Source organism: Moschus berezovskii, chromosome 17 (assembly GCF_049115385.1).
Source record: "Moschus berezovskii isolate FMDL1 chromosome 17, NW_MosBer_1.0, whole genome shotgun sequence".
NCBI classification, from domain to species: domain Eukaryota; kingdom Metazoa; phylum Chordata; class Mammalia; order Artiodactyla; family Moschidae; genus Moschus; species Moschus berezovskii.
Genome location: NC_142476.1, coordinates 60,800,218 through 61,905,816, shown reverse-complemented (window position 1 = coordinate 61,905,816; position 1,105,599 = coordinate 60,800,218). Strand labels below are relative to the sequence as shown.

The window sequence follows — 1,105,599 nt, the reverse complement described above, 5'->3', positions numbered from 1 at the left end:
GAGCTTGCTACTGAATCACAGAAATCCCTTAACATTCATTCAGGTTTTAAAATAACAAATTCTCATAGGACCTCAGGCACAGAGTATTGAGGATGGGTAAAGAGTGTGAGTAGGTGTGGGAAAAGGAAAAGAAAAACCACTCTGTTTTCTGCAATGTGACTGTGTGCAATTAAGTGGTGATACTTGATGTGGGCTATAAAATTCATCAATAAATAAGTATTGTAAAATTACAACAGGTAATTGATAGTGTGTAATGAATGGACCATTAATAATTGATTGTCTAGAAACAGACTGCTTTTGTTGGCTAAGCTTTCAGTGTTTCAGTGTGAAGCATAAGCGGTGTACCTTCTGCATTATTTTTCTACCAAATAGCAATACGAATAATGGGAAAATGATGAAAATGCCTATGCCAAGTATTGACAGTGTGAAAGTAGCAGTACGAGTGCGGCCTTTTAGTCAGGTTAGTGATAAATGTTACATTGCCTTGTTGAAAGTTTGACTATGACTTTCATTTTATTAATTTTTTAAATAATAATTATCAAACTTGTATTGAAGCTGCTTGTCCTTTACCGAATTTTAAATTTATTTAAATGAACTTGTTAAATGAGTAATTTAAAGATCTAAATTAAACATAATTCAGAAAACAATTTCATTCCTTTGCACAAGTAGCACAATAAAAAAAATTGACAAGAAAAGTATTTTGTCAATAATTTTTTAAACCAATACAGTTTGGTGAATATAGACATGTGCTATGTATTTTTAATAATGTACTTCCCACACCCGCCCAAACAACAGATCATAAGCAGATTTCCAGTTCTGAATGAACTCTTATGTATTTTATATGCTTTTATGTATGATTGTATTTGTACAACTTTTTATAAAAATACCAGTCATTAAACTGTTGCTACAACATTTTAGGATAAAATATGAGTTATACTTATTCTGGGACCTTTAGCAATTGTCTGTCTTTGATTATCAATGGAGCAGTTGAATTTGAAGATAATTATGAACAGTTGATCCATTCAGCGGACTTTTGCTTATTTGTTGTGGATCAAACACTCAACTAGGAACTGCGGATACAAAGGAAAGTCCTTGTTCTCTAGCAGCGTATAGTCTTACATATGTTAGTAATTTATAGCAATATGTACCATGGTAAGGTGAATCATCTTGGCACCCAGAGAAAGACTGGGTACAGTTCATTCTTCTTGCACAGAACTTGAAGACTTCCTGGAGCTAGAAGAAATTTGAGATGGCCGTAAAGGAGATAAATAAGATATGGATAAGAGTATGCTGAAACAACATGCAAAGGCTTATTTGATAATAATTAATTCTGAATGGGATACAATGTAGTGATGACCTCATATTGCATCTACTTTCCCACTTGTATAGTTTGCTGATTTTACTCTCGTCCGTTAATACAAAATATTGCTTTGCACATATTCAGTTGATATCAATTCTGCCCTGTCCCTTAACATTCCTCTATATTGCAGAAAATACTTTAGAATCAGGCAGACATATGATTAGATAACTTTATAACTAAAATTAAGTGTGGTTATGTCTCACTTAAGTGTAGCCCCTAATTAAGGTTTCTAAAGTGGCATAGTTTCTCAGGAAACAGATTCAAAACATGTCAAAGAGTTAACTTGTGATCAGTAAATTAAATGACCACATTGAAGGACAGTTAACTAGGATATAGAAATGGGCAGTAAAACAATTACATAGTTAGGTCCCCTTTGATTCCTTTCTACCACCAAAGTTGATTATCTTAGACTGGACTAGTAGGAAGAAAGAAAATGAATTCAGGAAATGGTTTGGGGGTAGTTCTGGATCACATCCAGACAACTGTTAAACCGCCTTGGTGACCTAGACCCTGCCTAGTTTTCTAACTTCATATCCAGTCTTGTTTTCACTGTGGGATCAGAGATCCAACTTGATGAGACTTCCTTTGTTGTAAGACAATGGCTGTCAGGAGCCTTTGGGGGTCCAGGGGCACACTGGGTCTTTGTTGCGGTGCATGGGTTCTTCGTTTCTGTGCTTTTTTGTTGCAGTGTGGGCTTTCTGTAATTGCAGCAAGTTGGGGCTACTCTAGGTGCAGTGTGTGGGCTTCTTGTTGCAGAGCATGGCTCTGGAGCTGTGGGCTTCAGTAGTTGCGACTTGCAGGCTTTAGAGCACTGCCTCAGAAGTTTTAGCACACAAACTTGATTGCTGGCAGAATGTGAGATCTTCCAGGATGGGTCAAGGATGAAACCCATGTCCCTTGGGGTGGATTCTTAACCACCGGACTACCAAGGAAGTTCCAACTGTCAGGAGCCATTGAAGTCAGATGAACTTGAGTTCAAAACCCGACTTTATCCCTTACCTACTGTGTGGCTTTGAGCAAGGTTTTAAGCTCTGAGCCTTGATTTCCTTAAGCCTAAGATAGAGATATTGGTACCTCACAGGATTGCTGTTAGAAACACTAGTTGAAGTAATCTGTAAATTACGAGCACGATGTTTGACAAGTAAGTATTTTTAATACTAACTGCTATAGTTATTTTCACTATTGTGTTAGTCACTCAGTATCTGACTCCTTGCAACCCCATAGACTATAGCCTACCAGACTCCTGTCCATGGAATTCTCCAGGTAAGAATACAGGAGTGGGTTACCATTCCCTTCTCCAGGGAATCTTCCCAACCCAGGGATTGAACCCGGGTCTCCCACCTTGCAGGCAGATTCTTTACCACCTGAGCCACCTTTTAAATGGTTTTATTGAGATAATTTACATAGTATACATTTGGCTCACTTACGGTGTATAATTCAGTGACTTTTAATGTATTCATAGATAAATGCAACCATCACCACAATCAGATTTATAACATTTTTAATCACCTCATTCCCCTAGTCCTAAACAACCATTAAACTAATCTCTGTTTCTGCATATTTCCCTGTTCTGTACAATTCATACCAATAGAATTATATAGTCTTTTGTGACTGGCTTCTTTCAGCATAATGTTTTCAAGGTTTATCTATGTCGTATCACATGATACGACATTTTTATGTTGTGTCATCTATGTTGTATCAAAAGTTCATTTCTTTATGGCTGGATAATAGTCCATTGTATGGATATACCACATTGTGTTCATCCATTCCTCAGTGGATGTCAGGGTGGTTTCCATCTGTTAGCTATTATGAATCATGCTGCTTTAAGTATTTGTTTATAGGTTTTTGTGTGGATCATTTCTTTTGGTTAAATACCTAGGCATGGAATTGCTGAGTCTTTTAGTCACTCTGTGTTACCTTTTAAGAAATTGTCAAGACTTCCAAGCAGCTGCACCTACTTGGAAAATTTTGTATTCCTACCAGCAGTGTATGAGGGTTCCAGTTTCTCCAATCCAGGCCAACAATTAATCTTACTTCATTATAGCCATTCTAGGTGGTGTGAAGTGGTATATCATGGTTTTTTGATTTGCATTTTCCTGATAACTAATGATGTCATGGATCTTTTCAGGTAGTATTGGCTATTAGTGTATCTTCCTTGGGGAAATATCCATTCTGATCCTTTGTTCATTTTTAAATTGGACTATTTATCTTTTTATATTGAGCTGTTCTTTACATATTCTAGTTACAATTTCTTATTAGATACACAATTTGCAAATTTTCTCCCATTCAAAGGGCTATCTTTTCATCCTTTGAAGCACAAACATTTTTAATTAAGTCCATTTTTAAAAACTGCTTTTGGTGTTTTATCTCTGCCCACTCCAATGTCATGAACACTTAAATTTTCTGTTTTTGTTTTAGCTCTTACGATTAGGTCTTTGGTCCATTTTGAGTTGCTTTTTGTATATCATGTGAAGTAATGATCCAAGTTCATTCTTCTGTGTGTGACCATCGAGTTTTCCCAGTGCCATTCCTTGTAAAGGCCATTCTTCACTTTGGCAGCCTTGTTGAAAATCAGTTGATCATAGACATTTGGATTTGTATCTGGACTCTCCACTTTATATTAATCTGTATGTCTGTCATTATGCCAGTGCCATACTCTCTTGATCACTGTTGGTTGTACTAAGTTGTGAGATTGGTGTAAATCCTACTTTTTCCTTATTGAAAATTGAAGATTTTGTTTATTCTGGATGCCTGTCAGTTCCATATGAATTTTACAATCAGCTTGTTAATTTCTACAAAGAAAGTGGGCTTTTGATAGAGTTGAATTGAATGTACATCCATTTGGGGATTTTTCTCCTAAAAATAGGCTTCCCTGGTGGCTCAGATGGTAAAGAATCTGCCTGCAATAATGCCAGTTCCTTCAATCTATGAAATGGGGTGTTTTTCTAAATTTTAGATCTTTAGTTTCTTCCAACAAAGTTTTGAGGTATTCAGGGTATGTTTTGTATTTCTTTTGTTAACCTTATTCTTAAGTATGTTATTCTTTGTGGTAATATTAGAAATGAAATTTTCTTATTTTCATTTTCAGATTGTTTAAAGTGTATAAAAACAGTCTATTGTATGTTGATTTTTACGTCCTGCAACCTTACTGAACTCATTTACTAGTTGTAATAGTTTCTAGCGGAGTCCTCAGGATTTTCTAAGATCATATCATCTGCAAATAGCTATCGTTTTACTTCTTCCTTTCCTATCTGGATGCTTCTGTTTCCTTTTATTGCTTAATTTCCCTGGCTAGACCCTCCCATGCGATGCTGAATAGAAACGTCAGAGTAGAAATCCTTGTCGTCTTCTTAGAGAGTCGTCAGCCTTGACTGTTCAGTATGACAGCAGTCATGAGGTTTTCATAGATGCCCCTTACGAGACTGAGGAAGCCCCATTCTATTGCTGATGTGTTTTGAGTGTGTTTATCATGAAAGGGTGTTGAATTTTGTCATATGCATTTTCTACATGTTGAGATGATATGTGATTTTTTATTCTATTGATATGTATTACATTGATCATTATTTTAAAGTGTACCCAAGATTTGTTTTAATCAGATATAATGTGACAGATTCAATGATCACTGCCTTATAATATTCAAGAGAAAGGAGCATTCCCCATAGCCATACAGGGAAGTATCAAAGTTGGTCAGAAGGCTGGCGAAAAGGATGCCTGGCCCACACCTTTATTGTGGTTTCCACAGGAAGGAATGGGCAAGGCACACAGAAGGCAAGTTTGAGCAGTTTTAGGATTGGATAGTTAATGTAGTTTCCATGGACTCTAGACTTCAGTTTGTCAGGTGCAGCCTAGTTGTCAGGAACCTGGTTCTGGGGTAATGTGAGTTGGGAGAAACACTGGCTTGGGGTGTGAATTAGATAAAGGAGGTGCTTGGGAGGTGGCCTTCAGATTGGTTGATATGCATGAAAGTTTAAGTTGTTCGCTATCTCTGAATTCATGGATATCAAAGGTCATAAAATTGAAACCATAAAAACGTTTTCAAATGTTAACCCAATCTTGCATCCCTAGGATAAATCTCATTTGGTTATGGTGTATAATTCTGTTCATATGTTGCAGGATTCACGTTAGTAATGATCTGTTGAGGATTCTTGCAGTATCTTACAAGAGATACTGGTTTGTAGCTTTATTTTCTTGAGATATCTGTCTTTATTTAGTATCAGGATAATACTGGCTTCATAAAAATAAGTTAGGGCGTATCCACTCTGCTATGTTTTGGAAGAGTTTATGAAGAATTGGTATTAATTCTGTAAATGTTTGATAGAATCAAGCATTCTAGCCATTTGTTTATGAGTAGTTTTTACTATATCTCTTCATTTGTTATGGGTCTATTCAAATTGTCTATTTCTTGAGTTTTTTGTACTTGGTGTCTAAAAATCTGTCCATTTCATCTAAATTAATGTAATCAATTGTTTATATTATTCCTTTAGAATCTTTCCTTTATTTCTTTAGTCTGATTTCCTTCAGTGCTGTGAATATATTTATAGTTTTTACTTTTCTGGTAACTCCTGCATCTGATCACTCTGAGTTTCTGTTGCCAGCTTCCCTTCCAGTGTGTGGATCTTCCTTGCCTATTTCTTTGCAGTCACAGTTTTTTATTGGACAGACTGGACATTTTAGATAATGCTTTGCAGCACATCTGAGTGCTGGTCTTCCCACCCCTCTGTAGCTTGTTATTGTTATTCGCTTGTTTATTTGTTGTTTTGCCAAAAGATTTGTGCTCTGCTGAAGGACTTACAGGTTCAGAGGATTCACTGGCAAAATAACCACTTTGTCTTTAAGTAGGCAAGAATTAAGGAAGTTTCTTATATTAAGTTACAGTATGAGGACAAGCAATATAGCAAGAGATAAATATATATACATCACCAAATTGGGAAAACACTACATCCAGATTCAAGCCACAGCCGCAGTTGGAAGATCCACAAGCAGTATAGCAAGAAATGCATAACCATATACATCACCAAATTGGGGGAACACCTAAATCCAGAGTTAAGGAACACTGGAAAGTCCCTGGAACAGCAATCTGGAGTCCCCAATTTGAGGGTCTCAGGCAGTGCATCCGTTCCATGGGTGAGACTTGAGAGTGCCATCCAAAGGAGTCCTGCTTTTATTGCCAAGCAGCAGGCTGGCTGGTAGTCATCACGTTACATGCAAATATGCAGCTTTGGCTATTGTGTTAAATGTTCATATCTCTAGTCGTCAGTCTCAGAATGTTTACTGATCCCTGGGAACTGGCCAGATTCCCAAGACCCAGGGAGTTCTGTGACTCATTCCCTTCCATATTATTTATTCCCTTAACTTGGTTCTCAAGACCTACTTTCATCGTTCCTGCCAGTCAGCAGTTTGGCATGTAATTCCTTTCAGGGTCTCTGATCAGTCAAAGACCTACTGCTTCTTCTGAAGCCTGGACAAGACTACTTGTATGAACTTCCCCAACATTTGTTTAGTGATTGGCTGGATTATTTTAGTGAAATCTTATCTCCTACCTGGTCACTGTGGAATGGTAACAGTTTTTGTAGGGCCCCCTTTCTCTCTTGACCACACCAAACTGTGACGTCCACTGATTGCCGACTGATTGCTCTGTTTTCAGCAATGACCTGGGGCATAAATTGCTCTACAAACTATTTCAATCAAATTCTGGTTTCTTTTAAAGGATTAGTTTCTGAGATCAGTGATTGATATTTTTTCTGAGTCCAGGTGGGTTCCTCCCCAGCAAACCAGACAAAAGTGAAAGTCACTCAGTTGTGTCCGACTCTTTGTGACCCCATGTAGCTCACCAGGCTTCTCTGTCCATGGAATTTCCCCAGGCAAGAATACTGGAGTGGGTTGCCATTTCCTTCTCCAGGGGATCTTTCTACCCAGGGATTGAACCTGGGTCTCCTGCATTGCAGCCCGATTCTCTACCATCTGAGCCACCAGGGAAGCCAAACAGAGAACCTGTACTTTAACCTGTTATCCTGAATGTCCGAATTGCCTTTCATCACAGCCACCTCTGTTCTTAAGAGCGCTCTTAGTGTTGAACTTCTCTAAGTGGGCAAATGAAGTCAGTTCCTTTGGGAAGAGGTTAAGTGCCCAGGCAAGATCTCTAAACCAGGGCTCTGGATTTGTGGGTGGGGACACAAGGAAGCTACTCTGTATGATGGCCCTGCTCTAGAAGCCCAGTGTTTGGTCAATGTGGAACGGCAACCTGCAGTCATCTCAGCTTGTCTCCTGGCTAAGAACCACCACCTCGGGAGCCAGAGCAAGTGTGGTGAGCACCCCCAGTATTCTCAGCATGCAGTCTGTTCCATGTGTGGAAACTGGGTAAAAGGGGCTCCCACCTCTCACCCATACTTTCCCCCATGAAGCCTCAGTCACAGGTAGAAGGGGGCAGGGTGAGAAATGCCGACATTCTCCTCTCAAGAAGAAATCCCTCCTCCTGGGACTCAGGGAGAAAGGGAGCCCTGTGCTCTCAGCTCCAGCAGTCTGGAGTTGTCTCTCCTTGGCTGAGCTGACAGTGGAGAGAGAAGGAATAGTCTTGCTTAAACACCATGTACTCTCCTTTCTTACCAAATTTTGATAGATTTCTTGAATAGATCTTTCTTCATTGGCTGTTGCTCTTAGAACCATTTCCATTTCCTTTTTTTTTTCATTTTCTTTTTTTTTTTTTATTACTATTTTTCACCAGTTTTGTTGGAGAGTGGGACAGTGGAGTGTCTTACGTTGTCATGTTGGGAATGGATCTCTGTGGCTGTAGTTTATGCTATAAGCATAGTTGAGTGTTAGATATGCCATTCTCAGAAAGTTAGTATGACTAGAGATGAGCCTTTCAAAAATTCTGAGGACCCATAACAGCAACTGTTGTCATAACAGCTGCTGAGAATAATCAGAGAACAAAATGGATGAATGGTAAGTTATTGGCTTAATTTCTTACTAGATGTAAAGACCTGCAAAAAAATTGGATGACAGGCAAACTGTAATGATTGACTCGAATTTGTTATCTGACTATAGAGAGAGAAGAATTCTGGGAGCAAATGTGTGATTTCCATGCATTCCAGGACCACCACCATTATACAAGACCCTAAGAATCCAGGACATATGAAGACGTTTACTTTTGACCTGGCATATTGGTCTCACAATGGATTTCAAAAGGATAAAGATGGTGTGTTTATTTCAGCTGATCCTGGCGGTAAATTTGCAGGCCAGGTAAATTACTTTAAAATAGCATCAATGGAATTTTTTTTAAGTGTTAACAATATATTAGTACATTGATTTTTTGTGAAGTCCAAAAGTATAGCTGTTGCCTATATAATTTTTTAGACACTTAAATCTGTTATTTTTTGATGTATTTACATGTTTTGAAAACGGAATATTTTCCTCTCTGATATAAGCAAAATAAACCAAACTTGTGTGGCACTCAGCACTTGAGAATTTTGGTTTATCAAGTATTTACCATGTGCCATACACTATTTTGCCTGAAAGTTGCTCAGAATTTGGTGTAGGGAGACAGGTAAAAAAGTACATTCAAATGTTACAGGTTCTATAATAATATATGTGGGATACAATGGGGTACAAAGGAAAAGTGGTCATTTTGGTGTGGATAGAGCTCATTAACCTGCATAAATCTATGCGTTTGTAACTTCCACTTTGAAAAAATTTCAACCATAATTTCTCCAAGTATCTTTGGTCTCCCCTTATTCCTTCTATGACTCCAGTTACATGCATGCTTGAGATTTTCCCACAGGTTACTGAGGCTCTGTTCATTTCCTCCCAACATTTTCTCTCTGTTCTTATCTACCTACTCATCTTTGAAAACTCAGCTCAAAGATTATAGCCTTTATTAAACCACCCCTAAAAATACTCTGTCAAATTGTTCTGACTTCACAAACTCACTGAAAGAATTTCATAGGTCTCCTCGGAATGCACTTTGGGAACCACTGTCCTAGAGCAATCAATAAAAAAAATCAGCAGAAGTATAACTAATGAGTCAACTGTGGGAAAATGAAATTATGAAAGAATCTTGGAGCATGGAAGGAAAAGAGTGGGAGGGAAAAACAAAGAGGAGATGAAATAAGCAGAATACAAATAGCAAGATAGTAGATTTAATGCCAACCATTGGTTATTTTATCAGGTGTAAATAAACATGCCAATTAGATGGTACAGATAATCAGATTTGATAGGAAAAGCTGGATCCAACTATGTCATCTTAAGTGTGTACGTGCTCAGTTGCGTCCCACTCTTGGCAAACCCATGGGACTGAGGCTGCCAGGCTCCTCTGTCCAAGGGATTCTCCAGGCAAGAATACTGGAGCCGGCTGCCAGTTCCTACTCTGGGGGAATCTTCCTGACCCCAGGCACGCAACCTGAATCTCCAGTATCTCCTGCGTTGGCGGGTAGGTTCTTTATCACTGAGCCACCTGGGAAGCCCATATCTGTCTACACAAACACAATTTGTATAAATATATGGATACTCGTGTTAACACTAAGAAGAAGAAAACTACAGATACTATATTTACATCACACAAAGTAGACTTCAGAACAAGAAATATTTCATACATACCATCCTAAGTGGGTATGTACTTATTAACAGAACTTCAAAGTACACAAAGCAGAATCTGATGGACACTGAAAGAGAAATATTCAAATCTACCATTGATTGAAGACTTCATCACTCCTCTCTGAGTAAAAGAGCAAATAACCCCAAGTCAATATTACAGATGATCAGAACAATATTATCAACCTAATTGACAACTATAGAACAATTTTGCTACCCTCCATTCAACCACAGCACTACACACTTTTTTTCAAGTGAGCATGGAATTTTATGGTAAATTATATTCTGGATCATAAAACTAGTACCAATAGATGTAAGATAACTGAAATCATACAAAGTGTCTTCTCTGACCACAATGGAATTAAACTAGAAAGGGATGACTGAAAATTATTAGGAAACTCCACTAATATTTAGAAAATGACAGCCTTCTAAATAATCCATAGGTCAGGGAATAAAGAATACAGGAAATTAGTAAATATTTTGAACTGAATGAAAAAACATTTATCAAAATTTGTGGAATGCAGCTAAATCAGGGCTTAGAGCATTAAGTCATAATATTAGAGAACAATCTCAAATCAACAGTCTAGGTTCCTCCATGTAAGAATTTAGAAAAAGAAAAGTGTAGAAAAAGCAAGAAAGGGATTAAAAAAGACTAATATAAGACAATAAAATAGAGAAAAATCAATGAAACCAAAACCTGGGAGAAAGGAGAAAAGATACAAAGTACGAAGATGAGAAATGAAACAGAGACATTGCTACATATCTTACAGACATTAAAAAATAATAACATTATGAACAACTTAATGCCAATAAATTTAACAACATAGATGAAATGGATACAATCTACTGAAGTCCACACAAAAATAGACAACTCAAGTATCCCTATATCTATTAAAGAAATTTAAACCTAAATCCAGATGACTTTTCTGTGAATTCTACTAAAGGAAGAAATAATGATAATTCAGAAAAAAAAGATTTTGTAGATGATAGAAGGACCATTCATTTTTGAAGTTGATAGTACACCAAATCCCAGCCAAATACTATTAAAAAAACACTACAGATCAATACCCTTCTTCATGAATATAGACACAAACATTATTAACAAAAATTTAGCAAATATAATCAAACAGTATGTTTTTTAAAATACATCATTATAAAGTGGGACTTTATATCAGTTTAACATATAAATATATCAATGTAATTCATCATATGAACAGAATCAGGAGGGGAAAAAATATACGATCAGATGCAGAAAAAGCAATTGACAAAATTCAACACCCAGTCATGATAAAAACTCTCAGCAAATTTAAAATATGAGGGAGCCTCTTAGAAATAGAACTTCCCTCAAATACATAAGTAACATCACATTTGATGGTGAAACACTAAATGTGTTGCCCCTCAGAATGGGGACAAGGCAAGGAGGCCCAATCTCTTTATTTCTCTATTGCATCCACTGCAGGCCCCAATCAGGGCAATAAGGCAATTAATAGGAAATGAATGATATGGCAAAAATACACAGAAGAACTGTACAAAAAAGATTTTCACAACCCAGATAATCACGAAGGTGCGATCATTCACGTTCACCTGGAGCCAGACATCCTAGAATGTGAAGTCAGGTGGGCCTTAGGAAGCATCACTACGAACAAAGCTAGTGGAGGTGATGGAATTCCAGTTGAGTTATTTCAAATCCTGAAAGATGATGCTGTGAAAGTGCTGCACTCAATATGCCAGCAAATTTGGAAAACTCAGCAGTGGCCACAGGACTGGAAAAGGTCAGTTTTCATTCCAATCCCAAAGAAAGGCAATGCCAAAGAATGCTCAAACTACCGCACAATTGCACTCATCTCACACGCTAGTAAAGTCATGCTCAAAATTCTCCAAGCCAGACTTCAGCAATATGTGAACCGAGAACTTCCAGATGTTCAAGCTGGTTTTAGAAGAGGCAGAAGAACCAGAGATCAAATTGCCAACATCCACTGGATCATTGAAAAAGCAAGAAAGTTCCAGAAAAACATCTATTTCTGCTTTATTGACTATGCCAAAGCCTTGACTGTATGGATCACAATAAACTGTGAAAAATTCTGAAAGAGATGGGAATCCCAGACCACCTGACCTGCCTCTTGAGAAACCTGTATGCAGGTCAGGAAGCAACAGTCAGAACTGTACATGGAACAACAGACTGGTTCCAAATAGGAAAAGGAGTACGTCAAGGCTATATATGTCACCCTGCTTATTTAACTTATATGCAGAGTACATCATGAGAAACGCTGGGCTGGAAGAAGCAGAAGCTGGAATCAAGATTGCTGGGAGAAATATCAATCACTTCAGATATGCAGATGATACCACCGTTATGGCAGAAAGCAAAGAAGATCTAAAGAGCCTCTTGATGAAAGTGAAAGAGGAGAGTGAAAAAGTTGGCTTAAAGCTCAACATTCAGAAAACTAAGATCATGGCATCTGATCCCATCACTTCATGGCAAATAGGTGGGGAAACAGTGGAAACAGTGACTGACTTTATTTTTCTGGGCTCCAAAATCACTGTGGATGGTGATTGCAGCCATGAAATTAAAAGACGCTTGCTCCTTGGAAGGAAGGTTATGACCAACCTAGACAGCATATTAAAAAGCAGAGACATTACTTTGCCAACAAAGGTCCGTCTACAGAGTCGGACACGACTGACGTGATTTAGCAGCAGCAGTCAAGGCTATGGTTTTTCCAGTAGTCATGTATAGATGTGAGAGTTGAACTATAAAGAAAGCTGAGCGCCAAAGAATGGATGCTTTTGAACTGTGGTGTTGGAGAAGACTCTTGAGAGTCCCTTGGACTGCAAGGAGGTCCAACCAGTCCATCCTAAAGGAGATCAGTCCTGGGTGTTCATTGGAGGGACTGATGTTGAAGCTGAAACTCCAATACTTTGGCCACCTAATGCAGAGAACTGACTCATTTGAAAAGACCCTGATGCTGGGAAAGTTTGAGGGCCGGAGAAGGGGTCGACAGAGGATGAGATGGTTGGATGGCATCACCAACACGATGGACATGGATTTGGGTGGGATCTGGGAGTTGGTGATAGACAGGGAGGCCTGGTGTGCTGTGGTTCATGGGGTTGCAAAGAGTTGGACATGGCTGAACGACTGAACTGAACTGAATGATATGCAGATTGAAAATGAAGAAGTATAACTACTTTCAGACAACACAATTATCTATGAAAAAAGCCCTAAGGAATCTGCCGAAAAAGAGGGGGAAAAGCTACTACAGTGAGTAAGTCTGTCCCTATGCTACATGCATGCTTAGTTGTATCCAACTCTTTGTGATCCAATGGACTCCAACTTCCCAGGCTCCTCTGTCCATGGGATTCTCCAGGCAAGAATACTGGAATGGGTTGCCAGTTCCTCTTCCAGTGGATCTTCCCTACCCAGGGATTGAACCCGCCATCTCCTGTGTCTCCTGTATTGGCAAGAGGATTCTTTACCACTGAGCCACCTGAGAAGCCATCTCTCTATGCTGCTGCTGCTGCTGCTGCTAAGTCACTTCAGTCGTGTCCGACTCTGTGTGACCCCATAGACGGAAGCCCACCAGGCTCCCCCGTCCCTGGGATTCTCTCTATGCTAGCAGTGAGCAACTGGAAATTAAGATTGTAATTTATTTATGTACTCAAATCCCTGGTAGCTCAGATGGTAAAGCATCTGCCTACAATGTGGGAGACCTGGGTTCAGTCTCTGGGTCAGGAAGATCCCCTGGAGAAAGAAATGGCAACCCACTCCAGTATTCTTGCCAGGAAAATCCCATGGACTGAGGATCCTGATAGGCTACAGTCCATGGGGTCGCAAAGAGTCAGACATGACTGAGTGATTTCACTCACTCACTCACTCATAATCACATATAATTACAATAATATAGTTGTAATTAAGACCACAAAATATTTACAGCAACATCAAAACTATGAAATAGTTGGTTAAATTTACAAAATCTACGCAAAATCTGTGCACTATAAAAACATTAAGAAGAGGAAGACAAATCAGAAGACTCAACATTATTAAGAAGTCATATTGATCAACAGATTGAAAAAAAAACCTCAAAATGCCAATGGTAACTTTTTACAGAAATTACACTATTTCAATAATTTACATGGAATTGTAAAGGACTTACAGTAGCCAACATTAATTTGAAGAACTGAAACCCACTGTAAACAGATCTACAATAATCGAGACAATGGATAAAGAAAATGTGTATATATATATATATGCAGTTCTGTGCTTAGTCACTCAGTCATGTCCAACTCTTTGCAACCCCATGGACTGTAGCCCACCAGGCTCCTCTGTCCATGGGATTCTCTAGGCAAGAATCCTGGAGTGGGTTGTCATGTCCTACTCCAGGGGATCTTCCCAACCCAGGGTCTCCCTCATTGCAGGGAGATTCTTTACCATATCAGTCACCAAGAAATATCTATGTATATATACATAGATATATAGACAATAGAATATTATTCAGCCATTAAAAAGAAGGAAATGCCACCATTTGCAACAACATGGATGGATCTTGGGGACATTATACTAAGTAAAATAAGTTGGACAAAGAAAGAAATACTAAATGTGGAATATTTTTTAAAATGAACGTGATAACAGAGAACAGATTGGTGGTTTCCAGAGGCAGGGGGTTAGTGTTCGGGGTTGGAGTTGAGTTGGGTGAAACTGGTATATGGGTGAAAATGGAGAAGGTCATCAACAGTTACAAACTTCCAGTAAGATAAACAAGTCCTAGAGATGTAATGTATAGCATGATGATTATACAGGTGCTTTGCTTTATTGTACTTTCAGATACAGTATTTGGGCATTTTGTTTTTGTTTTCACAAATTAAAGATTTCTGACAGTCCTGAATCAAGCAAGCCTAAGTCAGTTGGTGCCATTTTTCAACACTGCTCACTTCATGTCTCTGTCACATTTTAGTAACTTTCCCAAATATTTAAGACTTTTTCTTTCTATTTCTCATAGTAATCTGTGATCAGTGATCTTTGATGATACTATCGCAAAAAAGATTATGACTCCTTGAAGACTCAGATAATGGGTAGAATTTTTGAGCAGTAAGATATTTTTAAATAGATATATACATTGTTTTTTCTAGATGTCATGCTATTGTACACTTAATAAATTACAGTATAGTGTAAACAGAACTTTTATGTGCACTAGAAAACCAAAAAAATTGTGTGACTCATGTTACTGCATTACTTTCTTTATTGTGATGGTTTGGAACTGAACCCACAGTATCTCTGAGGTATGCCTGGAGTTAACAATCCAACATTGTATATTCGAATGTTGCTAAGAGAGTAGATTTTAAATATTCTCATTGAAGAAAAAAATGTTTAACTCTGTGAAGTAATGGGTGTGAACTTCTGGTCATCATTGCTCAATTATTCTGGTAATCATTTCTCAATAAATACATATATCAAATAATTATGCTATACATTTGAAACTATTTAATGTTATATGTCAAGTCTATCTCAGTTTTTAAAAGACTGCAAGAATTATGATAGTTGACCTTGAACTTCAAGTGGTCTACTTGACCATGGAACATATCCAGGGAAACCACAACCCACTTTTAACACATTCGATCAGCCACAGCATCTTCTCCATACACTGCATAATTTTTTTTACTTTTCTTGAAATAATATGCACAATATGCCAAAATGTTGCTTTTATTATTCCATCTTCAATATTAAAATGGTTATACAAAAATTCACCAATTTCTGATAAGTTTTTCTAAATGCATGCTGAGATGACAGCTGTCACAATGCAATGTAACAAAATTTTTTCAAATGAAGTTAAAGACTATTAAGGGCTACTACAACCATCTTTCAGAAAAAAACAAATGAACGCTTTGGCCAACCCAATAGAAAACACTTTGGCTGGTCTGTGTCCCTCGGAGCCTTGAAATTTTTGTCTAATTGCTGAATTTTAAAGACCTATCCCATGTTTTGTAAAATACACAAATCTGTTACTGATGGGTACTAGCTAGCTGAAGATCTGTGGTGATCCCATGGTGATCAGTATCTTCCAAACTGACAAATCTTTTTTCAGTTTCCAGCTTTATTCCATTGGTTCTAAGATAGCATCTGAGTTATATTTCAAGTAAGTTGAATGATACTAATTCAGGTGGAATTCATCAAAACCAGAATGTTAGATTTTAAAAGTACTGTGAAAAGTCTGTGCTGAACATAATACCTACAATTTTCTTTCCAGAAAGAGGTTTTTCATGATCTTGGCAGGGGGATTCTGGACAGTGCTTGGCAAGGCTATAATACTACTCTCTTGGCCTATGGACAGACTGGCTCTGGGAAAAGCTATTCCATGATTGGTTTTGGTGCAAACAAGGGTATCATTCCAAATGTGTGTGAAGAGCTATTTCAAGCAATTGAGAACCGGGACAAAAATCAAGAATACCAGGTATGTATTATTCTAGAATCCCTTCTTTAAGGAAAAAAATTTGTTTTCATTTTGGAAATTCCTTGCCCCCAGTGGAAGTTATCAGCATATCTATTTTAGGATAATGTTAATTTTCCATACCAAAATCCTTACATCATTACAAAATCAAATAAAATGTTGAATTTTTCTGGTCATATGGAGGCAAACCCAGGAAAATATTTTTTAAAGGCCTGCTGAATGTCACAGAAGCAGACATCTTAAATGATGATAATAACAAGAGACCGCTGTTGAGTCTTATAACACAAAACCCTAGCCAACTCAAGTTTCTGGTTCCCTCTGCTCCCCTCTTCTATCAAGGCATGTTCTCATCTTAATTTATTTTTGTTTCTAAATTAAGAATATTATCTTATTTCTTAATTGTCCTAACATAGTTTCTTACTTTCCCTAGAAGGTGAAATACCTGTACATAGAAAACTATAGTATACTGATGAAAGAAACTGATGAAGACACAAATAAATGGATTTGCATCCCGTGTTCATGATTTGGAAGAATTAATATTATGTAAATGCCCATACTACTCAAATTTATCTACTGATTCAATACAATCCCTATCAAAATTCTAATGGCAAATTTCACAGAAGTAGAATAATTCTAAAATTTGTATAGAACTGCAAAAGATCCCAAATGGTCAAAACAATCTTGAGAAAGAAGAACAAAGCTGAAAACACCACACTCCCATGTTTCAAACTATACTACAAAACTATAGTGATCAAAAAAGTATGATACTACACTGCTATATTTAAAATGGATAACCAAGAAGGACCTACTGTAGAGCACATGGAACTCTGCTCAATGTTATGTGGTATCCTGGACAGGAGGAGAGTTTGGGGAGAATGGATACATGTATATGTACAACTGAGTCCCTCACTGTTCACCTGAAACTATCACCACATTATTAATCAGCTACACCCCAATACAAACTAAAAAGTATTTTAAAAAGTGAGAAATAATTACAGTATTTTTTAATGTCAATTACTCACTTTTTCAAAAAGTGTTTTTTATGAAGTTTGCCCTGATTTTATCTTTTTCTTTCAATGGTAGGCTTTTAAATAATTTCTCTGGAATTATATTTTCAAATGTCTAGGAATTTATTAAATTTTTAAATTAAAAAAAGTATGGTACTGGTACAAAAATAGGCACAGAGATCAGTAGAACAGAACTGAGAGCCCAGAAATCAACTCACACATATATGGATGATTAATTTATGACAAAGGAGTGAAGAACATGCAGTGAGAAAAGGAGAATCTGTTCAATAAACAGTGCTGGAAAAATTGGCTAGTCACATGCAAAAGAATGAAACCAGACCACTGTCTTATATCATAGGGCTTCCCTGGTGGCTCAGACGGTAAAGAGTTTGCCTGTAATGCAGGAGACCCAGGTTCAATCCCTGGGTCAGAAAGATCCCCTGGAGAAGGAAATGGCAACCCACTCCAGTATTCCTGCCTGGAAAATTCCATGGATGGAGGAGCCTGGCGGGCTACAGTCCATTGGGTTGCAAAGAGTTGGACATGACTGAGTGACTAACACTTCAATTCATCTTATACCAGACACAAAATTCCCTTAATATGTATTAAATACTTGAATGTAAGACTTGAAACCATTCAATTCTAGAAGAAAGCATAGGCAGTAACCACACTGAAATCAGTCTTAGTGATATTTTTGTGTCTCTGACTCTAAAGGGAAAGAGAGGCAAAAATAAACAAGTGGGATCGATAAAATGAAAAACCTTTTGCACAGAGAAGGAAACCATCATTAAAATGAAAAGGCAGCCTATTGAATGGGAGAAGATATTTGCAAATCATACATCCAATAAGAGGTCAATTTTCAAAATATATAAAGAGCATATACAACTCAACAGCCAAAAGCAAACAACCCAATTTAAAAATGGGCAGAGGACCTGAATAAGCACTTATCCAAAGAAGATACACAGATGACCAACAGGGACATGAAAAGATGTTCAACATCACTAATTATGAGGGAAATGAAGCTCAAAACCACAATGAGATATTGTTACCAAAAGTGGGGTAACTGCTCGCTGCTTAAAGCCAATATAGATGACTGCACAATTTTTTTTTTCTTTTATCTTCATGAAGTGAAGTTAAATGAAAGTCGCTTAGTCGTGTCTGACTCTTTGCGACCCCATGGACTGTATAGTCCATGGAATTCTCCAGGCCATAATACTGCTGTGGGTAGCCTTTTCCTTCTCCAGGGGATCTTCCCAGGGATCGAGCCCAGGTTTCCCACATTGCGGGCAGATTCTTTACCAACTGGGCCACAAAGGAAGTCCAAGAATACTGGAATGGGTAGCCTATCCCTTCTCCAGTGGATCTTCTAGACCACTCCCGCATTGCAGGCAATTCTTTACCAACTGAGCTATGAGGGAAGCCCGTTTATCTTCATACTGCTGCTGCTAAGTCACTTCAGTCATGTCCGACTCTGTGTGACCCCATAGACGGAAGCCCACCAGGCTCCCCCGTCCCTGGGATTCTCCAGGCAAGAACACTGGAGTGGGTTGCCATTTCCTTCTCCAATGTGTGAAAGTGAAAAGTGAAAGTGAAGTCGCTCAGTCGTGTCCAACCCTTAGCGACCCCATGGACTGCAGCCTACCAGGCTCCTCCATCCATGGGATTTTCTAGGCAATAGTACTGGAGTGGCTTGCCATTGCCTTCTCCAATCTTCCTACTAGTTTGTTTAATTGGTTGATCCACAGCCTTTATTATATATTTACCTTTACTAGTGAGATTTTTCGTTTCCTATAGATTCTTACTTGTAGCCTTCTTTTCTTTTTCCACTTAGAGAAGACATTAACATTGCTTTTAGGGTTGGCTTAGTATTGATAAATTCTTAGTTTTTGCTTGTCTGGGAAGTTCTGGAAATGGAAGAGCTAGGGTCAGAGCCAGGTTTTAGCTGAGGCTTCTCTGCTCAGTGGCTATCACTGTCCAGTAGGGAGTGGCGTCCCAAGTTGCCAGACCAGAAGCCTAGTGGGTTAGGTCCCAGATGGCTCCTGCGTTCTAAGTGTGTGTTCCTCTCCCTCCCAGCACCAGCACCCTTACCCCCAGAGGGCAGCAGTGCTGAGACAAGATGGGGTGGAGTGGTTGCTCAACTCTGGCTGGGGGCGGGGCACGCCAGGACAGTTGCAGGAAACTGACCAGAGTCCCGTGCAGTTTTAATCTGTCTTCTGTGCCTTGTTTCTGGAGTGAGCAAGTGTGGGCACATTCTTACGAGCGGAGACTAGGTTGCTTACAGCCCTCTGTCGGTCCCACTGGTTTCGGCCCCGCTAGGGGGACTCATCCTCCTGGTGACAGATCCTGGGCTGGGCTGCCCATTGTGTCTTCATACCTCTCACTCCCTTCAAGCCTGTAATATCTCTCCTCTTCTGTGTCCCTCCCAGGGGAGCAGACCCCAAACCGATTCCTTCTCTTCCTTTCCTACCTAATTCTGTGTGGATCTCTTCTACCGCCTTGGTTGTATAAGAGTCTTTCAGTCAGTTTCCAACTAAATTTTGGTGAGAATTGCTCCACATGTAGATGTGTTACTGATGTGTGAATGGAGGGAAGTAAGCTTCATGTCCTCCTATTCTACCATTTTGACCTTCCCTCCCATTTATTCATTTTAAAAATGTGATGCTCTCTGAAGCTAGCTGGAAGTTCTTGGGAGGTGGGGTTTGACTGGCAAGACTCACCGAAGGATGACTAACAGACAAGCCAGGTTTTCCCAAAGAGGGTATAGTGGTGGCAAAATGTCAGTATCTCAGAGCCTTTTCTCTAGACTAGAGTCACCGAGTTTCCTCCAATCTTCTGTTTAGGAGGTAGGAGATTGGCTAACGTTGCTCCAAATGCATGGTAGGGTAAAGACCAATCTTTTTCTCTGCATATGTTCAGATTGGAGAGTGAACAATAAAGAAAAAGCTTTTTTTCTGTTCACAATCGAGACCAAAACACATACACACTTTTGTATCTGTTTTTAGTTTAAGAACTTCCTCCATATCATTAAAATTATTTCAGAATCTCATATTGCATGTGAAATTGAGTTTCACTATTTTAATATTTAGCTTTTTCCTTTGTTGTACATTTATGTTGTTTCCATAGTCCCTTTTTTTTTTTTCCTCCCAAAGGTGACTGTTTCAAGAGAATCTTAATTTACTTTATGCTCTTTCCAATACAGGTTACATTCAGCATGCTGGAAATTTACAACGAACAGGTAACAGCGATTATGTTTTCTGACAGACAATTCTGAGTGATTCTCTGCTGCTTAAAAAACGGCAGTGGCTCCCCCTCATCCATCCTACAGATGAGTCAACACCCGTTAGCCTGGCATCAGCTATCCAGACCTAACCTACCTCATTTTAGCTAGGTTCCACTTCATCTTATGTCTTTGCCTCAGCCACATAGAACCTTTCCACCTTTCCACAATATGTCCTTCTCTCCTGCATCTATCCTTCCTCTGCCTGGAATACCCTTCTTGGTTTCTCTGGTCTTAGACAAACCACTGAACTTCAAGTCCAGTTCAAATGTCAGCTTATCTATACATCCTAAAGCAGTTGGCTTCAGTACGGGGGTTGGCAAACTTTATCTTCAAAGTACAGACAGAAAGTCTTTTAGACTTTGAGGGCCTTAAAGTCTGTATCACAACTACTGTACTCTGCCCTCAGAGAGTAAAAATGGCCACAGTTGAAGTGTAAGTGAAGTGTAAGTGAGCTGTGTACCAATACAACTTTGTTTATAGACACTGAGGCTTGAATTTCACATAATTTTCATGTGTTACAAAATATTTTTCTTCTGATTTTTTTTCAGCCATTTAGCAAATCTGATCGTAGTTGGAATATAGTTTCAGATCCTTGCTCTCTCAGTTACTAGTTTTGTGACTTTGGACAATTACTTTATCTCCAAGCTCAGATTGCTTATTTATAAAGCAGAGAATTTAAAATAAGACACAACCGGGGACTTCCCTGGTGATCTAGTGGCTAAGACTCCGCATTCCCAATTCAGGAGGCCAGGGTTTGATCCCTGGTCAGGGAACTAGAGTCCACATGCCGCAGCTAAAAATCCTGCATGCTACAATGAAGATCAAAGATCCCCCAACTGCAACTAAGACCCAGCACAACCAAATAAATAAATATTTTAAAAAATAAATACAATAAACTAGACTACACATTGAGACATAGTACTAAGCAAATACTAGGTATTCAGAAAGGCCTTTTTCATTCTACCCTTTCCCTTTGCCCTTATACTGTAAAATTGTATTTCCATATTTATATTTCCAGAACAAAGGATTACACCTTTCTATCTGCAATACTTAATATAATATTTGGTTTAAAGTGAATGCCCCTAAGGTTTATTGAATGGATAAATTCACAAAGGTAACTATAATTGTAAGTTTCTTAAGGGCAGTTTCATATCCTAAGATTTCTTATATAACTCCAAGCACTATCCAAAGTCTTGCACCTAATCATTGCTAAATAAATATTGATGGAATAAATCTGTCTGTGTTTTTCTGTTTATATTAAGGAGAGAAAATAACCATTTTGTTTCTCATATGCTTCCATGAGCCAATTATTATTGTTGTAAATTGATAGCAAATTCAAATGGGTTGTTATGCTAAGGTCACTGATTAAGTTTCTATTTCTTTCCAAGTGATGTGCCTGGAAGACAGTATGACTCCTTTATTTCATACCAAATAGGCAGCTTCACTTTGTTACCAAGTTCAGATGTAAGGAACAGGGAAATGACATCACGTTGTGGGCCCCCTACCGATACCTATTAATGAAGATAATCTCTCTGGAATTTTGTTTTCTCATCTCTAAAATAAGGACATGGACATGCTTATAATCTCTTCATGTCTCACCAGCTAGGAGTCTGGTATTTTTCCAGTAGTACTTCAATAATCAAAGTGAAGCTTATTAGATACTTTTAATGTTTCAGACATCACACTAGACTGAGGATGAATAAAACCTAAGGCGTGATTTCTGCCATGGAGAAGCTTGGTGGGAGATTTTACATCCTCTCCAGACAGTAATAAAATATACCCGTGTGCTGCATGAATGGTAAAAAGGCACAGACGAGAGAGCAACTAACACTGCCTGTGATTGTTGGTGTTGCTTGTAAACAGAGAGGTTAGACTGGATCTTGAAAGATGCTATGAGTTTGGTGAGCCAGGAGGAGGGTTGGGGGCATTTTAGGTGGCATGATTAGTACCAGCAAGTCCAGGGACATGTGAAAGCACATGGTGTTTAAGGGAACAGTGAGAGCTCCAGGTAACCAGAGTTAGAAGCATGCAGGGAGGTGAGGATGGGGAAGCATCAGGAGATGAAGCTAAACATCAGTTGCCAGAAGGCAAAGGCCCTTTGGTAGGCAATGGAGCGTCAGCGAAAGGTTCTAAACAGGGAAATAAAATCAGCCTTGGGTTTAGAAGATTTCTCTAGCAGCAGAGTGAAGTTGTATTTGAAGAAGTGCCAGATAGAGGCAGAGCTGGGAGAGTCCCATAGGGGCTGGAGTGAGTGAGGAAGGTCTGATGATAATCATTGACTCAATCTTCAGGAGAGTCCAGTGCCAGGAACTGCCCTCATCTCTGGGCCCTCACACTTCCATTCTATCTAGTTAAGCCTACTTAGCTTTTTTTTCAAATGAACCCTATTCAGACGTATCTTCAGCCTTAGATGGCACTTCTTAACAATTTATATCGCTCAGTGGAAGTTATAGAAAAGGCTTTCTAGCTAAGGCAGAAGTTGTCACCATTTCAATGTCTTCCTATCTCTGGCTCTTCTGTCCACTGTCCAATTTTTCTTGCCTGAATTCAATCTGTGTGTGATCTTGCCTCTGTTGCTGGAAGGAGAACCCTTTCCTGGGCCAAGAGCAGGTTCTTATCTAGCCCTCAGAAAAGAATTATCCGAGAGATACATAGGACAAAGCTAAAGACCTTATTGGGAAGAGGGCACCTGGGAGAAGAGCAGCAGGGTAAGGGGATCCAGGAGAACTGCTTGGCCACGTGGCTGGCAATCTTGGGTGTTGTGGTGATGGGGTTAGTTTCCAGGTTGTCTCTGGCCAATCATCTTGCTTGGCCCATATTTGGCCTAACTCGGGATCCTTCCTGTGGCGTGAGCATCTCTCAGCTAAGATGGACTTTCCAGCATGAAGGATTCTGGGAGGTTAGTAAGACATATTATGGGGTGGTATCTGCTCTCTCCTTTTGGCCCCTCCTGAATTCTCCCAGTTAGTTTTCTGCTCCAGCACCAAGTTCCTTATCAGGAGGGACCTCCTGGTGTGAGACAGCTCATGCAAGTGGTTATCATTGTGTATGGCCCAGGCTGGTGGTTTCTGTCAGTGGTTCCCTAGCAACTTGACTCTAGGACTTAAAGCTACAGAATATTTGAGCTGGGGGAGATCTTAGAAATCATTTAGTCCATTCCCTTCCTCTTATGAGGAAAAAACTGGCAGTGTAGGAGACTCTCCAAAGCTCTCACAGTTTGGAGACAGAACCAGAAGTAAGAACCCAGGTCAGATTCCCAGCCCAGACCTCAGCATCATGTAACACCAACTCTCCTCTAGCAGGCTCCCATAGCTCAACCTGCTGTGCCCAGGCAGAAGTAGCTTTCTGTGGGGAAATGCAACATGGGCTTTCACCTGAGGCCACGGTCTAAGTGTGACATCACACAAATCTCCAATAATAATTGGATTATTATTATTATATTATTATTAAATAATAATAATGAGATCCAAGAATTACCTATATTCTTGTGTTAGGTTTACCTATAGCAAATCCTGTTTGGGTTAGAAAAGTTTCTTGGAAGTAGAGATTCAGAGTGGTGGCGTTTGTGGCAGCATGATTTAGCCTAGCAGAACATTAGGTACTTTGAATGTTATGAACTTTTAATTAAGTTTCGTTTATCACTGTTCTTAGAAAAGTAAGACTTCATTATTTTGTGATACAAAATTTGTGACAATTCAGAAAGAGATAATTTATTTTTATGTTATCCACAAAGGAGTTGCTAATCAACTGCAAGAGTTAACAAGAGTACTAGGAGCATATTTAGGTTGATAAGAGAACAATATTTTCAACCACAAATGCTTTAAAATCACCACTGGCGCTTTCTCAGTGACTCAGATGGTAAAGAATCTGCCTGCAACACAGGAGACAAGATTCGATCCCTGGGTCAGAAAGATCCCCTGTACAGGGGGATGGCTACCCACTCAAGTATTCTTGCCTAGAGAATTCCATGGGCAGAGGAGTCTGGCAGGCTCCATGTGGTCACAAAGAGTCAGACATGACTGAGCAACTAACAGTTTCACTTTCATTTAAAGCCAAACAACTGTAGATACCAACTAAAAATTTTTTTAAGCTACAGAAGCAGATCCCCCAATATCCTACATGCAATGTATTAAACTTTTCTTGTTAACTTCACTCCAGTTACACTGTTTTCTCCAGAAGCATTTCACTGGCTGCCTACTATGTGGCAGGAGCTATGTTAGGATTTACTAGTCAACTCCCACCCTCAGGGAGTTTTCAGTCTGGTTGAACTGCTATTGTTGTTGTTGTTTAGTCGCTCAGTCATGTCCAATTCTGTGTGACCCCATGGACGGTAGCCCACCAGGTTCCTCTGTCCATGGGTTTCTCCAGGCAAGAATACTGGAGTGGGTTGCCATTTCCAGGGGATCTTCCACACCCAGGGACTGAACCTGTTTCTCCTGCATTGGCAGGGAGATTCTTTACCAACTGAGTCACCAGGGAAGACCTGAATTGCTCTAGGTACTTGATAATAATAAAACTGAATTCTTTAAAATAAAAAAAAAAGCTTCTGATTTCACTAACTACAGCAGGTTTCTCTATTTTCTTACTTGTCATTTCTCTGTTTCTTACTTATCTAAGTTATGAGGCTGTCTGGTACCTACAGAACTTTAACATTTATTTATTCATCTAATATCTATTTACTGAGCATGTAATATAGTCTACGAGGAGCTATAGCAGTGAAGTAAACAAAACTCTGTGCCTTCCTGAAGTTTGCATTACTTGTTTTACCACAGGTAAGAGATTTGCTATCCAGGATCAAGAAACCAGGAGGGCTAAAAGTAAGGGAGGACCAACAGCTGGGCTTTTATGTGGATGGTCTGAAGTCAGTGCCTTGTGAGAACTATGCCCAGATTGAAAGGCTGATGGAACAAGGAGCAAAAATAAGGACTACAGCTTCAACCAACATGAATGCCAGCAGCAGCCGGTCTCACATGGTCATCACCATTCAGTTCAAGCAGGTGAGATTCAATTGGATACCAATGTCCCCACCTCTCACCAAGGGGGTCTGGGGATGTGCTCCCAGTAGCATTATGGGCTGGTGAGTATTATGGAGTTTTTTTAGATTTGATCTATGAATTAAGATAGCTATTTCCAAACATAGAATCAGAAGCAGGAGAAAGTAAGACACTTGTCTTTTCTTGCCTCTCTCCCGCCACATCCATGCCCAACTCTGGCCTAAGTGATCCCATTACCGATAGAAGGTCGCTAGTAAGGTTCCAGAAATGCCCGTAAGGCTAAAGGCTGTTTTCCCTCAAGTAAATTACATACTTTGAGAGACAGGTTTTGACCCCCAATTTGATGAAATTGTGGAAATAGGAGAATAAGTCTGTGGTTTGTCATGGAGAATTCCTATTAACCATCACCAATATAATGATGGTCAGCTTTCAGATCCATGAGCCTACAGGACAACCAGATACTGAAATGTCTTTCTGAAATTTGCAAGTCCAAGATGAAGCCTTTGAAACCACGTCATCCATGTAATGCTCCACTAGCTAGAATCTTTGATAAGCTAAAGCACACTTTTCTCCTCCATTCTCCTTGGTTGGGAATGATGTAGGGAATGATAGCTACAATTATGGACAATTTGATTCAGAAATGGTTATCACAAAGCCTGGGTAAGAATGAGAGTTAGCTACAATTTTACCACCTCTTTCTCCTAAGCCACAGCACTAGTAATAGATAAAATAGTAATAAATGAAGATTGTCCTGTTCTATCTAGGATTGCTAGAAGAACACTAGACCATGTATGACTCTGTTTACCAGCTCTGAAATTGTGGGAAATAACTTACCTTTCCTGAGTCACAGCTTCTTGGTCTGTAAAAAATGAGACAAATAGTTATCCTCGTAGGAATGTTGGGAAGTTTAGATAAGATATTATATTTTTAAATTTTTATTTATTTTATTTTTGGCTGGGCTGGATCTTCATTGCTATGCAGGCTTTTCTCTAGCTGCGGTGGGCAGGGTCTACTTTCTAGTTGTAGTGCACAGGCGTCTCACTGAGATGGCTCCTCTTGCTGTGGACCATGGGCTCTAGAGAACAGGCTCAATAGTTGAGGCACATGAGCTTCGTTGCCCATGACGTGTGGGATCTTCCCACACCAGGGATTAAACCTATGTCTCCTCCATTAGCAGGTAGACTGTTTACCACTGAGCCACCAGGGAAGACCAAGATACTACATTTTAAAGAATTCTGTAAACTTCCCTGGTGACTCAGACGGTAAAGAATTCACCTACCATGCAGGAGATATGGGTTCTACCCCTGAGTCAGGAAGATCCCCTGGAAAAGGGAATGGCTACCCAACTCCAGTATTCTTGCCTGGAGAATCCCATGGACAGAGGAGCCTGACAGACTACAGTTCATGGGGTCGCAAAGAGTTGGACAGGACTGAACAACTAAGCACAGAAGTAAACTTTTAATTATTATTCACTTGATTTTACAATGTAGGTAAGATGTTACATTGATAGACTTTATATGAATGTAACGTTGACTTTATATGAATGTAACATTCACTCCATATTCATAGATTTTGTATGTACTATATTTACAATGAATATAAAGTGTTACATTCATAGACTTTATATATGATTTTCTGTGCTATTTTTTAATTTGATATTTTAGAGGTAGGAGACAAACTTAACTGGATAAAAATGAGCATACTCTGTTTATTGGTGTCAGTACCAATATTAGCACCTGATAGTGTATGCCAGGCATGATTAGAACCATTACATCTATTACACTTTATCCTCATAACAACCCAATAATATGCTATCATCCCGATTTTACAACTGAGAAAAGTTAAATCATAGCTCAGAGAAGTTAAATCATTTGCTCACAGTTACATGACAGCAAGAGAACCTGTAGCATTCTTTCCACTACATGACTACATCATCCTGAACAGTTACTTATTTTGCAGATTTCACAGTATCTTCAAAATATTTTATTGGGAAGTGGTTAGGACTCTGCACTTCCTCTGAAGTGGGCACGTATTCAATCCCTGTCAGAGAACTAAGATCCCACATGCCACCTGACATGACCAGAACAAAAAAAGAAGCACTTAATGATTACAGAAATATTAAGACAATAATTGGTATCTAATACATATCTGGAAATAACATTACAGAAGGGAAGGGGCAACTGAGATGTTTAGACCTAATAATGTGATTGTAAAATGTCCTTGTAAAGAGGATGGCATTTAACTTGCAAATTTTATTTTATCTTTTTTGAGAGTGAAATACAATCAGAAAGACATTTCAGAATGTGAATGTGAAGTAGATTGACTTCTCATGTAGCCCGCTGCCCCTCTAATCGCATACTTGCGCTGTTCTCCTGCAGGTTTTCCTAGACAGACACCTCACCAAACAGTCCAGCATTAACTTGGTAGATTTAGCTGGAAGTGAAAGGCAGAAATCTTCAGGATCGGAAGGAGACAGACTGCGGGAAGGATCACGTGTTAACCTAAGCCTAACCAATTTGGGAAATGTCATCAGGTAAATAATCAGTGGACAGGGACTTATCTGCGCCGTAAAAGAGACCTCAAATATCAAAATTTAGATTAATCATAACCCTTGGTTCATGACCAGTTAGCGTCATTGGTTTATTCCTGGTCCTCTCCTAGATTTTATTTTAAACTAATTAATTGCTTTTAGATGAAATAACAAATGCTAATAAAACTACCACCAAATCCAAAAAGCAGTTGGAGGTGATCACCATCTTGCTCCCCTTGGAGTTAACCATCACCTTGAATTTTATGTTTCATGTATGTCCCTCCCTCCCTACTTTCTTCCTTCTTTCTCCCCTTCCTTTCTTCCCTCTTTCTTTCTTTTCTTATTTGATCACAGGTGAATATTATATTTGGTAGCACTGATTTTTGAATTTTATAAAAGGATAAAATATTATATTATTTTCTGGATCTTGCATTTCTAAAGTTATTTAGATATAAATTACATTATAGTAAAGTGCACAAATCTTAAATGTTCAGCTCAATGGATTTTTATATATGTATATATCTATGTAATTAATGACCAGACTGAGATATAGTACATTTCCAAAACCCAGAAAACCCCCTCATGCCTTCTTGGCTTTTAATCCCAACAAAAGAAATTAACCTGTTATCAAAGATTTATTTTTGCCTGGCTGTATTGATTTTCATATAAATACAATCACTTATATCATTGTCTTTTATATCTGGCTTCATTCACTAAGGATTTCTCATCCATGATGTTTTGCTTAGTAATTATTAGTTCTTTTTCATTGTTATGGATTATTTCATTGTAGGAATATGCCATTATTTATCCATTCTTCTATTTGATGGGCATTTAGTTTGTTTCCAGGTTTAACTATTATGAATAAAGTTGTTACAAACGTTCTTGCACATATAATTTGGGGAAAATAATTACTCATTTCTCTTACGTATATACCCAAGAGTATAGTTTGTTTTTAGATTCAACATTATTAACAATATCCATCTATCTTATGTGTGGCTCTAGTTAATTTATTTTATGTTCTTCTACTAAACATTGTGTCTATGAGATTCAAACATACTGTTACAGTAGCAGTTGTTACAGCATCCATATTATTACTTCTTTTTCATTATTATGTAGTCATCCATTGTGGGAATATGCCACAATTTATTCCTTCATTCTCATGTTAATTGTTAATTTGTTGTTTGTTTTTTTTGCTTTTACAGATAGTGCCACTACGAACATTCTCATAAAGTCACTGAGTATCAGTATACTAAAGGATTTTCTAATATCAGCAACTGAAATTATTGTGCTTTATATATAAGCTGTGTGAATACCTAATTTTTCAAGATGGTGATAAATTGTTCTCCAAAGTTGTTGGTCCAGTTAACACTCCCAGTGGCAATGTATAACATATCCCATTAATCCACATCTTTTCTAAGGCTTGATGTTGTCAGATTTCTTGACATTTACCAATTAAATGGGCATAAACATACTTTCGGCTTCCAGGATAGCTCAGTTGGTAAAGAATCCGCCTGCAATGCAGGAAACCCTGCTTCGATTCCTGAGTTGGGAAAATCCCCTGGAGAAGGGATAGGCTACCCACCCCAGTATTCTTGGGCTTCCCTAGTGGCTCAGCTGGTAAAGAATCTGCTTTCAACGCGGGAGCCCTGGGTTTGATCCCTGGGTTGGGAAGATCCCCTGGAGAAGGGAAAGGCCTGGGGAATTCCACGGACTGTAGTCCATGGGGCCGCAAAGAGTCAGAGACGGCTGAGTGACTTTCACTTTCAAACATATTTCACTGTGGTCTTGAGAGTCCTGGTTACCAGTAAGCCTGAGCAACATTTGATTTCTTTTTTAGCAATATATTTTCTCTCAAAAGTACCTTTTCTTATGTTTTCCCCCTTTACTCTGTTTATTGTCTTTTTCATTGATCTGTAGATGTTTTAAACATATTTTTATTACTCTTCTCTCAGGGATGTGTATCTTAAGTATCTTCTCCCAGTTAGTAGATTGTGTTTCACTTGTTAAAAGATGTGTATTGATGAGCAGAAGTTATGGTGTATGTTTTGCATTTTTTCATTTTCTGTGTCTTGTTTAAGAAAATTTGTACTTAAACCCTATCTATTTGGAGTTGATTTCTGTGTATAGTGTAAAGTAGGCATCCTTTTCATTACTTTTTCCTTACAGATTGCCAATTTTTTTTTGGTCTCATTTGTTGAATAGTCTGTCCTCTCCCAGTGATCTTCTGTGCTACCTCTGTCATATGTAAAAATTCAACATTTTTTTTTTTTTTAGTATTTCCTGGCTTTTTCATCTGTTCAGTGGTCAAAGTCTAAAAATAATAAATACTTCAACCTATTCATGGATAATGGGCTTCTCATGTGGTGCAGTGGTAAAGAATCCACCTGCCTATGCAGAAGACGCCAGAGACACAGGTTCCATCCCTGGTCAGGAAGATCCCTTCGAGAACGAAATGGCAATCCGCTCCAGTATTCTTGCCTGGAGAATCCCATGGACAGTGAAGCCTGGTGGGCTACAGTCCATGGGGTTGCAAAGAGTTGGACACAACTGAGCAACTGAGCACACACATCCTCGGATAATATGAAGATCTCCATCTTACATATGTCATTGTTGACATGTATTCTAATTCTGTTCTTTAACTCCCAAATATTATTATTCCTGTTTCATACAGTTAGTGTTCATTCACACTTATCTATTTTTTAAATTATTTTTATTCATTCCTGCTTAAACTTCAGAGCTGCTGTATAAAATCAGTTTCTTTCTGATTGAAATATTCTCTAGATTTTCCCTTAATGACCATTTGCTGACAGCAAATTCAGTTTTTGTTTGGTTGAAATTTCTTATTTCAATTCATTTTTGAAAGATAGTTTTGCCGGGTATATAATTCTAGATAAGTAGTATTTGCTTTCAGCTTTGGAGAAGGAAATGGCAACCCACTCCACTGTTCTTGCCTGGAGAATCCCAGGGATGGGGGAGCCTGGTGGGCTTCCATCTATGGGGTCACACAGAGTCGGACACGACTGAAGTGACTTAGCAGCAGCAGCAGCTTTCAGCTTATTAATGATACCATTCTACTTTTTTCTGTTGTCGGCCCAATTACTGTTCCACTGAAGACAACTTTTTCCCTAGCTGCTTTTAAGCTCTTCTTTTTTGGTCTTCTCCAATTTAATTCTGTTGCATTTTATTTGTCCTGCTTGGAATTTTTTAGTCTCCATAGCTCTATGATAGTGATTTTCATCAACACTAGAAAATTCTCAGTCATTATCTTTCACATATTGCTTCTGCACATTTTTTTTTTTCTCCTTTCTCTCCTGCAACTTCAATTACCCTATTTGAATCTTCTTTTCCTGTCCTCCATGTCTCCTAACCTATCTTTCTGATTTTTCATCTCTATGTCTCCAGGCTGCAATCTAGGTTTCTTCTGAACTCTCTAATTCACTAATTCAATTATCATTAGTGTCTACTGTTGAACTTATCCATAGGGTTTTAAATTTCAATTGCTGTATCTAGTCCTTTCTAGATGATCATTTTGTTTCTTTTCTAAACCTGGTAACTTAATTTTTTTGGATTTCTCTTCTTTGTTTGTGATTATAATTTATCAGAGATGGGATTTCCTCCCTCTTCCCCACTCACTTCAGTGCCAACACTGCTTCCTCTGAAGCACCCTGAGTGACATTTACTTCTCATTCACTCTCACTTGATTCTGTAGCCTATCAGGTCCTAACTCTATGGGATCTTCCTAAGGCAGTATGAGAGAAAGACCAGAAAGGATGTAAATCTGCTCCCCATACCTGTCTCCACACTGCTAGCCTACCACCCTCTCCCTCAGGTCAAAACCCTTCTCTGTACACATACAAAAAGACCCTTCTCTGCAGGCTCTGGGTTTTCCTCCCAAGGTTTACTGTGTTAGTGCCCCAGATCTGGGCCTCCCTCTCTGTTATGATTTCCCCTGAGTTGACCTTGGAGAGGGAGCCAGCTGCTCCTATCTTCAATACTCCAGTATCCTTGTACAGAAGGTATCTCAACTACTGGATGTTCCTTAGTGTCATGTCTGGTATATGGGATTGACAAGGATTGATTCTTGATATATTTAACATTTTTTATTGTTTTATATTTCCTTTTCATTTAGTGCTCTGGCTGATGCAGCCATGGGGAAGAAAGTCCTCCATGTTCCCTACAGAGACTCTGTACTGACCAAACTGCTCCAGTCAGCTCTGGGTGGGAACAGCAGAACTACTCTGGTAAAGTGACTTTCCTACCACATTTTAGACTGTTTAGACTCATGCAGCTGTCATGATTGCTGTTGTTGTCATTATTAAAGTTACTCTTCACAAGAATCTCGTCAGTTCTTGACAAGATTCTCAGTTTCAGCGCTGTGGAGCCTCATTTCCTTCCTTCCTAAAGTGAAGATAATGATATCGCCTTGAAACTGTGGTTGTGATGATTAAATGAAATATAATGAACAAGCTTTAAAAGTTGCAAAGCTGGACAAAGATAAATGATTATTCATCAGGCCCTTATGCTCTGAATCATGGCCTCCAGGTGCATAGATTAGGAGCTGCCACATGGGCAGTTACAGTCCCTCCAGCTCATAAAAAAGTTTATTTTCTCATTTGAATTCTAGAACAGTTATGCTGAAGTCAGTACCAGATTTGAAACCATTTAAGTGGGTACTCAGTAATGATTTATTTATTAGTCTCTGCAGTGCCACCATTCAACTGTCATTTAAATTCCTGAGGAAATCTGTTGGGAACTCAGTGCTGAGGATTGTGTAATACAGAGGTTAGCAGCACATTTGTTCAAGTCAGGGCAGGTTCAGGTCCCAGCTTTGCCAGTTATGGGTGACCTTGGCACATTATTCTTCTCTAAGACTCAGTTTTCTGAGTTGTAAAGTTTAAACAAACCACAAGTTCCAAGATATTCCATGAATGTTAGCTGAGTAAAATCAACAATAGCTATATGCTGTGTGTTTAGTCGCTCAGTTGTGTCTGACTCTCTGTGACCCCATACACTGTAGCCCACCAGGCTCCTCTGTCCATGGGATTCTCCAGGCAAGAATACTGGAGTGGATTGCCATGCCCTGCTGCAGGGGATCTTCCCAACCCAAGGATCAAACTCAGGTCTCGCGCATTGCAGAGGGCTTCTTTATCATCTGAGCCACCAGGGAAACCCAAGAATACTGGAGTGGGTAGCCTCTCCCTTCTCCAGGGGATCTTCCTGACCCAGGAATCAAACCGGGATCTCCAGCATTGCAGCTGAGCTACCAGGGAAGCCTAACAATAACTATATATCCTATATAAAAAACAAAATCTGAAAAGGATATTTGTTTACAGATAGCAGCGATAAGTCCAGCTGACATCTGCTATGAGGAAACTTTATCAACACTAAGATATGCTGAAAGGTATGATTATGAATACGTATTGTCTATAGTGGTTCTAAGTTCTAAACCTGGCAAATTCTTCTAGTACCCTTAAACTTGATGAGCTGGTGTCTTGGGAAAGGGTCCAGAAAAAGGAAGAACAAAATGATCTGTGAGAGAAGAGGGAGAGAAAATAAAATAAATGAGAGGAGACAGAAATAGGGGCTCAGGGCCCTCCTAGCCTGTCATTCTGTCACTGCAGGCTTGGATGGGGGAGGAGCCACAGGCTCAAATTCATGGGAGGATGCACTGATCCTACTCCTGAAGTGCTCAGTTCTCTGTCTCCCTGCATTTTTCTGTCAAATAGCATGGCCATTCACAGATTCTCTTTTTGTCTTATGGGTCACAGGCAGAGAATAGTGGCAGGCAGGGAATTTTTGTGCTAATGATAAAGATAAGCATATAAGAGGCTCCCAAAGTTGGGAACCAGCCCTGGGCCCTGCCCCTTTCTCTCTGTGGTTTCTCGTATCTCTAGGCCCCACACAGCAGGTCAGAGGTGGCTTCTCCCAGGGAGGGGCTATCTACTCACATTCCTGCCTTCCCAGTTGGCCCAGGAAGCAAGCCCACTCCTGGCAGTTTAGTCCTGGTAGGAGGCTGTGACCAAGCCGAGTTTCTGCTTTTCAAGGCAGGCAGAAGCCTGCTTCCCCTGACCCTTTTGGGAAAGTGAGGGTCTGGGGAGAGGGAGGCTCTCACCAGGGGTTGGAACCCCATGGCGTCACCACCCCTCCATCCCATTCAGCATGGCCAACATGGAAAATCCCCCTCTGCAGCTTTCCCATCACTTCATTCAGGAGCTTGGAATTCTCGGCCAGTGTTCCAGGTGACTGGAGCTGGCATGTGAAATGAATCTGGTTCCTATTCTAGTACGTCACTTGTCAGGTCTATGGGCCGGTGTGTCAGACAGAATCTGGCCCTACTCCCTTTGAGACCTGAACCTCCCTGCCCTTGGTGAGCTCACACGCTGAAGGAGGTGATACCTCCCTCTCTGGGTTGAGTAAAGACCATGTGAGATGGTTCAGGAACCGTTCCTGGCTAAGTTCTGCCTGGCATGGGGCTGAAGCTCAAAATGACAGTTTTTGTGATGTCTCCACGTAGGTCTCTCGGGTTTTCCTTGGCCTCTTCTCTAGGGAAAGGCCTTTGTGTTTTAGGGACAAGCCCTTGCATTCTCCGGAAAAGGCAATGGCAACCCACTCCAGTACTCTTGCCTGGAAACTCCCATGAACGGAGGAGCCTGGTAGGCTGCAGTCCATGGGGTCGCTAAGGGTCAGACACGACTGAGCGACTTCACTTTCACTTTTCACTTTCATGCTTTGGAGAAGGAAATGGCAACCCACTCCAGTGTTCTTGCCTGGAGAATCCCAGGGATGGGGGAGCCTGGTGGGCTGCCGTCTATGGGGTCGCACAGAGTCGGACACGACTGAAGCGACTTAGCAGCAGCAGCTTGCATTCTTATTCCTCACTGCCAGGCATCAGTATCATTTTGCTCCATTTGTTTTTCTCTGTTTTCTTCCAGCATCTGTGCTGCAAACTCAGAACTTAAGATTGAATTTTGCCTTTAGTATTATGTGCTGTGCTGTGCTTAGTCGCTCCATTGTGTCTGACTCTTTGCGACCCCATGGACTCTAGCCCACCAGGCTCCTCTTTCCATAGGATTCTCCATGCAAGAATTCTGGAGTGGGTTGCTATGCCCGCCTCAGGGGATCTTCCCAACCCAGGGATCGAACCTAGGACTCCTGCCCTGCAGGCAGCTTCTTTACAGTCTGAGCCACTAAGGAAGCCCTTAGTATTATGAAGAATGTTCATTTTCTCTCCACTTGTTAATTCTAAACTGTTGCTAGCACTTTTTACATGAGAGACTGTGTGATGCCGAGGAAGGAGAAAATGATCCCCAGGGGTCCTGGGCTCCAGGCCTGGATCTGTCATGTACTCTGTGACTGGGGGCAAGCCTTGCAAACCCTATTCCTCAGGGAAAGGAGTAAGGTTGTTGGATGAAGCAAATGAAAATATAGTATGCCCAGTTACATTTGAATTTCAGGTAAAGAACAAGTTATGTTTTAGCATAACTATGTCCCATGCAGCATTAGCCAGGGGTGAACTAGGACAGTGGTCCCCAACCTTTTGGCACCAGGGACTAGTTTCGTGTAAGACAATTTTTCCAAGGACTGGGGGTCAGGAGAGGTTGGGGTGGGGAGTAGGGGTGGTTTGGGGATGATTCAAGTACATTACATTTATTGTGCGCTTTATTTCTGTTGTTATTATATCAGCTCCACCTCAGATCATCAGGCCTTAGATCCTGGAGGCTGGAGACCCTGAACTAGGCAAAGTCCAAGCCCACTCCTTGCCTGGCGCACTTGGCAGAGGAGTCGCTGGCAGCCTCCAGGGTTTGTGTTGTTACAGAAACAGTAGAGATTGAAGAGATTGTTTTCATTAACCAAGTCAGCCCAACCGGGGGAGTGTGTTTGGGGCCCAGAACACGTTGGGGGTGGAACCCAGGCTTGGGCTGAGTGGCTCATGTTTGAGCCCTGGACGTCACTGAGTCCCTTCTGGTCTTAGTGGTTTACTGGAAACTTACACAGTGGAATCTCAAGTTATTAGGAAGTGAAAGGCTCCCATTTTGACCATTTGAGACCAGTTTCCCGCCAGTGCTCTGGCAGTACTGCTCCAGCTGCGAAAGACCCAGGGCCTGAGTGTGTGTCCACCTTTGCACAGGGCTAAGAAGATCCGGAACAAAGCTATTGTCAACACCTCCACCCTGATGAGGGAGTCCAGGGCAGAGAACGACAGACTGCTGCTCAGGTGTGGAAACTGCAGAATGGCAGGTAAATTGAGCCAGGAGTCAGCGCAGGTCCAAGGCAGCAGTCAGGAGGCTAGATGCAGGAGGGAGGGAGAGAGGGGCGTGGCCAAGCCCAGTTGCAGGGTCGGGGCTGTGGGGAGATAGGGGAGTAAGGGGTGTTGCGCTGGAAGGTCAGGGGCCAGGAGCCCTTGCATTTAGTCTGAGGGGAGTCCTAGGGCAGGCCAGGACATCCCTGGACCTTTGTCCAGGACATTTTGACTTGAATGTAATTCTCATGAGATTGTAAGAAATACTGCCCTGGCCTTTTGAAATGGTCATTTTAGTCTCATTTTTTAATTGCCATTTTTATTTTGAGGCTGTTATTTCCTCTGGGACTACTTTCTCCTTAACCAGATTTGGACAGTGGCCATATGGCATTTGTTCTGCTGATGGCCTCCTGTAGTTAGGTGATGTTTTGGGGCCCAAGAAGCGCTAGTCCCCAAACCCTCTTAAGACTCTGCTCAGCCCTGGCTGCACATTAGAGTCACCTGGTGACTGCGCACCACTTGGACCAATTACCATCCCCAGGGCAGCAACTCACCTTAGGGTGGCTCCACTGGGCAGTTATTGAGAACCATTGCTTTGAGTGAAGGCCTTAGTTTTCCGTGTGGCAGCTTGATTTGTGTATAATTTTATGTGTATTAACAATTTAGAATAGGATTTGTGAAAAGGGCAAAATATAAAACTGTTGAAGTAGAATTGGTAAAAGCGTTCAGCATCAAAAGAGCCAGACTGGAAGGTTGGGAAGCCCTGTGCTCAGTGCTCTTAGCGGAGCATGATGCACTGTCCTGCCCTTGGTACCTGCTCCCCCTCCCCAGGTTGGGCTCCCTCAAGTCACATGGGTGCTCTCCGGTGGTAACGGCTCTTCCAACCCTAACACACACAAATTTCATGGATGTTCCCCTTGAGGGCAGGTTGTTGCCACCTGGCATATCTCTGGATTCCCACATCCTTACTCAATAAGGCTTTAGCCTCAACTAGGAACCCCCTAAATTAGTCTGTGCCCATGTCTGGTCCAGGGTGACACTGGTGGGTCACAAATCTCTGCACCTGGACAAGCCAGATGTTGACCTAAATGTTGCATCTGATTCCCATTGTTCATAAGCATAGACACAGAACTCATGAAAAACAAGGGAAGATAAATCTTTGATTCTTCCTAAATCCCCTGACTTGAAAGGAATTCCCTGAAACCGTCTCGCATGCTCACACAACTGAAAAACATAATGTTGAGCTTCCTGTTCTTCCAATAAAGGACCTCTTTGCTCTAGTTTCCTATGAATTAAGGGGTGAACCTAGTCTTTTTTTTGTTTTTTAAAAAGATTTTTTATTGAAGTATAGTTAATTTATAATGTATTAGTTTCAAGTGTATAGCAAAGGGATTCAGTTGCATATAGATAGATAAGTATATACATATAAATGTATATAATTATTTTTCAGATTCCTTTCCATTATATAAAATTATTTTTCAGATTCTTTTCCATTATAGGTTATTATAAAATAGTGTGTATAGTTCCTAGTGTTATATAATATCCCCTTGTTGCTTATCTATTTCATATATAGTAATGTGTATCTGTCAGAGAAGGCAATGGCAAGCCACTTCAGTACTCTTGCCTAGAAGATCGCATGGACAGAGGAGCCTGGTGGGCTGTAGTCCATGGGGTCGCTACTAGTTGGACACGACTGAGTGACTTCACTTTCACTTTTCACTTTCACACATTGGAGAAGGAAATGGCAACCCACTCCAGTGTTCTTGCCTGGAGAATCCCAGGGACAGCAGAGCCTGGTCGGCTGCTGTCTATGGGGTCGCACAGAGTCGGACACGACTGCAGCGACTTAGCAGCAGCAGCGATGTGTATCTATTAATCCCAAACTCCTAGGTTACCTCCCACCTCCACCCCCAGCTATCCCTTTTGATGATTATAAGTTTTTTTTTAATTTATTTTAATTAGAAGCTAATTACTTTACAATATTGTGGTGGTTTTTGCCATACATTCACATGAACCTGCCATGGGTGTACATGTGTTCTCTATCATGAACCCCCCTCCCACCTCCCTCCCCACCCCATCCCTCAGGGTCATCCCAGTACACCAGCCCTGAGCACCCTGTCTCATGCATCAAACCTTGACTGGCGATCTGTTTCACATATGATAATATACATGTTTCAATGCTATTCTCTCAAATCACCCCACCCTCCCATTCTCCCAGAGTCCAAAAGACTGTTCTATACATCTCTGTCTCTTTTGCTGTCTCATATACAGGGTTATCATTACCATCTTTCTAAATGCCATATATATGCGTTAGTATGCTGTATTGGTGCTTTTCTTTCTGGCTTACTTCACTCTGAATAATAGGCTCCAGTTTCATCCACTTCATTAGAACTGATTCAAATGCATTCTTTTTAATGGCTGAGTAATTTTCCATTGTGTATATGTACCACAGCTTTCTTATCCATTCGTCTGCAGATGGACATCTAGGTTGCTTCCATGTCCTGGCTATTATAAACAGTGCTGCGATGAACATTGGAGTACATGTGTCTCTTTCAGTTCTGGTTTCCTCGGTGTGTATGCCGAGCAGTGGGATTGCTGGGTTATATGGCAGTTCTATTTTCAGTTTTTTAAGAAATCTCCACACTGTTCTCCACAGTGGCTGTACTAGTTTGCATTCCCACCAACAGTGTAAGAGGATTCCCTTTTCTCCACTCCCTCTCCAGCATTTATTGTTTGTAGACTTTTTGTTGGCAGCCATTCTGACTGGTGTGAGATGGTACCTTATTGTGGTTTTGATTTGCATTTCTCTGATAATGAGTGATGTTGAACATCTTTTCATGTGTTTGTCAGCCACCTGTATGCCTTCTTTGGAGAAATGTCTGTTTAGTTCTTTGGCCCATTTTTTGATGGGGTCGCTTGTTTTTCTGGAATTGAGCTGCAGGAGTTGCTTGTATATTTTTGAGATTAATTCTTTGTCAGTTGCTTCATTTGCTATTATTTTCTCCCTCTGAAGGCTATCTTTTCACCTTGCTTATAGTTTCCTTGGTTGTGCAAAAGCTTTTAAGTTTAATTAGGTCCAATTTGTTTATTTTTGCTTTTATTTCCATTACTCTGGGAGGTGGGTCATAGAGTGTCCTGCTATGATTTACATCAGAGAGTGTTTTGTCTATGTTTTCCTCTAGGAGTTTTATAGTTTCTGGTCTTACATTTAGATCTTTAATTCATTTGGAGTTTATTTTTGTGTATGGTGTTAGGAAGTGTTCTAGTTTCATTCTTTTACTAGTGATTGACCAGTTTTCCCAGCACCACTTGTTAAAGAGATTGTCTTTTCTCCATTGAATATTCTTGCCTCCTTTGTCAAAGATAAGGTGTCCATAGATGCATGGGTTTAGTCTCTGGGCTTTCTATTTTGTTCCATTGATCTATATCTCTGTCTTTGTGCCAGTACCATATTGTCTTGATGACTGTGGCTTTGTAGTAGAGCCTGAAGTCCGGCAGGTTGATTCCTCCAATTTCACTCTTCTTTATCAAGATTGCTTTGGCTATTTGAGGTGTTTTGTATTTCCATACAAACTGTGAAATTATTTGTTCTAGTTTTCTGAAAAAAACCATTGGTAGCTTGAATCTATAGATTGCTTTGAGTAGTATACTCTTTTTCACTATATTGATTCTTCTGATCCATGAACATGGTATATTTCTCCACCTATTTGTGTCACCTTTGATTTCTTTCATCAAGTTTTATAGTTTTATATATATATATAGGTCTTTTGTTTCTTTCAGTCACTCAGTTGTGTCCGACTCTTTGCGACCCCATGAATCACAGCATGCCAGGCCTCCCTGTCCATCACCAACTCCCGAAGTTTACTCAAACTCATGTCCATCAAGTCAGTGATACCATCCAGCCATCTCATTCTCTGTCGTCCCCTTCTCCTCCTGTCCCCAATCCCTCCCAGCATCAGAGTCTTTTCCAGTGAGTCAACTCTTCACGTGAGGTGGCCAAAGTATTGGAGTTTCAGCTTTAGCATCAGTCCTTCCAATGAACACCCAGGATTGATCTCCTTTAGGATGGACTGGTTGGATCTCCTTGCAGTCCAAGGGACTCTCAGGAGTCTTCTCCAACACCACAGTTCAAAAGCATCAATTCTTCGGCGACCAGCTTTCTTCACAGTCCAACTCTCACATCCATACATGACCACTGGAAAAACCATAGCCTTGACTAGACAGACCTTTGTTGGCAAAGTAATGTCTCTGCTTTTTAATATGCTATCTAGGTTGGTCATAACATTTCTTTTTTAATTTCATGGCTGCAATCAGCATCTGCAGTGATTTTGGAGCCCCCAAAAATAAAGTCTGACATTGTTTCCATTGTTTCTCCATCTATCTGCCATAAAGTGATGGGACCAGATGCCATGATCTTAGTTTTCTGAATGTTGAGCTTTAAGCCAACTTTTTCACTCTCCTCTTTCACTTTCATTTCTTTAGGTAACTTTATTCCTAAGTATTTTATTCTTTTTGTTGCAATTGTGAGTGGAATTGTTTCCTTAATTTCTCTTTCTGTTTTCTCATTGTTAGTGTATAGGAATGCAAGGGATTTCTGTGTGTTAATTTTATATCCTGCAACTTTACTATATTCATTGATTAGCTCTAATAATTTTCTGGTGAAGTCTTTGGGGTTTTATATGTAGAGGATCATGTCACCTACAAACAGTGAGAGTTTTACTTCTTCTTTCCCAATATGGATTCCATTTATTCTTTTTCTTCTCTGATAGTTGTGGCTAAAACTTCCAAAACTATGTTGAATAGTAGTGGTGAGAGTGGGCATCCTTTTCTTGTTTCTGACTTTAGGGGAAAAGTTTTCAGTTTTTCACCATTAAGGATAATGTTTGCTGTGGGTTTATCACATAGCTTTTATTATGTTGAGGAAGAGGTGGCAAGAATACACAGAAGAACTGTACAAAAAAGATCTTCACGACCAAGATAGTCATGATAACGTGATCACTGACCTAGAGCCAGACATCTTGGAATGTGAAGTCAAGTGGGACTTAGAAAGCATCACTACGAACAAAGCTAGTGGAGGTGATGGAATTCCAGTTGAGCTATTTCAAATCTTGAAAGATGATGCTGTGAAAGTGCTGCACTCAATATGCCAGCAAATTTGGAAAACTCAGCAGTGGCCACAGGAATGGAAGAGGTCAGTCTTCATTCCAATCCCAAAGAAAGGCCATGCCAAAGAATGCTCAAACTACCACACAATTGCACTCATCTCACACGCTAGTAAAGTCATGCTCAAAATTCTCCAAGCCAGGCTTCAGCAATATGTGAACCGTGAACTCCCAGATGTTCAAGCAGGTTTTAGAAAAGGCAGAGGCGCCAGAGATCAAATTGCCAACATCCGCTGGATCATGGAGAAAGCGAGAGAGTTCCAGAAAAACATCTATTTCTGCTTCATTGACTATGCCAAAGCCTTTGACTGTGTGGATCACAATAAACTGTGGAAAATTCTGAAAGAGATGGGAATCCCAGACCACCTGACCTGCCTCTTGAGAAACCTGTATGCAGGTCAGGAAGCAACAGTCAGAACTGGACATGGAACAACAGACTGGTTCCAAATAGGAAAAGGAGTACGTCAAGGCTGTATATTGTCACCTTGCTTATTTAACTTCTATGCAGAGTACATCATGAGGCACGCTGGGCTGGAAGAAGCACAAGCTGGAATCAAGATTGCTGGGAGAAATAACAATAACCTCAGATATGCAGATGACACCACCCTTATGGCAGAGAGTGAAGAGGAACTCAAAAGCCTCTTGATGAAAGTGAAAGAGGAGAGTGAAAAGGTTGGCTTGAAGCTCAACATTCAGAAAACAAAGATCATGGCATCTGGTCCCATCATTTCATGGGAAATAGATGGGGAAACAGTGGAGACAGTGTCAGACTTTATTCTTTTGGGCTCCAAAATCACTGCAGATGCTGATTGCAGCCATGAAATTAAAAGACGCTTACTCCTTGGAAGGAAAGTTATGACCAACCTAGATAGTATACTAAAAAGCAGAGACGTTACTTTGCCAACAAAGGTCCGTCTAGTCAAGGCTATGGTTTTTCCTATGGTCATGTATGGAAGTGAGAGTTCGACTATGAAGAAGGCTGATCGCCGAAGAATTGATGCTTTTGAACTGTGGTGCTGGAGAAGACTCTTGAGAGTCCCTTGTACTGCAAGGAGATCCAACCAGTCCATTCTAGAGGAGATCAATCCTGGGTGCTCATTGAAGGGACTGATGCTAAAGCTGAAACTGCAATACTTTGGCCACCTCATGCGACGAGTTGATTCACTGGAAGACTCTGATGCTGGGAATGGTTGGGGGCGGGAGGAGAAGGGGATGACAGAGAATGAGATGGCTGGATGGCATCACCGACTCTATGGACATGAGTTTGGGTGAACTCTGGGAGTTGGTGATGGACAGGGAGGCCTGGCGTGCTGTGATTCATGGGGTCACAGAGAGTCGGACACGACTGAGCGACTGAACTGAACTGAACTGATGTTTCTTCTATGCCTGCTTTCTGGAGGATTTTTATCATAAATGGATGTTGAATTTTGTCAAAGTCTTTCTCTGCATCTATTGAGATAATCATATGGTTTTTATCTTTCAATTTGTTAATGTGGGGTATCACATTGATTGATTTGCAAATATTTAAGAATCCTTGCATCCCTGGGATAAAGCCCACTTGGTCATGATGGATGATCTTTTTCATATGTTGTTGGAATATATTCTGTTATAAAATACTCTGTTATATTCTGTTATATAACAGAATAATATATTCTGTTATAAAAATACCAGCAGTATTTTTCAGAGAACTAGAACAAATAATTTCACAGTTTGTATGGAAATACAAAAAACCTTGAATAGCCAAAGCAATCTGTTGGAATATGTTCTGTTTGCTAGAATTTTGTTAAGGATTTTTCATCTATATTCATCAGTAATATTGGCCTGTGTTTTCTTTTTCTGTGGCATCTGTTTCTGGTTTTGGTATTAGGGTGATGGTGACTCTGTGGGAGAAGACGAGGGTGGGATGATTTGAGAGAATAGAATTGAAACATGTATATTATTATATGTGAAACAGATCGCCAGTCCAGGTTCGATGCATGAGACAGGGTGCTCAGGGCTGGTGCACTGGGATAACCCAGAGGGATGGGATAGGGAGGGAGGTGGGAGGAGGGTTCAGGATGGGGTTTAAATAAATTAGATTAAGGGAAAAAAGTAGAATGAGTTTGGAAGTTTACCTTCCTCTGAAATTTTCTGGAATAATGACTATAAGTTTGTTTTCTAATTCTGTGAGTCTGTTTCTGTTTTGTAAATAAGTTCATTTGTATCATTTTTTAAAGATTCCACATATACGTGATACTATATGATATTAAGATTTGTCTTTATGATAATCTCTAGGTCCATACATGTTGGTGCAAATGATGTTGTTTTTTATGGCTGAGTAATATTCCCTTGTATATATGTACCACATCTTCTTTATCCATTCCTCTGTTGATGAACATTTAGATTGCTTCCATGTCATGACTATTGTGTCTTGTGGTGCTATGAAGATCCTAATCTTTACAGTACTTTCTAGGCTCAGTTAGTGCAGTTCTATTTCCCACTCCTGCTGAGAGTCCCTTGTTTTGACTCAGAACAGAATGGCAACATTCCGTGCCTCATCTTTGACACTGCAAACCTTAAAGCTGGCCTTCAGTTGCTTAAAATACCTCCCTCCTTCCAGAGCTGCCAGCCTGTTTACTTGGGCCTCCCACTGACCAGATGAGCTGGGCGAAACAGCTGGAGCAGGCCCGGCGGGAATGGCAGCAGCACTATGTGGCCATCGCCCAGGTGAGCTCACCACTTCCACCTGCTGAGGCCGACTACCTGGGAGGGGCATGGGGCAGCCTTGCACCTTAACCAGACCCTCAGTGATGCCTGGGCTGCTGACAGGTGGATAATCGGGTAATCAGATAATATTCCTATTATGTGTAATGTGTGATTGTGACAAGTGATACGTGACATATGACTTTAAATTATTGGCAGAGCTGGGGATAGAACGGCAGGGCATAAAAAGGAAGAAAGCAGAGAGGCCTTGGTGCATCTGATGCATGAGGCTGAGGATAGAATTCAAAGCTGTTGAAAATTAGAATTTTGGGAGAATTTGAGGAATGTGATAATCTTCTGGAGACTGTGTTGTGATCTGGAACCATGGATCTGGCATTCACTGCCAATTCTGGATCATAAATGGGCTGTGATGTGAACTTTGTTCCTGGGCCAGGGAGATGTTCCAGTCAACACTACGCCTCCCATAGCCTTACTCTCCAACGCTATGGGGTTCTGGACAAGCTCCAGAGTCATGGGCCAGTCCTGGAGGACTTTAGCAGTGGTGGGAGGGATCTAGTCCAGATTCTAGAAGGTTCCTGGAGCCAGAATAGATGGGAGCCTCAGGTGGTGGAAGTGGCTGCAGAGGGTCAGGATGAGTTAGGGTCCAAGGACTCTAGAGGTGTGGGCATAACGTGGCTGCACATGGCAGCAAGAAATGCCAAAAAAATAATTTCCTGTGTAACCTGGGTTTGTGCCTCTTGGCTGCAAGAGTCAAGAGGGATCCAGAGTGAAGAACCTAGGACTCTTGTTTTGTGTGGATAGTTACAACCAGGACTTTCATCCTTTTTATCAGAACTTCTGGATTCAAAGCTTTCCTTGTGCTATACAGTTTGTTCCAGTTCTGTTTGACTGTCAATCCTCTATAACCACAATACCAATCACTACCTGTATTAAAGAATGAAATGCATTTTCATAACCAAGAGAGGGCTATGCCACAGGCCCCATTTTGCCATCGGCACCTTTTGGGTGATGAGGTCACTGGAGGGCTGGGAGCAGTGGATGGGAAGGAACTTTGCCCTCTGTGCTGTGCTGCCCCATCTGGTGAGGACACCCTCTTTGTTTTTCCTCCAGGAGCAGCAGATGATGAAAACCTTCCCTCACCTTCTCAACATCAATGAAGACCCGCAGCTCACGGGGGTTCTCAAGCACTTCATTCAGGCTGGTACTTACCCCTCTCAACTTGTAAAGTGGGAAGGCAGAGGGAAGACGGTCGAGAGGCACTTGCCTGCTGGCTTTGGTTCGTAAGGTCTCTGGCCAAGTTGTCTGGGCCTGGACTTTCTAATTTGCAGAGTGATGTTAACTGACCTGGCACTTCCTCAGCAATTGATTCTGGTTCTGTTCATGCCTCTTGCCCCCGGGCACATTTCTTTTTCTTAAAAAAATTTTTTTATCTTGAAATACACATTACAGAAAACTCACCATGTTAACCATTTTAAAGTGTACGGTGCAGTGGCATTAAGTGCCCTTGCATTGTTGTGCAACCATTTTGTGTGTGTGTGTGCATAAGCATGTTGCTCAGCAACTGAGCACACTCAGTTCTCAGTCGTGCGCGACATTTTGTGACCGCATAGACTGTAGCCCACTGGACTCCTCTGTCCATGGGATTAGCATGCGAGAATACTGGAGTGGGTTGCCATTTCCTCCTCCAGGGGATCTTTCCAACCCAGGGATCAAACCCACATGTCCTGCATCTCCTGCATTGGCAAGCAGATTCTTTACCACTGAGCCCCCTGGGAAGCCCTGTGCAACCATTACCAGCACCCATCTCCAGATTTTTTTTGTCCTCCCAAACTGAAACTGTCCCCATTATGCAATAACTCCCTGTTAGCCCCTCACCCAGTCCTTGGCAACCACCATTTTACTTCCTGTCTCCGTGAATTTAACCACTCCAGGTACTTTTATAAGTACAGTATTTGTCCTTTTGTGTCTGGCTTACTTCATTTAGCATAATGTCTTCCAGGTTCATCCATATTGAAGCATGTATCAGGAGTTTTTCCCTTTTGAAGACTGAACAATACTCCATTTTATGTGTTTACCACATTTATTTATTTCATCCACTGGAAAATGGCACCAGTATTTGGTCACATCTGGCTTCTGCACTTTAGCCCTACGCACACTCAGGACGAGAGAGGCTTTTGCAGTAGTTGGGGCTGGAGATCGAGACTAACATATACTCACTGTTCAGTTCAGTTCAATCACTCAGTCGTGTCCGACTCTTTGCGACCCCATGAATCACAGCACGCCAGGCCTCCCTATCCATCACCAACTCCTGGAGTTCACTCAAACTCATGTCCATCGAGTCGGTGATGCCATCCAGCCATCTCATTCTCTGTCATCCCCTTCTCCTCCCACCCCCAATCCCTCCCAGCATCAGAGTCTTTTCCAGTGAGTCAACTTGTTGCATGAGGTGGCCAAAGTATTGGAGTTTCAGCTTTAGCATCAGTCCTTCCAATGAACACCCAGGATTGATCTCCTCTAGAATGGACTGGTTGGATCTCTTTGCAGTCCAACAGACTCTCAAGAGTCTTCTCCAGCACCACAGTTCAAAAGCATCAATTCTTCGGCGATCAGCTTTCTTTACAGTCCAACTCTCACATCCATACATGACCACGGGAAAAACCACAGCCTTGACTAGATGAACCTTTGTTGGCAAAGTAATGTCTCTGCTTTTTAATATGCTATCTAGGTTGGTCATAACTTTCCTTCCAAGGAGTAAGCGTCTTTTAATTTCATGGCTGCAATCAGCATCTGCAGTGATTTTGGAGCCCAAAAGAATAAAGTCTGACACTGTCTCCACTGTTTCCCCATCTATTTCCCATGAAATGATGGGACCAGATGCCATGATCTTTGTTTTCTGAATGTTGAGCTTCAAGCCAACCTTTTCACTCTCCTCTTTCACTTTCATCAAGAGGCTTTTGAGTTCCTCTTCACTCTCTGCCATAAGGGTGGTGTCATCTGCATATCTGAGGTTATTGTTATTTCTCCCAGCAATCTTGATTCCAGCTTGTGCTTCTTCCAGCCCAACGTTCCTCATGATGTACTCTGCATAGAAGTTAAATAAGCAAGGTGACAATATACAGCCTTGACGTACTCCTTTTCCTATTTGGAACCAGTCTGTTGTTCCATGTCCAGTTCTGACTGTTGCTTCCTGACCTGCATACAGGTTTCTCAAGAGGCAGGTCAGGTGGTCTGGGATTCCCATCTCTTTCAGAATTTTCCACAGTTTATTGTGATCCACACAGTCAAAGGCTTTGGCATAGTCAATGAAGCAGAAATAGATGTTTTTCTGGAACTCTCTCGCTTTCTCCATGATCCAGCGGATGTTGGCAATTTGATCTCTGGTGCCTCTGCCTTTTCTAAAACCTGCTTGAACATCTGGGAGTTCACGGTTCACATATTGCTGAAGCCTGGCTTGGAGAATTTTGAGCATGACTTTACTAGCGTGTGAAATGAGTGCAATTGTGTGGTAGTTTGAGCATTCTTTGGCATGGCCTTTCTTTGGGATTGGAATGAAGACTGACCTTTTCCAGTCCTGTGGCCATTGCTGAGTTTTCCAAATTTGCTGGCATATTGAGTGTAGCACTTCCACAGCATCATCTTTCAGGATTTGAAATAGCTCAATTGGAATTCCATCACCTCCACTAGCTTTGTTCATAGTGATGCTCTCTAAGGCCCACTTGACTTCACATTCCAAGATGTCTGGCTCCAGGTGAGTGATCACACCATCGTGATTATCTTGGTTGTGAAGATCTTTTTATAAAACAGATAATTAACAAGAGCCCATTGTATAGCACAGGGAACTCTACTCAATACTTTGTAATGACCTACGTGGGAAAAGAACCTAAAAAAGAGTAGACGTATGTATATGTATAACTGATTCACTTTGCTGAACAGAAGAAACTAACACAATATTGTAAACCAACTATGCTCCAAAAAAATTAATGAAAATTTATTAAAAGTAACAATAATAAATCCATTAAATGTTAACATAAATGACACATTCTTAAATAAAAAATATTTTCCTAAGCAAACAAACAGAAAGTTAGGAATATCACAAAAAAGGCAGAAATTAAAGCAATTATCCCCCAGGCAAGGTGATGTCTGTGTACTATCATGAATGAAAATCACAGTGAGAAGATCCCTTCAAGTGATCCAACTGGAGAGGAAATGGCACTTCCCAAACATCAGGTATGTTACTAAGATCAAATCCTGAACAATTTTGAAAAAAAAAAGTTATTTTAATTCTTTTCAGGTTCGTGTGATGCTGGTCAGGCAGCTTCAAATGCCATTACTCTTCAAGGTTTGGGGTAAGTAGACAGACTCAGCACCTTTGTCCAGCATTATAGAATTGAGACCACTGCATCCAGAGGACACTCTCAAAATTCATCTAGTCATTGTCAGGGCAGGCCACAAACCCTGCCAGACAGCCAAGGATGAGAACTGACCAGGCATTATCTCGGGACTCACTCTAATACTTATTATGGAAGATCACATGGGAGGGTTTTCTTCTCTCACTGAAATCCCTCTTGCTGGGCTCAGTTTGTTTTCTTGGATCTGGTCTTGGGAGAAAGGGACTTATTCTTACAAACGGACCTGAACAGATGGGGGCAGGAAATAAAGAGAGTTAAGAGGACAGGCCCAGTATGGTGGCGCGGGCCTTTAATTGTCTCACCACCAACAGAAAAGGCATCTCTGTGCTCGGAGCCCTTGCCAACTGGACTAACACAAAGCCCAGACTTGGAGCTGATCCCTCCCTGAGGGAGCCAAGGCAGCTTTGTAAACTCAGAGTAGGGGGCCACACTTCTGTGGCCTCTCTCCTGGGGAGGCTGCTGCTCCATGTTTCCTCCCCCAATTCCAGCCCCACTGTGTCGTGACTGCTCACAGATTTCCAGCCAATAGACTCAGGGCATTACTGACCAGTCCCCTGTGACAGGCCTCAGCCCTCCATAGCCCACCCCAGCTCTTGTGTGTGGGTGTGTGTATGAGTTGACAGCAAAGGGTGGGTGGTGGTGGGAGGTGGTAGGGAGGGGCCTGTTGGTACTAACTCACCCTGACCGATGACCTATAGACCTTTCCCCCAGTTCTTCCTGGGGATCCCCTCATCCCTCTTTCCAGACCACTTTCTGTGAGGACTCTGGTCTGAACCCACAGTTCTGGAATTGGCTGAACTGCAGCTGAGCTGAGGTTAAAACCATGCTCCTCAGGACCCCTGAGCCTGAGTGTGTCTCAGCTTCTCAAACATTCACAACAGCCGAGGAGCCCAGGGACATTCTAGAACAGTTAGGGCACACAGGTGACATCTGTTGGGAGCCAAACTGATGCCTCTGATACTGACCCCAAATCTTGTAATATCTCAGGTCTGGATTTGTGTAGATAAAGACCAAGAAACAGACCTAAACTTCTCGGCGATATGTAGGCTTGTTATTAAATCTCCTTCCCAAAAGTCTCCTCTGAAACACCATTCTTTCCATTTCCCTCCACGCCATCCCACTGACTTGTGAGTCCCTGTGGGCTCCAGCTTGACTCTGTGTCTCCTGGCCCCAGGAGGGTGGGGAGGAGTTGGGAGTCGGGGTTGGTTCTAGTGATAAACAATTGCTTTGTTGTCTCCCCTCTTGCTCAAGGCAGGGTCCCTCGCACCCACCTCTCCACCTCCACCCACTGAGCACACAGGAGCCCCATCGGACTTCCCTAGCAGCTGTAGGCCTTACCTAATTGTGCAAATAAGAAAGAACTACCTACACTGTTCACTAAAATTGTGATTTATTTGGTCACTTAGACACATTCTTATCCTTTTAGAATTTTAGATAAACACGCTTCCTTCACAAATTCGGGTGGTAAAGTGACGGTGACTCCATACAGCAAATGCAAGGTCATCGTTAATGGGGTGCCCATCACGACCAAGACGAAGCTGCAGCATTTGGTAAACTCCCCTGCGGAGCCACAGGATTTCCTAAGTCCAACCAGGAGAGCTGGAGTGAGGCCAGCAGAGCTGGGCGCTAAGCCCCTTCTGTCCCTCTGCCACCGTGTCCCAGTGATGACGAGGTCACAGCTGTGGACCTGGGAGACCTGATATTAACTCATCGAGTGTCCGGAGGAAGTCATTTCACCTCCCTGGACCTTGCTTACAAAACAGAGAGGGGCGAACTAGGTGCTCGCCAAGAGCCTTCCAGCTCTAACGCTGTATGATATTTTAGATTTTAACAACCTGCCATGGAGGGACTTCCCTGATGGTCCAGTGGCTAAGATTCTGAGCTCCCAATGCAGGGGGCCCGGGTTCAATCCCTGGTCAGGGAACTAGATCCCAGATGCTGCAGCTAAGACCTGGCACAGCCAAATAAATGAACAAATATTAAGAAGAAAGAAAATCTGCCCTGAAGAGGGACTGCCAGCATCCTGCCAACACTGGGCTCTCTGCATCTCCCCACCACCCTGCCGGTCGCACAGGGGCTCCAGACCCCTCTCCTGTCCCTTCTCCATGCTGAAGCCACAGAAAACCTTCTATTTTATTTTTTTAATTTGAGGATAATTGCTTTACAATGTTGCGGTAGTCTTTGCTGTACATCAAATCAGTCATAATTATATATATAAGCCCCCTCGCTCTTGAGCCTCCCCACCCCCATCCTGCCCATTCCACCCCTCTACACAGAGATCCTTTTAGACTAGCACACTGGAGCAAGCCACTCCTTTCTTGGAAATCCTTCAGTGACCTACCCTTTTAGGACACCAGAGCAAGCGGGCCCATCATCTGCCTCTCTGGCCTCACTGCTCTGCCTGGGCTTCCCTTGGTCACATGACTCTTTGATGCTCAGACCTTCCAGGCTCTGGTCAACAGTACTCTTCTCTGCCTCACCAAAACTTAGCACTCTTGAAAGTGAAAGTGAAACTCGCTCAGTCGTCTCCGACTCTATGCGACCTCATGGACTATACAGTCCATGGAATTCTCCAGGCCAGAGTACTGGAGTGCGGAGCCTTTCCCTTCTCCAGGGGATCTTCCCAACCCAGGGATCGAACCCAGGTCTCCAGCATTGCAGGCGGATTCTTTACCAGTTTTGTCACCTTAAATACTGCAACTTCCCAGAGGTTCTCTGTAATCCTCAGTGTGAATTAGCCCGGTACACCCTGTGGAAGCCCTGCCCTTTTCCTCCCCATCCCGCACAGGCTGTGATTACATCATTAGTTTATCAAGTCCTGGAGGGGAGGGATGGGTCTGTCTAGTCCCCACTGACTCCCCCAGTGGCTGACAGAGAGTGCAGAATAAAGGATTAGTCAAGGAAAGCATGAAAAAGCAAGAGGCCCCTCTTCCCTCCTCATTTACAGGTCTCTCCCCTACTTACCCGCTCAGCCCTTCTCCCTCTGAGTGCACTGTCTCCTTCCTAGGACCGGATTATTTTAGGATCCAACAGCGCCTACCTGTACATCGGGTTTCCTTCCGAGCGAGGCAGTGAGGACTTGAGCAGATTTGATTATGACTTTTTCCAGCTGGAGAGAGCGGCTGCTGAGGGAGTGAGTGCTGACAAACTCGGTGAGCAGCCCAGGCCAGGCTTCTGGCATTTTCCCTGGGTGGATGTGAAAGCAGTGCTTTCACTTGGGTGCAATCCTGCTTTCCTTAAGAAAATAATCTTTGTGTCAAAATAGAATGTTTAGAAAATTAAGGTATGATTTTCATACGGAGTAATCACATGTGGAAGATTTATTTAATTCATAAAATTAATTATGAGGGTAAAGATGCTGATGTAGGTTCAATCCCTGGGTGGGGAAGATCCCCTGGAGGAGGGCATGGCAATGCCTGGAGAATTGAAGGATATTCCAGTATTCTTGCCTGGAGAATCCCATAGACAGAGGATCCTGGTGGGCTACAGTCCATGGGGTTGCAAAGAATCAGACATGACTGAGCATCCTTAAACACTTCATTGTGTTATTCCTAAGGAAAAGGACTTTCTCTTAATAACTACAGTACAATTCTCAATATCAGAAAGTTAACATTGATAACTATTATTTAATCTATGAATTTCATGCATATTTACCTAATTGTTTCAAAAATCTCCCTTATAAAAACTTGGGATACAGGGTCCAATCTAGGACCACATTTAGTTGTCACGTCTTTGATCTCCTTAAATCTGGAACAATTCACCAGGTCTGTTGTCTTTTGTCTTTCATGACCTTGACGTTTTTGAAGAGTCAAGACCAGTCATTTTTTAGGCTTTCAGGATGTGTCCTCCTGGTTGGGTGGAGGTGATAGGTGTTTGGCAGGAACGCCAGCAAAGTGAGGATGTATCCTCTGTGCCTCACATCGGAAGGCAACTGGTATCAGTTTGTCCATTTTTGGCGGCGTTAATTGTGATCACTTGGTTAAGGTGGTGTCTCCATTGCAAAATGAGTTATCCTGAGGCAAGAGGTAAATGCCACCCCAGGGTTAAATGACTGGAGATTCACTCCCTGTGGACCAAAACTCCAGGAGAGAAAAACAGGACAATTAAGAGAGGAGGCGGGACCCTGCCCAGACCACATATTTCTTATTCTTGAAGTCAGAAGACTTCCTTGACCACACATGCCCAGAAAGGCTCCTTAGAGGGTCAAAGGGGAGTGACCTTTTGCCTTCAATCTTTCCCAGCACTATCCACATGTGCTGTACTCTTTTTCCTTCCTGATAAATACTTGCCTTGCTTCCCTACTTTCTGTCTTTGTGGGAATTCTCTTCTGCGAAGCTGAAGGGCCAGGGGCCTGGTCACTATCCTCTGGTCTGGCGGTGAGGATTTGGTGCTCTCACTGCCACAACCCCACAACCCCACTTCAATCTCTGGTGGGGGAACAGAAGCCCCGCTTCCAGCCGCTGCAGGCTGAGGCCACCTGAGAGCAATCCTATCTTTTCAATTAATATTTTATGGGGAGAGGCTTTGATATGTAGATATCCTATACCTCATTACAATTTCATCCACTAGTTTTATCATCCTTTGATCATTGGATGATTAGTATGGATTTTTGTCAAATGGTGAATTTCTAGCTTTACAATTTCCTCTACCTTCATTTGAAAAAACAAAAAGTTCCTATAAGAAATATTTTATCTGTTGATTTGTTTATTCATTTGTTTATGTCAGTGTGGACTCAGAGTTCTGTTTTACTCAGTAAGTTATCTGTTGCTTTCATAATTCATCTTGATGTGCAAACTATTCTCGTTTTGGTCAGAGGGCACCCCTTCAAGCTGGATTCTGTGTCTTCCTGACTTTCCTCATCAGGCACTAGCTTACTTTCTGGCATCAAAAATGTTCCAGGTGCATCTTGTGGGCTTTCAGTTCCAGCTCAGGTGTCAGTCATTTCTCCCAAGGATCCTGATTCCTTTTGGTAAAGAATGACATTGATAAATCAAGATCTGGAGCTACATGTGCAAACTGCTACATTAATACATGTGTTCCCCCACACATATTATAGCTTCACCTATTCTGTAAAACCATGAGTTCATACTCATATGGCCAATTCCAGTTCAATACCACAGAGTTTATTTTCGTTTTCCCTGAATGGGCAAACATAATATGTCTGTCAATTTTCCTCCATCTGTTCTCTGGATTCTCTCCCCTCTCACTATCTCAGGCATTTGTCTGTGAAAAGTCCCTTCTCTTTTACATCACTGAAAGCTCTCCATGGATCATTCCATCACATGCAAATATGCTCCACTATCTTCTGCCATAAAAACAAACTTACTAAGCCCTACCTGGACTCATATCTCCCTTTGTTGTAGTTCAGTTGCTCAGTCGTGTCTGACTCTTTGCGAACACGTGGACTGCAGCATGCCAAGTTTCCCTTTCACCGTCTCCCAGAGTTTACTCAAACTCATGTCCATTGAGTCCGTGATGCCATCCAACTATCTTGTCCTCTGTCGTCCCCTTCTCCTCCTCAGTTCAGTTCATTCGCTCAGTCGTGTCTGACTCTTTGCGACCCCATGGACTGCAGCAAGCCAGGCTTCCCTGTCCATCACCAACTTTGGAGCTTGCTCGAACTCACGTCCATCGAGTTGGTGATGCCATTCAACCACCTCATCCCCTGTGGTTCCCTTCTCCTGCATGTGATCTTTCCCAGCCTCAGGGTCTTTTCCAATGAGAAAAGACCTCTAGTCACTCTAGCTCCCTCTAGCTGCATCTCCCTCTAGCTACTGCTGTATTTCAACTCCCCCACAACAACCTGGGAGTCCTTGTCCACAGAAACATTCAGGAGCTTTGTCATTTCTCTTTGTTCATCTCTTCCCTTGCCTCAGATGGAGGTTCTTGACCACATTGCCTCCCCTCTCATCCCCAGACCCCAGATCACTCCCCTCAGGGGAGGCCAGTGGTACCAGGGCCCACCTGCTGCCCACCCGCACCCCCAGCCCTGCCCAGTTGGGTGGAGCCTGAGTGTGGGCTCCACCAAGGTCTCTGGCTATGCTTAACTCCCAAAGGTGGAGCGTCTCACATTGCGCCTGTGCAAACTTGTCTTATAAACCCATGAGCAGAGTGTCGTGGGTGCACCTACATATGTGCAAAATAGAGCCTCCCTTTTTCCTGCACCAAAGGTTTCTCTTCACAATTCTAGCAAAATAAATGGATTTGAAAGTGACCTCTTTGTTCATTGTCTGCAAGTTACTGAACAAAACAAGTCAATAAGACTCTAATACCAAGCCTGGACACCCTATATATTCATTTATTCATTTACAGGGTTGAATTTCCCAGCCCAGGGCTGGCAGCACAGTGAGGTTGAACAAGCCCCTGACCCTAGTCAAAGGTGCTTAGCACCAGCAAAGACTGAGTCCTCAGCAAGGTGGCTGTTGGGCAGTTCTGGAGAGTCAGACCTCAGCACAGGAAATCCCTAAATAACTGAGAGTTCTTGACAGGAGGCAGCACCAGCCAGGGTCTGGCAGGGGGGATTGGCTCACCCATTGTGTCCACGATCCCCTTCTTCAAGTCACCCCAAACAGAAGTAAGGACAAGTTGCTTCTGTGCCAGCTGTGGTTTCAGGAGAAGCCCCCAGACCTTCCTTTAGCCAGATGTATTATTCTTGCCCCAGCCTCCTCACTGGACAGTCTGGAGCTACCTTGGGTCAAGGACATAAGACCAAGACTGAAAATCAGAGGCAGGGAACCTCCTGTCACAATGCTGCCAAGATTCATGGGTTGAAATGAGCAAGGGAGGCAGTAGCTTTTCTTCCCCACTTAGTTTTCTTTCTTGTTTTTTTAAAAATTACACGTTTATAAATTGAAAATATAAATATTTGATGAACAGTTGAAAGAATGACTGAACGAAGGAAGCAAAGAGCGTGCAAGTTTATTCATGGCTGAAAGGTGTCCCAGAACCGGTGAGTGACCTCGCCTCCCTCTCCGATCTTTCCTAGGTGCCATGAACAGTGGGGATGGGAAGGCGGACCCCAGTGTCCTGGCTGTGTTCCAGGACTACGTCAAACTGATGCCACTGGTTGCAGAAGCAAATCAAATGAGCGAAGAGCTGAAGAAGGTAAGTTCAGAAAATGGTAAAATCTCAGCTTTAGAAAGGACCTTAGAGGACAGATTCAATGAGCGCCTCTTTCCCACTGCCCTGAATTGGCTTCATGGTGTAGACATGCCAGACCCTCGGGCCTGGAGAGGGCAGGTGCTTTGCCCGAGACCCCATAGTGAGCTAGTGACAGGGCCTCAGTCAACACCCAGGCCTCCCCAGTCCCAGCCTTGAGTCCATTCCTTCTACTTCTGGCCCCCATGGCTCCAGGACCACCAAGACGCCAGACCAATACTTGCCCACTGTGGCCACCCCACCCCAGACTGTCCTCCAGAGTCCTACTCTGGGTGCACGCACCCTGATGGCTTCTCTGTCCCAGAGAAGGCCTGGGTTCGGATTCACTCCCTGGTGACACAGGATCCCAATCATTAGGAAGCTTGCACAAGACTCAGTCACTTTGGTGAGGCTTTCACATGAAATAGTTCCAGGATGCTGCTGAGAAATTCTGGGTGCTTTGTCATTTCCCTTGATGGGAATTCCAAGGAGCAAGAGGTGGACCATCTTCTTTCAGAAAGTCTGAGTGTGGAGAGGATGAAAAATAAATTGAAAAGATGGTATATGCTGAGAAATGTAGGATTATTTAGTGAGAAGTGTTTTTCTTACCAGGGACTTAATATGGAGCTGAAAGTAAAGAATTTAGCTTCATCAGATTCCAGGGGCTGTGACCTACAAAAAGAGGTCACGGTGAAGGTGACCCATCAAAGGACTCATCAGGTGAGGCTGCCCCTGGGGGCTGGTGTGTGACTCCACAAGGGTTTCTGAGGAGGTTTCCTAGGGATACAGGTTAGTTTTACCTGCTACAGCCTGTGGAGCCCCAGCGAAGGGGCAAGATAGGCTCCAAGTATGAGTGGGATTCTGGGGGACCGACTCTGGGGAGAGGAGGACCCTCTGAGTTTCCCCTTTTGTTTCCTCTAGCCCACACAACACCAAGACCTGGGACCTTTCCCACCCACAGGCAGTGAACACTTTCTGTTTATTTTTATCATGACTCCAAAGTTTCAGTACCCAAAGGGAGGCTGAAAGTTTGTGCAGCTGAAAATGGTGTTCGTGTGAGTGCCCGAGAGAGAGGACTACCATTTTGAGCAATGAGAACATGCACACTTTCATTAAGACTCCAGAAAGTGGGCTTTCCTGGTGGTCTGGTGGTAAAGAATCCGCCTGCCAATGCAAGTGGTGTTGTCGTTCAGTCCCTCAGTCGTGTCCGACTTTTTGCGACCCCATGGACTGCAGCATGCCAGGCTACCCTGTCCATCACCAGCTCCCAGAGTTTACTCAAACTCATGTCCATCGAGTTGGTGATGCCATCCAGCTATCTCATCCTCTGTCGTCCCGTTCTCCTCCTGCCCCCAATCCCTCCCAGCATCAGGGTCTTTTCCAATGAATCGTCTCTTCGCATCAGGTGGCCAAGTATTAGAGCTTCAGCTTCAGCATCAGTCCTTCCAATGAATATTCAGTATTTATGTCCTTTAGGATTGACTGGTTTGCTTTCCTTGTAGGCCAAATGCAGGGGACATGGGTTTGATCCCTGGAAGATCCCAAGTGCCTCAGGGCAACTTAGCCCACGTGCCACAACTACTGAAGCCCATAGGCCCTAGGGTCTCTGCTCCTCAACAAGAGAAGTCACCTCAATGAGAAGCCCATGCATTAAAACTAGAGAGTAGCCCCGTCTCTTGACAACTAGAGAAAAGTTTGAGCAGCAATGAAGACCCAGCACAGAAATATAAATAAATTAATTTTTTAAAAAAGGAGACACTCCAGGAGAGACTGTCTTATAAATTCCACCGGCTGGTGCATTCCCACGTGTGACATTACACACTGTCAAGAAGGCCCTTTTCAGTCACTTCAGACCCCTCTCTTCTCCCTCTGACGAACAGAACAGTGGGTCTATAGCCCGTGTCCCTTATGTTTTCAGAGCAGCCCTCCAGTTGAATGCCCACCCCTTAGGGCATCTTCAGAGGATGTGCCCCTAATTTTCAGGTGACCACTGGGTAGGCTGCTCCCTCCCAGTCCTCGGTCACACATGACCCCTTAGAAGCAGTGAGTCTTGTAGCGACCATGCCACTGGAGAAGGGGCTGGCTGTGGCTGGGGACTTGTCCGTCATTGGATGGTCTGCTCTACTGAACAACTAACTGACTGGTGCTTCTCTGGGTTTAACTTTTCTGCTTATTGCTTTTGTTGTTGTTGCTCAGTCACTAAGGCATGTCCAACTCTTTGCAACCCCATGGACTGTAGCACGCCAGGCTTCCCTATCCTTCACTATCTCCTGGACTTTATTCTCAGATTCACATCTGTTGAGTCAGTGATGCTATCTAACCATCTCATCCTCTGTCTTTTGTGGTTCCATGCAAATTTTAGAATTGTTTGTTCTAGTTCTGAAAAATGTCATGGGAATTTTGGTAGGACTTGCATTAAATCAATAGATTGCTTTGGGTAGGTATGGATTCTTTAATAGTATTAATTTTTCCAGTCCGTGAACACGGGATATCTTTTCATTTCTTTAAATCATCTTCAATTACCTTCATTAGTGTTATGTAGTTTTTAGAGTATAGATCTTTCACCTCCTTGATTAAGTTTATTCCCAGCTATTTTATTCTCTTTATTTAAATTATAAATGGGATTTTTTCTTGAGTTCTCTTTCTGATAGTTCATTATTAGTGTATGGAAAAACAACAGATTTCTGTATATTAATCTTGTATCTTGCAAATTTACTGAATTTCTTTAGTAGCTCTAATGTAGACTCTATGGTTTTGTAAATATCAAATTATGTCATCTGTCAATAGTGACGGTTTTACGCTTTCCCTTCCAATTTAGATGTCTTTATTGCTTTTTATGGTATGACTGCCATGGCTAGGACTTCTAATACTATGTTAATTAGAAGTGCTAACAGTGGGCATCCTTATCTTGTTCCTGATTTTAAAGGAAAGGCTTTCAGCTTTTCACTACTGAATATGATGCTATTAATAGCTAAGGATTTGTCATAATGGCATTTATTATGTTAAGATATGTTCTTTCTATACCCACTTTGATGAAAGGTTTTATCATGAATGTAAAGCCAGTTTAGTGGTGCTGAACTTTTACCTTTTGCTTCTCTATAAAATTTTTATCTCTCCTTTAAATCTGAATTATAGCCTTGCTGGGTACATATTCTTGCTTGTAGGGTTTTTTTCCTTCCATCATTTAAAATATGTCATGCCATTCCCTTTGACCAACAAAGTTTCTGCTGTAAAAGTTAGCTAATAACTTTATGGGAATTCTCTTGTATGTTACTTTTCTCTTTCTGCTTTTAAGAGTCTGTCTTTTTTTAAGTTTTGCCATTTTAATTACAATGAGTCTTGGTATAAATATCTTTGGGATCGTCTTGTCTGGGACTCTCCATGCTTCCTGGACTTGAATGTCTGTTTCCTTTCCCATGTTAGAGGAGTTTTCAGCTACAATTTCTCAAATAAGTTCCCTGCACTTCTCTCTCTCTCCTTCTGGGACCCTTATAATGCAAATGTTCATATAATTAATGTTGTCTCAGAGACCTCTTAAACTGTTCTTTTTAAAAATTTGTTTTTTATTTTTATATTCAGCTTCAGTGATTTGCACTACTCCCTCTTCTAGTTTGTTGATGTGTTCCTCTGTATCATCTAATCTACTATTGATTCTTTCTAGTGTATTTTTTTTTCATTTCAATTATTCCTCAGCTCTGATTCTTTTTTATATTTTCTAAATCTTTGTTAAACATTTCATTGTGTTCCTCCATTCTTCTCCCAAGTTCTTTGAGCATCTTTATTTGCTGACAAAGGTCCGTATAGTCAAAGCAATGGTTTTTCCAGTAGTCATGCATGGATATGAAAGTTGGACCACAAAGAAGGCTGAGTGCCGAAGAATTGATGCTTTTGAACTGTGGTGCTGAAAAAGACTTTTGAGAGTCCCTTGAACAGCAAGGAGATCAAACCAGTCAATCCTAAATGAAATTAACCCTGAATATTCACTGGAAGAACTAATGCTGAAGCTCCAACACTTTGGCCACCTGATGCGTAGAGCTGACTCATTAGAAAAGACCCTGATGCTGGGAAAGATTGAAGACAGGAGGAGAAGGGGACGACAGAGGATGAGATGGTTAGATGGCATCACCAACTTGATGGACCCGAGTTTGAGCAAGCTCTGGAAGTTGGTGATAGGGAAGCCTGGCATGCTGCAGTCCATGGGGCTGCAAAGAGTTGGACACGACTGAGTGACTGATCAACATGATTGTTACTTAGAATTCTTTATTGAGTAGGTTGCTTATTTCCACTTCACTTTGTTCTTCCTCTTTTTTTTTTAATCTTATTCCCTTTTGGGGAACATATTTCTTTATTGCCTTATCTTGACTAATTTTCTGTTTTATTTCTATGTCTGGTGGTAGGTTGGTTATATCTCCCAATCTTAGAGAAATAGTCTTTTGTAGGAGACATCCTTTGTGTCCCAGAAGTGCCCTCTCTGGTCTCCTGAGCTGTATGCTCTACGGGTGCCTCCCACATGGGTCTTGTGGGCCCTTCTGTTGTAGTGGGATGACTACTGTGGGTGGTCTGGTAGGCATGGCTGCCTCCTGGTCTGGTTGGTTTCTAGGGCCTGCTTTTTGGAGGTTGCCAGCCACTTGTGTTTGGGGCTGGGTAATGAGGTGGCTGTCTGTGGAGCCCCAGGGGTCTTGCGCTAGTCCTGGCCCATTGATAAATGGAATGGAGCTGGGTTCTGTTTGCAGGGCCAGGGGTCTCGGCGCTATTTTTGCCTGTGGGTGGGTGAGGCCGTTTCCTGACATGGCTGCCTGTGGGACCTGGGGTGTCCCACTGCTGGTGTCAGCCCACTGGTGAGTGGAGCTGGGTCCTGAGGCAGCTCTTGAGATGCCCAAGTTCTCAGAGCTGCTGTGGGCTTGCTGGTGGGCTGGGTTGAGGCTTGTGGGGTCCCAGGGCTAGTGCTGGCCTGCTGGTGAAGCCAGGTCTTAGGTCTCCGGTTGCAGAGTCCTGCAGGTCCTGGAGTTGCTGTGGACCTACTGGGGGTGAGGCTGTGTCCTGTAGGCTCTGGTTGCATGGTCCTGCAGGACCTAGAGCTGGTTTTGGTGCACTACTGAACAGGGCTGGGGCCTGGGCCCACTGGTGGTTGGGGCTGTACCCCTGCCACTGCCTGCTTGGCCTGAGGTAACCTAGGACTGGTGCTGACTAGCTGGTGTGCAGGGCCAGATCCCAGGCCTAATAAACTAGAGGGAAGACTCAAACCAGTGCTTGTCAGCACTTGTATCCTCTTGGTTGAACAACCCTCCCCGCCCTTCCCACGGCTTCCATCAGCATCCATGTTCCCCGGGGGAGCTCCAGTTACCTCTTGTCTCTCCAGGAGGTTCTCCAAGATCAGCCCGGGGATCTGACCCAGGCATATTTCAAATTACTACCTCTGTACTGGATTTTGGAGCATGTGAGATTTTGCATGAGCGCTTTAAGAGTGAGGGGCTTCCCTGATGGCCTAGACGGTAAAGAATCTGCCTGCAATGCAGGAGATCCAGGTTCAATCCCGGGAATGGAGAAGGGAATGGCAACCCACTCCAGTATTCTTGCCTGGAGAATTCCATGGACAGAGGAGCTGGCGGGCTACAATCCAAAGAGTCAGACATGACTGAGCGACTAACACTTTCACTTTAAGAGTGAAGTCTACATTTCCCACAGCCCTCTAACTCTCCTGAAAATAAGCCTGGCTTGGCCTTCAAAGGCAAACATTCTGGAAGCTAGTCTTCCCAGTGCAGGACTCCCAGGCCAGGGTGCCGGATGTGGGGCTCAGACCCCTCACTCCTTGGCGAGAACCTCCATAATGGTAAGCAGGAGCTCCTGGTAAACAGGAAGATCCTGTTTGTGAGTTGCCTACCTGGGGGTGGATCTTGATTATGCTGTTTCTCTGCCCCTCCTACCCATCCTCTGTGGTTCCCTCTTTCTGCCTTCTGTTGCCAGGGTTCCTTTCTGCTAATCTTCAGTTCTTCTTCACCAACAGCTGCTCTGCAAATAGTTTTAATTTTGGTGTGCCGATGGGAGGAGGCCAGCTCAGGACCTTCCTATTCCTCCATGGTGGCCACGCCTTCTGGTAACCACTTCTAATGTGGCATTTATCATCAAGCAATTTTCTGCCTACCTGGAATTCTTATTTTGGCTGATGCTTTTGTCCACTCTCAGTAATCACTGTTGGTACAAGGCCCTGACCCTCACCTACTGAGGGGACAGACTAGTGCAAGGCTCTTTTCCTGGATTTTCTGCTCACTGAATATAAGCACACCAGTTTATTATCTTCTAATTCAGTAGGTTAAAAGCCCAACACAGGACTTCTCTGGTGGTGCAGTGGATAAGAGTTTGCCTGCCACTGCGGGGGACAAAGGTTTGATCGCTGGACTGGGGAGATTCCAATGCTGCGGAGCAATGAAGCCCATGTGCCACAACTAGAGCCCAGGAGCTGCAACTGCTGAGCCTGTGCGCTGCAACTGTGTGAAGCCCACGTGCCTAGAGCCTGTGCTCCGCAACAAGAAAAGTCACTGCTATGAGAAGCCCATGCATCGCAACGAAGAGTAGCCCCCACTCAGCACAATTAGAGAAAGCCCACACAAAGAAAAGCCCAGCACAACCGAAAATAAATAAATAAATGAATTCGTAAAAAGCACAACACAGATGTGCTGGGTTAAAAGCAAGGTGTCAGGAGGGATGTTTTGCTCTCTGGAGGCTTGCGGGGAGAATACGTTTTGTTGCTTTTTTAAGCTTCTAGAGCCACTTACATTCCTTGGCTCGTGGCCATCTTCAAAGTCATCCACATAGCCTCCCTGGCCCTGCTTCTGTTGCCATCTCTCTTCTGCCTCCCTCTTCTACCTTTAACGCCTATGTGATTACACTGGGCCCATCTGGATAAAGAAAGCTAATCTTCCTATTTTAAGGTTGGCTGATAAGCAAATTAATTCCTCTTTACCATGTAAGATAATATATTCACAAGTTCCAGAGACTGGACAAGGATATCTCTGAAGTTTTTTCTTCTGTATACCACAAGCTCAAACTTTCATTTCTCCTGGGATAGTGTTTTCTAAGTCCATCCTTTCCTCTAAGTCATTTCCTGGAATCCAGCAAAGTTGAAGTAGATAGGTCAGCAATGAATATAGTGCTCTTGAAGATCCTCACCAAAGCTGAGTTTGATGAGACTGTCATTGGTCTTGGGTACCCCAAACCCAACCCATCAGAGAGAGCATGCTGGGAAAACAGTAGAATTGAATTGTTAGAGCAGCAGATGGAATCAAATATTGATGATGTACCTTTGTGTTTCCAGGTGTGGATTTGGTCAAAAGCCAAATTTATCAATAGGAAATTCCTAATGGAGGAACTTTATCAGCGCTTTCTTGATGGAGAGGACAGTCAGGTATCCCAGGAAGATGACCCCTTCTGGGATCCTGTTGAAGTTGTTCACCTGGGCTCTGCTCACATCTGGCTCCAGTCCCTTGCCTACTGCATGAAGTTCGAGGAACAAGTGGAATTTCTGAACTGTGACGGGCTGGAAGAAGCAGTGTTGCATATCCACATAAATCCCTGCTCCCCGACAGGACAGTGGGTATCTCTGCCACCCCCTTGTTTAGTTCTGGGTCACACAGAAAACTCACAGCAAGCCTGAGTTCTCCTGGAAGGGGAGAACTTGGTACCCTGAAGAGGTCACTCCTGAGACAAACAAATGAGCTCGTTCATTCATAATTTGGCCTCATCATATCTGATTTTGCCAAGGTCAGCCAAATCAGCTGACCTGGAATATTTAAAAGCCCACATCCAGCAGTCTTTGAGCAGCTCACACTGCCCTAGAGGACCAAAGGAATGAGGAGAATACCCTGCAGAGGCAGGATTGTAGTAGAAGGAAACATGGACATGAGCCCAGAGATCTGGGTCGGTAGAGAAGCCAAGGGTGCCATAGAACCTTCCACCCTCCCCCGCCCTTCCTGGCACCTGTGAGGTTTGGGACTCACCACACACATTTGTCCTCAGCCCTGCTGACCAGGCCCAAGAGCCAGAAGCAGGAAGCTGATTTTGTAGCTCACCCTGCCTCCCTGGACAGGCTCTGTTAATTTCTTTGTTCCTTTTCTCAAGGAAGGAACTGTGATATCTTTGTTTCCTTATGTGGCCCCATTCTGAGCTGTTATCTGATCTTTGTGCTAACTCCACTGTATAACCTTTACTGTCCCCTCGGGTTGTCTCTGGGGCTTCCCTGGTGGCTCAGATAGTAAAGAATCCACCTGCAATGAAGGAGACATAGGTTCGATTCCTGAGTCAAGAAGATCACCTGGAGAAGGGAATGACAACCCACTCCAGTATTCTTGCCTGGAGGATTCCATGGACAGAGGAACCCGGCGGGCTACAGTCCACGGGGTCACATAGAGTCGGACACGACTGAGAGACTTACACACACACAGAGGCTGTCTCCCTGTTTCCTCTCTTTGGACCAAAGGCAGTTGAGAGAGTTTACAAAAGCTAACACCTCTTAGCAATTCTAAGTAAAGAGGCCAGCAGGAGGCCTGGTTTGGGTGCCAGTGTCCTCAGCGGCTAGCTGATGCAACCTTTTTGTTTTTCTGAAGAAGAAACAGTCAACAAGTGAGCAACAAAACTGCCAAGTCTTGTGTCTAATAGACTAAGATGACCAGTGCCTCGCTGTCTTTATTGGAACTCTAAGTAACTTCCTGGGCATTTTGCTACCCAAGGCTCCTAGGCTGCCTGATGGTTGTATTTCTCACTCTGAATTAGTAAAGTGGCATTATAGTTTACAGGTTTCAATCTCTGTGAGCTCAGTTGATGTGAAAGAGGTACCCTGTTGGAAAGCTGTCCAAACTGGTTTCTGAGCCTGTGGGCCTGGAGTTGACTCTGGACTGTGAAGGGTTCACAAGGAGAATGACACCTGGAGAGGCTGCCTGTGGCCAGCCAGCTGGCTTTCTCTAGGTGGCAACCCCTCTACCCACTGGGGAACCTACTTAAATCTTCAATGGCAGTTTGGCATCCACACCTGGGTGCATTAATTGCAAGAAGCTGTTATATTCCTGTCTCCTCCTTGAAAAAGTCCATATCTTGAAGTAAAAGAGAAGAGTGGGCTCTTGTGATATGTCTCTGGAATGAATGAATTCTACAGCTGGTAATATAACCCATCCTTCCTTCAGAGAATTTGGCTGTCTCTTAGGGCTTCCCTGGTGGCTCAGATTGCAAAGAATCCACCTGCAATGATGCAGGAGACCTGGCTTCGATTCCTGGGTCAGGGTCCCTGGAGAAGGGAATGGCTACTCACGCCAGTATTCTTGCCTGGAGAATTCCATGGACAGAGGAGCCTGCCCGGCCGCAGTCCATGGGGTCACAGAGTCTGCCACGACTGAGTGACTGACACACACGAGGCGTCGATGTAATCTACACTGACATGAGTCTAACTTGCTTGGGGCCAGGCTAACCTGTGATCAAGGTTTACCTCTTCTGTTTATAGAGCACGTGGTGAGGAAGATGTGGTTACTGACCCAGTGGACCTGCTGGGCAAGAGGATGGATTTCCAGATTCGCCTTGTGCAGTGCCTTGGCACCAAGTGGCTAAAGGAAGATGCGGAGAGGGGTGTTCAGATGGGGTACCAGCCTGCCCCGCCGAGCTGCTGAACGTGAACCACCCGGCCTATGTGCCCTGATGGGAGGGAGCCTTTCCTCAAGTTTTAAGAATGAGTCGATCATGACATTTGCTTAAGTTTTTCTGCTTGTTCAACTCCCAAATGACTATTTCCTCCTTCTGCTTAATAGAGGGAGAATTTACATTTCCCTCCAGGTCACTGTGTATAGGTCACCATGTACCGATTCTTCTAAGTAATTGAAGCCAAGAGTCAGGAATATTAATTATCAAAAAGAGCATCTAGTGAACCTGTGTTATCAAAGTAGGATAATTGGGTTTATTTTCTTTTTTTAGTTGTAAACAAAAGGACTGTGTGTGATGATATGATAGAGGCACCAGATATGCTTAAACAAATGAGGCTAAAAGGATACTAAAAGATGAAGCAATAAAGGAGGGAGATTTTGAAGGACAAAGAATAAACCACAACCTCTTGTGGAAAATCAATAACTTTAGAGTATCTAAGTAGAAAGTATCAAAATCCTTTTTCTCTTTTTGTTAGATTTTTTAATAAGTATTATCTATATAATGATGATATCTATGTTGAATAGCTGAGATGTTGGAGGTGGCAAGGAGAATCAATTGTAGGTCATCTTTTATCAACTAAATGGCAACCCACTCCAGTATTTTTGCCTGCAAAAGTCCACGGACAGCGGAGCCTGGCAGGCTACAATCCATGGGGTTGCAGAATTGGACATGACTTCGCATGCATGCCTTATCAACTAAACAAAACAGGCTACAATTCTTTGGTTTATCTGTAACTTTCCTTTAGAAATGTATCCCTTATGGTTTTGAGTTATGTTTTCTGTTCTTTTCTCAGGTACAGAATTTATGATCTTCCAAACACTTTATATACCAAGCCTGTATGGAAAACTGTGAATCCCCAGATTGATGAGACTGTCCAATTTACAACCTTAAATGCATCTCAGGAGTTTCTGAATTATTTACAAACAAACGCTCTCATTGTTGATTTATGGGGTCTTCAAGGTACCATGCTTATCTCCCCTTTTGCATGGTGTATTCCTCCATCAGATATCATGTTGTATATCTTAGGGCTGCAGAGGGAAGCTGTCAGGATCTTGACGGCAGTGGCCAAGAGCTGTCTTCTGAGCCTCTGGGTTTTAGTCCACAGTTGATTACATGGTTTAAACCTCCTCACACAACACTGCGAGTGGAGAATGAGACTTTTCTTTCCTTGATGTTATCTCCCTCACACTACAGAAGGCTGTGCTGAACTGAGCTGCTCTCGTCTGGACCTCATGGTCACAGGTGAAGGCCACATCCTGGTGGACACGAAGAAAATTTCCACTCTGATGGATACAGGTCAGGTGTGTTTATTTAAGTCACATTAAAAATAGATATCACAGATGACTAAAAAAAAATCTCAGATAATAGTTGCTTGGGGATCATCAATGTTCCCTCCCATTAAAAAGCCTCTTTCTTGATTTACTCCTGTGTATCTTAAGGGTCTTAAATCTTGATTACCACCCAGCCCTCACTGCACCCCATCCGATTTTCATAAGATAGGAACAACGGCCTGTCTCAAAGGATATGCAAATAATGCACACAAGACTAACCCAACTTGTTTCTGTAGAGTACATCAAACCAGATAGCAGAGCTTTATCTGAAGCTGCTCAAGTTAGAACAGGAGACGGAACTGCTGAGAAACATAAACAGAGTCCTCAGAGAGGAAAATGTGCTTCTTAAAGAATCCACTGAGAGAACCAGTTCTAGTCAAGAAGGTGAGAGGCCGCTCAAATCTTGGTGTTTAGACTTTCTCTAAACTCCTACATTTGTGATGAGTATTTTCTTTCTAAGAAACGAGCTTTTAAATGAGTTAATATCTTGTTTCAGTTTTTTAAAAAAAAGCAGAACGTTTTTTCCTTGTAAGATTTCTTGGGATGGGTCACAATTGGTACCTGATAAATGATGATGTAGTGCAATGCCACCAAGATAATTAAATATATAAATACATGGATAAATAGTTGTTGGTCAATCACTTAGTCGTGTCCAACTCTTTGAGACCCAATGGACTGCAGCATGCCAGGCTTCACTGTCCTTCACAACTCCCAGAGTTTGCTCAAATTCATGTCCATTGAGTTGGTGATGCCATCCAACCATCTCATCCTCTGCCACCCACTTCTCCTCCTGCCCTCATTCTTTCCCAGGATCAGAGTCTTTTCCAGTGAGTCAGCTCTTCGCATCAGGTGGACAAAGTATTGGGGCTTTAGCTTCAGCATTAGCCCTCCCAATGAATATTCAGGGTTGATTTCCTTTAGGATTGACAGGTTTGAGATGAACAAATAAATGTTCTCTTATCTTCCACCTTCAGCACATCAGCCTTCCAGTACCCGAAAGATCACTTGGATGACAGCACAAGGGCCAGCAGCCAGAGAGATTAATCAAATGTGCACCACCCAGCAAGCCAGCTTCGACAGAGAATTTGCCAGAGCTCTTAAGGTGTTCTACCAAAGCATGAATGTGGCCAGAGGGCAGTTTCTCAAACTGAGACATTATAAACCTCCTGTAAGTACCCAGCATCCCGGGAGCCAAAGGATTACCTTTCCATTAAATGTAACTCTTGGATAGAATGGCATTTCCTGAGTGTGGGGTGGGTGTGTGTTTAAGAAGAAGAGCAGGTCAAGGCCGGGAACACTGTGAGTCTGCTGCTTTCAGGCTTCCACTCACTTCTGCTCCCATTTTTCACTTTAGTGTACACCTGGTTGGTTCAAGGAGGCTGTGGCCCCTGCAGGATTGAGATTCCTGCACTTTATGACATATAGAATATCCCAAAAGTGCACGTTTGCTTTATTGTTGTAAAACCAAAGAAATATAATTCATCACACTAAGATATTATAGGAGAAAAATCATGGATACTTCAATAGATACCGAAAAAGCATGTGATAAAATTCAACATCCTCCCACGATAAAAACTCTTAGCAAACTAGGAACAAAATGGACATTTCTTAATATGATAAAGGCAGTCTTAAACACACAGGAAGCATAATCTTAATGGTAAATCATAGATGTCAGCTATCTCCACTTTTTTTTGACATTGTACTTTAGGTTCTAGCCAGTGTAGCAAGGCCAGAAATAAAAGGTATAAAGATCGGAAAGGGGGATAAAAAGTAATAGTTATAATAGAAAACATTATATAACACTTGGGGGCTTCCCAGATGGCACTAGTGGTAGAGAACCTGCCTACCAATGCAGGTTAGATGTAAGAGACATGGGTTCGGTCCTGGGGCAGGAAGATACTCTGGAGAAGGGAATGGCTACCCACTCCAGTATCTTGCCTGGGAAATCCCATGGACAGAGGAAACTTGTGGACTATAGTCCATGGGTTTGCAGAGTTGGACACCACTCGCCAACTAAAAACAACAACATAATACTTATTAAGTGTTTTTATATTTACTGAGTTCTCACAACAACCAGATGGATGTATGTATGTGTTAGTCACTCAGTTATGTCCAACTCTTTGCAACTCCGTGAACTATAGCCCACCAGGCTCCTCTGTCCATGAAATTCTCCAGGCAAGAATGCTGGAGTGGGTTGCCAATCCCTTCTCCAGGGGACCTTCCCGACAGAGGGATTGAACCTGGGTCTCCTGCATTGGGAGGTAGATTCTTTAGCACTGAGCCACCAGGGAAGCCCATAAATCAGTATAAAAGCTTTAAAAATTGTTGCCGTTTATCTAATAAAAGTCAAAGATGCATCTCCCCTACAAGCCGGCAATTCAACTCCTCTTCTCCACAGAGTAAACTGGTTCTGCAAGGAACTGCGCCTGCACGCCCTGAGGCAGAGGTTCTTGAAGTGTGGTCTTCCCAGTCAGCAGCTGCAGCATTATCTGGAATCTTGTTAGAAATGCAAATTCCAGGGCCGCCTCCCAGACCTGCTGAGTCAGAATCTCTGGATGTGAGGCCCAGTCAACTGTGGTTTAATGAGCCCTCTAGATTATTCTGCTGTCGACTAAAGTTTGAACCACCTCTCTTGGCATGCTATGTGTGTAATGAATTAATTTTTCTCCTACCTATCTGGAATGGTCCTTGTTATACACCATTCCTGAGAGAACTAAGAAGATAGTCATTCAAGTCATTTTCTGTTCTGTGGTTCAGATGGCGGTCCAGGTGAAAAATCCTGTAGAAACCCATGCATATATGCATAAGATGGTATTTTAACCATTTTCTGTTATAGCTTCCCAAATGGAAATATCCTAATGCACGTCCACAGAAGATAAGTAAATTACAGCACAAGTGGCCAGAAAACAGGCAAAATATAGGAGTGTTTAGGGCTGCATTCTAGGTGACAAGAAAATGATGATCAACTTAGGTTAGTGGTTGCTTCTGGGGGTGGGGAAATGGGTGTGACCAGGAGGAAATCAAGAGAGTGTTTTCTTGAGCAGACATATTTAATTTGTACCTATGCATACATTTTCAGAGAAGGCAATGGCAAGCCACTCCAGTACTCTTGCCTAGAAAATCCCATGGATGGAGGAGCCTGGTAGGCTGCAGTCCATGGGGTCGCTTAGGGTCAGACACGACTGAGCGACTTCACTTTCACTTTTCACCTTCACACATTGGAGAAGGAAATGGCAACCCACTCCAGTGTTCTTGCCTGGAGAATCCCGGGGATGGGGGAGCCTGGTGGGCTTCCGTCTATGGGGTCACACAGAGTCGGACACGACTGAAGTGACTTAGCAGCAGCAGCTGCATGCATAAATTTTGGGCACTCTTGGATGTATCAGTTCAGTTCAGTTGTGTCCTACTCTTTGCGACCCCATGGACTGCAGCACGTCAGGCTTCCCTGTCCATCACCAACTCCTGGAGCTTGTTCAAACTCATGTCCATCGAGTCAGTGATGCCATCCAATCATCTCATCCTCTATCATCCCCTTCTCCTCCTGCCTTGAATCTTTCCCAGCATCAGGGTCTTTCCCAATGAGTCAGTTCTTGCCACCAGGTGCCAAAGGATTGAAGCTTCAGCTTCAACATCAGTCCTGCCAATGAATATTTAGGACTGATCTCCTTTAGGGTGGACTCGTTGGATCTCCTTGCAGTCCAAGGGACTCTCAAGAGTCTTCTCCAACACCACAGTTCAAAAGCATCAATTCTTCAGTGCTCAGCTCACAATAAAGAAGGATAAACTAGTGTGGTGAAAGACACTAAAAATAAAATAAAAAATAAGTCACAACCTGGAAGAATCTATTTGTATTGTTGTTGTTGTTCAGTCACTCAGTCGTGTCCAGCTCTTTGTGACTCCATGGACTGCAGCACACCAAGCTTCCCTGTCCTTCACCATCTCCTAGAGTTTGCTCAAACTCATGTCCACTGAGTCGGTGATGTTAGTATCCAGAATAAACAAACAACTACATATTTACTTTATTAAAATAAGAAAAACAACACGTGGCAAAACACATTGGAGAAAATGGCTCAAGTATTTGAGCAGGCATGTCACTAATCATCAGGGAAACAGAAACTAAAAGGAGATGCCATGACACACCGCCTGCCCCCTGCCCACTCCCCATCTCTGTGAGCACCGTCACCTCCTCTACCATTGCTCACTGGCGCCCTGGCCCACAGGGGTATCTGCAGTCCCTCCTATGGGGCAGGGGACCCATATCAGTAAACCCTATCGATGGGAGAATCCCCACCCACATGGTCCTTTGCAAACTTCAGAATGTCTACAGTGTTATATCAGTCCCAAATATTTGGATTCTCTCACCAATTTTCCCTGTTAGACAATAAGCAACAGTTAGAACTGGATATGGAACAACGGACTGGTTCCAAATAGGAAAAGGAGTACATCAAGGCTGTATATTGTCACCCTGCTTATTTAACTTCTATGCAGAGTACATCATGAGAAACGCTGGGCTGGAGGAAGCACAAGCTGGAATCAAGATTGCCAGGAGAATATCAATAACCTCAGATAGGCAGATGACACTACCCTTATGGCAGAAAGTGAAGAGGAACTCAAAAGCCTCTTGATGAAAGTGAAAGAGGAGACTGAAAAGGTTGGCTTGAAGCTCAACATTCAGAAAACAAAGATTATGGCATCTGGTCCCATCACTTCATGGAAAATAGATGGAAAAACAGTGGAAACAGTGTCAGACTTTATTTTTTGGGGCTCCAAAATCATTGCGGATGCTGATTGCAGCCATGAAATTAAAAGACGCTTACTCCTTGGAAGGAAAGTTATGACCAACCTAGATAGTATATTAAAAAGCAGAGACATTACTTTGCCAACCAAGGTCCATCTAGTCAAGGCTATGGTTTTTCCCGTGGTCATGTATGGATGTGAGAGTTGGACTGTGAAGAAAGCTGAGTGCCGAAGAATTGATGCTTTTGAACTGTGGTGTTGGAGAAGACTCTTGAGAGTCCCTTGGACTGCAAGGAGATCCAACCAGTCCATTCTAAAGGAGATCAATCCTGGGTGTTCATTGGAAGGACTGATGCTAAAGCTGAAACTGCAATACTTTGGCCACCTCATGTGACGAGTTGACTCACTGGAAAAGACTCTGATGCTGGAAAAGGTTGGGGGCGGGAGGAGAAGGGGACGACAGAGAATGAGATGGCTGGATGGCATCACCAACTCTGTGGACATGAGTTTGAGTGACCTCCGGGAGTTGGTGATGGACAGGGAGGCCTGGTGTGCTGTGATTCATGGGGTCACAGAGAGTCGGACACAACTGAGCAACTGAACTGAACTTATGACAGAAAGTGAAGAAGAACTCAAGAGCCTCTTGATGAAAGAAGAGAGTGAAAAAGTTGGCTTGAAGCTCCACATTCAGAAAACTAAGATCATGGCATCTGGTCCCATCACTTCATGGCAGATAGATGGGGAAACAGTGGAAACAGTGACTGACTTTATTTTTGGGGGCTCCAAAATCACTGCAGATGGTGACTGCAGCAATGAAATTAAAAGACGCTTACTCCTTGGAAGGAAAGTTGTGACCAACCTAGGCAGCATATTAAAAAGCAAAGACATTACTTTACCAACAAAGGTCCGTCTAGTCAAGGCTATGGTTTTTCCCATGGTCATGTATGGATGTGAGAGTTGGACTGTAAAGAAAGCTGAGCGCCGAAGAATTGATGCTTTTGAACTGTGGTGTTGGAGAAGACTCTTGAGACTCCCTTGGACTGCAAGGAGATCCAACCAGTCCATCCTAAAGGAGATCAGTCCTGGGTGTTCATTGGAAGGACTGATGTTGAAGCTGAAGCTCCAGTACTTTGGTCACCTGATGAGAAGAGGTGACTCATTTGAAAAGACCCTGATGCTGGGAAAGATTGAGGGCAGGAGGAGAAGGGGACGACAGAGGATGAGATGGTTGGATGGCATCATTGACTCTATGGACATACGTTTGGGTGGACTCCAGGAGTTGATGATGGACAGGGAGGCCTGGCGTGCTGTAGTTAATGGGGTCGCAGAGTCGGCCACGACTGAGTGACTGAACTGAACTAAACTGAAAGGGTCATTTAGTCAGGCTTCCTAAACCAGACCTGCTCCTAGGTGAATTGTTGCCTCTGGCAGCAGTTTTCAAATGCAGCTTTCCAGCTCAAAGGGAGACCTTACTGGGCACCCCCTCATGTACACACACCATCCTTTTACTATAATGAAGTGAGTCTACTAAGTCTGAAACTGAGCAGGACACTTCAGGCCCTTCTGAGTACAAATCCCTTCCATGTTCCTCGTTTCTTGTTTGGAGAAAAAGACTTTCCTCTCCTAGACCTTCCCTGAGTTCCAAAGAGCAGATTCAAGCAATTAGTAACTAGGGGAGTGAGGGAACACAGACACAAAGAAAAAACAAGCCCAGCATCATCTTTTCCATGATGGTCAGCTTAAAACAATGCGTTGACTTATGACCTCAAACTGTGGAGATAATGCTCTATCAAATGGCCCCAAGTGTGAGGGGAATCACACTGAGTGAAACCACTCACCCTGGCCACGCACCATAGTTACCATTTGTATTAGTTATTTTACGACAGGAGGTCCTGGTAAGGAACATGGAACTAATAAGCCACCACAACTGGAAGAGTTCAGGAAAGGTCAACAGGTGACACCACGTGTCCAACCACCTCCCAGAATCCTTCTCACTGCCGTCCATCTTGGCTGAGCAATGGGCGCACCCCAGGAAGGACTCTGAACCAGAATGACTGGCCAAAGACAACCCGGAAACTAATCCCATCACCATAAAACCCACTGCAAGCCATGTGGCAGAGCAGTTCTCCTGGGTTCCCTTACCCTGCTGCTCTCCACCCGGGCATCCCTTCCTAATAAAATCTCTTGCTTTGTCAACACGTGTGTCTCCTCTGACAATTCATTTCCGAGTATTAGACCAGAGTCCACTTTCGGGCCCTGGAAGGGGTTCCCCTTCCTGCAACACAAGCAGTCTTAAAATTAGTGACACTCGGTCAATTAAGAACTGAATTCCTGAGCCATCACGAGGTAAATAACCATCATTGCTTTTGCTCTCTCTCCAAAAGAAGTTAAGGGATCACAAGACCATGATATACTAGTTTGCTAGGACATGCGGATCAATCACAGTCAATGACAGGTGCAAGTTACAAGATGATGCTCGGAAGTCTGCAACTGAGGTCTTATAGGGAAACTGAAATCACATACCACCTTTACTTTTGCTTTTAAAACCCTTGCACCCTGGCCAGCCAGCAGGATGGATCTGAGATGAGTCTAGGTCTCCCATTTTCAGAATTGGTGCCTCCTCAACTAATACAAGCTTCTCTGCTCCAAACTCCACTATTTCAATTTGTTTGGCTTCACTGTGCGTTGGGTGTATGAATTTGGGGTTTAACAACAATATCATTTTTTTCTTTCATTTATTTTTAGGAAGATGATCAAATGCTTCGGCCATTTGTACACCAACAGTCACAAATGTTAAAGGACTTTGGGGACCTACTTGAATCCAGCATGTGGAAACTGAAAAATGATGTTGCTCTTATAGTGAAACAGAAGAAAGAATGTTTATCGCATATGGAATAGTGTTCAGTTCAGTCGTTCAGGCCTGTCCGACTCTGCGACCCCATGACTGCAGCAAGCCAGGCTTCCCTGTCAATCACCAACTCTTGGACCTTGCTCAAACTCATGTCCAAAGAGTCAATGATGCCATCCAACCGTCTCATCCTCTGTTGTCCCCTTCTCCTCATGCCTTCAATCTTTCCCAGAGGATACACCAACTGAAAACATTTGAGCTTTGAGTTGTCAACATTGTTTAATTAACTTGGCTATCGGAACTGAATTGTGGACTCAACCTACTCAACCCATTTCTCACTCACTCAACCTATTACACTGCTTTCAAGCAAAATTCCTTTTTATTTGATTTAAAATCATGAAAAAAGGAATTCAGGCTGAAGGTGAGGTGGAAAATATGAGCAGTGAATGGTTAGCACTCTGAGCAAGAGGATCGACTGCCTGGAGCTGAATCCATGACTAATCAGTTCTGTGGAAGCGGTGTCCCTTCTCTAAGCCTCTTTCCTTATCTGTTCTTCTTTAAGTTAAAGACCCTCTTTCTTCTGTATAGTTTGTACAGCTGCTGCTGCTGCTATGTCGCTTCTGTGCAAACCCATAGATGGCAGCCCACCAGGGTCCCCCGTCCCTGGGATTCTCCAGGCAAGAACACTGGAGTGGGTTGCCATTTCCTTCTCCAATGCATGAAAGTGAAACGTGACAGAGTTGCCTCCCAACATGAGTAAGATTCTTATCAGTTTCATGCCTCTCACTGTATTGTAGAAATTCCATAAAGGAAATGGTTGTCCCCTTTACATGATGGATGTAACAGAACACTTATTTGTGTTTATAATATGATTACAAAGGAAAAGTCTTTGCCTTATTTTTAGGTTTCAGTGGAAAATGCAGTTAAATATAAAAAGTAAATTAGAGAAAAGTTTTGCTTAGACAAGTGGGCCTTAGAAAGCATCACTACTAACAAAGCTAGTGGAGGTGATGGAATTCCAGTTGAGCTATTTCAAGTCTTGAAAGATGATGCTGTGAAAGTGCTGCACTCAATATGCCAGCAGATTTGGAAAACTCAGCAGTGGCCACAGGACTGGAAGAGGTCAGTCTTCATTCCAATCCCAAAGAAAGGCAATGCCAAAGAATGCTCAAACTACCACACAATTGCACTCATCTCACACGCTAGTAAAGTCATGCTCAAAATTCTCCAAGCCAGGCTTCAGCAGTATGTAAACCGTGAACTCCCAGATGTTCAAGCAGGTTTTAGAAAAGGCAGAGGCACCAGAGATCAAATTGCTAACATCCGCTGGATCATGGAGAAAGTAAGAGAGTTTCAGAAAAACATCTATTTCTGCTTCATTGACTATGCCAAAGCCTTTGACTGTGTGGATCACAATAAACTGTGGAAAATTCTGAAAGAGATGGGAATCCCAGACCACCTGACCTGCCTCTTGAGAAACCTGTATGCAGGTCAGGAAGCAACAGTTAGAACTGGACATGGAACAACAGACTGGTTCCAAATAGGAAAAGGTGTACGTCAAGGTTGTATATTGTCACCCTGCTTATTTAACTTCTATGCAGAGTACATCATGAGGAACGCTGGGCTGGAAGAAGCACAAGCTGGAATCAAGATTGCTGGGAGAAATATCAATAACCTCAGATATGCAGATGACACTACCCTTATGGCAGAAAGTGAAGAGGAACTCAAAAGCCTCTTGATGAAAGTGAAAGAGGAGAGTGAAAAGGTTGGCTTGAAGCTCAACATTCAGAAAACAAAGATCATGGCATCTGGTCCCATCACTTCATGGGAAATAGATGGAAAAACAGTGGAAACAGTGTCAGACTTTATTTTTTTGGGCTCCAAAATCACTGCAGATGCTGATTGCAGCCATGAAATTAAAAGACGCTTGCTCCTTGGAAGGAAAGTTATGACCAACCTTGATAGTATATTAAAAAGCAGAGACATTACTTTGCCAACAAAGGTCCGTCTAGTCAAGGCTATGGTTTTTCCCATGGTCATGTATGGATGTGAGAGTTGGACTGTGAAGAAAGCTGATCGCTGAAGAATCGATGCTTTTGAACTGTGGTGTTGGAGAAGACTCTTGAGAGTCCCTTATACTGCAAGGAGATCCAACCAGTCCATTCTAAAGGAGATCAATCCTAGATGTTCATTGGAGGGACTGATGCTAAAGCTGAAACTGCAATACTTTGGCCACCTCATGCGGCGAGTTGACTCACTGGAAAAGACTCTGATGCTGGGAAAGGTTGGGGGCGGGAGGAGAAGGGGACGACGGAGAATGAGATGGCTGGATGGCATCACCGACTCTGTGGACATGAGTTTGAGTGAACTCCGGAAGTTGGTGATGGACAGGGAGGCCTGGCGTGCTGTGTTTCATGGGGTCGCGGAGAGTCGGACACGACTGAGCGACTGAACTGAACTGAACTGAACTTTGCTTAGACAGTGAAACTCAGTAGAAACTTATCAGCTACATCCTTCAAACTAACCACAGGTATAGAACCAGGGAAAATGAATGATAAACCCAGTTATTAGCAGGACACAGACCACTTGGGAAGGACATTTCTACCATTACTCAATTACACAGACATGTCCAAACACAAATCCACTGTTCAATTGACAATCCTTTATTATTAAACTTAGGTAAGAGTCCCAAATCAGTCAGTGTAGATGGGTGAAAAACTAGGCTAAAACAGCAAAAACTGCAGTTTCATTTGGCAAAGGCCTACACTATGCAGAGAAATTCGTGGGAAAGTGAGATCCCATTTGATACCATGACAAGGAAAACAGCAGCCACTGTCTCACATGACCACCAGCCTGGGTGTGTCAGCAACACAGACAGAGCCACCCATCCCATCCTCTGATCTGCCAGCTCACTTATAAAAAATGACCATGAATTCTTCAATGAAAATGTCAGTCAAATATTAAGTTTTCTCTCAAAAGCAATAAAATCACAAAAATCAGCTAAGATTTGAAACTTAGGGTAAGCTAGTACAATTTCCTGCTTTTAATGTATACATATTTTAGATTTGACAATCTTTTCCACATATAGTCAGATAGGTTTATAGAAGCATTTCAACATATCAAATTAAAAAGCTGTTAATTCATACATTTTATGACTTCAATTAATTGTTCAAATGTTTAGACTTCAGTGCTGCTAATGACACTAAACTCAATGCCACGTTCGTTGAGTCTGTCAATCAACTTTGTTCTGGAGAAAGCTGCTCCGGGCGTGAAGACTCCACCCCTGTAAGACAACAGGATGAAAACAGTGCACAAGGCCCAGCTCCAGCCCCCTTCCTCTGCTAGGATGACCTGCTGGACAGCTGGCTATCGAATCAATGCAAAACGTATAAAAACCCGATTCTTGATTTCATCATGCACTGTTTTCGGCTCCATTTCTAAAACCAGCCAAGTGAGCAAGTAGCTATTATTCAAGAGGAAACTAGTAGCTAGCAAACCTGTCTAGACTGGTTCAGTGATAATGAGACCATTTCCACAACACTGGTGTGTGTGTGTTGGAAGGAGCACATGGAGGGTTATCAACCCAAGTAACAGCTGCTGTTTATAAAGTCAGCCCTAAGACTCAGGAAGATTAAATATATACATGCGTGCGTGCTCAGTCACTTCAGTTGTGTCCCAGTCTTTGCGACCCCATGGACTGTAGCCTGCCAGGCTCCTCTGGGATCCTCTGGGATACTGGAGTGGGTTGCCATGCCCTTCTTCAGGGGATCGTCTCTACCTAGGGATTGAACCTGTGTCTCTGTCTCCTGCACTAGCAGCTGGGTTCTTTACTACTAGCGCCACTTGGGAAGCCTCTAAATATATACACGGACAATATAAACTTAGGTAATCAATTACTAATAAAGCATAAACAGTACAAACAGGATGAAAAAGAAGTTTTTTTACATGTAATGGCTACCATTCAGAAAATACTAAATATTTTCAAAGGGTATACAAATATTTGAAGAAAATGTAATTAAGATTCACTTTATATAATTTTTATGTTTGTTACTTACTAGTTTCAGGTCATACCTGATTTGTTTCTAAGTCTGCAAGCCTATGCTTATTTGTAAAGCTGGCCTACTTTTAGGCTAACAGCTAAATCCTCCAGTAAGATAGTGTACTTAATAATTATCTAGCCAGGATGCCATGAATCAAGGCTCTCACTGCCAGCTGGGTATCATTCAGCACGGATTAAGGGCTCCTGCCAATAACACTGAAGCACGGGGACCTTTTTCTGAGTAGCTAACTTTGGATCTGAGTTATTTTTCGAAGGAACTGAAGCCAACTTACATGGCTCTCAACTTCTGTCTCCTCTCATTTATTTCTGCACTGTTCCTAGAAGTCAATAAGGAACTGTCCTCACGGTTTTAAGTTCACCTCTCTCTTTGGATCAAAGGTACTGTAAACCCAACGCCTGAAAACTGAACTAAAATAAGCTAAAATATAAAATAAATGGAAAAGATATCTTTAAATTTGAAGAAAATCAGACTTACGCCTTAGGAAGATCAGAGGCGTCATTTAGAAGAGTCATGGCTGCCTGGACCATGGCTATCGGGGTAGTTACATAGCCAGCTTCTGCAGAAAACAGGTGATCAAGAAAAAGAAAGTATCCATAAACTAGACAATCAGCAGCACCCAAAAATCAAATGGTAGATTTTATATCTTAGTGTATAGAATTTCCTTAATACTCTGTTCATGAAATAACAAAAATAACAATTAACACTGATATAGTCCTTATTAAGTGTTCAGTTCAGTTCAGTTAAGTGCTTTAAATCTATTAAACCCATTTAATCCTCTTAACAATCATATAAGGTTAGCACTATTTTATATCAATTTTACAGATGAGGAAACTGAGGCATAGAGAGGTTAAGCGCCTCATTCACACTCACAGAGTTAGACACTGGTTGAACCAGAGCTAGCTCAAGCCAATACTCTTACCAATGATCCTAGATTTATTCATACACTGTATCTTTGCGACCCCTCAGACTGCAGCCCCTTCAGCTACCCTGTCCATGGGATTCTCCAGGCAAGAATACTGGAGTGGGTTGCCATTTCCTCCTCCAGGGGATCATCCCGACTCAGGGATCAAACCCTGGTCTCCTGCATTGCAGGCAGATACTTTACCATTTGAGCCACCAGGGAAGCCCAACTCATACACTAAACTGACCTTTATCAATCAAATACACTAAACCTCACTTTAAAACACAGACTTGGTTTCTTAAAGGACAACTGAGTAACTCTCAAAAAAGTCTAACTTTAAGAAGTAACTTTAAAAGAAGTCTATAAGCCAGTAGAACATTGGTGTTTATATTCATGTCAAATAAGAACATAGCTTATCCTAAAAACCCAAGTGGAAATTTGAAAAACATGTAAGATGCAAAGTTATATTTGCTACTGGGCTTGATTAAAACTGTACAACAGATACCTGTGATCTATTAGGAAGGATGGTAATGAAACGTAACTCACAGTGGGACTGTCTCTGTATAGTTCTCTAAAATTTACAGTACTAGTTATTGACTGTTTTGGGGTGACAGTTTTTTAACAACCTATCAAAACTTTTACCGTCCCTGGAAAAACACACATGTGCACATATTTTACAAGCAATGTCAGGGTGATCACAGACTCCAAAGAAAGTCTGGACCACAGCCTTGATTATAATTATACTACTGTTATAAGTAAAAGGCTCTAAAGTGACCCTTGCGTATGAGAGTAGAACAGATAAATATCAATCAACCCCTTGTCTTCTTATATTAAAAATTCCATTCAGAATTACTGAATCATACTGAAAGAAAAAAATAATCAGAGAGAGGGCTACAACAATAAAACTGAATGATACCAATAATTCCAATCCTTCTTTTGACAGAATTATTTATCATTATTAACTTAAATAACTGTGCAAATTTCTAAAACAAATTTTAAAAAGAAATTATGACTAGTACACCACTTTATAGCTTAAGACAATGTAAAACTCCCAAACGTTCTTAAGTCACATGTGAAATACCTGGTCCTTTCACCTGAGTACAAATTCTGATATTTGGTTTGTTCTTAACAGGGGAAATGCCTTGGCTGAATCCTTGACCAAAAAATGTCATCGTAAAAGATGAAGCATCAAGCTGAGGAATAGAAAGCAGAGTTTATTAAATTAATATGTCATTTCCTTCTTGAACACAATAAAACATTCTATCAACATTATACTTCATATAAGACATTTTTAATAGATAACAACAATCAATATTCTATTAGATAGAATATCCTGTCATCCTTAACTAAGCATGGAACAAAAAATAATTCTTTGAAGAACCGTAAGTTTTGCTGACTAGTGTAATGTTCTGGGGACAGAGGTAGTGAGGAATAAAGCGGAGTCTTAGTGAAGAATAAAGATGAATCTTAGGCTGTGGCTGAAAGAACAGCATCATTAAAACAGGCAGTTTCAGAGGAAAAGCTGGAGGTAGTTTTTATTTTAGGACAGAATATGTTACTCTGCCTTTAGATATGTTTGAGATGAGAAGACAAAAATAGTCAGCAAGTAATGGTAACATGAGCCTAGGATATATATACAAAACTGCTCCATCTAGAAGTATACAAATTTGATTCAAAATTAAATTATAGAAGATTTATCCAAGCATCTGTCATAATCACTAAACTTAGAAATAAAGTAACAAAGTCATGGTGAGCAAATTTTTATTAAGTATAAACCAAGTGTCAGACATTATGTTAGGCCCTGAGACATAAAGTATTTATAAAATAAAATATACGGCATTTCTAGAGCTTAGTTTAGGGGAGGGGGGACGATTGTGCATGTGGACACACACACATGAGATCTGTTAACAGTGTGAAACATGAATTAGAAGTACAGGGTTAGTTTAGTGGAGAGCATTATTAAATTTACTGAGCAGGAGGCCAGGGTCTTGAATTGTGTATGTCCTCACAGCATACATGCCTTCTAACAGAGAAGTTTATTACAAAGAAAAGTAAGGTGGGTACCAGAAAGGAGAAATCATTATTTAAAGACAAAACCAGTCAAGGTGGCTACAAGAAATGAAAATTACAGCCCATATCTCTGATAAATATAAGTGCAAAATAAAAGCGAAAGTCATTCAGTAGTATCCAACTCTTTGCGACCCCATGGACCCGCCAGGCTCCTCTGTTCATGGAATTCTCCAGGCCAGAATACTGAAGTGGGTAGCCGTTCCCTTCTCCAGGGGATCTTCCCAACCCAGGAACTGAACTCAGGTCTCCTGCATTGAAGGGGGATTCTTTACCAACTGAGACACCAGGGAAGCCTCAGCTTCCTGTGCAAAGTCCTCAGCAAAATATTAGCAAACTGAATTCAACAATACATTGAATGGACCATAAGCTGTAATTAAGATCTGGCAGTCACACTAGTGGTAAAGAACCCACCTGCCAATGCATAAAGACATGGGTTCGATCCCTGGGTCAGGAAGATCCCCTGGAGGAGAGCATAGCAACTCATTCCAGTATTCTTGCCTGGAGAATCCCATGGACAGAGGAGCTACCGTCCATAGGGTTGCAAAGAGTTGGACACAACTGAAGTGACTTCGCACAGCACAGCACATGCTATACTTAAATGGGATTTAGTTTAAGGATGCAAACATGTTCAACATCCACAAATAAGTCAACGTGATATTCCACATTAACAAAATAAAGGATAAAAATCATATAATCATCTCAAACACAGGAAAAACACTTGACAAAATTCAACATCCATTTATAATAAAAAATCTCAACAAAGTGTGTACATAGAGGGGACACATTTCAACATAATAAAGATCATATATGACAAAACCATAGCCAACAGCATACTCCATGGTGAAAAGTTGGAAGCTCTTCTGAAAGCTTTTCTTCTAAGATCAGAAATAAGACAAGAGCACCCACTCTTGCCACTTCTATTCAACATAGTATTTGGAAGTCCTAGTCACAACCATCAGACAAGAAACAGAATACAAGGAATCTAAATGGGAAAGTAAGAAGTAAAACTGTCACTGTATGCGGAGGTCATGATATTACATATAGAATATCCTAAAGATACCACAAAAAAACTATTAAAACTAATAAATGAACTCAGTAAAGTTGCAGGATATAAATACAAAGTTAACATACAGAAATTTATTGCATTTCTATATACTAACAACAATCAGAAAGAGAAATTAAGAAAACAATCTTATTTACAATCCCATCAAAAGGAATAATACCAAGAAATAAATCTAATCAAAGATGTAAAATACTTGTGCTTGAGAAACTATGACACTAATGAAAGAAACTGAAGATGACACATAGAAATATATACCATGCTCTTGGATTGTAAGAACTAATATTGTTAAAATGACAATACTATCCAAGAAAATCTACACGGTCAATGCAATACCTATCAAAATACCAATGGCATTTTTCACAGAACGAGACCAAATAATTCTAAATTTGAAGTTAAAAGACCTCAAAGAGTCAAAGTAATCCTGAGAAAGAATAACAAAGCTGGAAGTATCATCTTCTCCGATTTCAAATTACAGTACAAAAGTACAGTAATCAAAACAGTATGGTACTGAGAACTCCCTGGTGGTACAGGGGTTAGAACTCCATGCTTCCACTGCAGGGAGCATGGGTTCAATCTCTGGTTGTGGAACTAAGATCCTATAAGCTGTGCAGCATGGTCAAAAAAACCCCCCAAACCAGTATGGTACTGGCACACAAAAAAATAGACACATAGATCAATGGAACAGAATAGAGAGCTCAGAGATAATCCCACACTTACATGTTCAATTAATCTACAACAGAGGAGGCAAGAACATACAACAGGAAAGACAGTCTTTTTAATAAACTGTGTTGAGAAAATTGGACAGCTTCATGCAAAAAATCAAACTGGACTACTGTTTCACAACATATAGAAAAATAAACTCAAAATGGATTAAGAACTTAAATGTAAGACTTGAAACCACAAAACCCCTGAGAGGAAAACATAGGTAGTATGCTCTTTGACACTGGTCTTAGTATTTTACTGGATGTCTCCTTAGTCAGGAGAAACAAAAGCAAAAATAAACATGTGGAACTACATTAAACTGAATTTTGCACAGTGAAACTATCAACAAAACAAAAAGACTGCCTACTGAATGGAAGAAGATATTTGCAAAAAAAGTATCCAATAAGGAGTTAATACCTAAAATATACAAAAATACATACAACTCAACCAAACAATCTGATTAAAAATGGGCCTGAATTTTAAAAAAAAAAGACATTTTTCCAAAAATACATACAGGTGACTAACAAAACATGCTCAATATCAGTAATCATCAGGGAAATGCAAATCATATGATCCAGCAAGTCCACTTCCAGGTATTTATTTGAAGCAAACAAAAACACTAATTTGAAAAAATATATGCACCCCCATGTTCACTGCAGTGTTATTTACAATAGCTGAGATATGGAAACAACCTAAATGTCCACTGGTGTGTAAAGAAAATGTAGTGTGCCTGCACACACACAGAAATATTATTCAGCCATAAAAAAGAATGAAATCCTGCCATCTGTGATGACATGGATGGACTTCAAATAAAGTAAGACAAAGATAAATACTGTGTGTTCTTTCATTGGTAAGAATGTAAATGGGTACAGCCACCATAGAAAACAGTATGGAGGTTCCTTAAAAAAACTAAAAACAGAGCTACCATATGATCCAGCAATCCCACTCCTGGCCATATATCCAGAAAAAAGGAAAACTTTGATTCAAAAGATAAATGCATGCTAATGTTCATAGCAGCACTATTTATAACAGCCAAGACATGGAAACAATCCAAGTGCTCATCAACAGAAAACTGGTTTAAGGAGATGTGATATATATGGTGGTGGTGGTGGTTTAGTTGCTAAGTCGTGTCCGACTCTTGCGACCCCATGGACTGTAGCCCGCCAGGCTCCTCTGTCCATAGGATTTTCCAGGCAAGAATACTGGAGCGGATTGCCATTTCCTTCTCCAGGGGATCTGACCCAGGAAATGAACCTGTGTCTCCTGCATTGTAGGCAGATTCTTTACCAACTGAGCTATGAAGGAAGCCCGTGATATGTATATATACAATGAAATATTACTGTTATAAAAAAAGAATGAAATATTGCTGCTTGAAGCAACACAGATGGACCCAGAGAATACCATACTAAGTGAAGTAAGTCAAACAGAAAAAGACAAATATTATATGATACCATTTATATGTATAATTAAAAAACTGATACAAAATATAAACAAACTCAGACATAGAAAACCAATTTATTGTTACCAAAGAGGAAAGGGGGGCAGAAAAATTAAGAGTAGGGGATTAACAACTACAAACTACTACACACAGAATAGATCAGCAACATGGATTTACTGTATAACAGAAGGAACTATATTCAATACCTTGTAATAACTTATAATGGAAAATAATGAAATATACATATATATACATATGTATAGCTAAGTTACTTTGCCGTATACCTGAAACTAACACAATGTTGTAAATCGACTACATTTCAATAAACAATTAAATCTGACCCTATTATCACCTTCTTTAAAATATTTCCCTGACTTACTGCTTTCAGAATGACTCTTACACTTGGGACTTTATATATCAGAATCACTCAGGGAGTTTTTTCAAATACATGTTGTGACCCTGGCATTTGGACATTCTGATTCAGTAGGTGTGAAGTGGGGCCTCATAGCAGAGATCTCAACTTTGGGAGAGAGCCCAAAACAGATGATCAGAGATTCAGGTTTGATTGGTACAGAATGTGGCCTGGGCATTGGCCTTTTTGAAAGCTCTACAGTGATGTTAATGCACACTCAATTTCACAGAAGCATTATTCAAAATAGACAAAAGACAGAAGTAACCCAAATGTCAATGCACAGATGAGAGGATAAGCAAAGTAGGGTTTATACAATCGGCTCTCTGTATCCCTGATGAACTAAAATGGTTAAGATGGGAAATTTCATGTCATGCATATTTTAAGTTTACCACAATTAGAAGGAAGTGGCAGAGAAGGGAGACAGGAGAGAAGAGAGAGGGAACTAAGGCAGTTGTGATGGATTTGGAAAAATCTAGAGTGATGCCTATGTTCTTGATTGGGCAGATGATAGTGCCACCAACGGAGATGGGAAACATAGAGGGAAGAAAAGGGTTTGATGGAAAGAAGTTGAGATTTTACACGTTATATATGAAGTGCCTAAAGCAGTTGTATTGATGATATCGGGCAGGTGACAATTCAATTTATCCGCCATGGGAATCCAGGGTGTGTGAAAGAGGAAAAAGGAAGTAAGTTTGGGAGAGGGGGACAGAGGAGGTAAAAAGGATGAGATAATGAAGGAATAAAATTGAAGAGTAAAAAATCTGAAATTTCTATGATGTAAAGAGAACACAATTTCTGGAGCCAAACAGCTCAGTTTTCATTCTAGCCTGGCCATCTACTCTCTACAGGACTTTGGCAAATTTCTTAGCCTCTCTGTTACTTATTTTCCTCATTTATAAAATGGATATAACACCTCCCTCAAGGAGTGTTTGAAAAGATTAAGTAATCTAATGTATATAAAGGACACAAGAATGTCTGAAACACAGTGAGTGCTTCATCAAGTCTTAGCTATTATTATCACTGCACTGAGGAAAAGTAAAAACAAAATTAAGAAAAATATTACTTTAGAGACCTGGATACAAGGGAAAGGGTTACCTGTTTTTGTGTTGGACCTTGTTTTGAAAAATAACCGAAGGAGAAGAGCCATGGGAACTAAAGGGGAAAAAAAATACCTTTAGTTGTATTTTTTAAAATTCATAGAAAATACTTCTCTAGGTTTAATTTCATAAAAACTTACCTTTATGAGAAGTTGCCTTCCAATGCCAAACCTCACAAAAAATAAAAAGAAGAGTCCAGCAAACATCAGCTTAATAATAGAAGTGATGCCTCCCACAGTTACATAAGCAGCATACTGAACCTAGATGAAGAATATAAAATCAGGATGTTATGCCTTTCTTAGACCAAGTAATACAAAAATGTTAGCTACTAATAACTTACCCTATGGTCAGAGATATCAAACGAAAGCAGTTTTCACTTTATGAATGTGTTATGTTCTAAAAGCTTGTTCAGAAAACAGACATAAGAGGGACATTTTTTAAAAGGAATTGTTGCAAACAATAATTAGCTCCCCCTGCTTGAATACACGGAGAAGGCAATGGCAAGCCACTCCAGTACTCTTGCCTGGAAAATCGCATGGACAGGGGAGCCTGGTTGGCTGCAGTCCGTGGGGTCACTACTAGTCGGACATGACTGAGCGACTTCACTTTCACTTTTCACTTTCACACACTGGAGAAGGAAATGGCAACCCACTCCAGTGTTCTTGCCTGGAGAATCCCAGGGACAGCGGAGCCTGGTTGGCTGCCGTCTATGGGGTCGCACAGAGTCGGACACGACTGAAGCGACTTAGCAGCAGCAGCAGCAGCAGCTTGAATACAAATATGAAAAGTTCATAATCACATACCTGAGTTTAACAATTATACATTATAGAATGTATACTCCACTTACAACCTCTTTCCCTCACCAATGGAGTAGGCTGGGACTCCAGAGGTAGCAAGGACAGAAGAGAGAAGAACCCAGACATCTCCATAAGCAACAGAAAGAGTATTCTAGCCGCTGAAACTCTCAACTGGACTGTTGGGTGATTACAATACCAGGATTTCCTGCACTGAACTTGCTTCTACTGTCTCATGTAAAAAACATATTCAGAAGGTCAGATCTGAACTGTGGGAGGAGGCTATTACCACCCCCATAAAATGCAAAATGCTCTATACTACTAATTCTTTATGCTCCCAGAAACTGAAACATGCACTATTCAGCTCTTTCTTTTTTGGATTTATAAACATAAAAATCCTACATTAAACTGATAGAGGAACTGAAACAAACTAGAATACTCTTTATTAAAAAATAAATCATATACACTTACAGGTGACTGCTCTAAATTTTCATGCAAGTAACGCTGAGTCCGCTTCACAACAGACACATCTGCTCCCAAGAAAGGAATGGAATAACTGTTGAGTTCTCTGCAGTAAGAAATTGGCCACCTGCAAGACAGACCCATGTTGCATCTTTTCCATTTACAGTGACCACAACTTTAACTGGTGAATTTCTGAATAAAAATCTTAACTTTTGCTGAGGCAATTAATGATAACAATAATGATGGCAGATCTGCTCTTCGTTAAAATTTACTTTAGTATTCATCCTTTGTTCTCTATACTTGCACCCAAATAAGTGACAAGTTAGAACACTAGTACTCTTCATACCATGGGCACTTAACACATACATAATTTAACCATGATTTGTACCCCAACAATTTCCCCAGATAATGATGAAAAGAACACTCATTTCAATAGCCAAACTCTGAGTTCAGGGTTCTCACATATAAACACTATTAATAGATTGATTAATATACATAAGATCATCACATTTTTATTGCATAAAATTTAACTGATGTTTAATTTTGATACTGATGGTGAAGAGTCATAAAATTAATTTTTCCCAGAATCCAAATGTATTACTATATATGAAGTAGTTAAACTTAGTGTTAACATATTAATTATATTTTATTTATCTTTGAAAATAACAATGAACTCCCTATAAAAGTATCCAGGCTTTTTTATTTACTTTTTAAAAAATTTATTTATTTTTCCCCAGGCTTTTTTAATAGCATATGTTATTAACAGTCAGATAAACAACAATATGCTTAGATAAACTGAAGAACAGATTTTGAGATAATATACCTTCTTTTCAATTTTGGTCCAACAATTGGGACAGGCTTCATATCTGACTCATTTCGTAGTTTTTTCAAATTACTCTTATCTCCAAAACCATAAACTGCTGATTTCCAGGTACCATCATGAATGCACAACCCCTAACAAAATAATTCAAGAGTTAAAGAAACATGTAAACTCATACAACACTGTAAATCAACTACACTCAAAAAAAAATTAAAATATTAAAAAGAAACATGTTTTAAGGGATAATTACTAAAATGCAAAACCAAGCCATTTATAATTGATACAAAGAACATTTCATCTTATGTGAGCAAGGCATAGTCTCTAATTCAGTAATCTTGAGATGAATTTCTATGACCGGCGAGGCAACAGGAACATTCATTAGTACAGTCATATTCACTGTTTATACCCTTTCTACATACTACACATTTAAAACATATGCCCTTTCTTCTTTACTCCTACCAGTATTTATACTCTTTTTAACAAGCCAGTGAGATTCACTTCATCATTTTCACTTAACTATCACTGGGTTGCTTTAAGCAGGAAAAAAGAAATAATAAAACCATCAGAAGATTCATGTTTTCACATAGCAGCTTTGATGAAACTGAAAGGTATAGAGATACCAATCTAACTTCTATTTTGTTACAGATTAATCACTTTTGTTTTGCTAAAACTAAAACAGAGCTAAAAGTCTTCTGAGTTTAATTTGTGAAACTATTCTCAATTTGCACCTAGCCAATTTGACAAAGCTAGTGGAGGTGATGGAATTCCAGTTGAGCTATTTCAAATCCTGAAAGATGATGCTGTGAAAGTGCTGCACTTAATATGCCAGCAAATTTGGAAAACTCAGCAGTGGCCACAGGACTGGAAAAGGTCAGTCTTCATTCCAATCCCAAAGAATGTTTAAACTACCGCACAATTGCACTCCTCTCACATGCTAGTAAAGTCATGCTCAAAATTCTCCAAGCCAGACTTCAGCAATATGTGAACTGGGAACTCCCAGATGTTCAAGCAGGTTTTAGAAAAGGCAGAGGCACCAGAGATCAAATTGCCAACATCCGCTGGATCACTGAAAAAGCAAGAGAGTTCCAGAAAAACATCTATTTCTGCTTCATTGACTATGCCAAAGCCTTTGACTGTGTGGATCACAATAAACTGTGGAAAATTCTGAAAGAGATGGGAATACCAGACCACCTGACCTGCCTGTTGAGAATCCTGTATGCAGGTCAGGAAGCAACAGTTAGAACTGGACATGGAACAACAGACTGGTTCCAAATAGGAAAAGGAGTACGTCAAGGTTGTATATTGTCACCTTGCTTATTTAACTTGTATGCAGAGTACATCATGAGGAATGCTGGGCTGGAAGAAGCACAAGCTGGAATCAAGATTGCCGGGAGAAATATCAATAACCTCAGATATGCAGATGACACCACCCTTATGGCAGAAAGCGAAGAGGAACTCAAAGGCCTCTTGATGAAAGTGAAAGAGGAGAGTGAAAAGGTTGGCTTGAAGCTCAACATTCAGAAAAGAAAGATCATGGCATCTGGTCCCATCACTTCATGGGAAATAGATGGGGAAACAGTGGAAACAGTGTCAGACTTTATTTTTGGGGGCTCCAAAATCACTGCGGATGCTGATTGCAGCCATGAAATTAAAAGACGCTTACTCCTTGGAAAGAAAGTTATGACCAACCTAGATAGTATATTAAAAAGCAGAGATATTATTTTGCCAACAAAGGTCCATCTAGTCAAGGCTACGGTTTTTTCCAGTGGTCATGTATGGATGTGAGAGTTGGACTGTGAAGAAAGCTGATTGCCGAAGAATTGATGCTTTTGAACCGTGGTGCTGGAGAAGACTCTTGAGAGTCCCTTGGACTGCAAGGAGATCCAACCAGTCCATTCTAAAGGAGATCAGTCCTGGGTGTTCATGCAACGAGTTGACTCACTGGAAAAGACTGTGATGCTGGGACGGATTGGGGGCGGGAGGAGAAGGGGCCAACAGAGAACGAGGTGGCTGGATGGCATCACCGACTCGATGGACATGAGTTTGAGTGAAGTCCGGGAGTTGGTGATGGACAGGGAGGCCTGATGTGCTGTGATTCATGGGTTTGCAGAGTCGGACACAACTGAGCGACTGAACTGAACTGAATTTGACCTATTTGCAAAGATTTCTTAAAATCAGGGAAAAAACCTAAGAGTATCTTCTTATACAAATAAGCCATTAAAAAGACAAAAATTACATATCATTTAAAAAACCTTTTACTTTATTTTGCTAAAAAATAGAAAAGTGCACAGAACATAAAAGCATAATTTAATGTAGTTATGAGGCTAACATCTCTTTAAGCCCAGAAAGCCCTCCTTCTTTCCTGCCTTTGTGACAATCAAGAAAAATTCTTCTTTTTTTTTTTTAGTTTTACCACCTAAGAATTCATTTCTAGACAGTGTAGTAAATTTTGCTTGTTTCTAAATTTTATAGAAATGGAACCATATAGTGTATATTTCTTGAGTTTTGCTTCTTTTGTTCAAAATTGTGACGTCAGGATTTATCATGTGTTAGAAATACCTCTTTACTCTGCAACTGACCTTAACATTTTCTTAATGTTGTCTTTGATTTAAAAACTACTCAATTTAAAATTTTTAAATGTATACAAAAATACTATATAGCATATTAGAAATTTGCTAAGAGAGATTTTATAAGTTCTCATCACAAGAAACAAGTTATAACTAAGTATGGTGACAGATATTAACTAGTGGTGATCATTTTGTAATACATACAAATACTGAATTATGTTGTACATCTGAATAGTATAAGGTTATATGTCAATTATACCTCAATAAAAATAAATTAATAAAATAAAATATATTTCTGGGCAAAAAGAAGCCATTCCTGACCTTGAGGCCATGAAATGTCACCTTATAAAAGCTTAGTGTTTTGCCTTATTCATTAAGGTCTATAACCCACCTAAACTTGAATTTGTACATAGTGCAAAGTATGAGTCCAATTTCATTGTTTCTCCATACCCATCATCTCCTGAAAAGCCTCTTTACTATAAATCAAGTGCTCATATATGCACGAACTACTTTGAGCTCTTTATCCTCTTCTGTTGACCTACTGCTATCTCCCTGTCAATATTACTCTCTGACTTGATATCCAAGAGCATTGTTCTACCTTATTCTCCTTTAAGAAAGTGTTTTCTATTTTCAGCCCTCTGCTTTTTCATACACATTTTAGAACTAGTTTGTCAAGATGCACACTAAAAGAAAACAAGCAAAAAAACCCCACAAAAACCTGTTTGGGATTTTGATTGGAATTATATGGGATTATAAATCAATTTAAAGAAAACTGACATCTTAACAAAATCGAGTATTCCAATCCATGAATATGGTGGATTCTCATATTTACTTGCCTTCTTTAAGGTCACTCAATGACATTTTATAGTTTTCTTCATAGAACTCTTATACATTTTGTATCACTCATTCTTAAGTACTTGATTAATTTTTAAAAGTTTTGGCTGCAGTGGTTCTTTGCTGCAGCACACAGGCTTCTCAAGTTGTGGTGTGTGGGCTTCTCCTGTTGTGGGGGCCAAGCTCTAGAGCACACAGCCTCAGTAGTTTCTACGCACGGGCTCGGTTGCCCTGTGTCATGTTGGCTCTCAGTTCCCCAACCAGGGATTGAACCCATGTCCCCTGCATTGGCAGACAGTTTCTTAACCACTGGAACATCAGAGAAGTCCCCTAAAGTACTTGATTTTTTAATGCTACTATAACTGGTCTCTTTTTCAAAGCAATTCATTTTCTAACTGTGGCTGGTACATAGAAATGCAACTGATTTTTATATTTCTGTTTTCCATTCTAGTCTTCTAGCAATAATAAAGACTAGAGTGGAAATAAAATAAAGAAAAGAAAAACAATGAAGACAATGAAACCAAAGCTGGTTCTTTAAAGAAATCCATCAAATTAAAAAATCTTTAGCTGGACTGACAGAGAGACAGAGAGAGGGAGCGGGCTCAAATTACTAAAATCAGGAATGAAAGAAGCGGCATTACCAACCTTACACAAAGAAAAAGGAGTATAAGGAAATACTATGAACAGTTGTATGCCAAATTAGAGAACCTAGATGAAATGAACAAATGCTTAGACAGACACTGTTATGGATCAAATTGTGTCCCTGCCCCAAATTTGTATGTTGAAGGCCTAACACCCAGCACCTCAGAATGTACCTTATTTGGAAATATGGTTGTTGCAGATTTAACTAGTTGAGGTCATACTGGAGGACGTGGACCCCCAACCCAAAATTACTGGTGTCCTTATACAAAAGAGAAATCTGGACATGCTCACACATCATGTGAAGATGAAAAAGAGGTATGAGTGATGCATCTACAAACAAGGGAATACCAAAGAGTGCCAGCAAACACCCAAAGTTAGGAGAAAGCATGGAACTCCCTCACAGTCCTCAAAAGAAACCAACCCCGCCAACATCTTGATCATGGACTTCTAGCCTTCTAGCTACATCTAGACTGCTAGCTAGATCCAGACTGCTAGCTAGATCTAGACTCCTGGCCTTAAACACTGTTTCCCTTGTTTAAGCAACCCAGTTTGTGGTACTTTATTATGGCAGTCCTAGGAAACGAACACAGACACAAACTACCAAAACTGACTTAGGAGTACATGCTGCTGCTGCTGCGTCACTTCAGTCGTGTCCGACTCTGTGTGACCCCATAGACAGAAGCCCACCAGGCTCCCCCGTCCCTGGGATTCTCCAGGCAAGAACACTGGAGTGGGTTGCCATTTCCTTCTCCAATGTGTGAAAGTGAAAAGTGAAAGTGAAGTTGCTCAGTCGTGTCCGACCCTTAGCGACCCCACGGACTGCAGCCTACCAGGCTCCTTCATCCATGGGATTTTCTAGGCAAGAGTACTGGAGTGGCTAGCCATTGCCTTCTCCGAAAATCCTAAAAACCTGTAAGAAGTGAAGAGATTGAATTCTTGTTATCTCTTCACTGATTTCTAGTATATAACTTCTAGACTATAATTGTATTATAGCCTGAAACATACTCTAAAACAGCGACTGGCACACTATCTCTGTAAAAGGTCACACTAAGTATTTTGGGCTGTGCAGGCCACATATGGTCTCTGCTACACATTCTTGTTTTCCATTATTGCTCTTTAAATATATTAGAATTATTCTTAGCTTGCAGCCATATAAGAGCAGGCTGTGGGCTGACACCTGCACTGGAGCTGCACTATCCTGTATGCAAGTCATTATATAGCATATATGAAAAACCTGCATCATCGTGGGAAGCTATACTGGACAGCACTGTCTTGAGAATATGATTTCAATTCTCTGAAATTCTTCGAGTCTTGCTTTATGGTCCAATAAATTGTCTATGATTCAATTTTTACGTAAAGTAATAAAGATTAAGGGGAAAAGCAGGAGGAAACCAATGCTGGGCCAAGGGATGCTTCTTCAAGGGAGTTATCTTTGTCCATCCTTGGGAAATTAAGGCTCCATATTTTGCTTTAAGGGGAATGAGAAGGAGCTGCATTGAATCTGATGTTTTCAAATCTTTGGTCCTGATCAAGCCCCAACTTTGAGTCCTTATAATAACAGGACTTAACAATATTTATTGAGTGATTACTAAGTGCCAAGCACTGTTCTGATTTATATTCATTGACTAGTTCAATCTTCATAACAATTATATGAAGGAGACAGTATTATCATTTTGTATTACAGATCATCTCCTGCTGTTCTTTCAAAAAAAGGCTCTTTTTTTTTTTTAGCTCTACCTATTTTCTCATTATCTCCCTGTATTGGACACCTGTTTTTGTCAGTTCTACACTGGTCCCCTGCAGGGAATTTTTAATTCTGCTATCCTGTCTTCTACTTACAAAACTCTCTTTCCTATTTGGAATTTGTTCCATGGTGTTCAGAAGGGCTTGGTCCTATGATACCCCCTCCAGAGGCCCATGACCCAGGCCTGGGCTATCTGAGTACTCCATTATACCCCAGGTCTCACTGTTTGCCTCAAGAATGACCAAATAACCTACTTGAGTAATCTTCCCTAATTGTGCATACTCAAACTCTGCCATCTGGGAGAGTTCATGAACCTTAAGTACAATGGATATCTGCGGCCACCAGCACTTCCCCACCATTGTGAGAGCCTACACTGAGGAACACAGAATTACTGAAGAGACACGAAGAGGACAAGGGGAAAAAAATGAGTTCTGATAACATCCAGAACATCCAGATTCAGCCACACTGTTTACCTGCAGACATCTGGTTACAAGAATCAGCAAATTGTTTTCTGTTTTGTTTAAACCAGGCTGAGTTGGCTTTCTATAACTCATGTTGCCCAGAGTTCCAAGCATGTCTTTCATTCTCATTTCTGTGCTTTTGTTTTAGGTTGCTGCCTCTCATCTTCCAAATGCTATTCACTTTTCAAGGTTCAACTTAATAAGGCCTTTATGAGGTACTCTCAAATTATTCAGTCTCACTATCACTTCCCTTCCCTCTGATACTCTAGCGGATATTATTTGTAACACAAATTTTAGCATGTTTTACAGAGTTCTTTGTGTTCACCAATCTGAACCCATAATCCAAAGGAACAGACCCATTAGTTAAAACGTGCACCACACCATCCCACAGTTACATCTTGATTAAACTATCTCCTCTCCCTTATCTACATATCCTCAGCACCAACCTTTAAAATTCAGTCCATATCCCAGCTTCTCCAAAAACTCCATGATTTCTGGCCTCCCAGGTAGATATATTCCCTAGTCTCAGAATCCTACAGTATTTCACCTGACCTCTTTAATACCAATTCTTGTCTCCTGCTAGTCTAAGTTATTACCTCTTTAAGGGTTTGCATGTTGTTCATTTACATGTCACACTATCTTGCACTATTACATATTACATTACACAATACCTGAAATACTGAGTAATTTTTTAAAGAGAACAAATACTTATGAAGCCTCAAGTATAGACACAGAATTGGGTTAGACGCTATTGGCAATAAAAGCACTACCACAAAACATGGTTCTATCCCCAAAATGCAATTATCTTATGTTCCCAAATAGACCATACATTCAGTAAGATTATATTTACATCATATATTTCCTGTATGGCCACAAGAGCATCCAACTGCAAGTTAGGCACATAATAAAAACGCACTGATTTTGCACTAAGGTGATAATTTTCTAGGGTGACAACATTTCACCACATACCAATGACAAATGCTTAGTGTTAGGATGAAGGTAGCTCATTCTAATATAATGAATTGTGCAATTGTTTTAAATTCTATTTTAAGTCAAAATAATTCTCAGCAATCTTTAATTTTTAACATTAAATATAGTGACTTTCATGCACTAAAAATTACAACTGTATATACAATTTAATTAATCTAAACCTTTTTAACAGGCAAGTATCATTTCCAAAATGTTTTTTCATAATAACACAGAAAACATGTGACAGACAAAAACTAACCTCAGGTCCTGAACTTATGGTCAGGAAACTTTCCACAGCAGTCAGTGTACCTAAAAGAGGAGGAAAATGGTAAAAGTAAAATCAAATAAAAATCTATTAACCCAGGACAAATAATAATAAGCTATTCCTATTCATTTAGAAAACATTTTTATTAAGCTTATAACTGATATAATCAGGAAAATCTGTGCTATAACAGTATTATTAGGTTACTGTACACAGATTTAAGGAGCAGCTAAAGCCAGATAAATTATCAGAAAAAAAAAAAGTACTTTAACATAAACTAACTGCTGGTACCGACAAAATGTTTTCTAGCAGTCAAACTGACACTGCAAAAAATCTTTTCCAATAAGGCAACAATTTAGCTCATTCATTCTGGAAGCCCATCAGTTCTCAAAACTACACCTATGGGAATTTTTCTATTTTCCAATATGAAAGCTTTCAAGAAGACTCATTAGTAGTGACTTATAATAAATGTACAGAAACCCTACCAAAGTGGGCCTTTGTGATGGCTTATTAAATACTTAAAATAAGGCTGTTTAATTGAAATAAAAATGCAGCGAGTAAAAATAAAAGTAGAAAACCAAGGCCAGAAAAAAAGGGGAGAAATCAATTATATTAACCATGAGGACTAACATATATGTAGAGTGGTTAAGTATTTAATTAGTCTTTGAGCTTATTGAGGACAGTTAAGACAAAAGAAAAACAAAATGGGCTAGCTAATTCTCAAAATGTGATAAAATGAAATACATCCATTTCTTAAGAGACAGTATTCCCAGTTTTAATTCCAAGAGAAAATTAAAGCATGAGGCCTTTGAAAGCTGACAATGAGTAAGGTAATGAATAACTATGTCATCCACGACGATGTTACACCAGAGAAGAACTAAAGCCACATAAACATCTTTCTTAACACAATGAATGTCAAAAAGCAGTAGCCAACATCATACTTAATAATGAAACACTAAAACCATTCCTAATAAAGAGAAGGGCATGAATTGAACAACTTTAAAATGTCTGACAAAACCAAAAATAGATCATTAAAGTCTAGCTAACTGGAGAGGATTCTGAGTGTTGTTAAGAGAATGTGGCCTGAATATATGGCTCTGTGATCTAAGCCTATGCCCAGCAAGAACACGCACCACCTAATATGTATGTATGCAATAAAATGTGAACCACGTGAATCAACAATTAGTTGGGATATTTGCTAAAACGCTGACTCCTAGGTTTCAGTATCTGAAAAAAAGTCTTAAAACAAATCTCAAAGTAGTATTTCTCCTTTAAAAGTAAAAAAGGACCTATCCAAAATAACTACTAAATATTTAAGAACAACCTCAATGAGAAACATGTAGAAACATCATGAAAAACAGTCCAAGCTTTTTTAGTAAATGAAGATCTTTAGTAAGTTTTTTTAATAAATGTAAATATACTAGATCTATGGTTTGGAAGACTAAGTATTTTAAAGATGCTCAATTCATGCACTTTTCTTTATTAGGAATGGGTCCAGTGTTTCATCATTAAGTATGATGTTAGCTGCTGCTTTCTGACATTCACTATGTTAAGAAAGTATTCTATTCCTCAGTTTCTAAAACTCTAAAATCAGTAAATGGTACGCATGCATTACATTTGTTGAGCTTCGGTTTCAAAGCTACCTTTCTAACATAAACTGGAACACATTCAATCTTTTTAAGCTCTGGAATGGTTTATACAGAACTGGACTTACGGACTTCAGATCATTTTCTAAAGGGACATTTTTTTGTATATGTATGACATTAGAAACTTCCATTGTTTTACTACATTAGTAATTTTTCCCCATTCTTATTGTCTCCATTTTTATACATGAACTAAAAAAAAATAGATGTCAAAAACTTTGTTCAATACTTCCTAGTTTCATTTATTAAAAAATTACTTTTCAATTTAGTATGATACTTCAAGATACAGTAATTCCTAAACAAAGCAAGTTTGAATTTATAATGCTTGCTAAAAATTTTTTCCACAACTAGATTTCCACAACTATAACCACAACTATATTCAAAAAATGGAGAACTCCTTCGTTTAGAATACTTATAGTACTATCCATACCTCAAAAACCAACAGTGTCAGTAGCATTTTCTAACATGCAGAGTTATATTAAAACAAAGTATATGTTTTAATATTACCCATTAATGATTATGTTTCTTTTCCCAAGAAGATTTGAGTTCATCACAATTACCAACATGAAACCACTCTATTTTAAATTCCATTATTGCTTACTGATCAATAATTACCATTCATTTTATTTCTGGTATATATTACTCCCAGATCTGCTGGAATGGAGTCAAAGCCACTGCTTCCAATGATATAAACCCCCTTTTCTGCAGCTTTCTCATGATACTTCCAATACATTAGTTCCAGAAACTAAAGATTCAAGACAAAAGATCTAAATCAGAGCTACAGAGAAACATCTAGATCAATATTAAAAAACAAATCAATTAAAAAGCAAATTTAAATTTAAACAATTTAAAAAAACAAAGCAATTAGACTGTGAAAATGCTAACTAAGATGCCTCTGCAGCAAAACATTAACTGTGAAAATAGTCGGTACTTATTCAGCAAACATACCTACTCTGTTCCAGGTGAGAGATATGCTGATCTGAATTAATTCATTTTTCAGAACTATTTTTAAATGTAAAACTAATTTCTATTATGAAAAATTAATATAAAGATATACAAAGAAAGCCAAACAAAGCTACCCCAAATCACATCTTCCTGATGAACACCATTACAAACATGTATCTGTGCCCATATATAAACAGAAAGATAAGAATGGTCAGAAAAGAGGGAATGCAAGAAGGTAATAACATCTGTTCAAATTCTTTGCCTGTTTTTTAATAATTACTTTTTAAAAACAATTTTAGATTTACAGGGAAAAAAATTGAGTAGTAGAGTGTTTCTAGGCATTCTGCACTCAGCTAACCCTATCATTTCATCTTTCACATTAATGTGTTATAATTAATGAACCAATCTTGATACATTATTACTAACTGAAGTCTACACTTTGTTTAGGTTTCCATTGCTTTTACCTAATGTCCTTCTTCTATCCAGGATCCCATTCAAGATACTATTCTACATTTAGCTGTCATGTCTTCTTAGGCTCCTCTGGCTGTGATGGTTTCTCAGACTTTTCTAGCTTTTTATGATCTTTACAGTACTGCCCAGGTACTTGAGAGCTTGCCCCTCTATTGGAATTTATTTCATGATTTTCTCATTACTATAGTGAGGTTATAGGTTTTGGGGAGGAAGATCACAGGGGTAAAGTGCCATTTCATGATGTCATATCAACAGTACATACTATCTCACAAATATATGGTTACCAAAGCAGGAGGGAGGGTGGGAGAGAGGAATAAATTAGCAGTATGGGATTAAAAGATACACCACTAATATTAAATAGATAAACAATAAGGATTTACTCTATAGCACAGGGAACTACATCCTATAATGGAAAAGGATCTGAAAATACATATGGCTGATATACTTTGCTATACATCTGAAACTAACACCATATTGTAAATTAACTGTACTTCAATTAAAAGAAAACAGTACATACTATCAACATAATTTATCACTGTTGATGTTGACCCTGAATACCTGGCTGAGCTAGTGTTCTCCAGTTTCTCCACTGTAAAGCTTTTCTTTTTCCTTCTCCTTTCCATACTATACTCACTGGAAGGAAGTGACTGTGTGCAGCCCACACATAAGAAGGCAGGTGTTGCTTCCCCTCCTTGAGGGCACAGAAGCTACGTGAATTACACGGAATTCTTTTGCAAGGGAGATTTGCCTCTTTTCCTCTCTTGCCCTTTTTTTAAACTGAGTTAAATTTGCATTTTCGGTGTACACACTTTCTGGATCACTATTAGGTTTTGATACCACATTCATAGTACTTTACAAGATAACTGGAAGGCTTTTCACCATTTTCTTTGTTCTAGTATATTTTAAATAAGAGTCAGTTTTTCTTACATTCATGCTTCTGACTTCTTTTTGCATCAGTCTTGGTAATTTACTTTTTCTCAGCACTGTCCAGTATCACCAACTGATAAGCTCTCAGTATGTATATACTATACTGGCACACTGATGACAGGACTGAGATTATAAGAACACAGCAGATTATAGTTATAAAGGAACTAGTGTAGCTTTGTTCTTATAATACTCCACTGCCTGCAGTCAGGCAAACCTTAATTCAAGTCCGAGCTTTTCAATTTAATGGTTGTATGACTCTGAGCAAGTTTTAATTAATTTTGTTTATAGCATGCAGTACTCCAGTGTTCTTGCCTGGAGAATCCCAGGGACGGGGGAGCCTGGTGGGCTTCCGTCTATGGGGTCACACAGAGTCGGACACGACTGAAGTGACTTAGCAGCAGCAGTGATATAAATCAACACATACTATACACAAAGGCTTTGAAAGAAATCAGGTTGTTGGGAACAAATTCAGAAAAAATGAAGCGAATACCTTATCACCATGTTCTCCTTCAAGCTTTTAAAGAAATACCATCTTAACAGTCTTTGGGACTCTGTGGGAGAGGGTGAGGGTGGGATGATTTGGGAGAATGGCATTGAAACATGTATATTATCATATATGAAACGAATTGCCAGTTCAGGGTCGGTGCATGTTACAGGATGCTCGGGGTTGGTGTGCGGGGATGACCCAGAGGGAGGATAAGGGGAGGAGGGAAGTGGGAGGGGGGTTCAGGAAGGGGAACTCATGGACACAGGGGCAGATTCATGTCAATGTATGGCAAAACCAACCAATATAATATTGTAAAATAATTAGCCTCCAATAAATATAAAAATAAGAAAAGAAAAAAAAATGCTAGGGAGGAATCATTACCTTCTAAAACATGTCTGCAAAATTGCACCATTTTTCATGTGAACAGAAGTTGTATTATTAATTCTGTTCTCTTTTCTTTTTACATACCTGAGGTTCTCCAGAGATATCAATACAGCTAGTTCCATTTTCAATACATGCTTTTATTACAGGTTCTCCATAAAATCGGTACTGGGAGAATAAAGAAAACCAACAGTTTACTCTTACTTGGCAAATTTAAATGAAGAAATACCATTGAGTTTTGGAGGTACAGTCTTGGTTATCAAGAAATCAAATATTAATAGTCTAAACAGAAAATGAGAAAATTATATAACTGCAATATACTGACACTCACCATGTAAAAAAAGGGCAGATGGAATTATCTCCAACTGCAAAGAGTCGGACACAACTGAGCGACTGAACTGAACTGAAGATAAACTAGGAAGTTTCATAGAATCAGTGACTCATTTGAGTTGAATTCTGAAGAACAGTAAGGATTTGCCAGGAAAAAGAAAATCCAAACAAAAGAAAAATTATATGTAAAAGTGTAAAGAAGAGTGATGCTCAAGATACCTGAAGCACAGAATATTTGAGAGGGAAGTGTAAGAGATGAGTCTGGAGAGAAATACTTGGGCCAGATCGGGAACGACCCTAAGTGCCATGCTATCAAGACTGAACTTGATCTTTTCTGCATTGCTGAGCCCTCCTGGGGGATTTGAAATAGAGGACAGTGATGAAAAATTTATAGCACAGACATATCACTCTGCCTGTGGCATTAGAAAACAAAACTTATGGCAGGTAAGAAATGAAGGACAAATCAAAGGAAGGGGAAGGATTTACTAAGGGTGAGATATACTTAAGAAATTATTTGACTTCCTGATTAGCAGGACATGGAGGCCAAAAACCAGTGGCTGTATTAGACAAAATAAAGAAAAACAGGATGAAGAGGTTTGGAAGGGATAAGTTTAATATTGGACACAGTAGATAATCTGAGTGATTTTATCTCCCAAACTATTTCTTGCTCAAGCTCAAGGAATTAAACATTTAAAAACTGTATATAATAGTTAATACATCAGAGTCAGTCCCATTTCAAAAGCAGCATGATGAATTTTTCCTTTGAGGGTAGGGTAGGAGAAGAACAAGCTCCTCTGCTTCTCTCATTCCTCACAGCAAAAGATGGAGAATGGAGATGGTCTGCTTTTTCTAGACTTTAAGAAACAGGTAAAGGGACACTTGACAGAAACGACAGGGCACTGCAGGGACTGACCTTTTCAATTAGGTTACAGGTTCTTCTCTACCTAACTCCAGAGCCTCATCTCCACAGCCTTCTCTCCCCCTTCCTAAAAGCAGCAAATGACACTGGAATGACAGGACTGGGAAAGTGTGTTTAAGTTCTAGTTCATTCTCTGCCACCAACCAACACTAAAATTACTGAAGCACTTCACTTCTGAGGCATAGTGGAACAAACAAGGGCTTTCAAGGCACCAAGACCTAAGTTCACAATTTAAATCCATCATCTACTAAATTGCATGAGTTTATTTACACATCACGGACATGGATCACTATACTAATACACATTTTTAAACATACATAAAAGTCAAAGCTCTATTTTCTCCCTGTACTCAATGGATCATCTTAGGTAATATTTACACACATCCATTTGAAACTCATTTAGTGACTTCCTTGGCCTCCTGATTATTTTACCCCCAAATATTTCAAGTTACCAGTAGTCTACTTGTGTCAGAATCCACCTGGGCCCTCGTTAAGCCTGCTGGTTATTCAGTCCCACCCCAATGCCCTCCAGTAAGAAGTTTTCTGGGGTAGACTCCAGGAACCATCATTATAAATAAGCCTCACTGGTGACTCCAATGTACATTAGAGGTAGAGAAATGCCTCCCTAGACATTCTCCCCAGAAAATCGCACCTACTTTCTGGATTTCAATTAAAATATGTACACTGAAGACTTCCAGCTCCTATCTTCAGAGCTGCTCACTGATGAGGTTGCCTTATCTGCAGCTTCTGTCATAAAATTCAGGATCCACAAAAGCACAGAACATTTAGCAAAACTAATTTCTCTTAGGCTTAATTTTCCTTCCTCTATTTCCTCTTCATCTTGATTTCATCACTTATTTACAGAAAATAATTCCATTATAATTCCATTACGTATTTCCTGTCTTAACTTAAAAATATCTAGCATACACCTCAGTTTCAATATATCCAAAATCAGAGTCATCATCTTTCTCTCAAAAGCAGTTTTCCCCTCTCCACTTTCGAGCACAGAAGACCATAAAGAATGATGCTTAAAAGTATTCATTCAGTCATTTTCTGTATATTTTGACATACTGCTTGTTTATAAATGCCTGATTAGTTCTACACATATCATTTTGTTCTCACGAAAGAGACCCTCACAAAGTAGATAAATGGGTTTTAAAAAATACCTTCAAAGAAACAAATTACGACACCAAAACTAGCAAACTGGCATCTACCCTGGAAGAATAATCCATATTACAAAGTAAAAATAACCTTCAGAGTAGACGTTAAGGAGCAGAATGTTTTGGAGACAAAAAGCTAGAGAAGACTATAAACCATCCAACTGGAAACATCCAGAAGGTAAGTAGACCGACCAGTCTGGAGTTTAAGGGGTAGGTTTTCAGTGGAAATAAGTTAATGTAGGCATCATCAGCATACAGACGGTATTAAAAGCCATGGATTTCTAATTTTTCTGACTATGACCCTAAGAAATTTATTTCACATAGTGACTCCATACACAAATGTTACCTGACATGAAAGCTTTATGAACCAATACTTACCTTTATTATGTGTAATTCATCCTATTTTCTACTTCAGTCTATCTGATTATTTTCTTTTTACGGCCTAGTCTTAATCCACTGAATTGATTTCACAAGTTTTAAAAAATACTGGCCCAGCTACAATTTCTGTTTGGGGTAATGAAAACGTTCTGGAAATAAAGTGCTGATAGTTCTACAAGACTGTGAATGTACTTAATGTTACTAAAGTGTATACTTAAAAATGGTTAAAATGCTAAAGTTTATGCTGTATATATTTTCACCACAATCATAATCACATTTAAAAATGGTCCAGCAAATATAAACAGGAAAAGAGTTTCTAAGGCTTAAGCTCTGAGGCCTCTGGCATTCACGGGAGGATAAAAAGCTGGGGCGGGGGGCGCCGGGGAACTAGGAGAGGGCAAGAATTTAGAAACTAAGTGAAGGAAGGAACAGGCGCTGAGAGGTGTGACTGAGATGAGCGATGAGAACGGACAACCGGATCCGACAGGACAGGGGCGCTGGCAGAGCAGTTCCACTGAGGGCCTAAGGGTGAAAGCCAGACAAGACTAGAGAGGAGAAGGTGAGAGAGAGCAGACAGTAAGAGAGCTCTTCCACGGAGTTTTGCTAAAGAGGCGGCACAGAAAAATGTGAGTAGTTACAAGGGTATGTACAACTAAGGGGAGTTTTTCTTTAAATGAGAAATATAATCCCACATTTGTATGTTGAGGGGAATAATCCATCAAAATGGAAAATTTGATGATAACAAGAACACATGTAACTATAAAGTCTCTGAATGTGGTGCCCAACAGAAGCAGGGGCAGTTTTTCCTTATAAAAGGAGGTAAGGCAAAGTTAAGGTATAATGCAGGTAAGTAGGTAGTATAAATTCTCCCAGCAGGCAGGGAAGGAAGAAGGGAGAAAGGGAAGGACAAAGAAAGGAAGAAAGTTACCAGGTAAGAGTGAGAAAAAAAGGAAAAAAGGAATGGGATGTCAAAAGTATGAGAAAAACGAAGTTATAAAACTGTTGCTTCAAAGAACAGAAGAGAAAATGGCCTAGGGAAATAGAACTGCTGGAAGTACTGAGACTGCACATGAGGTTTGCAATCACATATTTTAAGTGGGACCAGTCAGCATCATGATGCATTCTTCTCCAGCCGCACTGGGTTACACATGCTCAGGTAAACAGTAAGCAGGGAGCTGGAACAATCAGGGCTCAGGTCTTTCCAGAGTATGGGGAGTGAGGGACAAGTTGGTAGAGGATGTAAGACAGTGATTCAAGCAACAAACCACAGAGCCACATTCTAAGCTAGTTAAGAACAAAATAAACTGAAATAAACAATAGAAATATACTTTATTTTATGACAATCAAAAATTTTCTGGTTTCATTTAACAAAATTATGAACAATTTCCTAAATGCTTCGACAATTAGGATTGCTTCCTCAGATCAGTAAATGTCATCAACATTCACCGTGTTACACAGACCACAAGTATCTCTTTCTCACCCAGGCCAACAGCAGCAGCTAGAGGTTCTCTTGTCAAAATATCTGGACTCAACCACTTCTCTCCCCATATAACACTCCTACTCTGTCCTTGGCTTGTTTGCATAATTTTACTCTTAGTTCCCTACCATCTATTTTTCCTTTCAGAAGCCAAAGAATTTCAAAACCATAAATCAAATGATGTCAACCTGCTGTCAATGGTTCAATAACTCTGTCATATTTAGAAGAAAAATCCAAACCCCAACCGTGACCTTTCAGACCTAACCAACTAGCTCCTGGGTATCTCTCCAATCTAACTCCCCACCTCTCTGCCCTGTTCACACCCAACTACACTGGCCTCTCTCACATTCTTCCGTCTCTCCAAGAACATGCTCATCTCACGACCTTTCTATTTGCTCTTCCCTGCAACCCCCTACCCTCCAGTACACACACGGTTTATTCCCTCACTGCATTCAGGTCTCTCTGCAAAGTTCCTTATAGAGACCTTCCCTGACCATCCACCCAATAGAGACTGGTGTGCCAATCTTTTTATCTCTCTTCCCTGTTGTATTTTTCTTCAAAGCACCTGTCACTTACCCATTATTATAACATGATTTTTCTGTCTCCCACTGGACTATCAGCTCCATGAGAGAGTTTCTGTGTATTTTCTATATATACATTTCAATAAATATTTATTGAATAAATGAATGAGTCCTTTTAAAATATCTTTCTTTGTACATTCATTAACATATACACTGGTATAGCAGTACACAATGCAATTTTAAAAATAAATAAAAAGTAGATTGTGGGTACATGCTCACTTTTTCAGTTAGGGGGTATATAGCACACAACAATTATAGCTGTAGCCACTAAATAAAACAGAAACATTCCTAGAGTCTAGTGTCACTCTCTATTTCAGGAGACTTTGGTTATATTCACTTGCTTCTCGTGAGAAGTAAAAACTCCTCGTAAGGGGTTAACGTCCTGAATCAACTCTTCTGTCCCTTGCCCTTATGTTTCTCTGGAATACAAAATACCAGATTCTGCTAGAAATGAATAGATTTTTTTGTTCTGATACAAAGAAGGGCAGATTACTTACTGGGCCTACACAGTTGAGGACAACTGTTGCCTGTTTAGCCATTTCATCAAGTGAGGCTGGATTAGTGACATCACAAATTATTATTCCAACTTCAGATGACAGTGTCGGTCTTCCTGAAATAAAGAATAAAATGTTTTAGGCAAATCCCAATACAGTATTAGATCTCCTGGATCTTCCTTTCATAATAACCACGCAAATGTACTAAGAGCTAACTGTTCCTCTCAAACAAAAGATAAAATTGTTTTTAACCAGGTAATTTAAAAAAGGGAAAAGACTATGAGGAAAATGGAGTTAATATGAAGGGTTAATAAAACATATTGTTGTTATTTAGTTCCTAAGTCGCGTCTGACTCTTTGCTACCCCAGGGACTGTAGTCTGCCTGGCTCCTCTGTCCTTGGGATTTCCCACACAAGAATACTGGAGTGGGTTGCCAGTTCCTTCTCTGGGGGATATTCTGGATTCAGGGATCGAACCCCTGTCTGCTGCACTGCAGGGATTCTTTACCACTGAGCCACTGGGGAAGCTCCCTAATAGAACAACTTATTAACGTTTAAAAGAAAATCTAACATAAGGAATGTGTAAATGACAACTCTATGTAAAATGCAAATTTTACAAATTTTCAGAAGATGATTTTCCTGACTTCCTCTCCAGGAAGAATTATAAATGTAGTTTCTTATTAACTATTAAATAACTACACATGATAAGATTATGAGGTGGAGGCGAGTTAACATTAACATAATGAAACAAAAGAGGACTGAAGTGTAAAACAGTCTAGGGAAGAACATTCAGGTTCATAATAAGGAAATAGTTGGAATAAGCCAAATCAATAGATTATGAAGGTTTCATGGGTCAAGGTGTATTCCCTGCAGTAACTTGATGTGTGCACTGTAAATGGTAGCCAACTAGGCTGTATCCATACCATCTTCTTGAAAAAAAAAAAAAAAAAGGAGGAATTTTTAAAAGGAAATTTTAATAATGAAAGTATTTCTTCTGGAAAAGTAAAGACAGACCAAAAAGCTCTTTGGGAAGATTCAGTACTTGGTAGTGGTAGCAGGAGAGTTGCAGAAGAGTCAGCCTACATGGTATCTCCTATACAAACCACAAACAAAATAGGTTCCAAATTCCCACCATAACAGGGCTCTGTGTAGAATTAGAAGGAAGTGAGATGAAGCTTAAACAGAAGAATGACGAATATCCAGAACTCAAACAGGTGCCATTTGTCTGTATGAAGGGGCAGTAGGGTGGAAAATTACAGTTAAAAGCAACAGACTCCTAACCTAAAGGCCTCCCTGCAACCCGAGGGCCATGAGATCAGGGTGTTTGTGTGTATGTGACTCTCTCCTCCTCATCTGAATCCCAGCATTTAGAATAGGACCTGACATTTAAAAGACCACTCAATAAAAAACATGTTTCAATGAATGCGGAGGGAGTAAGTAAACGCCCCAAACAAAACCACACCAAAAAAATTGGGGAAGGTTTAATAGAGGGACTGCTGGAGAATTCTTACAAGCAAAAATGAAATTAAAAATTAAAGCCACAACAATGTTATCATTAAAAGTTCTAAGCTTTCTCTCCCATTTCCAAAACGCGGCAAAGAGAGAGTACAAACAATGCTGAAGAAGCCAGTGCTCCACTGTTGTATCCGATCAAGTATCTAGAACTTCCAGCCCCGTAACCCTGGAAGCAGGGTACAAGGTACCCCTGCTCTAGACGGGAAGGGAGCAGAAAGGAAAAACTAAAGTTCCTGTTTCGCCAGCGGGGATTCCCTAAGGGAGAAACTGAAGGGGGGATTTGTCTCTTTTTGTTTTAGGAAACGGGGAAAAAGCTCTGACACCATGTGAAGCATCGCTCTCTTCTTCCTGGCCTCTAGCAGGTTTGGGGACCTCGAGGGGCACCCCAGGGAGAGAAGCGCTCATTTCAGGCGACGGGAACCCCTCAGCCGGGAGAAGGGGGCTCGGGGCGGGGGGTGAGATCCGCGGCGGCGGGGCCGAGCCCGAGGTCCCGGGGCGTCCCAGCCCGTCCCCTTTACCCAGCTTCATAGCAGCCCTCTCCAGCACTCGCAGCAGCTTCTCCCGGGAACGGCCCGCCACGGCCCAGGGCAGATGGGAGGTCCGCTCCGGGGACACCTGCTCCCGCGCCACCTCCTCGGTCACGAACTGGCCGGTAAAGCCAGAGGCGCCGAACACCACCAGGTGGAAAGGCCTCTGCTGGGTCGCCATGACGAACCCACAGCGATGCAAGGCCCGGGGCGGGCTGAGCCCACGGCGCCTGCGCCTCAGGCAGCGACCACTGTACCGGGCGCAGCAACCGCCTCCGCCGCCGCCGCCGCGGTCTCAGCCGCCTGCGCGCAGCGCTCCCGAAGCCCCGCGCGCGCGGCCCCGCCACAGCCACGCCCACGGCCCCGCCCACGGCCCCGCCCACGCCGTCCGATGCCCGGGGGCTGCCACGCCCACTCCTCGCGGGTGTTCCCCCCAGCAGCTGCTCGGGACCCCGGCCCGCGAGGGCTTTGTGCTTCCCAAGGTTCCCGGGTTGGCGGGAGCAGACGGTGGCCATCCTCCGACCCGTCGATGGTCTGGCACAGCTCTGACCCCCTTAGGTATCGCATCTTTTGGCTCTTCCGTAGGCTGGAGGGGGCGGCGGCTGCAGCCAGTTATTCATGGGGTTTTTTTTTTTTTTGCGAGAAGAGGCTGCTCAAAGCGAGAGTTCGCGGAAACCTGATAGGTGGGAACTCTGCCTACGCCGAAAACCCTTATATTTTTTGTTTGTTTGCTTACAAAGCACGTTACCTAGAGAGTGTCTGCTAAGCCAGGTGGAAGTGGAGGGTGGACCCGATATCTGGGTCTCCTTCCCGGGGCCGACTCTGCAGCGCCCTCTGCCGCAGGCTCCGCCTCCACCGTCTGAGTGCCCTCCGGTCACCTCAGGGACCCTCTGGTGATGCAGAACACAGTTATTGGTGCAGCTCCGCTTAATAAGGACTATAGTCCAGGACACAGGCTTTCAGATGCCTCTGAGGAGCTCTTCTGAAGAGGTGGGGAGAGGTCAGTATATAAGGGACTTTAGTGAAGGGGAAGCAAGCACACATTTTGGCAGAAGGTTGCTGCTACTTAGGAGGCAGAGATGTCTCCGTTAATGATTTTGGTGCTTTTCTAGGTATGAGGAAATCTAAGAGATTGGGCTCATAAAATCTCCTAAAAATAGCTGACTATCTGAAGATCTGTTCTGCCAACTTTTCCCAGAACACAGAGTGTTTTTTTGGCGGGGGTGGGGGCGGGTGTTGAAGGTCAGTGATTGCAAAGGCTAATGACTCCATTCTTGTAGAACCAGATGGCCAGTGAAAATTTTTAGTTGACTGTATGCATATGAAATGTTAGAAGAATATATGACAAATCCGTATTTTTAAAAAGAGCTGTGGGAGCTTCCCCCGTGGCTCAGTGGAAAGAAATCACCTGCCAGTGCAGGAGACAGGGTTCCATTCCTGATCTGGGAAGATCCCACATGTTGCAGTGCAACCACAACTGTTGAGCCTGTGCTCTAGAGCCCAGAAGCGGAAACTACTGAGCCCATATGCCCTAGAGTCTGTTCTCCGCGTCTAGAGAAGACAATGCAATGAGAAGCCCTGGTACTGCAACTGGAGAGTAGCCCCTGCTCTCAGCAACTAGAGAAAAGCCCGCACAGCAAGGAAGACCCAGGACAGCCAAAGATAAGTAATTAAAAAAAAAAAAGAACTGTAAAATGCTTAAAAACACCTTACACATCTTAAATAGTCAATACATGTTAGCTATGGTTAATAGTAATAGCAATAATTATTGAGGAGGGGGTTTGTATGAATTAGGGAGGAGGAAAGGGACTTGTACTTTTCACTTTTTAACGTATTTATACTGCAACAATTTTTGTTTTTATCTGTTTGACTCTGCCAAGTCTTAGTTGCCACTTAGTATGTGGGATCTAGTTCCCTGACCAAGGATCAAACCTGGGCCCCCTACATTAGGAGTGCAGAATCTTAGCCACTGGACCACCAGGGAAGTCCCTAAACTTTTTTTTTTTTAAACAGCAAGTATATTTTATAATCAGAATTTTTAAAAAAGGAACAGGAGCTGGCTTTGAGAAAGGGCTAGGGAGCAGCTGTGGGGATCATACCGATCATTTGCAGTCCTGCCACTGAGGCCAGTTCCTGTTGCCACCTGGACAGGATTTTTGGTCCACTGTTACACACAATAATATGAATGAATCTCATGAACACTAATCTGAATAAAGAAAGTTGGGTAAAGAAAGACTACATCTGTATGATTCCCTTTATTTGAATTTCAGGACCAGGCAAAACCCATCTATGGTGACGGGAGTCTTGGAAGGATTTGCTCTTGTGTTGAGCAGTCCCAAGTCAGGCTCTTTTCTTTTTTTTTAATTTACTTTATTGAACTAGAGTTGATTTGCAATGTTGTATTAGTTTCTGGTGTACAGCAAGGTAATTCGTTTTATATATATATATAAATATTATTTTTCATATTCTTTCCATTATAGTTTATTATAGGATATTGAATATAGTTCCTTGTGATATATAATAGGATCTTATTTCTTTATCTATTCTATATATAATAGTTTGCATCTGCTAATCCCAAACTCCCAGTCCGTCCCTCTTTCATTTCCCTTTCCCTTTGGTAACCACAAAATCTGTTGCCTGTATTTGTCTGCTTCTATGTCATAAATAAGTTTATTTGTGTCATACTTTAGATCCCATGTATAAATAATATCATGGTATTTGTCTTTCTGGCTTATTATACTTAGCATGATAATCTCTAGGTCCATCCATGTTGCTGCAAATGGCATTATTTCATTAATTTTTATGGTTGGGTAGTATTCCACTGTATGTATGTACCATATCTTCTTTATCCATTCATCTGTTGATGGGCATTTAGGTTGTTTCCATATCTTGGCTATGGTAAATAGTGCTGCTATGAACATAGGGGTGCATGTATCATTTCAAATTATAGTTTTGTCCGGATATATGCCCAGAAGTGGGATTGCTGGATCATACAGCAACTCTTTAGTTTTTTAAGGAACCTCCTTACTGTTTTCCGTAGTGGTTACATCAATGTACATTCCCACCAACAGTGAAGGAGGTTTCAGGCTGTTCTTAAAGTAATCCTCTATCTGATGGATTTTCAAGGAATTCCTTCTCTCCAGGGACCAGCATAGACGTTCATTTCAACCCCAACATAGCACCAAGAAGAAGGGAAGATGCCTCCCTCTACAACAGAAGATGGGTTGACTTGTGGACAAGGCTGCTGGCCTTCACAGAGATGGAGACCCTGTCCTCTGAGGCTCAGGGTTGAAGGGTAGGAAGTAGCAGGGGAGGGGAGTGAGAAGGGAGAATTCAGCTGTGAGTGGTTGCTAGGTAACAGCTTTTCTCCTTGACCATCAGCTGGGAGTGGTTGCTAGGTAACAAGGCTTTTCTCCTTGACCAAATTCTAGCCAGGCTCCTCTGAGCCCTCTTCACAACCAGGCTTCAGCCTTGGCCTACAAAGACCTGGGCAAACACTGACATAGTTTATAACAGCTCAAGGATGCAGCCCTAGGATGACACTACACTCCCTTAAAGTGCCTGCAGGAGAAAGATCAGGGCTGCAAAAATAATGTACTGTGTGTTGAGGCCAATGCCTAAAGACAGGGCCTCTGTCTCCCAGCCTCAGTGGAAGGGTAGGAGCCTGACTTCAGTAAACACTGATTAGCAAGCCCAGATTGGTAGCACACAGACCAACTGCTCACCACTTTTTGTGATTTTTTTCCCCCTGACTCTACTGAGTTTATCTCCCTCCCTATTCCCTCCTGATCTCTTTAAATGTCCAGACACCTCTGTTGAGTTCAGTTTACAGTGGACTCTTTTCCCAACTGTAATAATGTATTACTGATTAAAATCTGTCCTTACATGTTAACTAGTATCTGGCTTTGTTCATCTTTGATGTAGTAAACCAGAAAGAGATAAATATAGGAACATTGAGGTCATCCTAAGGGTCCATTTGCAGCTGGAAAAAGAGAAAAACCAACTTGCACTGTGCAGGTGGGGCTGCAGCACTCTAGAGTCCAGCAGGCAGAAAGCAGACATGGACATGACCCATATGAGAACATGGTGTGGCTGTTATGGGTAAATGTGAAGGGGCAGAAGGATGGGGAGTCGTTTAGAAGGTTTTTTGATTGCCAGAATTACCTGCTGAGCTCCAGTGAGTAAGTTATGCCTCTAAATGTAAGCAGAAAGCAACAAATCCAAGTCAGAAATTCCATTATGGACATTTAGAACACATTGTGCTCTCAGCATACTGCAAGCTGCAGAATGGTGCAACACAGGTCCAGTCTTTCCACCAACCTCTGCCCATCCTGCTGGAATGACTCAATGAAAAGGAATTAGTTTGGGTTGATCTTATAACAAATCAAAAGAAATTAAGGTTTGTTTTTTTTTTAACCAACTAAAGTAGCTATTTCTTTTTTTTCTTCCCCTTATTTTTATGTATGATTTCCTCCTTTTGTCTACAATTAGTCTAAAGATATGTCTGTTAATGAAAAGTTCTTTGTACAAATCCTCAGAAATCTGTGCTTTATTATTTTTAACAAATGAATTAGCCAGTGGTGCAATAAGACCAGTTATTAAATTTTCAGAAATTTTGTGAGCCAGTTGAAGCCATATTGGTAATTTGAAATCAGCCATGGTGGGTGTATTCACATTATGAAAACTGGGAAACACTAGAAATCCTGAGTTTTCCCTTAGGAGATTGTTAACATTCACCAGCATATCACCAGAAGCATTGTTAAAAAAAAAAAAAAAGGAAAGAATCAAGAATATTGTAGAAAGTAAGAGAAGTCTGGAAAAAGCTCTTTGATGATAAAATTAAAGATCAGTTTAATAGAGAGGAATCTAATTTTCCTGACCCTGTCAATGAATCAATTTGTTATAGGCTAATTATTCAACCTCTGGTTTCTGAGTTTCCTTTGGGTAAAAAGATAATAGGACCTGATGACAAGCCCTTATTTAATAAAAGTATGATAAAGCATATATGTATTTAAGCAGTGATAATTTTCTATTTTGAAATGAATGTACCTCATCTTATAAGTGATGTAATTTGGTCAGGCAGTGCCATCCTCGAATAATGACCTGAGGTATCATGAGCAGTCTTTTCAGTCTGCCTATTTCTAAACGAAAAAAAGAACAAAGACTGTAAAGACAACATCCCAGGAAGCAATACATAATATCTTAGTCTTCCCATATGCTCAAAAACTTAATCCTTCAGAAACATTTTACTTGTATCTACCTGCCAACTGACAGTGGCAGTATCTACCTTTCCACCCTTCAACAGTGAAAACAATGAGCCTTCAGAGAGATCAGGGACCAGCACAGAACTCTGACAGGTGCTTCTCATCTTCGGGAAATAACATGACATTTCTGCTGAGGCCCAGGGGAGACCACCATGCCATCTATAAAGAGTACTGAATTGATATTTTTGTACTGCTATCTGTCATTTTTAGTGCATGTGATACTTGAAAAGAAAGCCATACTCCCTAAGATTAACCTTGTGTGAAACTGAGCGCCTCCTATGTGATAGGAATCATGCACGTCCCTTTTAGACACTGCTGTTGCTGCCAGCAAATAGAGACTTTTATTAAGCTGTAGTGAACAGAAGTTCTCCAATCAACCTTTGAGCCTTGTATTACAAAGATCAAATTTTGAAACACTGATCTGTTAGGAAACAGCATACCACACTGCCAGTTTACTGATAAGATGGGCAGTATTAGAATATTTGATCTGTATTTCCAGAGGGCTCACAGTAATAATAGCTACCTATTATGTACCAAGTACATGCTGGACACCTACAAATATTTACAGCTCTGGAAGTTACACGTGTAACTCTCATATTGTTACCAAACTGAACTTGGGTTGGCTTGCGCATGTTCAACAAAGCCAAAGTAGTCGTACCACGCAGCACAATGCAGAGGACCAAGCAAGAATGGGCAGCTAATGCCCAGAAGACCTACACTCCCTGATGGCTTTCAAGGCAGGCTTTTGAAAGGTGATGTTTGGGATGAGTGTTGCAATTCGTTGACTTAATTTCTATTGGTTGGTGTTGAGGTAACAAGGTGCTGTTTTGGGAATCTTAACCATCAGCTTTCTGGTTCCACTCAGTCTGGGGTCTATATAATGTGGTCAGCATGTGGAAACCATCCTCCACCCGGGTGAGGGGCTTAGTTTCTGCAGAATAACCCAAAATATGCATCAGATTGTTATATATATCCCTTGAGGAAGAACTGCGACTTTGTTTTATCCCTGAAGAATTGTTTAAGCTGTCATTAATTTTCTTGCTGGACTGCTTTTCCTTTTTTCCCCCTGTTTCTTAATTCCTTAATTAGTAACTGCTCTTTGAAAGTTAGAGAAGGTCTAGGAGACTAAAGCCTTTTTACAACAAAGAAGAAAAGAGGGACCACCAGTGATACCTCATTATAGTTTTGATTTTCATTTCTCTAAAAGTAGTGATGTTCAGCATCTTTTCATGTGCCTATTGATCATCTGTTTGTCTTTGGAGAAATGTCTTATGTAGGTCTTCTGCTTACTCTCTGGATAGGATTGCTTTTTGTTGTTGTTGAGTTGTACAAGCTGTTTGTATACTTTGGAAATTAATCCCTTGTTGCTTGCATCGCTTGCAAATATTTTCTCCCCTTCTGTGTGTGGGTGAGGGGGGGGGGTCTTTTGGTTTTGTTAATGGTTTTCTTTGCTGTGAAAAAGGCTTTAAGTTTAATTAGGTCCTGTTTGTTTATTTTGCTTTACTTTTCATTAAAAGACTGATCAAGAAAATATTTTAAAATATTGCTGCAATTTATGTCAAAGACTCTTCTGTGTGTTTTCCCTTGGGAGTTTTAGAGTATCTGGTCTTATCTTTAGGTCTTTATTCCATTTTTTATTTTTTTAAATGAAAATTACTGTAAAAATCCATGATAAACAAAATATGAAAATTTAAAATAAAGACAACCAGTGTTTCTGATTTTTGAGCAAAAAAATTATGGGTGGGGGCTCAAGATTTGTGTTGGCATGGGATGGTGGTAGCTATTTAAGGCATGTTTTGGTCATATTAAGTTTGGGATGTCTATGTAACATCCAGGTGAGGACTGTCAAGTAAGCAATTAGAGATTCTCTATTGCAACTGAGTTCCTGGTGGGCTACAGTCCATTGGGTCGCAAAGAGTCAGACACAACTTAGTGACTAAACAACAGCAACAGCAAATTGCAGCTCAGGGTTGGAATCTGCCTGGAGTTATATGTTTGGAATTATTGGTGTACCAAGATCATGAGTATAGGCAGAAAAAGGAAGAGGACTAAGAACTGAGCCCTGCGACACGCCATTCTCTAGAGTTACCCTGTTCAATATAATAATCTCTACCTACATGTGGCTGTTACAATTAAATTTTAAATTAAATCTAAAATTCTGTGCTAAAAATTAGCCACAGGTTTTGTTTTGTTTTTTGACCAAGCAGGATGCAGAATGTTCCCTGACCAGGCATCAGATTTGGGCTTCACAGTGAAAATTTCACATCTTAACCACTAGGCCGCCAGGGAACCCCTACTAGCCACTTTTTATGTGGTCAATAGCCACACATGTCTACCATATTTTCCACATAGAGGGCGTTTCTGTAATTTCAGAAAGTTCCACTGGACAGTGTAGATTTAGAGAGGAGAAAGGTGAAAAGAAATCAGCAAAGGAGATGAGAAAGGACTAGAATGGTACAGATAAAACCAGGAGAGTGTGGCATCTTGGAAGCCAACTGAAAAAGTATGTCTCAAAGAAGACACTTGTTCCCTGAGCCAAGTGCTGCTATGCTCAATCATGTCCAACTTTTTGTGACTGTATTGACCATAGCTTGCCAGACCCCTCTGTCCATGGGATTTCCCAGGCAAGAAGAATGGAGCGGGTTGCCATTTTCACCTCCAGGGGCTCTTCCGAATCCAGGGATCGAATCTGCACCTCTTGCATCTCCTGCATCGGCAGGGGGGTTCTTTACCTCTGCACTACCTAGGAAGCCCTGATAATACGTCACGTAATGTGTTATGCTATCTTGTTCCCCAACAACCTTTGTCCTTTCAACAGTTGTGATGAACATTCTTGTACATACATCTAATTGCTTTTGTGTCCTCGTGTCCTTGATATATATCTAGGAGTGAAGTGCTGAGTTACAAGGTTGGTATATGTTTAGCTATAGTTCATTTCAGTCACTCAGTCGTGTCTGACTCTTTGCGACCCCATGAATCACAGCACGCCAGGCCTCCCTGTCCATCACCAACTCCCGGAGTCCACCCAAACCCATGTCCATCGAGTCAGTGATGCCATCCAGCCATCTCATTCTCTGTCATCCCCTTCTCCTCCTGCCCCCAATCCCTCCCAGCATCAGAGTCTTTTCCAGTGAGTCAACTCTTCACGTGAGGTGGCCAAAGTATTGGAGTTTCAGCTTTAGCATCAGTCCTTCCAATGAACACCCAGGATTGATCTCCTTTAGAATGGACTGGTTGGATCTCCTTGCAGTCCAAGGGACTCTCAAGAGTCTTCTCCAACACCACAGTTCAAAAGCATCAATTCTTTGGCGCTCAGCTTTCTTCACAGTCCAACTCTCACATCCATACATGACCATGGGAAAAACCATAGCCTTGACTAGACAGACCTTTGTTGGCAAAGTAATGTCTCTGCTTTTTAATATGCTATCTAGGTTGGTCATAACTTTCCTTCCAAGGAGTAAGCGTCTTTTAATTTCATGACTGCAATAATCATCTGCAGTGATTTTAGCTATAGTAGATACTGCTAAACAGTTTTCAAAAGTGGCTATTTCAGTTAACATTCCAGTGATTTAAGAGAATGTTCCAGTTGCTCCGTATCCTCACCAGCACTTGGTATTGTTGGTCTTTTAAATTTTTAAGTCATTCTGGTTGGCATATAGTGGCATTTCATTGTGTTTTAAATTTTGTCTTTACAAGATAATTATTGATATAGATCACATTTTTATTGATCATTTATTTTTATTGATCATTTGCTTAGAGCATTTATTTTCTCACTTGTGAAGAATGTGTTCAAAGTATTCCCTTTCCCCAACTTTTTGGTCTTATTGATGATGTTAAGTTTGATTACTTGATTAGGTGATATCTGCCTTAATTCTCAACTTGAAAGATTCCTTTTTCTCCTTTGTCATTGGTGAATGATCTGTGGGGAGAGACTTGGAGACTGTATGAATATTTGGGTCAGTGGTGTTACCATCTATTGATAATGTTTGCCTCGATAAGCTATAACAGTGATAGTACAATGGGCACTCGTATTTTTTGGTTTCTTAGTTGGTTTATTTGGATCTTCTGTCTTTTCTTCTTGGTGAGCCTGGCCAAAGGTTTGTTTTGTTTATCCTTTCAAAAAAACCAGTTGGTTTTATTGACTATTTTCTATTTTTTATCTCTATTTTATTTATTTCCTCTCTGATCTTCATCATTTCCTTTCTTATGCTGACTATGCTTTGTCTATTCTTCTTCTAATTCTTTCAGGTAGTAGCTTAGGTTGCTTCCTTGAGATTTTTCTTGTTTTTGAAGAAGGCCTATATTGCTTTGAACTTCCCTCTTACGATTGGTGTTGCTCCATTCCATAGATTTTGTATGGCTGTGGTTTCATTGTCATTTGTCTCGAGGTATTTTTAAGTTTGCTCTTTGATTTCACCATTGACCCATTGGTTTTTTAGTAGCATGTTGTTAGATCAACTGTATTTTTGAAGGGGCTCCAAGTGATCCTAATATTTTTGCCAGTTTTTAAATTGGGTTGTGTGTCTCTTAGTGACTTGCAGGAGTTCTTTCTTAACAGAGGTGCTTTATCAGAGGTAAGAAAGCAAAGTGTCTCTCAGTCTATGGCTTTCATTTTAACTGTCTGAACAGTATTTTTCCTGAACAGAATTTCTTAATTTTTCATGAAGCTCAGTTTATCATTTTTCTTTTAAGGCTAGTGCCTTTTGTGTTCTGTTTAAGACAACCCCACCTACTCCAAATCTGTGTGTTCATCTAAAACTTTGTTTTCCTCTACACATTCAGGTCTGTGATCCACTTTAATTGTGTGTGTGTGTCAGATAGAGTGTCAATATTAATTTTTATACAGATATCCAATGATTCCATCAATTACTTACTGAAACAAATGTTTAAATTTATTAAAAACAAAACATCTGAAAAAATTTGTGAGCCTATTGGAAAGATTTGAACACTGAATATTCGGTGGTATTAAAGTGCTGATGTTATTTTTCTTAGGTGTGACAGTGGCACTGTATGTAGTTAAATTTTTTAAAAACATGTAGAGATGCCAAGTGAATTTTTTTACTGATACAATGATACAGTTTCTAGGTTAGCTTCAAAATAATGCAGAAAATATATTGGCATCACAAGTTAAAAGTTCTTTGCCCCCCCCCCCCAGGTGGAATAATTACTTCTTCTCTCTGGATAAATTTGTTACTAAAATTAAAACCCCAGGGTGAGTTAGGAGGATTATTATGTTACATGTAATAATACATACTTATTTCCTCATGTATTGTTTCCAGTCAATTACACACCCACACCTTGCTGTCAGGCGGCTCTCACTGGTGTTCCCAACTACTGCCTGCACAGGTCAGTATTTGTATCCCCCTGGGTCCAATTAGGAGAGAGAAATTACTGTGTGATCCTAACTTGAAAAGTTCAAGGTAAAGAATTCTACATCACCGTCAGTCAGTTCAGTCGCTCAGTTGTATCCCACTCTTTGCAACCCCATGGACGGCAGCACGCTGGGCTTCCCTGTCCATCACCAACTCCGGAGCCTGGTCAAACTCACGTCCATCCAGTCAGTGATGCCATCCAGCCATCTCATCCTCTGTCGTCCCCTTCTCCTCCTGCCCTCAATCTTTCCCAGCATCAGGGTCTTTTCAAATGAGTCAGTTGGCCAATGAGGGATTGACTAGTAACAAATAAAGAGAACCTTAACCAGTATAGAAATAGCAGATATAAAGAACAGCCAGTACCCATAGGAAGAGAAGCAGCATTCAAGGAAGAGTTTCCCCTCCCCACCCCAGCTTTAGGCTGAGGTCCAGATCTGTGCAGCTGTGACTCACCGAATGGTAAGAGAAGCTATTGTTGGTGCCAGACAGTGGAAGTTTCTAGAAAGTTACACTCTGAAGTGTGAAGGAAAAGCGTTCATGGGTAGTTCTCTTGATCACTAGAGGCACTCTACTATAAAACTGCATGGGAGTGTGAAGACACCTAGGATGGAGTCGGGGAGGTGGAGTCTGTGGGGGCTGCTGGCTGCAGGGCAGGACAGCGAAGAGGCTGGGCACCAGTGCACCTCTGAGCGCTGGAGGAGCCTGGTGCACGATGTCCCCGCAGGTGCAGGAAAACTGCTGAGGAAGCACGCTGAAGAAAGTGAAAGTGAAGTCGCTCAGTCGTGTCCGACTCTTTGCGACCCCATGGACTGTAGCCTACCAGGTTCTCTGTCCATGGAATTCTCCCGGCAAGAGTACTTGAGTGGGTTGCCATTTCCTTCTCCAGGGGATCTTTCCAACCCAGGGATCGAACCTGAGCCTCCTGCATTGCAGGCAGACGCTTTATCGTCTGAGCCACTAGGGAAGTCCTTTTTCTTCTGTATTGTCTCGGTGGCGCCCTCTATTGACAGAACTTCAGCGCCGGCGCCGCAGGAAAATTTAAAGACGAGGATCCGTTTTCACAGGCTAGTCCCAAACCACGAATAATGTGGAACTGAGAATCACTCAAACCGTAAGTGACACAATACCTAAAATAATGACTTTGTGCCGGGGAAATATTTACTTAGACTTGGATTTGGAAGCAATAAAGCAGCCAGTCAGTATTTAGCGCCTTTTATGTGCTGTGTTTAGATTAAGCATTGTAGGTTATTGAGCAGTAGTGTGATATGATGGGAACAGTTCTATCACATGTGGACAATTCTTAGATACCTACAATCATTGTACAGAAAAGTTGGCTTCCTCTCTCGTAATTAAAGCGATTAAATTTAAAATTACTTCATTGTACCATTTTATACCACTTTATTTGGCAAAACAAATGAGATAATGAAACCTAGTACTGGTCGGGTATTGAATACGGGTATACGCAAACATTGTTAGCATCTCAGTTTATTACAAGAGTTAAGGAAAAAACTTTAAAGAATTTAAAAATAATCACATTCCTTTATTCAGTAATTAATACCTCTGAGTATATTCTTAAAGAAATGATTCAAAATAAAGATTGATCTGTTTAAGGTAGTATTATCATTATTAATAATGATACAAAATATTAATTTTAAAATTAATATTTTAGTAATATATTGACAAAAATTAATGAAATAACTATTGTAAATTAATGAGATTAATAATTGTAATAATTTTAGAAATAGAATGCCCACATGTCCAATGAATAGAGAATGGCTATGTAACTGAAGATATGGTAACACCAATTTAAAATGATAAATGTGAAAACTACATGAAAGCACAGAAATATGAAGATAAAATTAGGCAAAATGAAAATGAAGCATAAAAATAAATTTTTTTAAACATTGGACTTAATGAATATTCTAAAAACCACTGAACTGTACACTTTAAAATGGTGAACTTCCACCAGTCAGAATGGCTGCTATCCAAAAGTCTGTTCTGTTCAGTCGCGTCCGACTCTTTGCGACCCTGTGGACTGTAGCCTACTAGGCTTCTCCATCCATGGGATTCTCCAGGCAAGAATACTGGAGTGGGTTACCATTTCCTTCTCCAGGGGATCTTCCAGACCCAGGGATCGAACCCAGGTCTCCCTCATTGGAGGCAGACGCATTAACCTCTGAGCCACCAGGGAAGTCCATCCAAAAGTCTACATGCAATAAATGCTGGGGAGGGTGTGGAGAAAAGGGAACCCTCTTACACTGTTGGTGGGAATGCAAACTAGTACAGCCACTATGGAGAACAGTGTGGAGATTCCTTAAAAAACTGTAAATAGAACTACCATATGATCCAGCAATCGCACTCCTGGGCATACACACCGAGGAAACCAGAATTGAAAGAGACACATGTACTCCAATGTTCATCGCTGCACTGTTTATAATAGCGAGGACATGGAAGCAACCTAGATGTCCATTTGCAGACGAATGGATAAGAAAGCTGTGGTACATATACACAATGGAGTTTTATTCAGCCATTAAAAAGAATACATTTGAATCAGTTCTAATGAGGTGGATGAAACTGGAGCCTATTATACAGAGTGAAGTAAGCCAGAAAGTAAAACACCAATACAGTATACTAACACATATATATGGCATTTAGAAAGATGGTAATGATAATCCTGTATGCAAGACAGCAAAAGAGACACAGGTGTATAGAACAGTCTTTGGGACTGTGGGAGAGGGTGAGGGTGCGATGATTTGGGAGAATGGCATTGAAACATGTATATTATCATATGTGAAATGAATCACCAGTCCAGGTTTGAAGCATGATGCAGGATGCTCGGGGCTGGTGCGTGGGGATGACCCAGAGGGAGGATAAGGGGAGGAGAGAGGTGGGAGGGGGGTTCAAGAAGGGGAACTCATGTACACCCAAGCGGATTCATGTCAATGTATGGCAAAACCAACCAATATAATATTGTAAAATAAAAATTTTTTAAAAATAAAAATAAAAAGCAAGCAAAAATAAACAAACAAAATATTCTAAATGAGACTACCAAGATATGTAAAATATTTCTACGGTAAAGTAAGGAGATATTTTGCTTATGTTTTCCTCCAAAGTTTAATGTTTCCTTCCCAACGCAGGGATCGAACCCACATCTCTTACATTTCCTGCACTGCAGGCAGATTCTTTACCACTGAGCACCAGGGAAGCCCACATTTGTTAATACTTGGAATTAAATTGCAGATTTTTAAGATGGGGAAAATACTCTTTCCACCAAATTGTACAGCATGATATTTTCCTTCTTTACACAAATAATTTTTTCTCTCTGTTTTTTGCAAAGAAATCTGCCTTTTCATGCATTCCCACATTTTCTTTCTTTTCTCTATAATTCTGCATTCCAGCCTTTATCCTCTCAGTCAGTCCATTAACACAGAAACAAATTCGGTTTGCAATCAAAATGTTTTTTTTATTAAAGTTGGTTTTAGAGTTTGTATATGTGTACATTCAGTGTCACTCTCAATAAATCATGTTTATAAAAAATACCAACTTTAGGTATAGGAATGTAAAGAAACATCAGAACTTCAAAAAAAATTCATGAACTCATTCCTAGTTTCGGCAAATTATGTGTATGAATCAGATTAAAAAATATGTCCTAAATTTTTTTTTACTTTTAAAGAATCTAATAGTGAAGAAAAAAATGGAATATTCATTAAGAGCTACAGAATGAGGTGAAGTATAGTAGGCTGCATTATTAGGCAATATCTTAAGTAATATATCAAGTATGAAGTTTTCTCAAAAAAATTAAAAATAGAACTACAATACAATCCACCAGTTCCATCCTGGGTATTCTGAAGAAAACACACAAAAAAATAATTTGAAAAGATATATTTAGCTCTGTGTTCATTGAAGCATCATTTTACTGGCCAAGATAAGGAAGCAACCAGTGTCCATTGATCGAAGAATGGATAAAGAGGAAGTGGTTACTCATGGAATGGAATGATACTCAGCCATAAAAGAGAATGAAATCTTGCCATTTGCTACAACATGGATGGAACTAGAAAGTACTATGCAAAGTGAAATAAGTCAGATGGATACAGATGAATAGGATATGATGTGACTTATATGTGGAAATCTAAAAAAAACAAATGAAGAAACACAACAAAACAGACTCATAGATACAGAGAACAAACAACTGGTTGCCAGGGGGAAGTGGGATTGAGTGATAAAGAAATTGTTGAAGGAGATTAAGAGTTGCAAACTTCCACTTCCCAAAGAAATGAGTCAAGGGGATGAAATATCCAACATGGGGAATGTAGTCAGTAATGTTGCAGTAATTTTGTGTCACAGCACATGGTAACTAGTCCTGTTGCTTGATTATTTTGTTCTGTACAGCAATATGGAGCCACTGTGTTATACAGCTGAAAGTATCAGGATGTATGTCAATTGTACTTCAGTTAACGAACAAAAAAGGACTTGGAGTAATGAACCCCTACACAGGTGCTTAGCAGTTCTTCATGGGTGTGACCATTCTCTTTTCATGGGTGATGCTATGAATTAATAACGAACACTAAAAGTACAACATAGATCAGAATTAAGAAAACTCAAACGAAGACATGAAACTCCCAAAAGAATAAGAAAATATTGAAAAGCACACGTAAGTGAAATTTAAACAGAAACGTGCTGTCAAATAATACCTTGTAAGAAATGAACCAGTAAGGAGGTAGAGCTTAAACACTGTTTAAAAACACTCCTGTAAAATAAGCAAAAAATTGTATTTCATGAGTGTGTTAAAAGTGAAATATAATCATAAAAGATCTGATATTTGAAAGATTCAAGGACCTGAAAGAGAAAAATCAACAAAAGATGCATGGCAAATAATAGGCATTATTGTCCAAATTTTTCTGATAATTTTAAAAACAACTTTTAAATAGCCTTTTGAAGAGAACAATGTGCATTCGCTTGTAATGACTAAAGACAGATGATATTCTAGTAAACTTACAGGGCTTTAAAGAAAAACAGAAATCTTTTGGGCGTCTAGAACAAAAGAGCGAGTGATGTAGAATGGAACAAAAATCAGAATTCAATCAAACGTTTTGGAGAGAAATACTCTGTGCCAGAGAAAAGTAGAGCAATGTATTTGAACTGCTCAAGGAGAGAAATGATGAGTCATGAATTTTCTAGCAGGCAAGTAACTGGGTATCAAAGGTCCTGTCATTCAAGTCATCATGAAAGATCTAGGGAAATACTGTTCCCATGACCAAAGGAATGAACAGACGTCAGAAAACAGAATCCTTAGAAAGACATGTCAGGACAGATGGTATGGACTAAATTCACAATCACCTGATATAATGAAGACTAATGAGGGTGACATAAGGGAGGGGGTGACCTTGGTGGTGGACATGAGGGTGAATGCCTGACAACAATTCATTTAATCCTACCTCTGATTAGGGTGATTTTTATAGGAAAATATGTTAAAAGCAACTAGATAGATGAATGTTATTTAATATAGAAAGCTTCCACAGTATATATAAAACATATATCTGAACATAATACTAAAGCTATACAATGAAAAAACTAAGCTGTACTAAATTAGGTTCCTTAGGAGATGAGCAGTGAGGCCAACCCTGTTTCTTGTCCAGTTGGAAACCCCTGACTCTGTACTGCTTCCTTCCCCCCTGAGGCCCAGGCTGAGGCCCCCAGGTCAAGGCCTTCACAGGTGTCCCAGCAGAACCTGCAACACAAACACGAGGGTTGGAATCACTAAGGAGGCTCAAAGACAAATGGAAGAAGGCCCCCTGGGCTGTGTGTGTAGTGAGTGTGCAGGAGCCAGAAGACTCTGCAGTCCGGAGAAGTAGCCTCAGGTCCTGACCTCCCCAGAGGTCAGATCCACAGGGCACTGGGGTCTCTTTGCAGCTGTTTGCTTAAGGTGTTGTCTGTTAGCAGAGAGGGAATATGAATGTCCTGTGGGAGCAATTGGATTCGTCGTTTGTCTGGGTAGCCTTCAAGCCCCTGGACAGTGAAACTGGTTCAGAGGAAAGGGGAAGGTCTGGGACTCTGGGGCAAAGAAGCCGAGCGCCTCTCCTCTGGAACCTGTGAGGAGCAGGGGGTCTGATGACACAGGTAGGAGGGGTGACCCTGCCCCTCCAGCCCACACTCAATACCACCAGTTGTGAGATTTGCCCAGTGGAAATGACAGAGACATGGGCAGCTCCCTTTATCCCTGATCATTGCTTCTAGATCCCCTGGAGAAGGAAATGGCAACTCACTCCAGTGCTCTTGCCTGGAGAATCCCATGAACAGAGGAGCCTGGCAGGCTACAGTCCATGGGGTCGCAAAGAGTTGGACACGACTTAGCAACTAAACGACAATGATTCTAAGCCCCCAGCAAAGCTTTGACTGTGCTTTTAATTTAAAAAATCATTCAGTTCAGTTCAGTTGCTCAGTCGTGTCCGACTCTTTGCGACCCCATAAATCACAGCACGCCAGGCCTCCCTGTCCATCACCAACTCCCGGAGTTCACTCAAACTCGTGTCCATCGAGTCAGTGATGCCATCCAGCCATCTCATTCTCTGTCGTCCCCTTCTCCTCCCGCCCCCAATCTTTCCCAGCATCAGAGTCATTAAGCTGTGGTAATAAAAACATGGATTTATCTCAGTGTTATATTGCAACGTGAAAAGTTTACAGAAGACACTGCTTTTTAAAGTGTAATTTTAAAAAAAAGTGATGTTAAAATAAATACAAATAAATAAAAGGAACAAAAGTAACTTGAATCCTGCCCTGTAACTCATCCCAGGTGAACCCTGATTTGAATTGCTCTCAGGTGTTTAGTGGGAATTTGACACATAGACTAGAATCTACAGAACTTTAAACTCCAGTTTGACAAATGATCCCCTGGGGTAACCTAAGTGCTGCACTGGCCTCCGCAGAGGCTTGGACAGCTCCCACTCAGGTTGGGATCCTTCAGTGTCCTCTGCTTTGCTGGGACTACTAAGCACCACAGGGATGCCAGGCTGGGCAGGTGGGGCTGTCCTGCTTTCTGAGCACTGGGGTGCCTGTGTCTTCTTCACTCTTTTTTTTCCAAACCTTTGGAACTGAGGAAGTCAATGCCATCAGCTAGTGATTAAGTGGGGGTGCTCTGGGCTGACGACACTGGGGGCTTGGAAGGGCAGGACCGGGTCCTGCAGATGGTGATGATACATCACTCGAGTGGTGCTGTTCACAAAGAAACAGTTTGAACATCGTCTCCTGGAGTCATCCACACGCTGGCTCCTCCCCTCCAATGTGAGAGCTACTGGAGGACAACACCTAGGAACCTTGGGGTCTTCTGTGAAAGGATACCAATCCCCCTAGGAGATGTGCTCAGCTCACAGCATTCTCCACTTGTCTGCGTGAATCATTACAATCCTCTTTTCTCCATGTTTATGTCACACGCAATTACAGCTGCCTCGGTGTGTGTGCTGGTCTTCCCGAAATGCCATCAAGTAAGTTAGGGACATGACGGAGAACGCGAGCACTTCCGTGTCTTACCTTTCATCCCCAACCTCCATATTTATGTCTCCTCCTCCCTGTCATCTTCTTCGCTGATTGCAGACCCAAGAGCTTCTCTTAAGAGGAGAAGGAGAGAATATCTTGACATCTGGAGGGAAGAAAATGGTTGCACATGTCCAGAGCTGTCCAGGGCAGCAGAATACCCGTGTGGGGGACCCTAGGGCAGGGCCAGATTTCAAAGGGGTCTGACTCAAAGCCAGCTTCCTGCCCAGACCACTCAGAGTAACTCCACCAGATTCAGTGGTGCAGAAGTGCGGTCAGGAGCCAGGGGGATGCTAGGAAAGTGGGGGAGGAGGGCTGCAGAGAGATTTTATAAAAGATCCCAGGACACATGTGCCCGCATGAGGCCAGATCCTTTAGGACAAGAATCATCCAAAGTGGGGATGCGAAAGCGCTCCAAAGAGGAGCTTATGATTAGAAGAAAAGAGAAAATGGAAAAGAGATTAAAGAAATAAATTACATGCAGACTGTTGCTCTCCTGATCCGATTCTTCATTAGACTCAAAGTGGTATTCTAGTGTCCGAGGGCAGCAACGATGCGGTGGCAAAGAGAAAGGAAAGCAGAACATTAGAGTCAATATGAGAACTAGGGGCCTTGATGCTCCTGGGATCATGTAGCCTGCCCTCAGAATCCCTTCTGTCCTTCTGTCCATGGTCCTCCCAAGGTATCGATTGTTTCGCCCCTGCAGTGAAGGAGTGGGTCTCTGACCTCTCACATACTTTTGCAGCCCTCAGATCCCCTGCATGTGACCACAAATGAAGGCCCGTGTCATCCTGTTCCTCCTTCAGGCAGCCACTGTGTTCAGCATCTCTGTGCATGAGGTTGCCTTCCTCTCTCTCCATCCTCCTCACTCCTTCCTTTCCTTATTTCTCTCTTAATTAGTGCTTCTTTCCTTTCTCCTGTCCCCTCCATCAATCATATAGTTCTCCAGTATGGGCTCACTGGAGGAATGTCCATGGGTATACTGCCACCCGCCTCAATCAGACGATGGATCAACTAGGCAATCCCTCCTTTCCATGGAGTAGCAGGCATGGGCCTGATACTGTGTTGGCCCCTGTGGTGGGAGGGAAGCGCAACCAAGTCCACATGAGAAGTGACTGTCCTGTGCCTGGAGTGACTGTAGGCACCTGGGAGATACTTAATCCTCATACCAACCCCATAGATCTCCTAGCCCCTTACAGAAGATGAGAGTAAAATCAGAGGAAAAATAAGTAGTCCAAATTCCCTTAATGTGAAAACGATTCAACACATGTCCTACATGAATACACTGTACCTGCCCATGTTTGCCCTGAACCTTAGAGATGGAGGGAACAGAGCAGGGCAGGCCTGAGGAAAGGTCACAGGATGAGCGTTACAGAGGCTGGGGCCTCTACAGAGGCATGTCTGGTTGGAGCAGAGGGATCTAAGATCAGCAGGGCCCTCTGGCTTTGCTGTCCTGAAGCTCTGTCCTGAGACCTGGACAGTCACAGGCGACAAAGGTCAGCAGTGTGTGAAGCAAGCCCAGCAGCCCCTGCACACAGTCCACCAGAATTACTGCCTGCCAGGGAGGGTCTCTAGGGGCCACTGGATATGGACATCCCAGAAATGGAAGTATATTCATTCACAACACAAGCCTTGGGTGAGGTGAGGAGGCAGAGATGAGATCAAGGATACTGGAGCAAACGCAGTAACCCCAGAGGATGGATCCTTTAACTCCTCCACACTGGGGGTGCCCTTTACATGAGGAACAAACTGAGGGCAGAACATGAATGTGATGCCATTAAAGTACAGAGGGAGAGACTTCTCGTCCACCTCCTCACACTCAGCAGAAGAACTTGGTGTCCAGGTTCAAGTGCCAATGAGAGTTTTGTGTCCCAGAAGATTATGTGCATCATAGACCAATAAAGAAAACACCACCAAAATCTCTCGTGCATAATACCCTCAGGGTGCTAATCAGAAACCAAACTTTCACACTGGCCAGTAACAAAAGCAGGAAAAATCGTAGGTAAATACTTTTTGCGTACTAAAGGCAAAAAAGTTGATTGTAGACACAGCACAGTCAAAGACCATGGACACATTTCCATTTACTCTTGTATATTTAAAATACAAAGGGCTTCCCTGGTGGCTCAGTTGGTAAAGAATTTGCCTGCAATGCAGGAGACCTGGATTCAATCCCTAGGTTGGGAAGATTCCCTGGAGAAGGAAATGACAACCCACTCCAGTATTCTTGCCTGGAGAATTCTATGAACAGAGGAGCTTGGCAGGCTACAGACCATGGAGTCACAAAAAGTCGGACACGACTGAATGACTAACACTTTCACTTTTCATTTAAAATACCAAAAAAAAAAAAACCCACTCCAAATCCGATTTGTACCCATATTTCAACATTTTCCCCCCATTTCACATCCACCTTCCTCAGTCTCCAAACAAGCAGGTATAGCCCAAGTGTTCCCAGGACCCCTCTCCTCTTGGACCCTACCTGAGTATTGTTCCCTACCTGTAGCATCTTCATCCTGGCTGCTGTATGAGCTCTCCAGCATCTGGTCTGTAGAAACCCAAACATGAGTGATAGAGTTGTTAGAAAGTGTGACCAACCCGTTTCTCCTGCTTCACTTGAGGTTATTGTGGGTCTCAGAGCAGCACCCTGATTTTTCCCTCCAGGTTCTCAGGTCCTCCTTATGTTCCGTGGAGTCAGACCACTCGACAAGACATTGCTCACAGTTGAAAAGTCCATGTGAGAGAAAGATTCTGAAGCTGCACCGTGAAACTTCTGACTTCTACAGACCCATGATAGCTCTTCCCTCTAAATTTACAAACCTGAAATTCCAACTGTATGAACAAACTTGAAATGTGCCTAGTGGGTGGGACTGAGTAATTGGATGAGTTTCATGTTTTATATGAATAGAGTGGGTTAATTATTGATTGAAGCAGACAACTGTGAGCAGGTACCTCTGGCTAATGGCTATCACACTGTATAACACAGATCTAGACTATCAAAGATGAAGGAGCTATTATTGCTCTGCCTGTGATTGTTCCCTACTGCAGAGCAGTGTGCTGGTCTGATCTGATCATTCATTTGTAAGTACTTCCTGAGCTCATGCATACAAGCCACAAATTCTCAAAGTGTAGAGGGAGAGAATTTATTCTGGTCCAACAGCTGACACTCAGTAGAAGAACTTGGTGTCCAGGTGCAAGTGCCTATGGGAGTTTCGTGTCCCAGCAGATTATATGCCACATAGGCCAGTAATAAACACAAAACCACAATCTCTTGTGCACAATACCCTTTGGGTACTCATCAGACACCAGTCTTTCAAATTGGCAGTGACCAAAAGAAAGAACAGACCTTACAGAAAAGATGGTTTTTACATACAAAGGAAGATATGCATGTGTGGTAAGTCACTTCAGTCGTGTCCCAACTCCTTGTGACCTTATGGGTTGTAACCGGCCAGGCCCCTCTGTCCATGGGATTCTCCAGGCAAGAGTCCTGGACTGGATTGCCATTTCCTCCTCCAGGGGATCTTCCTCACCCAGGGATCGAACCCTTGTCTCCTGCCTTGCAGGTGGATTCTTTACCACTGAGCTATCAGGGAAGTCCACAAAAGAAGATAAGCAATTATAATCACAGCACAGACAGAACTCGTGGCGACAATCCTTCTTAAACTTTTAATATTAAAATATGAAATGGACATTTCTACATATATTTCCTGTTTTTCAATGTTGTCTACATCTTCCTCAACAGCAGGTGTAACCCAAGTGTCCCCAGGAGCTCTTTCAAGTTGTATCCTACCTGAATGTCATTCCCTACCTGTATTCCATTCATTTTCACTGTCATATATGCTTTCCAAAATGCATTCTGAGAAACAAAAATATGAGGAGTAAAGTTATTAGGAAGTGTGACCCACCCATTTCTCCTGCTTAACTTGAGGTTATTCTGGATCACACAGAGAAACCCTCTGGTTTCCTCCAGGTTCTGAGATCTTCCCTGGGCTCTGTGAACTCACTAATCTTCAATAAGACATTGGTCACAGTTGTAAACCTTCAAAAATAGGGAGAAGCTGAAGAATAACCTTTCAACTTCTCACTTCCAGGAATCCATCTATAGTTCTTACCTCCAAGTTTACAAACCTGAAAATCCAGCATTTGAAATGTGACTAGTATGACTAAGCATTGGATGTTTTGTTTTGTTTCCCTTTAATAGTTTGGGTTAGTTATTGATGGAATTAAATTAATTGTGAACAGGTACACCCACCTAGTGGCTGCCGTTGAATAGAGCAGCTCTAGAGATACAATGCCAAAGAATGCTCAAACTACTGCACAACCACACTCATCTCACACACTAGCAAAGTAATGCTCAAAATTTTCCAAGCCAGGCTTCAACAGTACATGAACCGTGAACTTCTAGATGTTCAAGCTGGATTTAGAAAAGGCAGAGGAACCCAGAGATCAAATTGCCAACATCCATTGGATCATTGACAAAGCAAGAGTTCCAGAAAAACATCTATTGCTGACTAAAGCCTTTGACTGTGTGGATCACAACAAACTGTGGAAAATTCTTAAAGAAATGGGAATAGCAGACCACCTGACCTGCCTCCTGAGAAATCTGTATGCAGGTCAAGAAGCAACAGTTAGAACTGTACATGGAACAACAGACTGGTTCCAAATAGGGAAAGGAGTATGTCAAGGCTGTATATTTTCACCCTGCTTATTTAACTTATATGCAGAGTACATCATGAGAAATGCTGGACTGGAAGAAGAACAAACTGGAATCAAGATTGCTGGGAGAAATACCAATAACCTCAGATATGCAGATGTCACCACCCTTATAGCAGAAAGTGAAGAGGAACTAAAGAGCCTCTTGATGAAAGTGAAAGAGAATGAGAAAGTTGGCTTAAAATTCAACATTCAGAAAACTAAGATCATGGCATCCAGTCCCATCACTTTGTGGCAAATAGATGGGGAAACAGTGGAAACAGTGAGAGACTTTAATTTTTTGGACTCCAAAATCACTGCAGATGGTGAATGTAGACATGAAATTAAAAGATGCTTGCTCCTTGGAAGAAAAGTTATGACCAACCTAGATAGCATATTAAAAAGCAGAGATGTTACTTTGCCAGCAAAGGTCTGTCTAGTCCAAGCTATAGATTTTCCAGTAGTTGTGTATGGATGTGAGAGTTGGACTGTGAAGAAAGCTGATTGCCAAAGAATTGATGCTTTTGAACTATGCTGCTGGAGAAGACTCTTGAGAGTCCCTTGGACTGTAAGGAGATCCAACCAGTCCATCCTAAAGGAAATCAGTCCTGTCTATTCATTGGAGGGACTGATGCTAAAGCTGAAACTCCAATACTTTGGCCACCTCATGCGAAGAATTGACTCATTGGAAGAGACCCTGATGCTGGGAAAGATTGAAAGCAGGGGAAGAAGGGGACAACAGAGGATGAGATGGCTGGATGGCATCACCAACTCAATGGACATGAGTTTGAGTGAACTTCAGGAGTTGGTGATGGACAGGGAGGCCTGGTGTGCTGTGATTCATGGGGTCGCAAAGAGTCGGACACGACTGAGCGACTGAACTGAACTGAACTGAGAGATACACTGGTGAGGAAGGGGCATCCAGCCCGCCCCTGTGTTTTTCCTTGTTGCAGAGTAGTTTGTTGGTCTGCTCTGAGCATTCATTTATATTTCCTGCTTTCATCCACATGTGCCAGCAATTATGTGAGGCCTTTGTGTTGTTGTTGTTTAGTTGCTAAGCCATGCAGCCAGCATGTTTTGCGACTCCATGGACTGTCCATGGGATTTTCCAGGCAAGAATACTGGAGTGGGTTTCCATTTCCTTCTGCAGGGCATCTTCCTGACCCAGGGATCAAACTTACAGCTCATGCCATGTCTCCTGCGTTTCAGGCAGGTTCTTTACTGCTGAGCCCTGGGGAAGTCCCATTTGAAGCCTTGGGGGCACACTCAAACAGTAATGTCAACACTTAGGTCATAGATGAATTCCTAGCAGGGGGCATATAAGCTGAGGTGCTGGGGTTTGCCCAGTGCACCTGTGCTAGATATAATCCAAGAGGAGGGGCAGGGGGAGAGTGGACACTGCCCTTGAATCACGAACCCATCCTTCTCACCCCAGCTCTGGAAGGGTCAGGAGGTCAAGGACAAAGGTCCTAAGATGGTAAACAACTTGTATACAGGAAACTTCAAAACATTGCTGAAAGAATTAAATACGAGCCACTAACGGGAATGATAGTATCACCAATTCAATGGCCATGAATCTGAGCAAACTCCAGGAGATGGTGAAGGATGGGGAAGCCTGGCGCGCTGCAGCCCTTGGGGTTGCAAAGAGTCGGACTCAAATTATCAACTGAACAGAAAACAAAGTTGAAATGAAATGCCGTGTTCATACACTGGAAGCCAATATTGTTGAGATTTCCATACCACTCAAAGTGATGTACAGATTCACTGCAACACCTAACAGAAATCTAATGGCATTTTATAGAAAGGGAAATTTTTTTCTTAAAATGTGTAGGGAACCACAGAGAACCCCAAAGAGCCAAGGCAATCTTGTTAGCAAAAACAAAGATGGAGGCTTCACACTTCCTGAATTCGAAACATATGGCAAAGTCACAGCAATCAAAAGAGTAGGGTAATGGCATCAAAACAGGCAGATAGACCCATGGACCAGAAGAAAATTTTTCAAAGACATTCTTACATACTGAAACAATGACCTTCACCAATGTTCCAAGACTATACAATGGAGAAAGAATAGTCTCTTCAGCAATCAACAGAATGAAAAAACATCCTACAGCATGGGAGAAAATATTTGCAAATCTAATATTTGAGAAAGGAACTAATATCCAAAATATATAATAAAGTACTAGAACTCAATTGCATCATAACAGACAAATAATTCTGTTTTAAAATGGGCTACAAACTTGAATAAACATTCCTCCAAAGAAGATATATGAATAGCCAACACACATATGAAAATGTGCTCAACATCACTCATCGTCCTGGAAATGCAAATCTAAACCACAGTGAGGTATCACCTCATACGCATTCAAATGTGGGTGTGAGTTTAAAAAAATTTTTTAAAGAAAATCAAATTGGTGAAGATGTGGATAATTGGAAATTTCGTACAGTGTTGGAGGGAATATAAAATGATACAGCCATTATGAAAGACAGTATGAAGTTTCCTCAATAAACTACAAACAGACCCTACCATATGATCCAGGAATCCCAATTCTGGTATATATCCAAAGGAAGAGAAGTCAGCATCCAGAAAACAGATCTTCAATCTCATGATCACTGCAGCAGTATACACTATCTACTATACACGATGTCTGAGATAGAAATACAGCCCCAGGTCCATAGGCAGATGTATTGAGGAAGAAAATGTGATGAATATATACAATGAGGTGCCATTCAGCCTTTATGGAAGATGGAGATCCTGTCATTTGCAGCATCATGAACAAAGAGGACACTATTTGAAGTGAAATAAGCCACTCGTAGAAGGACGGATCCTGGATGAGGCCATTGAAATGGAGTATCTGAATAACACTCATAAGCAGATTGTAGAAGGGTGGTTGCCAGCAGCAGGAGGAACTGGAAATGGCAGTGTTAAGTCCTGCAGGATGAAAATGTTCTAAATATCTGCTGTATAAAAATGTACATATAGTTAAAAATAATGTACTGTACACGAACAGCTTGATGTTAGAGTTCATGTTATGTCTTTTAAATCACAATGAAAAATAAGGGAAAATAAAATGCAAAGAAAAGAAAGAGGGGGGAAGGAAGGAAAGAGGAGAATGGAAGGTGTCTGGCGTGTTACAAAGGCAGCTGGAGACAAGGACAGAACAGGAGAAAGTTCCTGTCGCAGGTCTTAAAGAAGATGCCTGTCCAGTGTTCACTCCAACAAGATGGCCCTGTGCTTTTTCATCCCCAATCAAGAAGGATCCCAAAGAGCATCCTACATGAGGGCCTGACTGGGCTCAGGTGCTGTACCCCGATTCCTGATCTTGAAACCAAGCAGCTGATCAGCACGGGGCCTGGGTGCCTTCCTCTGTCTTCCTTCTGCTCCTCTAAAGTGTTTCCTCTTCAAGTCACGTCCAAGGATCTTGGTGCTGTTTCCACTCATGAGACCACTAGCCTCATCTCTGAGTTCTTGTTTACAAAGGTAAGATATAGAACCAATGCAAGTGCCCATCAACAGATTCGCAGCACATGAATTCATATATAGACACTCCCACACCCATGTATACAGACTGACATCACCTAACCATCATACAGCTGCTTCCTGGGATGCTAATTCTTGGCCTCAGTTCTTTACGTGGAAAATCACATTCCATCCCCAGGTCCCGTATTCCCAGTCCCAGCAGGAAACTGGAATCAGGTGGCTCTCCACAGGAAAACCAGCAAGAAAGCCCCATCTTTCACACCTTCTAAACTTTTCTCCTTGAGTGATTTGAGGATACACATACCATCTTCACTTTCTACTGAGACCACCTGCAATTACAGAAGAGAAAACACTATGAGAATCAGATCATGCTGTGGCCCGTTTGCACAGGTTTTTGTTCGTTTGGTGACAGTGGAAAACCAGGTGGGAAAGACTGGCAAAGTCAAGGGAACCCAGCAACAACAGAGCAAACCTCTTTAGGCCAAAAGGAATGAACTTTTCTGGGAGGATATGTTTCCCAAGTTCATTTTTCTTGGCTGTGACAAGATTAGTTTCCTAGGAGGAAAAATTGCTGCAAGAATAAGAACTCACTACTGTACAGTGTGCAGCTGATGTTGTCGATTTGTTAATTCCCTTTGGAATCCAGTATCATGAGTTGGTAAAAGACTCCTACTCCATATTCTCCCACCCAAGGAAATTGTATGCATCATCCGGATGCACATGCTCAGTTTTCCGTATCTCAATTCCCTTTCTACCTCAGGGTAAGAAAGGTGAGCTTACTTTAGACATAGGTGGAGCTTCTTCCTCTGCTCTGTCCTTCAACGAATCCTCCGGGAGAGCTAAGAGGACACAGAGTAAATGTCAGCACCTTAGTTGTGTTCATCAGAAGCGACTCAAATAGTTTGGCTTGATGTGGACAAGGGCTGGGGTTGTGTGGACATACGTGCGTGTGTGCATGCTCAGTCACTTCAGTCACATCCAGCTCTTTGTGACCCTATGGACTGTAGCCTGCCAGGCTCCTCTGTCCATGGGATTCTCCAGGCAAGAAAACTGGAGTGGGTTACCACGTCCTCCTCCAGAGGATCTTTCCAACCCAGGGATCGAACCTGCGTCTTCTGTGGCTCCTATATTGCAGTGGGATTATTTCCGCTGAGCTACCGGGGAAGCCCTGATTGTGTGCATGCAGGTGGTTAACATGTTTAGATTATGCCTTTGGGGAATTTGGATGATGAAGACAAAAGAGTTAAAAAATGAAAACAGAGTCACTGACTTTCCATCTCTGGAGAACCTAATCACGTGAAATAGTCTGTAAAAAACACTAAAATGCATGCTGTGTTTCACTGACAGTATCCTGTGACTCCTGCTGTCTGCTTCGCAGCTGAGCTAAATGCTACTGTCTCCTTGTCTTCTTCCAAGATCACTTCTTCCTCCTGGATTCACAGTTGCTGCTACTGTATTTATAACCACATCTAGAAGATTTTGTACTTGATTAAAAGCGAACGTCATTGGGGAACCGAATTCCATGTGAGGCAAATCATGCTATTATATTTATTCAGTTTTAGCTTATCATAAGGAAAATAAAAAACAACACCCAGTTGTGGATGTGACTGGTGATAGAAGCAAGGTCCAATGCTATAAAGAGCAATACTGCATAGGAACCTGGAGTGTTAGGCCCATGAATCAAGGCAAATTGGAAGTGGTCAAACAGGAGATGGCAAGAGTGAATGTCGACATTCTAGAAATCAGTGAACTAAAATGGACTGGAATGGGTGAATTTAACTCAGATGAGCATTATATCTACTACTGTGGGCAGGAATCCCTTAGAAGAAATGGAGTAGCCATCATAGTCAACAGAGTCCGAAATGCAGTACTTGGATTCAATTTCAAAAAAGACAGAATGATCTCTGTTTGTTTCCAAGGCAAACCATTCAATATCATGGTAATCCAAGTCTATGTTCCAACTAGTAATGCTGAAGAAGCTGAAATTGAACAGTTCTATGAAGACCTACAAGACCTTTGAGAACTAATACCCAAAAAAGATGTCCTTTTCATCATAGGGGACTTGAATGCAAAAGTAGGAAGTCAAGAAACCCCTGGAGTAACAGGCAAATTGGACCTTGAGTACAGAATGAAGCAGGGCAAAGGCTAATAGAGTTCTGCCAAGAGAACGCACTGGTCATAGCAAACACCCTCTTCCAACAACACAAGAGAAGATTCTACACATGGACATCATCAGATGGTCGACACCAAAATCAGATTGATTATATTCTTTGCAGTCAAAGATGGAGAAGCTCTATAACAGTCAGCAAAATAAGACCGGGAGTTGACTATGGCTCAGATCTTGAACTCCTTATTGCCAAATTGAGGAAAGTGGGAGAAAGCCACTAGACCATTCAGGTATGACCTAAATCAAATCCCTTATGATTATACAGTGGAAGTGAGAAATAGATTTAAGGGACTAGATCTGATAGACAGAGTGCCTGATGAACTATGGACGGAGGTTTGAGACATTGTACAGGAGATAGGGATCAAGACCATCCTCAAGAAAAGAAATGCAAAAAGGCAAAATGGCTGTCTGAGGAGGCCTTACAAATAGCTGTGAAAAGAAGAGAAGTGAAAAGCAAAGGAGAAAAGGAAAGATATACCCATTTGAATGCAGAGTTCCAAAGAATAGCAAGGAGAGATAAGAAAACCTTCATCAGCGATCAATGCAAAGAAATAGAGGAAAACAATAGAATGGGAAAGACTAGAGATCCCTTCAAGAAAATTAGAGATACCAAGGGAACATTTCATGCAAAGATTGGCTCAATAAAGGACAGAAATGGTATGGACCTAACAGAAGCAGAAGATATTAAGAAGAGGTGGCAAGAATACACAGAAGAACTGTACAAAAAAGATCTTCATGACCCAGATAATCACAATGGTGTGATCACTCACCTAGAGCCAGACATCCTGGAATGTGAAATCAAGTGGGCCTTAGGAATCATTGCTACAAACAAAGCTAGTGGAGGTGATAGAATTCCAGCTGAGTTATTTCAAATCCTAAAAGATGATGCTGTGAAAGTGCTGCACTTAATATGCCAGCAAATTTGGAAAACTCAGCAGTGGCCACAGGACTGGAAAAGGTCAGTCTTCATTCAAATCCCAAAGAAAGGCAATGCCAAAGAATGCTCAAACTCCCACACAATTGCACTCATCTCACATGCTAGTAAAGTCATGCTCAAAATTCTCCAAGCCAGGCTTCAGCAATATGTGAACTGTGAACTTCCAGATGTTCAAGCTGGTTTTCAAAAAGGCAGAGGCACCAGAGATCAAATTGCCAACATCCGCTGGATCATCAAAAAAGCAAGAGACTTCCAGAAAAACATCTGTTTCTGCTTTATTGACTATGCCAAAGCCTTTGACTGTGTGTATCACAATAAACTGTAGAGAATTCTGAAAGAGATGGGAATACCAGACCACCTGACCTGCCTCTTGAGAAACCTGTATGCAGGTCAGGAAGGAACAGTTAGAACTGGACATGGAACAACAGACTGGTTCCAAATAGGGAAAGGAGTATGTCAAGGTTGTATATCGTCACCCTCCTTATTAACTTCTATGCAGAGTACATCATTAGAAACGCTGGGCTGGATGAAGCACAAGTTGGAATCAAAGATTGCCGGGAGAATATCAGTAACCTCAGATATGCAGATGACACCACCCTTATGGCAGAAAGTGAAGAGGAACTAAAAAGCCTCTTGATGAAAGTGAAAGAGAGTGAGAAATTTGGCTTAAAGCTCAACATTCAGAAAACTAAGATCATGGCATCTGGTCCCATCACTTTGTGGCAAATAGATGGGGAAACAATGGAAACAGTGAGAGACTTTATTTTTTTGGACTCCAAAATCACTACAGATGGTGACTGCAGCCATGAAATTAAAAGACGCTTACTCCTTGGAAGGAAAGTTATGACTAACCTAGACAGCATGTTAAAAAGCAGAGACATTACTTTGCCAGCATAGATCCGTCTAGTCAAGGCTATGGTTTTTCTAGTAGTCATGTATGGATGTGAGAGCTGGACTCTAAAGAAAGCTGAGCACTGAAGAATTAATGCTTTTGAACTGTGGTGTTGAAGAAGACTCTTGAGAGTCCCTTGGACTGCAAAGAAATCCAACCAGTCCATTCTAAAGGAGATCAGTCCTGGGTGTTCATTGGAAGGACTGATGTTGATGCTGAAACTGCAATACTTTGGCCACCTGATGCGAAGAGCTGACTCATTTGAAAAGACCCTGATGCTGGGAAAGATTGAGGGCAGGAGGAGAAGGGGACGACAGAGGATGAGATGGTTGGATGGCATCACTGACTCAATGGACATGAGTTTGGGTAAACTCTGGGAGTTGGTGATGGACAGGGAGGCCTGGTGTGCTGTGGTTCATGGGGTTACAAAGAGTCGGTCACGACTGAGCGACTGAAATGAATTGAACTGAAGGAAAATCAAATATAAATGTTAGAAAATCCTAAGATCCTACTGCTTAAAAATGGATACTATCAATCATGTGCCATTTTCTTCCCCGTCTTCTTTTTGTAAACAATGTGTGCGTGTCCGCCGAGTCGGTGGCAGTTCACACTCCCGTGCGCCATCCAACCAGAGGAACAGTTCATTACAGAGAGGAAGGCTGGAGTGAGTGCTGCTGTCTCTAACCCAGCTGCGCAGGAGGTTTGTAAAAAGGCTGATGGGCACCAGGACTAACAGTCAAATTCATTTAGACTTCCTTGCCACTGTGCCATTGGTGAGTAGTTACAGGATTCTAGCATTTCTAAGGCTTGTGGTAGTATTATCCAACACAATAAATACCTCCCTCATTCTTGCTGTGTTTGGTCAAAGGCTAAACAATGACCCCAGCACTGGCAGATGTTGACCTGCATTGTCCTATGTGCAACCTCACACCTCTCAGAATCTGTGAGCTGAGCACAATGTGCTGGCTTTCTGGGTGTGTTTCACACGCTTGAGTCACCCAAGTTGGCTGTTGAATGCACCGACAGCTGCCCTGGGTTCTATGAGCCACCTTAAAGTGATGGGCAGTGTCTGGGACCTCTGGAGAGTCTAGTGCTGCCAGGCATGTACACGGAGCAGAGACCCCTTTGACCCAGGACTGATGATCCTGTGACTGAGTGATAAGGACTGGTCAGTGGTCCACAGCATGACATTGGGACCCTCGTTTGGGTTCCCATTTTGACTTTTCCCTTCAGGAAGTCAAGAGTTTGGGCCATTTATCTCTGTCCCATCTCTCTCTGAGGAGAGAGAATATTATCCAAACCTCTGGGAACAGCTGTGGTGAAGGAAGAATGAGATGGGTTTTTTTTGTTTTTTGTTTAACAGAAAGTTGACAGGAGTGTTCTGGGTAAGTGGGAAATAGCTCTTGGGGAATCAACACATTTATACACACAGACTGACAGTCATACCTGTAACCTCACATATGGACAGCCTGTTAGTCCTCATACACACAAGCCAACATCATCTAAACGATCTCACAGCTTCCAGGGACTATACCACAAGTTCAGCGCTCTTTTGAGGGAAATTCATTTCTTTCACTAAATCCTTCACCCTCTTTCCTAGTGGGAATCCACAATCAGGGTGCTTCTCTAAGCAAAGCAGGCAAGACAACCCCACATCACTTAGCTTTTTCCTCTAAAGAGGAGTGGTTTCAGAATACGTACAGTTTTCACCAGCTGTTGCATCCTCCTGGGAAGAGAGAGGAGAGGACACCGTGAGGACTCACAGATAACAGAGCAAACTAGAGGTTACCAATGCGGAGAAGGAGAGGTTCTCCTTTCCTCAGGGCCAGGAGTGTTGTATGGATTTAAAGGGTACAGACTACTTTGTATGAAACAGAGGAGCAACCAGGATGTATTGTAGAGCTCAGAAAATTAGAGCCATTATTTTTTCTTTTTTTATTTGTTTATTTAATTTTTGGCTATGCTGGGTCCTCATCGCTATGTGCAGGCTTTCTCTCTTTGTGGCGAGTGAGGGCTTCTCTCTATCACGGTGCGTGGGCTTCTCCCCGTCGTGGCCTCTGTTGCTGTGGACCACAGGCTCTAGGCACGTTTGCTTCACTAGTTGCGGCTCACGGGCTCCGTATTTGTAGCTCCTGTGCTCTGTAGTGCAGGCTTAGTAGTTGGCACATGGGCTTAGTTGCTCTGCAGCATGTGGGATCTTCCCAGACCAGGGGTTGAACCCATGTCCCCTGCATTGGCAGGTGGATTCTTAACCATTAGACCACCAGGGAAGCCCGAGCCATTATTTCCTAACAACTTTATATGCAGTATAATTGGAAAAACACTGAGCCACTATGTTATACATTTAAACTAATATAATATTATAAATCAACTATAATTCAATTAAAAAATTTTAAATCTCTGGGGATGGCAGCATCCTGTGAACGGTGGGTACAGTTAGTTCTTTGGGTGACTTTAGGAAACCAGATTGGAAACAGGTTGTTGAGATTATGGCCCCAGTGAAAACTGAAGACACCTGTAGAAAACTCTCTGACTTTTCATGGAAGGACTTTCCAAGTCCATGTTGACAGGCAAATACAAAATTCTTTTTCCAGTGGGAAAATATTCTGTTCAGAGAAAAAGCTCACTGTCTTCCAGTTTGAAAGTGATGCTGTCATTTTTGAAATGTCCTTTCAACCAAGTATCTGTTGGTAATAGACTTTCACTCAACATTCCCCTGATCAAGGACTTGTAAGTATCATCTATATTGAACATTGTCAGATGTCTGAATTTGATTGGGGAGGAAAAAGAGATTAACCAACATTTTCATCTCAGGTAAAGAAAGGGGAGCTTACCTTGGCAGTAAGTGGTATCTCCTCTGTCCCGTCATCAGTCAGGTCTTCCAGCAGGTCCGCAGAGGGAGCTAAGAGAACACAGAGTAAACATCAGCATGTTGGTGGCGCTCAAGAGCTAGAGAGAGTTCACTGCTGTGGAAGTGGGATGGATGTGTGTGGATGTGGGTGGTTAATAAATATAGACTGAACTGTGTTTTGGCATTATGTTGGTGGACTGAAGGAAGGCAAAGGTGAGAAGGAAGGAAAAAAGTGAGAGAAAGGAGCCTTTGGTTTTCTAGCTGTGGGGATCATGCTCAGTATGAAATAGTCTGAAAAACAAGGATGCCTTGACCCAGGACTGCTGATCCTGTGGCTGAGTGATAAGTACAGGTCAGTGTTCCAGAGTGTCCACATTGGAACCCTTGCCTGAGTTTCCATTTTGACTTTTCCCTTTAAGAGGTCAAGAGCTTGGGCCATTTATCTTCTGCCCCATCTCCATCCGAGGAGAGAGAATATTATCTACATTTCCAGGAATAGCTATGTGAGTGAAGAATGAGTGACTTTACAGTGAGCAGTGGTGATGAGATTTCTTTTTTTTTTAACAGAAACTTGACAAGTGTATCGTGCTGTGTGAGTGGGAAATAGCTCCTGAGGAAACAGGCATTCTTCAACACACACAGATTCACAATCATACCAACAGGCTCACACAGGGACACTCAATTTTCATAGACACAAACCCACACCTGATAACCATTCTAGTATTTTCCAGGGACTGTGCAACATGGAGTTGCTCTTTGCTGCATGCATGCTCAGTTGCAACCCCATGCACTGTAGCCCGCCAGGCTCTTATGTCCAAGGTATTCCCCAGGCAAGAATATGGGAGTGGGTTGCCATTCCCAGTGGGAAATCAATTTCATTCACTGCATCCCCACCCCTCATTCCCTGTAGAAACCCAGAGTAGGGTGAATGTCTCCCCAATCCCAGCAGGCAGGAAAGTCCCACCTTCTTCATCAGCATCAGCCAGATTTCTCATCAGCAGAGGAGTGGTTCCAACACATGTACCGTTTTCATTGTTTGTCTCATCCACCTGCAATCAGAAAAGAAAACACTGTGAAGGTCACAGCATCCTCTGCACTGTGGGTTCAGATCTGCTTTCTATTGGTGACCTTAGGAAACCATCTGTAAAACCATAGTTGAGTCAGTTTCCTCAAAAGAAAAATGTGAAGACACTTTTGGAAAAGGTTTGAGTTTTTCATGGAAGATTTTCCAACTAAGTCCATATTGACCAGAAAAAAAAGAAATCATTATCAAGAAGGAATATTTTCGGGCTTCCCTGGTGTCTCAGTGGTAAAGAATCTGCCTGCCAATGCAGGAAACATGAGTTCAATCCCTGGTCGGGGAAGATCCCACATGCTGCAGAGCAGCTGGGGTGGGGGCGCCAAAACTATTGAGCCTGTGCTCTGAAGCCTGGGAGCTGCAACTACTGAAGCCAGCGAGCCCTAGAGCCCGTGCTCCGCAGCAAGAGAAGCCATCACAATGAGAAGTCCACACACTGCAACTAGAGAGTAGCCCCTGCTCTCTGCAACTAGAGAAAAGCCTGCACGGCAGTGAAGACCCAGCATAGCTAAAAATAAATAAATAAATACAAATTATATTTTTTTTAAAAAAGGAATATTTTCTGCAGAAGAAAATGCTCACTCTGCTCAGTTTGTAACTGATCCTGCCAATCTTTCCAGTGTTCTTTGAATCAGTTATTTGTTGACAACAAACTTTTACCCAGCATTTCCCCAGACAAGGGGTTTGTATATGTCATCTACAACGTACAGTGTCACATTTTCATGTCTGAATTAGTTAAAAAGAAACAAAGCAAATTTTTATCGCAGATAAAGAAAGGCGAACTTACCTTGGGAGTAGGCGGGGCCTTCTCCTCTGCCCTGTCACTGGGCAGGTTCTCCAACGGGGCCTCAGCAGGAGCTAAGAGGACATAGAATGAGTCAGGATGTCGGTGGTGCTGCTCAGGAATTGCTCAGTAAACCTTACCTGGCTGGACATGGGGTGGGTGTGTGTGGATGTGAGGGGTTAAAAAGTATGGACTGAGCATTTTTCCTGAAATATTACAGGATAGTTTCACTCATGCTGCTTCTATGTTCCTTATCTATTGATTGGATTTTTTTTTTACTTCTCATATATATATATATATTTGAAATATACATAATATTTATCGTTGTAATAATTTGTAGGTAGTCAGTTCAGTGATATTACCTTCACAATGCAATGTACCCTTCACTACTGTCTGTACATAATCTTTTTCATCATATCTTACATAACCTCTGTACCCATTCAGAAATAACTCCACCTTCACCTCTGCTTCCACTTTTTAGTAATCACTGCTTTCTGTCTTTGATTGTCTGGCTATTCTGTTTATGTCATATATATGGAATAATACTTTGCTTGTTTTTCTGTGCCTGCTTGATGTCGTGACTGTGACATTGATATATATTTGTATCAATGTACAATATATATATTGTCTATCCTTGTTTGAATATGTAACATACTTCAAAATTTACTTCCTCTTTCTGGCTGAATATTATTTAACTGCAAGTATATATTACATTTTATTTATCCATTGATCACAATGAAATTTGGGGTAGGTTCCATCTTTTGATGCTTCTGTGAACAGTGGTGTACAGATATCTGTATGGTGACACCTGACATTATGTATTTGTCAGAACTCACCCAATGTCACAGCACAATGAGTGAATTTTAATGTAAACTTGGACTTTTAATTAATTAATAATGTACCAGCATTGTTTTGCTAATTTTAACAAATGTACTACAGTAATGTTAGATGTAGTTAATAGGGGAATCTGGAGGGACTGGATATGGGAACTTTCTGTATTATCTGTTCAACTTTCATTTTAGTATGATTTGGTGCTAAATAATATCTAATAATATTTAAAAATCTGGAAATGTGGGTTCAGGGATAGATCTGTTTCAGCTAATATTCAAAAACCAGCTAAGGTCTAAACATGACTGAGGCCATCTTAACTATTAAACATAAACTGAATTTTGAGTTTTAAATTCATCATCACTTTTATAACTATAAAACTACCGAGTCAGTCAATTTGAAGTTTCAAATAATCTAAAAGAAGAATATGGCTTAGAATTTTTATAGTTCTTTCTTAAATACGGAACACTGAATGAACTAGAATAATCACTCATGAATGAACTTAGAGTCACTTTTCACAGTACCTTCTTCTGAGTTATTGAGAGGGTGCACCCTGTTGTGTGGCCAGAAGTTCATTACTCTGGCCCAGCTAGTGGGTGATTTTCTTGACTTCGGATGAATGTTTCTTCTTTCATCCCTGAAGCAAGATCCTGGAAAATGAATTACAGCAGACAGAACTACTACCTTGATTTCAGAAGATGACAATGAAATTGCTAATAATTGGCTCACAGGCCAGTCTTTGATCCCTGATTAACGGACAGCCCAGCAGAGCCTCCAGAGTCAAAGCTGAACTTAGGAAGATCTTGCCTTTTAGGTTTCGTGGGCAAACACCTTTGTGTAGCAGAGACATTCTATATATAGAGCAAAGCACAGTGACCACGCCTGACGTCCTGATTTCAAATCGCCTTTATTAGAAGCACATACCTGAGAAAGTGACATAGATTTCTCTGTACCCCAATTCCCTGCTCTGAGATGAGGAAATGTTAATATGACCTACATATTCATATTGTGTAAAGTGGCCAAAAATGATTCATTACAGGTAAAGCCTTAAGAAAAATAAGGGACTGCTGCTTCATGATTGTTTTATGAGTATTCACTTATTGAATGCCTGCAAGAGTAAGCTAGGCATGTGCTAGTGGTCGAATCCAGAGAGGTGATTTGGATTGCGCCAGAGCAAGGGAGGAGGGAAGCTTTCTCTCCAGCCTATGCACAGGAAGGATGCTTTACAGCTCACAAAGAGCATCTATTACTGTCTCCTCTGATCCCCACATCAGTCCAGTTTCAGGTGAAAGTCATAAAAAGCAGGTGCTGTAATCCATGTTTTCAGTGGTAAACACTGAAATTTACAGAAACTTTCCAAAAGTCACAACTATGATGAGTGATGGATCTGGGACAGGAAGGTACTTGCTTGCTGATGACAGAGTTCCCTGAATCCCTGAGAACCACCCAAGATTGAGATAATGTGCTGCACCTTTGAATCAAGAGCTCCCCTCCCCTTACTCACATTCTCAAATCCTCCTGCCACAGGTTTACGGCGGGTGAGACCTGAAGGCCCGAGGAGATGTCTGAGCCAAGATGACAGTCTGCATCCTCTTCCAGTATTTTGCCTCCATGTTTCAATCCCTGATCCGTATATAGGAGTTTCCTCCAAATAAATGCCCTCTAAAGGACCAACGTCACTGATTCAATGGACGTGAGTTTGAGCCAACTCTGGGAGATGGTGAAGGACAGGGAAGCCTGATGTGCTGCAGTCCATGGGTCGCAAAGAGTCGGACTTGACTTAGTGACCGAACAACAAAGGACCAGAGGAAGTTCATCTGTGGCCATCCTCCCCAGCATCTTCACTTTGTCACTGTCTCACATGACACCTTCACAATGATCAGGTGACTATCTCAAGTGACCAGTGAGTGGTCTGTTTGGTCTGAAGGGCTCTCAAGATGGCTTCTGAGCATCAGAGGGCTTCAGATCAGCCATCAGATGGCTTCACAATGGCCTAAGCCAAATGCCCTACTCTGCCAAGAATTATCTTCCCTTCAGCTGACCAAACCTGTGTGAGCAATTAATGTGAACTCACTAGGGAGGTGGCCATCTGGGCTGGTGCTTTGGTGGTTTAGGAAATCTAGTCTGTGATGCTGAATGTCTCCCTGACTTTCGATCTAGGTACATGTTGAGCAGCCTGGACCACGGCCTGTTTGAGAATGGGCAGGAGATCAAGTCTTTCTTCACCAAAATATAGTCTCTACTCTGTAAACATCTCCTCCATCTATAGATCCTATAGAGGCAGGAACAGAGTACCATATTCCCTTAGAGAGTCCCCTCCATGTCCTCAGCCTGAACACCCCACCCCACGTTAAACTTTCCCTCCTTCAGTTGCCAAATATTCATTCCTTAATTTAATGGCACTGTCCCTTCTCACCACACTCCCAGGCAACACCCAAGGAGTCTATGATCCTGCCCTCATCAAACCATGGAAATCCTGCTGGGAATCCCAGTTGCTTTCCATTCTAAAAATTTCTGCATTTCAACTGCCATTATTTGGTTTCAGATTTTGACATCTACATTCAGAAGAGCTGAGCTGTTCCCCTTTTCTGTGATATCTATTGCAGGGTGGCATCAAGATTCTCCTGCTTCAATGAAAGTTGTGTGATACAGTTCCTGTGTCTCTGCTCCAGAAGAGTGTGCACAAAATTGACGAATTAAGACATAGAATTTTTTCTTGACAGCAGAATTAAAAAGTACCTTAAGTAATACAACAAAGTTAAATAATAGATTTATATCAATAAGTCTATATATAGAGTGGTGGAAATGAAAAAAAGAAACGGTGATATTTTCACTCAAAGTTAATCTCCCGTTTGAAGGAACAGCCTTTAAAGGATCAATATAATGTACCTAAAAATAACAATTCAGATTTCTCATTTTCAAACACTCGAGGTGTGAAGGTGAGAGCTTCTCACCTGTTACCAAATTTGAACCTCTCAGCTCATAGACTGACAGTTGGAATGGAAGACAGGATTGGCATCATCACATTACCATGGAAACCAGTCATCATAGAACTTTCAGAGTGAAGGCAACTCTGCCCACTCTGAGTCCACCTGCTCTGTATAGACTAGTGTGTGTTCCCATGGACAAGTGTGGCATTTCAGAGTGAACATTTCGTTTCAAAAATTGAATCCCAGTCTCACACATTATTGCTGTCTGATTAAGAAAACAAGTTATGTGAGAGGAAAAGACCTCCCCAAATACCTTTGATAAGTTAAAATTTTAGGGCGAGGAGGAACAAAACATGGGGAAGACTTTACATAGGAAGGATGCTTTACTGCTCATGGAGAGTATCTATTATCTTCTCTTCTGATCCCTGCGACAGCCCAGTTGCAGGGGAAGACAAATGCAAAGCAGGAGTTATAATCCATATTTTTTTAGTGGAAGACATTACAGTTTAGAATAACTTTCCAAGAGTCACAGCAATGAGTGGATTTGGACAGGAGTGTTCTTGGTTCCTTGAGGACAGAGATCCCTGAACCCCTGATATCCACCCAGTGCTGAGATCATGACCTAGAAGTCCCCCTCACTCTCTCCCTCAAATCCTCCTTCTGGTGAGTGTTGATACCCTAGGGAGATGTCTGAGCCAAAATAACCATCCAAAATCTCATCAAGCATTTTCATCCATCTTTCAATCCCTGATCAATGATACAGGAGTTTCTTTCAGACAAACCCCTCTGAAGAACCAGGGGAAGGACAGCTGCCACAGCTGCTGTTCTCCCCAGCATTTACACATAGTCAGCTGTCTCTCAGGACACCTTCACAATGGCCAAGTGACTACCTCAAGTCACCAGTGGTCCATTTGGCTCTCAGGATGGCTCAGAGTTCAGAACAGTCTAAGTCAAAATGCCATATGATGGCTCTGCCAAGAATTAGCTTCCTTTAGCTGACCAACCCTGGATGAGCTGTTAATGTGAACTCACTGGGGAGGTGGTCATCTGGGCTGGTGCTTTGGTGGTTTAGGAAATCTAGTCTGTGATGCTGAATGTTTCACTGACTTTAGATGGACCAAGGCCTGTCGAGAATGGGCAAGGGCTCAAGTCTTTCTTCACCAAAATCCAATTTCTGTAAACTCCTCATCCTTCTATAGGCCCTGTAGTAACAGGGACAGAGTCCCATATTCCCTTTGAGCATCCCCTCCACATCCTCAGCCTGAACACCTCATCCCAGGACTCTCTTTGAGGGCTGCAGACAGACACTCCTCCCTGAACCAGTTGCCAAATGTTCATTCTTTAATTCAATGGCACTGTCCCTTCTCACCACACTCCCAGGTAACACCCAAGCAGCCTGTGATCTTGTCCTTATCAACCCATGGAAAGCCTGACTGGAAAGTCCAGTTGCTTTCCTTTTAACATTTCTCCTGCTAATATTTGGTTTCAGATTTTGACATTTACATTCAGAAGAGTTGAGCTATAATTCCCCTTTTCTGTCTATTGCAGGGGTAGCATCAAGATTCCCCTACTTCGATGAGAGCTGTGTGATGTTTCTTGTGTCTGTGCTCTGCAAGAGTGTGTACAAAATTGGCATTAGGAATAGCATATTTTTCTAAATCTAGGAAAATATTTGAGGCAGCCAGCTTGACAGCAGAATTTTAAAAATACCTTAAGTAATACAACAAAGCTGTATAATAGACTTATAAGTCTATAGAAAAATTACGGTGACAGAAATGGGGAAAAAAAGGTGAGAAAAAATATATTTTCACTCAAAGTTAATCATCCATTTGAAGAAATAACCTGCCTTTAGAGTATCAATATAAACGTACCTCCAAAATAACAACTCAGATTTCCCATTTTCAAACACTTGAGGTGTGAGGGTGGCAGCTTCTCATCTGTCACCAAATTTGAAGCTCTCAGCTCACAGAGTAACAGTTGGAATGGAATGTAGGATGTGCATCATCACATTACCATGGAAACCAGTCATCATAGAACTTTCAGAGTGAAGGCAGCCCTGCTCTGTGCAGACTGTTGTATATTTTCAAGGAAAAGTGTGGCATTTCAGAGTCAACATTTTACTTCAAAAATTGAATCCCAGGACCACACATTATTACTCTCTGATTAAGAAAACAAGTTATATGAGAGAAATAGACCTCCCCAAATAGAGTTGCTATTGAAATTTTCAGAGTGAAGAGAAAAAAACTAATACGTTGAGAATAAAAAGAAGTTTCATTCTTGGTGGAAATACCATTTCTACTATTTCTGAGTCAGTAGACATTTGTTTATCAAACAACTAAAATTTTTTCCAGATGAAAAGCACCAATAATAGGAATTCAGCTGTAAAGTGTCACATTCTCTCTCTGAGCATACACTTATCAAATTACATTAATCCTTGTCTTATTCATTATCACGTTCTTTTTCTCTGAATGCCACTAATTTTGTAGACTTGATTATGTCTCAGTCTCTGTGTATTCATTAAAAAAATGTCCCTGTCATTGTGTATGCACAAGACTGTGTAGTCAATGAGCTGAAATAATAGTGTATTTTCACCAGTGGGTTGAGTTAAAATATATAATTAAATCTTTCCTATACAAAGAATTTTAGATAACCCAAAACTGTAGGATTAAATATATGTTCTGGCTCAAAATTTAACACCTAATCACACCATTCCTGTGTTAGGTCATGAAATCAAGCTATGAAAAGGTAAGTAGCAGTCCCACCCCCCCACCTCCAGCCTCGGTACAAGTGAAAATTCTAGAAGATGAGAGAATTGCCATGTTTAAAACAAAGCGGGTAGTGTTCAAGTTTTGGAATGCTGTAGTACAAATCTCTATCATTGCTAATGCACCACAAAAATCTGCAAGAAATCAAACGGATCACTGATGAGGTACAAGAAGAATATAGATGGTCTTATATATTCTCCAGGATTGCCCTATCTCAATTGCTCAGAGTGACTGAACAAGGATGCAAAAGAAGAGGTAAAATTATACATCTCTAAATTAAGAATTTTATTGCTTCCCAGCTTGATAGAAAATAATATATGTGCTACCATGTATAAAATAGGTAACTAATGAGAACCTCAGTTCAGTTCAGTACAGTTGCTCAATCCTGTCCGACTCTTTGCAACCCCATGGACTGCAGCACGCCAGGCCTCCCTGTCCATCGCCAACTCCCGAAGTTCACTCAAACTCATGTCCATTGAGTCGGTGATGCCATCCAACCATCTCATCCTCTGTTGTCCCCTTCTCCTCCCGCCTTCAATCTTTCCCAGCATCAGGGTCTTTTCAAATGAATCAGTTCTTCACATCAGGTGGTCAGAGTATTGGAGTTTCACTTTCAGCATCAGTCCTTCCAATGAATATTCAGGACTGATTTCCTGAATGGACTGGTTGGATTGGATCTCCTTGTGGTCCAAGGGACTCTCAAGAGTCTTCTCCAACACCACAGTTCAAAGGCATCAATTCTTCAGCGCTCAGCTTTCTTTATAATCCAACTCTCACATGCATACATGACTACTGGAAAAACCATAGCCTTGACTAGACGGATCTTTGTTGGCAAAGTAATGTCTCTGCTTTTTAATATGCTGTCTAGATTGGTCATAACGTTTTTTCCAAGGAGCAAGCGTCTGTTAATTTCATGGCTGCAGTCACCATCTGTTGTGATTTTGGAGCCCCCCAAAATAAAGTCTGTCACTGTTTGCACTGTTTCCCCATCTATTTGTCATAAAGTGATGGGTCCAGATGCCATAATCTTAGTTTTCTGAATGTTGAGTTTTTAAGCCAACTGTTTCACTATCCTCTTTCACTTTCATCAAGAGGCTCTTTAGTTCTTCATTTTCTGCCATAAGGATGGTGTCATCTGCATATCTGAGGTTATTGATATTTCTCCCAGCAATCTTGATTCCAGCTTGTGCTTCATCCAGCCCAGCATTTCTCATGATGTACTCTGCCTATAAGTTAAATAAGCAGGATAACAATATACAGACTTGATGTCCTCCTTTCCCTATTTGGAACCAGTCTGTTGTTCTATGTCCAGTTCTAACTGTTGCTTCTTGACCTGCATACAGATTTCTCAGGAGGCAGGTCAGGTGGTCTGGTATTCCCATATCTTTAAGAATTTTCCAGAGTTTGTTGTGGTCACTGTATAACATAGAGAACTCTACTCCTGTTCTCTGGTGACCTAAATAAGTAAATCTAAATAATAAGGGATATATGTCTAGGCATAGCTGATTCACTTTGCTGTACAGCAGAAACTAGCACAACATTGTAAAACAACTATACTCCAATAAAAAGTATTTTTTTTAAAAAAAGAAAAGTGTATGTGTAAATAGAAAACTTGAGGAATGAAATAAAAAAGAATTAGGGACTATATTATGAAAAATATACTTATCTGAGGAGAGAAACAGCATTCAAAAGACAACACTGACAAACAGTTAAGATGTCCATTCTTGGGAAATGATGGGAACAGAGGATTTCCCTTCATCTTGCCACCTGAGTATCTGTGATAAATGAAGCTGACATGAGTAAACACAGGAAAAGCCCTGAGAAAAATGCTTGTCAGAGTGTCAGTGCTCAATTACTAAATCTGGAAGAAATACAGACACGTGACAGTTGTTGCTTCCAGGAGAGGAAGGAAACAGATTACAGTGTACGTGCTATGGCACCTCCTGAACTTGCACATTTGTGTTATTTTTCTTGCTCTTAAAGTAATCTTTAATGAACTAACCTCCAAAATTGTGGCATTGAATACCCGCTTTATTTGTTCATGGTTACAGGGCGAGGAGTTTAGACAGGGCACAGTGGGAAAGGCTCTATTCTGCTCTGTGATGCTGGGCCCTCAGTAGAGAAGGCTCTGGGCTGAGGGATCAGGACAAGGAGAAGCTAGAATCCTCTGGAGGTAACTTCACTCCCATGTCTGCAGTTGAAGCAGGATTTTCTGGAGCACTTCCATGATACCTCCCCCACGGGGCCTGGACTTCCATGCACCAGGGCAGGCTCAGGGCAATCAGACCTCTTACTTGGTGGCTGAGGGCACCACAGGGAGTAACCTGAGTGACCATGGAGCCCTCTTGCCTTTTCAAGCAAAACCTTGGCTGTTGTAATGTGCTATTTCCAGGAGATCAAGAAAAAAACCTGTCTGAAGTCAAGATGAGTGGACAGACAAGGCCCTTTTGATAAGGTCCTCATCTTGACCTTATAAATACTTGAGGGAAAGGCAAAACTAAGCTAGAGAAAAATCTGATGACTTGATAAGAAATGCACTACTGATCGTCTTGTAGATTTGCCAGTTACTGTGTGACACTGGATAAATTATTTCATGATCAGGAACATCTGAATGAATGAAGTAGCAAAAAAAAAAAATCTTTACACATTCCCTATAATACCTCCTTATTAATACCTGATTTACCATTCTACATTTTTATGAGAAATAAGTACACTAATGACCATAAGGCACAGCTTCTGGATGTTTTTATATATGAAATAATATAATGACTGTTCTTACAATGGTGAGAATATGAGGGGCTGGAAATAACATTTAGGCATGGCAGACTTCCTCTGTTGCCTTAAGATCCCACCCAGACACTCCCATCCCTAAATACATGTGAATGGCTGTTTATTCTTCATTTTCAAACATATTTTCCTGAATAAAGTTAAAGAAACTTTATTAAAAGTAGGACTTTCCAGGCGGTCCAGTGGTTAAGACTCCACACTTCCACTGCAGGGGACACAGGTTAGATCCCTGGTATGGGAACTAAGATACCACATGCTGAGTGGTGCAGCCAATATAAATACATATGATTTTTTAAATGATGATATAAGCTATAGGATATTAGGGTTGTGACCAAACCCATTAAAAGACGCTTACTCCTTGGAAGGAAAGTTATGACCAACCTTGATAGTATATTAAAAAGCAGAGACATTACTTTGCCAACAAAGGTCCGTCTAGTCAAGGCTATGGTTTTTCCTGTGGTCATGTATGGATGTGAGAGTTGGACTGTGAAGAAAGCTGATCGCTGAAGAATTGATGCTTTTGAACTGTGGTGTTGGAGAAGACTCTTGAGAGTCCCTTGGACTGCAAGGAGATCCAACCAGTCCATTCTAAAGGAGATCAATCCTGGGTGTTCATTGGAAGGACTGATGCTAAAGCTGAAACTGCAATACTTTGGCCACCTCATGCAACGAGTTGACTCACTGGAAAAGACTCTGATGCTGGGAAAGGTTGGGGGCGGGAGGAGAAGGGGATGACAGAGAATGAGATGGCTGGATGGCATCACCGACTCTGTGGACATGAGTTTGAGTGAACTCCAGGAGTTGGTGATGGACAGGGAGGCCTGGCGTGCTGTGATTCATGGGGTCGCGGAGAGTCGGACACAACTGAGCGACTGAACTGAACTGAACTGAACATAATTTCTCACTGAAAAGATTTCCTGTAGAATATAATTTGCTAGCTATGAGAGTGTACTCAAAAAGGTCTTGGTCTCAGTTTTAAATCTAAAATTTATCAGTTATTATGTGACACTGTATAGATTATTTCATGCTTTTTGCCTGAGTATTTTATATGTAAGGTTGAATTAACCATGTCACCTACTTTCAGCAATGTTCTGACTTTTAAATGAGATTTTGTTTAAAAGCTAATTTCAGTTTTGATGCATGTTAGGGGTTCAATAAATCAGAGCTAGTAAATAGCTATAAAACAGTGACAATGGTAGCAACAGTAGTCGTAACAATACCTCAACAGCATTGCAAGTATAGTAGTATAGTATTGCAAGTATACCTCTTGCACTATACTTTGATATTGTGACTAGATAGTTGATTCTTTGATTGTTTTTTTTCAAACATGCTATCTTCACATGTAATGTGGTTGGCTGAAGTCTGTAGAGTGTTTAAATCTGTAATCATCCATAGATAATCTGGAATAATTTAATAAATTGTATTTCCTTTCCTGACTAGTAAACACCATGCTCTTTCTCATGCTCTATCTAATAAGATAGATTATCAGAGAGAATCTTTATGAGAAACAATCACCTAAAAAAAAATAATTCACTCTTGTTATTTGGTTGCTTAGTCATGTCTGACTCTTTGGGACCCCATGGATTGCAGCATGACAGGATTCACTCTTGGATAACACTTTGGTCTTTATTGGAAGCATGGTTAACTAGAGTACTTTTAGAAATATTCAATATGGTGGAACTGAATAATAATGCATGAAGAAAAACCCAGAGTATTAAAAAAAAGCCTTTATATATGACTTTTCTAAGTAGAAATAGAACATTTCTAAGTAGAAATTCACCAAATAACTTGATAGAATTAATAGAAAAATAACATTATCTTACCAGCATGAAGTATTAATAGCCAACCCAGTGTTGGGACTGAAAGGCCAAAAGGATAGGACTTGATACTTGAAATTACCTAAATAATTCACTAAATATAGACATCTGTTTCTATATATATATCAAATTTATGTAATCACATAGGAATTTGCGGCTATATCTTAATTAAAATTCTACTTATTAAAGCATTTATATCGAATGAAACAGTATAAAACTAAATATTCAGTATTTTATCAGTCTTCCTTGATAGATGATGCTTCAACAGCTAGAGAATCTACTCAACAGAAAGGAGGTAAGATCTGCAGAAAATATAATCTGAGCTTTAGATTTTAAGTTCTGATAGGGTCAAAAAGAATTTTTAAAACCTAGGAATAATCTTAACAAGGAAGATGAGGGATCTTTACAAACTATAGGACACTGATGAAAGAAATTAAAGATTACAAAATAAATGAAAATGAAAAGGTACTCTATGCTCATCGATTGAAAAAATTAATTTTGTTGCAATGTCCATGTTACCCAAAGCAATCTACAGATTCAATGTAAGCCCTACCAAAATTTCAAAAGCATTTTCTACAGAAATAAACCAAACAGTTCTAAAATGCGCATGGACCCACAAAAGACCTAAATAATAATTGAGTTTTGAGAAAAAAGAAAAGCTGGAGGCATTATGTTCTCTGACTTAAAATTATATTAAAAGCTATAGTAATCAAAGCAATTGACTTTATTGATTATGCTAAAGCCATTGACTGTGTGGATTACAACAAACTGTGGAAAATTCTTAAAGAGATGGGAATACCAGACCACCTGACCTGCCTCCTGAGAAATCTGTACACAGATCAAGAAGCAACAATTAGAACTAGACATGGAACAGTGGACTGGTTCCAAATTGGGAAAGCAGTACGTCAAGGCTTTATATTGTCATCCTGCTTATTTAACTTCTATGCAGAGTACATCATGAGAAACACTGGGCTGGACGAAGCACAAACTGGAATCAAGATTGCCAGGAGAAATATTAATAACCTCAGATATGCAGATGACACCACCCTTATGGCAGAAAGTGAAGAAGAACTAAAGAGCCTCTTGATGAAAGTGAAAGAGGAGAGTGAAAAGGCTGGCTTAAAACTCAACATTCAGAAAATGAAGATCATGGCATCTGTTCCCATCACTTCATGGCAAATAGAAGGGGAAACAATGGAAACAGCGGCAGAATTTGTTTTCTTGGACTCCGAGATCATTGCAGATGGTGACTGCAGTCATGAAATTAAAAGATGCTTGCTCCTTGGAAGAACAGTTATGACCAAACTAGACAGCATACTAAAAAGCAGAGACATTACTTTGCCAACCAAGGTCCATCTAGTCAAAGCTATGGGTTTTTTTTTTTTTCACTAGTCATGTGTGGATATGAGAGTTGGACTATAAAGAAGGCTGAGTGCCCAAGAGTTGATGCTTTTGAACTGTGGTGTTGGAGAAGACTCTTGAGAGTCCCTTGGACTGAAAGGAGATCATATCAGTCAATCCTAAAGGAAACCAGTCCTGACTATTCATTGGAACGACTGATGCTGAAGCTGAAACTCCAATACTTTGGCCACCTGATGAAGAACTGATTCATTCGAAAAGACCCTGATGCTGGTAAAAAATGAAGGCAGGAGAAGAAGAGAATGACAGAGGATGATATGGTTGGATGGCATCACCGACTCGATGGATGAGTTTGAGCAAGCTCCGGGAGTTGGTGATGGACAAGACTGAGCGACTAAACTGAACTGAACTGAATCAAAGCAATATTGAATTGACATAAAAACAGACACATAGATCAATGGAATAGAGTACAGAGCCCAGAAATAAGTTCGCACATCAGTGATCAACTAAAGGAGCCAAGATACAGTGAAGAAAGAATAGTTTCTTCAATAAATGATGTTGGAGAAAATAGACAGCCACATGCAAAAAAGGTAACCAGACCCCTATCTTACTCCATACACAACAATCAATGCAAAACAGATTAAATATTTGGACATGAGACCCAAACCATGAAATTCCTAGAAGAAAATTTCAGAAGTAAATTCCATGACATCAGTCTTGGCAAGAGTTTTTTGGATTTGACATCAAAAGCAAAAACAAAAGCAAAAATAAATGAGAAGACCACATCAAACTTAAAACCTTCTGCACAGCAAACAATTTTAAAAATGAAAAGGCAACCCATAGAATGAGAGAAAATATTTGCAAATCATAAATCTGATAATAGGTTAATATCCAAAATGCATGTAATCATGAAATTCAAATGGGGGGAGGCAATATGATTAAAAAATGGACAAAGGACCTGAATAGACATTTTCCCAAAGAAGACACACAACTGGCCAACAGGTACATGAAAGGTGCTCAGCATCACTAAGCAACAGGAAGTACAAATCAAAACTGCAGTGAGATATAACCTCATAACTGTCAGAAAGCTTATCATCAAAATGATAAGACACTACGAGTATTACAGAGGATGTGGAGATAAGGGAACCCTCGTACTGTTGGTGGGAATGTACGTTGGTACAGCCATTATGGAAAACATTATGGTGTTTCTTCAAAATAAATTAAAAACGGAACTACAGTGTGATTCAGTAACTCCACTTCTGAGTGTTCATCCAAAAGAAATGAAAACAGGGTATCAAAGAGATGTCTCACTACCATGCTCGTTGCAGCATTATTCCCATTAGCCAAGGTAAGTGTGTGTGTGTTAAGTCCCTTCAGTCGTGCCCAACTCTGTGCAACCCTGTGGACTGCAGCCTGCCAGACGCCTCTGTCCATTGGATTCTCCAGCAAGAATACTGGAGTGGGTTGCCGTGGCCTTCTCCAGGGGATCTTCCTACCCAGGGATCGAACCCTTGTCTCTTATGTCTCCTGCATTGGCAACCTAAATGTCCATCAAAGGATGAATGAATAAAAAGCCACACACACACAAACTCACTGGAATATTAACCAGCCATGAAAAAGAAGGAAATCCTTCCATTTTCAAAAACATTGATGGAATTTGGGGGCATTGTGCAAAATAAATAAGCCAGACTACATGCTATCACATATATGTGGAATCTGGGGGGCGGGTAGAATGTCAAATTCATAGAAACAGAGAGTAGAAAAAATTATTTCCAAGGGCTAGAGGCTGGGAAATAACAAGAGAGTGGTAAATGTTATAGTGACTAGATTAATAATGTTTCAGGATCTAATGTAAAACATAGTGACTATAGTTGATAACACTGTATTTGTAACTGAAATTTGCTAAGAGTAGAATCTGTATTTTCAAATAAAAAAAATACAAAAAGATAAATATTTGAAGTGATGGATGAGAATTGTTTTACCATGTATACGTATGTCAAACCACCAGGACATACACTTTAAATATTCTACAATTTTATGTCAATTATGCTTTAACAAAGCTGAAATTATAGATTTATAAGTAAATAAAATTAAAAGAATGAGATTTAAAATCTTTTCCCTGGCTTTTTTTCAATCATTAGCTTAGTCATAATTTATTCTCTAAAAACATAACCAAACCAAGAAATACACCTTATATTTACTGAGACCAATTTGACCCAGACTCTCTAAGAACAGAAGTTGAAAACAAAATGGAAAACAAGATTTGATGGTGAATTGATACAAATTTACATACTAGCTCTGTAGAAATGGTTGTGAAAACTCTGGCAAGACATTTGCTTAATCTGAACCTCAATTTTGACATGTATATATTTAAAATAACAAGAAAGTGTGGTTGTAACCACTGAACTTGGGAAAATATTTTGAAAACGGAGAAAAAACTTCTATGGAAAGCAAGTGTATTACTTGTTTTGCATGAAACAAATAATAATCTGTATTTTATTGTTATTTACTAAAGTGACAGATAAAATGTATTGATGAAATGTATTTTACACATAAAAGGTATGCCCAAATGGCATTCAGTGTTACCTTAGAAAATTTTATTATCAATAAAATAACTATTTTAAGAGGATGATATTTTAAGCCTAACCCACTATTTATGAATACATAGTCTTTCTAAAGTATTTCAGACTCTTCAAGAGTTTTGTTTTGTCTGATCTTTAAAAAACTGCCAGTCTATCAGGGTAAGGCTAGAGTATTGACTTAGGAAGAACACCCGGTGGAGCGGTTTGGTCGTTCGTTGGAGGGGGTTCCCGCTCGGCTCTCCGTTGGGCAGCAGACGCGGCGCCGCATTCGAAGAAGTGGCCGAAGACTTGGGCAGCGGTCTCAAAGACAATGGCCCGGACCAGGAGGCCAGCTTCTAAATCCACGGGCAGGAAAGTGCCCCGCAAACAGCTGGTCACTGAAGCGGCCGGGAAACGCGCGCCCTGTACCAGCCGGATGACAAAACCTCATCGATACAGGCCCGGGACCGTTGCCCTCCGAGAAATCCGTCCATACCAGAAATCCACCCATCTTCTGATTCGGAAGCTGCCTTTCCAGAGGTTGGTGAGGGAGATCGCCCAGGATTTCAAAACCGACCTGAAGTTCCAGAGTGCCGCCATCCGTACGCTGCAGGAGGCTAGCGAAGCGTACCTGGTGGGTTTGTCCAGACACTCATCTGTGCGTCCTCCGGCGGCGTTTCACCATCACGCCCCAAAGACATCCAGCCGCCTCGCTGGATCGGGGAGGGGGCAGGAGGGGAGCTTCAGTGAAGACGGTTTTCATGGGGTTTTGTAGTGGATTCTGTAAAATACTTTGGCTTTGTGACTTTTTTTGGTAGGAAATTGTTTATAATATGTTGCGTTTCTACTTAAGTCGTTCCTCACTCAGGGGGAAAGGGGCCGTTCACAGACCTCAGTTAATATGAGCACTGCTGCTCAGAAAAGACAAGTTGTTAATATGCAAAAGCGACGAGTGATGCATGTTTTTCTATAGGTTAACCACTTGTTGGGTAATTATTATGGTACTAGAATTGATAAACCTATACTGGGTCCTTTTGCAGTAAAAGTGGTTATGACTTGATCCAAGTGTTTTTAACAGTTGGGGCTGTTAAGTCTGACCATGCATCACTGTGATAGAATGTGGGCTTTTTCAAGGGATGAAGATACAAGCCTTAACCTCAGCGTATGATCAACCTAGATAGTATATTAAAAAGCAGAGACATTACTTTGCCAACAAAGGTCCGTCTAGTCAAGGCTATGGTTTTTCCCGTGGTCATGTATGGATGTGAGAGTTGGACTGTGAAGAAGGCTGATCACCGAAGAATCGATGCTTTTGAACTGTGGTGTTGGAGAAGACTCTTGAGAGTCCCTTGAACTGCAAGGAGATCCAACCAGTCCATTCTAAGGGAGATCGATCCTCGGTGTTCATTGGAAGGACTGATGCTAAAGCTGAAACTGCAATACTTTGGCCACCTCATGCGACGAGTTGACTCACTGGAAAAGACTCTGATGCTGGGAAAGGTTGGGGGCGGGAGGAGAAGGGGACGACCGAGAATGAGATGGCTGGATGGCATCACCGACTCTGTGGACATGAGTTTGAGTGACCTCCGGGAGTTGGTGATGGACAGGGAGGCCTGGCGTGCTGTGATTCATGGGGTCGCGGAGAGTTGGACATGACTGAGCGACTGAACTGAACTGAACTTGCAGTTTCCTTAAAAAAAAAAGTAAACCTGGCAGCTATAGAATACACTATGTGCATTTATAACAGCTATTTTGTATATTGTAGTGTGAACATTTTAAAATTAAGTGTTTCACATTGACATGTGGTGGCAGTCTTGTCATTAAGATGTGTGGGATTCAGAGTCCAGTTGGTTTTCTCCTAACTAGACTGCATCTGTTTTCCTACATAGTTAAAGTGCTTTGCACATTATACTTTGTATCAATCCTCATTGTCCCACATGTTAACCAACCCTCTAGGTGATAATGCAAACACTGATTGGAGGATTGATTTATAAGGGCCCTAGAATATAATACAAGCTATTCACACCAGCATCATCTGTTACTTATAGTTAGTGCAGCTTTCCTTTGTGTTGTGGTTGGTCTCATAACTAGGTTGAGTTTTTCTCTATCAAGAGGGAACAATGCTGAAGTTATTTTCCTTGTGGAGTTTGTATTATAATAATCCTTTGAGTAAATTTGCTGTGGGGGAGGGACACATAGCTTCAGTTTATGGAACCTCTGTCAGTTAAAATAGGGCTTCCCAGGTGGCACTGGTGGTAAAAGAATGTGCCTGCCAATACAGGAGCCGAAGAAAATGTGGGTTCGATCCCTGGGTTGGGAAGATCCCCTGGAGGAGGAAATAGCAACCCACTCTAGTATTCTTGCCTGGAGAACCCCATGTAGCCTTGCAGGGGTCATAAAAGAGTCAGACAGACACCACTGAAGCGACTTAGCCCACTCACTCACCAGTTAAATGGTGTCATCTGGCATAAGGTCCAGCGAAAATCATTTCATAGAGATGTCGTTCCAAGTGATTTTAAAATTTATCCTTCTACTGAAGTTTTTAGGTCAATTATGTATGTTGACTAATTTTACAAATGAACTTATTTACCAAAAAAAAACAAAAAACAAAAAACCCAACCCATCTTTTATACTTGTTAGTACACACTCAATATAATTCATATTTTAATTCCTTTAATACATTTACATTTAATTTTTTAAATACAGCTGTTGTACCACTGGTAAAAATTACTTTATAAGAATTTCTATTTAACCGTTCTCTCTGGGTCATATACTTTAGGCACATAGTTTGAAGAGAAGCTGGTACAAACTCCTAGTGAAATCCCAATCAATTTTAATTTTTTACAAGGAGTTGTAGGTGTTTTGAATTGTTGTTCCTTTGATCATGTAAAAAACTGAATGGGAAAATGCAGGTGCATTTATGCAAATTGCTATCCTTAATGAAAACATGAAATTTCATATGACCATTACTTTTACTTATTTATACACAAAACATGCCTAAATATTGTGATATGTATAAAACCATACAGAAGATAACATTAAAAATAAATAAACCATCTATAAGTGGACCAACAGCCTCTTATATCTAATCCTTTCACAGTATTTGCTGGGTTTTTAATTTAATTTTATGAAAATAAACAGATTTTTAAAAATGATACCATAAATTAATGTTTTGTTTTGCTGTAAAAACTACAATGATTTTATCATAGGAAAAATTAAGGAAACAGACTTTTAGTTCCAATTCTGAAAACATACTAATGTTCCCCAATAATATTTAATGTAATTGTTAGTACACATTTATAGCTGGAATGAATATAAGTTCTTTTTTTAGTCATTTGGCTCAATATTTCCTTAACATAGTAGATGTAGTAAGAAATTTTTAGTAGTATTTACATCGTTTTGGTTGTTGTTACAAGTACAATCACACAATCACTAACATTTTACGTATGTATTTATTTATTTATTTTGGGGTCTTCATTGCTTTGCATGGGCTTTGTTTTCAGCGAGCAGGGGCTACTCTTCATTGCAGTGTGCAGGCTTCTAATTGTGATGGCTTCTCTTGTTTTGAAGCACAGGCTCTAGAGGGTGCAGTCTCAATAGTTGTGGTGCAGGGGCTTAGCTGCGCTGAGGCATGTGGAATCTTCCCGGATTAGGATCGAACCCATGTCCCACGCATTGGCAAGTGAATTCTTATTCACTGCACCACCAGGGAAGTCCTACTTATAGATGTAATCATTTATTAAAATGTAAGCATTAACTGACAACATAAGATTATCTTATCAATAATTAGATATTGACACTATACTGAAACGGTTATAACACATTTTTGTAAATACTGATTTTTAAATTTTCTTTGTAAAATTTGAAGCTATGATAAAAAATAGTTTACCCAAATATAAAATAAAATGAAATTTAAAATGTAGAACAAAAGTTATTTGTTCTACAAATAGTTATAATAGTTACAATAGTTATTTGTCTTCTGATAGATAATTTTTAAGCAAGTTATGCCATCAATAATTAGGTTACTATTATAAAATGATAATGCTGTCTTTGATCACTCTTTTGTATTTGCTGATTGATATTACAAAATACAAACATACCTTTCTGAGGGATGACCTGGTTTTGGTTTTTTGCATGGTCAAATAGTTCATTTCCTATGTTAAAAATTTAAGGTGGCTTTTTGTATGATTTTATTTCATTGTGTTTTACTTTAAGGATAGAGAAGCTGTGAAGCTGCCTAGAAGTGTTGTCATTTAAGTGACGTTGAGCAACTGAAATGAGAAAAGGTCAAGACCTTACAAAGTGTAAAGCTGTCTTCAGATTGGACTCTGCTCTTCTTTTGCATTACTTTCTTCAGGCTCTTTCTCAGGGCTTGTGATTTAGTATGTGCTTGTGCTTGTGTGTGTGTGCTTAGTCAAGTCTGTCTCTTTGCGCCCCCATGAACCATAGCCCAGCAGGCCCCTCCATCCAGGGAATTTTTCAGGCAAGAATACTGGAGCGGGTTGCCATTTCCTACTCCAGGGGATCTTCCTGACCCAGGGATTGAACCTGCATCTCTTGCATTTCCTGCATTGGCAGGTGGATTCTTTACCAGTGTGCCACCTAGGAAGCCCTTGTGGCTAGTGGGCACTACTAAAGCAGCCTCATCCTGTTAACATTCCATTAGATTTCTTAAGTGAGTACTAGCTTAGATGAGGAGCCTAGTAGGCTGCAGTCCGTGGGGTCGCTATGGGTCGGACACGACTGAGCAACTTCACTTTCACACGTTGGAGAAGGAAATGGCAACCCACTCCATTGTTCTTGACTGGAGAATCCCAGGGACGGGGGAGCCTGGTGGGCTTCCGTCTATGGGGTCACACAGAGTCGGACACGACTGAAGTGACTTAGCAGCAGCAGCAGCAGCTTAGATGAAGTTCCTTTCTTGATTATTTTTTAAATCTATTTTCTTTCCACTCAACAGGTTGTTTTCCTTGAGTTCAAACAGCACAGTAATCTGGCAAAAATGTACTCCCAGAATAAGAAGAGCTTTCCATGGCTTGAAGGAAAAAGGAGCCAGCCACAACCCATGTAAGATGAAGAGCTCTGGGACACCCACCACTGGAGTGGCCCCGAGCCTATGGTGGAAGTGCTCACTCACATCCCTGAGTCTACTGTGAAGCAAGCACTGTCTCAAAACACAAAGAGAAAAGTGAAAAATAAACAGGAATCCCTGTCTCTCTGGTATTTATGTTCTAGTGGGAGTGGAGAGGAAGCAGATGGTTAATAAATAATGAAAGCAGATTACATTAGTGAGGAATAAGTGTGACAGGAAAGAATAAAGCAGGAAATTGAATTCGCTATTATTAGGAAATTGAAACATTAAAAAGTAAAGTCTGGGTTGAATCAGTAAAAACTTCACATTTAAAAATAGACATAGACTTCCCTGGTGGCTCAGTGGTAAGGAATCCGCCTGCCAATGCGGGAGACACGGGTTTGATCCCTGATCCGGCAAGGCCCCACATGCCACAGAGCAACTAAGCTCACGCGCCTCAACTGTTGAGCCTGTGCTCCACAACAAGAGAAGCCACCCCAGCGAGGAGCCCGGGCACCACAACTAGAGCGTAGCCCCCACTTGCCACAACTGGAAAAGAGCCCTCGCAGCAACAAAGACCCAGCACAGCCAAAAATAAATAAATAACTTTAAAAATAGACGAAAATCAGTGAGGTTACTGGGGCTCCCCTGGTAGCTCAGCTGGTAAAGAATCTGCCTGCAATGGAGGAAATCCTGGTTTGATTCCTGGGTGGGGAAGATTCCCCTGGAGAAGAAATAGGCTACCCACTCCAGTATTCTTGGGCTTCCCTGGTGGCTCAGATGGTAAAGAATCTGCCTGCAATGTGGGAGACCTAGGTTCGATCCCTGGGTTGGGAAGATCCCCTGGAGGAGGGCATGGCAACCCACTCTAGTATTGTTGCCTGGAGAATCCCCAAGGACAGAGGAGCCTGGCAGGCTATATAGTCCATGGGGTCACAAAGAGTCGGACATGACTGAGCAACTAAGCACAGCACAGCATAGGTGAGGTTACTAGCTATATGAATAGTTCTGGGAAAAGTGTCTAAACAGAGGAAGCACATGTGCAGTCTTGGACATCTCCTTAACCTCAGGAGTGATGGATGTGGTCATCTCATCTCCTGCCATTAACTTTGTCCTTGAGGTATCAGAGGAAACAAAACTCCAGTTCACTCCACTTGACAAACTCCAGTTATTCAATCCAGGGGCCCAACTACCTCCTACCTCAGCATGAGACCAAGTTTGTTTTATCCTAAGCAGCTAAAAAGATAGGTATAAGAAGGTTGTAGCTGATTTTTGGTTGAAGTGGAGAGAAAGAGATCAGAAGTAAGGTTTTAGGCATGTTAAGTTTGAGAAGTTTCTCAGACAGACACGAGGAGATGCTCAGATAGTATTTAGGATATCAGTTCAGTCGCTCAGTCGTGTCTAGCTCTTTGTGACCCTATGGACTCATAGCATGCCAGGCTTCCCTGTCCATCACCACTCCTGGAACTTGCTCATACTCATGTCCATCAAGTCGGTGATACCATCCAACCATCTCAGCCTCTGTCATCCCCTTCTCCTCCTGCCTTCATTTTTTACCAGCATCAGGGTCTTTTCCAGTGAGTCAGTTCTTCCCGTCAGGTGGCCAAAGGATTGGAGCTTCACGTCAGCATCAGTCCTTCCAATGAATAGTCAGGACTGGTTTCCTTTAGGATGGACTGGTTGGATTCCTTTGCAGTCCAAGGGACTCTCAAGAGTCTTCTCCAACACCACAGTTCAAAAGCATCAATTCTTTGGCGCTCAGCTTTCTTTATGGTCCAACTTTCACATCCATACATGACTACTGGAAAAACCATAGCCTTGATCAGACAGACCTTTATTGGCAAAGTAATATCTCTGCTTTTTAATACTGTGTCTAGGTTTGTCATAACTTTTCTTCCAAGGACCAAGTGTCTTTTAATTTCATGGCTGCAGTCAGCATCTGCAGTGATCCTGGAGCCCAAGAAAATAAAGTCCGTCACTGTTTCCATTGTTTCCCCATCTATTTACCATGAAGTGATGGGACCAGATGCCATGATCTTAGTTTTCTGAATGTTGAATTTTAAGCCAACTTTTTCACTCTCCTCTTTCACTTTCATCAAGAGGCTCTTTAGTTCTTCCTTTTCTGCCATAATGGTGGTGTCATCTGCATATCTGAGATAATTGATATTTCTCCCAGCAATCCTGATAGTTCAGTTGGTAAAGAATTCACCTGCAATGCAGTTTGATTCCTGGGTCAGGAAGATTCACTGGAGAAGGGATAGGCTACCCACTCTGGTATTCTTGGGCTTCCCTTGTAGCTCAGCTGATGATAAAGAATCTGCCTGCAATTGGGAAGAGCTGGGTCCAATCCCGGGATTGGGAAGATCCCCTGGAGAAGGGAAAAGATACCCACTCCAGTATCCTGGTCTGGAGAATTCTATACAGTCCATGGGATTGCAAAGAGTCAAACATGACTGAGCACTTTCACTTTCCCTTTCCTGGCAATCTTTATTCCAGCTTGTGCCTCATCCAGCCCAGCATTTTGCATGAGTGTACTCTGCATAGAAGTTTAATAAGCAGGGTAACAATATACAGCCTTGACATACTCCTTTTCCAATTTGGAACCAGTCCGTTGTTCCATGTCCTATTCTAACTGTTGCTTCTTGACCTGCATACTGATTTCTCAGGAGGCAGGTCAGGTAGTCTCCTATTCCCATTTCTTTAAGAATTTTCCAGTTTGTTTTGAGCCACACAGTCAAAGGCTTTAGCATAGTCAATGAAGAAGTAGATGGTTTTCTGGAATTCTCTTGCTTTTTCTATGATCTAACAGATATTGGCAATTTGATCTCTTGTTCCCCTGCCTTTTCTAAATCCAGCTTGAACATCTGGAAGTTCTCAGTTCATGTACTATTGAAGCTTATACAAAGATCAGTGTATCTATGCATTTACTTCTTACCTATAAACCTGTTTTATTTTAATTTTTAATTCAATGGTTTTGCATGATTATTCTTTTTATATTGCTGTCTAATGAAACTTCTACTTTATTTTGTTTGTCTAATGTGAGTGAATCAGTAATTGGCCAATTAAAAAGGTCAAATTGGCAGATGCATAGCTGACTGTTCCCTTGAGATCAATGCTCACAGATAGATGTAAACTACAGGAAAAAAAAATCCTCATTTGATATTTTAAGGATTATGGTAATATATATTTTCTATAAATATTTAAGGCAAAAGGAGATGAGAGCAGCAGAGGATGAGATGGTTAGATAGCATCAAAGGATATGAATTTGAGCAAACTCTAGTAGATAGTGAAAGACAGGGAAGCCTGGTGTGCTGCAGCCCATGGGGTTGCAAAGAGTTGGACACAACTTAGCAATAGAACAACAACAATAAATTTCCCCATGGAACAAATAAAATTGGTAACATTAAATATTCAGATAAATATATGTTGTATTTTCATATGTAATTCAGTCATATATGCATGTAAGTGGTATAGATTTTAGAAATGCAATCCCATATTCCAAATTTCAAAAATGTTGATCTTACTGAAAGAGATACTTACTGGCCAATTGGCTACCTGAATCAATCAGTACTTACTGTAGAAAAAGACATGTTTACAGCTTTTCAAGTCAAAGGTATCAAATATAGAGAATCAGACACTTAGAAAATTGTTTAGGTACTAAAGAATTAAAAGCCAAGGGGAGAATTTGTAGGTTTCGAACTTTACTCATGAGTTTTGGGGCTTCCCTGTTGCCTCAGATGGTAAGGAATCTGTCTGAATTGCAGGAGACCTGGGTTCGAACTCTGGGTAAGGAAGATTCCCCCTGGAGAAGGAAATGACTACCTACTCCAGTATTCTTGCCTGAAGAATTCCACGGATGGAAGAGCCTGGTGGGCTCCAGTCCATGGGGTCACAGAGAGCTGGACACGACTGAACGACTAATGGTCCGGGAGTTGGTGATGGACAGGGAGGCCTGGCGTGCTGTGATTCATGGGGTCACAGAGAGCTGGACATGACTGAGCGACTAGTGCTTCACTTCACTTCTCACCGTTCCACTTTGACAGGATACTGTCACCATTTCTACTCCTGCCTCATAAAGCCAGGCAAGTGCATGATGAATAACCCAGTTTTGATAGGCGGCGGGGAAAGACCCCGAACCCTCACTTATAGAAAAGCACACAGTTCTGGCCTTTCAGCTGGAACCACCATCTTGCAGTAATTCACCAAAATGACCAAAACAAAGGGGAAGAGAAGCACCTGTTACGTGTTCTCTGCATGCTCAGTTGCTCAGCTGTGTCTCTCTGTGGCCTCGTGGACTGAACCCACCGAGCTCCTCTGGGCTCCTCTGTCCATGGGATTTCCCAGCAAGAATACTGGAGTGGGTTGCCATCTTCTTCTCCAGGAGAATCTTCCCAATCCAGAGACGGAACCCACATCTCCTGCATTGGCAGGTGAATTCTTTACCACTGAGACACCTGGGAAACCCTAGGCCTTCAGAAAACATGGAATTGTTCCTTCGGCCACACACACACATGTGAGTCTACAAAAAACCTGATATTGCAGACATCAAGGGAATGGGCATTGTTCCAAAAGGAATGCCCCACAAATGTCACCACAGCAAATCTGGAAGTCTACAATGTTACCTGGAATGCTATTGCCATTGTAATAAACAAACAAGGGCAAGATTCTGGCCAAGAGAATTAATGTGTGATTGAGCATATTAAGCGCTCTAAAATCCTAGGTTGCTTCTTGAAACATGTGAAGGAAGATGATAATAAAGAGGAAGCCATGGGACTTCCCTGGTGATCCAGTGGCTAAGACTCCACGCTCCCTAGGCAGGGAGCCCAGGTTCAACACCTGCTTAGGGAACTAGATACTGCATGTTGCAACTAAGATCTGGCTCAATCAAATAATTAAATATTTAAAACAAAAAAAAGAAGGAAGGCAAAGAGAAAGATTGTTGGGTTCAGTTGAAGCACCAGCCTGTTCCACCCAGAGATACACATTTCATGAGAACCAATGGAAAGGAGCCTGAATTTCTCGAATCCATTCCCTGTGAATTCATGGCATAACAGGTGTGAGAAAAAATAAAAGACCTGGATGGTAAAAAAACACATATAAAAACAAACAAACGTGTACTTCTGCTCACCGCTACTACAGGAAGAGAAATAAGACATCCACTTCCTTTCTACCTTCTGAATCTCATGCGAGCTTATCTCGTTAATAGAACTTAAACAACCCATCCAGAAATCTGGAGGAAAGGAAATTGAGATATGTAATTCCCAGGCTTACAGTCCTCCAACCAGAAGGGAGAGCAGAGAAGGAATTTGGAACTGATGTTGTTGCCAAAATGCATTCTTTCCCGGAGTTCAACCCAACGGCTCATATTTTAACTTTTGAACAATGGCAAAATTGACAATAATAGCATGTATTGATCTAAGATAATACAACCCATTCCTCATTTAAGTGCAAATGTCCTGAAACTCTCTCAAGGTTGAGATCCACAGTTGAATCAATCACTGTATCCATCCCTGGGGAATGGTTATGTCTTGTTTTTCCTAATGAAAATACACTCTTCTATGATAATTAGAGATAAAATTATAAGGTAGAGGTGCACCAACACATCTTACATGTAATATTTAGGGAGAAAGAAAACAATGGCTAATATATGCTAATTAAAATGAAGAATTTGCTGCTGCTGCTGCTGCTAAGTCACTTCAGTCGTGTCTGACTCTTAGTGACCCCATGGACTGCAGCCCACCAGGCTTCTCTGTTCATGGGATTTTCCAGGCAAGAGTACTGGAGTGGGGTGCCATTGCCTTCTCTGAGGAATTTGCTCGCTATTTCTAAATGCTTAAAACTAGTAATGAGATGCTGGTGCTTTTAATTTCACTTTTCCACTGCATAGTCTGTCTCTTTCTTGCCCTCAAATCATTTTTGTTGTTTACGATTATTTACTTGGTGAAAATTTCTCAATAGCTCTACATTCACTAGATTCAGGAGTCTTCACTAGAAAAGGTCAGTCTTCATTCCAACCCCAAAGAAAGGCCATGCCAAAGAATGCTCAAACTACCGCACAACTGCACTCATCTCACACGCTAGTGAAGTCATGCCCAAAATTCTCCAAGCCAGGCTTCAGCAATATGTGAACCGTGAACTCCCAGATGTTCAAGCAGGTTTTAGAAAAGGCAGAGGCACCAGAGATCAAATTGCCAACATCCGCTGGGTCATGGAGAAAGCAAGAGAGTTCCAGAAAAACATCTATTTCTGCTTCATTGACTATGCCAAAACCTTTGACTGTGTGGATCACAATAAACTGTGGAACATTCTGAAAGAGATGGGAATCCCAGACCACCTGACCTGCCTCTTGAGAAACCTGTATGCAGGTCAGGAAGCAACAGTTAGAACTGGACATGGAACAACAGACTGGTTCCAAATAGGAAAAGGAGTACGTCAAGGCTGTATACTGTCACCTTGCTTATTTAACTTCTATGCAGAGTATATCATGAGGAACGCTGGGCTGGAAGAAGCACAAGCTGGAATCAAGATTGCTGGGAGAAATATCAATAATCTCAGATATGCAGATGACACTACCCTTATGGCAGAAAGTGAAGAGGAACTCAAAAGCCTCTTGATGAAAGTGAAAGAGGAGAGTGAAAAGGTTGGTTTGAAGCTCAACATTCAGAAAACAAAGATCATGGCATCTGGTCCCATCACTTCATGGGAAATAGATGGGAAAACAGTGGAAACAGTGTCAGACTTTATTTTTTTGGGCTCCAAAATCACTGCAGATGCTGATTGCAGCCATGAAATTAAAAGACGCTTACTCCTTGGAAGGAAAGTTATGACCAACCTAGGCAGCATATTAAAAAGCAGAGACATTACTTTGCCAACCAAGGTCCGTCTAGTCAAGGCAATGGTTTTTCCCGTGGTCATGTATGGATGTGAGAGTTGGACTGTGAAGAAAGCTGACCGCCGAAGAATTGATGCTTTTGAACTGTGGTGTTGGAGAAGACTCTTGAGAGTCCCTTGGACTGCAAGGAGATCCAACCAGTCCATTCTAAGGGAGATTGATCCTGGGTGTTCATTGGAAGGACTGATGCTGAAGCTGTTTTGGCCACCTCATGCGACGAGTTGACTCACTGGAAAAGACTCTGATGCTGGGAAAGGTTGGGGGCGGGAGGAGAAGGGGACGACCAAGGATGAGATGGTTGGATGGCATCACTGACTCTGTGGACATGAGTTTGAGTGAACTCCGGGAGTTGGTGATGGACAGGGAGGCGTGGCGTGCTGTGATTCATGGGGACGTGGAGAGTCGGACACGACTGAGCGACTGAACTGAACTGAACTGAACAATAAAGTACCCTTTGGAAATCTTCTGGATCCCAGACACACATCCCTTCATAATTGTTAGGTAGCAGGATCAATCACTCCAACCACCATAATAACCCACACAATTCAGTTCAGTTCAGTTCAGTTCAGTCGCTCAGTCGTGTCCGACTCTCCGCGACCCCATGAATCACAGCAAGCCAGGCCTCCCTGTCCATCACCAACTCCCGGAGTTCACTCAAACTCCTGTCCACAGAGTCGGCTGATTTCAGAGCCATGAAGCACAAACTATCTGGTATGTAGTCTCAATGCTCAAATCAATCTAAATCCTTCTGTATATATTCAGTTGAAATTTAAAGGTGATCAGTTCAGTTCAGTTCATTTCAGTAGCTCAGTTGTGACCGACTCTTTGCGACCCCGTGAATCACAGCAAGCCAGGCCTCCCTGTCCATCACCAACTCCTGGAGTTCACTCAAACTCATGTCCATCGAGTTGGTGATGCCATCCAGCCTAATTAATGCTCTAAATTTCATGTGAGACTTAGCTATGCTATTAATTCATTCACCTCTTAATTCTGGAACCAAAAGTATTAGATGGGGCTATAAAAATAGCTGTGTTCTGCTACTATAAAAATATAAAAGATCAGGACTTCCCTCGTGGTCCAGTGGCTAAGACTCCACACTCCCAAAGGAGGAGACCTGAGTTCAATCCCTGATCAGAGAGCTAGATCATGCTACATGTCACAACTAAAGATCCCACAAGCTGCAACTAAGATCGAAGATCCTGTGTCCACAACTAAGACCTGACCCAGCCAAATAAATAAGCACATGTTTTAAAAAATAAGTAGAAGATCACTTAAGGGAAATTGAAATGCTCTTTTTATCACATTGCTTGAAAGCTCTTTTTGACTGACAATTTAAATTCCCAAACTAGTAATTTCCCACTTACAGGCTATTCCATGTTGACAAAGTCAACCAGTCCACCATCAAGTCTTGTAGTGATTAATCTTTCATACTGTTTCTTTTATAACAGCTAGTTTACCTCCCTAACTGAGCCATGCCTTCAAAGAGCACATTATTCAGGCATGCATAATAATTTAAGGAGTTATTGGCTATTTTGTAATGTGGAAAACCAGTATATATTTTCCACTTAGGACCTTCCAAAACAATCTGCAGAACTAAAACAACTTCAAGCTGCCATTTTTGATGATCTAGTTCTTGGAAATGTTTTTGTTTCTCTATTTTATTTTATTCAAGTTGTGTAAAGAAGCCAAAAACCTCTAAGTATTTCAAGCAAGCAAAAGTTAACATAGAGAATTGGTACTTAAAAAACCATTAAGAAGTATTAGATGAATGAAATCTCCAGATTGCTTTTTGGGTTTTTTAGTTGTGATCGAAATAATCAGAAATTTACTGTTAAGACAAATGTTATAAAATGACTGGAAATCTTCAATGATCTGAGACTTCCAAGAATATTTGTGGAGTTAAGGGAGAATAGGGGCTTCCCAGGTGACACTGGTAAAGAATCCGCTTGCCAATACAGGAGATGCAGGAGACATGGGTTCAATCCTTGGGTCGGGAAGATCCCCCGGAGAAGAAAATGGCAACCCACTCTAGTATCTCGCCTGGACAATTCCAGAGACAGAGGAACCTGGTGGGCTACAGTCCGTGGAGTAGAAAAGAGTCAGACAGAACTGAGGACAGCACATACAAGGGAGAATAACTTGCAGGACCTGTAATGTGTGATTGCAGGACTCACACAGACGGGAAGGAAATAATTCCACTGAAATAAAAGGAAAAAGAAAAGATCTCAACATAGACGTCCACCTCAGGGTTTTGATGTAAAGAACATGGAAAATATGATAAAGATTGTTGCATTTTGATTCACATTTTTATGGATACTTTCTAAATGATACAATATGAAAAATAGTTAATCCTGAGAAAGTTACAGCAAGCATTATCTCTCTTCTCCCACAGCTTACAGTCTAAGGAGAAATACAGATGAGTAAGCAGAGTATCTAGGGACACTTTTCTAGATTTATGAATCGATCCTTCTCACCCCTGGCTCTGGAAGAGCCAAGAAGGCAGGGGCAAAAGGCCCTAAGGAAATAAACCACTTGTATACTGAAAATTTCAAAACATTGCTGAAAGAATTATATAAGACTCATTAATTGGAATGACATGCTATGTTCATACACTGGAAGACAACATTGTTGACATTTCCGTATTACCCAAAGTGATGTACAGATCCACTGCAACACCTAACAGAACTCCAAAGCCATTTTAAAAGAAATGGAAAAACAATTCTTAAAATACGTATGGAACCACAAAGGACCCCAAAGAGCCAAAACAATCTTGACAGCAAAGAACAAAGATGGACATTTCACATGTCCTGATTTCAAAATATTACAAAGTCTGTAGCAATTGAAACAGAATGATACTGGCATAGAAACAGGACCAGAATAAAGAGTCCCCAAATAAACTCACACATACGTGGCCAAGTGATAATCTCTGAGTATCCAAGATAACACAATGGGGAAAGGATAGTCTCTTCAACAGCAACAGTATGAAAAGGCATATATTTGCAATCCTTATACCTTAAGAAAAGACTTACACCCCAAATACATAAGAACTACTACAACTCACTTGAAAAAATATTTTTAATGAACAAGAGTTGGACATATATTACTCCAAAGAAAACATGCAAATAGCCAACAGACATTTGAAAAGTTGCTCAGCATCACTTAATCATCATGGAAACGCAAATCAAAACCCCAGTGAGATATCACCTCATACTTGCTAGGATGTGTATTATAAAGAAAAAAAAATTTAACATAGCAAAGTTGGCAAAGAAGTGGAGAATTAGAACTTTTGTCCGCTGTTGATGAGAATGTAAAATGGTGAAGCTGTTATGGAAAACAGTATGGAGGCTCCTCAAAACATGACAGAAGAAGTCCCACTTCCAGGAATATAACCAAATGAAATCGTTACAGCAGAGAGTTAATTGTTATTCCATGTTCATTGCAGCGTTTTAAACAATAGCCAAGAAGGGTCAATCTCGGGTGCAGTGGGAAGCCTGGAACTCACATGTTCCAGGACCAGTGGAGCTTGTCATTGCACTGAGAGAATGCAGCAGGCAGAGCTCCCAACCCTGGCCCAGCCTCAGAGCATACCCACCCTTGCCCTGGATGGGCAGGTATGTTTACGTAAATTATTAATATTTCCAAGCCGTTGTCTGGAGACTGGGACGCCTTTGCTGGCATACACTCTTCCCCAGAAGTCCTCCAGGGCTTATGTCTGCATAGCCTGAAAAGCCCTATAATTACCCTACCTGCAACACTCCTATTGCCACGGACAACAAGAGGAAAGATGAGATGGTAAACACAAAGAGCTGTGTATTCCTCTTCGAGAAACTATTCACACGTCTGTATTTACAGACAACATCCTCCCTGTGATTTCAGGCCCTTGGGTAACTCTAAGCTATTTGGAGAGGCCCCAGGGGTTACTCCTGTGCAAATGAGCAGCCCTAAGATTTATACCTCCCTCAAAACAATCGTTTTCTTTCTTCTAGGCCCTACAATTCATTAGTAAGGTGACCATATGTCCCAGTTTGCCCGGGACAACCCCTGTTTGCATCTACTGTCCTGGAGAAAGTAGAACAGCTCCAAAGTATCCTAGTTTGTTCCATAAATTGTAGACCATCCTATCCCTTAGCCATACCTGTGTTTCAAGTTAATTCTGTCCTCTAGTGGTTAGAGAGTCTCATTACACGTATCCCAGACGCAGATGGCCCTGGAGGAGAACCCTCTGGGGTGACATCTGTACAGGTAACATCTGACGTTGCCTGAAGGGCTGTGAGGGACGAGAGGGGAGAGGGGAGAGAGGAGAGGCTGCCTTGGAAAGTGGAACTGGTGTCTACACCCCAGGAAAGAGGTGAGTCCCTCAACTCCAGAGGGACTCTCATGATTATTAATAAACATCCACTGGGAAGGCAGACAGCAGGTTACAAAGGCAAAATAAGCCAGGTTCCCAGACCCCAAGAAACTTCTAATGGAGTTGAGAAGACATAGAAAAATAAACAACAGCACAAGATCAAGTGTGCCAGTCCCTTGCAGGTGTATATTTATTGAATCGTTTATTCACTCAACAAACATGAATTGAAATATCCCGAGCTCCATGCTAGAGATATATTTCATCTAGATTGGTATAAACTCCAGATAGAAGGTGCATCAGAGCTGTGGTGGGTTCACTGGGTCTCACTGCAAAATTGCCTTGCAAGGTTCTCATGAAATTAACTTTTTTCCTCAGTTTTACGGAACATTTTATTATTATTTTAATTTTATTGAAGTATATGCAATTTAAAATAGGACACAAATCAATGAAACAAAAACAGACTCACACCATAAAACAAACAGACTCACACCATAAAACAGACTCACACCATAGAACAGACTTGTGGTTGCCAAGGGAGAGGGAAATTGGGGAGGGAAGGATTGGAGTCTGGGATTAGCAGAGGCAAATTATTACATATAGGATGGATAAACAATAAAGTCCAGTTGTATAGCACAAGGAACTATATTCAATATCCTGAAACAAGCCATAATGGAACAGAGTATGAATATATATATGTATGTGTGTGTTAAGTCGCTTTAGTCGTGTCTGACTGTGACCCTATGAACTATAGCCCACCAGGCTCCTCTTGGCATGGGATTCTCCAGGCAAGAATACTGGAGTGGGTTGCCATTTCCTCCTCCTGGGGATCTTCCCAACCCTCTTATGTCTCCTGCGCTGGCAGGCGGGTTCTTTACCACTAGCACCACCCGAGAAACCCCCATATATGTATATATGACTCAGTATAACTGAGTCACTTTGCTCTATAGAAGAAATCAATAACTTCGCTTACTTTTGCATGGTGGTAAATAGCATTCAACCCAACGTACTGACCCAGGAATTGGAGAGGAATGAAAGGCTCATTGGTTTGCACTGGAAGAGGCAGCTCTGGAGCTGTGATGTGGGAGGAAGAAGAAGTGATACGGCTGGAATGGGGAGCTCATTTCCATCCTGGAAACCTAGCCCGTCAACACCGTAAGTGGAACTTCCCGTCTTACTGATCTCTGAATGTCCAAAGTGCCAGGTACTGAGTAATGATATTTCAGTAAACGAATAAATGCAAGAATATTCCCACAATTCCAAAATATTAACTAAAGAAACCTTATGACAACCGTGAAAACTGGGGGGCCTGAGGGAGGGCCTGGTCTAGCTGCTTAATCATTTTGAGGTCTTAATCAGGTGAATTTGCTTCTCCTAGAGAATGAGGACAAGACCGTCGTTTCTGTTCTGACTCTGAACTCCGGGCATGGGAAGCAGTCACCAGCTCTATGCCGACCTAGACAGATCAGAGGCCCTCTGGGATCCCAGCTTCAGTGAAAAGCTGAGCTACTCCAAGTGGTGTAGATGGAAATGACAATGAGTCTTTGTCCAGTTTAAAATGCTGATTAATGAACTCCCAGGGCTCCCCACGGGCTCCCCGGGGAGGTGATCTTTCTGGGGGAAGGGGTGACTCAGGTCATACATTTGCATAACTGGGTCTACTTGCTTTCTTGAGGGTTTGAGGGATTCTTGGTCAATTGCTGGGCCATATCTGGAAGACTCCCTGTATTCCACCTACTTCCTTTCCCTGCTGGTCACCTGTTCAGCCACTGACTTGATGGAGAAGACCGAGGTCACTCAGAATGACCTCGGGCACCTTCTGACCTTTCTCCTCTGTCCCCTCACCCTCAGCTCTCTTCTCTGCAGCCTGCCCCTGAGCCCTTGGTCTCTTTCTCTCCCTCCTCTTCGGGGGAGCACAGGCCACCAATCATTCCTCTCCCTCATCCTCAGCCCCTCCTCCCCACACACCTTCTCTGATCTGCACACTTCTCTTGACCTTGCTGTTCCTTCCAGTTACCTCCTCTTTCTTTTTAATTTCAAACTTACTTTTTTGAAAAGCATTGTCTGTATATTAGAGAAATTTGGAAAATACGAAAAGGTATCGGAAGGAAAAAGATTACCTATTATTCCACAACCATGAGACAACCACTTTTAAATTAACTGTCCTGTTGATGCCTAAATTCCTTTGTGTGTACAACATATATCTTCATAAACTTGGTGGCATGTTGCATTCATTATATTATAAAATAATTTCCCATTTAATGTATCTTGGACATTTTGTCCTATGATATTGTTAAAATATATATTTTATGATTGCTATCTCAAAATGACTGTATTTAACCAATTTTTATTAGATATTTAATGTTTTTTCATTTAAAGAGAAAGTTGTTATTTTAAGAATTTTTATACTGAAGAGTTCAAAAGAGGTGAAAGTAAGTGTTACTCATTTAGTCGTGTTAAACTCTTTGCGACCTCATGGACTGTATCCTGCCAGGCTCCTCTGTGCATGGGATTCCAGGCAAGAATACTAGAGTGGGTTGCCATTTCCTACTCCAGGGGATCTTCCTGACCCAGGGGTCAAGCCCAGACTCCTGCACTGCAGGCAGATTCTTCACTGTCTGAGCCACCAGGGAAGCCCATCAAAAAGTGGTAGGTTTTTAAAAATTTATTGATCTGTATTTAAAAGGAACTTTTGACAAAGACTCACTGGAAATAATATGAACAAGCAGGAGAATAGTTATTACTACTGAAACTTATAAAAGTAGTTCCAGGACATACTATTTATCCAATATAGTATCACCTCTAAATACTGTCACTGATATAAAACACTGGTTCTCACTTTTCTAAACACATAGTGGTTTAATTAATAATGTTCAATCACTTCTATTCTTTATTCAGTATATAAAAATTAAAATATCAGTTAAAAATGAACATATCCTGCTCTTTAAATGTTTCTCACAGATATAATTTCAATATTTTTATTCAATAGTGGTGTGGTTTAAGAGATTTTTCATTCATGAGTCCAACAACAATCCACCTCAAAGGGAACTGACAGTCTATAGGCTCACAGTGCAAATAAAAGAGTTCAGGAATGCAGCAACAGACATTTCTAAAATACAAAACAGATAAAATTCTTCGAAGATACATGCAATAATCTCTGCTAAGCAGCTGGCCACAGAACTAGAAGATTTTGTAATTTTACTGGTGATTTCCATGGGACTCCAGATGTTATCAAACTCAGCCTGAACTCTAGCTTCGGGTTTGTATTTTGCTTTTCCAGTTTCACTAATGACACAAACATGATTCAAATCCCTGAAGTATTCATTATAGTCAAGGGCATACCCTATTACAAACTTGTCTGGGATTTCAAATCCAACAAAGTCTGGTCTATAGCCAATGCTTTGAGGGGTCCTTTTCACCAGCAAACTGGCAACCTTGACCATCTTTGGATTATGCTGCTTGACCAAGGATAGCAAGGTTTGCATCTTTGCCCATGTCATTTTATCTTCAACAATCAAGACGTTCTTTCCAGCCAAAGTTAGAGATCATCTCCACCGATGACTTTGATGGGCCTGTTGACTGGTCATTACAGTAGTTCTTTAATTCTACAGTCATAGGAATGAACCTGTTACTATTTCTGTTCAACGCTTTAATGTAGTCCAGCAGGTATGCAAAAAACGTGTAGCCTGCCTTGAGCACACAGAGGGCCTCGGCGTGGTGGCCTGCCATATCCTCCATCACATCTTGAGCCAGCTTTTCCGTCCTGTCCAGAATGCTGAATGAGTCCATGAGGAATAAACACCTTTTCCAAATTCTCAGCATAACGGTTGCTGCTGCTGCTGCTGCTACTAAGTCACTTCAGTCGTGTCCGACTCTGTGTGATCCCATAGACGGAAGCATAACGGTTAGGTACACAAAATAGATCCAGGTCACAACTTGGTTCCTCATCACCCATCATGACTCAGGGGCTGCGGCGCACCATAATGGACTTGGCTGGTACGCAGGTCGAGGGCAGCCTGGAAAGGAGGCGGCGGGGCAGCGAGGGGGAAGCCAGAGGGCCCACTCGGCGCTCTTCCTAGTGTCTGCTGTTTCCTGCTGTCTTAACTGTGGCCATTGTTTATTATTTATGGGAATAAATTCCTAGAAATATAACTATGGGCATACGTCAACATTTTTCAAGTATTTGTTATTTTATCAGATTACGAGCCAAAATATTTGCATAAATGTGTATTCTCCCAACAACTCTGTATTTGGCTTTTCTGAGCACCCCCTGGGGATATTCCTTCCCTCAATGGAGTATTGCTATTTTAGAAAGCAATTGCTTTCCCTGTGCTATACAGTAAAAGAATATGGAAAATTACGTATATATATGTATGAATAACTGAGTCACTCTGGTAGACAGCAGTAATTAACACAATATTGTAAATCAACTATAATTTTTTTTAAAGTTGCTAATCTAGCAATGTTCTCAGTCTCCAGGTCTTCCATGTTTTCACCACCTATTTATTTTTTAACCTCTTGCAATATGACTTCTTGTCTTAGAGCTTTTCTAATCCAAAAGTTTTTTTCCAGCTTGATTCTTCTTGTTCCTTTGATTTATTTTCTTAATCTCTTGAGGCTCTGTGTACCATGCAGCCTGGAGCCCCGAAGTTAAACCTTCTGTTATGGGGCTCCTCACTGGCAACCTCTCTCAGTGAGCTTGAGAACCCGGACTTTGGGGGCAAATTTTAATACACCCCACATCCAGATGGATGGATGGATCATAAACCTGTGTCCTCTCCTTAGTCTCTGGCTCTTCCTACACCTTCAGCTTTCCTGCTCAGACTACAGACACCTGTCTCCCTCTACCACCACCACCAATAGTCTCCTTCTCTGCTCCAGTTGGGGGTGACATCTCTAGGGATGGATCCCAGCTCACCTCTCTACCCAGAGACTCAATCCTGAGACCTGGACAATTTCTATGTCTGCTGAATGTCTTCTTCTGGATGTCTGTCCACTTCAACTCCTATTGACTACTTTGATATCAAGTTCAAAGTCTCCCTCTTTCTCTGAGATCCTCTTCCTTATTTCTTCTACTTTTGCGTGTGGCTAGAGGGACCGTGACACACGTGACTCCTCTTCCCCTCCTGCCGTCTATCTGCCAAATCCCATAGGAGAACATCTTCCTGCTGGGCTTCTCCATCTGCAGCCCTCTTGCCAGTCTTATGGCCACTGCTTTAGCTCAGGCTGTCATCCTCTCTTCTCTTTGGACAATTTCATTAACTTCTTCGCTGCCAATACCTCTTCCTGCTCCAATTCAGCCCATACTCTCAGTGGTTACCAGAGGCTCTTACCTGAGCCATCTCCTTGAAGCATTTCTGATCATCTAAATTATCTGCTTAAGATTTGTCACTAGTCAGTAGTTCCTCACTGACCACAGAATACCCACCTCGACCTCTTCAGCCTGTCTTATAAAAACACTTTCAGTTTCAGCTCTGGTCTTTACTCTTAGCCTAAACTCCCACCCCATCCAGCAAAGCTCAGTCTGATACGGTCACTCACATGTTACAGGAACGTGCCTTACTCTTCCCCATCTATACATCTTTGTTGATGTCATTATTTCCAATTGATTTGCCATGCTTCAGGGACCAGATTAAATCTTATATATTCCAAAGAAACAGTCCTCATTCTTAAAAAAATTAAGTTACCCTTTACCCTCTGAATTCTTGTATCATTTACAAGTAACATACTTGAACATCCTTGTGTAGGTTTGTCTGGCATGGAAGAGGGTTCCTGAGATGAAGGTTGGAGGCTGGAGGGACTGGGATGAGCTAATCACTACACACTCCTAGTACTTAGCACAAAATGCCTTAATAATGCTAATGTTTACTGGGCATTTACATGAGAAAGCATACTGCATGCATTGCCTTGTTTAATTTTCACAGTATATGAAGCAAACTGGTAGCTATATAGGAGGGACTTAAGGGCTGCGATCTAACTGGAAGCAGAAAATGCCAAGTATTTTTACTTAGATTTTATACTGATTCAAGGTGGCTTTGGAGGATGCTGATAGCAGTTACGGAAAAGAGGGACAAAATCTTCCCAGCCTACCACTTGGAGATGCAAACTGCTAAGGTAGGAGTTATTCTTATGCTCATTACACAAATGAGAAAATTGACGCTCAGAGAGGTGGAGTGACTTGCCCAAGGTCACACAGTTGACCCAGGTGGAGCTGGACCTTGAGGCCAGTCCTTGTGATGACAAAACCCAGGCTTTATGGCATCATCATTATCACAGTACAGCTTGTCTTACCAAAAGGTTCCCTCTTTGGAGGTGGGATTTTGCTTTTTTTACAAAGTTATTGTCCCCAAATCAATTATCACAATGCTTACCATGCAGTTGGGGCCCAGTGATTATTGTTTGAGTGGATGAGTAAATGACCAGGGAGTGACTACAGGAGACAAAGCCATCCTCGTAGCCTCTTTCTTTTTATACTCAGATTACTATCCTCAGAAAATTCAGCGATCCTCTTATGTCCAGAAACTCACCTTGTCCCTTCTTGGGTATAGAGTCTATGCTTGCCTGCATACACTGGTGTAAATACATTGGCTCGCCTGGTCAATGCTAAGATTTCCTGGATGAGGTAGTGTGGATATAATGATACTCATAGCTACTAGATAAGACAACAACAGCATTTTAAAAAGCTAAGATTGTTGCATGACTCACAGCTATCAAGCATCCTTTATTCCTCTAAGGGAAGGAACCATTTCCTATAATTTTCAAAAAAACTTATAATAAAGAGAAGCCATGTATTTTAAAAAGGCTACAATTGGCTTCTTGTTTAGCAACTTTAATTATGTAGCTGTACAATTACTCCTTCAAGCATAACCTAGCTAGCTCTGTTGCTGAATTTGATCTTTTACAACACTGAGCTGGATGTGTGCTAAAGTGTACTATCTGTCTGGGATAGAGTAAAATCTCGGGATTTTGTTATGGACTGAACTGTGGCCTTCTGAAATCCTTATATTGAAGTCCTAACCCCTGTACCTCAGAATGTGACTATTTGGAAATAGGGCCTTTAAAGAGATATTAAAGGTAAAATGAGGTTATATGGGTGGGACCTAACCTAACTGAAGTCTTGATAAGAAGAAGAGATGAAAACACAGACACAAGGGCTTACCCAGTGATCAAGACTCCACCTTCCAATGCAGGGGGCGTGAGTTCAATCCCTGATCAGGGAACTAAGACCCCACATGCCAAAAGGTGTGGCCAAAAATTGAAAGTAAGTAAATAAAAAATTTGCATGTATGCACTTCCACTTACCACCTCACTCTGCTTGACTCTCTCAAATTGTAGGTAATTATTTTATATTGTTAAACTAGTCATGTTCCCATTATGGCTTGCAATTGTAATTATCTTTTATTTTTTTGTCTGGCTATTGATTGTGAAAACTGATAAACATGTTTTACTATTGTGGAAAAAACAAAACAAAACAGGGACTTCCCTGGCAGTCCTGTGATTAAGATGCACTTCCACTGCAGGGGGCGCAAGTTTGATCCCTGGTGAGGGAACTAAGATCCCACATGCCACGTGGCCTAAATAAACAAAATTTTTAAAAAACAGACACAGAAGGAAGACTATCTGAAGACAGGGAGAAAGCAGTCTTCAGCTAACCTACGGAGAGAGGCCTCAGAAGCAATAAAACCTGCTGACACCTTGATCTTGGACTTCTAGCCTCCAGAATGGTGAGGAAATAAATTTCTGTTGTTTAAGCCACACAGCCTGTGGTACCTGGTTATGGCAGCCCTAGCAAACAAATACAGATATTAAGGTCTCGATGTAGGAAAAAACCTGCAGGTCTTCCAGTCCATCCACCCTTCGCAGTCTTGCTTTCACCACTTCACTTCTTCTCATCTTTCTGTTTTTCTTTGAACAGCTCCTCTTTGAAGATTTCCTCACCTTCACAAGATGCTTATTTTATTTCAGGCAGCTTTGACTAACAGTGAGTTTTGCGGATGGGACAAAATCTTTGTCCAAATTCTGAAGGCAGCTCTGCAAGTGTGCTGTAACCAGCACAGAGCAGAGAACTGGCACAATTTCTTTGCAGGCTGGGTTCCCTGGGATGCAGACTCTGAAGTGGAGTTTAGGGGGCACGATGTTTATAATGGAGCATCCTCAAGATCAACACCTGTAGAACAGAGGAGGCCAAAGCAAGAGTGGGCAGAGGGAGACATGGCCCTGAGTACAGCCCCAACCACAGCCTTGCAGAACCCACAAGGGTCTCTGGCTTTGACTCATCATTGGATGTGACCCCCTGGGTGGGGCTGTGATCTTGAGAGGCAGCTCATAGAAGCTGAGGGAATTCCTGATGCAGAAGAGACCTGTATGTGGAAGAGCAGCCTCTCAGTCAAGGCCTAGCCTGTGGAATCTCTTATCTGAGAATGAACAATGTGAGCCAGCCATGGAGTTTATTTATGAAGCAAACTCACTCATAGAGCTTCCCTGAGCAGCTATCTCTAGGAATCTTTATAGCTCAACTAGAACTGGAGCTGGGTCACCAAGTAATCTCAGCATAGCACCCCAGCAGTTGAAGCAACAAATCTAGGCGGGCTCTGGAAGCACACCGCTGGGCTTACCACAGAAGCCTGGGTTTACAAAGGACATTTGTAATTAATGTAGTCTAACGGTGTTCATTCGAAGGCAATGGCAAGCCACTTCAGTACTCTTGCCTAGAAAATTGCATGGACAGAGGAGCCTGGTGGGCTGCAGTCCATGGGGTCGCTACTAGTTGGACACAACTGAGCGACTTCACTTTCACCTTTCACTTTCACACATTGGAGAAGGAAATGGCAACCCACTCCAGTGTTCTTGCCTGGAGAATCCCAGGGACGGCGGAGCCTGGTCGGCTGCCGTCTATGGGGTTGCACAGAGTCGGACACGACTGAAGCGACTTAGCAGCAGCAGCAGCAGCAAGGGTGTTCATTGGAAGGACTGATGCTAAAGCTGAAACTCCAATACTTTGGCCACCTCATGCGACGAGTTGACTCACTGGAAAAGACTCTGATGCTGGGAAGGATTGGGGGCGGGAGGAGAAGGGGACGACAGAGAATGAGATGGCTGGATGGCATCACCGACTCGATGGACATGAGTTTGAGTGAACTCCGGGAGTTGGTGATGGACAGGGAGGCCTGGCATGCTGTGATTCATGGGGTCGCAAAGAGTCGGACACAACTGAGCAACTGAACTGAACTGAACTGAAGGCACGCTATTAGCATAGGAAGCACATACCACTACCGGCTGTTAATGACTGTCTGTGCATGCATGCCAAGTCACTTTGGTCGTGTCTGACTCTTTGCAACCCTATGAACTGAAGCCCACCAGTCTCCTCTGTCCATGGGGATTTTCCAGGCAAGAATACTGGAATGGGTTGCATGCCCTCCAGGGGATCTTCCCCACCCAGGGAATCGAACCCACATCTCCTGCATCCTGCATTGCAGGAGGATTCTTTACTGCTGAGCTACCAGGGAAGTCCTAATGACTGTCCACGGAACCCTTAATTTTTTTTAATCTCTGCCTGCCCAGATCCAAAGGACCCGTGAGACTGGTTTTCTTAGAATAAAATAAAAAGATTTTAAAATTTTGTAACCTGTACCTGGTTCTTCCCTCGTCCTCACCAAGCGCTTCCCAAATAAAACTTCACTTGCACAAGAATTTTATTAGGCAGTGACTGGAGGGACTGTACTAGACTGATTTCTTTAATCAGAGATCTGTATTGCAAAGGGCAATAAATTCCATTTAATGAATTAGGAAAAAATTTTCTTTGTCTGCAATGTCAGAAGTCCTGGGAACATTTGTGTGAAAGTGATATACTTTCGATTTATTCCTGTGATGATTCAGACTCTTACTGCCCAGTGAAATGGTCTGGAAGGTCTTCCATTAATCTGGTTTTATGGGAGCAAAGGGGAATGTGAAAAACAATGTTCCTGCAGAAGTAGGAGAGGAGCCAAAGCAAACACTCCCAAACAGAAACAACCCAAATGACTGGAAGGAGGAAATAAGGGGAAAAAGATAGCTGAGCATGCGGTCCAGAGTGGGACCATGCCCACAGAATCCTGGGCCTTCTGATAGAGGGAGCTTGAAGCCACATGTGCAAGCAGGGAGGGGTGGTCTCCACCTGTTTTGCTCTACCACCCTGCGCTCTGTTTTTAAGACACACATAGGGGTCTTTAAAAAAGACAAAACAATCCTATTAAATTTAAATTCTAAAAACTGCCCTGCTTTGCCCTGCACTCCCTTCTCTTTGCTCTTCTCTTCTTTCCTGTAATCATAGGAACAGAGCAACAAAGACCTGAACTTACAGCATTTATGCAGAGTCACCATCAAGCTACATGAAGCTAATTCCCATGGGCTTTGATGAAAAACGCTTTTTGTCCACAGCCTTGATTGGTAGATAAGAGTTAGAAGGTTGGCTCTGCTAGGCAGGGGAATTGGTGGGCAAGGGGGAGGGTGCAAGCCCTGATTGGAGGAAAGATGGAGATGAGGGCCTGGCTCTGATTGGTAGGGGAGCCTACCATTTGCAAACCCTTGACTGGTGGAGAGGAGAGGGGAGTCATGCTCTGATTGGCTGGGAGTTCTCTGGGTGTAAACCATGTTTACTTCCATGCCTCTGAGAACTGGTATTGCCTGTTTCAAACCTCTTGTCCCCAGCTCTCTATCTCTCCAGCATGGGGTCCACTTTGGAATCTATCTGGGTGCTAATCCCTCCTCACCCCAGAGGGGTGCTGCTGAATCCTCACCTGCCATGCTGTCAGCCTCCCCAGGTTGTAAGGAGGGCTGTCTCCAAGTCACCAACTCTGCACTTTTTTCAAGGGCAAGGGCTCAGCTTGTCCCCAATGATCAGTGTTGCAGAAAACATGACAGGCATTAAAATAGCATGTCAGTAATTCTCTTTGAAACTGACTAGAAAATATGAAAAATAATGCACCTCACCTCCTTGTCCCCATCTGTAGATTTAGAAACATTCCTGAAGAAAGCAAAATATTTTCTCCCGAGTGCCTGACTCCTCATTGGTTTAATGACTTTGAGGACATGCATTAATAGCTGCTGAAGACAGGCTTTGTGCCCATTTCAGCTCCCACTTCCATCTCCTTCTCCAGCAGTCCTTGTGGTTTCACGAGGTCTTCAGGCTCAGACTGGTGTACCCACCAAACATTCCTCCTTGTAATCACGTCAGGCAAGAGCTGATGTCTCAGAAAGGCATCTGGAAATTGAAAACTGGGTTTCTTTCCTTTTGAGATCTTCTGAGGCTTCTCACTTCTCTCAATTTACCTTTAATGGGAATAATAAAACTTTTCATTTTTACCAGAATATTTCACAGAAGAACAAAAAACAAAACAAAACTTATAGGTGACAATGTAGGGAAAAAACAATACTATTAGAAATAGGAGCTAGAATATTTAAGGAGGAAAGGGCGAGGTGAGGGAGGGTCCTGACCCATAAGTAACCCAAGAAAGAATGTGGTGGCTGACTGCACTTTCCACCTTGTAGCTAAGACAACACGCAGAATGTGAGGTCACAGAAAGGTTGCTGTGGAAGTTTCCCTGGGGACACTGTCTCTGGGCCTCTGGGGAAGGGAAACACAGGCGCTGGGCGGAGGTCTGTTTGCTGTGTGAGCACCTTCTGAACAAAGGCTTTTGCAGACAGGTACCTCTCATCTCAGGGCTTCTCTGATAGCTCAGCTGGTAAAGGATCCGCCTGCGATGCAGGAAACCACAGTTCGATTCCCAGGTTGGGAAGGTCCCCTGGAGAAGGGATAGGCTACCCACTCCAGTATTCTTAGGCTTCCCTTATGGCTCAGCTGATAAAGAATCCACCTGCAATGTGGGAGACCTGGGTTTGATCCCTGAGTTGGAAAGATCCCCTGGAGAAGGGAAAGGCTACCCACTCCAGTATTCTGGCCTGGAGAATTCAGGGGGTCATCTGAATTTAATGACCCCAGTTTTCAATTTCCAGATGCCTTTCTGAGAATCAGCTCTTGTCTTACATGATTACAAGGAGGAATGTTTGGTGGGTACACCAATCTGAGCCTGAAGACCCGGTCCATCGGGTCACAAAGGGTTGGACCTGACTGAGTGACTTTCACTTTCACCTTTTCACCTCTTCCCACTCTGTCCTCATTCAGGCCTGCATTTTGGACTTTTGTTTTTTACCATTTTGATGTTAGCCATATGAATTTATTGTTATTTAAATGATTGATTTCCTAAGTGTTTATGCCTTGCTAGACTGAATAGTAACTAAACAGATGGGGGAAACCACGCTCAAAATGCATGATTTCTGAAATCCTGTTTATCTTTCATTGTTTTCCCCTCTCTTCTTACTATTTTTGCCTCTGACAAATCAAGGCTGCTTTGCAGACGTGTAGGCAGACATGGCATTTACTGTGTCCTACATTATATCTGCTGCAGCCAGAGAGCTCTGGGGAGGGTGCTTCCCAGGCTGCACCAGGAGCCTAGCATCTGTGCACAGACTGTGGCTCTGCAGGGCCTGGCCTCGTCTGCTCCCCCACCCTCCCCTTCCTGTCCTTTTGCCAATTCATCACTCTGAGCAGAAGGGAAGCGACCAGATGGATTTTGGCCACCGCTAATGTACTTCTATTTATGAGTAATCATTTTAAACAGAAAATGGGGTTTGCTGTCCTGAGAGAAGGTCAAACAAAGCTCTCATCTTGAGAATCCAGTTTCACAGAGTGAAAACAAAAAGGTAGAGGGGCTGAAAGGTAGTTGTTGGTGAAAAGCAGTGGCAGTCGAAAGCTAAGCCTATGGATACACCCAACGGAAAAGCCACCTTTTTTCATTAGAGGAGGAAATGAATAATTTAGTTTTGGCTAGGTTCAACCACCCCAGTCATACATCTGGAACAAGGGCTGAATAAAAACTAGATGACCTAGGAGCTAAAACAAAAGGAGTAGTAGAGACTATATCTTCTATTTGGTCACTCAATCGTGTCCAACTCTTTGTGACCCCATGGCAACACACCAGGCTTCCCTGTCCTTCACTATCTCCTGGGTAGTGAAGCTTGCTCAAACTCACGTCCACTGAGTTGGTGATGCCATCCAACCATCTCGTTTTCTGTCGTTATTAGGTGGTGCCATCTGAAAATCAGGAGTAAAACACAATCCTGTGAATTCAGATTGTTGACAGTCACGAGCACCGTAGGACAAACGTCACACAGATCCACATTTGGAAGGTTTTTCACCTCAGGTAAAGTACTACATTAATTTTTTTGCATCAAATTCTAAGCTCTGATTATATTCTGTGTTAGACTGAAAGCACTTTAAAGCCTACAGGCTAAGTTTTGAGTACTACTTGTGTGAGCATGCTCAGTTGTACCAGACTTGTTTGCAGCCCCACAGACTGTAGTCCGCCAGGCTCCTCTGTCCATGGGATTTTCCAGCCAAGAATACTGCAGTGGGTTGCCATTTCCTTCTCCAGGGGATCTTTTTGGCCAACAAATTCTGGCTGCTTTCTGCCCTTTTGTAGACACATTGATTCTAATTGCTGAGTTGATGCACTATCTTGTTTATACACTAAGATATTGCAGGTGCTGAGGGAATCCAGAAAGGGGGGTGAATGCTGCTCCCCAGAGCTGCTCTCACCTAAGCCACTCTGCTTCCCTGGCTCTCGTGAGCCCCTCCCTCTGGTCCTCGGTGTCTGTGCTATGCTGTGGCACCGATAGGGGTTGCCTTCATTTAGTAAACAAAAATATAGGATGCCCAGTTAAATCTGAATTTCAGATAAACAACAAACAATTGTGTAGTATAAATTTGTCTCATGCGATAATCAGCATCCTGTATTTTATCTGGCATCCCTAGGCTATTAGACTGTCTGCCAGGGAAGCCTCTGCCTTCTCACTAGGATCCCCTAGAGTCCCTTACACAAGCCCCACACACCAACTGCCCCATGTCTGTGGCCTGCAGTATGGAGTAACTGCCTCTGCTGTTTTTTCCACATGTAAGACCCAGAGTGGACTTCCCCAGTGGCTCAGTAGTAAAGAATCTGCCTGCCAATGCAGGAGTCACAGGTTCGAACCCTGAGTCAGGAAGATCCCCTGGAGAAGGAAACCCACTCTAACCCACTCTAGTATTCTTGCCTGGGAAATCCCATGGACAGAGGAGCCTGGTGGGCTACAGTCCATGGGGTCACAAAAGAGTCGGAAACAACTGAGCAACTAAACAACAAAGGCCCAGAGTAATAGTGGTCTAGGGTACAAAGTTGTCGGTAATAAAAAATTGCAGGAGGAGGATGCAGTGGCACCCCCAGGAGAAATGCTCTGTATATATTTCCAACTTCATGTTCATAAGTGGAGAATCGACTTATTCTCTTGATCTTGACCTTAAGGAAGTCACTGGAACTCCTTGGATCCCAGCTTCATTTCTGACACAACAATGCCCGCCTGATAAGTCTAAAGGAACATGGTTTTAAAGAGCCAGGCAATACTTACATACAAGAGCTGTTGCTTAGCTAGTTTCCCCTTTTCATCTGCAGGGAAGACACACTTTCCAAGGTCACTAAGTGCCAGGGCTTCTGGAAATACAGTGTTGTTTGGGCGATGGATCTTGGTGATTCCAGATGTTTCCGCCCTCTGTTCTGGAGGCTCCGTTGTTTGGGGGACTGCAGCCTATGTGGTTTCTCTGATGACTGCTCCACTTCTCCTCCTTCCTATTTGCCAGGGCTGGATGCAAAGTCTGGACCCCAAATTCAAAGGATCTGAGAGAGCATCTGCTGAGGCAGATACTATTAACTGAAACTCCCGATTCGATGTTGTTTTGGAGACTAAACATGTGTCCAGATCACTATCCTTCCTCATATTCAGGCTTGAAGAACTGCATCAGGCTGGGGCACCAAGCCCCAGATCTAAACAACTGTGGCCTGAGTTTCAGGAGGATGGGACACATCACTTAGCACCTTGTTGAGAACGGACCATCTAGCAGTCTCTTCCTCCAAAGGGGCTTTGGGCATAGTGGGCACTTCGTCTCTGAGTGGATTTCCACCTCTTATCCTCACACACAGCTTCAAAGAACCTCCGCCAACCCTGATGCCACCATTGCATTTATCCACCAAATACAGACTTCCAAGTGGTGCTTCCTCCATGATGGCAAATAGAAAACTTTTGGTTATTCAAAAGATCGGAGGATTTTAAAGTTTGAAGCTACGTTAGAAATACATAGAAGGGGCACTACCTTGGTGGTCCGGTGGCTCAAATGCCACGCTGCCAGTGCAGGGGGCCTGGGTTTGATCGCTGGTCAGGGCAGTAGATCTAACATGCCACAACTAAAGATCCCAGATCCCGTGTGCTGCGACTAGACCTCGCACAGCCAAATAAATATTTTTTTTTAAAAAAGAAATATATAGAAGAGGAAGCTGAAGTACAGAGAGGAGACTAAACGGCTGGTTGCTGTGATCTCATTCATCATCCAGACTCCAGCTGTGGGGACTGCCTCCCTTCTTTGCCTTTTATTTACCACCAAACTATCGAATATCCTAATCTCCTCTCTAGTGATGGCTGAACTACTATTCCTATCTTGATAATTTAGTTTTTCCAATCAAGAAAAAATGAAATTAAAGAAAAAGCAGACTGCCTATATTTATAGTTACTTTTGGACTAAGTTCATGTCCAGACCAGAAGCTTAGGCAAGGATTTTTTTTTTTCTTGTTTAGTTTGTGCAGATCTTGTCAACCCCCCCATCCTGTACTTGGAAAATAACCACCAGCCGTTATTTATGGGCTGTCATCATTCTGATGAATGATATGAGCCTTCTCTGTTCCCTAAGTGCATATCTTCTTCCTGACCCTTGATCCAAGGCAATTAAGAAAAGCAATAAAATCACAAAACCTCACTCTTGATCAATGTATTCCGGCCAGAGGGAGATCAGGTTGTCCTTACAGAATACCTATAATTAGATTGGGTTTGAAACTTGGACTGCTGCATCAAGTAGAAAAAAAAAAAAAGCATAGTCTTTTTCCTATGCATTTTTTAAGCATAGAAAAAAATCACCATCCCAACATTTCTGAAAGAGCCAGAGAGATCCAAAAGCTGTGAACAGACTTAGGACTGAAATCAAGGCATTTCAAACTAGGGATCTTATTGTGACACTTTCTAAGTAGCCAATTGTGTAGTAGTTAGGTCTTGTACAAACAAGGGGTGGTACTTGGAAGTCACCAAAATTTTTGTGTAGCCCAAATAATAAACAACAGTGAAAGGGAATAAAGTATTCTAATAGCAATGATTCCCTTACCACTCGTGATGCCTTGAGATGCTGTGAAGCTACAAACTGAACTTCTTAATAACAGTTTTATTGAGGTATAATTTATGCACATAACTGCATCTATGTAAAGTGTACAATGATTTTGAAAGATGTATAAATCCATGAAACTATGACCACAATCAAGGTACATTTCTATCGATTTCAGAAGCTGCCCTGTGACCTTTATAATCCATCTTCCCACCATCCTTTGCCCCTCAAGGATCTGTTTCTGTCACTATGGGATTAGTTTGCACTTTCTAAAATTTCATACATACAACATATCGTCTTTTGTTCCTGGCTTCTTTAACTCAGAATAGTTACTTTGAGACTCAACCATGTTTGCTTGTGTATCCATAGTTTGTTCTTTTTTATTGCTGAATAATATTCTATTGTGTTAGTGATGAACTGTGGGGTGTTTCCATTTTTTGACTATTACCTCTGCTATGGACTTTTGTCCATTTTATCTCTCTTAGGTAAGAACGTAGGTGTGGAATTGTTGAGTCATGCAGAGATCTGTACTTAACTTTATAGGAAACTACCAAGCTGTTTTCCAAATGGTTGGTACCATTTCATATTCCCCCTCATTGTGTATGAGAATTTGGTTGGTTCACATCCTCACCAACACTTGGTAGCAAGTGTGCACACATGCATATGTGGTAAAATATGTGTAACATAAAGTTTGCCATTTTAACTATTTTTAAGTGTACAATTCAGTGGCAATAAGTATATTTACAGAGTTGTGAAGCAATCGCCACCATTATCTTAAAAAAATTTTTTTTCTCCTCCAAACAGAAAGTTTTAGCTTTTACATATAGACCCATGTAACTTTCCATTCCCCCTTCCCTCAGCCCGTTAACCATTGTTCTACTTCCTGTCTCTTTGAATTTGCCTACTACAGATATTTAAGTCAAATCACACTATTTGTTCTTGTGTCTGGCTTATTTCATTTGACATGTTTTTGAGGTTTGTCCATGTTGTAGTATGTACCATTTCATTCATCTTGTTGTTTTGATTTGCATTTCCCTGATGATCAATAATGTTGAGCATCTTTTCATGTATTTATTGGTCATTTGTAGATCTTCTTTGGAGAAATGTGTATTCAAGTCTCTTGCCCATTTTAAAACTGGGTTGCTTGTCTTTTTGTTGAACTGTCAATGATCCTTCTATATTCTGGATATTAAACCTTTACCAGATATCTGAATTGCACATATGGCCTCCCTTTCTGTGGGTTGTCATTTCATTATCTTGATAATTTCCTTTGATGCACAAATTTAAAAAATATTTTTTGAGGAAGTCCTATTTACCTGTTATCTCTTTTGTTGCTTGTGCTTTTGGTGTCATATCTAAGAATCCATTCCCAAATTCATTGTCATGAAGATGTACTCTTATGCTATATACACCCCTAAGAGTTTTGTAGATTTAGCTCATATTTAGATTATCAATCCATTTTGGGATGATTTTTGTATATGTTGTGAGGCAGGGGTTCAATTTCTTTCTTTTGCATGTGCAAATTCAGGTGTCCTGGAACTATTTCTTTCCTCACTGAATGAACCTGATGCCCTCATCATAAATTAACTGGGCAATGAGCTACAGGCTTATTTCTGGATTCTTAATTCTATTCCATTGGTCTATGAGTGAGTGAGTGAAGTTCACTCATTCGTGTCTGACTCTTTGAGACACCATGGACTATACATACAGTCCATGGAATTCTCTAGGCCAGAATATTGGAGTGGGTAGCCTTTCCCTTCTCCCGGGGATCTTCCCAACCCAGTGATCGAACCCAGATCTCCCTCATTGCAGGCGGATTCACCAGCTGAGCCACAAGGGAAGCCCCCATTGGTCTATAGGTCTATCTTTATGCCAGCATAACACTGTTTTGGTTACTAAAGTTTTGAAATTGGGCAATATGAGTCCTCCAATTTTGTCTCTTTTTTTCAAGACTGTTTTGGCTTTTCGGGCCCCCTTGCAGTACCATATAAATTTTATAATTGGCTTTTCTATTTTGGCAGAATAGGCTCTTAGAATTTTGATAGGGATTACATTCAATCTAAAGATCACTTTAGGTATTATGCTGATTGCAGCCATGAAATTAAAAGACGCTTGCTCCTTGGAAGGAAAGTTATGACCAACCTTGATAGTATATTAAAAAGCAGAGACATTACTTTGCCAACCAAGGTCCGTCTAGTCAAGGCAATGGTTTTTCCCGTGGTCATGTATGGATGTGAGAGTTGGACTGTGAAGAAAGCTGATCGCCGAAGAATCGATGCTTTTGAACTGTGGTGTTGGAGAAGACTCTTGAGAGTCCCTTATACTGCAAGGAGATCCAACCAGTCCATTCTAAAGGAGATCAATCCTGGATGTTCATTGGAGGGACTGATGCTAAGCTGAAACTGCAATACTTTGGCCACCTCATGTGACGAGTTGACTCACTGGAAAAGACTCTGATGCTGGGAAAGGTTGGGGGCGGGAGGAGAAGGGGACGACGGAGAATGAGATGGCTGGATGGCATCACTGACTCTGTGGACATGAGTTTGAGTGTACTCCGGGAGTTGGTGATGGACAGGGAGGCCTGGCGTGCTGTAATTCATGGGGTCACGGAGAGTTGGACATGACTGAGCGACTGAACTGAACAATATTATCTCCCCATTCATCAATACGATACCTTTCCATTTATATAGATATTATTTAATTTCTTTTATAATGTTTTATAGCTTTCAATGTACAATTTTCTCGTCCTTGGTTAAATTTATTCCTAGGTATTTTATTCTTTCAGATTCCATTGCAAATTGCTGTCTTAATTTCCTTTTCTTAATGTCCTTAATTTCATTAAAGAATGTTGAATTTTGTCAAATGTTTTTTTCTGCATCAGTTGGGATAATCATGAAGTTCTTTCCCCTTACCCTATCAATGTGATGAATTACACTGATTTTCTTAGGCTGAACCATGCTTGCATTCTTGGGGTAATGTCAGTCTTTTAATCATTCTAGCAGGTGTGTGGTGGTTATCAGTTCTCATTTCCATCTTGATGACTAATGATATTCAGCAACTTCTTATGTGCTCATTAGGCGTTGTGTATACACAATGCCTAATGTAAATAAATTTATCCAGTAAAGGCCTTGTATTCAGTACTGAAAGGGTTTTCAAATGGGTTGTCATAATATTGAGTTGCATGAGATCTTTACATATTCTGAATACAAGGCCTTTACATGATAAATTTACTGTGAATTTCCCATCCCCCATCTTCAGCTTGTTTTTTCATTTACCTAACCATGTTCAAAGAACATGTGTTTTAACAGTCCAGCTGATCAATTTTTTTTTATGGTTTGTGTACTTTGTATTCTAAGAAATCTTTACTTACTCAAAGGTTGTGAAGATTTTCTCGTTTTGGAAGTTTTATAGTTTTAGCTTTTGCATTTAGCTCCATTTATTTCAAGTTAATTTTTGTGTTGTGTGAGGTAATAGTTTAAGTTTATTCTCCAGTGGGACACACAGTGGTTTCAGCATTATTTGTTGAAGACGTCCTTTCTCCCCTAACTGCGGTGGCACATCAGTAGATCACCTGAACACATACACAGGGCTTTCCTTTTGCCAAACCACAGTTTTGATTATTGCAGCATTCAGTTTTGAAATCAAGAAGTTCAAGTCTACCAGTTTTGTTCTAACAAGTTCACCGCTGTCTTCTAGGTCATATGCATCTCCAAACATATTTTAAAATCAGCCTGTCATCTTCTAAAAATTGCTGGAATTTTAAGAGGGACAGTGTCAGGTCAATGGATCAGTATTATTTTTGTAAAATGAACTAGTAAACGCATTTTCTCCTTTTGAAAGTGTTTTGTTGGATAGGTACTATTTCTTACTTAAATGACTGCTAGAATTTACTGGAGAAGCATCTAGATACGCAGTTCTGTGAGAAAGTTTTCCACTTTTAGTGCTATTTAGTGCTATTCAGACTTCAGATTGTGAAGAAGACTCCTGCTAAGAAGTTTTTTACTCTTGGAAAGCCCATCCACTATTAATGCCACAAATGCTAACAAGAAGCAAAAAGTAGTAATTACCAGGATTTTGGCTGGAGAAGATTCCTGTCTATCAAGGTGCTATGCCTAGACAGAACTTTACTCTTACTCCTGATGCATGATACATGGTAGAAAGGAATGAACTTAAGTTTCCACCCCCATGAGTAGTAGTATTCTGTTTCTTCATTCTCCCCTCCCTTTCACAAATATATTTACCTTGCCAGATGATAACTTCTTTAAGCTGGTATCTTTTCTTGTTTTGAGAGCTCCAGCACCCAGCTCAGTGCTAGGTAAACTGTAGGCTCCAGCTTGTCAAGGAACAGATAACAATTAACACTGTTGCTCATGGTACTGCAGTGTTTTTGGGGCAACAGGCAAGAGACTGAGTTTAGGACTTAATTCTTCTTAGGACTGTGAAGAAGAGATCCCTAGTAGCCTCCGCCAAGAGAGACTGAAATGCTATCAGAATTCCTTAAAGAAAATTCTTTAGCACATAAGACTCACTAATTTATACTTGAGGTTATTAAAATATCAGCTGGCACTAGAATTTGTACCATAAACCTTAGATCACTCTTATTCTTTTTGAAGATGGAACAAGACCTGATTTAAGGGATGTATGCTTACTGATCTAAGTATCAAATGAATAAATGTGCAAATACTATGTACACTTCATAAGTAAGTATTCAAGTGTACTGAAAATGTTAGTTGGTCAGTTGTGTCTGACTCTTTTGTGACCCCATGGATTGTAGCCCACCAGGCTACAATTCCACCATGGAATTTTCCAGGCAAGAATACTGGAGTGGATTGTCATTTCCTTCTCCAGAGGATCTTTCTGACAGAGATTGAACCCGCATCTCCTGCACTGGTAGGCGGATTCTTTACCACTGCGTCACAAGGGTAAGTTAATATTAACTTAGCCCACAGAAATGAATAGAGTTATACAGGTCACGTTAGTGGGAACACAAACATTTAGTCTCTCTCTGGATTGGGGTTAAATGCCACAAAGTCAGCTTCAGCAATACAGATACTAGGTAAAAGATTTCTTTTTTCTTTTCCCAATCTTCCCTCTTCACTTCTCAATTCCTATCCCTTTCTCCACCTTAAAATTTCAGCAAGACCCAATTCACATCTGTCCTTGCAAAACAAGGCCTACCTCTAAATTTTAAATCCTCTTAGCATAATACACAAATTCACAGCTCAATATAGTAAACCTCCCAGAGAGATTTGATTTTTAAATCTGAAGGAATGAAATTTTACAGTGAATTTCAGTGGCTGTTTCAGGCAGATGGGGAGATGTTTTAGAAGCACAGGAGCATTACGTAGGGACCTATTAGACTACCCAAAGTAATCTACTTGTGGGGCCAGACCAACTTCTGAAATTACTTTACTTTCACTTTAAATAAAGCGGTTTTTCTCAGTACCCAAGAGGTTCAAATAAACTCTCTGAGACATTCTGTTGGTGTAGATTTTAAATTACAAGCTTGATCTGTTACCCCCAAATACAGTTTTTAAGGAAGATTAGTTACAAATCATTGTCAGTACTTTCCAATGACAGAAAAAAAATACATGATAGTAAAACTGGATAAATTCTTTATGTGAGAGATAACAATTCTCTCATCACCAGATGGAATTACTCCAATTCATGCAATAAATGACCATTACATTTTTAAAAGTTTCCCTAGTTTTTCTAGGTGAGATTTCATGCCTATTTTAAATCAAGACATCAGTATGCTCTTGAGCTCACCTCACTCTCCATGAGAAGCAGTGAGGACAAACATGGTTTTTCTGAGATACAACTGGACTCCAGAGGACCAAAGTATCACCTCAGATTTTTCTACCTCAGTGTGAAGGTACCTAGGAAATCTTCAGTTTCAGAAGTAATGGCCCTGGTGGCCAATGTAACACTACAGATTATTTAGAACTTCAATAGTGATCGAAAAAAGGAACAGGAAGGAAATTTTGACTTATCTTGACATAAAACCGGCAGAAATCAGCATTGCCAAATTTCTGTAACTAGAAATCATGAGGGTAAAACAGAAGAGGTTTGTCTATGTTGGGGATACCCACACAGTAGACTTTGTGAATGTCTCTTACAGAACCACATAAGATAGTACCATCAACATTTTATATATTTACATACAAGTTGAATACAAATTCTTAAAATTTATAATAGAACATTAAAATAATCTTCTAATAAAATCAGCCTTAAGTATAAGGAATCTAGATTTCAGTATCTTGTACACTTCTAAATAAATATCTTTGATCTATAATCCTTGAAAATATTATAGTTTATGGTGGCATGGTAGAGACAAGTCAAACAGTATTATAAGTAAAAATAAAACATCAATTTAAAAATAAGCCTAAAAACACACTGAGTTGAAATTATAGAAAATCAAAACACTAAGTATACAGTAATTAAATATCAGGTATAACCAAATGCGTGCTAAATGACACAATTTCAACTTCTATAAAAAGCCCTTTAAAAATCATAAGTCTAAATAAATAAGCTGAAACATGAAGGGATGTACTGTACCAGCCAGTAACAACTAGTAAGAAAATTCTCTTTTTCTTTCAAATGATCCTAACCAAAGTACATGAAATAATGATCATTGCTAAAAAACTATAATTCATGTGTTTTGTTTCTTTTAGAATGCTATCAATGAGATAAAAAAGTTAAAGAAAGGCTTCCTAATTGTTCAATCACTGTACTTTAGAAAAGGAAAACTGACAGATTTAAATAAAAATCAGACATTTGTCTATTTAAGATATGATTGAATTTTCATCTAATGACCCCACATTAGGTCTGAATCAAGCCCATGATATGAATGCACATTCAAGCATCTGAATGTCTGATCTGTTAATACTGAATTATATATGATGCATTTAATTTCATTCATTAAAGTATTAGTTTATTTTACTTAAGACCAGAATCAAAACATCTAGAGCAGGAACTAATATCTTATTTATCTTTGTAAAAGGGGTCTTAGATTCTCATTACATAATAGGTGCTCAATAGGTCTTTACTGAATTGATGTGAATCTGGCATTCATTACAGGAAGCACTGAATCCATGATGAAACTGGTTGCCTGAGACTCAGAGGGAGCTATTCAGCTTTATCTCTAGGCCTGTGATGAACTTCTGGCTAGTTAATCAAGTTAACTGTCACTGTATCGGTCATAGTTTCTCAATTCAGGGCCAAGATTTCTATAATTCACTGTTCCACAGTTAAGCCTTCTTGAAAGTTTTCTGCCTGCATATTTATAGTCATGTTGAAAGAATAATCTTTGTTATTCTATGTTGGGTTTTTGCTTATAACTGTCTGAAATACACACACACACACACAAAAAAAAACCATTTCGCAAGTGGAAAACAGAATCTGGAAAGAGTGCACAAAGCCTATGTTACACAGCTCCCAAGGTGAACTAAAATAAGACACTGAAACCATAAGGAAACTCCTTTTCGTTACACACAAACTTATTGCGTGATGGCTGGAAGCAATGTCTTTGGACCAACAATTGTAAATCAAGAGTGTCCTTTAACCATTAGCTTGAAGGTAGCCCAAAATGGTTTGGCTCCAACACTGCCCTGTCTAATTCTGCTCAGTGTAGCTCATTACACTAAGAAACAGCGAGGAGGAGGAGGACATGCTGTCCAAAGACCATTCCTTCCATCCACAGTGCTCAGATCAATATCGCTTCATTATGTGATTATTCTAAGAGTTCCTCTGGATTGCCATTTACAGTTGCTGTTTCTGATGTTTGCTGTTCCTCTGTGGGGAAGGGGGGAGGGGGGCGCATGTTACAGAACTCCTGAAATAAAAGCTGCTTAGAAAGTTTCACTCTTTGATTCTCACTGCCAGCATGCCTGTCCCTCTTGAATGCTTGCTAGGAGAGGTAGATCCAGTGTTTAAGTTCTGCTATTCCCTGTAGTAACTTAGTGTAATAGAAGTCCATGTTGTCTGCAAAGTCTGTACAAACGGGTGACTCCATGTCACCAAAAGTGCAGTATAACGCAGTTCCTCCCACACTAAGCAAAACCGTCACTATGCACAGCAAGACCAGTAAAATACAGGAACCACCTCCAACTTCATCTGCAAACAGGAAAACAGAGTAAGGTTAAGCTGACACAAGAATCAAATTCTTGTCTCACCAATTAAGATAACTAGCTGTTTCTAATATTAGTCCTCTATGGATGGTCCTTGATAGAAAGCTAGTGTGCCAGTGACTGTACGAGGACCTGTCACCATAAAGATATACACTTGTGGAACTTGTGAATGCTAAAATTAAAACTAGTTCATTTATCCAATGGACGTGACCACTTCCGTAAAAAAAAGAAGAAAAAATCTGGCAGTACATCTCAGATCAAACACATGTGGTTAAGGATTTTTATAGAAACAGGATTATGTAATTGTATTCTCCTTTGACTGACATATTTAGTTCAGTAGATGTTCATAGCTAATAGACCTTAAGAGATTTAATAGTTTATACTTAGTATACTTTTTATATATACACATAAAAAGGATTGCATCATTTGTGCTGTGTTTCTTAGTTTTTTGGGGGGTTTTGTTAAAAGTTCAATACTTTTATCATCTTTTCTGTTTTTTGCCATGATTCCCACTCACCCTCTTATCTTTGTTAGCAATCTATTTTATATATATTTTCAGCTATTTCTTCTTTATCATATATTTACAAACATTTAGATACAATTTATTTTAAAACATCTATTTTGTTTTATTTATCTACATGCACTGACGCTGTTTAGAGCTGTGCTGTCCAACATGGAAGCCAAGAAGCGCAGGTGGCTACTGAGCACGTTATATGAATTAGTCTAAGATGAGGTGGTTTCTAAGGCAACTAGGGACTGTCAGTTCTAAATCCAGGGTTCCTCCTACTAGGCAACAATTCAGTACCAATTGGTACAAACAAAAAACTTAGCACTTTATCTGGAGAAGTTTGTGATAGTTACAAGCAAGTTTCAGAGGTAAAAATGAGGAGTGAGAAGAGATTATTTCCACGGCTCCTGCCAGCTTTATAGTTGTAAAAATTTAGAAACATCTTCTGCTATCACTTTATGTCATACTTAGAAATTGTATCTACACATTGACATCGTTTTTTAATAATGCAGTTGTTTTATAAATATGAAAAGCACACTGACAGATTCTTGGCCATGTTTCTACTCACTCTGATTTATCTAGGCCTTAGGTAAACTTAACAACAACCTTAAATACAAGCCCAGGAGGAAAAAATACAAGCCCAGGAGGAAAAAAAAATCAATAGCAACAGTGTTAAACTACTGCTCTTGAGAGAGACTTTTTTTCCATAGAGTCGAGAAGAAATCACTGAAGAGAATATATTTGTAATTTATAAATATTTTCCACAACAATCAAAGAGTATTGACTGCCACTGAAAAGAAGACAAGAACAGCAGGCTCACAAAAGTCAGAAAAACACTAAACAAAGAAACTGAAATGAGCTCTGAACACTGACAACTATCTGTGGGACCGGAAGGCAAGGAGATGAATTTTGCAACTGGTCACTTATTTGAGCAAACAGAATACTTAGGAATTACTTAAGAACTGATGATAGTTCATTTCTCTGTGTTTCTTTATATAATGCAACTAAGTCTACATATTCTTTACAAATCCTATTACCAAACATCTTCAGTTCAATATTAATTCATTCTTTCGGCAAACACTGATCAAATCTGTGCCACACACAGTGCTGAGCATTCTACCTTGATCTAAGCTGTCGTCTATTTCTTGGAATCTCACTCTTCGCTTGGATGGTTTCTGTTGCATCTGGGCAGGATGATCTCCTACAGTATCACTCCTCTTCTTCAGTATAGAGACCAATCCTTCAGCAGGAACAACCTGTCAGAAATTATAAGAACCGTCCGTTACATTATGGGAAGACACATCAGTGATATTTTACATGTAATGGTAAGAAGGCTAATTCAATTCAACAAGTATTGGAATTCCCATTAGAGTTTTAACCATAGGAAAAAAAATATAACAATTATAAAAATTTTACAGAATAATACTTTCACTAGTATTCAGATACTGCCAAATACACACTTCTAAAACACTGATTTCTTTTCTAAAGCCTTAAAATTGAACCCAGAGCCAGGCAGTGTGACACAGCATCGACTGGAAATCAGGCCTCCTTTAAAGCTCCCCTTACCTGTTACGTCATCTATAAAATGATTCCTTACTGCCCCTCTTTGCTTAATCATGAGTGCTGGGTTTTGCTTTACAACAGAGGCTTTTTTTCATTCATCAGCAACTTTTAAGAAATGAATATATGAGGCTAAAAATATACTTGATACCAACTTTTAACATCAAAATCAGTGTTGTCCTCAATTTCTGTGAGAAACTACACATTTACTAAATAATGTAACAGTGCTCTAAACACTTTAAGAACTGCTCTTCTAGAATATCTCTCAGATCCAGTTTACTAGGCACGTATTACCCTGTAGTATGCACAGTGTGGCAAACTATGGCCAGTAGGCCAAAGGCCCATCGCCTAGCTTTGTAAATACAATTTAATTGGAACACAACCAAGCTCACTCATCCACATATTGTATATGCCTGCCACGATGGGAAAATTAAATACAGGCCACAAAGTCTAAAATATTCAATCCTTGGCCCTTCATAGAGCTTGCTATTATCTCTTTAGCCCCCCACCTCTACCCCTTCGTGTGCTGTCTTTCTGGTTTTCACTTGGGATACCTCTCTTCTCCCTCCACCCCACCCTTTATTTAGGATCAAAAACAAAACAGAAACCCTTGCCATTTTGGAATGAAAAGACTCCGAGGTGTATGGAGGAAGAGAAGACAATTGGTTTGTAGAGCCAGGCTGGGAAGTTAGACGCCTTACCGAAGGCCCCCTAAGCAGTAGGTTGATTTACACAGGTTGACTTGTGGTTGCCTGCTTGGACAAGCTGTAGGTGATGACATAGTTGGGCACTGTGTGCCTAACACTGTACGTGTCAGTGATTTGCTGGTATCACATCACTGTAAGCTGACCACTTCCTGTAATGTCATTTATCTGATCAATGGTATAAAATACTTAATATTACTTGGAGTTCCAGCCAACCATCTCTGATAATAAACTATACAAAAATATTATAGATTCAATTAGTTCTTTTTATAACTCAAGGCTTTTAGGGTCAAATAACTCAATATTGTCTTCTACTGGGCTTCCCTGAACATGGGTCTATAGAAACCATTATCTCAAAAAAAAAAAATCAATGTTCGTAATTTATTCTTTTTATAGAAAATATGTATTTCAGATGATGTATTTCTTTTGAGAAAGCTTTAAAGTACTTTCAGTTCAGTTCAGTCGCTTAGTTGTGTCCGACTCTTTGCGACCCCATGAATCACAGCACGCCAGGCCTCCCTGTCCATCACCAACTCCCGGAGTTCACTCAAACTCATGTCCATCGAGTCGGTGATGCCATCAAGCCATCTCATTCTCTGCCGTCCCCGTCTCCTCCTACCCCCAATCCCTCCTAGCATCAGACTCTTTTCCAGTGAGTCAACTCATCGCATGAGGTGGCCAAAGTATTGGAGTTTCAGCTTTAGCATAAGTCCTTCCAATGAACACCCAGGATTGATCTCTTTTAGAATGGACTGGTTGGATTTCCTTGCAGTCCAAGGGACTCACAAGAGTCTTCTCCAGCACCAAAGTTCAAAAGCATCAATTCTTCAGCGCTCAGCTTTCTTCACAGTCCAACTCTCACATCCATACGTGACCACGGGAAAAACCATAGCCTTGACTAGACGGACCTTGGTTGACAAAGTAATGTCTCTGCTTTTTAATATGCTATCTAGGCTGGTCATAACTTTCCTTCCAAGGAGCAAGCGTCTTTTAATTTCATGGCTGCAATCAGCATCCGAAGTGATTTTGGAGCCCAAAAAAATAAAGTCTGACACTGTTTCCACTGTTTCCCCATCCACTTCCCATGAAGTACTTTAGTGACATTAAAATGATAAGTACAAATTATGTAAAGGAATAGTTTTTCAATCTTTCATCAGAAAGCAATAAAGAGAATCTTCATAAAACAAAGAAAAACTTTACAAGTATCACACTGAAACTGGGTACTTAAAGGAGAAAAAGAAGTCCTAATAAGTTTCTACAGGGCAAGACATGTTAAATGGAAATTAATTTTTCATAGATTCATTTACTATCGATTTTCTCCATTTATTTACCAAAAGTGATGTCACCTATCACAGGAGATTTCAAATTGCTTTAACTGCTTAGAATAAACAATTCTATTAAGAATAGCTCTGAAGAAGACCCCCAGAATTGCATTACTATTAACTGTATATCATTGTGATCTGAGTTTTGAATCTGTAAATGCAAGAAACAGATTCAACAGTAAATCAAAAGAACTGCAACTATGAATAAATGGATGGTGAGAGGCCAAGAGAAATTTTCAAAATCATCTGGAAAGACACAGATGGTGCTTCTAAGACCTAGAAGCTATACTAGGTGTAGGAACTGTGAGGCCCCCACTTCAGCTCCTGCTTGGCCTAATTTGGGGTGTTTGGCTCCAGAAGTCAAGTACGGGATACAAGCCTTTCCAAGTGGCCCCATCTTATTTACCATGGGTGGCAGTGAACTTTGGCAAATTTTTCAAAGAGGGAAGAAGAAAGAGTATGAGAAATTACAGTTATGTGGGATGAGCCAGCATGCTGTCTTGATACCCTCCCCACTCAACCCTTAATTCCTGGCAAAAATCTAACCACAGGCTTTACTTTCTTTTCCTTTTTCTCTCCCATCAAGAACATGTTTCAGCAAGACAGTGTCTAAAGTGAAGGAATGTGCTCTTTTCCGTTATTTCCTTTCAGTCTTGCTCAAGGATCTTCTCCAGGGACCCTTCCTTTTTAACTGCCCTCTGGTGCTACAGACTAGAGGGATGGGGGGGACCAAGTTTAGGCATAGGAGAGACAAGCCAAAAGGGAAACTCTTAGAAGACAGGTCTTTTCTGTGCTGGGAGGAGTTTCAAATAAAGGTCTTAGAACCTACCCCTAGCATGGAAATTCCTACTTGAACAAAAAATTTAAGAAATGACTTTGGTAGAGTTTAATTTTATGGTAGAAGGGCAAGTTAGTTAAAATAATATCATGTTGTTAGTCTGGGGTCTCATTCAAAAGTTTGCCAAATGTTTCTAAGTTTAGGGGACACAGAAATGTGTTTTCTTCAAACTACTTAAAAAAATTTCTATGCTTCTATGCCCTTTAATTTTTTTAATCATAATGTCAATGTTAAAAGGTTAAGAAATTTTAAACCTCAAAAAACAAAGCTTTAAAAACTAAATTTAGGTAATTCTCTGGTAACCCAGTGGTTAGGACTCTGTGCTCTCACTGCTGAGGGCCTGGGTTCAATCTGGGCCCTTAGCTGGGGGAACTAAGATCCCACAAGTACATGGTACAGCAAAAAAAAGAAAGAGAGAGAGAGAAAATAAAGCTAAACTAAATTTAGCTTCCCACTTCAATTACCAAATTCCTTTCCTACCAAAACAAAGTATACCAAGCCTTTACACTGAGAACAAAAAGAATGTCTAAGCTGCAGTTAGTTTAACTGTTACTGGTGCTACACTCTGAATTAGTGCAGAATTTAAAAAGATAATGAATTATTCACCTGACCTAGCTCTGCATGGGATTCCCAAGTGGCATTAGTGGTAAAGAACCTGCCTGCCAATGCAGGAGATATAGCAGACACGAGTTCCATCCCTTTGTAGGGAAGATCCCCTGGAGAAGAGCATGGCAACCCATTCCAGTATTCTTGCCTGGAGAACCCCATGGACAGAGAAGCCTGGCAGGCTACAGTCCATAGGGCTGCACAGAGCTGGACACAACTGAAGCGAGTTAGCATGCATGGCAGCTCTGTATATTTGGAAATAAATAGCTCTCTTGCACTTCCCCTCAAATATCAATGATCATCACAAACAGCATTTTAAGAATGAACTGGTTATAGAAACAAGATTATTCTGCAACTCTGCTGGCACAGGAAACCATAATATGACAAGGAAAAAAACACTCATACAGGCCTTGCTATTAAATCTGCCTCCTCAAAGGAGAAAATAGATATTAAATAATATTATTTTATTGATCGAGGCTTTGCTCAACCCAGAACCTTAAGGCTGGTAAATTTGCTTGGTTTGCAACTAACTTGATACTTAATATTCATAAATCATATTAGTATATTACAAATAGCTTGAACGACAGCAATCTCACTGAAACACATGTCAAGTTTTCTGCTACTATTCCTCACTGAAGGAAAAAGTCATGGTTCTCTGTTTGGTCCTTTAGATCTGGGTTCCATAATAAGAACTATAATTTAGTGAATCTCCACACTTTCTGTAAAGACATTTACATAATATGTCCTACTTAAGTCCTATTTTATAGATGAAGAAGTCAAGCTGAGACAGCTTAAATAACTTGCTTACATTTGTAGCACCAGTTATTGGCAGAGTTGAACACAAACACAAGATTAAACCTCCTGCCATTTCCTTAATGTGAAAAGATCTTATTTTCCATGATTACTAAAATTTTGCTTAGTGTCATTTCTTATATATTACAATTAAAGTGAGATGAACAGAACTTTCAAATAAACCTAATAAGTTTCTTTTGTCTTTCCAAAGCACTTTATACAACAAATCCTTATCTTATAAATCACCTGAATTAAGAGATACTTAAATTAATGGCTAAATCTGTCTATTTAGAGACACTGGGGAGGAGATGGTTATATGAAAGATCATTTGTGTCATTCAATTCATCTGGAAGTATATTAATGTCATAGCTACTACTACAGCAAATCAACATAACAAATCACAGTGGAGCAATAGGAACTGAGGCTAAATGGAGGAAAGTCACCTTCTAGAAAGACCACAATGGTTATCTCCAACTCCACAATGCTGCATCTTCAGTTCAGTTCAGTTCACTTCAATCAGTCGCTCAGTTGTGTCCGACTCTTTGCGACCCCATGAATCACAGCACGCCAGGCCTCTCTGTCCATCACCAACTCCCAGAGTTCACTCAAACTCATGTCCATCGAGTCGGTGATGCCATCCAGCCATCTCGTTCTCTGTCATCCCCTTCTCCTCCCACCCCCAATCCTTCCCAGCATCAGACTCTTTTCCAGTGAGTCAACTCGTTGCATGAGGTGGCCAAAGTACTGGAGTTTCAGCTTTAGCATCAGTCCTTCCAATGAACACCCAGGACTGATCTCCTTTAGAATGGACTGGTTGGATCTCCTTGCAGTCCAAGGGACTCGCAAGAGTCTTCTTCAGCACCACAGTTCAAAAGCATCAATTCTTCGGCGATCAGTTTTCTTCACAGTCCAACTCTCACATCCATACATGACCACTGGAAAAACCATAGCCTTGACTAGACGGACCTTTGTTGGCAAAGTAATGTCTCTGCTTTTTAATATACTATCTAGGTTGGTCATAACTTTCCAGAACACTGCAATTCAGAGAGTGAAAAACTCTGAAATGATGATGTGAACGAGTGAAAATGATGATGAAGTACAGTGATACTGAATTTTTCCAAGATTAATTTAAAAAGGAAACAAGTTTTTTAAAATAAAAATATGAGTTTTATAATGCACCTAAGTTTCTAAATTATACACTGTCTGTTGTTTTTGTAATTAGATTTTATTTGTTTAAAGGGACAATTTAATAAGTATAAAATAGGAAAAGAAATGGGTAAGAATGTCAAGACACCATCCCACTTTTTAATCCCCAGTAAATCATTTAAAAAGGTAGATTCCAAAACAGAACTCCTGATTCTCTTTCCCTCAAAACTGGTCCATTAGCAAATCTTATTAGTTCCTCCTTCATAAAAATATATCTTCACCACATCCATTGCTACTGAGTCCTTCACTATTTCTCACCTGAATAATTGCAATAACTGGATTGATATCCTTTCTCTGGCCTCTGCCTTCACTTTTCTAGTCTCTGTAGAGCAGGCAGGAAACAAATAAAATCACACCTTCTGCTCAAAATACATTTCAAAATGTTACCACCGATTAAGTTTAATTCCAGTTCCTTACCTTGGTCTACGAGGCCCTCAAGGAACTACTAGCTCAGCTTGTCTTCTCCACCTGAACGTCCTACTGTTCTGTTCACTGTGCTCTAACTTTGCTGGCCCTCCTGCTGGTCCCCTCATTGCCTTCCCCTCCACCCTGGTAAGCCAGAGCCCAGTCCTCCACCCTACCCAGCACTTTGGTCTCTCTATACCCCTTCATCCTGCTAAAATTTCTTCAGAGCCATTATCAATATATAAAACAGTACTGTTTATTTTTATGTGAACTTATTATGTGTCTTTCCCTCTAAAGAGTATGTATCATGAAGGCAGGTACTTGATCTGTATTCACTGGTATCTCCTTAGTTTCTAAAATATAGCAGATGCTCAATAAATATGCCCGGAGAAGGCAATGGCAAGCCACTCCAGTACTCTTGCCTAGAAAATCCCATGGATGGAGGAGCCTGGTAGGCTGCAGTCTGTGGGGTCGCCATGGGTCGGACACGACTGAGCGACTTCACTTTCACTTTTCACTTTCACACATTGGAGAAGGAAATGGCAACCCACTCCAGTGTTCTTGCCTGGAGAATCCCAGGGGCGGGGGAGCCTTGTGGGCTTCCATCTATGGGGTCACACAGAGTCGGACACGACTGAAGTGACTTAGCAGCAGCAGCAGCAATAAATATGCCAAAGAGCAAATGAATATAACAGATTAGCAATTTCTATAAAGCCCCTAGCCTGCACTTACTCAAATAACACAGCCTTTCCCCTTAAAATAATCAAAACCAAATCTATCCTTAAAGGTGATCTATTTTTCTAAGTGAACTAGGTCAAAAAAAGAAAAGAGGAGCAGGGGAAGGCTTATTGTATACAGGTGGCTGTTGGGCTTTGCAGAGAACACAAAAATGCATTCTACAGGATCCCCACCCTTCAGAAGCTTGCAATTTAGTGAAGAGGGCAATAAACAAATACGTGTGTGTGTCCTTTAATAACAGGACAGGTAGATAGAACTTTGGGAGGAATGATGTTCAGGCCCCTCCCTCATCTGCAAGTCAAAGGAAAAAACATTATGGACTTTAGTGATCAATAATGGCAGCAGCTAGCATTTATTGAGTACTACCCATGACAAACACCCTCTTCCAACAACACAAGAGAAGACTCTACACATGGACATCACCAGATGGTCAACACCGAAATCAGATTGATTATATTCTTTGCAGCCAAAGATGGAGAAGCTCTATACAGTTAGCAAAAACAAGACCAGGAGCTGACTGTGGCTCAGATCATGAACTCCCTATTGCCAAATTCAGACTTAAATTGAAGAAAGTAGGGAAAACCATTAGACCATTCAGATATGACCTAAATCAAATCCCTTATGATTATACAGTGGAAGTGAGAAATAGATTTAAGGGTCTAGATCTGATAGATAGAGTGCCTGATGAACTCTGGATGGAGGTTCGTGACATTGTACAGGAGACAGGGACCAAGACCATCCCCATGGAAAAGAAATGCAAAAAAGCAAAATGGCTGTCTGAGGAGGCCTTACAAATAGCTGTGAAAAGAAGAGAAGCGAAAAGCAAAGGAGGAAAGGAAAGATATAAGCATCTGAATGCAGAGTTCCAAAGAATAGCAATGAGAGATAAGAAAGCCTTCCACAGTGATCAATGCAAAGAAATAGAGGAAAAAAACAGAATAGGAAAAACAGATCTTTTCAAGAAAATTAAAGATATCAAGGGAACATTTCATGCAAAGATCGGCTCGATAAAGGACAGAAATGGTATGGACCTAACAGAAGCATAAGATATTAAGAAGAGGTGGCAAGAATACACAGAAGAACTGTACAAAAAAGATCTTCACGACGAAGATAATCACAATGGCGTGATCACTTACCTGGAGCCAGACATCTTGGAATGTGAAGTCAAGTGGGCCTTAGAGAGCATCACTACGAACAAAGCTAGTGGAGGTGATGGAAATCCAATTGAGCTATTTCAAATCCTGAAAGATGATGCTGTGAAAGTGCTGCACTCAATATGCCAGCAAATTTGGAAAACTCAGAAATGGCCACAGGACTGGAAAAGGTCAGTCTTCATTCCAATCCCAAAGAAAGGCAATGCCAAAGAATGCTCAAACTACCGCACAATTGCACTCATCTCACACACTAGTAAAGTCATGCTCAAAATTCTCCAAGCTAGGCTTCAGCAATATGTGAATCGTGAACTTCCAGATGTTCAAGCAGGTTTTAGAAAAGGCAGAGGCACCAGAGATCAAATTGCCAACATCCGCTGGATTATGGAGAAAGCAAGAGAGTTCCAGAAAAACATCTATTTCTGCTTCATTGACTATGCCAAAGCCTTTGACTGTGTGGATCACAATAAACTGTGGAACATTCTCAAAGAGATGGGAATACCAGACTTTGACCTGCCTCTTGAGAAACCTGTATGCAGGTCAGGAAGCAACAGTTAGAACTAGTCATGGAACAACAGACTGGTTCCCAATAGGAAAAGGAGTACGTCAAGGTTGTATATTGTCACCCTGCTTATTTAACTTCTATGCAGAGTACATCATGAGGAATGCTGGGCTGGAAGAAGCACAAGCTGGAATCAAGATTGCTGGGAGAAATATCAATAACCTCAGATATGCAGATGACACTACCCTTATGGCAGAAAGTGAAGAGGAACTCAAAGGGCTATTCATGAAAGTGAAAAAGGACAGTGAAAATGTTGGCTTGAAGCTCAACATTCAGAAAACGAAGATCATGGCATCTGGTCCCATCACGTCATGGGAAATAGACGGGGAAACAGTGGAAACAGTGTCAGACTTTATTTTTTTGGGCTCCAAAATCACTGTGGATGCTGATTGCAGCCATGAAATTAAAAGACGCTTGCTCCTTGGAAGGAAAGTTATGACCAGCCTAGATAACATATTAAAAAGCAGAGACATTACTTTGCCAAGCAAGGTCCATCTAGTCAAGGCTATGGTTTTTCCCGTGGTCATGTATGGATGTGAGAGTTGGACTGTGAAGAAAGCTGATCGCCGAAGAATTGATGCTTTTGAAGTGTGGTGTTGGAGAAGACTCTTGAGAGTCCCTTGGACTGCAAGGAAATCCAACCAGTCCATTCTAAAAGAGATCAATCCTGGGTGTTCATTGGAAGGACTTATGCTAAAGCTGAAACTCCAATACTTTGGCCACCTCATGCAACAAGCTGACTCACTGGAAAAGAGTCTGATGCTAGGAGGGATTGGGGGTAGGAGGAGACTGGGACGGCAGACAATGAGATGGCTTGATGGCATCACCAACTCGATGGACATGAGTTTGAGTGAACTCCAGGAGTTGGTGATGGACAGGGAGGCCTGGTGTGCTGTGGTTCATGAGGTCGCAAAGAGTCGGACACGACTAAGCGACTGAACTGTCTGAACTGAACTGAACCCATGACAGGCACTGTTTTTGGCACTCTACATGCTAAAAAGGCAGAGCCTAGACCTCGAGGGTGGACAAGAAATAAATGTGTGGGGAAAGAGTTCGTCACTCCAGAGCAGACTAACACAGAAGATGAAGACCAGAGGTGACAATATTTGAGGAATACCTGGGAGGCAGCAGGGAGGCCAGGCTGACAACAGTAACAGTTTTAGCACAAAGGAACAGCAGGAGATGGTGTTGGAAAGGTAAAGTGGGCCAGATCACCAAGTGTCCCGAATATCAAGCCATTTACGATACAGCCCTTATCCTGGAGCCAAATGGAGTCATGGGAAAAGACTGACAAGCAAACATTATTTTATAGCAGAGGTTTAAACTCACAGTCTATGTGTTAGATCCAGACCCTCAGGTGTGTCTGGTTGCGCCTAGAGAATTTCAAAAAGCTATTCAGCTTTCTAGACAAGAAATGGGAACGTTCCCCCATCACCTACAACTGAGTCACTTCATTTACTCATGTTGCCTGAGTGGCTGGGGGATCCTATTGAGACACTACTTGTTTACAGTACTAAATATAAGACCATTTGAAGGGGGAGAAGATGATATGAGCAATGGGGAAACTTATTAAGTAGCTACTGCAAGAATCCAGAAAGAGGCGGTAAAGATGTAAATTTAAAGAACGATTTAAATGGAAAAGAAAAGGAGCTGGGTCCAAGAGACATGACAAATAAGAGATGCAGTAAGTAATCAGAAAATTTAGAGGGCAGGATAAAAAAAGGCAAAGATGAGACCATCTGGCACAGAGAAAGGATGGGTAATCCCTGGATAATCCTCTGGGGCTCATTAGACACTTACATAAATCCTGGGTCAAGCATTTTCCATGGACCCTCTTATGTTATTGGAAGACTGTATTTCCTCTATGGTGACGAAGCTGAGCTTACCCTGCTCCCCTTAAAACAGTCATTCAAAAAAACACCACGATTGCTGTTTCTAAGACCCTTCTTTGTCTGAGATCCACGGAAGAGCTAATTATATGATTTCCTAAAATCCTGCTGCTTGATCCTAGCCTCGCATCTTATATTGGTAAGGGAATCCCACAGTGGTTACTCTTAATGTAACTTAATCCCCGATCCCACCCAAGAGAAAGAGATGACTACTACACAGAAGTCACTTAGATTAGTTTCTCTGGAGACAAATTCAACACCAATTCTGGGTTGTTACCTTTCTCCCCATCAGAAAGTTCTAGGTTAATTATGTCCTTCCCTATTTTGGTTCCTGTGAGACAGGTAGACCTAAAGCTAAGTAATGCTGCCAATACAGACACAGGACAAGGAACACGTGGTGCCCTCTTTCAGATTAAAAGTTTTTTAAAGACCCAAGCAGTAGTAAAGGAGTAAAGAAATTATGATATTATTTCTAAAAACAAAAATCGCTTGAATCTGAAGCCTTTAGTTTTCCGAACATATGACATCTCTGCCAACAGATTACACACACATATGTTAAATGAAGAAAAATGAATGGTTAATTTCCATATGGCATATCATGTTGCTAAAATCTGTTCATTAAGGGATCTCTGAATTACATACTATGATTATATTCAATGTGAATAGATTAATTTTTGTAAAAACTTATCCAATACTTGATGTGCTACTTATTTAGAAAACAAAACAACTCCCTCTTCTCCAAATATGTAACAGCCTACTATGAGCTGAGTGGACTTTTATTATCAACAGCAATATGAGGCTGGATCCTAATGCCTCCTTGAATTTGTAAAGCATATTTCCTCCTAAGGTTCTGATGCGAGGAACAGCTAAAGAGTTTAAAGAGATGATAATGCAATCCTCCCAGGTTCCAGAACAAAGCAAGTCAATGATGTATTAGCATTACTAGATTGCTGGGTAAGAGGAGTTTGGATTCTGACATTAAAATGATGTCAGTGTATTATGGGTATCGAGAAAAAATTTCATCTTTTTCTAAAAACTAGGATACTTAAGGAGAAGGCACTGGCAACCCACTCCAGTACTCTTGCCTAGAAAAATCCCATGGACGGAGGAGCCTGATAGGCTGCAGTCCATGGGGTCGCTAAGAGTCGGACACGACTGAGCGACTTCACTTTCAATTTTCACTTTCATACCTTGGAGAAGGAAATGGCAACCCACTCCAGTGTTCTTGCCTGGAGAATCCCAGGGACGGGGAAGCCTGGTGGGCTGCCGTCTATGGGGTCGCACAGAGTCGGACACGACTGAAGTGACTTAGCAGGATACTCAAATTCAGTAAACAGGTAGCACTTGCAGTCAGACAACTGTTAGACTGAAGCTTCACACATATAGCATCCTTCTCTAAATTTTTAATCACTGCATCTGTAATGTCATGGCACTCAGAAGTTACATAAAAATCACTCAATGAGGGGATAAGTGAGTGAATCGCTCTAATGTACAGACACTCCACATGTGATGAACTTTTTTCTTAAGAATCTATGAAATGAACATAAATGTTTTTGATGCTTTTTGAAAACAGTAGAGATGGGGAGAATGGGGAGGGAGGTGGAAGGGATGTTTAAGTGGGAGGGGACACTATGGCTGATTCATGTTGATGTTTGGTAGAAATCAACAAAATACTGTAAAGCAATCACCCTTCCATTAAAAACAAATTTTTTAAAAGATTAAAAAAAACAGTAGATATTATACGTTTGATGACAGTGTCAGGTTCTAGGTTCTTCTTTTACATAAGAAAGAGCAGCAGTGCTTCGGATACTAAGCTATTATTTTACTTAGCAAAATTATTCTGGCTTTGAAAACATTTCCCAAACCTAGAAAAGTTTCATTTATATATATTTCTTTATTAATGAATTAAATTACTGTACTTGTTTTTAGTTCTCTATGAGATTTTGTTTATCTCATCTTAATGAAAAAATGATGAACCTAAGTGTTTTAAAAAAACAACAAACACTTCCACGGTGCTGGTAATGGTTATCAGGGCCAAGTTCCACTCAAGTCAGAGCTGAGCAATGCAGAAATGGCAAGAAAATGAAAGCAGAGAGAGAGATGGCAATGAGAGAACATGCCATTATATTCTACCATAAACACAGTGGTACAAAGTGTGACAGGCTGTAAGGAGATCTGTGAGGGGCGGAGTCACTGACAAGAAATGATAAATTTGGGAGAGAAGGACTCACAAGGAGAGCACAGTTATACGGAGGAACACAGGCTACGAGTCTTTGTGGCTCCTGAGGGCAGGAAAAATATCCGTGAATATTATTTAGTTATTAAGAAATTATGTTCTGTATCCTCTGTTCACAAAAGTATGGACAAGTGTGGCAGCAGAGAGCCCCTCAAATGCCATGAACTTCATCTGAGTCCTCCCTGTATCTTCATCACCTGACACATGGAAGACATCCTTAACACAATTTCATTGAAAGCATGAAATAAACAGTGTTTGGATTAAAAAGAAGTTTGCGCTTAAAAGCAAACCCCCTATTGCCTGAACGTTTTACTTAGCTCAAAACTTCATTCTTAAGGTACTAAGGAAACAGTAAGCACAGTGATTTTCAGTTTCAAAGTTTAAAAACTTTTCCTGACACAGTCAGGCAGATTTTATTAAAGTATGTTTTTTAGGATGGAGAAAGGAGTATTCAGAAACAGTCTGTTTAGCATTATCATAGAAAAGTAAACTAGCTTTGTCAGTAATATGCAGCTTTTGGGGTTTTAAAAACAGTACAACTTAACAGACCAATAGACTTTTAGGAAAGGGGACCATCATGTATACAAAGTAATCTCACAGAAAGGATGATTTTAAGATGTATACAGCATAATCTCCACGGAGGAAACCTAGGAAAAACTGACATTATGAGTTTGAGGAGGAACTATTCCATTTAGTTGTAGTACAGCGTTAATTCAACAGTAATTCCCCACCATAAATGTCCATTAAGGCAGGGAGACTCAACAGGAGCACTCTGTCCTTCTCCACAGTTTATATTTAAAAAAGTAAATCTAGACCATACAACAAGTCAGCTTGATTCAACTTGAAAAGAAGTAGTTAGATAGTAGTCAACTTCTGGTATTAAACCTAGATTTGAATATGGCTGTGACTTTGCTTTGATAATTCCCTGTACCAGAAGTCTGATGAAAATAAAGAGAAGGAGTTCTGGGTCCAGTGTTATACTATTAGATCTATTTAAAATCTTTTTTTTTTAACTATTCTTAAAAATTATGATACAAAAATTATATACATATACACACACATATGGGGAAGGCAATGGCAAGCCACTCCAGTGCTCTTGCCTAGAAAATCCCATGGATGGAGGAGCCTGGTAGGCTGCAGTCCGTGGGGTCGCTAAGGGTCAGACACAACTGAGCGACTTCACTTTCACTTTTCACTTTCACATATTGGAGAAGGAAATGGCAACCCACTCCAGTGTTCTTGCCTGGAGAATCCCAGGGACGGGGGAGCCTGGTGGGCTTCCGTCTATGGGGTCACACAGAGTCGGACACGACTGAAGTGACTTAGCAGCAGCAGCAGCACACACATATAACATTGCCATTTTAACCATTTTTAGGTGAAATTATATTCATGTTGTATAACCACCACCAATATCTATTTCTAAAATTTTCATCACCCCAACAGAAACTCTGCACTCATTAAGCACTACTAAACAATTTTAAGGAAAAAATTAAGAAGAAAAGTCAGTTTATGGAGGGTTGACTGTCAGTGGCAATAAAAAGATCTAGTTAAAATAGAAAGAATGACTATTTTATCTGTTTTGTGGAAAAAAAATTTAAAAAATCATAGTTGATAGAGAGTTGACTATAAACTGCAAGAAAGCAAGCTAGTAACATGATAGTAATTATCTTAGAAAGCTCTCACAGGGTTTCATTTCCATATGTATTCTGTTGTCTACTTTGGCTTGGCTACATTTCCATCTTCTACTTGATGGTTTTTTATTTCAGTGATAATGTAGAATCAGAAAACAACAGATACAAATTAAATTAAAAACTTACTTGGAAAAAAATATAAGATGAGAGAAGAAAAGTAGTTAGCATCCTAATTCTCAGAGAAATTAACAGAATTAGATGGTAACTCCATAAGGCTGGTAACAGTATTTGAGGTCAGTATTTGAAAGCTGAGTCAGTATTTGAACTAAGGTTGTAATACACTGTTCTTTCTACTAGGCCAGACTGCCTTTCGGAGGTGCTATAGTTTTAGTATGGTCCCCCCGCTGCCCCCGCCTGCACTTTAAAAAATTGTATTCTCAAACAAAGGAGGATGGTCACTTTGATATTCTCTCCTGCCCTCTTTTTTGGTTTTGATTAGCTTAATTACTATTTAGAGAAACTTTAAAACTTTGAATTATTTGTAAAATTTGACTTAGTCAAGGAGTATTTAGTTTGTTCAAACCTACAGGTGATAAATCCATTCAGTATTTCCAACTCTTACTGTATTTTAAAATGTTTCATTCGTTGTTATACTGTTCTAAAGAATTTCAAAATACATTAGTAGAAACAGTAGTACTTTATCTTCTAGATGTATGACAAGAAACACAAGATTTCCTTACATGAATGTAACTAATCTTGTCTTGTTCATAATTCCCAGGCCTGCCAAATGAAAACTGTAAAAAATATGAAAAATGGTGTATATAATACTTACTATACTGGAGGCATGCAATATAATTATCTGAGGTATAAACATCATGATTATACATAGTGAGTCAAAGTTTATGCTAACTAAATTTCCCTGTCATGTTTGAGGTCAGAGAAAAATTCACAAAAGCAAGGCAATATTTAACATTTCATCTTACTTTTTAAATTATATTTATATTAAATCTCAAATTTACCTCTGCGATCTCTATTCTTTTTGCAAGATCATCAAGAGAGAGACAGCTTTCATCAGAAGGCAGGTTCTCCTGTAGGCTATAGGATGCTTCTTCAGGAGAAAGATCTTGAAGGAAATCAGAGTCTTCCTCTTGGTTATCTTCATATGAGAGGGAATCTTCAGTATCTTTTAAGCATCCTTCTAAAAGGCTGTTCAAATAGTCGTCTGTCTCTTTACTGACTTGTTCTTCCTTATCTCCCTGTTCCTCTGGGGCCATATACACCTCTGGAAGCACTGTACTTAAATCAGACACTGGATTATTTTCACAAAGTACACTCTCAGAGCCCTCTGAGTCAGCCTGCCCCTGTGGTGATTTTCCATCACGCTCTGTGAGATCAGGTTGCTGCAGCTCGTTTAATTCATTGTTCTCAAGTTGGTCTGTGGGCAACGCCTCAGAAGCATCCCGGAGTGGCAACCGGAGTTCCTTTCTTTGTGAGTATTTACCCTCAGAAATCAATGCAGGAGGTATATGGTCAGAGCCTGGTAAAATCAATGGCTCTGTCACTGACTGGCTGGAAACCTTAGGGTCCTTAGCAATGAGCTCTGTTTCGGCCACGTCTTGGCAGGCCTCTGTCTGAGCCAGCTGCAAGCGGCTGTCATCCTCAGGAGCATTCCCTGAGGAGTGGGGGCTGGACCTGCTCCCTGCCGACTCTGAGGGCTGGGCGTGGAGCTCCTGCGTGGCTTCAGCGCTGCAGAGTGGCTCCTCCGTGTGGCCCTTCCCTGCAGTTACCGGGAGGCTCCGGGGATCTGCCTGCCTGACCATCTCATTACAGCAGGGACTGCTCTCCGGGGTCTCTTCTTTACGTTGGCTCTCTTTTCCTGATTCCATGCCAAGACAAGTTTCACTCTCTGAAGATGAAGAAAAACAAGTGGTTTTAAGATTCAACACGGCACTTTGTACAGAAGGGAAGAGAAAGGACATGAATTGTACGTAATACTCTGCACCTCTGAAATGGAAATTCTACCTGTTGGATTATAGCATCTTTAAGTAGAGGAAATACTCTAAATACTTAGTAAGTAATCCTTTAGATATAAAAATTAACAGAGATTATTCAAAAACATATTAAGAACAAGAATATATTGCTTAGTCTTCATTATAATTGAAAAAAGTCATTTTTTAAAGGTTTAAAAGACATTCTAAACTTAATAGCTGCGTCTATTTAAACAAATATTTTAAAGTGTGGGAAAATTATTTTCAGTATTTTTATGAAAGATACCGTATTATATTGTAAGAAAAACAATACTGGTTCTGTTCTACTAAGGCTAATTAAGGAACATGCTGAGATGTGCTTAGTCACTCAGTCATGTCTGACTCTCTGTGACCCCATGGACTGCAGCCCACCAGGCTCCTCTGTCCATGGGGATTCTCCAGGTAATAATACTGAAGTGGGTTGCCATGCCCTCCTCCAGGGGATCTTCCCAATCCAGGGATTAAACCCAGAGCTCCCACATAGCAGGCTGATTCTTTACCATCTGAGCCACCAGGGAAGCCCAATAATACTGGAGTGGGTAGCCAATCCCTTCTCTAGGGATATTTCTGACCCAGGGATCAAACCAGGATCTCCTGCATTGCAGGTGGATTCTTTACCAGCTGAGCTTCCAGGGAAGCCCCTAAGGAATATAAATCTGTTTAAATTTATTTAAGCATCCTTAATAATAACATCCTTAATTAATGTATTAGAAAATTACTTGTAACTTCTCAAGGAGAAGTAGTAACAGGCAGTGGTAAAAAGCAAAGCATACGTCTTGGTACCAGGCAGAAATGGGTTTGGAATTTTGATATTTCTTTTAATTTCTATTTTAAATGAAATCAATTTAAAATACTTCGCTTTGACTTTAAAATTAAACCATTAAAAACTTTCACAAAATATATACTGAATGCATACATAAATTAGATCACAGAGAAGCTTGTTCTTGATTCAGTTTTTGGTTGACTGTGCTACATCACTTCAGTCACTTTCACTTCAGCCAAGTCAAAAAGTCACTGACTCTTTGTGATCCTATGGGCTACAGCCTGCTAGGCTCCTCTGTCCATTAGATTCTCCAGGCAAGAATATTGGAGTGGGTTGCCATGCCCTTCGCTAGGGGGTGTTCCCGACCCAGGGATTGAACCTGCGTCTCCTGCATTGGCAGGTGGGTTCTTTATCACTAGTGCACCTGGGAAGCCCTTTTGGTCTATCAAGCATTCCTAACTCCTGGCATGCTGCACTTCATGGGGTTGCATGGAGTCGGGCTTAGCAACTGAACAACTATCACAGAAGTTTTAATTTTTCTTTTATCATATATTCTTTAATTTTAAAATGATGTAAATTAAATAATACATGATGGGCCAAAGGTTAAAATCAAGGATGAAATATAGTGATGATTATATTATACCTGGTTTTTCATGTATTAGTACTTCAGTAATTACCAATTAGCAATGGTGGCACATACCATAACAGAGAAAAGGCAGGCCTTAAATGCCATCTTCTGACTTCAGAGAATCGGGGAAAGAAACTGGCAACCTCAGCTCTGCACTGCTGAGTTCGTATTACCTCTCCCAACACCTTAAGTCAAAGTCAGATGAGGAGAGGACAGGAAAAAGAGGTCTCTTTTGGGGAGAATACAGCATTCTTTCTTTTGTCCCACCCCAAAGAATCACTCAGGCAGACGGTAAAGCTCCGTGAGATGGTGAAGGACAGGGAAGCCAGGCCTGCTGCAGTCCAAGGGGTAGCAGAGTCGGACATGACTGAGTGTTGGACAGCAACAAAGAATCACTCAAAGTTGGGAAGACTGCAAAAAACCATTTTAACCCCCATTAGGTTGTCAGCTTCACCACTGAGCTTGCTGGTCTGCCTCTCTGTTAAGACGTGGTAGGTCAGAGCAAAGAGGGCCCCAAGCCAGCTGCAAAGGGATCCAAGCTCTCCTCCCCAAGTTCCCAGGACCCAAAGGTTCAGAAGACAGCCCTCCAAACACATCCATAGAATTCAGAAAGTAAAGAGCGTAAACACATGGCAGAGAGGCCCTAATATCAGAGGAATGGGGTATGTTGTCTCAAGCTGAAGGTCAGTTACCTGAAGGACCACAAATGTCCAGGAAAGTGACTTGGAAGTAAGCTCCTCCTCACTTGGTCCTGTTGGAGCCACTAACGTCCCTATAGACTAGATTCACGCCTATGCACTCATCTAGATAGCTCAAAAGGGAACAGACCACGCACCCAACCCTTGCAGAGCTGGTGAACAGAGAAGAGCTTTGAATAAAATGAGATTTAAGTGTTAAATTTGGAACAGAATAGGACTAAGTCATAAAGAATCAAAATGAGAGTATTTAATAGCTATAAGTTATTGAAAAGTTAGAGAATCAGCCTTGGATGGCATTCTATATTAACAGGGAAGAGCACATTCTGACTATGTTCGATCTGTTTCTTTTCCTTTAACCTTTGCTTTTTATTGCTTTTGTTATTATAATCACCGTCTCCAACTGTAAGCATACACAATGGCCTGCCACAGGGAACCCTGCCCCTCCAACCTGACTGTTAAACTAGAGTACCTTTGTTCAGCTCACAGAGAGACTTTCTGACCCTGCTCACCTGTGAAAGGCTGCAGAAAAGAAATTAACATAACCCCTCCACAAGATTGGTTATTTCCGGAGATTTCTGCAAGACTTAGGACCTTTTTACTTTAACTGCAATACTTTGGCCACCTCATGCGACGAGTTGACTCACTGGAAAAGACTCTGATGCTGGGAAAGGTTGGGGGCAGGAGGAGAAGGGGACGACAGAGAATGAGATGGCTGGATGGCATCACCGACTCTGTGGACATGAGTTTGAGTGAACTCCGGGAGTTGGTGATGGACAGGGAGGCCTGGCGTGCTGTGGGGTCACAGAGAGTCGGACACGACTGAGCGACTGAACTGAACTGAACCTCACCTCCTTCCCCTCTCTGTTCTATAAAAGAACCTAATATCCAGGCTCCCATAAGATGGTTATTTTGAGACATTAATCTGCCATCTTCTTGGTCTGGCAGCTTTTTGAATAAACTCGTATTCCTTGCCTCCAACACCTCGTCTCTGATGTACTGGCCTGTCGTGCGGTAAGCAGAGTGAGCTTGGACTCCGTAACAATACAACCAGAAAGTGAAGTGGCTGACTATCGTTACCAGGCAAAACACAATCAATTTAAGTAGTTCCTAATGAAGCAAGATAACATGTAAGTGGTGTGTAATAAAGACTATCATTGGTACAATGTATTATTTATAAAATACTAGCCTGAGAACAGTTGCTTCATTCCACTATTAGAAACAATATAAAATATTAAAAATATAGTAATTTAAGATGTAAAGGGCAAAAATTTCAGACTAGATCAAGACAGTAGCTATAATTTATGTTTGATGCCGTATAAAGTATAAATGATGTTTTTAATACATATTCAGTCTCCAAATCAAACAATACACATGATATTTTATAATTTGTTCTATCAAATTATGCTTTTGGAGAAAAGCTTAAAACCTGTCTTTACTGGTAATGAAAAACAGTCTTCCGCCTTAGTCTTCCATCTTTCTGATTCCTGCTCTCTAGGGGCAGCTACTTTTCAATTCCTTTAGCTGTTTCTGCTCATATTTACCCTCCATTTCTAGAGAAGATTTCCATTGTTATCTATTGACTTTTCAGTTTTAGAGCCCACCTACTAACTTCCTACTAAGGAACAGAGTTAGTTCTCATGGTTCTTTAGATTCCTTGCCCCCACAGTGATGTTTTCTTTCCCCTCTAGCTCCCATTACAATTCAACATAAATCTGGGGCAAATCAATATTTAAAGTTTACAGTACTATGGCTTTGTAAGTATTATTCACAAGATACCCAGACTGTATATTATGGCACATTTTTCTTTCTCATTTATGCTGTTTTCTTTTGCATTGATAACTGCCTCATTACTTTGTTAAAAATAATTTTAATCTATGCATCTTTGAACTCTGACAGATGGACAACTATGGCATATGTAACAGCAGATAATTTTTCAGTTTTAAAACATATTCTTCTTGAGTCCCTGACCTGGAACTCCTTTCCAGGCTTGCTACCCAGGTGTTGTCCTGGAATTTCCTTTCCCAATGATCCTAGGAATTCATTTTGGCTCTATTTTGGAAACCTTGTTTTCTCAAATCCCAGGTCTTCCTCTTTGTTTATTTTCTCTTATTATAAGGACACTCCTGAAGAAAATGTACATGGAAGGTAAACTTTTTAAGATTATTCACATCTGAAAGTCTTTACTCTTTCACCACTGACTAAAACTTTGATTGGGTAAAGTTTTGTAGGTTAGAAATAATTTTCTCTCACAATTTTGAAGACACTGCTGTATTATGTCTAGCTTCCAGTGGAGTGGGTGGGTTGTGCTCAGTCCCGTGGACTGTAGCCCACCAGGCTCCTCTGTCCATGGGATTCTCCAGGCAAGAATACTGGAGTGGGTTGCCATTGCCTTCTCCAGGGGAACTTCCTGACCCAGGGATCAAACCCAGGTCTCCTGCATTGCAGCCAGACGCTTTAACCTCTGAGCCACCAGGGGGCTTCCTATTTGGTAGAGAGGGGATATAAAGGTCTAAATGGTTCCTACACAGCTTTTTAACTTAAATTTATGGGCACTCTCTGTGCTTCCAATTCCCAAACCCTCTCAGGCAGAAATCAACCTTTTCCTTGTAGACATTTAGTTTTAGGCTTTCTCTAGTATGTTAAGTTGGACTTCCCAGGTGGCTCAGTGGTAAATAATCCATTTCCAATGCAGGAGATGCAGGTTCTATCCCGGGGTGGGGAAGATCCCCTGAAGAAGGAAATGGCAACCCACTCCGGTATTCTTGCTTGGACAATCTCATGGACAGAGGAGCCTGGTGGGCTACAAACCATGGAGTTGCAAAGACACAACTGTGCGACTGAGCATGCATGGTATGTTAAGCCAGTTGTCACCCATCCATCTGCTTTCCAACTTCCAACATTTTCTGGATGTCATATCTGCTGCTGGTTCCTTGCCAATTCTCTCCTTCTGGCTTTCTGCCTTTAAGGATTCCTTTGTGACATTTCAGTAGTATTTTTTTAAAAAAGTAGAAGTAAATGGTTGATCCACTATGTTTAACCAAAAATATATTTTGAATTTTCTACAAGCAGGTATCATAGCATAAACTTATTGCTAATGTTTCTGTTAATACTAACATGAATTTCTGTTAACTTGCTTTCTTGAGTCCAAAGATCTAGTAAGGTAAGTCTACTAATCCCTACTGCATTGACTTAAGACACACTAAAAAAAAAAATTATACTCTGATGAAATAACAATGGAATAATAGTTGAATGCATGACATACTTAATAATACCAAATTAAAGAGGTAGTTCTCAAATGAGAAGTTAGACGTAATCTAAGTTCTAACATGTGCTCTACAAATGCACATGCCTTTAAGTAACTCTCGCAACTCTCATTCTGCCATGAATTCTCTTTAGGGAAGAATTCCCTCTGTTATTTATGGATGAGACTAAAGCATTCATGAATTAACATGTTACTTATACTTTTTCAATATCTCATTAATTACCATCAGGTAAAAACATTTGCGTGATATCAGGCTTGAAAAAGAAATTTTCAATGCTAATATTTATTTTGGCAGATTGTTGAAAAAATGTGCCTTCATTAAGTCTGAAATGTTCATAATAGTATAAATTAGTACATCTTCTACAGAGATTAATGCAAAACTAAAAATGTATACACTTGGTCCTCAGGGAAAAACAAGTTAAAAACCATAATGACATTCATATCTACTAAAATGACTTAAAAAAACTGACAATATTAAATATTAGCAAGGATTTAGAGCAATTGAAATGTTCATATATTGCTGGAAGGGTATAAAATGTGACAAGAGCGTTGTAGAACTGTTTTGACAGTTTCTTACAAAGTTAAACATGTACCTTCCATATGACCCTGATTCTACCTTCAGTTCTTTACCCAAGAGAAATGAAAACATATATCTACAAAAAAACCCCAAAAACTTCCTATCAGTTTTATTCATGATATCTCCAACTTGGAAATTACTCAAATGTCTATCAGCAATTATGTGGATAAACCAATTGTGTAAAGTTTAAAATGGAATACTACTCAGCAACAAAAAAGAATGTATTAATGGTACATTTAGTCGTAAGGGTAACTCTCAAAAGAAAGTATGCTGAGCAATTCTATTTATATTTCATTCTAAAACAAGGAAAACCTATTGATAATAACAGGAAGTACTGGGTTGCCTGGGACTGGAGGTGGGAAGGACTGAGTATAAGAAGATTGGGAGAAAGATTTTGGAGTGATAAAAATGATCCATATTCTGACTGGGGTAGTATTTATATGAGTGTACATAACTGCCAAAACTCATCAAACTGTACACTTAAAATGGGTACATTTTATTGCGTGGAAATTGTACTTCAATAAAGTTGATCACAAAGTGGGAAGGGAATAATAAATGGAGAACTCAGGATAATGACTACCTTGGGGCAAGGGAGTGAAGCAGGTGATGGGATAGAAAGGAATACAAAGGTAGTTTTAACAGGAGGACTGACAATAGTCCCTCCGTTGGGTATAGGGTTCACAGGTCTTCATTTTTTTAATACATTGTTATAATGTATATATGTAACATTTTCACATATAAATATTACTTAATAAAAATGAATTAAAATATAATAAAAATACATGGGCTTCAAGGACAGAAAACAGGGTTTTAACTTTGTGTTCTAATTAGTTCTGTTTGAGTAAATCACTTACCTTCCCTGAGTTTCTTTAAAATTACTACCTTAAACTGGTTGTTAAGAGGAAAAGATGAAATAATATACATAAAAGTATGCTGAAAATATAAAGTAATATGTAAATAACTTGGAGACTTTAATCATGGTAGATTAATTAGAAAAGCAGCAATGAATAACACATAGAGAACGTTAATGGAACACTAGCCATAGGGGGTAGTGATAACATGGGGAGGAAGTGGCGCAGGAAGGGTAATGACAGCAGTCAGCATGTAGTTTTCCTACCTTGTGCCAGGTACTGTTCTAAACCTTAATGAAATTACTAATTTAATCCTGATAAAAATCTTATGAGGTAAAAATAACCCACATTTGGAGCTGAGAAAAGGGAGGGACAGAAAAAAGTTAAGCAACTTATCTATGGTCACACAAATTTTTTCTTTTGGCCATGCCATGTGGCATGCAGGATCTCAGCTCCTCAACCAGAGATTAAACCTGTGCCGCTGCATTGGGAGTGCGGAGTCTTAACCACTGGATCGCTGGGGAAGTCTCTTAAGGTCACACAAATTTAAGTGGTGGAGAGAGGATTCAAACCAGACAAGTTTGATATCAGAAACAACCACACACAGACAAAAGCAAGTTACTTATTATATAAGGAGCTTAAGACCAAGAAATATATAAAAAAAGAAAAGCAAAACTCTACACTATAGAACATGTAAGATACTAGAAACAAGGAATACGGGGTAAAACAAAGAGAATATATTAAATACAAATCATTTAAAGTAGTATTTTCATATTTCTATTTTTTTCATATTCTTTCTTATATTTCTCTGTATTTATTCATAGAATAACCTGTCTGAGTAGACTGTGAGAGATTTGACATTTTTCTTTAAAAGATACTATTTTATCAGACTTGGCAAGATTTCTTTCCCTAGAATTTAGCTCACACCCTCCTCATAAAATGGTTATTAATGAAATGTCTGCACTGTGGAATTTGATAATCCACACAACTTCCTTAGCAGAAGTATGCTGCAATTCAGTTAGAAACCAGAAGACACAGGCTCTAGCTGTGAGTCAAAGCACCGAGCAAGTGGCTTATGCTATCTGAGTTCCCCTGTCTGTGCCACTCATCCTGCGGCAGAGGCTAAGCTGGAAGTAGTGCCGATCTATTGCAGGGCAGTGTCAGACTCAAACTGAGAATAGCCTTCTTCCCGATGTGCACAACACAGGGATGTATTCACACCCAAACTAGGTGACTACTTTGTGATGTCTTCCCATAAGATGTTTATGAAGCTCATTATATTCTGATTTCCAACATAAAAATGACCAGAAAAAAGAGATAGGAACAACAGAATATAGTAGGATTGACCTAAGGCAACCCAAATTTGCCACATAAGAGAAGAGGGGATAAAGTAAAGATCTGAGGGGAAAAAACTTAAAAGAGAAAAAGGCTTGTGAAACTGAAGGCATCATCATCATCATTTTATTTCTTCAGGCAACTCAGGTAAGACACGTGATGCTGCCTGTTTAATATCAGAGTTTTCAGGTCCAGGAATATAAAGTAGTACTAAAATTGTATACATGGAAAAATAAATGCCCTAAAACACATTTTTAAAAAATCTATCTTTAGTTTCTAAAGTTTTTATAATGAACATACATTATTACTATAAGAAAACAAACTTCTAAAATTCTTAACTTTTGACATAAGACACAGTGATATAAAACAAAAGTTAAAGTATACCATGTTAGCCAACAAAAAAGGAAGAGAATAAATTACTATAGATAAGCTATCAAGATACAGAGCTTACCTTGATAATATCTAGATTTACAGAAAAAAATCTCTGGTAAAGTTTGTAAAAAATTTGTTGGTTTTTATACAGAAAAGGATGCCTGAATGCACTAAAAGCAATTCGCTTTCAGAACTTATTTGCACAGTCTTGTCATATTCTCTTAGGTACATATAACCACCTACTGAAAACATGAAATAGTTTTATGCTTTTATAAGAATTTAGATTTTATAATTTCTACTACTAGATATCTAAAAATAGGATTATATGATGTTTAAAAAAAAACCTTGCTTTGCTATTTGTCTAGGAGCAGTATGCGCAGAAAAGCTTCTTCACAGCAACTCAGATGTAATACTTGTAAAATATTATAAGAAGCAGGCATTTTTAATGTCTACTTCTAATTTAAAAACATACCCAGCTCTTTGGCTGTAGCTCCTCTTTCCTTTGGATCTTCAGACGCTATTAACTGCGTAAAGCATTTCCTTCCCAGGGACTTCTGGACAGCTGCTATCTAAAAAGTTTTTCAAAAAGAAAGAAAGAAAAAAAAAAAACTTTGGGGGAAACTGCTGCATTAAGTTAGAAAGCTGAAAACAATTTGAGGAAGGTTTCACTATTTTCTAAACCAGTCCATACAACAAAACATGACACTCTACGTTTTTCCTATAAACATTTTCAAAGAAAATCTCTTACCTTATCTTTGGATAAAAGAGGACTGTAGGAAAAAAGAGAGAGAGAAAAAAAAGAATTAAAAAAATATTATAGCAGCAAAATGCTTCCAAACAAATGTTACTGAAACGGCTGTAAAAAAAAAAAAAATACAGCTTCTCTGGATTCTAATATTAGCACAGAACATTTCCACTGCTGAAACATTACCACTGGTTCACACAGTTCAAAGTGCAACTATATCATGTGTTAATCTTCTTAGATGGCCAATAACTAATGAAAACCTCCAAAGAAGCTATAAATACTTGAGATTCAGTAGGGGAAAAATGTCAACCTTTTGCTAATAATGTATTTCAAGAGTATTTTACACATATTAAAATTTCAGTTTATGTCCTTATTGTCTAAAGTTGATTATGGTGGAAGATAATTTTATTCACATTTTCCACATAAAAAGATAAAAAAAGATAATCTGTAAATATATTTTAGGGAACACTCAAGATAAAAGAATGCATACATTCACCAAAAAGCATACACAATAATGTTCACAGTCATTTTATTCACAATATTAAAAAACTGGAAACAATCCCAATGTCTATTAACAATATAATGGATAATTAATTGCTGCACAGTCATATAAGGAATCCACACAGGAAAAGCAGAGCAAATTACCACTGCATGTAACAACATGTAACACAGAAGTAATCATGCGCTAAAAAACTAGATACAAAAATCTAGTCTGTGTGATTACATTTATGTAAAACTACAAGACAGGCAAATACAGTGTTACAGAACTCAGATAGCAGTTACTCTCTGAGGGGGATGGGTGCTGGCTTTGTACACAAATTAGGGAGCTTTTTGAGGGGCTGGACTGTTTTGATTCTTGGTCAGAGTATTAGTTACATATATGTATCTGTACATGTACAAATTTAGCTGTGTACTTTAATATTCAAACATTTTATATTAATTTTAGGAGTATAATTTTGGGGAATTATCAAATATAAGCATAAAATTTTAGGTGTGGTTTACAATAGTATCTATTGTTCACTAGTCAGAAATTCTCTGGTGATGTGAAGCAATGTGACTGAAGACTAGGTTTTAAATTATGTGTTGGCACTAATAAGGACCTATTGTATAGCATGGGGAACTCTACTCAATACTCTGTAATGACCTATATGGGAAAATAATCTAAAAAAGAGCAGGTATATGTATAAAAGTATACCTGATTCACTTTGCTATATACCTGAAACTAACACAACATTATGAATCAACTACACTGCAATAAAAATTAAAAAAACATTTTGTGTTGGCAAGTTGCCTTATATTCAAAAAGAGAAAAAAAAAGTCACGTCTATATTAGTTTCAATAAATATTTATTTTTAAATAATTAAAACATTCATAACACATTAAACAATTCTTAGGTCCCTGGTAAGAGCAGAAAAAGCATCTATATTGAATATTTTGAAAGTAAGAAAACAATCTCCCTCAAAGCTAAAAGTTAACCTTTTTAACATACTAAAATTAGGTCATAATGCAGAATCCATAAAAAGACTGTTTCAAAAGTTCAAACACAAGAAAATTGTACATCCCAGAAATTTGCACTTGTTTAATAACTATCATGTCCCCTCACCTTTATAATTGAGTCTTCAAATAATAAATTAAAAAACATATATTTAAGCGCTTTATTATTACTATATTCAGTTTTAAAAATCCAACTCTTTGATACAAATCAAATAATTTAAAATTATCTGATATTCTGATTAAATGCATTTGCATTCCAGTATTAGGCTACTCTTAAAAGTATGTTTTTACTACAACATACAAACAGTGACAGACACACAAACACTGGAAAACAATTGTAATAAAAATCCTAACACAATTTTTCCATCTGAATCACCTAATCTCTTAAGCAAAAAGTAATCGAAATTAGAAGTTACATTTAAAAATTTCTAATTAGAAGGTGCTTTGAATTTTGTAAAGCAGACCTTTGGCTAAGCTTAGTGTAAGAAACTGAGATAAAAGCTGAGAAAGGAACCTAATCATTTTATTAATTTTAATTTCTCCAGTTAGCATTAACAAAACAAAGAAATGAATCCTGAATTTTATGTATTCAGTACTACAATGCTTCTCCAATATTCTATTCCAATTCATTGTAAACAGTCAAGTACTTACTCTTGATGTGTTGCACAAAATTTAGAAAGCCGTTCAAAATCTTCACCATTAAATCCTTTTTCTGAATTCCTCAAAGGTGTATGTGGTTGGACAGTTTTCCATTTTGTTTCTAAATTTAAAATATTTGTTAGTCACTAGTTATTACAAAACGTGTTTAGAAGGGAAAAAATACTTAACTGGCACCACTGATAAAGATTATCATGCAAAATTATCTTTTCAGCCCAAAGTTAACACAGAAATAGCTAAGTGATTGCTTTTAGATCTAAGTATATATCTCAGAGACTAAATCAGCCAAGGACATTAGAAGAAATGAAAAAGTTGCAAGTGTTCTTTTCTTGGCACCAGTATGAAAAACAAAACACAAAGACAAAAACTTTCTTAAAATGAGGTAAACTTGTGGTAAAATGCTACTTTCTTTGCAACACTAACTTGACTAGAAACATCTACTTCCTGACTTAGAAAACCAGGTCAAATATGTTAACTTTCTAGATAGCAATTTGTCAGATTATTGATAATTCTGCATTCTACATTAGTTTGTACTCACCCCACTGTTCTTGAATGGCAGAAAGATTCGCGAGCAATTGCTCATGATACAGTCGTTCAAGCTGAATGAATTTCATTGCTTTCTCATCTGAACAGAAAATTTGAGGAAAATAGGAATCCAGGCTAAAGAATAATGTCCTAGATCAACTGAGAATTTTGAAGCTTATAAAAAAATGAGAGGACTCTAAATATTTTTAAATTTAAACAAAAAAGTAAGGTTTCTTGGTTTTGAAGTAGATAAATTTTAATGTTGCATATCACGCAATAGATACCTGGTTTCTATTCTATCAGTAAATAGGAGACACAAAAAAGAAGGTTTTAATGTTCAAGAAATGCCTGCTTGCTAATAATATCTCGAGCAGAGTCAATTAAATATAATTTAATTGGAAATAGGACCCATATGGAATCCGTAATCTAAGTGTCCCCTCTCCTTTCTCTCTCCTTAAATTACCTTCTGTCAAGCCACTATGTTCAGTTCAGTTACCCTCTAGTCAAATGTTTGTTTCTGATTTCAACTCCCCGTGATCCTTATTTCTCATTGAATGCTTTTTTTTTTTTTTGTAAATTAACTTGCCACAGTGATTTTTATAATTATGTGATCTGACTTTTTTTGGTAGATTTTCTTATGAACTTCTGCCTTCTCCATCTGTATCACACATTTAGCATTATATGAGGTCATGACAAGCTGTCCAACTGTCTACCTTCCTTTGGGCCATGTTCTAAATGTTGACCCAGAAAGAAGGAAGAGAAAAAACTCATTGTTTAGCTTTTTAGCAATCCCATGGTCACTCAGAGGTTCAGTTCTCTCTCTCATTTGTGTCTTAAATATATGTCAGGGATCATAAAATAGACCAAGGAGAAGCAGAGACAATTCTATTTTCCTCTGCTCATAACTTAAAAATATACCAATGTTTCTCACACTTTACTGAACATAAATGTTATTTGAAAATCTTGGTAAAATACAGATTCATGAGTCTGATCCCCAGAAGCTCTGATTCTAAAGCCCACGAGTCTGCATTTCTAGGAAGCTCCAGGGAAGTTAATGTGATCTGTACTGCACTACATCACACTCATCATTTGGGTAGTTCTAAGCTTCATTTCCATAAGAATTTGATTTCCTCCAGACTTAGTGATGAACAGCCACTGTCCGAAGTTTCTACCATACTTTACTAGTTTACTTGATAGGGTTCAGAATGACAACTGCTTGTCCCCCAATCTATAGTGAAAATCAGTAAGGTTAGGAGAAAAAAGAATTCACACAAATGGGGAAATAAAGATACTTAGGAGGAGTTCTCTCTACAGTGTATATATTGGACCTTCTCTGAAAAAATAAAAACAATTTTGAGAGGGAAATTATAAAACACAAGGAATAAACCTTTCTTTCACAAAAGTTATGTGCTTCCCAGGTGGTGCTAGTGGTAAAGAACCTGCTTGCCAATACAGGTAGACGTAAGAGATGTGGGTTCAATCCCTGGATCTGAAAAATCCCCTGGAGAAGGGCATGGCAACTGACTCCAGTTTTCTTGCCTGGAGAATCTCATGGACAGAGGAGCGTGGCGAGCTACAGTACATTGGGTTGTAAAGAGTCGGACATGACTGAAGAGACAGCACAAACAAAAGTTAACATGCAGTCTTCCTTGACAACAGTTATTCTGTTTATCACTAATGAAGAACTCAATCTTCCCTTTGCTAGCTATAATAAGAGTCTTGAGATTTGCTATGTATAATATGTCTGACAAACTATCATATGAATATTACTTGACTTGTACTTCTGTTTAATCCAAAAGAAAACAAATCCAATGGGTTTTTATTTTTTTGCAAAGTTCCTTCTCCCCTTCCTCCACACACAAATATTTAGATTTTGGTAAACTTAGAGCTTGTCCACAGGAGGTCAAACTTGGATGGTTCTAGAGAATTTTCTGGAGTAACAAATTTCCTACATCTTGCTTTCTGAGATGGTTACATGGGTGCATGAAACAAAATCCAGTGAAAACAACAGATCATACATTCATTGTAGGCAAATCTCAATTTTAAAAATGGGCAATTCACTAAGTGTTCTAGGCATTTCTTCTTGTAATTAAAAAAAGGATACAGTCCTCCTCCTGGAAATAAGACTCTGCTATCTGTTAAAAACAAATAAAAAACAGAGAAAGTTAAATTAACAGTTGAATAAAAAGACAAATTTGAAAGAAACCAAAACCTTGAAACTCTCAAAATCTTTGATATCAAACTAAGAAAACTCTTATTTAACTATATTCACCAGTTCAGAAAAAATATGACTCTAGGCACAAGACTCATTTCTGAAGTCACTTGTCTCAAGAAAAGCAAACACAGACATTCTTTGGTCCGTACACAATCTCATTCTTTCTATTCTATTTCAAGGCAAAGCAAACATCACTGATTCATTAGAGTTTAGAAGAAGAACTCCAAAGAATGAGAGAAATGCTATCGAGGCTTATAAAAGTAGAACATGAATGAAAGGATGGCTTTATCATAAATTAAAAAACTGAAATATGTCATGTCAAGGGATCTTAAAACCCATTCATCTCATAAGTATTTCACAAAGCACCTCAAGGGACACTGCTTTTTTCATTCTCTTTTGATATTTCAGAAAAGGACGGACCAAGTGCTACTAGTTGAGCAATGATGTTTGGAATACATACAAAGTGCTGCACAGGATAAAGGGCACTGGATGCGAGGGCAAGGTCCAGAGACTCAGCATCTGGATCCAGTTGAGGCATATCCCTTAGCAGATTCATTCTAGGGCAACTTTAAATTTAAAAATTCTTTAATTCTGAAAACTTTGGGGTCCTTTATTCAGATATAGCATTTATAAATAGAATAAGACCAAAAGTATACATGGAGAAATACTTGCATGAATTGACTACTGTCATACTTAAAATACTTCATTAAATAGTTTACACTTTCAAACAGTTTGCCCTAATTTTTCCTAAGTCTCTCATGAAAAAGGTATTCTGTTTATGGATCACGATTTCTACTTTCCAGGAAGCTATCAGCACAAAGAGCAATAAAGCACTAGTCAAACCTATAAATTAGAAATAAAAAAGGAATTTTTTTTTCTAAATCCCACAGTGGAAAAAATATAGTTTTAAAGGAAATAGCTGTCTAGCTTAAAATTTATTCTACATATCTAACATTCTTTCAGGAGCAATACAACAATATAGATGGATCCAATCACCTCTCTGTAAACTGTCAGTTTAATCATTAGCTTTCAGACTTCTGGGACAGTTCCAGTCCCATAAGTGCAACCATAAAGACAGGATCATGACACCCAAGGCCTCAAAAGTAAAAAGGCACTTCCAGGTGAAAGTGCAGCTTGAAAAATAAATACACAGAGTGCTTCCTCCTATAAAAACCTACTCCTGGCAAGTCGAGCAGGGTAAAAGAAGGTGTGATTTTCTTTGATGCCCCAAATGTCTAAATCTGGGAGGCAGCCTGGTAGAGCAGAAAAATATGAGGTTTGAAGGTGAATAACCTGACCGTGTTCTAGACCAAGCTTTGCCACTACTAGCTGTGTGACTCTGGATGTGTCATTTCATGTCTCACCCTCAGCTTCTTTATTTGTAAAACAGGGTCAATAATACCCACAACTCTAGGAGACAGAACATGTGTCTAGTACAGTGCCCAGGACACAGCTGCTGCTGCTGCTGCCAAGTCACTTCAGTCGTGTCCGACTCCGTGTGACCCCATAGACGGCAGCCCACCAGGCTCCCCCGTCCCCGGGATTCTCCAGGCAAGAACACTGGAGTGGGCTGCCATTTCCTTCTCCAATGTGTGAAAGTGAAAAGTGAAAGTGAAGTCGCTCAGTCGTGTCCGACCCCCAGCAACCCCATGGACTGCAGCCTACCAGGCTCCTCCGTCCATGGGATTTTCCAGGCAAGAGCACTGGAGTGGGTTGCCATTGCCTTCTCCGCAGGACACAGCGGCAAGTGCTTAAAACGGTTTGCACTTGCTGACTCTGGACCAGAAATACTCTATACTCTACCAGTGCAGAGTAGGATCGTGAAGAAGTGAGTTGAAAATCACTTTGGGAGGGCAGTAATTTTAAGGTTTTCCTGGTTTCAGGTGTCTTTTATCTACCAGGAACAAAAAGGAATTAGGAAGGTGTATCTGTTTGTCCGCAGTCTCACAAAGTGGCTTCAAGGATCCCAGTGAAGCCATTTCCTGCTTGAGTCTGAGACGAGTTTCAGGACATGTTGACTGAGCACAAAGTACAGCACTTGAACTTCTTCTTCTCACTTCTATATGAAAAACTCTCAAGTTTATGACTTTAAGTTATACACTTAAAGCCACTGCCATTATATTAACAAAGTCAGTGTATGAGAGATTACTCAAACCCAACAACAAAAAATATATATATATATTTTTGGCCACACTACATGGCCTGCGGAACTTCCCTGATGAGTGATCAGACCCATGCCCCCTGCAGTGGAAGTGCAGAGTCTTAACCACTGGACCACCAGGGAAGTCCCCAAGAAAAATAATTTTTAAATGGAATCTTTGAGAGTTCCAAGAACTTTAGTGTGGACTCTGGAACCAGACATGGACTTGAATCTTGTCTCTATGACTTATTGGCTGTGTGACTTCAGACAAGTTAAAAAAAAAATCGTTGGTTATAATAATGTGTCATTCTGATAGTACTACTGTGAGGATTAAATGGGCTAAAAAACCTAGAATAGTGCTACTAAAACAGTATTTCCTATTTTAGGATTCTTATTATTGAGGCTGTTATCAGTACTGTTATGTCCATACTGACAGAGATTTACAATGGATGTTTGGGAAACAAGAATCAATAAAACATACTAAGTGCCAAAAAAAAAAAAAAAAAGAGTTCTGAGAGCTAAAAATGTTAAGTGAATGTCTGCAGTGATCATAGTCATTAATATCAAATGTCCTTTAGCATATATTCATCCATATAATATGTTAAAAATAGTAACTATCCTGTAATTAACTCTCCATCAATACTCCCTTATTTCTGTCAGTGGTACTACCATTCCTCCTAACTGGGTATTCCTAGAATTATTCTTCTCGGATTTCTTTATCATCCTTGTTTTCATTATCTATAACAAGTCCTTATGTCAAGATTTCAAATTCACCTTTCCGTGTTTCCACTGTCACCACCTTAACCTGGAAGCTATTCTCACCTGACGTTTGAATGATAAATTTCTTCTTTTACCTATCTTTATCAAAAATATATATTCATATGGTTTAAAGAGTCAAATGGTTCTATAAGGTGTGTTAAGAAAGGCCCTACTGTTCATGGTCTATTCTCCTTTCTTTAGGAGCAAGCATTTAGATATCTTTTTTAATTTATTTTATTGGAGGCAAATTACCTTACATTAATATGTTGGTTGGTTTTCCATATATTGACACGAATCCGCCCCGGGTGTACATGTGTTCCCTTTCTTGAACCCCCCTCCCACCTCCCTCTTCCCCATATCCTCCCTCCAGGTCATCCTCGTGCACCAGCCCCAAGCATCCTGTAGATATCTCTTTTTTAAAAAATGCTATAGCTCTAAATATTCTGCTTATATTTGCTATTTTTTGATTTTTTTTCAGTTTTAGAAAATGGGGATTGAGTCTTCTGCTCCTTCCTCTACAAACACATACCACACATACTTTCTCTCACATATCGACCTATCCCATGTATCATAATAAAAGGTAGATAAACATTTAATGTTTACCTTATTATGAGTAAGCCATGAAGTAAACTCTCATTATTTTTCCTTTCCTGAAAGCTTTCTGTTTTCTCTGGGGTTTCTTTTTTTCCTTTTTTGGTATAGTTTTCCACACATTTATCGCTTATACAACTCTAGTCTATCAAGAGTTGAAATCTTCCCTTAGTGTATTCAGACACACCAAATATTCAGAAATTGGAAAATGATAACTCTTCTTGGTACAAAGCTGTCATCTAAGACTCTCTCTTCTCCTAGAGATCCCCTTCACCCATCTCTGGGGTAGCACCCCATTTTCTTGTATCTTAATCTTCCAGTTCCTTGGTTTACTGTCTTGTTTTGGTACAGTACATCATACAGTGACTTCCTGAGAAAGGATGAAAAGGAAATATCATAGGCCCTGACGTAGGAACATTCCTGGTATAGCTGAGGAAGTGCTAGGAGGCCAGTGTACCTGGAAAGAAGTGAGTAAGGAGAGTTTTAGGAATTAAAGTCTAAGAGGTAACAGGGCCAGATCATGGAGTGTCTTGCCATGGTAAGAATTTTGGCTTTTACTCTGAATATGAAAAGAAGTCAGTGGGTGGTTTTGAACAGAGAAGTCTCATGATCCCAACTAACATTTTATCTGGATCACAATGACTGCTGTGTAGAGCGGGGGGAAAAAAAGCCTAAATGGAAATAAAGGTAAAGCAGAGAGGGTTCTACAATTAGTTTACTGCAAAAATCTGGATGAAATCTGATAGTGTCTTGTACTGAGATGGCGGCAATGAAGGAGGAAAGAAGACATCAGAATCTGCATATATTTTTAAAATACATTGGCAGGATCTGCTGACTGGATATGGACATGGAGAAAAGTGAAGGATGACTTCAAAGTATTTCGTCTCAGCAACTAGAGGGATGGATATATCTAACAAAAGGGAGAAAAAAAATCAAAGTCTGATTTTAGGCATCTTAAGTTTGAAAGGTCCATGAGATGCCTCAGGAAGCTGGATATTTAGTCTATACTGCAGAACTGAATCCTCAAGCACTCCGATGTTTAACAATCAGTAAAATTTGGAGGACTCAACAAATGACCCAGAGAAGGCGATATGCCTTCTCAGTGAGGTAAGATATAAAAGTGGAAAGTGGGGGGTCCTAAAAAGCAAAAGAAAATGCTGCAAAATAGAGCATGTGATCAACTTGTCAGAGCTTCTAATACTTCTGGGAGGAAGAAAACTGAGGACTAACAACTAGATTCACATGAGCATGCAACATGGAGATCAATCCTGGCATTTACGGTGCAATTCTGGCAGAGTAGTTGGCACAAAGGCCAGACTGGAGTGAGTTCAAGAGACATCTGAATATGGAATGTTACCTAGGTAGAATTCTTGCCCAATATATTTTAACCTGAATCAAATCATGAAGAAATAATGACAGATCCTAATTATGGGACATTTTTACAAGAATTCTTAACTCTTCAGACGTGTCAATGTTATAAAAGCAAAAATAAACAGAAGGCAGGGGATTGTTCTGGATTACTAAGGATTAAAGGATGTTCACAACCAAATGCAATGTGTGCTCCTTCACTGGATCCTGGATCAGAGGGAAACTAGTTATAATGAATATTTGTGGAATAAGCTGAAGAAACAAATACAGGCTCTTTATTAAATAATATTAAACCAACACCTCATTTCTTGGGGTTGATAATGGCACTGTAAGTTATTTAGGAGAGTGTCATTGTTCTTGGGAAATTTATGTGCAAGTATTTAAGGGTGAAGTGATGTAATGCCTGAAAATTACTTTAAGATGTTTCATGGAAAATAAATATGTGGGGTAGGGTTGAGTGGGAGGAGGGAAAACAAAAATCTGGCAAAAATGTTAACAACTGTCAAATTCAAGTGAAAGGCACAGTGAACTGCTGGGAATTACTAAATAATGGGAAAAAAAAAGTCACTTCACTTCTCTCTTAACTTGTGTTTCCCTTGAGAGTAACTGACAGGATATTTTGTATTCTTGGACTATGGAAGGCAGTCATCGGCCGACTCCTGTTGCCCTGGTGTCTCAACTTACTGCAGTTTCAGCCATCTCTTTCCAACAAGCAATGCTTGAATTAGTGACAGAGAAATATAGCTATACTGCTTAATGTTTAATTACTTTTATGTTAAGCATACCAAGTGTTATTGATGTGGTAAGTACTTGTACATGCAGTATTTCACTGAGTCCTCTACAACATTACAGAAGATGAAATTAAAAGCTGCTTAGTTTGTTAGTAGTAGGGTTAGGGTGAGTAGGGTAAAGATGAGCCCATACTTTAAAGCCACCACTATACTCTCTAATCTTCTTTGCCAGGAGAGGCCAGACTGCTGAGGTATTTCAGAAGCATAATTAATCTACAGGACTCTGCAAACTGACACGTTCCTGGGGGATGAAGATGGAGTTTTACTTTGAGACATTAAAAAAAAAAAAATCTGCATCTGATCAAGACTGTTATCACCTTCCTGCCTAAAAATGTGATTTTCTACTAGATCTGCTTCAGCTATAGGATCACCTGCTAGGAGAAAACAGCATTCTCCTTACATTTAACAGTATAACAATGTAACAACAGCCCAGTGACATAAACTGTTTGAAAAGATCTGGCTACACTTAGCTGCTTCTATTTACTCCAAATGTCCATTTCCCCAACTTTTTATTGAAATTCTACAGAAGACTTAAAAGAATAGTAAAATCACAGTCATATACCTTTTATTTAGATTTGTCAATTATTGACATTTTGCCAAATCTTCTTTCTCTTTCCTGCACATTTTTTCCCACTGAAATATCTTAAGTTGCAGGCATTATGTAACTTTACTCCTAAATACGACTTGCATGTGTGTTTCTCAAGAATGAAGACCCTCTCCTACATGACCTTCAATTCCATTATCAATCTCAAGAAATTTGACGATGATGCAATAGTATTATTATTATACAGTCAGTATTCAAATTTATGCCAAGCTGTCCCCAAAACACATGCTTTGAGAGATGTGGGTTCGATCCCTTGGTCGGAAAGAGCCCCTAGAGTAGGAAATGGCAACCCACTCCAGTATTCTTGCCTGGAAAATTCCGTGGATGGAGGAGCCTGGTGGGCTACAGTCCATGGGGTTGCAAAGAGTCAGACACGACTGAGCGACTGAGCACAAAACAAAGCCCTACAATTATAAGGAACTTGCTTTGTGAGGGAGCCTAATATCTCCCATTTGTAAAGATGATGATAATGTCTCTCTAGATTGTTTGGAGAATGAAATAACAGTGTAAATATCCTTTACAGACTCAATCCATTGTACAAATTCAAAGAAGGCTGAAAGATTAGAAAGCTGCCTTGGTATTGGTGGTTCTCAACTACGGTAAACAAGTATCACATATGTTAGCAACACACCAGAGGTCAAAAAGTAGTACACATTTTCTCAAAGGCATTCTTCAAGCCCAGCAAGGAGGTAATATAAATTTGTAAGAATATATGTTTTCCTGCATTGGGACAAAAGCTATTTTACTTTTAAAAAATTGCTATTGCAAATGTTTAATGAAACAGGAAGAGTGAGTGAAATAAAATTGAAGCTTCTTCCATTCCAATATATGAATTATTTTCATTAAAAAAAAAAGAAAATAAAACATAGCTCATAAATACCTTAATCTTTTCAGAATTATCTCATGTAAAAAACCTTCCGTATTACTGTCCTTAAGATCTCCCAGTCTCCAGGCTCTCCATCTTCTAGTTTACCCTCTCAATGATCAAAAATTATATTTCTAGAATTCTAATTTTGGCACCTGCATAATTAAAAGCTCTCAGTCTCTGAAAGCAAGACCTTAATGTTACAAGTTATCCAATCTTAATTCTCATCTCTCTTCCATCTTAATCTTCAAAATAATATCCCAGTCATGTCTCTGCAAAAGCTGATCTCTTTCTGTACCAATTCACTTTCTTTATCTATTGTGAGCCTATAAATCTTGCAAAACCCAGCTCAAGAATCATCTTCTTTCTGCCTAATGTCCAAAGGACAAAGTCAGTCATGCATTTTGTGCTTTTGCTGAACCTGAAGCACATACCTACTCTAATACTTTATACAGACTTCTACCATTAGTTACCTACACAATTGTTTCTCCTATTCCAGTGTCGGTCTTAAGGACACGTTCTTATGTAATCTACTTCCCTTGTGTCTAGCTTAGTTTTGGGTACCTTGTTGGTACTTCCTAAGCACTTTCTACATTGACTCATTCGTACACTACACCGACTCTCATTTGTACACACTAAGCAGAAGAAGGGGCTTCCCTGGTGGCTCAGCAGTAATCAATATGCCTGCAATGAGACGCATGAAATGCGGGTTTGATCCCTAAGGCTGGCAAGATTCCCCAGGAGCAGGAAACGTCAACCCACTCCAGTATTCTTGCCTGAGAAATCCCATTGAACAGAGGAGCCTGGCAGGCTACAGTCCATGGGGTTTCAAGAGTCAGACACAGCTTAGTAACCAAACCACCACCCCCACCAAGTAAAAGAAGTGAGAGACTGTATGAGCCGGAGATTGATCATCCAAGCCAACATGTGGCCACCAGTCAGTGATATGCCAGATTTCCTACCAGCTACTGATCCAAGGTCACCTCCTCCTGGACTCACCCATGACAGGTGGAGCAGAATCCATTACAGAGAACTGGATTTTAGATTATTACAAATATTGCCCCCAGAATTTCAGTGAGGCTGCAATTGAAAGTTCAGCAAGATACCTGGTGAAGGCAAAGGGGAAGTGCTCTTGAATCCAACTGCTCAACTTCACCTCGTATAAGTGAGAACAGAGACTGCAGAACCAACTTTGGGGCTTCTAGTTGATCGTTAGCATTTACTTCTGCAGATTCTTCATCACTAACGGCATGTGTGGCTACATGTAGTATATTTTCTTGCATTAAAGGTGTGGTATCTTCTGAAGAAAGTCCTTTGAGAGTAAATAAAATGCCTATGTTAGAATAAATTTCTATCATGGTAGAACACCTTAAAATAATTATGCCTTTCAACCATAAAATTTTCAAATAAAACTGATTATATGAAAAAAAAAAATCCCACAGAAGCCACAAGTTATTCTCCTCATTAAGATTGTGCTTGACATCTGATTCTTTCTATTAGCAATTAGTTACCAGAAGCAATTGTTAGTTCTATATAAACTTTTCTATTTACAATACATTATAGATTAAGAATCTAATTTATATTCTTAATTAAGAATATTAAAAAAACAGAGAGATCTAAAGAAAAGTATGCAGGTTAAAATCTGACCAAAAACTTGACTCTCCCAAAGGAAAATGAATTAACCAAAATTTGAAGTCATACTTTGCTCCAAATGAAATAGCACTAAATGAGAAAGTAAATGTGGTTATCATATCAAAGGCTAAAGAAGTTAAGCCTTCTTTCTAAACTCTAGTTTGATAACTTTGGAACTACCTCTGGAGCCCAGGAGAGCAGAGGGAATCAGATGTCCAGAGCTAATGGTCACAGAAACTTTCTTTCTAGTAAAAAAGAGAAAAACAAACTTGGAAAAAAAAAAAAAAGCAGCAAAATTCTTGGCCCAGAGCTCCTGAAATGACACACCAAATTTTAAGACACTAAACATAACACATTATAACTTTACCCTTCACTGAAATCTCAGCATGAGTTCTGATTTTCATATTGAAATTGAATAGACTGTGTGCATCTGTACTTACCTTCAGCTAGTCCATCTTGGGAAGGATCTTTCTCAGTAATTTAGTATATGCATACCATGATTGAAGATGCCTTTGGCCTGGAGATGGCCTGCCATTTTATTTTGTAGGAATGGTATTTGTGAAAAACAGGAATGATTTTTCTGCTTTCTAATTTTCTAACTGCAAGTGGTAATGCCAATGTAGGAAGAGAAGCTTTCTATAGAGAACTACAAAGAAACTAAGATAAATACTGTTTTCTTTCCTTTTCCTCCCAGCCACACTACTATACCCAAGACATTAAAATACATTAAGACTGTGATAAGGCTAATCTCCCAAATTCTATATTTCTCTTAATTAAATTCTTCTTAATTTTTCATTAAATGTTTGGTAGAATTCACCAAGGGGCTTTCCAGGTGGCTTAGTGGTAAAGAACCCACCTGCCAATGAAGAAGACCCAGGTTCAATCCCTGGGTTGGGAAGATCGCCTGGAGGAGGGCATGGTAACCTACTCTGGTATTCATATCTGGGATATCCTATGGACAGAGGAGCCTGGAGGGCTGGCTATCGCCCTTAGGGTCACAAAGAGTCAAACACGACAGAGAGACTGAGCAACGACAATAACAAAATTCATCTATGAATTAAATGTTTGGTTCAGTGCAGTTCAGTTCAGTCGCTCAGTTGTGTCTGACTCTAAGCGACCCCATGAATCACAGCACGCCAGGCCTCCCTGTCCATCACCAACTCCCGGAGTACACTCAAACTCATGTCCACAGAGTCGGTGATGCCATCCAGCCATCTCATTCTCTGTCGTCCCCTTCTCTTCCCGCTCCCAATCCCTCCCAGCATCAGAGTCTTTTCCAGTGAGTCAACTCGTCACATGAGGTGGCCAAAATATGGGAGTTTCAGCTTCAGCATCAGTCCTTCCAATGAACACCCAGGATCGATCTCCCTTAGAATGGACTGGTTGGATCTCCTTGCAGTCCAAGGGACTCTCAAGAGTCTTCTCCAACACCGCAGTTCAAAAGCATCAATTCTTCAGCGATCAGCTTTCTTCACAGTCCAACTCTCACATCCATACATGACTACGGGAAAAACCATAGCCTTGACTAGATGGACCTTTGTTGGCAAAGTAATGTCTCTTGATTTTTAATATACTATCTAGGTTGGTCATAACTTTCCTTCCAAGGAGTAAGCGTCTTTTAATTTCATGGCTGCAATCAGCAACCACAGAGATTTTGGAGCCCCCAAAAATAAAGTCTGACACTGTTTCCACTGTTTCCCCATCTATTTCCCATGAAGTGATGGGACCAGATGCCATGATCTTTCTTTTCTGAATGTTGAGCTTCAAGCCAACCTTTTCACTCTCCTCTTTCACTTTCATCAAGAGGCTTTTGAGTTCCTCTTCAATTTCTGCCATAAGGGTGGTATCATCTGCATATCTGAGGTTATTGATATTTCTCCCAGCAATCTTGATTCCAGCTTGTGCTTCTTCCAGCCCAGCGTTCCTCATGATGTACTCTGCATAGAAGTTAAATAAGCAGGGTGACTATATACAACCTTGATGTACTCCTTTTCCTATTTGGAACCAGTCTGTTGTTCCATGTCCAGTTCTGACTGTTGCTTCCTGACCTGCATACAGGTTTCTCAAGAGGCAGGTCAGGTGGTCTGGTATCCACATCTCTTTGAGAATGTTCCACAGTTTATTGTGATCCACACAGTCAAAGGCTTTGGCATAGTCAATGAAGCAGAAATAGATGTTTTTCTGGAACTCTCTTGCTTTCTCCATGATCCAGAGGATGTTGGCAATTTGATCTCTGGCGCCTCTGCCTTTTCTAAAGCCTGCTTGAACATCTGAAAGTTCACGGTTCACATATTGTTGAAGCCTGGCTTGGAGAGTTTTGAGCATGACTTTACTAGCGTGTGAGATGAGTGCAATTGTGCAGTAGTTTGAGCATTCTTTGGCATGGCCTTTCTTTGGGATTGGAATGAAGACTGAGCTTTTCCAGTCCTGTGGCCATTGCTGAGTTTTCCAAATTTGCTGGCATATTGAGTGCAGCACTTTCATAGCATCATCTTTCAAGATTTGAAATAGCTCAACAGACGCGAGAGATGCGGCGCAGGTGCAACTGACCACGCAAAGAGGCGCGGCCCTGAGGAGCTACCCTACGCCCGAGGCCAGGGCCGGCTGCCGAGAGGAGCTACCCCACGTACAATAGGCGGTGGTTGCGCGGGAGCAGGAGGGCTGAGAGGAGCTACTCCATGTTCAAGGTCAGGAGGGGCGGCCTTGAGGAGATACCCCTCGTCCAAGGTAAGGTGCAGTGGCTGCGCTTTGCTGGAGCAGCTGTGAAGAGATATCCCACGACCAAGGTAAGAGAAATCCAAATAAGACAGTAGGTATTGCGAGGGGGCATCAGAGGGCAGACACACTGAAATCATAATCACAGAAAACTAGTCGATCTGATCACATGGACCACAGCCGAATGTGGTCCACTGGAGAAGGGAATGGCAAACCACTTCAGTATACTTGTCTTGAGAACCCCATGAACAGTATCAAAAGGCAAAATGATAGGATACTGGATGAGGAATTCCCCAGGTCGGTAGGTGCCCAGTTATGCTACTGGAAATCAGTGGAGAAATAACTCTGGAAGTAATGAAGGGATGGAGCCAAAATAAAACCAATACCCAGTTGTGGATGTGACTGGTGATAGAAGCAAGGTCCGATGCTATAAAGAGCAATATTGCATAGGGAACCTGGAATGTTAGGTCCATGAATCAAGGCAAATTGGAAGTGGTCAAATAGGAGATGGCAAGAGTGAACATAGACATTCTAGGAATCAGTGAACTAAAATGGACTGGAATGGGTGAATTTAACTCAGATGACCATTATATCTACTACTGTGGGCAGGAATCCCTTAGAAGAAATGGAGTAGCCATCATAGTCAACAAAAGAGTCTGAAATGCAGTACTTGGATGCAATCTTAAAAATGACAGAATGATTTCTGTTCGTTTCCAAGGCAAACCATTCAATATTACAGTAATCCAGGCCTATGCCCCAACCAGTAACACTGAAGAAGCTGAAGTTGAACGGTTCTATGAAGACCTACAAGACCTTTTAGAATTAACACCCAAAAAAGATGTCCTTTTCATTATAGGGGACTGGAATGCAAAAGTAGGAAGTCAAGAAACACCTGGAGTACCAGGCAAATTTGGCCTTGGAGCACGGAATGAAGCAGGGCAAAGGCTAATAGAGTTTTGCCAAGAGAATGAACTGGTCATAGCAAACACCCTATTTCAACAACACAAGAGAAGACTCTACACATGGACATCACCAGATGGTCAACACCGAAATCTGATTATATTCTTTGCAGCCAAAGATGGAGAAGCTGTATACAGTTAGCAAAAACAAGACCAGGAGCTGACTGTGAACTCCTTATTGCCAAATTCAGACTTAAATTGAAGAAAGTAGGGAAAACCACTAGACCATTCAGATATGACCTAAATCAAATCCCTTATGATTACACAGTGGAAGTGAGAAATAGATTTAAGGGACTAGATCTGATAGATTGAGTGCCTGATGAACTATGGACGGAGGTTCATGACATTGTACAGGAGACAGGGACCAAGACCATCCCCATGGAAAAGAAATGCAGAAGAGCGAAATGGCTGTCTGAGGAGGCCTTATAAATAGCTGTGAAAAGAAGAGAAGCGAAAAGCAAAGGAGAAAAGGAAAGATATAAGCATCTGAATGCAGAGTTCCAAAGAACAGCAAGGAGAGATAAGAAAGCCTTCCTCAGCGATCAATGCAAAGAAATAAAGGAAAACAACAGACTGGGAAAAACAAGAGATCTCTTCAAGAAAATTAGAGATACCAAGGGAACATTTCATGCAAAGATCGGCTCAATAAAGGACAGAAATGGCATGGACCTAACAGAAGCAGAAGATATTAAGAAGAGGTGGCAAGAATACACAGAAGAACTGAACAAAAAAGATCTTCACAACCAAGATAATCACGATAACGTGATCACTGACCTAGAGCCAGACATCTTGGAATGTGAAGTCAAGTGGGCCTTAGAAAGCATCACTACGAACAAAGCTAGTGGAGGTGATAGAATTCCAGTTGAGCTATTTCAAATCTTGAAAGATGATGCTGTGAAAGTGCTGCACTCAATATGCCAGCAAATGTTTGGTAGAATTCCTTTAATGAAAAATTAGTGTCAGTCCTTCTAAGACTTTTCCAAAAATCAAAGAGCAGGGAACAGTTTCAATCTCATTTTTACAAAGCCAGCATTACCCTGATACTAAAGCCAAATAAAGATACTACATAAAAAGTAAACTACAAGTAAATGTCTCTGATGAATACAGATTCAAAAATTCTCAACAAAATAGGAACTTAATTCAGCAGCCCATTTAAAGGCTCGAGCACCGTGATCAAGCAGAATTTATTCCTGGGATGCAAGGTTGGTTCAACACACACTGACCCATCACTGTCACGCAGCACGTTAACTGAAGGATAAGTATCGCATGGCCATCTCAATGGATGTGGGAAAAATTATTTAACAAAAGTCAACATCCTTTAACGATAAAACTCTCAACATAGCAGGCACAGAAGAAATGTACCTCAGCATGATAAAAGCCATATATGACTACTCACAGATAACACCATACTCAACAATGAAAGGTTAACATACTTTCCTCAAAGATCTGGAACAAGACAAAGGTGCCTACTCTCACCACTCCTATTCAACACAATACTGGAAGTTCTGGTTGGAGCAATCAAGCAAGAAAAAGAAATGAAAGGCATCCAACTCAGAAAGGAAGATGTAAAACTGTCTCTGTTTGCAGATAATATAATCTTATAAATGGAAAACCCTCAAGACTTCACTAAAAAACTGTTAGAACCAACAAATGATTTCAGGAAAGTTACAGGATATATAATCACCATTTAAAAATCAGTTGCATTGCTACAAACTAACAGTGAACTATCTGAAAAAGAAAACCATTTTATTTACAATAGTAATAAAACAACAAAGTACTTAGGAATAAATTTAACAATGTAGATGAAAGTTATTGTTGTTGTTCAGTTGCTCAGTCACGTCTGACTCTTTGTGACCCCATGGACTGCAGCACACCAGGCGTCCCTGTCCTCCACCATCTCCCGGAGCTTGCTCAAACTCATGTCCATTGAATCATTGATGCCGTTCAACCATCTTGTCCTCTGTCGTCCCCTTCTCTTCCTGCCTTCAATCTTTCCCAGCATCAGGGTCTTTTCTAATGAGTCAGCTCTTTGCATCAGGTGGCCAAAGTATTGGAGCTTCAGTTTCAGCATGTGTCCTTCCACTGAATATTCAGGATTGACTTCCTTTAGGAATGACTGGTGGAGAAGGCAATGGCAACCCACTCCAGTATTCTTGCCTGGAGAACCCCGTGGACAGAGGAGCCTGGTGGGCTGCTGTCCATGGGATCGCACAGAGTCGGACGCGACCGAAGCAACTCAGCATGCATGTATTGGAGAAGGAAATGGCAACCCACTCCAGTATTCTTGCCTGGAGAACCACAGGGACAGAGGAGCCTGGTGGGCTGTGGTCTATGGGGTCACACAGAGTCGGACACAACTAAAGTGACTTAGCAGCAGCAGTAGCAGGAATGACTGGTTTGATTTCCTTGCTGTCCAAGGGACTCTCAAGAATCTTCTCCAACACCACAGGTCAAAAGCATTAATTCTTTGGTGCTCAGCCTTCTTTATGGTCCAACTCTCACATCCATACATGACTACTGGAAAAACCATAGCTTTGCCTATACAGACCTTTGTCGGCAAAGTAGCCCTTCAGGCTCTCTGTCCACAGGGATTCACCAGGCAAGATTACTGGAGTGGGTTGCCATGCCGTCCTCCAGGGGATTTTCCCAACCCAGGGATAGAATCCAGATCTCTGGCATTGCAGGTGGATTCTTTACCCTCTGAGCCACCAGGGGAGCCCATTCATACTAGAGTGGGTAGTCTATCCCTTCTCCAGGGCATCTTCCCAACCCAGAAATTGAACCAGGGTCTCCTGCACTGCAGATGGATTCTTCACCAGCTGAGCTACTGGGAAGCCTGAAAGCTAGTGAAGAAAACACAAATAGATGGAAAGATATACTATGCTCATGGGTTGGAAGAATTAAAAAATAAATGTTACTCATAGCAATCCTTAGATTCAATGGAATCCCTATCAAAACTGCAACGGCATTTTTCAAGGTATTAGAAAGGTCTTAAAATTTATATGGAATCATAAAAGATCACATATAGCCAGAGCAATCATGAGCAAAAAAAAAACAAAAACACACATCAACAAAGTTAGTAGCATCTGACTATGAGATTTCAAAAACTACTACAAAATTATAGTAATCAACAATAACATAGTTGGCATAATAACAGATGCACAGAACACTGGAACACAACAGAGCATCACAATAGAGCAATAGATTTGTTTCTACACACTTATGATCCTTATCAAAAATGCCAAGAACACACACAATTAAGAGAAAGGACAGTTTCTTCAACAAAGAGTGCTAAGAAAACTGGTTTTCCACATGTGGAAGAAAGAAATTGAACTCATCTCACTACATATGCAAAAATTCAACTTGATATGGAATTGAGATTTGAATGTAAGACCTGAAACCATGCAACTATTAGATGAAAATATAGGGGGAAAGCTTCCTGACACGGTAAGACTGTTTTGGACATGACACCAAAAGCACAGGCAACAAAAGCATAAGTACACAGGTGGGATTTCATCAAACTAAACAGCTTCTTGCATAGTAAAGGAAACAATCAACAAAGGGAAGAGACAATCTCTGAAGTGGGAGAAAATATTTGCTAACCATCCATCTGAAAAGGGGTTAATATCCAAAATACATAAGGAATTCAAACCACTCAATAGCAAGAAAACAATCTGATTGAACTGTTGGTGGAAATGCATACTGGTACAGCTATTATGAAAAACAGTACAAACACTCCTCAAAAACATAAGACTAGAACTACCCTGCTGCTGCTAAGTCGCTTCAGTTGTGTCTGACCCTGTGCGACCCCATAGACGGCAGCCCACCAGGCTCCGCCATCCCTGGGATTCTCCAGGCAAGAACACCGAAGTGGGTTGCCATTTTCTTTTCTAATGCATGAAAGTGAAAAGTGAAAGTGAAGTCACTCAGTTGTGTCTGATTCTTAGTGACCCCATGGACTGCAGCCCACCAGGCTCCTCTGTCCATGGGATTCTCCAGGCAAGAGTACTGGAGTGGGTGCCAGTGCCTTCTCCAAGAACTACCCTATGATCCAGCAATTCCACTTCTGTGTATGCACACAAAGGGAACAAAATCAAGAATCAAAACAATTATCTGCACCCCCAGGTTCATTACAGCGTCACTTACAGTAGTTCAGATATGGAAATAATCCAAGTGTCTGTCAATGGATGAACAGCTGAAGAAAAGTGGTACACAGATACAATGGAGTATTATTCAACCGTGAGAAAGAAGGAAATGCTACCTTATATGGCAACTTCGATAAATTAGGAGGTCATCATGCTGAGTGAAATAAGCTAGACAGAGAAAGACAAATACTACATAATTTCATTTATGAGTGCAATCTAAAAAATAAAATTTTAAAGTGAAACTCAAAGAAGCAAAGTAATATAATTAATGGTTACCAGGGGCTGGTGGGGGCAGATGGGGAGCTGTTGATCAAAAGATACAGAACTGCAGTTATGTAGGATGAATAAATCTAGAAATCTAATGTACAGGCATGATGACTCTACATAATAATACTGCATTGAACACTGAAAATACACCAAGAGAGTAGCTTTTAGTTGCGCTCATCACACAGTAATAAATGATAACATGAGATGAGACATGTTAACCAGTTTGGCTGTGTTATGTGTATCAAATCATCATGTTGTTCACCTTAAATATGTACAATTTAAATACATGAAATGTAAAAATACTGCTGTGAACAAGGCTGTTCCATCATTTAAGAAAACTGGAGGTAAGGGTACCTGTGTAATACAAGCATCTTCTACCTGCTCCACACCCCACATGCTGTATTTTTTTTAACTATTGTGACTGTTTTGCATAAACTGTGCAATGCATAAACAGAAGCATATCAGAGTTTGCAAGAAAATAACTGAATGGCCTTGCAAGAAGAATTGTGCAACATTCCACACTAAAGAGCAGGGTTCTGTTTTCAGTGTTGTTAAGCTTTTAGGGAAATAATTTTGGGGCTTCCCTGGTAGCTCAGATGGTAAAAAAATAAAATCTGCTTGCAATGTAGGAGACCCCAGTTCGATCCCTGGGTCGGGAAGATCTCCTGAAGAAGGGAATGACAACCCACTCCAGTATTCTTGTGTAGAGAATTCCATGGACAGACCACGGGGTCACAAAGAGTCAGACACAACTGAGCGATTAACACAACACAACACAACACAACACAACACATGGTGGCGTAACGGTAAAGCATCTGCCTGCAATGTAGGAGAAACAAGCTTGATCCCTGGGTGGAGAAGACCCCCTGGAGAAGGAAACGGAAACCCACTCCAGTATTCTTGAAAGGGAAATCCCATGGACAGAGGCGGCTGGCAGGCTGTAGTCCATGGGGTCGCAAGAGTCAGACACAATTAGTGACTAAACCCCTACCACCAAAGAAACATAAATTGTTATCATACATGTAATTAAGTGACAAGGATATACTTTACACATAAAATTCAATAGGAAAACAATAGTTGGCCAAATTCTAGCTACATCAATTTTTAAACTATTTAAAATACATCCTGATTAATTTCACATTGCTAGGATAAAAACTCGCATTGAGAAAACTATTCCCAAAAAGTTGGAAGAAGAATGACAGGGGACATAAGGACAGCCCTGAGTGCCCTTCCTGTTTACAGCACTTATCAGCTATTCTTATGGCACATCAGTCAATCCTTCACTCCCCAGCCTCCCAATCGATTTCTAAACTGGGTGCTCTACCATCTTATAAAATTACTGGGAGAATTGAATGAGACAGTGAATGTAAAAGGCAGGTATCCTCCCAAAGATCATCCTTAAAATAATATCCTAAGCCTTTACTGTCACTTGAATTAAAAAGGTCACAGGAATTGTAAAGCACTTCTGAGACAGCACTGTTTTTTTATTTTGAAGAAAACATTAAGAGGGAAATGTAAATAAAGCTAATGAAGCTCATATTTCTACTGTCTCACTGAATAACAGGAATTATAAAAACGATGTTGGAATATCAAATTGCTTATTTATTACTCACCAATACTATAAGTTTGAACATGCCTGAACTTATTTTTGTAAAGGCAATAAAGAAAATACTTGCGTAACCATGAGTACTCAGAATGACTAGCATGTTGTGAATCAATACCTTTATAATGTACTAAAACATTTTAAAGTAGTCATAACAAAGCGTTTATGTCATAATATGGAAGTTCCAGTATTTTTCCACGTGAATTTCAAATTAATTATTTATCATGTCACATTGGTCTTACAAAAGTTTACAAAAGTTTTGCTTGAAAAAAATTAAGAATATGTCATCAATTAACAGGAAAATTCCTTCTAGTACATTAAAAGTTGAATGGTAAAGACATTTTTTAATGGTAAAGATATATTTATCGTTAATGAGAAAAGCCAAATCAAAACATATACTGGTACATAGAATTTCACCTTCACTACAAACTGTCATTCAATATAAATGAAGCTTTCTTGTATCATATATGAATCTATACATCCAGACAGGAACAAAAAATTCTATTTGTCTTCATCTGTGGGCTATGGTTAAAACTTGCCATTAACCAATTTGTTGTTCTATTTATAAGTATATGTAGGTGGTGACAGTCAAATCATAGGCCTTCATTTCACTTGATATCTGTCAATTTCACCAAGCTCTAAAAAAGACATCTCACAGTTTACATATACCTATTGAGGTTTTACACTTAAAAAAAAAATTACCTGTAACTGCCTTGGGTCAGAGATTAGAGGAGTAACTTCACCTGAGAGATTTTACTCAATTTATCATACTATAAAATTCGTAACTGAATTCTATGTCAGTTTTGACATGTAGTTTTATTCAACTCAGAATCTGTCTCTCATGGTGGTCAAGAGACACACCTGGTGGAGAACAGTGCTGGTACCCTTTATCTTAACTCATTAGGAATGAACCTAACACTAAATTACTGGGAGTATTCTCCTTTAACAATCTAGCATTGATCCGCCATTTGTTAATATATTGAAGAGATATTAACTGTTTCTCTATGTGACAGGGAGAATGATGTAACTAGATAAAGGTAAAAATCTCATAGCTGGTACTTGAGGTAGTCATTAATCAAGATAACGAAAAATTATCACAGGCAAAATGGGGTTTGAAAAGATGCTACAATGAGACATCCAGGTCTAGGTAAAGACAGCAGCAATGGCTATACTTAGGATAAAACAGTGAAAGCAATGATGTAAACTAAGCTGATGGGGATGTTTGGGGATAGAAAAAGAGTAATTTAAAGGCTTAATGTATTTCACCCCTAAGTTCATAGAAGAACTATCCACAATAGCCCAGAAATGGAAACAACGTAAATGTCCACTGACAGATGAAGGAATGAGGAAGATGTAGTACACGCGTCCAGTGGAATATTACTCAGCCATAAAAAGGAAATAATGCCATCTGCAGCAACATGGATACAACTGGAGAATATCATACTAAGTGAAGCAAGTCAGAAAGATAAATATCATATGATATCACTCATGTGGAATCAAAAATATGACATAAATGAACCTATCTATGAAACAGAAACAGACTCACAGGAACAGAGAACTGATCTGTGGTGGTTAATGGGGAGACAGCTGGGAGAGGGATGGAGTGGGAGGCTGGGGTTAGCAAAGGTAAGCTACTATATATATATATGATAAACAACAAATTCCTACTGTATAGGATGGGGAACTATATTTCAGTATCTTAAGATAAACCATAATGGAAAAGAATATTTTAAAAAACAATGTCTATTTATATAACTGAATCACTTTGTTGCATAGCAGAAATTATCACAGAATTATAAAACAACTATACTTCAAATTAAAACATAAAAGTTCAATCATTTCAAATGCTGTCTACCACTATTCAGGGTATAAAGATGCTTTCTTATATGCAGGTTAGTGTGACTTTAGAAAACAGTCTGCTTTTTGTTCACGCTGGTCCCTCTGCCTGGTCAGTCAGCTTTTAAAGGGTAGAGGTATGCTTCATCACTGTGACGTCAACAGTAAGCACACTGCCTGACAAATAGCACGTACTTAAAACACTTCTTGGGGAAAATGCTGGTTAAATGTTATGTACCACAGAGTATATTACAAGCCCATATTCACTATGCCATTAAACCCTCACCACATTATAAAGTAGGGATTAGAAATTATAGATGAAGCAACTGAAATTAAGATTAAATGACAGCCTTGGTTTGGAAGTCAAATGCCTGACTGTGAGTTAAAAAATCAACTGCTTTCTAGTTCTGTAACTCTAGGCAAAGTCAATCTCTTTAATCCTTTATTTTTCTGTTAAACAGGAATATAACCTATATGGACTCTCCTAAGAAACTTCATTTAGATGAGAGGTAAAGAAACAGTCATGTCTGACTGTTTGTGATCCCATGGACTATACAGTCCATGGATTCTCCAGGCCAGATACTGGAGTGGGTAGCCTTTCCCTTCTCCAGGGTATCTTCCCAACCCAGGGATCGAACCCAGATCTCCCACATTGCAGGTGGCTTCTTTACTAGCTGAGCCACAAGGGAAATCCAAGAATACTGGAGTGAGTAGCCTACCCCTTTTCCAGCGGATCTTCCTGTCACAGGAATCAAAATGGGTTCTCCTACATTGAAGGTGGAATCTTTACGAACTGAGCTATCAGGGAAGCCTGCCCATCAGAACAAGACCCAGTTTCCCCCTCAGTCAGTCTCTCCCATCAGGAAGCTTCCATAAGCCTCTTATCCTTCTCCATCAGAGGGCAGACAGACTGAAAACCACAATCACAGAAAACTAACCAATCTGATCACATGGACCACAACCCTGTCTAACTCAATGAAACTGTGAGCTATGCCATGTAGGGCCACTCAAGCCGGGTGGGTCATGATGGAGAGTTCTGACAAAACGTGGTCCACTGGCAATGTTTTGGGAATGGCAAACTACTTCAGTATTCTTGCTTGAGAACCCCATGAACAGTATGAAAAGGCAAAAATGTGGGACACTGAAAGATGAACTCCCCAGGTCGGTAGGTGCCCAATATGCTACTGGAGATCAGTGGGGAACTAATCAGAAAAGAATGAAGAGACAGAGACAAAGTAAAAACACCACCCAGCTGTGGATGTGAGACAGGGGATGGAAGTAAAGTCCAGTGCTGTAAAGAGCAATACTGCATAGGAATCGGGAATGTTAGGTCCATGAATCAAGGCAAATTGGAAGTGGTCAAACAGGAGATGGTAAGAGTGAAATCGACAGTTTAGGAATCAGCCAACTAAGATGGACTGGAATGGGTGAATTTAACTCAGATGACCATGATATCTACTACTATGGGCAAGAATCCCTTAGAAGAAATGGAGTGGCCATCATAGTCAACAAAAGGGTCCGAAATGCAGCACTTGGATGCAATCTCAAAAATGACAGAATGATCTATTTCCAAGGCAAACCATTCAATATCACAGTAATCCAAGTCTATGCCCCGACCAATAATGCTGAAGCTGAACGGTTCTATGAAGACCTACAAGACCTTCTAGAATTAACACCCCAAATAAGATGTCCTTTTCATTACAGGGGACTGGAATGCAAAAGTAAGAAGTCAAGAAATACCTGGAATAATGGGCAAATTTGGCCGTGGAGTACGGAATGAAGCAGGGCAAAGGTTAACAGAGTTTTGCCAAGAGAACGCACTGGTCATAGCAAACACTATTGGAGGGACTGATGCTGAAGCTGAAACTCCAATACTTTGGCCACCTGATGTGAAGAACTGACTCCTTTGAAAAGACCCTGATGCTGGGAAAGATTGAAGGCAGGAGGAGAAGGGGATGACAAAGGATGAGATGGTTGGATGGCATCACCAACTCAATGGAAACGAGTTTGAGTAAACTCTGGGAGTTGGTAATGGACAGGGAGGCCTGGCGTGCTGCGGCTGATGGGGTTGCAAAGAGTCGGACATGACTGAGCGAATGAACTGAACTGAAATTAACACTGCTATTGATTCACAATTCCATGATCTATCTACTTTCAACTAAGAACACTGAGTTTTCGAAGAAAGATATTAGGAAACAAAACTACATTCACTGCTTAAAAAAAAGAAAACTTTCCCCTGGAGAAAGAACTGGCAACCCACTGCAATATTCCTGCCTGGAAAATTTGACGGACAGAGGAGCCTGGTGAGCTACAGTCTATGAGGTGGCAAAAAGTTGAACATGACTGGATGACTAAATGACAACAAGAGGCAGGATGAAGATTTCCAAGGTGTTCAAAAAATGGTTTGAGAGGACAGGGAATGATGATTGGCTTGATGTATTTAAGAGAATACTTGATGAGGCTTGAACTTTGAACTTCTAGTTTGTGTTAAAGGGAATCCTCGTGCTTTTTTAATCAGCTTGCTCTGGCTAAATGGGAAGAAACTGTCCAGAAGACTAAAAGATGTCAGTGGGGATTCCCAGGTGGTGCTAGTGGTAAAGAACTCCAGGAACCCGCCAATGCAGGAGATGGGAGGAGAAGCGGGTTCAATCCTTGGGTTGGGAAAATCCCCTGGAGGAGGGCATGGCGACCCACTCTAGTATTCTTGCCTGGAGATTCTTGCATGGACAGAGGAGCCTAGTAGGTTTTCTATGGTCCACAGGGTCACAAAGAGTCAGATAAGACTGAAGTGACTTAGCACAAAGGTATTTTTATCCTAAATTAATAAAAAGCAAAACACCAAAACTTTCCTTGACCCAATTGTTGACAGTCCCTCTCACTACACTGAGGCTAGATCAAATAAAAATCTGAGAATTCAGAGACAATTAATGAAACAAACCAAGCTCCATCACTTCCTTCAGGGTGAACCAACACCCTTTTCTCTGTTCATGTTTCATCTTGCTAAGGCTGGTAGGCAGGAATTGTTCTGAAGAAGCATGGCTGGCAATACACTCAGAGAGAAAGTATGTGTGAAATGGTCCTGTGGCAAAGTACGTTCAGTCGGACATGAAACAGAACTTTTCTTTAAACATAGTTCAAAATTAGAAAATGTCAAACAGTGCAGTTTAACAATCAGGCTCAGTTGAAGTCAGACTGCCTGGGATCAAATCCTGAGGGTGTCACCTGTCAGCAGTACAATCCTGGGCAAGTTACTTCTCTCTGTGCTTTCAGAGTCCCCCTCTAGTGCTTTCAGATTCCTCCTCTAGAGACTGAGGCTAATCGTGGTACTTAATAAGATTAAATGAGATATTTCATACAAAGCAGGTATCACGGTGGCACACATACACTAAATGCTCAGAAAATGTTCAAGAACTTTTGTTTTTAAAACTCAGCAAGCTGCAATCAAATTAAATTAAATATGTCCATGACAGTGAATTTGGAACTCTATGAATTATTTGGTGATTTTTTAATATGTAACATAAAACTTAACATTTTAACCCTTTTGAACTGTACGATAGAGTGACATTACATTCACAATGTTGTACAACCATTACCACTTACCATTTGCAGAACTTTACATCACCCAAACAAAAACTCTGTACCCATTAAACACTAACTCCCCATTCCCCTCCTGCTTTACATCTGGAATCCTCTGTGGATGAAAAATGTTGCCTGCAATATCAGTAAACAAAGAATGTTGTGGCCATCACATCATTAGCCCCTGCAGCTGCCCAGCTGGTAAGCCCTGAGAGAACTCAGGATGGACACAAACAACCTGCCAGCCACTGATACCAGCCACGGCAGCCTCTCCCCAGTGGTGCATCCTGAGGGGATTTAGGATGGAAAAAAGCAAGATACAGGCCCTAGATAATTACAATGCATATCAAAGGAATGATTTCAGTGAGCCCAGACTTTCACATCTTCCTATACACAGAAAAGCACTAAATTCATTAACTTGAGAGGTCTAGTTTTATTTAACGGTAATTTTTCGTCTGGTTTTTGTTGTAAAAATTGCTCTGTTTCCCAGTTCTTACCTTACCTCTTGGGAATAGTCTCTCTGGAAAAAGGATGACTCCTGGTTTAAATCCTAAGAAAGTCTGCCAAATTAAACAATCTCTCTTCTAGGTTGCACTTTTTTTTCCAAGTCAACAGCTCTACTCTACTTTCTGTCTCCATGAATTTGCCTAGACCAAGTACCTCATGTAAGTAGAGCCACACAATGTTTGTCTTTTTGTGTCTGGCTTGTGTCACTCAGCACAATGTCTTCAAGATTCATCCATGTTGCAGCATGTATCAGATTATTACTCCTTTTAAGGCTGAACAATGTTTCCATATATACATATACTTTTTTCTTCACATATTTTATCAATGGACATCTGCAGTGCTAACACCTTTTGGTTACTTTGAATAATGCTGCCCTGAACACTGGTGTACAGGTATCTGAGGCATTACTTTCAATTACTCTGGGTACATATCTAGAATTGGTGGATTAAATGATAATTCTGTTTAACTTTTCAAGGAACTACCAAATTGTCTTCCTGGAGCTCTACAGAATTTAAACTCCTCAACCAACGTATCTTTATGAGGCTGCAATAGTTATGTGTTTCCCCCTCCCCCCATCTCTAAGACAAAAATAATATTACTTACCAAAGATTGAGGTGATGTTTCTTAATCAACAGTATGTACACCTCAAAGTTTCTATCATACAAAAATATGATACAGTAGTATTCTTCAGAGCATTTTAGTTTAAATCCATGCCTCGGGGCATAGTTTACGGATTCTTTTTCCTGCCTGCTGAAATCTGCTGTTGAATCCTCTTAAGTGAAATTTTCATTTCAATCACTGCATTCTTAAGTTCCAGAATTTTGGCTTCACTTCTATTAATAATTACTAGACTAGATTTTATATACAACAGATGTGAAAAAGTACTTCACGAAATGAACTTCATGAAACTCCAAGGGAATTTAACAAATGCATGCCCATGAGAGCGCCCACAGGCTGTCAGAGAGAGGAAAAAAAATTCCACCTGCCATATCAGTAAACACAGGATGTTGCAGCCATCAAGCCATCATGCCATCACATTATAGCTGCCCAGAAGGTGAACCCTGAGGGAACTCAGGATAGAAACTGGATGCCCACTATCTAGTAGTCAGCCACTGTAGCCACCCCAATGAGGTAACCAGAAGAGTCAGGACAAGAAAGCACAGGATATTGGTCCCAGAGAGCTGAGGTGCATGTCAAATGGATGATTTCAGCAAGCCCTTACATCTTCCCATTTGTAGAAAAGCACTGAATTCCTTAATCTGTGATGTCTTGTTTTCTTTAATTAACAGTGATCTTGTAATATTCCCACTACCTGGCCTTTGTTGCGAAAACTCCTATGTATCTTGGCTCCTCCCTTGCTTATTTGGAGCAGTTCTGTAGAGCTATATGAGAGGCTGCATCCTGGGCTTAAGTTCTCAGTTTTGTCTGTCAAAGAAAGTATGATTCTCAACCTTTAGGCTGTGATTTTTTTTTAGTTGACAAAGATAATTATCCTATCAGACAACAATTCAACCTTGAAAACTGTGCTACTACTTGGAGTGTCTCCTAAGTGCTTGGGTTCACTCTATTATGTCTTTAATACTTAGCCATTAATTTATAAGGACCCAGGTTGAGAGGATTCAGGTTGCTTACCACAGCTTGACTGTGGCCTGCAATCTTAACCATAGCCTTGTGCTGCTCCCTCTAAAGGCAGAGGCTGCCACCTGAGGGCACAGGAGGAGAATGTGTTGCCCCAAGCAGACGGTAATTACGCTATAATTACATGAGATAACCCTCTAACCCAGGTCAGGTCAGAAAGGAGCTGACTCATTTTTCAACCTTGTCTCTCATAATACTAGTATGTAATGTTAAGGAAAAAGGAAGGAATATTTCCTTTTAACTGCTTAAATGTGTTTAGCCAACAACTGAAGATATTTAACTGTTGAGCACTCTTCTATTTTCATAGCACTAACTTGAACCTTCGAAAGAGGAAATTTTGGAAGGAAAAAGGAACAAAGCACAGCAAATTTCTCATAGAAACTACATACTCACGTATTAAAATTTATTTCTGATTCATTTCCCAAATTCATGGCCAAGACAGGCATCAGCATACACAGGCGATTTGAGGAATTTTTAGTTATGCAATGGTTCTAACAATCATAACATGAAATCACAGCAATGAAGACTTTTTTTTTCAATGTCACTATAAGGAAGGAACGACATAAAAATAGCCACAACTTTATTTTACGACAGAGGAGCCTTGGCGGGCTACAGTTCATAGGGAAGCAAAGAGTTGGCTACAACTGAAAGACTGAAGACATGAAAATTACTATTAATACTTCATGACTTTTGGGGCATGGGACTCAAACAAGGCTAAAGACCACTCCTTTCACTACCTAAATCACCTATGTTTTAAGTGTTTTAGTAGGAATGTGTCATCATAGCAGACTCTGACATAAACATATTCAAAAGAATATCCTATTTTCTTCTCAGATGCCACAAAGGACACTTATCTTGAGAGGAAAGAACAGCACTTCTTTCAGGTTGCTTGCTTTGCTGAGTTGCTAAAGAAGCAGAACTTCAGAAAATTTAATGAGACACACAAAGCCATGGTCTGGTTCTATAAGCTTACCTTATTATTTAAGCACCTCGGTATCCAGCCAGATTGTCTTAAACTCAGAAACCATTAGTTCCTTTCTCCTTTCATATAAAAGGCTCACTTAGGGCACACAACTGTCTGAGTAACCTAAACTCAACACTTAGATTTTATATATAGCAGATCTGAAAAAGTACTTCAAGAAATGAACTTCATGAAACTCCAAGGGAATTTAAATGAATGCCCATGAGAGTTCCCATAGGTTGTTTCAGGGCAGAGTAAATGGAATGATTATTAAGAGGTATGGGGTTTCTTTTTGTGGTAATGAAAATAAACTAAACTGTCTAAAACTGACCATGGTAATGACTGCATGGCTTTGTGAGTATACTAAAAATCACTAAATTGTACACTTTATTACATGAGTGAATTATATGGTATGTGAATTATATCTCAATCAAGCTGTTAAAAATTTATTGGTTTTAACTATAATTCAATAAAAAAAAATATTGATTTTCACTTGTTTTTAGGATATTTACCTAAAGCTCCACCAGATTTAGCCACAAGGAAAACTTGATGGAATGCAGCTTGAAACCCTGTTTAGCTGACTATATCAAGGGGATTCCATTCTCTTAAGGAAAAAAAAAATTCTCATAATATAATGACAACTGGATTTTCCTGGGGACAAGTTCCAGGTTTCAGCATATTTACAGAAATGCGGCCTCCAGAAAACCAGTAAATAATGATGTCTCATGTCTCCTAATACTATTACTCCAATTGTTTCCCCCCTAGTGCTGGCTACTGGATACATGAAAAATTACTACAAATTAAGCATAATGTGTGCATGTGTGCTAAGTCACTTCAGTCGTGTCTGTTGAGTCCCTGTGGACTGTGACCTGCTAGGCTCCTCTGCCCATGGGATTCTAAAGGTGAGAATACTAGAGTGGGCTGCTATGCCCTCCTCCAGGGGATCTTCCCGACCCAGGGATTGAACCCACGTCTCTTAGGTCTCCTGCACTGGCAGCCAGGTTCTTTACCACTAGCACCACCTGTAAGCATAATAATAAATAAATTCACCTTAATGTTGGTTTCTAAAAACCAACTGTTGAGAGGGCACCCAGCTATAAAAAACTTACTTCTGGTTTGGGATTGAACATCATGTTCTATATGTCTTTCAAATCACATTTGAGAAGCTATTCTATTATTAGAAAAGTACTTATCTGCAAAATTGTGAGACTTTATTTATGTAGGATCTTGGAATTAAATAGTGAAGAGTAAATATGCTCATGTCTAGACTCTAACTATAAACTCTCGGCCTTTTTAATTCTAACGTGCAGAATGTATTGGCAAAACGTAAGATGGAAGAAATGTTTGCAGAGGGCTTTTGTAGTACTCCAGTTAAAGTTGATGTTTAAAAACAAAAATGTACCAATGTATTGCTTACACATGAAAAACTCAACAGATACACTAGAGAGGAATTACCAATTTTTAATTGAGTTTAGACTGTACCATCTCGATTCAGAAATCTGAGAAATTCACAGCTCAAAAGGAATTTTGTAGATATAAGTAGATGAACATCATCATTACACAGATGTGGAAACTAAAATACAGAATAGTTAAGACTCCCCAAGTAACCAAGAACCAGAAGTAATAAGATTTGAACTTAGGTTTTACAACTCATAATTCAGTTTTCTTATACTCTTAAACTCATTTTATTAAAGGTATATAAAATAATTTAAAAAATAATCTGTATAAAAAGTGTCTCTAAGTTTTGTAAATCATATATTCTACACATATCTGCTCATTGGAGAGTAAGTACTAAATAACTTGAAATTATATAATCACACCTAGGGTATCTGGAGTAAGACCATGGAAGAAATAAAAGGAGCCATCAACTTGAAGCTATGACTGTTACACATATGCAACTAGGTCTCAGTTCTTAAAAGCATCACAAGGTCACATTAGAAAGGTTTTGACTTATGTTTACAGAATGAATCAATTTACATACAAATAGCACTGTATATATCATCTGTTTACACTTAGGTCTTTTAAGAAAATGCTTTCAAATCTCTCAACAAAATTTTTTTTGCTTTACGTCTACTAAGAAAAAAGGATCCATTAATTGGAAAGCCAAATGATGAGTTACAGCAAAAAGTTGTCAAACTGCCCTACTGAATAAACAAGGATTTGTAGAAACTGAGAAGTTTCATATTTTACTCCAAATAAACAAAAACAAATAAAAAACAGGATATGGACAGACTGACCATCTTTCTCAATCAGTGAAAGAAGTAGAAGAGAGCAGATGAGACTGTCCATTCTGTTCTCCAGAGCCTCACACAGGCTGCAGCTGTTGGTAAAGTGGTGCTTACACTAAGGTGTCCCAGACTAAGGCGTCCAGAACCCTCTAGACCCACATGCTTCTGATCAAAATATAACCAGAGGCTGCCTTTTCGCAAGGGTGCCTTATGATTCAGGCAAAAAAAGTCCATAGCTCCAAATTTTAACTGCCAAATTATATGCCAGATGAAAAATACTCTGTAACCAAAGTAATATAAAGCTAGATGTCTTACTCAACATTGTTATATGATGTATATTAATATACATTAATGAAGTGAGATGTAAAGATCCAAAAGAGCTGTGTAAGACTGGACTAGCCCATAAACTCACTGGTTAGAAATCAAAGCCAAAGTGACAACGGAAGGAAATTTTTAATGCTGATATTGGTAGAAAATCGTCTAATAGATATAGGAAAAGGCTATATATATATACACACACATATACATTAAAAGCATCTAGTGAGAAGACACGTACAAAAAACGCCACCTTCAACACATTTATTATAGAGTACTAGGAACAGCCATGAAGTGGTTAAATACTTCATCGTACACCCATACAATGAACACTATAGAGACACATGTCACATACATGGCATACCACACAGCTGTGGTTTGTGCGTGCTATCGCAGAACTAGCTCTGGAACAAATTAACAGAAGAAAAGCAAGAAGCAGGACAATACACACAGTGTGGGATGGGAAGACTGTTTATTCTTAGTTAAAAATAATAATTAAAAAAAAATACCTTGTGGTAGCTTCTTTACAGTGCCTCTTCTGCTTCTTGAACTTCGGCTTCCAGGTATCTTGTGGTCCTTTCTCAAGAAGGCCTGCCCGTCTTTGGGGCTCTCACAAGAAATGTTTTCCGAGTTCTCACTTGCAGCCACCTCACAGCTTGGTGTGCAGCTTTCATTATTGTTCAGACTGTCCTGCTCAAACACTTCAGGTTTGCCCATTGCACTGTCACTGCTGGTCAGAAGCTCAAGCCCATCCCCATCAAGTTGATTTTCATTTTCATCTGATGCAGAAGGCAAGCATGTTACTATACTTTCCACGCCGTCACCAGGATGACACCCATCTTGTGGTTCTATCTGCAGATTATATGCAGGAGTTTCGCTGTCATCCATTAGAGCATCTTTTGTTGAACCATTTAAGTCTCATTCAAGTCCTTCAATGTCTACAATGACAAAAAGAAAAATCTAGTTCATTTTTTGAACTCTAGATTTTCAGTGATCTTTGATTTTCCTCTTCTCTTGGATTGTTTTACTATAAATATGGAAGAGACAGAAATGACGAAGGCTCACTCCTACTATTTCTACTTTTCTCACAACCCTACCCCACCTCACCTGGTTCCTGCTTGAATACAATGGTTCTAAATCCTGGGTGCATGTTTATTACCTGTGGAGCTTGTCAAATTCCTATTGTAGACCTATGAAATCAAAATTTCTGAGGACTAAGCCTAAATATTGAAGTATTTTTTGAAGTTCTCAAGATATTCTAATGGTGCAACATGCTGGAACCACCTTCTTGATGAAAGAAAATTATTGGTTAAATAAGGTTGTCTGCTAAAACCAATCATTCATCTTATCCCTAGACATGTAACAGACAAGTGAAAGTTACTTGTGTAAGTCCTTATATGGCCAAGCAGCAGCAATATTTACAAATGAAAACATTAAAGAATAGTTTTAAAATAAATTTTTTAAAAAGCATATGGGGGAAAATTCAGGTACCATGTATTCTCATTACATACTTTACTTTCTAAAAATAAGCCCTGAAAAGTACTTTACAATTGTCAGCAGATTTCTTTTATTCAATTTAAAAAAAGAACCATGATTAACTCTAGGCTATTTAGTTTAGACTTGGAAAAAATGTAAATCTACTCCAAGAGTCCTTGTAACATTTTAAAGACATACAAAATAGACTTTAAGCCCTGCATCAGTCATGTTTTTCCCTTCTTCTCATCCAAAAGTATATCATATTTTAAGAAAAATGATGCCAGCCAGAGTTAGGTATTTTATGCTTGCCAAGTTTTGCTTTGGGTTTGAATCAAATACAATTCAGCAATTTTGAGAAAAACACAGTGATAAGAATTTTGTAAATTCTTCCAAATTAATAAATAGAAATGCTATTTGCTCTTTAGAAACAGTAAATGTGTACAGTAAATATCATATTTAAGTAATTTTTTTAAAACAATAGGAAAACAAAGTATAAAACAAAACAAGAGCCGTACATTGACTGTATCACATGCTTTCAATTATGTTACAACTGGAATATTTTATCTGATTCAGAATAAAAGTACTGCTTATCAAATATAAAAAATATTTAAATCTGGCTGGTATCATTTTCCTTAAAATATATACTATATTTCTTCATTAACAGATACATAATATAAAAAGTAAAATGATTTAACTTGACTAAGAATAACTTCAGTTCAGTTCAGTTCAGTCGCTCAGTCGTGTCCGACTCTTTGCGAACCCATGAATCACAGCACGCCAGGCCTCCCTGTCCATCATCAACTCCCGGAGTTCACTCAAACTCATGTCCATTGAGTCGGTGATGCCATCCAGCCATCTCATTCTCTGTCGTCCCTGTCTCCTCCCACCCCCAATCCCTAACTTAGTTTAGACCAAAAATGAATTCAAACTAGAGTATAATTTTTAATTAAAAAGTGATAATAAAGTATTTTCAGGATCTCTATCATGAGAAAATCCAAATTCTAATAAGAGCTTAAAAGTGCACGTGGCTAATATGGTGTCCCAAACGGATGAAGAGATAAGCAAAATGTAATATATTTATACAACAGAATGTTATTCAACCATAAAAAAGGAATAAAGTTCTGATACATGCCACATCATGGATGAACCCTAAAAATTGTAAGCCTGACACAAAAGGATAAATACTATATGATTTCACTAATATGTAATACTCATAATAGGCAAATGCACAGAGATAGAAACTAGATTAGAGGGTCTGAGGGCAGGGGAGGAAGTTACAGCTTAATGGTTAGAGAGATTTTGCTTAGAATGAGGGACAAGATCTGGAAAGAGACAGTGGTGACAGTTACACAACAGTGCCACTGAACCACATACTTAAAAATGGTTAAAATGGCATATTTTTTGTCATATATTTTTACCACAATAAAAGTAAAAATAGTGAAAATTTTATGTGGCTATGTAAGAGAAATGTCAGCTCTTAAAACTGTCAACAGCCTCAGCTGTTTTCTAATGTAAACAATCAAGTTATTTTCTGGCATGTATCTGCAGTTGAAAGCATAAAGGTTTTATTTTTATCTGAAAGAGACACAGAGATTTCTTGCCAAGGCGGAAGGCAGAAAGCGATCTAGAGAGCCCCAAATAATAACAGTCACCTCTTGCTGAGTCTCTGACATGTGTTAGAAGCTGTGCCAGGCACTTCATGTTTCTTATTTCTAATCCTCCAAACAAGCCTACATGGAGGTATTCACACTGTGTTTGAGATGCAGACTCTGGGGCTCGGAAAGGCAAAAATATCTTGATTAAAATCATATTTATTCCTAAAACTAAGTGGAATTGAATCTGAAACCAGGTCTTCCTGATTTGAATCCTGTGCAGTTCAGCATAATGTCTGAAAACACAGGCAGACCAAGGCTCAATTTCTGGCTCTGCCATTTAACGAACTGTGTATGTGACCTTAGGCAAATTACCTAGCATCTCCAAGCTTTAATTTTCTCTTTGTAAAAGTGAAGAACTGTAATACCTACCTCGAAGAGTCATTTGTGAGGCTTAGATGACATGGCAGGTAAAGCATGTGAGCAGAGTACCTGACCCACAGTAAATGTTCAAGGAAGTCAGCCATAAATACTGCCCCCAAATCTCAGAGATGGGCACAGTAGCAGGTTTATTCGAGCGGCTTACAGTTCAGAAACAGAGCTTTTCTAAACCTGCTGAAAATTATTAGGTTCCTGAAAACAGACTAACACTAAGCAGCATCATTTGAGAATACTGAAGTATTATGATTTATCACATTTTGTAACTTTATCAAGCATCATGTGCCAGTTAAACTGTTCAGTTCAACACTCTATTCATTTCTCACAATTTCTCTAGCACATAGCTAATTTTTAGTCCTATTATACTAATGAAGAAACCAAGTCTCATAATCTCATCAAAGGTCAGCTAATGAGTTTAGAAATAGAACATGGAATGGTTGTGATCCTGAGGCTGCACTCATTAATTATGCTCTATGGACAATGGGGCAAAGCAAGTTAATACTTCACTCCAGCTGTGGTATATCTCAGAGAAGAATCTCACCCTACAATAGAGGACACACTTTTAACAACCAAGAAGCTCAAGTTCCTGGAAGTTCTCTCTTTCCCTGGGAACTGCTGGATATACAATATACAATTTCTTACCTAGCCCACCTTCTTCTGCTGAGAACTTAAAAAAAAAAAAGACGTATATACTAATATACTATTTATGTTAAATATCTATTACCAATAAAGTATGTCTTATTTCTTTGGGATCCAACCAGTCCATTCTAGAGGAGATCAATCCTGGGTGTTCATTGGAAGGACTGATGCTAAAGTTGAAACTTCAATACTTTGGCCACCTCATGCGATGAGTTGACTCACTGGAAAAGAGTCTGATGCTAGGAGGGATTGGGGGTGGGAGGAGACGGGGACGACAGAGAATGAGATGGCTGGATGACATCACCGACTCGATGGACATGAGTTTGAGTGAACTCCGGGAGTTGGTGATGGACAGGGAGGCCTGGCGTGCTGTGATTCATGGGGTCGCAAAGAGTCGGACATGACTGAGCAACTGAACTGAAAGACATTTTGCCTCCTATTATTTTGTGATGATATAATTAGTTTAATTCTCAAAAGCCCACTTTGTAAACTATTTTCTAATACTAATACTTTTAAGTATGAATGTCCTGTAATTATTGTTAGACACTGACTAATTCTTTGTGGCTTAGTGCAGAAGTCACTCCAATTTATCTTCCCTGACTTCTACATTCGGTAAGATATAATGTATACCTCTACAGCATTCATGCACAGAGTTTCTCCCAAATACAGTTTTCTGCAGTGTATATATACACATATGTATATATAAAGGAGGATGGGGACTTATTTTCTACAGTTTCCCTCTGAAAAGCAGAAAGGTACACAGATTCCTATATATTCCTCTGCCCATATTCTGAGAGGTAAAGGAACCTGTTACATAATATTTGGCTTCTATCTTCCTTTCTAACAAAGTTCATTTGGAACACTTTAAGCAGTAGGATAATATTCTTAATGGGATGTCAAATTAGTATAGTCCTCCTGCTTTTAGAAAGTTATAAAATGTTATTTTTGTCTCTTCTTCCTCCTCTTTCCTTTCCCTCAATGCTACACTGACAGCATTTCAAAAAGTTGATATTCATGTACACCTGTATTGCACTATATAAAAGCATTTAGCCAAGAGAAAATCATAGCAAGAAGCCTCAGTTAACACACAGTACCTTAAAATATGTCCTAATATTATTATATTGGCTTTCCTAGTGGCTTAGTGGTAAAGAACCCGCTTGCCAATGAAGGAGACGCAGGTTCAATCCCCAGGTTGGGAAGATCCCCTGGAGAAGAAAATGGTAACCCACTCCAATATTCTTGCCTGGGAAATCCCATAGACAGAGGAGACTGGTGGGCTACAGTCCGTGGGGTCGCTAAAGAGTTGGACACAACTTAGTGACTAACAACAATATTGGAAGTTAGAAGTACAGTTGAAATGGCAATCTAAGTTATTTGTTGTATCTAAATTGTATGTCTATTATGTAAGAGTCCCTATGACAGCACCAACTGTCACAAAAGAAACAGTGACACAGTACAGTGACTGCATAGCACTGACTCGGGCATAATTTTTGCCAATTTTTGCCTTTTTAAAGCATGACAGTAAGTGCTGCCCAAGTTTTCAGCCTCTTGTGGCAAAAAAGCATACCAAATATGTACATTGCATAAAAGTTATTTGACATGTTGACTCCACACTGAAGAATTTCAAGCAAACTGTTCGTGAGGCTTACATAAAACTTGAAAAAAAAATAAAAAAAACTCTGAGGAAACAGCTTTAAATAAATAGACTAACAAACAAATCTACATTTTGTCAAAAAAACAATCTCACTCCCAGGTATGATTTGACTCCATTTTTTTTTTTTTTACTACTTGAGTCACCAGGGAAGCACCTGTCTTCCTTTTTTTTTAAATTAATTTAAATTTATTGGACTTCATTTTTTGATACATCTTAAGAGTTGGACTGTGAAGAAAGCTGATTGCTGAAGAATTGATGCTTTTGAACTGTGGTGCTGGAGAAAACCCTTGAGAGTCCCTTGGACTGCAAGGAGATCCAACCAGTCCATTCTAAAGGAGATCAATCCTGGGTGTCCATTGGAAGGACTGATGCTAAAGCTGAAACTCCCAATACTTTGGCCACCTCATGTGACGAGATGACTCACTGGAAAAGACTCTGATGCTGGGAGGGATTGGGGGCGGGAGGAGAAGGGGACGACAGAGAATGAGATGGCTGGATGTCATCACGGACTCGATGGACATGAGTTTGAGTGAACTCCGGGAGTTGGTGATGGACAGGGAGGCCTGGCGTGCTGTGATTCATGGGGTCGCAAGAGTCGGACATGACTGAGCGACTGAACTGAACTGAACTGAATGGATTATCTGGCAAGACTAAATATCAAGTGTCATTAAAATTAAAATATTAACTTATAGGAATGGTTAAATATATAACATTATTCAATTTATTAAAATGCTTTAAGATTGTGAGTGCCATTTTCCTGTAATTCATGTAAATGAGGCCTAAACACTATACTTTTACCTTAGCAAGAAGCCAAGATTCTTCTTAAAAATTAAGATGCAACCCCAAGTTTAAATTTGATGACTTACCGTCAAACGAAAATTTAGAAGACAAATTACCAAATCAATAACATGTTCTATTAACCATAAATTCAAATCTGCCTACTCATAATAACTCAGAATTGAGGAAGAAATTCACTACAAGCCTATGCTGTGTCTATGAAGGTAACTACATATCACTTTACGTTTTGCCATCTTACTCACTTGATGTGTTCTAATCCTACTTATACCTCATTACTAAACCTACAGTTATCTGGGATTATTGTTTTGTTTAGACATATGTACCTGTAGGAAATATTTAGTATATCAGCAATCAAAAGCATGCCCCAGAAAACAATTCTCAAAAATTTTGCAGCCCCACATTAACAATTCATTTTTTCATTGAGATCATGGACATACAAAATACACACTAAAAAATTAAAAAACTGAAGCAAAGGTTAGACTACACACATGAAGCACTCTGATACACTCTCCATTCTGTTCAATACTATTTCTTATTTTCTTTAAATGCTACTCAAGGTCCACTAGGCAGATTTCATACCCCACTAATGAGCACCAATCACAGCAATAAGGCAGTTTCCAGGAAATAACAGAATCTCAACCTGAAGACCACAAATTGAGCACTAGATAAGTTTGTAATTATCTCCACAGTTTTTCTGAAAATGATGCAGACCATATGACACTCAGACATAAACCTCACTTAAAATGTTATCCCTGTATACAATAAAATAATTTTTGCTAATTTATATCATCCCCTTCACATTAAAATTTATGCTAAAATAATATGCTTGATCCAGGGTCTTTTAGTTGACATTTTCAGTTGTTAGCTATATTCTGTATCTACGTTAACCAATGGTAGCCACTAACTACATATGGCTTCTAAGTACTTGAAATATGAACAGTGAGACCAAGGAACTCAATTTTTACTTTAATTTTAATTAATTTAAATTCTAAAACAGTTGCTGATTCAATTATTGAAAAAATTATGCATGTTTGGAGTAAACTGGGTATGTGAATCTGCTTTTTCACCTAAATTTTAGGATATTTAAATATAGATCAAACAGTGCCAATAAACGTGTCCAAATTAAGATGTGCTATATTTGTAAAATAAACACCATATTTCAAAGACTTATTGGGAATGGCAAGAATGTAAAATAATAGCCCTTTAATAATTTTAAATGTTTATTACATGCTAAAATAACATTTTGATCTAACGGATTAAATAAACTCTATTATTAAAATTAATTTCACCTTTAAAAATAAATTTTAAGAAATTAGTCTCACCTTTTCAAACGCTTTTCTAATGTGGTTACTAGAAAACAGAACTCTGTACATGGCTCACATTCTATTTCTACCAGGCCATGTTGCTCTCCGTTACACTGCATTGATAGTGTCGCCATAGCCAAAGTCTTGGCTCACAGTGAACCACTCCATTGATGATTCTTTCCTGCTAATGCTAGTTATTCAGTTAGCATTTCCGAAGTACAGACATTATTATTACTATAATTTAACAAGGTAAATACCTAGTGAAAGAAATAGATATTAAAAGCTTTTAAAATTAATTTGTAAGCACTTGGTTATATCCTATTTTCAGGATCATGTTGTCCCCCTTTTTGGGTACTCTCCCATATTCAAAATACTCCTGGTACTTAAGAAATGTTGAATAGTAACTGTAACAAGTAAGATGCCTGGTTCCAAATAGGGAAAGCAGTATGTCAAGGCTGTATACTGTCACCCTGCTTATTTAACTTCTATGCAGAGTACATCATGAGGAACACTGGGCTGGAGAAAGCACAAGATTCAGTCAAGATTGCCAGGAGAAATATCAATAACCTCATACATGCAGATGACACCACACTTTGGGCAGAAAGTGAAGAGGAACTGAGAAGCCTCTTGATGAAAGTGAAAGACGAGAGTGAAAAAGCTAGCTTAAAACTCAACATTCAGAAAACTAAGATCATGGCATCTGGTCCCATCACTCCATGGCAAATAGATGGGGAAACAGTGTCAGACTTTATTTTTTGGGGCTCCAAAATCACTGCAGATGGTGAAATTAAAAGGTGAAATTAAAAGATGCTTGCTCCTTGGAAGAAAAGTTATGACCAACCTAGACAGCACATTAAAAAGCAGAGACATTACTTTGCCAACAAAGGTTCACCTAGTCAAAGCTATGGTTTTTCCAGTAGTCAGGTATGGATGTGAGAGTTGAACTATAAAGAAAGTTGACTGCCGAAGAATTGATGCTTTTGAACTATGTGTTGAAGACTCTTGAGAGTCCCTTGAACAGCAAGGAGATCCACCAGTCCATCCTAAAGGAAATCAGTCCTGAAAATTCATTGGAAGGACTGATGCTGAAGCTGAAACTCCAATACTTTGGCCACCTGATGAGAACTGACTCATTTGAGAAGACCATGATGCTGGGCAAGACTGAAGGTGGGAGAAGGGGACGACAGAGGATGAGATGGTTGGATGGCATCACTGACTCAATGGACATGAGTCTGAGTAAACTCCGGGAGTTGGTGATGGACAGGGAGGCTTGGAGTGCTGCAGCCCATGGGGTCACAAAGAGTCGGACATGACAGAGTGACTGAACTGAACTGAAGATGCCTGCATAGTAATCTTTCTAAATAATTTCTATATGATAATATGTACAAAGGTAAGCTAGAATGTTTTATTTAATAAGAAAAAGCTCTATCTCACAATAAGGATTTTACTCTTAATAAGTTGAAAGGTCATGGAATACTTAGGTCTTAAGAAGGAGGATAAAAATATAACAAAAGCCATAGATGAAAACTATTACACATAAAATGAATACATAACAAGGTCTTACTGTATAGCACAGGGAACTATATTTAATATCCTGGGATAAACCGTAACAGAAAAGAATATAAAAAAAAATGTATATATGTGTATGATGGCTCAGACGGTTAAGCGTCTGCCTACAATGTGAGAGACCCGGGTTCAATCCCTGGGTCGGGAAGATCTCCTGGAGAAGGAAATGGCAACCCACTCCAGTATTCTTGCCTGGAAAATCCCATGGATGGAGGAACCTGGTAAGCTACAGTCCGTGGGGTTGCAAAGTTGGATACGACTGAGCGACTTCACTTCACTTTACTTCAAGCCACTCTGCTGTACAGCAAAAATTAACACACTGTAAATCAACTATACTTCAATAAAAAATAAATTAAAAAATAATAAAAACACAACAAATTATGTAACAAATTCTTTACAGAGCCACAAGGGAAGACCAAGAATACTGGAGTGGGCAGCCTATCCCTTCTCCAGCAGATCTTCCTGACCTAGGAATCGAACCGGGGTCTCCTGCATTATAGGCAGATTCTTATCCACTGAGCTAGCAGGGAAGCCCAAATGAAAGTGAAAGTGGCTCAATCGTGTCTGACTCTTTGCGACCCCATGGACTATACAGCCCATGGAATTCTCCACGCCAGAATACTGGAGTTGGGTAGCTATTCCCTTCTCCAGGGGATCTTCCCAACGCAGGGATCAAACCCAGGTCTCTCGTATTATAGCCGGATGCTTTACTTTCTGAGTCACCAGGGAAACCCAAGAATACTGGGGTAGGTAGCCTATCCCTTGTCCAGTGGATCATCCTGACCCAGGAATTGAACCGGGGTCTCCTGCACTGCAGGCAGATTCTTTACCAGCTGAGCTACCAGAGAAGCCCTATATAACACAACTAAAAGAAAAAGAAAATCAAGAAAAACAAATGCTTGATTATTGTAAAATGTGAAGGTAATGATTCTAAGAGAGCATACAACAAACACGGATTTTATTTACGCATAGAAGGTATTCTTGCAATAACCTGGGGGTGGGATGAGGAGGGAGATGGGAGGGAGGTTCAAGAGGAAGGGGATTATATGTATACCTACGGCTGACTCATGTTGAGATTTGGCAAAAACAAAATTTTGGAAAGCAATTATCCTTCAATTAAAAAATAAAAAAATAAAAATATTACAATTTGATATACATCAGATTTCCTTACTGTATGACCTACCTCACTGACTCTTTTATAATTTCTATTTATATTATTGTATTGAGATTGGGGGCTTGAATTTCAAATCAAACCATATATCATCCAGTGAACTACTACTTTGTTCAACTGTATACAATTTGTTGCTTACTTTGTTCGCTCAGTTTATTTTTGTGATTTTTATTTTTAGAAGTCATACAGTACTATTTAAAATATCTTTAACTTTTTGATAGCATCTTTTCCTTTTTTTCCCCATTTTATTAATTTTATCAAGTATATAATTACAAAGAAAATACTCATTCTTAGGAATCTGAATCTATTGTTTGTTGTTTCTGTTGACTCTTGATAGTGGCGAATTATTTTGTGATTTTGAATATGCTGCTCTGTAGGGATCCTGCATAGGCAGATTTTAGGATCACTTCTTCCAGACTGCTTTAGCTTTTGCCAGGTATCCCTGGTTATGTTACCAGCCAGGGCTAATTATTGTATTAATTCTTAACTGAGGAAAGCATTAATATGAACCTCAAACTTTAGAGTTAATAGACTCATGATTACAAACACAATAAGAAGCTACTTTCCAACAGAATATCAAGGCAGAGACAGAAAAACTCCTTGTCTCTTTGCTACTAGGCAGACACCTCCTTCCCCTAAATCTATCACTGGAGAACTGAGATCTTCAGGGTCCTGGCTGTATGTGCAGCTCTCAGTTCCAATGCCCTGTTCAGGTTCCTTGGCTTGGACTTAAGCCCTCCTTTTCTGTCCCAATATGGCAGTTAAAATCCAAGTCTACTGGATAATTGTCCCTATGTTGTGCTAAAACAGCTGCTGATTATATGTGATTATTTATCAACATTTAATGAACACCAGGTATTACACTAACACTTTACGTATCTTATTTTATTTCATTCTCATGGAAATCCTTCTATTTTTCATTTCATTCTCATGGAAATCCTTCTATTTTTCATTTCATTCTCATGGAAACATAAAGGGAAATGAATAACTTGCTCAAAGTTTATATAGCAAGAAAGAAGCAGGACTGAGATTTGAATTGACATTTACGTGAATCTGGAATATGCCATACACTGTCACTTTTAAAAACATCTTTCTAGTGCCTAGGCTAGTGCTAGATGCAAAGAAACCAGTCAAGAATTGTCTGTTGAATGAACATTCTCCTTCAGTGTGTAAGCTTGGTATTGGAAATCCTGAGAACAATTAAGTAGTTAGTAGATTTTAATGTGCTTAGTCGCTCAGTTGTGTGGGACTCTTTGCAACCTCATGGACTGCAGCCTGCCAGGCTCCTCTGTCCATGAGGATTCTCCAGGCAAGAATACTGGAGTGGGTTGTCATGCCCTCCTCCAGCGGATCATCCCAACTCAGGGATCAAATCCTGGTCTCCCACACTGCAGGCAGATTCTTTACCAACTGAGCCACCAGGGAAGCCCAAGTATAAAACAGTGGGTAGATTACAGGGTATCACCCAAACTACTGAGTAGAAATAATGTTGGATTGCACTTCCAGCTATGATTTATACTTGAATCACAATATTAAAATGTTTGATGGACTAATTATGAAATTCTAACGATAGCAAGATGCATGATATTGTGATGAATAATTGTTACATTTGTCACCATTATCGAGACAGAATGCTTCCTTGAGAAGAACTTATAGGCTAGTGGAGAGCACATGTGTATAACGTACATAGTCAGACATAATGAATACTTAACAGAAAAAGAGAAAACAAGGGGAAAAAAAGTTAACCAGGGATCTTTAAATTCATAGGATGATAAAGTGAACATTTCCTGATAACATCAACTGACTCCAAAAATTGAGGTGGGGGAACTATTTGTATGTTAAAACAGATGCTATGAACCATAATTTTAAAAAAACATAAAATTCCAAAAAATATTTAGATTCAAATACATGCCTTCACGGAATGACTACACTTATTGTGAGGAATAACCGTAACAACAGACTGGGAATAAAAGCAAATATTCATACGGTACTTACTCTGTGCCCTGTACATACTGATTCATTCAGCCTCACGACAATCCTCTTAGGCAGTTACTGTTACCACCTCTATCTTATGGGTGAGCAAGCCAAAGCACTGATAGGTTAAGTACTTATCAGGTCAATCCGCTGTCAGAACTGGAACTCAAACCTAAGCTGACAGGCTCCAGAGTCTGTGCTGCCTCTGATGATGACACACAAGGTAGAATCTGAGCTAAGTTGTTGAAGATGAAAAGTTGGGACAAATTAGGAGGAGGACGAAAGGAAACTGTAATATAATTTACAATACATATAATACAAATTTATTCTTTGTCCTTAGAGAAGTCCAGTCATAAATGGAAACAGCTTACACTGGATCTATGCTAAAACATTTACAAAGACCTTTTTTTTTTTTTAAATGAAGTAAACACTGTATTTATTAAAAGTATCTAGTGTAACCTTTTAGGCATCAGGGGCTGGTTTCATGGAAGACAATTTTTCCATGGATGGGGGGTGAGGGGGTTGGTTTCAGGATGAATCAAGTACATTTACTGTGCACTGAATTTCTATTATCACATTGTGATACATCATGAAATGATTATACAACTCACCATAATGCGAATCAGTGGGAGCCCTGAGCTTGTTTTCCTGCAACGAGACAGTCCCACCTGGGGCTGATGGGAGACAGTGACACCCAAAGTGTGTTGCTTATGTTCAGTCTACTCTGTGATTTTCTTTTGGTTGCTGTCCCTGCAGAAAACTGATTCACAAAAACAGGATAGTGGAAATATCATCAGGCTTTTCAGGGCTTTTGTGGAAATCTCAGGATATTCTGCCTTGACTTTGATCTAGAACGTGTGCAGATTTGAAGGTGACTTAAACCTACTTTTAAGGCCACCATCATTTGCGATTTCAAGTAGTTGATCCTCTTCTACAATGGACAAAACTGATTCACCTGGCATCCATTCTTTCCCAGTCCAGGGGTATTTTGTGGTAGGGGAGTAATGCTCAAACTCTTCTGAAAGCTGAGACAGGTGATAATGCATCCAGTTGGGAGAAAGAAGGCCCTGGTCAGTCTCTTTCAAAATCTCTTTAAAGCTCAAAACATCAAAAATTCCAATTGTTCACTCGTCGCTCCCATAATTCCAGTCTGGCTTCGAATGCAGCCACTGTATCTGCTGACTTGAACACAGCTGTCATTCTCCCGTGAAGTGACAGAGTGAGTTCTTTGAGCAGGCTGACTGTGTCACACAAGTAATCAAGTTTTGCCACCCATTCTGTGTCACTGAAATATACTGCCAGTGGTGACTGTTTTTCTAAAAGAAATCTCTGGAGTGGCTCTTGTAACTCATAAACTCTGGCCAGTGATCTTCCTTTATAAAGACACCTCACTTTTGTGTATAAGAGAAGATGTGTGTGCTCTTGTGTCCATCTCACTGAGCTGTGCTAACAGACGTGAATTAAGGGCATGTACTTAAATGTGATCATTTTAATCACACCTTGCAAAACGCTGTTATGTTCAGGTGACATTTTTCAGCTAACCAGCATTTCTGCATGGATGACACAGTGCACAGACTCACATTCAGAAGCAACCTCTTGGTGACCTGAGTAGTGTAACCAGAAAGTTTTAGTCATGGCAGCAGCTCTGTCTATATATACCGACACGGAATGACCAATTCCATGTATCACCAATTTCCTGATACATAATCATTCAAAGACTTGAATACTGCAGCTGTGGTGTTGGCTGGCAACAAAGGTGCACATAACACATCCTCATGTACATCCTCCTGAAAAATATATGCACAAAAACAAGCATTGTTGCCTTGTCGTCAACATCAGTAGACTTGTCAACCTGGACTGTGTACCACAGTGACTCATTAATCCTCTAATAATTATGCCTCAACATCCTCTGCTGTTTCATCAGTTCATCTAGTTATGGTGCTAGCCAAAGGAGGAACACGTGCCACCTTTCAAACTGCAGTCTCTTCTAAAAGTTCATGACAAATGTCCTAAGCAGCAAGCAGGATCAACTCTTCACCAATAGGAAAGGGCTTCTTAGCTTCAGTAATGCAGTTAGCCACTAAGAACGATGCTTTCAGTGCAGACACGTCTGATGAAGTGGTGGCCTTCAATAATCGCTTCTGTTCTTCATGTTTGCACTTTTTCCTTTGAAAAATCTCCAAAGGCTTGTCCTTTAATGCAGGGTGCTTCGTCTCCAAGTGGCAAAGCAGTTGTGAAGGTTTCATGACTTCATTGGATAGTCAGTCGCCACATATTATAAAAAGCAGGCTTGGAGAATGTGAATCACTTGTTGCAATGAACCCATAACTTAAGTAGGACTCTTGGTATTTTCTTTAAAATGCAGCTTTCTTTTTGTTGGCAGTCTTAGAGTCTTCTGCTGTCTCATCATTGGGTCTTTCCCCCTTTTCAAAGAAGCTCTCCAGCAACATTTGTTTTTCACTAATTTTGGTGAAGGTTATATTGTGGGCTTCCCAAAATTGTGTGAGACAAGTGTGCAGTGTGGGGAATAGAAATGGATGGAAGTGGTATATAAAATAAAGGGTGGACCACACATGGACTAAAATAAGTGTTGGATTCTGACTTAGAGCCTGCTACCAGATGTGGCTTGTCACTTGCCATTCACTCATTGATAAGAGTTTTGATGAGCCTGCAAACAATTGATTTATTATGGTCTCTGCAGTTAACTTCTTTGCTAATGAATCTGTATCTGCAGTCACTCCCCAGTGCTAGCATCACCGCCTCAGCTCCACTTCAGATCATCAGGATCTCAAGGAGTTCACAACCTAGGTCCCTCACATGCACATTCACAGTAGGGCTCTCATTCCTATGAGAATCTAATTACAGGAGGTGGAGCTCAGACAGTAACCTGGGCGATGGGATGTGGCTGTAAATACAGATAAAGCTTTTTTCACTCACCCACTTACCCCCTGCTATATGGCCTGATTCCTAGTAGGGTTGGGGACCCCCATCTAGTGGGTGCTGCCTCAGATTTGCTTACTTACTGCTTTAGGCTTTTCCACAAGCTATTCCAATGCAAGTATATTATTTCCCAAGGCAGAATCCAAGTGCCTGAAGAGAATGTGTTACTTCTTTTGCAACACTTACCATAGCAAAGCCCTAGGCACATAATAGGTGCTAAATAATGATTGTTCAATTGAATTAAAACACTAACATCTCTTTTTCACTACCTCTTACCTAAGAAAATAAACTTAGAAAAAAATGGTTACATCACTCAATATTTAAACTTTATTTAACAAAAAAGACCTCACAAATATTATCTGGTAGGAAACAGAAATAGAGGGGAAACTCTAAAAGAGCACTTTTGTCATTGAAAGATTAAATATAAGGGCAATTCAGCAAATCTGAAAAAAAAAAAAGAAGCATGAATTAGAACAAAAAGCAAAGATTCAATTAAATGGGCCCACTCTACTTTCTGATCCAGAAAATTTTCAGTCTGTAATTACAAATCCTTCATTTTATGCTATGTAAATTAAAGGATAACGTTTAACTATTCAAAGAACATACAGAAGAAATGTTTTAAGTTCCTTTCAAATATAGAGATGAGACAAAAGGAACTAGACCAAGGTCAAATTTATTTTGATCTAGAATTTCCTTTTTTTCAACAACAATTTTACTTGAAAGTTTCATCTTCTCACATTCTTGACTGAATTTCTCCACTAAAGAAAAACATAAAAAGATTTTTCCATGGTCTTTTATAAGACAAAATGAAACCTATGAAGTAAATGGAATAAAACTGATTCCAATAAAAATTATGACCACTCTTACTGAAATTAAGAAAATATATTATTTTACTAATAGGGCTCTCCTGAAATTTTAAAAGTAAAAGGCTAAAATAATAGAGTAATCTCAGAGGTTCAAGTGAAAGTAGCAATACAGTTCGAGAATTTGAATGATGGGTATAAAATAGTGGATAAATTACAGGATACCACCCTCACTACTGCTGAGTTTCCTTGGCCCAAAGTTAGTTCAAAATCAGACCCAGAAGAATGGTCAGAAGGTCTAGAAAGAGAATTAGAATAAGGAGGTAAAAGTAGGAGAGGAAAGAGACTATGGGGCGGGGGAGGGGGGAAAACAAAGTCATAATAATAGTGCAACAGGATTACTGTTTACATTTTTTTTTATAAGAATTGTCCATTTTGAAGATGTTTTAATTACAAAAACATTTGCACCTGAATCATTTTAGTACATGTTCTTTTCTTTACTAAAAGGAAGATGTTCAACTTAGCAATCTTCAAAAAAACCTACAACTTTGCAATGATCCATCAACAGAGGGTAGGATAGCTTCTAAAAAGCTGCTGCTGCTGCTGCTGTGTCACTTCAGTCATGTCCGACTCTGTGTGACCCCATAGACGGCAGCCCACCAGGCTCCCCCGTCCCTGGGATTCTCCAGGCAAGAACACTGGAGTGGGTTGGAATTGAAATAAGAGAATTCTCTGGTGGCCAGTGGTTAGGACTCCTCACTCTCACTGCTGAGAGGACTGGTTCAGTGTGACCAGAAAAAAAACCAAAACCCCAAATCAATATTTTACGGAAAAAGTGTTACTTTATTTGCTCCATATTAGAACAAGATTTCCAAAGGTTTGCACTCTGGCCCAAGCTTGAATTTTGAAGGCCAAGTTTCCACGGCTCCCAGAAGGCAAAGTTAAAACCCTTTATTAACATCTACTGAGAGCCAACTAAGTATATAACACCAGGCTCAGTGCAGTGTCCACTGCGGGTGGAGCAGGGTGGAGCGGGGTGAAGGAGCGTAGGACAAAAAGAACTGAGGCGCAATTTGTGTCCAAAAGTGCTCTATCTGAGGTGACAAAGCATACATGAAAGAAAGAAACCACAGGCTAAGGCAATAATAATTGAGAATAAATCAAAAGAAAAAAGTGATAAAAGCATTAGAGGAAAAAACATTAGGCTACAAATACTGAAATCTGAATGCTAACCAAGCCCTAAACTTGTTTGAAAAGACTGAGCAAGAAACCCCTCTGAGTCTTAATTTTTTCAGCAATAAAATCATGGGTCCTTTTAATTCTAACTATTTATGCCATTATTCCTCTTGGATGGCTATTAGAAGAAATAATTATGATAGTCCTTATGAACTGGTAAATTATTTTTACTTAAAAGATGTAAAAAGAGAGTTATGTGTTTATAACTCCAATACAATTATTAAACCAAAACAAAATTTAAAACTAATACAAGCAATAAAAGCACCAATAATATTAAAATTAACATTAATTTAATATTATGTATGATGCTGCTCTGCAAAAATTAAATGTCTGTTCATAACCTGAATTTGGTATTAACTATGATAACACAGGTTCGAGTTCAGCACCTCTATTTACCATGAGCACCTTAATACTCAGCCTTCCCACTGCTTTTCTCTACTAACTACTGAGAAACCTTTGTTTTTACAACATGCTATAATGTTGCTCCAAAGACGTAACCTATTAATTTTACCCCGTGATTATAAAAAGAAATTTGAGCACTGAAATCCCATAGCAGGAAGTTGTTTTATGGCAGTGTTCATGCTGATCTTGAATAAGCTTATGCTATTTTCTTTTGGGAGAAGGAAATGGCAACCCACTCCAGTATTCTTGCCTGGAGAATCCCAGGGACAGAGGAGCTTGGTGGGCTGCCATCTATGGGGTCGCACAGAGTCGGATACAACTGAAGCAATTTAGCAGCAGCAGCATTTTATCTTATCATAAAAATGAAAATAGGAAAAATTTTAAATTCTAACAATTTTTTTCTTTTTGTACTTCTCTATGTTTTATACATTCTCTATGATAAACATGCATTTTTTTCCAACTGAGCTTTTAAATGATAGCTTTATTGAGATATCACTCACATACCACAGAATTTACACATTTAAAATATACAAGTCAACCATTTTCAGTATAGTCACAAAGCTGTGCACATATGTCACAATAAATTTTGGAACATTTTCATCATTCCAAAAAGAACCTCCCTGCTCCCCAATACCCACACACCCATTAGCAGTCATTTTCCATTCTCTCAGCTCCCCCAGCCAGCTCTAGGCAACCACTGGTCTACTTTCTTTCTCTATGACCAACCCATTCTGAATATTTCATATCAGAATCATATATGTGGTTTTCATAACTATCATCATTCACTTAGCATAGTATTTTCAAGGTATATCTATGTTGTAGCATATTATCAATACTGCATTTCTTTTACTGCCAAATAACATTCCATTATATTGGTTGACCACTTTATCTATTCATCAGCTGATGGATATTTAGGTTGTTTCTACTATCTGGTTATTGGTTATTATGAATAATGTTGCTACAAACATTCCTATATAAGCTTTTGGGTTGTTTTTTAACATCTGTTTTCAATTCTTTTCAGTATGTACCTAGGAATGGAATTATGAGTCATATGCTAATTTGATGTTTAAGTTACTGAGAAGGCATCATACTATTTTCCACAGAGGGCGTACCATTTTACACTCTTACCAGCAACGTACAAGGTTACAATCCCTTTATCTACAGATATGCAGTAGTATACATAGTTTTGATTTGCATTTCCCTCACAGCTAATGATGTTGAGCATCTTTCCACGTATTTATTGGTCATTTGTGTCTTTGGAACGCTGGGCTGGAAGAAGCACAAGCTGGAATCAAGATTGCTGGGAGAAATATCAATAACCTCAGATATGCAGATGACACTACCCTTATGGCAGAAAGTGAAGAGGAACTCAAAAGCCTCTTGATGAAAGTGAAAGAGGAGAGTGAAAAGGTTGGCTTGAAGCTCAACATTCAGAAAACAAAGATCATGGCATCTGGTCCCATCACTTCTTGGGAAATAGATGGAAAAACAGGGGAAACAGTGTCAGACTTTGTTTTTTTGGGCTCCAAAATCACTGCAGATGCTGATTGCAGCCATGAAATTAAAAGACGCTTGCTCCTTGGAAGGAAAGTTATGACCAACCTTGATAGTATATTAAAAAGCAGAGACATTACTTTGCCGACCAAGGTCCGTCTAGTCAAGGCAATGGTTTTTCCCGTGGTCATGTATGGATGTGAGAGTTGGACTGTGAAGAAAGCTGATCGCCGAAGAATCGATGCTTTTGAACTGTGGTGTTGGAGAAGACTCTTGAGAGTCCCTTATACTGCAAGGAGATCCAACCAGTCCATTCTAAAGGAGATCAATCCTGGATGTTCATTGGAGGGACTGATGCTAAAGCTGAAACTGCAATACTTTGGCCACCTCATGCGACGAGTTGACTCACTGGAAAAGACTCTGATGCTGGGAAAGGTTGGGGGCGGGAGGAGAAGGGGACGACGGAGAATGAGATGGCTGGATGGCATCACCGACTCTGTGGACATGAGTTTGAGTGTACTCCGGGAGTTGGTGATGGACAGGGAGGCCTGGCGTGCTGTGATTCATGGGGTCGCGGAGAGTCGGACACGACTGAGCGACTGAACTGAACTGAACTGAACTGTGTCTTTGGAGAAATGTCTATTCAGATCCTCTGCCCAATTTTTAAGTGGGTTATTATTTATTGAGCTGTAAGTTGTATTATTTCTGTTCTCAGAAAAAAGAATTTTTAAAGGCATTGAACATATGCTAATATATGTTTTTTAATCACAAGAATGTGGCAAAGTTACTATAAATACTGAGAGTTATGAAGAAACTTCCCTCACCCCTGATGTCTTCCTTTGGATTCATCTGTGCAGAGGTAAACTGATTTATCAGTTTGGTAAATTTGGTAATACCTAAGCTTAATTGTCTCAGCCATCTTTCTCTCTTGAGTGACCCTGCCAGCAGAAAACAGACTGCTCTGCTCTGTTGTTCTGGCTGGGTAGGCCCTTCCATACAGGAAAAAACAGAGGAGAAAAGATTGAAACAAAGACTAAAAGGGAAAAATTAGACAGATGGGCAATAAAGAGAGGTGGGATAGGACAGGCACTGTAGTACAAAGACTAGGAATTGTTAGAGGAGAATGGCTGGAGGGAAAAGTATAAGAAGTAGCTAGAGGCCTACTGAAGTTGCCTTTTCAACTCACACTGCCCTTTGTTGTTGCTGTTTAGTTGCGAAGTCGTGTCTGACACTTTTGAAACCCCATGGACTGTACCTGCCAGGCTTCTCTGAGACCCTGAGGCTCCTGGAGGGCTACAGTCCATGGGGTTGCAGAAGTCAGACATGATTAGTGATATAGGCATTGTCACATGCTGTTCAGTTTAAATATAAACTGGCACAATTTATCAGAAAACAATTTCATAACATGTTCCTGATAGCTCAGTTGGTAAAGAATCCACCTGCAATGCAGGAGACCTAGGTTTGATTTCTGGGTTGGGAAGATCTGCTGGAGAAGGTATAGGTTAACCACCCAGTATTCTTGGGCTTCCCTTGTGGCTCAGCTGATAAAGAATCTGCCTGCAATGAGGGAGACCTGGGTTTGATCCCTGGGTTGGGAAGATCCCCTGGAGATGGGAAAGGCTACCCACTCCAACGTTCTGGCCTAAAGAATTCCATAGACTGTACGTCACAAAGAGTCGGACATGACTGAGCGACTTTCACTTTAGGGGGAATGATTAAATAAATTAGCTTATACCGTAGACGTTACAACACCACAAAATGTACACATTGTAAATCCATAATAAATATAACTTAAAATCATAAATATGATCTCAACTATGCCTACACACACTCCAGGGACGCTGAAAGTACATACACAGAAATGTTCACAGTTCTGGCTGTTGGCTGATGGGAATACAGTTTTTTTATTTTTATTTTCTGTATTTTGCTGTATTTCTTTTCTGTATTACTTTCTGTATTTCTGTATATTTAACACACAATACTTTTTCTATTCAAGAAAAACGTTAAAGGATTGAATCAAGGATACAACATTTTTTAATAACTCCTAAGAATTCTAAAGGAGATCAATCCTGGGTGTTCATTGGAAGGACTGATGCTAAAGCTGAAACTCCAATACTTTGGCCACCTCATGCGATGAGTTGACTCACTGGAAAAGAGTCTGATGCTGGGAGGGATTGGGGGTGGGAGGAGACGGGGACGACAGAGAATGAGCTGGCTGGATGGCATCACCGACTCGATGGACATGAGTTTGAGTGAACTCCGGGAGTTGGTGATGGACAGGGAGGCCTGGCGTGCTGTGATTCATGGGGTCGCAAAGAGTCGAACACGACTGAGTGACTGAATTGAACTGGACTGAACTGAAGAATGCTACACAGTGAATCAATATATTAATACTGTTCACCTCTTTACAAATAATCCAAATAAATACAAGGTTATCACAAAGTTTAGCAAATTAAAAACAAAACAACCAACTTACTATGTGCTCTGTGTGCTTAGCACTGAGAAAGGCAGTCACTTTAACATGCATTATATCATGTAATAAATGTGTTTTTTTTCTTTTGGAAACTGCTTTTATCCACTATCTCAAAGGACTCTCATTGCCTTACGACCCTATTTTAGCGCAGCAAATAATCACTGGATATATTTGCCAATAACCTACAGAAACAGGAGTTCCTACAAAGCCAGTTCTCAAGGGCACAAAGTAGAAACCTCTATGATGGAACACTACAGATCTTAGAAATGAATTCATCTAAACTGTTACATAACTTTTCCCTATTATGTTTACCAAACCCTAGGTCAAAAAGGTTGCATTTAAAATTCTGGAAAAATTAGGAAATAAATTCTACAAAATATTTAGTAAATTAACTATAAATTAGACAAAACCAAAAAAGGTTTTCATGTAAATTTCCTTCCTTTTCTTAAAAAATTACCTGTATATATTTGAGACTTGCATTTTTCATCAAATGCTTTGATCAAAGGGCTCATTTTTACTGCATTTCACACAGTACATAGTATAATGCTGATCACCTATGGGATCAGTTCAGTTCAGTCGCTCAGTGTTGTCCGACTCTTTGTGATCCCATGAACCACAGCAATCACCAACTCCCGAAGTCCACCCAAACCCAGTCCATTGAGTCATTGATGCCATCCAACTATCTCATCCTCGTCGTCCCCTTCTCCTCCTGCCCTCAATCTTTCCCAGCATCAGGGTCTTTTCTAATAAGTCAGCTCTTCGCATCAGGTGGCCAAAGTATTGGAGTTTCAGCTTCAACATCAGTCCTTCCAAAGAACACCTAGGACCTATGAGCTCAAACATTAGCCAATGAACTAACCGGAACTAATGCTAGGTTCAAGGTCATTGCCGTCTATGTGTGACCCCATAGACGGCAGCCCACCAGGCTCCCCCGTCCCTGGGATTCTCCAGGCAAGAACACTGGAGTGGGTTGCCATTTCCTTCTCCAATGTGTGAAAGTGAAGTAGCTCAGTCATGTCCGACCCTTAGTGACCCCACTGACTGCAGCCCACCAGGCTCCTCCATCCATGGGATTTTCTAGGCAAGAGTACTGGAGTGGCTTGCCATTGCCTTCTCCGCCTTGACAAGCTACCATATTTCAAAGCTATTCACTAAAGCGTATATTGACATTTTAATGTGCAGGTTCAAATGGATATCAGTAAATTAAAATCAACCTATCAATTCAACTAGAATAAAGAACAAAACCATTTTAACAGTATTTAAAAATTATAAACCTAACCTAGGAGCTCTCCAGTTTACTCTCTAGTCCCCTTTTGAACAAAAGGTAAAAATTTATTAATTCTATCATTTCAGAAGTTATGAAATTTCAAAATGAGTTTAGGCTGATATGTTTACTTTTAATTAAGGTTTTCTCTCATAAGCCAGAGGCAGATAACTGTTCAGAAAACACTACCTTTGAAAAGCAATGATACTCCAATAAAAATTAATTTAAAAATACTAATAACATTTTAAAAAAGAATACACTATCTTTGTGTTCCATATAGGAAAAACAGTGACTTAACAGACTTATGGAATGCATGTTTCTTTGTGTCTCAAAAATCATAAACGACATTATTGTCTGGTCAATTTAGCAACTGTCACCCTAGTCTTAGATTTTATTGTGCATCAAAACACTCAATTCATCTCAGGTGAATCTCCACATCACCAACTACCAATATCCCATTGTCTGGTTCTAAATTCCTATTCTTTCTAACTCTCAACCTTTACTGTCATTACCTCACTACCATTACCCAGTTCAACCACATCAAGAACTCCAGATTCAGGAGTTCCCTTGTGGCCAAGTGGTTAGGATTGTAGGCTTTCACTGCCAAGGCCTGGGTTCAGTCCCTACTTGGCGAACTGAGATCCCGCAAGTAATGCATCATGGACAAAATGAAAAGAAAAAAAAAGAACAAAATTAAATTATTAAAAAACAAACCAAAAACTCCAGACTCCTGCATTTTCTTTTTTTTTAAACATTAGTCAGACTCCTGGCATTCTTTCTGTTTGAGCAGTGAATTTATGTATCATCTCTAGCTACTTCCTTTGTTATCTTATACATCTACTGCATCCACCCAATAAACCCCAGGCCTGATCAATCTGACCACCTTCTCTGCTCTTATACCCAGGCTGCTAAAGAAAATCATAATATGCAGATTGGAAACTATAAAAGCAGTACCCATCCAACATCAGGTGCAGCCTCAACGCTGGCCAGACACGCTTCATCAATTAGCACCCACAACCACAACCCCAGAGTGACACACTAACCTTCACCACTGGCCTCCAGTTCTCTTCCTAATCCTAGCTCAGCAGTCTCAACGGGCCACAGGTAAACAGAAGTTACCAGATGTCAGCTGGTAATCAGTTATTTCTCCTCTATCTCAGTAGTAGAATGCTTCTATCTGTTGTTCAAGGGTGACCTTTCTACTTGTACCAAGTTTCTTACTTTCTTCTACTTCATCAGGAGCATGCGTATATAATCAACCTATCTGTGAACGCATTCCTCTCACTGGGCAGGGGAGCCTCATAAAATGCAGCTTTCCTTTATCCTGATTCTGAGTTTATGAACAACTCTTTGAACTGCCAGGAAAAATTCAACCACTAAGAATTAATCATCTTTCTGTAAAATGCACAGATGGTAAACAAATTTTAAAAACAAACAAAGTAACCACAGAACTGTGTAAAGTCATACAAAATAAAAGGTAAGATATTTGAGGAAGATTTGCTTTTTTAAAAAAGAGTCACTGTGCCTTTTCTTATAAAATAATCTATTAAATTTTTTTCATAACTAAAATATTACCAAAAAAATAAAGCTTCAATATAGGAATATTTATAAAATGATAGCTGCTTATAAGGATTAGCAATTTATAACCAAGCTCAAATTAATTCTGTGAGTCTTATCCTCTTCTGGGTCATGGACCTTTTGAAGAATCTGACAAAAGCTAAGAAATGTCTCCTTAGAAAAATACACATTAAAAGAAAAGAAAAATGCACATACACTACCACTAAGTTATGAGAGTTATTTCACATGGCTCACAGACCCCTTGAAGCCTGTTCTTGGACCCAAGGTTAAAAAACTCTGTTTCCTGAGATTATATTTTATCCATGTCAAATAGGTAGATACTGTTTTCCTCTCCTATATAAAATATCTAAATAAACATTAATGATATTAATTCTTACTGTGATGTGACAACAGTGACATGGTAATTTATATCTCCAGCACACCAAAAGTTAATAGCAAGGCAAGAATGGAGACAGGTGTAAAAGCGAGTATGCCTTCTCACCGTTAGCCATTCAAGAGAAATATTTTGATGGAGGTTTAGGGGAAAAAAAAAATTCCAGAGTAAGGCAACTTATTCTAGGTAAGAAATTCTCAGAAAAGAATTAAAAAAAAAAAAAGTGCAGAAAAAAACCTGTCTCAGAGGAAGATAACTTGCAATGCTTTGAAAGGCTGCTGATAGAATATGATTTTTCCCTAAGATATTTTATTTCAGTGGAGAGTATACCCTAAAGGAAACACATATGACAAAAGAGACACTATTAAATTTATTCTAGCAGGAATTCCTTGGCAGTCCACTAGTTGGTTAGGCGTAAGTGGTTTAACTACTGAGTGCCCAAGTTCAATCCTTGATTGGGGAACTAAGATCCCACAAGCTGCATGGAACAGCCAAATAAATAAATTTTATATATAATAAATAAAACACCTATGTGTATATATTTCTAGCACTGTCTCATATTAGTGCAAAGTTTCCCTGTGTAATAGGGAAGAACAAATCTGACATCTTACTGGATCTTTCTTCTACTTTAACTCTTTGTATTCTATTGCTGTTGCCAGAAGTTTAGAATGTTGCCAATAGCCTAAAACATACAGGATAGCCTAATCTCAAGACTCTGATCTCTAAAGGTAAAACACTTTTCTGTTCACACAGGGATAAAAAATAACATCTGACTTGCTAGAGGTTTATAGGAACACTGTGACTGGCCACCTGGAAAGCTGCAACAAAGAATTTCCGCACCAAGAAGTTCCCAGCAACCAACCACAGGCACACTCCTTTCGGTAAAAAGAAGCCTGACCTCTAACTGGCGGAATGGTTCTTTGGAACACTAGTCCATCACCTTTTCAGTTCATCCCCTATTCAGCTTTCTGAATAAAGTCACTCACTATTCCTTGCCCCAAGAACTCCTTTCCCAAGCAGTACTGCTAACACTTGTACTAAGTTTCTTCCTGGCAAGTCCACCAGACATCAAAGGTAGGACAAGAGAGATCAATGGATTCTGACTGCTAAATTAAATCTTCTGTTCAACTTTCATTATAGGAAAAAACACTAATTTTTGAAAAACCATGTTTTCCTTAAATTAAAATTTAGCTTCCTTCCCCCCCGGCCCCCGCCTCCCTGGAGCACAATTTTCTGTAATAGAGAAGAAAGAGAGGAAAAAAGAAAGGAGTAATATTTGTTGTACTCCTACCACCCACCCACCCCCACCCCTCACTGCCAACATTATACTAAACCATGAGCTATTCTGACTTTTGAACTTTACATGGAAGACACAATAGGAAAAAAACAAAAAGTGAAGTTAGGCAGAATAAACTAGAGGAGATATTATTCTGGATATTTTTTTACACACTCCGAAGCACTGGAACAAAATGAAAACTCTCCAGCAAAATATACAGTTTTATGCAAAGTTTTATACAAGTACATGGAAACTATCATTTTAAGACAGTCTTAGATATCTGTTTCATCACCATAGGTTAGTGTTTCTGAAGCAAGATTTTTGCTTATGAGTTTCTGCATACACACATTTACTCTTGGAGGCTGTCAGGGAAGATAAGCCATATTCTCAAGTGCCAAAGACCTGTCATGATTTACTAGGGAATCCCTAGGTTTTCCTAGGGATTTTGTCCTGAAAGAGGACAAAAAGGTTATAGGCACCAAAATCCACAGAATTATAATTAACCAAGAGGATACCTGATATAATAAAAAATTACCTCTTGAATTAAATAGTTTACTTTAGATTAATTTGAAATAGATCTTTCTCTGGCTAGCAAAAATACGAACTTTGGTTGACATAAGAGTCAATTTTAAACTAGGGTTCAACAGTAAGACTAATAAGACAAACCATTTCATCTTACAAAACATTTAATTATATGAACAAAGAAGTCCTATGACACTGCTTCTCATTTTGGCTCTTTACAGCGCTGATGCGATGCTATAAGTATAAACTCTAATTGGAATGACAAAGAACTCCAGAACAATTTTTTTTTTAAACTACTGAAACAAAAGGAACCTAGTGATTACTTTGTAAACTGCTGAAGAAAATAAAGCCTAATGACTGATTTTGGATTCAGTTCAGTTCAGTTTCAGTGCAGTCACTCAGTTGTGTCCGACTCTTTACGACCCCATGAATCACAGCACGCCAGGCCTCCCTGTCCATCACCAACTCCCGGAGTTCACTCAAACTCACGTCCATCGAGTCAGTGATGCCATCCAGCCATCTCATTCTCTGTCGTCCCCTTCTCCTCCTGCCCCCAATCCCTCCCAGCATCAGAGTCTTTTCCAGTGAGTCAACTCTTTGCACGAGGTGGCCAAAGTACTGGAGTTTCAGCTTTAGCATCAGTCCTTCCAATTAACACCCAGGATTGATCTCCTTTAGAATGGACTGGTTATGGTTTTTCCAGAGGTCATGTATGGATGTGAGAGTTGGACTGTGAAGAAAGCTGATCGCCGAAGAACTGACGCTTTTGAACTGTGGCGTTGGAGAAGACTCTGGAGAGTCCCTTGGACTGCAAGGAGATCCAACCAGTCCATTCTAAGGGAGATCAGTCCTGGGTGTTCATTGGAAGGACTGATGTTGAAGCGGAAACTCCAATACTTTGGCCACCTGATGCAAAGAACTGACTCCTGGGAAAAGACCCCGATGCTGGGAAAGATGGAAGGCAGGAAGAGAAGGGGATGACAGAGGATTAGATGGTTGGATAGCATTACCGATTCAATGGACATGAGTTTGAGCAAGCTCCGGGAGTTGGGGATGGACAGGGAAGCCTAGCGTGCCGCAGTCCATGGCACTAACACGACTGAGCAACTAACTGAATCACAAGATATTGTTAATTCCTAAAATCTCTTGTGAAGTTGCCCAGTCACATCCGACTGTTCGTGACTCCATCGACTGTAAACTGCTGACCTCCTCTCTCCATGGGAATTTCCAGGCAAGAATACTAGAGTGGGTTGCCATTTCCTTCTCCAGGGGATCTTCCCAACCGAAGGATCGAACTGAGGTCTCCTGCACTGCAGGGAGACTCTTTACCATCTGAACTACCAGGGAAACCCTTAAAATCTCTTCAGTTCAGTTCAGTTCAGTCGCTCAGTCGTGTCCGACTCTTTGCGACCCCATGAATCACAGCACACCAGGCCTCCCTGTCCATCACCAACTCCTGGAGTTCACTCAAACTCATGTCCATCGAGTCGGTGATGCCATCCAGCCATCTCATTCTCTGTCGTTCCCTTCTCCTCCCGCCCCCAATCCCTCCCAGCATCACAGGCTTTTCCAGTGAGACAACTCTTCGCATGAGGTGGCCAAAGTACTGGAGTTTCAGCTTTAGCATCAGTCCTTCCAATGAACACCCAGGATTGATCTCCCTTAGAATGGACTGGTTGGATCTCCTTGCAGTACAAGGGACTCTCAAGAGTCTTCTCCATCACCACTGTTCAAAAGCATCAGTTCTTCGGCGATCAGCTTTCTTCACAGTCAAACTCTCACATCCATACATGACCAATGGAAAAACCATAGCCTTGACTAGACTGACCTTTGTTGGCAAAGTAATGTCTCTGCTTTTTAATATGTTATCTAGGTTGGTCATAACTTTCCTTCCAAGGAGCAAGCGTCTTTTAATTTCATGGCTGCAATCAGCATCTGCAGTGATTTTGGAGCCCAAAAAAATAAAGTCTGACACTGTTTCCACTGTTTTTCCATCTATTTCCCATGAAGTGATGGGACCAGATGCCATGATCTTTGTTTTCTGAATGTTGAGCTTCAAGCCAACCTTTTCACTCTCCTCTTTCACTTTCATCAAGAGGCTTTTGAGTTCCTCTTCACTTTCTGCTTAGGTACAGTCAATTAAAATATCAAATGCTCCAATGTTAATAAAAAAGACTAAATCTGTCACTTTTAAAAACTTTGTCCTACAGTCAAGGGAAAAATAATCTCGAACTGTATTTTGACAAACACACACTACCTTTTCTCTCCACATGGCTAATGATGATGAACAGGGGTCAGGGGGCAGCCCTAGAGATGGCAGGGAGGAGGTCATATAAAGGCAAAAAGTTTCCATCTCCAAATATGGTAAAGAGCAGAATCTGAAAACTGTGACTAAAACAATTTAGGAAATCTCAGGCTATTATAAGATTCAGAACTTTTCAATTATTGCTTTTTTTGAAGATTGTTCAGATATGATTTTTTTTTTACTTTTTATTAAAGAATATTACAAAATAGTTATTTCAAATGCATTTTTAAAAAGTATCCCCTGGTTAAAAGGAAATATAATTTCCCCCAAAGGAATGATCCATAAATAAAGAGAAGCCTATATTCACAAGCATCTTCAAGGCCCTAAACAAAAGAACACACTCATAAGAGTACTGAGACAGATTACTGAACGTAGAACTTCTCAATAAAAATATAATCCTCGTTCAGTTCAGTCGCTCAGTCATGTCTGACTCTCCGCAACCCCATGAATCACAGCACGCCAGGCCTCCCTGTCCATCACTAACTCCTGGAGTTCACTCAAACTCATGTCCATTGAGCAGAGGCCACTTAACCTGAGTTTTTAAAAAACTTGCAGGACTTCGCTGGTGGTCCAGTGGTTAAGAATCTGCCTGCCAATGGAAGGGATACAGGTTCAATCCCTGATCCAGAAAAATACCACACAGTGCAACTAAGCCCACGCACTACAACTAGAGAGTAGCCCCCAGCTTAGCCCATGTAGCAACGAAGACCCAGCACAGTCAAAAATAAATAAAACTGAAAAAAAAAATTTCAAACTGCCAGACTATCAATTATTCATCCTTAACTAACTAAAGAAAAAATAGCTAAGGCTAATTTGTAGGAACAAAACAGTGTATTTCCTCTCTTATCTAACTAAAATGGTAGCAACAGATATCCACCTATATTTGAAAACAAATGAAAATGCTACATTTTCCTACATAACATGCAAGCACCTCTCATGAAACAAGCAACAACCAGTAACTATTCGTTGCCCAAATCTGTCCTTGATCCTTTAATACTGCACACACTGCCAACACTAGGTCTGTACTGACTAGATTTTACAGAAGGAATTTGTTTACTGATCAGGTAATTGAAGATTTATTTATACCATAAAAGTTGTGGAGGAGGCAAGTTTCTCACATTAAATTACAATGAATATTAATGAATCCTTCAAGAACATTTTGACATTAAGTGTAAATGTAAAACAGTGCAGCTAAAATAGTATTTAGGTAAGTTTAACAGAATACAGACATCAGGATAAGAACAATGAAGGGTCACAGTAACCCACTGAAGTCTGTGAGCTGCAGACTTTCCAACAGGGCTATATCTTTCAGTCCTAACAGCTCTGAACAAGAGATGTTCCATGTAAATCACCATTTCTGTTGCAAAAACAAGGTAAAACACATTCTTAGTCAATATGTGAGTAGTTTTCCCTAAAAACTGCCATATTTCCTTTACAGTTTACCCAAACCACCATACACATTTGTGTTTTGCTACTACTCCCAGTGTTTTGGAGTAAAAAAACAGACCCTCTTCCTTCCTAATTTTTGCTAAAAAGATTTTATCTTTCCTTTGATAACAGCATCAGATAGAGAAGCACATACACAAAACTCTGGGCCATACCTGAAACTGCTTCAGAATAGGTCTCCAACAGCAGATATTCTACCTGTTCACCATAAAGTTCAAACTTCTTGTCTGTCTTCAGGTTCTCCCTACTTAATGCCAACAGACTTAGTAGACAAAGACTCATACAGTTCCTTGACACATTGTTGACATGCAGACATAAATAACTGTAACAATGACTCCCCAGGAAATGACTGAGCACTCTACACATCTTATGACCCTCACTAAACAAGCATAGGGCAACCTGTCTATCCTCCTCAGTATTAACACAGTCAACACTAAGAGGAAGAAATTCTTCAGGACTTTCATCCTGCTTAGAATCATCTCATTTGAACATCCTAGCACTTCAGGAAAAGGATTTTTAAACTTGCCTCACAGAATTTACCCCAGAATCTCAGGGTAAGAAGACATCTTAAGAATCACACAGAAATCCTATAGATAATATGCTAGCCAATAAGGTCTTAGCCACGAGCTAAGACCAGTAGCTAGTCAGAATTCAAACGTACTGTAAATGTAAAATACATACGAAATTTCACAGACTCAGTATGAAACAATGTAAAATATCTCATTGTTAACTTTTAAAACAGTTCACTTGTTGAAATGATATATATCAGTTCAGTTCAGTCGCTTTAGCTTTAGCATCAGTCCTTCCAATGAACACCCAGGATTGATCTCCTCTAGAATGGACTGGTTGGATCTCCTTGCAGTCCAAGGGACTCTCAAGAGTCTTCTCCAGCACCACATTTCAAAAGCATCCATTCTTCGGCGATCAGCTTTCTTCACAGTCCAACTCTCACATCCATACATGACCACGGGAAAAACCATAGCCTTGACTAGACGGACCTTGGTTGGCAAAGTAATGTCTCTGCTTTTTAATATATTATCTAGGTTGGTCATAACTTTCCTTCCAAGGAGTAAGCGTCTTTTATGATATATATAGGATTAAATAAAACATGTTGAAATAAATCCTATTTCTTTTTTTACTTTGGTAATGTGACTAAAAAACTTTAAATTGCTCATATACTAATGCCTTGTGTTTCTATTGGACAGTACTACTGTAGACCCACAGCCTTAATTCTGACAACAAACTTACCCCCTGGCATTTCCCAATCACAACAGTAACATAAAAGTCAAAAGGAAAGAAGTATTTTGGCTTCTTTATCAGTTAAATTGAGATAATAATAGAAAAAACTTTAAAAGTCAGTAGAATCATTTTGCCTGACACCAAAGAGATATTTCCAAAAGGCAAAAATAATACCAGATGCAAAAACTATACTTCTTAAGAAAATAAGATGGGGAATAAACAACCAAGATTTTTCTAATAAAGTAGGTCTAAACACTGATTATAAGGTTCATCTTTAAAGCAAAACGGACATTTCTTTCATTTCTAGCACCTGGGACCTCAGAAAAATAAAATATGTAATATTCTGTCTCTTGTGTTATTTAACCACCTACAACCTCAAACAAACTACTATTAACACTATAAAAGGGGAGATACTTCAGTTCAGTTCAGTCACTCAGTCGTGTCCGACTCCTTGCAACCCCAAGAATCACAGCACGCCAGGCCATAATCTAATTCTCTTTTCCAAAATCAGAAGAGAATAACACCACTCAAAAGCAAAAGTAAAAGTGACATCAATTTCTCTAGGGCTGAATACTATGAAGAAACCAAATTTTAAGTATTTTTACCACAATTTTTTAAAGTATATTTTAAAAGTGAGAAATTGAACCATACAGTTCTGTAAATGAACTATTTCTTCTTTTACTGTAACACATCTTTCTGCTTTGATTTTAACAATATTTAGACCTCCAGAGCTTGCATATTTCTGAATCTACAAAAATATTTTTATAAGGAGAAAAGGGACAGCTCAGTAAAAGGATGGGGGGCACGTCTGGTGTTCACTCAGGTATTCAGAGCGTGCAAGAATAATAACTTCTAGAGAACTGTCAATGGCAAAATCGCATTTTAAAAAGAATTTTTAAAAATCAAGACCAAAGGGTTTCCAGGGCTCCACAACAGTTGAGAAGATACTTTCTATGCTGTCCTAACAAATTTATAATCGGAAAAAGATCACAGCTGGCCATCAATTCCTTCTCCATTTGATATTTACCAGCTGAGTAAACCCTCAGACTTCTATTTGCTAAGTGATACATTCCTTAGAAACCTTTTCCTCGTGCATTTAAAATGCCAAGATCAATTACGCGGCCAGTAAAGTATGCAGAAAGCATGGTGCATATTTTAAAATAGGAAGTTGAATGCCTGCAGCTTCCTGCCTTGGTAAAAAGAGTGATGCTGGTAAAGCTCTTGAGTATAATCCTTAAACACTGAAATCACTCTCAAAGAACTGAGGCTTCTAACACTGCCTAAGAGGTTAAAAAGACTGCCAAAATTTCCATTAGGGCATCCTATTTTTAGAGTCTTTGGAATCTCTCTTTTAAATTGCATTCCACAGTAAGATGTGTTGGACTAAGTTTACAAAAGCAACAAAATAAGCATTCTAAGACCTTAATGTTTCCAAGCTTAGGAAGGAATGTTAAGCTTTTATATCTTTTTTTTTTAAATCTTAACTTTACACCTTTAACAACACACAAATAAAAATAAAAACAAAGGTAAATATTGGCCAGGAGGGAGGAATGGAAGGGAGGCACTAGGTGCTTTTTGACAGCCTAAGCGGTAAGGCGTGGGGGGTGGGGGAAACAGGTATGAAGGAAAATACAAATCCCCCGCAGAGGTGGAGAGACTGTGGGCAACAGAATGACAAGGAACAGAAGCGCAGAGGAAGCCGCAGCCGCGGGCAGCCGGGCGACGGACGACTTCTGGCGCGAGTGCCCTACGGAGGGAGAAATGGGCGCGCGGCGCAGGGAGAGGCCACGGCGGCGAGAGGAAGAGAGGAAAAGAGGGGCGCGGGGAAGGGGCGGAGGTGAGGGAACGGGGCTCCACTGCACCGGGAGGGCAGAAGCGGCGCTGCCAGAGGAGGACAGCGCCGGGAAAGCAGCGAGGGGGGTCCCAAAGGCTTTCCCCTCGGCCGCCAGCCGGCCGGGTCTGCTGCATCTCGCTCTTCCTCTCCTTACCTGGGGACAGGAGACGCAAGGAGGGCTACCGCCGGGCGCCGAATCCGTTTCCAGCCCCGCTCGCTGACATGGCGGCCGACGAGCTGTCACAGAGGTTGCTCAGGTCTCCCGCCGGTCGGGTGGAGGAGACACCTCGCGCCTTCCCGCCCCGCCTCCCTCTGCGCACCCCTCCCGGCAGGCGGGAGGGCGGCCGGCGGCCAGCGACCGCGGAGCATCGAGCGTGGGCGGCTAGAGAGGAGGCACAGAGGGCGGACGACCATAGAGTCCCAGTTCAGACACCGCCTAGACGGGCCTTCTCGCTCCCCCCGGCCGTCCACTCGCAATCCTCCGGCGTCTGCGCCGGCACGGAAACGGAAGTGACGGCAAAGGCAAGACGGAGAGGTCATTCGCAGGCACAGTGTGGAGTGTTTACTTCCGCCGGCCTCGTCCCGGAGTAGGGCTGGGTGGCACGTGGGATGTACTCTGTATGGAGTTCGTCGACAATGTAACGATCCTGGGCGACCCTGGGACAGGCCTTAGAGGGTGAGAATGTGGGTCCCAGGGGCAGGAATTCCCTCTCGGCTGACGCTTTCAGCCTTTACCCGCGCCGGGCGATTTTGCGTTTTGAATTCCGGAGTGGTGAGGTGGAAGGACGTGCCGGCAGAGAACTTCCATCCGCAACTGAAGCCCGATGTGGGATTTGGGAAATCGTCCTCGCGCCTGTACAAGTCCCGCTCCGAGACCAAGCGGTACGTAACCAGTCCGAGAGTGGCTGAGGCCGTGGTGCGCATGCTGCGGGGAAAACGAAAAGCTGGCCAACTAATCCTGGAGTGCAATCCAGGTGAGTCCCTCGCGGGCTGCATTTTCACGTCTGCGTACTGTCGGAAGCATGACCCCTTCGTTTAAGGAACTTTTATGGAAATGGCAACCCACTCCAGTGTTCTTGCCTGGAGAATCCCAGGGAAGGGGGAGCCTGGTGGGCTTCCGTCTATGGGGTCGCACAGAGTCGGACACGACTGAAGTGACTTAGCAGCAGCAGCAGCATGGCCTGTGTTAATCCTGACTTCACATATTTCTGTGTCAGTTTGCACTTTACAAAATATTTTGATAAAACATGATCTTCGATTTCACTATCTTCCCAAAAGAACTTTTCATCTTACTCTTTAGTGCATTTTCCATAGACCGTAGCAGGATGCTGGGAACACAAGATTTATAGAGTTACTGAAGAATAATTTTTTTAAAGACCATTTCCTATCATGAGCAGTCAAGTGCTGTTTAGGTTTCACAATATGTTTGCTATTAAAATATCCGGATAATCCATAAGTAAGTGGTAAACTAGAGGCAACCTTTTTTGTTCTTGAGAGGCAGTGGAACATTGTAATTAAGAGCGCAGGTTTTTCATTCTTTGATGGAATGCTTTCAGAGCCATGCAGGACCACGTACTGGTTGTGATGTTGGAGTAAAGTGACTGTCTAATCCCCGGTTTCCTTAAATGTAAATAAGGAGTGTAATATCTACTTTGGGGATGTTGTGAGAATTAAAATTAGATCATACAGGTAAAACATCTAATTTCTTTAATATTGAAAAAGATTATGGTGTTTCTTTTGCAAATAAACTTTTCGTTCTTTTAATGTGCTAGGTCCTGGAGTACTCACCCGAGCATTGCTTGAAAGTGGTGCCAGAGTGATTGCCCTTGAAAGTGACAAAAATTTTATTCCAGAATTGAAGGTATATTTTTGTTTTTAAAAATAATTTATTGTTCAGTCAGCTACATTCCAGTGTTTTAGGGAAGTAAAATTAAGCACACAGATTATTTTTAAAGAATCACTCTTATAGGCTATGCCATGAATTATCTCCTTACCCTCAGGGGATAGAACAGAGTATCAATGATTGCTGAATGACTGAAAGATAGGATTCAAACTTTTTTTTTCTAATTCTACCTCTGCTACACATGGGTGACTTTGAACAAAATGTATGACTGGTGTCTCTAGGCTTGTTTCCTCATCACTAGTGGACTATCCTGTGCCTCTTCTTTCTTAAAAGGGGCTTAGAAGGGAGCTTAGAATCTAGTTGCTAATGGGACTATGCTAACCCCGGACTTAAAGACTCAGAGGCAAGAGAAGTTTGATGTATTCTTATAAAACTGCATGGAGTAAAGGTATTATCCAAATGGATTTTTTAGTGAATTCAGCATCATGTATGGCTAACAAGTTCAGTGAACTGTAAAGTGTAAATTCCTGGCCTCGTTGCCAGCCTCTTTTTCTTTCTTTCCTTTCCTTCCTTCTTTTATAAATCATTTGATTCAATTCATGAAAATAAAATGATACAACACATTAGATAGTTGTTTTTCTACAACTGAAAAAAATCAAGATTATAATCAGGTTATTTAATTGATGTTAAATCTGAAATTCCAAAAACATGATGAGAAAAAGAACACATAAAATTGTTCAGAGATTCAAGATCTTGAATGTGAGTTAGTAAACAAAGCCATCTGTAATTTCAATCTGGAAATTAGAAACTAGATAGCTTTTATTTTGGTATTTAGTTGGGTGCCTACTTTTGAAGATTAATCTACACGTTCAGAGTTTTGCCAAGAGAGGGCACTGGTCATAGCAAACACCCTCTTCCAACAACACAAGAGAAGACTACACAGGGACATCACCAGATGGTCAATACTGAAATCAGATTGATAATATTCTTTGCAGCCAAAGATGGAGAAGCTCTGTACAGTCAGCAGGAACAAGACCGGGAGCTGACTGTGGCTCAGATCATGAACTCTTTATTGCAAAATTCAAACTTAAGTTGAAGAAAGTAGGTGAAATCACTAGACCATTGCAGGTATGAACTAAATCAAATCCCTATGATTATACAGTGGAAGTGACAAATTCAAGGGATTAGATCTGATAGAGTGCCTGAAGAACTGTGAACGGAGGCATGACATTGTACAGGAGGCAGTGATCAAGACTATCCCCAAGAAAAAGAAACGCAAAAAGGCAAAATGGCTGTCTCTGGCCTTACAAATAGCTGAGAAAAGAAGAGAAGCTAAAGGCAAAGGAGAAAAGGAAAGATATACCCCTTTGAATCACTGAAGTGAACTGAACTACAGATGGCATTAATATGTCCTGTTTACAGTTATCCTGTAACACATTGGTTAATTTTCCGTAAGGTCAAAGTAACAGTCGCAAAACAATTGAATCAATGAGAAAAGGATAATTAGGGTCTGGAGAATTCTTCACACACAAAATGTCTTGAGGGAATGTAAGACTACCCTTGAAAATGTTTCTGAAACTGTTAATATAAAGTGCAAAATTTAAACGTCTTAACTCTCAATTCCCTCTTCCCCTTAGCAATAACTTGAGCTTAGCCTTTAACTCATTATAAAGTGCAGCCAAAAGGGGATAATCTCTATAGAGTCAGCAAGAACAAGACCAGGAGTTCAGATCATGAACTCCTTATTGCCAAATTCGGACTTGATCGAAGAAAGTAGGGAAAATCACTTGACCATTCAGATATGACCTAAATCAGATCCCTTATGACTATACAGTGGAAGTGACAAATAGATGCAAGGGATTAGATCTGATAGAGTGCCTGAAGAACTATGGATGGAGGTTCGTGACATTGTACAGGAGGCAGTGATCAAGACCATCCCCAAAAAAAAGAAGTTCAGAAAGGCAAAATGGTTGTCTCAGGAGGCCTTACAAATAGCTGTGAAAAGAAGAGAAGCGAAAAGCAAAGGAGAAAAGGAAAGATATACCCATTGAATGCAGAGTACCAGAGAAAGAGATAAAGCCTTCCTAAATGATCAATGCAAAGAAATAGAGGAAAACAATAGAATGGGAAAGACTAGAGATCTCTGCAAGAAAATTAGAGATACCAAGGGAACATTTCATGCAAAGATGGGCACATTAAAGGACAGAAATGGTATGTACCTAACAGAAGCAGAAGATATTAAAAAGGTGGCAAGAATACACAGAAGAACTGTACAAAAAAGATCTTCATGACCAAGATAATCACGATCGTGTGATCATTTACCTAGAACCAGACATCCTGGAATGTGAAGTCAAGTGGACCTTAGGAAACATCACTATGAACAAAGCTAGTGGAGGTGATGGAGTTCCAGTTGAGCTGTTTCAAATCCTAAAAGATGATGTGGTAAAATTGCTGCACTCATTATGCCAGCAAATTTGGAAAACTTACCAGTGGCCACAGGATTGAAAAAGGTAAGTTTTCATTCCAATCCCAAAGGCAATGCCAAAGAATGCTCAAACTACTGCACAATTGCACTCATCTCACATGCTAGTAAAGTAATGCTCAAAGTTCTCCAAGCCAGGCTTCAACAGTATGTGAACCATGAACTTCCAAATGTTCAAGCTGGATTTAGAAAAGGCAGAGGAACCAGAGATCAAATTGCCAACATCCGCCCGCTAGATCATCAAGAAAGCAAGAGGGTTCCAGAAAAACATCTGCTTCTGCTTTATTGACTATACAAAAACCTTTGACTGTGTGGATCACAACAAATTGTGGAAAATTCTTAAGAGATTGGAATTCCAACCTCCTGACCTGCCTCTTGGGTAATCTGTATGCAGGTCAGGAAGCAACAGTTAGAACTGGACGTGGAACAACAGACTGGTTCCAAATTGGGAAAGGAGTACATCAAGGCTATATATTGTCACCCTGCTTATTTAACTCCTATGCAGTGTCCATCATGAGAAACACTGGGCTGGAGAAGCACAGGCTGGAATAAAAGTTGCCAGGAGAAATATCAGTAACCTCATAAATGCAGATGACACCACCCTTATGGCAGAAAGTGAAGAACTAAAGAGCCCCTTGATGAAAGTGAAAGAGGAGAGTGAAAAAGTTGGCTTGAAGCTCAACATTCAGAAAACAAAGATCATGGCATCTGGTCCCATCACTTCATGGCAAATAGATGGGGAAACAGTGACAGACTTTATCTTTTTGAGCTCCAAAATCACTGCAGATAGTGACTGCAGCCAAGAGATTAAAAGACACTTAACTCCTTGGAAGAAAAGTTATGACCAACCTAGACAGCATATTAAAAAACAGAGACGGTGCATGGCTGGGGCGCGCCTTTCAACTTTCCTCGCGGTTCTCACCTGCGTGGGCCTGAGGTCCAGGTGGGAGGACCCAATCAACGTCGAGAATGTAGGCCTGCCTATCTTGGTCCCTGCTGCGGCCGTAGTGCGTCTGGAGCTGCAGCTCCGCTCCGGTCTAGATGAGAGGGAGTCGGCCGGGCCTGACGCAGAGTTCCACCCTGGCTTCCCGGGATGTCGGTGGCTTTCGTACCGGACTGGCTGAGAGGGAAGGCAGAAGTCAATCAGGAGACCATCCAGCGGCTCCTGGAGGAGAATGACCAGCTGATCCGCTGTATCGTGGAATATCAGAACAAAGGCCGAGCGAATGAGTGCGTCCAGTACCAGCATGTGTTACACAGAAATCTCATTTATTTGGCTACTATCGCAGATGCCAACCCAACCAGTGCTTCAAAACCAATGGAATAGTCTTCCAGTTGGCTGTTGTGAGGAGTAATTGAATGTGATCTATTTCCTATGAAACGGATTTTTGCCAACTCAGCTGCTTAGAATGTGAATGGAACCTCTGTGGCTCTTTTAAAAATGTGAAAATGTGAAGAAAGCTACTAACTTAACCATATTCTCTAAATATTTAATAATTAAGTGGATTCCCTCAATTAAGTTGACTCCAAGTGTCCTCCATCCTGAAATAAGTGTGTTTGGATAACAGAGATACAATGGGCATCTTCAAGTCAACCTTTTTAGTTTCAACCTGAAGAGGAAACTGAGCAAGTATTGGGCGATCAGCAGGAATTGGTGAGACTTTCCACCGAGACACAGCCAAATGGACGTGTAACTGTTTCTCCCTCCTACCAGTTTGTGCTTGTGGACCTCTGACTGCTCTTTTCATGTTGCTTTGAAATAAAGCTTGCCTTTCCACAGAAAAAAAAAAAAAAATTAAAAAACAGAGACGTTACTTTGCCAACAAATCTTCATTTAATCAAAGCTATGGTTTTTCCAGTAGTCATGTATGGATTTGTCAGTTGGGCTATAAAAAAAGCTGAGCGCCAAAGAATTGATGCTTTTGAACTATGTTGGAGAAGACTCAGAGTCCCTTGGACTGCAAGGAGATCCAACTAGTTCATCCTAAAGGAAATCAGTCCTGAATATTTATCAGAAGGACTGATGTTGAAGCTGAAACTCTAATTCTTTGGCCACCTGATTCGAAGAACTGACTCACTAGAAAAGACCCTGATGCTGGGAAAGATTGAAGGTGGGAGAAGGGGAAGACAGGATGAGATGGTTGAATGGCTGTCGGGGACCAGCCTCGATATGGCCCAGGGTATCCTCAGGATGAACGGTGTTGGCATCAGCGAGAGAGAGAGAGAAAGAGACAGGGGCTGATAATTCCTTGGTTTACGCAGGAAACCAATAAAACCCCAGCACGGGGTTTGCTCTGTTTACGTAGGCCGCAGGCGCCCTCTCGAATCACTGGAGGCACCCCACCAGGGCACCCCCTCAAGTGGGTCTTAGAAGCCCAGGCAGATAAGTAAACTCAGAGGGCCCAGCGCTCCAAGGATCTCAACCAGAAAAAGGAGAATAAAGAAAAGGACGGAAAAAGAGAAAGAACAACACGGGGAGACCAAGCTTCAGTGAGCAAGGCCCAAAACTTTATTTTCCAGTGCTGCTTTTATACCCTAAGTTGTGCACATAAAAAATAGAGAAAGGGAGGTATAGAGTCACTCCAAAATCACGCGGGGTCAGCAGTCTTGACCCTTATCAGGATCAGGTGTCTCGTGATATACAAAAGTTTTAGGTGGTTTACATCATCTTCTGGCCAGGAGGCCTGCTAACGGTTTATGGCCCTCTCTCCTAACAAAGGTTCCGTTCCGTTCCGTCGCTCAGTCGTGTCCGACTCTGTGCGACCCCGTGGACTATAGCCTACCGGGCTTCTCCGTCCATGGGATTCTCCAGGCAAGAATACTGGAGTGAGTTACCGTTCCAAAGGTTAGTTAGCTAGAAAAAGGCTTATATTCTTTTAAGGTGATTTTCCTAAAGTCAGGTGCTATTCTCCAAAGACACATGACAAAGTTACATTCCTATAAGGCAAGGGTGTAGTGAGCTACAAGAAAGGAATTTATTAACTTAGATCTGATGTGGTTAAATCAAAGGCTACTACTTATTTTCTCTATATGTGATTAATATATTTCCAAGGATACAATAGATAGAAAATATGGAAACTTTGCAGCAAGCATTGATTCAACAATGAAATCTTTTTTAGTACTATTCTAATGATTTTAACTTCTTCAACAAATTCCTGTATTTTAGAATATTAGGCTTTCTCTCCTTGCATGGCTGGGAGGCTGTGAACAGTCACATTCGTAGTTGTAAGAGCGTGGACAAACTTGTCATGCAAGTTAGAAAGCTGTCAGAGGGGCTTGGATTGGAACACTCCTATTAAGCCGAGGAGAACTTTTAAACTACAGCTCTGAATTAATGTTTTCAGAGAAAGGTGGTTGGGGGGAAGCCCCCATAAGTATTAGAGGACTTGGTAAGAGGCGTAAGGTAGTAAGGCAGTCAGACTCCGGTTTTCTTTGGGGTAGATGCTCAGGTAAGTCCAGGGGGTTCCTCGAGTCCTGATTAGCCTTTGCCCATCAGGCCTCTTCACCAATTGACCTTTGTCATGGGTAGGATTTCCCTCGCTGGCTCCCGACAGATGGCATCACTGACTCAATGGACATCAATTTGAGTAAATGCTGTGAGTTGGTGATGGACAGGGAGACCTGTTGTGCTGCAGTCCATGGAGTCGCAAAGAGTTGAACACGACTGAGCAAATGAACTGAACTGAACTGAAAGTGAAGAGCCATTCAAAGTTTTATGTGAATTCAAATATATATGCCAGAATAAAAGAAGTAATTAAATAGAACTTTTGCAACCCTAAATCAGGGCCTTAAGTGGTGCTCTTAGCAAGCAGTGCTTCTGGTCACCTAAAGGCTCTCAGTTGTACTAAAAGCTAAAAGGATTTTCAAGGTTAATGCTTGACTCAGCATATTTACCTAAATTTAAAATCCTTCTCTCCCCTAGTCCACTTCCCTGATAAAATTCCTCAGATTCCACATTAATAATGTTTCAAACAGGAGCAGTTTGTTTTCCTATTTGGATGTGCTAGAGATACACATGTTGCAAATTGTGTTCTGTAATGATGAATGGTCACAACTGTTGTAAGTCAACTACACTTTAGTTTTGTTTTTTTTTTTAACAAATCGAGTTATATCTCATTTGCATTGTGAAGACTGTTGTTGCAGAAAAAGCTGTGTTTATTCAGTAGGAGAGACATCATCTTTTGAGGTGGTGGTTCAGTCGCTCAGTTGTGTCCAACTCTCTGTGACCCCATGGACTGCAGCACGCCAGGCTCCTCTGTCTTTCACTGTCTCCCAGAGTTTGATCAAACTGTTGTCCATTGAGTCAGTGATGTCATCCAGCCATCTCATCCTCTTTCTCCCTCTTCTCCTCCTGCCCTCAGTCTTTCCCAGCATCAGGGGCTTTTCCATTGAGTCAGCTCTTCACAACAGGTGGCCAAAGTATTGCAGCTTTAGCTTCAACATCAGTCCTTCCAATGAATATTCAGGGTTGATTTCGTATAGGATTGACTGGTTTGATCTCCCCGCTGTCCAAGGGACTCTCAAGAGTCTTCTCCAGTACCACAATTCGAAAACATCAGTTCTTCGGTGCTCAGCCTTCTTTATGGGCCAATTCTCATATCCGTCCATGACTACAGCAAAAATGATAGCTTTGACTAGACGGATTTTGTCAGCAAAGTGATGTCTCTGCTTTTTAATATGCTGTCTAGGTTGGTCATAGTTTTTCTTCCAAGGAGCAGTTGTCTTTTATATTTATGGATGCAGTCATAGTCCACAGTGATTTTGGAGCCCACAAAAATAAAGTCTGCCACTGTTTCCATTGTTTCCCCATCTGTTTGCCATGAAGTGATGGGACTGGATGCACTCTCCTGTCACTTTCATCAAGAGGCTTTTTAGTTCCTCTTCACTTTCTGCCATAAGGGTGGTGTCATCTGCATATCTGAGGTTATTAATATTTCTCCCAGCAATCTTGATCCCAGTTTGTGCTTCATCCCTACCAGCGTTTTGCATGATACACTCTGCATCGAAGTTAAATAAGCAGGGTGACAATATACAGACCTGAAGTACTCCTTTCCCAATTTGGAAACAGTCTGTTGTTCCATGTCTGCTTGTAACTGTTGCTTCCTGACTTGCATACAGATTTCTCAAGAGGCAGACCAGGTGGTCTGGTATTCCCATCTCTTTAAGAATTTTCCATATTTTGTTGTGATCCACACAGTCAAAGGGTTTAGTGTAGTCAATGAAGCAGAAGTAGATGTTTTTCTGGACTATCCTTGCTTTTTCTGTGATTCAGCAAATCCTGGCAATTTGATCTCTGGTTCCTCTGCCTTTTCTAAATCCAGCTTGAACGTCTGGAAATTCTTGGTTCATGTACTGTTGAAGCCTCAATTGAAGGATTTTGAGCATTACCTTGCTAGTATGTGAAGTGAGTGCAATTGTGCAGTGGTTTGAACATTCTTTGGCATTGCCCTTTGGGATTGGAATGAAAACTGACCTTTTCCAGTCCTTTGGCCACTGCTGAGTTTTCCAAATTTGCTGGCATATTGAGTGTAGCACTTTTAACAGCATCATCTTGTAGGATTTGAAATAGCTCAACTGGAATTCCATCACCTCCATTTGGTTTGTTCATAGTAATGCTTCCAAAGGTCCACTTCCTAAGGTTTTGTGCTAAACTGTGTCTTATTTCAGCTCATTTATGTCTTCAGCCTGTACTTCAGTATCCAGGTCTACAACTTCCTACCTGCATCTCCACTTAAGTCATGTAACAGGTGTCTCAAAATTATCGTGACCAAAAATATATTGTTTCTACTCCCGTCTCTGTTCCTTTCCCTATCACTGGTTTTTTTTAAGGGTCCTCTTGAAAGTAATCATTAAATACTAAATTTAGAAATAGAGTCATATTTATAGGTTGAATTCAAACAGTTAAGAAAGCTTAGCTGTTGTTTTTTTTAACTCATAACTTTAAATTGCAGATTGACTGAAATCTTGATAAATACCTGTAGAATTTTCTGTGCATGAGAACCTCAGTGTGCACATCAAAGCATTGCTTTCTTCTATTTGATTTTTAGTAACTTCTGATTGTTTCTAGAGTCTGTAGCTAATACTTCCTTTCACTAGTAAGTTGTCTAGCACTGCCAGGTGAAAAATATATGGGCAGTAGAAAGATTGACGGAGAAGGCAATGGCACCCCACTCCAGTACTCTTGCCTGGAAAATCCCATGGACGGAGGAGCCTGGTGGGCTGCAGTCCATGGGGTCGCTAAGAGTCGGACACGACTGAGCGACTTCACTTTCCCTTTTCCCTTTCATGCATTGGAGAAGGAAATGGCAACCCACTTCAGTGTTAGTGCCTGGAGAATCCCAGGGACGGGGGAGCCTGGTAGGCTGCCATCTCTGGGGTCGCACAGAGTCAGACATGACTGAAGTGACTTAGCAGCAGAAAGATTGAGGTATAGTTTATGTCTTCCAGACAAAGAGCTTTCCTTCTGTTGCTGGCTCTGTCTGAGTTTAGGAAAAGTAAAGGAAAAATTAAGGGGAAACTAGAGAGTGACCTACAGAATGAGCCATGTTTGTTTGGTGAAGAACTGACTCAACTGTTCTGGGAAAAAAAGGAATACTCTCTTGAATCTATCTAGAAATATTCTCTTAAATCTATCTTTCACTTTAATATTTTCATTGTTTTTTTTTTTGTTGTTGTTGTTATAAAACATCTTCCCGTTTTTAAACACTAAAATTTCTAAACAGGTTCTCTCTGTCTCTCTCTAGTCCTTAGGAGACAGTGTGAATGGAAGACTAGAAGTGATCTATTGTGACTTCTTTAAACTGGACCCTAGAAATCGTGGCACAGTGACACCTCCCGTTATGACTTCAGATATGCTTTTTCAATATTTGGGAGTGAAAGCACATCCTTGGAAAAAAGGTAATTTTTGTCTTTCAGTAGAGAAGTATCTTACAGTTTGTCAGCTTTCTTTAGCAATATACCAGGTTTGTTGAGATTTGTGTAAATATTTACATGATACAGTTTATGGGCGGTTGCTCTTAAATTGATTATGGCTTTTCCCTCACCTTGATTCAATCAGAGCAGTTTTGTAGGGGCTAAGTTCTAGATCACAGAATGATGCTAAGGCTTAGTTTTCATTGAAGTATTTTTAAAATAATATAGTTTGTTAACCTAATTTGACTCAGTAAAGTATACTCATAGGAAAAAAATGTTAATTTATTTAAGTACTTTTGCTTGTATTCTTAACAGGTTTCCCTTTAAAAGTAGTTGGGATCTTACCAGTTAAAACTGAGAGAAACACACTTTGGAAAATTTTACATGACCTGTATTCCTGTTCTTCTGTATATAAGTATGGACGAGCAGAACTAAATTTGTTTATTTCTGAAAAGGAATGCCGGGTAGGTTGTTACAAGTACCTGATTAGTTTTTTGTTTTGAAAGAGTTCTGTGATTTTTATCAGATTAGTCTTAATCTGCATGATTTTAATTTGGGCTCATGACACTTGAGCGTACCGAGGTTGTTTTTAAATTTCTGTAGAGCACTGCTTTATTTTTTAAAAGATTTTTTGTCTGATAAAATATACATAACTAAAGTTTACCATTGTAACTGTTTTTAAGTGTATAGTTGCATGGCAGTAAGTACATTCATGTGTGGTACAGCTGTTACTAGCATCCATCTCTTCACAGAACTTTTTCATCATTCCATTCTAAAACTGTGTACTTACTAAGCAACTAATTCCCCTTCCCCCATCTCCTGGACCCCCAGTAACCATTGTTTTATTTTCTGCCTCTGTGAATTTGACTAGTGTGTGTTCCTCATGTAAATGGAATCATACAGTATTCCACTTTGTGTCTGGCTTATTTCACTTACCGTACTGTCCTTTTAGGGTTCATCCAAATTGAAGCATGTGTCAGAATGTCATTCCTTGTTAAGGCTGAATAATAACTCCATTGTATATTTACACCACCCCACCATCTTTCGTTTATCCATTTTTATCAATGGATATCATTGACATGTAGCACTGTATAAGTTTAAGGTATATAGTATAATGTTTTGACTTACATACATAATGAAATGATTGTCATAATAAGTTTGGTAAGCATCCATCATCTCATACAGATAGAAATTAAAAAAAATACTTTTCCTTGTGAAGAGAACTCTTAGGGTGTATTAATTTGTTTCTTGAAGTATAATTGATCTAAACACTACGTTAGTTCCTGATATATAACATGGCGATTTAAAATGTCTATGTATTAGAAAATGATCACCATGATAAGTCTAGTTAGCATCTGTCATCACAGAGATGCATTATTATTGACTGTATTTCCCAGACTATACCTTTCATCCCTCTGATTCATTTATTTTGTAACTGAGAGCGTGTGCCTGCTAATTTCTTTTACCTATTTAATTTATTCCCACACCCCCTCACCTCTGGCAACCTTCCGTTCTATCTGTAATTCTGTTTCTGTTCTGTTATCTGTTTTTTAGATTCCACATGTGAATAAAATTATACAGTATTTGTCTTTCTCTGCCTGACTTATTTGACATAGCTTAATACTCTGTAGATGCTCCTCTGTTGTAAAAAATGACAAGAGATATTCTTTTTTAATGCTGAGTTAAATTTTGTGTGTCTCTATGTAATATATGTATGTGTGTCTATATATACATACATATTTTTAAAGAACATATCCATCTTTATTCATCTTCTTTACTCATTAAACTATCAGTGGGCACTTAGATTATGTTTCTCTCTTGGATGTTGTGAATGATGCTGTAGTGAACATACAGTTGTAGACTTTTTATTCTCTGAAATCTGAGGGCCTCCTATAGTCCTTGAAAGTTATGTTTCTTTGCTGCTCAGAATGCTTCATGTTATTCCTGTTTTAATCCAAGATAACTGGAAATGCTTATTTGTTTAAGAGCTACAGATTGGGATGTGGATTGTGGGGGACCAGGGGCTAGATATCAAAAGATGATTTACTCACCCAGATCCAAATAGTAAGTAAATGGTGACTGTCCCTGGAAAGAGAACTTCACAGATGGCTCAGTGGTGAAGAATCCACCTGCCAGTGCAAGAGCCACAGGAGACCCGAATTCAATCCCTGGGTCAGGAACATCCCCTGGAGTAGGAAATGTCAACCCACTCCAGTGTTCTTGCCAGGATAATTCCATGCACAGTGTAGCCTAGTGGACTACAATAAGTCCATATGTAGCCCATCAGGCTCTTATGTTAAATGTACATGATGATATATTTCAGTGTGAAAGTTTAGGGAGACTTTTACTTGAAATGGTTAAGATTTTGCATTTAATTCTAATTTTCTTTCATTTCTAGACACTATTAAGATATTACTATTACTATTTCTAGATACTACTAAGATCTGACAGTTGATTTTGGTGTATTTTCCTTATACTAGAAACTAATGGCAAATCCCCAAACTCCAGGCTTGTATCAATCATTAAGTGTGCTCGGTCAAACAGCTTGTGGGATTAAGGTCCTGTGTACGGTGAGTAAAATCCTTCTAAATTTCAACAAAGAACTTCATTGTTTTTCAAAGAGGTTGCATTTCTGTAACCAGTAAATGAAGGAAAATTAGTTTTTTCCTAAGTATTTAAGATAATAGAGCACTGTGGTGATGTTTTGTGTCACAAGTATGTATTTCATTGTAAAAGTTTTTGTTCTTTTACAGTGGAGATTTTACCTTTTTTAAAAATTTGATAGCTAATAGTTAATTACAAAATTTTTTTTCCTTCTAGCTAAACATTTTTCTTGTTTTTAATGGCTATTTAATACCTCATTATAGAGCATTCTCCTTTTTAGTTTATTTCCTTAGGCAAGATCAGAGCTATCTAATAGAGACATAATACAAGCCACATATGTAATTTTACATTTTTAAACAGTAATGTTATGAAAAGTAAAAAAAGGTTATTATATAATTTATATTATTCTTTGTGTACTAAAAATCCAGTGTATATTTTACACTTAAAACCAATTCAGACTGGACACGTTTTATGTGTTCAGGAGGGGGGTTCAGGATGGGGAACACATGTACACTCATGGCGGATTCAAGTCAATGTATGGCAAAACCACTACAATATTGTAAAGTAAAATAAATAATTTAAAAAAAGGAGCTACATATGACTTGTGGCTACCATTTTGTGTGTGTGTGTGTGTCTGCCATTTTTAATAGAGGCCTAAAATATAAGAAAAAAATGATAATACCATTTCTTTCATAGCATAATTTACCCATTCTGTTTTTTATTATGGTAGATTATCCATCAAGTTATTGTTAGAAGGAATATATTTGTGAATATTTTATGAACCCTTGTTCTTCCAGAGATATATTTGTTTAATTTTAAAGTCGTGTACAGTGTTTCTCTATGTAGTCTCTTCATTGCTTTTGTCCAGGACCACATTAAGATCTTCAGTACATACTTGGTCGTTAGAATGTAATCTCATTTGATTTTAGCTTTTGTTCTGATTCTGGTTTTTCCCTCCAGAACGTACCAGCTTCTTAGTTTGGATCTCCCTGAACCTTGTCTTGTTTCTATCATAGTCTCATCCTTTTCCTGTATTCCCAGAAACCTTTCTCGCCTTTGACCTTCATGGCACTGACCCTGCCTTCTGCCCATACCATATCATGCATCTTGGTGCTGTAGTTCCTGGTTTCCCTAAAATCCTGTCTTAACCCCACTCATCTCTTCTCATTCTGTTGGCTTTTCATCTCAGCTCTTCTCTCCGCCTGACTTTTGTTTAGTTTCTTCATAGAGGCCCTCAGAGGACTTCCGCTTTCATGATAGTTTTATTTTTTTACACTATTTACTTTCAAAAGCCCTATGTTGACTTTGCCATTTATTAACCTCCAGAAGACCTATAAGACCTTTTAGAAGTAACACCCAGAAAAGATGTCCTTTTAGTTATAGGGGACTGAAATGCAAAAGTAGGAAGTCAAGAAACACCTGGGGTAACAGGCAAATTTGGCCTTGGAGCATGGAATGAAGCAGGGCAAAGGCTAATAGAGTTTTGCCAAGAGAACGCACTGGTCATAGCAAACACCCTCTTCCAACAACACAAGAGAAGACTCTACACAGGGACATCACCAGATGGTCAACACCGAAATCAGATTGATTATATTCTTTGCAGCCAAAGATGGAGAAGCTGTATACAATTAGCAAAAACAAGACCAGGAGCTGACTGTGGCTCAGATCATGAACTCTTTATTGCCAAATTCAGACTTAAATTGAAGAAAGTAGGGAAAACCATTAGACCATTCAGGTATGACCTAAATCAAATCCCTTATGATTATACAGTGGAACTGACAGATTCAAGGGATTAGATCTGATAGAGTTCCTGATGAACTATGGATAGAGGTTCGTGACATTGTACAGGAGACAGGGATCAAGACCATCCCCAAGGAAAAGAAATGCAAAAAGGCAAAATGGCTGTCTGGGGAGGCCTTACAAATAGCTGTGAAAAGAAGAGAAGCAAAAAGCAAAGGAGAAAAGGAAAGATATAAGCATCTGAATGCAGAGTTCCAAAGAATAGCAAGGAGAGATAAGAAAGCCTTCCTCAGCAATCAATGCAAAGAAATAGAGGAAAAAAACAATGGGAAAGACTAGAGATCTCTTCAAGAAAATTAGAGATACCAAGGGAACATTTCATGCAAAGATGGGCTCAATAAAGGACAGAAATGGTATGGACCTAACAGAAGCAGAAGAGATTAAGCAGAGGTGGCAAGAATACACAGAAGAACTGTACAAAAAAGATCTTCACGACCAAGATAATCATGATGGTGTGATCACTCACCTAGAGCCAGACATCCTGGAATGTGAAGTCAAGTGGGCCTTAGCATCGCTATGAACAAAGGTAGTGAGGTGATGGAATTCCAGTTGAGCTATTTCAAATTCTTAAAGATGATGCTGTGAAAGTGCTGCACTCAATATGCCAGCAAATCTGGAAAACTCAGCAGTGGCCACAGGACTGGAAAAGGTCAGTTTTTATTCCAATCCCAAAGAAATGCGATGCCAAAGAATGCTCAAACAACCGCACAATTGCACTCATCTCACACGCTAGTAAAGTAATGGTCAAAATTCTCCAAGCCAGGCTTTAGCAATATGTGAACTGTGAACTTCCAGATGTTAAACTGGTTTTAGAAAAGGCAGAGGAACCAAAGATCAACTTGCCAACATTCACTGGCTCATGGAGAAAGCAAGAGAGTTCCAGAAAAACATCTATTTCTGCTTCATTGACTATGCCAAAGCCTTTGACTGTGTGGATCACAATAAACTGTGGAACATTCTGGAAGAGATGGGAATACCAGACCACCTGACCTGCCTCTTGAGAAACCTGTGTGCAGGTCAGGAAGCAATAGTTAGAACTGGACATGGAACAACAGACTGGTTCCAAATAGGAAAAGGAGTATGTCAAGGCTGTATATAGTCACCCTGCTTATTTAACTTAGAGTACATTATGAGAACCGCTGGGCTGGAAGAAGCACAAGCTGGAAATAAGATTGCCGGGAAAAATACCAATAACCTCAGATATGCAGATGACACCACCCTTATGGCAGAAACTGAAGAGGAACTAAAAGCCTCTTGATGACATGAAAGAGGAGAGTGAAAAAGTTGGCTTAAAGCTCAACATTCAGTAAACTAAGATCATGGCATTTGGTCCCGTCACTTCATGGGAAATCGATGGGGAAACAGTGGAAACAGTGTCAGACTTTATTTTTGGGGGCTCCAAGATCACTGCAGATGGTGATTGCAGCCATGAAATTAAAAGACATTTACTCCTTGGAAGGAAAGTTATGACCAACCTAGATAGCATATTAAAAAGCAGAGACATTACTTTGTCAACAGAGGACCGTCTAGTCAAGGCTATGGTTTTTCCCATGGTCTTGTATGGATGTGAGAGTTGGACTGAAGAAAGCTGATCGCCGAAGAATCGATGCTTTTGAACTGTGGTGTTGGAGAAGACTCTTGAGAGTCCCTTATACTGCAAGGAGATCCAACCAGTCCATCCTAAAGGAGATCAGTCCTGGGTGTTTGTTGGAAGGACTGATGCTGAAGCTGAAACTCCAATACTTTGGCCACCTCATGTGAAGAGTTGACTCATTGGAAAAGACTCTGAAGCTGGGAGGGATTGGGGGCAGGAGGAGAAGGGGACGACAGATGGCTGGATGCCATCACCGACTCGATGGACATGAGTTTGAGTGAACTCCAGGAGTTGGTGATGGACAGGGAGGCTTGGCATGCTGTGATTCATGGTGTTGCAAAGAGTCGGACACGACTGAGTGACTGAACTGAACTGAACCTCCCGAAAGAACAAGTTATTCCAGACCCAGCATTTTAAACAATTTTTCATTACATTAATGTCTGCTACTGGAAGGTTCATTGTTAAACCCGGTTCCCAAGGTCTTGTAGGTGTTCTTCTCCTGTGGGTTTGGTAAATAGAAATGAGGTCTCCTCAGAAATAAGGTGCCTGCTCCTGCTGCTGCTGCTAAGTTGCTTCAGTCGTGTCCGACTCTATGCGACCCCATACTGCAGCCCATCAGGCTCCCCCATCCCTGGGATTCTCCAGGCAAGAACACTGTGGTGGGTTGCCATTTCCTTCTCCAAAGCAAGAAAGTGAAAAGTGAACCTGAAGTCTCTCAGTCGTGCCCAACTCTTAGCGACCCCATGGACTGCATCCTACCAGGCTCCCCGTCCATGGGATTTTCCAGGCAGGAGTTCTGGAGTGGGTTGCCATTGCTGTGTCCACTGCAGAGCCCTAAACTACTGCAGATAGACCAGGTGTGGGAGTATGCTGTGCACTGCCCACTGCTACTGCTGTTGCTCTGCCTTCCTCCTCTTGTTGACATTCGTGAAACTGCTAGGAATTTCACAGATAGGCAACAATTGCATTTTTCATTCTGTGTCAGCAGCAACTGCAATTAGTAATAAATTATCATTTTTGACAGTAGCCTTTCAAACCTTACACCCAATATTATGTTTTAGTCTTTTAAGTGTGTGTAAAATCCTGTTCTTTTGGAATTAAATGTGTGTGTGTGTATGAAAGTGAAAGTTGATCAATCGTGTCCCACTCTTTGCAACCCCATGAAGCCTGCCAGGCTCCTCTGTCCATGGAATTCTCCAGGCAAGAATACTGGAGTTGGTTGCCATTTCCTTCTCCAGGGGATTTTCCTGACCCAGGACTCGAACCCAGGTCTCCTGCATTGCAGGCTGATTCTCTACCATCCTGGCCACCAGGGAAGCCACCTATGTGTTTAATGTATATACACATATTAAATAAATTCGTGGGTATATAGATACACACACACATACATACGCACACACAGGTTTTCAGTTGGGTCATCTTAATCGTTTGTACCAAAGTTAGATACAAAGAAGTAATGATTCTTTTAAAAATTGACATAGTTTGTCTCCTTACATGTCCCAGCATATTCATATCAGTGACTTTTCCACTAAAGTAGAACAGAAACATCCTCAGTATTGATCTGATAGCCCCTAAACTGATTGTGTCTATAATAGAGAAATGCTTGCTAACTTAAGAATAGTTATATTAAGGGCAACCGTGTTTATCTAAGCAACTAATAGAGTTACCAGTATTGGGATAGACCTTTGACCCTCCTTTTGTCTAAAAAAAAAAGAGAAGAAAAATGTGTATGATTGAACTGTCACATATTTTTCTTAAATTCAGTTAGACTTTAATTCATTATGCTGTGTAGGCAAGACATTTTTTAAGGCAGTAATGATGTGTGGCACTTTGTCCAAAAAGAAATGAAAGAAATTTTTTTAAAATTTATCTTCCCTCAAGGAGCCTTCCTCATCATTTGATATGTATACCGTAAAGGGACAGCTGGAAAAACAAAGGCATAGGGTAAGAATGAATGAATACCTTTTCCTTTCTTCCTCTAAATGTAACATACTTTGTTTTCTTTTGCATTAACTGGTATTCTGTATTTACTGAAATTTTAAATTTTAGAATATCTAGAACTTTTAAAAATATATCTTGTTGCTTTTAATATATACTCAAATTATTTTGGAAAAGAGTTGTATTTTTCAGCTATTTATACAGTGAATGCCAGCATAATAATAGGCTTAAACCCAGATTCTGTCTTTTTAATTTTTGAAATGAAGATACATCTCAAATTTGGAAAATACGGTTATTTTAATATTCATCTAATTTGATAAACTAAAAACAATATTTTATTTTTTCCCTTTATAACAAATCAAAGTGATGATGTTATAAAGTGATCCTCCATTTAGATTATATAGAGCTACTTATAACAATTTTTGGACTTATTCAGAAGTTCCACTTTGGTATTAAATGCTAACGATGCCTTATTCTCAGTGTATTAGCTCAGTCTGATGTTCCCAATCGCTTCCTACTTTGTTTTTTTTCTCACTCTTGCCACAAAAGGAAAAAAGGAAAATTTTCAATTTTTAAATAATCCTGATTTCAGAGTAACCAGCGATCATTGTAATTTTAGTTGTATTTCCCTGTCTATAAACATAATTTAGGAGTACAAAATAGGAGTACATTTTGGCTTGGCACCACTAGTTATTTATCCATATCACCTGAAAATGAATAACTCCTATACATTTAATACACTTTCTCATTTTCTCATTGAGAGTGTCAAAAGGTAAAATATTTTTTTGGCTAACATAATTGTTTAAACTTTTAGAGATGAAGATGAAATAACCCAAATGTTAAGTTTTATGAGAAATTTTTGTTCAGATATTTCACATGTGTCTTTGATGTTGGGGTGTTCATAATTGTTAAGAAACACTTTTAGATATTTAACAGATTTTCTAAAGCAGATGATCTTCATTATCCACATGGTTTGAGGTTTCTACTTTTTTGAAGCCATGTTTTTGTGTTGTTCCTGGAAATTTTTTCTTAAGCTATTAAATAGAAACAGTCATTCGTTGACATCAGGGAAGTTTTTTTTTCCTTCTATATTTATCAAATGAACCAATATCTGTAACTCCAGATCTATATACAAGGTGCTTTTTAAAGTCACCTTCAAAAAATTTGTTAACAATGCTTTCAATTGTAAGGTTATTCCCCTCCCTAGTTAATAATTGCTAAATATTTTTAAATTTTACTGCCTTGCTTTTTTATTAACTTCTTCAGCTACAAGAATTCAAAAGTAGAAACCAAAGCTGATTGAAATTTTCTTTTTTGGCCATCATGTCTTCCACAAGTAGTATTTTTGTTTACATATGTGTATGTATACATTTTTTTAAATATATATATAAAGAAAGGAATTGTTTAGTTGCTGAGTCATGTCTGACTCTTGCGACTCCATGGACTGTGGCCTGCCAGGCTCCTCTGTCCATGGGATTTCCCAGGCAAGAATACTAGAGTGGGTTGCTGTTTCCTTCTCTGGGCGATTTTCCAGACCAAGGGATCAAACCCATGTCTCCTGCTTGACAGATGGATTCTTTACCACTGAGCCACCTGGGCAGCCTAAATAAGAGATAACTAGCTAATATGTGAGATTTCCTAAGAACTCAAACAGAAGGCTGTCTCTGCTCTGAGGAATTAATTTTAGCGGGGAGAAACAGCTTAACATTACATCAAGCCATATACAGTTTTTATTTTAATCTGTGTAACACTGTATACTAGAGCAGGTTGGCAAACCTTTTGTGTAAAAGAGAGTAAATATTTTATGCATTGCAGGCCACAGACAGTCTATCACACATCCTTTGTCTGTTTGTCGTTATTGTTTGTTTTCTAAGAATCCTTTATATATGTAAAAACCATTTGTAGTTCCGTAGCATACATAAACAGGCAGGCTATGCTTGCTAACCCTAAATTTTTTTAAATCCAAATAAAAATTATAAGGCAATAATTTTTTTATGTTTAGTATTTGTTGTTATGCCTCAAATACAGAAGAGACTCAGTATATATTAGTGTCACACTTAGGATTTCATTTTCCCCTGCTTACAAGTTAATAAGCTGTTACTGTTTCGTAGTGCTGGCCAGAGACACATACCCCTGTGTCCCTTGGAAAAATGTGAAATTGCTTGGTTGAGTGGTGTGCATGCAGTGGGTTTGCCTTGCATCTGAGGAACACAGAGCTAGGGGTGTCCATCCCTTTTATAGCAAACATTTTGTCTTGTAGGGGCATTGTCTTATCCCCCAGGAGAAGAGCCCAGGTTAAGAGCAACTGGGGCCTTGCTTTATAGGCATATCCAAAAATAAGCTATAGAGACACTCAGGGTCTATGATGATTCTCTCTTCCAAAAGGTAAATTGAATGCATCAGTGAACAGTGTCTTTCATGGGCAATATTTTATGACTAATACGTTTTATTTTCCTTTCTCTGCAGGAATCATTAGAACAAAACCTGTGTTTTATTCAGTTGACTCCTCATAGAAATTTATTTACAGGAACCTTAACACCTTTTAACTATGACGTATTTTTTCACATGTTAAGGCAATGTTTTATGAAACGCAATGCGAAGCTAATAGACCATTTACCGTAAGTAAGAATTATACAAGCAAATACAAAAGTAGCAACTTAATGTGAGAATTGTGCTTTCATGTTAAGAGCTTTGTTTTTTATATCTTTTATGGCTTCATTAACAGTGAGGGGCCATGTTTTCACTCATCCATTAATATTGCTTCAAAATACTTCCTTTTCGCTGGTACATATTTTGAGGAAAATATATTTTCCACATAATTTTCCAATTAAGGAAATTAATTTTCCAATTAATTTTCTTAATTTTCCAATTAAGCAGTCCTGAGCTTAATTTTTTTTCCCCTTCTTTGAAAAAACAACTAGGGATGCTTAAAATCTGTTTTATCTTTGTCGAGGTTAACCTGCATGAGGAACTGGCTCTTTGCCACTGGCATTAGTGGTGGCATACCCACCATCTACCTCTCGTCATTGCCTGTCCTTGGTGGTTCTGTTTCCTAACCAAAGAAGGCACAAATCATTATACCACCCTAGTCCTCCTACTGTGGGTCAGACTCTATATTTCTGCCTAAAGCTTTGGAGAGCCTGTGAACTGCAAGGATGTTTATACCTGTGACCAGCATTCCATTCACAGTCAGAAAAGTATCGAAAATATTTTCCACCAAAATGTTTTGCTGTAGTTGTTTACTTGTTATTGTCAGAGACTCACTGGTGGTTTCTCGCTGGAGCAATACAGAATAAGGCAGTGCTTATTTATAATTTATAATTATAAATTATAAGTTTATTATCTGCTTCTAATTTATTCACAGTAATATTTACACAAAAATGTGAAAAATTATTTCCTCTTTGAAAACAGACAGTAGTTTCTGCCATTTGTATACTTACTGAACTTCTACATAAACCTAAATGGAGTTAATAATTTTTTTTCTGAGAGAGTTAAAAGATGGAACAGTTGGGCAGAAGAATTTTTTTGAAGGACAAATGTTAAACCAGTGTTTTGCTTAAGAATCGATTAGAACATGTTAAAGCCTATATCTGCTCTTTTCATTGCAGGCAAGCCATGAAACTTTAGGAATAGGCATAGTTAAAGCTATTTATAATGTGCAGACTCTTAAACTGAATAAGATTAATTTACATATATTGTTAGACATTTAAAATTGGACTTAGAAACCACCTCTGTCAGCATTCACTGCCAGTTTTGTTACGAAAAAGAATTAAGCACATTTACTTTGTATTTATTTTGCAGTTCATTGAGTCCAATTGATGCAGTGCATATATTGAAGCAAATAAAAAAACATAAAGATGTGAGAGTAATAGATATGTACCCTGAAGACTTTCAGCGCCTTTTTGAAACCATAGAATGTTCGAAAGATGATACCTGTAAGTGGCTATATGATGGATTCATGGAGGATACACTCGCATAGTGAAGTGGACTGCTAAGACATTAATGGGAGCTGTTTATTATTTTGAAAATTACAACACAAATGAAAAAGAACTGAGTTTGAAAAGCTCACATCCTTCAGAAGATAACTGTTCTTGTTTGCACAACTAGGCAGATTATTTCTTCTGCCACTGATAATGGTGTATTGGATAAAACAGTTGTTGCTATTTTATTCAAATGAATGAAACGAAAACGTCTGTTAATTGTAGATTTAATCAAATTGGATTTGTTTTGTTTTAAATTCCTGTTGTAAGCATTCTGGTAGTTATAGGGTATTACTAGATGAAATTTAGTTTTAAAAATTCTTTTGGCCTTATATTGTACGCTGTATTTAAATTTTCCATTTTCGCTGTTGATTTTTATATCCTCCTGGGGGAGCAGAAGAGTGTAAATAAACATGGAAAGTAAACTGGCTTAATTGGTTTGTTTAACTTTTCAGTTTATTGAAATGTATTATCAAGTACTGTACAGTTATTTAAATTTTAATATGGTTTAAACCTTTTTAGAAATTAAAATATTTTAAGTAATAGAATTTTGTGACTTTTTGTTTCTATCTGTTCAGACATAAAACTGACCCTGACTTATTCACTTTAAATTCTGTCTTGTATAGTCAGTGTACTTCAGTGAGTCATTCAGTCTGTATTTCAAAAGTTTCATTCATTTTTGTTCTGTCAAGAACATCCAAAGTTAAGACTTTTACATAAACCTGAATGGAATTAAGAATATCTGTTTTCTTAGCTCTTTGAAGAAGCTTCTAGATTTTACTGAGGCATATCTAATCTCTGTTAGATTTCTTTGGTGTTATATATAACACTTCATAATACCTAAGATATATTATTAGTAACTCATTGTAAGGCACATTAGTAATAATACTTAGCAAAACCATTTCTTCCTGAATTTCCTGCTGTTGTCCTTGGTTTACATTTCAGTCCAGCTAGAAACTCTGCATCCTTTTTTCTCTTGTAATTCCTATCCTGCTATTCCATGATCTACCTGATCTTCATAATGTCTTTCAGTCTTCCTTCTCAGTCCTATGCTTTATGTCTAAATTTCTCCTGAAACTTAACTACTTCTCTCTCATTTTCATTACATCTTGTTTATTACTGCTATATTAATCTTTTTAAAACATTTATTTCACCATAGATTCTTCTAAGGCCTTGGTTTCTTAATGAGTAATAGTGGCATTTATCAGGGTTATTGTCAGGAGTAGTGGGGATTCCTAGGTGGCATTAGTGGTAAAGAACCTGCCTGCCAATGCAGGAGATGTAAGAGATGTGGGTTCAGGCCCTGAGTCGGGAACATGCCTGGAGGAGGGCATGGTAACCCACTTCAGTATTCTTGCCTGGAGAATTCTGTGGACAGAGGAGCCTGGCAGGCTACAATCCATGGGGTCACAGAGTCAGACACGACTGAAGTGACTTACAGCAGCAGGAGTGGTAGTGGTAAATGTTGATATAATACAGAGTTTAAGAAAAGAAGTTAACAATTACCTATTCACTAAAAGATAAAGTAATTAATGAAACTTAATATGTGGGGATAGTTGCTCATGGTAACAGGTGCCCCAAGAATTTTGAATTAAAGTTAGCCTTGTTGCACAGTAAAAACACAGGGGAGTCAATAGTAACCAAAGCCTCTGGAGAGGTCAGTTAACTAAAAATTTACAACCAATGTAATTACCAGTTAGGCCAGTTTCAAATAAGTGGCGGAACCAGAACCCTGATGGTGGGAGTGTGTACTTTATGATAAATTTGGCTGTATGAAGAAAAGGGAGTCGAAGTGTAGGATGGGTCCCTATGGTTCTTAAGTTTATTTTTTTTTAAGAGGATACATTTAAATAGGTTGTTCAGTTGCTAAGTTGTGTTTGACTCTTTGTGACCCCATGAACTGCAGCACGCCAGGCTTTCCTGTCCTTCTGTCTCCTGGAGTTGGCTCAAACTGTGTTCATTGAGTCAGTGATGCTATCGAACCATCTTGTCCTCTGCTGCCCTCTTCTTCTGCCTTCAGTCTTTCGCAGCATCGGTATTTCCGAATGGGTCAGCTCTTCACATTAGGTGGCCAACGTATTGGCGCTTCAGTGTCAGTCGTTTCAATGAATATTCAGGGTTGAATTCCTTTAGGATTGACTGGTTTGATCTCCTTGCTGTCTAAGGGACTCAAGAGTCTTCTCCAACCCTACAATTGGAAAGCATCAATTCTTTGGTGCTCAGCCTTCTTTATGGTACAATTCTCACATCCATACGTGACTTCTGGAAAAACCATAGCTTTGACTATAGGTACATTGTTGGTGAAGTGATGTCTCTGCTTTTTTAAATGCTGTCTAGCTTTGTCATAGTTTTCCTTCCAAGAAGCAAGCGTCTTTTACTTCCGTGGCTGCAGTCACCATATGCAGTAATTTTAGAGCCCAAGAAAATAAAATCTGTCACTGTTTCCATTGTTTCCCCCATTTATATGCCATGAATTGATGGGACTGGATGCCATGATCTTAGTTTTTTGAATGCTGAGTTTTAACCCAACTTTTTCACTCTCCTCTTTCACTCTCATCAAGAGGCTCTTTAGTTCCTCTTCGCTTTCTGCCATAAGGGTGGTGGTGTCTGCATATCTGAAGTTGTTGATCTTTCTCCTGGCAATCTTAATTCCAGCTTGTGATTCCTCCAGTCCATGACATACTCTACATATAGGGCTTCCCAGGTGGCTCAGTGATAAAGAATCTACCTGCAGTGTAAGAGTTTCAGGAGACAAGTTCAATCCTTGGGTCTGGAAGAACCCCTGGAGGAGGGCATGGCAACTCACTCCAGTTTTCTTGCCTGGAGAATCCCATGGACAGATGAGCTTGGCAGGCTCCGGTCCATAGCATCAAGAAAGTCAGACATGACTGAAGCGACTTGGCACACTGAAGCAACCATGCTCTCTGTATATAAGTTAAACAGTGTGACAGTATACAGCCTTGATGTATTCCTTTCCCCATTTGAACTGGTTCTTTGTTGCACATCCAGTTCTAACTGTTGCTTCTTGACCTGCATACAGGTTTCTCAGGAGGCAGATAAAGTGGTCTGGTATTCCCATTTCTTTCAGAATTGTCCACAATTTGTTGTGATCCACACAGTCAAAGGCTTTGGCGTAGTCAATGAAGCAGAAGTAGATACTTTTCTGGAATTCCCTTGCTTTTTCTATGATCCAGTGAATGTTGGCAATTTGATCTCTCCTCTGCCTTTTCTAAATCCAGCTTGTACCTCTGGAAGTCCTTAGTTCACGCAGTGCTGAAGGGTAGCTTGAAAGGATTTTGAGCATTACCTGCTAGCATGTGAAATGAGGACAATTGTATGGTACTTAGAACATTCTTTGGTATTGCCATTCTTTGGGATTGGAATTTTCTAGTCCTTTGGCCACTGCTGAGTTTTCTGAATTTGCTGACATTTTGAGTACAGCACTTTAACAGCATCATCTTTTAAAAAGGATTCAGTCCTGTCAGATTCTTTGCGGCCTCATGTCCTGTAGCCTGCTTGCCAGGCTCCTTTGTCCACAGGATTCTCCAGGCAAGAATACTGGAGTGGGTTGCTGTGCCCTCCTCCAGGGGGTCTTTCTCACCCAGGGATCAAACCCACAACTCTTATGTCTCCTGCATTGGCAGGCAGGTTCTTTATCACTAGTGCCACCTGGGAGGACTTTAAACACGTTACTAGGTTACAAGAATGAAGTCAGCTGAGAAAGACATGTTAAATAAAGCTCAGAAGGATTAGCTGATGTTTTTAAGAAATGGTATGACGTCAAAAGACCAGAAAAGCACATTTTGTGGAAGCTAGATAAAAAGTTGGGTATGGATGCTGATACAGATATATGCAGGGAGCAAAAGATGAATTAATGCCTTTTAACTGGGAGAACCTGGGGACAGGAAGCTAACAGGACCTGCCAATGAAAAAAGAAGTCCTTCCAGATCTGAGGCTGGGTTATACCAGTGATGGTTCCTTGTTCATTGCTTAGAACCCTGAGCTCTCAGTCTTTACACTGAATTTCTCTCTCCCTGTCTTTCTGTCTTACACACACATTCTCTGAGCCAGAATGTCTGCTCCTGACAAGAGACCTTAGCTGCATAGCTCCTTAATCCCTACATGGTGTCTCTTTCCTTTTGGGCAAAAAGAGGATTTATAAGTGTACTTGCACAGACTGCCTAGGTTGGTGTCTGACAAATAGTAGGCATTCAATTAATGTTAGCTGTTAGTATTACAAAAAACAAATCACCATTCTTGTTACCCATTCCCTGTATTTTGTTTCCCTCGTAGCTCAGTTGGTAACAAATCTGCCTGCAATGCAGGAGACCCGGGTTCAATTCCTGAGTTAGGAAGATCCCCTGGAGAAGGAAATGGCTACCGATTCCAGTATTCTTGCCTGGAGAATCCCGTGGACAGAGGAGCCTGGCAGGCTACAGCCCATGGAGTCGCAAGAGTCAGACACGACTTGCCAATAAACCACAACTGGTATATGCTCTTGAGAGATATCAGGCAGTGTCACTTCTGGCGGAATGGAAGAGGGGATTTGAGGATGACAAAGATTTGTCAACTGCTGTGGGCAACTGGGGAGTTAAGACTAATGCAGAGGGTCCAACTAAGAATGGAACAACATGGACAGTTGCATCATTTTATTCCATACTACTGTGTCATTGCAGGACTAGAGCAATGGAGGAAAAGGACAATTCTATTAATATAAGGTGAAAGCTGTGTTTGAGGACATTAACTATTAGATCTGTGTGTATGAGTGATTTCTGTTAGTGAGAAATTAGTCTGATATTCACTGTCTTTCAGATTGGATGGATGCAGCCTAAAGACAGTGATGGTGGGACCACGTCTATGGGAATCAATTTCACTGGTGTCCCCAGCTTCTTACTCCTTCCTTCTACCACTATCTTTATGCCAAAGGCCACACTTCTTACAGGCTGCTCCCAGACTAGGCAAGGTAGAAGTACTGAGGAAGTCCCCATCTGATGACACACAGAACTCCAGACAGCAATTTGGGGGTTTTCCTGGTGGTCCAGTAATAGAGACTCTGCACTCCCAATCTGGGGACTTGGGATCGATTCCTGGTCAGGGAACTAGATACTGCGTGTCACACCTAGGAGTTTGCATGCTGCAGCTAAAGATCATTCATACAAGAGCTAACACCTGGCGCAGCCAAATAAAATTATTTAGAAGAAAAAAACATTTTCAGAGGGCAGTTTTGATTTAAAGACTCCCTATTGAACTGACTAAAACTTTCTTTGAATTTTGCTTTGTTTGGGGACTTCTAGCCAATCTTCCTGCCTTTCCTCTCTCTTTCTATAGATCACCCTGCAATCACAACCTGAAGCCCTTCCTGCCTTCTGCTCCCTTCTCTTAAAAAGTTTTTACATGGCTAATCTTAACTTAGTATCTGCCTCTCTATGGACCCAAACTTGCTGAAGAATCAAGGAATGTGAAAGTAGTAAGAAGAATGGTTGGAATAATTGAAGCAAGTGCTAGAAATTCAAGTCATTTAAATTCTGATAATAAGATACCAGAGATGGAGTGATTCCTAATGATGCAAAGGTCCAGTACTACGTACTTTGGGGTTAAGCACTTTCAAAGATATTTTGCCAAAAGGCCTTTCATTTTTGCTGGTGGCTGAGGATAATGAAGGGTCATTCGATTCATTTGAATACCCCAAACCTGGTGAGTTTAGTAGAATGTTCAAATGGAATATTGGGAACATGGCCTGGTGTCTCTGAAGAAAAGGTTTCACTAGAAAAGTGAAATAGCTGCACAAACAATTAGCTGTAGGTAAGATCATGGTGGCTAAAGATTTCTAGGACAGATAAGAGCTTACAACTGGAGATCCTTTTTCAGTGGTATTTACTTGTGTGTTTATTTTAGAATATTGATAAATTTCCATTAAGAAAATATATATTTCTCTATAGAGTATATAAGGACACAGTCAGCGTAAATGCAGAAGGTGACTGGGACCAAAATAGGCTTGCTCTATATTCAGTTCAGTTCAGTCGCTCAGTCGTGTCCAACTCTTTGCAACCCCATGAATCGCAGCACGCCGGGTCTTCCTGTCCATCACCAACTCCCAGAGTTCACTCAAACTCATGTCCATCGAGTCGGTGATGCCATCCAGCCATCTCATTCTCTGTCATCCCCTTCTCCTCCCTCCCCCAATCCCTCCCAGCATCAGGGTCTTTTCCAGTGAGTCAACTTGTCGCATGAGGTGGCAAAAGTATTGGAGTTTCAGCTTTAACATCAGTCCTTCCAGTGAACACCCAGGATTGATCTCCTTTAGAATGGACTGGTTGGATCTCCTTGCAGTACAAGGGACTCTCAAGAGTCTTCTCCAGCACCACAGTTCAAAAGCATCAATTCTTTGGCGATCAGCTTTCTTCACAGTCCAACTCTCACATCCATGCATGACCACTGGAAAAACCATAGCCTTGACTAGACGGAACATTGTTGGCAAAGTAATGTCTCTGCTTTTTAATATTCAATCTAGGTTGGTCAAAACTTTCCTTCCAAGGAGTAAGCATCTTTTAATTTCATGGCTGCAATCACCATCTGCAGTGCTCTATATTAGCAGGGTTTAAAAAAAAGGTTCTTTTTTATTGTGGAATATTACCATTTGTTCTCACAACACTGAAGTGTAGAATATAGCACTTAACAAGTTACTTATCTGGGTCTTGGTTTGCGTGTGCATGATAGAAGGATTTAACTATGTGCAAGGAGATCAATCCTGGGTGTTCATTGGAAGGACTGATGCTAAAGCTGAAACTGCAATACTTTGGCCACCTCATGTGACGAGTTGACTCACTGGAAAAGACTCTGATGCTGGGAGGGATGGGGGCGGGAGGAGAAGGGGACGACAGAGAATGAGATGGCTGGATGGCATCACCGACTCTGTGGACATGAGTTTGAGTGAACTCCAGGAGTTGGTGATGGACAGGGAGGCCTGGCATGCTGTGATTCATGGGGTCGCGGAGAGTTGGACACCACTGAGCGACTGAACTGAACTGAACTGAACTGAAGGAGATCCAACCAGTCCATCCTAAAGGAGATCAGTCCTCGGTGTTCTTTGGAAGGACTGATGTTGAAGCTCAAACTTCAATACTTTGGCCACATGATGCGAAGAGCTGACTCATTGGAAAAGACCCTCATGGTGGGAAAGATTGAGGGCAGGAGGAGAAGGGGACGACAGAGGATGAAATAGTTGGATGGACATGGGTTTGGGTGGACTTCGGGAGTTGGTGATTGCTGCGGTTCATGGGATCACAAAGAGTCGGACAAGACTGAGCGACTGAACTGAACTGATCCCATAGGGTTAGGGTTAGGATTAGGGTTAGGACTCCGGGAGTTAGTGATGGACAGGGAGGCCTGGCATGCTGCGGTTCATGAGATCGCAAAGAGTCGGACATGATTGAGCGGCTGAACTGAATTGAACTGAATGTAATTATATGACAATGTGTTTTCAAAAGTTTGTTTCCTGTAGGGAGGAAAATTTCTTTTTTACGCACCACATAAGCAGAATCTTCTAAAGAATGAAGTCAACATGAGAAAGCATGGAAATAGGGAGACATCATTCTGATATTTGAACCCCTGGCTCCAGCTATACCCGAAGCCATGATGGTAGTGGTTTAGCTGCTAAGTTGTGTCCAACTCTTGCAGCCCCATGGACTGTAGCCTGCCAGGCTCCTCTTGGGATTTCCTAGGCAAGAATACTGGAGTGGGTTGCCATTTCCTCTTCAGGGGATCTTTCTGACCCAGAAACCGAACCCTGATCTTCTGAATTGCAGGTGGTCTCCTGTATTGCAGGCCAATTCTTTACTGACTGAGCCACCAGGTAAGCCCACCTGAAGCCACATACATGTTCAAAGCCAAGGAAATGCCTGAAGCCAATCCATTTCCTATTTTGTTTAAGCTAGTTTGGGATGGAATTATATTACTTTTAATCCAGAGTTCTAATATAAATACTCTCTTAATAGCACTCATCAATGGCATCCCATTCCTATATTAATACAGAGACTCTTCTGAGTTTAACTTCTACAAATTAGCATGCTTCTAGCGCTGAAGAATTGATGCTTTTGAACTGTGGTGTTGGAGAGGACTCTTGAGAATCCCTTGGACTGCAAGGAGATCAATCAATCCTAAAGGAAATCAGTCCTGAATATTCATTGGGAGAACTGATGCTGAAGCTGAAGCTCCAACACTTTGGCCACCTGATGTGGAACTGACTCATTGGAAAAGACCCTGATGCTGAAAGATTGAGGACAGGAGGAGAAGGGGACGACAGAGGATGAAATGGTTGGATGGCATCATGGACTCGGACATGAGTCTTAGCAAGACTCGGGAGTCGGTGATGGACAGCGAAGCCTGGCGTGCTGCAGTCCATGGGGTCGCAAAGAGTTGGACACGACTGAGCGACTGAGCTTACTGAAAGTGACGACTGTGGTTGGTGACTTCCAAGCCACAAGTATGGGCCTTTGGATTAGTGAAAGGGGAAGGGATTTTTAGTTCCATGACCTGTGAATATATTATTTGCACCATTATATAGGCTTGAATGAGGAATTCTAGTTACCTGGTGAGATATGGATTAATTATAGACTTTTAAAATAATTCAGTAATTCTTGGTTAAATATTCATTCGGTTTATTATGAAAATTGCTGGATAATTCTGTATTAAAGATTTATAACGACTACTTAACTTACCTCTTGCTAACAAAAATAGTGTGTTAAACTTTCTGATAGGGTTTATGGGGAATTGAAGCAAAATATTCTATGCCCTTTTTCATTTTTATTTGATCATTTAAAGTGAGGATATGAAAGTAATGGAATGAATAAGGTGTATTTTTAAAATTCAGCTTTGACTCCTGGTAAAAGTTAATTGTAAAGCATATTAGTAAGGATCTTTATTGGAAATAACAAATCTTCTCCAAAACTTTGAGAAAGAAGGTCAGGTGAAATATCTCGCCCAGGATTTCCTTATAGTTTTTGGTATAGAAACCTCTACTATATATCATGAGCCTCTCATAACATCCTTCAGTTCTCTTTAAAATAAACTTTTTCTTTTGCTGTTTTCATACAAGAGAAACTCCCACAAGAATTTCTTGAGTGCAGGACAAGATTGAGAGCTTAGGGATTCCAAGTTTTTGTTTTTCTAATACATCTAAACCATAACGTGGTCCCTCCTAGGCAACTTTATAGTATGATTAGCCACTTTTACGGTTTCTGATTGGTCTTTGAATAGGAAATCTGGATGGAATCTGATGCTCATGGTTTATCATTTAGGAATTCTGAAGAAAAAAACTTCCCATTTCCTAATACTTTGATAAATCTCTTTTATTAGGAGGAAAATAAAAAAACCTTAATCTTTCTGTTACCGACTACATGATTCTCATTTTAGAATGTGATATTTGTATTATTATGGAATTTTATATTCCTTTGGTAGGAACAGATCCAAGTTTGTGGGCCTAAAGTTTAAACAACTTTAGTGAGCCGTCTTTTTAAAACTATGGAATAGATACAATAGTAAGAAAAAATACACACAGACACACATATGCCATTTTAACCATTTTAAGCCTCAATTCTGTGGCAAGAAGTGTATTCACATTGTTGTGATACCATCACCATTATATATTTTCTGAACTTTTTCCTCGTCCCAAATAGAAACTCTATATCCATTAAATGAATTTTCCATTTCCCCTCTCTCCCCTGGCTCCTGCTTTTTGTCTCTATGATCTTATGTATTCCATGTACCTCACATCAGTGGACTCATATAGTATTTGTTATTTTGTGTCTAGCTTGTTTCACTTAGCATAATGTTTTCAAGTTTCATTCACACTGTAACATGTTCAAATTTCATTACTTTTAAAGGTTGAATAATATTCCATTGTATGCATAGACTACATTTTGTTTATCCATTCATCTGTATACATGGACACTTGGGTTGTTTCTATAATACCTTTTGACTATGATCATGAGTGAAGCTATGAATTCTCTTGGAGTCCCTGCTTTCAGTTCTTTTGAGTAGAGGAATCTTTTTTAAGAAAAAGGATATAAAACAATGAATACAAGTATAAGTACAAAAGGGCATATTTGGAATAAGGAAAAGTATAACAAATATAAATATTTAAAAGCTGATAAATACCACAAACATCAAAAAATCCAGCAAAATTTCAGTTCAGTCACTCAGTCGTGTCTGACTCTGTGACCGCATGGACTGTAGCACGCCAGGCCTCCCTGTCCATCACCAACTCCCAGAGCTTGCTCAAACTCATGTCCATTGAGTCTGTGATGCCATCCAACCATGTCATCCTCTGTCATGCCCTTCTCCTCCCACCTTCAATCTTCTCCAGCATCAGGGTCTTTTCTAACAAGTCACTTCTTCGCATCAGATGGCCAAAGTATTGGAGCTTCAGCTTCAGCATCAGTGATTGCAATGAATATTCGGGACTGATCACCTTTAGGATTGACTAGTTTGATCTCCTTGCAGTTCAAGAAACTCTCAAGAGTCTTCTCCAACACTACAATTCAAAAGCACCAGTTCTTTGGTGCTCAGCTTTCTTTATAGTCCAACTCTCATATCCATACATGACCACGGGAAAAACCATAGCTTTGACTCGATGAACCTTTGTTGCCAAGGTAATGTCTCTGCTTTTTAATATGCTGTCTAGGTTTGTCATAGCTTTTCTTCCAAGGAGCAAGCATCTTTTAATTTGTGGCTGTAGTCATCATTGGCAGTGATTTTGGAGCCCCCAGAAATAAAGTTTGTCATTGTTTTCACTGTTTCCCCATCTATTTGCCATGAAGTGATGGGACCAGATGCCATGATCTTCGTTTTTGAATGTTGCGTTTTAAGCCAGCTTTTTCACTGTCTTGCACTTTCATTAAGAGGCCTTTTAGTTCTTCTTTACTTTCTGCCATGAGGGTGGTGTCATCTGTGTATTTGAGGTTATTGATATTTCTCCCGGCAATTTTGATTCCAGCTTGTGCTTCATCCAGTCCAGAATTTTGCATGATGTACTCTGCATATAAGTTAAATAAGCAGGGTGACAATATACAGCCTTGATGTACTCCTTTCCCAATTTTGAACCAGTCTGTTGTTCCATGTACAGTTGTAACTGTTGCTTCTTGACCTGCATACAGATTTCTCAGGAGGTGGGTAAGGTAATCTGGTATTCCCTTCTCTTTTTTTCCACAGTTTATTGTGATCCATACAGTCAAAGGCTTTGGTGTAGTCAATAAAGCAGAAGTAGATGTTTTTTTCTGGAACTCTCTTGCTTTTTTGATGATCCAACAGATATTGGCAATTTGATCTTTGGTTCCTCTCTCTTTTCTAAATCCAGCTTGAACCTCTGGAAGTTCTCAGTCCACGTACTGTTTTGGAGAATTTTGAGCATGACTTTGCTAGCATGTGAGTTGAGTGCAAATATGTGGTAGTCAGAACATTCTTTGGGTTGCCTTTCTTTGGGATTGGAATGAAAACTGACCTTTTCCAGTCCTGTGGCCACTGCTGAGTTTTCCAAATTTGCTGGCATATTGAATGTAGCACTTTAACAGCGCTTTTTAGAACTTAAAGTAGCTCACCTGGAATTCCATCCCCTTCACTAGCTTTGTTCGTAGTGATGCTTCCTAAGGCCCACTTGACTTTGCATTCCAGGATGTCTGGCTCTAGGCGAGTGATTACACCATTGTTTTTATCTGGGTCATTAAGATATTTTTTGTATAGTTCTTCTGTGTATTCTTGCCACCTCTTCTTAATATCTTCTGCTTCCATTAGGTCTATTCCGTTTCTCCTTTGTCTTTCGCTTCTCTTCTTTTCTCAGCTATTTAAGGCCTCCTCATTCAACCATTTTGCCTTTTTGCATTTCTTTTTCTTGGGGATGGTCTTGATCACTGCCTCCTGTACAATGTCATGAATCTCTGTTCATAGTTCTTCAGGCACTCTCAGATCTAATCCCTTGAATCTATTTGTCACTCCCACTGTACAATCATAAGGCATTTGATTTAGGTCATAACTGAATGATCTAGTGGTTTTCCCTACTTTCTGCAATTTAAGTCTGAATTTGGCAATTAGGAGTTCATCGTCTAAGCCACAGTCAGCTCCCGGTCTTGTTTTTGCTGACTGATAGAGCTTTTCCATCTTTGGCTGGAAAGAATATAATCAATCTGATTTCAGTGTTGACCATCTGGTGATGTTCATGTGTAGAGTTGTCTCTTGTTTTGTTGGAAGAGAGTGGTTGCTATGACCAGTGTGTTCTCTTGAGAAAAACTCTATTAGCCTTTGCTCTGCTTCATTTTGTACTCTAAGGCCAAACTTGCCTGTTATTCCAGGTATCTCTTGACTTCCTACTTTTGCTTTCCTGTCCCCTTTTTTTTGGTGTTAGTTCTAGAAAGTATTATTGGTCCTCATAGAACTGTTCAACTGCAGCTTCTTCAGCATTAGTGGTGGGGGCATAGACTTGGATTACTGTGATACTGTGTGGTTTGCCTTGGAAATGAACAGAGATCATTCTGTCATTTTTGAGATTGCACCCAAGTACTGCATTTTGGACTCTTTTGTTTACTATGAGGGGCTACTCCATTTCTTCTAAGGGATGCTTGCACACTGTAGAAGATATTATGGTCATCTGAATTAAATTCGCCCATTCCAGTCCATTTTAGTTTGCTGATTCCTGAAATGTTGATGTTAACTCTTGTCATCTCCTGTTTGACCTCCTGTTTGATTCATGGACCTAACATTCCAGGTTCCTATGCAATATTGCTCCTTACAGCATCGGACTTTACTTCCATCACCAGACACATCCACAACTGGGCGTTAGCTATGTTGCTGCTGCTGCTGCTGCTAAGTCACTTCAGTCGTGTCCGACTCTGTGTGACCCCATAGACCAAAGCCCACCAGGCTCCCCCATCCCTGGGATTCTCCAGGCAAGAACACTGGAGTGGGTTGCCATTTCCTTCTCCGATGTGTGAAAGTGAAAAGTGAAAGTGAAGTCACTCAGTCGTGTCCGACCCTTAGCAACCCCACGGACTGCAGCCTACCAGGCTCTTCCATCCATGGGATTATCTAGGCAAGAGTACTGGAGTGGCTTGCCATTGCCTTCTCCGGTTAGCCATGTTACCACAAACTAATTCTGAGCCCAGAGAGCACGTTTATATTATAACATTATCAGTTTCTATAGCAAGGGTGAAAAGATAATTCAGTCTTCCCTCTAACATGATTGCCTAAAATTTTTTTTTTCATTAGCAGTAGTTTGAATTTTTTTCTTTCATCCTCTTAACTAATTGGTGATTCCATGTCTCTAACTTCCTCTGCATTATTTTGTACTGACTGTGCTTCTCACCTGAAGGCAAGCCCCTTGGGGCTCCGTCCCTTTGATCTCCCTCCACACTGCCCCAGGTCCAGTTCCATGAAGTACCTGGTCCTCCCCATTCCCTGAACTGTGTCTCTGCCAGGTTGGTCTTGGATTGGTGAGTGAAGTCTGGATCATAGTTGTCGCAAGCAGTTACTCATTTAGCCTTTTCTCCTTGGGATCGAAGATGTGGATGTGGAGGGACTGCTGACAGTCTTAAGACTGCCACCAGGAAATAGAGGATGACCTCCAGTACTCCATGGCTTCTATGTGCCTGAGACTCCTGCTTCCTTCCTTTGTTCATTGAGGAAAACTAAGAGCCTCGGAAAGGGGCTTTTTAAGTGAAGGACTCTGAGTCTGAAGTTTCCGTAGTCTCTGTCCACTGGCCAAGCATGCAACAGTGGGTGACCTATTTGGTAAGAAAGATGCTTTGAGGGGGTAGGCTACTTCCCAATTCTTGAAGCCCTCTTTTTGTTCACAGTTGAGTCCCAAAGATCCTCAACACTAGGCTCAGTACTCTAAACTCAAATCAGGGATTATTTAACTCATTCCAACTTTACATCCTGTGGCTGAACATTGAGTTATCTTGGCTTCACATAACATCTTAATAACTGAAATTCTTGGACTTCGCTGGTAGTCCAGTGATTGAGAACCCACGTGGCAATGCAGGGGATGTGGGTTCAATCCTTGGCTGGGGAGCTAAGATCCCACATGTCACAGAGAAACTAAACTTTGCGCCACAACTGTAAAAGCCCAAGTGGCCCCAACAAGAGCCCCCTGTGCTGCAATAAAGAGCCAGTGCAGCCAAAAATACCCCCAAACAATAAAGAACCCCCAAAACTTAAATCCTACATTCTTTCTGAGTCTTAAACCTTCAATTGAGGAGCTCATGCTTTCTCTTTCCAGTGTACTGCTCACAGGCACACAGCATCACACTCAGTTTCATGAAACAACCCACAAGAATAGGAACTGAGACCCTGCCATCCATTCTTCTGCCAAATCTCTGCATGCCAATTATGAGCAATGCATTATTTAAGATTGCAGGAAGATGGAAGTTTACACCCCTGAAACTGTGCCCATGTGTTTTGCTTTGTAGCTATCTTTCTGATGCCCAGAATCTGCTTCTGAGATAAAAGTTTTGACTCCATGTTGCCATGTATGGGCCCAAACAGAGATCTCTTGTGCATAGCCTCTTGGACACTGAGCTTTTCTGGAAGCATAGATAATCTTTTGTGGTGTAAGTAGCTTAATGAGAGTTCCTAACTTCTCTTGGCTCTAGTGAAAGTATTTGATACTTGTTCCAGGCATTTCTTGCCTGCCCTGGCTCCTGTTGTTCCTGAACAATGAACGTGACCAGGGAATGAAGAAAAATAAATGTATGTATTAGCAAAAACTGCCTCCATAACTCTGCATGGGAAGGCCAGATGGGCAAAGCCCAGGTATTGCACTTTAGATACTAAAGAGGCTGGGATGTAGTGACATTGGTGTTCTCTCTTTAACTCAGACAAAATAAGAGTTATTTAACCAAACCGTCTCTTCCATGGAAATGTCCAGTTAGGTGAACAGTTGGAAGTGTAGGGCTCTTCCTTTCTTATTGCATCATTGTCTGGGATATTGCTTTTATCTTCATGGGAGGTGATGGCTCACCACCAGCCAAGTCCCAGCCAGTGGGAAATGAGAAACTTATATATGCATACACTAGAAAAAAGTGAGACTGCAGGAACAAGGTATTCCTCTAAGATGTGGGGCAGCTGGCTTTCTGCGTCAGAGGGAAGGGGAACAAGTCATACATTAGAGGAAAATGGGTCATGTCCGGGTAGCTGGAACCACATCCCAGAAAGGAAGGACTAAGTCATCTCATCTCTGAGTATGGAGCCCAGCATCATGTTTCCCTTGAGAACTCTTCACATGCTTTAGTGACAGGGAATATTCTATGTTACAATTAGCCCCCAGTTCTCTAGAATTCCTTATAACATGTTATTTAGTTCAGTAAAAGGTTTGTGAGTTGCTTCTATGTATCATGCTTAATGCTAAGTACTGGTATGAGATGATTATACCAGCAGTGTTGGTGAATGCTCAGGCATTAAACTGAACTGAACTGATAGATGTAAAAGCTTTACCTCAGAATAATGACTCCCTACATTTGTAAGGTGAATTAAAGATTAAAAAAAATACTTTCATATGATTTCTTCTCATCACTTTGTAAGGTATTATAATCTTCATTATAACATTACTAAACAGGCTTGGAAAAGTCGCCAGAGATCACACAGCAGAACTGGGACTCAAAGTCATGTTTTTGAAATCCTTACCCACAGCTCTTTCCACTACAGCACAGCCACTGGTAGACTACTTTAGGAAGTGCCACAAGTTTGCCTCTCAAGGTTGTGAAAGTCAAGCTATTCTTAGGGTGCGAGAATATTACCTCAAAAATTACTTACTAATAGCAAAGGTAAAATGTACATTTACAATGAAGAGTTTTAGCAGCCCCCACTTTTACCAGCTGATCAAACTTAATTTTATTAGTAGCAAACAACCTGATATTTATGCTTGCTTTTATATGATCTGATGCAAGATGAAGTGAACAATCTATAGTTTGTAGTGTGAATTTTTACTAAAAAACACTTAAACTTGAATCAAGTCAAACCTCTATTTTCTAACATCTAGATCTAGCCTGCATTTTATAGGGCATGCAGGGAACTGCAGAACAAGGGAAATGACACTAGGAGAAAATAACAGGCAAATACAGAATGTGGGACATTTTAACAAGAATCCTAGCTTAGAATCTTAAAAGAGTCACTGTCATGAAAAAGAAAATGCAATCCTGTTTTATGAAGAAAAAGTTACCAAAGCCATTCTTAGACTGAATATGTTTTTTGCTTGCTATTATAATTTTTTTGGTTGCATGTCTTGCAGGTTCTTAGTTCCTGGACCAGGGATCGAACCCATACCCTCGGCAGTGAAAATACAGAGTCTTAACTACTGGATCACCAGGGAATTCCCAGAATAAATTTTTTAAATTTGGAGTATCTTCATTTTTATATAATTTTAAAGTGATTGAAAATAAGCACAAATAATAATGATCATAGGTGTAACTGACATATATATTAAATACTATGTGCCAACACTGCTATACGCATTTTACTTGTTCTAACTAAATCTCCACAACAGCACTGTGTGGGAGGCAGTATTATTTTCCCCATTTTTTTGATGCAGAAACTGAGGCTCAGAAGCTGAATAGACCAGGCAAGGTCATATAATAGGTATCATTACCTATTATGATGATCATTACCTATTATCTTCCAAAGGAGAATGGACAGACAACCTCTTGGCTTCAGTTTTTTTATTCATTTAAATGAATCCCAGACCACCTGACCTGCCTCTTGAGAAACCTGTATGCAGGTCAGGAAGCAACAGTTAGAACTGGACATGGAACAACAGACTGGTTCCAAATAGGAAAAGGTGTACGTCAAGGTTGTATATTGTCACCTTGCTTATTTAACTTATATGCAGAGTACATCATGAGGAACGCTGGGCTGGAAGAAGCACAAGCTGGAATCAAGATTGCTGGGAGAAATATAAATAACCTCAGATATGCAGATGACACTACCCTTATGGCAGAAAGTGAAGAGGAACTCAAAAGCCTCTTGATGAAAGTGAAAGAGGAGAGTGAAAAGGTTGGCTTGAAGCTCAACATTCAGAAAACAAAGATCATGACATCTGGTCCCATCACTTCATGGGAAATAGATGGAAAAACAGTGGAAACAGTGTCAGACTTTATTTTTTGGGGCTCCAAAATCACTGTGGATGCTGATTGCAGCCATGAAATTAAAAGACGCTTGCTCCTTGGCAGGAAAGTTATGACCAACCTTAATAGTATATTAAAAAGCAGAGACATTACTTTGCCAACCAAGGTCCGTCTAGTCAAGGCAATGGTTTTTCCCGTGGTCATGTATGGATGTGAGAGTTTGACTGTGAAGAAAGCTGATCGCCGAAGAATCGATGCTTTTGAACTGTGGTGTTGGAGAAGACTCTTGAGAGTCCCTTATACTGCAAGGAGATCCAACCAGTCCATTCTAAAGGAGATCAATCCTGGATGTTCATTGGAGGGACTGATGCTAAAGCTGAAACTGCAATACTTTGGCCACCTCATGCGACGAGTTGACTCACTGGAAAAGACTCTGATGCTGGGAAAGGTTGGGGGAGGGAGGAAGAGGGGACGATGGAGAATGAGATGGCTGGATGGCATCACCGACTCTGTGGACATGAGTTTGAGTGAACTCCAGGAGTTGGTGATGGTCAGGGAGGCCTGGCGTACTGTGATTCATGGGGTCGCGGAGAGTCGGACACGACTGAGCGACTGAACTGAACTGAACTGAAATTTGAAATATAATTGCTTTACAATGTTGCATTAGTTTCTACTGAAACAACACAACGTGAATCCAACAAACAGCAAGAATTGGCTATGTTTATACATATATACCTTCCCCTTTGAACCTCTCTCCCACCCCCAATTCCCACCCGACACTTCTAGGTCATCACAGAGGAGAAAACTGAGTTCCGTGTGCAATGTAACAGCTTCCCATTAGTTTCTGTTTATATATTGCAGTGCTACTCTCTCAATCAGAATAATTTTCTTAGATGTGATGATATTGTTATTTTACAGAATACTGTTATTCTGCGGAAATGCATGTTACAGTACTTATGACATGTCATGACGTAAAGAGTTGTGAAACGTTATGATGTCTGCAATTTTCAAATGGTTCAACCCAACAACTTACTTTGAAGTGTCTGAATCACTATTGCAAACATACATACATAGCGGGAGAAAATGAGCAGAAACTGCAAAATGCTAAGAACTGTGTGATTCAGGTAGAGGGTATACAGGTGTTCACTGCACTGTGCTCTCAACTTTCTGTCTGCATTGAAAAATGATCATAATAAAATATTAGCGGGGGGAAAAATCGCCTCTCCTTGCAGCGCCGCCATAGGGACGAACGGTCGAGGGAGCACAAATGACAGTCCACAGCCCCTCGCCCCTGCCGGCGCGGTCAGGCTTGAAGGGACCCGTTCTGGGCATGCTCAGACGCCGCACGCGCCCGCCCCGCCCCTCGGGCGTACGTGTGCGCAGAGCGCAGGCGCGCGGCCCCCCGTGGCCCACGAGACCCTGGCTGCTAGTCCCTGCGGACCCCGGAGGCGTCCGATCTCTGCAAGGATGGAGCCATCGAAGGTGGAAAAGTTCAGCACCGCCGACAGGGGAAACGGGCTGCGCGCGCTGGCACCGCTGCGGCCGGGAGAACTGCTTTTCCGCTCAGATCCTTTGGCGTACACGGTGAGCAAGGGGAGTCGTGGTGTCGTCTGCGACCGCTGCCTTCTCGGGTACGTATCGCCCTCGCCTGACTCCAAAACAGTGCGGGGTCCGGGATGCTGGGGACGTAGCGGGGCAGCTCTCCCCGGACTCCGGGCCGTGGCTGCACTAGGTCTCCGCGGTGTTGCCCAGATGCCCAGCCCGGCACTTCCCTTAGACGCGCGGCTCCCGGAGGGCACCTCGCGGCAGACCGGTTCCGCCTGGCCGTCGCCTGAACTGCCGCGGCGGGTGGCTGGAGGGACCCCAGGCTCATCGCCTGCAGCTGTGCAGGGCAGAGCTGGACCCGCTGCAGGATAGGTTGGGGAGAGCCGGTGGGCAGACTTCAGAGGAAGCGTTGAGTCATGGGTGGTTTTGCTGAGGAGCAAAAAAGTCTGCGTCCTGGGCTATAAGCTTCGTTGGTGCAGTTGCGGAAATCACAGTTGGAGGAGGTAGGGATGAGTGGGAGCAGGGATGGTGTAAATCGGGATCACAGCGGAGGCCTAGCCAGGAAAGTACTGAACTTGCAGGAGGCGGAAGACTCTTGCTGTTTACGGAGCACTTCCTGTGGTCCAGATTCTGTTGGGCGTGTAGATAAGAAGATGAACGGGACATCCTTAAGAATCCTCAGATGAGTGAGTGAGATGATTAATTACAGTGTATCAGAAGGGCTGAAATTGAGATGCTTCCCAGGGGGCGCTAGTGATAAAGAACCCGCCTGCCAATAGAGACATAGGAGACCTGGGTTCGATCCCTGGGTCGGGAAGATCTCCTGGAGGAGGGCATGGCAACCCATTTCAATATTCTTGCCTGGAGAATTCCATGGACAGAGGAACCTCTCAGGCTACAGTCATAGGGTCGCACAGTGTCGGACACGACTGGAGCGACTTAGCACACGCAGCACTGTACAGTAGGAGCATAGGATATTGAGGTTCCATAGTGTGCTTTGCATTTAATAACCGTGCCGGCAGCTCTAATTCTTAACCATCTATCTAGAGGCAAGAATTTATGTGAAAGTGTTTTATAAGCTTGGACTCATGGGACCAATGTAAAGTGCTATGCGACAGCAATTTATGGAAATGTGTAATATAATATGTATGCACAGTCATAGGAATTGTATTCAAGGAACAATTGTTATTGAGCTATTATAGGTCAAGGAGAAAAGCTCTGTTTGAGATGGGCAGGATGGTTTTTTTCCCAGGACTTCTTTTCCAGACCCATTAAGCTGGGATTGGGATGGTGGAGGTGAGGGGGTTAAGTGCAAAGCTTAAGTTAATAGCTTGACCATTAATACTGTTGGGCTTCCCTGGTGGCTCAGAGGTTAAAAGCGTCTGCCTTCAGTGCGGCAGACCCGGGTTCGATCCCTGGGTTGGGAAGATACCCTGGAGAAGAAAACGGTAATCCACTCCAGTATTCTTGCCTGGAGAATCCCATGGACGGAGAAGCCTGGTAGGCTACAGTCCACGGGGTCGCATATAGTCGGACACGACTGAGCGACTGAACGGAATTAATACTGTTATGTCCTTATTTGGTTCATAATTGAGGAATTTATTTAATTTCATATTTTAAAGTTACTTAATTGTATTTTATTTGTTGCTTCATAAAGTAATAATCACAGTACCAACAACAAAAATTCGTTGAGAAGAGAACACCTTGACATTTCTGTAAAATGTGTGGTTGAAAACAATTCATTCCTTTCAAGTAATGAAATGCTGAAGGGTTCAGCATTGAAAGGTATAGATCTTTAATTCTCATTCAAGCAAGTTAGAAAGCTGGGCTTTTCCTCCTGTTCAATCCTTTGGGGGGTGTATCTAGAGTTTGAATGCAGTCCAAAACAGAGAACTTTCATTTTCTTAAACCCTACAGCATTAATTGGGGAAGATGTGGGACATCTTGCAGATAAAGCCAGACTGCCAAGTTATTTCGTAGTTGGACTAGAAAAGTTTTGTAATAAATACAGTGTGACCAATTATTAATTAAATTATCAGAGCTAAACTTGAGTCATAAGACAGATGAAATTGTCCATTTTCCAAAATAAACTACACAGAACCCAGTCCTCCGTGTGTGGGTGCTTCTTGATTTACCATACAATTCCGTTACTGCTATCACTTATTTTTCTAATTAACAAAAAGTGTAATGATTTAAATTAAAAAAAAAAAAGGTATTTCATGAAATAGTATTGGGGAATTCTCAGCATTCTTTTAAAGTCTGGAGGAAACCCATTTCTGAAAATGGGCGGGAGCCAGGGGAGTTCCACAGTTAAAATTACACTGCAGAAGTAGTTGGAGTTGGGACTCTGGGAGTCCGTGGCCTGTGATGCTGCCTGGTAACTCTGGGTTCTGCAGCATGTATTACCAGCACCCTGACAAGGGGCCCAGCTGCTTGGGGAACTGGTTATTGCTGGAAAGTTGCTGTCTCAACCATGCTTCTTTGTGATGTTTTTATTTTGGGGGTGTGGGAGGGGATGTGCCGTGCTGCAAGGCTTGCAGGATCTCAATTTCTGGACCAGGGATTGAACCCAGGCAGTGTTCAAATAGTGTGTAAAAGGCATTCTCTGGGTTTACAGCTGGTTTTCTGAAATATACCAGCAAGTGAACTGCTGCAGTGTTGTAGACTTTCTGAGGGTATGAGCTTGGAAGGTGGAAAGACTAGCGAAATCCTCTCAAGGGTCATAAAACCTTGAGAGATGCCTTGAAATCAGGATTTGCAGATTCCTGGGCAAGGGCTAATAGGTTTACTGGTGGGTCAAGGACTTGGAATAAATAAAGTAGAAGGATCCATCATGAGGTGGGTTGGGAAAGGCTCATTGGATATGACTTCCATTTTTCGTTTTTTAAGTGGGAGTTATAATTCCTGTTTCTTTTGCTTCTTCCTTTTCTTCTGCAAGGAGGTTTGGGGAAGGGCTGTATGTCAGAGCCCTGAGCCTGAAAACATTTGGTCCATGTGAATGCCACAGCAGAGGACGTTCTTAATCAGACAGCATGACCTGCTTTGTGGATAGCAGTAAGTTCTCCTTCTTCAGAGAGCCTGGTGCTTGTTCAAGGGCTCAAGAACAGAGCGACCGTGGAGACAGGGATGGAGGCTGGTGCCTGGACCTCAACAGTGCAGACTTCCTCTCACCATGGCCATCGTGGCTTCTACTGTTACAGTTTGTAAGGGATCCTGAGTTCCCCAAATGGCAGCACACGTCTGGGGACAGCCAGCTGGCCAACTGGGTTGGGTTTTTATTTTAGACCCTTTTGTCATGAAGGGATCACTGATTTGTTCTCATTGGAACACTCATGTTTTTCCCTGCACTTGGATTTGCCTTTTCTACTTGTATTGCATCTCTTGAGACTGTATGAAATCTTCTGTGAAGGCATGGTATTCCTCTCAAGGTTGCCTCTGACCTTCACAGAGAGAGAAGTGAAGCAACGGGCTAGTTAATACCTGTGGGTTGACTGCTCTTGATTTATGCTGTCATTTGAAGCAGCTGATTTCATAGACGTGGTTCTTAAACTTCAGTCTCAGGACTCCTTTACTCTCTTAAAAATTATAAAGATTTCCTAGGAGGGTTTTTAAAAAAAGTACTTAGGACTCTGAAGAGGTGTAAAGGAAACCATAACCACATAAATAATGTGGTTATATTTGTTGATTTTGCTGCTTAAAAAACTAAATTGATCAGTTTTGAAATTATGTACAGTTGGCCATCCATGGATCAAAAATCTTCAGGGGACAGAAAGATTCCAGAAAGTTCCAAAAAGCAAAACTTGAATTTTCAGTGTGAAGACAACTATTTACAGACCATTTAACTTTTATTTACAACTATTTCCATACATTTACGGGGGTTCCCTGGTGGCTCAGATGGTAAAGAATACACTTGCAATGCAGGACACCTGGGTTCGATCTCTGGGTCGGGAACCTCTGGAGAAGGGATTGGCAACCCACTCCAGTATTCTTGCCTAACATGCATTTACATTGTGTTAGATTCTAGGGATGATTTAAAGTATATGAAAGGATGTGTATAGGTTCTGTGCAAATAAGATGCCATTTTACATAAGGGACTTGAGTATCTGTGGATTTAATATTGGCGGGGTCCTGAAACCAGTCCACAGCAGATACCAAGGGATGGCAGGATTTAAACACAATAAATCATTACATTTTGACAAGGATTTTAATGAAGTGGACTGTTATTTTCAAAGCAAAAGAAAACTTACTGAGAAAACTTGCTTGCTTTCCATTTTTGAGTATCTCTTTAATTTCAGGCTTAGTAGAAGACCCGCAGATTCTCATCACTGCTCCTGCATTTAGTGTATTGTAAAATCACACGTCATTTAGCCTCTAGAAGACTCCACTGTATACTATGAGAGGAAGAGAAAAAAACAGACAAAAAATGTCTTATTATCAAAATAGTTTTGACCCTGTGGGCCTCCTGAAAGGGCTTCTGAGTCTCTGGACCATCCTTTGAGAGCTTCTGTTGTAAAACACCGTACATGTCTTGTAACATTTGGAAAGTCTGGGGTTTCTTCTTTAATGTTTGTTATGAACCACGAATAATATTTGGCTTTGGGTTTTGCATAATCTGCCAGGATATATTGGGATCAGAAACTAAAGTATAGAGTTAGTGCGTGTCTGTTAAGAGGACTCACTTCTCACTGTGGCTGGTTCTGGTTATTTAAGAGTCAAGGGATTTGGATGGTGATTAACCTTGATTGTCAAAGGAAATTAAGAGCCATTTCCCAGTTACTTATTACCACAATATATGGTGATTGGAAATTATTATTCAGTGGGTAATATTTACTCTCATTTACTAAGCAATGGCAGGGACTTCCCAGGTGGCGCTAGTGGTAAAGAACCCGCCTACCAGTGCAGGAGACATAAGAGATACGGGTTCGATTCCTGGGTTGGGCAGATCCCCTGGAGAAGGAAATGGCAACCCACTCCAGTATTCTTGCCTGGGAAATCCCATGGACAGAGGACCCTGGAGGGCTACTGTCCATAGGGTCGCAAAGAGTTGGACATGACTGAAGTGACTTAGCACACACTAAGCAGTGACAGGGATGACTTTAAGCACTTTGCCTTATGTACTGCGTCACTTAATTTTCATAGTGACTCTAAAAAAGTGTCCATTATGTTCCTTATAAGCACAGACAGGGACTAAAGAGCTTTTATACCTTTGTAGACAGTGCATTGGTATGCTCCTTTGGAGGGCAATTTGGTAGTACCTAGCAAAATTGAGCACTGTGGTTTTTTTGACTCTATTTTAGGGGATTCTGACAAATAAAAATAACATTGGTTGCACAAGGATACTTGGCACAGCAATTTGGTGATGAAAAGAAAGGGAGAGAATTTTTATGTCCATTAATAGGGACTGGTTAAATTATGCTGCAGCCATGTTGTAAAGTACCACATGGCTGTTAAGACTGAAGTGGATCTGTTTCTACAGATGTGGATGGATGTCAGTAACACATTACTGGGTAAATAAAGTTGTAGAGCAATGTATGTATTTGAAAATCTTTTTGTATATGTGCTTGTGTGTAGAGAAGTTGTGGAAAAACATCCCAGCATTCTGTTACAATTACTTTTGGAGAATGAGACTTGGAAGGGGGGGATGATATCCCTTGGTCCTTTATATATTGTGTATTTTTCAAAGCTTGTATCATTTTTTGTAATTAGAGATTTGAATAAACTTTGAGAAAATCTTTGTTTCGTTTGGAATTGTAAAAGGGTGGCATTGCTTGGGATGAAGATGTTTTTGAAATGCTTGCCAGTTTGTGTCTGTTTTTCTTTTTTTTTTTTAAGTTGCATTTGAAGGAGAAAGAAATGGCAACCCACTCAAGTATTCTTGCCTGGGAAATTCCGTGGACAGAGGAGCCTGGTGGGCTACACAGTCCATGGGGTCGCAAAAGCGTCAGACACGACTTAGTGACTAAACTACAGTCCCTTTCTTTATAAAAAACTCTGTATGTATACACATATGTAAACAAAAATACTGTTTGTGGAAGACATGATGGCCGAAAAAGAAAATTTCAATCAGCTTTGGTTTCTACTTTTGAATTCTTGTAGCTGAAGAATGTCTTTGCTCTTTGACTTTTGCAGAAGACAGGGTTTAGGAAGTATGCAGGTTTGTGCAAATATGCATATATGTACACATACATGGGCTGCTCAGGTGGTGCTGGTGGGGAAGAATCCACCTGCCAGTGCAGGAGACGTGGGTTCAATCCCTGGGTTGGGAAGATCCTCTGGAGTAGGAAATGGCAACCCACTCCAGTATTCTTGCCTGGAAAAATTGCATGGAAGAGGAGCCTGGCAGGCTGCAGTCCATGGGGTCGAAAGGAATCGGACATGACTGAGCACACACACATATACACATAGAATATGTATTTTAGAAGTCATGAGTTCACATCAGTACTTTCAGTTCAGATTTGTCTCCTCAGGGTTCTTTTTACTTTTCTTCATTCCATAATCCTTTCTTCCTCAGTGAGAACTCTGACCCTTGAAAGCCTCAGCATATTTACTCATTTGCTCAATTCTGTATATCATCTAAAATTGTTTCAGAATTGCTTTGCCCACATTGTTACCAAGAGGACCAGTAGGGAATTTGCCATTTCCCCTTTCCTTCTACTCTGCCAGAGACTGAGAATATATCAATAAATACTATATTCGTTTTACGTTCTTTCTTTTTTTCCCGCCTTCAGTATATTTATTTGTATTCATTAGAAATACAGTTGCATTCATTTGTTTTACTTTGCTTTCAGTTTTAGTTTTTCTCCTTTATCTTTTTGATTTAATTTTGTATTTTGAATATATGAACAGTCATATGCTTCCAAAACTCAAATTATGAAAAAGAGAAATGTCACCCCTCCCATATTCATGCTGTTCCCCACTCCCACCCCTTGCAGGAACCAACTTCATTGTTTTCTGGTGTATCTCTCTCTCTGGTAAAGAGAAACACATATGTGTGTGTGAGTCTTATTTTCCATTCATACACAAAAGATAGCATAGTGTATTTGCTCTTGTGCACTTGCTTTCTTCACTTAAAAAAATCTACTGGAAATCACTCCATGTTTATAGAGATCTTTCTCCATTTTATGAATGTACCATAGTTTCTAATTTTCCTATGCTTGGACATTTAGGTAATTTTCAGCATTTTGCAGGGGTGAGTAGTGCTGTCATGAACAACCTTGCACGTAGGTATATTCACACTGTTTCAGGTGTATACTGGGGGTCAAGTCCTAGGAATGGGATTGCTCGGTCATAGTGTGAATACCTATGAGTGTGAGGGGGGTACCACTTTACGTTTCTACTAGCAGTGTATGAGTGCTTGTTTCCCTCAGTTTTGCAGACTTAGTATGTAGTCAGAGTTTTGAATTTTTACCAATCTGATGGGTGAGAAGTGGTATCTTAGTGTAGTTTTGATTTGCATTTAAATTACACTATCAAAAATTTACTGTATGTCAACAAAATGTAACTAATTTTGCATATACTTACTATGATTGCATTTTGTAATTCAATATACCCTGTACTATTAAATTTATGTATATTAAAGAGCCATTTCCCTGAAAAACAATTGTATTATCAGTAAAGTTAAACATCTATTCATCGGCTTAAAGGCCATGTTGATATCTCTTTGTGAATTATCTGTATATATCTTTAGCCCATTTTTCTGTAAGACTTTTGTTCTTTTCTTTCCTGCAAGTTTAAAACATTTTTTTGTTTACTAGAGATATTAGATTTATGTTTGATAAATATTGCAAATATTTTCTTTCTGGCTGTCACTTGTCTCCTAACATTTCTTGTGATAAAGCAATTCACATATGTTTTCTTCTAGAACTTGGTTACTGGGTTAGCCAGCAAGTTGTTTGGGTTTTCCCATAGCTGCTTATGGAAAAACCCAAAAGAAATTTGTTTTATTAAGTACAAAGGAAAAATACAGTAACTTTACAATGGGAAAGCTTGGCAGGCATTATTTAAACAGGTGATCAAAGTTAGTATCACCAGTAACAGCACAAATTGACAGCATGTGCTTCTTGATATGCCCTGAACAGGACACAGCATCACTTTTGTGATGTATAGATGCCAGAACATGTAACCTGAATTTAGTTGTGAGGAGACTTCAGTAAACCCGGCTGTGCGTGCATGTTAAGTCACTTCAGTTGTGTCCAAGTCTTTGCGACCCCAAGGATGGTACCCCACCAGGCTCCTCTGTCCATGGGATTCTCCAGGCAAGAATACTGGAGTGAATTGCCATGCCCTCCTCCAGGGGATCTTCCCAACCCAGGGATCAAAACTGTGTCCTTTGTGTCTCTTGCATTGGCAGGCAGATTCTTTACCATTAGCGCCACTTGGGAAGCCAACTGAGGGAGAGTCTACAAAGTAACTAGGCATTCCCCTGCAAAAATGTCAAGGATGTGAATGACAGGCAGAGACCGAAGAACTCTCGAATTCAGGGAAGCCTGGCAAGTAAATGCAAGTGTAATCATGGATAAAGAATCCTGGATATTTGTGGGACAACTGATGAAATTTGAATAAAACCCATAGAGTTGATAAAAGTATTGAATCAGTGTTAATATTTTGATTTTGTTAATTGTTCTTTGGTTTTGTAAGATGGACATGAGTTTGAGTGAACTCCGGGAGTTGGTGATGGACAGGGAGCCCTGGCGTGCTGTGATTCATGGGGTCGCAAAGAGTCGGTCATGACTGAGCGACTGAACTGAACTGAGCTGAACATGGGGAATCTTTATGAAGGACACCTGAAAATTCTTTACTGTTCCTTACAACTTCTAAAAAGACTGATAAAAACCAGTCTGAAATTAATTTCAAAATGAAAAGTTTAAAAACTACGAAAGCTTTATCTTTTTGAGATAGATAATGGGTTTCGTGACAGGCTGTCTAGTGTTTAAAGTAATGGAATTGGGAGGTATTGGGGAGTTTAGGTTATGTAAGATTGGTTACTGACCTAGAGCCAGACATCTTGGAATGTGAAGTCAAGTGGGCCTTAGAAAGCATCACTACGAGCAAAGCTAGTGGAGGTGATGGAATTCCAGTTGAGCTATTTCAAATCTTGAAAGATGATGCTGTGAAAGTGCTGCACTCAATACGCCAGCAAATTTGGAAAACTCAGCAGTGGCCACAGGACTGGAAAAGGTCAGTCTTCATTCCAATCCCAAAGAAAGGCAATGCCAAAGAATGCTCAAACTACCACACAACTGCACTCATCTCACACGCTAGTAAAGTCATGCTCAAAATTCTCCAAGCCAGGCTTCAGCAATATGTGAACCGTGAACTCCCAGATGTTCAAGCAGGTTTTAGAAAAGGCAGAGGCACCAGAGATCAAATTGCCAACATCCGCTGGATCATGGTGAAAGCAAGAGAGTTTCAGAAAAATATCTATTTCTGCTTCATTGACTATGCCAAAGCCTTTGACTGTGTGGATCACAATAAACTTTGGAAAATTCTTCAAGAGATGGGAATCCCAGACCACCTGACCTGCCTCTTGAGAAACCTGTATGCAGGTCAGGAAGCAACAGTCAGAACTGTACATGGAACAACAGACTGGTTCCAAATAGGAAAAGGAGTACGTCAAGGCTGTATATTGTCACCTTGCTTATTTAACTTATATGCAGAGTACATCATGAGGAATGCTGGGCTGGAAGAAGCACAAGCTGGAATCAAGATTGCTGGGAGAAATATAAATAACCTCAGATATGCAGATGACACTACCCTCATGGCAGAAAGTGAAGAGGAACTCAAAAGCCTCTTGATGAAAGTGAAAGAGGAGAGTGAAAAGGTTGGCTTGAAGCTCAACATTCAGAAAACAAAGATCATGACATCTGGTCCCATCACTTCATGGGAAATAGATGGAAAAACAGTGGAAACAGTGTCAGACTTTATTTTTTTGGGCTCCAAGATCACTGCAGATGCTGATTGCAGCCATGAAATTAAAAGACGCTTACTCCTTGGAAGGAAAGTTATGACCAACCTAGATAGTATATTAAAAAGCAGAGACATTACTTTGCCAACCAAGGTCCGTCTAGTCAAGGCTATGGTTTTTCCCGTGGTCATGTATGGATGTGAGAGTTGGACTGTGAAGAAAGCTGATCGCCGAAGAATTGATGCTTTTGAACGGTGGTGTTGGAGAAGACTCTTGAGAGTCCCTTGGACTGCAAGGAGATCCAACCAGTCCATTCTAAAGGAGATCAGACCTGGGTGTTCATTGGAAGGACTGATGCTAAAGCTGAAACTGCAATACTTTGGCCACCTCATGCGACGAGTTGACTCACAGGAAAAGACTCTGATGCTGGGAAAGGTTGGGGGCGGGAGGAGACGGGGACGACAGAGAATGAGATGGCTGGATGGCATCACCGACTCGATGGACATGAGTTTGAGTGTACTCTGGGAGTTGGTGATGGACAGGGAGGCCTGGCGTGCTGTGATTCATGGGGTCGCAGAGAGTCGGACACGACTGAGCGACTGAACTGAACTGAAGATTGGTTATGTATTGATAATTTCTGAAACTAGTTGATGGGTTTTTTATTATACTGTTCTCTCTACTTTGGGGAATATTTGAGATTTTCTATGAAAAGGAAAAAGAAAAGGAAAGGAAAAGAGTCCTTAAGTGACTGCTCATTCTTGGCCAGTTGTATTTAAAAGTGAGACACCAAAAAGTTCTGAGTTAAAAAAATTCTGGGCATTTGTACAGATTCTTTTCCAGTGGGTGACTATATATATGGTCATCTGGTGTCTCCCAGCTGTCAATGCTATTCTGTCAGGCTTGTCAGTTTTTGTGGGAAGGGATTGTATCACTTAGGGTTTGATCAGAGAAGCAGAATCCTTGAATGACAGAGCATAAGGATTATAGAGATTAGAGTTGACATGATAAGTTGATAAAGATACTGTTGTTGTTCAGTCACTCAATTTCATCCAACTCTTTGCAACCCAGTGCACAGAGCATACCAGGCTTGCCTGTCCTTCACTATCTCCTGAGGTTTGCGCAAGCTCATGTCCATTGAGTTAATGCCATCCAACCATCTCATCCCCCTTCTCCTCCTGCCCTCAATCTTTCCCAGTATCAAGGTCTTTTCCAGTGAGTCAGCTCTGCATCAGGTGGCCAAAGTTTTGGAGCTTCAGCTTCAGCATCAGTCCTTCCAATGAATATTCAGGGTTGATTTCCTTTAGGATTGACTTGTTTGATCACTTTGCTGTCCAAGGAACTCTCTAGAGCCTTCTCCAGCACCACAATTGGAAAAAAATAAATTCTTTGGCACTTAGCCTTCTTTATGGTCCAACTCTCACATCTGTACATGACTACTGGAAAAACCACAGCTTTGACTCTATGGACCTTTGTCGGCAAAGTGATGTCTCTGCTTTTTAATACTCTGTCTAGGTTGGTCATAGCTTTTCTTCCAAGGAGCAAGTGTCTTTTAATTTCATGGCTGCAGTCACTCTCTGTAGTGATTTTGGAGCCCAAGAAGATAAAGTCTCTCACTGTTTCCATTTTTTCCCCATCTGTTTGCCATGAAGTGATGGGACCAGATGCCATGATCTTGGTTTTTTGAATGTTGAGTTTAAGCCAGCTTTTTAACTCTCCTCTTTCACCTTTATCAAGAAGCTCTTTAGTTTCTCTTTGTTTTCTGCCATTAGGGTGATGTCATCTGTACATCTGAGGTTATTGATATTTCTAACCAAAATGATCACATGGATCACAGCCTTGTGTAACTCAGTGAAACTATGAGCCATGCTGAGGGCAACCCAACACAAAGTGGTCATGGTGGAGAGTTCTGACATAACATGGTCCACTGGAGAAGGGGATGGCAAAACACTTAAGCATTCTTGCCTTGAGAACCCCATAAACAATATGAAAAGATGCTGTTGCCTCTGCTTTATGTAGTGGGCCTGAAAACTTGGTAAGTCAGCAGAACTGGTGGAAAGATAAGCAGAACTGGTATCAAGTGGAAGAAAGGAAGAACAAATTGGAATCCAGCTAGAACTAATAGGACAGTTGGAACCTGTGTCTGTCATTGCCTTCCCCCTCAATGACACTGATGCCCTGCAGAAATTGCTGATGTTCTTTGCCACAGTACTGTTTGCCTTGAAGAACGTTCAGGAAGAGATACAGTGGGAATTGTTAGAGGAAAGAGCTTGACTGCTGCCCTAGGGTATACAGTGAGCCATTAGTATGAGTGACAGTGCGCTCAAGCTCCAACAGTGCGTGGTACCCTACACGGACTGTCAGAATATAATGCCAGTTGCTGCACTTCTGCCTTCCAAATCTCACCCATGTCTTTTTTGGCCAACCGTCACCTAGAATCACACAGAGAGGGAATTTTGGTAAATGTGATTCCAGTTTGCTATGTTGCTAAACTGCAGAAGCCACCACCGGTCATCCCTTGTCATCTATACATACTTCATTTAACTGTACTGAACTGTACTTAACAGACAAGTGCAAACTCACTCTCTCACCTAACTATCCTTTGCACAACTGAAAACACTAGCCCTCTCCCAGAAAGAGTATCCAAAATCTCTTTACCCATCTTTGGGTGATTTCATTCTTCTTAGAGCTGAATCACATTCTCCTTTCAATAGTCTATAACTTTGATATCCAGTAATCACTGTCATTCTCTGAGATCCATCTGTCTCCATTGCCGTATAGTTTAGGCAAGTTAAATGAGGATGTGGGAGGAATCATCACCTTTGCCTCTCACAAACCACTGATGGTAGCATTACGCCCTCCAGAAATGCAGTATTGGTTTTGGTTCAGTGCTTAGGAGGGTAAAGGCAGTTCTAGTGGCTTCCACTTGAACCATAATAGCCATTACTACATGGGTTAGGAAATGAGTGGGGTTTCTGACAGTTGTTGATGATGTCCTTCCCAAATATGCATTCTAGAACTGGAGACTGTAACCGTGAGGTGGATTTGGGGGCTCAACAAGCCCATTGTGAAATGAATCTGAGCTAAAATCCTGTTGATTCTCTGCCTTCTACAAGCTTCTGTTTCTGAGAGATTGGACCAAATTTTGGTTCTGGGCCAAGAATTGAGTTCTGGGCCAACATCCAGTAATCCACCCCCACCAACATCTGCATTGTGTCCTCTTCCCTAGTGCAAAGTTATCCTTGTAAATGGCTGTAGATGTCTTTTGGGAAGCCTAGGAGGAAAATTTATATTATTCATATTTGGCTCTGTGGTAGAGTTCTTCTTCAAGGACCTGACCTTCCCTTCTCTCAAGGGGCTTTGGGTCTGTGAAATGGCTCAAGTCTGGGAATTGGTGGGAGGAAAGGGGGCCAGAGGATGAGATGGTTGGATGGCATCATTGACTCAATGGACATGAGTTTGAGCAAACTCTGGGAGATAGTGAAGGACAAGGAAGCCTGGTGTGCTGCAGTCCATGGAGGTCACAAAAAGTCAGACACAACTGAGTGACTGAACCACTACAGCAGTTAATTTTTTTAGTGATTTAAGTCATACTTCTGTTTGCCAGACCCAGAAGTTTTCTCCTTATATTAATCAGGTAAAACTTTAGTAGATTGCCTTTCTATTTCAGTTCTAGGGACACAGTGATTGATGAGACTATGTCAAAGATCTCTGCTGTTCAAATCTTTCTGGTTACTGCTTTGGCTGCCTTTATGGTATCTATTCCCACCTTCTCTTTGGTGACTGAGTTCTGTCATCCCTTCTACCATGGGGCCCCACTATCCCCCATTCAGTTTTGGGAGCCCTGTTTGATGGCAGGAGTTCATACTTTTATTCCTGGCCTCTGGAGAATAGCCACCACGGAGCTCTTAAGGGAGGCCAGGGCTTCTCTCATGAAGGTATTTCTTTTAGTTTGGTGAATGGCAAGTTATCTGGATCCTTCCTGGGACATGGTTCGGGGTGGGTAAGCAAGTCTTACATATTAAATCCATTCAGCATTGTGATCTCCCTAAGCCATCAGGTAACTTCCTCCTCAGTGTATGCAACTTCTGACATTGCAGTTTGATTTAGTGTAGGTCACCTTTAGATCAGAAAAGACTCTGATGCTGGGAAAGATTGAGGGGAAGAGGAGAAGGGGACAACAGAGGATAACATGGTTGGTTGGTGTCACTGACTCAATGGACATGAGTTTGAACAAACTCCGAGATAGTGAAGGACAGGGAAGCCTGGCACACTGTAGTCTGTGGAACCGCAAAGAGTTGGTCACGACTGAACCACTGAATAGCAACAACCTTTAGTTCAGCTCTCAGCCAACCAAGCAGACTGTTAAAGAGTCATTTCCAGCTGCTTGAACCAACCTATTGAATTCAGTCTTGGCCCCAAATCAATAAATCCACTTATATCAGTAAATTCAGCTCAATCCAGAATTACTGGGACTTCCCTGGTGGTCCAGTGGTTAAGAATCCACCTGCCAATTTTGGGGATGCGGGTTTGATCCCTGGTCAGGCAACAAAGATCCTTCATGCCATGGGGAAGCTGAGCTCATGTACTCTAGAGCCTGTGTTTCACAAGAGGAGCCCTTGTGCCACAACAAGACAGACCACGTGCTGCAACTCGAGAAAGCCCACTCACCACAGTGGAGACCCAGAACAGCTGAAAAAACATCCAGGGATTTCCCTGGTGGTCCAGTGGGTAAGACACCAAACTCCCAATGCAGGGGATATGGGTTTGATCCTTGGTCAGGGAACTAGATCCCACATGCCGCAAAGAGGACCTACTGCAGCCAAATAAATAAAAATTAAAAAAAAATCCAGCATTATCTTTCACCTAAACCCAACACCACTGCACTCTTAGCATCCTTTCCCTTATGTGTTTCCCACATTTTTGTTGATAGAAATTGGCAAAATCTTGCAGTTCTTTTGGTGTGTTATTCATCTCCAAATGGGTCACATTTTTTTAGCTTTGTCCTTGGGGCCCAACTAGACTCAAATCTGGCCATAGATCTAGAAACTCTCAAAGGTGGTGAAAGTAGTTCCCAGAAGAGGATCAGTAGTCCTTTATAAGGCACTTGGCTTAGGGAAGGCCTTTGCAGGTTCTTCAGGCAAAGGGAAACCAACCTCTTCAGAGTACTTTTACGGGTAAAGGTGATTCAACATAATTTGGGAGTTCAAGGTGCCAAATTTCATGAGTATCTGCCCAAATGTTTGCATTTCATATTTAGGGCCCCACTCCTTACCCGGCAGTTCCCTAACTTTATGAAAGAGTTAAACACGTGAGTTTGGAAATTCAGCTTATGTTGTCATCCAGTTCTTGCTGAATGTGGTCTGTGAATCAGTAGCGTCTCTATCAACTGAGAGCTTGTTAGCAATGCAGAGTTCTTTGCTACACCACAGACTTACTGAATCAGAATATACATTTTCTGTATGTGACTTCAAGATATCTGTGTAACTTGTATTTACACTAAATTAAGACAGTGATTTCTGTAAGTGTTTTTAAACTTTTTAAGTTCTCACAATCCAATAATTGGATAAATATTACATTTGAGACTATTTTGGGGATTTTTATGATTTTTTTAAAAAAACTGTTAAAGCTATATATACATCTAAAATGTTTGCAGGTTAATGTTTTAGATGATTTCTACTTTGTATTTGGGAGTTCTGCAAGCAGTCTTAATTAGTGTGATGCTCCCTCTGGTGGACAGTGGATGAAACACATGCAGACATTTTTCAGGATACTGAGGGGCTTGGTTTTCAGCTATTAAAGCTTAATATCGGGACTTCCCTGGTGGTCCAGTGGTTAAGAATCCTCCTTGCTAATGCAAGGATGCAGGTTTGATTCCTGGTTAGGAAACGAAGATTCCACATGTGGTGGAGCAACTAAACTCACATGCTGGAACTACTGAACCTGCACATTGCAACTGGAGACTCCGTGTGCTTCAACGAAAGAGCCCCCCCCCCCCCCCCCCCGACACAGCAAATATCGCAAGTGCCACAGCTAAAGACCCAGTGCAGCCAAATAAGAGAATAAATAATTCCCGACCCAGGGATTCCCTTGTCTCCTGCATTACAAGCAGATTCTTTACTGTCTGAGCCACCAGGAAAGTCCCAAGAAATATATTAAAAAAAAAATTATTTTCCCTGAGTGATTGCCTTCATGACCCTCCCTTCCAAAGTGTTCTCAACCTGTGACATTTCCCATAATGTTTGTTTTGAATTTGAACCAAAAATACTCCAACCAGCATCAAATTTTGTCATAAATATCTATATAAAACTCACCATAATGAAAGAGCACTGGGCAAGCTGATATGGTAACAGTGCCTTATTTTTTTTTTTTGGCCATGCCACGAGGCTTGTGGGATGTTAGTACCTGGACCAAAGATTGAACCCCAGCCCTTGGCAGTGACAGTCTGGAGTCCCAACCACTGAGTCACCAGGAATTCCCAACAGTGACTTATTAATAATATTGATCATGTTATTCACATTGAAAGTCAAAAAATCTTGTCTGAAACTGGTAGTTGAATTTGTGATGATATGGGAGAAAAACTGTGCCTGTGATCTATTTATAATGGAATTTATTACTATGAAATATTTTGTGCAAATAATTTCGCTCCCCCTAGCTTTTGCTATAATATTACTTACTAGGATGAAAATAATAAACGTGACTGGGTGCAGTGACCTTTTCTTCTATATTTTCTGATCTTAGAACTCAAATGGTTGCTTTTCCAGGGGCATAGGTATGTATCTGAACAGTTCATTTTCAGTTCACCCATGTGACAAACACCTTAGACATTTGGTTTTAAAAGTTGTCAAAACCATTACTTCACTTGTCTGAATTCAGTAAAAAATTGCCTTCTTAAAGTTAGCTTGTTGCCATTTTACTATTTTCAGTTCAGTTCAGTCGCTCAGTCGTGTCTGACTCTCCGCGACCCCATGAATCACAGCACGCCAGGCCTCCCTGTCCATCACCAACTCCCGGAGTACACTCAAACTCATGTCCATCGAGTCGGTGATGCCATCCAACCTTCTCATTCTCTGTCGTCCCCTTCTCCTCCTGCCCCCAATCCTTCCCAGCCACATGGCCTATTCATGTTCAATTTAAAGTACTTAAGGGGATTTAAAGTCCTAGATTAATGTTGATTTTTATTCATTACTTTGGTTGAAAATTACGATGTTATGAAGTTCTCTGGTTTGTTTTGTTGTTGTTGTTAGCCTTCAAGGCAAAAACGATGAGAGAACTCTCATAAGGGAATAAAGATGGATTGATAGATCAGATTTGGCTTCTTGAAAGAACTGTCTTATAATGGGAAGCCAAGAAACTGAGGAAAATATTTGTAACACAGAAAGGCATGTATCTTTAATATATAAAAACCATTCATGAATTAATACGAGAACTGGGAACTTCCCCCTCTGTTTCAGTCTCTCAACAGTTGTGAGCCTCAGATTTCTCCCAGAGATTTTCTGATTCATAGTTTCTCAACATTGTCTACTCATTGGAAGCAGCTTTAAAAGAATACTGATGCATGGGTCCCACCCAGAGATTCTGTTTTATTTGGTTTAGAGTATGGTTTGAACACGGAAATTTTAAGACTCTCCAGGTTTTCATAATGTTCAGTCTGAGTTGACAACTACTCTCTTTTTCTCCATAACTAATTCGCTTCTTTGCGTCTTTAAATTCAAGGGCTAGGGTGAAATTGGCACAGCTGGGTTTAGTCAAGCTACTTAGGATACCATAAATAATTCTGCAGTTGAACTTCAAACTGGATATTTACATTAGCATGTTCTGTTCATATTTAAATAATCATCATATGTGGGAAAGCATGTATTAAGTTGTGTTTTTAATTTGAATGGTTCTGATATTTCTCACAAATCAACTTCGTGAGTATATAAACATTTAATTCCTGTTGGCATTTTTCAACTACTGTGTTTACTCTTGTTAAGAAATAGATGTTAATTAGAAAGACTGATATTGTACAGGTGATCAAGGAAAGAATGCATGGATATTTAGGAAACAGTTTCTCTGGAAAGTTTTTTATTTTTTGTATGATATTAGATAGTTTAGGTACTGAAAACTTAACCATTTTACAGAAGACTTTCTTAAAGTCTATGAAACATTGGTGTTCACTCCTTGTAAAATTTACTTGTAGAATTTTAAAAAATATCCAGATGTCTGGGCCACATCTTTAAAGCCGTACAGGTAAGGCTGATGCTTAGGTAAGGATGAACTGAGAACTTTTAGGAAACAGGGGCGGAAAGACAAACAGATTAATAGTAAATATAAGTGAAATAGATAATAGCTACGGGGTATAGCTAATGGAGAGATGCATATAGATTCTATGCGTGTCTGCTTAGTCGCTTCAATTGTATCTGACTCTTTGTGACCCTATGGACTGTAGCCCACCAGGCTCCTCTCTGCATAGGATTCACCAGGCAAGAATATTGGAGTGGGTTGTCATGCCCTCCTCCAGGAGATCTTTCTGACCCAGGGATTGACCCTGTGTCTCATGTCTTCTGCATTGGCAGGTGGGTTCTTTACCACCAGCACCACCTGGGAAGCCCATAGATTCTGTAGCAGATCATTTTGACTGTATTGGAATGTTATTTGTATGGAAGGTTATAGTGAATAAGGTTGGAATGGATTCTGGAATACAGAAGGCCTTGATGGTCAGGCTAAATAATTTGAACTTTATTTTGTAGGTATTGAGGAGCTCATAAAGATTTTTGAGTAGCAATATGAAATGTATAAAAGTTGAGAAAACCTGTGCATGAGAACTGGTTTGGTGAATGTGACTGGGGAGAGATGTGGAAAGACTGAAGATGGGGATTTCAGTTAAGAGAAAATTTCCTTTACTTGGGTATGAAGTAGTGAAGGCCTAAGTTAGGAGGGTGTTAGAGAACCTGGCAATAAAACAGGTCCTTTTGAGAGAAGAGTTGATACAGTTCATTGACTGATTGTCAGGCGAGGGAGAAGTAAGAGATGAATGCAGGTTTTGGCTTTAATTGTTGGAATAATGACACTTGTAGTGATGATAGTGGTGCTATTTGAAGTCATTGGTGTGGCTGCGATCCCCAGGTAGTGAGTTACTGAACAGAAGATAGCAGTATTGAGGACCAGGCTTAAGAAAAATCAGTTCTCAGGGCTGGGAGACAAGAGAAGGCTATTAAATAAGGTAATAGTGCCCTTTTGGGGGCTTAGGTCTTACTGTCTATGTAACATAAGTGATTTAATTCTCTGAGCCTCAATTTTACTTTTTTTGAAACACAGGGGGCTTGCAATGAAGGGATTGAATGATTTCTGACATCCTTTTGGAACTCTTCAACCATTCTTGAGATCATTCCTTATTTGTTGCCTCTTCCTCCTTTTTTTTTTTTTTTTTTGGTAACAGCTTTATTGAGACATAGTTCTTATACCATATCATATATTCAGTGATATAACATAAAAGACCATTTTTTCCATTTTTAACTGTGTAATTCATTGGCATTAAGTACATCGAAATGTTACACAACCATCTCCACAATTTGAGCACATTTTCAACACCCCCAAAAGAAACCCTGTACCTTAAGCCTATCTCCTACTCTAAACAAACAGAGGAAAACCTGAAGATTTTAACTCTTGAATTCAGCTTGTTTTCCACCTGCCTTGTAACCAAGTGAATTCACAGCCACCTAGAGATCGCTTTCAGTTCAAATCAGCTCCTTGCCATTTTGACCCACTAGGTGGCAGTGTGGGAACACCAGGTAGGAAACGTGACTGGAGGACTCTGTTTCTGCACAGCTATGACAGGCACTGCACAATTACATCTGTTTGTGGTAGTAGGTGTAGTTGTTATGCAGGCACCCTCAGAGGACTGAAAGTCCCCCACCTGAAGACTTTGCTAATGCCGAATGCTGTCTTTACCAGTCGACCATATTTCCAGTCACCTAAACCTCTCTTCACAGCCCCATCTGGTTTCTGTGTATTATTTGTTAAGTGCAGTGCCTCTTTTATCATTTTCATTGCTCTGTGTCTTGGAATCCTGTTCAGTCTTCAGGCCAGTTTTTTCATTTTAGCTTTTGGCCCCAGTGATTCCTTGGATCTTTTTTCACCTTTCCCATTGCTTTTCCTTCTTCCTTCCAGTCATGAACATCCTCTGCGGTAGTGATTCTCGACTTTGCTCTTGGAACCACCTGGGGAGCTTTAAAACATCCTGCTGCTCAAGCTACACTCAAGATCTGTTAAATCAGAACCTTTGGAATTGGAACCCAGACGTCATTATTGTTTAACCTCTAAATTGCCTACTAAATATTTCTGTCTTCCTTTATCTTTTTTACAGTCTATGAGAAATGAGCTAATTTAACTAGATCCACTCTAAGTTCATAGTATTTCAGTATTCCAAGCGACGTATGTCTTGACTTTTTTTCCCTCTTTGTCTGTTACTAGTTCTTTTCATTCTTATCTGAAAACGTCTCTTTCTTTCCTGCGTTCCCACTGCCTCTGGCTTAGTACAGGCTCCTGTCTGTCAGTGTCCCCTCTACCCAAAGACTACCAGGAAAATACGAGCCATTGAACGAAGTGGGGTTTATTAATTCATTGCAATGAGAAAACTCACAGACTGTGGGGGAATTGTGGTGTATCTCAGAGGATGTTGGAATGGATTTGTTGTAGGATTTGGCTTGTGTTAAGTGGTTTGGAGAGGGCTCAAGGAAGGAAGAGTTAGCTCGGAGTTGGATGCTGTCAAGAAGCAGGGCGATTCAGTAATTTAAATCTTACCTAGAAGGCAGGAGGAATGAATTGAGGCTACAACTATGATTGATAAAGAAGCTGCAGTCACCTGTGTTAGCCCGGATGGGGAATGTTTGATCATTTTTGTGGCTTGGACATTGTTCACGTTTTGTGTTCATGGTTACAGAGAGGTCTTGTTTTTCTTTTTGTCTTGATCCATCTTTTCCACAGAATAGCTTTGTCTGACGATGATGCTTGTGGAATTACCTTCGACAGGGGAACACCACCCACTAGCTATGAGTGTTGGGCAGCTCCTCGCACTGTGTCTACATCCAGCACCTGAGACATTTTCCTTATACTTTGAAATTTTCTCCTTCCCTTAATTAGCAAAGCTGATAGCGCCAGGCTGGCTCTGGTGCTCTTTCGGTTTGTTCTGTGCAGTGCTGCCATAATAGTCTCCCTCAATAAATGTCCCTTCAGTGATTGATTCCTAGCTCTCTCAGATTAGCAAGTGGTCCTGTCTTATCCGGCCCATCTCTGTTCGGCCTTCCCTCCCGTGCACCTTCTGTCTGAGTCGGACTGAGTTCCTCAGCCTCGTGAGCCGGTCATTCCCACCTTCCCTTTCCTGCTGTCACGTGTGTTGTCTACGCTAGTTATGTGAGTTGAGGGAAGGGACTTCCTGCTCTGAACTTTGCTTTCTTCACCTTGAACGCTACCTCTCAAGTATTCTTAGAATTAAAAGAGATAACTTGTGTGAAAGTATTTGGACTTAGCAGCAGCAGCAGCAGGCATTCATACTTACCGTTCTTGCTCTGCTTCTCACTGATTTCCTTCACTGATCTGCGGTATCAGGAAATATTACATAATTTAGTTCCTAATCTGGTTCTTACTAGATTTTATTTCCCATTTGGTTTTAGCCTCCTTGAGGACAAGGACGTAGTCTTATTTTCCTGTGAATTTCCAGGGCCTGGCACAGTACTGAGCATACAGGGATGCTTGATAAGCAATTCAGTTTCTGAGATTTTCAGGGTTATCAGAGCACTATGTCTACAGCCAGCTCCTGAGACGTTTTCGTTATCCTTCGAAACTTTCTCCTTCCTTTAATTAATTAATATGCTCTGTCAGTTGGTACTACCAGTTAAGAGAGCTAGTACATGTTGGGCCACAGGCTGAATTCTTTTTATCAAAATTATACTTCTGTGTAATCACCAAGAAGTTTATATCAAAATAAATTTTAATAAGTGAGTATTTGATTTACCTGTTAAAGATGACTGAAAGTTCAAAGAAAGTAAATTTGAAACATAGATAACTTCATACCGAAGTGCTTTTACTCTCTGCCTCAGCCTACATGTAGTCAACTACAGAGATAATTTTACTTTTTTTAAAAAATTGAAGTATAGTTGATTTACAATGTTGTGCCAATCTCTGCTGTATAGCAAAGTGACTCAGTTATACACATATAGACATTCTTTTTATAGAGATAATTTTAAATAATTATTTAATAGTGTATAATTTTTAGTGTTGATCTTTCATGTCTGAGTCTTTGAGTGACAAAAGATAATGAAACTCTCTGATTTCCTGTTGTTTTTATTTTCGAGTGATTTTAATGATTATAAGAATATTTGATTTTCAGCTTCTTTTGTTTACTCTCAAGTTGCTGTCTAATACAGCACATTTCTCTTCTGTCCTTTTTCTCTCTAGTTGTTTCAGTTTGGGTCTTCTGTCCTTTTTCTTTCTCTTTAGTTGTTTAATTTTGGGCATCTTAACCCCTGGACTTTTGTTTCCTCATTCATAAAGTTAGGATAATATCTATGTCATGTGATCTTTATGAAGGTTAAGTGAAAGAACCCGTCTGAGAGTACCGAGTATAATGCCTGGAATATTGCTGTTTCTCTGGGCATGAACCACAACCGTCAGAATTAGCTGGCAGTGGGCTTATTTTAAAATGTGTTTTCCATGTTTCTCAGAATATCTACTATTTTAGGTACAGCAGTGTACATTCTTACTAGACTACCTGGGTGATGTTGGTATGCAGCAAATTTTAAGACTTGCGTACCTGCAGGAAAAGAACACATTCCCTATGGAATCTGTCTTTTTGCCTACTTTGTCTTATTGGCACTGAAATTTGAGACTACTGGGGTGAAATAAGTATTACTTGAACATGAATATTTGTAGCATATCTCAGTAACAGCCTGATTAAAGTTTTTACTACTTTTTTCTATGCTTATCTCTGACTTTCTTCTTGGCAAACTTCACTTTTATATATCTTAACTTTGCTTTTTGATTGATTTTCTTGAACCTGACCTTTTAATATTGGAGAGCTATATATAGTAAGATCTTCTGTTGTCTTTAGTTAAGATGTACAACTCAAGCTAGCAGATGATTCTAGAGGTCTACTTTACAATGGCCATGTAAGAACTGTCTTTAGTCATTAATTTATCAGTCACGGAATGAGTAGCTTGATTTAAATATAAGTTGGAGCCCACCCCTTAATGAGCAGGATTTAGTGAGCAGTGCATTTGTGGATGGTCAGTTTATTGGCAGATCAAATGATTCATGTATTGGGCATCGGAAATGGAAAAGCATAGTAAGTGGCAGTTATGTTAGAAACTGAGCTTAATTTTCTACAGCAGACTGACACCTTCTGAAACTCTTTTGTATTTTGAAGCATCTCCTATTTTTTCCTTTTTCTTTCCGTAGGTCGATAGATTACTCGATTCCCCTGTTTGTTAAAGTGTGACTCTCTTTCCTATGTACACATAGCATATATCTTTTATTCTGTGTACATTGTATTTTAGTTAATTATTTGAACTTATATTTATTATATAATTTTCTGTCTCTCCTGGAATCTCTGATTGCAGGAACTATGTCTTTTACTACTGCCAATATATACCAATTCTGATGGTTATTCCTCATATAAATTAAATTCCTCAGTATGGTTTTCAATCTTATTTTCTGTATTTTTCTTTAGTGCAGGTAAATAATTTTATTTTCCTATCTTGGAGACTGTGATCCTCTGCCTTCCTTCTAGGTCCAGCGGCTGTCCTTTTTGAAGAGTGTTAATGCTCCGTCTCCTTTCTTTCAATGTTGTGATTTGGAGAACAGCACATTGTTTTGTCTTTAAGGCTTTTGATCATGGATAAGAATGAGTGTGATGTGTGGACTCCTTTTGGGGGAAGCCGTTACTCTTTTTAGGGAAGCAGTTACTCTTTTTTGAGATTTGTTTTTAATATTTATTAACCTGTTTGTCTACATGTTGTGGTAAAAACAATTGCTCTGTACTTGAAGCAAGAAGACTTAGGTTTGAGTCCTTCTGTTACTTGTCAGATTTGTGACCTTTCACTTGCCTCGTCCAGTTAGATGATAGTTCCTATCTATATCCTTGGGATTATAGTGAAGATCAACTTATTATAGTTAATATTATATACCAAAGAATTATGTAAATGTGGTATATTATCAAAATCATCACTCGCATCCCTGAAATAGCTTTTTAAAAACCAAAATGTCAGTTAGTTAATCTAGAGATGGAATTGGGTTTTTCTGTTTTTGACTGAAGCATTCAGAAGTTGGTATAGTTACTTGTAGGTGAATGTCACCTGTAATGTCTTTTGGATAATGAATCTGTTATTCTAGAGGAATTTCAACCTGTTAATACTTACGTCATACCTGTTAAGGAGCTTTGTTATCAGGTACATTCTGGTTCATGTTCTGGTTTTGCCATTTACTAGAACTTTCCCTGATGCTCAGCAGAAAAATAATCTGCCTGCAATGCAGGCGATGTGGGTTTGATCCCTGGGTCAGGAAGATCCCCGGGTAAAGAAAATGGCAACCCATTCCAATATTCCTGCTTGGAAAATCCCAGGGACAAAGGAGCCTGGCAGTCCATAAACACGCAAAGAGTTGGAGACAACTTATTGACTAAACAGCAACAACAACAATGCCATTTATTAATTGTATGAACCTGAAAAATTACTTGCTGAGCCCAGTTTCTTCATTGATAAATGGGGTTAATAGTAATAATAATAACAATAACAACAGCACCTACCTTATGAGGTTGCTGAAAGAAATAAATGAGAAAACCTATGATAAAGTATCCAGCACCCAGTGCAATGCCTAAGATATTATTTGTGATTGATAAGTAAATAGTAATAGTGATAGATGGTACCACCCTTATGGCAGAAAGCAAAGAGGAACTAAAGAGCTTCTTGATGAAGGGGAAAACTCAACATTCAAAAAACGAAGATCATGGCATCTGTTCCTGTCACTTCATGGCAAACAGATGGGGAAATAATACAAACAGTGACAGACTTTATTTTCTTGGGCTCCAAAACCACTGTAGATGGGGACTGCAGCCATGAAACTAAAAGATGCTTGCTCCTTGGAAGAAAAGCTATGACAAACCTAGATGGCTTATTAAAAAGCAGTGACATCACTTTGCTGACAAAGGTCTGTATAATCAAAGCTATGGTTTTCCAGTAGTCTTGTATGGATGTGAGAGTTGGACCATAAAGAAAGCTGAATGCTGAAGAATTGATGCTTTTGAACTGTGGTGTTGGGGAAGACTCTTGAGAGTCCCTTGGACTGCAAGATCAGACCAGTCAATCCTAAAGGAAATCAACCCTGGATATTAATTGGAAGGACTGATGCTGAAGCTGAAGCTCCAATACTTTAGCCACCTGATACGAAGAGCTGACTCATTGCAAAAGACCCTGATGCTGCGAGGGATAAAATACAGGAGGAGAAGGGGATGACAGAGGATGAAATGGTTGGAGGGCATCACCAACTCAATGGACATGAGTGTGAGCACGCTCCGGGAGTTGGTGAAGGACAGGGAGGCCTGGTGTGCTGCAGTCCGTGGGGTTGCAAAGAATCGGACACACTGAGAGACTGGACAACAACAAAATGGTGATATTTAACACTTGTAGAGCACTTGCCATGTCAGGAACAATGCCAAGGGTTTCAGCGTGCATTATCTTATATAATCTCACAAGATCTCCTGAGGTCTCTGTGAAAGTGTTAGTCACTCAGTCGTGTCTGACTCTTTGCGACCCCATGAACTATAGCCTGCCAGGCTTCTCTGCTCATGGAATTCTCCAGGCAAGAATACTGGAGTGGGTAGCCGTTCCCTTCTCCCTGGAATCTTCCTGACCCGGGGAATCCAACTCACCATCTCCTGCATTGTAGGCAGATTATTTACTGTCTGAGCCACCAAGGAAGCCCATGAGGCCCATGAGGTAGATATTCTTCTTATTCCCATTTTATAGATAAGGGAACTAAAATTTAGATAAGTTTTAACTTGCCCTAGGCATCCAGCTAATGCTATTATTCTTGAAGTCAGAGCCCATGAACTTTATTATTAATTAAGCTTTTCTTTCCTGTTTGAAATTTGTCAGATGTCAGCAGTAATTATACATTCTGTGATGTAATAAAATCGATGATAAAGTAATCTCTCTTAGAGATTAGGGAAAATTGTACAGACAAGATTGAATATATAAAACCCTTTCTTGTAATGTGTAGCTAGCCCAGTAGTTTAGGTTTAGGTTGAAAGTTATGTATTTTTTGTCCTTCATTAGCTTAAAAACTTTTTTGTGAATAAGATATGTTAAAATAGTGAGAAAATAATGGGCCGTTTATTAATGTATGAAATATTATTTGTAATTAACCACAAACCACTTGGACTGCATTGAGACTTTGTTTTTATCACAAAGACCCCAAATGGCAGAATGGATGAAAGGGGGGAGGGAGAAAGATGGGAAGAGAGCGATAGATTATTACATTTTCTGTGAATGCTCATTGCTGGTATTTATAAATATATTTATTTTTTCTCTGTTGTGCTGTCTTATTTGCTCCACGCTCTTGTAAGAAAGTTGATGTGAGAGTCAAGGCTGTATGAGAGACCATAATTACACAACCTTCTTTCCCGTAAATGGTCCCTTAAGCCTTTAGGTCAGCAGTGGAGATAACTTAGTGCCTGATCTTCTAAAGAACAAAATAGTTCTATAGTTTTGTTTTTAGAGAAAGCAGTCTTTGTGTTTGCATACAATAATGCTTTGGTAAATGCTGTGTATTTAAGGGAAGAATAGGGTACCTTTGGGGGCTGAGTGAGTATTTTGATGTTAGTCTTAAAACATATTTTCATGCTGTGAATGATAACTTGTGATAAACTGATGCTCTGGGTGTCTTAATGGTTGTTCTTTTCATCGCCAGTTTAGTATGACTCATTATGTAATGCTCTTTAATGTTTTGCTTGAATTAATGTGAATGTTTTATGAGAATACCAGATTTCAAGGGCTTATCAACAGCTTAATTCTTAGTTTAATGTTAAAGCGCATCACTTGAGGTACACATGTCATCAAGGGAAAACTCCTCCTTTCATCGCCTTAACTTAAAAAGGAACATTAGAAAAGAAGTCATGTGGGTGCAGCAGAAAATCAGTTTTGTTGCTGTGAGCAGTAAATCCTCTCTAAATGTACAACTGGGTTTTGTTTAGGTTCAAGAGAGGGCCAGTGAGATCAATCTGGTTGTGTAAGAACACATGGTCTAAGTCAGAAGAAACCTGAAATTTGGGGTAACTAGTTTTATCTCTTTGGGAAATCTACTTACAACCATAGACTCTTGGGAATCTTAGAGGTTCCCTGGGCCCCCTGTGCTTGTGGTATAATGTTTTCTTCTCTCTGTTCTTGGCTGGCAGTTTTCCAGGATCTTACTGGACATTTCTCCTAGTGAGAAATATATGACTTTGATTTTCTTGCACTTGAAATTGGAGAAACAAATACTTGTTTCTCACTGTCTCCTAGGGTATTGTGTTTATAAAAGACACGTAGCTTGTTACCTTAATTTTACCAGCTGAAGTTCTGTGTCTCTTAGTTCAGGGGCTGGCCACATCTTTAGAAAAAGGTGCTGTACTGAGATTGAGTAGCTGTTTAACCTAGGACGTGTGAGAGGATGGGTATGTGTGCCTCTGACTGAGGGTTGTGGAGAGCCTATCTTGGTTGTTCCTGCTTATACTTGGCCATGATCTAGGCCAGGAAAGGGAATGAGATGGCTTCCAGCAGTCATTGTAGCTGTTAAAAAAAAAAAAATCTGATGGAGCTTGTATCACATGGGTGCTTTTGTGTTTGATGGAACTAGATACATGACTAATTAATTTGTAAAGAGATAAAAAGTGCCTAGTATGTGCCTGTAACTTTGAGGATTGGGTTGGTGAGGACTGCCATGATTTTACACATAATAGCCTCAAGTGAGACCATCAGTATAGAGGTTGTTTGTCCTGGCCTGACCTAGAGTGTCATGTCACCTTTCATGGCAAACTGAAAAGAGTCAGTTGCACAGTCATATCTGACTCTTTGTGACCCCATGGACTGTAGCCTGCCAGGCTCCTCTGTCCATGAAATTCTCCAGGCAAGAATACTGGAGTGGGTAGCCATTCCCTTCTGCAGGGGATCTTCTGACTCAGGGATCAAACCCAGGTCTCCTCATTCCCTCTGAGTCACCAGGGAAGCCTGGATTCTCATGACAAACTGAGAATCACTTTAATGAGAGATGTTATGGAAGTGTTTTAAGCTTCCGAGAAGAGATGACATACGGATCTGAAGGTCTTTGGAGCCGGCTTATTTATTAATTTTTTTAGAATATATTTATCTATTTATTTATGGCTGTGCTGGGTCTTTGTAGCTGCATGCAGGCTTTCTCTAGTTTCGGTGAGCGGGAGCCCCTCTCTTGCAGTGCTCGGGCTTCTCATTGCAGTGGCTTTTCTTGTTGTGAAGCACAGGCTGTAGGTGTTTGGACTTCAGTAGTTGCAGCATTGTGGGCTCAGTAGTTGCGGTTTCTGGGCTCTAGGGCGCATGGGCTCAGTAGTTGTGGATCACCAGCTTAGCTGCTCCGTGGCACGTGGGATCCTCTTGGACCAGGGATCAAACCTGTGTCTTCCTCATTGGCAAGCAGACTCTTAACCACTAGACCACCAGGGAAATCATGGAACTGATTTATTACATACATAATCTTTGTGCAGCAAGGCTTCCCTGTTGGTTCTTTTTAAAATTGAAGTTTAAAGAGATCCTTTAAAAAAAAACCAAAACAACGAAAAACCTTACTTGGATTGCATTGAAATTTGCTTTTAATTTATCAGAAAGACCCAAAATAGTAGAATGGAAGGGCTTAGGAGAGGATTGATTGCTATATTTTCTGTGAATGCTCATTGCTAGTAAAATTTATTTTTGCTGTGCAGTGCCATCTTATCAGAGAGCTGATGTGAGAGCCAAAGTTGTATGAGAGAGCATAAACGCATACCTCCTGCTTTCTCTTAGACTAGGAACTAATAGTTATATCCAAATAAGCAGTTTATAAGTCTTACCTTGCTAAGATTTGGGAAACATCTTTTAATACAGTGAAAAATATGTTGCTTATTGTTGAAGCTGGTTGATGAATACATGAAGGTGCATCATACTTTACTTCTTTGTATGTTTTAATATTTTATTGTACAAAATGTTCAATTAAAAACACTGTAAGTATGTGACAGAAAATCTCACATGGAGTCTTAGGAGCTAGACGTCTAAATCTTATTAAAAACAAATGAGGAGACTTGAACTTCCGGCAATGCTTACATATATATATTCTCAAGAAGGCTGAATCCAACAAGGGTTATGGCAGAGGGAATAGTTTCTGATCTACCTGGCACTAACCAGTTTCTTCACTATTTAGCAAGATTTTTATTTAAAGCCTTCTACTTGTCAGTCATTGTTCTAAGTACTGAGCAACAGCAGGGGACAAAACTGACAAAAATCCCTGGGTTGTTCTTGACACATGCCAAGCACATTACACGTATTTTCACACCTTATCCATAGTGCCCGGTGCAATGCTAGATGGTGAGCTATACCTTCGGTGAAAGTGTGTTAAATGAATAACTGTATACAATAAGTGTGGTTTTTATTCCCATTTGACAGTTGAGGTCACTAAGGCTTAAAAAGGTTACTTGACTAAAGTCACACAGCTGTTAATGACGGAGCTAGATCTTAAACTCAGGTCCTTGTGACCTCAGGTCCATGCTGTGAACCATGCCCTTGTACTGCCTCCAAGATAGAGGATAGGCGTCTTCAACTGAGCACTTGCATGTCCATAGACACTTTCTCACCCACTATCACTTTTATACAGACAAACCTTAGTATCTAGGTGAGTGTGTTGTTGTTGGTTAGTTGCTAAGTCGTGCCTGACTTTTTTGTGACCCTATGGACTGTAGCCCGCCAGGCTCCTCTGACCATGGGATTTCCCAGGCAAGGATACTGGAGTGGGTTGCTGTTTTTTTTCCTCCAACCTAGGGATCAAACCTGAGTCTCCTGCATTGGCAGACAGCTTTTTTACCACTGAGCCACCAGAAAATCCCTTAGGGTGAATATCCTGAGATGCAATTAAATCTACTATCACTTAAAACATCAGCTATTAGATATTCTTATTGTGGTTTAAGTTGGTTTGTTTTTCTTGTTTTAAATTGTCCTTATCTTTAGTCTTAATCCCTCTTACAATGTTTGGTAAAATATTACTGTAGCACTATGCTCTCATAGTGGGTTTGCAACAGATGTTTTTTAGAATAAAAACCTGGGAGGGCCTAATAGCTGATTTTCTCAGTCGTCTTTGTCCTCAGCTACATATGTATGTGTGTTTACTTGAGATTCACCTTTATGTTTTTCCCATCCAGTTAGTTGATATTTGATAATTGGTTGTCTTACTACCAATACTGTAGATGTGGGTGGCATTTGTGATAGAGTATAGTGAAAAAATTGGCTTAAAGCTAAACATTCAGAAAACTAAGATCATGGCATCTGGTCCCATCACTTCATGGGAAATAGATGGGGAAACAGTGGAAACAGTGTCAGACTTTATTTTTTTGGGCTCCAAAAAATAAATCACTGCAGATGGTGATTGCTGCCATGAAATTAAAAGACGCTTACTCCTTGGAAGGAAAGTTATGACCAACCTAGATAGCATATTAAAAAGCAGAGACATTACTTTGCCAACCAAGGTCCGTCTAGTCAAGGCTACGGTTTTTCCCGTGGTCATGTATGGATGTGAGAGTTGCACTGTGAAGAAAGCTGATCGCCGAAGAATTGATGCTTTTGAACTGTGGTGCTGGAGAAGACTCTTGAGAATCCCTTGGACTGCAAGGAGATCCAACCAGTCCATTGTAAAGGAGATCAGTCCTGGGTGTTCATTGGAAGAACTGATGCTAAAGCTGAAACTCCAGTACTCTGGCCACCTCATGCAAAGAGTTGATTCACTGGAAAAGACTCTGATGCTGGGAAGGATTGGGGGCGGGAGGAGAACGGGACGACAGAGAATGAGATGGCTGGATGGCATCACCGACTTGATGGACATGAGTTTGAGTGAACTCTGGGAGTTGGTGATGGTCAGGGAGGCCTGGCGTGCTGCGATTCATGGGGTCGCAAAGAGTCGGACACGACTGAGTGACTGAACTGAACTGATAGGTATAGGCTTTTTAAAAGTAAAGATCCACTTGGTGTGTGAGAAATACTTGTTATCTCTGTTAGGCAATCAATAACTCTACATTAGAATTGCAATACCTGGGTCAGGGGAGATATCATGGGCTTTGGAGTCAGATAGAGCTGAACTTATTCATTTTTTTTCAGTTATTATGTGACCTTCGACAAGTTGCATAAATTCCATGAAGTTTAACTTTCTATTTTATAATATAAAGGGTTCTATATATCTGCTGCAATAATAATTATGTGAGTGCTTACCATATGAAAAACCAAGAATTATGGCATAGCAAGTTTAGATAAACCTGCCGTTAGGTTACACAGTCGCTAAGAGTGGATATAAACCCAGAATATAAATCTGGATCTGCCTAGTTGCCAAACTTGTACCTATTTGCTGGTAGGAAAGCCATAAAAAATAGTCCCTTCTACCCATTTTTTCAAGTAGTTTCTCTACGTTTCAAAAAGAACATTCAGTTCAGTTCAGTCGCTCAGTCGTGTGTGACTCTGCGACCCCATGAATCACAGCACGCCAGGCCTCCCTGTCCATCACCAACTCCCGGAGTTCACTCAAACTCATGTCCATCGAGTCGGTGATGCCATCCAGCCAGCTCATTCTCCGTTGTCCCCGTCTCCTCCCACCCCCAATCCCTCCTAGCATCAGACTCTTTTCCAGTGAGTCAACTCGTCGCATGAGATGGTCAAAGTATTGGAGTTTCAGTTTTAGCATCAGTCCTTCCAATGAACACCCAGGATTGATCTCCTCTAGAATGGACTGATTGGAGCTCCTTGCAGTCCAAGGGACTCTCAAGAGTCTTCTCCAGCACCACAGTTCAAAAGCATCAATTCTTCGGCGATCAGCTTTCTTCACAGTGCAACTCTCACATCCATACATGACCACGGGAAAAACCGTAGCCTTGACTAGACGGACCTTGGTTGGCAAAGTAATGTCTCTGCTTTTTAATATGCTATCTAGGTTGGTCATAACTTTCCTTCCAAGGAGTAAGCATCTTTTAATTTCCTGGCTGCAATCAGCATCTGCAGTGAAAGGTGATTTTAAAATGCAGCATTTTTTTTTTTTTTAGTTCTCTTTTTAAAAAAAGGCACCTGTTGGAGAAAGTTTTATAGGTAATTTGGTTCATAAGACCAGATTTTAATTTCAAAATTTAGTAAGTTCCTTGATTATATTTATTCAAATATTACATAAAGAGGAAAAACAGAGTGCATGAACACAGAAAACTCTGGGTAGTCCTCAAGAGAGACAAGATAATTTTAGAAATGGCTTGATTTTGAGAAAGAGAAATGAGGCTTAAGTATATTAGGAATTAACCATATTTTAATGTTAGTGTAGTTTCAAACAAGTAAGTCTGTTTTAGTTTGTGTCAGAGGTGTCTTTTAGTGTAAGAACTTGAAGCGTGTTGTTTTTAGTAGACAAGCATGACTAGTTGGAACAATATCTTTTTGTAATCCCGCCTTTAAAAAGTTGCTGAGCAGGAGAAATCCAGAGACAAGCTGTCTTTGAAGCTTTTTGTGGCATATTTGAGAACTGAGTAGTCAAGAGCTTTGTGTCTTAATGATGTGTCTGCTTTTATGTGTAATCTTCAGTCAAATGCCAAGTTGTAAAAGCTTGTCTACCTCCCCACTCCCCCTAATCAAAAAAAAAGTTGTTTTTCTTCTGTATATCTGCATGGGAATAGGAGAAATAGGCTTTTGTCCTAAGAATAGAAAAAAAGACATTGCACAGATCAAGTGTATTTTAGTTGGGTCTAGAACTTCATTGTAAATTTAAACTCTTCACATAGACTGAAAATAGCACCTTGATTCAGTAGTTAAAGTTAGGATATAAATGCCTTTTTGCTTAGGTCACTGGATCCTAAGTTAAATATCATCCTCTTCTAGTGTATAGTTGGGCAACAGAGTGAAGTGATCTAGAATTTATTACTAAAAGTGTGGTCTGTGGACCAGCAGCATTGGTGCCTTTTGCAAATGTAAAATGTCAGACCCAGCCCTTAGCCAGCTTAATCAGAGTATTCAGGTGATTTGTGTGTGTCTCAGAGTCTGAGAAGCACCAGTTGAACATGAGCTATGGACGTGAATCTGACGCTTTCTAATGTTGTGACTTTGGGCAAGTTATTTAACCTCCTGAGTTTCCGTTTCCTTATTTGTAGAACAGAGATAATAATGGTATATGTGCAGTGCTTAGGGGAATGGAGTTCACAGGAAGTGCTTCATTAGAGTTAGCAAGGTGTTTTTAAGGTGTGGGGTACACTATGTGCAGCACATGAGTAATTACAAAGTAAAATGCCAATGTTTCTTACCGTGAACCCCATTATTCATTTATTGGTAAGGGTATTAGAAATAGCTTTAGGATCGTGTGCTAGTATTATCTTTCTGTATCAGTGTTATTTGTCATGGAATAGCAAAGTGAAAAGTACATAACTTATAACTTTCGAGCATGAATAAAATCAATGTAAGTACAAATTCACAGTAAGAACTTTAAGCATCCCATAAGGCATCACCGACTCTGTGGACATGAGTTTGAGTGTACTCCGGGAGTTGGTGATGGACAGGGAGGCCTGGCGTGCTGTGATTCATGGGGTCGCGGAGAGTCGGACACGACTGAGCGACTGAACTGAACTGAACTGAACTGAAATCACCAGAAGGTTGTAGTTGAGGATTTGACCATCTTTGCCAAAAGTACCAAAGGCAACACCTTAAGGTTATCATAGGGCTATTTTCTTTCTACCTGAATTGCCTCATAAAACTGTATGTTCTTAGAAAGAGGGTGGAAGAAAGGAAGGGGGAGAATGACCTGCAGATTCTCTTCCTCCCCCCACCTCTCTCTGTCTACCTTCTTTCCTCCACTAACCTCCAAGAGTTGTTGACTTCTGCTTTAGATGTTAGAATCCTCTATACATATTAGAGAAGAAAAAACCTAGTGCCTACATTTCATAATCCTATATGTAGAATTAAGTTTTGCTGTTAATAATTGTTTAATATTAGTTTTTAAAAAGACTAGTTAAGCCTTGTTACTCCAAAATTTCTATAAGAACTGTATAAAACGTATGTCTGTCTTGTCTGTGGGGGATAACTACAGACTGCGAAGTTTAAGAAAAAGCTGGAAGTGCCCCTTTGAGGTCTGTCCTGGTGGGGCTTTATCTGTAAACCTGCATTGTTGGAAATGCTTCATAGAGTAACTGTGTGGCTTCCTTTACTCATAGAACTGTTAGGTCAGTGGGAAAGAATTACAAGACTGAGCCGCCAAGTAAACTGTGAAAAACGTAACAGTCAGACTTTTAAAATCTTATATATTGGCATATCCCAACAATCTGTACTGTTCTAAGGTGTGATAGCTTAGGAGTGAACATGATCTGAATTTAATATATTTTAAAGAGTGTCAAATTCAGAGCTAGCAGATCTATCTCCTGACCCTAACCATGGTCCTAAAGTAAATTGCTTCAGGAAATTGGATCCCAAAGATTACGATCTTTTTCCTTAGGTGGGAAATTTTGAAGTGTGTCTGTATTCCACTGGAGATCAAAGAGATGAAAGAATTTTGTGCTGATTGACATGACAGCTGTGGATTGAGCAAAACTTCTTTTGGAAAGGGCTATCTTACCTTGAAGATTATGACTTTGGAGGAACTAAGGTGTAGCAGCAGAAAGAATCAGAACATGTGTAATTCCTTAAAAATTTATTGGCTTAAATAAAAATTTGCCCTGTGTTATACATAATTTAAAAACCCTTTACACTTTGTGCAGGGAAAAAAAAAGCTGCAAATGCCCTAACGTAGAATTAGAATATTTTGTATTTTATTTCACTTTATTTAGGTGTTAAATGTGATTAAGAATATATAGGATTAGGTTGAGCTTCCCTGGTGGTTCAAATGGTAAAGAATCTGCCTGCAATGCAGGCACCCGGGTTCGATTCCTGGGTTGGAAAGATCCCCTGGAGGAGGGCATGGCAACCCACTCCAGTATTCTTGCCTGGAGAATCCCATGGGCAGAGGAGCCTGGTGGGTTACAGTCCATGGGATTGCAAAAAGTTGGACACAATTGAGCAACTGACACTTTCATTTTTATTTTTTTTTTCAGGATTAGGTTACAAATAAATCTTGGGAAATTTTTGTAGGCCTACAGTATACTGAATTTGATGGTCCTACAGATTTTTTTGTTTTGTTTTGAATATCAAAACCTCAGCCTTATTAGTGATTGACCATTTGGCAAAAATGACTTTGGTGTATGGCAACAGTTGGCCTCCACAGGATTAGGCAACAGAGGCCAACTTAGTTTCTTGGCATTGCTGAATGACCCCAGACTTTCCCCTGAGGGGCAGGACCTGCCTCTCTGCAGTTTATGACATGGTTGAGTTACCCCAGGAAAGAACTCTGAAGGGACTGAGCCATTTGTGTCCAGCTTCCCAAACTCACCAGTCATGTAAGTCATAAATGGGTCTTAGACTTTCAGTCCATAGTGTCTGTCTGCTATTTTAGAACAGAAGAATGTTTCTTGAACCTTACAAGACCTATTAGAAAGTAATGTCCTGAGCCAAAAGCAAATGAATTTGTAAAACAATGGTTTTAGAAAAATGGTTCTGAAATAAGCCTGGAATAGTGATTTATAGAGCTAGTCATAAAAGATTTTTCTTCCCTGAGATGAATAGAATACCCATCAACAAAAGTAAGAAGGAGCCAAGATACTTTCTTCAGTTTAAAAAAATATGTATAATAAAATAAATAGTACAGTAATAAATCAGATTTACTATGAATATATTCTAGACCCAGACTACTAAAGTAGTCTCCAAGATATAAAGCAAGTTAGACTTAGTTTACTGATTTTCCTTATTACCAGAACCTAAGCAGTGTAAAAGGATTAACTAAAGTATTAAGATACATGCTAAATAAGGGAATGGAAAAGATTAATAAAAGGAGACCAGACTGACAAGAAACTCTTATTTGTCTCTTTAGTAATAATCAAGCTATAAGAAAACATGGGAAATCTTTAAATAGAAATGTTTCATTTTCTCCGTTCAATTAAACAACAAATATTGTCAACTGTTCCTTCAGTGTGTAACTTGAATTTGAACATTTCTCTTTATTTGCACAGAAGCCAACGTTGTCTAAACAAACACACATGCACACACACACACACACACAAATACACGCTTGTTTATTTCTATTTAGCTATATCTACCTAATTGTACCCACACACACTGTGTGTGGTGTGTGTGTGTATGTGTTTTAAGAGAAAAAATGGCCTGACAAAACTATATGTACTATAGTTGGGTTTTAGAGAAGTAAAACTAAAACAGTTCTTTTTGTTCTGGCCCAGACTTGGTTATTTATCTTAGAGCAGAAGCAGGGAGCATTAAAACACATAGATGTGGTTATGTCATCAACGAAGAGTTGAGTCCATGGTATACAGGCCTCTGTATTAGCTTTATTGGGTGTACAGAAGTCATGATTTTTATCTCTTAGAAATGTCAGATATGTGTCATGCATGCTAGCACTCCTTTTTCCCTGAGCAGACTTGACTAATTTCCTATGGTATTGTGGAATTGGCTTCGAGTCCCTAGCAGGCCATTATCATCTGATTATAGATTATAACATGAAGCCCTTTCAAACTTATTATATAAGTGAGGGCCCTGGGCAGTGTCATCTCCTAATGCTTCATATGCCATCACTGTGTTTAGGGCTCTGAAACCTTTATGGCTTTGATCTTAGTTACAATAGCTAGACTTAAACTCTGGACTCTCCTCTGCAGTGGGCAGCAACTGAAATCTCTGTTCATTTCTGTTAGCTTTATTTTAGCTGCTTGCATCTTGCTCTGCATGCATGCTCAGTTGCTCAGTGATGTCCAACTCTTTGCCACCCCATGAACTGTAGCCCATGAGGCTCTTCTGTCCCAGGCAAGAATACTGGAGTGAGTTGCTATTTCCTTTTCCAGGAGATCTTCCTGACCCAGGGATTGAGCCTGTGTCTCTTGTGTCTCCTGCTTTGGCAGGTGGGTCCTTTGCCACTAGTACCGCCTGAGACGGAGAAGGCAATGGCGAGCCACTCCAGTGCTCTTGCCTGGAGAATCCCATGGATGGCGGAGCCTGGTAGGCTGCAGTCCATGGGGTCGCTAAGGGTCGGCGACTTCACTTTCACTTTTCACTTTCACACATTGGAGAAGGAAATGGCAACCCACTCCAGTGTTCTTGCCTGGAGAATCCCAGGGACAGGGGAGCCTGGTGGGCTTCCATCTATGGGGTCACACAGAGTCGGACACGACTGAAGTGACTTAGCACAGCACCGCCTGAGAAGCCCTCATCTTGCCCTGCTGCTGCTGCTCAGTCGCGTCAGTCGTGTCCGACTCTGTGCGACTCCATAGACGGCAGCCCACCAGGCTCCCCCATCCCTGGGATTCTCCAGGCAAGAACACTGGAGTGGGTTGCCATTGCCTTCTCCGGCATCTTGCCCTATCTGTGTGTAATTTTTGAGTGTCAGCCAAAAATTTTGGTAGAGTTCATACTTAGAAATTGGGGGACATGTGCTCTTCTCTATGAGTCTCTCTTGTTTCATTTCTTCCCTTCATTTGCTAGCTGTTTTAGATGCCCCAAACTCTGGTTTTTCAAGCCAGTAAGTTAAGTCTGTGAAGTTTTATCTTAATTTTAACTGTCCCACATAGCACAAACTGGGACCTGCCTTCAGAATAAAAGTCATTCAAACCAACCAACCAACCTGGAAATTCACCCAGGACTATTCCCTTCTTCCAAGTGTAACCCCTGACTCCCTATCTCCCCACACTTTTGTCCTCTCCTGTGATTTTCTCTCTGCATTTGGTAGCTCTCCAGTACTTTTGGTAGTTGATTTTTTAATATTTTGCCCAGAGTTTATAGTTGTTATGGGCAGGAAAATTGCCCCATATAGGAGCAATTACCCATGACGTCTTTGTTCTTTCCTTTTTTATGTAATTTATTTATTTTGGTTGCCCTGGGTCTTCATTGCTGTGTGTGGGCTTTGTTCAGTTGTTGGGAGTGGGGACTACTCTCTAATTGTGGTGTGCTGGCTTCCTGTTATGATGACTTCTCTTCTTGTGGAGTACCGGCTCTAGGTTGCAGGGGCTTCAGCAGTTGCAGTGCATGGACTCAGTTGTCACGTGGCATGTGGGATCCTCCTGGACCAGGGATCGAACCTGTTTACCCTGCATTGGCAGGTGGACTCCTATCCGCTGTGCCACCAGAGAAGTCCCCTGTTCTTTCCTTTTTTAAAAAATTGAGATGTAGCTAAAATACCATAATTTATTTCCAACATGGTTTTTCCCGTGGTCATGTATGGATATGAGAGTTGGACTGTGAAGAAAGCTGATCGCCGAAGAATCGATGCTTTTGAACTGTGGTGTTGGAGAAGACTCTTGAGAGTCCCTTATACTGCAAGGAGATCCAACCAGTCCATTCTGAAGGAGATCAATCCTGGATGTTCATTGGAGGGACTGATGCTAAAGCTGAAACTGCAATACTTTGGCCACCTCATGCGACGAGTTGATTCACTGGAAAAGACTGTGATGCTGGGAAAGGTTGGGGGCGGGAGGAGAAGGGGACGACAGAGAATGAGATGGCTGGATGGCATCACCGACTCTGTGGACATGAGTTTGAGTGACCTCCGGGAGTTGGTGATGGACAGGGAGGCCTGGTGTGCTGTAATTCATGGGGTCGCGGAGAGTTGGACACGACTGAGTGACTGAACTGAACTGAACTGAAGCTCTGTGACCACTAAGTAGTAACTCTCCTCTCTTTCTTCCCCAGCCCGTGGTAACCTCAAATCTAATTTCTGTTTCTATGAATTTGCCTCTCCTAGATATTTCATATAAGTGGAATCATATAATATGTAGCCTTTTATGACTGGCTTCTTTCACTTAGCATAATGTTTTCAGGGTTCATCCTTGTGGTTGCAGATCTCAACTTTATTCCTTTTTATGGCTGAATAATATTCTATTGTACATATATATTTCATTTTGATTATCCATTTATCTATTGATGGACATTGTTCCAACCTGTTGGCCATAATATGTAAATAATGTTGCTGTGAACATTCACAATGTAAATTTTTGTGTGGACATTATCATTTTTCTTGGGAATATGTGTAGGACTGAATCATGCATTTTTTTCATGTGTGTTTAATTTCTGAATTATGTATGTTTAATCATTTGAAGAACCGCCAGATTGTTTCCCAGTGTAGCTGTGCCATTTTACATTCTTATCAACATATGTGGAGGGTTCTCATTTCTCCACATCCTTGCCAACATCTGTAGTCTGTGTTTTGGTTGTAGCCTTCACAGTGGGTTAGAAATGTATTTCGTTGTGGTTTTAATTTGCACTTCCCTGGTGGCTAATGTCTCCCTTATTCTTAAAATACTTAAGTCTCTTGACTTGCATGTAATACCCACACTCTGTTGGTTTCCCTGTTATCTCATTATCTATTCTGAGTCTCTTTTGTTGATTCTGCCTCTTCTGCCTGCCCTTGAAAAATGGAGTTCCTCAGGTACAAGCTGGGTCTTCTTGTCTTTCTGAATATTTTTCTTAGGGAATTTTGTTCAGTCTCATGCATTTCAGTATCTTCTGTAGTAGAGGCAGTCCTTTATGTTCCTTGACTTTTAGATATGATATCGTGAGACTCCCTTAAGATGACCACCAAGTAACTGGCCAAATTAAAATCTGTGGTTCTAAGACTGTGAGCAGTTTGCTTTTGGTTTTCTAAGTGTTAGTTTGAACTTTAGATGAGTGTGTATGTTGGTGTGGGGGGAGAGAAAGGGAAGCTTTTGGACACACATATTGGCAGCAGGAAATTCTGAGGATTATTTTGGAGCACCTGGGAATTTGCTCACCTGCTAAGACCTCCTCACTGTGTAGAAGAGCTGTTTCTCATCTGACCAAAGAGGCTCAAGGAGTGACTGTCATAGGTGACTGACAGGTTGCTGAGACGGTGGCCTGCTTTCCTCCCTTTTGCACGGCTTTACTGCTTAGTGAGATTGTGGGGCATTCCTTCTGACCAGGAATCTCACTTTCTTCTCCTTTTGGGTTAAGGATAGGTGGGAGTCAATAATAAGTAAATTTTTATATTCAGTCTGCAAGTGTTCTTTGTCATTTTGTGATACCAAAGGTGAACCTGAGATAATCTATTACCAAGTTTATGTGTGTGTGTGTGTGTGTGTATGCGCACTCAATCATGTCTGACTCTTTGCAACCACATGGATTGTAGCTGCCAGGTCCTCTGTCCATGGGATTTCTCAGGCACGAACACTGAGGTGGGTTCATGCCATGCCATCCTCCAGGGGATCTTCCCAACCCAGGGATTGAACCTGAACCCATGACTCCTGTGTCTCCTCCATTGCAGGTGGATTCTTTGCCGCTGAGCCATTGGGGAAGGCTGAGACAGATCTATTACCAAGTTTACACCCAAGTTTACAAGCCTGAGACAGATTTGTTGTTCATATGCTAAGCTGTGTCCCACTCTTTGCGACCCCTTGGACTGCAGTTCGCCAGGCTTCCCTGTCCTTCACTGTCTTAGAGTTTGCTCATACTCATGTCTATTGAGCCAGTGATGCCATCCAACCGTCTCATCCAATGTCGCCCTCTTCTCCTCCTGCCCTAATCTTTCCCAGCATAAGGGTCTTTTCCAGTGAGTCAGCTCTTTGCATCAGGTGGTCAAAGTATTGGAGCTTCAGCTTCAGCATCAGTCCTTCCAATGAATATTCAGGTTAATTTCCTTTAGGATTGACTGACTGTCTCTTAAAACATTGCCTGTAAATTGATGATTCTCAAATGTGTGTCTCCAGTTCCCACCTCTATCCTCAGCTCCAGAAGACTACCTGTAGGGCAGTGAAATGTCAGGATGACTGCTTATAATATGCATTTGGTTCAAATTAGAAGAGAAGGCCATTTATTTTCTAATCTAAGCTATAGATAGGGTGAGTAAAAAGTGTACAAAAAACATAAAGGAAAACAAATTCCAAAGGGGGAACTAGTGCAATAAATTCTGATCTAAATATGAATCAAATTAAAACTTGGTATGCTTTGGAGCAACTGGTAGTAGCCAGAAAGGGTATTGTATTGTGGCATTAGGAGCATTCTTTTTCTAGTAGCAAAAGGGTCATGACCTTATAAGCATAGAGAACGAAATGTGTAGGGAAAGAGCAAATTAGCCAACATGGCACGGTCAGGTTCTCTTGCCCCACGTTTTGTAAATGATTATGTAACAGCTGAGATCACTTATAGCACTGTGCATGCACGTCATGAGGTACTTGCTTGGCCATGGGCAACTTTTTGTTCTGTAAGCATATGTAAGCTCCACCTGGAAAGTCCTTGTGGGTGTGTTGTGTTAGGTTATGTTATGGCTGCTGCTACAGCTGTTGTGCCAGCCATGGAGAGAATAAACATGTCTGCAGTTCCTATGGCTCCTTTATGCAGAATCTAATTCTCTGATCAAGGATAGAACCCAGGGTCCCTGCACTGGAAGCGTGGAGTCCAGCCACTTAGCCAAGGAAGTCCCTGAAATGTGAATTTTAAATCTTAACGTTGAAGGACAAAAATAAAGCAGAGCTGAGGGAAGTTGGGAAGAGGTATAGAAGAATGGGTACAGGTTCTGATAGTCTTGTTTTGTGAAGGAGTCATCAAAGTATTTGTATTTGATAGAACAAAAAGGAAATTGGTAGTATATCTAAAAAGTAACGAACTAAAATTAATGATATACACTGAGAGGAATAGAAAGGGTGTTTATGGCAAGTGTAAGTTAACTAAAGCATCAGTCCTATCAGATGTATCTCATAGATACCTGGTGATAAATGAAGCTGCTGCTGCTAAGTCACTTCAGTCGTGTCCAGCTCTTTGCGACCCCATCGTCAGCAGCCCACCAGGCTCCCCCGTCCCTGGGATTCTCCAGGCAAGAACACTGGAGTGGGTTGCCATTTCCTTCTCCAGTGCATGAAAGTGAAAAGTGAAAGTGAAGTCGCTCAGTCCTGTCCAACTCTTAGCGACCCCATAGATGGCAGCCCACCAGGCACCCCCTTCCATGGGATTTTCCAGGCAAGAGTACTAGAGTGGGGTGCCATTGCTTTCTCCAATGTGATAAATGAAGAAATATTGGTAAAAGTGAATTATTTAGAAAATTGAGAGTAACTACAGGAAAACCCCTCAAATGAAATGGTTAAATATGATTGCCTTTAGTAACAGGAGAACAGAGCCTTTGGTCCGCCTTGATTTTTTTTTAACCATATGCTATATATTACTTTGATTACAAATTTAAAGACAAAAGAAAACATGCTTCAATTGTAGAGGAGTATCCACTCATTAACGTGCAGAAAGGGCTGCCTGTCACTGTTCTGAGTTCTTTTTCATATGGTTGAAAGCCTCTGATTCTTGTAATTACACATGGCACTTCTGTTTGAGTGTTAGATGAGTGGGTTTGTAGAAGTGTGGTGTGTGTGTTTTTCTGAGGCTCCTTTGGCTTGTGCTGGGTAATTAATCTTTAGTTTATATTCTTCCCATTTTTTTTTATTACTTAAAGAGCATCAAAATCACTGGAAAACTGAAATCAGGCATTTTAGTTCAATGCTTACATATTTTTATAGAATCATCCATAGCATAAGACTTCATAAGTAACAACTTAAGTTTTTATTTCCCAAGATAGGTCTGAATGTCCTCCACTTTCTATGTTTGAATTGGACTTCCTGCTAACTAGCTTTTAAAGGCTAATGAGATTAAGAGCCAAATTTGGTGCCTGTGCAGTTCTTAACCTAGTTGACTTTATGAGCTGTCTTCCTCCATTTTTATAGAACTTCTTTTATATCCAAATGTAATGATCTATTTATAGATAAGAGATAAAGTGTTTTAATCTTACTCCGGGGATCCCTGATGAGCCCCAAATGAAATGCAAGTGAAACAATAAGCTGAGCACCAGTGCATAATTGCTATGCTAGCTGAAGCTTTAATCCTCTCATAAAATATTTATCTATGCTTTATATCACAGATATAAAGATCTTTTCCATCGGAAGGTATATTTTATTAGTTTGCTAATTATGGCTGAAATGAAAGACAAAGTGTGAATGCATTTTTAGTTTTAAGTATGTTTTTAAATTAGTTAAACCACTTAAAAAGCTTTATTTTGGAATAATTTTAATCTTATAGAAGAGTGAAGAAATAGTACAGAAGACTCACAGGTCTGGTACCCAAATTCAGCAAATTTTAACTTTTTGCTACACTAGGTTTATCATTTTTGTTTTTTCCTCTATCTATGCTCACACTTAGACACACACACACACACACACACTGGCACACATTATTTTTTGAGAGTATGCTGCATACATAATGTCCCTTTTACTTAATACTTTATTGTGGCTTTCTTAAGAACAGCAATATTCTCTTACATCACCACGGTAGACTCAATAAAATCAAGAAAACTTAACATGCCCACAATACTTGTATCTTTAGTCCATATGCCAGTTTTGTCCGTTGTTCTAATAATGTCCTTTATGCGTTTTCCCCCTGCCCATTCAAGATCCAGGCTAGAATTGCATGTGGTTGTTACTGCTTGGTAGTTTTCTCTAACCTGGAATATTCCTCAGCCTTTCTTAGTGTTATGACATTAATATTTTGGAATAATGCAGGGTGGTTGTTTTATAGCATGTTCCTAAAACAGGATTTGTTCGGTGTTTCCTCATGGTGAGACAAGGATTGTTCACCCCTGGCCAAAGGGCAACATGAACGATGTTGTGTTCTCAGGGTTTGAGGCCCACAATGTCCATGTGCTCCTCACTGATAGAATTTTGATCACCTGGTCAAGGTGCTGCCTGGGTTAAGTAGTTAAGATTTTCCCCCTTGTAACTTGTAAGCCAGTCTGTGGGGAAGATACTTTGAGACTATGGAAACATCTAATCCTCATCATTTTTTTCTCCCAATATGTTTAGCATCTCTTTATGATTGGTTCTTGCCTGAACCAAAATTTACTGTGATGGTTGTAAAATAACAATTTTTAAATTCCTCTATTCCCTCCATATTTATAAGTGTTCATTCTCTTCAAAGGAAGAGCTCCTCCTTCTTAATTACTTATTATCTGTTGGTATCAGTATGATAGGTTCAAAAAAATAAAAAGCTGATTTTATTCAGTGAGTTACAATCCATTATTGTTCTTTTTGCTTAGATGTTGAAGTTATCACAGATTTGACTGCCCCTTAAATCTGGCTCCTGTATTTTTGATCTTCCTCCATATTTTTTGAACACATTTTTTTTTTTCCTCTGGTGCAACATACTGTTTTAGGTTTGTCTAGTATGTTCTCCTTCCTTGGATCAGCCATTTTTATGAATTCCTTTAGCTTCTTTTTAAAAAAATATTATTTTGATTTATTTTTAAACATGTTATTGAAGTATAGTTGGTTTACAACGTTAATTTCTTCTGTACAGAAAAAATATGTGATTCAGTTACACATATATGTATTCTTTTTCACATTCTTTCTTTTATGGTTTATCACAGGATATTGAATATAGTTCCCTATGCTATACAGTAGGACCTTGTTGTTTATCCATCCTATATATAACAGCTTGCATCTGTCCTTTAGCTTCTTTTGATAGCCTAACAACCTTGTCTAGACTATGAGGTAGGGAAATTTACAATATTTAGGGCTTTTTCCACCAAGGGAAATTGTGGGAAGAGGAAAAAGACCCAGATTAAAGAAGTAGCTGGTAAGACTTCACCTGTTTGGGAGGTGTGTTTGATAATGGTGGTGGTGACAGTGGCGAGCAGATGGCCAGCCGCAGAGGCCACTCTAGTGGGTGGCCAAAGAGATTGGCCAAATATGACATACTCCTGGTTCTTCGTGGCATGTTTTATACTTGTCATACCGGGATTCCACAAGTTCCCTTTTGCTGCAGTGTTAGACTGTGGAGGCACTGAATGGGCCAGTGAGTACTGGGTTTAGGATGGAAAGACTGCCATGTGTAGTGACTTAATGAACAAAGGCAGATGGCTGTGGCTGTGGACCATGGCAGTGTGTGGAAGCGCAGTCTCCCAACAAGCCATTTGGCAGGGGTAAGGGATGGAGAGAGGGATTAAGTACAAAGAAGCACCCCAAGAGAATTTGGGGACTGATAGAACTTTTCTCTCTATGCATTTTTGAAAAATTATATATCAAAAGAGTGATTTTAACAATATATAAATTTATAAAAAGGCATGTTGGGTGCTTCTTGTCAAGATAAAGAAGCCATTCTACATTGTATGAAAACTCTAGTTTGTCAAACACTGTACATCTCTTGGCCTAAATAATGGAATGATACATTGATTCCCAGTGTTTTATTGATAGATGCCCTTTCAATATCTCTTCCAAACTCTTAAGCTTCTTCCATTGATTTATATTTTAGTATCAGCACTGAATCCCTGTGCCAGAGCAAGAGTTATTAGCAGGGTATTTGACCCAATTCCAGAAGCAGATGCCATCGTATTTTGGTCCTCTTCAGAGTGATAGCAGTATAGAGTTCCTGCAGGTGGATTGCTTACCAGGTTTGTAAATTAGTCCGGTTTTTCTGAAGCAAGTCACATTGTTGGAGAGAGGATCCAAATTATTTGGTAGAACTGCTATCTCTGTTGGTTTTGATGAGACATATTTTGACAGGAATCCATCAGTTGATATTTGGTCATTTCCCCTCCTCCATCTGTATTAATATATAGTTGAATATTGTGAAAGTTTAAAGTGTACAATGTAATGATTTGTGTATATATTGCACAGTAAGGTTAGTCAACATACCATTCACCTATGTAATTACAGTTATTTGGTTGTTGATGAGGGTAGTTTTCCATCTTCTCCTTATACCATCTTGAAAGATAGTAGCGTCTGGAAAGCTTAAATAAGAGGTTTCTCTGAGAGCTTTTCATTTTATTTAATTTATCCCTGCATTTCGTGCTTTTCACTTTCGGGGAATTTGTTTCCTAAAGCAGGAAGATACATCAAATGACAGTCTCAAATCCCTCACATCAAGCTCACGAAAGAGTATATAACAAAACGGTCATCGTTCTTTCTTTGCTTTAACATACCGGACCGAGTAAGACCTTACAGTAAATAAACATTCCCAATCCCTGGGGAAAAAAAGGCCCAACAGGACAATATGTTAGTGCTAAGTCCAGGTTAACCATAACCAATGGGCTGGAAAAACTGAAAATCTGGTAGACTGCTTCTGCAACCACCACCCTAAAGCCACACAAACTTTAACCAGAAACCATCTGGGAGAGGAAGAGCTGTTCCCCCCACGTGGAACAGCCCATTTTCTAGCCTTGTGGGGATTTATACTATTGAATATCATTTTTCTCTTGGGTTGTTAATCTTTCTGTCTTTGCTGACTCATCCTTTCAAGCACTTAAACCTGTTACCTTGCCTTCCATCCCCAGGAAAGTGGCACCCCTCTGCCTTAGCCTCTTGTCTCTCAAGGCTGCTTCCTGTATTTTCTTCTCTTTTTCCCAAGCACAGTTCTCAAAGGCAATGCTTACAATGGAAGACTCCACTTCAGTTTCATCTGTCGGTCCTCCCTGCCCCTAGTATCTAAAGTTAAGATTTTAGATCTTTTCAGCACCTGTTCCTAGGCCGTCTTTTCAGGACACATTCTTCCTTATCCTCTGGTGATCTCAGGTATCGTTGCAATTAATTATAGACTAGCAGTTCCCCAAATTATAGTTTTAGTGTAAAGAGGCCTCTCTTTTGAGAGATCTGTATATTCAGCTGTCTGCTTGATATTTCTTCCTAGATATCTCAGAGGTGAACGTGTTTAAAATACTGTGTTCTCAGTCCTCTTAAACCATCTTTCCTCTACTTTATTTCAATTATTGTTACCACCATTTTTGCCCTTGGGATGCCTTGGGAGGGATCTCTGACATTCTCTCACTCTACCACATCAGTCTGATAACCAGTGAATCCTACTGGTTTTAGCAATGAAGTGTTTCTTTTTTTTAACTGTTAAATTTTTTGGAAATGTTTCCTAAATGGATGTTTATCTCAGTGTCTCTACTGGCTTCACCCTAGCTGAAACCATCATGCCATCACCTCTCCTATAAACTACTGTAGTAGATTACTGATTTGTCGCCTTGTATCCATTTTTATTCCCCTTCGAGCTATTGTTCTTTTTTGTGTATTTGAGTATAACTGCTTTACAATGTTGTGTTGGTTTCTGCTGTACAAAGAAGTGAATGAGCTGTGTGTAGACATGTCTCCCCTCCCTCCTGAGCCTTCTCCCCCCAGCCCCCACCTGTTTAGGTCATCACAGCACGGAGCTGAGTTCCCTGTGCAGCTTCCAGCTAGCTAGCTACTTTACACACTAGGCAGTGTATATATGTCATTGTTAACTGTCAATTTGACCCACCCTCTCCTTCCCCCGACCCCATTCCTGCTCTACCAATAGGTAGCTATTGTTGTTAATGTAGGGCTTAAAACCCTTCCATGCCTACATTCTTCCCCCCCAACCCTGCACCTCCATCTTGAGCCATTTCTTACCCTTTTCCTTTTCTTTCCTCTTGTTCTAATCAAGTCCAACTATCTTTATGGTCTGTATTACTAAATTTTGCTTGAATTCTCCTTCTTTCCATACCTGCTATCAACATCAGAGTTTAGACCTCTGTTATTTCCCTTGAATGTCATCCCTGACCCAGCCTCTTAAAGGTGGTTTTACTACCTCCTGACTTCTTATTCGCCAGTCCGCCCCCTGTTAGCCACCAGAATGTTATCTGAAATTTCTTTGGGTCCTGATTTCCTATAACATCAAGTCCCACTCAGTGGACATTAATTTGAGCAAACTCCAGGAGATAGTGAAGGCCAGGGAAGCCCGGCATGCTGGAGCCCATGGGGTTGCAAAGAGTCAGGCATGAGTTAGCAGCTGAGCAACAAGTCTGAGCTCCTCAGCGTGTCCTTTAGTCCTGCGGTCCTGATCGCCGTCTCAACTCTGGGCTCATCTCCTGATTGTCTCTGCCCTGAACTTGTTTCAGCTAGACTGGATTACCTGAAGCCAATTCTCCTGTCCCCCACCACACCCAGCAAGCTGATGCTTCTCTCCAGGGCTGTACTCAAAATTCCAGGCTTCCCCCCACATCTATACACAACATACACACACACACTCACACATGCATGCACACCTGTCTACCCCTCTCCCTGCCCCCCCACCCCCATCCAACTTGGCTACCTTCTACCCTCTCGATTTAGATTTACCTCCTTCATAGAATGGAAACCTTCCTTGCTCTACCTACTATTTCACACTGCATTAGGTACCCAACTCTGTTACACCTTCCAAATTAAAATTACAGTTAGGCTTATGTTTGTTTCTTTTCTAAACCGTGAGTACCTTTATCTTTATGTCCTTAGAATTAGACAGATGTACAATTAATTTAGAATAAATGATAACAAACACATGAACATGAGTGTTCTGAGAGCTAAGTATCTGCCACAGCAAAAAATCAAATAATAGTACTTTTACTGTGTCAGAAAAAAATACGTTTGTGTGGATAGTTTCTCAATTGTAATTTCTTTTACATACATTTTTCTTAACTTTCAGTTACATACTACTTCTTAGCAAAATTAATGAATACATGTGCTTCCCAGAATGCACTAATGGTAAGGAATCCACCTGCCAGTGCAGAATATGCAAGTTTGATCCCCAGCTTGGGAAGGTCCCCTGGAGTAGGGAATGGCAACCCACTCCGGTATTCTTGCCTGGAAAATTCCCCGGAGAGAGGAGCCCGGCCAGCTAATGTCCACGGGGCTGAAAAGAGTTGGACATGGCTGAGCAACTGAGCACACAATGACATATATTTGAAAAAGCATGGAAATAGACTGCTATGCTTTGTGTGACAGGTTTTTGTTTTTCTACAGAAACATGCTTGTGACATGATCACTTTCTGCCATTAAAATTGTCCTAAGGTTTTATGATGAATTAAAAAAAAATTTTGTTGAAGTATAATTGAAAAGGCAGAGGCACCAGAGGTCAAATTGCCAACATCCGCTGGATCATGGAGAAAGCAAGAGAGTTCCAGAAAAACATCTATTTCTGCTTCATTGACTATGCCAAAGCCTTTGACTGTGTGGATCACAATAAACTGTGGAACATTCTCAAAGAGATGGGAATCCCAGACCACCTGACCTGCCTCTTCAGAAACCTGTATGCAGGTCAGGAAGCAACAGTTAGAACTGGACATGGAACAACAGACTGGTTCCAAATAGGAAAAGGAGTACGTCAAGGCTGTATATTGTCACCCTGCTTATTTAACTTATATGAACAGTACATCATGAGGAACGCTGGGCTGGAAGAAGCACAAGCTGGAATCAAGATTGCCGGGAGAAATATCAATAATCTCATATATGCAGATGATACCACCCTTATGGCAGAAAGTGAAGAGGAACTCAAAAGCCTCTTGATGAAAGTGAAAGAGGAGAGTGAAAAGTTTGGCTTGAAGCTCAACATTCAGAAAACGAAGATCATGGCATCTGGTCCCATCACTTCATGGGAAATAGATGGGGAAACAGTGTCAGACTTTACTTTTTTGGGCTCCAAAATCACTGCAGATGCTGATTGCAGCCATGTAATTAAAAGACGCTTACTCCTTGGAAGGAAAGTTATGACCAACCTTGATAATATATTAAAAAGCAGAGACATTACTTTGCCAACCAAGGTCTGTCTAGTCAAGGCTATGGTTTTTCCATTGGTCATGTATGGATGTGAGAGTTGTACTGTGAAGAAAGCTGATCGCCGAAGAATTGATGCTTTTGAAGTGTGGTACTGGAGAAGACTCTTGAGAGTCCCTTGGACTGCAAGGAGATCCAACCAGTCCATTCTAAAGGAGATCAACCCTGGGTGTTCATTGTAAGGACTGATGCTAAAGCTGAAACTCCAATACTTTGGCTACCTCATGCGACGAGTTGACTCACTGGAAAAGAGTCTGATGCTAGGAGGGATTGGGGGTAGGAGGAGACGGGGACGACAGAGAATGTGATGGCTGGATGGCATCACCGACTCGATGGACATGAGTTTGAGTGAACTCCGGGAGTTGGTGGTGGACAGGGAGGCCTGGTATGCTGTGATTCATGGGGTTGCAAAGAGTCAGACATGACTGAGCAACTGAACTGAACTGAACTGATAACTGATTTATAATGTTGTATTAATTTCTGCTGTATAGCAAAGTGATTCACTTACCAGTTCAGTTGCTCAGTCATGTCTGACTCTGCAACCCCATGGACTGCTGCACGCCAGGCTTCCCAGTCCATCACCAACTCCCGGAGCTTGTTCAAACTCAGGTCCATCAAGTTAGTGATGCCATCCAACCGTCTCATCCTCTGTCGTCCCCTTCTCCTCCTGCCTTCAATCTTTCCCAGCAGCAGGGTCTTTTCCAATGAGTCCATTCTTTGCATCAGGTGGCCCGAGTAATAGAGTTTCAGCTTCAGCATCAGTCCTTCCAATGAATATTCAGGACCGATTTCCTTTAGGATTGACTGGTCTGATCTCCTTGCAGTCCAAGTGACTCTCAAGAGTCTTCTCCAAGACAACAATTCAAAAGCATGAATTCTTCGGTGTCCAGCTTTCTTTATAGTCCAACTCTCACATCCATGCATGACTACTGGAAAAACCATAGATTTGACTAGATGGACCTCTGTTGGCAAAGTAATGTCTCTGCTTTTTAATATGCTATCTAGGTTGGTCATAGCTTTTCTTCCAAGGAGCAAGCATCTTTTTAATTTCACGGCTGCAGTTACTGTCTGCAGTGATTTTGGAGCCCCCCCAAATAAAGTCTATCACTGTTTCCATTGTTTCCCCATCTACTTGCCATGGGGAAATAGTGATGGGCCTGGGTACCATGATCATTGTTTTTTGAATGTTGAGTTTTAAGCCAACTTTTTCACTGTCTTCTTTTACTTTCATCAAGAGGCTCTTCAGTTCCTCTTCACTTCCTGCCATAAGGTGGTGGTATCTGCATATCTGAGTTTATTGATATTTCTCTCTGAAATCTTGATTCCAGCTTGTGCTTCATCTAGCCCAGCATTTCGCATGATGTCCTCTGCATAGAAGTTAAATAGGCAGGGTGACAATATACAGCCTTGATGTACTCCTTTCCCAATTTGGAACCAGTCTGTTGTTCCATGGTCAGTTCTAACTGTTGCTTCTTTACCTGCATACAGATTTCTCAGGAGGCAGTTAAGGTGGTCTGATATTCCCATCTCTTGAAGAAGTTTCCACAGTTTGTTGTGACCCGCACAGTCAAAGGCTTTGGTGTATACATATGTATATGCCACTTATACATATGTATATATTTTCATATTATTTTCCATTATGGTTTATCATAGGACATTGATTATTGTTCACTATGCTATAGAGTAGAACCTGGTTGTCTATGTGTCCTGTACATAATAGTTTGCCTCAGATAATCCCAAACTCCCAGTCCATTCCTCCCCTTTGGCAACCACAAGTCTGTTCTCTTTATCTGTGTGTCTCTTTCTGTTTTGTAGATGTGTTTATTTCTGTCATGTTTTAGATTCCACATTTAGGTGCTATCATGGGGAATTTTTCTTTATGACATTTCGTTTAGTGTGATAATCTCTGGGTCCATCCATGTTGCTGCAAATGGCATTATTTCATTCTTTTTAAGGGCTGAATAATATTGCATTACACACACAGACACACACACACACACACCTTCTTTATCTATTCAGCTGTAAATGGACATTTAGCTTGTTTCTGTGTCCTGGCTATTGTAAATAGTGGTGCTGTGAACATCAGTTCAGTTCAGTTCAGTTCAGTCGCTCAGTTGTGTCCGACTCTCCGTGACCCCATGAATCACAGCACGCCAGGCCTCCCTGTCCATCACCAACTCCCGGAGCTCACTCAAACTCATGTCCACAGAGTCGGTGATGCCATCCAGCCATCTCATTCTCGGTTGTCCCCTTCTTCTCCCGCCCCCGATGCTGAAGCTGTGAACATAGGGGTGCATATATCTTTTTGCATTATAGTTTTGTCTATGTATATGCCCAGGAGTGGAATTTCTGGATCATGTGGAAATTCTACTTTTAGTTTTTTTGAGAAGCATCCTTATTGTTTTTCATGATGACTGACCAACTTACATTTCCACCAACATGTAAGAGGGTTCCCTTTCTCCATACCCTCTCCAGCATTTGTTATTTGTAGACTTTTTAATGATGACCATTCTGACTGGTGAGAGGTGGTAGCTCATGGTAGTTTTGATTTGTATTTGTCTAATAATTAGGGAGGATAAGCTTCTTTTCATGTGCCTATTGGCCATTTGTGTGTTTTCTTTGAAGGGTTGTCTATTTAAGTCTTCTGCCTGTTTTTGATTGGGTTCTTTGTTTTTTGGTTGTTGAATTTTATGAGCTGTTTGTGTATTTTGGAAATTAAGCCCTGTTGGTCACATCGTTTGCAAGTATTTTCTGTTATTCCATAGGTTATCTTTTTGTTTTGTTCATCGTTTCCTTTGCTGTGCAAAAGCTTATACATTTGAATAGGTCCCATTTGTTTATTTTAATTTTCTTGTAAGTTTGGCTGCACTGGGTCTGTGTTGTGACATGTGGGCTTCTCTCTAGTTATGGCTCATGAACATCTCTTGTCGTGGACCACGGGCCCTAGAGTACGCAGGCTCAGCAGTCGGGGTGCATGGGCTTAGTTGCTCCATGGCATGTGGAATCTTAATCTTAATCTTCAGTCCCTAACCAGGGACTGAACTCCTGTCCCCTGCATTGCAATGCAGATTCTTAACTACTGGACCACCAGGGAAGTCCCCCATTGGTTTATTTCTGCTCTTATTTCTGTTGTCTTGGGAGACTGACTACGATGAGTTTTAAAGTATCAATATTTCATGGCATTCCATATTATTTATGTTGTTCTGCATAATTCCTAGAGCAGCATGTGCTGGGTGTTCAGGAAAGATTCTTGTTGATTAATCAAGGGTATCATAACTCCTGCTAGCTGATAACGATTGGAAGTCTTTAGAGAGTAAATGTGTTTGAAATCATTTTCCTTGAAATGAAATCAGATTTTTAGGTTTAAGATAATGTGGAAAATACACAAAATGCCAGGATATACCTAAGTGTCATTTGATGTATTCTTCTTGCATTCTCTTGAGTTAATGTTTTTCAGAAATTACCTTAGACCATTTTGAGTCATTGTAGGCTTTTAGTAATATTTGAGCTCTGGTATCTTCTGCCTCATGTTGGTCTTTGTCTAGGCTAACTTGTCACCTCTTATAGCGCAGTAGTTACCCTGGTGATGATCGGGCTTCTCCCAGTCGGCATTCATTGTCAGTAAGGCAGAAACTTACTAAATTTATACTCAGCTAATTAAGAGTTTATAATAATTCTGACAGGCTGATTTGAACTTTTCTTTGTACTGTTTAAGGCAAAGAGCAAAGGATTTGCTTAGCTAATTAAAACTAAACAAGGAGGACTGTTTAATGTACTTGAGGCAAACCAATAACTGTTTTCAAGCATGTAAAATAAACACAAACTAAGAATACACCAGTTAAAATTATTTTTTATTAATTTAAGCACTAATGGATTCTCTGAGGCACAACTTCTGTCTGGTATTTGTTGAGGTTATTAAGAAATACTGATCCACTGGTATTTTTCAAACTCTTTGTTCATGACTTAGTTAGAAATACATATTATATAGCTATCCATTGCGAACACACATGTAGCTGAAAGAAAAGTAATAGAAAGAAATATTTAACCTTACCACTTATTTCTACTTTTATTTTCACATATTTCAAAATTTTTAAAAGTACTTCTCAGTTCAGTTCAGTTCAGTCGCTCAGTCGTGTCCCACTCTTTGCGACCCCACGAACCACAGCACACCAGGCCTCCCTGTCCATCACCAACTCCCGGAGTTCACTCAAACTCATGTCCATCGAGTCGGTGATGCCATCCAGCCATCTCATTCTCTGCCGTCCCCGTCTCCTCCTACCCCAATCCCTCCCAGCATCAGACTCTTTTCCAGTGAGTCAACTCGTCGCATAGGAACCCACTAATTGATCAAGACTCACATTTGACATAAGTACTTCGCTAGATTATGAATTTGACTGCGGGGTCCATGGCTTCCTTATCATTCTGTTGCCAGGTGCTAGCAGTGGCTGGCATGAAGTAGATGCTCATTAGATGCTAGCTGAATACATTGGAGGTTGGAAAGATGAGTAGGAAATGAAACAGGATTTATAAAAGGAGTAGATGTTTCTGGCAATGCAGTTTTTGGATGTAATCAAGGCAGCAGAGGCAAAACACTTATGGTGTTAATATTTACTTAAGATTTCTTGTTTTTAGGCAACAGAAACCAGTCCGAGCTAGCTTAAGCAAAGACGGATGGATACACTAAAAGGATTCAGGGTATCTTACAGAACTGAAGGGCAGAGATGCATCTCACAGCCTGGGAAGGGATTGAAACTGGGACTGGAAAGGCATCAAGATCCCAGGCATGTTCTGCGTTGTTTCATCTGTGTTTCTTTCTGCTTCACTGCTTTAGTTTTTTTGTTTTGCTGCAGAATGGTTTGCTGTGATGCTCGGTCCACATGAAAATTTATGTCCAAAGCTCCTTCTTTTATATTTCGGTCCAGTCTTTTTTTTAAATTGAGTATGACTTGTATATGTTAGAATAAATTAGTCTTTTGATATGTGCTGTGTGGTGGATGTTAGTAATCTCAAGTCACTGCTTTTAGATTACATCTGCTCTGACATCCTGCTCTAAAATTAGTGTTTCTAATGTCTTTGTTTTGCCTTCTGGGTCATATGAAGACACACTGTATACATGTAGGCATATATAATTACTGCTTGCAAAAGTGTTAATTAATTCAGCATATTTTTGCAGCATCCATTCCTATTACTAGGTTAGGCTGTAGGATGGTTACAGAGATTAATATAGTGTATTTAGAATCATTTTGCCCCTTGAAGGTTATGGCCCTGTTCCAGTGAAGTGATCCATTGATGAGCTTTGTTCATGATGTTAGCTCAAAAATTAATCTTCAATTTTCCCATGCCTCTGTTTCATCTCTGCCTGCACCATTTGTCTCTTTCACCTCTATCCTTTTCATCTGGGATGAAGATCTTATTTCACCTTTCTTCACTTTCACTATTTGTATTCTACACGTGGGCTCAGGCTAGTGTCAGTCCTCAAAGCCTTATCCAGGACCCCCCACAGTTATGAGCTGACCTCAAGGAGGGGCTCTTTACTAGGCATAGCCTGGCATGCTGCGCTCCTCTTGGACCCAAGAAAGAAAAACAAGAGAGCTGGACCAGAAATTACAGTTCTTATCTTCAAGAAATGTGTAGACAGATGAAGAAGATAAAATCACAAGTGTTATTAATACATCATTGTAACTGTCATAACTCAAGTTTGAACATGGTACCAAAGGAATGTTTATACCAGTGCCTGTCACATAGTAGGGCCTTTAGAAGAACTTTTAGAATCAGTACATAGTGAGTGTGTTCATCTATTGTAGCTTCACTGTAGCGTTAACAGCTGAGCCGACTTTTTTTTGCAGGATCTGTGAAAGTTGGAAGATGGGTGGGTAGTGGGTTGACATTTTTACTGTAAGAACAGCTTGTGTACAGGAACTAAGTTGCGAGCTGGTCAAGTGTGAATGTGGCATTGGTACAAGGTAGGAGAATAGCGGAAGAGATTGGTTAGAGGCAGCTTGAGGAAGGCCCTACAGGTCATGGTAGAGAATCTGGACTTTGATCTCAGAGCTCAATGAGAATTTCCAGTGAAGGAGTAATGGGAGGAGATTTTCTGTTTTTAAAGGTTTCTCTGTGGTGAGTCTAAGCTTGGGGTGGCAAGGAATGGGCAGTACAGTATGAGCATGAAATGTGATGTTGTTTTAAAAGTCCAGGCAAAGGCACTGAAGACTCCATCCACCTAAGGGCTATAGCAATGAGGGGGAAAAGCACTTATATTTGATACACTTTGGGGGGATAGACTTCGCAGGATTGTTAGCTCCAGCACAGGATTCGATTTAATCAATCTATTCTACTTCGTGTATGGGCTGGAGGCTCAGGTGCACTGTCCCCTCCCTTCTGTGTCCTCCTCCATGACTGTCATCCTGTGTTTTCCTGGTTAATCATCCCTTAGCTATTTCCCTTGTTTTCCAGCCTTCAAGCTACTTCTTAGAACTGATTGTGCAAGTTTGGTTAGTCTTTTTGGCTATCCCTCACCCTCTGGTGCCACCCATTTGTGGATGCTTGGGATACAAAAATGAAAAAAGAAAATCCAGTCTTACGGGGATGATGGAAATATGCACAGTTCCAGTAAATGGTGATGGATGCTCTCATGGGGGCATGGACAGAATTCTGTGGAAGATTGGAGGCAGGACCGTCTAATGCTCCTGGGGTCAGTTAAGGAAGAAGAGAAGAAAATGTTCTGGCTGAGTGCTGGTGGAAGCACATGTCAGATCGGAGAGAACTTTGAGGGGTCTGTGGGGGACTCAGGTGAGGATCATCAGGAAGGTTGACGTGATGGATCTAGAAGAGCAGGAGGTCTGGACCTTGACTGCCTGCTAGGGAAACTAAACAACAAGAAAACCGTGAGCTGGTGCTACTTATAGAGATTCTGATTTAATTAATGTGGGATAGGGACCCAGCTTGTTATGTTTTAAAAGCTACTGAGGTCATGCTAATGTGCAGCCAAGGTTGTCATTCAACTTTAATCCTGGAAATTGTGGAATGCAGGTGACAGTTGATGCCTTGATCAGTTTGGGGACAGAAAGAATTAGAAGAAAATAGAATTAGACTAAAACCCTGATTAAGAAACACCAAGGGCTTCCTATGTGATCATCATGAAACTATGAGCCATGCCCTGTAGGGCCACCCAAGACAGATGGGTCATGGTGGAGAGTTTTGACAAAACGTGGTCCACTGATGAAGGGAATGGCAAACCACTTCAGTATTCTTGCCTTGAGAATCCCATGAACAGCATGAAAAGGCAAAAAGATAGGACACTAAAAGATGAACTCCCCAGGTCAGAAGGTGTCCAATATGCTAATGGGGATCAGTGGAGAAATAACTCCAGGAAGAATGAAGGGACAGAGCCGAGCAAAAACAACACCCAGTTGTGGATGTGACTGGTGATAGAAGCAAGGTCCGATGCTGTAAAGAGCAATATTGCACACGAACCTGGAGTGTTAGCTCCATGAATCAAGGCAAATTGAAAGAGGTCAAACAGGAGATGGCAAGAGTGAATATCGACATTTTAGGAATCAGTGAACTAAAATGGACTGGAATGGGTGAATTTAACTCAGATGACCATTATATTTACTACTGTGGGCAGGAATCCCTTAGAAGAAATGGAGAAGTCATCATGGTCAACAAAAGAGTCCGAAATGCAGTACTTGGATGCAATCTCAAAAACGGCAGAATGATCTCTGTTCATTTCCAAGGCAAACCATTCAATATTACAGTAATCCAAGTCTATGCCCTGACCAATAATGCTGAAGAAGCTGAAGTCGAACGGTTCTATGAAGACCAACAAGGCCTTCTAGAACTAACTCCGAGAAAGGATGTCCTTTTCATTATAGAGGACTGGAATGCAAAAATAGGAAGTCAAGAATTACCTGGAGTAACAGGCAAATTTGGCCTTGGAATACAGAATGAACAGGGCAAAGGCTAGTAGAGTTTTGCCAAGAGAATGCACTGGTCATAGCAGACACCCTCTTCCAACAACACAAGAGAAGACTCTACATATGGACATCACCAGATGGTCAATACTGAAATCAGATTGGTTAGACTCTTTGCAACCAAAGATGGAGAAGCTCTATACAGTCAGCAAAAACAAGACCGGAAGCTGACTGTGGCTCAGGTTATGAACTCCTTATTGCCAAATTCACACTTACATTGAAGAAAGTAGGGAAAACCACTAGACCATTCAGCTATGACCTAAATCAAACTGTTTACAACTATACAGTGGAAGTGACAAATAGATTCAAGGGACTAGATCTGATAGACAGAGTGCCTGAAGAACTATGGACGGAGGTTCGTGACATTGTACAGGAGGCAGGGATCAAGACCACCTCCAAGAAAAAGAAATGCAAAAAGGCTAAATGGTTGTCTGAGGAGGCCTTACAAACAGCTATGAAAAGAAGAGAAGCAAAAGGCAAAGGAGAAAAGAAAAGATATATCCATTTGAATGCAGGGTTCCAAAGAATAGCAAGGAGAGATAAGAAAGCCTTCCTCAGTGATCAATGCAAAGAAATAGAGGAAAACAACAGAATAGGAAAGACTAGAGATCTCTTCAAGAAAATGAGAGATACCAAAGGAACTTTTCATGCAAAGGTGGGCACAATACAGGACAGAAATGGTATGGACCTAACAGAAGCAGGAAATATTAAGAAGAAGTGGCAAGAATACACAGAAGAGCTATACAAAAAAGATCTTCACAGCCCAGATAATCACGATGGTGTGATCACTCACCAAGAGCCAGACATTCTGGAATGTGAAGGCAAGTGGGCCTTAGGAAGCATCACTACGAACAAAGCTAGTGGAGGTGATGGAATTCCAGTTGAGCTATTTCAGATCTAAAAGATGATGCTGTGAAAGTGCTGCACTCAATATGCCAGCAAATTTGGAAAACTCAGCAGTGGCTACAGGAGTAGAAAAGGTCAGTTTTCAATCCAATCCCAAAGAAAGTTAATGAGAAAGAATGCTCAGACTACCGCACCATTGCACTCATCTCATATGCTAGCAAAGTAATGCTCAAAATTTCCAAGCCAGGCTTCAACAGTATGTGAACCGTGAACTTCCAGATGTTCAAGCAGGTTTTAGAAAAGGCAGAGGAACCAGAGATCAATTCCAATATCCATTGGATCATTGAAAAAGCAAGAGAGTGCCAGAAAAACATTTATTTCTGCTTTATTTTCTATGCCAAGCCTTTGACTGTGTGGATCACAGCAAACTGTGGAAAATTCTTAAAGAGATGGGAATACCAGGCGACCTGACCTGGCTCCTGAGAAATCTGTATGCAGATCAAGAAGCAACAGTTAGAACTGGACATGAAACAACGGACCAGTTCAAAATAGGGAAAGGAATATGTCAAAGCTGTATATTGTCACCCTGCTTATTTAACTTCTATGCAGAGTACATTAGGTGAAATGCTGGGCTGGATGAAGCACAAGCTGGAATCAAGATTGCTGGGAGAAATAACAACCACAGATATGCAGATGACACCACCTTTATGGCAGAAAGTGAAGAGAAACTAAAGAGTCTCTTGATGAAAGTGAAAGAGGAGAGTGAAAAAGTTGGCTTAAAACTCAACATTCAGAAAACTAAGAACATGGCATCTGGTCCCATCACTTCATGGCAAATAGATGGGGAAACAGTGGAAACCGTGAGAGACTTTATTTTTTTGGGCTCCAGAATCACTGCAGATGGTGACTGCAACCACGAAATTAAAAGACGCTTGCTCCTTGGAAGAAAAGTTATGACCATCTTAGACAGCTTGTTAAAAAGCAGAGACATTACTTTGCCAACAGAGGTCTGTCTAGTCAAAGCTATGGTTTTTCCAGTAGTCACGTATGGATTTTAGAGTTGGACTATAAAGAAAGCTGAGCACTGAAGAATTGATGCTTTTGAACTGTGGTGTTGGAGAAAACTCTTGAGAGTCCCTTGGACAGCAAGGAGATTCAACCAATCCATCCTAAAGGAAATCAGTCCTGAATATTCATTGGAAGGACTGATGCTGTAGCTGAAACTCCCATACTTTGGCCACCTGATGCGAAGAACTTACTCATTTGAGAAGACTCTGATGCTGGGAAAGATCTAAGGCAGGAGGAGAAGGGGACGATAGAGGATGAGATGGTTGGATGGCATCACAGACCCAATGGACGTGAGTTTGAGTAGACTCCGGTAGTTGGTGATGGACAGGGAGGCGTGGCGTGCTGCAGTCCATGGGATCAATGAATCGGACTCGACTGAGCGACTGAACAGAACTGATGGATTTCCCAGGTGTCTTTAGTGATCAAGAGTCTGCCTGCCATTGCCGGAGACTTAGAGATGCTGCTTTAGTCCCTGGGTGGAAAAGATCTTCTGTAGTAGGAAATGGCAACTTGCTCCAGTACTTTTGCCTCGATAATCCCACGGACAGGAGAGCCTGGAGCACTACAGTCCACAGGGCTGCAAAGAGCCAGACGTGACTAAAACGACTTAGGATACCTGCAACTTAGAGGTCGGTGGCAAGGATGTGCCAGCCAAGGAAAGTCTGTAAACATGATTCTTAAAATAAATCTTAATTGTACCCTGTTTTAATTAAATTATTAATGTGAGTTTTGCATATTTCTTCCCTTTTATGACCCATGGTGAATAGTCTTATCTCCTGATACCTTAAATGCTGGATTCATGTTTATATATTGTAAATTGACAGACTGATGCAAATGATAAACATTAATCCTTTGGTCATTGATGTAGAAAATCATGACCTTTAATTCTTATTAGTAGCAAATACCTATACCTGCTTCCAAGTTTATTTAAAAGAAGGCTGCCTGAAAGTAACAATTTCCAAGAATCCATTTTATTTTCTGAATTCTAAGTCACCTGTCATTTTTGCCGTAAATTCTTTGAGGCATGAAATAGCCTGTCAGTTGTCTATTGCTCTCAAAGTTAATGAATGGTTATCAATTTATCATGGGTAATAACCTAACTGCAAATTGTAAAGAAGGCATTCTATCACTTCCTAGCATTTTTGCCTCAAGGCTGTATCTGCCTTTTCCACAGGATGTAGAGGCTCAGTGTTCCCAAAGCTTTCAATAGTACACATTTCTTTCTTGAAAACCTCTTTACGCTTGGTAATGGGGCCATGAAATATTAGCTGTTTATTTCTTGCTTTTTGGAATAGATTTTGTGTAAATAAAATTTCTTGATGTAGGATGTCATAGTTTTACATTGAACCAGTACAGCGTTATAGTTTTAGAGATATTTAATTTCCATTTCACATTCTAGTCATTCATTACAGGTACAGTGCAGTGATGTTCCAGCTTTGTAGCCTCTTGGTTAGGCAGTTAATAATTGGAAAAACAGGATTGTTTCAAGGAACCTTACTTTTTAAAGGCATGCCATTTTCTTTTACCACCAACAAAGAACTCTGTAACATGAGCTCTTTTAGATCAAGGACTTGGACTTGACTGTATATTTATTTAAAAACACAATAAACTGAGTCCACATCTTACTCAACTTCACATTTCATGCGCTGAGCATAGTATGAAAACTCAGTATTTGTTGAATATGTATTTGTTGAATTAATGTGAACTATCACTTGTACTTCCTCAAGGGATGGAAGGACATCGATTTAATCTCATCACCAGTTTTTATCCTAGCAGTATAAACAGAAGTGACTATGTAGCTACATGTGTTTATTTTCGGTTACAAACTCAAGAATTTCAGTCCCAGTTCTTTCTTTGTTAAAGAGCTGCCCTCAGAACTTGCTTCCAGTCCTGTAACAGGCTTTATATAGGATTTCTTTGAATATTTTCATCTATTTAATTTTGGTTCATTCAGTTGGAGCCTAGCATAGTGGCTTGCGAATATAATTGTGATTAATTAAATTAATTAGTTAATATGCCTTGTTAGGTGGGAGAATAGACATTACTGAGATTTCTTTAAGGTGTTAGTATGTTTTCAATACTCTCTGATCAGTTATTACCATTGCGATAGATTATTTACCTGTGTCTGTTTAAAAAGCTTCAAATGCTTTCAGCTTCTGAAAGTTAGAGGAAATAAACTGTCCTGACTGACTGCTTCTTGTGTTCTTATTCCTAAGAGATATGTGGGAAAGCAGAGAGAGGATTAGGTTGCCTTATCCATCTCATGTATTGTTTTGTTCTCTTCCTGTGTTTATTCTGTCTCCCCAGCCGTGAAATAGGTATTTATCTTGATGGACCCGTAGCTTACATTTTGTTATAACTGCTGCAGAGCTGTGCACATAGTAGGAACGCCCTACAGTATTGATTGGTTGCTTAGCTGACTGATGAGTTGAGGGGGCATCCTTGACAATGAAAGCATCTTCACCGTCTCAGTGCATGACAGTTTCTTAATGATTGTGTATCTGTCTTAGAATCCCAGGTTCTCTCGTCAACCGATTTCATATTAAAATGACCCTTGTTTTTCGGGGAGTGTATTTCTATATGCTTGTTCAGGATTTCTCTCTTTGCCCTTGTGAACAGTATACTCACGTAGGCTCTGATGTGAGTCAGCTGGTCTGAAGCAACTGCCTTCATCTTGGCATTAACGGCCTTCATCAAGGTCTTTCATGGAAGAGGAGCCAATGGGAAGATCTATGGTTACGGTTCCATCAGATTCCCTCCCTGTCTCCTTGTTTCGAGATTTGGTGCTTAGTTGGGTGATAAAAATGTGGACTGTTGTGCAAACAGAGTTGAGGTTTACTGATAATGTGTTGAAAAATTACTGCGTATCCCATCCATGGACCTCCCTGCTGTTTGTGTGTGCTTGGTTGCTGAGCTGTGTCTGACTCTTCGTGGCCCCATGAACTGTAACCCACCAGGCTCTTCTGTCCATTGACTTCTCCAGGCAAGAATACTGGAGTGGGTTGCTGTGTCCTCCTCTAGGGGATCTTCCTACCCCAGGGATTGAACCTGATTCTCCTGCATTGGCAGGTGGATTCTTTACCACTAGTGCCACCTGGGAAGCTACACCACCACCACCTCCATAACATTTTGCATTTTTCAATTTTGTTAAGGAAAAAGTCATCTATTGCTGTTTTGCTAAGGGTTAAAAATCAGGAGTGGTTTTATAATTTTTTCATAAACATGTTTGACATATACTGACATGGTCATTAACTTTTGTTTTTTGACCTATTTGTGTGGTTATTATTTATATGAGTAAACAATATTTAATAATGCTTCTATTCCTAGATTGAACAGTTTGTGCTCATAGCATGTCTTTCATTTAATGTATCCCTGAGTTCTTTGGGTCATCACTGTTAGTTTTTGCAGTGGTTTTTAATATGTTCTTTGTCAGATTTTGGTGTCAGTGTGATGCTGTAAATATTTGACAGTTTTCCTTCTTTCTCTAAACCCTAGAAAAATTTAACTTGTATTATTTCTTCATTTAAAATTTGAAAAATGATATATTAGGAAGGGAACTGAGAGATTTCGTCTAGTTGTCTTAATTTTACAGATGAAGACCCAGTGACTTGTTTATAGCTGCTTAATGGCAGCTGCTAGGGATGTGGAATTAGGGCTGTGCCACAGAGGTGAGTACTGTTCCTTGTAGCTCAGTTGGTAAAGAATCTGTCTGCAGTGCAGGAGACCCAGGTTTGATTCCTGGGTGGGAAATATTCCCTGGAGAAGGAAATGGCAACCCACTCCAGTATTCTTGCCTGGAGAATCCCATAGACAGAGAAGCCCGGCAGACTACAGTCTATGGGGTCGCAAGAGTTGGACATGACTTAGCGACTAAACCATCACCATAGAGGTGAGGAAATAACATTTACTGAGCATTTACTTAGGTGTTTAAAACCAGTATCATAGTTTTGATGTACTCACTAGATGCGGGTTTGCTTATTTGAACATCAGGGTAAAAATCATATTGTTTTTTAGAAGCAGACTGTTTACAAGAGCAGTTTTAGATTCATAGCAAAGTTGAGTGGAATGTACAGAGCCCCCATATACCTTCTACCCCCACACATGCATGGGCTCCCCCACTGTCAACATCCCCCACCAGCGTGGTACCCTTGTTATAACTGATGAACTCACATTGACACATCATTATCATCTACAGTCCATAGTTTACATTAGGGTTGAACATCCCATGGGTTTTGACAAATGTTTAACTACATGTTTCCACTCATAAAATACCACACAGAATAGTTTCGCTGCCCTGAAAATCCTGTGCTCTGCCTGTCAGTCTCTCCCTCCTCCCAGCCCCTCGTGACCACTGATATTTTTTTGCTATCTCTATAGCTTTGCCCTTTTCAGAATGTGATATAGTTGGAATCATATATGTAGCCTTTTCTGACTAGCTTCTTTTACTTAGTATAACATATATTTAAGGTTCCTTCATGTCTTTTCAACGGCTTGATAGTTGCGTCTGTGTGTGTGTGTGTTTGTGTGCATGCATGCATGTTGAATAATATTCCGTGGCCTGGATAAAATTCTGCTGGCTTTGGGTGGCTGAATGCCTTTACTGAAGATCATGTCTCAGTCTTCTTTTAATCCTGCGAATCTAGTCAGTCAGCTTACAGATGTTTACTGAAAGCTACCCAAGTATATTAGGGCTCCCCTGGTGGCTCAGCGGTACAGAATCTGCTTGCAGTGCAGGAGTTGAAGGAGACCTAGGTTCTATCCTTGGTTCAGAAAGATCCCCTGGAGGAGAGCATGGCAATCCACTGCAGTATTCTTGCCTGGGGAATCCCATGGACAGAGGAGCCTGGTGGGCTACAGTCCGTAGGGTTGCAAAGTGTTGGATACAACTGAAGCGACTGAGCACGCATGAACAAGGTATATTGTCACTCTTCTTGACTCTAGTGATACAGCAGTGATCAAAACAGTCATGATCTTTGCCTGTCCTCATGGAACCTGGCATAATTTCCAAAACCTAGCAGGTGCCTGGTTAATGTGATTGAAATGTGTTTGCTCATGGTCCCTCCACACAGTTGGAAATTTTCTTTAAGGAGTTTGCAATCATGGTAATGTTCATTTATTTCCACTAGGTGGCGGTAGTGTCATGTAGCCAGAGCAGTTTGCCCCATAATTGTCACTAATTGTTTGCTTATAAATATACTTCTTTTTATAATAAGTAAAATTTAAATCTGTTTATATTAATTAGAATGTAATTACTAATTAAAATGAGGACTTTTAACACACATTTCAGGATGAATTCCAGTAAGTAAAAGTTCTCGTTTTCTTAAGTTTGTCTTCCTTTGTTTAATAATGAAATATTCTTTGGGATTTGGCTACGTGCTAGGCATTGTACTATTGTTGGGGATTTAGAATTGAATACGATTTCCTTTTTGTCTTTGACATGTCACAGTTTGATGAAAGAGATAGGAAAAGAGATTCAAACGTACAATGAAATGTGTACGTGTTCAGTGTACTATTAGATGAGTGTTGACAAAAGTGATATACATGTGAGAGAAAGTTAGTCGCTGAGTTGTGTCCGACTCCTTGTGACCCCCGTGGACTGTACCTGCCAGGCTCCTCTGTTCGCGGAATTCTCCAGGCAAGTATACTAGAGTGTGTGGCCATGCCCTTCTCCAAGGCATCTTCCCGACCCAGGGATTGAACCTGGGTCTCCTGCATTGCAGGCAGATTCTTTACCATTTGAGCCTCCAGGAAGTCCAAAAGACGTTTATACATGTGTTTCAGCCCAAATCCCTATAAAGTTATAGATCATTACCGTCTTGGAGTGGCTATTTTTAAGGGCCATGTGTAGGCTGAGTTAACAGAAGAAGCCAGTTGAAAGTGAAGTGAGGGTGATCAAACCAAGCAAACCTGGTTTCTTGAATTACTGTTTATTAATTTAAATTCAGTCTTTTTCAATCCTAGATGTAATTTAGATATGTGTGTGGGATATTACATGAATTGGTTTTGGTGGTTTTCTGTCACCTGTAGTCAGAACATCACATCCATGCTGTCCTTAACCTTCTAAGATGAGGGACTTGGCACCATATTGCTAATAACATAACTTAGAAACTTAGAAATAACTACCAACCTTAATAGCAGGTTATTGAATCACAGAGTTAAATGTTTCAGTGCTGAAAACTGTAGCCTAATCAAAGCAGCTAACTTCATTGAGGACTTATTCTGTGCCAGGCACTGTTCCTCTTTGTGTCCATCATCTCTTTTTAGGGCAGTTAGCAGTAGGTGGTTACTGTTCCCTCAGTCGGGAACATTGGCAAGGAAACTGATGTTCAAAGAAATTATAGAACTTCCATAAGATCACAGCTAGAGGAGTCAGATCTTGAAACCTGGGTCTCTCTGGTTCCAAAGCAGCCACCCCCCACCCCCGCCCCCCGCAGTATATCATACTATCTTAGAAGAAGGGATTTTTAAGATACAGAGCAGAAACACCACAAAAATAAAATGAGGACCTCAACTCCTTTTATCCTAGTTGTGGAAGTAATTGAAGACCAACCAAATGAGACCAGCCAATGGCTGCAACCATTTAGTGCTTGCTGTAACAAGGGAATCAGCCATGCTTGTATTTGTCAGAGATTCAAAGGCAAATAGGGGAGTAGGAAACCCTGATAGCGGAAGGGAAGGTTCAGGTGTGCCTTGATGGGAGACTGTGGGGAAGCTGTAGGCAGGCTAAGTAGAAGCAGGTCATCCTATGCGATTGGGCTTCCCAGGTAGCCAGTGCAGCTCGATCCCTGGCTTGGGAAGATCCCCTGGAGAAGGAAATGGCAACTCACTCCAGTAGTCTTGCCTAGGAAATCACATGGGCAGAGGAGCCTGGTGGGCTACAGTCCGTGGGGTCGCAGAGTCGGACATGACTAAAGAGTAGCGCATGCTACATTCTCTGCAAAGTGTAGTGACAGATGAAGCAGTGGAACCCAGGCCAGTTTGACTAGAAAACTCATGTTCAAGTAACCTTTGTGTTTTGTTCATTTTACCTCATTAAAAACCAACCAACCAAACAACAACAGCAAACTAAAACTGTATTAATTTCCTAGGGCTGCCATAACAAATTAATGCAAATTCGATAACTTAAAGGAAAGATGTCTTTCCTCACAGTTTTGGAGCCTGGAAGTCTGAAATCGAGGTTTGGCAGGGCTTTCTCTAAACATTGTATTGAGAAACCCTTTCTTGACGCTTCCTAGCTTCTGATGCTCCCAGAAATTCATGCCATTTTTGGCTCCAATTCTGCTGTCTGCCTGAGTTGTCATGTGGCTTTCTTCCCATATGTTTGTGTTCTTATAAGGACACCAATGACTGGATTTAGGGCCCACCTAATCCAGTATGACTGCATCCTAACTAATGACATCTGCAAAGACCCTGCTTCCAAATAAGGTCACATTCTGAGGTTCTGGGTGGCCATGAGTTTCAGGGCCACACTATTCACTCCAGTACAACACCTTTGTGAAAAGCCACTATACAAGAGTCTGTTTTTGGACTGTGCTGTTCCTTTGGTCTATGTATCTGTCTTTATGTCAACAATGTACTGTCTTGATTACTCTAACTTTGTAGTAAGTGTTGGCATCAGACAGTGTGAGTTCTCCAAGTTCGTTCTTTATAAAAATTGTTTAGGTCCTTTGCTTTTCCATATACATTTTAGAATCAGTTTGTCAGTTTCTATAAAGGACCGTGCGGGAGGTGTTCCTTGGCTTGTGGTTGCATGACTTCATGTGGCCTACTCTTCTCTCTGTCTTCTTTTATTCTGCCTCTTGTGAGGACAGTTTTCACTAGATGTAGGGCCGACCCAGGTAATTCCAGTTGGAGCTCATCCCCTGATCCTTAACCTCTTAACATCTGCAAATATCCTTCTTCCACGTAAGGTGAGTTTCACAAGTTCCTGGGGTTAGGACATGTTCATATTTTTTTAAACCCACTCTAAGAACCATGCTCAGTCTCCAGCTTAAAAAATTGTTTCATTATGACAAAATGCAAAACAAGAGACTTCTCTGGTGGTCCAGTGGTTAAGACTCTGTGCTTTTGCTGCGGGGGGTGGGGGGTGAGGGTGGGGCCTGGTTGGGGAACTAAGATCCCACATGCCGTGCGGTCCAAGGAGGGGAAAAATATAAAGCAAAAACAAATCATAGTTATACACTGAGTATATGATGAATGTCAGGATTCATTCTTTTCTGATCTTACATCCTGCAACTACCCCCAGCTTACTGGACTCCGGCCACACTGCCTTCTTGCTGATCTTTAGACATTCCAAGCAGGCCCCTTGCTCTGTTCCCAGGGCTGGGGTTTCTCAACCTCCAGATGCTACAAGCTACTCAATCAAATTCATCTGAGTCTCTGCCTTATGTTATTTCTTTGGAGGGGTTTCTCTCTACTCTAAATACGAACTCTCTATCATTTTTCATCCCATCCACGGCTTTATTTTTCTCCTAAGCACTTACCCCCATCTGATATATTACATAGTTATTTTTCTTTCTGTTTTTGTTTTCATAAATAATAACATCATCCCCATGGTAGTAGGGACTCTGTCATTCTTTAATGTATCCCCAACACTTAAAAAGGCATCTGGCACATGGTTAATACTTGAGAAAGTTTTGAAATAATTTGAATGAATGAGTAGGTGATTTTCTGCAGTAGAGAAATATCCTTAAAAAGGTGACTTTAATCATACTGTATTAAGACTCAGTTTTTTAAAAAACAGCAGCTTAAAGAATTTGCTAATTGTCAAATTTGGGGCACTTTGAGTATTAAGAAAGAATAATAACTCTGATTGTAGCATTTAGAATAGGTAATAATTCACTAGTCAATAGCCCCTGGAGGAGAAAATGGCAACCCACTCCAGTATTCTTGCCTGAGAAATACCAGGAACCTAGCAGGTTACAGTCTAGTTCAGCTCAGTCACTTAGTCGTGTCCAACTCTTTGTGACCCCATGGACTGCAGCACGCCAGGCTTTCCTATCCATCACCAACTCCTGGAGCTTGCTCAAACTCATGTTCATCATGTCGGTGATGCCATCTAACCGTCTCATCCTCTGTTGCTCCCTTCTCCTCCTGCCTTCAAACTTTCCCAACATCAGGGTCTTTCGCAGAGTCAGCTCTTTGCATCAGGTGGCCAAAGTATTGGAGCTTCAGCTTCATCATTGTTCCTTCCAATGAATATTCAGATTTGATATCCTTTAGGACTGGTTTGATCTCCTTGCAGTCCAAGGGACTCTCAAGAGTTTTCTCCAACACCATAGTTCAAGAGCATAAATTCTTTGATGTTCAGCTTTGTTTATGGTCCAGCTCTCCCATCCATATATTATTACTGGAAGAATCATAGCTTTAACTAGATGGACCTTTGTTGGCAAAGTAATATCTTTGCTTTTTATTATGCTTTCTAGGTTGATTGCTTTTCTTCCAAGGAGCAAGCATCTTTTAATTTCATGGCTGCAGTCACCATCGGCAGTGATCTTGGAGCCCAAGAAAATAAAGTCTGTCACTGTTTCCATTGTTTCCCCATCTATTTGCCTTGAAGTGATGGGACCAGATGCCATGATCTTAGTTTTCTGAGTGTTGAGTTTTAAGCCAGCTTTTTCACTCTCTTCTTTCACTTTTAGTTCCTCTTTGCTTTCTGCCATAAAGGTGGTGTCATCTGCCTATCTGGTTGTTGATATTTCTCCCTGAAATCTTGATTCCAGCTTGAGCTTCATCCAGCCTGGCATTTTTCATGATGTACTCTGCATCCAAGTTAAATAAGCAGAGTGACAATATACAGCCTTGACATATTCCTTTCCCGATTTGAGACCAGTCTGTTGTTCCATGTCCAGTTCTCACTGTTGCTTCTTGACCTGCATACAGGTTTCTCAGGAAGCAGGCAAAGTGATCTGGTATTCCCATCTCTTGAAGAATTGTCCACAGTTTTTTGTGATCCTCACAGTCAAAGGCTTTAGTGCAGTCAGTGAAGCAGATGTTTTTCTGGAATTCTCTTGCTTTTTCTGTGATCCAGCGGATGTTGGCAATTTTATCTCTGGTTATTCTGCCTTTTCTAAATCCATTTTGAGCATCTGGAAGTTCTCAGTTCACATACTGTTGAAGCCTTGGTTGGAGAATTTTGAGCATTACTTGGATAGCATGTGAGATGAGTGCATTTGTGCTACAGTTTGAACATGTTTTTGGTATTGCCTTTCTTTGGGATTGGGATGAAAATTGACCTTTTCCAGTCTTGTGGCCACTGCAGAGTTCTCCAAATTTATTGGCATACTTAGTGCAGCACTTTAACAGCATTATCTTTTAGGGCTACATTCCATGGGGTCACAAAGAGTCAGACACGACTGGGCATGCACACATTATTATTATTATAGTCCATAGTGCAGAGAAGGCAATGGCAACCCACTCCAGTACTCTTGCCTGGAAAATCCCATGGACAGAGGAGCCTGGTAGGTTGCAGTCCAAGGGGTTGCGAAGAGTCGGACACAACTTAGCGACTTCACTTTAACGCATTGGAGAAGGAAATGGCAATCCACTCCAGTGTTCTTGCCTGGACAATCCCAGGGACAGCGGAGCCTGGTGGGCTGCCGTCTGTGGGGTCTCACAGAGTCGAACACGACTGAAGCGACTTAGCAGCAGCAGCAGCAGCAGTCCATAGTAGTATTCAAAAGGGTAGTGGGGTAAGGAGGAGAACAGAGGAAATGAAAAAGCAAAGCTCTGCCATAGAAACAGAAATCCCCCATATAAGTATAGATGGATGATAGAATATCACCATTGTGAAATATTCTCTCAAAAATGTTTAACTTGACTCTAATCAAGCCTGTACCAAATTCAATATTTTAGGAAACATGGGGGATAGAAAAACAAGGTAAATGCCTGAAGAGGAAAATAGTCAAGTTCAGAATACATGACATTAAATAAGAGTTTTCTGGAACTTTTCAAAATGTCATTGTCATAAAAGAGCAGACTCTGTGTGTGTATGTGCGTGTGTGTGTGGTGTGTGTGTATATGTGTGTGGGTGGGTGGGTGGATTGGTGTGTCTGAGAAAAAGAAAGAAAGAGAAACTATTCTTTAGCCTAAATAAAGCTAAAGAGACATAATTGCCAGTTGTAATCTGTGAACTTAGACTGGATCCAGGTAGAAGGGGGAAGTGAAAACAAATGTTCTTTCACCCACTGGTGAGATCTGAACACAAACTGAATAATACATAATACTATATAATTGTTTATTTTCTTGGGTGGAGTAATAATTTGTGACCATACAAAAGATGTTAATCTTAAGAATCACATGCTGGAGATTTTAGGGTGAGTTGCGACTTCTTTCAAATGGAAGAGCCAAAGAACATCCACGTTTAGGTGTGTATGGAGAGATGGCGCAGACATGGCAAATTGTTAACAAACGTTGAATCTAAGGGAAGGATGTAGTAGTGACCGTTGTATTTTTTTCCCTCCTCAACTTTTCTTTTTGAAAAAAAAAGTGGGAGGAAAACCATTTTCTTACAAAGCTTGGAAGTGAAAGAGTAGAGCTTGATAATCCAAGTGATGATTACATGGCAATTAATTCCCCAGGGAAGATGAGGCTGCCTGGAACTGGGAAAGGATGTTGAATGAATTGACTAAGCATGAAGCCGACCTGTCCCCTGTGATTTACGATGTGTGTGTGTCTGTCTCTCCTTATGTGGGTATTTCTGTAGTCTATAATGCTGAAAAAGAAATATTGGAAAGACAGTCATGCTTGTATTGAGAGAATCAATCTTAAAAGACAGGTACAACAACTTTAGGTAGGTGGCCTGGGGGTAAGTCTCTCTCTCTGATATTTGTGAGAGCAGCTCTGGTGATTAGATATGTTTTCAAATATTAAATAAATATTTTTTTTTCCTGTTTTTATCTTGTCATAAGCCTGAAATTTCCCTCTGGCTTTTATAGTCAATAATCAATTTTTCTGTCTTTAAGGAATTTGAATCATGCTACTGATTTTACAAGTATTCTTTTTTTTTATACTACATGTCATTATGAACATTAGTAAAGTTTATGCAACCAAAAAAGTGTAGTACATACTCTAATCCACTTATTTAACCACCCACCCAACTTCTCAGAAAAGATAAAACATCACAGATTTTCTTACAATTAAATCTAGTTTCCAAAGCAAACATTATAATGATAATAATGCATTTAATACTTTGGTAAAAATTTCATTTATAGATTATGGTTTTGAAAGCTGTATATATTTTTTTTAATTGCCAGCTTATATATCTCTATTTTTATTCTTTTTATTTATTTATAATTGAAGGATAAATACTTTACAGTGTTATGTTGGTTTCCGCCAAACAGCAACATGAATCAGCCATAGCTTTACCTATGCCCCCTCCCTCTTGAGCATTCTCTGAGTTATGGTCTGACAAAGTTAACCAGGATACCAATGCTAAATTGCTATTATGCAGTCATAGACATTTCCTTTTAATCAAGCAGTGCCATCAGATTCTTCAGCTTACCGAGGTTCATAAAATTTATCTCCATATGGTACCAATCTCAGTCATAGATAAGTGTTAATGAATTTTTAGAAATGAAACTTCTCATGGGAAGAAATCAAAGAGTTAGCTTGAATGGGTTTAGATAAACAGCATCTCTTGATACTATCTTTAATGTGGAAGTCATCATTTACTAAAGATTTAGTACGTTGCAGAAGAAGGGGATGACAGAGGATGAGATGGTGGGATGGTATCACCGATTCAATGGACATTAGTTTGAGCAAGCTCCGGGAGTTGGTGATGGACAGGGAAGCCTGGCGTACTGCAATCCATGGAGTTGCAGAGTCGGACACGACTGAGCGACTGAACTGAACTGAATACGTTGTCCAGGCTTCCCTGGTAGCTCAGCTGGTAAAGAATTCTGCCTGCAATCCAGGAGACCCCGGTTCGATACCTGGGTTGGGAAGTTCCCCTTTAGAAGGGGTAGGCTACCCACTCCAGTATTCTTGGGCTTCTCTGTTGGTTCAGACGGTAAAGAATCCACCTGCAATGTGGGAGACCAGGGTTTGATCCCTGGGTTGGGAAAATCCCCTGCAGGAGGGCATGGCAACCCATTCCAGTGTCTTGCCTGGAGAATTCCCATGGACAGAGGAGCCTAGTGGGGTTGCAGGAGCCAGTCCATGGGGTTGCAAAGAATTTTACGTGACTGAGCAACTCAGCACAGCATAGCACACAGATCCCAGATCCCAGAACTTATTGGATAATATAGCCTTTTTATTTTTGACATTCTTTGAAGGATTATATTGTTTATATATAGTAAGTTGTTGCACTTTTTCTTATTAAATAGAATTATTTCTAGAGTTGTGTTTAGGATGAATGAGGTAACACGTCTTGTGGGTATAGCACTGTGATCCCTGATTCTCTGCTTACTTGCTGTTTGCTACGTGTAATGATGCACTCTGTTTCATAGTTTGTCCACTAATAACATAAGCCATGATTTGGGGCTCTGCTTCCACAAAAGCATTGGGAGACTTTGCAGTATCTTCTGTGCTCTTTCAATATTTGGTCTTTGTTTTTAGAGGCAATTAATATAATTACATCCTGGGTCTCTGATTTACCTTAGCAAGTGGGGAGATAAAGATGAAAGAACAAACCAGTTCTAGAAAGATTTTAAAAATGAAATAGAATTAACTGTTTGTGGTCTTGAATGAGTTTGATCTGTGGGGCAATTCATTGATTATATGTTCATATGTTGTTTAATCTTAACAGATGTCTAGTAATACCTTGCTTTTTATGAGTCATTTAAGTTAATTTCTTCATGTCTAGGAATTTTTTTTTTTTTTTTTGGATGATCACTCAAAGGCGAAGCTCTAGGCTCATTTCAGAAGTGAAAATGTTTGTGAAATTAAGCCTAGGTCATTCAGACAAAGTAAGTTCTTATCTGCTCTAAGCTTTCCCGGACAGATGGCCGGCTGGAAGTCCCCTCCGTACTTGCACAAATTAAATTCCAAATCTCTTGGTTTGCAAAAGACTCTCTCTTCACACCTGTAGGGGTTTTCTAACTAAGCTCTCTTGAGTTCATTTCCTTTGTTAACTGTGTCATATACTATTAGACTCTGGGCATCTTAAACTCAATTTGAAATTCAGATAAAGATTTGAGAGTAGCTTAAAAAATAGCAGAATCTTATTAGTGCTGTTTACCCCTTAGGTCAATAGTAAGAAGGGATGATTCTTATGTTCTTAAACTGTGCTGTGATTGGGGTTAGATTCATGGAAGTTAATTTTAGAGACATAGGATGGGTCTATAATTGAAAATGTCTCAGTTTTGTCTGAGTTGACTTGATTTTGTTAACAGTCCCCTTACTCACAGCCTAAATTACTGTTAGCATTGATTGAATGTTTACGTCATGGCAGGTTTTGTACTAAGTGTCTCTTGCTATCTCATCTAACCTTCACAACAATTCAGTGAAGCCCAGTTACTTATAACATAGTCATCATCATGAGATGATGACCATCACTCCTGTTTTATAGTTGAGGAAAATGAGCCTTAAGGAGATAAAGGTCTTTTCATATCTGTCCTGCTTTGTTGAAATATGTTCCTTTTTAATCCAGTTTGTTGAGAGTCTTTATTGTGAGTAGATGTTGAATTTAAAATCCAGTGCTTTTTGTTTCATGTATTGAGATGATCATATATTTTTTTCCTTTCATTTTTTGAATGTGATATGCCACACTTATTAATATGCATATGTCAGAAGTCATACTCAATGAGGAAAGACTGAAAGCTTTTCCTCTCAGATCAGCAAAAAGGCAAGGGTGCCCACTCTCACCATTCCTATTCAATATAATACTGCTAGTCCTAGCCAGAGCCATAAGGCAAGAAAAGAGGTAAAAGCCATCTGAATTGGAAAGGGGGAAGTAGAATTGTCTCTGTTTGATGATAGCATGATCTTCTAAGTAGAAAATTCTAAGAACTCCACTAAAAAGACTATTAAATTCAGTAGACAAAATCTAATGTATAGCATGGTGATTATAGTTAACAATGCCATATTGTATATTTGAAAGTTGCTGAGAGAGTAGATTTTAAAAGTTCTCACCAAATACACACAAATCTTAATTGTGTGAGGTGATGGATGTGTTTACTCACTGTGGTGATCATTTCATAATATATCCATATATTCAATCCTTATATTGTACACCTTACACTTATACAATGTTATATGTTCAATGATATCTCAATAAAGGTCATCCAAAAAGAAAAAGAAATTTATTTAAAGGTCACAGTACTCTTGAGTGGTAGAGCTGGAATCCAAACCCTGAGCATGATGATTACAAAGTCCAAGCTCAGCCTGCACTATGTTGAACCTACGTATCTCAGAGCTTTTACTGTGTTGCCCTGTATCTTGATTCTGCTTCTTTGCTTAAGACTTTATGACTGATAGTTTTCAGTTTGTGTGCCTGACTTTCAATTTTGAGTTCCACTCCGGAGCTGTTCTTAGGTTAGTAGTCTTCAGAAGAGGGTATATAAACACCTGGCATTTAATGGAAACTTTATATGGATTTTGCATGCAAAAGTAGTTTGAATGGTATTTAGTTGTTCAATGCACATATCTGCTTTCCTGAAATTGGTTGCCTGAGAGCACTTGTGGTTGGCTGGTTCTCCTTTCCTATCTTTCCCTTCACAAATTGCTTTTCTCCTACTTGGCCAGAGTCACTCATGCTTCTCACCTGGCATGAATCTTTCAGTAGTTGATTGCTTCCGGATTCAAAAACCTCTGATTTTCCAAACAAAGGCACCATTTGGCAATTCTTAGCTCCTGAGTGAGAATCTATAGCAAAGCAAACAGAGCTCTGGTCAGAATCCTAGATGGGACAGGGCCTTATTTTATCTTGGTAACAAATACACCACAGGTGTCCATGACTTATTTCTTTTAGAGTTGAACTTGATTTCTGTGTGTATAGAGAGGGGGAGGGGTTACTGAGAAGGCAGATTAGCACATTTATTTGAAATGAAAAATGAAGTCAGGCTTTTCTGAAAGATAGTAAGTTTGATTTGGTTTATTATATTTCACAAGTAAATGGGTGAAATCTGCAGTAACCAGAGTTGCAACAAAAATATATTTAAAATACTGTTGGCATATATATATATATATATATATGTATATGTATGTGCATGTAATAATAATAATACAAATGTTATTCAACCATTAAAAAAGAAGGGAATCTTGCCTTTTGAGACAGCATGAAGATCCTGGAGGAAGTTATGCTAAGTGAAATAATCCAGACACAGAAAGACAATACTGATGATATCATTTATGTGTGAATGTCAAAAAGTTGAACTTATAAAACCAGTGAATAAAATGGTAGGTGCCAAGGGGTGGGGGAAATGGTGAGACCTTGATCAAAGGGTACAAACTTCCAATTATAAGATAAATAAGTTTTAGAGAGCTAATGCATAGTATGATGACTATAGTTGGTAGTACTGTATTATGTACTTAGGATTTGCTCAGAAACTAGATCTTCAATCTTCTCATCACAAAAAAAAAAAAAAGAAAATAACTATATGAGGTGATAGAAATGTTGATTGGTTTGATTGTGGTAATCATCTCACACTATATATGTATATTAAATCATCGTGTACACCCTGAATATACAATTTTTCTTTGTCAATTTTATCTCAGTAAAATTAGAAAAAATAGAATATATACATATATAATGTTGGAAATTCTTCATTAAGTTTATGATTAAAATTTAAGAGGTCAACTTAAAAATGTCAGAGGAGTGCATTCTTTCAAGAGCTGCAAAAGTAAAGAACTTTAAGCACATGGTGTTGGATCGCTGTGCCCTTTTTACTTATATCAGCCTTGATCAAGACTGGTTAGAGCCCCTTTTTGTACAAGGAAGGATTTAGGACTGACTTCTCCTAAGTGTTTTAAAATTACATTATGTATTTGAAGCACTGTAATTAAATTAATCTCAGTTACCACATCTCTTTCCGGAGAGGCTGCCTTTTAGTGTTACATGTGTATTGATTGTATAGGAGATGATTTGTGTTTGAGGAGTTATGTTCTAGAGCTTCCTAATAGATTCAGAATTCAAATTTTATTGATGTCTGGCTGTGTGTTAAATTCTATTAGACACGTTGGTGGATATTAAACTTACAGTAAATGGAGAAATGTCCAGTTTGACGATCACACTCAAAGGTATTAAAGAGTTTAACAGTTAACTATAATCTTATTCTTTGACGAAACTGGAGCTGATTGGTAAGAGGAAGTTGAGCAAACCTTCTTATGAGAAATATGTGTAGGTGAACCAAAATGTTAATGCAAGAAGTAAGAGAGTAAAAAACAAAAATGACTATAAGGAATACACAAAATCCAAAGTAGAACTACCACAGTTTTTTCATTTAAATAAGAACATTTTAAAGACAGTGAGTTTCAAGTCTGAAGTCAAATTTGTGGAGCATTTTGTATGGGAAGTTGGTAGGCAAGAATCATAGAGAGTAGAGAAGATAGCCTGAGGTTAGGTGGACACAGTGATTAGGGGCCCAGTGGGAATACTAACCTTCTTAAGGCGTCAGGTTCCTGCCTGAGTTAATCTATGACCATCCATCCATTCTCTTTTTGCACTGCTTCATCCCCCAGAAGCTTTGAGGGAGTAGAACCAGTGTTTGCTTTAATGATTTTGCGTTATCAGTGAGTTATAGTATATAGCTATATCTATAAACCTCTGGCCTAGTTTCATACCTGCTTCAAAAGTGTTTTGTTTTAAAACTTATTCTCCAACTGGTCTCCAGTTCAGCATCCATACATTATGTTATCATAAAATTGTCTTTCTTTTCCTCATTTTCTGTATGACTACTTTTACTCTTTTTACTTCTTCTTACTAAAACTTTTCAGTTGTCTTTTAATAAACCTAGGGGGTAGGATGGGGAGGGAGATGGGAAGGAGTTTCAAAAGAGAGGGGATATATGTATACCTATGGCTGATTCATGTTGAGGTTTGATAGAAAACAGCAAAATTCTGTAAAGTAATTATCCGTCATTAAAATTTTTTTTAATAACTTTTGTCCTCTGTGCTCTAGCTCTGATGGATTGTTACATTACCCCTTGCCTGATGAAAAGGTACCTCATGGTATGACTCAAATAACACCTCCACTGTGCTCCCATAGTTCTTATATAACACTTCTCATATGATATAATGCATGATTTATGAATTGGATTTCTCGGCTAATTTGTGAAGCATGATGGTATCTGTCATTCTTCATTGCTTTCCTTGGAGCCTATCACATGGTAGGCTTTTTATGCATGTCGGCTGAATGAATGGATATCTGTGAACATCAAAGGCATTAAAGAGAAAGACGTGGGGAACAAAGCCCAATAATAGTATTATTCAACATTTATGGTGTGTTTCTTATGTGCCATAATAAGTGTTTTGTGTGTACTAACTCATGGAATCCTCATGACTCCATGAATTACTTCTCAAATTTCATTCCATAGATTAAAGATGAGTGAGAGTGGCTTAGAAACTTGGCCTTAGTTCATTCTTAATTGAAATGAAAAGGAAGCGTTAATAGTCTGTTTTGACCCACTATAGGTGACATTATGGAGAAGGCGATGGCACCCCACTCCAGTACTCTTGCCTGGAAAATCCCATGGATGGAGGAGCCTGGTGGGCTGCAGTCCATGGGGTCGCTGAGGGTTGGACACGACTGAGCGAATTCACTTTCACTTTTCACTTTCACGCATTGGAAAAGGAAATGGCAACCCACTCTAGTGTTCTTGCCTGGAGAATCCCAGGGACGGGAGAGCCGGGTGGGCTGCCGTCTATGGGGTCGCACAGAGTTGGACACGCCTGAAGTGACTTAGCAGCAGCAGCAGGTGACATTATACCCTCAAAGTTAAGACTCTGGGTTCTAGAGCCAGGCTACATGGATTCAAATTCTAGCTCTGACTTTAATTAGCTATGCAGGCTGTTGGACAAGTGTGCCTTGATTTGCTCATTTGCCAAAAGATAATGACAGTAGAATGTACATTAGGTGATTATTGTGGATACTGAATAAGTTAACTGTGGTGTTGGAGAAGACTCTTGAGAGTCCCTTGGACTGCAGGGAGATCCAACCTGTCAGTCTTAAAGGAAATCAGTCCTGAATATTCATTGGAGGGACTGATGCTGAAGCTGAAACTCCCAATACTTTGGCCACCTGATGCGAAGAACTGACTCCTTGGAAAAGACCCTGATGCTGGGAAAGATTGAAGGCAGGAGGAGAAGGGGATGACAGAGGATGAGACGGTTGGATGGCATCACTGACTCGATGGATATGAGTTTGAGCAAGCTCTGGGAGCTGGTGAAGGACAGGGAAGCCTGGCGTGCTGCAGTCCATGGGGTCGCAAAGAGGCGGACACAACTCAGCGACTGAACTGAATAAGTTAATGTGTGCAACACACTTAGGCAGTGCCTATTAAAAAGAAACAGCCGCTGAATGTTAAGTATTTTTATTTCATAAATGACTCTATTGACACTTTTACTTAATACAATTAAATGTCTTGAATGTCAGATTTGTGGCTCTCTTTGTGAGCTTTCTCAGAGGAGCAGGCTCAACAATATAGAGAATAGGGAGTATATTCTCTGTGTTCCTCAGGGTTAGTTGCTCGGTCGTGCCCAACTCTCTGCAACCCATGGACTGCAGTCCACCAGGCTCCTCTGTCCGTGGGGTTTTCCAGGCAAGGATACCGGAGTGGTTTGCCATTTTCTTCTCTAGGGGCTCTTCCCGACCCAGGGGTCAAACCCAGGTCTATTGCACTGCAGGCAGATTCTTTACTGACCTAACTACTGGTGGCTCAGAGGTTAAAGCGTCTGCCTCCAATGCAGGAGACCTGGGTTCAAACCCTGGGTCGGGAAGATCCCCTGGAGAAGGAAACGGTAACCCACTCCAGTATTCTTGCCTGGAGAATCCCATGGACGGAGAAGCCTGGTAGGCTACAGTCCACGGGGTCACATAGAGTCGGACACGACTGAGCGACGGGACGGACGGACCAGGGAAGCCCAGGAAATTCTATTTTCCATAGGATTTAAAAATGACTTAGTCCCTAAGATTTCAGTCTTGTTAATTTAGGGAAATTAAGAAGCCATTCTTTGTCCTCGTTTCAGTGTCTCTGCTGAGCCACTAGAATGTTTTCCAGTTTCTTGAAGATTTCCAAGTTTCAGTGATGTCAGAAAAGGAGTGACCAGTGGTACTTGCCTCACAGTGTCCTTGTGAGGGTGAAAAGAAGTGGCTTGGGAGTGCTGTGATCACACACTCTGCAGGGTTGTTTCAAACCATGACTTTGCCCTGTAGGTGAATTGACCTTGAAGCAAAGGTATTGTGGTACTTTAATAAGTAAACGTCCATGAACGAGATCTAAGAACTACCTTAGAATGACTTTTACCTCCAGTGATCCTCTTAGAGACTTTTCTGTGAGTCTCCTAGTGAGCTCTTTCAAAGTCTTGGGGAAATGTTTTCTTCTCATAGGCCTGTAATATGTGAATGCTTATGGATGGCAGGCCAAGGGGAGAGGCACAAAATGGAGATTAAGGGTTACCTATAATTTGCTTCTGCATAATATGATCAGATTGGAGGACCTATGTTTCTTCCATGAACTGCTACTGCTACTGCTAAGTCACTTCAGTCGTGTCCGACTCTGTGTGACCCCATAGACGGAAGCCCACCAGGCTCCCCCTTCCCTGGGATTCTCCAGGCAAGAACACTGGAGTGGTGTGCACAATTCCCAACGGCCTGAAACCAAGCAACAAGCATAGATAGCTTTACAACACATGGCACCAAGGGCATTGTTCCATTGACGAAGGGATTTCTTCCTCTCTCAGGAAAATACAAAGGAAGGGGTAAACCAGGACATTCAGAAAGACAGTCACAGATGAGAAGGCTCCAACCCTGTAATTATGAAAGGGATTTTGTGAACTTTTTCTGTGAAAGCTCGTGCTGCTGCTACAGGTTGTTTGAATTACCCCTCTCTATCCTTCTGTATGGTAGTCAAATGTTAGGCTTTCTTTTTCAGTCACATCAGTGTCAAGATTTTCAACTTTAACTTAAGTGTATTTGTATTCCTATTTTAATTTAGTTTTTGTACTTAAAATTTTTTTTTCATAGACATGCACTTGTTGATTTGAGGAGAGTTCCCACTGAATTTCTGCCTGAAAGACTTCTGTACTTGACTTTGTAATTAAAAAAAAAACCTGCTATTGTAATTATTTGTCCTGCAACCCTATATATCACTAAATATTTAACACTCAGTTGTTCATCAGTATAATGAGTATTATGATACCCTCTCACAGGCTTTTTGTGAGGATGAAAGAACTTATGGGGAGTGCTGACTGTAGTGCTCGGCAGATGATAAGGACTTAATGTATGATAGGTGTGTATCTTTGTTAGTCATTTTTTAATGATATTTAATGACATGGGACACATAATCATATTGAATTATAAAAGTAAATTACAAAACTGTATCCTGGGCCTTGAAAAATAAAATCTTATATATATTTTGTGTATTGATTTAACAGTGGTTATTTTTCTAGGTAATTGCATTATTATCTTATGTTTATTTTTCTCATTATTTCACAATTTAAAAAACTCCCTATAGCCATGACTATTTGAGAGAAAATTTTTTTTCTTTACTCTTCCTTTTTTTTTTTTCTTCTTTTTTTAACTAAGGGTGCTGTTGAAAACTGTCATGACTGCCTACAGAAATAATGTTTAACTCTTTTTGACCAGACAATGAGTTGAAAATACTTACCCCTCTTTGGGACAGGATGTTTACTTTGCAGGATATATTGATGACATTTGGTGGTACTGGTGAAAGAAAAATGCAGAATTAGAGGGTGGCTGGTCATTATATACCTTCCCAGAATCTATTTTGACATTTTGAAACATTTCCAAAGTCAGTTTTTATCTGTGTGAGGTAATATTAGATGACCTGATCTGCCAATCAGATTTTTATTTCTCACATGTTACATTTGGTTAAAAGAAGATAAAATCTTGACTGATCCTATGGTAATAAAATTTCTATCAGAATTTCACATGAAAACCACAAAGTTTAGTAACAATTGTCTTCGTGTGATGATATTAAGAATTTTAGAGTATATAACATAGCCCCTTCATTTTTAACAATCATTAGTGTAGCTTGAATAAAATACAAAACTGGACTCAGAAGCAGCCATGGGAAATTATGCATTATTGCTTGAGTGACTTAAAAAGTGTGTGGAGAAATTAAATTTTAGGTAGAAGTCAACCTTTTATTTTTACTCCCGTAGTTCAATTCAAGAAATGGTGACTGTAGACACTGAGATTAGAAGCATAGTGAATGCACTGGAAGTACTGAAGAAGTTTGATTTCTTAGGTAGGTTACATGTAGTCTCTGTGCATAATTAAAGTTCGGTTCAGTTGCTCAGTCATGTCCAACTCTTTGTGACCCCATAGACTGCAGCATGCCAGGCTTCCCTGTCCATCACCAACTCCCAGAGCTTGCTCAAACTCATGTCCGTTGAGTTGGTGATGCCATCCAACCATCTCATCCTCTGTCGTCCCCATCTCCTCCTGCCTTCAATCTTTCCCAGCATCAGGGTCTTTTCCAATGAGTCAGTTCTTCCCATCAGATGGCCAAAGTATTGGAGCTTTAGCTTCAGCATCAGTCCTTCCAATGAATATTCAGGACTGATTTCCTTTAGGATTGACTGGTTGAATCTCGTTGCAGTCCAAGTGACACTCAGGAGTCTTCTCCAACACCACAGTTCAATAGCATCAATTCTTCAGTGCTCAGATATCACTATAGTTAGATAATTTGGGTGGACTGAAGTTTTTCCTTGAGTTATTACAAATTCTAAATTAGCAGAACTGAAGAAAATGAAATCTTCTCAGACCTAGGATATGCTGGACCTATGACTTTATATTCAGACCCATACTTGGCTGTCTATTCTTAGTGATGGGTTGTGGTGATAAGGACACTTGTCTGGCAGTCAGAAGGTTCTAGGGTGCTTCTAGCACTAACCTTAGCTGTGTACCCAGACAATCTAATTGCCTTGTTTAGGTTGTAGTAGAGCGTACATAGCATCAAATGTATCACCTTAACCATTTTTAACTATATGTTTCAGTGGCATTAAGTCCATTCATATGGCTTTGCAACCATCACCACCATCCATTTCTGGAAATCTTTTCATTTTACAAATCTGAATCTTTGTACCCATGAATAGTAATTTCCCCTTTCCCTTTCTGTTTTCTATGAATTTAACTACTCTAGTGAGTGAGTTGCTCAGTTGTGTCCAACTCTTTGCAACCCCAAGGACTGTAGCCTGCCAAGCTCCTCTGTCCATGGAATTCTCCAGGCAGGAACACTGGAGTGGGTAGCCTTTCCTTTCTCCAGGGGGTCTTCCCATCCCAGGGATCGAACCCAGGTCTCCAGCATTAGAGGCAGATTATTTACCATCTGAGTCACTCAAAGTACCTCATACAAGTGAAATTATATGGAATTTGTCTTTCTGTGACTGGCTTATCTCACTTAGCATAATTTCCTCAAGATTCATCCTTGTTGTAGCTGGTGTCATAATTTCCTTCCTTTTTAATGTTGACTACTATTCCACTGTATATATACAGTATTTTGTTTATCCATTCCTCTGTAGATGGACACTTGGATTACTTCAGCATTTTGACTATTTGTGTAGTGCAGCTGTGAGCATCGAAGTACGAGTATCTGTTCAAGAAACCTCTTTAAATTCTATTGTAGATATATCTGGAAATGTAATTGCTTGATCACATGGTAGTTCTATTTTTAATTTTTTTAGGAACCATCGTACTGTTTTCCAAAGTGGCCGTACCATTTTACATTCACACTAACATTGCATAAGGGTTCCAGTTTCTCCATATCCTTGCCAATACTTATTTTCTGTTTTGTTGCATGCACTGTGGTTGCCTGTATGTGTGATGATCAGTGTAAGTTTGTTGATATGTTGTTTCAGATTTTCCTTGGATAATCTGAATGAACTAGACCAATGTTGCCTAAACTTTCTGGAGTGGGTAGTAAGAATACTTGCCCCATACCTGTTGAATCAGAATCTCCAGCTTTGAAAATCTATGTATTTGATCCTAGGTGATTCTTACTGCCAGGCAATTTGAGAAATACTGATTAGAACTTTATTTGCCTTGATTTTTGGTCAGATAGATTCATAAAATTTCAATAATTTCCCTCTTAGAGATTCATAATGAATATTATCTTAGTAAAAGATTTCTAAAAATACCTCTCCCAAAGCTCTTTTATCTTAGTCTAGTCCAGCATTTCTTAGCTTAAGCATGAGCCCTCTTTTGGCAGCATATTTAACTTCTTTTTCTAGGCTGCTGCTGCTGCTAAGGCATTTCAGTCATGGCCGACTCTGTGCGACCCCATGGACTGCAGCATGCCAGGCTCCTCTATCACCAACTCCCAGAGCTTGCTCAAACAGATGTCCATCGAGTCCGTGATGCCATCCAACCATCTCATCCTCTGTCATTCCCTCCTCCTCCTGCCTTCAATCTTTCCCAGCATCAGGGTCTTTTCCAGTGAGTCGATTCTTCCCATCAAGGGGCCAAAGTATTGGAGTTTCAGCTTCAGCATCAGTCCTTACAGTGAATATTCAGGACTGATTTTCTTTCGGATTGACTGGTTTGATCTCTTTGCAGTCCACGGGTCATAGTTTGGTAAATATTAAACTCTTTCTTAAATCATATTCTGTGTGAAAATTTGACCGTTCTGAAAATTTTACAGCTCAAAGGTCTTACTAGACTTAGTGGATTTACAACCTCGCATAACATATTCAGGCCTTAACTAATTAATTCCCTCTGTGAAAGTGGTCTTTTGTCTTCTGTATGCCTACCATACCCTGTCTACTTACAACTAAGGGGAGTTGTTTTTTTAAAGTGGTTTCTTTGGATTGTTTTAATTATTTTAGCATTAAATTTATAGGTTTATTTATTGTAATCTTTTGTCACTATTGAAAGAGAAGGAAGATTTTCACACAAGAGGGAGAAATATCCAGGATTCTTCTTGTTTCTATAGTAGTCAGAGTGATTCTGGTACTACAAAATGTCTTATAACTGACAAAAATGAAGCATAGCTTTTTGTCTGCAAAGCAGAAAGTACTGGTTGTTACCTAGAATCAAGAAATCTATTACAATAGCTTCTAGCCACTTGTGGTTATTTAAATTTGATTTAAATTTAAAAATTTAGTGCTTTAGCAAATTCTCTGGTGGTGCCTTGGCTAGGACTCCTCGCTTTCACTGCTTAGGGCACTGGTTCAGTTCCTGGTTGGGGAAGTAAAAATCCCACAAGCCTCACAGCTCAACACAAAAAGAACAAAAAAATAGTAGTTTAACCAAATACTTACATTTTAAGTGTATGGCTAGTGGCTCCTGTAGCTAGAGAATGTTTCCACCATTGCAGAAAGTTCTATTGGGCAGTACCCATCTAGAGGATCTGAAACATGATTATACTTTATTGTTTGACCTACATGAAGTATGTCAAAGTTGCCATGTGTCATTCATGGAGATGATTTGCTGCGTGGAACCATGGAGCCAGAAAAGTTTTCTATTTATCTGAAGCTAAAAATTTAGAATTAGAAAATAAACCCATTCAAAAAACAAAGCAGCAACTATATACTCTTATAAACTCAAACCCATTCAAAAAACAAAACAGTAGCAACTATATACTTGTACAAACTCAGCTGTAACTCTTAACACCCATGAAAAGGATTTTTCATAAAACCTTTCAAATCAATTCTTTAAAAATTTTTATTGAATTTTTATACATATATAGTGCATATGTTAGTGTATACACAATATATATAAAATCACATGTTTATGTATATAAACTATATATAAATTATATATGTACATACATGCACATGTGCACATATACAACATAATATTGATCAGTTTTTACAGACTGAAGACCAGCACCCCATATGCCTTCTTCCTTTTGTTTTGTAGGTATTACAGTGCTTGTTTATTTACTAACTAATGAATTATCACTTCCAAATATTAACTGAATTTGAGAAACCATATTACAAGAACATTCTTCAATTTATGAAAAAAAATTGAACTTTGAAATAAAATCGATTTGAGGTTGCACCTACAGTCCTTTGAAGTGAATAATATCTTCAATTTGTGAGGTAAAAGATGTTTCTAAAAATTAAAAGTTTTGGTGGAAGTACTCATAATAGAATAACTATAAAATACAGCTTTTAGTTTTCTGAATTATCTTTTATTCAGTTCAGTTCAGTCGCTCAGTCGTGTCTGACTCTCCGCGACCCCATGAATCACAGCACGCCAGGCCTCCCTATCCATCACCAACTCCCGGAGTTCACTCAAACTCATGTCCATCGAGTCGGTGATGCCATCCAGCCATCTCATTCTCTGTCGTCCCCGTCTCCTCCCGCCCCCAATCCTTCCCAGCATCAGAGTCTTTTCCAGTGAGTCAGCTCATCGCATGAGGTGGCCAAAGTATTGGAGTTTCAGCTTTAGCATCAGTCCTTCCAATGAACACCCAGGATTGATCTCCTTTAGAATGGACTGGTTGGATCTCCTTTAGACATGACTATTCAGTTCCGTTGCTCAGTTGTGTCCGACTCTTTGCGACCTCATGGACTGCAGCACGCCAGGCCTCCCTGTGACTATAAGAAGTAACAAAAGGCACTATTTGTGAACATCTGAGAGAAACTTTCTTGAGTATTTAATAACTGCTCTTCGCTAGTAGCAATCCTAATGGAAATCAGTCCTCAATATTCATTGGAAGGACTGACGCTGAAGCTGAAACTAATACTTTGTCCACCTGATGCAAAGAACTGACTCCTTGGAAAAGATCCTGATGCTTTGAAAGATTGAAGGTAGGAAAAGAAGGGAAAGACAGAGGATGAGATGGTTGGATGGCAGCACGGACTCAATGGACATGGGTTTGAACAAGCTCCAGGAGTTGGCGAAGGACGGGGAAGCCTGGAGTGCTTCCTGTCCATGGGGTTGCAAAAAGTTGGACACGACTGAGCAACTGTATTGAACTAATTCACTAATAGACTGTTGTTTGGGAAACATGGAGATTACTGGTCCTGTAGAACACTGAAATATCTATTTCATGTACACTGAGAAAGAAAAGCCTACAGAATTATCTTCAGATTTAGGATTACAATACATATTTAACAAATGAATATAACAACTTGAGTGATTAAACGCTCCCCTTAAGGGACAATAAAAATGTTGCTATTTGTTCTAATTGTAAAGCAAAGTTTAGAGCGCTGATGATGATGAAAGCCAAAGCATGTTTATATAGATTGTTTTATGCCTATGTACTGTTAAGGATCTGCAGCAAAGACTTTCACTAGCTATTGTAGGCTAGCTTTTCTCAGATTTTTTTTTTGAAATTAGAATTTGCAAAAATTTATATCTTGAATTAGTTCAAACAGGTATTTTTAGAATTGCAAACAGTTAATAACACCTTACTACTTGTGATCTGGGATATATTTTATTCTATTCATCTTTAGTCCCTTGTTTAGATCACTTAAAGAGTGCCTACACTGATTTTACAACCCACTAATGGGTTGCAGCTGCCTGTGTGAAAATTCTGTTCTGGTCACCCACAGCAGTTGCTAACGGAGGGACTGTGACTTCCTCTGTCTACGTGTGGGACTGTTGGTACAGATGCTTCCCTTCATGGATACTGCTGGTCATCCAAATTCAAGTTTGCCTGTTAGTAAACGTGAACACCTACCACCTGTTAGACTCTGTGGCCCCGGTTTCCTGATCTTCCTTAACTCGTGTGTGCTCAGTCGTTCAGTTGTGTCCGACTCTTTGCGACCCCGTGGACTATAGCCCACCAGACTTCTCTGTCTCTGGGATTTCCCAGGCCAGAATACTGGACTGGGTTGCCATTTCCTTTTCTAGGGGATCTTCCATACTCAGGGATCAAACCTGCGTCTCTTGTGTCTCCTTACTTGTGTCTTCTTAAAATTTTGAGAGTGGTTCCGGGTTTGCCCGCTCTCCTGTGACAGGGTGTTCATGTGATCCCAGGAAATAGCCATGGTGAAGGTAGTTCTGCTCAGAGAGTCTGCCCTTGACTACCATCACGCCTTCCTCCATTCCTTATTTTTTTAAATTAAGATAGAATTCACACAACATAAAAATTCACCATTTTAACCATTTAAAAGTGTACAATTGGATTTTTTAGTATATTTAGTGTTCTAAAAAATATCACTGCTATCTAATTCTAGAAAATTTATGTCACTGTGAAATCAAACTCTATAGCTCCTAACTTCCCCCTTCTCTACCCTCTGGTAAAACTGTTAGTCTATTTTCTATCTCTGAATTTACCTGACAGTTCATATAAATGGAATCACACAATATGTGGTCTTTTGTGACTGACTTCTTTCAAGGTTCTTTCATGAATGCAGTAGCATGTGTTAGTATTTCGTTTGTTTTTTTTTTTTAAATTGAGTTGTAACTGGCATATAACAGTAACTTAGTTTTAGGTATACACTGTAATTTGAAATTTGTATATATTGTGATTTTACTCTTTTTTTATGGCTGAATAATGTTTCATTGTCTGCATATACCACCACATTTTGTTTATGCATTCATTAGTTGATGGACATTGGGTTCCCCCGCCAAATTTCTATTATGAATAATGTTGCTGTGAACATTTGTGAACAAGTTTTGTGTGGCCATAAATTTTTATTATATATTATTTTATATACCTAATGGTGGGATTCAGTTCAGTTCAGTTCAGTCACTCAGTCGTGTCCGACTCTTTGTGACCCCATGAATCACAGCATGCCAGGCCTCCCTGTCCATCACCAACTCCTGGAGTCCATCCAGACTCATATCCATTGAGTCGGTGATGCCATCCAACTATCTCATCCTCTGTCGTCCCCTTCTCCTCCTGCCGTCAATCTTTCCCAGCATCAGGGTCTTCTCAAATGAGTCAGCTCTTTGCATCAGGTAGCCAAAGTATTGGAGTTTCAGCTTCAACATCAATCCTTCCAATGAACACCCAGGACTGATCTCCTTTAGGATGGACTGGTTGGATCTCCTTTCAGTCCAAGGGACTCTCAAGAGTCTTCTCCAGCACCACACTTCAAAAGCATCAATTCTTCGGCGCTCAGCTTTCTTTATAGTCCAACTCTTATATCCATACATGACCACTGGAAAAACCATAGCCTTGACTAGACAGACCTTTGTTGGCAGAGTAACATCTCTCCTTTTTAATATGCTGTCTAGGTTGGTCATAACTTTCCTTCCAAGGAGTAAGCGTCTTTTAATTTCATGGCTGCAATCACTATCTGCAGTGATTTTGGAGCCCAGAAAAATAAACTCAGCCACTGTTTCCCCATCTATTGTCATAAAGTGGTGGGACTGGATGCCATGATCTTAGTTTTCTGAATGTTGAGCTTTAAGCCACCTTTTCCCTTTCCTCTTTCACTTTCATCAAGAGGCTCTTTAGTTCTTCTTTACTTCTCTACTGCCATAAGGCTGGTGTCATCTGCGTATCTGAGGTTATTGATGTTTCTCCCGGCAATCTTGATTCCAGCTTGTGCTTCTTCCAGCCCAGCGTTCCTCATGATGTACTCTGCATAGAAGTTAATAAGCAGGGTGACGATATACAGCCTTGACGTACTCCTTTTCCTATTTGGAACCAGTCTGTTGTTCCATGTCCAATTCTAACTGTTGCTTCCTGACCTGCATACAGGTTTCTTAAGAGGCATGTCAGGTGGTCTGATACTCCCATCTCTTTCAGAATTTTCCACAGTTTGTTGTGATCCACACAGTCAGAGGTTTTGGCATAGTCAATAAAGCAGAAATAGATTTTTTTTTTTCTTGCTTTTTCCATGATCCAGCGGATGTTGGCAATTTGATCTCTGGTTCCTCTGCCTTTTCTAAAACCAGCTTGAACATCTGGAGGTTCATGGTTCACGTATTGCTGAAGCCTGGCTTGGAGAATTTTAAGCATTACTTTAGTAGTGTGTGAGATGAGTGCAATTGTGCGGTAGTTTGAGCATTCTTTGACATTGCCTTTCTTAGGGATTGGAATGAAAACTGACCTTTTCCAGTCCTGTGGTCACTGCTGAGTTTTCCAAATTTGTTGGCATATTGAATGTAGCACTTTCACAGCATCATCTTTCAGGATTTGAAATAGCTCAACTGTAATTCCATCACCTCTACTAGCTTTGTTTGTAGTGATGCTTCCTAAGGCCCACTTGACTTCACATTCTAGGATGTCTGGCTCTAGGTGAGTGATCACACCATTGTGATTATCTGGGTTGTGAAGTTCTTTTTTGTACTCTTTTTTGTACAGTTCTTCTGTATATTCTTGCCATCTCTTCTAATATATTCTGCTTCTGTTAGGTCTGTACCATTTCTGTCCTTTATTGATCCCATCTTTGCATGAAATATTCCCTTGGTATCTCTAATTTTCTTGAAGAGATCTCTAGTCTTTCCCATTCTATTCTTAAGTCTATTTCTTTACATTGATTGGTGTGTTGTATAGAATTGAGGAACTGCCAAACTTTTGCACAGTGGCTGCACCGTTTTATACAAGCAATGTATGCGGGCTCCAGTTTCTCTACATCCTCAAAAACACTTGTTATTCCATTAAAAAAAGTTAGTATAGCCATCTTACTGGGTATGAAGTAGTGTCTCTTTGTGGTATGATTTGCATTTTCCTAGTGATAAGTGATTTGGGCATTTTTTATCTGCTCGTTGGCCATTTTACATCTTCTTTGGAGAAATGTTCAAATCCTTTGACTATTTTTAAATTGGTTTATTTATCTCTTTATTGTTGAATTATGAGTTCATTATTCTGAATAGTAGACCTTTATCAGATATATAATTTTTCAAATATTTTCTCCCATTTCGTGAGTTGTCTTTTCATTTTCTTGATAGTGTCCTTTGATGTACAAAAGATTTTAATTTTGATGAAGTCCAACTTACTGATTTTTTTCTTTTGTTATTCATGAATTTAGTGTCATACTTAAGAAAGTACTGTCTAATGCATGATCACTATGATTTGTATCACTAAGATTTATATATTTTCTTATAAGAGCTACAGCTCTTCCATTTAGTTCTTTGATCAATTTTGAATTAATTTTTGTATATGGGGTGAGTAAGAGTTCATAGTTTTTATGCTGATACCTAATTGTCCCAGTATTATTTGTTGAATAGGTACCTACTTAACACTTCTGTTTATAGGAGGGAGAATGGAAATTGTCAATTCACGCATTGGTTCAGTAACATGGATCCAATATTTCATTTCTTTTTTCTTAAACAACTTTATTAAAGTATAATTTAAATACCATGAAGTTCACCCATTTTAAATGTACAATTTAATGATTGTGAGAGGAGACAGAAGGTAAGGGAAAGAACCAGACACCATTCTAGAATAACTGGTTGATACCAAAGGCTATAATTGTAGATATAGCCTATGAAACAGAATGCTTCTTCTGTTCTGAAAACTGTGCCATGCCATTTATCTTCTAGTAATTTCTTGATTGTTTCCAAGATGAAGATATAAGACAGACCTTCTAGATTTTTACATAAAGGAAAGTCTAGGGAAGCTCACAGATTGTTGGCCTATACCAGGAAAGTAATTTCTCTGGGCCTGAGTTAAGTACATTTTTCACTGTCTTGCTCCAGCTGTCTCTCATCATTCACCCGTAAGCCTGTGCTTATAAAGTCCTCTTGATGGTTGAAAATTCATTTACTGTGTGTGGTTTTATTATAGAAATGTGATCATGTGATATAGTTGCAGGAAGAAAGATATAAAAGACAGTACTTTATTGACTAGACTTTATTTTCCTATTGTTGACATCGTTTATATTTTGGCAAAAGGGAGTTGGATCTCATAAAGAAAAAATTCCCTCTGAACGTTTGCCAGAATCAGTTTACTGTCATTTCTAGTTAAAAAGATTTTCTTTTTTCAAACTTACCATACACCTTCTTTTTGCATAGCAGATGGGAAAGATCAGTGAAGTACTATAGAGATTACAGGGTTTTTCTGTATTTTGATCTTTGATCTTAAGGCAGCTTTTAACCCTGTAGTAATCTCCCAAGAGATTTGAGGAAATATTTTGTAAAACAAAATTATGGGGACTATGAATACATAATTGGTTTTCTCAAAGCATTCTGTCAAATGTAGAGTAAATGCTTTTAAGAAATCATTATCAGCTGTTATGTTTTTTATTAAGCTGATTCCTTAGGTTTATGCCTAAATGCATTATTGTAATTTAGTTTTGAATTTATTCTATTGTTAGGGAAATAGACTTTCCTTGATATATCAACAAGCAGCTGGAAAAAATCACCTCAGTGAACAGCCAAAACTCTCTAATTAAATTTTCAGATTAAAAATTATAATAGAGTATTTTAATTTGGAATTTGGAATGGTGCTTTTGACTTTTTAATAAGCTTTAACTCTGGTTTCATAGTCTTATCTTTTAGCAAACAAGTTCATGCATTAATAAAATAAAAATTGAACAGAAAGAACATTTCTTCTACCCTTAAAACATGACCTCCTCCTCTCCACAAAAGGTGGTACAACTGCAAGTTTATAACTTTTTTGGAACTCATCAGCGAGCTTAGGTTCCAGGGCTGCCCACTGGTGTGAGGTCTAAGGAGAAACAGTCTCTATAGAGTGAGACGTGAGCACTTACTTACCCGGGGCAGCAATTGCTGGGCACTGGCAAGAGTTTAGCTGAAGAATTCATGGATGCTGAATGTGGGCTGGTAAGAGAATGTGAAGACTTTGCAGGCTGTACATATGGGTAGTGTTTCTATACACTTGCAACCTTTTCCTCTATGAACTCTACCAGGTGGTCCCCCCGCCAAAGACAGGTGAGACTCCTGAGAAAGCACCCTCTGCTGGTATAGGGATTGGTAAGAAGAGCCACTGCCATAGATGAAGCAAGAAATTATGCCAATACACTTGTTCCCTATCTTTTGTTTCTCTTATACTGAATGAAAGCAGGGGAAAAGCAGAAAAATCACTTTGCCTTAGGGCACTGTTAAAACCCCATTTGCACTTGAGGGTGGGAAGTAGAATCAAAGCTACACTTGGGTGGCATGTTGGGTTCAGAACCACAGCTGGGTAAGGGGCAGGAGTAGTGAGAAGGCCACATCCTTGAGATTCAGTGACTTTCTAAGATTTATGCTTAATGAGAACAACAGAAAATCCCTATTTCTATCACAGAGTGGTGAGCATCAAGTAACAGGTAATGGTTGAACACTGCTGGGAGACTGGCCAGACCACGCAGACCCCCTGAGGTGCAGCACAAAGGAAAGACCTAAGGCTGAGCGCAGGGCAGACATTAAGAACCAGTCCCCACTCTAAACACTTTAAACACAAGTTACCAGGAGAGGAATTAGAAGACTGTGATGCCCCAAGGATACCTTCAGTTCAGTTCAGTTCAGTTCAGTCGCTCAGTCGTGTCCGACTCTCCGCGACCCCATGAATCACAGCACGCCAGGCCTCCCTGTCCATCACCAACTCCCGGAGTTCATTCAAACTCATGTCCACAGAGTCGGTGATGCCATCCAGCCATCTCATTCTCTGTCGTCCCCTTCTCCTCCCGCCCCCAACCTTTCCCAGCATCAGAGTCTTTTCCAGTGAGTCAACTCGTCGCATGAGGTGGCCAAAGTATTGCAGTTTCAGCTTTAGCATCAGTCCCTCCAATGAACATCCAGGATTGATCTCCTCTAGAATGGACTGGTTGGATCTCCTTGCAGTATAAGGGACTCTCAAGAGTCTTCTCCAACACCACATCCACAATAAATCTCAAACCTAGCCTGATTTCTGACTGGAGGAAAGTGAAGTGAAATGTGCTCAGTCGTGTCTGACCCTTTGCAAACCCATGGAGTATAAAGTCCATGGAATTCTCCAGGCCAGAATCCTGGCCTGGAATCCTGGAATACTCCAGGCCAGAATACTTCTCCAGGGGATCTTCCCAACCCAAGGGTCGAACCCAAGTCTCCTGCACTGCAGGCGGATTTTTTTACCAGCTGAGCCATCTGACTAGATTAATTTAAACCTTCACCCTAAAAACACAGCAAAAGAAAAGAGTTATGTTGCTTTCTATGCATAAAATCTACTACCTTAGTTCTTAATCTCCTTCACAAGTTCAACTTTCAACAAAAAAATTAGGTGGGCTACAAAAAGGCAGTCAAAAAACCTCCAGTACACTTATTGCCAAGAGACAAAGTAGTCAGCAAAGTCAGATTTAGGTATGACATAGATATTGGGACTCTCTGACTTAAAATAACTATGATTACCATTGAAAGCTCTAATTAAAAAGGTCAACATGGATTGCATGGATAGTTTTAGCAGAAAGATAGAAACTATAAGAAAGAATTAAATAGAAACACTAGAAGTAAGGAAAAGCAGCAATGCAGAATGCCTTTGATGGGCTTATCAGTAGTTCTGACAGCCAAGGAAAGAATCATTGAGCTTGTGAATAGGCCAATAGAAATTACTATAAAGGAGAAAAAAGTCAAAAAAGAGTGAAAAGAGTAGAGCAAAACACAAAATAGAACAGAGCATCTAAGAGCTATGGAATGATGTTAACAAGTCAAATGTAAGCACAATTCTTATATTGTAAACCACTAAAGAGACTGGAAAAAGTAAAACTCTAGGAAGAAAAGACAGATCAGGAGCTGTCAAAGTTGGGGATGGGGAAAGGTTTGACTGCAAGGGGCAACATGAGGGAGTTTTGGAGGCAGTGTAACTATTCTGTATTGTGACTGTGGTGTTGGATGGATGGCTCTATCCATCTATCAGAATTGAACTGTATACCACACACATTGTGTTTTACTCTTTGTAAATTAAAAACAACAACCAGAATGTGAGGGGAAAACAAAATGAAATACAAGTGAATAACATATCATTGAAGAGAGTGGGGAGGAAAAAAACTCGCCTAATTAATGTTGGAAAATAGTCTTTTGACTGGATGTTGTAAGGCTAAAGACAAAAAAGAGCTGCACAGCACTGCACTCTCGTTGGCATGTTTGTTTCTCACAGAGGTTCCGTTCCGTTCCGTTCCGTTCTGTTCTGTCGCTCAGTCGTGTCCGACTCTATGGATTAGCAATTCTGAAACTATATGTTTATTAGAGTTGAAAAATAGGTACAGTAGATAAGGAGATTCAGTTTTCTGCCAGAGAAATTACAAATAAGGAATGTGACCGATTAGAATGAACCCTGTGGTGTTGGATTGCATTCAGAAGTATCAGTATAAATTCATTCTGAATATTTTAGCTGTATATGTAAATAGATATAGAAATAAATATAGGTACATATATATGTGTTCGGTAGTATATGTACATATACAGTTGACCCTTGAACAACATAGGTTTGAACTGCATGGTCCTCTTATATGCTGATATTTTGCAATAGTAAATACTGTTTACTATAATACAGTACAGTATTTACTATACTACAGTAGCACATGATCTGGGGCTGGTTGAACATAAATATGCAGGGGATCTGATGCTATGGAGGACTGACTGACTATAGTTACACAAGGATTAACCCCCACATTGTTCAGAGGCCAGCAATATTTCTTATCACTGTCCATGGAGAGGGTCTATCTAGAATCAGAGATAGCCTATTGACAGTGAGCACACCTGGTTCCCATCTCTTGTTTTATAAATACCATTCTCCAGTTAATGGAGCTAGGGTTTCTTTGAGAACTGGTTGATCCCAGGACTGGATTAGAGAAATTACAAGATGAGCCTGGAACATCTTGTAGTATCAGAACTAAGACAGTTCTTAAAAGAAGCATGTGGGCGTATTGAGAGGCATGGGAGCTAACCCGAAAGAACTCTCAGTGACCAAAGCTGGAAAAATTTGAACCATCAGAGTAGTTTTATTTATTTATTTTTTTGTTTCTTAGTTTTGATAATTATGGTGTGACTAAGTAAAATGATAATATTAGTGGAAATTGGATGAAGTGTATTTGGGAATTCTTTGTACTATTCAAGTTTTCTGTAAGTTTAAAATTAAAATTATTTTAAAATAAAAAGTTAAAGGAACAACCTAGGTTTTTTTAAAACTGCTGCCTGATGACTACTGCTGCTGCTGCTGCTGCTGCTGCTAAGTCACTTCAGTCGTGTCCGACTCTGTGTGTCCCCATAGACGGAAGCCCACCAGGCTCCCCCGTCCCTGGGATTCTCCAGGCAAGAACACTGGAGTGGGTTGCCATTTCCTTCTCTAATGTGTGAAGGTGAAAAGTGAAAGTGAAGTTGCTCAGTCGTGTCCGACCGTTAGCGACCCCACGGACCGCAACCTGATGACTGAGATACTATAAAAATAAAGCTCCCATCTCCAGTTAAGGGTCACTAGTTCAGGGTCAATGCATGTTATAGGATGCTCGGGGCTGGCGTGCGGGGATGACCCAGAGGGAGGATAAAGGGAGGAGGGAGGTGGGAGGGGGGTTCAGGAGGGGGAACTTATGTAAACCCGGGGCGAATTCATATCAATGTATGGCAAAACCAACCAATATAATATTGTAAAATAATTTGCCTCCAATAAAAAATAAATTAATTACCAAAAAAAAAAAAAAAGAAACTTAAACTTGTAAATCTCCATTCACTTTAGGAAGATTTAATTCTTTTGCATTCTCCTACTTTTGTTTTATTAAAACAAGGAAGAAGATTTTATAACTAAAATTCCTCTCAAATATTTTGGGATCTATACATTTTATTTCTCAAGTTGGTGAATTTGAACATCAGTTCAGTTCAGTTCTGTCGCTCAGTCGTGTCCCACTCTCTGCGACCCCATGAATCACAGCACGCCAGGCCTCCCTGTCCATCACCAACTCCCGGAGTTCACTCAGACTCATGTCCACAGAGTCGGTGATGCCATCCAGCCATCTCATTCTCTGTCGTCCCCTTCTCCTCCCGCTCTTAACCTTTCCTAGCATCAGAGTCTTTTCCAGTGAGTCAACTCGTCGAATTTGAACATAACTACTGCTAAAAACTTATGGCCCCCCAATTTTTTAAAACTTGGCATTTGCTTCCAACTCTTACTTGCATTGTTGATTCATGAAATGTTGAGTAATGACTATGTGACAGGTGTTGAGCTGGGACACATGGTACAAAGACTGTTAAGGTAGGTCTGTCCCCTTGATGAAGTTGCAGTATTAGAGAATGTAGGAAAAATTGTAGTAGAGGAAATTTCATTGTCATGGGGGACATCCTATTCTATGTGGTTTTATTTCTTCAATCTCTTTGTACCTTCTGTTTGGAATTCATCTTGTTTAGAATCTCAACACCTCGGCACTGTTCTTTTTCCTCCACCCTCTAAAGCCATTTTGGAATTCTCAGTATTTTCTGATGACTTTCCTAACTCAGAGAAGAGCGATAGGTTTTATCTTGGTTGTACTTTATGTAGTGTTACAGTTTCTCAGGTGGTGCAGTGGTAAAGAACCCACCTGCCAATGCAGGAGATGTAAGAGACACGGGTTTGACTTGGGTTGGGAAGATCCCCTGGAGGAGGGCACGGCAACCCACTCCAGTATTCTTGCTTGGAGAGTTCCCCTGGACAGAGGAACTTGGTGGGCTACAGTCCATAGGGTCACACAAAGTCGGACACGACTGGAGTGACTTAGCATGCACACACAGTTTCTCAGAATGCTTTTTGCTTAACAAACTTCTCTTAACAAAGAAACTTTGAGTATAAATAAAATGCCTTCACTTAACGGAGAAGGCAATGGAAAGCCACTCCAGTACTACTGCCTAGAAAATCCCATGGATGGAGGAGCTTGGTAGGCTGCAGTCCGTGGGATCGCTGAGGGTCAGACATGACTGAGCGACTTCACTTTCACTTTTCACTTTCTCACATTGGAGAAGGAAATGGCAACCCACTCCAATGTTCTTGCCTGGAGAATCCCAGGAACGGGGGAGCCTGGTGGGCTGCCGTCTATGGGGTCACACAGAGTCAGACACGACTGAAGTGACTCAGCAGCAGCAGCAGCAGCCTTCACTTAAAATTCTGCTACTTGGTTTATTTTGTGGTCTTACTCATGCAATAAGAAAATTAATTTACAAAACCTCTTTGTAGAAAAAGGCATTTATACACATTTTGCAAGAATATCAGACAAGCAGATCTCACAAAAGCTTATTCGTTGACTCTAGGTAGAGAATCATGTTCAGGGGCAAAAATGAAGTATCAGTTTACCTTGATACTTCATTTAGTTCTTATCACATTAGATACTGATTTTGGAGGGGTTGATTATGATAACTCAAAACAATGAAAGGTTGTCAAAAAAAAAAGACTATGGACTGTTTTGTCATGATGAGAGTATAGCTGAAGAACGTTGGATCTGGGAATCTTTTACTTTACTCTCGTGTCTTACCTGCATTCTGTCAAATATTTTACTTCTTCCTACTTTCCATTCTTGGTATATTCCATTTGTCCTTAAGCTGTTGCTATGATGGTAGTCTACTGCTGCTGCTGCTAAGTCACCTCAGTCGTGTCCGACTCTGTGTGACCCCATAGACGGAAGCCGGTAGTCTACTTGCTGTTAAATGTGAACCTTCTAGTTCTTAATGATTTGGTGTCAGAGGGATTGTGCTGAATTCAGGTTACACATGTTTATTAAATGTCTTCTATATGGTAGACTGTGCAAAATCCACTTTCATACACCTTCTTTCATTTGATCTTATTTAGTTAAATGAGACTGTGAAATATAGCTGACACAGAATACCATTTAATTGTGTGGCCTGAATTGTCTTGAGCGAAGTGTGTGGGATTACTAATGGGATTCTGAAAGACAGTGGAAGAATGGCATAAAATATGTATAAAGTAACATACAGGAAGGCTGATAAGACTGGAAGATAAGCTTGTGTGTATGTTTTGAAAGTCACCTCTAATACTAAATGCTAGTGATGACACCTTTGCCTACATAAAATCATAATGAGTTTATATTTTAAGATGGAGTATTTTGGATGGAAATAAATTGCTTTATTATTAATGAATCTAGAGTGAGGGTAATGTGTGCCACAGTTGTAGCACATGATTTACTTGCTGATTGGTAATATCTTGGATTCCATTATATGAAAACTTTCTTATTTATAGTTCAATCTGTAATGTATTTGAGCTAATTTTGAGCTTTGTTAGTCATAGCTTATGACTACTCTAGAATGATTCTAGAGTAGTCATTTATTATGTAGTGAAGTCTCGTAGAATATTGAAAACTAAACCTGACACATTGAAGAGAATTTTTTTCTCCTGAAGTGAGCCCACTGAAGAGGATCTCTTGCTGTTTCTTGACTCTATGCAGATTACATATTTTGAGTTTTTGATAAACTCTACTTCCTACTTCCTCTTACCGCGTGCATGCCAAGTTGCTTCAGTCACATCCAACTCTTTGTAACCCTATAGACCAGAGCCCGACGGGCTCCTTTGTCTATGAGATTTTCCAGGGAACAATACTGGAGTCGGTTTCCATGCCCTCCTCCAGGGGATCTTCCTGACCCAGGAACTGAACCCACATCTCCTGAATTGGCAGGCGGATTCTTTACCACTAACACCACCTGGGAAGCCCCTGTCTCACTGGGTGCCCTCTAATTAGCTTTTTAAAAAGCACTGAACACTAGTACTTCCCCACCTCCTTTAAAATTGTTCTGTGAGAACAAGGAGAATGATTAACTTTCTAATTGATGTATGGTGGCATCACTATCTAAAATACTTTCATTAAAGCAACTTATTTTTTAAAAAAGATAGCCAAGTTAAATATGTAATCACTCTCCAGAGTAATTACAATGAAAGAATGGATGTAATTAGGAATAGTGTCTATCTTTTTATAACCCATCCCATAACTTATAGTTCTGCTTTGTACATGCAGTTGATAATAAGTGGCTCTGATAGTTTCCTTTGAGCAAGTGTTAAAGGAGCTGATACTTTCACACTTAAGGTCCAATCTGAGTTTGACAGAACTTTTTCATTACTACTCTAGTGTGGCATCTGTAGTCATACAGTGAGGTAAAAAACTTAAACATAGTGTATGGTGTCTCTTTTTTTCTCCTGCAGTGTAGCTGGAAATGTGGATTTTTAGGAACTTATTGATTTTTCTAAATTTCAATAAAGTTAAAGGAGATTTTGAGGTTTTTTAATGGCTCCTTAAGAAAAGAAGAACTGAGTAAAAATGAAGATTTAAGATTGAAGTTTCACTGCCTCGGTTGAGCTTGAACAGACTGTGGCAGAATTGGAGAGTAATTAGTGTAGCAGATATATATAGATTTGTTCCTTTTAGAAATTGGTCATACAAAAGGTGTGACCTCATTCATATAACTTTTCATAAAATTTCGCTAAGCAGTGTATTTGACAGAGTTTCGATTAGTTTCTTTTTCCTCAAAAAGCTAGCATTGTAATTAATATTCTTTTGCTCAAAATAACAAGTTCGTTGTGCTTGCTGAATTTGAAAATCTTTTAATGTGTGCTTTACAGCTCTTTTTGTTTAGGATAAACATCTTGAAATTGGATCCAGCTCATCCTTTGCAGATGCTATTTTCCTTTCCTTCCACCTGATGACTTTCCCTGTTCATCTGGGTCACTTTGACTTGCCTTGGATGGATGCTCAGTTGCTCAGTCATGTCTGACTCTTTGCAACCCCATGGACTGTAGCCTGCCAGGCTCTTCTATCCATGGAATTCTCCAGGCAAAAATACTGGAGTGGGTCGCCACTTCCTCTTCCAGGGTAACTGGAAGGAATCGAACCTGCATCTCCTGTATTGGCAGGCAGAGTTTTTACCACTGAACCACCTTTGGCTCAGCTCAATGGGAGTCTGTTCTGACCTCCCAGTGTGCACTCCACTCCCATTCCTGCCACTCCACTTAAACTGCTTTTAGCCAGGCCATCAGCAGCCTAAATCCCTGAGAGTGTGTTTTGGTTCTTACTCCATCTTGCTGTGAAATTTGTCAGTATTGATGTCTCTTTTTCTTACATGCTGTTTTCCTGCTTTCCTGATTTCCTTCCACTACATGGTTGCTGCTTCTTATTCTTTGTGAGCTCTTCTACTCATCCCACTAATGGTGATGTTCCTCAGATTATTTCTCAGTCACATCCTCTCAGTGAAACATCTTATTTCGTAACTTCCCTGGTGGTTTAGTGGTGGTTTAGTCACTAAGTCACGTCTGACTCTTGTGACTCCATGGGCTGTAGCCTGCCAGGCTTCTCTGTCCATAAGATTTTCCAGGCAGGAATACTGGAGTGAATTGCCATTTCCTTCAGGGTATCTTCCTGACCCAGGGATTGAACCTAGGTCTCCTGCACTGCAGGCAGATTCTTTACCGGTTAAGCCACCTGGGAAGCCCTAATGAGTCTTAAAGGAGTCTAGATGAGTCCTAAATAAAATTCCCAGTTCACATCTTTCTTTTGCTTTCCTGACTCATATCTGGCTGGATTCTGGGCCCTTGCAATAGGTGAGAAAAATCACCAAGATGTCCCAGAGCCCTTTAAATTTGGTGTCTCCAAGCATTCTTCAGGGGATCCCCCTGCTTTCTGGTCTCTCTACTTGAAAACATTTAGTGCCTCTTCTTGCCTACCAGTACTCTATATTTCTAGCTTCATTTTCCATTGTACCTTTGTTTCAGTGAAATAAAAATAGTTTTCTACCAGAATGTGCCAAACCTGCCCGTATCCTTTTTATTTTCTTTTGTTTCTTGCTTCCCTCATCTCTTACAGAGGCTCGCACAGTTCTGATGCCAGCTTGATACTGAAACTTTGCCTGATCCAGTTAGTCTACATTTCTCTTTCCTTTTTGTGAACTCTTACAGTTTATTGAGGGCTTTCCAGGTGGCTCAGTAGTAAAGAATCCACCTGCCAATGCAGGAGATGTGGGTTCAATCCCTGGGTCAGGAAAATCATCTGGGGGAAGAAATGACAACCCACTCCAGTATTCTTGCCTGGAAAATCCCATGGACAGAGGAACCTGGTGGGCTACACAGTCCCTGGAGTCGCAAGAGTTGGACATGACTGAGTACTGTGCATATACACATATTTTATTAAAGCCCATTTAATGACATCACCTCATTCTGTTAATTATTCTGTATAATTATTTGGTACTTGCCTTACCTCCCCTCCAGCCTATCATATCCATCAGGCTGGAGGTAAGACATTTTCCCTCAGAGAACCCACACATTGGGCTTGACATGTGGGCATGTCTAGCCTGGTGTGGTGTCTGATGGAGGGGTTGAGGAGTGATGCTTCTGACAACTCTCAGTCACCATTCATGTTAAGTTCTGGGCCACAGCAGGACTAATTTCTGTTCCATTTCTCAGCCTGCATGTGGAGTCAGACTAGACTCATGTTAGATATATGTGGAGAAGCAGTTGTAGACTTTTTCCATCTCTGGCTGTTTTCACTTATCATGTTATTAGAGTCATATTATTTGAAACTAACATCAACATTTTCCCCCACATTTTAATATCTCCGAGGTTAGGATGAATTTTACAGTTGATCACCACTTACCATAATAATTGGCAATGTGATTCATCAACTCCTGCCCAGCTTTGGTGGCTAGCTTCTCCCTGACACTCTGGCCTGCTGTCTACATGCTTCTAGCCAATGAACCCTCTGAGGCAGAGAGTAGCTGTAAGGGAGTGGGGGGTGCTGAGTAGACAAGCAGCTCATGCTCCACTGGCATTCCAGGTCTGTGTTGAGATATAGACGGTATTCTAGTTTCAAACCAAAATGAGCTGGATGTACTCTGTGGGCTTTGTTGTCTGCTTGGTGTCTTATCTCCAGTACCTGGAGAGCTACAGTCTCCTCTGAGTGGGCCCATACATGAGTCAGGGAGCAGTTTTGCACTTTTTCTGTTGAAAAGAGTTGGTGGGCTTCTCCACCTCAGGGCCTGATCACCTGTGATCTTTCCAGGTCTCTGTCCAGGCCTTCTCAAAAGTCTGGACTGGCTCTTGGAAGGAGTTGTTCTTGCTGTGACCAGTTTTACATCGAGCCTGTGGTTTTTGCCAATTAAATTTAATCAAATAGGATAAATTAACATTGACAAGGTAATTGTTTATTTTTAAAACAGATAATTTTTTTGGTTTTATTTCCTCTGCCAATATGAATTCTAATGTGTTTAGTCCTTATCATACTATGAAATAAGAAAAGTGTAATTTTGCAAGCAGATATGTTGATGTGACTGTTGCATGTTGGTCAAGGAACTATACAGTACATGAGATACAAAATACTTCCATGAACCAAAGACTAGGGTTTTGCAAACAACTATTTCCATTGAATAGTTTACTTCATTTTCTTTTTATATATCCTCAACCACTGTTTTTATTTGGTGATGTCTAGTATATGGTGCGGAGAAGGCAATGGCAAGCCACTCCAGTACTCTTGCCTAGAAAATCCCATGGATGGAGGAGCCTGGTAGGCTGCAGTCCATGGGGTCGCTATGAGTCAGACATGACTAAGCGACTTCACTTTCACTTTTCACTTTCACACATTGGAGAAAGCAATGGCAACCCACTCCAGTGTTCTTGCCTGGAGAATCCTAGGGACGGGGGAGCCTGGTGGGCTGCCGTCTATGGGGTCACACAGAGTCGGACATGACTGAAGTGACTTAGCAGCAGCAGCAGCAGTATTTCCAAAAGCTTATTTGAATGAGTAGGTAACCTAGTTGGCTAATTAAAAACATCTCTTGATTTTGAAAACCATGTGCAGTGTGACAGATTGGAAGGGAATATGCAAAATGAGCGTATTACAGTAAATCACCTGTGAAACCTACAGGTAAACGGTAAAGATGTTGGTTTTTACCTTTATTCCCAGTAGATACTCTCAGTCAGACTAGCTTACACATGTTGCTTCGTAGTCACTTTTCTTGCCAAGTTTTCTTAAGTATACTTGTTTTTTCTTGTTCTGATTTCCTTTGAATTGAATATTTGTAAATATCCTATTTTATCTCTTTTATTGGTTTATTAGCATGTATGGATGTGAGAGTTGGACTGCGAAGAAAGCTGATCGCCGAAGAATTGATGCTTTTGAAGTGTGGTGCTGGAGAAGACTCTTGAGAGTCCCTTGGACTGCAAGGAGATCCAACCAGTCCATTCTAAAGGAGATTAACCCTGGGTGTTCATTGTAAGGACTGATACTAAAGCTGAAACTCCAATACTCTGGCCACCTCACGCGACGAGTTGACTCACTGGAAAAGAGTCTGATGCGGGGAGGGATTGGGGGACGGAGGAGATGGGGATGACAGAGAATGAGATGGCTGGATGGCATCACTGACTCGATGGACATGAGTTTGAGTGAACTCTGGGAGTTGGTGATGGACAGGGAGGCCTGGCGTGCTGTGATTCATGGGGTTGCAAAGAGTCAGACACGACTGAGCGACTGAACTGAACTGAACTGAACTGAGCTATGTTTTACTTTTTGTTGTTGCTCTAGGATTTAAAATATTTATCTCTAACTTATCTGTTTATCTCTACTATTAAATAATATCATACACAACATGTAATGTATGGATGTTATGATAATAGTATACTTCCATTTGCCCCCTCCCATTTTTGGTGCCATTTCATCATCAGTTTTACTTGTATGTATTATAAATCCCACTGTATACTATCATTTTTGCTTTAAACGATAAATTATCTTTCAAGGAAAAATTTAAAATGTGGAACAAAATTTTTTATTCTTTGTTTATTGGCCAAGCCATGCAGCATGTGGGATCTTAATTCACTGACCAAGGACTGAACCTGTGCCCCCTTCATTGGAAGCCTGGTGTCAAAGTTTTTGTCACATAGATAGCATTTCTAATATATCTTTGAATTTATCTGGATTTCCATCTGGTATTCTTTTCCATCAGCTTCCTTAAAAATTTTTAAGTTTCAAGTCTTCTGGTACCAAATTATTTTTGCATGTAACTGAAATTTTTATTTCACTTCATTTTAAATGTTTTTGTTTGGTATAAAATTCTGGCTTGGCTTGTTTTTTTTTTGACAGCCCCCCATTACTTTCTTTAATTTCAACACATTAAAGATGCTCCATTGTCTTCTGTTTGCATTGCTTCTGAGATGATTTCAGTGGTAAAGCCTTCTCAGTGACCCAGAAAGTCTACATGATTTGAAACTTCCTGGCTTTTTGGCCTCATTTCCTCCTCTTATCTCCCTCCCTCATTCAGGCAGGCTGAGTGCTTATCTGGTATGGGTTTTCGTATTTATTGTTCCATTTTTGTGGGCCAGTCTTCTCAGATACTCTTATGTCTCCAGCTTTCACCGCATGCACGTCATCCTATGAGAAAAGCATTTTGTGGTTATTGTCTATAAAATAGTAATACCTTCCATTCTGCACTTATTTTTCTTCTGACCCAACATAACTTTTATCCATAATGCCTATCACTGTGTCATCCTTTGTCTTGATTTGTTTTTTGTCTTGTTTCTACTATTGAACTTTTAAGTCCACCTAGGAAGGGAACTAATGTTTTCTTTACATTTTAGAATAGTTCAGTTCAGTTCAGTAGCTCAGTCGTGTCTGACTCTTTGCGACCCCATGAATCACAGCACGCCAGGCCTCCCTGTTCATCACCAACTCCCAGAGTTCACTCAAGCTCATGTCTATTGAGTCGGTGATGCCATCCAGCCATCTCATACTCTGTTGTCCCCTTCTCCTCCTGCCCCCAATCCTTCCCAGCATCAGAGTCTTTTCTAGTGAGTCAACTCGTCGCATGAGGTGGCCAGAGTATTGGAGTTTCAGCTTTAACATCAGTGCTTCCAATGAACACCCAGGATTGATTTCTTTTAGAATGGACTGGTTGGATCTCCTTGCAGTCCAAGGGACTCTCAAGAGTCTTCTCCAGCACCTGACCCTTAATAGGGATTTAGGAAGTATTTGTGGAAATAAAGAAAAGAAAGACAGATGGATAGCAGGATTCAGTTCATTTAGGAAGTGGTGGTATTATATTTGGGGCATTAAAGATAGCTATCTGTATCCTTAAAAAACATATTAGATATGAGGATACTTATGAGTTCATTGGATGGAAACCTCATAACCTCTGTTAATAATTCTTCAGCTGACCACAAGTATATTAGACTCTCTGAGCCTGACAACTGAAGGAATGGGGTCAGACAATGTCTAAAGTCCCTTGCAACTTTTCATTCATCATTCCAAACAAGTTCATAATGAGGTCCTAGTTTTTCCTTCAAAAATCCATTGTAATCAGATTAAACATGTAGTAGGGAGATCAGTTTTATCATTTCGTCTGCAGAAAGCCTTTGTTGGTTTTTGATTGCCCCAAAATTCTTTGATCAGTCATCAAAGTTGCTTCTCCATGTTGTTTTGTCCTGTCTCCAATATTCCATATCACTATTCCTACTCTGTATCCCATACATGTTCTACATTTTATCTTTTTAGGTGCTGTTTTTGTTCCTTCCATTAAGGTTTCCTGTCTTCCATTCCTATTTTTGTGAAAATCCTTTCTGTCTTTCATGTTTAATATCAAATACTATCTTTTTTTGTGACATCTTTCCCAGTGCTCAGAATTAAATGGTTGTTTCTTAATCTGAACTTCTTTTGGACCTTGTTGAAATGAAATGTTATATTTGAATATGCTGTGAAGAAAGCTGATCACCGAAGAATTGATGCTTTTGAACTGTGGTGCTGGAGAAGACTCTTGAGAGTCCCTTGTACCGCAAGGAGATCCAACCAGTCCGTTCTAAGGGAGACTGATCCTGGGTGTTCATTGGAAGGACTATTGCTAAAGCTGAAACTGCAATACTTTGGCCATCTCATGCGGCGAGTTGACTCACTGGAAAAGAGTCTGATGCTGGGAAAGGTTGGGGGCGGGAGGAGAAGGGGACGACCGAGAATGAGATGGCTGGATGGCATCACCAACTCTGTGGACATGAGTTTGAGTGAACTCTGGGAGTTGGTGATGGATAGGGAGGCCTGACGGGCTGTGATTCATGGGGTCGCAGAGAGTCCAACACGACTGAGCCACTGAACTGAACTGAACTGAACAGATCATAGGGCCTCAAAACTTCTTACTGTTTTAAACATTAAATAATTTCATTGTTCTTGACATAGGTAGGTATGCTGGTATAGTGTAATAACATTGACTGTAGGAGAAATTGTGTAGCCAGTGAAGTGTTTTTAACCCGATCCTTCCCTTTCCTTTGGAGGAGTATTGACCTCTCTTTCAGTATTGTTTGTTTTTCAATTTGCACTTGATAGTTGGGGCTTTGCACTCCAGCTTTCCTCTCCCTAAGCAGCAGCCTCCTCTAGCTCCATTTTAGAGTTAAAAATCTCTTCTCTTTTTTTATTATTGTCTTTATTTATTCTATGTTATTTTCAGGTAATTTCAAATTCTCTACAATTGTTCTTAGTATTTTTTAATTTAGTATTTTAAATCCTATCAGATTGCCTTTAATATAGACTCTAGGGCTCTGTGGCTTTCAATAAGATAAAAAAGTCACATTAAACTTTAGTTTTAAGGTCATCTTTCCCCCCATTTCTCTCATGGATTTGAGGGTTGCCTTTTTTATTTTATCATTTTATTACATTTTATTGCCTTTAGTATTTATACAAAGAGCATCTCTTGATATCTTTTTATTCAGATTCTTTTGATAAGTTTTATTGGTTTTCATGTAGCAGTAAAGGAATCTTTAAAAAGGAAAGGTAATTTATCAAGCCCTTTACTGTTCTTTATTGTAAGGTGCCTCAAAATGTACATCTGTAGTTTTGTTTATTTGATCACAGTGAAATATTGATATAAATTGAATAAGCTTCTTCCTATAATTAGTAATTTAGATTACTCATCAGTTAATGATGTAAAGTTGATCCTTACCTATTAGATATGACAATGTAAAAATTGAAGAATGGATATTTGAGAAATTTAATTTCATTGTAGGATATCTTAGTTTTAAAGATCATGTCTTGACATGTACAGGTATACCTTGAAGATATCATGGGTTACTTTCCAGATCACTGCAGTAGAGCAAATATACCACAGTAAAAGTGAGTCATAATGCTTTTGGGTTCCCAGTGCATATAAAAGATATGGTTACACTATACTGCAACCTATGAAATGGGCAAAACGATTATATCTAAAAAAGCAGTGTACAAACCTTAATTAAAAAAATACTTTTGTTGAAAAATGGTAGCCATCATCTGAGTCCTTTGCTTGTGGAAGGCCTTGCCTTGATATTGGAGGCTGCTGATTGATCAGGGTGGTGGTCAGTGAAGTTTGGCATGGCTGTGATAGTTTCTTAAAATGAGACACAGTAAAATTTGCTGCATCAATTAACTCGTCCTTTTGTGAATGATTTCTCTATAGTGTGCAGTAGCATTTTACTCACAGTAGTTGCTGTTCAGTTGCTCAGTCATGTTTGACTCTTTGTGACCCCATTGACTGCAGCACGCCAGGCTTCCCTGTCCTTCACCATCTCCCGGAGCTTGCTCAAACTCATGTCCATTGAGTTGGTGATGCCATCCGATCATCTCATACTCTATTGCCCCCTTCTCCTCCTGCCTTCAACCTTTCCCAGCATCAGGGTCTTTTCCAATGAGTCGACTCTTTGCATCAGGTAGCGAAAGTATTGGACTTTCAGCTTCAGCAGCAGTCCTTCCAATGAATATTCAGGATTGATTTCCTTTAGGATTGACTGGTTTGATCCCTGACTCTCAAGAGTCTTCTTCAATACCAAGTTCGAAAGCCTTGATTTTCAGTGCTCAGCCTTCTTTATGGTCCAGCTCATACATTTGTACATGACTACTGGAAAAACCATAGCTTTGACTATATGGACCTTTGTTGGCAAAGTGATATCTCTGCTTTTTGATATGCCATCTAGGTTTGTCATAGCTTTTCTTCCAAAGAGCAAACATCTGTTAATTTCATGGGTGCAGTCATGGTCTGCAGTGATTTTGGAGCCCAAGAAAATAGTCTGTCGCTGTTTACATTGTTTCCCCATCTATTTGCCATGAAGTAATAGGACCAGATGCCATGTTCTTTGTTTTCTGAATGTTGAGTTTAAGCCTACTTTTTCATTCTCCTCTTTCACTTTCATCAAGAAGCTCTTTAGTTCTTCTTCGCTTTCTGCCATAAGGGTGGTGTCATCTGCATATCTGAGGTTATTGTTGTTTCTCCTAGAAATCTTAATTCCAGCTTGTGCTTCATCAATCCTGGCATTTTGCATGATGTACTCTGCATATAAGGTAAACAAGCAGTATGACAATATATAGCCTTGATGTACTCCTTTCCCAATTTTGAAGCCATCCATTGTTCCCTGTCGAGTTCTAACTTGCTTCTTGACCCGCATACAGGTTTCTCAGGAAGCAGGTAAGATGGTATTCCCATCTCTTTCAGAATCTTCCACAGTTTGCTGTGATCCACACAAAGGCTTTAGAGTAGTCAATGAAGCAGAAGTAGATATTTTTCTGGAATTCCCTTGCTTTTTCTATGATCCAACAGATCTCCTAACAGTAGAACTTCTCCCCAAATTAGTCAGTCCTCTCAAACCCTGCTGCTGCTTCATCAGTTAAGTTTATGTACTCAAACCCTGCTGCTGCTTCATCAATTAAGTTTATGTAATATTCTAAACCCTTTGTTGTCATTTCAGTAATTTTCACCAGGAATGGATTCTGTCTCACAAAACCACTTTCTTTGCTGATCAGTAAAACACCTCCTCATTCATTAAATTAAAAAAAAATTTACTGGAGTATAGTTGCTTTACAGTGTTGTGTTGGCTTCTGCTGTACAGCACAGTGAATCAGTTACACATATACATATAAATGACAGAGTATTAATTAGGGAATCTGTTTGGCTGAGGTAACAGAGACCAAATTTAACTATGAATTAAACAAGGCTGATGTTTCTTTCACCGTCATATAAAGTTCCATGTTGGTTCCTATGTGATGCCACCCAGCACTGGCCCAACTTCCCTCTGTATTTTTTTGTCTTCATTAAAGGTTTATCATGAGATTGTAGCAATTCAAGTCACAACTTCAGATTCTGCTTCTAATTCTCTTGCTATTTCTACTACTTCTGTAGTTATTTCCTCCACTGAAGTCTTGAACCCTTCAACGTCATCTGTAAGTGTTGGAATCAACTTCTTCCGAACTCTTAATGTTGGTGTTTTGACCTCTTCCCATAAGTCTTAAATATTCTTAATGGAATCTAGTATGGTGAATCCTTTCCAGAAGGTTTTCAGTTTACTTTCCCCAGATCCATCAGAGAAATCATTAGCCTTAACAAAATGTATTTCTTACATAATCAGACTTGAAAATCAAAGTTACTCTTTGATCCAAAGGCTGCAGACAGATGTTGTGTTGGTAGTCCTGGAAGCAACATAAATCTCCTTGTACATCTCTATCAGAGCTCTTAGGTAGCCAGGTGCTTTGTCAATGAGCAGTGATTTTTTGAAAGGAAACTTTTTTTCTGAGCAGTTGATCTGAACAGTGGGCTTTAAACATTCAGTAAACTATGTTGTAAACAGATGTGCTGTCATCCAGGCTTTGTTGTTTCGTTTATAGAGCCCAGGCAGAGTAGACTTAGCATAATTCTTAAGGGTCCTAGATTTCAGAATGGTAAATGAGCACTGGCTTCAACTTCAAGTCACCAGCTGCATTAGCCCCTAACAAGAGAGTCAGCCTGTCCATTGAAGCCAGGCATTGATTTCTCGTCTCTAGCTACCAAATATCTAGATGGGATCTTCGTCCAATAGAAGGCTGTTATATTTACATGAAAATCTGTTGTTTAGTTAGCTGCCTTCATTAATTATGTTAGCTGTGTTTTCTGGATAACTTGTTGCACTCCTACATTGTCATTTGTGGCTTCATTTTGAATTTTTATGTTTTGGAGACAACTTCCTTCCTTAAATCTCAGGAAGTAACCTCTGCTAGCTTCAAACTTTTCTTATGCAACTTCCTTACCTCTCTCAGTGTTCACAGAATTGAAGAGAATTAGGGCCTTGCTGTGGATCAGGCTTAGGTTTAAGGGAATGTTGTAGCTGGTTTGACCCTCTTTCCAGATCTTTAGAACTGTCTCCATATCAGCAATAAGGCTGTTTTACTTTCTTAACCATTCGTATGCTCACTGAAGTAGCACTTTTAATTTCCTTCCAGAAATTTTCCTTTACCTTAATAACTGGCTAACCATTTGGCAAGAGGCCTAGCTTTGGGCCTGTGTTGGCTTTGGACAAGCCTTCTACACTAAGTTTAATCATGTTTAGTGTTTTAAAGTTAGAGACATTCCACTCTTTCTTTCACTTGAACATTTAGAGGCCACTGAAGGGTTATTAGTTAGCCTAATTTCTAATTGTTGTGTCTCAGGGAATAGGGAGGCGGGAGGAGAGGCAGGGAGAGCAGAGCAGTCAGAACGCGCACACAGTATCTGTCAAGTTCACCGTCTTGTATGGGTGAGGTACATGCTGCCCCCAGTCAGAATTGTAGCATCAGAGATCACTGATCACACTTCACTATAACAAATATAATAAGAATGAAAATGCTTGAAATGTCGGGAAAATTACCAAAATGTGACCCAATAGACGTGAAAGTGAGCAAGTGCTTTTGGAAAAATTGCGCTCAACCCAGAGTTGCCACAAACCTTCAACTTATTAAAAAAAATGCAGAATCTGTGAAGGGCAATAAAACAAAGCTTAATAAAATGAGTTAAACCTGTATTAATCGTGAAAATGCATTTGGTCCTTCCAGACAGTTTTAAATGCTTTACATACTCCATTATTTTTAATTCTAGCAACAATCCCATTATTAATCCCATCTGTTAATAAGGAAATTGACAGAGAATTTAGGTAAATAGTCTCAGGTCATACAGTTGGCAGAACTGAATCTAGAACTCCAGCTTCTAGCAATAAGAGTCTTTGCCTCTCCTGCCCCCACTTTTAGGGCTTCCCTGGTAGCTCAGAAGGTAAAGAATCTGCCGGCAATGTAGGAGACCCAGGTTTGATCCCTGGGTTGGGAAAATCCCCTGAGGAGGGCATGGCAACCCGCTCCAGTATTCTTGCCTGGAGAACCCCATGAACATAGGAGCCTTGCGGGCTACCATCTATGGGGTTGCAAAGAGTTGGACACAGCTGAGTGGCTAACACCCCCCTGCCCCACACACACATGCTTTTAACATACTTGGTTTAAGATTCCCTTTGGAGAACAAAGAGGTTTTACTGTTTCAAATAAAAATATTAAATGCCACTGGACTGCAGAGTTCATTTAGTTATTATTACTTATACTTTGACATCACTTTTACTGTGTTCTTGATCCATGCTTTAATTCTGTGTTGCTGTTTAACTTTCTGATGTTTGTGACAAATATATTTACATCTTGAACTATATCCATATGGGTATAAATTTCCTACAGATACATTCATTAGACTGGATTTTCCTACAGAACTTATTTCTCTGTGTCTCCTATGTGGCACCCAGCACAGTACTTTGACATATAAATTTTTTAATAAGTAAACTTATTATAACTAAGTTTTTAGTTATAAACCCATATTTTTGTCCTTGGGAAAGCAATTTTAATTTGGTGTAAAATATGATACTGATAATAAAGATCAATCTTGAGAATGTCATATGAGAGGAGCAGTTCTGCTCCACCCAACCCCATTTCGTATTCCTACAGTGACACATATCAATTTGTAGGTTGGAACAAGAAAGAAGTCTTAAGCTACAAATATATGGGGCATACTTTTCCTGCAGTGGATGGCTCATGTGACTTGTGTATTCTAATTAAGCTTTTTTTGAAACTTCACATTCAGGTCTGCATTCTTACTTGATTAATATTCACCACTACTATTTTTATGCAGATCACATGAAAAATGAACCTTACATGCCAGGATAGCTTGCATGAAATTACTATTCATCAGCATGAATCAATAAGCAAGCGCACAAGTATAACAGTATCCACTGGGAAAAGTAAAAAAAAAAAAAAATACTGTTACTAAGGTCATATAATATGAAAGAAAAAGGAGAAAAAATTTCATTTTTGCATTGAAACACATAAAAATGTTTCAAGAGAAAATTAGTCTAAGATTGGTTTTTTTTTTGATGAAGTTCTGTTATATTTTACTGCATGCATGAACCTTGAAAACATTAGGCTAAGTGAAATAAGCCAGACACAAAAGGACAAATGTGGTATGAGTTTTCTTATATGAAATACCTAGAGCAGGCAAATTCAGTGAGACAGAAAGTAGATTAGAGGTTACTAGGGGCTGGTGGGAAGGAGAAAGTGGAACTCATTTCTTAATGGTAATAGAAATTTTTGAGGGGGATGATTTAAAAATTTCAGAAACAGTATTGATGATTGCACAACCTTGTGAATGTAATTTAGGCCATTGAATTAAAATTAAATTAAAATTAAAATTGGTTGACATAGTAAATTTTATGTTAGCTATTTTACATTTTAAAAAGCATTTTAATTACTGGGATGGAAATTTAAGCATTTTCTTTAGTCTTTGAATGAAGAAAGCAACTGATTTCACAGACAGTGAACCAGATCACACCATTGGCCCAGGGCTTTCTCTCTGCCTGTGAGTGAGCCTTGCCTGGCATGCCTCCAGGTTGTACATGGTAGACCTGTGTGGGTCAGGTGGACAGAGGAATCTAAAAGTGATCAGCTTGTGAGACACTCTAGTTGGGAAAGGAACTGACTGACCCAGAGTAGGATACATGTGAAATTTTGCAAACTTGAAAGTCCTAAAAGAATGCAAATGGAAGAAAAAGAAAACGAGGCAAGTAATGCTGAGAAGACAAGACCAGGTGTGCAGTGGAGGAAGGCAGCTTGCCTGGAGAAGCTGGACACGTTCCTTCTTCTGTGCTCTGAAAGCACCCAGGTGATGTTAGTGGTAAAGGTAAAGAATCCGCCTTTCAACGTAGGAGACAAGGGTTTGATCCCTGGGTGGGAAGATCTCCTGGATTTGGAAATGGCAATCCACTCCAGTAGGAAATCCCATGGACAGACATGGGGTTGGAAAGAGTTGGATGCGACTGAGCACACACACACACATGTGCATGCATACACACACACACACACACCCCAACACACACATCACCTAGCTGTGCACACACACACACACACACACACACACACACCCCCCAACACACACATCACCTAGCTGTGCATACACACACACACACACACACACACACACACACACACACACACCCCAGTTTAGGATTGTGGTATAAAGAACACACACATCACCTAGCTGTTCATTCCTTTCTTTACCCTTTGCAAATCTTTGTGCACTGGACTGAGAGACCAGGGGTCATGACCAGTGGGACAGGAAAAGGACTCAGTAAGTCAGTCACATACCTGGGAGAAGGGAAGGTTGTGGTCGGCACAGACAGAATCAACAGGCCAAATGACCACCAAGAGAGACGTGTGGAACTGCAGAAAAAAGGCAGTTAAAAATGGCTGAGGAAGTACCTACATTTACTCCAGTTCCCTCTTGAAATGCAACAAAAATAACAAAGGAAATTTTTTTTTTTTAAGAGAAGGAGGGAGAATTGGCATAAACAGAAAACAATGTAAAAAATAGGAGGAAGAAAACATCCAATGTAATTGTAGAAGCTGATTTAAAAAGTCAGAGACTCGCTTCGAAGGAAAATAAAAAGCTGAAATCCAAACAGATGATAGAAAGTGAGTGTTTGCGAGCATCCTGAACCTGTGAAAGAATCTTCAAAGATGCCAACGATCTGTTGAAAGAAGTGACAAAGAATTAATGCCCCCGTCCCCAGTGCTCCCCGATGTTGCATAGCCTGGGAATTGCCCCTCTAGGGGGCATCAGGCATAGCTGAGGCAGTGGTGCCAGGCTGAACACTGGTGGGGGTGGGATGTTGTAAGTGACAGTCTATACTGTGTTGTAACCCCTTTGCACACTTGAATCCCAGAGCAATGGCAGAGGGGCTTATACTCCCCCAGCAGGATGTGGGAGGACACTTTTCTATTTTTCTGGGGAATTTTGACCAGCCCTAGTTCCCATAATCAGGCTTTCCCCAAATCACTCAAGGCTTCTGTTGTTCAATTTGGTAGTCACTGAGCAACATGAGGCTACTGAGCATTGAAAAATAGATGGTCTGATTTTAGATAGTAAAATTCATTCTGTATTTTAAAAACTTCATAAGAGAAAAATATAAAGCACCTCAATAATTGATATACTGATTACATGTTGAAATGATATTTCTTTTCTTTTTTTTAGTATTTATTTGGCTCCACGGAGTCTTACTTGTGGCAAGGGAGATCCTTAGTTGTGGCATTCTAACTCTTCGTTGTGGTATGTGGGATCTAGTTCCCTGACCAGGGATCGAACCCAGGCCCCCTGCACCAAGAGCTCAGAGTCTTAGCTACTACACCACCAGGGAGGTCCCCCTGAAATGATATTTTTGATATAGTAGGTTAAATAAAACATTTTATTTAAAATAATTTAACCCATTTCTTTTCAATGTTGCTACCAGAAAGCTTAAAATTACATATTTCTACTGTATAGCACTGCTCCAGAATGAAGCCTTCTACTCAATAGTTGGCTTTTGCTTACTGACTTCAAAACAGCTTTCAATATTCTACCATAGAGGGGATAGTCAAAGTTCATTAGACTTTTGAGGAGACATGTTAATATGAAGGACAGAGACAACACAAACTTTTTTTTTTTTTAAAGTAACTTTCTGGAAATAATGCAAGAGGAAGAAAACAAAATGAGACAACAAAAAAACCGTTCTGTTATTGTTAGGGAAAATTACTGCAACCCTATTTTTTTTTTTTAAACTAATAAAACAAGTATTTTTGGAAATTAAAGCCCAAGTACAAAAATAAACTGTGGGGCAAAGTAATAGCCTCCTAAAGATGTTTATATCCTAATCCTGGAATGTATGACTGTGTTGAGCTTCCCAGGTGGCACTAGTGGTAAAGAACCCGCCTGCCAATGCAGGAGGCATAAAAGACATGGGTTTGATCCCTGGGTCGGGAAGATCCCCTGCCAATACAGGAGGCAACCCACTCCTGTATTCTTGCCTGGACATGGACAGAGGAGCCTGGTGGGCTACAGTTCTTAGGGTCACAAAGAGTCAGATATTACTGGGGCAGTCCCCAAGAGCTATAGTTTTATTTTCAAGAATCTGTGGCCCTTTCCAAACTTGGTCTTATGAATGGCCAGAGAAGATATTCACATAAGTGGCATGGTTTCCCAGGGAGCTGAAAGATTCAGCCCCTCTGTGTCTCAGCCCCACTGCCTTATTCTAATATATCAAATCCCCACTAACAGAAAGCCTTCAAGGTTAGGTCTTCAGAAAGAGTATTAAAATGGAAATATTAATAGGAAGAATCGTGCCCACTAAAATTTTAGCATAGGTTAAGGAAGAGAAGCAGTTATGCAGAACAGCAAAAATGGTTGATTGGAAAGAGAACCAGCCATGTTTGGTGGGAATTTGATGAGCTTCACCATTTTCTTTGTCCAAATTCTAAAATATCCCTATTTTTATAAGACAGGACTCTCTTCTCCCAACTCTGGAATCTTGAGCCTAGAGACGATAAATCTTATCTGAGTTTAGAGAAGAAAAGATCACAAATTGGTGTGGTAGTTTTTGGATAAAAATTACTAAGACTAAATCTGGGTTAACAGTTCTAAGTTAGGTTTATTAGTTTTATCTTCTTTTAGATATTATCCTCATTAGAATAATATAAAATATATCTAAACCTAAGTTGTCAGCCTTAAATTACGACAGCATTTTGTTACAAATGCTCTTCTGCTCACTGGATTTGCCCAATATGGATTGAGAAACCTGACTCCAGTATTTACGCTTATTCAATCCAGACATGTATTTCCATTTACATATGTTTTTCTACATGTGAGCATATGTATATGAACATATGTGAGACTATACATACATGTGTAAATGTATTCTGTCTACATATATATGATACAGATAGAATATATACATAAAAGCCTTCAGAATGTTGACAATGAGAAGTATTTACATGATACCACACGTTATACTTTGACCACCTGATGTGAAGAACTGACTCATTGGAAAAGACCCTGATGCTGGGAAGGATTGAAGGCAGGAGGAGAAGGGGATGACAGAGGATGAGACGGTTGGATGGCATCACTGACTCGATGGACATGAGTTTGAGCAAGTTCTGGGAGTTGGTGATGGACAGGGAAGCCTGGCTCTGTTTTGTGTTTTGAAGCCACTTCTTTCTGACTGCTCACCGGTTAAGGAGGAGCCTGGAGGTCCAAGCAGAAAAATGATTTCTGATGGGGTAGACATAGGAAGACACTTCTGTGTTATACCATTAAATCTCACCTACTCCCTTTCCATGCATGAAGAGCAATTAAAGGGAATTATCTCTTTAATCACTTCATGTTTGGTATTTACAATAGCATGTCAAAAGAGGATATTTAATCCTTCAGGTTAGTGGTTATGATTTTTAAGAATTTTAATTGTTTGTACATTTTAAAAAGTCCCATCTTGATTTGCTAATCCAACCTCATGAATGTAGCTGTGACTCAGTCGTGTCCAACTTTTTGTGACCCCATGGACCATTGCACCCCAGTCTCCTCTTTCCATGGGATTTCCCAAGCAAGAATACTAGAGTGGGTTGCCATTTCCTTCTCAAGGGGATCTTCCTTACCCAGGGACTGAACCTGTGTCTCCTCCATTGGCAGGCAGATTCTTTACCACTGAGCCACCTGGGATTCCCCTGTTGGGATTAGAATTGTTGTGATTCCATTAGTATCTTGGCTGGTGAAAATTAGCTGTTTACTCACTTTTGCCTAGTGAATTTTAGTCCTGGCAGAGGTTATAGTCTTATGATGAGGGGCATGGATTCTGGGGTTCGAATATGAGCTGTGCTATTTCCTGTGTGGTTTTGGGCAGCTTCTTTTCTCCAGCCTCTGTTTTCTCATTTGCAAAATGGGGCTAAATTTGGTATCTATTTCATTGGGTTACTATGGTGATTAAAGAAGAAATAGCACAGTTCCTGGTATGTTGTTAGCACCAGTTTAATACTTATCGTCAAGAGGCAGAAAGGTGTAATCGAATTAGACAAGCATGGTTTATAATCCTAGCACTGAGGTGGCGGTCGGAGTGGAGGTGTCTTTTTTTTTTTTTAATACAAGATCTTTAGCAAACTGTCTAACCTCTCTGTGTTGATTTCTCCAAACTAAAAAGTTCAGTAACCTTCCTTATCAGGTGATTGGAAGGTCTGGTATAGAGCAAACTTATAAAACTGCATGCTGTGCTCTTCTCTTCTCCCTTTCTTTCCAGTTCTTAGTTCCACATGCAAATTCAGAAAATCTTTAATTCTCCACCCCTTTCTCTTAAAACTCAGCAAGTATTCTTTTATAACACATGTTAAGTAGTTGTCATTCAATCTGTTTTGTTTTACTTGGGTCTTTTTTTTTTTTAATGCCTGCCCTATTTTTTTGGCTAAGTTATAGGAAATGAGTAGAAGGCATTGAGAAGAGATCAAGTATTAGAGAGCTTTAAGGTTTTATGTCTAAAGAATAAATAGAAAATAAAAAAATAGGCAACAGAATTGGTTTCATTAGATGCTATGTGGTAAGAAACTAAAGAGATGCCTGGTAAGTCAGGGAAATGAAATACAAGTCCTGTGTTTTGTCTTTGATTTGGTGATGGAAATAGCAACATCAGTAAACTATATGCGGGCTGGGAGAGCGCTGGAGGAACTGCCCAAGGGATTGTGAAGTCATTCTTATTCACCTAGTAACTAAAGATGCTGAGAATTTGAGGTGATCTGAGGGTGATCAATCTAAGGTCATGTGCCTTTTCTGTAGCTTCTTGGGGATGTGCTGAGAATGGTAAATTCAAATCAAGATGGCTCAGCCTGGAAGGCAGTGATAATCAAAAATAAAATTTAAAAATAAAAAAAAAAATGAAAGAGGAGGGATAGTAGTTTCTCTTCTGCAGACTTGCTTCAGGGTAGGGGTTAGGATAGGGAGGGACCAGGACTCTATGGAGAACTTGCAAGTTTCATTTTTCCCTTTGTTTATCCTGGGCAGTCAGAAAACTGGTGTTGGGGATATGGAGCTATGAGGATAGTGAAATATTGATAGGAAGCAGCACGGTGGATATCACATGACTCCATTCTGTGTACCACCAGCTTGTTTCACAGAACTATGTCCGCTTTTTGTAAACATGTGTTTGGAAACAGACACACAGACTTACTCTCCTGAAGGAAAAAAATCTTAGCTAAGATAGCTACTTATACACATTATTTCAAAATACAAATATAATGCCCAAATAATACAATAAAGAAGAAATAAATGGGAAGTTATCATAAAATAATATATGTTACCTTATATGAATGTTTAGGCATGATTAAAATTCATGGGAGAAATACTGTAAATAAGTAGCTCTAATGAAGACTGATTTACATACTGCTGAAGCAGGTTTTAGAAAAGGCAGAGGCACCAGAGATCAAATTGCCAACATCCGCTGGATCATGGAGAAAGCAAGAGAGTTTCAGAAAAACATCTATTTCTGCTTCATTGACTATGCCAAAGCCTTTGACTGTGTCGATCACAATAAACTGTGGAACATTCTGAAAGAGATGGGAATCCCAGACCACCTGACCTGCCTCTTGAGAAACCTGTATGCAGGTCAGGAAGCAACAGTTAGAACTGGACATGGAACAACAGACTGGTTCCAAATAGGAAAAGGAGTACGTCAAGGTTGTATATTGTCACCTTGCTTATTTAACTTATATGCAGAGTACATCATGAGGAACGCTGGGCTGGAAGAAGCACAAACTGGAATCAAGATTGCTGGGAGAAATATCAATAACCTCAGATATGCAGATGACACTACCCTTATGGCAGAAAGTGAAGAGGAACTCAAAAGCCTCTTGATGAGAGTGAAAAGGTTGGCTTGAAGCTCAACATTCAGAAAACGAAGATCATGGCATCTGGTCCCATCACTTCATGGGAAATAGATGGAAAAACAGTGGAAACAGTGTCAGACTTTATTTTTTTGGGCTCCAAAATCACTGCAGATACTGATTGCAGCCATGAAATTAAAAGACGCTTACTCCTTGGAAGGAAAGTTATGACCAACCTTGATAGTATATTAAAAAGCAGAGACATTACTTTGCCAACCAAGGTCCATCTAGTCAAGGCAATGGTTTTTCCCTTGGTCATGTATGGATGTGAGAGTTGGACTGTGAAGAAAGCTGATCGCTGAAGAATCGATGCTTTTGAACTGTGGTGTTGGAGAAGACTCTTGAGAGTCCCTTATACTGCAAGGAGATCCAACCAGTCCATTCTAAAGGAGATCAATCCTGGATGTTCATTGGAGGGACTGATGCTAAAGCTGAAGCTGCAATACTTTGGCCACCTCATGCGAAGAGTTGACTCACTGGAAAAGACTCTGATGCTGGGAAAGGTTGGGGGCGGGAGGAGAAGGGGACGATGGAGAATGAGATGGCTGGATGGCATCACCGACTCTGTGGACATGAGTTTGAGTGTACTCCGGGAGTTGGTGATGGACAGGGAGGCCTGGCGTGCTGTGATTCATGGGGTTGCGGAGAGTCGGACATGACTGAGCGACTGAACTGAACTGAATGAAGACTGATAGAAATGTACTGAGTTGGTGATTCAAATAGCATGACATTATCGTCTGAAATGTTGAGCAACTCTTGGTAAAGCTTTGGACAAAAAAGTATTAATTTTCTTTAGTTTACCTAGTAATAGCAATCCTGGAAAATTCAGCATGTTAAATTACTAAAACAATGCAAGGATTGCTTCTGCCCGTATGTAAAAAGGAATTTAGTTCTAGACCGAAATGTGCTAGTTGAAAGCTGTGTGGGATTGTGACATGTACTGTAGGATGTAAGCACCCTTGTCTCCTGCAGGGTGAATGCCTGTGGTTCCTCCCACCCCACCACTCATTGTGAAATCCGATCCACCCTCACAGCTTGCTCCCACACCTCCCAGGGATCAGTGCCAACCCTCCTGAGCAGAGCTTGTTTCCTTCCACATTTGCCAGGGGGGTTAGAAGTCCAGATAGTGATTACTGCTGTGGTCACATCCAAATCCCAAGAGACTTCCCCCTTCCCTGTCATTGCCAAGCCCATTAAATAAGCTATCTGTTTCTAATAATATTACCTAACAGCTAGCTTGGAAATGCTTTGTTTGTTTGAGAAGGGAACTTTCAGTGTATAGGGAAATATTGCATAATGACCGCGAGCAGAAACTCTGGATCCAGATTGCCTGCATTCCAGTCCAGTCACTGCCACTTCCAGGCTGTATGATCTTGCCTGGGTTACTGAACCTCTCCATGTCTCTGGTTTCTCATCTGAACAGGGAGAGGTACATCGAGTTACTTACCTTGTGGGACTGTTGTGAGGATTTCACTAGTGGCCACATGTTATGTGCTTTGAGCAGTTCTTGACACACAGCACTGTGCGCACAGTGTGTACACAAGACTTGTGAGAACAGAGAACAGGCCTTTAAAAAATGAGACAGGAAATCATTAAGTTGTAAATATACAGTGCAGAAAATGAAATAGATCATGTATTTTGATTTTCTCTCATAGAGAATCTTTACCAGAGCTCTAAATAGATTTTAATGGATAGAATTCATCATATTATTTCCTTTCTCTACCTTTTGGCAATGATAATAATGGTTAATAGCTAACAATTATAGAGCTCTTAACATGTACGAAGCGTGGTACTAATAGGTTTATAAGCATTGTATCATTTAATTTTTAAACAGATCTATGAAGTTGTTACTATTGACTTCATTTTTACATGTAGAAAAATGAGACAGGGTGAGTAACTCAGTCACAGTTTAGAGAGTCAGACTCAACCATGCAACTCCAGGGGTCCATTCTTTTTAATCACTGGGCAGCACTAAACAATGAAATGGACATTTACAGACAGTACTAAGAGAAGCCTCAAATACCCAAGCCTGTGAAAAACCTCAGATAATTGTGCTGGGTGACTAATCCTTGACATTTTCTGGCTGACTCTAGGATTTTTATATTCAGCAGTCTGGTGAAGGTTTTGTTTTGAATAATTTATTATTTATGGATTGATTTTTGGCTGTGCTGGGACTTCGTTGTTGCCCAGGCTTTTCTCCAGTTGCAGTGAGCAGGGGCTACTCTCTAGTTCTGGTGCGTGGGCTTCTCATTGAGGTGGCTTTTCCTGTTGCAGAGCACAGACTCTGGAGCACAGGGGCTTTGGTAGTTGTGACTCCCTGGCTCTAGGACACAGGCTCAGTGGTTGTGGTGCTCAGGCTTAGTTGCCCTGTGGCATGTGGGATCTTCCTGGACCAGGGATCGAATCTGTGTCTCCTGCTTTGGCAGGCAGATTCATGACTGCTAGGCTACCAGGGAAGCCCTGGTTTTGTTTTAAATATGCATTAGTGTCTGGATCAGGACTGTTCAAAAGTACTTTCTTTAATGTTAAGTATGGTAACCAGCCAGTAGTCATATGTTGCACTTGAGCACTTGAAAAGTAGCTAGTGTGACCAAGGAAGTTAATTTTAAAATTTTAAATTAAATATGAATAGCCACATGTGGCTACTATTAGTGCAGGCCTTGGTAAGTAAAGGAGATGCAAAGAGAAAATGCTGGACTTGCAAAACCACCACCCTGTGTTTCAGTAGGAGGGAGTCTGTTATAAGGTATAGAAAATACATAGAGGGAGTGGGACTGATTTCTTTCTGCCTTTTTGGACATGGGGACCTTAGTGCCACGCCTTCGGAAGTATCCTTTGTTTAGCAGGTGGGTGCCTTGTGGGAAGTCCTCTGGTGTGTTCACAGGTCCTCGGCTTCAGCATCCCTGGCACTGCTGAACTGGCTCCAGAAACCTTTAATTATTGCAGCATATGTTTCAGTTTTTAAGCTGGAAGAAATTTATTCCCTTCAGCCTGAAGTCAGCACAGATGGGATCTACAGCTGAGACCTCAATATGAAAGAGCTAAATTGCTGACCTTTCATAGTTGCCATGATGCTGCTGACCTTAACAGCTGTGGTTGCCACAGTATGTGGAAAGCTTTTCTAACCAAAAGCAAAAAATTTCCATTTAGAGCCATCATTGTGATTTGAATTCAAGGTAGGTAAATGAATGGTGGTCTATATTGCTGGCTTTATTTTAAAGAAAATCTACAGTATTAGAACAGAAGAATGTTGCTTGTGTTCAGTGTGTCCATGAATGTTGTAATATACATTCCAATTTAAGTGTGTATTCAAACAGGAATACATTTCTGTGAAAACACTGACTATGAATCGGGGTATCTGAGATGTTTCTATGCTTAGTACAAATGTATATATGTTTACACCCAGATATTTCTTATTTCTTGAGTTCTATAAAGTGGTATCATTGCTAAATGTATATTATGGGATATTTTGGGTATTCAACATTACAGTTTCAAGATTCATCTGTTATTGCATGTGGCTGTAGTCCATTCATTTTCATGGCTGTATGGTAGTCCACTGTACAGATTATATCACACTTCATTCATTCTCCTGTCAGTGAACTTCTGGGTTGTTTCCTGGTTAAATGTTCTTTCAGTTGATGATACTTTCTGCTGTGTTACAGTTGGAAGGTAGCAAGGATAGGGCATAGGTTATCCACCTCTGAGAAGGGGAGAACAGTCAGAAGAGCAGTCTGAAATGAAGGATATATTTAAAATAAGGAGAAGAGCTGGGAACTAACATATTTTATTTTTTGGGCATCTGAACTGTCACATATGCCATCTCATTTACTTCTCAAAACAGTCACGTGAGAAATTTTATTATCTTCATTTAGTAAGTAAAGAAATGGACCTACACAGAGGAAAACCAACTTTTCCAAGATCACACAGCTCATAAGAGATGGAGCTAAATGTTCAACCCGAGTGCTTTCTGACTTAAATCCTTTATGTTCTCTCTACATAGGGCTGACTAGAACAGTCAGGATTATATGATCCTGAGAGGAGACGAAGTATAAATGGAAAATATAACAGTATACTGTTAGACTCTGTCACTTAAAACAACAAAGTCAACCTAGCACCAGGAAATTTGATTTCAAGGTAGACTATTAAATGAAAACAAAAGGAACTTTCTGCTCCAGGCTCTGGATATTGCTCTCCAGCACAAATCTTTCTGACTCTGCCTTCTGACTTGGACAGTGACTTATCCAACCAGCTCTGTGGTCTTAATCTTCCAGAAATTTTCCTTCTGTCAGGGATGAACCAAACAGTCATGTCATCCCAGGATTACCCTTCATCAGCCATTCAATCAGAGTGAAGAATAAATTGACCCTTTTTATCAGCAATCTGCCATAGAGGTTTTGGTATTGTTTTCCCCAATGGTGAGTCTTTACGAAAAGTTAGGATAGAATTGGGTGCCAGGGACTTCCCTGGAGGTTTAGTGGCTAAGACTTTGTGGTGGCGACCCAAGTTTGATCCCTGGTTAGGGAACTAGATCCCATGTGCTGCAACTAAGACCTGGCACAGCCAAATAATTCACTAAGTGAATAAATAAAACGAATTAAAGAGAATTGGATGCCATCCTAGCATATGAGAGCACTTTGATTTTTTCAGTCTGTTGCAATTTTTGATGGCTACTGTGCAATTCACAGTAAAGTGTAAGTATATATTCAACATTTATTTCCATGATTTTAAATTATTGACTGCTACTGCTAGCCCAGGGATCATACAGCCAGGGTGATTGTGCATCTGAATAGAGAAAAATCTCTTTGGTAAACAGAGGCTGGAAATTGCCATTGCTCTTTGCAGGTGCCTGTTGTACTTGTTCATGTTTTATTTAGGTGTTTAGCAGTGCCATTTGAGTTTTTAATTAAAGTTGTGCCTGCACTTCAATTGTTTATGAAGCCTTACATAGATTTAATCATCAGATCAGCTTGATGAGGATTTGCAAAGGTGAGCTTTATTGCTTCACACAGTGGCTTCTAGCCTCTATCTGGAATGTAAAGGGGGCATTGATTCATAAGAACATTACAAATAGCTCAATGATCATTGGAGTATATTGAGTGGAGATGAAATGCAGAAGTCTATTACAGACACTCTGTCTCTATTAACCTCTCTAACCTTCCATTTACTTTGATGGATAGAAGGATTTGTGCCCTGAAATCTTGGTGATGTCACGTGTTCAGATGTGGGATTATCTTTAAGATGGTGTTGTTAATCATTTTAGCACATCAAAACTGAGTTTAACTGGTTTTGAACAGTTTTGCTTCACATTTTATTAACGGTATTTCATAAATTTGGAGAATAGATAATTAGCAAATATCTTGAATTTACTCAGTAGAATGAAAAAATATCTGTATTTTGTAATTTACTATATTTAGAATTTTAATATTTTAATTCCACATATATTTAACTAATGTTCCTATGATTGCAATAAAAATACTGCATTTCTGTTTTTGCCATTCCTTTGGGAAAAGAAAGGATGGATGAAGGTAGTATATACTGTTTAGAGAGGGTATTTTATCCTAGGGTAGAATGGATTATAATAATAATCTTAAAATAATATTTGAGTTTCTGAGCTTTAAAAACATTGTTACTGGTTGTTTTAAAACTTTATACAGTTATTACATACATTATTTTAATTTAATAATAACTAATATTATTAATATTAGTTTAATATTAATCAGTGTTTTAATTTTGTAATTAATAAATAATTAAAAAATCACTGAATTAATCTAAGGAAGTATGTTTTAAGATACTGTGATATTGATATTCAGCTGCCCCAAACATTAAAAAAAAATTAGTATCATATTCATTGAGTATTACCAGTTTCTTTTGATTTACAAATGCCATTTGTAAATCAAAATGAAATTTTGTGACATTTGTGAATTTCAGTTGTTTCTGAAAAGCAATGGTGAGTATAAAGCCATTTCTTTCCATGTGAATGTTTTCATTTTTCAGTATTTCCCAAAGAATACACTCACAGATACCATGTAATTCATAGTCGGTTTTTCCTTTTCTGCGCAGGATAATTAACTGAATAAAATTAAAGTGTATTAGTTTTTTTTATTGTATGGCTAGTCTTTTTCATTTTGACTTTTTTGCCTTTTTTGCCTTTTTTTTTTAAATCTTAAGTTTTTTTTTAATCTAAACTTCAGTAGCCTGAGAGTAGCAAGAATTTGAAAGTGGCCATCCCATGGGTGGAGGAGCCTGGTAGGCTGCAGTCCTTGGGGTCGCTAAGGGTTGGACACGACTGAGCGACTTCACTTTCACTTTTCACTTTCACACATTGGAGAAGGAAATGGCAACCCACTCCAGTGTTCTTGCCTGGAGAATCCCAGGGACAGGGGAGCCTGGTGGGCTTCCGTCTATGGGGTCACACAGAGTCAGACACGACTGAAGTGACTTTGCAGCAGCAGCAGGAATTTATACTGTATCAACATTAGAAGTCATCAGTTCAGTTTGGTTGCTCAATCATGTCTGACTTTTTGTGACCTCATGGACTGAGCACGCCGGGCTTTCCTGTCTATCACCAACTCCCAGAGCTTGCTCAAACTGAGGTCCATTGAGTCAGTGCTGCCATCCAACCATCTCATTTTCTGTCATCCCCTTTTCTTCCTGCGTTCAATCTTTAGGAGTCATAAAATAGCACAACTATTTCATGTTGTCAACCATGTTATTGTTTCTTAAAGTTGTCTAAATACCTCAAGGACTTTTAACAAATGGATCTGAGATGAAAACTTGAAGTGAAAATCATTTCTGGTACAGTTGCAAAACAGTTATTTAAAAGAAAAAAGCATTTAAATATTTAATCCATTTTGAATATATTTTTGTGTATGGTGTTAGGGAGTATTCTAGTTTCATTCTTTTACAAGTGGTTGACCAGTTTTCCCAGCACAACTTGTTAAAGAGATTGTCTTTTCTCCATTGAATATTCTTGCCTCCTTTGTCAAAGATAAGGTGTCCATCAAGTTCAGTTCAGTTCAGTTGCTCAGTCATATCCGACTCCTTGCGACCCCATGAATCACAGCATGCCAGGCCTCCCTGTGATCAGTCCTAAAGGTGTCCACAGGTGCATGGATTTATCTCTGGACTCTCTATTTTGTTTCATTGATCTATATTTCTGTCTTTATGCCAGTACCATACTGTCTTGATGACTGTGGCTTTGTAGTAGAGCCTGAAGTCCAGCAGGTTGATTCCCCCGGTTCCATACCATACACAAAAATAAACTCAAAATGGATTAAAGATCTAAATGTAAGACCAGAAACTCTAAAACTCCTAGAGGAGAACATAGGCAAAACACTCTCCGACATAAATCACAGCAGGATCCTCCATGACCCACCTCCTAGAATATTGGAAATAAAAGCAAAAGTCAACAAATGGGACCTAATTAAAATTAAAACCTTCTGCACAGCAAAAGAAACTATAAGAAAGATGAAAAGACAGCCTTCAGAATGGGAGAAAATAATAGCAAATGAAGCAACTGACAAAAGATTAATCTCAAAAATATACAAGCAACTCCTGCAGCTCAATTCCAGAAAAATAAACGACCCAATCAAAAAATGGGCCAAAGAACTAAACAGACATTTCTCCAAAGAAGACATACAGATGGCTAACAAACACATGAAAAGATGCTCAACATCACTCATAATCAGAGAAATGCAAATCAAAAAACCACAATGAGGTACCGTTTCACACCAGTCAGAATGGCCTCTATCCAAAAGTTTACAAGCAATAAATGCTGGAGAGGGTGTGGAGAAAAGGGAACCATCTTACACTGTTGGTGGGAATGCAAACTAGTACAACCACTATGGAGAACAGTGTGGAGATTCCTTAAAAAACTGAAAATAGAGCTGCCATACGACCCAGCAATCACACTCCTGGGCATACACATCGAGGAAAACAGAATTGAAAGAGACCTATGTACTCCAATGCAGAGAAATAGAGGAAAACAACAGAATAGGAAAAACAAGAGACCTCTTCAAGAAAATTAGAGATTCCAAGGGAACATTTCATGCAAAGATGGGCTCGATAAAGGACAGAAATGTTATGGACCTAACAGAAGCAGAAGATATTAAGAAGAGGTGGCAAGAATACACAGAAGAACTGTACAAAAAAGACCTTCACGACCAAGATAGTCACGATAACGTGATCACTGACCTAGAGCCAGACATCTTGGAATGTGAAGTCAAGTGGGCCTTAGAAAGCATCACTACTAACAAAGCTAGTGGTGGTGATGGAATTCCAGTTGAGCTATTTCAAGTCTTGAAAGATGATGCTGTGAAAGTGCTGCACTCAATATGCCAGCAGATTTGGAAAACTCAGCAGTGGCCACAGGACTGGAAGAGGTCAGTCTTCATTCCAATCCCAAAGAAAGGCAATGCCAAAGAATGCTCCAACTACCGCACAATTGCACTCATCTCACACGCTAGTAAAGTCATGCTCAAAATTCTCCAAGCCAGGCTTCAGCAGTATGTAAACCGTGAACTCCCAGATGTTCAAGCAGGTTTTAGAAAAGGCAGAGGCCCCAGAGATCAGATTGCCAACATCCGCTGGATCATGGAGAAAGCAAGAGAGTTCCAGAAAAACATCTATTTCTGCTTCATTGACTATGCCAAAGCCTTTGACTGTGTGGATCACAATAAACTGTGGAACATTCTGAAAGAGATGGGAATCCCAGACCACCTGACCTGCCTCTTGAGAAACCTGTATGCAGGTCAGGAAGCAACAGTTAGAACTGGACATGGAACAACAGACTGGTTCCAAATAGGAAAAGGTGTACGTCAAGGTTGTATATTGTCACCTTGCTTATTTAACTTATATGCAGAGTACATCATGAGGAACGCTGGGCTGGAAGAAGCACAAGCTGGAATCAAGATTGCTGGGAGAAATATCAATAACCTCAGATATGCAGATGACACCACCCTTATGGCGGAAAGTGAAGAGGAACTCAAAAGCCTCTTGAAGAAAGTGAAAGAGGAGAGTGAAAAGGTTGGCTTGAAGCTCAACATTCAGAAAACAAAGATCATGGCAACTGGTCCCATCACTTCATGGGAAATAGATGGAAAAACAGTGGAAACAGTGTCAGACTTTATTTTTTTGGGCTCCAAAATCACTGCAGATGCTGATTTCAGCCATGAAATTAAAAGACGCTTACTCCTTGGAAGGAAAGTTATGACCAACCTTGATAGTATATTAAAAATCAGAGACATTACTTTGCCAACCAAGGTCCATCTAGTCAAGGCAATGGTTTTTCCCGTGGTCATGTATGGATGTGAGAGTTGGACAGTGAAGAAAGCTGATCGCCGAAGAATTGATGCTTTTGAACTGTGGTGTTGGAGAAGACTCTTGAGAGTCCCTTATACTGCAAGGAGATCCAACCAGTCCATTCTAGAGGAGATCAATCCTGGATGTTCATTGGAGGGACTGATGCTGAAGCTGAAGCTGCAATACTTTGGCCACCTCATGCGGCGAGTTGACTCACTGGAAAAGACTCTGATGCTGGGAAAGGTTGGGGGCGGGAGGAGAAGGGGACGACGGAGAATGAGATGGCTGGATGGCATCACCGACTCTGTGGACATGAGTTTGAGTGTACTCCGGGAGTTGGTGATGGACAGGGAGGCCTGGCGTGCTGTGATTCATGGGGTCACAGAGTCGGACACAACTGAGCTACTGAACTGAACTGAACCTGGGAAGCCAATTGGTTTAGTAATTGATTACAACTCAGTATTTCTCCTGATTAGCTTCTTTTGGACTCTATTTAATATGACATAATATTATATGTTGTGTGTGTGTATGTGTTTGTGTATTCTGTCCTAAATTTTTTAGGCTAGGGATGAATCAGTTCAATATATTGACTGTCTTCTAAGAAGCAGCATCATGACAGCTTTTGTTTCATGTGATATGTTAGATTTTGCTGCTTACCATTTCAAAGATTATATATATTAAAAGCAAAGAGGGTTAATATTTAAAATAATTATTTGCAATTCCATTTCAGATATGAATTTTTTTTTTTTGCAGGTTAAAATAGTGCTTTTCTACTATTACGGCAATATGAATTACCTAAAGGTATTTTTAAGATGCAGGTTTAGATTCCATAGTTGTGTGATACTGTTAAACTCCCAATTGAAGCCAGGCTTCTGGTGCTAGCAGTTGTGACCTTCTGTCATTTTGGGAGGAGGATATTATCAAGAAGGCTTCTTTCTGTGATGGCTGAAATCTCCTCTCATTCAGATGTCCTCCCAGCAGGTTAGGTCTTACTGTGAAGACAGAAGCTAGGTTAGTGATTCCTTAAGGATCTTACATGCTTTTAAGGTCCTTTTGCCTTCCATCTGTATGACCCCGCCCCTCAGAGGAGAAGGGGCACCTCATTTGAGGAGAAGCTGGACCCATTCTTTTAACTGACCTCTGAATTAAGAATGTCAGGAACTCTACTTGTGTTTATAACATATGTAGAGGCAGACTTACATTTTAGCTTGGAGACGTAGGCTTGGCATGACAAGTGCAAGTGAAGTTTAGTGAATCTAATAATTTAAATGTAGCAGACAGTCCCATTTAATAGAATACTTCAGTAAATCTTTTTGAAAAGTGAATATAAGGAATTCCTTGTTGTTCAGTGGCTCAGTCATGTTCGACTCTTTGTAACCCCATGGACTGCCAGTGCGCCAGGCTTCCCTGTCCACTGTCTTCTGGAGTTTGCTCAAACTCATGTCCATTGAGTCAGTAAAAAGTGAATATAAGATATTCTTTTTTTAAAAAATGATAATGCCCTCATTTTCATTTTTGTTAAGTGTTTCTGTTATTGGCTTTTAAAAAAGAAGTGTTACTTTATATGGGCACACATTTTCACTTTTGAACTTATTTCATAAAATTTTAAACTTGCTGCATAAATAATAATATGGGAAAAGCATGGTGGTGTACACTTTTTTTCCCTCAGAACACACTAATTTGCATGGTTACCAGGTGAGAATTTTGTTTGCCCTTAGCTAAGCATTTAACATAAAACCATGAAAACTGTATTGTGTTTGTTGAAATATTGAATGAAGGTGGAGAACTTTTTTTTTTTTGCTTTTATCTTTGAAATAGTACAAGTTTTGAGAAGCACAAAAGACTCAAATTGTCTGTTCAACGTGAAATTTGCCTCTTAACCTTGAGGAATATTATTTTGGAAAAATTTGTCAGTTTTCTTTTAAAGATCTCAACCATTATTGGTCTTGGCAGTCTAGTTGAAAGTCCTTCTCTATGTAAATGCACATATTCGTTCAGCAAATGTTTACCTATGTGTAAAATGTGCAAGGCACTGATGTGGTTACAGAGAGGCACCAGCTGCAGTTCATCTTTTAAGGAATCCTCATTGCCTTTAATGCATTTATCAGTCTGAGTTCACTGGTCTTCCTTCATGGTGTAAGAAAATCTTTAATCCTCTTATTTGATTTGACTGCAGTTTGTCTATGGTATTTTACAGAAAAGTATAGATATCCTTTGTCTCTTTTCCCCACTCTATTACCAGACAGTATTTTTAATCTCATCAGTAAGATGATGTTTATCATCCGTATCTGTTATATTGTATTTAAATAATTTAAGTGAATTATTTAATATCTTCTTTTGCATATAAGTATATCCTGGGTTCACTACCTTTCAGTGCTTTCGTCTCTAACAAAATTAAGAAACCTTATTCAGATTGCATTGAAACTCTTTATTTTGAGAGCCTTACTTGAGACTCCGTAAACTTCTATTTTGCATGTATTCTTTATGTTGGATCAAGTCTGCTCTGCTCTCTAGTAGTATGGAGGGAGAAGGTGAGAGAAGTGTTTCAGTGAGTGCGAAGGGTAGGACAGGCTTGTCCCATTTCCACAACAGGACATGAGGCCTGGCTGTGGGGAGGTTAGAATCCTCCCAGTGAGATGGAGCCATTGTGTGGACATTCTGCTGTTTTCCTTTTCTAAAGGAAGGACAGAACCATGTTCATGTTAGAGGTAAAGAGCTTTCTTTGCCCCAACAGTCTCTCCTTCTCAGACTTTAGAATAGAGCTGAACTAATCAGAGGAGTCAAATTATATCATCTCTTGGTTGTCTTTTTTTTTTTCTCCTATGGACTGCGAGGAGGTCCAACCAGTCCATCCTAAAGGAGATCAGTCCGGGATGTTCATTGGAAGGACTGATGCTGAAGCTGAAACTCCAATACTTGGGCCACCTCATGCGACGAGTTGACTCACTGGAAAAGACTCTGATGCTGGGAGGGATTGGGGGCGGGAGGAGACAGGGACGACAGAGAATGAGATGGCCAGATGGCATCACTGATTCGATGGGCATGAGTTTGAGTGAACTCTGGGAGTTGGTGATGGACAGGGAGGCCTGGTGTGCTGCGATTCATGCAGTCGCAAAGAGTCAGACATGACTGAGCGACTGAACTGAACTGAACAGCTTTATTGAGATATTCACACACTGTACCACAGTGTAGCATTTACTTATTTAAAGCATATAGGTTGGTGGTTCTTAACATATCTATAGAGTTGTGGAACCATCACTGTAATCAATTAGAACATTTATTCACTCCAAAAGAAATTCTGAACCTCTTAGAGGTACTTCTCGCTTCCCCCATCCTCCACTGCTCCCACCCCAGCCCTTTGCAACCATTGGTGTACTTTCTTCCTTTATGGATTTGACTATTCTGGATATTTTGTATCAACAGAATCATACAATATGTGATCTTTTGTGACTGACTCCTTTCACTTAGCATTATTTTTTCAAGGTTCCTCCATGCTGTAGCATAGCAATACTTTATTTCTTTTTTATGACTAAATAATAGTCCATTGCATGTCTATATCACACTTTGTTTATCTACTTATCAATTGGTTGACATTTGTTTCTTTTCACTTTGGAAATGTTATGAATACCTCTGGTATGAGCATTCATGTACAAAATTTTGTGTGTTGCAGGTTTTCATTACTTTTATCTGTGTGGAATTGCTGAGTAAACTCTATGTTTGAATATTTGAGGAATTGCTAGATTGTTTTCCAAAGTAGCTCTTTATTATTTTTTGAAGCCATTTCTTCCACCTGTTTTCACTTTCCCTGCCTTGATTCCAGGCTTGATGCCTCTTTTCTGACTGAAGAGACTGACTTGTAGGCAGTGGTACAGTGACTCAGAGTGTAGGTTGTGGAGTCAGATGAAATCAGTGCCTAGCATGTGACAATAGAAAGTTACTGAACTTCTGCCTATCTCAGTTTCCAGCTAAAGAATTATATGTTCCTGTCTTCCATGCAGTTAGATGTGGCCATGTGACTTATTGTGGCCAGTGAGATGTAAACGTGTGTGATTTCCAGGATGGATCTTTGGAGGGAGCTTACTGAGGGGGATAGTGTTGGTCTGTTGCTTTTACTTCTTCTTGCTGCCTGGAACTGGATACACTGTTTGGTTCTCTATTAGCATCTTGGTTTCACCAACAACTATTTGAAGGAGCTGGATGCCTGGTCCCCATGGATCTTTCCAAGAATCCCAATGTCCTGCCTTCGTTTATATGAGAGAAACAATAGAATTCTATGTGATCAAGCCACTGTAACATTGAATTTTCTAGATACAGCCACATCTGTTTTGAAATTAATTTTACTACCACCAACCTTTCCCTTCAGTTCAGTTCAGTTGTTCAGTCGTGTCCGACTCTTTGCGACCCCATGAATCACAGCACGCCAGGCCTCCCTGTCCATCACCAACTCCCGGAGTTCACTCAAACTCATGTCCATCGAGTCGGTGATGCCATCCAGCCATCTCATTCTCTGTCGTCCCCTTCTCCTCCCGTCCCCAATCTTTCCCAGCATCAGAGTCTTTTCCAGTGAGTCAACTCTTCGCATGAGGTTGGCCACCTTTCCCTTACCCTGTGCCTTTCCAGTCTATAGATTTTATTCATGACCGGCCCCTTCATATTTTTACAACTTTATCTCCTGCTGCACCGTGCGATTCAGCCACAAAGGACTGCCCTCTAGCTGACATCTGCCCATCTTAAGTGCTGTTCCCATTGTCTGCAGTGCCGACGTCGCCTTTTAATCTCATTAACTCAGCAAATTCTTACCCGTTCTGTAGTTTTGATTTCGTTGATCATTTTTCATGAGTTCTGTTCTGACAACTCTTTGTTTCTAATCTTGAGTTTTCCTGGATATTTGTTACATGTTTTGACTAAAACATTTGTCATTTTGCATCAAGGCTACTTTAAGAATAGAATGTAGGTAAAATGAGTGTGGCCTCTGAAGTCAGCTAACATCCAAAGTTATCCATCAATACTGGACTTGTAGCTACAAATGACTCTTGTCTACCCTAATCTCACTCAATTCCTTGCCCTTTCTTAACATTGCTTCCCCTGTCCTTTCTTCTCTATCACCTGGGACGTGCTTTATCATCAGCAAAACTTCAGGCAGTACCTGAAGGTCTTCTCTGAATGTTCTCTTCTTGTTGCTCTAAGTGAAGTCTGACTGCCTCTTAAGGACACTGCTTCCTGTCCTTCCAGGCAGTGGCTGTTTTTTCTCACCTCCCATGTTCCTTGGTGTTGAGAGAAACTGCATGTCTTTCTTGCGCCCATTGCTGCTTTTAGATCACGTCTCTTCTCCTTCGAAGTTACCAGGTCCTTTGAAGCGTTTGCCTTTCTATCCCCATCACCTCACCTTCCATTTACTCCTTTATTTCGTGACTCACTTTTTCTTTCTTCATCACTACTCCTTGTGTCATTCTTGGTGTAGTGAATATCCACCCAACACCTGGCCTCTTCCTCCCTATTTCTTATCACCTTTCCCTTTTTCCCGGTTTAGCTACCTCTTCCTGTGGCCGTACTCCAGAACCTGTGGTGACCAATAACTATTACTTCTGTTACTTCAATATCTGGGTTCCCACTCTCCACCGACTACTGTCTTACAGATGGCTAGCACAGTACTGATACCACATAATAGGTGGGACGGTAAACATTGTTTCTGTTCCTGCTTCTCTGTTTTTGTTGTAGCATCAGAAGTCCTTGAAAGTAAGAACTGTATCTTATTATGATCCCTGTTTCTACAGAACCTACCGTAGTCCATTGTACAAAACAGTTCTTAGTGATGTTTATGGGCCCAGTAAAATAAAGAGCAGTAACAATAGGAAGAATTTGTCTTTCAAAAGATCCTTTTATCAGAAAAAAAGATAATTAAAATTTTACCATTTAAATATCACATGGTTTTAAAAAGCCATTTGAGTAATGACATTTCAAAAATTGTTTTCTTTCTCATTCCCTCAGGGGGAAAATAGATGTTATAACTTATTGCCATTGGGATTTTTTAATTTTAGTCAAGGTTGATCAATTATAAATTTCCATCATCCAAAGATGATTATAACTGAGCTATAAATAGGAAGATTGCTTTTTAGTAAAATGAGTCAGCTTACCTGAAAAGAATTAATTATCTTTTCAGTGTTAGAAAACTTTTTACTACTCACTTAATGAGTGGAAAGGAGAGGGGAGTGGATGTGTTAAGATTTTCTCAGCCTTTCTTATAATCTTTGTAGAAAAATAGAAGTATCCGATGCCACTGTATTATTTTTGATTTTTTTTTGAGATAAGAAAGATATGTAAAAGTTTTCTACTTATTTGGGTTGGATGTTGACATTCTAGAATGTTTAAAACTAATGTGTACCAACAGTTTTCCCAGAAGCACTAGTTTCATTATTAGTGTATTTTTGTGTGGTTGCTCATTATATCCATGAATATTTCAGTAAATAACTTCTACTTGTATTGCTATTATACTTTTCAATAATTTTTTATAGTTAGATATATGAAGGACTTGAAAATGATTGGGAAAAATATCCCAAGAATTTATAAACATTCAAGTTTTTATAAAATTCTAAATTTCTATAAGGTTAAACTTTTTAATATATTAATATATTTTTAACCCAGCATTTGAGGTGTTTCAAATAGTATTTGGAAACATCTTTTAGAGTTTGCCATTAAAAAATCTCCTAGGTAATAATAACATGGTGATGATTTTAAGGAGCACTTCCTATAAACCAAGCACAGTAAGTTTTTCCCATATTTTATTTAATTCTTGGTATTAGCCATGTGATTTTGGTGTCATTATTATTCCCACTTTAGTTCAGTGATTTAGAGAAAGTAAACTGAAAATTTAGTTCCAGGCCATATGGCTTCATTGTCAATGAGTTACCTATTATATTTTTCTTATAGTGCCTAATTGAGGAATAAATACAGACTTGATCTGTGAGAAATTAATTTAAAATCATTCATCCAACAAGAGATCGAACTCAGTAAATTTAATCTCTTTAAAAGACAACACAGCTGAAAATGGGCAAGTTATATGAATAGGCAGTTCACACATAAGAAACCATGAATGGTGAATGGACTTGCAAAGATGCTCAAGCTCTTTTTATCAAGAGAATGCCCAGTAAAAGCACAATGAGATAATATTTCACACCCATCAGGCTGACAAAAAGTAAAATGATTATCAACAGGGTTGACAAGATATGTATTTAAGAGAACTGTACTGCTGCGGAGAATTCCATGGACAGAGGAGCCTGGTGGGCTACCTTCCATGGGGTCCCAAAGAATTGGACATGAATGAGCAAATAACACACACACTGCTGCGGGAGTGTGAATTTTTACAACAGCTTTGGGGAGCTGTTTGTCGACATGTAAAATATTTGAAGATGTGTATTCTTATAACTCAGCAATTCCACTTCTACAGATATGTGCTTTAAAGCAGCAAAAGTCAAAGTGGGGTCCTGAAACTCCTGGGCTTCCCCCAAGGTACTTTCAGAGGATCTATAAGGTGAAAACCATTTTTATAATAATAGTAAGACAGTATTTGCCTTTTTCATTCTAATTTTCTCATGATCATACAGTGAATTTTCTCAGAAGCTCCATATCTGATCATTCAGCCAATTGAGTTCAGAAACATTGATGAGAATTCAGCTGCATTTATTAAGCCATACACTTAACAGATTTGCATAAATATGTAACAGTGCCACTCTCCTCACTAATTTATTTTTGTTTGGGAAATATAGTTATTTTCATTAAAATATATTCCATCAACATGTAGTAGAATTATAATTTTAAATGAATTAATAAGTATTTTTAAAATTTCTTAATTTTAGTCTTTAATATAGGGAATATGGATAGATGTTACCCACATAAGTAAAACCTCTTTGGGGTCCTTCAGCAATTTTTTTTTTTTTACGTTGAATTTGTATTATATATTGGAGTAAAGTTGATTTACAGTGTTGTATTCATTTCAGATGTATGGCTAATGATTCAGTTATATGTATACATATATCCATTCTTTTTCAGGTTCTTTTCCCATAGAGGTTATTACAGATTATTGAGTAGAGTTTTCTGTGCTGTACAGTAGGTTCTTGTTAATAATTCATGGGGTCGCAAAGAGTTGGACACGACTGAGCGACTGAACTGAACTGAACTGATGAAAATGAAGAGGAACTAAAAAGCCTCTTGATGAAAGTGAAAGAGGAGAGTGAAAAGGTTGGCTTGAAGCTCAACATTCAGAAAACAAAGATCATGGCATCTAGTCCCATCACTTCATGGAAAATAGATGGGGAAACAGTGGAAGCAGTGTCAGACTTTATTTTTTTGGGCTCCAAAATCACTGCAGATGCTGATTGCAGCCATGAAATTAAAAGACGCTTACTCCTTGGAAGGAAAGTTATGACCAACCTTGATAGTATATTAAAAAGCAGAGACATTACTTTGCCAACCAAGGTCCGTCTAGTCAAGGCTATGGTTTTTCCCGTGGTCATGTATGGATGTGAGAGTTGGACTATGAAGAAAGTTGATCGCCGAAGAATCGATGCTTTTGAACTGTGGTGCTGGAGAAGGCTCTTGAGAGTCCCTTGGACTGCAAGGAGATCCAACCAGTCCATTCTGAAGGAGATCAATCCTGGGTGTTCATTGGAAGGACTGATGCTAAAGCTGAAACTCCAATACTTTGGCCACCTCATGCGATGAGTTGACTCACTGGAAAAGAGTCTGATGCTGGGAGGGATTGGGGGTGGGAGGAGAAGGGGATGACAGAGAATGAGATGGCTGGATGGCATCACTGACTCGATGGACATGAGTTTGAGTGAACTCCGGGAGTTGGTGATGGACAGGGAGGCCTGGCGTGCTGTGATTCAGGGGGTCACAAAGAGTTGGACACGACTGAGCGACTGAACTTAACTGAACTGATGTATATGTTAAGTCCAAAGTAGTTTTGAAAATCATTGTATTTGTGTATAATGCAAGTGTTCACCATAGTATTGTTTATAAGAGTAAAATAATAAACCCAAATGTCCATCAATATAGATATGATGCTAATTCTATCAATGTGGAATGGTAAATTGTGATATATCTTTATATATATATACACATACATACACACACATTCATCCATATTTCTCAGATATTCCTTACCTTATGTGTCAAAATGTTTTTGAGACTGTATTTTTCTGTTTATAACTGCACAATAAAAATAGATGCAAAGTTTATTAAAAATTAAATATCAGTTCATAATATTGCAAGTTTGTTGACCTTCATCTTGAAGTGTTAGCCACTCAGTTGTGTCAGACTCTTTGACAAGCCATGGAGTATAGCCTCTAGGCTCCTCTGTCCATGGAATTCTCCAGGCAAGAATATTGGAGTGGGCTGCCATTTTCTTCTCCAGGGGATCTTTTCAACCCAGGGAGTGAACGTGGGTCTCCTGCATTTCAGGCAGATTCATTACCGTTTGAGTCACCAGGGAAGCAAGGTAGAAATAAAAGTGGTACCAAACAGAAGCTACTCCATTTGACTAGATGCACGATAAGCACCTTTTATAGGACTTGGTTTTTTAGAATGTAGAACATGTTTGTTTTTTTATTTCAAGAGTACTGTACTGTGTGCTTATTGAAAAAGAAGCATCATTTAATTGTATGTTTGTATAGACACTTCCACTGTAATGGCTTAAACAGGAACTTATTTTCTGATTCAAAGTCTGAATGTTGGTGGCTGCTGGCTGTTGGATGTTATCAGGGTCTTTCTATATGATAGTATTTATTCTCTTACTGTTTCTTGTGCTCAGAAAGTTGAAATGGGCAAAATGCCTCTCGTTAGAAATATAGTTGATTCTTTTTATTTACCACAAGCACTAAATTAGCCAAAACTGAAAGGTTGGTTTGAAGCTCAACATTCAGAAAACAAAGATCATGGCATCTGGTCCCATCACTTCATGGGAAATAGATGGAAAAACAGTGGAAACAGTGTCAGACTTTGTTTTTTTGGGCTCCAAAATCACTGCAGATGCTGATTGCAGCCATGAAATTAAAAGACGCTTGCTCCTTGGAAGGAAAGTTATGACCAACCTTGATAGTATATTAAAAAGCAGAGACATTACTTTGCCAACCAAGGTCCGTCTAGTCAAGGCAATGGTTTTTCCTGTGGTCGTGTATGGATGTGAGAGTTGGACTGTGAAGAAGGCTGATCGCCGAAGAATCGATGCTTTTGAACTGTGGTGTTGGAGAAGACTCTTGAGAGTCCTTTATACTGCAAGGAGATCCAACCAGTCCATTCTAAAGGAGATCAATCCTGGATGTTCATTGGAGGGACTGATGCTAAAGCTGAAACTGCAATACTTTGGCCACCTCATGTGACGAGTTGACTCACTGGAAAAGACTCTGATGCTGGGAAAGGTTGGGGGCGGGAGGAGAAGGGGACGACGGAGAATGAGATGGCTGGATGGCATCACCGACTCTGTGGACATGAGTTTGAGTGTACTCCGGGAGTTGGTGATGGACAGGGAGGCCTGGCGTGCTGTGATTCATGGGGTCGCGGAGAGTCGGACACGACTGAGCGACTGAAATGAACTGAACTGAACTGAACTGAATCACTGCTCCTAGGTGATATTCCGAGTTAGGTTCCTTTAAGTCGCTGGGCATATTTTAATCAACAATATATAACCCAAGGAGATCCAACCAGTCCATTCTAGAGGAGATCAATCCTGGATGTTCATTGGAAGGACTGATGCTAAAGCTGAAACTGCAATACTATGGCCACCTCATGCGACGAGTTGACTCACTGGAAAAGACTCTGATGCTGGGAAAGGTTGGGGGCGGGAGGAGAAGGGGACGACGGAGAATGAGATGGCTGGATGGCATCACCGACTCTGTGGACATGAGTTTGAGTGAACTCCGGGAGTTGGTGATGGACAGGGAGGCCTGGCGTGCTGTGATTCATGGGGTCGCGGAGAGTCGGACACGACTGAGCGACTGAACTGAACTGAACTGATATAACCCTATTTTGTATGTGTTTCTGTTTAAAGACATATTATTTAATGTATATTGTTGATTCACTAACATTGCCCTCATCGCCAGAGAAGGCAGTGGCACCCCACTCCAGTACTCTTGCCTGGAAAATCCCATGGAGGGAGGAGCCTGGTAGGGTGCAGTTCATGAGGTTGCGAAGAGTCGGACATGACTGAGTGACTTCACTTTCACTTTTCACTTTCCTGCTTTGGAGAAGGAAATGGCAACCCACTCCAGTGTTCTTGCCTGGAGAATCCCAAGGACGGGGAAGCCTGGTAGGCTGCCGTCTATGGGGTCTCACAGAGTTGGACACGACTGAAGCGATTTAGCAGCAGCAGCACTCATCGCCAGCAGTACTATAACTCATTACTGAATGAAGCTTATCTAACACACATATTTCCTGGGTAACATACATCGTAGCTTCCTGTGTTTAGGACATTAGATAACATCGCAGTACTATGCTCAGTACAGTTCAGTTGAGTCGCTCAGTCGTGTCTGACTCTGTGCGACCCCGTGAATCGCAGCACGCCAGGCCTCCCTAGCTGGCCGTTTAAAATAGCAAAAACAACATTGAAAAGTGAAAAAAATAAGCGAAGTGTGGCACTAGATAGACCATACAAAGGGTACCTGTTTACAGTATGAGAGCTGAAACAAGAAAGCAGAGTGTCCCTTTGTTTGACCTCAGCTGGGAACATGTGCATTGGTGACTCAGATTTTTTCCCTCTCTACACATATCCACAAATGGCTGCAAAAATGCTGCAAGTATTGATTTGGAGTTATAAATAAATTTTAGTGAGTCAGCAGATTTTCTAGTAAAGAATCCATGAGTAATGAGGATCAGCTGTATTCTTTTACAAGACATTAGCCAGAACTGGGTAACATGGTCTGTTCTCAGAACAACTAGTGTCCACGGGCATGAGATTTTTACTAGTTTAGAGCAGTGATTATTTATCCCCCTGGAGTTGGCAACCTGCATGCTCTGAAATCAAAAGATCTCTTGTATTTCAACAAATCACAGTTCCTTTGGCAGGGAAGAGTGAAGTGGTTGTTGGGTAAGCAATGGACGGTGCCTGCTGTATGCCCAAACAAGTGCTTGGCATCTGGAAGGGACCCAGTACATTTTTGCTGAAGAAGGAATTGGTGAATGAATGACAGGGTCACTTTTGAAAACAACCTTTGATATCTCTCATACCTCAAAGATTCTTCCATTTGCATCTGAAATTTTTTTAAAGTGATATTTTGACTAATTCCAAGTCAAAGTGAAAGATAATGTAAGAGAATAAAGAAATTTTACTTTATATGGATTAACTTCCAGTTGAATAAATCAGCAAATTCTTAGTTGCAGCAGATGAGATCTAGATTCCTGATCAGGGGTGGAACCTGGACCCCCCGCATTGGGAACACAGATCATAGCCACTGGACCAACAGGCAAGTCCAAATAAGTCAGAAAAAATATTAAAAGTTGAAACATCAGTTGAAGATGAATCTTGTGTTCAGAAAATGACTGAGCGGCCCAAATTTCATTTGATTGAACTTTAAAAATTTTTTTTCATATTGTTCCTTTTCAGAAGTGACTGTTTTTATATGTTGAAAGATATTAATTCTAGAAAATGTTTTAAAATATACTGTGATAATATAGATATCATCAGGTTCTTATATAGTATCTAAGAGTAAAAATATTTTATTTTTTAATACTACCATTTGTAGCAAACACCAGTTAAAAATAAAATCAATTAATAAAATATAATTTCACTTACATTTTGTTTAAACAAAGCATACATTTGTGTGTACTATTCCCAACATTGTAATAAATTGTAATTCACATTCAGTCTCTTTCTCTGTGCCCTGCCTTAGACCAGGAACAATTTAAAGTCATTAAATAGTAGTACATATTGGCTTTTCATTATTATGCTTATTTGGTTGTAGAAGTAAAATAATATTATTATATAAAATTGGAAAAGAGGAAAAAAGGGAAAATCACCCCAATTTGTATCACTCAAAAAAAATTTAAACCATTGGTCTATTTCTTTTCTCCCCCCCCCCACCACATTTCAAGAACTTAATTTCATAAAGTATATGTAATGTGAAAAATCTGTTCAACTTTCTAGGTAGCCTTGATTATTATTTTAGATTAGAATAGCTTACAACTTTAAGGACAGAGAATTATATTTATTACTGTCATTTGTGGAGCAATAAATGAAGCAGCTAGGGTTAGAATTTGCTTCTTCTAGAACTTTTTATGCTCAGTTTATCTTCTCTATTCCATGCCTGTTTCTATACTGAGCTGGAGTCCAAATTTCAGGGTAAATGAAATTGTCTTCTTGTACATTTTTAGCTTCTATTTTGGTCCATTGTCATAGTTTCTCCTGTCTTTTCTCCCTAGACCTTTCTTCATGTTGAACATTCTGGCAGTTCCCTCCCTTTCCTATACCTTCTCGAAGCGAAATTTCTATTCCCAGAAATCTCAGCTAAGTGTTTAGAGAAACATAATATGATTATCTGATTAAGGTAATTCATACTGAGTTGCAAATAAATTGTAGTCCTAAGTCTTTTGCAGTGATGTGTACATTTTATCACACGGTGCTATCAAGCTCGGAAAGGTTTTGATAAGTATAATGTGAGTGTAATATTGTGGGACCATGAGAGAATCTTGTATTGGCATGGCACCTGCTCGCTGTAAGAGGGCCACATGGGCATGAAAACCCTTACAAACCACTCCTGTTAACTCTCATTAGTTGGCTATCAGCTGATGATCATTCTCTTTATAAATATCTTGGGAATTAATAGTTATAGTGAATTTACTAGTGAAACATTTAATTCTCTGTCTCCTATGGGCTTGTCTTTTAAGGTTTCTTTGGGACTAGGTCAGCACAGTGGTTTTTTTTTTTTTTATATATATATAAACAAAAAAGGGGGCCTCTGAAATGAACAGATTAATATGATTAGATGGTGAATTTGACTTTTGGATTTCTCACTGTTGGAGCTGAAATGGAAATATGCTGCTGTTTAATTTTTTAACTAAAGGAAGCATGATTGATGATTCATTCATACTGATAAAGTGTACTCTGAATTTGAAACCAAGATGAACATCTTTTGCCATTTTGAAGGCTTCAGTTCAGTTCAGTTCAGTCGCTCAGTCGTGTCTGACTCTCTACGACCCCATGAATCACAGCACGCCAAGCCTCCCTGTCCATCATCAACTCCTGGAGTTCACTCAAACTCATGTCCGTCGAGTCGGTGATGCCATCCAGCCATCTCATTCTCGGTCGTCCCCTTCTCCTCCCGCCCCCAACCTTTCCCAGCATCAGTCTTTTCCAGTGAGTCAACTCGTCGCATGAGGTGGCCAAAGTATTGCAGTTTCAGCTTTAGCATCAGTCCTTCCAATGAACACCGAGGATTGATCTCCTTTAGAATGGACTGGTTGGATCTCCTTGTAGTCCAAGGGACTCTCAAGAGTCTTCTCCAGCACCACAGTTCAAAAGCATCAATTCTTCGGCGATCAGCTTTCTTCACAGTCCAACTCTCACATCCATACATGACCATGGGAAAAACCATAGCCTTGACTAGACGGCCCTTGGTAGGCAAAGTAATGTCTCTGCTTTTTAATATACTTTGAAGGCTTAGGTTATAGTATATTAATGAATATATTGACCAGATTTTCTTGTACCTTCTTTGAAATTTTACCTATGGTGCTTTTAGTTTTATGATTATGCAGTATGATATTTGCAATAGCAATACTTATATATTTAAAGCATATCTGATTTCAGTCTCTAGGCAAAAGCATTTTTTTCCTTCATCCTGATTTAAAACTATTTTAGATTTTAAGATGACTTAGGGAAATTGAATGTATTGATGTCTCTTAGACTTATCAGAATTGTATTACTTGACTAGGCCAAAGAGATTTCCTATTTAGAAACACAGATGCTGTCACTGGAACAAATCCCTCTTCAACAATTCATTTTGGTCAGAGCTTTCTTCATTTATGTGTCCTCTGCCTAAAAAACATCTTTAAGTCTCCAGGTTTCAATTCTTAGCTGTTCAGTTCAGTTCAGTTCAGTCGCTCAGTCGTGTCCGACTCTCCGCGAACCCATGAATCACAGCGCGCCAGGCCTCCCTATCCATCACCAACTTCCTGAGTTCACTCAAACTCATGTCCACAGAGTCGGTGATACCATCCAGCCATCTCATTCTCCGTCGTCCCCTTCTCCTCCCGCCCCCAACCTTCTTAGCTGTTAGAATGACCCATAGCACAGCTCACAGTACCCAATTTTGTAGAGAAACATATAATGAGAGTTTAAATCTCTACTCTTGCAAAAATGTTAATTACTCCTTAACTTATAATAGATATTGCTTTGCATAAAGCAAACAGAATTTTAGGAGCTATCATTGCCTTTTGATATTATTGAAGATGTAACAGCCTTCTCTGATTTTAATTTCTACAAGTGAAACTTTTGTAAAATGTTTTTGGCTTCTTGAATCAGACCCCTTTGATATTAATCATTCTGATCAAGTTAAAAACAGTAACAATACAGACTTTAGTGAATGTAAATTGAGCGGTGAAACACTTGTAATAGGAGTCAAATTTTGAAACTAGAGGCAAGTATTATGGGTACATGTGGGTTTCAGAAAAATGGTGAATTGTCTATGTGCTTGAAAGGGATGATCAAATTTGTGGCATTTATGGATTTTGCTATTTTAGCAACCATGGAAGAGGCGTGGAATTTCACACATGGCATAGAAATAGGCAAAATTATCTTGAGACTTTGAAAATATACTCAAAAGCCTCAGTTTTCACTCTACGCTTCTATGCTTTGTTAGCAGACACTTTATGTAAGTTATCTGGTGTAGCCTACCCCACAGTCTTATGAATAATCACTGTTCTCACTTTACAGAGCAGAAAATTGAGGCTAACGGGATACAAAGTTACACTGTTGTTAGGGTGTGGGCTTATTGTCTCAGTCCTTTCCAGCTGCTCTAACAAAATGTCACAGACTGGGTAGTTTATAAACAACTGAAAAATTTCCCCACAGTTCTGGAAGCCAAATCAAGGTGCCAGCATGGTCACATTCTGGTAAGGGCCCTCTTCCTCGTTCATAGCTGGCACCTTCGCACTTTGTCCTCATGTAGTGAAGGGATAAGGGATCTATCTCTCTGGGGTCTCATTATAAAAACACTAATCCCTTCATCAGCATCTTACAGTGGAGTACAGGTCTTTGGTCTCCTTAAGTAGATTTGTTCCTAGGTATTTTATTCTTTTTGATGCAATGGTGAATGGAAGTGTTTCTTGATTTGCTTTTTCTGACCTTTCGTTGTTAGTGTACAGAAATGCAACAGATCTCTGTGTGTTAATTTTGTAACCTACAACATTTCCAAATTCATTGATAGTTCTAGTAGTTTTCTGGTAGCATCTTTAGGATCTTCTGTGTATATTATCATGCCATCTGTGAACAGTGACAGTTTAGCTTCTTCCTTTCCAATTTGGACTCCTTTACTCCTCTTTTGCTCTGATGGCTGTAGCTAGGACTTCCAAAACTATGTTTAAAAAAGCGGTGAGAATGGACATCCTTGTCTTGTTCCAGATGTTAGAGGGACAACTTTAGGAGACCAAAGACAGTGAAAAAGGGAAGTTTCTGAGCAAGATGGTCAGCCTCTCTTGACTAACCTGTCTCAAATACTTTGCTGTGCTTTTCTCTAAGAGCTAATGTGGGTTTAAATTACTTGTGTTTCTCTGAGGCTTTGATGGTGCCTGTGATTTACAGAGACATTTTTCCTGAAATATTAACCATTACATTTCTTGTTTTGTACTTTAAATATTAGAAATAGGAAATAAAGTGATAGGGGCTATAGAAGAAGGAACCCATACTGATTCTGTTTTCCTATGATATAAATCTATATTATTTTGATCACCTCTGCTGTTTTGTATTAAAAACCATTGGATAGTTAGGTGGATGGTGGATATGAATCTCTTTAATTTTTAAAAAGGCCTTTGGGCACAAACCAGAACAATTACCATTTCCAAACAAAATTGGAGGATCCCTTTAATGTATTATTATAAGTATTTTTGCCTAAAGGAATTCTTTTTGTTTAGCATTTTCCAATGTATTTTATTTGGCCAGAGTAGATGTTACATTATCCTTGAATAGAATGACATGATTTTATTTGGGATAATCTCTTTTTCATACTGTAGAATTTCTTTTGCTTCAGAAATTTCCAAGGAGAAACAGCCAAGAACTTGGTAAAGTGGCATTAACGTTTCTAATGAATTCTGAGACTTCAAAGAAGTTTACAAACATAAAAATTTTGTAAGTAAATATTTCTGTGGTATTTTTGTTTTAAAAATTGTATTTAGACTTCCTTCACTTATTTATTTTGGCTTTCTCCATTTAAAAACAGATGGAGAGCTTTTATTCTTTATTCTTAAGAGTTTGCTCATGGCAGTCACTATTTCTTATACAGCATAGAGCACCTTGGGTCTTAATTATGTAAAAAGTACTTTCATAGGAATTCTATTCAGAGAGTCTTTCTTAAAACTTGTATAAAAGCCTAGTGTACTAAATCAGACATGCCATAAGTCAACACTCTTTAGCAACTGTAAGTGGTACAGGCTTTACTCCATATGCTCTGGTCTTTTTCTTAGCTCAGACTTCTTCCCAAAGAAATCAGCTTCAAACTACATTTCCACAGTGATTAGCCACAAATTAAAATTCAGTTCTTGAGATACTCAGTGTGCAGAAGATCCCTGGGCAGGGATCTTCACTGTGAATAAGGAGGCTGCACAGGCACACACTAGGCTCTGTGTTGCTTCTGATCATATGTTGATCAGAATATATTCTGATCATATTCTGATCATGTGTTGCTTCTTCATGCTCCATCCAGATGAGTGTGCTTCAGCAGGTAGGAGAGTCACCTGGCTTTTCTGTGGGGTCTGAGCCTCTGCCTGTAGCTGATTGGTCAATGGTGAACCAGTTACCTTCCATAGTGAGAATGAACTTTCAAGAAGACATTCAACTGCTAGACATACTGGGAGACTTCTAGGAGATCAAGGTGTATTACTAGGGAAAAACCCTGAGTCATAAATATATTACCTATGAATGTGTTGTAGATGCACTCTTTTTTTGTCCTCTAGAGGAAGTTTAAAATGGATCCTGTAGGTGCCTGGGCTGGGTGAAATTTGGCAGTCAGTGGAGTTTGTTCATTTTCTTATATCCTTTCCAGGGAACTTCTTTCTACCTGGCAACTGCCTGTATTATTTTAGGGCAGTTTCTGAATAGTAAGGATGCTTTTCCCCCTCAGACAGCCAAGAAGGACAGATGTTCCCTTAAACAGTAGTCTAGTTGTTGGTATTTAAGGGAACTATTTAATTCCCTTTCTTCTTTGATTTCTTTTATAAACACTTTTATTACAGTATAGTTGATTTACAATGTTGTGTTGGTTTCAGGTGTATTGCAAAATGAATGTTATACATATACATGTATTCACTCTTTTTTAGATGCTCTTCCCATGTATACTATTACAGAGTATTGAGTAGAGTTCCCAGTGCTATACAGTAGGTCCTTATTTGTTGTAGTTTTTCAGTTGCCAAGTCATATTCAACTCTTTGTGACCCTATGGACTGCAGCATGCCAGGTCTCCTTGTCCCTCACCATCTCCAGAAATTTGCCCAAGTTCATGTCCTTTGAATCACTGATGCCATCCAACTAACTCATCATCTGTCGCCCTCTTTTCCTTCTGCTTTCAGTCTTTCCCAGGGTCAGGGTCTTTTCCAGTGAGTTGGCTCTTCACATCAGGTGCCCAAAGTATTGGAACTTCAGCATCAGTCCTTCCATAGAATATTCAGGGTTGATTTCCTTTAGGATTGCCTGGTTTGATTTGCTTGGTGTCCAAGGGACTCTCAAGAGTCTTCTCAAGCCCAGCAGTTTGAAAGCATCAATTCTTTGGTGCCCAGCTCTCACATCTGTACATGACTACTGGAAAGACCACAGCCTTCACTATATGGACTTTTGCTGGCAAAGTGATGTCTTTTCTGTTTACTAAACTGTCTAGGTTTTTCATAGCTTTCCTTCCAAGAAGCAGTTGTGTTCTAATTTCATGGCTGCAGTCACCATCTGCAGTGATTTTAGATCCCACAAAAAGAAAATCTGTCATTGCTTCCACTTTTTCCCCTCCTACTTGCCATGAAGTGATGGGGCTGGATGCCATGATCTTAGATTTTTTAATTTTGAGTTTTAAGATGGCTTTTTCACTCTCCTCTTTCACTCTCATCAAGAGGTTCATTAGTTCCTCTTTGCTTTCTGCCATTAGAGTGGTTATCATCTGCATATCTGAGGTTGTTGAAATTTCTCCTGGCATATTGATGCCAGCTTGTAACACATTCAGCTTGGCATTTCGCATGATGTACTCTGCATAGAAGTTAAATAAGCAGTATGGCAATATACAGCCTTGATGTACTCCTTTCTCAATTTTAAACCAGTCCATTGTTCCATATCAGGTTCTAACTGTTGGTTCTTGACCTGCATACAGGTTTCTGAGGAGACAGGTAAGATGGTCTGGTATTCTCGTCCCTTTAAGAGTTTTCCACAGTTCGTTATGATCTCCACGTGGTCCACTGGAGAAGGGAATGGCAAACCACTTCAGTATTCTTGGCATGAGAACCCCATGAACAGTATGAAAAGGGAAAAAAATAGGACACTGAAAGATGAACTCCCCAGGTCACTAGGTGCCCAATATGCTACTGGAGATAAGTGGAGAAATAACTCCAGAAAGAATGAAGAGACGGAGCCAAAGCAAAAACAACACCCAGTTGTGGATGTGACTGGTGATGGAAGTAAAGTCCAATGCTGTAAAGAGCAATATTTCATAGGAACCTGAAATGTCAGGTCCATGAATCAAGGCAAATTGGAAGTGGTCAAACAGGAGATGGCAAGAGTGAACATTGACATTTTAGGAATCAGCAAACTAAAATGGACTGGAATGGGTGAATTTAATTCAGATGACCATTTTATCTACTGTGGGCAGGAATCCCTTAGAAGAAATGGAGTAGCCATCACAGTCAACGAAAGAGACTGAAATGCAGGTCAGTGCAGTTCAGTCGCTCAGTCGTGTCCGACTCTTTGAAACGCCATGGACCGCAGCACGCCAGGCCTCCCTGTCCATCACCAACTCCCGGAGTCCACCCAAACCCATGTCCACAGAGTCAGTGATGCCATCCAGTCATCTCAACCTCTGTCGTCCCCTTCTCCTCCTGTCCTCAATCTTTCCCAGCAACAGGGTCTTTTCAAATGGGTCAGTTCTTCACATCAGGTGGCCAAAGTATTAGAGTTTGAGCTTCAACATCAGTCCTACCAATGAACACCCAGGACTGATCTCCTTTAGAATGGACTGGTTGGATCTCCTTGCAGTCCTAGGGACTCTCCAGAATCTTCTCCAGCACCACAGTTCAAAAGCATCAGTTATTCGGCGCTCAGCTTTCTTTATAGTCCAACTCTCACATCCATACATGACCACTGGAAAAACCATAACCTTGACTAGAGATGGACCTTTGTTGACAAAGTAATGTCTGTGCTTTTCAATATGCTGTCTAGGTTGGTCATAACTTTCCTTCCAAGGAGTAAGCGTCTTTTAATTTCATGGCTTCAATCACCATCTCCACTGATTTTGGAGCCCAGAAAAGTAAAGTCAGCCACTGTTTCCCCATCTATTTGCCATGAAGTGATGGGACCGGATGCCACGATCTTAGTTTTCTGAATGTTGAGCTTTAAGCCAACTTTTTCACTCTCCTCTTTCACTTTCATCAAGAGGCTCTTGGATGCAATCTCAAAAACGACAGAATGATCTCTGTTCGTTTCCAAGGCAAACCATTCAACATTACAGTTATCCAAGTCTGTGCCCTGACCAGTAATGCTGATGAAACTAAAGTTGAATGATTCTATGAAGACTTACAAGACCTTCTAGAAGTAGCAGAAAAAAAAGATGTCCTTTTCATTGTAGGGGACTAGAATGCAAAAGTAGGAAGTGAAGAAATACCTGGAGTAACAGGCAAATTTGGCCTTGGAGCACAGAATGAAGCAGGGGAAAAGGCTAATAGAGTTTTGCCTAGAGAACGCACTGGTCATAGCAAACACCCTCTTTCAACAACACAAGAGAAGACTCTACACATGGACATCACCAGATGGTCAACACTGAAATCAGATTGATTATATTCTTTGCAGCCAAAGATGGAGAGGCCCTATACAGTCAGCAGAAACAAGACTGGGAGCGACCGTGGCTCAGATCATGAACTCCTTATTGCCAAATTCAGACTTAAATTGAAGAAAGTAGGGGAAACCACCAGACCATTCAGGTATGACCAAAATCAAATCCCTTAAATTAGACAGTGGAAATGACAGATTCAAGAGCTTAGATATGATAGACAGAGTGCTTGAAGAACTATGGACTTAGGTTCATGACATTGTACAGGAGGCAGTGATCAAGACCATCCCCAAGAAAAAGAAATGCAAAGCGGCAAAATGGTTCTCTGAGGAGGCCTTACAAATAGCTTAGAAAAGAAGAGAAGCCAAAGGCAAAGGTGAAAGGAAAGATATACCCATTTGAATGCACAGTTGCAAAGAATAGCAAGGAGAGATAAGAAAGCCTTCCTCAGTGAGCAATGCAAAGAAATAGAGGAAAAGAATAGAATGGGAAAGACTAGAGATCTGTGCAAGAAAATTAGAGATACCAAGGGAACATTTCATGGAAAGATGGGTTCAATAAAGGACAGAACTGGTATGCACCTAACAGAAACAGAAGATGTTAAGAAGAGGTGGCATGAATACACGGAAGAACTATACAAAACAGATCTTCACAGCCCAGATAATCACGATGGTGTGATCACTCACCTAGAGCCAGACATCCTGGAATGTGAAGTCAAGTGGGCCTTAGGAAGCATCACTACAAACAACGCTAGTGGAGGTGATGGAATTCCCGTTGAGCTGTTTCAAATCCTAAAAGATGATGCTGTGAAAGTGCTGCACCCAATAGGCCAACAAATTTGGAAAACTCAGCAGTGGCCACAGGAATGGAAAAGGTCAGTTTTCATTCCAGTCCCAAAGAAAGGCAATGCCAAAGAATGCTCAAACTACCACAGAGTTGCACTCGTCTCACACACTAGCAGAGTAATCCTCAAGATTCTCCAAGCCAGGCTTCAGCAGTACATGAACTGTGAAATTCTAAATGTTCAAGCTGGATTTAGAAAAGGCAGAGGAGCCAGATATCAAATTGCCAACATCCATTGCATCATCATAAAAGCAAGAGAGTTCCAGAAAGACATCTATTTCTGCTTTATTGGCTATGCCAAAGCCTTTGACTGTGTGGATCACAACTATGGAAAATTCTTAAAGAGATGAGAATACCATACCACCTCACCTGCCTCCTGATGAATCTGTATGCAGGTCAAGAAGCAACAGTTAGAACTGGATATGGAACAAAGGACTGGTTCCAAGTCAGGAAAGGAATACATCAAGGCTGTATATTGTCACCGTGCTTATTTAACTTATATGCAGAGTACATCATGAGAAATGCTGGGCTGGATGAAGCACAGGCTGGAATTAAGATTGCCAGGAGAGGTATCAATAACGTCAGATACACAAATGACACCACACTTACAGCAGAAAGTGAAGAACTAAAGAGCCTCTCGATGAAAGTGAAAGAGGAGAGCGTAAAAGTTAGCTTAAAACTCAACATTCAGAAAACTAAGATCATGGCATCTAGTCCCATCACTTCATGGCAAATAGATAGGGAAACAGTGGAAACAGTGAGAGACTTTATTTTCTTGGGCTTCAAGATCATTGCAGATGGTGACTGCAGCCATGAAATTAAAAGATGCTTGCTCCTTGGAAGAAAAGTTATGACCAACCTAGACAGCATATTGAAAAGCAAAGACATTACTTTGCCAACAAAGGTCCGTCTAGTCCAAACCATGGTTTTTCCCATAGTCATGTATGAATGTGAGAGTTGGACTATAAAGAAAGCGGAGCACCAAAGAATTGATGCTTTTGAACTGTGGTGTTGGAGAAGAGTCTTGAGAGTTCCCTGGATAGCAAGGAGATCCAACCAGTCCATCCTAAAGGAAATCAGTCCTGAATATTCATTGGAAGGACTGATGTTGAAACTGAAACTCCAATACTTTGGTCACGTATTGAGAAGAACTGACTCATTTTTGAGAATTCCCTAATGCTGGGAAAGATTGAAGGCAGGAGGAGAGGGGGATGACAGAGGATGAGATGGTTGGATGGTATCACTGACTCAATGGACATGAGTTTGAGTAAACTCCGGTTGGTCATGGACAGGGAGGCTTGGCGTTCTGCAGTCCATGGGATCGCGAAGAGTCAGACATGACTGAGCGACTGAACTGAACTTAGCACAGTCAAAGGCTTTAGCATAGTCAATGAAACAGAAGTAGAGTTTTTTTCTGGAATCGTTTGCTTTCTCTATGATCCAGCAACTGTTGGCAGTTTGATCTCTGGTTCCTCTGCTGTTTCTAGACCTACCTTGTACATCTGGAAGTTCTTGTTTCACGTACTGTTGAAAGGTTGAAAGCATAACCATTCTAGCATGAGAAGTGAGTGCAATTGTTAGTTTGTACATTCTTTAGTTCCACCCTCCTTGGGAATTGGGGTGAAGGTTGACGTTTTCCAGTCCTGTGGCCATTACTGGGTTTTTCAAATTTGGTGACCTTTTATGGGCCATGCTTAGTTGCTCAGTAGTGTCTGACTCTTTAGGACGCTATGGACTGTTGCCCAGCCTCTGTCCATGGTGATTCTCCAGGCAAGAATACTACAGTAGGTTACCATGCCCTCCTCTAGGGAGTGTTCTCAGTCTAGTGATTGAACCCAGATCTCCTGTATTGCAGGCAGACTCTTTACCATCTGAGCCACCAGGGAAGCCCACTTTAATAGCATCATTGTGTAGGCTTTTAGATAGCTCTGCTGGAATTCCATCACCTCCACTAGCTTTATTGGCAGCAGTGCTTTCTAAGGCCCACTTGACTTCACACTCCAGCATGTCTGGCTCTAGGTGAGTGACCAAACCAGGTCATTAATATCTTTTTTGTACATTTCTTCTGTGTATTCTTGTCATCTCTTCTTGATCTATTCTGCTTCTATTAGGTCTTTCCTGTTTTGTCCTTTATTGTGCCCATCTTTGCATGAAATATTCCTCTGATATCTCCAGTTTTCTTGAAGAAATCTCTAGTCTTTCCCCTTCTGTTGCTTTCCCTTATTTCTTTGCATTGTTCCTTGAAGAAGACCTTTTTGGCTCTCCTTGCTATTCTCTGGAGCTCTACATTCAGTTGTGTATATCTTTCCCTTTCTCCCTTGCTTTTCACTTACTTCTCTTCTTTCCTCCTCAGACAACCACTTTGCCTTCTTGGATTTCTTTTTCTTTGAGATGGTTTTGGTCATTGCCTCCTGTACAGTATTACAAACCTCTCTGTATAGTTCTTCAGGCACTCTTTTATCAGCTCTAATCCCTTGAATCTATTCATCACCTCCACTGTATAATCATAAGTGATTTTATTTACGTCATACCTGACTGGCCTAGTTGTTTTCCCTGTTTTCTTTAGTTTAAGTCTGAATTGGATAGGAACTGGTGATCTGAGCCACAGTCGGCTCCAGGTCTTGTTTTTGCTGAGTGTATAGTGCTTCTCCATCTTTGACTCCAAAATAATATAATCCATCTGGTTTTTGTATTGACCATTTGGTGATGTCCATGTGTAGAACTGTCTCTTGTGTTGTTGAAAAAGGGTGTTTGTTATGACCAGTGCGTTCTCTTCACAGAATTCCCTTGGCCTTTGCCCTGCTTCATTTTGTACTCTAAGGCCAAACTTGCCTGTTACTCCAGGAATCTCTTGATTTCCTGCTTTTGCATTCTGATCACCTATGGTGAAAAGGACATCCGTTTTTGGTGTTAATTCTAAGATGTCTTCTAGGTCTTCATAGAACTGATCAACTTCAGCTTCTTCGACATCAGTCGTTGAGACATAAACTTGGTTTATTGTGATGTTGAATGGTTTGCCTTGGAAACAAACCGAGATCATTCTGGTTTTTTTTTTGGTGGCACCCAAGTACTGCATTTCGTATTCTTGATTTTGTATTGTTGATTATGAGGGCTACTCGATTTATTCTATGTGATTCTTGACCACAGTAGTAGATGCAATGGTTATCTGAATTAAATTCACCCTTCATGGATCACTGCCTTGTCATGGTGAAGGAGCTTGCATAACTCAATGAAGCTATGAGCCGTGACTTGTAGGGCTACCCAAGACGGACGGGTCATAGTGGAATGGCAAACCGCTCTAGTATTCTTGCTGTGAAAACCCCATTAACTGTGTAAAAAGGCAAAAAGATTTGACACTAAAAGATGAGCCCCCCAGGTTGGAAGGTGCCCAGTGTGCTACTGGGGAAGAATGGAGGACAGTTACTAGTAACTCTGGAAATAATGAAATGGCTCGGCCAAAGCAGAAAGGACGCTCAGTTGTGGATGTGTCTGGTGATGAAAGTAAAATCCGATGCTGTGAAGAACAGTATTGTGTAGGAACCTGGAATGTTAGGTCCATGAATTAAGGTAAATTGGACATGGTAACACAGGAGATGGCAAGAGTAAACATCGACATCTTAGGAATCAGTGAACTGAAATGGATGAGAATGGGTGAATTTAATTCAGATCCTTATTAGTTATCTATTTTTTATATAGTGTATGGATGTGAGAGTTGGACTGTGAAGAAAGCTGATCACCGAAGAATTGATGCTTTTGAACTGTGGTGCTGGAGAAGACTCTTGAGAGTCCCTTGGACTGCAAGGAGATCCAACCAGTCCATTCTAAAGGAGATCAATCCTGGGTGTTCATTGGAAGGACTGATGCTAAAGCTGAAACTCCAATACTTTGGCCACCTCATGCAACAAGTTGACTCACTGGAAAAGACTCTGATGCTGGGAAAGGTTGGGGGCGGGAGGAGAAGGGGACGACGGAGAATGAGATGGCTGGATGGCATCACCGACTCTGTGGACATGAGTTTGAGTGAACTTCGGGAGTTGGTGATGGACAGGGAGGCCTGGCGTGCTGTGATTCATGGGGTCGCGGAGAGTCGGACACGACTGAGCGACTGAACTGAACTGAAGTGTATATTTTTCAATCTCAGTCTTCCAGTTTATTTCTTTTATTTCTTAGAGACACCGGTTTACTCTATATCCACATTCAGTTCACTTCAGTTCAGTCGCTCAGTCATGTCCGACTCTCCGCGACCCCATGAATCACAGCACGCCAGGCCTCCCTGTCCATCACCAACTCCACATTCAGCTGACCCTTAAATAACGCAGGTTTAAACTGTATAAGTCCACTCATATGCAGAGTTTTTTTTTTTTTTTTCTTCACTAAATACACTTTACAGTGTTACGTGGTCTGAGTTTGGTTGAATCTGTTGATACAGAACCTTGGATACACGGGCCACACTATAAAGTTACAAACAGATTTTCTCCTGCAAGTAGGGCGGGCCAACACCCCTATGCCCTGCATTGTTTAGGAGTCAATAGTATAAATTTTTAACTTGTATACTAGAAGAACAATTAATTTTGCTTTACTTTTATTTCTTTTCCATACTTCGGTTGCATAGGCTATTGGAGAAACTAATTATGAACTAACTTTTACTTGGAAGAGAGTACTTCACTTATGCTCCATGAATCACTTTCTCTGGGGCACTGAGCAAGCTGAGAAGTTTCTCTGAGTTCACGTTATATTCAATAATATATCTGAGTTTATATGAACAAGTAATAAGGGATCCTTTTTGCTTATTTACAGTGGGATCTAAAACTTCCATTTAATTTAGTATACAATAATATATCTTCTCTAGTTTAGAGGTAGCATACTACTATTTGTCTCTTGAGGGAAAGAATAGATAAAAATTAATCACTTTGCTGTTACTGATACATTCCTAACCTATTTCTTTAGATTCTTTTTTATTCAAAAATTCTAGTTCTGAAGATAATCTAGTTCTTGAGATTATCAGTTTGCAAACAGGATGTTTGTGTAGTCTGTGAAAGCTGTTTTCCTACTTTTCTACTCCTCTGAGATTATCATATTTGGCCTTATAATATGGCAAAATTTTGTCTTCAAATTTATTTTATATTTGTTGGTTATACAAGAGGAGGAGAACCAACTAATTTGGAATTAGAAGGAAACTTAACTCATGTTCCTTTGCAGTGCTGGGATTTCCTTTACATCATGTCTGTAAATGTACGAAACAGATTCTCCTTAAACCTGTCAAAAGACTGAGAACACCACCATCTCAGGGCATTTCTTCTGAATTTTGAGCTGTTGCCACAAAGATCTTTACCTTTAGACAAAATCTGCCTGTCTCTACCTTCCATTCAGTATTTCTTGTTTTAGCCTCTGCAACTGCCTAGAATAGGTGATCCTTTTCATTTAGGGTCTTCTAATTAATTCTGCTTTTTATTTGACCTGTACATTTCTGATTTTTTTAAAGAAAAATATGGGTTTTTCAATTAGAAATGATATGCTGATTTTTAAGAGAAAGAGGATGTTTTCTTCAACTGTCTGGTGGCTGTGTTTCTAATACTTAGGATTTCCTCTCAATCTGCTGCCCAAGTTTTTTCTCTGTAGGAAAACCTTACTAGTATGCTATTACTCTGAACCTTACCCAACAGTTTTAAGCAGTAACTCTTCAAAGGCTCAGTGGTTCCTCTAATCAAAGACACAACTTTTCTCTTGGATTCCGTTGACTTTTTTTTAAAAAAAAAATTGAGAAGTTAAGTTTATTTATATAGTTATATGATATGTAAAAATAACCCCAAACATTTAAATAACTCATATTAAAGAAATTTTCTTTATGCACCAAATGGCAACTAAATTATCCAAGTACTTTGAATTATCTTGCTATTCATTTTGCTGAAAATCTGTGCTAAAATCCATAAAAGTCTGTGGTTGAAAGCTATGGAGGGGGGAAGTGAGGTTTTAATACCTGCTATGATTCATGGGGTTGCGGAGAGTCGGACATGACTGAGCGACTGAACTGAACTGAACCAAGTTCATCACTGACCTTCCTGGGTATTTTGATTTGGTTTGTTATTTTTAAAATTTGAGATGAAATATTTTATATAGTTGGGGATCTTTATTTGCAGGCAGCAGACATAACCTCTGAACAACTTAGACAAGGAAAAAGGAAACGAGGAGAAATCTGAGGAGCCAGGTCTAAGGAAAGCAGGATTCAGAAGTGTCCCAGGGACCTTGTGCTTAGGAGTGTTCTTGCAGAAAGCATTCTCTCCCAATTTTGGTGGCAATCTTCCAGTTGGCTTGACAGACTTTCTGCCGAATATCTTTTAGCAGTTTAGAGCTTCTTCTGTTTTCAAGTCTATTGAAGTTGTCTTTGTTTTCTCCCACAAATATACTGATTTAATCAATGTTTGAAGCTTGTAGTATTTTTTTTTCTGATAATATTTTTGGTTTTGTTGTACCTTTCCAGGTTGGGGGGTAATGGTTAGTTTTTCCTATTTCCTACTTACTCTGCCTTTTTTTTTCTTTTTTACGAGGAGCGTTAAAGAGATTAAAAAGTTATACCACTGCAGTCAATGTAAGTGTTTAAAGCTATAAATGTTCCTTCAAGTATTACTTTAGATTACATTTTGAGTTCTTTTTACATTATTTAATCTATTCTCTAATTTTCGTGACAATTCTTTGATTATTGAATTATATAGAAGTAAATTTCCATAAATATGAGATTTTACTGGCTTGATTTTTGATGCTGATTTCTAATCTAGTTCTTTTATTGTTGGAGAAAATTTTATATATATATATTTATATATATAATATTGATTATTTGTGATTTTTGAGATTTGCTCTGTGGCCTAGTATGTGGGCATATGTTGTAAAAAGCCAGTGAGTGCCTGAAGAGAGTATGTGAATACACATGCATATAAAAGGTGCAAAGGTCTGTGTATTACATGAAATCAAATAAATTGTAGAGCTCCTTCTTTATCTGCTTGATCTATGACTTCCTGAAAAAGACTTGTTATAGTGATAATTGTTATGGTGATATACTGGTATGGTACTTAATATATTCCAGGTACTATTTTAAAGGCTATACTTATATTAATTTATTATATATTCCTCATTTTTATCTTAGATCTATTACTTTCACTGTACATATTTTTAGACTGGGTACTAATACCTGGTGGTTGGAGTCTCTTAATCTTTGTGTATTGACTTATTCATCTCTAGTAATATTTTTAACCTTAACGTCTTTTTTTTTCTGATACTGATATAGTGACACAGGCTTTTTTCTATTAGTATTAATTAAATTTTAATATTAATGTTACTGTTTGCCCATCATATTCTTCTCATCCCAAATTCGTGTGTTCTTTTATTTGAAGCTTGTCTCATCAATTACCTATGGGTGGAGTTTGCTTTGATCCAGTTTTGTCTAATAGTGGTAGTGGAGTATGATCATTAAAAATAAGGACTTTAAGGCCATATTGTTTGGATTTGGGTTGTTGTTTGGGATATTGAGACAGCTATAATTCTACACTTGGGGGAAGTGGGTGTTTTGACTTTGCTTTATTTAGGCTGTTAACTTCTCCCTATGTTATATGTTCCGTATCTCACTCCTGTTCTCCTATGAATGAGGTACCTGATATATTCATGTTTTATTCTCTGTGGTTTTTGTTCTTACCTTTTCAGTGTCATCTACTGCATTGCACTTTATGGTGTGTTTCCTTAGTCATCTACTTTTTATCTCTTGAAAATGTATTGAAGTGTCTCTGAAATGAATATAATAAAACTGTTTACTTATAGAACTTTCTGAAGTGTGAGTCAATAGATATAAAGAAGTTTGAACCATACCTGGCACATCAAAAGTGCTTAGAAAGATTTCTTCTTTTTCATCACTGATGTTAGTATTATAGTTTGACTTTTAATGCTCTTGGCCGCCTTGAAAGTATCTATAGTCCTGTCTGTTGTTTATCACTATGAATCGCATCATCAGATTTATTGTTTTTATTTTATAATGTGGGCTTCCTTGGTGGCTTAGTGGTAAAGAATCTGCCTTCAGTGCAGGAACTGCAGGAGGTGGGGGTTTGATCCTGGGTCGGGAAGATCCTCTGGAGAAGGAAATGGCAACCCATTCCAGTATTCTTGCCTGAAGAATCCCATGGGCAGAGGAGTTTGGCAGGCTACAGTCCATAGGGTTGTGAAGAGTCAGACATGACTGAAGTGACTTAGCACACACGCACAATCCTGTCTGTTATTTGTCACTATGAGTCTCATCATCAAATTTATTGTTTCATTTTATAATAAAATTTTTCTTTGTTTTGGCTTTTTTCTTCCTCAGGCAACCTAGGGGGACGTAACTTTGGTGTATCTCAATTTAGCATATTGAAAGTAGTAATTGAATTTAATGGAAATTAAAAATCATTTCCTAGAAGGAGTATATTACAATTAACCTATATGATAAATTTAAACTTAGACAGTTTTTATATTTGAAAAGCATAGGATACTTTGAGTCAGTTGATAGACTGGATTCTGAATTTTGTATGCAGAGATTAAAAACTGTATTAAAGTGATTTTTTTTGCCTAAGTGGGAATCTCTGTATTTTCATTAACTTTATGTTAAAAAGAACATTAGTGGTGGGGATTATTACACAACAGTGTGAATGTTCTTAATGCCACTAAAACTATGCACTTCAAAATAGTTAAAGTGGCACATTTTATGTTACATATATTTTACCACAATTTTTAAAAAAGAACACTAGTTATTTTTAAAAAGTCACTAGTCTCACACTGAAAGAAGATGTTCACCACTGTGAAAATCTAAGTCTCATGGACTATACAGATGGAGTGAGTGGAACATCTTGGTGTCAGCACGCTGACTTAGGTTTTCTTTCTTTCTTCAGCCATATATGATTCTCATTCATTTCCTAATGTGAACTTTATTTTTTAACTTAATTTTTATTCTTTAACAGGAAGGAAAAGCTGATGCGATGCTCTCAATGCCGAATTGCCAAATACTGTAGTGCTAAGTGTCAGGTAAGAATTCTGCTGTATATAGGTTCTCTGCTCTTAAATTTGTTCTCCGTTATGCCTGTTGAACTATCTGTTTCTTCATACTCTTTTATTTATTGTTACATTGTTTTCTTTCAACTTAAAAATCATGTATGTATATGGCAAAAATTATATATATGGAGTTGGTGATGGACAGGGAGGCCTGGCGTGCTGTGATTCACGGGGTCGCAAAGAGTCGGACGTGACTGAGTGGCTGAACTAACTAACTAATATATAAACTCTATATAGTATAGACATACATACATGTATGCTGCTACTGCTGCTGCTAAGTCGCTTCAGTTGTGTCCGACTCTGTGCGACCCCATAGATGGCAGCCCACCAGGCTCCCCCATCCCTGGGATTCTCCAGGCAAGAAAACTGGAGTGGGTTGCCATTTCCTCCTCCAATGCATGAAAGTGAAAAGTGAAAGTGAAGTCGCTCAGTCATATCCGACTCTTAGCGACCCCATGGACTTCAGCCTACCAGGCTCCTCCATCCATGGGATTTTCCAGGCAAGAGTACAGATATATGTGTGTATATATATGTGTCTGATTCTTTGTGAGCCCGTCAACTGTGGCCCACCAGGCTCCTCTGTCCATGGAATTTTCCAGGCAAGAATACTGGAGCAGGTTGCCACGTCTTTCTCCCAACCTGGTGATCTTTCCTGGATCTTTCTGATGCAGGGATCAAGCCTGTGTCTCTTGCATCTCCTGCATTGGCAGGAAGGTGCTTTACCAGCTGAGCCATCTGGGACGCTCATATGTCTCTGAGGAAAAGTTAAATGTTTACTCCTCTCCATCTTCTTGTCCTCTTGACCTTGGTCCTCTTTCCCAGAGCTAACCGCTGTTGTTTCTTGTAACTTTGAAGCTTTTTTTGTGCAAACACATTCATGTATCTTTAGCTTTTGTTTTAAAAAGCAGATACAGGTTATTCTGGCACAGATTCTTGTATACTTTGATTTGTCTTTTCATTTAATAATCTATCTAGAACAACTTTTGTTATCATTTTGTTTATTCTATTACATGAATGTACCACAATCACAATTTCCCCACTAATGAATGTATGATTTTTTCCCCAATATTTGGTATTGCCAGTAGTACACCAATAAACGTCCTTTTGTGCACATTTTTGCACACTTGTGAAAATTAATTGCAGGACAGATTCTTCCACATTATATTGATTAGTAAAAGGATATATGTAGTTTGAAGTTTTAAAGATAATGCCTTTCAAGTGTTTGAGTTAATTTGCAACAACTGACAGTCAATGAGAGTACTGCTATTCATATCTTTGAAATTCTTTTAAGGATGTATAATTAACATTCAGCATGACCTTTTCTTCTAACCTTATCATTAATCATTTAATAAGAAATTTAATTATGCTCTAATGAATTGTGTCATAATAAAAAGTCTTAATTAGAGGTTTTGTGTTTGTGTCACTTGTCACCTACCCTCCATCCATACATTTTGCTTCTTATTTTGGTGTGTGTGTGTATCTGTGAGTACATGTACACACGTGCAAGTGAAAATTCCTCTTTTCCTTCTTTTAAATCTAGGCTGTGCTTATCTGAAGGACTTCTGCTATATCACTTTTTCCTTTGAAAGTAATTTCTCCAGACTACAAATAGGGTGTTCTAAATGGAAAAGAAACTGAAACATACAAAAATTAGAGGACCCATTTTAATAAGATTCTGCCATCAGTCCAATTAAATTATCTCAGAGGAAGCACTTAATCTCTCTGGGCCTTTGTTTCCTGTTTTGTACTACTACTAAGAGCTCATATGTGTTAGACATCTACTATATGCCTTGCCCTATTGTATTCTATTTATTCTTAACAAGAATCTTCAAAGAACTAACTATTATTATTATGCTTATTTTACTATTAAGGAAACTGAGGTGTAGAACTGAGGCAGGCAAGCAGCCTGCCAAATAGTCTATAACTTGTAGGCTCTGCAGTTTGTTAAATGAATCCAGGTAGTCAGAATCCAAACTCTTAATGTCTCTTCTAACCCTAAATTTCATTCTTGCTCTAACATTCTGATTATATGTAGCTTTCCATTTTCTATTGTAATCTCCTTTTCATCCGTGGCCTTTACTTTATTTTTAATAAGGATGTACATCCTTATGAGTACATCCCCAAGGAATGCAAACAAAAAAATACAAGAAATAAAAGGTTAGAAATAACATTTTCCTAATAAAAATAAGGAACATGAAAATCAATTGAATGTGCTATGCATCGTTTTGTAAACCAAAAATTCTATCAGAATTTTAAAGATGCCAGAGTTGCATAAGATCATCAACAATAATAGCAACAAAAGCAAAATATGAAAACAAACTCACCCCTTTTCTGCAAGATAAATTCTAGAAAGACTGTCCATGGCGATGGTTTAGATATTTTATTCATGTGAAACTGAGCTACATGTTTCAGGGAACTTCAAGTTAAGAAGACTCCATATGGAACAAATGAATTATCATGTTACTTGATATAGATTTTCTCGATAAGCTTCCTTTCTGTTCTCAATTACCTGAACATTTACTTTTATTTTCCCTTGGTTTTATGAATGTTTTCCCCAGTGCTACTCCCTCCTTTTATAGTACACTCAAGAAACAAAAAAGCCAAACCCATTATCTGATTAGATTGAGTAGAGGAGATCTGGTGGGTAGGTTTGTCATTTTGATTCATTATAGTGCGTGTATTTTTACCACATATATTAGCTGTTTACTGTAGCATTAATAATAATGTCATCGTCAGATCCTGTAGAAGGTAATGGGAAAATAGCTAGTAAGATGAAAGATACCATCTACAGCACAGTTAGTGCATATGCTTGTGTGTGGAGGGGGGATGGAGTGTGCGCGCAAAGGTGGTGTGGGAGTCAGAGAATGGCCGGAACATATGCATTTAAACTGCTCTGTTAAACTCACCCTTAAGGTACAGCATTAAACACTGTAATTATTGTGGATACCTACAAAGGAGCACAAAATTAAACTGACAAACTGAACTATGAACTGTAATGAACAAGAGCACTTGGAATGGAAATTGATAGAGAAGATGTGAATTCATAACATAAAATCTATAATACGTTTACCTGAGGGGAACATAACTTTTGTTCACCAGCTTAGCATTTGATGTGTGGGGCCATCACATCAGAGAGTTGTCCACAGGAGGCTGAGGTGTTACTGGGTGTAATGTCCCCTGAGTCCATAAGAAAGATATCAGTGGCCTCAGTTTTCACACCTCATTTTTAAACATAAGTGAAACCAGGATGCATTTGCATTATAAAAGTTAGCACTCCGTAGATTAATACAGAGTAAAAAGTCTTCCTCCAGTGTTCTTCCCCCATTCCTACATCTGTTTTTCAGAGGTAATCTCTTTGTGTTTGTTTTGTGAGTGGAGGATATACACCAAAACTGTTCGTATATGTTTCATACATAGTATACACATATGTACATATTTACTGCTATGTACAGAAATGTTTATATTCTTCTGTGTAGACTCTGTTATGGGGTGTCAGATATTGTAACAGATGGGCTGTGGCTTATATATAGGATCCAGTTTTATTTCTATATTGGCGTAATCAGAATATCACTGATGGCTGTGAGTCAAAGAGGAAGAGCAGGCTAAGTTTTCTTACAAAAATTCAAAATTTGTAATATTGATAGCAAATAAACCAGTTTCAGACAGGTTCACCAATTATTACTTCCTCTCTGATGTATTTAATTTGATTCACAATATGTACATTTCTAATTGAATTAAGTGCTGAGCAAAATAAGCAGCTAGGCACCACATCAAACTGCAGTTTATCTACTTTTTAAAAGTACTATATTAGCAGGCTCTATTTTATGTTGGTAATTATAGACTTCTTTAAAAATGTGAATCATATTTTTGAGTTTGCCTTTGATGTTTAGTTGTAGAATGATTTGATTCATTTTTGATGAATCCCACATTAGTGAGCACTTAGCAGGGTGATTTAATGAGTTGTCAAACCCAAAATGATGACAGTGAAGAAAGCCAAACTGGGCTTCAGGCTGCTAGGATATGCACTGGGTGCTCTGTAGAGAAGTTGGCTTCGTGCCTAATTGTGAACAAAGAGGGAATACTGTAGAAAGGTTAAAATTATTTGATCATGTTTAACTTTAGATTTCTGCAGCATTCTGTGGGCTCGAGCTTTCCTTATCTCACTTTGTGTTTGCCCGTGGAATGATCCCCTCTACTCCCATGGCTTCGATTGGCATCCGTGTGTTAATTTTTCTCAGAACTCCATCCCCAACCTCTTCCCTTCTCCTGAGCACCAGACCCACATCTTGTGGGCACCTCTACTTGGTGTCTCAAATCTTGTGTATCTGTACCTGAGTGCATTATCTTCCCCCAAACCTGCTTTACTCTGTGTTTTTCAACCTTAGTAAATAATCGCATCAACCACTCAGCAGTCCCAGGTGCCATGGTGTCATCATCTCTGATACACATTCTTCTTGACCCCACATCCCATTCACCACCGTGTTCTGCTTATTCTTCCACCTGAAGGTCTGCATTGGCTCCTTCTCTCTAGCTTCTCTACAACTACTCTTGCGCACATTACCATGATCTCTTTTCCAAAGTTAGCTGCAGTCTTTAATCTGCCAGCTTCTATTTTCTACACAGGAACCAGAGTGATTATTTTTTTTTTCTAGGCAAAGTGTTAGTTGCTCAATTGTGTCTGACTCTTTGTGACCCCATGGTCTGCAGGCCACCAGGCTCCTCTGTCCCTGGAATTCTCCAGGCAAGAATACTGGAGTGGGTGGTCAATCCCTTCTCCAGGGGAGCTTCCCGACCAAGGGATCAAACCTGGGACTCCTGCATTGCAAGCAGATTCTTTACTCTCTGAGCAACCAGGGAAATGCCAGGATAATCTCTCACTCTCCAGTTTTAGACCCTGGCCCTCCTTTTCCTCAGGATGAAATTCAAACTCACAGACTTTACCATGTTTTTACTTCAGGGGCCTTTGGCTATGTAAGTTCCTGGACCCAGACCAGAAGTCTCCCCCTAGCTACTGAATTTCTATTTATCCTTTAGAACTTGGATTAAATGTCACTCCCTTCTTTCCTAACCCCCTGAAACTAGTTTGTGTTCTTTCTTTATCATATAGAAAACTAATTGTGTTAATTTTGGGGTTAATTTCCTGTGTCTAGTTAGACGTCAGGCTCCTTGAGGTTGTGCTCTGTGCTGCAGATGTATAATTTGTTGAGTGAATGAATGTTTGAATGAATACCTTTCATTCATGATAACTGTTGAATTAGATTTTAAAAATTACAGCATCTCTAAATAATGTGTCTGTAGTAATATTTATTTTTAATGGAAATATAAATAACATTTAATGCTGTGTTAATTCCCGTGGTCATGTATGGATGTGAGAGTTGGACTGTGAAGAAAGCTGATCGCCAAAGAATTGATGCTTTTGAACTGTGGTGTTGGAGAAGACTCTTGAGAGTCCCTTGGACTGCAAGGAGATCCAAACAGTCCGTTCTAAGGGAGATCGATCCTGGGTGTTCATTGGAAGGACTGATGCTAAAGCTGAAACTGCAATACTTTGGCCACCTCATGCAGCGAGTTGACTCACTGGAAAAGACTCTGATGCTGGGAGGGATTGGGGGCGGGAGGAGAAGGGGACGACGGAGAATGAGATGGCTGGATGGCATCACCAACTCTGTGGACATGAGTTTGAGTGAACTCTGGGAGTTGGTGATGGACAGGGAGGCCTGGCGTGCTGTGATTCATGGGGTCGCGGAGAGTCGGACACGACTGAGCGACTGAACTGAACTGAATTTTAGATGTACAGCATAATGATTTGATAGGTGTATATTTGATAGATCATCATGATAAGTTTAGTTAACATCCGTTACCACATGTAATTATAATTTTTTTATTGTGATAGCATTTAAGATTATTCTTTTTATCATTTTCAGATATACAATACAGTGTTGTTAACTATAGTCACCATCCTGTATGTTACATCCCAGAAATTATTTAATTCTTATAAATTGGAAATTTGTATCACTTGACCGTCTTTACCTCCTCCCCAGTCTTCTGCCTCCAGTAAATACCTACCTATCTGTTTTCTGTGTCTATAAGTGTTTTTTTTTGACTCCACGTACAAGTGAGACATAGTAATATTTTTTGATTCACCAGTATAAGTATTATCTATTAACTTCCTGCTCTGATGGACAGGGAATGTAGCTTACCTATGTTGGCATCTCCTTCCTGTCTCTCGTCTTATACAGCTATATCAGGATCCTCCATTCTTCCAGAGTTTATCAAACAGATATTTATTGAGTACCTGCTAGCTGGTCACTGTTCTAAATTAGGGTGGTGGGCAGTTAGCAGTGAACAAGTAAACAAAGCTCTGGCATTTATAAAGTTTATAGGAGTGAGGAGACAGTAAAAAATGCCATGATTGTATTAATGTAAGTGAGTATGATTTGGCTGAGTATTAACTTGCCATTGCATGGGCGGTTACAGAGGGACTTCCTGTAGAGGTGACATCTGGCCTGGAATCTAAAAGTACCTAGTTTTGGAAATGTCTGGGAACAGATTTTTTAAAAAAATTAATTAATTTATTTTAATTGGAGGCTAATTACTTTACAATATTGTAGTGGTTTTTGCCATACATTGACATGAATCAGCCGTGAACAGATTTTTTTTAATGTAAAAGGAACAGTGAATGTAAAGGCACTGAAGTAGGAAAAAGCTTGTTATCTTAGAGAAATGAAAAGAAGCTGGATGTAAACAGATTCACAAATTCATATAAAAAAATGAAAACAATCTTTTATACATATATAAAAATAGCCTCCCAACCGCTATTACAAAGGATTTTCAACACCAAGAGTGAGCCCTAGCACTGTGGGCTTTGGATAATAATGTTGTGTCAACATGAGTTCATCAGGTTTAACACATGCACCACTGTGGTGGGGATGTTGGTAACAGAGGAGGCTATATGTGCGTAGGGGCAGAGGATGCATAGGAACTTTATGTACTTTCCTCTCAATTTGCTGTGAACTTAAAACTGCTCTAAAAATTAAGATCTTAAAAAAATTAATTGTCTGGAAATAAAAAGCAGTTGGAGGTGAGACCAATGAGTTCAGACTTGAAGGACTTGATCATTCATTCATGTATTAATTTACTCAGCAAATAGTGCTGATGGCAGGACTTTTTTTGACTCTGGCACAATATTTTTTTGCCACTTTATTTTTAATTGAAAGATAATTGCTTTACAGAATTTTGTTATTTTCTGTCAAACATCAGCCATAGATATACCCATGTCCCCTCCCTCTAGAATCTCCCTTCCATCTCCCTGAGAGAGTATTATTGAACAAGACACAGAAAATCCTTGCCTTTATGGAGCTTTCGTTTTCCTTGTGAGACAGATATATAATACTGTCTTATTTTTATGCCTAAAATAAAGGGGGTAGGAGAAAATGATAGGGATTGGGAGTCTTTTGATATAAGTATGTATGTATGTATATACATATACACATATATACATACACCTGTTTATATTTATCTTCTCTCGATATATCTAATATATAATACTGAGAAAGAGATATATCCATATCCGTTTCTATAGGGAGATAAATATTTCTCTATCTAAGACCTCTCAGGAGGTGGCGTTTGAGTGGAGACCTAAAAGAAGTAATCAACACATGTGAATATTGGAGAAAGAAATTTCAGGTTAGATGTACATCAAATGTAAAAGCAGGAATGAATATGATGTGTTCAGTGAAGGACACGAAGGCCAATATGGCGAAGAGTGAACAACAAAGACAGTTTCATAGAAGATAGGATTAGAGAGATAGGAAGAATCAAGTTATGAGGCCATTGTTGTCTATGGCCAAAAATAGACATTTTGTTTTCTGTGTGATGAGCTGCTACTGTCGGGTTCTGAGAAGGGAGTGGGGATTAGTATTATGGTCTGATTGAAATTTTAAAGGAACTCTTCTGACTGCTGTGGGAACAGGTTATAGGAGGCAAGGGTAGAGACAGAGAAACCAATTAGAGGTTTCTCTATAGTTGATTATAGTAGTCTGGTTTCTGTATGATGGTTGATAGGACTAGAGTAGTAACAGCAGAGAGAACTGGTTAGATTTGAGATATCTTTTGAAGGAAGAACTGACTGAGTTTGCTCATGGATGCTCATTCGTTCACACATTCATTCAATTTGAGAACTCAGCAAGTGTCAGGCATTGGTCTAGTCAAGAGCTCTGATGGCTCGGGTTAGAGTGTTGACAGTAGAGGTGGTAAGAAATTATTGAATTTGAGACATATTTTGCAGGTGTAGCTAGAAGTGTTTGTCGATAGATTGGATGTAAGAGGTTAGACAAAAAGAACAGTCAGACATACAACTTTTAAGTTTCTGGCTGGAGTAACTATGGGTGAATGATAGTGCTAATTAGCGACTTAAAGAAATCTTAGTGAAGAACAGTTTCTAAGAGGAGAATTATAATATACAAATGTTTAGTCTGTACCCATTAAACATCTTTTCCAGTGAGTCAAATCGTCGCATGAGGGCCTGGCGTGCTGTGGTTCATGGGGTCGCAAAGAGTCGGACACGACTAAGCGACTGAACTGAACTGAACTGAATTAAACATCTGCATGGAGGTATTGAATAGGCAACTGGATATTGTTGCTCAGATTGCGGGGGGATTAGACTGTATGAAAAAAATGTAGGGGAAGTGAACATGGGGATGGGAAAGAGAAGACTCAAGAGTGACTTGTTGGCTTTAAAAACTGGGTAGATGATTCTCTTTACTGACATGGGGAAGCGAGTGTAATAGACCCAGTTTTAGGTGGAAAAAAAAAAACTGCTTGTGTTGTGTTAGAATTGTGAAAAGTATTATATGTCTATTAGGTTAAGTTTCTTTTTCTGTTGTTTGTAACTTTAAATGTTGTGTGCAAGCCCCCATCTATGATTTATCAATTCTAAACAGTATCTCTTGATTCCCTATGTTAAAGGTGAAGATATTAATATTCCCACTCTTTCCTCTTCTCTATCACTCCATTTTCCATAGTTTGCTAGTTGTACCTTTACTCTTATGTTTTCAAGGTTAATGATAATTGCGTGCTGTTCTAGAACACAAAGTTTAAATTTAAGTATTAATTAAAAAAATTCAAAATCAGTAAAAAGTTACAAATAAGTGATTTCAAAATATCACTTTCTAGATTTAGATTCAGTGCAATCCTACTCAAAGTCCCAAAGATTGATAGCTGTTTAAAATTTATGTGTTAATGCAGAGGATTAAACTGAGTCCTTTATTAAAAGGAGAGCAAAGTTTTAGGATGTAGACCACTTGATTTAAACACTTACGCTAAAGCTGCAGTAATGAAGACAGTGGTTTTAGGATAGACATACAGCACAGTGAATAGAGACTTCGGGAATAGGCCCTGTTCTGTGTTCTTTCTGTGATAGGTAGTTGTGGCCACAAGAGGGGACTCGGAGAAGCTCAGGAAAAACAGTTTATTATACTCATATATCTAGAAACAGGAGCATGAATTGCCACACGGCATCACATTGGGGGGAGCCTCAGAGTGGTCAGGAGGCAGAAAGGAGAAGAGAGGGGAAATTAGAGGCTAGCGCCTTTATTAAGGTTTCGGCAGGAAAGGCAAGGAAGGATAAGATAAACAGTTTCGGACTGGCTAATTTGAATAATTCCAGGGAGATTTGAGCTATGGGAGTGGTCACTAGTTGTCCTACCTGACTCTATGAATTTTAAAGCAGATGGAGGAGGTTGGTCTCTGATTGGTTAGTTTGCATATCAAAGGCATGCTCCCTGCTGAGCCTTTTGCTGTCTATTCCTAGGTGGCACTAGTGGTAAAGAACCCACCTGCCAAAGCAGGAGACATAAGAGATGTGGGTTTGATCCCTGGATCAGGAAGATCCCCTGGAGGTGGGCATGGCAACCCACTCCAGTATTCTTGCCTGGCAAATCCCATGGACAGAGGAGCCTGGTGGGCTACAGTCCATAGCGTCGCACAGAGTTGGACATGCCTGAGGTGACTTAGAATGCGTGTACAAGAACTGGCCAGCTCTGGGATGGGTAGTCTCTCTCCAGCCAGAAAGGTTTTTAAGATGCCAAAACATATAATATATAGAAAAAATTTAAAAACATAAATACAATCCCACACATATATAGCCAGTTTATTTTCTACAGAGGTGCCAAGGTAATTCAGTGTTGAAAGGATAGTCTTCTGTGTGTGTGTCTGATTTAAGTTTTTTAATCCTAATATTGAAAACAAGCTGAAATAAATGAATTCAAGCATTCATCAAAATGAAAACATACACCACATAAAGAATTAATCAGGAAAGATTGCTGGGAGCCAGCGAGGGAAATCCTACCCGTGGCAAAGGTCAATTGGGGAAGAGGCCTGACGGGCAAAGGCTAATCAGGACTCGAGGAACCCCCTAGACTTACCCGAGCATCTACCCCAAAGAAAACCGGAGTGTGAGTGCCTTACTATCTTACGCCTCTTACCAAGTCCTCTAATATTTACGGGGACTTCCCCCCAACCACCTTTCTCTGAAAACATTAATTCAGAGCTGTAGTTAAAAAGTTCTCCTCGGCTTAATAGGAGTGTTCCAATCCAAGCCCCTCCGGTAGCTTTCTAACTTGCCTGACAAGTTTGTCCGGGCTCTTACAACTACGAATGTGACTGTTTACAGCCTCCCAGCCATGCAAGGATAGAAAGCCTAATATTCTAAAATACAGGAATTTGTTGAAGAAGTTAAAATCATTAGAATAGTACTAAAAAGGATTTCATTATTGAATCAATGCTTGCTGCAAAGTTTCTGTATTTTCTATCTATTATATCCTTGGAAATATATTAATCACATATAGAGAAAATAAGTAGTAGCCTTTGATTTAACCACATCAGATCTTAAGTTAATAAATTCCTTTCTTGTAGCTCACTACACCCTTGCCTTATAGGAATGTAACCTTGTCATGTGTCCTTGGAGAATAGCGCCTGACTTTAGGAAAATCACCTTGAAAGAATATAAACCTTTTTCTAGCTGACTACTTTGGCCACCTCATGCGACGAGTTGACTCACTGGAAAAGACTCTGATGCTAGGAAAGGTTGGGGGCGGGAGGAGAAGGGGACGACAGAGAATGAGATGGCTGGACGGCATCACCGACTCTGTGGACATGAGTTTGAGTGAACTCCGGGAGTTGGTGATGGACAGGGAGAACGGGTGTGCTGTGATTCATGGGGTCGCGGAGAGTCAGACACAACTGAGCGACTGAACTGAACTGAACTGAACCTTTTTTAGGAGAGAGGGCCATAAACTGTTAGCAGGCCTTCTGGCCAGAAGATGATGTAAACCACCTTTTGTATATCATGAGACATACAAAAATAAGCCCTGATCGTGATAAGGGTCAAGATTGCTGACCCCGTGTGATTTTGGCGTGACTCTATACCTCCCTTTCTCTATATTTTATGTGCACAACTTAGGGTATAAAAGCAGCACTGGAAAATAAAGTTTTGGGCCTTGCTCACTGAAGCTTGGTCTCCCCATGTTGTTTTTTCTCTTTTTCCGTCCTTTTCTCTATTCTCCTTTTTCTGGTTGGGATCCTTGGAGCGCTGGGCCCTCTGCGTTTACTTATCTGCCTGGGCTTCTAAGACCCACTCGAGGGGGTGCCCTGGTGGGGTGCCTCCAGTGATTCAAGAGGGTGCCTGCGGCCTGCGTAAACAGAGCAAGCCCCGTGCTAGAGTTTTATTGGTTTCCTGCGTTAACCAAGGAATCATCAGCCCCTGTCTCTCTCTCTCTCTCTCTCTCGCTGACGCCGACGCTGTTCATCCCGAGGATACCCTGGGTCCATATCGAGGCAGGTCCCTGATAAAAGATGGTTTTCAACAAATAGTGATAGATATGCATATGGAAAAGAATTTATATATATATATATATATGTACACAGCACCCCTCTCCCACCAAAGTCTCATAATCGATTACAGGCTTAAATGTAAAAGCCAAAGCTATAAAACTTATAGAAGAAAACTTAGGAGAAAATCCTTGAATTTTCTAGGTCAAGTTTCTCAGGCTGGACACAGAAAGCACTAACTGTATAAGACATATGGATAAAGTGGACTAGATCAAAGTTGAAAATGAAAAGACAAGCCACAAGCTGGGGAAAATGTTTGTAATTCATATATATCCAACCAAAGAGTTGTATGTATAATTTTTAAACATAATCCAGAAAAGTGGACAAAAGATTTGAATAGATGCTTCAGTGAGATATACAGAAAAAAAGGCTTAATATCATTAGTCATCAGAGAACTGAAAATGAAAATCACAATGAGATACCATTATATACCTACTAGAATGGCTAAAATGTTAAAGACTGACTATACCAAGTGCTAACAAGGAAGAACTGGAACCTCATACTCTGCTGGTGGGAATGTGAGATGTTATAACTGCTTTGGAAAACTGTAGTACTTTCTAAAAGTGTTAAATGTATGCTTACCAACTAACCTAGCATTCTACTCCTAGGTAGGTGTGTGTGTATTTGTATATGCGTGTGCGCATGTGTATACACATAGATACACACTTAATTTACTGTTTCTCAACCATAAATAACAACTGGTGATACATGCAGCAGCGTGACTGAGTCTCAGAAACATTTTACAGAGGCGATAAAGCCAGATGGAGAGTAGTAGTGTGTTCTGGAACAGACACCACTAGTCTGTAATAATGGAGACCATATCTTTGGTTGTTGGGGATGGAGGGCTTGAATGTGAAGGCCCACAAAGGAACTTTTGGAGTAATAACATTCTATATCTTAATTTTGGTGTTGTTCACATCAAACTATACTCTTAAATGGGCACATTTTATTGTAATATAATTATATCTTGATGCATTCTTCAAAAAATATTGCTTGCTCACTCCACAACTATTAAGCATGCATAGATCTTATTTCTTCCTCTCTAATAAAGTGCTCATAACCTTAAGCCACTCAAAGAATGAGACTGCTGTTTGAGGAAACCCGTTTAAGGGGGTAAGCATGAGGGAAGGAACACCAAGCAGAAAGTAAAGCAGTGATCTGGATCAGAGATAATTTTAGCATTGCATTCAACTCTACAACTTACTCAAAATCATGCCAGTAGTAAGGAGATGTTTTGGGACTCTCTTGAATAGAGACTTCTGGTTAATACTTTCTTTTTCAGTCACTTCTTAATCCCATTCTCTGCCCCATACATCATCTTCAATTCCGGATTCTTGCTGGAGTTCTGCTTGGCAGGAGTTGAAGATTTTGAAGGTAACTAACTCAAAAACTTATCTGCCACTTTGAGGCAACCTCGTTTGCCCTGTTTCTTTAGCCTGTCCTCTTATCCTCACTTTCTGACTTATAGATAAGAGTTTAAACCCTTCATCCTCTAGTGGCCCTTCTGGTTTACTTTGGGAGTTAAAAACTTGATAGATTACTTGTGTTGGGGAGATAAAATGCATGTGCCCATCTGCCATGTTCCACTAGAACTCAGCATTGACATTTCAATTAATCCAGCATGGAGATTTCTTTCAAGGAAAATTGGAAGTATGTAGAGAATTATTGCCTGGGAAATCCCATGGACGGAGCAGCCTGGTAGGCTACAGTCCATGGGGTCGCTAAGAGTCAGATACGACTGAGCGACTTCACTTTCACTTTTCACTTTCATGCACTGGAGAAGAAAATGGCAACCCACTCCAGTGTTCTTGCCTGGAGAATCCCAGGGACAGAGGAGCCTGGTGGGCTGCCATCTATGGGGTCGCACAGAGTCGGACACGACTGATGTGACTTAGCAGCAGCAGCAGAGAATTATTTATTTTTCCCTTTCAGATAAAATGTATCAATTGCATCATTCCATCTTGATATGACCTCTCAGTAGGTCAGAGGTTGGCAAACTTTTTTGGTGGAAGGCCAGATAATAAATATTTTTTATTTTTTTATCAATGATAAAAGATCTATGATTCTGTAATATCCATTCGTAACAAATATGTGAATTATGTTAAAAAGACATGAAACCTCCTTGTGCATGCTTTGTGGATTGTAAGATTTCTGTCACAGCTCTTCAACCCTATTGTTGTAGTATGAGAAGAGTGACTGTAAGCTGTGAATGTGGCTGTTTCAATAAAACTGTCCAAAAACAAGTGTCAGAATGGATTTGACCTGAACCTTGTACTAGAGGGTGACTGATTTACTTTGGGACACATGTTGTTATTTATTATGAGGTTCCTTAATTAACCAGGAGACTGTAATCCCCATTTTCCTGAGGAGTAATTATTTATTTATTTTTGTCAACTTCTTGCCCAGTAACCATCCTCTTGTCTTACTCTGTCTTTATATTTGGCCCTATCTGTCTAATTTGATTAAGGCTGTGGGAAGGCACTCTTGTTCTACATTTGATACAGCATCCAGAAAGCTTTTAAAGTGATAAGTCTAATGTCTATCACGAGGTCTCTAGCTTGCTCTAAGGAGATTTTATGCAAGATTTTAATCAATACCTGTCAGTCAACTGTAGCTTGTTACACAGACTACTTAGCTTTCCAGTTTTCTTTTCCCAGATTCCAGCTTTTCAGGTCTTCAGACATCTGTCAACCTGCAGTTCATTAGTGTACTACATTTGAAGCATGAAGAAGATATTATTTATTTGCCATTAAGAGGTCTTCAAGTGAATAGAATACTGTTGGGTCTTCTTTCTTTCCTGCAAGTCGCATGGCAACTCAAAAATCCTAAGTTTTGCTCATAGGAGACAAACTGTAGGTGATTGTGCATATTAATGGTTATTAATTGTGGCTAATCTCCGGGAGTTGGTGATGGACAGGGAGGCCTGGCGTGCTGTGATTCATGGGGTCGCGGAGAGTCGGACACGACTGAGCGACTGAACTGAACTGAACTGAATCGTGGTGAAAGTCGCTCAGTCGTGTCTGACTCTTTGTGACCCCATGGACTGCACAGTCCATGGAATTCTCTAGGCCAGAATACTGGAGTGGGTAGCCTTTCCCTTTTCCAGGGGATCTTCCCAACCCAGGGGTCGAACCCAGGTCTCCCGCATTGCAGACAGATTCATGGTCATCAGCCACAAATGAACTTGTTGAATAAGCTGGCTTAAAAGAATTGATTTTCTTTTTTCCACAGTTTAAGCCAATTTCCTTCATCTTTCAGTTCAGTTCAGTTGCTCAGTCGTGTCCGACTCTTTGCGACCCCATAAATCACAGCATGCCAGGCCTCCCTGTCCATCACCAACTCCCAGAGTTCACTCAAACTCATGTCCACAGAGTCGGTGATGCCATCCAGCCATCTCATTCTCTGTCGTCCCCTTCTCCTCCCGCCCCTAACCTTTCCCAGCATCAGAGTCTTTTCCAGTGAGTCAACTCGTCGCATGAGGTGGCCAAAGTATTGGAGTTTCAGCTTTAGCATCAGTCCTTCCAATGAACACCCAGGATTGATTTCCTTTAGAATGGACTGGTTGGATCTCCTTGCAGTCCAAGGGACTCTCAAGAGTCTTCTCCAGCACCATAGTTCAAAAGCATCAATTCTTCAGCGATCAGCTTTCTTCACAGTCCAACTCTCACATCCATACATGACCACGGGAAAAACCATAGCCTTGACTAGACGGACCTTGGTTGGCAAAGTAATGTCTCTGCTTTTTAATATGGTCATAACTTTCCTTCCAAGGAGTAAGCGTCTTTTAATTTCATGGCTGCAATCAGCATCGGCAGTGATTTTGGAGCCCCAAAAAAGTCTGACACTGTTTCCACTGTTTCCGCATCTATTTCCCATGAAGTGATGGGACCAGATGCCATGATCTTAGTTTTCTGAATGTTGAGCTTTAAGCCAACTTTTTCACTCTCCTCTTTCACTTTCATCAAGAGGCTTTTTAGTTCCTCTTCACTTCCTGCCGTAAGTGTGGTGTCATCTGCATATCTGAGGTGATTGATATTTCTCCCAGCAATCTTGATTCCAGCTTGTGCTTCTTCCAGCCCAGCGTTCCTCATGATGTACTCTGCATATAAGTTAAATAAGCAGGGTGACAATATACAACCTTGACGTACTCCTTTTCCAATTTGGATCAAGTCTGTTGTTCCATGTCCAGTTCTAACTGTGCATACAGGTTTCTCAAGAGGCAGATCAGGTGGTCTGGGATTACCATCTCTTTCAGAATTTTCCACAGTTTATTGTGATCCACATCTTTAAAGATAAAGATCCTTCATCTTTAAATGACCCCAAATCTGAGGAAAATACCATTCCAAATTTTCATAAGTCTCACATGAGGAGGTTTCAGGGGCTTCCCACATGGCCCTAGTGATAAAGAACCCGCCTGCCAATACAGGAGATGGTAGAGACATGGGTTCGGTCCCTGGATAGAGAAGATCCCCTGGAGGAGGGCATGGTAACCCACTCCAGTATTCTTGCCTGGAGAATCCCATGGACATAGCAGCCTGGCTGGCTACAGTCCATAATAGGGTTGCAAAGAGTCGACACAGCTGAAGCTTACTTAGCATGCATGCACGAGGAGGTTTCATGCCTTTTTGATGTAATTCACATATTTGTTACAAATGGATATTACAGAATCATAGGTTGTTTTTTTTTTTGTCATTGAGAAGCTGCCTTAGAGATGATTGAATCCAGTCCAGTTGCACAATAAATGTCTAGTGAGCCCTTAGTTGTAAATTAGATGTATTTTACCCAGGCTGGGCTCAGTATATATCGACCCTTCCCACATGCTATTCCACAAAATAATAAGCTGCCCTAAAATGAGTATTTAATCCAACCAAAATTCAATGTTAAATAGTATTTAAATGGGTTATTAAGCTGTAGTGGCTTTGTGTCCAACTCAGGGAGGAAAACATTACGATAATAGCGTAAAGGTTATTTTGTGTAAGAAAGAAGAAATAAATGGATTTTCTCTTCCTGTCCTAACATTTCATCAGTCCTCTCCTTTCGTAATTAAGCAATCAAGACCATCTCAGCCTGGTCAGAGCAAGAATTTGTTAGGGATTTTCCCGATCTTCTTTTGGATGGCCTAAATTTAAAATAAACAGTGATAAATATATAGTAAATTATATCTCCTAAGTGGTACTTATTTTAGAATAAATCATCAGATATCTATTGCACACCTCTTATATGCATGATGCAGTCGTGTCCAACTCTTTATGACTCCATGGACTGTAGCCCTCCAGGCTCCTCTGTCCATGGAATTTCCCAGGCAAGAATACTGGAGCGGGTTGCCATTCCCTACTCCAGGGGATCTTCCTGACTCAGGGATCGAACCTGCATCTCTTGCATCTCCTGAATTTGCACGCAGGTTCTTTATTACTAGTGCCACATGGGGAGCTCAAAAATAAAATAATAGTATTTAAAAATTGGTGAGTTTACTGCGTCTTTGTGTTACAAAAGATTTCTTTGCTGTTATAAAAGAATTTATTGAAGCATTTTTTTTAATATTTAAAAGTTAATATATTTAAAGGATTATTGGAGTTACAACCAGGTTTCCCCAAATAAACAAACATTAAGAAGTTGTGTTTATTAATAGTGATTTTACTTTTTTTTCTTTCATATAAAAATGCTTCCCGCTGAATCACCATTACTAGATATAAGAAAGATAATTATGTTTGCTTCTACTTATAAATATAATGTATGATATTTGTAAAAGATAACAGTATTGGGAAACTATACAGAGAAGAACAAAATTGACTTTTTCTTATAGGAAAAACTGGAAAATTAGTGCCAATTTTCTAATATTTTAACAAATCTACAGTGAGCATTCTTCAGCTTATTTATATATATCATTTAAATTAGGGTTAATCACATTATAAAGATTACTTCTGTGCCACTAAAATGCACATTAAAAATTCTGATGTTGTCTACCAAATGCTCATCAGAAAGATTAGGGAAACATAATTTTAATGACGAGTTAGAGAGTCCTCACTTGCCTACACCATAGAAATTTTTGAATACACTTATTTTCATTTATCTTTATCACACTAATGGGTCACGACCTATGATATTTTGTGTCTATTAGCATTTCTTTCATCATTGTTTTTTTTGTATTTTTTGTTTATTGGCATTTCTTTTCTGGGCATGAATTTTCTCTTCTTGTCTTTCACTTTTTTCCCCTAATTTTATGGAGATAGTCACCCTTTTCTTAATTATTCTATAAGACCTCCTTGTATTTTGGAGACATTTAACACTATCCACATACATAGTTTAGATTTTGTTTTCCTAGTTTGTTCTTTATTTTTCAACCATGTTTGAGGTATTAGGTTTTCTTCTTTCTGACATAAAAGTTATTTATTTTTATGTTGTTTAGCATATACATCTTTTCATTTATGGTTTCTAGGTTTTATGTCCTGCTTTAGAAACTCTTTCCCACCTCATTATTATAAAAATGTTAATTCCTGTAAGACAATAGTTTAATTATAAGTATAGAATCGTATTTTATAGTTTTAATCTATCTTGTATATATAGTGACCTCCTTTTTAATTTAGCCTAGCTCAGTGGTTTTTCAATGTTGGCTGCACATGAAATCTGCCGCAGTGATTAAAATCAATCTAGACATCCGATTCTATATCAGCAGTACTCTGAGACTGTGGGATGTGTCCCAGGCTGTGTATTTTAACCTATTTTCTTATGTACGTGGTGGATGTGTAACGGTAGCATTGTTCTAGGTCTGGAGTTTTCAGCTCTTGCAGGCCTAACTCCATCTTTCTAAGACAGTTATTTTATTTTCCTCTTTACTATCTTGAAATGAAATTCCTTAGGTAATACAGTCTACCTAGTTACATATTTCAAAATTCAATATCAGTGTAAATGCCATAACTGGAACATAAAGGAGAATGAACTTTAAAATAACTTAAAATAATATATACTTTTGTGTGTAAGTGCTCAGGCATGACTAGACTAGAAGACATAATTAAGAAGTCATATACTTGTACAGAGTCACTGTGAAAAGGGACATTGCAAAATGCAGATCAGAAAATGTGTTTTATCAGTTAACACACATACCAAAACTGTTTTTGGCTTTAGTGATATGCTTTTGTGAAATATTGAATAATTGTAGCATTTAATTCTTAAATGCAATCTTACCTTAATTTCCCTAGAGAATTCAGTGCTATTAAAACTACGTAAAAATGTCTTTGTATAAACAAAGGCGGTTTACTTCTAGGCTCAGATAATTATAAACAAATTTGTCACCTTCCTAGAATGTCTGATCAGACATTTACAAGTCCTGTTGGATTTGGAACAATTCTTCATCATATAGGACTGTCTTATGCAGGATGCCTAGCATTTCTAGCTCCTGACCTGTAAATACCCATGGTGCTCCCCAAGCATTGTGTGAAACAAAAATACCCCCAATAAAATGCCCATACAACTCCCAAGATTAGGATTACTCCCACTGAAAACCACTGGGTTTAGTTCATCAGTTTATGTGCTGAATCAATATAAATACTATAAAACATATGAAAATGTATATACTCTGAAGTTGTTTTTGAGTCATACATGTACTTATACATGGAGTTGAGTCAAAGACGTCTTAATTTCTTTTTGGCCCTATCTAAAATTCTTCTCTCCTTGCCTTTGTTTCTTAATTCAGTATTTTAATTTCCTTTGTCTTTCATGCTAATTTGTGCTTATTATACTTTATTGTTATTTTTCAACTATGAGAACAGAAAACATTACAGTTAGTGTTGTGAATAAAATCTTAGTTGTACCCTGTATTTGTAATAATAGAAGAAAATAGGAAAATGTAGATCAAGGGCTTATCTTTGAGAAAGGGGTAGATATGTAATGTGTATGTAATGTGTCCTTGAGGTCTCCATCTGATGACTCAGATGGTAAAAAATCTGCTGCAATATGGGAGACCCGGGTTCAATCCCTGGGTTGGGAAGATCTCCTGGAGAAGGGAATGGCTACCCACTCTAGTATTCTTGCCTGGAGAATTCCATGGACAGAGGAGCCTGGCGAGCTGCACTCCATGGTTCAAGTTTGTAGAGTGACGATAATGCCTAATGTTTTTGTATGATTGTGAGGTTTTCTTCGAAGTCAAATGCAGTTGCTTAAAAGATTTCTTTTTAAATCTTTTCTGGTGGTTTGCTTCTGTTAGTAAGCCTACAATTAATGTTTTAAAAACATGGTTTTTAGTATCATGGTTTCTAGTGGTATGATTACCTTCCATATTTATATAGATCTGGTTTAAGATGAAAATAATGAACTTATTTTTTTGTCCAGTGTTTCTGTGCAGTGATCTAGGAATAGCCTTAAGAGATATATTGTCTACTTTCTAATTATTGCTGAGAATAAAAGCTCATTTTAATTATGTTAAAGAAATAAAGTCATTTTTGACAAGAGTTTTCTAAAATTTAGAAACTTCATTCTAAATAATGTCATGTAACAGATCTGTTGGTTTGTTACCTGGGGTGCATGTTGTAGTTACTTTTCCCTGGTAAGCTTCCAAAAGGCTGAGATGCTCAAAACTGGAGGTTTTAACATGAAAGTTATGGGTGATCTCTAATAGTTAAGTGTCAATTAGAATCTGCTCTTAAGATCATTTAATCCATTATCTCAGCCTTATTTTACTAGTTGCAGTTCTTTTCCAGCCAGACACTTTCAGTGTCAAATGAAAACTCTTGCACCAAAGCTATGGTTCTCTCCTCAATCAATAATAAAAAATATCCATGCTCTAGTTTCCTGTCAGTGAGAATGATTGTGAATTTGTCTGCTTACCCACCCTCATTCAAAGACCAGCTGAAAGAAAGAAAGTGTATAAGTATCTCTGAGACAGTATACTCCAACCTGACTTCCCAAAGGATGGCAATAACAGTAACGGGAAACCCTGTATTAACTTATTTATGTAAGTTTCTTAAATACAGAGCATTTTAGAACTTTTAATAGGCTAAAAACATTTTGACTCTCTAAGCAGGTTCGGGAGAAGGCAATGGCAACCCACTCCAGTACTCTTGCCTGGAAAATCCCATGGACGGAGAAGCCTGGTAGGCTGCAGTCCATGGGGTTGCTAAGAGTCAGACAGGACTGAGCGACTTAACTTTCACTTTTCATGTTCATGCACTGGAGAAGGAAATGGCAACCCACTCCAGTGTTCTTGCCTAGAGAATCCCAAGGACGGCGGAGCCTGGTGGGCTGCTGTCTATAGGGTCTCACAGAGTCGGACACGACTGAAGTGACTTAGCAGCAGCAGCAAGCAGGTTCTAATGTTTTTCAAACTTATTTGACAGTGTAACCATATTAATTTTAGGGATCTTACAGCACATTGGTACTTACTAATTGTTAGTCCAGGATTAGCTCCCTGAGCAATAGAAATCTTTTCTTTCACTGAGTTATATTCTATTGACATTAGAAGCAGCTCTATAAAAGGCCATTGTTGTGAGCTATTGTCGAAGACATTGTCCAGTATACTGATTAGCATTCTTGGAATAAATCCCTCCTGTGATTTAATACTTGGTAAATCTATGTGTTTTTCTCTTCTGTCAGATGAGAATTATGATTTCTTTTTGCCTTGCCTGTAAGGCAACTCATATAAATGTAGTGCACGAGCGCGATCATTACTTCTCTCTCCTGTTTAGCTTACTAAGAATTTATACTCTCTCTCTTTGTGTATTTATGTAGCTTGGTAGTTAGATTCCAGCTCTTGAGCCTTACTTTCATCATATTTAATATAAGGATAATATCTACCATTTGGATTATTGTGAAAATCAAGTGAAATATTTTTTAATTGCTTAGCCATGTGTCTAACACACTGTAGAATGCTAAGTAATGCTATAATACATTTTTTCCCCATAATTCTAACATTACATTTTGTTTCTAAGTTTACAATCTTATCTCATACTCAACTCTCTTTGAAACACTCACTTTTATTTGGAAATGAGTCACGTATAAATGGGGCTTCCTAGATTGCACAGTGGTAAAGAATTTACCGGCCAATAGAGGAAATGCAAGAGATGCAGTTTCCATCCCTGGGAAGATCCCCTGGAGTAAGAAATGGCAACCCACTCCAGTTTTCTTGCCTGGAGAATCCCATGGACAGAGGAGCCTGGCAGGCTATAGTTCATGGGGTTGCAAAGGGTTGAACATGAATGAGTGACTGAGCACAAACACACAAAGTATAAATACTTAAAAAAAATCGCATTAAGAGCATTGCCATAGTGAATAAGAAGGGATGAAATGAGGCAATTGTGAGTAGAGTTGATAAAAGAAATGATGTACCCCTTGTAAACAATGTCTCCAAGGAGATAGTGGTAGACAAACCGTGCCTTCACCCAGGGGCACAGGCAGTCTTTCTGAGCAAAATGCTGGCTTGAACTTGAATCTGAGTCACAGCTTCCGAGTAGCTGCAGCTACTGTTTTGGTTATGCTGCATGTTGTGCTATTAAGTGGAAAAGAGAGACTTCTTGTAGGGGGATTTCATAGGCCCAGCATCTGGGAAGCAGATTTACAATCTTTGAAAGAAGACAGTGTGAGCATGAGGCATTTCAGAGATAGAACTTACAGCTCTCTTTTTGAAAAGAAATCTAGGTATTTGGTCTAGTGGTCTCCCTCTCACCAGGGTTAAATATTAGACACTCTGGATTATATTTCCATATAGAAGCAATCCCATATAAAGGGAGTCATGGCATTTCAGACTCGAGGACAATGTCCGTCCACTTAGTCCTCTCCCTCCTAGTATTTCGATACTGGTGACTGGCTGCGTGGTCTCTTCACCCCACCAGCACGTGGCTAGGACTCTGGGCAAGTGACTGTGTAATCCCAACCGTTAACATTTCAGAATGTTAATAATTAGGCCAGGACAGCATAAATAAACCAAGACAGTTCTGAGTAAAAATAGCCTTTGGTCATTTTAGCTAATAACTCCTTTCTATGTTATCTTAAAAAACAAAAGGATTTTTCTATTTTTTAAAATTTTGTTAGCCCTCCTGATATTTCTGTACTTAACTATAGCAGCACAGAAATTCAGATAGCTATCTGTCCTGTTTTGATTTTTCTGAACCATATGTTTTATTTTCTAATATGGAGTGATGTTTTCTTTTTGTATTCAAAATCACTGTCTATTAAGGAATCCTATTTAGTGACCTAAGAGTCTAGCTTATGAATTATTAAGAAAGGCATAATCATTCTTTCTTTGGATGCTACTAGCCAGGTAATAACCATGGAGCAAATAAAGGATAAAGGTGAAATGGAAGCTTTTGATGTCCATGCTTGGTAATTGCATCCTAAATCCTGGATCAGTAATAGTATTAGAATATTGCTTTCCTATTCAATTTGCAGTTATATTTAGGCTATTAAAATTAAGTTAATGTTGATGACTCTCAACATTCAAAACCCACATAAATGAAAGTTAAATTTTTATGTCTTATATGCCCTCCTCACTCTTGTCTTAACAGAAAAAAGCTTGGCAGGACCACAAGCGAGAATGCAAATGCCTTAAAAGCTGCAAACCTAGATATCCTCCTGATTCTGTCCGACTACTTGGCAGAGTTGTTTTCAAACTTGTGAGTATAAAACTTGCAAAATATGCTTGGGTTTTAACTTAACATAAGCACTTGCAATTGCATATAGTATTCATATTTAAGGCTAAATTTAAATCTGTATTAAAGTAGAAGGTGGATTATTCCAGGGAGTATCTTAAGACAAAACTTGCTATTTTCTATTAATCACAGCATTGGTGTTAGTGATGAAGTGCATGGCCCCCTTTTTGAAGACCCTGTATGTGTTCTCTTGGGAATGGAGACATAAGGTTCTATGTCTGGGACATGAGATGTTAGTGATTCCCGTTTCATTGCCTTCATTGCTGTTCTAAAAAATGAATTTAGAATACCAAATGGGTATTGTCTTTGGACTGATTATACAACATCCGCTACATATATTTACTGCTATTTTCAAATGTATATATTATATTGAACTAAACTCAATAACACACACATTTATTTCAAAGCTTTAATAAATTGAAAGCAACTTTGTTATTATACATTCCTTCAATTACTTGATATTAAAAGTATAATAATATGATATTTGAGTCTGAACTTTGTCAACTTTATTAATATTGAGAAGATAGAGAACCACTGTTAGAGCAGAGATAGGTTGCTTCAGAATCACCCAAGATACTAGTTCTCAAGCTCCACCCCCAACCTACTGAGTCAGAATCTAATAGAAAGTAGTTACAATGATCACTCCCTTCTATTGAGCACTTAGTATTTCCAGGCCATGTGCTAATTGCTTTATATGTTAAACATATTTTATACCACAACAACTCAGTGTTATACATTACTTCTTATGTGTGTTTCACATGAGCAAATTGACTCCTCTTGCCTCAAGGTTAAGTAACATGCCCAAGGTTGCACATTTTGTAATAAACTCTTATTTTTATTCATTTATCTTTGCTTTTCTGTAATAATTAATAATAAAATCCTTGCAATGATACAAGTCAGTGGTGGAACTGGGGAAAGATAAAGTATGGAAACTTTTTGTAAAAGAATTTTGTGTTTAGAAATTAAACTGGTGGGTCAAGTTGCAACACATTTTAACATGATGAAGAGAAGGAATATATAGAAAATTGTCGTTTTAACAGACTTGCATTTAAATATCTAAAGATACCTAAACATATTCATGTATATATTGGAACACTTTAAATTGTTTTTGGTGTTTTCCTTCTTTCTTCACAGATGCAAGAAACACCCTCTGAATCGGAAAAACTTTACTCATTTTATGATCTGGAGTCAAGTAAGTGATTGTCTATCAGCGTTTTAAAAGTTCTATAATTTATTTGCTGAGCTGATGAGCTGCTTTATTTTTGCCTTTGTTTTTCTGTCTCTGTTTGTGAGGCAACAAACCTTTTCAAGTTTTTATGTAGACTGACACATTAGCTTATTTAATTTATTCCAGGATAGCTTTGGCCATAGAGGGGTTTGTGAAGTGCCATAGAGGAGTCTTAAGTTAGGCAGTGAGGGGAGTATAACCCTTAGTCAAGCTGACAAAGTAATTTCATTTCTATTTTCCCCTCTGTTCTCTTCTTCCACTCTTGGCTTCTTTTTGATGTCAGGGAAGAGTAATATGAATGGGGGGCTCCAAGATAATATGGAAAATAGAAGGTACCGATGACTTAGGCTCTCTGACAGCACTGAGTGTTGTTCAACTCCTGAACTACCATGGCAGTGGCCAACCTCCCTGAGAACACTGAGAGGCTTTGCATCTGAGTGTTTAGTGAATGTAAGGTTTATTTTTCTTTCATAGTGGCACAGATCCTCTTCATTGAAGTTGCAAATGACTTCAGCTCAAAAATAGCAAGAGCTTGTAGAGTAAATGTGCTATACAGTTTAATATTTCTGAATGGAGACAAATAAGATGATCTAGTACAGATTTATGGTTATGGAATCCTAAGTGCCAATGATAATAAATTATTATTTAAGAAATCATTGGCTTAATTGTTCTGTTGCACAAGTAATTTAAAGAAAATATGTAGACCTGACATGAGCAACAGAGTAATGGTGTAGTTCATCTTGATCTGTTTTCAAGTTTTAATAGAGAACTAATTAGTCATTTTTTCCTGTTATATTACTGCAAGATAATTAACATCTCTGAAAGTGAGTTTTACTATGAACAGTAGCCCTACTCAGTAGCAGTGTCATCCATCCATGCTGCCTTAAGTGAAGTGCTCTCAAATGTTATTAATTGAATTGTGCACTCTTAGCCTTCACAACCCTTTGTGGTATAAATGAAACTGAGTTTTTCAAGGAGTGATACTGGCTTTGGGACTTTTCTCTTTCTGTTTGAATGGAAACCTTATATATCTTGTTTATTCATTCTTTAAAGAACTTGAAGATGTGATTTCTTTGGTTGATCCATGTTTTCTTCTTGATATACTTTCTTCTTGACACATATCATCAATTTGAGCTTAATTTAACCAAGCTTGTCAATTTTTGCTTTCTGGTTTTTTTTTTTTTGCCTTTAAAATGATAATGGTAATCAGCCATGTCCTGATTGTAAATTGTTTCATGAAAAAGTCTGCTTAAATTCACTGACTAAATAAGGATTTATGGTGGTTTGAGCGTGTGTGCAGGAGGATGTAGACAATCTGCAGCAGACATCATTACTGATTTTGGTTTTATTGTTTTTTCATGTGGGTGTGTGTATTTTGTTTTGCTAGGTGTTTGATCTTATTTTGTAGATGACATCTGGCAGAATTTAACTGGTAGCGTGTATATAATGTCAAAAAATAAAAAGATAGGCATTTTTAAAATTTATTTTTTAATTAAGGATAATTGCTTTACAGAATTTTGTTGTTTTCTGCCAAACATCTGATCTCTGTTAGAATGAAATCTAGGGCAGGAAAAATCTGGCTTAATAGCTACCATTGAATACCTGATAATTATCCACTGAAAGTTCACTGTATGATAGTGCTATTTATTTTCTGTTTAAAAAAGATATTAACAAACTGACTGAAGATAAGAAAGAGGGCCTCAGGCAACTTGCATTGACATTTCAACATTTCATGAGAGAAGAAATACAGGATGCTTCTCAGCTGCCACCTTCCTTTGACATTTTTGAAGCCTTTGCAAAAGTAAGTGTTAACTTTGGTATCTTTGCTAATGCCATACATCAACCCTTTACTCCTTATTTTGTTGTTGATCCATGAAAATCCAGGACTCTTCTTCATGTCTTGATCACTTCCCTGCCTTTATGAGTAGAAAATGGGAGAATGTATTGCTAATAATGGAGAGAGTATTACTTTTTCTGCTTTATCACTATGCTAATTAACAGCCAAGAGTGTTAGCTGTGAAATCACACCCTCAAAAGAGTGTGCTTTCTTTCCTCAAGAGAGAGTAACATGTTCTATTATTTCTTACCAATGGATTTAAGTTTGTCATTGAGTTCATTTAGTTTTGTGGTGGTGGCTTCAGCAATGGAAACTCTTTTGAAGTGGAAAAATTATTGGAATCCATTTTTTGATTTAGTGAATTCTAAATAGAATGAAGATATAATCATTTCTGATTTAAAAAGGATTTCCTAAATTGCCTAAAAATTTGTTTCAATGTTTCAAGTCACTCAAATCTTAGATTCAGTTCAGTTCAGTTCAGTTCAGTCGTTAAAATAAGTGTAAGTTAATATTTCGTTATGGTCTCCTGGCAGTGGCTATCTAAGTGCTCTTTTTGTAAGTGATTCTGGGATTGTTTAGGTTCGGAGAGACAGAATGCACTGGTTGATTCTTGATGTCTACCCTGGGACAGGGATAAAGGAATCAAGGTGTTCTGCACTATTATCATATGTTTGCTTTCCTTACTTTGCCATACTGTGTGTTTTGTTGAAATATTTTATCAATATTTTAAAATATTGATATATTTTAATAACAAGCAGCATTTTACATTTGAGGGTGATTTTTGTTAATTTTGCAATTTACAAGCACACGTCCACTGACATTTATCCTGTGAAGATATTTAAAATATGTTTTATATTATAATCTGCTGATTTTCTAAGTATTTAAATGTGGTTAGTATGATGGCTATAGATTTATTTTTGTTTTTCCCAAATGTGTTTTTATTCTTTGGAGTATGTTCTTATGATTTTCTGATACTATCATCTTAGCATTACATTCTGGTTTGTCTGTAATTGTAAATTGATTTCAGAATATAAGGATTGCTTATGATACATCTGAGAGGTTTCACATGTATATATTTCATATGCTTCTGAAAATTACAGCCTATAGTAGTGCTATATATACAGCACACACAAGCTCTTTTGATGTTACCTACTATCAAAGTAACACCTACTGAAAGATAAAAATATGCCCATGATGACTGTAACTTCATTCCTAGTGTTCCCTATTGTTGGGAAATGTTCAAGTGCTAATTACTGGAGTTATTAGTGTTCATAATACCTATTTAAAAATGGTTTCCATTGTTCCATGTAAAATGTGAGTTACTATCTTATTACTCTGCTTTCTTATAAAAATAATTTTAATCTTATGAATCTTACAATGAACTTTTCTCCGTATTGTTTGGAGGGGGGGAATTCTGTCATTACAATTAGCCAGGAAAAATTTTAATAATATGCTTTCCTTCTCCCCACATAATTATATTTGTTATTGCTGCAAAAGTAAAACATAGTCATCTTTGTAATTTATGAGGGAATTGAACTCAGATCTGTGATTTCTGTCTTAAAGTTTAGGTTAATATATATAAACCTATACTTTAACCTACACTTTAAACCTATACTTTAACATATATATATATATGTACCTGTATATATATAGGTTAATAATCAGAGGAAAGCAGCATTGACTTATGGCTCCTAAACTTCCTTGTACAAGTTTTGTTTATATTTTATAGATTGTAGTTATTTTTCTGCTTATAAATTTGTCCTTAAAAGAGAAAACTCTTTTCCCTCTCCCCTCCTCCTCTCCATCCCTCCTTCCTGTCCTTCACTTTTTTTAAAGAGTAGAACAGTATTAAATTAAGCTCATCAGTGTCCTGCAAAGCTTAGGGATGAACCACTGAGTTTATAACTTTGCAAGTGTGTGATGATGTAGATCATGACAAATGCATTGAAAGTGGGTGGAGAATGCTGGTCAGGAAATTTTATCTGCATCCACTGCCCTCTCCCTGTCTTGCTGGGATAAAGAATTAATCAAAGAGAAGAAATGGGCAGTACAGAGAGGGTTGCATCCTGTTGCTGCTTCTCTGTCAGCAGTGGTTCCATGCTGACCTGCATTTCTCAGCCTAAGGAACTAGCTTTTGAATTTATGCTTTAAAGAAAGCTGACTCTACCTGGCCTCAGTAAAGAAGAGCCTGCTTTTGCTTTTGTTTAGGTTCTCTGAAGGTATTAGACACGCTAAGCTTGTGTTTCGGTTCATCTCATTGTCATTTAAGACAGAAGGAATTCTGAGTGCTTTTTCAAATTGGTGTCTATCTTAATTTGTTTTGATTTTTTGATTATGGACTTTTCCAAACACACAAAAGTAGAGAGACAATTCTAATGAACACTCATATTTTCATCACTTGATGTCAGTAGTTTTCAAACTTGTTTTATGAATGTATCTGATAGATTTCACACAGGTGTTTGTCTCCTTTACTTGGATTTCCAAACATTCCTTACAATTACTCTTTTGTTATCAGGCCACTTGGCTTCCTGAGAGAGGTGTTTGTTAGTGAATTCATTAATCAAATTATGCAAGTTTTATTTTGTTTTTGTTTGGTGGTGAACTATGTATAAAGCACTCTTGGGCCAGGGTTATAGAAATATGTGTCTAATCTAACTCTGAAAATTACATTCCAAGGCAAAGAACCTCAGCAAGTCAAAAGTCTTTCTTGGGGATATGCACATTTTTATCAAACTTGCACTACCTGCAAATGAAAGGGGTTGGTGGAGGATGAGAAGGTTCTTAATCCTAGGAACAAGTTTCTTCTCTGCTGAGCAGATCGCTTTTTCTAGTAGCAGTCCATGATTAATTTCTCAAAAGTTGGCAGTTTATATTTTGAACACTCTGGGATTTTCTGTTGAAAAATAGTGTATATTTGTTTTGGGGCTAGATTCTTAGTGCCTCTTGTGCTTCTGCTGCTCAAGATTTGGTTTTACTTAGAAAATTTATCCCTGCTCCCCGGCTCCCCTGCCCCACTTCATTACTCTGAAGACATTATAGTGTAGTCTTTTCCCAGTTATGTTTCCAAGTATCCCTGTTTTTCACCACTTCCTTATTAGCGGTATCAACCTCACACTTCTCCCACCCCCATACAGAGCAATTGACAAATTGGGATTCAGAGGCTAGGAGTTTGCTGTATAAAATATCTTGTCCACTTAGGAATTTGTTTCCTGGTTGTAAAAATTAAGTGGGAAGGAGAAATTTTTCTAGGGTAAGAAATCAAGGAGAACTTCACATAGGAAGCAAAAATTAATAACATGCATTTCAGAAAAGAAGATGGTGTTTGGAAACAATTAGAGAGAATAGTCTAGAAATACCTGTGGGGATCAAGGGGGTATAGCTCCTCTAACCCCCTGTGCTAAGAAAAATTCATTGGTTTCCTATAAAGGAGATTTGAAAAGACAGTTGTTACCAGTGGAATATGTTTCAGTTATATACATTTTCAGTTAGTGATTAAAATCAGAGTTGAATGAAAGCTTTGATGCTTAAAATGTGGTTTATTTTTGGTAGTAATAAAAATTAGAGAGGGTGGTAGTGCCTTCAGAATTTCTAAATAGGGAGGCTACAGAGTGATGATCTGGTTGGATGGAAAGGTGGGAGTGGTTTGCCTGTAGCTTTATTTGCTTAACGGTTTTTAAGAAAATTTTAGATTGTATGTTATTTGAGAGTGGGGCTGAATGGAAATTAAAGCATCAGGTGTGAGGAAAGTGGTGGTTTACCACTGATGGTATTGAAGGTGGCCAAAGGATAGGAGATGTACTGCAGATATTTGTGAGAATAGTGATGGCGTGTGATTATCTGTATCTTCATTAAAAATAGAGACCAGACTCATCTCTACTGGCTCTTTTTCAGACTGTTTAGAGAAGGGAAAATGTATGTTTTCATCTCTACAGGCCCTTCCTCCTTCCTACTCCCCAGCTTTTTTTTTCCCACTTCTATTTTAAAGTAGAACTTCTGGTTAGGTTTCAAAATGGATTTATATTGGCAAGACAACTCCTATGGTTCAATCTATTGATTGAGCTCTAAACATTTGCTACAAATATGCAGATAGTATGTATGCATAATCATGAATATAAGCTTTTAAAAGGTGAGAAAATTACAGTTAGAGGACAAATGTAAATGGGAGGCTGAGTAGTAGTGTGATGGTTAAGTCAGTTTTTCAGACAAGTAAGTGAAATTCTCTCAACCTCGATTTCCTTATCTGTAAATGGGAATGATAATCATAATACTGGTGACTTGGTGGTTAAGAATCTGTCTGCCTATGCAGGAGACACAAGAGATATGGATTCAGTTCCTGGGTTGGCAAGATCCTCTGGAGGAGGAAATGGCAACCCACTCCAGTACTCTTGCCTGGAAAATCCCATGGACAGAGGAGCCTGGGGGGCTCCAGCCCATGGGGTCACAAAGAGTCAGACACAGCTGAGTGACTGAGCACACAAACAGAAAACACAAAAAATATTAATAATTACAGATTAAAGTGAGGATTAACTATGAAGTACTTAGAGTGTCTGACGCATGTTATTAATTTCTGCGAATACTGCCCCATTTTCCATCTTTATTTGTGTTCCAGTATAAAACGGGAGTGCTGAAACTGCAATACTTTGGCCACCTCATGCGACGAGTTGACTCACTGGGAAAGACTCTGATCCTGGGAAAGGTTGGGGGCGGGAGGAGAAGGGGACGACCGAGAATGAGATTGCTGGATGGCATCACCGACTCTGTGGACATGAGTTTGAGTGAACTCCGGGAGTTGGTGATGGACAGGGAGGCCTGGCGTGCTGTGATTCATGGGGTCGTGGAGAGTCGGACACGACTGAGCGACTGAACTGAACTGAACTGAATCTGCAATTGACTGTAACTCAGAGTCACAGATACTTGCCTGCAGTTGTGTCCGGTGCTGTATCCCACGCTCAGAATTACCTCTGTTGTTGAGAAGAAACTTTTGCAAACAGAAAATAGTACCTTTCCCCTGGTAACTGGCTTCATTTCAGCCCGTAGCTATCATGAACAAAAATCATTTACTGTGTCCTACATTCATCATAACTTCATGATTTCAGAGTAGTTCCTTAGGATTTCATGGAGGAAATATAAAAGCAGGCTTTCTATGATGAATGAAATGTTTCTTCCACATGAATCTTAAAAGGATGAAATTAAATTATGAGAGTTTTGTTAGTTGTCATGGCATAGTTTACTGAAATGACATGCATAGTATTTCACTATTCTATCCCCTCAGCGTACACTGGTAATTATTGGTAATGGTCTTTCTAAATTTAGTGTCAGTAGACTTAGTTTTCCGAGAAGGCACTGGCAAGCCACTCCAGTACTATTGCCCAGAAAATCCCATGGATGGAGGAGCCTGGTAGGCTGCAGTCCGTGGGGTCGCTAAGGGTCGGACACTACTGAGCGACTTCGCTTTCACTTTTCACTTTCACACATTGGAGAAGGAAATGGCAACCCACTCCAGTGTTCTTGCCTGGAGAATCCCAGGGATGGGGGAGCCTGGTGGGCTTCCGTCTATGGGGTCATGCAGAGTCGGACATGACTGAAGTGACTTAGCAGCAGCAGTAGCAGTAGCAGCAGACTTAGTTTTGAGCTTATTTACAATACATAGAGTATATTTTTTAGAAATTATTGTACAGAGTTTTAAAAATATATATACTTACTTTTTTCCTGGACTTATAACTTCCTTTTATAAAAATGTGTTTGGTAGACTGATGAGAATGTGATAAGCTGTGAACAATAAAATGGAAAATGGACTAGTTGCGTGAAATGTTTCAAAGCCAGATATTAAATTGGAAGCAACAAGAATAAAAGTGACCTTTCTGACCACAAAACATATGTCATTGTTATTGCTGCCAGAGCTCTACAAAGTACTTTTTAACTCGATAATCTACAACAGCAACAGAATTTTTTGATTAGCAATTCCACATCTGTTTGAGAAGATGTTTTTTTTTTCTTTTAAATAAAATAATAGTTTTCCTGGTAGACATTATTTTTATTCTTAAGGGTACATCTGTGACCTCCTGATCTTGCCTTCCAGACTCATGCTATTAGTGGCAACTAGTTTTGAAATATATACTGTCATTGCATAGATCTGAAAGTGAGAATTTTAGAAGGTTTTTTTTGTATTATGATATTTAAAGTTTACATTGTTTCGTTCTGAGTAAATTCTTTTTACAGGGAGAGATTTACTTTTTATTGGAGATGCAGTGAAGAATGGGTGAGAACAAGAATCTTGCTAATTCATAGAATGAAAATAAATAGTGATTTAATTTTAATCAAGATGTGTTAGAAATAAGACACAAATGGTAATATATTAAAGATCATATACTTGCATTTGGTATATGCCATTTGAGTGTTAATAAATAGTCCCTGGTATTCTGCCATAACCTCATACTTTTAGCAAAGTATATAAGTCAGCGTGGTGGAAAAAATTACTAAATAATCCCTTTTTGGATCTTTCTATTTGCTGAAGAATAGTGTACCTCAATAAAAGGAAAGAACAAATTTGTTTCTGATATATTCAGTTTTTAATCTTAAATTTTTCATCCAGTTAGCCCTCTTATTCTGGAGGTAGGGTGCCTTAATACTTCAGTGTTGCTGTTAGGTTAATTTGTGGGACAAATATGGCCTCTGTTGTTTGAAAGGTCAGGAGTGTGTGTGTGCATTTGCCACTTGAGGGTTTCAAGGTCATGCAGGACCCAATTTTAGAACCTTTTCGTTGATCAGCTTAGTTGGATTTCACTACTGTAGCATGCTCTAAAGTAGTAAAGAAAGCAATCTTTTGAATTAGTAAAGTGATGGATTATCTAATTACAAAGTTTATATGAAATGGCAGTATGATAACTTTGACTGCATTACTAAATGATCCCAGTGACTGATCAGATGTGCCTGAATTCCATTAAGGAAAAATATGCCATTAAATATTTACTACTAAAAGCGAGCAGACACACCAGGATCGCTAACCTCTAATCACCAGGGTGCATGTATCTCAACATTTGGAGGTAGCTGCTAGATAACACATCTCTCTTGTCTTGCTCAGCACAGCTGTTAGAAGACTTAATTTTGGGGGTTATGCTTTTCTTCAGGTTTTAAGTAAAATGGGCAAACAACCAACATACTTAACTGCATATAGATCTTGGCATTCTAATTATGAGAAGCTGATGCATTTATGATTTATGTTTTTTTATACAATCGATTGACTCTCTGAGTAGATTCAAGAGACGATTATTCTCAAAAATGTTCTTCCAAGTAAAGTGACATTTGTAGGACACTTGGGATTTCAAAACAAGTCATGTATTTTTAGTGATGATATTTATCTATTATATTCTTCATTATTAACCATTCAGTTACTATTTCTCTTCATTTATGTATAAACAACCTGTGATGAATGGATGTCTGTTTATCATAGTTAAGTACCAGATGCCAGCTAACTTCTGAAGTTCAGAAGGATAATTATTAAATTCTTAATCAACATTTTTATGTATACCTGCGTTGCTCAAGGTTAATTACATATATAAGGCCAATACTTTGATTAAAACTACTGATGGATAAAAGTGTTTGCCAAGCCTTGTTGCCTTATCTATTTGAGTGTATAACTTGCCAATAATTCAGACAAAGGTAATATTTTTAAAATGACAATATGTCATTTCGGAATGGCAGAGTTTACTTTCATTGCTCTGCCTTTCCCTCTAGTGACAAAAACTTCATTAGAGTACTGTGTCTCCCTACTTGAGTGTGACTTCTTAGAGCTAGGAATTACGTTTTATTTATTTTGAATCCCTGGGAATCTTCATGGTACACAGTAGGCATTTAATTATTGACTGGGTCAAAGAATGTATGAAAACTGTACGTTTTCTGTTTTATGGAGAATACTTAGTTAAATATATTTTAAAATTATTACTGTAAATATATAAGACTAGATTAAAAAGTAATCTATATTATGGTAAAATTCAAGAAGTTCTGTTGATAGCTCAGAATCACAGAAGCTGCCATGTTCATAAATTCTTCAGGAAATTATGCATCATTACATTAATTATTCCAGAGTTCATCAAATTTTTTCTGCAAAAGCCCACATAGTAAATATTTTAGACTTTGTAGGCCAAGAAGCAAAAGTGAATTATTACTGGCAATTTGTAATGCACAATGAGGGGGCTACTCATGGTCTCCATGACAACTCCTTAACTCTTCCATTATAGTTGAAAGCATCCATGGATAAAATATAAGTGAACTGGCATGGATGTCTTCCAATAAAACTTTGTTTACAGACATAGAACACTGATTTTCATATAACTACTTGTATTCAAATATTCTTCTTTTTATTTTTTCCCAACCTTTTACAAATGAAAGAAAACATCCTGGTCTTGCAGTCTATGCAGAAACAGGTGGTGGATCAGATTTGGTCCATGGGCCATTGCTTGCCAATCCTTAAATTATTTTTTGTAAGCCAAAAGATTTTTTTTGTGTGTGTGTGCACGATAGGAGATAGCACATGCTGTCAAAACTTTTCTAATTAAAAAAAAAATAGGAAATATTTTATTTAAATTACTTTTAACAGTTACTGTTACCTTTTAACATGCCATTGGTTCTACAGTTTTACATTCCCAGTGACATCTGTAAGCACAATGTATACACAGTAATTATCTCTTGTATTTTTTATTTTTTATCCCCAAAACATTTGATTCAATAAATTCAAGATGTTTTAATTCAGTAATATAGTAGAAAAGATGTAGTATATCACTAAGGATTAGGAAGAAAAAAAAAAACTCTTAAATAGAAAAAAATCTATACTTTATTAACATGTTATTTATCACAAACTATCATTATTAGTTTTTTTTTTTAACTGCAAATGTTATAGTTTGTTATTTTGCCTTGAAAAGAAATGTAACAACACAGTTTTCTAGTAGAATTAGTTTGGCTCTATAACTCAGGTTTAGAAAATTTTTGTTTGAGTCTTCAGATCTTCTTCTTAAATTATGGATATTACCTTCAGATTTTATTGGGCTTTGACTATTTGTGTTATGAATGAGATGGACCTCTTATGGGAGCAAAAAATGTTTTAAAACACTAATAATAATGAAAAATTATGATATGATAAACCTCTGTTAAATTTTATAGCAGGGAGAAACAGAGTGATCGTTTTGAAGGCAGAAACTAGACATTGCAACATGATGTAGAAAATAAGCTGTTATATTATAAAGGTAAGCAGGTAAGCGTGGGGATGGCTTCTGTAAGTCAGATGAAAAAATGTGGCCTAATCAGGAGAGAAAATAGCCCAATTACTATCTGAAAGGATCAACTTTCATTAAATTTTTCTTCAGTACCTAGTGTTATGTATTAAAGGTACATATTTAGATAACTGTTCCTTTGTACAGTATGACGAAGGAAGAACAAAAAGACCTGTCATAGTGGGCAAGCTGTCTATGGCTTAGTACCTAGAAGAGCTTTGTCATTAGAGCTGTCCAAGGATGTATCAGGCTGCCTTGGCATAGCTTTGAGCTTCCTGTCCCTGCAAGTGTGTCATTCCAGGTTAGAAGCACATGTCAGGACGAGTTATCTCCATGAATAAGATAAAGTGAAAGTGTTAGTCACTCAGTTGTGTCCAACTCTTTGCGACCCCATGGACTGTATCCTGCCAGACTTCTCTGTCCATGGAATTCTCCAGGCAAGAATACTGGAGTGGGTTGCCATTTCCTTCTCCATGGCTCTTCCCAATCTAGGGATTGAACTCAGATCTCCCACACTGCAGGCAGATTCTTTACCAACTGAGCCACCAGGGAAGCCATGTGAATAAGGTAAAGCTTGATGATTTGTAAGATACTCTATGTTTGTCATCTTCATGGTGCATCATGGAAGAATGCAGTATACCTTTCCCCATCCTCTCTGCCCAAGTCCTGCTTATTCTTTAACGTTTCAGCTCAAATCGTTGATGAAATCCACATGACTAGGATCGATCCTTCTGTGCTGTAGCCACTGGTATTTTCTCTACTGATCATTTGACAACTGTGAATTTTCTCTCTCTTTATTAGCTGTATGTCTTCATTTCCTAAATTCCCAGCTAGGTTGTAAACTTTGTGAGAATAGGGGTCATGTTACCCAGTTCCTTCCTTAAGCATCGGAGAACCATACAATTTTAGGCCTGAAAAGGTCACAGAAACTAGCCAGTTCCTTCGCCTCCCCGCTTCTTCTCCCCTACCTCTTTCCATGATGTATTAGTTGCAGTTAAGAGAAGGTTGATAAAATAATCACCCTGTGACAGGACGGATGCTAAAATTTAAGTCTTTGAGCTCAGTCAAATGCTCCTTCTTCTATCTGATGCCTGAGTGTTCAAGAATTAGTTTCTAAGTTGAAGTAAAACTGTGATGGAGCAAACAACTTAATGTCACAAACAACTCTTCATCAGTATCTATTCCTTATATATTTTTTCTAGCTTTATTGAGTTGTAATTGACATATAGCATTGTAAAAGTTTAATATGTACAGTGTGTTGCTTTGATATAGTTGCATATTGCAGAATGATTCTGACAGTAGGGTTAGCTAACACCTCCATCACATCACATAATTACCGTTTTGTGTGTGTGGTGCGAACAGTTAAGATCTACTCATGTAGCAAATTTTAAATATAAAACAGTGTTATCAGCTATAATCACCATGCTCTCCAGTGGATTCTCAGAATTTGTTCATCTTATAGCTGGATGTGTACCCTTTCACTGACATCTTCCCATTTCCCTGGGTCCACACTTCTCTATTCCTTATATTGAAAGTTATCGGTATAAAGCCAGGAAATTAAGAATAAGTTACACTGTAGGATCCAGGAAGAGAGTTTCAGAAAAACATCTATTTATGCTTCATTGACTATGCCAAAGCCTTTGACTGTGTGGATCACAATAAACTGTGGAAAATTCTGAAAGAGATGGGAATACAGACCACGTGACCTGCCTCTTGAGAAACCTGTATGCAGGTCAGGAAGCAACAGTTAGAACTGGACATGGAACAACAGACTGGTTCCAAATAGGAAAAGGTGTACGTCAAGGTTGTATATTGTCACCTTGCTTATTTAACTTATATGCAGAGTACATCATGAGGAACACGGGGCTGGAAGAAGCACAAGCTGGAATCAAGATTGCCGGGAGAAATATCAATAACCTCAGATATGCAGATGACACTACCCTTATGGCAGAAAGTGAAGAGGAACTCGAAAGCCTCTTGATGAAAGTGAAAGAGGAGAGTGAAAAGGTTGACTTGAAGCTCAACATTCAGAAAACAAAGATCATGGCATCTGGTCCCATCACTTCATGGGAAATAGATGGAAAAACAGTGGAAACAGTGTCAGACTTTATTTTTCTGGGCTCCAAAATCACTGCAGATGCTGAGTGCAGCCATGAAATTAAAAGACGCTTGCTCCTTGGAAGGAAAGTTATGACCAACCTTGATAGTATGTTAAAAAGCAGAGACATTACTTTGCCAACCAAGGTCCGTCTAGTCAAGGCAATGGTTTTTCCTGTGGTCATGTATGGATGTGAGATTTGGACTGTGAAGAAAGCTGATCGCCGAAGAATCGATGCTTTTGAACTGTGGTGTTGGAGAAGACTCTTGAGAGTCCCTTATACTGCAAGGAGATCCAACCAGTCCATTCTAAAGGAGATCAATCCTGGGTGTTCATTGGAAGGACTGATGCTGAAGCTGAAACTGCAATACTTTGGCCACCTCATGCGACGAGTTGACTCACTGGAAAAGACTCTGATGCTGGGAAAGGTTGGGGGCGGGAGGAGAATGGGACGACCGAGAATGAGATGGCTGGATGGCATCACCGACTCTGTGGACATGAGTTTGAGTGAACTCCGGGAGTTGGTGATGGACAGGGAGGCCTGGCGTGCTGTGATTCATGGGGTCGCGGAGAGTCAGACACGACTGAGCGACTGAACTGAACTGAACTGAACACTGTAGGATTACTCTTATCAGCATTAGAAACTAGACTATATTGTCTCTATAAAGATTAGTTTCAGTATCAGAGACTCTGTCTGGCTATGTTTAAATGATGGTGACTTTCCAAACCATCTGGATGTATTCCGTCCAGATAACTGTTATGAACAGAACTGCTGTATTAGATACTTGACAGTTTGTGGATTTGTCTTGTATTGCTCATTTTTTTTGATCCCATACTTACTGGGAAGCCAGTGCGTATTAGGCAGAGGTCTTTGTCTTACATTTGTAGATCACGGGACAATTGAAAGATTCATTACAGGTGGCCTAGTGGTATAGTCACCCAATTTTATTTTTCATTTTAATTTTTAACTCTCCAAAGTACTTTAACAATTATAATCACATTAATTGCTCATAACAACCTTCTGAGTTATTATTATTCCTTTTGCAAATGATGGAAGGCTTAAGGTCACATTGTTTTTAAATATAGGTGCCAGAGATTTGAGTATCATGATTTTAGATTTTCCTCATCCCACCATACTGCATTCTGTGTTATGTTCTATATTAAAGGTCTAATTATGAACTACTCTAAGCCTTAAGAGCAAAACCAGAGTGAAAGAAATGGGAGCATGTATCTGATAAGATTTCTATCACTAATACTAAAGCACTGCTATAGTATTATTTAAATTAAATATTTAAATTATTTAATTGGGATTCCTTCTGTTTTCATAGAGGTGGTGCCTCATGTCTTACCTCTCCTTTATATACGCAAATCTAAATAAGTGATAGCAAGAGGGGTCAGGGGAGGGTGGGTTTTTCCTATCAAATACTTCTGAGCTGATGCTGCCACAACTATAGGTGAAAATAAAGATAATTGAAATGAAATCTGCATAGAGTTAAAATACTTTTTGAAATCTAGATTCCACAACCTTCAAGTACTGAATATTAAAACAGTAATCATTCAAGAGCCTTCAACTTGGTCTGTCTTGTTTTCAAGCCATTATTGGATGTGTTTTTTCTTATAATTCTGTAAATACTTACATTTATGAATTAAAACATTTTATAATGCAATAGAATATATACAGTAAAGGATAAATCATCTTTGGCTTCTTTGGCAACTATTTTTCTATTATGCCCTTAAAATTTATGACATGAGTGACATGGGCAAATAATTTAGAAATACTATATTTTGAACAAATACTTGTCAAATAAAAGCATTGGAACTACCTATGACCAGATTTGACAATTGAGGGTGCTGTTTTAAGTTTTAATTAATATTTGGTTTTAGTTTCGATGCTATAGGAAAAGATTACCAAGGCTCTGTTTATGCAGAGCTCTTTTATTAGGGTCTGCTGAATTACAAACAGGATTAAAAATGCCCTTTACAGCATTTTCTTTCTTCCCCTCCTGCTCCTCATGGCTGGCGGTATTTTATTGAATTAACGGGACCAACTCAGCGTCTGAAGAGGCCCTTGTGACTTGCTGGTTGATGTCCTGGGGCCTGTTTCATCCTTCACAGCCTTTCATGGGCTCTTGGTGTTTCAGGTTTAGAGTGAAATTGGTAGGCTGTGTTGTTTTGGTGCCTCGGGAGTCTTTTGTAATAATAGGCGACTGTGGATTTTCTTGTTTTGTTTGTCCAAGAGTCCATAGAACAATACCCACTTAAACCTCAAGAATGCAGATATTATGGTGTGATATTGTCCAAATTTTAGAAATCTTTCAATTGCCTTTTGTGGCATAACCTGCCCCTGTTTTTCCTTCTATACCTCTTACCATTTTGTTTAAAAAAATCATAATTTGTTAATTCTCTTTTTACCTGTTGAATGACAAGCATTCCGCTGTCATGGCCTAACTTGCTGAGCCTTACTGTTTCCTCTGATCTCCAGTCTCATATTTTCTACTTAATAAAAACCTTCACTTGCATGATCTGTTTTAACTTCAGATTCACCATGAACAATACTTAAAAGTATTGTCTTCTCCTTCTCCTCAATAGGATGGGCTTCTTCTCCACCTTTTCTGTCTTTCCTCTTGGCGTGGCAGTCTCCTGAGTCAGCCACATCAGGAATATCAGAGATGTCTCAGAATGAATATTCCCTCTCTCTTGCCTTCTATATGCCCTGCTTATGCTGCTTTTGAAATATCTCTTAATTTTTTTTTTTCCTTTTCTCTCTTTATCTATTTTTTTTGCCACTGGCCTAGTTAAGGTTCTTTTTATCCTGCCTACGTGGCCTATCTAATCTCTTTTGCTTCTCCTTTCATGGATCTCAACCCATTTTTGATATCGCCTTTAGAGAGATATGGGCTTCCATTGTGGTTCAGCTGGTAAAGAATCTGCCTGCAATGCAGGAGACCTGGGTTCAATCCCTGGGTTGGTAAGATCCCCTGGAGAAGGGAAAGGCTACCCATTCCAGTATTCTGGCCTGGAGAATTCCATGGACTGTATATCCATGGGGTCGCAAAGAGTCAGACATGACTGAGCAACTTTCACTTCATTTCACTTCACTTATATATATATATATAAAATATATGTAATATAGATATTTAATCTGATCATTTGTATTCTCCTGCTTTAAACTGTTGATTTCCTACTGCCTATTATATAAAATCAAGGTTTTAAAATAGGGCATTTGCCGGCCCTGCAGGCCTCATTCCTCGCTTCTTTCCTGGAACCGGGTGACTGCTTGGATAGTCTGTAACTTGAGGGGTGTAACCATTTTCTTAGCACCTTGCATAGTAACTAGTAAGTTGCAAGTATTTAATCAATGCATGCTTTCTCTCTTTTACATTGTTGCATTGTCACTGGCATCTTGCTTTTCCTTTTTCACATTATTGCATTGTCAATGTGTTTCTTCACACTTCCAAAGCCTGGTAATAGCTGAAGCATTGCTGCTATGACAGTAGCAAATGAATGTAGGCAGGGCAAGTATGTCCTCTGGATCGGGAATTATGTTTGACAGGCTAAGCTATTTTGAGCCCATTTGTAAAGCTGCCAGTAAATATGAGAACACACAAGAAGAGGTTATCAAAGTCAGTGTGACTAATCAGCAAAGCCTGGTTATGGCTTCTGGGGTGTGTGTGTGTGTGTGTGTGTGTGCGCACATGCACACACATGCATGTGTAGGTAAGCGTGTGTAGATGTATGGGAATCATTGTGTTCCTTTGGATCCTCAGGTAATGTGGTTTCTACCTGTAAGTCATTCTGATTTGACAGAGGAAATTTAGCTTTGAATGCTAATTAATCATCAGCAGTAGTTGAGTGGGCTTCTGCTTTGGAGAAGGAAATGGCAACCCACTCAAATATTCTTGCCTGCAGAGTCCCAGGGATGGAGGAGCCTGGTGGGCTGCCGTCTCCAGGGTTGCAGAGTCAGACACGACTAAAGTGACTTAGCAGCAGCAGCAAGTTGGTTAATTATTTTTGCCTGGAGAATCCCATGGACGGAGGAGCCTGGTAGGCTACAGTCCACGGGGTTGCAGAGTCGGACACGACTGAGCGACTTCACTTCACTTCACTTCACTTCAAGTATGTAATCAGATTTTGGAATTCCATTCCTAGAAGATATCTATGTGTGTTTGCTAATGGTTGTTAGGCAGGCTTCTAACTTTTCTTTAGATACTTGCTAAACATAATTTTTTTATGCTGAAAATATTTTCCTCATATCCCAGTGATCTTTAGATATTTGTTGTCACTTCTTACCTCCTCAAAGTCACTTAAGAGAAGCTTGCAATGTCCTTTGAATTTTGTAGAAGCAAGGCGTTATGCTGTATAGTTAGAGTTATAGCTCTTTCAGTTTATTGGGAGGGTATTTTCTACATGGCAAGGGATGTTAGATGATCTTGGTATTTAAAAGTTTATTTTGAAAACAACTTCATGTTTTCAATTACAAAATAATATAGTGGCTTAGTGAGTGTGATAATTCATGTATATACTAATAGTTATCAGCATTAGTTGAATTGGATTCAAAGAACTTTAAACTCTTGCCATTTGTCATTTCCCTAACAGTAAAGATTCCTTTCCTAATTCCAGCCTTTGTATGTACAGCTCTTTCCATTCTTTCTGGCAAATTCCTTTTCATTCTTCAAGATTCACTTCAAATGCCCCCTTTTCTAGGAGGTCTTTCTCAACTTCCTTGGACATGTTCCATTATGACAGGAATGAGAAAGTACAGAAGTACAAAAAAAGCAGATTAAAAAAATCTAAGAGCATTAACGTCTATCCTTTTGTCCCTCCAGCCAGGAGCTATTGTCAGGAGTTGGCCAGTTTATCACAAAAGGGCATAGTCAGAGGTTCCAGTACATCAGGGTTGAATGGCTGCCCAAGATGACTGACTGGCAGTATCTCACATCCAGACACTTGGAAGTCTTTCCTCCCATTCTAATCATGTCATTTTCTCCTTTTTGATAGTTTTTATCTCTTATCATTCTGGTCCTCTGTGAAGAATCAGAGGATTCATGATTTTTAAAAAAGCAGATCTTAAAAAATTACCAATTTACTAGGGGCTTCCTTGGTGGCACAGACAGTGAAGAATCTGCTTGCAGTGCAGGAGACCAGGGTTTGAACCCTGGATCGGGAAGATCACCTGGAGAATGGAATGGCAATCCACTCTCATATTCTTGCCTGAAGAAGTCAATGGACAGAGGGGCCTTGCAGGCTACAGTCCATGGGGTCGCAAAGAATTGGACATGACTGAGTGACTAACATTGTCATTGTCGTATTTATAACAAAATGATAAGCATTAGGCATTAAATGATAAAATAGGTATTAAATAGTATACTGTATATTTTCTGAAAATATTGCTTATGAATAACTTCCATAGATACCAGATTATGTGAAGTAGAAAGATTTGAAGATTAAGGAGGTCCTGAATCTTTTTGTGGAGGAAGATTTATTTTGGTAAACTTACTTCACTATTTTTAAAACCTGGATTTCCATATGTGTCTAGTTTTCCCTAAGTCAGAGCACATTTGTGGTTAAGTTTGCTTTTTTTTCTCCCCCTCTTGCAGGGACCAACTCTTTCTTTAATGGGCTTTACCAAGCTTATGGGGCCCATTTGCCCTTCTGTTTCTAGAATTGGTTGGAATCTACTTGGCTAAATTGTAATTCATAGGAAGAGTGCCGTGGAATTTATCTTTTGGCCGTGAGGCCATTTAGCAAGTGACTGACTTCCTCTTTTCCAAAACCTAATTAGTGTCCCTGGGAGCATTTCTATGCAAAATACCTATTCCACAGTTTAGCTTGCTCTCTTCTAAATGGAATTTCAAAGCCCAATAACTTCAGCAGGTGTTCAGATTATAATAGACACAGAGCATGAGAGAAAAAATAGCATCCTGAAACTTCCTTCTTGGTAAGTAGAGGAAATAAGGGTGGTAGTAGTCACACTGCCATTTATCCTCATGCAGCCATTCAATTAACTTCTGATGTATTTGACATAGTGCCCGTTTTGGCTATTCCATTCCCTTTTGTGACAAACCGGCCAATCACTGAACTGATGCTTGACTGCTGCTGCTGCTACTGCTGCTGCTAAGTCACTTCAGTCCTGTTCGACTCTGCGACCCCATAGACGGCAGCCCTCCAGGCTCCTCCATCCCTGGGATTCTCCAGGCAAGAATACTAGAGTGGGTTGCCATTTCCTTCTCCAGATGCTTGACTGGAGTTGTATAATAATCCAAGTGCCTGTTCTGATGTTTTTATCTGCATATATTTTATACTTCAACTTTTCCACTCATGTCATAATTTAATATGTTTACTAGAGTATGAGTCCATTCTGTGAAACGGAAAGCCCATGAAGAGTGTGTAGGCCTATACTTGGAAATATTTTTGTTTGTCTGTTTTGTTTTGGCCCGTTGCACAGCTTATAAGATCTTAGTTACCCAACTAGGGATCAAACCCAGGCACGTAACAGTGAAAGTAGCAGGTCTTAACCACTGGACTGCCAAGGAATTCTCAATATTCAGTATTTTTGAACAATTAAAAATATATACTGATGTTAGAAATAACTTTGTTCTGTTATATAAATATAGAATGAGTGCTTTAAAGTTCTTTTTAGTATGAATAAGCTTTTAAAATCTTAGGCAAGGAAGTAATTTTACATTTTTGTGGATGAATCCTAGATTGGATGCTTATTTTGATGTTAGTTTTTAGAATATTGACATTGCAGTCCTTTCCATCTTTATTTTCAGTGACAGCAGAATCCCAAGTATAAGAAAATGTGATTAATTCTTTCACATTGAAGTCATTTAATTGTTCTTTGCCTAACATCTGCTTTTTATTCAGTACATTGAACATAAAATTCTAGAGTGCCTTTGTGCAATCATAAATTTTAAATGTGAGCCATTTTTCCTCTGAAGGCTCATATGCTGATGTTGCTTTGATTTGTCAGTTTGGTAGGCTCTGTTGCTAGAGATTGCTATTGTAGTTGGCCAGGAGGGCATTCTTCTGGGACTAAACTCTTTCTCCAGCTTTGTGTGTCACTGTGGTATTTAGTATTATGTATTCATGGGGTCACGGAGAGTTGGACACGACTGAGCAATTGAACTGAACTGAACTGAACCAGCAAAAAGATAGGCAGGAGAAACATCAACAACGTCTGATATACAGATGATACCACTCTAATGGCAGAAAGCAAAGAGAAACTAAAGAGCCTCTTGATGACGTTCAAGGAGGAGAATGAAAGAGCTGGCTTAAAACTAAATATTAAAAAAACTAAGATCATGCATCTGGCCCCATTCAGTTTATTCAGTTCAGTTCAGTCGCTCAGTCGTGTCCGACTCTTTGCGACCCCATGAATCACAGCACTCCAGGCCTCCCTGTTCATCACTAACTCCCGGAGTTCACTCAAACTCATGCCCACCGAGTCGGTGATGCCATCAGCCATCTCATTCTCTGTCGTCCCCTTCTCCTCCCGCCCCCAACCTTTCCCAGCATCAGAGTCTTTTCCAGTGAGTCAACTCGTCGCATGAGGTGACCAAAGTATTGCAGTTTCAGCTTTAGCATCAGTGCTTCCAATGAACACCCAGGATTGATCTCTTTAGAATGGACTGGTTGGATCTCCTTGCAGTCCAAGGGACTCTCAAGAGTCTTCTCCAGCACCACCGTTCAAAAGCATCGATTCTTCGGCAATCAGCTTTCTTCACAGTCCAACTCTCACATCCATACATGACCACGGGAAAAACCATAGCCTTGACTAGACAGACCTTGCTTGGCAAAGTAATGTCTCTGCTTTTTAATATACTATCAAGGTTGGTCATAACTTTCCTTCCAAGGAGTAAGCGTCTTTTAATTTCATGGCTGCAGTCAGCATCTGCAGTGATTTTGGAGCCCAAAAAAATAAAGTCTGACACTGTTTCCACTGTTTTTCCATCTATTTCCCATGAAGTGACGGGACCAGATGCCATGATCTTTGTTTTCTGAACATTGAGCTTCAAGCCAACCTTTTCACTCTCCTCTTTCACTTTCATCAAGAGGCTTTTTAGTTCCTCTTCACTTTCTGCCATAAGGTTAGTGTCATCTGCATATCTGAGGTTATTGATATTTCTCCAGGCAATCTTGATTCCAGCTTGTGCTTCTTCCAGCCCAGCGTTCCTCATGATGTACTCTGCATATAAGTTAAATAAGCAAGGTGACAATATACAGCCTTGATGTACTCCTTTTCCTATTTGGAACCAGTCTGTTGTTCCATGTCCAGTTCTAACTGTTGCTTCCTGACCTGCATACAGGTTTCTCAAGAGGCAGGTCAGGTGGTCTGGGATTCCCATCTCTTTCAGAATGTTCCACAGTTTATTGTGATCCACGCAGTCAAAGGCTTTGGCATAGTCAATGAAGCAGAAATAGATGTTTTTCTGGAACTCTTTCTCTGCATCTATTGAGATAATCATATGATTTTTATTTTTCAGTTTGTTAATGTGTTGTATTACGTTGATTGATTTGCAGATATTGAAGAATCCTTGCATTCCTGGGATAAAGCCCACTTGGTCATGATGTATGATCTTCTTAATGTGTTGTTGGATTCTGATTGCTAGAATTTTGTTAAGGATTTTTGCATCTATGTTCATCAGTGATATTGGCCTGTAGTTTTCTTTTTTTGTGGGATCTTTACCAGGTTTTGGGATTAGGGTGATAGTGGCCTCATAGAATGAGTTTGGAAGTTTTCCTTCCTCAGCAATTTTCTGGACGAGTTTGAGTAGAATAGGTGTTAGCTCTTCACTAAATTTTTGGTAGAATTCAGCTGTGAAGCCTTCTGGACCTGGGCTTTTGTTTGCTGGAAGCTTTCCGATTACTTCCTCTATTTCCTTGCTTGTGATGGGTCTGTTCAGATTTTCTATTTCTTCCTGGTTCAGTTTTGGCAAGGTGTACTTTTCTAGGAATTTTTCCATTTCTTCCAAGTTATTCATTTTATTGCCATATAATTGCTGATAGTATTCTCTAATAATCCTTTGTATTTCTGTGTTGTCGGTTGTAATCTCTCCATTTTAATTTCTAATTTTATTGATTTGGTTCTTCTCCCTTTGTTTCTTGATGAGTCTCGATAGTGGTTTGTCAATTTTATTTACCTTCTCAAAGAACCAGCTTTTGGCTTTGTTGATTTTTGCTATGGTCTCTTTTGTTTCTTTTGCATTTATCTCTGCCCTAATTTTTACGATTTCTTTCCTTCTGCTAACCCTGGGGTTCTTCATTTCTTCCTTTTCTAGTTTCTTTAGATGTAGAGCTAGGTTATTTAGTTGACTTTTTTCTTGTTTCTTGAGGTGTGCCTGTATTGCTATGAACTTCCCCCTTAGCACTGCTTTTAGAGTGTCCCAGAGGTTTTGGGTTGTTGTGTTTTCATTTTCATTCATTTCTATGCATATTTTGATTTCTCTTTTGATTTCTTCTGTGATTTGTTCACTATTCAGCAGCGTGTTGTTCAGCCTCCATATGTTGGCATTTTTAATAGTTTTTCTCCTGTAATTGAGATCTAATCTTACTGCATTGTGGTCAGAAAAGATGCTTGGAATGATTTCAATTTTTTTGAATTTACCAAGGCTAGATTTATGGCCCAGGATGTGATCTATCCTGGAAAAGGTTCCGTGTGCGTTTGAGAAAAAGGTGAAATTCACTGTTTTGGGGTGAAATGTCCTATAGGTATCTATTAGATCTAACTGGTCAATTGTATAATTTAAAGTTTGTGTTTCCTTGTTAATTTTCTGTTTAGTTGATCTATCCATAGATGTAAGTGGGGTATTAAAATCTACTATTATTGCATTGTTGTTAATTTCCCCTTTCATACTTGTTAGTAATTGTCTTACATATTGCGGTGCTCCTATGTTGGATGCATAAATATTTATAATTGTTATATCTTCTTCTTGGATTGATCCTTTGATCATTATGTAGTTTCCTTCTTTGTCTCTTTTCACAGCCTTTGTTTTAAAGTCTATTTTATCTGATATGAGTATTGCTACCCCTGCATTCTTTTGGTGTCTATTTGCATGGAATATCTTTTTCCAGCCCTTCACTTTCAGTCTGTATGTGTCCCTCGATTTGAGGTGGGTCTCTTGTAGACAACATATATGGGGGTCTTGTTTTTGTATCCATTCAGCCAGCCTTTGTCTTTTGGTTGGGGCATTCAACCCATTTACGTTTAAGGTGATTTTTGATAAGTATGATCCCGTTGCCATTTTCTTTATTGTTTTGGGTTCGAGTTTATATACCCTTTCTGTTTTTCCAGTCTAGAGAAAATCCTTTAGTATTTGTTGGAGAGCTGGTTTGGTGATGCTGAATTCTCTCTGCTTTTGCTTGTCTGTAAAGCTTTTGATTTCTCCTTCATATTTGAATGAGATCCTTGCTGGGTACAGTAATCTGGGCTGTAGGTTATTTTCTTTCATCACTTTAAGTTGTCTTGCCATTCCCTCCTGGCCTGTAGAGTTTCTGCTGAAAGATCAGCTGTTATCCTTATGGGGATCCCCTTGTATGTTACTTGTTGTTTATCCCTTGCTGCTTTTAATATTTGTTCTTTGTGTTTGATCTTTGTTAATTTGATTAATATGTGCCTTGGGGTATTTCTCCTTGGGTTTATCCTGTTAGGGACTCTCTGTGTTTCTTGGACTTGGGTGATTATTTCCTTCCCCATTTTAGGCAAATTTTCAACTATTATCTCCTCAAGTATTCTCTCATGGTCTTTCTTTTTGTCTTCTTCTTCTGGGACGCCTATGATTCGAATGTTGGGGCGTTTAATATTGTCCCATATGTCTCTAATATTGTCCTCATTTCTTTTAATTTGTTTTTCTTTTTCCGTCTCTGTTTCATTTATTTCTACAATTCTATCTTCTAGCTCGCTTATCCTGTCTTCTGCCTCCATTATTCTACTGGTTGTGCCCTCGAGAGTGTTTCTGATCTCATCTATTGTATTATTCATTGTGTATTGACTCTTTTTTATTTCCTCTAATTCCTTATTGACTATTTCTTCCATCTTCTCAATCCTTTTCTCCAGTTTATTTATCTGTAACTCCATTTTGCTTTCCAGATTTTGAATCATTTTCACAATTAAAATTCAAAATTCTTTATCGGGTAGGTTCCCTATATCTTCCTCTTTTGTTTGTGTTGGTGGGCATTTATCCTGTTCCTTTACTTGCTGGGTATTTCTCTGCCTCTTCATCTTGCTTATATTGTTGTGTTCGGGGTGGCCTTTCCGTCTTCTGAGTTTGTGGAGTTCTCTTTATTATGTAGTTACCTCCTTGTGTGTGGGGTTGGATGGGTGACTTGTCAAGGTTCCCTCGTTAGGGAAGCTTGAGTCGATGTTCTGGTGGGTGGAGCTGGATTTCTTCTCTCTGGAGTGCACTGAAGTGTCCAGTAATGAGTTTGAGATGTCAGTGGGTTTGGGGTGGCTTTGGGCAGCCTGTATATTGAAGCTCAGTGCTATTCTCCTGTGTTGCTGGATAGTTTGCGTAGTATGTCTTTCACTGAAACTTGTTGACCCTTGCGTGGTGCCTGGTTTCAGTGTATGTATGGAGGCATTTGATGAGTACCTATCAATTAATGTTCTCTGGAACAGGAGATCTCTGGTGTTCTCAGGATTTGGCCTTAAGCCTTTGCCTCTGGTTTTCAGTCTTATTCTTGCAGGAGGCTCAAGGCTTCTCCCTTTGTTACTTCCAAGGCAGCTCCTTCTGTTTCAAAAGCTCTTCTGTTTTCTGGTCTCCTCAGTGTCTAATTCCCGTCCTGACACCAGGATGCGGTGGTGGACACTGTTCCCCCCGCCCAGCTCTCCTATTCCGTCCTGCTATGGGGAAGGAGGAACAGCTGACAAATATCCCTGGCGTCTTTGGGGAGTGCTCGCGGTGTCTCAGCTACACTGGGAATGCTCCCGCTCAGGGCGTGTGTGCTTTCCCTGTTTATGCTGCTTAGGCTTTAGTTTGCTCTGCTGTGAGCTGTCCGCGGCTGGTGCTGGGTTGCATGCACTTCCCAGGTCTCAGCAGCTCAGGTTCAGGTCCTCGGGTACTCGACAAAGGCGCAGACTTGGCTGGGCCTGCGTTTTGTGCCTTCCCCGGTCCGAGCAGCTCAGGTGACCAGGCGTTTGGCGAGCGCGGTCACTGCGACTTATTGCCTTCCCGGTCCCTGCTGCTCGGTTTTCTGGGAGTACAACCTGCACACTTTCTCAAGTGGATATCGACCGCCCGAACCCAAGAAGTCCTGGCCAGCAAGGAAGCCTGCCTGCAGCTTGGCACCTGGAAAGCCTCTCTAGGGCCGCGCGGCTGCCCCCGCCTGGGCGCTGGCCGCCCTCCCCGCCCACGTCAGGGGGGGGTGGGGGCTGGGCCGCCCGCTGCCGGTGCACTCTGCTCAGCGCCCCGTTCTGTGGGCAGGGCTGGCTTGGGGCTTTTCGCAGGCTTTTTCCAGCCCTCTCGCCCTTCAGCTGCAACCTCTGCTCTGGTATCTTAAGTTCGAGCCCTCAGTTTTCCCTGGGGCGTTCAATCCCAGTTCTCCCTCTAAGTGCCACCGCAAGTTCTCCCTCTAAGCGCTGCCGCCGGCGCCTCCCTGCCCAGCCCCCGCCTGCTACTGAGGGGCGCCGGCGTTTGCGCCGCTTCTCCGCTGAGATTTTCCTCTGGGCACTTAGTCTGTGAGTTTTAATTATTTATGTCTTTTGTCTCCCAGTTATGTGGCCCTCTGAGTTTCCACATGTTTGGAAACTTCTCTCTTTTTTTTTTTTTAAGCCTCCCTTCCCAGGATGGAGCTCCGTCCCTCCCTCTTTTGTCTCTCTTTTTATCTTTTTATCTATTTCCTACCTCCTTTTGTGGACTATGGCCTGCTTTTCTGAGTGCCTGATGTCTTCTGCCGGTATTCAGAAGTTTTTTTTGTGGGATTTACTCAGCGTTCAAGTGTTCTTTTGTTGATTTTGTGGGTTAGAAAGTGGCTGCCCCGTCCTATTCCTCTGCCATCTTCCTCGCATTTTCCCTTGGAATCTCTAATTTTCTTGAAGTGATCTCTTGTCTTTCCCATTCTGTTGTTTTCCTCTATTTCTTTGCATTGATCACTGAGGAAGGCTTTCTTATCTCTCCTTGCTATTCTTTGGAACTCTGCATTCAGATGCTTATATCTTTCCTTTTCTCCTTTGCTTTTGCTTTTCTGGTCCCATTACTTCATGGCAAATAGAAAGGGAAAAGGAGGAAGTAGTGACAGATTTCCTCTTCTTGGACTCTAAAATCAGTGCAGATGGTAACTGCAGCCATGAAGTCAGAAGACAGTTGCTTCTTGGCAGAAAAGTGATGACAAACCTAGACAGTGTGTTGAAAAGCAGAGACATTACTCTGCTGGCAAAGATCTGTATAGTCAAGGCTATGGTCTTCCCAGTAGTCACATACGGTTTTAAGAGTTGGACTGTAAAAAAGGCAGAACACCAAAGAATTGATGCCTTCCAACTGTGGTGCTGGAGAAGACTCTTGCGAGTCTCTTGGACAGCAAGGAGACCAAACCAGTCAATCTTAAGGGAAATCAACCCTGAATACTCGTGGGAAGGACTGACACTGAAGCTGAAACTTCAGTATTGTGGTCGTCTGATGCAAACAGCTGACTCATTGGAAAAGTCCCTGATGCTGGGAAAGATTGAGGACAGAAGGAGAAGAGGGCGTCAGAGGATGAGATGGCTGGATGGCATCACTGATGCAATGGACATGAACTTGGGCAAACTGGGTGATGGTGAGGGACAGGGAAGCTTGGCGTGCCGCAGCCCATGGGGTCACAAAGAGTCGGACACAACTGGGTAACTGAACAACAACAACTAGCAATAATGAAGTGAGGGAAAATTGGTTTGACTTGTCATTCCTAAGCTGCTTTCATTTCTGGAACCAACTGGTGACGTGGAGAAGCAGGGTCACAACAAAGCAGTAACTTGGATATTTTGGGTCAGAAAGAAACAGCTTAATACGTTTCAGCTCAACAATGTATGTTGTCTCTGTTTATAGCACTATGTGGAAAAAGAAGGGTAATTAAGACTTCGTTTCTGCCTCGTCTGTTAGGAGACATCACAATAAACTGTGGAAAATTCTGAAAGAGATGGGAATACCAGACCACCTGACCTGCCTCTTGAGAAACCTGTATGCAGGTCAGGAAGCAACAGTTAGAACTGGACATGGAACAACAGACTGGTTCCAAGTAGGAAAAGGAGTACGTCAAGGTTGTATATTGTCACCCTGCTTATTTAACTTCTATGCAGAGTACATCATGAGGAACGCTGGGCTGGAAGAAGCACAAGCTGGAATCAAGATTGCTGGGAGAAATATCAACAACCTCAGATATGCAGATGACACCACCCTTATGGCAGAAAATGAAGAGGAGCTCAAAGGCCTCTTAATGAAAGTGAAAGAGGAGAGTGAAAAGATTGGCTTGAAGCTCAACATTCAGAAAACGAAGATCATGGCATCTGGTCCCATCACTTCATGGGAAATAGATGGAAAAACAGTGGAAACAGTGTCAGACTTTATTTTGGGGGGCTCCAAAATCACTGTGGATGCTGATTGCAGCCATGAAATTAAAAGACGCTTGCTCCTTGGGAAGGAAAGTTATGACCAGCCTAGATAGCATATTAAAAAGCAGAGACATTACTTTGCCAACAAAGGTCCGTCTAGTCAAGGCTATGGTTTTTCCCGTGGTCATGTATGGATGTGAGAGTTGGACTGTGAAGAAAGCTGATCGCCGAAGAATTGATGCTTTTGAACTGTGGTGCAGGAGAAGATTCTTGAGAGTCCCTTGGACTGCAAGGAGATCCAACGAGTCCATTCCAAAGGAGATCAATCCTGGCTGTTCATTGGAAGGACTGATGCTAAAGCTGAAACTCCAATACTTTGGCTACCTCATGCGACGAGTTGACTTGCTGGAAAAGAGTCTGATGCTAGGGGGGATTGGGGGTAGGAGGAGACGGGGACGACAGAGAATGAGATGGCTGGATGGCATCACCGACTCGATGGACATGAGTTTGAGTGAACTCCGGGAGTTGGTGATGGACAGGGAGGCCTGGCGTGCTGTGGTTCATGGGGTCACAGAGAGTCAGACACGACTGAGTGACTGAACTGAACTGAACTGATAAATAACGTATATTTATATTGAAAGTTCCTTGCATAGATTAAGGACTATGCCTTAATCTTCTTTTAAAAAAATTTGCATGCCAAATTCAGCACGCTGTAGTTGCTCAGGATATTCTCTGGTAGACTATAACACTGTGTATAATGACTGTAGTACTCCTGAGATGGACATCTGGTATGGGGGGAATCATTTGATTTGGGCCTTTAAGGAAAGGTGTTGTAGGTGCAAGAGACAATTCTGACTTCCTAGAATTTAGCAGCCGCTGTTGCCCACACAGGTCAGTGTGGGCCCTGCAGCTAAGAATTAGACGGCTATAACCATGGATGCCAAAGGAAAAAACATTCCAAGGAGATTTTCCCCTCCTGCCCCCCAAGGAGATTTCTTTCTTTTTTTTTTTTAATAGCTTTACTGAGGTATAATTGACATACAGCAAGGAGATTTTTGCTGCTGATTTAAGTTTAATGAATCTATTTTGTGTCAGAAGCAGATAATTTAAGATTTTCCTTGAAACCTATACCTGTGGCTGTCCCAGTGAGTCTCGCTTCCCTGTGTAAGCCATCCATGTGCCACTGGCTCTTCCTTATCCTGATGGGATTCCCCTGATTCATGACAGCTTTGTTTTCATGTGGGAAGTTTGGCTATCGACTGTTGTTTATTTTGAGTTTGTTTTTCAAAATAAACTGAGAAGAATCTTTTAAATGACATGAAGGAAAAAGAGTAGCTTATGTGTCTCAGGAACCTTGGTGATCTCAGGTGGTTTGGGATGCATGAAAGAAGACAGTTTCAAAAAGGAGATGGCCGACATACATGAAAGGGCAGAGATGTTAAGGGGGAATAAATAAAGTCAGCCTTGATTTAGCAATTAGAAATTCACAGGTATTTTTTAAAAAAAATCTTATTTTTTTAAGGGTAGGAAGCAAGATTTATTTATTTTGACCATGCCCTACAGCATGTGAGATACTAAGTTTCCTGACCAGGGATTGCACCCATGCCCCCTGCATTGGGAATGTGGAGTCTTAACCACTGGACCACCAGGAAAGTCCCTCCCTGGTGCTGTTTTTATATGTTGTGTGGACTGAAACTGTGAAGACTTTCAATTTTTTACTTCAGAATAAGACCAAATGCTAATCACTCTTATTTCTTATTCTTATACATTAAGAGGAACTAAAGAACCTCTTGATGAAGGTGAAAGAGGAGAGTGAAAAAACTGGCATAAAACTCAGCATCCAAAAAACTAAGATCATGTCATCCAGTCCCGAAATAAATGGGGGAACAGTGACAGACTTTATTTTCTTGGGCTCCAAAATCACTGTGGAGGGTGACTGCAGTCATAAAATTAAAACGATGCTTTCTCCTTAGAAGAAAAGCTGTGACAAACCTAGACAGTGTATTAAAAAGCAGAGACATTACTTTGTGGACAAAGGTCTGTGTAGTAGTAAAAGCTGTGGTTTTTCCAGTAGTCATGTATGGATGTGAGAGTTGGACCATAAAGAAAACTGAGTGCCGAAGAATTGATGCTTTCAAACTGTGGTGTTGGAGAAGATGCTTGAGAGTCCCTTGGACTGCAAGGAGATCAAACCAGTCAATCCCTAAAGGAAATCAACTCTGAATAATCATTGGAAGGACTGATGTTGAAGCTGAAGCTACTATACTTTGACCACCTGATACAAAGAGCGGACTAATTGGAAAAGGCCCTGATGCTGGGAAAGACTGAGGGCAGGAGGGGAAGGGAGCAACAGAGGGTAAGATGGTTGGATGGTATCCTTGACTCAGTAGACATGAGTTTGAGCAAACTCATTCAGGGAGATAGTGAAAGCCAGGGAAACCTGGCATGCTGCAGTCCATGGGGTCACATAGAGTTGAACACAGCTTAGCAACTGAACAGCAACAACAACCAAAATGCTAAGTTGTTTCTTAGGATGCCCCTAATGAAAAACTGAGTTATTCTTTTTCATCCTTAGGAAAAAAATCTGTTGTGTCTACCATATTTGAATTCAGAATTACTCCTAGCTAAATTGGTATGTTAATCCATTGATCCGAAAAATCAGTGAGTATCTTTTGAAGTATTTTGTGGAGGGCTGCAGAGTCATGGTGATTTAGGATTTTGCAAACTTGATTACTGTGTTATGTTCTATAATGAAAATATCCAGCATGAAGAAAGAAGTCAAAATGGTCTTATCTGAGCAATCATTGCTTTAGTCAGTCCTTTGTAAACATCGTTTTTACAATATTAACCTGAAAAGTAGTGCACAAATGTAATTTTGGGCATTACTTATACCTTACTAAGTTGGAAGCATAGGTTTATTTTAATGTATGTTGTGATCACTTAAGTATTGTTCTAAGGCACTGACTAAAGTGATTATCTATTGAAAATCCATACCTGTTAATGGCTCTGCTGCTGCTGCTGCTGCTGCTAAGTCACTTCAGTCGTGTCCGACTCTGTGTGACCCCATAGATGGAAGCCCACCAGGCTCCCCTGTCCCTGGGATTCTCCAAGCAAGAACACTGGAGTGGGTTGCCATTTCCTTCTCCAATGTGTGAAAGTGAAAAGTGAAAGTGAAGTCGCTCAGTCGTGTCCGACCCTTAGCGACCCCACGGACTGCAGCCTACCATGCTGTTAAGTATTCACTCACTAGCAGGTGATGTAGGAGATGTAAACCAAATTGTGCTATTTTGAATAGTCATCTGCTTGAATAGCAGAAATGTTCATATTTGTATATAGAGAATATACTTTTATTCATGAGCATTAAAACAATAAAATATATGTCTCCGTGTATGTTTTTAGAGAAACATGATGGCACAGGCAAGTAAAGCTTGAAGATTCAGTCTCTTGAATGTTTTTAACTCCACTCAGAAATACATTTTTCAGTGCCCTAGGGAAGGTTCCCAAAATCAGTGGTGAAAACACCAGGCTTACTTCCCAAGTCTAGGTCTTCCAGGCTTAAAGGGAAGGAGGACTTTCATAACCTGGTGTGTCATGGTTGAATGCTGCCAGTAGGTATCAGTAGCATATTCAAGAGGAGGGCTGAACTCTTAAACAGTGTACTTGCTTTTAAGGCTAGATAATAGTTGAAAAATCATAGGACAAACTAACTTTGTATACTTATGAAAGGGGGCCTTAAAGTATTTTTGGCTCTTTCATTTTAGATTTTCTGATTAAAAATTCTGTGGCAATCAATAGTAGTCAAACTTCAGTTAGCATTTTCCTTCTACATATGACTATATGTAGCTTATATGTTAATTTCAAATTATCTTTTTAAAATGGTTTTATTTCCTTTATCATCTTTCTTTAATATTCATTTCTTAATATCTTTATGAGAAAGTAGCTGTTATCTGCATATTATAAAATGGAGGCAATCTGACTTGACCATTAAATTTTTTTCAACTGTAATAAAGCTGTGAAATTACTATGACCCCTAATATTTTATGTTAGAAGGACAATTGGTTCTATATTGAAGATAACAAGGAAACTCTTATGCTGTGGCTTGTGCTGAAATGAGGTTTTGTATAATTCTATTAAATTGTTGTTTGAGTTTAACTTATTTCTTGGGGCAGTTTTGTACCTTATAAGATTTAGGATCAAATGTGAAATGGAATCTTTAATCATTGTTTTTCTAAATGAAGTCTGTGCTTCTCCTCAAAATGTGAACTATGAACCCTTTTGGACTCAGCATTTATTGTGAGAGATTTAGAACATTTAGGAAAGCTTGAAGCAACCTCTGGAAAAGTGAATTATTATATTTTTGTAAAGCTATACTTATTTCTTACTTCGAATAATTGTATCAAAAGTTATCTCCCATTTCATGTGTGTATTGTAGAGATGCAGGACGAAGCGGGTGTATGCTAATAGTTCTGGGTTGAGCATTAAGGCTGTGCTCAATGATGGAGCTTAGGAATATAATTATTTTCAACCAAGATGAAAGTTTCATATCTCATGGGTAGCTTTAACGTAAACAAGTCACAACCCAGAGAGATTTACCAGTGGACTATTCTTATATTATTTCTGATACAGATTTATTAATTTATAGCCAAGAGCTCAAAAGCAACAGAGGCATTGACAGAACATTAAGTTCAAGCTAATGTTATAGGTCTCTACACTGATCATGCTGTAAAATAGTCTTTTCAAGGTAGTGATGGCTGTGACTAATTAGGAATGCTGGGGGTTCAGAGAATACTCCCATTCCAGCAGCATGGGTGGGTGGGTGGATGGGTGGTTGGGTGGCCCTTAGGCTTTGGGCTGTGATTCACTTGGTTTTGAGGGTGAATGAAAAAATACTTTTTCCTCACTATTTTTTCTTCTTGTGTTCATGGAATTCTTCTTTTTAAAATCATATTTTCAGTTTTTCATTGCTTGTCATTTACTAATATTCAGAGAAATATGTGATATTTATGACATGTATGCGCATTACAGGAGTATCTTTTCAAATTCTTTATTTTTCTGCATGCTTTGAGCTAGGTTTTTTTTTTTTTTTAGCTGTTGTATATTTCTACATGTACTGTGGTTATCCTTATAGGAATTTTTTTCAAATTTATTTTGCTTTGTACAAATTCTTTGCTGTCACTTTGTATATGTGGTCTCTAGAAATTCATTCAAATATATTTTATATTATGTTGTTTTCTTAGTTGCTAGTATCATCTGAAATATAGTACCGTTATTTAATATTAGATGCATGATATGGGATTTTATTTACCAGTAAGATTATTATGTTTTTTTCCATGCTAAGTATCTGTCAATTTAAAACACTTAAAAATAACTGTGGTGCTATTCCTTATTTTTAGGTTAGTAGACTGAATTGCATTATCTTGAACTTGATATTTCCAACTGGATTCTAGTTTATAGTATACGAACAAAACAATTACTTTCCTCCTACAAAGTCACTTTTAGTCACTCTCAATACATATATTATAAAAATATTTTTATAAATTGTTTTCTTTGGTTCCTTGTAACTTTGGTATTCTTCAGAGGAACAACCAACTATATTGTGTGTGTGTATGTGTGTGTGTGTGTGTGTGTGTGTGTATTTGAGGGGGAAGGTGGAAGGAGGAGAAGAGGGGAGAGAGAGAGAGATGGGTGGATGTGGCTGCCCTGGGTTATTTCCCACGTGGCAATGATTTGTTTGAGGTGGGTGGCAGCTACTCCTTTCAGCTCTGCTATTTTTAGTATAGCACTCCAGTTTGCTGTATGCAGCCCACTCAGCTAACCTCAACCCATTCTTTCAGACTTAATATAAACTTAAATTTGAGTGATAGATTTTTTTTTTTAAAAGTCATTATAATTGAAGTAGTCTTCTCGCTTCTTTTCTCTACCATCTTGTTTTTGCAGTTCTTTCCATTTGGAATCTCTTTCCCTGTTTGAAATCTGCCACATCCTTCTGTGATCAATTCCATCTTTGCACAAAAGCTCTTCTAATTTCATATGATTGAAAATCTGGCTTGATACTGAATGAAGCAAAAAGGGGATTTGCTTGCTAGGAACTAAATGATGACTCCCTTGGCATTGCTAAATCCAGAGGCTCAAGAGCTATCATGAGGATCTGTTATCTTTCTATTGCTAGACTGTCTTTCCATGGGATGCCTCCATTCTTGGACAGGCTCTTACCTTTTGGTGGCAAGACATTGGTTGCAAGCTGTAAGTTTTCATCCTCTCAGCTCCAAATCCAGCATGGAAAAGAACTTGTATTTTTGGTTGCGTAAGAAAAATTCCTAAGATTAGTGGTGATTGTATCTAATTAGCATGGCTTGGGTCAGGAATGAGTTTTTGAGCCATTTTCTGTAACCAGAGGGATGTAGTGTTTTTTATTTACTCAGCCTATGTCACCGCCCACCCCGGAAGTTAGGTTCATGGGAGCAGGGAGACAGATAATGGGGAAGAGATGATTTCCAGAGGAATATGGGTATGAAGGCTGGATGACAAAAATGGTATGTACCTTCCCCTTCCTTGGTTGCCCTAATGCAAATTTAGTGTCCCTCTGCTAAACTTCTCTGATTCTGATGTTCAGTGGCACATATAATATCCTGCTTTGTATTATAGTCATTTGTTTGTTCACTTATTTGCCAGACATTTATTTGATGCCCTTGATTATGTAGGCATTGACCAAGAGGATGAAAATATGATGATAAAGAAGACTCATCAGTTGCCCTTGGGGAATTCATAATACAATGTGTATCATTTGTTTGCCAACTGGATTGTAAAGCTTAGGGTGTATCAGAAACATTACTGTGCTCCCTTGTAGCACATAGCATAGTATTTTCCACAAAGTAGACTCTCGATAGTAGAAAGTTCGTGCATACAGCTTACTAGTAGTCTTATTACTTCAGACCTGATAGATGAATGAATCTCAGTTTGTGACCATTTTGTTTGTAGTCATACCTGAAAAGCATTCCCATCATACATGTATGCTTCTTCCTGACTGGCAAGCAGTATGGTCTCTCTTTGTCAGATTGCTCTGGTGCTTGGAAATTCCTGTGTCACAGTTACTTGTTGGTTTATCTTGGCTCCTGTAGTAGAATGGGATATTCCTGAGGGCAATGAATTGCTTAATACATGTTTGTTGATTTCCTTCTGTTGAATCATGGAAATGTATGTGCTTTGATCATGGGAAACAGTTTCAGTTCTTTTTGCATTATCTCTTTATAGTTTATTTGTTCCTAAGACTTTGTTTAGATTTTCCCTCAAGTTCTCATTTATGTTTAACAGGCAGATTTGGGTTTTGTTCTTCGTTTGGTGTTTTTTATATGTACAGTTTGAACTGGTATTATTTTAATACCTGTCACAAAGTCAGAGTTGGTATTAATAATCACAGAGGACTTAGATCTCTGGAATACTAAAACTGTCTTTAGGATGAATATTATTACAGAGAAAAAATGAATTCTACTGACTGGTTGGGTGTTTTCTGTTATTCAATCTGAAGTTAACATCCCTCGTTTTTATTTTTCTGCAATAAAATTCAGGCTTTGATTCCCTGAGGTCTTTGTAATTGCTACTGAAAGAAACAAACTTGGTGTGCTTTGAGAAGGATAAGAGCCAGCATCGAATATTGGTCATATACGAGGCACTGTTCCTTGCATATATTATCTCTTAAATCTTCCCAATAGTTTTATAGGGATAATACTATTATTATCCCTGTATTGTAGGAGAAAAACTGAAGCTTGAAAAGGTGAAGGAACCTCCCCAGGGTCACATAGCGAGTCACTGACAGAATTAGGCTCCTAAACCATATATCTCTGATTGCAGAGTGCATGGTGTAAGCAGCTGGACAGCACAGAGATATGTAAACCCCAAATTCATACTTTACCACCCATTTCTCTTTCCTACCACCTTGGAGGTTGAAAGCATCTTCATGCTGGTAATATATTAAACATTTGCTGGACTAATATTTTCACCAATATTCCCAAGAAGACAATTTTGTGTATTTCTTTTCATCTCTTGTGTAATAACAGCGGTAAACTTAGATAACTATATAGCCAACACATTATCTTTCATTTCTCTAAGTATCTCTCATCATTTGACACAAGCGAAAGCCATTGTCTATGATATATGCAAATATGTATTTTTCAACTGTGATAATATATGTAATCACTTATTTCAAGCACTTGTTCAAGTGTTTAAAATGTTTATTTGCATTATAAAGAAAGTAATAAAAGTCAGAAATTCAAGTGCTTCAGAAACCCTACCTCTTAGAGACCAGTATTTCCATCACTCCATAGATGGTGTTGGGTCTCCATCTGTATCAGTATCTAACATGTACACTCCCGCATGCTCACCAGATAGACTCATAGCATCCTTTAATTGGTGCAGTGGATTTATGTCATTTATGCATCAGGAAAAATAAACAACATTTTGCCATTTGATGCCTAAGAAAATAGACTCTTTTTTTTTTTTTTTTGGCTGAGAAATTTATTTATACTGCTAATATTTGAGAAAAAAAAAAAAGGATGGATTGCTGCTTCCTAGTCTAAGTCAGTAATTTAAAGTTTTTTGCCTTTAAAAACAAATCTGTTATTGTTTCTTTTACATAAGAATGGTTATTATATAGTCCAGAAACACTAACTTTTGCTTGTTGAGGATTCCGATTTTAGTGTTAAGGGCATAGAATACAACAATTCTTGATACACTGTTTCCATATTCTCACTCTCTATTCTTTGAGGCCAAGCCTCAACTACTATATTGAAAATGACTTCACTAATACACCTAGTTACATCCTAAGTCCAGAACCCAATATGCCTTTTCTGTTGCTATGTTCTGTTGAGCTCTTTGAGGCATATATTGTTGACTGCTCTCTTCTTGAAACTCTCCTCTAAGAACTTCCAAGACACTTTTCTCACCTTGTTTTTACAAATCCCCCTGACCTTTAAATATTTGATCTCCCTCAAGGTTTATCCTTATTTCTCTTTATTGCTCTCTTTTTCACAATGTTTTCCTAAGGGGTATCATCCTTAGGAAGCATCACTACGAACAAAACTAGTGCAGGAGATGGAATTCCAGTTGAGCGATTTCAAATCCTGAAAGATGACGCTGTGAAAGTGCTGCACTCAATATGCCAACAAATTTGGAAAACTCAGCAGTGGCCAAAGGACTGGAAAAGGTCAGTTTTCATTTCAATCCCAGAGAAAGGCAATGCCAAAGAATGCTCAAACTACTGCACAATTGCACTCATCTCACACGCTAGTAAAGTCATGCTCAAAATTCTCCAAGCCAGGATTCAGCAATACGTGAACCGTGAACTCCCAGATGTTCAAGCTGGTTTTAGAAAAGGCAGAGGAACCAGACATCAAATTGCCAACATCCGCTGGATCATCGAAATAGCAAGAGAGTTCCAGAACAACATCTATTTCTGCTTTATTGACTATGCCAAAGCCTTTGACTGTGTGGATCACAATAAACTGTGGAACATTCTGAAAGAGATGGGAATACCAGACCACCTGACCTGCCTCTTGAGAAACCTGTATGCAGGTCAGAAGCAACAGTTAGAATTGGACATGGAACAACAGACTGGTTCCAAATAGGAAAAGAAGTACGTCAAGGCTGTATATCGTCACCCTGCTTATTTAACTTATATGCAGAGTACATCATGAGGAATGCTGGGCTGGAAGAAGCACAAGCTGGAATCAAGATTGCTGGGAGAAATATCAATAACCTCAGATATGCAGATGACACCACCCTTATGTCAGAAAGTGAAGAAGAACTAAAGAGTCTCTTATTGAAAGTGAAAGAGGAGAGTGAGAAAGTTGGTTTAAAGCTCAGCATTCAGAAAACTAAGATCATGCATCTGGTCCCATCACTTCATGGCAAATAGATGGGGAAACAGTGGAAACAGTGTCAGACTTTATTTTTTTGGGCTCCAAAATCACTGCAGATGGTGACTGCAGCCATGAAATTAAAAGACACTTACTCCTTGGAAGGAAAGTTATCACCATCCTAGACAACATATTAAAAAGAAGAGACATTACTTTGCCAACCAAGGTCTGTCTAGTCAAGGCTATGATTTTTCCAGTGGTCATGTATGGATGTGAGAGTTGGACTGTGAAGAAAGCTGAGCACCAAAGAATTGACGCTTTTGAACTGTGGTGATGGAGAAGACTCTTGAGAGTCCCTTGGACTGCAAGGGGCTCCAACCAGTTCATTCTAAAGGAGATCAGTTCTGGGTATTCATTGGAAGGACTGATGTTGAAGCTGGAACTCCAATACTTTGGCCACCTGATGCGAAGAGCTGACTCATTTGAAAAGACCCTGATGCTGGGAAAGATTGAAGGCAGGAGGAGAAGGGGACAACAGAGGATGAGATGGTTGGATGGCATCACTGACTCAGTGGACATGAGTTTGAGTGAACTCCAGGAGTTGGTGATGGACAGGGAGGCCTGGCGTGCTGCGGTTCATGGGGTCCCAAAGCGTTGGTTGGACATGACTGAGCGACTGAACTGAACTGAACTGATCATCCTCTTTTTTAGATTTAGTTATTGCTTGTTCACCAGTAAGTACATCTTTATCTCTTCTGGAGACAGCCTTCCTGAGTTCCAACCCCTTATTTCCAACTTCCGATTATTTACCTCATATCCTCACCTCGCTTAAGAATAAATATTGTAAAAATGAGTATACTACCCAAAGTAATTTATACATTCAATGCCATCCCTATCAAGCTACCAACGAAATTTTTCACAGAACTAGAACAAATAATCTCACAATTTTTATGGAAATACAAAAACTTCGAATAGCCAAAGCAATCTTGAGGAAGAAAAATGGAACTGGGGGAATTAACCTGCTGGACTTCAGGCTCTACTAGAAAGCCACAGTCATCAAGACAGTATGGTACTGGCATAAAGACAGAAATATAGATCAACGGAACAAAATAGAAAGCCCAGAGATAAATCCACGCACCTATGGACACCTTATCTTTGACAAAGGAGGCAAGAATATAAAATGGAGAAAAGACAGGCTTTAACAAGTGGTGCTGGGAAAACTGGTCAGCCACTTGTAAGAGAATGAAACTAGAACACTTCCTAACACCATACACCAAAATAAACTCAAAATGGATTAGAGAGCTAAATGTAAGACCAGATACTATAAAACTCCTAGAGGAGAATGTAGGCAAACACTCCCTGACATAAATCACAGAAGGATCCTTCAAGACCCACCTCCCAGAATATTGGAAATAAAAGCAAAAATAAACAAATGGGACCTAATTAAAATCAAAAGCTTCTGCACAGCAAAGGAAACTATAAGCAAGGTGAAAAGACAGCCTTCAGAATGGGAGAAAATAATAGCAAATGAAGCAACTGATAAAGGATTAATCTCCAAAATATACAAGCAGCTCCTACAGCTCAATTCCAGAAAAATAAATGACCCAATCAAAAAATGGGCCAAAGAACTAAACAGACATTTCTCCACAGAAGACATACAGATGGCTAACAAACACATGAAAAAATGCTCAACATTCCTCATAATCAGAGAAATGCAAATCAAAACCACAATGAGATACCATTTTACACCAGTCAGAATGGCTGCTATCCAAAAGTCTACATGCAATAAATGCTGGAGAGGGTGTGGAGAGAAGGGAACCCTCTTACACTGTTGGTGGGAATGCAAACTAGTACAGCCACTATGGAGAACAGTGTGGAGATTCCTCAAAAAACTGGAAATAGAACTGCCATATGATCCAGCAATCGCACTCCTGGGCATACACACCGAGGAAACCAGAATTGAAAGAAACACATGTACTCCAGTGTTCATTGCAGCACTGTTTATAATAGCCAGGACATGGAAGCAAGCTAAATGTCCATCTGCAGACGAATGGATAAAAAAGAGTTGGTACATATACACAATGGAGTATTACTCAGCCATTAAAAAGAATTCATTTGAACCAGTTCTAATGAGGTGGATGAAACTAGAGCCTATTATACAGAGTGAAGTAAGCCAGAAAGAAAAACACCAATACAATATAGTAACGCATATATATGGAATTTAGAAAGATGCAAATGATAACCCTGTATTCGAGACAGCAAAAGAGACACAGAAGTATAAAACAGTCTTTGGGACTCTGTGGGAGAGGGTGAGGGTGGGATGGTTTGGGAGAATGGCATTGAAACATATATATTATCATATGTGAAACGAATCGCCAGTTCACGGTTGATCCATGTTACAGGATGCTTGGGGCTGGTATGCGGGGATGTCCCAGAGCGAGGATAAGGGGAGGAGGGAGGTGGGAGGGGGGGTTCGGGAGGGGGAACTCATGTACACCCGTGGCGGATCCATGTCAATGTATGGCAAAACCAACCAATATAATATTGTAAAATAATTAGCCTCCAATAAAAATAAAAAAAATATATATATAAAATATGATTAAAAAAAGTGAATGAATATCTAGCACTTTCCCTTAAATTTGTACTCATTTGTATATTTCCTTTACCATTTAATGTTGTTGTTCAGTGTTCAAGTTGTGTCTGATTCTTTGCGACCCCATGGACTGCAGCACGCCAGTCTTCCCTGTCCTTCACAGTCTCCCAGAACTTGCTCACACTCATGGCCATTGAGTCAGTGATGCCATCCAGCCATCTCATCGTCTGTTATCCGCTTCTCCTCCTGCCCTCAATCTTTCCCAGCATCAGGGTCTTTTCTAATGAGTCAGCTCTTTGAATCAGGTGGCCAGAGTATTGGAGCTTCAGCTTCAGCATCAGTCCTTCCAGCAAATATTCAGGGTTGATTTCCCTAAGGGTTGACTGGTTTGATCTCCTTCCATCTAAGTTCCTTAACCCAGAAACCTTGGGTCTTAATCTCCATAAGGGCTTCCCTGATAGCTCAGTTGGTAAAGAATCCACCTGCAATGCAGGAGGCCCTATTTCGATTCCTGGGTTGGGAAGATCCAGTGCAGAAGGGAAAGGCTACCCACTCTAGTATTCTGGCCTGGAGAATTTCATGGACTGTATAGTTCATGGAGTCACAAAGAGTAGGACATGACTGAATGATTTTCATTTAATCTCCATAATCTTTAATAACAATAAACAAAAGTATATAGTCTGTGCTAGCTACAGTTGTTATTTAAATTGTTACTATTTTGTTTGAATTTAATAAAATTTAAGATACTAGATTTTAAAGTTTTCTTTAAACTTAACTGTGATTTTGAAAAGGTGTCTTTAGCCAAATCTTTTCAGGGAACCTGGGGACATTTTCTGTAATTTTATATTTAAACAGGTAGAGGGGAAAATATGGCATATAGAAAATTTGACTACACTTAGTTTTCAGGACTATGTTTAAGAAAGCATGTGAGTTATTTTGTATATATTTTAATAGTTATGTTTGTAAAAATTGATGCTAGTGCGTATAAGTATATATTATAATAGTATATATAATATAAATATATTACCAAAATTAAGTTATTTTTAATTCTGCACTGACTGTATAAGAAAAGAACTGGCCAATGAGCAGGAAAATTTCTTCAGGATATTTTCTATGCATGTTGATACTTTCTAACAAAGCTGGTTTATTGTTGTCCTAGAGGGAGTGCAGATTTTTATTCTGGTTGTCTTTGAGGATATTGAGCATGTATATGCTATTCTGTGAATTCGTTACAAGTAGAAAAGGAATGCTTTGTTCACTGCTGAGGTTGTGGGGGAAAAGTTACCATTTCTTGGATTGTTGTAGAAACAAATATTAAAAAGCTTACAGGAGGGAAAATCTATATGATTTTCATAGTCACGGCTAAGGCTTTGCTGATTCTGTAGAAATTGTTCCTGTGTGCTTAAGCAGTCTGCGTGTCCAGACTTCAAAATGGTCTAATTAAAAACTAACTTTCTTCTCTCTCTCTCTTTTTTGTTTAGAATCAATTTATTTTGAATATGTCCTTCTGATATTTTCTAGATAAAAGTAGAAGGTTAAATCATCCAAGGATGTCCTGATTTCAAAGTACAGCGCCCCCCCACCCCACCCCGCAACAAATACATGTACACATACACACAGAACAAAACACTAAAATGATACCCTTGAGCTTTCTGTGAGAAATTTAGTCTTTATAATTCATACTTCCCTTGAGGATTGATTTTGTTCTGCTTTTGATGAATTCTGACTTTCTTGTTCCATGGCTGTCATCTCAGTTGTTTAATGATTTATTTTTTTTTACTCAGAGAATTGAGTTTTCCAGATAATATAGCTATACCTTGTATTGGTGTCAAGGTCAAAATGTTTTAATTTTATTGATGGAGCTCATGGTAACCTGAGGGTCTCTTGCTGTATATTTAAATCCTGTTGTTTCATCTAAAAATGGTCATATCTTGGCTTTTGGTCTAGCAGATACTTTTATTAAATTCCTTGGCTACATCTAGTTTACTTTTCTTTGAGAGAAATATAACGGAATTCTACCAGCATCATGATTGCAAATAGATTGTTACTATGGCAACCTGACAGTTTTTAATATTAGAATTTTCTTGTTAAAGCAAAACTTACGACATTGGGGACCTTCCCCTGACTATAAAAACTTTATGGTGTTTCTTATAGTTGGCAGTACCCTGTGTCTACTAAGAAAACTCTAATTCTTTAGCAAGGAAACCATTCATTTAAACACTTTATGTGCTCATCAACCCCTCAGCTACTATGTTAAGAAGACTTACACTTTCTCAACTGTAGTCCCTTTCTTTGCTGTAAAGTCTTCTAGAGTTGGCGCCAGTGAGATTTGTAAGAGACCCTAAGTGAAGAGAATCACAGTATTGTACCTGACACCAAAGAATTGTGCTATTGACCAACTGCATGAGTAGTCTTGGGAAAATGGCTTAGATTCCTTGAGTCAGGTTTTTAAAAATGATAAGTGGGAATATTAATTCTTGTCTTATTTGTCTCATGGATGTATTTTAATAAAGTGAAGCATAAAATATTGCTGTTTTTATTCACAGTGAATAATAGGAAGAACTAATACATTTGTTCCATAATGGGTTTATGTATTATCTCATGTAACTCTCACAGTAACCCTGTGAAATAGATATTTTACTCTCATTGATGTATGAAGACACTTATAAGCAGAGAGCTTAATTGGCACATAGATTTCACAGCTATTAAATGTCTAGGTGGATTTGGAATCAGTTCTTTTTCTAGTTCCATTGGTTTCCCTGCCAATTCTCGTGCCTACCATGGTAGCCGGCATATAGCAGACTCTGGATATTTGTTGAATAAGTGAATGCTGAACTGAATACTTCCTGCAAATAAAAGCTTTAGGAAGACTGACCAATTATTGATAAGCTAAATCTGGACTAGTCAAGAAATTAGAAATTAGTAATTTTTCAACAAGATAGGCCCTATTTGTTTCTATATTTTTCTTTATAATCTCTCATTCATTAGACCTTTATCAAACTTTGTGAGTGACACTATGTGCCAGGGACTCATGTATGCAGAGATGAGTAAGACGGCCTTACCCAGTGGTCTGGTTAGTCAGACCCTGTGGAGGGTATATGAACTCCTCTAAGAATATGTGATATTTCTATCAAGATCAGTTTGTTATTAAGGCCTGGAAACTGGTCCCTTCTTTGACCCTTTTATTAATAGTTAAAAATAACAAGAAATATACTACTCCGAAGTTCTGAGTAAGTTTAATTTGTCATAGACTCTTTAGGTTCTACAGCTTTTATACCAGTTGAGTCAACCCAAATTATTATTTGTTCGACTTACATTCTTTGAAACTCATTGAGTGCCTGCTGCTGCTGCTAAGTCACTTCAGTCGTGTCCGACTCTGTGTGACCCCATAGACGTAAGCCCACCAGGCTCCCCCGTCCCTGGGATTCTCCAGGCAAGAACACTGGAGTGGGTTGCCATTTCCTTCTCCAATGTGTGAAAGTGAAAGTGAAGTCGCTCAGTCGTGTCCGACCCTTAGCGACCACATGGACTACAGCCTACCAGGCTCCTCCATCCATGGGATTTTCTAGGCAATAGTACTGGAGTGGCTTGCCATTGCCTTCTCCGTGAGTGCCTGCTATGCTTGCCATATAAACTATTGGTTTATTTCTTCAAATATGAGAGTCACAGTACTGTCTACTATTCATAGGGGGCTCCTGCCCTTAGAGCATGTGGGAAGGGCATTACACCGAGGCTGTAGGTGCCTGGGGAGGCCATGGGAAAGTCTGTCAGTGTTTAGTGTTAGTTGCTCCATCGTGCCTGACTCTGCAACCCATGGACTGCAGCCCACCAGGCTCCTCTGTCCGTGGGATTTTCCAGGCAAGGATACTGGAGTGGTTTGCCATTTCCTTCTCCATGGAAAAGTCTTTGCAACTAGATAAATTTGGGACAAAATTTATCAGTCAGAAAAGTAGTATGTCAAGGCACAGATATAAAAGATGTTGTTTTGGGGAAACTGCTAAACAATTCAGTATGGGCAGGATGTAGAAACTTGCTTAGAAATGAGGCTAAAGATAGGCTGGAGCCAAGGAGTTGGGCCTTATCTTGAAGGAGAACGTCTATATATATATATCTTTTTTTTTTTGGCTGTACTGGGTCTTCGTTGTGGCACGTAGGCTTTCTCTAGTTGTGGGGCTTGCAGACTTTTGTCATGGCGCACAAGCTTCTTGTTGCGGCTTGCAGGCTCTTTAGTTGAGGCACATGGGGTTAATTGTGCCACAGGCATGTGGGATCTTAGTTCCCTGTCCAGGGATCTAACCTACCTGCCTTCGAAGGCAGATTCTTATCTGCTGGACCAGCAGGGAAGTCCCCATTGAAGTTGACAAGGGACATGGGATTTGGTGAGTAAGATGTGTGCTTTAGAAGCTCTTTCTGGAGGATGATGGGAAGAGAGTGAAGCTGAGACCAGAAGACTGCTACAGTTACCAGGTCAAGAAATGATGTGGTCCTGCACTGTGGCAGTGGTAACTGTGGCTGTGAGAAGGGAAGAGGGAAGGAATGAGAATGTTTTGAGAAGGTGGAATTGCTAGCACTTGGAAGCTGCCCACTGTGCTGGTTAGAAAGAAAGGAGTGAGGATGCCCATGTTTCTAACGTGGCACACTGGGGAAAGAGTGGTAGTGCCCTAGAAAGACAGTGAATACAGCCTTGGGAGTTGGGAATAGGAAAGAGAGGACGTGGAGAGGGAGTTGCCTAGATAACTCATGAATTTCACTTTGGATGTGTTGAATATGAGATGTTTGTGGCATATCTGGGTGGATGTATTCATCAGGAAACTGGATATATGCAGCTGAATCTCAAGAACAATTTGGGTAGGAAATTGAGACTTGGGAGTATAGTATATATATCCTCAAAAATATAGAGAGAATTGCTTATTCTGTGGAGGTACAAATACCACAGGGACATGGCGGAAGCAACGAAAACAGTAAGAGTGTGGGGGGAGCTCTGTGGGACAGGAATATTTGAGAGGCTGATAGCGTGTGTGTTCAGTCAGGTCCAACTCTGCAACCCTATGGACTGTAGCCTGCTAGACTTTTCTTCCATGGGATAGAATGCTGGAATGGGTTGCCATTTCCTTCTCCAGGGGAATCTTCCCAACCCAGGAATCGAACCTGCATCTCTTACAACTCCTGCATTGCAGGCAGATTCTTTACCTGCTGAGCCAACAGGGAAGCTCCCATTTAAGAGACTCGCTGAAAAGAAAGAGAAGCCAGGTATGGTGACTGATTGAGAGGAAAAGGCAGAGGAAAACCTAGGGAAAAAAATGTCATAGAAACCACGAGAGAAAAAGACATTTCAAGATTGAAGTCAACAGTCTCATGCTGTAGAGAAGTCAATTATGATGAAGACTAAAAAGTGTTAATTTATTTCAATGATAAGCAATCCTTTAGTGGTTAGAGTGATGAATGCTGAATCTTTTTATGAATTTTGGCTACAAATAAAAAATAAATAGGATGGTAGTTAAAAAGGGAATGCAGTTTTTTTGTTCTTTGGTTGGTTGTTTTAAAGAGATTTGAGCTTGGATGCATATTTAAAGGTAAGAGAGACACTTCCCTCCTGAGAGTATTGTGGGTTGTTCCACTGTATATGCTAGAAGACTTACCAGAGTGGCCTCACCAGTTGGAGAGCCTTAAAGTGTCCTATATGCTCAAAAGAGAAATATATGTGCATCTGCCCCTGAAGAAGGAAATGGCAGCACACTGCACAGTGTTTTCTTGCCTGGGAAATTCTATGGACAGAGGAGCCCGGCGGGCTACAGTCCATGGGGTTGCAAAATGTCGAACACAACTTAGCAACTAAACAACAGCAATGCCCACATTATACTATGTTATATTACTTTGACCTCATAGTCCTCTAATTTTTTTAAACTCACCTTCTGATAATTAATATAACTCACAGTTTAATAAAAAGTTTACCTTGATCACATTTATATTAAAGTAGCCTTTTGGAAGAACTCTAAGGTGCCAATAAACCATTAGTAAATACCAAAGTACATAGTATGTGTAGAGGTGAATGATTTGTTGTACAAACTGACAATCAACATAGCTCAGAAGTGGACTGCTAGTTCTGAGACTCTTGATGAGGTTGCCTATAACGCCGTGGCCCCATCACTGTCTTGGGGTGATAAGGTGTAGTTTAGGGATTCACACTCCATTCCTGGTGAGGAGCTGCAGGTTGGCCTTATAGTTGCCACCAAGTATAAAATAGTATCAGATGTGATCTGGTTTGTCTGCAGTGGGCATTCAGCATTCCTAGTATAGAGGCAGTGAGAAAGGTATTTTACCAACTGTGGCAGCTAGATTGTTTTTCTTTGTAATCCTCCTCGATTTTACCTGCAAGTTTTCTCAACTCGTGCTTCAGTTTTCAGTCTTAACCCTTCACATTAACTAAATTTATTTTCTTGAAAACAGTTATCTCTTGACTTCTTTCCTTATGTTTTTCAGTTCCCCTCACCCCTGCCTGATCTCCCTGTCTTTGCTCGGTCCCTTATAAGAATGCAGACTGCTAGTTCTGCGAGACCTTTTAACCCCTGAATGATCTCAAGAAAAAAGTTGACAATACCTGCTCACAGTTCTTTAAGAAAGACTTGTAATTGTCATATCTTTTATTGTGTCATATGGTTTATTAGATCACATACCTGCAAAAATTACATTGTAGTGTGCTGGAGTGACTTGTATGTTGGAGTGGATTTTTATTAGTCATACATTTGCCCATATAGAGATCATGTCTGCTTAGTATGTGACAGTTATAGTAAATTTAAGGTCCAGACATACTGGATTAGTTGTGGGAGGTTGTCATGACTCCTTTACGACCTACCTGTATGATAATCAAATTCATTTATTTCCCAAGACTAATATTTTCTTCTTTCTATTATTATTAGCTTTCTCATTCTGCAAGTTAACTATGATAATAAATACTGAATACTTGGCATGTTTTCTCAAGTATGAAAATAAAGGCATATACTTAATGTGTAAATTACAGTTGAACATAGGTCTAGACATATGTTTATTAGTGTTGCTGAAATCATTGGGACTTCTTGTCAGTGCTGTTGCAAATGTTCCCGAAGGGCCTTCCAGTTGCTTCCTTTTCTGTCCTCTGTAAGTAAAATAAATACATTTTAATTTGTATGAATGTCAGATTTATTTATCCCTTTATTTGGAGGTCCAAATATAAAACAGCACCGGCTAGTACTGAAGAATCCAGATGCTGCCCTGGGCTTGTTAGATGCCTCATGGTCTCTAAACATTTGGTCTAGTGTTTCTGGCTAAATGCCAGGAGCAAATTATACTTTCTGTGCAACTGTTAGCTTACTGTCTCCCTTCTCAGAGCATGATCTGCAAAATGTACTCATAAGACATCAAATTTGAATTGTAAATTTGTGTGTGAAGATTATTTTACAAGTAGTCAGAAAAGAAACCAAAGGGGAACATTTTTGTAATTTGTTAGCAAGCTGTACACATAATTTATAGCCATTGCTCATTTTGACCATATCGTCATCAATATTCTGTAGGATATAGAAACACTAATATTCTCAAAGCTTTCTTTCTTTTTATTAAAATCGCTTTATTAATTTACATATTTTCTGTTGTACTTAAAAGCTTTCTTAATTGAATCATCATGAGGTAGCAAATAGTCTAATTTTTTAAACAGGGGAAATTAGATTTTTTTTAATGTGGAAAACTGCCTGTCTAAACAGAAATATATAACCTCAGAGATTTATTATTTCTTTTCTTTCAACTGTTCTGTATTTGGTGATAGGATTGATGATTAACATGCCAGGTTGGTAAATTATGAAAATTGTGCATCTCATGTATTTTTATTTCAGAATAAAGCTAGATTCCCCCTATCCCCCAATCTGGACAAAGGAAAAGATAAACTTGGAAAAAAGAATGCTACAGAGTTTTCTTTCTTTATTTTGTGAGGTTTATGTACTTTGGTTCCTTCTGTTGAGATAGTCCTGGTATTGCTTATTGATAGTACGAAAACTGAACTCCAGACACCTGAAAGAAAAGCAGTGGAATGAAGGGCATCTGATGGCTATGGCCTTGATAGTGTGTTGATGTGTCTGAAATTCTCACCCCCTGAGTTAAAGCCAAAGTTAAGTCTTGAAGTTTCTTATAAGTGCATTTTTAACTTAGACAAGGTTTTGTTTTTACAGGTGCACTTCATTTGTGGAGAAACTTCCTGTTGAAAAGTCATAACTATGGAGTTTATAATTTAAGAAATTAACTATACTTTTGTTTTCTGGGAGCTTTTGCTCCCTCCCTTGACCAGTCCCTCTCTGCTCACATACCAATATAGTTAACTTTATTGCCTTTTCTTCTAGAACTGTGTCAATCGCAGAAGTTTTGAATATTGTTCAAGTATCCCCTTTAAGTATGGAAGAACACACTTTTGGTCACCAAGGAGATGGCTTCTTTAAGATCAGTGTACTTAATTTTATTAAGTTAAACCTGTTTTCTCCCCATAGGCCCACATACCTATTGTGATAAATACCCAAGTGATTCTCATCATCTGCATTGATAGTTGGGGAATTATTTTGAAGAGTGGCTCCCTCTATCGATAATATTTACAAATGGCCTCAACTGAGGGAGACTTTCGTGTAACTGACCTGGGTCACCCTTGATTATTGCTTTGAATTCCTGTTGGTGATTCTGTGGCCACTTGTAGTCACGTAAAATCCCTGCCAACTACTAGCAGTTGTGAACACATTTACTGAGCATTTTCTATGTGCTCTGAACTGTGCTCAGCACTTTCCTTGAATTATTTTGTAAAAAAACTGTTTGAGATCAGGGTCATTGGGAGGATAGATTTATGTACACTGTTAGATCTGCACAGAAAGTATAATATCAAGGAATAATTTTCAAGAAGTTAGAACTTGAGTCATAGAAATGCAGACTAAAGTGTGTTAATGACTTATTAACTTATTAACAATGAAACCAGTAGGGTTACTGCTGGTTCCAACATTTATATATATATATATATATTATATGTTATATATATTGATACATGTTCATATTTTATTTACATAAATATACATGTGTGTGTGCTTACTCGCTCATTAATATCTGACTCTTTGTGCCCCTTTGGACTATAGTCTGCCAGGTTCCTCTGTGCATGAGCTTTCTCAGGCAAGAATACTGGATTGGGTTTCCATTTCCTTCTCCAGGGCATCTTCCCTACCCAGGGATCGAACCAACATCTCCTGCATTGCAGGTTGATTCTTTCCCCTCTGAGCCATCAGGAAAGTCCACATATATGCATACATTTATAAATATATATATATAAAATAAGATTTGTAAGTTGGAGATGAAACTGGTAATGTTCTATAGTCGGTAATAAAACTATAACATGTAGTCTTTTTCTTCAAGAGTAGTTTATGTTTAATTTTTCTACTGGTTTGTTTGCTATTTTATTTAAGTATTGATGTGCTAAATGTAAATGCTTAATATTAACCCACTCCAGTATTCTTTCCTGGAGAATCCCAGGGACAGAGGAGCCTGGTGGGCTGCCGTCTATGGGGTCGCACAGAGTTGGACACAACTGAAGCGACTTAGCAGCAGCAGCAGCAACATTAATCTGATGCAAATACCTCCATTTGTTATTTTTAATCAATTGTTAGAAACTGGACTGTTGTGAATGGTATATTTGAGGTTAAGTATAATCATAATTGTCATAGAATCTGAAATCTGGAATGTACCCTGGTCTTTGTTTATGACTGGACAGTGTGAAAAGTGGGAGATATAAACCCTAAAGATATGGTAAGCAGAGATCCTTGTCGATTTCTGTGAGTGCTGTAAGCTGTATGTACAAATGAGCTTGTGCTTTTGATGTCATAGGTATGGCAATTTTATGTTTTTCTGGTCTTACAGAAGCTGGTGTCATTTAGGGACCAATGGGGCAGAATATTGCAGTTTGGATCAAATTGTTTAATTTGAGACCTCTAGTTACCAAAAAAAGACATAATCATAAATACATGTGAACGGGAACTTCAGTTGTGTGTGAGCAGGGGAACATTTCCTGAGGTGCTGATTATTGACAAGAAGGGAGGAGGGAGGGAAGAGGGTGAGATGGACTCCTCTAACACGTTTAAAGCCCAGCTTAGCCAGAGTGAGGATTCTGAGGTCCTATCTCTTTGTTCAAGATGAAAATCGAAGGCAAGACTTTAGGAGGGAAGTCATATAGGAGTTGTAGTTACAGTTATAGCCTATGCTTATTGAACATTTACCTACCATGTAGTATGCTAAGCTCTTTGCGTGTGATAGTTTGGTTTTGCAAAGATAATCTTATTATATTTGATTTAGAAAAGTAGGGGACTTGCCCATGATTACAGCTGTGGCCCTTCAGTCTGAATCCAGGGCCCATAAGCCAGACCACTGCTTTATATTCTTCGTATTCTGCACCGTTGTTGAGTCGAAAAACTCTTTATTTCTTCTGTCTGTTTTACTGTACCACGGAAGGTGCAGGAAGAGGGGATTAAATTCCAGTTCCTCTTAAGAAATGGTTTTGCTGTAGTGGTTTGGCGTAGGGTAGGATGACATGGCAAGTATTGACAATACAGAGAATCTAGGCTTATTCATTCCTGTTTGGGGAGAGAGATTCACCCTCAGTTTTACCTTAAATTGTTAACAACCATAACAAACCAGATTCATGTGTAATTTTTTCTAGGCAGTTTTTGTTGACTGTTTAGTTATTTTAGTCATGAATACATTTCTACCGTTTTCCCCATAACATATGTTGAAACAGAAGTCTCATCTGCTAGAAGCAGTGTTAAAAGTGCTTACATAACAATAATGTTGATACACAAGATCATTTGTATCCAAACAAAGAAGTTTAACCACTGTACTTCATTTATCTTCATCTGTCCCTAAGTGGCAAGAAAAGAGATGTTGAAAAATAAGAGGAGGTAGGAAAAGAAAAATACATTAACTTCTTGGGAACGTAATGTAGTTTTTGAATCTCTACATTGTATTTGTTTTCATGTTTTCCTTTCTTCTTTTCATGATTCCTTCTTTTTGTGGTTTTCTTTTTTTTCCCCTTCTCTTAATAGGTTTCAGGTTCTAATAAAGTCCAGCACCCATGTATGTCATCATCCTCTGATGCTGGAGTCTTTTTTCTATTTGGTTTTTATAGTTAGATAGTGTTAAGCTGTGTTTAACTTCTGTTTAACTCATGTCTTGGGAATTCCTTCTTTTCTTGCCACAGTTGAGGATGGGTGACTATATTCAGGAATCAAAACTTTTTCTTCCACTGCTTTCTTAACCCTTAAGCACAGGTTGTGCCCATAGTATGCATTTAAAATCCACGTTTGTTCACTGTTGTCTCCACTCATATATTATGCAGACATTTTTTGGGTTACATACTGTACGCCAGGTACTGGAGATGTGTTCACTTCTGGGGATACAAAAATGACAATGACATAATCCCCTATGCTTAAGATGCTCAATTTTTTTGTAGAGGATAAACATCTGTTTAAAACAGAAACATTGTAGTATAGTATGACAGAGCTTTCACCATCCATAAACTAATCATAAAATAACTATTTATCATGTTACAAGTAAGGTGAATATGATAGTGTTTGGAAAGCAGCCAGCCACAGTCCCAGGCACATAGGAGATCATTAAATTTTAAATGGAATCCATTATTTTTCATAAAGTACAGTAGGTTCCTAAAGAAGAAGGAGATAACATTTTCCTGGGCTTGTTCAGTAAAGAATCTTGAGTTAACTCAGACCCATGATTCAGGCTATACAATTGTATGTGGTTTGGTAGCCCTGCTTCCTTCTCACTTTTATGGTATCCAATTATATACTAGAATTTAATTCTCAAATATATCTTTTTAATGACTGCTAAGTGCTTGTGAGTACCCAGAGGGCAGATGCTATATTTCTATGTATCTCTGCTTTTCCTTGTTCTTTCAGAAATATGTAAGTGTTTGTTAGATAAATGAATTTGTAGAATAAATCGGTAGATTCTAGGAAATACTGCTATGGAATAATAGGATGACTTTAATTGCTAGGTCTTTGCAAATAAAATAGCCAAACTGAAGAAATCATCTTTCTACTCACAACTGCAGGAGTAGCCATATTTTTCCTCTGTCATGTGTTTGGTATGGGAATCTGATCAAATGCAGTTTCAACTATAGGATGTGGTTGGGTGTTGTCACATCTGACAAATGCAGAAAAGATGAGGCCAGCAGGGGTCAGTTTAATACCAGCTTACATTGCAAGCACAGTGCTTTTTACTTCTCTGTAAACTGGAGTGAGAATAGAAACTGAAACATACAGTCCAAAAATAAGCTTTTTAATATCAAGCTATAGCAGAGAATTGCCAAAAAATTAGGTAGAATATTTAACCAGTTTTAATGGATGACAAAGACTACTAGTGACAGAAAATAAATGATGGAAAATAGATGGATTCATTCTCTTTTTCTTGATCTGGCAGAATAGGACTTTCAGCTAAAATTATTTTCCTCACTGGCTCTTTTGTGTTGACATATGCCAGATGAAGCGTGGAAATATCATGTGTATTCCTTTGATCTTAGTTACTTGGTAGGCTTTATAACACAATACTTAAATTTATGCCTGTTTTGGGACTACCTGGCTATAACGATAAACCAGCACTACTCACAGCTTGCATATAAAATGTCAATACTTCACAGAGTTGTATTCATGATAAGAAACTGTACATGAAATGATGACTTCTGAATGCTAAACTTCAAGAGAAATAACAAATATCTATTAACTGGAGATTATCATGTTGTTCTGTTCTCAGTCGCTCAATTGTGTCCGAGTCTTTGAGACCCCATGAACTATAGCCCACCAGGCTCCTCTGTCCATGGGTATTCTCCAGGCAAGAATACTGGTGTGGGTTGCCATGCCTTCCTCCTTTAGGGCATCTTCCCAACCCAGGAATTGAACCCAGGTCTCCTGCATTGCAGGTAGATTCTTTAACATCTAAACCACCAGGAGAGGATTTGAATGGCCTTTATCTTTGCAACCTTGATGTATGGGTTGACATTTAATAAGACTAGACTCTCAAATGCTGAGAACACAGTGTGTGCTAAAACTCAGAGCCTTGCCTGCTAATCTTAGTTACTGAGAATAAGTACTCTTAGCAGATCGAATAGTTGTTTTCTTGATGTCTTAGTACACTTCTTTTCCTAAGGTAGCAGGTGCTTGTTACTAAAATTGTTGAACTAAGACATTCTTATGTTGGAAGAATGTAGGAGCTGTTAGACCTGGAAGATGCCTGGAGTGTCATAAGCCCCTCATAGGTGGCTGTGCAGTGCTCCATGGGCAGGGCTGCTGCTGGCAGAGCACTCCAGTCTTCCTTTATACTATTTTAAAAAAATTAAAAATTTTATGCAATTTAATTAATTAATTTGACTGCATTGGGTCTTAGCTGTGTCTGGTGAGATCTTTGCGCTGGAGTGCACTGACTCTCCTAGTTGTGGCCTGCGGTCTCAGTAGTTGCAGCATGAGTTCAGTTGCCTTGTGGCTTGTGGGATCTTAGTTTTCTGATCAGGGATTGAACCTATGTCCTTTGCATTGCATGGTGGATTCTAAACCACTGGACCACCAGGGAAGTCCCACTTCACACTTCTTATAGTATTCTTTTCCCTGATACCATACTGTGTTTTTCTCTCCATACTGTGTGTTTGCTTTGGCTTCTTCACTATTGTGCATATTTGAATTGAATGTTAAATATCCTATAGAAATCAGTAGCCTGCCTTAGTGTCGTACCCTTCTTCAGTTGTAAACTAGAAGCCCATGCTCGTGAGTAAGGACTGGTGACAGCAATCTCCCCTCCTGGTTTGTTGTGAGCCATGTCTCCTGGGGCCACTTAGAGCCAAGAGAGAAGGGTCTCCTCAGAAAGCAATCGGGCTCTGCTTCAAACCTCAGCAGGTTGCATGCTCCCAGCAGTGCTTGTAAGGACTGTTGTGAGGTCTGTGATCCATATTTGGTCATGCTTTAGGGCTGAAGTTGCTAGACTAGAGTGATATCAGGAAGGAACACAGGGTGGCATTACTCACTGAACTAAGAAGTGACTCTGTGGTCTGTACAACAGATAGACAGCTCTGCCTAGCACTGGTGTTCTGAAAAAGCCTGCTTTATTGGCAACATTTTTTCTTTTTAACCAAGTAAGAAGTATCTCCCTCTGTGTCTTGATTAGTTCTCTGTTGTGGGTGACAAACTGCTACAAATATAGTGGCTTAAAACAATAACATACTTATTTTACAGCTTCTGTGATTCCTGTAGTTAACTACTTCCGTATTATCTAAATTTTACAAACCTGTGATGTAGTCTCCCTTTAGTTTTAGTATTCTAAGTTTCGCATCTGGACATCTTATAATACCTGACTTTTCTAAGAAAGAACAGAGTCAAATAGCAAAAAACACTGATGTGAGCATAATGCTGACATTCAGGCCAGTGTTTTATTCTGGTGCTTCTCTGAATACGGAAATGGCAAACCACTCCAGTATTCTTGCCGAGGAGATCCCATGGACAGTGGAGCCTGGCGGGCTATGGTCTTGGGGTTGCAAAGAGTCGGACACAATTTATCAGTGCAAAAACAAAAATTCCTGCTTTAAGCCACTACTGCTGGATGCTGTGGACTCTGTTTTCCAAATGCACATGATTATTTCCTGTTTTAAAATTGCTAACTTACTGCATATAATTGAAAGCAATACAATACAACTTTAAGAAAATCCTACAGCTCTGGTTTTTCACTGATTCAGGTTGAGAGTCCTTCCATCCAGTGTAAATTCATCCAAATTTTATTGACTAGCCCACAAACTCTGTGAAATAAAATGTCTCACCACAGATGCAGGCATCCTGAGAGACAGTCACATCCCATGAGAACACAGCCTAAATCATCTCTGACAGTATAGAGAGTCAGTCTCAGCCTCACTCCCCTGCTGTCTGCTATGTCAGAATATGTCAGAATTCCGTTTTACAAATAACATACTAGAAATGTTAAGCCAACGCTGTTAGGGTCATTCAAGAATAATACTTGACAGAATAAATGCAAGAGTCATACTGCAGTATGGGAGAAAGACTATTAATTTATAAATTAGATCTGGATTCTAATTCTGGCTCCATTACTTGCCACCAACTATTTAACTTATAAGCCTCAGATTCCTGATCTAGAAAATAAGAATATATCAGCATCACAACATTAGGACTTCCCTGTGGTCCACTGGTTAAAACTTCGTCTTCCAAGGCAGGGGATGCAGGTTTGATCCCAGGTTGGAGAACTAAGATCCCACATGCCTCGCTGCCCAAAAATCAAAACAAGCAATATTGTAACATTGCAGTATTAAACTAATTCTTACAGTGATAATAAGAAGTGAAAGTGTTAGCTGATCAGTTGTGTCTGATTCTTTGCAACCTCATGGACTGTAGCCTGCCAGGCTTTTCAGTCCATGAAATTCTCCAGGCAAGAATACTAGAGTGGGTTGCCATGGTCTTCTACAGGGGATCTTCCCAACCCAGGGATAGAATCCAGGTCTCCTGCATTGCAGGAGATTCTTTACTGTCTGAGCTACCAGGGAAGCCAGTGATAATATAGGGGTCATTCAATTCAATATTTATCAGTTTATTAATATTGGTTATAGTTACATTTTTAAGTAGATCTACTAAGTTTAGTGGCACATCTGGAATGAGTAATGATACCATTCAAAAAGTGAGCAGAGAAAAACTGCAGAACTTCAGGATCTAACCCTGGGTCTCAAATGGTATGCTTTAGATAAGGGTACAGTGGGATAGAGTGGGATTACTGGCATTTAGTGGGATAGATAAAGGGAAGATTTTGCTTATTAGTTAGGTTTGGCACATATACTTGTTGGTCTTTATTAATCCTAATTTAGTAGTGAGAGGTTACAAATTCTCCAACTACTTCAGATTAACCAATTTATCAAGGCAATGGTGATGTTAATTAGAGTTTGGGTCGTTTTATGAACAGTGATGTGATTTCCAGCTGATAACTGATACCTTGATAAAATATGCGAGAAATAATACGGAAACAGGATCTTCCAAAACCCCAAAGAAATCTGGAGAGAAATCTTAATGTGTATCATTTTACACGACTCCACACCTGGGAATGGTGACTATGCGAGGCTGCCTTCTCTTACTGCTCATAGGAAAAGAAAGGACCTTTTTTAGAGACTCACAGAAGAATGATGAAGAACTCTAAGCCTGGTCTGGGAGTAGAAGTCTGTTGAAATGAAGAACTGGAATTAAGGTTGACTAAAAGCCTACTTTCCATTCAACAAGTATTGTTGAGCATACATGTCTGTGCTCAGATAACTAAGGTGTGGTCTCTGTCTTTGGGTTGCATTCCAGGGAGGCTGTCTAAAGGGTTGTAAGAAAGATGCAGAAAAAGTGGTCTGAGGATATATGGGCATAATATTTAGTTGGATGGTGGAGAGAGTTAGGGATGGCTTAAAAGCTTTATCTTTGATAAGATTTCTCTGCTTCTATGCGCCAAGAATGGTTTGCTGGTATTTGAGAAATATGAAGTTGAGTATGTTCAAATGAAAATTTGAAAATGTTTCCCCAAAGCATTATTCATGTCAGATTTTAGAGGTTTGCTATAAATGTGGAATAATCAAATAACATAAACCATGTTTTTTCTCTCTTTAGAATTGGGCTCAGAAGATCATTTTATAGGTATTCTATCAGTTGATAAAACTTCAGTTCTGTTAAGATATGATTATTAGCTTTTTAGATTATCTAGGCTATACTTATAGTTGTGGTCCATCTTTTTCCTTGGGCCAAGCATATACTCAGCTATCACTAGGCTGATTTGTATTCATGCCATGCAAATATATTTTAATATTTCTCTGCTTCATCTTTAAAATGCAGGCAAATATTCTGACAAAAAGTTGCAAAGTGAATTTTATATTATTCAATACTGAGTATATATTCTGTATGTATCTTTGGGGCAAGACATTTGTCAGGTTCCTGAAACTAGATACAACCATTCATAAATATAAATTGCCCTAAAAGATGTTTAATGTAAGAGAATTAAGAAACCGTGAGAAATGAATGAGAAAAGAAAAATATCAGTTTCTGCAATTTTAATTTTTACTTGGATTCATACACCATTTTGAGTTTTTACTACTTAAAAAGACATTTTTTCTTTCTCATTCTTTCAAAGACTATGTTATAATATTTTCCTTAAAATTACCACTAAAGATTTTGAGTCACACTGATCAAATTACTCAAAAATTTTATTTAATAACTGCCCCTGTATCAGGCACATTTTAGACATATGAAGATGAATAAATGATGTTTTCTGTCTTCATAGACTTCATTATCTGGCATATAAACAACTTACTATAATAATTTTATTAGTCCTCTGATAGTAGTATGAACGAAAAGTTTGGAAGTATGGAAGGAAGAACTGTTAATTCTGTTACGGCAGGTTGGGAATGAGATTTGATCTGGTTCTGGCAGGAGGTTACCCGATGTTAAAAAGAAGGGGTATGAAGGGAAAGGCATGGCATTTCCCGTAGAGTTCTCTCTCCATCCTTTAAAAATTGCCAAACTTTTTAGGAATCATAAGCTTTGATACTGGTGAGCAAAAAAAAGTTTATTAGATGAGTGTTAAGGATGACTAACATGGAACAGTTGTTTGGGGGGTTTGCATGATTCCCTTTTGAAATAGGATTTCAGCATGCAAGAGAACTGAGAAATTAGTGGTGTCTTGAGGAACAAGCTTGAAGCTCAACATTCAGAAAACAAAGATCATGGCATCTGGTCCCATCACTTCATGGGAAATAGATGGAAAAACAGTGGAAACAGTGTCAGACTTTATTTTTTTGGGCTCCAAAATCACTGCAGATGCTGATTGCAGCCAGGAAATTAAAAGACGCTTACTCCTTGGAAGGAAAGTTATGACCAACCTTGATAGTATATTAAAAAGCAGAGACATTACTTTGCCAACAAAGGTCAGTCTAGTCAAGCCTATGGTTTTTCCAGTGGTCATGTATGGATGTGAGAGTTGGACTGTGAAGAAAACTGATCGCCGAAGAATTGATGCTTTTGAATGGTGGTGTTGGAGAAGACTCTTGAGAGTCCCTTGGATTGCAAGGAGATCCAACCAGTCCATTCTAAAAGAGATCAATCCTGGGTGTTCATTGGAAGGACTGATGCTAAAGCTGAAACTGCAATACTTTGGCCACCTCATGCGACGAGTTGACTTACTGGAAAAGACTCTGATGCTGGGAAAGGTTGGGGGCGGGAGGAGAAGGGGACGACAGAGAATGAGATGGCTGGATGGCATCACCGACTCTGTGGACATGAGTTTGAGTGTACTCCGGGAGTTGGTGATGGACAGGGAGGCCTGGCGTGCTGTGATTCATGGGGTCGCGGAGAGTCAGACATGACTGAGCGACTGAACTGAACTGAACTGAGGAACAATCTTAAAATAAGGAGGTGGATCAGTTGCATCTGTGTCTTTATAAATAGCAAATATGTGGACCTTAAGCATTAAAAACATTCGTGAAGAATTAATTAATGCAGAGCAGAAGATTCTCAAACCCAATACTTTGGGAGAAGGAAATCCATTTTCTCATTAACTGGAAGATTGTCAATGTGAGGGGATGGAAGTGATTCTGAGGTACTTTCACATAATCCTACTTAAAAAAGCAAGCACTGCGGGAGTATTTTCTGTTGCTTCTTTGGTTTATCAAGATGCCCCCAAGGGAGAAGGCTTATACAAGCTGGATGGTGAGCTGATTTATTAAGATATGTGGTGGTCACTGAATGCTATACTTTGTCTGACATGTTTATTCCCCCTGCTGTTTTGCTGGCTTTTCATTGTTGTTTCATGTTTATATTGAGACCTGCTGAACATGTAAATATACCAAGAACTATTACCCTTGAAAGGTGTGTTCTTTAAAAATGAGGATTGCAGGCTCTCTAGAGTCATCTTGTCTCTTTCTGCTGGCTCATATTTGTGAAATGAGGATTTATTCTTTAAAAATTAAAAAAATAAGAAAGAAATATATGCTGACCAATAACATCCGTCTGATCCATTGTCAATAAGAGCCATGCAAGCATGATTAACTGGAGTTGAGTTAATGTTTCACAAAATCAGGATAAACAAAAGCTGGCAGGATTATTTTTTAGGCGTATTTCTCTTCATATGCACCTTTGATTTAAAAATCACTCTCCTTTAGGTTTTTATTTCTTCAAAATTACCAATTGGAAACTGACATTCTTCTAGTAGTAAGATTACTGGTACTATCTGTATCACAGAATTTCAAGAATTAAGCAAGAAAGTCTATGCAGACTGTTTGGAACATAGTAAGCACTGAATAAACAGCAGTGAGCATTTTTGGGCTCATCACCCTCAGGACTACCACCATTACCATGAATATCATCATCCTTGTTAAGTGCTTACTTTCAGACTCTCTGTTACGTTAGAGTCTCTGACAAGTAAAGAGAAATAGCCAGTTAGGTCTCAAATCTCAGGGATTTAAGAAGGCCTTAAACATTTTGGACTGAGAAAGATTTGGTCCAGACTGTGTGTCCTGTGTTTATGAAGACAGTGCACGCTGTCCGCACAGAATGTTTATAAAGCACTGCATTGCATTAAAAAAAAAAAAAACTATTCCTTGAAAGACATGGTCTTGTTGAGGTGTCAGAAGAAAGTTGTATTGAACAAATATAGAAAAGTTACCATATTTCATCAATTCTAAGATGTAGATCTTATTTCATATTTTGTTTTATCTGAAATCAATGTGCTTTTTAAAGTCCATGACATGTTGTAGATTAATTGACAGCGTGTTTCTTTGTTACATAATTTAAAATGCATCTTAAAATCACAGGCATTTTAGATTTGATAAAATGTTACAAATGCTTACCTATGTGGTATTCACAAGAAGGGTGGTGAGCATCTCGACAAAGAGAAGTCAACACAACTCCTTAAGTGGAGGTCATGGGACTTGGGTAAACACGGTGTATCTGACTGGGGTCAGTCAGACCCTCTGGCTTCACTTCCACTATGAGACTAACGTTTACATTCATCAGTTGCACCATCCTAACTGCTTCTGTGGTATTTCTGGCCCAGATTTCTCATCTGGGCTACATTGATAATAATCTTTTTCTTTTTTCACTAATCTATCTTTTCAAACACTCTGAGAGTCCTTTTAATAATAGTCGAATCGCCTCTGCCTGCAATGTGGGAGACCTGGGTTCAATCCCTGGGTCGGGAAGATTCCCTGGAGAAGGAAATGGCAACCCACTCCAGTATTCTTGCCTGGAGAATCCCATGGACGGAAGAGTCTCGTGGGCTACAGTCCACGGGGTCACAAAGAGTCAGACACGACTGAGCGAGTTCACTTTCACTTTCAACAGTCTCTAAAATCTGCCTCCCAAGATGGCAGAGCATGATCTCGTCCAGTCTTCAGTCTGTCACCTGGCAGTCACATTTCCCTGAGCAAGTTTGTCAGCCTTGCTGAACTCATTGTCCTAATTGTAAGACTGGAGTGATAATCATTCTTTATCTCAGAGGGTCATTATGTTTGCTATTTACCTTGCAAAGGGCTTGTTACATAGTGAATGTTTAGTAAATGGCAGTGTTTTCACTTAACTCAATTTCTTCATCTGTAAAATAGCGTTGATCATTTTTTCCTTGCTAACTTGGTCGGATTACTCTGATGATTGACGGAAATAATTTATATGAAAGCATAAATTATTTTTGTTCTTAAAATTATTATATTTTGTTCTTTAAATTACTATTTTCTGAACTATAAAATGCTTTGTCAAATTAGAGATTATTTTTATTGAAGGATTCTAGGCCTTTAATGAACTTATTCCACGGTTTCTTTCCAGATGAGTGTTCTGCAGTACACTCCAGTTGTATACATCCCCAGAATATGCTAGATACTTTGATATATTGTTGTTGTTGTCTAGTCATTAAGTCGTGTCCAACTCTTGCAACCCCATGGACTGTAGTCTGCCAGGCTCCTCGGTCTGTTAGATTTTCCAGGCAAGAATACTGGAGTGGTTTGCCATTTCCTTCTCCAGGGGATCTTCTCGACCCAGGGACTGAACCCACATCTCCTGCATTGGCAGATGGATTCTTTACCACTGAGACACCTGGAAAGCCGTGCTTTGACATACTTGTGTGCTATATGTTTATGATGTAGGAATTTTATTCTTCACAATATTTTCTATATCCACATCCATCAAGATCCAGTGCAAATATCCTTACCTTTTCTGATTATACTAGAAAAAAATTGCTTTCTCCCACTTTCCCTCAGAAGCTGTAGGAGTTTGGGCTTCTTTGTAACATCAGTTTTATTTAGATTTATATTGTGTCAATTGTTTTGTCTATTTTCTTATCCAATAGATCGAAAGTTACTTAAAAGTAGGGACATGTCTAAGAAATCATTTTGTCCACAGAAATTGTCTAGAATTTGTTGAAATGAACAAGGCATTTGAAGGCAAGCAAAAAGACGTTCTTGACAATGGGGTTAATGACTAAAGAGGCAATGTGCATAGAACTTGTAGAGCCCAGTCCTGTTGCCTGGAGTGGCTCGAGTATTAGGAAAGTTGTGAGAAAGAAGAGTTGGAAGGTGGGGTAGCATCTGGTTATGGATGTCCCCAGCAACCAGCCAGAGAAGATGGAACCCACTGTATCAAGACAACCATTTTCAATTGTTATTCACCAGCCGAGTTTTCTTTTCACATTTTTACAAGAAAATCCTCGAGTATGCGAAACAGGAAATGGAGTTACTTGGGCAAGTTTGTCAGCCTTTCTGAGCTCTTTTTGGTAGAGACACTGGATTCCTGCCCTCCCTGGAGGCTCCCTCTTCCCCATTACTGCAACACTGGCACCACAGCAAAACAGCTGGAGTTTCAGGAAGCAAGGTTTGAAAATCAGTGTGTTAGAGATTAGCCTGCCACATTCTTGCATCGGAGAAGAACATGATGGGAATTGTGCTTCACATCTGGTAGCACTGTTAAAGATATACTGGAGAGGAGGTGTTTGATTTCCTTTTTAATTGCTTCATCTTCTTTCTGAACTACCTCAGAACAACTGCCAGTCTTCAAGGATTATCCAATTGAACGATTTTTCCTACCTGCCTGCTCTTTCAACTTCTTGCAGAGCTATTGTCTGTTTTGCTCATCTTCATGCTGGTGACTGAGATGAATGCTTACTGTTTGACTGTACTCACTAAATATTTCCCAGGCTGTCAAGACCTATCCATGCTGCTTACTTAGTGTACCTGTGCCAAATTGGGGCAGTTATTTATTTATTTTTAATAGGCAATGATGTTAGTTTTTAGCCCCATGATGGCTTATACTTTGTTCCTGTCTTCTACTGCTTATTCAAAAAGATACTTAAAATGGGCCCTGGGAAAGATGATTATATTAAATTATTGTCTCCAGAATAGCTATATGCCAATTCAAAAGGAGGTGAATATTCAAATGATAGAATAAAACAAGAGCAATTAGTTAAGATACAGTGAGTTTTACTTCTAACAGGAAAAGTTTCCATCTGTCTGTCTCCCCCTCAGAGGATTGTAAACTTGAGTTTCTTTATACCTGTATGTAGGTTATAAAGTTAAAAAATAAAGCATTTAGTGGTCATGTATGGATGTGAGAGTTGTACTGTGAAGAAAGCTGATTGCCGAAGAATTGATGGTTTTGAACTGTGGTGCTGTAGAAGACTCTTGAGAGTCCCTTGGACTGCAAGGAGATCCAACCAGTCCATCCTAAAGAAGATCAGTCCTGGGTGTTCATTGGAAGGACTGATGCTAAAGCTGAAGCTCCAATACTTTGGCCACCTCATGTGGAGAGTTGACTCACTGGAAAAGACTCTGATGCTGGGAGGGATTGGGGGCGGGAGGAGAAGAGGACGACAGAGAATGAGATGGCTGGATGGCATCACCGACTCGATGGACTTGAGTTTGAGTGAACTCCGAGAGTTGGTGATGGACAGGAAGGCCTGGCGTGCTGTGATTCATGGGGTCACAAAGAGTCGGACACGACTGAGCGACTGAACTGAACTGAACTGAATGCAATATGATTGTTTGGCTATGCCTTAGAAATTGAAAGATTGTTATATCTGTCTTTTGGTTATAAAGACTTCTTACATCAAAGTAGTAATTTGGAGATAAAAAATTAATTAAGTACTACCTATCAAGGAGAAATATAATTGTCTAAGCCAGTTATCATCTTAAACGTTTCATTTAAGACATGAATAAATGGCTAGTATAATTTTTTTCTGAGACACATTTTTTAAATATTCAGGTTTAAATACTCAGATTTATCATAAATCTTTGGGTTTGATCATGCCTTTGAAAGGAATTGGTGTTTTCTTTTTAGAATAAAAGGGCAAAATTTGTTGAGGGAGTATGGAATAATTCAGAAAGAAATCAGTAATTTCCCCCATTTTTGCTACTAAATTATGGGCAGTTATTTTGACTGGTAGTTTGAAAAAGAAGACTATGCCCATGTGATGCTTGTAACGATACTGGGTATGCAGATCACACACTTGAAATAACCAGATGGCCGTGTGACGGTTTATTTATACACTGGGTTGAAGGAATGTTCATCATGTATCATGTGTCACCCTGCACCACACGTCCTCTCTCTGTGTAAGTTTGAAGGACAGGTATTTGCCATCTGATGTGGGTTTCCTGGATGCTCATAATCAGTGAAGTAATTACTCATCTTAAACATTATTTTTAAAATATGTATTTTGGGGTTGAATGGCAAGATGTTTTAAGATAATATCACCCTGGGTCCAGATATCTATGTATGTTTATTTTGCAGAGACAAGTCACTTACTTAATCAAATAATTCAGTGTACCTTCACAAAGAGCTGGGTACAAAAACCTTCACAAAGAGCTGGGCTGGGTAGCATGCTGGATGTCAGGGACTGGCGCTGTGGAGAAGTGAAAGGGAAATGGGTTTGTAGGGTGGTGACTGAGCTAAGCAGAGGGCCTGGTACATACAGAAAGCCCTAAGAAATTATTATTATTTTTAATAAATTATTAACTGAAAGGAAGGCCAGAGTTGAAGTTGTGATCTATTTGGGCAAATTAGTTAATACTCTCAGTTTGTTTCTTCGTTAGAAATACAGGGTAATAAAATCACCATCAGAGGGACTATGTCAAGATTAAAGTTATTCAACAAAATGGAAATATTACTCAATGGGAGAAAATATTTGTAAATGATATAACCGAGTAGGGATTAATATCCAACATATATAAACAATTTATACAACTCAACATCAAAAAAGCAAAACAATTTGATTAAAAAATGAGCAGAAGAACTGAATAGACATTTTTCCAAAGAGAGAATGCAAATGGCCAACAGAGCACATGAATAGATGCTCAGCATTGCTAATCACCAGATCACCAGGGAAATGCAAATCAAGGTCACAATCAGATATCACTTCACACCTGTCAAAGTGTCTATAGTGGAAAAGAAAAGAAAAAGACCAAATAGTAAATGTTGGCAAGGATGTGGAGAAAAGGGAACCCTTGTACACTATCGGTGTGATGGACGTTGGTACAGCCACTGTGGAAAACAGTATGGAGGTTCCTCAAAAATCTAAAAATAGAACTACCATATGACCCAGCAACTATACTCCTGGATATATATTTGAAAAAAGCACTAATTGAAACAGATATATGTACCCCAAATTTCATAGCAGAATTACTTACAATTTCCAAGATATAGAAGCAACTTAAGTGTCTCTCCACAGATGAATGGATAAAGATGTGGTTTACAATACAATAGAATATTACTCAGCCATAATTTTATTTTTTTTCCATTTGCAGTAACATGGATGGACTTGGAGGGTTATAATGCTAAGTGATATAAGTCGGACAGAGAAAGACAAGTACTATATGATATCACATTTGGAATCTAAACAATACAACAAACTGGTGAATATAACAAACAGAAGCAAATTCACAAATAAGCAGCCAATTAGTGGTTACCAGTGAAAGAGCAATGTAAGGATAGCGGAGCGGGAAGTACAAACTGTTGGGTGTAAAATTGGTCCAAGAATGTATTGTATAATATGGGGGATATAGCCAATATTTCATAATGACCATAAGTGGAAAGTTACCTTTAAAAATTATATGAAATATTAAAATTTTTTAAAAGATTAAATGAGGTAAAATATGGGAGTATGCCCCATATGGGACATGCCCAGAAGTATGTCTGGCACATATCAACTAGTTAATAATTGTTGGTAAAATAGTGAAAAGTAAAAAAAAAAAAAAATTCCCTATTCTCAAGATGTGTCATGTCTTAGAACAGAGGATTCTTATACATTATGAAGTTGGACTTCGGCTTTCATTTCAATGTATTTGCTTTAAAATTCTGTCTGAGTTTCACTAATAATCCAAAGAGATTTTGGACTCTAAGAAGTAAACACACATACACAGACACACCTACACACTTCCCTGCTCCTGCACTTGTAATTATTCTTTTCTTGTTCACAGATTTAAATTTTCTTAAACCCATGAAATATTTTTATATTTAAATTTCCTCTGTAATAACAGGAGAATGTGAGACACGAGCGGAAGCAGCAGAATTATATTATTGGATAAAAATTTGGATACAGAAGATGTGTAGGTATTGAAATTTCAACAGCTTTATTCCCCTCACTTCTACGTATTTTGTGGTTTGTATAAAATGATTTATTGTGTTTTTTCCTTGTGATTGAAAATTGACAGACATAAAGCCCAGTTATGCCAAAGGGGTGTGATGTACATGTGACAGGCTGCTGTTTGTGCCTGTCTGCACGAAATGCCATTTGTTTTAAAGAACTTTGCCCTTTCTTTCTTAACAGGAACAGAAAAGGATGTGTTTTTCCTGCTAGACCATAGTGAACTGACTTGTTTTAGTCCTTATTGCTATTTTAAGAAAATTTGCTGGTGTGAAGTATATTAGATGCAGTGCAGTGTTTTCATTTGTTAAGGTCAATCCATATTTTAATAATGTGTTTTGTGTTTATCTTTAGAATTAACCATTGAAAACAATCTGATCTCTAAACTGATCATTTCATACATAGTTGTTTAAATACCATAGGTCATTGGATGACCTTTGTATGTTTTTTGATTTTTTGAATGCCTTTTATTTGAAGATTGTCATGTCTTTAATGCTAATGATGCCTCATCCTTTCTGAAATTGGATTTGAATCATCACTAAAGGATAAAATGCTATGACTATAAGGTGGCATTCAAAAACAAGAAACACTTATTAAATTTAAACTATTACTTTCAGGCCCATATTTTCAACTCTTTCAGAAATACTTTTGAGTTAAAATTGAAATGTCAAATAACATAAAATTTAAAATACACATTTGGCTCAGTATTACCATCACACAGTATTAAATATTAAACATTAATTTATTTCATGCTGCTGGCAGGACACAATGATTCAGTGTTTAATGAAAAAAAAATTGTCTGCTTGATGACTTCCATGTATTGTAATAGAACTGTGCCTGTTTATTTACTGTGGATTAATAGGCTTTGTTCTGCTAGTGCATACTTAAATATGGTTTATAAGTCATGTATAAATATTCCTATGTCAGACATAATCTATACTGAAATCCACAAATTCTCTTTTTCGAAATATGCCTTTGTTTCTCCTGTGAAAGAAATATTTATGAAAAGGTGCCTCTATCTTGTACACTACATTCCTTACAGTAACCAAGGCCTCATTAAAACTGGGTGCTTTGCACCCGGTGATGGGTTTAATGCAGGTAGTAAAATCTTACTATGAATGAATGTGAAAGGGAAGCTACTTTAATTAAAGGGAATGAATCTAAAATAATACGATGTACTATTTGGAATGGAATTAAATAGCAATCTTTAACAGAGAATAAATTTATTTCATTATATTTTGGAGTCAACATAATTGTATGTATTATTTGTTCATAACACTGAATGTGTAGCCTTGGGCAAGTTACTGATCACTCTATACTTCAGCTTCTTTGTCTGAAAATGAATATAATCATGGTTCCTACCTGATATATTAATAGTATACTTGGAATTGTCCGTGGCACTGAGCAAACAATGTGTGTTATCTTTTGTTATTTTTATATATGAGAAGTAGGAACAGAGGATGAACCAGAGGATGAGCCATTCAGAATCAACTGAAATAGCCACTTTCAAGGGCCCTATTAGGGTTGCAGGCTGGCTATTTTTGCACCTGAGATGCGCTCCAGTCACAAAATGATAACATTCTGTGGAAGGTGTCTTATGTCATGTTGTTTAGTTCCTAAGTCATGTCCAATTCTGTGACCTCATGAACTGTAGCCTGCCAGGCTCTTCTGTCTGTGGAATTTCCCAGGCAAAAATACTGGAGTGAGTTGCCATTTCTTTCTCCAGGAAATTTTCCTGACCCGTGGATCGAACCAGTGTCTTATGTCTACAACTTACATACAAATATCTCAAGGAAGACACTACTGTTTGAAGTCAGCTCAGGTTACTTTACGTTATGAGAAAAAAATTGTTCCTCTGTGAAGTTTCTTTCCCTCATCTCCAAACTCCAAATCCAGCAACATAATCCTCATCTCCAACTCAAATAAACTACCTACTCCCAACTCAAATCTACCTATTGATTTTTTTTTTTAATTAAGACATTACATCCCTAGTGGCTCAGTGGTAAAGAATCTGCCTGCCAATGCAGGAGACGTGGGTTTGATCCCTGGTCTGGGAAGATCCCACATGCGATAGAACAACTAAGCCCGTCTGCCACAACAATTGAGCCTGTGAACCATAACTACTGAGGCCACTCTCTTGAGCCTGGATTCTGCAATAGGAGAAACCACTGCAATAAAGAAGCCTGTGCACTGCAACTGGAGAGGAGCCCCTGCTCCCTGCAACTAGAGAAAAGTCCATGTAGCAAGAGTCAGCACAAGCCCCACCCCCCCAAAAAAAAAAAAATCACACCTAAAGTGAATTTCCAGAACTACATGTAGGTCGTGTGTAATTTTTAGCAGACCTTAAAGTAGTTGGAGTTCAGGTTTTCATTTTGGTTTATTGATCTCTTAAAGCTAATAGCTGTTATTGAACTTTTTTTGGGTTTCGTTGAGGTATAATTGGCAAACAACACTATAGGAATCTCAGGTATACAGCAGCATAGCAATTCAGTGTTTGTGTATATTGCAGAAGTATCACCTCTAGAAGTCTAATTAACATCTGTCACTGTGCATCTTTACAGAATTTTTCTTTATGATGAGAATTAAGATTTTCTCTCTTAGAAACTTTCAAATTTGCAGCACATTGTTATTAACTGCAGTCACCGTGCTGTACATTGCATCTCCTTGACTTATTTATTTTATAACTGGAAGTTTGTGCCTTTTGATTCCCTTAACCCATTTTGTCCTCCCCCAGTCCTCTGCCTGTGGTAACCACCTCTGTGTTCTCTATTTGTATGAGCTTGTTTTTTTTTTTTTAAGATTTCACATAAAAGTGAGATCATATTTAACATTTTCTGTCTGATTTATTTCACTTAGCATAATGCCCTCAATGAACTTTCTTGTCTCAAATGGCAAGATTTCTTTCTTTTTCATGGCTGAAAAATATTCCGGTATATGTGTATATGTGTGTATGTTTATTTATTCTCACCTACGCTTGTTATTTCTTGTCTTTTTGAGAATGGTCATTCTGACAAGTGTGAAATATCTTTCTGTGGCTTTGATTTGTGTTTCTCTGATAGTTTTTGGTATTGAGTTCTTTTCACATGTCAGTTGACCATCTCTGTGTTTCCACCTTCTTTGGAAAATAAAAAAGCTATTCATATCTTCTGCCTATTTTTTAATTTGGTTTGTTGTTTTACTGTTAAGTTGTTTGAACTCTTTGTATATTTTGACTATTAACCCCTTATCTGATACATGATTTGCAAATATCATCTCCTGTTTGGTAGGTTGCCTTTTCATTTTGTTTGTGATTTCCTTTGCTGTGAAATAGCTTTTTAGCTTAATGTAGTCTCAGTTTTTTATTTTTGCTTTTGTTTTTGTTGCCTTTGTTTTTGGTGTCAGATGGCTACATTTTAAAGTCTGATCTAGGACAGTTATATTTACACTCTTTAAGTTTCATAGTTGTCCTTAAAGTCATCTTTCAAAGTTACTTTTTTCCTATTTTGCTTGGTAAAATTCTAAATGTATGAAAATCACCTTAAATGAAATCTCAGTTGTAATCTAATTTCTGATTGAATTAGATAGAAGCTGCCATTTTGTCAGTGTTACAACCCTATTTATTTCTGATGTAATCAGTGGGCTCCTTTTTGATTATTCAAAGTGCTGTATAAGTGTAATAATGTCTTACTTGTTTCCTGTAAACTTACGTGTTTGGTCTGGTGAAGATTTATTTTTCAAAATAAAATATTCTCCTATGAAATTTGAACATTATCTGTCTTTACACCTAGCTTTTGTGAAAAATTGCATTGCATGCTACAGTTTTGCAGCCACTGAAAATAGTGTTCTGAATTTAGTTGATTCTCTTTAAATAGATGTTCTATGATAACCAGATTTCTCAAGAAAGAGTTGAAGATGTAAGTATTGGACTATGAAAATGGAAATTTTCAAATGTAATTAGTCACAGTAGACACACGGTGAGAATAGATTAGATAGTGTTGCCAAATTTATAGAGACACCTTAGCCTGAAGAATCAATGGAATCAGTGTATCATATGAATATACAGAAGTACATTTTGTAAACGCTGATTTCATAGCAAGGGTTTTTTGAGACAGTTTTGCAGGTATATTATGTATCAAGAAAAAGAAAAGGGGAAAGTGTAGTTGGTGGGAGAATGAGGAAAAAGGAGGGTGGAGAAAGGAATGCTTTTAAATTTACCCTGCAAGCACTTAAAATTATTAACAGACTCCATAAAGGCACATTGCCACAAGTGACTCAGTTTGAAGGCAAGTTCACATGGAACATATTTGACAGCCTGGGGCAACTGCTCTCAGCAGAAATGAGACAGTTTTAATATAAAAAGGACAAGATCACTTATCTGAGGGGGAAATAAGTTTCGAGTTCATAGAACATCCTATCTAAGAAACAGTTGCCAAAGCAGATATAGTGCAATGAAAGGTAAGGGCAATAGGCTTCATGTGACCTTATCTTAATTAAATGATAAGGAAAACTAGTTTTCAAAGTACATAACCACACATACAACAACAGCAACAACACACACACACATACAAACATTTTTTTAAAGAGGAAAGAGAAGCTGTATTTTGATGTTGCTTTAGGTAAAGCTTTTAATCATATTGTACCATGATTCTCAAATATGACTTTAAATGAAGAGTTTTATAGAGCCTATTTTTTTTTTTCAGGATTATTTTTTCCGGTACATTGAGAAAATTAAAAAAAAAAGAACCAAACCCATACTATATAATGGTCCATTGTGGGCACTTTTTCATGAATTAAAGTGTGGAATGTTGAATAATAGCAACAGTGATATTATCCTGTGTTTTGATTGCACTTTATAATTTTCACATCTTGTTCATGATCTCAGTTGATCCTCAGAACAACACTATGAGGCAAGTAGATGGTTTCTTCCTTCTTTAGATGAGGAAATTGAGGCCAGATCAGTTACATGAGTTGCCCAAAGACGTGGGTCTACAGACCAGGCTTTCAGAGCTTGACTGCAGAGCAATCAGGTGAGGACTAGAATGTAAGCACAAGGAAGCCCAGGAGCAGCTTTGATTTGGAGAAGTATTGAAATGCTGATCAGTAGGTGCTGGAGAAGACTCTTGAGAGTCCCTTGAAATTCATGGAGAGATCAGACCAGTCAATCCTAAAGGAAATCGACGTTGAATATTCATTGGAAGGACTGTTGCTGAAGCTGAAACTCCAATACTTTGGCCACCTGATGCGAAGACCTGACTTACTGGAAAAGACCCTGATGCTCGGAAAGATTGATGGCAAAAGGAGAAGTGGGAGGCAGAGGATGAGATGGTTAGACAGCATGAGCGACTCAATAGACCTGAATTTCAGCACACTCTGGGAAATAGTGGAGGACAGAGGACCCTGCCTGGCTGCAGTCCATGAGTCACAAAGAGTTGGACCTGACTTAGAGACCAAACAACAACAACAAATTTATGGTGGAACAAATGACTCAGACTAAGCTTTACTAGCAAAACTATGCAGAAGAGGCAGCCTTTATAAACTACTGAAAGCAGGCACTTAGATCTGAATGGAAGTTTAGTTTCCAGACTTAGAGAAATTAGTTTATATATACTGATTTGGCCAAAATTTCTTTCTGATAAAATATTGTCTCTGGAGAAGTTTCAAGCTGGAAAGAAGGGCAACTTTTGGATGAGACAGGAAGATTTTAAATCTTGCGAAATCTTTTCAGAATTCAAAATCAGTGTGTGAGAGCCCAGTTTCTGTTTTGTACCCAGACTTTTCCTGTGTATATTACATTTGTTAGAGGGCGTGATTTGATTATGTGGTCAGGAACAGTCTGGGCAAAACTGTTAAATCATCAATTTTTATTTTATTGGCCCTAGCCTCACTTTCTTGTGGTGGTTTTTCAGTTTTATGAAACACTTTACTCCCAAACACTTTCTCAATGACTCAATGCCGTTGCACTTCACAATTATCCAAAGAGATACCCTCGCTTTCTGTGAACTATTTAAATCAAGATTCAGACCTAATGTCAAGAGAATGAATCTTCTGGAACTTTGGGTTCGGCCAGTTGGCAGGAGGAATTTTGGTGACGAACAAGAGTGAAGGCAGGAAAGGATATGTTCTCTTGGCTCATGAAAACAAAGTGAAGTTCTGAGGTAGCGTTTATCCATAGCAGCTACCCATCTGAGGGAATAATCATCCAGATTCTAGAATACCTGGATTCTTTTAGGAGGGAGAGGCTACTTAAAGTTTTCAAAGCAAACATTGTAACCCACTTCAATTTATCCCTGTGAAGAAAATAGGTAACACGTAGCTAGAAAATAAAAAATGCTACTGTAGTTTTTTTTTCTTTAAAAAGCATTTTAAGGTTGTGTATTTAATCACAAGAAAAGAAACTTGAGTTTTTCGTGTTGTGCGTGTAGCACATAAAGTTCAAGATCTGGGGCTCGAGATATTTCCTCCCAAGGTACATGCACACTCTGAAATGCTGTTACCTGCCGGAGTCCAGCATCTGGCAATTTGTTATACTGAGCAGCTAATTTTTCACTGCAGTTCCTCTGCGGACTGAGTGCAAAGTCATACAACACAACTGACTCAACGGAGTAGCAGCCTGAATTCAGATCAGGAGCCCAGTGAGTTTACAACTCCATCACCTTCAAGCCTAATAAGGAAGTCATTTTAGCATTTGGCCTATTAATCCATTTAGTGATTGGATGTGTAATCTGAGTATTTAACACCTACAACTACCAAGACAATGCTGTATGTTATTTTCTCCATGAAAGCATTTAATTATCAGAGTAATTGGAATTTAGATGTCTTACCCTTCCTGGAGATGCTATAATCATATTCAGCAGTGTAAAATGTTGGAATCAAATTGGGCGTGAATTTTGGCAGAAACAATGTGTCTTTTGGACATATTCTGTATGCCTCAGTTCCTGCATCTGTAAAATGGGGCTGCTAAAAGTAGCAGCTTCATAGGGCTCCTGTGGGGATTAAATAAAATCATAGATCTACTATTAATGCATTTTGTAAATGCCCCATGCCATTTATTGTATTTTACAGAATTCATTTATGAATATAACACTTTTTGATGATAACAAATACATATATAAATAATTCATTTTTTGTACGTTATACTTGGTCTGCAATAGTATGGCAGCACTCCACATATTGTAATGACTCCACTTGGAAACCTCATTACTTGGGATTGCTGCTATTTCCACTCTAACAGTAACCTTAGGTACTCAGACTCAGGATTGTCCAGTAGAAAAATGTATATTGTACATTGCCAGTAGGATCACATTTGAATAACTAGAGCAATGTCCAGTTCAATATAATAAACACATTTTCATGGTTATAGTTTACACTAATAATCTTTTTATTCAATGCAAGGAATGTGTGTTGGAAAATTGTCATCATTGTTCAGTCAATAGATCATGTCCAACTCTTTGGGACTTCATGGACTGTATCACGCCAGGCTCCTCTGTCCACTGTTGTCTCCGAGTTTTTGCTGAAACTCATGTGCATTGAATTGGTGATGCTATCCAACCATCTCGTCTCAACCATCTGATAATTTATTATTGAATAAATTTGGATAATGAATTTTTTGAAATATACTTAATATTCTCTATTTTCCTTTATTTGTACATTATATGTAGTAAGTATACTTGAATATCTTTATAATTTAATGTTTCTTTGAATAAACAGAGCTGGTAATCATAACTGTAGGCTGAAGCTTATGTACTAGAGATATATAGTTTGTTATCATTACCTTCTTTTTATCAAATCAGTGGGACTCCTTTAAGTCATCAGTGGGACTCCTTTAAGTCTTGGTCTTGGCCTCTTCACCTTTGTTGGCAGCTGCCTGGTTCTTGGCGTGTTCATTTGGGTATGCCTGGTACCGCTCTGGATGCCAACATCAAGAAGGTAATTTTATCAGGAAGAAATCAAAGTCCATCTCAAATGAGCATCCCACCCTGATTTATTGTCTTATTTTATTTTTTTAAGCTATTGGGAAATAAATTCCTTTGATTTCATATCACATTTCTCTCTTGGGTCAGAACATCTCATCAATATTGATGCTTTAACTTAAATGAGAATGCAGTACTTGTGTGTAATTCATGCTGGGCACAGGTGGTGGTGACACGATCTTCAGAAGGTGAAGGCCCTAAATCCCTTAGGTTATTAAGCAGAAACCCTCCCACTCCCTAATTATTTAGCCATTTGTTACCTGCATAGTGAAACACATTGCTCTTCACTGTTGGTCCCTTACATTTGCTGAAAAGTCCACCACCCAGTTTTGTCATGGATGAAGCTATATCTTGGACTCTTCTTATTTGAATAGTAAATTGGTAAGGGAAGCATAGTAACTTGGCTGTCACCTCCCACTCTCCAATTTCATTTTCTGGTAACTCTCAGGCTTTATCATCTTTTGAATTGCTTGTTTCCTTTTTGCATGCCATATCAGTGATTGGCTCCCGTGTGACCTGGGTCAGTCAGGCTTCATGGCCACTGACTTCCCTGGAGTAAACCTTTGTTACATATTACAGATCTCATGATAACCAAACATAATCAGAGGGAGAGATGATCATTATTTCTCTTTTTTTTCACAGCATGGGCCCAGTAATGAGTTTATTAGATGTAGGACTTTGGTATGTATACATTTCCATATATATGTCTGGCTAGAGAAAATTCTCACTCACAAATGTCCTTGACTTATCAAATAAATCAAGAAAATAATTATTTGTTATATAGAAGGATGCACTATAGAGTCCTATAAATCAGAAACCTTTCTGAAACTTAGATGTTTCAATCAACAAAGGAAAGGGGAAGAAAGGGGAGAAAAGGAAAGGGAGGTTTGAGCAGGTCTAACCCGCAGTGCACTATGACTGGGATCATCTCCGAGTTACACAGCTCAAGTCTGGCACTTGAAGTTTGATTAAAAAGTGATGCAAGATACTTTTCTTTTTAGTCAAGATATATGCTCCAGGCTTAGTGAATGAAACCAAAAGCCTCTGTGTTCTTGGATCCATATTACATTAAAAGCTAGCTCATATACCAGAGCTCAGTTCTGCCCTTTGGACTAATGGTTCACCTTGATCCTGCCTTCAAAGCCTCAGGTGGTTCCTACCACAGGGCTTCTGTCTCCTTCCAGCGTACCCACAAGCGTTTCCCCAAGGTAGTATGTTAATTAAGAGACTTGGTGTGGAATGTAATAGAAACCAACTCTGGGAAGCTTAGGTCAAAGGGGAATTTGTTGACTGGATCTTGGATTATTTTGTGAGATTAAAAAAAAAAAATTCCTTGGTAGCCAAGCCAGAGCTTGCAGACCTGCCCAACCTTTGGAATGCTCCCTTATGTGTGACCACTCCACCAGTATCCTGTCTCTGAGTGTCTCTGTTTCAAACCTTTCTACCCTGGTAATCAGAGTCTGTTTGGATCAGTTTGGGTTAAGCGTCAGTTAGCAGGGCCATGTAGCTCAGAAATGAGTGTGTTTTCGAAGAAAGGGGAGATTGTTAAACTAAAGCATCTCATGGCATAACTGCTCCATAATCCAGGTGCTGTCCAGTCTTTGTTTCTGTATTTATGATGGTTCCTTTGCTTTTGTCCCTAATGCCAGTCAAAAATCTCTATGTAGCTCACTGCCTACCTTCTCCGTCTTGCTTTCCTGAGCATCGGGTCCCAGTGACAGCATTCTCTTGCTTCCCACAGTAAATTACTACTGTCTTTAACTTAGCAAGCTCTATTCTGCATCATTTTGTTCTTCTGATAAGCTGAGATATTGACTGCTCCCAGACAGTTTTTTCACTTCCTTTCCAACCGTTATGAAAGCCAGGGCTAAGCTTTCCATTCAGTTATTATGGCTTTCCTTAAAAGCCATAAGTCAAAATATTTTTTAAAATGATCTTTCTTTTCTCTTTCTTGTCACCACCTGTCTTTTGTGTTTGTCCTTGTGGTGTGATCCTTGATCTTGCTGTACCTGTGTTTACTTTAGAAGAAATGTAAATAGTAACAGAAAAGATGACATTTGTCACACAAGTTCTTTTTTTGGTGCCCTTGCACTACCTGGAATAACTCTAGCCACAACTCTGCTTGCGTCTTGGTCTATTAAAAGCTATGCCTATTGTCCAGGGCTTTGCCCCACTGTCACCTCCTTTATTAAGTCTTTCCTTAGCATCCTTTCCTTATCATCTCCCAGCAAGATGTCAGAGATAGACATTTCCCCCCGCCGAAGATACTTTTATTCACATTTTATATAAAACTTGACACATATGTTTGTCATTATTGTTGTTGTTGTTAACATTTTTATTAGGGTTGTTACTTTTCTGTTAGGGACGTCCCTGATAGCTCAGTTGGTAAAGAATTCGCCTACAATGCAGGAGACCTTGGTTTGAAGTTGGGAAGATCCACTGGAGAAGGGATAGACTACCCACTCCAATATTCTTGGGCTTCGCTTGTGGCTCAGCTGGTAAAAAATCTGCCTGCAATGCAGGAGACCTAGGTTTGATCCCTGGGTTGGGAAGATCCCAAGGAGAAGGGAAAGGCTACCCACTCCAGTGTTCTGGCTTGGAGAATTCCATGGACTGTATAGTTCATGGAGTCGCAAAGAGTTGGACATGACTTTCACTTTAGGAGAGCTGATGGAAATTTGGAAAGGAGAGGTAAAATTCCCCAAGACTTGGCAGCCCCACTACCAACTGGATTTTAGTCTTGATTCTGGCACTTGCTTCTTGATTATTCTGGGGCAACTCATTCCCCTTTTCTGGGCTTCAAACAATCTCATTTTTCAAAATATCTTTATTGAGTGTTACAAAAGGAAAAGTGATAGTGGAAAGCCTCTATAAACTTATATATATCTATAGAACTAAAAGAAGAAATAAGAGCTGCTCTGTAGCCTCCTAGACTTTTATTTTTCACATGAATATATGGAAACCTCTAAGTATTTTAACCTAAATTATGTCATGCTGTCCATACCATGTGGCAACTTAGTTTGTGTTATTTGATTAAAAATCTTGATTACATACATTAATAGTTCTCATTTGTTTTATCTATTATATTATGAGGAAGAACTGTAGTTTAACAATCCCTTATTGATGAAAATGCCCTTTAAATGTTGAACTTTTCTTAAAACTAGGAAATTAATATATGCACATAGTTTTTTTTAAGTGTAAAATGAAAATGTTCCTTCCTCCATCATCACTCTCTCTGAGAAAATAAAAAAACCCAACATTTCTAAAATATATTATTTTTGTTCTGATGGCTGCCATCATAGTTTTAAATAATATATTCCTATGTTTCTTGATTTTTCTTATAGTATTATTTTATACTGCCATAAACTGTTCTTTTCCTTAAACTAGAATTCCATCCTCTGTACTTTTTCATCAGTTGAGTTTAGGAGACTAAAAACCAATAGAGAACATTTATAATATTCTAATTATATTAATATTATTAAGCATAGAACCAAGTATGGTGGCAAGGTGAACAGATCCGCAGAAAAGGAAATCCAATTAAACTTGTATTCTTTAAGAAAAATTTTCCGAGAATCAAGACCAAGTAGATTCAATCTGCTATTGATTCTGACATCTCAAGTTATCTTTTTTCTTGGATTCTTTGTCATTTCATTAAAGTAACTCTTCAGATACTCATTTTTCATATAGAAATCAGGGATAGTACTATTATGGCTTACACCCATGCATATTTGAATATTTTTATTGTTGCCTTAATGAATAGTCTTGACTACATAAGATTTTTGGCTAAGTTATTTTCCCTGAGAACTTTGAAAATATTACTCCATTATCTTCTAGAATCCAGTGCGGCATATGAGAAATTTAACTTTAGTGTCGTTCTTGTACCTTTTGCAACTTACTTTTTTTTCTCTAGAAGTATATAGGGATACACACACACACATGCATACACAGACATACAGAAACACACACACTTTTAAATCCATGGAATTATCACTGAGAATAGTAATATCTGAGTTTTTTTTTTTTTTTTTTAATCTGATCCAACACATAGGCTTTTTGGTCTGAAGCCTAGTGTAGCATTTATTGACTTTGTGAAGAATTTTTCTGTGATTTCATTTATTGTTTTCTCCTTTCTGTTTTGACTATTATTTGCTTCTGAAAATCCTGATGAAAAGGACTTGGTCTTCCCACATGTTAACCTCAAAGTCTTTTATTTCCCAAATTATCCTTTACAAAGTCTTTCTTCGTACATGTTTTGGGAGTTTTTCTGAACTTTGCTTTCAAAATTAGTCTTTGACTACATTTATTCTACTAGTTTGTCCATATATTGAATTTTCTATTTTTTAAATCATGAGATAATTCTTAGGAAAAATGTTTTTAACTATTTCAATACTGTTTTGATTCCTACCTTGAAAGGTTGATGCAAAGAGGATTCTCAGTCATGGCCAAAGAACACAACAGATTGAAAGTTAAGTCAGAAGCATTTTCAAGGTTTAAAAAAAGTCTTTTTTTCCTGTCTTATTTGGAGGTAAAAAGTGATTGATTTTAAGTATAAAAGCGAACTCATCTCTCATCCTAATGTGAAATACTGCCTGAAGTGTAGCCTATTATCAGTAAAAACTACATACTCTTTTCATGCATACTTTTATGTCATCAGATTTAAATCATGTGTCCAAGCAACCACAGATTCAATTGACCACTGTTATAGACTTTTGCCTAGCCTGGTGGTTTAGGAAAAGGACAATGATAGATTAAGAAGAAAATATATATTAAGAACATCTCTACTAAATTATTTTCCGTGTAAAAAAATATTATTGTCTCTTGTACACAGGAAACATTAACACAAAACACTTTCCTATTTTTTTATTGAACTCTAAAATATACTATAAAAGGGGTTAGCTACAGGTCACGAATCAGCTACTCATCAGTCAGCTCCCACACCTGAGAGAGTCCAAGGACACTTAAATGCAAATACATTACACTTTTCACTTTCTTGAGTGACCCCATTTAAAATGCATCTTGAGACTATCTGCATAGTAGAATTTTTAATTCTAAAGTGCTGACTCACTTCCTTGGAGAAAATGAGGTTTTCAGTTGTGAATGTGAAAGCGTTCCTGATTTTCTGGATCATTTTCTTCCCATTCACTTTGGATAACACCACCTTATAAATAGGATTTAATTCACAGAAAACAGAAAACTGAAAGCTCCAGTGGTATATACTATAATCATTTATTTTCATATTTTAAATACCTTATTATTAATGGAAAATAGCTTTAAAGCCATCCATGATATGCACCACAGCTAACTCAGTTTGACAGTGAAAGATTCTTTGTTGGTCTGTAAATGGCAGATATAAAATATATACCATAAGAGCACATCTTGTGCATATATAATCAAATTCTCTGTGCTTCATATTTTTTAGTACTATAAAAAGAGACAGGAAGCACTACTAATACTGCTTTTACTTCTTTCTTTTTTCCACAGTGTTTTCTTTTACCTACTATAAACATTTAAACATGTCTTTTTTTTTTACTGTCTGGTTGCAACAGTTTTATATACAGAAAAGATACTTCAGTTCTAATGTGAATCGGGTTTATATGGGCTCCCTCTAAACATTATTCGTGAAATATTCTGAACACATACAAAAATGATATTTCAATGATCTTCAAAATGCTGAGGTTTCAAGTTTCTATAATTCTGCTCTCAGACCAGGCAGTGTGTTCATCTCTGTGTGGCAACCTGCCTTTTAGGCATCATTAATGTTTTAGATTTTCATAAATTCTGCCATGGCCAAACAGACCAAGAACCTGGTCTATAAACTATAAAGTTGCTCTAGGAATTAAACAGCTGCTAGCTTTTATTTTTTCCTTTTGGTCTCATCTCCAAATAAGGTGAAACTTAAAAAGAATAAAAATGGGGAACAAAAATATTTTGAAACATGCTAGCATATGTGTGTGTGTACATGCTAAGTTGCTTCAGGCTCTTTGCGACTCTATGAGTTGTAGCCCACCAGGCTCCTCTGTCCATGGGATTCTCCAGGCAAGAATACTGGAGTGGGTTGCTATTTCCTCTTCCAGGGGATCTTCCCAACTCAGAGATCAAACCGATGACTCCTTTGTCTCCTGTATTAGGCAGGCAGGTTCTTTTCCACTAGCATTACCTGGGAAGCCCTGCTAACGTATTTAGTTTCTATTATATTAAGAGAAGAGCAGACACTCAGTGCATTCAGGGTAATCTACAACCCCAAAAGGGAGAGAGAAATGAAACATTTTATAACTTAAGTTAAAATATCTCATCAATACAACAGTGACTTGTATCTCAGAGATGAAAGTTTGAAATTTAAAGTATAAAATGCTTGAAACATAATGTGGTTCTGAGTAAGCCTTAATGACACTTTTATATTACCCTCGGCTAAACTGACATTAGCTAATTAACATTCCTTCAATACCAATAAACCATTGAGGACCTTATTTCTCAGTATTGTCAAGGCGATTCTTTCATGGTCAGACTTTGCTCTGTATTCACACTCTGTATTTCATTCATACTGTATGAAAAGTTGCAGCTCCATTTTTTTCAACTCTGCCAGTTCAACCACATAACCATAGATTACATAGAAGGCCAAGTTCAGTTCAGTCGCTCAGTCGTGTCCGATTCTTTGAGACCCCATGAATCGCAGCACGCCAGGCCTCCCTGTCCATCACCAACTCCCCGAGTTCACCCAAACTCATGTGCATCGAGTCGGTTATGCCATCCAGCCATCTCATCCTCTGTCGTCCCCTTTCCCTCCTACCCCCAATCCCTCCAAGCATCAGGGTCTTTTCCAGTGAGTCAACTCTTCGCATGAGGTGGCCAAAGTATGGGAGTTTCAGCCTCAGCATCAGTCCCTCCAATGAACACCCAGGATTGATCTCCTTTGTCAGTCAGTTACTGAGCCATGTTTTCCTGCCCAGATATTCATTTGTTTTGGGTATCAGTAATAATAAAATATTTTAAATTTATTCATTGGTTTGCTTTTCTATGACTATTTAATTACATTTGTGCTCCAGTTTGTTCCATAGAGGGTTTGAGGAGACCAGCTGTAAAATTACATATGGTGCAAAATTACATAAAGTATCCAGGACAAAGAAAACAGAATTTAAATAGGAAACTGAGACCAGACCAAATGGCAAAGCACCAAGACTCAGGACCCTAAATTCAGCAAATGTTTTGTTCTTCTTGTAAACTGTGATGTTGACTGCCAGCAAACAATGATTTCGTTTCCTTCCTGGTCGGGGGACCTCTGACAGGACATGGCACTGCCATGAACCTGATGAGTGGAGATGGCTCCCTCTAGATACATATTCAGGGCTTCACAGGTACAGTGATAAAAAACCTGCCTGCCAGTGTAGGAGACATAAGAGACACAAATTCTGTCCCTGGGACGGGAAGATTTCTTGGAGGAGGGCATGGCAACCCATTCCAGGATTCTTGCCTGGAGAATCCCATGGACAGAGGAACCTGGCAGGTTACACTCCATAGGGCTGCAAAGGGTCGGACATGACTGAAGAGATTTGGCACAGCACATAGATACTTATTTACCCCAGAGCCTCTCTGTCCCCAAGCTGAGGACCACAGTTGTACTTAATTTACCTACATAGCCGTGTATGGTTGTGTATCCCTAACCAGACTATAAGCAACTGGAGAGCAAGAATTATAGTTTATCATTCTGCCTCCCCCTCAGTGAATAATGTATTAATAATGTGTATGGGGAGGGATCATAGTCTGGCTTGAAGATAGTGTGTGATTCATACTCCAGCAGAGACTGAGACCGATTCTTCAATTTCAGTGAACTGGAAGGGGTTAAATATAGGCTGATTAGGACAGAAACTAGTGTCGGGTTTATGACACTTCCTAATTACAGTGGATAAAGTGGTGTTAACTCTTGTCTTTTTCTTCTATGATCGTGTACTTTCTGTCTCAGCCCTACACTTAAGAGCAGATCTGGTAATGAGATATTTGACCTTTAGTTTTTTCCAGGTTAGTAGTTCAAAAGTAGTCCTATTTTTAGGACTGGGAGAATAGAAAGCTATGCAAAGTCAAATAGAAATCTGTGCTGCAAAATCAGATTTAGTGTCACATTTCATGTTTCAGTACTCGGTGCATATCTGCACCCCCTACCTTTCTCCTTTTGAACTGAAACAGTCTCAGAGGTAATATAACCTGATTGTTTTTTTCCCCTTTGTATGGGTTTCAGTCATTCTTTATGTTAATTTTGTATCTGCTTAAATCGACACATACTTTAAACATAATTCTAATTCCAAATTTTGTAGTTACAAAGGCTTCTTGCACAAGTTTTAACTGATACATAGAATTCTGTATTGTGAAGTTAAAATTTACACTGCAGCATGGTTCACTGTGTCAGGTATTTAGCATTTAACGTCTTGCAGGATAAATGCAATATTCTCTTACATGAGATCTTTAAGGTACTTAAATTTAAGACACATGGTGGTGTGAGAGGCCAGTAACCATCCCAGGGTGGCTTGAAGGAGCACTTTCTTTCTGTACAGTGTGTGTTCTTTAAAGGCAGCAGCCATTGCTTTCTCCCTCATTGTAATTCACTCTACATCCAGCGCTACTGGAAAACTAATGAAAATGCTGGGACTACAATGCTTTATTTTACTGTTGAGAATTCTCAGTGGTTACAGTATTATGTAGTGCCTAATTCTCTTGGTGTCACATTTTTTTTTTAATAGTGATTTTTATTTTCAGTGCAGTAATCCATTTCATTCATTAACCCCCTAACCACTGAGTAAGCTTCATGTCACAAAAGAACTTCCTAAGGAAGAGGCATGCATTAGGTTTATTATAAATGTAAATGTTCTCATCACTCCTAAATCTCTCTCTCTTTCTGTATATTTTTCTCATTGGCATTAAAAACTATGACTTTTAAGTCAAACTATGAAAGATCTAAGGGCTACAAGAAGAGAGTAAATATTGTGTTTCTCTTAGAGTATGATCTCAAGTGATACAACTGTTGCCATAGCAAAATTAGGTTAAATTTAATAAAAGCTGCTCTTCGCTCCCATGGAGAAACTAAACTGGGACGTAAGGATTTTAATGTCACTTCATTCCCTTTTCATTTGGTTTCCCACCCTTAACGCAAAATAAACATTGAGTGTACCCTTTATTTTGAAAAAATTTATTTGCTGTGGGAAGCTAAATGGTATTGGATCCTGTGTGTGTGTGTGTGTGTGATCTGTACAGTTTTGTAACCAAAACAGTAATTGTCATTCATGCCATGCCTTTATGTGTCAAGTGCTGTATCTGATGAATTACCAGCACCCTGGATGACTAAGGTGGTTTTGAAATGTTAGGGGATATTATCTCCAGGATATTATGAAATGTCTTAGGATCTTCTTTTGAGTAATTCCCTAGCCATTTAAAGCAGTACTTTCTTTTTATGTGTGTATCAGTGTGTGTTTCCATGTACATTTTAGTAAAATTAGCCAAAAATTGGTTTTTAATATGGAATTTAGAATTACTATGTTGGTGCTTATCTGAGCACTCTAAAAATATTACAGCTGCATTTTGTTGTTACCCTGTTCCCTGTAGTAAAGATGTGTATTTGCTTTTTAAAATAAGTCCTCCTATTGCTGCTGCTGCTGTCAAGTGCCTAGTGACTACAGAAGCTGCTTTCTGGACAGCATCTTTATTACTCTGCAAGTGTCCACAAGCCGTATCAAAAAAAGCAGGAAACAGTATGGAAAACATACCTCTTTGAAAGTGGAATGTCAACTTCAGTGAGAGTAGGGTAAGAATGATTGATAGTTTAGGAGAACAAAAGACTGCTTTCAGAAATGAATGAGGACCAGAATCTAAGTGCATCCAATATAGTGCTTAGCAGTAACCCAGGAAACTCACAGGTGAAGAATATACTGAGTTCCTAATTTGAAAAATTCTCTTGAATAAAATGGATTAGATAGAAGAGTAGCTAAATTAAAATATTTAGATGAAAATGTAACTCACGTGAGACATACTTATAAGGACGCTAAGTAACTGAGGAAGATACTAGCATGATGGAGAAATTTATGCACGTGCATATATGCACTGGACCTCCAGGTGGCGCTAGTGGTAAAGAACCCGCCTGCCATTGCAGGAGACATAAAAGACGTAGGTTCGATCCCTGGGTCAGGAAGATCCCCTGGAGGAAGACATGGCAACCCACTCCAGTATTCTTACCTGAAGCAGCCCATGGCAGAGGAGCCTGGTGGGTTATAGTCCATAGGGTCGGAAAGAGTTGGACACAACTGAGGTAATTTCAGTTCAGTTCAGTCGCTCAGTTGTGTCCGACTCTTTGCGACCCCATGAATCACAGCACACCAAACTTAGCACACACAAATAAATGCGTATATGCATTAGCACTAAACTGTCAAATACAATGGCCAATAGCTGCATTTGGCTACTTAAATTTAAATTAATTAAAATAAAATTTAGAATTAGATGTTTAGTTGCACTAACCATATTTCAAGTGTTAAACAGCCACGTGTGGCTACTGGCAACCATATTTAATGGCGCAGACATAGAAAATGTCTATTATTGCATGAAGTTGTCTGGGATAAGACTGCTCTAAAAGAATTTCTTCTTAAGAAGGGAACAGAGATCATGATACTGTTCTTTAATGACAAAAATAAGCCAAATGGTATAAAAGTGAAAGTGAATGTGAAGTCGCTCAGTCATATCCAACTCTTTGCGACCCTGTGGACTGTAGCCTACCAGGCTCCTCCACCCATGGGATTTTCCAGGCAAGAGTACTGGAGTGGGTTCCCATTTCCTTCTCCAGGGGATCTTCCTGACCCAGGAATTGAACCCTGGTCTCTCATATTGCAGGCAGACACTTTACCGTCTGAGCCACCAGGGAATAAGTTAATAAATTTGATCTCTGATTCCTCTGCCTTTTCCAAATCCAGCTTGTATATTTGGAAGTTCTTGGTTCATGTACTGTTGAAGCCTGTCTTGAAGGATTTTGAGCATTACCTTGCTGGCATGTGAAATGAGTACAATTGTGCAATAGTTTGAACATTCTTTGACATTGCTCTTCTTTGGGATTGGAATGAAAATTGACCATTTCCAGTCCTGTGGCCACTGCTGAGTTTTCCAAATTTGCTGGCATATTGAGTTCAGCACTTACAGCATCATCTTTTAGGATTGGAAATAGCTCAACTGAAATTCCATCACCTCCACTAGCTTTATTCATTGTGATGCTTCTGAAGACCCACTTGACTTTGCACTCCAGGATGTCTGGCTCTAGGTGAGTGATCACATCTTTGTGGTTTTCCAGGTCATTAAGATATTTTTTTATAGTTCTTCTGTGTATTCTTGCCACCTCTTCCTAATCTCTTCTGCTTCTGTTGGGTCTATACCTTTTCTGTCCTTTATTGTCCCCGTTTTGCATGAAATGTTCCCTTGCTATCTCCAATTATCTTTTTTTTCTTTTTTTTTTAATTGGAGGCTAATTATTTTACAATATTATATTGATTGGTTTTGCCATACATTGACATGAATCCGCCCCAGGTGTATATGAGTTCCCTTTTCTGAACCCCCCTCCCACCTCCCTCCTGTCCTTATCCTCCCTCTGGGTCATCCCTTCTTGATGAGATCTCTAGTCTCTCCCATTCTGTTGTTTTCCTCTATTCACTGAGGAAGACTTTCTTGTCTCTCCTTGTTGTACTTTGGAACTCTGCATTCAGGTGGGTTTATCTTTCCTTTCTCTGTTGCCTTTCACTTCTCTCCTTTTCTCAGCTATATGAAAGGGCTTCAGACAACCATTTCGCCTTTTGTATTTAATTTTCTTGGTTATGGTTTTGATCACCACCTCCTATATAATGTCACGAACCTCTGTCCATAGTTCTTTAGGCACTCTTTCTGTCAGGTCTAATCCCTTGAATCTTTTTGACACTTCCACTGTGTAATCATAAGGAATTTGCTTTAGGTTATACCTGAATAGTCTAGTGATTTTCCTACATTTTTCAATTTAAGTCTGAATTCTACAGTTTAAGTAGGTCATGATCTGAGCCACAGTCATCTCCTGGTCTTGTTTTTGATGACTGTATAGAGCTTCTCCATCTTCAGCTGCAAAGAATATAATCAATCGATTTCAGTGACCACTTGGTGATGTCCATGTGTAGAGTCAGTGTTGTGTGGTTGGAAAAGGTTGTTTGCTGTGACCAGTGCATTCTCTTGGAAAAATTCTGTTAGCCTTTACCCTGCTTCATTTTGTACTCCAAGGCCAACCCGCCTGTCATTCCAGGTATCTCTTGAGTTACTACTTTTGCATTCCAGTCCCCTGTGATGAAAAGGACATCTTTTGTGGGTGTTAGTTCTAGAAGGTCTTGTAGGTCTTCATAGAACTCTTCAACTTCACCTTTTTAGGCATTAATGGTTGGAGCATAGACTTGGATTCCTCAGATATTAAATGGTTTGCCTTGGAAGCAAAGTGAGATCGTTGTCATTTTTTATATCATTAATATGTTATTAATATTTTTGTTATTAACCCTTAATTCCATAGATTATTTTAAATTATATTTTAAATTCACTATGTTGTCTTTTCTTTTTGGTGATGATTTACTTTGTTGTGCAAAAACTTCTTAGTTTGATGTACTTCCTTTTGTTTACTTCTGCATTTTTTTCCTTTCCTTGAGAAGACAGATCCAAAAATATAGCAAGACTGATGTCAAAGAGGCTGGCATGGAACTTAGACTCCTCACTTCACAGGGGGTATACCTCTGTGGTTGTGATATCTCTCCTCTGGGTCACCACACCAGGGTTGTTTGTTCTGATCAGACTGTACTGAATTTTAGGAGGGCAATTCCTCCTGCCTGTCTCAATGTGGCCTTTCCTATGTATATACTTAGTTGTGGAAAATCTGTTCTACTAGTCTTCAGGTCATTCTTAGAAATGGTTACCCTATATGTTATTTATAGTTATCCTATATATAACTATATCCTAATAGTTATCCTATTGTAATTTTCATAATGTCTGTCTGAAGAGGTGAGCTTAGAATCTTTTTATGCCACCATCTTGATCTGTACCTTCCTTCAGGTTATGATTTCTTTGTGTACCTTTAAAAAAATTGTTAGCTTATTGTATTAATTGTGTTTATGCAAACTTAAATCCTTTCTGGTGTAGAGTATGAATTTGAGATAAATGACCAGTTTCCTACTTGTTAAAAAAGAGTTGATATTACTAATCCATGCATCATAGTAGTATGAGAAATAATGAATTGATCATAGGGAACAATTGGAAGAATGTAAAACATTATATACAGAGTGCCACAGATAACTGGAAAACACCGTGTAGGAAAAGCAGTGGTTCTTAAAGGCTTGGTGCATTTTCAAATAAAAAAATTTTAAGACATTTCTCAAATTAATGTTTAAATACTGTGATATTGAAATTATTTTATGTCTCAGGACAATGACATTGATGTTAATGCTCTATTCAGTGGATCCATCTGTTTAAACAAATGGAAAAACCCAGGCCCTGATTTTTAGGATTGAAGATATATTTAAATTTGCTGTAGGTGTTCATGGACATTGAGATAGTTTCAGTCTTATGTCAGTGTCTTGAAAGGTGTGTTATTTAACTTTGCAACATCTCTGTAAGATGGATAAGGGGAAATTTTCATTATTTTTTCTGTAGATTTAACATGTAAAAAACTTTTAGGATTAAATACATTATTGATATTTTGTTCTGAAGCAATGTAACACCTATTACTAACCTAAACTAATTATTCAATAGATTATTGCTAGTCATTTCATTTAAATTGACACTAATCCCTTTTATTTTTAATGAGTGACATAAATTGATTTAACAGAATTTTAGCAGGATGATAAGATGAACAAAAACTCAATGTAGAGTTTCTCAGGAGAAAGTGTAGAATTTTTGGCTAAAAGCAAAGATAATTTATTAGGAGATGTTCTAACATTTTTCCTATAATGACTTTTAAATTAATGAGCTACTAATTGCAGACTTAAGATAATCGTCATTATTAATGAATTATAAAACAATATTGGAGCTTTACTTGTGGAAATTACTTCAGGCCCCTAAATTGCTTGTCTCAATCTGAATGATGCTAATGTGGTTTCTAAATTTATCTGAAAAAAATTTTCAAATCTGGCTCAAAAATCCCACTTCATTAATTTGTTCATTTTTGGTTTTATTACAATGGATATTTCCAAGGATAATTGAAACTTCTAAAAGTAATGGAAGAATATGAAATAATATACAGTTTAAAAGAGGCCTTACTTCTTTTAGAAGAAATATTGTATCTGGATGGTAGAGATTTCAGTTTATTTATTTTTAATTGAAAAATTATTGCTTTACAATATTGTGTTGGTTTCACAAATCAGCCATAGGTATACATATGTCCCCTCCCTCTTGAACCTCCCTCCTATCTCCCACCCCATCCCACTCTTCTAGTTTGTTACAGAGCCCTCTTTTGAGTTCCCTGAGCCGTGTAGCAAATTCCCACAGGGTTTTGCCAACAAAGGTCCATCTAGTCAAGGCTATAGTTTTTCCCGTGGTCATGTATGGATGTGAGAGTTGGACTGTGAAGAAAGCTGATCGCCGAAGAATTGATGCTTTTGAACTGTGGTGTTGGAGAAGACTCTTGAGAGTCCCTTGTACCACAAGGAGATCCAACCAGTCCATTCTAAGGGAGATCGATCCTGGGTGTTCATTGGAAGGACTGATGCTAAAGCTGAAACTGCAATACTTTGGCCACCTCATGCGGAGAGTTGACTCACAGGAAAAGATTCTGATGCTGGGAAAGGTTGGGGGCGGGAGGAGAAGGGGATGACCGAGAATGAGATGGCTTGTTGGCATCACCGACTCTGTGGACATGAGTTTGAGTGAACTCCGGGAGTTGGTGATGGACAGGGAGGCCTGGCGTGCTGTGATTCATGGGGTTGTGGAGAGTCGGACACGACTGAGTGACTGAACTGACTAACTGACTGAGTGTATATGTTGCTACTCTTTCCATTGTCTCCCCCACCCCCTGCACCATGTCCATAAGTCTGTTCTCTGTGTCTGCACCTCCATTGCTGTCCTCCAAGTAGGTTCATGAGTACCATCTATCTGTTTCATATATATGTGTTCATATGTGATTTTTGTCTTTCTCTTTCTGACTTACTTCATTCTGTATAATAGGCTCTAGCTTTATCCAGGAATGGTAGAGTTTTAACTGTTTTCATAAAATCAAATCCATGATTGTCGTCAGGCATAACATATCTTGTTTTTTTCTCTTTGAGAAATTCATACATAAAAGAAATATCAGTAGAATAGAGGATTTTGAACTTTTAAACAATTGAAACCTAAATTGCCACTTCAACTACTATAAAAGATGTGGTCTAGATATTAAGATTTGTGAGTATTTGGGATTTTTTGCTGCTATTCAGCAGGAAGTACAGGGAACCCCTGAGATGGGGATTGGGACAGTTCAAGAATCACCAGCCAGTACTAAAGATGCAAGAAAGGATGTGTGGGAATCAGAGCAAGACATTTGATTGATTTTCTTATGCCTCAAAATGTTGGAAGTTAGACTAGAAACAGTACCACACAGTTCAATAGTCAATAAATTTTTCACCTTCCTTTAAAAATGTTATGAATTCAAGAGCCCTATAGGAAGAGCTATTTTATTCTCATTAAACATTGAAAGCCAATTGAATTGCTCTGCTTTAGGGTCTTCTGAAGTCAACTTTGAAATTGAAATAAGGGAAATATTTTTATGTAAGTGTAAATAATGACATGTGATGTCAAATCTAGTGTATAAATATGTTTACCATAGTTTTTAGAGATAGATGGGACCTTAGAGAGTTATTTGAATGATTATAAGTGTAAACTAGTTTTATTTTTGTTTTATGCCTAAAGTTAAAGGGGCCAAAGGGGTCATCTGCTTAAGTTCAAAATGTTAATGAAGTTCCAAAGGAACCCAGTTGTACAGCCTGGCATCTTAGGATGGAGTTTTCTCCACTTCAGTGTTGTTTTATTTAGTCTTTCTAAGCGCTCTTGAGTATATTAAATGGAAAGGAAGCATAAAATGGTAGAGTATATAATGAACATTTTCTAAAATAGCTACATAGTTCTGTAATAGTAGAAAAAATGAAAAGTGCAGCTAATCATGTATTGTGATGTGTCGCAGTGAAAATATTACCCTTTTCCTCCTCAGGGTCTACCTTTTTACCATGAGACATATGGAAAATTGGACTTGGTTAATATTTTCCATGAATTATTACTGAGATATAGAATTTAATATGTCAGTCATTATACATGCAGTTATTAAGTGTTAATTATTAATGCTAAAGAAAATTAGGAAGAACAAATAACTTCACCTAATAATCAAATGCTAAACAAATCAGGAATATGTTTTGAAACCAAGGAAGATGAACTATATGATTTATAATATCTTCCTGAGCTTTAAAATTCAGTGATGATAATTACTTAGACACTCTTTGGTTTGCTGTTTTTCATATAAAATATATTTAATTTTTTTTTTTTTTTTGCCTTTTTGGTGTATTTACATCTATCAGGTCAGTTCAGTCACTCATTCATGTCCGACTTTTTGCGACCCCATGGACTGCAGCATGCCAGGCTTCCCTGTCCATCACCAACTCCTGGAGCTTGCTCAAGCTCATGTCCATTGAGTCGGTGATGTCATCCAACCATCTCATCCTCTGTTGTCCCCTTCTCCTTCTGCCTTCAATCTTTCCCAGCATCAGGGTCTTTTTCAGTGAGTTGTCTCTTTCCATCAGGTGGCCAAATTATTGGAGCTTCAGCTTCAGCATTAGTCCTTCCAATGAATATTCAGGACTGATTTCCTTTAGAATTGACTGGTTTGATCTCCTTGTAGTCCAAGGAACTCGCAAGTGTCTTCACCAATACCACAGTTTAAAAACATCAATTCTTTGGCGCTCAGCTTTTTTAATGGTCCAACTCTCACATCCATACATGACTACTGGAAAAACCATAGCTTTGAATATATGGAGCTTTGTCAGCAAAGTAATATCTATGCTTTTTAATATGCTTGTCTAGGTTGGTCATAACTTTTCTTCCAAGGAGCAGGCGTCTTTTAATTTCATGGCTGAAATCACCATCTGCAGTGATTTTGGAGCCCCCCAAAACAAACTCTATCACTCTTTCCATTGTTTCCCCATCTATTTGCCATGAAGTGATGAAACTACAATACTTTGGCCACCTCATGTAACGAGTTGACTCACTGGAAAAGACTCTGATGCTGGGAAAGGTTGGGGGCGGGAGGAGAAGGGGATGACCGAGAATGAGATGGCTGGATGGCATCACCGACTCTGTGGACATAAGTTTGAGTGAACTCCAGGAGTTGGTGATGGACAGGGAGGCCTGGCGTGCTGTGATTCATGGGGTCGCGGAGAGTTGGACACGACTGAGCGACTGAACTGAACTGAACTGAACTGATGGGATCAGATGCCATGATCTTAATTTTTTGAATGTTGAGTTTTAAGCCAACTTTTTATTATCCTCTTCTGCTTTCATCAGGAGGCTCTTTAGTTCCTCTTCACTTTCTGTCATAAGGGTGGTGTCATCTTCAACATCTGAGGTTATTGATATTTCTCCTGGCAATCTTGATTCCAATTTGTGCTTCATCCAGCCTGACGTTTTGCATAATGTACTCTGCATGTAAGTTAAATAAATAGGGTGACAATATACAGCCTTGATGTACTCATTTCCCGATTTGAAACCAGCCCATTGTTCCATGTCTGGTTCCTGCTTTTGCTTCTTAACCTGTATACAGATTTCTCAGGAGGCTGATAAGGTGATCTGGTATTCCCATCTGTTTATTCAAAGGTGAGTTTGATAGTCTTAAAACAGAGTTTCAATTCTTTATTCCAAATATTCATTAAAAACATCAGAACAAAGTGAAGTTGTTAAAGGACTAGAAATCACTGTGCTTCCCAGTTCCACTCAGAATAGCTCATAGTTGAAAGCTGTTGGCCACGTCAGAGATTTGTAGGTGTAAATGGTAGCACAAATGATGACAGTGCTGCACTCCATGACTAGAGTAGAAAACCTTTAGTAGTTAAGTGAGATTATAATGAGCACTGACAGGTGGAGTACTCATTGAATATTTTAGTTTTGCATAATTTGTAATTATCCTTCCAGTAGTCACTGATGCAAATATGTCCTCCCTTCCATGTAAACTATGATGTAGTAGATGGCATCATCATTAAGTGGTCTCCATATAAATTAAATAGTTTTTCCTAACTTATGCAAAGTGTATTTAGTAGAAAAGATGCTCCTTCAGTAACTTAATCGGAAGGCTGTGGAATTGCATTCGCAGTATGCTTAGGATAGCAAGAGTGAACGTCGACATTCTAGGCATCAGTGAACTAAAATGGACTGGAATGGGTGAATTTAACTCAGATGGCCATTATATCTACTACTGTGGGCAGGAATCCCTTAGAAGAAATGGAGTAGCCATCATGGTTAACAAAAGAGTCCGAAATGCAGTACTTGGATGCAATCTTAAAAATGACAGAATGATTTCTGTTCGTTTCTAAGGCAAACCATTCAATATTATAGTAATCCAAGTCTATGCCCCGACCAGTAATGCTGAAGAAGCCGAAGTTGAACAGTTCTATGAAGACGTACAAGACCTTTTAGAACTAACACCAAAAAAGATGTCCTTGTCATTATAGGGGACTGGAATGCAAAAGTAGGAAGTCAAGAAACACCTGGAGTAACAAGCAAATTTGGCCTTGGAGCACGAAATGAAGCAGGGCAAAGGCTAATAGAGTTTTGCCAAGAGAACGCACTGGTCATAGCAAACACCCTCTTCCAACAACACAAGAGAAGACTCTACACATGGACATCACCAGATGGTCAACACCGAAATCAGATTGATTATATTCTTTGCAGCCAAAGATGGAGAAGCTGTATAGAGTTAGCAAAAACAAGACCAGGAGCTGACTGTGGCTCAGATCATGAATTCCTAATTGCCAAATTCAGACTGAAATTGAAGAAAGTAGGGAAAACCACTAGACCATTCAGATATGACCTAAATCAAATCCCTTATGATTATACAGTGGAAGTAAGAGATAGATTTAAGGGTCTAGATCTGATAGATAGAGTGCCTGATGAACTCTGGACGGAGGTTCGTGACATTGTACAGGAGACAGGGACCAAGACCATCCCCACGGAAAAGAAATGCAAAAAAGCAAAATGGCTGTTGGAGGAGGCCTTACAAATAGCTGTGAAAAGAAGAGAAGCGAAAAGCAAAGGAGAAAAGGAAAGATATAAGCATCTGAATGCAGAGTTAAGGAGAGATAAGAAAGCCTTCCTCAGCGATCAGTGCAAAGAAATAGAGGAAAACAACAGAATAGGAAAAACAAGAGATCTTTTCAAGAAAATTAGAGATATCAAGGGAACATTTCATGCAAAGATGGGCTCGATAAAGGACAGAAATGGTATGGACCTAACAGAAGCAGAAGATCTTAAGAAGAGGTGGCAAGAATACACAGAAGAACTGTACAAAAAAGATCTTCACGATGAAGATAATCACGATGGTGTGATCACTCACCTGGAGCCAGACATCTTGGAACGTGTAGTCAAGTGGGCCTTAGAGAGCATCACTATGAACAAAGCTAGTGGAGGTGATGGAATTCCAATTGAACTATTTCAAATCCTGAAAGATGATACTGTGAACGTGCTGCATTCAATATGCCAGCAGATTTGGAAAACTCAGCAGTGGCCACAGGACTGGAAAAGGTCAGTCTTCATTCCAATCCCAAAGAAAGGCAATGCCAAAGAATGCTCAAACTACCGCACAATTACACTCATCTCACATGCTAGTAAAATCATGCTCAAAATTCTCCAAGCTAGGCTTCAGCAATATGTGAATCGTGAACTTCCAGATGTTCAAGCAGGTTTTAGAAAAGGCAGAGGCACCAGAGATCAAATTGCCAACATCCGCTGGATTATGGAGAAAGCAAGGGAGTTCCAGAAAATCATCTATTTCTGCTTCATTGACTATGCCAAGGCCTTTGACTGTATGGATCACAATAAACTGTGGAAAATTCTGAAAGAGATGGGAATCCCAGACCACCTGACCTGCCTCTTGAGAAACCTGTATGCAGGTCAGGAAGCAACAGTTAGAACTGGCCATGGAACAACAGACTGGTTCCAAATAGGAAAAGGAGTACGTCAAGGTTGTATATTGTCACCTTGCTTATTTAACTTATATGCAGAGCACATCATGAGGAACGCTGGGCTGGAAGAAGCACAAGCTGGAATCAAGATTGCCGGGAGAAATATCAATAACCTCAGATATGCAGATGACACCACCCTTATGGCAGAAAGTGAAGAGGAACTCAAAAGCCTCTTGATGGAAGTGAAAGAAGAGAGTGAAAAGGTTGGCTTGAAGCTCAACATTCAGAAAATGAAGATCATGGCATCTGGTCCCATCACTTCTTGGGAAATAGATGGGGAAACAGTGGAAACTGTGTCAGACTTTATTTTTTGGGGCTCCAAAATCACTGTGGATGCTGATTGCAGCCATGAAATTAAAAGACGCTTACTCCTTGAAAGGAAAGTTATGACCAGCCTAGATAGCATATTAAAGAGCAGGGACATTACTTTGCCAACCAAGGTCCGTCAGGTCAAGGCTATGGTTTTTCCCGTGGTCATATATGAATATGAGAGTTGGACTGTGAAGAAAGCTGATCGCCGAAGAACTGATGCTTTTGAACTGTGGTGCTGGAGAAGACTCTTGAGAGTCCCTTGGACTGCAAGGAGATCCAATCAGTCCATTCTAAAGGAGATCAGTCCTGGGTGTTCATTGAAAGGACTGATGCTAAAGCTGAAACTGCAATACTTTGGCCACCTCATGCGACGAGTTGACTCACTGGAAAAGACTCTGATGCTGGGAGCGATTAGGGGTAGGAGGAGACGGGGACGACAGATAATGAGGTGGCTGGATGGCATCACCGACTCTGTGGACATGAGTTTGAGTGAACTCCGGGAGCTGGTGATGGACAGGGAGGCCTGGCATGCTGTGGTTCATGGGGTCGCTAAGAGTCGGACACAACTGAGCGACTGAACTGAACTGAACTGAACTAGGCGTTCACTACCTGCTCAAGGCAGTTACCAGGACTTTCATAGTTATTAGTCCCTCAGCCTGCCCTGTGAAAACAGAGTCCAAACTGTTTATAGAGATCAAATTGCTGCACTCTAAGTTCAGTTTAACAGAGACTATAGATGGGACTTTATTTTGGGTAAAGGGAAACTTTTCAGAACAAAATGAGGGCCAGAGAGTGTAAAAAGAGCTAATAAATATGGATACTTACCTTGTGAAAGGTAGTGGAATATAACATTGACTTTCATGAATGGAAATAATAGAAAATCAGATTTAATCTTTCTAATGAAAGTTTTCCCATTTCCAAGTAGAAGAGAACATTAAAATTTTTTGTGTGTGTATCCTGTGAGGTGTGTCTCTCTTTGCTATCTTTTAATACCTACAAAATGCTGCTAATTTGAATATTTATAAAAATGAAGATTATAGTTGATTCTAATATGTCTTCTAAACTCCTGATTAGATTTGGAAGAAACATATGGACAGGTAGGTTGAATAAAAGAAATATGGGCCTGAGAGTTATTATATGTTGTGGGTCCATATCCATTATTCAGTGAGAGGATTTTTAGAATTAGTCTTTAGCAGGTTGATTTGAATGGGAAACAAAGTGAGAGGATTTTAAATGTGTTCCATTTCTTACAGTAACTTCTCTTGTTACCTGTTTTGAGTGTGTGTGCACACTCACATATAGACACTTCTTTTGACTTGCCTTCTTTGTAATTACTGCTATATTTGTAAGCACAGTGAAACATTTTTGCTGGTGTGGTTATGACTTACAGGTGGTCTACATCAGCCCCTCTAGGATCCGCCCCTGGTTCTCTTGGTTCTCCAGTCACATCTTTTGCTTTGTGTGGGTTTGGATGCAGTGAGTGAACATGCCTAAGCAAGAATAAATGATTCAAACAGTATCTGATATTTAAAAGGGGACTGACATTTCATTGTGTCTGGATGGAATTCTCCACTTTGCACTTACTTTGTCCATTGTTTTCAGTGGAAGATACAGCCATTCTTCAATATCAAATTCCTTATTGCTCTTAATAAGATAACAAAGAACTGTGCATATAAAGTTGAGAGGAGCCTTCCTATTCTAAAAAAGGATACGTTTTGCTGCAACAGATCTTGCTTTTAAAAAGAGATATAAATGCCTTTATTTTATTTATTAATTTCTATTGGAGTATAGTTCCTTTACAATGCAGTATTAGTTTCTACTGTACAGCAAAGAGACTCAGCTATACATATACATCTATCCCTTCTTTTTTTGATTTCCTTTCTACTTAGTTCACCACAGAGCACTGAGTTGAGTTCCCTGTGCTATACAGTAGGTTCTCATTAGTTATCTATTTTATATGTAGTAAGAATCCACCTGCAGTGCAGGTGACCCAGGTTTGATTCTCGGGTCAGGAGATCCCCTGGAGAAGGGAATGGCTACCCACTCCAGTATGCTTGCCTGAAGAATCCCATGGACAGCAGAACCTGGCAGGCTATAGTCCATGGAAAGAATCAGACAAAGAGTCAGACAAGGCTGAGCGACTAACACTTTCTAACCATTTACTTAATCCATAATGTATATTTGTCAAACCCCAAATCCCAATTTATCCCCCTCCCCCCAAGAAATACCTTTATTTTATCATTACTAATTCTTTCTTGGCTTTCAAAGTACCCACCTCTCTTCTTTCCTCTCTGCTTTCCTTTGTCAGAATATGAAGTGAGATTCATGGTGCCCTAGAACCTTTTCTTTTTTGATAACTCTTTTGGATAAAGCTTGGATAAATGACTTCTGATAACTCAACAACTTACTTAAAGAGAATATGCATGATTAGGCCAATATAGTACTGGCCACCTGATGTGAAGAGCAGGAAAAGAGCATGATGTTGGGGAAGATTGAGGGCAGGAGGATAAGGTGGCAGCAGAGGATGAGATGGTTGGATGCCATCACTGACTCAATGGACATGAGTTTAAGTGAACTCCAGGAGACAGTGAAGGATAGGGAGGCCTTGCATGCTGCAGTCTATGGAGTTGCAAAGAATCGGACACGACTGAGTGACTGAACAACAACCCACATACCAAGTTATTTTTGACATGAGGCCTTTGTTATTGCTAGTTCTCTGGTTGGGATGGTCTTAAGTCTGTGGGTTTCAGTAAAAATGTCACTCCTGAGAAAGACCTCCTTGACTACTCAATCCAAAAGAGCTCCCCATTACAGCTACTGTATTAGTCTCTTTGAAGCAATAGTATTGTGTAAAATGTTGTTGTTCATTTACTTGTTTACTTGTTTATTGTCTTTCTGCTGCACGAGGACAGGGTCCTTGCTGGTCTAGTTCACTCTCTAGTAGCAGTCGTCATAAAGAAATCCCATGTGTTCAAGAAGGATGCTTGAATTAATGTGCTAGAAATCAAAGGATTGAAATCCTCTTACAAATGAAAAGTCTTTTAACTAAAAGGATTTTTCAGTTCTTTTCAAGTGTAATCAAAAGTGATTTTGGAAACAGGTCAAACTGAATGCTATGATTTGATTAAGTTCATTTAATGAAATTATAGAATTTAGCAATTTCAGCATATTAGAATTACTGAAGTTTTCCATATTCTAAGGGACCAATCAAAACACACAGGTCCAATCAAGTGTGCTTGTCCGATAAGAGGATATGCTGCATAGAAAAGGGGACTGTAGAAGGGGTGGACCTCCTAAAGTGACACCAAGGTTAGGTGAAACCCTTGCATGCCTTCAATAGCTAACAGCATAGTGTCAGGTCCATGAGAGAGGCAGGAGGGTGCTGGACATCCTCTTTAATGAACACAACTCCATTTTGAGTATTTCTTCAAAATGTCAGACTGAACAAATATAGAAAGTGTTGTGTGTCACCCTCAAGGGGGAAAAACAGAGACAAGAAACTAAAATCATGGAGGTTGGAAGGTTTCTGTGACATTACAGGAAACTCAGGCTGCATAGTTGATCAGAGAACACCCCCACTCTCGTTCCTTCTCCTCTGCCTGGTGAGACATTTGTGGGTGGAGTGCATCTATAGCCTCTTCCTTTCCTGTGCCCAGCTCTCCTCATTCCTGCCTGCAGGGGACTTGCTTTTCTGAACCCTGGCTGCCCTCTGCACCTTGCTGGGAGAGAGAGGTGTTGGGAGGAGGGGTGTTTGCTAGAAGCTCCAGGGAGAATTAGACAAATTACAAATCCCCAATATCAGAAACAGGAAATCTAAAATGATTGTCAAAGACTGTGTGTATGTGATATGGAGTATTCTATTAAACTGTATAGGAAAGACATGCACATATTAGATGTTAAATAACAATATTAGAGCATTATGATTTAGTGTCAGATGAATCACGATTATTACTAATAGGGAAATTCTGTCCCTTCATAACTACTTAATGACCCACTTAATAGAGCCTGTCCATTCCTTCAGGGTATCTGTGAGAAGCCACTGTAGTATGATAATAGAAAGTTTAGAGTTCCTTGCAACCTCCAGTTTATATTGATGTTTTAGGTGTAAACTTTTCTCTTGTCCTAAATCTCAGTTACCTCAGACTCCTTTCACAATAAACTGGAAAATTCTGAAAGAGATAGGAATACCAGACCACCTGACCTGCCTCTTGAGAAACCTGTATGCAGGTCAGGAAGCAACAGTTAGAACTGGACATGGAACAACAGACTGGTTCCAAATAGGAAAAGGAATACGTCAAGGCTGTATATTGTCACCCTGCTTATTTAACTTCTATGCAGAGTACATCATGAGAAACGCTGGGCTGGAGGAAGCATAAGCTGGAATCAAGATTGCCGGGAGAAATATCAATAACCTCAGATATGCAGGTGACACCACCCTTATGGCAGAAAGTGAAGAAGAACTAAAGAGCCTCTTGATGAAAGTGAAAGAGGAGAGTGGAAAAAGTTGGCTTAAAGCTCAACATTCAGAAAACAAAGATCACGGCATCTGGTCCCATCACTTCATGGCAAATAGATGGGGAAACTGGAAACAGTGGCTGACTTTATTTTTTCTGGGCTCCAAAATCAGTGCAGATGGTGATTGCAGCCATGAAATTAAAAGACGCTTACTCCTTGGAAGGAAAGTTATGACCAACCTGGACAGCATATTAAAAAGCAGAGACATTACTTTGCCAACAAAGGTCCACCTAGTCAAGGCTACGTTTTTCCGGTGGTCATGTATGGATGCAAGAGTTGGACTATAAAGAAAGCTGAGCACCGAAGAATTGATGCTTTTGACCTGTGGTGTTGGAGAAGACTCTTGAGAGTCCCTTGGACTGCAAGGAGATCCTAACAGTCCATCCTAAAGGAGATCAGTCCTGGGTGTTCATTGGAAGGACTGATGTTGAAGCTGAAACTCCAGTACATTCGCCACCTGATGCAAAGAGCTGACTCATTTGAAAAGATCCTGATTCTGGGAAAGGTTGAGGGCATGAGGAGAAAGGGGACGACAGAGGATAAGATGGTTGGATGGCATCACCGACTCGATGAACATGGGTTTGGGTGAACTCTGGGAGTTGGTGATGGACAGGGAGGCCTGGCGTGCTGCTGTTCATGGGGTCGCAAAGAGTCGGACACGCCTGAGCAACTGAACTGAAAGATGAAAATTTGGACATTTTCCTGTCAACTGGGACTTCATTATTAAATGGAAGAATATATTTATTGTGAACCTACTCAATGACAGGTACTCTTGTTAGGAACTTTAATAGATTATATGTAATTCTCATAGGAACCTTGTGAATTAGGTATTATTATACCTGTTTACAAAAAAGGAGGTGGAGGCTCTGAGAAATTAAGTTCTTGCTCAAAGTTATGCAGCTAGTGAAACCCAGATGAGCTTAAATCCTAGGTTTGATTTCTGAAATCAGCCCATTTTCCATTAACATGAGTATCTCCCTATGCTTTATTCCTTGTCTGTATAAAATCAGGATAATAATACCTCCATATCTATTTTGTAAAACCATGAGAACTCAATGAATATGAATGTAATACCTATACAAATTCCAAGTCTACTATGATTATTAGTAGCATTAATTTGACATTACCAAAATGGTCTTTTAATTAGCTGTCATTTTTTACCAAGGTTTCTGAATACCCATCATGATTCTGTGAAGATGTTTATCTGCAACAGTGGATATTTTAATTATTTGTAGACTCCATGTGGTTATGTTTGGGTTTCTTTGAGGATGAGTTTTACACCCTTCCAATTGTTGGCAAATATTCATTCTAGAGAAAAACTATCCATCTGTTCAGCTGCTAGCCAAAGCATCATAGCAAAATAGCAGATTCAGCTCTAACATGAATCATGATGGGACAGTATAACACAAAATATGTCATATCCTCATCAACAGATGTGGAAAGAGGTAGTGTCCATCTAGGGAATTTTAAGATTGTCATCATTTAAGGGTAATACTGGCTTTAGAAGAACATAACAAATGCCAAAAATTGCACTTAGAGATAGCATTTGAGTTGAAACTGAATGAACAGAAATAGAGGGGGAAAACAAAAGGCTAAATTATTTAGCTTAAACCCAGCCTCTGTTGCAGATAGACTTGACGTCTCCTAGACACTGAAGGAAAGTGGTTGGCACACCATAGGATGGAGGTCTACTTCACTAGATTGATCATTGCAATAGCCCATATATTCTTCTTCTTTTTTAATGTCTGAAATTACTTATAACAAGATTTACAGCAGTATATATGTTGTGTTTTATATATATATATACATTTTTTTCTGGGAGTATTCTTTTCCATTACAGTTTATCATAGGATTTTGGATATAGTTCTCTGAGGCCTACAGTAGGACCTCATCGTTTATCTATTCTAAATGTAATAGTTTGCATCCACCAACCCCAAACTCCCAGTTTTTTCCTCTCTCTCCTTTCCTCTGTGTTGGCAAACACAAGCTTATTTATGTCTATAAGTCTGTTTCTATTTTGTAGATAGGTTCTCCAATATATTCTTGAAGCACACAGATTCTTGATCTTCCTGAATGTTATTATTTTCCTTTTTTTTAAGGCATGTGTCCTGCATGCAGCCCTAGTATAATCGTGCTTTTGGCCAGAATGCCCAGGTATATTGCTTTCTTTGTTTTGCTAAATGCTTTTTTATTATTAAACACACACCAAAAATGTTTATAATGTAAATACAAGGCACAAATAATAGAAAACAGAGACAGGTATAGCAATCAATCAGCCTGACAAATAGAACATTCCCACTACCTTTGAAGTTCCCTGTACCTCCTTTATCTTACCTCCATGTCTCCTATGATGTAACCACTATCTCAGATCTTAAGTATCATTCACTGGCTTTTCTTATATAGTTTTTCACATGTGTATTACATTTTACATGTGTATCACATGTGTATTGATGTTTTAGTTTAGTTTTATATGTTTTTAACCTTATTTAACTGAAGTCAAAGTAAGTTTACTTTTTTTTCTTTTTTTTTGTCCCAGTATTCTGAGAATTTATTCATGATGATAAATGTAGCTATAGCTCATTCAATTTCACTGCTGTATAGTTTTCTATTTTGTGAGTATATCTTAGTTTAGTTGCTTTCTATTTTTAACAATTACACACTCCATTGCCATGAACATTTATATACTTATCTCCTGTTGCATGTATATAGGAGTTTTTCTAGGGTATAATGGAATTATAATGGAATTATACTTGCAATGGAATTGTTGGGCCATGAGTAGGCTTATGTCAGCTTCACTAGATACTATCATATTATTTTCCAAGGGAACTGTATAAATTTACAGTTAACCATCTGTGTATCAGAGTCTGTATTGTTTCAAATTTTTGCTGACTTCAGACATTGTAGGATTTAAGGATTATTGCCAATTTCTGTCAGTTTACTTATATTTTATAGTTCTAAACATTTTGTTTAAACATTAAAGGATATTTTTATCTTTTCTTATTTTTGTAATCTTTTGTTTTTAAAAAATGTTAAACATTTACTTTAATTGACAACCCAAATTGCAAAACTTTGTGAGCTTAATTCAGCTATATGATATATATGCTGAGTTTTCCTCACTCGTTTTAATTCTTTGTTTTGTGATTTTTTAAAAAACTGCAAGCTTATGTGTTTTTGAAATTCTGTGAGGTTTCTATTGAAGGTGTTTTCATCCAAAGTGAATTTGATTTTTGTTCTGGTGACCTACTAGGACAATCTAAGGTTAATTCTGTGTTTGAAACTTCTTGACCAGAAATGTAATGTTAATTTAGGCTTCATGCTTGCTTGGCCAATTATCAAGTTAACGGCTTTGAATTCTCTGGAAAAGTATTACTCCACTCTATTCAGTGTTAAAGACTAGTTTGGCAACCTCCTTGTTCCTTCTGTGGAAAAAGTTTGTTTGAATTCACTCTAAGGGCTTGATCCTTTGGAATCCAGGTCTATTCAGGAGTTTGACCCAGGCACAGTTCCAGTGCTTTTTCCCTGGCTGCTGTCAGAATGGAAGTTCATGGTCCTCAGGTTAGCCATGTGTCCCCAAGTGAGAGAGCCAGCCTCAGAGTTTACTTACCTTTCTGGGTTGCTACTTTGCTTCACTGAAGTCATCTAGTGATATTTTTCTTTCTTGTCGTCTAAATGATTAATTTTATATTATTTTTCAATTTTCTCTTTTTTGATGGAACTTCTTATATACCTCAATTTTTCTTTATTTTTTAATTATAAAAGCATCCAGTCATGTAGAAAAGATGAAGTGATGAAACAGGAAGTGTGTTACCTAGATTCATTAATTGTTAGTATTTTGTCATATTTGCTCTTGTGTGTGTTTGTCATATTTGCTCTTATGTGTGTGTTTGTGGGGGTGGGGGGGCAGTGGTTTCTTGAACCATTTGGAAGTCAGTGCAGATATCATAACACTTGACCCTGGATGTTTTATTGCACATCTTCTGAAAATAAGGACTTTCTACTTTATAATCACAGTACCATATTACACCTTAGAAAATAAATAAAAAGTCTCTCACATTTTATTGAATGCCTAGTCTGTATTCAAATTCCCCAGTTGTTATATGTTTTTTTTTTCTCTAAAATGAAATACGAATAATATAGTAATACATTTATTTGTCAGTAGGGCTATTTTGGTTATTTGGTTCACCATACTTTCAAATGTGGAAAGACACTTGGTTGATTGACTTTTTCTGAAGTTTGCTCACAACTTTTGTTTTTTAAGTAGCTGGAAGTGATGCATCTGGCCCTTTACTCACTTTCCTTTGAGGTGCTGATTATTTGGGTATGCAGTTAAAGAACTGTAATTCTATTGAAAAATTATTTTTATGTCCTTTTTAAAGAGCTTCACCTCTCAAGAGGAAGATACAAAGGTAGTTAGCTCATTGACTTTCCCCCAGATAGTTGTAAGTTTTAAGTTCTGTCAAGGTGAGTGGACTGACCTCACCCAGGATTGCATCCTGGGTATGCTTTTTTTTTTAAGACATTTGGTTTTCTTCACACAACAAAACCAATCTGTTGTTGAGCTTTTGTTTGAACAACTGAATTCTGCTGACCCCTATTGTGTTCTGCTGCTGGTCAACCCAGTTGGGTGAAGATGGACGGAGAATGATGAAGACGAAGAGTGATCCAAGTTACTTATGGGGAGAAGACAGATGGATAAGGATTTCTTCTTAAATATAAATCTAACCTATTGTTGCTCCTCATTACTGGTGACTTTCTTTAGGGCTTAAGGCTTGATGAATTTAGCATTGCTTGACATATTTTTTAAATGGCTGAGGATTAAAAAAATATATTGCTGTTGAATAATAATAAGCATCATGTAAGAAATATGACTGTGCTGCTTCTTTTTGATAATTTCATAGTTATTAATGTATTTAGCTACCCGTATGAAGCCCCATATTTGTATTTTTCTTTCCTACTGACTTCACAGAAGCTCAGTAGGACTTTAAATATTTATATTTTCTGGCACTTGCCCCATGACAATATACATACATACATACAAAATACATACAAAGATGTACTTAGTGAAGAGACTGTGCAACTGTTTTATTACTGTCCTGATCTTCATCGGAAATGAAGCTGCTTTTTCAAACACTGTTTAGGCTTGCTATCTAGCAGTCAGTAATTGTGGTGATTATAATCATGAGCTTCTCTTCAGCATGTGTATGGCTATGGTGGTAATAACTGGTGAATCATTGCATTTTAATATGAATGAACGAAAAATAGAAAGCTCAGCAGAAGCATTCGTTAGAGAGGTAAAAAAAAAATCTTTAAAAAAAAGAAAAGAAGATGTACCCATGAATTTTAACTTACTAGATAGAAAAAATGACTTTCATAATAGAATATATATGTGTGTATGCTTTTATAGTGCCACTAACATAAACATGAACATATAATTTTAGAATTCAGCTGGTTTAGCTGCAAAATGACTTTTCTTCCTCCTTCTTTGTATTTTAAAATTATCATCCCTCAGTAATTAGAAGGTTCTATGTCTTCATTTTTTGACCTAAATATCCCATTAGCTGTCTGTGGAAAGCTTTAAAAAATATTTTCAGTGACCATAATGGAAAAATGTTGAGTAAAACAGAACCATCTCTTTACATGAAAGAACTAAGTGGTCTAAAACAGCTGCTATCTTAGCCCTGCTTCTTGGGGGTATATTTGTTGTACGGTTATTTATTTACTTCAGTGTGCTGATTTTTAAATTTCTTGTTTTTTATCTTAACTCCTTAATAAATTAGCTGATGCTATTAACTTTAACATGTTGGTTTCAAACCTCATCTCTTCATCTTTTCCTTTTCCTTTCCCCCAGATATGGTTAATTGAGAGTTCAGTTTGTTCTTCCTTTGAGATTTCTTGCTATGTTTGGTTTACTATTCAAGCACAGACTGGACACTTCTAGGTAGATTTCTAAGGCATTTGATACTTGTCTCTTTCCTCTTCAGTCCATCTTGCGTGCTTTTATCAAATGAATCTTTTAAAAATGTATCACCTCCCTACTGATTCGTGGTCTAGGATGTGAAATCTTTCTCTGGCAAGATCTGAAGGAGCACGCCCCTCCTTGTCTATTTCAAAATCATATTCACAGCTTGGCATTTTGAAGACCATGTTCCATTTAGGCTAAAACCATCACTTCTTTGGAAAAAAAAAAAAGTCTGACAGCTTCTAGAAGGTGGGGAGGAGAGTATATATTTCAGTACCTAGAAGATTAAACCATGACCAGTTTACTGCAGCTTCTGTCTCCTGATGTTAGGAGGTGGATTTGGTGTTACAAGAGAGCCACCAACCAGAGAAGGTTATGGGAGCCAGTTCTGCAGAGCTCCTGACAGCAGGTGTTCAGAAGATATAAGCTAGGATACTCAAGGTACCTCTGAAAGGCATTTCTTGGAAGAAGAGGAGCTGTATTGAGGAAAAGAAAGAAGCACCAGGAGAGGAGGAAACATTCTTTAGTCATATGCAGATTTAAAACTAGGTTTACTCAAAGTTTACGATTGTTTTGGGGATCATGGGAAGGTCAGTGAGCTGAGGAGAGCATCAGGGTAGGACTCATCTTGACTTTTGAATGGGGCCACCTGGACTGGAAATGCAGTAGGATAGTCCCAGGCTGACACAAACCAGGAAGCTGAGTGTTCCATTGTCCTGTTGTAGCAGTCTTGGGTGGGGGTGGTGGGAGTGTGGGCCTGAGAACACCTTTGGCTCCCTGTTTTGCCCATGCTGTTCCTTTGAAATAGATACCTTTCTCCAATCCATTTACCCAGCTGTCACATTGCTATGATGGAAGGAGCACAGATTTAGGAGGTCAGCTGACCTAGACTTGCGTTTTGTCATTTTCCTGGTTCCTTGGGTGACCCTGACCTAGTTACTTCCCATTCAAAACTCCAGTTTCCTCCTTTGATAGGGGAGATATTGATACAATCTCTGCTGATATAAGGAATGAAAAGTCTGCCTCTCAGTTTTTGGATTTAGGAAATTGCTTTTTTTCAGCACCTGGAACAACAGACTGGTTCCAAATAGGAAAAGGAGTACGTCAAGGTTGTATGTTGTCACCTTGCTTATTTAACTTATATGCAGAGTACATCATGAGGAACGCTGGGCTGGAAAAAGCACAAGCTGGAATCCAGATTGCCGGGAGAAATATCAATAATCTCAGATATGCTGATGACACTATCCTTATGGCAGAAAGTGAAGAGGAACTCAAAAGCCTCTTGATGAAAGTGAAAGAGAAGAGTGAAAAGGTTGGCTTGAAGCTCAACATTCAGAAAACAAAGATCATGGCATCTGGTCCCATCACTTCATGGGAAATAGATGGGGAAACAGTGTCAGACTTTATTTTTGGGGGATCCAAAATCACTGCAGATGCTGATTGCAGCCATGAAATTAAAAGACGCTTACTCCTTGGAAGGAAAGTTATGACCAACCTTGATAATATATTAAAAAGCAGAGACTTTGTTTACTTTGCCAACCAAGGTCCGTCTAGTCAAGGCTATGGTTTTTCCCGTGGTCATGTATGGATGTGAGAGTTGGACTGTGAAGAAAGCTGATCGCTGAAGAATTGATTCTTTTGAACTGTGGTGTTGGAGAAGACTCTTGAGAGTCCCTTGTACCGCAAGGAGATCCAACCAGTCCATTCTAAGGGAGATTGATCCTGGGTGTTCATTGGAAGGACTGATGCTAAAGCTGAGACTGCAATACTTTGGCCACCTCATGCGACGAGTTGACTCACTGGAAAAGACTCTGATGCTGGGAAAGGTTGGGGGCGGGAGGAGAAGGGGACGACCGAGAATGAGATGGCTTGTTGACATCACCGACTCTGTGGACATGAGTTTGAGTTAACTCCGGGAGTTGGTGATGGACAGGGAGGCCTGGCGTGCTGTGATTCATGGGGTCGCGGAGAGTCGGACACGACTAAGCGACTGAACTAAACTGAACTGAACTGATAGTCACTGGTAATCACACACCCATATATGTGTGTGTGTGTATGTCTTTGTGTGTCTGTGTCTGTGTGTATCTTTGTGTGCTCCTGCTCAGTCACTCAGTCATGTCCGACTCTTTGTGACCCCATGGACTGTAGCCCACCAGGTTCCTCTGTCCATAGGATTTTCCAGGCAAGAATACTGGAATGGGTTACCATTTCTTCCTCCAGGGAATCTTCCCGACCTAGGGATTGAACCCATGTCTCTTGTGTCTCCTGCCTTGGCAAACGGGTTCTTTACCAGCTGAGCCACTGAGGAAACCATATGTATATGTGTGTATATATATGCATGATACAGAAGATTTAAAGATTTACTAGTTTCCATTGTTTCTCTTAATTTCATTTTTTCTCTGCATCTTTGACACTTCAGTCTCTCTGCTGGCAGGGGCTTTGCAGTTGTAGATAGCATAATCCCCTGCTCCAGATGGTTCTAGAAACTCCTTTTGTGAAAAGACAGTGCGTTCTGATATAAGAGAAATGCTTGCCTGACCCCTCTGTATTTTCTGGAAGATCATAGATGGAAAACAATTTATTGAAATATATCTCTAACATCTCAAGAGTATCCTATCCATGTTTGTATGCCCTGTGCTTGGTGCATGTTTGTTGAATTGTTAAAGGATGCTTTTCTTTACATTAAGTTAAGTTATATGCTTTTATTGTAACTGTTCTCTGTAAAAATATTGACAAAATTTATCAGATATTTATAGAAATGAAGACTGTTATGCTAAAAATACTTTTGAAATTTAAATACTTCAATTTGTCAATACTAGGAGACCAATGAAGGATGAAGTTCTGAGTGGAAATTTAAAAATCTATTAATCATTCAAAGAAAATTCTGATATATTTTATTTACTAGGACTTTTTTTATTACAAAATATGTAAATTGTTTACTAATATAGTGATATATTTTCCTCCACTATGTTTTCTATACATGCTGCTGCTGCTGCTAAGTCGCTTCAGTCGTGTCCGACTCTGTGCGACCCCATAGACGGCAGCCCACCAGGCTCCCCTGTCCCTGGGATTCTCCAGGCAAGAATACTGGAGTGGGTTGCCATTTCCTTCTCCATATTTGTATGTTATTTTGTTGTTTTTCTTTTCACTGTAAAAATTATTTCTTTTCATAAAATATTCCTGAAAAATACTTTAATAGTGCTTGTCATATGCTGTATCATTATTCATTTAATCATTCTTCTAATACTGGGCATTTAAATATTTATAATTTTAAATGTAATTAAAATAAATATGTTTTGTTGTCATCTTTGATTATTTCCTTAAAATATTTTCTTAGATAAATAATTACTATGTCAAAATTTTAAATGTATGTATATGTATTTTCTATATCAGTAGAGTATATATTTTAATCCCAAACTCTTAATTTATCCCTAACTTCCCTTTCATGTTTAGTAATAAGTTTGTTTTCTATGTCTGTGAGTCTTAAATAGGTATAATTTTTAAAGTTTTTTTTTTTTTTTATATTGCCAATATTCTTCAGAAAGGTAGATTTAGTTTACCAGCCTGATATCCTTTAAGTGCATTATGGCCTTTTAATCTCATCGTAACCTTGCCAACACTGTTTTCATTAAAAAAAAAAAAAAGGCTTTGGACTCTTATTTATTCATCTAGTCTGTGTTGCAGATAAATTCTTTATTAACCGGGACGTTTATTATAACTAAATACCTGAGGTCATACCTCTGTTCTTCTGTATTACTTCTGCTTTGCTTATTGACGTGACTGTTTCTACCACAAAATTGTACAGGGATCACATTTTTCTCATCTTAATGCTGCCCATAAAGATATGAGCATATATTGTTCTTAGTCACTCAGCCATGTCTGACTCTTTGTGACCCCATGGACTGTAGCCTGCCAGGCTCCTCTGTCAATGGGGCTTCTCCAGGCAAGAATACTGGATTGGGTAGCCATCCCCTCCTCCAAGGGATCTTCCCAACTCAGGGATCGAACCCAGGTCCCTGCATTGCAGGTGGATTCTTTACCATTTAAGCCACCAGGGAAGCCCATATTAGGTGCTCGGCTCAGAGGTTAAAGCGTCTGCCTCCAGTGTGGGAGACCTGGGTTCGATCCCTGGGTCGGGAAGATCCCCTGGAGAAGGAAACGGTAACCCACTCCAGTATTCTTGCCTGGAGAGTCCCATGAACGGAGAAGCCTGGTAGGCTACAGTCCACGGGGTCACATAGAGTCGGACACGACTGAGCGATGGAATGGAAACATAGAAAATAATGATCATGTAATACCCAATATCCACCTCGATGAATTCCACCACTTACTAACATATACATGCATATATTTAAAGCAAATACCTCTTTTTATTGGAAAGCATCACATAAAGTTCCTGCGTGTCTTTCTTGTTTTTATATGAAGAACCCATTCGGTAGGCCATGCTACTGCTACTGCTAAGTCACTTCAGTCGTGTCCGACTCTGTGCGACCCCTTAGATGGCAGCCCACCAGGCTCTGCCATCCCTGGGATTCTCCAGGCAAGAACACTGGAGTGGGTTGCCATTTCCTTCTCCAATGTGTAAAAGTGAAAGTGAAGTCACTCAGTCGTGTCCGACTAGTAGCGACCCCATGGACTGTAGCCCACCAGGCTACCCTGTACATGAGATTTTTCTAGGCAAGAGTACTGGAGTGGCTTGTTGCCTTCTCCGTGGTAGGCCATACTGGTGTATTTAAAATAAGAATTCTTATCCCCTCCTCCCAACGTCAGTTCTGGTATTATGTGTATGTAATTTGGCTTCTAAGTCACATCATAAACACCAAGTAATTTAGCTTGTAAGCAGTGTCCATCCAAGAATCATGTTTTGCTATCAGTGGGAAGTTACTGGAAAATGTAGCTAGTGGTTAGTAAGAATGTAACCAAGATGGGAGCTTTATCAGAGATGTGAGATGTGTATTAAAGCAGTTTCTGAAAATCATTTGCTTTTTGTACTTTATGGCCGTACCTTGTGGATCTGCATTTAGAATGATAATTCATGCTAATGGCTTTCATCTCCCATGAGGTAGCAGAAATCAGCTCTAAAGTAGCAGAATGAAAGGATATAGCAAATAAACTCAATGAGCTGTCAAAGAATTTTTCTTCATCAAACAAGTCCCAAAGCACCATGTGTTACACTGACCTTCCTTCACTCTTCGTTTCTTGGATCCTTATGCTGATTTGGTTCATGGTATTTTTTCCCCCATAATAGAAAAATTAACAAATATGTTTGGTCAGTGAAACAGAAGGTATTTGAAAATAATACCTTGGAGCAGTGTCTCAATCTTCAGGAAAATGGTGAAGAGGAAATACAGCATTGATTGCCGTTGCTAAGCAACAGCTCTCACAGCAGATGTGCAGGGGACAGTGGTGGTGTCTGCCAGCACACGATGCAGGCTAGAAAGCCGTGCAGCCCTGTGATGTTTCTGAGGACTCAGAACCCGGGCCCAGTGTTTCCTGTCTCATAATTTTCTAAGATCAGTATCTGAGACATTAAGATCATATTGTCAAATATGTAGACTGAAAACGTTGGATCACTTTGAGAATTTTTAGAGAGCTATCTGTGAATGGATTTATAGAGCCAACTCTAAAGGAAACAGAATTCCTATTTCCTTCCAGAAATATTATTAGTTTTTCCATTCATGCATTTACCCATTCATCCATGAATATGTTCACACATTCATTTAGCGTAATGTTCAAGGCGCTGTGCTGCTCTTAAGAGTGGTACCTCTTGTATTGCTAATGGTGCATTGTCGGTGTGATGGTAGGGAGTTAGAGTTGGCATTGCAACAGTGCACATGTGGTATAATGAAGAGCCTCTCGGGCCTTCTTTCTCGGACTGTAGCCTTGGAGCTTTAGGGTGTGTGAAATCTCCTGGGCAGAGTATTCAGTGATTTCTCAGCCCTGTTCCTGGCGATCCTATTATCAGAGGTCTGGAAGGTAATTTAGAAATATTCATTTTAAACAGGCTCCATGAGTTATTCTGATAGTGGTACCACTCTTAAGAAATACTGAAGTAGACGGATTAGAGGAGATTTCGTCACTGTTACCAGGCAAGCTTTAATTCAATTAAAACTGTCAGCTGTCAGTTTTAATTCAATAACAGAACTACTTGTTGTGATTTTACTTGTTCATTCAATCTGTGCTTCTTCAAACTTGATTCTTTTTTTTTTTCCAAAATTTTTTATGGACTGTTTTGAAAGTCTTTATTGAATCTGTTACAATATTGCTTCTGTTGTATGTTTTGGTTCTTTGGCCATGAGGTGTGTGGGATCCTAGCTCCCCAACCAGGGATCAAACCCTCACCCCATGCTTTGGAAAGCAAAGTCTCAATCACTGAACCACCAGAGAAGTCCCTCCAAGTTGATTCTTAAGTCTCTCCATATTAGAACTGCTTTTGATTCAGTAGAGTGAGACTAGCTGGGGTTCCTTCCAGAAACTTCTGTGGGGCTATCCTTTCTGAGGATGATGGAGCCCATCATGACTGCATGTGACTCACCCATGAGCAAGAAATGAGAGTACATATAACAAAGTACACAAGCAAAGCTTGGTGTAAACCTGCAGTACAAACCCCAAAGACTAGATTTCCAAACTGCCTTTCACTGAAAGCAAAAAACAAGTGAACAAGCAAACACCTGAACCAACAGGTCATCTATTTTTTTTTTTAACCCCAAAGCTAATAACATTTTAGTGGTCTGTCAATTCTGAATCTGGCCAATCCTTTAATAAAATCTTGTGTGCTTATGTAGTATTTGCATAAATCAATGAGTAATTATTTTTATACAGTCTTTTAATAAGATATTTTTTTCCTTTTTCCAGTTAAATATGCTGCAGACCCCAGTTTTGGTCCTAATTAGACCATGTTTGAGATCTTGGCTTCATGCCATGTAGCACTATAGACTAATAACATACGGTTCTTATTAGTTTATATAGTTTGTTAACCATTCATCTATTAAGCTAAATGACTTATAAATGACTTGTACATTTAAAACTGTTCAAAAGTTATTAAGGTCTGTAATTTGTCATCACGAACACTTCTGACCTTATTCTTGGTCCCTTACCAAAATGATGTTCATTGAATGTATACGACACCTTAGGAAGAAAATTAAGTTGCCCTAAAGGCATTACCAGTATGTGTAGGGAGGTTTAAAATATTGGCAGTAATCAAATATAACTTACTTTATATGCTTCGTAATAGAGACATTTTTCATTGCACTTATATTTTCTAAATTGCTTCCATTTTGAAATTAGGTGCCTTCATTTTGGACCATATTCAACAGTGAAATAATGTATTTTCTGGATCTAAACCATCATATATGGTTTGACCTTTAGCTGAATCAAGTAGTAAAGATCAAAATGAATTATGCTTGAGTGGAACGGGATTTTAATGTTGCTCTGCACTTGTTTTTCCTCATCCCACATGCTGTTTAATATTATTAATTCAGCTTGAAGGATGATGAGACAAAAAAAATAACTCTAGTTGTTTTTGGCTAATGCATTCTTGGATGTTATAGAAGAGCCCATAACACCTGAATGGTTCCACAGAAATAGCAATGCATTTTTATTTTGCCCACAAGAGAAAATGCAGCATGATTGCCTCTAAGCAGCAGAGAACAGGTTTCTGGATATATGTTCTTTCCCAGGTACAAATATATAACTTCCATTAGTGCTAATAGGACCTCTGTGTTTGCATCCAGAAATTCAGAATTTAGAATATGACAAGCAATGAACATTTGAGGAGTTACTACTGAGCCTTTCAAATAAGCTGAAAGGCATAAATGACTTTGAGTACTGGGTAAGTGTGGTAATCCCTTGGAAATGAACTATTTGGAATATTTAACTCTATTATCAGTGAAATATTAGAAGGGGCCTATCCACATGTTTAGATTCATTTCAGCTTAATAGCATATATGTACGCTTTGCCATCATTTCAGCTCCCTGGTAATGCACTTCACCACATGAAGTCAGTGAAGTAGTCTCAGCCTTGTTCACAAAGGCCTGGTTCCTCATGATGTACTCTGCATATCAGTTAAATAAGCAGGGTGACAATATACAGCCTTGACGTACTCCTTTTCCTATTTGGAACCGGTCCGTTGTTCCATGTCCAGTGCTAACTGTTGCTTCCTGACCTGCATACAGGTTTCTCAAGAGGCAGGTCAGGTGGTCTGGGATTCCCATCTCTTTCAGAATTTTCCACAGTTTGTTGTGGTGCTTTCTTTGCCACTGTGTGATTAGTTATGTACTGGTCAGAATGACAAATTTACTTTCTGAGAAGATGCTGAGCTAGGAGTTCTGTTCAGGCAGTGCCGAAATTGGCTTTATAATACTACAATGGATACAAATCTAGAAATAAAATTGGTTATTGATTTTGCTTGTTTTGCATTGTAGTGAGAGAAAAATAATGTTTGTAATCTTTCATTCAAGCATACCAGTTCTGTGCAGAGTTTTTTTTCTGTTCACTTTGTGTGTTTTTTTTTAGACCCCACTAAAACTTTCCGTGTAGTACTAGCTCAATTGTGTGTGACATTCAGCCTGCTCAAATACCTGTTTAGTTTATTCAGCTGCTTCATTTACCCACAGAATTCATGTTGCTTTTACTTAAGAGAAATTAAAAATTCCTCATCTTTTCTTGCAAGGTTTCATGTTGTTTTATGGGGCATATTGGCTTCAATATAGATTTTACCCCCTAGTTTGATATTTATTCATCTATCATCTAGACTTTTTTTTTTTTAAACAATGATAGTTGTTTTATGGTAGGCTGAGTCAAAAATAGTTTTCTGATTCTTTTGAGAGTAACTAAACATTACAGAACACAATTCAGATTTCCAGGAAGGCTTAACATTTAAAAAAGAAAAAAAGGGACAAATAAAATTAGGTGTTTCGTTTTTTTTTTTGCCATTTTATACTTTGCTCTTTTTATTCATTTTAGGTTTAAATGGTGTCTAGGTTTTAACACTCATCTCACATGCTAGTAAAGTCATGCTCAAAATTCTCCAAGCCAGGCTTCAGCAATATGTGAACCGTGAACTCCCAGATGTTCAAGTAGGTTTTAGAAAAAGCAGAGGCACCAGAGATCAAATTGCCAACATCCGCTGGATCATGGAGAAAGCAAGAGAGTTCCAGAAAAACATCTATTTCTGCTTCATTGACTATGCCAAAGCCTTTGACTGTGTGGATCACAATAAACTGGAAAATTCTGAAAGATTTGGGAATACCAGACCACCTGACCTGCCTCTGGAGAAACCCGTATGCAGGTCAGGAAGCAACAGTTAGAACTGTACATGGAACAACAGACTGGTTCCAAATAGGAAAAGGAATACGTCAAGGCTGTATATTGTCACCCTGCTTATTTAACTTCTATGCAGAGTACATCCTCAGGAACGCTGGGCTGGAAAAAGCACAAGCTGGAATCAAGATTGCTGGGAGAAATATCAATAACCTCAGATATGCAGATGACACTACCCTTATGGCAGAAAGTGAAGAGGAACTCAAAAGCCTCTTGATGAAAGTGAAAGAGGAGAGTGAAAAGGTTGGCTTGAAGCTCAACATTCAGAAAACAAAGATCATGGCATCTGGTCCCATCACTTCATGGGAAATAGATGGAAAAACAGTGGAAACAGTGTCAGGCTTTATTTTTTGGGGGCTCCAAAATCACTGCAGATGCTGATTGCAGCCATGAAATTAAAAGACGGTTACTCCTTGGAAGGAAAGTTATGACCAACCTAGATAGTATGTTAAAAAGCAGAGACATTACTTTGCCAACCAAGGTCCGTCTAGTCAAGGCTATGGTTTTTCCCGTGATCATGTATGGATGTGAGAATTGGACTGTGAAGAAAGCTGATTGCCAAAGAATTGATGCTTTTGAACTGTGGTGTTGGAGAAGACTCTTGAGAGTCCCTTGTTCTGCAAGGAGATCTAACCAGTCCATTCTAAAGGAGATCAATCCTGGTGTTCATCGGGAGGACTGATGCTAAAACTGAAACTGCAATACTTTGGCCACCTCATGCGACGAGTTGACTCACTGGAAAAGACTCTGATGCTGGGAAAGGTTGGGGGAGGGAGGAGAAGGGGATGACAGAGAATGAGATGGCTGGATGGCATCACCGACTCTGTGGACATGAGTTTGAGTGAACTCCGGGAGTTGGTGATGGACAGGGAGGCCTGGCGTGCTGTGATTCATGGGGTCGCGGAAGGTCGGCCATGACTGAGCGACTGAACGGAACTGAACTGAACTGAGGTTTTAACAAATTATATCTTCAGTTTTCTGTTTTTTTTTCTGTTACTTCAATATGTAATTGAAATTGTCCTGTGACTAAAGAACATTATTTCATGTAAGATGTTCAACAGAAGATCTGACTCTTAACCTGGCTGCTACATCAGGGGTGTGTGTGTATGTATGTTCAGTTGCTATAGTCATATCCGACTCTTTGAGATCCTACAGACTGTAGCCCACCAGGCTCCTCTGTCCATGGGATTCTCCAGGCAAGAATACTGGGGTGGGTTGCCGTGCCCTCCTCCAGGGGAATCTTCTAGACCCAGGGATTGAACCTGGGTCTCCAGCATGTCTTGCATGGGCAGGCTAGTTTTTTTCCATTAGCGCCCCTAGAAAGCCCCCAAGAGATACCCCTGGTTGTTGTTGTTCAGTCTCTCTGTCGGGTCTGACTCTTTGGCACCCATGGACTGCAGCACGGCAGGCTTCCCTCTCCTTCACCGTCTCCTGGAGCTTGCTCAAGCTCATGTGCATTGAGTCAGTGATGCCACCCAACCATCTTCTCCTCTGTTGTCCCTTCTCCTCCTGCCTTCAGTCTTTCCCAGCATCAGGGTCTTTTCTAATGAGTCAACTCTTCGCATCAGGTGGCCAAAGTTTTGGAGCTTCATCTTCAGCATTAGACATTCCAATGAATATTCAGGACTGATTCCTTTAGGATTGACTGCTTTGATCTTCTTGCAGTCCAAGGGACTCTCAAGAGTCTTCTCCAACACCACAGTTCAAAAACATCAATTCTTGGGCATTCAGCCTTCTTTATGGTCCAACTCTCACATCTATACATGACTACTGGAGAAACCATAACTTTGACTAGATGGACCTTTGTTGGCAAAGTAATATCTCCACTTTTTAATACACTGTCTAGGTTGTCACAGCTTTTCTTCCAAGGAGCAAGCGTCTTTTACTTTCATGGCAGCAGTCACCATCGGCAGTGATCTTGGAGCCCAAGAAGATAAAGTCTGTCACTGTTTCCCTTGTTTCCGCATCTATTTGCCATGAAGTGATGGAACTAGATGCCATGATCTTAGTTTTCTGAACGTTGAGTTTTAAGCCAGTTTTTTTACTCTCCTCTTTCACCTTCATCAAGAGGATTTTCAGTTCCTCTTTGCTTTCTGGCAAAAGGGTAGTATAATCTGCATATATGAGGTTATTGATCTTTCTCCCGGCAATCTTTATTCCCGCTTGTGCTTCTTCCACCCTGGCATTTTACATGATGTACTCTGCATATAAGTTAAAAAGACACCACTACAGAATAATAAACTGATATCTTAGGAGCTATGTCTGGCTTTCAGGCTAACATCATAGAACATAGTTCTGGCCAGATGTATTTCCCTTCCAAATAAAGTTATGTTTAAAAATTAAAGCATAATATTTTAAGATTCTGAATGAAGGCCTATAGGGTTCCCTAGTAAGTGACATTAATGAACATTAACCATCTATTCTGACATTAATCATCCATTCTGACAATTTATAGAATTTCTTGTCTCTTGATGCTTGACTTGGAGAAGGCAATGGCAAACCACCCCAGTATTCTTCCCTGGCTAATCCCATGGACTCTAGCCTGCCAGGCTCCTCTGTCCATGGGGTTGCAAGAGTTGGACATGACTTAGTGACTAAACCATCTATGTTCTAAAATGTCAAGCATGTAGATAATTGACCTTGTAAATAAAAGAGATAGCATTATATCAGAATTTTCCTCTTAAGAAGCTAAAATTTGCCATTTGGAAAAAAAGTGGGGATTTAAGCTCTCATGCCATGTAGAAGGATATACATTACATGCTAGGCAGGAATCTTGCTGAAATAATGAAGGAATTAGGTAAATAAAATAAGTGGTGAGCCCTTACAAAATTATTCAAGCTAGACTTCTTTGATTTATAGTTCCTCCATGCATTTTGGTTGCTCCAAAGAGATAAGCTAGTTCTTTACTCCATAATAATTTGTTCAGGATACAGTGTTAAGCATTGAAATATGACACAAATGAGATAAAATAGATAAAATGAGATAAAATAGACACAATCTGCCTTCAAGGAGCTCACATTCTAAATAGGGAGGTTAACAGAAAAGTTGTGTGGACTTCAGCAATAACTATTTCAGTGGAATGTGCAAAAAGGAATTGTTGCAAAGAAACCTGAGGTCAGAAATGTTAGAAATGAGTGAGGTAAGAAATGGGGAAGGTAAGAAAGAGATCATGGAAAAAATTAGGAAAAAGAGAGATTTGAGGTCTACTTTTTTGGCCCACCTAAAGTTTTTATTTTCTGCTTTGCCACCTGCATATAAAACTTGGGAAATGTTATATTTCTAGGTTCTCTTGAAAGTCAGAACAAGATACCCTGGGCTCTGTTTTCACACGTGACTGAAGTTCGCTGCAGTGGGCCAAGCTTCCCATCTTTCGATGGGCTGGTGCCTCTCGTTCTCCCCCTGGTCCATTGATGACCTACCCCTCAGCTTTGAGGTGGAGACTCCTCGTTGTTGTTGTTCGGTTACTAAGTCATTTCTGACTCTTTGTGACCCCTGGACTGGAGACTCCTAGTCTGGATATTTTCACATCTTGGCAGTCAAGGGAAACAGCCAGATGGAACAGGGGAAAGAAATGGGCTAGAGGTGGCCTGCTGGTGTTTAAATATGAAAAAGGCTTGAGAGTGTTATTAATGAGAGAGAAGAACCAGGACCAGATATGAGACTGGATGTGGGCCAGGTGTGCTACGGGCTTAACTGTGTTGCTGCAGAATCTGTATGTTAAAACCTCAATCCACAGTGACCTCCAAATGTAAATATACTTGGAGATAAAAATTTTTTAAGGTATTTTTTAATTGAAGGATAATTGCTTTATAGAATTTTGCTGTTTTCTGTCAAACCTCAACATGAATCAGCCATAGGTATACATATATCTCCTCCCTCTTCAACCTCGCTCCCATCTCCTGCCCCATCCCACACCTCTAGATTGATACAGAGCCCCTGTTTGAGTTTCCTGAGACATACAGCAAATACCAGTTGGCTATCTGTGTTACATATGGTAATGTAAGTTTCCATGTTACCCTCTCCATACATCTCACCCTCTCCTCCCTTCTCCCCATGTCCATAAGTCTCTTCTCTATGTCTTTTCTCCATTGCTGCCCTGCAAATACATTCTTTGGTACCGTCTTTCTAGATTCCGTATATATGCGTTAGTATATGATATTTATCTCTCTCTTTCTGACTTACTTCACGCTCTATAATATGCTCTAGGTTCATCCACCTCATTAGAACTGACTCAAACGCATTCCTTTTTGTGGCTGGGTGATATTCCATTGTGTATATGTACCACAACTTCTTTATCCAGATTTATTCATCTGGATAAAGAAATCTGTAAATATACATATTTATTCATCTGTAGATGGACATCTAGATTGCATCCATGTTCTAGCTATTGTAAATAGTGCTGAAATGAATATTGGGGTACATGTGTCTTTTTCAGTTTTGGTTTCCTCAGGGTATATGCCTAGGAGTGGGATTCCTGGGTCATATGGTGGTTTCGTTCCTGGTTTATAAAGGAATCTCCATACTCTCTTCATACGGTGGCTGTATCAGTTTATATTCCCACTAACGGTGCCTGAGGATTCCCTTTTCTCCACACTCTCTCCAGCATTTTTTGTTTGTAGACTTTTTGATGATGGCCATTCTGACTGATGTGAGATGATATCTCATTGTAGTTTTGATTTGCATTTCTCTAATAATGAGCGATATTGAGCATCTTTCATGTGTTTGTTAGCTATCTGTATGTCTTCTTTGGAGAAATGTTTGTTTAATTCTTTTTCCCACTTTTTGATTGGGTTGTTTGTTTTTCTGGTATTGAGTTGTATGAGCTGCTTGTATATTTTGGAAATTAATCCTTTGTCCGTTGTTTCATTTGCTATTATTTTCTCCCATTCTGAGGGTTGTCTTTTCACCTTGATTATAGTTTCCTTTACTGTGCAAAAACTTTTGAGTTTAACCACTATGAGAGGCCACAGCAAGAAGATGGCCATCTACAAGCTGAGCCGAGAGGCCTCAGGAGGAACCAACTTGACCTCAGACTTTAACCTCCAGAACTGTGGAAAAATAAATTTCTGTTATTTAATCCACCCAGTCTATGGTACTTTGTTATGGTAGCACTAGCTGATTAATACATAAAAGTCCTGGAAGCAAGAGGGAGAGAAGATGATTTAGGTAGCAGAGACTATTGGCTCTGTGAAAGAAGGGGCCTCTGATTATTGTCTAGAAAAATCCCCAGCTCCTTAAACACATCTGGCTCAACTCAATGAATGTTTATTGAGTTAATTTAATTTAATTACTAGTAAGAGGGCTTCCCTGATAGCTCAGTTGGTAAAGAATCCACCTGAAATGCAGGAGATCTTGGTTCAGTTCCTAGGTCGGGAAGATCCGCTGGAGAAGGGATAGGCTACCCACTCCAGTATTCTTGGGCTTCCCTTGTGGTTCAGCTGGTAAAGAATCCACCTGCAGTCCGGGAGACCTGGGTTCGATCCCTGGGTTGAGAAGATCCCCTGGAGAAGGGAAAGGCTACCCACTCCAGTATTCTGGCCTGGGGAATTCCATGGACCATATAGTTCATGGGGTCGCAAACAGTCGGACATGACTGAGTGACTTTCACTTTTATTTCACCAGTAAGAAGAAAACAGCTCCAGAGTCAGAGGGATTCACTTTGGAAAAAGGAAGGAAGATTGAGAGAGTTCTTAGTTTCCAGCTTTTGTTTTCCTTGTAAAGAGGTTGAGGAACAGTTGGATTGGATTTGTTGCCTTAATATTGGACATCCCTGCAATGCAGGAGACATGGGTTTGATCCCTGGGTCAGGAAGATGCCCTGGAGAAGGGAATGGCTATGCACTCTAGTATTCTTGCCTAGAAAATTTCATGGACAAAGGAGCCTGGTGGGCTACAGTCCATGGAGTCACCAGGAATCAGACATGACTGAGCAACTAACTCTTTCACACCTTAGTATTAGCATATGGTGTCGCTAGCGATGGAACCTTTATGTCAACATGTAAGTGAGTATTGTACATTTTGTTGAGTGTAAAAGGATTTGGGCTATATTTTGTTAGATATGTGAGGGCAAGATTTACATTTCTGAGTCTGTGCATGGGTGTCATTCTTCTCATCTTGGTGGTTTGATTGAAGAGAGTTGATGGATTGGAGGAGTTGAGGAAAAGGGAACATCTTTGGAAATGCCTCTGAGGAAAGGGGGAGCAAGCTGACTTGGTTCCCATAGAACTTGCAGACAGGGTTGAGACCCAGCTCAAGATGTGCAGTAAGAGGAGTCTTCTGACTGGGCAGGAAGAAGAATGTAGCATCAGCTTCATCCACCACTTGGGGAGATCAGATTTGAAAAATGTAAGATCGCTTAAATGTAAATGGCAAAATGCAATTTTTTTAGTTTGTAGGAGGAAAATGGATTTATAAGGCAGGGTTTCAAGAACTTTGGAACTTTATGAAAAGACATACAAATCAGTGTTTTTTAAATGAAAATTCTTTAAATAATTTAAGTACATTGTTGAAAATACTAATAAGAAAAAAAATTGCCCATAAGCTCACCATCTAAAAATCGCAATCATGAATATTTTGAAGTTCCTATTTCCAGAATTTCTCCGATGTATCAATATAAATCACTTAAAATTAATTTTTAATAAATCTAAAAGGCCTAAAGGTGAATGATGTGAGAAAGATTACTATACTTGGGCTGACATGTCTTGGCTTGCAATGTGGCAGTGTTAGAGCAACTGTTATTTTCATAAGCAGGCTCCATTTCTGGGTTTCCTCTGAACATTGTCATCATCAGTTTACTGGTATCTCCTTCCTCACCAAGGTCAACAGGCCATAACAGCTGGTACCACCACATTCCTGATTGTCTAATTAAATATTTCACATAAAGCGCATATGCCATCTGCTTAGGTTACAGATATAGTGACCCAAATAATAAAATGAATTGCGTGTATGTGCTTAAGCTGATCTGGAGATGAACCCACATTTTTGACATAGTGGAAAAATGCTGGGTTTGCACTGGTTTAAAAAATGCTCCCGCTTCTAACCCCCTTGAGTAGGGCTGACTGTCATTAGGGATTAGTGATCAGTGATTTTTGCTTATGTGTCCATATTCTCAGTCCTGCATTACTGGTATCATATGTTTGGCCTGACAGAATTAGTTAGAGGGGTGTTCTGAGCTTATAGAGATGAGCAAACTCATTAACTTATCTCTAAGAATTATATTTGTTACCTTGGTATCACCATATTCTATCATTATCTGTGGAGACTATGGGTTTATCTGTAGGCAAATAATATATTTTTATTGAATGAAAAGGAGTCTGTATATATTATGTGAAAAAAAAACATGGATTATATGAGGACAGGAAATCCTTAACAGTCAGGAACGGTTGTCTTCAAGAAGGACTTGCATCTCTGAAACAGTGTGGGTTTAATGTTTCACATCTTGATACTTGGATAAGAAACTTCTATTTCTATTGCCAGGTAGAAAGACCTAGGTTTCTTCCTATGTAACTTCGGCTAAGTAACTTAAATGTTGTGAACTTCAGTGTTTAAACTTTAGTAAAATAAGGCTGATAATACTTTATTTTTGGTTGCTTGGAGAATTGCATCAGATATGTGAAAGCAAATGCTTACTACAGTTCCTGGAGATTAGTTGCTTTTTCCCATCCCCTGCTCCTTCTCCATCATAGTGGACCTCTCTCTAGCATCCATATCTCCCTCTTCTGGGAACAGCACCTCCACGTTTGCTTTGATACCATCTCCTCCATCTTTGGATAGAGACTTGGTGTAATTGTTCATTAAGATCCCTGGTAAACATACAGCCCAAGCCAACCAATCAGATGTGCTCATGATTCTTGAGCTATGCATCATGATTTGGCAAATGTGTAGAATAATGTCCAGAAGGGAATGACTGGCCAGTAGTTTCTACTGTTTAGAGCCCTGCAACTGCTTTGGTCCCTTACAGCAAATACTTTTTAAAAACTTTAATTACCTGGGTTGTTTTGTTTATATTGCTATACCTAGAGTCTGCTGACTAGTACACTTGATTGGTAAACTTGAATAATTTCCCCAAAAGGTACTTTCATTCATGTGTTGCTATGTTCCCCTTTATCTGTCCAGTGCTGAGTGCTGGAGTGCATTCAAAGAAGAGAAAGATCAGGTTTCCCGCTCCCTTGATGCTCTCAATTCAGTGGCTTCACAGAGGACATTTGGCCCCAGGACAGTAGCTCATGTGTCATACAGTCTGAGGCATAACCCCAAATTAAATTTAGTGTTAGGCAGAGTGATAGCTAATCTAACTCTAAAAAAGTTAATTCAGTCACTCAGTTCAGTCGCTCAGTCGTGTCCTACTCTTTGCGACCCCTTGAATCACAGCACGCCGGGCCTCCCTGTCCATCACCAACTCCTGGAGATCACTCAACCTCATGTCCGTCGAGTCGGTGATGCCATCCAGCCATCTCATTCTCTGTCGTCCCCTTCTCCTCCTGCCCCCAATCCCTCCCAGCATCAGAGTCTTTTCCAGTGAGTCAACTTTTTGCATGAGATGGCCATTTTAAATTTTAAAAAATCCCTTTAATTCCATTAATTATGTTTTTATTAAAGAATAGCTTTTTCTCAGGCTTTTCACTAGTTTCATTTGTTTCACTTAATTTCATCTTTTTATTTATTCGATCTGATGAAGAAAATGTGTCTTTATAGTTTTATGTTAAAAAGTCGGTGATGCTAGAAAATTCAGAGCTTTTGCTGAAAATCGTGACCTTTGATTATTTATGCTGATAATTTATGTTTTATGTTGCTATTATAGCATTCAAAAGAGTAGACGAAGATCTAATAATTTAAAGCACCAGAGGCATTGTTGGACCAAGATGACAAGCCTTTAATGACTATCTTAGCTGGTAAAAGCCAGTACAATTGCTGCATGAATGAATATTCATTTGAGAAGCATTCATTTGTAGGAAAGTTGTAAATCTTACAACATATAAATTAAAAAAAAAACAGCACTATAAATCCTGTTCGTTTTTTATTAAAAGTATCTTCAGATGTTCTCATCAAATTCATTTTGCCCTTTTTCTTATATTAAGCTTTGCTTGTGGAAAGTAAATAGGATTTCATTAGCCTCATCTGGATATTAGAACTAATAAACAGGTAGTGTTCAAATCATATGAAACTGCTGATAGTTCTTAAAATCAGTCCTGCGCTTTTCTCAGAGGCATTGATCACTTCCCTGGTTACAACTGTTCTTTGAAAGGAGGACCTGCCTTGACTGTGAATGGGGACAAGGCTGCCATCTGCTTATTCTCAGTGTTATTCAGAGCAACCCATTGGGCTGGTCATCACTAGACATGGTTAACCCGCGGTAAGAAAGTCAAGGCTGATTGGGCTTCACTTATTTTTCTCTTGTTGGGAAAGCAGAGATTGTGCTGAATATACTGAAGTCAGGCTGGTCTCCATAGTTAGTTATATCCTGTGTGCAAGGCAAGCCTTTAGCTAGTGAAAATCAGTGTAGACGGTTGAATTGGATTCAGATCCAAGCAGTTGATCCTTGTTCATGCTCTTCACCACAATGGCAATGTCAAACAAATATTTAAAAAACAAATCCAAAACGGTATGTAATATGACTTAGTTTTGAAAAGATAGTATAAATTTTCAAAATAAACTTTTAATTTTAAAACAATTTGAATTTACAGCAAAATTGTGAAGATAGTACAGAATTCCCCTATCTCCCATTAACACTTTACATTAGTGCAGTACATTTGTTAAAATCAGTGGACCAATATTGTTTTGGGGCTTCTTCTGCATACAAATATTGTCTCTTCTCCCTTATTTATTTAATATTTTACTGATTATAGGCTGATGGATATTTGTTTTACACTTTGGTTATAATTGACTGTGTGGATCACAATAAACTGTGGAACATTCTGAAAGAGATGGGAATCCCAGACCACCTGACCTGCCTCTTGAGAAACCTGTATGCAGGTCAGGAAGCAACAGTTAGAACTGGACATGGAATAACAGACTGGTTCCAAATAGGAAAAGGTGTACGTCAAGGTTGTATATTGTCACCTTGCTTATTTAACTTATATGCAGAGTACATCATGAGGAATGCTGGGCTGGAAGAAGCACAAGCTGGAATCAAGATTGCTGGGAGAAATATCAATAACCTCAGATATGCAGATGACACTACCCTTATGGCAGAAAGTGAAGAGGAACTCAAAAGCCTCTTGATGAAAGTGAAAGAGGAGAGTGAAAAGGTTGGTTTGAAGCTCAATATTCAGAAAACAAAGATCATGGCATCTGGTCCCATTACTTCATGGGAAATAGATGGAAAAACAGTGGAAACAGTGTCAGACTTTGTTTTTTTGGGCTCCAAAATCACTGCAGATGCTGATTGCAGCCATGAAATTAAAAGACGCTTGCTCCTTGGAAGGAAAGTTATGACCAACCTTGATAGTATATTAAAAAGCAGAGACATTACTTTGCCAACCAAGGTCCGTCTAGTCAAGGCAATGGTTTTTCCCGTGGTCATGTATGGATGTGAGAGTTGGACTGTGAAGAAGGCTGATCGCCGAAGAATCGATGCTTTTGAACTGTGGTGTTGGAGAAGACTCTTGAGAGTCCCTTATACTGCAAGGAGATCCAACCAGTCCATTCTAAAGGAGATCAATCCTGGATGTTCATTGGAGGGACTGATGCTAAAGCTGAAACTGCAATACTTTGGCCACCTCATGCGACGAGTTGACTCACTGGAAAAGACTCTGATGCTGGGAAAGGTTGGGGGCGGGAGGAGAAGGGGACGACGGAGAATGAGATGGCTGGATGGCATCACCGACTCTGTGGACATGAGTTTGAGTGAACTCCGGGAGTTGGTGATGGACAGGGAGGCCTGGTGTGCTGTGATTCATGGGGTCGCGGAGAGTCGGACACGACTGAGCGACTGAACTGAACTGAACTGAACTATAATTCAGTACTGCTTCATTTATGCTGTTGCTCAAAGTATTCCAGCTTTGGTCACTGGGAGCTGTTTCAGTTGATTTCTGTGTTCCTTTGACATATTCCCACCTTTGTGAAGTTTGTTTATAGCTCTTCCTTACTTCCTGGCATCACAAAATGCTCCAGGCTTATCTTGTATATTTCCCATTCTACTCCTTGAGTCCATCTTTTCTCCAATGAGCCCTGGTTCCTTTTATTAGAGAATGATATTGGAAACCACGAGCTGGATGCTAGTTGTGCTTATTGCTACTGGACTGTCTTTGCTGCCAGGGCTTATAAAACGTTTTCATTCTAACTTTTTTAAGGGGCCTGAACTTCTATACTGAGCAGCATTTTTAAATATCGGTAACTAAAAGTGTTACATAAATAGATGTAAATTTGTTATTCCTCGGGGAAAGAATGTTCTATTGTAGCTATAGTCAAAAACTGCCAAAACTAAAATTAAAAACGAAAGCATGATTTGTAAGAACATGCACTTTTGTCTTATAATTGCATAACTGTCTCCTTAATTTGCCTTTATAGTTTTCTGATTTTTTGTTTTTTTAAGCAATAGTTCTCTGGATAATGATGTGAAGAATACCATTTGTGCTTTTTGTTTGTTTGTTTACAGTGGACTTTTCATTTGTTTAATTTGGATTAGAATTAGAAATGCCAACAAATCAGCAACTGAATTTAGCTCTTGGAAGCTGGAGATTTACTGTCTTAGTTACACAACCGAAAAAGCAAAAGGGACAAACTACAGTATCTGTGCCCTGGAGTAATTTTCAGAAATTATAACAGCTCGTACTGATTGAATGATGAGAACAGGATAGCTGGAAACAAGGAGATTGTGTATTTTGGACAAATATCATTCCTGCCCAAGCCTAAAGAACTGCCAAAGATCTGAGAAATTTTGGTTTATAAATATTATGAATTTAAAAATCTTTTAAATATCAGTGATATTACTAAAAGTAAGTTTTTTAAAAAAGAATCCAGAAATGACAGTAAAAGTTATTTTTGTTAGCTTTTAAGACAGTGCTGTCCTTCGTATGGTAATATATTACTCTGAAAAAAGTCTTCATTCTTTCAAGCCCATTACCACAGGAAAGCCACCACTGCAATGACTCGTATTGACAAAGTCTCTAAATCTTTTGGTTAAAAATTCAGTAAATCAGAGTTTCCATAGAGCTTCCCAACATGCTTTAGAGCTATGTGGAAGAACCATCCACCCATTTTAATAATCTAGACATGCGATGATGCATTCTGGTGACCTGCAAAGTAATTACTTAGTAAGAGGTGTTCTTTTTCAGAGTAGCGAAAAACTGAACCACAGAAGGTAAAATTTAGAAGAAAAGTGAACTATTATTATAATGTTCTTTCAGTGTGTGTGTGTTTTCTTGAGCATTGTGTCATATGGTGTAAGATTTCCTGGATCATTTTTTGTTTCTGAACATACCTGTCCAACTGACAGAAGGATGTATTACCTTGAGGGTCGCTAGAATACAGTCCCGATGTTCTTAAGTGTTTATGAAAATTTACCTATTGTCACAGAGCCCCAGTGTCATATTACATTATGTGGGCCTGCACTACAGTATTGCTCTTAAACTTTAAAGGAAATCTAACTACAGTTGAACTCAACTTCAAGTATAGCTTTTTCATTTGAAAGTGACATTATACTCATTAAAAAAAGTTTTGTTACATTCACTTTGAAAACCATTAAGTTATTTACTATTACTTACTTCACAGTAGCCCAAGTTCTTTCAATCTCCTGGGCTGAAATAAAAGTTCAGTAGCATAAACTTGACTTCTGTCACTTCCCTGGGAGTCATACTTCATATGGACCAGTGAATTTCCAGACTACAATATTATTTCATATGTGCAATAATTTGATGTCTTTTTTTGATCCAGACATTTTTTGCTAGACATTTGGGAGAGGTTAGAATGTAGTCCGGGTTTGAAGACTCCTGCTCTCAATGGGCCAGGTAGAGTTTCAAAAACTGCAGTGGTGTGGGACCTTCCTGGCAGTCCAGCCAGTTGAGACTCTGTGCTTCCAGTGTAGAGGGTGCAAGTTTAATCCTTGGTCAGGAAATTAAGATCCCACATGCTGTGTGATTCCCTTTTCTATATACCTGAAACTAACAAAACATTATAAATCAACTATATGCCAATAAAATTTTTAAAGAGATTGCGTGGTGAAAAATGAGGTAGCTGTAAGAGAGTTCATGCAGAAGGCTACAGGGTTCTAGTTAGAACTTTGGTGTGACAGAAATCATCTTCATTGTGCTGGAGGGACCAAGTATAATTCTACAGATATTTTTGTGGAAAATCTTGAGTAAGGAGAAGAGACAGCAGAGCTGTCCCGTAGAACTTTCTGTAATGATGGAGATGACCTGTATCAGGACCCTGCAGTATGGTGGTCACTGGTCACCTGCATCTTTTGAGTCCTTGAAATGTGATGAATGTGCCTGAGGAACTGAATTTTTAACTTAATTTGGTTTTTAATTTAAATAGCACAGCTTTAGTGGTCTATATTTGTCATGTGTATTCATCAGGTAATGTCCAAAAACTGGGGCATAATAGATAACTCAAAAAATGTTCAATTTCCCTCTAGGAAGTATGTGATACTTCTTTTAAAAGAAGCTTATATGATACTTCTTTTAAATAACAACCTAGAAGAGAATAAATCTCCTGTTTTAACTTTCCAAATATAGCACCATTGCACATATATCTCTTAAATTTCAAGATGGAATCAGGAACTGTTAGAATTATGAAACTGTAGAGACCTATACCTGAAAACAATACACGTCTCTTAATCTTGTGTTCGGAATGAAAGAGAACATAGCTGATAAATTTGTATCCATTTCGTTCCCCAGCTTGGGACTGGGTGAATGTGATTCAAGACGCTTTGGTAGTTTTGCAATGTATTTTCCCTCTTTGAATAAAAGGGGAAGTTTGAGAGGGGGTTCAGAGGTCGGAGGGAAAGAAAAGCAGGCCTAGAAGTATATGGAATGAGGAAAAGAATGGGAAGTGCCTGCAGGGCTAAGGGCACCGTGTTTGTAGCCTGATTGTGGAGCTAGTAGGGGTTTTGTAGCTGTGCTCCCAGTGGCTCCTTCTGGAGGTGTCTCAGGAAATGGCAATCCACTCTAGTATCCTTGCCTGGGAAATCCCACGGACAGAGGAGCTACCACCCATGAGGCCACAAAGAGTAAACAGCAGCAGTAACGTAAGTGGTAAGTCATTTTCTCTTACCTGTGATTAGCAGTTGACCTGGATCTGGTGTATGCTGTGGGAAAGAAGCCTGGCGAGAAGTGTGGAAAGGACAACAGTGGTGGTGGTAGGAGCTGCTTGGCTGTCTGTGCGGGTCAGTCAGACCACAAGGCCACTGAGGGACTACGCTTTTTTCTTGTCCAGGCACCTCATCCAGTGTACTGCATAACCTCGACTTTTATCTGAGGGCACATTTGAAAATGTCTTACAGGGACTTTCTTGGCAGTCCAAGTGGTTAAGATTTGGTGTTTCCACTGCAGGGGTCACAGGTTCCATCCCTGGTCAGGGAACTAGGATCCTGCATGCCACATGAACAGCCAAAGAATAAAAATTATGTTAAAAATAGTCTTAGTAATAAGCATGTTCTAAAGATATGTAAAGCAGTATATAGTTCAATTTAAGCTCCAAGTAGTTGGTGATTTCACTTTTTTGGACAAATCTTCTTCTAAGTTATTCCTATTCCTTATTGTATTTTAACCATTAATTTATTCTTCATGCCTCTTCTTCCTTTTCCATCTCATTTACTTCAGAAATGTATGTTGTTAGTAATGTGATTCTCAAGTCGTCTCTAATTTGTCAGGGGCTGCAGTCTTGGATTCCCTTAACTAGAGGTAATAAATGAGATATGAAGATAAATGTAAGTGAAGAATATTTCTAATAAGGAATTTTCTTTTGTTTAACATGTTTTATTGGGCTTAATTAGAATGAGAAAATAATCCTAATACCACTTCTCACCTGGTGTCTCAGACAGTAAAGAATCCGTCTGCTTCCCTGGTGGCTCAAATGGTAAAGAATCTACCTGTAGTATGGGAGACCTAGGTTCCATCCCTGGGTTGGGAAGATGCCCTGGAGAAGGGAATGGCAACCCACTCCAGTATTCTTACCTGGAAAATTCCATGGATAGAGGAGTCTTGTGGGCCACACTCCATGGAGTCGCAGAGTCACAACTGACCGTCAGTGTCACTGTCACTGTGTTAGTCTCTCAGGCCTGTCCGACTCTTTGCAACCCTGTGGACTGCAGCCCGCCAGGCTCCACTATCCATGGAATTTTCCAGCAAAAATACTGGAGTGGGTTGTCGTTTCCTCCTCCAGGGAATCTTCCTGACCCAGGGGTGGAAACCTGGGCCGATCTCTTGTGTCTCCTGTATTAGCAGGTGGATTCTTTACTATTAATGCCACCTAGGAAGCCCCTTTCTTAGCATATTTATTCTTAATTTAGTTCTACTTATTAGAATTTCTCAAAGACTTACTATACTTATTATGAAAAGCCTCCATTGTCAGTTGAAATGCATCCTTTATAGCCACATTCTTTTTATTTTGATTTCACATTTTACCATTTTAAAAATAATGAATGCCTTACCATTAACCATGAAATGTAAAGATCCCAGTAAAATTTATTTTTCTCCTTTCCCCAAGAGAGAGCTGATCTCAGGTTCATTCTTTATTAATAACTAGATTTAAATCAGTTTAGTCTAATATTTATTCTTTTAAAGAAAATGTGATGATTATTAATTTGATTTCTTTTTCCCTGGTCCTTTAAAGCTATGACTAAATAATGGTACATTTTAACATAGATAGGTGCCATAATTTCAGATTTCATCTTATTTTATAGTAACATTTACTAAAGAGACTGTTAGAATGTGAATTTGCATGTAAAGCACACAGAGAGAACCTTATCTGTATCCAATTATGTGTAAATGAAAGTCTTTACAACTTCAAACAAATGTAACATTCTTAATTTTTCCACTGTAACTTTAGTGTTTTAAGATTTTCTGATTGTTTTCATATATATTCTTGTGAAGATGTTCAACTTTATAGTGCATTCACATTACACATAACTGGAGTTTTTGATTTAGTAGGTCTACAGTAGGGCTCCAGATTGTGCATTTTGATGAAGTTCCCAGGTTGCTGATGGCTGTTGTTAGTTGGGAACACAGTTCAGAAATTGCTGAAGAGGGCTTCCCTGGTGGTACAGTGGTTAAGAATCTGCCTTGCAATGAAGGGGACAACAGTTTGATCCCTGGTCTGGGAAGATCTCACATGCCACAGAGCAACTAAGCCTGTGCACCACAGCTACTGAGCCTGTGCTATACAGCTCAGGAGCTGCAGCTGCTGAGCCTGAGGGTGCTGCTGCTGAAGCCCATGCACCACAACTCGAGAGTAGGCCCCACCTTGCCGCAACTGGAGAAAGCCCGCAAACAGCAGCCAAGACCCAGCACGGCCAAAAATGAAATAATTTTTTTTTAAATGATGAGGTTAATTTATTTGATTCTCATAAAAGCCCAGTGTGGTGTTGGGCAGATATAGAGAGGAACCTGAGACTTGCAGAAATTCACGATTTTCCCTGTGGCACATGATGCGTGTTGGTTGATCAGAGATGAGAACCTGTGAAGACCTTTCAGTTGTCCTGCTCAAGTCAAGAGTTCAGTTCCCCCAAAATTCTCTCTTGATTTCAAATGTTTGATATTTTTGATGCATTCTGTACAGAGCCATTTTTCTATGTAGATACACCCTCCCCTGGCATTCACATTTAATAAATATGTGTTTTAAATGGTCTCCTCTTTTAAAGATATAACTGATTTTAATGTGTTAAGATGTTCTAAAAATACTAAGTCCTTCTGTAGAAACAAAAGGCTTATATAACTTGTTAAGGATGCTGAAAGATGTTGATTTTTTTTTACCCACTAGCCTAGTGCTCTGGTATTTCTTCACTGTAATTTGTGGTGATGGTTTTAAGCAGAACCATTATTTGTGGATGCAATGAATGAGGATGGAACATGAATGATCCAGGCAAGGAATCTTAAAATCATGACTCTGTGTGTAAGCCCTTGGCATCCAGAATGGACTGTGATGTGTGCTTTCTCTCCCTTTCCCACAATTGCACTCTGAACTGGTTCAGGGTACTCAGCATATGTTTATAGAGTGATAAGTCAAACCTGGTGTCACCCAGTGTTCAGAGCTTACCTTTTGAGTGTTGCCTAGTGATCTTTTCTAACATTATGAAGAAAACATTGGTGTACTTTTCTGAGACTATTTTTTCTAGTTCCTGCTTTCTATATTCTTTTGCTTCCCTCCTTTCGTTCTGTTTTGATCTTGAACCTTTGTAATCCAAACAAGGAAGAGAGAAAAGTAGTGGCAGGAGAACAGATTGAAAATCATGACCCAACTATCTTCATTATTATTAATTATTGTGTTTTTGTTGTCTTCTCTGTAGGACAAAGGAAGCCTTGATATGTTCAACTTAGTCTTGTGCTTTCAAACCTGAATCTCACTCTGTGCTTCAAGCGCTCCTCTCCTGTCCCCGCTCTTTATAAAGCTTGTATTAAGCCTTAGTGTTTCCCAGGCTATGTTTGGTTGCTTTATATACAGCATTTTACTTAATTCTCACATCGGCCTTATAAGGTACACTTTTGAGGAAGTTGCTGATTAGGGCTTCCCGTGTGGCCCAGCTGGTAAAGAATCTGCCTGCAATGTGGGAGACCTGGGTTTGATCCCTGGGTTGGGAAGATCCCCTGGAGAAGGGAAAGGCTACCCACTCCAGTATTCTGGCCTGGAGAATTCCATGGACTGTATAGTCCATGGGGTCACAAAGAGTCAGACAGGACTGAGTGACTTTCACTTTCACTTTGAAGAAGTAGGGTTGTAGTGGTTATGTTATGTGGCCAAGGTCTTGTCCTCTGTTTGTAGAAAAGCTGGGTATTGAATTCAGGTCTTTTGGAGGCCACAGCTTATGCCTTTAAGGATTAGTTTATATAACTCCCCATGGACAGGGGAGCCTGGTGGGCTACAGTCCGTGGGGTCGCTAAGAGTCAGGCACGACTGAGTGACTTCACTTTCACTTTCACACATTGGAGAAGGCAATGGCAACCCACTCCAGTGTTCTTGCCTGGAGAATCCCAGGGACGGGGGAGCTGGTGGGCTGCCGTCCAAGGGGTCGCACAGAGTCGGACACGACTGAAGCGACTTAGCAGCAGCAGCAGCAGCATGTGAGACCATTACTCAGAGGAGAGTTGTATTTAATAATCTCATACAAGATTAATAATAATTTCATGCTGCATTTATTTCAAGATTTAATAATTTAGATATCTTGAAATAAATTTGGCTCCGCAAAAAAATAAGATTCTGACTCGAAACTTGTCTCCTTGTTTCCTCTTGTTTCTCAGTTCTTTTTTTTAAAAAAAAGAAATTCTGGTAGAAAGAACGAAAGAATTATAACATTTTCCAGAGAGATGTGCCTCTCCTAAGCACACATGAGTGGCAGTATCTTGCCTTTGCTGTCCCTGGGAGTTTTTATTCTAGTCGTTTGGTCCCTGGGAGTTTTTATTCTAGTCGTTTGGTCTTTAAAGCAGCGCGTGATGGAGTTTCAATGTGTCTTAAAGCCACGGAGTACTACTGTGATACAAGCACCAATAAACTGCAGGGTGTGCATTAAGGTCTTCTCTTTATTTTTCCCTTGAAATATTTGGCAGTTTTTAGAAAAAGGCAACCACCCTAAGAGATTGAGGTGACCCATTTACAGGGAAGCAATTGAGGATATTTCCCAAAACCTATTCATTTAAAATCCTTCCTTAGCCTGTCCTGTATCTTTGAAAATATTTTCATCTTTCCTGTTTTTTTCCATAGGTACCTCTTCTTGTGTGAATGTATCTTTTAACAACATTTAAAATACAGAATTCAGATTAAAATCAGGGTTTAGTGAATCTTTATTTTTAGTGGTAACTCTATACCAAAACCACAACTAACCGTGTCTTCCTTCCCTCTCTCCTTTTTTCTCTTTTCATCCCTCACTTCCTCCCTTATCCCTTTCTTTCTGCTCTGCTTTCCTTTCTTTCATCGTTGCTTTAATATAGAATAACTGGTATTGATTCTTGGACTTTTCCCTTACTAACTGAGTACCCTTGAGAAAATCCAGTCATTCCTTTGAGCCTCAGCTTCTTTATCTGTGAAAAGGTGATGGTAATGTCTGTCTAGATGCTTGTGAGACTTGTGCACAGCACGCAAGTGCCTCTCAGCAGTGTCAGGTGGTAGAAATGCCATTTCTCTTCTCAAAAAATAAGTTTACCTTCTGGAAAATGGTGATAAAATCAAAGCACAATGGCTGAAGTATCACAGAGGTTACAGGAACAGATTTTAGGCAGTCCTTATCTAACTGATCAGATAGGTATATTTAAAATAAATATGTCAACTAGAAATATTAGTAACCTGTGGCCCTTTAAAAAAGCAAAACAGAAATAGAGACACAGATACGGAGAATGAACATATGGACACCAAGGCGGGAGAGAAGGGTGGATGGGATGCATTGAGAGACTGGGGTTGACATATATACATTATTGATACCATGTATAAAATAGATAACTAGCTAATGAGAACACACTGTCCAGCTCAGGGAACTACTCAGTGCTCTGTGGTGACCTAAATGGGAAAGAAATCCAAAAAAGAGGGGATATGTGTATACATATAGCTGATTCACTTTGCTGTATGGTAAAAACTAACTCAACATTGTAAAGCAACTATACTTCAATAGAAACTAATTTTCTATTAAATATTTCTAAAATATTCTAATTTTAATATACAATCAAAAACCTTTTAAAAAGTAGAGTTACTGCAGAGTTTCCATTTGGAGTCCTGAGAAAGTGTTGGAATTAATGGTAATGCTTACACAGCATGCTGCTGCTGCTGCTGCTAAATCACTTCAGTCATGTCCGACTCTGTGTGACCCCATAGACGGCAACCCACCAGGCTGCCCCGTCCCTGGGATTCTCCAGGCAAGAACACTGGAGTGGGTTGCCATTTCCTTATCCAATGTGTGAAAGTGAAAAGTGAAAGTGAAGTCGCTCAGTCGTGTCCGACCCTTAGCGACCCCACGGACTGCAGCCCACCAGGCTCCTCCATCCATGGGATTCTCCAGGCAAGAGTACTGGATTGGCTTGCCATTGCCTTCTCCGTTACACAGCATAGTGAATTTAATTAATGCCACTGAATTAAATACTTAGGAATGGTTAAAATGGCGAATTTTGTCTTTTAAAAAAAAAGTCAGTTAGGGGGATATTCACAATGTTCCTTGGGGTGTTATCCAGTAAAAGGCAAGCTGAAGTTAGGACCATGCTGCACAGATCCTATGCAGAGCACACCCTGTTTGTACAGTTCAGTCCAGAGATAGTAAGCTCCACCAGGGCAGGAATCTGCTCTCTTGTTCACTGCTTTGCCAGCACCTGCTGAATGAATCAATAGCCTTTTATCATCCAATGTTTTATGTATGCAACTTGCTGTCTAGCTCAACCAGCTAGGTTCTCTCTGTCATTCATTGTCTTTGGGCTGTTTTATAGCTCTGTAATACTACAGACATCAGATAGTAAAGCAAATGATCTTGTCTATGAAAAGTTAATTGTGATCAGTGAATGCAATAGATTATTGCCCCATGTATAGTGATCAGTTTTTCCAGTTTTGCCTACTTTTGCTTATTTCCAAATAAGCACTACTGATGCTTATATATTTGTTTGCGCTTGTGAGTCTCTTTTGAATAGATTATACCATCTCACTGGTTCCTCAATTAATGAATTTAATGAAAGTTTTACACTTTTTTTGAGATTTATGATTTTAACTTAAAAATTACTCCTTAACAGCAAAACAGAAGAACACAATTCTGAGAATTAATGGATCTATTTATGTCACTTTTAATAAGGCACTCAAGTCACTGATCATTGATTTTCTTATTTAAAAAAAATGAGGTTGACTTAAATTGTCTCTAGTCTATGATTTCCCATTTTGTACTTGTATAATTTTATATTCTATAAGTCCAAATACACTGTCCTACGTTTGGTAGTATCTAGGTCAATGATCATAAAAACAAGGAAGCTAAGTATCTTACTTATGTAAAAATTTCAAGAGATATTCTTTACAGTGTTTTTAGCACACTGCTGCTAAGTCACTTCAGTCGTGTCTGACTCTGTGTGACCCCACAGACGGCAGCCCACCAGGCTCCCCCATCCCTGGGATTCTCCAGGCAAGAGCACTGGAGTGGGTTGCCATTTCCTTCTCCAATGTGTGAAAGTGAAAGTGAAGTCGCTCAGTCGTGTCCAACCCTTAGCGACCCCACGGACTGCAGCCTACCAGGCTCCTCCGTCCATAGGATTTTCTAGGCAAGAGTACTGGAGTGGCTTGCCATTGCCTTCTCCGTTTTTAGCACACATGTACACATAAATTAGTATTAAAGATATTTTATCTGATTGTCGATATTCCTTATGGAGGAATTATAATGCCAAAGTTGCTATCAGTGGTTTTCAGTAGTGCGTGAACAAAGGGTGAGCATCTGACAGCCTACTTTTTAATAAAGAGAAACGTTTGTCTGACTGTAGAAATGATATCTTGGCTTAAATCAACACTTACGGATAATTGTAGGTGTTATTGCAATCAGTGTCATTTTTAAACCATTATTATGTTCAAAAGAGCATTTCTGAAGCATGAGCATTGCATTATGCCATATATAAGAAATAAATTTAAAATTTCATTCCTGCTATCTGGGAAGTCACTAAGAAACATTGTTAGAGTAGGTATGTCTTAACTCAGGTTGCTATAACAGAATACCACAAATTCGGTGGCTTAAACAATAGAAATTAATTTTCTCCCATTTCTGGAGCCTAGAAGTCCATGATCAAGGTTCTGGCTGATTTGATTTTCCGTGAGGACTCTGTTTCTGGCTTGCAAATGGCTGCCTTCTTGCTATGTCTTCATGTGGCCTTTCCTTTGTGGGTACTTGTGGTGAGATAGGGCAAGCTCTTTGATGTTGCCTCATAAAGGACACTAATTTTATTGGATTAGGGCCCCATCCTTATGACCTCTTAGGTACTTCCTTAGAGACATCTTCTATAAATACAGACACATTGTGAGTCAAGGCTGCAACATATTTTTTTTGCAGGGCCACAGATATGCAGGCCATAACAAGGTGTGATACTTTTAGAAGCAGAAATTGCACATCTAAGGTACAGATTGGGGATGACAGGAAATACTGTCCTCCGGAGATGGCCAGGTCACTGAGCATTGATGAGTCTGATGCTGCGAATGTGTGTGCTGACTTGGAAATTGTTAGTTATATTGACCTATTATTGCTCATCTGTTTTTTCAACTATTATTGTCCAAGTATTTCCCTGTAGAAGAAGAGGGTGATGCACTTGCTTATCTTTCATATTTAATGTAAAAACTGAGGCCTCTGTGGGTCAAGGTATGCCTTCAGGTTTTTTCAGCATTTGTAACAATATCTTGGAAAGGACAAGTGTTTTGTATTCATCTCACTCCTAGTTTTCCACCTAAGTGCCTTTCCTGGTTTGATGTAATGGGGATACTGCCTCTTAGGGGATAATAAAGCATGATCTTTCTTGGATCACTGGGTGGCTTACTTGGTCTAAAATAATCTAGTATGTGTGTAGATAGAGTTATTTCAAGTCATCTGGCTTTACTTCCATGCCTAATGCCTTTTCTCATCATTTATTAAAGCTTGCCTTTTGGACTTTCATGTATGTCATATTAGTACCTTGTAAATCCTTCTAGTAATACCTTTCTATTACTAAGGTGTAAACACTGTTGTTTCTACCCCATTTGCTTCTCCCTTTCTGCCACTTTTATAGGGTTCTTTAACTTGTAATGTTCTAGGATATTAATTTGGAACAGCCAGCCAAATAGTAGAAATTGCTTCTTTCTTAGGATGAACTGACCTCTTTTTACTTTGTTTCTTTTCAGACTCAGTTTGAAAAGCTAACTTTTCATAATCTTCTGAGCTAGTACTTGACTTCCCTGATGCTTGAAATTTGGCAGTCTTATTATTCTCAAGACTTTATATCAAGAGTACACACTATTTTATTTTTTCTGAACACTCCCCTGGCTCAGCCAGAAATTTGATGTATATATTTGTTTGTTTATTCTTAGTAGGAAATTGAATTTCTATTTTCATTTTCTCTAATTTATTCACCTTGCTTCTTCCTAACTTTATTGTGTCACTGAGGGGTTTAGCTAGGACGTTTCTGGCTTTTGTCTCTTAAGCTAACCTTCTCATATTTAGCTACATGGGTAAAGCTGTCAGATTCAGTTCAGTTCAGGTCAGTCGCTCAGTCGTGTCCGACTGTCTGCGACCCCATGAATCACAGCACGCCAGGCCTCCTTGATGTCTAATTGGCCACCTCATGCGAAGAGTTGACTCACTGGAAAAGACTCTGATGCTGGGAAAGATGGGGGCGGGAGGAGAAGGGGACGACAGAGAGTGAGATGGCTGGATGGCATCACCGACTCGATGGACATGAGTTTGAGTGAACTCTGGGAGTTGGTGATGGACAGGAGGCCTGGGGTGCTGTGATTCATGGGGTCACAAAGAGTCAGACACGACTGAGCAACTGAACTGAACTGAACTGAATGGACTATATTTGAGTTTCTGCTTGAAAATAATTTTAAGACTTGTTTGATGTTTTCTCCTTTGTTTCTGGTTATTCCTGAAGTTCACAAGTTTAGTCTATCTGAAAAATACTGTCGTCTTGAATACTGCCTCTTTTGCATGGAAGTTTTGTTGATTGCCCTGGACTTATACAAGTTTCTAATACTTATGTTGATGACTTTTCTCTTACAGTAAGGATGTCCTGGTCTTTATATTAACCTGTTCTTTGGTTCTTAGAGTCTAGCTTCCAGAAAGCAACATGGTCAATTTGAACGGACCTTAGACCAAAGCCAGAAATATCATTAAAGGGTTGATAAAGTTAAAGGGACTAAGATTATTTAACCTCCTAAAGGTAAGGTAAGGCTGTGGAGGTGTTTAGGTTTGTGCTCTTAGAAAAGATCCTTGTGTTCTTTCTGTTAACCATGCCCACCTGCACTTAGGGGCTTATGTACAGTTCCTTTTCAATCTTGGTGGTGATTGTGCTTCAATATCACATTTAAGGGGGCTTCCCAGGTGGCGCTATTTGTAAAGAACCCACCTGCCAATGCAGGAGACATAAGAGGTGTGGGTTCAATCCCTGGGTCGGGAAGATTCCCTGGAGGAGGGCATGGCAACCTACTCCAGTATTCTTGCCTGGAGAATCCCATGGACAGAGGAGCCTGGTGGAGTATAGTCCATAGGGTCACAAAGAGTCAGACATGACTGAAGTGCTTAACATACATATACACTCATCATAGATAAGAATTAAGGACTGTTTCTTCTTCTAGGAAGGATTTAGGTTTGACTCATGGAAGATATCCTTCCAGTCACATTCAGTAGTGGAAAGAACCATTGGGAGATGGTCATTGTGGAATCAAATCTTAATCTCTGGATGAGGTGGACTAAGGGTGAAGACATTTGAACTTTGATGGAGTTCTTTAGATATACGATTCTAATCTGATGAAGGTGGTCACTTTTGTCTTATTTTTCCATTTGTGACTGGAAGCCCTCCTTCTGGTAGAAAACAATGAGATGCATCAGCTGGTTCCTCAAATCCCTTTCTTGGGTAAGAGTGAGCAGCAGTGCCAGGTAGGTGGTAGCACCATGCTATACCAGGAGGAAGATTGCTGGATGAGGACGGAGCTTTGCAAATGATTGGCTTCCTGACGATGCTGAGCCTGTGCCTTCATCACTTTAGCCCTCATCTTTCTATTTTTACTGGTCAGGAGTTTGATCAGAAGAGTTCTAAGGAACTGTACATGGAACAACAGACTGGTTCCAAATAGGAAAAGGAGTACGTCAAGGTTGTATATTGTCACTGTGCTTATTTAACTTCTGTGTAGAGTACATCATGAGGAACGCTGGGCTGGAAGAAGCACAAGCTGGAATCAAGATTGCTGGGAGAAATATCAATAACCTCAGATATGTAGATGACACCACCCTTATGGCAGAAAGTGAAGAGGAACTCAAAAGCCTCTTGATGAAAGTGAAAGAGGAGAGTGAAAAGGTTGGCTTGAGGCTCAACATTCAGAAAACAAAGATCATGGCATCTGGTTCCATCACTTCATGAGAAATAGATGGGAAAACAGTGGAAACAGTGAGAGACTTTATTTTTTGGGGGCTCCAAAATCACTGCGGATGCTGATTGCAGCCATGAAATTAAAAGACACTTACTCCTTGGAAGGAAAGTTACGACCAACCTAGATAACATATTAAAAAGCAGAGACGTTTCTTTGCCGACAAAGTTCCATCTAGTCAAGGCTATGGTTTTTCCTGTGGTCATGTATGGATGTGAGAGTTGGACTGTGAAGAAAGCTGATCGCTGAAGAATTGATGCTTTTGAAGTGTGGTGCTGTAGAAGACTCTTGAGAGTCCCTTGTACTGCAAGGAGATCCAACCAGTCCATTCTAAAGGAGATCAGTCCTGGGTGTTCATTGGTAGGACTGATGTTGAAGCTGAAACTCCAATACTTTGGCCACCTCATGCGACGAGTTGACTCACTGGGAAAGACTCTGATGCTGGGTGGGATTGGGGGTGGAAGGAGACGGGGACGACAGAGAATGAGATGGCTGGATGGTATCACCGACTCGATAGACATGAGTTTGAATGAACTCCGGGAGTTGGTGATGGACAGGGAGGCCTGGCGTGCTGTGATTCATGGGGTCGCAAAGAGTTGGACACAACTGAGCGACTGAACTGAACTGAACTGAAAGTCCTCTTCAGCTCAGTCTTATTGGTGACAGTGGGAGGGACATTACAATGTAAAGGAAAGTGAGGCTAAAATAGGGGAGATGAGTGACAGAGGACCCAAGAGAGAGCTGGAGTGCCTGGGGGAAGGCTGTGATGGTGGGACGAAGAGGAAGGATGGAGGTGCAAATACGAGGTGTGGGGGTTTTAACCTTGGTAAGGAACTGATGAGAAGACGATGTTTACAGCCACTGATAATGGGTCCTTTCTAGCCTTGGAAGTTGATCTCTCTCTCGCTAATCTCTCTTTAGTTGGATTAACTGGGCAGGATTTGTTCAAGTTTTTCTTTCTGTTTACTTCATAATTAGGTTAAAGTTCTGTACTTTCTTTGAAGATTCCAAAGAATTTATTTTTCAAAAATGCTCCTGCGAAATAAACATAGTTATCTCTGTAAAATGGATAAATGAAGGTACAAGGTTGTTAAACAATTTATTCAGGAAATAAATATGCTAGTGTTAGAATCCAGTTTTTCAGCTCTCTCTGTTAGGCTTCTCAGTTTTCAGTTTTGTGTAGGTATCTGAAGGACGTATTATTTAGACGACTGGTGCTTGTCATGCATATCTGAAGTAATACCATGTCTCAAAGATGGGAGCCTTGCATCCCCCTTCATATTGGGGAATGGATCCCAAACCAGACCACCCTAGTCTATGTATTTGTTTCATAACTCAGTAACTTGAGTTCTGTCTCTTATAAATAAAATTATACAAATTAAGAAAATATCCATACATGTGGGGAACAGAAATTCTGAGATTTCCTGTGTTTCTGTATAGAGAGGATCTTTGTTTGCCCAGAGTGCCATTCATGAAATGATATATAATTCCTAGCATTCTTGAATTTCACAAGTCCTGTATGTGGCAAATAAGATGTCAGGCATACTACTGTTCCTGAGCCGTTTCGGTTTTGGAGGGTGGAGAGATGAGATGCTTTTCATTAATTTTGTACATAGACAGACTTTTTATATCACAGCTGCATATAATTTCAGGGTCACCTCTTCCTTCCACTGCAGTGGAGACTAGGCTGTTTGAAGGAAAAGTACAGGAGAGACATTTTCCTCCACTGCGGTCACTTTCATTGTCTGTAGTGTGTTCTTGGTGAAACCTCCATTTGCCTCACTCTCTTGAGACACTCTTCTGCATAGCCGTTCCTCTGAATGGAATGGAACCTCTAGGAATAGAATGAGTTTTTCTCTGTGCACAAGAGCATTTGTTTGCACACCATGTCGGCCTTCAGTTTCTACTGCTTCTCAAGGGTGGAAATGCATGTGGAGAGAGAGATGATAGTAATTACCATAGTTTAAGTGATCACTTTATTTCTCAGGAAAAAATAGAAGCCATATGATGTACATACTATAGTAGAATATGTCATTTCCATACTATTTGCTTGCTTTTTCCACATCTCTTTATGGCTCCTTATATCACAGACTCTGTTTTTATCACTTTTGAGGAGTGTTTGCGAAAGGAAGCATCTCTTGCTGGAAACTAGTTTCAGTCAGTTCTCCCTATCCAGGGGTTCTTATGTGCGGATTCTGCATCCACAAATTTAACTAAGGATCAATTTTTTTTTTATTAATTCTAGGAAGTTCTAAAAAGCACAATTATTGTTTTCTGCTTGCCAGAAACTACCTATGTAGATTTACATCGTACTAGGTTTTATAAGCAGAGAAGGCAGTGACACCCTACTCCAGTACTCTTGCCTGGAAAATCCCATGGATGGGGGAGCCTGGTGGGCTGCCGTCTATGGGGTCACACAGTGTCGGACACGACTGAAGTGACTTAGCAGCAGCAGGTATTATAAGAGACTTCCCTGGTGGCTCAGAGGTTAAAGCATCTGCCTGTAATGTGGGACACCTGGTTTGATCCCTGGATTGGGAAGATCCCCTGGAGGAGGGCATTCTCCAGTATTCTTGCCTGGAGAATCCCCATGGACAGAGAAACCTGGCGGGCTACAGTCCATGGGGTCACAAAGAGTCGGACACGACTGAGCGACTAAGCACAGCACAGTGCAGGAATTATGAGTAATCTAGAGATGATTTAAATTGTTCTGGAGGGGGACTTCCCTGGTGGTCCAGTGGTTATGACTCGATCTCTGGTTAGGGAACTGAGGTCCCACATGCTGTGGAGCAACTAAGCCAGCACATCACAGCTAGAGAGTCCATGCGCTGCAAGGAAGATCCTGCATGCTGCAACTAGGACCCAGCACAGCCAAATAAATTAATATTAAAACATAAATTATAGCACAATATGTAAATATGTAGGTTATATGCAAATATTACTCCATTTAATATAAGAGACTTGAGCATCCTGGGATTTTAGTCTAAGGGTTTCCTGGAAGCCGACTCCCACAGATACCAGGGACAGCTGTGTAGTGACTGCTACCCATTCTCATCATGACTCTGAGAGAAAGGTGTTAGATATTTAATATTCTTAAAGATGCAGATTTTTTTAACTTTCTTATTTGGGGATATTCAAATTAAGAGGGAAAAAAAAAAAGATCTGCTTGCTGAAGAGGCCCTAAGGAGACAGTTGGTTTCAAAGCAGGTTATTATCTTTCTTTACTCCCACTCTTAGACATACTTAGATAACGGACAGTTTTAGATTTCTGACACAGATGTGGGGGATGGTCCCCTCAAGGGATTTTCAGAGCTAAAAGGTAAACCCTTATTGGTTCTTTTTGTAATAATATTAGGGAGTCAGTCATTACTTTGGAAACTGACAAATAAAAGGAAAGAAGTTTTTAGCTTGCTTCCCTTTACAAACTATACCTCGTGTTTACCAAATAGTTGATGAGACTGTCTCTCTTTAGAGAGGTTTAGTCCTGCTAACAGAAGAAGGGGTCAGAAAGTCAGGATTTATTATTTTGTAAACCCCGGTAAATTGATGAATCCAAGTGGTAAGTACCCCTTTTTATGGACATCACAGAGAGACAACTTGAGATTGTGGGTCTCCAGTACACAGCTTCTAAAGGGTTCTTGCCAAAATTTCAAACTGCAAGGAGATCCAACCAGTCCATTCTAAAGGAGATCAATCCTGGGTGTTCATTGGAAGGACTGATGCTGAAGCTGAAGCTGCAATACTTTGGCCACCTCATGTGACGAATTGACTCACTGGAAAAGACTGTGATGCTGGGAAAGGTTGGGGGCGGGAGGAGAAGGGGACGACAGAGAATGAGGTGGCTGGATGGCATCACCGACTCTGTGGACATGAGTTTGAGTGAACTCCGGGAGTTGGTGATGGACAGGGAGGCCTGGCGTGCTGTGATTCATGGGGTCGCGGAGAGTCGGACACGACTGAGCGACTGAACTGAACTGAACTGAACTGAATCTGATCTGGCCTCCTTCTCTGACTACCCATGGACCGGAAGTACAGAGGGCAGGGGAACAGACTGAATTAAATATCATGGAAATACAATTTTAGTAATGTAGACTGGACAGTTCTACAGGGCAAATGACTTTGTTTCATTAGCTACAACAGCGACCGCAGCAAAAATGCGACAGAAATAAAAAGAGATGGAGGGCTTCCCTGGTGGCTCAGTGGTAAAGAATCTGCCTGCCAGTTCAAGAGACACAGGCTCGATCCTTGGCTCGAGAGGATCCCACAGGCCATGGAGCAACTAAGCCTGTGCACCACCATTACTGAGCCTGTGCTCTGCAACAAGGGAACCCACCACAGTGAGAAGCCCTTAAATAAATAGGTAAGATTGTTTTTTAAAAAGAGATGGAGGCAAAATCTACAGATTAAAAGAATTTATGGGATATGTCAATTCACCCTACTCTCTAGACCTTTTTTGGATACAATTATATAGAAACTATATAAAAGACTATGATGGGTGAACCGTGAACTTCCAGATGTTCAAGCCGGTTTTATAAAAGGCAGAGGAACCAGTGATCAAATTTCCAACATCTGCTGGATTATGAAAAAAGCAAGAGAGTTCCAGAAAAACATCTATTTCTGCTTTATTGACTATGCTAAAGCCTTTGACTATGTGGATCACAATAAACTGTGGAAAATTCTGAAAGAGATCGGAATACCAGACCACCTGACCTGCCTCTTGAGAAACATGTGTGCAGGTCAGGAAGCAACAGTTAGAAATGGACATGGAACAACAGACTGGTTCCAAATAGGAAAAGGAGTGCGTCAAGGTTGTATATTGTCACCCTGCTTATTTAACTTCTATGCAGAGTACATCATGAGAAATGCTGGGCTGGATGAAGCACAAGCTGGAATCAAGATTGCCGGGAGAAATATCAATAACCTCAGATATGCAGATGACACCACCCTTATGGCAGAAAATGAAGAAGAACTCAAAAGCCTCTTGATGAAAGTGAAAGAGGAGAGTGAAAAGGTTGGCTTGAAGCTCAACATTCAGAAAACAAAGATCATGGCATCTGGTCCCATCACTTCATGGGAAGTAGATGGGGAAACAGTGGAAACAGTGGCTGACTTTATTTTTCTGGGCTCCAAAATCACTGCAGGCGGTGATTGCAGCCATGAAATTAAAAGACGCTTACTCCTTGGAAGGAAAGTTATGACCAAACTAGATAGCATATTAAAAGGCAGAGGCATTACTTTACCAACAAACGTCCGTCTAGTCAAGGCTATGGTTTTTCCAGTGGTCATGTGTGGATGCGAGAGTTGAACTATAAAGAAAGTTGGGCACTGAAGAATTGATGCTTTCGAGAGTCCCTTGGACTGCAAGGAGATCCACCCAGTCCATCCTGAAGGAGATCAGTCCTGGGTGTTCATTGGAAGGACTGAGCTGGAATCAAGATTGCTGGGAGAAATATCAATAACCTCAGATTTGCAGATGACACTACCCTTATGGCAGAAAGTGAAGAGGAACTCAAAAGCCTCTTGATGAAAGTGAAAGAGGAGAGTGAAAAGGTTGGCTTGAAGCTCAACATTCAGAAAACAAAGATCATGGCATCTGGTCCCATCACTTCATGGGAAATAGATGGGAAAACAGTGGAAACAGTGTCAGACTTTGTTTTTTTGGGCTCCAAAATCACTGCAGATGCTGATTGCAGCCATGAAATTAAAAGACGCTTGCTCCTTGGAAGGAAAGTTATGACCAACCTTGATAGTATATTAAAAAGCAGAGACATTACTTTGCCAACCAAGGTCCGTCTAGTCAAGGCAATGGTTTTTCCCGTGGTCATGTATGGATGTGAGAGTTGGACTATGAAGAAAGCTGATCGCCGAAGAATCGATGCTTTTGAACTGTGGTGTTGGAGAAGACTCTTGAGAGTTCCTTATACTGCAAGGAGATCCAACCGGTCCATTCTGAAGGAGATCAATCCTGGATGTTCATTGGAGGGACTGATGCTAAAGCTGAAACTGCAATACTTTGGCCACCTCATGCGACGAGTTGACTCACTGGAAAAGACTCTGATGCTGGGAAAGGTTGGGGGCGGGAGGAGAATGGGACGACGGAGAATGAGATGGCTGGATGGCATCACTGACTCTGTGGACATGAGTTTGAGTGTACTCCGGGAGTTGGTGATGGACAGGGAGGCCTGGCGTGCTGTGATTCATGGGGTCGCGGAGAGTCGGACACGACTGAGCGACTGAACTGAACTGAACTGAACTGAACTGATGCTGAAGCTGAAACTCCAATACTTCGGCCACCTCATGCGAAGAGCTGACTCATTGGAAATGACTCTGATGCTGGGAAGGATTGAGGGCAAGAGGAGAAGGGGACAACAGAGGGTAAGATGGTTGGATGGCATCACAGATTCAATAGACTTGGGTTTGGGTGGACTCCGGCAGTTGGTGATGGACAGGAAGGCCTGGCGTACTGTGGTTCATGGGGTCACAAAGAGTCGGACATGACTGAGCAACTGAACTGAACTGAATAATGTGTAAAATGTATAGTGCCTGAATGATATTAAGGAATTCTTATTAATATACTTAAGGGATTACTACACTGAAGTTTTAAAAATGAAGCCTGTAATTATTTTTTAAAATATTTATTTATATATTTGGCCCTTAGTTGTATCATGTGGAATCCTTTGTTTTGGTGTATAGGCTCTCTAGTTGCAGTGTGTGGGCTCAGCAGTTGTGATGGGCGGGCCCAGTGGCCCTGTGGTATGTGGAATACTACTTTCCCAACCAGGAATTGAAACTGTATTCCCTGCATTGCAAGGCAGACTCTCAAACACTGGACCACCAGAGTGTCCCAAACCCTATAAATTTTGCCAGATGAAATGATATGATATTTGGAATTGGCTTCCAAATAATACAGGTGGGCTAATGACACAAGGTGTAAATGAAGAAAGATTCATCAATATTATTGAAGCTGAATCTGAGTGTGTGAGCTATTCTCTCTACTTTTGCATATGTTTGAAATAATATGTCATAGAATTTTTTTTTTTAATAATCTTATATCAAGATATGTAGTAAGGCTTTGGGAACAATGAAAAGAAAGTTGGGAGAGAAGAAAAAGAGACATAAAGTGTTTAGCATGATACTTGGTGTGTTTTATATATTGAATTGTATTGGCTATAATTATCTCTAAGCCATGCATTGTTAGCTCTAACTAACCATCTGCTGGGTCTTTGCCTTCCTCTTGAATCATCCAGCTCTTAAAGGTCACGAGTGCCACCTCTTTGACTCCAGAAGGACCATCTCTGATTCCTGGCCTGGTTCATCCAGTGACTGCCCATTGAACTGGCAGCTCCAGATTTATAGTTGAAATCCTATGGGAAAGCTCCCTCCCCCTGCCATTTCACCTTTAGAACTGTTGTTACACTCTGGAAGATTTTTCAATTACTACATCTAATTACAAGGAAGAATAAATTACTGAAGCAAGTTAAATTATCATGTGTGTCATAACAGTAATTAACATTCAAATAGGAAACTGCTGCCATTTTTATAAACATTTGAAAGTAGAGGCAGCACCCCTTTTGAAAGAAGGAAGCTAGAGGGTCTGCAACCTGGAGTAAAGATGGTCTGGGAGGGTTGCTAGATTGTGTTTGTGTGCTAAGTAGCTTTAGTCATATGTAACTCTTTGCAATGCTATGTAGACCATAGCCCACCAGGCTTCTCTATCCTTGGGGTTCTCCAGGCATGAATACTGGAATGGGTTGCCATGCCCTCTTTCAGAGGATCTTCTAGACCCAGGGATCGAACCTGCGTCTCTTATGTCTCCTGCATTGGCAGTGGACTCTTTACCATTAGAACCTCCTTTGAAGCCCTATGTTTAGAATGATCTATCTGGATAAGACTGATGTAATTGGAGAGATTGATTTTTTAATTGTTCCTGTTTTAATCTAAATTCTTAGAAACATCAACTTGTCTCTGCATTTCTCACTATCTACTTTGTTCTCATGACCATACACATTTTCTTACCTCTTTTTTCCCCCATATTTCAAATAGGATTGGACACCAGTCTGCTCATGGGACATTTCATGTGGTAGGCATTGCATGGAAAGCAACTCACAGCCTTCTCAGAATCCACTTTTTAACAAGTCCCTGTGCGTTCCTTAACCTTTTCAGTGCTTTTCTGCCATGAAAATGCTTATTCTTCTCCTGAGTGGACTCTTGACTTGATATTGTGTCTTTGAGCTCCTGTGTAGAGTGAGCAAACTTTTCTTGCTCAGTATAGTGCCTAGCCTAGCGTTACTGTGTCTAGTGTTTAGAAATTCTTAATGGCAGTACAAAAATTAAAAACTCCAAGAGTTTAGGAGGAATCTCTTTTTTTGTTTGTTCATTTTTAATTTATTTTAATTGGAGGCTAATTATAGTATTGTGGTGATTTTTGCCATACATTCACATGAATCAGCCATGGGTGTACATGTGTTCCCCATCCTGACCCTCCCTCCCACCTCCCTCCCCATCCCATCCCTCAGGGTCATCCCAGTGCACCAGCCCTGAGCACCCTGTCTCATGCATCAAACCTGGACTGGCGATCTATTTCACACATGATAATATACATGTTTCAATGCTATTCTCTCAGATCATCCCACCCTCGCCTTCTCCCACAGAGTCCAAAAGACTGTTCTTTACATCTGTGTCTCTTTTGCTGTCTTGCGTATAGGGTCATCATTACCATCTTTCTAAATTCCATATATATGCGTTAATATACTGTATTGGTGTTTTTCTTTCTGACTTACTTTGCTCTGTATAATAGGCTCCATTTTCATCCACCTCATTAGAACTGATTCAAATGCATTCTTTTTAATGGCTGAGTAACATTCCATTGTGTATATGTACCGCAAGGAGGAATCTCTTTTAAATTATGTGTTATATTGTACAGAACTAGTATTAACAGGTCTGTAGCTGCTTTTAACCTCATTTGGTGAGTAGTGCGTAGGCAGTTAAAACTCAGCAAGGTTTGGGAAGATCATTTTAGTCTGCCATTAGTATTTGGGATTATGAATTGTTTCTATTTATTTAGTAGACTGGCATCACTGACTCAATGGACATGAGTTTGAGTGAACTCCGGGAGTTGATGATGGACAGGGAGGCCTGGCGTGCTGTGATTCATGGGGTCCCAAAGAGTTGGACACGACTGAGCGACTGAATTGAACTGAACTGAACTAACCTGTCTAGAATTTATTTAGAAAATTGACACCATAATTCTACCTTGAATAATAATGAATTGTTATGATTTTTGTTCATGTTCTTCTTTGAAATGTATAAATTCTTAAATGATGTAAGGATAGTGAACAATAGGATCTAACTTAAGAAAGCAGTGATCTTAATATCGTAAGTCAGTATCTCTGGTGTTATGAAAGGTTTGACTAAGTCATAGATATAAGCAGAGATCTTTTTACCCTCAGGTCAAATATGAATCACAGTGGTTCCTACAATAAGCAAATTATAAGCCTGACAAAAATTTCAAAATTTCTCTTCCTTTTGCTTTATATTTAAATCGAAATATTATGTATTTCTACCAATTTTAGTTAAAGTCTATAATTTGGGGATTCATACAGTATGTTTGTCTGTTCCTTATTTTTCTCCTTTTTAAAAAAATTGAAGGTGTGAAAGTGTTAGTCGCTTAGTCGTGTCCGACTCTTGTGAGTCCATGGACAGTAAGTAGCCTGCCAGGCTCCTCTGTCCATGGGATTCTCCAGGCAAGAATTACTGGAGTGGATTGCCATTTTCTATTCCAGGGGATATTCTGAACCCAGGGATCGAACCCAGTTCCCCTGCATTGTAGGCAGGTTCTTTACCAACTGATCCAATAGGGAATAGTTTATTTACAATGTTGCATTAATTTCAGGTGTTCGTCAAAGTGATTTCATTATACACACACACACACAGATATATTCTTTTTCAGATTCTTTGCCATTAGGTTATTACAAGATATCGAATGTATCAGTATTTGTTCCCTGTGCTGTGTGACAAGTCCATATGTGTTATTTTAGCTCAGGAGTGGCTAACCTCACCACCTAAGGGAAAAGCCAGCATTTACCAGCATCACTGACCAAAGTCCAATATAAATGTTATTCTCTTTGCTTTGAAAATGTTTTCCTGTTGCTGATTTTAGGCCATGTATGTCATTTCTGTTTTAAATAACAAAAAATTACTTTTTGATCATGGTATTAGTTCAGTTTGAAATGCTGTCTTTTTTTTTCTTTCTTTCTTTTTTAATGTTTTCGCTATCTGCCAAGGTCTCTGAAAAGCCAAATATGGCCCCAAGTTTTGGTTCCCTTTTTGGATTTGGGTGGCAATGGGAGGATTTAGGAATGACATTTAGGAATGACTGATGAGCTGGAACTCATCAGTGTGGTTGAGGGAGGCTAATTTTGTTTACTGAGCTCCAATTTTGCAACTCTGCACTTGTTTCTGAGACCAAGTGTTATGTAAAAAGATAAGAATTATTTTGTGGTTACTGGTAGTGGAGGTTTTGCTGGGGCCTGGAGGAGGCAACTGAAAGGAAAGGAGGATGTTGGAATGGAATAAAAAAGGAACTCCTTAGTGACTTTGTGTAACATTAGCTTAGACTGGAAGACTTGTTCCACTTTCTCTTGCTGCTCTTGAAAAATAAATACCTATTCTAAAAGAACCGTGGAAGATGTAGTAACTTGGGTCAATGCAAATTTCTTTTCATGGGGAATGTATTTAAGATGGAAACTCCTTTGAATAAATTACAGATTTGAAAGGTTTCTATTCTCTTTTATCCAGCATAATATATATCAAATTTGTGGCTAATTTACATGTTTCATTTACAATGTATTTAAAAGCCCTCCTCAGTGAATAGTTGGTAATTAGATGATTGACATATTCCAGCACTTAACAATCATACACACCAGTAAATTGTCCTCTATTTTTCAGGAGTATCTCCAACAAATATTTGAAACTTCCCTTAGCAATTGCTGTTCAGCAAAATTATAGGGGACTGACGGATACTGTATTTCTATAAATGGAATGAACGCTCATGCTGTAACACCCCGTCTTCCCGGATAGTTTATGAAGTACTTTCAGATCTGTGATGGAAAGAGTGGTTCAACTTGAGTAGGCAGATGTGAATATTTATGGTGTTTTAATTCTTAGGTAGTGAAGGAACTGTAGAGTTTAGGGTACCTCTAAGTGTAAAAGTTACTTATAGAAAAAAAACTAACCTTTTTTGTTCGTGTTTTTTTTTTAATACGTGAATAATTGTTATTCTAAATCTCAAAGATCAGAGCAGTTATCTTGTTGAAGGCTTCCCTCATGATTTAGTGGTAAAGAATCTGCCTGCCAATGCAGGAAACATGGGTTCCATCCCCGGGTAAGGAAGATCCCCTGGAGAAGAAAAGGGCAGCCCACTCCAGTATTCTTGCTTGGAGAATCTCATGGACAGAGGAGCCTGGAGGGCTTCAGTCCATGGAGTCACAAAGAGTTGGACACTACTTAGTGATTAAACAACAGCAAAAACTTATCTCAGGGCTACTTTTTGTTTTATCTCACATAACAATTGGAAAATACTGTGTTTATTGTCATAATTCATATTGAAATTCAGCTTTAATTTTTGGTGCAACAGAGGTATAGTTACCATGTCACAAAATACAATTATATAAGAGATAGAGAGGGAAGTTTGGCTTCCTGCAGTCCATGGGGTCGCAAAGAGTCAGACATAACTTAGCACCTGAACATCAGAAACAGAATTTTGTACTCAAGTATGATTTTATAAATAAAATGAATGCTGTGTCTGTATCACCAGTGTCTCTTCTACATGGATTATATGACTTCTTGTGTGTGTGCTAAGTTGCTTTAGTTGTGTCTGACTCTTTGCAACTGTAGGACTGTAGCCCACCAGGCTCCTCTGTTTATGAGATTCTCTAGACAAGAATACTGGAGTGGGTTACCATGCCCTCCTGTACGGGATCTTCCTGACCCATGAATCGAACCCACATCTCTTCTGTCTCCTGCACTGGCAGGTGGGTTCTTTACCACTAGCACCACCTGAGAAGCCCACATGATTCTTTAATCGTACTTTTATTTTTTCCCTCGAGTGCTCTTTACTTAAATTGGGTTATAATTCATAAGCAGTAACAGATACAGACCTAGGTATAATTCAGTGATACTTGAATATTGATATGTAGGTATTCATATAACTCACACATGTAACACACACATTCATGTACTCCCATCAGTATGTGAAGCGTTTTCATGATTGTAGAAAGTATTATAACATTATAGTATTCCTGATTTTAAAATTAGCAGAGAACCCTGGAGTAATGATCAGAGAAAACTTCATTTCAGTTTATTAGGTGTTTACTAGAGGAAAGCATGATAGAAAAAGGCAGATGTATGAAATATTAATAATTTAATAGTTGTTGAGGCTCTGTTCCATGCACGAGTTATTTTAGCTCCTAGAGTAAATCCATTATTAATAAACAAATACTGTAAAATTTAAGATATTTACAGGTGACTACACTCTCCTCCGGAAAAGGCAATGGCAACCCACTCCAGTACTCTCCTGGAAAATCCCATGGATGGAGGAGCCTGGTAGGCTGCAGTCCATGGGGTCGCTAGGAGTCTGACACGACTGAGCGACTTCACTTTCACTTTTCACTTTCATGCGTTGGAGAAGGAAATGGCAACCCACTCCAGTATTCTTGCGTGGAAAATCTCAGGGATCGGGGAGCCTGGTGAGCTGCCGTCTATGGGGTCACACAGAGTTGGACATGACTGAAGCGACTTAGCAGCAGCACACTCTCCTCCTCCCTCAAAACTTTGTTATTGAAGTAAAATTATAGGCAAGGCAAATCAAGCAATTAAATTAAAAGAAAGGGATTGCAATATCAGTTTCATATAAATAGAATTTAAGATAAAAACATTTAATGGAATGAACTTTATCTCTTTCATAAAAGAAATAAATCTGGGTGGATGCCAAGACAGAAGGAGTTGGGGACTTGGGTGAAATCCTTTAAAGGATTTAAGGGGCACAAACCTACTGGTATGTAATAAATAAGCCATGGGTTGTAATATCCAGCATAAGGAATATGGTCAATAATATGATAATAACTTTGTATGGGGACAGATGGCTACTAGACATATGCAGTGTCAAATTGATGTATGCAGATGTCAAATCATTATGCAGTACACCTAAAACTAACATAATATTGTATGTCAGCTATATTTCCCACTGAAAGGAACTACACTGTTTATTCAGATTCAGTTATCATTGAGATATCTATTTAAATTTATTCTTTTTTTTTGTGGCAATGTTAATTCAGCCCTACCCATTCCTTGGGAACTAAGCAACTGTAATTATTGGGCCAAAGTGGAAATCATAGTAATTCCCATGTCATGACCATAGAAAATTTTCTGATTAAAAAAATATATATTGGAGGGTGATTTGGAAAATGCCATGTATTTTGCTTGCAGAAATCTCTGTGAGATCTTGAATAAGGTAGTTAGAGGCCACAAATACCAGAAGCAACGTACAAAAAAAATACAAACTTTAAGAAATAATAGATTAATTGGAGAGACATACTACATTTGCAGATGAAAGGCTAAGCATTATAAATATGGTGGTCTTTCCAAACTAAGTATTTTTGAGACGTTTTTTCCAGATGATTATTTAGATTTTACATGGAAGAATCGATAGACAAGATTGTGTAATATACAGAGAAGTCACAAAAGAGTTAGCCTATAAAAATGTGAAAAAATATTTGATCTTACTAATAGTCAAAGAAAGACAACTAGGGAAATGCCATTTGGCAGAAATTAATAAGAAATGTTAATGCTGAAATGTTAGCAAGAGCTTAAGTCACTTTCATGTTACTGCTATTTTTGTTTGCACTGATTTGTGATTGGTACAAAGCGAATTGAAAAGTATTTATCAAAAGTGTAAAATTATTAATTCATAGTGATCCTATTTGGTGCAACTAGTATTTGTACTGTATTTTAATGGAAAAAAAGAAAAGGTCCAGCAATGTGAAGTGGTTAAATGAATTATAAGTGAAACTAAAAAGAAGTTACTTGAACCATTAATCATTTTTAATAATATGGGGAAATAACCATATTACAATACAATATTAACAGCAATATATATGTATATATATATAAAACATCATTCTGATATTTTGTAATCATGTATTTCTGGGAGGGAAGAAATCATAATATGTAAATTCTCAATTTAGGATAACACAAAATAGTTAATTCTTGCCTATGATAACCAGGAACTATACCAAAAGTATTCCTTTTCTTAACTTATAAATACCTGATAAATTGCAATGTGGTTTTCTTTGAATGCTAGTCCATGGTTCTCTGCTAATTTTAATATTAGGAATTCTATAATATTATAAATTAAAATATTATAATACTTTATATGGTTATAGATATTCTTCATGTACTTATGGGAGCATGAGTCACATGAACGCCTATCAATATTCAAATTAATCAGATTATGTCTAAATCTATACATGTAATTGTTTGCGAATTATAACCAAATTGAAGAAACAGTGTTGGAGGGAAAAGTATAACATGTATGTAGTATATATAGAGTCACTTTCTTATTTCTTTGTATTATTCTGTGATTTGGAGAAGGCAGTGGCAACCCACTTCAGTGTTCTTGCCTGGAGAATCCCAGGGAGGGCGGTGGAGCCTGGTGGGCTGCCGTATGTGGGGTCGCATAGAGTCGGACACGACTGAAGCGACTTAGCAGCAGCAGCAGCATTCTGTGATTTCTGTACTTTCTATAATGATCAGAAAATAAAAAAAGAGGCAGCATCCAGAATTAAGCTGCAACAAATTCTGATTGTCACCAAATTTGAAAAATCAAATTCATTTCCATAATTTGGGGAAAATAGGCTTATCAGTTACATTAGGACCTAAGCTTCTTGCCATATTTGTGGAGTTGGAACTCAAACCTGGGACTGCCAGTGCATTGTATGTGCATTACATTACTCTGCCTCTTAATTGAATGTTCTTTAACTGTGATCTGGGACAAGCAAGAACATTTTGATGACTAATCCAGGACTAATTTTTATTTGCTTTCACAAGAACATCATTTTTCTTTTTTACAGTAACTTCACTTTTAAGTTTGCCCGTTTCATCTATCATATAATTAGAGGTTTTTCAGAGAAAGTTTTTTGCTCTGTAACAGACTTTCACTAATGTCCCTTCTGTCTACTTTGTAAATTAATTTTGGCATTTTACCTTTTCATTTACTGATTTGTTTCCTTCCTTTTAATTTACTAATTTTTGACCACCCCTTCCATCTTATTCATTTGTTCCAGTATTGAGAATAAACTTGAATTTACCCGTGACTTTTAATTCCTTTGCATCTATCCTTTGCAGAACTCATGAATTATAATCTAAGTTAATCAGTATGTCAAGGTTTAAATTTGCTGGTGGAGGGAATGTGGGGAAGGATATACATAAGGCTTTAGAAAACCCAAGCTCCCTAAGGAATTCAAGTGAAGTCAGGACTTCATTCCTTTTTAAAGCAATGTAAAATGACAGGAAAAATTACAGGTATGAAATTGTATATTATAAACAGAAGATTTAATTGAACCAGAGTATATAGTAAGAGCAAACACCCTGAAGACACTGGAAAAGACCCTGATGCTGGGAAAGATTGATGGCAGGAGGAGAAGGGGCCATCAGAGGTTGAGATGGTTGGATGGCATCACTGACTCAATGGACACGAGTTTGAACAAGCTCTGGGGGATAGTGAAGAACAGGGAAGCCTGGCATGCTGCAGTTCATGGGGTCACAAAAAATCAGACACGATTTAGCCACTGAACAGCAACAATATAGTAAGAGATATTGAACCCCTACCCTGGAAGAACTTTTAGTTACCAAATCTGGGATAGACTTGGAGTACAGAGGCCTTTCCACATTGACATTGGATTGGTGACACTTGTTACAGTGAACGTGCGTTTCTAAAGAATGCAAAGCATAAAGGCAGCAGCATAGACTTAGTGGAAAGATGCATGTGACTTTTGGATGTGAGTGGGTACACTGCTTGATTCCCCTGGTTGTGATGAAGTTTTTGTTTGTACAGAAAGGAGAGAATCTTGATGCTTCTCAATAATATGGTTTATTGTTCTCACTCACAGTGATGGATAGACATTTCAAAGAAATGACAGTTATAAAATACTGTATCCTGCAAGCTTTCTCCATCTTTTTCATTCTAGGGACTGTGTGACGGGACAGAAGGTTTGGCCCTTGTTTAGTGTTTGTATCATCAAACTTTCTTCACAGATGTGGGTTCTGCCTTCTGTTCTACTGTATAAGAATGCTTTTCCTATGTTGTTAAAAGGTATAAAAACAATATTTTATTGAATGCTTTTCATTATTTTGAGACCATTTTATACTTAACATTTATACTGAACATACTTCCTTGCTGGAGTTCCTTTTTCTCTTGCATGGCTGAATCTGGCAAAGGTTCATGCATTTCTCTCATCTCTATGGGAATACATATGTAATTACATGGAGATGCTGTCCCTACAAATTTTATTGATTATTGACAAAATTATAGTTATTGGACACAAGTATACTACATTGATTAAATTATTTATTGCTCATCACACATCCATGAAGTTTAGTATTAATGTCTTCATCTAACAATGAAAATCTCTGGTTCAGAGACATAGCTCTCTGTCAAGGTCATAAAGATAGTTACCCATAAAGAGAGTGAACCCAAGCAGTACGATTTCAGAACATAACCTCTTAACGCTATACTGTTAACATCTTGTTTTGCATCTCATCTGCTTGAAGCAGTTTGTTTAGAGATGAGTATCGGAGTACCTTTCTTAAAAATGACTAAAAGACAAACAATCCAGTTTAAAAATGGGCCAAGGGCTTGGATAGATGTTTCTCCAGGGAAGTTACACAGCTTGTCAACGAATACAGGGAAAGATGCTCAAGATCATTGGTCATCAGGGAAATGCCACGGTGAGGTACCACCTAACATTTACTAGGATGGCTGTAATCAAAACAGTGGAAAATAAGAAGTGTTGGTGAGGATATGGAGAAGTTAGAATCTTTGTGCAGTTCCTGGTAAGACTGCAAAGTGGTACAGCCACTGTGGAAAACAGTTCCTTAAAAAATTAAACAAAATTATCATGTGACTAAGTGACTCTGGAGAAGGCAATGGCAAGCCACTCCAGTACTCTTGCCTAGAAAATCCCATGGATGGAGGAGCCTGGTAGGCTGCAGTCCGTGGGGTCGCTAAAGGTCGGACACGACTGAGCGACTTCCCTTTCACTTTTCACTTTCACACATTGGAGAAGGAAATGGCAACCCACTCCAGTGTTCTTGCCTGGAGAATCCCAGGGACGGGGGAGCCTGGTGGGCTTCCGTCTATGGGGTCACACAGAGTCGGACACGACTGAAGTGACTTAGCAGCAGCAAGTGACTCTACTCCTAAGTATATATCCAAAAGAACTGGAAAACAATACTTAACAAATATATATACACACATATTTGTAGCAGCACTATTCTCAAAAGATAGAAACATCTCAGATGTTCTTTAACGGATGAATGGATAAGCCAGTTGTGTTATATCCATATAGTGGAATATTTTTCAGCCATGAAAAGGAAAAAGTGTTAATGCATGCCATAGCATGGATGAATCTCAAAAACATTATGCTAAGTAAAGGAAGCCAGACCCAAAAGCCCACGTATTGTATGAATCCATTTATATGAAATATCCAAAAGAGATAAACCTACAGAGATAGAGCTCAGATTGGTGGTTTCCAGGACTTGTGGGAAGAGGGAGTCAGGAGCAACCGCTTAATGGGTACAGGGTGTCGTCCTGGGGTGATTAAATGTTTTGGGACTAGGTGGAGGTGGTGCTTCTACAACATTTTCAGTGCCCTGAATGCTACTGAGTTGTTCATTTAAAATTTTTAATTTTTGTTATGTGAATTTCACCTCCATAAAAAGCTAAATGAAAATGAGCAAGCTATTCCACATCACCTGGCCTGCAGTTATTGCTGCTTTTAAGGAGCATATGCTTTCATGTTCTATGGCAGAGCAAGGCAGGCAGGCACTATCTGGCAAACATTAGATTGAGTACTTGACATGTGCCGGGCACAGTGACTGACATGGTTCCCAGGCTCTAGGATCCTGCCATCTTGAAGAATTAACAGAGGCTGCCCCTCTGTGTTGACTGAGCTGACACTCGGTAAATAAAGGGCTTAACATTTTGGATAAGTAAAGAACTAACATGCCTTTTCCCACAGCAAGTAGTAAGAAGAGAGTCACAGGCCTCCAAGCGTGTTCAGACAGCGTGATGCTATCTTTCTTCTCATTAGGGTAGGTTTCAGTCATGCACACTGGAACACATGATTCAGGTGAGAGGAATGTTCCTGAAAAGAGCCCTGTACTCATCGGTACCTTTTTCTTCCTCAATGTAAAGGGAACCTCCCATTGTGTGGCCGAGTGTAGCCAGTGACCAGAGATTGTTCCAGTTTAGTGTGGGCTTTTGATGTTCTCAGGTTCTTTTCTAAGTTGGCTAGGAGTTTTATGTATACAGTTCATTCATCTCCACAGTATCCCTGAGGAACTGAAAGAAAATAGATAGTATTTTCCTTTAAAAAAAAAAAAGGGAAACTTGGGACACGGTAAAGGGAAGCAGCTTGCCTGAAGTTAGGTAACTGAACTGTGCCTCGCAGAGCATGTACCTTATTTCTCTGAATTCCTCATCTCTTCACTTCAGATGTATGTGTGCAGTTATATTTGCTCCGGTATAATCCTCTTGTGTTACTGAGCTTGTTGATTCAGCTCTATCTACATTTCAAGGTTTTTTACCCCAGACATGGAGTGTTAAATGAAAATGTTTATTTGCAAATGTTTGAATCATTGTGTTTGCCAAGTATTTCTGCCTACTTGGACAAATTTTATATGTAAAAAAATTTATTAAATTTATTAAACTATAACCCACCTTCTCCCCTCTGAAACCTCCCATTCATTTTTACTAGTTGTCAATTAACCTAACCTAAAATACACACTCCAGTCTCTGGGGGCTTCTTCCTTTCACAGTAAATCTTGCCTGAGAATTTTCCTGGCCTGAAGCCATTCAGGTAGAAGAATCTTTCAACCTTTAATTCTTCACTTCTGCTCCTTATCCCACTGTTACTTTCCTCAGCATCTTTCCTCCTCCTGTCCCTCAATTCCCAGGGGAAAAGAGTCTCCTCCTACTTTCTAGATCCCAGTCTTTTTTATTCTTTGAGGGACCTCAAGCCACCAAATTATTCTTCATTCTCTCTTTTCAGCCTTTCAGTTCAGTTCAGTTCAGTCGCTCAGTTGTGTCCAACTCTTTGCGACCCCATGAATCACAGCACGCCAGGCCTCCCTGTCCATCACCAACTCCCGGAGCTCACTCAAACTCATGTCCACAGAGTCAGTGATGCCATCCAGCCATCTCATTCTCTGTCGTCCCCTTCTCCTCCTGCCCCCAACCTTTCCTAGCATCAGAGTCTTTTCCAGTGAGTCAACTCGTCGCATGAGGTGGCCAAAGTATTGCAGTCTCAGCTTTAGCATCAGTCCTTCCAATGAACACCCAGGATTGATCTCCTCTAGAATGGACTGGTTGGATCTCCTTGCCTTTAAGTATGGTTAAATCTTTCCTATTTTAGGAGGAGAGGAAGAGAGAAAGGAAGAAAGAAAGGGAAAAAAATGATAAACTCCTCTATTTGTGTCCCAACTTGGAGAGGATTTGGTGAGGTGTTTCATAGCAATGGTTTCAGTGTGGAGTTGCTGATAAGGATCAGGGTGTTTGCAGGGCCTGCACACCTTTAATCTGGCCTCAGGTGTTCTCCTGATGAGCTTGTGTGGTTAACATCAAGTAGTTAACATCTCCATTTGTCGGGGGTTTTAGTTCTAAGAAGAGCTCAAAGACAATGTTGTGTGTGTCCCTTGAGGTGGAGCCAGGACCCTGCCCCAAGGCTGCACTGATGTGTCTTGGCTGCCCCTCCCTTGTCTCTGTATCCTCTTCCTTCCATGATTGGCATCTGTTCGAACCTGCCCTGTGGAATTTAGGGAAGTTCGTGGAAGCTGAAGCCTATTCCCTCCAAATAAGGAATGAGGGAATGAGGGACACAGAAGTGTTTCTGTGCCCTGGAGCCCTATAGGGTCCTGCTCAGTTTCATCCGTGACATAAAAAATGTGTGTACTATGGATGGCTTCTTCTTGAAACACTTTCCTAATTTAAGTTTAAATACTTTTTCTATGTTTGTGGCTTATTTTCCCCCTTTTTTCCTTTGTCCTCTATATACTCTCTATCTGGGTGACCTCATTAATTCCTATAGGTTCGTTACCATATATATGTGACTGATCTCCAAATTTCACCTGTGTTTTAGTTCGCATTGTGTGTTTCCAGCTGCTAGCACAACATGCATTCAGTCTTTTGTGAGGGAATGAATAGACTAATGGATGGATATTTTCCTAATAGCACTGATTACTCTCCCAGAGATATTTGTTATAACTGTTTCTATTAGTCACCACTTAACAATAGTGTAAACTCCATGTGAGCAAAGACATTGTCAGTCTTGCTCACTGAAAGGACAGTGTGCCTGGCACATGATAGATATCATTCAGTATGAGCAAATGAATGAGTGGGTGTCCAGGAAGATTCTAGTGCTGGAAACAGCTCTTCTCTGGATCTGGCCACGACAGTTATTTTTCCACATTCAAGCGTGTTTCTCATGGACATCGCTAAGAATCACAGTTATTGAGCTTTTTTTAATCATAGTCCCAGCAGTGCCACTCCTCCCTGTGTTAAGTAGAAAGAATGTTTTCTAAGAAATCTTTCTTCCTCCCTCCATCTCTCCTGTTACCTGAAAACTGTTTTTGCTTCTTGGTGGGTCCTTGAACCAAAAGACACAACCACGCCGAACATCAGGAGAAGGAAGGATTTATTACTTGCAGCAAATAAGGAGAACACTGGAGAACTTTTCACAAAGCAGTGTCTCTCTGAACAGCAAAACTGAGGAAGCTTTAAGTGAAGGGTACATGCCTAGTCATGAGGGGGCTTGAGCAGAAAACAGTTTAGTATAGAATTGGGGTAAAGTTTGCTGAGTCCAAACTTTAGCTGATTGGAGTCTTGAGGGTCAGGTTCTAACCAGGCTGGGGTCTTAGCATGTACTTAAGTCTCTACCTGGGTGGGAGCCTTGGTTCCTGCAAATGACTCAATAATGTGTATCAGATTGTTCTGTACATCTTTTGAGGAAGAACTAAGATACTATCATTTCTCGATTGCTTTTCTTTTGTTCCCATAGTCCCCCATGTCCTTTAAGATCATTAATTACTTAGATCCATTCAAGGGCAAGCACTGTGGCCAGCTTAGACCACAAAATGGCTTTGGCCAAAAATGCCTTCTCTTCTGTCAAAAAAGTCATGCCTGGTTCTCTTTCTCCAGGGACCCTGTTCCCCAGCTCTTTACAGAATATCTAAAGCAGTCCTTCATCTCATAAGAAGCCTTATTTTTATACCATCCTCCAAGTCCCTTTCCTAGGAACCTCCTGGGAAAAACCAGCTCAACACTACGTGTACATTTAAACTTCGTGCTCTGAATTGACTCGGCTAGGGTGGGAGTGAAAGAGGAGGCCCTCAGAGAACTTGAACTAAACACGGAAACTTACCTTCTCTCTTTTGAGTATTTCTTTTATTTAGAGGATCTTTTCTTTAGATCTCTGACTCTTTGGTCTTCAATTCATGGAGATTCTGACTTGTAGAACCTTCTCTCTGTTCCTTTTACCCTGAGACCCTGAGGTGTGGCTGAAGGCAATGCACCAGCACGGCAGGGGGGTCCATGGTGGGCCTGGTAACCTCTGGGTTTCAGAGGTATTTTCTTTCCCTCACTGTCTTCTTTGTTTTGGTTGTTATTGTTGTACTTGTTCCTTTTATAAAGTGACAGCAGCTCAATTTATTTGTCAACATAAAATGTTTACATGTTCCCTCTTAAAGAGTGTCTATATTAATAAACCAAAGAAGGCAATGGCAAGCCACTCCAGTACTCTTGCCTAGAAAATCCCATGGACGGAGGAGCCTGGTAGGCTGTAGTCCATGGGATCGCAATGAGTCGGACACAATTGAGCAACTTCACTTTCACTTTTCACTTTCACGCATTGGAGAAGGAAATGGCAACCCACTCCAGTGTTCTTGCCTGGAGAATCCCAGGGAAGGGGGAGCCTGGTAGGCTTCCGTCTATGGGGTCACACAGAGTAGGATACGACTGAAGTGACTTAGCAGCAGCAGCAGAAGCGTATTAATAAACACTGAGCAAAGGAAGCTAATCTGAATCGGTGTTTTTACTGAGAGCACTCTAATTAAAACACAGGCTGATAAAACATCAGTCAGATCCTTATGCCTCTTGGAAAATCTGATCTTTTTTCCTAGTCTAGCAGGCTGAGACCTGATTGCGTTCATTTCCAAGTTCAGAGGGCTATAGGTAAACAAAGATTAGAATAGCCTTGTGGTAAATATGCATAAGCCTATAAAATACAAGTATAAATTGGTTAAAGAGCAATAAAATTGTTTTCATTTTTGTGAATGCTTAACAGCATTATAAAGACATGAACATGTTGTCTGTTTCAGTGAGCTGCAGCCTTACCACTTGATAGGCTTAACTATTTTCAAGGTCATTTCTTTTTATGAAATCAGGGCAAGCTGGAAAATGTCAAACAGCCCGTAGGTATAGACTGAACTCCTATTTTCATTGTCATTTTATAGTCATATATAGTTGTGGTTTTGATTTTCCGAGTTACAACCAGTCATTGAGTGTAGAAGTCACAATAATTTATAATATTAGGAACATGGCGTCTATTATCTCACCAGCCATTAATGTGCCAAGGATATTTTCAAGTGAAAGAATGACAGAAAAATAATTGATGCGTTCTGAGAATATGAATATTTAAAGCATCAGGTTAACAATACAGTTGAAGGTGATTAACTGTGCAATAGGTCACTACAATAAGATAAATGTAATTGAGGCATCCAGCTGAAAGGATTATGTACTTAGCTCCTAAGCCACTTAGGATATATATTAAGTAAGCTGCTGGCATCCTACCATTTCAACTGAAAATAATTTTTCCTTGCATAAAGCAAATACTACTAACATAAGATCTTCAACATGAGTTGTAATTAAAACACTTAAATAGGAAGTTGGAAGTTGTTGATTATGTAGTATATGGTATAACTCATATCCTTTTATGGGAATCCTGACATACTAGTAATCTCTACCTCTGGAATAATCCTCACGTGTTACTGTGCTTGAGAGTTTGAGGTGATTCTGGGCTAGCCATCATAACTAAGAAATCTGATCTCAAGATTCAGGATTTTTGCTGCCACCACCTGTTAGGAAGTGCTTGTTGTTCTGTAATGATGCCTGAAAACCATGGACTCCTCAGCATTTTATACATTTGGATTCAGAGGTAACACAAAATTCCAGATCCTTCTAAATAGGAGATAAGAATTTTAAATGATCCAACAGGATTCATACCATGCTGTTAATTTTAAAAAGAATTCCTGTGCCTGGTGTGGCTGTGGTGTTCAGATCAGTTGGCTACAGTCTTCAAAAATACTTCTCTGTATTTACAGTATTAGTCCACGCTCTCTGTGAGGCGACTTGTAGCTGTCACTTGTGCCCAGGGTCTGACAGACTCCTTTTCCCAGAAGCACCACCACCCCCAAATGCAGAGTCTCTTTAGCTTAACCTTGTTCTGGAAGGTTCTCTTGGAATAATTGAGACTCTCCCTCCACTTAGGCAGTTTGGAAATGCTGCCTCTTCAGTTGATGGTCATTTCTGTCTGTCGTGACTTCACTATAATAGTGAAACTTCTTTTTCACTTTGGAAAGATTGCTCCAGATGTAGCCTGTACAGTTAGTCTTTCTCTGACCCATTCACCAGGGCAAAACTATCTTAGCCAGCCGGATACACTGCAGCTTGGTTCAACCTCACTCACTTGTACAGAGAGCCCAGGGTTCCCCCACACTGTCCTCGTCTCCATTCCCAAAGCTCTCTATGCTCCCTCAGGAGGCACGTGGGCTTTTTCCTCTGTAATAATCATCTTTTCACAGGTACACATGCACACGCACACACTGTTGCTGGCAAACTCTTACTTCCAAACGAAGCCTACCCTAATCCACATGCACTCCGACTGGCAAACCTCCCATCTCCAACCCAGATTAGGTTGTTGTTATTGTTCAGCTGCTAAGTCCTGTCTGACTCTTTGTGACTCCATGGACCACAGCACTCCAGGCTTTCCTGTCTTTCACTGTCTCCCAGAGTTTGCTCAAACTCATGTCCATTGAATCGATGGTGCCATCAAACCATCCCATCCTCTGTTGCCTGCAGTGTTTCCCAGCATCAGGGTCTTTTCCAGTGAGCCGGCTTTTCACATCAGGTGGCCAAAGTATGGGAACTTAAGCATCAGTCCTTCCAGTGAATAATCAGTGTCGATTTCCTTTAGGATTGACTGGTTTAGGTTCCCCTGTTAAACTGCTACACTCTTCATCATACCTTGTCATTTTCATCATAAAGCATTTATCACACTTGTAATATTGTAGATGTTTATTCACTGGTTTAATTCCATGGGGGTGGGATTAATGCCGGTTTTGTTTGCTAATGTATTCCCAGGGCTTAGCATCACGCTTCCTGTGTGAAGTGTGTGATACATACTTGTTGAATGAAATAATTAGCATTCATAATTTTGGTTTGAAGGCTGCTATTAGTTTAACTAGGGAAGAGTAATATGAGGGTCTGGATAGAGGCCAGAAGAGTCATAGCTATATGTTGAAGGAAAAATCAGGACTTGGGAAGACATATTCCTGCCTGACAGTTATTTGAAATATGCTCTTCTTGGGCCGATCTATATCTGATTATCTTTTTGGGCTTTGGAATAAAAACTTTAGGTCATATATTTATCATCAAAAATTTATTAAACAATTACTATGTTGTGGGCACAGTGCTAGGCTCTGGATAGAGCTATTGAGGAGGCATAGAAGTAAATCAGTGACTTCAGTAAAGTGTGATATGCTGGGGTAGAGCATCTTCAGAATGAAAGGGGGCATGAAGGAGCCCCCCTGAGTCAGATGTGGAGGCTGGGGGAGGCTTGCTGGAGATACTAAGGCCTGAATTGCTTTTTGGAGTCCCCATCGGAGATATAGTTTTATGAAAGTGGGTGCAGCATGGAAGAGAGAGAACAACCTGTGTGTGGGGAGGAGGGATGTCATTCGGTATGTAGAGGAGACAGAAGGAGCTCTGTCTTAACTGGTACTGGGGGGCATGCAGGTGAGGCGCAGCCTAAGTGGAGGCCAGAGGGTGGAGCATAGTTGGGGTGCTTGGAACCACTGTAAAACACAGTAATGTTACTGAAAGTTACACTGAAAGTCATTGGGCCCCAGAGAGGAAGAGAGGTCTCTGGAGGAAAACAGACCTTTTTAACTGCCACACAGAAAACAGTGTGTCACACTTGGTAATCAGAGTTCAGCCACAGCAGCGATGCCCTGCCAGCTGCATTTGCAGAGGACTCTGCTTGGAGGTGCTAGGTGGTGGTGGTGGGGAGGGGGTTGCTGAGTAGTGAGGGGAGGGAATGAGGTTCATCTAAAGCAACTGCTGGAACTCAGGGCTTCTCTGAGGTTACTGTCTGTCAGTGTCAGCGTGCAGGGCAGTAGCCTTCAGGGCGAGAGGTATAAGCAGTCCCTTCCATGTGTCTCTGCCCTGGAGACTCCAGAGAAGCTCCAGTCTCCTCCCCTTCTTTGAGACTCACTGCCTCCTTTTAAGCTCCCCAGATTTAAAAATAATGGCTTGTCCTGGGTGTGATATGATCTCTGAGCATTTGCTCATGGCCTGCCCAAAGGATCCACCTACAGAATCACTGCTGCCTGCCTCTCGGGTCATGCTCGGGTCATGCTGGAATCCTGCAAGCTCTAATGTGAGGCTGGACAATTGCCACCTTCCCAGCTCCCTGCTCCCTCCATTTTCCCAGACCTCTTTATTCTCCAATTCCTCAGGAAACTCAATTACCTTTACTTCATTATGCAGAGCAATTTAACTCTCAAACATCCTTAGGCTCTGGGCCCACCTTTACAAATCCAGAAGCTCATTAATGTTTCACAGCACTGAAGCGCTGGCAGGAGCTTTGAAATTTCGCTCTTTTCTTCTTGCCTCCCCAGGTATCTCAGAGTGAAAAGGAGCTGTGTAGAGATTTATTTTCCCACTAATATGAGTTTCACTCCCCCAAACTTCAATATCAGAAAGAGATACAGTCAGTTTCGATTTTTAAAGAATTTTTTTTTATTCCCATACATATTAGATAGGGAAAGAATCACATGGAAATCTATCTAGAGTACCAGGTAAATGAAAATATTAGAACAAATAAAGAAGTACTTCTCATAAATGTGAATGAATAGGACAGTGGTAATAACCAGAATGGATTTGGAAGAACGAGTTCTGTCAGTTCAATATTCTGAGTCCTCGTTAAAGCAGAGAGATGAAGGCAGTTGAAGAGGACGGGGTTATGAGTGTTATCCACTTAAAAAATATTCACAGCCTAAGAGTTGAGAATTATGTTTTATTCAGTGGGAATTTTTAGGACTTCAAGCCCAGGAGATAACATCTGAAGTAATCCCAAGAGAACTGCTCTAAGGAGGCGAAGGGGCTACAGGAGGTCCAGGCAAGTTAAAGGCATGCAGCTTTCCAAGCGGCTTTGCAGTAGCTGTGGGACAGTGTTCAGAGCAAACGTAAATTGAGGTTTATGGGCAGAGCTTTGAGGAGGCTGTTATTTTCTGATACTAAGGGACTGGCTGGACTGGCTGGGCCTTTTACCCTTCACCCTTCTCCATTCTTCCCCCCCGGGATGCTGGTTTCCTGGGAAATGATAGAATGGCCTTCTGGGTGAGCATAAGGAGAAAAGATATACATCAGAGGTATCAAAGGAAACATTAGAGGGAGCTTGGGTCTCCAGAGGGAAACCCAAGCTATGAGAAAAAGAACTTCCTTTGGGTAAATCATTTTATTTGGTATTTTACTGTAAGCAGCTGGATTTAATTCTGGCTGTGTTCTTGCCTGGAGAATCCTAGGGACGGGGCAGCCTGGTGGGCTGCAGTTTATGGGGTCACACAAAGTCGGACACGACTGAAGTGACTTAGCAGAGCTTAGCAGCAGCAGTTTTACTTGTATTGAATTGAATTGAATTCTGGGCTTCCCAGGTGGCGCTAGTGGTAAAGAACCTGCCTGCCAATGCAGGAGACGTAAGAGACATGGGTTCAATCCCTAGGTCAGAAAGATCCTTTGGAGGAGGGCATAGCAAACCACTCCAGTATTCTTGTCTGGAGAATCCCATGGACAGAGGAGCTTGGCAGGCGACAGTCCATAGGGTCTCAAAGAGTTGGACATGACTGAACCGACTTAGTTTCACTGAGTTAGACAGGGCTATGTTCCATGTGACCAGATCAACTAGTTTTCTGTGATTATGATTTCAGTATGTCTGCCCTCTGATGCCCCCTTGCAATAACCTACCGTCTTATTTGGGTTTCTCTTACCTTGGTCATGGGATATCTCTTCACAGCCGCTCCAGCAAAGCGCAGCTGCTGTACCTTACCTTGGACGTGGGGTAGCTCCTCTCGGCCACGCTGGAAAAGGTCAGTCTTCATTCCAATTCCAAAGAAAGGCAATGCCAAAGAATGCTCAAACTGCCACACAACTGCACTCATCTCACACGCTAGTAAAGTCATGCTCAAAATTCTCCAAGCCAGGCTTCAGCAATATGTGAACCGTGAATTTCCACATGTTCAAGCAGGTTTTAGAAAAGGCAAAGGCACCAGAGATCAAATTGCCAACATCCTCTGGATCATGGAGAAAGCAAGAGAGTTCCAGAAAACATCTATTTCTGCTTCATTGACTATGCCAAAGCTTTTGACTGTGTGGATCACAATAAACTGTGGAAAATTCTGAAAGAGATGGGAATACCAGACCACCTGACCTGCCTCTTGAGAAACCTGTATGCAGGTCAGGAAGCAACAGTCAGAACTGGACATGGAACAACAGACTGGTTCCAAATAGGAAAAGGAGTGTGTCGAGGTTGTATATTGTTACCCTGCTTATTTAACTTCTATGCAGAGTACATCATGAGGAATGCTGGGCTGGAAGAAGCACAAGCTGGAATCAAGATTGCCGGGAGAAATATCAATAACCTCAGATATGCAGATGACACCACCCTTATGGCAGAAAGCGAAGAGGAATTAAAAAGCCTCTTGATGAAAGTGAAAGAGGAGAGTGAAAAGGTTGGCTTGAAGCTCAACATTCAGAAAACAAAGATCATGGCATCTGGTCCCATCACTTCATGGGAAATAGATGGGGAAACAGTGGAAACAGTGTCAGACTTTATTTTTTGGGGCTCCAAAATCACTGCAGATGCTGATTGCAGCCATGAAATTAAAAGACGCTTACTCCTTGGAAGGAAAGTTATGAACAACCTAGATAGCATATTAAAAAGCAGAGACATTAGTTTGCCAACCAAGGTCCGTTTAGTCAAGGCAGTGGTTTTTCCCGTGATCATGTATGGATGTGAGAGTTGTACTGTGAAGAAAGCTGATCGCCGAAGAATTGATGCTTTTGAACTGTGGTGCTGGAGAAGACTCTTGAGAGTCCCTTGTACTGCAAGGAGATCCAACCAGTCCATTCTGGAGGAGATCAATCCTGGGTGTTCATTGGAAGGACTGATGCTAAAACTGAAACTGCAATACTTTGGCCACCTCATGCGACGAGTAGACTCACTGGAAAAGACTCTGATGCTGGGAGGGATTAGGGGAGGGAGGAGATGGGGACGACAAAGAATGAGATGGATGGATGGCATCACCGACTCTGTGGACATGAGTTTGAGTGAACTCCGGGAGTTGGTGATGGACAGGGAGGCCTGGCGTGCTGTGATTCATGGGGTCGCTAAGAGTCGGACACGGCTGAGTGACTGAACTGAACTGAACTGAACTGACTTAGTGTGCACACATAGGTTTAGCATGTGCACATATATGTCCTTTCCCCACCACCTAATTTTTTTTTAATTAAAAATTTTTGTTTATTTATTTATTTTGGGCTGTACTGGGTCTTCACTGCTGTATGGGCTTTTCTTTGGTTGCAGTGAGCGGGGACTACACTCTAGTTGCGGTACACCGGCTTCTCATTGTGGTGGCTTCTCTGGTTGCAGAGTACTGGCTCTAGGGCACAGGGGCTTCAGTAGCTGCGGCTCCTGGCTCTAGAGACCAGGCTCACTAGTTGTGGTGCATGGGCTTAGTTGCTCTATGGCATGTGGAATCTTCCCAGATCAGGGATCAAACTTGCATCTCCTGCATTAGCAGGGGAATTCTTTACCACTGAGCCACTAGGGAAGCCCCCCAACACCCACCCTTTTCAATATGTATGACCAACTCCTTTTCATCATTTGGTATTCAGTTGAAAAGAACCTCCACAAAGAGGCCTTCCCTGGTCCTTTCATCATAACTGTGTCTTTCACATTCCTGTTACATCACTGTTTTATTATTATCAAATTGTTAGCATCATCTGGAATGATCTTGTTTCTTTACTTCTTGGTACTGTACATCTCTCTGTAGAATTAAGCTGCATTACAAGGACCTGTGTATCTTATTCATTGCTCTGCTTGCATGGAGGACTATGTCTGATATGAAGTAGATACTAGTAAATATTTTTAAAGTGAATATAAGATGTGTTATGTGAACTAAATAGCTGCTTTTTAATTTAGTCAGTAATTTGTTGGGAAGAACAAAAAGAAATTGAAGTAAAATTAATGGTATTAGACTGATTATATATATTTATATCATCTGTGCTTATGTGTCTATTTATGTCCCTGAGATCAATAAATTGCATACTTATTATGTGCTAGGAACTCTGACTTCTAGCTTTTTATATTTTTCAATAGTTTGTGTAAAAAAAGAACATAAAAAAATTTACCCCTTACTCTACCTTTCCTGGGTATTTCTAAAAAACAAAAAAATTTCCTCTTTTCACCGTTGTATGTGTTTAGTCTGAAATGTTTGCTCAAAGTGAAGTTTGGGATGTGTGGTGGACTTTGAAATAGAACTGCAGTTCTGTCCCAATAGAAAATGCTCTTTCACAAATATCTCAATGGCTTCGTGTCAAAAATGCGCCATTTTGCATGTCAAGTCGCCCTTCTTCCCTTACTGTGCCTTTCAAAGGATGGCAGCGTAGAGAATGAAATTTTAGTGTCAGATGCATCAATTACCACCCAATGGAGCTATTTCATTTTTCACCAGTGATAGAGAAAGAGTCGAGGGAATTATGAGTCTATTTTTAATCTTAAAGTCACAGCATTTGGAATAAGATATCTTCACTTAGAAACCAGTTCTGCCTTTGACTGTGGATCAGTACAAGGATTAATAATTCATTCTGCAACCTGCGTTTCCTGGGCCAGTGCTCCCTGGCTCTTATTTAGAGGTCTGTTTACCTCTCAGTTTGCCCCTGCAGCTGTCCATTTAGTCTACTGTACATAACCAGTGGAGAGTAAGCCCATTAACCAGAATAATTTAAGCATCTCAGTTTTCTGCAATCTGCAACTTACTGGGATCTCACTGGCAACATATTTATGAAGCTCATCTTTCATATCAACTGTGAGTCCAGATCCTGACTACACTGATCAGAAGGATGGGGTTCTGTGACATGTGAAAATTTAGAAGTCCTGTAATAGATGGCTTGGCTTGCAGATTCTCAAAGCAGCCATCAGCCATCATTCAGGTGTGTTTTGTGTCTTTCCCTACTGTCCCCTTTCTAGTGCAGCTGATACCTTCTCATCCTTCAAATTCAGCTCAGACATATCGTCTGACAGGGCAGTGTGCTAGGGCTCTCCCTCTTCAGTCTGACTTGAATGCCCCCCTTTCTTGGCTCTTCAAAATTCCTTGTGAATATTCTAGAAAACAGCATTCTTCTGCAAACATTAATTTTCTCCACTAGACTCTAAGTTCTTTGGGGCAGAGACTGGATCTTATTTGACTTCACATCCCCAACTCTTGGCACAGTGCTTCGTAGGCATTTTTAATGTTTATTGAAGGAATCAAAGAAATAGGTCTTGGTGAGTTAACCTTGGATTGCAACCATGATGGATAACTTATTTTCATGGGAAAATAAAATAACTTAGGATTATAAGCTTTAGGGGATTAGCAGATGGCATTCTGAAAGTTCTTTTGTGAAGTTTAATGTCTAAACTGTTTAAAAACCTTGATTCTGTGTGGTGATGAGTTATCAGTCCTCTGCCCTCATCAGCAGCTTCTCAGTGGCAGGATTTTTACAAATCCTTTTCATGTTGTTGTTTTATTTCCTTTCACTTTTTTTTGGCTACCAATTCTTGAGTTTTGTGGACCAAGGGGAAGGACTGTTTGAGGAAAGGGTCTTAGCTAAATTTATTGGAAATGATGAGCAAACTGAAGGAAATCTTCAATAGTTAAGTGTTTGAAGTTAAGAGCCAAGGCAAGCCTCTGAGGCTTTAATATTAATCTAATAAAAATTCTGTCCTTAGAATTGTCATAGCTGAGGATAGATAAGATTCTTGCCATGTTGTAATTTGGGTTCTGTCTCTCCTGCTAACTCTGAAAATCTTGAGGGCAGAAAGTGGATCTTATTCATTGTATTGCCAGTGTCTAGCATGATGAATGTTTGGTGAGAGATCAATCAGTAAATGAATGATGATATTTCCTTCTTGGCGTTGATGAGAGATCAAGCTATTGGATTTGATAACATATTTTCTTTATACTGCAGGTAGGTTTTGATTACTATAGAGAAGATCTGCTTGATGGACTCAAAGTTTTATATTTTATTTAATCAAAACATGTAGAAATATCAATGTACTCATCCTACTGGGTTTCTATTTTGAATCAAGAAAATTATAGAATGAAAGGAATGAAAACTATATGCTTTATGTCTTTTATTATTCTCAAAGAATTGGAATTTGCCATGGAGACAAAGCTAAATGGGAAGCAATAATCTTTTCCTTTTTAAAGTGATGCCAGATTATTTGCCATGATAATGATAACAAAACAAATTTCTTCATTCCTTTCACTCTCCTCATCGGATGCATGGTTTGTTTAGGGTAAAGAAGTTTAGGAATGAAGAAAAACAATTCAATAATTCATTTTGCTGATTTAGTATAATGTTAATTTTGTAGTATCTTCTTTTCTTTAATACATTGTTACTGTCATAAATTATGTAGGTTATGAGAGGTTGGAGGGATTGAGGAAAGATAAATAGAGGAAATAGAGCATTTTTAGGGCAGTGAATATACTCTGTATGATACTATAATGATGGATCTGTGTCATTGTATATTTATCCAAACCTATAGAATGTACCACACCAGGAGCGAAGCCTAATGTAAACTACAGGCTTTGGGTGGTTATGATGTTAAAATAGGTTCATCAGTTGTATCAAATGTACCACTCAGGTGGGGGATGTTGATAATGGCAGAGGCTGTGCCTGTGTTTGGCAGGGGATGGGGCATGGGAAATCTCTGTACCTTCTTCTCAATTTTGCTGTTAACCTAAAACTGCTCTAAAAATATTAAGTCTAATAACATTCCCCTGAAAATTATAAGCAATAAAGAAAGAGTTCTTTCTATGTTGTAGTAGTTCTTGCAAAATTTTGTTAAGTGCATCCTATTGTTGTTGTTTTTTAATCTTTTTTTGATGTGGAACATTTTTTTTTAAGTCTTTATTGAATTTGTTACAATATAGCTTCTATTTTTTATGTTTTGGTTTTTTTGGACTGGAGGCATGTGGGATCTTAGCTCCCCGTTCAGGGATCGAACCTGCACACCCTACATTGGGTCTTAACCACCAGACTGCCAGAGAAGTCCCTGTCCTATTGTGTTTAGAGGAAAGGAGAGGAAAAAACACTGGATCTGCGACTGTATTACAGGAAAGATTAACTAGGAGTTGTACTGGCTTCAGCTTCCAGGGTCATTGTAACAGGACTGATAAAGCTGTGTGGCCTTGAAGTGTGTTGGACAACCTTCTGTGCTGTGAGCCAGGCTGAGACTTTGAAGACATAAGCCCTCAATCACTCATTAAACCAGTAACCATATTTCCACAGGAAATAACTCAGAGCTAAATAGAGTAGCATCAGGTAGAACTTTGGTTCCTCGATATCTCACTTTGCCAACAAAGTAATTTACAGAATCACTTTTTAAGTTTTTTCCCGGAGGTGGAATCAACAGAGATAGTGCACTAAAGGCTTTGGAGCCACCAAGACTGATTGTTTTCATTGATTCTTTATTTCATTGACTCATTCAGTACAGACGGGGCACCATATTATGTGCTTGGATTTAGAGACAAAATCATGCTGTTGTTTTGACATTGATGAACTTACAGTCTAATGAAGCCACCAAAATATACAAGAGTGATTCAAGGGTGGGAGAGTTAGCAAAATGTACAAACTCCAAAATCCTCTGATTTTTGCATATGAGGTCATTGGAAGCCAAAGCAAGTTTAGATTGAGGGCTTAATGGTGTCATGAATGAAAGTCACTCAGTCGTGTCAGACTCTTTGCGACTCCATGGATAGTCCATGGAATTCTCCAGGCCAGAATACTGGAGTGGGTAGCCTTTCCCTTCTCCAGGGGATCTTCCCAACCCAGGGATCGAACCCAGGTCTCCCACATTGCGGGCAGATTCTTTACCAGCTGAGCTAGTACATGGAAAATCCCATGGATGGAGGAGCCTGGTGGGCTGCAGTCCATGGGGTTACTAAGAGTTGGACACGACTGAGCGACTTCACTTTCACTTTTCACTTTCATGCATTGGAGAAGGAAATGGCAACCCACCCCAGTGTTCTTGCCTGGAGAATCTCAGGGATGGGGGAGCCTGGTGGGCTGCTGTCTATGGGGTCGCACAGAGTCGGACACGACTGAAGCGACTTAGCAGCAGCAGCAGTGCATATTATAAAATGTTGAAAATTTGAGTAATGGATATGAATGTGGAGATTTTTCTTAGCAGTTTGGCTGTGAATGGAAAAATAAAGTGAACTGGAAGTGAATGGAGTTAGAAGGGAGCTTTGTTTTAAGATGGAAGTCTGTGAGTCAGACTTTAGGCTCAGGACAGGTAGTTAGCGGAGAAGAAACTAAAGATTAGGAAGTAGAAGTTATGACTGCTGGAGTGGGAAGGAGGCAGGAAGAATGAATTAGAACACAGGAGAATGGATTGTTCCAGCAGGAGGACTATTCCTCTCAAAGAGGGAGAATTTAAAGAATGGGCATACGTGCTGTTTCTGGGGAATGTGTTAGCTGCTCGTGTCCTACTCTCTGCGTTTGTCCATGGGGTCCTTCAGGCAAGAATACTAGAGTAGGGTTGCCATTCCCTTCTCTAAGAGATCTTCCTGACTTTCAGGGATCAAACCCGGGTCTTCTGCATTGAAGGCAGATTCTTCACTGTCTGAGCTAACAGACTGGTAGGAATTCATAGCAGATTGTGGCTTCTGTGAAATCAGGAGCAAGATCATCAGGAGGAGGAGCAGACACCGAGGATTGGGGCTTGAGCAGAGAGATGGAGGTTTGAGGGGGCATCTGAGGAAATGAATCTGTACGATGCGACAAGGTTCCAGGGTCATGAGCAGGTTATAAGGGTAAACCAGGCACCATATATGTGTTGAAGCACTAATCCACAGAGTTCCTGCATCACAGCTTGGCAGCTGGGTGTTAAAACAAATAAAAATAGCAAACATTTATTGAGCGCTTACTTTGTGCCAGGTACCTTATGTGTAGTAACTCTCTTGATTTTCACCACAATGCTGTAAAATAAGCTTCTGTCTTTACCATCTGCATTTTGCAGATGAAACTTGAAAGTTAAACACATCACTCAATGTTCTGCAGTTAATGAATAGCAGGGCTGATGTTCAAGTGCAGGCAGTGCTATTCCGGAGCCAACCCTCACTTGTGCTTTCCTGGTTTCGAGCCCACAAGTACATAGTGGACTCCATGTTGCATTCTGCTGAGTAGATTAAACTGAAAAGGAGTTGATGATGCTGGTGATAGAAGGGTTGAAATTGCGTGGAATTAAATGATGCCCTTTGGGGTCTGGGTGGATGGATAAAGGGGTGGAGCTGGAGTGGGTTTAGGAGTTTGAGGTCCTTGGAGAACAGAGTACCCCAGGGACTAGAATGCAAGAGGAGTGGTTAATAACAGGAGGGTATCATGTGGGTCTGGAGGGAGTGGGTAAGGTTTTCATTCAACACACATTTGAAAGTTTACTTTTCCTGAGGCATTCTATTTTCTTTAAAAACTTTGGCCATGTTAGGTGTTCTTATGGGCACTATTTTTGACTGATCAGTCTCTACGTAATTTGCTACCTATAGAAAAAGAGCTTAATATTTGAGATATTTCAAGTTTTCACCTAAAAGACTTGGAACAGAGTATCAGCATTAATAGGGAAGAAATGTACTGGCATTAATACTTCTCTGTTGGGAAACAGCAACTGTTAGCAGTAACAGTGCTTCGCGTGGTCTGCAGCACAGTGATGAGTTTATTGAAAGTTTTTGGGCTTTAGATTCTCCAGAGTGAAGTGTACTAGGCAACTTCTTCATCCACGGGTTACAGACAGAAAATCCCTATGGAGGACTGTGTATGAACACTAAACAGTGACTTACATGGGTTGTCAGGGCATATCAATACCAAACAGGCCAACATTTCTAAAAGGATTTTTTACATATGTAGCTACTTGGTGGTCCTCAGAGTCCAGGACTCACTCCAAAGCAATTGGGGACATAGGAGAAAACTTTAAAACCAGTTATATTACTATTGTCAGTGAGATTCAAGAGGACATTACATCTATAGAGAAAGAAGAGACAGCTTTGAGCAAGGAACATTTAGGAGTACATTCGTTCTTTTACATGATCATAAAACTATATTACAAAAATTGATTATGCATTAAGCAAAGAGAATCTCAATAACTATGGCACAGAAATCCCAGAAATTCATAGCAAAAATATAGCCCCCTCAAAATTTATTTATATTTGGGTGTGCTGGATCTTCGTTGCTGCATGTGGGCTTTATTTAGTTGCCAGAAGCTGGAGCTACTCTCTAGTTGTGGTTTGCTGGCTTCTCACTGTCGTGGCTTCTCCTGTTGCGGAGTATGGGCTCTAGAGCGCAGACTCAGTAGTTGTGACACGTTGACTCAGTAGTTGTGGAGTCCATCTCTAGAGCACAGGCTCAGTATATGTGTGTGTTGCTCCGTGGTACATGGGATCTTCCTGGACCAGGGATTGAACCCATGTTCCCTGCATTGGTAGGTAGATTCTTAACCACTGGACCACCAGGGAAGCTTGAGTCCTACCATATCTTGATTTGTTGTAGATGGAGAAAGATGAACTATAGTATATACTAGTGAGTCTCAAACTTTTGATCTCAGGGTCAAAGTACTTTGAAGTATACTCTTTATACTCTTCAAAGTTATTGAGGACCCCAAATATACATTTTTATAAGGGTTATATAAATTTTTGCCATGTTACAAATTTAAAACTGAGATATTTAAACTGTTTATTAATTCATTTAAGATAAGAAATTCATTAAATACTAGTAAAAATATTTTTATGAAAAATAACTTTTCAAAGACAAAAATTAGTAAGAAAATTGACAATGTTTTATAGTTTTACAAATCTCTTTAGTGTCTGGTGTAATAGACAATGGCTGAGTCCATATATCTACTTTGGCATTTAACCTCTTGTGATCCCATACAATGTGTGGCCTCAGGAAAACTCTGTCCACTTACTCACAAGATGATAAGAGTGAAGAAGGCAGTAGTATCTTAGTATTATGAAAATAGTCTTGACCTCTCAGATCCTCTGAAACAGTCTTTGAGAGCTGCTTTTAGGACGACTAGTATACATAGTAGGTTATATTTTCCAAATAAATCAATAAATACTTGATGTGAATTCCAGGTTATCTTTTTGGTGGTAATATTCAAAGAATATAGCTTGAGCTTCAAAATTAAAGTTGCTTTCATTCAAAAACCTTTATGGACTAGAGCTAATCAGTGAATTTAGCAAAGTTGCAGGATACAAAATCAATACACAGAAATCACTTGCATTTCTATATATTAAGAAAAATCAGAAAGAGAAATTAAGGAATCACCCCCATTCACCATTGCAACAAAAGAGTTAAACATCTAGGAATAAACCTACCTAAGCTGGAGAAGACTCTTGAGAGTCCCTTGAACTGCAAGGAGATCCAACCAGTCCATTCTAAAGGAGATCAATCCTGGGTGTTCATTGGAAGGACTGATGCTAAAGCTGAAACTCTGATACTTTGGCCACCTCATGTGATGAGTTGACTCACTGGAAAAGACTCTGATGCTGGGAGGGATTGGGGGTGGGAGGAGAAGGGGACGACAGAGAATGAGATGGCTGGATGGCATCACCGACTCGATGGACATGAGTTTGAGTGAACTCCGGGAGTTGGTGATGGACAGGGAGGCCTGGCGTGCTGTGATTCATGGGGTCGCAAAGAGTCGGACACGACTGAGTGACTGAACTGAACTGAACTGAACTGAAGGAGACAAAAGAACTGTACACAGAAAATTATAAGACACTAATGAAATAAATCAAAGATGACATAAACAATGGAGAGATATTCCATGTTTCTGGGTAGGAAGAATCAATATTGTGAAAATGACTTTCCTACCAAATGCAATCTACAGATTCAAGGTCAATCTCTATCAAATTACCATTGGCATTTTTCACAGAACTAGAACAAAAAATTTCACAATTCATAGGGAAACACAGAAGACCCTGAATAGCCAAAACAATCCTGAGAAAGAAGAATGGAGTTGGAGGAATCAACCTTCCTGACCTCAGATTATACTACAAAGCTACAATCATGAAGAGAGTATGTTACTGGCACAAAACCAAAAATATAGACCAATGGAACAAGATAGAAAGCCCAGAAATAAACCCAAGCACCTATAGGTATCTTATTTTTGACAAAGGAGGCAAAAATATACATTGGGGCAAAGACAGTCTCTTCAATAAACGGTGCTGGGAAAACTGGACGGCTACATGTAAAAGAATGAAATTAGAACACTTCCTAACACCATACACAAAGATAAACTCAAAAAGGATTAAAGATCTAAATGGAAGACCAGAAACTATAAAACTCTTAGAGAAACACATAGGCAGAACACTCGATGACATAAATCAAAGCAAGATCCTTTATGACCCACGTCCTAGAGTAATGGAAATAAAAACAAAAGTAAACAAGTGGGACATGATTAAAGTTAAAAACTTTTGCACAGCAAAGCAAACTATAAGCAAGGTGAAAAGACAGCCCTCAGAATGGGAGAAAATAATAGCAAATGAAACAACTGACAAAGGATTAATTTCCAAGATATACAAGCAGGTCATACAGCTGAATACTAGAAAAGCAAACAACCCAATCAAAAAAGTGGGGAAAAGACTCAAACAGAAATTTCTCCAAAGAAGACATACAGATAGCCAACAAACACATGAAAAGATGCTCGATATCACTCATTATTCAGTTCAGTTCAGTTCAGTTCTGTCGCTCAGTCGTGTCCGACTCTCCGCGACCCCATGAATCACAGCACGCCAGGCCTCCCTGTCCATCACCAACTCCCGGAGTACACTCAAACTCATGTCTACAGAGTCGGTGATGCCATCCAGCCATCTCATTCTCCGTCGTCCCCTTCTCCTCCTGCCCCCAACCTTTCCCAGCATCACTCATTATTAGAGAAATGCTAATCAAAACTACAATGAGATATCACCTCACACCAGTCAGAATGGCCATCATCAAAAAGTCTACAAACAATAAATGCTGGAGGGAGTGTGGAGAAAAGGGAACACTCTTGCACTATTGGTGGGAATGTAAATTGAATCAGCCACTATGGAAGATGGTATGGAGATTCTTTAAAAAAGTAGGAACAACACCACCATATGACCCAGCAGTCCCACTCCTAAGCATATACCCTGAGGAAACCAGGATTGAAAAAGACCCACATACCCCATTATTCATTGCACTATTTACAATAGCTAGAACATGGCAGCAACCTAGATGTCCATCAACAAATGAATGGATAAAGGAGTTGTGGTACACATACACAATGGAATATTACTCAGCCATAAAAAAGAACGCATTTGAGTCAGGTCTGATGAGGTGGATGAACCTAGAATCTATTATACAGACTGAATTGAGTCAGAAAGAGAAAGACAAATATCATATTCTAACGTACATGTACAGAATCTAAAAATTGGTACTGAAGAATTTATTTACAGGGCAGCAATGGAGAAACACACATAGAGAACAAACTTATAGACACGGGCAGAGGGGAGGAGAGGGTGAGATGTATGGAAAGAGTAACATGGAAACTTACATTACCATATGTAAAATAGATAGCCAACGGGAATTTGCTTTATGGCTCAGGAAGGTCAAACAGGGGCTCTGTATCAATCTAGAGGGTTGGGATGGGGCGGGAGATGGGAGGGAGGTTCAAAAGGGAGGGGATATATTTATACCTATGGCTGATTCATGTTGAGGTTTGACAGAAAACAGCAAAATTCTGTAAATTTTTTTCTTCAATAAAAAAATAAATTAAAAAAAAAGAAATGAAAAACTATGGAAAAAAACACAACCTTTGTGGGAACTGAACTGATGGTAGAAGTAGATCTAATCAAGTAAAATTGGTATGCAATTCTACAGAATGAAATTATATGGAATTAAATGAGATAAAGCCTCATTCTGCTTAAAACATAGTAAGTGCAGAGAGAATACTGGTTCCCTTCCTCTGCTTACCACGTCCCTCTTAATAAGTACCTAATTTGAGATGACATTAGTCTGAAAGTGCATAGCTCCTGCTTTACCAGGCTATACTAGTTAGTATGAAAACAGAAATGAAATGGTGCTTCCTCTGCTGTCTCCACATGCCCAACTGCAGGCTCTTCTCTCCTTGTCATGTCTACAGGTCTGTGACTGTCTTCTCAAGTGCACTGTGCCTTCAGTGTGCGTTCGTAGACACTTTTCCCTCCACTTCTCCAGCACCACCATCCCTGCTTCTAGGTGCAAGGCATTCTCAGCTGTCTTTCTCTGTTCAGGATGTGGGCCATCTGCTGAGAGCCTCTTCTATCCATCACCCAGACTCTCTTATTTTCGTTTCCAGTGGCCATTAGGTATTGAATCACACTTCCAGGAGTAAAATGAACCTTAAAGATAATTTTTCTTAACTAGTCCCATATTTGCTTACCTAATCAAGTGATGTTTGAACCTATCTGTTGGTAGAATGGAAATTGTGGGGAAAAGAGGAACAAATAATTGTTTATTCAGTGTCCGTTGAATGGTAGACCCTAGGCTAGGTCCTTTTCAAATCTTATTTTAATTTTTTGTTCTTTTGATACTCTTTCAACACAGGCTTATTATCTCTGTTTCACAAATTGGGGAACTGAGGGTCAGAGGTTAAAGTTACTTGTTTGTTGCACTGTGTTTAGTAAGTAGCAGAGTCAGGATTTTAAACTGCTTGGTCTCAAACCTTGTCTTTTTGCTCCTGTCTCAGGAAGACTCACCTCCATCCTGCATAAAAAGGACGTAATGACATGTGGAAAATAGAGAGTTACAGAGCTATTTTTTCCCCTCAAAGAATATTTTAAGTTATAGCTTTGGTAGAATTTTATTTCAGCCTGGAGCCAAACTTCTAAACAAGTCTACTTTCTCTGAAAAAAATCTCAAGTTGGTAACTGGGGAAAATTTTGTCAAATCTTTGGGGTTTTGGCAGGGCTCTAGATGGTAAAATAAGCCATTAGGCTATAACCATGGTTATATGGACAGGACATAGATGGGACTTTGTTGGTTCTGTCTCCCTGTGGCCTCTTCCCTGTGTCCCCATCTCTGCCGTCTTTCATGGTTGGGTCAGGCCTTTCCTTTCTGGGACAAGCTGTCTTACTCTGTCCCCTCCATGGCTGCAGAGGAGAAGTCCTTGATTTGGGTCCCAGTCTGTCATGTTCAGAATTAGTGGTATAGTAATTTTTTTTTAGCAGTATAATATTGTATTATTTTAACCAATAGATGTAAAACATGATTCATCCGACCTTCGTACTAGCCCTACTCAGAAGGTGGGGGTAATCTGTTTCCCTTATTCTGGTGAAAACTCAGATCAACAGCGTTAGCAGACTATAGACAGTTAAGATGTTATTGGAAGAATCTAAGAAATGATAAAACAGATAGTTGACCCCTAATTACAAAATCTTAATTACCAATTCACATATTCAGTTAATATTTATATTAATTTTAAAGTTTATTCTATTACCAATTTGGGGTATAAAATACTTTGCCTGATTGATGTGCTATATTCTAGATTGGATTTTTAGTAAGGGTTTGGGTGTTTTGAACATGGCTTAATCATTTTATGATAGTTGGGACAGGATTTTGGAATAATTTGGAATGAGTGGTTTTAATCACAAATGTGAAGGAAGATGAATTGAATTCCTCTTCCAAGTTTAATTATAATTACTGTTGCCCTCATGCTGAAATTAAAGCTGAACCTGAAATTGGTGACTTACTGTTTTTTGTTAAAATGAAATGTTCAGCATGAGTGAGCTATAGTAAAAACTAAAAACCTCAAACAAGTGAAATACAATTACCTTTGCTTGATCAAAGTGATTTTTGCCCCCATAGTTACCTAAGTACTATATGTATCTATACATATACATATATATACTAGTATATATATATAGTACTATGCATATATACTTATATATAGTACTATACATATATATACTATATGTATATGTATCTAAGTTGTATGTGTCAAAATTGTAGCAGAATGATGTGAATCTAATAGCCAAGAAATGTGTTGTATTTTGAGAAGGAAGGCAGTCTTATTATAGATGCCTTATATATTTTCTTTAGGTATGATTTAGTTCTTTGGGCATTTAAGTTGTTTGAGAAAGAAAAAATTTTATGTTTTCTTCTGAGACTTTAATAGTTAAAATATTTGTGCAACAAATTTATGTTTATGCTAAAAGTTACTGTGGTGTTTTCTTCTTTAAAATCAATCCTAGTGATGAGTCAGAAACTGAATTTCTTTTTTAATAGCTGCGGCTACAGAAGAACAGAGAGGTTAAATGGGCTTCCTTATATACAGAAGTAAATGGTTAATTCAGATAAAAAATGTATAGTATTGTAACTTTCTTAGGACATGAGATAAAAGGGACACACAGAAATTTTCAGGTAAAATTGTAAACAGTTGGTGTATCTTTGCGTATTAGGAAGCTTCCTGTCTTATATGGGTACTTTGCAAGATGGTCCTTAGAGTACTGATTTCTATTTTGAAGGCACTCAAGATCTGAAGTTATTTTAATATTCTGTCTACTTGGCACATTTTGGATTTTGTCTGATGTAGCAGAAAAATTCCTAAGTAGAATAATTTTTTAAACATGATTACATTGGATTAGAGCAGTGAACACATTGCTCTTCTTAATAATGCTTCCAGCTTTTGAATTCATTAAAATAATACAAGCTTTTCTTTATCTGCCTCATTTTTTTTAATGCAGTTCTGTCACAGAGCAGACTTAATCCTTTTGTTGGTGAAGGTAGTTAAAATTTCCCTTCTGAAAGGAAAAAAAAAAGTTTACTTCTTCTAGTTAATTTGATACCTTTATCTTCAGGATCTTTCGAAACATCTTAGTAAAAGCAAAATCAAAACAAAAATTGGATCTAGTCACAGTGGCGCAAGGGACATGGTATTGCATGGCAGGGTGGTGGGTGGAGCACAGAAATCTTCAGGTTAAATTGTAGACAGTTGGTGTATCTTTGAATATTAGGAAGCTTCCTGTCTTAATATGGGTACTTTCCAAGATGGTCCTTAGAATACTGATCTCTATTTTGAAGGCACTCGAGATCTGAAGTTAATTTTAATATTCTGTCTACTCGGCACACTTTGGATTCCTCAGTGCTCTGAACCCAGCCTTGCTCTTCACCGGTGCTGTGTTTTGAAGAAGTCACCTAAACTCTCTTGAGTCTCCATTTTTTTTCATACAGAAAGAAGGACTTTGATTTAGATCTCTGAGATACTTTTTAGTGCTTTGTTGTTGTTCATTTGCTCAGTCGTGTCTAAATCTTTGCAGCCCCATGGACTGCAGCACGCCAGGCTTCCCTGTCCTTCACCATCTCCCAGAGTATGCTCAAACTCATGTCCATTGAGTCGATGATGCCATCCAATCATCTCATTCTCTGTCGTCCCCTTCTCCTCCTGCCTTCAATCTTTCCCAGCATCAGGGTCTTTTCTAAGGAATCTAATGAGTTTTAGTGCTTATTGTTTATATAATTTAATCAAAATGCAGCAGGAGGTATTATTTCCCAATTCGACCTTCTTGCTTTTCATACCTCTTCGGACACCACACCCTCCATCAGCTACTACTCCATCGCTTTCATTTCCCTTACAGAAACACTTCTCAAAGGAGGTGTCATCATCCCTTAGTTCTGGTTCTTATCCTCCCATCTTTTCTTAAACTTACGTTATTCCCTTTGGCTCCCTCCACTTTAGTCAGACTTTCCGTCAAGGTATCTACGTTGCTAAACCCAATACATTTGTCCTAGGACCTGCCATGGACTGTAGGATTTCCTTGCTACTCACCCACCTGAGAGCACGAGGTGAAGCCTTCGAGTCCCTTGGGTGCGTAGGTGGTGCAGGTCTCTCCATTGCATCATTCTAATGGCAGACCTGTGACAGATGAGTTATCACTTACTACAGAAGTAAAGGGCAGATCCCAGGAGTATGTTGGAGGCTAGAATGGGCAGTTGTGCTTTTAAATTCAGATGTCACTAGGCAACCTGCAATTTGAGATCACCTGTATAGCACACCTGGCCCTGTGCCATTGAAAGGCAGGCAGTCTATACCTGTAAGATTTTTCTCCATCTTTTTCTTCCTCCTTCCATCTTTTCTCCACTCTTTAGTCTTGGCCTCTACATCATAGCGTGGTATTATAACCACAGAGCACATTCTGATTCACATTGCTTTCAACATGTAATAAAGGCATATTCTTCATGGGGGCTGTTTCCCAGCTTTTCTCTCCTGTCTCACCATAAATGAGGGCTGCTCCCCTGGCTGTCCCTGCAGCTCATGACATGAATCCTCTGAGGTATAGCCCTTCTCCAGCAATAAATCAGCAGAGCTGCTCCTATTCCTGGAAGGGAAGCTTTCCTTAGCCTGGGAAATTAACAGAGCAGGATACCCCGCTTTCCCTGAGGGTTTGCTGAAGCAAAGTTTGTTCACAGTGAAAAATGTAACATGCAGCTCCAGCTTAAACCCGATCAGTGAACATATGGATTCAGACTAAAGCAAAATGGGATATTGTAAATACACTGTGTGCTTCTGCCGCCAAGGCAAGAAGTGAGGAGGAATCTAATTATTCTTGAACAGATCGTCCTCTGCCAAGGACTATCATCCTTGTGTGCAGACGTACCAGAAAATGGCCCGAGTCTAACTCAGAAACCGCACAGAGTCATCCATGGGTTCTCTGTCCTTTTACCTCAGTGTGTAGATGGATAGCACCATCACCCTTCACTAGATTAGCAACAGTCTGGAGCTTGAAATTTAAAGCTGTTTCCTCCTCTTTTCTCCAGCCTTCTTTCTGAGGCATCATCTCTCAGAATGCTTTGTTGGCTTGTTAATTACAGGTCTGTGTCTCTGGAGCAGAGGCTCCGTTATTTGGATTCCTCAGCCAGTTTACCTCCTTTTTGTCATCCTATTTCCCACTCCAGTTCTTTTTACCTTGCTTCCCTTTCAAGTCCCTTTAAAAAAAAAAAATTTAATTAACTAATTTATTTATTTGGCTTCAATGGGTCTTAATTGCGGCACCTGGGATCTTTCCTTGCTGTGCATGGACTCTCTAGTTGTGGCCTGCAGCCTCAGTAGTTGTGGTCCTTGGGTTTAGTTGCCCCATGGCGTGTGGGATCTTAGTTCCCTGTGCTGCTGTGCTGTGCTTAGTTGCTCAGTCATGCCCGACTCGTTGCGACCCTGTGGACTGTAGCCCACCAGGTTCCTCTGTCCATGAGGATCCTCCAGGCAAGAGAATCCTGGAGTGGGTTGATATTTTCTCCCCCAGGGGATCTTCCCAACCCGGGGATCAAACCCATGTCCTCTGCATTGCAAGGTGGATTCTCAACCATTGGACCACCAGGGAAGTCCCAGACCCCTTTATTCTGTCCTCCTCAAAACTCACCTTCAGGAAAGATCTCCTCGCAGTCTTGCGTGCCTCACCGTGCCTCAGGTCTGTGTGCTGTTACATTTAAAGTCTTTCCTCAGCTGTGGAAGAAGAACTTTTCCCCCTTGTTTGAAAAGGTCAGCAGGAGACTGTTTCTCAAACCCTCAACATTACCCTGCGTGTACTTGCCCTACTGAGTTCAGTCCACAAGCATTTCCCTCCTTTCGGTGCATTTGCACTCCTGTGGCTTGACTCCTTGATACTCAGATGTTCTGAGCTGCTAGACATGTCTGGAAATTGGGTTTTAAGAAAAGGGTTAAGTGTGAGGTCATGTAGATTTTTTCATTACCTTTATTCTTGCCTTCTAAAACGTCCCATGTTTATTCACTTAACTAGTCATCCCCCTGTGGTGCTCCCTGCTGCTGCTGCTAAGTCACTTCAGTCGTGTCCAACTCTGTGCGACCCCATAGACGGCAGCCCACCAGGCTCCCCCGTCCCTGGGATTCTCCAGGCAAGAATACTGGAGTGGGTTGCCATTTTCTTCTCTAGTGCATGAAAGTGAAAAGTGAAAGTGAAGTCGCTCAGTCGTGTCTGACTCTTAGCGACGCCGTGGACTGCAGCCTACCAGGCTCCTCCATCCATGGGATTTTCCAGGCGAGTACTGGAGTGGGTTGCCATTGCCTTCTCCGGTGGTGCTCCCTGAGACCTGTGTATTTTTCCTGTGAGATCACAGAGCATATTATTTTTTGGTGGTCAGCATCTTTTAAAAAATATTTATTGTTATTATTTGATGTATTTTGCTGTGTTGGGTCTTAGTTGTGGCATGCGAGATCTTCAGTCTTGTGGGATGCAAACTCTGAATTGTGGCATGTGGGATCTAATTCCCTGACCAGGGATCAAACTTGGGCCCCTTGCATTGAGAGCGCAGAGTCTTAGCTCCTGGACCACCGGGGACGTCCCACTGTCCAGGCTCTTGTGTGTTTCTTCCAGTATGTAAGCTCCCTGAGGCCAGGTCTATCTTCCGTATGGTTTATTATAATAAGTCACACAGACCTGGAATAAATCCCCACGTCTACTCCTTGACCAGAGGCAAGACTCTTCGAGCTTTCTAAGCCTCTGTAGCAGAGGTATGATCTTGAATTGTCACTAATAGATAGTAATGCCTGACACATAGGAAGTACCAAGTAACAGGCATTATGCTAAGGAATCTACCGGAATTGTTTCATTAAACCCTCATGGTATCTGTGAGGTGAGTACTGTATTATTGCCTGCTATTTGGGGATGATAAAGTCAATGCCTTAAGAAGTTTGTTACTCATTCAACATTACACAGCTAGGAAGGTGGGCAAGCTAGAAGCTAACACACGATCACCTGACTCCAGAGCCTGTGCTCCTTAGTTTGCCGGCTCCTTAAAGAGTAACATAGCAGCTATTCAACAACCATACTTTGATAATCAAGAAAATGAGGGGCAAGAGCTACACTTTACAAATTGTCCTTAATCCAGTGAAGCTGAGATGCCTATAGGGTCTTTAATTCTCTAAATATTTGCAGAAAATTATTTAATGTGCTCCTAAACAACTCAGTATTATTAGCCAAAATTAATGTATTATCATTGTTAGAATGAAAGTTGCTCTTTATTGAGCAGCTACTCAGTGCTCAATACTTAATTTAAGTTAGTTAACATACTTTACATACTTAACTAATTTTCATAACAGCCTTATGAGTTAGGTGTTACTAGCATAACCTCATTTTACAAATAAGAATCTGAAGCTCAGAGAAGTCAACAAAATCTGTCAAGGTCACATTGTAGCTACAATGGCAGTGCGCAGACTGAAGGTTAGATCTGATTCCCAAGTCCGTGTTCTTTCCACTGCTGCTGCTGCTGCTAAGTCACTTCAGTCGTGTCCGACTCTGTGTGACCCCATAGACGGAAGCCCACCAGGCTCCCCCGTCCCTGGGATTCTCCAGGCAAGAACACTGGAGTGGGTTGCCATTTCCTTCTCCAATGTGTGAAAGTGGAAAGTGAAAAGTGAAAGTGAAGTCGCTCAGTCGTGTCCGACCCTTAGCGACCCCACAGACTGCAGCCTACCAGGCTCCTCCATCCATGGGATTTCTAGGCAACAGTACTGGAGTGGCTTGCCATTGCCTTCTCCGGTTCTTTCCACTACACACACCTAATTAATCTGTTACTAGAGAGCTCAGCCTATTTGACTGCATGTGGGGCTTTCTGAGTGAAGCTACCACAATCCTATATAAGGAAAAACCCTGTGGCCTCAGAAAACTCCAGTTTGATTTAATCCAGTTCCTGCAAAGTTGTAGATGGATGAAAATGTTGTGAACTGAGAACGGAATCATATTTTAAACAATTATTTTATTGACGTGTGTGTGCTAAGTCACTTTATTTGTGTCCGACTCGTTGCGACCCCATGGTCTGTAGACTGTCAGGCTCCTCTGTCCATGGGATTCTCCAGGCAAGAATACTGGAGTGGGTTGCCATTTCCTTCTCCTCTTTTATTGGTATTTCTATTAAAAAAAATCTACTTCTAAGGAGCCTGACATTTTATAAAAGGAGGGTGCATAAACCTAAAAATGATTTTATCATTTTTCAGTTCCACAAGCTTTATTTCTTAAAAGTGTATGCTTTCACAATTTTCAGGTGTCACATGGGCACGCACACTATACACTTTCCTAACACAAAGGATAATAGCTGTGTTCTAGAGATTGTCTCCAAGCTCTTTTCAGGCAGATTAAGGGTATATTGTATCTTGTGCTCCACCTCTCTGTCATGTCTGACTCTACAACCTCATGGACTGTAGCCCACCAGGCTCCTCCTTTGCCAAGGGAATTCCCAGGCAAAAATACTGGAGTGGGTTGCCATTTCTTTCTCCAAGGTATCTTCCTGACCCAGGGAGTGAACGTGCATGTCCTACATTGACAGGCAGATTCTTTAGCACTGTCCCACAGCCTTATCTCAAGACCGTGAATATGATATTTAGGTGTAATTACCTTTCCCATCATGTTCTTAATATGCAGCTACTCACCCCCCTTTAATTCGATTGGGCAGGTTAGTGAGACTCAGTCTCTTGAAATGCCTTCCGTGGCACTCACAAACAGAGCCACACTTCTGAGTCATTGTATATCGTTAAGTAATGCTTGTGTGAGGTGGTGGCCAAGTTGACTTTTGGGCAATTTTGTGCTACCCAGGGCACCTGTTTCATGCTTTCAGAACTAGCCATGTGTGTCCCCTTCAGGGGAAGGTCTGTGCCCCTAGTCTCCAGAGACATGGGAACATAATGACTATGTCCAAATATTTTGTATCTTTCTGTGAGATTTCTAAAGGTCTTACTTATGAAGGTTATTAGTTATGCAGAATCTGCCTTTATGGATAGTTCTATGAAATGGCTCCAATTAAAAAGGAAAAGATAGATTGCCAGTCAGGGTCAGCTAATTAAATTATGATATGCTCCTGTCATTAATAACAATTCTGACTGGAGAAAAGAAAGAAAAAGATAAAACAGATCCTTGAAATTTGTTGATAGAGATGGTATATTACTCTGTCCATTCTTATATAATTAGAGGAATAAAACAGCAGCTTCCCATTATGTATTTGAAATAGGGAAATCTGTTATTATTTTCTTCTAGGGTATAATTAATTCAGCTCTAGTATTTTAGATGCTATGGTGAAATGGAGTTTCATTAAAAACTATAGTTTAATAATAAGGGGTCAATCAAACTGACACTGTTGCAAACGTAACAATGAGCTTCAAATAGCAAAAACACATTTCTTCTTCAGTGTTAATCAGAGAAGAAATTGCATTGAGAAGGGGCTGGGTTAGAATTTTGAGGCTGGTTCCATCTCAGAATCTTGAGCTTCTGAGGGGAAATACTGCACAGGATTACATACAAGAGTGCCAAGGACATGGCAGTAACAGCCTCTCAAATCCTCAATAATACTCTGCTGGGTACATCCATCACTACTTGTCAGCTCTGCAAGGATGCTGTCGATCTGGGCGAGGAGAGGCTTGCTGGGCTGCAGAAAGTAGTTTATAAGTACAGTCAGAGAATGAAAAAGAAATCTCCAGCTTTTCTTCCAGCGAAAGTTATAAATCTTTACAGGAGCTTCTAGAAGCAGTTTATTAACCATGCTGCTGCTCTGTGAGGATGAAAATATCTGACTGCCCACTATGAAAGCTTTGTAAAAGTCACCTTTTCTGCATTAAATCAAATTTCACTATCTTTGTCTAATGCCTTTTTGTGGGGTTATTTAGTTGGGTGTCCCTCCAGGTGAATAGATAGATGATACAGACTTACCAAGGCAACTTTGAAAAGTGTTGTGGCCAGGGAGAAGTTTCTTATGGGATCCCAAAACATAAATAAACAAAATCTGGAGAATTTAGACTTTTACTAATTTTTTAAATTATAGTTTAGTTGATTTACTATATAAGTTTCAGGTGTACAATATAGTGACAATTTTAAACGTTATAGTCCATTTATAGTTATAATAAACCACCAGCTATATTCTTTGGGCTGTGAAATATATCCTTGTATTTCTTCATTTTGTATATAGCTAGACTTGTACTTGGAGAAGGAAATGGCAACCCACTCCAGTGTTCTTGCCTGGAGAATCCCAGGGATGGGGGAGCCTGGTGGTCTTCCATCTATGGGGTCACACAGAGTCGGACACGACTGAAGTGACTTAGCAGCAGCAGCAGCAGCAGACTTGTACTAATTTGACTTTATGAAATTCACATAGGCTTGTGATTTGATTGTTTTGCTGTGAATGGACAAGGAAGTTACTGGAAAAGAAGAAATAAGATGCAAAGTACTCCAAATTCCTTTTCTTGAATATATGGAATTGGCGATTGAGAAATCTGAGTGTGTTTTAAAGTCCCTATAGCATGCACTTGAACATAATCATTAAAGGTGTGTAAAAATACTCCAATTAGGAATGTTTTAGGTAAGTGTGAGGTGAACTAAGTTCTAATTCTCTCTTTCTGTGTGATCTGGAGCAAATCTCCTAGGTATTGAAATACTCTTTTTAGCCTCCTGCTTTCATTAAGATATGTTTCTAAAATATTTCTGTGCCCTTGGGAAAGATCTTTTGTAAACATAAGGGCAAAAGGTTAATTTTAGGTCTTTGGTTTATGAAAAATTAAATTTCCTGGAAAGTTTAATCAGATATTAATATAACACCCCATCAGTCCTGTAGAACCTGCTGTGAGTTTCAATGTTACTCTTTATTGATTAGAACATGTTCTTTTTGCTGCTCATGAATTATTGATGGAAGATCCCCTCAGGGTACTGAGGCATTGTGAAAGGAGAAAATAAAACCTTTTCCTCTGAATGACTCAGACAGAGGTTGGTGACTGTGGTGCCTGAGGAGGTCACCTCCCTTGGCTCCCTGTTATCTCAATCCCCCTACAGCCCTCCCAAAATCGGGAGTTTCTGGAAAGAAACATAAAGGGTTAGACTGTGCCCAGTGAACTTAATGGACCTGGCCGCTTTAGAAAACATGTTTCAAATATATTCGTTTACAGAGAGCAGTTCAAAGAATTGTAGGACGTATTTAGAAAATAGATTCTTCTAATAGTTAACATGTTTGTCGCTCAGTCATGTTTGACTTTCTGCAACCCTGTGGACTGTAGCCCACCAGACCCCTCTGTCCATAGAATTATCCCAGCAAGAATACTAGAGTGGGTAGCCATTCCCTTCTCAAGGGGGTCTTTCTAATAGTTGATGGGAAAAACTGAATTGATCAAAACACGTGCTTTATATTTGTTTGGTTTTATTTTTTTGACCCCAGAAGCTGAAGATCATTGAAACAGTTGTTTTAATATTAACACCTTTATAAGTGGTGTGTGTATATGTGTGAAGGGGGTGTGGGTCCGAGAATGCAGCACTTGGAGGCAGAGTAAGAAAGCGGCAGATGAGAACTGTATGACATTTGTCCTATTTGTAAATTCAGTCTTTGGGGCCATATTCACAGAATAGGAAAAATAAGTCAAGCTCTATTTTGTGTTTGTTCAGCCTGATTTCATTAACTAGAAGAATATTTTTTAAAAATAAAGGTATTTTGCATTTTTAAAAGAATACAGAGGGAAAAACGTATGTGTGTGTTCAGTTCAGTTCAGTCGCTCAGTCGTGTCCGACTCTCCGCGACCCCATAAATCACAGCACGCCAGGCCTCCCTGTCCAACACCAACTCCCGGAGTTCACTCAAACTCATGTCCACAGAGTCGGTGATGCCATCCAGCCATCTCATTCTCCGTCGTCCCCTTCTCCTCCCGCCCCCAACCTTTCCCAGCATCAGAGTCTTTTCCAGTGAGTCAACTCGTCGCATGAGGTGGCCAAAGTATTGCAGCTTCAGCTTTAGCATCAGTCCTTCCAATGAACATCCAGGATTGATCTCCTCTAGAATGGACTGGTTGGATCTCCTTGCAGTATAAGGGACTCTCAAGAGTCTTCTCCAACACCACAGTTCAAAAGCATCTATTCTTCGGCGATCAGCTTTCTTCACAGTCCAACTCTCACATCCATACATGACCACGGGAAAAACCATTGCCTTGACTAGACGGACCTTGGTTGGCAAAGTAATGTCTCTGCTTTTTAATATACTATCAAGGTTGGTCATAACTTTCCTTCCAAGGAGCAAGCGTCTTTTAATTTCATGGCTGCAATCAGCATCTGCAGTGATTTTGGAGCCCCAAAAAATAAAGTCTGACACTGTTTCCACTGTTTTTCCATCTATTTCCCATGAAGTGATGGGACCAGATGCCATGATCTTTGTTTTCTGAATGTTGAGCTTCAAGCCAACCTTTTCACTCTCCTCCTTCACCTTCATCAAGAGGCTTTTGAGTTCCTCTTCACTTTCTGCCATAAGGGTAGTGTCATCTGCATATCTGAGGTTATTGATATTTCTCCCAGCAATCTTGATTCCAGCTTGTGCTTCTTCCAGCCCAGCGTTCCTCATGATGTACTCTGCATATAAGTTAAATAAGCAAGGTGACAATATACAACCTTGACGTACACCTTTTCCTATTTGGAACCAGTCTGTTGTTCCATGTCAAGTTCTAACGGTTGCTTCCTGACCTGCATACAGGTTTCTCAAGAGGCAGGTCAGGTGGTCTGGGATTCCCATCTCCTTCAGAATGTTCCACAGTTTATTGTGATCCACACAGTCAAAGGCTTTGGCATAGTCAATGAAGCAGAAATAGATGTTTTTCTGAAACTCTCTTGCTTTCTCCATGATCCAGCGGATGTTGGCAATTTGATTTCTGGTGCCTCTGCCTTTTCTAAAACCTGCTTGAACATCTGGGAGTTCACGGTTTACATACTGCTGAAGCCTGGCTTGGAGAATTTTGAGCATGACTTTACTAGCATGTGAGATGAGTGCAATTGTGCGGTAGTTTGAGCATTCTTTGGCATTGCCTTGTGTGTATGTGGTATATAAAGACAAATGTTGTGCTTGGTGACTCAGTTGTGTTTGACTCTGCGACCTCATGGACTGTAGCCCACCAGGCTCCTCTGTCCATAGTGATTCTCCAGGCAAGAATACTAGAGTGGTTTACCATGCCCTCCTCCAGGTGATCTTCCCAACCCAGGGGTTGAACCCAGGTCTCCCACATGGCAGGCAGATTCTTTACCATCTGAGCCACCAAGGAAGCCCAGGAATACTGGAATGGGTAGCATATCCCTTCTCCAGGGGAATCTTCCCCACCCAGGAATCAAACCAGGGTCTCCTGCATTGCAGGTAGATTCTTTACCAGCTGAACTACCGGGGAAGGTTTCTTCTAAGATTCATGGTAATAATCTATGAGAGATATTTGGAGATTTACTTATTTTAAAATGTGCTACTAAACAACAATCTCAAAACCCAAAGCGTCTGTCTACAATGCCGGAGACCCGGGTTCGATCCCTGGGTTGGGAAGATCCCCTGGAGAAGGAAATGGCAATCCACTCCAATACTATTGCCTGGAAAATCCCATGGACAGAGGAGCTGGGTAGGTTCCCGTCCATGGGGTCGCAAAGAGTCGGACACGACGCAGCGGCTTCACTTCTCTTCAAAACCCAATGGTAGAATTAAAGTACAAAATTTAGTGGAGGGTCATTCTTCAGTTCAGTTTAGTTCAGTTCAGTCGCTTAGTCGTGTCCGACTCTCCGCGACCCCATGAATCACAGCACGCCAGGCCTCCCTGTCCATCACCAACTCCTGGAGTTCACTCAAACTCATGTCCACAGAGTCGGTGATGCCATCCAGCCATCTCGTTCTCTGTTGTCCCCTTCTCCTCCTGCCCCCAACCTTTCCTAGCATCAGAGTCTTTTCCATTGAGTCAACTCGTCGCATGAGGTGGCCAAAGTATTGGAGTTTCAGCTTTAGCGTCAGTCCTTCCAATGAACACCCAGGATTGATCTCCTTTAGAATGGACTGGTTGGATCTCCTTGCAGTAAAAGGGACTCTCAAGAATCTTTTCCAGCACCACAGTTCAAAAGCATCAATTCTTTGGCGATCAGCTTTCTTCACAGTCCAACTCTCACATCCATACATGACCACGGGAAAAACCATAGCCTTGACTAGACAGACCTTTGTTGGCAAAGTAATGTCTCTGCTTTTTAATATACTATCAAGGTTGGTCATAACTTTCCTTCCAAGGAGTAAGCGTCTTCTAATTTCATGGCTGCAATCAGCATCTGCAGTGATTTTGGAGCCCCAAAAAATAAAGTCTGACACTGTTTCCACTGTTTTTCCATCTATTTCCCATGAAGTGATGGGACCTGATGCCATGATCTTTGTTTTCTGAATGTTGAGCTTCAAGCCAACCTTTTCACTCTCCTCTTTCACTTTGACCTTAAATGGGGGGTGGGGAGAATTCAACTGGATTTATAACCCTCTAATTCCATCTGGAGACTTGCAGAGAAATATCTGTGCATTCTTGGGCAAATTTCAGTTTCATTCTGTGACGTGGAGGAAAAATCAATGATGATCTAAGGCTGTGGTTGCTGCAGTGGGTGATTAGGTGTTCACCATCTTCTTTAACCAGATTTTGATCTGTCCACTATATTTAGGTTGTTATGATATCCAAAGGGCAGAAAAATCTCTTAAGCTTTTGTGATTGGGAAACTAAGTGATACTTTAAGAATGTAATGAACCTTGAAAGTTGTTATTTACCAAGTGAGAATAAAAATGCCGCATCAGGTAGACAGAAAGTTTCCTTCTTTGATACTTCCTCAGTTCTGGCGGTATTTCTTCAGTAAATAGCCTTTTATGTTCTACTGAGACTCTTTAATGCAAATCACCATATGTGCACCTTGGGGAGATATAAAAAATAGAAATTCATATTAAGATTGCATCATGTTAATTCCGTAGGCTGGCAGGAGGGGTAATTGGGAGTGACTGCTAATAGGTACAGTGATAAAATTTCCTGGAATTAGATAGTGGTAAGGTTGCATAACTGCAAATATACTAAAATCAATGCATTATATCCTTCAAGAGCATGTATATTTTGGTATGTGACTTATATCTCAATTTTTAAGAAGATCATTAATGCTGAAATTCTAGTTATCATGTGCCTATCATGTTGGTTTTGAGTAGTCAAAATAGTGGCTTAACTGTAGTTACCCGTTATGTCTTCTGTTTCTTGTATTTTACCTACTGCTTCCAAATTAATTTTACTCAATCATTTATTTTATAGTGATAAAAACTTTCAGTGAATTGTCTTTGATTTTGGCACGTCTGCATACAGTTGGGCAGACTGTACATTATGTAACTCTGAAGGCGCGCCTTTCTTGTCTGACTTTTTAGGAAAGATTCAGACTCATTGCTTCACATTCAGGACTGTCTGTACCTCAGCTCCAGCATGCCATTCATCAGCCTCGTTCACGTACAGGTTCACGCACTCGTTTATTTTATTTGTTCCTTGGTTGCTTTGTTGGTTCATTCATTCTTTTACCCATTTATTCCTTCAGTAAACTGTCTTCCTTATCTTAAAATTGCCTGCTGGTTGGTATGTTCTCTCTGCCTGAACTGCCCATGCTCTGCTTCCTCCCAGCTCTCTCCCCATCGTTTTTCTTCACTTCTAGGCATTCTCAAGTCCCTCTTTACATCCCAGCACTTCTCTTCCAGTTTTCTTTACCATGGTACAGTCAGTTTTCTTTTGTAGACAGTAGGAGGTTCATTCTTCTTGACTGTCTCTAGACTTCTCCATGATGTGTCTCAAATACCTGCCTTTCTTTCAACTCTCAGATGTAAGCAAGAGGGACCTATGCTTTTAGAATTGATAACAAATATCTAACTGAAGAATGATAGCTGGGTAGGTTAGCTTTTTGCTGTTGCATGATGGTAACTACAAATCAAGGAGATCTACGTTTTTATCAGTTAGCCTAATAAGCTTTTACCCCTGTAGAGTGTTCTGTGTATGGTTAATTCCAGCCTGTTGGAACTTATGCAATAGTTTGGGAACATATGCAATTCCTATTTGAGATGATTTAAGAATATGAATGATAGAGAAACCAGTACCAGTGACTGATCTAACAATCCCGAATAAATACTCTTGTTATCAGTGGGCACTGCCAGATTTAAGAATCCTCTGCTTTTCTCATCCAGTTTTCTTTCCTGTTTGCAGAAGTGAACAAAGGATGGTTTTGGAACACCTTTATCCCTTTTAAATGAGATAAAAGAAAAGTGAAGGTGAAAGTCACTCAGTAGTGTCCGACTCTTTGTGACCCTGTGGATGGTAGCTGGCCAGGCTCCTCTGTCCATGAAATTCTCCAGGCCAGAGTACTGGAGTGGATAGCTGTTCCCTTCTCCAGGGGATCTTTCTGACCCAGGGATCGAACCCAGGTCTCCTACATTGTGGACGGATTCTTTACCAGCTGAGCTACCAGGGAAGCCTTAAATGAGATGACTCCTAGCAATTCTTTCTACTTGTATGATCTTATATGCTTCTCTTTTATTTAGAATTTTATTTTGGGTTGAATGTGAAAAGACTTTCAACTGTGTATTTTTATTCTATTTTTACCTATATTTTTGGTGAAATTTCCACATTCAGGTGGTGCTAGTGATAAAGAACCTGCCTGCCAGTGCAGGAAACATAAGAGATCCCTGGGTTAGGAAGATCTTCTGGAGGAGGGTATGGCAACTTGCTCCAGTATTCTTGCCTGGAGAATCCCATGGACAGAGGAGCCTGGTGGACTACAGCTCAGTGGGTCGCCAAGAGTTGGACATGACTGAGGCGACTTAGCATGCAGTCATGCAGTCCACATTCATTTATTTAAGAAACTTTAGGGTAACTTATATTGGAATCACTTATTGTCTCTGTATTTTAATCAAGTTTTTGTTATTTGGCCAATTACTTATGTTTATTGCCACTGACTTGTTATGAATTGACTCAAGGAATGCTATTGGAAGTGATAATTCTGTGGAAGAAATTGATACGTGTGCCTAATATGACTTATTTTATTTATGACCCTCCATTATTTTAGAGCATTCTGAAGCTGTCCAAATTTGGATAGCTTTCAACAGTTCAAATTAGAGTTTTAATCAGATCATGCAGTATTATAATTAATCAAAAGCTATTTGAATCGCCTGTGTTAACTGGCCCCTATGTCTGACACTCAGTATAGAAGGATGAATGAGACAAAGGTCCCTACTCCCAGCAGCACAAAGAGGAGTAGTGTAGACATACCTATTTAATTTAATTAACTTTATTTTTTGCAAAATTTTTTGTTGTTGTTTATTTATCTCTGGTTGTGTTGGGTCTTCGTTGTTGCATTGGCCTTGCTCTAGTTGTGGTGAGTGGGGGCTGTTCCTTGTGGTGGTGCATGGGCTTCACATTGTGGTGGCTTTTCTTGTTGTGGAGCACAGGGTCTAGGGAATGTAGGCTCAGTAGTTACGGTGCATGGGCTTAGTTCCCCTGTGGCACGTGGGATCTTCCCGGACCAGGGACTGAACCCATACCCCTGCACTGGCAGGCAGATTCCTAGGGAAGTCCTGCTGCTGCTGCTGCTAAATCACTTCAGTCGTGTCCAACTCTGTGTGACCCCATAGACGGAAGCCCACCAGGCTCCCCCGTCCCTGGGATTCTCCAGGCAAGAACACTGGAGTGGGTTGCCATTTCCTTCTCCAATGTGTGAAAGTGAAAAGTGAAAGTGAAGTCGCTCAGTCGTGTCCGACCCTTAGCGACCCCATGGACTGCAGCCCACCAGGCTCCTCCATCCATGGGGTTTTCTAGGCAAGAGTACTGGAGTGGCTTGCCATTGCCTTCTCCGAGGGAAGTCCTAGACCTATCTTAAAAGGTTTGAATTGAAAAACTTTGAGGTATATTACCAAATTGTAGCTCTTCAGCATATCACTGTAAGAGAAATATTTACTTTTTGATTTTAATGAGCATATTTGCATTTTAAATATTAGTAATGTTTTGCACTCAAGTACTGATGTAGTTGTAAGTCAGAGAAGCTCTTCTTCCTTTCTAGTTCTTCCTGCCTACTTCAGCACTGTCCCAGGGCCCAGTGCTAGTTCCTCCAGCATCAGGTACCCAGTTTTCTTTGCAGCTTGACTATGAACATTTTCTAGGCGACATAATTTTTAGATTGGCTTAATCTACAGGCAAGCATCTGGAAAATTTGGTAAATCCAAACTCATCGCATATAGGTATAGCAGTAATCGGACAGCTACGTGGTTACTTAAGTCCTCCGAAAGTCATGTTTTGTTTTCTGCTCAGAGATGCTATTTATAAATATAATGGTCATTTGGGAATAAACTAACGATTCACAGATTCTTTTGAGAAACTCTAAAACTAAGCACACATAACAAAATTTGCATATACTTTCAAGGGTTTCATGGATTCTGAAACACAAAAGTGGACCTGCCAGGAGCAAATAAGTATATGTTAATTTATCTTCTGAAAATTATATTACAAATGTATAATTTAAAATTTACCTACATTTATAAATTATCTGGATTATCTATAAATTATATAAATGATCTAGCTGAGCTGAATACATGCATGTTTATTAAATGCTTTTATGAAAAGCCCCAATTTAAAATACATCTTAATGGAATTTAGGTTGAAATATACTTTTGGAGTACTATTTCTAAAAGAAAATATTTCCAAGTAAAGGCGATTCCTCTTGAAATGTCAGTCATATGCCACTTCTAAAAGGAAAGGTGAGAAAATAAAAACATTTTTCTTAATGTAATACAGCAAGTGACAAAGTGAGCTGACATGCTTATGAAGCTAGGTAGGAGATGTGGTTTGTAAAGGAAGATTAAAATGTCATTTTATCTGAAGTTTCCCTAGTCATTTCCCCAGGGCTATTTTTGCCTGTGTATGGAAATGGTTCTTCTGGTACAAATATCATGCATTTTTAAATAGTTTGATCAAAACAATAATGTATTCCTTTTGAAGTACTTTTAGCCTATCGATGGCAATGGTTTAATTATGGAGTTAAAAATGAAAACTTAGAATATAATTTTAATTATAATAATAAGAGCCACAGCAATGTCAATTGCTAACTTAGCTTTGACTGTTATTAAAATAATGAAATGTTTTCAAGAATTGTTTTGATAGCAGTTGAGTTTATTGTGCTCTGACTCTGCTACTTTTTTAAAAATATGCTCGTGAAAGAGCGAAATTTTAATTTCTTTAAGAGGATGTTTACTCATGCCGCTCCTAGTATAGTATACTCCTCCCTCCATTAGTTGCTGCCAATAATGATGACATGAGTCAAGAATCAGGTTTTAGGGCAGATCAGCAGTTGTAACAGATGGGCCTCTTCACCCTACTTTTTGTAGAAATTCCCAACTAAGGAAAACAAAATTGAAAACTATTGAAGGGACAATGAGATATTATCATTATATAGCAAGTTTAATAACATTCAGGCCTTTTGAAGTTTTTTTTTTAAGTTTTCTACCTTTTCCATTTAGTAAAATATGAAGATTTACTGTGGAAAACACTCTCATCCTTGCCTGACCTTATGGGAACTGGACCAACTGACATTTTCAGTAACTGCAGAGCCTGGGAGCATTTTCCCTCAGTCAGGTTATAAGAGCTGATTTAAATGATGTGTTGTGGAAAAGTTACCTTCTCTGCATTAAATCAAATGTTCAATTTTTCAAACTGTTGAGGTTTGAGTGTTCTTTATATATTCTAGATTCTAGTTCTTTATCAGATGCATAATTTGGAAGTGCTTTCTCCTAGTATGTAACTTTTCATTTTGTTGAAGTCTAGTTTATCCATAGTATTTAATATTTTTTGGATTGTTCTTTTGGTGTGGTCTAGGAGCTCTTTGTCTAGTCCCGAATCCAAAAGATTTTGTCTCTGTTTCTGGATTCACCATCTGTTTCGTTGCTTGTGTGCCTATGCCTTTAACAATACCACACAGTCTCAATCACCATAAACTGTGTAGTATCTTGAAATCATGTAGACTGATACCTTTCCCTTTTTTTTTCCCATTATAGTTTTAGCTATTCTAGTTCCTTTGTCTTTTCAAATTAAAAAAAAATTTTTTTTAAACTGTGGCATACAGGATCCTAGTTCCTCAACCAGATTGAACCCACACCCCCTGCAGCGGAAGTGTGGAATCTTAACCACTGGACCCCCAGGGAAGTTCCCCAAATATATTTTAGAATAATCTTTAATATAGCTACAAAATTGTTGCTAGGATTCTGATGCTAATTACATTAAATCTATGTATCAGTCTGGGGAGAACTTACATTTTTTACTATGAAGTTTTCTAATCCGTGAACATAGTATGTCTCTCCATTTACTTAGATTTTTATAATTTCCTTTATCAACTTGTAGTTTTCTTCATATAGATCCTATCCATGTTCTGTTAGATTTACAACTGAGTATTTCATTTTTGAGCAATTATAAATAGTATTGGTTTTAAAATTTTGTGCATCCATGGAGATCCAACCAGTCCATTCTAAAGGAGATCAATCCTGGGTGTTCATTGGAAGGACTGATGCTAAAGCTAAAACTCCAATACTTTGGCCACCTCATGCAAAGAGCTGACTCACTGGAAAAGACTCTGATGCTGGGAGGGATTGGGGGAAGGAGGAGAAGGGGACGACAGAGGATGAGGTGGCTGGATGGCATCACCAACTCGATGGACATGAGTTTGAGTGAACTCCGGGAGTTGGTGATGGACAGGGAGGCCTGGTGTGGTGTGATTCATGGGGTCGCAAAGAGTCGGACACGACTGAGCAACTGAACTGAACTGATACGCTCTTGTGTGCATGCAGGTGCACAAAAACACACACTCTTACTTGATTTTGGTAAGTTTACCTCGCATCCTGAAAAACCTATGGTGATGATATGTGTAAGTACAGGTTCAAAACCTTGTCTTTGATTCACAGCTTCGTCTTTCCCCCTTCTTACAGATGGATGGGTGACTGCATGGTTCCTTCATTCTTTCACTCAGTAAGCATTCACTTCAAGGCAACCGCCATGTACATGGTTCTTTGTTAGATAGCTCTGATAATCTGGAGTTAAACCAGACAGAATCTTTGATCTTGTTCAGTGGCAAGCAAGAGGGCAATGCAGGCAGTCACTGATAATACTAATCATGATACACTAGGCTTCATTCCATCAGTAAAACTCTGTGTATGGTGGGAAAGCAAAGGAAGAAACAAGTAACTGTAACTATGAGGATCAGGAATATCTTCATGAAAAGAGTAGAATATGTGTGGAGTGAGGCTAATCAGTGGAGGGAAGGGCTCTGTGTGTACCCAGTCCTTGAAGCCCTGGAGCTGTTGAGCTTTATTGTCATATAGGGGACTGACAGGCTTCCCTGGTGGCTCAATAGTTAAGAAAGGAAAATAAGTCCACCTGGCAATGCAGGAGACACAAGAGATATGGGTTCGGTCCCTGGGTTGGGAAGATCTCCTGGAGAAGGAAATGGCAACCCACTTCAGTATACTTGCCTGGGAGATCCTATGGATGGAGGAGCCTGGTGGGCTACAGTCCATAGGGTCACAAAGCGTTGGACACGATTTAGCGACTAAACAACAGGAGACTGGACAGATGAAACGGGCTTTGACTGTGGGGTTCTTGAATCCTCTGGTATGAAGTTTGGACTTTGTTCTGTAGTAAATAGGGAGCTATTTACAGTTTTTAAGCAACAGAATAACATGATTGTGATGATTTAGTAAGATAATTCTGGTAATAATGTCAAAGATAGATTAGAAAGTAAAGGAACCAGAGGAAAGGGTCCTCTAGTCTGTTAAACCCTTATGATGATTTAAACAGGAGAAATGGAAATGCAAAGTTGATCTCTTTCAGAACAGTCAGAACAATCTGAAATGCAGTGAGTGCACGTAATGGTGCTTCTGATCCAAGCAGCTTTTTCTCCTTGTGATTAGGAGGAGATTAAAATCCTCTGTTTTCTAAGGAGAGTAAAAATTGGATTTTTGAAAACAGAAATGCATTATTTTCACTTAAGGTTTCTAGCTTCTTTATAAATAATAAATATAGGTTGTAATTTTCTTTGAGTGATGCAGTTTTGAATTTTAAAAGGGCAATCCCTCTGTAAGAATCAGTACATTTTAGCATACATTGGTATTCTTAGGGGAGGCAGTCACTCTGCATTACCTGTTTTGTAATTAAAAATTTTCAGTTTTGGGGATTCAGTGGGTATAATACTTGTAATAGGAGCTCACTTTGAGCAAATTCTACTGCTGTTTATAACACCAAAGATATGGATGTCTAGAAACTAACTATATAAAAGAGTGAAGGAGCCTAAGTCTTTTTAGAGATAATTTTGTCTATATATTGTTGTTGCTGTTGTTGTTGAGTGGCTCAGTCATGTCTGACTCTTTGTGACCCCATGGACTGGAGCACACTAGGCTTCCCTGTCCTTCACCATCTCCCGGAGCTTGCTCAAACTCATGTCCATTGAATCATTGATGCCATTCAACCATCTCATCCTCTGTTGTCCCCTTCTCCTCCTGCCCTCAATCTTTCCCAGCATCACGGTCTTTTCAAATGAGTCAGTTCTTCGCATCAAGTGGCCAAAGTATTGGAACTTCAGTTTCAGCATCTGTCCTTCCAGTGAATATTCAGGATTGACTTCCTTTAGGATTGACTAGTTTGATCTCCTTGCTGTTCAAGGGACTCTCAAGATTCTTCACTAGCATCATAGTTTGAAGGTCTCAATTCTTGAGTTCTTGAGCACTCAACCTTCTTCGTGGTCCATTTCTCACATCCATACATGACTCCTGGAAAAACCATAGTTAGACTAGGGATTAAGCCTTAATTCTAAACTATGGCCACTCAAAGTGATGTGATGAATTGTGTGAGTTACTCTGCACGTCATTGTCAGTGGTCACCTGCTTCTGGAGAACCTGTCTTCTTGGGGATACTCTCCTTTCTTTGCATTTTTCACTCGTCTTCAGATTGTAGCGTCACTTAATGTTCTTAGTTTCGTAGTCTCCGTGCCTTTGAATAGGAGGAGACATAGCTACAATTGCATCTTGATTCATCAGAACTTTAAATTACAGAAACAGTTGAGATAATTCAGTGAAGGGCATACAGAAGAAGAATTTATTGTGATGTGGTTAAGAATATTTATATGTTAAGAGTTTAGTACTGTCTTTGCCTTGTCAGATAGCAGTACTGTCGAATTATCTTAAAATAATTCAGTCTTTAAAAAGAGAGAAAGAAATGCACTCAGAACTTCCTCAGCCTGATGGAGAATTACTCCTCTCCTGTGAACAGATGAGTCCTCTCCTGGCAATCCCTTCCTATAACCTCTCGTGAGTCCCTTGACACATGTGCCTTTTCTTATGTGTACCAAGCGCTTTATCAGGGTTGATGAAACAGCAGCATCATAGATGCAGACTGTCATTGTTCCCTTTGGTCTAGTTTGAATAGTGAACCCTTTGGTCTAGTTTGAATAGTGAACATGCAGCAGAAGATGCTGTTAGTTGAAAGAAAATAGCTAGGAATGTCAAAAGGATAGTCCCTCAAAGATACTTTGAGAAATGAGAAAATGTAAAATGTCACTTTAGGAAGCTGAAATCAGCCATGCTCTTCTCTATTCTTAAGTTTTATTTTTACTGCATTTGATAAATTTCCTTTTGTCTCACGGAGTGTTTAGGGGCAAGGCATTCTTTGTTTTAGAGGTGTTAAGTCAACAATTACCTATCAAAGCTTGTAAGACCCCAAACTGAGGTATTTAGAAACACAGGTGCATTAAAACATTGGTTTTTATTGTGCATATTTTGCTGAGGGTATTGTTTAGTCACTAAGTTGTGTCTGACTCTCTGCGACCTCATGAACTGCAGCACGCCAGGCTTCCCTGTCCTTCGCCATCTCCCAGAGTTTTCTTAAACTCATGTCCATTGAGTCAGGGATGCCATTCAACCTTCTCATTCTCTGTTGCCCCCTACCTTCAGTCTTTTCCAGCGTCAGGGTTTTTTCCAATGAGTCGGCTCTTCTCATCAAGTGGCCAAAGTATTGGAGCTTCTGCTTCAGCATCAGCCCTTCCAATGAATATTCAGGGTTTATGTTCTTTAGGATTGACTGGTTTGATCTCCTTGCTGTCCAAGCCACCTGAGCCACCAGGGAAGCCCCTTGCTGAGGGTGCCAGTGAGTAAAATTGGGATTATCTCTGGGGCTGAGTGATCCAGAGACCTCTTTCATCTCCTGAGGGGAGAATGATGGGGTCTGAGCTCTGCCAAGGTTCATTGCATTGATCATTGGATGGACTTTCCTCTAACACTTCCTGGACTTGACATGAATGCTAGCCTTACCGCTCACTGGCTGTCCATATTAAACAGCTTTCTCAGCTTCTCAAAATTCCAGTTTTCTCATCTATAATATAGAGGTTAATAATATTTACCTTGCAGGCTCTGTTAGTAAGGATTAAATAAATCCTCTCTGTAAAGCACTTTACGATGTTTCTGGTACATAGAGAGCGTTCAGTTAATGATAGTTGTTTCTGTTCATTCTTTCCACAACTAGGTACAGGCCACCTACTGTTTCAGCCCCCCTTTTTAGGTGCTGGAATATAAAGCAAACAAAACAGGCAGTGGTTCCTCCCCTTGTGGAGCTTATATTTTAGTAACAGGAGGCAATGATAATCATAATAAATAAGTAAATAATGTAGCATTTGAGCAAAGCTTTGGGACAAAATTGAGCATCACTATAGGGATTGGGAGTGTAGATTGCAGAGTAAGTTGTGATTTTAAACATGGAGTCACTTTAGGCCTTGTTGAAAAGATGACTCTTTTTTTAATTGGAATATAATTGCTGTACAATGCTGTGTTACTTTCTGCTGTACAACAAAGTGAATCAGTTAAATGTGTACATATATCCCCTTCTTCTTGAGCCTTCTGTCTGTCCCCGCCACCGCTCTAGTTCGTCACAGAGCTCCACGCTGAGCAACCTGTGTTATACGGTTTCCCACTAACTGCCCGTTTTACGCCCAGCAGTGTATCTAGGTCAGTGCTGTGCTCTCAGTTAGTCCCACGCTCGCCTTACCCGCTGTGTCCACAAGGCCACTCTCTACATCTGCGTTTCTCTTCCTCCCCTGCGAACAGGTCCATCAGTACCAGTTTTCTAGATTTCATACATATGCTTTAATACATGATGTTTATTTTTCTCTTTCTGACTTAAGTCTGTATTACAAACTCAAGGTCCATGCACATAACTACAAATGACCCAATTTTGCTCCTTTTTATGGCTGAGTAATGTTCCCTTGTGCTTTTGAACTGTGGTGCTGGAGAAGACTCTTGAGAGTCCCTTGGACTGCAAGGAGATCCAACCAGTCCATTCTAAAGGAGATCAGTCCTGGGTGTTCATTGGAAGGACTGATGCTAAAGCTGAAACTCCAATACTTTGGCCACCTCATGTGATGAGTTGACTCACTGGAAAAGACTCTGATGCTAGGAGGGATTGGGGGCAGAAGGAGACGGGGACGACAGAGAATGGGATGGCTGGGTGGCATCACCGACTCGATGGACATGAGTTTGAGTGAACTCCGGGAGTTGGTGATGGGCAGGGAGGCCTGGCGTGCTGTGGTTCATGGGGTCGCAAAGAGTCGGACATGACTGAGCGACTGAACTGAACTGAACTGAACTGAATATTCCCTTGTATATATGAACTACATTGAGAAGATGATATTTGAAGAGAAACTTGAAGATCTCTGTTAATATTATTAACTCTACCAAATAGGGTTTTACTTTGTATATACATTTCTACCATTATTATGTGTAGTACAAATTGTTAATAATAACAAATTGATACTTAATACTAATAACCTTCATCATAGAAATGATGAGCTATGTATACAGTCACTTTAGCTTCCTCTTTTCCTTTCCCTTGCGTGTCTCCCCTCTCAATGTCTCTGCCCCACTGCAGTGAATGTACAGATTAGACTAGTTTAGAAATTAGTTCTTTAAACGCAATATAAAACAGAAAATAGAGAGTGATTCTGCAGATTCAAGTTTCCCACCCGTCTTTTGTTGGATACTTTCCAATACAGTATCATGACATGGAAACAACAGTATTTCTGAAAATACTAGGGCTCATCTCAGTTGCAGTTATTGACAAAAAAACTTTTACCTTTTCTGTGAATGAGAGTCAGTCAGCTGTTTATGCAGACTGGTTAGATGGTGTAGCTGAAAGAACAGGAAAGCTGCCCTTTCCAATCTCCTATTCTAGTCATGATCAGGTGATGTCTTCTTCTTCTTTGCTAGCATCAACTTTTAATACTGTTGCCCTTTGCCTTTCTCTATAGGAAGATCAGAATCTATTCTACAGTTTTCTCTGATGCAGCTAAAGCAGTCATTACCAGCCATATCGGATTCATTGCCCCCTCTCCATAGCATCTTTTGGAATATACCCCCTTTATTTTCAAAATGAAATTTATAGATAATAGAACCACCTATACATTGAAATTCGAAATTAAAATAATGCTGTAGTTATAAAAAAGAAAGATAACTTTAAAATATTTATTTGTTTAGCTGCCCAAGTCTTGGTTGTGGCACACGGGATCTTTAGTTGTGGCGTGTGGGATCTAGTTCCCTGACCAGGGGTCACAAACAGGCCCCTTCAGTGGCAGCATGGAATCTTAACCACCGGGCTGCGAGGAAAGGCCCGAAAGATAACTTTAAATGCATTTTACTATGTAAGTACTTGTTCATTACTCTGCTAAGAGATGTAATGAGATAATCAGATATTTGCACCTATTTCTCATGCGTCAGTTTGGATTAAAGAGAAGTCAAACAACATTCAATTGAGCATTGGCAAAAGTTCTTTATATTTGAAATTTTGAAATGATGACTAAATAAGTATACATAGACACACATGGAGTAACCATAAAAGTGCAGATGGATGCAGGTATGTTGTATGAAACACCATGATTTGGTGACATGATTTTCCAAAATGGTGAACAACTCTGATATAATTTCAAATAAAACAAAGTATAATCCTTCCTCAGTTTACATTCAAGGAAATTGCAGTCTTTGAAAATTTAATAGTTATTAAAATGTGTAGGAAACTTTGTGTCTCTAAGTAAATTGGGGTTGGATTCTAAATTTAGATAATTATAAACAGGAATTTTCCATCTACAGAAAAGTCCAGTGAGACATTGGAAAGACTTGCAGGATGCAAGATAAGTCTTTGTTATTGAAGACTGTCCCATCTAGCATGCCCGGCCCCAGTTTCCCATTGTGATCATCGAAAACATCCAAAAATGGCCCCAGGGGCAGTGCCGCTCCCACTGAGAGCTACTGGTCTAAAGCTGTTGCTCACCACTGGTGCCCATGGGAGGTCTTGTCGCAGCGTCAGTGCTCTTTGCTTCCTGACTTAGCTTGGCACCATGCTGCACCGTGTGTGGGTGCCTCTTCCTGCTCTGGCACTTTGCAGACGTCAGGCTGATAACTCCTAGGGATGCTGAAATCTGCTCAGTTGGTTTCTATTTCTGCAGATTCCTCAGCCCCTTTCTTGAGATACATTTTATACATTCTTCAAAGGTTATTATATATAAAAGGAAGTGAATCGTTAGGTAGTTTTCACTCCTCTTCAGCACCTTTCTGATTACAGAACTGATTGTTTTGTTCTTGCTAGCGATTTATTGACTGATTGGCTGTTTTTCTTTCTGTTGTCATCTAAATTTCATGGCCATGTCCTGGCATTTGTCTGTTGCTCAGTATGCCTGCCACCACTTCTGATCATGATCATCATCACTCCTCTTAACTTTATCAAAGTGTCTTTTATGATATGTCACCACTCCATTGGAGTATTTCTTTCCTTCCAATTCACCAATATTGTGGTCCTCTGCTGTGCTTTTAAAATTGCTGTAAACTCAGGGATCACTGTTAGTACTGTTTTTTTGTTTTCATTTTGTATTTTGTTTACTCCTTTTTTGTTCTGTCTATACCAGAATGAGAAATATCTAAAAGACTTGATCTAGAAAGCCCTAGTTTCTTTGTCACAGAAACCTCTAGTATGTAATGTAATGTATTAATTACGTTAATGTAATGTAATATATGTCATGTTTACCATGTGGGCACAGTAAGATTTTGTCTTTCGTTTGGTATGACAGACAATAGTCAGTACATGTTTTTAAGATGAATGAAATTATCAAAGTTATATTCTAATGACTTAAATTGTATTCATTCTGCAGGGGGGGTTTTGTGGTGTTTTTTTGTTTTTGAGAAAAATCGGATGTGGATTCTATTTTTATATGTGGAGTACTAAGAAACTTGTTCAAGGTTTTAATATGCCATCGTCATCATCTTTACTAACTAGAGGAAATTTCCATAATGGTTGACACATCAGAAATCTGTTAAAGGAAATAGGGTCTGATTTTGTTTTGAGTAGAAGATCAGACTCTACTTCGGGGTCATGCATAGCCTGGGATGAGACCTACCCAGGTCCCCTTGTGTGGCCATGAGACATGTTCAGGCTTGAGACATCACAGCCGGTTGTTTTCTTTTTTAAAATTATGCTCTTTGTGCGTCTCTCCAGCACTTCGGACATCTGCCTTATGTTACATTGGCCTCTTAGTTATTTCTCGTCCCATTAGGTCGAAAGCACTCGGGGCCGTCCTAGCAGTACTGTGCACTCACTGTCTCACACAGTGTGTGCTCAATAGCTAAGTTGTGTCCAGCTCTTTGCGACCCCATGTACTGTAACCTTCCAGACTCCTCTATCCATGCAATTTTCCAGGCAAGAATACTGAAGCTGGTTGGCCATTTCCTCCTCCAGGGGTTCTTCTCAGCCCAGAGATGGAACCTGAGTCTCCTGCATCTCCTGCGCTGGTAGACAGATTTTTTTTACCACTGAGCCCCCAACCATTACACTTAATCAATGATCAGTACATGTTAGGAAATTGACTTTACCCACACTTCATCTTCTCATTAGAGCACAGCATCTTCAAATTTTATGGCATTTCTTTAATCACCTTCAAAGAATTTTAGATGCTGATTCAGTTAATATTGGGCTTCCCTTGTGGCTCAGCTGGTAAAGAATCTGCCTGCAATGTGGGAGACCTGGGTTCGATCCCGTGGTTGAGAAGATCACCTGGAGAAGGAAAAGGTTACCCACTCCAGTATTCTGGCTTAGAGAATTCAAGAATAGTCCATGGGGATGCAAAGGGTTGAACACGACTGAGTGATTTTCACTTCACTTTGGGCTTCCTGATAGCTCAGTTGGTAAAGAATCCACCAGCAATGCAGGAGACCCTGGTTTGATTCCTGGGTCTGGAAGATCTGCTGGAGAAGGCATAGGCTAACCCAGTCCAGTATTCTTGGGCTTCCCCTGTGGCTCAGCTGGGAAAGAATCGCCTGCATTGTAAGAGACCTGGGTTTGATTACTGGGTTGGGAAGATCCCCTGGAGAAGGGAAAGGCTACCCACTCCAGTATTCTTGCCTGGGAAATCCCATGGATGGTGGAGCCTGACAGGCTACAGTCCATGGGGTTGCAGGGTTGAACATGACTTAGTGACTAAACAGCAGCAGCAAGAGAATTAAATCAAGAATGTAGGTTTAAATACTTCAGAAAGATTATTTTTCACTTATTAAAACTGACCATTGCTTTCACAGTAATAGTTTTAGTGTAATTCATCATTAATTCAACAATATATACTGACCACCTTTAGGCACAGAATATGCTATTAGGCTTCAGCAATGATGTATATAAAAAGACAGAATTTTTCTAAGAAGAATATTAAATGAAGAGATTTAAAAATAAAGAAAATGTAGTAGCTCAGCAGTAAAGAATCTGCTTGCAATGCAGGAAATGTATGAGACTCAGGTTCATTCCCTGGTTTGGGAAGATCCATTGGAGGAGGAACAGGCAACCCACTCCAGTGTTCCTGCCTGGGAAATCCCATGAATTTCCTGGTGGACTACAGTCCATGGGATCTCAAAGAGCCAGACACAACGGATCCTGTACACATGCATGCATGCAGTGCATTTATAGATGACAGTGACAGAGGATAGTGAAAGGGGTGGCTGAGATGACCTGCATGGAGAACTGATGGGAAGAATGGCTAATGAAGGCAGTTGGAGAACTAGGCTCAGCCTTTGATGCTGGGGCTGCTATTACTTTGATGGTTCCTGTATGAAAACACACATTTCTTGGAAGAAAAAAACCCAGAAAATTTGACAGCATGCATTTTTTTTGAACTTTTAATTTTATGTTGGTGTGTGCTTAGTCAGTCGTATCTGACTGTTTGTGATCTCTGGACTGTAGGCTGCTCTGTCCATGGGGATTCTCCAGGCAAGAACACTGGAGTGGGTTGCCATGCCCTCCTCCAGGGGATCTTCCCAACTCAGGGATCAAACCCAGATCTCCTGCATTGCAGGCAGATTCTTTACCATCTGAGCCACCAGGGAAACCCATTTTATATTTAGTAGAGCCAATTAACAATATCAGGATAATTTCAGGTGGACAGTATAAGGACTTAATCATACACAGACATGTTTCCCACCTCCCCCACACTCCCCTTCCATCCAGACTGTCACATAACATTGAGCAGAGTTCCCTGTGCTATACAATAGGTCCTTGTGGGTTATCCATTTTAAATACAGCAGTGTGTACTTGTCAGTTCCAAACTCCCTAACTATCCCTTCCCTCAACCTTCCCTGCCTGGTAACCATAAGTTGGTTCTCTGAGGACAGCATGCATTTCTGTGTGATGATTTAATTAAGTCTTTTGGACTTATATACTAGTAGTTTATGTATTACCTTATGTAAAACAATAAAACCGTGTAATGCAATTTAAATGCCTTTAGTTTTATTAGGAACAAAAATATAAAGATGCAAACCAAGGATTGTCACTGTTAGAAAAGGTATTTAAAAATTTTTTATCTTTATTTTTGTATTGGCATATAATTGCTTTATAATGTTGCGTTAGTTTCTGCTGTGCAGCGAAGTGAATCAGCTACACGCATACATGCAGGCTTAAGGAAGATGGTGCTGATGAACCTCCTCACAGAGCAGCAGTGGAGAGATAGACACAGAACAGACTTTTGGACAAGGGTGGGGGAGAGGGGCGAGAGGGTGAGAGGATGGGAGAGAGCAGCATGGAAGGATGCACACTATATGTAACTAGATAGCCAATGGGAATTTGCTGCGTGACTCAGGGAACTCAGACTGGGGCTCTGTAATAACCTAGAGGGGTGGGAATGGGCGGAAGGCGGGAGGGAAATTCAAAAGGGAGGGGGCATAGATATACCTATGGTTCATTCATGTTGATGTATCACAGAAATCAAACCAACATGGTAAATAAATTGATCAATTAAAAATAAATATAATTTTAAAAGACATGCTCTGTAAATAGAATTACTGCCTTAAAAGAAAGAAAAAAAGAAAAGGTATTATTTTACAGCCCAGACTGACTTAGGCCAATAAAGTTCTCTTTAATTTTGAATTGTTTTGAACATACTCAGCTTCAGTTATTATCTGGTAGGCATTCTCGTACTTCAGAATTTTGGATTTCTGTGGTTTTGAACTCCATTTTTGACTAAAGTTACTCAGTTTTTGGTGAGAGAAGAGTGAAAAAGGAGAGGAATTCATTGTCGAGGATAGTCTCTTATCTCCCCTTATATCTTTCTCTTTTACTGGACTTCCCTGAGCATTCTAGAGATGATGTCCTCTGGAAATCAAAGTAAAACCCAAAAAACTCAAAGTATGTTTTCTACTGACAGAAACTTCCTCTGAATAAATTCCATGAACCATAGATGTAAAATTATGCCTCCTTTGGGAACCATAGGATTGGCCTGACGTTAATAATTGCTGTATTCCACATTGATTTGTTTTGGTACAGTTATGGAAGTAGCTCTGCATAGCAGGGAAAATGTTCACTTGACTTCTTGGTTAGAACATTAGCTGCATTTGGCCTGTCAGGGCACACGCAGCCATCTTGCATTTGGTCTCTGAGTTCCAGCTCTGTTATAAAGCTGGACTTACCAGAATGGCCACCTAATGTTCAGTGAAAAGCTTCAGTAAGAGTTAAATGAAATATGTCCTTTAGTCAAGTATGTGATTTTTTTCTTTAATGGGTAAGTGCATTTTTGAAAATTATTTGGCAACTGGGGATATTTCATTAACATGTAATAGGATTAATATTTAGTGAATCACTTTTGAAATACATGACAGATATTTGGGGCTTTAGCAATTTATCATTTGGCAGTAAGGAGTATTTTTCAAAATTCTTAGTAACATCTTATATGAATACATTTTCAAAAGGATGTAGATATGTGTGCTAGAGATGAACACATGTATGTTCTTGATATTGTGTCTCCTTGGCTCCATAAAATGTTGGAAATTGTTTTTCTTTTCTTTTTGTTATCAGTTTTTCCTTCCCAGACATTCTGTAAAATATGTTTCTTTTTAAAATTTGAGAGAATAAAGGAGGATTTTTTTTCCCTTGGAAATAGAAATATTTTCAAGTATCACGGTAGCTTGCTGGAGATGATATGTTACTTATAAAAGAGAATATAGGTATTGTATTAACTGCTGTCTTATTCTAAGTATGAAATTTTTCACTTAGTTTAAGAGATTTTGTTTTATTATAAATCTTTTAATAAATCTCTTTGTTGTGTTATGATGCTCCTGTCATGGGTAGTATTCCCAGATGCCATCATTAAGACTGTGTTCTTTATCCCAGAATGACATCACTGAATACTCATTTAAGGACCAGTGTCCAGAATTCATTCTTCCTCCTTGCCCTATAGGGCAAGTCTTTGAAAGCAAAAAGTGAAAGTATTAGTGGCGCAGTCATTTCCAACTCTTTGTGACCCCATGGACTATAGTCCGCCAGGCTCCTCTGTTCATGGGATTTCCCATGCAAGGGAAATGGATTGCCATGCCCTCCTCCAGATCCAGGGACTGCAGTCCGAGCCACCAGGAAGGTCAGGGCAAGTCTTTATCCACTATTAAGAGTCTGGTATTCAGTTCATTTCCGTCAGTTCAGTCGCTCAGTCATGTCCAACTCTTTGCAACCCCATGAATCACAGCACGCCAGGCCTCCCTGTCCATCACCAACTCCCGAGTTCACCCAAACTCATGTCCATCGAGTCGGTGATGCCATCCCGCCATCTCATCCTCTGTCTGGTATTCAGTTCAGTTCAGTTGCTCAGTCGTGTCCAACTCTTTGTGACCCCATGAATCACAGCACGCCAGGCCTCCTTGTCTATCACCGACTAGTCGGTTAATTTTAAGATGTGAAAGAAAAAATAACAGTGTTACTTGCTTGGTAATAAACTGAAAAGTATGGAAACAAAAGTGTACATTGTATCTCAGGTCAACCTCTGTTTAACAGACATAGATGACTGTGGCAGTCTTTCATTTTTAAAAGATTACAATTAAAATGAACACTAATTAGAGAGTTGTCCTGGACAAAATGGGAAGGGTTTCAAAATTTATGATAATGCTGGAAAGTAAAGTCAAACAAATGTGAGGGAAGGGTCTCAGCCTTGGTCTGACTCAATTGGCAGTAACGTTTAGCTTCCCCCTGGTTATTTGTTGCCACGTATTTGCTAAGTGGATTTTTAAAATACTCATCAAACAAGAAATATCATGCATTAAGATTATATCCTAATTACTTTTGTTTTATCTTTAGTATCATGAAATATTTACAGACTAGTACATAATACGGGCTAGAGACTGCAGACACAACATGGTATTCTGTCTTAAAATCTGTATTCATACTTTCTAATTATTAGTATATGTAACCTTCTCAAAGCAAAGACGCTGTGATTGTAGCGTCATCCCTACTGTAGCAGTGTGTGATGAACAGGAGATGAAAGAAGGCCATTCTTCATTTAGTCATTCTGTGTCAGCACTGAGTAAACATTTATTGAGCAAGTGCTGTACGTCAGTCAAGGTGCTCAGTGTTGGTACCAACCTGTGTGATACTTGGTCCCTGCCCTTCTGGGTCTCCCAGTCTGGCAGGAGAGGCAATTGTGTGAATGCTTAACCAGAGTCTGTTATTCAGGGGTGTGTTCAGAGTGTTCTGCAGGCACACAGGAGGGAGAGGTTGGGTTGAAGATAATGATTTCCCAGAACAAGTCACATTCGGGCTTGGCTGGCCATTGATCCATCGTTTATAAATTGAAATATTGGCCATCCAGTAAAGGTCATGAGCCAGACACTATGCCAGATGCTTAGGATATAGAGATGAACATGATACACTCTCTGCTCTCAGGACTAAGGATTTATAGAAGACAGATATGTATGCAGATGATTAAAATTCAATGAGGAGGGCTGTGAGTGGAATGCTGTGGAGGGAGAGGAGAGAGTCAGAAGAGGAGAGCCTCACTTGAAGGGGCAGAGAGGACCAGCAAAGACCATGTGGGAATAACCCTTGAGCTTAGGATGCGGGACTGGGAATTTAGTGAGCCAGTAGTGGGTGGGTTGGGGTCTGGTTTCATGCAGAGGAACCTGATCTATGAGAATGTGGGGCATGATAGGAAATAGTGTTCTTAGCAAAAGCAGTATAGCATGTGACAGAAGGTGAAGCAGGATTCAGGACATCTGATGGGTAATGTGGAGTCATTCAGGAGGGAATATATTAGTTAAAACATTTACCTGCAAGAAACGGAGACCCAACTACAGTGGCACAGATATAGGAGTTTATACTCTTACGTAAAAGAAACCAAGCAAACATTCCAGTGATGGAGTAGCAGCTTTGAAAAGCCCTCAGAGATTCTGGCTGAGTCTCTCTTTGGCTCTGTTGTATCTGGCTTTCTTCTCGAAGGTGCTGCATGGCTCAAAGCAGTTGTTGGAGTATCAGTCATTGTTTTTGCACTAAAGAAGGCAGAGAAGCCAATGAGCACACATGCTCCATGCCTTTGAAGTAACCTCTGCTGAGGTTCCACAACACTGATACTTACCATGCATTTAAGAACAGAGAAATAAAAAAAAAAAAGGAAAGGTCTTCCTTATTGAAGAAGGGAGAATTGATGTTCGAGAACAACCCCATTCCCTGTCACCTAGAGGTGTGTCATCAGATTTGAATTTAGAAGGATTTCTCTGACAGACGATGGAGGATTTGTTTGTTAGAGAACTGGCATTGCTTCCCTGGTGGGTCAGTGGTAAAGAACCCTCCTGCCAGTACAGGAGATGCAGGTTCAATTCCTGGATCATGAAGATCCCCTGGAGAAGGGTTTGCAACCCACTCGAGTGTTCTTACCTGGGAAATTCCATGGACAGAGGAGGGCTACAGTCCGTGGAGTTGGACTTAGTGACTGTAATGAGGAAACTGGCATTAGATTGACAGAAAGAGGTACCTGTCAGCTTTTCTTTTTCCCTTTTTTAATATTTTCCATCACTGAATGTCTTGAGTTGGTATAAATGATAGCTTGCTTCATCTGATCACTGGGTGAAGATGGGCTGTATCCCATGTGATTATTGCATGTATTAACTCGCCGGTGGTGTTCGGTGTAGGCTTCTAGAGTCACCATGAGTTTTCAGTGCATTTGAAATGAAGGGTAGAACTGAGTTATATCTCCTGTGATTTCATTTTTTAATAGACCTTCTACCTGGAAAAAAAAATCTCATCATCTGCTTTTGAAATCATTTTTGCCCTTTGAATGGCCTTTAAGATAGCACTTATATCTCCTGGGCTTCCCTGGTGGCTCAGTGGTAAAGAATACGCCTGCCAATGCAGGAGATGTGGGTTCCATCTCTGGGTCAGGAAGATCCTCTAGAGAAGGAAATGGCAACACACCCTAGTCTTCTTGCCTGGGAAATCCCGTGGACAGAAGAGCCTGGTGGGTATAGTCCATGGTTGCAAAGAGTCAGACATTACTTAGGGGCTGAATGACAGCAAGAACATATATCTTCCACGTCTCTTTATTTTATTTTTATTCTTTTTGTCTAACATTTGAATTTCGGAGAAATAAACTAGAAAGCAGAGCTATGTTCAGCTACTTTCTTTCCATTTAATCTCTCCTCTATTACATATTTAAAATAATTATCTGTAAAACTTTATGGTACTTCTGGTTTATGTACTTGGTTACTGATAATATATAGGCACTTTCAGAACCACTTATTATTCTTGTAGTCCTTTCCCCTTAAAAGTTCATTATCGGAATTACATGGCTATTATTCACCTCCTGGAAATTTATGTCCTTTGTGCTACGTTATAATGGTATTGAGATCGAAAGATACATCAATAATCATATAGTAACTATTAATTTCTAAGTTCCTAACAGAAAGATATCCTGTCATAAAGAAAAAACATACATTTGACCAGTGGTGAGAAATACTATTATTGCATTGTTTTTTAGGACTAAAGGAACTCAGTTTCTAAAGTAGTTTTTTTTTTTTTTACCTGTAAATGTGAAGTTGCTGGCTGCATGCATGACAAAATGGATTCCTAAGTTGTTTCCTGCTTAAGAGTATAAGTGCCATTACTGGGTTTGCGTAACCTGACACATGAATCAGAATTCAGGATGCACAGGAAATGAATTCTGTTGGAAAATGAAAAGTGTATTTTAAACAATGAGATGATCGAGTCTTATTGCTAGGCTGGATTTTTTTTTCTGAATTCAGTAAGCCTTTTATTTTTTAAAAAGTTAATTTCCTTATATTAATTGGAGGCCAGTTACTTCACAATATTGTGGTGGTTTTTGCCATACATCAAAATTTTGCATTCTATTAAACTGGATTCAAGTTGTTTTTGTCATCTGGGGAACCTGCTTTTTGTGTCCTGTTTAAGCAGAAGAGGGCAGTAGAGAAATCAGTTGGAAAGTCAACAGCCTGGTGTGCTTCCTCCTATTAGAAGTGGTTGTGCCATATAAATATACTGAAAGGAAATGAAAGTTGAAATTAATCCCTTTTATTTATTTAAGCCTAAAATTATTAGAAAAAAAATTAAAATAGCATGATTTACATTTCTTGTCAGTTTTAGCTTATATAGATGTTGCAAAGTAGATATAATATTTGTGGGGTTTGTTGTTCTGAAATCTGATCAGCAAATGTAGAGTGTGTTATTTCATGCAGTTCTGATTTCAGTGAGGCTTGTTTTCTGCAAGATATCTTGTGTGTTTACAGAAAAGCAGATGCTCCAATGCATTTTTGTGGTTTATTCTAATATGTTTATCCGTTGGATTTAGAGTTTCTAAGGAAAACCATTTCATTTCTTGCTAAAACAAAGGAGAACTTAATGTCACTTGACTAAATTTTGGTTTCGGAGCCAGAGATCTGATTTTTTGTTGTGCGTTTTTTTTTTTTTTAATTTGCCTGCATAAATTTTTCCCCCTATTTGTTACAAGGAATGAGGTCTAAGCTAGCTGACTGTTTTCATGCCCTTGATCTTTGAAACTGTTACTAAATTAATTGAAGCAATACTGTTTTTCTGTAAAGAATGATTTAAGTCTTGCAGATGGGCCTGGCTAACTAGTTTTATTTACTGTGTATGAAAGCTATTCTGTTTCTCATTAATATTTGATATTTTTCCCGTATGATTAAAGACATAGTAAAACAGCAGAGCTAAGGGCTTCTCTCTGAAAGCCAATCTGGTATTTTGATGTATTCTGCATTAAAGAACAATGTCTAATGCTTAACAAGTAACTAGTACTTCTTTCACTGGTTTACAAGTGAAAAGAAGAATCGTAAAGTTTTATTGGGTCTCCCTCTGCAAGAGAACCCATGAAGATAAAGGTGCAGTTCTGTTCTGTAATCTATTACATGTGTTTGTTTTTATATTGTGGCAAATTTATCCTATTGATTTCTTTGTTATAGCCCTATTTTAGAAGATAAACTATGAAGAAAATGGCCTCAGTGTGATTTACAAAGTGAGAAATGTTAGTTTTGCTCTGAAGGTTAGGATGTGTACCATGGCCTAGTGTCTAGCAGAAACTCTGTGTGTGTGTGTGTGTGTGTGTGTGTGTGTGTGTGTGTGTATCACACAAGTGCTTTACACATAGGATTAAAGTTCATTTTTACTGAAAGCACTTAGTGGCTCACCTGGGAGCCAAAAGTGGATTACCTTTTGATCCCAGTCCTTCTAATACTCTCCCTATGTGGAAAGTGTCATTTGGTAAGTGCTAATTGTACAGAAGGAAATGGCAACCCACTCCAATATTCTTGCCTGGGAAATCCTGTGGATAGAGGAGCCTGGCAAGATATAGTCCACAGGTTCACAAAGAGTCAGATACGACTGAGCACAGCACAGCAGGAGCAATGGTTAGTCTTGGTGAAATTACCAAGGCAAGACTCTCTGAGTCCTCTATCCAATGCCCTAAGAATCGTGAGGTTTTCTTCTCTGGCTTATGGGAGCAAGTTTTTGGCTGTATTACCTCTAATTCTTTCAGGTGGTCTGTCCCCACGCGCGAGTAAAGTCCTTACGTGCACGTGCTGATCAGTGGTCTGTTGAGTTCTTAAGGGTGAGCACTCACAGATTTGTAGAGTTTCCGCTGTGCGGTTCTTTCCTCACCAGCATTCTGATCTCTGAGGTCTAGCCATGTAGGTCTCCCTGTACGCTCAGCTTCATTGTCTTCACTCAGGAAACCCACCAGGCTTCCCTCTCCCACGCCATAACTCTCTGCAGTGAACTGGGGTCACCTTTTGTTCAGTTCCCATCTGTCAGTGATCCCTGGTCTTTGTCTCATAATGTTCAGTGTCATGAAAACCTTTTTTTTTTTCTTATTTTTCATATACCTTATCCAGGTTGTTTCATGTGGAAGGGTAGATCCAGTTATTACTCCCGCTGGGCTGGTAGCTGAAGTGTCTGTATCTAAATTCTCAATGCTATCCCCTGTCAGAGCCCATCTGAACTTAGTGATTTCCTCTCCTCTAGATATTGGAATTCTGTTAGTTAGCGGTATAAGGTTTCAGTTATAGGTCCCACCATGGAAATCTATGCAGCATCTCCAAGAAGTCCCATTCCCATGCTGCCTGCTGGATTCTCTTCCTTTTGTGGATTCCTAAGCAGGTTTTACAAGGAGTGCCAAGAGCGCGGCCACCTCTCTTCCTTTTGACCGTGAGTCAGCATGGAGTGGACATTCTCAAAAGGAGCAGAATGAGGTGGTCGTTTCTAGGCAAATGCATTTATTACTCCCACAGCCTCTTTTTCAAAGGTTCAAGGATGAGATTGTAAGTTGCCATAGTTTAAAGTCTCTCTGTGTGCCAGTCTTGACCGTATATACAGGTGCGGAAGATACAGGATGAGTGAGAAGCAGATGTCCTATCCCATGAGGAACTCTGTCTTTGGGAGTAAAAAATATGCAGATGGAAAACTCTAGCACAATGTAATAAGCTGTGGCTTTCCTGTTTAAAGACCTAGGCACCAGAGACAGTTTCTGTCATTCTCATTTTAACACAAGCTGAACAACACTGTTCTGGTGCTTTTGTGTACTTCAGATTTCTGGTGAAAACAAAATTCCCTATTTTGTTATTTATCAACAAACCATCAGAAAAAAAAAAAATTGAAACATTTCTTCTTGCTAAGATTATCTCCAGGTGACACTTTTTATCACTTTACTAATTTATAGTCACCTACATAGGATTTGCTGTTTGTTTATGTAATTTTTCAGATCGGTGATAGGTTTTATTCTGTTTACCATGTGGAGAGCATTTCTAAGCCTTGATCTTTAAAATATGTATTCCCTTTGACAGCATTTCTAGTGGAAAAAATAGGATTGTCTCTTTTTATTAAGTCTCTTCTATCTTTTTTATAAAACAACTGTGAGATGTTTGGTCTTCATTGGTATTTTAACTTGTGCTTTAAGAAGCAGAAATATTTCTGTAAAAATATATTACAGAAGCATTGCTATTCTCCAAGATGTTATTAAATGAAATGATTTCTTTTCCAGGTTTATTTGCAAATGTTCATTAGCTGGTTTTTAATTTTCTTTATCTTTTGATACCAATCAAGATCTTACTTCTCAAAACTTAGATTTTTCAAAGTACACATAATCCACATTTTTCAGTAACCTTGTCTTATGTAGCATGTGAAAGAAGAAATACTGGAGCTATTTAGCTCTGATCCTTTTCTTGGTAGCCATCTATGTGAATTGTCAGTGGCTTCTCTTAAAGAAACCTAATATTCACCTGTTTAGGAGACTCTAGTAAAAGAACTGATTTGGGAGAAACAAAATAAAATAATCCAGTAATACAGTCATTGTAGAACCAAAAATTTAACATAGATTTATTAGAACATTTGGCCAGGTTTACATTTCTTCCAAAATGGACCAATTTTGAATTTTTTCACAACAGTCAGTGGAAATCTTGAAGAAAACAACTCAAATTTTGACAACAACAAGGCAATGAGGTTTAGCTTTTCTCTCTGTCTGATAATTTATCTTATCGTTTGAAGAATAAGTTCATAAATTTGGGGTTGTTTATAAGTGCTGCACAGCCTTCATTATGAAATGACTTAGTAATTAGCAATTGTAAGTATATAGGGGGTATGCGCCCACTCTGTCTAGGGTAAGAACATACCAGGCAAGTAATATTCCTCCAAGAATAACTTCTGTGCAGTATGTATAAATTATCTGGCCAATAAGAGCTGGTTAATAGGCAGCTCTTGTTTGTCTATCGTAAGCAGCCCTATCTTGTATCAGCCATGCACTGAGCAGACCTTTTGCTATTGTTCACCCTGCATGGTAGAGTAAGGTGGGAAAAAGCACTGTCGTTGGTTCGCTCCAGACAGACGGCTGTGATGGCGATGTTGCATAAACTAGCAGAAGGCCGGGTGGATGCAAAGACGATGCCCACTGTTTGGGTGACTGTTGTGCACGCCTCCTGGTCAAGAGGAGCCCAGAAAGAAGGCTCATCCATGAGCTGTGTGGAGACATTACCACATGGGTGAAAGCAGTCCTCCTTGTGTAGAGGCTTTGTATCTATATAAATGATACATATGATAGAATGATAGATTTGGAATGATAGATTCAGAGCTCGAGTAAACTTGTTCTTGAGCAAAGCTACCCAGAAGAATGCTGAGGAAAAGCCAGACATTCCTCTGGCTGCAGTGAATTCTGCACCATAGGCAGTCCTTATATGTGTGGCATGGAAAGACCTTCTGCTTGCCCAGTGTGGCTCTTTTTCCCACCCATGCTGGCCCACGTGGGTTTCCTTCAAGATCATTTGCTCCAGAGTCAAAATATCAATAAGAGGGAGAGCATTTAACTCAGGAGGCCTTAAGACAGCCATAGCACTGTTCAAACACTGGTTATTATGGATGGGATCACTTAGGGAGCATCAGTAGTATTAGCACCTGGATTCTTTTAACTAGGGAAAACGTAAGTTGTCTTCTTAGGGGGGTTGAACTTTGTTAATGATTTATTAAGAGGGAGTGTGAAACCTCTAGACATATTTCTATCACATGAATACCTTACTCAAATACCATGTTGTACCCAAATGTTATGCTGGGTGAGGGTTTTTGGTAAAACAATTTTTAAATGCCATTTCTGTGTATTTTGGTTGTTTCTCTTTGTGAGAGGATGTGGTGATTTATCTCATAGGCAGTGAAAGAGAAAACATCCTAATGAAAGGGTCTTTCCTAAATTAGTATTTGAAGAATATCTAAAATCATAATCACCTTCATTTTCGTAGCTTAGAATCCTTATGTGGAATTGTAGTAGTTTAGAATTAGACAAGACCTAACAGATGATCTGATTGGACTCTTACTTTACAGATGAAGAGATTGAGTTCCCCCGAGGTTAACTGACTTGTCAAAGGCAACAAATCTAGAGACTAAGCTAAGACAGAGCCTGACTTCTGACTTCTAGATCCATGACCTTTCCTCACTGGAATTTGCAGTTTCTGTTCATTTGTTGCTGAGGTCTGCCACTTCCGCGAGTCTGTCTACCCTGGAGTTAGGTGTGCATTGCTGAATGAGAAATATCTTGGCTATGTGTCCTATTGAGGCTGCATTTGGGGCTCTGACTGTATTAATGTATCACCATGCCTTGTTTGGTCTCCTACCCCTACTCTTATCCTAAGAATTCTGCCTTCCTATAGCATTTAATGGGGAGTCCTGGGACCTTGGAAGATAGGCTTCTCTGCACCCTTGCCCGAGTCTCTGCTTCCTCCTTCGTGCTCCCATATGGCAAATTGACAGCCTCACACTGAGGCCTGGTCTCTTCCCTCCTGATTGGCTCCATGGTATGCATCTGCAGCCCCAGGAGAAATTTATTTTAGTGAGACAAACGAACTTGGAGACCAGGGTTATCTGTAATCAGTGATCTGGTTGTAAGTGAGGATTCGGTCAGAGACCTCTATTCTTGTTTTGTTGAGAGCTGACTATATGAGAATGTTGATGAAACTTGATTTTTTTTTTGGTATAGGTTAATAACTTTCCTGGAGGCAAGCAAACAATGTTTTCTTGACCATACAAAGATTTCAGCTACTGAGAGATATTTTTTTCAATCATCTTCTTAGGATACATTGCATTTATTTTTATTTTTTTTTTAAATAAAATCTGACCTTAAGCTTAAAAATAAGTTTGTCAGAAGCCAGTCTTATCTTCCCTTGAGCTGACTTCAAACCTCAAATGACTTGCAAGCTGCAAGGTGAGTGCAGTGGAGCCAGGTGGATGCAGTGAATGGTAAAGAATCCATTTATAAAAAGCCTCCCATTCTGGCTCTTTCCAGAACTATAACAGTACTTCTTTATCAGACCCAGGATAATTTTATCTTTGTAACATGGTACAGTACCAGCCTAATAGGTAGTAATTTCCTTTATTAGACTTGTATTGAGGATGGATTAGTAATTCTGCTAGTTCATTCATCAGATATTTATCAGATATACTCTTTGTATCGCCTATTGTGCTAGGTTCTGGCAGATGATTAAGAAATGGTTCTTTTCTAGGAAGAAAAAAGACAAAATCACACCAATACACTGAATCCAGTTCTGTGGCATATGTAGAGTATTATAGCTACACAGGGCCAGATATTAAACCTTCCTGGAGCCAAAGAAGACAATACCGAAGAAGTGTGTTAGAAGAAAGAGAAAAGAGCTCACTGGGCAGGGCCAAGGGGAAGAGGCCTTCTAAGGAGAGGGAACAGTGTGTACAGAGCAGTGGCGGCTTGATAGTCCTGGGGTCAGTGCTCAGTTCAGTCTGACTGCTTCTGTGTTAGCTTGTGCATGGGGGGTGGGGGGGTAAAGTGAGTATTTGCTTTGCTGGTTGGACTGAGCTATACCAGTTAGTTTGAACTTCATCTTCTGCCCATCAGAAACTGTTAGAGGTTTTATTAATAAAAAAGGGAGTAGGGCTTACTTGGTGGCTCAGTGGTAAAGAGTCCGCCGGCCAATGTAAGGAGACCCGGGTTGGATTCCACATGCAGCGGAGCCACTTAGCCTGTGCGCCTCACTCAATTACTGAGCCTGTGCTCTAGAGCCTGGGAACCACAAGTACTAGAAAGCCCATGCGCCCTAGAGTGTGTGCTCCCCAGCAAGAGAAGCCACCACAGTGAAAGCCCAGGCACTGCAACTAGAGAGGAGCCCCCGCTCAGTGAAGCTTAGAGAAAGCCTGTGTGCATCAGTGAAGACCCAGTGCAGCCAAAAATCAATAAATAAAAATTATATATAGCGAAAGAAAGGGAGTGAAATCAGATTCTTGTTTGTGGAAAATATTTTAGCTAACTAGTAAATAATGAAGGATGTGGATGCTGGAAGTGAGGACCCAGATTGAGAAGCATTTGTAACAGAAGGTGTAGGGTGTGTGTTAAGAAGCAGGCAGTGGCTATGATGTCTGAACCAGTTTGGTTGATATTTTTTAGGTGAATCAGGAACTCAGTAAAACAAGGAATTTAGAAGAAGGTGAACTTTAGCACTGGATTAATGTTGATGGCATTAATTATGGGAGGGCATAATCCTTTTGTTGAGATTGTAACTAAGGTTATTTTCTGGGATTCCTGCATTCATAGCTACACTGTGACCCTCCCTGGCATAGCTCTTGTTCCGTTCGTATTGTCATGGTCAGTTGTTTCCCTGAAGCATAAACTGTTTGAGATCAGGGGCTAGTTTTACTTTGTTGTTGCTGTTGTTACCCCCACTTCTTGGCACAGCGTTAGGTATGTACTGATAGTACTGGGCTTCCCTGGTGGTCAGTCCATAAAGAATCCATCTGCAATGCAGAAGACCTGGCTTCGATCCCTGAGTCGGGAAGATCCCCTGGAGAGGGAAATGGCAACCCACTCCAGTATTCTTGCCTGGAGAATCCCTGTGGACAGAGGAGCCTGGTGGGTTACAGTCTGTGGGGTCGCAAAGAATGGGCCACTACTGAGCGACTAAGCACACATTCACAATAGTAGGTGCTTGGTAAGCACTTCAGTGTTTTTATGAGGCATCAGCCACCTATTTAAGGAATTCCTCTATTGAATTCTTCCTTTACCCAAGATTTTTGCTTTGTGTCAGAAACAAGACTAGCTAGTTCTAAAAGTCAGTTATAATTTTCAGTGTATGAGCAAATTTTTCTGGGCTTTCTATTTTCCAGAAACTGCCCAGGCTTAGATCTGACTGTTTCCTTGATGACAACTGACAGATGTTCTTATTGTTGAGAGATTACATGATGAAGTGGGTGCATGTACTGAAACGCAGGGCAGACAACCCCAAAATGTACTTCGATGGCATATTGATTATTTTGAGTTAAAGTTCCTTATGAAGCAACCTATATAAAAGGGACACTCTGACTCTCCTTCTCTGACTCCCTGAAATCAGGACATAAATCTGTCATGTGAAAGGTACTCTCTGGGCATCTGAAGGATGAAGGATACCCCTTATTGCTAGATTTAGGAAATCTGGGGCCAAGAAGCCTGTATAAACAAATCTGTTACTTCTTTACTTTACTGCCCCAAGCCCAAACTGTTTAGATCCTTCACTAAGTAAGCATTCAAAGCCTAACTTTCTTTGTGCTGTTGATTTGTCACAAATGTGTTTGTTGTTTCTTTGCCCAAAAAAGTATAAAAACTGCCTGCTTTGGTGACTTCTTAGGTCCCATTTCTAATGAGACCTCTGTCCACATGAGATAAAATTTGTTTCTCTTCTGGTCATGTGTACCGTGTCAATTTTATTATTAGTTCAGTCACAAGAACTCAAGAAAAGGGAGGGTAGGGTTCCTTCTCCCTGAAATATATATATATATGTTAATATATACATATGTATTTTTTCATATCAACACTGGCTACTTGAAACTATGGCTGTGTGATAAAAACAGTAATTCTTTTCTAGATTTATTTGGGAGTTCTCTTTTTTGAAAAATACTCTCGTGTTTATGGTCTTCAGTTAAATACACTTATAATTGCTGTAGGGGGTTCCCATGGCATGGCCACAGCTGGAGGTCTGGTGGGCTTTTGTAAATGGCATTTGGGAGAATGATTAGTTTGCCAAAGCATTAGCAGTCTTTTGTATTGTTTCCATCTGTTTCTTGTCCAAAGAGACAAGTGTTGGAATTTTATTTATTTAATGAACTTTGTTTGAGTTAGCTAATTTTCCCACTGCCCAGAATTCTTGAGGGAAGTTGTGAGCATTTATCACAAGGAATTACTCTATTCAGTTCTTGCTCAGCAGCGCAGAGGCAGGGGGTATCACTTTTATGGCCATCAAACACCTGATATTTTGATCTTTTCTGTGATTAAGTTATAAAGAAGAAATTGTGAACTTGCTTGGTTCTTGCATTTGGTTAAAATTTTATTTAATTGCAGTTGATTTATAATCCTGTATTAATTTCTACTGTTAGTTAGTTAGTTCAGTCGCTCAGTCGTGTCCGACTCTCCGCGACCCCATGAATCACAGCACGCCAGGCCTCCCTGTCCATCACCAACTCCCGGAGTTCACTCAAACTCATGTCCACAGAGTCGGTGATGCCATCCAGCCATCTCATTCTCCGTCGTCCCCTTCTCCTCCCGCCCCCAACCTTTCCCAGCATCAGAGTCTTTTCCAGTGAGTCAACTCGTCGCATGAGGTGGTCAAAGTATTGCAGTTTCAGCTTTAGCATCAGTCCCTCCAATGAACATCCAGGATTGATCTCCTCTAGAATGGACTGGTTGAATCTCCTTGCAGTATAAGGGACTCTCAAGAGTCTTCTCCAGCACCACAGTTCAAAAGCATCGATTCTTCGGCGGTCAGCCTTCTTCACAGTCCAACTCTCACATCCATACATGACCACGGGAAAAACCATTGCCTTGACTAGACGGACCTTGGTTGGCAAAGTAATGTCTCTGCTTTTTAATATACTATCAAGGTTGGTCATAACTTTCCTTCCAAGGAGCAAGCGTCTTTTAATTTCATGGCTGCAATCAGCATCTGCAGTGATTTTGGAGCCCAAAAAAACAAAGTCTGACACTGTTTCCACTGTTTTCCCATCTATTTCCCGTGAAGTGATGGGACCAGATGCCATGATCTTAGTTTTCTGAATGTTGAGCTTCAAGCCAACCTTTTCACTCTCCTCTTTCACTTTCATCAAGAGGCTTTTGAGTTCCTCTTCACTTACTGTACAGCCCAGTAATTTGGTTATACATATATAACCATTCTTTTTCATATTCTTTTCCATTCTGGATTATCAAAGGAAAAGGATACTGAATATGGTTCCCTGTGCTATACAATAGGACCTTGTTTATCCATCCCCAGTTTGTATCTGCTAATCCCAAACTCGCAATCCGTCTCCCCCCCACCCCAACCCCCCCCTTGTCTAGGGCCATATTTTTAAAGTACAGTTCAGCAGGGCAGTAAGTTGGTTCTGGTTCTGGTTTCTTTTTTAAAGAAAGGGAAATGGATATATTTACATTTCTGAAGTTTTCTCATCTGGAACTCGTTCTGTGCCCAGGTCTTGAGTTCCTCTTGTCTCACATTCACAACAACCCTACTTGAGCACTGTTGTTATCATCACCTTACTGCTGGGAACAACGTTTCAGAGAGCTCACAGAATCTACTAAACTCTCATAACAGTCAGTTATCAGAAGTTGTTTCAAACCCAAATCTTGGCCATGAGGGGGAAGCTTATCTCAGAAGCTTGTGAGATAAGCGTCTGTCCCCACAGCTCTGATGGGCTTGGAGGATTCCACATGCAGATAAAATCGTTGGAAATGGAAACTGAAAGACTTGATCCTCCTTTGGAAGAGGTGGTCACAGTTGTGCTATGAAAATCAACCAGAGGGGGACATTTCAACTCTTTCTTGGTAACCATGGAAATCATACATAAATTATGGCACCTGGCTTATTAGGACTACACATTTTAAGAAATTAATAGTCTTTTGTCTTCTCTCTGTTAGTATGTAGGGTCATGTAACTGCCAGTGAGCTGCTTGCTTGCCGGCAGACAGGGGAGTAGTTTTACTTCCTTGGCTGTTTAAAAATCGTGATAATTTTTGCACTCTCATTGTGAAATGGATGAGTTCAGAAAAACAGTTTGGAGAATATCTGTATTAAACCAAAGCATAAGCGATTTCACCTTCAGTAAATTTAATTCCTGACTTTGGCTTTAGACCCCAGAAATCTTCAATGAGATATTTTGTTGCATGCTAATAACCTTAGGGATTTTATCTGCTGCTGTTGTGGCCCTTCGAGAAGGATTCTCCCATTGCAGAGGATGCCTAAATATAATGAATGGCAAGAAGTATCGGGACTATTTCTGAGTGCTTAAACCCATCTGAGGTTTATTAATTTTCCGGATATGGGTTAACATGGTTCCATGAATAGGCACAAGGCCTAGAGAGTAGGATTAGGAAGGTTTCCAGGGGCTCTGAACTCACGTCAAGCAAAACTGGCATGCTTGGCAGTTAAGTCAACTGAATAGGGAAAAGGCTTTGAAAGTGTTTTATCTCACTGCATAATGTCTGTAAATTTTATTCAGTTAATTTACAGCTGCAGGGCTCATGAGGCTGAAATTAAAGTTTTGTAAAGTTTCGATAAGGAGGTAGCCAAACAAGTTGGATGAGCTGTGGATGCTTTGGAAATGAGTTGGCAGACATGCAAAAACCAGAGGTCTGAATTTCAGGAAGCGTGTTGGCTTCCACAGTGCCCATTTGATTCTCTGTGGAAAGCACGTATTTCCCACCTATCATTTCAGGCATCTTTTTTCTCTCTCGTGTCTTCTCCGAGCTAAGCTCTAACAGCAAAATTTGCATCTTTGGTGGTTAAGTCTTATCAGCCCAGCGTTCTCAGGAAGCCTGTTTTATTAGTGGGAATCGGTGGGAATCTTTCTTTCTACACTCTCACCCTTTGCTCTTTAATCTTTCTTTTCAGGTTGTGGGCATTTTAAGAACGTCTTTCTCTCACTAAAGGTTTAGGTGGCAGATGTTCCTTTGCTTGGAGTTCAGGTCGGTCAGTGGCCGGAGGATCACAGATAAGGATACACAACACAGGTATTCATATACAGTGATATTAAATAGGCAGAAGTCTTCAAAATAACACCGACCACTGTTAAATATTCGTATTCTTTAGTGACCCATTGCCGTAAACCTCAGCAGGAAGATTTCGGGTGACTAAATTGGATTTAGTGTCTGTATTTGTATTTGTTGCTCATTCGTATCCAACTCTTGTGACCCCATGGACTGTAGCCCACCAGGTTCCACTTTTCTTGGAATTCTCTAAGCAAGAATATACTGGAGTGGGTTTTCAGTCCCTCCTCCCTGGGATCTTCCTGACCCAGGGATCAAACCTGAGTCTCCTGCATCACAAGTAGATTCTTTACCATCTGAACCATCAAAAAAGCACCGAACAGGATTTAATAGCCTATCTAAAAAGTCATTTTGGAAGCTGTCTCTGAAAAGGAGGACATGAGGATTGGAGAAATACATAGAAATACATTCAGCTGTGTCTGTATAATTTTATGTCATGGGAGGAAAAGGTTTCAAGCAAATATGGAAGGTGAGTATGAAGACATTGGTTGTGGTACATGGGACATTGTTATATTATTGTCTTTGGTAGTGTTTTCCAAACTGTCTCTGAGTGAAAGACCATTTTTTTTTCTTTTCACTTTCAATCTATCACGAATGGTATGCACACCTGTTGAGCCATGACTAGCCTGCAACTCTTGCCATCCGTGCCACTTACCATGTAAATTCAACAAGATCCAGCCGGTACCTTAAGACACACCCACGGATGGTGTATGTGTCATTCTTGTCAAGTTGCTATAAAAGTTTCTAGATGATTATTCTTTATTTTGGTTCTTATCTCACAGTAGACTCATAACTGTGTTCCTGGCCAGTGGCATACTCTAGGGTTTGTATGCCTGAAATATTTCATAATAAAAGTATCTAAATCATTTTGGAAATATTTCTGTTTTCCAGATATCTCACATTAGCTGATTTACCTAGTCTGTGTGTTTGACCCCAAAGTGGGCCATTCTTTTATTTCACAAGTTTGTCTTAATCTTGGAGCTGTGATAGGTGCCCCTAAAAATGCAAGGATGAACAGACATTGTTCCTACTTTGAGAATTTGCTATGTAATGAAGATGGCTTGATTCAACTTTTTTTTTTTTTTAGCACTTCTTTTGCTTTAGACTTTATCTTAGGTAGTGAATATTCAAAGATATGTAATTCACAGGCTTTTTTTCTTTTTGGCCTGGAGTTTCCCTTTTATAGTAGAGATAGATCCAGTATTTTGTGTTTCATACAGGTGTCTAAACTAAATGCTATGGAAAACCTGAAATAGTCCTTATTTGTAATTTGGGCAGGTTGGAAAGTTTTATGGAGGAGAAGCTTATTTGAATTGGATCTTCCAAAAGGATGAGTAGAGATTTTTCAAAGTGACAAAGGGATCAAGTCAAAGGAACTGCATGAGCAAAACTGGAGCGGTGTGACCGATCACAGCTTGATGAGAAGCGATCGGTGATGGGCAGATGGATGTGAGTCTAGAGTGCACCAAGAGAGGTGCGGTTAGAAAGGTCGAATGGAGCAAGGTGGTACTGGGGCCTGGACTTTCAGGCTAAGAATATTACATTTTTTTCTTGATCACATGAGATGATTTTAAGGCATGAACAGATTTCCGGCAGGGCCCAGATAGTATAAAGAGTTATTCAGAGGAGAGGCTGGAGGAGGGGAGACTCTTGTAGGGAGTTTGTTAAAATAGTCTGGGTGGGAGGTGATAAAGACCTGGCTCTGGGAATTTAGAGGAGGGAATCAGCCTAAGGGCCATTTCTGAGCTGAAAGTGAAGGTGTGGGGTGCAGGGAGAGAGACTAGGTGAGGGTCCAGGCCTCCTTCACATAGATAAATGGAATCACAGAGGGACGCATTTTTCCATGGATGAAAATACTGATGATTTTTGCAGCAAAGAGGAGAGAGCATAGAAATATCACTTTCAATGATCCCGATAGTCTCAAAATAATTGAAGTTATTTCAGGAATGGAAGAAGCAATGTAAAAATTGAAATAGAGGACAAAGGAAAAAATACAGATTTGCCCTAGGGAATGTAGTAGTAGGACCTTCTTTATTAAATAGCAGCTAGGATGGTTGACTTTCATTTTCTGATAAAGATCTTGAGCTCTCACTTTTGAACTCCACATGTTCATTCATTCTTCAGTATTAATTGAAGGCTACCTCCTGAGAAGCATTGGATTATGAGCTGGGGATATAAATGTTAAGTTGTAAGCCTTGCCCTAAAGGAGCTCACAGGCTAAATATAGGGACAGCAATATAGGTCTGGTTAGGTAGGTTAGTTATAGGAAGGATGGCTTCCCAGGTGGCACTAGTGTTAAAGAATCTGCCTGCCAGTGTAGAAGATGCCAGAAACTCAGGTTTATCCCTGGGTTGGGGATACCCTCTGGAGAAGGAAATGGCAACCCATTCCAGTGTTATTGCCTGGGAAATTCCATGGACAGAGGACCCTGGAAGGCTACAGTTCATAGGGCCACACAGAATCGGACCGGCTAAGTGACTAAGCACATGTAGGTTATAGGAGGGATGACTAAATCTTGCTAATACGACTGAGGGCCATGAAAGCATTGGAAGAGATAAGTTTCGAGAATAGTCTTAAGAGATGAGTACATGTTAGGTGAAAAAAAGTAAGAAGGACTTTTCAAGAGGAGGGAAGTGTAGAGGTTAGAAACGGGACAGGTAGGTGGGGCCCAGATTCTTGAAGGCCCAGTATGACATGGTAGATGGTCAGATGAAGAACCTTTGAAAGGTTTAACTGGAAGAGTTACTGAACACATTTAGGTTTAGATAGATTATGCTGGCCACTGTGGAAAGTGGGTTATAAGTTCTATCCTGCAAGGGCAGAATCAGGGAGACTAGCTGGGAGACACTGCCGTAGCTCAAGTGAGACATGATCAGGATCAAGCAATATCAGGGATAGAATGAGGAGTAATATAAGAAATAGAAGGAGACATAGAGGTTGATTCAGGGCAGAAAATGAGGGAGAGGGAAGGCACATGAGGCGGCACAGCTTCAAACTTGAGCTCCGCAAGTGGAGAGCCTGGGGCAACCATACTGGGGAGAAATTTGCTGAGTTCACCCTTAGACTATACGAGACACCTGGAGATGTCTGGCAGGTAGCTAAATGTTCATGTGCAGAGAGAGGACTATGAAGAAATTGAAGCTGGCGTGGATTTGGGGGGCAGTCATCAACATGTAAAAACAGGTAGTTAAAATTGATAATGGAGGAGTTTGCATTCATGGGGCTAAAAGAAAATCCAAGTTACACTGTTTCATCCTTTGGTTCAAATTTACAGGGAATTGACCTCAGAGAACAAAAGCAGCCAATTCAAATGCAACTGCTGGTGTTTAATGAAAAGATACTGAAGGACGAAAGGGGAGAATCTTTTCTTTCCTTGGATTGTATAGTTAGAGAAAATTTTTTTAATGTAAGCATGAGATAATTTGAGAACAGATACAATATATTAACATAAGATGGTGCTAATGGTAAACCTACCTGCTAGTGCAGGAGACGTAAGAGACGCGGGTTGCACCCCTGGGTTGGGAAGATCCCCTGGAGGAGGAAATGGCAACCCACTCCAATATTCTTGCCTGGAGAATCCCAAGGACAGGGGAGCCTGGTGGGCTACAGTCCACGGGGTCCCAAAGAGTTAGACACGACTGAAGTGAGTTAGCACACACATACACACAAAATATCACTATAAAATTTATATAAGCCACATTTTTAAAATATGAAAAGATGGAGTTATAAACTGAGCATTTAAGTACTGTGATGATTTAGAGTAAGTTAAAAATACTGTCAACTCTGGGAGATAGTGAAGGACAAGGAAGCCTGGTGTGCTGCATGCAGTCCATGAGGTGGAAAGAGTTAGACACGACTTAGCGGCTGAACAGCAACAAAAATACCTCAAGGAGCATTTAATCAGGGAAATTCCCTGCAAGTTTGTAAAATGTGTGGATGGAGATTGGCAGAGATTTAAGGAGCCCATTTTGTGCCAGATACTGTGTTGTAAGAGGTAGGGATAAATAGGCACAGTCTGATAACATTTTTTTTTAAAAGATAATACCCTATCTTCACTAAACCATTGATATGAATGTGATGCTGCAGTATTTGTTCCTTTTTGCTTATGTTAGCTCTCAATTGGAAAATATAGAGATGTACTAGCGTTGCAATTCTTTTTCGTTTCACAGTCAAATCTTAAATTTGGCTGTCTCTGATTAGAGATATAATTCTAAGCAGAACCAATCCTAGCATCTCAAGAAGTAGTTGACAGAACTTCATATATTACAAGCTTCTTAGTCCACAAAAAATATTAAAATAGATGTAGGATGAATAGCAAAAAGGTTCTGCTGTTATAACATAAGGAGCTACACTAAATATTCTATGATAATCGTAATGAAAATAATATATAAAAGGATATATGTGTGTGTGTGTATAACTGAAGCACTTGTACAGCAGAAATTTACACAGCAATGTAAGTCAGCTCTGTTTCAACTAAAAAACAAAAGTGTTATTAGTAACATATTCATTGAAATAAGTTTTAGCAATTTATCTGACTTCTGGAAGAGACTGAAACTTAACAATTCCTTTGCTTCAATGTAGTGATCTATAACTGTAAGTTAAGTGGCAGTTTTTATTGATCTTGTTTTAATTTGTTTTCTCAATGATAATATCTGTAAGACTTCATGGGGGAAAAGGTACGTAGAAATTCGATTCACAGGAGTCTGTATAACATTGTAAGCAAAGAAGCTTTGGATAGCTGTGGATCTTTCTCTGCGAGATTGAGTCACTCTCTCGGATTTGAGGTTATTCACAGATGCAAGAAATTCAAGTCCAAGGAAAGGGGATGTGGCCAAGCTGACCTGTGAACAGTTCAGTGGGTGGGTGTCCTCTGTCTTGAGAAGGTACGCACACCCTGAATTTTGAACCAGACCCCTGAGTGTGGTCGTTGGTCCCTTGAGCCAGGCTTGTCCAGTCCTCAAGGGCAGCAAGCAGACTGGGAGCTGGGGAAATGAAGGTTGCAGGCAGATTTGTTCAGATAGTGAGTGTTAGAGGGGGATTGACATTGGCAGTGCTTGTCAGGGTAGTGCTTGCCCATCGGAGAAATCTGCAGACATTTGAGTGACTCATGACGGGGGTGACTTTACTCATCACATTGGCAGGTGCCACAGCTCATACTTGACATGTGCCTTCTGACTTCTTCAGTACCAACCTGGCTTGTTCATGCAAATGTATTCTCTGATAATCAACATTTCTGCACTGTCTGTTGAGGGTCTACAAAAAGGTTATGCTAATCTAAACAATTAGGCAGGATGATGTGTTAGGTAAATGTAGCCTCATGTATCCCGAAGATGAAGACATTTCTGTTGTTTTTTTTTAATTAACTGGAAAAAAACTCCAGTTTTTCTGTTCTATTGGCATGAAAAATTATGAGCTGCTTATATGTGTTGGACTGTCCATAAATACTTACTAGGTATTGTGCTGTTAATGGTAATTTAATGATTTAATCAGAAAGGGCTGGCTTTAGATTTCTGATGAGGTAATGAGAATTGGCATTTAACAAGTTAATTGGAACTGGAAACAGCTATTAAAAGGCCATGAGACGTTCTTTCATGAAACTCTTGAATATGCTTCAGTGTGAAGAACTTATTAAATTATGCTAAGGGTGTTTTTCCTTTCGCTTTAAATCACCCATTAGGATCATCTAATCAACTTCTTGAATGTTGCTGCAGATGAAATTATTATTAACATCATTTGATTGTTGGAATTTATATTTTTCCCCTCCAGTTGTCAGTGAATCAGTATATAATAGACAATAGTCTCTCATAGCCACACTGGGACCAAACCAGAATCATTTTTAGGTGTCTTTTTTTTTTTTAACATCTCTTTGAGTTTAAAACTTTATTATTGTGGATATTGGTGACAGTTTTTAGTGCTCGGTTTCAGTAATTGCTTCCTTGTTTCTTGCAGACATCGTTCTATTCTTTGAACAGACAGCTTTGCTGGAGTCATGCGTTTTGCATAGATCAGTTCATTGTCAACGGAGAGGTAGCTGGAGAGATGAGGTGGCTGAATTTTGCTCGCCCTTTACCAGTAACTCAGAGAAAGCTGTTTATTTCACAGCCAGCCGTGGGACTGAATGATTGTGTCCAAATAAAGATCAAATTGAACTTCCCTCAAATTATTCTGAGGAAATCACTTGCCTATTCGACTCAAGGATGTTAATAATAAGAACTACTGTGTTCTGAAATCTTAAATACTTCTTTTGAAACTAGATTCACAGTTTGAGGCTCTGTCAACACTTTTTCGAGACACTTTACCAAACAATGAATGGTGAATATGGATTCTCTTTTGAATCAATAAAGAGCTTGAAACATAGTTTATCAGACATTTTCATATGCGAAGACTTGCTGCCGCCCCATTTGTTTAGAGACTGTTGGCCAGCGAAGGTCTGCATGCAGCATCCATCTCCAGAGCATCACAGCTCAAGCTGTGCAGTTTTAATTCTTAACATACTAGACCCAGGAAACTAGACCAGCTAAATCTGTTAGTTGAAAATTGTTGTCAGTCCCTAGTATTGTTTAAAGACAGACTAGCTGGAAGAGATTGGCAGGGATTCCACATTTCTTTGCTGAGAGACAGCTTGGAAATAGTCTGGCAAAATGGCATTTTAGTTATTTTTGGACCTTTTTTCAATATTTTAATGTGTTTGTAAGACTTATGTATATGGTTTATGTTTTAATCAGAGAGTTCAAATGTGTGTGCACACAGACACATCCCTGTCTTTATATAATAATGTTTATAAAAAGTTGGGTATAATAAATCTTTTATAATTTAAAAACTATTTTAATAGGGTAGGGGAACCTGTCTAAAGAAATACAGTGTCATATACTAAGAGATGAACATAACTTTGATTTTTAATGTAAAATTCAAAACACTATACATAAAATAGGTCACTCAACATGAAAATTTTTCTAGTATTTTATTATCATCATATAATTATTCTGTAAATGGCATACGAAACATTGGGGCAATTTGAAAAGAGATATTTTATTTTACTTTTTTATTGGATAAAATATACATTTTATTGATAGCCATAAAAAATATAAAGAAATGAATTGCACTAAGCTTTTTCATAGGAGTAATCATTATTCCAATAAGACTTTTAGGACTGATAATGTTAGTATTCCCCAAATACATGTCTATACTCAGCAAATTTCTAATAAAAACCAAATATAAATTTCATGACAAAATATAATTCAGAACTCTGTGGCAGACAGAAGGGGTTCGTATAAATCAAGATACACCTGCAGCAGAAGGAGGGGGAATGTTGGCTGAATTGAACTTCCTTTGTAAGGATTTCATTAAAAGCCTTAGTAATTAAGACTCTTCAGCTCATGAATAGATACACGAGTCAATCGAACAAAAAACAGAGCCCCAAAACAAAGCCAATCAATATGAAATTTGCTTTATAACAGATTGCTGGGCAGTGAGGAAGGTGAATTATTTATTAAATGAAGCTAGTACTATGTATTTTTTTGGTGTTCACTTTATATATTATTAAATATAGTGTTAATACTAATATATATAAAATAAAGTTAAAAAAATGTGTGTGTGTGTAATAAAGCCCATTGTGAGTTCTTGATGCCTCTTGGCTATTCCTTTTTGCCTTTTTAAAATATTGGCATATAGTTAATAATGTTGTGTTAGTTTCAGGTATACAGCAAAGTGATTTAGTTATACATGATCTATTCCTTTTTTTTTTTTTTGCAAAACAATTTGTTTGCAAAAGTTAGTAACTTGAAAACACTTTCATAGGCATATCTTCCTCTGATCCTATCTCTCTTTAAAAGGAAATCATAGCTTCTTATTAGCTTTAAACAATTAAATGTTTAAACAGTGGGCTCTAAGTACACAAGATACAAAGTATTTTCTTCTAAAGTCTATGGTTGCTGCTTCTGGATCTTCATGAACCTTCTTAAGACAGTTGCTTACTGGTGTGCAACTCTTTGTGACCCCATAGACTGTAGCCCTCCAGGCTCCTCTGTCCATGTAATTCTCCAGGCAAGAATACTACAGTGGGTTGCCATTTCTATCTCCCAGGGATCTTCCTGACCTAGGGACTGAACCTGGGTCTCCTGCATTGCAGGTAGATTCTTTACCATCTGAGCTATAGGGAAGTCCCTCTAAGGCGGTAAGTTCTTGAATATTCAGGATACCTGGAAAAAACTCAAAGCATTTATATAGTGCTTTTAACTTAGGGCTTTATTAGTTGGCAATGACCAAATATTTGAGATATGCTTATTGGCATGCAACAAGCAAATGAATATGAACATCATTCATTTTGAGTAATTTGAGAATTAATTCCACCTTCTTTCTTGTTCTTGATTTACACCTTTGCAATATTGTCTCTCTAGCTGCAGCTGTAAATATATTTTCCCCCAATTGCTTGTTATTTGTGAGGGTGTGTATTTGACATTCATATGTTTGATACAAATAAAATATTAAAATGAATCTAATGGTAATTTAGAAATAAGTAGACACAGGAAGGAAAAATAAGATTGTAACAAAAAGATAAAGAAATGCAAACTACTCCAGTATTGTTCCCTCGGGAACCCCAGGGACAGTATGAAAAGGCAAAAATATATGACACTGGAAGATGAGTCCCGCCCGGTCAGGACATGTCCAATATTTTACTGGCGAAGAGCAGAGAAACCTCCAGAAAGAATGAAGAGGCTGGGCCGAAGAGAAAATGATGCCCACTAGTGGATAGCAACTTCACTTTAACTTTCCACTTTCATGCATTGGAGAAGGAAATGGCAACCCACTCCAGTGTTCTTGCCTGGAGAATCCCAGGGATGGGGGAGCCTGGTGGGCTGCCATCTATGGGGTCGCACAGAGTTGGACACAACTGAAGCGACTGAGCAGCAGCAGCAGCAGTGGATATGTCTGGTAGTAAAGTCCGATGCTGCAAAGAACAATATTGCATAGGAACCTGAAATGTTAGGTTCGTGAATCGAGGTAAATTGTATGTGGTCAAGTAGGAGATGGTGAGAGTGAACATCGGCATTTTAGGAATCAATGAACTAAAATGGACAGGAATGGACGAATTTAATTCAGATGACCATTATATCTACTACTGTGGGCAAGAATCCCTTAGAAGGAATGGAATAGCCCTCATAGTCAATAAAAGAGTCTGAAATGCAGTACTTGGGTGTGATCTCAAAAATAACGGAATGATCTCCATTTGTTTCCAAGGAAAACAATTCAGCATCACAGTAATCCAAGGTTATGCTTCAACCACTAATGCCGAAAAAGTGAAAGTTGAGTGGTTCTATGAAGACCTACAAGACCTTTTAGAATTAACATCAAAAAAAAAAGATGTTCTTTTCATCATAGGGGATTGGAATGCAAAAGTAGGAAGGCAAGAGATACCTGGAGTAACAGGCAAATTTGGCCTTGGAGTGCACAATGAAGCAACACAAGAGATGACTCTGCACATGGATATCACCAGATGGTCAGTACCTAAATCAGATAAATTATATTCTTTGCAGCCAAAGATGGAGAAGCTCTATACCGTCAGCAAAAAGAAGACCTGGGAATAACTGTGGCTCAGCTCATCAGCTTCTTATTACAAAATTAAGGCTGAAATTGAAGAAAATAGAGAAAACCACTAGGCCATTCAGGTATGACCTAAATCAAATCCCTTACAATTGTACAGTGAAAGTGACTAATAGCTTCAAGGGATTAGATCTGATAGACAGAGTGCCTAAAGAACTATGAACAGAGGTTTGTGACATTGTACAGGAGGCAGTAATCAAGACCATCCACAAGGAAAAGAAATGAAAAAAGGCAAAATGGTTGTCTAAGGAGGCCTTACAAATAGCTGAGAAAAGAAGAGAAGTGAAAGGCAAAGGAGAAAAGGAAAGATATACCCATCTGAATGCAGAGTTCCAAAGAATGGCAAGGAAAGATAAGAAAGTCTTAAGTGAACATGCAGAGAAATCAAGGAAAATAATAGAATGGAAAAGACTCTTGAAGATCTCTTCAAGAAAATTGGAGATACCAAGGGAACATTTCATGCAAAGATGGACACAATAAAAGACAGAAATGGTATGGAATTAAGAGAAGCAGAAGAGATTAAGAAGAGATGGCAAGAATACACAGAAGAGCTATACAAGAAAAAAAAAAAAAGTCTTATTGACCTGGATAACCACGATGGTGTGTTCACTCACCTAGAGCCAGGCATCCTGGAGTGTGAAGTCAAGTGGACCTTAGGAAGCACCACTATGAACAAAGCTAGTGGAGGTGATGGAATCCCAGTTGAGCTATTTCTAATCCTGAAAGATGATGCTGTGAAAGTGCTGCACTCAATATGCCAGCACATTTGGAAAACTCAGCAGTGGTCACTGGAAAAGTCAGTTTTCATTGCAATCCTGAAGAAGGGCAATGCCAAAGAATGTTCAGTGCCAGAGAATATTCAAACTACCATTCAGTTGCGCTCATTTCACATGCTTGGTAGGTAATGGTCAAAGTCCTTCAAGATAGGCTTCAGCAGTGCATGAGCTGAGAACTACCTGATATACAAGCTGGATTTAGAAAAGGCAGAGGAACCAGAGATCAAATCGCCAACATCCTTTAGATCCTTTATCCTTTAGATAAAGCAAGGGAATTCAGAAAAACATCTACTTCTGCTTCATTGACTATGCTAAAGACTTTGACTGTGGATCACAATAAACTGTGGAAAATTCTTAAAGAGATGGGAATACCAGAGCACCTTGCCTGTCTCCTGAGAAACCTGTATGCAGGTCAAGAAGCAACAGTTAGAACTGAACATGAAACAAGGGACTGGTTCAAAATTGGGAAAGAAGTATATCAAGGCTGTATACTGTCACCCTGCTTATTTAACTTCTGTGCAGAGTACATCATGTGAAACAGTGGACTGGATGAATCACAAGCTGGAATCAAGATTGCTGGGAGAAATATTAACAATCTCAGATATGCAGATGATATCACTCTAAAGACAGAAAGCTAAAAGGAATTAATGAGCCTCTTGATGAGGGTGAAAGAGGAGTGTGAAAAAACTGGTTTAAAACTCAACATTTAATCAACTAAGATCATGGCAAATGGGCCCATCACTTCATGGCAAATAGACGGGAAAAAAGTAGAAAGAGTGACAGATTTTCTTTTCTTGGGCTATAAAGTCATTGTGGACGGTGACTGCAGCCATGAAATTAAAAGACGCTTGCTCCTTAGCAGAAAAGCAATGGCAAACCTAGACAGCATATTAAAAAACAGAGACCTCACTTTGCTGACAAAGGTCCATCTAGTCAAAGCTATGGTTTTTCCAGTAGTCTTGGGCAAATGTGAGAGTTGGACTATAAAAAAGGCTGAGCACCAAAGAACTGATGCTTTCGAATTGTGGTGCTGGAGAATACTCTTGAGAGTCTCTTGGGCAGCAAAGAGATCAAACCAGTCAAGTCAATCCTAAAGGAAATCAGTCCTGAATATTCACTGGAAGGACTGATGCTGAAGCTCTCTCTGATACTTCGGCTACCTCGTGCAAAAAACTGACTCTTCAGAAAAGACCCTGATGCTGGGAAAAATTGAAGGCGAGAGAAGAGGGCAGCAGAGGATGAGATGGTTAAATAGTATCAGTGACTCAATGGACATGAATTTAAGTAAACTCCAGGAAGTAGTGGAGGACAGGGGAGCTGGGTAGGCTGTAGTCCATGGGGTTGTAGAGTTGGACATGACTTAGCAACTGAACAACAATAGAAATTAATATGCTAGGTCAGAAGGTGAATGGTCAAGTCTGATTTAGGCAGGAAGTGGAAGGGATGTGTGACTACCCAGGTGTGGCGCAGCCCTCCCAGTGGGAAGGACTGGTTGGGAACTTGGGTGGGGTGGGGGTGTATGTAAGGAGTTGGTTTTGGAAGTTGGAAGAAAGGAGTGAGGGGGAGTTCGACGTGTCTGTTTGAGAGCGCTGGAGTAATAAAGAACCTATTGCTTCTCCAGTCAACTCTCCTCAGGCAAGTCAAGTTTGCATGGCCACATTGGCAACATGAGGGAGAGAACCGTGGCATGGGAAGTTTGGAGAGGTTCCCTGTGGCCACTGTGAGCTGGCTTGGAACCATTTCAGCAAGCCTGGTTCTTGCCCTGAACTTCCTGCCTTTGTTACCCTTTCAGAGAGCTGGATTCCCGCCCCCCACCTCACCCCTGCTGAGTGAGGCTCACACCAGGGAAACAACATAATTTACAACCCCTCCCAATTCCTATTCTGTGCTTTGCACAAGTTAGGAAAGCAGTGGGTTTAAAGGAAAAGGTTGAAATGAGTTCTGTTCTTGGGGAGCAAATAACAGAAGATCAGTGTGTTGTTTCTTTGTTTGAAAAGCTATCTTTTTCATATGTTTTCTAAATTTTCCACTTATTTAAGAACTGAAGAAATGAATACTTTGTAATGGAAGAACATTTAACTGGCTCAGTGGGGCGACTTTAAATTGCATATCTGTGCCTAGTACTTTCGAAGCTCTTTAGATTCCCAGATTATGCATGAGAATTTGGACCGAACACATACAAATCAAAGACTTGGATAAAACGTGTTCATGCACAAGCACAGAGCCCATCATTTTCTTGCCTTTGATAAGATGGGCAGATCATGTGGCAGTTATTATAAGTGTCTCTCCTCATAGACTGTGCTTGTCGTCATATAACTGGAAGTACGGTTTAGATGATAAACACTTGCCAGAGCCATGGATCCTTTGTTCAACAAAAGCTGGCTCTGGTTATCTTTTTCATATATGTTGTTTTCTCAGGCCAGTAGAATGCTATTAGCTCAGATCGAGGCTCTGGTTGACAGTATATTCTGGTTGGATCTTTGTGGTCCTGCTTCAGAGTACTCAAATCCATCAGAGTATCTTAAAAAGCATTCCCTTAAATACAGTGGACTGAGATTGCCAGATTTCTTCAAAGATTATTCCCGTTTAAAGGATTTAGACCTCAGCTCTTCATTCTTCCCACTGTCATAATTTTCTGAGTGCTGAGACCTTGCAGATCTTGTCTCTCTGTTTATTCAGTTATAGATTTTGCCAACAACGAGGCTTGGACCAAGATCTGCTAATCCCCTGGTAAGGCTAGTGAAGGGGTTAGTTTTTCATATTGTCTATTCTGCTTGCTTTGAGTATGTTGCTTGAAGAAAGCTCCAGACATAAAGCAGCTCTAAACAGTTAAGCTAATAGAAATAAGCATGAGTGCATATATTTTATATATGTATATACATTCAGCAGCAAGCTATTCTACATTCGTTTAACATTTTTTGGAATTTTTTTTTTAAACAAAAGATACTGCTGTTTACTTTTCAATTGTAAAGGGGATAGTGTTTGATATCCATAAGTTTTGCTTTCTCAAGTCCTCACAGAATTGCCTTTCTAGTATTCATAAAATAAAATATTTTATAATTTTTACTAAGTTTTGGGGAAATACTACTATAATTGTGGTTTGATAGAAGGTGACTGTCTTTGAATGTTTAGCTTATTTAGAAGGCGTGTTAATGGTGGTCCTGATGGAGGAACATACCAGTAGGATTGAAGGTGATGTTTCAGGTGTTTTCTCTTTCAGAGCTGGTTCATCAGGGCTCTGTTACTGGCTTGATTGACTTGTTACTTGCAAGGCATACACAGCTGTCCTGCTCTGTGTCTCCTGCTGATAAACTACCCGTATAACTGTCTTTAACCCAGGCCTCTAGGCTTCTGTGCCGTCTTCTCCAAATCTTTAGGCATGCATTTGTCTTCTCGATCTGTGTTTTCAGAGAACCTTGTGTCTACCTATCACCTAACAATTATGTTTGCACTGTATCCGAATCATCTCTGTCCTTATAGTGCCTAATGGAGTGTCTGGTATATAGTGTAAGTCCAGTAAGTATTTGTTAAATGAACTAGTAAATAGCTAAAGCCTAAGAAAGATTGAGATACTAAATGACTGTGGAATGCTTCCTTCTTATACATATGTTTGACTTCTTTTCTTCCTGTTAAGGATAGGCATGTCAAGTTGTATTTCTGCTAGCTACCAGGAAGTCCATGGTATAGACTGAGACTCAGAATCAAAATCAAAATATCACATATCAGTGTTAGGATGACATGTGCAGGGGGGTTTGGAAAACCAGGGGAGGACACCCAGTCCAGCCTGAGAGACCAGAGGAGGCTGTCTGAGGGGGTTGCCGCTGGAGTGGAAGATGATGGCTGTGGTATGGAAAAGCCATTGATGTGAGGAGGGGTGATACCAACATGTAGGTCCCTGCGTATACTCAAGGCCAAAGATGAGAAAAGTCTAACCAAGGCAGGGAAGCGAACGTGGCAAAAAGAAGTCAGATGAGAGAATGTGAGATACTCTTTCAATTTTGGTGCTGCTTAGATATGAAAAATAGGAACTGGGATAAGTGTTAGGTGTGTTAATATTAAGAAATTTCTGGTATTTCTGGGGGGATACTTAAACTTGAAGAAGTGAGGTGCAGCTTACATAGTATAGGACTTTAAAGCTCTGAGAGACAGCCAGAAATAGCTCTGTAAATTGTTTTGGAGAAGTAAAAGCAATTACTCTGGACCTTTGTGTACCTGCCAGAGCCTTGAAGGGTGATTCTTTGAACTCAGACAAACCAGAGGTTTCTGAAAGTCTGGAAAGTTATGAACTGTGGAAGAGAAAGCACTGTCTAGAGGATCACTCAGGGGAAGCCTGAGTATCCAAACACTCCAAGTCACAGTTACTTGGATGTGAGTGGTGTAGTGTTGTCCAGTGAGCAGAAACTTTACTGCCTCATTTCTTATCGTGTGAGCTTGGGAAAGTTATATAGCCTATTGAAGGCTGCTTAGGACAGAAGGTGTGACCCTTCATCGAGTCTGTGTATGGATTAAACTGGGGATTAAAAGGTGACGCAAATGGAAAGCCCCAGCTTGTGAGCCCCTTTCTCTTTCATTCTTATTTGAAGTATAAGGTTATCACCAGCCTTCATGGTAGTGTTTTCCCTCTGACCATCAACAGCCTGAATGCTAAAATCCCTGCGTAATCCTAGAGGTCTCTCTGTCTCCCAGGCAGTTGCCTCTGTGACTGGGGCTGGCGGAGTCTCTGCGGTGAGTATATAGATTCTCTCTCTCTGATCCCCGCCCTGCCATTGGGACCCCACCTGCTGGAAACTCCCTTGCTTGTGATCAAGTGGGTTTTGATGTTTTGATGGTCCTGTCCCTGCCCTGATGAAGGATGTTTATCAGGTGACAGAGCACATAGCACACATACTTTACATAAGCCAGAAATTTGCATAGATTGTGTGTTTCTTCTTCTTTTTTTAAAATCTGAAGTGGGGGAAGAGGGGAAAATGCCAATAAATGAGATTTATTTCCATTTTAAGTGTATCCAAATAGGCACAGAGCCTTCAATAACATCTTAGAACTTTATCTGTTGGAATTTTAAAAATGAGTTAGAAAATTGTTGCCCAGAGATATTGTTTTCTAGTGTTGGAAATTTTACATTTTTAACGTATAGGGTTATTTTCCAAAAAGTAGGAATGTGTTTATTCCTGGCTCTCCAGTGGTTTTCTCTTATCTGATGGGTCTTGGGTAATTTTAAACAGCAGCTCAAGTTTGCACTGTGCCCTGTAAGGGTTTTGAAGTTATTTTAACATTTTCTCTTTTGAAGAAAAATAGACATTTAAAATAACTGCAGCTGCAAAAAAGTAAGATTAACCCAACAGCTCTGCAGTTTAATTAATCACATTTTATCATTAGTAAATATAATAGTCCACACATGGCCTTTTATCTAAATTGATGTCTTATGCTTGAAGTAAGATTTGGGGGCTTCCCTGGTAGCTCAGCTAAAGAATCCATCTGCTAGTGTGGGAGACATAAGAGACACCGGTTCGATCCCTGGTCCAGGAAGATCCCACTTGCCGAGGAGCAACCAAGCCCACGTGCCAACTATGGAGCCTGTACTTCAGAGCCTGAGAACTTCAACTACTGAGCCCACCTACCCTAGAGCCCGTCCTCTACAGCAGGAGAAGCCATGGAAATGAGAAGCTTGTGTACTGCAACTAGAGAGTAGCCCCCCAGTGCCAAAACTGGAATTAGCCCATGCAGCAGTGAAGAACCAGCATAGCCAAAAATAAAAAATAAAGTAAGAGTTGAATAGATAACATGCATAATTAGGACAGAATTTTGTATAACGTACATGAGTAACAGCTATAAAGACTTTTAAAGAAAGAAATGCATTGAATGATTAAAGAGCAGTTATCCCTGTTTCTGAGATTATCATCAGCTTTGCTGGTGATGAACAGTGATAACTTGGTTAAAACACCTATTTTCTTTGTTTTTATTTTCTTCTATGCCCAATGGAAAGGTTAGAGGTGTTACAAAGAGTCGTGTTTGTAAAATATCCCTTGATAATAGAGATGAAAGTAGCATTTGAAGCACAAAATTAATATTCCTGATGCAGCATTTGCACCAAGTTAATCACTCATGCCTGCTGTCACTTTTTTTTACTGGGTTAGCGCATACTTTTCCAGGAACTATTAGGGTTTCTAGTGAAGCTACAGTCATACACAGGACTTTGTCTAAATCACTTGAGTATGTGCTTAAAAGGAGCAGTCTGTTAGTGTGCAGTGGAAATGCCAAAGCACAAATCACTAGCATACTCTCCTTGACCATCAGAGAAAACAACCACAGCCAAATTTAAAGCACATTTTCCCAGTGTGAAGCCAGAAGTGATTTCAGTTCTTGGCTGACATCAGGGTTTGGTTCAGAAAGAGCACACCATCTTCTCCGCTTCCCCAGCGCCCATTTAATGACCAACTTGTAGCTGTCACTGAGGGGAGAGAGAAGAAGAGCTCTTGTATATGATTAACTTTTTTTTTCCCCTTGGAACTTATTTCTTTCCCTTTTAGGACATACAGAGTGATGATGTAAAAGCTTGTGTGTTGGTCAGTTTTGCTGTCTGTATGCTTCTTTATAGAATTTTTCTAATATTTTCTAACTTTAATATTTTATTGATCTGAAATTTAACCCTGGATTTGAAACAGTTTCACCTTTTCTTTGTTGGGAAAATAATTCCCTATGCAATGGTAGACTGAACAGTAGGCTCTCTGAGGGCAGCTCCTACAGGGTATTGTTCAGTTGCTAAGTCGTGTCCTACTCGCTGCAGCCTCTTGGACTGTAGCACGCTAGGCTCCTCTACTCTCTTCCGGAGTGTGCTCAAATTCATGTCCATCGAGTTGGTGAAGGACCAAGGGGAAAAAACAGACTAGCTTTTTCTAGCCTCGGATGTTGGGAATTGGAAATAAAAATTTTTCCCTACCCACGTTTCTCCCAATCTCCCCTGTACAAACACCTCTCTCACCCCCCAAAACTACGCTAATTTTGTAGTTAATTATTGAATAACGGCACCATAGAAACTCTGAATGATTTATAGGATGAAACAGTGTTGTAAATGTGTGTGGCTGGCGTTTGGAGGGGGACCAGATGGTAAATAGAATCAGTCATGGTGTCTGTTCATCTCCTTGACTCTTCAGCTCCTTTACTGTTACTGAAGGTGAATGGACAGCTTTCTACCAGAGGCCTTGGCTGAACAGTCATAAGCCTGTTTTCATGGGTGTACCAAAAATGTGAAAATCATGATCATGTGAAATGGGAATGATTTGGGAATCTGATAACTTCAGTGATCTGTGAAGGTTTTATGAAGATCAGAAATATTTCTGGTGGTCTTAAAAGAACAGCTGAAGTAATTTGGGGCAGTTTGATTCCAACTAGAAATATGGATGAGTTGGATATACATCTTTTCTAAAATAATAATTGTCTGCACCAAACATTTATAATTAAAATAGATCCTAAGAACAAAGATATTATTTATGGACATGGAGAATGTAACTGACTCCCAGTGCCTAATGTTTTTGTTATATGAAAAAGAATGTACTAGGAAAAAATGATCTTTTAAGAAGTATGTTTATTTATTTATTTGGCTCTACCAGGTCTTCGTTGCAGCATGCAGAATCTTTAGCTGTGGCATTTGTTGTTCAGTCGCTCAGTCACGTCTGACTCTTTGCAACCCCATGGACGGCAGCACGCCAGGCTTCCCTGTCCTTTACCATCTCACGAAGCTTGCTCAAACTCATGTCCATGGAGTTGGTGATGCCATCCAACCGTCTCATCTTCTGTCATCCCCTTCTCCTCCTGCCTTCAAATTTTCCTAACGTCGGGGTCTTTTCCAGTGAGTCAACTCTTCGGATCAGGTGGCTAAAGTATTGGAGCTTCAGCATCAGTTCTTCCAATGAATATTCAGGGTTGATTTCCTTTAGAATTGACTGGTTTGATCTCCTTTTAGTCCAAGGGACTCTCAAGAGTTGTGGCCTACTAACTCTTAATTCTGGCATATGGGATCTAGTTCTCCAACCAGGGTTTGAAACTGGGCCCACTTCACTGGTTGTGTGGAGACTCAGCCACTGGACCACCAGGGAAGTACAGGGAAACATGTCTTTATGCACTGAAATTTCAAATAAGAGTCAGGTAATTACCCACACAGGAGTCCAAGGATTCAAAACCTCTGAAACTAAAAATATGGTTAAAATTCTCCTGAATATAGCATGTATGTATATGGCATGAATGCACACAGACATATGGACTTGTTAACCAAAACTGAAGAAATGGAGACCCGATTGCGATAAAGACACATTTATTTGTAATTTGCTAGGACTATAGCCCAACCCACTCCAGTGTTTCACTAATTGAGACATGTTGTTAAAACTCTGGTCTTAGAAGGCTGAGTGGTCTCATTAATAGACTACTAATGGTAGAAATGGCAACCCACTCCAGTGTTCTTGCCTGGAGAATCCCAGGGACGGGGGAGCCTGGTGGGCTGCCATCTGTGGGGTCGCACAGAGTTGGACACGACTGAAGTGACTTAGCAGCAGCAGCAGCAGCAGCAGGACTATAGCCCAAGAGACACAGATTTCAGAAGCACTTGAACACGGACTGCAAAATGGAGGAAACTTATCAAGGCAAAAACTGCAAGGCCACAGTGAGTTACATAAATTGTTTCTCAAGAATTATAATTGGAGCTACCTAGAAGTAAGGGTGCTTGTTAAGCAAGGATTGGTTGGGGGTCTGAAGTTGTTGCATGGTTACAATAAAGACCTTGAAACCCTGAAGTCACAGCTGGAAAGTGTTGTTTTATTTTATTTTTAATTTATTTATTTTAATTGGAGGCTAATTACTTTACAATATTGTATTGGTTTTGCCATACATTGACATGAATCTGCCCCGGGTATACATATGTTCCCCATCTTGAACCCCCCTCCCACCTCCCTCCCCATCCCATCCCTCTGGTTCATCCCAGTACACCAGCCCCGGGCATCCTGTATCATGCATCAAACTTGGACTGGTGATTTGTTTCACATATGATAATATACATGTTTCAATGCCATTCTCCAAAATCATCCCACCCTCGCCCTCTCCCACAGAGTCCAAAAGACTGTTCTATACATCTGTGTCTCTTTTCCTGTCTCGTACACAGGGTTATCGTTATCATCTTTCTAAATTCCATATATATGCGTTAGTATACTGTGTTGGTATTTTTCTTTCTGGCTTATTTCACTCTGTATAATAGGCTCCAGTTTCATCCACCTCATTAGAACTGATTCAAATGTATTCTTTTTAATTGCTGAGTTTTACTCCATTGTGTATATGTACCACAGCTTTCTTATCCATTCGTCTGCAGATGGACATCTAGGCTATTATAAACAGTGCTGCAATGAACATTGGAGTACATGTGTCTCTTTCAATTCTGGTTTCCCTGGTATGTATGCCCAGGAGTGTGATTCCTGGGTCGTATGGCAGATCTATTTCCAGTTTTTTAAGGAAGCAACTCCTGCAGCTCAATTCCAGAAAAATAAACAGCCCAATCAAAAAATGGGCCAAAGAACTAAACAGACATTTCTCCAAAGAAGACATACAGATGGCTAACAAACACATGAAAAATGCTCAACATCACTCATAATCAGAGAAATGCAAATCAAAACCACAATGAGATACCATTTCACACCAGTCAGAATGGCTGCTATCCAAACGTCTACAAGCAATAAATGCTGGAGAGGGTGTGGAGAAAAGGGAACCCTCTTACACTGTTGGTGGGAATGAAAACTAGTACAACCACTATGGAGAACAGTGTGGAGATTCCTTAAAAAACTGGAAAGTGTTGTTTTAAATATGGTTGGTGATGTCCTTGGGTTTGATACCATTCAGAAAAAATTCGTGTTCTCAGTGGAGCAGGGACATGTCTGAGAACAGATCCTCAGTGGTGGCACTACTTCATTTCTGTATGCCTTAACCACGGTTACTCCAACATAATTTCAATTTGTTATCATATTTCTAAGATAAATAAACATGTGACTCCCTCCTGTTGAAATTATAAGCTTTTCTGAAATCATTAAAATGGGATGCAATGTAGGAAGTGTGTTATGGTGCATACAGTGCTCATTTTTCAAAACATTTTGTGGTGTGGTACTGAAGATAGAAATGGACGATCGTCAGTCTCCTCAGACTTACCTCTTGGGTAAAACGAAAATTTTAACTAGATTCCTTTGTGAAATTTCTCTCATTCTTCTCAACTTTTAAGCCAGAAAGAACAAGAAATTGAGAACTCCTGAAGAATACACGTGTGTACGTTTTTGCTCATGTGCTTTTACATGGGTTATATTTCTGTGGCATTTCTGAGCTTCATCAGATGTGTGTTTCCTGCTGAATATTTTTATGGTCCCTCCCTTAGTCTGTGTTGGAGGTTTCAGAAATTGTCAACTCATGTACCAAAGGGATCCAGAGAACACGAGTATTGCATTGGCTAGAAAGTCAGTGTATGAAACAGATTATAAATGATACTTTATTATTTTTTAAATTTAGATTTAAACTTTTGCTTGCTATAAGTCTAGTCGCTTAGAATTGGGAGTCTGTTTTGATGAATGTTCGGATGATGCTGAGGAATGGGCTCTGGTTTAAATCTTAATGTGGAATCCAAAATGGACCTGAACTGTACTGTAATCTTGTATCACAGCAACGTTGGAACTCAACTTTGCCAAATTGAGGGGGTTTTTCTGTTTTTTGTTTGTTTAACATACTAAAAATTAAAATCAAGATGCATAAGCAGGTATGTGTGTGCATGTGTGCTCAGTTGCTTCAGTCACATCAGACTCTTTGCAACCCTGTGGACTGTAAGCAGGTAGTCTTGTCATAGTTGTAAGTCGAGTTGCTATGTCAGTGGGTTAAAGTATTTTGTATAGAACACTTTGCTTATTTAGAGAAAAGTGTCCTGGGGCCCACAAAAATTAACTGCTACTTAAACATTTCTTCCCTGCAACATTTATAAGAGCCTCTACTCCTCAGATTTTTTTTCTTGCCGTTGCTTTCCCATTGTCTCAAAAGGAGAAAAATAACTGTTGAAGTCTGAAGGAGAAACCAGGAGATCTTTCTTTTATTTACTTGTTCAACCAATATTTGTTGACTTACTCAGTTCAGTTCAGTGGCTCAGTTGTGTCCGACCCTTTGCAACCCCGTGGATTTCAGCACGCCAGGCCTGCCTGTCCATCACCAACTACTGGAAAAACCATAGCCTTGACTAGACGGACCTTTGTTGCCAAAGTAATGTCTCTGCTTTTTAATATACTATCTAGGTTGGTCATAACTTTCCTTCCAAGGAGTAAGCGTCTTTTAATTTCATGGCTGGAGTCACCATCTGCAGTGATTTTGGAGCCCCAATAAATAAAGTCAGTCACTGTTTCCACTGTTTCTCATCTGTTTGCTGGGAAGTGATGGGACCAGATGCCATGATCTTGGTTTTCTGAATGTTGAGCTTTAAGCCAGCTTTTTCACTTTCCTCTTTCACTTTCATCAAGAGGCTCTTTAGTTCTTCGCTTTGTTCCATAAGGGTGGTGTCATCTGTGTATCAGAGGTTAATTGATATTTCTCCCGGCAATCTTGATTCCAGCTTGTGTTTCATCCAGCCCGGCATTTCTCATGATGTACTCTCCATATAAGTTAAATAAGCAGGGTGACAATATATAGCCTTGACGTACTCCTTTCTCGATTTGGAACCAGTCTGTTGTTCCATGTCCAGTTCTCACTGTTGCTTCTTGATCTGCATATAGATTTCTCAAGAGGCAGGTCAGGTGGTCTGGTATTCCCATCTCTTTAAGAATTTTCCACAGTTTGTTGTGATGTTGACTAACTAGTACATGCCAAATGTGCTAGAACCCAGGGATATAGAGAAGATTAAGAAAGGAGGGAGGGAGATCCAAGAGGGAGAGGTAGCTGATTCACTTAGTTGTGCAGCAGAAACTTTACAACATTATAAAGCAATTCTACTCCAATTTAAAAAAAAAAGGAAGGACAATGCAACTGACTTGATGGAGCTTATAGCCTACTGTTGGAAGAAAGATGCTGTACAAGAATTTAAAAGAGCAAAAGATTCTAATTCCCTTAAAACATGAGTGACAGGATGAATCTGGAAATAGGCAAATGGACTTGTAGATTTGGTGGCAAGAATTGTGGGGTACTTCTGGCCAAAAGCTCGGTTTGCTCTAAGATGTAGGAAGAGCATTCATATGCTGGAAATTGCCAGCAGGGTAAATGGGGAATGTGGATTTGAGGAGAGCTAGGGCCTTCCCAGGAAATGGCAACCCACTCCAGTATTCTTGCCTGGAGAGTCCCAGGGACAGAGGAGCCTGGTGAGCTGCTGTCTATGGGGTTGCACAGAGTCGGACATGACTGAAGCAACTTAGCAGCAGCAGCAGCAGCAGCAGGGCCTTCCCAAGTGACACTAGTGTTAAAGAACCCGCCTACAAATTCAGGAGACATAAGAAGAGATGTAAGTTTGATCCTTGGGTCAGGAAGATTCCCTGGCAAAGGGAATAACAACCCACTCCAGTATTCTTGCCTGGAGAATCCTATGGACAGAGGAGCCTGGTAGGCGACAGTCCATAGGGTCGCAAAGAATTGGACATGACTGAAGTAGCTTAGCACGCACACAGGAAGACCTGAAAATAGTCATGACAGAATGGGGAAGCCAGCATTGCAAGATAAAATTTAAGGCTTGTGGAGAGTTATTGTCACAGAGAGGGATGTGATCTTCTCAGTCATGTGGTTTTCCTTTTCCCCAGATTCGTTCAAGTTCTGGACCTAAGCAGTGGGAAGGCAGATAATCTTAGCAGTTCTTATTCTTCAGTCATATGAAGGTTTTAGTATAGAGGGTCCCTCCATTTTCATTTAGTTATTATGTTTATTCTGGCAAGTATATGGAGGATTTATCCCTTTGTTAAAAGTATTTGAGTCATAAAAATTTTTCAAGAGCTTATATGATCAAGTAAGTTGGCAAAATGGTTAACATTAACATCGTGTGCACTATAGAAAGCGGTAACTCTTTAGAAAAAGACATCTTTCTAAGGTATTCTGGCTAATGAGCCCTTCTTTGGGAGCTGAGGATAATGGCATTTGCCAGGCTGAGAAATAAGTTATAAAAGTAGCTAATTTAAAATGAGATTAAATTAAAGAAGATATTTTAAAGATGCTTAATAAGTGTACATGCTCAATAGATTTTTCCATCTTTCCTTATTTAGTTTCTCTTGATCTCTCTTTCCCTTTCATATATATAGACAAATGAGGTCTTTTATATTGTGTATTAGATTAAGTTGTGCTATTCTGTGCTGAGCGGGTATTCCTAAGAGAGAATCTTGAATATGTTCAATTTTCCTTTTCAAATATTTAGAGGAAATATTTTGACACTAAGGATCTTATGCTTTCCCTAACCCCATTAACCTCTAGTTTTAGTTCCACATGATTTGTTACTTTGGTCTGGCCTCAGTCCCTGGGACGCTCATCTCGGTCTCAGGGATGGGAGTTGGCAAGCAGCTCTGGTAGGCTTTGCTTGGGGTCCTGACCAGAAGAAGCATGTCAGAGCTTGTCATTATTGCCTAAGCCAGTCGTAAACAAGATTTCCAACTCAGAAGTTCAACTCTAGAGATCAGTGCATCGAGATGAATTTTAAGTTGTGTTTAGTTGTTCCGTTAGGTTGTGATCTTCTTAAAAGAAAATCAATGATAATGCCTCATAGGCTGTATCTGTGTTGTTTTTTGCCTTTTACAATTAAGTTGCATCCATATTATTCCTCTTCTTGTATTGTATTTGGCAACATCCTTCATGATTTTATACTGTCGACTAAAAAATATAGTCACAACCTGAAGGTAGAGAGTTCTTTTATTTGGTGGGAATGTTTAGGACTCCGAGCCCCCAGGAGACAGCATCTCAGTAGCTCTGATGAAACTGCTCCAAGGAGGCAGGAGGGGAAGTTGGGCTATATACAAGTTTGCAACAAAGGGAGCAGGCAGTGTGAACGTCAAAGATCAGGTATCATTTAAGGGCTTTAGCATTCTATGTGGGGGGTGGGGTGGCAGCATCCACTGGATCCCAGTTTTGGGAGCCTTCATTCACATTTGGAGGCCAGAAATCGCTGATGGCTGTGACGTTTCTTGTTTGTTCATATGGCAGGAGGTATTTTCATTTCATAATGTATACACACACACACACATATTCATATTTATCGACATGAGATTAGGCCTTGTGTCAACACACAGCTTAAATACTTGCCATAACAGAATATGACTGAAAGTTGATGGAACTGAGGAATTCTTGGGTGCATTTTGGTTTTTCCATGTCTTGCTCCAAAGCTATAAAAGTACTGAAGTACCTTTGGCCTTGCATATCCACGCACACTGTGTCATGTTTATGGGTACTAATAGCAGGAGAGTAAAGAGAAATGAGCGAAGGGTGCAGCTGGCACTGCTCCTGAGCATTCTGCATCTGTGGGAGGGATGGAGAGAAGCTCTCAGGGTCTGTGTGAAAGGAAGCCCCATTTCCTTAGAAGACCTTTTGAGAGCCTTCTTGGTAGCTCTGCTGTGTTTCATCTGTGCAGTGTTTGAGTGTGTTGTTATCCAGCTCATCACAAGATTTCCAACTCAGAGGCTGATTTAATTCCCGGAGATGGAGTTTTTAAAGTATTTCATTCCTTTTGTTTGTCCTTGTTGTATCGTTGTCTCAGGGACTGAAGCATTTGACTGCCTTCCTCACTGTGTATTTTTGGTAAAAGTTCAGTTCTTTCCTGTCAGTTTTTTGCCATTCAGCTTTCTTTCCAGGGTTTTCAGAGGTATGAGGTGTGTGCCTAGTAACAAATTTCATGACTTCCTCTAGGTACCTGTTGCAAACTGACCTAAGTAAATTTATTTGTGACTAATTATGTGGACTGAACTGAACTGAACTGAATTATGTGGAAATACGTCTGTAGCCTCCAGTTGTTAGAGGGAAGTGAAAACTGAAGGTCTTGTCATGCAAGCAGTTACAGGCAGGGTGGTGTAATGAAAGCAAGTCTCAGACTGTATCACACACAAATATGAACATTACCACAGAGGCACGAAAACTGTCACACCACCTGTTCTGTAAACTTCTTGAAGCCCCTATCGCTTTGTCCTTGGAGAGATGTCACAAACACCTTACAAGGAATCATTCACAGGTAGATGCAAAGGTGTTATAGCTTCAGGATTCAGCTGTTCAACCTAGTCAGTTGATAAAGCTCCATTCAGCTTTCATCGTATTTTTAAATATAGGGAATTCTAAGATGTATATGCTATATTGTACGTGGGTGTCCATCCAATTTATTGTTCAAGCCAAAATACTTCTGAAAACAAAAGGAGGAGCTATTTGTAATTTTCTACGGTAAGTGGTGTGAACCAGGGCTATACCAGCAAATTGGAACCTGTGATGATTCTAGCTCTGGGCAGGCTAGGTTTGCATCCCCTGCTCATGCAAAAAAAGATACCGATTTACATTGTATTTTTATCCATGCGTACTTAATCACTCAGTCGTGTCTGACTCTGTGCGACCCCATGAACTGTAGCCCGCCAGATTCCTCTGTCTATGGGATTCTCCAGGCAAGAATACTGGAGTGGGTTGCCATTCCCTTTTCCAATTTTTAACCATCCACATATCTTAAACACTGATTGTATCCACGTAGGAAAAATTATTTCTATCATCTTTTATGCAAATTAGTGTAACCTTTAAGGTTGATGAGAGGAAAAGATATTTGAAACCTTTTTGTAGCTACTTCTGACTTGGTGGCATAACATGTCAGAAAATAACTAACCACTCCTGGAGTAATGGCTCACGAACCTATTTGAGATGTTAACTAATACCTTTTGGATGTGAACTGAAACTCACTAAAACACATCCATCACCCTGTAATACTTATGTATTGAAGTACTTAAAAGTTACTATAGAAAGTGTAACAATGCCTTTGCTGGAAGACAGAATCCTGGTGGTTTTAAAAGAGAAAAATGCAGTATTGCTTAGTGTGTACAGTGTAAACACAGCTTAAGACTGCCTTAAGAGGGAAACACAGGTAGACTCAGCCTTTGGCAACTATATGCGCTCTCTTTTATCTCTTCTGGGTGCTTTAATCATAAAATATTAGTGTGCATCTTTGGGGGTAAAATAATGTGCACTAAAGAATAGAGATAGTCACTTATAATTTGCAATTACTAGATTTTTAAAGTAAATAATTCAACAGCAGCACTATAGGATCAATAATCAGTATGCTGAAGAATGAATAATGCATTTGATTTACATTCTTTTGTTTTCACTGATAGGGCGATAGCAGTTTACCTTTCCTATATTCTGCAGGTAGGCGTGTTTTTCAAAAAATACATGAAAATAAGATTACCATAGAAATACAGAGTGAGCACATGTCATAAAGTCATTTGCCTAATGAAAGTGGCAGTCATCAGCATGGTAAAGCTGATCTCCCCCCAGATCCAGAGATTAAGTTTCAGAAGCATTTACTTGCTGAAGTAAGTTTGTAAGATTAGTAAATTGGTTATTTCGTGGGGCAATGAAACTGTAATTTTGGGGTTATCTTTGTACCAGAGAAAAATCAGCTGCATCTCTATGGACAAAAATCTACAAATTAACAAGTAACAGCAGTCTGGACCCTAAGAGATAATAAAAAAAGTAAGCCAAAGATACAGGATCCTACATTGCTAAATAATCCTCAAGTAGGCCAGCGAGACAGATTCACTCTGACATTGAAAGGACACAAAGTTATCCTTATTTCCAAGTTCTGATAATTTTTCGTAACAAACTTTTTGTTTAGTTTGACTTTGGTTTAAATTGAATTATGTGATTCTTCAGCAGATACTGCACTGTGACCTTTGTATGTGTTTTGTCTGTTTTTTTGTTTATCTGTTTGGATCAAGGGTTGGAACTTGGAATTCAGTATGGAAGGGGCTAATGGCTTTGACTTAATCTGAAATGTAAGCAAGACCAGCTGTGTTATTATTGGTTTGGAGCTTTTATTTCGTGTGAAGGGAGCTCTTCAAAAATCCAGGAGCTCAATTCGGCCCTTAGGCCAACTGGAGAGAAGTACATTTATTTAAAATTTTTTCTAGCAGAAGGAATGATGTATTCGATTCTCAGCTGGCACACTGGTAATTAAGAGATAGAAGCTAGGAAAAAAAGAAAAAGAAAATAGTTCTATATTTTAACTGTGCTTGTAGATTGTAAGAAATATTATTTTATAGTTCCCTATCCTTGAAGAATTCACATTCTAGTTGAGAGACAGACAATAAAGAAGATCAGTTAAAGGTTGAATAGATGAAAGAAGAAAATTGAGGGGTTGTTTTTGTAGCAAAAGAGTACACTGAACTTGAACACTTAAGTTCAAGGTATCTTAAGGGCTTCCTCCTTTGTGTGGTAGGAAAAAGAGTCCCTGATAATCTTTCTTTTTACATTAGTATTAGTTATCTTTCCTTCTAGATTCCCCAGCTTTCCTAAAGGACTTTTGCTACACAGACACGGTTCTCCTAGGGCATTGACTTAAGGGTTGGTGGAGAAAGTTAAAGATAATTTAAAGATTATTGCAGTTTTATTTTCCTGTACAGTACTAACATTCCAAATTACCCCAAAGGGTCTGAAAAGGCCTCCTTTCCCCAAACTATCTCTTTACTTGATCTTCCCTTTCCTCTTTCTCCCCCTCTCATTCTTTTACAATTATTCAGACTTTAAACTGCTCTGTGGTGAGTCATTAGAGATTACATTTGTCAGTGAAAATAATCAATAAACAGTCTAGAATATGAATAGAAGAGTTTTATTTGAGCCAAACTGAAGACTATACTCTGGGAGCCACAGATTTAAAAAGCACTTGAATTGTTTTCCACAGGACTACAAAATGGGAGAGAATTATAAAGGCAAAAACCCACAATGTTACATAAATTGTTCATCAAGAATTAGGATTGAAGTTGCCAAGAAGTAAGAGTGCTTGTTAAGCAAGCTGGGGCCTGAAATCACTGCATAGTTATAAGAGGAGACCCTGAGATCATAAGGTTGCAGCTGCTAACAGATAATATTTTGAGAATGGCTGGTGGTGTCCTTGAGTTCGACACAGTTCAAAACATTCATGTTCTCAGTGATGCAAGAACAAATCTGAAATCACATCAACAATGGCCACTGGCTCCATTTTGGATACTTGAACTGCTATTATATATCTTCTCAGAACAAAGAACAAGCATCAAACATGACAGGGGTACATTCCTTCAAGGTTTGAAAAGAGATTAGCGTGTACACAGCGAGTTAGCATGATGTTGGTGTCTGGGAAGACAGCCTCATCTTCGAAGGAGTCCTAGCATGGGTGTCATCGGAAGGGGGAGGGTCACTTATCCCTGTCTTTAAAGTTGACCATCTAAACAATCCGGTAAATGAATTCTTTTCTTTGCTTTTTTTTTTTTTTATGTGAAAGCAGATGTACAATATATGATTGACAGGTCATAAGACATGCTCTTCTAGTTAGCATAAAGTTCAAGTCAAATCACCTATAAGCCAGAATGACTTTTTTCATACCTCAATATATGAAATTTTCTTTCATCACATTCATTTGCTTACAAAGGTTTTTATAATTAGTAAACAACATTTATAATTAATAAACAACATTTATGATTTTGTATGAAATGTTTATTAAATTCTATTCTTTTGGGGGACAGATTTCATTTCCTTGCTATATAGCTGACATACCCTAGTTTGTTTTGTGTTATGGTTTTTTTATTTTTTTTTGCACTGGAGAGCAGAATTTGCAGCCAGATTATACACTGAGCCTTGTTGGCTTCCACTAAGTTCATGTTTACTCAACACTTCCTATATGCCTTGAAGTCTGCTAGTGACCACAGGGATTGTGAAGACACACAAGGCACAGTGTTGTGTTCCCTGCACTTGGAAACTTACAGAAACAGTTTTACTTACCTACCCAGGTGAAACAATTAGAGAAAAATAATGAAAAATACAGTAGAGTCTACTTGGGAAGTAGGGATGGAAAATAAATTAAGTTTTTAATTTATCACATAACATGAAAAAAAAGTATAGTCCAAATTGTCTTGATAATTTCTTAAATGGTCCAAATGTATAAAAAATATTTCTGTTAAGGACTCTTTAATAGAAAGAGTCCTTAAATTGTTCAGATGTTCTTTCAACATGAAGGGCCTCTTTCAGGCTTGATCAGCCCCATCATTTCTTTAACGTACATGTAGTAGGACTTGCCGGAGAAGGCAATGGCAAGCCACTCCAGTACTATTGCCTAGAAAATCCCATGGATGGAGGAGCCTGGTAGGCTGCAGTCCGTGGGGTCGCTAAGGGTCGGACACGACTGAGCGACTTCACTTTCACTTTTCTCTTTCCACTTTCACACATTGGAGAAGGAAATGGCAACCCACTCCAGTGTTCTTGTCTGGAGAATCCCAGGGACGGGGGAGCCTGGTGGGCTTCCGTCTATGGGGTCACACAGAATCGGACACGACTGAAGTGACTTGGCGGCAGCAGCAGCAGTAGGACTTGCAGCCAGATTCACTTACCATCAGTATCTTTATGATATGATTCTCCTCTCTGTCATCTAGTTCCGAAATGCGTGTTGTGTACTCTGGCACACCTAAGAGGACAGGAATGATTTTTGGCCAGAATGAGCAGGGATGGGCTCGTGCAGGGCTTTATTTGTCTGTCCTCTTTCTCCTTGAGGGTAGCCCAAGATGTTCTTTTGTTCATTGATGTATCTCTGGTGCCTAAAACCGTGATATAAACTAGGTATTTGATAAATAGTTGTTGAATGACTGAATTGAGTCATTCTCGATTGACCCAGATTGACCCTTGGGTCACTCTTGTCTCTTCCCTCTCCCGTATCTCCACATGAAGTCAGTCAATACACGGAGTCAGTTCTACCTACTGATACTCTTTGAATCACAGAATCTCTATGTGTGTCTCTCCATCCCTACTGCCCACTCCTTAGTTCGGGCCACCAGTATAAGGATCACTGAATCAGCCCCTAACTGGTACCCTTGCTTCCTGTCTTGCCTTCCTCCCTTTAGCCAAGAAAGCTTCCACAGCATGTGGATTGAAAAACTATCCATCTTTAAATCCTTTATGACTCCCCATTGGCTTCTAATAAAGGTCAAACTCCTTAACATAAATAGAAAACCCTTCATAATCTGTCCCCTGCTTACCTCCCAGTCATTTTTGACCTCAGAAGCTCCTTCTGTGCTTCTGCCATATTGAAATTCTCTAATCCTACCTGCTTTCTGTCCTCAAAGTAATTCCTGTAACTCATGTTCCATGTCTGAATTGTTTCCCTTCCACTCACCACCTCATTCTTCAGGGCTGAACCTTTTCAATGTATCTTTCTTTGGCCTTTCCAGTCTGGATGAATTTCCACAACTTTATGCTCCCATAGTGTCCTGATTCTCTCTTTCTATGATTAAGGTACTTATCCCATGGTATTGAAATTACTTATCTACCTCCTCCAGTATTCTGTTATATCTCTGAGGCTAAGGCCTATGTCTTATGAGTTGTGTTTTTTCTTTCTTTTTTTTTTGTTTGTTTGTAACTCTAGAAGCAAACAGAGGTCTGACATAGAATGTGCAATAACTATTGAATGGATGAGTGAAGGCTAGTTCAGTGGGACTTGAGTGTTGCACTTGAAAGGTGAATGGACTTCATATACCCTCAAGACTGAAGTGAACTGAATATTATTAGAGATGAGACAATACCTCTGTTGTAGGGTAGAAAGGAACCAGTTAAAAAAAGAGTGCATTTTGTTGTTGTTAGAAATGAAATTTGACTATGTTAGTGAACACTAGAAATGAGGGCATCTGTGCAGTAATTGCGGTTTATGTGGCATTTGAGTCCTCAAGTCATTATATTCCTTTTTCCCCCTTGTCTTCTAAGAGTAAAATTAGGATAACAATAGTCCAATAAGGAGTATTTTTGGGGAAAAATATTTGAAGTGCTCAAATAAAGTTGCCCAGATGTTTTATATTAAAAAGAAAAGCTTATATTATATCAAAGTTTTTTTTTTTTTTTTAAAGTGTGTGTGTATGTTTGTGAGTGTATCTCCTGCTTGGTTTATGGAGGATACTTTAAAAGAAGTTGCTGAGATATACTTTTATTGAACACTGGCAATATATATTTTTATTTGAGCTAATTTTGAAACTTGAAAGAAGGGAAAATATTAGTTTTTGTTTTCATTTGATAAACCATTATTTCCCTTTTTAAAATGAGAGTATCACCCGAACAGGAAAGGTATACTAGAGCATATGTAAAAAGTTCTGCAATAATTTTTGCCTCAAAAAGAAATCTTTTTCTTCTCTCAGGTTTTTGGTGTTATTTTGCACTCTTTTATGACCTTTTACTCAATGATGGGTTATAGAAAAAGTATATTCCTCTTTTGTTTCCTTTCTTTTTTATTATTTTAAATTCTTTACTCTTCCGTGTATTTGTTTCATGTCACCTAGAGGGCATGAATTGGATAAGGCAGCCCCAATCTTGGCATGGTTTCTGGGCAGCACCATAGTATAATCTATTCTCCATGTTGCTGCTTTGGAAATTATTTACATTTACACATTTAGCTCCCATGCCAGGCTATCGTCTTCCTGAGGGACTTCATAGGCTTCAGTTTTGTACCATTACTTTTTAGCAAAGTTTTTGGCACTGTATAGTCTCTCAAAGAATATTTGTTGTAAATGGAGAAGCATGGTACTTCATAGTTCAATTATTTATAATATAGTTTAATTATTTAAAATAATTGTTTATAAATTACAGTAATTATGTACAATAGCTCACACTATTTACAGTAGCTAGAACATGGAAGCAACCTAGATGTCCATCGACAGATGAATGGATAAAGAACCTGTGGTACATATATACAATGGAATATTACTCAGCCATAAAAAGGAACATATTTGAGTCAGTTATAATGAGGTGGACGAATATAGAACCTATTGTACAGAGTAAAGTAAGTCAGAAAGAGAAATATAAATACTGTATACTGATGCATATACATGGAATCTAAAAAGAGAAATATACTAGCACATATATATGGAATCTAAAAAGACAGTACTGATGAATTTATTTTCAGGCCACCAGTGGAGAAACAGACATAGAGAACAGACCCATGGACAAGGCGGGAGGGGAGGTGGGAGAGGGTGAGATGTACAGAGAGAGTGACATGGGAACATACATTCAGTTCAGTTCAGTCGCTCAGTCGTGTCCGACTCTCCGCAACCCCATGAATTGCAGCACACCAGGCCTCCCTGTCCATCACCAACTCTCGGAGTTCACTCAAACTCATGTCCATCGAGTCGGTGATGCCATCCAGCCATCTCATTCTTTGTCGTCCCCTTCTCCTCCCGCCCCCAATCCCTCCCCGCATCAGAGTCTTTTCCAGTGAGTCAACTCGTCGCATGAAGTGGCCAAAGTATTGCAGTTTCAGCTTTAGCATCAGTCCTTCCAATGAACACCCAGGATTGATCTCCTCCAAAATGGACTGATTGGATCTCCTTGCAGTCCAAGGGACTCTCAAGAGTCTTCTCCAGCACCACAGTTCAAAATCATCAATTCTTCGGCGATCAGCTTTCTTCACAGTCCAACTCTCACATCCATACATGACCACGGGAAAAACCATAGCCTTGACTAGACGGACCTTGGTTGGCAAAGTAATGTCTCTGCTTTTTAATATGCTATCTAGGTTGGTCATAACTTTCCTTCCAAGGAGTAAGTGTCTTTGAATTTCCTGGCTGCAATCAGCATCTGCAGTGATTTTGGAGCCTAAAAAAATAAAGTCTGACACTGTTTCCACTGTTTTTCCATCTATTTCCCATGAAGTGATGGGACCAGATGCCATGATCTTTGTTTTCTGAATGTTGAGCTTCAAGCCAACCTTTTCACTCTCCTCTTTCACTTTCATCAAGAGGCTTTTCAGTTCCTCTTCACTTTCTGCCATAAGGGTGGTGTCATCTACATATCTGAGATTATTGATATTTCTCCCGGCAATCTTGATTCCAGCTTGTGCTTCTTCCAGCCCAGCGTTCCTCATGATGTACTCTGCATATAAGTTAAATAAGCAGGGTGACAATATACAACTTTGCCGTACTCCTTTTCCTACTTGGAACCCGTCTGTTGTTCCATGTCCAGTTCTAACTGTTGCTTCCTGACCTGCATACCGGTTTCTCAAGAGGCAGGTCAGGTGGTCTGGTATTCCCATCTCTTTCAGAATGTTCCACAGTTTTTTGTGATCCACACAGTCAAAGGCTTTGGCATAGTCAGTGAAGCAGAAATATATGTTTTCTGGAACTCTCTTGCTTTCTCCATGATCCAGCGGATGTTGGCAATTTGATCTCTGGTGCCTTTGCCTTTTCTAAAACCTGCTTGAACATCTGGAAGTTCATGGTTCACATATTGCTGAAGCCTGGCTTGGAGAATTTTGAGCATGACTTTATTAGCGTGTGCTGCTGCTGCTGCTAAGTCACTTCAGTCGTGTCCGACTCTGTGTGACCCCATAGACGGAAGCCCACCAGGCTCCCCCGTCCCTGGGATTCTCCAGGCAAGAACACAGGAGTGGGTTGCCATTTCCTTCTCCAATGTGTGAAAGTGAAAAGTGAAAGTGAAGTCACTCAGTCATGTCCGACCCTTAGTGACCCCATGGACTGCAGCCTACCAGGCTCCTCCATCCATGGGATTTTTCTAGGCAATAGTATGAGTGCAATTGTGCGGTAAGTTTGACCATTCTTTGGTATTGCCTTTCTGTGGGATTGGAATGAAGACCTTTTCCAGTCCTGTGGCCACTGCTGAGTTTTCCAAATTTGCTGGCATATTGAGTGCAGCACTTTCACAGCATCATCTTTCAGGATTTGAAATAGCTCAATTGGAATTCCATCACCTCCACTAGCTTTGTTCGTAGTGATACTCTCTAAGTACCATATGTAAAATAGATAGCCAATGGAAATTTGCTGTATGACCTAGGGAAATCAAACAGGGGCTCTGTGACAATCTAGAAGGGTGGGATGGGGAGGGAGATGGGAGAGAGATTCAGGGAGCAGGGGACATGGGTGTACCTATGGCTGATTCTTGTTGATGTATGACAGAAAACAACAAAATTCTGTAAAGCAATTATCTTTCAATTAAAAAATAAAGTGGCAAAATTTTTTGTTGTTGTTGAACTCCACTGCTTATCAAATAAGGTCCAAGCTTTTTAGTTTGGCATCAAGACCCCAAATTACATATCCAGCATTTTCTTGCCCACACAACTTTTGCCCACATCACCTCTGTACACCACTCGTATTGGACTGCCCCCCTTTGTTCAAATGCCCTACACTTCTCTGCTGTCTTATTTCTATCTTAGGTTCCCCACCCCTATCTCACCTCTGAAATACTCATCAAGAACCAGTTCCTGCTGATTCTCCAACTGGAAATAGTGTTTCCGCTTTTCTGCTTCCATATGACAGTCAGTCTTGCTTGCTATCTGTGTATATAGCTTACTTATTCCACTTATGTCTTGGAGGATGAGTCCTGTCTGAGTCAGTATGATGACTGTTAATAAATACTGTTACAATAAATATGTTCAATAAATGCAGACTCACCGTGAAGCAAAGCGTTTTCTTCTGTTTTTATTATTGTTATTATTATAAACCCTAACCAAAAGGAAGACAATTAAATCATTTATCTAGCTTGACCATGGCAAAAATGCTAATGTAAGCAGTTCAAATAAAGGAGCCAAAAAGGGCAAGTGACTGATATTTATGTCAGTCACTTGGCTTATTCATTATTATTTTAGTCGGTACCATTAATGGTCTTAAGTTATTAGTTTATATGGTAGTTAATCAACCATATAGTGAAGTCTAAGATTTTGAATTGCTTTTAAAACCCAAAAGAGTTACATTGAGTCAGATTTGATTCTTCCTGGAGTAAAGTGGGGTCTATTAGAAGGACACTGAAATCTAACCTTGCATTTTTCTGCCTTGGGTGTTTTCAGTGTGGGTGAGTGGGTGGACTGTACTGAAGAAACTGCTTGGCTGCATGTGCAGGAAGTCTCAGCTCCGCTGTGTCTTCTTCTTCCTTCAGCTTTTGAAATGCAAAGTGGGAATTGTGAATGGATGCAGCAGAACTAGAGATGGAGTTGTTGTTTTGCCTTTTGGTGTCTCTTTCTGTGCTTTCATTCTTTAATTGAATGAAAAGTAGAGAACTAAAACATTTTAATGCATGTATGCGTTTGTGTACATGTTTAAATCTGCCAGTGTGTCTCATACCACTTCTTATGCAAATGACCATATTGGCAGGGAATCGATGAATGAGATCATTGCTGGCTGAGACTTTATAATAGCATTGCCAAAAGTATTTTCCATGAAAAACTAACCCCAAGTGATGGTATCATGGTAGAGGGCTTGGGTGGTATAACCCCTGGAGATTTTCAGTGTATATTTGCATATTAAAGGATGAGAAATTCTGCTCAGAAAAAAGTGCCTAACTTTGTTTATCCCAGTGTTTCTTAAACTGGTATGATGGCAGAACAGTTGTTTCAAATATCACTTATGTCTTGCTCAGCTTGGGCTACTGATTACCCTACACTGGGGAGCTGAAACAGCAAATATTTATTTTCACAAATCTGATGATTTTAGAGAAGTCCAAAATCTAGGTGCCAGTGGACTCAGTGTCTTGTCAGGGCCTACTTCCTAGGTTGCAGCCAGTTGCCTTCTTGCCGTATCCTCAGGTGGCAGAGAAGGAGATTATTGTGTCTCTTATAAAAACACTAATCTCATTCATGAAGGCCCCACCCTCATTACCTAATTACCTATCAAAAGCCCCACTTCCAAGTACCTGTCACATTGATGATGAGGGCTTCATCATATTAATTTAACAAAGGCAGAAGTCCATACCGACTTATTTTGTGAAAAATGCTGCTTTATTTTACTATGGTTATTATACCTTTTAGGCATCACTCAGTGGTGTCCAACTCTGCGACCCTATGGACAGCAGCTCACCAGGTTCCTCTCTCCATGGGATTTCCCAGGCAAGAATACTAGAGTGGCTTGCCATTTTCCTATCTGGGGGATATTCCTGACCCAGGGATTGGACCCTTGTCTCCTGTATTGGTAGGCGGATTCTTTACCACTGAGCCACCTGAAAGCCCTTTTTAGGTGTGTCATCTTACTATTTATTTTCTGTCTATCCTATTGATGTTTGTTCGACTATTCCTCCTTTCTTGCCTTCCTTGGCTTGATTGAAAAAAATACCTCTGTAATAAAGAATACCTCTGTATTCTTTATTAAGGATTATAATACACATACTTACATGTTCACTGTCATTAGAATTTACGTATTTCAAAAACCTCAGAATATGATGGTGTACTTTTTTGTTTAAACAGTCATATGTATTTTGAAGAAATACAGAGGCGAAAAGTCTTTTATGTTTACCCACATAACTACCATTTCTGTTTTTTTCATTCTTTCTTGAAATTTCCACCTGATACCATTTTCCTTCAGCTGGAAGAACTTCCTGGAGCACCTCTGGAAGTCAGGAGGTCTGCAAGCAATGAATTCTCTTAGTTTTCTTTTATATGAAAATGTCTTTATTTTTATTCTCATATAGTAATTTTTGCTAGATATAGAATTATAAGACAAGGTTTTCTCCCCCTCTCAATATGTTTACCACAAACTTACTGGCACAGAACCGTATAAAAATTCTGTCTTACAAGTCTAGAAGTCAGAAGTCCAAAATTGATCTCAGCTGGCTAAAATCAAGGTGCCAGCAGGGCTGTGTTCCTTTTGGAGGTTCTAAGGGAAAATCTGCTTCCTTGTTTCTCCAGCTTCTAGAGACTGCCCATTTCCAGACTCATGGCCCCACCATCAAAGCCAGCAGTGTCAGGCTGACTCTATCATTGCCATTTCTCTTGTACCTTCTTTCCACTCTCCTTCTTCCATTTCTAAGGACCCTTGTGATAATGGGACCAGCTAGATAATCCAGGATAATCTCCCCAGTTTAGAGTCCCCAGATTTGCACCCTTAACTCTGTCTACAGCCTTAATTATCTGTCACATAACATGGTCACTGGCTCTGGGGATTAGGATTTAAACAATTTTAGGGTCCATTCTTCACCAGCCACAGCACTTTAAAGCTTTTGTTCCACTGCTTTTCCACTGTCTACAGTTTCTGGGAGGAACTCAAAATAATGTCCCTATAATATGATTTTCTCTGGCTACTTCAAGATTTTCTCATTTTGTTTGTTTGGTTTTTTTACCACCAGATTGAGTATGATGCCTAAATATGAGGTTTTTAAAAAATGTATCCTACTTGTGGTTTGTGGAACTTCTTGAATATTTTTTTTTTCTTTTGCCAAATTTAGTCAAGTTTTGGTCACTGTGTTTTCAAATAACTTTTTCTACCCTGCTTCCCTATCTCTTCCTGTTCTTTCTCTGGACTCCAGTTATGCACGTTAGACCTTCTGGTATTTTTTCACAGGTCTTTGAAGCTTTTAAAAGTTTTTCCAATCTTATTCTCTTTGTTCTATAGATTCGAGGATTTCACTGACTTTTTTTTTTTTTTTTGTTATTGCTACCCACTATTAAGTTATCCAATAATTTTTTTTATTGCATATATTGAAGGTTTTAGAATTTCCATTGGATTCTGTCTAGTTTTTAAAACATTAACTTTCTGATACTATTTCCTATTTGTTCATTTATTGCAAGCATATTATCCTTTCTTTCATTGGGTAGAGTTATAAAACCTGAATAAAAATATTCTTATCTAGCTATTGCAACATTTATATCATCTTGGGTTGGTCTCCACTGATTGCGTTTTCCCCTGGAAAATGGATCATCTATTCCTCTCTCTTCACATGTCTAGTAATTTTGAATTTTATCCTGATTACTTTGAATATTTTCTAGGATTTGGGACTCTGTTATATTTCTCTGAAGAATACTGGATTTTGTTTGTTTTTGTAAGCAATTAACTTGGCTCAACTCATGATACAAACTGGATTAACTCTGTGAAGGACCACTTTTCAGTCCCTTTGGCCTTAGCTGGGCTTATTGGCATCTGCTTGATCCAAGTGTATTTCGGGAATTAACCAGAAATTCAAGTAGATTTTATGCAGTAAATTTAGAGTTTCCCCTTTGTGCTATTGTTGGGATATTTCTTCTCACTTTCTTCTTTTTCTTCAAGTTTCAGTTGCCCAGCTGATACAAACTTTCCTTCAGCCACAAAACCTTAAAAACAGGGAACTCACCAAATATTGTTCATTTTTTTTCAAGTGTTAATTCCCCTACAGTTTCTGCCTACTTTTCATTACTCTCCAGTGCCTTCAGATAGTTGGTTTTTATATTTTATCCAGAGTCTATAGTTGTTATATTTGGGAAGGTTGGTATGGTAGAAGCTATTACCAGAAGCCTTCAGTTCAGTCGCTCAGTTGTGTCCGACTCTTTGCAACCCCATGAATCACAGCACGCCAGGCCTCCCTGTCCATCACCAACTCCCGGAGTTGACTATAACTCATGTCCATCGAATTGTGATGCCATCCAGCCATCTCATTCTCTGTTGTTCCCGTCTCCTCCCTCCCCCAATCCCTCCCAGCATCGGATCTTACTTCTATCACCAGTCACATCCACAACTGGGTATTTGTTTTGCTTTGGCTCCGCTTATTATAACTTTTAATAGCTGTCGCTTCTAGTATATATTTACAGCTTTTTGGCAAGCCAATAAAAAGGAAGATAATTTTTTTCTCCTGTTTTTATTTCCAAATATGTGTCAGAATTTGTCTGACTCTCAGAAGTATCAAAGTATATTCCTTGCGGTACAGGCCACTTCTTAATTTAGTATGATACTATCTAGACATTTCTCCAGTATTAAAGACCTAGACCACAATCAACTTGCCAGTTACTACATTTAACTTTTTCTTTGGAAACTGTGCCTGAGTCATGGCTCTCTTAAGTTGGAATATTAATGGAGTCATACACTTTAGGAACTTCTGCAGCATCTACCATGGTGCTTTCTTTCCTAGTACCTTTAGGTGCTACGCTTCTTCAGTACTAAGCAGTCATGATGTGATTAATTACAGTGAGCTATAAATAATCTGAAATCTTAAAATATATAACCGTTTAATTTTGAAAGATCTGTAGAAAGCTAAAACCCGCCCTGGCCACTGTCCTCAGTCCCCATTTCCTCTCCTACCTGCCCACCTTCCCTGAGGTAACCATTGCTAACATTTTGGCATGTGATCTTCAAGACCACACACACACACACACAGAAAAATAGAGAATTGTTCTGTGCTGTTTTGATAGGTAGGATTATATTGTGTGTGTGTGTGTGTATAACATCCTTATTTTTACTTACTAATAGGCCTTAGATATCTGTTCATATTTACTGCATACCGATTTACTGCATTTGATTTTGTATACTTCTGTTTTTCTTAGAGTTAATTTATCCTTTTGTAATCTCCTTAGGAAACCCTTCAACTAGTATTCTTAATTGAACCAGTAAAGCCTCATTGTTTTGGAACCTACTTACTTTGAAATTTGTGATAATTAGACCAAGAATAGAATTAAAATTTATGGCTGCCAATTAATGACTTTAACAGAATATTTTTTTCTAACTAAGAGATAAATAGCTTTTACACCCTAGTTTAAAATGTACCAATTACATATAAATTTTTATCTATGTTTCATTATCTAATGAAATAGTAGCTTGTTCTGCTAACTGTATGCATTTGAAAGCAATAAAAGGTACACGCCATTAAAATAATTCCATAATCCGATTTGTCACTAATTAGGACTCTGCCTTTGCAAAGTTAGACATGATCATTAACTTCACATCTTATTCCACTGCCTTACTTGGTTCTGTTGCTTTCTTATTAGAGTTCTGACATATCTCTGGGTGAAGAGTACACCCCTTGGGCCTGATCCCTGAGTAGTTAGGGGAAGGGAATATAGAGAGAGATTTTCTCTTTTGGTATCCTAATAGCCTGAAATGTTTTTAAAAAAAATCATTTTGGATATAATTTTCAAAAGATAAAATGGGAACGAGGAAAGGGTGTTTTCAAATGGGTGCATTAAATATTTATAAAGTCTCTTATAGATTGCTACAGAAATACCCAATTGTGTTTCTGGCTAAATACCAAGAAAGTATAATTGGACTTGATCGCTATTAAATACTACTTTCTCTTTTTCCTTCTTTGAGAATTTAACTCAGTTGTGGCATCTTCAGAAATACCCGATTGTATTTCTGGCTAAACACCAAGGAAGTATAATTGGACTTGATCGATATTAAATACTACTTTCTCTTTTTCCTTCTTTGAGAATTTAATGCAGCTGTGGCATCTTCTCTCATCTTTCACAAAGAGGTAAGGTGAATGTTATCCCTGCAGCCATCAGGGATGGAGGGGAGCAGGAAAGGAAGAGGACCTAAGACATAAGCTATTGGCATGCATTTAGGAATTGCCAGTTCACCCCTCACTAGTTTTCTGTTTCTCTGGATTTTGTGGCTCCCCAGTCTCCATTGCCTTAAAATAAAGAAGAGGAGGGTGACCATCTCTCAAAGCACAGATTCAGGCCTAAGATGTGACCACCACACCCATGAGCATGACAGGAAAGTGGGATGTTCTAATTCACTTCTCACAATTGAGGCTACACATCCTGAGGATGTGGGCGAGAGTGATGGGGTCTGAGGTAGTGCCCCTTGCAGGGCCTGCCCAGTGCTAATTCCTGAGCAGATGGCTTAAAAAAAGAATACTGCTGCCTCTGATGCAGGAATGAGCCTGCAGAGAATGTTGACTTCTCTGTTGAATGAATGTTGAATGAAGCAACAAAGCAATTCTACGTGCTTTTGGGGTTGGATGGAGATAAGTTTGAAAGCAGCTTGAAGTGATATCTTTCAGGATTACAAATGCCATCTTTCTCTTTCATGATGCCTTTGATTCTTGATTTGAGATTGTGTTTATTTGTTTGACTTATTAACATTAAAATAATTAGGAAAATAATACATGCATTCAGGAACTTATATTTAATTTCTGACAATAGTGCTTATTATTGTCAAATAATGTCCTTAAATGCTTAGCATGGTTTATTTGCAAACACAAACATGGTGCATCATTGCATATTAACATTTATAAAGAGACTTTCTTCAAGATTTTTGTCTCATTTAGTAACATAATCATAATTACCACGACAGTATTCTTTTGTTTATGTGGAATGTGTTGGATATCAATGTTGAGTTGAAGGTATCTTGTTTGAAGCTTTCCTTATATAGAAGAAAAATTTCCTGCCTCTAGCAAATTCTCCTAGTTTGTTTTCTTTTTATTAAACATTAACACTTTTTTCTTAGATTTTTGTTTCAAAGTTTTTCTTTTAACGGCAGAACAATATGAAACAGCTATAATGTTAAGATTAAGAACCTAAGGTCCAGAGCCAAACTACTGGCTTAGTAGTTTGCCATTGGACAGGTTACTTATCTCTGTGACTCTGTTGCAGTATCTGAAAAATGGAGATAACGATACAGATGGTGTTTTACCTAGTTGATCACTGTCATTTTATTTTCAGATGGGGGCTACCTTGTTTCCTGATCAGACGTATTGATTCTTCCCATGTTGGTTTTGGTGTTTTATTTTTGTTAGGAAGATCACCTTTTCATTAACAGTGTGTGCATATGTGTGCTAGATCTTGTCAATTGTGTCTGCCTCTTTGCAACCCTATGGACTGTAGTCTGCCAGGCTCCTCTGCCCATGGGATTCTCTAGGCAAGAATACTGGAGTGGGTTGCCATGTCCCCCTCCAGGGGATCTTCCCGAGCCAGGAATTGAACCCACGTCTCTTTCGTTTACCTGCATTGGCAGACAGATTCTTTAGCACTATTGCCACCATATTGGTCCTTTCCCTGTGGAGCTGTGTGTGGTGATTCTGGATGAATGACTTTGCAAATCGGATGCCTGTTATGTCTGTAAAGCTGATTCCCTGCCAAGAGTCATTCATACTGATTCCACATGGAGATTCTTTGATTTGTTACTAAGAGTGGTATTTATTACTGTGGTTCCTATTAGTGTAACTAACAAATGCTAACGTTATTAATTATCACTATTGACAATATACTTACATGCATTATTCTGCTCTTGGTAGAGACGTGGAAAGTGTGACTGGCTGAAGGGTACAGTCTCTTCTGCTCTTGTTCTTCACCAGCGTCTCCGATTCCACCCCAGTGGTATTACCTTCCTGAGCATACCCTCCTGAGCATTGCTTTGATCAGCATGGACGTATTAAACTTAAGGGTTTAGTTTTATTATCACTTTTGATTTTTCTTTTCCAATTGTTTGTATCATCAAAATACAAGTTTTGTTATGAAGAAGAGAATTATAAAACATTGACTTGAAGGAAGCAGACTGTATCCCTTTAAAAAAGCAGTGACAGGACAGCTTTTTACCTCGAGTGTTCTTTTTTTGCTGACCTATAGTTTAATTTCCATTGTCTAGACTTACTAGTCTAGATATAAGCAAAATCATCTGGAACTGATGTTTTTCACACTAAACCCTTCTTTCTGAGCCTAGCTTCCAGGAGGCTTCTTCCTCCAACCACACCTCCAGATGAAAATTACTTAATTAACCAAGAAATATTTAGCTGTCCTCAACTACTTTTCTAAACAGTCACATATGTTGAATTCACTTATGCTGAGAATTGACTAGCCAGTTTCAAACCACAGATTCATTCTCATGAACCTCTCTGCGCAGTCTCTTTTCCCCTCAAATAAGGTCTTGCTGGCGACCGTTTGCTCCTCTTCCAGCAGCACCAGCTTAGTCGCCCCTGGGATATGTGGCCCTCATAACTGTTTGTGGTTTTCCGCCGCATGATGCTGATGGAGCCAGTCCTTTCCAGAGCATGGGGTACATACAATAACATGCATCTGAAAGTTCCAGTTTCTCTTCCTGGTTGCTGTTAGACATATGTTTTTCATTCGAGCAAAATAAGAGAATGGATTTACATCAGGTTATTGAATGAACATGTCAAATGAAAATAATCTTGCTCGTTACATTCCTGTCCAGGAGTAAGTTGTCCTTAGTTTTGGCTATTGAGCTCTGCTTTCCTGGGAGAGCCCTGAGGCTATGGGTGCTGGGAGGGCAGTAGAGAGTGGAGGAGTGTCTGTCTTTGTACCGGGAAGCACAAAGTCTGCAGAGCAGTATTAAGTATTTGAAGAACGGCTGCAGTCAGATAGTTCAACTCAAAATCGTATGCTAATTAAGAACAAAACTGTGCTCCTCCTCTAGCTGTCTGGTATATAGATAGGTAAAACCAGCTGTGGTATTAGAGCTCAGTGTGTTTTAGTACTGATGATAGGGTTTCATTTAGTTTATCACTGGAAATAATCATGATCTTTGTGACATACCCAGGCCCCCAGTTCTTCTAATCTATCTTTATTGAACTATCCTGTCTCCAAGTGACTGTTACGGTGATCTCAGAAACGACTCTAGCAGCTCTTATTCACCAGAAACTTTTACTTTTATTGACTCTCTCTGAAAGTATACCAATTCCAAGAAAGGTTATTCCAACTAAAATAAAGTATTAAATTCTGCCATCTACTCCTCCCATTCCACCCTTTAATTATCTAACCACTCTCACACCAGATAGTAAACCTTAAATATTTTAACATTTTTCCCAGCAGGGAAACAGCAGCACATAAAGCAACATGCAATTATATTAAAAGATTTATTTGTCTCTGACCCAGGAAGCTATGCATCAGTGCTTTGAGATGATAAAGTCTGCCCTTCCCACACTGGGGGAGCTAATGAATTAGCATAAATACCTGTGGGTAGGTTAAATACAGGCAGTATGACAGATAGCAAAATAAGGGACCTTTAAACAATTAACAAGGGTTTAAAAACCCTGATCTAATAGGTGTTCTCGAAGGTGTTTGCTTATACATTTAGAATTTAGCTCAAATTATATTGAGCAGTTTAACGTCTTCTTTTTCTAAGTCATGGTTTGTTGTCAGGTTCATTCACAATAGAGTTTCCATCTGATCATACTTACTTACAAATTGTTATTATTTTGGACATCAACTGGCTAAAACCATTTCGCTGTTTGTGAAAAATAATTTGAAGAGAAAAAGTAATGTAAAAAATATTAAAAGACTGATCCTCTAATTAACTTTAAAAAGTTGAGATAAGATTGATTTATAAGGTAAGTTTCATATATCCTTTCTAGTTCTACTTCTGGGTACACACACTATAGTGTGCTCACCACTGAAAATTTAGTTTCCATCTGTCACCATACTATCTTCCCTGGTGGCTCGGGTGGTAAAGCATCTGCCTATAATGCAGGAGACTCCGCTTCGATCCCTGGGTTGGGAAGATCCTCTGGAGAAGGCAGTGGCAACCCACTCCAGTACTCTTGCCTGGAAAATCCCATGGACAGAGGAGTGTGGTAGGCTACAGTCCATGGGGTCACAAAGAATCGGATACAACTGAGAGACTTCACTTTCGCTTTTCTTCTGTCACCATACTAAAAGACTGATTCGTAACCTACAGGAAAGTACAGTTTTTAGATGCTTTCTAAAATGTCTTGTGTATACACACATTGTTAAGACGTGAATTACAAATCTACTAAAATTAAACCTCCTAGGATGTCCACTAAGCAACATTTGATTAGCCCAGTTTGAACTGCTGCCTTGTACTTGACATAAATTAAACTGAATGCTTTAAAAATTTAAATCTAATTCAGAAAGAGTTTTCATCCAGCAATTAAAACTAGTAAGATTTAGTGTTAAATTTTGATATTTTTATGGTGACAAGCCTTGAATTTTCTTCAGGATTTTATTTTTCCCAACTCTGTATGAAATGTCTTCCCTCTGTGTTTCCTTCTCTTTGTACTTATTTGTTGGGGATTTCATAAAGCAAATTAATGAAAATTATCTCCTGCTTGAGTGTTTATAAAGCAAAAACAGATGCAAAGGAGGAAAAAAAAACTTGGAAAAAAGTTGTCTGGTGTCACTAATAGATTATTGCTCTTGTTATTGTTCAGTCACTAAGTCATGTCGAACTATTTGCAGCCCCATGGACCGTGGCACGCCAGGCGTCCCTGTCCTTCACCCTCTCCCAGAGTTTTCTCAAACTCATATCCATTGAGTCAGTGATGCCATCCAACCATCTCATCCTCTGCTGCCCCCCTTCTTCTCTTGCCCTTAATCTTTCCCAGCATCAGGGTCTTTTCCAAGGAGTTGGCTGTTTGCATCAGGTAACCGAAGTATTGGAGCTTCAGCATCAGTCCTTCCAATAAATATTCAGAGTTAGATATTATAATAATGAAAACAGGAGGAGGGGGAAACAGAATGAGTTTGTTCATTAGGTAGGCATTAAAGTTCCTTGAGGGCAAGAACTGTACATTAATTACATTGAATCCCACTCAGCTCTTAATACAGTGTTTTACTTAGGATGTTGTCAAGGAAATTTTGTCAAGGGGACAGAAATTAACAGGACTTTGAGCACATTCTCACATTTGAGGTGCTAATATTTTCTAGTGTGAATTCATTGATAAGTGTTTCAGTGTTTAATATTAATTTGATTTTTCTGGCTGGTTTTGGACTTGAGTTACATTTAGAGGTGATGAAACAAATTATAAGGATTGCATAGTAGAATCTGAGGAGATTTTCTCATAGTACATTTTAAAATAGCCTTAGTAGTTAAATCTGGGATGACAAAGTAGGTGTAATTGTGGGGTGTTTACTCCCTTTATCCCAAAGAAACTTCATTGATTTGCCATAGCATTCCTTTAGATAGTGAGCATCTCAAGTAAATTTAAATTTTGATTCTGCACACAACTCACTTTACACCTAGCTTTTCAGCAGTGAGTTGACCAAGTAAAACAAAGTGTACATCTGAACTTGCTTCTTTGAGTTGTGTTCCTGGATCCTCTGAGGAAAATCTGGGCACAACCCATGCGTGCCTTTTGTTAAACTTGACTTAATTGCATGAAGTTGAGCTGAGAACCAGAAGTAAAATATTTTCTTTTTTAAGATGTGCTTTGGATTCAGCTAGAGATGGGTCACTGAGAAACATCAAGGGTTCACTTTCTCTAGAGAAAAATGGGATCATGTTTTCTTTTCCTGTCTCTGGGACTTATGTATATTTACTTTCTGCCTTTTTCTAGAAAGAACTTAAGTTTTAAAAAAGGAAAACAAAATGTATAGAAATAATCGGGATAAGAAGGAAGGAAAGTAAGTTGAAAGCAGACTGGGGACTCGTGTACAAATTTCATGCCATGAGAACCTAGACAGTCACAAGAGGTAGACCACACATTTGGCTGTTAGCTTTTGAACAAAGCCAGTACAAACAGAGTAGTTTGAATAATGCACTACTCCCAATGTTTCTACCGGAACTAAGTTGAGTCCTCTCTCAAAGGCTGAGAGATAAAGCTGACCTCAGGAGAACCCTTTGCTAAAATGATGACATTTAATCAATTAACAAATATTGGTTGAACCTGAACAGTTTGTCAGTCATCATAGCAGACACTGTGGATGCACAGACCATACCCTGAAGGAATACATAGTGTGTGCAGATAAATAATTGAAATAAACTTGGAAATCACAGTGCAGTGTAGTAAATGCCATGGAGGGGAGGAAGCTCAGGGCATCATGGCACAGTTCAGACTCAGGGAGGGAGTGTGTCTGGGGAGGTTTTCTGGAGGAGTTAATGTCTCAGGAAAGTCCTAAAGGATATATGCTTCTATCCTTGGCAAAAGCAGAAAATGTTCCAGGGAGACAGAGCAAGTGGTCTGTTCAGTTCAGTTCAGTTCAGTTCAGTCGCTCAATTGTGTCCGACTCTTTGTGACTCCATGAATCGCAGTACACCAGGCCTCCCTGCCCACCACCAACTCCCGGAGTTCACCCAAACTCATGTTCATCAAGTCGGTGATGCCATCCAGCCATCTCATCCTCTGTCATCCCCTTCTCCTTCTGCTCCCAATTCCTCCCAGCATAAGGGTCTTTTCCAATGAGTCAACTCTTCGCATGAGGTGGCCAAAGTATTGGAGTTTCAGCTTTAGCATCAGTCCTTCCAATGAACACCCAGGATTGATCTCCTTTAGGATGGACTGGTTGGATCTCCTTGCAGTCCAAGGGACTCTCAAGAGTCTTCTCCAACACCACAGTTCAAAAGCATCAATTCTTCGGTGATCAGCTTTCTTCACAGTCCAACTCTCACATCCATACATGACCACTGGAAAAGCCATAGCCTTGACTAGATGGACGTTTGTTGCAAAGTAATAACTCTGCTTTTTTATATGCTGTCTAGGTTGGTCATAACTTTCCTTCCAAGGAGTAAGCGTCTTTTAATTTCATGGCTGCAATCAGCATCTGCAGTGATTTTGGAGCCCAGAAAAATAAAGTCTGACACTGTTTCCACTGTTTCCCCATCTATTTCCCATGAAGTGATGGGACCAGATGCCATGATCTTAGTTTTCTGAATGTTGAGCTTTAAGCCAACTTTTTCACTCTCCTCTTTCACTTTCATCAAGAGGCTTTTGAGTTCCTCTTCACTTTCTGCTTAAGGGTGGTGTCATCTGCATATCTGAGGTTATTGATATTTCTCCCGGCAATCTTGACTCCAGCTTGTGCTTCCTCCAGCCCAGCGTTTCTCATGATGTACTCTGCATAGAAGTTAAATAAGCAGGGTGACAATATACAGCCTTGACATACTCCTTTTCCTATTTGGAACCAGTCTGTTGTTCCATGTCCAGTTCTAACTGTTGCTTCCTGACCTGCATATAGGTTTCTCAAGAGGCAGGTCAGGTGGTCTGGTATTCCCATATCTTTCAGAATTTTCCAAAGTGGTCTGTACAAAGTGCCAAAGGCAGGAAAGCATGATGCCTTCTGAGAATTTTATGTCATCATTCAGTATGATTGCAACAGAGAATACAAAAGGGAGAGAGTTCTGAGAAATGATACAAAGAACTCGGGCACACATCCTAAGCTGTTGGTACAAACACTGTAGTTTATGCTGAGCACCATTTCTGGGGTTTTACTCGTTAGGTTTGTTTTTTTGTATTTTACCAAATTTACCATTTTAAGACACTTTCTGTGGCCTTGATGTGGTTTGCCACACATTTGATCTCAGAGCATGAATCAGTGCATTTTTCCAGTTGTTATCTATTTGGGGAAACACTTATATGGTATCCAACTGCCCACTTACATATCTTGTTTCAGCTATCTCTCTCTGTTATTTTACCCTTAAGCATTTACAAGAGTTTAAAACATCTGTTTCTAATGAGGGTAGCTACGTGCATAAAACCAGGATTATGTTAGAAATGAAAAAGAAGGAATGTGTGTCAGGTAAGTGACCAGTAATATATGGAAAGTGAAAAGTGTAAAAGTGTTAGTTGCTCAGTTGTGTCCAACTCTTTGCAAAACCCTGTGGACTGTAGCCCGCCAGCTCCTCTGTCCATGGAATTCTCCAGGCAAGAATACTGGGTTGGGGATCTTCCTGACCCAGAGATCAAACCTAGGTCTCCTGCATTGCAGGCAGATTCTTTACCATTTGAGCACTAGCTGCTGCTGCTGCTAAGTCACTTCAGTCGTGTCCGACTCTGTGTGACCCCACAGACGGAAGCCCACCAGGCTCCCCCGTCCCTGGGATTCTCCAGGCAAGAACACTGGAGTGGGTTGCCATTTCCTTCTCCAATGTGTGAAAAGTAAAAGTGAAGTCGCTTAGTCGTGTCCGACCCTTAGCGACCCTTAGCAGCCCACCAGGCTCCTCCACCCATGGGATTTTCTAGGCAAGAGTACTGGAGTGGCTTGCCATTGCCTTCTCCACTTAGGGAGACTAGTAAATGCTTATACGCTAAGCAAATGGGTATTCCCAGTAGTGGTGAGCGTGGCTGCTTCCCCACCTTCTGACTGGCCTGGCAAAGCAACAGGAAGATAAAATGGGACCTGGGTGTCTTTGTTGGTGGAATGGAATGATAATATCAGAACTCAGATTCATTCTGCAAATGGGAACAGCAATAACTAAAAATTCATTAAAATTGACAAGTCATTTAAATAAATTGACATGTTATTTAGAGAAACTTTTTTAAAGCAATAAATTTAGTGATCTCTGGAGTAGCTCTATTTGTTAGCATGGCCAAATTTGAAGTTATAACTTAAGTGTTCTGCACTGTCTTCTCTATTTTAACTTTCATGATGATACTTACATGCCTTCCAATATAAATGGATTTTGTTTAACAAATATTGCTAGTAATTAGGCTTTTTACCAGTTTCAGCTGGCTTCTACAAGCAAGAAACACACTTCTTCTTCATTAATTCTCCTAATTGAATTTCAGAAAATGAAATATTACTATGCCACAGAATAACTGTCTTATTTGCCTTTCCCCTAAAGCTTCTTACAAAAGTTTAAGATCCTTTAAAAGGAAAGGAACACTTGTTGTTGTTGTTTATCTATCCCTCAGCATCAAGTCTAAAATTATTTCTTATAACTTCTTGGAGGTAGTGCTTTTAGTTTTGGTTTTCAAGGCTGTGCAATATGACTAACATCAGCTCAACATGCCACTAATAAGTGTGAGTAAAAGGACCGTAATTCCAGGGTCATAGGAGATGCAACACCTCCAGTTGGTCAAGTATCTGCTCAGTTTTAAGCATGTTGAATTCTTTTTTTAAAAAAAAATTTTACTGGAGTATAATTGATTTACATTTGTTGGTTTCAAGTGTACAGCAAGTGAATCCCTTATACTGATTTTATATATATATATATATATATATATATATATCCTCATTTTTTATATATGCTTTTCCTATATAGGCTGTTATAGAGTGCTGAGTTGAGTTCCCTGTGCTATTCAGCAGGTTCTTATTAGTTATCTATTTTATATATAATAGTGTGTATATGTCAATCCCTGTGTCCAATTTATCCCTCCTCTCCTTTTCCCCTGGTAACCATAAGTTTGTTTTCTATATCTGTGACTCTATTTTTGTTTTGTAAATAAGTTTATAAGCATAATGGAGTGTAATTTAAAAGCTTTCCTATTACTGTAGAACAGGTATAATCATTTTAATTTGAATATTCTTTCTTTTTCTATAATAATTGACTGTCTTTTATTATCCAAGACTCTGCTACTTTGGAAAACCTAGCAGCAGCACGCCTCCTGACTTGTCTATACATACATCATACCCCAAGGATCTTTTGCTTTCTCATGTACTTTTACTGATTTGGAGCCTAGAAATATAGGATTTGAGTAGGCAAATGGGTACCTTTGTTAACTGTAAGAAACATTATCTATACATTATTTTTATTACACTAAAAGTCCTTTTCTGTGCTGCATGACTTTGAAATTTTCCAACAGTGTTTTATTGTTTCCCCAATAAAACTGATTCTGTTTTTCTGAGCTGCTTGGATTTGAGTCCTATAGAATAGCAAAATGTTTTTATATGGCCCTTAAGATTGCCAGCTGTTATGCTTAGTTATAAAAAGACCTCCTCAAGCTTCCTCATACTGGCTTTTTAAACGCCATCTCCCAAGTTTTTGAGAAAGAGTAAAAGTTTTATTTCCCTAGAAAGAGAAAGACAGGGAAAAGCCCCAATTCTGCCAAAGAGAAATGAATCATTTATTCTTTCATCAGATAATGTGCTGCTTTAGGTTACTGACTGGGGTTTGCTTCTATCATTCATGGTTTCCATCATACATTTTTAATACAAAAGCTTTATTTGAAGAACAGTAGAAGAGAGGAAAGGAGAGCAGACAGGAAAGAAAGGAGGGAGGGAGAGAGGAAAGCACCAATGCATCTAAGCCACCACCTAAGAAGCTGCTTTTTTTCATTTTTGCATGTAGCTATGCTTTCCATACCTAGATATTATAGGTGGAGTTTAGGGAAGAAGAATAAGAAAAAGGCTAATGTTTATTGAGAATATATTATGTCCCCAACGTTATGTTAAAGTATAATATCTATTGTTTAATTTAGTCACTGCAAAAACCTTTTGAGGTTGATATTGTGATAATTTCAATTTTGCCTTTGAGAAAATTGCAGTAAGAAGAGATTGCATCTCTTCTTAGATCCAGGATTGGGACCTGGGAGGTACGATACTGGTGCTCATTAAGGGCATGTGCTCTTAATCTGTGTGTTCAAATGTTGACTGAAGTGAGAAATGCTGCTGCTAAGTCACTTCAGTCGTGTCCGACTCTGTGTGACCCCATAGATGGCAGCCCACCAGGCTCCTCCGTCCCTGGGATTCTCCAGGCAAGAACACTGGAGTGGGTTGCCATTTCCTTCTCCAATTTGTGAAAGTGAAGTTGCTCAGTCGTGTCCGACCCTTAGCAACCCCACGGACTGTAGCCTACCAGGCTCCTCCATCCATGGGATTTTCTAGGCAATAGTACTGGAGTGGCTTGCCATTGCCTTCTCCGAAGTGAGAAATAGACCAAGACAAAAGTTTTAAACACTTTACAAGAGGTTCTTAAATGTGACCAAAAGTACCTGTTTTCCACACATTTTATTTTAATTGATTGCCATGGCTTTGCATCTTAGTACTTCCCCTCTCCCCGTACCACCGGTTTCCCCCCCCACCTCCTATGTGGGATCCTGCTTATGCATTGATTCCCCTCATGTATTTGGGCCTGGTTTGGACACAGATAGAAAATCTTTGAGTGCACGTCTTGCGAAGACTCTGAATCATCAGACAGTGATTGCAAACAGAGCTCTACTGTTTACTCTCTGGAACCTGGATAAATTACTTTATGGTTCCAAACCTTAGTTTCCTCATCCTTATACCTGTTACTGGAGTGACAGATGAAACAGATGCTCCCCAGGTATCTGTTTGATGAATGAATTTTTCTCCTCTTTTCTTCCTTTTCTTCCTGCTTCTCATAGCAGAGGGGAGATGACAGGACACCCAGTAGATATGGCAGGATAAAATGAGGGAAAGCAGGGAAGAGAGGCATAATAAATTATATTCTTGCTAATTTGTTGGTCTCTTTTTTTCCCTTATCAACTTTACTGAGCAATAATTGTATATAGTTAAATGTATCTATTGGATGAGTTTTGACAGTTTTATACACCTATGAAACCATAATCACACTCAAGATACAGAACATTTTCATTACTCCAAAAAGATTTCCTGTTCCACTTTTTTCATTATACTATTTTTTATTGCAGTAAAATATATGCAATATGAAATTTAACATTTTAACCATTTTTAAATACACAATTCAGTGGCATTAATTGCATTCACAATGTTGTACAGCCATCACCACGATCTGTTTTCAACAATTTTCTCACTCCAAATAGAAACTCTGTACCCATAAAAGAAGTAACTCCTCATTCTCTTATTCCCTCCAGGTTTTGGTAACCTCTAACCTACTTTCTTTCTTATGAATTTGCCCATTCTAGATAATATTTCATGTAAGCAGATTCATATAGTATTTTTCCTTTCATGTCTGCCTTTCTTCACTTAGCATGATGTTTTTAAGATGCTTCCATGTTGAAGCATCTGTTAGAACTTTACTCCTTTTTATTATTGAATAATATTACAGTTTATTTATCCACTCATTTGTTTGGTATTTGGTTATTTCTGTGTTTTGGCTCTGGTCATTAATGCTGCAATGAACATTGGTATACAAATACTTGTCTGAGTCTCTGGTTTCAATTCTTTTGTTTTTTTACCTAGAAGTGGAATTGCTGGATTACATAGTGTCTAATTTTTCAAGGAACCACCATAATGTTTTCCAAAGCAGCTGCACCATTTTACATTCTCACCAGCAATTCATAAGGGTTCCACATGCTCTACATTTTAGCAGTAGTTTTTTGTTTTTGATAATAGTTATCTTAATGGATATGGGCTTTACCATATCCATGAGTCAAGAATCCACATGGTAAAGAATCCACCTATAATGCGGGAGACCTGGGTTTGATTCATGGGTTGGGACGATCCCCTAGAGGAGGGCATGGCAACCCACTCAAGTATTCTTGCCTGGAGAATCCCCATGAACAGAGGAAACTGGCGGGCTACAGTCCTTGGGGTCACAAAGAGTTGGCCACGACTGAATGACTAAGCACATTCTAATGGATATGAAGTGGTATCTCATTGTGGTTTTGATTTGCATTTCTCTAACAATTAGTAATATTAAGCATCTTTTTATGTGCATACTAATGACCATCTGTATACCTTCTTTGTAACTGAACACTTTCCTAGTCCAACCCTCTGTCCATCCATCCTGAACTACTGATCTCCTTTTTGTCATTGGACTCTATTTGCATTTTATATGAGCAAAATCATTCAGTTGCTGCTGCTGCTGTTAAGTCACTTCAGTCTTGTCTGACTCTGTGTGACGCCATAGATGGCAGCCCACCAGGCTCCCCTGTCCCTGGGATTCTCCAGGCAAGAACACTGGAGTGGGTTGCCATTGCCTTCTCCAATGCAGAAAAGTGAAAAGTCAAAGTGAAGTCGCTCGGTCGTGTCTGACTCTTCGCGACCCCATGGACTGCAGCCTACCAGGCTCCTCCGTCCATGGGATTTTCCAGGCAAGAGTACTGGAGTGGGTTGCCATTGCCTTCTCCAAATCATTCAGTATATACCCTTATAACCAACTTCTTTCACTTAGCATCATGGCCTTGAGATAACACCCACTTTGTTGGTACTGTCAGCAATTTACTCTTTTTTATTGCTGAGTAGGTAGGCTGCAGTCCATGGGGTCGCTACCAGTCAGACATGACTGAGCGACTTCACTTTCACTTTTCACTTTCACACATTGGAGAAGGAAATGGCAACCCACTCCAGTGTTCTTGCCTGGAGAATCCTAGGGACGGGGGAGCCTGGTGGGCTGCCGTCTATGGGGTCACACAGAGTCGGACACCACTGAAGTGACTTGGCAGCAGCAGCAGCAGCAGTGTTCCATTATGTAGACATACCACATTTTTGTTTTTCCTTTCACCTATTGGTGGATATTTACTATGAATACATTTGCTATTGATATTCACGTGTAAATTTCTGTATGGACTATGTTTTCATTGCTTTTAGGTAAATATCTAGGGGCATAGTGGCTAGATTATATGGGTTTATGATTAACTTTATAAAAAACTGCCAAACTGCTTTCCAAAGTGATAATGCCATTTTATGTTCCAACTGGCATCATCTGAAAGTTCCAATTGCTCTACATCCTTGCCAACAATTAGTATGGCCAATCTCCTTAATTGAAACTATTCTAATGGGTGTGTAGTGGTATCTCATTATGGTTTTATTTGCATTTTTCTGCTTAGCTAATGAGGTTGATCATCTTTTCATGTGCTTTTTTTGCTGTTTTATTTTTCTTTTGAGAAATATTTGCTCATATCTTTTCCACATTTTATATTTTTTTGCTTCATATTATTGAATTATAAGACTTCTTTATATAACATGGATATGAATACTTTGTCAGATATGTATTGCAGACATTTTCTCCCTCTCTGTGATCTCCCTTTTTGTTTTCTTAATGGTATCTTTTGAAGAGCAAACATTTTAATTTTGGTAAAGGTCAGTGTAACATTTTTTACTTTTATGGTTCTTTTTGTGTGTGTCTTATTCAAAAATCTTTGACAGCAGAAATTCACAAAAAGTTTCTTATAGACTTTTTAAACTTTAGATTTTACATTTAGATTTATAATATATTTTGAAATAATTTTTTCACATGGTGAGGTTAAGGTTGATGTTTCTTGTCGTTTTTTTTTTTTTTTTTTGGCTGTACCTCATAGCATGTGGAACTTCCCCAAACAGGGACTGAACCCTCATCCGCTACAGTGAAAGCCTGGGAATCTTAACCATTGGACCACCAGGGAGGCCCTGATGTTTATTTTCTATGCATATATTCAGTTGTTATAACATCATTTATTGAAGAGACTTCCCTTCTATTGAATTACCTTGTCATCTTTGTTGGAAATCAATTGACTATATATAGTCAACAATATATTTATTGTCACTATATATATATATATATAAAACAATATATATATATAATATATTTAACAATATATTGACTATATATATTGACTTAAATATATAAATGAATATATATATATATATAAAGCAGTAAAGAAATCTCTAGATTTCCCAGCAAGAATACTGGCGTTGGTTGCCATTTCCTTCTCCAAGGTATATTCTCAACACAGAGATCAAACCTGTGTCTTGTGGGTCTCCTGCATTGCAGGTGGATTCTTTACCTCTGAGTCACCAGGGGAGCCAGATCTATATATGTATGGCTCAATTTCTATATTCTCTATTCTGTTTATCCTTTCTGCAGTATCATGCCATCTTGATTTGTAGAACTTTTTAATAAGTCTTGAAATCAGGTAGTGTATACCCTCAAACTCTTTCTAGGCCAACCAAAGTACAAAGATTGCAATGGATCCTCTATTACCCTAAAGCTTGTAGTATTCTTACCGTGTTCAGTGGGGCGGCTGCCACTGAGAGAGACTGTCATTTGTCCAGAGTCACAGAGCTAATGAATATTGGAACTGGGATTCAAGCGAGCTCTGCTGGCTCCAGAGGCCATGCTCTTAGACTCTAGTAGTCAAGATAATGTATTTGGGAACTACAGATATCTATTTAAAGATATTCTTAGCAATTTTTTGCATGCCTATTTTTCTCACCTCCTATTTCTTCCAACCTAAAATATATATGCAAGGTATATGAGCGGTTAGATATACTCATGGAAGGATAGATAAGTCTTTAGTCCACCATCTCAGACTCACGGTGGACATGCCTATCATTGGAAAGTCATGTCAGGTTTATCTCTGAAATGCATTTTAATTTTTTCCCCTTTTGTCTATCTCATCTAGACACCATCAGAAAGAAAATAAGTCTCGTACTATCAGTATCACATAGGAAATTATTAGAATTTTCCAAAGTTATCTTTTCTCATACCATCCCATCAATGTGCTAGTCAGCTGGTACCGTGATCATGCCCTATGTGTGAGGTCTCAGAATATGGAAGACTTGGATTTCACTTGTTGAAAGTTGTCTGGAACTTGGGTTGTGCCTAACAGTTCTTTTTCTTCCTCCTTTAAAAGACAAGAAAAATGAATGGGCTGTTTATAACCCCTTTCAATCCTCTGATCTTCAGTGAGGAAAATGTTGAAAGGCATGGTGCAGCTGTTTTATGTTGCAGTTAATAATCTAATTAAATGTATCTTATTCAGATCATTATGGACTTCATTAGAGCTGGACTTTTTATAAGAAAGATGATGAGTTAGATTTATGCAGAATCATCTGGGTCTTTTAAATTTTGTGGTCATGCCAGCAGTGCCTGATGAAAAAAAAAGTTCAAATCTGCCTATCTGATTTCGTTGGTTGGTTGTTTTTGAAAGGTTCTTGCTTCCAATTTTGCTCACGTTTTTGTGAGCACACAGTTTTCACAATGATTAATAAGTGAAGTTTGTTGTTTCAGAGAGAGTACCATTGGGAAATGATGCATCATCTTCTTAGAAGGCTATGTATCATTTGAACATCCTGGTGCATATGGGAAATAAAACATCTAAAGTAATTGGCATTATCTAGGTCAAAAAGAGAGGAAATTACATTTTACTTGCTGTATTTTCTGTACTGGAGAAGAAATTAGTTTTCTGGTCTTCAGTTTAATTGATGAATTTTTCCAGTGTCAAGGAGAAGTATCTAAGCTAGAAATTGATTTGAAAATAGAAAGTGATTCATGTTAGCCTTAGTCACATAATTTGTATATAAAGGTTTCAGAGTATTTTTACTCGGTTTTAGATGTGATGATCAACTTCTTCATGACTTCCTAGTCTATCACCTTAAAAGGGAAATTGATATTAAGCTGTGCTCAACAAAAATTTCTTATTTTTAAAGAATTCTTCTTAGGATGTCTTCCTCTTCATAATTTTATAAGTCAGGGTATGTCTATGGTCTTGAATTCCTTATCCCTTTAGCTCTGATCATAAGATCCTAATAACATGCATAGCTTTTCCCCACTTGGATAATTTATTCTGTCAGTTTTACTGTGGTTGGTCCCAAGCAATTCTAACTTGTTTGTTATTCAGTAAGAGGCAATATTGGAATATAATTTGATGATTGATATTCTGTTGGTTTTCCCTGGTGTCTCAGATGGTAAAGCATCTGACTACAATGCGGGAGACCCAGATTCGATCCCTGGGTTGGGAAGATCCTCTGGAGAAGGAAATGGCAACCCACTCCAGTACTCTTGCCTAGAAAATCCCATGGACGGAGAAGCATGGTAGGCTACAGTCCATGGGGTTGCAAAGAGTCAGACACGACTGAGAGACTTCACTTTCCCTTTCATTCTGTTGGAACTTCGGTCTTGCCCACTTGCTTGAAGCCAGGAAGCCTGCACTTCCCTCACTCTCTCCCAGTTGGTTCATATCTGTGTGTGGCCTGCATAAGCATACTCTGTGCGACTAGCATAGTAACAGAGATTCTCTAACCATCTCTCAGTATTCACAGTTTTAGTTTGAACGGCTTGCAAGGATCCAGTTTTCTCTCTCCATACCCCTAACTCCTGATCTTCCTCATGCCTGTCCTAGGGATTCCTTTAGCCTTTTTATGGTCAAGTCATATACATTGAACCTGACGTTCAGAACCACTTCTTGCCCGTGCTTTTTCTTCCCTCCTCCACAGTGCTTAGTATTGTTCCCCCAGGCAGACTACCTTTGGTTGTTCTAGGTGAATGGCACGCCGCATCTGGCCTACCCTTGAGACCCTCATCTTTTTCCCAGCCCCCCATCTAGGATACCTTCCTCTTCCATATCTGTGGGTCTGCATCCTCAGAGTCAACAAACCACAGATCAAAAATATTCAGGTGAAAAAAAAAAAAACAATTCCAGGAAGTTCCAAAAAGCAAAACTTGTTTACTGCGCGCCAGCAACTGCTTACATAGCATTTACATTGTATTAGGTATTACAGATAATCTAGAGGTGCTTTAAAGTATACAGGAGGATGTGTATAGATTATACACAAATACTATCCTATTGTATTTAAGGGACTTGAGGATACGGATTTGTATCTTTGAGGGGTCCTAGAACTAATCCTCGGCAGATACTGGGGGGCTACTTACTGTACATTGATACTCTTTGAATTCCTAGTTGGCTAAGATTATATATATGAAATTTTTTGTGTATTGGACCTGTCTAGAGACTATTGTGGGGCTAGGACATTTTGTTGATCTCCTTATACAGTATACTAACTCATATATATGGAATTTAGAAAGATGGTAACAATAACCCTGTATGCGAGACAGCAAAAGAGACACAGATGTATAGAACAGTCTTTTGGGCTCTGTGGGAGAGGGCAAGGGTAGGATGATTTGGGAGAATGGCATTGAAACATGTATATTATCATATGTGAAATGGATCACCAGTCCAGGTTCGATGCATGATACAGGATGCTTGGGGCTGGTGCACTGGGATGACCCAGAGGGATGATATGGGGAGGGAGGTGGGAGGGGGGTTCAAGATGGGGAACACATGTTCACCCGGGACGAATTCATGTCAATGTATGGCAAAACCACTACAGTATTGTAAAGTAATTAGCCTCCAATTAAAATAAATAAATTAAAAAAATAATAAAATAAAAACTAGAAAAAAATAAGAAAAAAACCACAGTGAGAAAAAAAAAATTCTAGACTGTGAGTCTATTGTTGGCCTATACTAAACTTCTCATCTTTCATTTTGAAATGAAAAGAACATTGGCTTGTAATTTATGGCCCTAATCTCTATATACTTTGGTGAAAGACTGCCCATGGGCTTTATTAACACAGTCATTGCTTGCTCTCTAACTTGTATTCCTTATTAATAGTTCTTCATATAGATCTTAATTTTTGTTGCTAAATTTACCCTATATGTCATATGATATATATTGCTACTTTTGTCGAGTATTTTTATTAAATGTCTAGCTGTTTATTCCTAGTATATTGAAAAGCTAATGATTTTTTGGTATATTTATTTGCATATATGCATCTTAGTAAATCCTCTTATTAATTTAAATATTTCTTTCAATTAGAGTTGGATTTTCAAAGTATATAATTTTACTATCTGCGAGTAAAGACTATGTGCATATATAAAATTTATATATATATGCATATATGTATTTTTCTTTTATCAATCAGAACTTTCAAAATAATATTTTAAAAGAGATCACGATAGCCATCCTTGTCAAGTTTCTCTTTTTAATAAAAATGACTTGAACACTTAACCATTGAGCATTGTTTGCTATTGGATTTGCAAAATTGTCCTTATCATGTCTAAGTAATTTTCCTTTTTCCTAATTAAGTATTTTTAACACACCTCTTTATTGACCTAACTTGTTGTATACAGGCTGGTCTCCATAAAGGCCTCTTTATCTGTTCTGCATCCTTAATTCAAATAAACAATTCATCATAAAATTTTGTGCCAAGTAAAGGGGGCTAGAAATCAGCCCCCTTGATGAATTTTTTTTCTCAGTGATCTGACCTCTAGCCTCTCTGCAAAATATGAGTTAGTGTGTGTCATCTTTAAACTAGTTCTTTCTTTATGTACCTACATAATTTCTTTCCCAAGCCATCCATTTACATGAGAGTCTTTATTCTGGCATAAACATTAACAAGTTTATTTATGTTCATTTCCCTGAAAGTAAAATGGACATCATGTGATATCTTCATTTTTCTGCTATGTATTCATCTAGAACATGTTATTTTGGTGTGTGTAGACATGGACTTATTTAAGCCATTTCCCATCAATTGAACCATGAATCATTATCAATTCATTTCAGTTCAGTCGCTCAGTCATGTCCAACTCTTTGGGACACCGTGGACTGCAGCACGCCAGGCTTTCCTGTCCATCACCAACTCCTGGAGCTTGCTCAAACTCAATGTCCATCAAGTCGGTGATGCCATTATAATTTCCACTAAGAACTGAATCCAAATAATGACTTTTTATTGCACAATGAGCACCCCCTAACTTAGAAAAATATACTGTGTATCAATTAAAGTTATATCTGTGTTTAATTATTTACAAAACTGTTGAATTAGAGGAAAATCGGAGTATGTTATTTTGTGGAATGATTTCTTTTCATTTTTAAATACAAGTCTTAGACAAAAGAGGCTGCAAGGAAACTTCATTGAGATCTGGGAGAAAAATGAAACATACCTAGAGAATCTACTGTTTCTCACCAGGATCTACATAGGGACACTGCAGCAGTTGTAGTAAGCACTGAATCTTCCTAAATCTAGTGTTCTGACAGGTTTTCCTTTACTTAATGGATCCCAGAAATCCTTGGTGAGAATCATTTTTCAGTTTCCTTTCCATGTTGAGGATTTTTACCTCTTGCAGAGCCCTAATCCCAGTGTTTCTGAGAAAAGAACATACTGTCATAGTTTTGGGATATTGCCAGGGAAAAACTACCCCCTCAGACAATTATTTTGTATTTTCCTTTTATTGCACATGTAATACATTATTCATCAGTTTCTAAACATGTTCATTATAAATGCTATTTAATCATGTTTTAAAAGTAAACAGCATTTATCAAATTTTCAAGTCGGTATCCACTTTAAGTCAGTATCAATTCTTTACCACAAACCTGGGCTCTGCACGGGACATGTGTGTCTATCTTTTTTGCCATTCTCTGTACAAAGGCTGGGAGCTACCCTCATGTCCTCTTGAGTTATTTCCTATGTTTTGGGTCATTCCCCATATTAAAATAATCATATATTTTGGTTGTGTTGGTTCTATCTCCAGATATGTTTTAATTATGTACAGTAGTTAATTTTGCTTTTCTGGACTTTTCTGAATATCCATGATGGTTCAGGCATTTTGTATTCAAAATATGTGTGTCTTAACTGACTTGCTTTTAGTGCTTTACACAGTTCTATGAGCTCCATGACTATTTGTTTGATTGAATGGCAGCAATGCATGGTGAGGCTGATGAATTATACAATATTGTGTGTGTTATCAGAAATTCTTAGATTTCTTGATTCCTTTTTGTCTGTTTTTGATAATAATGGCAGTGGAGACAGTGTTAGTCCATGCAGAAGGTAGAATGGATGATGATGATAATGATGTGTGTGTACACTTATGTGCAAATGTTGGCCTGTATTTATCTGTATGTAGGTAAGAGTGAGGATAAAGAAATAGAGTGGCTGAAAAAAAGAGATAAAATTTCCCACTGTGTTCTGGAAATAGTTTTAGGCACTTTGATTTTTCCTTTAGCCCTCAAGATATACTTATTAAGCATCTACTAAGAACAGGCATTAAAGCTTCAGAGACAGCCTCAGTAAGCTTAGCCTAGTGGAAGAGATAGCAGGAAACTATGTGGTTAAGGCTTTGATAAAGGTAGGGTTCGCAAGTCAAGGCACAAAATAAGGCCTCCATACTAGAGTGGAATCCAAGAAGGCTTACTTCAAGGAGTGAGACTTGGGTTTAGTCTTGAAGATGAAGAAGGAGGTAGCTTGACAGAGAAGGGAAGAAGGGGGGCCTCAGCCAAAGGCAACAGCAGCCATGGAGAGTTGATTTATACAGCTTTAATTTCTTCTTGGGGGATAGAGGAGAAACATTTTGAATTTAAGATGTCACGCTAGGTGCCTCTTTTAGAATTGGTTCATTCATAATATTGAATTCTTTCAGATGGGTGGAGAACCTCATAGTGCTCAAAAAGAGCAAAACTATTGCCATTGAATGTTCTGTGGTTTGGCGTGTATGCCTCTTGACATACATGGCGTGTCATGCTCCTTTTGCTTAACTTGCAATTAGGAATTTAGAGATAGTCTGAGTATGTGGTTCTTTTTTAATTGCAGCATGATTGATGTACATTGTTATATTAGTTTCATGCATATTACATAATGATTTGATATTTGTATACATTGTAACATGATCACCACAGTAAGTCTAGTTACCATCTGTAACCACACAAAGTTAATACAATATCATTGACTATATTCCCCATGCTGTACATTACACCCCCATGACTTATTTATTTTACAACTTGCTCCCTTTTATTCATTTAGCCACCTTCCCCCTCATCCTCCTTCCTTAGGCAACCATATGGTTCTTGAATAGTGATTATTTTTCTGAGATTTTACCCCCAGTTTTTTTCTTGTCGTATTAATTTGTTTCTAATCATAATTTTCCCCATTGTTATAATATGCAGTATATATTTGTGAATCTGGAGGAACATCGTAGAATTTTAATTAGCATATAAGAATATAAAATATCCAAAGGATTATCTGAACAAGAATAGGCTCTGGAGGGAAACTGTTAAGCTATCCATTGTCATTTTAATATACATTCTAGGATATACAGCGGAGAAGGCAATGGCAACCCACTCCAGTACTCTTGCCTGGAAAATCCCATGGGCGAAGGAGCCTGGTAGGCTGCAGTCCATGGGATCGCCAAGAGTCGGACACGACTGAACGACTTCACTTTCACTTTTCACTTTCACGCATTGGAGAAGGAAAAGGCAGCCCACTCCAGTGTTCTTGCCTGGAGAATCCCAGGGAAGGGGGAGCCTGGTGGCTGCCGTCTATGGGGTCGCACAGAGTCAGACACTACTGAAGCGACTTAGCAGCAGCAACAGCAGCAGGATATACAGATAACGTGCCTCAACAGCCTATTGTATTTGGGGAAAAAATGGATGTTAACAATCAGATGGGCCCAGGGTCACATCCTCAAAATGTCACTTATCAGTCATATGACCTAGGACAGATTCTTTAATCTTTCGATCCTCAATTTCCTTTACTATGAAATGAACACACACTGAAACTAACTCTATGGGTGAAACTGTTAGAGAAAAGTGTAACAAAGTACCTCAATAAAGGCTTTCAGTTCAGTTCAGTCACTCAGTCGTGTCCGACTCTTTGCGACCCCATGAATCACAGCACGCCAGGCCTCCCTGTCCATCACCAGCTCCCGGAGTTCACTCAAACTCATGTCCATTGAGTCGGTGATGCCATCCAGCCATCTCATTCTCTGTCGTCCCCTTCTCCTCCTGCCCTCAATCCTTCCAATCTTAAGGCATAGTATAATAACTTCCTTATTGGTAGTTTCATCTAGGAATGCAAGCTATTTATTTGGTCAAAACTTTATTTTTATAATAAGGATTTCATACCATCTAAATTTAGCTAGATATAACTCCATTGGAATCCACTGTGAAAGAGATTACAACCCCAGAACCAGAAATTAAGATTTTCCTAATGTAGCCAGTGTATTTGATTGCTGTAGCTATGAATGTTTTACTAGCTCTCTTTAGAATTACTTTCTTGTAGATTATAACCATTGTTGAATTCCCCACAAGGAAGATTTCAGTCTGTTGTGTGCATGCTTAATGCCCTAGCAGCATTGAGATGCACGCACAGGCAAACATACACATATACAATTTACTTTCATAAGAAAAGGTCAAGTCTGAACAAGTTAACCAGAAATTTACTATTAGAAATTCTGTAAAGATGTAGTTAATTTCAGCATATGCAGCATTTTTCTTTTGATATTTAGTGTTTTTATTTTGAAATCTCCACCGTGGGAAGAGAGTAAGGAACATCAAATGTTTTCACTGCGTGGGGACTTTAAAGCCCCTCTGGATGACAGGTATGTCTTAATTAGGAAGTAGTTCATAGTGAGTAGTTCTTCACCAATTATATATCAGAAATGGAAAAAACACAACCATCTGTCTTTAAGTTATTTGCCATTTGTGTAACATTTAACCATTTTCAAGCAGAATTCTAAGCAGCAGGATATTAAGACACAGTAGAATCAGTGAAGGGTAGACTATAAAATGTTAACGCTCTGTAGGAATTTAAGAATCAGCTTAGTATAGGAGTTATCCAAATATTTTAGCATAAAACCGTTTCTTTAAATGAAAGAGGATGCAGGAGCCCACCAAGCCATTTTGGTAAGAGTACATAGAATGCGTACTGAGGGGAATGTGAGGGGAATGGGGATCCCCAGAGTGTGACACCTCTTCCTTGGTTGCCCCACCCCCGAGGCTGTGGGACTCTGGGGAGGTTCTGGGAAGCAGAGTTTGTAACTACTGGTTTAATATAAGCCCCTGCTGAGAACCCTGACATCCAGAAGGCTTTATCCCAATGTGGCTAAACTCCAGTATTTCTGGCTCTGGGGGCTCCTTTTGGAACTAATTTGGCAAATTCCTATCAGAAAGCAGTGTTCGGAGGGCATTGTCAGCTTTTATTGGGACAGTTCTTTGAGAGAAGGAAAGTGTGTCAGAGTCATTCCAAGCCCACGTTCATGTTTGTGTAAGAGAAAAGATAAGCAATAGCATTTCTTAGATCTCTGGTGACAAAGCACAAGTAGTTGTCTTTTGAATATACTGTGATGGATTAAAAGCCAAGAGTTTTAATCCTGGTGGTTTTCCTATTTCTTTAACCCCTCAGGTTGGAGCTAAATAAATCCTCCTCCTTTTTAATCTTTGCATGTTAATAACATTCAGATCGTGATGCAATAAATATCCAAAACAGCCCCAAATTACTTGTAAACCAAAGCATTAGAATACATCCATTTGAAAGGTGAATGCTTTCTCTGATTCATTAGAGTGTCTTATTAGGTGACTGAATAAATCCAGTTTAACACTACCCAGGAGAAGTGTTTTATACTTAATTGTCCATAGCCACATATTATGTTGGACATTCACTATAATTTAAACAATAATAGTGGTACTGATTCACCCTGAATTAATACAAGTTACTTTTCTAGTACTTGGGATGGATTTGGGCTGAACCACTCTCTTTTCTTCCCAAATTTCTTTTGATCTCCTGCTAGGATGTTGAGAATACTCAGGCCTGGGCTATGTCTTTGAAACACTATAAAAGGTAATTGGCAAAGAGAGGATTGAACCTGTGACCTTGCTTCCACTACAACAGGACCTAATCAATCGAGAAAACTCCTGTCCGCAGCTTCTCTTTCAAGGGTTCTCCTCTCTTTATTGCCATGTAACTGATGTTTGCTACCTTGTGACTCAGCTGTCACCAATTACCCCTACCCTTTTAATCCCACATGGCATTCTTGCACATTAGGCGCTTAGTAAAATTTATTGAGTCAATTAGTAAATGGAGACAAGAAGTCTCTAGCCAGTTTGTAAGCATCAGTTATTCCTTTGAGGAATACAGTGATATTATGGTCACATTTCAAAGGCTCCCTCAGATTAGCCTAGGTATCGTGCTTATTATTGAGCTGTGTCTTTCTTCTTCCCCAAAGCCCATATGTACCTTGGCCATTTTGGTTTTGTATGTTGGCCTTTGTAAATGTGTATTTTCTAATATATATTTTCTAGGCCATATCATGAGATGAGGGTGGGTATATATCTGCCTATATCTATGTTGACATATGGATGAACATATTATTTGTACATCTGCATTGACCCACATATGGAGAGAAGAGCATCTAAATGAGTCAATGTGTTCCGTCATGGACAGAGCAACTGATTGCAGTTTCAAAGATTATTTTTGTACCTCCACTGAAAATTTTTAGATTGTTATTACTCATTACTAGTATTATTGTGTAGAAGGTAAATTCATGTTGAAATCCCTAAATCTCCACAGTCGATGTTTTGTTCCTTCGCCAGTAAATGGATTTGCTTCTTCATGACAAGAGAAAATAACGCTAACTGTGGCTTTCAAATATTAAACCCCAGTAGAGACTTGAATGCCCAACACTTTTTTCCTACGAGGAAAACCTTTCCTAGTTTATGGAAATAAGTATTTAAATTGGCAATGCTTTAATTTCCGTTTCTACTTCCAAAATTTCCCTCAAGTTATTTGTTTTTTAAATTGTAGACAGTGGAAATTTGCTATACTAAATTCACTACAGACTAAGGCCAAGAACCCTTATACCCTGGAGCAAAATTATACAGGAAGTAGTGTGTGGGTCTGAAATGGAAACATTGAAAGATTGCCTTCATGGTGAGACCTGCAGCGGACGTCCCATATGTCTGCTGATGGAAAGATGTTGGGGTGGGCGTGCCACCTGCCTCTGTACATGAAGCAATGGAGAATTCTTGGAATTTTTACAAGAATATGATATAACAACTTTTCTGAGTTCTAAGGTCCTTAGTATTCATGTAGAGAAGTGGTTTTTACCGTCCAGAATCCAGTGGGCTAGGAGGTCACTGTCTCGTGCTTTAGGAGTAGACAATTTACCTCAGCCATGGTGCTTGCTCTATTTCATGTTTCAGACTTCCTTCCATGGAAGATTTTATTTGAGAAATAGGTTTCACTAATTGAGACATGTTGTTAAAACTCTGGTCTTAGAAGGCTGAGTGGTCTCATTAATAGACTACTGATGGTAGAAATGGCAACCCACTCCAGTGTTGTTGCCTGGAGAGTCCCAGGGATGGCGGAGCCTCGTGGGCTGCTGTCTATGGGGTCGCACAGAGTCGGACACGACTGAAGCGACTTAGCAGCAGCAGATGGTAGCACAGGGTACCTGACTGAATTTAAGACACAAGCTTTCTGCTTTGAGTTTCTTGTGGTTTTCCTGACTCCTTGTTCTTTTTTTGAGTGTAACACAACAGTCTGAAACCATAAATAAAAGATGAATTCTACCGTGTTAAAATAAACATTAAAAAAAAATCTGCATAGCCAAACCCCTATAAAAAACAAACTGGGAAAAAATATTTGCAGCTCATAACCTAGGGAAGGGATACTTTGCTTAATGCCAAGTCTGTAAGTACGGTCCCAAGGCCAAACTCAGTCTGCTTTTATAAACTGCGTTTTTTAGAACTTGATTTATACACCCATCGGTTTGCATCTTATTTGGGGCTGTTTTCACCATACGGTGGCAGACTTGAGCAGTTGCAACAGAGACCATATGGCACACAAAGTCAAAAATATTTACTGTTTGGCCCTTTATAGAAAAAGTTTGCCACTCATCGCTCTAATGAATAATGAGTTCCTACAGCTATGAATCAATATGAAAAAGACTAAACAGCCCAGTAGAAAAATAGGCAACGGATTTTTATGTCAGTGTCTCAGAAAAACACAAAAGTAGCTAACAGTTTTCAAATGGAGACTCAGAATAAGGGGCAAGATGAAGGGAATGAACGAGGTGTGATGAGACACTCAAAGACAAGCAAGGACAGGAAACCATCACCATCACTCCGGGTGGAGGGCACACAGAGGGAAGATAGTGTTACTAGAACTCAGTGAGAACAAGTCGGGGATGACGGATTTCCCAAAGGAAGCTGTAAATATGGAGGCGTATAGCCACCATGAGAAGCGTGTCATTGGGATGAGGCAGAAATAGGAAAGAAATGCCTTGATATCTCTCTCCTTCTACCTTCCAATCTCCTCCTGGTGCCTCCCAGTTACTGAACCTTGCCAGGCAAGAGAGGTCAGGTGAAGCTGTCCCCAGGGGTCAGCCTCCTAGGGCACAGATGAAAAGATCCTCAACTCATTCATAATAAGAGCATTGTAAGTGAAAACTTACACTGAAATGTCTCTTTTTTTCCCGAATTAGATAGGCAAAGAGCAAAGTGTTCACTGGTACCCTGTGTTAGCAAGGGTACAGAGAAACAAGCTGTGTGTGTATGTGTGTGTGAATACATTTTACAAATGCATATACTCTTTGACTCAACAACTACACTTCTGTGAATTTATTCAATACATACTTTAGCAAATACTTGAAGTGACATTCACTGCAACCTTATTTGTAATATGAAAAGAATGGAAATCACATTCACCAATAGACTGGTTATTTAAATCAAGCTATGTCCGTTCAATGGAATACTATAAAGTCATAAAAAAGAATGAGGATGCTTTTTATGCTCTCATATGAAATTAAATCTAAGTTATATTGTTTAGTGTGCAGACAAAATGAAAATGGACTGTGTAGTATATGGTAATTTTTACCAAAAATTAGGAAGGAAGAGAATACATAAACATACTTTATATGCATAAAAGTAAAACTGATAAAGTTGGATGCCTTTGAAGAGGGGGGACTGGGAAGGGAGACTTTTGGTGGTTTTGAACCTTTTCAATTTTGATTCATGTCAGTGAATTACCTAATTTTTTTTAAGAAAAGAATAACTATTGCTTTGCCAGGCAAAGGAGGACATACCTGGCTCCTACCCTCAAAAACTGTGTCCCCTACCTATTTTAAAAATAAAGTAAAAATAATCTTATGGATGAGTTAGTTGCAGTCTTAGGTAGCTTTCATATGAAAATTTCATTTAAGAGAATCTCAAAATTCTAGTCCTCAACTTGTGACTTTTGTTAATTTCACAAACAAGATCTGAGAAGCTGATTGGGAGATCCAAGTTAATGGGCTGGCTCTTAAGGCTTCAGTGAGGATGCTTTGTCTCCTCCTCATCCCAGTTTTGTTGGTCCCAGGTACTTCCTCTTAAATCTTTGTTTTCCTCAGCATACTTGAACTCAATAACACTATTTATTTATTTTTAACTATTCTCTATTATTGTGCTTTCAACTAATTCATTGTGCTTTCATCCTGCCTGTATCTATTGGTCTATATATTGAGATTTTTCTCTGCATGTGTCATCCCTCCTAAAGACAGATGTATGCTTTAGTTATCTGGAGCTATGTCTTTTGAATATTTATTTTGACATGGAGCAAATTGTAGATTATCAACAAGTAAACATTTGGACAATCAGGGGATCAAAATATAGGAACAGATCTGGATTTCTCAAATCTGTCTCCTTTTATTTTTTTTTTCTGGGCAATATTTGCCTGAAGTGGAAAGAACTGAATATGGATGAGCGCATGTTGCAAACTGATTTTCCACCGTAATTGCTTTGCAGTACGAAAATAGGCCGAGAAAGTAGATTGAGAATATAGGCAATCAGAGATGAGATTCTTACACCTGCCAGATACCATGTGTAGCACACAAGCATCCACAGAGAAATTGAAATGCTGCTATCTTGTGACAAGAGGTTCCAATTAATATGATGCGGAGGCATCTGTCTGCCAATAGCTCACCTCATGAAATGACAATACTGTCCTGATGTTGGAGTCTGTCAAAAGGCTCATTTGGTGAGTGGCAGAGAAGTCATCTCGGAACTTCGCTGTAGGCTGTGACCCTCATTCCCTTCCATTTATTTCAACTCAGGACCAGCAGCTTCCAGGGAACTCTCCTAGCTGGAAGACTTGTAACAAGATGGCATTTATACAATACATGCTATTCTGAAAACATATGTTCCTCAAATACATGGCTATGGAATAGGGGTTTAACATAGCAAATTGCCAGGGTTTGATCACTAGAATAAAGATATGTTTACCACCTTCATTTTGGCATGAAAAAGATTTGGACAGCATTTGGATCATTTCAGGCCCTAATTTAGAACTGAAGAGTTCAGACGGGGCCACCTGGTAATTCTGTATCCTGAGGCAGTGAACTGGAGGATAAGGTGAGGGAATGTTTGTCCTACCAAAGACTTTGCACCTTATTTTATTTTGGGGGCCAGAACACTCTGATGCTTCATCCACTGTGCATGTGTGTGTGTGTGTGTGCGTGCATGTTTTCCTTTCCTTTGCCTGTGTTGTAATTAGGAGCTTCATGCAAGCTGATTTATACAGTAAGGATCAGGCAGAGGGCCTAGAGCTCTCTGGGAAATCTCTCTCTCTGAGCATCAACACAATACTAAGGGTGGCTGCAGTCCTTCAGGAGGCCGAGGCCATGTACCACAAGCAGGACCAAAGGCGCACTATGCAGGCCTATGCGGGTCTTGCCCTGCCCCGTCCTGGCCATGTGCCCAGAGATCCCAGCTCCCGCTCACCTCTCCTTCTCAGCACGTTTGTTGCACTGATGGTCTCTTCTCCACTTAACTTGTTCTCTGACCTCTTCATGTGTGACTTTTCCTTCCTTAACTAGATGTGACTTCTTGAGTGGATGAAGCCGGGTTTTATCCTTTCCTCTTTTTTTCTTCAATACCTGTAATGGAATTTACAAACTGATTTTTGGCCATAGTTTTTCTTTTGATGGGGTCACAAAGAGTCGGACACGACTGAGCGACTTCACTTTCACTTTTCACTTTCATGCATTGGAGAAGGAAATGGCAACCCACTCCAGTGTTCTTGCCTGGAGAATCCCAGGGATGGAGGAGCCTGGTGGGCTGCAGTCCCTGGGGTTGCGAAAAGTTGGACATGGCTGAGCAACTTCACTTTCACTTTTGGCTAACTAAATCAAAATCCACTGCTGCCTGCCCCACTATTCACATTTTTGAGAAAGAAATTTGGTGCTGTCTGAATTGCACGGTTTTTCTATGGGAATTGGGCCGATTTTGTTTGATATGAAATAATGCAAAATTTCCTGAAAGTCTAGATTTACAGAAAAAAAAGGCCAAGAAAGACTTGTATTATTATCAGACTGTTTTCATGGAGTTATGTTTTCCTTTGAGCCACAAAAATCCACCAGAACACATTCTATCTAAGAACAACTTCCTAGAGGAAAAAAACGAACATTTAGTTACTCTCTGTTTTTGCCAAGAACTGACTGTTCTAGGAGATTTTTCCATATATTATTTAATAATAATTTATTGTTTAATTCCATATATTATGTAATCCTTGTGTGATCTTCTGAAATATGCACTATCTTTAAATTTTCTTTTAGTTAAACCTTTTACTTTGAGATAATTGTAGATTACATGTATTAATAGTTTTCATAAACAATATAGGAGAGATCTCTGTGTTTTTCCTAGTTTCCTCCAGGGGTGATATCTTACAGAACTATGGTATAGGATCACCAGACACTGACATTGCTACAGTCAAGAAATAGCATTTCATCACCACACATATCCCTTAAATGTTGCCCTTTTCTAGCTACATCCATTTTTTTCCCACCTCAACCCCCTAGTCCAAGCAGCCACTAATCTACACACCATTTCTAAAATTTTGTCATTTCAAGAATGATACACAAATAGAAGCATATACAATGCAACTTTTTGGATTTTTTTTTTTTTCCACTTAGCCTAATTTTCTGCAGATTCGTCCAGGGTGTTGTGTGTATCAATCATTTCTTCCTTGTTCGTGATTTAGTGATATTCCACTTATTACTAAGTAGTTTAACCTTTCATCCCATGAAGGACATCTGAGTTGCTTCTGGTTTTTGACTATTACAAGTAAAGTTGCTATAAAATTCCTGCCCAGGTTTTTATAGAAATAGGAATTTTCATTTCTCTGGGATAAATACTCAGGAGTACAGTTCCCAAGCTGTGTGGTAGTTGTACATGTTGTTTGAAACTTACAGTGATCCTCTAAAGTATGCATTTTCTTTATTTACTACTGCTACTATTGCTACTACTATTATTAATTATTTACAGATGAGGAAACTGAAGCTCAGAGTAGTTAGTTGCCTTGCCCAAGCTTCCATAGCTAGTAAGTAGCAGAGCTATGACTTGAACTCAGGTCTGTCTGACTCCCCACATCCATACATTTTCCAGTCAAGGACTCTAATACAATATGTAGTCTTTACACGTAATGGTGGAACGAAAGACTGAGGATGCTGTTTCTGCCTGAGTTTGAATCCCTAAAAGTAAGGAGGTGGTTTAATGGTCATGCTACTTGAACATGAGAGGAGACAACAAGCATCAGTACAGAAGTACCAGAGTCTGTGATTAGACATCATTAAATTAGAGCTCCTAGCATTTCCATGCAAAGGTAGCAAGTTTTATGATCCCTGCTTTGCTGAGAGGTTGGAGGGACTTGTCCAGTGAATCAAGGGCAAAGCCCAGGCTTGTATAGAGAGAAACTGTCCATCCCTTTTCTACCTGGTTGCCATCTCTCTTTCAGCTCGTACATCCTTCAGTGCTGGGACAGGCAGCTGCTGACAGTTGATCCTCAGAAAGACAGACGCCATCAATTATTGCTGTGTTTGTGGGAAAGATGAGAGTGAGGGAGGGAGGGAGGAGGGTGAGACAAATCCAGGTGTGAGCTGATCTGCTCGTGGCAGGTACTGAAACTGACGATGTTTATACTTATTAGATGCACTGCAGGGAATTGCAGCCCCTTCCTGTAATCTAAAGGGTTATTTCTGGGTGACATCTTGACAGGAAACTGTCCTTTGGGAGAAGAGTGCTCACTCAGTGTGCTTGACCAACAGTTAATTATTAATACTCCATGCCTTAATAAGTAGAGTGTTGTTACCTGGGTGCCTATTATGGAGCTATTGGTATTCTGTTTTTTTTTTTTTTTTTTCGATAAAAAGGATAAAGTTTTATTAAGCAGTTTCAGAAAATTGCAGTCACAGAATGGTACGTTTCTGCAAGAGTGAAAGGGTCTTTTCCATATAACTTTAGAGCCTGTGTAATTTATGCTATTACAGAAAATATCCCTTTTGTTTCAGAGATTTTAAACAAAGGCAGGGTCATCATCACTGCTTTCTGCAACCTAAATATTGTTTCTGAATTAAAATGGCTGATTTCAGTTAAGCCCCAGCAGACTCCGATGGAGCCAGAATGAAAATGACCTGATTTTATGTTCATAGCAGCAAAGCCTTTTGAAATCAGCTTCTACCATAACTTAACATCTTTGTAACCTGAAATAATGTTTATTTCCAGGGGTCAATATTATTTCTATTATAATAACAGATTTTCCCAGTTAATTCTTCACTCAGTTTTAGATCTCAGTGTTTAATACATAATAAATACACAAGTAAGATTTCAGGGTGGTCTGAGCTTAAGCTCTCACTCCCTCTTTTCTTAGCAGATAAGTAATATGCCATCAGGATTGTTTAGTTTGATCTATTGTAGTGATTATCATGCCAATGATCTTTTCTTTGTTTATGTGATTTCCTGTGAGAACCCTTTATCACAGAGTCATAAAATACTATTGCTAGAAGCATATAGGGAAAAAAAAGGCTTTAAAGTTCATTACCAGGAGGGGAATCCACTTTTAATTTTATCCGCAAATGAGAGACTTATACTGCCTCAGTGAATTTCTTTTTAAAAAAAAAAAGTTAATTTTTTATTTAGCTATGTCAGGTCTTAGTGTGTGGGATCTATCATTGCAACGCGTGGGATACAGAGAGTGCGGGCTCAGTGGTTGTCGCCCAGGAGCTTAGTTGCCATAAGACATGTTGGATCTTAATTCCCTGAAAGTGAAAGTGTTAGTTACTTAGTTGTGTCTGACTCTTTGCAACCCCATGGACTGCAGCCCACCATGGAGTTCACCAGGCAAGAATACTGGAGTAGATTGCCATTTCTTTCTCCAGGGGTTCTTCCCAACCCAAGGATTGAACCTGGGGCTCCTGCATTGCAAGTGGATTTTTTACTGCCTGAGTCACCAGGGAAGCCCTGATCAGGGAGGAAACCTGTGTCCCCTGCATTGGCAGGCGGGTTCTTAACCACTGGACCACCAAGGAAGTCCCTGCATCAGTGATCTTCAAACAACATTCTGGGGAAGCAGCCCTGTCCTCTCACACAGACATGTTCATGCCCCCTTCCCCGAGCCCAGACACATACACACATCTTCCGTCACATCAGACAACATTTATTTTGTGATTCTATGTTTTTGGGGTTTTTTGTAACGCATTGATCGATGTAAGGGTTCAAACTGCAGAAAAGTTTGAAAACTATACTCAAGATGCTTAATAAGCCTTCTTAGGGCTCTGTCATTGGTGAAACATGGTAAATGCACATAATTTGTGTGTTGGCATGTACTTATGACCTTCTTTGTGACAAGTTTGGCAACAATGGAACTTTGAAAGAGCTTAATTATACAAGTTTTTTTTTTTTTTTTAAACAAAACAGCCTAAGTTGATTGGCCATCTAGAATACAGTGTAGAGTGCTCTAAGTATCTGCTTGAATTTCCATGTCCTATAAGATGCTACTTTTTACCTGTGTGATTACTCTAGATGTACTTAAAAAAAAGACCAACCTGTCTTCTCCCAAAGACAAACAGAAAAACTACAGTTTTGTTAGGCAAGTGAGTGTTTTGAGGTTCCGTGGTTACACTATATATATCCTATAGTGGTGGTGGTGGTGGTTTAGTCACTAAGTCATGTCTGACTCTTGTGACCCCGTGGACGGTAGCCTACCAGGTTCCTCTGTCCATGGGATTCCCCAGGCTCAAATACTGGAGTGGTTTGCCATTTCCTTCTCCAGTATATCCTATAGATAAACATAATTATATGGCACGCATTTAAATGAGAGTACTTGATCTAAGAGTGCTTTATGATCACATCTACAGAACTTAGGGAAGGTTAGAAGAACTCTGTTTCTGAAAAAAGAGCAGCCTTCCATTGATTCTCTCTTTCCACCTATCTACCTCCCTACCCACTTACAATGTTCAGTTCAGTTCAGTCACTCAGTCGTGTCCGACTATGTGTGACCCCATGAATCACAGCACACCAGGCCTCCCTGTCCATCACCAGCTCCTGGAGTTCACTCAAACTCATGTCCATCGAGTCGATGTTGCCATCCAGAATGTAATCATGATCAATTCAGATGACAAAAGGTGACACTGTCTTTATCAAGATAGTATGTTGCTAAGGCAGACCCAAGTCCCTCTCTGTTCCTAGGCACTGAGTCTTGGAGAGTCTGTGATCTCTCTGTGGTTTAGGCCAGCAGAGTGTACAGGATACCCAGCCAGTTTTTTTTTTCCCCTGAGTTACAGACTTAGACTTAGCATTTTTTTCTTCATGATTCAGTTAATTCCAGTGACCTGACCCATACAGTCACTGATACTGCTTTTGGTTTATAGAGGGATGTTAGGAATCTCTGAGTTTAGCAATCATTTGGATGGAGGAGACAAATCTTACTGATAGTGCTCTTACATTCAAGGTGATCTATTTTATGTCTATATTTGTTTTCCTCTTGGATCATATCTGTCATAACTTCCTTTCTAAATGCTATCCATCTGTATAGTCTTTAACTTTTTGTTGTTCAGACAGATTATACTGAGGTTCTCCTTTTCTGGAAAAAGATTAAGCTGTATTGTGTATCCTGGGTTCAGATTGCAGGCCTGTTTCTCAACCCAGCATCCTGGGGCTCATCCACCTACGTGGATCAGCTGCATTGGCCAAGAGCAATAGTGCACCTGCACTTTTCTGAGCATATCCCTAAGATCCTATCAGTACTTTACAATACACTGTTGCTCATTCACATAGTCTTAGGGACCACGGCTATTGATCTGTGTCCTCTGCAGTTAGCATGTTTCAGATAAGTGGCAGGTGTTCAGGGAAGTTCTAACTGAATGGATTCTCAACCTTCTGCTGGAATTCACGTCTACCAGATAAAATTACCCATTTTTAGGTAGCTTTTTTTTATCAACTGTAATATAGGCCCTAGCCATACCATCTGGATTAGGTATTTAAAAAAACTATATTGTATATCTATTACTGTACCTGAGATTACTATATTTTTGCCTCCATATCATATTGCAGAAGGCAGAATATGGTGAGATGTGGTTGAAAAAATTACTGGACTGTGATACAAGAACTGATTTTCACTTGAGTTCACTCCTAGGTGACCTGACCAAGACATTTGACTGTCAGTTGATGATTCTATAGTTTCTTATTTCATCTCCTCCTACCTAGTATAGTGGCAGTCATACATATGGTAATTTGAAGGAGTTAATCTGTCATTTTCTCTGTTTATTCTCACTAAATGATCAAAATTTACCATTCACAAAGATGTCTCTGAAATAACAGTTTACAGCTATTAGGTTTGTACTAAGAACCAGTCACTGTTTTAGAGCACTTTATAGAAATTAACTCATATGATCCTTAGAATAGTCCTGTGAAGGGGATTCTAGTAGTGCATACTTTCATTTACATGATGAAGAAACTTAACTTCAGAGAGATTAAACAACTTGCCTAGCATGAATAACTATAAAGTGGAGAGCCAGGATTTGAACTCATGCAGTTTAATTACTCTTTTCTTCCATGTTATCTATGTCTGTTTGTCTCAAAATCAAAGCCACAGCTTCATTTTCCAAACAAGACTAGGGCCCAAAGTAAAGCATTCATTCTCAGCATCATCCTATACACGGAAAAGAATTGTCTTCTTGACAATTCTCAAATAGTAGTGACTTTGGAAAATGAAAAAGCATGACCCTTTTCTGGTGAAAACCATTGGAGGAAAAAAAAAACCAAAATGATTCAAGCAACTTCATTTGGTCATTTCCCCAGATTCAGTTTTCCTTGTATCTGAATTCCATAATCTAATAAGACACATTTGATTTATCAGTTAGAGCTTGCTGTATTATCTAATCTTCATTTTTCTAATTGCTAATTTTAAAGACTACAGTTCTGGAAGGAAATCCATAAAAGAGGAGATATGTGTATAGATGAGTCACTTTGCTTTACAGCAGAAACTAACATGGCAACGTAAAGCAATGTATTCCAATAAAAATTAATAAAAAAGGACCACAGTTCTGCTTGGACATGCATTCTAACAAAGCTTTCCATCACTGCTTTCAGCATATCATTTCTTGAGACTGATTAGCAAGAGTTTGCTTTTTACGTTGATGCATCTTTAATTCCCATCAGTTGTGCCACTTAGCTGTTTTCACTCACCAAAGATATCCAGTCCAAAACAAATACCCAGTAAGTTTGAGAGGAACAAATATCTGCCTGTGTCCTAGGTGGAGAGGCAACCCTGGCTGGGAAGTTTAGACAGTGAGTTGGTAGAGAGGTATAATTTATTGCTGCTCTAAAAATTCCTGGGCTAACAAGTGACCTTATTCTTCCTAAATTATATCCTACTGTCCTGATGTGAAAAAGAAGCAGCAGAAAATTCTTCACAGAATTAAAATTTAGATAAGAAAATTTAGATTCTAAATTCTAAATTTTCTTTAGATAAGAAAATTTATGGTTATGATTGCTGTTTACTGTTATGATGTAGGATCACCCTCACATCATGAAAAGTGTAAAAGTGAAAGTTTTCCTTCGCCTAGCGATTTCTCATTTTCCAAGGGAATCCATTGTTGGTATGTATCCCTGCATGAATGCACGCGCGTGCACGCACACACACACACACACACAGAGTCACGTGCACACATTCAGAAGTATGCTACTTATATTCATCTACAGCTTGCAGCAGTGACTCAAGGCCATCTTAACATGCTAACAGATATAGGTCTATCCATTTTTTAATGGTCACTTGTCAGCCATAAAGTTCATTTGGGTTTTACCAAGCATAATGGGTATTCCCTGGTGGCTCAGACGGTCAAGTGTCTGCCTACAATGCAGGAGACCCAGGTTTATTTCCTGGGTTGGGAAAATCCCCTGGAGGAAGAAATGGCACCCCACTCCAGTATTCTTGCCTGGAAAATTCCATGGATGGAGGAGCCTGGTAGGCTACAGTCCCTGGTGTCTCAAAGAGTCAGACATGACTGAGTGACTTCACTTCACTTCACTTCACTTCAAGCATACTGGTAATGTTATATCATAATGATTGCTAACATTTGTTGAGCTCTTATTCTGTGTCTGGTGTTTTATTAAACCCTTTACATTTATTCTCACTGAATGATCAAAATTTACCATTCACCAAGATGTCTCTGAAATAATAGCTAACAGCTATTAGGTTTGTACTAAGAACTAGGCACTGTTTCAGAGCACTTCATAGAAATTATGAAACCACAGGTGAGGAAACCAAGGTTCAGAGAGGTATAGTAACTTGCCCAAGGTTACACAGTGAGTATGTTGTAAACCAAGTGGAACCAGGATTTAAATCAAGGCTGGTAGCCCCAGAATCCGTATGTGCACTGTAATACATGTTACCATCCCCCTGCTAATAGACATTCATCTTGCTTTTACACCATGAGAAGTATTTCTATAATGGACATCTTTGTATAGATGTGTACATCTGTATACATGTTTGTATACATTTTTATGAACATTTCTCTTTGATATGTGATTTTTTATGTTTGAGAGCCAACTTTTTTGTTAATGATATTGACTTGTGCAAAGAGGTTACAGTCTATCTCCAGAGGGCCTGATGTCTTAAGCATAGCAATATATTATCTTGATAATGACAAAGAATTCAGTTCTGTTGTTTTATTAGATTTTTATTTATTTAATACAAGTCTTTGATTCTCTTCAGCAATACTGGCTCCCAGGGGCCAGTGGAGTCCATGTTTTCAGCTATCAGAGTCATTCAGAGCCTAGGAGAAGAATCCCTGATTATGGGACAATTTGGGGGACTTACTCTTCAGGAGTCTAATCTTCAAAGAGGTCACCTGCTGAATACTGAAATAATACAGTCCTTTTACAAAGATATCTTATGCTCAGTATCACACTGGAAAGTGCAGTTCCATTTTTCCACTTTCCATTTGAATGGGTTAGATTTGCCTAAAAAGTGAATGAATAATATACAAATAAAATTTGGTGTGTGAAACGTTTGCCTGTATTGCTGAGAAAACAACAGAACTGTAAAGCTGAGATCACTTTTCATCAATAGAGTGATTAATTACTACATCAGAGAGTGCGGAGGCTAATCAATAGTATAATGATTGATATGTGAATTTCCTGCCTCACAAGAAGCTTCTCCAGCACCTCTTTTTTTCTTCACATCTCCCTACAGATCCTTATAGGGATTGGGCAGCTGGTTGGCAAAGCAGGTGTCTTTGTGGCTGTAGGAGTCCATATCCATTGGCTGCAGTCCTGAGCGTGGGCTTCAGTCCACATTCTCCTGTTGCTTGGCCACAGATTGCCCTGTGGCAGGGGCTTGTGTGATAGTGTGGATAGATCCAAAGTCAGAATATACTCTCCCCACCATAGGAAGGGGCTCTTGAGAGTCCCTTATACTGCAAGGAGATCAAACCAGTCAATCCTAAAAGAAATCAGCCCTGAATATTCATTGGAAGGGCTGATGCTGAAGCTCCAATTCTTTGATCACCTGATGCGAAGAGCTGATGCACTGGAAAAGACCCTGATGCTGGGAAAGATTGAGGGCAGGAGGAGTAGGAGGGTGGGCAGAAGATGAGATGTCTGGATGGCATCAGTGACTCAATGGACATGAATTTGAGCAGGCTCCAGGAGATAGTGAAGGACAGGGAAGCCTGGCCTGCTGCAGTCCATGGGGTTGCAAAGAATTGGACGCGACTAAGCAACTGAACAACAGTAACCACCACAGGAAGATTAACTCTGAAGAACTCCATCACAGTGGAGTTATATTTTGCACCAAGACAGAAAGATGTAGTGGAATTCTGCACCTGCATCATGAGGCTTCAGAGCTCCTCTGTCTTCCCTGAACTCTACTGGGGCAGCTAGTGTCCTTCCAATCTTTGCTCTGAGTGGAGGGAGAAGATGGTAGAGAGGCCTTTCATCTGTGTTTGGAGAGACGCACTCCATTTTTTCTTTTTCTCAGATAATTGAATGACTACACCAGTCCATTCTAAAGGAGATCAGTCCTGGGTGTTCATTGGAAGGACTGATGCTAAAGCTGAAACTCCAGTACTTTGGCCACCTCATGCGACGAGTTGACTCACTGGAAAAGACTCTGATGCTGGGAAGGATTGGGGGCAGGAGGAGAAGGGGACGACAGAGAATGAGATGGCTGGATGGCATCACCGACTCTGTGGACATGAGTTTGAGTGAACTCCAGGAGTTGGTGATGGACAGGGAGGCCTGGCGTGCTGTGATTCATGGGGTCGCGGAGAGTCGGACACAACTGAGTGACTGAACTGACTGACTGACTGAGTGAGCTTGTGATAGTCGCATGTTTCTGCCATCGTCATTGTGAATAGTTGCTGGTTATCTTAACAAAACAAGTGATGCTCTTTTTAGCTTTTATTTCTGCAATCAAATTCACCAGTGACCCAGACAAACCTATAAAGATTTGTCCTGGTAACTATGTAAATATGCTCATGCAGTTAGGCTTTATAAAAAAGGGGACCTCTGGGTTTCATGCAATAATGAATGTTGAAGTTTCAGATTCAATCAAAAATAAAGATGAAGAAAGTTTTATTTTCCATTACAGAGTAACATTCCTTTTAGCATACAACTTAAAGAACCTAAGAGAAAAACCATAATGCTGCGAGTGAAAGTGGCTCAGTCGTTTCCGATTCTTTGCGACCCCATGGACTATACAGTTCATGGAATTCTCCAGGCCGAAATATTGGAGTGGGTAGCCTTTCCTTTTCTCCAGAGGATCTTCCCAAACCAGGGACCGAACCCAGGTCTCCTGCATTGAAGGCAGATTCTTTACCAGCTGAGCCACCAGGAAAGCCCATAATGCCGTGAGGAGGGTTGAAATGAGAGAGGCAGAATAGTGGTTGGTACCATGGGTTTTATAATCAGGCTTTCTGATTGCAATCCTGGTCCAGACCTAGAAAAAGTTATTTAAACCCCTGGGCTTCGGTTTCCTTTTCTATAAAATGGGAATAATAATTATAATAATAGTATCTACTTCATAGTTGCCATGGGATTGAGTTAACACACGTAAACTCATGTAAAGCATTTAGAATCATAAGTAACACCATAGAAAGCCCCCAATTCAATAAATGTAGCTACTATTTTGATTGTTATTATTAAATAATAATTATTATTTTGTCATTTTCACGGGCTTTTTTTCTTGTAACAAGTCAGGAAAGAGACAAAAGTATTTTAAATAGAGTGGTTAAAAATTTGAACAAAAGCTAGTTTAGTGCATGTCAGAGAGGAAAGAGAATTTACAGGGTTTGTAGGCTTTTGAATTATGTAGACTGAGAGTTCTCCTCATTATGTAAGTTCCCACAGCTCATTAGGGATTCAAGACCACAAGAAGCCCCTCTAATGAGTTTAGCACTTTCTCACTGGAAATCACAGTTTCTGAGACTACTGTTTTTACCGATGGTACTTTATTCAAGGTATTGTGCTGAAGAAAAGGGAGACAGCATAGGTTTTTGTTTTGCTGTTAGCCTCTAGGTAAGTTTTATTGGACTCTGCATTCTCTTCCTGTGCAGGGGTGGAAGAAAGTAGATGTCAAGGCTGTCAGGAGAAGCGGATTATGTTCAGGTGGATCTGGGACAAAGACATTGCTCTGATTGGGTAGAGGAGCTCCTGAAATCCCTTGGTTCTAAGAATTGGATACTTGTGAAAATGATAGTAAACTGTTCTGGCAGGCCAGTAACGATTCTATAAGCAAGAAGATACATGCTGTGTGTGCAAAGAGAAAAACGTTTTAAAATCTCCTTTATTTCTAATATATCTTATATATTCTTTTTTCCCTCGGCTTTATGGAGGTATATATATTTGACTCTTGTTATAGTTCTTCATGTTATTCTGCTATATAAAAAATTTCTTTCAGGAACCTGAATTCCAAGAAAGCAAGGATTTAATATTTAATACTTCTCTTTATTTAAAAGATGTCTATTAGTTTGTTTGTTGTTGTTTTTTTTGTACTAAGTTCCTTGGTACTGGCATTACAGGATTTGAAACAATTAAATTGTTATTTGCCTTCCTTTTTGTGGGCATTTAAGATGGAGCAAATGCAGCTAGATAATCTAGCTATGGGTTCTTGACAATATTGCAAACACAGATTTAAGACTGAATAATCAGGTGTCTTTATGTGAAGACCTCACCTGAGAGAATCCTTTGTGGAAATAGTAATAGCAGCTTTTTTTTTTTTTTCACAATCACTTTGGATTATAGGAGGCTCTATGATCAATATTTAAAAGTCAAATTCAGAGAAAGTCATTGTTTTCATTAAAGATACTTCCCTTGTTACCCTTTCTTCTCCAATATCTTGTTTTGGAAGAAATCAAAAGACTGCTGATAAGCAGTGGAGAGAATATGCGTGCTTGCATGGATGCCTGCTCAGTCGCTTCAGTCTGTCCAACTCTTTGTGACCCCATGGACTCTAGCCCGCCAGGCTCCTCTGTCCCTGGGATTTCCCAGACAAGAATACTGGAGTGGGTTGCTGTTTCCTCCTCCAGGGGACCTTCCTTACCCAGGGATCATACCTGAATCTCTGGTGTCTACTGCATTGACAGGCAGGTTCTTTACCACTAGTGCCACCTGGGAAGCCCTGGAGAGAATACAGAACAGGGTTTTTCAGCCTTGACACTGTTGATATTTCATTCTTGGTTGTGGGGCTGTCCCATGCATTGTAGGATGATTAGCAGCATTCCTGGCTTCAACCTACTAGATGCGCATCACACTCCCCCTCCCCAGGTAACAACAAACTAAAGTATCCGCACATTGCCAAATGTCCCCTATGGGGCAAAATTATCCCTGATTGAGAACCAGTGGTGTAGAGAATAACAGAACTGCCCAAATTCAGAAAACAAGTGAAACTCAGAGGCAGTAGAAAAGCAACAAACAGTTCAGATTTTCTTAATCAATGAAGTAAAAGTTCTTGTTAAGAAAATAAAAGAAATTAAGAACTAAGGAAGACAGCAGTAAATTATTTGCAACAGTGGAACCAAAGAATTAATACCTTTACCGTACAAAGATCATAAGCTAATCAATATGAAATTGATGTAGATCCATTTAGACAAATAAGCAAAACCCATGAAACCATTTTCACACAGAAAATATACTAGCAAACATGACATTCAAACTCATTTGAATTTTGGCATTCAAACTCATATATAAAGCTGGTAATGTATCTTGTTCTCACTATTTCCCTGTGGTTCAATAGCGAAAGTTATTAGATGAAACAGAGCAAATTAGGGACCTTGGTTAGGAAAGGGTCCTGGGATAGAGGAAAGTCACAATGGCCCAGAGCTGAGTGTCAGAACTCGGGGAAGTGAGGAGCACACTCCCAAGTCCACGTCCAAGCAGTACCAGGGGAGAGTGACAGACATGGCTTCTTGTTTTCGAAGGGGAGGAAATTAGAAAGGACTCTGATAATAACAATGGACTGGTTAAAAATTGGGAAAGAAATGTGTCAAGGCTGCATATTGTCACCCTGCTTACTTAATTTACACGCAGAGTACATCATGCAAAATGCCTGGCTAGATGATTCACAAGCTAGAATCAAGATTGCCAGGAGAAATATCAACAAGCTCAGATATGCAGATGACACCACTCTAATGGCAGAAAGTGAAGAGGAGCCAAAGAGCCTCTTGATGAGGGTGAAAGAGGACAGTGAAAAAACTGGCTTAAAACTCAACATTCAAAAAAGTAAGATCATGGCATCTGGTCCCATCACTTCATGGCAAATACCTGGGGAAAAAGTGGCGGATTTTATTTTCTTGGGCTCCAAAACCACTGTGGATGGTGACTGCAGCCATGAAATTAAAAGACACTTGCTCCTTAGAAGGAAAGCTATTACAAACCTAGACAGTGTATTAAAAAGCAGGGACATCACTTTACCTACCAAGGGCCATATATAGTCAAAGCTATGGTTTTTCCAGTAATCATGTACAGATGTGAGAGTTGGGCCATAAAGAAGTCTGAGTGCTGAGGAAGTGATGCTTTCGAACTGTGGTACTGGAGAAGACTCTTGAGAGTCCCTTGGATAGCAGGGAGATCAAACCAGCCAATCCTAAAGGAAATCAACCCTGAATGTTCATTGAAAGGACTATTGCTGAAGCTCCAATATTTTGGCCACTTGATGGAAAGTGCTGATTCCTTGGAAAAGACCCTGATGCTGGGAAAGATTGAAGGCAAAAGGAGAGGGAGGCTGCAGAGGATGAGATGTTTAGATTGTATCACCAACTCAATGGACACGAATTTGAACTAACTCTGAGAGACAGTGGAGGACAGAAGAGCCCAGCTTGTTATAGTCCATGGGCTTGCAAAGAGTCGGACATGACTTAGTGATGGAACAACAACTGTTCACTGAAGGTAGTGGTGTGAACTCATGGTATTCAGGAGAGAGAGTTGTAGAAATAGACACGGATATAAATCTTTGTGTCTTCATGTAGATATTTCCTAGCTCTGTCCACCAAGAGGGTCTGTGAGCAGTGCTGCATGGTACACACCTAGTCTGAGACCTTGGCTTCTAAATACTATCTCCACATAAAAGTATTCCTTGGACCAATGGCTGATTTTCGGGCTGGGACAGAGAAGTAGAAGATGAGCCTGGAATATCTTACTGTTCCATAAAGCAGGGATCCCCAAACTCTGGGATCTAATGCCTGGTGATCTGAGGTGGAGCTGATGTAATAATAATAGGAATAAAGTGCACAATAAATGTAATGTACTTGAATCATCCCCAAACCATCCCCAAACCCCTCCCCCCCCCCATAGAAAAGTCTTCCATGAAAATGGTCTCTGGTGCCAAAAGAGTTTGGGATCACTGCCATAAAGTAAGGAAGTGTCAGAGTTGGGGACCACTGCATAAAGTAAGGAAGTGTTCAAAGAAAGGTAGGGAATATGTCAAAAGGACACAGAAACAAGTTTTCAGCGGCTCTCACTAGGCAAACCTGGGTCATTTTGAGCATAAAAATCGTGATAGTAATAGATTATAATCTGTTGAATAAAATAGGAATTCATGATCCTCTACTGTGCTAAATAAAACCAGTGCTTAAAGTCTATATTTGAGGAGAAATGAGATATTTGTGAAATCTCAAAGTAACTCCCATACCCTCAAATACTTATTAATTACAAATGAAGATGAGTGACTTCACAGTGGAGAAGCCTGGCAGATACCACCTTAGCCAAGTGATCAAAGTTAATAGCATCAGTAGTAGGACTGATTGAAATTAGGTACCACGTGATAGGCTACAATGAGAACACAGCATCGTTACTGTGATAGTCTAGCCAGAGATGCGTAAATTGAATCTGATCACAAAGAAATATCAAGCAAACCCAAATTGAGGGACATTCTACAATATAACTGGCCTCTAATCTTCAAACGTGTCAGTGTCAGTGAAGATAAGGAAACGAATGCTTTGAACTGGATCCTTTTACCATAGAAGTCATTATAAAATGGTTGGCGAACCTGAAACAGAGTCTAAGGATTAGATGGCAGTGATACGCCAGGGTTAATTTCCTGATTTTCACGGTTCTATTGTAGGACAATGTTGTATAGGAAATACACAATTTGATGGGAGTGGGGCAGCTACTTCTCAAATGGCTCAGAAAAAATAAACCATTCTGTTTTTTCAACTTAAGTTTAATATTCTTTTGAAATAAAAAATAACAAAATAAAAAATGGCAGTGCTGATACCTTGCTGATATAACCCTCTGGATAGCAAATTACCAATATGTATCAAAAGCCTTAAATGTACATATCCTGAGGTATTTGTATTATAGTGTTAAGTGGGAAAGTTCTATTAATAAACTCTACCTGCAGTGACTTCTTTCAGTTCTGTTCAGTCGCTCAGTCGACTTCTTTACCACGTACAAAATATCTTTAACAGACTGGAAAACCCCATCCGCATTATTCTTAGTGTTAGCCCTTCAAGGCAGCTCTGAATGGCCATACATTGGCTAAAGTTTTTTCCCATAATTTTTTTCAGTATATGTTTTAATTTCCATTAAGGTAGTTCTGTTTCCATGTATTTTTTCTTTTACCTTAGCCAGCTCACTGCACCCACCACCATCCCTGCTTCATCTCAGCCTGGCTCTGTCCCGTCTGCCCCTTGCATCTCCCTGAGGACAGGATTTCTTGTTTTCTGTGTTGAAACATTTTCAAACATGTGCTTGTATTCTGTAACTTTAGTGTTACGTTCTCTTTCCTTCGTACGGTAGAGACCCGTGTTAACGCTTTTCTCTTTCTAATCTGCATCTGCCAGTAGACAGACAGGATCGCCCAGTCATGAGCTCCACTGGATGCCAGTTAGAAGTCTGAACACTCATTCATCAGTGCTGTCCTCAAAGGAAACTCCTTTCCTATTGTTGAGTAAGGAATCTTCTCTCATCTTTAGCTGATAGTACTGCGGCTAGAGTCCAGGCAGTCTCATGGGTATTTTAATGGGAAATTAAAAAAAGATATCTTCTGAAGTCCAGAAGGCCTCAAATGAACTTTAATTAAACATCCACTATAAATAAAGAGTCCTTGTAAAATATTCACAATAGCCTTACAGAGGATTTGTTATATTATCATTGAATACTGGCCAGTGGGGTAAAGAGGTTAATAATGTGACTGGTTAATCAGCTGGTATGTGGGAGAGTCAGGAATAAGCCCACACCTCTTGGTTCAGAGTTCATGCTATTTCATGAAACCCCAGTTCCTCCAGAAATCACAAATGAAGTGTTATCTGGTCACTAGGAACTCACATGGCCTTAGCTTCACAGTTTATTGCTTAGGACACGTACTTTAGGACAAAGTTGCTGATGAAAGCCAAATTTCTATGATGCTTTTGAATTCTAGGAGATATATTTTGACTTTTCCCCTCCATTCTTCTCTCTTTTTTGTATTTACAAATAATGTTAATAAGATGGTGTAAATTGTACACCAAGAGGCTCCTCAGGTAGAATTTTTAGGCTCTCTGTTCTCTGAGTGTGGGCATTGAATACTATATGACAGTTGAGACAGTGCAAGAAAAGCCCGTTATCTCTTTGTAGTGCAGCCTATGATTTTCCGTGTAATTTTCCTCTTACCCACTCATCCACTTTTACAAAAATACATTTTTTAGTCCTTCGGCAGCTGTCTCATACCTGGCACATCCCTGTAGGGGCCCATGACTTGCCCATCCGTCATCTTGATCTCAGCCTTGCTGCATTGGCAAGATTTCCATTGTTAAATTGTCCTAATAATAATAAAAAAAGCAACCCCCAAACTCAAAATTAAATAAATTTAATATATCAAGCCAGTAACTATTATATTGTAGTCTAGAAATTATATGGTAACTGCTGTTACATAATAAAACTCTGCATGTGAAGAAAAAAAAATGAGCATGTGAAGAAAAAAATGAGCCGTAGGTGTTGAATGAGAGATTCTTGGCATGGCAATTTTCTCATATTTAAAGGAGACACAATAAAACCTGTGAAATGTAATCTGTCTTCTTGGCACTTTCGAGAACAGTCCTGAGTTCTGTGTTTTCCTTGTGGAAATGCAATTCCTATACCTATTTATTCCTTCCAAATATTAAGCATGCTCTTTTGGTGCAGAAGTGCTTATGACTTCTTGGGTGACAAGTGCTTATGAAAAAATGAGTGTTGTTTCTCAGTGTGAATTAATTAACAGACTTCTCAGGTCCTAGATTTCTCAATCGTTTGCCTAGAATGTGCCCCATACCTTGTGGTGTTTCTCTTGTGCATGTTTCAGGGGTGGGAGGGGATATACACTTCTACGGTAATTGAAAATCAGAACAAGCGTGACGAGAATCTCTTTCCCTTCTGCTTCTTCCCTGCGGTGGTGTGTCCTTGAGGGAATTTATGCCCGTGTGTAGATGACTGTGCAGGAAGGGGTGTGAGGATGGTAGGTGGTGATTGGTAAAACTGCAGTCACCCAAATTCCAACGTTTCCCTGCTCGTGTTTGCATTTACTACATGGGAACATATGTACTTGCGATCTATAGAGGTGATTGTGAAAACTGTTGATGCCTCCTGGAAGGTGAAATCGCAAACTGCAAAGGTTTCTTGCCAGGGAAAATGTAGCTCTGGCAGTGCCACCTGTTGTTTAAACCAGAGAACAGCTTCAGGTTCTGTTGCACAAGTATGGAAGCCAATGCTAGGAGAGAACACCGGGGAGCTTTTCTCTTGTCTCTTCACAGGGAAAATCCAGTGCCTCATTTACAATCTCATCCATTCGTTATAAAGTAGGCTAGCAAATATGGATTTTTACAGTGTATGAGAAGATGATTTACATTGAAAATACACATTGGTCCTTGTTTGCACTGTGATTTTCAATGCTTTCTTCCATACCGTGAAGCTTAAGGCTCTCCCTTTTGGTGCTTTTTTTCCCTCAAGAAAACGAAAGAGGAGTTTATCTTCCTTGCTGCTGCTAATGATGGATGAAAAAGTAAGAAAGTGCTCTAGACTAGTGTTCCATCCAGCAAGCAGCTCGACCACAGTTCATGATGGCCAATACTGGTTGCTTTTACTGCTGTCCATACGTGGATTCCACCTGATGTGAAGAGCCAAGTCATTGGAAAGACCTGATGCTGGAAAAGGCTGAAGGCAAAAGAAGAGGGTGATAGAGGATGAGATGGTTGGATGGTTATCACCAACTCAGTAGACATGAGTTTGGGCAAACTCTGGGAGACAGTGAAGGACAGGGAATCCTGGTGTGCTGCAGTCCATGGGGTTGCAAAGAGTCGGACATGACTTAGTGACTGAACAATAACAACAATGTGTGGGCTTATTTTCATATCAGATGACTTGTTCTGCCCCCAGGGTGTTTGTCCTTCTGTGGGGAAAATAGGTTCGTTCCTGGAGGTATTAAGTGCCGGTGTTAAGTGTGTGTAGTGGAACAAATGTGAACTTAGTAGGAGTTTCTGACAGATGGTGTGTGATCATATAGGTTTCAAGCCATTTTGATTGCTAGAGATCCACACCTACTGTACAAATTTACCACGGTTTAATGCAAAGGCTTTCACAGAGTTAAAAATCTTTACCTGTTGAGAAACAGGTAGCTCAGTCAGAAAGCAGTGCAAGGCCAGGTGAAGGACATCACCTTGTTGGATTGCAGCCTCTGAAACCATTCCTGGTTTTTAGACCATTTCTCAACATTCTAAATTCTAAGCAGCTTACACTGGAGCCTTGGGGAGTGGGGATTCCCACCCACAGCATTGACAGTGGCCTAAGTGGCTTTCTAAATCCTCCCCCTTCCTCATATTCCTCTTCTAAATTTCTCAGACACAGGTGCCAGACATGTATTGCTGACTTTCTGACCCTGCTAAACCACTAGCAGTGAAGTCTAAGCTGTCTTACTGAGGATTGACACGAATCAGTGGTGTCCATGTTGACCTTTAAATTCAAGAAAGCCAAAACTCAGACAGAGTATTAAAAAAAAAAAAAAAACAACAAAGAAACAGTAATAGATGGGAGGCATAAGATATTTGAAGGCTACTTCTCAACCTTGGAGGCAAGTTTGTAAGTTCTTAGGGCCTTGATTTCCATATCTGTAAAATGGAAAATTCAGGTCAGATTGGATGAGATTTTTGAGGTCTCTTGTATTTTCATGTATTTGGAATTAATCTTATAATATGGCACCGGATATATAAACATAAAATTCTATTTAAAATGTAGGTTTCCAGTCCAATTGCAATACTAGGCTCTCCTTTCCCTGGAACACATGTGGTGATAGCCTCTTTCTAGCCTCATGATTCTGGGAGAAGCTTCCGTGTGTTTTCTATGACAGAAACTCTCCAAAGTTTTCATAGAAGACTCATAAATAAACTAGGATAAGCATAGTTTTCCTTGGGGAAATACCATTTTCCCTTAACCCTTTTCAGCCTATTATTTTTGATCTTCAATAAATTTAAATAGGTGACACAAATTTTATACCCATAAAGAGCACATCATAGAATATCTGATTCCTTAAAACAGCTATGTTTTGGCAGGTATTTTAGACCTCTAATCCTTAAACATGGGTAAGAATTTCCTTTAATCTAAGAAATATTTTATGATGAATATTTAAAGATGAAGAAACTCACTTTTCCCCATCTCCTGTTCTTTTTCCTGTATGATTTACTCTGTCATAGCTATTCATTCTCTGAATCAGCAAAGGTAATTCATTTAACTGCTTGCCAAAAATATACTCAGATTTCTCCTGCAAGAACTCATTTTTAGGCAAACCAAAATAGTAGCAAATGAAGAAAATAAGGAGCTTATTAAACTATGCTTACTCTGGGTACATATTGATCTGACTACTTGCTTTGTTGCACGTTTCTCTCAAGGATAGAAGCTGGGCACAGCTGTCACTGGTCACTGTTTGATGCCCAAGCTTAGGTCCTTACTTTCTTTATGGAGAAGCTTCATCACTGGTGTGAGGTCTGGTAGTCAACTAGTATAAAAGTAGAGGTCAATTTTTAAAAGTCCATTTTTAATCATTTCAACCGAACTGTTGCTCCAAGTAGAAAATATGATTCTAAATTCTGTTTCCCATCAGAAATTCAGAAAAGGTGGAGAAGCATCTTGTAACACCCACAAATACCATTCCCAATGTCATTTAAAAAATCATCATTATTATTATTTCAAGCTCTTATGGACATATGTTTGAGCAAACTCAGGGCGATGGTGAAGGACAGAGAAGCCTGGCGTGCTGCAGTTGATGGGGCTTCAGAGTCGGATACAACTTAGCGACTGAACAACAACATTCTTATTGAGGATAGTACTAAACTTTATAATATACACAGTCTAATATGAAACAATATCACCTCCCAGTTATTCTCCTTGGGGTCACAACGGTATTCCAAAGGGTTTTTGTTTCTCGTTTTTAAAGAAAAAGAAAACATGCTTAATGTTTCTTCCCTTTTTTAAATGATGAGAATTCTGAGACCTGATCAGAAAGGTTGAGACTTGTCTGAAGACTCCTGCTATCTTCAGTATTAGAAATAGATGGTCTAACTTGGAATCTGATGTTCTTGCATGCGTGCGTGCATGCTAAGTCACTTCAGCCGTGTCGGACTATTTGCAACCCTTCGGACTGTAGCCCACCAAGCTGCTCTGTCTGTGGGATTCTCCAGGCAAGAATACTGAAGTGGGTTGCCATGCCCTCTTCCAGGGGATCTTCCTGACCCAGGGATTGATCCCACTTCTCTTATGTCTCCTGCATTGGCAGACGAACTCTTGACCACTGGAGCCACCTGGGAAGCCCATATTATACATACAGTTCAGTTCAGTCGCTCAGTCGTGTCTGACTCTTAGCGACCCCATGAACCACAGCACGCCAGGCCTCCCTTGTCCATCACCAACTCCCGGAGTTCACTCAAACTCATGTCCATCGAGTCGGTGATGCCATCCAGCCATCTCATTCTCTGTCGTCCCCGCCTCCTCCTACCCCCAGTCGCTCCCAGCATCAGAGTCTTTTCCACTGAGTCAACTCGTCGCATGAGGTGGCCAAAGTGTTGGAGCTTCAGCTTTAGCATCAGTCATACATACAAGCCCATGTTATTTTCTCCTTTGATACCCTTTCATATGTGTGTCTACACATATACATGTTGCAGAGTCATTAAGGGTCCAATTAAAAATACATATTCATAAATGTTTCCATGACTTCAAGAAGTGTGAAAACTCCTAGTTTGGATGAGATGACGAGAATACATTGAAGTTAGGATTGTAGAATCTTCCCACAAATGGAAAGGACACTTAAGAGAAGGTTCATTAAGTCCTTTAGCTTCAGGCTCTTCTGCCCCCAAAAACCACCTGGACGAATCACCACTAAACTTTCTATAGGTTAGTAGGGTGTTTCCCCCATCACAGAGGTCCACAGAGCATTTCTGACTTGACTGCCACCAGGTCAGGCATTGTGACGGATACTGCATTAAGTGCTTTGTGTATAATATCTCAGGTATTTTGTTTGTTTTGACACTGTTTTACATAGTTAACATTTATTGAGTGTGGACTGCGTAGGGGTCAGGCATTTCATGGCAACCCTAGTTTCCTTAGTTTTTTACTAAGAAGAAACTGAGACTAAACGACTTGACCAAAGTCCCGTTGCCAGCAAGTGCCTTGGCTGGTACTTGAATCTGGGTCTGTCCGACTCCAGACTCTAGAAAGCTCTTTGCCCCTGTACTCTACCATCATCTCACCCGGAAAAGGCGCTGCAGTGTCTCAGTGGGTTTGCCCACACTCTGCAAGCCTGAACACAATCAAGCCTGTGATTTAATGTCTTCACAGGGACGCTGAGGGCAAAGGAGGGGCTCTTGTTTTCAAAACAAATGACTTGGCATTCAGGAGAAAAGGACGCCTAGGAAATTGCCAGCACCTCGCTTGTGTGTTGACACTGCTGCTTTGTTTCCCTGGTTTGCCGCTCCTCATTAAACCGCTCCCTCCCCGTGTTGCTGGAGAAAGGAAAAGAAAACTTCAGAGATGCAGCTACTCCCAAAGCACTGTTGTTACTCGAGCTTCTAGCACTGACTTTTCAAGATTTGAAAAATAGTGGTGGCATTCATACCTCCCTCGCTCCCACCAGGATCTCAGCTCAGCTGACTTTCAAGCACAGAAATGTTAATGGGCCCAGGGAGCCAGGTGGGGAGGGCAGCCTCCTTCCCAGAAATTCAGGCTAAGCCGGTTATCAGCCCAGAGGAGCACCTATCTTTATTTCTTATTTATGTGGAGCTGTAGAATATGGAAAGGGCCCCCAGACTTCACAGAGGCGAGCAGGGGCTCGTGTGTTCCCTGCACAGGCTCCGGGCGTGTGTTCATAAGGGCCTGACTGCCACTGTGTCTCCAGGGTCACTGGGACCAGCCATCGAGCATAGCCTGTGGCCCTTCATTACTGTCAAGAGGACCTGAGGTTTTGGGTTTTTTTTTTGACCCTCCTCTCTTTCCTTATTTACAAATAAGGACAGGCAGGAGAAGGGAAGGGACTTCATTACTGCCACAGAGTCACAGTACCAGTGGTCGCCCTCCAGACAACCCACATCTGGGAACGGCACTCTGTTGACATCGCTTTGTTGTGAATGTCTTTGTTGTATGGACAAGGGCCACTCCTTACAGTGTTTTTGTTTTTGTTTTGGTATAAGATCACCCCCTTGACATTGGTAATAGCTTTAAAAACACATTTATTTATTTGGCTGCGCTGGGTCTTCGCTGTGTCGTCTGGGCTGTTTAGTTACAGCGCACACACTCTTAGTTGTGGCCTGTGGGACCTAGTTTCCTGACCAGGGATTGAACCAAGGACTCCTGCATTGGGAATGCAGAGTCTTAGCCACTGGACTGCCAGGGAAGTCCCAAGAGTTTGTTAATTGACTCATTGCTGTCAGTTCTCAAAATTTCAGTTTCATTCTTTTCTAATGAATTTAATCCTGTTTCTCACTCCCAAGTACCAATTGCCCTGGAGTGTATTTCTTGTCTTACCTTTCTGCCTTTTCTTCCATTACACACACACACACACACACACACACACACACACACACACAGACACACACACACACAGATACTTTACATGAGACCTACGCTCTGGACAGATTTTTAAGTGAACAATACCATATTCTTATCTAGAGGCACAATGTTTCACAGCAGACCTCTAAAACGTGTTCATCTTCCATAACTGAAATTTTATATCCATTGATTAGCTCTTCTCTCTTTTTGCTTCCCCCAATCTCTGCCATTCTGTTTTTTGCTTTGATATGTTTGCCTATTTTAGATAGCTCATATAAGTGGAATCATGCAGAATTTGTGCTTCTGTGAATGACTTATTTAGCATAATGTCTTCAAGTTTCATTCATGTTGTCACATACTGCAAGATCTCCTCCTTTTTCAAGACTATGTAATGAACCATACCACATTTAAAAAATGCATTTATCCTTCAGTGGGCATTTAGACCGTCTCCACATCTAAGCTACTGTAAATGATGCCACAGTGGACACAGGGTTAATAGCTTTTTGAGATCCAGATTTGAACCTTCCATTCTTTCCTTATTTCCTTTTCTTCTCCTAACTCTTCTCCTAACTCTCCATCTCTCCCTCTATAGAATGAACATCCAAAGTGTTAGAATCATGGATCTGTTTTATTAAGGAGCCTCAAATTCCAAGGTCATTTACTTATTTCTATGGCATTATTGCTATCAGTTGTTCTGTGTTTAATCTCCTTCCCCTACTTTTTTTGAACCTTAATGAGATATCAGGTAACTGTCGTGGTTTTCCCTTAGTTATTAAAATTAGCCCAGTTCATCTGACTTCAGTTTTAACTTTACATCTGATTCAAATCTCTTTCTCTCCATCACAGATTAGACTTAAAACTCAGGGAGCTTAGAGGAGAGTCGATTGGGAGCCTCTCCTTTCCCTCCTCCCCATTTCCTCCTGTGATAACTTTGGCGCATATGCCCTGGTGGGCCAATCGGAGGGTGAAAGTGAAAGTGTTGGTTGCTCAGTCGTGTCTGACTCTGTGACCCCATGGACTGTAACCCGCCAGGCTCCTCTGTCCATGGGATTCTCCAGGCAAGTATCCTGGAGTGGGTAGCCATACCCTTCTCCAGGGAATCTTCCCGACCCAGGGATTGAACCCAGGTCTCCCACATTGCAGGCAGATTCTTTACCATTTGAGCTACCTGAGAAGCCCATCAGTCGGAGGATGGTTCAAGACAAAAATTCTGTTTTCTTTGAACATGCTGGTTGTCCTTACTGCTCTATAACACCCTCTGTAGCAAATATCCAAATATTGAACTCTTGCAGCATACCTATGTGGGTAATTTGGAGGGCCCTGTCCCCCTGTCTTCCTCCCACCATTGTGGAGGTGCTGGATGTGGAAGCCTTGGTTCTAGTTCTGTTGGCCATGCTGCAGGGGATTGGGGGTAGGAGGAGAAGGGGACGACGGAGAATGAGATGGCTGGATGGCATCACCGACTCGATGGACATGAGTTTGAGTGAACTCCGGGAGTTGGTGATGGACAGGGAGGCCTGGTGTGCTGTGATTCATGGGGTCGCAAAGAGTCAGACATGACTGAGCGACTGAACTGAACTGAACTGATGATGGCTCAAGCTTAGCTGCATTGTGTGGTATCCAGCTGTCCCATAGGACACACATGTATTTGTGACAAAACAATTGACAGCATATAGATTATGCCACTGCCTTCTTGTGAGCTCGCCCATTAGGTGAGATAGGGAAATTGGCTGCTCAAGTAGGCACCTAACCAGGGAACTGACACTAGACTCACTTCCTTTTTTAAATTTTTTAATTGAAGTAGAGTTGATTTACAATATTGTATTTATTTCTGCTGTACAACAAAGTGGCTCAGTTATACACATATGGACATTATTTTTTATATTCTTTTTCATTATGGTTTACTCCAGGATATTGAATATTTCCCTGTGCAATATAGTAGGACCATGTTGTTTATCCATTCCATCTATAATAATTTGGATCTAATAACTCCAAACTCCCAGTCCATCCCTCCCCCATGGCCCCTTGGCAACCACAAGTCTGTTGTCTATAAGACTCATTTCAAGATCTCCTGGAGGAGGGCATGGCAACCCACTCCAGTATTCTTGCCTGGAGAATCCCCATGGATAGAAGAACTTGGTGGACTGCAAGTCCATAGGATCACAAAGAGTTGGACACGACTGAAGTGACTTAGCATGTAAGTCTGACTTAGCACACTTATCAATACCCAAGAGCATTCCCTTCTGGAGGGGAAAGCACCCTCTCCCATCCCCTACAGAACCACTTTTCATTTTGAAAACAAGGCCAAAGATAAACTCGCGTTTTTTCAGACTCTGCGATCTGGGAAGGACAAGTGTCGTTATAGAGAATTCTGCCCTAGTGGGGAGGATTTATGGTACCAGCTGTTGGCCATTTCTCTGACAGTCTCTTTAGACTAATGGGAATTTAGCATCTTGTCCTCAGCTTTAGGTTTTGGTTTCAGTTCTGGACCAGTAGGGAAAGGCTCTCTCAGCCATTAACTGGGGTAGCAGGAAGGAAGGGGGAGAGGGAAAGACCCAGCAGTTTTTTTGCCAAGAGAAAAATAATCAGGAAAGAGTAAGCCAACTCTTCCCTTCCCCCACTCTTCTCAATCTCTGGCTGCTTCTTGAATTTCATGATGCTCATTGCTGTTATGTTCTAGAGGTTTCAGAGTCCTTTGCCTTGTTCATTGTCATGTCAGCAGTAGCCCTGATGTGTGTTCTTTGTGTTCACGATGTTAGTTGATATAGTAGTGGGGTCCATGTGGAGGGCTTCCACATAGAGAGCTCGCTGCACTGTGCTCCACCTGTGTTCCGTGTGGGCAGAAAAGACAGGTGTTTGGTGGTGTGAGACAGGCCATTGTACCGTGCCTGTTGCCTTTACCTACTGATCTGAATTCAGCTTACTTCTGATTTTTTTTTTAAAGATATCATGAAAACAGACCTCATTGATTTACCTTGTTGTCTTTGGCAATGACCACACTTGAAGAGGCCCCAGGAACAACAGAAACTAGCTACTTTTCCCTAATTCACCATCTCTCTCATTCACAAGAAATCTCAGAGTAAGTCAGAATTATGCATGGGTTGCTCATCACGGCACAGTTTTCTCACACATTTTCTAAAAATGTGAGGAAAGACAGCTGTGAGGGAAGGGCTTTCCATATATCACCCAGTATTTCCATCTGGTAAGGTGGGGCGCAGGTTTTAGCTGCCCTTTGGTAGGAAGAGGTGGGTCTTGCCAGAGCCTTCCTGAGCTGTGCCTCTCCACACATATTATCTGCCCTCTGTTAACCCAGCCTCAGCAACACTCTTTGCACACACTCACCACCCCTCATCGACCCCCCACCTTCCCTTTCTAATCAGTTATAAGTCAGAATGGCAAGACTTGCTTTCCCTACAAAGTATATTTTTAGTTCAAGAGCCTTAAATGTTATCCTGGGGGACCACTGCATATAGTTAAGTTGAATAATCAGGGCATGTTTGTGCTTTTTATGCAAACATACATGCGTGCTCAGTTGCTTCAGGCATGTCCGACTCTTTGCAACCCTATGGGCTGTAGCCCGCCAGGCTCCTCTGTCCGTGGGGATTCTCCAGGCAAGAATCCTGGAGTGGGTTGCCAAGCCCTCCTCCATGGTATCTTCCCAACCCAGGGATCAAACCCAGGTCTCTTGTGTTTCCTACATTGCAGGTAGGTTCTTTAACCACTGAGCTACATGGGAAGCCCTTTAATGCAAACCTCAGACCCCAAATCTTTATTTTTTAAACTAATCTTAAAACATTATAGTAGATTTGATTCCCAAAAATACAGTCAAGTTCCCCAGTTCTCCTTTTCTCTTACTCTCTAAATGCCCATTTGTCTTCAGAGCACATAAAAACCCCACTCACGGAGCTCAGGAACAACCTGATTCTCAAACGCCACGTCTGGTCCAGAGGTCAGCTCTGAACAGACTGGAGATAAACTCTAAATATTCACTTATTTGGCTGTGCCAGGTCTTAGGTACAGCACATGGGATCTTTACTTGCAGCATACGAATTCTTAGCTGTGGGATGTGGGATCTAGTTCCCTGACCAGTTTGGAACCCAGGCCCCCTGCATTAGGAGGGCAGAGTCTTAGCCACCGGACCACCAAGAAAGTCCCAGACAGGAAATAAACTTTAAATATCAAGAGATATGTGCTGCACTCTCTCCAGGGCTGGTTCAATGAGGACATCAGGGTAATGATAGTGAACGGCCAATAGGGGAGCTTGGAGGGACTTGGTTTCCCTGCCTTTTCTTTACCCTCTTTGCAGTTTTCACGGGACTCTGTGAGAGGACTCAGTACTGAGCAGAAACTTATGTTTTATTTTTGCAACATCATTGTAAAGTTGCCTCTTTACATCTTTAAGCCACGGCCATATTGATAGTTGTGGAAAACTAGAGATGAGGGATGGAGCCCTCCCAGGTGGTTTGACTTGCTTTCTCACATCCTCTCATTTTAGCTTCTTTGCACCCCCATGCCCTGGCCCCCTGTATAGCTAGGTGACCTTCCCTATTTTAAATGAGCAGACCAGTGTACAGGGACGTTGTCCAAAGTCAGACAGCTAGTCAGTTGATAAGCCAGGGTTTAAATCCGTTTCCAAGTTCTGTCTTCAATCCCCCACATGTGATCACTTTCCTGCTGTAAGCATTTGCTTTGCTGCTGTGCCAAAGATTTATAGTTTGTCTGCTGAGTCTCAGGACAGTGGGGATCTCTTAGGCTTGCCTTAACCTCATTGGCGAATGATTGAAAATATAGGAAGAGCCCCCGTTTGTGAAGTCTTTCTTTGCTTACATTCTTCATAGGACCCTCCTCCCTTTAAATGTTTTCATTGTTACTCCATTTGTTTATATCTGTTAACATCTGTCATCACATGGGTCTCCCCAGGGAACAGTGTCTGGTGGCTCCCCTTTCCATGTTGTTGTTCTGTAACTAAGTTGTGTCTGACTCTTTGTGACCCCATGGACTGAAGCATGCCAGGCTTCCCTGTCTTTCACTGTCTCCCGGAGTTTGCTCCAACTCATGTCTATTGAGTCAGTGATGCCATGCAACCATCTCGTCCCTTCTTTTCCTGGGTTGTCCCCAACTCAACTCTCTGGCTCACCATACCCCACATAATGCTTTGTGTGCACACGTATTCTTGGGCTCCCAAGAGAGAGTCTCCTACATGAGAAAGCTGGATGAACGCCTGGAAAGGTTATTTTGTTTAAATTCTTTCCTTGAAGTTCCTTTGGTAAGGGAGCCAGACTGGAAATCATACCAGAACCGTTGTGTTTCATAGTTACAGTGTAATCGGGAAACTGTAATTCATGGCCATTAAATTACTTCCTTTGAAGTGTAAGCAAAACCAGAACAACTTTTATGGCCCTTTAACCCACAGGATTACAGTGCACATGAATTAAAGTCAAGTGTGTTGTGAACTCTCCCAGGTACCTTGCCTGGCGGAATTCCATTGTCACCCTAGTGCTCATTAATAGGCTGACTCTCAGTTGAAACCTGGAGGGCGGTTATCAGGATCCTGGAAGGGCTTTTCTTCTCTCTCACCTTTGTGTTTTTGTCAAACAAGACAGAGGACACTTACTGTGGATACTCGACTGAAAATGAAAATTGTTCTTTCTCTGTTGGGTCTCTTCAGAAAGGGCAGCTGAAAAAAAAATTAGGATATACTTAGCACTTTCTAAATGTCAGCACTGTGCTGGCCATTTTACATGCTTGTTTTTTACTGAAGCCTCACAACAATCCAGTGAAGTGGATGTTAGCATTCCCATTTTACAGATAGGAATGATACAGACTTGTGAAACTGAATAAGTCCAAGGTCACTCAGTAAGTGGTGGGGTCTGAATTCTGGCTGAGATCTGAACCAAAGTGTGTGCTTTGCCCTCACCCTATGTTGCCTCCCAGAACTCATGCCTGATGCCACAGAAAAACCTATAGTACTTCTGGAGCCCCATATCCTGGGACCTAATATGACTAGTATAATCAGTTGTACAATAAATCACTGAGATTCACACTATTAAAACTTTTCAAGGGAATTTCATGGGGAAACCATAGAGAGAGAAAGAAAAGCAATAAAATTGTATGTTAGTATTTAATGATTACATATGAAATATTTATATTTATGTAATAAACATATGTTTCATGACATCTATATCTGATTTTAAGAGAAGAGTTGCTGAAAATAGATATTGTTAGAAAAAAATCAATTTTTTTTTCATTAAAAATTTCATTGAGAGCTGAGTTAATTTTAAAAGAGGGGGGATCTTTCAGAATGTGGAATATCAAGCTATGCTTCACTTGTTCTAAGAGGAGGTAACCTGTCGGACATAAAAATTTTTTTGAACTTAAGTTGTATGTATTTCTTAGTAATAGATTTTGTCATCTTTATTTATTGCTTGGAATATTTTCAATATGGACTTAGTCTTAGGCAATTCTGCTGTAATGGCAGAAAGCAAAGAGGGACTAAAGAGGCTCTTAATGAGGGTAAAAGAGGAGAATGAAAAAGCTGGCTTAAAATCCAGCATTCAAAAAACTAAAATCAAGGCATCTAGTCCCATTGCTTCATGGCAGATAGATGGGAAAAAGTGGAAGCAGTGATGGATTTTATTTTCTTGGGCTCCAAAATCACTGCAGACGGTGACTGCAGCCACAAAATTAAAAGATGCTTGCTCTTTGGAAGAAAAGCTATGACAAACCCAGACAACATATTAAAATACAGAGACATCACTTTGCCAATGAAGGTCTGTCTAGTCAAAGCTGTGGTTTTTCCAGTAGTCATGCATGGATGTGAGAGTTGGACTATGAAGAAGGCTGAGCACTGAAGAATTGATACTTTTGAATTTTGGTGTTGGAGGAGACACTTGAGAGTCCCTTGGACATCAAGGAGATCAAACCAGTCATTCCTAAAGGAAATCAACCCTGAATAGTCATTGGAAGGACTGTTGCTGAAGCTGAAGCTCCAATACTTTGGCCACCTGATGCGAAGAGCCTACTCATTGGAAAAGACACTGGTGATGGGAAAGATTGAGGACAAGGAAAGAAGGGGGCAACAGAGGATGAGATGGTTGGATGGCATCACTGAAGTTTGAGTAAACTCCTGGAGACAAGGAAGGACAGGGCCTGGCATGCCAAGGAAGGACAGGGCCTGGCATGCTACATTTCATGGGGTCCTAATCTGGTCCCATCACTTCATGGGAAATAGATGGAAAAACAGTGGAAACAGTGTCAGACTTTATTTTTTTGGGCTCCAAAATCACTGCAGATGCTGATTGCAGCCATGAAATTAAAAGACGCTTGCTCCTTGGAAGGAAAGTTATGACCAACCTTGATAGTATATTAAAAAGCAGAGACATTACTTTGCCAACCAAGGTCCGTCTAGTCAAGGCAATGGTTTTTCCCGTGGTCATGTATGGATGTGAGAGTTGGACTGTGAAGAAAGCTGATCGCCGAAGAATCTATGCTTTTGAACTGTGGTGTTGGAGAAGACTCTTGAGAGTCCCTTATACTGCAAGGAGATCCAACCAGTCCATTCTAAGGGAGATCAATCCTGGATGTTCATTGGAGGGACTGATGCTAAAGCTGAAACTGCAATACTTTGGCCACCTCATGCGGCGAGTTGACTCACTGGAAAAGACTCTGATGCTGGGAAAGGTTGGGGGCAGGAGGAGAAGGGGACGATGGAGAATGAGATGGCTGGATGGCATCACGGACTCTGTGGACATGAGTTTGAGTGAACTCCGGGAGTTGGTGATAGACAGGGAGGCCTGGCGTGCTGTGATTCATGGGGTCGCGGAGAGTCGGACACGACTGAGCGACTGAACTGAACTGAACTGAACTGAAAGATTTGGATGTGACTTAGGGATTGAACAGCAATTACAGTTATGATTAGGTCATTATAAGTCCCACCACTCCACTAGATGGCGCTGTGGTAACATGGATATGCCTGATGCCCCACCATGGGTTTGAGAAGCAAGTGAGAACTCTGTTCTGTTAGGATGTTCCAAAGTCCAAGGAAGTGTGAATTAGCGCTCCATTGGTATAATAAAATTTTTTCACATATCTGACTCTGGTTCCAGTTCTTCTGTATGTCTTCACTTGGTATTTCTTTGTCCTTTTACCATTCTTTCCCTCTAGATCTTCAACCTTTCTTCCTACATCCTGCCCACCAATCCTCCTTACCTATAACCTTCACTCTTCTCTCTCCCTTACAAGTCATATGCATTTTCTCTTTGAGGGTACATAACACTCTTACATAGTGCTGTGATAGACAGAGACATTTATGAGCCATGCAATGGGACCAACTGCTAGGGCTTGTTTGCCAGGAGACGGTCATCTTGCCCTGCAGACTGGAATCTTTCCTTAAACCTGCTTGGTCTCCTTAGTGGGCTCAGCTTGCTGCTTCTCCCTACAATGAATTTTGTGCTTTCTCAAAAGTGGTAGGTTTGGCTCTAGGAAATACAATCAGAAGAAGGAAAGGGGTTCTGGAATTTGGTGTAGAGTATTGGAGGCATACAACTTGACCTTGATCATCTTGGGTATTATTGAGAACCAGGACTGACAGGGAGCTGCCAGGGCCTCTGTCTAAACCCCTCATTTTGAAGTGAGGTGAGATCAGGAAAATCCTTATCTCCCGAGTAAGCTGCCAGTTCCAAAGAGGGAGAGCCTTGATGTGCAAGGAAGGAAACCATCTGATAGTGTTGTTTACTGTAGGGTCTGCAGTTCTGAGGATTACTCAAGAGAAGTGACCTCTGTTTGACTATCATTCGTAATTCAAAAGGGGATCATGAAAAATATTTAAACTATTTTCAGTCGTCCCCACCAAGTGTTCCTCTTTGCTATGTGAGAGAATTAATCTTTCTGTCTTCACACCCCAGCTTTGCAAAGCCAGAGATGACCTGGTGGGAACAGGCATGCTTCTCAGATTTAGAGCTTGGTAAGGCTGACTGATATGCAGAGTACATCATGAGGAACGCTGGGCTGGAAGAAGCACAAGCTGGAATCAAGACTGCTGGGAGAAATATCAATAACCTCAGATATGCAGATGACACCACCCTTATGGCAGAAAGTGAAGAGGAACTAAAAAGCCTCTTGATGAAAGTGAAAGAGGAGAGTGAAAAGGTTGGCTTGAAGGTCAACATTCAGAAAACATAGATCATGGCATCTGGTCCCATCACTTCATGGGAAATAGATGGAAAAACAGTGGAAACAGTGTCAGACTTTATTTTTTTGGGCTCCAAAATCACTGCAGATGCTGATTGCAGCCATGAAATTAAAAGACGCTTGCTTACTCCTTGGAAGGAAAGTTATGACCAACCTTGATAGTATAGTAAAAAGCAGAGACATTACTTTGCCAACAAAGGTCGTCTAGTCAAGGCTATGGTTTTTCCCGTGGTCATGTATAGATGTGAGAGTGGACTGTGAAGAAAGCTGATCGCCGAAGAATTGATGCTTTTGAATTGTGGTGCTGGAGAAGACTCTTGAGAGTCCCTTATACTGCAAGGAGATCCAACCAGTCCATTCTAAAGGAGATCAATCCTGGGTGTTCATTGGAAGGACTGATGCGAAAGCTGAAACTGCAATACTTTGGCCACCTCATGCGGCGAGTTGACTCACTGGAAAAGACTCTGATGCTGGGAAAGGTTGGGGGTGGGAGGAGAAGGGGACGACGGAGAATGAGATGGCTGGATGGCATCACGGACTCTGTGGACATGAGTTTGAGTGAACTCCGGGAGTTGGTGATGGTCAGGGAGGCCTGGCGTGCTGTGATTCATGGGGTCGCGGAGAGTCGGACATGACTGAGTGACTGAACTGAACTGAACTGAAAGGCTGACTGATGGAAAAACTTCCCCCTTCAAAGCTTGATGAATTCCTCATATCCTTTGGTTTCTAGGATGAAGCTAGATTCTGTCTCTTCATAGTACCAAGAGCAAGGAGAAAGTTTCTAAACACCTACACCCTATGAGGTGGAAGATGGGTTGGCAAGAGGAGGAGGTGTTATGGGAATCAAACCTGTAGGTGGGCAAACATGTTTGGACTTGCCTGGCATGTTTTCTCTTCCATGTAATTCATCTTCTGTTGAAATAAACCTTCCTCACTAGTCAGAAGTCCATTTTCCCAGATGTTTAATTCACACTAACAAATTATGATGAACAATTTAACAATATTTAAATTTCATGTTTAATAATTAATATTTAATTAATAAAACAAAATTTAATATTTAATTTAATAATAATGAAAAATAAATGAACAATGTAAAAAATTACAATGAAGTTCAGGTGAACCAATTGAAAAGCAGTGTTTACAACTGGTCTATAATGACCCTAAGTACGGCTCTTTCTGGTGACCTGAGGAATTAACCTGGCTCCTCTCTTCCATCAGAGGAGCAGGACAGTGGTCCCATTTCATCAGACATGGGTGAAGTATTGTAAATAAATTTGTTGTTTACTGGTAGATTTTTCCTTGCCAACACAAGACTTTGAAAATTAAATGAAGTCTTAGGTGAAACATTTAAAAATTAAATGAAGTCTTAGTCTTATTTATCTAGATAAATATTGATCTAGACTTTCAATCCATTAGTATATTTTTTCAAAGAAATCTTTGATCTTTTTGTTTTCTAGTGCTGAATAAACCAGGAATGAGTTGAACAAATATTCCTTAATTTTATAGTAAGACATGTTCTCTGCCATCCAGAATCTTGCAGTTTACTAGACAGCAGGAACTCAGTGAATAACCAGTGATCAGCATAAGACCTATTGACCTTGTGTTTGAGTTCTGTTATCTTGATTAGTGAATATTCAAAAATGAAACTCCTTAATGACTGTTTTCTTGCTGTTTAGTCATAAATCATGTCTGACTATTTTGCAGCCCTGTGGACTGTAGCCCGCCAGGGTCCTCTGTCCATGTGATTTTCCAGGCAAGAATGCTGGACTGGGTTGCCGTTTCCTTCACCAGGGGATCGTCCCAACCCAGGGGTCAAACCCTCATCTCTTGCACTGGCAGGTGGATTCTTTACCACTGAGCCACCAGGGAAGGGCAGTGACTGTTTTGTGTGCTAAGTCGCTTCAGTCATGTTCAACTCTTTGCGACCCCATGGACTGTAGCCTGCCAGGCTCCTCTTTCCATGGGATTCTCCAGGCAAGAATACTGGAGTGGGTTGCCATTTCCTTCTCCAGGGGATCTTCCCAACCCAGGGATCGAACCCACATCTCTTGTATCTCCTGCATTGTCAGGCATGTGCTTTACCACTAGCACCACCTAAGAAGCCCCAAAGTGACTGTTTTGGTCTTTTGCAAACTAAAGAATGGTGATGTACTTGTGCCTGTGTGGTGGTGGCCAGGGGAGGGGGGAGTGGGGACCGCAGCCCTGGCTTAAGGTGGGATTCCCAGGTGGTGCTGGTAGTAAAGAGCCCACCAGCCAGTGCAGGAGAAGTTTGATCCTTGAGTTGGGAAGATCCCCTGGAGGAGGGCATGACAGTCCACTCCACTATTCTTGCCTGGAGAATCCCATGGATAGAGGAACCAGACGGGCTACAGTCCAAAGGGTTGCAAAGAGCCAGACACGACTGAAGCCACTCAGCACGCACGCTATTTTTGAGAGTGTAGAGAAGTTTCCTGTCATCTTCAGTCTTGGGGCATGATTGATGTGACAGGACTTCTAGAGAGACATGGAAGGGGGAAGCCTCCTACAGGCCACAGCTCCTCCTCCCCCACTGGGAGGGAAGCGATAGAGGTCACGTCCCATCTCTGTCTTCACATCCATTTCCTTTTTTTCTTCCATGGTCTTTTTTTCTCCTCTCTCCTTCCTCTCCTCTCTTCTTCCCACGCCTTCTGGGAAGCCTAGAGAAGCAGGGACACTTTTATCAGTGCCCTGCCTTGTGTCACCATCTGGCTGGCTTGAGGGTAAGAAGCAGGGAGGGGCAGAAGAAACAAGGTGGCTGTTTGGGAGTATTTGTCTGCAGCCTGGCAGGCACAATGCCGTCCTTGAAAAAACAAGCACGGAGATTTATATATCTGATCCTTATCAAGAGTCTTTATTCTGAGGAGTTAAGCAAAAGAAAGTGTCTTCAGTCAGCCATTATGGAGAGTAAATGGGAGTCAGGAACAGTCACAGCTTATCTCATTTACCTTCTTGACAACCTGGTGAGGGAGGAATAATTCTTCCCATTTTGTGGCTGAGATGCTAGGATTCAAAACACCGAGAGAAATGGTCCATGCTGTGCCCCATGCCCAGTAGACAGTTGATAAACGCTTGTTAAATGAATAACTAAAGTAGGTGATAGGGACTTCCCTGGTGGTCCAGTAGTTAAAACTTCATCTTCCAACGCAGGGAGCCCCAGTTCGATCCCTGGTCAGGGAGTTAAGATCCCACATGCCTCATGGCCAAAAAACCAAAACAGAAAACAGAAGCTATATTGTAACAAATTCAGTGAAGACTTAAAAGAATAAAGTAAATGATAGGGCTGCGATTTGAAACCAGCTTTTATAACTTCAAGTCCAGGGATCCTTCTGCTTTATTATTCATCTTCCTGGAAGGGACTTGGGTAAGCCTAAAAGATCAGTGCTATCCTGTACTATTTATTCAACAGTTAATGTCTGATTTTGAAAGAAGAGGAACACGTCAGTTTCATTAACCTTTGTCTGTCTTTTACTTTGCATGCGTGTGAGCTAAGTCACTTCAGTTGTGTCCAACTCTGTGCAATCCTGTGGCCTGTAGCCTGCCAGGATCCTCTGTCTATGGGTTTTCCAAGCAAGAATTCTGGAGTGGGTTGCTATGCCCTTCTCCAGGGGATCTTCCCAACCCAGGGATCGAATCCACATCTCGTACATTGTCTGCATTGGCAGGCAGGTTCTTTATCACGAGGGCCACCTGGGAAGCCCCTCTCTTACTGTAGTTAGTCTGTAATTTGTTTATACATCCCTAACCTTAACTTCTTTTGGTGGAGGCATCCTTTTGTCTTTTATACTGGCACAAGAATCAGTTCTGAAAATATGGATTCTGTGTCCAGACTTCCTGAGTTTAAATCTCCCACTTACTAGCTATGTGACCTTAGGCAAGTCATTCAACCATTAGGTGTCTCAGAATAACCAACTTTAAAATAGAGCTTATAGTAGAAGGTACATCAAGGGATCACTCTGAGGATTATGTGAGTTGATACATGTATAATACTTAATTCCTGGTATAGAAGAAGTACTATATAAATGTTGTTAATATAACCCTATTGTGAATATTACCATTACCCTATTTTTTTTTTCTGTTTTTGGAAATAAACTTCATGATAGCAGTGTGTCATTATCACATTCTCTTTATGAATAAGCTCTCTTATGTTGTTATTTTAAAAATTTCTACGTTGCTTTCTCCCTTTCGTATTTAGTTGTTTTTATTGTGGCAGAATATGCCATTTTAACCATCTTTAAACGTACATTTCAGTGGCGTTAATTACATTCACACTGTTCGGCAATCATTGCTGCTGCTGCTACTGCTGCTGAGTCACTTCAGTCACGTCCGACTCTGTGTGAACCCATAGACGGAAGCCCACCAGGCTCCCCCGTCCCTGGGATTCTCCAGGCAAGAACACCGGAGCGGGCTGCCATTTCCTTCTCCAGTGTGTGAAAGTGAAAAGTGAAAGCATTACCACTCTTTATTTCCAAAATATTTTCATCACCTGAAATAGAAACCAAACCCCACTGATCAGTAATCCCCATTCCCTTCTCCCCAACTCTTGGTAACCTCTAGTCTACTTTTATCTCTATGAATCTGACATTCCATTTATCCTGTAATGACTGTCTTCTTCGGAGAAGGCAATGGCAAGCCACTGCAGTACTCTTCCCTGGAAAATCCCATGGATGGAGGAGCCTGGTGGGCTGCAGTCTGTGGGGTCGCTGAGGGTCGACACGACTGAGCAACTTCACTTTCACACATTGGAGAAAGAAATGGCAACCCACTCCAGTGTTCTTGCCTGGAGAATCCCAGGGACGGGGGAGCCTGGTGGGCTTCCGTCTATGGGGTCACACAGAATCGGACACGACTGAAGTGACTTAGCAGCAGCAGCAGACTGTCTTCTTTCACATAGCTTGAGGTCTTCGAGGTTCATCCACATTGTAGCCTTTATGAGAACTTTATTTCTCTTGGTGTCTGAATAATAGTTCATTGTATGTATATGCCACATTTTCTTTATTCTTTGGTCTGTCCATGGACATTTGGGTTGTTTCCACCTTTTGGCTATTGTGAATAGTGCTGCTGTGAACACTGGCATATCTGTTTGAACTCCTGCTTTTAATTCTTTTAGGTATATACCTAGAAGTGGAATTCCTGGATCATATGGTAGTGAAAGTGACTCAGTCGTGTCTGACTCTTTGTGACCCCATGAACTGCAGCCTGCTAGCCTCCTCTGCCCATGGGGATTCTCCAGGCGAGAATACTGGAGTGGGTTGCCATTCCCTTCTCCAGGGAATCTTCCCAACCCAGGAATCAAACCCAGGTTTCCCACATTGCAGACAGATTCTTTACCATTTGAACCACCAGGGAAGCTGCTGTGAACGCTGGCATATTTGTTTGAACTCCTGCCTTTAATTATTTTAGGTATATACCTAGAAGTGGAATTGCTGGATCATATGGTAATTCTAGGTTAATTCTTTGATGAACTGCTGAAATGTTTCCCCACCAGCTGTATTGCTTTGCATTCCCACTAGCAATGCACAAGGGATCAAGTATCTCCACATCCTCACCAGCATTTTTCTTTTTTCTTTCCTCTTCTTTCTTCTTCTCTTTTCTTTTTCCATTCCGCCTTTCTTCTTTCCTTCCTTTCTTCCTTCCCTTTCTCTTTCTCTTTCTCTCTTACAGTCATCCTAATAAGAATGAAGTAGTGTTTGCATTTTGTTTGTTATATCGTTTGTCATTGTATCATATAGTCTGTCATTGTGTTTGTCTTATGGTTCCTTACTAAAATTATAGCTATTAAATAAAATGAAGCTAATTTATCGTAAAAATCAAGCTATATTTCAGATGTGTGTCCCTGGTTAGGTTACTGACTTAGAATTATTTATTCAACAAGAGTCACATCTTGATAAAACTTATCAGGCTTCAAAACCACTAGAGTTCCAGACAAGAAAGTTTCGTTGTTCTTTTCTTCCAGGGTTAGTGATCTCCCTACCCTCCCAAAAGGTGGTGATGTTACCAAAGTGGGGCTCTTAGCAGGAAGATGTCTTCTCGTCTTCACTTCTCTTTTGAAGAAAAGAGCCAAGCCTCAGAGGAGCCAAACCTGTGACTGTACATTTTGGAATTCACTCGCTTGCAGTGTTGGCAGCCCTGGCCTGGGTCCAGCACAGCATTTTCCCTGGAGGAATGCCCCACTCTGGATTTCCTTGTCTACCGACTGTGTTATTGTCCAACCTTTCAGCTGGGATCAGGGAGAGGTTGGTCTGTCTATTGCCAGAACAGCACCTACGCGTGACCTCTTGTCTGAGCGCCTGCCAGAGAGCACTGCTATCTCTGCAGGGCAGCTGAGGGCTTGAAGACGCACCTGACAGCAGCCAGGCCCGCTCCCAGCTCTTCTGATTGCGCCCAGACAGTCAGGCCCTGGTCCTCACCGCTTACCTTTGTCCCTCCTCCTGTGTCCTCGCCTACTCCCAGTCGCCTTGAGTTGGGTCTTGTTTCCTGGTGCTGTTGGATGCTCTGGGGTTCGAGGAAGGGTGAGGACTCCTGAGTGGAGGCTGCAGCCCTTGCTCATCCTGCGCTATTTGCATAGCTAAGTGACCTGGAGACAGTTCCTTACAGCACAGCCTGCTCTGCCCCCAAACCCATGTCCCAGTTTTTTCCAGGAAAAACAGTCCCTGCCTTGAGTGATTCATGGCTAAGATCGAATGAAATCACATGAGGTGAAAGTGCACTGCTCACCAAATACGTTAGTTGTTAATGTCTCTCCAAAGCTTCTTGAGGAGAGAAGGAGTCTTTTATGTCTTACAGCATAAAACGTAAGCTCAGTGAATTCCAGCCGAAAGAAAGATGCTCACACTTCTGATTTCACAGGGAAATCAGTTCTCCAGTTATCCCCTCCTCCAACCACCACTGATTGACATTCCCAGTTATATTTGATTAAGATGCTTGCTTCTTGGAAAAAAAGCTATGACAAACCTAGACAGCATATTAAAAAGAAGAGACATCTCTTTGCTGACAAATGTCTGTCTAGTCAAAGCTATGGTTTTTCCAGTAGTCATGTACAGATATGAGAGTTGAGCCATAAAGACGGATGAGCATTAAAGGACTGATGCTTTTGAATTGTGGTGCTGGAGGACTCTTGAGAGTCCCTTGGACAGCAAGGAGATCAAACCAGTCAGTCCTAAAGGAAATCAACTCTGAATATTCATTCAAAGGACTAATGTTGAAGCTCCAGTACTTTGGCCACCTGATGCAAAGGGCTGACTCATTGGAAAAGACCCTGTTACTGGGAAAGATTGAGGGCAGGAGGAGAAGCGGGTGACAGAGGATGAGATGGTTGGATGATATCACCAACTCAATGGACATGAGTTTGAGCAAACTCTGGAAGATACTGTAGGACGAGGAAACCTGACATGCTGTAGTTCATGGGGTCACAAAGGGTCAGACGTGATTTAGTGACTGAACAAAAACAATAGCACTCAGGTGACGGATTCAGTTTCCCTGAGATGTCTTGTAACAAGTTAGTCTTTTTCTTCCTGTTCCCGGTGCTATTCCATTTAAAGGGGGCTCCCCATATTTAGCATCATTAAATAAATTCACTAAATGTCTTGTTGTGTTGGGCAAGTGTGTCATTTCTTAGATTAAAGTCCATTCCCGGAACTAAGTTCAGGAGCCCCAAGAGCCAGAGGTGACTGCACTCGTGGAAGGACACCCCACATACCCATCTCCCCAAACCAGATGCCCTGGCTGTCAATGTAGTCTCAGAGTCAATTCATAAATCAGAACTTTTCTGGAATGTAAGTCAGTTAGGGCTTTTGTACCTGGGGCAGACTCCTCCTTCCAAAACACAGAGGCATGTTGCTGAAGAACAGGAAGGAGCTGGAGGAAGTTGAAACCTGGGACTAATAAGTAGCTCTTTCCTCTCCACTGTCTAGCCACAACCACAGGCTTTGAGGTTTTTGTGTCTCAGAAAGTGTCCCCTCTTTGCCTGGGGATACTAGAAAGTCAGCCAGCCCTTGTTCTGCATGCTGTTCTTAATTTTGCTGGGTTCTTGAATCCTGGGTTTGACTATTTTTAAGCTACTGCTACCTGATATTTTGTAAATATCTGTATTATTTTGTACTTGCAGGTAGAGGTCTTGTGTCTTCTGACTGTCTGTCAAAATGTGTCAGGTATTTATTGAATCCCTACTGTGTGCCTAGCACTCTTTCTGACCCTGAGAATGCATTAGGGAACTAGATAGACAAGGTCCTACCCTCCCGGGTTTATCTATTTGTTCCATTCTCAGGTTGTTAGGTCACAGTGTTTAAAGTAAAATAGCATCCACATCATGAGTTCTAGTCTATACACACCTATAAAAATTACACAGAGAAAAGTTCCATTCATCACAGCACGCTACATCCCTAATCAAAGCCGCCTGGTTGGCGGTTTTGCACTATTGATCTCAAGGGTCTGGAGAAGTTAAGACCTACTCTGGATGGTTTGTCACCAATCAGCCAGCAGGTTTTCACTGAGCATCCTCTGTGTACCTAGCAACATATAGAAAATCATTTCAGAATACGTCCTGCTATCCGTTAAAGCAGTATAATGCGTATGTTCTTTTTAGTCAGACAAGATGGCTTATTTATGCGTGTGTGTGTATGTAAAGTAAAACAAGAACATTTATTAAACATTCATTTCATTGAGCGTTGTTAACTGCCAGAAATATATTATGTGTTGGAAAATTAGACTCTGGAATGAGTATAATCTCCAGTCCAAAAACTACAGTGTGCAGGAGATAACACTTAAATTTTTTTCTCTAAAGCTGCCCAATTTCTGGCTCAGATTCCTCTTTCCACTGGTGCGGTGGAAAACCACCTCCCTCTAGAGGTTCCAGGGTCACTCCAGGACCAAGTCGGTAGGGGCTTGGGTCTCCGCCACAGGGCTGGCAGCTCTCTCTGCTGCTTCCTTGCCCCACGGAGGACTCAGGAGTCTCGCTTGAAGTTGCATGTGGCTGTGTTTACCCATTTCCTCCTCCCAATGAAGTGTGCTGCCAGGACGTTAGCGCTACCAAGAATCATTCAAACCTCCTGGTCCCCCTCAGCCCCCCACTACCTATGCTGAGGTTCTGGGAAGAATCTGCTCCCTGGGAGGAAAGGAAAGAGGAGAAAACAAATTACTGCCTCAAAATGTTATCCGCAGTTCACATGGGCCTCATCTGTAAAGATTTCCCATACACGTTGGCAAAAATTACCTATTGAATCCTCATAGCAGCTATGAGTTTATTACTGTTCTCACCATTGTTCAGGTGCATAAAAAGGCTTAGGTTACACACTGTCATTTGAGTGGAAATCACACAGATAAGTAAAGAAGTTGTGGTGGTCTTTCTGCAGCATCGGACTTCACAGGCTGCCCTCAGGGTTACAAAACCACCTCAGATGTGTAGTGTTCCCAAGCACAAAAATTAGTGTAGGAAGCAGACATCAGAAACATGTCAGTGAATGATATGCTTCATTTTACTATTATTTATTTGTATTAAAAAAATTTTTTTTGATGTGGACCATTTTTAAAGTCTTTATTGAATTTGTTATTTAAGACTGCTTCTATTTTATATTCTTTGGTTTTGTTCTTGGCCATGGGGCCTGTGAGGTCTTGCCTCTCTGACCAGGGATCACACTTGCACCCCCTGCAGTGGAAGGCAAAGTCTTAACCACTGGACCACCAGAAAAGTCCTTTTATTTGTATTTTTTAAAAGGAGTTCATTTTTTTGAAGGTTGAGTTTTACAAACTGTGTCCTTTTTATAGTATCTTCTTCTCTTAAATAACTTTTTATCTCTTTTGGTTTATCTCACATTGTAACACCTGGTGTTGTGATCTGCCTATGGGGCTTCCCTGGTAACTCAGTGGTAAAGAATCTGCCTGCAATGCAGTAGACCCTGGTTTGATTCCTGGGTCAGGAAGATCCCCTGGAGGAGGGCATGGCTACCCACTCCAGTATTCTTGCCTGGAGAATCCCCATGGACAGAGGAGCTTGGCAGGCTATACTCCATGTGATCAAAAAGAATCAGACATGACTGAGCGACTGACAACATACATAACACCCATATGGATGGATAATAAAGGGAAGTGATTGGTGAATTAAAAATATATGTTCTTAACTAAGGGCATAAAACTTCATTTATGACTAAAGTCTTCTCTGTTTCTGAAATGAGACCAGAGATGCCTTCTGCCCAAATGTGGAGGACGACCACGGTGGTGAGGAAGTAGCCAGAGCTCTGGGCTATGAGCCCTGGGCTCCCCAGCCTACCAGCAGAAAGTGCCTCTTCCAGAGGTTGAGGCCAGGGGTCTGACGTTAATCCAAGGTGCCAACCCCGGGAGAGAGTAACCTCCCCACATCGCCTCTGATGAGCCGGCACGTCCACAGCAGGAGTTTAGGAAGAAACCCTAACTGCCAGGTGTCTGTGCATCTTTACCCCAAGGTCCCAGCAGCTCCCTGTCTGCCGACTCCCATGCTTTCACTTTGTGGAGCCGACTTCTGACTCTTGAAACACACAGGAGACATCTGGGGAAGAGTGTAAATAATGATAATCACAGAGTAGTGTCTAAAGTATAGGCTATGAAGCACTTAATAGTGTGGGCAGATTTTTCCCTGGATTTAGGATTGGACTGCAATTTCCACTTTAAAATTGCTACTTATACAACTTGGGAGATATAAGCATAAAGGAAACTATTCTAACATTTTTTTGTGTGTGTGAGGAAAAGAGCAGTCAGAAGAAGGTGAGAGAAAGATGATGAACCAACCAAAAAGGACAGATCCTCTGGCTTCCTTTCCATACTTTCCAACTAACCTATTTTCTAAGCATCTGAAGTGCTTAAATACGTGGGGTTCTTTTTTGTGTGGTTCTGAAAGGAATATCAGACACTGAGTTTAATGTCTGCTTTTTTAATTGTGGTAAAATATACATAACATAGACTTTATCATCTTTTAAATTTATTTTTAATTAAAGGATAATTGCTTCACAATATTCTGTCTGTTTCTGCCATATATTAACATGAATCAACCATAGGCAGACATATGTCCCCTCCCTCCTGAACCTCCCTCCCGTCTCCCACCCCATCCTACCCCTCTAGATTGTCACAGAGCTTGGGTTTGAGCTCCCCGTGTTATACAACAAATTTCCGCTGGCTGTCTCCTGTTTTGCATATGGTAATGTATGTGTCGCTTTAGCATCAGTCCTTCCAATGAACACCCAGGACTGATCTCCCTTAGAATGGACTGGTTGGATCTCCTTGCGGTACAAGGGACTCTCAAGAGTCTTCTCCAACACCACAGTTCAAAAGCATCAATTCTTCAGCGATCAGCTTTCTTCACAGTCCAACTCTCACATCCATACATGACCACGGGAAAAACCATAGCCTTGACTAGACGGACCTTGGTTGGCATCACCGACTCTGTGGACATGAGTTTGAGTGAACTCCGGGAGTTGCTGATGGACAGGGAGGCCTGGCGTGCTGTGGTTCATGGGGTCGCGGAGAGTTGGACACGACTGAGCAACTGAACTGAACTGAACTGAATGTATGTGTTTCCCTGCTGCTCTCTCAATTCATCCCACCCTCTCCTTCCTCTACTGTGTCCACAGGTCTGTTCTCTACGTCTGCTAAGAAGTTCATTGCTGCCCTGCTAAGAAGTTCATCAGTACCCTCTTTCTAGATTCCACATGTATACATTAACTATTTTTAAGCATACAACTCTGTGGCATTAGGTCTACAGTCCATAGTTTATGGACTTCCCTGGTGGCTTAGAACGTAAAGAATCTGCCCGTAGTGTGGAAGACCTGGGTTCAATCCCTGGGTTTGGAAGATCCCCTGGAGTAGGAAATGGCAACTCATTCCAGTATGCTTGCCTGGAGAATCCTGTGGACAGAGCAGCCTGGCGGGCTACAGTCCGCGGGGTCGCAAAGAGTCGGACGCATCTGAGTGACTAACACTCTCACAGTTTGTGCAGCTGTCACTACCATCCACCTCCAGAACTTTCTTAGCGTGGCAAACTGAAGCTCTGTGCCCATTGAACAGTAACTCTCCATCGCCCCTTCCCCTAGCCCCTGGCATGCACTAGTCTACTTCCTGCCTTTATGGATTTGACTACTCTAGGTCCCTCGTATAAGTGTACTCATAGCGCCTGTCTTTGAACCAAACCTTCAGGTGTGATTGCTCTTTTTCAAGTTTTAGTATTGCTAATATTTTACAAGTTGTATATTTTCTTGCATTATTTTCATCCTCTCTGTTAGAGTGCCAGTGTTACAGTGACTTAGAACTTGGATTCAGGTACTCACTCACCTAGGTTCCAATCCTAATTGCCTCTTCCTAGTGATGCAGCTTTGGGCAAGTGGATGAGCCTCTCTGTGCTTCCGACTCTGCAGCTGTCACATGGGGGTAAAAACTGTGCTCACCTCCTAGGGCTGTAGTGAGGAGAAAATGAGTTAATAAGCTTGGGATGTTCCAAACTGTGTCTGGCACGTGATAAAGACTCAGTGAACGTTGAGTAGCAGGAGCAGCAGATCTCCTGCATCCAGTGTTATTAATAATTGGGACTCCTGGGACTTCTCTGGTGGTCCAGTGATTAAGACTTCGCCATCATTGCAGAGGGTGCAGGTTCAATCCCTGCTCTGGGAGTTAAGATCCCACATGCCTGAGGGCCCGAAACATAAAACAGAAACAATATTGGAACAAATACAATAAAGACTTTAAAAATGGTCCACATCAAAATAACTCTTAAAAAAACATTATTTGGGACTCAGTTTACATTTTACAATTATGGAGACTGAGCCTTGATGGATTTGACTCACTAGAAAGTAGCCGACCCACGACCCCTTCAGGCCTGGTGACCACATTCTAGAACCGTGCTTCTTATGCTGAATGGCTTCCTTTGTTGAACTCTTTTGGAAGAACATGGTATGACAGCCAGCCTCCAACATGATTCTTGCCTTCAGGTATTCACATCCTTGTATAGGATTCCCTCCTACCTTGGACTGGAGTTGGTCTATGTGACCAATAGAGCATGGTAGAACTGATGGTATGCTGTTTCTGAGAGTGGGTTATTAAAGACACTGGCTTCTGTTTTGGGCCTTCTCTTTCTTGGATTTCTCACTTGGGGAGAAGCCTCCTACTTCCTTGTAGCAGCTGTGTGGAGCCTCTGGCAAGCAGCCAGTGAGCACCCAAGCCCTGCCTACAACCATGTGAATAGAGTGCTTCTGGGAGTGTTTCTCTTTAAGGCCTTGCAGCAGTACATTTAAGTACATTAATGTATTAAGTACATTACAAGGCCTTGGGTATATTTAAGTTGTGCCCTGTCTCTCCGATCGCTGAACCCAGGGTAGGCAAGGCCCAAGCAGGGAAGCTGGAAGATGAGAGGAGCCGTAGGAACTGCAGACATACTTTATTTGCTGGTGGCTGTTGCTGCAGCAAGTCAAACATGCTTTATTCTCTAATGGTTGACTCTGACACAAGCACTGTTTCAGGTATTGCTCATATAGGTATATGGTAGAACTGATGGTATTGCTTATATAGGACTGAGCAACTGAACTATATAGATATACAGAACAAAGGTGGTTCGTGGCAAAGTGAGTACATGATGTGCGTGTGCATTGCTATAAATGATCTCAGCTGTTACTTAACCATGCAAAGCCATTGTTTACCGAACGTGGGGCGAGAAAGAGAGGCTGTGGGGCGAGAGAGCCTGACCACTGCCATCTTGGCTAATTTCTATCCCCCTACAGGCCCTAAAAGTTGCAGAGGAGTTTTTCAGGAGAAGTGAGACAGGCCACTTCAGGTAGAAACCTGTCATCATAAATGTCGTGAATTTTATGACAGGCACTAATCATGTAAACAGTCCTAAGAAGTTATGGAATCATAAAGTTAGAAATGATCTAAGTGTTTATATCTCATCACTCCCCAAGAGGCGATTCTGAATAAGTTGAAATGTTTGCAGTCTCAGTAATAGAAAAAGAACTTCAAAGCAGCGTGGATTATAAAAGGGAATTGCTTGGTGCGTGCGTGCTAAGACGCCTCAGTTGTGTCCCACTCCATGCGACCCCGTGGACTGTAGCCTGCCAGGCTTTTCTGTCCATGGGATTCTCCAGGCAAGAATGCTAGAGTGGGTTGTCATGCCCTCTTCAAGGGGATCTTCTCAACCAAGGGAATGAACCCCACATCTCTTATGTCTCCTGCACTGGCAGGCAGGTTCTTTACCACTTGCAGCACCTGGGAAGCCCAAATTTGTTCTGATGGGCCCCATTTAGGGCACATATGCAGCCTCCCTTCACACCAGCCACTGTGGCCAGAGGAATACCTTTTGCTGATTGGTTTAAGCTGTGTTATTGCTTCTCCCAAGGGGGCAGGTGTCAGCTGGTTGAATTGGGCCAATCAGGGCCCACAGTAAGCTGAGTCTAGAGCCTCTTCCATTATATTACATGCAGGAAGGGTGGTGGTGGGGATGAAGGGAATGGATGCTTATCAAGACTCGCTGCCGCCTCAGCCTGGATACATGTCAAGCGGGCAGAGGCGCCACTTGCTCATGGGTGATTGGGGACCCGTCTCAGGCCAACCACAGTGCTTGGAATTTTAGCTAATCGTCTCTAGTTCATAACAGGAGTCTTTTGAGGTAAGTTATATTCTGTAACTGAAAAAAACAGAGACTCAGAGAAAGTAACTCGACCAAGGCTGCATGCCTAGCAAATGGCTGAACCAGGAGTGGAAGCGGCCACGTCTGTTTGCAGAGACGGAGCTCTTATCTATTATGTCATGTCCTAGGAGGGAGCTGCTGCCATATTGGGAGAGTTTTGATTGTTAGGTCTGGTGTGTGAGTGGAGATGTGGTTTGGTTGATCTGTTTAATAATGTAAAGCTGAAACTGCCTCCTGGTGAAACTCCTCTGTATTTTATTCCAGTTCTGAGGTCCAGAGCAGTGGTTTTCAGGCCAGCAGGGCGTCAGTTCCAGAGATGATCCTTTAGCACATACAGGCTTGGGAACTCCTACTTTAGAACATGGGCTTCCCAGGTGGCCCTACTGGTAAAGAACCCACCTGCCAATGCAGGAGACATGGGTTTGATCCCTGGGTTGGGAGGATCCCCTGGAAGATGGTGTGGCAACCCACTCCAGTATTCCTGCCTGGAGAATCCCTTGGACAGAGGAGCCTGCAGTCCCTAGGGTTGCAAAGAGACACGACTGGAGCAACTTAGCATGCACGCCTGCACTTTTGAACATAACCAACTTCTTTCTTCCACGTCACCGATCTTGAAATAGTTAAGACTGCTTCATCTCCTGTGGCCATTTGCCTCTTCAGGTTCTTGGGTTGTGCTTCACAGTTGAGATTTCAGAATCAGAAAGACTGTGTTCGAACCCTCCTCTCTGTTGTTTATAAGTCATATATTTCAGGGGAGTTTCTTATTATCCCTAAGCCTTAGTTTCCTTATTTATAAAATGGGAATAATCAGCCTATATTTAAAAAAAGAAAAAATTGTTGCAAGGAAAAAGTTTAAAAAGCACGTGGCATTTCTTAGCATGGTGCTGGCACACAGGGTTCAATGGATATTACTAGCTGTTAATAATGATTAAAGTCCCCTGCTTCCTCTAGCTCTTTTTAAAATTGTATTTTCAAGATCTCTTTTACCTGTCATTTTTGGTGCACTTTAATTTTCCTATTAAAATGCGATTCCCCTGCATTTTCTTTAGAAATTGGGTAGTGGTATGGGGTGGGTAGATGTTAGCACACAACTCTAGGCATCTGACCATGTCAGCAAATGGAAGGACTGTAACTTCCTGTGGTTTGAGTGTGACACTTCTCTGCGTGCAAATATCCTCTAGATATTCAACATCTGGGAATTTCCCATCCTTGCATAAGTTCTCTTGGGAAATTTATCAGTGGACAATTACAGAGATATCTGAATTATTCTAGATTTTTTGGACATTCTTCGGCTTATTTTCAGGCCTAAGCTGTGTTTGGAGGCATAGTATGAGAGATTCATCATCAAAGTAGGTTGTTTCCAAGGCCACTATGATCTGCTTTCTCTAGTATAGATCTGACAGCATTTTCCTCTGCAGCAACCATGATGACTGACTTTTTAAGGGAGATATGCTTTCCAGCAGAGTGCATTGCCATTTACGTAAAATCCAAGTGTGTTTGTTTAATTCTATTTATTTTTGTTTCTTGATCCTCAAATCCATGTTTACTTGATGGGTCCATGTGAATGAGTTTTCTGTAAAGAGTGTGACTGTTGAGTCTTGATGGGGATAGTGCCCAGCTGGCCCTCGCCGAGGCCTGAGGGTATGGGTGGCACTTCACACTGAGGAGATGGGAGTGGAGTGTCCTTCGATGGTGCTCGGAGTGGGCCGTTGAGGGCAGTAAAGCCTTCACTGAAGACCATGAAAGTGCCAGGAGGCTACTAGTTTCAGTCAGCTAATTGGGGCCTTTATGACTGGCCTTAAAATTTCTTGTAATTTTGTTTATGGTCTCATAATAATATGAAAGCAGTTGGGCTTACTAAGGGCTATGTAGGTAGTCTGTCCTCCTTGGCCCAGATGCAGGAGTAACAGTCCAGTTTCATGTAGCACAAATGTGTTCTGAGGCACTGTCTTTGATTCAAATGTCAGGAAACAGGTACTTACAGAAATGAAAATTTCCCAATACCAGCTTTCCTTGGGCTTCCCTGGTGGCTCAGACGGTAAAGAATCTGTGTGCAAGGCAGGAGACCCGGGTTTGATCCCTGGGTCAGGAAGATCCCTGGGTCGGGAAGATCCTGGAGAAGGGAACAGCTACCCACTCCAGTATTCTGGCCTGGAGAATTCCATGGACAGAGGAGCCTGACGGGCTGCAGTCCATGGGGTCGCAGCGTTGGACGAAACTGAGCAACTAACACTTTCCCTTTTTTTCACCAGCTTCCCTTAGCTTCCCTTTTTCTAACAACTAGAGGAGAAAAACTGTTGAGAGAGACATTTCAAAAAATGTTTTAACTAATCATTGCCAAATCCAATTCCACCTCTCCTTTCCCAGTTCCTTGAAGAAATGAAATGAAATTCAGATTAACATATTTGAATTGAGGTGAAAAAAAAAAATCAGACATTGGTGGTCTGAAATTTAGTGTTTCAGTGACTGCCAGAGGAACATGTTCCCTTGTTCAGGGTCACTGATGTGTTATTTAAAACTTATTTTTAGTAAGGATCATACTGTGAGCGAGGTATTAGTCTCAACAGTAGCACTTCAAAGATTTATTTCTGAGAACCCTATAGTCTAGGGCACTGGTCGCCTTAGGAACAGATCATTTGCCTTAGTGGAAGCAGGTGCCACGTGGGGTGGGAGCAGGAAGGGGATCTGAATCCAAAAGGACTGGGGAAGGTTTTGGAAAGAAGAGAGAACTAGTGCAGGGGTTTAAGGATAGATAGTTTTCCAGGCAGAAAGAATAGGATATACAGACATTTTTAAGGTGTGAGAGAACATGACATATTCAAAGATATAATTAAGTAGTTTGATATTGCTAGAGATTAAAATATAAGGGGGGAGTGACTAGAAATTAGGTTAGACAGATGGGGAAGAGCCAGATGTTAAAAGCTCCGAATGCCATGCACAAGAGTTAAAATCTTTATCTCAGTGGTAATGGGAGCTACTGAATAATTTTGCATAGCGGACTATAGATCACTGTGTTTGCAAAGTAGAGCTTGGAAGGGGAGAGCTTAGAAGTAAGGAGATCATTGGTGCCGACTGGATGATGTTGACCTAAGTGGGTGCAAAGGTCATGGAGATGCGAACAAATGACCAGTTTTGAGATATGAGGTGGATTGGACAGACTTAGGATATGATTGAGTGTGAGACATAAGGACATGCTTGTCCTTGCAGACTGGTTTGCATGAGTGGGTAATGGATCTGGGGGTATTATTAGATAGAAAATAAAGAAAGAGGAACAGGAAATTAAGAAAGAACGGGAATGAGGTAGAAGGTAATGGGTTCGCTTTTATGCATTGAGATCTTTGAGGTGCTTGTTGGACAAATAGAATCGTCTAGTTGATAGCTGTGTGTTTGAAGTTTAGGAGAGAGGTGTAGGTTTGAGAGTTATCAGGATATAGAAAACAGTTGGAATACAAGCATAAATGAAAATTCTCAGGTAAAATGTGTCGAGCGAGAAGAGGAGGACCGAGGGAGAAGAACCCTAGGAGTCCCGACACTAAGCGGGATGTGAAAATGTGTTCATACAAAGGAGACCAAAAAGGGTCAGCAAGAGAGGGCAAGAGACCCAGGAGAGAGATGCTACAAAATCCAAAGGAGAAGGGAGTGCCCTTTTGGCAGGTGAGTACACCAGACGTCATGGAAAGATTAAGATGGGGACCAAGAAGTAGCCTGGAAACTCGAGTTATGAAGGAGCATAGGCTAGGCTGTGCAGGCTCAGCAAATTTGAGAGGGCAACTGTCGGGCTGCGGAGCAGCGAGGAGTAGGTGGGAAAATAGAAAGTGCTGTGTGGAGAACATGCTCTTAAGAATTTTGGATGCATAAGAAAGGAGAGAGAAATACACTACACCCATTCCTGACGAGGTCAAGGGAGATTATTGTTTGCATTTTTAAATGAGAGAAATTTAAGCATGTTAATATGATGCTGAGAGAAAGAGGCAATATGGAGGGGGAGTCTGAAGAATCTGGGAAGAGAGAACCGTCAACGCAGCAGGTTCTAGAATAGTGTTTCTGAAAGGATTGTTTGGGGGCAACAGTATCAACATCACATGAAAATTTTTTAGAAAAGTAAATTTTCAGCCCCTATTGAATCAGAAACTCTGGGTTTGCGGCCCAGCAGCCAGAGTTTTAACAAGCCCTCCAGGTGATTCTGATATACCCTCAAGTCTGAGAACTCCTAGAGGTAAGGGCTTCCCTGATGGCTCAGGTGGTAAAGAATCTGCTTCAACATGGGAGACCTGGGTTCAATCCCTGGATTGGGAAGATCCTCTGAAGAAGGGAACGACTACCCACTCCAGTATTCTGACCTGGAGAATTCCATGGACTGTATAGTCCACGGGGTCGCAAAGAGTTGGACACGACTGAGCGACTTTCCCTTTCACTTTTCAAAGGGAAGGGAGAGGGGTGAGATCCAGAGCCCAGGTGGGTACACACACCTTACACAGTAAGGGAAGCATCTCTGTAGGGTTCAAGTGCAAATAGATTCTTGGTAAATGGTTGTGAAGTTGCTTCTGATTGAATAATTTTTCTTTTAGAAATAGAAAGTAGCTTTGTCTACGAAAGATTCCAGGATAAGAGTAGGCTTAATTGAGTCTATCCTAATGTAATACCCATTTAAGTTTTGAAAGTGTTGCCTTATAGTTGAACTAGAATATGATTAATCTGAAGCTAAACTATAACTTTACTCTTTCATTGGATCTTTCTCCTGGCCATTTCTCACAGGAGCAAGCTGTTTTGCTTATTGGTTTCTAATTACTTCCGACCAGAACTGTCTCTATCACACCATGTGTTTGGAAACTATGTCTTTAGGTGTTTGGGGGTTTTGTTTGTGATTTCAATGGGGCTTTTACAATATTGTCTTAGTCATTGGATACTCTGGGAGATTGCTGAGATCACATCACTCAGAACCAAAATAAAGATGAAAACAAGTAAGGATCCATCATATCAATAAGAGATTGACAGATGTTACTAATAGTTTCTTATTGATAGCTTCAAACAATCTCACATGGAAGGTTTGAAATAATCAAGAGAAAAGCAGGACATATATCTTAAAAAGAAAAGCCAAACAATTAAAAAATCTATGAGTGTCTGGTCAAGGGTCCAGGTGGCCCATATAGACTGAACTTCTGATCTCATGAAAAGGTGATTGCCATTTCATCTTATGACTTCAGTAGTATGAAGGACTTTGACAAAGAAGCATCATTTCGACATGCCCAATTTTATAGAAAAATAATGAAAGTGAAAGTGAAGTCGCTCAGTCGTGTCCAACTCTTTGCGATCCCATGGCCATAGGATTCTCCAGGCAAGAATATGGAGTGGGTTGCCATTTCTTTCTCCAGAGGATCTTCCCGACACAGAGATCAAACCCAGGTCTTCTGCACTGCAGGCAGACTCTTTACTGTCTGAGCCACCAGGGGCTCTCAATCTGCTGTAATTAGCCTTTAATTTTCTTTTGCTATTATCTTTTGAAGAATGCATTTATATTCATTCTAATCTAGGCACAGAATCCCTTAAAGGTGAGAATTTGAAAAGTTACAACTGAAAATAATGTCCTGAAGGTCGTGGCAAAATAAGGAAGGGGAGAGGTGTTGTGTCTGTTATGAGTAGATCTTCCTTGCCGAGTGTTCTCATCTGGTAGCAGGGCAGCAGGGTCGTGTTGGGGCATCACGTACCATCACGCAAGGCACCAGCACTTTAAAAATTGTTGTAAGAAACACCCGACCACATCCCTCAGGGTGTGACTACAAAAAGGGAATTCCTACTTCTGGATGGAATACAACACTCTCAAAGCAAGTCTAGTGTGATTTTTTTTTTTTTAATCTTTGTCTGATTTTTTTTGCTCATCCTATGGAATAAATAAATTTTCTTAATATTATAAAAATAATTGATGTAGACTGCACATTTTCCCATAGTACTTGAATTATTAATAAATATGAAGTAAGTGGGCTTAAATGTGTGTGTATATTAGTTGCTCAGCTGTGTCCGACTCTTTGCGACCCAACGGGGTGTAGCTTTCCAGGCTCCTCCATCCATGGGATTTTCTAGGTAAGAATACTGGAGTGAGTTGCCATTTCCTCCTCCAGGGGATCTTCCCAACCCAGGGATCAAACCCGGGTCTCCTCCATTGCCCGCAGATTCTTTACCATCTGAGCCACCAGGGAAGCCCAAGTGGGCTTTGGAGACAGTTAATTTTTAAAACTTTGTTACACTGAGATTTCTTTGGTACAGTATTTAACTTATTATACTCTTATTGTAATGTCAGGTCAGCCTTCAGAATGGTATTTTGATTGTTTTATATTTGATCAGAAACAGAAAATAAATACCACTTTTATTTAAATCTAAGTGTGATCCCGTCATAACAGTAATTAAAACCCCCACTGCTTTCAATGATGGTAATTCAATATCACCAAAAACATTTTAAAGGAGAATATGTGTGGATTAGGAGAAAGTCACAGCTCTAAAGGCCTCCTGTAAAGAAGATACCACAGTGCTTAGAGCCCATGAATTGTGCCCCAAATCCCTTGAGGTAGGACATAGAGTCTACCCAAGCCTGCCTCCAAGACGTGCATAGAAGCAAGAGTTCTTTTGAGTGAGAGGGAAAAAATGAAGAGAAAAATAATATCAAAATCTTCCTTTATGCAACAAGTTCTATGTGATCATTTTCCAAGTTAAAGGACCCTTCCTTACTTTAAATCTAACCATAAACAGTTTTATTGGAGCCAGAACTTACACATGCTTTTAATATTAACACTAAAGGATCTTGCTTAGAAACGTCTGGCTTTTCTGTTTCTTTCTTTGCTTTTGTTATGGCAGGTTAGATTGAGCTTTTTCTTTCAGATCTGAAAGTCTTTTTTTTTTTTTTTTTTGCTCAGTACCTTGAACATTTGTGTTTATAAATGTTTGGCTTCTGACAGCTGTTTTGGGTTCAACTGTGTAAGGGACCCCTTAAATTTGAACTGCTTTGCAAGTGTTTATTCCCTTGAAACATTTCTAATGTAAATGTATATATATAGAAAAAGGATTTTGAAAGGTTCTTCATAGTTAGGTTTAATCTGTCCTGACAGGCCAGCAATTTTGATTTCTTATAGTGATTATGTCCTGGTTGTTTGTCCAGCCTGGGCTCCCAGAGTGCTCCTAGGTACTTGACCAAAGGACATACAGAGGCAGCCCTGGATATTCATGGTTTGGTCTCTCAAAGGGGGCAGAGCCTCTGGACATGGGCCCTGACCCCATAGGCATCCAACTAGTACCTGGTATGCTGTTGCTACTACCGTCACAGAATCTCACCATTTATTTGGCTATGTGTTCATTCTATATTCAAAGCTTTATCAAGTACCTGCTGTAAAACAGGTATTCCAGGTGTCAGACATAGAAGTCTGAGTCCGACAGACAAGGTTCCTATCCTCTCAGAGCATAAACACTATAGGATGATTCAGATTAGAGGTTGGCTGATTTTTCTATAAAGAATCAGGCAGTAAATATTTTAGGTTTTCTGGTCTTTTTTATAACTATTCTACTTTGTTCTTGAACACAAAAGCAGCCACAGACAATATGTAAGTGAATGGGCAGGGCTGAGTATCAATAAAACTTTATTTACAAAACGGGTAACTGGTGTATCAGATAACGGCAGCAATTCAGTGGGGCAACACCCATAACACAGTCTGTATTAGGATTCTGCCTTCCAGACTGTAAGGCATTGCCCAGTCAGCATCCAGCAGCCATAAAGAGTAAGTGCATTTCTCACCTTTTGCTGGTTATTGCAAACTTACTGACTGCTGCATTTGTCATGTTCTTGAAACTGCTTTCTCTGTCTTGGATTTAATAGGTTTTCCCAGAGTCCTCGGTTAGGAAGTATCACCCTGATTTGCTCTACATGTCATATGTGTGTGATAAGCAGGAAGGGAATAGGTAAACTCAGGTCCAGACACTGAACTTGGAAGGAAGCATTTAATTCTGGCTCTCTTTCCAGCTTGGTAGTGAATGACTCTTTGTGACACTATGGACTATAGTCCGCAAGGCTCTTCTGTCCATGGGATTTCCTAGGCAAGCATACCAGAATGGGTTGCCATGCCCTTCTCCAGGGGATCTTCCTCACCCAGCCATAGACATCCCTCCCGTGGGAGGACTTCCATTTACTGTGTGTAACCTTTCAGCTGATGCCTGGCACTGTGGAGGAAACAGAACTCAGATTTTGCCCTCAGGGAGTACACAATCACAGAGGTCAAAGAGATAAAGTAAATTCATGCCTTCTTTTCCCAGTGTGTTTGACCACCTATCACATGCCTGCAAGGAAGGTGAAAAGACCAAGACATAGGCCATGTCCTAGAGAAGTTCACAGTAAAGTAAACAAAGTAATGCACAGCAAAATGCAGTCAAATGATTCAACCCAAGATAGAAACCACACTGCTTTGGTTGCTGAGTTCTCTTTCCTCTACGTGATTCTGAAGGCTGCCCAGAGTGCCGTGTATACTCATGGGTGAGGCATGTTACAGTATCGTCTCCACTTATAGATGGAGAGACTGAGGCCCAGAGAGCCCAACCCCATAGCTGGTGAGCATCACGGCTAGCATATGAACTCATGCTTCTTCCAACCTCCAGACCCTGAAAGGTAATTCTGCTCTTCAGAAGAACATATGCTGATGTGTAATATCCGGAGATTGAACTTTCTTTTTGGCCCCCCAAAAAAGTCTTGTAACAGTGTTTTTGATTTTCAGCAAAAATATGACTACCCCCTGGATAGTGAACACTGAATTTGAGGCAATCTGGCAGCCGGGCCCTGGATCAGGCCCACAGATGTGTTGTTTGGCCAACACAGGTTTTTTTAGACATCTGAATTTGGACACTTAGTTTCCTAGGGCTGTAAAGCAAAATACGAAAACAAAGTACCACCAACTGAATGGCTTAAAACAACAGAAGTTGATTCTCTCACACTGTTGGTGGGAATGCAAACTAGTACAGTACTATGGAGAACAGTGTGGAGATTCCTCAGAAAACTGGAAATAGAACTGCCATATGATCCAGCGATCGCTCTCCTGGGCATACACACCGAGGAAACCAGAATTGAAAGAGACACATGTACTCCAATGTTCATTGCAGCACTGTTTATAATAGCCAGGACATGGAAGCAACCTAGATGTCCATCTGCAGATGAATGGATAAGAAAGCTTTGGTACATATACACAATGGAGTATTTTTCAGCCATCAAAAAGAATGCATTTGAATCAGTTTTAATGAGGTGGATGAAATTGGAGCCAATTATACAGAGTGAAGTAAGCCAGAAAGAAGAACATCAATACTGTATATTAACGCATATATATGGAATTTAGAAAGATGGTAACCTGAACCCTGTATACGAGACTGCAAAAGAGACATAGGAATTTAGAACAGTCTTTGGGACTCTGTGGGAGAGGGTGAAGGTGGAATGATTGGGGAGAATGGAATTGTAGCATCTATATTATCATAAGTGACCAGTCCAGGTTCGACGCATAAATTTTCCTCTGTTCATTTCTTTGCATTTGTGCTTTTTCAATAAAAATACTTTTAACTGAAAAAAAAAAAAGAAATCTGAAATCACCGTGTCAGCAGAGGTAGCTCCTTCTAAGGCTTCCTGAGTGTGAGGCTGTCCCAGTCCTCTGTCTTGGTGACAGCAGATCATCCTTGGTGCTTCTTGGCTAGTAGCTGCATGCATTTAACCTCTGCGTCTATCTGCATGTGGAGCTTTCTGTGCGTCCCTCTTCATACATCCTTCTGGCAAGGTGCACCATTCGTATTGGATTAGGGACCCTAGGAAAGCCTGGTTCACAGTAGCCAGATACTTTAAAGATACACACCCACTGTGATCTCATGTTAACTAAATCACCCACAGTGACATGTATCCAAAGAAAGCACATTCTGAGGTCCTGGTGGTTGGTTCATGGTCCAGCATGTCTTTTTTTGAGGACATAATTCCACCCCTAACAAATACTTTTAGATAGGACAGAACTTCCCTGTTCACCCCCACATTACTCTCCTTCACCTCCTCTAGAACAGATTCACAGACCTCTGTTGCTTCTGGCCTCCTTGGGCATTTGATCTGGCTGTTTCTGCCCTCAAGATGTTTCTGTTTGGCGGTACGGTGGTAGTTTCAGAGAAGGGTTGAAAGCCAGACCTTTAGTCATCTAGATTTCCTTCACTAGGAAGCTGGGTTTATTCTTTTCACTAAAGAATGTTGTTTCTATCCTCTCATGGAGCAGAAAGCCACATTTCATAACAGGGAGGTCTGGTTTATTACAATAGCCATATACTTTTTTAAAAAATTGAGGTATACTTGATTTACAGTATTGTGCCAATCTCTGCTGGACAGCAAAATAACTCAGTTTTACACAAATATGCATTGTTTTTTAAATATTCTTTTCCATTATGGTTTATCTCAGGAGATAGGATATAGTTCCCTATCTGTATAGTAGGACCTTGTTATTTATCCATTCTAAATGTAATAGTTTGCATCTACCCCAAATTCCCAGTCCATCCCTCTCCCCAAATCTCCCCTTTGGTGACTTTAAGTCTAATGTCTGTGCATCTAGTCTGTTTTACAGATAGGATCAGTTGTGCTATAATTTAGATTCCACATATAAGTGATAGCATATGGCATTTGTCTTTCTTTTTCTGACTTAACTTCACTTAATGTGATACTCTCTATGCATCTACGTTGCTACAAATGGCATTACTTTGTTCCTTTTTTTAAATAGCTGAGCAGTAGTCCAATGGGCACATGTACCACATCCTCTTTACCTGTTCATCCATTAATGGACCTTTAGGTTGCTTCTCAGAGAAGGCAATGGCAAGCCACTCCAGTACTATTGCCTAGAAAATCCCATGGATGGAGGAGCTTGGTAGGCTGTAGTCCATGGGGTCGCTAAGGGTCGGACACGACTGAGCGACTTCACTTTCACTTTTCACTTTCACACATTGGAGAAGGAAATGGCAACCCACTCCAGTGTTCTTGCCTGGAGAATCCCAGGGACAGGGGATCCTGGTGGGCTTCCATCTATGGGGTCACACAGAGTCGGACACAACTGAAGTGACTTAGCAGCAGCAGGTTGCTTCTATGTTTTGGCTTACAGTGAGTGAAAGTCGCTCAGTCGTGTCCAACTCTTTGCAACCCCATGGACTGTAGCCTGCCAGGCTCCTCTGTCCATGGACTTATCTAGGTCAGAATACTGGAATGCGTAGCCATTCCCTTCTCCGGGGGATCTTCCCAACCTAGGGAGTGAACCCAGGTCTCTGCATTGAAGGCAGATTCTTTATCATGTGAGCCACCAGGAAAGCCTGGTTTATAGTAGCCAGATACTTTAAAGATACATACCCACTGTGAGAGAGATGGATACTTCATACTAGGCTGTACTGCCCTGAATTTGTAGACCCTTTCCTAGGTGTTTCCCAGGAGAGAATTCTTAATGAACATGGTAGAAAGAACTTTGCAGCATGGATGACCATCATTTGGTTTAGCAGAAATCGGAGCTAACAGGAGGAAATGGGAGAGGAGACTGGGCCACAGGAGCACAGGGGTGGTGTGGGGAGCAGCGCTAACGAGACACAAGACTCTTGGAGGGTAAGGCCACGCTGAGCTCCCCACAAGGCTTGTGGTAGACTAACCATGCTCTGAAAGGCTGGATGTGCCCTGCCCTGGGGGATTCAGACTTTGGAAACAGTTCTCCCTTCCCTCCCCCATACTTAAACGTTTTTCCAGTAAAGATGATTCCTGCTCACTCATGGAATACAATGCCACACTCCATAAAATGGCTCTTTAATTTCGAAAGACAAAGAATACCTGTAGGATCAAATCAGCTCTGTAAGTGATTAAAATGATGAATGGTAACTGTTGTACTTATTTTTTATAGGAACACGTAGGTGACTTTTAGTTTATTGCAATTCTGGTTCTACTCACTTTTAATTTGCCGGCACACAGGCAAACTTTTTTGAGCACCTACCATTATGTTGGATACCATGAGAGACATAAAGATGGATAAAGTATGATTCTTGCCCTAGAGGAGCTTATAAATTAGTGGAGAGAGACAGTGCATACCAACATAAATAATAGCACTGGGAGTGGGTAAGGGAACATATAAAGGTCCTCAATTTCTCTGGTTGTTCAGACTTAGATGATTTTACTGCATTGTTCACTGAGCCAGTATTTACGGAGCGCCATCAGGAGCCAGGCCCACTGCTTGTACAGGGGCTTTACCTGCTATGGTAACGCCGAGCACAGACTCTGGGGCCAGGCTGCCTGGGCTTGTGCTTGGCTCTGCTTCTCAAGAGCCGTGTGACCTGAGGGAGGTGCTTAACCTCTCTTTGCCTCAGATTCCTTAATCTGTAAAGTGGGGATGGTATTAGTCTTTATTTCATAGGGTTTTGGTGAGGATTGAAGGAGCATATCCACAGACGGAGAGCAAGCCCATGTTGTAATATAGCACGATTCCTACCTTCCTTCAGAGGTGCTGATAACAAGCACCAGAGAAATAAAGGCACTATTACAAATTGTGGTAACCGGAAGGGTGTGAGAGAAAACGTTATCAGGCAATGGAGAGAATATTAAAGAGGAAACTAGATTTTTTGGTTGGGGTGAGCTGCTACCCTGAGGGGGTGAGCATGCAGAAGAGAAGTGATTTGGGGTGGGGGGAGCTGAGCACTGGGTAGCAGGCAGATCTGATCTAGCAGAGCCTCACGGGCCATTTGAAGAAGTTTACATTTTATGTCAAAGCAGTAAGAAACCTTCGAAAGGTATGAAATATGAGCGTGACCAGATCCAATCCGTGTTTTTAAAAAGATGATTCTGATACTTTTGAGTGGATCCAAGAAGTCAAGAGTAGAAGCAGAGTACATGGCTGTTACAATCAGAGGAGACAGAAGATGGTGTTAACTAGGAGGCTGGCAGCCCGGATGGAAAGAAGTGAATACATTCAAGAGACTTTCTGGAAGCAGAATTGTCAAGATTGGATGGGCTGGATCCTAATTATTAGAGTCCAGACCCTGTGCTCTTCTCACCGCCCCATTTCCACTGAGTATGTTGTCCTTGCTCTCCAACCCTCTGGAGCTGACAGTGGAGCTTCGGGTGTGTGAACTCACTCACAGCTTCAGAAGCGTGTCTCCAACCCCTTACCCAGCAGCTAAAGTGCCTGTGACCTAGTATTGGAGTGAAAAACAGCATAATCCTTATGATTTGAAATCTGATTTCCTTGTCCTCTGCTCTCAGGAGCAAGAGGTGAGGACAAGAAAGCAATCTGGTATCAGGGGACTTCCCAGGTGTCTCAGTGGTTAATAATCCACCTGTTAATTCAGGAGATACGGGTTTGATCCCTGGGTCAGGAAGATCTCTTGGAGAAGAAAATGGCAACCCACTCCAGTAGTCTTGCCTGGAAAATCCCATGGACAGAGGAGCCTGATGGGCTGTAGTCCATGGCGTTGCAAAAGAGTGGGATACAACTTATTGACTCAACAATAATATCAGGACTTATTAAGATATTTGAGGACATGGCCTGGGGTAAGAACACCTTTGGATCAGTGGCCCCTGCTCACTTGTTTCAGTTGAAATGAGTCAGTGGCACCCAGAAGCCCTCTAAGACTAGCTGTCACCAGGGCAGGGAGTTCAGTGGTCACAGGAGACCATGCTGAGGACAGTACACTGCTCACTTCAGCTAGGCTTTGCAGGCTGAGTCTCCTTCAGTTACTTACCAGCTATGTCACCTTGGACAGGTTCCTTAATCTTCCTAAGCTTGAGATTTCTCTGAAAAGTAGGGTTAATGAAAGCTGCTTCACAGCATCATTTTAAGTATCATGGATCATGTAAGCCAAGAGCCCACCACATAGTAGCTTCAGGTTTTCCCTCAGGAAGAACAATGTAGTCTAATCAGACTAGAGTGTGTGTTCTATTAATTGATTGTGTAAACTCAAATTGTGCAATAGCCAGTTTGGGTGCAACTAGGTATTCAGATGAAACATTGACATTTTTATATGTTGTTTTAATAGTCCTTATGATAAATGCCAACAAAATAATACTTTTTAGAGACACTTGGTTTTTACAGATACTTTTAGAGGTAGTAAAATCTCCCATTAATGCTAATAGCATTCTGACAGAGCAAAGACTTAGCGGTGTGACGAAAAGTAAGTTACCTTGCTCTTTTCTTAATGCAGCCTCAATTCTGAAGCAACACAAAGGAATGCTCTCCATATTTATTCAGGGATTTGTGTGTGCATTTGATAGGTACCATTTATCTCCAGCAGAGGAATCCACACTTCTGGCCTTTTTCCCTCCTCGGTTAGTTCGGATTTCCTCAAAACCCTTTGCCCTTTGAAGAGTTGCATGCTATTAAGTAAATGAACGGAGTATGTTTCTGGGCTTGCGCTGACAGATTTATGACAGGATGGCAAAATCAGCAGGGAAAACAGGGTCAGGCACATACCCTGGCTGAGAAGCCCGGCTGATTCAGACAAGAGAGCTTTGCTTGTGCTTTTCCTCAGCGTAGTAGAGAGAGGTTTTGGCTGAGGCCTTGAAAGCGTGTGTGCTAAAATAAGCTCTGTCATCATCTTTACTGCTGGAAGAAATGGTTGCAGTTGTTACATTATTGCTGTGTTTTGTTATGTCCTTTCTGCTGAATAGTCATTAATGAATTATTGAGATTAATTTTCACAGTGACCCCATGTTAATTTAACTTCGTGTTAACTTCATCCCAGGCTCTCAATGTTTTAGTTGAAATGAGAACTTCTGCAGATCTATTCTTATTTCATCTTGCCTCCCCTTATGACTTAATGAAGAGAATTCACAAGTACTTACATTTGGGGGAAGATAGGTTCGTTTCCATAGTATTACCAGGGTAACACATTATTAACAATCAAATAATCAAAACCATCAAAAATTGAGAAAATAATCAAAATTGCACGTTTTTAGAGGTTGCTTTTACAGGACACAGTAGCAGTCCCTGAAGTCTGGAAGTCTCAGTTTTCTGATGGAGAATATTATCATCTTCCCTTGTGATCAGGGATGGGGAGAGGGAACGTTTCCTCAACAGTCTGTGGAGGCATCTTCCACTAGCCCTGGGAACAAAGCCTCTGTTGCTGCTGCTGCTAAGTCACTTCAGTCGTGTCCGACTCTGTGTGACCCCATAGACGGCAGCCCACCAGGCTGCCCTGTCCCTGGGATTCTCCAGGCAAGAACAATGGAGTGGGCAAGCCTCTGTTAGTAACCAGCAAAAGAAAGAAACCTGAAAAGACCCAAACTTATAACATAGGAGGGACATGGACAGCATAGAATTATTCATTAGAGCATGGGAAATGTGTGTTTTGTGTCTACCACCTACATTTGTGACATGTCTGTTTTACAGGAGAGAAAACTCAGTTTCAGAAAGGTTTATTAACTTAAGGTCACGAGAGATTAAAAGATGTCAGAGCCAGGATATAAAGCCACATATATCTGACTTCAGAATCTGTCCCTTCTGCTTTGCCCCATAGCAATTTGTGCAACATGTCTTGGTAAGAAAATTTATTTGGCCTTGAACGACTTTCACCCTCTGCTTTGGATAGTGACCTTTTTGAGTGTAATGCAAGTTCTGAATGATTTTGTTGAAATGAAAAGTTCTAACCATTCCTTCTTAAAAAGGAGTGGGAGCCTCGAAGGAGGATTGCCGTTTCAGCTGTCTGATGAAGGGCATTTCAGGCAGAAGACACAGCATGGTTGAGGTGCAAAGGTGAGAAAGATGCAGGATTAGTCAGAGAATGAAGAGCAGTTCATTTTGAGGAGATCTGAGTGCATCAGGAGGTGAGGGTTTTAGGCCAGGAACTGGGAAGCAGAGGAAGGCCATTTCTGAAGAGAGGACTAAAGTGCTTGGAGCTGTGTTCTAAGATTGTTCTGACAGCAGTGCGTAGATTGGAGCAGTGTTGAAATAAACTGAGGAGGAAGTGACCTTTTCCATAGAAACTGTTAGGGAGCTAGAGAAATCTGGGTTTTCATTTACTGAATTTAGGAAACATTAACTTTGTCACAGGTGTTTCCCCTAGGTATGAATACATACTGCACTCTACCGGTCCAGAATGCAAGGTTTAGAGGGAGTTAAGAAAACACCCTTAAGCCATAAGTTAGATGCTTAAAAATGAAGCCTTCCCTCAAAGTTAGGCATAAGCAGTGAGAATATGAAGACATTAATTCATGCTCTTACACCAACCATTCCACCGGAATGATTTCTCCTGTGGCTGTGTGGCTAAATTAGTCACAAATGGAATTATTCAAGGAATGATGCATTTACTTTGCATTTAATGCTCTGTCATTACCACTCTGTTTAGGTCTTTGATCTCTGTTGCTTTAATTAAGAGGAAATTCTTGAATTATGTCTTGCCCTGGTCTGAGGGCCCCAGGAAGTCTGTGTCACACAGTAAGCGGGTCACTGGTGAGCCCACCAGATGAACTGAGTCTGTGTTACAGATGCTTCAACACCCTTCATAGTAGGTACATATAGATACCAGATGTGGTCACAGGCCAACCTTTCTTGCTTCTCAGACTGAAACAATTCACAGTACAACAGATTTTCTTTCGGGAACAAGCCCAGGTTTCCATAAATGCCTCTATGTATGCTATTGACCTTCCCCCAGTTTCTCCATAATCACTCAACAGGTATTGATCACCAGCTATGTGCCTGGCATTATCTTAGGAGTTGGTGGAGGAAGTTCCACCTATGAAAATTGTGTTCAGAATTTCGAACTTCTTTCCAGTTCATTGATCTCGCAACTCGTTCCTGGTTTTAAAAACAAACACATGAGAAAGACTTCCAGAAACATTCAGTCATATTTGAAATGGGTGTATTCCTAACAGTGAAATAAAGAGCTATAATAATACAGAGAATATAGTACTAGGATATTGTATAAGATTTATGATGGGATAAAAACCTTTCATCCCCTTTATTCTCTCAAATATCATTCATCACCTGACAATGACAAGGAGAATGAGAAATAGAACTGATGAAACCAACAGTTACCTACAATACCGGTCTACCAGCGGTGAAGACAGAGAGCATCGGAGGTCTGATGGCTCCATTCACAGGGCAGAGTTTTGTGAGACCCAAGTGCCTGCAGTAATGGCTGCCAAAGAGAAGCAGGCAGATTTCCTGCCGAACTCTGGAAAGGCTCAGAAACTGAAGAAGCCAGGTGCTGAGAAGGATGAGTTGATATGCAGAGCTTGAAAGAGAAGCAGTGTTTGAGAGGCTGCATAAGATCCTCCCCTCTCTCCCTACAACCCAGGGTGGTACCCCCTCAGCACACAGTTATGGTTTCTGGAGCAAGCCCCAGACCCCAGGTGCAGGATAGATTTTGAGGGTTAGGAGGAAATAGGGACACTAAATTAACTAAAATTTGTTTCCCCAGGGTTAGATCCTTAGCAATCAGATTTAAGCAGAATTAAAAAAAAAAAAAATCTATGCTTAGAAAAAAGGTTACAAGGAAAAAACCAGTAATTGTCATTCCCAGTTGGAAAACTCTCAGTGATTTTTTTTCCTTTGATTTTCACATTTTGTTTAATGTGTATATATTATTTTCATGCTAAAAGCATCTACATAGTGCAGGAAAATAATATTGTAATAAGAGAGAAAGAGGAAGATGGTTGTCAAGGTTTAGTGAATGTGCTCCTGATAAACTTTGTTTTTAGAGCAATTTTAGGTTCGTGGAAAAATTGCAGAGAACGTGTAGGTTTTTGTTTACCCATTGTCCCCACACAAGCACAGCCTCCCCCACGACTGACATCGGCTCCGCAGCAGTACATTTGTTACAGTCAGTGAACCCGCACTGACACATCCTTAGGGTTCACTCTCAGTGCTGTGCATTCTGTGGGTTTGGACAGATGTTTAATGGCATGGATCCACCAGTGTAGTATCACACAGGGTGGATTCACTGCCCTCAAAACGCTCTGTGTTCCTCCTGTTCATCCTTCCCTCCCCATTAGCCTCTGGCCATATCTTTTTATTGTCTCCATAGCTTTGCCTTTTCCAAAATGTCATAGTTGAAATCATCATGTTGCTTTTTCAGATTGGCTTCATCACTTAGCAAGTAATACACATTTAACTCTCCTCCGTGTGTTTCATGACTTGATAGCTCATTTCTTTTCAGCACTGAATATTTTCTTTTCTGGATGTACCACAGTTTGTTTATTCACTCACCTACCAAAAGACATCTTGGTTGCTTTCACGTTTTGGCAGTTATAAATAAAGCTGCCTTTTATATGATTCTATTTTCTCTCCTCTTAGCATATCCATTAAATGTCTTTTAAAGCTGCATTTTAGTGGTTGTCCTAGAGTTTGCAATGTATGTTTACAACCAATCCAAGTCCACTTTCAAATAACTCTATACCATTTCATGGGTAGCATGTGTACCTTATAATAACAAAATCTTTTTTTCTCCTTCCTGTTCCTTGTGTAATTGTTGTCATTCATATCACTTATATATAAGCATGTATATTATATAATTGAATGTATTGTTGCTATTATTTTGAACAAGCTTTTTTTAAGTCAGTTACAACTAATAAAGATAAAAGGTTTTTTTTTTTTAATTTTACCTTCACATATTCTTTCTTCAGTGCTCTTCCTTTTTCATGTAGATCTGAGTTTCTAACCTATATCATTTTCCTTTTCTGTGAGAACTAATGTTTCTTGTAGTATGGATCTACTGGAAACACATTCCCTCAATTTTTCTTTGTCTGAGAAAACCTTTATTTCTCCTTCACTTTTGAAGGCTAATTTCATAGAGAACAAAATTCTAGGTTGGTGTTTTTTTTCCCCCTCTCAATATTTTAAGTATTTCACTTCACTATCTTACTTGCATGGTTTCTGATAAGTCAAATGAGTTCTTTTCCTTATTCCTCTATAGGTAAGGTTCTTTTCTCTTCTGATTCAAGTTTTTTTTCCTTTATCTTCGATTTCTGAAGCTTAGATGTGATACCTTTAGGAGTAGGTTTTTTGGACATTTATCGCTCTTGGGCTCTTTGAGCTTCTGGAGCTGTGGTTTGGTGTTTAACGTTTAATTTGGGGGAACTTCTCAGTCATTATTGATTCAAATATTGCTTCTTGTCTTTCTCTCTCCTCCTGATGTTCCCATCTCACGTATGTTATACCTTTTATGGTTGCCCCATAATTCTTGGATATTCTATTCTATTTTCACCCCTTTGCTTTTCCATTTTGGAAGGTTCTTTTGTCATATCCTCATGTTCAGAAATATTTTTTTCTTAGTTATGTCCATCAAAGACATTCTTCATTTCTGTTGCTGCTGCTGCTAAGTCACTTCAGTCGTGTCCGACTCTGTGTGACCCCATAGACGGCAGCCCATCAGGCTCCCCCGTCCCTGGGATTCTCCAGGCAAGAACACTGGAGTGGGTTGCCATTTCCTTCTCCATTACATTGGTTTTAATCCCTAGCATTCTTTTTTGATTCTTTCTTAGAGTTTCCATCTCTCTGCTTACAATATCCATCTATTCTTGCATATTACCTACTTTTCCCGTTAAAGCCTTTAACATATTAATCAGTATTTTGAAATTCCTGGTCTGATAATTCCAAAATTGCTACCATACCTGATTTTGGCTCTGATACTGTTCAGTCTAGTCAAGCAGTTTTTTTTTTTTGTTTTTTTTTTTTTGCTTTTTATTATGCCTTGTCATTTTTTGTTGAAAGGTTGATGTGATGTAGTAGATAAAAGGAACTGCTGTAAATAGGCCTTTCATAAAGTATGAGGGACCAGGAAGTGTTCTGTAGCCCTGTGATTTTTAAAAATAATTTATTTATTTTTGGTTGCAGAATCTTCATTGTGGTGCACAGGCTTCTCATTGTGGTGGCCCCTCTTGCTGCAGAGCACAAGCTCTGTAGTGTGGGCTTCAGTAGTTGTGGCACACAGGCTTAATTGCTCTGAGGCATGTGGGATCTTCCCAGACCAAGGATCGAACCTGTGTCTACTGCATTGATAGGTGGATTCTTATCCACTGCACCATCAGGAAAGTCCCTCTAGCCCTGTGATGAGGTCTCAGCCTTTTGGTGAGCATGTACCCTGGGCTGTGGACCTTACCAGTTCTCTTCAATTTTATCCCCTTTCTCAGGTGGGACAAGATGGCTGATATTCAGCCAAGTTGGAGTAGGATAGTTCCCTTCCAGAGGTCATTTATTCTCTGATAAAACCCCAACAGGATAGGTTCTGGTAAATAGTTTCTCCCAAGGCCAGGCCTTGTGAAAAAACAGAATTCTGTGGTGTTTACCAAAATGGTTCCTTTTCCCCCTCCCTCGCCTGAAACATGAAAGGATTTTTCTCAAGTACTCACTGTGAGGCTCTGGTCAAGCTCTGGGAAGTAAAACTCACAAAGGTGTGGGGTCCTCTTCCCCTGAGTCCCACTAGAGTTTTTCACTCTCAGATTTGTCCACACTAAGCTTCCAGCAGTTTATCAATTACAGTTTAGGTTTTCCTGTGCCAGCACTGGTTTTCATGGAGGTTTCTGCTTGAGGGTTTCTATTTCCTGTAGGTTGTGATTCTCTGTATCTATCTTTCCAGTTTGGGAGCAGCTGTCTGCCCTATGACCTCACTTCTCTGAGAGTTTTCAGCAGAATCATTAAATTTTCATTTGTTCAGCTTTTTACTTGCTGTTAGGATGGAGTGGCAACCTCTAAGCTCCTTACGTGCTGAGCCGGAAACTGGAAGTCTCATCCGATTTTTAAAACAGGGTTTTGGACCTTTTTATTTTCCTGAACAAAATGCCAGCAGCAGGACATGCTGCATAGGCATGCCGTGGTTTCTAGTCTTATAAGAATTTATAAAGAAGGACTTCATGTCTTACCCAGTAAGCCCCCTGTGACTCTTGTACATTTAAAGTAAAATCCCAGTTTCTGGCAAGATCTGAAACTGTAGCTTTTTGGGTTTTGTCACATATTTAAAACATCATACCAGAAGTAAGCCCATGAGAGGCATTATTATATATTAAGGGCTACTGTGATTTTTTTGCTCCCATGGATGTTTCTAGAAACCTAGTGAAACATTGAGATGATTGGTTTTGCAGCTGTTGAGGTCAAACCTTAGCTCAAGATTTTGTGTCTCTGTTTTCTCTTTACTGTTCAGCACAACCAACACGCAGGGTTCTGTTTCTCCTTCCCCTCCACCTCATCTACTTGACATGTTGATAGGAGCTTGGCCAGGCTGCCTGGCAACCGAACCGAAAGCCATATGGCTTGTTCAGTCAGAAAGGATATTCAGGAATAAAATAACCATGTGGAGGGCCCTGCACAAAGTCTTCTAATCACCGAGGCACTGAACTTTAGAAAGTGTGTTGTGATCACCTAGTCCTTCTCCTTGTCTCACAGTTCTGGAATCAATGTTAGCAAAATTGTATTTCTGACAACACCAGGATTCTCTAATCATTTTGTGTAGAGTAACCTTGCAAGATAAGTGATAAAGAGAGATTAGGGAACACGAAACAGTGAGAAGTTCAGCCACTTGCTTGAAGTCCCTAAGGTAGTGGTAAAAACACAGAGCAGGAAATGAGATCTCTTACTTGCATCTCACCATGAAGTCAGGGGTTTTGAAGCATTTCTTCTTCTCTCCCACCCAAAAAGTCTCCCACTTGACTTTCTTTAGTCAAGTGTGGGTAAATATCTTATGTGAAGTAGATGAGAACAGCTACTGGCCCCCATGGAAGGCTGTGTATTGTGGTGTAGTGTAGGAGAGAGACTCCACAGTTCTACTGCTTGGGTGCCATCTGCAAAAGGAGGATGACCACTGTCCCTGCTTCAGAGGGCGGCTATGAAGACAAACCAAAACAGTGCTTGGCTGTCTTAAGTATATGATTCATCCATCCTTTCATTTGCACATTTAGAAGTTTTCATTGAATATGTTACTATATTCTAGGCTCTATTTTAAGCACAGGGTTATGTCCCTGAAGAAAACAGGTAGACATCCTTGCTTTACTGACATGTATACATTATCATGTGTAAAACAGATAACTTGTGGGAAGCTACTGTATTTAAGTACAGAAAGCTCAGCCTGGTGCTCTGTGATGACACGGGGGGGAATGGGAGGCCTTGATATATAACAGAGACCACCACAACATTATAAAGCAATTCAGTTCAGTCGCTCAGTCGTGTCCGACTCTTTGCGACCCCATGAATCACAGCACGCCAGGCCTCCCTGTCTATCACCAACTCCCGGAGTTCACTCAGACTCATGTCCATCTAAGCAATTATCCTCCAATTAGAAAAAGGCATTCTCATTATAAAGATTCTGGCCTGTCTTTGCTCAGTCATGCCCAATTCTTTGAGAACCCATGGACTATAGCCCTCCAGACTCCTCTGTCCAAGGAATTTTCCAGGCAGGAATACTGCAATGGATTGCCATTTCCCTCTCCAGGGAATCTTCCTGACCCAGGGATCAAACCCATGTTTCGTTTGTCTCTTGCAATGGTAGGTGGATTCTTTAGCACTGTTCCACCTGGGGATCCCTATTGGTCCTAGTGGTTTAGTTGCTAAGTCGTATCTGACTCTTTTGCGACCCCATGTACTGTAGCCTGCCAGGCTCCTCTGTCTGTGGGATTCTCTGGGCAAGAATACTGGAGAGTGTTGCCATTTCCTTCTTCAGGGGATCTTCCTGACACAGGAATCGAACCCAGATCTCCTGCATTGCAGGCAGATTCTTTACTGACTGAGCTACAAGGGAAGCCCCGTTAGTGTTGGTAAAATGAGTTTCGGGGAAGAAGACCTGTAGATCTACCTCCTCTCTCCTCTTGGCTCCAGGGGTTCTGAGGGTGCAATGTGCAAACCACTACAGTAGGTCAGGCATTTTAACAGCCAGAACACCATTCAGAGCTAGAGAGGGGAGGAAGAAAAAAATGGTGGGATTATATGACAGCATTTACATTTTCCATTACTGACATAAACCCTTCCAGAAATACCAGGTAGAAGAGAAGGATGATTCCTCTGTTTGGGGGCCCAGTTTGGAAAGCTGATTAGTGACCTGTCCTCCTTGCCCTCCTTGGCCATCTCAGATGCTCACAGATGTGTGTCTTGCTTTGTGTCTTATGCAACCTGATACTGTAGGATGGAAGGATGAGAAGGAAATTTAGATCCAAAATGCCGACAAGATGAAGTGTTCTCTAAAGACTCATCCCCTTTAAAAATGAAGTTATAACCCAGATATCTTTTCTTAGCCAGCTGATGTGGGGAAAGTGGAAAGCTCCAGAAAATTGTTTGGTTGAAAATTGTGTTCTTAGGAATCAGGGTTGACTCAGTTGAGAATGAACCTGTACATCTCTGCAGAAAAACATGAGAATTTTCTTTGTGTAGAGCCTGAGAGAAACCTCAGTGTATAATGAGCCCTTCCCAGGTGGCATTGTGGTAAAGAACCCACCTACCAATGCAGGTAGACTTTAAGAGATGCTTGTTCAATCCCTGGGTCATGAAGATCCCCTGGAGAAAGGGCATGGCAACCCACTCCAGTATTCTTGCCTGGAGAATCCCATGGACAGAGAAGCCTGGCAGGCTGTAGCCCATAGGGTCACACAGAGTTGGACATGACTGAAGCAACTGAGCACGTAATGAATCCTAGTTTGTGATTATCTTCAGTTCTTCTTAGATACCTACAAACACTTGCATCTTATGTAACTCTGCCTTCCCTCAGTAATTTTCAAAGACATCTGGTAGCATTTCACCAAACCGAGTATTTTTGAGGGGAATTTTTTTTTTTTTTTCTAATTGTTGCCGTTTTAAGGGGCTAAATACCATCCAGGAGACCTTTGGCATTCACATGGAATATGTCCCGGCTACAAACCTCCAAATCACATTACTTCATGGGAAATAGACGGAAAAACAGTGGAAACAGTGTCAGACTTTATTTTTTTGGGCTCCAAAATCACTGCAGATGCTGATTGCAGCCATGAAATTAAAAGACGCTTACTCCTTGGAAGAAAAGTTATGACCAACCTTGATAGTATATTAAAAAGCAGAGACATTACTTTGCCAACAAAGGTCCGTCTAGTCAAGGCTATGGTTTTTCCCGTGGTCATGTATGGATGTGAGAGTTGGACTGTGAAGAAAGCTATCGCCGAAGAATTGATGCTTTTGAACTGCGGTGTTGGAGAAGACTCTTGCGAGTCCCTTGGACTGCAAGGAGATCCAACCAGTCCATTCTAAAGGAGATCAATCCTGGGTGTTCATTGGAAGGACTGATGCTAAAGCTGAAACTGCAATACTTTGGCCACCTCATGCAACGAGTTGACTCACTGGAAAAGACTCTGATGCTGGGAAAGGTTGGGGGCGGGAGGAGAAAGGGGATGACCAAGAATGAGATGGCTGGATGGCATCACCGACTCTGTGGACATGAGTTTGAGTGAACTCCGGGAGTTGGTGATGGTCAGGGAGGCCTGGCGTGCTGTCATTCATAGGGTCGCGGAGAGTCGGACACGACAGAGTGACTGAACTGAACTGACTGACAAACCTTCAAATGTAAAAATGCCACATGTAATTTTCCCTTTTTCTCTTCCTGAAAAATGTAAGGTATAATTGAGAAAGTTAAGCAACCCAGATATGTAATGATTCCATAAATTCAGGATTAATTTGTAAAATTAATATCTGGCTATTGTTTAGACTGATTCACTTCTATCACCAACACTGGTCAGTTGGTTTTCATGTTAGCAGGATCATTTTCAGGCAGGAAAAAAATAGTTTTTTCCATTTTGTCCAAGTTTCTACTTTCATTATGAAGAGCCAAGAATAACAGAGCCTATGAATCAGTTACTAGGTAATGGACCTTTTCCTGTGACATCAGGGTTATAGCAAGGAGAATTCAAATATCTCTCTCAATAAAATTATAAATGATCACATATCAGGTACCCTCAGCATCACTTATGCAAGTGTAAAGCCCATGAATACAAAGTGTCTACTGTAGTGCAACAGATTAAATTTTGTAAGCTAACACCAATTTCACCTTGGACTTGGATTTTACCTGCATTCATTTGTTTTATTAGCTTTTTTTTTCCCCCAGAAGTCATCCTGTCCAGTGCTCTCAAATAAAATATGTAGATTTTACTCAGTTTTTTGTGCATGTCATACCTTATGGTTTAGAAAGAGCCATCAGACAGAGAAAAAAGTGTTGGTGCAAGATGAGTAGGGGGCTTTGAGCACTAGTATGTTGCACAGAACACGGTAAATGATGGGAAATGAAACAGAAAGCCTTTCTTAGGGTAGGAAGACATTTTACAGGCCATCGGTTGACTACGTTCACCCAACTCTCTTTTCACCTTTGATTTTATAAATGGGAAAAGTGAGATGAAATAATGTAAGTCCCTAAAGTCACACAGTGGAGTCAGGGCTAGGACCCAGGTTTTCTGACTCCTGTGTCTGTCTGCTTGTTTTTGTACTATGGTACCTTCTGAGACATTGGCTCATCTTTGTCAGAGAAATTTGGTCAGGAGTTGTCAGGAACCACAGAACGTCTGAGCTAGAATGGGTGTTCTGTGTCATCTGTACCACTCCTCGCTTGATGTTAGGAGTTCTTTACCACCCTGATGGGTTATTATCTGGCTTCTACTTGAACACTGGCTCATGAGATGGACAGTCCAGCTCTTACAGATTTTCTGTATGGGGATCCCAGTTAGACTCCCCTCTGATTTCTGTCCATTTGTCCCAGTTTTCTTCCTTGATGTATCAAGCACTTTCTATTTGTTAGTAGTACAAAGTGAAATAAACTGTGTCTCCTGCCCTCCAGGAGAGGAAACCGTCAAATAGATGAGTGAATTAGGAGCCAGCAGGACAGGTACTCTGGAGGGGTATGTGCTCAGCTGTGCAGGAGAAACATCTAAATCAGGCTGGAACCAGGTGAAAAAGCTACCTGAAGGAGGCGACCCTTGAGCTGGGTTTTGGAATAAGTAAATAAATAGATGAAGAAAGAAGAGGGGCGTCTCAGACAAAGGGAAGAACCTGCGGAAAGGCTCAGAAGCATTCTGTAGCGCATCACTCTAGAGATGAGTATGATGCTCTGTACAGCTGCAGGTAGGGAGATTTATGGCAAGTGAGGGGACAGAAGGTGAGAAAAGGATGCCGGAGTACGATGCAGCTGCCTGCATTGTGTGCAGTTGTATTGTCAGAAGAGTGTTTTATAGCCTTCACCCCACTTAGTGAAAATCACTCAGTCGTGTCCAACTCTTTGCGACCCCACTGTAGCCTGCCAGCTCCTCTGTCCATGAAATTTGCTAGGCAAGAATACTGGAGTGAGTTGCCATTCCCTTCTCCGGGGGATCTTCCTAACCCAGGGATCGAACCCTGGTCTCCTGCATTGCAGGCAGATTCTTCACTATCTGAGCCACCTTAAGATGCCTTCAAATTTAACTTGTCCTGCTTCAGAGCATGATGATCGGAAAACTCTAGGTTCAAATCCTGACACGAGTATGAGGCCATTCTAAGCATTAGTTTCTTCATCTGTAAATTGAGGGTGGTAATAATTTTTCCCAACTTTTGTTTAGATAAAAGGATACGTGAAAGCACCTCACATATTTCCTGACTCACTGTAGCTATTAAAAATCTTTCTGCTCTTTTCCTAAAGTCTCTGTAATAATTACACCCAGAGGCCCTACCTTGGCTGTTGTAAACTCTAACATTAGACTGTTTTGTTTTTGTTTTTTGGCAAGCATCCTGTCATTTTTACCTAACCACACATTTCTGCATTATTGAGTGAAATTAAATCCAAAGTAAAGATTGCCCTTATTACTTCCTAAGGCTTTGAGAGAGAAAGTGATTAGAAATGTAAGTTATGATTTTTCCAGATATCCTGCTTTTAGCAGACTAAGAGAGTGAGATGATGAGGATTTCTGAGAGAGTCAGGCAAAAAGGTCAGGGAAGCTACTGGATTTGATGGAAATATGTGGAGGAGACAGTGTTTATATGATAGATATATTTTGTTTGAAGAAGGATTTTGAACCTACTCAAGTGTAGTAGCAATATGTCTGGAGCAGAGGATATGCTGTAGCTAAAAGCATGTGCAAGAAATATAGTCATCCTAAGAAAGACCCAGAATGTAAAAGGAAGAGTTGAATTATTTGCAGTGAAATGGTGACTCACATTAGAAAGGAAAAGCCTTGCCTGGAGAAAAGTTGAAGTTAAAAAGTAAGGACTGGCTACTCTCTAGTCCTGTCCAAGGATCTTTATCAAGAGAGGCAAGGGAGATGTGGAAGAGGAAATGAGACTAGTGGAGCCATGGGAAAATGGGTGAGGAGATTTAATGATGAAACTGAAGTGAAGGTAAGGAGGATGTGTGTGGCTTTGTGTATTTGCTGTGTCAGAATAATGACTTTTCCCCTTCCTTCCTTCCTTTCCACAGCAGCCCCCTGCCTTTTTATTTTTATTTTTTTGGCTAAATAATCAGGTCTAAATTATGATCATGGTAAAATGATGACAGCAAAACTCAAAGTGAGATGAACTTCTATGAATAATACTCAATTTCATGGGAAAACTTGTCTGTAGTTGACAGTCTTTTCTTTACCTTTGGATTTAATCCCTTTTCATCATTTTCTATACCAATTCTTTCGAAAGTAAATTGACTAGTGCTGCAGATAAACATACACTTATTTGGTTTGATGTAATTTGTCTTCCCCTGCATCTTCACCAGCAATGTTATCCTGAGAATTAGTTTCTATTTCAGTAAAATGAGAAATAGACTAATAGCACGCTGGGATGGTGATCATTTTTTCTAGGTTTTGCTGAAGAGCTGACATCAAATATGTTAAAAAGGCAAAAGGCAGGGTAGTTCAACTACCTGAAAATGGGTCTGCAATGTTCAAATGATGACACAGTGAGAGACAGATCATTGCCTAAGAGAATGTAGTTATCACTAGAGCAAGTCCGAGCTTGAGATGGGTAGGCAGAGAATGGAAATTCAAAGGTCAGTGCTTACCACCATCACTAATCCTTCTCAGGTATAGCAGAGCAAATTCTTTCAGAAGAAGAGAGTAGCAAAGGAGGTGAGGGAGAGGGTGGATTGCAGAGAGCAAGGAGGGTGCCTGTGAGCCACAGTGGTTTGTAGGGGCTCAAAGGTAAGCAGGTAGAATTAACACCATCAAGTGTAACACTCCATCCACCTAGCTTGTGGTAGGCATTGTTTAGTCGCTCAGTCATGTCTGACTCTTTGGAACCCCGTGGGCTGTAGCCCACCAGGCTCCTCTGTGCATGGAATTCTCCAGGCAAGAATACTGGAGTGGGTTGCCATGCCCTCCTCCAGATGATCTTCCTGACCCAGGGATCAAACCTGGGTCTTCAGCTTGGCAGGCGGATTCTTTACCATGGAGCCACCAGGGATTGCCACATTGCAGTGTCCACTTTGTTCTCTCACTTGCTTGGTGCAGTTTATCTAAGTTGTCACTTATCTGAGTACCTGACCAGTGCCAGCCTTAGGGGCTAACCTGATTTTGCGAATAAATGTCTCATATTTACTGAGCATATGAGAGTGTGTTGTGTGTTGGGCTTGCAGGGGGAGGCCATGGTGAATCAGCTGTTGCTTTTCCTCAAGTCCATTTATCTATTTAAAAAATACTTATGGAGACTTACTGTGTGCCAGACACATTAGTAAGTACAAGTGTGGAAAATATCTTGATTTATTTACATATCCTCCTGATAAGAAACATTTGGGTCAATTGCAATTTTTACATTTATAAATGATGTTACTGTGGACATTTTTCTTGTATGTGCCTCCCAAAGCTCTTTTGTAGGAGGTTGTCTTAGGTAGTGAAAATGAATAAACTATGGCTACACACATTAACATATGTGAATCTTAGCATAATGTTGAGCCAAAAACCAAACACATATAAGTGGCAACACAGTAATAAATCAGCATGATTCCATTCATAGGAAACCAAAAGCATGAAAAATAAACATTATGTTGTTTAGGGATATATACATATGGGATAAGACTGTCATAAAAACAAGAGAATAAGTTACACAAAATTAAGACAGTGATAATCTCAGGAAGATGGAGAGGGAATGATATGGGAAGCACAAAGGCTGTTGTACTGTTCCACCCATACAGGAAACTCTGGTTAATTTATCTTTATTTAGTGAGTAAATGGCGGAGAAGGCAATGGCAAGCCACTCCAGTACTATTGCCTAGAAAATCCCATGGATGGAGGAGCCTGGTAGGCTGCGGTCTGTGGGGTCGCTAAGGGTCGGACACGACTGAGCGACTTCACTTTCACACATTGGAGAAGGAAATGGCAGCCCACTCCAGTGTTCTTGCCTGGAGAATCCCAGGGACGGGGCAGCCTGGTGGGCTTCCGTCTATGGGGTCACACAGAGTCGGACACGACTGAAGTGACTTAGCAGCAGCAGCAGCAGCAGCAGTGAGTAAATGGAACCTTGACATACATTTATATTAAGTATCATATTTATATTTTTTATATATATTTAATTTTAAAAATATTTTTAGAGGGAGGTGTGGATCATGACCTCAAGAAATTTATGGTTTATTGAAATAGAAAAGACATTAGCAAATAAATGCCACAAAGTGCTTGAAAGATATGACTCGTGGTGTTCAGTTGCTTACAGTCCCATGTAAACATTAATTTTTACATAATTTCAATTACACAGTTTCAGTTCAAAGTAGAAATGATAAATGCCATATGAGTAAAGTGCTATGAGAGTATAGAGAAATAAAATTGATAGGTTATAGGAAAGCTTTAAGAAGCCTTCCTATATATAAGCTGGATCTTGCAGGATGAATAAAATTATGAACAATACAGATCATGAGGGAAGAATTTTTTTAAAGAGGAGACACTGTAGGGCTTCCCCCAGTGGCTCAGTGGTAAAGAATCCGCCCGCCAATGCAGGAGACACTGGTTTGGTCCCTGATCCGGGAAGATCCCACATACCCGGGGGCAAAAAGCCCTGTGCCACAACTATTGAGCCTGTGCTCTAGAGCCCAGGAACCACAACTGCTGAAGCCCGAGTGCCCTAGAGCCTGTGCTCTGCAATAAGAGAAGCCACCCCAGTGAGAAGCCTGCATTCCACAACCGGAGAACAGCCCCAGCTCGCTACAAGTAGAGAAAAACCTGCGCAGCAGTGAAGACCCAGCACAAAGTAAGTAATAAATTAAATTATAAAAAAAAATAAAGAGGAAACCCTGTAAACAAAAATGGAACATCCCTTGAGTACAGGACGTGACTGAGGATGACAATGAGGCCAGTGTAACTGAAACTTAACAGTTAGTGCTGGATGCAGAGGGAAGAAAGGATGCGGCTAGACTCAGAACCTTTAATGTCATGCTAAAGAATTTTGCCTTTATTCTGCAACTACTCAGTGAATCTCCGATTTCTCTTTATCTGGTAGCATGTTGAAGAATGGATTGGAAAAAGATGCAGGGAATGGGAGAGTTCGCAGATAGCCTGCCTTGGAAAGTTGCAAGCGAAGATGAAGATATAAGAAGTAATGGAAATGGAAAGAAAGGGATGAGTGTGGGAGCTGACACAGAGATATGACCTGATTGGTAATTGAATTAGGAATGATCTACCACTTACTTTATCTTACCTTTTTGCCCCAGTTTTACACTGACTCCTGCATCAGTCCCATCTTGATCTGCATCTTTGTATTTATTTAATTGCCACATAACAAGCAACTCAGGAAAGGCGTTCAGTTCAGTTCAGTCGCTCAGTCATGTCCGACTCTTTGTAACCCCATGAACCACAGCACGCCAGGCCTCCCTGTCCATCACCAACTCCCGGAGTTCACTCAAACTCATGTCCATCGAGTCGTGATGCCATCCAGCCATCTCATTCTCTGTTGTCCCCGTCTCCTCCCACCCGCAATCCCTCCCAGCATCAGACTCGTCACATGAGGTGGCCAAAGTATTGGAGTTTCAGCTTTAGCAACTGCATTTTAACTAACATCTTTAAAACATTTATCTGGGGAAGATTAGCAGTATTTGCAACAAATATTTATACCAGGGCAAATAGGTAAACATTAAGGAGAAATTACTTTTCCTAATTACAATGTAGATAGCTCAGGATGTGATCACTCATCTCCAATTTAATCATATCAGTGCCTTAACATGTAAAGGTACCTCATGCGCTACATTTTAGTTTCTTTTCACTTAAAAGTATTACATCCTTTGGGATTCCCTGGTGGCTCAGACGGTAAAGAGTCTGCAATGCTGGAGACCTGAATTCTATCCCTGGGTCTGGAAGATCCTCTGGAGAAGGAAATGGCAACCCACTCCAGTATTCTTGCCTGGAAAATCCCATGGACGGAGCAGCCTGGCGGGCTACAGTCCATGGGGTCATGAAGAGTCAGATACGACTGAGTGACTTCATTCACTCATTCATTACATCCATTAGCTGTTTTATTTTTAATTATTCAAGGTAAGAGGATTATTGTGTTTCAAAAAAGTTAAACAGAAAATCTCTGAAAATTTCAGGGAAAATCATTGTTGAAAATCTTTCTGAAGTTCTATGGGCCTTAGTAGGTACAACTTACTAAACACATTTTAACCTTAACTTGGTGTTGAGCTTCTAGGCTTCATTTATGGTATGTAGTACTGTAGTTGAAGAACAGACCAAAAACTAATCACGTAATATACTTCAGAAAGTATCTATTGTTGTTCAGTCACAAAGTCGTGTCTGACTCTTTGTGACCCCATGGACTGCAGTGCATCAGGTTCTCCCTGGCCTTCACCATCTTCCTGGGTTTACTCAGATTCATGTCCATTGAGTCAGGTTTTTGTTATTTTTGCTGTTCATTCTTGAACACTGAACTCTACATGTAAGCTTGTGTTCTTGACATTTTCTATCCCTACCGCCTCTCCTCAGAATAACATCCTGAAAAATATTTTTAGCTTATTTAAAGATTTTATTTAGTTGGAGTCCAGTGTATCAGTGTAGACAAGTTTTCCAATTATATTAAGTTCAAGTACGGAAGAAAAACATCTCACCTTACTTTGTTTCTTTCTCCAAATACAGTGGACCAAAGAGGTCTAACTGTCTTGAATTCCTTTTTCAGGAAATAACAACACTTTACCCAAAGGTGTTTATTTTTATCACTTTCTGGGGTGTTTTGGGGATTTCATGATTACATGCTTGCCAAGCTCCTTTGTTTTAGATTCCTGCAGCCTCCTGCTCAGCCTCTAATTGCTACCTACTCTATCTGATAACTGCCTTTCTGTTTTGATTCTAGTGCCTTCCTAACAGTAATGATATTTAGTCTTTGCCTTGATATATCATCTAGGTATGCACTGACCCCTGCATAGGGAAAGGTAGTTGCGTATGTTCAAAAGGCACTGGCTGGAATGTGACACTCCAACATGTATAGGGCATTTGGGAAGTTGAGGCTCTTCATTTTAGAAAGAGTTTTACAACTCTCTGCTGCTGTGGGTAGCCAATGCTTTGTTTGCCTTTAGTTAGTAAAACTTGGTCTGTCTATGCTGTGTTACAAAACATAGGGTTAGTGCGTGTCAACTTTCAGTGTTTCTTTTGCACAGATCTTCGCCATGGTGGAAGCGATGGGGAGGGGGAGATACCTTTCTTTAATCAGTAGCAGGAGCATCTGGGGAGCCTGTATCACAATCTGCTCACCACACTATATTCTATACTCTCCCCATTTACACTATACTCTCCCCATTTACCTGTAAGCTGCATCTTCATTTGATTTGCTTCTGAAAATCAACTCTCTGACTTACTGGACTGAATTATCAAGCAGACATGTAAAAATCATTGTCTTTTTTCCTATTCCTGTCAATCTTTTATTTTTCTTCATAACAAGCCAAATACATACTGCTGCTAAGTCGCTTCAGTTGTGTCTGACTCTCTGCGACCCCATAGATGGCAGCCCACCAGGCTCCCCCATCCCTGGGATTCTCCAGGCAAGAACACTGGAGTGAGTTGCCATTTCCTTCTCCATTGCATGAAAGTGAAAAGTGAAAGTGAAGTCGCTCAGTCATGTCCGACTCAGCGACCCCATGGACTGTAGCCTACCAGGCTCCTCCGTCCATGTGATTTCCCAGGCAAGAGTACATACTAGAAATCAGTAATTCTCATACTTCTGTTTACTATCCTTGAAACTTTTTTGTTGTCAACTTACTGTTTCCTTAACCTCCTTTTTATTCCTTTTTCCTTTCTATTTCGTTTTTGCTCCATTTCCCAAAATGATCCTTGCATTTCAGTTTTGTGAACTTATCTTTTATTGATAATACTTTGGTTTATTTTTTCCCCTTCAAATAGTCTTTGTAATAATAATCTTCACATAGGGGTATTTCTGTGTTATTTTCTTTGAAACCAACATTTCTTTTCCTGCTGTTGATAACTTACTGATTTTTTTTCCACAAACAGCAGATTAATTCTCTACTCATTGTCTCTGAATTCAAAGTTGGAAACCTTACATATGCAAATTCTGTTCTATTTGCTTTAATTAGCAAACTCTGTTTCCTTCAGTGAATATGTTCTGTTTTGCATTTAGATATTGCTAGAAAATGAGAGAGTACGTGCAAAATAAGGCTGGAGGGAAAGAAAGAATCATTTGGAATTTTATTTTTCTTTTAAAAAACTAATTAAAATTGTATAACCTAAGCAAAGGAGAACTTGACTCTTTTGTGATGATAAGGGTGGACTGTTGGATCTCACAAATTAGAAAGTTCAGATGTTTCTTCTTTGTGTAGGCAACTCTGAGTGTGATCATTATAAAGGACAATGCAAAGGAAGTGGGGAGTTTGAATGGCCAGAGCACAGGCAGCATAATCTGATTTTTAATAGTTAAGATTTGTCTATGGTCATGAAGAAGTATTCTTAAAAATATATCTGAAGAGTGTATTTGCATTATGATAAGGTGAGCATTAAGTGGACATTTCACTCTCAGATATTTGTATAACCAAGGAATGCAGTGCACTCTTGGTCACCAAGGACTCTGGCTGGGGCTTTAGAAGATTACCCACTCTTTGGCAGTGAAGTGACAAGGGTGTTGTAGAAACAACATGCCTTTTCTTTCTTCAAGTCCTGTGTGGTTTCTGTTTATGTTTTTGTGTATCTTTCTCAGTTCCTTATGTGTTAAGTAGTCTTGAAGACCAGTACTCTTCTTGAAAACTTACTAAGATTCTGGAGCATTCAATTCCTATCTGTATGACTTGTCAGGCTAATGATGAGTGACTTTGAAATCTGTCTGCAGTGTCTCTACCCAAACTATCCTCAAAAGTGCTTTCACTTGGTTCTATAGAGAGAGCTGTATGGTAGGTGGGGGAAAAACGTGAGTTTGGGCTTTAAAGTAACAAATTCCTTTCCAGGGGAAATTGTACTGCTTAACTGAGTATTGAAAGAAGATACTGGGAACATATGTGTGTTAGGTCAGCCTCCAGAGTATAGCTAAATTTGCAAGACAGTTGACTTGGCTCGAGTGATGTAACTTTATATCACGATTGTCCTTTGGGTTTTGAGTGACTTACAATAGTCTGTTTTGTGATGACGGATTCAGAAGATGGTGAAAACAATGGACTGACCGTGGTAGTGAATGCCTTTGAGTGACAGTAAGAGTCGAGGGGAGCAACCCAGTCTGTTGGTGGGAGAGGGTCCGAGAGGTCAGAAACTCAGGGCGTGATGTGGCTGTGCCGACACAGACATCCCCAGATACCAGCTGTTTATCGACATCAACTGATGTTCTTCCAGGAATCTGGAGTTCTACCAAGTGAAGTATTTTATTCATTCCAAGCTGCATTTTTTTTTTATAATTTTACATCTCTGAAATTGGAATCTGTTTTATATGACTGACAACCTAACATAGTTTGGTTGTGTTTTTTCCTAGTGGTGTATATAATAGTGTATCTTACTAATTATTGAGTTTGTCTTATAGTTAATAAACTGGATGGTAATAATGATTTTGCTACTATTCACTAAGCTTCCTGTGTGCCAGGAGACTTTCCGAGGCCTGCATGTATTATCTCACTTAATCCTCACAATTCCTCTGGTTTATAGCTTTCTGATAAACTCTGGTCTTCTATTTTTGGGCTTTTCCTAATCTAAACTAATTGGCCAATAGTGTAGAAATGCAGTGATGGTGGTTTAGTCGCTAAGTTGTGTCTAGATCTCGCCACCCCATGGACTGTAGCTCACCAGGCTTCTCTGTCTATGGGATTTCCTAGGCAAGAATACTGCAGTGGGTTACCATTTCCTTCTCTGGAGAATCTTCCTGACCCAAGGATGGAATCTGGGTGTCCTACATTGCAGGCAGAGATTTTTTACCAACTTACGCACCAGAGAAGCCCATAAAAATGCAGGCACATACCTAATGTAGCACATTTCATCCCACATAAAAAATACAGATTCCCTGATGTTTAAATGTGATCAAGTGGGAAGGAAGAAGGCATTTATGAAAGGAGAGAAAGCGATCATGGTTATTTCAGAGAGAGGACCACGTGGGAAGGAGTTCTTTCCAGATTCTGTCTCTGATCCCTCCCTGTGTGAGTGCCTGCAGATACCATGACGGTCATGTGACAGAGTATCCTGGGCCTCATTTTCTCCTTCTTTCTTCAGCTGCTTGCTCTTTTATAGCTGATTGATCTTTCCAGACTGCACTGGGAGAGAGCATCCCTCTCTTCGTGGCACTAATTTGGTGAAGGCGGCGGGCTGCAGTCAGACAGTGGGAGAGTGGAAAATGCAAAAGCCATCCATATTACTTGACATCTCCCAGCTGGTATTCAGTAATCCCCAGAAATCCTTTGTGTGAATGATCAGAGGATGGGGAGGCCAGCCCGCCTCCCAGGGCCGTGGAAGAGCAGTGGACTCATATGTTTCTAAATTGACCTGACAGATCAGAGTGGTGCCCTGCATTATTGCAACTTGTATTTTGACATAGTGACTTATAAAGAAATATGGTCAGTAGTCAGGAAAATAATCTTTGGCTGAGGAAGGCTAAAATTTGTCAGAACTGGAAAGAAACGTGACATTTGTTTTTACTTGCTTGTTTCACTGGGATCGCCAGGCAAAATGGTGGAAGGGGTAGCGTTTGCTCCTTGCTCTTGGTGCTTTGGTGCATAGTGAAAGTCGCTCAGTTGTGTCCAACTCTTAGTGACCCCAAGGAATTCTCCAGGCAAGAATACTGGAGTGGGTTACCTTTCCCTTCTCCAGGGTATCTTCCCAACCCAGTGATCGAACCCAGGTCTCTCACATTGCAGGTGGATTCTTTACCAGCAGAGCCACTAGGGAAGTCCAAGAATACTGGAGTGGGTAGCCTATCAAATTCTCCAGGGGATCTTCCTAACCTAGGAATCGAACCAGGGTTTCCCTCATTGCAGGCGAATTCTTTACCAGCTGAGCTTTTGGTACATGCTGCTACTGCTGCTAAGTCACTTCAGTCATGTCTGACTCTGTGTGACCCCACATACGGAAGCCCACCAGGCTCTCCCGTCCACATAAAAGGCCCTTAATAAATGAATGAATAAATCCTCATACCTGAAGGCCCTGGTACACCATCCTTCCAGATCTTGCCTTTCAGTGAACTCCCTCTCCCAGTCTGTCCTGTGTATAATTCTTCCAGGACCAAGTTTTCTGCTAAGATGAACTACATTTTGCTGCTGTGTGAGAGCAAGTGAATCTGTCCCAGAGAACATGCACTGATCTCTCTGAGCCTGCTTTTCTTCATCCTTAAAATGAAGCCACAGTATTCATAGCTCACTGGTGGACTAGAAAAGTAGACGAGATCAAGTAAGAAGCACTTCTAAAGGCACCACAGAAGTGTCAGCTGTCTCTCAGGCAACGCATTTAGGTTTAGTCTTGGCTTTGCTGTGCTGGAAAATTGTGGGTTCAGTGGTGTGAACCCACACCTTGCATTCCGCTCTTCCTGCATCTCCTTTCTGGTTCTTTTCTTTCTTTTCTTTAAAAATTGAGGTATACCCTTTCTGGTTCTTCAGAGAAAACAGTTAAATCCTTTTTTCTCCTCTCCACAATATGGAATGAAAACAAGGTACATATCAGAGGCTTGTGGACCTTTTTAAACCAAGAAAGAAATGTGGTGGGTATTTCCTACCATCTGGCAAAATCCTAGGTCCCTATTCCTTTTACTTGTTGGTATTTCCTTTGTAATGTCTGCTGTTATCAGAAGTCACCACCTTTAACTTTTTAAAGTCAAAGGGGTCTGTATAGGTATTAAGTTTATGCCAGTTTTCTTCAATCTTAGGAAACAGATTTTTAGAATTTATGATTAAGTCAATATTTTCCCACTTTGTCTCAGAAGGAATAAGAAGTTTGAGTTACACTTGTGATTCTAGGTTCCGGGTCCCTCTTTTGGCATCCGATCTTCATTGAGCCTTCCCCGACCTGACCCAGCCCAGCTAATGACCCCTCCACTGGGCATTAGTTCAGTTCACATATGATGTAGTTCATACAACTGTCTTGCCTGCTGGTCTCAGAGTCCTTGAGTGCAGGGTTCTGACTGCATATCTTCTTACAGTTCCAGAACCTGTCTGTGTGATTCACTGAGTGACTTTGTTGTAGGAAGAAATGGAGATGTGGAGAGAGAAGAGTGTGGAAGAGTGGAGGATGTTAAGAGAACTTTTATTGTTTTGATTGTACAGTGATGATTGCCTTGGTTTATGAACATTGCTGTATATAAGTCACAAAAGCTAACAGAGTCACTAATGTACTCAGTCCATAGTTATTCATTCAACAAACATTTTTGGAACACACTCAATGTATCAGACCTGTCTGAGCCAGGAGGAGAAAAAGGATAAAGTGAAAGATCTACTCTTCTGGAAGTCAGGTGTACAGAACTCATCATAATGTCCTGCATCGAGTGTGGCAGTGGATATGTGAATAGCACTGCAGGAGGGCTGGCCAAGGGGCCTCACTTCCCAGCTGGGCAAGTCCAAAGGACTCCCGGGAGGGAAGACTTTTCAGGTGGACTCAAAGGATCAGTGGGAGTGCATTCAATTGGTAGAAAAAGGAAAGGGGACAATTCTAGACCGAAAGATTGGCCCGCTCTACAGAGACATCAAGGTATTAAGAGTGGAAAATTCAAAGTTAGTATAAGAAGCCAGTGCCGCGGAAGAGACTGGAAGATTTGGTCAGGACCAGATTCAAGTCCAGCAGTTAGTCTCTCCCTAGCCCAGGGCTTGTCTATCTTTTTTTTTTTCTTTTAAATTTTTTTAGTGTCTCAGGAATCAGTAGAACTTTATTTACTTCTATTCTTTCACCATTAACAGAAAACTGGAGAAAGCAAAAATGTTTTATGTGTTTACAAAGATAAATGACCTCTTTACCCAAGGAAAATCAAAACCTCAAACAACAACAGGGAAGATCTTTTTAAAGCTCATGTTTCAAACCTAGACAGCTTATTAAAAAGCAGACATCACTTTTCCGACAAAGGTCTATATAGTCAGAGCTATGATTTTTTTCAGTAGTCCTGTACAGATGTGAGAGTTGGACCATAAAAAAGGCTGAGCACCAAAGAATTGATGATTTCAAACTCTAGTGCTGGAGACTTTTGTCCCTTGGACAATAAGGAGATCAAACCACTCAATCCTAAAGGAAATCAGTCCTGAATATTCATTGGAAGGACTGGTGCTGAAGCTCCAATACTTTGGCCACCTGATTTGAAGAGCCCACTCACTGGAAAAGACCCTAATGCTGGGAAAGATTGAATACAGGAGGAGAAGGGGGAGACAAAGGATGAGATGGTTGGATGGCATCACTGACTCAGTGAACATGACTTTAAGCAAACTCCAGGAGTTGGTAATGGACAGGGAGGCCTGTTGTGCTGCAGTCCATGGGTTCATAAAGAGTCGGACATGACTTAGCAACTGAACAACAATATGTTGCTTTGTTACTACAGAATCCCACACCCTAGCCAAGACTAGCAAACTTTATTTTCAGCAATGCAGATTACAGAAGAAAAGATACATTTAATCTGCTTTTCCAGATAACCCTCCTCTTCACTTTCTGATGAACTCTGAATGGGGAGAGGGGTCCTCCCTTAGGAATCTCTGTAGCTCACCACCGAAGTGGTGCAGGGCGTGTGCTGGTGTTTTGTCTAGTCACCAACTCAGGCTCTTGGTCAGAAGAGAGGCTGGGAATAGTACCATTTATGTATTCATTATGCTGTTTAATTTAAAATGGCACCAGAAGAAAGGACAGATAATCACGTCGGGTCCTTGCCTTGAAATCCCACCCATCTGTTTTGTGTATCTGTTTGTAAGGGTGGTTGGAGGAAGCAGGGGAAAGGCTGATGACCTCTTAGAGAAAGGGGTTGGGCAGGGATGAAGCCGTGGTTTACCTTCTCTTTTACATGACTCTGTTTCTGAAGATAAAGGGGCGCACCTTGAAAGATCACGAGAGGGACTGTCATCCCAGGGCCTCATTCCATGCTGGACTACAGGAGTAGAGTTGTGACTCTGTCTAGTCTGGTGTCCTTTCTTCCCTGGCTCCCGCTCACATGGATCAACAGGCAGTGTCCAGGGATCGGGTAGGCATGGAAAACCACACAGGGATTGACCCACTGAAGTGCTTCCTCAACCGTGGCCATTGCCTGCCAGAAACAGCTCCAAACCCGAGTCCCCAAAGCACCCTGGTACAGGTTCGTGCAGCTTGTAGATGAGCCCTGCACACTTCATGTGGTCCAAGGTGAAATATATGCTTCTGGGGTTTCACTCCCTGAGATGTCAGGTATGATCAGGATGATAAACCCTCAACTGGCAACATTTCTCCTGGAAAGAACACTCACCTTAATTTCTACATAGTGAGCGTAACCTTAGCTCACATGTGAATTTATCTTTCATTTGGGGATTACATTAAGCAGTTGGTTAGTGCTCAATATTACCTTTCACATGGAGTATTTTTCTGTAGTTTTCTTTTTCTCCATTAACTTGATGGAAAAACACAGATGATTTGAGGCATACTCTGCTCTATCCAGTTCAGGCTCAGTCAGGTGACACACGTCACCTAGCATACTTCATTTAGAAGTGTAGCACTGGAACTCAGAAAAAAAATTGGCTTCCCTGGTGACTCAGATGGTAAAGAATCTGCCTAGAATGCAGGAGACCTGGGTTCAATCCCTGGGTCCTGAAGCTCCCCTGGAGAAGGAAATGGCAACCCACTCCTGTATTCTTGCCTGGAGAATTCCATGGACAAAGGAGCTTGGCAGGATACTGTCCATAGAGTCGCAAAGAGTTGGACACGAGTGAATGACTACTACACTTTCAGAAAAATTACAGCGAGGAATACTCAGCTGCCCATAGGTAGATATTTGCTTTCTTTACATGGAAAGAGAATAATGAAACTAGATGATCATGTAAGAGAACATTTTTTGCGATTCAGGTCGAACAAAAGAATCTTTAAGTGCGTTCTGTGGAAAAAAGTTGAATTCATGGTGGTCATAAACTTTTTGGATAGGAGCGTGACTCAATTAAATTTTGAACAGAAAAGACTCTTATGTCAGAGCTATGGAAACCTACAATATCCTGTAATAAATTATTTAAGAATATCATAGTAGTTCTGAGCCTCAGGATGTGGGAGGAAAATTAAACAATGGAAATCATGTTCCAGGACTTTATATTTTTATACATACTTGACAGACATCTACAGTAAGTGGTTTTTTCATCAGATGACTTATAAGGAGGTGAAATGTCAGGTAATATCTCCAGGGAAAGAACAATGGGCAAATTTGTGAATATCATTTCTGTTTGGCTTTCTATCATCAAGGACAGTTGTTGAAGATATAATAAGTTCTGCTGTGAGTAAAGCCCTTAGAAAAATGAAAATGTGGGTGGATTTTAGAAAGCAAACATGATATCTAAAGGGGCTTCATTCTTTGAATCCTCATTTGCTAACATTGGGTCATTTGACCTTGGGAAAATTGTAAAACAGAAAGCCCAAATTTATGATTGCTGTTCCTTCACTTATGATACTGATATTGATGTTGATTTTAGCCTTGGCAAGTCAATGCTGAGTATTCTATATGTCTGTGTGCATGCATGTGAAGTTACTTCAGTTGTGTCCAACTCTTTGTGACCCCATAGACTATAGCCTACCAGGCTCTTCTGTCCATGAGATTCTCCAGGCAAGAACAGTGGAGTGGGTTGCCATGCCCTCTTCCAGGGAATCTTCTCAACCCAGGGATCAAACCTGCATCTCTTATGTCTCCTGCATTGGCAGGCAGGCTCTTTACCACTAGCGCCACCTGGGAGGCCCTCTATATGTCTAGGGCACACTATTTGTGACCACAGCTTGAAATGTGAAAGACACTGTTAAAGTTGTGGAAACAGTACTTGAATGTACCAGGGTCTAGAAGCACAAATTTCCAAATACTTTGTTATATGGGATGTGATAAAGTAGTTTACTTAAGTAAGATTATTTATTACCTGGGTTGTATTATAATACTTTTACCAAATCAATAATATTCGTTTAGTTCAGTTTAGTCACTCAGTTGTGTCTGACTCTTTGCGACCCCATGAACTGCAGCACACCAGGCTTCCCTGTCCATCACCAATTCCTGGTGCTTACTCAAACACATGTCCATTGAGTTGGTGATGCCATCCAACCATCTCATCCTCTGTCATCCCCTTCTCCTCCTGCCTTTAATCTTTCCCAGCATCAGGGTCTATTCCAGTGAGTCAGTTCTTCCTATCAGGTGGTCAAAGTATTGGAGTTTCAGCTTCAGCATCAGTCCTTCCAATGAATATTCAGGACTGATTTCCTTTAGGATTGACTAGTTTTATCTCCTTGCAGTCCAAGGGACTCTGAAGAATTTTCTCCAACACCACAGTTCAAAAGCATCAGTTATTTGGCACTCAGCTTTCTTTATAGTCCAATGCTCACATCCATACACGAATATTCATTTAACACAAGGACAATTTTTTTTATTTTTCCATTGAACAAGTGGTATACATGGTTTAATTTGCTTTAAGTTAGTTTTGTACCCACAACAGCATTATTTATCAACACATAGTTGTTTTTTTTTAATGTTCTTTATTTTGTATTGAGGCATAGCCGATTAACAATGTTGTGATAGTTTCAGGTGAACAGCAAAGGAATTCAACCATATATATCCATTATCCCCTGAACTCCCCTCCCATCCAGGCTGACACATACATTGAGCAGAGTTCCCTATGCTGTACTGTATGTCCTTGCTCATTACCCATTTTAAATAGAGCAGTGTGTATGTGTCAATCCCAGACTGCCTCACTATCCTTTCTCGCCATCTTTTCCCTCAGCAACCATAAGTTTGTTCTGTAAGTCTGTGAATTTTATAAATAAATTAATTTGTATCCTTTCTTTTTAGGTTCCCCGTATAAGGGATATCATATTTCTTCTCTCTTACTTTACTCAGTATAACAATCTCTAGGTTCATCCATGTTGCTGCAATGTTATTTCATTCTTTTTAATGCCTGAAAGTGAAAGTCACTCAGTTGAGTCCGACTCTTTGCAACCCCATGGACTATACAGTCCATGGAATTCTCTAGGCAAGAATACTGGAGTGGGTAGCCTTTCCCTTCTCCAGGGGATCTTCCAAACCCAGGGATCAAACCCAAGTCTCCTTCACTGCAGACAGATTCTTTACCAGCTGAGCCATAAGGGAAACCCAAGAATACTGGGGTGGGTTTCCTATCCCTTCTCCAGCAGATCTTCCCAACCCAGGAATCGAACCTGCATTGCAGGGATCTCCTACATTACAGGCTAATTCTTTACCAACTGATCTCTCTCCCTCTCTCTCTCTCTCTCTATATATATATATATATACACACACACACATAGACACACACACACCCCCCACATCTCCTTTATCCATCCCTCTGTCAATGGGCATTAGGTCACTTCCATGTCTTGGCTATTGTAAATAGTGCTGCGATGAACACTGGAGTGCATGTATCTTTTCAAAGTAAGATTTTCTCTGAGTATATCCCCAGAAGTGGGATTGCAGGGTAATATGGTAGTTCTGTTTTTAGTTTTTTAAGGAACCACCATACTGTTCTCCATAGTGGCTGTACCAATTTATATTCCCACGAACAATGTAGAAGCGTTCTCTTCTCTCCATGCCTTTTCCAGCATTTATAGATTGTGGATTTTTTGATGATGGTCATTTTGACTGGTGTGAGGGATATCCATGCCAAATGCCAGGCTGGATGAAGCACAAGCATGAATCAAGATTGCTGGGAGAAATATCAATAACCTCAGATATGCAGATGACACCAACCTTATGGCAGAAAGCTAAGAAGAACTAAAGAGCCTCTTGATGAAAGTGAAAGAGGAGAGTGGAAAAGTTGGCTTAAAACTCAACATTCAGAAAACTGAGATCATGGCATCCGATTCCATCACTTCATGGCAGTTAGATGGGGAAACATTGAAAACAGTGACAGACTTTATTTTTTGGGGCTCCAGAATCACTGCAGATGGTGACTGTGGCCATGAAATTAAAAGACACTTGCTCCTTGGGAGAAAAGGTATGACCAACCTAGACAGCATATTAAAAAACGGAGATATTACTTTGCCAACTAAGGTACATCTAGTCAAAGCTATGGTTTTTCCAGTAGTTATGTATGGATGTGAGAGTTAGACTATAAAGAAAGCTGAATGCTGAAGAACTGATGCTTTTGAACTATGGTATTGGAGAAGACTCTTGAGAGTCCCTTGGACTACAAGGAGATCAAACCAGTCAATCCTATAGGAAATCAGTCCTGAATATGCATTGGAAGGACTGATGTTGAAGCTGAAACTCCAATCCTTTGACCACCTGATGGGAAGAACTGACTCATTGGAAAAGCCCCTGATGCTTGGAAAGATTGAAGGCAGGAGGAGAAGGGGATGACAGAGGATGAGATGGTTGGATGGCATCACCAACTCAATGGCCATGAGTTTGAGGAAGCTCTGGAAGTTAGTGATGGACATGGAAGCCTGGGGTGCTGCAATCCATGGGGTCACAAAGAGTCGGACATGACTGAGTGACTGAACTGAGGGATATCTCATTTTAGTTTTGATTTGCATTTCTCTAATAACTAGCGATGTTGAACATATTTTCATGTGCCTCTTGGCCATCTGCGTGTCTTCTTTGGAGAAATGTCTGTTTAGGTTCTGCCCACTTTTTGGATGGGTTGTTTGTTTTGATGAAGTTAAGCCTCATGAGCCATTTATAAATTTTGGAGACTAAGCCCTTGTCGGTCACATCATTTGTAGACAATTTCTCCCAATCTGTGGGCTGTCTTTTCGTTTTGTTTATTGTTTCCTTTGCTATGCAAAAACTTGAGTTTAATTAGTTTAATTTATTTTTGTTTTTATTTCCATGATTCTAGGAGACAGATTGAAAAAGATAATTGCTGCAATTTATGTCAGAGAGTGTTCTGCCTATGTTCTTTTGTAAGAGTTTTATAGTATCCAGTCTAATATTTAGGCATTTAATCCATTTTGAGCTTATTTTGTATATGGTATTAAGAAATGATTTAATTTCATTTTTTTACATGTAGCCATCCAGTTTTCCCAGCACCCTTTGTTGAAGAGACTATCTTTCCAACTTTGTGTAATCTTGCCTCCTTTGTTGTGGATTAATTGACCATAGTGTCAACATATAGATTTTTAAATGAGTATTTTTGGTTTGGCCTTAGACAGTATTGTGATTTCGTGACCTGATGTTTGCCATTACTATCATTTACTTTTCAAAATCCAGTTAGATTAGGTTTCACAATTTTCATGTTCTGTTAAGTGATGAAGCAAGAGAGAAGGTTTTAGGTGACAAATAACACCCTGCAAGCGGACAGAGTTGGGCCCGACTGAAGCGACTTAGCACAGCATGCACAAGACTTTAATAGAGTTCATGTAACCTGCTAGAAATAATGATTATGTACTCATTATACATTCTCTGTCTAACATTTTCTAAACACTAGAAACGTCTGGAGGTGCCATGTAAGAATTTCAACCAGATCAAAGTCATTATATGGAACATCTTGAATCAGATTTATAGAATTATTTATATATTTATAGAATTATTATTTTTGTGTTCCTCCTTGAAATCCTTGCTTGCTATCTTTAACAAGTGGTCCATTAGGTTTGCAAATGAAACAGCACATTAGTAAACGTTATAATGTCGGACTTCCACAGGGCTTGCAGTGCAGCAGAGACGAGCTCAGTGATGGGATCTCAAGCAGACTGGTTTGCCTTCACCTCCTTACAGCCCACTCACAACACAACATGGAGGCTCGCCAGCTACTTCCTGATAAAGGGAAAATATATTGCAGCACTTGTCTTGTATATTGATTGTTAAAAATTCTAATCGAAACAGATGTCACAACCGTCCTTACTGTTGTAAGCCTGGGGATCCTGGAATTTATGATTTTGTCTTTTGAGAAAATGTCTTCCGCAGCCTGGTCTCCTCCCATTGTTTTTCAGTCTGGAGACTGCAAAACCTTCATCTTCAGGGCTCGGAAAAGATTGTAAATGAGTGACCATAGGAGAGAGTGGGATATCAGGAAAGGCTACTTTGAGTCGTGAAAGAGGGATAAATATTTGCCATGCAGATAGGAGGGAGCAAGAAATAAAGATTTTAATCTCTTAAGGCTTGTGAGAATGTTTGGAAAGAATTCTCTATTCAATAAAATATCACATTCTATGGAAAGAGAATAATATTCCCTGACTAAAATGCTTATCCTGCTTGTGAAGTTAGAGAACTGTTAGTTCAAGGAGTAGCGGGGAGGGCTGTTATTTTGAATGAAAACCCCTGCTTTTGGTTTTCATACCTGCCTACTCTTCTTCGTTTCCTTTTGTCCACAGAGCTTAATAAAACTAAGTGCAGTAAGCTTCCTTTTGAAAAGGTACTCTAATTAATAAACTCTATGTGTCAAAAGTCCTGTGTCGTGAGTGTTCTATTTATGCTTCAAATAGAGAAATTTTTAAGGAGATGCAGATGGTCTTTGAGGAAACCACTTTATATTTGGTTCAGAAACTGAGTTCCCTTATGTTTAAATGTGTTTTAAAATTTATATATTTTGAAATTGAAAGCATTCTTTGAAGTATTCTAGAAACCAGCTAAAGCTACTTACACACAAGACTCAGTTCTTTGTAAAAATCAGTAATTGGGCTGGGTGGGGGGCGGCTGGGAAGTGGATGGCTTCTCCTGTTAGGGTGTAGAATTACTTTGTGCTGAATCGGTGGTAAGCTCTCTTATAGCTGTTCAGCTTTGCCATTAAAAGCCATTATGCTGGTGATTTTCCCTTGTGTCTCAAACATCTTCATTTGTCTGGCACTATAATAGAAGGCTTCTAGTTCAGAAAATTTGACCAAAAGATTTGAAATTTAAATAAGTGGTATTGATTGCTGCAGAGAAGTTTTTAAACTCAAAACAAAAAAATGTCAGATTCTGGACCTAGAACATGAACAAAATGACTTAAGAATTTGGTTTATAGAAGATTTTAAAGTTCACTTTAGTTTTTGTTGTTTTTACAAAATAGAGATGTTCCATGTCTACTTCTACTCATTCACTAAGTTTTTACCATCTAGAAAGGCTACAATTTATCTTATAAAAACTTTCAATTATTTCAAAAGAAAAATTATAAAGAGTACACATAACGTTACATTCAATAATTATAAAATACTTTAAATGTACGTTTTAGTTTCATGTCGTGGGAAATATAGTAATAGTCAAGCTTAGTTTTTAAAAAATACTTTTTTAACCTAATTGCTTTCTTAGAAATAATCCCATTAATAGGCTTTTCTATTGTGTGAAATATTCATTCATTAATTGTTTAACCTGTTTAATTTCCTAAGAAAATGTTTTATATAGAGATAATATTTTGGAAAATGTTTAAACTTTTATTTTTGGCTCCATATACATTCTTTTATCTCTTGGTATAAAGAGGAATTATTTTCAAATTTTAGTAGTGCACATATGGAAATATTATCTACCTATTATTTCGTGCAAAAAAGATAAAACCTGAGGGCTAACTCATATCCACCATTGCTACCAGTTATATATATCAAAAGAATTCCTGTAACACTTTTCTTAAATCACATATTACTGAATGGAACCAATATTTTTTAATAAAAGTAGATGTATGTAAAAATTAAATTTTTTATTTGCTAGCTCAGTAACACTAGCACATAACACCTCTCAGAATACAAACGAGGGACTTGTTAAGAATTTGTTAAATAAAACTTTAAAACAGTCCTACTTGTATTGTGGAGTGGGACAGAATGAGAGATGGCGACAGATTGATAATAGTGAAAATAGGAAAAGAAGGGAAGAAAATAAATAATAGAAAGATGGAAGAGAAATGGAAGGAAAAGAGAAGGGCCATCACCTTATCTATTCATTGGTTCATTCATTTTCCAAATACATATTTTGTGCTCGGTGTATTGGACCTCTGGCATTTTAAGCAGAGAATTAAACAAGTCCTTAATGCTCCTCTGATGAATACTACCGCCTTCCCCTTACTGAAGAAAAGAGGATGAGACAGAAGTGAGCTGGAATAGAGAGAAAAAATGGACAAAAATATGAGCAGAAAATATAAAAGTTGGATACCTAAGGACAAGAGAGATGAAAGGTTAACTTCTACTTATTCTTTTTCATGGTACAGAACTGCATCCATCTCCCCTTCTTTACACCCACAGGATACTTTTGATTTGTTTCTGGCATCTTCTCATACCCTATTTGGGTAATGACTCTCTGGGCATGCTGAGGTCTACACCCAAGCAACCATCTATTGGAAAAAAATGTTTTTTTAGTGCCTTCCATGTGCCAAGCACTGTGCTAGGCAGGCAGATACAGTGATGAATGAAACTCTATCACTGCCCTCTGAGTATTTTATGATCTAGTTGTGTCAAGTAAATGGATAAATGATTCAGTGCGATAAATTCTGCTAAAAAGATAAGTAAAAGTCAGCTAAGTCTTGGGATCAGTAAGAGTTTCCTGAAGTAAGAGAGAGCCAAGTTGATATTTCCCCTAGTTAGCTTGTCCTTTTTAAAAATTCCATCAGAATGCCTATTTTGGGAAAAAACCTTTCAGTTTCTTTATAGTTCAGAAAAAAATTTTAATTTTGGTTTGATTCAAAAGTTAGTAAATTAGATTTGTTTGACCTGGCTTTTCATTGGTGAATTATTTTAGGTAAAGTTCTGAGTACACATTTAAAATAGGTGTTCTAATGTATATTTCCCCCTAAAAGATTCATACCCATTTTAAAAATATTTATGAAGTTTCAAAAACAAAGCACAGGATCTTTTGTCCTGTATTTTTAACATCCATTTTATGCATAAATATGTATAGGCAGTACACTGTTGCAGCTTAATATGAAACAGATGCCCTTAAAGCAATTTAATGAGTGTGTCTAAAGTATGTATATGTACACCAATTTATTTCCTGACTTAAAACTGCAGTTTTATCAGACTTTTAGAGGAAAAATGCCAAATCATGATAGGTTGCATTAGATTTCATCTAAGAGCTCTTTGGAACAGTGAAACAGACGAAGGACTGAATACTTTTTCATACTTTATGTTCTTTCATGTAAAGCTGATTTAGGGAAATTCCTATCGCTGCTTTTTCCTTTGCAGAAACTTTATAACAACAAACCAGATCCATTTGTAGTCACTGGTTCATCTCAAGTCTGTAGTGGCCTTTTCTGTATTCTTCTTGATGGATTTTATTCTGTTTTGTCCTGAGTGTCAATGTCTAGCCCTAACTGTTCCCCTGAACTCCAATTGCTCATTCTTAGTCTTGGCTTGATGTCTAATAGATCACTTCAAGTTTAGCATCACTAAAACAAAGCCACTGGACTCCCAACTCCAGTAACCAAGCCTGGCTCCTTTCACAGTCTTCTTCACAGATACGGTGATGGCAATCTTGTTCAGGCCCCATACTCGAACATTATCCTTGACTCTTTTCGTCTCCGTAAGCAATCCATCAGCAGTACCACCCACTTCTCCCCATTTCTACAGCTGCCAACCTCCATGCCACCATCATCTCTTGCCTGGGCTATTGGCTTCGTCTCCTAACTATTTCCCCTACTTCCAGTTGTGAGTTTCGATAGCCATTCACTACAGAACAGCCAGGGTGATCCTTTCAAAACAGAAATCAGATCCAGTCTCTCCTTGGTCAGAATAAACACAGTGGCTTTCTGTCTCATTTACAGTAAAATCCAGGCATGGCTGTAAGTCCCTATATGATCTAGCTACCTCTCTGATCTCATACCTCACCCCTCTTCTTACCTACTCTGCTTTGGCCATATCGGCCTTCTTGCTGTTTTTTTGTACCCAAGAGCATTCCCACCTCAGGGCCTTTGCACTTGCTGTGACATGAACCATCATCACCTAGATACACATATGTTCACTTCCAGAGTTCCTTCAGATTTCTTCTTAATTGTTCCAAAGAACTTTCCTAAACACCTTTTTTCTGCCCTTTTGCTTTATTTCTTTCTTAGCATTTATCCACATGTGTCATTTTTCTATCAAATATTTATGTCTTCCCTCCTAGTACTTAAGCTCCATGAAGGCAGGAATTTCTATTTTTTTCTAATACCTACCTGAGGCAGGATTAAGCTCCATGAAGGCAGGAATTTCTGTTTTTTTCTTTCTTGTTCTATCCCTAATACCTACCTGAGGCAGGATTTATGGCCATGCTCTAGATTTTCTAAGTCCACTGCTCTTTCCGTGGTTCTGTATGCCCTTCCATAGGTTTTAAGTTCCCCAAGTGCAGTGATTACATCTTTTATTTCTTTTGCCCCATCGCCTCATAGGATATAGGACTGTGCTGTACACTCGGTGTGGGGTTCCATGTGCCGAGTCAGTGCTGTACATAGCCTGATTGAATTACTTCCTGCGCTCATATGGTTGGTCATCAGCTTGGATCACAGACTTACTTAGGATGTACTTCAGCCTTTGTAGGAATAAAAGACAAGTTGCTGTTATTCCCCAGATACACGGTGGCATTCGGAAACTATAGGCAGTTTGTTTGCATGAAAAATATAACATGGTGAGACTTTGGTTCTCAATAGATTATTTGTATTCTGAATTTTGAATTCTTGATGGAGAGGATTAGACTGTGCTGGTTTAAGCCTCAGGGTTTTGTTGTGGTGGTGGTGGTTATTTTTGATGTTGATATTTGATGTTGTTGATATTTCTGCATTTAACCACCCAAAGTTCTTTTTTTAATGTATACAAATTATATATATATAATATATATATGTATGTGTGTCTGTGTGTGTATTTAAAAAACGGGATCACACACTACATTGTTGTTCAGTCACTAAGTCGTGTCCAGCTCTTTGCGACCCCATGGGCTGCAGCACACCAGGCTTCCCTGTCTTTCGCTATCTCCCAGTTTCCTCAAACTTCTGTCCAATGAACTGATGATGCTATCCAACCATCTCATCCTCTGTCACCCCTTCTCCTCCTGCCATCATTCTTTGCAAGCATCAGGGTCTTTTTCAGTGATCCAGCTCTTCGAATCAGGTGGCCAAAGTATTGGAGCTTCAGCTTCAGCCTCAGTCTTTCCAATGACTATTCAGGGTTGATTTCCTTTAGGACTGACTGCCTTGATCTCCTTGCTGTCCAAGGGCCTCTCAAGCGTCTTCTCCAGCACCACAATTCAAAAGCATCAATTTTTTAGCGCTTAGCCTTCTTTATATGCTACATACTATTTAGACTTTCATGCATCATATCATGACCTTTTTATTGTGTCACCATGATATTGACAGAAAAATATTGTTTTAAAAGATTATCCATATGTCATCAGTTCTCAAACTTAAGGAAAGTATGTCCCAGACATGTTCCTTTACAAATGGAAGAGTATCCATGTTTGGCTTGAGTCTTTCCAAAGCAAATACTAAAAGGCTCTTGCATTTTATTTTAACAATTTTTGTTCTTTTGCCTATGAGGTTTCTTAGGTGACAGGTAATCCTGACTGTTTCCCTCTTGTTTTTACAGGTGATCTGCAACTCTTTCACCATCTGTAATGCAGAGATGCAGGAAGTTGGTGTTGGCCTGTATCCTAGGTAGGGTGGATGCTATTTCATTTACTGGAAGAAGTCTCTTTAATTCCCACCCAGCTCCCCAGCCTTTTAAAAGTAGTTAGAAAGGCTGTTACATGCAGCTGGTTTGAGAGCCAGGCTTGAAACTTAATGATAAATTATAAGAAAAATGGAAAATGTGAAGTTTAAAGAAAATAGTTTTATAACCCCACATTATATTCTATGCTATTAATGGAGAGGCAGACCTCAGACCTAAATTCTTGTTGGGAATTGTGTTGAGGACTGCCCTGTGGTCCAGTGGTTAAGGCTGTGTGCTTCCAGCGCAGAGGGTGTGGGTTTGATCACTGGTCAGGGAACTAGGATCCCACATGCTACAGGGCATGACCAAAAAAAAAAAACCACCAACATTTAAAAAAAAAGTTAGGGGTTGTGGGTTCTAGTAAACCACTCTGCCCTGATCTTATTCCCTAGCCTTCTGGGCTGATCATATGATTATTACACCAGACTTGCTGTAATGCACCAGTTGGGTCCATTTTGTCTTGTGCTTCAGCCTACTCTGAACCCCAATGCTCCATGAGGTGGAACCCTCTTAGGCTCTGGTCTCTCGAAGAGCTCTCTCCAGCTCTCACCAAGGTGATCTGTATCACCGAGCTGCTAGATTCTCCTTTGATGAGCACTCTGAATTTCATTTTGTTTTTAGGCTATTAGTGTCCAAATACAAAGAGGGTCTTTCTTATAATTGTGAATCTGAGAAGGCAGCTTCTTATTTCTCATGTGTTATAAACCGTGGGTCTATGGTATGGATCAATAAATGATTGATTGGGAGGATGAAATTCGATCAACATGCTTGTGTGCTAAGAAGGTGCTTTCTACATAGTGAATGCCCACTTAGAGTTATTTCTAATTATTATCAAATGTTCAGTTCAGTTCAGTTCAGTCGCTCAGTCGTGTCCGACTCTCCGCGACCCCATGAATCAGCACGCCAGGCCTCCCTGTCTATCACCAACTCCCGGAGTACACTCAAACTCATGTCCACAGAGTCGGTGATGCCATCCAGTCATCTCATATCAAATGTGGTGGCAGCTTAAATACATTCCGATCCCCCAAAGTAAAAGGTATTCCTCCAAGGTAATAAAGTAACTGGGCCACAGCCTGGAATGCATGAGGGTCTTGGTAGTGAGATAATCTCAACATTCTGTTGAAGAGGAAGTACTTCTAATTATTCTGCAACACAGTTGCATGTGTTTTAGTGAAGTTGGCAGTTCCGCCCGAAGGAGTTCAATAAATGTGATCCTGAGTGGGAAGCTCAGGGGTATTTTGGCTGCTTCCTGTTTACCTCAGAAGTAAATAAGGTATCCCTTTACCTCAGACATTTTCCTTTGCAAGGCAGTTTGTTTTCCCCCATCTTTATGGTAGGTCGCCTTAGTAGCTGGTACCTAATGAGACAGCCACCTCCCCATACCCATCCCCTAAAGTTTATTAACACACTTCTCTAATGAGCTTTCACCCAGGGAGTCTTTCACTTCATGGGAAGTAGGCTGGTGCCCCCAGAGGACTCAATCCTTGGTACACTGTCAACCCTACCTGTCTCCCTGCCCCTAAATTAAAGTGTCTTTTGCTATTATAGTTGTTAAATTTAGATGTTTGAATCTGTTTACTGATCCACAGTATTCTCCTTTTTTTTTCTTTTCTCCAGTATGTCTTTGCTCAATCACAGCTGTGACCCCAACTGTTCGATTGTATTCAATGGGCCCCACCTCTTGCTGCGTGCAGTCCGAGACATAGAGGCGGGAGAGGAGGTAAGGAACCCATGTTTCCCACTGGCTGACCTTCTTTTCCATTAAAACCAGTTGTGCCTGAAGGGCAGCTTTTCATTGTCTTTCTCCTGAAGAAAAGATATATAATACTTCTACCCACATATATGTGTTAATACACGATGTTTGTTTTTCTCTTTCTGACTTACTTCGGTCTGTATGACATTCTCTCGGTCCGTCCATGTCTCTATAAATGACCCCATTTCATTCCTTTACATGGCTGGATAATATTCATTGTATGTAAATATCAAATCCCCTTTATCCATTCATCCATCGATGCACCGTGGTGACCTGAGTGGGAAGAAAGTCCAAAAGGAATCAGCTATACATATGTATACCTACAAGTGATTCATTTTGCTGTACAGAAGAATCTAACACAACATTGTAAAGCAACTATGTGCTATTGCTCAGTCATGTCTGACTCTTTGCAACCCCATGGCCTCTAGCCCACCAGGCTCCTCTGTCTATGGGGATTCTCCAGGCAAGAACACTGGAGTAGGTTGCCATGCCTTCCTCCAGAGGATCCTCCCAACCCAGGGATTGAACCTAGGTCTCCCACATTGCAGGCAGATTCTTTACTATTTGAGCCACCAGCAAGGACCTGGTGCAACCAGGGAAGCCACCAGGGAAACTACTATACTCCAATAAAAAGTTAACTAAAAAAAATTCCTCTACCCAGAGACTAATTTAACCATCATTACTTCCAGATATAGGTGGGCTAACTTTTTTTTTTTAATCATCATTTTCCTGGATGATGAAAAGTTCCTACTATATGTGTGTGGGAGAGATGTGTGTGTATGTGTGTGTGATAGTGTGTGTGTTTTGTGCATATGACAGTTCATTGACCTTTTGCATCTCTGCAAGTGGTCATCCTTCTGTAGTCAGAGAGGTCAGCCCAAGCTTGTGAGAGATCTCAAGGGTTTACTTACTCCCAAGGTCATTAACTACATTTCAAGAATGATTCGTTTTTATCTTTGTGTTAAAAAAGCAAACAGGTTTTATTCTTTCAGGTTGTTATTGGGCCTTTACAAACCTATCAGCATCAGCTTCTCAGAGTAACTGTCCAAGCAATGATGTGAAGGGAATAGAGGACAGCAAGTATGACCTCCAGCACTGAACTGGCCTTGACCTTTCCAGTTCTGCAGGCTGCCCAGCCAGCCTCTTTTGAGGCTGGACCCTTCTCAGAAGTCCGAAGACTCATAAGACAGCTGTAGATGGGCTACTCCAGCACTGTTGAACCCGATTCTGACAGAGTTTGCACAGTTCCTACTCTGAATTCTGGGTTATAGATATTTATGCTTTTTAGAACCCAGTTTTCCTCTACCTTCCAATTTGCTAAAGTGGATATTTATTGCAAGGAAAACAGACTATCATAAGCTTTTATTGCATTTATGCAGCACTCAGCCAATAAAATCTAAACTCAGAGGTACCATATTTTATGTAGACAGGGATTTGGCTTTGATAAGACTGCCTCCAAACTGAGTTGCAACTGAATAAGCTGTCTCTTATCAGCCACTTAATTGAATTTCCAGTGTTTAGGATCGGTGTAGTAGGTACATGGGGATATCTGTCAACAATATGTGGAATTTAGATTTTTTTTCCTTGGACCATATGTGACTTCAAGTCAGGGAAGGAGGGGACTGCTATCCATTTTCAACAGCATTAGTTTGGGAGCTAAGCAATGGCTGCCTTTTGATAATGTTGTTGTTTTATTAAAAAAAAATAGGTAACTTGACAAGCAAACAGGAAAACTATGAGAAATAGTTGGACTTCTCAGAAACAACAAAGAAATTTCTTCATATCTTGTTTTCTAGGGTTGGCTGCCAATTATTCTCCTTGGTTAGTTTTCATTTAGTTGAAAAACACAGTCTTTTAGTGCTTATTTCCTGTCCTTCACTTTCCATTTCTGGAGCAACAAGCAAATCCTTCTTCTTGCCTGACACAGAGTAGTTCTGCTCAGCATCTGCCCTGTAGACTCAGATATTTTTCCCTACAGTCCTGATTAAAACAGCTTCTCAACAGAGAATTGTCCCCATAAGTCCTTTTTATACCAGTTGGTTCAGAAAATAAATGTTTTCCTACTATTACACACTTTCTCTGCTCAGTGGCTCTGTTTTCCCACAGTTTCTACCTGTCTTAATGTTATTGACACCTCAAATATCATCTCTTCTATAAAGTGTTTCCTGATTTCTCAAATTATAAGATTTTTTCCTCTGAGACCTCTCTTAGAGTGGTAATTAATATTTCTTTGGCATTTATTCTGGCTCTTTTAGTGACTTCTCCATTCAGCGATGAGCTTCATGAGGACAGGCAGTTGTGTCTTACTGTGTCTCCTTTGGTTTTCCCAGGTGGCTCAGTAGTAAAGAATTCCCCTACCAATGCAGGGTTTGATCCTTGGGTTTGAGACATGGGTTTAATCTGTGGGTTGGGAAGATCCCCTAGAGTAGGAAATGGCAACCCACTCCGGTATTCTTGTCTGGAGAATCCCATGGACAGAGTACCTGGTAGGCTACAGTCCATAGTGTCAAAGAGTTGGACACGACTGAGTGATTGAGCATGCATGCTCACACATATGCACGTGACTCCTTTAGTATCCATTGGCTCATAGCAAAAGCAAGAGAGTTCCAGAGAAACATCTACTTCTGCTTTACTGACTACACCAATGCGTTTGGCTGTGTGGATCACAACAAACTATAGAAAATTCAAGAGATGGGAATACCAGACCGCCTGACCTGCCTCCTGAGAAATCTGTATGCAGGTCAAGAAGCAACAGTTAGTACCAGACATGGAACAATGGACTGGTTCCAAATTGGGAAAGAAGTATCTCAAGACTGTATACTGTCACCCTACTTATTTAATTTATATGCAGAATACTTCATGCGGAATGCTGGGTAGGATGAAGCACAAGCTGGAATCAAGACTGTCAGGAGAAATATTAATAACCTCAGATATGCAGATGACACCACCCTAATGACAGAAAGTGAAGAGGAACTGAGGAACCTCTTGATGAAAGTGAAAGAGAGTGAAGAAGTTGGCTTAAAATTCAACATTCAAAAATCTAGGATCATGGCATCCGGTCCCATCATTTTTTGGCAATTAGATGGAGAAACAATGGAAACAGTGACAGACTTTTTCCTGGATTCCAAAATCACTGCAGATGGTGACTGCAGCTGTGAAATTAAAAGACACTTGCTCTGTGAAAGAAGAGCTATGACCAACCTAGACAGCATGTTAAAAAGCAGAAACGTTACTTTGCCGACAAAGTTCCATCTACAAAGCTATGGTTTTTCCAATAGTCATGTATGGATGTGAGAGTTGGACCATAAAGAAAGCTGAGTGCTGAAGAATTGATGCTTTTAACTTTGGTGCTGGAGAAGACTCTTGGGAGTCCCTTGGACTGCAAGGAGATCCAACCAGTCAATCCTAAAGGAAATTGACCCTGAATATTCATTGGAAGGACTGATGCTGAAGCTCCAATACTTTGGCCACCTGATGTGAAGAACTGACTCATTGGAAATGACCCTGATTCTGGGAAAGATTGAAGGCAGGAGGAGAAGGGATTGACAGAGGATGAGATGGTTGGATGGCATCACTGACTCGATGGACATGGGTTTGAACAAACTCCAGGAGTTGATGATGGACAGGGAAGCCTGGTGTGCTGCAGTCCATGAGGTCGCAAAGAGTCGGACACGACTGAGTGACTGAACTGACTGAACTGAGAATTAGCAGAATTTGAAAATTGGCTACAAGGTTATGACAAAGAGCAGAGACATGATTAGCATTCAAGTTTGATTTTAAAGAGAGGGAGGATTTTTCTTTTTCTTTTTAAAAGATTTTATTTATTTATTTTTGTTGAAGTATAGTTGCTTTACAAAAAAGGAAATGGCAACCCACTCCAGTATTCTTGCCTGCAAAATCCCATGGACAGAGGAGCCTGGTGGGCTCCAGTCTGTGGGGTCAAAAAGAGTCGAACGTGACTGTGCACACACACACAGAATTGCTTTACAGTTTTTTGTTAGTTTCTGCTGTACAACAACGTGAATCAGCCATATGTATGTATGTATGTGTGTGTGTGTGTGTGTGTGTATCTACACCCTCCCTCTTGAGCCTCCCTCTTCACCACCCCCATCCTACCCTTGTAGGTCATCACAGAGCATTGAGCTGAGCTCCCTGTGCTATACAGCATCTTCCCACCAGCTATTTTATACATGGTAGTGTATATATTGTCAATCCTACTCTGAGAGAAGAAGGATTTTTCAAAGTCTATTTTCAATTCAGAGTCTGTATTAGAAAAGTTTATAATTGTGACAGTGTAATTTGAGAAATGAAAACAAGAGTCTAATTTTAATTTGATCTTATTATCCACTCAGAAATGCATAATGAGAAGATGGGCTTCATGTAAAAGGGATTCATTTTGCTTTGAAATTTTCAAGTAAGCAACAAATTCAATATCCAGCAAATATCTTTCATGATATTACTCTAATGTTGGAAATAATATACTGCATTTTCCATAAGAGCTGCATTAAAATGGCAAAGCTACGGTCAGTAGCATTAATATTTTAATGTGATCTTGTTCTTTGCCATTAAAACATCCACTGATCAATGGCAAAGTTTCAAATATATGTTCCCACTAAATGAGCCTTATATTGAGTGAGCAGATTCTCCATTAAAACTGGTGAGTCAGTGAGTCTTTGATAAAGCTTTTTAGCTCTGGTTGATAAAATGATTTAGTTGTCATCACTAGTTAGTAATTTGGATTTTTTTTCCAAAAAAATATTGTGGATAAAAATGTTTTCACTGTTGAGACCTTCAGTTTTGATAGTGTATTTTGCAAACTTCACTGGTGTGAAAGAGGCCCAAGGAGAAGAACAGGGCATTCTTCATTGGAGGAGTCATATTTGAGCCACGGCTGAAGGAGGAGAGAGTTGTGAATAGGCTGAGAATGGGTGAAAGGGCATTCATTGGCTGGTGAAGGTCAACACCATACACATTGCCTGGTGTACATTGTTTCAACATAATTATGTTGGATATACATAGTTATGGAAGATGGTAGTGGGCAGGGTAAAGAATCCGCCTTCAATGCAGAAGACCCAGGTTCTAAACCTGGGTTGGGAAGATCCCCTGAAGGAAATGGCAACCCACTCTAGTATTCTTGCCTAGGAAATCCTGTGGACAGAGGAACCTGGTGGGCTATAGTCCATGGGATTGCAGGAGTCAGACATGACTGAGCAACTAAACTACCAAAGGGTACAGGGGGAGATTTTGAGGTTAGAAAGGCAGACAGAAAATCAGCTTGGGAAGCCTTGTGTACCCCCATCCTATATTCAGGGAGGAACCATCAGAACTTTGTGTAGACAAATGACGTGATAAAATGTGAGCTTTAGGAAGATCTCCCTTAAAGCAATTTAGAAGATGTACTATAGGCTAAAGGCAGCAGGGAGGCCAGCTGGAAGATCATTACACAGTCCAGGTAATGGTTCCAGGCAGTTACAGGATACTGAGGGAGGCCGTAGGAGTCTCTTTATTGGGGTTAAATGAAATAACTAGCTTCCTGCTGCCCATTCTCTGGCTGGCATGATCACTCATGAGTTTTGGCCCTTGTAATAAACTCAGGTTTGTCAAGTGTATTTCTCTGGGGAGACAGGCCCTGGATTTGTTGGTTTCACCCTGGGCACATTGTAATCACCCAATAACTGCTACTGGTTAATTCTGATATTTGGGACCGATGACTAAGAGCCGTTGGGCTAGATGGAGAACTGGAGTCATAGGGACTTTTCTGATAACCCGCCTGCCAGTGCAGAGGACATGGGTTCAGTCCCTCATCTGGAAAGATCCTCCATGCCACGGACAACTAAGCCCGTGTGCCACAACCACTGAAGCTACACGCTCTGGCGCCAGCATGACACAGCTAGAGGGTCCGTGCGCTGCAGCAGAAGACCCCAGATGATGCAATTCCTACTCCCCAACTTCTGCCCCCACCCAGCACCCCACCAGAGGCATAAGCCATGTTACTGTAAAAAGAGCGTCAGTAGACGTGGGTGCAATTCCCAAATGGATCTAAGACCTAGGCTGGTTTTCACTGGTGAGTGCCCAGCACATCGTAGATATTCAGTAACGTCAGTGTACATTCCTTAAGGACAGGCACTCTTGTTTTCTGCATGTGGAGCAGCATGTTATAGCCGCCTCACATGGGAAGGGTTTATAGAGGGCCAGCCAGCTGAGGCTGTGGCTTCTGTCACCCTGGTGATGGCCAGGGTGAACTTGACGTTCTTCACCACTGACCACTTTAATGAGGCCTCCCGAAGCCATGTTTTTTGTCAGGGTATGGCCTCCCCTGCCCTACCATGCTGTCAGACAAGAAAGATCAGGCTTTGTGGACATGACGTGCTTTCTTTTAAGTCTCAGAAAGCCACATGGCATGTTCTGCTCTAGGGAGCGTTTGTCATCTCCCTCAGTGGATAATCCTCCTCCTTCTCCTTTACTGGGCTTCCTTGGTGGCTCAGAGGTTAAAGCGTCTGTCTCCAATGCGGGAGACCTGGGTTCGATCCCTGGGTCGGGAAGATCCCCTGGAGAAGGAAATGGCAACCCACTCCAGTATTCTTGCCTGGAGAATCCCATGGACGGATGAGCCTGGTGGGCCACAGTCCACGGGGTTGCAAAGAGTCGGACACGACTGAGCACTTTCACTTCACTTCACTTCTCCTTTACTACCCGCTTCTTCCCCCACCACACAGCAACCCCCACTTAATTACTTCTACACATAAAAGCAAATAAAGAAGTAATTTATGCACTATGTCACTAGCTGATCTGGTATGGAAAAAGGAAAACTAGAGGAGGATGAGGAAATTAGGAGTGCTTGGGTGAGGTAGGAGTCAAGTTGTTATTTTAAATAAGGTTGTAAGGGGACTTCCCTTGCGATCAGTGGCTGGGACTGAGCTCCCAGTGGAGGGGGCCCTGGGTCAGGGAACTATATCCCACATGTCACAGCTAAAGATCCTGCATGCTGCAATTAAAGACCTGGAATAGCCAGATAAATACGGTAGTAAGGTTAGACCTCAGTGAGAAAGTCAGTTTTGATGGAAACGCAAAGGAACTGAGGGAGGTCACCATAGCAGATCTGGGAGAAGGGCAGAGGAAGCACCCATGTGCAGGCCTTGAAGCAGGTGTGTGTGTGTGAAACCCTGGTGAGGCTGGGCTGCCTGAAGCAGCCAGGAGGGGAGAGGAGATGGGAAAAGACCTGCTATGAAGCCACTGCTGCACCCACTATCTGTGATGAAGGACCAGTTTATTATTTTTTTCCTTAATCCATTGTCGGCTAATAGTTTTATAAGATTTAATGAAAACGAATTACTAGAAAACTGAACTTAAAATAAGAGCCTAATATTTTATTATTAGAGCCACATAAAATTTCTCTTACCAGATTGGTGTCAAAATTTCTAAATGTTTCCTTTGCATTTCTTTACTCACTTCAGCATAGACCAGTAATCCACTCTGCAGAACCACACTTTGAGTCTTTTTATGAGAATCTGTTGTAAGGACTTGGCTTTTGCTCTAAACTAAAGGAGGAGCTGTTAAAACATTTAGAAGAGAGGAAGTATCTGATCCAACTGACATTTTAAGTGAATCACTCTGGTTTAGAGGATGGAGTGCAGGCAGCTCAGGGGAGAAGCAGGGATGCCTGGTGAGACTTACATTTTATAGGCAAGAGATGATGATGGCTTAGACCAGGATGGAACAGGAGGAACAGGTAGAACGTGGTTGGTTCTGGATGTATTTCTGTGATTGAGCCCACAGAGTTTCCTAGTGGATTGAGTGGGGAAAGTGGAAGGAAGGGAAGTCAGGGGTGACCCCAAGGTCTCCCCTTGGATAACACAAAAGATGAATTAATGTCAACTGAGACTGGGAATGTTCCAGCTGTGAGGGAAAGGTTGGGGAGATCTGGAGTTCCATTTTGTATGTTTTGAATTAGACTTTCAGTAGATAGGAGATCTAAGAAATGTTTACACATCTTGATGATACATAAAGACCTGCGTCTTGAAGTGAAAACTTAGGGCTAGAGAGAAACCGGGAAAGTCCCTGAAGTGTGCCCCCTCACCGGTGATCTTTCACTATTTGGTGCAAGGTGTGTTGTTCAGTCGCTAAGTCGTGTCCGACTCTTTGCCACCCCATTGACGACAGCACGCCAGGCTTCCCTGTCCTTCAGTATCTCCTGGAGTTTGCTCAAACTCACATCCATTGAGTCGGTGATGCTATCTAACTATCTCCTCCTCGGCTGCCCTCTTCTCCTTTTGCCTTCCGTCTTTCCCAGCATCAGGGTCTTTTCCAGTGAGTCAACTCTTTACATCAGGTGGCGAAACCGTTGGAGCTTCAACGTCAGCATTAGTCCTTCCAATGAATATTCAGGGTTGATTTCCTTTAGAATTGACTGGTTTGATCTCCTTGCTGTCCAGGGGTCTCTCAAGAGTCTTCTCCAGCACCGCAATTTGAAAGCATCAGTTCTTGGCACTCAGCCTTCTTTATGGTCCAACTCTCACATCTGTACGTAACTACTGGAAAAACTGTAGCTTTCACTGTATGAAAGTAATGTCTTTGTTTTTAATACACTATCTGGGTTTGTCATAGCTCTCCTTTCAAGGAGCAAGTGTCTCTTGAAATTTTATGGCTGCAGTCACTGTCCTCAGTGGTTTTGGAGCCTCAGAAAATAAAATCTGTCACTGGTTCCACTTTTCCCTCTTCTATCTGCCATAAAGTGATAGAACCAGATGCCATAATCTTAGCTTTTTGAATGTTGATGAGGGTGAAAGAGGAGAGTGAAAAATCTGGCTTAAAACTCAAAGCAGGGCACAGTTATTATATTAAAAAGGGTTCAAGGAAGTCAAGTTAGGTACTTTCATCAGTGATCGCATCCTAACATTAAATTCTCCCTATCTGGAAAGTGTTCCATCTTTTTAAATCCTCACAAGTAAAGAACTGTTTCCTCATTTCCAACAGTCCAAATCTGGTTGAGCCTAAGTTCCATGAAGCAGCTATAGAATTGAGTAGGATTTAAGAGCGATCTGTCGACATAATCTGCCATCCATTTGATTGCCAGGATTAATATGGCTTCTCTGATTGCCAGTGGTTACAGAAAGTATTACCAAAACTTACTAATACCAAACATATAACAGCTCTTGATATTTTCTGTTTAGTGAATAAAATGTGCAAAAGTGCATAGAGTTGATGAGGCCAATTCTTTAAAATATTAAATATATGATATACCTAAGAAAGACTGGAAGGTAATGCCTTAAAATTTTTACATGTGATTATTTGGGTGGAGAGACTGTAAGAAGTATCTCCTCACACTTTCTGGTGTGTAACTGAAACATGTTTTACTTTAACAATTTGAAGTAATAGCCGTTTGTTTAAGAAGGTGGGCCCAGCAGCCGTGTGACGCCTCCCTCTCTCTGGCCCCCGCAGCTCACCATCTGCTACTTGGATATGCTGATGACCAGCGAGGAGCGCAGGAAGCAGCTGAGGGACCAGTACTGCTTTGACTGTGACTGTTTCCGATGTCAAACCCAGGACAAGGTATGTGGTATGGAACCAGCTTGAAACACCACCCAGGCAATATCCCCATGATTTTGCAGAGAACACTGCTTTTATTTCCCATTAACCCCAAAGTAAATGACTCTCAGTGCATAGTAGGAAACAAAGGTAAATAAAATAATACATTGTGCTGGATATGTTTTATTTCCTGGAACTCTTATCAACCACCAGGCAACAAGAGGTTTAATCTCAGGTAAAGATCTATGGAGTCTAGAGGGAAGGTGGGTGTAAAACATGTAATTGAAAAGATATTGGAGGCCAGAGTGCTATTAGAGCCTATAGCAAGAGGGCTAATTAAGATATGAGTGGTAACAGTTATTGCTCAGTAGTAAATACACCAAGTTTTATCTGATTTTTATTTCTTTAAAGTTCCTCCTGTAACCCTTTCTACTGCAATACTTTATCAGGTGGAGATTCCTTATCCAGCAACTTTTACTTTCTGAGAAATGAAGAGTCAAAATAAATGCCATAAAGATAATAAATGAACTTTTCTCATATTACTCATATACTTTCCTTATACTGAAGCTACTTACTCTTAGTTTGCACACAGTCACGTTGTCTAATGAACTCTTACTTTTGTGGAGTGTTTATATTTGTTGGAATTCTTTTGTAATCATTATCTCATTTGAACTTAAGACTCATAAATTAGGAAACAGAACTCAGAAAGGTTCAGAGCTGTGCCTCTGAGATAGGATGAAGGAAAAGTGGTAGCACCAAGTCTCAAACACCAATCTTTTGATAAACCTAGTGCTCCTTCCACTGTATGACAACTACCTGTGGCTTCTGGTGCCCACATCAGTGGAGAAAGGTAGCTGCTTACACTCCATGAGAAAAGAGCATAAGCTCATTCTAAAGATGCAGAAGTCAATGATCATGATTGGTTTTTCATTAAAAATAGCTTATAGAGAGAAAGGTTCAAGAGGCAGGGGGCATATGTATACCTATGGCTGATTCATGTTGTTTTATGGAAGAAACCAATACAATATTGTAAAACAATTATCCTCCAATTAAAAAAACAGTTAATGCTAAGTTTTGCTAACAGGATGTATCTTCTGAATCAAACACCATCTTGAATTAATGAAAACACTCTGATTAATTTGATCAGTCTGATACTTTAATTTGCCATAACCATGCCCGTCATATAGTAATAAAAAAAGCATTAGATATAGAAAAAGTCTAAATTATAGAAATAAATGAATGGAATGGGAAAAGTTGGATCCATTGCTGATAGCTCCCCAAGCTTCAGTCTACTTTAGTGTTTACATTTGCCATTCACAAGCATTCCAGGAATCAGAGATCCCCTGGAATTCCTCCTCAGAGTTCAACCTGCAATGGCTGGGAGTGAGCTAGTGTCCCATAAGCATCCTTGGTTGGGGATGGGAAGGCTGTTCCATTTAGTGCCTCTTACCTGCCATTTTGGAGAGGGGAGTGACAACCCACTCCAGTATTCTTGCCTGAAAATCCTACGGACTGAGGATCTTGGTGGGCTATAGTCCATAGCATCTCAAGGAGTCGGACATGACTTAATGACTGTGCATGCAAGCGCATATGCCATCTATATGGCAGATCCTCAGTTGTTTTTTTGAATAATTATTTGATTAAAACTCAGGTCATGTTCACTTTTGGCTTATAGTTGAAATATGGGCTGAAATAATATATTAGGAAAGAGTTTAGCTACAAATAACAGATAACCCAAAGAAAACTGGCTTTAGTATGTGTAATATGTTTTTCTCAATAATTCTAAAGAAGCAGCCCAACATAAGAACAGCTACTGGTAGATTTCATCACAGACCCAGAATCCTCTGTCTTCCTCCTTAGACAGCCCTAGCATATGCTTTTGTCTTCATGGCCCCAGGATGACTGCTGCCCCCAAGCCCCAGTCATTTCATCCAAACTCTAGACAGGAAAAATAAGGGGGTGATAAAAGGCAAAGAACAAAGGGAAACTATCCTGGGGATTTCCACCTGTATCTTATGGGTCACATACTACTGTAGCTGTGAAAGAGGTGAAGAAATAGAATTTTGGCTTTTCAGCCTTTATACTAGAAGAAGACAAGGGAGAAGAAGTTGTGAATAGCTTTGGTAGCTGATCTGTAGTGTCTTATCATATCCATTAAGACCATTTTCTTTACTCCTTTGAGTTCAAAGTTTGAGATAATATTAGGATTGTCCAGAGAAAGAGAATGAGCAGGGTGTATGTGTGTGTGTGTGTGTGCACATGCATGCACACATGTAAAGAGACAGAGATAGGTTGATTGATTGATTATAAGGATTTGGCTCATGTGACTAAGGGACTGACAGGTCCCAAGATCTGCAGTCGGCAGGCAGGAGACCCAGGGTTGCTGATGGCATAAGTTATGGCAAAAGTTGGTAGGCTCAGTGATGCAAGAAAACCAGTATTTTAGTTTGAGTCCAAAGGGAGGAAGAAACTGAAATCCCACCTAGAAGGTAGTCAGGGAGAAGGAGTTTGCTCTTACTAGTGGTGGAGTCTGTCTTTCTGTGCTGTTCAAGGCTTCAGCTGATTGAGTGTGGCCCACCCACACTGGGGAGAACAATCTGCTTTAATAAGCCAATTTATCCACGTGTTAATCTCATCCAAAAACACTTTCATGGGCACATCCAGAATAATGCCTGACTAAATTTCTGGGCACCCTATGACCCAGTCAAGTTGACATATAACTTTAACCTTTATAAATATTGTGTTAGAGGTAGGCCAAGCTGTATCACCAAAAAAGTACTGGAGGGCAGGAGGAGTGGCAGCATCTGGCTTTGGGAAGGCTGTTGGCGCACAGTAGCCCACAGGCACCTGGCACACACCCGCCCCACTACCATCATGATGCCCAAGGGGAGGGTCAGCTCCACCAAAGGGGTGGCGAATGGGGAGCCCAAGAGATGGGCAAGGTTGTCAGCTAAGCCTGTTCCTGAAAAAGTGGACATGAAGCCACAGAGGCAGCAGGAAAGGATACTCTTCAGACCAAAGGGAGAAAAGGGAGCAAAGGGAAAACTGGCCAAAATGCCTAAGCAAGAGATTGAAGAAGATTTACCTGTAGAAAATGGAGAAACTAAAAATGAATCCAGCCTAGTCTCTGATGAAACAGGAGAGAAAAAAGCCGTCTGATTAATATCATCTGCTATGTCATATCAGTGGCCCCTGTCTCCCTTCTGGCATGACCCAGAGGAATATATTTATCTAATATTTTGTAAATATAAGACTTTTAGAAGCTCTGGAGACATTTTTAAGAAGAGAATTCCACTTCCTTCCCTTTTTAATTGTGAAGGATTTTTTTTTTAATTTATTTTTTTGGAGCATAGCTGCATTAGTTTCTGCTGTACAATAAAGTGAATCAGCTATATGTATACATATGTCCCCCACTCTGGAGCCTCCCTCCCACCCCTCCCCATCCCACCCCTCTGTCACACCTCTCTAGGTCATCACAGACCACAGAGCAGAACTCTGTGCTACACACCAGCTTCCCACTGCTGCTGCTGATGCTAAGTTGCTTCAGTTCTGTCTGACTCTGTGCAGCCCCATAGACGGCAGCCCACCAGTCTCCCCCGACCCTGGGATTCTCCAGGCAAGAACACTGGAGTGGGTTGCCATTTCCTTCTCTAAGGTATGAAAATGAAAAGTGAAAGGGAAGTGTCCGACTCTTAGCGACCCCATGGACCACAGCCAACCAGGCTTCTCCATCCATGGGATTTTCTAGGCAAGAGTACTGGAGTGGGGTGCCATTGCCTTCTCTAGCTTCCCACTAGTTATCTATTTAACACATGATAATAGTGAAGAGGAACTAAAAAGCCTCTTGATGAAAGTGAAAGAGGAGAGTGAAAAGGTTGGCTTGAAGCTCAACATTCAGAAAACAAAGATCATGGCATCTAGTCCCATCACTTCATGGGAAATAGATGGACAAGCAGTGGAAACAATGTCAGACTTTATTTTTTTGGACTCCAAAATCACTGCAGATGCTGATTGCAGCCATGAAATTAAAAGACGCTTACTCCTTGGAAAGAAAGTTATGACCAACCTTGATAGTATATTAAAAAGCAGAGACATTACTTTGCCAACAAGGTCCATCTAGTCAAGGCTATGGTTTTTCCCGTGGTCATGTATGGATGTGAGAGTTGGACTGTGAAGAAAGCTGATCACCGAAGAATTGATGCTTTTGAACCGCGGTGTTGGAGAAGACTCTTGAGAGAGTCCCTTGTACTGTAAGGAGAACCAACCAGTCCATTCTAAAGGAGATCAGTCCTGGGTGTTCATTGGAAGGACTGATGCTAAAGCTGAAACTGCAATATTTTGGCCACCTCATGCGACGAGTTGACTTACTGGAAAAGACTCTGATGCTGGGGAAGGTTGGGGGCGGGAGGAGAAGGGGACGACGGAGAATGAGATGGCTGGATGGCATCACCGACTCTGTGGACATGAGTTTGAGTGAACTCTGGGAGTTGGTGATGGACAGGGAGGCCTGGCGTCTGTGATTCATGGGGTCGCGGCGAGTCGGACACGACTGAGCAACTGAACTGAACTGAATGAATATATATGTGTCAATCCTACTCTCCCAATTTGTCCCTCCCTCCCCTTGCAAGGGTTTTTTTAAGAGATAAAAACATTTTCTGGTGTGTTTTTCTTTTTTTTTTTGGTACAACCAGAAAATAGTGGGATATTGACTAAGGAGGTTTCGATTGTCTTGAATGTCCACTGAACATACCATAGATGGGGATTATTTTTTATAGCTTATAATACAAAGCATATTAAATGGTAGTTTGAAGTCACGTTGTGTATTTACTGTGTCTTGAACATTTGAACTTCCTTTCCTGTGTTGTTTTCAGTAGAATCGTTTCCTAAAGAAAATCCCTTGTCTTGGTTGTCCCTGTCAGAATGGCGTGCTAGCATCTTTGGTCATGATATGCAGTTTTTGTAGTAACTTTGGTAATGTACTGGGAAAGAAAACTGAAAATTTTAATATATACTGTATGTGATAGTAAGTTCTGGATTAGTGAAGTTTATAATGTAACGACAATATTTGAAGATACTGATACTTAATATCCTATTAAGAAAAATTTGCCTTCAAATTTCAAGCTGGAGAGTCACCAGAATAACTGTTTAGGAAAGAATCACAATGACATGATTTTTCAGATTTTAAGATTTGTGTGCAAATTGAAGTATCTGTCCTGAGCCTCAAAATAGCCAAGAAGATCTCCATTATTAAAAAAAAATGCTTGGTTTCTGTGCTGGATTCCAGTCCATTGTGTATTTATCTTGGGCAAGGCATTCAGCCTCTCTGATTTTTTATGTCATCTGTTATACAAGGGAGTTGTATTAGGACTTGATCATCTTAAGGCCCCTTCTGGCTCTATTACCCCTTATTTCTATGAAATGTTTCCTAGTGGAAGTGAGTAGAATATATATTTAAATGGATATAAACTTCATTTCAATTCATCAGTTATATTTTCAAGTTTCTATTTGAGAATTTTGTTCTGTTTAGCAATATAAACGTTCCTTCTGAATTCTCTATACTGTTTATTTGATTTGAAAAAGACAGAGGTGAATTCCACTTAATGCATCCGCAAAAGAGCATACATTCAAAATTAGTTGTCAAAAATTATATTTACTTCAGTTCCTAGATTTAAAGTTTCCAAGCTTATTTTTCTGCTTTTCTTGGAACCTAGAAAATTCATCTCAACAGGTTTCTGCATTAAGTAATATTTATTATGTGCCTACATCTACATATTACTGGACTTGCCTGGTGTTGTGTTTCAGGAAGGCAAAAGGCCTTTTAATAGCAGGGGTAATTTGCATTTGTGGAGTTAGCTGTCATTTGTAATCAGCAACAACTTTGTTTCTGGAAGAAATAAAACTTACCTTCTAGAGAAGGTTTTGAAATGATTTGGCTTGTGCAGGTCAAAATCCAAGGCAATAGAAACAGAACAGACTAAATGGAATTGATTGTTTCCATAAGTTTGTGGATAGTACATAGCATCCTTCCTTGGATGTCACATGTTTTATTGCAAAAGAAAAAGCTGTGTTTACTTTCCATGTCACCTAATACCTGGTACATATGATCTTTCTTTTAAAACACAATGTCGATCTGCTCACAGCCCTCTTGCCTCATTCCTAGATTATTGAAATAGCCCCTAAATGGTCACCTGACACTCAAATTTCTTTCTCTTTCATCTGTCTTGTACATGGCTTCAGAGTAAGTTTTCTGAAACAGCACTACTTCCATGCTGTTGCTTTATTCAGAATTTTAAAAAATATTTAGCATTAGCTTTAGTCTTCAAGATAAACTTCAAACTCAGCATGACATTCACTGTCCTCCAGGATCATGACCCCAAGGTCCAGCCTACCTTGGTTTCTTTTTTCTCTTTTCCTTTTGCCTCTCTTCTCTTCTTCAATTGTCTGATCTAACTTGTTTAATCTAATTATAACCTCCCATCCAAAAGACTCTGAAGTGGCTTTCAGGCACACGTGTGTCCATGACACACATGTATGCAGTAATATATACCTGCATATGCCATATGACAACGATACATTTTACATTGATTTGTGAAATAAGTGACAAAAAATCAGATAAAAGCAAGTTAGAACCCAGAATGCTTGCCATATGATACTGTATAGTGACAAGAAATAAATTACAAATTTGCTCTGAATTTCTCAGCAGCCGAATATCTGTGTGCTGATCCTCAAAATAGCCAAGAAAATCTCAATTATTTGAGGGAAAAAAAAGTTCTTGATTTCTGTGCTGGATTCCAGTCCATCGTGTATCTATCTTGGGCAAGGCATTCAACCTCTCTTGATTTTTTCCATCATCTGTAATACAAGGGAGTTGTATTAAGACTAATTTCAAAATGCACAGTAGCTGGAAGACTGGACACATGCATGCTCCTCAGCTGAAGCAGTTTTTTCCTGTCTCAGAGGCCCCCGCCATGGGTCCCACTGAGACTGAATTATCAATATCCCTGTCTAGACATCTGCGAAGATTTAAATAGCTGACTTTTGTGATATTCTTCAGTGTAGCTGATTGACATAATTTCACATCATAGCTTAATCAAAGAAGTAGGGAAGGTGAAAATTTATGTAATCTAGGTTCTTATCTCTCTGGCTTACTTCATTCTAAGAGTGAAACTTATCGAACTATATAGAAGAAAGCAGAGACTGCATATCCTTCAAGTAATCCTTCTATTTCTTACAGTCTTTTAATTAAAAAAAATATTATTAAAAGTCAAAGTACCAGACCCGCATTGAAAACCTTAGTACATGCTCTCTCCTGCTGCTCCCCAAGTCTTGCCCCCTAGAGGTGCCCCATTTCAGCTTCTGGCATTTATTCTGTGTTTCTAATACTAAAGCTCCGTTAAATCACATCCTATTTTGCTATTGGGTTGATTTAAGGGGTTTTTTATTTGCAGGATTTCAAATTTGCTTTTTATTCCCGATCTTCCAGTTTAGGTTTTATTTCTACTTGTTTCTGTTCTGTCATTTCTTATTCATGTCCAGTACGTGCTTCTCTGTTATGTATCTATTTGCACATCCTAATCTTACTTTAATGTCTTGGTTGCTCAGTGCTATAGTTTATTTTCCTAGAGTGAAATCACATTCAGATTCTTGATTTTTTTTTTCTTTTTAGCTTAGCCCTGCATTTCACTCTGTGTTTTGGAATTCTGTGTGGCAGGCCCATTTTTAGTGGGACATCTTCTTATTTTGTTCTTTTCTCTCCGTTTCTGTGCATCTGCTCTCTCATAGCTTTCTGCTTGCCTCCCTCAGGCCCCAGCTCAGAACCAGACTCCATGGCGTTTGTAAGTGTGGACCACAGTGAAGTTGAGATTACCGACCTGGTTACTTAGGCGACAGGCATCTGACTGTATACCCGGAGAGACTCTATGTGTGTCTTCTGGGCTTTCCAGGGCCAACAGTTCCTGTAAATATTTATCCCCAGGAAACATGTCGTCATCCTATATTTTCGGCCTCTTTTCATAACCAGGGAAGACTCACCCTTACCTTTAAGCTCCCCTTTCTTCTGTGAATCACTTTTATCTCTCTTAACCATTGGGACCAAACGCGTGTCTGTGACTGCCGGCTTCCAGACCTGAGGTTCTGGCTTCGGTTTTGCTGACTGCTCTGCATTTCTGTTACTGGTCCAGAGAGATGTTGATCTTGTTTTCAAATTAGTAAAGACATTTTTGTTTCTCTTTTTATAGTTTACTTATCATTACTATCACTTTGGAGTAGAGGTGAGCACCTCCAAGTCTGAACTTACAACATCTTGTTGAAAGCCTGCTGTTTGCTTCTCATAGCTAAGAATTCAAGTCTTTGGCAGCAGAAGAAAATACAAGGATAAACAATGATCTAATTCTCCCAAGGGCTTCCAAACATGTGCGCACTTTTCCTGGTACCAGCCTGTCTGCAAAGCAGGGATCTGTGTCTTGTATCACTGGGCCTTCTATGGACAGAGAGTTGAGTAGAGTCATTCTGAAAGTGTATCCATTTAAAAAATCATTTAATAGATGGTTCTGTAGGGGAAACACCTTCAGAAACTCCTCATTCCTTGATGCTACAGTTCTAAGTTCACTTGCTCTTATTTTCTTCTGTGGGGTTTCCCTGATTGTCTGCCATGCAGAAGACACAGGAGACTCAGGTTCAATCCCTGGGCTGGGAAGATCCCCTGGAGGAGGAAAATGGCAACCCACTCTAGTATTCTTGCCTGGAGAATCCCATGGACAGAGGAGCCTGGCGGGCTACAGTCCAAAGGGTCTCAAAGAGTCAGACACAATTGAGCGACTATGCACACACATTTTCTCCTATAGAAATAAAGCGATGTTAATAGCTGTCTTTGGTAATTATTTCAGTTTCTTTTCAACGACTCTCTTTTCTTGGGTCCCTCAGAGACCCTCCACAACCTCTGTGAGTTACAGAGCCCAGCATCCCTCAGAGACACAGCTACTGCTGGTGCCAGGCAAGAGCAGCCTTGGTTCCTGTATGTGCTGTGCTGTCCCTGCCCTGTCACTGCTAAACTGGGAAAACTGGGGAGAAGAGGCAGGACTGACCCAAAGGGAGGGACAAGGATTGTCTGAAGAAGTAAAGGAATGTAGAGTTAAAACTGTATTCAAAGGAAAAGAAAGTTTTCTACCCAGGAAAAGGTTTTTATGGTAACTTGAGTCTATTTGAAATATGAGCAATTACTGAAAGGTCAGGAGAAAACCTATATATATATATATATATATTGCTGCCTTCTTCTATTTTGCTAAATTAATTGCTATTTGCTAAATTAATTGTAAGCAGAAATTCCTCATGGTGGGAATGATGAGCCCAGTCAGCTCTGAATTGTTTTATATTTCAAGTTTTAATAATCTAAGAAGAATGTGTTTCCTGTTTCTAAAGTTTTCATTGTAACAGAATTACATTATCTTCAGAAGATTAGGAAGATTTGGCAGGAAACTGAGGATGTGAGAGTTGGACTGTGAAGAAAGCTGATCACCGAAGAATTGATGCTTTCGAACTGCGGTGTTGGAGAAGACTCTTGAGAGTCCCTTGGACTGCAAGGAGATCCAACCAGTCCATTCTAAAGGAGATCAATCCTGGGTGTTCATTGGAAGGACTGATGCTAAAGCTGAAACTGCAATACTTTGGCCACCTCATGTGACGAGTTGACTCACTGGAAAAGACTCTAATGCTGGGAAACGTTGGGGGCGGGAGGAGAAGGGGACGACAGAGAATGAGATGGCTGGATGGCATCACCGACTCTGTGGACATGAGTTTGAGTGAACTCTGGGAGTTGGTGATGGACAGGGAGGCCTGGCGTGCTGTGATTCATGGGGTCGCGGAGAGTCGGACACAACTGAGCGACTGAACTGAAGGAAAGAGAGAGAGTGTGTATTGTGCGTGTGTGTGTGTGATAAATTTTTAAGCAGTAAAACCTGACAGTACTATATGTTACCTGTCTTGTTTCTCCAAACAACCTGAAGAATGATTTTTCCAAAAGTGGCTGTCATTAATGTTAAAGTGAGGAAAGGGGTTATTGGCTTCATAGTCACCTAACCCCACATGCAGTGTCACTGTGAATGCCAGGGCAAGGCTTCTGGGCGTGGCATGGTGGACATAGTGGGCTCTGAAATATACAGTGAGATACACACTGTTGCTATGGCGTTAGCCCTGGGGTGTGCTGTTTCCACATTACAGGTCACAGCGCTTCAACACTGACTTCCCCCAAGAGACTATATGGCTCTGGTTTATCCAAAAGCCCACCCCAAGGGTAAGAAGAGGGTCTCGCCACAATTTGTGGTGACACGAATTCCCTCTCACAGCCTTTACAATTCTTGCATACAAATTATTTTCTCCTGGCTTTTGGTGTAGAAGCAGCTCTGGCTTGGGGAACGGCTTCAGTGGTGGCAGCTGCTGTGACAAGGAAGTATGCATTCTGTGTCCTGGGCACATTCCCTCACTCAACACATGGCACACGGTGTTCAAGGAGTGCTGCAGAGTGAGGTGGTGGTTGTTGTTTAGTCCCTAAGTCATGTCCGACACTTTGCAACCCCATGGACCCTTCCAGGTTCCTCTGTCCATTGGGTTTCCCAGGCAAGAATACTGAAATGTGTTGCCATTTTCTCCTCCAGTGGATTTTCCCGACCCTGTATTAGCAAGTGGATTCTCTACAGCTGAGCCAACAGGGAAGCCCTTCAGTGAGGTGAAGTGAAGTGAAGTCGTTCAGTCGTGTCCAACTCTTTGCGATCCCATGGACTGTAGCCTATCAGGTTCCTCTGTCCATGGGATTTTCCAGGCAAGGGTACTGGAGTGGGTTGCCATTTCCTTCTACTCTTCCTCAAAGAATATAATCATCATAGTTTTGTCTACTCAAGCTTCAGGGTTCTTACTGTGTGCTGGGCAGGATTCTATACCTCCTCTCACTTAATCTCCATCATTTTATAAGAGGGTGGTTGCTCTTCTTCACACTTTGCAGATGCAGTAACTTCAGGAGCTACATTCTTAATTGCTCCACTGTATTGTCTCTGTAATTTCATGAATAGTATATACATTTTCCCTCTTTTAGTTTTTAAATATGGGAGTATGATTTGCATCCATTAAAATTCACTCTTTTTACTGCACAGTTCTGAGTTTTGACAAATACATGCCGTTTGCCTCACCACAGCTATCCAGATACAGATCAATCCCATCACCCCTCCCCAGATTCCCCTATAAGTGCTTTAAAATCAGCCTCCACCCCCACCTCCAGCCCCTGCCAACCCCTGATCTGCTGTCACTATAGCTTAACCTTTTCCAGAATGTCATATAAATTGATCCTAACAGCCATTAGATTCTGTCTTCCTTCATTTAGAATGATGCATCTGCCATCATTCTAAGTGATACTCAGCCATGTTATTTTTACATGCATGTAAATTTATAATCTCAGTATTTGGTTTCTTTTTATTGTCAAGTTGTATTCTATTATGTGGCTGTCCCACAGTTTATTTAACCAATTGAAGGGTGTTTGGTTTTGCAGTTGTTGGTGGTTATCAATGAAGCCACTTTAAACATTCATACATAGGTTTTAGTGTGAATATAAATTTTCATTTCATTTGGGTAAATACCTAGGAGTAGGATTGCTGGGTTGTACAGTAAATATATGTTAAACTATATAAGAAATTGCCAACCTGTTTTCTAAAGTAGCTGTACCATTTTGGATTTCCCACCATCAATGAATGAAAGTTCAAGTTACTTCACTTCCTTGCCAGCACTTGATTTTATCAGTTTTGTTTTTGTTTTTAATCATTCAAATAGACGTATAGTTAATATCACTTTCTGGCTTTAATTTGTGTTTTTTAATGGCTAATGGGGCTTCCCAGGTGGCGCTAGTGGTAAAGAACCCACCTAATGCAGGCAACGTAAGATATGTGGGCTCAGTCCCTGGTTGAGAAGATCCCCTGGGGGAGGGCATGACAACCCACTCCAGTATTCTTGCCTGGAGAACCCCCATGGACAGACTAATGATTTGTTATTTTCATGTGCTTATTTGCCACCTATATAACTATTTGGTGATATACTTGTTCCAATCTTTTGCCCATGTTAAAAGTTAAAGTTAGGTATTTTCTTTTTCTTGAGTTTTGAGAGTTCTTTATCGTGCATCCAAGTCTTTTATTAGATACATGTTTCAGAAAACTTTTGTCCTTGTCTGTGACTTGTCTTTTAATTCTCTTGAAAGAGTACTCTGAAGGGTGGAGGTTTTTAATTTTGCTGTCATTCAGTTTTCATTCTCTTTCTTTAACAACTCTGTCTTCTGATAGAAATCTTTGCCTAACCCAAAAGAATAAAGATTTTTCTATGTCTTCTATTAGAAATTTTATAGTTTTAGGCTTGATCCATTTTTTAGTTAATTTTTATATGTGGTACAAGGTTTGTTTATATATTTATTTTTTTTTGTAAATGGTTGCCCCATTATTCCAGTAGCATTTGTTGAATCAATATCTTAAGTAAGACAATAGTATATCATAGAAAGAGTGCAGTATCAGATATAAGAGTAGTTGAGTTCTAGTCCTGGAACACCTACTCAGAACACTGGTGACAGTAGCCAGAAATCAAATCTGAATGTTAGGTAACAGGGCAGTTGACTGTACATGCTTTAGAGGCATGCAGAGTCTGCTGCCTCCTAACTGTTTGATGTTGGCAGGTTTCCCTGTAATAGTCCCTAGTTTTTCCTTTTGTAAGATGAGAATAATCCATATCTGGCAAAGCTGCTTGGAGGGTTCAATTAGATAATGTAAGTCTAGCTCAGGAGGTGGTATTTCCTCAGTGATGGTGGCTGTTATTGAGTAGTCTGAGGAAAGAGTCTAAATGGAAAGTTGTGGGAATTACAGCATCCGCCATTCCCATCATTTGCTGATCAGGTTCCCCGAATTGCTCACCTAATCTTCTTGACAGCTTTTGAAGTCTTCCCGCTCCAACTTTTAGTCATCTTTGCTTCCTTCCCCTTTTTTGTTCCTAATGCCTTCTGTTTGGCTCCAGTGATGCCTGTGTTGTGGTGATTAGTACTTTGCACTGTTGTATTCACCCTGTGATACCCACCCCCCGCCTGGGTGCTCCCTCCTGAGAAGGGAGCTGACCTGTATCCAGACTGAGGCATCTCACGACCCTTCATCACATGTGACCCTGTTCATTCCCACATTTCCTGACGAGGCTCACACTGTATGTAGGGGTGTGGGGTATGTGCAGGGAGGAGAGTAGGGAGGGGGCTGTCTGAGTGAGTGGGAAGACAGCAGGAGTGCCCCTGGCCAGAGTGACCTGCAGGCCATTCCTCCCCTTCCCCCCTGATCCCTGGACAAAGCAGATGTCATCCTGGACTCTTTCCTCAAGTTCCCTCCCAGAGGAGATGATGCTGCTTTTAGAATTTGCTGCTGCTACTGCTGCTAAGTCACTTCAGTCATGTCCGACTCTGTGTGACCCCATAGACGGAAGCCCACCAGGCTCCCCCATCCCTGGGATTCTCCAGGCAAGAACACTGGAGTGGGTTTCCATTTCCTTCTCCAATGTGTGAAAGTGAGAAGTGAAAGTGAAGTCGCTCAGTCGTGTCCGACCCTTAGCGACCCCACAGACTGCAGCCTACCAGGCTCCTCCATCCATGGGATTTTCCAGGCAAGAGTACTGGAGTGGCTTGCCATTGCCTTCTCTGGCTTTTAGAATTTAGCACACAGGAATTCTTCTCCCTTCTGAATTCTTCTCCATTTTTGAAATCTTTTGCCCACAATGAAAGAGAAATCATGGAACTTCGTGGGAATGGAGGCCAGACAAGACTTCCCTTGCCACTGATTTCTCAGTACCGTGCAGAGGAGTGTCCCCCATACTCCTTCAGCCCTGAGCCTGAGAATAGGCCTCCTCAGTAGTCACAGCAGCTCAGGGCTCCAGAGTGGGTGAGACCAGCTACTCTGCAGGGCAGTGGGCAGCAGAGGGCTGTGCCTGAAACCTGTAGCTGGCTCAATAGTGACAAGAGAAAGGATGTTCCCGCAGTCAGGAGTGGGAAGATAGGGTATTCTCATTCCTTCAATTGTCATAATCTGTGTAGAAATTAAGAGAATATGATGCCACTCAAAAATAACTTTTATTTATTTAGTTTGCAAAGTACATTCCACCACCACCCCCACCCCCCGCCCCATATCTATTTGCTGGGCACAACAGCAGACTTGAAGGCTAAGACTTTTTATCCATGGTACCTGCCTAAAGCCCTTAAAATGACGTGCTTGACTTCCCAAACCTTTGGAATCCTGTGGGTCTCTGACACACAAATTTCCACTGACATCTCACAGTGGTGATGTGGGAAGAAGCAGACTAAATAGTGAATTTCATGATAACTCCTTGGGGCTCACTATTTGTGTAGTTATAGACAGGTAAAGAATCTGCCTGCAGTGTGGGAGACCTGGGTTCGATCTCTGGGTCAGAAAGAGCCCCTGAAGAATGGAGTAGCAACCCATTCCAGTATTATTGCCTGAAGAAATCCCATGGACAGAGGAGCCTGGTGGGCTATAGTCCATGAAGTCACAAAGAGTCGGACACGACTGAGCGACTAAGCAGCAGCAGCAGACAGGCCCCTGTAGCAACACCACCTCAGTGAAGGGATGAAGCTGGGGAATTGGTGTCATTGGTGAGTCCAGGAGAATGTGTGGTGTGGCTCTGTGAGTTGTGGCTGGGGGGCTCCCAACTGTGGTTCCACTTTCTTAGTCCCTTGCTTTGAGAAGTAACTCTAGGACTCCAGGTAAATGTGGCATATTGTTATGTGTGTGCATTTCTCCACACTCTCACCCCAAAACCTGCTGAAATGATGGTAAGATTGGGGTCTTCCTATGTATTGTTGAGTGCATAATTTCAGAGCCTAAAAGATAGGCACAAGAAAGCATGCTTTTTACTTAGATGCATAAACAAATACCACAAGAGGCTAGTGATATGTCAGAAGGTGTCAGTTCAGCTTGAATAGCTGGAAGAAACATTAGGCATCTGCTTCAATATCTTCCTTTTACAGAGAGTAAAAGTGACCTGGACAGTGAGTGATGTTGGAGAGTCAGAACCAGAAAACCCAGGGATCCTAACTCTGGGGCAATGCTCTTTTGATGAGGCACTGGGGGTACTGTACCTGGGCGTGGGGGCAAAGGTAAAGGTTAAAAAAGTAAGTTGGCTAGAAGTTCCCCTTTGACTGTTTTTCTTGCAAGATCACTTCCATTTGTTCACTCATCTTGAAGTGCTTAAAATAATATCTTTATCCAATTTCTCATCTCCTTTGGATGACAGAACTCTCGAAATAAAAACAGAAGATGTATATATTTTAGATTGTTTTTGTATTGTTTAGATAGATTGTTTTACCACTGGATAATTTAGAGTATTTTAATTGTAATGTCTGTCCAAGACCAAGAACTAATGTTCACTAATGCTTCCACTAACCACTCAGGAGAATGAGATTAGGTTGAGCCTGTAAAAAGACTAAACCACTAGCTGCTAGTGGTACATCTGAGAAACCCAGACACACTCTGCAACAAGGACTGTGATTTCCAAGAAGTCTTTTCTATTCCAAGCCTGAACATTAATTCTCAGGAAATCAGGCTTCTGGTATTGCTTAGGACTTAGGAGTGGACTTGTCTCCATTTTTGCTTATCTCTCATCCACAGTCACCATTTATCGCCAATCTTTCAGCAAACCTGCTTGAATGTTTGCTTCCCTCCTTCCTTTCCCAAGTATTTAATGAAGTAAGGCTTGTAATATACCAACTATGGTAATCCTAAGAGAGAAAGACCTCCCCTTCCCGCACATTATAGTGTGGACACAGACATCAGATACACAGTTCTGTGAGTACAGCAGTTATCATAATGGAAGCCTGTTTTAAGTGCAGTGGGAACAAAGGAAAGGAAAAAAAAATAACCCTGCACAGTCAGAGAAGACTTCACAGAAGAGGTGATATCGACCTGAGATATAAAGGCTGTACAGGTGTTTTCAGTGAGGCAGGTGCAGAGGGAGCATTCCACACTGAGGGCACACCCTGGGAAATGTCCTGGAGGTTTGGAGAGTATCGTGTGTCATCGCTGTTCAGTTGCCAAGTCGTGTCTGACTCTCTGCGACCCCATGGAATACAGCACGCCAGGCCTCTCTGTTCTTCACCGTCTCCTGGAGTTTGCCAAGTTCATGTCCATTGAATTAGTGATGCCATCCAACCATCTCATCCTCTGTCATCCCCTTCTCTTCCTGCCTTCAATCTTTCCCAGCATCAGAGTCTTTTCCAATGAGTCAGTTCTTTGCATCAGGTAGCCAAAGTATTGGAGCTTCAGCATCAGTCCTTCCAGTGACTAGTCAGGGTTGATTTCCTTCAGAATTGACTCATTTGATCTCTTTGCTGTCCAAGAGATTTCTCTAGAGTCCTCTCCAGCATCACAGTTTGAAAGCATCAATTCTTCACACTCTGCCTTTTTTATGGTCCAACTCTCACATCTGTATCGGGAAGCTGCATATTGTTCAGTGTTCCTGGAGGATAAAGGTTGGTAAGGGTTGTGACTGGGGGCAAGGGGAGAGGTAAGCCAGGCAGAGAGTTTGGATTTTCATTACAGAGTGATGGGAAGCCATTAAAGAAAGTGAGGGTTGGCTTTTGACCAGCAGCAGCCAGGAAAAATATAATTGTGTGTGTAGAAACAAAAAAGTCAGAAACTATTCTACAAAGGAGAATCAGAAACTCTCAAAACAGGTGAGGAAATTAGTGAGGTTCTCATACTGTTACATCCAGAAGAAGGACTTTTCGAAAGCTGTTGTTGCATGTTTGTGATGGTGTTAGTGAGTCAAGCTCCTTCTGCTTGCTGCATAACAGGCCAATAATTGGGTGACAAGGTGTTAAGGCAAGGAATAATGACTTTATTCGGAAAGCTGGGTGTCCAACAAGATGGTGGACTAGGGTCTTAGAGTTGCCTCTTAAGGGGTCTGGATGATAGTTCCTTTTACACAACAGGGAAGGGGAGGAAGTGAGGAAGTAAAGAGGCCATAAATCCTGCAAAATATCTCTCCATTCGGCCAGCCTCAGGAAAGGGACGTGTTAATTTCTACTTTCCTGAAGCCATTCACAGGTGGGCAGGGTCAGGGTGTTTCCTTGTGATCCCCACAAGGGTACTTTAGTTTAACATTCAGGCAGAGAGGCCATTATGTATGCTTACAGCTACAGACAGCATCTTTTTAGCGAGTATAGTAACAAAAGCAAGGGAAACCCAAGGTTAAAGTAAAAGAAGCAGATCAAATATGGAGTCAGATTTTGTTCTTCCCTGCCTTTTTCCCTCCCCATCACCCCAGAGAATGACATGTCATTGGGTACAGTTAATATCAGGGGATATGGCAGCTGGTCAGATACTCATCTGCTTACAGGCTGTTTCTGGGTGCTTCAGTTAAAGACTAGCATGTTTACCAATTGTGCTGAGTATTAATTGCTGAGGAGAGGGTGTGATGGTTCTCTGAACTAGAACTGTACTTCTTGGTAATTAGGATATTGTATTGCTTCAGATGCAGACATCAGCATGTCTGCTGTTCTCTTTCAACATTTATTGCCCCGTCATTTTCAGACCCTGAGAACTCAAGTAAAGAAAGATGTGAGCTTTCTGTCTCTCCGTTTTTGATATATAAATTGAACCCTGAAATTGTTAAAGCATTGATCGTGTGTTCCTGTCCATGAAATTAAAATTTGAAAGCTGCAGCTAAGGGCTCATAAAAACAGTTGTCTCCACATTTGTCATTAAACCCTTTTATGCAATAAATTTGTGTATCCTTAATTTAGAATCATCTTGCTTTTTTCAGAATTTAGTCAACGTTTGCATTTTTTTCGGTGCCTTCTTATGCTAATTTCTTTATTTATTGTGCTTCTCAAAATGAAACACAGAAAGCAGCAGCCAATTAATAAATTATGTTTTCTGCAAATGAAATAAAGACATGTTAATCATTTCTAAACAATTAGGCCGCATTCAACATGGAGAGTTCCTCAGTGGGAATGGCACACACCTTCAGAAGATGAGAAAAACTCCCCAAGTTTGACATCATGTCAGTGAATATCTACTTTTTTACAACTGTGTCTTGTTATGAATAAAGTCAATTAAAGTCGTGGTAAGAATTGTGCAGACTAAATTACATAGCATTGCCTTTCAAGCTCAACAAAAGGCCTAGGGCAGCTCTCTTCTGAAGCTGGAAGTCACCATGTCCAGCAGCCATAACTTATAAAAGGGACAAGGAGAACCTCCCCTGTGCTCAGAGAAGCAGAAGTGCTGTAGAAAAATACACAGAAGAACTGTACAAAAAAGATCTTCACGACGAAGATAATCATGATGGTGTGATCACTCACCTGGAGCCAGACATCTTGGAATGTAAAGTCAAGTGGGCCTTAGAAAGCATCACTGCGAACAAAGCTAGTGGAGGTGATGGAATTCCAATTGAGCTATTTCAAATCCTGAAAGATGATGCTGTGAAAGTGCTACACATTTGGAAAACTCAGCAGTGGCCACAGGACTGGAAAAGGTCAGTCTTCATTCCAAACCCAAAGAAAGGCAATGCCAAAGAATGCTCAAACTACCGCACAATTGTACTCATCTCACACGCTAGTAAAGTCATGCTCAAAATTCTCCAAGCCAGGCTTCAGCAATATGTGAATCGTGAACTTCCAGATGTTCAAGCAGGTTTTAGAAAAGGCAGAGGCACCAGAGATCAAATTGCCAACATCCGCTGGATCATGGAGAAAGCAAGAGAGTTCCAGAAAAACATCTATTTCTGCTTCATTGACTATGCCAAAGCCTTTGACTGTGTGGATCACAATAAACTGTGGAAAATTCTGAAAGAGATGGGAATACCAGACCACCTGACCTGCCTCTTGAGAAACCTATATGCAGGTCAGGAAGCAACAGTTAGCACTGGTCATGGAACAATAGACTGGTTCCCAATAGGAAAAGGAGTACGTCAAGGTTGTATATTGTCACCCTGCTTAGTTAACTTATATGCAGAGTACCTCATGAGGAATGCTGGGCTGGAAGAAGCACAAGCTGGAATCAAGATTGCTGGGAGAAATATCAATAATCTCAGATATGCAGATGACACCACCCTCATGGCAGAAAGTGAAGAGGAACTCAAAAGCCTCTTGATGAAAGTGAAAGAGGAGAGTGAAAAGGTTGGCTTGAAGCTCAACATTCAGAAAACGAAGATCATGGCATCTGGTCCCATCACTTTATGGGGAATAGATGGGGAAACAGTGTCAGACTTTATTTTTTTGGGCTCCAAAATCACCGCAGATGCTGATTGCAGCCAGGAAATTAAAAGACGCTTACTCCTTGGAAGAAAAGTTATGACCAGCCTAGATAGCATATTAAAAAGCAGAGACATTACTTTGCCAACAAAGGTCCATCTAGTCAAGGCTATGGGTTTTCCCATGGTCATGTATGGATGTGAGAGTTGGACTGTGAAGAAAGCTGACCGCCAAAGAATTGATGCTTTTGAACTGTGGTGTTGGAGAAGACTCTTGCGAGTCCCTTGGACTGCATGGAGATCCAACCAGTCCATTCTAAAGGAGATCAATCCTGGGTGTTCATTGGAAGGACTGATGCTAAAGCTGAAACTGCAATACTTTGGCCACCTCATGCGACGAGTTGACTCACTGGAAAAGAGTCTGATGCTAGGAAGGATTGGGGGTGGGAGGAGAAGGGGACGACAGAGAATGAGATGGCTGGATGGCATCACTGACTCTGTGGACATGAGTTTGAGTGAACTCCGAGAGTTGGTGATGGACAGGGAGGCCTGGTGTGCTGTGATTCATGGGGTCACAAAGAGTCGGACACGAACGACTGAGCGACTGAACTGAACTGAACTGAAGCCTGGGGAAATAGACTTCAACTGGAAGTATTTGGATTAGATAGGGCTCCCCTTGTGGCTTAGTGGTAAAGAACCTGCCTGACAGTGCAGGAGACAAGAGTTTGATCCCTGGGTGTGGAAAATCCCCTGGAGTAAGAAATGGCAACCCATTCCAGTATTTTTGCCTGGGAAATCCCATGGACAGAGAAGCCTGGAGGGCTACAGTCAATGGGGTTGCAAAGAGCTGGACACGGCTGAGCGACTAAACAGCAACAGTGACCTTTGGATTAGATGTACCGACCTTCCAAACTTTTTTTTTTTTTTAAAGACATGATATGTTTCCCCTCTAGGGGATCTTCTAAGAACAAAATCTTTCCCATCTGTCTCTTGCTTGGATTCCCAGGAAGCTTACCATTCTTTAAGTTCTGGAACCTATTTGATTCTAATAGTTCCCTGGATAAGTGAGATTGGGTGGACAGGGGAGGATTTTTTTTTAAAATCACACATTCTGCTGGTAAAGAAAAGACTTTTTAAAAATCACCCACTGTGGGTTTGGGTCATTTCACCTTTATCTACTCATTCTCATGACATATGTGTTTAGCAAGCATTTGCTGAGTGCCTGTCATGTACTCCAAGGCCTAAAAGAAGACCCTGTTAACTGAATATCCCAGAAAGCAGGCCAGAAATAGGCAAGAATGAAAAGAGGGTTAAGCCTATTAGGTTGGTGCCTGAATTCGTACTGTATTGGGCCATCTGTGTGTTTTGCTATCTCCTGTTGGTTTCCAGGGATAAAGATGTTGAGAGGTCAGAAAGAAGCAGTCCTCCAGGCTTCCCTGGTGGTCCAGTCTTTAAGAATTCTCCACCAATGCAAGGCACACAGGTTCAATTCCAGCTCCTGAAAGATCCCACATGCCCCAGGGCAGCTAAACCCATGCGCCGCAACTACTGGGCCCAGGCTCTAGAGCCCAGGAGCTGCAACTACTGAGCCCACATGCACCTCGAGCCTGAGCTCAGCAATGAAAGAAGCCACTGCATATTGATGTTTGACAGAAAACAACAAAATGCTGTCAAGCAATTATCCTTCAATTAAAAAATAAATTAATTTTTTAAAAAGTCACTGCAATGAAAAGCCCATCCATCGCAACTAGTGAGTAGTCCTGCTCACTCTGACTAGAGAAAGCAAGAAAGACCCAGCACAGCCAAAAATAAATAAACAAGGAAACGAGACAGTCCTCCTCCCTGGTCCTTCAGGATCAGCACATAAAAAGAAGCAAATTAGTAAATCGGAAATAGAGTTTACTTCTATATCTCAGTCCCAATAGTTTTTGTTTTGTTCTGTTTTTTAAGCATGAAAGCAAAAGTGGCTCAGTTGTGTCTGACTCCTTGTGACCCCATGGACTATATAGTCCATGGAACTCTCCAGCCCAGAATAGTGGAGTGGGTAGCCTATCCCTTCTCCAGAAGATCTTCCCAACCCAGGAATTGAACCAGGTCTCCCACACTGCAGGCGGATTCTTTGTCAGCTGAGCTATCAGGGAAGCCCTTTTTAAGCATGAAGTGACTTAGCAGCAGCAGCAGAGTGGCAAATAGACGGGGGGTGTGGGGGTGTAGAGAGAGCTTAAAAATGAAAGGTGGTAGACCATTTTGTTCCTTATTCCAGAAAAAGTGGAAGATAGCAAAATTATCGTAGGATATCTTGGGTTTCAGATTTTTCTTTGGGTGGTTTCGGGGCTCAAGACAAGTTCAAGTTTATTTCAAGTACGTCCCTTAGTCTTTGTGCTGGGAGCCTGCTTCAGATGTTATCTGGATTTTTCTGAGGTAACCAAATACCATTTTATAGTCTGGAAGAAATAAACTGTTGCTGTAATGCTGATGGTTTAGCGTCTAGGTATCAGGGTTGTACTCAGTGAGGAGCACAGGGATTTTTGATGTTATTAACAAAGCTTTTAGGGATTGTCTATGCCCTTTCTACATTTGTTATTTCAGAACTTAAAGACTGAATGGACAGGTTTAAATGTAAAATCACTAATATTGTCCACTAAGCTCACTGGAAAAGAGTCTGATGCTGGGAAGGATTGGGGGTGGGAGGAGACGGGGACAACAGAGAATGAGATGGCTGGATGGCATCACCGACTCGATAAACATGAGTCTGAGTGAACTCCGGGAGTTGGTGATGGACAGGGAGGCCTGGCGTGCTGTGTGATTCATGGGGTCGCGGAGAGTCGGACACGACTGAGGGACTGAACTGAACTGAAGGGCAGTGACCGACTCTCAGTCTCAGTTTCTCTCTGGAACAATCCCAGTGCCGCTGTGTTAGCAATTAGAGAAGCTTAGTCTTCACTTTCTGTAAAATATGAACACATGAAAACAGTTTGCCAACGTAAGTCCATCTATTGACTGAGCTTTTCATGCTGCTGTAAGCTCATCCCAATAATTTTTACCCAGGAAAATTACTACTCTTCGCCATCCAGCCTTTCAATTAAGTGTGCCTTGCTATGAGACATAGCATTTAGATTTTTATTAATTTAAACATTTTGTGTCAACAGAAGGTAGATCATTATTAACTGGTACAGTGTGGCGTTTCACAAAATACATACGTATCATAGAAAAGTAATTAACTTCCTCATTCTATTGCCGAACAGATGTGTATCTGAATAAGAACAGGGCCCCAGGGTGCTCTGGCACTTTTATTTATTTATTTTAAATCATTAAATTGTTGACTCAGAGACCTTATTGCAGGTTTTCCAAACTTTGTTCTCTTTTCCATTGCTACCTCCCACCCCCGTTCCCCCGACCTGTGGTTAAAAATACGTTTAGAGCAATCACCCAAAATGATCAATTCAGTTTTGGCTTATTGTGGTCACTGCAAGCTATGGATAGGTTCTCTTTCAGATGAGATAAGGGTCTGATGACTAAGAGAGCTGAGAATACAGAGGATATATGGGGACTTTTGTTGCAAACCTGCAGAAGGTTTAGCAGCAGCTGTTTGAGGCAGCCAGGGGCTGGGTTAATTAACCTGACTGGTGTTCACTGGCTAGCATGCCAGAGTGAGGCCAGTCCAGACTGTGTGACCACACCAGCTCATTGTCACTTCTTTCTTTCCTTCCAGTAACATTTCTGATACTCTAAGGATTTCTTCTGCTCCATTCTCTCCTACCTGGACTGCTTGCTGAAGGGGTATGCTGCCTCTTGCTACCCTGCTGCTCCAGAATTTATATTTTGTGCAGAAACCGGAGGGGTGTTTTTCAGGAGGGACTTCTCATCCACGCCCCATTCACTGGAAGGAGAGATAGAGTGATCCTGGTGAGGTCACCATGTGGCCTCTGCTGTTCACCTTTCTAATTTCAGCCCCTCGGCAGGGACTTACCAAGCTCTTTGCTGTCTGGGGTCCTTGCACATGGCTTGCCTGTGCTTGAATCAGTCATCTGTGTCTCTGGGCCTCCCCAGCTCTTTCTTCATCATTCTTCAGCTCAGCCTGCCGTCTTTGGAGAGGCCGCCTTGACTCCCCTATGAAATAAGGTGCCTCCTTCCACGTTATTCCCTGATGCCTCTCTGTCTCCATTAGAGCACCATTACTACATATCATTATTGTTTGTAGCTGCCTGTGCTCACTTGTTAAGAAAGTCAGAAGGACTTTATCAGTCTTGTTTTCCATGGTGTCCTTAATGCCTAGCACACTGCTGCCATAGTTACAATCGATCGTAACAAATTTGTGTTGCATGAATGAACTGGTCAAAAAATACTGCTATTTGCCTACTATTAAGCTCTATAGGATATGCCAAGTAACTGTATTACTAGAAGCTTTGAAATGACTTTTGCTTGTAAAACAGTTTCCTAATAGTGTAAATGATGGGCTTCAGGAAAGAATATTCTCACCTAATTTTTTCCTCCAATAGTTTCTAGGTTGGAACATGACCTATCCCAGTTCCCAACACCAAGGCTTACAAACCTGCATGCAAACCACCCGGAAAGCCTGGGTGCATTGTTCCAGTGACCTAGTCGTGAGACCCCCTCTCTTAACCCCTTGCATACTTTTCTCTCAGAAAGCACACATTTCCAGCGTGTGTGAAACTAGACTTTATTCACACAGGGTGGTGTGTACCAAGATATGTGATGTTTCTAAGCTGATCAGGAGCATAAGGAAATGGCAACCACTCCAGTATTCTTGCCTGGGAAATCCCATGAAAAAGGAACCTGGTGGGCTATAGTCCATGGGGTTACAAAGAGTCAGACATGACTTACAACCACAGGAGCATAAATATTATTCACATTACCCTGTTGGATATCTTCATTTTTTATAATTAACTAAGTGTAAGAGGGTAGTTTCATAGAGTCCTATAAGCCCAGGACTAGAAAGGACCTTAAAGGCCCTGCCCAACTAGGGCAGGAACCTCTTTGGGGTTATTCCTGCTGGTGGGTATAGAATCAATGTGAACCCATTTTTGGTGGAGATCTTAGTACACTCAGTGTCTTGGGGTAGACTGTTTCGCTCTCAGGCAACTGTGGTTCTCAAGTTAATTAACCTCATGAATTCAAACTTGTCTTTTTAAACTTACATCAGAGTTCTAGTTCTGCTTAGTGGAGCTTGTGCAAGTGTGCGGGTGTGTGCTAAATTGATTCAGTTGTGTCTGACCCCATGGACTGTAGCCTACCAGGCTACCCTGTCAACGGGATTCTCTAGGCAAGAATACTGGAGTGGGTTGCCATGCCCTCCTACAGGGGATCTTCCTTACCCAGGGATCCAGCCCACATCTCTTACATCTCCTGCATTGGGAAAAGGGTTCTTTACCACTAGTGCCACCTAGAGAGTAAATAGCATCCTTACTCCACCCATCAGAGTATTGGAGGCAGGTAGAGTAGTGCAGGGGGCTTTCCTGGTAGCTCAGCTAGTAAAGAATCCGCCTTCAATGCAAGAGACCCTGGTTCGATCCCTGGGTCAGGAAGATCCCCTGGAGGAGGGCATGGTAACCCACTCTAGTATTCTGGCCTGGAGAATTCCCATGGACAGAGGAGCCTGGCAGGCAACAGGACTAAGCACAGTATAGGGTAGCACAGAGCACTCAGGCCATCAGTTAAGCAGCCAGGAGTTCAGTTCCATATCCATTACTTTCTAGCTACTTGAACTTAAAGATGTTACTTCGTCTTTCTCAACTGCAGTCTTCTTATCTATAAATTAGGGACTGAGTGGTGTTTACCTTCTACCTTCTTGAAATGATTAAAGGAGGTAAAGCACTTAAAGTAACTAGTTCAATATATCTCAATAAATGTTATTATCATTTTTTCCCCTGCAGCTAGCCAGATCTCTGAAATTCAGCCTTATCTGTAACATAAGGGAAAGAATGCCTACCAGTGAGTGGTCCAAGGTTGACTTCATTTAGTCCTAAGACATGGTTGATTGGTCAGTCAGCCAGGAATCTATACATGCATTCTCAACCTAACCAGATTTCATTATGTTTTCTTAAAAAAAAAAAAAATCACTCTACTGAAGTATGATTGACATGCAAAAAGCTGTACGTATTTAATATATACAACTGAACAGATCTAGAGATAAGTGCACACCAGTGAAACAATGACCACAATCTATGCTGTAAACATGTCCGTCACCTCCAAAACTTTCCTTTTACTACACTTATTAAGCTTTTGTGAAAGAACGCAAGATGAGATCTACCTTCTTAGCAAATTTTAAGTGTACAGTACAGTGTTATTAATGGCAGGCACTATTTTGCAGCGTAGGTCTCAGATTTTTATTACCTTGCCCTCAGAACATCATGAAAGACTTAAATACTTGTTGAAGTAGAGATATATGTTATTAGGAATGTTCACCCTGTGCACTTGTACTCGGTCTCCGTGAGGAGGTGAGTGCAAACTGCAAGGTTTGTTCTTGTTCCCCTACTGGTAACTCAGGAATACCACTTTATCCTTTGAAGTCTCAGTAAGCATTAGCCAAAGAAAGACACTGAGTTACCTGATGGCAGGGGGCTTATGTGTTTATTATGCACACTTTTATTTTTGTTTGTGTTTTCTTGGGACCTCGTATGCCACCGCTTTGGGCTTCTGCTGCCCCTCCCTTTCCTCCAGTTCATCAGAGGAATAATAATTGTTTCATGCTGTCTCTGCAAAGTTCTTTGACTACCCTGGGATATTAGTTCATCTGGAATTAAACGTTAAGAACTTTGCTAAAGATACCTTGTTCTGCTCTGTCCTGTTTGAGAATAATTTCTCTGGGGAGAAACGGAAGGGGGAGAAACCTTAGAATCATGTAACTCTGTTCTCTGTGTTGTCTGTTGATCTCATACCACTCACCCCAAGCTGTAAATCCCTTTGTGCTTGCTTCCTCCCCACTGAGCCCAGAACCTTTCCTGAAAGCCAAAGTCCTTCAGCACTCCCTTCCTTACAGTCTCCTGGGTGACTGCTCCTCTCTGGGACTGTCCTAGGGTTGTCTGCTCTTGTCCCACCTTCTGTTACGATACAGCTTGTGTGTGTGTGTGTGTGTGTGTCTGTGTCTGTGTCTGTGTCTGTTTAGCCATTACTGTGAGGCAGTTGCCGTGCTGAGTACTTTACACACATTGTATTTTGTCTAGTCCTGATGCTAGCTGTGTAAGGTCGATTCTGTAGTTCTGTTTCCTGTTGGGAAATGCTTAACAGCTACTTTAGCATCACGCTCTCAGATTTTGTTCAGGATGGGGAAGTGGTGCCATTGTATGAATAGAAATGGGTACAGAAAATGTGAGCTTAAATGATTATCAAGAATTGATGCTTTTGAACTGTGGTGCTGGAGAAGACTCCTGAGAGTCCCTTGGACTGCAAGGAAATCCAACCAGTCCATTCTAAAGGAGATCAATCCTGGGTGTTCATTGGAAGGACTTATGCTAAAGCTGAAACTCCAATACTTTGGCCACCTCATGTGACGAGTTGACTCACTGGAAAAGAGTCTGATGCTGGGAGGGATTGGGGGTAGGAGGAGACGGGGACGACAGAGAATGAGATGGCTGGATGGCATCACCGACTCTGTGGACATGAGTTTGAGTGAACTTCGGGAGTTGGTGATGGACAGGGAGGCCTGGCGTGCTGTGATTCATGGAGTCGCGGAGAGTCGGACATGACTAAGCGACTGAACTGAACTGATAGTTTCCCAATAGTTTAATGATGAATGTGCCCTCATTATCAAGACTATATGCTTTGTTAGAAAATGAAAACACATGAAAAATGGGAGTGGAGACATGGGAGCGCAGTTCTAAAATCTGGTATTAGCATCATGAAACCTAGATTACAGAAGTGTCGCTGGTCTTCCTGGAGCTTAAACAAATGTGTGTTGGTTTCTTGGCTGAATTGTAGTTGGAGCAAAGAAAGGTTATTTATCTGCTTATGTGAAAACCTCACCATGACTGGCTTCTCCTCCTCCCCGTCCAACTTCACGTTTATTTCACCTCCTCCTTTTCTGCCATCCCTGCCCCCGTGGAGCAACAATAGGTCCGAGTTTGGAGCAAAGTCAGAGACCTTGGTATTCCTTAAAGCACATTCCTTCTGGTACAGGCGTGGACATGGGGGCCTCTGCTCTTTATACATTTCTGGTGGGGCAGGAAGTGAGCGTTCTGTGGATGCCTTGGTTGGTTGTTGGTAGTTTAGTTGCTCAGTTGTGTCCAGTTCTTTTGCTACCCAATGGACTGTAGCCCACCAGGCTCCTCTATTTGTGGGATTTCCCAGGCAATAATACTGGTATGAGTTGCCATTTCTTGCTTCAGAGGATCTTCCCAACCCAGGGATTGAACCCGAGGCTCCTGCATTGGCAGGCAGAATCCTTTACCGCTGAGCCACCTGAGAAGCCCCTGTAGATGCATAGAGTGAACTAAAGCCCCCGATAGACATAAAACTGGCATTTCCCACAGAGTCATCTCCCACTGATGGTGAAAAGCAGGTTCCCTCACTTGTGAATGAGAAGTCTCTGAGAACTCTCTGAATGAGGTTCTGTCTACACTTATACAGAGCAAGAGGGATATTTCACATTTGTCTACTTGCAGAAAGGAATTCCATGCCTATTTTAATTGATGATGAGCATTGAGTAATATTAGAATCTCACTTTCAAGTAATCTAGGAAGTTAAACAAATAGTAAAATAGCAATGTTACAGGAAAATAGCTGGGGCTGTGTACTTTGACCCATTGAGTATGACTCACAAAGAAAATAAAAACCGATTAAGATATCATGATTTTATAAATCCTCTGTAATTGGCATCATAGCATTCCCTGGGGCAAGAGGTGTGAAAATAGGATTAGGTCCTCTTGTATACACCCAAAATGTCGTTTGGACACCCAGAATTTGATAGGGTCCTTATCAGACATCAGTGTTCGGACTATACCTATACCTGTACTAGTTGGGGCAGAACTGAGATTTGACATTGCGCACAAGCCGGGTCCACCTGAAAGATATTCATGGTTCAGGAGATTCAGTGAGTGTTCTTTGGAAGCAGGAGTATACTGAGTATATGCTGCAGTGTGTGTTTCCGGTTTTACCCAGGATTTCCAATGTGCCCTCCGTGAGATCACTTGTCCCGTTCTGTACTTCTCTCTCTTCCTGTGAAGTGGGGACATCTCTGGTCATTGTCTGGTAACGTTTATGAAGCTGCGTCAGACTTTTGTCTGGAAGGCTCTGTTAACAGTAATGCCTGCTTGGTTTACAAGATGCTTACAGGAAAATGGAGGTGGGGGTGGGGTACCGAACATAGCCGGTGCTTTTATCTTTAACATTATAAAAAGGTCCCCTGGCCAAGGGCCAGATTGGAGTTTCCTGGAAGATAAAATGCAGATGTGTGCTTTTATGCCAGGGAACGCTCGCCATACCTTCAAGCCTGCACTTCACTTCCAGGACAGGCACGGTTGCTAGGGAGAGCATCTGAGTCCTGGTGATTTTGTAAAGGGTCTCTTGTCAGTTCGAGGTGGGGCAAAAAAAAAGTTGAACTGTGGTCACCTCCTCTCCCAGACCTTAGAAGGAGTGGTCTCTCTGCCAGACCCTCAGCTTATGAGTAATGCCCTCTGGAATGACCCCCCCCCCCCACCCCAATCTGCCAGCTTCCAGGAACAGAGCTCTATGTGAATTAATTCACAGACAACAGAATTATTTTAGAAGAACTGGAGGAGTGCTGGCTTTTCTCCTCTGGGAGACAAATGCAATTCTGGGCTCTTTATTTCTGAAAATATGACTGAGAAATTAAAGATAATTATTCCTCTCAAGTTGGGACATTTCTTTGGAACATCTGCCTGTGTGGCACACAGTTTGTTGATTTCAGTGCTGCCTTACAAGTTGTTAGTAAGAATTGGTGAATTTGTGCAAGCCAGCTCTGAAAAGGTAGGGGGTGCTAATGGTAATTGCATTAACTGGGGTTAAGGGACAGATTCTGATGTCACATTAAATCATTTCCTTTGGTTGCCCTTATGATTACCTCCTAAAAGAGTACATCTAGACTTCTGATCAGGACTCATTATCTGAAATTGTTAGTGTGAGCCCCAACTAAAATAGTCCCTAAGTTTGAGAGTTAGTCAGTCATGTCAGACTCTTTGTGTCCCCATGGACTATTGCAGCCTGCTAGGCTCCTCCGTCCATGGGATTCTCCAGGCAAGTATAATGGAGTGGGTTGCCATTTACTTCTCAGGGCATCTTCCCGACCTAGGGTCTCCCACATTTCAGGCAGATTCTTAACCATCTGAGCCACCAGGGAAGCCCCCCAGTTTGAGATCACAGATTTAACAGTCTGATGTACTTGCTTTAGGAGATAAGCAAATACCATGCTCTTGTGTGAGTTTGGAATGTTCCCACCACTAATGATTATATGTGCAAGTGTTCAGGGGGACGTGTGGATTAAATAGTTACTGTCAAGCTCTTGGTTTGGTCGAGTGCACTACTGGGTTGGGTCTAGTCTTTGCTCAGTCCTCTGCACACTTTCTCTGCTCTGACTAGTATATTTTATAGTGAGAAAAATCAGCTTAAAATAGAACAAAGGAAAAAAACAGGATGAAGCTGTTCGTAACCTGTTGCACAACCACAAATTTCAAAGTCTTACCCTTCAGAATTTCAGGTTTCTCTTCGTGCAGACACCAGAGACATAGGTGACTAATGGAGTGGAATGATAGGTTTCCATCTCCATGGCAACTTTAATCAGGTTCTCACCTGGTGAAGCTGAGCCAGGAAGCATTGTTAGCCTCCAGGGCGCACAGCTGGCCAGCAGCAGAGCTGGGGCTCCAGCATCGTTGTTTCCGTTTCATGGTGCTGCCTGTCACACACTCCCTTATGCCAGGAGCATGAAAGTCAAATCCTACCATTGTTCATCTTATTTATAACTGTCTTTGGAAGAGCCACATCTAGGTCATGTAACTGTTGCTCTTAGAACATTGCCTCTATACTTAACTTGGGTCTGTTCAGCTGCGCTTTCAAGCATCTTCCTCTGTTTGCAGAGGAAAGTGAAAGCAGCTGTTCCTAAAGAAAGAATGACGAGATGGAGGTGTAGCAGACAGACGGAGTTGAGGGCTGGTGTTTGTGTCTCCCTTAAAATAACACCTGCCCTGAGATTTGGGGGTATGCTTTACCTTACTGAGGGTTGCCAGTGGGACAATATTTCCTGTAAAATAATTTGCATTTTTTCCCAGTCTCAAGCCTTCTTCCTTGGGGTGGTTATACAAAAGGATTGGCAGGACTCTGCTAGGAATTGCAACAAATTCTGCTTAAGTGTGTTTTTGCAAACAGAGCCAGTAGCCTTCTGCTTGGAGAAGGCAATGGCAAGCCACTCCAGTACCTTGCCTGGAAAATCCCATGGATGGAGGAGCCTGGTAGGCTGCAGTCCGTGGGGTCGCTAAGGGTCGGACACAACTGAGCGACTTCACTTTCACTTTTCACTTTCACACATTGCCTGGAGAATCCCAGGGACGGGGGAGCCTGGTGGGCTGCCGTCTATGGGGTCACACAGAGTCGGACACGACTGAAGTGACTTAGCAGCAGCAGCCTTCTGCTTCAGATAACCCCATTACATACTCTCAGGAGCGTGTGTATTTTTGTGGGAGGAGTGTCTGCCACTCCAGTGTCTTCATACAATCTTTACTTGCCTTTGTATATCAGCTGGTCATGCTAGTTTTTCACCCGAGCGTGTATGCGTGGTCAGTCCTATCCGACTCTTTGCGACCCCATCGACTCCAGGCTCTTCTGTCCGCAAAATTTTCCAGGCAAGAATGCTGGTGTGGGTTGCCATTTCCTTCTTCATGGGATCTTCCCAAACCAGGGATGGAACCCATGGCTCTTGTGTCTCCTGCATTGGCAGGTGGATTCTTTACCACTCTACCCCCTGGGAAGCCAGTTTTTCGCACATGGTTACATTAAAGGCAGATTTCCAGCAAGCACCACTGACATAGGTAGGCTTTCAAATCCCCCAAGTGTGTGGATGCAGTTTTTTTATTTCCTCTAAATTGACATGATTTTAAATAAGCAAATGAGTTTAATTCTCAGAGAAGGAGTTTTAGTCGCTGTGATGGGAACACCCAGCACAGAGGGAAGGGAGGTGTCAAGGTCACAGCTGGGAAAGGCCAGTGGTTCTTAGTCACGCTCAAGGCTTTGATCAGTTTCCTAGAAGCCCTGAAGGGGCATGCCCCTTCCTTCTGGCAACTCTGTGTTCCTGTACATGTAACATTGACCCTGCAGTTGGTCCCATTGTATGGCCTTGTGGAAATCTGTAGCTGCAGTAGAGGTATGGCAAATCAAATTTAACCAGCATTGGCAAATGCTGACAGCAGCAGTGGGAACCAAATGTTCGGTGGAGAAGTGGAACAGGGCTGCCGTGGGCCCAGGTGGTTTCGTGAACCTTCTCTTCAGCATCAGCGATTATTTGGTCTGGGCTTAGTGCTCCTAGCTGCCCAAATGCTCCTCACCTGGATCCAAGACAGTGACAGGACTGGCTATCTGGAGGAGGCCTGCCAACCTGAGAAGACCTCTCTTCTGGGGTCAGCCAGCTCGGGGACCACGAGGGGGCAGGAGGCTAGAGCTTCGGTCAGGCTCTGGGAGATGCAGAGTTTCGAGCCTGGCTGTAGATTCTTGGTGCACATCCCTTGCAGGCGCTGAGATTTCACCATTTTATGAAGAAGATGAAAGAAACTTTGCAAGGTGATTGTACTCCATGCACATCCTAATGACATCCTTCTTTTCATCGGCCTCAGTGTGACCCGTAGCTACGGTCAGCACGGAACCCAGTGGAAGATACACAGGGGACTGTGCCTGTGGAGGGCAGAGGTTCTTGATGCATGACAGGAGTTTGTCTGGATGACTCAGTTGAGGAAGAGGCTTCCAGGCAGAGGGAATGAAATACACAGAGATGTGGGGGCGGGCAGTGTGGTTCTTGATTACATTGTAATTTGCTCCCTCCTTCATGAGGGTGAGACTTTTTCTCCCTCCCACCAACAAAACAGACTCCAGTCAGACCCCCAGTTTCTAGGACGGGAAGTGAAAACTAAGGGCACGATGCCATTCGTGATATTAGTGCATCTAGTAAAGGTTAGAATGTGTATCTACTCAGGATTCTTACCACCGAAAAACTTAGCTTTAGCAAGATTAAATACCTTGCCAAGATCACTCAGCTATGGAGCCGAGATTCATTTTAGGACTAAATCAAGTGTTCTTTCACTAAGTTCTAATTATTGTGTACCACTGCTTGTTAATTGCTAATTAGAACATTCTGCAAGTTGAGCATGCTTCATTGAGAGAACATTCTTTTTCTTCTTCTCTGTCCATAATGCCCACTGACTGGTTTGTGGTTGATATGAATAAGAGCGAATGCTCTATTTTTAACCATTTTTCTGCTTTATGAAAGAGCTATTTTTCCCCTCAAGTTAAATCTGAAATGTTTTCAGTTGTGTTTTTTTTTTTTTTCAAAAGAGGTGGACATTTGGTTCCTGTGGATCATAAAGATTTTGAATGATGTTTAATCTGTTAAGTGAGTGAGTGAGTGAAAGTTGCTCAGTTGTGTCTGACTCTTTGCAACCCCATGGACTATACCCAGCCAACCTCCTTTGTCCATGGAATTCTCCAGGCCAGAATATTGGAGTGGGTAGCCGTTCCCTTCTCCAGGGGATCTTCCCAACCCAGGGATCGAACCCAGGTCTCCTACATTGCAGGCAGATTCTTTACCATCTGAGCCACCAAAGAAGGCCATATTAATCTATTAGTCCCAGTATATTATCTATGAACCAGAGGACCTCAGTAAAAAGCACTGCAAAATAAACTTTGTTTCTCTCATAATTTTGATTTCAGGACTTTCCAATTTCTCTCCTAAGTGCAGACACTATATTTGAGCCTCATTTTGCTGTAGAAACAAAACAGACCACAAAAAACTTCTTCTTTTAAGACACTAGAATTATTGAATTACTGGAAAAGTTTATGTGTTCAGTAATTTTATTTCCCATCCTGTACTCATCTCTCTCCAATCCAATCTAATTAGAGTTTGCATGAGGATTGGATAACAGGAAGTACAGAGAAACAGATTGCCTTTCTCCTTTTCCTCTTAATGTGAACCATCTGAAATTAACCCAGTGCAAGAGTTTCAACATCAAATGCTTGTGAGCCAAGTGAACACATCTGTGTAAGTGTTCCAGATGCAGAGTAGGTCTGGATGGCTGCCTCTGATGTTTGAACCTGATAGAGCCACTGGCCACTTCCCCAAGGATGTGCTCAACCAGTCCTGCTGGATTCCAGCCTTACTCTATTAAAGAGACTCAGATTTCCAGTTCTATCAGGGACCACTGGCAGCTGGCAGGGATGCTGCCTACTCTGAAACCCAGAGGAAGCATTTGGCCAACTGAATGTAACTGTGTGGACTGACACCCTTTGATGTAGTGGATTCTCATATCATCTGGTACCTATTTTTTACTCTTAAGGGAAAAACGTTTATTTGTTGAGCAGCTTTGCATGGGGGAAGTTGGATGGCCTTTCTGATGCATCCACGGGTAGTTGAGGGCAGGGACCTGTCTGCCAACTGAGTGGCAGGAGGCTCGGGGTGATGTTGGAGGTAGAAGCCAGGGGAGTCAACAGAGCTCACTTGCAAACAGTCTTGATGCTGCTGTCTGGGAACACAGGTCGTGAGCCTGTGTGGAATTCCGTATGCTGGGGTAGAGGTCACCTTTAGGTTCTAGACAGATATCTAATCATTTGGTAAGTACCAACAGTTCCAGTAAGAACATGCCGTTTTCCGACATAACTGTGACATAGTAGTATTAGAAATAAGTCAAGATAGAAATATGGAGTAAAGAGAATAATCTTACTGTTTCCTCAGTTGAGACTGTCTTTGTTGCAGAATTAAGGTATTTTGTTCATTTTTTTTTGGAGTTTAAAAAGTGTATTTATTTATTGTTGGCTGTGCTGGGTCTCCGCTGCTGTCCTCTGGCTTTCCCTAGTCGTGGCGAGCAGGGGCAATTCTCTGGTTGTGGCGTGCGGGCTTCTCTTGCTGTGGAGCACGGGCTCCAGAGCACAGATGCACGTGCTTAGTTGCCCCACAGCATGAGGGATCTTCTCAGACTGGGGATCGAACCCACGTTGATTTGTAACCACTGGGCCACCAAGGACGTCCAAGTTATTTTATTCTTGTGATACTGTTACCAGTGGATTGTAGGAGATGTTTCCTCTCTCTGCATTCACTTACTCTGTCACCAAACATTTACTGAGTAACCCACCATGATGGCACGGGGAGTAGATATGATTAGGTCAAGGTCCCTCAAGGAGTTCTGAACTAATTGAGGAAACATCAGATCGTTAATGACATCTCGGCGCTAAGAGAGAGGTTTGCAAGGTTTCCCGGGTGGCTCAGTGGTAAAGAATCTGCCTGCCAGTGCAGGGGGCATAAGTTTGATCTGTGAGCCAGGAAGATCTCAAATGTCACAGGGCAACTAACCCCAGGGGGGCCACAACTACTGAGCCTACATGCCCTGGAGTCCATACTCCACAAGAGTGGTCACTGCAATGAGACGCCTACACACCATGAGAGAATACTGGAGTGGGTGGCCATTTCCTTCTCCCGGGATCTTCCTGACTTGGGAATCAAACCCACATCTCTAATGTCTCCTGCATTGGCAGATGGGTTCTTTACCATTAGCACCAACTGGGAAGTGGCAAGGAAAGAGCAGAAAACTGCAATCCTAGTCCTGACAGAATCCAAAGGGCAAAGATTCCACTTGGAAGAGTAGGTGTACTGGCAGTAAGATGGAGCCAGGGGATGGGTCAGATTTGGGGTGGGCCTGGGAGAGAAAAGAATGGGAACGAATGAGAAAGAATCAAGTATCAAGAGCAGAAATTCAAATTGTGGGGGTGTTTGTACCTGGCCTCTGAGAGGGCGGGGGCAGATAGAGAAGCTTGAGTAGTTGAAGGGGGAAGGGAGAAATTCAGGAGATTCATTCCTACCCAGGTTCTGAGAACAGCTGGCGCAGTCCTGCTTTAGATGAACTATTTCCATGTTTTTATTGTTTAAAATGGAGTCACTTTTTAAGGACTCTTCTGGAGCTGTGTGGGAGAGTGGTCACCAGAAGAAGAACCGAACTAGCTCTGCACTGCTCTAGGCCCTAAAGTGGTCAGGTGGTCATGAGACCAGCTTCTTATTTTACCAGCGAGGAAGCTGGAGGCAGACAAAGGAGGGCGTCTCAGGGAGACAGGGACAGGATGGAGGTGCTGTTGGGGCTGGAACCAACACGTTCTCAGTTCTCGTCATCATTTCCCAGCAGAGAGAACCTTCTTAGGAGTTCTGCTTATAGTCTGAGTTATGTTTATCATTTGTAGAAAACTCAGCAATACTACATTTGATTTCAAAACAAAACACACACACACATATATAATGTATAATATAATATATATTTTATATATAAAATACTCTCCCACCACTGAAAACAAATTTCAGGACTCATTCATTCAAGCCCATTTTACAAGGTAAAGCTGAAATTCGAAAAGGAATTAAAAAATGTTTTTTCCTAAATGATAGCAAACATCTTCGATACTTTTGGGTAAGAAATAATGAAATAAATTTACTAATTCATACCTCAGGGGCTGTGAAAAGAGCACACTAATTTACTCCTATATTTGCAAATTGAAAAAGGAGAAGATTTAAGTTCTACTTCCCTAAGTAGTCTGTTTGTGTATATACGTTACACACATACACGCACACACTCCCCTTTGAATGGTCTCCTCCTGACTGGCCCCATTTTAGGGACAGTTATGGGAGAATGGAATTGGGAGGATCAGGACATGTCAGTGGGGAGGTGTGTTGGGAACCTGAAAGTGGAGACTGTCACCTTGGTGAAACACTCCAGGTGTGGATGTTTAGCTGTTAGTGAATGTCTTGTTCCAATATATAGCGCTCCCTAGAGCTATTGTTTCTGAATGTTTGGAAACAATTTCCAAGCTTGCCTGCTCTTCTATTAAGTAAATAAAGCCTTAGGCTCAACCCAAAGAACAGCTAATCAGATAATGGTGGGAATTTAGTTGTGAATATAATTCCCATATGAAATTGTTCTGCCTTGGGCCATGGTCTCACTCTGCTTGGTGGAAGAATACAAGTCCCACTGTGGGCTCTATGTTGGAGGAGTCCATTGCGTTTTCTAAGTGCTAAGACTGGGAAGATCATAGGACTTGATATATGATCAATTAAATTAAATTGATTGGGGGGGTTCAAGATGGGGAACACATGTAAAAAAAAATGTAATAGTTTCCCTCAGGAAAAAAAAAATAAACTGATTGAGTTGAATATATATTCAACTTTAGTTCGGTTGCTCAGCCGTGTCCGACTCTTTGCGACCCTATGAATCACAGCACGCCAGGCCTCCCTGTCCATCACCAACTCCCGGAGTTCACTCAAACTCATGTCCATCGAGTCAGTGATGCCATCCAGCCATCTCATTCTCTGTCGTCCCCGTCTCCTCCCACCCCCAATCCCTCCTAGCATCAGATTCTTTTCCAGTGTTCAACTTACTGTTTGACAGACGTGAGTTTCACCTTTTAAGCAAGCCTAGGAATAAAGCAAATTCAAATTAAACATGAAGATGGTGGGAAGAGCACGGGCTCTGGAGCCAGACAGACTTAGATTTGAATTTTATGTCTGGCAATTCGATGTAGAAGGGACATTTGTAGTGGTTGCTTAAGCTTTAGGACTATCTTGTGCCACCTTTGTAAATTATAGGTATTGATCCCCTATGGGGTGGTGAGAGGAATAAAAAAGAGACATATAAGAGCCATTCCTATTGTTATCATATAAATGTTCATTTTCTCCTTCCAGAGCCATTCTGCAGATGTTTAAGTGAGCTTTTGTTCCATACAAGGTTCTGAGCTAGGTATTTGGGAATGGCAGAATCAAAGAGGTAAAGAACCTGCCTTCAATATGGGGAAACCCAGTTCAATTCCTGGGTCAGGAAGATCCCCTGGAGAAGGAAATGGCAACTCACCCCAGTATTCTTGCCTGGGAAATCCCATGGACACAGGAGCCTGGCAGGCTACAGTCCATGGGGTCACAAAGAGTCCAACTCTCCTGAGCAACTAACACTTTCACTTATCTTTGAAATGAGGATGGTATGACATGCGCACAAATGACAGCCCAGGAACTGTAACTGCACTGGCCTCCTTGTTGCTCCTGGAACATTCGGGCCTGCACCTGCTTCTGTGCTGTGGGACTTACTGTTCACTCTCCCTAGAATTCTCGTCTCTGCTCCTCACCTCCTCCTTCACTCATGAGTCATCCTCTCAGCAGTGCCTTTCCTGATCACCCTAAACTCCCTGGGATCAGTGTTCCCCTTCCCTCTTTCCTGGTTTTTCTTTCTGACAAATGTATTTTTTACGTGTGTGTGTGTGTGTGTGTTCTGTCACAAGCTCCTCCTCCCTCCTCATTGTAAACACTGTGATCGTCTGATGTGTTTTACTTTTCTCAGTCAGTCAGTTCAGTTGCTCAGTCGTGTCCGACTCTTTGCCACCCCTTGAACCGCAACACGCCAGGCCTCCCTGGCAACTCCCAGGGAGTTAATCACCAACTCCCGAAGTTTACCCAAACTCATGTCCATTGAGTCGGTGATGCCATCCAACCAGCTCATCCTCTGTCATCCCCTTCTCCTCCCGCCCTCAATCTTTCCCAGCATCAGGGTCTTTTCAAATGAGTCAGCTCTTTGTATCAGGTGGCCAAAGTATTGGAGTTTCAGCTTCAACATCAGTCCTTCCAATGAACACCCAGGACTGATCTCCTTTAGGATGGACTGGTTGGATCTCCTTGAAGTCCAAGGGACTCTCAGGAGTCCTCTCCAACATCACAGTTCAAAAGCAACAATTCTTCTGTGCTCAGCTTTCTTTATAATCCAACTCTCACATCCATACATGACTACTGGAAAAACCATAGCCTTGACTAGACAGACCTTTGTTGACAAAGTAATGTCTCTGCTTTTTAATATGCCGTCTAGGTTGGTGATAATTTTCCTTCCAAGGAATAAGAGACTTTTAATTTCATGACTGCAATCACCATCTGCAGTGATTTTGGAGCCCCCAAAAATAAAGTCAGCCACTGTTTCCACTGTTTCCCCATCTATTTGCCATGAAGTGATGGGACCAGATGCCATGATCTTAGTTTTCTGAATGTTAAGTTTTAAGCCAACTTTTTCACTCTCCTCTTTCACTTTCATCAAGAGGCCCTTTAGTTCTTCTTCACTTTCTGCCATAAGGGTGGTGTCATCTGCATATCTGAGGTTATTGATATTTCTCCCAGAAACCTTGATTCCAGTTTGTGCTTCATCCAGCCCAGTGTTTCTCATGATGTACTCTGCATATAAGTTAAATAAGTAGGGTGACAATATACAGCCTTGACGTACTCCTTTTCCTATTTGGAAACAGTCCATTGTTCCATGTCCAGTTCTAACTGTTGCTTCCTGACTGGCATACAGGTATCATACCAAGAGGCAGGTCAGGTGGTCTGGTATTCCCATCTCTTTCAGAATTTTCTAGAGTTTATTGTGATCCACACAGTCAAAGGCTTTGGCATAGTCAATAAAGCAGAAATAGATGTTTTTCTGGAACTCTCTTGCTTTTTTGATGATCCAGCAGATGTTGACAATTTGATCTCTGGTTCCTCTGCCTTTTCTAAATCCAGCTTGAACATCTGGAAGTTCACGGTTCACATATTGCTGAAGCCTGGCTTGGAGAATTTTGAGCATGACTTTACTAGCGTGTGAGATGAGTGCAATTGTGCAGTAGTTTGAGTATTCTTTGGCATGGCCTTTCTTTGGGATTGGAATGAAAACTGACCTTTTCCAGTCCTGTGGCCACTGCTGGGTTTTCCAAATTTGCTGGCATATTGAGTGCAGCACTTTCATAGCACCATCTTTCAGGATTTGAAATAGCTCAACTGGAATTCCATCACCTCCACTAGCTTTGTTCATAGTGATGCTTCCTGAGGCCCCCTTGACTTCACATTCCAGGATGTCTGGCTCTAGGTGAGTGATCACACCATTGTGATTATCTGGGTCATGAAGATCTTTTTTGTACAGTTCTTCTGTGTATTCTTGCCACCTCTTCTTAATATCTTCTGCTTCCGTTAGGTCCTTACCATTTCTGTTCTTTATTGAGCCCATCTTTGCATAAAATGTTCCCTTGGTATCTCTAATTTTCTTGAAGAGATCTCTAGTCTTTCCCATTCTGTTGTTTTCCTCTATTTCTTTTCATTAATCACCAAGAAAGGCTTTCTTATCTCTCCTTGCTATTCTTTGGAATTCTGCATTCAAATGGGTATATCTTTCCTTTTCTCCTTTGCTTTTCACTTCTCTTCTCTTCACAGCTATTTGTAAAGCCTCCTCAGACAGCCATTTTGCTTTTTTGCATTTCTTTTTCTTGGGGATGATCTTGATCCCTGTCTCCTGTACAATGTCACGAACCTCTGTCCATAGTTCATCAGGCACTCTATCTATCAGATCTAGTCCCTTAAATCTATTTCTCACTTCTATATAATCATAAGGGATTTGATTTAGGTCATACCTGAATGGTCTAGTGATTTTCCCTACTTTCTTCAATTTCAGTCTGAATTTGGCAATAAGGATTTCATGATCTGAGCCATAGTCAGCTCCCAGTCTTGTTTTTGCTGACTGTATAGAGCTTCTCCATCTTTGGCTGTAAAGGCTATAATCAATCTGATTTTGGTGTTGACCATCTGGTGATGTCTATGATGTCCATCTGGTGAAGTCTATGATGGAGTAGCCGTCATAGTCAGCAAGAGTCCGAAATGCAGTACTTGGATGCAATCTCAAAAATGACAGAATGATTTCTGTTCATTTCCAAGGCAAACCATTCAGTATCACAGTAATCCTAGTCTATGCCCTGACCAGTAATGCTGAAGAAGCTGAAGTTGAACAGTTCTATGAAGACCTACAAGACCTTTTAGAACTAATACCCAAAAAAGATGTCCTTTTCATTATAGGGGACTGGAATGCAAAAGTAGGAAGTCAAGAAACACCTGGAGTAACAGGCAAATTTGTCCTTGGAGTACAGAATGAAGCAGGGCAAAGGCTAATAGAGTTTTGCCAAGAGAATGCATTGGTCATAGCAAACACCCTCTTCCAACAACACAAGCGAAGACTCTACACATGGACATCACCAGATGGCCAACACCGAAATCAGATTTACTTCTCTATCCTAGAGCAATGCCTACAGGCACTTAGTAGATACTAATTGAATAGGTGAGTGATCAAATTAATTACCTTCAGATACTGAGAGGGTGGGCTTCCCAGGTGGCACTAGTGGTAAGGAACCTGCCTGCCAATGTTGGTGGTGTAAGAGATGTGGGTTCGACCGCTGGGTCAGGAAGATCCCCTGGAGGAGGGCATAACAATCCACTCCAGTATTCTTGCCTGGAGAATCCCATGGACAGAGGAGCCTGGTGGGCTACAGTCCATAGGGTTGCAAAGAGTCCAGCACTACTGAAGCAACTTAGGACCCTCACATGTACGGGGAGGGCATGTGCCAAACTCCAGTGGTCACAAAAGCAGAAGTACGTCATGGACTGTGTTCGTTCCTATGGCTGCTGTAACAAATTATCATAAAATTAGTGACTTAGCACAAACTTCTTATCTAGTCTATGGATCAGAAGCCTGACACAAGCCTCATTTGGCTAAAATCCAGGTCTTGGCAGGGCTACCCTCTTTCTGGAGGCTCCAAGCTAGAATCTGTTTCCCTGACTTCTCCATCTTCTGGAAGCTGCCTGTGCTCCTTGACCTGAGGGTTCCTCCCTCCATCTTCCAGCCCAGAAAAGGCAGGTTTAGTGCTCCTCACATCACATTGCTCTGACCTTCTGTTCTGCCTCTTTCCATTTTTAAAGACCCTTGTGATTAAGCGTCCCTGGGTGGTCCAAGTTGATTTCTTTAAAGTCAGCTGACCAACAATCTTAGTCCCTCTTGCAACTTAATTCCTGTTTGCCATGTAAGCTAACATATTCACAGGTTCTGGGGATCAGAACGTGGACTTCTTTGGGGATCCATTTTTCTCTGTACCATAAGGACTAACAAGTGAGATGATTTGCCTAGAGCCTAAGGTTTGAGCTGCCAGTAGTGAAATATAAAACAAAAATTTAATCAAGAATGGTCATGGTTGTCAAGATTTAATATGTGGGCTTATATGGGAGGCACTGGGAAGTTACTCAAGGCTTTGGAGTCATGTGTTGGAACTGAGGCTTCAGAAGATGAAGATGGACTTAGAGCAGGTTTGGAAGGAGATTGATGTTTACCTCTTTAAAAGCAATGGATTTTTTATTTCCCTCTTATACATATAGAAAGTGAGGTTCTTATTTAGAATGTCCTAAACAAAGCAGTGGAGAAGGAAATGGCAACCCACTCCAGTGTTCTTGCCTGGAGAATCCCAGGGACAGGGGAGCCTGGTGGACTTCCGTCTATGGGGTCACACAGAGTCGGACACGACTGAAGTGACTTAGCAGTAGCAGCAAACAAAGCAGAGTCCATTAATGGTGTCTTTTTAAAAACCATCCTGTCATATTACATGTGTGTACAGCACATATATAGAGAGACTCATAAAGCCCTGTTACACAGACACACACTCACACAGACACACACACACACTCTCTCTCACACACACACACACACTTCCTCATACACACCCCCTCTGCTTCTCTTTGTACTTGAGGTCTCTTTTCTGTGGTACTTGGTAGCCCTCTTTGTTTTTTTTTCCCCCGGCCCTGGCACACCCGAGTGACTTGTATCTTCCCACCAGTAACACAGGCTTATTTACTCAGGCAGTGATTCTCACAGGGGTCATTCTGTCGATATAAACCTTCCCTAGAAGGTATGTAAGAATCTCTAGGGAGATACATAGAGTTTGAAAAAGTCTGCCCTCCTTCAGTTTAACCACCACCCCACAGTGGCTGTGATTTGATATAACTTCCTAGAATTGTTCTTCTCCCTGACCCCCACTGAGAATCTAGTGGATATGGAATACCTGGTTTTGAATAGAGTCTGAGAATTTCTTACCTTTTTAATTAACTTGTTTGGCTGCACCAGTCCTTCATTGTAGCACATGGGATCTTTGATCTTCATTGTGGGATCTTTAGTCTTGGCATGTGGAATCTAGTTTCTGATCCAGGGATCAAACCCAGGCCCCTTGCATTGGGAGCGCAGAGTCTTAGCCACTGGACCTCCAGGGTAGTGCCCCAGAATTTCTTACCCTTTGATTAACCTCTTTAAAGCAGAACCATCCAGTAGAACTTTCTGTGATGACAGAACTGTTCTAATATATCTGTACTTCCCAACGTGGGAGCCACAGCCACATGTGGCTATGTGCTCTTAAAATGTAGACGTATAGGAAAAACAGAGGACCCAGTAGGAGGATGGACAATGAATAAGTGGTAGCTCCTACTTTCATTTTGAATTTCCTTTTTAAAATTTTTTTAGTTTATTTTTGGCTGGACTAGGGCTTTGTTGCTTCACAGACTTTTCTCCAGCTGTGTGCAGCATGTGGGAGCTACCCTTTAGTTGTGGTACTCAGGCTTCTCATTGCATTGGCTTGTCTTGTAGTGGAGCACAGGCTCTAGGGTACTCAGGCTTTAGTAGTTGCAGCTCCTGGGCCCTAGAACACAGGCGCAATAGTTCAGTTGTTCCGAGGCATGTGGGATCTTCCCTGATCAGGGATCGAACCCACATCTCCTACATTGCAGGTGAATTCTTTACCACTGAGACACCTGTGAAACTCTGAATTACTTTTTAAATTATTATTTATTTTTAGTTTTTATAGTAATCAAATTGGTTCACGTGGGTATAATTGTACTCATCTTTTACCTAGCCTCATTTTGATTGATGACTCAATATTTGATTAAAGTGTTATTCATGGGTCTCCTGACAAATGATTTTTGCTCTTAGCTCTGTTCTCTTTCCTGATAAATACATACATGCGTGTGCACTAAGGTGCTTCAGTCATGTCTGATTCTTTGTGAACGTATGGACTGTAGCCAACCAGGCTCCTCTGTCCAGGGAATTCTCCAGGCAAGAATGCTGGAGTGGGTTGCCATGGCCTCCTCCAGGGGATCTTCCCGACCCCGGGATTGAACCCAAGTCTCTTTTATCTCCTGCATTGGCACACAAGTTCTTTACCACTAGCGCCACCAAGGAAGCCTGAGTACATTCATACATACATATATGAATATATGTAGACTTTACTGAGACATAATTCACGTAGGATACAATTCAGTTACAGTGTTCGATTTGATAGCTTTTTGTGTAGCAATTTGTAGCTTTTCATCACATCAGAAAGTGATTAAAACTATCACCAGGATTGCTTTTAAACATTTTCTTCATCCCTAAAAAATCATTAGCAGTCCATCCTCAATTCTGTACACTTACCACCCTCCTGCCCTAGCCATTTGAAATCTACTTAACTGCCTGTATGGATTTATCTATTCTGAGCATTTCATACTGGTGAAATCATATAATATGTAGTTGTTAGTGACTTCTTTCACTTAGCATGATGTTGCTCATGTTTATCTATGCTGTAGCATGTTGTAGTACTTCGGTTCTTTTTATTGTCAACTAGTATTGCATTGTGTGACTATGCCACATTTTATTGACCCATTCATTGGTTGATGGTATTTGGATTGTTTCCACTTTGTTACTATGAATGATGTAACTGTGAACATTTATGCATAAGTTTTTGTATGAACATATATTTTCATTTCTCTTGGACATTGATGGAAGGAGTGGAATTGTTATATAATAACTCTGTTTAACTTTTAGAGTAACTGCCAGACTGTTTTCCAAAGTGGCTACACTATTTTACTTTCCTACCAGTAATGTATGAGGATTCCAATTTCTCCACAAGCTTACCAACATTTATTATCTTTTTTATTATAACCATCCTAGTAGGTGCGAAGTGATATCTCCTTATGGTTTTGATTTGCATTTCCCTGTTGGCTAATAATGTTGAGCATCTTTTCATGTGCTCGTCGGTCATTTGAATATCTTTGGAGAAATATCTATTCTTGCCCATTTTTTAATCAAGGAATTTGTCTTCCTGTGTTCTTTTAACGTGGCCTGAACAGGATGCTGATATGCTGACTGGTGATGAACAGGTATGGAAGGAAGTCCAAGAATCCCTGAAAAAAATTGAAGAACTGAAGGCACATTGGAGTATCCTTTTACCTATGGACTGAGTTGTTTATAGGATTGCTTCCTTACTGGTTGGAGCCTGATATTAATGAATCTAAGTCCAGGGTTTGACCTCTCCATGAGCCAGAGAGCTTCCTTCTGTTCCACAGTCACAGGCTGCATCCCTGTCCCCAGCCAACACTTTCAGAAATGGTGAGGGAAGATTGCAGTAAGGTCAATGTGAATTCCTCACCATCGTTAGTTGGTAATCAAAATTTATAGCAGGATTAGTAGGAGAGTATGGAGTACTCTCTTTACATATGTACAAGGTAACAAATTTATGGATTCCCTTCCTCCCATGACCTACATCTCTATAATGTATAGCTTGAAATCCTTATAATGTGTGGTCAGAGTTGCTGCACAGTACATTTTCTTGGCATAAATAGTAAGGACCGTGAGTGGGTGACATTTTAGAGTAAGAAGAGACCGTTTATGATGGAGGTCCTCTGGGAAAGCTCCACCGATGTTATACTGTGTGAAAAGTAGCCCAGATCAGGGACAGGGTTTATATAGGCAGAGGCTGAGAGGGAGCCACTTCCAGTAGTGGAATTAGCTTGAGCAAAAATATGACAAAAGGAAGCCACAAGGTAAGGAGAAAGAGACTAAGGTAGATTAAAAAAAGATTTCAAAACATTGTCAGATTAATCCAAGGCGCTAAGAAAATCTACAAATGAGGTTTCCAAAGTACAGTGTTCTTTAAAGAGTTGTAAAAGAGCAGGAGAGGCAGTTAGACAAATGTTCCTATTTTTTAAAGGTGAAATAAGTAATTTCTAAAATCTGTAGTCCAGTGGATTTTTGTTTGTTGTTAGCAGTTTTGGTAAAGAATCTTGAGCTGGTGACCAAAGGAATGGAAAGGAAGCTATGATCACCAGGATTCTGCAAGGGTTCATTAAGAGCAGGTGAGTTTGCAGAGTCATGGTTTTCTTTGGTAAAGTTGTATGTAGATTTCAGAAAGAGATTTGATTTTAAAAAGTAACCAAGAGATTTATGCTAGATGCTAGTGTGACCAGACATCTCATTAAATGGTAGAATAGCCATACTGCAAAACTGATGCTTACCGAATCACTATCACTGTGGAGTGCTCTGTTCCCAAACCAGTCCTCTTCCACCTTGTCTGAGGATGCAGAGCACAGGTTCATGAGATACTCAAAAGTATATGGATTGCAGGGATGGCAGAGGTGCGATGACAAAATCAAGAGCTCAAAAGATCTTTGAAGGTTTGAATGATGCAATGATGCCTGAGATGAAGATGAAATTCAGCAAGAGGGTATCTCACATCTTCTATTTGGCCAAAAAAGTTCAAGTGTATAAATATATATCAAGTTTGACAACAGAATCTGTGAAAGAATTTTAAGGGTTTTAGTAAACATCAAAATTCAATAAAACTTAAGAGTATGATACAATCCCCCCGCCTCAGGAAAAAAAAAAATCAAAATATTCCTGTGATCTTGGACTCCATGAATAGAACTAGAGAATAGAAAATGAGAAAGGTAATAGTATTAGTCCGAGCATATCTAAAATTTTATCTTCAATTTGGGGTAGGACATATTCAAAGGGATAGAGAAGAAAATGAGTTTTGAGGAATGGAACCAGGATCAAGTGGTATTTGAAACTTTGCGGACAGGATGGGAGACAATTGGAAAGCAGCCGAATCTGAGAGCAAGAGGGCTGTTCTCAGGCCCAAAGAGCGGTTGTTACCCTGCAGAAAAGACTTGTTCTGTATAGTCCCCTGCAGAGAAATTAGGGCCCAAGGATGATCAGTTAAGTCTCAATGGGATGAGCTTTACTGATGATGAACACTGTGCCAGGTGCCTTACTGCTTATAACCCACCTTATGGTCCAGGCAGGATTAAGAAGACACAAGCCTGCACTCCCAGTCCTCATGAGTACTTGGGTAGTGAATACATAGATTAATATTTGAGGGACATTGAAAGCACAGCAGTCAACTTTGGGAGGTTAAAGAAGGTTTCACAGAGGAGGCGACTGTCTGGGAGGGTTAGGAGGAGTTCACCAGGCAGGCGGAGGAGAAGGGGAGACCCTGAGGGAGAAGCCTGTGCCTGCATGGAAGGTGCAGCCACCTGCAGCCCAATTACAGTTGTTCAGTGTGAGAGACGGAACGTGGCCGGGCCTTGCTTCAGTGTCATGCCCCAGACTAGATGTTATACATAGGCTCGGGGACCATGGGAGGACTGTAAGCAGTGGACGATTGTAAGAGCTCAGGGTTGTCAGTCTTTGAGTCTCAAGAAGTTAACTCCCAGGTGGATTCACTGTGTTCCCCTTTTTCTTTCCCCCTTAATTCTCTTACGGTCATGGTAAACTCTGCAGAAAGGTGCCTGTCCTGGCGTCAGTACTCTTTTCTCTTCAGATAGGCTGTCTGCCCTGCTCTCCTCATTGGAACAGAGAGTGACTTGTGGTAAACACCCAGCAAATGCCAGGGACTAAATTTTTGAGCAAACATTATACATGTCAGCATTAGCTTGGGAGAAAAGCCGCTTAGTTAAAATTATTCCATTTTTTTTGCTCACTGAGGTGTTTTCACAGGAAAGGTTTGCCTTGTTTGCCAGGAGACTTGCCAGTGTTGCGAAGGGAAGTTGTCATGTGGTTCCTGCCAGCTTGCTGGGGCATAAAGCAGATGTATTCCTATCAGCGGCTTCATCTGGTTTTTACTTCCAAGGCTTGTCACCTTAAACCTCTTTAAAATGAGTTGGAGCGTATATAAATGAACAGGCAAATAATAATGGAAGTCACACAACTTGATGTTAAAATAGGGTCAGAGTCTTGCCACAGAAATGTCTGGGCATTGTGTAAGAGACAGTCGTTCCTCCTGATAATCCATCACTTATCTAATCCTAGGATGAAAAGCCACAGAGGTTAGCCTGGAGTTTGTTACAAAACCAGTGCATTGCCTAAGACACCACCTCCCCCAGCCTCTAGGGAATATATGCAGTAAACTTTAAGCACACACGTCAGATGAGTAAAACAGAAAGCCACCGAGTCACTTTTCTTCAGTAAATGTACCTCTTCCAAGACCACAGTTAATTCCTCAGAGACAGGACTTGGCCTAAAATGATAGAGTATCAAACAGAAAGGCTCGTTAGCCGTGTATTTTGGTGCTTGAAGTTCTACCCAGGAAGTTAGGCCTGTAGTGCCAGGTATTCTGACTTCAGAGGATTATATATTTCTTGTGAGGATTAATAAACATATGCGCTCTCGGGAGTTTAGGGGAGAATGGATACATGTATATGTAATGCTGGGCCCCTTTGCTGTTCACCTGAAACCAGCACAACATTAATTGGCTGTAACGTTAGCGATAGTTTTGAGTCATGTCCGACTCTTTGCAACCCCGTGGACTATAGCCCCCCAGGCTCCTCTGTCCATGGAATTCTCCAGGCAAGACTACTGCAGTGGGCTGCCATTCCCTTCTCCAGGGTATCTTTCTGACCCAGGAATTGAACTCAGGTCTCCTGCATTGCAGGCAGATTCTTTACCATATGAGCCACCAGGGAAGCCCCTCCCCAATAGAAAGTTAAAAAAGAAAGATATGAGCTCCCACTCACACAGTTGACTTGATTGGTTTATTTAAACTGTTTACCAGTGTTCTTGCCTGGAGAATCCCAGGGACGGGGGAGCCTGGTGGGCTTCCGTCTATGGGGTCACACAGAGTCAGACACGACTGAAGTGACTTAGCAGCAGCAGCAGCAATGTGTTGGAAAGCAATGCCCTGAGAGTCTGAATGCTGGAAGAAGTAGATTTGGCTGAGCACACACACATTGTTTAAGTATAGACTTGGATCACTTTTGTTTTATACTCAGAAAATTTGAGATCCAGTGGAATGGATTTCTTTCAATTCTTTCCCTTGTGTGTGCCTTTGGGTTGTGTTTTTGGTTTCATATATGCCCAAGGTTCAAATGACACAGAAGCAAAAATGAACTCCTCCTTTTTTAAAAGGAATCACTTTAAAGCTTCTTTAATTTCAGATGAGTTTTGAAACAGCAGCTAACAGAGTAAATAATTATAAAGTGAACTTAGTCTTTAGCTCAGTTTAATAAATAGCTGCATTCATTTGAGGACTAGGTTTCAAGAGAATTCATCTAGTAGGACTAGGAAGGAAGAATGACTCTCTGAAAATGTAATCCCCCAAAGCACAGGCTTGGTTGGAAGATGGTTTGTTGATGTAAACAGAATTTCCTTCTCTGAGACACCACTTACATGTTTTTGTTTCTCAAGTGTGTTTTCAGGCAGCTCATTTGTGCAAAATAATGGGAACTTCCTTCCCTCCTGTGCCTGGGAGCTCTTCAGCCTTGCAGAGAATCTCATTTTACTTTTGTTTTCTCTTGATGAACACAATGAATCCTTAACTGAGGTTAATAACAGAGTGGGAACAGGTTCTGGCCATGTGCCAGTCGATCATAAGCAGTAACGCTGAGCGGCTTCCTGATATCAACATCTACCAGCTGAAGGTGCTCGACTGCGCCATGGACGCCTGCATCAACCTCGGGCTGCTGGAGGAGGCGCTGTTCTACGGCATCCGGACCATGGAGCCTTACAGGTGAGTCGAGGGGACAGGCTAGAGTAAGGGGCAAAAACTCGAAAATGTGACCTCATGCTCATCAGAGCTGCTTGATAAGAGTGCTGCATCTGCTTCTCGCTTGGTGTGTAAAGCCAAACCTTTGTTCACTGATGCGTTCATTCATCATCTGTAAAGTTCCTTCCATGTGTCAGGCGCTGTGTCTGTGCAGGGACTAGTGAGATGCTGTCTCTATATGGAGCCAGTGATTCTAATAAAGTGCGCTGCTCGAGGTGGCAAAGGCAAGTGAAGAGCCCAGGGCAAGGGGGGCAGAGAGGAGTGCAGCACAGACCTAGCTTGGCAGCTGTGGCATTAGCTCTGCTGATCCAGGTGAGGACGTGGTGTGGGGCTCTCCGTCTGGCTGACAGCAGTGCTGGTTTCTTTCACTTCTCAGGGCTTCATGGTTCTTGGGGTGTCTTCACTTGAATCATTTGACCTCTTAACTGCCTTATGATCCAAACTGGAGGGCGGGGAAACAGCCCTCTCAAACACATCACTGAGTCAGAGGAAGGAACTGTTGGTCATTGTTTCTTGACTAGTCTCAGCTCCTCCAAGCCAGTGTGTGTTTTGCCCCCAATTAGAGGAACTTTGGGAGGAATAGCAGTGCTAAAGTATGGTGCTGAGAGTTTGGCACTGGTGGGTGTGGCACCCTGGTTTGCAATGGGCTAAGAACCTAAAGCTGTGGAGGTGACGGAATTCCAGTTGAGCAATTTCAAATCCTGAAAGATGATGCTGTGAAAATGCTGCACTCAATACGCCGGCAAATTTGGAAAACTCAGCAGTGGCCACAGGACTGGTAAAGGTCAGTTTTCATTCCAATCCCAAAGAAAGGCAATGCCAAAGAATGTTCAAACTACCACACAATTGTATTCATCTCACACGCTAACAAAGTCACGCTCAAAATTATCCAAGCCAGGCTTTAACAGGATGTAAACTGTGAACTGCCAGATGTTCAAGCTGGATTTAGAAAAGACAGAGAAACCAGAGATCAAATTGCCAGCGTCTGCTGGATCACTGAAAAGCAAGAGAGTTCCAGAGAAATATCTACTTTTGCTTTATTGACTACGCCAAAGCCTTTGACTGTGTGGATCACAACAAACTGTGGAAAATTCTTAAAGAGATGGGAATACCAGACCACCTCACCTGCCTCCTGAGAAATCTGTATGCTGGTCAGGAAGCAACAGTTAGAACTGGACATGGAACAACAGGCTGGTTCCAAATCAGGAAAGGAGTGGGTCAAGGCTGTATATTGTTACCTTGCTTACATGCAGAGTACATCATGAGAAGTGCTGGACTGGATGAAGCACAAGCTGGAATCAAGGTTACTGGGAGAAATATCAATAACCTCAGATATGCAGATGACACCACCCTTATGGCAGAAAGTAAAGAATAACTAAAGAGCCTCTTGAGGAAAGTGAAAGAAGAGAGTGAAAAAGTAGGCATAAAACTCAACATTCAGAAAACTAAGATGATGGCATCTGGTCCCATCACTTCATGACAAATAGATGGGGAAACAATGAAAATGGTGAGAGACTTTATTTTGGGGGGCTCCAAAATCACTGCAGATGGTGACTGCAGCCATGAAATCAAAAGACGCTTGCTCCATTGGAAGAAAATCTATGACCAACCTAGACAGCGTATTAAAAGGTAGAGACATTACTTTACCAACAAGGGTCCATCTAGTCAAAGCTATGGTTTCTCCAGTGGTCATGTATGGATGTGAGAGTTGGACTATAAAGAAGACTGAGTGCTGAAGAATTGATGCTTTTGAACTGTGGTGTCGGAGAAGACTCTTGAGAGTCCCTTGGACTGCAAAGAGATCCAACCAGTCCATCCTAAAGGAAATCAGTCCTGAATATTCATTGGAAGGACTGATGCTGAAGCTGAAACTCCCATACCTTGGCCACCTGATGCCAAGAACAGACTCATTGGAAAACACCCTGATGCTGGGAAAGATTGAAGGCAGGAGGAGAAGGAGACAACAGCGGATGAGATGGCTGGATAATATCACCGATGTCATGAGTTTGAGTGAACTCCAGGAGTTGGTGATGGACAGGAAAGCCTGGCGTGCTGCTGTCCATGGGGTCCCAGAGTCAGACACGACTGAGCAACTGAACTGAACTGAACTGAACTGAAGAACCTAAGTTTGGAAGATGAGATAGATCGGTCTAGAAGAAAGGACACAGAGATATACACACCACCATCTGAGGTTGGAATAGCCATCTCCAGCATGAAACAAGGTCACTGTGTGTGGCGAAGGTGCCTTGACAGCATCTGAGACCTGCAGGGGTTGGAGGTGGGGGGTAGTTTCCTGGGGGAAGCAGGGGCGCTGTTCCAGGCAGATGTCGAGTTTCTCAACTCTGAAGACCATAGGATGTCAGCCCTAAGGGACTGAGCAGAGGGAGGATCCAGTCTAGACTTATGCAACATGGACAACAGGCAGGGGAGTGGTTCTCAGGGAAGGAGGAGAGGGAAGTAGAGCCCAGGGTGCCACCTGTCTGCACTTGAGGAAGAGCCTCAGAAGACCGCGGAGCGGGGAAGTTACCAGGATCCACATGATAAGAACAGAAGCAAGTCCAGGGTCTAGGATATCGGTTCAGGCAAAGGAAGGAAGCTGGAAATGACACGCTTGGTCAGGAAGCCAGGAGCATGGTGCAGACAGAGCAGAACCTAAAGATGGTGCAGACCACCAGCCAGGTGCATGGCAGAAGTTCACAGGCCAGCCACGGCCACCCGGGTGACCCTGAGGGTGTTTTTCAGAGCTTCTGCTGGTGGTTTCTTCCACTGCCTTGTGGTTGAACAGCTTTGGAATCCAGACTGTGAGTCAGCTTTAATCAAACTTATAAGAGATTGCCTTGAGGGCTGAGACTGTAGACTTTCCCATGAGCATGAAATGTCTGTTAGGTATGATGAATCTTGTGGGTTCTCAGAAAATAGGAATTGAATACAAAGAGATAAGGCTTCGTTCACTTTCTGAGCCTCTGTGTTGCAATGAGAGGCAGGTTGGGGACGGTTGGCGTCACCTCGCTGAACTCAGGGCTGGGTCTCAGGACGCTGAAGTGCAGGCTGCCTGATGCGTGAATGGATGCCAGCCAGGAGACAGAAAGTCCTGCTTCCTCCAGACCCCCTTGGCAGCCACTCACCCCATGCTGCTGGCTGGGCTGGATGCACACTGACCCTTCCTATCCATCCTCCCCTTCCTTTCTGCAGCCAAGCCGCCCCCGCCCCCGGTCCAGAAACATACATTGGTCCCCTGATTCATTACGAAGGCAGCATGCCTTCGAGGGAGCTCCTTCTGCACATACTTTTGAATCCTCTTTTCTTTATACCCACTGAGGCTTCTCTGAAGGACTTTCTTACCCCTTCATTAACTGGCAGTTTCACCAACTTAAATTTGAGTCAAACAAAGAGGCCTTTCTTGTAAGTGAGGCCAAGTCCACCAGAATGTACTCCATGTTGTTTGGAATACATTTGCTTATGTTTCTCTGGTGTTTGGCAGGTCATGTTCACTCTGTAAATGTACCCTCTGTTCTTAGGCTGGGTGACACGTTTCCAAGCTTCCCTCCATTTTTCCTCCTGGAGCTTGTTACGGAGTTGCTCTGCGGTGTTCTGTATTTCAAGAAATCAAATCTGCAGCGATCCACTTCAAATGAGTGGGAACTAAACAGTTTGCTTTCGGAGCTGTAGCAGAGGAGAAGGCGATGAGTAACCCAGAACCAACAGAGTTAAGAGAAAGGAGAGAGGGGTGGATGCTTGCAGACTTGGCCTTTTTTCCCCTCAAGCCCTTTAACAATCGTAAACTGTAAGGTGGGAATCCCAAAGTGGGCAGTGGGTTTTGACCCATAGGTGGGGGAACTGATGCTGTGGGACTCAGCAGTCTACACCATCTCCCAGCCTATGCTCTTTGTTTTATTGTGTTAGCCCCTCAGTCATGCCCAACTCTTTGCAACTCCATGGACTGTAGCTCACCAGAGTCCTCTGTGGAATTCTCCAGGCCAGAATACTGAAGTAGGTTGCCAGTTCCCCCTCCAAGGGACCTTCCTGACCAGGGTCTTCTGCACTGCAGGCAGATTCTTTACCATCTGAGCCATCAGGGAAGCCCAGCAGATGCTCTGGGGGGGTGGGGGTGGGGCTTTTTGTCCACCTATAGCCAAGGACATGGGCAGTTAGGCATGTGTTACTGAGAGGTAACTGGATTGCTGTCTGCTGTAACAGGTTTACAATGTTGGTATTACCATTTTCAACAACTAGATTGAGGTCAAGACTCTTATAGAGATTTTGTCTCTGCTGACCTTGGTGAAATCGTAACTGCCAACCTGAGAGAAGGTGTCCATTATTCCATTTTCATCCAGTCCAAATCAGTGCATTGCCCTCAGCTCCCTTCTTGCCACTCCATTTATTTTTACTCAATAGAAGTTACTTTTATGATGCAACATAAAATATTAAGTTCTTTATGTTCCATAAAGCAATTTAGAATTAATTCACATAGGACAAAATGTGTAATCTTTAGTATTGACTCATAATACATCCCCTGAGGGTATCTGTGCATGTATCTCTGATTATATATGCAGGGTCATCTGTTCCTTAGCACTGCAGACATTAAGCACAATGAAAGTAAGTTAAAGATACTTCACAAATTTTATTTAAAAATTTAATTCGGTCAAATCTCAGCTATATGATAAATTGGGTTCTGCAAGTTAGTTTGCCAGTTGGTAGTTTAAAACTTGGAAAGCATTTTCTTATTGAAGAAGGTGTTACAGATCATGCTATGGTCCCCTGGACCAGCCCGTGAAAGTCTGCTCAGCATCATCAATGTAGGCCATAAATTAAAAAAAAAAGAAATACAAAAAACAAACTTGTACATAGTTTTAAAAACTAAGATTTAAATTATGTTGAATACAAATGAAAGTTGATTTTCTTTAGGAACCAGAGGATGATATGGAAATATAGAGGCTTTTTAAGGCTTCAAGGAGTACTTTCAAGATAATTGCACATTCTGTTAATTTTTATGGTAAGAATAAGGTATACTTTTAGGAAAGGACATTTTCAAAACAATGGAAAGGTAAAAAACCACCCTCATCTTTCACACTCCTGTTCTAGTCCCTAACGATAGCCATGGTGAGTTTCTTTCTGAACTTTTCGATGTGTGAGGCACTCATCTGAATGTATTTCAAAGCCCCACTGTCCCCTTCTTCCCTCCCTTTCCCCTCCTTTCCTCACTTTCTCTCTTCTTCTTGTCTTTCTCAGGAAGAGACTTGGTCCCAATCCTGATCTGTTAAATGTGCCTACTAGCGTGGTGGGTGGGGAAAGAAAGGTGAGAAGGACAAAAAGAATATAGAAGCCAGTGGAATTCTCCTCTGTGGAAGAGAGAGAAGGAAAAAAAAAATAGGGTCTGTCTCTGTCTCATGTTCCGTAACTGACTTTTTTCACTTTATAACCAAGTGTGGCCATCTGGGCCTCATTGTGTACCTATTCTCTTTAACAGACAGCTAGTGTATCATCTCATGAGTGTGCCATAATTCATCCCTCTGGTTTCCATGCATGTTTACCATGTCAGGCAATACTGTGATTAACAGCCATGTACTTGTATCCTTGTGTTCCAATGTGACTGAATTCATACGGTGAGTCCACGTGGTAAATTCCTTAAATGCTAATTTGCTGCAGCAAAGGTGATGTTCACTTTCAATGTAGATAACTGTTACCAATTTGTGTCCCCCATCCACCAAAATGTCTCTCTTTCTTCCAAAGGATTAAGAATGGATGGCATGATCTTGATGATATCTGATTTAAATTCATTTCACAATATATAAGGATCTTCTCATTTCCCTGATCAAGGTCTGTTCTTACAGAGTGAGATTTGCTTGGACTGATTTACTTGTCCACAGGTAATGCTGGGTATGACATTTTGTAAATTACCTTTAAAGATGCAGAAGAACAGGCATGATGAAGGATCTTAAGCATGAATGTGTATATGATGGTGCCATGATCAGAGAAAGAAGTAAGGGGGTATGAAATCCTTCTCAGGGGAAAGAAAGCATGAAAGAGTAAGATTTCATCTTAGGTCGATTTCTGTGCTTTGTTGTCAGGAAAAAAGAAAAAATGCTGGGAAGAGCGGAAGTAAAATGCAGCTAGTGGTTTGTGTACATGACATAGTTACAAGTAAGAGTTTGTAAATCAGAGATTTCCAGCAATTACATAGCAGGGGCTCCATTTTCATTTTGCCAGTAATTTTTAAACTTTTCCCTCAGAAGCTTTAGCAGATAAGTTAATGAAATGTAAGGTTTCGTCAGAACAATACCTTCTACTGTTTTCAAACTGGCTTTTCTCCTGAAGATGTGCAGTTGGTCTTTTGTGGGGTTTTTGTCATCCATCAATATGACGTTCTAGTCTGGGAGCCAGCAGGGCGTGTGGGTGCACGTCACCCGGGTGCAGGCACTCACTCAGCACTTCCCTGGGCCTGCACTGCTGTTCCTTCACGTCTCCGTGTCACACAGACCTTGTGAGATGGCTCCAGGAGGACGCTCCTCTCCGTATCCCTGTCACTGAAGCTCATCCCTAGACCGCAGGGTCTTGTGTGGTAAGACTTCCCTCAGCCACACTCATAGAGGAGGACCCAGAAAGTCCAGCCAAGCCAGATGCTCGCATCCGAGTTTCCCCCAGTGCTCTGTTCATCTGCCTTGTTTGCCATCTATCTTCCGTGCTGAGCTTTACAGAATTATTTCACCCAATGAATGAACAAATGTTTTATTCTCTGCTCACTGATGTGGACAGTAATCCCTTAGCCACTTAGTCATTTTTTATACACTGTAATTTTCAATTAAAGTATCTTCGGTGGCCAACCACCTGTCTAAGATTTTGAGTCCTGTGTGCATGTTGTGTAAAGCAGAGTTACCCGATACCTCTAATCACGGCCTCTCTCTTTGCTGCCAGTTCTGTGAGCTTCATTTCTTAGTCATCGCCTCTTATCTTGACACTGGGGCAGTGACCACCTGCTTGGCCGTGGGGGAAGGGGTCCATTGAGATCTAAGTGCTCTTAATTTTACCCATTTAATAGCAGACCTTTAATACCAAAAGACTCTCTTTTTGAAAAACAAAAATAATTTTATTTATTTATTTGTTTTTGGCCAGACTGGGTCTTTGTTACTGTGCGAGCTACTCTAGTTGTGGTGTACGGGCTTCTTATTGCAGTGGCTTCTCTTGTTGCGGAGCACAGGCTCTAGGCACCCAGACTCAGTAGTTGCAGCTCCCGGGCTCTTAAGCACGGGCTCAGAAGTTGTGGAGTGCGGGCTTAGTTGCCCTGTGGCATGTGAGATGTTCCTGGCTTAGGGATTGATCCCGTGTCTCCTGCCTTGGCAGGAGAACTCTTCACCACTGAGCCATCAGGGAGGCCCCCAGAGGGCTCTTTTAATATAGATTCTAGAAATATAACTAAAGGAAAATGCAAAGGCAGAGAGGGGAAAGACGACAGTGAGGACAGCACCTATGATGAGCTGCAGCAGTTCAGCTGCACATGTGTTTACTAAACTACTGACTTGAGCTCATGCCTAGTTACTCCCGTTTTCCAGGAGGGCATAACCTGGAGCTAGTGTGAGACTGTTGGTAGAAGAAAGGAGAGCAGGATAAGCAGTTTCTCTCACTGTACTTTTCTTGGGGCAGCAGAAAAATAAAAACGTCTCACCTTCAGTGGTCCACTCCTCTAAAACTACCCTAACTTCCCTCTCGCTCTAACCATCTTGCAGAAGATGCCACCTGTATGTTTGGGGAAAGACCTGCTTATCAACAGTGTGCTGAATGGTTCCAGTTACATGAGAATAACCCAGCTTTGTGGTCTCAGTTCTGAAAGAAATAAAGGCCAGCCTGTGCTTGGAGTTGGCATGAGGCTCTGACAGTCTCTGAAAGAGATGAGGGGTGGCCACAAGCCCAGCCATTCTCCTCAGTGCAGCGGTTCCTCTGTCCATCGCTGCCACCCCAGGCTCTCTGGCCTCTAAACAAGGGCTGCAGATTTTGCCAGCGCTCCTAGCTCAAAACAGGCCTAGGTCATGGGCCAGCTTCACAAACCAAGTCTTCATCCAACCTGGCTATTCCCAAGTAACTGGGCACTGCTGGTATATGTACAGCCCCTCCTGGGAAGGGAAGGTGACCCACACATTTCCCCTAACATGCTGTTCATAGCAGAACACACATAAAACCCACGCTTCCTCCTGCCTCTTGGCCGTACCACTTCTGATGTTTGTCTCCTGGCTACAGGAGGGCCACCCCCCGCCCCATCAGCTTTCAGAGGCCCCGCCCTCTGCTTTGTCCTGGATCCTAGTGTTGAAATCTTTGCTGAACTTTATTCAACCCACAACCCCATCCCATGCTTGAGTTGTTAGATCAGTCCATTGCCCATAGCGACATTCCTCCTCTCAGACAAGAAAATCCTGCAGCCTCAGGCCAACCTCATCTGTTCCTACTCTTACTTTGACTCTAGAGACCCCAGGCTGGGTGGGGACACAGGACGTACCTCTCCTCTGTTGCATTTGCCTGATTCTCAGTAAACAACCTCCCTGTAGTGTCAGATGAAAGACACGCTCCACCCTGGGATCAGGTACCTGCACAGGAAGGCATTTCATCTTCTGCGTTCACCAGTGTGTATCCTCTGAGAAATGGTCTTCAGTCCTTCTGTTTATGAAAGCATTTCCAGAAGAAAAACATTTCTCATTCCATTTCACATTTTTTTTTAACTTTCACAAGCCATCGCTGAGTACTTTGACTTTGCTGACAGAAATCTTGTGTTTCTTATTACAACAAATTGTACCCTGAGCAGCAGGATATCAAATCCTAGGGAATCTTTTGGGATGCGTTGAATTTCTCCTGTTGAATCAATCTCTTGCTTGGCTGCCCCTGCAGGCACATAGCTGCTATCTCTTTTCCTTTTTCTCAGCTCTTGGAAGAGAAAGTAGAAAAAAAAAAAAAAATCCCATTTTCCTCTGTAGGGAGCCAACAGAAAATCAGGCAGGCCTGAGAAATGGGAAGTGACAGATACAGCTTCAGAAGGTTCAAAAAGAATCCATGAAAACCAACCTTAATTTCATATAAATACATGTTTTATAATTAGACAAAAATGTTTTGATCCACACACTCACATTCTATTTATCTGTGTATTTGAATGAAGTCCATACTGAGTTTTCAGAAATTCTCCAAGGATAGATGAATGGACCTTGGATTAAACTGCACAAGTAAAGCTGATTTATCAAGCCTAATACATTTGATCACTTACAAAGAATGGTGATGGCATTTGTAAGGAACTGTAAGAGGTCCTTGAAATAAATGAAAAATGGGGAGTAGATAGCCCCCAAAACGATAGGACCCAGTTCTTGAGAGAGCCAGGTTATTTTGAGCTGGAACAATATCCTTCCACCTAGATAGTTCAAAGCTAGTAAGCTCATGAGAGCATGAAAAGTGAAAGTGAAAGTGTTAGTCGCTGAGTCCTGTCAGACTCTTTGGACCCCATGGACAGTAGCCTCGATCTATGGAATTCTCCAGGCTTCCCCTCTCCGGGGGATCTTCCCAACCCAGGGATGCAACCTTGGTCTCCTGCATTGCAGGCAGATTCTTTACTGTGTGAGCCACCAGCATACTGCCTGGGGGAAAAAATGTGTGATATGTTCAAGAGATGCAACCCAGCCAGGGACGAGAAAACTGGCGTGCAAGGGGGTGGCAGTCTGCAGCCTTGAACAGGGCAGAGGGCGGGGCCCTGGGGGCCACAAGGGGAGTGGAGACAGCACTGGCTCTACAAAGAATGCGTGGCTGATGGACACGGCGCTTCCTACACAAAGCACACCAATCACGATTACACTGCCCTTCAGAATTAAAGAGAAACAAATCTGCTCTTGCTTGTAATGGGAACTATCACTGTAATATCCTCCCGGAGTGAGATAAATCGGGTTTAGCCGTCACAGAAGCATCCGCCAGCTATCCTTTAGCATTGTCTTTTGAGAAGACCCGGTAAGAGGAAGGTAAGGGCCCTCCTCCACCTTTCAGCTTCCCTCAACTGAAAAGTAATTGCTCTTATTTATTAAGAGCCTGCTGTGGACCAGGCAGCTTGCTCGTCCCTCTCATCCTCCCAGCACAGTGAGCAGGAAGTTAGCCTGCCCTGTCCTCCACGTGCAGAGGCAGAGGATGAGACCTCGGTGACTTGCCCACTCGGTGGCAGAGCTGGGGTTCAGACTCGGGCCTTACGTTTATTTATTTTATTGTGATAATAATTTTCCAGAAGAGTGTTTGAGTCAGCTTGACCCCGGATCTGCTTGATTATAAAAGTCTGGGTTGTTTCTACACTGTCGACGGCTGAGTAGTCTTTCCAGCTCCACCACCTTGCCTTCCTGCTACATGAATCTATCATGATTCTTTTCGTTACAAGTGACAGAAACCCGATTCAGGCTGCCTAAGCACTGAAGGGAGTTTGCTGCCCACAGAACCACTCAGCCAGGGACAGAGTGACTGGGACAGAAGTCAGGGATCCAGGCTGGGTCATCAGTTGGGTCTCTGCCTCTCTTACTCCCATTCCTTCCCGCCTCCTCTCCCCACACCTGTCTCTCTCTGCTCCCTCCTCTGGATTGCTTCCATTCTTTTCCACACAGGCCATCTCCCCACAACGCAGTAGAGAAGATGGTTTCCAGGAGCCCCTGTTCACGTTCTCCTAGCTCTGTGACAAAAGAAGAGGTATTTCCTCTAGCTCTAAATTTTATTATTATTTTTTTGGCCATGCCATGTAGCATGTGGGATCTTAGTCCCCTGACTAGGGATCAAACCTGCACCCCCTCCAGTGGAAGTGGGAAGTCATAACCACTGGACTGCCCTGGAAGTCCCTCTAGCTCCACATTTAAGAGTATGTGTTTTGGATGGACTTGTTTGGCACCTTTGGGTCTCATGCCTGCTGCTGCTTGGACCAAGGGAGATGAGGTGCTGGCAGCCCTTCCAGTAACAAGGTGTGGGATGGACAGAAAGTTTTCAGAAGCTTGAACGGTGGGTGAATGATGGACAGTAGAATATTCTCCACTGAACTAGTATACTCAGAGATGATCTAGTAAAAATTTTGGAAAGAAAAAAATTCATACATATTACCATGTGTAAAATAGATAGTGCTCACACGTGTCCAACTCTTTGTGACCCCACGGTCTGTAGCCCACAAAGCTCCTCTGTCCATGGGATTCTGCTGGCAAGAATACTGGAGTGGGGTGCCATTTCCTCCTCCAGGGGATCTTCCCTACCCAGGGATTGAAACCACGTCTCTTGAGTCTCCTGCAGGGTGATGGGGGCAGGTGGGGGTGGGAGGGAGATTTAAGAGGGAAGGGATAATGTATACTTGTGACTGATTCACATTGTTCGACAACAGAAACCAACACAACATTGTAAAGCAATTATCCTCCAATTAAAAGTAAATTTTAAAAAAGGAAAAATCCCAAGGTGGGAGAGTCCAAAGGCTGATAAATAAAAAGTTATGACATGGGAGAGAAAGAAAAGACAGCATTTTACCGCCGAAGTTATGAATTAGGAATGAAGTTCTGCAAGAGCAGATTCCTAGAATTTTAAAAGGAGCAGCGGGATTCAGTTGGACCAGAACACAAGCTAGCTGCTTAAGAAGTGTGTTTGCTGTAAGAGCAACGGATAGGTCAGCGTGCTGGTGAGGCCCTACCTGAGACAGAGAAGTTGTGTAAGAAGGTGTACCCGATGGCAGCATGTGATACATCTCGTGCAGGCTTTTCAGTTCCTGTGTGTATTACTTTTTTCTGACTGTAGGCACCAAAGAACCAGAAGACTGCATTCAGTTTGGAAGTGCTGCAGAAAGAGTACACCTTGATTTCATCAAGGAGTTTGATAATGTCTTCTAATACATTTCCTGTAGATGGAAAAAATGGGCTAGAAAAGTTGGTTTATGCCTTTTAAACAACCGTTTCTGAACTGTAGCCATTAACAGATTGATAGACTCCTTTGGGCAAACATATAATGGTATGTGCCTCAAAGCTCCACTTTTTTGGTTCTGAATCAACATTTTTATTAAAGACTTAATGAGATGAATACATAGGAGTTATGTGTATCAAATTTGCCAGGGATGCAAAGCTGAATAGAATAATTAATACTTTGGAGGACTAAACCAAACTTCAGAATTATCTCCTTAATTAGAAACATTTGGCCAATACCAACAACTTGAACTTAAACAGGGATACACGGAGAAGTCTGCATTTGTGATGAAAAATTCAGTAACAGGCTGGAGAGTTTTTGTAGTATTTTGTAGTAGATAATTTTTGGATGCCCCACCAGCATTAATTCCTCTGGTCTTTTTCTTAATAGAACCTCAGATGTCCTAACCATGTAGTTTATATGTGATTGATTGACCACAGGGGCAGTTCATGATTAGCTTAAGCTAGAAAATCATATTTCTCTGGTCTCCTGACTCAAGCCAGACCAGTTAGAGCCAATGATGATCTATTCTTAGACTTTTATTTGCAATATTAAGAAAGTAAACTTCCCTTTCCTATGCCTCATGATAGAGGAAGCATATGGCTGCAGGAGATGCAGGCTGCTAGGTTATAGAGAGAGAGAGTGGAGATGAAACCCAGGAAGCAAAGGTAAGGAGTGGAGAGAGATCCTGGTTCCCATTGTCTAAGCATTGCCTGAAACCAAACTCAGCCCTGTAGTATTGAGTTATACGACACTTAGGTTGATAAACGTCATTTTTTATCAGCCAGTTTGAATTGAACTTCTTGGCTCATATAATGTAAAGAATCCTAACTTGCAGGAGATGAGCGCAGTGCAATGCCGAAAAAGATGCTGCCGCTTTATACCGCATGTGCACGTCGCTCAGTCGTGTCCGACTCTTTGCTACCCCATCAACTATACAGTCCATGGAATACTCCAGGCTGGGACACTGGAGTGGGTAGTCTTTCCCTTCTCCAGGGGATCTTCCCAACCCAGGGATCGAACCCAGGTCTCCCACATTGCAGGCCAATTCTTCACCAGCTGAGCCTGTATACTGCGTGATTGTAGGGAATTGGAAGAGACTGGATACATGCATCCACCGCACTGTGTCTAGAGAGTTCCTCACTGAGAGTGACCAGAATGAGAAGAATCTTGTAGTGACATTATATGGGAAGTGGCGGATGAAAGACGGAGAGGTTTTACCACGAGATGAAGAGACTTTGTGAACAAATAGGAGACCCGTTACGAGTTTTCACATTTTTAAAGAGCTGTAGGGTAGGAAGGGAGTAGACTCTTCCTCATAACCAGAGGAGGAGGAACTAGGATGTATGACTTGGAATTAGAAGATGACGCTTTGCATGCCAGGATATTAGAAAGTGTTCATGACAATTCAGGTGTCCCATAGTGGTTCATTCTGTTTTGAAGAGTAGTAAATTACCCATCTTTGGAAGTGTGTACACAACAGGTGACCATCATTTGGAATTTTATCAAAATAATTCCCTTATTAGGTGGAAGCTTGTCCAGATGAGCTTTAATGTCCCTTTTGGCTGAGATTGTGAGTTTAAGAACCCTCCAGAACCTCTTCAGTTTTAGTCACAAATAAAGTACAGAAAGGAACAACTCAACTCTGATTTTCTGTTGTCTCGATTATCATTAAGTTATGAATGATACATAATTTTCCTTCCTCTGCCTGACTCTAAGAGAACATCATGAGGGTAAGTGTCACTTTGATAGCTTATAATCTTTTTCTATAACTTGGTAGGTGGTAGAATAGTATATATAATAATGTATAGAGAGAATCATATATATCATTCTATGTATAATAATATAATAATATATACATTATTATTCTATCACCTTCTAAGTGTTAGCCACTCAGTCTTGTCCAACTCTTTGAGACCCCATGGACTGGGGCTTGCCAGGCTCTTCTGCCCATGGACTTCTCCAGGCAAGAATACTGGACTGGGTTGCCATTTCCTTTTCCAGGAGATCTTCCCAACCCAGGGATCTCACCTGGGTCTACAACATTGCAAGCAGACCCTTTACCATCTGAGCCACCAGGGAAGCTCACCACCTTCTAAGTGGTGTATATATATATAACAGAGAGGGGCTTCCCTGGTGGCTCAGAAGGTATAGAATCTGCCTGCAATGCAGGAAACCCGGGTTCGATCCCTTCCTGATCTCAGGTCAGGAAGATCCCGTGGAGAAGAGAAAGGCTACCCACTCCAGTATTCTTGCCTGGAGTATCCCATGGACAGAGGAGCCTGGCAGGCTACAGTCCATGGGGGTCACTAAGAGTCAGACATGGCTGAGCAACTAATACTTTCACAGAGTGATATTGCTTACGTTATATGTATGTATACATATACACTGATATATATGTACACACACACATTCATTCATATATATTTTAAAGGATACATTTCTCATCAGTTGCATTTGTTTTAAGTTGAAACAGTTGCTAACCTCTAGAAAATAAGAGATTTTTATACTTTAAAAAGTCTGAATTCTAGCTTTGCTTGGGAAGTCGGAAGTCCTGGTGACAGTGGATCCATATCCCTGAAGCATTGGTCGCTGGACAAGGCAGCAGTGGCTTTTTAAACCTGGTCTGTGCTCTGTCCATTGCCAAGGTTCCCACCGTTCCCCGACCAGGCCAGCTTCAGCTTCACTCAGCCACATCCTCTCAGTCCCGTGGGCTTGTCAGTGTGTGATCTCTGCCCCGAATGTTGCCTTTTCCCCTCCTAGCCCTGTGGTGGCAGTTATCACAGAGGCCACGGGGAGTAGGAGAGAATTAAGATGTGGAGGCATGCTCCTTCTCAGACCCAAAGGACACGGAAGGAGAAGAAGAAAGCTGACACTTCGTTCTCACCCGTTAGTTTTCTATGACAATGCAAGGTTTTAATTTTAAAATTTAATAGAAAATGTGGCGTTTTTCACTCTTAGAAATGGATGAATAGAACATAAGAGTCTGCAGATTTCTAAAAATGTAACATCTGGGTAAACGTTAAGTACCTTTTCTCATTCATCCCCTTGTTATCAGTTTCTAATGAACTCAGAGTCTACTATTCCCCAGGACCTCTGAGGCACACACCTGACCCCATTCTTGTTATGCTTCCCAAAGTATGTTCCCTGGGGATAATTATTCTCTTGATCTGATGTGAAAAAAGATTCTGGTCAAGTGAGTCTGGGAAAAGGTAGGATTTAAAAAAAAAAAAAAATGGCTTCAGGTCAATTTGCTGAAAATCAATTACTGGTAGCCAGCTCACCAAATACCAGTTCTGTGATAGACCTGTTTGCCACATATGCCAAATTTACCAATGATGATCTAGCAGCTTTTTCTAAAAAAAGGTTCAGTCTGATGAACGGACATTGAAAGATACTTTTCTGAATATGAACTAATACTGAGATGTTCTCCAAGATGCTGGGAAAATACAAATTCTGGAATGCTAGCAAAAACAAAATTCAGTTTATTTGAAAAACTCCTACTTGAAATAGTACACTTTTTATATCGAATGATTCAACATTTCATATGTGACAGGATTACTTCAGCTATATTTGATTTTTTTCTATGTTTTCAAAACGTCATTTTTTAAAAAAACTTAAGCATTTTTAACATTCTAAGGTTCGTTTGCCAATTCCTAAAAAGTTTATTAGCCTTAGTTCTGTATTTCTATCAATTTAGAATTTAAATTCAACTTAAATTACTTTAAAATTCTAATATCTTTAGGGGGCCTTTGAATTTATATTTAATTTACATGTTTAACTGCTAGAAATACTAAACTATGGCTGATAAGCCACTGAAGGAATTATGGAATAGACAAACTTTGCATGCTTGACATTTTAAACAAACTTAAAAACAACATTCAGAAACATCCAAAAGAAACCAGAAGCAGCCTAAACAATCTTATTTGTGGGAAAGTATCCATTTCTATTAATTTATATTTTACTAACTTTTTGCAAGTTTAATACGTCTTTGCCACTTGAACATTTCTGTCAAAACTTTGAAGACATTCCCACTATAAGTCATATCTTGAAGGGAAAAAAATGACAGTTGATAAATTTATTAAAATCAGCAAATAATTAAATTTATCTTTCAGTGAATTAACCTGCTTTCAGATGGAGTTAAACTGATTTCTTTTGTGCAAAACTTCTCAAGGTTTTTAATAAACTAGGGTACATTTTGAATGTCTAGAAAAGGCATTTAGAATAAGATGATAATTTTCAGTCTCAAACAACTGCAAAAGCCACAAACTATGAAGGAGTGAGTTTCACACCACTACATGGGTGACAGGAGTTGGCCTCGCTTTGGGGCTTTGGTGCTTTTAAAAGTCCCATTAATTAGATTTTAAAACTTTTTTTAAAACCTTCTATCTTATTTTTAAAATAATAGGCTTCTGCCTCCCTACTTTCAAGGTTGCCTCTTAAGAGCAACTTTTAAAAAACATTACTGTTTTCAATATTTCTGATAGTTATTTTTATACCTCTGAATAATGTTTTTAGAGTTAGGTTTCTTGTGTATTACCTAATAAATTATCAACTCCTGGCTAAGAAAAACTAAAACTCTACCTGTACTATCCTCTTTTCTCTATCCTTCCCCTTCGTTTCCTTTACAAAATTATATTGTTTAATTACACTAATGGATACCTGCGAAACTTAAAGCAATATATTGAAATTTCTATTTCTCATTCTATCCACTTCAGGCATGTCCCTTGGTTTCCCACTCTATTCGATGGAGATTTAGTACTCCTGTTCTTGATGAAGAATTAAGATATAAAACTCTCATCAAAATGACTTTCAAATCCCATTTTAAAAGCCTGCTACCCTGTCTTCTAAGATCTATTATTTCTGATTCTACTTGGATTTGGGTTTCTTTGTTGATCATCATTTTATCTTTCTGTAAGTTTTTAGGCTCTATTCTTCCCTTTGATGTTCTCAAAGTTCACATTGATGTATCTAGGCGTAGATTTTTTTCATTTATGCTACATCCTTTCATTTTAAAGACTCTTGTCTTCCTTTATCTCTGGGAAATTTTTTCTTTATTTTTTTTCTTTTTAATTCAGTTTCATCTGTTTTCTCTGTTCTTTTGTCCTGAAAGTCCTGGTGGTTAGATGTTTCTAGTGTCTTGGGTCTTTTGCTTTATGTGCTGAGAGTTATCTTTGGCTTTATCTTCCAGACCTTTATTTGAATTTTTATATCTCAGCAAAAATTTTGTTTTTAAATTGACCAGAACTCATTCTTGAAATTTTCCTTTTTCACAGCTCTCTATTCTATTTTCGGACTCAACATCTTCTCGAATCTAAGGATAATTGGTCTTTCAAAAAATTCTCTCCCATTTTCTGAATGATCTCTGTTTCTTCAAGTATTTTTTTTTCCCTTCGGTTTATTTATTCTGACCTTTTTCTGTGCTCTTTTCTTGAATTTTAGGTGCTTCTTGATTCATATTTTTTAATAACTTTATTGAGGTGTAGTTCACATTCCATATCACGTACTCATTTAAAGTTTACAGTTGCTTTTAGTATATTCACAGAGTTGTACATCTAATACTATCATCAATTTTAGAACATTTTCACTATTTTCCTCTGAGGAAACGCCACGCTCCTTAGTGGTTAACTATCCCCTAATCTCCTCACTCACTCCCACCCACCCCTGCTGCCCTAGGCCACCACTGTCCCTCCATATTTGAAAATAAACGATTAGAAAGGTTGACTTGCTGCTCTGTGGGTTTCAAAATGGCAGTCAGTCAGAAGACAGTGCTTGAGGAGGAAAAGGCAGGGGTTGAGACTGAGTAGAACCCAAGTCCTAGAAAGCTGGGGGTGGAAGTCAGGACCTTGCAGAGCCCTGAGGGGCTGGTGCTGCAGCTGAGCAGTCAGACCTTCTGTACTGACTAGCTTCACCTCCGTGTTCAGGAGTCAGGGGACACCCTGCCACAGATGCTGGTTCAGTGCCTGTAGACTCGGGTTCCATAAGGGGAATGGGCGTGGGGGGACATGTGTCTCTTTGGCAGCTCGGTCTCATGCACTTGGCATACTGTTTAGCACAGTAGGTGTTATGTTTGTAGAGGAGTTCAGTGCCATTTGTTTATTCAATGCCTGACGATTGCAAAGCACCTTTTGTATCCTCATCCCTTATCTGAGACAGGCAGGTGTGCAAAGGTGGATTCACCGTGGCACCAATGAGACCGAAACGCTAGGATTCTCCACTTGCATGAACCCCTTCTAAAACCCTGTTCTCAATCCTGTATTTGCATTCTTTTCCTTAAAGAAGGCCTACAGAATTATATTTTGTAGAGTCAGGCATCAGAAAACCTGAACCTAGGTCCTCCTGTCTAGATAACAGCAGATGTTTGTTACTCTTGTTCAGTCACTAAGTCGTGTCTGACTCATAAACTGCAGCATGCCAGGCTTCCCTGTCCTCCACTATCTCCTGGAGTTTGGTCAAATTCATGTCCATTGCGTCAGTGATGCCATCCAGCCATCTTAGCAGATATGATGAGCCCCAACGTAGAGCTATTAAGGCTGTGGCTTAATAGCTTCACTGAGGAGCTGAAAAGCATGGAGGGTAAGTTAATTTTCTCGAGTTGGGTGTCTCACCCAAGGTCACACATCTAGTAAGAGGCAGAACATTTCATACCTGAGTGATTTTCCCCGCTGCTTTCCCCCTCACCTCCTCTCCCCCTGCCCAGGAGAAATGGCTTCTGATTGGTTCCTGTTCCCAGGACAGCAGCCATTGGGTTTGTCAGCAAGGGATGGGCCCAGGGCAACTGGTGAGGACTATAGGTGGCTGGTTTCTGTTGCCCTCCAAGCTCACGGGGCTGTCTCTCTGTCCAACAGGAACCAAACAAAGAAAGCCACACACGATCCCCCACCTCCACCTACATATTTAGGTTTCAATTAGGAAATACCTTTGAAAGTATTTTCTTTAAACAGACAGAAACACTGAATTCTCCTTTCCACTTCTGTTTCTGAATAGGGCTTTTAATCCTGTGTTGTTTCATGGTCTTCAAATAAAATGTAAGGTCTAAGGGGAATGAAAAAAGAAGTCAGAGATCATATTTTCAACTGCCAACTAATTTGGTGATTCTCCCAGGTGGGAAGATCAGTGTCTGCTCTGGAGAGGCGAATCATGCATTCCGTTGGGTTGTGCCGCCGTGATTTTCTTCTGTGAAAATTAACTTACCCTCCATGCTTTTCAGCTCCTCAGTGAAGTGTATTTCATGCGTGCCTTTTCCCAGACACAGATACATGTGTTCTGAGTAGAAATCTGAGCCACTGATGCCCAGAAGAGATGGTCTGAGTCTGTTGAAGGATTGAACTGAATGCCTCAGAGGCAGAGAAGAAATCTCCCGATGTCTCAGGTCAGTCGCTTATAGCCAGCCAGCCCCCAGGCTAATGCGAGACCTGGTTCTAGGGGGTTTCATTCTTTCTAGAACTTCCTTTTTCTCAAATTATTGATCCAGTAGCAATTTGGTCCCCTTAACTCACGGGTGATACCATGGCGTGACTGGAAAGGCCAGGGTTACAGAGGCTTCCTTCTTTCCATGCCGCTTCTCTCAGTGTTTGCGTCTTCACCCTCAACCCTTCACTGGCCCAGGATTCACTTCGACTTGGTATTTTTTGTTTTTTTAGTTTTATTTATTTATTTTTGACTGTGCTGGGTCTTTGTTGCTGCCTGTGGGCTTTTTCCAGTTGCGGTGAGCGGGGGCTATTCTGCAGTTGTGGTGTGGGGGCTTCTCATTGCCATGGCTTCTCTTGTTGCAGAGCACAGGCTCTAGGGCACTCGGGCTTCAGTCGTTGCAGGACGTGGGCTCAATAGTTGCAACTCCCTAGCTCCAGAGCACAGGCTCAGTAGTATTGGTGCATGGGCTCAGTTGCTTTGCGGCATGTGGAGTCTCCTAAGATCAGGGATCGAACCTGTGTCTCCTACCTTGGCAGGTAGATTCTGTACCACTTGAGCCACTAGGGAAGCCCCTCAACTTGGTGTTGACTCATGCTTGTAATGAAATTAGAATACTTTCTTCCCTGCTGTCAAGCAGGCATGACCCAAATCCTCTGTGCAGCTACACAGGCTTTTGCCCTGGAAATTTCCCATCATCCAGGAACCGTGGGTGCCCTACACCCTTTCTGGGACCTGCTCCATTGCTACAACTGGCATCGCTTCTGATTGATGAGGAACTCTGCCATACTGCAAAAAATCACCCCAGCTCCTGACAAAGTCTGATCACTTGGGATGGGGGCTGAATTGTGTAATAGGCTCCTGTTTGATACCCTGTGTACTAAGTCACTTCAGTGGCGTCTGACTGTGCAACCCCATGGACTGTAGCCCAGCAGGCTCCTCTGTCCATGGGATTTCTACAGGCAAGAATACTGGAATGGGTTACCGTGGCCTCCTCCAGGGGATCTTCCCGATCCGGGGATCAAACCTGTGGCTCCTGCATTGCAGGCGGATTCTTTACCAATGAGCCACCAGGGAAGCCCATTTGACACCCTAGTTCCTTGGCTAATCAGAAGCAGAGTTGTTCCTTTAAAGGTGGATTCTCAGGGCTTGTCTCAAGGCACCTTTCTTTTGACTGTGCTCTGCCAAGTTCTCAGCAACACTGGTGACAGTAAAATCATAACATGAAGCACTGGAGCCACCTCTGCGTCTGAGTCAGGACAGCCTTGTGAGCGCCGTCGCAGTCTCCCCGGCTGTGCGCGAGTGGGTGCCTGCTGAGCCCCCTTATGAGAGTGTGCATGCAAACTGAGGGATGTGTGCAGCCGGCGAGGCCAGCTTTCGTCTGTCAGCCGCTGAGAATGTTTAGGACAGTCCACCAACTGGCAACGAGGTGCTCGGCTACAGATGGAACTTGTAAAAGCCGCGTTAGTGCCTCAGGTGGCCTTTGGATGAGCTCGGAATTAACCTTCATAAACACAGACTCCTCTCTCAGGATGTCCTTCAAGAAAAGACCACTCCTCGGCACCAACCCCTGAACACTGCAGGGTGTGTGTGGCTGGTCTGGGGCCGGGGGCTACAGGGGGAAAGCCCCATGGTGGAGAGAAGATGGCAGCAGTAACTCAGATCCAGTCTTGTTGGAAACCAGCCTCACTCCTCAGCTCAGCGTAAGCCAGGCCATCCTGGACTGAGTCATTGCTCTGGCTTTATCCCGTCTCAGCTCTTAGGTCTCCAGTGTCTGCCTGTGTATAAATCAAAGGGTGTCATCCTTGTCCCCTGGCCATGGCAGTATTTGACCAAATTGGCCAGAAATGGTTTTTGCCAAAAAATATTTTCTCAGTGGGCTTCCCTAGTATCTTAGGGGTAATGAATCCACCTATCCACCTGCCAATGCAGGAGACGTGGCTTCGATCCCTGGGTTGGGAAGATCCCCTGGAGAAGGAAGTGGCAACCCACTCCAGTATTCTTGCCTGTGAAATCTCATGGACAGTGAAGCCTGGAGGGCTAAAGACCGTGAGATCACAAAAGAGCCGCAGACAATTTGGCAACTAAACAACAACAACATTTAAAGGAGCAGGGACTTCTGGTCTGGCAGGAAGGAGCCTGGCCTCCTGGGCTCAGGTATTGGGCTACAGAGGCACCTGTGAGATGATGCGTGGAGGACCAAACAAGTGAAAACATGGAGCTGTCTCTGCCTAACCAGAAGTCACCTGCAGCTACAGTCCTGAAGAGAGAGGAAGGGAAAGGATGAGAAACTGAGGTCCGTCACTATCGCCAAAGTTAATGCAGGAACTAGCTTCACCGAGCCTGGTGCCGGGCGTGTCTGTGGCATCACCACCCTCTTCCTCGATGGCATTCCTCTTATATCCCTTCCCTGCCTCCCCTCACTGGTGACTCCTCTCGCCCCTAAGGGGCTCAAGGCCCCACTCTTGTCTCCCTGTAGTCCTTTCTAAAACCACTCTCCGATCCTTCTGTCCCACAGGGTGTCTCCTGACTGGCAAGTTATAAGCTGGCTTTCCCAAGGACACCTGTATTTTAACAGAAATCAAAGCATTAAGGTAGGGACTTCCCTGGTGGTACAGTCGATAAGAATCCCCCTGCCCGTGCAGGGGACACAGGTTCAATCCCTGGTTCTGGAAAATTCCACATGCTGCAGAGCAGCTAAGCCGCTGGGCCACAACTGCTGATCCTGCACTCTAGAGCCTGCAAGCTGCAACTACTGAGCCCGTGCACCTAGAGCCTGTGCTCCTCAACAAGAGAAGTCACCACAATGAGAAGCCTTTGCACCACAATGAAGAGTAGCTCCCGCTCTCCACAACTAGAGAAAAGCCTGTGTGCAGCTACAAAGACCCAGCACAATCAAAAATAAATATTAATAAATAAAAAGCATCAATCTAAGTTGTTGAAGCTTTAAGGATCAGTCTGGTCACCAGGCACCAACCAGTGCAGCAATCCCTGGACTGTCTTGGATCTTGCAATCTCTGCACATTAATCTCCTTACTTGTGCTTAAAACTCACCTCCATCAGAGCAGACTGGGTGTGATTGCAAGTCTTAGCTGCCCTTATGATTCTTGTGCATGAGCAGTATAAATGCTAACAAAATGTGGGCAGAGAGCAAACAGAAGGAGGGAGAGAGCATTCTGATCATGTCCAAAGAGAATAAGACCCCTTAGCTCTGAGGATGTCGGGTTGTTCAGGTAGACTTGCTTCAGGGCACTGACGTCTGTGCTGATTATGCTGCACACTCCAGAGACAGCTTTGAATGGCTCCTGCCTTTCTGGATTGTCCCTGCTGCTGCTGCTGCTAAGTTGCTTCAGTCATGTGCGACCCCATAGACGGCAGCCCACCAGGCTCCGCCGTCCCTGGGATTCTCCAGGCAAGAACACTGGAGTGGGTTGCCATTTCCTTCTCCAATGCATGAAAGTGAAAAGTGAAAGTGAATTCGCTCAGTCATGTCCAACTCTTCACAACCCCATGGACTGCAGCCTACCAGGCTCCTCCGTCCATGGGATTTTCCAGGCAAGAGTACTGGAGTGGGGTGCCATTGCCTTCTCCAGATTGTCCCTGAGACCCTCTCAAAGCTGGGGCATTGGTGTACCAAGTTTGTACAGAATTGAGGCCATGCTGTGTGGTGTTGACCATGAGATAATCCCCACTGCAAAGGAAGTTTGCAGAGCAAGGGAATTTCATGCTACTCATCTTCTCTGTGCCAGGCACTGGCTAAAACGCTTCAGACAAGTCACCTTATTTGATTCTTACTGTATCATTACCAGGTGGTGCTAGTGGTAAAGAACCCGCTTGCCAATGCAGGAGACATAAGACACTTGGATTCAATCCCTGGGTCGGGAAGATTGCCTAGAGAAGGACATGGCCACCCACTCCAGTACTCTTGCCTGGAGAATCCCATGGACAGAGGAGCCTGACGGGCTACCGTCCATAGGGTCATGAAGAGTGGGACACGACTGAAGTGACTTAGCATGCATGCCTGTATCATTGCCAATAGGATGTCCTTTCAGTCATCCTTGTGTTATTATTCCCATTTTAGTAATGAGAAAACCAAAGTGCAGAGAAGTTGAAAAACTTGTCCCGTGAGATAAGATTTGAATCATGGACCATCCAACTTCCAAGTCCATACCTTTTCTACCATATAGTTCTTTTTAACAAAAGATGACAGATTTTTTGAAATAAAATGAATAGCTGCCCTTGTTGATCTCTAAGCCCACCTTGTCGAATAGCTGAAAAGGCTCCCATTCCCATAATTTGGAATTTTCCCCCAGAGACTCCCCGTAGGAGTTAATTCATTTGATGGATGGCCCTCTATACACCTGTGTACTCATGTGTGCCTGCTGCTAAATGCTGCTGTCATTTAGTAGGAAAAGTACAATCCTGTGTCCTAAACGTCCTTGTCAGTAGCCAAGACAGAGTCTGACATTAGATCGCCCTCTGGTTTTCCGCTTGCGGGCTGAACCATCGTTACCCAGGACATTGCTGTGATCTTCTGAACAGGAAGACTGCTCCATCGGGGCCACTCAGGATGGTGAAATGAGGTTGGTGATCATAATTTGCTTCCTAAAATTGCAGCCTACTAGGCTGCCCATGCAGTGTTCTTCAGAGGATGTTAAAGAGCCTGTATCAAAGAACAGGAGTGCATTCTATTAAACTCGTGTGTGAGTCCTGGCAGTTAAAAGACAGAAAGGTTAATGGGGGTAGGGTGGGGGCCTGGGGTGTAAGGGCAGGGCTTGGCTGCAGTCCTCTGGCCTTCATGGTGGAGCATGAGCAGTTCTGATAGAATTCTCACGGGGTCAGCACTAGAGTGCTCAGCTGCTCATCTCGAGAGTTTTTCCTCCCCGACATGGTGGCAGAGGTCAGCCACTCCCAGAGGACTGTCAGCATATCCATACACAGCTCACAAAAGTGCAAGCACAGCCTTCCCAGGGTGAGGAAGAGGTCAGAAAAATCCATTTAAATGCCTCAGAAATGTCGCCGAGGATGGCAGAGGCTCTGAAGAGCATTTCTTTATGAGGAAATGTGATCATGTCAGGCAGGCAGGACTAGAGGCAGATTCCGGTCCAGCACCCAAGGGTTTGGACCCAATCCACTGCCTTCCCCTCTGTTCCAAAGAGTAAGTCATAGGTGTAGGCGAAGAAAGGGCTCTGAAATGAAAAAAAAAAAAGGGCTCTGTGATCAAATTAATTTGAGAAACAGTGGATTAAATGAGGTACCACAGGACAGCCCAGAGCCTCTATAGTTCATTCTATTGTAAAATAATGAGCACATTGGTCTATATTCTAGTGCGTCTGAACATGCAGTAAACGTTCGAATCAGTGTCAGCAGCAGGGTGAGGCAAGTGACGTGTGTAGGGTGCAGGGTTTAAGAAGGCGCTCATGCTCAGGGTCCTGCAGGTGAGACCCGGGAGCGAGCGTGCCCAGAGGCTCCCTCGCCTCACCCTCCTCCCGCCCCAGGTGGCACCCAGTGGGAGTGTGGATGTGCTGAGGCTCTCCCACCCGCACAAAATGCTGGGGCTTAGTCTTCCCAGAGGTCTGCTCATCTCATGACAACTTGAGTGAGTGCTAAAATGTTAACTTAGACCCTTTCATTGACTCTCAAAAAATTTTTTTAAGTTATTTATTTTATTTATTTATTTTTGATTGAGCTGGGTCTTTTGTTGCTCCACACAGGCTTTCTCTAGCAGCGAACAGGGGGCTACTCTTCATGGTGGTGCAAAGGCTCTAGAGCATGGGATCAGTAGTTGTGAGGCACAGGCTTAGTTGCCTCTCAGCATGTGGAGTCTTCCCAGACCAAGGATTGAATCCATGTCCCCTGCATTGACAGGCAGATTCCTATCCACTGTGTCACCTGGGAGGTCCCTTTCATTGACTCTCAAAATGCCTTTTAAAAGATTGTTATATGTCAGTGTATGGCAAAACCACTACAATATTGTAAAGTAATTAGTCTCCAATTAAAATAAATTAATTTTTTAAAAAGGAAGAAAAAATGAAAGAAAAGACTATGAATTGCAGTGGGAAAAGCCTAGCAAATGACACCTTCAGTTCTTTAACGATATAGTATTCAGATTAGCATCATCAGTGATGTTGTGTGCCTATCATGGCAAACTCTGATACTGTTTACACCAACCTATAACCCCTATTTAGTCATGAGAAAAACCCAGATCAGGGGACATTGAATAGAGTAACTTGGCCAGTGCTGTTTGAGACTGTCTAGAAAAGATTAATAAACTGCCATGGTCCAGAAAAAAATGGGGAGACATGACAACTGAATGCAATTTTGTTCCTGAATTGGATTCCAGAACAGAGAGAGGACATTGATGGACACACTGGCAAATCCAGAAAAAGTCTAAAACTTAATTATCAGTAGTACGCCAACTTTGGTTTCTTAGTTTGACAAATGTTCCTTGGTAATGTAAGATCTTAACAACAGGTAGAACTGGAGGAAGATTATGGGAATTCTGTACTGTCTTTGCAACTTTTCTGTAAATGTAAAATTATCTGCAAGCAAAATGTTTTTGAAAAGAAAAGACTGTTATAAAGTAGCATTGTAAAGGCAAATTTTCTGCCACCCTGCAGGCAGTGTAGCTAAAGTTGATAGCAATAACCAGATTTCAAGGAATGGGTCATAGAAATTTCAAGAGAAATTAGGGTGCTAATTATTGAAATGATGAGTCCTTCATTATTAAGAACCCTAACTCTGTCTCCAAGCATTTATTAAAAGCTTCCACCTCACACTTAAGTGAAGTTGATACCATCTAGTGACATGTTACTCAGTAAAGGGAAAGAGGAAGCTATAAACGTATCAAAAAGAAAAGGCTCATGCATCTAATATTCCTTTGCAGGATTCAGAGTTATATTTTTATCCTAAAGTTGCAAAAGAAGTCAAAGTCCTGAAAAGTTTATAAAAAGCAATTCATCATTATGATATTTAAGATAACTTCCAAAGGTCAAAAGTGATTCAGAAAATCTTTAGAATCTGAAGGCAAAGAATTAGATACAAACCATTGCTGAGATACTGAAGATGGAAGTCTGTAAGTGCCTGCAGAGATAAATGTAAACTCTTATAATTTAAAAACAAAAGTGTGTAATTGTAATCAGGTGTTTCTTCCTCATCCCTTCAAAAAAACTATTAAATCAGTGGAGAGCTTACAATAGATGAATCAAAGAATAAAACAAAAATGGAATACGTTTTTTCAAACTTAACTGCCCAGGGAACCCTGGGATTCCGTGGGGCATCCTTGGGTGAAAGTGAGCTCTACCCTCCTCACTGTGTACCCTTTTGTTACATGATGAATTCTCAGTTATAAAAACTGTAGCTGCAAAGTTTGGGAATGAGTGTGCTACATACTGATTTATTGAGAATTTCCGCAGCTTCCTTGGTGTTCCAGTGGTTAAGAATCCACCTTTCAGTGCAGGGGAGTCTGGTTTGATCCCTGGTCGGGGAACTAGGATCCCACATGCCTAGGGGCAACTAAGCCCCAGTGCCATAACTAGAGAAGCTGGCACACCACGATGAAGGCCCAGCACAGCCAATAAAGAGAGAGAGAATTTCTGAACCCAGAGGGGCTCTGCTATAAGTGACCCCTAAAAAGTGGAACCCAACCTCTCGGCTGATTACTGAGCCAGGCTTTAAGTCACATGAGACATACAGATCCTTTGCACGTTCTCTGAACGTGGTAAGGGTGTCCCAGACCTCCCATTCATTATACAATAAGGCTGGAAAGCATGGAGGTACACAGAGTTGGCAAGGCCTTCCCTCCCTCCCTCCCTCAAGAAGTGTAGTGAGCTCTAGGAAACTAACACCCATCACTGAGGGAAGAAACAAACTCTACTCCTGTAACACCGGCTTAGGTGATGTATGGTAAGGTTTCCCATTCAAGACTCCCTACTTGTGAGCCAGGGTTCTCCTGCATCGCAGACACACACACATTCATAAACCCTGGCCTCCTCCAGAATCAGCCTCGGGTTATCGAGGGACATTTGAAAGTTGTTGTCTTCAGAGCCTTGCCTGGCAGTTTTCGGTTCTCTGATGAGTGAAGGGTTAATGTGTCATTGCACATGGACTTTATTAATCCAGTCCCCTGCTCCAGACTTGACCTTCACCCACTGGAAAACAAGCAAACAGTGAAAACAACTTCAACCAAGTGAAAAATACTCTGTTGGACCTCAGTCCAGACATTTGTGTGAGTGCTGCAGGAAAGCCACTGTCCGACAGGTATGTTTCTAGCTGATGGAAACCTCGAGTTGTTAATGGCTCTTCTGGGGCAAGGCAATAAGGGCAGAGTTGGTCCCTGCTCTGGCAGAATAACAAATGACAGAGAAGGTTACTGAGGCACATGCTTTGCCCCAAAATAGACATGGATGGAGGGACTGTACTTACCAGATAGATGTCTTGACTCCTTCCCGCTGGTGCAGATGAGTAAAGACACTTAGTTTCTTTGTGTATGTCATGGCTAGAGCTCTCTCACTGTATACAGAGCAACCAATTCATCATTCGAGGTCCTGTGTGTAGCTCCGTTGAGAAGGACAAGCATTTATTAGCCTCAATAAGGTACAGAACTGTCATTACAGAGAAACAGTCACTCAGGGTGGGCCCTGGCTAAAATACTGAGAAGTGTGTCATTCACACAAACGTATGGACCCAGACTTGTGAAGTTCAAGTACTGTTTACTTGGGATTAGCTCAAGTTTGGGTAAGAAGCTGTGGAATTTGGATGTGGTTGTTGATAGCGCTGTTTGTGGTGAGAGAAACCAGGCCAACTCTTGTGAAGAGGGAAGGGGGCAGGGCAGGGATGTGGGCTGGAAGGCCACCCACCAAGAATTTACACCTTCCTCTCGATGATAATTCTGAAACTCGGTCTAGGCATTTTGAAGCTGGAGGGTGACATTTGGAGAGGAAGAAGAAAGAAATATCTGTCTCTTCTAGTTTAAAGACAGGTATTGTCTGTCTTGGGCTTCCCTGATGGCTCAGTGGTAAAGAATTCACCTGCCAATGCAGGAGACCCAGATTCGATCCCTGGGTTGGGAAGATCCTCTGGAGAAGGAAATGGCAACCCACTCCAGTATTCTTGCCTGGGGAATCCCATGGACAGGGGAGCCAGGTTGGCTGCAGTCTATGGCGTCACCAAAATGTCGGACATGACGTAGCAACTTAACAACTATATTGGCTCTCTCAGGTGAAAGACTTGTGAATGTGGTGCCACCATAGGAAGTTGTAAACCTTACCAGAGGCTGTGTTTTGCCGGGAAAATCAGTACTCTCTGAGTGTTCTTTTTTCTGTGGTAGTTTGGGAAATATTTGCTGACTACACTCTGTCACAAATTCTTGTTCTAGAAAGTGCCCTGGAAGATCATTCTCTGCAGGTTTACAGAAGATAAACGGCAAGGTTGTTCCCAGGCCAGCTGCCTGCTCACTTATCCACATAGCTATTGAGGTCATCTTCTACCATAAAAGAAACACTAGATTATGCATCATCTTTTCTTTTTCTACAGCTTTATTTAGATGTAATTCACATAGTATACAATTACCATTTAAAGTGTGCGACTCAATGGCTTTCAATATATTTACAGAATTATGACTCAACTGCCTTTTTAATGCAGTTTTAGGATGTTTTCATTAGCAGTCACACCACAATCCTCTCAGCCTCTAGTTTCTAGTAATCTGCTTTCTGTCTTTCTATATTTGCCTATTCTGGACAGTTACGTAAATGGAATCATACAATAGGTGGCCTTTTTTGACTGGCTGCTTTCACGTATCATATTTTCAAGGTTTATGCATATTATAGCATGTGTTAGTACTCTGTTTCTTTTTATTAATAAATAATATTCCATTTGATGGATATACCAGATTTTATTTATCCATACATCAGTTGATGGACTTCTGTGCTTTCTACTTTTTGGCTGTTAAGGATAATACTGCTATGAACATGTTTGCATGAATTTTTGTATGGGCATGTTTTAATTTTTCCCAAGTATATACTTAAGAGTGATATTGCTAGATCATGTGGTAACCCTGTGTTTAACATTTTGAGGAACTGCCAAACTGTCTTCCAAAGTGGATGCCTAATTTTACACATTCACTAGTAGTGTATGAAGGTTCCAGTTTCTCCATATCCTTGCCACCACTTGCTATTATCTGTCCTTTGATTCTAACCAACCTTATGGATGTGTATTGGTTTCACACTGTGGTTTTAATTTGCCTATTATTATTTATTCCTTAGAGAAGTGTCTGTTCATATACTTTGCTCGTATCTATTCATACCCTTTGTCTTTACTGAGTTGTAATAACCCTTTATATATTCTAGAAAGAAGTTCTTTACCACATATAATTTTGCCTGTGTTTTCTCTCCCTCTGTGGGTTATCTTTTCTTTTTGTTGATGCACAAAAGTTTTAATTTTAATGATGTTCAATTTATTTATGTTTTCTTTTATTGTTTATGCTTTTGGTGCCATATCTAAGAAAACATTGCCTAATATAAAGCCATGAATATTAATCCTTGAATTTACTTTTACTAGGTTTATAGTTAGATTTTCTTCTACTAGGTTTCCAGCTTTTATATTTAGGTTTGTGATTCATTTGGACTTAATTTTTGTATATGGAATGAAGAATAGGGGCCCAGCCCTACCTCATGTGGATATGTAGTTGTTACATATCATTTTCTAAGAGAACAAAAACAGGATCCATTTCTGGGCAGTCACTCTGATTGTGTTAAAGACCAGTTGCTCCCCATTCCTGTGTCCCACAGTTGAGGGGAAGGTGTTGGGAGAACATAGAGACCCTTGACTTTAGAGAAAGCAAACATTTGTTTGCATAAAGCCGGCATATTCTGGAGTGAGAGCATCTTATGCCTTGATCCAAGCCCCAGTCCTCTTACTCATTAACCAGAGAGCCGTGGGCAAATCACTCAAGGCTGTCTACGATTCAGTTGTCTCATCCAATGAAAGGGGAGCTAATTGGAATAGAATACATTCCAGGAGAACAGAAAGTTTCTCTGCTTAGTGTAATCTTATATACCTAGGGCCTAGAATAGTGCCCAGAACACAGTAGGCTCTCAAAAGTCCCATTTGTGGATTAAATAAAAAAAATACCTCCATTATGCAATCCCCTAGGTTTATTATAAGAAAAGGCATTTAAAAAAAACAATGTGCTCAGATGTTTTATGAATTATAAGATGCTACAGAAATGTATGGTTTCTTTTCTTTGTCGTGGAAAGGCAGGTGTGAGTAGCCGTACCAATGTAGCAGACCTGCAAATGAGATGAATATATATTTTCTAGAAGGTGCAATTTCATTTTCAAGGTACTAGAAACCCAGTGATCCTTTAATAAAGTTAATTTATTAAGAATTTTGAGATCATAAAATGTTAATGCCCTTTTCTTGATTTTCACACTTCACCCTGGAGAGAATTGCATCTCCCAAACCTTCCTTTAAAGCAAGCGGTATTGTAGCCAGGGTGGCAGGGGCAGAGGAGGAAGGACGGTGAGACTTGCCTTTCAGCTATTTAATAGCTGTGTAAGAACTGGGAATTTTCACTATTCTTTATGTATTTCTCTCTGTTAAAAATTCCTTTTCATGTTTTTTTTCGTCTCTAGAAAGTAAAAGTAGTATTTTCATATCCCCTTAAAATGACTGAATGTAGGATTTAACCTCTCTTTCGTTGTGTTTGGCCACTTAGGGCCTTAGGACACAGCTCTGATGCAGAGAAGGGTTAAAGACTCCGGTTAGATGGGGCCCAGCACCCACAGCAGCAGGACTCCAACCAGGAGACAGAAGACCGGGTTCCAGGGCCCTAATCTTCACTAGTTAGCTCTGTAACCAGACAAGTCACTACATGTCTCTGCGACTCAGTTTCTCATCTGGAAAGTAAGAGTGTTAAGGCAGATGTTCCCTAAAGAAGATCTTATATTGTGCAGCTCCATGGTGCATCTGGTCAGAAAGCATTTATCAAGTGCTGGCCATATCCCCAGGATGCTATTAGGTGGAGAGGTGGGAAGGGGAGCGTGCATCCTTCCTTGGAGATCACAAAGCACTCTAGAACGCAACCTGGGAGAATGTGTATCTGACTAGATTTGGCCACCCAAAGCAAAGGGGAAGCAAACTACAAGGAAAGTCAGTGGGAGCATTTGGTCAGGAAGAAGTGAGCCTTGATCTGGGCCTCGAGGAGGGTATGAGATTTGACTTGAGAATCACATGCACAGGTCACCCAGATGAGGAGTGGCCTGGGGAGGTAGGTGGCAGGTGAGCAGGGCAGAGAGCCCTAGGCTGGGAGTCAGGGGTTCAGGGCTCCACCCCACTTCTACAGCTAAAGGGCAGTGCATCCTCGGGTGTCACCTCATGCTTCTGGTCCCCTGCTTCTGCTATGTCACTCACTGGGAGGAAGTAAAGATGAATGGCAGGCAGCAGGCTACAGAGGGGCCCTGGAAGAGCGTCCGAGATCCAGATTGCTGCACTCTGCAGTTCCGTGTCCTTGAATGTGTTCTTTAATCTCCCAGGGCCTCAGTTTTCTCATCTGCAGATCGTAAGCGTGCTCTTCGAGGATTACTGTGCGGACAGAACGAGAGGATCAGATAGCGCAGTGCCAGAGCTCATCAGCTGGTGGGGGTGGTGGTCATATTATCAAAGCTCTTCTGTGAGTGAAGTTAAGGGTGTTTTTTTTTTTAACTTTGTATTTTATATTGGAGTATAGCCGATTAACAATGTTGTGATGGTTTCAGGTAGACAGCAAAGGGACTCATACATAGTCACATATCCATTCTCTCCCAGACTCCTCTCCCATTCAGCCTGTCATATAATATTGGGCAGAGTTACCTGTGCTATATATAGTAGGATCTTGTTGGTTATCCATTTTAAATGTAGAAGTGTATAAGGAAGCAACTTGATAAGACTGGGCGTTTATAGAACCTAGTGGAATAGGGGACTTCCCTGGTGGTCCAGTGATCAAGACTTCACCTTCCATTGCAGGGGATGTGGGTTCAATCCCTGGTCAGGGAGCTAAGAATCCACTTGCTTTGAAGCCAAAAAACCAAAAGCATAACAGTATTATAATAAATTCAATACATACTTTAAAATACTAAAAAGAAAATCATCTATTTAAAAACAACAAAACAAAACTTAGTGGAATATATATATTGGAATAACATTCAGCCATAAAAAAAAAGAAGGAAATCTTGCATTTGTGACAACATGGATGAGCCTTGAGGATAGTATGCTAAGTGGGATAAGACAAGCACAAAAAGCAAATACTGCATGATTCCACCCAGATGAGGCATTTCAAGTAATTAAACTCATAGAAACAGAAAATAAAATAATGGTTGCCAGGGGCTGGGGAAAGGAGAAATGGAGAGTTTTTCAGTGGGTACCGAGTTTCAGTTTTGTAGGATGAAAGCTTTCCAGAGCAATGTGAATATACTGAATATGACCGAACTGTAAACATTTTTAAAATTTGGTGAAGTGAATAAAAGATGCATATTCTTCCATTTTTATTTAATGAGTATTTAAATAAATACAACATAGAAAGCACTTTTACAGGTGCCAGAGCTAAGAGCAGGGATACAAAGATAACCAAGGGGAGGTCCCTGCTTTCAGGGAAGAAAATAACTGACAGTTTCGAGACCTCAATTCCAGTCCGAGATGAGCCACTGCTGGGGCATGACCTTGGACAAGATACTTACTTCTTCCAATCATGAGCTTGCTATAGATGTGAAATAGGAACAATTTATGTCTGTCTCGCAGACTGCCATAGGAATGAAGTGACGATGTATTTAGAACAGTGGGCACAGGCTCAATAAATGCTCTTATGATCGATTCCTCTCTTACAGGGGCTTACAGTCTTGTGGGAGAGGTCAAAGAAATGCCTGCACACAGTAGAAGTCACAAAGGTGGTAAGAAAAGTGGAGGGACAGGCAAGGTGTTCAGGGAAGGCCAAGGATGGCCTCATCCCACCGTATGAACACCTCCTGGTTTGATGACAGGGATGCAGGCTAGATGGAGGGGCCGCTGTCATGGACTGTATGTCTGTGTCCCTCACAACTTTATATGTTAAAGCCTGAACCCCCAACATGATAGTGTTGGAAGCTGAGGCCTTTGGAGGTATTGATATTAGATTTAGACGAGGTCATGAGAGTGGGGTCCTAGTGATGGGATTATAAAAGACCAGAAAGTTTGTTCTCTCTTTCTCTCTGCTGTGTGAGGACACAGTAAGAAAAGGGCTGTCTGCAAGCCAGGAAGAGGGTTCTCACCAGGAACTGAATCTGCTTGCATCTTGAACTTGTACTTCCCAGCTTCCAAAACTGTGAGAAATAACTGACTGTCGTTGAAGCTACCCAGTTTATAGTACCTTGGTGTGACAGTCCCAGCAGACTAATATAGCCACTTAGGAATCTCATGCCAGCGACTTAACAATGGTAGAATCTCCTTCTTGATCTGGAACTGGGAGAGGCAGGAACAGCTGGAGAAAAGACTGAGACCCCAAGCAGGCGTGAAGTCTTCTAGTGGAGGTGGTTGGGGGCGGCTGCTGAGAGCTCGGAGTCTAGGAGAAGGTGGGCACAGGTTGCCGTGGGTCGTGGTAGAACCTCTTAACATCTGTGTTATGGCACAGTCGTGTCCTCAAGGGTCTGGGTGGCTTCTCTGGGGTCCTCCCTAAGAGTGACGTATCCAGATCCCTGGTGAGCACTGGTGAGTCTGCATCGTCAAAGTTCCACAGTGAATGCTTGGCTCGAGGCTTGAGAGAACAATGCCTTACTTATGCCTTACTTTTGTTCACTCTGTCACCCCTTCATCTCCCTGTTCTTTTATACAGCTAACCTTAGATACTCAGTATGGAAGAGACAGGCTTCCCTGGTGGCTCAGAAGTAAAGAATCTACCTGCAATGCAGGAGCCACAGGAGACGCAGGTTCGATCCCTGGGTTGGGAAGATCCCCTGGAGGAGGGCATGTTAACCCACTGCAGTATTCTTCCCTGGAGAATCCCATGGTCAGAGGAGCCTGGTGGGCTATAGTCCATAGTCCTTGCTATGCGGTGCCTCTTCTTTCAGGCTATTTGCTTATTAAATGGTGACAGTACTTTTGATTAGTGGCTGGCTGTGTGCAGTGCTGGGTGACTGTGAGGAGCGCCCCCGGGCCAAGGCTGTGCAGACTCGACCCTGTTTTCGGGTCACAGAAAGTGTGGCCCCGGGCCTCTGGGTCCCCACGCATGAAGGACAGGAGCCTTGCCTGCCCCACGGTGCCTGCGGCCCCGCCAGAGCTTCTGCTCCAGCGTCATCTCATCCAGGCCCAAGACCGGGACTGAATCAGGGAGGTCCTTCCGAGTTTCTGTCCTCCTTTGGCAGTCTCCCCACTGTGCCTGTCCCCTCTCTATTCAACAGAAAAGGAGAGCAGAAATCCCACGTCCAGGCTCCTCTTAAAGGCCATCCAACAGCTTCAGTGAATGACCTAGGAGAAGACAACATGAGAGTCAATAAAGCAAGAGCTTCGGGAATGAACATCTATGAATACTGTGCATATGGCTGAATTTGATAAATCCTACTGGGCCTGTTGGCATGAGTGGGAGCTTTGGCCCAGGAAATTGCAGTGCTGTGCAGCACTGAGTTTTAAAGGACACTTGCTTTTCTTTCCCCTCTTTCTTCCCTGCCTTTATGAGGTGAGCTTCTCCAGGCACGGATAACACAGCCTTGGAAAGAGGAGCATGCCCACACCCGTCGGGGGAGGGGGCAGGCGAGCACAGAAATGCTTAGGGAAGGGATAGAGAGGAAGAAATTTTAAAAATGAATTTAAAAGCTGTCCTAAAGAAGGTGGGAAAGAAAGAAGATAGGAATCAGGTTCTCTAAATGCTTTTCCTGTGTTCCCTTTTGTATGTGTTTATCTATCCCCATTCTACTGAAGCCAAAGGCCTCTGTCACTCTGTGCGTGTATGCATGTTAAGTCACTTCAGTCATGTCCAACTCTTTGCGACCTCATTGACTGTAGCCCACCAAGGCTCCTCTGTCCATGGAATTCTCCAGGCAAGAATACTGGAGTGGCTGCCAGGCCCTCCTCCAGGGGATCTTCCTGACCCAGGGATCGAACGGCGTCTCTTATGTTTCCTGCGTTGACAGATGGGGTCTTCACCACTAAGCCACCTGGGAAGCCCTCTGTCACTCTGATTTCATGCCAGAGGGCTATCTGAGCTCCTCCCCCACAGGGCCCTAGTGCCTGTGGGGTGGCAGACAGAGACTGTACTAATTAGGGAAGCAGAGAACGGAAACCCCTTTGCTCTCACAGAGTCTACGCACTTCAGGGCACTCGCCCGCACTGACGGAAGCGGAGTAGGGCATGCCTCGATCCTCCTCTGGTTCTGTTTATTAAACACTCACTGTGGCTCAGCCCTGTTCCGTAGGTCTGAGGACAGTCCCATTGGAAGATTTTCTTTTTTAAAGGGCTTATGCCACATGGGTCAAAATGTCTTTTTGATTGGAGAGTTGCAGGAGGTATTGAGACCAAGTGCCATGTGGGCGGGTGCAGGAGCCATGTGGAGTGGCAGTGGCTGAAGTGGATAGCAGGTCAGTGGGATCGTGGTTGCTGAGTCCTCGACCTCAACTGGGAAATTGGGCACCATGCAAAGAATGCCACACCCATATAGCATCCCTGGGAAATGACTAAGCCCCTGGGACCACAGCCGGTAGCAGCTGACAGCATCCAGCATTTACTACGCAGGTGAAGAGGACCTCTTGCGGTCAAGGTCACCTTGGATTGCATAATATATGGCTTTGCAGTGACTTGGTTGAATATCACATTGCTTCAGTCTCCCATTCTGAGCTGCGTCTGAGGATGCTGCTCAGCTGAGCATGACTCCAGCAATGTCGGAGTGAGCCCCACTCCCCTTGGTCTGTCTTGATATAGAGTAAAGGTGCTGTGCCCCCAAGGAACACTCTATGTGGGGAGTCTGCCACTGCTATGATCTGCATGGAAATAGACTTAAATTTTCTCTTCTCCTCAGCTGTAATCCATTTGGAGAGAAAACCTTGGTTTCTTGGCACAGATCATTGGGAGAGGCTCATGGTAGGAAGGAACTCCTGAATTTGTCGTTCTGTTCCCATTGAGCTTCACTGGACATGCTGACCCCTCTCACATACCCCAAGGCTTTGCCCCAAACCTCTCTGAGGTACCCTGGCCCATCTTCTTCCACAAAGGTATTATTGTTGTTGTTTAGTTGCTGAGTCGTGTCTCTTTGTGACCCCGATGGACTGTAGCCCAGCAGGTTCCTCCATCCATGGGATTCTCCAGGCAAGAATACTGGAGTGGGTTGCCATTCGCTTCTCCAGAGGATCTTCCCCACCCAGGGATCGAACCCCTGTCTCCTCCATTAGCAGGTGGATTCTTTATCGCTGAGCCACCTAGGAACCCCCCACAGAGGTGCTCCGCTCTTTTAAAAGCACCATGAGCCTCACCTTACCCACTTGGCCAGAGAAAGTAAACACTGCGGGGCAGCCACCATGGACACTTGAAGGGCAGCTCTAATGAATGGCTGGATCACAGGGGTTTGGAATCACCAAACCCAAGTCCAAGGTCTCAACTCAGCTATCTACCAGCAAGCTGTGTGGTATTATTAGGGCATATCATTTCTGAGTTTGTGAAAACAGAGATTCTAGTCTATACCTCAGAGGGGTTGATGTGACGAGACAGTGGCTGTGGACAAACTTTGTAGGCTACAGAGTGCTAAAGATGTTACGCTTTGTCGCCATCCTTACCTGGGAAGGGTATTCTGATGCCATCAAGCAGGATGGTGACCACACAGAGGAGGCACTGCCAGAACACGGTGGCTTCCGCCCCCGCCCATCAGGCTGTCACTGGCAATGGGATCTGAGTACTTCCTTGGGTGTGATGCCTCAATGTTAATATGCATCAGGATCACCTGGAGTTTAAACATACCGATTCCCGAGGCCCCAACCCTCTAATTAATCTCTTTGGTTGGTCGGGATCCATCTGTTATTAGCTTCCCAACTGTTCTGAACCAGGTTATCCATAAACCATACTTTAAGAAAGATTAGAGAGCATTGCTAAGACTAGGTGACCGTGGGGTAGAAGGGGAACACAGGTGTGATGTCCACGAGTACCCTTCGGTGGAAGGCAGGGGTGCTTCATTCTGAGTTAACCAACAGCTCTTCCGGTTCTGCCTCCACGATGTCCCATCTGTCAACAAGAGCTTCCGCTGTGTGTTCCTGTTTCCTTCTGGTTGGGATGTTTGACTTCTCGTAGTCGTGGATAAGAAGCAACGCTGGGTCCGAGATTTCCATTGTTAAGTTTTGAATCTATTTATAACTTTAGAAGGAAAGTTGAAGTGTATCCCAAACCAGAGCCTCAACCCTTGCCAAGTCAGTGCGAATTCTTAGCCACACACAGAGTGTTCATCCCTGTGCATCTGGGAAGGAGGCCCTGGGGTATAGTGGTGGTAGTGGCTTAGTCACTAAGTTGTCTCCAACTCTTGTGACCCCATGGACTGTAGCCCGCCAGGCTCCTCTGTCCATGGGATTTCCCAGGCAAGACTAATGGAGTGGGTTCCCATTTCCTTCTCCAAGGGATCTTCCTGACCCAGGGATCAAACCTGGGTCTCTTGCACTGCAGGCAGATTATTTACTGCTGAGCCAGTGGGGAAGTCTGGTATAATGGTGTCACAGACATAAGAGCGCCTTCTATTTCATACACTGAAGATCCCACTATTCGGTAACAACAGTTTCCTGGCTTGCCTTCAAGTCATTTTCCTTGGAGGCTGTACCTGTGAAACCATGTGACTTGGCTGGGACTCGAACCTGGCCAAAAGCCACAGTCTTCCAACTGATATCACACACCTGGTTTCACGACTTAATGAAGCTCAGGTTCTTAAAGTCTCATTGCAGAGAAAATTCAGAGAGAGGCAAAGTGATAGGTAAGAAGTGGATTTATTTAGAAACACACGCCATAGACAGAGTGTGGGCTGTCTCAGAAGGAGACAGCAGCCTTGAAAGGTGGTGTGGTTAGCTTTTATGAGCTGGGTAATTTCATAGGCTACCTATTCTGGGGAAGTGAAGTGAAAGTCGCTTAGTCGTGTCCGACTCTTTGTGACCCCATGGACTATACAGTCCATGGAATTCTCCAGGCCAGAATACTGGAGTGGGAAACCTTTCCGTTCTCCAGGGGATCTTTCCAACCCAGGAATTGAACCCAGGTTTCCCACATTGCAGGCGGATTCCTAACCAGCTGAGCCACCAGGGAAGGGGCAGAGATTTCCAGGAACTGGGCCACCACCCACTTTTTGGTCTTTGATGGTCAGCCTTGGAAGTGTCATGGCTCCTGTGGGGGTATCGCTTAGCACACTGATGTGTCACAGTGAACATATACTGAGGCTCTGAGTCCAGCTGAAGTCGCTTTGTCAGCCGTCTTGGACCTGTGTGGCTCTAATCAGTTTATGTCGTGTCCTCGGGCTAAGTCCTTCTTTCAAATGTTCTGCCCTGCCCCCTTCCCTCCTGTTTCACCTGGAGATGTAGAGAAGGGATTGAGACCTCTTCCTGCTCTGGCCTTGTCCAGCATGGTCTTTTGTGAGCTTAGTTTACTCTTCATCTCAAGCACTAACCAAGACCCTTTTGTGAGGAAGCTCTCTTGGGAGCCTTTAATGAAGAGAATGTGTGTATGATGGAATCCATGGTATGAGGTCATTCCTGAGCATCTGGAACCTAAGGAAAACGTATTTCTGGGAATTCCAAAGTTCTGTCGGGTGGAAGGTCCCAAAGCTTTCCTTGTTGGAGCTCCTGACATAGCCAGTACAAGCTAAGTGATCTCAAATCCTTTAGAAAGAGCAGCTCCTCAGCAATTCCAGGCACACAGCACAGGAGATAAAAACATGTCATTTAATAAAGTCCTGTAGTGGCATCTGTCTCACAGGTCCCTGGGGCTGCTTGTGTTCAGTGCTAGGACAAGGCTCAACAAGTGTGTAACAACAAAGCTTTCTTTTTACCCCCAATTAAATGAGATCAAAAAAGAACTCTTTTAAAAAGCTGAGCTGTATGTGTTCTTACACTTGCGCTGCCTCACAAATTTTTCCATATTCATTTTCTAATATGTCTGTGCAAACAATGGCTTGTATAATTGGACACGGCTATGAATGACATTATTAAATTGTTTCTGTTCAAAGCAGGAGGATACCAGACATTTGAGTGCTTTCCTTCAGGACTGCAGTTCAAATCTTACTTAATAGTTCATGTAATAGTCATGTTTTACTCCTCTGCTAGAGAGTAGGTGTGCTGACGTTGACTGAAGTTCCTTTTTGCAGTTGTCACACTATGTGAAGACAACAGTTGGACTTTTGTTGATTTTCCTTTTTCCCCTTCTGATTATAAAAGTTATGCTGTCTTTTTTTAAAAAAGGTACAACAGTGGACACCCCCCCGCAACAACCCCATCACCTCAATGCAACTACATTTAATATTTTAGCTCATTTATACTAGTGATTCATCTATGCATAGATAAGGCCCCATGAGGTAACCCAAGTGAAAGAGCAGTTTCGGTGCTAATGTGCTGATGACATCTAAAATCTAAATTTTGCCTTTCTCCTGAAGATAGCTACCACCCTTAGTCCCACTTCTACTCTGTTTCCAGAGTCTTTCCCCAACTTCTGGTCTTATTTGGATGCCTTCTGTGAAGCATCCAGAAATCACAATAAAGTCTTTGATGGGCAGGTCATTAACTCACCTAGTCTTCAGCCTTGTTGTAAAGGTCAAGTAAATTAGTTAGACTGGTACTTGGCCTTCTGAACCTTTGTTGTTATCTCTTTTCAGGTAATTACTATTCATATACTTCTCCCAAATTCCCTTAGGCTAAGGAATAGCTTCCTTTCTTGCCATCTATAAGGTGTGATTCTCCTGCCTGGGCAGCCTGCCTCGTTCAAGGCTATTCATTTCATCTTATTCTGAGGCCAGCTGCTGCGCCTGCACCTAGGGGAGCGAGGGAGGTGTGCCTCTCAGGCTGCGTGCTGACCCTTGTGAATTTTATCTCAGGGGCTTTTTCAAATGAATGGAAGTCGCCGCATGGCCTCTCTCCACCTCCGTCTTCCTCTGGACCTAGACTGCATCTCCATCCTTGCTCAGACCAAACTCTCTGGCTCGTTCCTTGGATGAGATTCACTCACTCATGTTGTTCAGTCGCTCAGTCGTGTCCGACTCTTTGCGACCACATGGACTGCGGCACGCCAGGCTTCCCTGTCCTTCACTATCTCGCAGAGTTTGCCCAGACTTATGTCCACTGAGTCAGTGATGCCATCCAACCATCTCATCCTCTGTTGCCGCCTTCTCCTCCTGCCTTCAATCTTTCCCAGCATCAGGTCTTTTCCAGTGAGTCGGCTCTTGGCATCAGGAGGCCAGAGTATTAGAGCTTCGGCTTCAGCATCAGTCCTTCCAATGAACATTCACAGTAGTTTATATGAAAGGAGAAAGAAAGAGGTACTGATCATATCCTGACAAACAAGGTAGTGCCTCTCTCTTAGCCCGCCCCTTTGAGTGGGTGCCTGTCTCTCTTTATTCCTGTTACTGGGTGAGTCTCTCCTGCTTGGCAGATGACTGGAAATGTTCTCCGTCAGGTCGTGCGAGGGGATGGTTCCCTAGACCTGACCCCAAGCATGTTTACCGGACAACACAGCTCCCTCCCTCAGGTAGGAGGCGGGCTGCGGGTGTTATGTTGGTCATAAAGGAGGAAACCGAGAGGCACACCCTCCCAAAGAACACAGTGAAGACTTGTCTGCGTTCACGCCTTGCCTTGTACATTCCTTACCCGGCAATTCAGGGAGCTGGAGGAAGGGGCAGGGTGTTACAATCTGCAGAAATAGCTTCTGCTCTAGGAGGGCAGGTGCCTTCAGGCCTGGAATCGTACTGGATCTTCTGAGCACAAACCTGCCCTCACCAGTGCCGGGGTAAAGCAGTCATGACTCGGAAGCATATAGAATTTTAGAATTATAAGGAATGTAAGAGTTCTCCAATCCATTCTTACATTTTCCTGGGAGAGAAGAAATGTCACGGAGGGAAATGAGCCACCCACACGTGTGCCTGACTGATGTGGCCTGCAGCCCAGTCCTGTCTGTGGGCTGACTCAGGCCCCAAAGTTCAGACCAGTCTTGAGCCACTGAACATAGTTGTCACCTACTTCCAGAAGGACTTGCCATGTCCCTCTACATGGAAAATCAGTTTTGAAACAACGAAGGGCTGATGCTGAAGCTCCACTACTTTTGCCACCTGATGCAAAGAGCTGACTCACTGGAAAAGACCCTGATGCTAGGAAAGACTGGAGGAGGAGAAGGGAGTGACCGAGGATGAGATGGTTGGTTGGCATCACAAAGTCAATGGACATGAGTTTGAGCAAAGTCTGGGAAATGGTGAAAGACGGGGAAGCCTGGCGTGCTGCAGTACATGCAGTTGCAAAGAATCAGACATGACCGAGCAACTGACAAACAACAATGCAAATAAGAGGGGGGGTGGTGGTGGTGCATTTCTTCCGAAGCTAGTGTGATGCAGTGGAAAGAACAAGGGCTTTGGAGCCAGGCCAACCAGTGGTCAAATCCAAATTCTTCCACTTACTAGCTGGGTGATCTCAGTGTACTAAACCTCTTAGAACCTCACTTTTTATTATTCGTGAAGGTAATAACACCAATCTTCAAGAATTCATCAAAAGTATTAATGGAATAATATTCATGGTACACCTGTGCCACACATCACCTTATTTTTAACACTCAGGAAATGATAGTTATTATTTGCTTGTGATTAGAGATGCATTCACTCTTTTCACTCTTTGCTGATTTGTGTTTAGGAAGATGGCTTTCTCCAAATATTAAGTTTGTTATGTATATGAGAGAGGCAGGGGCTGGCAATGGAATTATAGTTGAAAAGGCAAAATGACAGGAACAGCCAAATTGTATCATTATCTGTTCCCAAAACCTCTGATCAGATGGTTTTCCAGATTCTGAAGATCCTAAACCCCAGTCCTGTAAAGAAATAATGTTAAAAGTATAGTGTTAAGAAACCCAAGGCTTTCACCATTTGTTCAAATCTGTCTAAGAGTGCAGATCCTAAAAGCATAACAGATATTTAATGGAATCTGTCTTTTTGATGATAATTACAGCATTCTGAAGTAGGCTTTAAACACATCTGTATACATGAACTGCTGCTTCAAAATTACTTGCTTCAAGGGGGCATTCAGTCTCTTGTTCAACTTTCAAGTTAGATAACTACTGTTTCAATTGATGGCAGGTGTTTGATCTATAAATAACAGTTGCGCTTTGCACTTCAGCACTCTGTTTACCTGCTTTCCTGATGTGCTCATTTGCATCACACCAGGATACTGGGAAGGCCGGAGGAGTCCGCAACAGGGATCTGCCCAAATGCGACAGCTGCAGTGCAGCCTTCACACGTCTACATTCTGAGAGGGGCTAGTTCTCCGTTCAGAACAGGAGGCCCTGTTGAACTGGAAGATGCACCAGTGAGCCTAAAGGGAGATGAGAAAATAATATTGGAAGGATAATGAGCACTAGGGACTTTGGTCAGAATATCTGATAAACCTCAGTAGCTACTAAAAAATCTTTCCTGGTCTTTTTTTTTTTTTTTCAGTCTGCCTCAAGGTGGAAACTGCATTTCCTCTGTCTCCCAGGCACATGGTTTTAGCAGCCAATCCATTTGTAGCATCCTGCTGCCAACATATTTCAGTTTTCTACTAAGGACTCCTAGGGAAACTGGTCCTCTCTCCACAGCTCTCAGTTCACTTCTGTCATTCAAACTGTCACATTCTGACGCAGACTAGGAGCTCATAGGCATCCTGCTGGCTTTCCTCTTCCAGCCTCCTCAAACCTAAAACTGCTGTTCAGGTCCATCGATGTGCAAACCCTCAAGGCTCCAAAGACGGCAGCCCATCTGGAGCTGCTCAGAGCCGGCCTGCCCAGCCTGGAAGGAGTGGCTTGCGTGGAGACACAACTTTCAGTCTATGACGGGGAGGTGATGCTGGAGACCGGCCTCCTGACCACTCACGTTCACTCGTCAGTTCCAATCCTGTTTGGATGAGGACTTTGCACTTCTAGAAGTGGAGTATGGAACATTTAGGGGAAACTTGACTGGATGCTCCCACTAAGAGTACCACGGTGGTCATTGCCTGGGGGAGGCGGGTCATCTGTCCTTGGCCCACTTGAGGAGCTCCAGAATGGGTTCTAGGCTCATGGTTCTGTGTTCTGTGAACACAAGCCTCTCCCAAGAGGCCTCTGCTTAGTACCCAGCAAGGAGGTGGTGCTGGCTCATAAGAGCTGCTCTAGTTCTTGAGCTGGCTATCTGGCTTCAACCCACAGAGCACAAATCAAGGGAGGTGAAGCTTTCTTCTGCCCAGGCAGAGGGAGAACAGAAATCTGTTGAAATTGGCTTCTGCTGGGGAAATGGACAGCACCCACAGCAGCCTGCTTGCCTGGGTTCACCTCCTCTGAGACCAGAATCAGCTCTGGTGGCAAACTGGGCACATCAGCCACCTCGACAGGTCTCTATATCTTGAGTCCTGATGGAGACGAGAGTGAGAGAGAGCTCACCATCTGTAATGAAGACTTAGGACAGTTTACTCCAAATGCTTATAAATAATAAACTGTCAAGGATAGAGAGGAGCTTCTGCTGCCACCAGTTCCCTGTTCCTTCTCACCAAGGAACTGCCCCTGAGCAATGTGGCCCTGGGGAGAGCTGTGTGCCGGGCTGGCTTGGATCCTGACTTCAGCATTCCCGCTTGCTCTTCAGTCCAGACTGCCCAGGTTCTGATGTTTGATGTCTGCTGCATCTTGCTTCCTCGATGCTGTGGGCTCACAGTCTTTACTTGGGGATCTATAGAATGGCATTCCAGTGCCATCCTCCTTTGTCCCCAACCTGAGTATCTCGTGTCTGTGGGCCCAGCTGCCACCCCAAGGAAATCAAGAGCATATACCCAAGATGGGATACATCTAAGTGTTGATGGAAGGGTTAAGGTCTACTGCTTCCTTGTCTTGAACCACAGGGCTCAGGAGGAAAGGGCCTGTGCTTCCTTTGTACATTGGGAGCCACATGGCTGGGATGGGACGGCTCAACCCAGCTCCTAGGTCCCTGAGGGAGGGACAGCAAGTCCCGCCCAATGTTGATGCAGGTTGGATACAGAGGGTTGGAGAAAGGTGCAGTTAATTCTAAACATTTGCCTAGCAGTTGAAATTCTAATCCAGCTACTAAATGATCACTAACACCGAGGTGATGAACCCAGGAGCACTGAGCAACAGCAGCCAGTACAGAGCTCTAAGGTTGGAGGCCTCATGAAAAATTATATTTTGACTCTTTTTTTTCTTTTTATTATTCTTAAAAATTTTATTGGAGTATAGTTGCTTTACAATATGTTAGTTTCTGCCATACAGCAGCATGAATCAGCTATACATATATACACATCCCTCTTTTTTGGATTTCCTTCCCATTTAGGTCACCACAGAGCACTGAGTAGAATTCCCTATGGTATACAATAGGCTCTCAGTAGTTACTTATTTGATACGTAGCAGTGTATATATCTGGAGAAGGCAATGGCAAGCCACTCCAGTACTATTGCCTAGAAAATCCCATGGATGGAGGAGCCTGGTAGGCTGTAGTCTATGGGGTCGCTAAGGGCCGGCCACGACTGAGCGACTTCACTTTCACTTTTTACTTTCACACATTGGAGAAGGAAATAGCAACCCACTCCAGTGTTCTTGCCTGGAGAATCCCAGGGATGGGGGAGCCTGGTGGGCTGGCGTCTATGGGGTCACACAGAGTCGGACAGGACTGAAGCGACTTAGTAGTAGCAGCAGCAGTGTATATATGCCAGGTGCCCATTTGTTCTCCAGCCTGACTTTAAAAAAGCACAGCCGCATTTCTTTTCATATAAAAAGTCCTGTGCTGGGGGGGATGGCACCCCCAAAGAGGCTGAGGCATTCCACAGTCTAGATGGAAACACACACACACACACAGCAAGCACCTCAAGAACCCTGGGGCACCTAGGAGCCAGCATGTGCTTGGCCTCCATTCACCCCCTGCACCAGCTCTCAGGAGGCCTGCTCCCTTCCCTGCTGGCTCTCTGATAAAGTGAAAGTGGTGAGAAGCTAAGCTTTTATCCTCTTGAATTCCGATTTCCATTTTGCTGGAGACTTTCATAATAGTGTTACTTTCTACCCCTTTTCCTTTAGAAATAATGTTTTTGAAACATCGTGGAAGCAGGTGGGAGAGGAGTGGCTGTAGACATAAGTGCTTTGGGGTGGGGTCCACAGGCCCACAGGAGTGCCTAGCTCCTAGAAACAAAAAAACAAGTATGACATCTTTGGATCTGATTTTAGTAAAGAAACACCCCAGCGCAGAGCCTTTATCTGTTTAATGTACCAGAACTCAACTGCAGGAAACTGGTTTCTCTATTAGCATATTACCAAATGTGCAGTGCAGCTGCCTGGGAACGGCCAGTTTATTATTGCTGGGGGCTGTCCTGGGTTATGATCTGGAAGAATTTGAATCACCCTTTACTTTTTTTTTTCCCCTGCTCTCATTTTGATTTTGGCAGTGGAAGAAGAGAATACTCCCAAGAGATTCAATTATTTCCTTTCAAAATTCTCTTGGAATCATAATGACTATTAGAAATTGAAGGCACCCATATCTCATGCTAGTCAGCCTAACTGGTAATTAAAGTGCAATTAAATTTTTCACGGTGTGGATTGTGACTATTTTTTTTCAAGGAAATTACAAACTCCAAGCCCTTGAGAGTTACAGGATTAATCTATAGACATTTAATAATTCAGCTTTGATCAGATGCAGTCACGGATGGGTCTCTGAAAAGGAAGGGGAATAGTATTGTTTTGTTATTAATGGTGCATTTTAATTTTATTTGGTTTCTCAGAGGCCAGAAAATAACTAACTAGTCCGGGAATGAAAGGCCATTTTCAAATTGGCTGTTACTGCTCTCACTAACGTGAGCCAGTAATGACATCTCACTGCCAGCCTCACTTGCCTCAAATAGCTTTGCAAAATTTAGGGTCCATTCCTGACTTGTCACCAGTGGACAAGGAATTAACATTTGGCCAGAAGTTGGGAGGCTTAATTGGCTGACCCTGTCTGGCCTTAGCCAAATGTTTTTTCCTCCTCTCATTCCCTTCATCGCTTTTTCTCTTTGTTGGTAGAAATGTCTTTGCGTGGCAGGGCTGTGCTAATAAGTGATTTCTTGAATTTGGATCTGAGGTCAGTGTTCTCACACAGATCTGGTCAGCCTCCCCAGTCTCTGACAGCGAGCCTGGCCGGAGGTGGAGCTGAACATACCTGGAGCAGAGCTCCCACCTGCCCGCAGCCCGGCGTCGACGCTAGGGGGCGCTCGGATGCTGGCTGGGAGGGGACTCAACGTGAGTGGCAGCTGGACCTCAACCTACTTGTGATTTGTAGCCAAGGCCCACCTTCATGCCCTGACCTCAATCATATTCATTTTTAATTTAGGGGACGACATGGCTTTTTAAAAAAATATACATTTTGAAAATTCATCTTAAGAAATACTTATATCCTGTCCTAAATTGGCAGGATATGAGTAAATTAGTGCAGTGTAACATAGCAGCTAAGAGTTTAGATAGGAATCAAATAAGGCTGTGCTGCAACTCCATTGTCATGAGGTCTCTTATTTTAGATTTGGGTTACTTAGTGTCTCTGAGTCTCACTTTTCCCATCTCTAAAGTGGGTGTATTGATAGAACCTGCCTCATAGGATTGTAATAAGAATTAAACGATATAAATCTTAGCAAATGCCTGGCACAAAATAAGTACTCAATAAATACTAGCTGCTAATGTTTTAATTATTGATCTATAGTATGGAACATTGGCATTCTTTTTGGGGTGCATTTTAATTCTGCATCCTTACTTTGAAGTACTTTTAGAAAACTTTCTAGCACCTCTCCAGACTAGAATTCTTCTCCTCTTCCTTTGATCCTTCCTATGAATATCAAAGAAGCTGAACCACTGGAAAGACTATCTTACTCATCACCATATTCCCAGCAACTAAGTTGTTCCAGTGCACACAGTAGGCCCTCAATATGTAATAGATGACCACAGAGATGGAAGGAATGTCCAAAAACAACTAGATGATGGAACGGGAAAGAAAAGAACCACTCTGGTCTCTTTATCCTTCTGTCTCAAGTCATACGCTGCATACAGAAGCTTTAGTGAGGGACTCAGGAGTATTAATTATGTTAAACTCCTAGCTGCAGATTCTTCAAGTAATGTGCGTGAACCTGGATTCTGAAGGCATATTTGTCAGGTGAGACAGCAGCTACTGAATCTCATATTAGCTCATAGGATAATGGCACAATGCATCATCAGTTGGAATTGGGAACAGAACACAATTTTCACTTGGTTGTCTGGAGCCACGGATGGCATGGATACCGATTTTCAAATGGTGACTAATAGATGGTAAAAAGGAAAATATTTTTTTTTGTTCCAACTTATCCTTTGCCCATGCCACACATTTTGGCAGTAAATTAAAATCTATCTTTTATTTGCCTGAAACAATAAATTATCAGAGCAGAATGTGGGCAGGAACACTTAGGACACAAATGAGCAGATGGCTATTACTTTCTGCATTACATATTCACAAATGTTTAACCAGTTTAGAAAAGAGACAAAGTTGACTTGGAATTATTAGTACTAATAGAATCATTAGTATTATTCTAATATTTTTATTATTAGCATAATATGGAAATATTCTAATAGTTTTAATCTAATAATTTGATCATTTTAATCAAATCTTAGCTGTTGGCTTGTGCAAATTACAGTCTACCTAAACTTGAGCTGCTTGCCTATGAATGAGGGCATAACAAACTTGCTTCTGTCTTATATTCTGAATATTTAATTGTGAAATAGCCTGACTTTCAGCTTTGCATTTGACACTATCACACACTAGCTGAACCTGTGGATATAAGTTTCTCCTTCATTTCTCTTGTTTTGATAGGAAATATATTCTTTTTTCTTTTACTCAGAATCTTACATAAATAATTTCTCTCTGCAGTTTTCAGCTAACTGGGCCTTGACCGCATGGATTTGTAAATCAGACTAGAAGCCTAAGGTTTTTTGAAAGTTCGATAAGAAACGGATTCTGCCTCTTTGTGATTCAGCATTTTAAGTCAGTCTTGTCTAGCGTCATAAGCTTTTATGTGTATCATAATTGTTATTTGTGTGTAAGTGTGAGTATGTTTTCTAGTGGGAAGACTCACGCAACTGAAAAGTTCGGGGGTATCTAGCTTTAGTCATAGCCAGATCCAGGGCTCAAAGAATACAACACTTTCTCTCAGCTGTTTCCCCTTGTGTTGGCTTCATAATCAGGTCCATCAGATTTTTTTAAATGTGTCATTTTTCTATTAATTTTTCTTGGTTCTAGAAACAGTGAATTTGTTGTTTCCCTTGAACCTTTGCCGAATTCCAGTATTCCAGAAGGCACCTCCAAAATTGTCCTTCTGTTTTACAAAAACCATTCAGCCTCTATGTGCCCTGGTTTTGTGTGTGGATTGTCGTTTGTTGTCTTTTTCTTGTACTGCACTCAGAGGCAGATCGGTAGAACTCTACTTTCCCTATCTATCAGGGATCTTGCGTAGCTTTAACCATGTGAAACTGTTGATAGCCAATCATTTCTGATCTATGAAATTGGCAGGTTCATACAGTTCAGTCTAAAATATCAGGTCTGCAGTGGTAAATGTTTTACAGCAGCAGCAGCAGGAACTTTGCATAAATTGCTATTTTTGTGGTTGTTGTTGTTGATGGTTTGTTACTGGCGCCTCTCCTGGCCTCAGTGTGATGTATAAACAGCTGGAGGCAAATGACAGAGTGCTTGAGCATATGGCAAGTCATTCATAACTGAGCCCTGTGCCCAAGATGACCATCTTTCATGTCACAGTTGGAGGTTCTGGCATACCGTTCCAGAATTTCACCATTAATTTAGGTTCTGTGAATCAGATAATGAGGAAAGATAGACATTTTTAGAAACTGCAGCGCCTCACTGCCAGTCCTGTGAGTCTTAAAACATTCGTGCTTTTTAACTCACTTCTGCCTCTGTTGGTGGGGTGAGGAGAGTGTCCATAAATCCCCAAAAGGCCAGTCTACCTATGTGCTAAGGCCATTAACAGAGAATAGAATTTCAGAGCTGGAGAGGACTCTAAAGACAATCTAGCTGCAGCCACTCACTTTACAGATGAGAATATTGAATCTCAGTGCGTTAAGATATGCGCCCAGAGTCAGAACTAGGACGAGGCTATGGCTCTGGCTTCCTGGTCCTGTCTTTTTCCTCTTATTCTATCATTTCCAGGAGCAATGCTGGCCTTCCAGAGTGAGGAGTCAAGTTCATTCCTCCCCCTCTTCATAGCTTGACTTTTTTTTAATTGTGAAATTTTAGGTCACAGACAGACACATGATGGAATATTAGAAACTGAAACCACCTTAAATGCCAGAAATCTTTGAAGCCCAGAGACAGGCCCTAGACTGCAGCCTGCAGTCACTGACCTGGGGTATCCAAAGCATGGGCAAATTCCATCTCTAATACCGCAGTCTTTCTGCTTTGGGAGGCATAAGATTTTTTCTTTTTTAAATCTTAAAAGCAACTAATCATCTTGCAAGAGATTAAATTAGTTTTGATCTTACTATAGTAGCTATTTTTATAATTTATAATGAAGAAGAAAGAGTCATCTCATGATTTGCAAAGGGGAGGGGTTAACATTTGACTCTTCACTCTAGGACTCATGTATAGTCCTACAACAACCTTATAGCAGCCTGCTGTGCTGGTGGCCATGAAAACTCCATCTTAGGAACACTGTCAGGTCAGATTTCTCCCATTCTGTGAGTTTTCAGTAATTTTTTGCTTATATGCAGGTGTACTCTGAAAGTAACTCAAATTATTTTCAATAAATCAAATGACTATAAAATAAAACACAGTGGAATATGTTCACAGCAATGCTTATAACATTCCTGAATTCAGGTCCCTGGGAATCATTGGACTGAATTGTACAACAGACAACCTTCCTTTAATGGTCTGGTATAGCAAAGACTTAATCAAGACTCTGTAAATGACATTATCTTTTGGAAGAACATGATTTGATGACATTATTCCAAGTTCGTTTTTTGATATTCTGTTTTTGTTTGTTTGCCTAAAGTAAATGCAGGATTCCCCTTTTATTTTGATATAATTATTATTAGTTTCAGCCTTTCAAACTTGAGACTTTTTAAAAAATCCTGATTCCATGCCTCTGCATAAGGAGGAGGATAACTAGCCTTATTGGCTCACTTGATGTACTTTTAGCTCGTTAATTCTTCACAATAACCCTCTGAGATCAGAAGCATTATCCCCATTTTATAGATGAGGAAATGGAGAGTCCAGTGGATTAAGTAACATGGCCAAGATTATAGAGCTATTATCCCTTCCTCTGGACTTGTAGCAGCTGCAGGTTTCATAAACATGCCTTAAGTATCTTTATCCAGATCGTGGCTACAGACATTGACTAAATCCAGGCCGGGGATGGCCTATTTCCAGTGCCCTCCAGGCCGGAGGGGAACGTTAACCAACATCCTCTGGGAATAGTTTTTCAGCCACTTAGTGATCTACCTTGTCACATCTGATACTCTGTTTATTGACATTATTATTGTTTTTGAAAATGCTTTTACGTATAAAAGCATCAAACACATCTTTTAAAGTTTAGCTATTTTAAACACTTGTGATTGGTTCTGGTATAATATGTAGCACACCCAGACAAAAAATAAACTTCTTTAAGATCGAATTCTCTAAGTGGGGCTGTTTATTTGGTTTGTCCACCAGACACTTGACTTTAAAAGCCAAATTGGACCCAGTGCATTCTGGCACTCCAACATCATAATATCTAGAGGGCTTCGTCAACTCAGGATTTTATGTGATGAACAAGGAATCTGTTGAGAATCACTAAGTCCCATGCTCTGTAATGAGAACTACATAAAATTCATGCAGTTATGTACAACTAACCACAAATGTGCCCTGCTCTGATAGTTTCTGTTTCTTCCCCATCAGAAAGGTAGTGCTAATCTTTAGCCATAGTGTCCAAGGAAAGAGTTTCTTTCATCAGCCACATTGAACCCTTTTTTCAGGTGCTGGGGACCTGCCCCTGAGCACCTCTCAGTCTCCCGTCGGTGATGCTGGGTTGGCTACTGCTTATTTTAGGATCCGTATTATTAATTGCAAAAAAAAAAAAAAAAGTCCTAATCTTTCCTTATGCTTTTATATAAAATGTAGTCTTTAAGAAAAGATTTTCATCCATTGTTATCCATTTGTTTTTGTTCAGTCGCTCAGTCGTGTCAGAGTCTTTGCAACCCCATGGACTGCAACACGTTAGGGTTCCTTATCCTTCACTGTCTCCCAGAGTTTGCGCAAACTCATGCCCATTGAGTCAATGATACCATCCAACCATCTCATCCTCTGTCAACCCCTTCTCCTCCTGCCCTCAATCTTTCCCAGCATCAGGGTCTTTTCCAATGAATCCGCTCTTCCCATCAGGTGGCCAAAGTACTGGAACTTCAGCTTAAGCATCAGTTTTTCCAATGAATATTCAGGGTTGATTTCCTTTAGGACTGACTGGTTTGATCTCCATGCAGTCCAGGGGTCTCTTAAGAGTCTTCTCCAGCACCACAGTTTGAAGGCATCAGTTCTTCAGTGCTCAGCCTTTCTCATTGTCCAGCTCTGACATCAGTACACGACTACTGGAAAAACCATAGCTTTGGTTACACATACCTTTGTTGGCAAAGTAATGTCTCTGCTTTTTAATATGCTGTCTAGATTGGTCATAGCTTTTCTTCCAAGGAACAAGCATCTTTTAATTTTATGGTTGCAGTCATAGTCCACAGTGATTTTGGAGCCCAAGAAAATAACATCTGTCACTGTTTCCATTCTTTCCCCATCTATTTGCCATGAAGTGGGGGACCAGATGCCATGATCTTCATTTTTTGAATGTTGAGTTTTAAGCCAGCTTTTTCATGCTCCTCTTTCACCTTCAAGACTCTTTAGTTCCTCTTCACTTTCTGCCATTAGGGTGGTGTCATCTGCATATCTGAGGTTATTGATATTTCTCCCAGCAATCCTGATTCCCGCGTGTGATTCATCCAGACCAACATTTCGCATGATGTATCCTGCACAGAAGTTAAATAAGCAGGGTGACAATATGCAGCCTTGATGTACTCCTTTCCCAACTTTGAACCAGTCTGTTGTTCCATATTTGGTTCTAATAGATTTCTTTTTTTTCAGCCAGTATGAGGGCTTCCCAGGTGGTGACAGTGGTAAAGAACCTGTCTGCCAGTGCAGGAGACATAACAGACGCAGGTTTGATCCCGGGGTCAGAAAGATCCTCTGGAGAGAGAAATGACAACCCACTCCAGTATTCTTGCCTGGAGAAGCTCATGGACAGAGGAGCCTAGTGGGCTACAATCCATAGGGTTGCAAAGAGTTGGACATGACTGAAGCGACCGAGCATGCCCTACAACAGTTCCCTCACTGCTTGTTCACGCAGGCATGCTAGGGCTCTCTGTCACATTCTCTGCCATTCTTACTACTATTCATTCATCAGCTTCTTAAATATTTAACTATTTACTGATGATCTCCCACTTACCAAGCACTATTAGATACAGTATTTTTTTAAAAAGCATATAGGAATCCTGCCACCAGGCAGCTCATACCCTGGTGTGAGAGGCATACCTTAATGTGAGTGTTTAGTCGTATCTAACTAAGCAAACCCATGGACTTGTAGCCCATGAGGCTCCTCTGTCCGTGGAATTTTCCAGGCAAGAATACTGGAGTGGGTTGTCATTTCCTCCTCCAGGGGACTTTCCTGACCCAAGGACTGAACCAGCATCTCCTGCATTGGCAGGCAGATTCTTTACCACTGCACCACCTGGGAAGTCCCATACCTTAATGGCATGATTCTAAAAATACAGCATGTAGTTAAGCACTGTGTTAGAGCTATGAAGGGAAGATACACTGTTATGAGAGCTTTAGATGGAAGGACCTGGCATGGTCTGGGGTGAAGAGGAGTGGCATTAGAAAGAGAACAGTGCTCTCAGAGAGTGATATGAACTAGCAAGGGGCTGAGCCAGTCTCAGAGAAAAGCTGGCCCACAGGTCCTGAGGCAGGAGGGATATGACAGACTCAAGAATTTGCAGAAAGGCTAGTTGGCTTGGGGGCAAGGAGGACGTGAAGGATGCTGGATGAATGGCCCTGAAGAAGGCTGGTGAAATGGGCACATGCCTTAGGCTGGCTGCTTTGCTACCTTGGTAGTTGTTTCAAGTTTCTGTTATTAAATGCAGAGGCCCCCACAGGGTGTCTGAAGGTGATGCCAACTGCTCACGCAGTTGGTGTGAATTCCTGAGCTACAAACTGCGGTGGGCAGTTGGACAGGTACAGCGCATGGCTGGGGTTGCCAGGAGAATCCTCTCCTGGCTCAGCAGCCCATGAGCAGACAGCACAGAGAACCTACTCCAGGGCAGGATGGCTGCCTCCTCTGTTAGCGCTGCCGTCGGCATGCAGGGAGAGTGATGTGCCTGCGCAGTTTACCCCCATAATTAACGTTATTTACGCTTTCCAATCGGAGAAGGCAATGGCAAGCCACTCCAGTACTCTTGCCTAGAGAATCCCATGGATGGAGGAGCCTGGTAGGCTGCAGTCTGTGGGGTCGCTAAGGGTTGGACAGGACTGAGTGACTTCACTTTCACACATTGGAGAAGGAAATGGCAACCCACTCTAGTGTTCTTGCCTGGAGAATCCCAGGGACGGGGGAGCCTGGTGGGCTTCCGTCTATGGGGTCACACAGAGTCGGACACGACTGAAGTGACTTAGCAGCAGCAGCACGCTTTCCAACCAAGCATGAAAATGCTCATTTGCATAAACTCACTCATCATTCCCTGGTGGCTCAGACGGCCACCTACAGCGTCTGCCTACAATGCGGGAGACCCGGGTTCAATCCCTGGGTCCGGAAGATCTCCTGGAGAAAGAAATGGCAGCCCACTCCATTATTCTGCCTGGAAAATCCCATGGGCAGAGGAGCCTGGTAGGCTACAGTCCATGAGGTTGCAAAGAGTCGGACACGACTGAGCAACTTCACTCATCATTTAGTCTGCTTCAGGGCAACTAAATCCACCTCTCGTCATAAATATCCCAGATTCCATGTACTCATGCCCCAAAAGTTGCCGTTTCACCAGAAAGGAGAGGAGAGGGACTTCTGGAGTGGAAGGTAGGTGCCTTCCCGTCTATGACCACACTACCTGGTGGTTCTGGGGGATGAACTGCTTGCAGACCCTTCACAGAAACTAGTTTTGGGATCCTGAACAGGTTGGGTCTGGGTGGAAGAAGCCGAATGCGCAGAACACGGTGTTTGGATGAGGCAGGACGTGATGGACGTTCCCGCCGAGCCGGAGCGGCCCGCAGCGCACCGTGAGCGCCTTGCTGCTGCGCTGCTGGCTGGCGCGTCTATGTGGTTGGATGCTCCCCCTCCGGTCTCACTGCACCTGACCTGCAGGGGGCGCTTTCGCGCGCAGCCCTGCTCCCTGAAGGCCTCTGGTTAAGAGGAGAGGCAGGGCCTCTGACCTGGAAGGGCTGCGGCGGTCCGGCAGAGTAACAGAGAGTTTAGGGAGTGGGACGGGCATGGACACAAGGGCTGTGGAAAAGTCACAAGGATGTCTGAAGCAGAGGGACGAAAGAACAACAGGACTGAGGGGCTGATGATGCATTCTTGGGGGGAAATGAAAGAAGTGGGAGAAGTAAGAAAATAGGGAGCAAAGGCAGGATGGTGATCTAAAGAGACTCGAACAGCGAGGGTGAAGAGCGCAGCTTGGAGTGCTAATCCAGAGACAGAAAGGCCGGAGATACAGGAAGCACAGCCATGGCAGAGCTAAGGATGCCTGCCCCCGGCTCTTGTTCAGCCTCATACGGGACAAGCCCCGCCTGGAGAAAACAGGGAGCCCAAGACCCTTGTCCCTCGCTTGCTTGCTCGGGGGTGGACAGGCTGAGAAGCTGGTGACACTTCAGCATGGAGAAGGTGCAAGGCGTGCGCGCGTGCACGGGTGCAGGCAAGCGCTGAACAGACAGGCCTCCTCACGCAGAAGGCTTCTCAGACTGTAGTTCTCTGCAGGCGGGGCCCCTCTGGCTTGCACTGGAAACTGCATCCTCTGTGCGGGCCTGAGGGACTGAAGCCAAGCCTGGCACCTCCTCTACTCAGGGACGTAAAGGCCTGGGCCAGGCGGTGGGGTAGGGCGGCTGGGGCGGCCATGCTCAATGGCAACAACTGGGTGTGAGAAATCTCACATGTGATTTCCTGGAATTTGAAGTAGCCAGTAGCTAAGAATTGTATATATTTTTAAAGGTAAGATAATTTCCAAAAAAAGGTTTTAAAGATTGTTTCTATTTTCTGGGACTGTGATTCATTCACATAGGGTAACACTGCACATTTATGCCTAATCTTTAATCTGTTTTCTATGCCCCAAGCTGCTAATCTCACATACTGAGCATCCTTGAACTCATATCGTGAAAAGTCTTACAGCTTTTGAAAATGGAATTCCCTAGAATACACTGGTAGTAATGAACATTGGCAACCTCTTGGTCCAGCTTTCCTTTGGAAACCAGAAGCAAATGAGGAGACACACCTTGACATAGTTTTGAAAAGCTGCCAGTACTGGACATTTGCGGCAGACCTGAAATCTCTTCAGAGCTGGCCATTTCCTGTACTGACATTAGCAGCTTTCCTTCAAATGAAGGAAGGCCCTGTTTAAAAGAAAACATACACCAAATCCCCTCATGTTCTGTGTCCAGCAATCTGGTACCTGAATAGAGAGTCCCTTGTAGTGACTGTTTTGAGAACTTTCACTCATACTAACAAAGAAGCAATTTCCTCCATCATCTGGTTTCTGAGTGCACTGGCTAGTATAGACAGGTCTCCTTTCAGATTCATCATGATTTCTTAGGGGCTTTGCACTTTAATCATGGCCTTTCATTTTTGACAGGCTAATCAGAATAGTGGTGCCTTCTGTAGAGAGAGACAGAAGGGAGAAAGAAACACTGAGACTCCTCACTTTACCAGCTATTTGCTGCCTGACTGAGAGACTAGGGCAGTGATCCAGTTGTAGTCAAAGAGCTGCCTGTTGCTCTCTGCATGCATCCCGCCCTCTGCTTCCTCCCCCACCTCCATGAATCCGTTCTCCATGTCTGTGTCCCCGTTGCTGCCCTGCAAATAATTTCATCAGTACCAATGGGAATTTGCTGTATGACTCAGGGAACTCAAACTAGGACTTTGTAACAACCTAGAGGGTTAGGATGGGGAGGGAGGCAGGAGGGAGGTTCAAGAGGGAGGCAACACGTGTATACCTATGGCTGATTCATGTTGAGGTTTGGAAGAAACCTACCCAATTCTATAAATCAATTATCCTTCAATAAAAAAAAAAACATGAAGAGACCCTCAACACCTCTCATTATTAGAGAAACGCAAATCAAAACCACAATGAGATATCCCCTCACACTGGTCAGAATGGCCGTCACCAAAAAGTCTACAAACAATAAATGCTGGAGAGGGTGTGGAGAAAAGGGAACACTCTTGCACTGTTGGTGGGAGTGTAAATTGATACAGCCACTATGGAACACTGTGTGGAGATTTCTTTAAAAACTAGGAATAAAACCACTGTATGACCCAGCAATCCCACTCCTAGGCATATACCCTGAGGAAACCAAAATTGAAAAAGACACATGTATCCCATTGTTCATTGCAGCACTATTTACAATAGCTAGACCATGGATGCAACCTAGATGTCCATCGACAGATGAATGGATAAAGAAGTTGTGGTACATATACACGATGGAATATTACTCAGCCATAAAATGGAACGCATTTGAGTCAGTCCTGATGAGGTGGATGAACCTAGAATCTATTATACAGTATGAAATAAGTCAGAAAGAGAAAGATAAATATCATATTCTAATGCACATATACAGAATCTAGAAAAATGGTGCTGAAGAATTTATTTACAGGGCAGCAATGGAGAAACAGACATAGAGAATAGACTTATGGGCACGGGGAGAGGGGAGGAGAGGGTGAGATGTGTGGAAAGAGTAACATGGAAACTTACATTATCATATGTAAAATAGAGAGCCAACGGGAATTTGCTGTATGGCTCAGGAAGCTTAAACAGGGGCTCTGTATCAACCTAGAGGGGTGAGATGGGGAGGGAGATGGGAGGGAGAATCAAAAGGGAGGGGACATATGTATACCTATGGCTGATTCATGTTGAGGTTTGACAGAAAATGACAAAATTCTGTAAAGCAGTTATCCTTCAATAAAAAATAAATTTGGAAAAAAAAAAAAGAGCTGCCTGCACATGCAGTGACTACACGTGTTTCCTTCCAAATTCAAATCAAAATATACAAGAGTTTTGTGCACATCAAATCCCGTGATTTGGCCTCATAAGTTTTGAATTTATGGTAGTTTAGAGAAGACTTGGGCTTATGTTCACATTCCCAGTATCTATAGAAGAAAAAAAGAAAGTTTCCTTAAAAGCAAATGATGAATACAGACAGCTAGTGACTATATCGGAGAAGGCAATGGCAAGCCACTCCATTACTCTTGATTAGAAAATCCCATGGATGGAGGAGCCTGGTAGGCTGCAGTCCGTGGGGTCGCTAAGGGTCGGACACGACTGAGCGACTTCACTTTCACTTTTCACTTTCACACATTGGAGAAGGAAATGGCAACCCACTCCAGTGTTCTTGCCTGGAGAATCCCAGGGACGGGGGACCCTGGTGGGCTTCCGTCTGTGGGGTCACACAGAGTCGGACACGACTGAAGTGACGCAGCAGCATAGGGAACATACTCATTAATGCTGCCTTTAAGCATGCTCTCTCAAATAAACACTGCTAATCATGGACAATTTCTCACTATTTATTAAAGCAGGCCCTGGCAGAGTCTCTATCTGGCAAGATTCTAGTAGCCAACACTCTGTTATTGTATACACTTATATAAAAAAAAATCCATCTGTCTTACTAAAAGAATGCAAAATTTAAAATTTCTATTAAATAAGTTGTTTAATCAGCCCAATTAGTCCTAATAAATAAACATTATATTTTATTTTTAGAAAATGTCGAAACAACAGAATCTTTGCTTATAACGTTGTTGTTGTTCAATCCCTCAGTCATGTCTAATTCTTTGTGAACCCATGGACTGCAGCACACCAGGCTTCCCTGTCCTTCACTATCTCCCGGGAGTTTGCTCCAACTCATGTCCATTGAGTCAATATGCCATCCAACCATCTCATCCTCTGTCACCCCCTTTTCCTCCTGCCCTCAATCTTTCCCAGCATCAGGGTCTTTTCCAGTGAGTTGGCTATCTACATCAGGTGGCCAAACTTGGAGCTTCAGCATCAGTCCTTCCAGTGAATATTCAGGGTTGATTTCCTTTTGGCATTGACTGGTTTGAGCATCATGCTGTTCAAGGGACTGTCAAGAGTCTTCACAATTCAAAAGCATCAATTCTTAGGCTCTCAACCTTCTTTATGGCCCAATTCTCACATCTGTACATGACTACTGAAAAACCATAGCTTTGACCAGATGGGACCTTGGTTGGCAAAGTGATATCTCTGCTTTTTAATTCACTGTCTGGGTTTCCTATAGCTTTTCTTCCAAGGAGCAAGCATCTTTTAATTCATGGCTGCAGTCACCGATTGCAGTAATTTTGGAGCCCAAGAAAATAAAGTCTGTCACTGTTTCCATTGTTTCCCCACCTATTTGCCATTAAGTGATGGGAACCGATGCTATGATCTTCATTTTTTTGAATGCTGAGTTTTAAACCAGCTTTCTCTCCTCTTTCACTTTCATCAAAAGGCTCTTTAGTTCCTTTTCACTTTCTGCCATTAGGGCGGTGTTATCTGCATATCTGAGGTTATTGGTATTTCTCCCAGCAATCTTTAAACCAGCTTGTGTTTCATCCAGTCCAGCATTTTGCATGATGTACTGTGAACTCCGGGAGTTGGTGATGGACAGGGAGGCCTGGCGTGCTGTGATTCATGGGGTCGTGGAGAGTTGGACACGACTGAGCGACTGAACTGAACTGAACTGTGCACAGAAGTTAAATAAGCAGGGTGACAATATACAGTTTTGGTGTTCTCCTTTCTCAATTTTGAACCAGTTCATTGTTCCATGTCTGGTTCTAACTGTTGCTTCTTGACCTGCATACAGGTTTCTGAGGAGGCAGGTAAGGTAGTCTGCTATTCCCATCTCTTTAAGAAGTTTCCACTGTCTTGTGATCCAGACAAAGGCTTTAGTGTAGTCAATGATGCAGAAGTAGATGTTTTTCTGGAATTCACTTGCTTTTTTCTATGATCCAACAGATGTTGGCAAATCTGGAACCAGATCATCTGGTTCCTCTGCCTTTTCTAACCCAGCTTGTACATCTGGAAGTTCGTGGTTCACTTGAACTGTTCACAGGTACTGTTGAAGCCTACCTTGAAGGATCTTGAACGTTACTTTACTAGCATGTGAAATAAGCGAAGTTATCCGGTAGTTTGAATGTTCTTTGGCATTGCCCCTCTTCAGGACGGCAATGAAAACTCACCTTTTCCAGTCCTGTGGCCACTGCTGAGTTTTCCAAATATGCAATATATTGTGCTTCTGTTAGGTCCATACCATTTCTCTCCTTTATTTTGCTTGTCTTTGCATGAAATGTTCCCTTGGCGTCTCTGATTTTCTTGAAGAGATCTCTAGTCTTTCCCATTCTATTCTTTTCCTCTGTTTCTTTGCACTGTTCACTTAAGAAGGTTTTCTTATCTCTCCTTGCTGTTCTTTGGAACTCTGCATTTAGATGGATATATCTTTCCTTTTCTCCTTTGACTTTAACTCCTCTTCTTCTCTCAGCTATTTGTAAGTCCTCCTCAGACAAACATTTTGCCTTACTGCATTTATTTTTCTTGGGGATGGTTTTGGTCACTGTCTCCTGTAAAGTGTTACAAACCTCCATCCACAGTTCTTCAGGCACTCTATCAGATCTAATTTATTGAATCTGTATGTCACTTCCATTGTATAATAATAAGGGATTTGATTCAGGTCATACCTGAATGGCCTAGTGGTTTTTCCTACTTTTCTTCAAGTCTTAATTTTGTAATAAGGAGTTAATGATCTGAGCTTCAGTCAGCTCCCGGTCTTGTTTTTGCTGACTGTATAGAGCTTCTCCATCTTTGGCTGCAAAGAATATAATCAATCTGATTTTGGTATTGACCATCTGGTGATGTCCATGTGTAGAGTCATCTCTTGTGTTGTTGAAAGAGGGTGTTTGCTTATCATATATAATACCAACTTCCACATAGTTCATCATCTAAATCCCCAAAAGAAAATCAGGCTTCCCAACCCAAGAAATATGTTTGCTGTCATATCAGGACATTCCTATGTATAATCTTGACCTTTATATTTGCAGATAGCATTATTGTCAGTATGTCTCGTGTAGGTAAGTTTGGCCAAAAAGACAGAAGTGTGGTCTACAGCAACTGTTTTCTAGATCTTGTGGCTGTTTGCGACTTTTTTTTTTTTTTTTTTTAGTAAAAAGCAAATACCTAGGCATTTGTACTTCTCAAAAAATTCCAAGGTAATTCTGATATGCATCTGGATTTTAAAAAGTGATTACATGTTTTTCTATTAGATGGAAGTTTCGGTGATATAGAATTCTATTGTTGTTCTCTTTACTAATCATAATATAATTGTATTTAATAATAATTACATAATCATAATAGTAAAAGATATTTATCAATTTTCACAATCAATAGCCAGACAAAAATAAAAGATAATTATAATTGCAAGCCATAATGGGAACATGATTAACCTAACAATATAAAATAATTGCATACAGTTTAGGGGCTCAAGCAGAGTGGTGTGGCAAGTTGAGGTTGCATACATGCACATGTATTCGTCTGCCAAGTCTGTGTCTTTTGGTTGCAGGATTTGATCCATTTACATTTAAGGTAACTATTGATATGTACGATCCCGTTCAGTTCAGTCACTCAGTCGTGTCCGACTCTTTGTGACCCCATGAACCGCAGCACGCCAGGCCTCCCTGTCCATCACCAACTCCCGGAGTCCACCCAAACCCATGTCCATTGAGTCGGTGATGCCATCCAACCATCTCATCCTCTGTCATCCCCTTCTCCTCCTGCCCTCAATCTTTCCCAACATCAGGGTCTTTTCACATGAGTCAGTGCTTCACATCAAGTGGCCAAAGTATTGGAGTTTCGGCTTCAACATCAGTCCTTCCAGTGAACACCCAGGACTGATCTCCTTTAGGATGGACTGGTTGGATCTCCTTGCAGTCCAAGGGACTCTCAACAGTCTTCTCCAACACCACAGTTCAAAAGCATCAATTCTTGGGCACTCAGCTTTCTTTATAGTCCAACTCTCACATCTATACATGACCACTGGAAAAACCATAGCCTTGATTAGATGGACCTTTGTTGGCAAAGTAATATCTCTGCTTTTTAATATGCTGTCTAGGTTGGTCATCCCAGGGGTGGGGAGCCTGGTGGGAGGCCATCTATGGGGTCGCACAGTCAGACACGCCTGCAGCAGCAGCAGCAGGTTGGTCATAACTTTCTTTCCAAGGAGTAAGCGTCTTTTAATTTCATGGCTGCAGTCACCATCTGCAGTGATTTTGTTACCATTTCCTTAATTGTTTTGGGTTTATTTTCTGTAAGTCTTTTCCTTCTGTTTCCTGCCTAGAGAAGTTCCTTTAGCATTTGTTGTAAAGCTGGTTTGGTGGTGCTAAATTCTCTTAACTTTTGTTTTTCTAGAAAGCTTTTGATTTCTTCATCAGATCTGAATGAGAGTCTTGCTGGGTGGAGTATTCTTGGTTCTAGTTTCTTCCCTTTCATCACTTTAAATATACCATGCCCTTCCATTCTGGCTGGTAGAGTTTCTGTTGAGAAATCATCTGAGTTCCCTTGCATGTTTGTTATTCAGTCACTCAGTTGTGTCCAACTCTTTGAAACCCCATGGACTATAGCACACCAGGCTTCCCTATCCTTCACTATCTCTCAGAGTTTGCTCAAACTCATGTCCGTTGAGTGGATGATGCCATTCAACCATCTCATCCTCTGTCATCCCTTATCCTCCTGCCTTCAATCTTTCCCAGCATCAGGGTCTTTTCAAATGAGTCAGTGCTTCACATCAAGTGGCCAAAGTATTGGAGTTTCGGCTTCAACATCAGTCCTTCCAGTGAACAGTGGCTCTTTGCATCAGGTGGCCAAAGTATTGGAGATTCAGCTTCAGCATCAGTCCTTCCAATGAATATTCAGGGTTGATTTTAGGATTGACTGGTTTGATCTCTTTGCTGTTCAAGGGACTCTCAAGAGTCTTCTCCAGCATCACAGTTCAAAAGCATCAATTCTTAGGTGCTCAGCCTTCTTTATGGTCCTAACTCTTACATTCATACATGAGTACTGAAAAAAACCACAACTTTGATTATACAAACCTTTGTGGGTAAAGTAATGTATTTTTTTGATACACTGTCTAGGTTTATCATAGCTTCCCTTCTAAGAGCAAGTGTCTTCTAGTTTCATGGCTGCATACAACACCTGCAAGTGACTTTAAAGCCCAAGAAAAGAAAATCTGTCACTGCTTCTACCGTTTCTGCTTTTGTTTGCCATGAAGTGATGGGACCGGATCCCATGATATTCGTTTTTTGAATGTAGAGTTTTAAGCCAGTTTTTTTGCTCTTCTCTTTCACCTTCATCAAAAGGTTCTTTATTTCCTCTTCACTTCCTGCCTTTAGAGTGGTATCATCTGTATATCTAAGGTTGTTATTTCTTCTGGAAACCTTGATTCCAGCCTGTGACTCATCCAGCCCAGCATTTCACATGCCGTACTCTGTGTATAAGTAAAATGAGCCGGGTGACAATATACAGCCTTGACATACTCCTTTCCCAGTTTTGAACCAGTTAGTTGTTCCATGTCTGGTTCTAACTCTTGCTTCTTGACCTGCATACAGGTTTCTCAGGAAACAGGTAAGGTGGTCTGATATTCCCATATCTTTAAGAATTTTCCAGTTTGTTGTGATCCACACAGTCAAAGGCTTTAGCATAGTCAATGTAGCAGGAGTAGACGCTTTTCTGTAATTCCCTTGCTTTCTCTATAATCCAACAAACATTGACAATCTGCCTTTTATAAACCCATACTGTACATCTAGAATTTCTTGGTATATGTACTGCTGAAGATAGCTTGAAGGATTTTGAACATAATCCTTCTAGCATGGGAAATGAGGGCAATTGTCTGGTAGTCTGAACATTCTTTGACACAGCCTTTCTTTGGGATTGAAATTTAAACTGACCTTTTCCAGTCCTGTGGCCACTGCTGAGTTTTCCAAATTTGCTGCCATATTGAGTGCAGCACTTTAACAGCATCATTTTTTTAGGATTTTATATAACTTGAATTCCATCACTTCCACTAGCTTTGTTGGCAGTAATACTTCCTAAGGCCCAGTTGACTTCACACTCCAGGATGTCTAGCTCTAGGTGAGTGAGCACACCATCATGGTTATCCCAGTCATTAAGATCTTTGTTGTACAGTTCTTCTGTGTATTCTTGCCACCGCTTCTTAATCTCTTGTGCCTCTGTTAGGTCCATGCTGTTTCTGTCCTTTTTCGTGCCCATTCTTCATGAACTCAGATGTTCCCTTGGTATCTCTGTAATGTTCTTGAAGAGATCTCGTCTTTCTCATGCTATTGTTTTCCTCTATTTCTTTGCACTGTTCACTCAAGAAAACTTTCTTATCTCTCCTTGATATTCCCTGAAACTCTGCATTCAGTTGGGTGTATCTTTCCCTTTCTCCCTTGCTTTTCACTTCTCTTCTTTCCTCAGCTATTTGTAAAGCCTCCTCAGACACCATTTTGCCTTATTGCATTTTTTTTTTCCTTTGGGATGGTTTTGCTCACTGCCTCCTGTACAGTGTTACAAACCTCTGTCCATATTTCTTCAGGCACACTCTATCGTATCTAATCCCTTGAATCTATTCATCACCTCCACTGTATAATCATAAGGGATTTGATTCAAGTCATACCTGAATGGCCTAGTGGTTTCCCCTACTTTCTTCAATTTAAGCTTAAATTTTCAGTAAGGACCTGATGATATGAGTTGCAATCAACTCCAGGTCTTGTTTTTGCTGACTGTATAAAGCTTCTCCATCTTTGAGTGCAAAGAATATAAGCAATCTGATTTCGGTATTGACCATTTGGTGATGTCCATATATAGAGTTGTCTCTTGTGTTGTTGGAAAAGGATGTTTTGCTGTGACCAGTGTATCCTCCTGACAAAATTCTGTTAGCCTTTGCCTTGGTTCATTTTGTACTCCAAGTCCAAACTTGCCTGTTACTCCAGGTAGCCCTTGCTTTCCTACTTTTGCATTCCAATCCCCTATGATGAAAAGGACGTCTTTTTTTGGTGTTAATTCTAGAAGATCTTTCAGGTCTTCATAGACCTGGTCAACTTCAGCTTCTCTGGCATGAGTGGTTTGGGCACAGACTTGGATTTCTGTGATATTGACTGTTTTGCCTTGAAAACAAACAGTGCATTCTGGTTTTTTTTTGAGATTGCAACCAAGTACTGCATTTCAGAGTCTTTCGTCAAATCTGAGGGCTACTCATATTTCTTCTAAGAGATTCTTGCCCATAGTAGTAGTAGATATAATGGTCATCTGAATTAAATTCACCCATTCCATCCATTTTAGTTCACTGATTCCTAAGATATTGATGTTCACTCTCACCATCTCCTGCTTGACCACATCCAATTTATCTTGATTCATGGACTTAACACCACAGATTCCTATGCAATATTGTTCTTTACAGCACTGGACATTATTTTCACCACCAGACACATCCACACCTGGGCATCGTTTCTGATTTGGCCCAGTGGCTTCATTCTTTCTAGAGCTGTTAGTAGTTGTCCTTTGATCTTCCCCAGTGGCATGTTGGACACCTTCTGACCTGGGGTACTCATCTTTCGAATCTTATCTTTTTGCCTTTTTGTACTGTTCATGGGGTTCTCATGGCAAGAATACTGTAATAGTTTGCCATTCCCTCCTCCAGTGGACTACATTTTGTCAGAACTCTCCACTATGACTCGTCCATCTTGGGTGGCCCTGCATGGCATGGTTCACGGTGTCAAAGCTCCTTCACTACAACAAGGCTGTGATCCATGGAAGGGGCCTAATGGCTTATAGCACTGTAAAAAGATTAACTGGTAGAGATAGACCAGTTTTACACTATAGTAGTTATGTGATTTGGGATAATTATTTAACTTCTATGAGATACAGTTTTCTCATATAGAATGGGAATAATAATGTTAAACTCACATTACTATGAGGATTAACTGAAGTAATGCTTTGTAGAACAGTACCCAGCGCCTAGAAGCATGCTTGACTAATTCTCAGTACTCAGTAAATATTCCAGGACTGAAGGAAGCTGCAGGGTGAGGGTGAGGGGTGAGGAAGGTGGAGGTGGAGGGGAGGGAGAGATGTAAAGCCCCTAGGCACACAGCAGTCTTTGATCCATATTTGAGAAAAAGCCAAGAACAGTGACATGAACAGAATTCCTCGGAGCAGGCTTTTGGGGAAGAAATTTACATGTGCCACTAACACAGACACATAGACTTGTTTCACATTAGAATGTTTTCATAAATCTAATCAGGTGGTTCTGTGTCATTGGGCCTGACAATGAAAGCTAATCAGAAAAAATGAGAAAAGAGCTACTGATGGGAGGAGGGAGCAGCTCAGAAAAGAGAGTCAGGCAGTGATTCTGGGGAGAAAAGAGGGGAGTGTCTGGGGAGGGGAGGAGCCTGCCTGACCTGCAGAAGCTGCTCAGTGTCACTTCTTCAGTGGCTTCCAAACACATGTGACCTTCTGCGTATCAGACGCAACCTGCCTAGAGGCTAAAAAGACGAGAATTTCTGTTCAATGAATTGAATTTCTATAGGACAAATGTCCACCGATGCTCATATGAGTATGGACACATTGTTTCCCTCCCTCCCCTCACCCTTCTCTCTCTCCATTTCTTTCCTAAGAGACAGATAAACTCATTAACTATAGAAAATGATAATCCATCTGGCTGAGCCCTGCTCCATATCCCTACTCAAGAAAAACACAGACTGTGAGCACATAAACCTTGGTTAGCGACAGAGACACGTGTCACAGCGCCCCACGCTGGGGACTCCTGCCGTTTCCATATGCCATCTTGCAGAGTCACGGAGTTAGTGGGATAAACTGATCCCCTGCATTAACTAGTGTTGCAAGAAGTACTTTGGTGCCCAAGAGGGATCTGGAAAGGCTCTTGCTGTGCTTGCAAGACCTCTTCACCTAGGGGAAATAATAAGTTGTCTTTTTCCCAGCTGATTTCATTCCCTGCAGAATGCCCAAAACAGTTTCATAAAGAGATCCCTTGGGAATGAGGCAAAACAAAAAACAAAAAAGCCAGTTTGAGGAAATGACTGAATTCTTAGATGCTGGGGAGGAATTGCTTGTCTGATAGGGACATCCCTTTGTAATGACACAGCTCTCTAAAGAGAGCTGAGCTGAGTAGCTCACTGAAGCCTCCTCCTTTCTTCCTGTCTCCTGTGCATTTTTTCTTAATGACAAACACCAAATATATGTCTGTAATTACAGAATGGATTTATCTGTATTACTTGTCTTTCTACTTCCTGAGCTTTTGAGGTAGATGCAGTACTTTTTCAACTGAAAAATAAGATTTACTCAGGAATATACAGTGAATTGGGGCTTGGTGATGGACAGGGAGGCCTGGCGTGCTGTGATTCATGGGGTCTCGGAGAGTCGGACACGACTGAGCGACTGAACTGAACTGAACTGAACTGAGGTGGCGCCAGTGGTAAAGAACCCACCTACCGATGCAGGAGCCATAAAAGCCATGGGTTTGATCCCTGGCTCGAGAAGATCCCCTGGAGGAGGGCATGTCAATCCATTCCAGTATTCTTGCCTGGAGAGTCCCGTGGTCAGAGAAGCCTGGCGGGCTACCGTCCATAGGGTCGCAAAGAGTCAGACATGTCTGAAGCAACTTAGTAGGAATGCAGTACACACATACAGTGATTTAGGCAAAAAATTCTTTATTCCATAGTGGAAACTAATGAGGTCTGATGGTTAAACAGAACAGACAGTCATAGAGTCTTGGATTCAAATTCGGCCCTGTTGCTAAGTTTCAATTTTTGGTTGATCCATAAAGATGCTCAAATTTTTTTTCTCAAAGTTCGCTGTTTCAATGGAAATGATTCAAGCAGTGGTGCCAGAGTCTCACATTGAAAGCGCATTCACCACCCATCATGGCTTGTCTGTGGCAATTCCTGCTTCAAAAATTTGGCTGCCATTCTGTCTTTAAATTGTGCTTGTGCCTCCCTCTCTTTTTAAAGCCTTCACATAGTTGGCTGGCCTGGTTTGTAGCTGGATGTGAAAGGTACCATTGCTCTGGAGCCTCAGGTCCTGCCTTGTCAGAGCTTTGCTGTACTGACTATAGACACTCTCCCTGGCTTGGACCTGACACACGAGTAGGTGGGTGAGGGCAGGCCCATGTGGCCTCATGAGCCACTGGGGTTGACTAAGCTGATACTGCAGGTACCGTAGTGTGCTCTTTCTTGCTGCAAATCAATACGATCTGTGTCACTTGCATTCCATACTCAGAACACTGACTTTTCATCAGTTTTTTGAATACAAGTGTTGTCTTGTGCCCAATGACCTTTGTACTTACCGTTCCGTCTGCACAGAATATTCATCAGTCTAATTTTGACTCATCGATCAGACCCCAACTGTTTCCGTTCTCAGAAGGTTTTTCCTGACCTTCCAGTTTAGAGTAGGTTTCCTGCTATTTGTTTTTGCAACCCTATGGATGGTAGCCCGCCAGGCTCCTCTGTCCATGGAATTCTCCAGGCAAGAATACTGGAGTGGGTTGCCATTTCCTTCTTCAGGGGATCTTCCAGACCCAGGGATCGAACCCACATCTACATTGGCAGGCGGCTTCTTGATCACTAAGCCACCAGGGAAGCCCCTGCTACAGACCCCTACAGAAGCTTAACTGGTACTCACCAGACTTGTCGGTACTTCACCATGTCTGGCCCATCCCCAGTGATGCAAGCATCATGACTAGAAGAACCATTATCTGCTTTATTTCCTCTTTATCTCCATGAAAAGGAAAAAGGAAAGTGAAGTCGCTCAGTCGTGTCCAACTCTTTGCGATTCCATGGACTGTAGCATACTAAGCTCTTCCATCCATGGGAATTTCCAGGGAAGGGTACTGGAGTGGGTTGCCATTTCCTTCTCCAGAGGATCTTCCTGACCCAGGGATCGAACCTGGGTCTCCCACACTGCAGGCAAACGCTTTACCATCTGAGCCGCCAGGGAAGCCATATCTCCATAATGCCTGGCATGCAGTGGGTGCTCAGTAAATAGTGAATGAATGAATAAGTAAATGAATTAACAAATGACCGGTCGGATCAGTGGGTTCTCCTGGTTTCTCTCTCCCAGGGTGTATGTCATATCAATGATGGGGATTTTTCTTTGATCAAGACTATGCGAGGAGTTTTTGCTTTTCAACTAGAAAGTTCAAATGCCTGAGCAGGGAGATCCATTAGCCAATTGATAATGTCCTTGTGCCAGGAACATTTTGAGGGAGGCTAAGAGAAATCAGCTATTAGTATTGAGTAAAATTGGAAAATGGTAGAAATAGGTACAATGGGAAGCTTATGAAAGTCTTTTTACTTTAGACCTTACCTGTCTGGCACCAGGATTTAAGTTTTTGAAGGAAATTTCCAAAACGCAGGCCATACGATTCTACTCAAATGTAAATAATATTCTATAGCCATTAAAGGATTTGGACTGTCAATAAAAGATCTGGGGTCATTCCCTGTTTGTATTACCCTAATCACATGTTCTCTGTTCATTGAATGTAGTGGTAAAATGTTGACTTTGTTGAGTTCTTTCATTGGCCTAAAATTTATTTTTGTATTGGAATCCTTCCTTGCCCATAGATTGCAAAGTTGCAAACTACTACTAATCCCAGGTCTATGCTAAATTTCATTGGGTTCTGGTGCCATTCTCGCTCTGTGTTTGGTTTGGAATGCCCTCACCCACTCTGTGCAACAACTTTCCACTTATAGCTGAATGGTGATAGTGACATTTGGGTACTGCTTATGAAAATATCTCTCAGTTTAGTTCAGTTGCCCAGTCATGTCCAACTCTTTGCAACCCCATGGACTGCAGCATGCCAGGCTTCCCTAAAAGGTCCCCAACTGATGGCAGATTATCATCCACGTTGTTTTTGTTCAGTTGCTCAGTCAAGTCTGACTCTTTCTGACTCCCTTTCACTATCTTCCGGAGTTTGCCCAAACTCATGTCCATTGAGTCAGTGATGCCATCCAATCATTTCATCCTCTGTCTCTCCCTTCTCCTGCTGCCTTCAATCTTTCCCAGCATCAGGGTCTTTTCCAATGAATCCACTCTTCATATCAGGTGGCCAAAGTACTGGAGCTTTAGTGTCAGCATCAGTCCTTCCAATGAATATTCAGGGTTGATTTCCTTTTAGGAATGACTGGTTTGATCTCTTTGCTGTCCAAGGAACTCTCAAGAGTCTTCTCCAGTACGACAGTTTAAAAACATTAGTTCTTCAGTGCACAGCCTTCTTTATGGTCCAGCCCTTCAAATCCATACATGACCACTGGAAAAACCATAGCTTTGACTCTATGGACCTTTGTCAGCAGAGTGATGTCTCTGCTTTTTAATATGCTGTCTAGGTTTGTCACAATTTTCCTTCCAAGAAGCAAGCATCTTTTAATTTCATGGCTGCAGTCACCGTCCACAGTGATTTTGGAGCCCAAGAAAATAAAGTCTGTCACTGTTTCCATTTTTTCCCCATCTATTTGCCATAAAGTGATGGGACAGGATGACATCTTAGTTTTTTGAATGTTGAGTTTTAAGCCAGGTTTTTCACCTTCCTCTTTCAACTTCATCATCAAGAGGCTCTTTAGTTCCTCTTTGCTTTTTGCTATTAGGGTGGTGTCACCCTAATGCTACATGGCTTAGCACAAGTTAGTGGACTCTGAGCAACTTTTCTGGGTTTTACACTGTCTTTAAATTGAAGGGGACTGAAGTAGATGATCTCTGATTCCTTCTAACTCTGAACAGTCTATTATTCATTCTAACAACTCTAAGCAAAGCACATACCAAGAATATCATCTGGCCAGCCAAATGCCATGAAAGATTGGTGGAAGGAGAGGAAGGCAGATGACAGACCTCATAGTAACGTCTTTCAAATCCCAGCAGTTTAGAAAGTAGAAGAAAGGCCTGAAGGGTTCTGTCTTTCCAGTCACTGTTGTGGAGTCCGGTCAGGCAGTTTGAGGCCCTTCCTGGCATCTTACATGACCTCACAGGACTAAACAAGCTAATGGACGTTTCAGTAGCAAGGCTGAGGGTGCGACCGGCACACTGCTCACCTTGGCTGTACCATGGTTACTGGTCAACTACCACACTTGTGAACCTCAACTCACCAGAGTTTTAAAAAAAATCCCTGAGAGGTACTTGTGCCCCCAAATACTTTTCCTTCTCACTGAGAATGCATCACCTGGTTATATTGTTCTGATTTTTATCCATTAGAAATTCTTTGGGTTACTGAAAATTTCTTCTTCAGAACACAAACCCCTCTCTGAAATTATCAATCATTAACAAATATAATTTAATAGGATTGCATTTTTTAGCACCTTGATGAAATCAGACTATTCGAAAGGAAGATTGGGAGTTTTGATTAGGTGAAGAGGGTTCTTTCTTGGGAAGTGGGGAAGGAAGCTTATGTGAGGTACCACGGAAAAGACCACTGGTGAGTCCTCCAACCTGAAGGGAAGAGTTTTAAAGAGGAGAAGATATGAAACGAGTGAAGATAAATGGCACTTACTTCAAAACTTTGATGTCAGTTCTAGAGCTGGTCCAGCCCCAGCTTGATTGGTTTGATGAATTGCTTAAGGAAAAGACTGCCCCATAGGAACTTATTGAGTCTAAAATGATGGTGCATGTGTGCTAAATTGCTTCAGTCATCTCTGACTCTCTGCAACTCCAGATTCCTCTGTCCATGGGATTCTGCAGGCAAGAATACTGGAGTGGGTTGCCATGCCCTCCTCCAGGGGATCTTCCCAACCCAGGGACTAAGCCTGCAACTCGTTCTCCTGCATTGGCAGGCAGGTTCTTTACCACTAGTGAAACCTGGGAAGCTGCCTGTAAACAGAAGCCACATAGGTGTTCAGGGAGTCCTTTTCCTCAGCAATGTAAAGAGCCCTTTCTAGCAAGAATAGATGTAATTTGCAAAAGTGTTAAAAAATCTACTTCCAACTGTAAAAATACTGAAATATCCAGGGCATAGCAAGCCAACTGTTATGCTCTGCGATATGTGTGATCTTGAAAAATAACGAAAATGGAATAAGTCATTGTAAAGATGTTGCTCTAATGAACATAGTTCTCTTGCCAGCCTTTCTTCCTGCTAGCAAATTATATTACTCCATCAACCTACAACCTGGTAGAACATCAATAATGTCTTCAGAGAATAGCTTGTTAAGAGAGGACATGCTCTATGGCAGGATTTTTTTAAAACAATGTAATTTGGCTTTTCTCAGTATTCTTTCATTTTACACAGAGAAAATGGAAGACTATGATAAATATTTTCCACAAATGGCATCTTAAATGGAAACACAGCTGGTAGCAACAGTATCCTGCTACTTCTTTGGATGTTGGATTCCCAGTTCTCTGTGTGAACCATGTTGGCAGATTCACTGGTTTCACATTTTTTCAACAGTTTGTGATTTTTTTTTTTTCCAGTTAAGTGATAAATTTGGTTTCACCTGTAGGCGCCTGGTGGCAAGAAGTAATGTCAGGCTGCTGGCACGCTTGTACTCAGTAGTATCAGATTTGTGTACTAGGGGCTATTGAAATTAACTGGAGATATTTTAGGTGTACTATGAGAGGTTAACAAAGTGCACAGAGTTAATCTTAGGCAAAACTTAGATTGGGGAAATTTAGTGAGGCAGAGATGCAGCCTGAAAAGAAAATAGATTCAGGAAGCAGTTGCTGCGTTCTGAACTCAGCTTCTCCATTTATTGGCTGCACAGCTTAGTGACCAGCCAATGACACAGACAGAAGTGTTGCTCGAACCTATAAGGCTTCCTTCTACCTTCTGCCATGTGTGGGAAGGTTGCATTCAAAGTTGTAGCCAGTTCTCAACCTCCCAGGTTATCTCCAGATTTTCTTGCGGATGTCCAGTTTCTCAGGTACCCAGGTGACATGGAGAGTTTGTCTCAGTCATTCTGTGGCTCATCCAGGCAAGCAGGTTATAGACTTCTGCTTTTCTTACTCTAAGTTCTAGCTATTTTTGTTGTTGTTGTTTTGAGAATAAACACTTTTCAATCTGTTCTTTGCCTTTGGTCAATTTATTATGCCCTGAAGTGATGGCTTTTGGCAATTTTGTCCAGCTTCATACTCCTTTTTTTTGCAGAGGAGGCTCTTGGATCCTATCATCTTTACCAAGTTTACTTGCATAAGGTTATTTTAGAATAAAAGTGCTTCAGCAGAGCCTGATATGAAGCAAGGACTCTTAACTGTATTTGCTATCATTATTATTATTCTTATTAGTGACAGAGACAACTCTATAGTTACATATCTAATACATATTCATAGTCATCTGTTGCAGAGTGTTTTTTTTGCATGAAAGCCTATCTCCGGCCTCTTACTTCTAGAAACTCCTTTACTATATAAACCAGCTGTCTGCAAACTTTCTGTAAAGGGCCAGGCAGTAAATATTTAGGCTTTGCAAGTCATACAGTCCAGTCACCTACTCAATTCTACTGAGTTAGCCTGAAAGTAGCCACAGGCAATATGTAAATGAATAAGTGTGGATGTATGCCAATAAAACAGTTTACAAAAACATGCTGCAGGTGGGGTACGGCCTTCGGGCTATAGTTTGCTGACCCCTGCTATTGACTCACTGTCCTATAGATTCTACATCTTAGCAGTGCCATCTGCTCTGCTCCAGCAGGCTATATTTTCTCTTGGAAATCACTGAAAAAGAGAACATCTCTGCTTCTCGGCACACATTCCAGCCCCTCCCAACACCGATGCTCTGGGAGCCTAAGACTTCTTCAAGAGCTCAGGGCGCTCTTAAACAGTGCCTGACATCTATATGAACTGATTTCAGTAAAAGTACCTGTCACTTCTGGAATATATGTCAACAACACTCTGTTGTTGGATATCGACACACTATATTACAGATACAGACACACAACTTGGTTAACCTTACTGATGGCAAGCTGTATTTCATCTTCTGTGTAAAACTAGACTGTGCAACTTTTTATTAGTTTTTAATTTTTATAAATCTAATTTTTTCCTTCAAAACAAAGGAAAGGTGTGTATATACATTTTAAGAACCACAGTGTTCCCTTCTTCATTTAGTACTCAACCTTTTGAGATCATTAAATTCATTGTTATTGTTCAGTAGCTGTGTCCGACTCTTTGTGACCCCATGGTCTGCAGCATGCCAGGCTTCCTTATCCTTCACTGTCTCCTGGAGTTTGCTCAAACTCATGCCTATTGAGTCGGTGATGCCATCCAACCACCTCATCCTTTGCCACTCCCTTCTCCTTTTGCCTTCAATCTTTCCCAGCATCAGGGTCTTTTCCAATGAGTTGGCTCTTCCCATCAGGTGGCCAAAGCATTGGAGCTTCAGCATCAGTCCTTGCAATGAATATTCAGTCCTTGCATGATTTCCTTTAGGACTGACTAGTTTGGTCTCCTTGCCATCCAAGAGACTCTCCAGTGTCTTCTCCAGCACCCCAATTCGAAAGCATCAGTTCTTCAGCACTCAGCCTTCTTTATGGTCCAAGTCTCACATATGTACATGACTACTGAAAAAACCATAGCTTTGACTATCTGCACCTTTGTCAGCAAAGTGATGTCTCTGCTTTTTAGTATGCTGTCTAGGTTTGTCATAGCCTTTTTTCCAAGAAGCAAGTGTCTTTTAATTTCACGGCTGCAGTCACAGTCCACAGTGATTTCGGAGCCCAAAAAAATAAAATCTGCCACTGTTTGCATTGCTTCCCCATCTATTTGCAATGAAGTGATGGGCAGTGGTGGTGGTTTAGTTGCTAAGTCGTGTCCAACTCTTGTGACCCCATGGACTGTATAGCCTGCCAGGCTTTTCTGTCCATGGGATTCTCCAGGCGACTGACCAGATGCCAATTATAATTAATCTAATTTTTCTTTACACAATGGTTTTGTACCTAGAAATTAAAACAGAACATTAATTCAGTTCTTTAAGACTATTAAATATGTATTAAATACATATCATTAAATATAATATTTGCTATATTAAATATATCAAAGGGTATATAAATTATTGCTGAACTATTTAAAGAAATATATATATATCCAAGTTCTTTCTGGACATAGAAGGATTTTAGAGTACTTGAATCCTGCTTTCATTCCTACTGACATATATGATGTACTTATTACATTTTTTACTTTTACTGTATTTTTAACCTCCTAAGATTGTTTTGTCAGTATTTGTGGACTTGCCCATATAAGCATTCTTTTCAGTCCTTCTTGAACCTATGACTTCCCATCTTCACTTACTTCCCTTCTACTAGAAGTATATAGGTTTAGAAATTCCTCTAGTTAAGATCTGTGGTGACAAATTCAGCTTTTCTTTGTCCAAAAGGACTTCATTTCAACCTCATTCCTTTTTTTAAAAATTGCACCTTAGTTTTTTTTTTTTTTTTAAGTTTTAGGTTCACAGAAAAATTGAGTGGAATGTAGTGAGATTTTCCATATACTCCCTATCCCACACATGCATCCCCCATTATCAACATTCCTCTTCAGAGTGGGACACTTGTGACAACTGAGAAACCTATGATGACACATCACAGCCACCCAAAGTCCACAGTTTACAGTGGGGTTCACTCTTGGTGTTGTGCATTTTATGTGTTTGGACAAATGTATGTATACGTATATGTACAATGTCTATGACATTTTTCCATCATTATGGTGGTATATAGAGTATTTCACTGCCCTGAAAAAGCCTCTGTGGTCTGCCTGTTCATCCCTCCTTCACCTCTGAACTCCTGGGAACCACTAATCTTTTTATTGTCTCCATAGTTTTTCCTTTTCCAGAATGTCATACAGTTGGAATGTAGCCCTTCCAGGTTGTTGGCTTCTCAGTTTACACACTTAAGGTTCGTTCCTCCATATCTTTTCATAGCTTGATAGGTCATTTCTTTTTAGCACTGGATGATATTCCATTGCCTGGATGTATCAATAACATAGTTTATTTATCCATTCACCTACTGAAGGACACATCTGTTGCTTCCAACTTTGGGCGATCATGAACAAAGCTGCTATCAATGTCCATGTGTAGGTTTTCGGTTTCAACTCCTTTGGGTAAATACCAAGGAGCACAATTCCTGGATACTGTGGTTTAGTCTGATGAGCATGTGTTGTTTTATAAGAAACTGCCAAACTCTTCCAAAGTGGCTGTACCATTTTGCATTCCCACTAGTGATGAATGAAAGCTGCTGTTCTACCTCCTCACCAGCCCTTAGTGTTGCCAGTGTTCTGGGTTTAGGCTGTTCTAACAGATGTATACTGATATGTCATTGTTATTTTAGTTTGCGTTTCCTTGATGACATATAATATGGAGCACATTTTCATAATCATTAATTGCCATCCTTGTATCCTCTTTGGTAAGATGTCTGTTCAGGTTTTTGACCCATTTTTTAGATGAGGTTTTTGCTTATTATTGGGTTTTCAGAGTACTTTGTATATTTAGGATAATAAGCCTTTATGAGAAGTGTCGTTTGCCAATATTTTCTTCCAGTCTGTGGTTTATCTTCCCATTCTCTTGACATTGTCTTTTACATAGCAGAAGTTTTTTATTTTAATGAAGTCCAGCTTATCAATTATTTCTTTGACTTCCCTGGTGGCTCAGATGTTAAAAGTGTCTGCCTACAATGCGGGAGACCTGGGTTCAATCCCTGGGTCGGGAAGATCCCCTGGAGAAGGGAATGGCAACCCACTCCAGTACTTTTGCCTGGAAAATCTCATGGATGGAGGAGCCTGGTAGGCTACAGTCCATGGGGTCACAAAGAGTCGGACACGACTGAGCAACTTCACTTTCACTTTAATCGTGTCTTTGATGTAACTAAAAGGCACCACCAAACCGAGATTGGTTTTGAGTTCTTTTTTGTGATGGGTGTTAAGATCTGTGTCTTTTTTTTTTTTTGCCTATGGATCACCAGTTGTTCTGCAATCATTTCTTGAGGGAGGTAAAAAAAGAATACTGTCTTTGCTCCATTGTATTGCCTTTGCTTTTTGGTCAAAGATCAGTTGACTGTATTTACGTGGGTCTTTCTGAGCTCTCTATTCTGTTCCATTGATCTGTTGGGTTGGTCAAAAAGTTCACTGACCAACCCAGTATTTTGTCTTTTCTTTCACAAATACAATACCACACTGCCTTGATTACTGTAGCTTTTACAGGAAGTCTTGAATTTGGGTAGTGTCAGTTCTCCAACTTTATTCTGTTTCAGTATTGTGCTAGCTATTCTGAATCTTTTGCCTCTCCATATAAACTTTAGAATGGATTTGCTGACATCCACAAAATAAGTTGCTAGAATTTTATTTGGGATTGCACTGAATCTGTAGATCAAAATGGGTAGAACTGACATTTTGACAATACTGACTCCCTATCAGTGAACATGGAATATCTTTCCACTTATTCTGATTTTGTTCATCAGAGTTTTCCAGTTTTTCTTATATAGATCTTCTATATATTCTGTTATAGATTTATATCTATTTCATTTGTGGGGTGCTAATGTCTCATTCTTTGAGTTAAAGTTCTGTTAAGCTGTAATCAATTCACTCACCATACAACTTAACCAACCCATTTAAAGGTACAAGTCAGTGTTGTTGCTTTTTTTTAATTATGTTCAAAGATATGCCACCATCCATACAGTCAGTTCTAGAACATTTTCATCACCTCCAGAAGTACACCTTTCACCTATCCATCTTGATTCTTGAGAAAGATATTTTTGAAGATACAGCATACTAGTCTAGGAATCAGTTTTCCTAGGCACATTGAAGGTATCATTCTACAGGCTTCCACTGTCAGCCTTACTGCATCTCTTTTTAATGTAATCTGTCTCCCATGATTGGCAAAAGGGGAGGCTTCCCTATTAGACCCCTCCATGGGAGTTGGTGATGGACAGGGAGGCCTGGCGTGCTGTGATTCATGGGGTCGCAAAGAGTCGGACACGACTGACTGAACTGAACACTGGGTAGACACTGAGCTTGCTCTTCTGCCCCACAAGCTCCCCAAAGCAGGTGAAGCCAGAGGTTTCAGCTCACCAGTGGAGCAGTAGCCTCTCCATTCTCCTCACTTCTCAAGGGGACCTCTTCATTTAGATTTTGGCCTGATGGTTCTTTACTATCTTGCCAGCACATCATTACTTTTAGAAATATTTTACCTACCACCTTACATTGTTTTCTGTGAGATCATCAATATGGCCACTAAACTTGCCATATTACCAGTAAAACAGCATCAGAACAATTTTCATAAATCTAAACTACCAGGCTCAAATAAATCAAAATCGAATTTATGAAAACAAGATTTCTACTCAAGGACTTCTTCTTGGGAACTGATCTCAGAGTGATATGAGATCTGTGTATTCAGATGCTAAGGGGATTTAAAGTATACATCTAGAACTTTGGCGGTGAGTTTTGTTGCCCATGTAAGTGAATAAATAGACCTTATATAGGACAAGTGGAACTTTTCTAATGAAAATATCATTGCCATTTTTTCCCAAGGATTTAATGACTAAATTATAGTCACAGTATAATTCGGTCATGCTGGCTGGCCCATGGCATCTCCCTGCTGTTAGCCACGCTGCCAATAAGCAGGTCTGGCAAGGGGATGACGAAATTTGTGCACAAGTCCAGGGTTAAACTAAACTAATTAAACACACCTAGTTGAAAGTTACAATTATGGGCAATGTCTTCTCTGTACATTTTTTCAAAAAGAAAGCTAAAACTCAAACTTTTAGGTTCAAAATTGGACATTTAACTCTATCTACATCATAAGCCTTTCCTTAAGGAGGCAGCTTCTGGCTACTCAACCAGTGTCTTCCCACCCTTTTCCGGCCCCACCAGGCTTCTCTTTGCTACTCATTCTTTTCTCTCTTTGGTTTTGTTTCCCAATGTTATGATCTTTTTTTTTTTAAACAATAACAAAAATGCATCATATTACAAGTAAATCTACTCTATTCCTGAATTGTAGCCCTTTGAGGGGGGCGCTGGGTCACAAATGAAAGTCAAGGATGTTTATTAGCGCTCCTTCTCTTCTTTGCTGAGCCCTGAACTCCAAATTCTGTCTCTCCATACCTTTGAGACTCCCAAAACTTCTGCTCAGCTCTTTAGCCTAGCTGCCTTTCCTTTGAAATCAACAAAGGGAAAAGTAACAACAAAGGACCACCTACTTGAACTTCTATTTTTTCTGCCATTTGATTCAGACTCCAGTCCCTCAGTCATTCTCTGACATCTTCAAACAGTTTTATAAATATTTTGTCTAATGTTTCTTGTTAGCATGGAGTTTGGTCTGAAAAAACTAACCCATCATTACCATTATGCTGAAGAGATTTAAATCAAATCACAGTCATTACATCATCATATCCTTGAGTATTTCAGTTCGTATCTCTGAAAAATGTGGACATTTTCTTACAATGCCATTTCATGTTCAAATTTTCTAGATTGACTCAGAAATGTCTTTTTATAGTTATTTTGAGTTAAAATGAAAAAGGTCTACAAATTACCTTTGACTATTATATCTCTTAAATCTCTTTTAATCTAGAGTCTTCTCCTCTGCCACCTTTTTCTTTTCATGCCATGGACCTGCTGAAGATCCTGGGTGATGACGGTTCTGTAAAACTTCCCATATTTTGAATTTAGCTGGTTGCTTTTATTTGTTCCTCTACCAGTTGTTTTTCCTGCGAAATGGAATTTAACTTTATGGGCTTGATTAAATTTCTTTTTTTTTTTTTTTTTTTTGTCAAGGAACCTTTATAGGTGGTACAAAATCTTACTGTGTCAGCTCAGACAGCAGGTAATGTCTGGCTGTCCCATGTGAGTGATGCTAAGATTGATGACTGGGTTCAGATGGTAACAGCCCTACACATTGTAAAATTTTCCATCATTCTTTGATCTACTGGTTTCATCTGGTGATACATTTTTCATGGATTAGTTATTTCTTCAAGAGTTGAAAAATGCTGATTTTTCTAATTCAATTATTAGAATTAGATTTCACATTTATCAGCTAAAATTCATACTAATACATTATAGCTACTTGGTTACGCTAAAATATAGTTTATATAGTTAAGCTCCTTTTTTAAATTCAGTAATGCATTTTATATCATTTCTAAAAAAAATAGTCCTAACGATAAGTGGTCTTTACTGCCATACAAATGTTAGAACTGCTACCTGTAGTGAAGAAATGTGACTGGTAATTGCATCACATGGGAAAACTTCAGCAAGACCACCAACATAGGTCCTGCCATCGGGTGTGTTTTTCTCTATCCCCTTTTGAGACATTCCAGTTCCCTGACCCAAAGCCTTCTGGGAGACTATGGCAGCAAGATCTTGGTGCTTATGGGTCTTAGTTAAACTAGCATGTGCTGCTGCTTTTCTCTTGTTTAAACACCTTCCTTCCTATACGCTTCTTCACCACAGAAACACCAAGGGCACTTTTTCCTTTCTGGGCCCAGCATCCTGGACCACATGATTGCTAGCACTATACCCATGAAAAGAAAATTCATAACACCAAACAAGCAGAATGCCTGGTTGAATGAAAATTTTGTTATCATACAGTCTGCTTGTGTTTTTGTGGCAGCATTTTGATTTCTGAATCTTGGAGTCAACTATGACTGCCAGACCTCAGCAGGTCTCCGTCCTATCCAGTCAGCTGTGGAACATCTTGTACATTGGATCCTTCTCTTCTGCTCTCATTACCACCATCCTGCCTCAGGTGTCTCTGCCTCTGGAGTCTCAGCTTCCCATTCAAACTCCTGTTTTAGTCCTTGGGCATCCTTCACTCCTTCTTACGTTCAGGCCCTCAGCCTAGCCTTGATTCCTGACGGTCCTGTGACTGAAGACCTCTTGCAGGCCTCCTCCTTCCTCATCACTGTCACATGCGGAAAGCTGATGAAAGCCATGCCTTGGGTAGAGAACTTCTCCCAGCAGGAATGAGCTTCACCAGTTTTCCTTGGGGTGCTATTCCGGTAAGTAATCATGATGCTTATTCCATATGTCAGCTGGGAGGCCTCCAGAAACAACCCAGGCACAGCACCCCTGCCAGAGCTGTGAGGCTGCTCCGTAAATATTTATGTGGAAGTCCCCCTCCCAGACACTTCCTTATCCTCTCCTGATTAAACTCCACTTCGTTCTTTTAATATCTTTAAGCAACCAGAGCAGGTACCTGTCATGGAGTAATTATATGCACCACTTTCTCTGCCACCATAGAACCCAAGATTTTCTTTGCTTCTACTAACTGACATGACAGACATCCACTTAATAGAATGATTATTAGTATGAAATTACTTTTTGGTCTTTAAATTTAATTATGTCACATTCATAGCAATAAAATAAAGTTCTAAATCCAGGTGTGCTTTTCAAGGAAAGTGTCCAAGGCAATTAAGTACAGGGCAGTGGAGTCCTATACTTAAGCCTTTTGTCCAGGGATCTTAAAAATCTTTTCCACACAAGTAGATAATGATGTTCGTTTTGTAAGAGGGAGAGGTGACATGACTGATCTCTTGGCAGGCTCAATAAATGAAGGAAAAGCCAGGACCCAGGTGTCACCTTTGTTTCCCTCCATCCCCTCCCTTTTTAGTTCTTTTAAAAGAAACATAGCCAACATTCTATTAATTTAAATACTTCCCTCTCTTGGGTACTGCTTTCCACTTCTTTAAGAGCCTGAATGAACAAAGTTTCTATATCACATTTCATGTGGGTAAGAGCTGAGGTTCAGGGCTAGGGAATGGTGTGCAGATGGTATACTAATTGGAGAACATACGTGTCTCTTGATAAATCCACCTCACAGGGGAGCCTAAATGTGGGTTCCTTGACGTGTTCATAAATGAAAAGCAGAACAGTGCTTGGCACATGGCAAGTCCCGTATAAGTCATGACTTAGGATTGCCTTTTGGAGGCCTACAGACAAATACCTGCGGTCTCTGGACAGGCAGCATCTGGAATGCACCTTCACTCAAGCCACTCAACAGCAAGGATGCATTTCCATTCCCCCCCGACCAAGACAAGCCTTCCCAGATCCCGGGGAGCCCCGTTACAGTGCTCCTGCTCCCCTCCTCCAGGAAACCTTCCCTGATCCCACCAATCATCATAACTCTCCTCTGTGTAACCGCTGAGCTATTACCTCAGTTCATTCCACACACTTGAACTGACCATTGCTGTGTACTAAGTCATACTCTATCCTGTGATATTTTTAAACTGTTGTATGAATGTCTGTCTTGTGTCTAGTGGGATTATGAGCCTCCAGGGAAAAGATCACATATATATACAGTGTACTATCTCCTCCAGCCCTAGGATCGATCTCACTCATACAGCCGGAGCCCAGGAGACTCTCAGGATAGACGATGTAGGAGGAAGAAGAGGCCCAACTGTTCACATTTTGTTGAATCTAATATAGTAAGTTCTTGTTGAGTCAAGGTGAAATAACACTGGGCCTGAAACATAGTCCTGGGTTTTCATTCTTCAGTCCACTGCAACACTCTGTTCTATTCCGCTGTGTGTGAAAGAGGTCAAGTATGTGTGGAGTTCTTACATGCAGGACATGGTGGCCAACACAGATGGGGTGTCGGAATCCAAAGCTCTGGAGTCCAGTGATGATAGAATGAATACACAGGGGCAATAAGAAAGGTGGACTGCAATGAATGATAGACTTTGCAGCTGAGACTCAGAGGACTTTGTGGTTAAAAGGAGGGTTGTGGGCGTATCACTGATTTACTTAACAATTATATACTGAGAGGCCAACTTCTGGTCCAAGGCTTCCTGGGTGCTGGAGCGTCTCTTAGTGTTTAGTAGAGAGGCATTCCAGTCCTGTCACTTTCCCCTAATGCAGAAGGCATTCCAGGGAGCAGGAGACCAACAGTGAGCTTCCTCCCTCAGCATCGCGTTCTCAAGGCTGCAAAGCTGATTCTGCTTAGTGGCTCATTGACATTCATAGCCAGCGTTCGCTCCCACTTTTGTATTCTCCTGATGAAACGCTGACTGCATGGGTGAGAGCTACTCACACTGCTTGCCATTTGTTTTCTTCCAGGATTTTTTACCCAGGAAACCATCCCGTCAGAGGTGTGCAGATAATGAAAGTTGGCAAACTGCAGTTACACCAAGGCATGTTTCCCCAAGCGATGAAGAATCTGAGGCTGGTGAGTGTGCCAAAATTGCATGCAGTTCTTTCTTCCTGTTGGTAGGCCCCTTCCTTGTGATTTCTATGAACTCTATACCAGTGTGCAGACACATGCATTAATACACAAACGTATTTGTGCACAAACACATGCCCATAAATGTTAAAAAAAAAATCATTGGAGTGTTTGCCAATTTCTGTGGTATGAACATGCCCACCGTCGCTGATTTTAAACTACTAATGTCGAATCAACCAGTTCACAAAACTCAGAAAAGTAACAATGAACTCTTACTAACTGATGCAAACTGACCTCAGACTCCCCTGTACACATCTGTCTCCATGCCTCCCTGCCCTCAGCCCACGGAACAGAGTCTATATCTGCAGACCCTTGACCACATGTCTGGGGACCACCTTCACAGCCTCCTCACCTCCAGACTCCCCTCCCTTCCCACACACGCACACATTACAGACAGTGTACACTGTTACACTCACCAGTGCCCAAGGCATGCTCACACTTAGGTCCTTTCAAAGTTGTTTCCTCCCCCTAAATGCCCTTTCCCCAACCTCCTGGGCTTGGTATAACTCTCCTGACCCTTTAAAGCCCAGCTGGAATGTTGTCTTCTCCCTGACCTTCTGCAGTCTGCTCACTCTGTCAGCTGAGCCTTCCTTCACCACACAGCAGCACAAATACCTGGTGCCCCTGCCCTCAGGAAACTGCAAGGTCTCTGTGGCTATTTTGAAACCAGCTCAGCATCAAGCAAAGTACCTGGGACTCAGGAAGTATTCACTGTTGGAAGAAGAAGGGAGAGGTCAGTACAGTCCTTGCAGTAAGTGCAAAGAGACCAAGTGGGAGAACTGGGTTCATGTTGGGATGCGATGGAAAGGATGACACCTGTGCTCACCCTCTCAAGGCGCCTCCGCTGCCACCAAGGCCCAGGGCGCTATGCTGTCCCAACCTCTCCCGACCTCTGGCAGAGCTTCCAAAAGCAGAGCTCATGTGCTGCTCTGGTCCCGGCACTGGACTGGTGGCTTATACGGAGAACTGGTGTGTGGGGTTTCAGGGGCAGCACCTTCCCGAGGTCCTCTGGGCCATGATGTCCTTGTCTGCAGAAGAGTGGAAAGACTCAGGCCCTGAAATGGGATCTCTCAGGGAGTGTCTAGGGGCTGGCTGTCCACATTTAGATGGGAAAAATAACAAATACCTAAGGGATACTTTCCATGTCATCATGTTATCCTGCCACTGGCCTTACAAATAGCTGAGAAAGACAAAGGAGAAAAGGAAGGATACCCAACTGAATGCAGAGTTCCAGAGAATAGCAAGGAGAAAGTCTTCATAAGTGAACAATCCAAAGAAATAGAGGGAAAGACTAGAGATCTCATCAAGAAAATTAGAGACACCAAGGGCATATTTCATTCAAAGACAGGCACAATAAAGGAAAGAAATGGCAAGGGCCTAACAGAAAGAGAAGAGATTAAGAAGAGGTGACAAGAATACACAAGAACTATACAAAAAAGATCTTAATGACCGATAACCATGATGGTATGATCACTCACCTAGAGCCAGACATCCTGAAGTGTGAAGTCAAGCAGGACTTAGGAAGCACTACTCCAAACAAAGGTAGTGGAGATGATAGAATTCCACCTGAGCTATTTCAGATTCTAAAAGATGATGCTGTTAACGTGCCTCACTCAATATGGCAGGAAATTTGGAAAACTCAGCAGTGACCACAGGACTGGAAAAGGTCAGTTTTCATTCCAATCCCAAAGAAGGGCAATGCCAAAGAATGTTCAAATTACCACACAACTGCGCTCATTTCACACACTATCAAGGTAACACTCAAAATTCTGCAAGCCAGGCTTCAACAGTGTATGAACCGAGAACTTCCAGATGTTCAAGTTGGATTTAGAAAAGGCAGAGGAACCACAGAGCAAATTGTCAACATCTGCTGGATCATAGAAAAATCAAGGAAATTCCCAAAAAATATCTACTTCTCCCTCACAGACTATACCAAAGCCTTTGACTGTGTGGATCACTACAAACTGTGGAAAATTCTTAAAAGAGATGGTAATACCAGACTACCTTACCTGCCTCCTAAGAAACCTGTATGCAGGACAAGAAGCAACAGTTAGAACTGGACATGAAACAATGGACTGTTCCAAAATTGGGAAAGGAGTACAACAAGGCCATATATTGTCACCCTGTTGGTTTAACTTCTGTACAGAGTACATCATGTGAAATAGTGGGCTGGATAAATCACAAGTTGGAGTCAAGATTGCCAGGAGAAATATCAATAACCTCAAATATGCAGATAATACCACCCTAATGGCAGAAATCAAAGAGGAACTAAAGAGCTTCTTGATGAAGGTGAAAGAGGAGAGTGAAAAAGCTGGTTTAAATCTCAACATTCAAAAATGAAGATCATGGCATTCGGTCCCATCACTTCATGGCAATAGATGGGGAAAAAATGGAAACAGTGACAGACTTCATTTTCTTGGGCTCCAAAATCACTGCAGATGTTAACTGCAGCCGCAAAATTAAAAGATACTTGCTCTTTGAAAGAAAAGTTGTGACAAACCTAGACAGCATATTAAAAAGCAGAGATATCACTTTGCTGACAAATGTCTGTCTGTATAGTCAAACTATGGTTTTTCCAGTAGTTATGTATGGATGTGAGAGTTAGACCATAAAGATGGCTGAGTGCCTAAGAATTTATGCTTTCAAATTGTGGTGCTGGAGAAGACTCCTGAGGATCCCTTGGGCTGCAAGCAGATCAAACCAGTCAATCCTAAAGGAAATCAGTCCTGAATATTCATTGAAAGGACTGATGCTGAAGTTGAAACTCCAATCCTTTGGCCACCTGATGGAAAGAGCAGACTCACTGGAAAAGACCCTGATGCTTGGAAAGAGTGAGGGCAGGAGGAAAAGAGGGTGACAGAGGATGAGATGGTTGGATGGCATCACTGACTCAGTGGACGTAAGTTTGGGCAAACCCAAGAAGACAGTGAAGGACAGGGAAGCTGGTCATGCTGCAGTTCACTGCAGACACAACTTAGCGACTGAGCAATAAGAACAAAGGGATACTCAAAAGTGATATTCCCTTATGCTGGTTTTTGTTGAATACCAGCCCTGTTGTCTTTTCCTGATCTCTAAGTGACATCAACAGGAAGAATCCTAGGATTCCTGAAGGCACTCATCACTTCCTGTTTCACTCACCTGGTCTGACATCTTTACCCAGACTGATAGAAGAACACTGGAAGGTTCCTGCAGTTTCAGAAGAACTTTCCTTTTCTGCTCTGGTGAATGGTGGTCAGTCAGTCAAATCAACTGGGCAGAAAATGCTTATTGAGGATCTATCATATGAATGTTCTCCCACAAAAACATTCTGGAGGAAATTTTCCAAGGGTTACCTCCAAGTAGGTATTTTACAGATAATCAAATTAATCCTTTATGTTTTATGGGACTAGAAGTATTAATACTGCTCATGCGTATATGAATGCTCTGGTCCTCATGGCGGCCATCTGAGGCCAGTGGCCAGGCATTTTCATGGCCATTTGAAAGCCAAAGGAGCTAAGGCTTAGGGTCCCACTGAGGCAGTGCCAGGTCTAGTTTGTCCAATTTAATCTAACATGTATAGACCTGTGCTGGCCATTTACTAGCAGAGTAAGATTCTGCTCACCAAATTCCAGCATGCAGTAGGGGTTTTCCCCCATCAACAAACATCTTTCAGACACCAGCTGGGTGTCCTACAAGTCAACTCAACTCTGATACTATCTACCTGGAGGTGGCATCAGATTCCACAGCCCACTTCAGATGTCAGTCACAAGCCCAGGTTGTCACATAGGCTTCAGACTGACTGGCTACAGCTTGAAGGTTCCAAGGATCCCACCATGGCCTTGATTAGTTTTCCAGAGCAGCTCATAGGACTCCAAGAAACATTTTACTTACTAAATCACCCATTTATTATAAAAGGCTGTACATCAGGAGCAGCCAGATAGAAGAGATGCATAGATAGAAGAGGGCAGAGCACTGGGAAAGGGCATGGAGGTGCCAGGCCCCTTCCAAATGTACCACTTTCCTCAATTCTCCATGTGTTCACCAACCTGGAAGCTTTCAAATTCTGTCCTTTAGGGTTTTTATGAAGACTTCATTACAGACTCATGATTGATTAAATCATTGGTCACTAGTGACTGATTCAACCTCCAGCTCCTATTCCCTCAGAAATCAGGGGTTGGACTGAAAGTTCCAACCTTCTAATCACATGGTTATCCTAGCAACCAGTCCCCACATTTCAGTTCAGTTCAGTTCAGTCGCTCAGTCGTGTCCAACTCTTTGCGACCCCATGAATCACAGCACGCCAGGCCTCCCTGTCCATCAACAACTCCTGGAGTTCACTCAAACCCATGTCCATCAAGTCGGTGATGCCATCCAGCCATCTCATTCTGTCGTCCCCTTCTCCTCCCGCCCCCAATCCTTCCCAGCATCAGACACCCAGCTGGAGTCTTTTCCAGTGAGTCAACTCTTCGCATGAGGTGGCCAAAGTATTAGAGCTTCATCTTTAGCATCAGTCCTTTCAATGAACACCCAAGACTGATCTCCTTTAGAATGGACTGGTTGGATCTCCTTGCAGTCCAAGGGACTCTCAAGAGTCTTCTCCAACACCACAGTTCAAAAGCATCGATTCTTCGGCGATCAGCTTTCTTCACAGTCCAACTCTCACATCCATACATGACCACTGGAAAAACCATAGCCTTGACTAGACGGACCTTTGTTGGCAAAGTAATGTCTCTGCTTTTTAATATGCTATCTAGGTTGGTCATAACTTTCCTTCCAATGAGTAAGTGTCTTTTAATTTCATGGCTTCAATCAGCATCCGCAGTGATTTTGTAGCCCAAAAAAATAAAGTCTGACACTGTTTCCTCATCTGTTTCCCATGAAGTGATGGGACCAGATGCCATGATCTTCGTTTTCTGAATGTAGAGCTTCAAGCCAACCTTTTCACTCTCCTCTTTCACTTTCATCAAGAGGCTTTTTAGTTCCTCTTCACTTTCTGCCATAAGGGTGCTGTCATCTGCATATCTGAGGTTATTGATATTTCTCCCAGCAATCTTGATTTCAGCCTATGCTTCTTCCAGCCCAGCATTCCTTATGATGTACTCTCCATATAAGTTAAATAAGCAGGGTGACAATATACAACCTTGACGTACTCCTTTTCCTATTTGCAACCAGTCTGTTGTTCCATGTCCAGTGCTAACTGTTGCTTCCTGACCTGCATACAGGTTTCTCAGAGGCAGGTCAGGTGGTCTGGCATTCCGATCTCTTTCAGAATTTTCCACAGCTTGTTGTGGTGCTTCTAAAAGTCATCCTATTAAAAGAGACACCCTGATCATTTTCATCACTTAGGAAATTCCAAGGGTTTTAGGAGCTCAGTACCAGAAACAGGGATGAAGACCAAGTGTATATTTCTTATTATATATCACAGTGTCACACAGAGGGATGGCCCACACACATCCACCTTTTTGCAAGTTCACAGGACCTGAGTCTAGAAGCAGGTTAATTTCATTCTGTGAAAGACTATCCTCCTGAGGTTTCTCAGGGCTCAGGTGACCCAGGGAAAGGAAAAGAAAGATATATACTTGCCTTTTAAAATTTATGTTCTTGGACTTCCCTAGTGGCACAGTGGATAAGAATCTCCCTGCCAACACAGGGGACACGGGTTTGATCCCTGATCTGGGAAGATGCACATGCTACAGAGCAACAAAACCCATGTGCCACAACTTCTGAGCCTATGCTCTAGGGCCCACAAGCCACAGTTACTTAACCTGTGAGATGCAGCTATTGAAGGCTGTGAGCCTAGAGACTGCTCCCTAACGGGAGAGGCCACTGTAATGATAAGCCTGAGCGTGCAACAAAGAGTAGTCCCCACTCTCTGCAACTAGAGAAAGCCCGTGCACAGCAATGAAGATCTAGTGCAACCAGAATAAATATTTTTTAAAAAATAAAAATAAACTGATTTTCTTTTTAGACTGGCACCCCTAGATATTCTTTGTTGGAAACTCTGGAAATAATAGGACGGAAGAAAGAGTTTGAATAACAGTTCCAAAGACTGAGTTTGGAACAAAAATGAGAAAAGCTCCAGAAACAAAAATGCATTACAGATTCAATTAGGCCCAGCCTCCTCCAGGAAAGGAATCCATTTAGCCCAGCTCTGATTTGGTTTAGGCCCCCATCTCCACTGGGCTCAGCTGAAATTCTTGTGATTGCTGCCATAGGACTGCCCTGGGGTCCCTTCACAGTACCTCCCTCCTGCTTTGTCCTGTCTCTAATCTATTTTCATTTCTTTCCATTTATTTCTAAGAAGAATTTTGTTAGCCACTAATTTGACTTCTTAGACCTTAAGGGCAACCATCCTCATCTGGGCCGTCTTATCAGGGAGCCTGCTTCTTTTCTGTGAGCTCTGCACACTGCCAACTCCCTCAGCCTGGCTAGACTAGCTGCTTTGTTAGCAGTACCTTGTTAACTGAAGTCAGAAGGAAAAAGTCAGACTTCATCCCTCTCAATAGCCACTTTTATTGAGATGTAAATTACACTGTAATGCTTTTTCTCTTCTCATTTCATATGTTGAAGCATTTTACATTTTGAGGATCTTTTAAGCTTTTCCGGGACCTGAATAGGGAGACCAGGCTCAGTCTCACACAGAGCTCCTCTCACACCGGCACAGTTATGAGCTATTCCAGCACATTCAAGGAAAGCTCCAAGCACAAGCTGGTGTGTGTCCACTCCAGCCTGCACCCTGATTTCAAGTCCTCCCCCTTAAATGGATGACTTAGAGCCTGCATATCTATTGTTCCCATTTCTTAATCTGCTTAACCTCTCTGGTCACGTTCTTATTTACGAAGTGTGTGAGAACCACTGACTCACCAGAGAAAATGTACACAATAGAACATTTTATATATATATATATATATATGGGAAAGGGGCTATAGGGACCACCTGAAGACTCTCCATGGACTTTCTCTGGGCTAGCAGTCTCTAGGTTAAACATCTCTCCTCTCAGCGTGCATCATCACACATGTGGACAGGTGGGAGGGAGCCGGGGAGGACAGGAAGGTGTGCAGAGGTGAGGTGCCATAATCACCAGTGATGCCTTCAGAGAGGAGTTTGACAGTCTCTGACTCTGGTACTTATGACAGGCCCCTGCTAACCTGAAATAGGGAACAATAGTTTCAAGAGTATTTCAAGAGTATTTCTTTCAACCAAGAAAGGAGAAGAGAAGAGAATGATCCTAAAATGAGAGCACAGTGATTAAGTTACATTAAAGAAAACAAATAGAAATTTACCTATCAGAAAGCGTAATCCCAGCAGTGACAAGGAGCCAAGTGAGGAACCTGGACTTGTGCCTCTACCAGGCAGTAATGAGGTATCATCCACCATACTCCTGTGGGAGCAATGGTGGAGAAAGCCAGCTAAAACAGAAAGTTGACATAAAATTCATAATCTTGGTGTCATACTCAAAATGTCCATGTTTCAACTGAAAATCACTCACCATAAGAAAGACAAAGATTTTAATCTTGATGAAAATAAAGACAATCAATAGACGCCAACTCAGAGATGATAGATTTTAGACTTATCTGACAAAGATTTTAAAGCCCATGATAAATATGCTTAAATAGTAATTACAAACATCCTCAAAACAAATGAAAAAATAGAATACTGCAGCAAAGAAATTAACACAGAAGAAGCAAACAGAAATTTAAAAGCTGATAAATACAACTGCCAAAATATACAGACTGGAGCTTAACAACGGAATGGAAAGAAGAATGAATTAATGAACTTGACAGAGCAATGTAAGCTGTCCAATCGAAAAATCAGAGATAAAATGACTCAGAAATTCAGCAAAGCAGGAGGACATAAATTAACATACAGAAGTCAGCAGTGTTTAATTACACTGAGAGGGAACAATGCCAAAAGAAAATTAAGAAAACAGTTCTACTTATAATTGCATCTAACCACTTCAGCATTCTTGCCTTGAGAACCATAGTATGAAAGGCAAAAGGATATGACACTGAAAGATGAACCCCCCCCAGGGCAATAGGTGTTCCACATGCAACTGGAAAAGAGCAGAGAAATAGCTCCAGAAGGAATGAAGAGGCTGAGCAAAAGCAGAAATGACGCCCAGTTGTGGATGTGTCTGGTGGTGAAAGTAAACTCAGATGCTGTAAAGAAAAATATTGCATACGAATCTGGAATGTTAGGTCCATGAATCAAGGTAAATTGGAAGTGGTCAAACAGGAGACGGGAAAGGTGAACATGGACATTTCAGGAATCAGTGAACTAAAATGGATAGGAATGGGTGAATTTAAATCAGATGACCATTATATCTACTACTGTAGGCAGGAATCCCTTGGAAGAAATGGAGTGGCCTCACAGTCAACAAAAGAGTCCAAAATGCAGTACTTGTTGCAATCTCAAAAACATCGGAATGATGTAATCCAAGTCTATGCCCCAACCAGTAATGCTGAAGAAGCTGAAGTTGAACAGTTCTATGAAGACTTACCAGAACTTCCAGAACACCAAAAAAGATGTCATTTTCATCATGGGGGATTGGAATGCAAAAGTAGGAAAGCAAGTGAGTGATAGGCAAAATTGGCCTTGGAGTACAAAATGAAGCAGGGCAAAGGCTAACAGCGTTTTACCAGGAGAAGGCACTGGTCATAGCAAACAACTTTTTCTGACGACTCTACACATGGACATTACCAGATGGTCAATACCAAAATCAAATTGATTATATTCTTTGCAGCTGAAGATGGAAAAGCTCTATACAGTCAGCAAAAACAAGACTGGGAGCTGACTGTGGCTCAGATCATGAACTCCTTATTTCAAAATTCAGACTTAAATTGAAGGAAGTAGGTAAAACCACTAGGCCATTCAGGTGTAACATAAATCCCTTATGATTATACAGTGGAAGTGACAAATAGATTCAAGGCACATCTGATAGAGTGCCTGAAGAACTATGTATGGAGGTTTCTAACACTGTACAGGAGGTGGTAATCAAAACCATTGCCAAGAAAAAGAAATGCAAGAAGGCAAAATGGTTGTCTGAGGAGGCCTTACAAATCACTGAGAAAAGAAAAGAAGAAAAGCAAAAGGGAAAGGAGAAAAAGGAAAGGTACACCCATCTGAATGCAGAGCTCCAAAGAATAGCAAGGAGAGATAAGAAAGCCTTCTTAAGTGAACAATGCAAAGAAATAGAGGAAAGCAATAGAATGGGAAAGACTACAGCTCTCTTCAAGAAAATTAGACATACCAAAGGAACATTTCATGCAAAGATGGGCACAATAAAGGACATGAAAGGTATTAACCTAATAGAAGCAGAAGAGATTAATAAGAGGTGGCAAGAATACACAGAACTATACAAAAAAGGTCTTAATGACCCAGACAACCATGATGGTGTGGTCATGCACCTAGAGCCAGACATCCTAGAGTGTGAAGCCAAGTGGGTCTTAGAATGCATTACTACGAACAAAGCTAGAGGAGGTGATGGAATTCCAGCTGAGCTAGTTCAAATCCTAAAAGATTTTTTTTTAGTTGAATAAACAAGTTTATTTGCAAATTTAGTTAACATACATAACTAACCTAAAAACTTCAATAGATGATGCTGTGAAAGTGCTGTACTCAATATGGAAGCAAATTTGGAAAACTCAGCAGTGGCCACAGGACTGGAAAAGGTCAGTTTTCATTCTAATCCCAAAGAATGTTCAAATTACCATACAACTGCACTCATTTCACATGCTAGTAAGGTAATGCTCAAAATCCTTCAAGCTAGGCTTCAACAGTACATGAACCAAGAACTTCCACATGTACAAGATGGATTCAGAAAAGGCAGAGGAACCACAGATCAAATCGCCAACATCCACTGGATCATAGAAAAAGAAAATTCCAGAAAAAAACATTTACTTCTGATTCACTGACTACGCTAAAGCCTCTGACTGTGTGGATCACAGCAAATTGTGGAAAATTCTTAAAGAGATGGGAATAGCAGATCACCTTAGCTACCTCCTGAGAAACCTGTATGCAGGTCAAGAAGCAACAGCTGGAATCGGACGTTGAACAATGAACTGGTTCAAAATTCAGAAAGGAGTACATCAAGGCTGTATTTTGTCACTCTGCTTATTTAACTTATATGGAGAGTACATCATGAGAGATGACAAGCTGGATGAATCACAAGCTGGAATCAAGATTGTTGGCAGAAATATCAATAACCTCAGATATGCAGATGACACCACCCTAATGGCAGAAAGTGAAGAGGAACTAAAGAGCCTCCTGATGAAAGTGAAAGAGAGTGAAAAAGCTGATTTAAAATTCAACATTCCAAAAACTAAGACCATGGCATCCAGTCCCATAATTTCATGGCGAACAGATGGGGAAACAATGGAAACAGTGACAGACATTATTTTCTTGGGCTCCAAAATCACTGCAGATGGTGACGACAGCACAAAATTAAAAGATGCTTGCTCCTTGGAAGATAAGCTATGACAGACATAGACAGCATATTAAAAAGCAAAGACATAACTTTGCTGACAAAGGTCTGAATAGTCAAAGCTATCATTTTTCCAGTAGTCATGTACAGATGTGAGAGTTGAACCATAAAGAAGGCTGAGCATTGAAGAATTGATGCTTTTGAACTGTAGTGCTGGAGGAGACTCAAGAGTCCCTTGGACAGCAAGGAGAGCCAACCAGTCAATCCTAAAGGAAGTCAGCCCTGAATATTCATTGGAAGGACTAATGCTAAAGCTCCAATAATTTGGCCACCAGACGTGAAGAACTGACTCACAGAAAAGACCCCAAGGCTGGGAAAGATTGAGGGCAAGAGGAGAAGGGGGTGAAAGAGGATGACATGGCTGGATGGCATCATCGACTCAATGGACATGAGTTTGAGCAAAGTCTGGGAGATAGCGAAGGACAGGGAAGCCTGGAATGCTGCATCCATGGGTTCGCAAAGAGTGAGACATGACTGAGTGACTGAACATCAGCAGTAAACAAAATAAAATACTGAGAAATTAACTTAGCCAAGGATGTAGGAGACTATACACTGAAAAGTATAAAACACTGCTGAAAAAAATAAGACGACATAAACAGAAAACATCCCATGTTCATGATTGAAAGACTTTTTACTGTTAAGATTTAATAGTACCTCATGTATGGATGTGAGAGTTGGACTGTGAAGAAAGCTGATCACCGAAGAATTGATGCTTTTGAACTGTGGTGCTGGAGAAGACTCTTGAGAGTCCCTTGGACTGCAAGGAGATCCAACCAGTCCATTCTAGAGGAGATCAATCCTGGGTGTTCATTGGAAGGACGGATGCTGAAGCTGAAACTGCAATACTTTGGCCACCTCATGCGACGAGTTGACTCACTGGAAAAGTGTCTGATGCTAGGAGGGATTGGGGGTGGGAGGAGACGGGGACGACAGAGAATGAGATGGCTGGATGGCATCACTGACTCTATGGACATGAGTTTGAGTGAACTCTGGGAGTTGGTGATGGACAGGGAGGCCTGGCGTGCTGTGATTCATGGGGTCGCAAAGAGTCGGACATGACTGAGCAACTGAACTGAACTGAAAGAACTGAACTGAAAGCAACCTATGGTTTCAGTGAAATCTCTTGTCAAAAGCCCAATGACATTTCTTTTTTTTTAGAAATGGAAAGGTCCATCCTAAAATTCATATGAAAGCTCAAGGAACCCTAATAGGATAATAATTTTGAAAAAAAAACTTGGAGGATTCATAATGTTTGATTTTGAAATTTAATGGAAGACGGCAGTAATCAAAACAAGGTGGGACTGGGATAAAGACAGCCATGAAGGCCAATGGGATACACTAGAGAGCTGAGAAATACACTCTCATATATATGTCAAATGACTGTTGACCAGAGTGACAAGACTACTCAATGCAGAATGGACAGTCTATTCAACAAATGGTGCTGGGGAAACTGGATATCCACATGCAAAAAACTGTAGATCCTCACTTAATACTATATTAAAAAGAGTAATGTGTGGGCTAGACTTAGTATAAGAGCTAAAACTACAAAACTCTTAGAAGAATACACAGAGGAAAAGCGTCATGATCCTGAATTTGGCAATGGTTTCTTTGAATATGGCACCAAAAGCATAGGCAACAAAGAAAAAATAGGTTGAAATTCATCAACTTTAAAAATGTGCGCCGAAAGACAAAATCAACAGGAAACCCATAGAATGGAATAAAACATTTGCAAATCACATTTCTGGTAAGTGGTTAATATCCAGAATACATAGAGAATGCCTAAATTTCAACAACATCAAAACAGTGCAGTTCAAAAATGGGCAAAGGATTTGAATAGACATTTCTCCAACAGCCAAAAGCACATAAAACATAAGCTTAACATCACTAATCATTAGGGAAATGCAAACCAGAACCAATGAGATACTACTTTTCACCCACTAGGATAGCTATTATTAAAAAAAAAAGAAAGAAACACACAGAAGAGAAACAAGTATTGGTGTAGAGGTGGAGAAACTGGAACCCTGTGTATTACTGACAGGACTACAAAATGGAAAAGCCACTGTGGAAAACAGTATAACAGTTCCTAAAAAATGTGAGACATAGAATGACTATTTGATCCAGCAATTACACCTCTGGTTATGTACACAAAAGTATTGAAAGCAGGAACTTCCACAGATATTTGAACACCAGTGTTCATAGCAAGCATTATTAACAACAGCAAAAAGGTGGAAACAACCTAAATGTCCATGGATGATGAGTAGTTTAAAGCTGGAATATACATATTATGATATATTATTCAGCCTTAAGAGTGAAACTACACGGACGAAACTTGCTGAACATTGCGTGCATGCTAAGTCGCTTCAGTCGTGTCCAACTCTTTGCGACCCCATGGACTATAGCCCACCAGGCTCCTCTGTCCAAGAGATACTCCAGGCAAGAATACTGGAGTTGGTTGCCATCCCCTTCTCTAGGGGATCTTCCTGACCCAGGGATCGAACCTGTGTCTCCTGTAGCTCCTGCACTGCAGGCAGATCCTTTACTGCTGAGCCACAGGGGAAGCCTCAAGTGAAATAAGCCAGTCACAAGAAGACAAATGTTGTATGATTCCATTGATATGAGGTACCTAGAGTAGTCAAAAACGGAGACAGAAAGTAGAATAGTGGTACCCAGGGCTTGAGAGAAAAAGGAAGAGAATTCTCATTTAGCGGGTATACAGCTTCAGTCTGGAATAATGCAGAAGTTCTAGGTATGGATAGTGGTAGTGGTTGCACAACAATATGAATGTAATTAATGCCACTGAAAATAAAATATCAACCTACAGATTCAAGAAGCTAAGTGAATCCAAATAAGAAAAATCCAAGAAAATGCACATCAAGGCATTCTAGTCAAACTTCTGAAAACTATAAAGACAACAATATCTTAAAAGCAGCAAGAGAAAAATGATACCTTGCCTATAGGAGAAAAACAATTTGAGTTACAGTGGCTTCCTCATTAGAAACCATGGAGGCCAAATGTACAACGGCACATTTTTCAAGGACTGAAAGAAAAGAACTGTTAAGCCAAAAACCTGCATTCAGCAAAATAGCCTTCAAGAGTTAAGGGGAAATCAAAACATTCTCAGATGAAGGAAAACTAAGGGAATCTGTCACCAGCAGACCTCTTCTAAAAGAATTGCTAAAGCATTTCTCTAAACAGAAAGGAAGTAATAAAAGCAGCAATCTTTGAACATCAGGAAGAAAGAACATAGTAAGCAAAAATAAGGGTAAATGAAATAGACTTTCATTCTCCTCTTAAAAGTTTTTTATCTAATCTTTGACAGTTGAAACAAAACGTATAACACCATCTTCTGTGGTTCTAAATGTATACAGTGGAAACGTTTAGGACAATTATATTCAAAATAGGGGAGGGCAAAAGACATAAAGGGAGGTAAGGTTTCTTGAACTGGTAAAATGACAACACCAGTAAAAGTGTGAAGAGATACCATACACAACTGAATATGTCTCTATTTGTGTGTGTATATATATGTCTCATTGCAAACGACCCTGATGCTGGGAAAGACTGAAGGCAAAAGGAAAAGGTGGAAGGATGAGATGAGATGGTCAGTTAGCATCACCAACTCAACGGACTTGAATTTGAGCAAACTCCAGGAGATAGTGGAGGACAGAGGGGCCAGGCATGTTGCAGTCCATGGGTTGCAAAGAGTCAGATACAACTTAGCAACTGAACAATAAAAACAATGTCTATGTCTATATGTAAGACCTAGAGTAACCACTTAAAAATCTACACAAATACACTCAAAAACATTACAGAATAGAATTCTTTTAAAAAGTTAGCTATCCACTGGAAATGAAAGAGAAAGAAAATAAAAGCAAAAAAAAAATCAGAATAGACATAAATTTTTCTAAATAGCAAACTTAAAATCCTAATATATGAATGTCATTATGTAAGTGATCTATGTAAGCAGTGTAAATTTCTTGTCTATAATATACTAAATGACAGATTATTAGAATGGATTTTTTAATGATCCAACTATATGCTGTCTATAGGAAATGCACTTTAAATATAGCGATACAGGGAGGTTGAAAGTAAAAGGATGGAAGAAGATATACCATGAAAGCACCACTCATCAAAAGAAAGCTGGAATGGCTATATTAATATCAGATAAAGTAGACTTCATAGCAAAGACAATGATGCTAGAGACAGAGAAGGATATTATATTTTGGAAAAGGAGGTCAATTTACCAAGGAAACATATTAAAAGCAATCCTAAGTGTGTATGCACTAAACAACTCAGCTGAAAATATGGGAAACAAAAACTAATATAGAACTAAAAGGAGATACAGGCAATAGACTTACGGATATGAGTATAGCTGGGGCGCAACACCCCCTGTCAACAACAGATAGAAGAAATGGACAGAAAATCAGCAAGGATATAGAAGAATTTAACAACATCGCCAACCAACAGGATCCAGTTGACATTTATAAAACTCCATCCAGCAGTAACAAAATACATGTTCTTGTTTAAGTACCCACAAAACATATACCAAGAAGGACCATATTCTGGGCCATAAAACAAGTCTCAATAAAGGTAAAAGGATTCAAGTCATACATGGTAAATTCTCTGACTCCAATGGAGTTAAATTAGAAAACACTAACACACACACACCACAATATTTGGAAGCAAAACCAAATCAGCATCTCCTAGCTCTGTGTCTGTGACTTTGTCCACAGAACTGCTCTAATCCAATCTTCTTATATTCAAATGAGGAAACTTAAGCTCAGGGAGGAGACATGATGTCTTCAGGGTCTCTCAGGTACTCAACAAATATATATGCCTTGGATCAATTGATTAAACACAGCAACACAAAGTCAACTCTTTCTGGAATAGCTCCTCCCACTGGAAGACACACACCTCGGCTCAGCACATCTGTCACCCCTTCTGGGCTCCCTCCTCTGGACACTCTCATCTCCCTTTGTCACACACTGTCCTTCTATAACCCTGTCTCCTAGTTTTGCCAAAGCTCCTCTCAGGGTAAAGGCCAAGTCTTACTCATTATAGCTGCTTAGACAGTATTTCACCTGTGATGCGGGAGACCTGAATTTAATCCCTGGGTTGGGAAGTTCCCCTGGAGGAGAGGGCATGGCAACCTGCTCCAGTATTCTTATCTGCAAAATCCCACGGACAGAGGGGCCTGGCAGGCTATAGTCCATGGGGTCGCAAAGAGTTGGACACGACTGAGTGACTAAGTACAACACAGAAGATATTTAGTGTGTAGACCTTTTAAGGCAATTTTGCCTGCTAGGAGGACAGGTCCTTCCAGGGGGTCCGTACAAAGTGTAGAGGTACAGTGAAGTTGCAGGGGTGCTGTGAGCTCAGGCAGGTCTTCAAAAGCCTCGGGATCCCCTGTGGCCCCTTGTAAAGGGCCCGTCGTGGCTCTGGAGCTTCAGGATGTATTGTAGGTCTGTCTGCTTACACGTCCAGCCCATGCCCACCACCCGCTACCCCACTACTCTGCTTTCATCCTGGATGGGCAGAGGAAAACATGCCTACATTTCCCTCTCTTGTGATCTGACTACAGAGGATTTTATCATGCATACACTTCTTTTCCCTCTGATTTATATCCATATTTAAATCCTGCTTGGGGAAGTCATTTATTGGATTCCCTCAGGCTTTTGGGAGAGAGTATATGAGATCCTTGATAAGCTTAATATATTTTTATTAAAAATTAATAAGAAAGCTATATTGTTTGCAACTTTAAATTATAATTTGATTCAATTCATTTTATTTAATATATGACCGCAATTCTAAAATTTCTTTTAAAAAAATGCTGTGATTAGATTGAAATCAGTTCTGGGGACCCTATCTTTTAAAGACCGCATCTTTACTCCTGAGTGAACCGTGCCTGTCATGTGGCAGACAATCGGTGCTTCCATTCCTCCTGTGACATTTAGAGTCAGTTCACAGGGGCAGCACCCCCCCTTGAAGGCTTCAAATAGGTCCTCAGTGGGAGATTACACCAGGCTCTTTTTAAATGCTACCATTAAAAAAATAAAATTTAATGGAAAGAGATAAGCTTTTCTCAGCACAGGCCGGCTCTGGTTTTATACTTCCTTAATCTGTTTTACATACTGCTGCAGGAAATTAAATCAAAACTGTTCCCTCTGACTTGCATATGTGTGGCAGTTGGGCAGGGCTGAGAGAAGGGAGACCCAGAGCTACTGGAAACAATTGTTCCGGTTTGCCAGAGATTTACTCTAACTTTGTGGCAGTGGAGCCCTCCTCTTCTGGCCGGGCTGAGGGGCTGTGGCCACTGCAGAAAGCCAGCCTGTGCTGACAACTCCCTAGGGCTCCCTTCTTACATCACTGAGAACTGTGCCCCAGCTTACCTGGAGGCCCATATACTGCACATTACTAAATCCTATTTCTTTTTTTTTCTTTCCCTCCTATCCCACCCATGGCTCTGAGAAAATCACAGTATTAACTTGTTCATCATATTTATATTTGGTTTTATCTTCTTCACAAACTCTATGGACTTTTCCCCCAGGCTCTTCATATTGGTCTTCTGCTCCCTGCTATGCCCATTTCTGCTCTGCTTCTAGCCACCCCTGTAGATAAGATCCTCTAATCTTATCATCTCGGCTCTTACATATACACACCCAGGGACTGTCCCCACCCCACTTTTACTTCCAATGCTTCATTCATCACCAAATAAAATGAAGGTCAAATCCAGCAGCATCCTGACCAGGAAGACCTTCGTGGCCCCTCAAGGTGTGCAGAAGTCACACCTCAGAGACCCTCCAAGCCCTCTCCTTGGCCACTGCAGACGCTCAGCAGGGGAAGGCTACATAGCACAGTCATGGAACGAACACTGGGTTCACCCGGGGGCCACTCTCAAGCCAGAGATGAGGACATTGGACCAGATGGTCTTTATCATGCTTCTGCAAGGGAACAGGCTGGGAGGTGTGGAAGTAAGGCTTTCCTTCCTGTCTGTGGCTCTGTGGATCCTGAAGGGCTGCGGGGCCAGAAGCCTCCTGCCGGCACCTGCCCTGTTGTGGGATGAGCAGGAATGAATGGGAAGACTCCAGATCAACCATCATGAACTCTGGCTCTTGAGGAGTAGGCCTTATTCTTAGAGCTGGAAAGGAGGAGGCAGCGAAGCGTATGACTGGAAGAATGGCAGTGAGGAAGGAAGCTACAGCTGTAACAGGTCTGAAAGCATGCAGACGGGCCTGACCCTGTCCAAGTAGTATGAAGGTGACTGTCCTAGCCTCTGAGTCAAGTCCCTGAGAAATATCTTCTGGGGAGGAACCTGGAGAAGCTGCTCTGGGAGTTCTGAGAAACAAAACCAGGCCCTCACCCTGCAGAAGAGAACTGTGAGGAGTGGGGAGGTGAGAGCCCCCGCAGGTCAGGCTGGCCTTTCTCTGGCCCATCTGTCCATGGGGTGGGGTAGAACAGTATGTCTCTTCCTGCAAAGAGCTTTTCAGGCAGTGCTCCTGGAGCATTCACTCCTTTTGTCAGATCACAAGTACATCTGGCCCTCTGTTGAGCAGAAGGGAGAACATGTAAGCAGCTTTTGAGTGAGAGAATTTCCCGTGAAGGGCTTTAAGCATCTCTCCAGTCTCTCTGTCCAATCACGCTCTCACATATGCCTCTGCCTCAGACCCTGAGAAGTCCAGAACAATGGAGTACCAAGGGGGGTCTGGGGAGGAGACAGGAGACATTTGTTCTCTGAATGGCGTCAAATATTTGATTTTGATTTTCTGCCCAAAGACAGCTCACTGAGTTTGGCTGCCTCCAAGGTGCAGGCTATTCCCAACACCTCCCCTACATCTCAGACACCCCTCACTCCACCCACCCTTGGGATTTGCTTGCAGATGCTACACAGGGCAGACCCATTCAAGTTAATAAGAAGCAAATCCCACCACCCTGACTCCATCACAGCCACCTTCTGGTTTTCCAGCTAGGGTATCACGGGTGATGGGTCGGCAGGATTATAGCCGATTCCATAAGCAGAGCTCTTTTCCAGGCTGGCACACAGAGGTGGCGGGCCTTTCTTTCCCTTTCTCTTTTTCTCTCAGCAGCTAAATCTAGACCCCATCTGTCTGCCTGTTTTCCTTCATTCCAGCCTAAAGGGAACATTTTTAAAGCAGCCCAAAAGCCAGGAACACAGGTGGAAATTACTCCTAGTCCTGAACACTTTGCTGCTTCTCCTCCTCAGGAGACTGTGTGCCCCAGCTTTAAAGTTCCTATGCCTTTAAAGATGCTCACACCTAGGAATCCCACCTCTAGGAATCCATCTTAAGCAGATAGTCAGCAAAGGCAAAAAAGCGCTATGCTAAAAGATGGTAGTGATCTGAATTTCTAAGAGTAGTTCAGTGAATAATGATCTATAAACCTGACGAAATGAACTGTACACAGTCATTAAAATGGTAATTATGGTTGGCTACCATTTACCATTGAATAATCAATAGTTGTTATTACTTGTTGAAAGCTTACTCTATCAATTGTTCTCAACCCTGAGGACATGTGAGAATCTCCCGAGGCCAGGTTCACCTCCAGAGAACAGGATTCAGTTGACCATGTGTGGGGCCTGGGTGCTGGTACACCTTTGGAAGCCCACTGGTTGATCTTGCTGTGCACCCAAGGCTGAGAGCCATGGTACTGCCTGCCAGGTATTCTTCTGGGTGCTTAAAAAACCCAAAGTGTGTTTACCTATCTCCTGAGGCACATTTACATGGAAGACAATGGATCTGATGACCCTTCTGTTTGTTGTTGTTTAGTCGCTCAGTCATGTCCAACCCTTTGCGACCCCATGGACTGTAGCCCACCAGGCTCCTCTGTCCATGGGATTTTCCAGCCAAGAATACTGGAGTGGGTTGCCATTTCCTACTCCAGGGATCTTCCCAACCTAGGGCTCAAACCCACATCTCCTGCACTGGTAGGCAAGTTCTTTACCACTGAGCCACCAGGGAAGCCCATAAATATAGTCACTGCACAGCCTGGCCCATACGGGGGCAAACCCTTGACCCTGGTGTAATTTATTAGCACCATGCTCTAACCAACTGATCTGGCCAGCCCTTCTGTTTGGGAGCCCCCAGTTTGGGAAGCTCAGGATGATATGGTTTATAATTTACTGCAAAAATATTTTTGTGGATATTTTGACTATTTATTGCTCTATAACTAACCATCCCAAAACTTAGCAAAGTGAAACAACCACCCTTTGATTATGCTCACAGATGATCCGGATCAAGAATTCAAAGAGATCACAGTAGGAATGGCCTGCGTCTTTTCCATAATGTCTTGGGTGTCGGTCTTGGGGGAAGACTGGAATCTGGCCTGTGCCAGAAGATTTACACCATAACAAAAAATTGGTAGTGATCTAAAGTTCTAAGAGTAGCTTAGAAATCTGGCTGAAATCATCTGGAGGCTTCTTTACGCACATTTGTGGTGTTTAGGCTAGGATGATTTTAAAGATAGGTTCACTCAGAGCAACTAAGCCTGTGCAACATAACTATTAAGCCTGTACTTCAAAGACCAGGAGCTGCAACTACTGAAGCCTAAACAACCTAGCGGCTATGCTCCACAGCAAGAGAAGCCACCACAATAAGTCCACACACCACAGGTAGAGAGTAACCCCAACTTGCCACAACTAGAGAAAAGTCTGTGCAGCAATGAAGACCCAGCACAGCCAAAAGTAGTAAGTAAATAAAATTTAAAGATAGGCTCAGCTAGGACTATCAACCAAAGCATCTACCCTTGGCTTCCCCATGTGGCTTGGGCTTCCTCACAGCATAGAAGCTCCTGTTTCCAGGAGCAGGCATACTAATGAACAAGGCAAAGTTTGCATGGTCTTTTTGACCTAGCTTTGGAAGTTGACAGCATTAATTCCATCATACTCTATTATACTCTATTATTATAGTGGTCACAGATCCATCCAGATTTCAGAAATATTTTGGAGGTAGAATTGACAAGATTTAGTGAAGATTGAAGGCAATGAATGTCAAAATGCGAATGCTATAATGCCATATAACATGAAAAGAATACAAAAAGTATATGTATATGTTATGTGTATCAAACAGATGAGAAATACAGCATGAAAAAAATGAAAACTTATTTTAAGGTGATAACAGCATGGTACCTAATCATTAATATTAATCATTTTAGTAACTCTTCTTAAACCTCTGTTAACTACCTACACCAAATCTAAGCTCTAATAATCCCTGAAGATCATTGCTGGACACCAATTCCAGCAAGATTCAAGCAGTAAGTCCAAGCACCACATTAAAATCACCCTTGTCACTTCATTTCTAGTGTGGAGAACCACTGTGCTGACCGTACTGTAGGCTGCGGGTTTCTCCGGGCTCCTGGCCCAAGAAAAGATGAGGAACAGGTGGGGACCTGCCTAACTTGGGGATCTAATCCATCTTCTTTTTCCTTCAGGCTTTTGATATTATGAGAGTAACACATGGCAGAGAGCACAGCCTGATTGAAGATTTGATTCTACTCTTAGAAGAATGCGACGCCAACATCAGAGCACCCTAAGAGAACCGCGCAGAGCGAGAGCCAGCTTGCACCTTTATTGAATGCCTTATTGAGGTCACACACTCTATATTTTGTTTGTTGTGTGGACCTCCCCTATTGGAAATGCTGTTCCATATTTACTTAGGTAAATAAAAGCAGACATATGGTTTGCACACCACAAGAATCCTTAGTCGTAAAGAAGCATGATTATAATATTAAAAAAAATTGGTTGAAAATACCATCTGGTAATTGTTTTCTTTGCTTTCTTTCATTGGTAATGTTAATGTTTAAGATCTCAACATTAAAGATAGAAAATCCTATTAAAAGCATAACAGAATAAGTTGTAACTTTCTCGTTGGATATACGTTGAGAGCTGGATAGAAATCAATGTGTTCACATTTGCTTCCAAGCAAAAGTTAATGTCTGTTTTGGCAAAAAGCAAGATTTTCAGATACTGTCCTCACTGCTTGTGGTAAACGATATGTGTGTCCATTATTCACGTCCAAATATGTCTCCAACACAAGAAGTTTTGTTCTAAATCTTAGAAAGAAGTCATATTAGGTTTATTAGGTTTTATTAGAAAAGGACAGGAGGTCTTAATGTAAAAGAAAAAAAATTCATATGTCTCATGGCTCTTTGTGTAATTATTCTAAGCATTTCATAACTTTGTGTGTGTCATGCTTTGGGGGAAGGAATTTTTTCCTGTAATTCTCTAAGGTTCAACCATATGATCTACACAGCATGAGACACCATTACCCTGCAGGAAGCAGGGTTCTAGCACCCCAGCTCAAATCAGACTTGCTCCTTTCCTTTTTCTCCTCACTAGTTATTCCCCAATTCCATGGCCTGCTTTTCCTCTTTCTGCTTTAGACAAATACAGAAACCTTTTCTTTTCTTCTAGTAGATGCAAGGTAACTTCTCTTATGGCTCAGTGATCCTGTGAGCAGTTTAGTCCCCTGTCCTTAGAGGAGACTCTGGTAGTAACTGAAACCCTTGGATTCCTGCAGCTGACAGGATTCTCAGAGAGCTTCCTGTCACCCACACCTGATTTTACAAGCAAGGAAATGAGATACAGGGAGTGATGGCAGAATCCAGAGCAGCAACTCTTGTTCCTTCAGGAGCCTCCTCCACCCCCACAGAGGGAGTAGCAAGTCCTTTGGCCACATGGTTGCATGCAGCAGCAGCCATGTCAGAATGACACATGATCAAGCCAGGAGGAACCAACCTCATTTTGCCGCAAAGAAAGCTGACACCTGGAAACTGGAGTCCACGTGCCTCACACCTGGTGGTCACTGTGATCTTCGAAACATGCCTGATCTCCTGCATGCTGATGAGTCCTGCAGCCATCTCACCAGTGTGCTTGGCTGGAGCTGCTGTTTGTCAAGTGTTAGGCATCTCTAATGCACACAATATCTCTAATAGCCACAGTAGCATCACAAGGTCGGTGTTTTGAAGCACATTTTATATATAAGGAAACAGAGGGCTGGAGTTAGGGGCTCAGGGATCTCTCCTGATTTATCAAGTGACCTTGAGAAAGTGGCTGAATCTCAGTCTTTTTGAGAGACCAGTTCTAACCAATTCAATAAACATATATTAAATGGTTGGAGAACTGCCAGGTGGGGCAATGGTAAAGAATCTGCCTGCCAATGCAGGAGACATAAGAGATGCGGGTTCAATCCCTGGGTCATGAAGATTCCCCTGGAGAAGGGAATGGCTACCCACTTGCCTGGAAAACCCCAAGGACAGAGGAGCCTGAGGGCTATAGTCCATGGGGTCGAAAACAGTTGGACACAATGGAGCACACATGCATATTAAATGATTATTGTGTTCTTAGGAGAAAGAGATTAAAGGTCTGAATAAGATACATCCCTCATTCTCAAAATGCAGTTATAGTATTTAGATCAGTTAGCTCTTACTGTATAATAAACTACTCCAAAATAAATTAATTTTGTTCACTATTCTGTATGTCAGCAATTGGACTGACAGTTGCTTCTGGTTTGGCCCAATCTCCATACACCCCTGGCTCTTGCAAAGTCACAATGCAAGAGCATGGATGTGTGGAGAGGAAGAAGTTGCAGCCACATATGCAATCCACCATGGCAGCCCCTACACTATTTCAGCATAAACTCACATTTAGTGAGTTTCATGAAATCCATACACCTTGGAGTGGCTGATCTCAGCTGGGAACACTCACTGTCTGCAGTTGCTGGCGGGTCAGATGGGGAAACCAACAAAAGTCCATCTATTCAAAGCTATGGTTTTTCCAGTAGGTAGGTATGGAAGTGAGAGTTGGACCATAAAGAAGGCTGAGCCCTGAAGAACTGGTGCTTTTGAATTGTGGTGCTGGAGAATACTCTTGAGAGTCCCTTGGAGAGCAAGATCAAACTAGTCAATCCTAAAGGAAATCAACCCTGAATATTCATTGAAAGGACTGATGCTGAAGCTCCAATACTTTGGCCACCTAATGCAGAGTCGACTCGCTGGAAAAGATCCTGATGCTGGGAAAGATTGAGGGCAGGAGGAAAAGGGGGCGACAGAGGATGAGATGATTGGATAGTATCATGAACTCAATGGACATGAGTTTGAGCAAACTTCAGAACATAGTGAAGAACAGGGAAGCCTGCACATGCTGCAGTCCATGTGGTCGCGAAGAGTTGGACATGACTGAGCAACTGAACAACAGAGGTCGAAGCCAATCACAATGCCAGTCCAGAATAAAGGGTAGCTAGACTCCTCTCAGTCAGATGAAATACAAAGTGCACTGCAAGGGTATAGATCTGGGGAGAGGGAGATGCTGTGGCTATTTATGTAGTCCACCGTGGCAGCCCTTAAGCTATCTCAGGGGTATAGAACATTTGGTGAATCTGATGAAACCCACACACCTTCCTTCTAGGGAAACATACACGTATGGGCAATTTGCTTATAGGATCAGGCATCCTTGACTCCCTACAGCCCATCAATGGATTGCCTGGGGTTCTTCATCTATGAAAAACAGACTCACTGCCTATCAGAAACACGGTGAATTTTAAATTCATTAGGAAAAGAAAAAGGTCATAATAGAAAGTAAAGGTAGCCAACTTACATGCCGAATGAGCAGAATTCACTGATAGAGCCCTGTGTTTGCCAATTTTCTGAATGAAAGTGATCAGTCAGTGATGATCCTGGATTAAGAGATTTGCCTTCATGCCTCCTAGAGAAAGCATGATAGGCTTTTAAATCCCTTTTAGCTCACCTCCAGTTTTCTGAGAAAAGGGCTCTTAAGAGGAAGGGGCCCAGCTTGCACCAACTTTTAACAGAAAGCAAACATTTAAACAGTGGTAAACATTTTCCAAACAACTCTACAGGAAAACAATTTAGGAGAAGTGGAAAGGAGATGGAGAATATAATTTAAAACCCACGTCACTGGTGGCTGACAATTTATTGCTGCCCCAGCCTCCATGTCTGCTATTTCATTAATCCATAGTCATTGTAGCGGCAGGCTTTTTTCACATCAGTAACTTGACGCCATTAGTTGCTCCTCTGGGATGAGAATACATTTAAACTGAAAATGAACACACCGGGCATAATTTATAGCCATGCCATGTGGATGCCAAGACTGCAGGGGAGGAAGGCTGCCTGGAAACATGCTCACTGTGAGAGCTCAGTACAGGCTTCCTTTAGCGGGACAGGTAGAAAGGGCAGTCACCCTGTGATGAAGCCAGACAGCCACAAACCACAGAGGCCCCTCAGTCAAGCCTCACCGCAGGGATGAAAGAGAAATTCCATATATGGGCACCCTCCCCTGAGTTGTGCCTTGAAAACTCTTTTCTGGCCCAACCAGGAGGTGATGAATATAACATGGGACATGGTTCTTCTGAGCATTGTCTGTGGAGCAGCGTAAAGTATTGTGAAAAGCAAACACTGACAGCGGCTTTAGGAAAACACCTTCGCCTGAGCTCTGAAAGAGATCAAGTTGCTTGAGGAAGCTCAGCAGCACCACCCCCAAAGTGGCACACCCACTTGGTGTTTTTGAGATCTGTAAATATCAAAATGCTATTGGCTCAGTCAATATATTCAAAACCAATTTGAAATACATCAAAACTCTGAACATGTACACACTGCTATGTTTAAAATGGATAACCAACAAGGACTTACTGTACAGCACATGGAACTCTGCTCAGTGTTATGTGCCAGCCTGGATGGGAGGGGAGTCTGGGGGACAATGTATACGTGTACATGTATGGCTGACTCCCTTCACTGTTCAGCTGAAACTGTCACAACATTGTTAATCAGCTATATTCCAATACAAAAAGAAAAAAATAAAGCATATTATCTTCCATTAAAAAATACATCAGAAAACAATTCTCTGCTCCTCATATTTAGCTTAGCTCCATCATCATCTTTCTACCCTTCAGCACAGAAACTCAAGAGTCACTGACTCGTCCCTTGTCCTTCATCAGAGGACTAAGTTCTGTCTATTCATCCTCTGAAATGCTTTTTTAAATTTCAGCCCTTTTTATCCTTATCCATTCCCAGGCTCTTTGCAGGCTGCAGCACTTCTGCAGACTCCCTCACTGATCTCCTTGCCTGCCATCCCTCTGTTTCCTGTTGTCCATCTAGCTGCCAGTCATCTTCCCAAAATACCTATTTTGTCTTTTCCTCATATATCTCCTCTGCTCAGAAACTTACAGTGGCTCCACATTGCCACTACACTCAAAATGTAAGTCTTCAGATTGGCACTGAAGCTATCAACTCTTATGCTTACTGATCCCCATGTGAACCTGCAACCTAGCTGGATCAACCCCACCCCAACTCCAAGCTCCTGAAATATGCCCTCTTCTTTACCAATTCCTTACTTTGTTCATACTGACTAAACTACCTTTCTCCTCCATCTATCTAAATTGAATCCATTCTCAAAGGTCTAGACCAAGCCTCCTCCTCCTTTTTCCTGTTTAAAAAATCATTCAAACATGTTACATTCTATAACAAGAATTATTATTTTTGATGTTCAGGTTGTATCAGTCTTGAGTATTGGAATCATCTTCAAGCTGGATCCTGTTTCCTATGAGTTGCTATGTTTTGGGGAACACTTTTTTACTTGGTGCAGCAAGATATTCTAGGCTCATCTTACACTTTTGCACGGTAGACCTGGAACTAACCGTTCTCTGAAGATCTCTGGTTTCTTTTACTAATGAAAGGTATATTAGAAGCCCTGATCCAGGTACTGTGTTTGCTTATTGCTCCTAGGGAGTCACAGTTTTCTAGGCCTTTTTATTTTTATTTTTTTCAATAATATTTTATTTAATATAAAATTTGGGAAAATAAACTGAGACATGTACAAAAGAAGAATTCAAAATAAATATTGTAGAAATATTATAACAATGATTTGAGACAAAAGGGACTTATAGATGATAGAAATTAATCCAAAATGGTTCAAGTCATTCTTCAGCGATTTTTTTTTATTTGCATTTTTTAAAAATTTTTACTGGAGGCTAATTATTTTACAATATTATATTGGTTGGTTTTGCCATACATTGACATGAATCCGCCCTGGGTGTACATGAGTTCCCCCTCCCGAACCCCCCTCCCACCTCCCTCCACCCCTTATCTTCCCTCTGGGTCATCCCCGCATACCAGCTCCAAGCATCCTGTAACGTGCATCAACCCTGAACTGGCGATTCGTTTCACATATGATAATATACATGTTTCAATGCCATTCTCCCAAACCATCCCACCCTCACCCTCTCCCACAGAGTCCCAAACACTGTTCTATACATCTGTGTCTCTTTTGCTGTCTCGTATACAGGGTTATCATTTGCATCTTTCTAAATTCCATATATATGCGTTAGTATACTGTATTGGTGTTTTTCTTTCTGGCTTACTTCACTCTGTATAATAGGCTCTAGTTTCATCCAATTCATTAGAACTGTTTCAAATGCATTCTTTTTAATGTCTGAGTAATACTCCATCGTGTATATGTACCAAAGTCATTTATACATTCAATGCAATCCCTATCAAGCTACCAACGATATTTTTCACAGAACTAGAACAAATAATCTCACAATTTGTATGGAAATACAAAAAACCTCGAATAGCCAAAGCAATCTTGAGGAAGAAAAATGGAACTGGGGGAATTAACCTGCTGGACTTCAGGCTCTACTACAAAGCCACAGTCATCAAGACAGTATGGTACTGGCATAAAGACAGAAATATAGATCAATGGAACAAAATAGAAAGCCCAGAGATAAATCCACGCACCTATGGACACCTTATCTTCGACAAAGGAGGCAAGAATATAAAATGGAGAAAAGACAGTCTCTTTAACAAGTGGTGCTGGGAAAACTGGTCAGCCACTTGTAAAAGAATGAAACTAGAACACTTCCTAACCATACACCAAAATAAACTTAAAATGGATTAGAGAGCTAAATGTAAGACCAGATTCTATAAAACTCCTAGAGGAGAACATAGGCAAAACACTCTCTGACATAAATCACAGCAGGATCCTCCAAGACCCACCTCCCAGAATATTGGAAATAAAAGCAAAAATAAACAAATGGGACCCAATTAAAATCAAAAGCTTCTGCACAGCAAAGGAAACTATAAGCAAGGTGAAAAGACAGCCTTCAGAATGGGAGAAAATAACAGCAAATGAAGCAACGGATAAAGGATTAATCTCCAAAATATACAAGCAGCTCCTGCAGCTCAATTCCAGAAAAATAAATGACCCAATCAAAAAATGGGCCAAAGAACTAAACAGACATTTCTCCAAAGAAGACATACAGATGGCTAACAAACACATGAAAAATGCTCAACATCCCTCATAATCAGAGAAATGCAAATCAAAACCACAATGAGATACCATCTCACACCAGTCAGAATGGCTGCTATCCAAAAGTCTACATGCAATAAATGCTGGAGAGGGTGTGGAGAGAAGGGAACCCTCTTACACTGTTGGTGGGAATGCAAACTAGTACAACCACTATGGAGAACAGTGTGGAGATTCCTTAAAACTGGAAATAGAACTGCCATATGATCCAGCAATCGCACTCCTGGGCATACACACCGAGGAAACCAGAATTGAAAGAGACACATGTACTCCAATGTTCATTGTAGCACTGTTTATAATAGCCAGCACATGGAAGCAACCTAGATGTCCATCTGCAGACGAATCTAGGCCTTTTTAAAATCATGAGCTCACACTGATACCACTGATTAAACTTCAACTTCTGCAGGGCTCCCCTAGTGGCTCAGTGCTAAAAGAATTCACCTGCCAATGCAGGAGACATGGGCTTCATTCCTGATCTGGGAAGACTGCACATGCTGCGGACCAACTAAGCCCAAGCACCACAACAATTGAGCCTGTGCTCTGGAGCCCAGGGCCTCCAACAAGAGAAGCCCCTGCACTGAGAAGCCTGTGCACCAGAACTGGACAGTAGACCCTGCTTGCTGAAACTAGAGAAAAGCCTGCACAGCAACAAAGATCCAACACAGCCAAAAAAAAGAAAGAAATTATATTTAAAAAAATCCAGCATCTAGGTTATTCTTCTTCTTCCTCCTCCTTCCATATTTGTACTTCTCTCATACACACACAATAGTTCCAAAATTATGACTATGACCACCACTAAGAGCAAAACTACCAAGTGAAATTTAAGTTTTCTAGTGCTTCTGGTTCTTAAGCAAAAGAGACTGTATTTTCAGAATCCTATGTTTAAAATTTTGAATTAAACTTTGCTATGTGATTGTGTCATCAATTTGATATCCAGTTAGGTTTCTTTCTTTTGTTTATTCAACTTTACAGTTTGTCCCATTATTGATGTATGCTGGTAATATAAATATCAAAGTAATATATTAATATATATTTTGCTACTATAAATAATGCCATAATGAAAAACTGTGTGCCTATTTTTTATTGTCCTATGGCTAGAGATGTACACTCAGGGTAATTTCCTAAAAGTGGAATTTATGAATCAAATGGTAAATGTACATATAATAGGTACTATCAAATTTACCTTGACAGGTGTAATATAATTATGCCTGTATCCCCTCAGCCTTTCCAACAGAATGGATTCTTCTAAGCTGATAGGTGAGAAATGGTAGGTATCTCAATGTGGTTTAAATTTTCATTCTCCTTATTAGTGAAGTTGGATGTCTTCAAATATTTAAAGACTTTTTGCCTATCTTTTGTGAACCATCTTTACATGCCTTTTGTCCATTTTTCTATCAGATTTTTTGTTTTTTCCCCTCATGATATTTATATAATAGGGAGATTTTCCCTTTATAATAAATAATCTCTCAGTTTGTCATTTGCTTTTTGACTTTGCTTTACTTTTTTGCCCTGAGTTCCTTTGGACAGAAGTTTCAAAAACATTCCATAAGAACTCTACTCCATGATAAACCAGCTTCCAGTTATAAAACTAGTAAGCACAACCAACTTTCCTCACATGTTTCTTGACTCAACAATTCATAAATTTGTTAGGTAGGAAGTTAGGTATGAGGAAGGAGGAGTGGCCTAGCTAAAAAGGATGCAAGTTGATCTCTAAACCCCATCCCAGACACACCAAGGAGAGCTCACAGATATGGTACAAAAATAACCACAGAGACTTCTCTACCTCCTGCACGTGTGCCCTAAGTACACGGTGGATACAAAATAACCACAGGGACTTAAAGTAACCTTAAGCAGCTAGGAGCCCATTCAGTTCAATTCAGTTCAGTCGCTCAGTCGTGTCTGACTCTTTGCAACCCCATGAATCACAGCACGCCAGGCCTCCCTGTCCATCACCAGCTCCTAGAGTTCACTCAAACTCATGTCCATCGAGTTGGTGATGCCATTCATCCATCTCATTCTCTGTCATCCCCGTCTCCTCCCGCCCCCAATCCCTCCCAGCATCAGAGTCTTTTCCAGTGAGTCAACTCTTCACATGAGGTGGCCAAAGTATTGGAGTTTCAGCTTTAGCATCAGTCCTTCAATGAACACCCAGGATTGATCTCCTTTAGAATGGACTGGTTGGATCTCCTTGCAGTCCAAAGGAGCCCATTAATGGTTCATAAATATTCTACACATATATACATCTGATTATAACAGACAGGATTATGGGAAGACATACACAAAGAGCCTGCTGTCATATAACTTGCAGCTGTCAGTCGGCCTTGAGCGTATGCCCATTTGCACTCCCTTTCTTGACTGGTGGTGGGTACAAGCCCTGTTCTGCACAGGGCACAACCAAAAGGAAGAGACAGGAAGTATAAAAAGGGGGAAGCCAAGAGGGATAGGGAGGATGACTCCTTTGTGGTTGGTTTGCTCCCGTAACTTGGGAACGTCTGTGTAATAAAAGATCTGTCTGGTTGAGCTGAACTGAGCTGTAACTTGTCTCTTGTTTTAAACCCTTTAGTCCATCATCCAAATTTTTGTTGCAATGAGACAACAACTGAGGAAGAGAAATAAACTGACCTGACATTCAGTGCCAGGACTTGATGCCTTGGGAGTGTTAACTTAAAGGTTGGGACCTGAACCCCAGCCAGTGGCTTACTTATCCAAGAGGCTCAATCCAAGTGCCTGAGGCTGGCCTCCCTGCCTTCAAAACCTTACGGCCTTGCACTCCTGACAGAAGATGCCTTAAAATGCTGTCTTGGGGGAAAGCTATTTTTATCACCCACTTAGTGAAACAACTGAAGAGGAGAGGACGTTTATGGATGTCTGATCAAAGGATCCTCAGATAGCAAGTACTGCTGATGCAAAATCCGGACTGACTATATCTCCTTGTGAGGTTCTTAACCTAGCTACAATTCTGCCCACTCAAGGGCTCTCTCCCCTTCCACTGTTGTCTAGAAACCATTAGACCATTGGACAAAGCCACGAGAGGGATTGTCAAAAGATCCCATGACCAATCCTGAGAAAATCTGGTACCCTGATGGAAGCAGCTTTTTGATAGAAAAAGGAAAGCAAGACGTGCAGTAAAGTATTCTTCAATTTGGAGACCACAGAGGCTAAAACTTTACCACCAGGAGCTTCAGCCCAACTGGCTGAGCTCATAGCTCTGACTGGAGCTTTAGAGCCGGGGAAAACAAAAGCAGTAGCTATTTACACTGACTCCACGTATGCCTTTCTGGTGCTACATGCATATGCTGCCAGTTGGAAAGAGAGGGGCCACATGACCACCCGAGATCCCCGATCAAATATGTTGACCAAATCCTTAAGCTCCTGGAATCAGTCCATCTGCCCGCTGAGGTTTCCATCTCCCACTGCAGGAGACACCACAAACAAAGTATACAGCTGGCACGAGGAAACCGAACTGCCAATCAGGTGCCTGAGAGAGCAGCGTTACAGAACTGTGACGTCACAGTGGTTGCTACCCTAGTTCCACTGTCTACCTTGCCAGAAACTGCTTCATATACTGAAGGTGAGGCATCAAAGCTAAGAGTGAGGGCTTTCAACAAGACCATGTGGGGTGCTTCCAAAAGGAGGGGCTCTTCTTTCTGCCCGGGAACCCCGAATGGAAGTTGGTCAGCTCCCTATACGCCACCATTATTTAGTAGGCAAAGCCCTCCAGAGATTACTAGAAAGGCCTTCAGGGGAACAGGCCTCCAAACGACCATCAGACAAGTGGTGTCCTTGTGTCCCACTTGCCAATTAAACAACCCCCAAGGAGCTTGAAAACCCTACCTGGCCCAGCCCAGTGGCAAGCAACCTAACCAAGAGAAGACTGGCAGACAGACTTTACCGAGATGCCGGTTTCTCAAGAATATAAGTACTTACTCATCATGATAGACACCTTCACAGGCTGGGTAGAAGGCTTTCCCATATGGACTGAAAAGGATGAATAGGTGGTAAAAAAAAAAAGCTACTCCATGAAATTATTCCAAGATTTGACCTGCCAGGTGGCTACAAAGTGACAATGGGACATCACTTACCTCTTAAGTCACCAAAGGGGTTTCTAAAGCCAATGTTTTAGAAACCTATTACCTCCACTGAGGTGCCTAGGGACCTCAGTCTTCAGGAAAAGTGGAAAGAACCAACCAATTCTTAAAATTAGCAATAAAAAAGATAACCCAGGAGACCTCCCTCAGATGGAAAGAGGCTTTACCAATAGCCTTCCTCCAAACTCACATTGCTCCTAAAGAACAGGTTGGTTTTAGCCCTTATGAGATGTTATATGGAGACCTTTTAAGTCAATGACTTCCTTCTAGATCCAGAGACTCAAACCCTCCAATCTTACACTATGGTCATTGGGCAACTCCAATAAGAAATGCGCTTGTGGGGTGTCAACCAGGACTCAAAGGATGGACTCTGAGGGACCACCAGTATATGCCCCAGGGACTCAAGTCCTAATTAAGGTATGGAAGTTAAGGGGACTCCTGAAAGGTTCAACTCCAGCCCACATGAAAGGGTCCCTACCCTGTAATACTTTCTACCCCCACAGCAGTCAAGGTACCAGGGCAAGACTCTTGGACTCACCACTCTCAAGTCAAGCCATGGAAGGACACCGGGGAAGACATCCAATATACTTATGAGCCTCTGGGAGACCTCCAATATCTATTCAGGACTGCAGACAAGTCATTCTGACAAACAAGCAAAAATTAAGTTCCTGGGGATAAGCTTTCCTGGGATGGCCCTTGCATTTAGCCTGGACTATGTTGTCATCTTCCTCTCGGTTTGTGTTAGTTAGGAAAATCCTTTTCATGTCTGTTATTGGTTCTATAGGACCATACTCAGGACACTGCAATGTGGTTCCTGTATCTTCCGTGCTTACTGGTTTGAGTTACTCTTATATAGACCCCTTAAGTCCGGCCATCACAGAAACTATGAAGACTTTCAATAACACTAGCTACTGGGTATGGCCCGACCCAATACTTAAGAAGCTGACTTATATCAACAAATCAGGACTGATCACCAAACACTTAATTTGAAACTAATCAAATCCTAGACAAGGTCACCACAGCAACATCCTGGTTTCTATCAATCAAGGATATGCTCCTACAGTGGTTCTGGCCTTTAATTCTGTTCGCTCCCTGTTTCCTCAACTTTCTCTCTTGGTTTATTTCTACTCATGTCAACAAGATACAGGCTGGTTCCAATGCAACATGAAAACCAACCCCTGACCTCTCTTGACAACTTCCTAATACCGCTCCCCGCTGGATGGACATCAGCAGCCCTTACCAGCCCCTCTTGTTGACAGCTAGCAAGTGACGGACACTCATGGCCCAACTCAGCAGGAAGTAGCCAGAATGAAAGACATCCATTTCCCAAAGAATTGGGGTCCATACACTTGAGGAGGGGAATATTAGATAGGAAATTAGGCATGAGCAAAGAAGGGTGGCCTCGCCAAAAAGGATTCAAGCTGATCTCTAAACCCCATCCCAGACACACCAAGGAGAGCTCATAGATATGCTACAAAAATAACCAGAGACTTTGATGCTGCTGCTGCTGAGTCGCTTCAGTTGTGTCTGACTCTGTGCGACCCCATAGACGGCAGCCCACCAGGCTCCCTCATCCCTGGGATTCTCCAGGCAAGAACACTGGAGTGGTTTGCCATTTCCTTCTCCAATGCATGAAAGTGAAAAGTGAAAGGGCAGTCGCTCGGTCGTGTCTGACGAGACTTTTCTACCTCCTGCAAATGTGCCCAAGCACACAGTGGATACAAACTAACCACTGGGCTTTCTCAAGTAACCTTAGGCAGCTAGGAGCCCACTAATGGCTCATAAATATTCTATACATATATACATCTAATTATAACAGGCAGGATTATGGGAAGACATACACAACAGAGCCTGCTGTCATATAACTTGCAGCTGTCAATCGGCCTTGAGCGTCTGCCTATTTTCACTCCCTTTCTTGACTGGTGGTGGGTACAAGCCCTATTCTGCACAGGGCACAACCAAAAGGAAGAGATAGGAAGTATAAAAAGGGGGAAGCCAAGAGGGATAGGAGGACGCCTGCTTTGTTGCTGCTCTGTTCCATGTCTTGGGAGTGTCGTGTAGTAAAAGATCTGTGTGCTTGTGCTGAATTGAGCTGTAACTTGTCTGTTGTTTTAAACCTTTTAGTCTGTCATTCAAAATTTTTGTTGCAATGAGACAACAACTGAGGAAGAGAAAGAAACTGACCTGACGAGTTAATATTTTAAAATTCATTCTTCTACAATCCATTCTATGATCTTCTTGACTTTAGTCAGCATCTTGCCTTGACAAGGTTCTTTACCTGGTGAAATGATTCAGATTTTCATACCTGACTGTCAGGGTCCTTAGTGGTTTTGCCTTTGTGGGTTGCCTCAATCTTCACTAAACTAGATATACAATTACTAAGATGCACTTCAGAGAATCCCCTGAGTTCAGACACGGTTCTCCTTTACCCGAGTGTATAGCACCAACTTGAAAGAGATCACTTAGCTCAACCAGATCAGTAATCTGTTTCTTCTGTTGATTCAGAGGCAAGAAGAGGCCCAAATAACTACATGGCAATCTCAGCTCCCATAATAATGGTGCCATTATTGTACTTCCTGGAGGAATCTTCCTCCCTTTTCTAAGTGAGGAATGATTTAAGCCATTGAACTTACGCCAGCAGATTCAAAAGTCACAGGAATAGGAAGCAAAAATCTGCAAATGCATTATTAACAGTAATTGTGAGAGAAAACTGTTTACAACCCAAATCTGAAAGATAAATGCTAACCTAGTATATTAAAAGTAAATGTGAAATAAGGACTGTAAGTCTCCCAAATTGTTTCCCATGAACACTTTTTTAGGAAGCTACCAGATGATTTTAGCAGTCTAATTTTCTTGTCTCTCTTTCCTATTTTTCAGTCTTTTATATTTTTATTTTACTTTAAAGATTTTCTCCATTTTAAGTCTCAAATTTTTATAGAATTTTTTCATGTCTGCTAGCATTTCTAACTTCCAAGAGCTCTTGTTTTATATTCTAATGCTCTTTTTAAATAGCATCTTGTTCTTGTTTTATGGATTCAATAACTTATCTCTCTAAGGATACTAATGGCAGTGGAGAGAAGGTTAATTTCCTTTTCTCTGCATAACTCATTTTGACCAAATTACCTTTTTTGTTTGTTTGTTTTATTATCTATCCTTCTTGTAATATATTTTCTCAATATCTGGTGACCACTGGCTATCCATCATAATTTAGAATAGGATTCCATAAAAGAGTTTGGAGATTTTATGGCTTCTGATTATGGAATGCTGAGTTTTGCAGCATAATTCTTTCATGAGGAAAATGCTGGGGGCAGGGGGTGGAAACCACAAAAATAACTTTTAAAACACTGAAGAGATTAAGAAACACTGAGGTACTTTGAGGCTAATTTTTGGATGAAAGCCTGTAACAGAGAGGCTAGTGAACTATTAGATATTGAAACCAAAGCTGCTTGTCCACTAAAGCGTTTGTCAGTGCTGCATATTTGGATTTCAGAGGCTTTGTGGGGAAAAAGGGACAGAAATTAAGACTCATGAAATCTCTAATGTGGTTAGACTTAACAGAGATTCTGTTTATATTGAACTGGGACCCCAGAAGGCTAAATACTTATTTTAAGAGGAGATTGCCTCAGGAATGTCTTCGTATTGAAAATGGTAATAAATAGAAAATGAAAGGAAAGGGGAGGCAAAAAGAAGACTCTGCAACAGTCATGCCTAGAGACCAGAACTTCTGTTTATTTACTATCCAACCAGGCAAAGTCTGGGTTAACCAATGAGCCTCAGGTTGTGAAATGACTCGGGGGTGATTCTCAGCTGATAATGTCCCCAAATCTCTGGCAGAAACAAATGAAAAACTCTGGCAATGCCCACAAGTCATTTTTCACAACCAGTTAATAACCAGTCAATGGTAATCAGGAACTCAGGAACAGAAGGGACATGAGTTTGTATCAGGAAAACAACAAAGAGCAGCAACACACTTACATTCCAAGCATGGAAATATCACACGTATTTTAAAATAATGAAGTTCACTATTTAAAATAATAAATGACAGGCTTTTAAACGATAGAGAATAAGGAATAAAAAGTGAAATAACATATTTGAAAAAGAATCATACAGATTCTAGAGATAAAAGATACAGTAAGTGAAATTTAACTTATATGCAGAGTATATCATGAGGAACGCTGGGCTGGAAGAAGCACAAGCTGGAATCAAGATTGCTGGGAGAAATATCAATAACCTCAGATATGCAGATGACAGCACCCTTATGGCAGAAAGTGAAGAGGAACTCAAAAGCCTCTTGATGAAAGTGAAAGAGGAGAGTGAAAAGGTTGGCTTGAAGCTCAACATTCAGAAAACAAAGATCATGGCATCTGGTCCCATCACTTCATGGGAAATAGATGGAAAAACAGTGGAAACAGTGTCAGACTTTATTTTTTTGGGCTCCAAAATCACTGCAAATGCTGATTGCAGCCATGAAATTAAAAGACGCTTGCTCCTTGGAAGGAAAGTTATGACCAACCTTGATAGTATATTAAAAAGCAGAGACATTACTTTGCCAACCAAGGTCCGTCTAGTCAAGGCAATGGTTTTTCCCGTGGTCATGTATGGATGTGAGAGTTGGACTGTGAAGAAAGCTGATCGCCGAAGAATCGATGCTTTTGAACTGTGGTGTTGGAGAAGACTCTTGAGAGTCCCTTATGCTGCAAGGAGATCCAACCAGTCTATTCTAAAGGAGATCAATCCTGGATGTTCATTGGAGGGACTGATGCTAGGGCTGAAACTGCAATACTTTGGTCACCTGATGTGAAGAGTTGACTCATTGGAAAAGACTCTGATGCTGGGAAAGGTTGGGGGAGGGAGGAGAAGGGGACGACCGAGAATGAGATGGCTGGATGGCATCACCGACTCTGTGGACATGAGTTTGAGTGTACTCCGGGAGTTGGTGATGGACAGGGAGGCCTGGCGTGCTGTGATTCATGGGGTCGCAAAGAGTCGGACACGACTGAGCGACTGAACTGAACTGAACTGAACTGAAGTGAAATGAAAATTGCAGTAGGTAACCTTGTCAGCCAACTGGTCAGAGTAGAAAAAAGCCGTGTGCTGGAAGATAGGTCAGAAGAAATGATCCACAACGCATCACAGAGAGAAAAATATGAAGAAAAAATACAGCAAATAAGTAGAGAATGAGTAGGACATGGTAATAAGGTCAACCACACATTTGATCTGAGATGCATAAGGAAAGAAGAGTAAGAACATGCAGGCTTCCAGTTCAAGATGGTGGAACAGAAGGACGTGTGCTCACCTCCTTGAGAGAACACCAAAACTACAACTATCTGCTGAACAACCATCTACAGGAGGATGCTGGAACCCACCAAAAAAAAGGAGCTGCAGGGAGACAGTAGGAGGGGTGCAATCACGATAAAATTAAATCCCATATCCACTGGGTGAGTGACCCACAAACTGGAGAGCAATAATACCAAAGAAGTTCTCCCACTGTTGTGAAGGTTCTGAACCCAACATCAGGCTTCCCAGTCTGGGCATCAGACAAAGGGATGGGGAATCCCCAGGGAATCTGACCTTGAAGGCCAGTGAGATTTGATGATAGGACTTTCACAGGACTGGGGAAAACAGAGACTCCACACATGGAGGGCACAAACCAAATCTTGCATGGACCAAGACCCAGAGGAAAAGAGGAATGACCCCACAGGAGACTGAACCAAAACTATCTGCTAGTGTTGGAGGGTCTCCTGTGGAGGCGTAGGTCAGCAAGTGTTCATCACAGGTATGGGGGCACTGGCAGCAGCGGTCCTGGGAGGTCCCCCTTGGCATAAACCCTCCTGGATGTCGTCATTAACCCTACTGTAGACCCAAGGACTGGGTCGCCTCAGGTCAAACTACCAGGGAGACAGCACAACCCCACCCAAAAGCAGATAACCGGACAAAAGCTTTACTGAGCAAGGTCCTGCCCACCAGAGCAAGACCCAGTTTTTCCCTATCACCAGTCCCTCCTATCAGGAAGCGTCCACAAACCTCTTAACCTCCTCCATCAGAGGGCAAACAGAAGAAGCAAGAAGAACCACAATCCCACAGCAACTAAAACAAAACCCACATTACATGAAGTTCATTAGGATGAAAAAGCAGAAAGTTAAGTCCCAGATGAAGGGACAAGATAGACTCCCAGAAAAATAACTAAATGAAGGGGATACAGGCAACCTTCCAGAAAAAGGAATTCAGAACAATGATAGTGAAGATATGATCCAGGATCTTGGGGAAATAATGGAGAAGACGCAAAAAATGTTTACCAAAGATCTACAAGAACTAAAGAACAAACAAACAGATGAATAATACACGAGAAGGAATCCACAGCAGAATAACTGAGGCAGAACAGATAAATGACCTGGAGGACAGAATAGTGGAAATTACTGCCACAGAACAGAATATACGAAAAAGAATGAAAAGAAATGAAGACAGCCTGAGAGACCTCTGGGATAATATTAATTGCACCAATATTCACATTATAGGGGTCTCAGAAGAAAAGAGAAAGGACCTGAGAAAATACTTGAAGAGAGACAATAGCTGAAAATTTCCCTAAAATGGGAAAGGAAATAGTCAACCAAGTACAGAAGCACAAAGAGTCCCGGGCAGGATAAATCCAAGGAGGAACACACCAAAACACACAGTAATCAAACTGACAAAATTAAAGACAGGTAAAATATAAAAAGCAACAAGGGAAAAATGACAAATAGCATACAAGGGAACTCCCATCAGGCTATCTGTTGATTTCTCAACACAATTTCTACAAGCCAGATGGGAATGGCACGATATATTTAAAGTGATGAAAGGGAATAACCTACAACCAAGAATACCCAGCAAGACTCTCATTCATTTTTGACAGAGAAATAAAAAACTTTCCAGACAAGCAAAAGTTAAGAGAATTCAGCACCACCAAACCTGTTTTACAACAAAGGCTAAAGCAAATTCTCAAGGCAGGAAATGCAAGAGAAGGAAAAGATCTACAGTAAATAAGCTCAAAATAATTAAGATAAATGGTAATAGGATCATGCTGCTGCTGCTGCTGCTCAGTCACTTCAGTCGTGTCCGACTCTGTGTGACTCCATAGATGGCAGCCCACCAGGCTTCCCCATCCCTGGGATTCTCCAGGCAAGAACACTGGAGTGGGTTGCCATTTCCTTCTCCAATGTGTGAAAGTAAAAAGTGAAAGTGAAGTCACTCAGTCGTGTCTGACTCAAAGTGGCCCCATGAACTGCAGCCTACCAGGCTCCTCCATCCATGGGTCTTTCCAGGCAAGAGTACTGGAGTGGGTTGCCATTGCCTTTTCCATACATATCAATAATTACCTTAAATGTAAATGGATTAAATGCACCAACCAAAAGACACAAACTGGCCAGGTAGATGAAAACATGTATATGCATGCACTTCCACCTATCACATCACTCTGCTTGACCCCCTAAATTGTATGTAATTATTTTATATTGTGAGATTTAATCATGTTCCCATTATGGCTTGCAACTGTAATTATCTTTTAATTTGTGTCTGGCTACTGATTGTGAAAACTGATAAACATCTTTTACTATTGTGATTATGTAACTATTACTCACTTAATACCACTGTATCAAGATTTGTCAATAGAAAAACAATAGAACTCTATTATCACCAAAACTTCAACTTAATAGAAAAACCTGTAATCACTTTTTAAAATCCAGATGCATATCAGAATTACCTCAGAATTTTTTGAAAAATACAAATACCTACATATTGCTTTTTCTTCTCTTCAGAGCTCCAGATATGTTTCTAATGAGCAGCCATGTTTAAAAACAACTGGACTATATGATGATCTTTTACTTTTACCTAGTTTGTTTCACTTTTTCTATTTCATACTCAATGATTCCATTTCATTTATGTTTTCCAGTTCCCCAGTTTCTCAAGCCTTTATCAAGCATAGTAGAAAAGCTTTTGTGTATATATATATATATATTTTATAAGACTTATGAATTTTTGCCTAACTAAAAAATTCATGACATTTTGATTCCACTTGTTTGACTTAGTATGGATAGAATGCTAGATTTCTAATATAAAAAATAGATATGCAACAAGCAACAAAGTTTTACTGTATAGCATAGGGAACTATAGTATCTTGTAATAACTTATAAGGAAAATAATTTCAAAAGTAATATATGTGTATATGTATAGTTGAATCACCTTGCTGTGCACCTGAAACATTGTAAATCAATTATACTTCAATAAAATATATTAACGAAAAAAGAGTAAGAACATGCAGAGCACATCATGGTTGAAAAGATTCAAGCACGCAATTGAAATTTTCCCCAAACTGATAAAAACACTAATCCACAGATTCAAAGATCAGTGAATTTCAAGCATTATAAATAACAAGAAATTCACAACAGGTACATCATTGTGAATTTAAGAAGAATGAAAAAAGACAAAACCTGAAAAGTAACCAAAGGAAGAAGGCAGATAATCTTCAAAAGAATGCCAGTTAGATTCACAGGTAGAATCAGCCCCAGTAGAAGTCAGAAAAAATGGAAAGCTGTTTTCAACTGATGAGAGAAAATAACAGTTGCCCTGGAATATTACACCCTACAAAAGTTCAATAGTAAGGATGAAATAAATACATCTAAAAATAAAATCCAAAAGGGCATATAATAATATAGCATTAGTACCTATAAGGTAGAAAAGAACAGAACTTTTACAGAAACAGACATATCAACAATCATAATTAGATATTAACTTAAAGATCAAAGAAAACTACAATAGAAATACAAACATATTCTAACTGACTGATAACAAAAACTTGCAGGAGTTGACTCACTGGAAAAGACTCTGATGCTGGGAGGGATTGGGGGCGGGAGGAGACGGGGACGACAGAGAATTAGATGAATGGATGGCATCACTGACTCGATGGACAGTTTGAGTGAACTCCGGGAGTTGGTGATGGACAGGGAGGCCTAGCGTGCTGTGGTTCATGGGGTCGCAAAGAGTCGGACATGACTGAGCAACTGAACTGAACTGAAGCCAAAGTAAGCACAAATACAAGGGATGGTACATCCAGTAAATCCACTACATTTACACACTAGAGAGATGTTATCATGTGACTATCTCAGGATGTACAGAAAAAGCATTTAAAGAAAATTCAACATCTTTTCATGATTAAATAAAACCTTAATAATAGAAGGAGAATCCTTAAAAGGTGAAGGATATCTACAAAAACATATAACAAGCACCACACTTAATAGTGAACATTAGAAGTTTGCCTTTATTAGTAGATGAGTCTTGGAGACCTAATGCACTGTTTAGTGACTATAGGGAACAATATTGTATTATAATCAAACTTGCTAACAGACTAAATCTTAATTACTCCCATCACACAAAAAGATAATTATTACGTGAGTGATAGAGGTGCTAGTACCACAACGGCATTCACATAAAAACATATGAAATCAACATTTGGTATACACCTTGAACTTACAATAATATTACACATCAAATATATTTTATTAAAAAAAAGAAATATTCTATCAAGAAATATTTTCTCAGCATTATACAGGAGCTCCTAGTTAGTGTCATAAGACAAGAAAAAAAAAGATTTAAGAATAAATATTAATCATTATAATGACTATATAATTATAATCTATATAATTATATAGTAATCATTATATAGTATACATATAATATGTAATAAATACAATATATAAACAAGCAATATAATAATAATAATATAATCATTAATCATTTTTTCAGAATAATAATTAAATTTTGAAGCCGGGCGTGCTGCAGTCCATGGGGTCACAAAGCATCAGACACACCTTAGTGACTGAACAATAGTTTCTTTACAATGTGGTGTTAGTTTCTGCTTTACAGCAAAGTAATCAGCTATACATACATATATCCATCCACTTTTTTATATTTCCTTCCCACTTTAGGTCACCACAGAGAATTCAGTAGCGTTCCCTGTGCAACACAATAGATTCTAATTGACTATTTTACCCACAGTATTGTATATATGTCATTACCAACCTCCCAGTTCATCCCACCCACTCCCCTTCCCCACTCAGGGTGCATATATTTGTTCTCTAAGTCTGTGTCTCTATTTCTGCTTGGCAAATAGGCTCATCTGTATCATTTTTTCTAGATTCCACATAGAAGCGATATAAGATACTAGTTTTTCTCTCCTGACTTACTCCACTCTGTATGATAGTTTCTAGTCCCATTCACATCTCTGTAAAGGACACAATTTTGTTCCTTGTTATGGCTGAGTAAATAGTCCATTGTGTATATGTACCACATCTTTATCATTCCTCTGTTGATGGACATTTAGATTGCTTCCTTGTCCTGGCTATTGTAAATAGTGCTGCAATGATAACTGGAGTGCATGTATCTTTTTGAATTATGGTTTTCTTCAGGTATATATATGTCTAGTAGTGAGACTGCTAGGTCATGTAGTAGTTCTATTTTTAGTTTTTTAAGTAATCTCCATACTATTCTCCATAGGGGCTGTATCACTTTACATTTCCATCATCAGCGTAAGAGGGTTCCCTTTACTCCATACCCTCTCCAGAATTTATGGTTTGTAGATTTTATGGTGATGGTCATCCTGACCAGTATGAAATGAAACCTTATTGTACTTTTGATTTACATTTATCTACTAAGGGAGATCGATCCTGGGTGGTCATTGGAAGGACTGATGCTAAAGCTGAAACTGCAATACTTTGGCCACTTCATGCAACGAGTTGACTCACTGGAAAAGACTCTGATGCTGGGAAGGGTTGGGGGCGGGAAGAGAAGGGGAAGACCGAGAATGAGATGGCTGGATGGCATCACCGACTCTGTGGACATGAGTTTGAGTGAACTCCGGGAGTTGGTGATGGACAGGGAGGCCTGGTGTGCTGTGATTCATGGGGTTGCAGAGAGTCGGACATGACTGAGCGACTGAACTGAACTGAACTGAATAATTAGTGATGTTGAGCATCTTTTCATGTTTTTGTTGGCCATCTGTATGTCTTCTTTGGAGAAATGTCTATTAGATCATCTGCCCATTTTTTGATTGAGCTATTTTTTTTTAAATATTAAGCTGCATGAGCTGTTTATGTTTTGGAGACTCTCTTGTCAGTTGCTTCATTTGTAAATATTTTCTCCTAATCTGAGGCTTGTCTTTTCATCTTGTTTATGGTTTCCTTTGCTGTGTAAAAGCTTGTAAGTTTAATTAGGTCCCATTTGTTTATTTTTGTTTTTATTTTCATTACTCTAGGACGTGGATCAAAACAGATTTTTCTGCCATTTATGTCAAAGAGTGTTCTGCCTATGTTTCTCAAAATTGCCTTGGCTATTCGAGGTGTTTTGTGTTTCCATACAAATTATAAAACTTTTGTTCTAACTATGTGAAAAATGCCACTGGGATAGGGATTGCACTGAGTCTGTAGACGGCTTTTGGTAGTATAGTCACTTTCACAATACTGATTCTTGCAATTCAAGAACGTCGTATATTCCTCCATTTGTGTCATCTTTGATTTCTTTCATCAGTACAATTTTCTGGATAGAGGTTTTTTTGCCTTGCTAGGTAGCTTGTTTTTTCCAAGTGAGTCAACTCTTCGCATGAGGTGGCCAAAGTATTGGAGTTTCAGCTTTGGTATCAGTCCTTCCAATGAACACCCAGGGCTGATCTCCTTTAGAATAGACTGGTTGGGGAGGGATTGGGGGCAGGAGGAGAAGGGGACAACAGAGAATGAGATGGCTAGATGGCATCACCGACCTGATGGACATGGGTTTGAGTGAACTCTGGGAGTTGGTGATGGACAGGGAGGCCTGGTGTGCTGTGATTCATGGGGTCGCAAAGAGTTGGACACGACTGAGTGACTGAACTGAACTGAACTGAGGTAGCTTTATTCCTAGGTATTTTGCTATTTTTGTTGCAATGGTAAATGGGATTGTTTCTTTAATTTCTATTTTTGATCTTTCACTGTTGGTGTATAAGAGTGCAAGAGATTTCTATGCATTAATTTTTATATTCTGTAAATTACCAAATTCACTGATTAGTACCAGCAGTTTTCTGGTAAAATTCATAACTGGTAAAACTGATAAACCTTTATCCAGACTCATTAAGAAAAAAAGGGAGAGGACTCAAATCAATAAAATAAGAAATGAAAAATGAGAAATTTCAACCAACACTGCAGAAATATAAAGGGTCATAAGAGACTATAAGCAACTATATGCCAATACATGCCATATATATGCCAACATATGCCATAAGCAACTATATGCCAATAAAACAGACAACCTGGAAGAAATGGACAAATTCTTAGAAAGGTACATTTTCCTTCACTGAAGGAAACACCTTCCAACACTGACCCAGGAATAAATAGAAAATATGGATAGGCCTATCACAAGTGATGAAACTGTAATTAAAAATCTCCCAACAGAGGGTGGCCCAGGGTGCTGAGAGACGCACACACAAACCTCAGCCGAGCAGAGGGTGGGGTCAGGGAAAGAGAAAAGTGCCCCATGAGCCTCTGCCTAGCAGGATTTGCCCTGCAGCACAGGGTGGGGCTGGGGGGCAGAAGCTACAGCAAAGATCCCAGGGAGAAGCAGGGGGCTGGCAGCAGTGAGAATGCGCTAAGAGGGCTACTTTGACACAGCTGTGGAAATATCACTGCCTAAGCCACTGCCAAAGCTGAGGACTGCCCAAGGCCTATGAACTGCCCAAGGTCTATGGGTGTCTACCCACAGACACCCCATAACCTACTACTGGAGACTGTGCTGCCTTTCAGAGAGATGAGATCCAGCTCCATTGAACTGAACACAGGCACAGGTGCCCCCAGCCAGCAAGCCATCACAGGACACTAGTCCAACCCCATCCACTGGGGGCAAACTCCACAACTAAGAAGAACAAGCACCTTGAGAACTCTTTTCTTTCTTTTAAATCAGTTTTTATTCCCCCTACATACTTTGAGGGCTTCCCTTGTGGCTCAGCTGGTAAAAAAGCTGCCCACAATGCAGGAGACCTGGGTTCGTTTCCTAGGTTGGGAAAATCCCCTGGAGAAGGGAAAGGCTACCCACTCCAGTATCCTAGCCTGGAGAATTCCACGGACTGTATAGTCCCTGGGGTCACAAAGAGTCGGACATGACTGAGTGACTTTCACTTCACTTTCACATACTTCGAACTTTACATTGGCTTTTTGTGGAACTGTGGATTTTGCCTTTTAAGATTTTTTTCTTCCTTTTTTGTAATTTTGTTTTTGTTCTGTTTTTTTATTGTTCTTTTCCTGCTGTAGCTATTCCTTAATATATACTAATCTTTTTCACGTCTATTTATTTTTGCCTTTCTATTTTTTCTTTTAATCCTTTCCTTTACCCCTTCCTTTTCTCTTTTCTCTCCCTTCCTTTTTTTTTCCCCTTCACTCTCTTTTTTCACTATGTATGTTAATTTGTTATGTTTTCTCTACTATATTCCCCAGTTGGCTCTCCACTCTGGCTCAGTTTTCTGGTCTGAGTGTTAAGTTAGCTCTGTTTTTAATTGGTCAATATAATTTTTGGTTTCCTTTGCTCACCAAGTCAGTCTCTTGTACTTTCTTTTCTTTGGAATACTTTGGTTATATTTGTGTGTGTGTAGGTGTGTGTAGAAAGTGAAGAGGAACTAAAGAGCCTCTTGATGAAAGTGAAATAGGAGAGTTAAAAAGTTGGCTTAAAGCTCAACATTCAGAAAACTAAGATCATTGCATCTGGTCCCATCACTTCATGGAAAATAGATGGGGAAACAGTGGAAACAGTGTCAGACTTTATTTTTGGGGGCTCCAAAATCACTGTGGATGCTGATTGCAGCCATGAAAATAAAAGATGCTTACTCCTTGGAAGGAAAGTTATGACCAACCTAGACAGCATATTAAAAAGCAGAGACATCACTTTGCCAACCAAGGTCCGTCTAGTCAAGGCTATGGTTTTTCCAGTGGTCATGTATGGATGTGAGAGTTGGACTGAGAAGAAAGCTGATCGCCAAAGAACTGATGCTTTTGAACCGTGGTGTTGGAGAAGACTTTTGAGAGTCCCTTGGATTGCAAGGAGATCCAACCAGTCCACC

At 40.5% G+C, this 1,105,599-nt stretch overlaps 8 protein-coding genes, 1 non-coding gene and 2 pseudogenes across 11 annotated transcripts; 7 read left to right on the top strand and 4 right to left on the bottom strand.

Moving 5' to 3' along the window:
- Positions 1-25,484: 25,484 nt before the first annotated feature.
- LOC129551622 (kinesin-like protein KIF28) lies at positions 25,485-74,660 on the top strand. The gene is made up of 17 exons (XM_088845511.1): positions 25,485-25,664; positions 32,321-32,432; positions 33,525-33,592; positions 36,320-36,429; positions 44,192-44,298; positions 45,406-45,496; positions 48,587-48,641; positions 50,131-50,254; positions 51,712-51,856; positions 55,690-55,808; positions 63,154-63,428; positions 65,329-65,463; positions 66,316-66,482; positions 66,717-66,823; positions 67,090-67,237; positions 67,828-68,021; positions 74,336-74,660. The coding sequence occupies exons 1-17, from the start codon at positions 25,615-25,617 to the stop codon at positions 74,486-74,488; spliced, it is 2,160 nt and encodes a 719-aa protein (XP_088701637.1). The 5' UTR covers positions 25,485-25,614; the 3' UTR covers positions 74,489-74,660.
- A 2,420-nt stretch (positions 74,661-77,080) lies between these two features.
- On the bottom strand, positions 77,081-108,283 carry SCCPDH (saccharopine dehydrogenase (putative)). The gene is made up of 12 exons (XM_055419742.2): positions 107,962-108,283; positions 105,933-106,045; positions 100,679-100,759; positions 97,996-98,125; positions 95,735-95,784; positions 88,262-88,392; positions 87,448-87,565; positions 86,323-86,442; positions 86,181-86,237; positions 80,482-80,593; positions 78,974-79,055; positions 77,081-77,721 (listed from the first exon to the last, which is right to left on the bottom strand). Exons 1-12 carry the CDS (start codon positions 108,149-108,151, stop codon positions 77,616-77,618), a joined length of 1,290 nt encoding a protein of 429 aa, XP_055275717.1. The 5' UTR covers positions 108,152-108,283; the 3' UTR covers positions 77,081-77,615.
- Positions 108,284-122,083: 13,800 nt separating this feature from the next.
- LOC129551618 (uncharacterized) lies at positions 122,084-144,479 on the bottom strand. 2 transcript variants are annotated; one of them, XM_055419743.2, is made up of 12 exons: positions 144,359-144,479; positions 143,010-143,080; positions 142,109-142,193; positions 141,128-141,195; positions 139,995-140,019; positions 135,078-135,136; positions 134,602-134,626; positions 129,936-129,983; positions 128,628-128,675; positions 126,612-126,664; positions 126,131-126,239; positions 122,084-124,334 (listed from the first exon to the last, which is right to left on the bottom strand). In XM_055419743.2, exons 1-11 carry the CDS (start codon positions 144,408-144,410, stop codon positions 126,153-126,155), a joined length of 621 nt encoding a protein of 206 aa, XP_055275718.2. In that variant the 5' UTR covers positions 144,411-144,479; the 3' UTR covers positions 122,084-124,334; positions 126,131-126,152. The 2 variants fall into 2 exon arrangements, with proteins under 2 accessions (XP_055275718.2, XP_088701190.1); XM_088845064.1 differs by lacking the exon at positions 129,936-129,983.
- A 13,905-nt stretch (positions 144,480-158,384) lies between these two features.
- Positions 158,385-163,124, top strand: LOC129551620 (histone H3.3C-like). Its single transcript, XM_055419744.1, has 2 exons — positions 158,385-158,687; positions 163,014-163,124. The coding sequence occupies exons 1-2, from the start codon at positions 158,385-158,387 to the stop codon at positions 163,122-163,124; spliced, it is 414 nt and encodes a 137-aa protein (XP_055275719.1).
- Positions 163,125-174,831: 11,707 nt separating this feature from the next.
- On the bottom strand, positions 174,832-179,703 carry LOC129551616 (hypoxanthine-guanine phosphoribosyltransferase pseudogene; annotated as a pseudogene).
- Positions 179,704-196,107: 16,404 nt separating this feature from the next.
- Positions 196,108-294,700, bottom strand: CNST (consortin, connexin sorting protein). Its single transcript, XM_055419739.2, has 11 exons — positions 294,509-294,700; positions 261,067-261,495; positions 239,282-239,487; positions 230,947-230,977; positions 228,856-228,942; positions 228,312-228,420; positions 226,170-226,191; positions 225,894-225,990; positions 215,928-216,814; positions 200,389-200,524; positions 196,108-198,746 (listed from the first exon to the last, which is right to left on the bottom strand). The coding sequence occupies exons 2-11, from the start codon at positions 261,443-261,445 to the stop codon at positions 198,541-198,543; spliced, it is 2,160 nt and encodes a 719-aa protein (XP_055275714.2). The 5' UTR covers positions 261,446-261,495; positions 294,509-294,700; the 3' UTR covers positions 196,108-198,540.
- A 197-nt stretch (positions 294,701-294,897) lies between these two features.
- TFB2M (transcription factor B2, mitochondrial) lies at positions 294,898-318,055 on the top strand. Of its 2 annotated transcripts, XM_055419740.2 has the most exons (8): positions 294,898-295,328; positions 296,127-296,215; positions 305,423-305,576; positions 305,907-306,055; positions 308,072-308,161; positions 313,471-313,533; positions 315,994-316,145; positions 317,329-318,055. In XM_055419740.2, the coding sequence occupies exons 1-8, from the start codon at positions 295,037-295,039 to the stop codon at positions 317,504-317,506; spliced, it is 1,167 nt and encodes a 388-aa protein (XP_055275715.1). In that variant the 5' UTR covers positions 294,898-295,036; the 3' UTR covers positions 317,507-318,055. The 2 variants fall into 2 exon arrangements, with proteins under 2 accessions (XP_055275715.1, XP_055275716.1); XM_055419741.2 differs by lacking the exon at positions 308,072-308,161.
- On the top strand, positions 299,631-300,461 carry LOC148775176 (SS18-like protein 2). The gene has a single exon (XM_088845509.1). The coding sequence runs from the start codon at positions 299,773-299,775 to the stop codon at positions 300,004-300,006; it is 234 nt and encodes a 77-aa protein (XP_088701635.1). The 5' UTR covers positions 299,631-299,772; the 3' UTR covers positions 300,007-300,461.
- A 17,946-nt stretch (positions 318,056-336,001) lies between the features above and the next one.
- SMYD3 (SET and MYND domain containing 3) lies at positions 336,002-1,080,850 on the top strand. The gene is made up of 12 exons (XM_055419738.2): positions 336,002-336,243; positions 496,054-496,117; positions 519,526-519,633; positions 520,804-520,861; positions 522,562-522,698; positions 916,132-916,199; positions 917,872-917,974; positions 927,446-927,556; positions 971,963-972,050; positions 976,443-976,617; positions 1,059,457-1,059,565; positions 1,080,522-1,080,850. The coding sequence occupies exons 1-12, from the start codon at positions 336,080-336,082 to the stop codon at positions 1,080,621-1,080,623; spliced, it is 1,287 nt and encodes a 428-aa protein (XP_055275713.1). The 5' UTR covers positions 336,002-336,079; the 3' UTR covers positions 1,080,624-1,080,850.
- LOC129551866 (small nucleolar RNA SNORA18) lies at positions 370,414-370,540 on the top strand. Its single transcript, XR_008685173.1, has one exon. It is a non-coding gene; the product is annotated as a small nucleolar RNA SNORA18 (small nucleolar RNA).
- Positions 928,753-930,691, top strand: LOC148775175 (non-histone chromosomal protein HMG-14 pseudogene; annotated as a pseudogene).
- Positions 1,080,851-1,105,599: the final 24,749 nt, after the last annotated feature.

Excerpts from the sequence above, each read along its gene's own strand:
- LOC129551622 (XM_088845511.1), top strand. The coding sequence starts at position 25,615 with ATGCCAGCAGCAGCCGGTCTCACATGGTCATCACCATTCAGTTCAAGC. Across the intron at positions 48,642-50,130 it reads ATTACTCTTCAAGGTTTGGG|AATTTTAGATAAACACGCTT; the intron begins GTAAGTAGACAG and ends TTATCCTTTTAG. Across the intron at positions 63,429-65,328 it reads CCCTGCTCCCCGACAGGACA|AGCACGTGGTGAGGAAGATG; the intron begins GTGGGTATCTCT and ends TTCTGTTTATAG.
- SCCPDH (XM_055419742.2), bottom strand. The coding sequence starts at position 108,151 with ATGGCGACCCAGCAGAGGCCTTTCCACCTGGTGGTGTTCGGCGCCTCT. Across the intron at positions 98,126-100,678 it reads ATATCTCTGGAGAACCTCAG|TTTCTGGAACTAATGTATTG; the intron begins GTATGTAAAAAG and ends TTGAATCTTTAG. Across the intron at positions 87,566-88,261 it reads GGACCAAAATTGAAAAGAAG|GTGGCCAATTTCTTACTGCA; the intron begins GTATATTATCTC and ends TCTGTCTTGCAG.
- LOC129551618 (XM_055419743.2), bottom strand. The coding sequence starts at position 144,410 with ATGAACTTCTGGCCACACAACAGGGTGCACCCTCTCAATAACTCAGAA. Across the intron at positions 143,081-144,358 it reads TCTCAATAACTCAGAAGAAG|CTCCTGCTGAGGCCCCGTTG; the intron begins GTACTGTGAAAA and ends ATGTCCTCTTAG. Across the intron at positions 142,194-143,009 it reads AGGCCCCGCCTACTCCCAAG|GTGGATGAGACAAACAATGA; the intron begins GTAAGTTCGCCT and ends TTCTGATTGCAG.
- LOC129551620 (XM_055419744.1), top strand. The coding sequence starts at position 158,385 with ATGGCCCGGACCAGGAGGCCAGCTTCTAAATCCACGGGCAGGAAAGTG. Across the intron at positions 158,688-163,013 it reads AGGCTAGCGAAGCGTACCTG|GTTGTTTTCCTTGAGTTCAA; the intron begins GTGGGTTTGTCC and ends TCCACTCAACAG.
- CNST (XM_055419739.2), bottom strand. The coding sequence starts at position 261,445 with ATGGATGACAGCGAAACTCCTGCATATAATCTGCAGATAGAACCACAA. Across the intron at positions 225,991-226,169 it reads CTCTTTTATCCAAAGATAAG|ATAGCAGCTGTCCAGAAGTC; the intron begins GTAAGAGATTTT and ends AAAACTTTTTAG. Across the intron at positions 216,815-225,893 it reads AGCTACAGCCAAAGAGCTGG|AGAGTGAAACTTGTCTTGGC; the intron begins GTATGTTTTTAA and ends CTTCATCTTCAG.
- TFB2M (XM_055419740.2), top strand. The coding sequence starts at position 295,037 with ATGTGGGTCCCAGGGGCAGGAATTCCCTCTCGGCTGACGCTTTCAGCC. Across the intron at positions 295,329-296,126 it reads AATCCTGGAGTGCAATCCAG|GTCCTGGAGTACTCACCCGA; the intron begins GTGAGTCCCTCG and ends TTAATGTGCTAG. Across the intron at positions 308,162-313,470 it reads GGATTAAGGTCCTGTGTACG|GAGCCTTCCTCATCATTTGA; the intron begins GTGAGTAAAATC and ends TCTTCCCTCAAG.
- LOC148775176 (XM_088845509.1), top strand. The coding sequence starts at position 299,773 with ATGTCGGTGGCTTTCGTACCGGACTGGCTGAGAGGGAAGGCAGAAGTC.
- SMYD3 (XM_055419738.2), top strand. The coding sequence starts at position 336,080 with ATGGAGCCATCGAAGGTGGAAAAGTTCAGCACCGCCGACAGGGGAAAC. Across the intron at positions 972,051-976,442 it reads AGAACTGAAGGCACATTGGA|AGTGGGAACAGGTTCTGGCC; the intron begins GTATCCTTTTAC and ends GGTTAATAACAG. Across the intron at positions 976,618-1,059,456 it reads CGGACCATGGAGCCTTACAG|GATTTTTTACCCAGGAAACC; the intron begins GTGAGTCGAGGG and ends GTTTTCTTCCAG.